Source organism: Ambystoma mexicanum, chromosome 1p (assembly GCF_040938575.1).
Source record: "Ambystoma mexicanum isolate Mex_15411 chromosome 1p, UKY_AmexF1_1, whole genome shotgun sequence".
In the NCBI taxonomy this organism is placed as follows: Eukaryota; Metazoa; Chordata; class Amphibia; order Caudata; family Ambystomatidae; genus Ambystoma; species Ambystoma mexicanum.
The window spans coordinates 1,147,002,791-1,148,156,223 of NC_090921.1; the positions used below are offsets into that span (position 1 = coordinate 1,147,002,791).

A 1,153,433-nucleotide genomic window follows, 5' to 3' on the forward strand; every position below is an offset into this window, starting at 1 on the left:
ATGGCACACAGCCCTTGTGGCATGGCCACAACACCCAAGCCACTACACACCGGTACCCCAGCCAACAGACACTGTGCACCACATGGCAGCACCACAATGATGCTCCCACACTGCATCCCACCCACATTCTTGTGTGCACCATGCCAGGCCCTCAGACACGTCCATGACAATGCACACGACTCTGAATGTACTAGCATCGATGTATTGTTTCGCGCCTTGAAACACTTGTGTATAGGCGCATTATAAATGCCATATCATATATGTCAGAGGGATGCACACCCATTACTAATTCTCTGCCTCACTGTCCCCCACAGGCACAGCAACTGACAGCGAGGGTGAACTTGCCACCACACCCCAGTCATTGGCTGCACGTTGATGCCGCTGCGAAGACCCCGCCTCTAGCCAGGAGCCATCCACCTCCAAGGCAAGACCTGAGCGTGCCACAGCAGCTACGGCACAGCCCCCCTGCCACCAGGAAACACAGGCTCCCCAGCAGCCTCAGCATCCACCACCAACTGCCAGCAAGGCCCCCGTGCCACCAGTACACCTGCCAGCAAGGCCCCCGTGCCACCAGTACACCTGCCTCAAGGTCCCCGTGCCACCAGTACACCTGCCAGCATGGACCCCCATGCCACCAGTACACCTGCCAGCAAGTCCCCCGTGCCACCAGTACACCTGCCAGCAAAGACCCCCGGCTGTCCACTAAACCTGCCAGTAAGGCCCCCAAGTACACTACAACATCTGCGGGCCAGCAGGCACATCAGCTGGAAGAACCAGAGTCGCCAGTGTGCAGACAGCAGGAGGAGGCCCATTCCCCGTTGCATATCCAGCAGGATGAGCCACAGTCACCAGTCTATAGCCATCAGGATGAGGGAGACTCCCCAGTCTACAGTCAGCACGAGGTGGCAGATTCCACGTCACCCAGGCTGGCAAGCATAAATGTAAGACAAACAGATGGAGGCCAGTGAGCCAGAGAGACATAGCGACGGTGGACTCGACAACCAAGCTGTGTTCACACCACCAGGCCCTCGGAGCCCACCTCCCTTGCAGGGTCGGACTGGGACAGGAAATAGGCCCGGTCACCCAATAAAAAGTGGCCCACCCCTCGCCTCAAAAAAGTGGCCCAGCCCTCGCCTCACGACCCTGGACCTCTGAGGACATCACCAGAAGTGATGTAATTTGACCCCACCCCAAAGTGACATCCCAGGAAGCGATGAAACACAAGCTTTCACCCCTTGACAAAACAGGAAGTGGCATCAAATAGCATTGTTCCTAACTACACTAAATTACTGTGAATCCAAGCAGACGCCCAAGGCCAAATGATAATATGTTATTGTATAGCACTTACGCTTAAGCTCTTTTTTATAGAACAAATATGCATACAATATCACCCAACCTGTGTTGGTACTCATTTATCGACCTAAGAAGGATGAAAGGCTTTTTGGAGAAAAAAAAGAAAAAGACAAAGTTGGGAAAAGAAAATATTTTTTTTTTCAATTTTATTTTTCATAATCGGCCCAGGCATGGCCAGAAACCGGCCCCCACTCCCCAGGGACGATTTCGGCCCGGCCACGGGCCGGAAGGCTGAGGGGCCAATCCGACCCTGCTCCCTTGCCACTACCAGGTCTGCGCCACATAAGAGACATCGAGGGGCGCCTCACTCGCATGGAAGGGCGGCAGCAGGCAATGCACGCCTTGGTGACCCAGTACATCACAGAGGCACAAGTCAGACAATGCAGGACTCGATGCGGAACAAGCGTAGAATGCTTTGTAGAGCCACAGAGAGCATCTACCACCTGGCTAGGCGCGTGCAAGTGGGTAACAGGGTCATGTCAAATATGGCAGAATCAATTTACAGGTTGTTGACTGCTATTGCTGCACAATGTACCATCACCACAACACATGGCCCATCCTCCAGTACAACACCCAGCAGCTCAATCCACAGTATCCCTGTGCATCGATCGCAGCGACTGAATCACCCACAAGAGCTTCAGCCATATCCCCCAAAAAGGGGGCGTAATAAGACAATGGACTAATTAATGTATGGAGGGAGTAGTTGGGAAGGGGTAATGTGGGTAGTGGGGGAGAGGGTGTTGGTGCATTGAGTGTGGGGGTAGTGGGGGAGGGGATGTTGGGGCATTGGGTGTGGGGCAGTGGGGGAGGGTGCGTTGAGGCATTGGGTGTGAGGGTAGTGGGGTAGGGGTTGTGGGGACAAGTCAAGGGGATAGTAGTGTTAGGTAAAGAATCCTAATCTGTACATAGTTTTTCCTTTGTAAATACACTTGGTGTAGCAAAAGGAAATGACTGGACATTGCTTCTTGAGGGTGTGTCCCTTTAATCATGCGCAGTGTCCAGTGGCCAATGCTGTGTATCTTACAATCCATCAAAAGTATTGGTCAATTAAATCATGCCGTGTTGCACGTCCATCATTGATATTGTGGCGCAGAAGAATTGCAGCATCTTCCTCATCCTCATCCTCAGGTGGCATCATGTCAGGGGGCAGGGGGACGTTGCGCCAGATGCACATGTTGTGCAGCATGGCACATACTAGCACAATTCTGCCCACCTTCTCAGGTCTGTAAATCAGGGCACCGCCCGACCTGCTGAGGCAGCGGAACTGGGCCTTCAACAGGCCGAATGTCTGTTTGATGGTGACACGAGTGCGTGTATGTGCACGGTTGTACGTCTCTTCGTGCCTGTTGTGTGGTTGTCTGATGGGGGTCATGAGCCAACCCATCAGGGGATACCCGGCATCACCTGCATGGGAGCAAGAGAAAGGGTACTTGTGAATTATTTGGTCATTCCATGTTGGCACTGGCTGTACATTGTACACATGGAAATGCAACTGAGCACAGGGATTCAAAACTATACATGACGTGTCATTCTGCATGGGCCCGCTAAGTGAATTTAGGGCTGATCAGTGGGTGTGGGGGAGGTGGGTGCAGTTGCTGTCACATGGCCTGTTGAATGTAGACCTGCACACCGACTAATCAAGTGCAACAGACCACAATGGTGTCAGATTTAATTGATGTGTTACCTATGCAAATGGACTGTGCATATACAGTGAAAACTCACTCATATGCCTAATTTGATTAATGTAATACAGTATGCATTCCACATATACAGGTCTCCATGTACACATCCATCGACACCTTCACCCATTGGACTAGGTCATATATCCATTGGTGGTGTGTTTCACGGGTGAAGGGTTGGTTACAGTAATACGGCTGGGTGGGTGTCAGCATGGTGAAGAGCTACATTGGATGAGTCCTGCACCTCTGATTCATATCTTGGTGGTAGTCAATCACGGTAGGTTTTTCAATGTTCATGCTTGACCCATTGTACTTGGAGGTGTCCCTTAAGGTGTCATGACAGGCATACTGATCTGCGGTGTACCTGTTTATTGAGTGCAGTGACTGATTTCGTCTGGGTTGCTGATGGTGTTCTCTCTGGCAGGGCCGCATGACTCGTGTATAGCTTTGCTGAGATCATGTATTTCATGCATTCATGCTACGGAGTGGTGCATTGTGGTACATGTGGTTCATGTTTTGTGATGTCCCTGATACATGTGCTGGTGTGTGCACTGTGTGTGTTGATAGCATATAGACACGGCTGTGAAGGCCTTACACATCTGCTTGCATCACTTGTGTTGCCCATTCTGTTTCATTTACAATGGTCACAGTTGAAGGCACCCAGTAAGCTGTGTATGGTGTAGTTCCATTGCATTTGTGTGGTTTCCTGTTGTGCTGTTTGTGAATGATGTGGTTGCTAGGTCGGATTTCTCATCTGACTTAGCCTTCTGTTGCCCTACTCAGTCTCTTCAATTCAGTGCATACCTTGTAATTTTTCCGGGTTATTCCAGGAGTTATGATGGATGTATGCATGCAGTGTGCACTTGTGCTCATCATTAATGCAATCCTATGCTATGTTCCAACAACCCACATGGCCTTGTGGTCAGACCCACCCAGCAGACAGGTTGCCTATGCTGTTAACAGCCGCCCCCAATTAACACCCCTCATGGCCCACCGAGCAGACAGGTTTCCTATGCTGTTAACAGCCCCCCCCCCGATCAACACCACTCATGCCTCATGCCCCTGTGGTTAGACTCACCCAAAAGCCAGGTACAAGGTCCAGCATGTTGTGTCATGTAGCGGGGCAATGTGGAGTTCTGCAGTACCATGGAGTCATGTGTGGAGCCAGGGAATCATGCACAGCAATGGGTGATTATTTTGCGTGTATTGCACACCATCTGTACATTCAGGGAATGGTACAGCTTCCTGTTACGGTACACTACCTCCACAGCATGCCGGAGAACCAACTCAAAATGTGTACTTTTGAGCGCACCAATGACGTTGGGCATGCCTGCAAGTGCATAGAATGCTACTTTGGTGGCATTCACCTCCTCTGCAGTCCGTGGCAGGCATATGTGGTCGCGTACATGGGACAGGAGTGCATCTAGCACCTGGGTGAGCACACGGGAGAAACAGGGTTGGGAAATTCTATGTAGTTGCCCCACTGTGTGCTGATAGGTGCCTGTGGCAAGGAAGTGTAGCACACACATTGCCTTCAGCAAGGGGGGGGGGGTGGCTGTCCGGATGTTGATTAGGCTCACCAGGCCATCATGTATGAGGTCCACTACTGTGGTGATGGTGGTCCTGTCCAGCCGGTACAGGGTGTGGGTCTGGGCAGGGGTTAGATTGAAAGGGCTGGCCCTTAGGCCAGGGATTGGTGGCTGCCTGCGGGGTACAACTGCCTGCACAATGGGTATCTGCTGGCCCATTCTCGCCCTCCTTCTCCTCCTGCGCCTCTGCTGCATACTCTGGCTCAGTGGCTCCTCAATGAGTAGCTGTGCAGGCATGTCCTCCAACTCCAGTACGGCTAGTGCTAATGGTAGCATTATGGATTTGGGAGGGGTGTGGTGTGTGGGAGTGCTCCTTTTTTGCTGTACCAGACTCCATTGCCTCCACCTGTGCTCATTGTGAGCACCTGTGGCAGGGTTCTACACACCAGATCTCTATTAACGGTTGCAACGCGATTCCAGTGTTTACAGCATCATTGTATCTATTATTACCAGAATGGCCATGCACCTCCTGATGTGGCCCTAATTGCGGCATGCCGGTGACACCGGCATCGCGGCTCGTGATACTCCGGTCTGCTAAACAATGCCGGTACGGTAATACCAGCATCGATTTTACTGCACTGGCAAACTTGTAATGAGGCCCATTGTAATCCAAAATACTGATCAATACCAGAAGATGGTCAAAGACCTTTTAGAAGATGGCAAAAACTACAAGAAACTAAGAAAGGAACCAACACCCAACATTGCCAGAGAAATTGAAGAAATCACTAACCATTGATGGATGATATGATATGATATGGCATTTATAACGCGCCTATACACAAGTGTTTCAAGGCGCGACGAGGCAAGGGAGGTGGAACAGGGGAGGACAGACAACGATCTTACTAGGCCCAGTGTCATTCAGATCGCGCAAGTGCATGGGAAGGGGGAAAGGGAAAAGTGCGAGGGGCAAGGGAAGAGGGAAAGTGCAGTACATGGGATAGTAGAATAAATAAGTTAGTAAACGGCCGAGGTGGCAAGTGCAAGGTAAGTGCATACATAGGTGCTGGTAGGGGGACTGTAGGGATACAGAAAACAGTCCCCAGGTGCAAGGGTTGCCGGGGAGGCTGTGCAGGTGTGCAACTGGCGGGGCCTGTTCCCGAGATCAGAAGGATGGCCAGGTAACCAGTGCAGTATCAGCCAGGAATTCAGCAGGGGAGGGGGGGAAAGAAAGCAGAAGCAAAGAGGAAGGTTTTGAGGTGCTTCTGGAACCGGAGATGGTTCTTCTCAAGTTTAAGGGAGGCAGGAAGGCTGTTCCAGAGGGAGGCCCTTGCCGAAGAGAGAGATCTACCAACAACTCGATGCTTGGAGAAGCGACTGACCCTGAGGGAGTTGGAGGCAGAAGTAGTAAAGCCTGATACCTTTCCTCATCAAACAAGCCTTGACAGCTTTCCACGCCCCTTTAGGGCGGGATATCCGGTCCCTATGACATCATATCCTAGGCGTGGCCCCCTGGGGCTTCCCCCGGAAGTTCTGCCTGGGCAAAATCCTGTCCCGGAAGTGATGTAGGTGTGTTTAACAGACCCTGGGTCCTTAGCGGGGGTGTCCCACCGGATGTGACATCATGGGGGCTATCGGGAAGGTCCCCCCAAGGGTTGGGGCCCCAAGGGGACTTCCTCCGGATGCCCCCCAAAGAACCGGAAGTGTGGAGCGGGGTTTTGAAGGGTGGGGCGTGGCGTGCAGGGTGTATATATACAGATACGTATTGGGGGATGTACAAGCCGTTCCTGAAGCCTTGGAAAAAAAAAACGAAAACTCAAAAGACCTCAATACCAGGAATTATGAAGCGCTACAGCTACTACTCTAAGGACAATACAGCTGCTGAGGATTTGAAAACCCTTCAAAAATACTACAGCCCTGAAAGTCCGCCGGCACCGTCGCTATCCGTCGATGGGGGTCCTGATGACGCAGCGGCTATGGGTACATTATGTGAGCATTTTGATATGTTGAATCTTGGGAGTGGGAAACAGCCGGGTGTCATCGACTCAGGTGTGGATGACGCCTACACCGATGCAGACTATGTGGATATGGATGAGGCTGTTAAGGCTCTGGAGGAGACCCCGTATGAAGATCTGAATGTTTTAGAGCAACTGTTTCCAGAGGCTGCAATAACATCGACGGTAGACACAGCATCTGATGAAGACAAGCTGTTTATGGACGTTACTAGCCCCTCTATGATGGAAGATGTTGGTTCTGAAACAGTGGCTATGGTAAGTAATGAAGTATGACGGTGTGGGTGTTTGTGTGTGTGTGAAAAAGAAAAAAAAAAAACCTGTGAAAACACATGCTCAAGAGCTAAACTTCTTTCTTTTTTTGAATTGCAGAAAACGCCAGATAACCATAACGGAACTGTGGGCCTGAACAACTCGTTTAACGCCGTCAATTATTATTGTGTGTGCTGTTCAAAAAGGATCGAAAGTTCAGCATTCCCAGTCGGTGATAAGTGTAAGAAATGCGATACTTTGAAACGTTTTGAAAGTTCTGATGAGGAAGAAGATGATAATATAACCCTTTTGGAGACTGTAACGGCTCAAGCGTTTGCTGCGGCTGTTGTGAAAACGTGTTTGAAGCGGGACTATTACCGATGGTGTGAAGGGCATAAATACGGATACCCGCAACAGGATGCTCATGATTGTTTACTCCCGAATTATCAATCTGTAGCAATACGGGCGATATGTCAGATGTTGAAGTCATATAACGTTTATCAGATGCTTAAAAGGGTTTATAAAACCATGGGTATGCGTGTACATGCGAGTGTGGGGGGCCTGCTAACAAAAACAATCTTGGAAATTCAAACGTGTCGCAAGCCTGAGAAAAAAATGAGATCTTTACGCCTGGCAGGCCCTGTGATTTTTAGAAACCATATAACCCGTTTAATGCAGAGAGACTTTTCTAACCTGTACAGGCTAAGGAGTAACCCGCAGAGGTGTCCGGTTCCGCAAAAGCTTGTTTTTTAAAAAGATGAAAACACAATAATACTGCTCCTTATATGTGTACCGTTGTTTCTAGGGTAACGTTTCTGGAGGAAAAACCGGACGTGTGTAGAGCTAGCTGATGCCGGTACAGCTGTGTGGGGAAAAACTTTTATACGCGATGCAGAAGGCGAGAATAGCGGTAAACACCCCACCCCGTCTGTGGCGTTTTGATGTACCGAGATTTCAAGATGCACGGATGTGTCAAAGTGTAATTTGTAGCACCATCAAGATGTCGGCGTGTGATGAATACGGTTCTGTATTCCGATACAACTGGGGGTCTTTATACATGGGCCCTAGAACGGTTTTGAGGCACCACGTGGCTGAAATGTATGCAAGATTCCTACGCCTTAAAGGTCTTGTTTTACAGGCCTCTGAACTATGTGAACTATTAAATGCTACAAGTGTCTGGTGTCTACAGAGTTACAGGCGGGGTAACCACGTTGATGTGTATAGCCTGTTATATGATGCGTACAATAAAATATCAGGGGTGGTAACTGTTCGACACCCCGTACATGTATACCAAACAATATAAAGAAAAATTAAATAAAACGCCATACACCAACCCTGCGTCTGCTTATTTTTTTGTAGTGCATCAATGGCTAACAACACACGTTCAAGATTGCATGAATGCTATTATGATAAATCTGGTGTTGGGAGTTATGGGGGTGTTGATGCGCTTTATCGAAAATTACAGCGTGATAAACACCCCATCACGCGTGGAGCTGTTAAGACATGGCTATCCGGCCAGGAGACGTATACCCTTCATAAAAATGCTAGAAAACGTTTTAAAAGAAGAATGACCATTGTCGCGTCGGCAGGTATGCAGTGGCAGGCAGACCTGGCGGATGTTTCTAACCTTGAAAAGCAGAACGATGGTGCACGGTACATTCTGACGGTGATAGATGTTTTATCAAAATATGCATTTGCAGAGGCCTTGCGGGATAAGACTGGTTCAAGAGTGGCGGCGGCCTTCAAACATATCTTCAGCAAGGGTCGCGTACCTGTAAAATTACAAACTGATGCCGGTAAGGAATTTCTGAATAGGCCCCTGCAAAACCTTCTAAAGCACCACGGCGTGCATCATTTTATAACCCACACGGAAGTTAAAGCGGCGATTGTTGAACGTTTTAATAGAACCCTAAAATCTAAACTATGGAGATATTTCACAGCCTATAATACACAACGCTATGTGGATATATTACAGCCTTTTATCGATGTGTATAATGACAGCTACCATCGGTCTATTAAAATGCCTCCCCGGGCTGTAACCTCTGAAAACTCATTAGCAGCGTGGCGAAACCTGTATGCTGGACGGCTATCGGAGAAGATCAAGAAAGCATCCTTTCGTGTAGGGGACCACGTACGAGTATCCAAGTTAAAAGGTGTCTTTACAAAAGGCTACCAACAGTCCTTTACTGACGAAATTTTCATAGTGGCAAAAGCATCTGTGAAAGAGGGGGTATACATATATCAGCTGAATGATTATGCTGGTGATGTTGTAAGCGGTAATTTCTACACAGAGGAGTTACAAAAGGTGATCGACGATCCCCAGCTTCTTTATAGGGTTGAGAAAATTATTCAGAGTAAAGGAAAGGGGTCTAAGAAACAGCACCTGGTAAAATGGCACGGATGGCCTGAGAAATTCAACAGTTGGGTCAACGCGGCCTCTCTAGAGGATCTAAAAAGCAGAGACGATCCCTGAGAAGAAGAAGATGGAAAACACCGGCTTTTATATCACCTTGCCCAGCAACGCCTCTTTAGATATATTCCCCAAAAACGAAATATCGGATTATTCTGTTAAACTGGCTAAACCCGTTAATTTACAAGGGCCGTGGGAAGCGGGGTTGATGGAAATTCAGTACCCCCATACCTGGGACACCCTGGACAAAAGAGATTCCTGGTATACCATCAGACGTGGAGAACCTGCTGAATTGATAAATGTGGGTTTTCCTCACGGCTTCTACCCCACAATACAGGCGCTGCTAGATACTATCAACAAATCAATCGCGAGTCTCGAGCGCTATACAGATATACACCTGTTTCTAAATAACTCACGCCGTAAAGTATTTGTAAGATCACCCGATCCTACCGTGGAGTTTATATGTAGCGGGAAACTCTCGATGGTGTTGGGGAACGTTCAGCATATAAAAAATAATACTAAAAATACGGACAAAACACGTGCAGATATTGATGGTGGATTTTACAGCCTCATGATCTACAGCGATATAGTAGAATACCAAAGGGTTGGTGACTCATACGCCCCCCTGATGCGGACCGCACAAGTCAAGGGCGAAAATAACGGCATTGTTAATATACAATACATGAAGCCTGATTATATTCCTGTTTCTAAGTGTCATTTTGATACTATCAACATCCAGATAAGGGACGATCAGGGAGATCTGGTCTCATTTAAATACGGGAAGGTCCTGGTGAAACTACACCTGCGCCCTAGACGCGAGAGAGACAATTAGAACATGGTAATCATGAAGAATTACGGGGAGCCGCACGCTTATAGGGATTATTACCGCAGACAGGCCGGTTATGGAAATCAGCCCTACTTCCAAGGTGCGCCTGTGATGTATGGTGAGGGGCTAGGAAGTATTTTTAGAAGTCTTTTTCGGAGAGCCATGCCCTTCCTGCGCAAAGGGTTTGAATTAGCCAAGCCGCATATGAAAACAGCTGCTACAAACATTGCTAAGGATGTGGTGTCTACTGCAACAACCTCCATCGCAAATCGTTTCAACCAACCAGCACAAGAGGGCTCTGGTCTGGTTTACGTTGGTAAAAGCCCTGCAAAAAGAAAAAGGCGAGCGTCGCGCCGTCGGGGGCCTCCGAAGCCGTATAAAAAACGAAGAACCACCACCAAAGCCGCTCAGAAGAGAAAGCGCACGTCAAAGAACAGACGGGTCAGGCGAAATAAAAACAGACCCGGCATCAATATTTTCTAAAAGAAGGCCTTTATCCACTGTGCCTCGGGGGAATGTGTGAAATCGGAACTAGATCTGTTTGTCGTGCCCCCGACACAGACAAGCATCGAAACAGTTTTTTCATGGAAGTTGCGCCCCTAGCGGCACTATCACCATTAGCCCCCATCGAGTTTTACATATCGGGCTCAACAGAGACGTACCTGGATTTGAATGACACCTTGCTCTACCTAACCTGCAGAATAACAAAAAAGGATGGGACGGCTATCGGTGCAGCGGCGAAGGTGGCCACGATTGCCTATCCGTTGGCCACCCTTTTCAACCAGGTGGACATCACTCTAGGTGATCGCATGATTACACAGAGCGACAATATGTATGCCTATAGAGCGTATATTGAAAGCATTCTGAACTACAGCAATGACACTTTGGACACCCAGCTGACTGCAGGGCTTTTTTATAAGGACACGGCGGGGCATATGGAGGATTATGCTCTAAATGGAAACAACAAGGGCTTTATAAAGAGATCAGCGTATGCGACAGGTAGCAGAAACTTTGATTTACTAGGGCGTCTACACTCAGATCTGTTTTTCCAGGAGAAGCTGATGGTGAATGGTGTTGATCTGAAAATTAAACTCTCGCGAAATAAAGATGCTTTTTGTTTGAACAGTGATGATGCCGAAGCCTACAAACTGGTAATAGTATCAGCGAGTTTATTCATTAAAAGGGTCAGCGTGTCACCGACGGTCAGACTCGCACATGCTGATGCTCTACAAGTATCTAACTTGAAATACCCTGTGGAGAGGACCTCCTTGAAAATCTTCAGTGTACCAGCGGGCAGCCGTGTCACCAGTCAAGATAACTTATTCTTGGGACAGCTACCTAAAATAATCGTTATTGGCTTTGTGGATAACACCGCTTTTTCAGGGGATTACGCAAGCAACCCTTTTAATTTTAAACATTACAACATTAACTACGCCGCCCTTTTTAAGGATGGGGTCGTCATCCCCGCCAAAGCCTACAGCCCTAGTTTTCAACAGAAAAATACAATTAGGGAGTATCTGGGACTAGTCTCCATCAGCGGCAAGCACATGCGCGATAAAGGATTTGTGATACCACGTGACGACTATGATGGTGGCTACACCTTGCTGGCTTTTGATTTGAGACCCGATAATGCATCATCAGGACATTATAATCTGATTAGGAATGGTAATTTACGACTTGAGGTCCGGTTTGCTGCAAATTTACCAAGTACTGTGAATCTCATTATTATGGCCCTATTTGACTCTGTCATAGAACTCAACAACCAGCGACAGGTGCTGTACGATATGTAATGGATACCTACCAGATCATGCGTTTCCTGCGAAAAGACAAACATGCTGAGAAAACATTTCGAGGCGTGTATTCGTGTGATAACATTCCACGGAGTATACCGGGGGAACTGCCCATCAGCTTTGTTGTGAACACCGACCCCCAGCATCAAGAAGGAACACACTGGATAGCTATGTTTATAGACACTGTTGCAATAACTGTTTTTGATAGTCTGGGGTGTTTCCCAAGCCACCCTATATATGACGGCGATCTACTGGACTATGTTAAACATATAGCACCCATAGTACATTATAATAGAGCACAGGTGCAGCATTCTGAAGCCGTGACATGTGGGCAGCATGCTTGCTACTTTGTATCTAAAATGTCTGAGAAACAGGCACTGCGGGCTGTTATGCAAACCTACTCTCTTGATCTCAGGCAGAATGATCGGATGGTGACGGCTTTTGTGAACAAACGTAAATATCGCCGGCCCCCTGTAAATGTATATAGTTTTTGCCAGAAATGTAAGTGTGTTAATAATCAGTAGATATGTGTACAGGACTAAATAAAAACATCTTGTACTTTTAAACAGCTGTCTCCTTCCTACGTGTGTCATGTTTAATATTTTTTTTTTTTTTAAACAAACAAAATGTTGTACTAGCCATGCTTGAAATAATTAGACGCAAAACGTATGGTTGGTATAAATAATAACGTTCTTTTATTACAAACAGAACCTTTGTTTATACAGGCTGTAGTGGGTATAGATATAAAGACATTTACATAAACACATATTTTATCACAAACAGCACATTTGTTTAATCAGCAGGTGTGCAGATACATAAACCATATACATATACATATGACAAAGGTTAAAAACTGTTCTTAAAATTAAGAGAAAACACAGTTACACACTAAACCAGGCCTCGCGTTTGGGTTTATTTTTCTTTCTTCTTCTCTTTACGGAAATATCTAGGGACTCAACATCCTCGGACGTGGTTTTAACACCATTGTCTTTCAATGTCTCAAGCAGCTCGCGATGCCCCATGTTTCCCACTAAAGTGGCCGGAATGTTTAAGTCCGCAGCAGATTGCATTAACAGATCCCAGCCTCTAGGCTTTTTGTGTCTTCCAAAGGCCTGTGGGTTGGTAATGCTGCGAACTAAATCATGGACATTTGAACCTTTGACAGGCGTACCTTTATATACAAACTCCCCCTTTGCGTTCCAGGGTACCAGCCCCTGCTCACCGGTCATCTTGTTCAACAATAATTCCGCATTCTTACGATAACGGGGGTTAATGGTATTCAGGATTTCAGAGACCAGGGGATCAGAAACGGGGTGTCCGGGATTTGTGTTGCCGAGACTCGTAGGCTCTTCAGGGGGCATGTACAATGTTAGTTTGTTCTTCTCATTGGCGGCTTGTCTAAAATGTGTTAAGTATTTCTGGAGAATCGCGGAATAGAGGGTAACCTTGTCGTAGTCTGATAAATCATGCCGACGTAGGATATCTTGCATTTCAGAATCGATCCGGAGGGTTGCTGATTTTCGAATATCAGGCTCTTCCCTGTTATGGGTGCTCAGACCATCCAGCTGACGCTTGTCAACCAGGTACATCTTCTGACTGTGCTCCATTAACCGCCCCCTAGAAGCCTGGTGATCAGAGGCAATGCAAGTCCTAGGAGCGCTCCTATGAAACCTCCAGATTGTTTTAAAAGCTTTCTTTTAACTTTTATGGAGGCCCGCTTGTTACCCAGCTTCTTGAGGATTAGCTTCTTCTTTTTTAAGACACCTAGTTGACGGCCGGATAGCGGTACGTTCCCCCTGACGGTATTGAAGGCAATCTCGGCTATAGCCGATACTAGATCATCAGAAGCCGAGCACAGAATGGCCCTGCGTTGCTGGGGCGGTGCCGTTACTAGCATTTTAAGGAGAGCGTAGTTCCGGCGTATACGTGCCGTCATGATGGTCGGTCGCTGGTACTAATGAGGTCTGTTTTGCACCTCACCGGGTTTTTCTAGTGGGCTTCTGTATGTAGACGACTGGTAAATCCGGATGGAAAATACCTGTGCGCAGTCGGTAGTCCTCTAAGGTGTTTGTCTTTAAATCCACCAATAAGTAGCCATAAGGTTTACGGGTAGCGTCTTCAAAGGCATCCATGAAAAATCGGCTGTTACCCGGATACATCTGGCGTGCTAGAACCGAGAGTTGTTGTTTATCTCTGGGGTTCTTAAACAGAATGATATAACTGGCGTTTAGAGTTATCGAGCGGTTGCCCTTGCCCTTGTAGAATAAATTCTGTACAATGTAGCAGATACTAAGACTCCTATGATGTGAGTATTGTGTAAAAGCCTTTTCCAATTCGGGGCTCTGACCGCCCTCCATCATGAGATCATCTACGATAATCATGTTAATAAGGTTTGGTGGTAGCAACCGGTCATCATTCAGAGTCTCTGGTAACCCCTCCACAAACTTCAAATGCGGTATTTTAGAGGCCAGTTCGTTATACAAGTTCTGCCAGCACGAATAAAACCATATGACATTATCAGGTGGGGCCGACATGGTGGTGCGGGCATTTTCTAGGAGCTGTTTGATAAAATAGCTTTTACCGCAGCTGGAAGGACCCGCTAGCACGCATGAAAAAGGGTGTTGAAGGCGCGTGTCCATCATACACGATGCTTCCTTTTCAGTAACCGTAGGGTAATGTTTTGTAGTTGTTTGTGAGCACCCTTTTATCAAACACCACCCTCAAAGTCTTCTGCAGTGTCTGGGTGCTGATCTCCCAGCGTTTTTTCTCCCGCACTATGGATGGCTGCTGCACCACAATAGATTTGATGGTGTTTTCTAAAGTGTACTCGCGCACCAGCTCTTTCAAACTGTCAAAATTGATCTTCAAGCTGTTGCTGACGTTCAAAGTGATGCCTTTTACTTTCATACAGACCGCCCCTGAGGATGTGCGATAGGAATATGTTTTGGGCCCTGCAGAAACAAATTCTATAATGTGCTCACCAGGAGATAATTCACTTGTTAGATTACCCAGATAATCACCCATTGGGGGGTTCACCTGGCCGGGGGCGCTAACAAAAATAACCGAATCGGTGTCGTGGTACAGACACCTCTCCTGGAGAGCATCCATGACTGTATAAAGTTCCAGACGGGCATGAGCGGTTGTGAAACAGGCGATGAATATGTTTATATTGTTGGAGCACGTAGGGTACTCCTCAGCGTATTTCCAACAGAGGCATGCTGTTTCCTCATCTATAAACTGCAGGCTTGAAATGTCATAACCTGCGTCAAAAAGATAGGCTGTCAACTTATCAGGGTCGGTTATAATAGATGTGTTTGGTAAATTTGTTCTCTGAGCAAATTTACCCCATAAGGAATTTAAGCACAGCTTGGCTAGCTGCCGTCTGGAAGGGTTATTCTCGATGAATTCTGGTCTTAAGCGGATACCCTGATGTGTGTAATAGTCCTCTATGTACTTCTGGCGGGCTGCGGGGTCATCGCAGCCCTCGGGGTATCCTGAAGCTTCTTGTTTGCTCCGCAGGAACATACGAATGTACTCGCAAAAGAGTTCTACCGTAATGTTCTCAAAGTGCCATATTTCATGAATCTTCCCCAGACGGTACCCTTTCTGCAAGGCTACTTCTAACTCGACGGTACACCAGGTACCTGTGATCGAACGCTCCTCATCGCTATGTGTGCATTTTTCAGTCTGTTTTGACTCTGCACAAGCCATGCACAATGGGAACATGAGTTTACCAGAAATCCTCTGAGGGAGGACCGGAAAATAAAGCTTCTTAGGGGGGTACACCTGGCATTTGATCAGTCCAAAATACTGCTTAATATCCCCAAAATTTTCATAGATGATCCGTGGGTGTCCTAAAGGATAGGGTTTTGAATGATTGATAAAGGGGTAGAGGCTGGTGAAGTCTAAGTAATGTATCTTCTCACCAGGGGCTGTTTCGTGGTAGAGCTTGATGGCATTAGTCCTACCTCCAAAAAGAGCGTCACGCGGTTCTAGGGGTTCTGGTAAATTCTTATGCTTGAGAAAAATCTTTAAATCAGAATCTTTTTTCAACATTTCGGTGCACTCATGCTCCCAAAGCGTAATAACGCGCAGACCCCAGGTCTCAAGAAAATTCTTTTTTAAAAGAGTTCTCCTGTAAAGATGATCATACGTACACGCCGTCAGGGTGTTATAGTCATCTTTCTTATAACATTGTGGACACCCGTGATAAAAACACCCATTAAACTCATAGGCCATCTGCACGCCGTTTAAAGACGCATAGCCGTCTAGAAAATAGGGTCCGATCTTTTTCTCTCCTCCGCGCAGGGCATGTTGTATAGGTGTCTTGATCTGTTCAGACATATACATTAGCCACTGGATGGAGGGTGTGGAAAATCGTTTCTGGCGTCCATGATACATGTCTGGGGGTATGAGGGCTATTGTTTCAGACTTTAGAAACAGTTGCTTGTATATATGCATACACATGCTAGCCAGGGTGATGAATGTAAAGGGATCTACATATGTAACAAAATGTATCTTCATCTCGGGGTTTTCAGGATCATCCATAGTGTGGACCTGTCGGGTCATGTCTATGATGCCGTCTCGAAAACTGTTGCAGGCTGTTCTCAAAATATTGACGTCTTCACGACAATAGGCTTTTAGTTCTCTCTTAAAATCAAAAACCTGTGTTCGGGCCTCCGTATACCATTTAAGAAACGCCTCCTTGTCATCAGGCATCATGTATTCTGACCCATAACACTCCATAGGGGGTATGGCTCCCACATCGCTCTGATTCTGTACTGTATTAAAGAAATGGGGGAAATACCCTTTGGACCCAGGGAAGCCAAAAGCCTTAGGCAGTTTTCTTAATTTCATGGGTAGAAAATTCAAACTGTCGATAAAGCGGATTTTAAGGTCTGGCACAGCGAGGAGTTTCAACTTTGCACCCTGAGTTATCAGCTTGACATCGACTCTCTCTTTAATCAGTTGTTGTATTATGAAGAAGCCATCGTAGCCCTGACTGTTGTGTGCCAAAAAGCTATACCCGTGGAATTTTTTTGTCAGAAATGTTTTAATGAAGCGGCTGACGCAGTCAATTCCAGCGAATGACCAGCGGTCGTCACGAGTCAGATGCCTGGCATAGATATAGTTGGGTATGTGTATGCCGGTCTCCTGCATGCACTCCATATCAAAGATTATGTAATTCTCGGTTTTGGCTATTTCTTTCGGGTGTGTCATATAACACTGGTGTTCATCCACAGAGACCACTTCTACATCACAGCGGGGACATATCCGACCCTTGCATTCATGATTGGCCTTTATAAAACGGCCACAGGAACTGCAGTCTGTTTTTAGATGACATACGACTGTACCTTGAGCCGCCTTTTCAACGTGTTGTTGAAGACAGTCTTTGGATCGGGCAAATGTTTTACACCGGGGACATTTAAAGCCTGATTCACTGGTCACCACGCAACCGTCTCTCTGACACATGTTACAGTGTAAGTGGCACCTGTGAGCGGTTTTATTGCTGTATATGTGACAACAATGCGGGCATAAATTGCGAGCCCCTAGGAAACTCTGAAGGTTTAAGATTCCATAATAGTGCTGCTCGTGGTGTAAAATATATATAGTGTTCTTATTCACATTGTCACCTGCCGGGAAGTATTTCCAAACCCTGTCCTCATTATACAGGATTTTGATAGGCACACCAAAGTGATCCTCAAATAAACGCAGATCATTAAAACCAACCATAACATCAGGTGGTATACCCAATACGCTGTGAACCTCCATAGCTCTTGCCTGAATGTATCCATCTGTAACGGTTCTAGGCTCTAGCAGGCCTATAATGCTTGCAGCCATACATATGTTCAGGTCCCCGTAATTAAAATCCAAGAGCCAGCGTTTCTTCTTGGAAACCACCATACTGTAAAGGGTTTTCTTCAGGGGTCTGTACACACCACCCTCTCTAGCCCTGACAACCACCGACACGAGTCTCAAGGGCTCGGTCACGACCAGTTCCGCCTTACTTTGTAGCAGTTTTCCAATGTTTTCTAGAAACTGCAAAACATCAAAGGTCTGCCGAAACGATCGCCTGGTGAAAAGAGGCCTGTTTAAAACAGTGCTGTCTAGGCGTATCTGGACAAAATCGTTAGGCCCAACCGTTTCAAGAATCTGAGAGATGAGCCTTTCAGTAGTTTCTGTGATCACTAAGAGTCCTTGCCCGGTTGATCTTAACCTATCCAGATTTATAAAGCGGAACACCTCATAGTGTTCAACGCTTCGAAACTTTGGTAGATCTCGCTGGTATGTGCCCATACTCTGCAAGAAAACCGCGTCAGTTTCACCCGGAGGGGGTGTGTTTTGGGGTTGAGCCTCTAAATCTTTAAGGGCTCGCTGCATGATGATCATTTTAGCTTTTCTCAGGCGTTTGAGAAACATTTTTCGTTGCCTGAGGGTTTGAAGCCATTTTAAACGGCGTGCCGGTAAATCTTTTAAAGAGATACCTCGTTTTTTAACAAGGTTTGAGGGGGTGTTTGTGTTTTCCAACACTGTCTGCAGTTTTTCGGGCGTAGCATTTAAGCAGGACTCGGATGTACCCATCCCAGGGTCCACCCCTGTGCTTAAAGGCTCTGGGGGTTCTGCAAAACCAGACCTGGTCGGTATATGCTTTTGTAACACCCATTTCTTTTCAAGTTTGTTTTTACGAGTTGGTGGTGTGTTCTTTTTCATCCTTTTTTTAGCTATGGTGTTCACCCTGTTTTTAGAATCCCTAGCGAAAAGGGCTTGTTTGGCCTTAGACACGCGCTTACGCATGTCTACTAGATGTTTTTTACCAAACAGATGTCTCAAGCACCAGGCCTGGCGTCATAATCTAGAGCTGTTATGCGGGCCTGATAAGTGTTTTTCCTTTCGCCGTTTTTTTAAACCGGGGGCCCGAAATAACTCTTTTACAACGTGTCCCTTTTTAGAAGCACGGATATTTACAAAACTGTTGGCTGTGTTGAGATTCACAGGCGCTGGGTTATTTAAGGGTTGTATATTCGAATCTGTACAATAAATGCTGGGTATGCGTCTTTGTTGGTTTATACCGTTGGGCCCCCTGTAGGACAGATCAAGGGGTTTCGGGGAATATCCTGTTTCACGGATGACAGATGCATATCCGCAGTTTTGAGACCCTATTTTTATGGGTGAATCTGAAATTATTATAATAGGTGTCGCCTCTAGGACGACCCTGGTGTTAGGTTGAACACCCACACCTTCTAGAGCTTCAGAAGTCCTAACAGATCTCCTGGTGTTAGGGACCGTAGGTGTGTATGCCTGGGGTGGTGTTATATCTCTACAGACCGGGGGCCACAAGAGCTGATGACCAGAGCCTATGCGGATGGGGATTGCTGGCGAGTACACAGGTGGCGGGGTGATCTCACCCCAAGCCGGAGACCCCTGTGGCAGACTATCAGAGACTATGCGGTTGGGGCTCGTTGGGGAGTACAAATGAGGGGGTGGGCTCTTACCGCAGCTGGGGGTCCACGGACGTGGGCTAACCGTCCCTCTGTCTAAAAGTTTTTCGGAGCCCACTACCGGGAGCCCCGGGCCCGGTATAAGCGCACCCCCTGTCTGTGTCTCCTGGGGAGATACAGCATTAACAGGTGCTACAGGTATGAGTGATTCAATAGGCAGTGGTATATGATTGTTGGGAACAATAATACGTTGGGGGTTAATGGGTACTACAACATTTGCAACCCCTTGAGACACCCGTCCCCTTTTAAGAGATAAGCCCCTCTTTTTATTTAAAATGAACTTGTTTGCAGACCCTTGAGACACCCGCCCCCTTTTAAGCGCTAAGCCCTGCTTTTCGTTTAAAAGGAGCTTTACTGCCCCATCTATACATGCTTTACAGGGTTCACCTATAATAATTATCTGCTACAAGAGCCGATGCCTCTCGCACACCTGCAGAAGCGGCGCCCGCATGGATCACCGCTAGAAAATAAGGAAACAACATATGTTATTGTAAATACCCATTATTAAATAACTATAATCATCTTATGCTCGTGCCATAAAAATACATTATGTATATTAATAACAGTTACTAATAACATCTGTATTAAAAGTACACACCGGCGGTATTGATACTAGGAATTCCGTATTCTGCCAAGAGGTCGATAAGTGCTTCGGAATTTATACATGCGTCTTCCAAGGAGGCATCCCATGCAGCATAGCCATCTGCTGGACGCAATAAATAAAATAAATAGATAAATAAATAAGCCTCGGGTCTCCCATACTGCAAATGCCCAATCCTTGGGGGTAACAGCCATCCACACGTACAAGAAGCACAACAACCCCTGCTTGGGGCCCTTATTAACTGTGGACCCTTGGGGATCAACTCGATGGGGACCTGGACAGGGAGGCTAATAGTTCTGCCCAGCCTTGATGCATAACATTCTTTAAAATGTACAATATACCACACATTTTATCCCAAAAAAAAAAAAAAAACCTTATCCCTAGTGTGCGGGTCAAACCGTGTCACAAAAGAAATGAATGGCCATTTTGCAAATGTGGAATACTTTTTTTTTCGTTGGTGCCTAAGACACTCTTATGGCCCAGGCATACCCCAGCCAACCAATGGTTCTGGGTTGGGGCTAGTCGCTTTGACCGGGGTTGTTGAATAAATATTATTTAAAAACCCAAAGTGCCCCATTGTGGTGTTTCCTTGTGCTAGCTTTATCAAACAATAACATCAAACATAGTGCAAATGCCTTGCAGAGTTATTTCAAAACAGCTTTCTGAAAGTTAATGGCTTAATTGGAGCAGTAGATATGCTCCTGTTGTAAAATAAAATGCCTAAACCAGGTGTGCCATCATCCCTTTGATTTATAAAGAACAGGGTGTATACTTCAATGAATGCCTGTAACCCGCGGGTCCTTTAAAGCTTCTGTAAACCTTTATTTATTTCTTTATTTATTTATTTTTTGTCTTGAAAGAACATGCATGTCTTTTAAAAATGAATGCGGAATTCCTCACGCGTGTTTTATAGATACTTTAAACCAGGGCTCAAGTCAGGGTAGATGAGAAACATTGACTGGCCACTTTGAATTTATGAGTTAAAGGCGTCCTCGTGTATCAAACATCAGACACATCACCAGTGCACTATAGAGCATGATGAGAAATAAACAACTAAAAGTTAAATGTCCCTTTTTGGTACTGCAATATCCAGGGAAAACATTTGTATTCGACCTTGGATTTTAAAGCATGCCCACTTTTTAACCTTTTCAGAAACACGATCAGAAGAAAATATCCTTGCTTGGTTTTGTGAGTGTGTTGATTTTATGGAAGGCAAATGCCATTCAGCCTGTGCAATTTGGGTGGTTATGCAACGCCAATTTAATAAAATGTGCATAATTCACATAAATTGCACAGGACAAATGGCCTTTTGTTTTTGAGCCCCCTCATGCCCCCACCCCCTACCCATGGATCAGGGAGGGGGCCCATTTTTAAATGAGTCCTGGAGGGGTGCACAGGAATGGCTAGGCCCTGTTCACCCCTCCAGGACGAGCACAGTGAACAGCCTCAGTGCCGCCTGATACCAGAGGCCCAGGCAAGCGTGTTTCAATAGATAAGGATTATCTTATCTAATGAAAAGCGCTTGCCTGGGCCTCTGGCCTGAGTGCGGTGTCTTTGTTCACCAGCCCCCAGCAGCACAACATCAGAGGCACAATGTACGCCTCTTGCAAAAGATGCACGTTTTTCTTTTTAAAAAGAAATACAGACTTGTATTTGCATTAAGATAACAGCTGTTTGCAGTTGTCATCTTAATGCGGATACAAGTCTGTATTTCTTTACAAAAGAAAGACGTGACGAGCACAGTGAACAGCCTCAGTGCCGCCTGATGCCATAGGCCCAGACAAGCCCGTTTCAATAGATAAGGATTATCTTATCTATTGAAAAGCGCTTGCCTGGGGCTCTGGCCTGAGTGCGGTGTCTTTGTTCACCAGCCCCCAGCAGCACAATATCAGAGGCACAATGTGCGCCTCTTGCAAAAGATACACGTTTTTCTTTTTAAAAAGAAATACAGACTTGTATTTGCATTAAGATAACAGCTGTTTGCAGTTGTCATCTTAATGCGGATACAAGTCTGTATTTCTTTACAAAAGAAAGACGTGTATCAGCATTGAGATGTTTGCGGTATGCAGAGGCCATCCACCCCATGTAGATGCTAATGCAGCTACAATGGACGGATGATGGCTGCAAACCGCAAACATCTTAATGTAAATAGCCTGCGATGGTGCGGGCTGCATTAGGGGCGCCTGGTCCATAGAGCTTTAGAGGAGCTGGGCCCCCAGGACCTCATAAGGAGGCCTGTCTCATGAAAGGGGGTTGTCTAAGCGCTACACACACCCACACACACAAGTAGCGTTTGGAGGAGACTGGGGGTTTAAATGTTACTGCTCAAAGAAGCACATATTATAATTCATTCATCACTGCCTAAAATGTGCTTAAATTGTAAAAAATAAAAAACATTTCAGATGTGCGCTATTGTGCATGCCTGGCAATGCCCCCCTACTACAACAACACGATAAAACAGGGAACACTACAGTTTCCAATGGGCACATAATCATGGCAAAGGGGAACCAGAGCCCCAAATACAGACAAAGACACTCGCAAAACCGGGACACCTCAGCACACCCCGCCACGGGGCCCATGGCTATGCATGCACAATACAGATGGCCACATTATTATTATCATTATTTTTTCAAAAGACAGGTCGGACTGGCAATTGTTTTTTAAAAAGCTAATATGGTGCAACTACACATATGTCTTTAAAGCACCACACGCTAACCAATGTTTTAAACATAGCGGCCCCCAGCATTTACCCCAGCGTCTAACAAACAAACATATTCTGTACCTATGTACATGTATATATTTTTAAACACAGTGGCATGCCAATAATTGAATATAAAAGATAGTACCTGGGGCAGGACTAAAATCTAGTACATCCCCTAGTGAAAGGTCTGGGAAGAGGTCCTGTAGATAAATTAGGAAAAGTTAGCATTTTACATAAAACTAATGGAGGCTGCCGCATGTCAGAGTTTATAGACCCCTTACCTGATCGTTTGTCTGATCCTGCTCCTGCATGGTAGCTGTAACGAGCACGCACACTGACTTCACACACACACACTGGGGCTGCAGTTGATTAATTCTTAACAGGCGTCACACAAGGGCTGACAACAGTTAAACCACCCCTCTTTATAATGGTATCTCAAAAGTGGCGGGCTTTGCAGATATCTGTGAAATTAACTCCAGATGGTCACCAGCTTCTGCCACTCAAGATAAGGCCCTAGGACTTTGAGCCCGGATCTAAGGGTGTTGGGGGAAGGGGAGGGCTGGGGGCTGCATGGTCAGCCCGATACCATCCTCCCGGAAATTTCAAGGGCTCCTCCACCGCCTGGGGCTGCAGGGGTGTGGCAACATCCCCCGGAAATTCAAAGTGATCCATCAGAGCTGCCCCTCGGGGCTCAGACCACAGCACTGCCACCCCACCCATCCTGCTGAGGGCTGCAAGAACAGACCATGCGGACACCGCGGCCATTTCCGGCCTCCCCTGGAATTTCAGAGATCAACAGCATATCCGCCGGGCCTGTTCCTGTTGAATTACAGCTGTAACACCACAGGGCTGGGCCCAACATCTTCTTTTGAGCTCTCTCTATATATATAGACGGCTGGCAGGGGTGAACATGGCTTGCGCAGACCCTTGTGCATGTCATTTTGCAGCCTGAGTGCCTTGAAAAGGACAGAGACCTCCACTGATGGCCCAGTATTCACAAATGGACCCTTGCAGAACCTTCGGGTCTTGCTTCACAAGCCTGTTGGACTCAGACCCATTACCCCAACATTTATTATGAATATTATTCATAAATTATTATAATTTTTTTTTTTTTTTAAATGTTTTCTCCCCAGCATAACCGGCCGGAAAATTATGAAAAATTAATTTTTCATAAGTATAAAAAAATTATTAATTTTTTTTTATGTTTATGAAAATTAATTTTTCATAATTTGCCATTTTTTATATATTTACAAATGTATTTTCGATTTTTTTATTTTTATTTTTATTTTTTATTTTTCTAATTCTTACCTGTCTTATTATAAGTGTAGACACCCTGCCACACTATACTCAAGACCCGCTTTAACACCGCCACCCCTAGTCACCGCGCCCCTAGCTTCAATCTTATGTTTACCTTACCGCACCTGCCCGGTCGCGCTGATGCTGCTAAATCCGAATTTCAACCCGTTCCTCAGGATTGGCTTGGACCTCCAGCCAAAACACTGCTATATATATATATATATACGCCCTACACGCCACGCCCCACCCTTCAAAACCCCGCTCCACACTTCCGGTTCTTTGGGGGGCATCCGGAGGAAGTCCCCTTGGGGCCCCAACCCTTGGGGGGACCTTCCCGATAGCCCCCATGATGTCACATCCGGTGGGACACCCCCGCTAAGGACCCAGGGTCTGTTAAACACACCTACATCACTTCCGGGACAGGATTTTGCCCAGGCAGAACTTCCGGGGGAAGCCCCAGGGGGCCACGCCTAGGATATGACGTCATAGGGACCGGATATCCCGCCCTAAAGGGGCGTGGAAAGCTGTCAAGGCTTGTTTGATGAGGAAAGGTATCAGGTTTTTTCTACTGGCAGATGAGGGAAGAGCTCGAGAAGGAAGATATTTAGGATGAGAGAGTTGAAGGTATTGCGGCCCCAGGCCCCAGACGGCCTTTTGGACAATGCAGAGGGTTTTGAACTTAATCCTCACAGCCACTGGGAGCCAGTGCAGAGATTTCAGTCCTGGAGAGATTTGATCCCGGGGCTTGAAGCCAAGGACAAGTCTCGCAGTCGTGTTCTGGATAAGTTGCAGCGGGCGGAGAGTAGAGGCAGGCAGTTTTAGGTAGAGGCTGTTACAGTAGTCCAGCCTGGAGAGAACCAGGGCTCTGGAGACAGTGAGCTTCTGGGGGAAGGAGAGGAAAGGAAGAATACCTCTGAGGAGGTGCAACTGGTAGTGTGACTTCTTAGAGACGTCAGAGATTTGAGGAGAGAAGGAGAGTGTGGAGTTGAAGGTGACCCCAAGGTTTTTAGCCTTGCAGGTGGGAGTGGGAAGAGGGCCAAGAGAGGCCGGCCAGAGAGCTGCAGGGAAGGAGGGAGTGGGTGTGCCGATGAGTAGAATCTCAGTCTTACTGGCATTAAGACAGAGATCATTGGCTGCACACCACTCCTGGATAGCAGACAGACAGTCAGAGATGAGAGAGGGAGAGGAGGAGGCCGAGGGTAGCCTGAAAATGAGTTGGGTATCATCCGCATAGCACTGAAAATTGTGACAGAGAGCGGCGATGCGGTGGGCAAGGAGTGCCAGGTATTGGTTGAACAGCCAGGGAGAGAGGTTAGATCCCTGGGGGATGCCACATGTAGAGAAAAAGATATCGGAGAGGAAGGACCCAAGTTGGACCTGGGAGGGTCGGTCGGAGAGGAAAGAAGTCAGCCACGCCAGAGCCTGACCGGTGATACCCAGGTTATCACGGAGACGGTTGAGCAGGATGGCATGGTTGACAGTGTCAAAGGCAAAAGAGAGATCAAGCAAGATGAAGACGCACAGGGTGTTAGAGTCAAGGTTGGAGAGCAGGTCTTCACAGATGTTCAGGAGAACAGTTTCCGTGCTTCTGGCCGCTCTGAAGCCAGACTGATGGTCATTAAGACAACCAACAGATTCGGTATGGAGATTAAGCTGGGAGATGGCCAGTTCCTCCAGGAGCTTGCCCAAGAAGGGAGTGATGGGGATTGGGCGATAGTTAACCGGGCATAGGGAGTCGGCAGATGGTTTCTTAAGAAGAGGGTGCACAAGAGAGTGCTTCAGGGGGATGGGAAGACTCCGGTGGCGAAGGAGTGATTGCAGAAATCTGCCAGGGAAGGAGCCAGAGAGTCATGTGGTCCTTGATAATTTTGGAAGAACAGGGGTGAACCTGTTTCAACAAGACTTTCATAGATCGGAACTTGTCTAGAAACCTTGTCTGCTGAGAACAGGGTAAAGGCAGAGAAGGAGGGAGGGGGGTGGCTGCAGAAGGGGCAGAGAAAGAGCAGGGAATATAGGAAGGGAGGCGATAGGGGGAGAGTGAGGACAGGATGTCCTGGGTTTTAGAAATGAAATGGGATGCCAGTGCCGTGCAGAGGGCCTGGGAAGGAACAGGAGAGGTAGAGACTGCGGCAGGATTGGCCAGTTCCTTGCAGATTTTAGACTTCAGCCGAGTTGTTAGATGCCGCAGAGATGCGGGCTTGAATATGTGCTCTCTTCTTGGTGAGGACGGAGAGCCGGTATTGCCTTTGTAGCAGGCGGCAGGCCAGTTTGTCAGAGGATGAACATGAAGCACGCCATTTATTCTCGGCCACCCTGCACTTGTGTTTCAGGGTGCCGGGGTCTGAGTCATACCAGGAGTTACACTTGGCTTTCTGCTTCAGGCGGATTCTCATGACAGGGGCAATGATATCAAGAGTATCAGATATAGAGAAGTGGAGCGTGGAGAGGGCTATGTCGGGGTGAGAGTCAGCCAAAGATGATGGAGGGGTTGAGAAGGTGGCGGTGAGAGTCTCAACTGACACGTGCTTCATGGGTCAGATGACCGAGAAGGTGGGTGGCAGTGGTGGAGGTGGCTTGGCCTGAGTGTTAGGCAGAAACCTGTGCAGTTCCCTTAGGGAACACTGCAAAAGATTTAAGACTACAGGTATAGCAGTAAACCCACTTGGTAGCAGTCCGCACCACCCAGATTTACCTGGTAGCTGTGGCTGAGCAGTCAGACTTCCCTCAAGAAGAGTTAGGCAGTATGCAAAGTATACACAATAGGTACTCAAACACAATAGTACAAGCAAACACTGACCAGAGCTTGGTTTCAAAAGTATATAGTTATTTATTTTAAGAACACATAAGTTGAAAACACTCTAGCAATATATAGTAAAACACTTCAAACACAGTTATATGGAAAGCAGTCCCAACCCTTATTCCTAACTAGAAAACTCTTGGTTAACACCACATAATTCAGAGGTGAGTGCTTAACGTTAGATGACACTCTAGTGGTTCAAAGAAGGGAGGGAAAAAGAGCAGAATTAGGATAAACACACCACTCTAAGGTCAAGAACACTTTCAGTAGGCTCAAAGAAGCACAAAGTCACAGGTGAGCAAAAGTCACTAGGCAGGGCCCACTCTTAGAGCAGACAGAGCGAAAACGTGCCCAAGATCACACAGTTATTAGGGATTCAGAGTCTTGCAAAAGAGTTCAGAAAGAGTTTAGAGAGGCTTAGAAAGTTTAGCCAGGGTGTCCCAGGCACTCCCAGGTTCGAAAGCCGGGGGCTAAAACTACCCCGTACAGTCGGTGGCAAGGGAAGCCAGGCGGAACACGGTACCTTAAACGGGAAGGATCCTCCAGCGGTGGCAGTTGTTCCAGGCAGTGGCAGCAAGGCTCGACGTCGGTCAGGGAAGAAGAAGTTCTCGCTGAAGAGCAGAAGAAGAAGGTCGTTGCACTGCCCGGGAAGAAACCAGTCGCGGAGTCCTCCGGTTAAAGGGTTGTACCGACTTTCGCGGTGGGGGTAAAAGTGTGGTATTCCGGTTGCTGGGGTGCTTGGCACAGGCAAGGCGGCCACGAGATACCTCGAAGAAGCGGAAAGAAGGTGAAAACTGGTTGTCCCCACCAGTCAAGGGAAGGAGCCACTCCGTTAAGAGTTCTCCTCGGTCGTTGGGAAAAGTGGTGAGACGGTTCAGCAGGGCTCCACCGGGTGGTGTCGTCGTAGCAGGTCGGCTCAGCTCTTCCCTCGTCGGATTCTTGGTCCTGTGGCGACTTCTGAAGTTCCAGTCCCCAAAGCCCTGCTTTTATGCAGCAAACCCCCATTCACCCCGCCTAGCTGTCACTCAAACATGCTAAGTGGTGAGCCGGCCGGCTCACCACTTGGGCCAATCAGGACGGAGTGCGACTTGAGTTACCAAGGTAACTCAGTCCAGGGTGCCTAAATCCCCCTCCACCCCTCCTAAGTACCCCAGACAGAGTGGCACCACTTTGGAGGGCTTCTGTGGAGAAGCCCGCCAAAAGTGGAACAAAGGGCTCCACTTTGGGTCAGAGTTACAGAGGCGAACGCCAACGCAATTTTAGAATCAAGTTTTGGCAAAAAATCCCAACCGGAGTTATAATAATAAATATATAAACCGGCGGTATGTTTGAGGCTACCGTAAATAAATAATTAAATGTGTTAGCCTAAAACAATGGGAAATCCCATAGGAAAATATTCGCGGTTGAATATAAAAAGTAGTTTCCACTGCCACCAGCCAAAACTCGATCAGGGGGGACGGAGACGTGCCCCTTCGACTAACAGACCCTGGGGCAATCGAATTGCCCCAGCCAGTACGTCCACAATATGATGGTTTGTACTGGTTCTGTTCAGGATTTAAGACTAGTAAAGTCTTTGGTGACTTTACATGCCCTGGGAGACAGTAGTCAGTCCCAGGGTATGGAGTCTATGTTGGGGAGTCCCTAGGACACCCCTGGGTTACTGCACAGAGGGTGCTGTGTAACCCACATCACAAAAATACATGAGGCCATATGGAGTAAAAGACCCCATAGCCCATTCAACACCAGGTTTAACCAAGAAAACACACTTCAAACATGCCCAAGAGTGAGGGTAAAAGAGTCTCACTCTTGGCAGGAGAAAAAAGAAACCCCAGAAATCCAGCAAAGCTGCTGGGGGACTCACTAGGTAGGGAAATTCAGCCTAAACAGAGAATTCTCCCTAACACTCGCCCCCCCCCAGACTAAGGGACAGGAGGATTTAATCCACTCCTGGATGAACCTCATACCTCTAGTCGATGATATACATCCTAGAGAGTCCATCAGCATTTTGATGGTGACACCCTGACCTGTGCTCAATGGTGAAATCAAACCCTTGCAGGCAGATTGACCATCTCAATAGTTTTGGATTTTCCCCTTTCATTTGCATTAGCCATCTCAAGGGTTGGTGGTCAGTCTGAATAACAAAAGTAGACCCATACAAGTATGGCCTAAACTTCTTCAGTGCCCACACAATACCAAAGAATTCTCTTTCGATTGTTGCCCACCTTGTCTCAGGATCCTTCAGTTTTCTACTGATGAAGCAAATGGGGTGCTCCCTACCCTTCTCATCCAGTTGGCTTAGAACTGCACCTATACCTACATTGGAAGCATCAGTTTGTACAATGAAAGTTTGGTGGTAGTCAGGAGCTCTTAATACTGGAGCTTGGCAAAGAGCTCTCTTCAGTTTTTCAAAGGCCTGATTGCACTCCTCATTCCATTTTACCTTTTTAGGGAATTTAGGAGAGGAGATTACATTCAGTGGAGAAGCTATGGTCCCATAGTTCTCAATGAAATTCCTGTAATACCCAGTGAGGCCTAGGAAGGCTCTCACTTGGGTTTGAGTAGTTGGTGTTGTCCAATTTTGCACAGCCTCAATCTTGCTGAGCAAGGGCCTTATTTCTCCACCTCCTACCTCATGTCCAAGGTAGACCACTTTACTTTGACCAATCTGGCACTTACTGGCTTTGATTGTCAAATGGGCCTGTTCAAGAGCCTGCAACACATGTCCTAGGTGGCTCACATGTTCCTCCCAGGAGTGGCTGAAAACTGCAATGTCATCCAAGTATGCCATGCAGAAATCTTCCATCCCAGCCAGAACCTGGTTCACCATCCTTTGGAATGTGGCAGGTGCATTTTTTAATCCAAAAGGCATGACCTTAAACTGGTAGAATCCAACTGGGGTTGAAAATGCAGTTTTCTCCTTGGCATGGTCTGTCAGGGCTATTTGCCAATAGCCTGACGTAAGGTCAAATGTGCTGAGGTACTTGGCTGCACCAAGTTTATCCACCAACTCATCTGTCCTGGGCAAAGGGTGGGCATCAGTCTTGGTGACTGCATTTAGAGCTCTATAGTCCACACAGAATCTCAAGTCTTTGGATCCTGCCTTTGGTACTAACACAACTGGGCTAGACCATGGACTAGTAGAGGGCTCTATTACCCCGAGATCAAGCATCTTCTTGACCTCTCCTTTGATGTGGGTTCTGATGTGTTCTGACATTCTGTACCCTCTGCTTTTGACTGGCAGACAGTCACCAGTGAGTATATCATGCTGGCCCCAAGGGGTCAAGCCTGGTGACAGTGAGAACAGGGAGGCAAACTGATTTAACATAGATTTGCACTCCTCCTGTTGCTCAGGTGTCAGGTCTGAAGAGAGATTGACTCCTTCAACTTTTTCGTCTAAAGGCACACCTCTGAGGAGATCAGGGAGAGATTCACTCTCTTCTTCCTCTGCAGCTGAAGCTAGAAGCAAGGCTCCTACGTCAGGTCTGGAGATGTATGCTTTTAGTCTGTTGGTGTGGAAGACTCTAGGAGCTTCCCTGGGTCTGCCCAGATCCACCAGATAGTTGACCTCTCCAAGTTTTCCCACAATCTTGAAGGGCCCCATCCATTTGTCTTGCAAGGCCCTCTGCCTTGTTGGCAGCATAACTAGAACTAGCTGGTCTTGAGTAAACTCAACCATGTTAGCCTTCTGGTCATGCCAATGTTTGACCAGAGCTTGACCAGCTTTCAAGTTGTCACTTGCTTCCGCCATCATGTGTGACATTCTCCTCCGGAGACCTATCACATAGTCAGTCACTCTGACTGGCTTGAGGGGAGGAGCACCTTCCAATCCCTCCTTAATCAGGGCCAATGGACCTCTGACCGGATGGCCATAGAGAAGCTCAAAGGGAGAATAACCTACTCCCTCCTGAGGGACTTCTCTATAAGCAAAGAGAAGGCATGGCAGTAGAAGGTCCCACTTCTTTTTAAGGGGTTCCTCTAAAGCACCTATCATGCTCTTCATGGTTCTGTTAAACCTTTCAACCAACCCGTTTGTTTGCGGGTGGTATGCTGTTGAGAACTTGTAAGTAGCTCCACAGGTTTTCCACATGGCTTTCATGTAGTGGGACATAAAGTTTGACCCCCTGTCAGAGATTACTTCCTTAGGAAACCCAACCCTGGTAAAAATACCAAGGAGGGCCTTAGCCACAGCCGGAGCCGTAACAGTCCTCATAGGAATTGCCTCAGGGTACCTAGTAGCATGGTCTACTACAACAAGTATAAACCTGTTGCCTGAGGAGGTTGGGGGATCAAGGGGACCAACAATGTCAATCCCTACCCTCTCAAATGGGACTCCCACAACTGGGAGAGGCACTAAAGGTGCCACATTTTTGGAACCAACCTTACCAGAAGTCTGGCAGGTATGGCAGCTCTTACAATATCTATCTACTTCAGCCCCCATTTTTGGCCAATAAAAGTAGAGAGAGAGCCTTTCCTTGGTCTTCTTGAAACTCAAGTGACCAGCCAAAGGTATCTCATGGGCTAGTTGTAAGAACTGTTGTCTGTTCTCTTGGGGGACTACAAGGCGCTTGTAGTCTCCAGGTTCAGACTCAGTTGGTTCACTGTAGAAGAGGCCATCTTCCCAGTGTAACCTATACTTCCCAGGCTCTTGCCCATCAGCCTGAGAAGCGGCCTGGTGGCGGAGACCTTCCAGAGTTGGACATTCTCTTTGCCCCTTACGAAAAGCTGCCCTGCTAGGTCCACCTTCTGCCAGTAAAGACTGCAGCTCAGGATGGTCCTCAGGGTCCAAATCTCCAATAAGGTTTGGGCCTCCTTCTAGCTCTTCTTCAGAGTCTAGCTCAACCACACAGGGTTGTACCTCCCTCTCAGCCTCAGCTGGAGGTGGAGTTACAGGTGTAACTTTGGACAACCTAGGGGAAGTCCTTGTTGGAAGCACTGGAGTGCTTGCTGCTGGCTTTTTCCTAGGAGTCTTGGGTTGCCCCTTTGCTCCTGATCGGGTTGTTACTGCAGTAAGTTGCTCCAGTGGGAGAGGAGTGATTTCTGTCATCATCTCCTGAGATAACCCTCTCAGGGTTTTCTCCCTTGCAGGTTTTGTGAGCTCCTGTAACCTTTTGCTAGGTGGTCTGGGGGTATGGGACACAACTCCAAGAGTTTTGAGGTCATTACCCAACAGAACCCTACCTGGCACTTCACATTGTACACTGACAGGTATTTTCATAGCCATATCATTACATTGGATGAGAACTGGTAACTGGGGACACATCTGCACAGGCCCACCAGCTAACTTGGTGAGGCATTTGGGTGCCTTAGCAACATCCTCTGCCTTGAAAAATGATTCATCCACCACAGTTATGCTGGCTCCAGTGTCCCTAATGGCAGGAGTCTCCTGACCATTCACCTGGACACTGTCCTTATAATACTCTTTAGTATTATCTGGGATAGAGTTATAGACATCTAGGTTCTGTTGTTCCCACAACCCCAGAGAGACTAAAGAAACACTAGCTGAGACTCCAGTGGGTTCATCAGCCAGCAATAGAAAGTTTCCACTTGCCATATGTACTTCCTCTTCTGGAGCGAAGGCTAAGGAGGCAAGCTGGACCCCTGAAGGTTTACCCTTACATCTGGGATCTCCTTTCACATGGTCAGTAGCCTTACAAACAAAGCATGAGCCAAAGGCTCGCTGGAATGGAGGCTTGTTCTGACCTCCTTCTGGTCTGGGACCAGGAGGTACACTAGCCTGATTTGGTTTCCCTTGTGGCTTACCCTTATAGTTTTGTTTGGGGCCCTCTTTGGAATTTGTAGTATTAGAATTCTCTTTGGAGTCCTTTTTAGGCTGTTTCTCCCCATCCTTTTTCTGAGTTACCCCAGAGTCCTTGTGAGTGGCCCGGTTGGCAACCCACAAGTCAGCAGCCTTAGCTAGTTTCCGGGAATCTAATTCCTTGGAATCAGCCAAGTGTTGTCTGAGCTCAGGAGAGCAGGCATCATAAATAGTCTCCAACATAAACAAATTCTTCATACCTTCATAAGTGTTCACCTTGTAACCCTTAATCCATCCCTCTAAGTTTTTCAACCCTTCACTCACCCAGGTAGCCCAAGGGGTACCATCATGCTTTTTGAGGCTCCTAAACCTCTTAAGATACTGGGAAGGGGTCTTCCCAAACCTAGCTATCAAAGCTAGTTTCACACATTCATAGTCCTTCTTATCCTCCTCCCCCATCTCCATTACCACATCAGTTGCAACAGGGGGAAGCCTAGAGAACAACCAGGTGAGTAAGTCATTTCCTGTGATGTTCTGGAGCCCATGATTATATTCAAACAGAGACAACCAATCCAACACATCCAACTTAGGCTCATACATACCAACCAATTCTTTAGGCATCCGGGGTCTTTTAGGACTGGAACTTCTAGAGGAGCCAGAGAGAGAAGCATTCTCAACAGACAATTTCTTCATTTCTAGCTCATGCTTGAGCTCCATTTCCCTTAGCCTTAGTTCTTTTTCAGTTTGAGCATTAAGTTTTTTATACTCCAATTCTAGTTTCATTTTCTCTAGTTCATAGTACTGAGGACTAAATGTGGGACCTGGTAAAGGCCCAGTAGGCACAGCAGGTAGAGCAGGCAGAGGCCTAGGGGGGACAGTCACAACAGCCTCACCCTCCTCTTCTGACTCTTCCTCAAAATCATCAACATTTTGTTCTATGTCAATTTCAATACTGTTATCTACATTTGCTGGGGTGGTAGGTTCCTCTGAACCATCACCCAGACTTTGGTTAGCTAACAATCTTTCAATCAGCTCCATTTTCTTGCCCTTAGTCATGAGATCCTTATGTTTACAGAACACTCTTAAACAATCAGCAGTTTTGGCTGCAAGGGACTCTTGACTATAGCTTTCTATAACTGACATGTTAGAGGATTACTTTTACAGTGCTAAGCTTTGTGGTTAGTTGCACTAAGGTATCTAAAGCACACCAAAATGTATACTCAATACAAATCCCACCGCTGTACACCAGTGTTAGGCAGAAACCTGTGCAGTTCCCTTAGGGAACACTGCAAAAGATTTAAGACTACAGGTATAGCAGTAAACCCACTTGGTAGCAGTCCGCACCACCCAGATTTACCTGGTAGCTGTGGCTGAGCAGTCAGACTTCCCTCAAGAAGAGTTAGGCAGTATGCAAAGTATACACAATAGGTACTCAAACACAATAGTACAAGCAAACACTGACCAGAGCTTGGTTTCAAAAGTATATAGTTATTTATTTTAAGAACACATAAGTTGAAAACACTCTAGCAATATATAGTAAAACACTTCAAACACAGTTATATGGAAAGCAGTCCCAACCCTTATTCCTAACTAGACAACTCTTGGTTAACACCACATAATTCAGAGGTGAGTGCTTAACGTTAGATGACACTCTAGTGGTTCAAAGAAGGGAGGGAAAAAGAGCAGAATTAGGATAAACACACCACTCTAAGGTCAAGAACACTTTCAGTAGGCTCAAAGAAGCACAAAGTCACAGGTGAGCAAAAGTCACTAGGCAGGGCCCACTCTTAGAGCAGACAGAGCGAAAACGTGCCCAAGATCACACAGTTATTAGGGATTCAGAGTCTTGCAAAAGAGTTCAGAAAGAGTTTAGAGAGGCTTAGAAAGTTTAGCCAGGGTGCCCCAGGCACTCCCAGGTTCGAAAGCCGGGGGCTAAAACTACCCCGTACAGTCGGTGGCAAGGGAAGCCAGGCGGAACACGGTACCTTAAACGGGAAGGATCCTCCAGCGGTGGCAGTTGTTCCAGGCAGTGGCAGCAAGGCTCGACGTCGGTCAGGGAAGAAGAAGTTCTCGCTGAAGAGCAGAAGAAGAAGGTCGTTGCACTGCCCGGGAAGAAACCAGTCGCGGAGTCCTCCGGTTAAAGGGTTGTACCGACTTTCGCGGTGGGGGTAAAAGTGTGGTATTCCGGTTGCCGGGGTGCTTGGCACAGGCAAGGCGGCCACGAGATACCTCGAAGAAGCGGAAAGAAGGTGAAAACTGGTTGTCCCCACCAGTCAAGGGAAGGAGCCACTCCGTTAAGAGTTCTCCTCGGTCGTTGGGAAAAGTGGTGAGACGGTTCAGCAGGGCTCCACCGGGTGGTGTCGTCGTAGCAGGTCGGCTCAGCTCTTCCCTCGTCGGATTCTTGGTCCTGTGGCGACTTCTGAAGTTCCAGTCCCCAAAGCCCTGCTTTTATGCAGCAAACCCCCATTCACCCCGCCTAGCTGTCACTCAAACTTGCTAAGTGGTGAGCCGGCCGGCTCACCACTTGGGCCAATCAGGACGGAGTGCGACTTGAGTTACCAAGGTAACTCAGTCCAGGGTGCCTAAATCCCCCTCCACCCCTCCTAAGTACCCCAGACAGAGTGGCACCACTTTGGAGGGCTTCTGTGGAGAAGCCCGCCAAAAGTGGAACAAAGGGCTCCACTTTGGGTCAGAGTTACAGAGGCGAACGCCAACGCCATTTTAGAATCAAGTTTTGGCAAAAAATCCCAACCGGAGTTATAATAATAAATATATAAACCGGCGGTATGTTTGAGGCTACCGTAAATAAATAATTAAATGTGTTAGCCTAAAACAATGGGAAATCCCATAGGAAAATATTCGCGGTTGAATATAAAAAGTAGTTTCCACTGCCACCAGCCAAAACTCGATCAGGGGGGACGGAGACGTGCCCCTTCGACTAACAGACCCTGGGGCAATCGAATTGCCCCAGCCAGTACGTCCACAATATGATGGTTTGTACTGGTTCTGTTCAGGATTTAAGACTAGTAAAGTCTTTGGTGACTTTACATGCCCTGGGAGACAGTAGTCAGTCCCAGGGTATGGAGTCTATGTTGGGGAGTCCCTAGGACACCCCAGGGTTACTGCACAGAGGGTGCTGTGTAACCCACATCACAAAAATACATGAGGCCCTATGGAGTAAAAGACCCCATAGCCCATTCAACACCAGGTTTAACCAAGAAAGCACACTTCAAACATGCCCAAGAGTGAGGGTAAAAGAGTCTCACTCTTGGCAGGAGAAAAAAGAAACCCCAGAAATCCAGCAAAGCTGCTGGGGGACTCACTAGGTAGGGAAATTCAGCCTAAACAGAGAATTCTCCCTAACACTGAGGAGTGGGGAGGGTGAGGTGGGAGGATAGGAGAAAGTGATCACTCCAGGAGAGAGAAGTGGAGAGAGGGACAGAGAGGGGAAGGTCTGAGGAGATAAGTACATTGAGAGTGTGCCGGGAGGATAGGAGAAAGTGATCACTCCAGGAGAGAGGAATGGAGAGAGGGACAGAGAGGGGAAGGTCTGAGGAGATAAGAACATTGAGAGTGTGCCCTGCAGAATGACTCGGGCCAGAGGGGAGAATGGTGAGTGAGAGTCGCATAGGTCGCGAAAGAGACCAGAGGGGGGACAGGAGGCATCCAGGTGGATGTTGAAGTCTCCCAGAAGGAGCAGTTGAGTGGTTGAGGCCAGGAGTGAAGAGGAGAGGTCCGCCCACTCAGAGAGGAAGGAAGAAATCTGACCAGGTGGTCGATAGATAGTAGTCACAGAAAGGGAATGGCCAGGGGAGAGAGAGAGCCTGCAGACAAGGCATTCAAAAGAGGAGTAGGTCTGCGTAGGAGTGACAGAGGCAGGAATCCACTCATGGAAGATAAGGGCTACACCCCCACCAGAGCGGTTGGGCCTGGGCGCAGAGAGGATCTTGTAGCCGTCAGGTAGTAGCGTGTCAAAGCTGGTGACAGAGCTGACCGTGAACCATGTCTCAGTGAGACCGAGGACATCGAGGTCAAGTTCTTCAAGGAGGCGGCAGATATCGGAGGAATGTTTGACAGCAGAGCGAGAGTTAAGAGTGGCAACGTGGAGAAGGTTGCCATCCTTGAAGGACCTCCGGGGAGGGGTACAGATCAGAGGTACACCATGCTGAGGTGTAGAAGGAGCCCGGGAGGGGGCAGAGAGAGAGGGCAAGGGAAAGGGGATGGGGGACAGCAGGAGAAGAAAGGAAGTTGATGAGGTGCAGGAAGCGTCTATCAAAGAGGTGCAGGTTGGCCTGTGGGCCTTGGACCAAGACGGTCCCATTAGAGTAAACATTAATGATGACCTTAGAGGAATGGAAGGAGGCCAGGCGTGCGTCCCAACGGGTGCCACCATTAATGGGAGAAGAGGAGAAAGGAGAGAGCACAGAGGCCATATGAAGGGTCCATAAGTCAGGTGAAGGCACGACAAAGAGGATGTCGGTGAGAGTTTCCTTGGAGGAGGCGCTGGTGTAGGTGTCAGCGATAGGGAGGCCTGGGTTGGAGACTAGGATGTCCTTTTCAAACCTGTTCCTACCAGATTTAGTGAGGAGAGCAGGATAGTCGATAGAGAAGCAGTTTGAGAAGATAGGAGAGACAGAGAGCACCATAGAGTAGGTGGAAGAGGAGGGGGTGGAAGGTGAGGGGGGGCACTTGCGAGAGTAGGCGGACAAGATAGCGAGATGTAATCAAGGTGTGCAATAGGACAGATTTTCAGGGTTACAAGCTCACAAATGCTCACTTTATCACATGAGGAGAAGCCACCTAAGAATGAGAATCCTGAAAGGGGAGAAAAGGCCTAGTTTTACTGATAAGTGCGTCATACAGCAGCACAGGGGACAGAACAACTGTGATAAGAGTCTGAAGAGGGGGGAGTGGGGAGACTAGCGGGACCAACCAGTAGAGATTAACTGGCAACTGGCGTCCCCTGCGGACACCTGCAGACACTTACAGGGATGTGTATACGAAAAGGGTGAGTCCCTATTTTTTTGTTAAGGGGGATTGAGCTAAAAACGGGACTGGATACTGAAAGAAAAAGTAACAGAAGCTCAATTACCCCTCTTTTAGTCCACCTTGCAAAGGGGTCAGGGAACAAGGGATTTTTTGATAGATATCTTTCTTATCTATCTAGGGGTCGCATAGAGACATATCATTGTCCAGAGAGCATTCAAAGTAAAAAACATAATATTTTAATAGATTGAATTACACACTTCTATAAATGGTCGGTGGTTTCCACAAGGCACCTCCAGACTTTACAAACAAATTAGAACACAGGAAATTAAAAAGTCCAGCACAAACACACACATATTCTATTCGTGGTGTCTAGGGTTAGTAAAGTGACAGTTTTTATGAAACACCTTTCCAAATCAATTGTTTAAGTTTCTGATTCTGTTTGGGGAGACCAAGGCATTAAATGCGCAGCATGAGAATTTTAACGCTGCAACAAAAGGCACATCTATTTTTGTGTCAGGATGTCTACATATGTTTCGGCAACAATTTGCATCAACACCATCCCTGGTGTTCTGCTGCTCTAGTTATGGCCCTCTTCAGGACAGAATGCTGTTTTTTAGGTTGATATAGATTCAGAAAAACCCGAGGTATTCACTTTGTTTTCCAATGCTGAAAAGAATGTAAATATGCAATTCGTATTAGTGCTTGGTCTGGAATACAGTATAAAAACTCTTCTGGTAAAAGTTCATGCGAGATGGATATTCTCATTCAATCTATTAAAATATTATGTTTTTTACTTTGAATGCTCTCTGGACAATGATATGTCTCTATGCGACCCCTAGATAGATAAGAAAGATATCTATAAAAGAATCCCTTGGTCCCTGACCCCTTTGCAAGGTGGACTAAAAGAGGGGTAATTGAGCTTCTGTTACTTTTTCTTTCAGACACTTACAGGGAGCCGCCAAGTGTGAGCCGCACTTTGCCTGGGGCCCTTAGCCGTAGGGCTGCCGGGCAGAGGCTGCCCAGGGAAGGTCAGAGATAAGGAAGGGGAGGCAAAACAGGTGGGGTGGGCGGCTTGGGAGGAGGGCGGGAAGGAGGGACTGATGAGGGAGGAGGGAGGCCAGGAGAGAGGAGACACGGGACGGCAACAGAAACAAACTTGGTACAGTATTCCCCCAAAAACAATTTCAAAGCACTAAGGCCCAGGAGGGCAGTAAATATCTTAAAAGCGACTAATTGCTGGAGTTGCACTCACCTCGCTCGTCTCGGATTGAAATGGCGAGCGTGGGTGAGCAGCGTTACACAAGCCCACAACACCGGGCTCAGTGAGCCAATCAGGGGGGTGGGCAGGTGGGGAGGAAGGCGGGAAGGAGGGACTGATGAGGGAGGAGGGAGGCCAGGAGAGAGGAGACACGGGACGGCAACAGAAACAAACAACTCGGTACATTATTCCCCCAAAAAACTATTTCCAAGCACTAAGGCTCAGGAGGGCAGTAAATATCTTAAACGCCACTAATTGCTGGCGCTGCACTCACCTCACTCGTCTCAAACTGAAGGAATAACAAGGAAAGAACAAGAATATCTAAACAACTCACAAGAAAGAGTCCTGGCTTTCTGCACTCTGCCAAAAATACATAAAGACTCTGTGAACCCGCCAGGAAGACCCATAATATCGGGCTGTGGCTCGATCCTAGAACCCATTTGCAAGGTCATCGACTACTTCTTAAAATCTTTGAGCCAAGAAACACCCATGTATCTCAAAGACACTACGACAAGGATACATTTCTTTGAAAACGCACCATGTGACTCTGCAACGCATCTCTTGGTTACAATGAATATCAAAGTTCTATACACAAGCATCCCAGAGGAAGCAGCGTTAGGGACCACCTTGTACAACATATGACACGGTTAACTTTATAGTAGGATTGCTGGCAGTAGCCTTATCCAAAAACTTTTTTTCTCTTCAAAGACACATACTACCTCCAAGTCTGTGGAACAGCTATGGGAGTTGCCTTTGCACCCAGCCTCACTGTGATATTCATGGATGAATGTGAGAAACTACACATTTTCAACAATACAAATCAATTTCTTCACAGGATAAGTGGAAATGATACATCAACGACATTGTCTTTATCTGGCATGGGGACCTCCAAACACCTATTGAGTTTCACATGTGCCTCAACAATCGTGCACCAGAAATTCAGTTCACGCTGTGTAGCAGTTCACAGTCAATAAACTTTCTGGACCTAACCATCATGAATAAAGAAGGAAGACTAGCATGTACCCTATACAGAATAAGTACAGATAGGAAATGCTCCTACACTACCAGAGCCACCACCCCAAAAACTTGAAAGATAATCTGCCTTACGGACAATATCTAAGGATGCGTAGAAACTGCACAGAGATATCACAATACAAACATCATGCCCAGGAACCTGAACATAAATTGAGAACCTGAGAATTCCCAAAGAAACTACTGAAGAATGCCCAAAAAAGAGCCACATGTACTCCCAGGGAAACTCTACTATCCCCTTATATGAGAAATACGGACGACGAAACACTCACCTGTGTAACAACCTTCGGCCCAGACACCGGACAAATCAGACAAATAATCAAAACATTCTGGTTACTTATCCAATTGAGCATACTAGGAGAACCTCTACCAAGGATGGTCCTTAAAAGATCCAAGAATTTGAAAGAATATCTCACCCATGCACGCTTAGGGAAAAAGTAAGCCAGAAACTCCCTGTGGAACCTGCCTGAAATTACAAGCAACGACCCATGTGGCACATGCTCAGTGTGTCATTTCAGCAAGAAGACATAGATGCTCAAAATAGCAGGCAAAGAATGGACCCTTAGACATTTCTCCAATTGCAAATCACACAAGGTGATCTATATGATCAAATGTAAGTGTGGGCTATGCTGTCAGGGGCAAACTCTACGACAGGACAACAAAAGAATTGGAGAACATAGATCCAGAATCGGATGCAGAAAACACACAGCACCTTTGGTAACACACTTCATGGAATTTTAACACAGCCCGACGATATCTTATGGTGGGTCGTGGACACAGTAAACAACAATACCAATGTAAGCAAAGCTCTGCTGTACAAGGACGCGTGGTGGGTGCACCGTCTTCAAACCATCAGTAATGGTCTGAACTAAGCCATACCAGCCCAGTTTGGAATGTAAATAAGGAAACACTCAACCCATCCCTGTAAAACACAGAGGATGCAAAGCACACCATAGGCTGTTTGACAATATGGCCTCACTAGATCATCTTTGGGTGTGACCATACCACTCTGAACATCTATACCATGGATACAAGAATTATGGCCATCATGGTTCCAGCAACTCCACACAAACCAGCGGGTTGGCCAAATATAGGAGCACATGCATGCCTAGATCACACCTCCCCAGCCGCACACAGCTACAAAGGCTAGCAGGAGACAGAACACCTAAAATATAACCCCCCACGCAAGCGCACAATTATTGTATCTGTCAGCCACCATGGCAACCGAATGGATGCCCAACACTCTGCCCTTTCCCCTGTGCAACAGATTGTAATTAACAGATCTTTCACAACAAGTGGGGCTACAAACAGCCACTTCTGTTTATGAAACACACCCACAAGAGTGCATTAGGTTTTGAGTTAAGAATGGGGACCGTGACTTTAGGCAGTATGTCTAAAGCACATGCACGCTAGTAAAGAATCACACTGCGATCATCGGAACAGGCCCGAAGCTAAGATATGAACTCAGTTGCCCCAGCAACCGCCGCACAACAGGAAACTCGCTGATCAGCTTCCCCCGTTCTTACTTAATTGCAATATCCATGGCACTCTGCCGTAGAACAGCCGATGATATCACGCTCAAACAATCTCTCCCACAGAATGACTTTGACCAGAAACAAATAGCAGGCAGCCCTCACACCCAAAAAAGTGCTGTACAAGACCATGTGCGACATACAAAAGTACTCTCATGGGACTCCACCTCATAGGTGTCTGTTCCACACCAGTACTACACCACAACAAACATTATTTAAATACTGACTGAGGTTGCCTTCCATCTCTTCCCCACCTTTCTTGTCTCCCCAGCCTCGTTCTCTACTGAATACTGCCCACCCTCAACACCATTTTATGGTGCCATAAAGCTGTCCCAGAACAGCGGTCCACGCCTTGATTTTGACCTGCTCCAAGCAAGGGAAGGTTGTAAAGGTCAGTGTGCAATAAGGGACAGTACAAGCCCTGATACTTTGTAACCTTCACCAGCCAGTTAGTCTGGTCTTTAGCTTTAAGTTTGTACACCCTTAATAGGATGAGCGCTAAGGCCGTACACCACAGTTACATACTCCCCATCCTTATCCCATAACAGGGACACCCAATCCATGTCCCAGATGAAGACAGCAGCACATTTTGCTTTGCCGAAACGTCACTGGACAATGACAAGCTACACCAGTTCTAGCTCCTAACAGCAACTGCAGCTAATCACTAGTGACGTTGACCCAGGATTGGTTATTTTGAACATTATAGCAAAATACAAAAAAGGAAATGCTAAATGATTGATTGGATATTATTTATGCAACAGGATACACAGGATGATATACATATATATAGACACTGCTACAATAAGTGAAAATAAGCCAGGTGCTTAGTTGTCAAAACAAAAGCAGCGCGGAATAAGCACTGTGAAATCGTTTGACCATTGTTCTACTTGATGTCTTTATTGTTGTTCTTGTTGTGAAAAGCCTAAACTTAGGAGGCCAAAACTTTAGCTCATAATCGAGGATGGGTTCATGCAATATTTGTCTTATGGATATGTCAATGTGCCATGAATGATATTAAGATATTATTCATAATAACCTTTCAAGTACTCCAAATTCACTTACACGTTGTTTTTCTTACCACGTTTATGTTGAAGTAATTGTTTTTTCGTCTAAACAGACTACACCTTGAGAAATGATCATGGTACTGTTCTAAAAATGTTATATCAGAAAGAAAACAGGGCAATTCTAAAACGCCCAACAATAGAAACGTATGAGGGTCTATAAACTGTCCTCACTAACCTGTACAACTACCAACTGTTAGAATAAGCCAACTAACTGGATGGCAGCTAATGGACTGTGCCTCAACGGGGACCAGCCCGAAATCCTCATTGTAGACTCCAAGGAAACACTCAATAAACTTGTCAAACGATAGAGCACCTTTGACATTGACAACACCCAAATCACTATTTCATCAGCAGTCAACTGTCTCATCAGCAGTCCTTTCCATGATGCACCAAGTTAGCGCCATTGCATCCTCGGCTACTTTTACAACAAAACTGATTAATGCAGTCAAACCCTACCTATCCACGCAAAACTTCCTTTCCATAGCCAGAGCCACCATTGGGGCAAACCTGGACTACTGTAACATCCTCTATGCTGTTACCTCGGCAAAAAACTCTCAACAGACTGCAGATCATTCAAAATAATGCTCTCAGGGCAGTGTTGAGCATTCCCAAAAGGGAGCACATCTCCCATCAAGGCGTGATGGACACTGGCTCCCGGGCAAAGAACGTATCCTGTTCAAGACCCTAGCCATAACCCATAAGTGCCTCTCACTCTCAGCCCCCTCATGTCTCTCTGAAAAGATAGTCTGAGCCACATCTTCCAGACCCAAAAGCTCTCACCACTCTAATCATCTTAGCATCCCTACCTTCAAAAGGGCCAAAGCCGGAGGTTCCAGTTTCCTATTCCTAGCTCTCAAACACTGGAATGCCCTCCCTACGACCATCAGGAATGAGAACTCTCACTTTTCTTTCCGTAAAGCACTCTAAACAAAGCTCTTCAATTAGCTCACCCTATCTCACAAGGCCCATGGAGACAGCGGCTCCAGGAATTGGAGGGATCACTGTGTACCTCCGTAACTACAGAACAGTGGAGACCATTGGGTTTCTATTTGCCTTGTAACCTCTACCACTATGTCAATGTCAATTACACCATCATCTGTCTCTTATCTGGTTCACTGTAACTGAGAACCACAGACAGGTGATACTGCTATTATCATGTAACTAAGTAAGCTTGCTGTAACAGCGCCACGATGCCCCCGGGCTGCTTTGTGTGCTTTATAAATGTAAAAAATAAAAGAAATTAAATAACTGTGCCCATACCACTGCAATGAATACAGCAACGGGCATCTAATTGCACCCATAATACTGCAATGTCATTTGGCAATAGTGGAAAACTTAAATCCGCCAACAGGAATGAAGGTGCTTCAAAACATACCCTGCAAAGCTGTGAAACGGTGACAAGTTAGAATACACCAACTGGTATCTAACTGCAACCATAATACTTCAATATTACTTTCCATTACTACAAAAGTTAAAATCCACCTACGGCCTCTGGCCATGCACCAAAGAGTCTAGGGGCTGGCCACAACCACCACAGCATAATATGGCCATGCACCCAAGAATCTAACCACAACCCACACACAATTAACCCTTACCTTCCCAATTTGAACACTATCTGCACATATTGAAGTAGCCCACCAACCCTATTTCCCCCAATGCCAATATCCCCATAGCATGCAGACTCCACTCCCCTACTGTAAGAATCCCTCATGCAGTCACCAAATAAGCCTGAACATGTTTCTGCAAATGGCCACCAAACACTAGCGACTGCAATAGTTGTGGGTAACGTCTTGGTTGCATGGCCGTATGATAGTGCAGTCATTCTGCCAGTGCCTAGATTTTTGGACGTATGGCCTATACTTAACCTATCCAAACATCCCCCTATCATCTACATTCCACTCCCCTAACCTAATGAAGCCTTCCTGCATTCACCACATAAGCTCTCTGCCCAAAGGCCTGCTTTATGCACTACTGTACACATATTATTTTAATGTTTTTTTCCAATAGCCAAATTCTTCTTCTGTACACATACTATTGCAGTACTTGCAGCCAGTGGCCAGACTCTTGGGTGCATCGCCATGCACCCAAGAGTGCAGGTGTTGGCCACAACCATCCCAGCATAATACAGCCATGCACCAATGAATCATGCCAGTGAACCCAACCCACACACATAAACCAGCCACCTGAGGCCCTGTCCACTTCTGTACACAAACTATGACAGTACTTCCAGCCAGTAGGCAGCCTCTTGGGTGCTCCGGCCATGCACCCAAGAGTCTAGGGGCAGGCCACAACAACCACAGCATAATACAACCATGCACCCAGGAATCTGTCCAGTGGCCACAACCCACACACATAAGTCAGCCGCTCAAGGCCCTGTCCACCTCTGTACACATACTATTACAGTACTTGCAGCCAGTAGGCAGACTCTTGGGTGCTCCGGTCATGCACCCAAGAGTCTAGGGGTTGGCCACAACCACCACAGCATAATACAGCCTATGCAAACATCCTCATATCATCTACATTTCACTCCCCTACCCTAATGAAGTCTGCCTGCATTCACCACATAAATTGCCCACCCAAGGGCCTGTCCGCAGACTACCGCGGTGTCCGCACGGTCTTCTTCCACCTAAACAAATACATCATATCAACCATCTTTCACTTCTTCCCCATCCTTCCCAGCCCCTCTTGCCAACACCAAATGCCGCAAAAAATTGTTTCCCAGACCTGTTCTCCACCACGCTATCCATGGATATCCGCGGATACAATATGGTGGGCGTTTCGGAAAAACATGACGCACATCACGCTTTCCTCCAGCCAATCAACGGGCATGTTGGGTATCCGCGGTCATCACACGGCCCTCTGGACCAATCAGAGTCGGTTCCATGTGTTAATATCCCCGCAAAAATATCGTGATACAAAAATATCGCCATATTGAGGCATGGACCCTGCGGGGGACACACCCGCAACCCCTGTTCCCACAAATTATCCCCCCCAAAAAATATTGCCTATGGCGTTTCCGACGACCATATATACGCCGATATTTTTGGTGGGGATAATATTACCTGATACCTCAGAGTCCTGTCCATGGGGCGGCCCCAGATATCACTGATTTTTTGGGACCTACATTTTGCCTGCTCTTAAAAAACGACTGGATGTATTTCTACCAAATTTACAAAAAAAAGCACAGTTGTTGGATCAAGCCCCCACTCCTGCCGCATAGTTGGTAAAAATCCGTCCATCGGTTTGGGCAGTAGGCGTGAGCAACATTTTTGTTCCATTGCATCTATGGAAAAAAGAAAATGCTGGCGCCCCCTTCTAACTTTGCCCCCCCTTGATGAAACTTCACCAAACTGACCAAAACAATTCAGAGTGGGCCATATACTTTTTTTGCAAAGTTTGGTGAGGATTCGTCCAGGGGGAGCAAAGCTATAAGTCGCCCAATAAGTGCTCTTCCTATGAGTTGAGTACCTTAACCATAACTACACGGCTGCTGCCGCAGGCCGTGTGTAATATTTGGAAATGTACTCCGAAACTCACACTGAAGTGACTCATATAACTATTTTCTTTTTCAACAATGTATCATGTGAAATGCGCCGAATAATGCACCATTTAGTCACATATTTACCAAGAAAAACCATTTCCTCTTTTGCTGTTCACAGCTTTCGCGGTACGGAAGGGGATTTTTTTTCCCCGTCAGTGCTTCATTCCACTTAAAGAAACGATGTTACTGATGCAGTGGATGTCTTTTGTGGGGAGCTATCCTGCCACTAGCCCAGCATGTATCGCCTGCTGTTTCTCCTTCCCCTTCTGCCAGGTAAGAGATCCCTTCTGCTTCCAGAGTGGTCGCCATGCCACCCACCGGTCGGCGCAATGGCTGCTGCGGCCTCGGAGGCTGCACACTTTTCAGTTGATTTACCATGGGACGTTGTGAATAGAGTGTCCTTCAGAAATGTGTTGGTTTTCAGAAATGTGTTGGTTTATTTATGGGGTTTTCTAAGACTATACATGCTAAGAGAGGAGGGATGGAGTACCCCTGAGTCACATTGCTAATGCTATTGTGATTAAATCTATGTTTCATTGGTCTTGGGCTTTCCCATTTAGAGCCATGCATAACTGAGGCTAACGTAGCTGGTATGTTGAGTATACTGATTGCATATTTACAGCCTTCTATGTGCACCCTGCCTGACTCGCTCTGATTAGTCTCCCTGGCCCGACCTATTTTGGTTGAACCTATTTTAGTACCTAGTATGTTTTCTGAGCAGGGGGCATGGTTTCATGCTCAACAAAACCTCAGAAACAAAAAAATTATATACAAAAAATAATCAGGCTATATCGTCGAACTGTATTCCTCGCGCCCCAAAATTGTTGGGTTTTCAGGATATCAAACATTAAAAGCCTTGATAAAAATATGCATACAATTATTCGAAATGCGTGCCCATCCATCTCATGACTATTAATGAGGGACATCCTGCGAAACTCATGAGGCCTGGAGCTGATGCCCCCTACCGGAGTAACTTTGTTGAAAATGTCGGGGAGGGTGGCGGGGAGGGGTGGTGGGGGGGTTGGTTAGGAGTGAAGTACGTGACATCTAAAGAAAAGTGGCCGCTGCCAAATGAGGGGGAAAAAATGGTGTGCCACGAAAGTTGAGGGTACAAACACCCTTGTCGCCCATATCCGCTACAATCAATAGTACTGCACTAGTGGCAACTAACACCTAATTTCCCCAATGTTGTTAAACAAGCGGGAACAAGGCTCTGCGACATTCCTCAGTTGTTAATTACGTAATAACTATTTTGGGTATTTCTAAATGTGTGCCAACCTTCATCACACCAAAATCAAAAAGCATTTATCAACACCACACCTACATCATTAAACATTTGACTGATAACAAATACTCAAATAACAGTGATATCACTATTCAAATACCAATCAGGGAATTTTAAGAAAAAAAAAACTACTACTTCAATCAGTATCCTGCTACTGAGTCAAAAAAGTTAAGAATGCAGGCGATCAATAGCCACTTACACAGTCACTTAGTGGTGACTATATAACTGAAGTAATCTGTCATCAGCCAATGTCATGGTTCCCAAGTTTGTATTCAATTATCATGTATGCATTCCTGGCTAACAAACAATCCGCTCCTGACCTAGAACTACAAAAGCCAGCTGTTCCTCAATCGTTGAATGCCGACGAGTCGTAGTAATTAGGATGGACAGTTGTGATTCTATTGACGGCACATGTAATGTCCTTATTTTTACTTTTCAAGTATTTTAGCAGTCATGCAAAAATGAAAAATGTTCAGCTCCCCTAAATCTCTTTTTTTAATGTTCCTCTTTGAATAATGTCCCCCCACGGGTGGTGCACCAATCTGTAGTATATATTTCATCTAGTGCAAATGATCCTTCTTCAGAAACAGAATCTTGTCTTTTTCATCAGGTCACGAAATCGGCGCCGGCCCGAGGCATGGGCAGTCTGTGTGGCTGACCAGGGCCCGTGGTCATAGTGGCCCCGCAGGCACAAGCCGCCTTCTTCCACCATTTAGGTGGAAGGATACCTCAGGCGCAACATGCTTGTATGGGAAGCAAGACAATGCACACAACACAGGTTCGAACCCCGATCCTGCGCTTAGAAACCACTCCTGATATTAAGTACGTTATAAATTAATAATTATAAAGGAATATTTTTTTCAAAAGAGACTGTGCTGCCTCAATGTATGAGGCTCGCTCTTTTTGTTTGTCTTAGTGAGGCAATGGCCCTCATTACGACCCTGCCGGTCCCGTAACAATGGTGCCGGTAGTTCTACCGGCACCGTTATTACCGGACCGGCAGAGTACAAGTCTGCGGGCCGGATGCCATCCCGCCCGGCAGGTCAGACCTGGCGGGCGGAAAGGCATCCGCTCGCAGACTTTGACGGTAGCACCGGCACCATTATGAGTGGTACCGGTGCTACCGTCTTCCCCATTCCAATTGAGTCCTATGGGACTCGAATGGGAATGGGGAGTGACTTTTTCTGGGGCCTGGCTTCCGGGACCGCTGGGGCTGTAATGCCCCGGTAATTCCCCAAAGCCAGGCGCTGGAAAAAAACACAACTCTGGGTCGTAATGAGGCCCAATGTCTCACCCCTCAACCTCCTGGTGTGACGCTCACAAGACAAATACCCCCCTCCCAGCTGCCCTCGAGACGCTGGGAGCCTCATAAGTAATGCTTACCAGTTTCTTTCGTCAGGCAAAGCATTTAAAGTGGGAGTGATTTACAAGCGATGGCTTGTTTAAGAGACCATTGTTTTGGACAAGACGTTCTTTTAAATCACACACAAAGCACCAACTAGCCCGCTTCTACAGCAATGGATAAAGGATATACAATGGTGGGGATTAGCTGAAGGGGAGATCTTAAGGAAAAACAGGAATCTGGAAGATGAGGAAGGGCGGCGATGAAATGGGGTCAACTACTAATTGAACTAACTGCACAGACCCCTGCTTTAGTAGATCCAATAACTGAAGTGCTTTTACATTGGCAGTAACAGAGCTTGGTCTCTTCCGTGACCTCTGCACCTTGCTCTCCCTCTCCATTCTACTCTCTGGTCCTACCCATTCAGCTGGACACACTCTCGATGCCTTTATCCACACTGATCTTTTGCTCTCCACCCCTTTTGCCACCGCGCTCTCCTGGTCAGACCACTCCCTCATCACCTCTCACCTAGGTCCTCTCGTTCCGCTGACTGCACCGCCCCCAGCCCTGGCAACCTTTTTCACGGACATTCGCCCGATGAAACGAGTGTCAATTGCTGTGAGAAACCTGAAGTTGTCCCACCCACTAGTTACAGCAGATCTCTCTCTCAGGTGGCCGGGGTACGGCCTTCACCAGTGCGGGACGATCACCTGGGCGAGGGGTCTTCAGGGAGTGGGACACCAGATGGCGAGACGCAGTATCCCTCTCTTCTCTGTAACACCTTTACCCCATCCTACCAGGTATGACATGTGGGAACCACCCCTTTCCCTTCTCCAACACTTTCACATGGACAGCCCGCCCTGGAAGAAAACATACTCGCACCCGAGCAGTGTATATGGCATGTCCTGCTGCTATGGTCAGACGAGGTCAGGCAATTATTGACAATCACTCACACCTGACCATTAAACTTTCCCACACAGATGAAAGGCGGAGCATGAGAGAACACTCTGAGGGATGCAAAGCACACAAAGGAACAGCAGTTTCAATTTGGCAGCTGAACAAGAGGAGAAAGACGGCAAACCAAGAAGTGTTCATAAGAAGGAAATTACCCATGACCTTTCCGGCAAGACGTTGTTACTTTCAAGAAACCTTCAAAGGCAGGAAACCAGATTGAACATTCCTGCATTGTGTGTCAGAGATACTGAAGGCCCTCCCGCCTAACTGACCATGGTGAGGAAGAGCTGCAGCCCCAGCAGCCGCTGTGGTATCGTTCTTGGCTCCAAGAACAAAGAAGCGCCAGAAAGATCAACACAGCCGGTGAGTTGGGGAGGCCAATTCAAGACTGGTCTGTGTTGAAGTCAAGGTTGCAAACTGCACCATTGCATAATGAGCGCTGGAACGAACATTGTTAAACACGTGTGATGAAAGATGTGAGTGAAGCTAAATTGCTGATGAATGTTTGAACTTGAGAAGGAAAGATACGATACCTTTGACAGAGTGGTCTGGCACCGTGTGTGTGCTCAATCAAAGGCCTCTGTAAGGTATCCCAACAAGAGAAACAAAAGTAGAAGATTGATGAGAATAATTGTGTGAAGTGAATCAGAGTGGTCCTGTGACGGTTTAAGCAAAACCAATTGCACATTTGAAAGTCTTCGATTTTGATATCAAGAGGATCTGAGCCTGAACGAGGGAGATCCATATCAAAATGATATGAGCCTAAAGGGGGAGATCCATATCAAGAGGATCTGAGTCTGAACGAGAGAGATGCATATCAAGAGGATCTGAGCCAGAATGAGGGAGATCCATGGTACGAGCTCGAACAATGGAGACCAAGTGTGAACAACGTGATAAAAAGTGGGTCTCAGCCTGAAGGAGGAAGACCCATGATAAATATTGAAAGTGAAAATCCTGATAGGAATGGAACTTTGAGATTTGTTTCTTACGATAGACCCTCTGCAGTAAGAGACTGTTATTGGAAAAGAGGCTGAAAACGTGGGGAAGGGAAGACAGGCATTCCACCAATCCATTTGAATTTCAATAAACACCCTTAAACTGTGACCACTTGTGTCTGTTTTCACTGTTTGATACCATGCCTTCCTTACACACTGCAGACTCTTCCTCTGACTCTGCTCTCAGCAACCTCCAGCTCACCATCACTAACACTCTTGACATTCTTGCCCCAGTCATGAGGATCCACCTGAAACATGCCTCCAAACATAACACTTGGTAAGACTCTGATCCAGCAGGCTTGAAACGGAAGTGCAGAGCTGCAGAACGGAAGTGGCAGACCTCAAGCTCATCTTCTGACATACTGGCTTGTCTCCTTCTTCAAAGACAATATTGTCTCTCCATTCGTTTCAAGAAGAGGTCCTACAATCAGGCTCTGGAGCATCCAACAACACAGCTGAACTCTTTAAAATCTGCAAAGAACTAGCCAATCCTTTTCCAGTCTCCACCTCACCTCTTCCCTCCCAGGCCCTCTGCTGCACTGGCCACCCACTTCACTGCAAACACTCAGGACAACCTGAGTACTAGTTCTTCCTTCTTTTCCCCCTCCCCTCCTCCCATCCCCCTGTCACCCCTGGCCTGTGATCCACCTCAGCAATCCTCTCATCGTTCTCTCCTATCACATCGGATGAGCTTACTCGGGTTTTCTGCTCTATGAAGGTCTCTTCCAAACAGGTCTCCCCTTGTTCTTCCAGAACTATTAAGGACAACATCGGTTCCCTTGCCCCTACTCTTGCTGATTTCTGCAATCACTCTCTTGCTGCCAGGTCCTTCCCCTCTTCACTCAAGCACTCCCTTGTGTGCCCCCTCCTGAAAAAGCCTTCCACCCACCCCTTGTGTCCAGCTAACTACCTCCCCATGGCTATCACTCCCTTCTTTGGGAAGCTTCTGTAGAAGTTGGTTTTCCCGAACTGACACAGCATTCTGAGCTTGTTGGATGCCTACATGACCATCAATCTGGATTCCGAGCATCCAGAGGCACGGAAACTGCTCTCCCGAACACCCATGAAGAACTGCTTGCATCTCTTGACTCTAACCCACCCGATCTACTCATTCTTCTTGATCTCTCCTCTGCATTTGAAACTGTCAACCACTCCATCCTCATAAAGCGGCTCCATGATACCCTTGGTATCTATGGCTGACCTCCTTCCTCACTGACTGTCCCTCTCAGGTTATCCTGGGCTCTTTCTCCTCTCCCACTTCTATCTCCACCTGTGGCGTTCCCCAGGACTCCAACCTTTCACCCTGGCACTTAAACGTCTATCTCGCTCAGCTTGCTCACCTCATTTCCACTTTCTTCCCTCACTTCCAGTGTTATGCAGACGACACCCAACTCTTCTTCAAACTTCACTCTGACCCTCTCGCTACTTCCTCTACCATTCCTGACTGCCTATGTGCTATCCAGTCTTGGTGTGCCTCTAATGATCTCTGCCTCAGTGCCAGCAAGACTGAGATCCTTCCTATTGGGACTCCTGGTCCTTTTTTCCTCCCTTCACTCTGGCCACCCTCTATGAGCTCTGCCCCTTCTCCTTCATTTGAAGCCAGAAACCATGGCATCATCTTTGACTCCTGTCTCTCTTTCCTCCTTCACATCCTGGACCTTGCCAAGAAGACCAATTTTCAACTCAACCTCCTCACAGGTATCCTTCCCTTCCTCACTTTTCCGCAGAAGCTCAATGTCTGTAGAGCTCTGGTACACTCTAGGCTTTATTATTGCAATAGCCTCTTTGTTAATCTACCCTCTTCCTTATCCAGAATAGGGCTGCGAGACGTATCCTTGGCCTCAAGCCCAGGGACCATATCTCTCCAGCCCTAAAATCTCTCCACTGGCTCCCGGTTGCTGCAATGATCAAATTCAAATCCTTCTGCATCATCCATAAAGCTGTCTGGGGCAGAGGACCATGCTATCTACAACTTGCTCTCACCAGATAGTCTTGCTCTCACCAGATAGTCTACCTCCAGATCTTTACGTTCCTCTGGCTCCAACTCTCTGCGTGTCAAGCGCTTCTCTAAGCAGCAAGCTGCTGGCCATTCTTTCCTCAGTGGCTCCCTCCTCCCCCTTCCTCTTCGTCTTGAGCCGTATCTCCTTAAATTCTGAAAGCTCCTCAAGATCTTCCTCTTCACCTCCTCCTTCCCCCTCTCCCTCCAATGCTAAACCCCACAGTCACTGAGAATGGTGGCCTGGACCTTTATGTGTCCTCCTGGGTCCTGGCATGCCATCCAATCACCCTCAGCCTCCATCCTACCCCAGCACTTACATTGGCACCCACTGGCATGTGCTGTCCCACAGGCTGCCACTTATTGTATTGGCAGGTGACCACTCTTCTCTTAGTGATCACTGCCTGGCACTAACCTGTTGCTTGCACCGGCTCTCTGGCAGTTCCACCTCTGTGGAAGCACTAGCACTTACCCCCTTCCCATGACCCTTCTCTATCTGCAATTGTACGCACCAAATGCTCACAAGGCCTAGTAGGACAGCATCTGTCTGTGTTCATCATTGTTATTTTATTCCCTTCTGTTTTCCCTGTTCCCTCCCCTTTGTCCTGTGGGTTCTTTGAAACACAATTTCTTGATGTATAAGCACCTTACAAATGCACAATAAATAAATAAAAGAACTATATATTTCATCATGTTTTAATCCCCAGTGAGTGTTTAAAAATGCCTCATTTTGTCCCTTTTTTGCAATCTACAATGAGCCGCCTGGGGGACACAACCTCCTCCCATTACAATTGTTTATCTGAAATGTGTTCTGTTCCCAAAAACATGTCAAGCAGTGCCTATTTTTTTCCAGCACATGCAAGTGATGATTTTAGTCCATTTCCCATGGTGTTCCATTTGAACCCAGAATAAGGAATGTAGATGCCCCCAATCCGTGAATCGTCCTGTGAAGATTACATCACTGCTAAAGGGATGGGTGGATCGAGGTTATTAATACTTTATTTATTTTAGAGTACTCCAACCGGTTTACAGTGGTTTTGGCACACTTTAGTATCCTTGTAGAGCTGTGCTTTGCTGTAGATGACACTCAGATATTGGAGGTGTGCGTATAAGGATTGCTGTTGTATTAGACGGAGGAGTTATTGGACCCCCCATGATGGTTGTACCTGCCGCTTCAGGTCTACTAACGGTAATGGGTCCCCATTGCACACTTTTGCTGAACAACCCTAAGCAGCTGACATTTTAAAATGACCTGACCCAGCCTGTCCTTTCACTATTTAGGGAGGAGTTCTCACAAGCCACGTCCAACAAGAGACAATTGGTGAAAGCCTTAGCTGCAAGAGAGGGATAGAGGACACTTCAAGAGCTCCCTGCTAGCTCATAACAATGTCTTCAACAGCCACGAAATCTGGTAATCAAAACTGGAATTGAAAAGCACTGCCTGATTGTGCAAGTGCAGGAGTAGAGCTGCCATCCTCTGCTTTGCCATAGTTCCTGATGGCCTTTCACTGTTTAGTGAGATTTACAACGTTTTATGTCTGCTATTTTTCATGGTGTTGCCACAGATCCGCAGCAGTCGGTTTAAGCATCTACAGAACAAGAGGGGTAGGTGGAGAGGATGATGGTATGGAGCGCTTGGCTCTCTCAACTCTGTGCTGATGCACTGGGATAAGGGTGCGCCTTCTGCAGGTAATGTCCATCTCCCTGCAGTGAAGCGAAGCACCCGGCCCTGTCAGGTGACTCAACAACTCACGAAAGCGACAGCCTTGGAGAACATATTTTCCTGCTTGAGCGTGGCTACTGAAACAGGCGCAGGGGCCACGGCTGGGTATCTATTTTCTCTGAAAGTATTCACATGCCAGAGCCAGAGGCCTGGAATAAGGTGCCGGCTGAATCACCAGCAACACGGAAGGGCAAAATGGACAGTCCACTGATACTGAGCTTGACAAATTGTTTAGCCTCTCAGCCACCAGGGATAAACCAGTGGATAAGCCTGGCATATGAATGAGATATGAAGATCTAAAGATGGTGACACTGGTTGGATGGAAAAAGAGAGGATATTGAGCGATTTCCTGTCACCTGTTACCTAGCTATCTTTCACTGACAAAGACTCTAACTGTCCTTAGGTGTGAGCGTCTCATCCTAGCCGACGGTGATGAGCCGCCTAGCTAGGTTTGGGATAGAGAGAAATCTTACCCTATCTGTCTACTTCGTCAATACCTTATGTGTATCTCAAAGTGTGACTTCACAGTACAAAATCTTAAACAGTAAATTATTGAAAACTGGTATAACTGGACTAGTATGTTTATACAGTTTTATTCGTTACTGTCCAGTCTACTTGTATACAAAACTCTCAATCAGCACCAAACATATACTGCTGTTTCAAGTTCAGGACTTCTTCCACTTCAATGCGGGGAGAATGTCATACTAGCACACAAACAGACTTGTGAAGAAGGATCTTCGCTTTCAATCAATGTGAGACTTCAGTTTCTGAGACGGAGTGCCATTCTCATTATGCACATCCCCATTTGTCAGTCGACCGGTTTCGGTAGCACTTATCTGATTTTGCAACCTTCTTCAGGAAGAATTGGTGCAGGGTTGCTTCCAAACCACCTTATTATACATTCTGTTGCCAGAAAAAACGTTCCACAGTTTGTTACTGCTTGCTGTGTTCTTCCTACAATCTGTAGGGACAGAAGAGAGACACATACGCTTGCTCTTGTTACAATTCTATTAATGAAGTGATTTAGGATCTAGAGATATCTTACAAGTGTAAAGTGTTGTAATATTGTGTAAACAGGACATTGCCATCTTATAACTCACTGGTTCAGAAAGCTCCCTCCCGTACTTATATTTCAATCAATGTGAGACTTCAGTTTCAGAGAGGGAGTTTATTCTGGTTTCATAATGCTGTGTCCCTTAGGTTGTATGTGCAATTCTTCCATCCAAATCCAGTGTTCAAATCTAGTAAATGAACAGAAAGGACACTCAATAAAGTTCTGACTGTCCTCCTGTTCAAAAACTGGGTTGTATATCAATTTCCTCGCCTAGTGGGAGGCGACCCCATATCTCTCAGGCATGTCTGTCAGTCCACTAAAATGTCAGAGACCCTTTGAATCTTCCGACTACAATAGACTATGGGGGCTGATGCCTCTTCTATCCTGTATTATTCATCTACCATAAATCACTATCAGTATGGCCGCAGTTTGCTATATATCTATCCCTCAATGTAACTGCAGCCTGCACTCGCTATTATACAAAAGATAACTGTCACACAATGGAGGTCTTATCCACATGTTCATTGTCCTGTTATTTACTGGTTCAGTGAAGGCTAGTGACTTTTTTCCTAATCTTTCGGATTACTTTGTTTTTAATGTAGTGGCTGGGTATCCATGTTGCTTTTGACTGAATGGGAATTTAAAAAGCAAAATGGATACTGGCGGGGCCCCTAAAAGGAGGGGGGCCTATATGCCAGTGCCTACTTTGCCTATTTGGTCATCTGGGATTGTCGGGATGCTGTTAAAGGCTTTTGGGTTAAGATTGTTGGATTCAACTGTGCCTCTCCTCTCACTACTAAAAATATGGACTTCTCTGCAGGGACATAATTTCAGTAGCAGCTCATGTTTTGTCTACTAGCAGTTTTGACACACTTACACCAGTCTCAGTGGACATCTCTCATTTCCCTCTGCCGACACAAAGCATTTATCACTAGCTCCTTTAGCAAATCGTTCTGCATCTCTTCAAGGATGTGCTACAAGATGCGTACATTTAGACTTTCAGCCCCTGAAGGCGGCATTAACCTGCAGCTCAAGAATATACTTTTTTCGAATGCATAAGGTCAGTATTCAAGTCTTCATATTAGTCAGATTAGTTGCACTCATTAGTTAATCAGATTACTATAGAAACTCAAACACTCTTGCTTTCTGGCCATGGCCATTTGAAATTCAGGATAAAATGGATAATGCTCTCCATAATCCTAGGCAATTAATTGAGTTTTGACTGGAAACTGTTCGATCAGCTTGAATTCTGCAAATATATTTCAAAGGAACTGCATATTGTTCGCTATAAATACAGATTCTGATAGGGAGGTGTTGCCTTGTAGATAACCCCCACAAACCGTAGTCACCACCTAAAGTAGAAAAGTGTATTCCGTCTGAGTTTTAGGACCAGTCCTCTCTTTTAACCTGACGGTGGATCGACCAGCTGTGATCAGCTCACTGATTAATTCTAAACTGGAAAATGATAACGCCTGGCTAATGGGGATATGTGATATACAACTCCTACGACTGCAAAAACTGCAGAATTCTACAGTGAGACTAATATATCAACTTCCACAATCTGCATCTAGTTCACAGTATCGCAGGACTCTTCACTGGCTGACAATGAGGAAGATAATCATTTTTAAGGTTTTAAGGTTCTCTGCCTTGTGTTGAAATGTCTTAATTGACTCGCTCCTGCCTACCTAACTAAAAAAATGTATTCCCATCTCCTGGCTTGACCCCTTTGATCTTTAAATCACTGCTTGTTATTGTTACCTGCATACCAATTTGTTCACAGAGTGGTTAGATTTTTTTTTGACCAGGGGTGTTGCTAGGTCTGGAAAAGATCAGGGGCTAAGCCAATGTCGGAACTGGCGGGATTCGGGGCTAGCTATATCCTTTTGGTTGTAGCCTCTGAGCTTCTATCCAGGGGGTTCAACCAAAAGACCCGGGGCCATAGCGCTCTTAGCCCCCCCTCCCTAGCAACGCCTCTGTTTTTGACTTTGGGCCCCCGTCTCTGGAATTCACTTCCCGCTGACCTAGATTGATCAACTCCTATCTCTTATTGTGGAAAGACCTCAAAACCTACCTTTTACAATTATTGGTTTCTGTCTGTCTTCTTCTATTAAGAATTTTACATATGATTAACATCTGCACACAGATGCAGTTTATTCTGTCCAGTTATTCGCCCTGCCAGTGCATCTATGCTTGATAAATAAACTCAAACCTGCCCAACAAGATTTGAGAAATATGCCAGAGTGAGAGCGTGGTGCGAAAGGTGGGGGATGGGCGATGGTTCCTCTGACTGCTAAAGAGACCCTCTTCTAATCCCCAAAGCCGGAAAGAAAAAAAGAGGCACAGGATTAGAAGAGAGCCAAGGGATTCCCCACAGTACCTCAATTGCATTCATACAAGGGTGCGTGTAATGGGACCAACTCCTGTTTGTAGAAGGTTCCAGATGAACAGGGTCCAAAAGTCCAGATTGTCCAAGACTGCCGGCATTAGGATGCACCTAATGGTGCAAGGACAGTTACTCCAAGGTAGAATTCACTCCACACAAGGCCTCAGGTCAAAATCCCGTTTGGTCGAAAAGCAAGGGCGAAGCAGCAGCTGAATTAGAATGCTGTAAGAACCCGTTCTTCAAATTAGTGTTTAGCTATTTGCAGAGTTATTTTTCTCCCGCTTCTGTGAGAGCGTACATACACCTGCACAGTGTCTTTGCTCCATCAACCAAATCTATGGGGCAGTTGTATTGCCGTTGTAGTCATGCAATCTGTAGGAGGATGCTGGCTGGTCTCTTCATTTGTTTTTGTGTATTTTCACCATCGGGCTTTGCTCAGCTGGACACATCATATGTAAAGGTGTCTCAGGGTTTGGGCAAGTAGATAGTGGGAAGTCATTAAAGCTTTAATCTTTTTGACAAGTCAATTATCAGTGGAAAGAGGACTGATGTGCCATCTTCTAAGGATTGTAACACATCCTTGCGGGAAAGCCTGCTGAAGTATATTAGCAAGTGCTGTTGTGTCGAGTGGTCTCTTAACGCAATTATGCAACAAGTAGGCAGAGGTTGAGTGGCCGGTAATTTGTTTTTGTGTATTTAACCATCTTTGCCCAAACACTATGTTTAAAGATGTCTTGTGATGTTGGCAGGCAGATTGTATAATGTCTCTGAAGCCAGTATAACTTTGGTAATAATTTTCGGTCTGTATGCAGCAAACTTCCTTTATCACGGACTACTTTCACTCCAGCTCTCCTCCCCGAGATCTTCTTGCTATCACTGAAACCTGGATTTCTCCATCTGACACTTCCACTCTGGCAGCCCTACCTGATTCCAAACTATCCTTCGTTCACTCTCCTCGACTGACTGGTAGAGGTGGCGGCGTCAGGAACCTACTCTCTTCCCCCTTCAATGCCTTACTAATCTCCAATGCCACATCCTCTCCTATCTCTTTTGAATTCACTATCTCAACTCTTGCTCTGTCTCACTTGGTTCACATCATTTCCATCTATCGCCCTCTTGGTACCACTGGACCTTTCTTTGATGGCCTTGGGCAACTCCTTGATTCTCTTTCCACTAAACATCACCTAATTGTCTTAGGCGACTTTAACTTTCCCTCTCCAACCATTTTCAGAAATTCAGTCTTTTCTTAGTGACCATGCTCTCCACTCTATCCATAACCTACCTACCAACATGAGGGGTAAGTCTTTGAATCGCTTATTCATTGTCACCTCTCTCTCAGCCACTAATACTACTGTCACACCATATCTGATTACTCAATTGTTTCCACCACCATCTCCTTACCACCGCCTGACCTTTCCTCATCACATGCTTCACCTATTACTAAAAGGAAATGTAAACCTTCTGCCATTCCTCCCTTTCTCTCCAACTTACAGGTCTCACTCTCCTCCTTTACACCCGATACCTCTTCCACCAACACTGCCTTCTCCAGCTTCCAATCCCTACTAAATAACTCATTCTCCTCTCACTTTTCACTGCTTACTTTCACCCCTAGGTTTCAGCATCCTCAACCATGTGTCACCCCATTCATATGCTCTCTTTGCACAGACATGCATCGGCTGCTGCGCAAATGGAGGCGTACCCACTCACATGAGGACTTGCAACTCTACCTATCTGCCTTGAACTCTCTCAAGTCCACTCTTGATAGAGCTAAAAGGGAATTCTACCTAACCCTCATTGACTCTCACTCAAACCATCCTCGCCGGCCACAGGGCAGCCTAAACTCACTCCTCACTCCCCCTAAATCTATGACTTTCAACTCCATTCTCACAGCTAATGACCTAGCTAAATACGTTGCTGAAAAAATTACCAAAATTAGAGACTTTCCTCACACTCCCTCCTCCTGCATTTTACACTGCGCCTACTCCTCATCCTCTGCCTTCGTCACACTAATACTGACAAAGTGCTATCTCTATTGATGAAGGCTAACCCCTCTTGTGCCCCAATCAGACCATTTTGGTACTCAGCTAGTCAAGCCTATTGCCGCTATAGTGGCTTCTCACGTCTCTGACCTCTTCAACCGATCCTTCGACTCTGCTTGCTTTCCCTCTATTTTCAAAACAGCCACAGTCATCCCTCTCCTAAAAAAGCAAGGGGCTGACCTGAACCTACCGGCTAACTTTCGCCCTGTGTCTCTCCTTTTGCACTACTCTAAAGTGCTTGAAAGGGTTGTTTGTGTTCAACTGTTTTACCAATTTCTTTACAATCTTCAAGACCCCTTATAAGCAGGTTTCTGCTCCTGGTACTCCATGGAAACTGCTCTCATGAATGTGTCCAACTTAATAGCCTCTAAGATTTACTTATGGGGCCGAAGTTAGAGGCTAAAATAGATTGAGTAAAGGCGTTCCTTTGGAAACACATGTTGAGGCTCCCAGGTGGTACACCGTTTTCTGCAGTAAGTCATTTTTAGGGCATCTCTTCTCTAAGTTTGAAGATGGAATGGAAAGTGATTCTGCTCCTGCGCTGTGCATTGTTTCCTCCTTTATCTACTCTCTTTAAGGCTCTTAATCACTTGCTTATGCAGGGGAAATGCGTTGTTTTTGACCAGTGGGTGAACTCTTGTTTTCCTGCTTCTGGTTAGCAAACCGACTGAAGAGCTGGAGTTGAACCCAAATCAGGTAAAGAAGGTGCATTTGAGACAGATCGGACCACAAACAGGACAAAGCTGGTTGGATATAAGATATTTGAGCATTTTATAACTGATGTTAAACCGTATAATGTGCTACAGCGATGTTTGATTAGATATCCCTCACCTTCTATTAGACAACTTTGGTTACGAATTAAACTGAACCTCTGTGTAAGCAATGATGTGATAGGGAGTCGTTCTCAGTTGCCCCAAGCTGACCGTATATGCCGGTGTTGCAGGTTGGGAGTTGAAACTATGAAAAATCTATTTGTGGACTGTCAAACTCTATCGGAGCTTCGTGAGGAGAGATTTAAAGGATATTTTAGAACTTGCACGTTTTTTATCCTGGTATTGTCTGTGGTCTAATGTGCTGAATGACCCTAATGGCAGATTGTTAATTAATGTTTTGTATTGCTTCAAGCTGCTTTTAACTTTGTATGATGTTCACTTGATTTAGCTGTTTGTTACTAGGTGATGAATTTCGTAAATGTGTGTAAAGTTTGACTCTAGCTAAATCACACAATAAATAAATAATAGCCTCTGCTAAGCACTCAAATACATCATGTATTCTAATTCTCTTTGACCTGTCTGATGCCTTTGACACCATTGATCACTCTGATCTCTTCAATGCTCTTGCTTCTTGGGATTCACGATCAAGTCCTTGCCTGGATTGCACCCTACATTGCACCTCGCACAATTCTCTGTCTCCTGGAGCAACAACACCGTTCAACTCACTCCTCTAACTGTTGGTTGGGTCCACTCCTCTTTACACTCTATACTTCGGCTCTTGGGGCACTAATATCCTTCTTTGGGTTCTCGTACCAACACTTCGCGGACGACACCCACATCTTCTGTTTTCCTGAACTCTCCTCTGATCTCTCTATCAAAATTACCTATTGTCTCTCTGCCAATATATATTGGATGGCTTAGCACTCTCTGATGTTAAACTCTACCAAAACAGAGGTGCTCTTCTTCCCCATTAATAGCTCTCTCTTATTTCATCCTCTGCATTTCCAGTTCCCACCTGACACTCTGCCCTACTCTTCTTCAGCTAGAAACCTCAGTGTCATCTTTTTTTTAAATGTATTTTTAAATATTTGCTTATTGGCATTTAAGTTGACAGAGATACAGTCAGGTGTTATTTTAAGCATCTGAATCTTGCACTAATCCATTTACAGTTCCAACCTTCCGCCAATATATTAACACATAACACATCAGATTTTAACAGCAAAAAAAACTTGGTCTCCTTACATGCAGGTGAAGTCATATCCAAAACATTGGTGTTGCCAGTATATGGGTAATTGGACCGCCAAGGGATCACGTACTGTGTCCGGACCCATATTCATATTTTTCAAGGGGAACATTGGGACACCAGGGCCAGAAGGGAGAGGCTAGTCTACGAGAGTGTGTAACCCAACAGACAATAGAGGGGTCTGCATGGGGGCTTATCGTCCGAGGGGTGAAACATGTCCCAGATTAAAGTTTTCCAGGATTCGAATCTTCCCCCTGGCATTGCACCCAGACTCTGCATAGACCTAAGCCACACCCTGGTCTCCAGCTCAGCCCAGGTCTCAAAGACTTTGTACCATCGGGAGTACTGCGCCCCCCCCCCAACTAATTTCCAAGACACTGCAACACATTGTTTTGCAAGGATGCATGCCATGTCTATGAACTTGACAATGTGTTTGTGCTTCCTATTTCTCGGATACGCTCCCAGCAAACACACCCCAGGGCTCCAATCATATCTCGTGACCCCAGCCCTTCTAAATGAGTGTTCAATGTAAGCCCAGAAGCCCTGTGTTTTTGTACAGCCCCAGAACATATGGATCAAATCTGCACCCTCTCCACCACACCAAGGATATTTCGATTGTTTGCTGCTATTAAACGTAGCCACTCTGTTGGGTGTCATATAGGTGCAGTACAATGCATTCATTTGAATCAGTTTGAAGCAAGGGTTCCTGGATACTTCTTTGGGATAATTGAGTACATGTTCCCAGTCCCGCTCCCGTATACCTTCTCCAATGTCAGATTCCCAGTGTGATTTTAACCTGGAGCTCTACGATTGAGGTCCTTGTTCAGATTGCCATACAATCTGGATACCGGGTGCTAGCCATCCCCCAAAGAATACAATAAAGCCAACAGTGGGGTCACCTCTGGTTCTGCGGACCACCTAGGCCATTTACGTTTGGCCATCCCTGTTACTCGCAAGTACTGCAAACCCAGTGTGGTCCAATATGGCGTCCAGCTCTTTGTTTCTACCGTTCTCAAACATGTCACCCTTGTGGAGACACCCCAGCCCTCCCATCTAAGTGCCACTGCTAGTTTGTCCCTGTTCCTACATGCATCCGCCACTATCGGAAGACTAGGCGAGTAGGGGGAGTCAATCTTCAGCACTTTCAATTTGCGTCGCCACACCATCCAGCCCAGGTTGACCAGCAAGGGTGAGGAGTCCAGACAGCCCTATGGTAGCCATATCAGCTCCCTAAGGTGGGCTGGGGCCACCAGCTGCTGCAGCAGCGGAAACCCAGATGTAACCTCATCCGATAGCCACTTTACAGCTAAACTAAGCTGCACCGCCAAGTAGTATCATTCTAAGTCTGGAACCTGCATGCCCGATTCCTTATAAGGTAGGTACAATGTCATGAGGGCAATCCTGTGGCATGCTGCACCCCACAAGACTCCCCTATTCAGTGATTCAAGCGACCTAAAGAAGGAGACAGGTATATAGTTATGTATGTTGGTGAAGAAGTATAAAAGTGAGACAGGACGATCATTTTCATGATTGCCACCCTGCCCATCAGTGACAGTGTGAGTTTGGACCAGAACGCCATCGTCTTCTTCAGACCCTTCACCATCCCAACTGTGTTCCTAGTATGCATGTCCACCGGCTTATACATGATGTGTACCCCCAAGTATTTAAAGGAGCCCAGGTTCAGCGAGAGTCCCGGTTCCGGCAGTGCACCACTTTCAACCCCTCTGAGCCCAGCCAGCGGAAATACACAGGACGTCTCCATGCTAAAGGCGATCCCTGAAAATTTAGCAAAGTTATCTAGTACCTCCATGATTAATGGTAGATTAGTCTCTGGTTCCCCGACATACAGGAGAACGTCATCTGCATATAGTGATACCAGATGCACGACACCCCCAACCTGGATGCCCGCTTCCAGGAATTCTTGTCGCAGATAAACAGCTACGGGCTCCAGTGCCAATACATACAGCGTGGGTGAAAGTGGACACCCCTGTCGCGTCCCTCTTTGTATATCTCAGCTTGCAGACACCAGTCTCCCAGGCTTGACTCTTGCAGTCAGGGATGCATAAAGAATCCTCACCCATCATTGGAATCGTTCACCAAACCCAAATTCCTACAGCACAGCAAGCAGCCATTCCCAGCACAGCGAATCAAACACTTTAATCGCATCTAGAGACACCACTGCGCATTGCTCTTGGGACTTGTTGGTCTGCGCTATAATATTGTCTCAGGTTTAGTGATGTGCTTTGCCCTGGGATAAAGCCAGTTTGGTCGCCATGTATCAGTCCTGCAATCACCCTGCATAGCTGTCCTGCCAGTATCGTGGTTAAGATTTTCATGTCGTAGTTGAGCATGGCTAAGGGCCGATACGAGTCACACTTCTCAGTGGGCTTTTCCAGCTTGGGTATTGGGACCACTAGGGTTTCCCGCGTACTTACCGACAGCACACCTTTGGTGTACGCTTCCTCGAATACTTTAAGCAGCACCGGGGCTACTGTCGCATTGTATGTTTTATAAAATTCGGGGGGAATTCCAACGCTGCCTGGCGTTTTACTAGTAGCAAGCAAGACAATTGCTGCACTCACTTCCTCCAATGTTATTGGCAAATCTAATGCAGCCTGCTGCATTGCCCCAAGTTTGGGAAGCCCAATACAAGATAAGGCCTCCATGACATCTTCCAGAGGGACCTGTCCTTCATGACCATATAGTTTGGAATAGTATTCAGCAAAGATGTGTAAGAGGATTCAATTCAACACTACAGCTAAGTCAACGCCTAGTCTATAATACTGAATGAAAACCCTTATTGATATATCTTTAGGTCCAGTTCATGCGTTCTGGATGACTACCCCTATATAACACCCCTCTCTTGGAATCCCCCTGACCCCACTGAGCCAAGAAGTAGTTCTGTTTTGCAAGTTTAAAAGGTTTATTTGATAATTTACAATATATATTATATCACGCTTTATAATAAATTAATAATTGAATAGCACACTTAATCTGATATGATAAAGATTGACAACAGAGAATCTGGCACTAGCACACTTCTTTATAATTACTAAGGAGTTGAGATGAAATGGATAAGGTAGCACACTGGTAAATAGGTACAGAAGTATAATGTGGTAGAAAATGCTTTATAGAGTTCAAATGGATGTAATGTTGAATGAAAATGCAATACAGAAAATACTCAATATGATTTCAACAAACAAGGTAATCACTTTTCTCTGGCAATCCCCTCCCCCCCTTGATGCAATGCAAGGAAATGGAAGGAAGCACACAGTTCTCAGAAATGCAATCAATGTAATCAGTTTAAATCCCCCCCAAGCTTAGACAACAGAAGTTTAAAACACAGATAGGAGTTTTGAAAACACGGGCCCAAATGCTTTGATATGTGCTAGCAATGGATGAGAAATATGCTGGAAATGCTTTTTAATTCCCTTTCAGAGCTTCAGGGTAAGTGGTATCTAGTTAATATTAGTCCAGGCTCACACTAGCAATGATGCAGGGATAGTTAGCAGGTTAAACGAATTTCTGGCAAATGGAAGGCAAGCAGCAGCAGTTTTTACATGTGAAGAAATTTGCAAATCGCGGTAAAATTCGCGAATGCGTGTTCCGCGATTGCGGTAAAACTATAAGGGGTAGGAATGCGGTTCTTGGTGCGATTCAAAGCTACAATTCTAAGCTATCAGAGGAAAGTTACTGCAAGTCTCTAGCCCAAACGGTCGCGGAGATATGAGCGATTTAATAAAGGTCGTTTTTGGGTTTGCAAATTTCAAAAGCTCAAAATGACAAGTGCAGCTTGCAACTAGCAAATCACAGGTGACAGCTTTACAAGTGACAGGTGACAGTTAGGAGACAGTTCTACTTAGATTAAAATAGGATTGAATTATATTATTTTAACTAAGAGATTGGTTCTGCACAGTTTTCTAGGTACTCACACTATATTCTTGAGTGAAATGGGCCTCGCCACGGATCTGGTCAGGGTTTTAGACTGGACTCTGGTCTGGTCTGGTCTGGCCTCTGCACTTCACAGTGATCTGGGTCAGCTCTCTCTGCTGGTCTGGGTCTCTCTGGGTACAGCACTGCTTTCTCTCTGGTCTGGTCTCTTAGTACAGCACTGCTTTCTCTCTGGCCTGGTCTCTTAGTACAGCACTGCTTTCTCTCTGGCCTGGTCTCTTAGTTCTGGATAGATTGATGAATTTGAAGTCTGGATCTCTGGATGTTGTATGGAGGTAAGTATGGATTTTTCCGGCAGAGCGTCCCGCTGCAGATGGATTTGGAAGGTCCCTATCTGTCCTGTCTGTCTGCTTTTATGTGTTTAGAATGTGGGTGTGTTCTAGCATCACTGACCCTACCTCTCTCTCAGCTTCTAATTGGTCAAACTTCCATTTCTTATTTGATTGGGGAATGAACTGTGAGTCAGAGTGATGTCATTTTACAGCCTGCAGAAAGTCCACTCCTCCTGTCAACTTACACACAAATCTAGATTTGAAACAAATACATATTTGCAGAGGTACATATTGTTTTAAAATCATATGCACCCATCATGCATTACAGGAGGTATCCCCTGTTCAAACTCTGCTCTTCCTGGGAGCTTGCATTCAGAAATGGCACATATTTCACTTTTTAACTGATTTTTCAATTTCTGACATGGACCCAACTTTACATACATGTGTGCAGGGAGTAGGGACATTAACTGATGAAGTTTCAGATTTTTAACATGCATACATTTAGAGTAATATCAATTTTTCCGCTAAAACCCCCCTGAACATGCCACCGGGTCGAAAAACCTCTTAAAATGTGGGCAGAAAAATCACAAGAATTATGGTATCATTTATAAAATTTTCACATGTCCGCTCTATGAGTTATTCATCTTTTTAAAGTTATGTTCTGGCTCCAAAGGGGTGTGGTTTCCCAGGTCACATGGTATAGAAACCAGTCTTTCCAGTTTCTGCCAAGCCAGCTTGCTCTCACAGGCAGTGCTCCTCCCAGCTCCTGCCAAGAGGAAGCTACAATTTACGACTGCGGTAATAAAAACCTTTGCCTGAGTGAAGAGGGCTTTGTTCACTCTCTTGCAGAGCACAGATAATTCAATTATCAGATAGATGGCATATCCTTAGTGTGGGCAGCAAAAGGAAGGTTGGCCTGGGAACACAGTGGTGACTCAAGTTTCACTGCTGATGGGGGTAGTTGCCAGGCAGAATCAAGTTCCTTAAGCCAGACTTTCAGCTACTGTCATGTTATTTGTTGCTTGTTAAATTAACTTGCAATTTTACACATGCAGCTAGAATGCTGATTCTAAGTGCAAAACTATGACATTTAAACAATTGCAACCTATGTGACACTCAAAAGTAGGTCACTCAGTCAATTTAAACATTTAGATTTTTTTTTTTAGTGTCTTTCAATCCAGTGCAACTTAAACTGCTGACTCCATAGCAGTTTTGTTATAAGCATTGTTTTGGGCTCTTCATTTCCCAGATTTTGTAGGCACACAACACTCCATTCTACCAAATGTCTGCTGGTGTCCAGTGAGTTTTTAGATGTGTTGCAATGTTTAAAATAGACAGTTTGAGCCTGCCTTCAGAGAAACACAGGGTGGTTTTAAACTGCCGGCTTTTGGATAGTGGTGAGTACTGGTACTGCACCCATTTTTGGGATTTAAGAAAATGAATTCCCAACAGTTATGGGTTTGCTTTTGGCAATCAGCATTGCCACTCCCAATGGTTTCAGACTACTGTGCGGGTAGTCCAATGGTGGTTTTAAAGCGCCTTGAAGCTAACCGGCGCTACTGTTTTTCCTTTGGCAACCCATTTCCCTCATGGCAACCCAGCCTTTCATTCTCGCACTGGTGGGTGGCAAGTGAGGCAACCATTTTAGTGTGCGCACAAACTGCGCAGCTTTCCTGGATTTCAGCGCACATGTGGGTTTTCCGCCATCTTGAATTTTCTAAGCCCACAGCACCAAATGTTGCAGCATGATAGCTTAAACGTGGGTCAGGACACCCAACAAGCCCCCCCACGCGACTGCACTTTGAATTTGAGTCGATGGGGAGTCGCGTGCCCATGGGTTTTGACCCACGCACCGGTCTGTCCGCATAATCTTCTTCCTCTTCTGTAGATGGCACAGTTCAGCATCTTCTTCTCCATCCGGTACTGATCGATCGGTTCTCCTCGCCAGTCCTGATGGGAGTATTGGGCGGTCCACTGGGCCCATTGGATCTTCGTTCCCGGTCTCCGGATCATCCTCCTTGGCCAGTCTCAAGGTCTTCTTTCTCCTAGGACGACAAAGGAAGAGCGGCAATACCTACTCATAGACGTTTTTCCACCACTGTTGAGATGGTGGAACAGCATATGCATTTCATCATGACGAAACATTACATTCTTACTTTGATAAAAAAAAACAGTATAACTAAGAGACAGTTTCATGCAAATCACAATATTTTAGAGACTAGATGTGGTATGTTTTATGATTGGAACTGAATTAGTCTGAGACAGTACCCGCTAGGATTCCAGAGGATTCCTCCAGTTGTTGCAGAGTGTGCCTGGGATGGCAACATTTCAACTGGTTTATGTGGACCCACTTGTCTTCCCCCTCTGCCGAACCGCCTTTGGGGATGCGGATCTTGTAGGCCACAGGGGAGATCTTATCGACGATCTCAAAGGGTCCCTTCCATGTAGGCAAAAATTTGCGCTGCTTGGCCTGGTTCCTTTGGAAGTTGTATAGATAGACCCGGTCTCCCACCTGATATTCCTTCCTGGAAGTTTTCAGGTCATAATGGGTCTTCATGCTATCAGCCGATCTTTCTAGATTCCGCTGAGCGTAAGCAAAAGCATGTTGGAGGTGTTTCCTTAAATTCTCTACATACTCATGAGTAGTGGAGGCATTTATCAGTGTCTGCTCTTGGGTCCTATAGAGCAAATGCTGAGGAAGCACCATCTTGCGCCCAGTCATCAACTCAAATGGTGACATTTTGGTTGCAGATGAAGGGGTAGATCTGATAGCCATTAGGACCAGAGGTAATCGGATATCCCAACTTGGCCCAGAATCTGCCACAAACTTCTTTAATATGCTCACAATTGTCCGGTTATATCTCTCTACTGCCCCAGAAGAAGCTGGTCTATAAGCAATATGCAGCTTTCTCTTGACCCCCAGTATCTCCCACATCTTTGTCATTACTTCACTGGTGAAGTGGCTACCTCTGTCTGACTCAATCCTTTGAGGTAGACCAAAACGGGAAAAGATGTGGTTAATCATCAAGGCAGCTGCAGTTTCTGCCTTGCAATTTGGGGCTGGGAGACATTCCACCCACTTGGTAAACAAGCATGTCACAGTCAACATGTACTTATTCCCCCTAGCCGGGCGAATCACAGGGCCTACAAAGTCGATTTGTAAATCTGACCATGGCAGTGTCATTCCCCTCTTTTGTAAAGGCGCCCGGTGTGTGAGGGATGTCGGCTGAAATTGTGCACACACAAGACACCCCTTCAAGTATTGGTCGAGGTCCTGCCCCATGTGTGGCCAGTATGCAACCTCTCTTAAGATTTCCAATGTTGTGTGAAACCCCCTATGACCGGCGGTGGCCGCATCATGGGTGTGACTTAACATCAGGCTTCGGAATGAGGTAGGAACCACCCACTGATCGTGGCCAGCTTTGGATTTCCTTACCAACAAACCGTCTTGGATCCGGAACATTTTTGGACATTTCATCAACACTCTTAGGTCCTCTTTCCCAATGTAATCGGTATCCGTCAGGGGAAAGTTCTCAGGGTCCTCAAGGTGCTGGTAAAATTTACCAATTATTGGATCCCCCTTCTGAGCTGTAATCAAATCAGCATCAGGGGTCTCCTTACTCCATTGTGCAATTGAAAGGTCGTTGTGAGCATTTGTCTGGGACCTAGTGATGGCAGTGACCTGGATTTCCCCCAACAGGGACTCAATCTCAATTAGATCCCCTTGGATGGCCCCGGTTTTGGCCAGCTGATCAGCTAAGTCATTTCCAGTTTTGTCTGGTCCCTCTACTTTGGAATGACCCTTGATCTTTTTCCAATAGATGGTCATCCCATTCGAGGTGACCAGATCATCAATGTTTTGGATCAACTTCCCATGTTTCAAGGGTTTGTTGTTAGCACATAACATGCCTCTGGTTTTCCAATTAACCAGGTGCTCCACGAACCCGTTCCGTACATAATCCGAATCTGTGATTATGACCAGTTCGTGGAGTTGATGTTGGACAGCAGTGAGGATGGCCTGATGCACAGCCATCAATTCTGCCACCTGACTACTTCGGGGACCAATTTTGTATCCAGCGGAGGGTTCTGGGGACTCATTCACCCATGCATTCCCTACGCCGGCCACCAGTTCTTTCTCCCCGTCGTTGTCAACATGGTAAGAGCATCCATCCACATAGACAGTGGGCATTCTCTCACACTTGTCCTCTTCAAAGACTTTGTGTGGGGAATTAAGGTATGCCTCCATGTTGTCCTTGATTTTTAGACTTTCGTCCTCGAGACAGTTTTCTCTGGCACAATCATGCAAGTCAGCCAGACCTTGCGCGAGGGGACTCTTCTTGTTTTGGCCATATCTGACCTCCACAGGAAAGCCTTGCATTGACAGAATCCAGGAAGTAATTCGGGAATTACTCACATTTCCGGCCCGGATTCTGTCACTTTGGAGATATTGCAGAGGCTGGTGTGGAGTCTCCACTATGATGTGTTCCCCCTGGATAAACGGGCAGTAATTCTTCAATGCCCACACCGTTGCCAGGAGTGCCTTCTCACAATCGTTGAATCTTTCCTCAACAGAGGATAAAGTTTTGCTCGCATAGGAGATTACTTTATTGACCTTGTCATGCTTTTGGTATAATACTGCCGTCAAGCACGTATTAGAGAACCCTGTCTCCAGGAAGAACTCCTTGTTTCTGACAGGGTAAGCTAGGCAAGGCGCTTGTGAGAGGCTTCTCTTGAGTTGTTTTACTGCCTCGGCTTGTTCTGGACCCCATTCCCACTTGACCCCCCCCTTCAGGAGATGAATCAGGGGTCTGGTGATCTCTGCGTAGCCCTCAATGAACTTTCTGCTGTAATTAGTCAGTCCAAGGAGGCTCCTTAGTTCCCGCAGGGTTGTGGGGTCTTTCAGTTTCTGAAGTGCTTCCACTTTCTTTTCCTGGGGACAAAGACCCTGAGGAGTAATCTCATGCCCCAAGAAATTAACACGGGTTCTACACCACTGTGCTTTCTGAAAGGAAAGTTTTGCTCCGGCGGCCCTCAACTGTGTCAGAACATAACGGATCTCCGCTATATGTTCCTCCACAGATGAACTTTTGATGAGGACATCATCTACATAAGCCAGGTTACCCCTTGCACCCAGGTCGGGCATGGCCTTATGTAGGAAAATATTGAACTCATTACCGGAGTTAAGGTATCCGAAGGGAGTCCGGGTCCATGTGTACTGCTGGCCCCCAAAGGTAAAAGCCAGTTTGTATTGGTCCTCCCTACTGACAGGCACGGTCCAGTACCCATTGGTCAGGTCTATTGCAGTGAATACCTGTGACCCCTGGATCTGGGCCAGCCCTTGGTCAATGTAGGGCAGAGGCCATCGGGAAGTATGGACCCGTTTGTTGAGCTCCCTGAGGTCGGCGCAGAGTCTCCACTGGCCGTTTGGCTTCAATATTCCCAGCACCGGATTATTGAAGGTGCTGTGGACTGGACGGATTATTCCCCGGGACTCAAGGTTCTTAATTATTTCAGTAAGGGACTCCATTGATGCGAGAGGCAAGCGATATTGCTTCACAAACACAGGAGTCATGCCAGGGTCCGTGGGGATTGTGGTTGTGTGGATGTCAGTGCGACCACAGTCATATGAGTCTACCGCAAAGAGATCTTGGAAATCCAAGAAAACTTGTTTCAACTTTTGCTTTTGTTCCAGAGTCACACAGGCATCAGCTAGGTTGACTCTCTCTTCCACCATCTGCCTGAAGCCTGGAAAGACTTCTGGTTTGGCTATCTCCGCGGCCTCCTCCAGCTGGGTGGAGAAGTCCCTGGTCAGAGTGCTGATTTGGACTGGAGGCTTCAGGTGGGCAAGGCTGCCTTCATGAACCTGGAAAATCACCTCCTCCCTCCTGAAGTCACAAGTCACATCTTCCTTACCATAGGGGCAGGAAGTGTACACCAGGAAGTTCCCCCCATGCCGGGTAAAAATCCTGTCTGGTGTTGTATTGTCATCACTGTCACTGTCAAAACAGTCCTTGGGGATTGGTCCTAACAGTTCATTTACTAAGTCGATGGAAAAATGTCGGTCATCAACCGCCATTCCAATAATGGTGCCTGCGGCTAGAGTAATACTCTTTAAGTCGCTGTTATCCACCTCTATTGGAATGGTGTCATGTTCTATGTTGACTAATGGTGTTGGGTTTACCCCCAACCCTTGCTGTTGGAGAGAAGCATTTAGATGTATGTAAGCATCAGGGTTTTGCAAATATTGTCCTCTTTTAACTTTCACTTCCAGGGAGAATTGTCGGGTCCTTTCTGGGATGGTGACTTCCTCTTTAACCTGAATTTCAACTGCATAAGGTAGCAATTGAGCTGACCTAAATGCTTTTTCTGGATCATCAAAGCCCATGGGATTATCCGCTAATCGGGACCAAGCTTTGAAGTTTATGAGGTCCAAACTAATGGCAAAGCGATTGAGAATGTCACTGCCTAAGTAAAAGGCGGCAGGGACGTCTCGCACGACCCAACAATTATGGACTATGCTCTTGTTGCCAATGGAGATTTTGAGCATGCACCTGCTTGGCAGGAGATGTTTTGAATTAGGTGCTTCCAGGTCCATTTCCCATTTGTCTATCAGTTTGAAGGGGGGAATGGCTGGATCTTTTGGGAGTTGGCGAAACATGGCTTCGCTGATGAAGCTCTTACCGTTGTTCACACACACTCGAGCGAGAACAGAGTCCTTCCCATCATTTAACTGAACAGGGATGAACAACTGCTCTCCAATTTGCTGAATATCAGCCAGGCTCTGAGCTGATTTCACATCTTTCTGGACTATAGGAGTGGGAGTTTCAGATTGTGGATTGGTATAGAATTTCAAAGTGTTTCCTTCCAGCGTGGAATACCACTTTAGACTGGAAGGAAGGTTGATTTTCAGAAATAGAGAGGACCCCCCATCACCAGTCTGTTGTCCTACTGCTATTACTGTCACGTCTGGAATCTGGTTGTTCTGGAAGTGAAATTCTACTTGGTCAGATTTTTGTTCAACCATGTGGCAGGTGCCGTTTAAACTAACATGGTTGACACTCTGTTTTAATTTTATTGGTCGGCTAGTCTGGGTCCAGAGGACCTTGTTTACGCAATCTATTAGGGGTGACAACCTTCTCAGGAGGTCATTCCCTAGTAAACAAGGGGTGCCCTCTGGGGTCACAACTATGACCGGGTGTTTCAGCTTGTGTCGCCCAATTTTAATGTCCAAGTCTGCCGTCCCCTCAACGGGAATTTCCTTCCCGTCAAAGTTCTGTAGTTGTCCAGGAAGAGAGGTGAGAGGAATTTGGTAATCCTCTCCCCTTCCTGCATTCAGTTCATCAAAGGCCCTTCTGGACAGAAGGGTAGCTTGAGATCCTGTGTCCACCAGTGCCGAGATTGTACCCTGCCCCTGTACTTGTACCGGGGCATAATATCTTCCCTCCTTCTCCTCAAGGGGGCACAGATAATGTACATTTTTGGACAACTGGTGGGCTAATTTTCTGGTTTTGGACATCGCGAGAGAAGAATTTTGGGCAGAATTCTGTGGAGAGCCTTGGGAATCTGAAAGAAAAAGTTGGCAACTGGAGATCAGAGCCATTGTGGGTTCCCCTGGTTCCGGTTCTGGGCCGCCCCCCCCTTTTTGGAGGCAGTCCCCAGTATGGGTTTGAACCCGGGGATTTTCTTGCTGTTGGTTCTGGGATGAGATGGTGGGCGGCGGTAGCTCAGTCTCCACATCTCCCCAGTCTGGATTTGCATTCCTAGGGACCCATTTTTCTTTGGGAGGAGTTCCCCCCTCTCTGAAGGAGAAGATCCTTTTCTCAGGATCCTCTGAGGATCCCTCTCCCTCAAATCGGAAGATCTGTACCTCCTCCTCAAACTGAGTCTGTTTGGGTCTTTTGTTTCTCCTACCCCCCCTCTGCTCCTTAGGAGGCAGACTTTCAGGGGCAAGAGATTTTGTTTCCGGTTCCTGGGTTTCCAGGGGCTGTTTACAAGTGAGGAAGGAAGCTTCCTCCAAGGCTTTACACCCCCCTTCCCCTTGTGCCTCCTCCCTGGGAACCGGTGCGTTATCGGGGTGCTGCCCCCGTCATTGTTCTGGAGCACCAGGTCCAGAGTTGGGTGCGTTCTGCGCCGGCACGCCCATCTGAGGGTTCTGCTGAGCCCTCAGTATGTGACCCAGATCCCGCGCCATGTTTTGAACCTGGCGCTCTAACTGGGAAACCCGCTCAGGCTGATACGGGGCCCTGTTTTCTCCCCTGGGCTGATCCCGGGAAGGGTAGCTGTCCCTCCTCTGGTAATACCCCGCGTTGGGAAGATTTGGGTACCCCTCCACCCTTGGCCTCCCCTCTCCCGGATTCAGTGGTCTGGGCTCAGGGAATTGGGGAAAGAAGGATGGATGGTTTTGGGGCTGAAAGTCGGGAGGATATCTGGGGAAAAAGTTCTGCCCAGGGTTTGGTAAATTTCTGCCCTCCTGTGGGAAGTTTGGAGGGAAGTTCCCTGGGTTAGGTGCTTGGCTGGATCCCCCCCCTTGGGCTGGAGGAGTCCACACATAACCCAGGATGGGTCTGTTTCCCTTGTAACGGGGACTTACATAATCAGGAGAGCGAGGGACCCCATTTGTGGGGCTGCCTCCCTGGCTCCCTGTCTGTGACTGGCCCGAGGACCTTCTGGGCCTAGCATTATTAGGTGCAGGTAGGTTTTTAGGCCCCCCCATCTCCAAATCTAAAACGGGGGTGACCTTTACCTCTGCCACCTTGGCAGCAGCAGGGGTGGTGTTGGCTTTGGGGTTTTTCTGGGCATTACTTTTGCTATCTACCGGTTTCTGCACCTCATAGATCCGGGTAGCCTGTTCAATGACCCAGTCTAAAGATCTTTTCTCGTGAAAATCCCTCACGAGCTGGGTCATGATATATTTGGGCAAGGCATGAAAAAATGTATTCACGAATTCTCGACTGTCTGTGCGCACCCTTCTGGTGGTCTGCGCAAAAGCACGCTTTAACTCCTGCACAAATTCTTGTGGGGCCTGATCCTCCCCACATTGCAAATTGTAGGCTGCCTTGCGAGCCTCTTGAGGATTTCTGTGAACAGAAAAATGTTTCAGGATGGCCGCCTTATAGGTGGACCATCTTAAATGATTTTGGTCCTCCAGCCCCGCAAAGAAACTGGAGTATTCCGGGGAGAAGGTCCACTTTACATATTGAATACAGCTTTGGCTGTCCTTCAAATGGAAAGTCTCCATCATTTGTTCAAACAACTCTAAGTGCAAAACTATGACATTTAAACAATTGCAACCTATGTGACACTCAAAAGTAGGTCACTCAGTCAATTTAAACATTTAGATTTTTTTTTTTAGTGTCTTTCAATCCAGTGCAACTTAAACTGCTGACTCCATAGCAGTTTTGTTATAAGCATTGTTTTGGGCTCTTCATTTCCCAGATTTTGTAGGCACACAACACTCCATTCTACCAAATGTCTGCTGGTGTCCAGTGAGTTTTTAGATGTGTTGCAATGTTTAAAATAGACAGTTTGAGCCTGCCTTCAGAGAAACACAGGGTGGTTTTAAACTGCCGGCTTTTGGATAGTGGTGAGTACTGGTACTGCACCCATTTTTGGGATTTAAGAAAATGAATTCCCAACAGTTATGGGTTTGCTTTTGGCAATCAGCATTGCCACTCCCAATGGTTTCAGACTACTGTGCGGGTAGTCCAATGGTGGTTTTAAAGCGCCTTGAAGCTAACCGGCGCTACTGTTTTTCCTTTGGCAACCCATTTCCCTCATGGCAACCCAGCCTTTCATTCTCGCACTGGTGGGTGGCAAGTGAGGCAACCATTTTAGTGTGCGCACAAACTGCGCAGCTTTCCTGGATTTCAGCGCACATGTGGGTTTTCCGCCATCTTGAATTTTCTAAGCCCACAGCACCAAATGTTGCAGCATGATAGCTTAAACGTGGGTCAGGACACCCAACAGATGTTATTAATCCCAAGCTGTGTTCTGCATGCCTTCTCATCACCCCCCCTAAGTTCCGTGGTCAAATGCCTAGGGTGCTCCCTCTTTCATAGCCACAACAGAAGTCTACCTGGTTTATCCCCCTCAGCGTGCGCCCTAGCAGTTCTAGCCATGTAATCAAATTTAGATAGTCTTTCCCACGCTTCAAGGCAATGATACCCAATTTCGGCCAACACCGCTTCGTTTGGGTGCTATCCTGGATTCAGGGCCTCTCTATCTCGGATTTCGTCCTCTAGCTTTTCCAACTCGGCCCTGAATGTTTTGTGGATACCTTCCGCCTTGGCTATAACATTGCCCCTCACCACCACCTTCAGGGTTTCCCACACCGTACTCCACTCCTTAACGCTGCTCGCATTTCTCTCTAGGAAGTCTACCAGTGTCTACCGCGACTCGTCCCTAAAAATCTGGTCCAACAACACATCTGTCAGCATACGCCTCATTGGAATGGGGGTCTGGGGCTTCTTAAATTTCATGTAATCATAAGTGGGGAGTGATCTGATATTGTTGTGCCCAGGGACCTCGCATCACCTTTGTCGGCCATCTGACTCCGCCCCCCAAATACATAGTCAATTCTGGTGAACAGAGCGTGGGGCGAAGAGTAAAAAGAGTAGCCCCTCTTGCCATTGTGCAATTCCCTCCAGGGATCATCTAAGTCTAAATTTGCCAGCGTCCCCTCAAGGGCTGCAGAGACTGGGGATGGGCTCCCCAATGGGGGAGAGGATCTATTCAGTAGTGGGTCCTTAGTGCAATTAAAGTCACCCCGACAAGAAAAATCACCCACGTTGTTGTGTAATGCATGACCAGAGTGTGAGAAGGGATGCCATGGTTTGGAAAAATAAGAATTACCTATGCACACCTCAATATGGTCTATGCAACCCTGCAGGACAAGGTACCTCCCATTCACATCCGCCTCCACCTCCAGTGGCTGGAATGGCGCAGGGTTGCTATCCAAGTGAGAACCCCTCTAACGTACCTCGAGTAGGTGGCTCCATATACCCCCCCAGACCCCAGCGCTCACAAACCCCAACCAGGTCCTCAGCCATCAGGTGGGTCACCTGCAACAGGGCGATAGCTATCTTCTTGCGTTTTAAGAAGGATTTGACCCTGTTCCTTCGTAGATACGTTCCTAGTCCCCACACATTCCAAGTTAGGACTCTAACTGACTCCATGTTCCAGCCAACTGTAGCCCAGCCAGTGCCCCAAGGCCACCCCCCATCTGTGCCCCATTTCAAGCTCCGAAACCCTTGATACCACGGCCCCCTGACCAGAAAAACCATGCACTCATTCTCTGTGACAAAATGTGTGGAGAACATAAAACTGTTAACCAAACAAACCAAACAATGAACATTCATCCAGCGTCTGCACAGTATGCGCAGTGCTCAGGCATACTCATACTGCTAAGGCCTGTCATGACCATTGTGTAACGAGTAGCGGGTGCCAGCAACGGGTCAACACCAACCGGTTTGTAGGCCAACCTCATGCCCAGCAGTGGGAGCCTAAACATAGTTCCCATCGATTGCAAGCAAACAATCATGTTCTGCTGGAGTTGTATTCTGCAACTTCCGTCCAGGGGCACCTGGTCAGGCACCACAAGTGCTCCACTCCATCACTGAGGTCACCCCCAGTCAGTAATGGTGCTCCTTGTGTCAGGTGTTGAGGTCCTCTACATCAGCCAAATTATTATGCTCCAGCCTCATGTTGGCTGCAGCAGGGGTCTCCAGTGAGTGCGACTTTGCCTTGTGAAAGATAACCCTTTAAGTGCCATGGGTTTTTCCCCCCAGTGCCAAGGCCTTTTTGGGTGATTTCGGTATGTTGCGATTCAATGCCTTGGAACTTTATTGTTACATGAGATATCTGGCCACTTTTTTTCCCACATGTAGGCGGTCATAATGCCACCCAGGAATCCAAGGTTGCTATAGGGGGGGTGAGAGACAACAACCAAAAAGGGGGAAAATGTGTTTTTTTGCTTCAAAAAATGCCAATAAAATGATGTACAAAGAAGCGTTTGGTTTTTTCCTTGTAAGAGTTAGGAACAAATGGTTTGCTGTGCTGAATTCCCCAATTTCCTGGCTTTCAAGAACAGGTTGAGTGGAAATGAAAAAACATTATTTTGCTGTGGTTATCAACCGTTTTGTGAGAGGTAGGCGATTTTGGCAATTTTTGCCTTTTGGACATGCATGGACGGAATGGAAGAAAGGGGTAGGAAAGCCGAAGTGGAGGATTGAAAAGCATACATTTCTGAAAAGTAGACAAAATTCCAAATTTAGGAAGGGGTGATTTGCGCAGGTCAGGTGTGATGCTGGAAATGCATCGGAGCGACAGGGCCTTCGAATCCCTGTCCTTTACTTCTTTTTATCGTGTGTTCTGTCGTGTTTTCTGCGCAGGAGTTCATTTGGGACTCCTGGCGGTGCAGCTCTCACTTTTGGTTTGGTGTACAGACCCATGGGATACCCTTATGTTTCCCATGGGTGGGGGTACAACCCTTTGCCCCTAGTGTATGTTTTTGGGCACCTGTGGGTGGCCCACAGAGCAGGGTACAGGCTGGTGGCAGCTCTGTGCTGAATTGACTGGTGCCCTGAGCGTCCTCCATTTTGGGATACCCAGGCCCTTTCATTGGAATCGGTAGATTCCTGATGGAGACAAGATGGCCCCCGTGGCCTCTTGCCTTCCATCGCCTGTAACCTTGATCTTCCCGAAGTCCCGTGAAGCCCTGACTCTGTCCCTTCCCTCTGACTGGCTGTTGGGTGGAAGTTCCATATATGGTAATGTGGGGAAGTGCCGACCAGACTGGCTGGAGCCTTCCCAGCTACCGTATGTTGTGGGTACACCTGTGGGTGGGAGCTGGGTGAATGGAGTTTGTGACGAATCTACACTTCTTGTTGTGGATGTCTGGTATCTAGTGTTTGACACAATGACTGAGACAGCCCTGCCCGAAACTGGTATGAATGCAGTGTGTAGTGTTGAATGGCATGGTACTTGTCCGAATCCACATTCTGTGTTGTGAGTGTCTGGATGGAGAAGAATGGCCTGAATGCACCGTGTGCCTGATTGGCTGACTAACTGCTGAATGGCCTTCGCAGTGATTGGATGCCTGAGTGTGACCCAGCGGAATGAATGGGAGATAAACAGTATATCTGGGGACCTCTCACTGCTAGGAATCGTGTTCAGAAGCGGAAGTCCAAACTACGAAGAGTAACTGGAGTGAAACTGAAGCTTGACCTTGAAGCCCTGCTGGAAGAGAAGAATTGCTGTTGCTCTTTTTCATCAATCTGAAAGCTGCTTTGTCTCCAAGGATTGACCCAGAGAGGACCTGGTAAGGATCCCTCTTCCCGAGCTACGAGAGCCATCGTGCACCAGCTGATCTTTGCCAAAGCTCCCTGGCAGACAGATCTACGAAAGGCTGCCGACCGGAGACAGGGACCGCCGCGGAATCCCAAAGAGAAGCGCCCGGACTGTTGCCCGCCACAGTCGACGACCGCCGTCGCTGAAGTGTGCTTTACTGTTGTGTAGCACTTTCAGCTTCGCTGGGTAGAGCAGCATGTATTTGTAGCCAGCTTCGCGTAGCCTCCTCTTGATAGACACATAGTTCAAATGCTGTTGTTGCACCAAGAAGGAATGGTCCAGTTATGCTGTGACGAAAAAGAATACATTGATATATAGTGTGGGGTGGATGTGATTATGATTGGTTGAATTAAACACATGTCAAAGGGAAAAACTCCCTGTTTTCCTTGCTGGCTTCGACACCCTATGCCCAAATCTGTAGGTTGCCCACATGAACAAAATGTGCTGTGCCGAAAGGCTTGGGGTTACCAGTGGGTTACCCTTTTCCTTTTGCGCCCCGGTAGGTGCACCCACACATGTGAGGTACCGTTTTCATCGGGACACATGTGGGGACGTGGGAAGGTAGGCCATGTGTTGTTGTCGGTGTGTTTCGGTGAGTGGCCAGAGCGAAATGTCTGAGAATTGTCTTTATTTCCAGCCAATTTCAGAGACATTTCCCTCTGTCCACTCACTGAAACACGTCGCCAACAACAGATGTCATACCTTCCCACAGGTTCCCACAGGTGTCCCGACGAAAATGGTACTTCACATGTGTGGGTGCACCTACCAGGACGCAAAAGGAAACGGGTAACCCTCTGGTAACCACAAGCCTTTCAGCACAGCACATTTTGTTCATGTGGGCAACCTAAAGATTTGTGCCTAGGGTGTCGAAGCCAGCAAGGAAAACGGGGAACCCCATGCATTTCCCAAAAGAGGACACCCGTGGGATTACACAGAGGTCTGACTTGCGTGAAGCGGCCCAGAATGTATTACCCAGAACCCCAGACAAAGTGAAAATTGTGTGTTTTCTCACCAAATATCACATATATAGACGGGCACCATCCCATACAGGTCAAGACAATCAATGTTTCCTGTATGATGCAAAACTTGTCTCCAATCTGAACATAATAAATTACTATGGTCAGATTGGAGACAAGTTTTGCATTTTTTTGGTATACACTGATGCAATTCTGTATGTCTTTGTATAATACAATTGATTTGTTGTTTGGGGACAACCTATTTATCATACAGGAAACATTGATTGACTTGACCTGTATGGGATGGTGCCCGTCATATATATATATATATATATATATATGATTTTTTTGTTTATTTACCTTTACATATTGTCCTTCTTTATATTTTTATTTACTTCTCTCTTATTTCCCTTACTCTGGTTATGTAATTTTGGAATTGTAATTTTGACTTTGAATATAGATTGGGCATTAATTAGAGAATCAAACTGTCCTCTGATGCAATATGTTTTTGAATCATCTTATGCACAGTGTGTCCATTTTACACTTTAGGACGTCTACTAAACCTATATGCACTTTAATTGGATATGCGTAATATTGATTGTGTGTTTTTATGCTGCTTTTATCGTGATTTTTGTACTATGTGTAATAGAATTAAATATGTGTTTATTAAAGATTAATTGGCAAATAATTTTATTCGTCTTGACCTGGTCTATCTACCCATCCAGCTCCTACTCAATGAGCATTTCATTCGGTTGATTGATTCAATGGTTTGATTCACGTGAACCTCCCTCCCTTTCTTGTGTTTAATGATACCAAGGAAGAACATATCTTCCAGGGTGCCCAAAAGGGAGACCTGGTATGATAAAGATTATAGGATTTGAAAAACGAAATTATTAAATCTTCTAAAGTAACCATGGGGACATTATAATTCACAAAACTGCAGAAACCTGTATTGAATATAAAAATGTAATCAACTACAAGAAAAGATTAAATGCAAAAAAAATGGGAGGCTCTTGGAGAGGCATCGAAATATAATAATTCGGGTATGTTTTGATAAAGTCGTTTAGTTGAGAAGCGATGATGGAACAACTCCCTTCCAGGCCTGTGTCCCATCTTCAGAAAATGGTCCATTTTCAACACTTTTATAGTGATAATGAGGGTGAGGTGTGTGTGGAGAGCATTGCTAATGCAGTACCGGAGTGCACCGAAAATGACACTGTACTTGGCTTTTTATGGAGGTCATAGCCTCTGCTGTGGTAAAACCAAGTCAGATATAGTGGGGCAATTAGAAGATTCATAAGAAACCATGGTAATCATTCAGTTGATCCAGTTTTAAAGATTTATAAAATACATGTGCAGCAAGCTTCGCTTTATGGAGCCGAAACTCTAAGCTAAACAGACGTTTAAATCAGCGTTTAGGTCTCCAGCATTCTGCAGCAACCAGTATATTGTGAGTTGGTCTGACATAAAGGGGCCCAGAAAGTCAAGAGTTGTTTACCTTGTTTTTTTCATTTAAAATCTACCCTAGAGAAGATTGGCTTTTAAGAAGTATTGAGAAATCCAATTTCCATTAATAGTGATGCTTGTGTGCAGGTTAAAACTGGATATTAGAGCAGGTTGCTGGAGTGCAAAATAGCCCATGTTTCGGAGAGTGTAGTGATGAGCATTGGCTTGAGGGTGAAGTCTGATATTGTGTAGGAGATTTATCTTGATGACATAGCATACCCGCTTGTGTTATCATTATTGATAATGTTTCGCTTGGGTATTTTTCCAGTAGCTACTTTTGTGAAAGGCTGGAATCATGTTGTCTCTGATCTATGCTTTGTGTGTTATCAAGTCAGGGAGACGATACCACATTTTTATTACAATGATGTACACGTTCAGAACCTGAGAATATGTCTGAAAAATTATAGAATCTGGAATCTTGCAACAGCAGAAGACGATCAGCATACTAGTTAATGTTCTTCCATTCTAAATTATCTCAAAATTGCAATGCTTTGCAGACTTGCCTTAAAGAAATTAAAACATGGAAAAACAGTTATGAGGGCGGGTCATCATTGTATGAATGAGTGTAGTCCGACCTTTTATACATTAAGGCTATGATATGCTGCCTTCAGCAAATGTGCTTTATGGATTTACTTGATATGTGTATTGATCCGTTTTATCGACCGATGAATTTTCTAGGCAACATTAGAGATTATGGACTGGTTTGTGCGGCATGGCTACCTCCAAACTCGGGTCCGGGTCCCACAAAAGGGGACTTACTGGGCCATTCTGACCTTGGAGGGCCCGGTAATTCCCTTTCAGGGAACCCAGACCCTGTACATCCCCATTCCCATTTGAGCCCCCATAGGGCCCAATGGGAATGGGGAGGATGCTAACAACGGGCCCATTAATGACGGGCCCGTTATTAGCATCCTGGACTGCTAGCGGGTCCCGCTCTGCACATCTGGTCTGGTCAGGCATCCAGAGCGGGACCCGCTGCAGACCTCGTAATGTGGCGGCCCGGAATGAACGATACCGGTCCCTTACCGGCACCGTTCATTCCGCGGCCGCCACACTCCTAATGAGGCCCATTGTGTTTTAAATGATCTATGTATTTATTATTTGTTCAATGAGTTTAAGTTATGAATTGTTAGAAATAAATAGACATTGTCACATGGCACACATGACACATTGACATGTAAAAGTCAGCTATATTTATATTACAAGTGAGGATGGATGGATGGATGGCGTCACGGATGGCTTCAAGAACACACCAACTCCCAGATGAGGTTGAACGTTTTTTATTTTCATTTTAGCAACTGGCCTAGTGGCCGTCCCCCTGTCTTTAACCTAGGGATGGGCAGTCCTACCGTAACTCTGGCTTCTCGTGATTCCAGACTGGTACTACTGATCAGTAACCGCTACCATTGAAATCTATCTGTCTATAGGTGATGGCCTAAAGGAAAAAACCATCTCTACCTAAACTTCCTCTGGGAACAATCTAGGTGACGCCTATTAGCAACACCGGTTGGATAGTGCCTTCTACTCACTCTGGGCACGCGCCTGGACTTCGATGCCCTACTACTCCTTTCCCTGGATTTTACTGTTGCTCTCCATTTCTCCTTATACACTCCCCTCCTGCCCTTCTACTCCCCCCTTCTCTCTCCCTACCTATTTCTCCCCTTCACTCCAGTGGTCTTCCACCTACTACTCCCCTCCACACTTCGATCTTACTCCCAACTACTCTCTCCCTTCTCTATACTACCTATTCTCCCTACACCCTGTTACTACTCTCCTGACTTCTCTCAGCTACTACTCTCACTTCTACACTCTCACTCTTCCCACTTCCACTCCACTACTGCTTCACCTCCACACCCCCATTTCTCCCTCCTTCTCTCTGCAAGTCCTCACACCTTCACACTGCTACTACTCCATTCCACCTTCTCCTCATCAACCTCCTTTAATTCCCCCAGTCACAGTTCCCTTACTTCCTGCTCTTCTACTAGCACTTTCACCCTCACACCTTACATGCACAATTACAACCCAGTGCCACTTTCTTTCTTTGTAAAGCCAATTCCTCACCTTCTCTATAATCTGCCTCCACACTCCTTTCCACCATCCATCCTCCTTCTGGTCTCTTGGTCTGTTTCCTCTTGCTCCTCTGACTTCACCTGAATAACCCACACCTTCCTGTTATCCCTTATGTCCTCACCCTCCTGCCTCCATTGGTTTTCCCATTCTGGTTCCCCGGGCCAATCTTTCGCTGCCTTCCCCAACCAGGAGGTGTTACAGACACCAAAACACATATGAGGGGGTCTAAGTCCCCCCACACCTTTTCTTGTGCAATACAGCTGTGGCACATCAATGGCGGGCCGCTATGAGCAAAGTTCTAGGTCATGTGAGTGTCCGGGCCCTCGGAATGGCAGTCTTTGTCAAAAAGCTGTTGCAGTTGCTCTGTCTCGAGCTTCAAACAGTCTGTCTCGAAATGCCAATATGCATCTATCATGCAGATAAACGTGGTAGTTGTGTGGAGTAGATGGAAGTACTCTGCACAATCGCTGACTCTTGTATTGGTTGGTTCTTCCGTGTCATGCAGTGGTCCAATGGTGTTTTGCTGCCGGTTAGGGTGCGCTGATGTTTGGTATGCATCGGGAGGCTCTTGTGAGCTGTTTTCTCTTTGGTCCACTGCTGCGGCTAGTGGTAGCTGTAGTTTCCTGGAACAGATATACAGAAACTGGACAACATTTGGAGGCATGCGATGATTAAGAGTGGTACCATTTTCAATCACAAAGGGAAGGGACAGGGATTGTGGTCACCCCAACTGCCATCTCACCCATCGAGGATAGGGCTGGCACTGGCTTCCACCCTGGTAGGCCTCCCACTCCAGGCTGTGAGAGGTCCCCGTCCCTTCTTGACAGAGTTAGGCTACTGGCCCTGTTACAATCGATAGATGTTAAATGCAACACATGTACAAAGACATTGGTTATTAATATAAAACATAGTCCCAACCCATGGAATAAATTCGGTCAAGCTGGTGAAAATACAGTAATATTTGTAAAATACCTTTAATAATGTATTGCTATGCTAACTCATTAGTGGGGGCCAGAGGGTAAAAAGTGCCCCGATGTCCATGCATCAATGCCATTAGCATATGAAGAACTGAACAGGTAAGACATTCTGTCCGAAATACACTTTACAAAGTAATGCATGGTTGTGGGGGATCTTATGTCGATAGGTAGGCCCTACAAGTGCAATTCTGCTGACAACAGGTGTTTTTCTGGTAATGTGGCCATCGGTTCAAAACTCTGGCATTTGCACCAAGTGGCTGCATTGTCCAGTGATACAGGGTGAATAAATTAATCTTTAGTGTCACAGCCTTGCTTCTGCAGTTCTTGACTTTTTTTTGTTTCCATTTCTTTATTTGTGTATATTGATTCAAACATAAATGAATGCAAACCACCCATTATACATTTGAAATAGGCTAGATAGATAAAACATTTAATATTTGTGACGACAGACAGACCTGTGCCACAGATGACTGAAGAATCTCTCCCAATCTCGGAGGAGGTTCAAGGGTTTTTATTGAAGATTTTGTGGGACCTATGTTCGTCCCTCCCTCTTCTAATGTGGAACCTTCACCATAACCCAGTTGTCCCTGATCCCCAGGTTAGTAGATTCCTACTTTCTAGTTCTGTTAGTGATGAGATCCTAAAGTCTGAACACCTTATCTCTCTAGATTAACTCAGGGACTTCCTAACTTTCCCTACACTACCTAGTGAGTAGTGTTATAATGGGAGTTATGCTAGTTGCCTTACAAATAAACTGGTTGATTCAGACTCCCATCCAACATACTCACTCTTACCTCACCCTTTTTTCCTCTTAATGTCTCTCCACTCCAACTCACTTCTCCCAGCAATCGTCTGTCCCATCAACATTGTCACACCACCTAGGTCTTGCCTCCACCCTTTGATGATAATTCTCTTTCTTCTACGACCACTACTACCTCCTCCACACTTCTACTCCCTCCTCAGCACTACTCCTCCTTCTGTTCTTACTACTCCCTCCTCCCACTATGACACCTCTCTAATCCACTCCTCCCCACCCTTTATTACTTCCTTCTCTTACTACTATTCCCTACTTCACTCCACTATTCCCTTCTCCCACTATCATTTCTCCCTCCTCTACTCCACTACTACTTCCTCCTCCCTGTACTACTCCTCCCCCTTACACTGATTTGAATACACACTCACCACATAAACATGCACACTCACACTGCAACACCACTTTTACTCTCTAGCCAACACCTCACCTGCACCACAATTCCCCTTCACAGTCAGCTATGCCCTCCTCCCGCCTGCTGGTCCCTTGGCCATCGTCCACCTCAACAAATAACCCACACTTCCTGCTTACTGTTCCTGGTTTATATTCCCCTCTCTTTGCAAGGATTGGATCTCTTTCCCTGTCCAATATGGCCTATGTTACCCACCCGAGGCATGGGTGTAATGTGGAAAGCCAAATCTAAGAACCGCTTACCTTTTCCACATGGGCCTGCCCCTCATTGGAGAAGTTGGCATGGGAAGTTCAGTGTTCATGTTCTGGGACCCTGCTCTGTGGGATTTCCTGGTAAGTCTATTAGGGGCGGGCTGGTCATACTCCCCTCTCGGTCCTTGGTGTTCTAGGCAGGCACTGGGCGGTTGTGCAGGCTTGCCAGCTTTGTTCAGCAACTCTGAGGTACTTGGTGCTGTCACATATAGAAGCAGATTCTCTCTCTCTTCTCCACAAACGACCATTGGCAACAGCTTAAGTTTGCATAGGTGTCTGTTTCCCTTCCTGTCAACCTCTCTCTCTCTCTCTCTCTCTTTCTCTCTCTCTCTCTTTCTCTATCACTCTCTTTGTATGTTGCCGAACACTGGTGCGGTCAGGTAATTAAATGTAGTTGTAAAGCGCAGTCTATGTCCCAAGGGCATCTAGGCGCTAAGGAGAAACACTGGTGTAGTCAACAGTGTAAGGAAGGCATGGTTTCAACAGTAAGACAGACACAAGTGACCACAGTTCAAGGGTGATTATTGAACTTTCACAAGGGTGTGATAAACGCCTATCTAATCCTAAATGTACAGATGGGAGCAAGCTACGACAATCAAATAATAATAATGCAGTCCTAGTGGAGTCTTGTCAAAATAAAAGGGCCTATTCTAAAAAAAAGCTATTGCCAATCCTTTCCGCTAATTTACAAATAGTGTAGGATAATGTTCATGAAAAAGAAGGCAGTGTTCACAAAATGGTAGGTCAGGATGTTCTGTTGACCTCCCTTTCCCAAGTTTTCAGCACAGGGCAAGGCGGTTCACATGAGCATAGCACATACTCTGGCTTCTTCGACACGAGGATACAGTTCAATTTCCAGCAACAGTGCCTTCTGTGCCCAAGTCTTTTTTCTCATTACTATACAATGTTTCCGCTTGCAACCTTGGTTCAAACACAAGCTGGTTTGGTATGAGTCTCTCCAACACACTAGCTGTGCTGTCTTTACTGGCACTGCTTTGTTGTAGGAGCCAAGGACAGTAACACAGCGGCAATCGCTCCTTGCTGCCTTGGTTACTGCCGCAGGAGAGCCCCGGATACCTTCGGTGCACAGTGTAGGTTTGTTCAATTTTGGTTCCTGGTCTTCTTACTGTTCAAGGCTCATGAACATAACGGTTTTTAAAGGTCAAGGGTACTTCCTTCCTTGCAACACTCTCTGTTCTCTCCATCTTTCTCCTTGTATTAAACTGCCATCTTGGAACTGCAGTTTCCTCGTGTCCTTTTCCACGCTCAGAGTGTGCTCCACCTTTTATCCGTGTGGGGAAGTGTGATGGAAGTCAGGTGTGTGTAATGATCAGTAATTTCCTGACCATGGTATTGGGATATGTCAGGTATACGGCTCTGGTGTTAGTCCGTTGTCGCTCACAGTGAACTGTTGGTGCGAAAATGTTTGTGTTGGGAATGGGGGTTGAGCTCCTAGGTATCCTACCTTGTAGAATGGGGAAAATGTGTTACATGGAAGGTGATACTGCGTCTCACCGTCTGGTGCCCCACTTCCACTCCCCGAAGACCCTTCATCCAAGTGATCCTCTCGCACTGGTCCACCCTCAGGAACTGGATCCAAAAGCGACGACCGTGTCCTGGCCACCTGGGTGACAGATCCCCAGGGACTATCAGGTAAGACACATTCAGGTTTCTCAAAACAGCCATGGGAACTACTTAAAAAAGGTGTGTTAGCGCTTTTTGAAACTGCAGGTACTCTGCAGTCCCCCGCAGAGAGAAAGGCAAGGCATTCCAGAGAGTGGGGCGAGAACCGATAAAGACTGTCCCACAATCAGAACTCTCTGAAAGCGTGTGATCTTCAACAGAATTTGGCACTCTGAAAGCAGACACTGAATCAGCTCATAGCACTCTAATTTGGCTCAGAGGTAGGCTTCAACCGTATTATGAATAGCTCGATGGGTATAACATAAAATCTTAAACTCAATTCGAGCTTTAACGGAATGTGATGCCTCTGATTTCTTTTGCGTTTGATGGTTGTTCCGAACTTGATGTTAGAGCTCTGAAATCAATAGGACACTGACAAGTGTCTGACATTGCTGGCATGACTTGGCATAACAATGATCTGCACATGTTAGAAAGGGGTACAAGAATTAGGGCCCTCTCAATTGGCACCGTCCACCTCAGGGGTAAGACTGGCTCTGGCTTTCTCCTGATATGCACCCACCCCAGGCTTCAAGGGGTTCCCATCCCCTGCAGACTGATGACTTTGACACAACTGTTGGAAAAGGTATTGATAACACATTACCTAAAAAGTATATATAAAATATGTATTAGCAAAAGTTGCTGTAATGATGAAACAATGGTAATCAAAACTTAACAAGTCGAGAGGGATGTGCAGAGAAAATATAACACAATCAGTTCACGCAACACAAGTAAATAAACATCTGTCAGTTTCCTATGTAAAAAAACAGATCAACAGGGAACGTTGACTGGAATGCTGACTCAAATGTGGGGCATACTTTCATTGTTTGATACCATTAAAAAAAATGCAATGATGCATACATTTATTTCTATGAAAAATACATGGCGCAGGAGTAAGATATATAACGTTATACAGTTAACCTGACAGATGTAGAGGGCGTTGAGTATGTTGTACTTTCACTAAGATGTAGAACACGTTTTTTATAAAGCCAACATTTAGTTTCAAACACTAAAACAATGAGACACACACGTGGATAATAAAGTGAACATGGAGAAAGGCTGTGTTGCTATGTATTGCAGACGAAAGCTCCTTCAATATTTCCACGTGATTGCATGAAAGCACTGAAATTACTTTTTGCTCTGACCACCGACAGGCCTGACCAGGAGGGGTGCATGGTACATTTTGTGCCCTCAGAGCATTCATGACACCACCAAATACTCGTAGCGAACACGGGTGAACAAGGGTGAGTCAACATCTAAGTGATTCTCTGTAGAAAACACACTTATAATACATCTGTATGATGTGTGGAACGGGTGTAATTATGGTTCATGAAGAAAAAGTGTGGGGGTGACCATTCCTTTAAAATGCAACATAAAACTATGGCCATGGTGCCCAAAGGTATCCTAGTGGTGTTTCCACGGACGACGGCAGGGGCCGATGGCCATGGCCAAAGTGGGCCCGATTAGGAAACCTATTGGAGCAATATGTAGAGTGGCTACGGCTGAAGGCTGTGGGCACTGTCCATGGCAAAAGGCATTGGCTAGTGGCACTTAAACAAAGCTATTGGGTCAACATGGAAAGGGGCCACGGCTGAAGGCCAGGGCCAATGGTCATGGGTGAAGGCAACGGCTAATGAGCAGGAAAGAAAGGTAGTGTTTTAAAAGATACAGTGGTCACAGTGAAGGCCATGCTCACTGGCCACTGCCAGACGCTTAACTTGGCACATTCCCGTTGCAAAGCCAATGAGCACATACATATTATAAAAGAAGGGATTCACAATGACATACAAAATGGCATTATGGGGGACATAGCATTATGGGGGACAACAATGGTAGTGTGGCGAGTTAAGCTGGTCATGACTTCACACATTGGATGAATTTCAAGGGTTTTGTTGTGTAAAATCTGTGCAATTCAACTGTACCTATATTAAGGTTTTTTCAGCAAATATATTACATGGACTGCGGTAGCGGCCATGTAGTTATGGTTAAGTTGCTAAACTCATAGGAAGAGCACTTTTTGGGCGGCTTATAACTTCGCTCCCCCTGGACGAATACTCACCAACCTTTGCAAGAAATGTATATGGCCCACACTGAATTTTTTTGCAAAGTTTGATGAGGTTTCGTCCAGGGTGGGCAAAGTTATACGGGGGTCCCAAAATGTCTTTTTTTCCCATAGACTGAATGGAGAAAAAGCTTTGCTCACTTCTACAGCCCAAACCACTGGACGGATTTCTACCAAATTTGCGGCAGGCGTGGCGGCTTGGTCCTGAAAGCGTGCTTTTGTAAATTTGGTGGAAATCCGTCCAGTAGTTTTTTTAAAACAACTAAAAAGTAGGTCCAAAAAAATGTGTGATATCTCGGTCCGCTCCGCTAACACACTTCCCTGTTCGGATGTGCCCACTGATTGGATGGTGAAAAGCGTGAAGTGCGTCAGATTTTTGGAAACGACCGCCATCTTGGATTCGCGGACAGCGGCCGGTGTACGAGGACATCGCAGTAAAAACATATTAAAAAACAAAACATTGCACTTGTCAAGCTTATCAAACAATCTCTGGGGAGGTAAGGGGTGATGGGATGGGATATGGGAGCAAGAAGCAAAAAAACAGGTGTTTCTTGCCGCGAAAGTCAGCGAACAGACCGGATGTTCGCGAACAGTCCTGAGGAGTTTGCGGACACTTCAGATGTTTGGGGGCAGTTTTTGGATGGCACCAATCAATGAAACTGCATGAAATTTAGCAATTGCATTCCTGACCTGATTCCGTATGAGTTTGCAAAGATTCTATAAAGAGGGGGCAAGATTAGAGGGGGGGTTGCAAAATAATGTGAAGGCTTATAAATGAGGTGCCATTTGGCAAATCTACACTTAATTTGGCAAACTGATAATAGATCTAGATATAAATGTTTTTGCGAGGTTTGGTGGGATTCTGTCAAGAGGGGGCAAAATTAGAGGAGGGTCCCAAAATACTGTAAAGGCTAATAAATGTGGTGCCATTTGACAAATCTACACAAAGGTTTGCAAAAAGATTATAGATCTAGATATAAATGTTTTCGTAAAGTCTGAATGGATTTTGTCAAGTGGGGGCTAGGTTATATGACGATTGTATGTGCATACATTTGACACTTTTGAAAAAATAAAACATGGGTGGATTTCCAGCAAACTTGTGTAAGGAGCATTGGCAAGGACCTGAAAGCATGGTTTTGCAAATGTTCCCGTGTTTTATTTTTTGACAAGTGTCATAATGTAGGTACAAAAAATAGTGATATATCTTTGGTGACTGAGGTGTAGCCTGTGGTTATGGGCAGTGGCCAGATTGTCCGGGTCATGGAATAAGGTCAAGATCCGGACAATCTGGCTACTGGCCATGACCACAAGGGACAACACATGGGGTTTAAGTGGCCATGTCCACCTGGCACTGTCTTTGTGGAAAAGTTATTCAAAATTGGGATAGATATGAAAGGGAAGAAAAATGTGCTTGTGGTAATAAGGTCATAGGGTTCTCTTTTCGCCTTCTACAGGCTTCTATGGAAAGCAAAGAGGGCCCCTCCTGTATGGAACCCCACCTTCCCTTTCCATGGTGGCTATCTTGGAAAAGGATTTTCCTTCCTACACCGGGACGGCATATGAAGAAACATCCTTTTTTTTAGCACCCCGGGTTCCCGCTTGGGAACATAGGGTGCTAATGGCCTTCATCCCCCATTACAAGGGCTGGAATGGGGGGATAATGGTCCTGAGACCTCGTTATCCACCCTCGCTTCGCTTGGGCTGATAAGTTGGGCTGCTGGGCCGGTATCCACCGTTCCAGTCCCTGGAACGGAAGATGAACGCCACAATATTCCCATTAGCATAACAGAAAATGCTAATGGAAATGTTGGAAAATCTTGTTGAGTCTATGTACTTTACTGATAAATATAAAGTAGATGGAGTCTATACATTTTTTTTTTTAGTTCTATTTTTTAACTGTGAAAGGTGGCTCCAAAAGGAACATTTCTTTTGTTGTTTTTGGATGTATTATTTTTTTGTTTTTTGGCAGGAGAGCTAAGAACAAAAGGTGGGGAGGAAATGAGGGAAGAGGCACCAAACACTAATATGCAGGGGTAGGAGGACAGGGGAAAATGTTGCGCGTGTGTTTTTTCTAAGGTATGGGGCAGTGTTTCTCATGGTCTTTGATTACAGCAGTGGTGGTGGTTCTTGGGGAGGAGGGATGGCATTAGCTGATGCAATTTTAAGATAAATAGCAGTTTTGCTAAAGGTATGTACTGTGTACTAGATTGTATTTTTTTTTTTAACAATTTTTATTGGTTTCCAAACAAACAATACAAACCAAACATGCAGTGCATTTATCAACAATCAATTGTACATTACATAATTCCGCACACTGCTCCCCCTATCCCACCCCCTATTCCGAGCCTATTACTGTCCACATTCCATTCCTGCATCTCGTGGTAGGGTCTCCCCTTCCATGCGTTCTGTCGGGTCTTGTATCGACCCAAACATCTCCGCTATTAATAATTTCCAAGCCATCAGGGATTCTGTCTCCTCCTCCCCCTGCGCTGTTAGCTTCCTGCCACACCATGGTTTCTGCCTCCACGCATTTCTGCAAAATCTTTCCACCACACCTCAACCCTTGGTTTGTGGCATGTCTTCCACCCCATAGCTATTCTCCTCTTTGCAAGCACGTATGCTAGGTCTTTCAGTTTACTCACATGCTTGAGTTTCTGCGATCTAGGGAACTCCCCCAACAAACAGGCCCATACTGTATCCACCACGATCTTAACCCCCTTCTCTGCTAGTTTTTGTGCCACTTCGCTCCAGAAGCGCTCAATAACCGGGCATGCCCAAAACATGTGCACCATACCCGCATTCTCCTCATCACATTTAGGGCATGCCTGCCCTCCTGTATTTGCAAACCTAGATATCCTCTGGGGCGTCATATACGCCCCATGTGTAATATATAGTTGTATCTGCTTTAATCTCGCATTCCTCGCCACCTTCTTATGGTACCCCTGAACTCGTTCCCACATCCCATCTTCCATTGGGCATCCTACGTCCGCTTCCCAGTCTTGCCTCACTTGTGTTGCCTCCTTCCCAACCTTAGACATCATCATCTCATAAATCCTGGATATTTCATGTCCACCCTCTGTTATATCATATATTGTATCTATAGTGGCATCTGGTTCTTCGTCCAATACAGTTTCAGGCCATGTTCTCTTAATTCTCTGTACCATTCTATGATACATGATATACTGGCCTGTATGTAATCCAGTTTCCTCCCCCAGCACCTCAAAATCTATGATGGAGCCCTCTCGCCATATATCACCCATCATTGCCAGCCCAACCGGTTCCCAGTGATTTCTAATGATCATCCTTAGCTGCTTATCTCCCCCGGTTAAAGCAGCCAATGGTATCTGCAGGGAACATGGGGATGGGCTCTCCATCATCCGGCATGCCCTACGCAACATCTTCCATCCGAGTACCATCATTTTAGGGCGCCCTTCCATTTCTGTCTTGGGCAGCCACACCATTTCTTTCAGGTAAAAAGGGCACATTCATGTCCAAACAACCTGGACTCGGAGGTCACTTCATCCGAAAGCCACTTAGCAACATATTGCAGTTGGCTGGCTACATAGTAAACCTCATTATTAGGCAGTTTTATCCCGCCATTCTCGTAAAAATTTTGTAACTTCCATAATGCCATTCTGTTTCGCATGCCATGCCACAGGAAATCCCTACACATACTGTTCAGTTTGATAAAAAAACTTCTTGGATATCAAGTGTGGAATATTCCCAAAAAAGTGCAGAAGCCTAGGTAGGACCACCATCTTTAGCATTGCCCCCGTCCCATCATTGCCAAGGGCAACTTCTTCCAGAATCTCATTCATTGTTAAAAAATTTTAACGGCTACCTCCGTGTTGTGCTTATGCTCCTCTTCCGCAGTGTGATATACATCTATTCGTAAGTAACGAAATGTGCTAATCGCCCATGGTACCTGTAGCACCGGTAACTGTTCCTGTGAGATCCCTTTATATCTTCCCAGTGGAAACATGCTGGATTTCTGGGGGTTCACTGCTATACCAGACATCCCCGCATATCTTTCCATTACTTCCAAAATATACTGGAGATTTTCTTCTGGGTTCCGCAAGTCCAGCAGCATATCATCAGCATACAAGGAGATCAGATGCCGTTCCCTTCTCACCTCGATGTCTATGATGTCATATTGTTGTCTCAGGTATATTGCTAGGGGTTCAAGGGCCAATATGTAGAGCATTGGGGATCACGGACATCCTTGCCTGGTACCTCTCTGAAGCTGCCATCTTTCCGATATCACTGCTCCAGTTTTAACTCTGGCCAGCGGTTCACTGTATAGCATTTTCGCCCACCGTATATATCCAGGTCCTATCCCATAGCCCCCAAGGACGCGAACAGCCATGGCCATCAAACCGAATCGAAGGCTTTAATCGCGTCCAACGATACAATTGCCATTTCACTCTCGTCCTCCCCCCCAAACTCAATGACCCGTCGAAGTCTCCTGTGATTATGGGAAGTGTTCCTATCCGGGACATAACCAGTCTGATAAGGGTGTGTCAATTTAACAATAACCTGTTTCAGTCTGTTTACCAAAACAGCCATCAGTATCTTACTATCTTGGTTCAACATTGACAAGGGTCTGTAGGAACCGCAGCTATGCCCTGGCTTGTTAGGATTGGGAAGCGGTATTATAATCGCCTCTCTGAGTGAGTCTGGCAATCTTCCCATCTTGAATGTTTCGTTCAGCATTTCTATCAATGGGGGGAGCCCCTCTTCTTTATAAACTTTATACAATTCACTTGGGAGTCCATCAGCTCCAGGAGTCTTACTAGTGGGCAGCTGTCTCACCACCTCTTCCAGCTCCTCCCTTTCCTCCGCGCTTATCTTTGGCAATCCTATATACTCTAGTGTTTCCAATATCGTCTCGCGACTGCTCTCCCCATCATCTCCATATAGTTGCTTGTAATAGTCTGCAAACTCCTGATTCGCGCCCTCTTGAGTATCAGCTACGCTACCATCTTGCCTTGTTATTGTTCTAATCGTGGGTCCAGGGGTTTCGCTCTTATATAATCACGCCAAGAGTCTTCCTGGTTTATCGCCTCCCGTGTGCTGTCTCTCTATATATTTCTTATAGTTTAGGTTACACAGTCTTTCCCAATGTACCGCGCATTTCTGCTGCAGCCCAAGTATCTGCTCCATTTCTTCCTCAGTGGTATTTCCTTCTCTCAATGCTTTTTCCAGTTCCCTTTCCGTCTCCTGTAGGTCAGCCAGGATCCCCCTTTGCAGACCCTTAGATTTTGCTATGGCCACCCCCTGCATGACAACCTTGAAAAGCTTCCCACAGAGTGCCCGCCGAGTCCACACTGCCGGTGTTCGTCTCAAAATAGGCTATAATCTCATCCCTCATATCCTCCCTGAAAAAAAGGTCTCTCAATGTTTCCGCTCGGAGGCGCCACGTCGGAATCCTTGCTCTCGGTGGGCAGTGTTGCCATCCGAGGATCAAGGGCGAGTGGTCTGACAGGACTCTGGCTTTATATTCTACTTGTGTGATTTCTGTTATTGCCTCTGGTGTGGCAAAAACATAGTCCAGCCTCGTATGTAACTGCTGTGGGGCGGAATAATGCGAGTACTGCCTTTCCTGAGGGTGTCTCATCCTCCACACATCTCCCAAACCAAAGTCATCTAGCAATGGCTGCAGCGCTTTAGCAGCTGGGGCGGATCTATCCATTTTCCCGTCTAATCTATCTAACCTAGGGTTTAACACACAGTTAAAGTCCCCCCCCCAGATTACCGCACTCCCCATGCACCTGCTAAGATCAGTACATAACGTTCTAAAATACGCCGCAGTATTTCGGTTCAGGGCGTATGTATTTTCTGATGCTTATCTCCTTATTTCCCACTAATCCCTTCAGTATGAAAATCCTCCCATCCTTCCCAACTATCTCCTGCGTCCTTTGAAAAGGGACATGCGGCGCCACCCATATAAGCACTCCCCTGGAGTAAGGCGGAGTAAGACGCACCCACCATCACCCCTTTCCATTTCTTAGCAATCGTCTCCATCTTATCCCGTGTTAAGTGGGTCTCCTGTAGCAGAGCAATGTCTATCTTTTGCCTACGCAAGTACAACATGACCTTGTTCCTCTTTAGAAAGCTATTAAGACCCCTAACGTTCCAGGTGAGTACCTTAAGGTCCCCCATGGCTTGTCAGAGTTCCCCTCCGCCCCCTATCAGTGCAGACCAGCTCCAAGTTCCTCCCCAGGCTATGTAGGCTCGTTTCCCGGTTTAAACTCCCCTTAACTAAAAACACATCAAACTCCCCAACCTTCCTCCCACCCACCTCCCTACCCATCCCCAACATCACCCCCCCAACTGTTGCCCAGCTCCATCCCTGGATCTCAGGCACCCCCGCATCTAGCTCTTTCTGGCACTAGCCTATACTCGCAGCTCAGCAGGGTGAGGTCGCTCTAGTGGCTCTCCTACTACTAATACTGCTACTCGGGGGGCAGGGTGTCTTCGTCCTGCTGCTCCAATCCACCTCAATTCAGCCACGCATTGCTATTCAGTTTACTTATGTGGTCGGCATTCAATATTCCAGTCCATCAAGATCGACAAACCCAAGGATATCTCAACTCAACATCAGCATTGTCCGTCCACACCCCACCATCATTATCTTTATCTTAGTCTTTACCGGGGCGCCCCGCTCTGTATCACTTCAATATACATAACACCCCCATCACTTATCGTGCTCCTCTTGGGCCTGGTCCGCATCTCGTTCCGGGCAGCCCTGCTGATCCAGCCATGTCGCTGCTTCCTCCGGGGTGTCAAAGAAGAACATTCTGCTTTTATGCAACACTTTCAGTTTCGCAGGGTACAGAAGCATGTATTTGATTCCTGCTGTGCGTAGCCTCCTCTTGACAGCCACGTAGCTATACCACTGCCTCTGGAACAACATTGTTTAATCCGAATACGCTGTGATGGTGGATGAAGCTCTTTCAATTGTTCCGCCTTTGCGGAAGTACTCCAAGATCTTCTCGCAATCTTTATAGTTCAATATCTTTGCAATTATCACGATGGGAGGGGCCCCAGGCCTTGGCTTCCTCATGAGGGCTCTCTGTGCTCTCTCCACTGTAAACCCCTGCGAGAGTTTGTCAGCCCCAATTTCTTGTAGGATCATGTTCTCCACATAATCCGAAGGTTCCTGGCCTTCTTCTCCCTCCGGCAGGCCGACCACACGGATGTTGTTCCTTCTCGCCCTCCCTTCAGCTTCCTCCGCATGGTTCTCCAGGTTTGCGACCTGTTGCTTTAATATGTGGACCTCCTTTGCATTAGTGGTGCTAGTGTCTGTGTTAGTTTTCACTGCACTCTCCAGGCTACTTGTTCTATCCACCAACGCCCTGACAACTTGTCGCAACAGGGTGACGTCTATGCCCACAGCATCTATTTTAGCCTCCAAGGAGGTTTGCAGGTCCGCCATTGCTATTCCCCAAGAGTCCCGCAACTCCGTTATGGCTGTTAATATATGGTGGTTTTCAGTCGTCGATGTGCTTTCCATGGGTGCGGTTGCTCCCTTCTGCGTGGACGTCGCCGGAGAATGCTGCAACCTGGCAAACACCTCCATCGTGGGTTGTTTGCTTTTGCTTTTGACTCCTCTCCCCATCATCCCACGATTTTGGTTAACTGCCTAAGGTCCTTTGGTCCCTGGCGTGGCAATTCTGCTTAGTTGACCTGCTGTGCCACGCCCAGCCAGGCAGCGCTGTGAGTGAAGTTATATCTCAAATGGGTTGCGTCCTCTCACGTATTTGGTATCCTCTGTGCTATGGCACGCCTTACTCCTATTAGTTTCACCACAGTGGCAACCAGCGGCTTAAGCTTCCATCCGCTGGGTCATAGAGTTCACCATCCCCCACGGCGTGGGTTTATCAGCGGTGTCCGTGTTCCACCCAACAGGCACCCCTATTCAATATGTTCCACTGTCCTTCTGTTGTTCAATGCGCTGTCCCACATGCGCAGTGCAGCCCAGTGGTCCCACGTGACCCCCTTTAGTATATGCTCCTCACTATGCCTCAGTTCAGCTCCTCCACCTGTGCCTCCGTGCCCAGGGGAGACACCAGGGTGCTCCTTCACTATTAGTTAAACACTCGGGGCAGTGATCCCCTCTGTTATGCCGTCAGAAGCTCAGGGCTCACACTGTGTCTGGCCTTTCCTATTATTAACATGCAGCATATGTGTGCTGCGCACCTCGATCCACTGCTTTTATTGCCCTTTGTTCATGAGGGCTGTGGTGTCTTTTCCCTGAGCCGGCAGCAGTGTGGGTTTCGTTCCTCCCAGCTCGCCAGGTTCAGGAGCACAACAATTCTGGGTCCGTGCTGGATCCTCTGCTGCATTGCAACAATGTAACTTTTCCCCCAGCTCCCACTCGTCAGCTGTGCGCGTCCCAGCTGAGGCGCTTCGCTCAGACCTCACCGGGTCCACCAGCCCCCTGCAAGGCATCAGTCAGCTCGGACACCGCCTCACCGTCACAGCCCGGATCGCTTCGGTCCCTCAGCTGCCGGTCACTGGCACCCCTACCTCACATCTAGACAGGATTATGAATGTTAGCACGCACCACACCTAGATGGAATTCTTAACCTTAGCCTGCGTCACATCTAGACAGAAATATGAATGTTAGAACACTTAAATGAAACTGTGAATGATGAAAAGTGCAACACTAGAATGGAATCGCGATCACTAGCCTGCTTCACACCTAGACAGAATATTGAAAATTAACAAGCACAACACTCCGATTGAATAGTAAATGACAGCAGGCATCACACCTAGACATAATTGCAAGGACAGCAATGCCAACTAAACAATCCACTAACCAGCTCATTCCCACTAACTCACCCCCCCCTCCCACTTTCAGAGCCGCCAGAGCGCCAGGGGACTACTCTGGTAGTGATAGTGCGCGGTACAAATATCCTTTAACATTAACATTAATATGAATAAAAACCTATGAAATTCAATGAAAAACTTTGTTAAGGGGGCGTTATGGTTAAGTTGCACTAATAAAAACCTATGAAATTCAATGAAAAAACTTTGTTAAAGGGTCGTTATGGTTACAAGTAAAACCGAAAACCCCCTGAAATTCACCAGTTATGGTAAGCTAAGCAACCATAACTCGTGCCACCACCGTGCACCCAGGACATCAAAGATGACATCACAAATGTCATTGATGACATCACTTATGACATCACATATCTGGGCCACTTGTTTTTGTTCACTGACATATATAGACCATGTGGTTTTGTTCACTGACAGTCAGAATATTAAAATTGAAAAAGGTGCTATATATCTAGACGTTATATCTGCTTTTTGCTCACTGTACCTTTCACAGATGGGAAATATCCATTTGTATATCAGTCTTTGTCCCGCCCACACGGGCAGTCCAGCAACGAAATGTTATGGCAATTCCCTTCTGAACAAGAGTACCAACAGCAACCCCATACACGTGTTTCAGCCTTGTTGGGCCTCATGTTAATGTTAATGTTAAAGGATATTTGTACCAAGCACTATTACTACCGGAGTGGTCCCCTGGCGCACTGGCGGCTCTGAAAGAGGGAGGGGGGGGGGGGGTTGGGTTAGTGGGAATAGGCTGGAAAAGTGCAAGAGTGATATGCTGTTGGCAGCCTCAACCCGGTGGGTCCGTTGTCTGGGCTTGGGGTGTTTTACGATCGGTAGTCATCGTGTGCTGTTGTGCAAGTCTATGTGCGGTTTGTTTTGTTGTTGCAGTGTAGTGAAGTTTGTGCGGATTGCTGCGTTTTAGGCTTGTGGTTGTGTTTGGTTAAAGTTTGAGCTGTGTATGCAGAGGGGTGAAATTATTAGTGGATTAGTTAGTTGGCCTTTCTGTCCTTGCAATTATGTCTAGGTGTGATGCTTGCTATCATTCACTATTCTATCTGAGTGTGTGGTGCTTGCTCATTTCAAAATTCTGTCTATATGTGAGGAAGGCTAGTGATCATAATTCCATCCGGGTGTTGCCATTGTCATCATTATGGTTTCATTTAAGTGTGGCGTGTGCTAACATTCATAATCCTGTCTAGATGTGACACAAGCTAAAATTGAGAATTCAATCAAGTGTGGTACAAGCTAACTCTCACACCCCTATCCAGATGCGGCGCAAGCAAAAATGCGAATTCAATCTAAGTGTGGTACATGCTAACATTCACAATCCTGTGTAGATGTGACGCAAACCAGAATAGAGAATTCAATCTAAGTGTGGTACATGCTAACATTCATAATCCTGTCTAGATGAGATGACAGCTAAAATTGAGAAATCCAGCTAGGTGTGGTACATGCTAACATTCATAATCCTGTGTAGATGTGACGCAAGCCAAAATTGAGAATTCAATCTAAGTGTGGTACATGCTAACATTCTCATTTCTATCTAGATGCGGCGCAGGCTAAAATTGAAAAATCCAGCTAAGTGTGGTACCTGCTAACAATCATATTTCTATCTAGATGCGGTGCAGGCTAGAATTGAGAAATCCAGCTAAGTGTGGTACATGCTAACATTCATAATCCTGTCTAGATGTGACACAAGCTAAGATTGAGAATTCAATCCAACACTCACACCCCTATCCAGATGCGGCACAAGCAAAATTGCGAATTCAATCTAAGTGTGGTACATGCTAACATTCATAATCCTGTGTAGATGTGACGGAAGCCAGAATAGAGAATTCAATCTAAGCGTGGTACATGCTAACATTCACATTTCTATCTAGATGAGGCGCAGGCTAAAATTGAGAAATCCAGCTAAGTGTGGTACATGCTAACATTCATAATCCTGTCTAGATGTGACACCAGCTACAATTGAGAAATCCAGCTAGGTGTGTTACATGCTAACATGCTAACATCATTGATGTGGAGCTGTGCCTCTCTGAGCACAGTGAGCAGGGAGTCCACGTCTGGTTGCCCCTAGGTAACTTAGGGCGACGAACCCCAAGTTCCTTCCTAAATTACCAAAAAAAGGTAGCAGGTGCCCCTCACTAGAAAGAACACGGCAAGATAACCTGTTCAGTGGTTTTTAACCACTTTGAGAGTTTGCAGGCATCTGCTTTTTGCTCACTGTACCTTTCACAGATGGGAGATATCCATTTGCATATCAGTCTTTGTGAATGGCAAAGCCACTGGAAGTGACAGCATTCCGATTGAGGTATACAAAACATTTTGGAAGATCCAGGAAGTTAAAGAACCAGGACTCAGCAAGCTGTGCTACATATCGCCCAGTTACATTGGTTAATGTGGATAGAGTAGATCTGCTCTAATCTTTTGGCAAACTAGTTTCAAGTGTTATTTGTGGTCTGGTTCACCCTATTCAACATGGGTGTATCCTTCGTGCTTGACTTTCACTGTGACGGAAAAGGCCCATCTTACCAAGCCTCAGATGGCCCTATTTTTCTTGGATGTTAAGAAAACCTTTGATAGGGTCAACTGGACCTCCTCTGAGCTACACTTCAGGCTATGGCTGCCCATAGGTCTTTCATTCAAATTAGCCAAGTTATTATATATGCTGCTGATCGGTGCTAATCAGGGCGCTGTCCAGGCCTATTATGTTCCAATGGAACACTAGGCAACTAGCACTAGGCAAACCTCTGAGAATGCCTCTTTCCATTACAGAAACCAGTTATTATATCTGTTTGCTTACAAAATAATGTTATATTCTCGCAAATTAAGCCATGTTTACCGCACACCCGCAGACTGCATACCCCGGGATTGCCAGATTAGCTGATACCCTCTGCATGGCTTTTCGTTTACATGATTCCAAAATTCAAACTATGATCTGGAAAATTGAAGGCTGAAGTGGTCATTTTGTTAACGCAGTTAAACATGTGGGTGTTGACCTGTATCATGAAGTAGATCAGACATGGCGAGCATTTTCAAAGCTAAGCCAACTGCTGAGCTAAGTTTTTCTTGTCTGTTCTGGGAAGAACTGACAATTTAAATGTGTATATACCTTTTAGGGTCGCATTATACCTATCTAGCAAAATAATGCTGAAATTGGTCCCTGCCTATGTGAAAGGGGGTCTTGCATACCACAGTTTTCAATATTGGAATGGGATGCATTGGGCAATAGTTAGTTACTCAGTTTGTTTTTACACCCCCGAATCACTCCTAGATCCTAACACCGCAATGGAGACACGCTTTTCAACCACATTTTCTTCAAAGAGTATAATAATAATATTAAATAATATTGTGTTCTTGCCTGGAGCTTCATGTCAGATTGCCCAAGCTTATAAGCACTGCAACAACAAATGTTAATTATTACCCCATGCAATGTAATTGGAACTTGCGAAGTACAGGCTTGCCCCCCATTACAAATATATGGAAGAAACTGATAGAGATTGAAATCCAGACTCAATACCAAATGTACATTGTTGAGGATCCATACGATAGCGCAACGAGGCCAGATTTGGTATAGCCAACGTCTAACTACAGGTTGGCCAGCTCTATTGGGGCAAGACTTTTCCCTCATTTGATTACCTGCAGGCACAGTCTAATTTCGCCAGGAATTTATATTTCAATGTGTAGAAATACCATTTCCTCAAAACTTGCCCATTGTTACAAGGCCTTAGTTTTGCCTCGGTTAGATCTTCCGTACACCAACGTTATTTTGAGCCTGGGGACCATCACACAATGCTGTCAGAGGTTTCTGCTTAATTCTAGTAAGGCCATGTTTTGAAGAAGTGGGCAGCTGAGTTCCCAAAAAAGGACTAGATTGAGGAAGTGATAGTTCACAGCCTCTGAAAAAGTACAGTTTCTCATTGGGCTGCAAAATAGATCTTACATCAGTCCTTTTCCATTACTCAATCACACCTGCCAAAATGTACATGCAGGCGGCTGGTTAATGACTCAGCTTAATACCTATGCTCCAAGGTTGGGATCTTACTGGCCTGGCATTGCGTCTGGAATCAGTGACCTGCAAAATAAGACATTTCATTGGCTTAGGAGAGGAGCATTATTATCTTCGGTGGAACAATCAACAAACAACGGAAATATGCAGATGTGTCACTGAACCCCAGGAGTTTAGTACGGGCTCTGGTCCATCCTTTATAGAAACATTCAGGGCTGTAAGTGACTGAATGATTTATATACTCAATATTTGATTAAAAAAGGTGATACTTCTATATGGTGGTCCCCATCGGAGGCTATACTAAGGGGTCCTCTGCATTTCATTCGCCTAGAGAATAATTAGGATTTAGTTTTACATATGTAAGCAAAAATTGGCGTTTATCCTGGAAAATCTTCCCATATTCGGGATAGATTCTTACAAGTTATCAGTAATTTCTGTTTTACTCTGGCTTTGTCTAGAAAGCTGCTGTTCCGTTATGAAATTAAGGATTTTTAAAGTGCAATGTTCGCTGGGTGCTGACATTGTTGACTCCCTATGCAAATTCAGCGACACAAGTCAGGCTTTCAGAGAAACGTAGCTTAGTTTGCTTTAGTATACAGGTAGGGTTTTAGCTACTTTCGAAAAGAGTAATTAGAAGAATGGTTCTGAATGTAAAGGCACAGAGTTCCATTCCACACTGAACAAATAGGAAAAAGATTGATCTCCTGTGCGGAAGAGTCTGAAGGAATCTGGGGATCTTTAAGAGAAAGGCACCTGAAGAATGAGCACATGATGGGAACCTTGCCGAAATGAAGGAGGGAGTCAAGCTCAATAGTGATTTATGGATTCACACCCAGGGAAGGGTGCTCAGCCAATCAGGTGGCTGGAACAGCGGACGAGCCAGTGGTGCCAGCCACCCGAGTCACTTCCCAGCGAGGCACTTTTTTTTTTCCTTTTTACATTGCGGAGAGGCAACAGGGAACTGCTACCTGTTGGCTCCCCACCCCCTTCACGTATCTGCGGGACCGGAGGATTGTGCTCCAGTCCTGGCGCTCCTCCCGTCTGGCCACCGCCATAGACATGGCAAAGAGACTTAGTCCTGTTTCCAGATGGTGGACACCTTTTCTTGTTTTCATTTTTCATCAGGAGATCGGCTGCGCTAGCAGCGCAGATCTCCCGATGAACAATTGTGCAATCTATCTGCACACCGGACAAACCCAGGGGTGCAAATGACTTTCATGCCCTGCCAGGAGGGCAGATATGGCTTTTAAAGGCCCACAGCCCGAGCTGAGGCTCTTGCTTCACTCTGGCCTGCATTTGCTCGGGCTGGCCGGCTGTTAAAGGCCATGTCCGCCCTCCTGACAGGGCATGAAAGCCATATTGTTCACAAGGTTTTAAAGAAGATCAATTTCCTTACAGGCAGCCCATGTAATTGTAGAGGGCTGGTTCAGAGACCAATTACTAAGGAGCCTTAGGATGTTTCTTGTAGGTGGCTTTATTTGAGTTCATGTAGCAGGTTACAAGTTCTAGATATTTCATTGAAGGGACTGCAGGGGAGACAATATCCCATTCAGCTCAGTACCACCAACTAACACTTGGGGATCCTTTACTCAGGCATTCACCTGGGCAACTACTCAACAATCCCCCATACCCATTCCTATCAGATTGCCTGTGTCACAAATTTACTATTCCAGGTTCGCTTCTTGCTAGAAGGCACTGGGGCGCCAATAAAGAGCAAAGTAAGAGTATTTGCGCGGGAACTGGCTAAACACTTGCGACTGGACCCAAAAGTACCTCCGTTGGGCTCAGTTCGTGCTCTACAGCATTTGCGTGGGCTTCTTATCAGAACTGTGCACTTGCCAGTGTGCCCTGATGGTCCTCCTATGGCCCTCTATGCTCTGTTCACATCATGCGCCAGTGGACTTTTTGCCTAACAGTGACTTTCCTGGAAATTCTCTAGTGCCAATTTGCAGCCACATGTTGACGACAAGTGATGTACCCATCAATCTTCCTGGGAACACAAAAGATGCCATTTGAAAGATGCAGGTGGATGGGGCTGACAGTGAGCGCATCATTTGGAAGGCACGCAGCTTTCTATACCCTCCCTGGCTTAGTACCCAAACCTGGTAGACTCCAGGTGTGCACTTCACAGTGCAGGAGAAGCAAGAAAACTGGGGCAACACAGGGTCACCCATCACCCGCTCTTTCATTCTGCTGCTCCTTTCCTTTAGAGTCCATTGTAATATGATCAAAGTGGAACTGTCAGTGGAACTATGTCAAAAGTAAGTAAATAAGTCCTTCCTACCTACAATATTATCTGGTGTTTCAATGCGGCTATGGCAATATTACATTCTAGTAGATATTTAACTTAACAGAACAACAAGCTTGAATGCTCCATAACCAGAGTGAGCTCGCTTATCACATCAGAAAAATCCATAAAAACCCACCAACAATGAATGGGCCTTCTGGACTAGGCCTCTCCCACAGGAGCTCAGTTTCAGGATAAATACTTGAAAACACAGTTATTACAATTCCTTCAAGGTGAAAGTTGTGGTGTGCTCACTGATAACTATCAGGGCAGCCCCATGACAATCCACTCTGTTTTCTTTGTGCTGCGCTTAAAACAGATTTTACTGCACTTAATATGGCAGCTGTGAACTGCTGCTCAGTTAAAACATGGCCAGATGGTTAGCCTAATGTATGGTCAAACAATGGATGCTCTTTGTCGGGCATTCCTGGCTAATTATTAGCAGAGGGCAGGCCTGGACATGTTAGCATTTCATTAAATTTAAAGTACATAATATTTTGCAGTTTGATATGTTCAAAAACAGCACATGATTATGCTTACAAAACTGCAACCGTACCAGTTACAAAGGTGCATTTTAAAGCTGAGAATGTCTTCATTTTGTAATAATTCTAAAACTGATTAATATTGATAATTGTATGAACTTCAGAAATGTATGACACCTAAGCAGACATGCCCGTGGAGGGGGGGATTACAGAAATCCATGTTTGATACAGCATATTATTACTAAAAATATAAAACAATAACTCATTTATAATTCAATATTACTCTGAGCAAATCGACCTGTACCTTTTCAATATTCAGATATATTAACATCCAATGAGGATTGGGAGTGTGAAGTTGGTGGGAGTGTTTGAAAAATGAGTAAGCTAGTGGAAAGCTTTGATCAATCAAACGTTGAGACATGATCATGACAAAGTGTGGGAACATGAATTATTTTAAAAAGCGGGGGCACACAGGGAATAGGATTCTGAGATGACTCTGGAATCAAATTCTGCACAGAAGGGATAGCACCTGTTCAAAATAGATGAGTGCTGAACTTGGACATGAAATTGAGAACTGGGTCTAATCCATGAAGAGAATATTACCTGTAGCAGACTTGCTTTCCAAGAGTGAGAAGATCCCAACCGGAGTTCCTCTGAAAACTCAAGAGCCTCCGTTTTGGATCAGCGCCTTAAAATAAATATTGAAAGTGGGCAAAGAAATCCCTCAAATGTAATAAGATAAACCCCCTAGAATCATAGCTCTAAGTCCCGGGGGTGTGAGGGAATTGTGGAGGTCATTCCACATTAATAATCTTGATATTTGTTGTGAAATGCAACAGTGTTTTCCATTGTAGTTAAAAACGAGTGAGGTTTGACTGCATGTATAAAGCACAGCATGTTCTGCAAACAGAGTGCTTTGGCTGATACATTATTATTCACAGAAAGGGAATAGGATATTGTAGTTTCCTAGTGTGAGTCCTATCCTGCTTTCATTGTATTTGTGTTAAAGCTAGGGAGATTTCATTTAAACAAATACAAAAATGCATTCCAAGTTTATGCATGGATTATTTCCCAGTGCTGACAGTGCAGCATCTGGTAAATGATAGCTAAACTCAATCAAAAGAATGTGTGTGATTTTCCCAGATATGGGCAACACTGGTCTGTGGTTTGCGGGCAGCCTACACTATAATCTAATTAAGAATTGCGTAATAATGTGTGATCTGTGAAAGCTATAGATACTTTTAAAAGAATTTGTGAAGTGAAACAGCGTTTAGCCATCTTTATTCTATTCCCCTGGATAAATATTCCCAATGTAAAAGCACACTCCCCTCACTCTTGACTTTGCACAGTGGGACCCGATTTTTGCAGAGTCGAAGGGGCACTCATCCTTGTATTAGACAATCATGAAACCATTTTTCTATTTTGTGTGGGAGGAATGACACGCTGTACATTCTACATTCGCGGCACTGCTTTTCTCCCAAACCTGCATGAACCGATTACATTTATTATGGTCTATGTGCTGGATGCTAGAAATCTATAATCCCACATTCTCGCGGGGGGATGGGTGGAATTAAGGCATCGTTTTATATGGAACTTTTCTCTGTTATCAATACTTGTTTTTGATAGGAGCTTGTAAGTGCTGCCAGGAAGGTGGCTCCTAAGTGCAGAGAGTTGGGGGACTGTAGTAGGGTTGCAGATACAGTCCCTAAGTGGTTGGGAGGCCTGGAGGAAGTGCAAGGGCAACTGGTCCTGCAGGAGCCTGGTCCCTGTAAATTCAGTGGGTGGCCAGGTAACCAGTATGCGCAGTAGACAGGGCCTTCAGCAAGGGAGAGGGACAGAGAAAGCAGAAGTGAAAAGGAAGGTCTTGAGTTGCTTCCAGAACCCTAGGTGGTCCTGCTCAAGTTCGAGACAGGCATAGAGGCTGTTCCTTAGGGAGGCCCCAGCCGAGGAGAGAGTTCTACCCCCCACTCTCTGCCTGGAGAAGCATCTGACCCTCAGAGTTGGAGGTGGATGGGTGGAGGGTTCGAGAAAGAAGATGCGTAGGAAGAGAAGGTTGGGTGTAGTGTGGTCCCTGGCCCAGAAAGCCTTGTGTACGATACAGAGGGTCTTGAACTTGATCCTTGCAGCCACAGAGAGCCATTGGAGAGATTTCAGTGCTGATGAAATATGATCCCTGGGCTTGAGGCTAAGGACAAGTCTCGCAGTCCTGTTCTGGATTAGTTGTAAAGGGCGCAGAGTAGAGGCAGGCAGATTTAGAAAGAGGCTGTTGCAGTAGTCCATTCTAGAGAGGACATGGGCTCTGGAGACAGTGAGCTTCTGGGGTAAAGTGAGAAAAGGAAGAATACCTCTGAGAAGGTGCAGCTGATAGTGTGACTTCTTAGAGACCTCAGAGATGTGAGACAGAAGGAGAGGGTGGAGTCTTAGAGGACAGCAAGTTTCTTAGCCGCACATGAAGGTGCAGGTAGATGCCCAGGGTGTGTAGCCAGAGAGAGAGAGGGAAGGCGGAAGCAGGTGTCCCAATGAGGAGGATCTCCGTCTTACTGGCATTAAGGCAGAGATTGTTGGAGGCACACCATTCCTGAATTATGGACAGACAGTCAGGTATGAGAGAAGGAGCAGAAGAGGCTGAGGGGAGCCTGAAAGTTAGAACAGTAGGTAGAGATGCGGTGGGGCAGAGGTGCCAGGTAGTGGCCCGGGAGAGAGGTTAGCTCCCTAGGAGAACACCACATATAGAAAGAGTGATCGAAGAGAGGAAAGATCCAAATTCGACCTGGGAGGGTTGATCTGAGAGAAAGGAGGTCAACCAGGCTAGGGCCTGACCAGAGATACCCAGGTTGTTACGGAGACGATTGAGCAGGATGGCATGGTTGAGCATGTCAAAAGCAGAGGATAGATCAAGGAGAAGGAGGACAGAGGGAAGGTTTGAGTCTAGATTAGAGAGCAAGTCTTCACAGGTGTTCATGAGAGCAGTTTCCATGCTTCTGGCTGCTCTGAAGCGAGATTGGTGGTCATGGAGACAGCCAACAGATTCAGTATGTAGATCAAGCTGGGAGATGGGCAGATTTTCCAGGAGCTTGCCCAGGAAAGGAGTGATAGAGATCGGGCAATAGTTTGCCGGAGAGGAAGAATCAGCAGTGGGCATTTTAAGGAGTGGGTGCACAAGGGAGTGCTTAAGGGGGAGGGGAAGGTTCCAGTGGCAAAAGAGTGATTGCAGAAATTGGCCAAAGGCTGAAGCAAGGGTGTCAATGTGGTCCTTAATGGTTCTGGAGGAGCAGAGCAGCACCTCCTTTGACAAGACTTCCATAGATCGGACTTGTCTAGAAACATCGTCGGGAGTGAACTGGGAGAAGGAGGAAAAAGGAAGAAGAGATACAGCTGGAGAGGGCCCTGGAATGGTAGAGGGAGAGGAATATGAGGGTATCCATAGCAGGATTGTCACAGGCAGGCCTACTCTAAGCGTGGATATATTTTCTAATATTAATATATTTGATTGTGATGACTTCCCCAGCGTAAAGTATGGGAACACCTTTGTTTCATTTAAATAAATAAGAAAACCATAAAGCATAGACTTTTTCTTGTCTCAATACCTCAGGCTGGGAACCTAAATCGGAGAGTGTTAAATTGGTAATGCCCACTAAGTGAAATGACCAATATATTAACAAATATCTTCGACAGCAGCATGAACTGTAGCGGCCACACAAATACCTTGAATGATCCTTTGATCAAGAGCTGCTTGGGGAGCTGTAGGGTGTTAATGGATGGATTGCGATGATGTGTCTCACTGGCTGCCCCCTCAAACAGCACAATGGTTTTCATGGTTGGGCCCTTTGTAAAACCATCTTCAAATGTAGAGGGACAAATGACTGAGGAGCGTCAGGGTTCTTCTTGGTTGCTTTATTCCAGTTCATGCCACATGTCCAGGTTACAAGTTCAAGAGAATTCATGTAAGGACAGAATGGGTAAGGACTGGAGGGAGAGACACACTCGGCACACCATCTCATTCAGCTCCCATGCACCAACTCACTCTCAGAGACATTCACTCAAACAAATAAAAAAATCAAGAATATCGCTATCTCTTTTTTGTGTATTTGACATTTATTTTGCACATTAATGTTAGATTTATGTATTGAATTCCAGAGTTTATTCTTGACTCGGGAGGATAGCTTAGGGGCAACGTGCTCTCATTGGAAGCAAGAAAACACGGAGCAACACAGGTTCGATCACCGGGGCCGTGCTTAGAAACTTCTGGGTATTAAGCACGTTATAAATAACCTATCATATCATTATCATATCATTTGTTGACTAGCTCTTATTTACCTGTAAAACAAAATGGCTGTTTAAATAAACTACATTTTTGCTTGGTATATATTTTAATTCACTAGCATCTTTAAAAATCAGTTAGCACCGGGACAGGGAAGCCAACCAATCAAGTTGCTTGGAGTGCGGGTTGAAACTGCTAATCTCAGCCCGTGTTCCGAGCAGCCTGCTGACTGCTTACCCTGCCATGCCATCTTTCTCCCTTTCCTTATGTTTTTTCACCCCCCACTTACCAGTTGTTTCAGCGGTGGCAGTGCGCCGCCGCCTCTGCTGCTGCCACTGTGCTCCCTCCAGGCTGCAACAGAAATGGAAAAGGGTCTTCAGAAGGAGCCATTCCTTCCATCTCTGTGGTGGCTATCTGGCGGTGTCTCGTTCATTCAAACAAAATACACCGCTCTCAGCACCCCGGGTTACCAAATTGGCAAACCGGGGTGCTAATACCGTTAACTCACTCTCCGGCATGCTGGAACAGGTTTTATCGGCCCGGGGACCCGGGGCCTCTTTAACTCGGGCCCTGGGCTGATAACACCAGATCCGGCCGACCGGATCGGGTGTTAACGCTGAAATATAGAATTTAAATGGTGGGCTGGGGGAGCTGCACAATGTGCACTCTCTGAAGGATGTTATTTAAAGTCATTCGCCCATGCTCCCCGCCATCACTCTCCCAGACATTCATTCAATCACAATCAACTCAATCACTCAACCCACACTCACACATTCATACTGACTCAACTCACACACTCCATTTACTACAGCTTCGCACTCACTCTATTCATTCACTTACTAACTCTCATAAACCAACACAGCTGCTGAAAAAAATACATTTTGAAAAGGAACCTGTCTTTAATCATTTAAAATCTGTTACAAATAATCAGGTATACAAAAGACACATGGTTGAATTAGTCTCACGTTTACAAGTAACACATTGATATTGGCAGGTGTGCTCATCCTGGGTACATGGTTACACCAATGCAAGGTATTGTCTTAAGCTTTAGGTGGCCTGGAACAGCCCCTGCAGGGCTTAAAGATTATACTTGCACTGGGGCTCCCAAACCATTTCTACCATGTTTCATTCTGTGTCCTCCTTTGCATAGATCTCAACCATTTGTGTTGCAAAGGCGGGTGAAATCACCCGATTTTGTTTTTGGCGGGTGAGTCGCCCATTGGAATGAATGGGCGTGCAGGAGGCTTGGCGGGTGAGTCAGCCCTTTACAAGGCGGGTGACACCCGCCAAAAGCGTGTGAGTTGAGAGCTATGCCTTTGCGTAGGTTACTATTTGTCTAACTTTCTGTGCATGTCTCTCACATTGTGTCTTAATCTATATTTGTGTCACTTGCAATTTGTCTCTCTTCCCACCCACCCACATCTCCACTCCAGTTATGCACTCACTCTCTTTTTAACTATGTTTAAGTCCATCTTTTTTCCTGAGCATGCACCCATGGTGCATGGTGCACTGAAACATCTCCGTCAGTGATTCCAGCCAATATCTCCTTATAATGGTTTACTCTTATTTTGTCACTCTAATATCAATCTCTCAAAGACGTCTATCACAGAATGATTTTGCCCCATTTTGGCAGCAGGCTTTTGAAGTACAAAAAGGTGGGAGGCTTTGCGAACCCCCACTTAGTTCAGACAAGCCACAGACAAATATGCAAATTTGACTTAATCAGTGAAAATGGGAGTTTAGCCCTATGTGCAATTTAGGCACTTGAACCCATACATACTGCCCTCCAGTTGGGACACATTTAGATTTTGGCTTTCAAGGACACAATCTTATAGCATTTACCACCAAAGTACACAAATCACATAATAATGCAAACTGCCAATGTACACGTTCATAACATTGCAGCACTTTTTTTTACACACCCTAAATTGCCAACTATAAGTCCCACAATTGTAATTGGTTATTTGTACCACGCTTCTACACAAGTGAAGTGCTTCAAAGCGCTTCAAAATGGGAATGGAGCAAGGGAATACCATAGTCATTTTTAGGCCTTGTAGTTTCCGAATGATCTAACATAAAAGTAACTTGCGTCCTAGGCCTGACGGCATTTCTCCTAGTGCAAGTGCATGAAGTGTATCAGACGCAACCAGATTAGGGAGGGGAGACAAAGGGGGGACAAGACAGAACTTACTATGCCTAGTAAATTCAGGTCATGCAAGTGTACAGACAATGCAACGTTATTACCATCATCCATATTCAAAATCTCTTCTATGTTACACCACTTTACTTTCAACACTTAAAGACATACAATTAAAGACATGTTTTGATGATGTCACCTGCCTTAAGTATTTGTTTAACACAAACATCCAGCTTCTTGCTATGCATGTTCTTAACAATATTTGAATAGCCACATAAAAGCAAATCCTTTCTTTTTTAAATGTCAAACGAGCAAAAATTCTAAGTATAAACTAAGCTTTAAAGGGGCATTTTTGTATTTTTGCTCACTTTCATAGTCTAGTAAGAAGGCCCATATTTTATAGGTAACTGTAGCAATGTGTGCGCTTTCGGTCTGAAATGTCCCATCGCAGTGCCAATAGTGTAAACATCATTTACAACTCATCAAAGGACCTGCTAATTACACATACACATGTTAGAACATGAATTGCTAGACCCTTCTAAAGGTTCTGCCTGCGCCGGGATGTCCCAGACATTGCCCTCATCAATCTGTCCTCTGCATGAATGCTCTGGAGGGCCTCTTGAGTGACAGGTTAAGCCCATTTAGCATGGTGGAAAGCACACTAGCGACACGAGCTGTAGGTTGGGCTTTCCTTTTGTTCTGCAGGGTGGCCCTGAAGGAGACATGATGGACACTATAGGTGGGAAGGCAAGAGCAGGGAGTGGGCAGTTCTTTACACAGCCAAAGCTAAAGGAGGTTCTTTTTTCATCACAATACAGTTAAATGAATTGCTTTATTTTTCACCTTGCCATGTTATTGAGTATCATTACTCTCCGTTAGTTTAGAGGAGACCAGGTAAAAAAAGAGAAGTGCAAGTACTGAGTGCTGGTTGGCGCCTGCCTATTTACAATAGTAGTCTTTGTGCCTATTAACGTACAACCATGTCAGTGACCAAAGTCGTGCCCCCAACCTCCTTTTCAATGGAATGTCACCTATCATAACTGGGAGAATTTTGCACCCTCTTCACAGATATGGGCATGCAGTAGTACATGTATAGCACAGCTATGTCTCAGTAACTGCAATCATATATTCTGTCTGAGGGATCAGGCACACGCTCTTACTGATATGAGTGTACAGCACAGCTCGTATAAGCACTACTTTGTCAACCATTACTTTTCATGAAATAAGAAACAATAACAGGTGCATAGCATTTTTGACTATATAGTCAGGTCTGGCAGAATGTCCTGCATATGATGGTAAAGGGGCATCCAGCAGCCATGAGCTCCCTTAATCCACTCCATTCCCGTCTGCCCCTTTTTGTCTGCTGAGCCTGCCAACAAGGAGTGCCAAATAAGTTCCAGATGTGTTTCTGGAAAGAAGGGGACCCACCTAGATGCCCCCTCTCGTGTCCCCAACATTACTAATGTTTCAGAGCTCCCAGGTAGCCTCTTGAGAAAGGATGGACAGGGATAGAGGTAGGCACTTTGTGATAACCTACACATAGCATAGTAAAGTTACTAGGATTGTGAGTCGGAGGCGACCTTGTTCAGTTGGTTCAGTTGCGAGAGAGGTGAGGCTTGACCCTTGCATCCTGCATTGCGTCCTGCGTTCTGCGTCCCGAGGTCCTTTCTTCGAATCCCTCAGGGAGAGATTCAACGGGCGTAGCTGGTTACATTGTGACGCCAAAATGCTGAGCCCCGGAGACGCGACATTGCTTGACTGGAGATAAAGGTCCAGCGAACCCTGGCCCGGGGGGTAAGGGGCGAAAAATTATTCTTTTGTATTATTTTGTGCGGGCTGTGCCATTTTAACACTACTCCTGCGCTGCCCCTGAGCATTGCTCCTGCCCATGCGCCCCTGTGCTTTTGATGCCCGGAGCTATTGAGTTATTGAGCAATAGCACTACAATAGTACTACAAAAGTTAAAGTAAAAAGTACTGCTCTGCCCTGTAACTGCTCCTCCATGTTTCGGGGTGGAGACGGCAGTGGCAGATTTAAGGCACAGGGCCCCGTGGGTAAAAATTACAGAGGGCCCCCAGGTGGGCGGGTCCTGGAGGCGGGGCCCCAAAGTGGGCGGATTTGCGCAAAGATGACCTATAGGGACACATGATTCATTTTATTTAAGTTGTGATTTTTAAGGCCCGAGTGCAGACATCCAGCCAAGCCCTGAACTAATATTACAACATGCAGAATTCAGGTCTGCTTAAATCTGCATTATTTCTTAACTATAATACATGAAACACTTGCTAGAGCACAGGAGCGTGCGTTTCTGGAGAAGGGATATGGCGAGAAGTAAACTGCCCAGTCAGAGCACCCTGGACGGAGCTGCAGCCAACAACTGGGAAGTGATTAACACAGAGTAATAGTGGGCATTGTGCACCGCACAGCAGGCGTTTAAAGCCCATTAATAGATTAATTGCCTCCATTACAGTGCGCTGTGACCATCTGCTGAATTTCGGGTCGGACTGCAACGTGTGTCTCAGAGAGAGACTGGGAAGGGAAATGGTGGGGCAGGGCACAGGGGCCCGCTCGCCATTTGTCTGTCTGCCGACCGTTAAGAACGCCACTGGGAGACTGTACGCTACGGTTCGGTGGTGGTACAGGGCATAGCCTATCCACGCATTCCTAGTGAGCTGTGTGTTATTGTGTGGCCACTGTGCCCGCGGCGCCATTGGAATTCCAGAGCTTAGCATTTTACTATGTTACCATCATAACCTTCATAACAAACTGTACTAAAGGTACTTTTTTTTTTAAAGAACTTTCTCTTAGCAATTTACTTTTGTCTTGACTAATTTACCTGCGAAGCCAGTTACACTTAGTACGTTTGTTAAGCTGTTACACTGGGGCTGCATTCACAGCCTCTCAGCCTCTGGTATTCTAATTTAGAGGGTAAGGAGAAAGATCTGCACCTCTTCACTTCTTGTGCATCACTTGCTAAACGACTCAGAGACTGCGGGATAGTCCCTAGGGGGGGCGAACCCTATGATCGGAGTGCTGCCACTGGGCTTCTGGGCAAAATATTCAGAGGCTGTGGGGGGCGGCATACTGCTGCAACCTTTGATCTGGGAAATATAATCACTTTGTAGCAAATCTCCTGCTTAAAAGCCCTAACAAGCACTAAGACGCAAGGTAAGGCAGCTATGCGATCTGGTCTACGAACCCAAGTGGCTATGAATGTACAGTCTGAGAATATGACTGCTATCCCTATCCCAGACGAGGAGTTGCTGAATTCTGACGAAAGGGGGACTGTAAATGCTCTAAAAAACAGCATGTTCAACCGGCGGTATCAACCTCCCTGTGCAGACTTTCCCCTATAAGCAACATTGCTGAAAAGCATCTGGGTTGTGACCAAGGGGTTTTAGCCGAGCATATTCAACAAGTCCCCCAATTAACCCTTAAACTGGATGCCTAATTCAATCCGGTACCAATCCGGAAAGTTACAGTACATGCTGCCCAGGAAGCGATACCAATTAATGATACTCAGATCCTTCCCCCTAACCTTCTACCCATTACCTCTAGAGGCTCAAAGATATTGAGACCTCTATCGGGGCAGAGATTTATGGATCATTATAATCGTATCACGGCTTAATAGACGTAAATATTAGCCCGCTTAGTATTTTACATTGTAATTGTGTGGAGTTGTTGCTGTGTATTGTATGCATCCTTAGAACTGTTTAATTCTGTTTTAATCTGCTTTTACCTGTGATATTTCGTAACAAACTGCTCCTAAATTTGCTCGTGTGACAGCTCTCGTGTTGTTTGGAGTACATTATTATTTTGTAACTGTAACCACTGCGATTTGAAGTAGCGACCTTGTCGCCACATGCACATGGTTTTTTCTTAAAGACACTACAACTCCCTGAGTTTGTGGTTCTTGGTGCCCATTTCCCTACTAACCCTGTGCGAACGCGCAGGTGCGGACGGGCAGTCTGTGGCAGTCCGTGGGCAGACTGGACGGACAGGCGTGCTGTAAGTAAGCTCCTGCAATTTTGTGCGTTCCTGTTTCTATTTATTCGCTGCATGAGCATTATTAAGGCACTTCATTCATCACTAATCCCAGTGAACAACCTTGTCTCGCTGTCTGGAGGCTGAAAGAACCCTGTGTCCATAAATACACGGCCAACTTATCAACTGACCTAGACTCTTAACCTAGAAATGATCCCAGGTGGCTGTTCACCCACCATGTATCACACTACACAGGGACTTCCCAAACACTTATTGACTAAAAAGAAACTGACGCTAGTTTTGTCAAATACCAGATCCCTGGTGAAACACATGGTTGATATCCACGTTTTTGTCCTTGAACACAATGTGATATCATGTGCATTACTGAGACTTTGCTCAGTGATGCACACGGTCCCCCTATTGATCAGGTGAAACCCCCCGGCTATGCTTTTTTTGGTAAGCACCGAGGGGTGGGCACCGGAGGTGGCGTGGCAATTATATGCACAAAGGAATTAGGTATTTATCAAAGTAAAATGTAATGTGTAGGTTGCGATCTCCTACACATTAAACTACTTGCTGACTTCAATCACAGCATCAACTTAATCCTAATCTATCGCCCCCCCCAGGCGAATCCCCCAACTTCAATGATGACATTGTAGACACTATCACATGCTAAAGACAGTAAAGCCATTGATCTTGAAAAGTCTTTAAATAACCACCATATAACTATTCACAATAATGAACCTACGCATATAAAAGGCCATATTCTGGACTCGGTGGGAAGTGGAAATATTTTAATTGACAATGTAACTACCACACCATGCGCCTGGTTGGATCAATTCTCCATCCGCTTCCAACTGACCCTTCCAACCACTCACCCTAGGAAACACAAACCTATGCATAAAGTGCTCGGTAGGAACATGAAGGCTGTTACTCCTCCTATCCTCTCAGCATGCTTAGAGACTATAATGAATAGTACTAAGAACTCTGATAGCCTGGAAGTACTTATTAGTACTTATAATGATGATATTTTAAGAACATTAGATCAGGTTGCCCCTAGGAAAGTTAGAAAGGTTAGAGACACCCCAAACCATCACAGATGGTTTACCCCAGCACTGGCAGAACTGAAAACAACTAAAAGACAGGCAGAACATACCTGGCAAAAAGACAATACTCTAGAAAACTTAGAAATCTGGAAAACCAAGGCTAAGGAATATAAGACGAAAATTGTACAAACCAAGCATAACTTCTACAATAATCAAATCACTAACGCTGGGAACCAAACTAAAGAGCTTTTTGGTCTCTTGAGGTCTTGGGGGGAAAAGCCTGCTAGCATAAATTTGGTCATTAAACCCACAAGTGACGACTGTAAAAAGGTGCAAAAGGCTTGCCGATAAACTAAAAACAGCCTAAAAGAAAATCCTCCAAGTATTAGCCAAAATAACCACTACTGCTACTCATAGAGAACCCAATCATGACAGTACTGAGGAGGCACCATTTAATTCTAAAACTACCTCTAAATCCTCAGCCGAAGGAGAACAATCTCCTCAACAATCCCAAGCCAAGTTCAGTTTTAGAGAACATACTACGACAGATATATATAATATCATGGGGGCCATGCACCCTACAAGTTGCCCAGGTGAACTTTTACAGTCAAAAATCATGCTAGAACACAAAGGGCCTCATTACGAGTATGGAGGCAGCCATGCCCTTAGTAAGGGCATGGCTGCCTCCATACCGGGTCCCAGTACCAGGTTCCTTCAATGAGGAATAACCGGGTCATTCCGACTTTGGAGGACCCAGTAATTCCTCCTTGAAGGAACCCATCCCCATTCCCATTTGAGCCCCCATAGAGCTCAATGGGAATGGGGAGGAAGCTAATAACGGGCCCGTTATTAACGGGCCCTTTATTAGCTCCCTGGTCCCCTCGCGGGACCCTCAAAGGACGTCTGGTCTGACCAGGCGTCCTTACCGGGTCCCGCAAGGGGACCTTGTAATAGGGCATCCCGTAATGAAGGGTGCCGGTCCCGTACCGGCACCCTTCAATGCGGGAGCGCCTATGTTGTAATGAGGCCCAAAGACTTGTTTGCGCCTTTTCTCTGTCGTTTTGTAAATTCTTCCTTCTGTACTAGCCATATCCCCCCTTCTATAAAACATGTAGTAGTCACTCCACTGTTAAAAAAGGCTGGCCTAGACCCTAACGATGCCACCAATCTTAGGCCAATCACTAACACAATTTTATGTCTAAAGCTTGTGGATAAAGTAGCTACGTTACAATTGCAGGCAGATGTGTCAGAAAGAGGCATCTTTCACAAAAAACAATCATCAGGGTTTCGCAGCTTCCATGCCACTGAGAGTGCTTTGTTGGACTTGCAGACGCATATGCTATCCGGGTTGGAATCCGGCAAGTCAGGGTTGCTGATGTTGCTCGACTTATCAGCAGCCTTTGATATGCTTGATCATGGGATTCTGCTGGATCGGATGTCCACTGTAGGAGGTCTCTCAGAGGAGGCAATAACCTGGCTCAAATCATTTCTTATGGGGCGTAGCTCCCGGGTACATTGGGGTGAGAGTGCCTCTGATGCCGAGATTACCATCTGTGGAGTCCCTCAGGGGGCTTGTCTCTCCCCCCTGCTTTTTTAACATTTACATTATCCCACTATGTGGGGATTCTGATAATTCAGACCTTTTTTTTCTGCAATTATGCAGATGATTTTCAGTTGGCACTGGAGGTTGGTGGAGACCACAGTAAAGACCAACAAACATTAGACCGGGTCTATCAAATGGTGAAAAGCTGAATGACAACTAATTGGCTCTGCCTTAACGCCAAAAAGACGGAACTAATGTTATATGGCCCCAAACAAGCTAGAGAGAAGCTGGGTCCCCAGTATAACAGCTTCCTGGTTGACGGATGTCAGATACCAGTGGTACTCAATGTTAAGACTCTGGGCACCTATTTGGAGCCCAATGTAGACAACACGGCCCATGTTGACGCAATCGTAAAAAGCACTAATTATCATCTTAAATTGCTTCGTCAAGTGGCCCCGCTGGTTTCAGAGGAAAACCGTGAAAAATTAGTTTGGGCCGTAATATTACTCCGTGGGGATTACTGCAATGTCCTCTTGGGAGGAGCAAAGAAGGCAGACCTTCAAAGACTCCAAGATTCAAAACGCTGCGGTGCGCATCGTCTTTCAGATGAAGCGCCTAGAGTCCACATCTGCAGCCAGGAGGAGTCTCCACTGGCTGCCAGTCTCAGCTAGAATACAGTTTAAGCTTCTGACAACTTGTCACAAATGTGTCTATGGTGACGCACCTATATATCTAAAGAACAGACTGAAACTATACACGCCTAGTAGATCTCTTCAGTCAGCTAAGACCTGCTCCCTACAAGTAGACCGAGTTAAAAGAGCTTGTGGAAATGGCCGCACTTTTCATGTGCAGGCCGCACAGGCCTGGACTGCCCTACCGGCTCAACTACTTAATACAGCCAATCTCCTGATCTTCCGGAAACAGTTGAAGACCTTTCTATTCTCATAATGTTCTGATCCAGCTACATGGTTGTATTAGATAGGGCTCTATCCTCCTTCTTCATGGTGCCTGGATGCCCTCGGGCTTTGGCGCCTCATAAACAAAATGACATAACCTAACATAGTAAAATCCTGAACAACTAGCACTGAACTCAAACTTTGCAAGTTTTTAAAGGGAAAGCAATGTAGATCATTCTGCCATGACCAATCAAGATTGTTTTGGGGGACTGAATGATATTATGGGCATCAGTATCATAGAATGTGCAGATAAAGCGCTGGACAATGATAAAACTGATGGGAATACTAAATGTGAAACGCAGCAGACATGCGTTGCATACGCCCTCTGCTCTTACTAATATTTTGGAAGAAATGGAAATGGACAAGGAAAAGAACTTGGAAGATGAGGGGGAAGTCCGTAATGACATTTTGGATGACTCAAGGATAAACTGTGAGCCTTTGAAACTACATCACACGCTACAAGAAGTTGATGAGAGGATATGACTTTCTCACCCTACCATGTCTGCACTAAATGCAGTGGTGAGCTCATTTGTAGAACTATATGATGATATTTGGGCTGAATTAAAATCTACACAGGTAGCGATGATGCAGATTAATACTAAAGTTGATAGTATTGGTTCAGTGCTATTGGCTGAGGTTAACAGAAAATTGGACTATAATAGCTCCGAACTGAGATCTTGGCCATTAAATATAGCCCCGATAACGACTAGGGAGGAGGTGGGAGGCCAAGAAATAAAACCCCATAATGGTTGGGAGCTTTTCAGAGATAATTGAGATCTCCGATGTGGCAGATCCTGAAAATATAACTGTGGATAATAATATCTCTGTGGCTCTTAATTTAGAGGTTGCAAATTTGAGGCCCCCTCTCCTGATGGGACCAGCAACAAATGATAAAGTTGTGATGCATTAGCATGTAATAATGTTGCTAACCCAGTATGTGTTGTGAGATCTAGGGTGGATGATGATGTTGATGACGCGCCTCAGCGCGATAATCGCATCATCAGAAAATGGGAGACAAACTAGGCAGAAGCTAATGATAAAAAGACAGCGTACTGTAGCAGCCAAAATGCCCATACCATGCTCGCTAGAACTAAACAGACACCAAATGGTGTAATTCCGACTAGGCGGGGGACTGCAACTATGAAACCACTGTCTGTGGACATGACTGTACAAACAGATATGATCAGTAGGGTTCACTATGTTGATAATAACAGTCTTGGGGTGAGTGGGAGAGGATCACAGTTAATAATCCCAGGTCGCTCCTTCAAGGGTACACAACCCAATCTACAAAATGAAGAGAATGATGGTAACCTGCAAATAAGATTGGTATCGGGTTGTGGCTTGGGAAAATGTAAGAATCTTGCATTGTCGGATAGCAAGCGGGTAATTACATCAAACCTATGTACTAACTTCGGGAGGGAGGTAATAAGGCCGGTGGGAAAATGTGGTCTAGGTAAAACTGCTACCCCTGTGAGTAATTGGGACACAGGTAGATCCCCTCCCACATCATTTAATTGGAGCCCGGGGAACATAGCTACTCCCGTGTCCATCTGGGGACCTGTGAAGGGGGCTTCTATGTCAGTGACTACACCACTCTATTCAGAGGTGGTGGAAGAATTGACTGAAAGGGGTCAGGGTAAGGGTAAACTCTGGGTGTATGACATGCCCCTCAGCGACTGCTTACCCTGAATTGCTTCAGGCATAAAAGACCTGTTAAAAAGGCTACAAAGACCGCCAAATCAGATTGGGGGAGGTGGTATAAGTATTGGCCAACAGGGTAAGGTAGGCCTGCTGGGGGGAAACAAATTGAAAGAAACAAACCCCCCCTAAGATGACAAAACAAGCGGCAACGACCCTGCACATTTGATAAGAATAAGAAGTCTACTGGGCCCTGATGAAATGATCTGTCTAAATAGGGCTAATATTCTGACAATATTCACTGAAATTCCAGCTTTGGCGTTACTGGGCTCCAGAGACATCTCTAGAGTGGCCTTCCCGGATAGAAATCGCTTTGGCATTAGTTATGTAGAATCTCCCTTGGTTAAAGAACTCATTCTGACACAAAAAGAGGTACTGTGGAATATGGTTTTTGAAATTGAATTAAGGACATCAATGGAGGGGGACTCCGCTCACCTTCAAAGAGAGCAGACTGATGTGGAGGTATTGTTAGGTAACTTGAAGGATAAGGGGAGGAGTGAGCACAGTACTAAACAGGGGAAGGGCTCGGACAAAGATATCGACTGGGCCGCTATAAACTCTACCATGTGGCAGAAATTGGTCCCATTAAGAAAAGGTACCCCTCTATGGTGGCAACAAAGACATTAAACTATCCTTGAAGTCTTGGAATACCAAAGGATACCAGAGGCCATCAGCATTTACTTAGTAACCCTAGCCGCCTCACCAATTTAAGAGAGGCCAGTATTATTTGTTTATAGGAGACGTGGCTAACTTCGTCTCCACTCCTAGATGGATATAGGATATATGATCAATATGCTAAAACTAGATCTGGGGGGAGACCTCCTGAGGGCCTTTTGATTGCAATCTAAAAAAGGGTTGGGCCTGGGCAGAGGAACCCTAGATCGCCTTCCTTTTCGGGGCCTTGGGGCTAGATCTTTGCTCAAGGGACGGATCCACCTGGCTCCTGGTAGTCAAAATATATTGGCATACTGGCATTTTACGACTGAGGCTTTTGTAGCAAAGGTGTGTAGTGCGATAAATGCTTGGATGCTGAATCGTGACAAGTGGGGGATTATCGTTGCTGGCGATCTAAATGAAGAATCGGATTTTGGGAATCCCCCATGGGAAACCTGTGATGTGGATATGAGCCAAAGGGGAATATCAGCAAAAAGAAAGATTGGTAAAATCTGGTATGTGGGACTGGGTAATATAGGGCTTTTGCCCCGGCTGGGGTCTGGCCTACCTGGCACTGAGGAAAGAGTTCATCTATGCTGGATCATATTTTCCTTGATAACTATCTAAGGAATAAATGTACTTACTTTATGGTTACACCAAATGATTGGAGCGATCACTCAATACTGAGTGCGCCCTTTGACTTTGTGGTAACTATTAGAGAATTTAGAGTTCAAACTGAGCTGGTCCCAACAATGCTGTGTAACGCTACTCCGTGTATTTTTATGTGACCATCTGAATAGATGGTCACCTAAAAATACTGAAGTATTAAACCACAATTTATGGGGTTCTTTAAACACTACTTCGATGGATTGGAAGTTGAATAATTCTAATGTATATGAAATCCAGAAATTGTATGGGTCTGCGATCCGTGATACTAGTCTGGCTACAAAGAGAAGAGGCCTTAATATACGACCAATCCACTGCTGCAATCAAAACTACCATGAGGAGAGAGGTGCGTAACATTAGGAAATCCAAACTAGATGAGACTTCCCAAAAAACGAGTATCAGGGTAATTAAACAAAAATGTTGAAACTTCTGCAAAGCTATAAATAAGCTATACATAATCGGCTATTACAACATGATGCTGAAGCTATGCTGGAGATCCTAATTAAGGCTCAAGTTATCTCCTTTTGGTCCCTGGTAAATGGTCGGGACCCGAACTATGTGGTCTTGCAGTTGAATTCGATCTCGGAGAAGGATTGGTTGGTATTTTTTACAAATAGATTTGGACCTATAATAGGCATAGAAGCTGAGGGGGAGGATGTTCATTGGAAAAAAATTGTATTTGAGAGATTGCACCCCTCCTAGACATTAACCTTGTAGTGGACCTAATTAAAAAAAACGAAAAGATTGCGGCAGCAGGCCCTAACGGCCTCACAAATAACACCTTTAAATCAGACCCTTACCTTTGGGCAAATCTTCTATACTTTGAGTTTAGGGATATTCTTAAGACAGGAATTATCCCATTATCATGGAGCACTGCACATGTAGTCCCTATTTTTAAGTGCGGTAGCAGGTTGGACCCTAAAAACTACCGGCCTATTGCCCTGATAAATGCTGACTGTAAAATCTTTCGGCATTTCTATTAACGCATTGATTGTAATGGGAAAAACATCATCACCCGTTGAGTATTTTTCAGACTGAGTTCCGCAGGGGTCATTCAACTAATGTTAATGGGTTAGATCCTAAAATGTCTCCAGTAAGATGTATGGATTAACGAGAGGGGACAAACGTTCATGGCTTCAGTCGATCCCTCGGCCGCATTTGATTGCGTTAACCGCAATAAACTCTGGTGTAAATTGGCCGGTTGTGGCATGCCTTTAGGTCTCTTGAGACTTACTGAAGGGGTCTATAAGAATTGTGGAATCCAGGTGAGACTTAGTCAGCAGGGGGACATGTCGAATAGGGTGCAATGTCATTGAGGGGATAACCAGGGATGTGTCCTTGCGCCCTGGATTTTTAATCAATACTTGTCTGATGTGGCTGCATAACTGAGGAATGAAGGGCTATTAGCACCGAGAGTTGGCCAAAATAAAATCGTGTGGTTAGGGTATGCTATACGAGAGTGGGTCTGCAACAGCTTTTAGATACTTTCACCATATACGCTAAAGAAAATGCTCTAATTATTAACACAAACAAAACGAAAATTGTATCATTTTCTAAAGTGGCACTTAGAAGTCTCCACCCAACATGGCATATTGAAGGAGCTTCTGTGAGCATTTCCAACAGTGTCATGTACTTGGGCTTCTGTATTGTTTCACATATGGGTATAAAAACCCTTTTTACTAACCTTATACAAAAAGCAAAACTCCTGGAGTTCCAAATTCAAAAAATAGACCGAAAATTTGGTAGGTACTCACTCAAACCGGCATTGATGTTTTTTTAGGGTCAAATTGTACCTAAATTAACATATGGTTTAGAACTGTGCCCTAGTGGGATAAGAAATACGCTGATTAAGATAGAGGGTAGTATTTGGAGAAGGATCCTTGGTCTCCCTAAGGCTGTTCCAATAGCAGCCATTAGGTTTGAGCTGGGTTGTGTCTTGTTCTGGGCTTGTGTCCAATGGACGATGATAACCCCCCCATGCAAAAATGATGGCTCTTCTGAGTAACACCTTATATGAATTAATAGGTAATGATATAGAGTGTAGTACGTTTTTGCTCAAATTTAAAAACAATTGTGAACTCATCCTTCACAGTATCTATTCTAACTTGGAAACTTTAATTAACAACCCTATGTTAACTAAAAAGCGGCTGATCGAATATGTCTGGATTCGAACGACAGAACGATTCCATGCATGTAGCTCAATGAGCCATCTAACCCAGGAACATAAGATACGAGGACCCCCCTCTAAAATCCTACTCTTATTCCCAAGTCGGTATTACCGTTTGATTTTATTAAGGTTGAGATGGAATATATTGCTGACAAAGCATATATTAATTAGAAGGAAACATATACCATTGAATGAAAGTAACTGCAGGTTTTGTGAAGCAAAAGATGAAACTGCCAGACCTCTTATTATGGAATGTGTGGCTTTGGAAGATCTAAGGCAAGCTTTTCTGGGTTCTTTAAAAAATGACTTTGCTCACTCTTCTGTTGACTCAATATGGAGACGCTGCCTTAATGTACAAAATGCACGAGAAGGGTTGGCCCTTGCAGGCATTTTGAAGAGCATTGAGATAGGATAGGGTATGGTGCCAACTAGAGAATATATATTTGTCTCCTCTGGTTAACTCGCAAATGTGATTGTATCCCCTGACTGACTCTGTTATTTAAGATTTATAAAATGGTGGGGAACTATGTCCTTTTTAATTGCTATATTATTTTATTTTTGTATGTAAAGAATTGCTGAATATGGAATTTTCAAGTCTAGGATGGAATTTATTAATGTATTTTGATCTGTTGAATGGATTTAGATTAATTGATTTGTAGGAAGTCCTTTATTTTTCTCTGAATCCTCTATTATTCATTTTTTTAGAATGTACTAAGAATGTATTAAGAATGTATTCTTTTATATGCTATTTGGTTTGATGCAATTGATTTGGTATCTCTTTTTTTTATCTATTTTTCCTAAATTGTAAAGTGTTAGGCAGAATCACATGCAGTACCCATTGGGAACACTACACACAATTAAGACTACAAGTGTCAGTACAATTTCCCCTTTGGTACAAGCATGCACTACACAGTAATGTTGTACAAGTGGCTGAGCAGCCAGACTTAACTCAAGAGTAAACTGAGCAGTACAAGAGGTTACAAAAAGGGGCAGCAATCACTATGGTTCAAACAAACACTTACTCAAGGTTCTTCGTAAAAGAATATACATTTATTTACACAGTCAGTTGGAAAACATTCCACTAGTAAGGGCAGCTCAATATCACAATCTGATACATATTACAATATACAAACAATCAGTTTCTGAACAGGTTCAGCTCCCCTGAAGTGGGAGCAAAATGGCACTTCAGTTACTTTAAAAAGGGGTAAAAAGACAAGGTTCAAAGAATTAAAAGCACAAATACTTTCAGAGGTAGGGCAAATAGTTTCAGTTCAGTACAACCAGCAATTCAATTCAATAGGCCTGGCCCACAGTCAATGGTTCAGAGTCTTGAATAGGATAGCACAGTTCTGGTAGTAAACGGTTAAGTGTTTGCCACGATTTTTAGAAGTAGTTGGTCAGATGAAAAGTTAGATGTTGGTTTAGGGAAGGACAAGCCTTCAAAGTTGGGAAAGTTACACAAACTTTCACCGCGGCCGAACTGAGTTCTTGACCGCACTTGCACAGTACCTTTTAAATGAAGAAGAGCTGTAGCTGAGGCATTTGTTCCTGGCAGTTCCTGCAGATCTCGCTGTTCCTGAGCTTCAGTCGTGGGGACAAGAAGGAGGGCCTTGGGAGGTTCCTGAACTGCCCAGGGAAGAGGCCACAAGCTTGGCAAACATCGGTTTAAGGTGTGAGTGCCTTAAAGACCACAAACTGGTATTCTTCCCACTAGCTATCCGGTTTTCAACAGCACTCTGACGAAAATTCAACCAGTATAGGGACGGTCTCCAGGTGACTTACGAGTTGGTTGTTCCCACCAAACACAAGGGGAGAAGTTAACCTTGAAGGGCTTCTCTATTGATGGAGTTTCAGGCAATTCGAAGCTGCAGCAGGGCTTCACTAGTGGACCCGGAGTTGCAGCAGTCGTCTTCCTTCAGCTCGTCTTCGGTTCTTTCGTTCCAGTGGTCGACTCTGCTTTCCAAGTCCCAGAGGCTTGCAATTAAACAGTTTTCCCCCATTCATTCCAGCCTGGCTGTCACACAGCAAGTTGGCTCTCCTTGCCAATCATGCCAGAGTGCATTCAGGTCTCCTAGAAGACTAAACACAGGGAGTTTCGGGCACCTCCCTCACATCCTGTCCACCCCAGACACTCAGGCGCCAGAGGAGGGCTTCAGCACTGAAGCCCGCCACAGGCCAACCAACAAAGGGACCAAACCTGGTTTGGTGCACAGAGTTGAACACGAGAAGGACCTTTTCTAAAAGAAACTGCTAAAAAAGTCGACCGGAGTCCGTTTTTACAGCTAGATCTTGGCCGCCATATTGAAAAACTTGGTTGACCCGATTTTTAGCTACCGGTGTTCGCGGTCAGGAAAAATCATGGTAGTTTGTTAAAATCCACTGCCACCAGCCATTTCAAGTAGAAAAGTGTAACATTTGACTGTTACATGAGTGTTTAGACTCAGGGGATGCTAGGCAACCCCTCCAACACTATATAGGAAGATAGTGTGTGCTGGGTCTGTAAAGTTAAAAAGACTATAGTAGAGTCAGTTTAACTTCACATGCTCTGGGAGACAGAAATCAGTCCCAGAGAAGGTATTTAAACCTTGGGGAGTCTGAAAGACACCCCTGTGCCACTACACTGAAGGTGCTGTGTGACACACAAGAAAAAGATGATGCCTATGGAGTTGTTTGGTGTTGTTTTAAAACTCCATATCCAAAGAACACAAAATTAAAACACACATCAAAATACATGAAAGAGTGGGAAAAAAGGCTCACACTATTTCCAGGTAAAATTTAAATTCCCAAAAATCCAGCAAAGTTGCTGGGGGTCTCAAAAGGTAAGGGAAATTAGCACATTCTTGAGAATTCTCCCTAACACTCACCCCCTCCACACCCCCCAGACTAAGGGACAGGAGGATTTAATCCACTCCTTGGTGAATCTCCTTACTCCAGTCGGTCAAACATCCTGGAGAGACCATCAGCATTTTGGTGGTGACACCCAGACCTGTGTTCAATGATAAAATCAAACCATTGCAGGCTGATTGACCATCTCAATACTTTAGGTTTTTCCCCTTTCATTTGCATCAACCATCTCAAGGGTTGGTGGTCAGTCTGAATCACAAAAGTAGATCCATACAAGTATGGTCTAAACTTCTTCAGTGACCACACAATAGCAAAACATTCTCTTTCAGTGGTTGCCCACCTTCAGGTTCCTTCAGCTTCCTGCTGATGAAGCAAATGGGGTGCTCCCTACCTTTCTCCTCCAGCTGACTCAGAACTGCACCTATACCTGTATCTGAGTCATCTCTTTGCACAATGAAGGTTTGGTTATAGTCAGGAGCTCTTAGGCCTGGAGCTTGACAAAGGGCTTTCTTTAGGCCTTCAAATGCTTGAGTGCACTCCTCATTCCACCTCACCTTTTTAGGAAATTTGGGTGAGGAGACAACATTCAAGGGAGAAGCTATGGTCCCATAGTTTTCTATGAAGTTCCTATAGTAACCAGTGAGGTCTAGGAAGGGTCTCACCTGGTTTTGAGTAGTAGGGGTGGCCCAGTTTTGTACAGCTTGTACTTTACTATTGTCGTGATCTCTATGGCAAGGAGGGTGAGCCAGCTCAAGACCACTAAATCCGTAGACCGAAGACAAATAAACCTTTCTCCCAAGAGCGTGGCCTGCAGAGTAGAAATAATACCTGCCAGAGAAAAGTCAGGAGCAGCAACAGAGCTAGAGGGAAGAAACAATACCACAATGTAAACAACAAACCTCCGGTCACGTAACTCAGCAACACCCCCCTTTCTGCAACCCCACTCTTACCTGCTATGAAAAGTGATAAAGTGAAAAGTGCAAAGAGACCAAATAACCTAACCTGAACAACAAGAGGGCACGTTTAAGTAAGTTACAACAATCCCAATAGAAACAGCAAAGCATCCCAGATGAACTGCAGGTAAGTGACCAGGAAGAAGTGCAGAAGAGCGTCCAGAGGTCACTGGAACCGATGCCAAAGGAAGGATGATGCACAGAAGGTGATTAACCAGCAAAGCATTCAAATACGAGGTAAGTTATATGTTGTTGCACCCAAAGAAAAAACAGTAGTCCATCCACATGTGATTTCTGGTGCAGAGAAGAAATCGAGATATCTGTTGCAATAATCTGTCTTCCACGTGGGTGGGGTTAAGGTAGAAGTCTGTGTAAGTGCGCAGAGCTTGACAATTATCAGAAAGAAACCTAGCTCAGGGGCTTAAAGACTAGCGGTGCCGGGGAGAATTCCAAATGTTCGGTAACCAGGTACAGGAGGTGGACAGCAGAGGAAGGGACCAGGCGTCAAGGAGCAGACAAGGGACGGGCAAAAGCAGTCCTTTAAACAATCCGGAAATCAGGATACCAGGAATACACAAAATATATGTGCGACTTAACTTGAGAACACAACATAGTTAAGGACCATCGGAGGAGTGTTTCCTAACGGTACTAATAGTTTTGCCGTAAGTATGTCGGGAGGCACGTTGTGTACGCATCACGTGACCACCTCTAGTCAGGGGATGTTGGGAAATGTAGTTTCCCTGACGTTTGCCCTCAAAAATATGCCAAGGCAATCCCCAGGTATTCTTGGTCAGAGCGGTGGCTAAGGCGGCCATGCAGAGGGACGTGCTCCGGAGGAGCTCCTGTGATCCTTTGTCGATCCTTTAGAAAAAGAGTGTGTGCGGATCCCTGCCGGCGTGGAAAAACAACATCCTTACCTGTGATAGCAGAGAGCACACTCGCTGAAAATCTGGGACATGTGCGTTGCACACCTACGAGACGCAAAATGGCGGCGCGAACAAAGGAAGCTTCGGGACATCTGTAGATGTCACAGCAATAACGGAGCGTGAGCCCCGCTGAACGACACAGCACCCGAGGACGTGTGCACCCCGAGCGGGCGCACACACAGCTGGAGGCTGACAAGATCTGTGGATCGAAAGCGAATTGGCGGTGGGCGCCGACCCGCGGTGAAGCCGCTGGTGGAAGCCGCTTGAGACACATTGTATCAATATCCCCGAAAAGACGAGCAAACGAGCGCTGTGCCTGGAGAATGGTGCCGGCAAGCAGGCTGGCTACAAAGTTGCAGTTGCCCATGGGATTGGAGAAAAGGAGAGTGTAACAGTGGCAGCACACAGGGACACTGGAGACCCGATCTGAACACTAAAGTGGCTACCTACAGCTCAACACAGAAGCCCCACATGACCCATGATGCAGTAAGCTGTGCTGCCCGTGGGAAGTGTGGTGGCCAGTGCTGTGAAGATTGCCAGTACACTGGAAACCAGGCACACCCCGGAGGGCCATCTCCTGGAAGTATAGGTGGCATTGCACTTAGAAGCTAGACAATAGAAGAGACCAATCTGGGGCAATTGCTGGCCCCCGGACACAACATAAGGCTGACTCCCCAGCTTAGGACTGTGAGGCCAACATTTTTGGGCTGGACTGCGGACTGGACGGCCCCGGGGCCGACGGAGTGTCGAAAGGGGAGTGTGCTGGGCCACTGGGTGCACATGACCACTGGCCACAGAAGGATTACAGAAGAGACACATAGTGCTGCACGGCGGGTGCGCAGATACGTGGGAGGACACAGCCCATTCTGGAAGGGGGGCAAGCAAAAGGCCACACCGGAATACAGCTGTAACGGCCCCAGCAACGCCAACAGTGGCCCGACGCCATGCAGACTTTTTGCACGAAGGGTGGCACTGCTGGATTACGCTCGCACAATATAGCATGGCGTCTTCTAAAGTTGTCAGAGCCAGGAACAAACAACCCACGCTGGAGGCCTGTGCTAAATCGCCCCCCGGTGATGAGGGGAGCAAAAGCAAGGATACCACCACGGCAGCAGCGAAGACACCGGCACGATTCAGGAAGTCCTGGCGCCTATAGCGGATCTGAAAATTGCCTGGGAAACCAAACTGGGCCTGGCAATGACCGAACTGAAAGAGGGCCTGGACCTAAAGATTGGAGCAGTCCAGGAGGAAGTTAATTTGCTGAGACAGGACATGCGGACGCTTGCAGAGCGCACTGGAAACCTGGAAAAAGAAGTGGCCCCAAACACAGCGGCATGTGCGACCCACGGGTCGGAACTCCATGCCCTTGTGCAGAGGGTAGGCAACTTGGAAAGCAGGGTGGAGGAGCCAGAAGGGCGCGCTAGGCGCAATAACATTCGTATTGTTGGCCTGCCGGAAGGAATAGGGGATCCTAATCCGACAGAATATGTGGAAACCATGCTCCTGCAGGAGATAACTGGCGGAGCATTGACCCAGGGGTTTGCAGTTGAGAGGGCTCATAGGGCCCTGATGAGGAGACCGCCCCCAGGAACTCCCCTGCGGCCGCTGATCGCTAAGATTCTGAATTACCGAGACCGGGAGAAGATACTTGAATTTTTCCGGAGGGGAGGATTGATTGAAAGGGGGTCAGCGACGATCACAGCGTACCCGGATTATACTTTGCATGTGCTGCGCAGCAGGATGAACTACGGGGCGGTGAAAAGGAGGTTGAAAGAGGCAGGCCACCGTTATATGTTGCTCTACCCAGCCAAATTGAAAGTGTTCCACAAGAACAAAACCCTGTTTTTTGAGACGCCAATAGATGCAATGGACTGGCTGGACATGCAGGGTCGCCCCCAAGAACTGGATGTCCAGACAGGAATTGCAGGAGATAAGTAGTATGCGGATGGGCCATCTCTAGTGACATGGCTCAGACATTGGGACTTGAATATAGCGTTTTTAAATAAAGCTTGTGGGAATGTGTTGTAACAAATTTGGGCCGACGGGACCCGTGAAACGCAATAATCCTAGTCAGGTGAGCGGGAGCTCCTGGAGGGCAATCCTTATACCCCTTAGTAGTATATTTAGTTAGGTCACTAGTAGAACAGTGACGCCCCGTGGGATCCTAGTCCTCATTTACGAGATAGGAACAGACGCGGGTGGGCCTGAGATCCAGGGATGGAGCTGGGCATTTGTTGGGGCCGGGTAGGGTGGGGGGAGGTGAAGGGTTGTGTACAGTGGGGCGGAGTTGGGGAAAGGGGAGGGGGAGAGTTGTTGAGGTTGGGAGGGAAACAAGTCGGACAACGGCCATTGGGGAAGATATTGGAGGGAGAGGTGGGGGGGGAGCACATCGAGTAAATGGCATCGGGTAATCTCAGAGTGGTGACCTGGAATGTGCGGGGCCCCAATAGTTACTTAAAACGTAACAAAGTGATGATGTATCTAAGAAAATTCGTATTGACATAGCCTTGCTACAGGAGAGCCACCTCACCAGGGAGAGGTTGGAGGTAGTCAGGAGAAAATGGAAGGGTAACGTCATAGGTGCCACATACTCGGCATATGCAAGAGGGGCGATCACTTGGGTGGCACCGCACGTGCCATTCCAGCTGCTTAGCTCGACAATAGATTCAGAGGGCAGAATGGTGGCAGTGGCGGGTCTCCTGGAGAATAGGGAGGTGAACATTATAAATTTGTATGCCCCTAATTTTGATACGGCTGCATATTTTAGGTCTCTGTATAGTAAAATTGGCCTCCTGGTGGGTGGCGCGATGGTGTGGGGAGGGGACTTCAATTGTACCCTGAATCCGGGTTAGACAGGTCGGATGACAAATCAGTAAAGCCGGCACCAGCAGCTAAAGCGCTGAGGGCATTGTTGACGGACCTCGGTCTGGTGGACGTGTGGAGACGGCTGCACCCAAGGGATAGGCAATACTCGCACTATGCAGCACCACATGACCTGCACACGAGGCTGGACTATGTGTTCGCCACTGCCGAGATAGTCGGAGAATTGGTGGACGCGGAATATAAAGCCCGGGTATTATCCGACCATTCGCCTTTGCTAGTGGAGTGGCTACCCCAATCCCCCAGAGCACGAATCCCGACATGGAGGCTCAGAACTGAGGCGTTACGGGATGCCGGATTCCGAGAGGATCTGAGGGAGGCCATTGAAGAATACTTTGAAATTAATATGGGGAGTGTACGCTCTGTGGGAATGGTATGGGAGGCATTTAAGGTGGTGGTACGTGGGGTAGCTATATCCAAATCCAAGGGGCTCCAGAGGGGTATTGAATGGGAACTACAAGAAACAGAAATAGAGCTAGAGCTGATACAAAGTGAGGGGACCATCCGAGAGAATAACGTTAAGATAAGGGATTTACAGATGACTTGTAGTGAACTCTGGGACAGACTATGTAAACTAAATTATAAGAAATATACAGAGAGGCTACATGCAGGTGGCGATAAGCCGGGTAGACTACTGGCCTGGTTATATAAAAATGAGACCCCCGCTCGGTGATCAGAGAGGTTAGGAACACAGAAGGTCAAATCTGTAATACCCAGAAAGGGATAAATGAGGAGTTTCTCAAGTATTACAGACGATTATATGAGGACACAGGAGAGGATATGAGTCACGAAATACTGGAAACAATGGAGGATATAGGGCTTCCCACCTTAGATGACCTAGAACGCGCAGATCTTGACGCCCCCATTACCTCAGATGAACTGGAGGAGGTGATCCAACACCTGCCCACATGTAAAGCGCCGGGTCAGATGGGCTACCCAGTGAGTTTTATAAAACGTAGAAGAGGGAGCTTCTCCAGTCGCTATTGGCCATGTTGAATGAAGCTTATGAGCCGGGGGGGCTGCCCTCCGTGAGGCAGTGATCATCCCGCTCCTGAAACCAAGCAAGCAGGATGTGGAATGTGGGTCCTAGAGGCCCTTGTCCATGCTCAACCAAGATAGCAAAATACTCACAGCAGTACTGGCCGACAGGCTAAAGAGGGTAATTGGCAAGTTGATACACCCAGACCAAACAGGCTATGTCCCCAGTAGAAATATCACCGACAATCACAGGAGGCTGCACCATATCATTGACCAAACCGAGGGAGACTCGGGCGAGTTGGCAATCGTGTCACTGGACGCGGTTAAAGCCTTTGATTCAGTGCGGTGTCCATGGTTGAAAGCGACCCTGAAAGGATATGGAATGGGACCAGGATATATCAGATGGGTCCAGTTGTTAAATAGCTCCCCGATTGCGAGAGTGAAAACAGGAACCATAATTTCAGACAAATGGCAGCTCAGTAGGGGGACCAGACAGGGATGCCCCTGGTCACCCATGTTATATATCCTGGCATTAGAGCCGCTGGCAATATGCCCGCGGCAACAATACGGGGAGGTGGGGATCCGTACGATAGGGGGCACACACCTGATATCATTGTATGCAGATGATATGCTCCTTTACTTGCGCTACCCGGAGGAGAACCTGCAATATGTGCTGGAGGTGATGGATCGTTATGCCACCCTCTCTGGGATATCGGTGAACCCGGGAAGTCTAGCTTGTTCCCCTTGGGAAGGTATAAGAGCACCCCGTTGGAGAGGCTACCCATCCTGCAGATACCCTGGCAGACTCTGACGTTCAGGAATCTGGGCGTAAACATTTAGCATAGGATAGCGACAGAGCACAAACATAACACAGAGAAAGCAATTGAGGGAATTAAGAATAGCATGGTGTTCTGGTCTAGATTGCCCCTAGCCATGATGGGGAGAGCAGCTCTGCTCAAAATGGTGGTCTTGCCCAGGCTCTTGCATTTTTTTGTGAATGTCCCGTACTAAATCCCCAGACGATTTTTTGTGAAACTTCATGGCATGTGCAGGGGCTTCATATGGGGCAACTCCAGGAATAGGGTGGCCCTGTGGAACCTGCAGAACACATGTGATAAGGGGGACTCTTATAACTGATATGTACGGAACCACCTTGTTTGATACGAAGATCGAATTGTACAAGTTTGTACGCAAGCTCAAAGTCTTCTTGGAGGAACTGGAAACACAAGATAGTCCAACCAAGATTCCAGATTATCAGGAATTCAGAGTCAAAAGTGGATTTGTTCCCCCAATTACAGTACCATCCATAGAAAGCTTTCAGAAATTGGTAACTCGTGACCTGGAACGCATCAGTTATAAGAGTCCTCCACACAGGAACCTAAAACCACACGAGATGAGATTAATCAGGGACCTGTTCAGTGACAAGAGTATCACCATCCGTCCAGCAGACAAGGGGGGAGCCTTGGTCATCCAGAATCCAACTGACTATGATGCTGAGTGTAACAGACAACTTCAAGATTACACCACATATGCCACTTTGGATCATGACCCAACTCTCTCGATTAAACAGAACTGGGAGAGCCTTTTGGCTAAAGCACTCGAACTGGAATGGATCAATGGACATACACAAAGATTTCTTTCCAAAAGTCACCCGAGAATACCAAACTTTTATACGTTGCCAAAGATTCATAAAGATGGTACTAAACCACCAGGCAGACCAATTGTTGCAGGAATAGAAAGTATTAATCAACCTCTGGGTATTTATATTGACTTCTTCTTGCAGCCTCTAGTTCAGAATACTTGTACCTACACTCGGGATACCACCCATTTCCTTCAAAAGCTCAACTCCTTGACACCTTTACAAGAAGATCTAATGTTCACAATTGACGTGAAGAGCTTATACACCTCGATACCTCATGACTTAGGAATAGAAGCTGTGGAGTGGCTGTTACTTGAAGCACCTGAAATACGTGCCCAGAAGGAGTTCATATTGGTTCTTTTACAATTAATTGCAGAAAACTCTTATTTTCAGTATGGCAATCAGTTTTATCTACAAACTGCAGGGACGTCAATGGGGGCCACCATGGCACCCTCATACGCCAACAGTTTCATGCACAAATTTGAGACTGATTATGTATTGAACAGATAGGAATGGAACAAGGACATCCGGATATGGACAAAATATATAGATGATATCTTTGGAGTCTGGAAGGGGACCAAAGAATCTTTTGAGACATTTTTTGAATATTTAAACAGCATTGACCAGAGGATACAATTCACTAAAGAAATTTCATATGACACCATAACGTTCCTAGACGTCCAAGTCAGAAAGCAGGCAACCAGCTACAGTACTACACTGTTCCGGAAAACGACAGATCGCAATAATCTCCTGCATCGCCTCAGTTTCCACCAGCCGAGTCTACTTAAGAACTTGCCATACAGTCAGTTACTACGGGTCAAAAAGATAGTGAGTGATCCTGAAGACTGTAGAATACAACAGATGGAGATGAAAGAAAAATTTCTGACCCGTGGATACAAGCAAAATGAACTTGATTTAGCATCAGACAAAGTCAATGCCCTGTCACGAGAGACTCTATTAGCAGTGCAGAACCCCAAGAACAAGAGAGAATTGAAATCACCGGTATATGTGTCCAAGTTTTCCATTCAAAGTAATAAAATCAAGAGAACCATCATGAAACACTGGGAGATCTTTAAGAATGATATTCGAGTACAAATATTGTTCAGCGAAAAACCAGTCTTTGCCTATCAACGCAGTAGGAACCTAAGAGACGAATTGGTGCAAACTAAACCTATAGCGAAGGGACCCATAACTCAACATTAATCAAATTATATGAACCACTTGCCAGAACACTAGCACCTAGCAACAACAGATCCCAAATCTCACTTGCCACCAATACTAGCAAAGCCAAAGGCAACCAACTACAAACCACACAGACGATAACACCAGCCAGCCCACCTTGCCATGTGCTTAAAGGAGCTTTAATAAATGCTAGATCCCTGATAGCACACGCCATTGAGATATCGGAGATCATACAGCTAGAACAATTAGCAGTAACTGAATCTTGGTTGCACGCCGCCGCAGGCCCTGCACTATCCCTAGCGATCCCTAAAGGTTACACCATCCTCAGATCAGATAGAACTGAGGCACGAGGTGGTGGAATTTCACTCATTGTAAAAGACAATTTACCAATCAGACTTATACCACACTTGGATACCAACTCGTGCAAGAATTTATCAGCCAAATTTCATCTAAATTGCACCCAAACTCTTACAATCCACCTTATATATAGACCACCTAATTCCATAGGGACTTTCGAAGATGACCTATCCAATATCATAGCAAATAACTTAAAAAACTCCTCCCAAGTTATTCTTATAATTTAGGATATAATGACCCTAAAGACGTACATGCATCTTCTGTGGCAAATATCCTCAGAGAACAAGGTCTCACCCAAAAAGTAGTGGACCCTACACAATCAAAAGGAAGAACTCTGGATTGGATAGGGGAACATAACTGTAATGCGACCATCTCTTCCAATTCACCTGTGTTATGGTCAGACCACCATCTCATAACTTTCACCCTTAACATTGAGAAAACTATTGCCCCGCCCGCTCCACTAGCTCCCCCAGTCCCTACACTCAACAAAAAAAGCATCACTTGTGATAAACTACTCCCCCTCATCTTACCTACCCTCAATGCCCTCCCAGAAAATCTGGGACCAGATGCCTTGATCAAAGCATTCAACAATACTATGACCACTTCCTTGGATACTATTGCGCCATTTAAACTTAGGAAAAGCAAACCGAAGGCGCACCTCAACTCTTGGTACACACCCCATCTAAAAACATTACGTACCAAAAAAAGATCATGCAAACTACGATGGACAACTCACCCCTCTGAAGAAAATAAAACAAATCTGCGCGTTATCTCTGCCCTCTACAAAAAAGAAATACTCCTTGCCAAACGCGAATCCTACAATTCAAGAATAGCCCAAGCTAATTCTAGTACTAAGGAACTCTTTGCTATCCTCAAAGAACTTGAAGCACCCCTCCCTGTACCTGACAACTGCATTAAGGACAAAATTTGGTGTGTAAACATTCAACAAGCATTGACAGGTAAAGTTGCTACCCTTCAAACAAAAATTAAGAATAAAAAAGCCTCACTATCAACCAACTTGCCTAACAATACTATTATATCCCCCCCACCACTTCTGACACACTAACACGATTCAAATTTTCAAAAGTCACCATCCTCGAAACAGAAAAGACAATACTCTCACTCAAACCGTCTAACTGCCACGGTGATCAGTGCCCGGCCCAACTTATAAAGGACGCAGCCAGAGAGCTATCACCTTTCATTACCAAATTAATCAACGCTTCATTTAGGACCAACTGCATCCCTACTAACCTCAAGGAATCTTGGGTGCTCCCCTTACTAAAGGAACAAACCTTAGACCCTCTAATTCCTACGAACTACCGTCCCATTACTACGGTACCGTTCCTCCTGAAAATCTTAGACAAAATAGCCTATCTACAAATTCAGAAATACTTGGAATCCAATCATCTGCTGGGATCTAGACAATCAGGCTTCCGGCCCCAACACGGGACTGAAACTGCGCTAATTGATTTGAAGGCCCAAATTGACGACCTCAGGGACAGGGGCAACCTAGCTCTCCTCTTGCTCCTGGACTTAACAGCCGCATTCGACCTGGTCGATCACCAGGTCTTGTGCAGCCACCTGGATTCGGCAGCACACTTCACCCCTGAAGCTATTGCTTGGATACAATCCTTCCTTAGTGATCGTACCATGAGAGTATTCTCTCCTATTGCTTCAGCTGACCCTATCCCTATCATGTGTGGTGTCCCCCAGGGTTCTTGTGTCTCACCTACCTTATATAACATTTTCACTAAGCCCCTTTTCGATGATCTGGATCATCTAGGTATCACCTACACTAACTATGCAGATGATACACAGATCCTCCTACCAATTACCGGTGATTATGAAAAGGATTTGGCCTTGGTAAATAAGGTTTACCTCATCATCCAGGCATGGATGGCCTCCCATGGACTATGTCTGAATGATGACAAGACAGAGATCATCATCCTGGGTACACAACTATCACTAAAGAAACTAAGCCCTAATTATTCTGCCTTTAGCGTCGATAACAACATTATTACAACTGCCAAGGATGTAAAAACACTAGGATTTTACCTGGATTCTGCCTTATCGTTTAACAAACAGGTAAACACACTGTCCTCGGCCACAGCCTATACCTGTAAATTAATCAGAGCTGGTAGAACCTTCCTTTCCAATGCCAGCTGCATCACCCTTGCTAGAGCTCTTATATTATCAAGACTCGACTACTGTAATGCCATGTACATTGGGGCGAGTAAACAAACCACTAAGAAAATCCAACTCCTGCAAAACAACGCCCTTAGAGCTGCGCTGGGAATTGCGAGGAGAGACTATATCTCGGACACTAGAAGAGCTCACAACTGGCTCTCTACGATTGACAAAATAAAACTTAAAGTTGCCTCCCTGACTCATAAATGTGTAAACAAAGCAGCCACTCGCTATATTATGGACAGAATCATCACTAAACCTAAGACAAGACTAACTAGACATTCAAATACTAACTGTCTCCTGACCCCCAGATTCAAACTAGCCAGAGTGGGAGGCAACAGTTTCCAGGTCAAGGCCACCCAATTATGGAACTCACTCCCCACCTCACTCAGACTAGAACCTCCTACATAAAATTTCGCCACACCCTTATAAAAATGCTCAAAGTCTCTGATGACTAAGTGGTCCTTGGCGTTTACCCTTGTCACCTATATCCTATCCTCTTTTACTTCAGACTCCAACTGGTATGCCGTCTATAAAGACTGGGCATAATCTTTTCTTATACATATTGTATATATATTCTCTGCGCTATTTTTATGTAAAATGTAAATAATTGTAAAAATATTATCCTTACTATGTTTGTTGACTATACTGTAATTTCTATCTATGTACAACTAAGCTGTGAGTAATCTTATGCGATGCACCCGACTACCTGTGGGTTTGGTGCGCAATACAAGTAATAAACTAAACTAAACTAAACATACTGGAACATTCCCTTGCCTCCACTGTGTCAACTGTAACTTTGTTATTAAAGGTAACACCATTAATCATCCAAGAACAGGGCGCAAGATTGTACTCAAGACTTTTGGTACTTGCGACAGCAGCAACATCATTTATGGCATCAAATGGCCTTGTGGTAAATTCTATGTCGGACAGTCGACAAGAACAGCTAAACTGAGGTGGGGTGAACATCGGTCCTGTATCCGTAATGCGAACACCAATTCAGCTGTGGCACGTCATTGGTTAGCTAATGGGCATAATGTGACACAGATTAGATTTGTAATTCTGGAGGTTCTTACTAAAAATAGTCCCCATGAAGACTTATGTCAACGCCCGAATCGCAGAGAGACTTATTGGATAGACAAACTAGGCAGTTTGGTACCTAATGGACTAAATGAGGAGATTAATTTTCACTGTTTTCTCTAATTGTATGTTTTCTCTTATTGTATGTTACTTTTTCTGTTTGAATGAACCTGTTTGGATTCACATTTAGGTGTAAGTGGCACCATGACTTACATGATACTGTTGATGTTAACTTGTAACTGTTTTAGTATTCTAAAGTTTCACGTACATATGAGATTTTGCAGTAATTTCTATGTGTTTGGCTTGCATGCTGCATATCCTAGATCTCCATCCAGGACCCAAGGTGCCGTCTGGCATGACGACACCACTGGCAGCACCAATATATACAGGTTTTGGACATACAATGTTAGATATTGTCTAGAGTATTAACAATACATCCACTCTTTCTTTTTTAGAACCCTGCTCTGCCCACTAAATCACTTACCATTTCACAGAACACTGGATTTTCATTTCCAGTATTTCTTCACTTTTCATGATTTTCTGATTTTTCAAATTTTCAATTTTTATTGGATTAATATTCTAAATTAGAGCCCAGGATAACCCCAAAATAATTTTGTCGACCTGATTCGAGCCTAGTGGCTTGATTGCGGCCTCAACACGTAACTCGCGCCCTCTGGAGAGGAGCCGCGATCACGTGACGTATAAGTGAGGGTTGCCCGGCAACGCTCCGATGCGGCGAGGACAGTCTGCTTGAGGCAGACAAAGAGAGAACAGCTCTGTTCCGTGCATTACAACGGTAAGCGCGAATTTAACGCTCTACCATACACGATGCTTTAAACAACGCTCACGTAGATTTCTAAATGACATGCTTCCACGTTTACAGATACTGCTCACAGATCACGGGGTAGCGGGTCGATTTTGATGCTTTCAGCGCTAAGTTGGTGTGACTGCAATACATTTGCCTAATTCAGGTAACTTTCCACTCTCCCTACTTATGGCCATTATGAACCAGCACTCAACTGTCTTACTGATTGGTTTTCTTTCATTTCTTTTATTTATTATTTTTTCCCCAGCCTGCCTCCTGCTACTACATACATGACTACTCGGTATGTGTTCCATTTTCATACGTTAACTCACATGACACCCTTTGTTATGTTTCTACATACATTTCTTGCATTGATGTGTTTGATGGTATATGGATATTACTCATGACATTATTTACATTATTTATTTCAATCATTTGAATGTACATGTTGTGTCCACATTGTATAGACTTGCCCTGATGAAGGAATTTCCATTCCAAAATGCATTGGCATAACCAAAGTCTGTTGATGAAGTGATTTGTGGCAAACTCTTCCTCACTTAATATTACTAGTGTCTACTCTTTATTATTTTTTCAAAAATTAACTTTGATTTGACGGATAAAATCATTGTTGGAAAAACAACTGGATTTCTTTGAATTTTTTTGAAATTTTTTTGAGTGTTGTTACTTAATAATCTTCAAGGTTCTTATTGAAGGTTCATAAAATCTGCACTTAATTTAAATCCAGATTGGGACTCCAGAGAGCAGCTGTATGACTGGGTATCTTACATAGTCTCTTGCCTCCACTGTTATTTTTTGGTTTGGGTGTCTCCTAACCTTTTACAGCCGGCTCCTGTACACTGAATTACATTTCTAAGGATAATTGTCTATCAGAGACTTTGCATATTAACATTAAGACTGTTAAGAAGATTAATGTTCCAGTGGTGCCCACTCATTTTTTGCTTCCTGCTTTTTTCTTTTCCCCTCCATTTTGGTGAGACACACAGCAGTGGTGGCACACAATTTTGAGAAGAATTTTTCAACATACTGAAGAATATGTCATTTGAGGACATCAAAGGTTTATCAAACAAATGTGCTTAAACCTTAGGTTTCTCATCTGAGGAGGCATCTGCCATTCTTGAACTCATCAGCGAAACATTTATTGGTGCCCATGGTACCACACCAAAGGATCCAGCCAAACGGATCAAACAATTAGAGTACCTCATACGTAAGGAGATTAATAGAAAATTACATGCAATCACCCTCGGACGATACTTCAAGAATCAACAAATTCCAAGAGTTCTTCGTACACAGCTCCGTCCAACCCTGTGCAAGGAGAGTAAAGAATTTGTTCCAAGGTGGGAGGCTATTCTGAACAAGTGTTCATTGGACCTCATCCTACTAACCATCCAAGAATTTTCAAAGAATTTGATTACCCTTAGTACAGAAATTAAGGAGATAGAAAAGGAGCTGGTCAATACACTTGGAAGGGAAGAATACGATTCTAAACTATTAGAAATTAACACAAACCTGGAGGATTACAAGTCTGAACTTGAACAAAAGAAGGTTAAAAAATTGAAACGTGACACTTATGACTATATAAATGATGAAGTATACACCTGGATGGACAGATACGGTCCAGTATCACCCAAGAAACTTTTCAAATACGCATCGGACAATACTTCCAGCTCCGACTCAGAGGCCCAGAGGGAGTCTGAGACTTCAGCCGAACCAACTACAGACAACCCAGTACAGACTACAAGCCCCTTAGCACACGCACCGTCGGCTTCATCTTTTTTAGGCGCCCGCCAAAAAGAACCCACAGGGGGAGGAGGAAACATAAAAAACAAACCTCAGACCAGATTGCAGCAAAAGAAAATCTAGTTATAAACATATCTGAGAGGAGATTGAACAAGTCTGAAGAAGAGCGCCTCCAGAAGGGTCTTAGTTTTGTACCTACGTACTGAACCACCTTGTTTGATACGAAGATCGAATTGTACAAGTTTGTACGCAAGCTCAAGCTCAAAGTCTCCTTCGAGGAATTGGAAACACAAGATAGTCCAACCAAGATTCCAGATTATCAGGAATTCAGAGTCAAAAGTGGATTTGTTCCACCAATTACAGTACCATCCATAGAAAGCTTTCAGAAATTGGTAACTCGTGACCTGGAACGCATCAGTTATAAGAGTCCTCCACACAGGAACCTAAAACCACACAAGACGAGATTAATCAGGGACCTGTTCAGTGACAAGAGTATCACCATCCGTCCAGCAGACATGGGGGGAGCCTTGGTCATCCAGAATACAACTGACTATGATGCTGAGTGTAACAGACAACTTCAAGATTATACCACATATGCCACTTTGGATCATGACCCAACTCTCTCGATTAAACAGAACTTGGAGAGCCTTTTGGCTAAAGCACTCGAACTGGAATGGATCAATGAACATACACAAAGATTTCTTTCCAAAAGTCACCTGAGAATACCAAACTTTTATACGTTGTCAAAGATTCATAAAGATGGTACTAAACCACCAGGCAGACCAATTGTTGCAGGAATAGAAAGTATTAATCAACCTCTAGGTATTTATATTGACTTCTTCTTGCAGCCTCTAATTCAGAAAACTTGTACCTACACTCGGGATGCCACCCATTTCCTTCAAAAGCTCAACTCCTTGACACCTTTACAAGAAGATCTAATGTTCACAATTGACGTGAAGAGTTTATGCACCTCGATACCTCATGACTTAGGAATGGAAGCTGTGGAGTGGCTGTTACTTGAAGCACCTGAAATACGTGCCCAGAAAGAGTTCATATTGGTTCTTTTACAATTCATTGCAGATAACTCTTATTTTCAGTATGGCAATCAGTTTTATCTACAAACTGCAGGGACGTCAATGGGGGCCACCATTGCACCCTCATACGCCAACAGTTTCATGCACAAATTTGAGACTGATTATGTATTGAAGAGACAGGAATGGAACAAGGACATCCGGATATGGACAAGATATATAGATGATATCTTTGGAGTCTGGAAGGGGACCAAAGAATCTTTTGAGACATTTTTTGAATATTTAAACAGCATTGACGAAAGGATACAATTCACTAAAGAAATTTCATATGACACCATAACGTTCCTAGACATCCAAGTCAGAAAGCAGGCAACCATCTACAGTACTACACTGTTCCGGAAAACGACAGATCGCAATAATCTCCTGCATCCCCTCAGCTTCCACCAGCCGAGTCTACTTAAGAACTTGCCATACAGTCAGTTACTACGGGTCAAAAAGATAGTGAGTGATCCTGAAGACTGTAGAATACAACAGATGGAGATCAAAGAAACATTTCTGGCCCGTGGATACAAGCAAAATGAACTTGATTTAGCATCAGACAAAGTCAATGCCCTGTCACAAGAGACTCTATCAGCAGTACAGACCCCCAAGAACAAGAGAGAATTGAAATCACCGGTATATGTGTATCAAAACTGGCAATATTGGCTACGGGTTTAGCTAGGTGATCAGCTATATCTTCGTCTTCACTCGATTTGTAACCCTCCCCTGTCTCTTCCTCCTCACCTGAATAGTCCAGTTTCTTCCGGCGGGTAAGTCCTGTGTACGGCTTCTTCTTTTTTAGAAGATATGGTCTACCTCGGAAAGAAGCCACCGTGACTCTCAGACAAAGAAACCCCACGGTGACTCCCCTCCGCGACAGCCAGAGGGGAAAAAGCCACTGGAACGGCAAAAAACCCCTGGATCCAATATAGACGTGAAGATTGTGGGCGCAGTCAGCACAGTCGTATGTTGAATGATCCTTTGCCGAAGACCCAGATGATAGGTAAGGTTGGCGATACCGCTGATCGAGGGAATAGGAGATGGTAGATTTCAGGTAGGCACCCCTCAGGGTGGAGGACAAGAGTGAATGGAGAATCCGAGGGCAGTGTCTCTAGAGCGAAGAAATACTCAGCAGAGATTCAACACGAGAACAGAAACAACAGGAGAAGGCAAACAGGATACAGAGGAAGGGGGGACCCGTAAGGAACGGGAGGTGGAGAAAACAACAGGAAAAATAGCAAGTAGACTATCCGAAGGGAAAACTAGCGCAAGCAACAGGGCGATGAGATAAACACAGTTGCAACGCGCCGAACCGCCGGCAGCCGAGTGGTATATATACAAACGGCGGCGGCCATCTTGAAAACAACTAGACCGCGTCTGATAGACGAGGAGGAACGTAATGGAACATTTTAATGGCGTCCTCGCGTCCACCTTCGCCACAAACGCCAGTCGCTGGCGGCTGTGACAGTATGCCCCCTCCGAAGGCATCTCCCACCCGGCCTTTCTGGATGTAGTCGGTGGAACTTGTGTAACAGTTGAGGAGAGTGAATATGGAACTGTGGTTCCCAGGTGTCTTCTGAGGAGGGATATCCTTTCCAATGAACGAGATACTCAAGACGTCCCCGATGATAACGGGAGTCCCGTATCCGAGAAACTTCATATTCCTCGGAAGCTGGAACCGGCAAAGTACCCAGTTTGGGGGATGCTTGTTTCCGGGTATCTGGCACAAAGGGGCGTAAGAGTGATGAGTGAAACACGGGATGAATCCGCCTGAGTACCTTTGGCAATTTGAGGCGGAAGGCCACCGGATTAACCTTTGAAGTTATCTCAAAGGGTCCGATGTAGCGGGGTGACAGCTTAGAAGGCCGAACCCATCGAGGAAGGAACTTGGTGGACAGCATGACCTTGGACCCTCTGTCCCAGGCAGGAACTTGACTTCGGTGTTTGTCCGTTTGCTCTTTGTAATGACTGCTAGCCTTAGAGAGGCTCTGACTGGCTGTGTTATGGGCCTCCTTGATCTGCGCAAGGGTATTCTCCAAAGTAGGAATGTTAGTTTCCTTCCAGAAACACGGAACTATGGACTGCGGGTTGTATCCGTAGGTACAAAAGAATGGGCTAGTACCTGTAGCCGTGTGGATAGCGTTATTGTATGCAAACTCTGCTGTGGGAAGCAGGTCCACCCAGTTGTCTTGCTGTTTATTAATGAAACACCTTAAGTATTGCTCTAAGGTACCGTTTAACCTCTCGGTTTGTCCATTTGTCTGGGGATGAAACCCCGACGAAAGAGCTCTCTCCACGCCCAATGAGTTGCACAATGCTGCCCAGAATCTGGAGGTATACTGGCTGCCCCTGTCTGATATTATCTTTTGAGGAAGCCCATGTAACCTAAAAATGTCCTTTAGGAATACGTCAGCCATGACCGAGGCGGATGGGATCTTTGTCAATGGAGAAAAATGTGCAAGTTTCGAGAAAGCGTCTACTGTTACCATAATGCAGGTACAGCCTCGGGATACCGGCAACTCCACAATAAAATCCGTAGAAATGCATTTCCAGGGGCCAAGTGGAACCGGCTCCTGTTGTAACAGCCCCATAGGTTTCGAGGTGGAATATTTGCTTTGTAAGCATACCATACAGGATTTAACATAGACTTGCGTGTCAGCCTTCATGTTCGGCCAGATGAACGCCCTTTGGAGAAGTTCCAGAGTACCTCGTACTCCTCGGTGACCAGCGGTCTTGGAATCGTGGCACCACTGAGTAACTCGTCTTCTAAGATTACTGGAAGGAATAAACAGTCTTCCGTGGATAAAGTGCAACCCGTCCTTAGTGGTGACCGGTTGATTTCCCATAGTGAGAGCAGGTTCTTGGAGGCAGGCTCCTCGTACTTCATCCAAGAAGTTAGACACTGTAGATATGATCCGGGTACGAGGAAACATAAACTCCTTTCTGTAAGGGACGATAACATCGTCTCTGCGGGAGAGAGCATCAGCAACTAGGTTTTGAGAGCCAGGGATGAATGTGATGACAAAATCAAACTGGGCGAAAAAATGAGCCCATCTGGCCTGGCGGGTGTTGTAACACTCTTGCTGCTTGAGTATTTGCAGATTTTTATGGTCTGTTCGTATCTGGAACGGGTGTAGGCTTCCTTGGAGCAAATGCCTCCATTCCACACAAGCCAATTTCATAGCAAGTAATTCCTTCTCTATGACTGAGTAGTTTCGTTGGCTAGGATTTAGAGTTTTTTGAGAAATACGCCACCGGATGCTCTAGGTCCTCGACTCTCTGAAGAAGAACCGCTCCTACGGCTGCTGCAGAAGCGTCAGTTTCCAGGATAAAGGGTAGTAGCTGATCTGGTTGTTTCAAGATAGGAGCTGCACAGAACTTGTGCTTTAAGCCGAGGAAGCTTTCTTCAGCCTCACTAGACCAGATGAAAGGGCCTGTGGATTTCTTGAGAAGGGATGTAATAGGTAGAGTGAGTAAGGAAAAACTTGGAATGAACTTCCTATAGAAATTTGCCAGCCCTAGGAAACGTTGAATGTCCTTCACCGAAGAAGGCGATGGCCATGACAAGATGGCATCCACCTTCCTGGGGTCCATAGTAATCCCCTTGTCGGATAGAATAAATCCCAAGTAAGACAATGAGGATTGAGCAAATGCACATTTCTCAGGTTTTACCAGAAGACTGTGACGTTGTAGTCTGCGCAAAACTTCCTTGACATGTCGGGTATGTTCCTCCTGGCTCCGTGAGAAGACCAAAATGTCATCCAGGTAAACCACTGTGTTAAGGTTAAGAAGGTCGGAAAACAATCGGTCCATGAATCTCTGGAAAATAGATGGTGCATTGACTAGGCCAAACGGCATGACTTGGTACTCAAACAACCCATAGGGGGTGCGAAACGCCGTCTTCCACTCATCTCCTGTTCTTATGCGGAGTAGATGATACGCATTCCGTAGATCAAGTTTAGTAAACACCACAGAGCCTTGGACTGCCTCTAGGATCTCTGATATAATGGGCATAGGGTATCAGTCTTTTATGGTCACTCTGTTTAACCCCCGATAGTCGATACAGGGCCGCAGCTCCTTGGTGTCCCGTTTGGGTATGAAAAACAGAGAGGCCCCAGCGGGGGATTTGGAAGGTCTTATGAGTCCGTTAGCTAAATTATCATCAAGGTAGCATCGGAGTACAGCCTTCTCCGATACTGAGAGGGAGTACATCTTTCCAAAGGGGACCAATGCTTGTGGCACTAGGTCGATACCACAATCCTCTGGGCGATGTGGAGGGAGTCTAATGGGGGTCTGCTCCTGAAAGACTTCGTTGTATTCTGAAAGACATTTTGGGATGCAATGGATTGTACTGCCTTCAACAGCAGACATGGTCTTTACAGTGGTGAATGTTGGTTCTGGAAGGCATTCTCTTAGGCAAAAGGCGGAATGGAAACTTAGTAGGTTCTTAGACCAATCCACCGTTGGGTTGTGTTTCCTGAGCCAGCCTATTCCTAAGATGACAGGGAAATGGGCCACCCGTATAATATCAAACTTGATGATTTCAGAATGCTGGTGTATGGATACCTGTATCTCCTCAGTGGTGTGGGTAATGAGTCCAGAACATAAGGGTGTACCATCCACTCCTTCAACCTTTTGGTCCTCCTTTTTCTCAAGTCTTAGCAGACCCATCTTGTCAGCCCAATAAGTGTCAAGGAAGTTTCCAGCCGCACCACAATCCAGTAGGGCCTGCGTCTCTACCTCTCTATTCCGGAAGCGGAGTTTGATGGCTATCACCATGAGACGCACATCTTCGCTCATCTGAGAAGAGGCCACAGAAAGTGTAGTGTAGGAACAAGGCGTAGCCCCTCGATAGTCCGTTCCACGGACTATCGAGGGCGGTCGTTTCCCGATCTCCTTGGGGGCACATCGGGACAGTCTCTCAGCAAATGGTTGGCTCCTCCACAATATAAACAAAGGTTCCCTTCACGTCTCCTCTTCTTTTCTTTGGCAGTCAACAGAGATATGGTGCTTCCGATCTGCATGGGTTCCTCTCTGGCGTGGCGCGATACAGGCGAGGAGGAGGCGGGGGGTATATCCAAGAAAGATTGTGGACCTCGGACCTTCTTCCTTTCGTTTCTTCGTTCCAACAGGCGGAAATCGATTCTTAGAACTGCAGTTTGAAGATCCAGAAAGTTGTCTGGGCGCGGGATCCGGGCAAGCTCATCCTTGAGCTCTTCTCGCAAGCCCTGGCGGAATATGGTATACTGGGCCTGCTCTTGCCAACCTGCCTCTGCAGCAAGTTTCTTGAACGTGGAGATATAGGATAGTAAGTCGGTACTCCCTTGACGTAAATCCAGCAGGTCTTCGCTAGCCACGTGTGAGCATTCGGTTCGCAAAAAGGTGTGTCGCAGCAGTTCCTTAAAGGCCGCGTAGTCCTGCAACACTGGGTCTGATAGGGATACCAATGGAGTAGCCCATGCCAAGGCGTTTCCCGTCATGTGTGTGATCATGAAACCCACCTTGGAATGATCTGTGGAAAAGGCATTACTGCGGAAGGTGAAGTGAATATTACAGGCCTCCAGGAATTCCTTAACCTTTCTTTCCGAGCCGTCGAATTTACCTGACACCAGGGGTAGTGGGGGTAAATTGGTTGTCTGTTGTTCTCTTGCAGCTACTCTTTGTTGGAGCGCCACGTTGTCAGCCTTTAGTGTTTGGACTTCTACGTTGAGGGTTTGGACAGCTGTCACCAGCTCTTGCAGTTGTTGTGGCGTAGCCATGTTTTCTGTTGGGCGTTGCAAACTATCAAAACTGGCAATCTTGGCTACGGGTTTAGCTAGGTGATCAGCTATATCTTCGTCTTCACTCGATTTGTAACCCTCCCCTGTCTCTTCCTCCTCACCTGAATAGTCCAGTTTCTTCCAGCGGGTAAGTCCTGTGTACGGCTTCTTCTTTTTTAGAAGATATGGTCTACCTCGGAAAGAAGCCACCGTGACTCTCAGACAAAGAAACCCCACGGTGACTCCCCTCCGCGACAGCCAGAGGGGAAAAAGCCACTGGAACGGCAAAAAACCCCTGGATCCAATATAGACGTGAAGATTGTGGGCGCAGTCAGCACAGTCGTATGTTGAATGATCCTTTGCCGAAGACCCAGATGATAGGTAAGGTTGGCGATACCGCTGATCGAGGGAATAGGAGATGGTAGATTTCAGGTAGGCAACCTTCATGGTGGAGGACAAGAGTGATTGGAGAATCCGAGGGCAGTGTCTCTAGAGCGAAGAAATACTCAGCAGAGATTCAACACGAGAACAGAAACAACAGGAGAAGGCAAACAGGATACAGAGGAAGGGGGGACCCATAAGGAACGGGAGGTGGAGAAAACAACAGGAAAAATAGCAAGTAGACTATCCGAAGGGAAAACTAGCGCAAGCAACAGGGCGATGAGATAAACACAGTTGCAACGCGCCGAACCGCCGGCAGCCGAGTGGTATATATACAAACGGCGGCGGCCATCTTGAAAACAACTAGACCGCGTCTGATAGACGAGGAGGAACGTAATGGAACATTTTAATGGCGTCCTCGCGTCCACCTTCGCCACAAACGCCAGTCGCTGGCGGCTGTGACAATGTGTCCAAGTTTTCCATTCAAAGTAATAAAATCAAGAGAACCATCATGAAACACTGGGAGATCTTTAAGAATGACATTCGAGTACAGAATTTGTTCAGCGAAAAACCAGTCTTTGCCTATCAACGCAGTAGGAACCTAAGAGACGAATTGGTGCAAACTAAACCTATAGCGAAGGGACCCATAACTCAACATACTCGAACATTCCCTTGCCTCCACTGTGTCAACTGTAACTTTGTTATCAAAGGTAACACCATTAATCATCCAAGAACAGGCTGCAAAATTGTACTCAAGACTTTTGGTACTTGCGACAGCAGCAACATCATTTATGGCATCAAATGCCCTTGTGGTAAATTCTATGTCGGACAGTCGACAAGAACAGCTAAACTGAGGTGGGGTGAACATCGGTCCTGTATCCGTAATGCGAACACCAATTCAGCTGTGGCACGGCATTGGTTAGCTAATGGACATAATGTGACACAGATTAGATTTGTAATTCTGGAGGTTCTTACTAAAAATAGTCCCCATGAAGATTTATGTCAACGCCTGAATCGCAGAGAGACTTATTGGATAGACAAACTAGGCAGTTTGGTACCTAATGGACTAAATGACGAGATTAATTTTCACTGTTTTCTCTAATTGTATGATTTCTCTTATTGTTTGTTACTTTTTCTGTTTGAATGAACCTGTTTGGATTCACATTTAGGTTTAAGTAGCACCATGACTTACATGATACTGTTGATGTTAACTTGTAACTGTTTTAGTATTCTAAAGTTTCACATACATATGAGATTTTGCAGTAATTTCTATGTGTTTGGCTTGCATGCTGCATATCCTGGATCTCCATCCAGGACCCAAGGTGCCGTCTGGCATGACGACACTACTGGCAGCACCAATATATACAGGTTTTGAACATATAATGTTAGATATTGTCTAGAGTATTAACAATACATCCACTCTTTCTTTTTTAGAACCCTGCACTGCCCCCTAAATCACTTACCATTTCACAGAACACTGGATTTTCATTTCCAGTATTTCTTCACTTTTCATGATTTTCTGATTTTTCAAATTTTCAATTTTTATTGGATTAATATTCTAAATTAGAGCCCAGGATAACCCCAAAATAATTTTTTCGACCTGATTCGAGCCTAGTGGCCTGATTGCGGCCTTGACACGTAACTCGCGCCCTCTGGAGAGGAGCCACGATCACGTGTCGTATAAGTGGGGGTTGCCCGGCAACGCTCCGATGCGGCGAGGACAGTCTGCTTGAGGCAGACAAAGAGATAACAGCTCTGTTCCGTGCATTACAACGGTAAGCACGAATATAACGCTCTACCATACACGATGCGTTCAACAACGCTCGCGTAGATTTCTAAATGACATGCTTCCATGTTTACAGATACTGCTCACAGATCACGGTGCAGCGGGTCGATTTTGACGCTTTCAGCGCTAAGTTGGTTTGACTGCAATACATTTGCCTAATTCAGGTAACTTTCCACTCTCCTTACTTATGGCCATTATGAACCAGCACTCAACTGTCTTACTGATTGATTTTCTTTAATTTCTTTTATTTATTATTTTTTCCCTGGCCTGCCTCTTGCTTCTACATACATGACTACTGGGTATGTGTTCCATTTTCATACGTTTACTCACATGACGTCCTTTGTTATGTTTCTACATACATTTCTTGCATTGATGTGTTTGATTGTTTGATGGTATATGGATATTACTCATGACATTATTTACATTATTTATTTCAATCGTTTGAATGTACATTTTGTGTCCACATTGTATAGACTTGCCCTGATGAAGGAATTTCCATTCAGAAATGCATTGGCATAACCAAAGTCTGTTGATGAAGTGATTTGTGGCAAACTCTTCCTCACTTAATATTACTAGTATCTACTCTTTATTATTTTTTCAAAAATGAACTTTGAATTGACGGATAAAATCATCGTTGGAAAAACAACAGGATTTCTTTGAATTTTTTTGACATTTTTTTGAGTGTTGTTACTTAATAATCTTCAAGGTTCTTATTGAAGGTTCATAAAATTTGCACTTAATTTAAACCCAGATTGGGACTCCAGAGAGTGGCTGTATGACTGGGTATCTTACCTAGTCTCTTGCCTCCACTGTAATTTTTTGGTTTGGGTGTCTCCTAACCTTTTACAGCCGGCTCCTGTACACTGAATTACATTTCTAAGGATAGTTGTCTATCAGAGACTTTGCATATTAACATTAAGACTGTTAAGAAGCTTAATGTTCCAGTGGTTCCCACTCATTTGTTTGCTTCCTGCCTCCTTAGGATTGCCTAAGTCCACAAGATAGTTGACCTCTCCAAGTTTGCCCACAACCTGAATGGTCCTATCCATTTGTCATGTAAGGCCCTCCTCCTTGTAGGTACCATAACTTGAACTTGCTGGTCTTGAGTAAACTCAACCATGTTAGCCTTCTGGTCATGCCAATGCTTTACCAGAGCCTGACCTGCTTTCATGTTATCTGCTGCTTCTGCCATCACATGTGATATTCTCCTCCGGAGACCTATCACATAGTCAGTGACTCTCACTGGCTTGGGGAAGGAGCATTCCCCAACCCCTCCTTAATCAGGGCCAAAGGGCCTCTAACTGGATGGCCATAGAGAAGCTCAAAGGGACTAAATCCAACTCCTTCCTGAGGGACTTCTCTATAAGCAAATAGAAGGCATGGCAGTAGAAGGTCCCACTTTCTTCTAAGGGGTTCCTCTAAAGCACCTATCATGCTCTTCATTGTACAGTTAAACCTCTCCGCCAATCCATTTGTCTGTGGATGGTAGGCAGTTGAGAACTTGTAAGTTACTCCACAGTTTTTCCACATGGCCTGCATGTAGTGGGACATAAAATTGGATCCTCTGTCAGACATAACCTCCTTAGGAAAACCTACCTTGGTAAAAATACCAAGTAGGGCCTTAGCAACAACCTGAGCTGTAACAGTCCTCATAGGTATTGCTTCAGGATACCTAGTAGCATGGTCTACTACAACCAGGATACACCTGTTTCCTGAAGAGGTTGGAAGGTCTAAGGGACCAACAATGTCGATTCCTGCCCTCTCAAAGGGGACTCCCACCACTGGGAGAGGCAACATAGGTGCCACATTCTTGGCTCCACCCTTGGCAGAGGTTTGCCAAGTGTGACAGCTCCTACAGAACTTATCTACTTCAGAGCCCAATTTAGACCAGTAAAAATATAAAGAGAGCCTTTCCTTGGTCTTCTTGAAACTCAAGTGACCAGCCAAAGGTATCTCATGGGCCAACTGTAGGAACTGGAGTCTGCTTTCTAGAGGCACTACAAGTATTCTGTAGTCCCCTGGGATAGACTCAGTCAGTTCACAGTAGAAGAGGCCATCTTCCCAGTACAACCTATGCTTCCCTGGCTCCTGCCCATCCAGCTGGGAAGCTGCCTTTTGGCGAAGACCTTCAAGAGTAGGACACTCTCTTTGAACTCTGCTGAAGTCTGCCCCACAGGGTCCACCTTCTGCCAGTAAATACTGTAGCTCAGGATGGTCTGCAGGATCCATATCTCAAACAGGAGCAACGTCCTCTTCCAGCTCTGATTCCTCAGAAGCTGATTCAACCACACTAGGTTGTTCCACACTCTCAGCCTCAGGTGGTGGAGGAGTCACACGTGTGACTTTGGACAGTCCTCTCGGGGATGTCCTGGTTGGTAGAACAGGAGTGCTGGCTGTTGTCTTCCTGGAGGTTTTAGTCTTCCCCTTTTCCTCCTTTCTCTTAGAGATTGCAGTCAGTAAGTCCTGGGGACTGGGGGTTATAGTTTCCTCTATAATCTCCCCTTGAGAGTCCCTTAAGGTATTCTCTCTGTCCTTCCTAGTCTGCTCCGGTTTCCTTTTGCTGGGAGGCCTGGGGGTGCTTGGTACAACTCCAAGAGTTTTTAAGTTATTCCCCAACAGGACTCTACCAGGTACTTCACTCTGCACACATACAGGTATCTTGACAGTCATCTCATTGCACTGGATGAGAGCTGGTAACTATGGAAGCATTGGACAGGGCGTCCAGCAAGCATATTGAGGTATTTGGGTGCCTTAGCAACATCCTCTACCTTGAAAAAAGATTCATCAACTGCAGTAATGCTGGCCCCAGTGTATCTGAGGGCAGGGGTCTCCTGACCATTCACAAGAACACTGTCTTTGTAATACTCTTTAGTATTGTCTGGAATGGAATTGTAGACATCTAGGTTCTGCTGTTTCCACAGACCCAGGGAAACTAAAGAAACACTGGCTGAGACTTTCATGGGTTCCTCAGCCAGTAAGTGAAAGTTTCCACTTGCCATTGGTACTTCATCCTCTGGGGAGAAAGCTAAGGAGACAATGTGGATCCCTGAAGGTTTACCCTTACATGTGGGATCCCCTTTCACATGGTCAGTTGACCCACAAGAATAACATTTTCCAAATGTCTTTATGAATGCGGATTTGTTCTGACCTCCTTCTGGTTTAGCACCCGGAGGTACACTAGCCTGATTCGGTTTCCCTTGTGGCTTACCCTTGTTATGTTTGGGTCCCTCTTTTGGAGTGGAGGTATTAGAAATCTCTTTGTTATCTTTCTTGTGCTGCTTTCCCTCATCCTTCTTCTGAGTTGTCCCAGAATCCTTGTGAGTAGCCCTGTTGGCAGCCCACAAGTCAGCATCCCTTGCCAACTTCTTGGGATCAATTTCCTTAGAGTCAGACAAGTGCTGTCTCAGCTCAGGAGAACAGGCATCCTAAATAAACTCCAACATAAACAGATTTCTCATACCTTCATAAGTGTTAACCTTGTAACCCTTAACCCACCCATCTAAGTTTTTCAATGAGTCACACACCCAGGTAGCCCAAGGGGTACCATCATGCTTTTTGAGGAGGGTTCTAAACCTTTTAAGATACTGGAAAGGGGTCTTCACAAACCTAGCTATTAGAGCTAGTTTCACACTTTCATACTCCATTCTATCAACTTCTCCCATCTCCATTACAACATCAGATGCAACAGGGGGTAGCCTAGAAAAGAGCCAAGGAATCAACTGATTCCTTGTAATGTTCTGAATCCCATGGTTATATTCAAAAGTTGCCAGCCAATCCAAAATAACAATCTTAACCTCATACATACTTACATCCTTGGGCATGCGAGCCCTCTTAGGACTCGAAGACCTTGAAGTCTCTGGGAGAGAACCATTATCAAGAGACAACTTTTTCATTTCAGTGCATGATTCAACTCCATTTCTCTGAGTTTAAGTTCTTGATGCTTACTTTCAGTTTGGGCTTGGATTCTTTTAAATTCCAACTCAAGTCTCATTCTTTCAAGAGAGACAAATTCAGGACTTAGTGTTGGACCTGACGGGGTCCCTGTGGTCAAAGGTTGAAGCCTATGAGCAGGTAGAGGTAAAACAGGGCCTACATTTTGAGACTCTTCTGCCTCATCTAACTCATCCATAACATTTGAGTTAGACTCTGAAACATTATCATCCTCATAATCATTTTCCACATTTGCTGCAGGGGTAGGTGTTTCAGACCCACTCCTCAGACATTGGTATTCCAACAACTTTTCTATCAATTCAACCTTTTTGCCTTTTACAGTGATGTTCCTAGCTTTACAAATTTCTCTCAATTGATCAACTGTTAAAGTGACTTGGGTATCCTGTCTGTAGCTATCCATATCAGGCATGATAAAACAATTGCTTCTCTAGTGGTGTTAGTCTTGTGAGGGTTATTTGAACAAAGGTAAAAGCAGCACGCTCAATGTAACAACTGTACTTTATCCTCACCACTGTACACCAGTGTTAGGCAGAATCAAATGCAGTACCCTTTGGGAACACTACACACAATTAGGACTACAAGTGTCAGTACAAATTTACCTTTGGTACAAGCCTGTACTACACAGTAATGTGGTAGCAGTGGCTGAGCAGCCAGACTTATCTCAAGAGTAAAGTGAGCAGTACACAATATTACACAAAGGGACAGCAAACACAGTGGTTCCAACAAACACTTACTCAAGGTTTCTTGGTAAAAGAATATACATTTATTTACACAGTCAGTTGGAAAACATTCCACTAGTAAGAGCAGCTCAATATCCCAATCTAATATGCTACAATACACAACCAATCAGTTTCTGAACAAGTTCAGCTCCCCTGAAGTGGGAGCAAAATGGCATTTCATTTACTTTAAAAAGGGGTAAAAAGAATCAAAAGCACAAATACTTTCAGAGGTAGAGCAAATATTTTCAGTTCACTACAACCAGCAATTCAATTCAATAGGCCTGGGCCAAAGTCAATGGCTCAGAGTCTTGGATAGGATAGCACAGTTCTGGTAGTAAACGGTTAAGTGTTTGCCACGATTTTTAGAAGTAGTTGGTCTGACGAAAAATTAGATGTTGGTTTAGGGAAGGACAAGCCTTCAAAGTTGGGAAAGTTTCACAACCTTTCACCGCGGCCGAACAGAGTTCTTGACAGCACTTGCACAGTACCTTGTAAATGAAGAAGAGCTGTTGCTGAGGCAGTTGTTCCTGGCAGTTCGTGCAGATCTAGATGTTCCTGAGCTTCATTCGTGGGGAGGACGTCGGGAGGTTCCTGCACTGCCCAGGGAAGAGGCCACAAGCTTGGCAACATGTCAGTTTAAGGTGTGAGTGCCTTAAAGACCACAAACTGGTATCCTTCCCACTGGCTATCAGGTTTTCAACAGAACTCTGAAGAAAATTCGACCAGTATAGGAACGGTGTCCAGGTGACTTGCGTGTTGGTTGTTCCCACCAAACTCAAGGGGAGAAGTTAACCTTGAAGGGCTTCTCTGTCGATGGAGTTTCAGGCAATTCGGAACTGCAGCAGGTCTTCACCGGTGGACCAGGAGTTGCAGCAGTCGTCTTCCTTCAGCTCGTCTTTGGTTCTTTCGTATCAGTGGTCGACTATGCTTTCCAAGTCCCAGCGGCCTGCTTTTAAACAGTTTTTCCCCATTCATTCCAGCCTGGCTGTCACTCACACAGCAGGGTGGCTGTCCTTGCCAGACAGCCAGCCGGCCAATCATGCTGAAGTGCATTCAGGTCTCCTAGGAGACAAAGCACAGGGAGTTTTGGGCACCTCCCTCACATCCTGTCCACCCAAGGGGCCACACAGGCACCAGAGGATGGCTTCAGCACTGAAACCTGCCAAAGGCCAACGAACAAACGGACCAAACCTGGTTTGGCATGCAGAAGTAAACACAAGAAGAATCTTTTCTCAAAGAAACAGCGAAAAAAGTCGACTGGAGTCTGTTTTTACAGATAGGTCTTGGGCGCTATATTGGAAAACATGGCTGACCCGATTTTTAACTACCGGTGTTCGCCGTCGCAAAAAATCATGGTAGTTTGTTAAGAACCACTGCCACCAGCCATTTCAAGTAGAAAACAGTAACATTTGACTGTTACATGAGTGTTTAGACTGAGGGGATGCTCGGTCTGTAAATTTAAAGATACTAGTGAAGTCAATTTAACTTTACATGCTCTTTGAGACAGTAGTCAGCCCCAGAGAATGTATTGAAACCTTGGGGAGTCTGAAAGACACCCCTGTGTCACTGCACTGAAGGTGCTGTGTGACACACAAGTAAAAGATGATGCCTATGGAGTTGTTTTAAAACTCAATATCCAAAGAACTGAAAAGTAAAACACACATCAAAATACATGAAAGAGTGGGAAAAAAGGCTCACACTCTTTCCAGGTAAAATTAAAAATCCCAGAAATCCAGCAAAGTTGCTGGGGGTCTCAAAAGGTAAGGGAAATTAGCCCATTCTTGAGAATTCTCCCTGACATAAAGGTTTGATTAAACCAATTGCAATAAAAAAAAAAGCTGCAATGCTCAGTTGTTGCACACGTGCTTCAGGGTGCTGGCCTGAACCTGGATGTCACAGCTTCTCATCCAGTCAGGGTCAATTGCGTTTCTTTTGCTTCTAAAACGTTGAGTAGCAGCGTCACTAAGTGCAAAGTGGAAAATCAGGTTGTAGTGTACGCTATAGAAATGGCATCATTAATTCGCACACAGCAAAGCAATTCCCTTTATATCGGCTGCCTCGTTTCCCTGATCTGCCAAAACCGATGGACTCAGACACAGGTTGAAGGAAAACTGACTAGGATGTGGGACAACTGAATATTTACATTTGCATCTTAACCCCTTAAATGCTGAGCTCTACGCAAGGCTATGCAAATAGGACGAGAATGCTCGTCCTAAGCACTTAACAATCCTTAAACTCACGAGGGATGAGTTGAAAAGCAACCCTTTAAAAGTGTCATCGTGAGATGAAAAGGTCTAAATACGGGATTTCTCACTTTTCTTGCATTGTTTATGCTGGTAAGATAGTTCAGTGCTGACAGAGGTATGTGTGTGACCAGTACGTTACTGAGCAAAATCGCAATACTAAAAATGCAGCCTTCCATTCATTTGATATCGATCAAAGGAGTACTATGAAGTTGTAATACTTATAAAACCTGATTTTGTCACCCAACTCAATGATGATGCACCTTTGATAAATAGAAATAGCACGAAAAGTAGAGAATTTGCAATTCGTATTGATAAACATTCAAAGCTGTAAAACATCAGAAATAAATGCCATTGTACTTGGCTTAACCACAACTGGAAATTAAACCAAATATGTGCCATTTGTTGCTGCCCATTTCCCGATGTAAAACTATGTAATGACATTTTCCACCACCCATCAATAGATTAAAATTACTCCTGCTCCTCATGCTGAGCAACGTGTGATCTCCGGCAACCCACTTGATTTTCCTTGCCCTCTATCAATTGTCAATTGCACAGCTCTTGAGGAGCACTGAAAAGCATAACGATCTTGTATAATGCTAAAACCTACTCTGCAAATTATTAATGAAACTAAACACAATGAAATAATCTTAAAGGACCTTCAGGAGCAGGGCTTAATTAGTGCCAGTGTTTGCTGGGACACTCTTTTTAGGCACCAGCACTTCTCAGCTGAGCAGCCCATCTGTCGCCAGCAGCAGCAAGGCCGAGGCCTTGGCATGGCCTCGTTCGCATTTTTATTTTATTTTTATTTGTTTAAATCAAGTCGGACCTGACCCCCTCACTGCATCCGTGTGACTCACTCTCCTGAGATCCTCCCTCCTCCGTGCAGGGTCTAGGACCATTCAAAGCGTGCAGGGCACAGGCCAGGCAGCAATGAAAAATGCTCAACCTTGCTGCCCTGGCTGTTTCTGCAATTAAATGGCAGCAGGAGCCCAAGACTGGAGTCGAACAGCAAGGGTTATCCCGACCGTGCCTATGGCGCTGCACGTCTCTTTGGCATTGTCTGCTTATTTTGTGGGTTTTTTCTTGCAGTGTGCGTGCATGCTCCAGGCAGCAACTGCCAGCCTGACCTGGGTCACGGTGCCTGCTCCCCTGCAGACGTGCATTTCAGTTTTGCTTGTCAATGCAGGCCAGCCAGGGCCCAATTAGGCGCAGCCTCTGTGATTCTAAAACAGAGCCTGGCTGGTGCGCACGGGCAGGCAGTACAGGTACAGGAGTAGTCAGCAGTAGAGGCCCCGCACCAGTGGCATCAAAGGGAACCTGTTTTTCGGTACTCTCATCCTCTCTGTGTTGGAGGAGTCACTCCAGAGTCCTGACCTGAGGTTAAGGTAACAGTCACTCAGTCACTCGGCTGGCTTAATGGGAGAGCAGTGAAGTGAGTGATGACCCAGTAGTTGCACAGAAATGTAAAACTGAAAGGACCTTTACACAAGGTGCCACGACTCTCGTAATTTTACTTTTGGGCTTCTGTCAGGTCGTCTCCTGCAAGGGCTTGCAGCCCGCCCACATCGTTGTGTGGGCAGACCACAGTTGCGGTCTTATCTTCCCCTGGAAGGGAAGTGACGTTGGGATAGGGTGGGGGCGAGGGGAAGTTCGGCAGTCACTGCCTGTATTAATAAAGAGAAGGTTAACTGTAGCCCGGCTCCTGCATGACCCGTTATTTACTCGGTTCAGGGGCCCGAGCAAAACCCTACAACTGGCGACGAAGGGGTACATGGTACCCGCCCGTGCCGACAGGAGGCCCGCAGTCAAGCGGTGTCAGCGCGTCGGCGCACCTCCGCTCCTGCAGCCCGGGGAATATGCAGAGGACCGCGGTCGAGCAAGGCAGGCGCGTCGGCGCTCCTCTCTACCGGCGACTACCCTGCAGGAACACGCGCACCCGAGGAGGCCGCCTACACACGGGCGCACCCGCGAACGGTGTCGAAGGCCCGAGGTGAGTGCAGGCTGCGCGCGGGCACGCAATCAGCCTGTGCAGAGGGCCCAGCTGGCCCACACGGGTCACCGGCAGCGACCCTGCCTTCTCTTTCTCCTCCATCCACCCTGCAGGCCCAAGGGGGCCACGCAATACAGGAGGATCGTACGGGGGAGACCCAGGAGGCGCGTGTCACAGCGCATTAACCCCCAAGGCCACCAGGCAGCCCGCGCCACACATCAAGAGGGCATGTGCGGAGTGATCCACCACGCAGCAACAACACGAGGCTTCACAAAGGCACATTAGGTCACAACCAGAGTGCACCTGTCACTCTGGACATGTCGGCCCCAACAAGCCCAGCAGCGTCCTCGTCCAGCGGATCAGGAGCTGCAGCAGTTGACCAGCAACAAGCACAAGGCTCAGGTACCGCTTCTCAAAACCTGCCCATACCCGGCCCTTTCGATGTCAGGGACACCTCCAATCTGGGACCCAGATGGGACATAGCAGGTGAAATGATGAACGTAGACACCGTCACATAGGGAGAACTTCATGGAAAGCTCTCGGAATAATTCACACCTCACACAAACATTGACTACGAGCGCCATGTATTCCATACCACGAGGCAGGAAAAAAGGGAGTCACTAGACAACTTCGTTATGCGCCTACGCATCAAGCTGAAATAATGTGAATTCCACAAATACTCCAACGAGGAAGCACTACGATCCCAGGTCATAGCAGGCTGCATATCTCAACAGTTCAGAAAACAACTCCTCCAAAAACAAAGGTCCCTCGAGGAAATCCTCACTCTGGCCAGGATGGAAGCGGCAGTTGAGTCGCAGCTGGACAGCCTCGGCAAGGTCACTATCCAACATCAGACGCCCGGCGCGGAAACAATCAACAAACTATATGCCGCCCCCTCACAAGGCGGGAAATACTCGGACGCCACATGATACCGATGTGGGTACGAATATCTACACGTAGGCGAGGGTCCAGCACTGGGACAAAAGTGTGCCGCATGCGGCGGAATGGACCACTATAGAGCGGTGTGCAAGAATGCACCCAGCCCAGAGCCCAGTAGAGCGAGGCAACATGAGAGAAGAAGGAGCTCGCGGCACAGCCCGCCCGCAGGGAGAGGAGAGGACGGCGGAACAGACACACGGAGACAAGACAGGACCATGAAGAGTTCATACGCAAGGGATGACCGGAAAACTTCGGACGGTTCGAGACGATCCCAAAGGAGGAGATTCGTCCGCTACATCGAGATGCGCTCCCCATCAGGCAGCGAATCCCAGTCATCAGAGGATGACCAACGTAAAAAGGGGTACGTGTGGGCACTCAACAACGCCACAGTCACCCAACACAGTCCAATGCTCACGCTACAAGTAAACAACACGCCCTTAGCATTTCTTATTGATACGGGGGCGCCAGTCAACATAATTAGTGAACAAGCGTATGATACACTCATCAACCCACCAAAGACCCGGAAGGCAACAGTGGACATTTATCCATACAGAGCCACGACCCCACTACCCTGCAAAGGAACCATCTCGGCGTGGTGCGTACATAAATCACACGCGGCAAAAATTCCCGTACAAATCCTGAAGACAGAAGCTAACAGCGGATGCATCCTCAGCTTTAAGACCGCTGTCGAGATGGGCCTGGTGCACATCCTGTACCAACTGATGGCCCACAAATATTTCGCCAGACCGGACGCCATAGAACAATCCTTCCCAAACTTGTTCAAGGGTCTTGGAAAACTGAAACACAGAAAGGTACAGCTGAATATAAACACGGACATACCACCCGTCACCCAACACTATCGCGGGATACCTGTGAACATACAGCGCCAAAGTCGAGGAAGAACTAGACAAACTTATCAAACTCAATGTCATCGAGCCAGTCTCAGGACCCACTCCATGGGTATCCCCCATCGTCCCCGTCCCCAAAAAGTCACCCGGCAGATCAATACGCCTGTGCGTAGACATGAGGAGAGCCAACGCAGCAATAGAAGGGGGGAGGCATCAGGCGCCCAGGATCACTGACATGATCCACCTTCTACATGGGGCGCAGATGTTCTCCAAACTGGACCTCACAAAAGGATATCATCAGATTGAGATCGCCCCCGAGTCCAGGTACATCACGACTTTCGTCACGCACCTGGGTTTGTTTCAATATAAGAGACTCAGTTTCGGGATATCCTCGGCTGCTGAGATTTTCCAGGAGGAAATACACTGCGTAATCAGTGTAATCAATCAACTACTCAGATGATGTCCTGATATTCGGCAAGACTAAGGAGGAGCATGACACAGCTCTTCACAGGGTGTGCGAAGCGCTACAAACAGCTGGACTAACTCTGAACAAGTCTAAATGTGAATTCGGAAAAGGCTCACTACGATTTTTCGGCCACATCTTCTCCAGCAAAGGAATGCACCCGGACCCAGAGAAGGTAGCAGCGCTCAACTCAGCCACACCCCCTACAAACACGACGGAGCTCCGGTCTTTCCTGGGTCTGGCCAGCTACTGTTCCAGATATCTAAAAGACTACGCGACGATCAGCAACCCACTGCGCCTATTAACGCAAAAAGATCAACCCTACACGTGGTCCATGGACTGCCAGAGAGCATTTGAAGCAATTCGAGACGCCATTACAAACGCAGAGGATATGGCCTACTTCGACGCCAAGAGACACACCAAAGTAATCGTGGATGCCAGCCCTGTTGGCTTGGGCGCCATACTGACGCAAGTGGATCCGCAAGAACCCACGAACATATACGTCGTGGCATATGCCAGTAGGAGCCTGACCCCCACAGAACAAGCCTATTCCCAGGCTGAAAAGGAAAGCTTGGCGGTGGTGTGGGCTTGCGAATACTTTCATTTGTTCCTGTATGGCAAGGAGTTCACCATTATTACGGATCACCAGGCTTTACTCACAATTTATGGGGACCCCAAATCAAGAATGCCACCGAGAATAGCCGGCTGGGGTTTACGTCTGCAAGATTACAAGTTTGTCATCAAGCACCTCCCCGGAAAGGAAGACAACCCAACTGACTATCTGTCGCGCCACCCGACCGGCCCGGCCAACCCACAACCATCCATCGCCGACGAATACCTCAACTACGTTGTTCATCACTTGCAGCGTTGCCCGTGGGTTGGCCGGACATGATCACCCATTCGGAGCAGGACCCTGCACTGCGAATCGTACCTCACTGCATACAGGAAGACAGAAGAGCGCACATGCGTCAACAAGCAAGACAGGAACCGGAAGAGATCCAAGAGGACATCAAACACATAGATCAGTCCGAGATGAACTCTCCATAGTCGATGATTATGTCATACTAAAGGGATGCAAGGTCCTCCTCCTCAAATCGCTACGCACAAGAACGATTCAAGTAGCGCATGAAAGCCACCGAGGAGTGGTCACCACCAAGCGATTACTAAGGGAGAAGGTTTGGTTCCCCAGGCTGGACACAATGGTTGAAGAAATGGTAGGCCAATGCGCGACGTGCGCACAAGTAGCACCTCCCCCACACCCAAACCCTCTCCACATGTCACCGTTACCAGGACACGTGTGGGAGGACCTGGCAGTGGACTTCTTTGGACCCCTGAGAGATGGCACGTATGTGCTAGTGCTAATAGATGAACGCTCTAGATTTCCAGAGGCACAAATCGTCGACAGCACAGCAGCCTCCAGCGTCATCCCAGCACTGGACCGCCTGCTGTCCACCTACGGAATACCCAAGGTCATCAAGTCTGATAACGGAGCGCCATTCATGAGTAAGGACTTCGAGAACTTTTCAAGATACATGGGGTTCCAAAAGAGGGTGCTAGAAAGCCGACCAAGATGGCGGCTTCCTAGAGAGCTGTGTGTGGCTCCCTATAAATCCTGTCAAAATCCCTTGCTGTGACACCGTTCTCGCCTGCTGTGTGCTGCCCAGAACGTGTGGGAAACTCGTCTCGGCATAGAAGATCCCAAAACGCAGCCCCAGATCCACTGCGACCCAGCCGATGGTGGCCTGAGCGGTCGTGGCTCGTGGAGACGGCCGCCTGCACGGGCCGAGCAGCGAGCGCGTATTACGCGCCTCCCAGAGGAGACGGCTGGTGGCGATAGCAGAATGCAGCAGTGATCGCGGAAAGAGACCTGACATTACCCTGGGGACGCGGGCGGGCAGTCCGGACGCCTGGCGGTTGCGACCAACCTGGATGCCGGTGGAGGTGCCTACCCAGTGGCTCCTGATAAAGTTAAGGTAGGAGCGCCCCGAGTCCGCCACAGCCCCACAACACGAACGCACCCCAGGCGCCGGTGGCCATCTGGAGCCCCAACCGGCCCCTCCTCCCTTGGACAAGTGATCGCGGGCCTTCGGTCGGGGCCTGCAGCCGCCGTGTGAGTACCGCGACGGCAAAATAAGGCGCCCCCATCCGCTGAGGCCCAGTCCTACGAAGCGCCCCAGACCAGTGTGGCGGTGACCCCAGCAGCCCACCCTGCTGCAGCCAACCCCCGGGGCATAACGATCTACATCTCAAGTCACCATCTGCCATACTATTGCCTATTGTCTCCGTAGATCACACTCTGATGGATTCACGCCGTGCGGCAGGAGTGGCAGAACGCTGCTCCACTGTTTCAGCAGCAGCACGATGTCTGCCCCACCACCCACCCAGCTGGCCTCGCCGCCAACAGTAAAGGGGTCAATACAAACAAACACGACTGAAAAGAGTACTGGTCCGCAAAGCTATTAACCTCAATACATCCGCAAGAGTCAGCTCCAGCCCCAGACTGACGGGCACAAGTCCACCTGCGTTCCTAGTTTAATCTACAAAGGCTCAAATCACCCACCAGTGTAAGTGCAGTGCCTGGAACTCTGAGGCCCGTGAACGACTGCAAGCACACGCCGCACTGCAACACCCAAGCGCCAATAGCATACCAGGAAGATCCATAAACCACCAGCAGTGAGAGGCCCACATAATCTACAATCACATTGGAGGTGCCCAATCCAATTCGCGCAATGGGCACACAACGCCGACACAAGTCACGGAACACCGGTGATCACGCACAAGCACTCTTGCAACACAGCCGGCAACCCTCTGCCATACCAGCCATGGGGAAAACAGATAGGTCCCAAAGAAAACTGAACTTTGAGGCTGGCTTCTCAGCAAAAACTCCCAACCCAAACAGCAGACCACCATCTCCCGCACAAGAGGCCCCCCAAGTTGATGAAGAGTCGCTGAATTTTGATATCAGGGGGATTGTACTGGAGCTAAAAGCGGGAATCGGAGGGTTGGGTTGCAAACTGGACACGCTGTACTGAAAGGTCGATCAGCTCCAACATCGGCTAGACAAACATGAGGACAGGCTAGACGCAGCTGAACAACGTATATCAGACCTCGACAACGGGCCAGCCTCCCTAACCTCCCGGGTATCTACAATGGAATCCCAGATGAAAGCAGTGTGTGCCAGAAATGAAGATTTGGAGGGTGGCTCACAAGGAAATAACATCAGACTGGTAGGGATCAGAGAATAGCAGCTTCAGGGCAAAATGGAAGATCACGTGGAAAAGATTTGCAAACATCTATTTGGCGACGGGTTCCTATCCCAACTGTTTGTCGTCGAAAGAGCACACAGAGTACCCAATGCCAGACCAGTTCCAGGCACAAATCCTCACCCGATCATAGCAAAATTCCTAAATTATAAGGACCCTGATGCAATCCTCAGAGCGGCGAGAGAAAAAGGCAACCTCCAATATGATGGAGATCAGATCCAATTTTTCCCTGACTTCTCCCAAGCAGTTCAGGCGCAAAGAAGAACATTCACAGCCGTCAAACGCCGTTTACAGGACAACCAAATTCAATATTCCATGCTCTTCCCCGCCAAACTCCGCATCCAACACGAAGGGAGGTCTCAGTTCTTCAACACACCAGAAGAAGCCAGTGATTACCTTGACCGGGCCGGGTGCGGACCCGGACCCAACAACGCTAGACCACAACGAAGAGACCGACTGAGAAGGGACCCACCATAAAAATTACGATACCTAACGCAACAATAAGTGCGACCACCCAATTGCTGCAGTCACTAGTAAACCAATGACACAGCGTCATTTTCCTGTAACTCTGGGAGCCCACATCCCTCTTGGAAGGCTACTAGCACCCCAAGCGCAGCCACGTTGATTCAGTTGTTTATTAGGGGAGGGTCACCGCGGGCCAGTTTGGGGTTGCCCACGCAAGGGAGGGAAAGTAGTAATAGGGAACCGCCATCATCTGCTCAATCAAGAACCACCACAACCTCATACCTCACCCCAAGATCACAAATCCTTGCTGAGACAATGGACAAACTCGATCTCCAGACGAATTCCACTGAACACGTCCGGCACAGCACCCTCTACCCACCTGTCACCTAGTGCCGCCGCTTAAAGTTGCCACATGGAACATCCGAGGTGGCAATCAACCAACAAAAACCAGGAAAATCCTCCAATACCTCAGAAGACACAAAGTCAGCATAGCCATGCTATAAGAGACCCCCTTCTTCCTTCCGCGGAGCCACAACGGGCCCGGTCATGGGGATGCCATAGGTATTTCTCATCATACTCATCCTACGCCAGGGGGGTGGCCATCTTAATAGACAAGAGAGCCAATTTCAGTCTGATTGAATCCAAGAAAGACACGGAGGGGAGAGCAGTGTTGGTAAAGGGCCTTCTAGATGGGAAAGAAATCGTTCTTGTAAACTCATATGCTCCTAATACCGACGGACCAAACAATTTTGATTGGATCATGACATAACTCGGGAAAGAGGACACTGCAATGATCATCTGGGGAGCTGACCTCAATACACCACTAGACCCCAGAATAGATAAGTCCCATAACACGACAAGCAGACCGTCCAAAGCGAGTCTCCAAGTCAAAGAAATATGCCACACTTTCGACCTGATAGACACGTGGAGACACTCCAACCAAGACGCCAGAGAATATACATTCCACTCAGCGGTTCATAACACCAGCTCCCGCATCGACTATATTCTGACATCAGCCTTCAGCTCATTCGACTGGGGACCCGGGCAGATCCATCCACGCTCCTTCTCAGACCACTCGATGGTAACACTAGAACTCACGTCATCAAATACATCACCATCTAGGCACAACTGGAGGTTCAAGCCAGGCTCACTAGCAGATTCAGTGTTCGCAACTGAACTGCAGCAAGAAATTGCATCCTTCCTGGAGACTAACCAGTTCTCAGTCAGCTCAGCCGGCACCTTGTGGGAGACATTAAAGTGCTTTGTCCGTGGAGTATGTATGGCAAAGGAAAATGGAATCCTGAAATTGATTCGCCGAGAGCTGGCAGAGAGCGAAATACGTCTAAAGGAACTCGAAATCAAAAACAACGCCTCAAGTGAACCACCGACCCAAGCAGACTTGAAAGGAGAACTAATAAGATTCAAAGAGAAAGTGGAACGGGAACGGAAATTCCTCGGGCACAGGCACCAGATCCGGCAATATGGTGAGGGCCAGAAGCCAGGAGCGCTGCTGGCCCGGCTGCTGACAATCAACAAAAAACCCACTCGGGTGGAATACATCCGTGACGCCAATGGCAACCGAGTCTACACGGAAGGAGGCATTGTCGAGGTGTTTCGTAACTTTTATCAGGACCTATACAGCTCCAAAGGCAGCACCGACTCCGAGTTGCTCCAAGACTTTCTAAACGACACCGAACTGTACTGGGTGGCCGAGGAGCTACGTGAACCCCTGAACGCTCCAATAACATTGGAAGAAATCCATGAGGCAATCAAACAGCTCCCGAACACCAAGGCGCCCGGCCCAGACGGGCTCTCCGGAGACTTTTATAAAGCACACGCGACTATCATAGCTCCTATACTACTTCAGGTCTACGAGGAAGCCACAGAGCGGGGAATTCTACCACCTACACTTCGAGAGGCCACTGTGATACTACTACACAAAGAGGGAAAACCCCCTGAAGAATGTGCATCCTATAGACCGATCTCCCTGATTAACCTGGACAACAAGATTCTGGCCAAAATCCTAGCAACTTGATTACTTCCTATAATGCCAGCACTTGTGCTGGGTGATCAAGCTGGGTTCATCCCGGGACGCAACACGACATATGGCATCAGGAGGCTTTTCGGCGTCATTGAGGCACTGGATCCGACACAGCAGGCAATAGCTGTGCTTCTGGACGCCGAGAAGGCCTTCGACTCTGTCGAGTGGCCCTTCTTTTTTGCAACGCTTAAACAAATGGGGCTAGGGAATTTCTTCCTTAAGTTGGTCTCACTGCTCTATAACAACCCGGCATCCTATATCAGTCTTGGCAATACTAGATCCCCCAGCATCAGACTAGAACGTGGTACGAGACAGGGATGTCCCCTCTCAGCCCTTATCTTTGCCCTGGTGATGGAGCCCCTGGCTTCCAGAGAGAATACCAAATACACCGAGGCCTTACACTAGGTCCCCACAAACTAGTGGTTTCCCTATATGCTGATGATGTCATGTTGTTTGTCAGCGACCCCCAAAACAACCTTAACCCGATAATGCGCGAAGTGATCAGATTTAGCCAAGTCTCTGGCCTCAAAACTAACCATTCAAAATCAGTGGTGTTCCCACTAACTCCGAATACCATTGAATTCACAGATGATCATGGCTTCAAGTGGGAGAGCTCAAGGGTCCATTATCTAGGCATTTATATGTCCCTTAGTCATAACGATATATTCAAGGACAACTATGTGGCAAACCCTTAACTCCTTACAAGAACGGGTCCAAAGGTGGAGGTCTCGCCCGTTGACGCTCTGGGGTAGGGCCTCACTCATCAAAATGGTTGTACTTCCCAAACTCCTTTATCTATTCACGAACATTCCGATACTTCTCCCAAGTGCATTTTTCCAAAAACTCAAAAGCCTCGTATTGTCACTTCTATGGGCAGGGAAACCAGCACGAGTAGCCCACAAAACATTAAACTTACCCACATCAAGTGGCGGCCTCGCACTTCCAAATATGGAGAAATATTACTGGGCATAAGCACAATTTCTAAGTCATTGGTACACTATACACTTCATACGTCCGCATGTCCAGGTGGAACGTGCCCGCACATCCCCTAACTTGCTGCGAGCCGTCATTAACAGCCAGATCCCAGTACTACATAACATACTGAACACGGTATTATCCACCTATGCAATCTGGAAAAAGATTGCGCAGAAGGATGATGTGAACATAAGGTTCTCCCCCCTGCTACCAGCCAAATTTATCCCGGGGATCCCCCTAACAGTGGAGAAAGTATTTCTCAATTGGCTCGTCAAACTAAACATCCAATCTCTCGGCGACCTCTTCCCCGAGGGTATGTTCCTGACTCTGCAAATGGCCAAAGAAAGGGGAGGTACCACTTCATTAGACACGTTTCTATACTTTAGACTACGATACACATTGCAAGGTATGTTCCCATCATTCCCTAAACAACCTGCAACGTGGGACCTAGTCCATAACGTAATTCAGGCGAAAGGTGAAGCGAGGTTAGTGTCATTATTATACAAAACTCTACTAACGGACACAGCCATCGCTGACCCCCGAACAAAGGCAAGGTGGGAAACCGCTATTCAGGCAACAATTCCCGAGGCGGATTGGACATACATTCTCCGTCAGACCCAGAAGGTCGCATTAAATACACGCTATAAACAAATTCACTTCAATTTCTTACAGCAGACCTAACACACTCCAGCAAAAAGCCATAGACACCACCCAGAACTGTCACCACAATGCTCGAGGTGCGGCGCCGCTGTCGCAGATTTCATGCATTTAGCGTGTGATTGCCCCGGGGTACATCGCTTCTGGGCTTCTGTTCTACAGCAGAGGTGGTGGGTGAGGAGTTACCCCCTGGCCCACTAGTGGCACTTCTTGGTTTGACCAAAAACCTACAACCTGCAGTGAGGAAACTAGCAGCCCTTCTATTGGTACTGGCACGCAGGAGGGTCGCAATGGCATGGGACCGTTGCCCTGCCCCCGCTGTTTCAGAATGGAAAAAAGACATCCTATATTGTCAGGACATGGACACCGAATTCATACGGACATTACCTCTACATGCGCGTCCCCCTGACATTTGGGGCCCCTACACATCATACTTGTTAAACACCGTCGTGTCATCAGACCCCCAAACTCAAGCTCCATGTTCAGTAGTGGAAGGTGAAACCCAACCAAGGAGGTTGCAAATAACTGACCAAGATAAGGGGAACCAGCAACGAACTAAGAACCGATTCGATGTGTGGTGGGGGGGAGGTATTACGAGCAAAACAGATGGCACGTTGTACTTGTTATGATTGCACCCGGTTGGTGCAAATGTATGTGTTCGAATTTGTAAAACCCAAAAATAAAGTTAAAAAAAAAAAAAAAAGATACATGGGGTTCCAGCACAGGAGAATAACACCAAGATGGCTACAGGCCAACGGCTTGGTCGAGAGATTCATGGCCAACATCAAAAGGACACTACAAATAGCGGCCATACTCAACAAACCTTTCGAGCAAGCACTCTATCAGTTCCTCAAGGACTATCGCCATACGCCCGCAGTACAACGGGCATATGCCCTGCTGACCTAATGTTCCGCAGACCGATCCAGACAGGACTGCCGGAAGACACGCACTCGGCAGAAGCAACGCCACTCGAACAGGAGGCCAGAGATAAGGGCGAGGCTGCGAAAGCCAAAATGAAAGAGACAGCGGACCACAAGAGGAAAGCGCAGGAATCACACATTGAACCCGGAGACCAAGTTGGTTGCGGCAACCCAAACAGAGAAAAGGGGATGCCACGTTTGCACAAGACCCGCTGACTGTCACGCAAAGGAAAGGAACAATGATCACGGCACAGAGGACTGACCAATCCTCAGTCACACGTAATGTGTCGCACTTCAAGCCCTGGAAGAACCACACAGACAAGGGCCAGTCAGATTGGGTTACAGTGATAAGGACCTCAGCCAAGACGCCCCCTGCCTGGGAGAGTGGGAGGCATCGGAAAGTGACGACAATCAGGAGTCATAAGGACAGACAGAGAGAACACAGCGCAATCGCGGTCGACCGTAGAGAAGTCGCATAAAACCCCACAGACTCGTAGAAGAGATGGAGTGAGAGGCGGCGAGTATGTTACTTGTTAAAAAGGAGGGAGATGTCAGGTCGTCTCCTGCAAGGGCTTGCAGCCCGCCCACATCGTTGTGTGGGCAGACCGCAGTTGCGGTCTTCTCTTCCCCTGGAAGGGAAGTGACGTTGGGATAGGGTGGGGGCGAGGGGAAGTTCGGCAGTCACTGCCTGTATTAATAAAGAGAAGGTTAACTGTAGCCTGGCTCCTGCGTGACCCGTTATTTACTCGGTTCAGGGGCCTGAGCAAAACCCTACAGCTTCAATGAAATCCCCCTTATTTTGACTGACGATATGAAAGAGACATTCAGCCATCACTAGCATACCACTTCCAGTTTTGATACACACATTTTTGTCACCCTCCCCTCCTGAACATTCCAAGTTGTGGTGAGCGGCACGTGCCCTTGAGCGTTGCATGAGGCAAACAGTTGTAGCCAGCGCTGCTGTGGGGGCACCCCGCAGCTCGCAAGCGCGGGCAAGTAACCTGGGGGGCAAGAGGGCATAAGGGGAGGGGAAGAGTACATGCTGCATATGGCCTGCGCCTCCCCTCTCCCTTCAGCTACAAAGTGACAGAGGACAGGATGGGGCCCCAGCAAGGTGCAAAAGCACATTAACATGTGCAGCACCAACAAAGAAAGATCCAAGGGTCAGGAAGCAACAGCTAGTGACCTGCGGGGATCACCAGGAGGTGCGAACTGCTGTCGACCCAGCCAGCCAGGGGTGGGGGAAAAGTGCCCCCACACACAAGCAGTGCCTAGGGGCATTCCTGACAGGATATAAGGGGCGGCCTAGGCAGCAACCAGCACAAAACCTGGGGGCTCTGTACGGAGCACCACAACTGATATGCTTACACAGATAACTTCTCTTTTCCCAAGAACCCACCCACCCAAGAAAAGAAGAAATGGGGAAGAAAAAAGAAATACAGGGCCATGAACGGGACCCTGGGTCAAAGGGCCACGAACGGGGCCCATAGCGTTCTGGGAAGAGGAAGGCGGCACGGGCAAGTGGGCACACCCCTGGGCCTCGTGCCCAAAAGTGTACATTATGTATGATATGGTTATTATTATTATGACTATTTATTTTGTGTAATATTACGTAATGTACAATAAAAACCCACAACCTTTTTTATTGCCAACACTTACACAATGCATCAGTAATCATTGGGGAAACATAATATGGGTAACTGTCACAAGCATCTTGGCTCCACTGCTTACTGCCATGTGGCATTCCTGAACTAGGAGCCTAGGCGTGCTGCAAAGAGCTACCCCTTGTCACTTTGGGAGGGAATGCCGACACCTGTCGTGAGATAGACTTTAAGAGATGCATTCAACATGTAACAATCCTGTTCAAATACTTGCAGAGAAGAAATATTGGCATTACGTCAGTTACCAATGGCATTTCTACGCTGTAATGTGAGAATCCCACTTCTTGCTTTACAAAAGGGGTGCGCATTGGAATTCACAGCCTTTTTTGCAAGGCAGCAGATTGCGTGCTGATATCGAAAACGTAATTTCGTGCCTTTGACACTTTTCTTCACTTAAAGGGTACTTCACTTAAAGGGATCTTCAGAATCTGCCTTGAGCCTGTCCTGATCTGATCAAGAACTGATATTTCTGCCTCCCAGGGCACTACCAACCCCTAACTAGCATCCTGTATGGCCTTTAAACTTTAAGTGCCAGCTCCTGCTGGTCAAATTTAGCAGATAATAATTATTATTTTTTTAATTTGAATTTATTGAAGTTTTCGTAAACATGAAAAGGGCATTACAAAACAATAATCGAAACACATATTTGGCGAATCATATACATGTTAAGCAATTTCCCAGCCTAATACCAAAACATGAACTGTAGTCAAAAATAATTTTACTCCCTCCCACCCCACTCCTCCCCGGAACACATTCCCCCCTTCATTCTTTATATATTCACATACATAATCGATTTATAGAGAATAGAGACTTGTTTGGAGCACATTATAACATATCCACTAAATGCACTGGTACAGGTTGTTTGGGCATGAGGTCCTCTGGGTCATTATGTATGTCTTTTCCAGCAATACAGATTGGAGTGTTCTCCTCAGGGGGGAGGGTATGACATTTTACGGCAAAAATTACTGATTAGTTCCCAGCATGTATTTACAAACAAAATCTCCCCATAACATGTCACATTGAGTCGGTTTTCCATGCATGCTCGCAGTGATTTTCTCCATGACACATATGTTCGATGCTATATTCACCCTCTCAGCCCTGCTTGGGGTTTGTTCGGACTTCCATTTCATAACTAAATTGGCACGGGCCGCTAGCAAAAGGTGGGCTGCTAGACCCTTGATCCTCTTCCTTTCATCTTCACATTATTCGAATCCAAAGAGGACTAGCAAGGGATCTGCAGCCCACAGGATTCCATCTAGTTCTTTGATCCACCCAGGACTTCATTCCAGTACTCCTTGATTCTAGGACCACATGTGCCAATAGTCAGCTATTCCACCACACTTACGCCAACAACGTGGGTTTTGTGATTGAAACATTTTAGAGAGTCTGAGAGGGTCATATTGCCATCTGCGTAATATTTTGATCCCGTGGAGTTTTTATTGACTAGCTATAGAGACTCGGGGTGCAGCTCTACACATCCCTCCCCACATAATTGGATCAATCTCCTCCCCAAGATCCCTCTCCTACGTTTACTTCAAGTGCAATGGGGACCCCCTCCCTGCTTCAACCAGTTCTCTGTACATGGCTGATATCAAACCTTTCATTTCTGTTCTAGAGTTCAGCAACTGCTCAAATAGGGTAAATTCTCTATCCACCTTATCTCTCCATTCGGCCCTTTACAGGGCTCCCTTAATCTGCAGGAAGTGGAAAACAGGGAGAGAGCCGAGCCCGAGGTTCTCACCCAGTTCTACTATCGATATAAATATCCCGTTCTTCCAAAGCTGCCCCACCCTCTCCAGGCCCGCCTCAAACCAGGATTGAAATTTGTCTAAGTTAGGAATATTTTCTCGAATACCAGGGGCCCATAAATGACTCAAGGGGGATGGCCATGAAGTTATTCCCTGCATGTCCTTCCTCTTTCTCTATCTCCCAAATGGTTCCCAATATTGGGAGATCTCTTAGCTTCCTTACCAGTTTGTTCCTCAGGACCCATAACCATTCAGAGAACATTGCCGGGGCTAAGTAGTGATTGTCCATCATGACCCATTGAGGATCTTTGCAATTTCGTAGGTGAGGGATCAAAATTCGGAGCTGGGTCGCTTCATAATATTTCCTCAGGTCTGGTAGCCCCATTCCTCCCTTATCCTTGGGCAAAGTTAAAGTGTCATAGGCTACTCTCGCTTTCTTACCCTCCCAGAGGAACTTATAAACGGCTTTTTTGGCCTCATCAAAGAAGGTATTCGGCATCCGTATGAGGAACATCTGAAAGGGTTAAAGGAAGCGAGGGAAGCACACCATTTTGATCGCATTAAGTCTCCCCATCCACGATATCGTGAGTTTCTTCCATTTGGATAGGTCCGCGTAAGACCTTCGGAGGAGGGGTGGATAATTAGCCTCATAGAGTTTGGCGATGTCCCTTGTGATCTGTATACCAAGGTATTTAAACTTGTCCTCTTCCAGGATAAGGCCCAGAGAGGAGAGTTTATCTACTTCTGCTTGCGTGAGCTCATATAAGGGAAATAAAATTGATTTGGCCTCATTGATTTTAAATCCTGAGAGCCTCCCTTACTCTTTAATCAGCTGGATTGCTCTGGGGATGGAGAGAATCGGATATGAAATGTGCAAGAGTAGGTCGTCTGCATACAAGGCTACTTCGTATTCTGTGGCTCCCAGACTGAGTCCCCCAACCTGGGGGTCGTCTCTCAGTTTCTGGGCTAGGGGTTCTACCAAGAGTGCAAAGAGGATTGCGGAAAGAGGGCATCCCTGTCTCGTTCCTCTCCCTAGCTTGAACCATCGGGAGTAGTCGCTGTTGACAAAAACTGGGGCAGTGGGAGATGTGTACACCGCCTGGATCCCTCCCCTGAATCTCGGGCCTATTCCCACTTTGCGGAGGACTGCCTGCAGGAAGACCCATTCCACCCTGTCAAAGGCCTTTTCGGCGTTGACCTAGAGGAGATCCGGTTCATTCCTCGTGGTCCGAGATGCATTAATCAAGTGCAGGGTCTTCCTTATGGTGTCCGCCCCTTGTCTGCCCAATATAAAGCCGACCTGGTCAGTGTGTATTAGGCGCGGCATATACATCTCGAGTTGGGCTGCCAGGATTCTGGTGTAAATTTTCGCAGTCAACGTTTAATAGGGATATGGGGCGGTATGATCCACATTGCTTAGGGTTTCCGCCCTCCATGGGGATCGCTGAAACAATGTCCCACACAAAGGAGTCTGGAGCCCTTCCTGTGTCCAATATTTCGTTAAAGACTTCCACCATGAGGGGGAGGAGGGAAGAGAGAAAGGATTTATAGAATCCGGCAGTGTAGCCATCTTCCCCGCGGGATTTACCTAAGGACAGTCTCTTAACCGCGTTCTTAATCTCATCCTCCATTATCGGACATTCTAACGCACGGCTTTCATCATATGTTATCTGTAGAATATCTACAGAGGACAGGTATTGATCAGTATCAGACTCTCCAGGTTGGGCCTTTGATCTATAAAGGGTCTCATAATACTTCCCAAAGGCTTTGGGGATGCCTGCATTAGTGGCAGTGTGGGAGGTATCATGCTTTTCTATTTCCAATACTCTTCGCTCCACTCTTTGGGAGCATAGCCTGGCAGCCAACAGGGAGTCAGCCTTGTCTCCTTTCTCGTAAAACTTCTGTTTTAGAATTTGTAATTTACGGGTTATCAGTCTGTGTTCAAGAAGGCCTCCCTCTTTTTCTTTGCCTCGAAGATCTTTTCTGCCCTTCCATTTTCGTCCCTCCTTGCTTCCTCGTCTAGGCGACATATCTCATTTCTGAGTTTGTTTTCGATAAAGTTTCTGTCTCTTTTCTTGCTCGCTCCCTCTCTCATCAGAACCCCTCACTAGGTTGCTTGCCCTGCTTCCCACACTATTAGTTTGGAAACCTCCCCAGTGTTGTTGCTCTTAATATATTCAGTGATCTCAGTTTCCATCTCTGCTTTGAAGACTGGGTCCTTCCAGTGTGTTTCATTACACCGCCAACGGCCTCCTTTCCTGGGCAAAGTGTCCCAGTCAATGTCGGCCGTGACCATGTCAGGATCAGACCAGCTGGCGGGGACAATATCTGACCTTATTGTTGCATTGTGCATTTCCTCCATCAAGTATATGTAATCGATCCTGGTAAAGGTGTTATGTGGAGCGGAGTAGAAGGTGTACCCCAGATATCCTGGGTGGAGATGCCGCCATATATCTCTAAGTCTGTACATATCGAGCATATTTCCAACCTCTTTGCGCCCCCCTTCAGTGGGATGCCTTGCTTCAGTTTTTCCCGCTTTCCTATCCAGGTTGGGGTCTGCCCACAGATTGAAGTCTCCCCCCAAGTATGAGGTGTCCAGCGGCTTCTAGTAAAATTTTGGGAACCGTTTTTGCTAGGAATTTGGCTTGTCCCGTGTTGGGGGCATATATGGTTGCAAGTGTGAGGTTCACCTTTGCTACAGTGCCTGCGACAAGTAGGGCTTGCGCTTCCACATCCCCCCATGTCTTGAAGATCATGAATCCCAGCCCTTCTCTAATGAGTATCCCGACTCCACCCCTTCTCAATGGGCCGGATCCCCCGAATTCTATCCCTGTTCGCGTTCCCAGGAGTTTCCGTTCCTCTCTCTTAGCATACTTCTTTTCTTGAAGAAAGAGGATATCTAGTTTTCCCCTATGAAATTCCCAATGTACTAAGGATCTCTTTGTCGGGGAGTTAAGGCCTTTGACCTTCAGTGTTCCCACCCTGAGGAGATCTCCTACCCGTTGGTCTGTATCACACGCCATTCGTGATTATGTGTTTTAGAAGACCCTTCTGCCCTAAATGACACCATCTTGGAATATCGGTTGACCATACATGCATCCCTACAAGTCTCAGTGAGGATTCTGTTCCAGACCCACCCCCCTCAACCCCTGCCCTCCCCCCCTCTGCGTCCCTCAACCCTGGCTGATGGCGTCCAGTCGAGATCAACGAGAAAGATTGTCCCGAGGTCGGACCACTGATGGGGGCCGTTACCTGACAGCCCATTTTCAAAAAACATTCTCAATAACGTTTGAGCCCCCTTCTCCCGCCCTCCCCTACCCTCCCCTGCCCCCCAAATAAAAGTCTTTGGAAGGATACATGGCATCTCGTGCTACATTGCCGCCTGTTGTCAGTACATCTCTTGGTCTCCTCTTAGGGAGAAGCATTCAGAGAAGCGTCAGTTTCCCCATATCCAAGCCCGATGAGGGTTTAGACCGCTCATGGCTCCTCACGCCGTCCGGTCTTTTGATTTTATTAGTCAGTATGCTGAGTTCCATTTATCCAATTGCCTTCTTCATTTATCTCCTTCGGGTGTGACATTGTCTCGTCTGTATTTCCTCGATCCCTTAACTCGCTTCCTTCGTGGGCCCTGGAGTTCCCAATGTCTCCCATTTTGTCCTGTTTCCTCTTGGTCTCCATCTTCTGTGTGTTTTCTCCAAAAGGTCTGCAATACATTCGCGGATCTCCCTTTCGGATTTCAATCTTATCTTCCTACCTTCGTATTCGAAAGAGAGAAGGGATAGCCCCACCTATATCGAGTCCCTCGTTCCTTGAGCCAATTTGTAAGGGGGCCGCACATTCGCCTTAGGGCCAAGGTCAGTGATGACAGGTCCTGGAAGATAGTGATTTACGCTCCGCCTGGGGTAAGTGAGCCGCCGGTCCTGGCATTCTCCAGAATCCTGGCTTTATCTTGGTATCTGTGGAACCTGGCAAGGACGGATCTTGGACTGCCTGCAGGTCCTCCAGCTCTATGTATCAGTTCTGTTTTGTGCTCATCAATCTCTTCGTCCCCTACCAGTATTTTGATGATATCGTGGATTGTTTTCCTCCCTTTCACCTTCCTGCTCAGTGTTGCCAAAAAAGCGTAGGTTATTTCACCCCTCGATTTTCCAAATCGTCCATCTTTAATCGAAATTCCTCCTCCCTTTGCTCTATCTCCCTTATTCGCAGGTCCATCTGGGTTTCAAGGGTGTCTATGATAGAGGCCTGATTGTATTCAACATTATCAAGTCTCTCCTCCATCTTGTACATTCGCTGTGTTATCTTGTCTGTTTTGCCGCCAATGTTGGCTCCCATGGTCTTTATCTCATTTAAGAGAGCAGCAATATCAACTTTTGTCGCCACAGCTTCTGTCCCGGAGGTATCCATGATCACTGTATTTGTGTCTTCAGGGCCGGGTGATGGTGATGCGTAGGCGTATTTGGCTAATTTCGATTTAGCGTCCATATAATGTTTGTTGTACCGGAGGAGGCACACGCCCCCTTACCGGGGGCCCTGGCCTCCGTGTCAGTGATTGATCCCGATGGTCCCAGAGGGCTTTCAGGAGTAGTTAGGTGGTTTGAGTGTTTATGTGGACTTAAGGCCGATTAAAACTTTATCGGCCTCTTTGTTTTACTCTGAGAAGCCTCCAGGTCACAGGTAGTGTGGTGCCACAGTCGTGGTCTCCTCTACCGTAGTCTCTCTTCTCCTGTTCTTCTTCTGCTGAGGAGTGACAGAGATCCTCTTCAGCACAGGAGAGGGGTCTCGCAGCCCCCCAATGTTTAAGAGTCTTCGGGTCAGATCTTTTATTTCGTACTTTCCCACTGGGTGTGGCTGGTTGGCCGCAGGAAGTCGTGGGGACGTGACTTTTGACGTGGGGGGCAGGCTTCAATCCAGTGCACTGGTTGGTGTCTGTGTGTTGGACCAAATTGGAGGCTTTCCCTTCTGCCTTTTGTGTAAGGGCAATCCTGTTACGGATCCCTTAGTTGGTTCCAGAGAGGCACATGTAAGGATGGGTCAATCGCGGGAGGTATGTGTACTGCCTCCGGGTGCTCCTTTGATGTCGCTAGATGACACTATGAAGAATGCGAGGAATCCGAGGTGTCTCTGAGTCACCAAATGGGCTGCCTGATTTTCGTAGTTTTTTTCGAATTCAGTGAGGATCTCTGTGCTGCACATCATGTGGCACTATCATTCCGAAGTATCTTGGCCCGGGGTGAGTAATTTGAGGTGTCTCCAGATTGATTTCAGGATTACCAGGCGTCGGAAATGTGCGCCCCCCCAACTCGTTGGATGAACTCGGGTGGCAAGAAGCTGTAGTGCCTCAATCAGGTTGCTCTCTTATGAGAGCCCAGCTGGGGAGGTAGGGGGCCCCTTATAGCACTGAGGGAGGCTCTTCTCTCCCCACCCTTACGGTGTCTCAGGGCGAGATCTGTGATTCTTTCCAGGTGTTTTATTGAGAGTTATTTCATCTCATCTGTAAGGATGGAGCGGCCCCAACTTCCTGGCATGTGCTTCTGTAGCAGCGTTATTTCATGGGGGGTGAAGTTGCTCGCTCCCAAACGCTCATTGTCACTCCTTTGACGCTGGGGAGCGGACGTATGTGTGTGCACCAAGGAGCCGGGGTGAGTGAGGTTTCAGTTGTATAGTCCCCTCTCTGGTATATTTGGCGTACCCGTTAGGGTGATAGTCTTGCATTTTGCTGCCTCACACATGCATCTGGTGCACAATTCCCAGTGTCATGGTTAGAGGGCTCCGTGAGCAGGACTAAAGGTGCACTCTTGTTACAGAGTAGGGCGGTGCAGTTTTTTCTGTTGGCTAGGTGTGCGCGGGTAAACTCTTCAAGTTTATCAAACTGATGAGGGCAAATAGCGGGGACTCACTGTGTCCTTTCTTCAATTATATCAGGCCAACAGTGAGGAGGATGTGGCTGACTCTTTCTGACGGGGTCCTTCTGTAGCAGTCTCCTGATGCGCCGCACCAGAATCTTTGGGGGGTGCCAAATACGGGCCCGGCAGGGCTGTAGAGGCGGCCGGGGGTCGGCCGAGCGCACTGTATGCCTGTAAGCTCCGTGAAGCAGTTGAGCTGGTAGCAGGTGTCTGCCGGTTCGCAGAGGCACAGTGGTCACATGCGACCCATGTCGGGGGATTTTCCAGTCAAGCCGTTCATTCGTGGGGGTGCAGGGCTGGCCTAAGGGCCACAACGGGATTTGGTATATTAACTCCTCGCCACCATCCTTACTTCCCTGTGTAGCTTGGATCACCCCCTGGCATTGCTGAGCAGGTCGTGGGGCTGGGTCTCAGTTTGTGTTGCAGAGACTCCAAAACAAGATTCCAGGGCTGAGGGGTGCTTCTTCAGAGTCGAACTTGTATCAGCAGTGGTTTCACTTTCGCCCAGCCGCAGCTCCGGGTGCTGATATGGTCACACAACGATTTCTCCTGGATCACAGCACCATTTATCTTTGGGTTTTTCCCGACGTGTAGAGGGCACCTTCCGACGTCACTGGATAATTTTTCAACTGTGGGGGCGTCCAGAAGTGGGGGCTCAAAAGCACTTTGTGGACCTCAGAGTCAGAACTCACACAAGAGACGAGCTCATCCTTGCACCCCCTGGTGGCTGGTCCCTAGCAGGTCATTTTTAATCGGCATAATGCTCAGTTCACATCTCTGTCTTGCCACCCCTTGTTTGCTTCCTTAGCAGTTTTTATGCTGGCTTCTAATACTGTGCCAGTTGACCGGTCAGTGGGGTGATGACTCTGCAATACCTCAATCCTTTGACCCCTTTCCCTTCAGGGACAATTGAAGTGCATGGCACTGAGCCCACCCCACCCAGACCACTATGTCCCATTAATTCAGCTGCACGGGCAGGGCAGGCTCAGTTGAAGGTGATGCTTTTGAATGATACCTTAGTTTAGTATCAGTCTTCCAAATAGGCATTATTGAGGCAAATCGCCTAGCACTGAGGTGCGGAATGCCAACCTGTAGCACTGCTGGCTGTCCCACTGACTGGGAAACAGTGGGCTTGTGTTCTGGTCAGTTCACGTCTTTATGGCACCAACCACTGCTCCCAGAACACTGATGCATATTCTGGTGATCCAGCGCCATAATTGAATGGGGCAGACGAGTTTCAGAAGTTCAGTAGAAGCTAAGCTTAGGTTCAGAAGATGCTGGTGGGCACTGCTAGTAGAAGTCACCCACTTGTTCTGCTCAGTGGTAAACTGTGGCTCTGGGGACTTTGATCTTTGCTGTTGGGTGTGGGTGTTCCTCTGTCCCACATGCAACCTAAGAATTCTGTTCATAAGGAGCACCTGCTGCACTTTAAGTGCATTGGAGGAATGGGGTATTCTACATTTTGGTAGGACAGTGAGAGATACGGGTGTGCTCCAGTCAAAACATAATTAGTGTCATGGCTAGGATATTTTGCCTGGTTGGTGTACATTGTTTTGTGCAGAACCCTTTTATGTCACTTTGCCAGAGACTTTTGCCTTGCGATTACATGTGCCTTGCAGGTTATGCACTGTACTTCATGCATGCAATCATCTAATAATTAAGCAGTATCTGCTAAATGCATCGGAATATGCTCATTTTGTGTACAGTGTGGTTGGGCAGAGTGGAGGGCAGTGTTAATTTGTGGGGGTGTTTGCCAGGGCTCAGCCCTAGCACTTATTTCTGAGCCCCGGCACTTATCATCTCAGACACAGTTTGATTATGATGTGATGTTTTGCAAACATTATTATTTTAACTGTCAGTCACGATGGTCAGTCATAATGTAGAAAGCAATAATGTAGAAAGTCAAAATGTCGAAATTTTTTTTTAGAAAACAATAATGTTGAAAAACTACATTTTTTCGAATTTTTTTTAAAAAAAAATAAATATATATATAATTTAAATGTGTTGAGTATGAGGGGTGAGAGGGTGGTGGAGGGGTGGGGGGAGTGGCCGGGGGGTGTTGGGTGAGGGGTTTGGGGGGCCCCCCCTAGTAAATGATACTCTTATTGTTTATTTATTCATTGATAGTGCTAATTGACATTTTTATTCGACATTTTTTTTTCTAAAAATTGACTCTTTTCATTAAATGTATAGGTTTTCGACATTATTGTTTTCTAAATTTGTTTTTCGACATTTTTGTAAGTCGACATTTTTTTTCTACATTATGACTATAAACCGTCAGTCACATAATAATAACAACAATTATGATGTAATGTTTGAAATGAAAACATTGATTGATTGTGGCACAGACAGCACAATAGAAACCAAGAGGAACTCCAATACACTGGGAACTCAATGGAGCGCACTAACCTATAACAAAAGGAAGTTCCCGCTAAAGCTTAAGTTTTAATATGGTTTGAGAAGCTACCAGTGCATATTCAACTAATAGCAAGAGCAGAACAAATCATTCAGTTACACTTATGTGTTTTTATCTCACCAAACAGATAAACCTCAATAACCGTTCAAAAAGTATGTAACAAAATATAAAGATTTTTATTATTTCAAGTGAAACAACAGATATAGCCACTTGCTGGCTATGTACATGAAAAATATTTACACAAATAAGTGAACAAATATGGACCAATCCGCTAAGAAAACAAAGTACTTTCAATTATGTAAGAAAAAGGGACAAAATAAAAAAGAGGGAAGGAGGAAGAGAAAAAGGAGAAAGCAACAAAAAATGGTGCAACAAATATAATAGGTTAAACAAAAGGCATTTGCTCTATTCAAGGTTTTTATCCATCCAAAAATTTCACAGAGGACAGTATGATTAGTCACCAACAATTGTTTACATGAAGTCAAAGAAGAAAAAAGGTAAGCTATGACTAACTGGCCCTTACTAACTTGAAGGACACTTAATTATGACCAATCAACACATCAAGAATAGTCTTTTTGTTGGCAAAAATAAGAGGTGCCGTATTTAGGCAGAGAAACAACTAGATTTAGGCAACAGAACACAGATCAATTTGTGCAGCTGACTGAAAATAATGTACACACTTGCTTTTAATATGACAAGAACCACATGGGTTATGTCACAGGGTGAAATAAGGTACTACGCCTTCCGCTAGTGAGCATGGGGCGCCGCGTCTACTGGTCAAAGGTACATGCGTACCTAAGCCAGGGCATGGCAAAAATGGCGTTTCGGTGGTATGAAGACAGATGAAAACCACCTTCCTCAGGTAATTTTTGATGTTAATGTTCAGCCCCTATAAAAGCAATCAAACGAAATTACATCATGTGCGGTAGTCTCAAGATGAGTTTGAGATGCACTTGAGGTTTTGGCATGCATGGTGGATTAGAAGTACCAACAAATGTTTATAAACATCAGGCAACCACCCTTTTGGGCCGGCACACCAGGGACCCCCTCCCTTCACCTCATACGCTCATACCCATAGTCCATAGGTTTATATGGAAAATAGAAGCCACCGTGAATGAGTGGTACTAAATACCCACCGACAAGGATTGAGATGAGGATAGCCAAATATGGAAAGTAATGGATATAACTGCCATCCCCTTTGTGCAAAAAAGTGAGCCCAGTGAGCCTACACAAGTGAAGTAGATTCATACCTAGGAGAATGATAGGAAAGCCTCCTAGACAGGTCTGTGGCAGTCAAAGTCCTGTGACTGGATGACCACAAGTAATGAATGTCGCCGCCTCCAAGGTGTATGGGCGCATCTGAAATAAAGCACAGATATGCAAGGTTCACAAAAACACATGCTCACCAGTAGTTATAAGGACATGGAGCTTGTAATAAATAAATATGAACAGACCTCAGATCGGCAGTATAATCGAATATGGTACATCGCAGTGAAACTCCGGCACGGATTGAGGGGGAGAGCAAGCTGTTTCCAACGAGTGACAGGCCATCCATAAGCACGAAGAGTGCAGTAGCTGTGGACAAGATAAGGGACCTGTGAAGCCGGTACACGGCAACAGGGGCTGTAACAAAATGATCAAATGGACATTGCTTACCTACACAGTGCCTCCAAATGAAGAGAGCCGAGTATGCTGGATGCTCGTCTCCGCTCCAGCCGCCGAGGCAAGGACGGCGTTTACTCTTCCGGGAGCGTGGCTTAAATTTAAAGGACATAGAAAGAGGACTATGATAGTTACTCTTTCACGTATTGAATGGAACTACTGAGTCCAATGAGACATCCAAAAAGCTGAGAAAAATACCTAGGTCAAGATCGACCAGGGTGAACAAAAAGGGGGCAGTGGAAAATGAAAAACTAATCACCAGGGACATAAACATATATATATATATATATATATATATATATATATATAAATTCAGTGAAAAAAACGTTGTTAAAGGGACGTTATGGTTAAGTTGCGCTACTAAAAACCTTTGAAATTCAGTGAAAAAACTTTGTTAAAGGGACGTTATGGTTCCAAGTAAAACCGAAAAACCCTTGAAATTCGCCAGTTATGGTAAGCTAAGCAACCATAACTCGTGCCACCACCGTGCACTGCTAAGACTAACACCCAGGACATCAAAGATGACATCACAAATGTCATTGATGACATCACTGATGACATCACATGTCTGGCTCACTATTTTTTCTTTTGCTGACATATCTAGGCCACATGGTTTTCTTCAGTAACAGTCAGAAACTAAGAATTTTATTTTATTTGTAGACATATCCTTCTAGTAGGTTCTTACAGTAATTCCCTTAGAGTACAGTCACATCATATGAAACATATACATATGGGAAAACACAAGCTTGAAAGACAGCAATTCTTTTTGTGCATAAAGATAATCACTAGACTTATGAGCACTTTCTGATAGTTCTGTTGTTTTTTTTATGGCTGTACTTTCCCTGTATATGGTCATATTTGTATACATTGTACTCACACTACTTTCCTTAGGGTCCAATCACATCAAGTGATACATATACATAAGGTAAATAGCAGCTTTGAAACAGAGCAATCATTTATTTGCATGAAACTAATCCGTTAAGTTATGAATTGTTTCTGCTACTACTTGTGCTTTTTTGCTAACTTCACTTTCCCTGTATATACCCAAATTGTTATGTGTTCTTGTGTCTTTGTGTTTTGTCTATAGTAATGCAATTATGTAATACATGGGCTTTATTAGCTACTTATTACATATTTCACAGTACACAAAAATCTATTAAGAAAACAATTATCATTTCATTATTCAACATATTAACATTACGAATATCATACCTTCATTGTGTACGCTGCACACAATGTTATGTTTCTGTATGAGTAGCTTAGTATACTAGATAGAACCCCATAATAGGATGCTATTTATATCAATGCATCGTTCAATGCACTTATTAGGGTATATTTCTTGCAATGATTCTTGACACTTTTTTCGCAACATAATAAGAATCCCTTCTACACATATTTCATGAGAAGAACATACACATGTGATGTCATCAGTGATGTCATCAATGACATTTGTGATGTCATCTTTGATGTCCTGGGTGTTAGTCTTAGCAGTGCACGGTGGTGGCGCGAGTTATGGTTGCTTAGCTTACCATAACTGGCGAATTTCACGTCCCTTTAACAAAGTTTTTTCACTGAATTTCATAGGTTTTTAGTAGCGCAACTTAACCATAACGTCCCTTTAACAAAGTTTTTTTCACTGAATTTCATAGGTTTTTAGTAGCGCAACTTAACCATAACGTCCCTTTAACAAAGTTTTTTCACTGAATTTCATAGTTTTTTAGTAGCACAACTTAACAATAATGACTTTGACTTTATATACATGTCATATGGAACTGACTAGATCTCTTCTTATGAACTTGATGTCCGTGAACTTATTTAATGTTCGCGGACATGTTCGGAGAACAGTACCACTACCTAAAAACTGTGGGGGGGGGGTGGTGGGGTATGTTTGATTGTTATATCATAATATAGGAACATTTAACAAATTCAAAAAGCAGCACACAAACACATTATATATAGTAATACATAAGAAATGTAACCCATATATGTAACACACTAACCATTCATTTAAATACAATATGTTCTGAAATGGAATATACCACAAGAAGATAAATTGGCTTCCAACATAATTACCTCACAGACACAACAGAACTGAGAACAAGACCAGACCCACTGAATACATAGGACTTATTTTACCAGAAATAGTAAGTGTACTTCATTTTACTCATATATTTATAAACTTTCTGTATTAGATTAAAAAATATATTATCTTTTTTTTTTCTCACAGAAATGTCTAGTACTCTGGAATGGCTAGAGGACAATTTCCCACATGAAGAAATGTCACAAGATAGTGAAACTAATGGTAAACACTTTATAATATAAACCATTTTTTTTATACACATTTAACATATAGATTATTTTTTTGTACAGAGCATACCAAAATAGAAAAAACTTCAGAAAACCCTGTTATGGATAACAGTCTTCACAATATAGAAGAAAAAATGGATGTATTGTTGGCTAATTTTAATAATTTAAAAACTTTTGTAGAAAATCATTTCAAACCAAAAACCTCGTACCATTGCCCCACATGTACTTGTCCCTCCTCACCATATCCCAGTCAATTATCCCCAAACCCTCCCCATAATCCAAAACGTTTTGATGAGACTTCCATCCCTTCTTCACCTAATACCAATCATGTTGAAACCCCAAATTCTCCTGTTTTTGTTTCTGTTTCTGCCTCACCTTCTCTGTCATAAATTATTAATATATGTTAAATAAAGTTTAATTTTTATATTGTATTGTGAATAGTTTCCGTTTTTCTTTTTTAAAAACAATAAAAGTGTCCGCGGACAGTGCAAGTTTCTGAAATGTTCGTACATAAACGAAAATGGAGGTGTCCTAAAGAACACCACACCTGTTCGTACTGTTCGCTAGCAAATTGAAACTATTCTAAGAACACACGTGGTGTCCTGAAATGTTCATAAAGAAACAAAAATTAAAGTGTTCTAAAGAACACTATATCTGTCCGTAATGTTCGCTATCAACTTAAAACTGTCCTAAGAACACAATTGGTGTCCTGAAATGTTCGTAAATAAACGAAAATGATGTGTCCTGAACAACAGTACAACTGTTCGTAGTGTTCGCTAGCAACATGAAACTGTACTAAGAACACACGCGGTGTCCTGAATTGTTCGTAAACAAACAAAAATTAAAGTGTCCTAAAGAACAATATACCTGTCCGGTACTGTTCGCTAGCAAGTTCAAACTGTTCTAAGCACGCTATTGGTCTCCTGAAATGTTCGTACGTAAACGAAAATGGAGGTGTCCTGAAGAACACTATACCTGTTTGTAGTGTTCGCTACCCAATTGAAACTGTTCTAAGAACACAATTGGTGTCCTGAAATGTTCGTACATAAACGAAATTACACGTGTCCTGAAGAACACTATATCTGTCCTTACTGTTCGCTACCAAGTTTAAACTGTTCTAAGAACACACGCAGTGTCCTGAAATGTTCGTTTCACGTGTGACGCACTTTTAATTACTTCAGAACCCGAACAGTGTCCGTAGGACATCAATGCGTATGCGCTAACCAATCTCCGTGCACTTGGTGTCCTGCGGACAGGCGCTTCCTTCGCGGACTAGTTCGCGAACGGATCATATGACCGCGCCCGCGCTCATTCTGTGTCCTGAAATGCGGACACTGTTCGTGTCCCTGAACAATTTAAAAGTACATTTTCAGTTAATCCATAATATTTTTCAATAAAATCTCACCATGGCACAAGTCCCACATAGCAATCTTGAGTTTCTATATACCTTTTGAAACTTTGCGATCCTTTTTTTGTGTTCGATCTGTCCGCGGACAGTGCGCATGTCCGTGAACCGCGCACAGGCACCCCTAAAAAAGACCACGCCCAAGAGCTTATTCCCATTGTGTTTCTGGCTATTCTTCAGAACACAGTGATTTTTGCTGCCACCTGCAGACTACACCATCATCGAGATGGCATCCTTGGCTGCTGAACTGCCACTTGGTGCTGCACCTGCTTCAGCACCACCCCCACCCCCTCCACCACCACCACCTCCCCAAGGGCCTGAAGAGGGGAACAGGAGTGAGGATGCGGAGGAGGAAGAAGAGGATGATGAGAATGAGGTAGAGGAAAACCCTACTACCCGCACTAGGCGTGAGTCTTGGGTGTGGCAGTTATTTACCATTCATGGTAATGTTCCTAAGGCTCGTGCGAACCGTGTTACCTGCAATGAGTGCAAAATGATACTCAGTCGCGGGAAGCACGGTAAGTACAGCTTTGGGACCACTACTATGAAGCGACATCTGAGGTCATTTCACTCTGGGGCTATTTGCAGGGTTGTACCTTGCGAAGAACGTAGCAGGTTGATTTCCTCTACTTCATCCTCTGTTTCTGATCCTGTCACCACAAGGACCACCTCTGTTGGACAGCGTCTTCCTCAAGCTGCCTCACAAGCCATACAGAATGCTGATGACCCTTACCTTTCGAGGGTCACAGTTGTATGTATGTACTGTGACACAGTACTCTGCAGGGGGGAGCGACTTCGGAGTGCTTTTGAGACTATCGTCTCAGAGCACGAGAAGACCTGCTCACTACCCAAATAAAACCCACTCTACATCTTCCTCTCTCAGCTCGCCCTTTCTTATCCCTGTGGTTGGTGTCCCCCCTTTACCCTCCTTTACCCTCCTCTCCTAGTGTGTCGTGTCTGAAAAACCAAAAAAAATACAAAATTACAAAAATCAAAAAAAAATAAGGCTCTTTTCAGAGCCGCCTTTCCCAGTTAAAAAATAGAAGTGAAAATAAATGAAGCAGGGCTCTTTGTATTTTTTAGAAGTCCGCGGACAGTTCGCGAACATTAAAAAAAGTGGGTTGCTACTCCATCACAAACATTGTAATTTTCTCTGGAAAGAAGTGGTGGCTCTGAAAAGAGCCTTTGGGTGGTGTTTGTAAGTCAAAAATTGTAAATGCTTAACATCTACTTCAAAATCGTTGTTGTAATTCCAAAAAAGGTCGCAATGCATTTTGTACATTTCTCAGAAAAATCTGATTGCCAGCATAAGTAAGATGGACTCCATCTATGCGAAAAATGTGTGTACTACAAAACATAATATTTTCATTGTGAAAAGAAGACATGCCAAAATCTCTTAGAAAGGCACAAACAGTCTTATTAACAATGCGCCTTGCTTTTTCCATTTGTGGACCAAATGAAGAAGAACAAAGCCACATTTGTCTCTGCGCAATCTGTGAAAATATCACTTGAGAATTAGGAAACATGTCCATAACCTTCCTAAGTCCTTCTTTCATAGCAAATTGCAAATCATTTCCAGTCACATGTCCTAAACTGTTCCCTCCACAATGAATTACAATTATGTCTGGATGTTGCTCTGTCTCCAAAGTAGCACAGAGAGGTAGCAAGTCCAACCACTTCATTCCACGTACTCATGCCAGTGTACTTCCACATGTGGGAATCCAAGATCTACAGCTACTCCACAGCTTTCTGCATGCACCTTCAATCAATGTATCCACGAATCTCCTAAAATCCAAACAATCTGTTTTCTGAAACACACAGCCATAGCTATCTTTTGTTCTCTCAGCAAAAAGAGTATCTGAGAAAATCTCTCCTGGCACAACACACCCACCAAACTTTCCTGACCAATCCCTTTCAGTGTTTATTCTCATTTGCATGACTTCTGAACCCAAAAATCCCCGGATGTAACTCCCGATGTCCGCGAACTACCGCCATGTCCGCGGACATACCGTAACATGAACAGCCCTTCTACCATTTCCACTACACTCTCTCTGCCATTCCCTCATTGGATGTACCTCAAAAATCACATGACCATGCACCAATCACATTCAAGACCTCTACATCTATCTGCATCATCATAGATCAGCACTGCAAATGTACTCTGAATCTCTCTGAGTACAAGTGTCATATCATTGGCAAGCAGCATCTACCAGAAATACTGTACAAGTCTTCAAGATTTCTACTTGCAGCTCCATGCATATCCATATGCATGAATACAAACTTCAGGTATGCATATTTTCTGTATAGTAGATGAACACATTTTCAAACAGATTTTTACCTTGTAAAATCTGTAAAATGAATTTACTGTACTTTTTTCAATTTCCTAAAATCAACTATCACTTATAAACCTTTATACTATTTACTTTCTTTATACACACACACTCAAATCATGTTAAACTAACATTTTTTAAATGAAATATATAGACTACATATATTCAAACGAAATTGCATGCAAACACAATCTATGTTTAAACCTTTATAAAAATACTTATACAATTTCATATTTTTTGTTTTTATTTATTTATTTACTTAATTACTTTAAATTAGACATGACATTCAGGCACTATTACCTAGAACAGTTTACTTACAGAAATAGTGGTATTCACTAATATATTATAAATTTCACAAGACATAGTAAAGATATTTTTTTTTTGCTACAGTTAGTCATTCAATACAATTTGTTCAGTAAGAACATATCATATGTACTGAACCGATGCAATGTATCTTATGTAAATAAATTAGTTAAATGGTTTTAAAGAAGGCACTGAGGTTTTCAATTAAAAAAATCAATATCTAAATTAAAAACATTGCTATATACAAACAAAGTTACTAATTTGAAGCTTTTACAATTGCAGTGAAGACCAGTTTCCTGAAAAGAAGCAGCCGAATTCGAAGAAGAAAGAAAAACTAAGAAGTTACCTGTTAATTTAAAAAAAAGTAAGTAAAATATCACCATAATATTTGTATTATTAATCAAATATACTATAACGTTAATACGAGCTATTTCGGTTTCTAAAAATAGAGATTTTGTACCATTTTGTCCAAAACTTTCCATGTCTTAAACAGCGATTTACAGCCAGAATGGCCCACAAATTTCTATTTTTGGACACACAAATTACCCAACTGAACCACTACAATTTTCATATTATAGAACAAACAACTGTTCTAATTGTATACATTAGATTTACTATTTGTACTTTTCCACACCACTAGCTTACTTTTTTTTGTCATCTGAACCCCAGTTTAGTAACACATAAATTCAAGAATACCTATCCCTACTAGTTTTAGTTCCCAATGCACAATCACACACCATTACATACATCTTTATCATCTTACTCAAACACTCATGCACACAGCACACATACATTCCAGAACACCCCAACCCATATCTTCTTTATTTTTTTCAACAGACCCTAAAGAATGCCTACCAAAAGTCAAGTCCGTAGAAAGCAACACAAAAGTAGAGCAAATGAAAATAAAGGTGTCCAACATAAGCATCCATCTCTAGCAGAATTTGTAAAAAAAGTTGAAACAAAACAGCTAATACAATCATTTAGTGAAACACAAGAAGTTTCAAGTACAACAACTTCGCTTCCTCTATCAAAATGTAAAACAAACCAAAAAACAATTAACAGAAAATCAGCTATCAGTACAGATAGAACTACTTCTTCAAATTTTAATATAGTGCAAAGTAAGCATACCAGGAAAAGTATTTTAGCCAAAATATACCATCACAAAGTCCTTCAAAATCTTATAAAAACAGGAGAGAAATCAGGTTCAAAGCTTAAAACCTATCGTAGGAAATTAATCTTAGAAGCATTGATGGACAGTGCAATTCTTCTCAAAAGAAATGTATTTATTTTACTGTTAAATAAAATGAAACCACTAACAAAACTAATAACTAAATTACAAAAAAGACTTCTCAATAAGCAAAATATCAACAGAAAGAACTTCTTAAGTATCAGCGGAGGTGAATGGAATCACACTACAAGCACAGAACCATATTTTAATGAAGAAGCGTATAAACAAAAGCAAACAAATACAATTGCCATACATAGCAGTGGTCGAGGTTATGAAAAAGTTAATAATACCATAATGGAACACGAAGTACTTCTTACAAAAATATGCCCTGAAAACTTAGAATTACCCCTCCATTCAACTGAATCAGAACGTCTAGTGTACAAATGGCCATGCACGTCAATGTGTAACATTCCCAAACAATGTTTCAAATCTTTACGCCAATTCCTCAATAAATATGTAAAAAGCAAAGACAAAATCAAAATTAAATTACTGCAAAATATAGGTACCTGTCCAGTGCGCAAGTACACAGGACTACAAGGACATTCATTGGCCTGCATTACAGGACCTACTTGTAAAACCACTTTCCATGATATCAAAAGGATATCAACACATCATTAAACTATAAGAAATCTAGTCTATAAAATGTACTATGCTAAAAGTCCTGCTTTAGCACTAGCAAAGTTAAATAACATCCTTCTAGATGGTACAGCAAAAGACCTAATTGAAGAAATTCACTATATCCAGAAAAAATATTTTGGAAGTGAAAGCCATTTACAGAATGAAATAGCTTTAAACCAATTAAGCAACAATTCTACACATGGCAACCTTTTGCTAAACACATACAAAAAAGAAATACTAAAATTAAAAGTACATCAGCTGAAGTACCAAACCATGTATGTGTATGTTGCCGTAGATTTTTTTATAAAAGTAACACAAAAACTGTGGACCTATCATACAAAACAGAAGACAATGAAGATTCTAAATGGTTTGAATTAGCTCTCTACCTTGTAGCAGAAAACAAATATGAAATAACTGAGCCCTTAATACTTTGCAGTTATTGCACTACAAAACTTGACAACAACCAAACTCCTTCACGTTCTATCACAAATAATTTGGAATTATACCCAGTACCAATACCTCTACAACAACTTAATTTATATGAGAGCATCATAATTCAAACAGTACACCCATTTCAAGCAATAATACGCCTTCAACCAAAAACAGCAAAATTACCTCCCTCTGAATTGGTAAAAGGCATTTGTGGAAAAGTAGTTTATTTACCATTAAATCTAAAAGAAAATGTGCATACTCTAGGAGTGCAACGTCCAATGCAGCAATCTTTAATTATATTAGTAAATGGAGTACCTACAAAAGACAAAAAAATATGGCAACAGCTGGTAGATTTATATAAAGTTAGACAAGCCTTCCAATATCTTAAAGAGAATAATGAATATTACAAAGAAATTAATATTGAAGATAACTTGAAAGATACAACTGAAATAATTCAAGAAACACAAGAAGCTGGTCAATTTGAGCTACTAGATCCTGCTACAATATCAAATACTTTAGACCATTATACAATTCATCCTTTGCACTGTAATGACACCGTACAAGATGTACTGGAAACTTACAAATGCGTCAAACAAAAGGATCGCCAATCAGTATATGGGAAAAAAGTATAGAAGCACATGCTTTTCCTCTACTCTTTCCTACTGGCAAAGGAGGAAGGTATGATGATAGACCTATTCAAATATCAGCTTCAGAATACCGCTCATTACGGATGTATTCTGAAGATACCAGATTTAGACAAAATGTGGAATACATATTCCACCTACTCTTTGAAAGTGAACTAGCAACTTTATGTTACGGAGTTGCACACATATTAAAATCAGGATCAAACTTTCAAAATATGACAGCTATGCAATTATGAGAGAAAGTGCAACAAAAGGATGAGGTTTTACAATCAAATATTACAAATCTATTAGCAAATATGCGTGGTACTAAAGAGTACTGGTTTCAACATCATGTATGATCAGAAACCTTGGCCCACCAACTTGGTTTGTTACATTAAGTTGTGCAGAATATGCATGGGAAGATATACATATAGAAGCAATAACCAAACATGATCCCAACAGCCAAGACATTTTAGAAAACAATTTATTGGACACATACTACCCAAACAGAAGTAATACTTTGGAAAACATGTGTCTATACCAAATAGCCCAAAACTACACATACAAAAATAATATGAAACCTGATGAAAAAAAGGTAAATATAGAGTGACAGACTGTGAAGGCAGCTTAGTTAAACTCACTAAACCAAATTTAATTAATCATATCAAATTGTCATTGAAGACTCCTCAGCATAAAGAAGTATATTACATGTCCCTGCTACAACTCTTCAAACCATGGAGAAAAGAAGAACAATTACTAGATAACTATGACTCATATGAGGATGCTTTCAAAGCAAATGAAAGCACTATAACTGATGTAAACTTTACACAGTACAAAACAATGTTGCACAATGAACAGCAGCATGAAGAAGAACTCCAAGCCCAACTAGATAAGGATACTCCTGACAGTAGTCAACCTTCTGTAACAGGAAGCCAATAACCACTGGGAGAACCACTAATAACAAATGAGGCAGAATTAGCTATGATAGAAGTAGAAAACACCATGTGTCAGTATGAAGATAAGGAAGACTTAACTATACTACAATCAAAACTAAACAATGAGCAAAGTAGCATTTTTCAAGAAGTAACAAAACAAATTGCACATGGTGTAAAACATGAAAATAAAGAATGTTTCTGCCATAATTATAAACCTATACTACTGTAGGTCAGTGGTGAAGCTGGTTCTGGCAAAACATTCCTAATCAAAATCATTAGTAAGTTCCTTCAACAATTGACAAACAACAAACTGTCATCTGTTGTCACTGCCCCCACAGGTTTAGCTGCCTACAACATAGGTGGCGTTACATTACACCGATTACTACTATTACCAGTAGAACACCAGAACAAATTAGACTATCACAAACTTTCTGCAGAAGCTGCAATGGAATTACGCAGAGTATTCAAACAAATGAAAATGCTACTAATAGATGAAGTGAGCATGGTCTCCAACCTGATGTTAGCTTTGATTCACCTCAGATTACAAGAAGTACTCAAAACAGACTATGAAGAGCTCTTTGCAGGAAAACACATTATTGTTTTTGGAGATCTGCTTCAATTAACACCAGTAAAAGGTGAACCTATTTTTAAAACATTAGGGCACAAACTCTGCCGTAAAACTGTTGGCATCATTGGAAATGTCAACCTTTGGCAACATTTCCAATACAGAGAATTAACAGAAAACATGTGCCAATCTGCAGATCTAACTTATGCCAACATTTTAAAAAGTTTGAGAGTTGGTATACTTTCTAAAGAAGCAGAAGCAACATTGAAAACCCGGCACATTAATGCACTTTATGGCGATAATGCATGTGCTACAGATGTTATGGAACAATTAGCCCACAAAAATGTCAATTGTATGGCCTTAATGCCAACTCTTGCAAGCTGTCTCAAATTCAATGAAATAATGTTAAGTAAAGAAATGCAACCAATAATGGAAATTAGCGCCACAGACAAACTAGATGTACATGGTATGACAATACCCATGTGTGACCAAGCCACAACAAGACTAAATAATTTAGAAAAATCAATCTCAAACACAGCAGGCTTAGAAAAGATGTTAAAATTATCCTTAAATTGCAGAGTAATGCTTAAACGTAACCTTGACGTGGACCAAGGACTAGTTAATGGAGCACTGGGTACAGTTGTTGGCTTTCAAACATACCCACGTGACAACAAAATTCAGTTTGTCAATATACTCTTTGACAAACTTTCAGAAGTAAAACGGATAGGACGCTCAACAGCTAGATTCCTTCTCTTCAAAGATATGTATGTACGCAGAGAACAATTTTCTCTGACTCTTGCATACGCAGTCACGATTCATAAATCACAAGGTCTTACCCTAGACAAAGCAATGATAGATATTGGTAACACAGTCTTTAAAGAAGGCATGAGCTACGTAGCACTATCACGCTTACATACACTTGACGGTCTATTTCTAATCAACTTTGATGCAAGTAAAGTAAACGCTGATATGCCTTGCATTTTAGAATATAATAGACTTCGCTCACTATACACTCCCCATCTAAACACATATTCTGTTCCAAAAAAACTAAAACTAAATCAAACAGAAATGCAAGAGGACAACACTGCAAATCCTCCAAAGAGAGTAAAAGAAACTAATACTTCATCAAGTACCACAAACAAAAAAGAATCAATTAGAGAAAGTGAAACAGGTACTTCTTTAAAGAAGGAGGACAAACTCCAAAAAAAGCAGTTAGATACAGAATTACCTGGACCATTTAAATTCTCAAATATAGTTGGTGTAAGTTGCTATGCAAATGTAGCAATTAATATTCTATTTCAATTACCACCAATTGTTGACAACATTTACTTAGACTTTAGAGACCCATTGTGTATGCAAATGTTAGTACTTCATAGAAACGCAAAAAACAATCCTGACAACACATATAGTGTTCATGGAATAAGACAAGAATTGGACTACTGTGCTGGAATGGTGAAATTCACTATAAACTCACAGGAAAATCCACAAGAATGTTTAATGTACTTACTACAAATACTGGAAAACAAAAACATACCTATAAAGGAAATCTTCCAGATTTCATACATGTGGAAACATACATGCACTCTGTGCAACAATGTGACACAAGAAGAAATTCCCAATGAACGCTTCATATATATATCAATACCAAATTGTGAATCCATTCCATTTCAGCAACTTGTACAAAATGCAAACCATGGTAAATTATGCTCTACCTGCAATTCAGATAATCGCTCCACGTTAGTAATACAAACACATAGTAAATACGTAATACTAATGCTTCTACGTTACAATGCAGATGGTACCAAAAACAACTGCAAGCTGACTGGATTTACACATAGTCAAATATCACTTGGTAAGAAAACCTTCACAACAATAGGTATAATCTACCACGCAGGAGCCACAACCAATTCAGGGCACTACACGGCATATATAAAAAAGAAATGTGGATGGTTTGAATGTAATGATAGTACCATTACTCTAAAGCAGAGATTACCAGCAAATCTTACAAACGCTTATTTGATGTTCTTAAAACCAAAATTTGATAAATAAACTGTATTTAAACTTTTAAGTAAATTTGTGTTAAAAAAATATAAACTGTTAGAATACTCCAAAAGCTATCTAACTGCTCAAAGATTCTACAACAACTAATCAGATAAAAGAATACCACTAAATTAGACCAAAAAATACACAGTTAGAATACGCCAATTGGTATCTAACTGTCCCAAAATTATAAATTTGTGTTAAAATAATATAAACTGTTAGAATACTCCAAAAGCTATATAACAGCTCAAAGATTCTACAACAACTAATCAGATAAATGAATACCACTAAATTAGGCCAAAAAATACACAGTTAGAATACGCCAATTGGTATCTAACTGTCCCAAAATTTAACAATATCCAAATAGTAAATCAAAACCACTAAAATATATTAAAAAAAATAGACAGTTAGAATACGCCAATTGGTATCTAACTGCTCCAAAATTTTCTAATATCAAAACAAATGAAGAATCTGTTACTGCACCAAAAAAATACAACAAAGCAAAGTATAAAGCATTAGCCAGAACCAACAAGTGAACACTGAAAACAAACAAACAAATAAACAGTAGCATAACAGAAAAAAGTTTTTTTTTAATCCAACATGGATTTTTTTTCTCCCACAGACCCAATGATTTTAGCAACAAATACAGAAACTGAGCAAATTGCACAGTACTCTGATTTGTACTCTACTAAATATGAGGTTCGAAAAAAAATAAAAGTATATTGCTTATACAATGTAATAAGTCATTACAAAATTCTAATACTAACATGCTATTTTCTTTTATCACAGAAATGAAGAAGAAAAACATGGACTCCCATTACTAGACCAAACAGTAAGTATACAATAATAAGGACAACCATAGCAGCATATCACATCCATAGTATCTAATACCTTTGTTCCTTATACATTTGTTTTTCACCCAAAGTTATAAGCAAATATGAATGTGATATGCTGCGGTGGTTGTTGCCAGGGCATAGAGTCTTGGGTGCATGGCCAAATGGCCATGCACCCAAGACTCTATGCCCTGGCAACAACCACCGCAGCATATCACATCCATAGAGTCAAACATTTCAACTATGATCTATGAGAAACTTTTAATGTCCGCGAACAATGTGAGTGTTCTTAGAACACTTTGAACTTGCCAGCGAACAATACGGACACCGTTTTCAGGACACCCCCTACGAACATTTCAGAACAACGCAATAGTTCTTAGAACACTTTCAACTTAACAACGAACAATATGGACAGCGTCCTAAGGACACCCCCTACGAACATTCCAGGACACCGGGAGTATTCTCAAAAACATCTTCAGAACACCCCCATTTTGTTTATTTGCGAACATTTCAGGACACCGCGGGTGTTCTTAGAACACATTCAACTTGACAGAGAACAATACGGACAGCGTCCTCAGGACACCCCCTACGAACACTCCCCGGACACTGCGAGTGTTCTTAGAAGCGTCTTCAGAACACCACCATCTTGTTTATTTGCAAACATTTCAGGACACCGCGAGTGTTCTTAGGACACATTCAACTTGACAGAGAACAATACGGACAGCGTCCTCAGGACACCCCCTACGAACATTCCAGGACACCGGGAGTGTTCTTAGAAGCTTCTTCAGAACACCACCATCTTGTTTATTTGCGAACATTTCAGGACACCGCAAGTGTTCTTAGAACACATTCAACTTGACAGAGAACAATACGGACACCGTCCTCAGGACACCCCCTACGAACACTCCCCGGACACTGCGAGTGTTCTTAGAAGCGTCTTCAGAACACCACCATCTTGTTTATTTGCGAACATTTCAGGACACCGCGAGTGTTCTTAGGACACATTCAACTTGACAGAGAACCATACATTTGTTTTTCACCCAAAGTTATAAGCAAATATGGATGTGATATGCTGCGGTGGTTGTTTCCAGGGCATAGAGTCTTGGGAGTATGGCCAAATGGCCATGCACCCAAGACTCTATGCCCTGGAAACAACCACCGCAGCATATCACATCCATAGAGTCAAACATTTCAACTATGATCTATGGGAAACTTTTAATGTCCGCGAACAATGTGAGTGTTCTTAGAACACTTTGAACTTGCCAGCGAACAATACGGACACCGTTTTCAGGACACCCCCTACGAACATTTCAGAACAACGCGATAGTTCTTAGAACACTTTCAACTTAACAACGAACAATACGGACAGCGTCCTAAGGACACCCCCTACGAACATTCCAGGACACCGGGAGTGTTCTCAAAAACGTCTTCAGAACACTCCCATTTTGTTTATTTGTGAACATTTCAGGACACCGCGGGTGTTCTTAGAACACATTCAACTTGACAGAGAACAATACGGACAGCGTCCTCAGGACACCCCCTACGAATACTCCCCGGACACCGCAAGTGTTCTTAGAAGCTTCTTGAGAACACCACCATCTTGTTTATTTGCGAACATTTCAGGACAAAGCGAGTGTTCTTAGGACACATTCAACTTCACAGAGAACAATACGGACAGCGTCCTCAGGACACCCCCTACGAACACTCCCCGGACACCGCGAGTGTTCTTAGAAGCGTCTTCAGAACACCACTATCTTGTTTATTTGCGAACATTTCAGGACACCGCGAGTGTTCTTAGGACACATTCAACTTGACAGAGAACAATACGGACAGCGTCCTCAGGACACCCCCTACGAACACTCCCCGGACACCGCGAGTGTTCTTAGAAGCGTCTTCAGAACACCCCCATTTTGTTTATTTGCAAACATTTCAGGACACCGCGGGTGTTCTTAGAACACATTCAACTTGACAGAGAACAATACGGACAGCGTCCTCAGGACACCCCCTACGAACATTCTAGGATACCGGGAGTGTTCTTAGAAGCGTCTTCAGAACACCACCATTTTGTTTATTTGCGAACATTTCAGGACACCGCGAGTGTTCTTAGGACACATTCAACTTGACAGAGAACAATACGGACAGCGTCCTCAGGACACCCCCTACGAACACTCCCCGGACACCGCAAGTGTTCTTAGAAGCGTCTTCAGAACACCCCGATTTTGTTTATATGTGAACATTTCAGGACACCGCGGGTGTTCTTAGAACACATTCAACTTGACAGAGAACAATACGGACAGCGTCCTCAGGACACCCCCTACGAACACTCCCCGGACACCGCAAGTGTTCTTAGAAGCGTCTTCAGAACACCCCCATTTTGTTTATTTGCGAACATTTCAGGACACCGCGAGTGTTCTTAGGACACATTCAACTTGACAGAGAACAATACGGACAGCGTCCTCAGGACACCCCCTACGAACACTCCCCGGACACCGCGAGTGTTCTTAGAAGCGTCTTCAGAACACCTCCATTTTGTTTATTTGCGAACATTTCAGGACACCGCGGGTGTTCTTAGAACACATTCAACTTGACAGAGAACAATACGGACAGCGTCCTCAGGACACCCCCTACGAAAATTTCAGGACACCGGGAGTGTTCTCAAAAACGTCTTCAGAACACCCCCATTTTGTTTATTTGCGAACATTTCAGGACACCGCGGGTGTTCTTATAACACATTCAACTTGACAGAGAACAATACGGACAGCGTCCTCAGGACACCCCCTACGAACACTCCCCGGACACCGCGAGTGTTCTTAGAACAGTTTCGCTTTGCTTGCGAACAAAACGGACACATATTGAGTCCTTAGAACACCCCCAGTCAGTTTATTTAGAACATTTCAGAACACCCGTGATGTCCGCAAACAAATCGAACACAAAAAGAAGGTCTAACACATAAAAAACACAACTTTCATCCTATCTCATACACTCCCACCCTCCCCAAACACTCCTACAAACCAACACACTCTACTAAATACACATTTTGAACAAAGTTTCACCGCGCTGTCCGCGGACGTCCGCGAATCCAAGATGGCGGGCGCTACCGAAAAATCTGACGCGCTTCACGCTCCACGCCGTCCAATCAGTGAACACGTTGCATGTACGCGAACATCACGCAAGGTGATTGGCCAATCAGGACACTGTCCGCGGAGCGAACAGGGAAGTGTGTCCGCGAACCGAACACAGATATCACTAATTTTTTTTTACCTACTTTTTGGTCATTTAAAAAAAAAATACTGGACGGATTTTCACCAAATTTGCAAAACCACGCTTTCGGGACCAAGCCGCTGCTCCTGGTCCAAATTTGGTGGAAATCCATCCAGCGGTTTGGGCTGTAGGCGCGAGCAAAATTTGTTTCCCATTCAGTCTATGGGAAAAAAAAGAAGTTTTGGGACCCCCCCTATACCTTTGCCCCCCCTGGACAAATCCTCACCAAACTTTGCAAATAAATTCAGAGTGGCCCAAATACTTTTTTGCAAAGTTTGGTGAGGATCCGTCCAGGGAGAGCGAAGTTATAAGCCACCCAAAAAGTGCTCTTCCTATGGAAACAGCAACTTAGCCATAACTACATGGCCACTATATATATATATATGTATATATATATATATGTATATACATGGACCCGCATATATTTAATAATGAGTGTGTAAAAAAGAAAAAAACCCTGATAACATGGGATTTGACAACCTGAAAATGGAGCAATGCTTCATAGAGCATATGGCCAAGGGTTGCTAGTGGAAAACATGTTAAACTTCACTGTATGGAAAAAAGGGCCCCAGAAGAAAGATACAGAGTGAGGGGCCATGAAGTTATTCAGGACAAGGAATATCCAGGCCCTGAATTTACCACCAAGTTGAGGATGCCTCATTGAGGCCATTTTCAATTGTGTCCAGCTCAAAGATCCAGCATGCCTCCTTATCGGCCAGTACCTGGAGTGGGTTGGAGGCGTTCTTAACAACATCGATGACCCACCAACGTAGGTCTTCAGTCGTATGGCCATATTCCATATAGTGGCTCACTAGGGGTGAGTTAATGGCTTTGCACCGGATCCGGGAACGATGTTCCGTAATTCGAGTGTGAACCAGCCTTGTGGTTTTGCCTATTTATTTCAACCCACAAGGGCACTCAATGCAGTAAATCACCCATGGTGTTTTACAATTTGAGTGATGGCGTATTTCCCAGATTTTGCCATGTAGAGGAAAAGATTTAATTTTTACCGCAAATTTGCAAATTGAGCAGGTACCACAGGGAAAATGTCCCGTCAATGATCGGAGATCCCAGCTTGATGTAGTGGATCTGGAGGATTTGTGCTGAGAAGGTGCATGGTCCAATTGGTTCTTTAAGTTTTTCTGTCTTTTCATTGCAAAAATTGGCAGTGGTTCTGCCGGTAGGGAGAGCTGTGCCACAGACCAATATTTTTTAATGGATTTTTTAATCAAAAAGGTGTGTGGACTATAAGTAAGAGCACACACTAGTTTGTCATGTGGTACCACGTCCTTCAGCAGTAACAAGGTATCACGGGGAGTGAATCTTGCCCGTTTGTAGGAATTTGTAATCAACTTTTTCGGATACCCACGTTGTTGGAATTTAGTGGACAAGATCCGTGCATGGTGGTCATAGTCCACTATGGATGTACAATTTCTCCTCAGTCTCAGAAATTGAGAGTAAGGCAGATTTTCTTTTTGTGTTCGTGGGTGGTAGCTGTCAAAGTGCAATAGGGTATCGCGATCTGTAGGTTTGGTGAAAAGTGAGCAGACCAAATGGTTTGAATGATGCTGGATTAGTAGGTCAAGAAAATGAATTTGCATGTTACTCTTAGCAAGTGTGAATTTGGGGATGCTTGTGGTCTCGGGCAGAAGGGATGTAACCTAGCGGTTCGGGCTGGACTGCCCCTTTTGGGGTGGGGCCAAGCCTGATTTGCATATGGTCTTTTCCCTTCTGTAATGGCTTGGCAGGCGAAAAACGGTGGTCTGGAGGGTTGCCCAGAGCAATGCCAGTGGTTAAGATTCATTCTAAACCTTCCAGCCATCACCTGTTTGTTTTTGCTTTGTCACCCCGAGTGGGACGGGTATGCCCAGACGTGGGTCCCGTGCCTGCTGGGCCTAGAGACCCAAGCTACTCCTCACTGATGAGCCCTAACAAGGGTGAAACATGTTTGGGGATGCTTGTGGTCTCGGGCAGAAGGGATGTAACCTAGCGGTTCGGGCTGGACTGCCCCTTTTGGGGTGGGGCCAAGCCTGATTTGCATATGGGTTTTTCCCTTCTGTAAAGGCTTGGCAGGCGAAGAACGGTGGTCTGGAGGGTTGCCCAGAGCAATGCCAGTGGTTAAGATTCATTCTAAACCTTCGAGCCATCACCTCTTTGTTTTTGCTTTGTCACCGCGAGTGGGACGGGTATGCCCAGACGTGGGTCCCGTGCCTGCTGGGCCTAGAGACCCAAGCTACTCCCCACTGATGAGCCCTAACAAGGGTGAAACATGTTTGGGGATGCTTGTGGTCTCGGGCAGAAGGGATGTAACCTAGCGGTTCGGGCTGGACTGCCCCTTTTGGGGTGTGGCCAAGCCTGATTTGCATATGGTCTTTTCCCTTCTGTAATGGCTTGGCAGGCGAAGAACGGTGGTCTGGAGGGTTGCCCAGAGCAATGCCAGTGGTTAAGATTCATTCTAAACCTTCCAGCCATCACCTCTTTGTTTTTGCTTTGTCACCCCGAGTGGGACGGGTATGCCCAGACGTGGGTCCCGTGCCTGCTGGGCCTAGAGACCCAAGCTACTCCTCACTGATGAGCCCTAACAAGGGCGAAACATGTTTGGGGATGCTTGTGGTCTCGGGCAGAAGGGATGTAACCTAGCGGTTCGGGCTGGACTGCCCCTTTTGGGGTGGGGCCAAGCGTGATTTGCACATGGTCTTTTCCCTTCTGTAATGGCTTGGCAGGCGAAGAACGGTGGTCTGGAGGGTTGCCCAGAGCAATGCCAGTGGTTAAGATTCATTCTAAACCTTCCAGACATCACCTCTTCGTTTTTGCTTTGTCACCCCGAGTGGGACGGGTATGCCCAGACGTGGGTCCCGTGACTGCTGGGCCTAGAGACTCAAGCTATTCCTCACTGATGAGCCCTAACAAGGGCGAAACATGTTTGGGGATGCTTGTGGTCTTGGGCAGAAGGGATGTAACCTAGCGGTTCGGGCTGGACTGCCCCTTTTGGGGTGGGGCCAAGCCTGATTTGCATATGGTCTTTTCCCTTCTGTAATGGCTTGGCAGGCGAAGAACGGTGGTCTGGAGGGTTGCCCAGAGCAATGCCAGTGGTTAAGATTCATTCTAAACCTTCCAGCCATCACCTCTTTGTTTTTGCTTGGTGAAAAGTGAGCAGACCAAATGGTTTGAATGATGCTGGATTAGTAGGTCAAGAAAAGGAATTTGCATGTTACTCTTAGCAAGTGTGAATTTGATAGTCTGGTGGCAACCATTCAACCATAACAAGAAGGCATTAAGTTCATCGGTAGTGCTGTGCCAGATGAACATGATATCATCTATATAACGCCTCCAGTTCTCAATGTGTTGGCGAAAGGGGTTGAGGTCTGAGAAGATGAATTTGGTTTCAAAGTCGGCCATGAAAATGATGGCCAGGCTCGGAGCAAAGGCTGCCCCCATAGCCCTTCCTTGGGTTTGCACATAGAACTGGTCCTGGTATTTAAAGTAATTCTTGGTGAGTGCCAAAGAGTCCAGTTCCATGATGAATTCAATTGGAGCTTTATTGTACCGTGAAGACAGAGGAAGGTTGGCTCGCAAGGATTCCATGGCCTCATCATTCGGAATATTAGTGTAAAGTGATATGATGTCAAGCGTAACCAGAAGGCTGGTAGAGGGATCAAAGAACTTACCTTCGAACAATGAAATAACCGAAGTGGTGTCCCTAAGATATGATGCCGTTTGTTGACTAATAGGCTGGAGGTATTTGTCAATAAATTGGCAAATTGGCTCAGGGAAAGTTCCGCATCCTGCTAGTATGGGTCTGCCTGGTGGCTTAACCGCATTCTTATGGATTTTAGGGATTGCGTAGAATTTAGGGATAGAGCAGTCTGGTTTGTTGAGAAATTGTGCTTCTTTGGGGGTGATCCAGGTGCGCTGAAGGGCTTACTCCGTGACCTCCAGAATGGACTTCTGGATGTCCTTAGTGGGATCTTGGGTAGGGGGCGGTAACTGCCTGGCACATTAAGAAGATCTAGGACCATAGTGTGGTATTGTTCCTGATTCATTACTACAATGCCCCGCCCTTGTCTGCAGGCTTAATAACAATATGAGGATTGTAAGAGATATTTTAAAGCCTTTCTTTCAGATTGTGTCAGATTGTAACATATGGACCTATGTTGTTTTTGTAATTTTTTAAGGTCTCTTAAAACGCATTTCTCAAATGTGAGAAGTTCATTTGGCATGGTATTATCTTCCGGTGTAAATTTGGAAGGAGGATGTAGGCCTGTTTCGCTATCATCTGGTAAATTTTCTTTGTCCGAAAAGAAGATCTTGAGCCTCACTGACCTAAAAAATCTTCTGATCTCAGTCTGAACACTGAACCAGTCCGTGGGGTGTGTCAGGATAAATGTCAGCCCTTTGGCCAGGACTTGCATTTCAATCTCAGAGAATGGAATTTTGGATAAGTTAAATATAGGCATGTTTACTGACTCTGTGTTGGTCTGGTGTTCCTCCTGCGATATTGTGGTTGCCTCTGGATTCAGCCCCATGGTTGGAATTGGGGAGGGAACCATCCTGGGCCAGGGCCTCGGGATGATCCTCCGCCTAAAAAAGGCTGTGGGGGGCCTCGGAAATGGTTGTAGAAAGGGGGGGTAGTAGAAATCACCGTCTGATCCTGATGAGTTACTGCTGATGCCTGAGAATTTCACTTGGCGTTGTTGTTGTGCGGTGCCTGTTTGGCTCCTTTGGCTTGCAGTATTAGCCGAGAAATTTGTGTCGAGATAAGGATAAATGACCTCGACTGTGAAGTCTAAAACGTCCTTGTCCAATTTCTTTGTTTTTTTGGCTAGAGTCGTGTCTTTAAATTCCTGAAAGGGTTTATTAATTTCAACAAGTTTGTCTTTAGCGTTGGCAATGGAGGTGTTGTTGGCAAACGCTTGTTCTGCTGTGTCTCATTCCTGTTGTACGATATCACCTAGCCTTTGGGCTGTAGAGATAGTAAGCACCATTAAATCGCGGCTACACTTTGTCGCAATATAGCTTAAGTTGTTCTTGTATTCCTGGTCGTCTAGGAATACACATGGCTCATTCCGAACAATTATTCCAGATGGGATAATGTTCTTTTTCAAACATTCCTTAAGAAAATGTCCATGAAGTGTAGTGCGAAAATTCTTCTTTTTAAGTTTAAGTAGATCGGTGACAGTATTAGAGTAAGCAGCCGTCTGGCCTAAACCGGTTGGATCAAAGAGTGATGGACAGACAGCACAATACCTGAGATTATTGATGCCAGCTACAAACAGCAGCTTCTGAGATTTCATTGTGCAAAGAGTATATTCTCAGAGCAGCACGCTGCCCTGCAGTCCTGTAAAAGGTGGCAAAATCCTCTTGTCTTTACAAGCATCCAAATAGCGTGCTATTAAAGCACGAGGCAGGTTTCACCTTAAATGGTCCAAGTTGTGGGGAGTGCCAGAGCTTCAACAAGTACAGCACATTGGAGTGCATTAGAAAAAGCATCAGAAAACAAGAATGCATTCTGGGAGACACTGTTTCACTTTGTACGTAGACCCTTATTATATCCGGACAGCCTGATTCATGGAATTATTGTGTGTGTGTGACTGGAAATATTCTGTTCTACTGACAATTTATTCATGAACAGAGTTGCTTGGCTCGCCATCATTTAAGAGTGATTTCCATTGTCGTTTTTGTTTGTTCTGACTAGCTTCCACTTGTACAGCATAAACGGCAAGGTAAGTCTGTCCCACAAGCCAGCCCGGCCACCTGCAACAATGTTGCACATCATCTGCCTCCAGCCTGCTCAGCCTGCGCCCCTGTTCAGGAAGTGAACTCTGTCGCATATACAAGCCAAGCCAAGCTGGGAACGATTATTTTCTCGTACTTGTCAGATTTGGCAGGTGCGGCTGGCCCATGGGGCGGGTGGGGCGGTGCCCCACCAACAATGACATTCCCCCACCATGTCCACGAGTAACAGCAAAATCCTGTTACTCATAGTCTTGGTGGGGATCTGCTGAATGTGCAGCGGGGAGCGCACCAATGAGCCATCCCAGCTGCACATGCTCAGTGTAAGCAGCCCCGGACAGGCAGTAAAAGCTGAAACATCCCAGCTGAAAAGGATGCCTGGAGGCTTTAAGAAAGAAACACCCCCAAGGCCTCCTATTCTTCACCCAGCCCCCTGTCCTGTCTCTCAAACAGACTACGGTGGGGTCAGAATTTGCAGTGTGTGCAAGAAATACTCTGATGGGCCCCACCCACGTGCAGTAACCTCAGGAAAAACGAAACCAAACCCTCTGTTTGGTTTAGTTTCTCAATGAAACAAAGTCAAACAGAGGTTTGGTTTTGTTTCCCTAGCCCACTTCTTCCTGTATGGGGATGGGGCTGAGGCAGTGGGCCTCATTACGACCCTGGCGCTAATGGTTTAACGGCGCCGTAAAGAGCGTTGGCGCCGTTAAACCATTAGCGCCTTATTACAAGGTCCCTTAGCGGGTTGGAGGCTTTAACGCCTGCTTTTTGCAGGTGTTAAAATCCAACCCGCTAAGGGACCTTGGAGCTAATTACGGCAACCGTAATTTACGGTGCCGTAATTAGCGCCTTCCCCATCCCCATTATGCCCTATGGGGCAAAATGGGAATGGGGAAGGGCAAATGGTGAATGCGGAATTACCGCCCCCGCCAACCTTGTGATGGGGGCGGTAATTCCGCCATCCACCATTCCGGAGACCGGCATGGACCATGGTGCTAATAGCACCATGGTCCAGCGCCAGGGTCGTAATGAGGCCCAGTATGTTGAACACGCATGACCTGGAGGACGAGTCGAGAGAGAGGAAAGAGAAGCTGCCTGCCCCGCTGCACCAGCGGAAGGAGTCTGGAGCAGCAGCCCTGAAGATAAGGTAACTTTATTATTTTGACTTTCTTTTAACAATGACCATTGTTAATATGAGCCATCATGGTGACTAATGCCGGGTCCTGAGCTTTGCATTGCAGACTCTGCACTGCAGAACTCGGGACCCAACGTTGGCCACCCCCAGAGGCCCAGACTGCTTCTTCAGGATTGCAAAAAAAGTCCCGCTTTTGCTCCGGGCTGTGTGAATGGGGGTCTCTCACTCAGCTCGGACCAAAATCAGGACTTTTGCGATTCCGGAGAGCAGGGCAAGCTGTACCGCATCCTGCAGAGTAGAGTGTTCTGTGCATGATGTGATGTGGGATGGCTCAACGCTCACACATTCGTGTGAAGTTTAAACACTGGCCTGAACTTAAAGGCACACTGCACATTTAAGTGCAGTGGACTGCATGGTCACAGTGATGAGTTGCTTGCAGGTAGCCGGCCCTACCAGTGCAGGCTGATCTGCACAGACACGGGACAAGGTAATCCTTTGTCCCGTGTCTGTGCAGAGTAGCATCGTGCGCTGGTAGGGCTGCTGGGCTGCCTGTGTTGGTGGTTGACCACCTGCCTGCAACAGAAACAGGATGGACCTGTTGCAGGAAGTCGGTCAACGACCAACACAGGCAGCCCAGTACACAGAGACCAGGTGCTCTATGGAGATTTTGTGCTCCATAATTAGTAACTGTGCCACTTCAATGTTGCTTTTCAAATTTGTTTATGAAAAGCAATTGAGAAGTGGCACAATTACTAATTATGAAGCACATATGATGCCAAAATAAATGTATCAATTTTTAATGCGGAAATGATGGACAACAATGTGAGGGCTTGTGCTACTTACTTAAACAGTATTAATTAGGGAAAGCCCTGTGGCAGAAGGGCTGTGCGAATCTGTTTAGCTGTTTGGCGGCTTTGGCGTGCGTGCCAGAACTTACATCATGAAAGGAAAGCTCGAGTGTGAGAAGGGCAAGTGATTTTTTTTTTTTTTTTCTTTTTATTTTCTTTTCACTGTTTGGCGGTTTGCTGCTTTGTTGCCTGGCTGTCTGGCCGGATTGCTTCCCCTGGGCAACTTGTGGCTATCCGAGAATAACATAAAGCACAAGAAAGTACTGTTTGCTGGGACTGAATGCTCCTGCATTAAGGATTGTGTTTTGAACTCTGCCGCCTTTGTAGAACAGCTGAGTCCTCGCCGAGCGGACGTTTTTTCCTGCGGCACGGGAATCTGCCTGACTTCAACCTGTGAAACTATCTATTGATTGGGTCGTGGCTCTTGCCTTTTTTTATTTATTAATTTATTAGTTAAAGTTGTCTTTATTTTTTTAAGTGGTTTTTGTGTATCAATCTTATTTAAGTGTTTTGGGATTCTTGTGGCAAACTACGAAAAGAGAAAGTTAAAATCCTTTTGCGAATTGCACAAGTGAATTGCTAAGTGCTTTCCTGTCTCGCTGTGTCTCGTCGGGTTGCCAGAGGATTCTTGTCGGGCAAACACATTGCTGGACACGCTTTCCTGCTTTTGAAGGACTGATCCTATTGGGTTTTACTTTATAATATACCTGTGTTCTTATTTGAAGAATTATACAATCTTTCTTTATGTAACGTCAAATCAACTCGCTAAAAGCGGGAATGCCTGAGTCTGTAGCTAATACGTATAACCTAGTGCCACCTTTACCTAAAAAGACCTTGATCACTAAAAGAATTAAAGAAAATAAAGAGAGGAAACGAGCAACTTCTCTTAATGTGGATATTCGTTCCTATTGCATCACAGATGTTGTAGGATCAGAAAAAACTTCAGCAATGCCCTTACAAATGGAAAAACCTCTGTCGTCAATAACTGTTTCCTCTGTGCCAGAGCAAGCTATGGCCAATCAGGTGATTTGCCCTAATGTGTTTGAGACGGCCATTATTCAGCACTTGGTCTGTCCTAACACTACAGTTCTGTGCGGAGTCTCGCCACCCATAATTCCTGTCTCTGAAGAGTCTGTAATAAATTCAGTTCCCTTAAGTACTAACTTAGAGATGGATGTGATTGCCTCAAATACATGTATTACTAGTGTTCAACTTCAACAAGCAAGAACAGAAGTAGCGGATGCCTCAATTGCATTAGCCTATACATCAGGTGAAATATGCACATCACAAGCAGTTACTACTGTAGTGGCTAAACCGTATGCACTCCCCCCCCCCCTGTACCTTTATGCTCTGTTGAAGCTCAGCAGTTACTACGAACTGAATATGCTAAATTGACAGCGGTTGGTGAATTTGGAGATGATACATTAGCATCTATCTTAGCATCCAGTCCTCATGAATCTGCAACACCTGACATAATGTATATTTGCTCAAACACGGGTGATCTGATTCAATTGGCTGATCACTCACACATCCATACAAGCGAGTGTATAGATCATGCTCAAAAGCTAAATACCACCCCACCAGTTAAGACTGAGAATCCTGATTTATACAAATCTCCGGTCTTATTCGACAAATCTCCATCATCAATCTCAAATACATCTTTTGTGGCCCCAACACCTAGACGTACCAGGTTCATAGAACCTGATACTAGTCATCCTTATTTTATTCGTGATAGTCAGATGCCATTTAAAGAAAATAGGTTCTCTTTTCCTGAAGCACCAGCTTTAAACAACACGTTGAGTGCCATGAATACCGCCCTATTGTCATTGGCTAAGCTTTACGAATCATTAGATGAAAAGATGCGTTGCCAGAATAGCGAACTACATGTGTTACACATGCTTCTTAAAAAAGAACAGAAGGCACGCGTTCTGACATCTCGCCCTACTATACTCAAGATGACAAATCAATCTATGCAAACAAATACAAGTGATGCACTAGATGTGATGGTAGGCTTGCCGTCAAATTCAGTACCAAAAATAAAGTCAGTCTCAAGTATCACCCTTGATGCTGGAGCTCATTTAGTGCCCATCAATCCTTCTGAGGTAATGACAAAAGAACAGAGTATTTTGCCTCCAATTCCACAAGTTTCTATCCAGTCAGCACCTCTTATGCCGATTGGGATAATCCCAAAAGTACAAGGTGTATCATTTGCTCCAATATTCAGTACCTTGAAAGCTCTTCCTGTGTCCATCTTAGGTCAAACTCTACTTGAACCGGAACCAAAAAAGCGTCTACCATTTGTCAATACAAGTTCTAAGTTAAAAGTAAAGAAAGCTGTTAGACTTGTGACATCAGTCAGGAAAAAACGACAATTGAGCATAGACATTGAAAAACAGACTACACAAGATGCTTTAGAATATCAACCACTTGATGATTTGCTTGATAGTGTAACAACATTATCTCTAAATCCATTAGATCAGAGTATTCAGACTCAAAATGGGGCAACTATATCCCAGTCTGCAATTTCAGGGGGTCCACAACCACCATCCGTTGAAGAAAGGACATTGGCTAAGAGCTTATGTGCTGATCGAGTTCAATCCTCTGCTGTTTTTGAAAATGCTTCAAGTACTACTGATGACATCTTACACGATTTACGAGCTGAACTACGAGCCTCTTTTGACAAACAGATTAAAGTCAATGAAGCTCTTGTACAGTGTTACATTGGGCCAACTAATGAGAATAAGATTAAACAAACAAATATTACCTGCCTGCAAGATGATAAAATGCAAGCGCTTCATGCTGATGGGATCCTACAAGATTTGCGTGAGGAGATACGAGCTTCTTTCGCAAGATACACTAGAGAAAATGAAGCATTTACACAAACTGTTAGGTCAGTTAACCAGGGCCCACTGGGTAAAATTGATTTAACTGCCCAGGATTATCAAAGGGCTATACCCAGTACTGAACCCTTGTTAGTTGGACCTCCAAAACTTCAAAAAATAACAGCACAGGACACTGTGGATGTGGGAATTAGGGGTTCATCATCTTCTATCATGCTACCTATGAGCAAACAGAGTGAGCATATCCCAGGGTCATCTAGACTTGTCGGTAAATCGCAATTTAAAAATCACCATCGCCTTCTTATAAAATGTCGTGGTCACCCATTCCCCACATATGACCTTAATCGAGCCAGCTTTTTGAATATCTGTGCTGATATCGCTGCTCTTGAATATTTAACATCAGCTGATATTAGCTTGGTTGAATTTACTAGTGACCAAGATCTAACAGAAGCACGTTTATATGTACAATCAAGAGTGGTTTTAAACACGCTCTGGCTGGCTCGGACTGCCTTTTATAATTTGGGCTTTCTACTATCACAAGATGTGCTCCATAATGATCTGAAACAATCCAATAATCAACATCCGAAAAGTCGAATGTATGGTGACAACATAGCCTCCAAGAGATCGGGGGCAGGAGCTGCACATAATGTATGGACCCGTGATAGTGACAATTTGAGATCGTAACCATCCCAGAAGATGGAATCTGTTAGTCTACTCTCTTGGAACACTAGAGGTCATAGACATTTTATTAATAATGGAAACAACAACCTCTTCCAGTTTGATATACTAGTGTTTCAGGAGACATGGCTTCGCGATACACCAACATGGGATCAATATAATATCTTTGTGGTACCAGCCATAGAGCCGGTGAAGGGACGACCTATGGTCGGGCTCCTCATGGCCTTCCGAAAGAATAAGAACATTGAAATTATTTGGCACAGATCACCGTCACCCTGCTTTCAGTATGTAAAGCTTCATGTTGGAGAAAGCTTTTATGCCATGATAAACATCTATTGGGGGAAAAACATATCCTCCAAGGTTTTCTTTGAAACTTTGATCATGATCCTTGATCAATTATTATTAGATGTTACCATTACCAACACGTTTATAATGGGGGATCTGAATCTTCACCTCTTAGCTCCTAATCTCTCGAGTCCCATGTCTGATGAACGTCGCTGGTTAACTCTAATGGCTGATCGCAATTTTGTAATGGTTAATGGATCTATACCTGGGGATGTCCCTCCTAAACCTACATAGCACAATGTTAATAACATGTAACGTTGGATTACACCTTTGTTAATACTCTTTTTTTGAACAATATAACTATGTTCTCCATTAAACCAACTATTCTGAGTGATCATAGTTTACTACATCTAAAATATGATTGGGCTGAAACAAAGAAACTCCCTCAGAATATGAATGTGACTAATCTATACATTAATAATGCTGGTAATCGATTAAAATGGACTCACAGAAAATTATGTCAGCTCAGAGATACCTTGTGGGAACAGTATACTGGTAATAATGAATGTCTTAGTGGTTGTTATGTACATGCCATACAGCACTTTTCAATACAGAGGGCGTGTCCTAAAGGCTCCACCCAGGTTCATCGTCATGCCTTCGATTTAGAAGTAAAATATAGAAAGAGTGAATTTAGAAAGTTTGTTAGGAGGCTATCAAATGGGTACACTCTTGTTCCGGGCTCTAAACAAGATCAGACCAAACGATTACAAAAGGAGTATAAAAATTGGCTTAGACATCGCCGTGCCTCCCAATACCAACTTGATGGGGAGGCGATGTTGAAACAAATCATCCCCAAATCATCGGCAGGAATATGGGCTCTGTTAAATAACACCGCGGTTAAAAACCAACATTCATTACAGGCGAATTCCATCCCCCAAGAATCTTGGAATGATTTTTATGGCAATATATACACCTCGCCTTTCCTAGATCTTGATATAACCTGGGATAACATTACAGCTAATAATACTGTTAATTTTGGCCGCGAGGATATAATGTTTTTTATATCTAAATTGAGTGCATCCAGAGCTGCCGGACCAGATGGGCTACATAATGCCATGATAAAGCAAAATAAACATTTGTGGTCTGACATTCTATTTCATATGTTTCAACACATTATGTTAACAGGTTTAGTGCCCGCGAATTGGAAAACATCAATTATTCTCCCCATATTCAAGAAATGAGACAGGACAAATCCAGCATCATACAGACCCATTGCTTTGCTTGACTGTCCGGGAACATTTTTTGCCAGTTTGATCCTAGGTGAGTTTAACCATTGGTTAAATCAACTCAATTACAGAGACCCTTTTCAAACTGGGTTTGTTCCAGGGTTAGGCACTGCCATCAATTTGATCACTTTAAAGGCTATTATTCACCTGAACAACCAACGCAACCAGCCAATTTATATGGCTTTTGTTGATTTTAGGGCAGCTTTTGATTTGGTCCCAAGGGAATTGTTATTTAAAAAATTGATGGATTTACAGTGCCCCTGGCATATCCTAAAATAGATAATTCAATTACATTCAAACGCCTCAATTTCTATTTGCCTGAACAACGAGGGCCTCTTGTCCGAACCCATACAGACCACTCGGGGTCTGAAACAAGGATGCCTATTAGCGTCCGCCTTGTTTAATTACTTTCTTTTGGATTTTGGCACTAGTATTGAGGGGCTGATTGTTGATTCTCCGAAATTACAAGGTGTAGCAATTAAGTGGCTCTTGTACGCCGATGACATGGTGTTACTGTCCAAAACGCCCATTGGCCTATGTAATCTGCTAAATGCATTAGATATATATGCTAAACGTAATTGTATTAGCATTAATACTAAAAAAACTCAAGTAATGCAATTTGGAGTTAATAGAGGTCAGAAAACATGTTGTTGGCAACTTCAAGGCACTGATTTGCTGCTTGTAAGATCATACATCTATTTGGGGGTCTGTGTGGCTAGCAAATTGTCCGATAAAATGTAGGAACATCGTCTGCAACTAAAACATTCGAGTGCATTATCTCAACTACGTATAATCCAGGCAAAATATTGCAAATTTTCTATTGGCCCTATGGTTATATTTTACAAGCAAAAATATGTGCCTACCATTTTGTATGGTTCTGAAGCCGAGATATGCCAAACATACATATATTGGGTTAAATATGAAAGCAAGTTTTGGAAAAGATCGCTCATGCTTCCAAATTCTGAATCTATTTCTATCATTAGATACGAACTGGGGCTTATATCCCTTTACGCTGTGTATAAATGGAAGGTTTGTTTATTATATCGAAAATGTATCATGAAAGATAGCACTAATGGGCTACTTGACATCATAGCTAGCTACTTATTGTTATCAGATGAAATCTTTCCAATGAAATGGCGTACTTCTGCTAGAAAATTCTTGAAAGGAGATGATGTCTCTGAAATCTTGCTTATCGAAAATCCCAATAAAGCCAAAACTAAGTTGTGGGAATCCGACTGGATCAAAACCCGTGATGCATGCATGAAAATAATTAAATTTGGGTTGAATCCTTTTGCCTTAAAAGCACAAGGCCATATAGAAACTTATTTAAGACAATCTCCAAATCCGAGACATCGTGCAGATTTCATGCGCTTTAGATTGAACATTTGGCCTACAAGAGAGATCCTGTTTAGATGGAAGAAGACATCTGCTCAAACTTGTCGATTCTGTCATAAACAGATAGAAACGATGAAACACTTAGTGGTAGAATGTGTTAGTCTTTTATCATCAAGAATAAATTATTTTAAGCACTTGATCAACAAGACGGTGGTTATGCATGATGAATTATGGTTAATATTATTTAGAGGACACTCAAAACAATTAAGGTATGCGCTTGTGAATTATCTAAATTCATTGAAAATTAGGTTACCAGAGATTAATGCTGTTCAAGAAGAAGAGATGTAACAACTATATGTATCTCATGTTATTTAACTCTGAGAGTGAATCAGGTCCAAATCATGTGCAAAATCTGAAGGTGAATTATTTAAAAATTAGTGAAATTTAAGTTATCAGAGATTAACGATGTTAAAGAAAGAGCGATGTGATAAATCTTTTAATTTTATGTTATAATTTCGAAAAGTGATGTATGTAATAACTGCATAAAGATTCGATGGTTGTTTATTATGAAATATTGTAAAATTGAATGTAATATATATTTATCTTTATATATTTTTCTTTTTTCTTTTTTAAAATTTGTAATGATATGTTGAAAGGTCAGGTTTAAATGATGAAAACAACAATAAAAAAATAAAAAAAAAAATAAACAGTATTAACCTACAGGTGGGGTGTTTTTGGGTAATAAATCTGCCTTCACAGCCAATGCAGTGCAAAGAATGTTGAGTCCATCAAGAGGCTTAAAAGAAAGGCATTTTTGTGTTGGTTGTTGACATTCTCCCCAACTCTGTGCATCAGAAACAGTATGGATGGAGTGAAGTTATCCTACAAGACAATGGCGTCCTGAATGGGGCCACTGGCCTTATATATCTTGCCTGATCGAGTGATGACCATGTTGTCAGTGGCTTTTCGGCTTAGTATTAATATCAGCATTTGTAGAGTCTGAGACCACACCGTACTGAATGTGCCCAATCTTGTCTGATCTTAAAGCTAAGCAGTGTATGGCCGGATTATTACCTGGGTGGGAGAATGCACTGAAACACCAGGTGCTGTCAGGGACGTCATTTGGTTGTCGCCAGGGGTCAAAACTGTGAACTCCAAGGTCACCCTTGCTACCCCTGTGGTCTCCCCTGCTGCCCCTAAATCTAAAAAAAGTATTTTTTTTCTTTTTTCATTTTAAATTGAAGCTCCTGGGCTGACTGTGGCCAGTGCCATGTGGCTCTTCGTTTTTGGCGTGGCTGGCTTTCTTGTTCAGGCCTCTTAAAGAAAGAAAGATAAGAGAACAGGGGGTGGCATCTAATGTAACACTTTGAGCAGTGACCCTAAATAAGAAAGAATTGAAATAACAAATAATTTGTCTTTCTGGAATTATATACAATAATTGCTAGACTCAGTAATGGTTTATCTCAGTCTGTTCTTAAACACCTCAACTCAGCCTTTCATCCTTCTGAGCTCGATAAATGAGTACCAACACAGGTTGGGTGATATTGTATGTATATATGTTCTATATAAAGCGCTTAATTGTAAGTGCTTTATAATAGCACATCATTATCATTTGGCCTTGGATGTCTGCTTGCATTCACAGTAACTTGGTAATATGGCCTATACACGCTGTTCTTAATGATACATATGGTGATCCATTCTTGTATGAAATGTATATCACATTATGGTGATTTTTCAACTATATCTTTCGTTGTGTACTTAGGAACAATGCTATGTGATGCCCCTTACTGTCAAGGGGTGAAAGGTCGTGTTCTTTCGCTTCCTGTGATGTCACTTTCGGGCTGGGTCAAATGACATCACTACCTGTGATGTCATCAGAGGTCAAGGCTAGTGTAATGTCACTTTCGCTACCCATGGCATTTTGGTGAAATGGCGTCCCTGAGTGCTGTAGGCATTTTTGTGCTCCATGATTACTAATTGTGCCACTTATCAATTGCTTTTCAAATTTGCTTATGATTCATAAGCAGATATGATTCATAAATCTTCCGTCACATCATTTAAGGCAGGTGTAATTCCTGCAGGAAAATTATATAAGTAGGAAAATGTTTAAGAGATGGCAGCGGTACACTTTACCCAGTACTTAATGATGGAAGCATATTTGTGACCTAGTAGTAGATGGGCACATAGATGATTTACTGTTGCAAAATGGCCCTGTCTAGTGTCGGCAACCTGGCATCTCTGGTAGTATAACATTGTGTAGGTTCTCCTCTGAGAATTGCTTGTATCTTAGGTCTTTTTCTACAACCTTTATTGAAAATGCACCATTCCCACTCAAACATGTTTTGCTGGGGGGAGAACCTTCCCAGTCCCTCCGCTCCCTTGCTTGAAAATACATTTACACTCCACCACTTAAACAGTTCACCAGCCGCCACTGAATTTGCCTGTGCTGTAACTACGGCAGCCAAGCCAAATCCAAAGATGGCAGCCTGGGGGGAAATTGCCCCTCTGCCCACAGGCCCAGTCCGCCCCTGGATGCAGGATGTAAATGTTAAAGAATAGGAGGGTCAAGGCAGAACCCTGTGGGACTGCACAGGGGAGCTACAATGAGGCAGAAGAATACAACGGGACACTCACTGACTCTGTCCTCACAGGAAAAAGCCTCGTCTGAAGCTTTGACTTAAAGTAGATAGTAAGGGTTACTGATATTTAATTTTGATATTTGCCATGGTTGTTAGGTCAGCCTAGGTTAGGATCGGGGAGCCCATGAGAGGTCGAGGTACAAGGCAGGGAAAGCCAGAAGATTAGCCAACCTGCATTCTGATAAAATCATCATAAACTCTTTTCACTATCTGCCAATAAAAACCCTTAAAGCATCCTTTGGATTCTGGAGTTTGCCACAGTCTGTGACACTGGACAAAATAACATAACGAGTGATGGTGTCAAACGTGGTGACAATTTTATGTGGATCAAAGCCTCTGTGCAGCTCCATCCTGACCCTGTGGTGAAAGTGTGGGGGGATCCTAAAATCTGGTTGTCTTCAACACATACATGCAGCTAGATAAAGATGCCTTCGGCTTAATTTTGCCATGAAAGTTGACAACTGCCTTCAGCATACCCAGAACTGCGCTAGAAAGTAATGTTCCGGGGGATTGGGTCCTCCGTATTCCATATCTATGACAGTAATCACCAAAGCTGTGCTGCTTCGGAAAATCTTTCGGCATCTGTGTCCTGCATCGATGACGTCGATACGCTGTCCTCGAGGGCCTCCGTCGAGCCGACATCACCGGATGTTATAAGTTGGACGCACAACGCTCGTAGCCTCAGTTCTGTTTTTTCCGCGAACGTATTCGCTTCGGAGATCTTGGCGTGCCTCGATTCTACTGAATCCTGTTCTTTCGGTTCTTCGAACCTGTTCCCTCATTGCTATCTGTATGACGTCTTCGGCTTCTTCCACCCTGCGGTCCGGGTTTAAGAAGTGTCGGGTGTGCGGGTCCAAGATGTCGCTGACGGATACGCACAACGCTTGCCTCTGGTGCCTCGGGGAGGACCACGATACGGACAACTGTGTCGACTGCCAATCGCTCACATCGAAGGCCTTGCGGGAGCGTAAGAAGAAGCTGCCAGTTGGTAAGGTGGCCAAGCCCCGGAAGTTGTGTTCCACTGGTCTTTCGACGGACGATTCGAGGGGCCACTCTCCGCATTGTTGTCGGGAGTCCAGGGGTTCTCGTCTGGGAGTCAGTCCCGCCATTCCTCTGCCTCTTCGAGGCACTCCAGAAAGCGCTGTCACCGGTCGCCTTTCCCGTCCTCTTCTGAGGGCTCTGCCCGTCGACGGGTTGCTTGTCCCAACAAGCATTCCACTCCTGAGGAATGGGATTCCTTCCGAAAGGAGATGTTGGTGATTTTTCAATCGCAGGGCTTCGGTCCGTGCATGCCGTCTGAGGACGCCGGTCGTGGCCGTACTAGAGACACCGCTCGTCCGCCTTCAGGCTCGAGCAGTCATCGTGACCACCGGGCGCCTTCGAGGTCCCGGTCAGACAAGGATGGTCGCTCTAGACATGCCCGTTCCAGGTCCCGGTCCTCAATGCCATCGAGACCGCATGAACCTGTGAAGTCTTCGAGGAAGACATCGACGCCGTCGGCGCCAAGGTCATCAACGGACTCTCGAGGCCCCACCTCCGAGGAAGTCGTTGATGCCATCGGCACCCAGGCTGTCGAGAGACATGCTCGGGGCTCCACCCTCGAGGCCTGTGTCGACACTGTTGAAGCTGTCGGCGCTGCGCTCGACGTCGACGCCGATTCCATCGACGCCCTCGAAAGTCTTTCGAGGCGGCTTTGTCGGGGATGCCTCGTGGTACGGGGGGACCCCCTCGAAAGGGTCTGGCTAAGGCAAAACATGTCTGTGTTTCTTTTTTGGTTCCCTCTTTCCAGCCTCTGGATTATATTTCTGAGGTGGATGAGGGGTCTGAGGAAGGTGTGGTTCCTGCAGAGGTCCCTGATGACATTGTTTCTGGTCATAGACAGCTTGAGGACCTGCGCCAGTCATTGCATGACGCCAGTGAGCTCGACACCTCTCCGGAGGTGGAATTTGGTAGGCCTGAGCCTGGCACGCATGCCGACTCCTCTTATCAGCGCCTGATGTCGAGGGTCACGAATTACCTCGGGTGGTCTGTCCCCCCTGGGGATTTTCAGCAGGATGACCTGACTGATATCCTGGACCATGGTCCACCAACTGACCCGGTGCTGCCATTCCATATGGCCTTGCAGCGAAGGGTGGCTGCGGCTTGGACTTCTCCGGAGAGTCTCCCGGCAGTGAGCAAGTCCTTGCCGAAAAAATATCGCCCAGCCAGTGGCGACCCCTGCTACTTGACCATGCACTCCACTCCGGAAAGTTTGGTGGTGCAGGCGGCTACGGCCTCCGCAAAGCACGCGTTGTACCATACCAACCCTCATGAAAGGGACGATAAACGTTTTGACGACTAGGCGAAGAAGGCATTTTCTTCTGGGGGTATGGCGCTTCAGGCTGCCAACTCCGTTTGTGCCTTGTCTCGTTTCACGCACACTCTGTGGAACTGTATTTCCCTGTCATGTCTCCCAGTCCACGCATTGTTAAACAATCCACAATTACACAGATCAGCCCGTACCTACCTGGCATGACAGTCGCCTCTCATCATGGCGCCAAGAAACGGCATTTCGCTCGACAACGGAGAGCGCTGACTGGCACTCCGGGAGTTTTTCGACCCTCAGTGCTGTGGCAACTTCCATGGAAACTTCTGCATTGCCGCCGAGGAACACCGAGATTCAAGCGTCACGTGAGGTGAATGATTACCAATCACATTCATCATCTGTTAGCATGTGAATTTTCCTCACGCTTCTGTGATGTTGTTAGCAGTTAAAAGCATCGAAGTCAGTGCTTCTCAGCTGCCTCTTAAGGACTGTTTGGCGTTTTGAATATCATTGGATACTTAGGCTCTACGACTACGGACTGCTTCACGGATTTGTCTTTGTCTTTCTCCTTGCATCTGTTACCATTGTCCTGGATCTGTTTCTACTGGTATTACCTGGAACTTTTTGCCCTTGTAACCATTGGTTTTTGATCTTGTTTTTGGATTCTGGACTCTTGTGCAAATTCATCTTGACCCAGGTGTTGAACTGTCATCCAAGCCTCACTGGATACCGACCCATTCACTCTGCTGTTGATCCCCTCATACGTCTCATAATTTGCGGCCTTGTTTACGTCACACTTAGGTAAGCCCTATTACAACTTGTTTTCATATGACATTATCATCATTGCACCTTGTTTGATAACCATTTATTGCATTACAGCGCTCAGGGGGTCCTTCCGGCGTTCCTGGTTCCAGATTGACGGCTCACTTCACCTGTGGCCTCAAAGATTGCACAGGCAGTGATTGGCCATTCTGCCTGTGTGGTACTTGGGGACGGAGGTATTCATTAATCTGCACAACCATCAAGATCAGAACAGCTGATCATATTTCCGAAGGGGAGGAACGGGATGGTTTCCTTGCTATAGTGCAGGATGGCAAGGATGCCATGTGTGAATCCGTTCAGTCGGTCTGGACATGGTTGATTGCGTCAGCCGGTCCATGGCGGCGAGCACCGTAATACGCAGGTTTGCGTGGTTGGGGAAGTCAGGTTTTGCTCCTGATGTGCAGGCCGCCTCCTCAACATGACCTTTGATAGTGAACATCTTTTTGGCAGCAAGGCTGACGAGAGTCTTGAGCGGTTGCAGACCTCCAAAGCTGCAGTGAAGTCATTGGGCGCTGCAGTCCGCCAACCGCCGCCTTTTCGTCCTAGGGGACAACAATGGAGGGGAGGTTCCTTTCGATATTACTTGTCCTTTAGTAAATTGAGAGGAGCTGCTAGTCAAAGGGGCAACCATAGGAGTGCCAGAGGTGGAAAACAAGGTACTCGAGGTGCCAAGGCTGCGCAAACAGTTGCCTCTTTGCCCTCAGGCACTGCCGCAGCCGCTTCAGCTCAGTCATGAGGCCATGCTTCTCCGGTTGGGGGAAGGCTGGCGCAGCATCTTGTAGAATGGTGTGCCATTACTTCAGATGTGTGGGTTCTGGAGATCATAGCCCACGGCTACTGTCTTCGTTTCCAGCAGAGGCCTCACTACAATCCACCAGGGAACCTCTCTTTGAAGAGTCCGGATCCGCTCCTTGCGCAGGAAATTCAATCCCTGCTGGAGAAAGGCTCTATAGAACTGGTGCCTGTAGCGGAGAGGAACAAGGGATGGTATTCCCCTTATTTTTTGATTTCGAAGAAAGACGGAGGATTGAGACCCATCATGGACTTGCACGGTTTGAACAAGCTCCTCAGGAAGGACAGGTTCAAGATGGTTACTCTTTCTCAAGTCCTCCAGACCCTTCAACTTCAGGACTGGTTGGTGTCTCTCGACCTCAAGGACGCTTATTTTCATGTGCCGATCCATCCCAAGCACAAGAAGTACCTGAGGTTCGCGGCTGGCAACTTGCACTTTCAGTTTCGGGTCTTGCTGTTCGATTGACCTCCGCCCTGAGGGTTTTCACCAAGCTCATGGTGGTGGTGGTGGCAGCGTATTTTAGGAAAAGGGGGATTCACGTCTACCCCTATCTGGACGATTGGTTGATCAGAGCGCGCTCTCCCGAGCAAGTCCTGGATCATCTGTCAGTCACCTGCCACTCCTTTCGCAAGCTGGGCTTCTCCCTCAACTTAAAGAAGTCTCACTTGACGCCAACTCAGTAGCTCCAGTACATAGGAGCAGTGCTCGACACATCCCTGGGGCAGTGTTTTCCTCCCCAGGTGAGGGCTAACGACATTCAGCAGATGGTGCACAAGTTTCAACATGCCCAGAGTCATGCCGGAGGTGACGATCGTGACGGACCAGTCCCTCACGGGATGGGGAGCTCATGCCAACGAGCTGACAGTCAGCGGTCGTTGGTCTCCGTCGGAGTCCAGACTCCATATCAATCTGTTGGAGCTGAGGGCCGTCAGGCTTGCCCTGAAGCCTTTTCTGCCGAGTGTGCGAGGAAAGAATGTCCTGATTCTGACGTACAACACAGTGGCCATGCACTACCTCAACAAAAAGGGTGGGGCAGGGTCACTTCCTCTCTGCAGGGAGGCGATGCAGCTCTGGTTCTGGGCCATCCAGCAGGGAATTTTGATCTCGGCAGTTCATCTGGCCGGAGACGAAAACGAGACGGCGGATGCTCTGAGCAGGCAGAGCGCGATCTCTCACAAGTGGGAGTTGGCTCAGGAGATTCTCCTGGAGATCTTCGCCCTTTGGGGGACCCCTCAGGTGGATCTCTTCGCCTCCAGTATCAACCGGAAGTGTGAAAGGTTCTGCTCGCGGGAATTTCCTCCAAGAGGAGCCTTAGGAGACGCGTTTGTGGTGGAGTGGTCATTCCCACTGCTGTACGCATTTCCTCCAGTCCCCGTCATCCCGCAAGTGCTGCGGGGGTTACGAGGGTTCGGTCCCCGGATGATCCTCATAGCTCAGGCATGGGCCAGGAGGATGTGTTACCCGGACCTTCTCGACTTGTCCATCTGCCCTCCACATCGTCTTCCCTACCGAGACGATCTGCTCTCACGGGAGGGGGGTCAGGTTCTCCATCCAGAGGTCAGATCCCTCAACCTTCACGCTTGGCTTCTGAAAGGTTGAGGTAAGGATTGGGACCGCCCTGAAGACGTGATGGAGGTGTTGCTTTCGGCCAGACGGCCGGTAACTAAGTCCCTGTACCGTTGCCGTTGGAGAAAGTTCTGCGACTGGTGCAGGGTTCAGAAGGTGGATCCTTTTTCATGTGACATTCCTATAGTTCTGTCTTTTTTGCTTTCCTTAGCCCAGGAAGGTTATCTGGCGGCGCTGTCCATATTTAAGCGCTCGTCTGAGGAGTGTTCTTATTTTAAAATTCCTTTAATTTCTCAGTTTCTGAAAGGGCTCACTAATGTGTTCCCTCTGTCACCTTTCTAGGTGCCCGGTTGGGATTTGAACCTTGTTCTCAAGTTTCTAATGGGTGTTCCATTTGAGCCTTTACATTCTTGTCCTTTGAGACTGTGAACCCTTAAAACTGTATTTTTAGTTGCGGTCACTTCCGCTCGCAGAGTGAGTGAGTTACAGGCACTTTCAGTTAAGCCACCTTTCACTGTGTTTCATAAGGACAGGGTTGTCCTTCGAGTTCGTCCTTCCTTCCTTCCGAAGGTGGTGTCGGAATTTCATTTAAGCCAGAAGGTTGTTCTTCCGGCATTTTATCCTCCTCCGCATCCTGGTAAGGATGAGGAGAGGCTCCATAGGTTAGATCCTAGGAGAGCTTTAGGTTTCTACATTTCACGCATGTCCCGGGTCAGAGTGGACGATCAGCTCTTTATTGGTTATGCTGGAAGGCGTTTGGAACAAGCTGTGACTAAGCAGACTTTGTCTAGATGGATTATCTTGGCAATTTCTGAATGTTACCGCCTGGCGGGTAAGGACCCTCCTGTAGGCTTACGGGCCCATTCGACTAGGGGTATGGCTGCCTATACATCCCTGCAAAGGTGGGTTCGTATTTGTAACATCTGCGATGCAGCCATTTGGGCTTCGGTCCATACTTTTGTATGTTGCTACTCCCTAGATTCTATCCATGGGCAGGATCTGGCCTTTGGCAAGGCGGTCCTTTACTCTGCAATTTGATTGGGCATTCTAAATTTGTATATTCTAAATTCTTTTCCCACCTCCTTACGTTGGTACTGCTTTGGGAGTCTGTCATAGATATGGAATATGTCGGAGGACCCAATCCCCTCGAAGAACAAGTTACTCTCTTACCTGGTAACGTTCTTTCGATGGGATGGTCCGACGACGTATTCCATATCGCTCCCTCCCTTCCTTCCCCGCTACAGAATTTTTTATGCGATTGCAGCTTGTGTTTCCGCAAGGCTTTCTGTGGTCCTACTGGCAGAAGATTGGTGCCACACATTCTGGGGAAAAAACTACAACTGAGGCTACGGGCGTCATGCATTCTACTTATAACATCCAGTGACGTCGGCTCGACGGAGGCCCTCGAGGACAGCGTATCGACATCATTTACACAGGACGCAGACGCCGAAAGATTTTCCGAAGCAGCACAGCTGTGGTGATTACTCTCATAGATATGGAATACGTCGTCGGACCATCCCATCGAAAGAACATTACCAGGTAAGAGAGTAACTTGTTCATTCATAGCCTGTCGGAACCATACTTCAATGTCAGGAGCTAACACCAGTGATTTTGAACATTTTTTGGGAGGGCATGGGTTGAGTAGGGAGTGTACTAACATGCACAATTACTAAATGTTTTGTTGAATGCTAACCAAAAGCTACTTACTCCTTATCGAGTTGTCAGAGGTAAGAATGGATTATCAGAACATATTTTACTGGAGGTGTACATTTGGTAGTTGTTCTGGTACCAGTTATTGCTAATTCTTCAATATTTGTTATGAAAATACAGAGAGACTTGGCTAAATATGGTTGATATAGGGCTTATACCTATTATTGATTGTTTTTGAGGAGTGTATTCTGTTGACTAGGTGCTCAAATAATTGTGTAGCCTAAATATCCTTTTTTATTTGTTTCAAAGCTTTTTTGTAATTTCTCATGCCAAATATAAGGGCCACTAGGATTCTACAGAATAAAACTATCGCCAGATCCGTTCCAGTGAACTATCTTTCATCAATCTTCAGCTACTAAGTTTTTTTTTTTCTGGAAAGGGACATGTTTCAGTAAAATGGTGTACAACTATGAGTTCAGCAAGACGAGCCGATTAAACTCTGAAAACAGAGGAGTATTATTTAAGCATTAACCATCGAGGTGTGGGTCATTACCGTTAGATAATGGCACAGGATCCATGTTTCAGGCCTGAGCAAAGAGATGAGGGCCCTTTAATGAGGCCCTGGTAACATTATCTGATAGTAATACCCCCCACCGAGGGTGTTATTAGCACTGCAACATGAGTTGCAGCGTGCTACTATCGTTTTTTGAAGTTGAGAAATGGTTTGGTGGCCTTTCTCAAGTAAAAAATAACTACCCAAGAATATACCTGCCATGGAAATCAGAGATGGGAATTTCTCATAGTCCCTCCTAATTTCCATGGTAGCCATTGGAGGAGTTACAGAGGAGAGAGACGTGATAAAGAGTGGCGTTGGAGCAACCGGACAGGCAGGTGATGCTGGGGGGAGCATGGAGGATGTGGGGGCAAGGAAGGAGTCCGGGTTTTTTGTGCCAGTGGGATTTTTTGTGCCAGTGCCAAGGGACAAAGATGGTAGCCTCTAAGGAGAGCTCAGACTTTAGGCAATTCTGGGCCTCATTCCAGGTCTGGTGGTCCGGAAACAACATGGCGGTAATTCCAGTTACCAGTACACATTCCTGATCGTGCACTATGAGAGGCAACCACGAAAACAACGTCGCCGGCCACTGTGTGAACTGTGACACTGTCGACGGTAGTGCAGGCAACGTAAACTGTGGAACACACGGAAGACACATCCAGAAACACCAGTACCACGGAAAAAAGGTGCCATTCCGACAATGTAACAGCTGGTGAGACCGGCACAGAAATGCCGTTCGCACCGGCAAAACCGTTCCAGTAATACCGACACCACCGTCCAGGCGTGTAATCAAGCCTTGGTGTTCAGGCCACAGGTGCACCCAATCCACCCAGCTGCACACAAAGAGCACAGGGACTGCAGAAAAGGACCACACTCACACCAAACACACACACACACACACAGCAACACAACCATGCTGCAACTTGTAGCAGCAGCCGTGGACATGGAGGTGCTTCATGATGGAGTGCTTCTCTATGCACAAGAGGTTAAAGACTGGCAACAGGCAGACAGGCAGTGGAGGATGAGGAGGCGAATGATGATGGCAAGGAACAATGTGCAGCAAGCCACACAAGGGCCACACCCTGGACCCTGACAGACAGCCAAATTCACACACACTACCTGCTGAACAGGGAGACCATCCTCTCAATAGTCAACCTCATCCAGGACGACATCCATAGCGTCATTGGGATCTGCACTGCCATACCCTCTCCCTCGTTGAAGGTGGTGTCTGTGCTGCATTTCCTTGCCACAGGCACATTTTGGGACACAGTTGGTGAGTTGCATGGAATCGCACAGCCTGTCTTTTTAAAAGTGCTGGAGCAGGTCCTGCATGCCCTCCTCCACCATGTGTCCCAGCACATTGCCCTGCCAACGACGCAAGCAGAGGTGAATGCCAACAAGATATTGTTTCATGCCCTTGCTGGCAGGCCCAATGTGCTTTGGCCACTTGACTGTAAACACATTGAGCTAATGGCAGTGCATGCCAGTGAGGAGGTGTACCATAACAGGAAGATGTACCACTCCCTAAATTTGCAGGTTAGACGCTGATTTGACCATCACACATTAGCTGCACACGATTCCCAGGATAGACACATGACTCAATGGTCCTGCGCAACAGCACTTTGCCCAGCTATATGTTGCGTTGCGTTGGACAGCAGACCCAGCTATTGGGTGAGTAAAATGATCAACAGAAACCCCCTTGCATATGAAGTGAATGGGGGGATGTACACTGGCAGTAGTGCATGCCTAACAGGCACCATGCAAAAGCAGTGACACAACCGCAGACAGGAGTGGCTGGCCATGACTGGTACGTACCACATGGCTATGTGGAGTGACACACCAGCACTAACTCGCCATAGGTGGACAGGTACATTTAATGCACTATAGGTACCACAATACATCACTCCCATGGCACAAAGCAATGCAGGACCGCACCATGCCCCACCCTGGTGTACCCATCCCACATATGTCATGACCAGCAGAACCTTTCCCCCGGGACATGCAAGGTGTCACACAGCCAGCAAGTGCACAGACTCAGATGCATGTGTCCCATATCCTCATCCACCATGAGCATAGAGCACAGTCACCTCACTGATGTGTCCCTCATTGTTTCCCTTTCCATGCACGTGACTTCTGATACTCATTACTGCCATGGCTGATGATCCCAGTCAGGCATCCACAGGACCACCATGACACAGCCTACAATCGTGCACACATCCGTACAAGGACAAAAATTGAGCAGACCTGCGGCCTCTTGAAGGTACGATTCTGTTGCCTGCACCGCTCAGGAGGGGCATTGATGTACAGGCCTGTGAAAGTAGGCAAGATAGTCCTTGCATGTGCCATGTTGCACAACATGTGCAGCAGGGGGAACATTCCCCTGTCCCTGAACAAGGACATGCAGATGATGGAGATGTCAATGAAGAGGGAGCAGCAGCACACATGCAACAACATTGTCACAGGGATAACAGGACAGGCATGCAGCCCACCAGGAACTGATAAGAAGTTACTTCTGAGCACACAGCACCTGTACATGCACAAGAGCACACACTGTCTGTGAACCTGCACACTAATAAAAGCACTTGAGCACAAACTGAATGTCCAGACGTGATTTCAAATGTATTAAATGAGAAATCAAACATCAAATGTTTGGCCCTCCACCCCCTACCGACCCCACCCCACAATCCCCAATTCACAACTACCACCCCCCTTTGAACCCCCAACTACCCATATCAATTCCCCCCTCAGTAACCACCTCCCCACACCAGACACTCCCTGGTTAAATTGTGAAGGGACACCATCATCATAACACCCCGTAATCAACAGTGTCATATTTCCGGTCACAAACCTGCTCTCTTCTGTGGCTTCTTCATGCCTGGCTTGCCCTTCTGAGGAGAACCCGACGAGTGCAGGGATCTTCGCCTTGGGCTGCTTTGCTGCGAGCTTGCGGGCGTGGTGGTGGTAGAGGGTGTCTGTGTTCCAGTGCCACCTGCAGGGAAAGGGTGAGTGACTCTGCCATGGCCAAACTTGCCTCATTCCTTTCACATCCCCTCTTTGCTAGCAGCACTGTCGCACAAGTTTCTCATCCCAGGGCATGTGCACAGCACCACACAGTGGCCTGCACGCATTCCCTGACTAATTGTGCCTCCCCACGCATCATACTTGCCCCCTCCCACATCAAACAGGACTCCTCTATGTGCTGTTGAATGAGTCCCGCTATGTTTTCATGGCATTCCTCCCTGCACTGTAGGCACGTGTCCATGTCCCTGATGCTGGAGGAGGGCGAGCATGGCGGGTTTTGCAAGTTGAGCAGGCTGAAGGAGGGACGTTGGTAGAGCATATGTTTCCGGCATCCTGTCCAGCATCCTTGTCAGTTGACACGGCCATGTACAATGGAGGCCGTGAGTACGGGCAATGGCTGTGCCATTGGTGCTTCCAGAGTGGCTGCAGTATCCTTGGCTGGGGCTGCAGGCTGTGGCACTGTAGAGGCTGCAGCAGTGGTGGCTGTTTGAGGTATACAAAACATTTTGGAAGATCCAGGAAGTTAAAGAACCAGGACTCAGCAAGCTGCGCTACATATCGCCCAGTTACATTGGTTAATGTGGATAGTAAGATCTGCTCTAATCTTTTGGCAAACTAGTTTCAAGTGTTATTTGTGTTCTGGTTCACCCTATTCAACATGGGTGTATCCTTCGTGCTTGACTTTCACTGTGACAGAAAAGGCCCATCTTACCCAGCCTCAGATGGCCCTATTTTTCTTGTATGTTAAGAAAACCTTTGATAGGGTCAGCTGGACCTCCTCTGAGCTACACTTCAGGCTATGGCTGCCCATAGATCTTTCATTCAAATTAGCCAACTTATTACATATGCTGCTGATCGGTGCTAATCAGGGCGCTGTCCAGGCCTTTTATGTTCCAATGGAACACTAGGCAACTAGCACTAGGCAAACCTCTGAGAATGCCTCTTTCCATTACAGAAACCAGTTATTCTATCTGTTTGCTTACAAAATAATGTTATATTCTCGCAATTAAGCCATGTTTACAGCACACCCGCAGACTGCATACCCCGGGATTGCCAGATTAGCTGATACCCTCTGCAAGGCTTTTCGTTTACATGACACCAAAATTCAAACTATGATCTGGAAAATTGAAGGCTGAAGTGGTCATTTTGTTAACGCAGTTAAACATGTGGGTGTTGACCTGTATCATGAAGTAGATCAGACATGGCGAGCATTTTCAAAGCTAAGCCAACTGCTGAGCTAAGTTTTTCTTGTCTGTTCTGGGAAGAACTGACAATTTAAATGTGTATATACCTTTTAGGGTCGCATTATACCTATCTAGCAAAATAATGCTGAAATTGGTCCCTGCCTATGTGAAAGGGGGTCTTGCATACCACAGTTTTCAATATTGGAATGGGATGCATTGGGCAATAGTTAGTTACTCAGTTTGTTTTTACACCCCCGAATCACTCCTAGATCCTAACACCGCAATGGAGACACGCTTTTCAACCACATTTTCTTCAAAGAGTATAATAATAATATTAAATAATGTTGTGTTCTTGCCTGGAGCTTCATGTCAGATTGCCCAAGCTTATAAGCACTGCAACAACAAATGTTAATTATTACCCCATGCAATGTAATTGGAACTTGCGAAGTACAGGCTTGCCCCCCATTACAAATATATGGAAGAAACTGATAGAGATTGAAATCCAGACTCAATACCAAATGTACATTGTTGAGGATCCATACGATAGCGCAACGAGGCCAGATTTGGTATAGCCAACGTCTAACTACAGGTTGGCCAGCTCTATTGGGGCAAGACTTTTCCCTCATTTGATTACCTGCAGGCACAGTCTAATTTCGCCAGGAATTTATATTTCAATGTGTAGAAATACCATTTCCTCAAAACTTGCCCATTGTTACAAGGCCTTAGTTTTGCCTCGGTTAGATCTTCCGTACACCAACGTTATTTTGAGCCTGGGGACCATCACACAATGCTGTCAGAGGTTTCTGCTTAATTCTAGTAAGGCCATGTTTTGAAGAAGTGGGCAGCTGAGTTCCCAAAAAAGGACTAGATTGAGGAAGTGATAGTTCACAGCCTCTGAAAAAGTACAGTTTCTCATTGGGCTGCAAAATAGATCTTACATCAGTCCTTTTCCATTACTCAATCACACCTGCCAAAATGTACATGCAGGTGGTTGGTTAATGACTCAGCTTAATACCTATGCTCCAAGGTTGGGATCTTACTGGCCTGGCATTGCGTCTGGAATCAGTGACCTGCAAAATAAGACATTTCATTGGCTTAGGAGAGGAGCATTATTATCTTCGGTGGAACAATCAACAAACAACGGAAATATGCAGATGTGTCACTGAACCCCAGGAGTTTAGTACGGGCTCTGGTCCATCCTTTATAGAAACATTCAGGGCTGTAAGTGACTGAATGATTTATATACTCAATATTTGATTAAAAAAGGTGATACTTCTATATGGTGGTCCCCATCGGAGGCTATACTAAGGGGTCCTCTGCATTTCATTCGCCTAGAGAATAATTAGGATTTAGTTTTACATATGTAAGCAAAAATTGGCGTTTATCCTGGAAAATCTTCCCATATTCGGGATAGATTCTTACAAGTTATCAGTAATTTCTGTTTTACTCTGGCTTTGTCTAGAAAGCTGCTGTTCCGTTATGAAATTAAGGATTTTTAAAGTGCAATGTTCGCTGGGTGCTGACATTGTTGACTCCCTATGCAAATTCAGCGACACAAGTCAGGCTTTCAGAGAAACATAGCTTAGTTTGCTTTAATATACAGGCAGGGTTTTAGCTACTTTGAAAAGAGTAATTAGAAGAATGGTTCTGAATGTAAAGGCACAGAGTTCCATTCCACACTGAACAAATAGGAAAAAGATTGATCTCCTGTGCGGAAGAGTCTGAAGGAATCTGGGGATCTTTAAGAGAAAGGCACCTGAAGAATGAGCACATGATGGGAACCTTGCCGAAATGAAGGAGGGAGTCAAGCTCAATAGTGATTTATGGATTCACACCCAGGGAAGGGTGCTCAGCCAATCAGGTGGCTGGAACAGCGGGCGAGCCAGTGGGTCAGCCACCCGAGTCCCTTCCCAGCGAGGCACTTTTTGTTTTCCTTTTTACATTGCGGAGAGTCAACAGGGAACTGCTACCTGTTGCCTCCCCACCCCCTTCACGTTTCTGCGGGACAGGAGGATTGTGCTCTAGTCCTGGCGCTCCTCCCGTCTGGCCACCGCCATAGACATGGCAAAGGGACTTAGTCCTGTTTCCAGATGGTGGCCATCTTTTCTTGTTTTCATTTTTCATCAGGAGATAGGCTGCGCTAGCAGCGCAGATCTCCCGATGAACAATTTGTGCAATCTATCTGCACCAAGGACAACCCCAGGGGTGCAAATGACTTTCATGCCCTGCCAGGAGGGCAGATATGGCTTTTAAAGGCCCACAGCCCGAGCTGAGGCTCTCGCTTCACTCTGGCCTGCATTTGCTCGGGCTGGCAGGCTGTTAAAGGCCATGTCCGCCCTCCTGACAGGGCAGGAAAGCCATATTGTTCACAAGGTTTTAAAGAAGATCAATTCCTTACAGGCAGCCCATGAAATTGTAGAGGGCTGGTTCAGAGACCAATTACTAAGGAGCCTCAGGATGTTTCTTGTAGGTGGCTTTATTTGAGTTCATGTCACAGGTTACAAGTTCTGGACAGTTCATTGAAGGGCAGAATAGCTAGGGACTGCAGGGGGAGACAATATCTAATTCAGCTCACTACCACCAACTAACACTTGGGGATCCTTTACTCAGGCATTCACCTGGGCAACTACTCAACAGTCCCCCATACCCATTCCTATCAGATTGCCCATGTCACAAATTTACTATTCCAGGTTCGCTTCTTGCTAGAAGGCACTGGGGCGCTAATAAAGAGCAAAGTAAGGGTATTTGCGCGGGAACTGGCTAAACACTTGCGACTGGACCCAAAAGTACCTCCGTTGGGCTCAGTTCTTGCTCTACAGCATTTGAGTGGGCTTCTTATCAGAACTGTGCACTTGCCAGTGTGCCCTGATGGTCCTCCTATGGCCCTCTATGCTCTGTTCACATCATGCGCCAGTGGACTTTTTGCCTAACAGTGACTTTCCTGGAAATTCTCCACCACTTATTTTGCGTCTGGAGACACTGTCGGAATGTCAACTGTGCACTATTCTAGTGCCAATTTGCAGCCACATGTTGACGACAGGTGATGTACCCATCAATCTTCCTGGGAACACAAAAGATGCCATTTGAAAGATGCAGGTGGGTGGGGCTGACAGTGAGCGCATCATTTGGCAGGCACGCAGCTTTCTAGACCCTCCCTGGCTTAGTGCCCAAACCTGGTAGACTCCAGGTGTGCACTTCACAGTGCAGGAGAAGCAAGAAAACTGGGGCAACACAGGGTCTCCCATCACCCGCTCTTTCATTCTGCTGCTCCTTTCCTTTAGAGTGCATTGTAATATGATCAAAGTGGAACTGTCAGTGGAACTATGTCAAAAGTAAGTAAATAAGTCCTTCCTACCTACAATATTATCTGGTGTTTCAATGTGGCTATGGCAATATTACATTCTAGTAGATATTTAACTTAACAGAACAACAAGCTTGAATGCTCCATAACCAGGGTGAGCTCGCTTATCACATTAGAAAAATCTATAAAAACCCACCAACAATGAATGGGCCTTCTGGACTAGGCCTCTCCCACAGGAGCTTAGTTTCAGGATAAATACTTGAAAGCACAGTTATTACAATTCCTTCAAGGTGAAAGTTGTGGTGTGCTCACTGATAACTATCAGGGCAGCCCCATGACAATCCACTCTGTTTTCTTTGTGCTGCGCTTAAAACAGATTTTACTGCACTTAAAGGATAGTTCCGGGACTTTTTTTTTATTGTCCCTACGGTTCGGCCATGTGTTTTTAAGCATAACTCGGTAGATCGTAGAAAACTTTCCTATGGACCTTACCTGACTTTTCGTCCATTATCGCACTCGAAATCAGCCGCCATTTTCTGATAATCCTATCATTTCCCCCCATCGACCTGGCTCACCTGCTTTTGCGGCACTAAATCAAATCCCCCGCCCCTGAAACAGACTTTATCAAAACATTCATATTCCCCGCCTCTATCCGTGACGTGACTGTGTTGCGTAGGCAAACGCGCCCAAGCGTCTTCTACGCGACTCCACACAGAACCCGGAAATCAACACAGATTAGCTCACAACACAGCGTGCCACAATTCGGAATATGAAACTGTACTTTTAAATCAAATCGCAAGATTGTAAATTTGGTAAAGTACATTTATGTGACATCAAATGTTTTGAGAATATTCAGCGATTTTCATTTTTATTTGCTCACGTTCCAAAAAGTTTGTTTTGAGGCACGCGATGTTCCTTTGCTGTACACAGGGTCTTAGATCATCTCACAATACAGCGCCACAATTCGGAATATGAAACTGTGGTTTAAAAGCAAACGGCAAGATTGTACATTTGGCAAAGTACATTTATTGGACATCAAATGTTTAGAAAATATTCAGCGATTTGCATTTTTCTTTGCTCTCGATCCAAAATAGTTCGTCTTGAGGCAAGCGATGTTCGTGTGCAGTACACAGGGTGTTGGTTTACGATAAAATAAGCTCTTCGGTCGCACTGATAATCGCATGGCTGTTCCGACAACGAGGCACTAGGCCACTACAACGGTCTGTATGTTGCATCTAGCCGTTAGTACCGCATAAGGGCATACTTGTACTTGGCGATCGTCCCATAAAATGGTCAGGGTGGTAACGTTGTTCACGCGGAGAAGCAACTGGCGGTTAAAAAAGCCATCCGCCGGTGTCTGGTACTCGTGACACATACAATAATGAATGATGTACCTGTTTGAAAAACATAAAAAATGAAATTAGTCTCACCATCAGAATTATTCATTTTATATATTAGGTCGGGAAATTATTTCATAGCTAGGACAGTGCAACTGGGTATTATACGTCAAGGGGGGGCTGTAGGATACTGAGACAGTCCCCCAGTGCAGGGGTTGACAGGGAGGCAGTGCAGGTGGAGAGTGGAAGGGCCCAGGACCGAGGTCACAGACAGTGGACCAGTTGTAGCAGGGGAGAGGGAGAGAGAAAGCAGAAGCGAAGAGGAAGGTTTTGAGGTGCTTCCGTAAAAGGAGATGGTTCTCCTCAAGATACTGCGCGGTACAAAACAATATGCCACATAGAACGAACAAGTACAACTTAACCCGTCTTTAAAGCTACTGTATAGTAATTAAATTGCGGTATCAACTCATCTAAAGAGTTACTTACATTATATTTGCATTTTCCATTGTGTCTGTGCGTAGGGCAGCCCCGAAATACCACTCCTTCTATGCCGACGTTATTTCTTCTAATGAGCGAACATTAAATGGCTATCGTTTCTGAAATTTTATTCATTATCGTTTCTTACCTTATTGCACCACACCCCCAAAAAGAAGTCTTTCGGGATGGTCCCGGCCTGTCAAGGTCAAATAACAATAGAACCTTATACTGAGTCGTGGGCCATTCCGGCACCCGAGCAAAAAATAAAAGCAGCTGACCTTCACTTTGAACGAGCACACATTCCTAGTTAGCTACATTCAGTGTAAGGCCATCTCACAGGACTTGAAATTTCCGCTCCATCTATGCATTTTGTCTGCGTGCTTTGCAGCCCCAGAGAACCATAAATACGGAGACATTCTATATTTTTTGAAAAATGATTTATATTACTGTTTGGTTTAATTTAATGCGCAAATGAACAAGGTTGGATAGACACATTGCATGTACACTGAGCAATCACTTTTATTTACACAATACATAGCTACACATATTCAATGGGCCTGCGACATGAGGAGACTCGAGAGCAAAGTCACAGGTGACACCCGGGTGGTTCGCACTACTGCACGGTGAAGGGAGGGGCAAGGGTGGAGAGACACATTGCATGTAAACTGAGCAATCACTTTTATTTACACATTACATAGATACACATATTCAATGGGCCTGCGACATGAGGAGACTCGAGAGAACAGACAATCAAATGACAATCATTTAAACCGTGATGTGTATTTCTCAATGAGCTCTGCTTTAGGTGGACATGGAACAGAGGCAATGTTGGGTGGCAATGCAGTTGTCCCCTGCACAGGTTCGTTCACAACTCCATGTATGTGCCTATCTAGGACATCAACAATAAGTCTCTCAATAAACTCATATTGCATATCCTCAAACACTGGTTTGATCACCCATTGTTTACTTCTTTTAGTGAAGGCCTTATTGTAGCGAAGCGTCCCTAAAGTTCCGGTCGTCCTACTTTGTTGACGGCCAACATTATGGTTATGTGCCAAGACCGCTAGAAGAGTCCGATTTATCATGCCCTCCATGCCAAAATGCAATCGTTTTGGCCTGTACTTTAGGCACATATTGTGGAACACCTCCAAATCTCCTGTGTGGCAGAATTCCGTGAGTCCCCTCAAATCTCTTTTTATAGTTTTATCAAATACAATCTTTTCAATGGCTTTGTGAGTGGGTGATGAAGGAATCAACCACTTCTTCTTCCGTGCCTCCTCTGTGGACAAATGGCCATGTTCACAATTGTGGAAATGTTGGTTTGTGGTCCAGTGGTGAACATTGATACAGTGTAGCATTACTGACCGCCATTTTTCCAGTAGAATTTCCAACGACCCTCCACATGTTTTTGAGCTCCACCAAAGATGGTTGCTGATTGACTTGGACCACTGTGAAATACCTTGCATATCTTTTTTTTTACCTGTAGCCGACATTTTTTTATTGATTGTTTTTGCAAGATGCCAAACGTCAAATTGGTGATTTATATTTTTGTACTCTTCTCTCATTGTCTTGGCAATTGAAACGTGTCTGTCCGTGGCTATCAGGTCGATCACCATTCCCTGCGATTGTAGTTCTTGCAATGATGCTACAAAGCCAACTTTCTCCATGGCCACTGAGGATGTACTTTGTGACACCTGCACGACCACCGAACTCACAATTTTCTTACTTTCCATGTCCTGAAAGTGGTAGGTGCAGTACTTGGCTGAAAATCCTGGGCTGTCGCACTGTCCATCACCGGCTAGCCTGAACCGATTGCCCGCGAATGTACTATCAATAGACATTTTTTCCATTCTCCAAGCTTCGCTAATGGCTGGGAATAGATAATCGGTTTGGTATTTGTAGAACTGAGTTTTCGCAATGAAATGGATTCCCACAAACTGAAAGAAAGACTCTAACTTTTTAAAACTTGAACCACTAAAAAGTGCAGCCGCTGCACAAAGTAGATTGCCTGCTGGCAGTTGCCCCAGCATGGGTTGTGCAGACCATGAGAAAGGATGATATTTTGTACAGGTGGCATGTATTTTAAGGTTAGTGCCTCGAATTGCACGAGTCACATTAATCAATGGCTCCCCACATACTTCCCCACCAACCGAATGCCCACATTTCATCCGAATAATAATATCAAACAACTATCAAATACAATGAATTTGGCCTCTTTCCTTATACTGTCACTCTGCATCCCAGCTGGTTCGGCCTGTAACGTTGAGGACATGTCACTCACATGAAAGGTAGAATCTCTGATATCGTCTTCCGCTATGTTCAGTGATATTGCTGGTGTTTCATTGTCGTCCACTTCATTCTCTTCCATTGCAACATCTGTTCCTTCTCCGGCGATGGGTGAATAAAACAATTTCTTCAACTTTCTCGCGGTCTTAGTTTTTGCGGGTGTGGATTCTGTGAATTGATCTCCGACTGCACCCGAACTACCAGGAGGACATTCACTATCAATGGCTGGATGTGGTATAGCTCCGTTGTCAATCACTTCATATTCTTCCCATTGGCACGATGCATCTCCAGTCTCAAGTCCCTGCCAAAAGGTTTGACAAGCAACATCTCTCGTTCGCTTCACTGTCTGTGTAGATCTAGTTTGTACACCCACTCGCAACTAGAGGACAGATTGGAAAAGGGATGTTCAGTTTAAACACAATTTACAGTATTGAACTATTAACAGTGAAAAACAACATAATATAGTGACCAGGACACTAACCTTTTTTTGCTTTCTTTTCTTTGAAACTTTCTTGCCTCGAACTTCAACATCAGGACGCTGTTGCTCCGACTCGTGTGTGCATGTCTCCACTTCCTCTTGCGCTGCAACGACTATATTTTCATGATAAGCACATCCATCACGCACTGACGCTCCATCGACTCCCTGAAACATAGAACTTTCATTAGTATGTATAATAATATCGAAAACACAAAATGTACTTGGGGACCAATACCCACGTACATCTCAATAGCAAAACACGAATGAACGCTTTGTGTAGAACATTCAAACGACAATTATTCACGCATTGTTGATCTAGTTAGATGGAACTGTCAAGATCCATACCTCGGGCTCCTCATAGACTTCCATTGATGGTATTATTGAAGATGATGCTTCAGTAACTCCCTGAAACACAGTAATTGTATTAGTATGGTTTTCTATTTTGTTAAAAAGAACATAAACTTTGTGCTGGCGTCAACGGCTCATCTAAATATACCTGAACAAATGATCAGTTGTCTAAAATAAATAATGGATATGTAAATATGATTCGATTTGCTCGATCGTTGGAAGTGTCACCACCCAGAGATCTGCATCAACTACTAGGGGTGATGTTCTTGTAGAAGAAGCTCCGTCATCTCCCTGAAACATAGTACTTGCGTTAATAATGAAGGAAGTATAGCGGATGTAATCACGTCATATGATCTCGCTTGATCGAACTGTCAGTATCCATACCTCGAAATGCATAAGAACATCAAGGGACGATGTAACTGCGGTGCACACTTCTGCAAGCTGTTGCGCCGACCCGTAACTGCATGCTCCCCCTTCTTCTTGGACTAATGCTCCATCGACTCCCTGAAACATAGGACTTTCATTAGTAATGAACACAATATTGAAAAAAGAAGACACATAGGAGGGCGACGACAGAAGGACATATCAATGGCTAAAAACGAAAGAAACATTGTGTGTAACAATCACGCTACAAGAATGCAAGATCTGATGATCTCCATCGATGGAACTGTCCGGAAACGTACCTCGAGCATCTGAGTGACATCAACGGTTGTCGTCAATACGTTGGACTCCTCAGCATCTCCCTGAAAGACAGTACTTGCATTATTTTGGATAACAATAATTATAACTGAAAACAAAGACTAGAGGACGAGTACAAGGGTGTACCATTAGGTAAAATAATTACACGATCAATTAAAACTATTGATTTACATGCCTAAAAGAAGTCAGTGGCAGAATAGCCAAGTAAGATTACCCGATAGGCGCTTGAAGGGGCTGATGACTGCAATAACGACACGGATGGAGAATCTTCCGCCTTCATATTGAGTGGATACATAAATGGGGAAATTATTGTTAGCTAATGCTACACACTACCGCAAGGCCGAGAGATAAATACGTAAACTTGACTCACCAGTGGAGGGATGTGGTCGAATAGAGTGGGAATAGTGGTTGAGAGCAATTTTCGCCTCGCTCGCGGTGTGTTCTTCTTTATTAGCATTGATGTGGAGTACATGTTTGAGCTAAAGTGCCTGCTGCAGATGCGGTATCGATCACCCCTCTTGTCCGCAAAGACTTCTAGGACTCTACTTTCAAGCTCAGACGGTGGATATCCGCAATATCGGACCCATTCTCTTATCTGATCTATTGTCTTAGGGAAAACATGCATTATAGTATCTTCAGATTTATTATGGGTCTTCGAAGGGCAACCGCCAATGGAACAGGCAGGCATTGTGGAAAGTTCTGAAAAGTAAAGATCAACAATTCTCTATGAATACCAATGTGTTAAAAAATTAAATGACACATAAAAGGTTCAATGCAAGGTTCGTTTTGGTTCTTGGAACTATACACGTTATTCACATGCGGATAAGTATAAAATAGAAAGATAATTTGACTAGACTCAGAACATGTGACTAGTTCCTTGCATGTACTGTCTTGAACGAAAAGAAATTGGACGCAAAATGATTATGGTACATGGCCTTACCTTGACGAACAAACAGTTAGATTCCGGGATCAGAGTAGTTTCTTGTCGTAGAACAGGGAGCAGTTCACAGGTTGCAAACTGACGAGTTTCCTCGAAGTGGTCACGGAAGTTCACAGAGACGAAGAGCAGATAACCAGCACCTTCACGGGTTGACTAGCAAAGCGCAAAGAAGTTCTCATTAGAAATATGAAGTGGGTTATAAAGAATTCGAAACAGGGGTGTGTTTGTGAATGAATGACGTGTATATGTCGTGGCATTATGCGGTTTGCAGGGGGCCGTCCAGCGTGAGGGGGGATGCTTGGCAGGAGACACGGGGTCTGGAGGTAGACATGGGAACAACAACCCATGCTCCATAGACCACTTTGAAGTGTACATGGTCTTTGGCACTTCTTGGCCTTTATCGCTCCCTGACAGCTCCACTTGCCAGCACAAGTACCCCGGTGCGAACTGCCTTTGATAGGGCGGGGGGTGGATTGGGGCGGTGGTCGTGCAGACAAGACACAGGAAGACTCGTGAATGGAGACACACTTATGTGGATTGCAGGGGGCCGTCCAGCGTTAGGGGGATGCTTGGCAGGAGACACGGGGTCTGGAGGTAGACATGGGAACAACAACCCATGCTCCATAGACCACTTTGAAGTGTACATGGTCTTTGGCACCTCTTGGCCTTTATCGCTCCCTGACAGCTCCACTTGCCAGCACAAGTACCCCGGTGCGAACTGCCTTTGATAGGGCGGGGGTGGATTGGGGCGGTGGTCGTGCAGACAAGACACAGGAAGACTCGTGAATGGAGACACACTTATGTGGATTGCAGGGGGCCGTCCAGCGTGAGGGGGATGCTTGGCAGGAGACACGGGGTCTGGAGGTAGACATGGGAACAACAACCCATGCTCCATAGACCACTTTGAAGTGTACATGGTCTTTGGCACCTCTTGGCCTTTATCGCTCCCTGACAGCTCCACTTGCCAGCACAAGTACCCCGGTGCGAACTGCCTTTGATAGGGCGGGGGGTGTATTGGGGCGGTGGTCGTGCAGACAAGACTCGTTTGCCGCAGGGCTTCACCAAGGAGAGGCCATCTAACTGCATGTAAGAGGCAGGCTGCAGGATCTAGTACATGGAAGGCAGGGGGGTGAGTTTATAAATACCTCACCGTCCCAGGAGAATATATGGGTGCAGTTCACCCTGGAGACCCTGGATGCCTAGGCTTGATGCCAACCCGCAAAATAACATATGTATGTCTGCTGCATATGGGTTCAACGGTTATGTGGATTGAAGGTGGGCGGCCAGCGTGAGGGAGGATGCTGGCCGGAGACATGTGGTGTGACAAGGCACAGGAAGACTATTCAATGGAGACACACTAGATTCATTTAAAAAATCAAAACAACCATTGTTAAAATATATGTTGGGTTTTATTTTAGATCTTAATTTCAATTGAACATAAATAATAAACATTACACATTGTAAAGTTCCGGTTGCAGCACATCCAGGGAAAATCCGCGGTATTGTCCACTGTCGCTGGGGAAATGTTGTCTATGGCAAGTACCGCACAGGCAGGTATTACTCTCCGAACGCGGTGTCCGAGCCTCCCGTGAAGCCACCAAGTGAAGCAACGATAGGCCACCAGCCTGTACCACCTGTGAAAAAGAAAGATGCGAACTGTATTAAAATGACAAAACTTTCTTATCATTGTCGATTCAGGTAAAAAATGTCATTCTGCTTTGAAAAAAATTCTATCTAGAAAATGCACAATATGGAACCAATTTACATGCATTCGAATGATATGTAGATGTAATTTTATATGTGGGAGACGACCATGAAATAGTAGTGGCATCACTGACATCACAACCAGAGTATACTTACTCGTTACTCGGATTACGCGGACGAACAGTGCCGCGAAGTTCGTGCATAAGCACCATCATCATCCTCAACATGGTCCGTGAGAGGCAGGCTTCCCTGAACTCTGGCAGCTCGGTGATGCATTGCGGACTTGGCTCGCCTTCCGAAATGTAGGCCAAGCACCCGGAATTTTCACGGCAGCAGCAGTTCTCCTCCTCAGTTGGCATTAGCTCGCACCGATTGCACGTGCACCAGGTGGAGACGCCGTCCATGCGACATGGTCCAGGCTCTTCATCCGTTGACTGGTCCTCCCAACTGCCGTCCGAATCCCCATCGTTTTCGCGTGCTTGCCTTTCCAGTAGTTCTTCCTCGGTGTACTCGGGCTCGTACATATACGGCATTATTGTAGCCATTGTGTGGTAAAGAAAGTAAAATAATTTACAGAGATGGTACAGGTGTTCACAAGGCCTTGAAGCGGCGAAGGTAGCTGACCAGAGCACAGAAACGAGTCACAGAATACTCAAAGTAACACAGAGAGAGTAATGGAATCGAAAATCTGCTGCTGTGTGTTGTGAAACGGTGTGTTTATACTTATTGAGGAAAGAGGCGTCCTGCCATTTCCATGGCGACACTTCATTAGCTGAAGCACAGCGATTGTTGACACGAAACGTGCTTTGGCGTTGGGAAATGGGCGGTACGCGTCTGCTGATGTCAGGCTCAGGGGCGGGGGATTTGATTTAGTGCCGCAAAAGCAGGTGAGCCAGGTCGATGGGGGGAAATGATAGGATTATCAGAAAATGGCAGCTGATTTCGAGTGCGATAATGGACGAAAAGTCGAGTAAGGTCCATAGGAAAGTTTTCTACGATCTACCGAGTTATGCTTAAAAACACATGGCCGAACCGTAGGGACAATAAAAAAAAAGTCCCGGAACTATCCTTTAATATGGCAGCTGTGAACTGCTGCTCAGTTAAAACATGGCCAGATGGTTAGCCTAATGTATGGTCAAACAATGGATGCTCTTTGTCGGGCATTCCTGGCTAATTATTAGCGGAGGGCAGGCCTGGACATGTTAGCATTTCATTAAATTTAAAGTACATAATATTTTGCAGTTTGATATGTTCAAAAACAGCACATGATTATGCTTACAAAACTACAACTGTACCAGTTACAAAAGTGCATTTTAAAGCTGAGAATGTCTTCATTTTGTAATAATTCTAAAACTGATTAATATTGATAATTGTATGAACTTCAGAAATGTATGACACCTAAGCAGACATGCCCGTGGAGGGGGGGATTACAGAAATCCATGTTTGATACATCTGGTAAATGATAGCTAAACTCAATCAAAAGAATGTGTGTGATTTTCCCAGATATGGGCAACACTGGTCTGTGGTTTGTGGGCAGCCTACACTGTAATCTAATTAAGAATTGCGTAATAGTGTGTGATCTGTGAAAGCTATAGATACTTTTAAAAGAATTTGTGAAGTGAAACAGAGTTTAGCCATCTTTATTCTATTCCCCTGGATAAATATTCCCAATGTAAAAGCACACTCTCCTCACTCTTGACTTTGCACAGTGGGACCCGATTTTTGCAGAGTGGAAGGGGCACTCATCCTTGTATTAGACAATCATGAAACCATTTTTCTATTTTGTGTGGGAGGACTGACACCCTGTACATTCTACATTCGCGGCACTGCTTTTCTCCCAAACATGCATGAACCGATTACATTTATTATGGTCTATGTGCTGGATGCTAGAAATCTATAATCCCACATTCTCGCGGGGGGATGGATGGAATTAAGGTGTCGTTTTATATGGAACTTTTCTCTGTTACCAATTCTTGTTTTTGATAGGAGCTCGTAAGTGCTGCCAGGAAAGTGGCTCATAAGTGCAGAGAGTTGGGGGACTATAGTAGGGTTGCAGATACAGTCCCTAAGTGGTTGGGAGGCCTGGAGGAAGTGCAAGGGCAACTGGTCCTGCAGGAGCCTGGTCCCTGTAAATTCAGTGGGTGGAGAGGTAACCAGTATGCGCAGCAGACAGGGTCATCAGCAAGGGATAGGGACAGAGAAAGCAGAAGTGAAAAGGAAGGTCTTGAGTTGCTTCCAGAACCCTAGGTGGTCCTGCTCAAGTTCGAGACAGGCATAGAGGCTGTTCCTTAGGGAGGCCCTAGCCGGGGAGAGAGTTCTACCCCCCACTCTCTGCCTGGAGAAGCATCTGACCCTCAGAGTTGGAGGTGGATGGGTGGAGGGTTCGAGAAAGAAGATGCGTAGGAAGAGAAGGTTGGGTGTAGTGTGGTCCCTGGCCCAGAAAGCCTTGTGTACAATACAGTGGGTCTTGAACTTGATCCTTGCAGCCACAGAGAGCCATTGTAGAGATTTCAGTGCTGATGAAATATGATCCCTGGGCTTAAGGCTAAGGACAAGTCTTGCAGTCCTGTTCTGGATTAGTTGTAAAGGGCGCAGAGTAGAGGCAGGCAGATTTAGAAAGAGGCTGTTGCAGTAGTCCATTCTAGAGAGGACATGGGCTCTGGAGACAGTGAGCTTCTGGGGTAAAGTGAGAAAAGGAAGAATACCTCTGAGAAGGTGCAGCTGATAGTGTGACTTCTTAGAGACCTCAGAGATGTGAGACAGAAGGAGAGGGTGGAGTCTTAGAGGACAGCAAGTTTCTTAGCCTCACATGAAGGTGCAGGTAGATGGCCCAGGGTGTGTAGCCAGAGAGAGAGAGGGAAGGCGGGAGCAGGTGTCCCAATGAGGAGGATCTCTGTCTTACTGGCATTAAGGCAGAGATCGTTGGAGGCACACCATTCCTGAATTATGGACAGACAGTCAGGTATGTGAGAAGGAGCAGAAGAGGCTGAGGGGAGCCTGAAAGTTAGAACAGTAGGTAGCTATGCGGTGGGGCAGAGGTGCCAGGTAGTTGCCCGGGAGAGAGGTTAGCTCCCTGGGAGAACACCACATATAGAAAGAGCGATCAAAGAGAGGAAAGATCCAAGTTCGACCTGGGAGGGTTGAACTGAGAGAAAGGAGGTCAACCAGGCTAGGGCCTGACCAGAGATACCCAGGTTGTTATGCAGACGATTGAGCAGGATGGCGTGGTTGAGCATGTCAAAAGCCGAGGATAGATCAAGGAGAAGGAGGACAGAGGGAAGGTTTGAGTCTAGATTAGAGAGCAAGTCTTCACGGGTGTTCATGAGAACAGTTTCCATGCTCTGGCTGCTCTGAAGCGAGATTGGTGGTCATGGAGACAGCCAACAGATTCAGTATGTAGATCAAGCTGGGAGATGCCCAGCTTTTCCAGGCGTTTGCCCAGGAAAGGAGTGATAGAGATTGGGCAATAGTTTGCCAGAGAGGAAGAATCAGCAGTGGGCTTTTTAAGGAGTGGGTGCACAAGGGAGTGCTTAAGGGGGTCGGGAAGGTTCCAGTGGCAAAAGAGTGATTGCAGAAATTGGCCAAAGGCTGAAGCAAGGGTGTCGATGTGGTCCTTAATGGTTCTGGAGGAGCAGAGGAGCACCTCCTTTGACAAGACTTTCATAGATCGGACTTGTCTAGAAACATCGTCGGGAGTGAACTGGGAGAAGGAGGAAAAAGGAAGAAGAGATACAGCTGAGAGGGCCCTGGAATGGTAGAGGGAGAGGAATATGAGGGTATCCATAGCAGGATTGTCACAGGCAGGCCTACTCTAAGCGTGTATATATTTTCTAATATTAATATATTTGATTGTGATGACTTCCCCAGCGTAAAGTATGGGAACACCTTTGTTTCATTTAAATAAATAAGAAAACCATAAAGCATAGACTTTTTCTTGTCCCAACACCTCAGGCTGGGAACCTAAATCGGAGAGTGTTAAATTGGTAATACCCACTAAGTGAAATGACCAATATATTAACAAATATCTTCGACAGCAGCATGAACTGTAGCGGCCACACAAATACCTTGAATGATCCTTTGATCAAGAGCTGCTTGGGGAGCTGTAGGGTGTTAATGGATGGATTGCGATGATGTGTCTCACTGGCTGCCCCCTCAAACAGCACAATGGTTTTCATGGTTGGGCCCTTTGTAAAACCATCTTCAAATGTAGAGGGACAAATGACTGAGGAGCGTCAGGGTTCTTCTTGGTTGCTTTATTCCAGTTCATGCCACATGTCCAGGTTACAAGTTCAAGAGAATTCATGTAAGGACAGAATGGGTAAGGACTGGAGGGAGAGACACACTCGGCACACCATCTCATTCAGCTCCCATGCACCAACTCACTCTCAGAGACATTCACTCAAACAAATAAAAAAAATCAAGAATATCGCTATCTCTTTTTTGTGTATTTGACATTTATTTTGCACATTAATGTTAGTTTTATGTATTGAATTCCAGAGTTTTTTCTTGACTCGGGAGGTTAGCTTAGAAGCAACGTGCTCTCATTGGAAGCAAGAAGACACAGAGCAACACAGGTTCGATCACCGGGGCCGTGCTTAGAAACTTCTGGGTATTAACCACGTTATAAATAACCTATCATATCATTATCATATCATTTGTTGACTAGCTCTTATTTACCTGTAAAACAAAATGGCTGTTTAAATAAACTACATTTTTGCTTGGTATATATTTAAATTCACTAGCATTTTTAAAAATCAGTTAGCACCAGGACAGGGAAGCCAACCAATCAGGTTGCTTGGAGTGCGGGTTGAAACTGCTAATCTCAGCCCGTGTTCCGAGCAGCCTGCTGACTGCTTACCCTGCCATGCCATCTTTCTCCCTTTCCTTATGTTTTTTCACCCCCCACTTACCAGTTGTTTCAGCGGTGGCAGTGCGCTGCCGCCTCTGCTGCTGCCACTGTGCTCCCTCCAGGCTGCAACAGAAATGGAAGAGGGTCTTCAGAAGGAGCCATGCCTTCCATCTCTGTGGTGGCTATCTGGTGGTGTCCCGTTCATTCAAACAAAATACACCGCTCTCAGCACCCCGGGTTACCAAATTGGCAAACCGGGGTGCTAATACCGTTAACTCCCTCTCTGGCATGCTGGATCAGGTTTTATCGGCCCGGGGACCCGGGGCCTCTTTAACTCGGGCCCCGGGCTGATAACACCAGATCCGGCCGATCGGATCGGGTGTTAACGCTGAAATATAGAATTTATATGGTGGGCTGGGGGAGCTGCACAATGTGCACTCTCTGAAGGATGTTATTTAAAGTCATTCGCCCATGCTCCCCGCCATCACTCTCTCAGACATTCATTCAATCACAATCAACTCAATCACTCAACCCACACTCACACATTCATACTGACTCAACTCACACACTCCATTTACTACAGCTTCGCAAACTCTCATTCAATTACTCCTTAACTCAGTCACTCACTCATTCATTCACTTACTAACTCTCATAAACCAACACAGCTGCTGAAAAAATACATTTTGAAAGGGAACCTGTCTTTAATCATTTAAAATCTGTTACAAATGATCAGTTATACAAAAGACACATGGTTGAATTAGTCTCACGTTTACAAGTAACACATTGATATTGGCAGGTTTGCTCATCCTGGGTACATGGTTACACCAATGCAAGGTATTGTCTTAAGCTTTAGTGGGCCTGGCACAGCCCCTGCAGGGTTTAAAGATTATACTTGCACTGGGGCTCCCAAACCATTTCTACCAATTTCATTCTGTGTCCTCCTTTGCGTAGGTTACTATTTGTCTAACTTTCTGTGCATGTCTCTCACATTGTGTCTTAATCTATATTTGTGTCACTTGCAATGTGTCTCTCTTCCCACCCACCCACATCTCCACTCCAGTTATGCACTCACTCTCTTTTTAACTATGTTTAAGTCCATCTTTTTTCCTAAGCATGCACCCATGGTGCATGGTGCACTGAAACATCCCAGTCAGTGATTCCAGCCAATATCTCCTTATAATGGTTTACTCTTATTTTGTCACTCTAATATCAATCTCTCAAAGACGTCTATCACAGAATGATTTTCCCCATTTTGGCAGCAAGATTTTGAAGTACAAAAAGGTGGGAGGCTTTGCGAACTCCCACTTAGTTCAGACAAGCCACAGACAAATATGCAAATCTGACTTAATCATTGAAAATGGGAGTTTAGCACAATGTACAATTTAGGCACTTGAACCAATATATACTGCCCTCCAGTTGGGACACATTTAGATTTTGGCTTTCAAGGACACAATCTTATAGCATTTACCACCAAAGTACACAAATCACATAATAATGCAAGCTGACAATGTACACGTTCATAACATTACAGCACTTTTTTTTACACACCCTAAATTTCCAACTACAAGTCCCACAATTGTAATTGGTTATTTGTACCGTGCTTCTACACAAGTGAAATGCTTCAAAGAGCTTCAAGATGGGAATGGAGCAAGGGAATACAGTAGTCATTTTTAGGCCCTATGGTTTCCGAATGATCTAACATAAAAGTAACTTGCATCCTAGGCCTGACGGCATTTCTCCTAGTGCAAGTGCATGAAGTGTATCAGACGCAACCAGATTAGGGAGGGGAGACAAAGGGGGGACAAGACAGAACTTACTATGCCTAGTAAATTCAGGTCATGCAAGTGTACAGACAATGCAACGTTATTACCATCATCCATATTCAAAATCTCTTCTATGTTACACCACTTTACTTTCAACACTTAAAGACATACAATAAAAGACATGTTTTGATGATGTCACCTGCCTTAAGTATTTGTTTAACACAAACATCCAGCTTCTTGCTATGCATGTTCTTAACAATATTTGAATAGCCACATAAAAGCAAATCCTTTCTTTTTTAAATGTCAAACGAGCAAAAATTCTAAGTATAAACTAAGCTTTAAAGGGGCATTTTTGTATTTTTGCTCACTTTCATAGTCTAGTAAGAAGGGCCATATTTTATAGGTAACTGTAGTAATGTGTGCGCTTTCGGTCTGAAATGTCCCATCGCAGTGCCAATAGTGTAAACATCATTTACAACTCATCAAAGGACCTGCTAATTACACATGCACATGTTAGAACATGAATTGCTAGACCCTTCTAAAGGTTCTGCCTGCGCCGGGATGTCCCAGACATTGTCCTCATCAATCTGTCCTCTGCATGAATGCTCTGGAGGGCCTCTTGAGTGACAGGTTAAGCCCATTTAGCATGGTGGAAAGCACACTAGCGACACTGGAGCTGTAGGTTGGGCTTTCCTTTTGTTCTGCAGGGTGGGCCCTGAAGGAGACATGATGGACACTATAGGTGGGAAGGCAAGAGCAGGGAGTGGGCAGTTCTTTACACAGCCAAAGCTAAAGGAGGTTCTTTTTTCATCACAGTACAGTTAAATGAATTGCTTTATTTTTCACCTTGCCATGTTATTGAGTATCATTACTCTCCGTTAGTTTAGAGGAGACCGGGTAAAAAAGAGAAGTGCAAGTACTGAGTGCTGGTTAGCACCTGCCTATTTACAATAGTAGTCTTTATGCCTATTAACGTACAACCATGTCAGTGACCAAAGTCGTGCACACAACCTCCTTTTCAATGGAATGTCACCTATCAAAGCTGGGAGAATTGTGCACTCTTTTCACAGATATGGGCATGCAGTAGTACATGTATAGCACAGCTATGTCTCAGTAACTGCAATCATATATTCTGTCTGAGGGATCAGGCACACGCTCTTACTGATATGAGTTTACAGCACAGCTCGTATAAGCACTACTTTGTCAACCATTACTTTTCATGAAATAAGAAACAATAACAGGTGCATAGCATTTTTGACTATATAGTCAGGTCTGGCAGAATGTCCTGCATATGATGGTAAAGGGTCATCCAGCAGCCATGAGCTCCCTTAATCCACACCATTCCCGTCTGCCTCTTTTTTTCTGCTGAGCCTGCCAACAAGGAGTGCCAAATAAGTTCCGGGTGTGTTTTCGGAAAGAAGGGGTCCACCTAGATGCCCCCTCTCGTGTTCCCAAAATTACTGATGTTTCAGAGCTCCCAGGTAGCCTCTTGAGAAAGGATGGACAGGGATAGAGGTAGGAACTTTGTGATAACCTATACGTAGCATAGTAAAGTTACTTGGGATTGTGAGTCGGAGGCGACCTTGTTCAGTTGATTCAGTAGCGAGAGAGGCGAGGCTTGACTCTTGCATCCTGCATTGCGTCCTGCGTTCTGCATCCCGAGGTCCTTTCTTCGAATCCCTCAGGGAGAGATTCAACGGGCGTAGCTGGTGACGTTGTGAAGCCAAAACGCTGAGCCCCGAAGTCGCAACATTGCTTGACTGGAGAAGAAGGCCCGACGAAGGACCGGCAAACCGTGGCCCGGGGGTGTAATGGGGGAAAAATTCTTCTTTTGTGTTATTTTGTGCGGCCTGTGCCATTTTAGCACTACTCCTGCGCTGCCCCTGAGCACTGCTCCTGCCCATGAGCCCCTGTGCTTTTGAAGCCCGGAGCCGGAGCTATTGAGTCATTGAGCAATAGCACTACAAAAGTTAAAGTAAAAAGTACTTCTCCTCCATGTTTCTGGGTGTAGACGGTATGCTACGGTTCGGTGGTGGTACAGTACAAAGCCTAGCCACGCATTCCTAGTGAGCTGTGTGTGCTGTGTGTTATTGTGTGGCCACTGTGCCCGCAGCGCTATTGAAATTCCAGAGCTTATAATTTTTCCATTTTACCATCATAACCTTCATAACAAACTGTATTAAAGGTACTTTTTTTTAAAGAACTTTCTCTTAGCAATTTACTTTTGTCTTGACTAATTTACCTGCAAAGCCAGCTACACTTAGTACGTTTGTTAAGCTGTTAAACTGGGGCTGCATTCACAGCCTCTCAGCCTCTGGTATTCTAATTTAGAGGGTAAGGAGAAAGATATACACCTCTTCACTTCTTGCGCCTTACTTGCTAAACGACTCAGAGACTGCGGGATAGTCCCTAAGGGGGGCGAACACTTTGATCAGAGTCCTGCTACTGGGCTTCTGGGCAAAATATTCAGAGACTGTGGGGGGCGCCATACTGCCACAACCTTTGATCTGAGAAATATAATCACTTTGTAGCAAATCTCCTGCTTAAAAGCCCTAACAAGCACTAAGACGCAAGGTAAGGCAGCTATGTGATCTGGTCTACGAAGCCAAGTGGCTATAAATGTACAGTCTGAGAATATGACTGTTATCCCTATCCCAGACGAGGAGTTGCTGAATTCTGACGAAAGGGGGGCTGTAAATGCTCTAAAAAACAACATGTTCAACCAGCGGTATCAACCTCCCTGTGCAGACTTTCTCCTATAAGCAACATTGCTGAAAAGCATCTGGGTTGTGACCAAGGGGTTTTAGCCGAGCATATTCAACAAGTCCCCCAATTAACCCTTAAACTGGATGACCAATTCAATCCGCTACCAATCCGGAAAGTTACAGTACATGCTGCTCAGGAACCGATACCAATTAATGATACTCAGATCCTTCCCCCTAACCTTCTACCCATTACCTCTCGAGGCTCAAAGATATTGAGACCTATATCGGGGCAGAGATTTAAGGATCATTATAATCGTATCACGGCTTAATAGAGGTAAATATTAGCCCGCTTAGTATTTTCCATTGTAATTGTGTGGAGTTGTTGCTGGGTATTGTATGCATCCTTAGAACTGGTTAATACTGTTTTAATCTGCTTTTACCTGCAATATTTTGTAACAAACTGCTCCTAAATTTGCTTTTGTGACAGCTCTCGTGTTGTTTGGAGCACATTATTATTTTGTAACTGTAACCACTGCGATTTGAAGTAGCAACCTTGTCGCCGCATGCACATGTTTTTTTCTTAAAGAAACTACAACTCCCTGAGTTTGTGGTTCTTGGTGCCCATTTCCCTACTAACCCTGTGCGAACGCGCAGGTGCGGACGGGCAGTCTGTGGCAGTCCGTGGGCAGACTGGGCGGACAGGCGTGCTGTAAGTAAGCTCCTGCAATTTTGTACGTTCCTGTTTCTATTTATTCGCTGCATGAGCATTATTAAGGCACTTCATTCATAACTAAGGCCAGTGAACAACCTTGTCTCGCTGTCTGGAGGCTGAAAGAACCCTGTGTCCATAAATACACGGCCAACTTATCAACTTACCTAGACTCTTAACCTAGAAATGATCCCAGGTGGCTGTTCACCCACCATGTATCACACTAAAAAGGGACTTCCCAAACACTTATTGACTAAAAAGAAACTGACGCTAGTTTTGTTAAATACCAGATCCCTGGTGAAACACATGGTTGATATCCATGATTTTGTCCTTGAACACAATGTGGATATCATGTGCATTACTGAGACTTTGCTCAGTGATGCACATGGTTCCACTATTGAACAGGTGAAACCCCCCGGCTATGCTTTTTTTGGTAAGCACCGAGGGGTGGGCACCGGAGGTGGCGTGGCAATTATATGCAAAAAGGAATTAGGTATTTATAAAAGTAAAATGTAACATGTAGGTTGTGATCTCCTACACATTAAACTACTTGCTGACTTCAATCACAGCATCAACTTAATCCTAATCTATCGTCCCTGAGGCAAATCCCCCAACTTCAATGATGACATTGTAGACACTATCACACCATTGTTGACTACTAACTCTGCTGTGGTGATTTTCGGCGATTTTAACTTATGGAAGGGACATGCTAAAGACAGTAAAGCCATTGATCTTGAGAAGTCTTTAAATAACCACCAAATAACTGTTCACAATAATGAACCTACGCATATAAAAGGCCATATTCTGGACTGGGTGGGAAGTGGAAATATTTTAATTGACAATGTAACTACCACACCATGCGCCTGGTTGGATCAATTCTCCATCCGCTTCCAACTGACCCTTCCAACCACTCACCCTAGGAAACACAAACCTATGCATAAAGTGCTCGGTAGGAACATGAAGGCTGTTACTCCTCCTATCCTCTCAGCATGCTTAGAGACTATAATGGATACTACTAACAGATAGCCCAGAAGTACTTATTTAAGCAATATGACCCGAGCGGCGGGGGCATTACCGACTCAGGTAATGCCCCGGGCTCATAGGTATAGGCCCCGAGCGAAGCTGCTGCGTTTCGGGGAAAAAAAAAGACGTCAAAGAAAATGGCCACCATGGAAAGGGAAAACGGAGTCCGTTTTCCCTTTCCATGGCGGCCATCGGGAGCAGGAGCGGACGCCCTGGAAACAGAAGCGTTTCCAGCGCCTCCGCTTCCAGAAAAAAAAGAAGTTAAGTAGGGTTGGGAGGGCAGAAGGGAGGGGAAAGGAAAAAAAAAGGAGGAAAAAAAAAACGTACCTGGGTCCCCCCAGCGGGGGACGATGGAAGTCTCCAGCTGTGTGGAGGCTCATAGCGGGGATGGCCCCGCTCCGAGTCTTCACACGGCTGGAGTCTGCCTTGGTCCCCTGCTGGGGACCAAGGCATAGAAGGTAAGTGGGGTGGGGTGGGGTGGGGAGGGGAGGGCAGGGAGGTGGGAGGTAAGGGAAATAAAAAAAAAATAAAAAAACGTACCAGGGTCCCCGGCAGGGGACGATGGAAGTCTCAGAGTCTTCACATGGCTGGAGGCTTTCATCATCCCCCGCTGGGGAACAAGGCATAGAAGGTAAGTGGGGTGGTGGAGGGCAGGGAGGTGGGAGGAGGGAGAGAAGGAAAAATAAAAAAACTTACCTCTGTCCCTGGTGGGGGGCGAAGGTAGCCTCTCAGCCTTGGGGAGGCTCGGAGCATGGATGGCCCAGCTTAGAGCCTCTGCATTGGCTGAGGGGCTACCACGCCCCCCACCGGGGACAAAGGCCGTGGAATCCCGACGGAAGGATTCCAGGCCTGGTAACGACTCGGCGAGGGCCACTCAGAATGGCTCTTTAATACTGATTGCGCCCTTGCCGGGTACTAATAGTACTTATATTGATGAAATTTTAAGAACGTTAGATCAGGTTGCCCCTCTAAAAGATAGACAGGTTAGAGACACCCCAAACCATCACAGATGGTTTACCTCATCACTGGCAGAACTGAAAACAGATAAAAGACAGGCAGAACATACCTGGCAAAAAGACAATAATCCAGAAAATTTAGAAATCTGGAAAACCAAGGCTAAGGAATATAAGATGAAAATTGTAGAAACCAAGCATAACTTCTACAATAATCAAATCACTAACGCTGGGAACCAAACTAAAGAGCTTTTTGGTCTCTTGAAGTCTTGGGGGGAAAAGCCTGCTAGCATAAGTCTGGTCATTAAACCCACAAGAGACGACTGTAAAAAGGTGCAAAAAGCCTTTGCCGGTAAACTAAAAACGGCCCAAAAGAAAATCCTCCAAGAATTAGCCAAAATAACCCCTACTGCTACTCATAGAGAACCCAATCATGACAGTACCGAGGAGGCACAGTTTAATTCTAAAACTACCTCTAAATCCTCAGCCGAAGGAGAACAATCTCCTCAACAATCTCAAGCCAAGTTCAGTTTTAAAGAACATGCTACGACAGATATCTGTAATATTATGCGTGCCATGCACCCTACAAGTTGCCCAGGTGAACTTTTATAGTCAAAAATCATGCTAGAACACAAAGGGCCTCCATACCGGGTCCCAGTACCAGGTTCCTTCAATGAGGAATAACCGGGTCATTCCGACTTTGGAGAACCCGGTAATTCCTCCTTGAAGGAACCCATCCCCATTCCCATTTGAGCCCCAAAGGGCTCAATGGGAATGGGGAGGGAGCTAATAACGGGCCAGTTCATAACGGGCCCGTTATTAGCTCCCTGGTCCCCTCGCGGGATCCGCAAAGGACTTCTGGTCTGACCAGGCGTCCTTACTGGGTCCCGCAGGGGGACCTTGTAATAGGGCATCCCGTAATGAAGGGTGCCGGTCCCGTACCGTCACCCTTCATTACGGGAGTGCCTATGTTGTAATGAGGCCCAAAGACTTGTTTGCGCCTTTTCTCTGTAGTTTTGTAACTTCTTCCTTCTGTACTAGCCATTTCCCCCTTCTATAAAACATGTAGTAGTCACTCCACTGTTAAAAAAGGCTGGCCTAGACCCTAACGATGCCACCAATCTTAGGCCAATCACTAACACCATTTGTTTTCTAAAGCTTGTGGATAAAGTAGCTACGTTACAATTGCAGGCACATGTGTCAGAAAGAGACATCTTTCACAAAAAACAATCAGGGTTTTGCAGCATCCATGCCACTGAGAGTGCTTTGTTGGACTTGCAGACGCATATGCTATCTGGGTTGGAATCCGGCAAGTCAGGGCTGCTGATGTTGCTCGATTTATCAGCAGCCTTTGATATGCTTGATCATGGGATTCTGCTGGATCGGATGTCCACTGTAGGAGGTCTCTCAGAGGAGGCAATAAACTGGCTCAAATCATTTCTTGAGGGGCGTAGCTCCAGAGTACATTGGGGTGAGAATGCCTCTGATGCCGAGATTACCATCTGTGGGGCTTGTCTCTCCCCCTGCTTTTTAACATTTACATTATCCCACTATGCAGGGATCTTGATAATTCAGACCTTTTTTTCTGCAATTATGCAGATGATTTTCAGTTGGCACTGGAAGTTGGTGAAGACCACCGTAAAGACCAACAAACATTAGACCGGGTCTATCAAATGGTGAAAAGCTGGATGACAACTAATTGGCTCTGCTTTAACGCCACAAAGACGGAACTAATTTTATATGGCCCTAAACAAGCTAGATCGAAGCTGGGTCCCCAGTATAACAGCTTTCTGGTTGACGGATGTCAGATACCAGTGGTACTCAAGGTTAAGACCCTGGGCACCTATTTGGAGGCCAATGTAGACAACAAGGGCCATGTTGACGCAAACGTAAAAAGCACTAATTATCATCTGAAAGTGCTTCGTCAAATGGCCCCGCTGGTTTCAGAAGAAAACCGTAAGAAATTAGTTTGGGCCGTAATATTACCCAGAGTGGATTACTGCAACACCCTCTTGGGAGGAGCGAAGAAGGCAGACCTTCAAAGACTCCAAAAGATTCAAAACGCTGCGGTGAGCATCGTCTTTCAGATGAAGTGCCTAGAGCCCACATCTGCAGCCAGGAGGAGTCTCCACTGGCTGCCAGTCTCAGCTAGAATACAGTTTAAGCTTCTGAAAACTTGTCACAAATGTGTCTATGGTGACGCACCTATATATTTTAAGAACAGGCTGAAACTATACACGCCTAGTAAATCTCTTCGCTCAGCTAAGACCTGCTCCCTACAAGTAGACCGAGTTAAAAGAGCTTGTGGAAATGGCCGCACTTTTCATGTGCAGGCCGCACGGGCCTGGAATGCCCTATCGGCTCTTCTACGTAATACAGCCAATCTCCTGATCTTCCTGAAACAGTTGAAGACCTTTCTATTCTCATAATGTTCTGATCCAGCTACCTGGTTGTATTAGATAGGGTTCTATCCTCCTTCTTCATGGCGCCTGGATGCACTCGGGCTTTGGCGCCTTATAAACAGAATGACATAACATAACAGTAAAATCCGGAACAACTAGCACTGAACTCAAACTTTGCAAGTTATTAAAGGGAAAGCAATGTAGATCATTCTGCCATGACCAATCAAGATTTTTCTGGGGGACTGGATGATATTATGGACATCAGTATCATAGAATGTGCAGATAAAGCGCTGGACAATGATAAAACTGATGGGAATACTGAATGTGTAATGCAGCAGACGGGCGTTGCATCAACACATGATATGCCAACTGCTTTTATGAATATTTTGGAAGAAATGGAAATGGACAAGGAAAAGAACTTGGAGGATGAGGGGGAAGTCCGTAATGACATTTTGGATGACTCAAGGATAAACTGTGAGCCTTTGAAACTACATCACACGCTACAAGAAGTTGATGAGAGGACACAACTTTCTCACCCTACCATGTCTGCACTAATTGCAGTGCTGAGCTCATTTGTAGAACTCTATGATGATATTTGGGCTGAATTAAAATCTACACAGGTAGCGATGATGGAGATTAATACTAAAGTTGATAGTATTGGTTCAGTGCTATTGGCTGAGGTTAACATAAAATTGGACTATAGTAGCTCCGAACTGAGATCTTGGCCATTAAATAGAGCCCCAATCACGACTAGGGAGGAGGTGGGAGGCCAAGAAATAAAACCCCATAATGGTTGGGAGCTGCTCAGAGATAATTGAGATCTCCGATGTGGCAGATCCTGAAAATATAACTGTTGATAATAATATCCCTTTGGCTCATAATTTAGAGGTTGCCAATGTGAGGCCCCCTCTCCTGGGGAGACCAGCAACAAATGACAAAGTTGTGATGCATTAGCATGTAATAATGTTGCTAACCCAGTATGTGTTGTGAGATCTAGGGTGGATGATGATGATGATACGCGCCTCAGCGCGCTAATCCCATCCCTCACAAAAAGGGAGACAAACTAGGCAGAAGCTAATGATAAAAAGACAGCGTACTGTAGCAGCCAAAATGCCCATACCATGCTCTCTAGAACTAAACAGACACCAAATGGTGTAATTCCGACTGGATAGGGGACTGTAACTATGAAACCACTGTCTTTGGAGATGACTGTGCAAACACATATGGGGGATTACTATGTGGATAATAACACTCTCGGGGTGGGTGGGAGAGGATCACAGTTAATAACCTCAGGTCGCTCCTTCAAGGGTAACAACCCAATCTACAAAACGAAGAGAATGATGGTAACCTGCAAATAAGATTGGGATCGGGTTGTGGTTTAGGAAAATGTAAGAATCTTGCATTGTCGGATAGAAAGGGGGTAATTACATCAAACCTATGTACTAACATCGGAAGGGTAATAATGCTGGTGGGACAATGTGGTCTAGGTAAAAGTGCTACCCCTGTGAGTAATTGGAACACAGGTAGAGCCCCTCGCACGTCATTTAACTGGAGCCCGGGGAACATAGCTACTCCCGTGTCCATATGGGGACCTGTGAAAGGGGCTTCTATGTCAGTGGCTACACCACTCTTTTCAGAGGTGGTGAAAGAATTGACTAAAAAGGGTCATGGTTAGGGTAAACTCCGTGTGTATGACATGCCCCTCAGCGACTGCCTACCCTGGAATTGCTTCAGGCATAAAAGACCTGTTAAACAGGTTACAGAGGCCGCCAAATCAGATTGGGGGAGGTGGTACAAGTATTGGCCAACAGGGTAAGGTAGGCCTGCTGGGGGGAAACAAATTGAAAGAAACAAACCCCACCTAGGATGACAAAAAAGCGGCAAGGGACCCTGCAAGTTTGATAAGAATAAGAAGTCTACTGGACCCTGATGAAATGATCTGTCTAAATAGGGCTAATATTCTGACAATATTCGCTGAAATTCCAGCTTTGGCGTTACTGGGCTCCAGAGAGATATCTAGAGTGGCCTTCCCGGATAGAAGTCGCTTTGGCATTAGTTATATATCTCCCTTGGTTAAAGAACGCATTCTGACACAAAAAGAGATACTGTGGAATATGGGTTTTGAAATTGAATTAAGGACATCAATGGAGGGGGACTCCCCTCACCTACAAAGAGAGCAGACTGATGTGGAAGTATTGTTAGGTAACTTGAAGGATAAGGGGAGGAGTGAAGACAGTACTCGGACAAAGATATCGACTGGGCCGCTATAATCTCTACCATGTGGCAGAAATTGGTCCCATAAAGGAAAGGTACCCCTCTATGGTGGCAATAAAGACATTAAACTATCTTTGAAGTCTTGGAATAGCAGAGGCCATCAGCATTTGCTTAGTAACCCTAGCTCCGCACCACTTTAAGATAGGCCAGTATTATTTGTTTACAGGAGACGTGGCTAACTTCTCCTCCACTCCTAGATGGATATAGGATACGTGATCAATATGCTAATACTAGAACTGGGGGGAGACCTTGTGGGGGCCTTTTGATTGCAATTGCAAATAAGTTGGGCCTGGGCAGAGGAAGCCTAGATGGCCTTCCTTTTTGGGGCCTAGGGGCTAGATCTTTGCTCAAGGGACAGATCCACCTGGCTCCTGGTAGTGAACATATATTGGCATACTGGCATATTTCCGACTGAGGCTTTTGTAGCAAAGGTGTGTAGTGCAAAAAAAGCTTGGATGCTGAATCGTGACAAGTGGGGGATTATCGTTGCTGGAGATCTAAATGCAGAATGTGATTTTGGGAATCCCCCATGGGAAACCTGTGATGTGGATATGAGCCAAAGGGGAATATCAGCAAAAAGAAATATTGGTAAAATCTGACATGTGGGACTGGGTAATATTGGGCTTTTGCCCAGGGTGGGGTCTGGCCTACCTGGCACTGAGGAAAGAGTTCATCTATGCTGGATCATATTTTCCTTGATAACTATCTCAGGAATAAATGTACTTCCTTTATGGTTACACCAAATGATTGCAGCGATCACTCAATACTGACTGCGTCCTTTGACTTTGTGGTAACTATTAGAGAATTTAGAGTTCAAACTAAGCTGGTCTTAACAATGCTGGGTAACTCCACTATGTGTATTTGTAGTTGACCTTCTCACTAGATGGTCACCTAAAATACTGAAGTATTAAACCACAATTTATGGGTTTCTTTAAACACTACTTCGATGGATTGGAAGTTGAATAATTCTAATGTATATGAAATCCAGAAATTGTATGGGTCTGCGATCCGTGATACTAGTCTTGGTTACAAAGAGAAGAGGCCTTAATATACGACCAATCCACTGCTACAATCAAAACTACCATGAGGAGAGAGGTGCGTAACATTAGGAAATCCAAACTGTATGAGACTTCCCAAAAAACGAGTATCAGGGTAATTAAATAAAAATGTTGAAACTTCTGCAAAGCTATAAATAATCGGCTATTACAACATGATGCTGAAGCTATGCTGGAGATCATAATTAAGGCTCAAGTTATCTCCTTTTGGTCCCTGGTAAATGGTCAGGACCCCAACTATGTGGTCTTGCAGCTGAATTCGATCTCGAAGAAGGATTGGTTGGTATTTTTTACAAATAGATTTGGACCTATAATAGGCATAGAAGCTGAGGGGGAGGATGTTCATTGGAAAAAACTAGTATTTGAGAGATTGCACCCCCTTAGACATTAACCTTGCAGTGGACCTAATTAAAAAAATGAAAAGATTGTGACAGCAGGCCCTAATGGCCTCATAAATAACACCTTTAAGTCAGACCCTTACCTTTGGGCAAATCTTCTATACTTTGAGTTTAGGGATATTCTTAAGGCAGGATTTATCCCATTATCATGGAGCACCGCACATGTAGTCCCTATTTTTAAGTGCGGGAGCAGGTCGGACCCTGAAAACTACCGGCCTATTGCCCTGATAAATGCTGACTGTAAAATCTTTTGGCATTTCTATTAACGCATTTATTGGAATGGGAAAAACAACATCACCCGTTGAGTATTTTTCAGACTGAGTTTCGCAGGGGTCATTCAACTAATGTTAATGGGTTGATCCTAAAATGTCTCCAGGAAGATGCATGGATTAACTAGAGGGGACAAACATTCATGGCTTCAGTCCATCTCTCGGCCGCATTTGATTGCGTTAACCACAATAAACTCTGGTGTAAATTGGCCGGTTGTGGCATGCCTTTAGGTCTCTTGAGACTTATTGAAGGGGTCTATAAGAATTGTGGAATCCAGGTGAGACTTAGGGCCTCATTACGAGTTTGGAGGTAGCCATGGTGCTATTAGCGCCATGGATGCCTCCAAACCCGTGCCTGGGTCTGTGTAGTCGGAATGGGGACTTACCGGGTCATTCCGACCTTGGAGGACCCGGTAAGTCCCCATTCTGAAAACCATTTCCCATTCCCATTGAGCCCCTATAGGGCTCAATGGGAATGGGGAAGGAGCTAATAACGGGCCAGCAAATAGCAGGCCCGTTATTAGCTTCCTGGTTCCTTAGCAGCTCCCGCTATGGGCGGCTGGTAAAACCAGCTGGCCTTAGTGGGACCTGCTTAGGGACCTCGGAATGCGGCAGTAGGGGGTCAACGGCACCGGCATCCTTACCGGTGCCATTAACCCCTTACCGCCGCACTCGTAATGAGTCCCTTAGTCAGCAGGGGGACATGTCGGATAGGGTGCAATGTCATCGAGGGGTTAGCCAGGGATGTGGCCTTGCGCCCTGAATTTTTAATCAATACTGATGTGGCTGCATACCTGAGGAATGAAGGGCTATTAGCACCGAGAGTTGGCCAAAATAAAATCGTGTGGCTAGCGTATGCAGACGATTTCCTACTATTTGATTGTACAAGAAGAGTGGGTCTGCAACAGCTTTTAGATAGTTTCATCATATACGCTAAAGAAAATGCTCTAATTATTAACACGAACAAAACAAAAATGGTATCATTTTCTAAGGTGGCACTTAGAAGTCTCCACCCAACATGGCATGTTGAAGGAGCTTTTGTGAGCATTTCCAACAGTCTCATGTACTTGGGCTTCTTTATTGTTTCACATATGGGTATAAAAACTATTTTTACTAACCTTATACAAAAAGCAGAACTCCTGGAGTTCCAAATTCAAAAAATAGACCGAAAATTCAGTAGGTACTCACTGAAACCGGCACTGATGTTTTTTTAGGGTAAAATTGTACCTAAATGAACACATGGTTTAGAACTGTGCCCTAGTGGGATAATAAATAGCTGATTAAAATAGAGGGTAGTATTTGGAGGAGGATCCTTGGTCTCCCTAAGGCTGTTCCAATAGCAGCCATTAGGCTTGAGCTGGGTTATGTCTCGCTCTGGGCTTGTATATACAACAAAAGGGGTACTGGTAACGCAGGGGACGGCCCCTAAAACCTCATAGGGAGTTAAGTCCTGTATGGGTCCTATTCCCGAAATAACCTCATTGGTTATGTAGAACACTACACCCATTTGTATATTTCAAAGTCATAACCTCACATAACAATTGAGTTTTGTGTAAGATAAAAAACATATTTAATACAAGATATTTATACATACAATTAAGTCAAACATGTAATACACATACATAACAATAGGTGAAATCATTGAAATCATATATTAACTGGTTGAAGCCATATACTACACATGTATATAACAATAGGTGAAATCATTGAAGCCCTGTATTAACTGTCAAATCAACACTTTTAACCAAACAAGGCCAAAGGGCAAAATACAGGAGAAAAAAAGAAAGAAAGAAGAAAAGGGAAGATGCCGGACCAAAGCCGGACATAAGTAGGAGTTCTTAAATTGTTTTCAAGCTTACACTATTACTCAACAACAATAAGAGTTCCTAGAATACATATTCCTTTGAAAATGAAATCCCAGGTTGAAAATATTAGGAAGCTGGGATTGGGTCTGCCAACGCACCAAAGGGGAGTTTTCAGAACCCAAAGTAATAAATGCCACTGCTGTGTGTCCTAAGCAAATAAAGCACAAGGGGCAGGGTTCGGGACCCAAAATGGGTGAGGCGTGTTAGTTAAGAGCCTCCAATGTCCTCTGATCAAGAAAGTGTGTTTCGGCGGTGGTAACAGTGCGGAGAAAGTGGAATCTTCACAGTTGAGAGACTGTTCCACCTTCGTCAGGGCAATAAGTAGCAAGACCCTGTTCTAGTGAGATGAAGGAAAAAAATAGAAAACAAGTGCATAAGGGTATAGAAGAAAAAAGAAAACGAATTGCTGTCAATAGAAATACAATCTAAAGAGGTTATGAGACAAACATATACAAACTTGAGGGAAAATACACAAATGTTTGTGTGCAAGTATAAAACCATGGTCCTGTATGCACTGAACTATTAAGGGCCATGTAAGGTTGAGCCTCTAATCCAGGGAGTACTCTGACAAATTGCAGATGAATCCCTGTCTGGTAAAATATGAATAATGGCTCTTGGTCCCTCCCAGGGGGTCCTAAACCACCCAGGGCCCCGGCCCACCACATGCATCCCCGGGTAGTCCCCATGGTCTGAGGGCACGGAGGGAGGCGGGAGAGGGGGAATATCCAATCATGCGGGATTCAAAATAAAAGGGGGGTGTAGCTTACCTAGAGTGGTACCAGGAGAACTCGCTGTAGATAAATCGGTTCTCATGTGCTCAAACGAGAAGATGGGATGTGAGTCGAAACCAGCTGATGAGCTAAAGGTAGCCGTTTGGGAAGAGCGCAAACCCTAATTGTGGGAAAACAGGAGAAGCTGGACCTAAAGGAACCGACAAAAAATGTTTGTTATTTCATCATGAATGGTAAGCATTCATGTGCCCGAGGGGCAGGAAATACATAAGAGGTACTCCGATGCGCTGAAAGTGGAAGTTACCTTGAAATGGATCCTCTGCAGAAAGTGTTAGTGCGGGAGCTTGCTCCGCGCAAAGGGAGCGTCCGTGTCTTTCATAACATGGAGGCTGCATCTTAAATCATGTAAGGGCACGTTCAGATGTGCTTTCTCTGAAGTGTGGAGAAAGAAAAAGAGAGAGTCTATGAGGCAGTGAAAAGAACCGCATCTGCTGTGAGATAAGTGCATCGCCGTCAGGGCCCGTAGAGGTGTGAGAGAGAGTGAAATACCTGGGAGCGGGTTAGGAAGTAGCTCCGAGTCGTCTCGAGGGAACTGGAGCGACTGTGAATGCCGTTGTGTCCCGTGCGCTGCGTTCGTGGAAATGCAGCTACAGACTGCACTGAAAAAATGCGAGCTGACGGCGTCCGTTGCTATGGCAACGACGTCACGTTCGGGAGGGCTCGCAAGACAGGGCCCGTATTGGTTGGTTGGAAAGGTATCCAATCCAAGGGCCCTATGGGGTTGGCAGGTCCGGGGGTGTGTTGTGGATAGCCAATCAAAGTGCGGCGCGTCCACATGTCGGAAGTTAGGCTTCAGAGGTGCCCTAAAGAAGAGGAACACGGGAAGACATGAAGCCGGGATGAACCAGAAAACAAACGGCTTGGTTCTTCGTGAGTACCACATCGCAAAATCTAGAGGGGAAGTGTGTATATTTATGAGCACTAAACTATATACACATGAAAGTGCCTGTGGGAAATACAGTCGCCCTCTACATCAGACGGTGTTTCTATATTCGTCCGTCTGGGGCGCGTCCCACACATGATGACAGTGTTGGAACGGGTACCCCTAATTGGATGTAAAAAATGACTGACATCGCGGGAGGGGAGTGTGGACCGCGTGTGTGAAAGACGGACATCGCCCCCATCCACTATCGAAGTAGAGAAACCCCCGGGGGTGTCTCAAACGAAAAAATGGAGGGAAGGAGCCGAGACCACTAGTGTGTAGTTACGGATAAGTCAAAAGGCCCACAATCCCTGGTTAAAATGGAGATTGCTCGTTGAGACCATTATCCAACTAATCCAATCTGTAGATCCATTGCTTTTCTAGTTCCAAAAGTCTGTTGTGAATATTGGGACCTGTTTGTATCCTGTCCAGAACCCACCAAAGGATGTCATCAGGGGAATGTTGATGGGAAAGATAGTGTGTGACCAGGGGGGAAGTGATGTTCTTGCATCGGATTCTAGAACGATGTTCTGATATGCGGGTGCCACCATTCCGCATGGTTTGGCCGACATAGCGCAGACCACATGGGCATTCAATGCAATATACCGCTTAGCTGCTTTTGCAATTGGATTGATTGTTCAGCACCCATTGTCTATCACCAATCCTAAACGTTTGTATTTTTCTTGGTAAACTTGCATACCGAGCAGGCCCCGCAGGGGTAGTGGCCAGTAACTTTACGCAGGTTCCAAAGACCTGTGCGTGGTGGTATTAGTGTAAATGAAGAGTGAACAAGGTGTTCCTTAATATTCCTCGTTCTTTTGAAGGCGAACCGAGGAATGGGTTCGTCCACGAGCTGTAGTTTTACAATGGGCCAATATTTTCGAATCACCTTTTTCAAATCAAAAGTGTTGGGGCCATGTGAAATCACACATGTAAGTCTTTCCCCCATTGGGTTCATTAGTATCGGTTCTGGGTGTTAAAAGGAGATCTCGATTGGTAAAACGAGCCCTTTTGGTAGCATTATTCACCAATTTTTCGCTCTGGGCTTGTGTCCAATGGAGGATGCAAAAATGATGGCTCCTCTGAGTAACACTGTATATGAATTGATATGTAATAATATAGAGCGTAGTACCTTTTTGCTCAAATTTAAAAACAATTGTGAACTCACCCTTCACAGTATCTATTCTAACTTGGAAACTTTGATTAACAACCCTAAATTAACTAAAAAGCGGCTGATTGAATATGACTGGATTCGAACAACAGAACAATTCCATGCATATAGCTCAATGAGCCATCTAGCGCACAAACATAAGATACAAGGACCCCCCTCTAAAATTCTACTCTTATTCCCAAGTAGGTATTACAGTGGGATTTTATTAAGGTTGAGATGGAATATATTGCGGACAAAGCAGATATTAATTAGAAGGAAACATATACCATTGAATGAAAGTAACTGCAGGTTTTGTGATGCAAAAGATGAAACTGCCAGACATCTTATTTGGAATGTGTGGCTTTGGAAGATCTAAGGCAAGCTTTTCTGGGTTCTTTAAAAAACGACTTTGCTCACTCTTGTGTTGACTCAATATGGAGACGCTGCCTTAATGTACAAAATGCACGTGAAGGGTTGGCACTTGCAGGCATTTTGAAGAGCACTGAGGATAGGGTAGGGTGCCAACTAGAGAATATATGTTTGTCTCCTCTGGTTAACTCGCAAATGTGATTGTATCCCCTGACTCTGTTATTTAAGATTTATACAATGGTGGGGAAATATGTCCCTTTTAATTGCTATTTTATTTTATTTGTTTATGTAAAGAATTGCTGAATATGGAATTTTCAAGTCTAGGATGAAATTTAATAATCTGTTCAATGGATTTAGATTAATTGATTTGTAGGAAGTCTGTTATTTTTCTCTGAATCCTCTATTATTAATTTTATTTAGAATGTACTAAGAATGTATTAAGAATGTATTCTCTTTACTGCTATTTGGTTTGATATAATTGATTTGGTATCTCTTTTTTATCTATTTTTCCTAAATTGTAAAGTGTTAGGCAGAATCACATGCAGTACCCTTTGGGAACACTACACACAATTAAGACTACAAGTGTCAGTACAATTTCACCTTTGGTACAAGCCTGTACTACACAGTACTGTGGTACAAGTGGCTGAGCAGCCAGACTTATCTCAAGAGTAAAGTAAGCAGTACAAGAGGTTACACAAAGGGCAAGCAATCACTGTGGTTCAAACAAACACTTACTCAAGGTTCTTGGTAAAAGAATAGACATTTATTTACACAGTCAGTTGGAAAACATTCCACTAGTAAGAGCAGCTCAATATCAAAATCTAATATATTACACTATACAACCAATCAGTTTCTGAACAAGTTCAGCTCCCCTGAAGTGGGAACAAAATGGCACTTCAGTTACTTTAAAAAGGGGTAAAAAGACAAGGTTCAAAGAATCAAAATCACAAATACTTTCAGAGGTAGGGCAACTAGTTTCAGTTCAGTACAACCAGCAATTCAATTCAATAGGCGTGGGCCAAAGTCAATGGTTCAGAGTCTTGGATAGGATAGCACAGTTCTGTTAGTAAACGGTTAAGTCTTTGCCACAATTTTTAGAAGTAGTTGGTCAGATGAAAAGTTAGATGTTGGTTTAGGGAAGGACAAGCCTTCAAAGTTGGGAAAGTTTAACAAACTTTCACCGCGGCCGAACTGAGTTCTTGACCGCACTTGCACAGTACCTTTTAAACGAAGAAGAGCTGTAGCTCAGGCCCTTGTTCCTGGCAGTTCCTGCAGATCTCGCTGTTCCTGAGCTTCAGTTGTGGGGACAAGAAGGAGGGCGTTTAGAGGTTCCTGCACTGTCCAGGGAAGAGGCCACAAGCTTGGCAAACATCGGTTTAAGGTGTGAGTGCTTTAAAGACCACAAACTGGTATCCTTCCCACTGGCTATCTGGTTTTCAACAGCACTCTGAAGAAAATTCGACCAGTATAGGGACGGTGTCTAGGTCACTTTCGAGTTGGTTGTTCCCACCAAACTCAAGAGGAGAAGTTAACCTTGAAGGGCTTTTCTGTCGATGGAGTTTCAGGCAATTCGAACCTTCAGCAGGGCTTCACTGGTGGACCAGGAGTTGCAGCAGTCGTCTTCCTTCAGCTCGTCTTCGGTTCTTTCGTTCCAGTGGTCGACTCTGCTTTCCAAGTCCCCCAGGCTTGCTTTTAAACAGTTTTCCCCCATTCATTCCAGTCTGGCTGTCACTCACACAGCAGGTTGGCTGTCCTTGCCGGACAGCCAGCCGGCCAATCACGCCAGAGTGCATTCAGGTCTCCTAGAAGACTAAGCACAGGGAGTTTTGGGCACCTCCCTCACATCCACCCCAGACATTCAGGCACTAGAGGTGGGCTTCAGCACTGAAGCCCGCCAAAGGCCAATGAACAAAGGGACGAAACCTGGTTTGGTGCGCAGAGTTAAACACAAGAAGGTCCTTTTCTAAAAGAAACGGCGAAAAAAGTCAACGGGAGTCTGTTTTTACAGATAGATCTTGGCCACCATATTAAAACATGGCTTTCCTGATTTTTAGCTACCGGTGTTCGCGGTCGGGAAAAATCATGGTAGTTTGTTAAAAACCACCTTCCATCAGCCATTTCAAGTGGAAAAGGGTATCATTTGACTGTTACATGAGTGTTTAGACTCGGGATGCTACCAACCCCTCCAACACTATATAGGAAGATAGTGTGTGTTGGGTCTGTACATTTAAAAAGACTATAGTAAAGTCAGTTTAACTTTACATGCTGTGGGAGACAGTAGTCACTCCCAGAGAAGGTATTTAAACCTTGGGGAGTCTGAAAGGCACCCCTGTGCACTGCACTGAAGGTGCTGTGTGACACACAAGAAAAAGATGATGCCTATGGAGTTGTTTGTTGTTGTTTTAAAACTCCATATCCAAAGAACACAAAATTAAAACACACATCAAAAAACATGAAAGAGTGGGAAAAAAGGCTCACACTCTTTCCAGGTAAAAATTAAAATCCCAAGAATCCAGCAAAGTTGCTGGGGGTCTCAAAAGGTAAGGGAAATTAGCACATTCTTGAGAATTCTCCCTAACACTCGCCCCAGAATAAGGGACATGAGGATTTAATCCACTCCTTGATGAATCTCCTTACTCCAGTCGGTCAAACATCCTGGAGAGACCATCAGCATTTTGGTGGTGACACCCAGACCTGTGTTCAATGGTAAAATCAACCCCTTGCAGGCTGATTGACCATCTTTAGGGTTTTCCCCTTTCATTTGCATCAACCATCTCAACGGTTGGTGGTCAGTCTGAATCACAAAAGTAGATCCATACAAGTATGGTCTAAACTTCTTCAGCGACCACACAATAGCAAAACATTCTCTTTCAATGGTTGCCCACCTTCAGGTTCCTTCAGCTTCCTTCTGCTGATGAAGCAAATGGGGTGCTACCTACCTTTCTCATCCTGCTGACTCAGAACTGCTCCTACACCTGTGTTTGAGGCATCTGTTTGCACAAAGAAGGTTTGGTTATAGGCAGGAGCTCTTAGGACTGGAGCTTGACAAAGGGCTTTCTTTCGGCTTTCAAATGCTTGAGTGCACTCCTCATTCCGCCTCACCTTTTTAGAAAATTTGGGTGAGGGGACCACATTCAAGGGAGAAGCTATGGTCCCTTAGTTCTCTATGAAGTTCCTATAGTAACCATTGAGGCCTAGGAAGGCTCTCAACTGGGTTTGAGTAGTAGGGGTGGCCCAGTTTTGTACAGCTTGTACTTTGCTATTGTCGTGATCTCTATGGCAAGGAGGGTGAGCCAGCTCAAGACTGCCAAAACCGTACACCGAAGACAAATAAACCTTTCTCCCAAGAGCGTAGCCTGCAGAGTAGAAATAATACCTGCCAGGCCAGGGGCTTGAGCGAAAAGTCAGGAGCAGCAACAGAGCTAGAGGGAAGAAACAATACCACAATGTAAACAACAAACCTCCGGTCACATAACTCAGCAACACCTCCCCTTCAGCAACTCCCCTCTTACCTGCTGTGAAAAGTGATAAAGTGAAGAACCTATGTATCCATTGAAAGGTGCTGAGGAATGAAGAACAAGGTCCCAAAAAAAATGTCCTGATCCAAGTGCAAAGAGTCCAAATAACCTAACCAGAATGGCACTAGGGCACGTCTAAGTAAGTTCCAACAATCCCAATAGAAACAGCAAAGAGTCCCAGATGAACTGCAGGTAAGTGACCAGGAAGAAGTGCAGAAGAGCATCCAGAGGTCACTGGAATGGATGCCAAAGGAAGGATGATGCACAGAAGGTGATTAACTAGCAAAGCGTTCAAATACCAGGTAAGTTATATGTTGTTGCACCCAAAGAAAAACAGTAGTCCATCCACATGTGATTTCTGGTGCAGAGAACAAATGGAGATATCTGGTGCAGAGAACAAATGGAGCGGTGAAGATCCTTGCAATAATCTGTCTTCCACGTGGGTGGCGTTAAGATAGAAGTCTGTGTAAGTGCGCAGAGCTTGACAATTATCAGAAAGAAACCAAGCGTCTCTCAAGTTCAGGGGCTTAAAGACTAGCGGCGCCGGGGAGAATTCCAAATGTTTGGTAACCAGGTAGACAGCAGAGGAAGGGACCAGGCGTCAAGAAGCAGACAATGGATGGGCAAAAGCAGTCCTTTAAACAATCCGGAAGTCAGGATACCAGGAATACACAAAATATACGTGCGACTTAACTCGAGAACACAACGTAGTTAATGAGCATCGGAGGAGTGTTTCCTATCAGTACTAATAGTTTTACCGTAAGGATGTCGGGAGGCACGTCACGCATGCATCACGTGATTGCCTCTAGTCAGGGGATGTTAGGAAATGTAGTTTCCCTGACATTTGCGCTGAAAAATATGCCAAGACAATCCCCAGGTTTTCTTGGTCAGATGTCTGTACAGAAGGATCGGAGGCCGGGTCATGACAGTACCCCTCCACAAAAGAACACCACCCCGGGCACAATGAAAACGCTCCAGAACAAATCCAATAGACGGGGTGTGTGTATGTTTGAGGCAGGTTCCCAGGTCTTTTCCTCTGGGCCATAGCCCTTCCAGTCCACCAAGTATTGCCTAATTCCAGAACAAAGCCAGGTATCTAAGATAGCATGGACTTCCTATTCTTCTTCGTCCTGTACCATTACAGGAGCAGGGGATGTATAAAACAGAGTGCCAGGCACACAGGGAGGGAGCAGGGAGACATGGAACACTGGGTGTACTCGCCAACGCACCGCAATGTCCAAGTGGACAGCAACCAGATTCAGGCATTGCAACACTTTATACGGACCCACATAACATGGGAGCAGTTTGCGTTTTCCGTGGATAGATAAATGCCTCGTTGACAGCCACCCAAGATCACCAGGGTGGTAAACGGGGGCTGGAGAACGCCGTTTATCTGCCTGTATCTTCACTCGGGTTTGGGCAGTGCGTAAATGGGTAGCAACCGTCGATCGGACAGTCACCAGAGAGTCCCATATGGTTTTGGCTGCTGGAACATGCTCCAATGATGGCAGGGTGAGAGGGAGGACGCTGGGATTGTGTCCGTACAAGGCACAGAAAGGAGAACAACCCACCGATGAGTGTTTTGAGTTGTTATTTGCGAATTCCGCGGCTCCCAAAACCGACAACCATTCAGACTGATGTTGCAGACACAGACACCGAAGGAATTGTTCCTTAGTGGCATTGGTGCATTCTGTTTGTCCATCAATCTGTCGATGGTATGCTGATGAGAGGCGTACGTCTGTACCTGTGGAACTAGTCAGGGCACGCCAACAACGGGACATGAATTGAGAACCCCGGTCTGATATCATTACCGTAGGGAGCCAAAAATACCGGACTACATGGTCAAAAAATAAACCGCTACCTGAGTGGCCATAGGTGTACCATGACAGGGTATGACACATGCCATTTTGGTAAACACGTCCACCACCACAAGAATGGTTGACATTTTCTTTCCTACTGGTAGCTCAATCACAAAATCAAGGGCCACAGTGTGCCAGGGACGAGGTGGTAAAGGCATCTTCATCAACAGCCCCACCGGTTTTCTTGTTTGTCGCTTACATTGTATGCAGATAGCACATCGAGAGACGTATTTATTTACATCTTCTTTAATTCTTGCCCAACAGCACCAACGTCGCAAAAGATCATAAGTCTTTGCTTGACCTGGGTGTGCAGCCAAACGAATCATGAGACCATTCCAGTGCAAGTGTCCTGGAACCAGTACCGGGAAGATACAACAATCCCCTAATGTAGGGGAGACCTGCCACCAGTTTAATGCCTAAGCCGCCAAGAAGAGAGGGGTGGTCCACAGCCCATTGTTTTAATCGACCCAAAAGAGAAGAAGAAACCGAGCAGACACAAACCACTGACCCCGTTGGCAATATAGTAGGCTGTGGTTTGGGAGTGTCTATGTCAATGCCGATGTGAGACAAGGCATCAGCCTTGCCATGCAATGGGCCAGGTCGATAAGTGACTGTAAAGTCAAACAATGTAAAGAACAAATGCCATCGTATTTGACATGCGTTAGTACACTTAGCTTGGGATAGAGCCTGGAGATTACGATGGTCAGTATACACAACAACCGGATGGCGAGCACCCAAAAGATGATGGGCCTCATTCCGAGTATGGCGCTAAGGGATAGCGGCCACCGGTAACGAGACCGGTGGCGGTAATCCCTTACCGCCATACTCCGAGTTCCCTCTGCGCCCTCGCCCTTAACGCCTGCTTTGAGCAGGTGTTAAAGTCGAGGGCGCAAAGGGGCCTCCAAGCCAATAACGGTGACCGTAATGAACGGTCACCGTTATTTCCATCTTCCCCATTCCCATTGAGCCCTATGGGGGCTCATTTGGGAATGGGGAAGAGCCTTGGTGAATGAGGAATTACCGCCCCGCCAAACTTGGAATGGGGCGGTGATTCCGCCATCCATCAAGGCGCTGCCGTTCCGGGTACGGCGTCAACCAAGGCGTTAATAGCGCCATTGGTTAGCGCCGTACTCGGAATGAGGCCCGATGTCTCCATTCTTTGAACGCGGCTCTTGTGGCAAGCAGTTCCCTTTCCATAATCGTGTAATTGCGTTTAGCAGGAGACAGAGTCGTGGAATAGTATGCCACAGGATATAGGCCTCGTGTGGTGGGACAGACCTGTGAGACGATAGCCCCAACCACAATGGCATAGGCGTCGGCTTGCACAATAAAAGGAAGATACGGATTAGGGTGTTGTAGGACAGAGGCAGAGGTGAAAGACTCCTTCAACGTTTGAAAAGCTGACTGTGTCTGTTGATCCCAACAGAATGGGACTGAAGGACTCGTAAGGCGTGTAAGGGGAGATGCTATTTCAGAAAATGAAGCAATGAACCATCTGTAAAAGTTGGAGAAGCCTAAAATGACGGAAGGGCTTTCACCGTAGTCGGGACAGGCCAATCCAGCACTGCTTGTACTTTGGAAGAGCACATGCGCACCCCTTTTTCAGATATACGAAACCCTAAGAATTGAACCGAAGAGGCTTGGAAAACACATTTCTCCAATTTGGCAAACAAGGAATGTTCCCGAAGACGCTGCAAGACAGAACTGACATGTTGCACATGGTGTTGTAATGTGTCAGAAAAGATTAAGATGTCATCTAGGTATATCACCACGTAATAGTCCAACATGTCACGGAATATGTCATTGACAAAATGCTGGAATGTAGCAGGGGCACTGCACAGTCCGAAGGGCATGACAAGATATTCGAAAAGACCAAACTTGGTTTTGAAAGCGGTTTTCCACTCATCGCCCCGTCGTACACGTAAAGATTGTACGCACTCCTCAAATCAAGCTTGGTGAATACTGTAGAAGAAGACAGCTTATCCAATAACTCCGATATAAGTGGTAATGGGTACTGGTTCTTGATAGTAATTTTGTTGAGGGCACGGTAGTCCACACAGGGACGAAGGTCTCCTTCTTTCTTTGGTACAAAAAATATCGGGGAGGCCGCAGGAGACTGGGAATGTCTGATATGACCCAACCTCACAGATTTATCTATGTATTCCCGTAGATGATCTTCCTCTTTTGAGTTAGGGTATGTATGCGGCCATGTGGGACTACTGCCCCAGGCACCAGGTCAATAGGGCAGTCATAACTTCGGTCTGCGGACAATTTCCTTCTCACTGTTCCTCTGTCCCACTGTGCCATCTCCCGCTTCAGCTCTTTCCAACTCCTAGCCCCCCTGCACTGGAACTCCCTTCCTCTTGCAACCCGCTCTACCACCACCCTTTTCCTCATTCTACACCTCCCCTAAATCTCTCCTTATCCACTCTCCTCCTTGAAACCCCTTCCCTTTCCTGCCTCCCCTCCCTCCTTTACCTTCCCCCTTGACCATCTCCCTGCCCTCCCTTACCTCCCCACTCTTACCATCCCCTTCCCTCCTCCTACTCCCCTTCACCCCTCCCCTCCACCAAGCCCTATTCCACTATTCTCCCTATTCCCTTCAGTTAATTGCTCTTCTTGCTGTTTTGTTGATTGTTTCATATTGTTATTTGCTTCTACCGTTATACTGTTTATGTTTATGTATTAAGTTGTTCAATTGTACAGCGCTTTGGTGTAAAGCGCTTTATAAATCAATAAATAGAAATACAAATACATTAAAAGGTGCTGAGGAATGAAGAACAAGGTCCCAAAAGAAATGTCTTGATCCAAGTGCAAAGAGTCCAAATAACCTAAACTGAACATCACAAGGGCGCGTCTAATTAAGTTCCAACAATCCCAATAGAAACAGCAAAGCGTCCCAGATGAACTGCAGGTAAGTGACCAGGAAGAAGTGCAGCAGAGCATCCAGAGGTCACTGGAAAAGATGCCAAAGGAAGGATGATGCACAGAAGGTGATTAACCAGCAAAGCGTTCAAATACGAGGTAAGTTATATGTTGTTGCACCCAAAGAAAAACAGTAGTCCATCCACATGTGATTTCTGGTGCAGAGAAGAAATGGAGATATCTGGTGCAGAGAAGAAATGGAGAGGTGAAAACAAAGTAACTTGCGATCCTTGCAATAATCTGTCTTCCACGTGGGTGGTGTTAAGGTAGAAGTCTTTGTAAGTGCGCAGAGCTTGACAATTATGAGAAAGAAACCAAGTGTCTCTCAAGTTCAGGGGCTTAAAGACTAGCGGCACTGGGGAGAATTCCAAATGTTCAGTAACCAGGTAGACAGCAGAGGAAGGGACCAGGTGTCAAGAAGCAGACAAGGGACAGGCAAAAGCAGTCCTTTAAGGAATACACAAAATATATGTGTGACTTAACTTGAGAACACAACATAGTTAAGGAGCATCGGAGGACTGTTTCCTAATGGTACTCATAGTTTTGCCGTAAGGATGTCGGGAGGCACGTGGCGTATGCATCACGTGACCACCTTTAGTCAGAAGATGTTGGGAAATGTAGTTTCCCTGACGTTTGCGCTGAAAAATATGCCAAGGCAATCCCCAGGCATTCTTGGTCAGACGTCTGTACAGCGGGATCGGATGTCGGGTCATGACAGCTATGTAATGGCCTGATTTCACCTGCTCCTACCTCATGTCCAAGGTGGACCAGTTTACCCTGACCAATTTGACATTTACTCACCTTTATGGTCAGATGGGCCTGCTCGAGAGCCTGCAAAACATATCCTAAGTGTTCAACATGTTCTTTCCAAGTAGGGCTGGACACTGCAATGTCATCCAAGTATGCCATGCAGAAGTCCTCCATCCCGTCATTCAGAACCTGGTTAACCATCCTTTAGAATGTTTCAGGGGCATTCTTTAGTCCAAAAGTAATTACCTTAAACTGTTAGAAGCCTGCTGGGGTTGAGAATGCAGTTTTCTCCTTGGCATGATCTCTCAGTGCTATTTGCTAATAGCCTGAAGTGAGATCAAATGTACTGAGGTACTTGGCTGAACCAAGTTTGTCCACAAGTTCATCTGTCCTGGGTAAAGGGTGGGCATCAGTCTTTGTGAAAGCATTATGAGCTCTATAGTCCACACAGAATCTCAACTCCTTGGATCCTTCCTTTGGTACTAGAACAACTGGACTAGACCATGGACTGGTGGAGGGCTCTATTACCCCGAGATCAAGCATCTTGTTGACCTCCTCCTTTATGCGGATTCTTACATGATCTGACATCTTTTAACCTCTGCTTTTAACAGGTAAACAGTCACCAGTGAGAATATCATGCTGGCCCCAAGGGGTCAAGCCTAGTGATCGTGAAAACATGGAGGAAAACTGATTTAACAGAAACTTGCACTCCTCCTGTTGTTCAGGTGTCAAATTAGAAGAGTGATTGACTCCTATCTTCCCATGTAAAGGCTATCCTTGGAGAAGGTCAGGTAGTGGTTCACTCTTCTCCTCCTCTTGAGCTGAAGCTAGAAGCAAAGCTCCTACTTCTGGTCTTGCGACATAAGCTTTTAGACGGTTGGTGTGAAAGACTCTGGGAGCCTCCTTAGGATTGCCTAAGTCCACAAGATAGTTGACCTCTCCAAGTTTGCCCACAACCTTGAAGGGTCCTATCCATTTGTCCTGTAAGGCCCTCTGCCTTGTAGGTACCATAACTTCAACTTGTGGTCTTGAGTAAACTCAACCATGTTGGCCTTCTGGTCATGCCAATGCTTCACCAGAGCCTGACCTGCTTTCAAGTTATCTGATGCTTCTGCCATCACATGTGACATTCTCCTCCGGAGACCTGTCACATAGTCAGTGACTCTCAATGGCTTGGGGGATGGAGCATTCTCCAACCCCTCCTTAATCAGGGTCAAAGGGCCTCTGACTGGATGGCTGTAGAGAAGCTCAAAGGGACTAAATCGAACTCCCTCCTGAGGGATTTCTCTATAAGCAAATAGAAGGCATGGCAGTAGAAGGTCCCACTTTCTTCTAAGGGGTTCCTCTAAAGCACCTATCATACTCTTCATTGTACAGTTAAACCTCTCCACCAATCCATTTGTCTGTGGATGGTAGGCAGTTGAGAACTTGTAAGTTACTCCACAGTTTTTCCACATGGCCTGCATGTAGTGGGACATATAATTGGAACCCCTGTCAGAGATAACTTCCTTAGGAGAACCTACCATGGTAAAAATACCTAGTAGGGCCTTAGCAACAGCCTGAACTGTAACAGTTCTCGTAGGTATTGCTTCAGGATACCTAGTAGCATGGTCTACTACAACCAGGATAAACATGTTTCCTGAAGAGGATGGAGGGTCTAAGGGACCAACAATGTCGATTCCTGCCCTCTCAAGAGGGACTCCCACCACTGGGAGAGGCACCAAAGGTGCCACATTCTTGGCTCCACTCTTGGCAGAGGTTTGGCAAGTGTGACAGCTCCTACAGAACGTATCTACCTCAGACCCCAATTTAGGCCAGTAGAAATGTAAAGAGAGTCTTTCCTTGGTCTTCTTGAAACTCAAGCGACCAGCCAAAGGTATCTCATGGCCTAACTGTAGGAACTGGAGTCTGCTTTCTAGAGGCACTAAAAGTCTTCTGTAGTCCCCTGGGATAGACTCAGTCGGTTCACTGTAGAAGAGGCCATCTTCCCAGTACAATCTATGCTTCCTTGGCTACTGCCCATCCAGATGGGAAGCTGCCTGTTGGCAAAGACCTTCAAGAGTAGGGCACTCTCTCAGGATTGCGTGATGAACAAACCAATAACAAATCCTCTGACCCAGCCTCCACTTCCTCCTCACCTGTTAACGCTTCATCGGATGATTCTTCAGAGGATATCTCCCTTCTGGCTCTCCAAGCGTGATCCGGCTTTTTTGGGTGAGTTTTAGGATGAGCCCCGCCGGAGGCCACCTTGCCTACTAGCAGCCTGCTCGGCAGTGGAACCTCCAGGGGGCCCGCCCCACAACCAGGGAAAAGCAAGGCTGAAAAACCCAGGGATGTTATACGGCTGCTGATCTTGAATGCAGGTAACTTCGTAGGGCAATAAGGAAGGATCCACCACTCCCAGACGGCACTGATGACAATTCTTCTTGGAAGTAACACTGCCATTGAATGGTAGGGACTACAATTCCCAGAAGGCACAGGAGTAAAGGTACGGGTAAGCCAGACAGGCGAGGAAGACTCAGCTGAGGGCAATAGACCCAGGGTAGGAGCACAGAGCAAGCGGGAAGGCTAAAGACTCCAAGTGGACACAGAGCGCAAGAAAGCTCAGAGAGAACGCGGAGCGGAGGCGCAAAAGAATGGAAGCTGACAAAAGCAGAATGAGCCGCCATAAAGGAAGGTGGGTGAAACGGAGGAAGCAAAAAGAGGAAAGCAGGTAAGCAACAGGAAAACAAGGGCTAGCAGAGCCACTAGAAACTTGGATGGAGAACACAGCGTGTAAACCCGAGGAAGGAGGGTTGCAACGCATCGTTGCTTCTGTGTGATGCGTATATGTATGTGACGCAACATGCGCGACTAGAACACTGCATTCGGTTCCACTCAGTTAGCCCTTCTTCCATTTCCACCATAGTTTCCAGGGTCTGTGGATCATGACACACTCTCTTTGACCTCTGCTGAAGTCTGCCCCACAGGGCCTAACTTCTGCCAGTAAATACTGTAGCTCAGGATGGTCTGTAGGATCCATATCTCCAACAGGAGCAAGGTTCTCTTCCAGCTCTGATTCCTCATCAGCTGATTCAACCACACTAGGTTGTTCCACACTCTCAGCCTCAGCTGGTGGAGGAGTCACAGGTGTGACTTTGGACAGTCCTCTCGGGGATGTCCTGGTTGGTAGCACAGGAGTGCTGGCTGTTATCTTCCTGGAGGTTTTAGACTACCCCTTTTCCTCCTTTCTCTTAGAGATTGCAGTCAGTATGTCCTGGGGATTGGGGGTTATAGTTTCCTCTATAATCTCCCCTTGAGAGCCCTTTAAGGTATTCTCTCTGGCCTTCCTAGCCTGCTCCCGTTTCCTTTTGCTGGGAGGCCTGGGGGTGCTTGGTACAACTCCAAGAGTTTTTAAGTCATTCCCCAACAGGACTCTCCCAGGTACTTCACTCTGCACACTTACAGGTATCTTGACAGTCATCTCATTGCACTGGATGAGAGATGGTAACAGTGGACGCATTAGACAGGGCGTCCAGCAAGCTTAGTGAGGTATTTGGGTGCCTTAGCAACATCCTCTACCTTGAAAAAAGATTCATCAACTACAGTAATGCTGGCCCCAATGTCTCTGAAGGCAGGGTCTCCTGACCATTCACAGAACACTGTCTTTGTAATACTCTTTAGTATTGTCTGGAATGGAATTGTAGACATCTAGGTTCTGCTGGTCTCACAGACCCAGGGACACTAAAGAAACACTGGCTGTGACTTTCATGGGTTCCTCAGCCAGTAAGTGAAAGTTTCCACTTGCCATTGGTACTTCATCCTCTGGGGAGAAGGCTAAGGAGACAATGTGGTTCGCTGAAGGTTTAACCTTATATCTGGGATCCCCTTTCACATGGTCAGTTGACCCACAAGCATAACATTTTCCAAATGTCTTTATGAATGCGGAATTGTTCTGACCTCCTTCTGGTTTAGCACCAGGAGGTACACTAGCCTGATTCGGTTTCCCTTGTGGCTTACCCTTGTTATGTTTGGGGCCCTCTTTTGGAGTGGAGGTATTAGAATTTTCTTTGTTATCTTTCGTGTGCTTCTTTCACTCATCCTTCTTCTGAGTTGCCCCAGAATCCCTGTGAGTAGCCCTGTTGGCAGCCCACAAGTCAGCAGCCCTTGCCAACTTCTTGGGATCAATTTCCTTAGAGCCAGACAAGTGCTGTCTCAGCTCAGGAGAGCAGGCATCAGAAATAGACTCAAACATAACCAGATTTCTCATACCTTCATAAGTGTTAACTTTGTAACCCTTAACCCACCATCTAAGTTTTTCAATGAGTCACACACCCAGGTAGCCCAAGGGGTACCATCATGCTTTTTGAGGAGGGTTCTAAACCTCTTAAGATACTTCCCAAACCTAGCTATTAGAGCTAGTTTCACACTTTCATACTCCATTCTATCAACTTCTCCCATCTCCATTACAACATCAGATGCAACAGAGGGTAGCCTAGAAGAGAACCAGAGAACCAAGGAATCAACTGATTTCCTGTAATGTTCTGAATCCCATGGTTATATTCAAAAGTTGCCAGCCAATCCAAAATATCAAGCTTAACCTCATACATACTTACTGCATCTTTGGGCATGCAAGCCCTCTTAGGACTCGAAGACCTAGAAGACTCTGGGAGAGAATCATTATCAAGAGACAACTTTTTCATTTCAAGTGCATGATTCAACTCCATTTCTCTGAGTTTAAGTTCTTGATGCTTACTTTCAGTTTGGGCTTGGATTCTTTTAAATTCCAACTCAAGTCTCATTCTTTCAAGAGAGACACATTCGGGACTTAGTGTTGGACCTGACGGGGTCCCTGTGGTCAAAGGTTGAGGCCTATGAGCAGGTAGAGGTAAAACAGGACCTACATTTTGAGACTCTTCTGCCTCATCTAACTCATCCATAACATTTGAGTTAGTCTCTGACACATTATCATCCTCATCATCATTTTCCACATTTGCTGCAGGGGTAGGTGTTTCAGACCCACTCCTCAGATTTTGGTATTCCAACAACTTTTCTATCAATTCAACCTTTTTGCTTTTTACAGTGAGGTTCCTAGCTTTACACATTTCTCTCAATTGATCAACTGTTAAAGTGACTAGGGTATCTTGTCTGTAGCTATCCATATCAGGCATGATAAAACAATTGCTTCTCTAGTGGTGCTAAGCCTTGTGAGGGTTATTTGAACAAAGGTAAAAGCAGCACGCTCAATGTAACAACTATACTTTATCCTCACCACTGTACACCAGTGTTAGGCAGAATCACATGCAGTACCGTTTGGGAACACTACACACAATTAAGACTACGAGTGCCAGTACAATTTCACCTTTAGTACAAGCCTGTACTACACAGTAATGTGGTAGCAGTGGCTGAGCAGCCATACTTATTTCAAGAGTAAAGTGAGCAGTACACGAGGTTACACAAAGGGGCAGCAATCACAGTGGCTCCAACAAACACTTACTCAAGGTTTCTTGGTAAAAGAATATACATTTATTTACACAATCAGTTGGAAAACATTCCACTAGTAAGAGCAGCTCAATATCACAATCTAATATACTACAATACACAACCAATCAGTTTCTGAACATGTTCAGCTCCCCTGAAGTGGGAGCAAAATGTCACTTCATTTACTTTAAAAGGGGGTAAAAGGAATCAAAAGCACACATACTTTCAGAGCTAAAGCAAATATTTTCACTTCACTACAACCAGCAATTCAATTCAATAGGCCTGGGCCAAAGTCAATGGTTCAGAGTCTTGGATAGGATAGCAAAGTTCTGGTAGTAAACAGTTATGTTTTTGCCACGATTTTTAGAAGTAGTTGGTCTGACGAAAAATTAGATCTTGGTTTAGGGAAGGACAAGCCTTCAAAGTTGGGAAAGTTTCACAAACTTTCACAGCGGCCGAACAGAGTTCTTGACCGCACTTGCACAGTAACTTTTAAATGAAGAAGAGCTGTAGCTGAGCCAGTTGTTCCTAGCAGTTCCTGCAGATCTTGATGTTCCTGAGCTTCAGTCGTGGGGACAAAAAGGAGGACATCAGGAGGTTCCTGCACTGCCCAGGGAAGAGGCCACAAGCTTGGCAAAACGTTGGTTTAAGGTGTGAGTGCCTTAAAGACCACAAACTGGTATCCTTCCCACTGGCTATCCGGTTTTCAGCAGCACTCTGAAGAAAATTCGACCACTATAGGAACGGTGTCCAGGTGACTTGCGAGTTGGTTGGTCCCACCAAATTCAAGGGGAGAAGTTAACCTTGAAGGGCTTCTCTGTCGATGGAGTTTCAGGCAATTCAGACCTGCAGCAGGGCTTCACAGGTGGACCAGGAGTTGCAGCAGTCGTCTTCCTTCAGCTCGTCTTCGGTTCTTACTTTTCAGTGGTCAACTATGCTTTCCAAGTCCCAGAGGCCTGCTTTTAAACAGTTTTTCCCCATTCATTCCAGCCTGGCTGTCACTCACACAGCAAGGCGGCTGTCCTTGCCGGACAGCCAGCCGGTCAATCATGCCAGAGTGCATTCAAGTCTGCTAGGAGACTAAGCACAGGGAGTTTCGGGCACCTCCCTCACATCCTGTCCACCCCAGACACTCAGGTGCCAGAGGAGGGCTTCAGCACTGAAGCCCGCCAAAGGCCAATGAACAAAGGGACCAAACCTGCTTTGGCGTGCAGAGTTAAACACAAGAAGAACCTTTTCTCAAAGAAACAGCGAAAAAAGTCGACTGGAGTCTGTTTTTACAGTTAGGTCTTGGGCGACATATTGAAAAACATGGCTGACCCGATTTTTAGCTGTCGGTGTTCGCGGTTGGGAAAAATCATGGTAGTTTGTTAAGAACCACTGCCACCAGCCACTTCAAGTAGAAAACTGTAACATTTGACTGTTACATGAGTGTTTAGACTGAGGGGATGCTAGGCAACCCCTCCAACACTCTATAGGAAGATATGTCTGCTGGGTCAGTAAATTTAAAGAGACTAGCAAAGTCAATTTAACTTTACATACTCTGGGAGACAGTAGTCAGTCCCAGAGAAGGTATTTAAACCTTGGGGAGTCTGAAAGATACCCCTGTGTCACTGCACTGAAGGTGCTGTGTGACACACATGTAAAGGATGATGCCTATGGAGTTGTTTTAAAACTCCTTATCCAAAGAACACAAAAGTAAAACACACATCAAAATACTTGAAAGAGTGGGAAAAAAGGCTCTCACTCTTTCCAGGTAAAATTACAAATCCCAGAAATCCAGCAAAGTTGCTCGGGGTCTCAAAAGGTAAGGGAAATTAGCCCATTCTTGAGAATTCTCCCTGAGATAAAGGTTTGATTAAACCAATTGCAATAAAAAAATGTAATAAAAAAAAAAGTTGCAATTCTCAGTTGGTTGCACACGTGGTTCAGGGTGCTGGCCTGAACGTGGATGCCACAGCTTCTCATCCAATCAGGGTCAATTGCGTTTCTTTTGCTTCTAAAAAGTTGAGTAGCATCGTCACTAAGTGCAAAGTGAAACATCAGGTTGTAGTGTACACTATAGAAATGGCATCATTAATACGCACACAGCAAAGCAATTCCCTTTATATAGGCTGCCTCGTTTCCCTGATCTGCCAAAATCGATGGACTCAGACGCAGGTTGAAGGAAAACTGACTAGGATGTGGGACAACTGAATATTTACATTTGCATCTTAACCCCTTAAATGCTGAGCTCTATGCAAGGCTATGCAAATAGGACGAACATGCTCGTCCTAAGCACTTAACAATCCTTAAACTCACGAGGGATGAGTTGAAAAGCGACCCTTTAAAAGTGTCATCGTGAGATGAAAAGGCCTAAATACGGGATTTCTCACTTTTCTTGCATTGTTTATGCTGGTAAGATAGTTCAGTGCTGCCAGAGGAATGTGTGTGACCAGCACGTTACTGAGCAAAATCGCAATACTAAAAACTCAGCCTTCCATTCATGTGAGATCGATCAAAGGAGTACTATGAAGTTGTGATACTTCTAAAACCTGATTTTGTCACCCAACTCAATGATGATGCATCGTTGATGAATAGAAATAGCACGAAAAGTAGAGAATTTGCAATTAGTATTGATAAACATTCAAAGCTGTAAAACATCAGAAATAAATGACATTATACTTGGCTTAACCACAACTGGAAATAAAACCAAATATGTGCCATTTGTTGCTGCCCTTTTCCCAATGTAAAACTATGTAATGACATTTTCCACCCCCATCAGTAGATTAAAAGTAGTCCTGCTCCTCATGCTGAGCAACGTGTGATCTCCAGCAACCCACTTGATTTTCCTTGCCCTCTATCAATTGTCAATTGCATAGCTCTTGAGGAGCACTGAAAAGCATAACGATCTTGTATAATGCTAAAACTTACTCTGCAAATTATTAATGAAACGAAACACAATGAAATAATCTTAAAGGACCTTCAGGAGCAGGGTTTAATTAGTGCCAGTGTTTGCCGGGACACTCTTTTTAGGCACCAGCACTTCTCAGCTGAGCAGCCCATCTGTCGCCAGCAGCAGCAAGGCTGAGGCCTTGGCATGCCCTCTTTCGCATTTTTATTTTTAATTTTTTTAAAAAAATCAAGCCGGAGCCGACCCCAACACTACATCCGTGTGACTCACCCTCCTGAGATCCTCCTTCCTCCGTGCAGGATCTAGGACCATTCAAAGCGTGCAGGGCACAGGCCAGGCAGCAATGAAAAGTGCTCAATCTTGCTGCCCTGGGCCCATGCTGTTTCTGCAATTAAATGACAGCAAGGGTTATCCTGACCGTGCCTATGGCGCTGCACGTTTCTTTGGTATTGTATGCTTATTTTGTGGGTTTTTTCTTGCAGTGTGCGTGCATGCCCCGGGCAGCCACTGCCAGCCTGACCTGGGTCACGGTGCCTGCTCCCCTGCAGACGTGCATTTCAGTTTTGCTTGTCAATGCCGGCCAGCCAGGGCCCAATTAGGCGCAGCCTCTGTGATTCTAAAACAAAGAACATGCTGCAGGACACATGGCCTTTGCCTCCTCTCCCCTCTCCCTTCAGCTACAAAGAAACAGAGGACAGGATGGGGCCCCAGCAAGGTGCAAAACCACATTAACATGTGCAGCACCAACAAAGAAAGATCCAAGGGGCAGGAAGCCCCAGCTAGTGACCTGCATGGGTCACCAAGAGGTGCGAACTGCTGTCAACACCAACCAGCCAGGGGCGGGAAAAGTGCCCCCACACACAAGCAGTACCCAGGGGCATTCCTGACAGGATATAAAGGGCGGCCTCGGCAGCAACCAGCACAAAACCTGGGTGCTCTGTACGGAGCACCACAAGTGATATGCTTACGCAGATAACTTCTCTTTTCCCAAGAACCCACCCACCCAGGAAAAGAAGAAAAGGGGAAGAAAAAAGAAATACAGGGCCATGAACGGGGCCCCGCATCAAAGGGCCATGAACGGGGCCCACAGCGTTGTGGGACGAGGAAGGCGGCACGGGCGAGGGGGCACAACCCTGGACCTCGTGCCCAAAAGTGTACATTATGTATGATATGGTTATTATTATTATGACTATTTATTTTGTGTAATATTACGTAATGTACAATAAAAACCCACAGCCTTTTTATTGCCAACACTTACACAGTACGTCAGTAAACATTGGGGAAACATAATATGGGTAACTGTCACCAGCATCTTGGCTCCACTGCTTACTGCCATGTGGCATTCCTGAACTAGGAGCCTAGGCGTGCTGCAAAGCGCTACCCCTTGTCACTTTGGGAGGGAATGCCGACACCTGTCGTGAGATAGACTTTAAGAGATGCATTCAACATGTAACAATCCTGTTCAAATACTTGCAGAGAAGAAATATTGCCATTACGTCAGTTACCATTGGCATTGCTACACTGTAATGTGAGAATCTCACTTCTTGCTTTGCAAAAGGGGTGCCCATTGGAATTCACACCCTTTTTTGCAAGGCAGCAGATTGCGTGCTGATATCGAAAATGTAATTTCGTGCCTTTGACACTTTTCTTCACTTAAAGGGTACTTCACGTAAAGGGAACTTCAGAATCTGCCTTGAGCCTGTACTGATCTGATCAAGAACTGATATTTCTGCCTCCCAGGGCACTAGCAACCCCTAACCAGCATCCTGTATGGCCTTTAAACTTTAAGTGGCAGCTCCAGCTGCTCAAATTTAGCAGATAATTATTATTTTTTTTTAATTTGAATTTATTGAAGTTTTTGTAAACATGAAAAGGGCATTACAAAACAATAATCTAAAAACATATTTGGCGAATCATATACAATTTCCCGCCCTAATACCAAAACATGAACTGTATTCAAAAATAATATTCCTCCCTCCCACCCCCCTCCTCCCCGGAACACATTCCTCCCTTCATTCTTTATATATTCACATACATAATCGATTTGTAGAGAATAGAGACTTGTTTGGAGCACATTATAACATATCCACTAAATGCACTGGTACAGTTTATTTGGGCATGAGGTCCTCTGGGTCATTATGTATGTCTTTTCCAGCAATACAGATTGGAGTATTCTCCTCAGGGGGGAGTGTAGACTTTTTATGGCACAATTTACTGATTAGTTCCCGGCATGTATTTACAAACAAAAGCTTCCCATAACATGTCACAGTGAGTTGGTTTTCCATGCAGGGTCGTAGTGATTTTCTCCATGACACATATTTTCGATGCTATATTCACCCACTCAGCCCTGCTTGGGGTTTGTTCGGACTTCCATTTGATAACTAAAGCGTCACGGGCCGCAAGCAAAAGGTGGGCTGCTAGACCCTGGATCCTCTTCCTTTCATCCTCGCATTATTCGAATCCAAAGATGACTAGCAAGGGATCTGCAGCCCACAGGATTCCATCTAGTTCTTTGATCCACCCCAAGACTTCATTCCAGTACACCTTGATTCTAGGACCACATGTGCCAATAGGCAGCTATTCCACCACACTTACGTCGACACCGTGGGCTTTGTGATTGAAACATTTTAGAGAGTCTGAGAGGGTCATATTGCCATCTGCGTAATAGTTTGATACAGTGGAGTTTGTATTGACTAGCTATAGAGACTCGGGGTGCAGCTCTACACATCCTTCCCCACATAATTGGATCAATCTCCTCCCCAAGATCCCTCTCCCACCTTTCCTTCAAGTTCAACGTGGACCCCCTCCCTGCTTCAACCAGCTCTCTGTATATGGCTGTTAGCAAACCTTTCATTTCTGTTCTAGAGTTCAGCAGCTGCTCATAGGGGGTAAGTTCTCTATCCACCTTATCTCTCCATTCGGCCCTTGCAAGGCTCCCTTAATCTGCAGGAAGTGGAAAACAGGGAGGGAGCCGAGCCCGATGTTCTCCCCCAGTTCTACTATCGATATAAATAGCCCTTTCTTCGAAAGCTGCCCCGCCCTCTCCAGGCCCGCCTCAAACCAGGATTGAAATCTGTCTAAGTTAGGAATATTTTCTCGAATACCAGGGGCCCGTGACTCAAGGGGGATGGCCATGAAGTTATTCCCTGCATGTCCTTCCTCTTTCTCCATATCTACCAAATGGTTCCCAATATTGGGTGATCTCTTAGCTTCCTTACCAGTTTGTTCCTCAGGACCCATAACCATTCAGAGACCATTGCCGGGGCCAGGTAGTGATTGTCCATCACGACCCATTGAGGATCTTTGCAATTTCGTAGGTGAGGGATCAAAATTCGCAGCTGGGCCGCTTCATAATATTTCCTCAGGTCTGGTAGCCCCATTGCTCCCTTATCCTTGGGCAAAGTCATAGGCTACTCTCGCTTTCTTACCCTCCCAGAGGAAATTCAAACCACCTTTTTTGGCCTCATCAAAGAAGGTATTCAGCATCCGTATGGGGAGCATCTGAAAGGGATAAAGGAAGCGAGGGAAGCACACCATTTTGATCCCATTAAGTCTCTCCATCCACGATATTGTGAGTTTCTTCCATTTGGCTAGGTCTGTGTAAAACCTTCGGAGGAGGGCTGGGTAATTAGCCTTGTAGAGTTTGGCGATGTCCCTTGGGATCTTTATAGCAAGATATTTAAACTTGTCCTCTTCCGAGATAAGGCCCAGAGAGGAGAGTTTATCTACTTCTACTTGCGTGAGCTCGTATAAGGGAAATAAAATTGATTTGGCCTCATTGATTTTAAATCCCGAGAGGGTCCCTTACTCTTTAATCAGCTGGATTGCTCTGGGGATGGAGAGAATTGGATTCGAAATGTGCAAGAGTAGGTCGTCTGCACACAAGGCTACTTTGTATTCTGTGGCTCCAAGACTGAGTCCCTCAAATTGGGGGTCGTCTATCAGTTTCTGGGATAGGGGTTCTACCGAGAGTATGAAGAGGATTGCGGAGAGAGGGCATCCCTGTCGCGTTCCTCTCCCTAGCTTGAACCATCGGGAGTAGTCGCCATTGACAAAAACTGGGGCCGTGGTAGATGTGTACTCTGCCAGGATCCCTCCCCTGAATCTCGGGCCTATTCCCACTTTGCGGAGGACTGCCTGCAGGAAGACCCTTTCCACCCTGTCAAAGGCTTTTTCGGCATCGACCGAGAAGAGAGCTGGTTCATTCCTCATGGCCCGAGATGCATTAATAAAGTGCAGGGTCTTCCTCATGGTGTCTGCCCCTTGTCTGCCCAATATAAAGCCGACCTGTTCAGTGTGTATTAGGCGCGGCATATACATCTCGAGTTGGGCTGCCAAGATTCTGGTGTAAATTTTCACATCAACGTTTAATAGGGATATGGGGCGGTATGATCCACATTGCTTAGGGTTTCCGCCCTCTTTGGGGATCACTGAAACAATGGCCCACACAAACGAGTCTGGAGCCCTTCCTGTGTCCAAGATTTTGTTAAAGACTTCCAACACGAGAGGGAGGAGTGAAGAGAGAAAGGATTTATAGAATCCGGCAGTGGATTTGCCTAAGGACAGTCTCTTAACCGCGTTCTTAATCTCATCCTCCGTTATCGGACATTCTAGCACACGGCTTTCATCATATGTTATCTGTGGAATATCTACAGAGGACAGGTATTGATCAGTATCTCCAGGTTGGGCCTCTGATCTGTAAAGGGTCTGGCAAAGGCCTCAGGGATGCCTGCATTAGTGGCAGTGTGGGAGGTATCTTGGTTTTCTATTTCCAATACTCTTCGCGCCACTCTTTGGGAGCGGGGCCTGGCAGCCAACAGGAAGTCAGCCTTGTCTCCTTTCTCATAAAACTTCTGTTTTAGAAGTTGTAATTTACGGGTTATCAGTCCGTGTTCAAGAAGGCCTCCCTCTTTTTCTTTGCCTCTAAGATCTTTTCTGCCCTTCCATTTACATCCCTCCTCGCTTCCTCGTCTAGGCGACATATCTCATTTCTGAGTTTGTTTTCGATTAAGTTTCTTTCTCTTTTCTTGCTCGCCCCTCTCTCATCCGAACCCCTTGCCAGGTCGCTTGGCCTGCTTCCCACACTAATAGTTTGGCAACCTCCCCAGTGTTGTTGCTCTTAATATATTCAGTGATCTCAGTTTCCATCTCCGCTTTGAAGACTGGGTCCTTCCAGTGTGTTTCATTACACCGCCAACGGCCTCCTTTCCTGGGCAAAGTGTCCCAGTCAATGACGGCCGTGACTATGTCATGATCGGACCAGGTGATGCGCACAATATCCAACCTTATTGTTGCATTGTCCATTTCCTCCATCAAGTATATGTAATTGATCCTGGTAAAGGTGTTATGTGGAGCGGAGTAGAAGGTGTACCCCAGATCTCCTGGGTGGAGATGCCGCTATATATCTCTAAGCCTGTACATATTGAGCATATTTCCAACCGCTTTGCGCCCCCCGTCAGTGGGATCCCTCGCTTCAGTTTTTCCCGCTTTCCTATCCAGGTTGGGGTTCACCCACAGATTGAAGTCTCCCGCAAGTATGGGGTGTCCAGTGGCTTCTAGTACAATTTTGGGAACCGTTTTTGCTAGGAATTTGATTTATCCCGTGTTGGGAGCATATATGCTTGCAAGTGTGAGGTTCACCTTTCCTACAATGCCTGCGACAAGTAGGGCTCGCCCTTCCACATCCCCCCATGTCTTGGAGATCATGAATCCCAGCCCTTTTCCAATGAGTATCCCGACTCCACCCCTTCTCAATGGGCCGGATCCCCAGAATTCTATCCCTGTTCGCGTTCCCAGGAGTTTCTGTCCCTCTCCCTTAGCATACTTCGTTTCTTGAAGAAAGAGGATATCTAGTTTTCCACTGTGAAATTCCCAATGTACTAAGGATCTCTTATTCAGGGAGTTAAGGCCTTTGACGTTCAGTGTTCCCACCCTGAGGAGATCTCCTACCCGTTGGTCTGTATCACCCGCCATTCGTGATTATGTATTTTAGAAGACCCTTCTGCCCCAAATGACACCATCTTGGAATATCGGTTGGCCATGCATGCATCCCTACAAGTCTCAGTGAGGATTCTGTTCCAGACCCACCCCTCTTCACCCGTCCCCTCCCCCCTCCCTCTGCGTTCCTCAACCCTGGCTGATGGCGTCCAGTCGGGATCAACAGGAAAGATTGTCCCGAGGTCGGACCACCGGTGGGAGCCGTTCCCTGACGGCCCACTTTCGAAAAACATTCTCAATAACGTTTGAGCCCCCTTCTGCCCCCCCTTCCCTGCCCCCAAATAAAACTCTTTGGAAGGATACATGGCGTCTCGTGCAACATAGCCGCCTGTTGTCAGTACGTCTCTCGGTCTCCTCTTAGGACGAAGCATTCAGAGACACAGCAGTTTCCCCATATCCAAGCCCGATGAGGGTTTAGACCACTCATGGCTCATCACGCCATCCGGTCTTTTATTTTATTAGTCAGTATGCTGAGGTGCATTTATCCGATTGCCTTCTTCATTTATCTCCTTCGGGTGTGACATTGTCTCATCTATATTTCCTCGATCCCTTAACTCTCTTCCTTTGTGGACCCTGGAGTTCCCAATGTCTTCCATTTTGTTCTGTTTCCTCTTGTTCTCCATCTGCTGGGTGCTTTTCCAAAAGGTCTGCAATACATTCCCGGATCTCCCTTTTGGATTTCAATCTTATCTTCCTACCCTCATATTCGAAAGAGAGAAGGGATAGCCCCACCTATATCGAGTCCCTCGTTCCTCGAGCCAATTTGTAAGGGGGCCGCATATTCGCCTTAGGGCCGAGGTCAGTGATGACAGGTTCTGGAAGATAGTGATTTGCGCTCCGCCTAGGGTAAGTGAGCCGCTGGTCCTGGCATTCTCCAGAATCCTGGCTTTATCCTGTTATCTGTGGAACCTGGCAAGGGCGGATCTAGGACCGCCCGCAGGTCCTCCAGCTCTATGTTTCCGTTCTGTTTTGGGCTCATCAATCTCTTCGTCCCCTACCAGTATTTTGATGATATCGTGGATTGTTTTCATAAGGTCCCCCTCCATTTCACCTTCCTGCCTCTCTCGATTTTCCAAATAGTCCATCTTTAATAGAAATTCCTCCTCCCTTTGCTCTATCTCCCTTATTCGCAGGTCCATCTGGGTTTCAAGGGTGTCTATGGCTGTCTGATTGTTTTAAACACCATCAAGTCTCTCCTCCATCTTGTCCATTCGCTGTGTTATCTTGTCTATTTTGCCGCCAATGTTGGATTCCATGGTCTTTATCTCATTTAAGAGAGCAGCAATGTCTCCTATTGTCGCCACAGCTTCTGTCCCGGAGGTATCCATGATCATTGTATTTGTGTCATCAGGGCCAGGTGATGGTGATGCGTAGGCATATTTGGCTAATTTCGATTTAGCACCCATATAATGTTAGTTGTACCGGAGGAGGCACACACCCTGTTACCGGGGGCCCTGGCCTTCGTGTCAGTGATTGATCCCGATGGTCCCAGAGGGCTTTCAGGAGTAGTTAGGTGGATTGAGTGTTTATGTGGACTTAAGGCCGATTGAAACTGTATGGGCCTCTTTGTTTTACTCTGAGAAGCCTCCAGGTCACAGGTAGTGTAATGCCACGGTTGTGGTCTCCTCTACCATAGTCTACCCTCCCCTGTTCTTCTTCTGCTGAGGAGTGACGGAGATCCTCTTCAGCACACGAGAGGGGGTGTCGCAGCCCCCCAATGTGTAAGTCTTTGAGTCAAATCTTTTATTTCGTACTTTCCCACTGGGTGTGGCTGGTTGGCCGCGGGAAGTCGTGGGGACGTGACAAGAAGCCGGGGTGGGTGAGGTTTCAGTTGTATAGTCCCCTCTCTGGTATATTTGGCATACCCGTTAGGGTGATAGTCTTGCGTGCATCTGGTGCACAATTCCCAGTGTCATGGTTAGAGGACTCCGTGAGCAGGAGCAGGACTAAAGGCACGCTCTTGTTACAGAGTAGGGCGGTGCAGTTTTGTCTGTTGGCTAGGTGTGCGCGTGTGAACTCTGCAAGTTTATCAAACTGATGAGGGCAAGTAGCGGGAACTCACTGTGTCCTTTCTTCAATTATATCAGGCCAACAGTGAGGAGGATGTGGCTGACTCTTTCCGACGGGGTCCTTCTGTAGTCGTCTCCTGTTGTGCTGCACCAGAATATTCGGGTGGGTGCGCTATACGGGCCCGGCAGGGCTGTAGAGGCGGCCGGGGGTCGGCCGAGCACACTGTATGCCTACTTAGTGCCACTAAGCTCTGTGGAGCAGTCGAGCCGGTGGAAGGCATCTGCCGGTCGCTGAGGCACAGTGGTCACATGCGACCCATGTCAGGGGATTTTCCAGGCAAGCCGTTCATTCGTGGGGGTGCAGGGATGGGCTAAGGGCCACCGCGGGATTTGGTAAATTAACTCCTCCCCACGATCCTTTCTTCCCTGTGTAGCTGGGATCACCCCCTGTCACTGATGAGCGGGTCTTGGGGCTGGGTCTCCATTTGTGTTGCAGAGAGACTCCAGAACAAGACTCCAGGGCCAAGGGGTGCTTCTTCGGAGTCAAACTTGTATCAGCAGTGGTTTCACTTTTGCCCAGCCACAGCTCCTGGTGCTGATATAGTCACACAACGATTTCTCCAGGTTCACAGCACCGTTTTTCTTTGGGTTTATCCCGATGTGTAGAGGGCAACTTCTGACGTCACTGGATCATTTTTCAGCTGTGGGGGGCGTCCAGAAGTGGGGGCTCAAAAGCACTTCGTGGACCTCAGGGTCAGAGCTCACACGAGCAGATCATTTTTAATCGGCATAATGCTCACTTGACATCTCCGTCTTGCCACCCCTTCTTTGCTTTTCTTTTCTTTTCAGTTTTTATGCTGGCTTCTAATACTGTGCCATACTGTGCCAGTAGACCGGTCAGTGGGGTGATGACTCTGCAATACCTCAATCCTTTGATCCCTTTCCCTTCAGGGACAATTGAAGTGCATGGCACTGAGCCCACCCCACCCAAACCACTAAGTCCCATTAATTCAGCTACACGGGCAGGCTCAGTTGAAGGTAATGCTTTGGAATGATACCTTAGTTTAGTATCAGTCTTCCAAATAGGCATTATTGAGGCAAATCGCCTAGCACTGAGGTGTGCAATGCCAAGCTGTAGCATTGCTGGCTGTCCCACTGACTGGGAAACAGTGGGCTTGTGTTCCGGTCAGTTCACCGCTCTATGGCACCCACCACTGCTCCCAGAACACTGATGCATATTCTGATGGTCCAGTGCCTTAATTGAATGGGGCAGACTAGTTTCAGAAGTTCAGTAGAAGCTAAGCTTAGGTTCAGAAGATGCTGGTGGGCACTGCTAGTAGACGTCACCCACTTGTTCTGCTCAGTGGTAAACTGTGGCTCTGGGGACTTTGATCTTTGGTGTTGGGTGTGGGTGTTCCTCTGTCCCACACGCAACCTAAGAATTCTGTGCATAGGGAGCACCTGCTGCACTTTTAGTGCATTGGAGGAATGGCGTATTCTACATTTTGGTAGGACAGTGAGAGATGAGGGTGTGCTCCAGTCAAAACATAATTAGTGTCATGGCTAGGATATTTTGCCTGGTTGGTGTACATTGTTTTGTGCAGCACCCTTTTATGTCACTTTGCCAGGGACTTTTGCCTTGCGATTGGATGTGCCTTGCAGGTTATGCACTGTACTTCATGCATGCAATCATCTAAATATTGTGCAGTATCTGCTAAATGCATCGGAATATGCTCATTTTGTGGACAGTGTGGTTGGGCAGAGTGGAGGGCAGAGTTTATTTGTGGGGGTGTTTGACAGGGCTCAGCCCTGGCACTTATTTCTGACCCCCGGCACTTATCATCTCAGACAGAGTTTGATTATGATGTGATGTTTTGGCAACATTATTATTTTAAATGTCAGTTACATAATAACAATAACAATTATGATGTAATGTTTGAAATGAATACATTGATTGACTGAGCTTATTGATGCCGGCTACAAACAGCAGCTTCTGAGATTTCATTGTGCAAAGAGTATATTCTCAGAGCAGCACGCTGCACTGCAGTCCTGTAAAAGGTGGCAAAATCCTCTTGTCTTTACAAGCATCCAAATAGCGTGCTATTAAAGCACGAGGCAGGTTTCGCCTTAAATGGTCCAAGTTGTGGGGAGTGCCAGAGCTTCAACAACTACAGCACATTGGAGTGCATTAGAAAAAGCATCAGAAAACAAGAATGCATTCTGGGAGACACTGTTTCACTTTCTACGTAGTCCTTTATTATATCCGGACAGCCTGATTCATGGAATTATTGTGTGTGTGTAACTGGAAATATTCTGTTCTACTGACAATTTATTCATGAACAGAGTTGCTTGGCTCGCCATCATTATTTAAGAGTGATTTCCATTGTCGTTTTTGTTTGTTCTGACTAGCTTCCACTTGTACAGCATAAACGGCAAGGTAAGTCTGTCCCACAAGCCAGCCCGGCCACCTGCAACAATGTTGCACATCATCTGCCTCCAGCCTGCTCAGCCTACGCCCCTGTTCAGGAAGTGAACTCTGTCGCATATACAAGCCAAGCCAAGCTGGGAACGATTATTTTCTCGTACTTGTTAGATTTGGGAGGTGCGGCTGGCCCATGGGGCTGGTGGGGAGGTGCCCCACCAACAAGGACATTCCCCCACCATGTCAACGAGTAACAGCAAAATCCTTTTACTCATGGACTTGGTGGGGCTGCGCTGAATGTGCAGAGGGGAGCGCACCAATGAGCCATCCCAGCTGCACATGCTCAGTGTAAGCAGCCCCGGACAGGCAGTAAAAGCTGAAACATCCCAGCTGAAAAGGATGCCTGGAGGCTTTAAGAAAGAAACACCCCCAAGGTCTCCTTTTCTTCACCCAGCCCCCTGTCCTGTCTGTCAAACAGACTACGGTGGGGTCAGAATGGCTAATCCCCCACACTAACGTGAGATGGGGGTTTAGATTCTATTAAGGACAAGGAGGCGATTATTATGCATTTCAATCTTTACTCTGAAACCACAGCAGCAAAGAAAAAAACATTTACAAACAAAAAAGTTGTAAAGAACAGAACTAAATAGAGTTCAATGTCAATGTAAGGGAGCTTCCCAATCCATCATGGAGGACAGGTCATGCCCTGCAGGAGACCAATGAGCAGGGACCCTTCCTTATATAAGTCCATTACTCTAAACCCAATTCCTCTTTCTGTAGCTGTCTTGAGCCAGGCGTCCAGTGCACAGATCAGATGATAAACGATGAAGGCAAATCCAGCGAAGCTCTCGCACCACGCACTCCATAACTTGTAACTGCGAGCCACACTCCTGATCAGAATCTCAACTCGTAGCTGTAAGAACAACAAGGAAGAAGGGTGGGTGGATGGGAAGAACAACAAACCAAAGAATGTTCTCTCCTGAAACACCTGTGTACATGCATGTCATAACTGTCATATATCATATCAGGGAGGGAGGGTGGGATTATAATCGCCTCCTTGTCTTTAATAGAATCTAAACCCCCATCTCACGTTAGTGTGGGGGATCAGCCATTCTATGACAAGGCAGGAGACTCATATAATGCAAGTTCAAAGCCCTTGCATCCCATTAGTACAACATGATCAATACAACAGAGAAAATATGATAAAATAATAGGAGAAGAAAATGTTTAAAATGCTTACATTTGATCAATCAGCTGACCGCAAGAGTATTGCCCAAAGCTAGGCTGGCCGAATAACTGTCTTATAAGGTATAGCCAAATACACTGCAAGAAAAACAATTGGAAAATGTGCCAATTCCAGCGTTCCTTACAGGCCACCAAAACCAACTGGTTAAAAAGAGGGGTGGGGGAACACTGAACAAAGCTTTCCTATACTAATAGGTTAGGAAAAAACCCATCGGAGTAATAGAATCCTCTGTTGTCCAATCAAACATTTAAAACACTTAAATTCATACCATCTTTGGGAACCTAGATAGCAAACAAAAGAAGATAAACACTTAGCTCTCCTGGAGATAAAGAAAAATACCCCTTAGGGGGTGAAAGCTTTGTAGGTTCCATCCCATGCGTTAAAGGAAGATATCGTATTAGAAACAGGACATGTCACATAACTACACTGGGGAACCAAGTGGGAGAGACAAATCTTCATAAAACGTAAAATGGGAGGAAAAGGTAATTTTATTAATCTGTAATATGACGACCTATCCTGAGCGGAGCTGAAGCAATAGACTTAACACACAATTGTCTTCAGACATATGTGTATACTAAGAAAGGTATGTCTTCTGGAGGCAGAAGCAGAATGGAAGAGAGGGACTCCACCTGAAAAGTTAACCCTGCCAAACCGCCAACACAGAGACCTTCACACCTCCCGAGCTCTTGAAGAAGGACTCTGCTACCATGACAAAAGGCAGATATTTACAAAACCCTGACCCTTAAGAGACCGTACTTGGTAAGGAGAAAACATGTATCTTACATCCAATCGCTACCATTATAGTGATATCTGAACTCCCTGATAGATTTGCCCGGTGCTTGAACCTTGTTCCCTCCTCCATGGTTGATAAATCCCCTAGAGGATCATAAACTATCCGAAGGAGGACCCCTAAATTCCATAGTCTTAGCAAATACTCTAAACTGCAAAGAACTGATCACTAAACAGTTAAAATGAAGTTGCTCACCAGAAGAAGACTAGCCTCTACCTTAGCCAATCTGAAGAACTTTGAAGCCCCCAGCACCCTGTGCTGGCACCTTATTGCAAAACAATCTCCTGTGAAAACCCAAAAGGTCTACCTGCCATGCAGGTCACTAGGACAAACAAGTCAATAACTAAATATATATCCCAGCCATCTGGAGATGGCACTGACAGACACCTTCTGAGATAGATAAAGTAGAGACATTGGAACGCCTTGTGATAGAGGGCCGTAATAACTTGGATGGAAGATGAGTAGCACTCCCAGACCCCTCTATCCCACCAAGGGATAATGTGCCTTCCCAAAGGAGGAGAAAACCTCCCCCACTTATCTAAGGAAAAACCTTGCAACCCAGAAGAAGGCTACCCTGAGGATCACACTAAAGCCCTGCTTTACACCCTTAAAATAAATACACTCTTACACTTCTAACCAACCCCCTGACAGTGGAAGGGGGCTTCGCTTAACTTAGTGAAATACCAGGAAGTAGCACAAAGGAAAGTAAACTGACGGGAGGGAAATGCTCAGTGCGAGTCTGCACTGGTCATGAGCCAGAACTCCTGTAAAAGGAAAAACGGAAACCATCAGGTGTTACTCCAAGAGGTGTAATATTATGATGCCATCTCCCTCAAGGAACGCGGGAAGGGGAATGAGGGGGAAAAGGACTTTGGGATAATTATCATGCCCCGTAAATGAAAGATTGTGAAAGAATACTGAAACCACTGTCCCTTCAAACACTGAGGTCTGAGTCTCTGTATGCATGTGAGGCTGACTGGCCACTATGGGGATTAAGGAAGGAAAACATTAAGCACATTGCCCATAGCAAAATAGCACTTATATAGTGCTACGAACCCTCAGGTATACTAGTGTTGCTCATCACTACTACCAACGGTGTGTGATGTGAGGTGTTCACTTATCGATGTCAGCAGGATGAAAGACTGATTTAGACCCTCCCAAATTAGGAACCTGCATCAGTAGGCTCAGCACAGATCTGAAAGCCAGCACTCTATTCGCTGCACTGTAGAGAAAAAAATATATATATAAAGAAAGAGGCTAAACAACTCTCTTGAAGGTACAGACGCCTGCTTGTACTCCTCGAGCAGAGGAGAAATTGTAACATACTGCTAGACGGACAGCTGAAAACAGGCCAAGCCTTGCGAGGAAAACCATGGGGCAGGCGCCAGAAAGTTATTATTTGGCAACTCGTCCCTCTGATACCAACAAGTGTTTCCAAACACTCCATCCAATTAGAACATGGTTGTCCAACTTGCCTTGCAACAAAACTGAACAGATACCCCCGAGCTGACCTTTTCTCCACCAATAGTCCAAATAGTATAATGAATGTCATAATGGGACACATAGTAAGGGAAACACGCCACCCACTAAAGAAAGCATCAAGCCCTGCAGACCTCAATAGGGGCATAACACCTCATTTTTTCTTCCTCATGTCGAGAGAAAATTCTGCAGCTTAATCAGCACGGGTATTGGGTGGAGCAATTGTTATTGGGGAAAGCAAAACCTAAGGAAAGGACAGAGTTGTCATGAAAGTAACTAAGGTAAAATGCGACAGAATTTTTAACTAAAAGACGAAGGTTAACACCAGATTGATGGCTAGAGAGGAAGGTACAACCCCCCACATGGGTCTGTTTACAACCACCTCCACACACTCTTTTCTTTAAAGTACTTAATAAATAAATAAAATAATATAAAATAATATAAAATATAAAATATCCAAGGAAGAGGGGTTACGCCCTCACAGGGGTCCAAACCCCGGCCCTTATAGAAGCTGATACCTACTGAGCTATCCGGGCTACTGACAATTCTGAAAACGCAAATGTGTTACAGGCATCACTTAAACATTTGTTTAGCAAAAGAGTACACTGAGCAAGTGCACCTCAACCGCTCACCCTAGCAGGGTGTGGAACCAGCAGTATACTAGGGGTTCACCTCGCAGAAGAACACAGACAAAGCCTGCCACCGAGCAGATGACAGCACACCTACAGGGAAGATAATGACAACTGCCACATGCAGCACCTAAACAAAACAAAGCTGCCGACTTTAAGGGAGGAAAACACTGAGCAAGTGTACCTCCAACTGCTCACCCGAGCAGGGCGTGACAACCAGCAGTACACGAGGGGTAACCTCGCATTAGAACTCAGGCAGAACCTGAAACCGAGCAGGTTATGGCACACAAACAGTTAAGGTAATCACCAATGCCATATGCAGCACACAAACAAAGTTGCCGACTTTAAGCGAGGAATACACTGAGCAAGTGTACCTCAAACTGCTCACCCTAGCAGGGTGTGGAACCAGCAGTATACGAGGGGTCACCTTGCAGAAGAACACCGGCAAAGCCTGCCACCGAACAGGTGACGGCACCCTTACAGGGAAGATAATGACATCTGCCACAAGCAGCACCTAAACAAAACTGCCAAGTTTAAGGGAGGAATACACTGAGCAAGTGTACCTCAAACTGCTCACCCCAGCAGGGTGTGGTAACCAGCAGTACACGAGGGGTTAACCTCGCATTAGAACTCAGGCAGAACCGGAAACCGAACAGGTTATGGCACCTACAGTGAAGGCAAATCACTGATGCCCTGTCCAGCGCTTAAATAAATGAATAAATAAATAAATAAAACAGCAGATTGGCAGCGTATGAGGCTCTTCAGTAGGCGAACTAGTGTCAATATAGCTGAAAATATCAATTTAAAAACAAAATAAAAAGTCAAGTTTTTAAATATATATTACACAACCACGCTAGTGGCTGTGTAATTGTGGTTAAATTGCTGTTTCCATAGGAAGAGCACTTTTTGGACGGCTTATAACTTCGCTCCCCCTGGACGAATACACACCAAACTTTGCAAAAAATGTATATGGCCCACTCTGAATTTTTTTGCAAAGTTTGGGGAGGACTCGTCCAGGGGGGGCAAAGTTATAGGGGGGTCCCAAAACTTTTTTTTCCCATAGACTGAATGGGGAAAAAACTTTGCTCGCGCCTACAGCCCAAACCGCTGGACGGATTCTCACCAAATTTGGACCAGGAGTAGCGGCTTGATCCCGAAAGCGTGCTTTTGCAGATTTGACCAAAAAGTAGGTCATAAAAAATTAGTGATATCTGTGTTTGGTCCACAGACAGACTTCCCTGTTCACTCCGCGGACAGTATCCTGATTGGCCAATCGGCTTGCGTGATGTCGGCGGACATGCAAAGTGTTCGATGATTGGATGGCGCAGAGCGTGGAGCGCATCAGATTTTCAGTAGCACCCGCCATCTTGGATTCACGGACGTCCGCGGACAGCTCGGTGAAACTTGGTTTAAAATTTGTATTTAGTAGAGTGTGTTGGTGTGTAAGAGTGTTTGGGGAGGGTGGGAGAGTATGAGATAGGTTAAATATTGTGTTCTTTTATGTGGTAGACGCTCTTGTTGTTTTCGATTTGTCCGCGGACAAAACGGCTGTTCTGAAATGTTCTAAATAAACTAAATGGGGGAGTGTTCTGAGGACGCAATATGTTTCCGTTTTGTTCGCAAGCAAGCTGAAACTGTTTTAAGAACACTCGCGGTGTCCTGAAATGTTCGTAGGGGGTGTCCTGAAGACGCTGTCGTATTGGTCTCTGGAAAGTTGAATGTGTTCTAAGAACACTTGTGGTGTTCTGAAATGTTCGTAAATAAACAAAAGCGGGTGTCCTGAGGAGGTTGTCCGTATTGTTTGATGGGAAGTTGAATGTGTTCTAAGAACACTCATGGTTTTCTGACATGTTCGTAAATAAACAAAATGGGGGTGTCCTGAGGACGCTGTCTGTATTGTTCGATGGGAAGTTGAATGTGTTCTAAGAACACTTGCGGTGTCCTGAAATGTTTGTAAATAAACAAAATGGGGATGTCATGAGGACGCTGTCCGTATTGTTCGTTGTCAAGTTTAAAGTGTTCTAAGAACACTCGCAGTGTCCTGAAATGTTCGTTGGGGGTGTCCTGAAGACGCTGTTCGTATTGTTCTATGGCAAGTTGAATGTGCTCTAAGAACACTCGCTGTGTCCTGAAATGTTCGTAAATAAACAAAATGGGGTAGTCCTGAGGACGCTGTCCGTATTGTTCTCTGGCAAGTTGAATGTGTTCTAAGAACACTCGTGGTGTTCTGAAATGTTCGTAGGGGGTGTCCTGAAGACGCTGTCCGTATTGTTCTCTGGCAAGTTAAATGTGTTCTAAGAACACTGGTGGTGTTCTGAAATGTTCGTAAATAAACAAAATGGGGGTGTCCTGAGGACGCTGTCCGTATTGTTCGCTGGCAAGTTGAATGTGTTCTAAGAACACTGGTGGTGTTCTGAAATGTTCGTAAATAAACAAAATGGGGGTGTCCTGAGAACGCTGTCCGTATTGTTTGATGGGAAGTTGAATGTTTTCTGAGAACACTCGTGGTGTCCTGAAATGTTCGTAAATAAACAAAATGGGGGTGTCCTGAGGACGTTGTCCGTATTGTTCGCTGGGAAGTTGAATGTGTTCTAAGAACACTCGCGGTGTCCTGAAATGTTTGTAAATAAACAAAATGGGAGTGTCCTGAGGACACTGTCCGTATTGTTCGTTGTCAAGTTTAGAGTGTTCTAGGAACACTCGCGATGTCCTGAAATGTTCGTAGGGGGTGTCCTGAAGACGCTGTCCGTATTGTTCTCAGGCAAGTTGAATGTGTTCTAAGAACACTCGCGGTGTCCTGAAATGTTCGTAAATAAACAAAATGGGGGTGTCCTGAGGACGCTGTCCGTATTGTTCTCAGGCAAGTTGAATGTGTTCTAAGAACACTCTCGATGTCCTGAAACGTTCGAAAAAATAAACAAAATGGGGGTGTCCTGAGGACGCTGTCCGTATTGTTCATAGTCAAGTTTAAAGTGTTCTAAGAACACTCGCAGTGTCCTGAAATATTCGTAGGGGGTGTCCTGAAGACGCTGTCCGTATTGTTCTCTGGCAAGTTGAATGTGTTCTACGAACACTTGTGGTGTCCTGAAATGCTCGTAAATATACAAAATGGGGGTGTCCTGAGGACGCTGTCCGTATTGTTCTCTGGCAAGTTGAATGTATTCTAAGAACACTGGTGGTGTTCTGAAATGTTCGTAAATAAACAAAATGGGGGTGTCCTGAGGACGCTGTCCGTATTGTTCGATGGGAAGTTGAATGTGCTCTAAAAAGACTTGTGGTGTCCTGAAATGTTCGTAAATAAACAAAATGGGGGTGTCCTGAGGACGTTGTCCGTATTGTTCGATGGGAAGTTGAATGTGTTCTAAGAACATTCGTGGTGTTCTGAAATGTTTGTAGGGGGTGTCCTGAAGACACGGTCCGTATTGTTCTCTGGCAAGTTAAATGTGTTCTAAGAACACTGGTGGTGTTCTGAAATGTTCGTAAATAAACAAAATGGGGGTGTCCTGTGGACGTTGTCCGCATTGTTTGATGGGAAGTTGAATGTGTTCTAAGAACACTCGTGGTGTCCTGAAATGTTCGTAAATAAACAAAATGGGGGTGTCCTGAGGACGTTGTCCGTATTGTTCGATGGGAAGTTGAATGTGTTCTAAGAACACTCGCGGTGTTCTGAAATGTTCGTAAATAAACAAAATGGGGGTGTCCTGAGGACCCTGTCCGTATTGTTCGCTGGCAAGTTGAATGTGTTCTAAGAACACTGGTGGTGTTCTGAAATGTTCGTAAATAAACAAAATGGGGGTATCCTGTGGACGTTGTCTGCATTGTTTGATGGGAAGTTGAATTTGTTCTAAGAACACTCGCGGTGTCCTGAAATGTTCGTAAATAAACAAAATGGGGGTGTCCTGAGGACGCTGTCCGTATTGTTCGTTGTCAAGTTTAGAGTGTTCTAGGAACACTCGCGATGTCCTGAAATGTTCGTAGGGGGTGTCCTGAAGACGCTGTCTGTATTGTTCTCAGGCAAGTTGAATGTGTTCTAAGAACACTCGCGGTGTCCTGAAATGTTCGTAAATAAACAAAATGGGGGTGTCCTGAGGACGCTGTCCGTATTGTTCGTTGTCAAGTTTAGAGTGTTCTAGGAACACTCGCGATGTCCTGAAATGTTCGTAGGGGGTGTCCTGAAGACGCTGTCTGTATTGTTCTCAGGCAAGTTGAATGTGTTCTAAGAACACTCGCGGTATCCTGAAATGTTTGTAAATAAACAAAATGGGGGTGTCCTGAGGACGCTGTCCGTATTGTTCTCTGGCAAGTTGAATGTATTCTAAGAACACTGGTGGTGTTCTGAAATGTTCGTAAATAAACAAAATGGGGGTGTCCTGAGGACGCTGTCCATATTGTTCTCAGGCAAGTTGAATGTGTTCTAAGAACACTCGCGGTGTCCTGAAATGTTCGAAAATAAACAAAATGGGGGTGTCCTGAGGACGCTGTCCGTATTGTTCGTAGTCAAGTTTAAAGTGTTCTAAGAACACTCGCAGTGTCCTGAAATGTTCGTAGGGGGTGTCCTGAAGATGCTGTCTGTATTGTTCTCTGGCAAGTTGAATGTGTTCTAAGAACACTCGTGGTGTCCTGAAATGCTCGTAAATAAACAAAATGGGGGTGTCCTGAGGACGCTGTCTGTATTGTTCTCTGGCAAGTTGAATGCATTCTAAGAACACTAGTGGTGTTCTGAAATGTTCGTAAATAAACAAAATGGGGGTGTCCTGAGGACGCTGTCCCTATTGTTCGATGGGAAGTTGAATGTGCTCTAAAAAGACTCGTGGTGTCCTGAAATGTTCGTAAATAAACAAAATGGGGGTGTCCTGAGGACCCTGTCCGTATTGTTCGCTGGCAAGTTGAATGTGTTCTAAGAACACTGGTGGTGTTCTGAAATGTTCGTAAATAAACAAAATGGGGGTGTCCTGTGGACGTTCTCTGCATTGTTTGATGGGAAGTTGAATGTGTTCTAAGAACACTCGTGGTGTCCTGAAATGTTCGTAAATAAACAAAATGGGGGTGTCCTGAGGACGTTGTCCGTATTGTTCGATGGGAAGTTGAATGTGTTCTAAGAATACTCGCGGTGTCCTGAAATGTTCGTAAATAAACAAAATGGGGGTGTCCTGAGGACGCTGTCCGTATTGTTCGTTGTCAAGTTTAGAGTGTTCTAGGAACACTCGCGATGTCCTGAAATGTTCGTAGGGGGTGTCCTGAAGACGCTGTCTGTATTGTTCTCAGGCAAGTTGAATGTGTTCTAAGAACACTCGCGGTGTCCTGAAATGTTCGTAAATAAACAAAATGGGGGTGTCCTGAGGACGCTGTCCGTATTGTTCGTTGTCAAGTTTAGAGTGTTCTAGGAACACTCGCGATGTCCTGAAATGTTCGTAGGGGGTGTCCTGAAGACGCTGTCTGTATTGTTCTCAGGCAAGTTGAATGTGTTCTAAGAACACTCGCGGTGTCCTGAAATGTTCGTAAATAAACAAAATGGGGGTGTCCTGAGGACGCTGTCCGTATTGTTCTCTGGCAAGTTGAATGTATTCTAAGAACACTGGTGGTGTTCTGAAATGTTCGTAAATAAACAGAATGGGGGTGTCCTGAGGACGCTGTCCGTATTGTTCTCAGGCAAGTTGAATGTGTTCTAAGAACACTCGCGGTGTCCTGAAATGTTCGAAAATTAACAAAATGGGGGTGTCCTGAGGACGCTGTCCGTATTGTTCATAGTCAAGTTTAAAGTGTTCTAAGAACACTCGCAGTGTCCTGAAATGTTCGTAGGGGGTGTCCTGAAGATGCTGTCCGTATTGTTCTCTGGCAAGTTGAATGTGTTCTAAGAACACTCGTGGTGTCCTGAAATGCTCGTAAATAAACAAAATGGGGGTGTCCTGATGACGCTGTCTGTATTGTTCTCTGGCAAGTTGAATGCATTCTAAGAACACTAGTGGTGTTCTGAAATGTTCGTAAATAAACAAAATGGGGGTGTCCTGAGGACGCTGTCCGTATTGTTCGATGGGAAGTTGAATGTGCTCTAAAAAGACTCGTGGTGTCCTGAAATGTTCGTAAATAAACAAAATGGGGGTGTCCTGAGGACGTTGTCCGTATTGTTCGATGGGAAGTTGAATGTGTTCTAAGAACACTCGTGGTGTTCTGAAATGTTTGTAGGGGGTGTTCTGAAGACACGGTCCGTATTGTTCTCTGGCAAGTTAAATGTGTTCTAAGAACACTGGTGGTGTTCTGAAATGTTCGTAAATAAACAAAATGGGGGTGTCCTGTGGACGTTGTCCGCATTGTTTGATGGGAAGTTGAATGTGTTCTAAGAACACTCGTGGTGTCCTGAAATGTTCGTAAATAAACAAAATGGGAGTGTCCTGAGGACGTTGTCCGTATTGTTCGATGGGAATTTGAATGTGTTCTAAGAACACTTGCGGTGTTCTGAAATGTTCGTAAATAAACAAAATGGGGGTGTCCTGAGGACCCTGTCCGTATTGTTCGCTGGCAAGTTGAATGTGTTCTAAGAACACTGGTGGTGTTCTGAAATGTTCGTAAATAAACAAAATGGGGGTGTCCTGTGGACGTTGTCTGCATTGTTTGATGGGAAGTTGAATGTGTTCTAAGAACACTCGTGGTGTCCTGAAATGTTCGTAAATAAACAAAATGGGGGTTTCCTGAGGACGTTGTCCGTATTGTTCGATGGGAAGTTGAATGTGTTCTAAGAACACTCGCGGTGTCCTGAAATGTTCGTAAATAAACAAAATGGGGGTGTCGTGAGGACGCTGTCAGTATTGTTCGTTGTCAAGTTTAGAGTGTTCTAGGAACACTCGCGATGTCCTGAAATGTTCGTAGGGGGTGTCCTGAAGACGCTGTCTGTATTGTTCTCAGGCAAGTTGAATGTGTTCTAAGAACACTCGCGGTGTCCTGAAATGTTCGTAAATAAACAAAATGGGGGTGTCCTGAGGACGCTGTCCGTATTGTTCGTTGTCAAGTTTAGAGTGTTCTAGGAACACTCGCGATGTCCTGAAATGTTCGTAGGGGGTGTCCTGAAGACGCTGTCTGTATTGTTCTCAGGCAAGTTTAATGTGTTCTAAGAACACTCGCGGTGTCCTGAAATGTTCGTAAATAAACAAAATGGGGGTGTCCTGAGGACGCTGTCCGTATTGTTCTCTGGCAAGTTGAAAGTATTCTAAGAACACTGGTGGTGTTCTGAAATATTCGCAAATAAACAAAATGGGGGTGTCCTGAGGACGCTGTCCGTATTGCTCTCAGGCAAGTTGAATGTGTTCTAAGAACACTCGCGGTGTCCTGAAATGTTCGAAAATAAACAAAATGGGGGTGTCCTGAGAACGCTGTCCGTATTGTTCGTAGTCAACTTTAAAGTGTTCTAAGAAAACACTCGCAGTGTCCTGAAATGTTCGTAGGGGGTGTCCTGAAGATGCTGTCCGTATTGTTCTCTGGCAAGTTGAATGTGTTCTAAGAACACTCGTGGTGTCCTGAAATGTTCATAAATAAACAAAATGGGGGTGTCCTGAGGACGCTGTCCGTATTGTTCGATGGGAAGTTGAATGTGCTCTAAGAAGACTCGTGGTGTCCTGAAATGTTCGCAAATAAACAAAATGGGGGTGTCCTGAGGATGTTGTCCGTATTGTTCGATGGGAAGTTGAATGTGTTCTAAGAACACTCGCGGTGTCGTGAAATGTTCGTAAATAAACAAAATGGGGGTGTCCTGAGGACGCTGTCCGTATTGTTCGTTGTCAAGTTTAGAGTGTTCTAGGAACACTCGTGATGTCCTGAAATGTTCGTAGGGGGTGTCCTGAAGACGCTGTCCGTATTGTTCTCGGGCAAGTTGAATGTGTTCTAAGAACACTCGCGGTGTCCTGAAATGTTCGTAAATAAACAAAATGGGGGTGTCCTGAGGACGCTGTCCGTATTGTTCTCTGGCAAGTTGAATGTGTTTTAAGAACACTCGCGGTGTCCTGAAATGTTTGAAAATAAACAAAATGGGGGTTTCCTGAGGACGCTGTCCGTATTGTTCGTGGTCAAGTTTAAAGTGTTCTAAGAACACTCGCGGTGTCCTGAAACGTTTGTAGGGGGTGTCCTGAAGACGCTGTCCGTATTGTTCTCTTGCAAGTTGAATGTGTTCTAAGAACACTCGTGGTGTCCTGAAATGCTCATAAATAAACAAAATGGGGGTGTCCTGAGGACGCTGTCCATATTGTTCATTGTCAAGGTTAGAGTGTTCTAGGAACACTCGCGATGTCCTGAAATGTTCGTAGGGGGTGTCTTGAAGACGCTGTCCGTATTGTTCTCTGGCAAGTTGAATGTATTCTAAGAACACTGGTGGTGTTCTGAAATGTTCGTAAATAAACAAAATGGGGGTGTCCTGAGGACGCTGTCCGTATTGTTCGATGGGAAGTTGAATGTGCTCTAAGAAGACTCGTGGTGTCCTGAAATGTTCGTAAATAAACAAAATGGGGGTGTCCTGTGGACGTTGTCCGCATTGTTCGATGGGAAGTTGAATGTGTTGTAAGAACACTTGCGGTGTCCTGAAATGTTAGTAAATAAACAAAATGGGGGTGTCCTGAGGACGCTGTCCGTATTGTTCATTGTCAAGTTTAGAGTGTTCTAGGAACACTCGCGATGTCCTGAAATGTTCGTAGGGGGTGTCTTGAAGACGCTGTCCGTATTGTTCTCTGGCAAGTTGAATGTGTTCTAAGAACACTTGCTGCATCCTGAAATGTTCGTAAATAAACAAAATGGGGGTGTCCTGAGGACGCTGTCCGTATTGTTCATAGTCAAGTTTAAAGTGTTCTAAGAACACTCGCGGTGTCCTGAAATGTTCGTAGGGGGTGTCCTGAAGACGCTGTCCGAATTGTTCTCGGGCAAGTTGAATGTGTTCTAAGACACTTGCGGTGTCCTGAAATGTTCATAAATAAACAAAATGGGGGTGTCCTAAGGACGCTGTCGGTATTGTTCTCTAGCAAGTTGAATGTGTTCTAAAATCACTGGGGGTGTCCTGAAATGTTCGAAAATAAACAAAATGGGGGTGTCCTGAGGACACTGTCCGTATTGTTCTCTAGCAAGTTGAATGTATTCTAAGAACACTCGTGGTGTCCTGAAATGTTCGAAAATAAACAAAATGGGGGTGTCCTGAGGACGCTGTCCGTATTGTTCGTAGTCAAGTTTAAAGTGTTCTAAGAACACTCGCGGTGTCCTGAAATGTTCGTAGGGGGTGTCCTGAAGACGCTGTCCGTATTGTTCTCTGGCAAGTTGAATGTGTTCTAAGAACACTCGTGGTGTCCTGAAATGCTCGTAAATAAACAAAATGGGGGTGTCCTGAGGACGCTGTCCGTATTGTTCTCTGGCAAGTTGAATGTATTCTAAGAACACTGATGGTGTTCTGAAATGTTCGTAAATAAACAAAATGGGGGTGCCCTGAGGACGCTGTCCGTATTGTTCGATGGGAAGTTGAATGTGCTCTAAGAAGACTCGTGGTGTCCTGAAATGTTCGTAAATAAACAAAATGGGGGTGTCCTGAGGACGTTGTCAGTATTGTTCGATGGGAAGTTGAATGTGTTCTAAGAACACTCGCGGTGTCGTGAAATGTTCGTAAATAAACAAAATGGGGGTGTCCTGAGGACGCTGTCCGTATTGTTCGTTGTCAAGTTTAGAGTGTTCTAGGAACACTCGCGATGTCCTGAAATGTTCGTAGGGGGTGTCCTGAAGACGCTGTCCGTATTGTTCTCGGGCAAGTTGAATGTGTTCTAAGAACACTCGTGGTGTCCTGAAATTTTCGTAAATAAACAAAATGGGGGTGTCCTGAGGACGCTGTCCGTATTGTTCTCTGGCAAGTTGAATGTGTTCTAAGAACACTCGCGGTGTCCTGAAATGTTCGAAAATAAACAAAATGGGGTGTCCCGAGGACGCTGTCCGTATTGTTCGTAGTCAAGTTTAAAGTGTTCTAAGAACACTCGCGGTGTCCTGAAATGTTCGTAGGGGGTGTCCTGAAGACGCTGTCCGTATTGTTCTCTTGCAAGTTGAATATGTTCTAAGAACACTCGTGGTGTCCTGAAATGCTCGTAAATAAACAAAATGGGGGTGTCCTGAGGACGCTGTCCGTATTGTTAATTGTCAAGTTTAGAGTGTTCTAGGAACACTCGCGATGTCCTGAAATGTTCGTAGCGGGTGTCTTGAAGACGCTGTCCGTATTGTTCTCTGGCAAGTTGAATGTATTCTAAGAACACTGGTGGTGTTCGGAAATGTTCGTAAATAAACAAAATGGGGGTGTCCTGAGGACGCTGTCCGTATTGTTCGATGGGAAGTTGAATGTGCTCTAAGAAGACTCGTGGTGTCTTGAAATGTTCGTAAATAAACAAAATGGGGGTGTCCTGTGGACGTTGTCCGCATTGTTCGATGGGAAGTTGAATGTGTTGTAAGAACACTTGCGGTGTCCTGAAATGTTAGTAAATAAACAAAATGGGGGTGTCCTGAGGACGCTGTCCGTATTGTTCATTGTCAAGTTTAGAGTGTTCTAGGAACACTCGCGATGTCCTGAAATGTTCGTAGGAGGTGTCTTGAAGACGCTGTCCGTATTGTTCTCTGGCAAGTTGAATGTGTTCTAAGAACACTCGCGGCGTCCTGAAATGTTCGTAAATAAACAGAATGGGGGTGTCCTAAGGACGCTGTCGGTATTGTTCGTTGTCAAGTTTAGAGTATTCTAGGAACGCTCGCAATGTCCTGAAATGTGCATAGGGGGTGTCCTGAAAATGCTGTATGTATTGTTCTCTGGCAAGTTGAATGCGTTCTAAGAACACTCGCGGTGTCCTGAAATGTTCGTAAATAAACAAAATGGGGGTGTCCTGAGGACACTGTCCGTATTGTTCTCTAGCAAGTTGAATGTGTTCTAAAATCACTGGGGGTGTCCTGAAATGTTCGAAAATAAACAAAATGGGGGTGTCCTGAGGACGCTGTCCGTATTGTTCGTTGTCAAGTTTAAAGTGTTCTAAAAACACTTGCGGTGTCCTGAAATGTTTGTAGGGGGTGTCCTGAAGACGCTGTCCGTATTGTTCTCTGGCAAGTTGAATGTTGAATGTTTTCTAAGAACACTCGTGGTGTTCTGAAATGTTCGTAAGTAAACAAAATGGGGGTGTCCTGAGGACGCTGTCCTTATTGTTTGATGGGAAGTTGAATGTGTTCTAAGAACACTTGTGGTGTCCTGAAATTTTCGTAAATAAACAAAATGGGGGTGTCCTGAGGACGTTGTCCGTATTGTTCGATGGGAAGTTGAATGTGTTCTAAGAACACTTGCGGTGTCCTGAAATGTTCGTAAATAAACAAAATGGGGGTGTCCTGAGGACGCTGTCTGTATTGTTCATAGTCAAGTTTAAAGTGTTCTAAGAACAATTGCGGTGTCCTGAAATGTTCGTAGGGGGTGTCCTGAAGACGCTGTCCGTATTGTTCTCTGGCAAGTTGAATGTTTTCTAAGAAATCTCGTGGTGTCCTGAAATGCTCGTAAATAAACAAAATGGGGGTGTCCTGAGGACGCTGTCCGTATTGTTCGATGCAAGTTGAATGTGTTCTAAGAAAACTTGTGGTGTGCTGAAATGTTCGTAAATCAACAAAATGGTGGTGTCCTGAGGACGTTGTCCGTATTGTTCAATGGGAAGTTGAATGTGTTCTAAGAAAACTTGCCGTGTTCTGAAAATGTTCGTAAATAAACAAAATGGGGGTGTCCTGAGGACGCTGTCCGTATTGTTCGTTGTCAAGTTTAGAGTGTTCTGGGAACACTTGCGGTGTCCTGAAATGTTTGTAAATAAACAAAATGGGGGTGTCCTGAGGACGCTGTCCGTATTGTTCTCTGGCATGTTGCATGTGTTCTAAGAACACTCGCGGTGTCCTGAAATGTTCAAAAATAAACAAAATGGGGTTGTCCTGAGGACGCTGTCTGTATTGTTCATTGTCAAGTTTAAAGTGTTCTAAGAACACTCGCGGTGTCCTGAAATGTTCGTAGGGGGTGTCCTGAGAATGCTGTCATTGTTCTCTGGCAAGTTGAAAGTGTTCCAAGAACACTTGCGGTGTACTGAAATGTTAAAAAATAAACAAAATGGGGGTGTCCTGAGGACGCTGTCCGTATTGTTCGTTGTCGAGTTTAAAGTGTTCTAAGGACACTTGCGGTGTCCTGAAATGTTCGTAGAGGGTGTCCTGAGGACGCTGTCCGTATTGTTCGATGGCAAGTTGAATATGTTCTAAGGACACTCATAATGTCCGCAGACATTAAAAGTTTCCATACACCATAGTTGAAATGTTTCACTCTATGAGGGTGATATGCTGCTGTGGTTGTGGCCAGGGCATATCACACTTATAGTTGCTCATAACTTTAAGTCAAAAAGAAATTTATAAGGAACAAAATTATAAGCCATTATGGATTTGATATGCTGCGATGGTTGTAATTATTATAATATACTTACTGTTTGGTTTAGTAACTGGAGTACATGCATTTCTTGTTCATTTCTGTGATAAAAGAAAATAGCATGTTAGTATTAGTATTTTGTAATTACTTATTACATTGTATAATCAACATTTTCTTTTTTATGAACCCTCATATTTAGTAGATTACAAACCAGAGTACTGTGCAATTTGCTCAGTTTCTGTGTTTGTTGATAAAATCATTGGGTCTGTGGGAGAAAAAAAATCCATGTTGGATTAAAAAAACCTTTTTCTGTTATGCTACAGTTTATTTGTTTGTTTGTTTTCAGTGTTCACTTGTTTCTGGCTAATGATTTATACATTGGCTTGTTGCAGTTTTTTGGAGCAGTAACATTATTTATTTGTTTGGATATTGTAAAATTTTGGAGCAGTTAGATACCAGTAGGCGTATTCTAACTGTTTATTTTTTTATATATTTTAGTGGTATTGATTTATATGTTTGGATATTGTTAAATTTTGGGACAGTTAGATACCAATTGGCGTATTCTAACTGTCTATTTTTTGCTCTAATTTAGTGGTATTCATTTATTTGATTAGTTGTTGTAGAATCTTTGGACAGTTAGATAGCTTTTGGAATATTTTAACAGTTTATATTTTTTTACTACAAGTTTACTTAAGGTTTAAGTACAGTTTAGTTATCAAATTTTGGTTTTAAGAACATTAAATAAGCGTTTGTAAGATTTGCTGGTAATCTCTTCTTTAGAGTAATGGTACTATCATTACATTCAAACCATCCACATTTCTTATTTATATATGCAGTGTAGTGCCCTGAATTGGTTGTGGCTCCTGCGTGGTAGATTATACCTATTGTTGTGAAGGTTTTCTTACCAAGTGATATTTGACCATGTTTGAATCCAGTCAGCTTGCAGTTGTTTTTGGTACCATCTGCATTGTAACGTAGAAGCATTAGTATTACGTATTTACTATGTGTTTGTATTACTAACGTGGAGCGATTATCCGAATTGCAGGTAGTACATAATCTACCATGGTTTGCATTTTGTACAAGTTTCTGAAATGGAATGGATTCACAATTAGGTATTGATATATATATGAAGTGTTCATTGGGGATTTCTTCTTGTGTCACATTGTTGCAGAGAGTGCATGTATGTTTCCACATGTATGAAATCTGGAAGATTTCATTTATAGGTATGTTTTTATTTTCCAGTACTTGTAGTAAGTACATTAGAAATTCTTGTGGATCTTCCTGTGAGTTTATAGTGAATTTAACCATTCCAGCAGAGTAGTCCAATTGTTGTCTTATTCCATAAACACTATACGTGTTATCAGGATTGTTTGTTGCATTTCTGTGAAGTACTAACATTTGCAAATACAATTGGTCTGTACTGTGTAAGTAAATGTTGTCAACAATTGGTGGCAATTGAAATAGAATATTCATTGCTAAGTTTGTGTAGCAACTTACTCCAACTATATTTGAGAGTTTAAATGGACCATGTAGTTCTGTATCTGATTGATTTTTTTTTAGTTTGTCTTCCTTCTTTGATTAAGTACCTGGTTTACTTTCCCTAATGGGTTATTTTATGTTTGTGGTACTTGATGACGTTTTAGTTTCTTTTACTTTCTTTGGAGGATCTGCAGTGACATCCTGTTGCATTTCTGTTTGATTTAGTTTCCTTTTAGAATGTTTTACTTTTTGTGGTACAGAATATGTGTTTAGATGGGGGGTGCATAGTGAGCGAAGTCTATTGTATTCTAAAATGCAAGGAATATCAGCATTTACTCTACTTGTATCAAAGTTGATTAGAAATAGACCATCAAGTGTACGTAAGCGTGATAATGCTACGTAGCTCATGCCTTCTTTAAAGACTGTGTTACACATGTCTATCATTGCTTTGTCTAGGGTAAGACCTTGTGATTTATGAATGGTGACTGCATATGCAAGAGTTAGAGAAAATTGTTCTCTGCGTACATACATGTCTTTGAAGAGAAGGAATCGAGCTGTTGAGCATCCTATCCTTTTTACTTCTGAAAGTTTGTCAAAGAGAATATTGACAAACTGAATTTTGTTGTCACGTGGGTATGTTTGAAAGCCAACAACTGTACCATGTGCTCCATTAACTAGTCCTTGGTCCACATCAAGGTTACGTTTAAGCATTACTCTGCAATTTTAGGATAATTTTAATATCTTTTCCAAGCCTGCTGTGTTTGAGATTGATTTTTCTAAACTATTTAGTCTTGTTGTGGCTTGGTCACATATGGGTAGTGTCATACCATGTACATCTAGTTTGTCTGTGGCGCTAATTTCCATTATTGGTTGCATTTCTTTACTTAACATTATTTCATTGAATTTTAAACAGCTTGTAAGAGTTAGCATTAAGGCCATACAATTGACATTTTTGTGGGCTAATTGTTCCATAACATCTGTAGCGCATGCATTATCACCATAAAGTGCATGAATGTGTCGGGTTTTCAATATTGCTTCTGCTTCTTTAGAAAGTATACCAACTCTGATACTTTTTAAGATGTTGGCATAAGTGAGATCTGCAGATTGCTGCATTTTTTCTGTTAATTCTCTGTATTGGAAATGTTGCCAAAGGTTGACATTTCCAATGCTGCCAACAGTTTTACGGCAGAGTTTGTGTCCTAATGTTTTAAAAATAGGCTCACCTTTTACTGGTGTCAATTGAAGAAGACCTCCGAAAACAATAATGTGTTTTCCTGCAAAGAGCTCTTCATAGTTTGTTTTGAGTACTTCTTGTAATCTGAGATGAATCAAAGCCAACATTAGGTTGGACACCATGCTCACTTCATCTATTAGTAGCAATTTTATTTGTTTCAATACTCTGCGTAGTTCCATTGCAGCTTCTGTAGAAAGTTTGTAATAGTCTAATTTGTTTTGGTGTTCTACTGGCAGGAGTAATAATCCGTGTAAAGTGACACCACCTATGTTGTAGGCAGTTGCCTGTGGGGGCATTGACAACAGCTGACAGTTTGTTGTTTGTCAGTTGTTGAAGGAACTTACTGATGATTTTGATTAGGAATGTTTTGCCAGAACCAGCTTCACCACTGATGTACAATAGTATAGGTTTGTAATTTTGGCAGGTGCATTCTTTGTTTTCATGTTGTACACCATGTGCAATTTCTTTTGTTACTTCTTGAAAAATGCTACGTTGCTCATTGTTTAGTTCTGATTGTAGTATAGTTAAGTCTTCTTTATCTTCATACTGACACATGGTGTTTTCTACTTCAATCATAGCTAATTCTGCCTCATTTGTTATTAGTGGCTCTCCCAGTGGTTCTTGGCTTCCTGTTACACTGGGAAGATCTTAAATGATTTCCTACGCATATCAAACAAAAACAAAACAAACATAGATATACTAACCTGGAGAACTTTGTTCTCTGGATCCTGTTAATGTTTGAAGATATTTTCACCATTGCTTCTGTTACGCTCACCTGGCTCCCACAGGGGCGTCGATCCGAACTGGACAGCTGCAGTCTCCACCAATGTGACGTGTAGTGCCGAGATGACAGACTGGACTGGCCAACCCAGCTGGGTTTGCTTGGCCCGTAGGAATATTCTTCTGTAAATGGAGAAAGGGAATTAACCACCTGTGGAGTTGAGAGTTAACTGCCACCTCCGCTGGCAGTTCTCCACACTGATCGCCTCTAATGTCTCTTCTTAAAGTCTTACCTGATGGTTTGGAAGGATGAGCTCTCCATCTTGCATCGAGCGCAGGGGCGCGTAGATAACCAGTTGCTTCACTGAAGGAATTGGTGAGTTTCAGAACATTGTAGTTCGTAAGAGTTCAAATGTCTGACTTTCACTCTTGTCCGATTCCTTGCAGTTTGCAGCTTGACCCCAGTGAAGAGTTCCTCGTGGTAGCTGACGAAGTTCAGGTAAGGATTTGTCTTATCCAACACAGTTCAATAAAATAAGGCCAGAATGTAACCTGCTGCTTTCTCCCTTATTCAGGTGCAGAGAGAAAATATGAAGTTCGGGGAATAATGCCTCTGGCGGTAAAATTAGGTAAGTCTATTGTGGTGAGAAGGATTCCCCTTGTTTGTCCCTTTGTCTCACCTTGTTGTCCTTTTGTTCCCCTTAGGGGCTGGGGTATGGCGAGGATGCTATGAAGACTGCGCCGACCCGTGAAGAGGAATAGTACCCCCGGCGGTAAATCAGGTAAGTCTATGGGGATAGTTACTATTGCCTCTGTTTATTCCCTTGGCTCACCTTTGCTGTTCTTGTGTTCCCCTTAGGTGCCGGAGTGCGGCGGGAACGTGCAGAAGGATGCGGTGGTTCGTGAGAATGCTGCGAAGTCTGCTGAGTTCAGCGCGGCACTGCAGCAGGCGAGGCGGCGCACTTGAAATACTTCTTTCTTCCAGCTCGAAGGCGCGGTGGATCTGGAATTCAGGTAAGGATCGAAGGTATTGCTCTTGTTCTAACCTTTTCTCCTTCTGTTTTCCCCCTTTTTCTAGGAGCTGGAGACTAGAGGCGGGCGTGGCAGAAGACTGGATGCAGGCTGGCAGACACGGTGAGCGTTACGCTGCTGGATGCAGAATAACGCAAAGCATGTGCTGCTCTTCGGGCGTGGTTTAAATAGCCTCCAAAGTAGTCCCAGGTAAGTATTCCTCCCCAGCCCCACCCGAGTAAAAAATAGTCCCAAGGTAAAATAGTCCCTTCCAAGCCTCATTTGGCTTGGAGCTCTTGCAACATGGTCGGCATTAAGTAAGTTCTACTCTATGAGCCTGGCGCCTATGGCGCCAGGACTGACTCTCCATATGAGCCTGGCGCCATGGGCACCAAGACCGCACCCAAACAGCCCCTATCAGGGGTTTTTGGGCTTGCTCAAAATAACTTGATGCCTGCTTCCGGGGTTGCTGGACCTGGTCTGGGTCCCCGGGGGTTGGCATCATGACAGCTTCATTGCTATGCTACATTTTATTTGTAATAAAACTGTTCCTCCCCTTGGAGAAGTGCAACACTTCTTTTGGAGAAAAGAATACCACCACATATCACATGATTTTATGGATTAAAGATGCTCCTAAATTTGGTCAAGACAGTGATACCACTGTTTTAGAGTTTATTGAAAAATATGTCACTTGTGAAATTCCATCGGAATCCAAAAATAGTGATCTTCATGCACAAATTTTACAATTTCAAAGACACAAATGTGGCAAATATTGTCGTCGCAAATACAAAAACAAAGGGAAATACTACACCAAATGCTGATTTGGTTTCCCTAGACCAGTTACAAATACAGGTCAAGTGAACAACCTCATGTCTACAGTTAGACATAGTGTTAAAGGTAAGTCACCTAAAAATACATATTACATAAAAAGAAAATAAGAAGAAAAATATATCAATGATTACAATGCAATCATTGCCCACTTATGGAATGCAAACATAGATGTGCAGTACATTGCAGACAATTCTACTGCAGTTGCACGATATGTCACAGCATACTTAACCAAAGCAGAAAAGACAGAGCTTCAAGACCTCTGGAATGATCTGTCATCAGATAAAACAGTATCTCAAAAATTATACAGATTTGGCATAAAAATGCTGTACCATAGAGAATGTGGATCCTCTGAAGCTGCTGATCGTTTAATGGGTACTGCACTGCATGGTAAATCTGAAAATATAGTATGGCTAAGTCTTGGTCCAGCTAAATCTAGAAAAAGAGTTCTAAAATCATACGAAGAAATAGAAACAATAGCCAAACATGATCCCAACAGCCAAGACATTTTAAAAAAACAATTTATTGGACACATACTACCCAAACAGGAGTACCACTTTGGAAATCATGTGTCTATACCACATTGCCCAAAACTACACATACAAAAATAATATAAAAACTGATGAAAAAAACGGTAAATACAGAGTGACAAACTGTGAAGGCAGCTTAGTAAAACTCACCAAACCAAATTTAATTAATCATATCAAATTGTCATTAAAGACTCCTCAACATAAAGAAGTATATGACATGTCCCTGCTACAACTCTTTAAACCATGGAGAAAAGAAGAAGAAATACTAGATAACTATGACTCATATGAAGACGCTTTTAAAGCAAATTAAAGCACTATAACTGATGTAAACTTTACACAGTACAAAACAATTGTGCACAATGAACAGCAACACGAAGAAGAACTCCAGGCCCAACTAGTTAAGGACACTCCTGACAGTAGTCAACCTTCTGTAACAAACCAAGTGGGTGGGCTAAGGTTTCTGATCATACAACGTACATCTCCATGACGTCAAAACCAGTACTCTTTAGTACCACGCATATTTGCTAATAGATTTGTAATATTTGATTGTAAAACCTCATCTTTTTGTTACACATTTTGTAATAATTGTGTAGCTGTCATATTTTGAAAGTGTGATCCTGATTTTAATATGTGTGCAACTCGGTAACATAAAGTTGCTAGTTCACTTTCAAAGAGTAGGTGGAATATGTATTCCACATTTTGTCTAAATCTGGGATCTTCAGAATACATCCGTAATGAGCGGTATTCTGATGCTGATATTTGAATAGGTCTATCATCGTACCTTCCTCCTTTACCAGTAGGAAAGAGTCGAGGAAAAGCACTTGCGTCTATACTTTTTTCCCATATGCTGATTGGTGATCCTTTTGTTTGACACATTTGGTATGTTTCCAGTGCATCTTCTATGGTGTCATTAGAGTGCAATGGATGAATTGTAGAATGGTCCAAAATGTTTGATATTGTAGCAGGATCTAGTAGCTCAAATTGACCAGCTTCATGTGTCTCTTGAATTATTTCAGTTGTATTCTTCAAGTTTTCTTCAATATTAATTTCTTTGTAATATTCATTATTCTCTTTAAGATATTGCAAGGCTTCTCTAACTTTATGTAAATCTACCAGCTGTTTCCACATTTTTTTGTCTTTTGTAGGTACTCCATTTACCAAGATAATTAAAGACTGTTTCATTGGACGTTGCACTCCTAGAGTGTGCACATTTTCTTTTAGATCTAATGGTAAATACACTACTTTTCCATGAATACCTTTCACTAATTCAGAGGGAGGTAATTTTGCAGTTTTTGCTTGAAGGCGTATTATTGCTTGAAATGGGTGCACTGTTTGAATTATGATGCTCTCATATAAATTAAGTTGTTGAAGGGGTTTTGGTAGTTGGTATAATTCCAAATTATTTGTTATAGCACGTGAAGGAGTTTGGTTGTTGTCAAGTTTTGTAGTGCAGTAACTACAAAGTATTACGGGGTCGGTTATTTCGTGTTTGTTTTCTGCTATAAGGTAGAGAGCTAATTCAAACCATTTAGAATCTTCATTGTCTTCTATTTTGTATGATAGGTCTACAGTTTTTGTGTTACTTTTATAAAAAGTTCTGCGGTAACATACACACACATGGTTTGGTACTTCAGCTGATGTACTTTTAAATTTTAGTATTTCTTTTTTTTATGTGTGTAGTAAAAGGTTGCCATGTGTAGAATTGTTACTAATTTGGTTTACAGCTATTTCATTCTCTAGGTGGGTTTCACTTCCAAAATATTTTTTCTGAATATAGTCGATTTCTTCTAATAGGTCTTTTGCTGTGCCATGTAGAAGAATGTTATTTAAATTGGCTAGTGCTAAAGCAGGACTTTTAGCACAGTACAGTTTATAAACTAGATTTCTTATAGTTGAATGATGTGTTGATATCCTTTTGATATCATGGAAGGTGGTTTTGCAAGTAGGTCCTGTAATGCAGGCCAATGAATGTCCTTGTAGTCCTGTGTACTTGCGTACTGGGCAGGTATCCATATTTTGCAGTAGTTTAATTTTGATTTTGTCTTTGCTTTTCACATATTGATTAAGGAATTGGCGTAAAGACTTGAAAAATTGTTTGGGAATGTTACACATTGACGTGCATGGCCATTTGTACACAAGACGTTCTGATACAGTTGAATGGAGGGGTAATTCTAAGTTTTCAGGGCATATTTTTGTAAGGAGTACTTCTTGTTCCATTATGGTATTATTAACTTTTTCATAACCTTGACCACTGCTATGTATGTCAATTGTATTTGTTTGCTTCTGTTTGTACGCTTCTTCATTAAAGTATGGTTCTGTGCTCGTAGTGTGACTCCATTCACCTCCGCAGATACTTAAGAAGTTCTTTCTGTTGACATTTTGTTTATTGAGAAGTTTTTTTTGTAATTTAGTTATTAGTTTTGTTAGTGGTTCCATTTTGTTTAACACTAAAATAAATAACTTTCTTTTGAGAAGAATTGCACTGTCTATCAACGCTTCTAAGATTAATTTCCTATGATAGGTTTTAAGCGTTGAACCTGGTTTCTCTCCTGTTTTTATAAGATTTTGAAGGACTTTGTGATGGAACATTTTGGCTAAAATACTTTTCTTGGTATGCTTACTTTGAACTATATCAATATTTAAAGAAGCAGTTTTATCTGTAGTGATAGCTGATTTTCTGTTAATTGTTTTTTGGTTCAGTTTACATTTTGATACAGGAGGCAAAGTTTTTGTACTTGAAAGTTCTTTTGTTTCACTAAATGACTGTATTAGCTGTTTTGTTTCAACTTTTTTAAAAAATTGTGCTAGAGATGGATGCTTATGTTGGACACTTTTATTTTCATTTGCTCTACTTCTGTGTTGCTTTCTACGGACTTGATTTTTGGTAGGCATTCTTTAGGGTCTGTTGAAAAAAATAAAGAAGGTATGGGTTGGGGTGTTCTGCAATGTATGTGTGCTGTGTGCATGAGTGTTTGAGTAAGATGATAAAGATGTATGTAATGGTGTGTGATTGTACATTGGGAACTACAACTAGTAGGGATGGATATTATTAAATTAATGTGTTACTAAACTGGGGTTCAGAGGACAGAAAAAGGTAAGCTAGTGGTGTGGAGAAGTATAAATACTATATCTAATGCTATACAATTAAAACAGTTGTTTGTTCTATAACATCTAAATTCTAGCGGTTGAGTTGGGTAATTTGTGTGTCGAAAAATAGAAATTTGTGGGCCATTCTGACTGTCAATCGCTGTTTAAGACATGGGGATTTGTGGACAGAATGGTGCAGAATCTCTATTTTTAGGCACAGAAATAGCATGAATGAACCTTACACTGTGTTTGAGTAATAATACAAATATTATGGTGATATTCTACTTATTTTTTTTCTAAAATGAGCAGGTTACTTCTTAGTTCTTATTTGTACTTCAAATTCGGCTGCTTCTTTTCGGGAGAATGGTCTTCACTGCAATTGTAAAAGAAACAAATTAGTAATTTTGTTTGTATATAGCACTGTTTTTAATTTTTAAATGGCATCCTCAGCGCCTTTCTCAAAACCATTAAAACTATCTTATTTACATAAGATACGTCACACCAGTTGAATACATATGATATGTTCTTAATGAACAAATTGTATTGCAATTACTAACTGTAGCAAACAAAATATCTTTACTATGTCTTGTGAAATTTATAATGTAGCACTGAATACCATTATTCCTGTAACTAAGCTCTTCCAAGTAATAGTGCCTCAATGTCATGGGCTGCTTGTCCTATATAAATGTAAGTAATTGAATAAATAAAGAAATAAAAAAATATGTAATTGTACAAGTATTATTATTTGAGATTTGAATATAGAGTGTGCATGCAATTTTGTTTCACTATATGTAGTCTATATATTTAATTTCAAAAATGTTAGTTTAACATGATTTGAGTGTGTGTGTGTATAAAGAAATTAAATAGTATAAAGGTTTGTAAGTGACAGTTGATTGTAGGAGATTGAAAAAAGACAGTATATTCATTTTACAGATTATGCAAGCTAAAAGTCGGTTAGAAAATGTGTTCATGTACTGTACAGAAAATATGCATACCTGTAGTTTGTGTTCATGTATATGGATATGCATGGAGCTGCAAGTAGAAATCTTGGAGACTTGTACAGTATTTCTTGTAGTTGGTGCTTGCCAATTACATGACACTTGTACTCAGAGAGATTCACAGTACATTTGCAGTGCTGATCTATGATGATGCAGTTAGATGTAGAGGTTTTGAATGTAATTGGTGGATGGTCATGTGACTTCTTAGCTACATCCAATAAGGGAATGGCACAGAGAGTGAAGTGGAAATGGTAGAAGGGCTGTTCATGTTACGATATGTCCGCGAACATGGTGGTAGTTCGTGGACATCGGGTGTTACATCCGGGGATTTTTGGGTTCAGAAGTCATGCAAATGAGAATGAGCACTGAAAGGGATTGGTCAGGAAAGTTTAGTGGGTGTGTTGTGCCAGGAGAGAGTTTCGCAGATACTCTTTTTGCTGAGAGAAGAACAGATAGCTATGGCTGTGTGTTTCAGAAAACAGATTGTTTGGATTTTGGGAGACTCGTGGATACATTGGTTGAAGGTGCATGCAGAAACCTGCGGAGTAGCTGTAGATCTTGGATTCCCACATGTGGAAGTACACTGGCATGGAGTACGTGGAATGAAGTGGTTGGACTTGTTACCTCTCTGTGCTACTTTGGAGACAGAGCAACATCCAGATATGTTTATAATTCATTGTGGAGGGAACAGTTTAGGACATGTGTCTGGAATTTCTTTGCAATTTGCAATGAAAGAAGGACTTGGGAAGGTCATGGACATGTTTCCAAATTCTCAAGTCATTTTTTCATGGATTGCACAGAGACAAATGTGGCTTTGTTCTTCTTCATTTGGTCCACAAATGGAGAAAGCAAGGCGCAATGTCAATAAGGCTGTTTGTGCCTTTCTAAGAGATTTTGGCATGTGCTCTTTTCAAAATGAAAATATTATGTTTCGTAGTACATACATTTTTCGCAGAGATGGAGTACATCTAACTTATGCTGGCAATCAGATTTTTCTAAGAAACATACAAAATGCATTGCGACCTTTTTTAGAATTACAGCATCCATTTTGAAGTAGGTGTTGAGTATTTATAATTTTTGAAACACAAACACCTCCCAAAGGCTCTTTTCAGAGCCACCACTTCCTCCCAGAGAAAATTGCAATGCTTATGATAGGGTAGCACAGCAAAATTTTAGATGTCCGCGGACTGTCCGCGGACTTCTAAAAAATACAAAGGGCCCTGCTTCATTTATTTTCACTTTTATTTTTTAACTGTGGAAGGCGAAAAGAAAAGAGCCTTATTTTTATTTTATTTTTGTTATTTTATATTTTTTTTGGTTTTTTATACACAACACACTAGGAGAGGAGGGGAAAGGAGGGTAAAGGGGGGGACACCAACCACGGGGATAAGAAAGGGAGAGCTGAGAGAGGAAGATGTAGAGTGGGTTTTATTTGGGTAGTGAGCAGGTCTTCTCGTGCTCTGAGACGATAGTCTCAAAAGCACTACGAAGTTGCTCCCCCCTGCAGAGTACTTTGTCGCAGTACATACACACAACTGTGATCCTCAAAAGGTAAGGGTCATCAGCATTATGTATGGCCTGTGAGGCAGCTTGAGCAAGACGCTATCCCACACACTTTTCTTTCCTGTGTGCACTTTAGGGAGACGGGTCTGCACAGCTGTCAGAAAACTAGCAGGATGGCAGCAACAGAAGGAAAACCTACCACAAGGTGTTCCTTGTGGTGACAGGATCGGAAACGGAGGATGAAGTAGAGGAAATCAACCTACTACGCTCCTCGCAAGGTACAACCTTGCGAATGGCCCCAGAGTGAAATGACCTGAGGTGTCGCTTCATGGTTGTGATCCCAAAGCTGTACGAACCATGCCTCCTGCGACTGAGTACCATTTTGCACTCATTGCAGGTGACTCGGTTCGCACGAGCCTTAGGACCATTCCCATGAATGGTAAATAACCGCCACACCCAAGACTCACCCTAGTGCGGGTAGTAGGGATTTCCACTAACTCATTCTCGTCATCCTCTTCTTCCTCCTCTGCATCCTCACTCCTGTTCAACTCTTCAGGTCCTTGGGGTGGTGGTGGTGGTGGAGGGGGTGGGGGTGGTGCTGAAGCAGGTGCAGCACCAGGTGGCAGTAGTTCAGCCATGGATGACATCTCGATGATGGTGTAATCTGCAGGTGGCAGCAAAAATCGCTGTGTTCTGAAGAATAGCCAGAAACACAATGAGAATAAGCTCTAGGGCGTGGTCTTTTATAGGGGTGCTTGTATGCAGTTCGCGGACATGCGCACTGTCCGCGGACAGATCGAACACAAAAAAAGGTTCAAAAGGTTTCAAAAAGTATGTAGAAACTCAGGATTAGTATGTGGGACTTGTGTTATGGTGAGTTGTTATTGAGAAATATTGTGGATTACTTGAAAATGTACTTTTAAATTGTTTGGGGACACAAACAGTGTCCGCATTCAGAACACACGATTAGCGTGGGCGCGGCCACATGATCGCTTCGCGAACATGTTCGCGAAGGAAGCGGCTGTCCGCAGGACAACAAATGCACGGACATTGGTTTGCGCATGCGTGTTGATGTTCTACGGACACTGTTTGGGTCCTGAAGTAATTAAAAGTGCGTCACACGTCAAAAGAACAGTTACGGACAACCGTTTGTTCTTAGAACAGTTTAACTTCCTTGCGAACAATACGGACAGACAAAGCATCCTCAGGACACCTCCATTTTTGTTTATTTACGAACATTTCAGGACACCGCTTGTGTCTTAGAACACTTTCAACTTGGGAGCGAACACTACGGACAGGTATAATGTTCTTCATTTTCGTTTATTTACGAACATTTCAGGACACCACATGTGTTCTTAGAACAGTTTCAACTTGCTAGCGAACAATACGGACAGGTATAGTGTTCTTCAGGACACCCCCATTTTGTTTATTTATGAACATTTCAGGACATCGCGTGTGTTCTTAGAACAGTTTCAACTTGCTAGCGAACATTACGAACAGCTATAGTATTCTTCAGGACAACTCCATTTTTGTTTATTTACGAACATTTCAGGACACCACTTGTGTTCTTAGAACAGTTTTAACTTGCTAGTGATCAATACGGACAGGTATAGTGTTCTTCAGGACACCTCCATTTTCATTTATTCACAAACATTTCAGAACACCGTGTGTGTTCTTAGAACAGTTTCAACTTGCTAGTGAACACTACGGACAGGTATAGTGTTCTTTAGGACACTTCCATTTTCGTTTCTTGAAGAACATTTTAGGAGTACCGTGTGTGTTCTAGAACAGTTTCAACTTGCTAGCGATCATTACGAACAGGTATAGTATTCTTCAGGTCACCACCATTTTTGTTTATTTACGAACATTTCAGGACACCACTTGTGTTCTTAGAACAGTTTTAACTTGCTAGCGAACACTACGGACAGGTATAGTGTTCTTCAGGACACCTCCATTTTCGTTTATTTACGAATATTTCAGGACACCGCGTGTGTTCTAGAACAGTTTCAACTTGTTAGCGAACAGTACGGACAGGTATAGTGTTCTTCAGGATACCTCCATTTTCATTTATTTATGAACATTTCAGAACAACAATTGTTTTTTTTTTTAAAAACTGAAACTCATTACAAACAATATAAAAAAGTAACTTTATTTAACATATATTAACAATTTATGACAGAGAAGGTGAGGCAGAAACAGAAACAAAAACAGGAGAATTAGGGGGTTCAACATGATTGGTATCAGGTGAAGAAGGGATGAAGTCTCATCAAAACGTTTTGGGTTATGGAGAGGGTTTGGGGATAATTGACTGGGATATGGTGAGGGGGGACAAGTACATGTGGGACAATGGTATGAGGTTTTTGTTTTAAAATGATCCTCAACAAAAGTTTTCAAATTATTAAAATTGGTCAACAATAAATCCATTTTTTCTTTTATGCTTTAAAGAGTGTTATCCGTAACAGTTTCTTCAGAGGTATTTTCTATTTTGGTATGCTCTGTACAAAAAAAAAGTATACATGTTAAATATATATAATAATAATAATTAAATGGTTTATATTGTAAAGTGTGTACCACTAGCTTCACTATCTTCTGACATTTCGTCATGTGGGAAGTGCTCCTCTAGCCATTCCAGAGCACTAGACATTTCTGTGAGAAAAAAAAAGATAATATATTTTTTTTGTTATCTAATACAGAAAGTTTATAAATATATGAATAAAATGAAGTACACTTACTATTTCAAGTAATATATGTTCTGAGTACTCTGTAGGTCTGGTCTTGCTCTTAGTTGTGGAGTGTCTGTGAGGTAATAATGTTGGAAGCCAATTTATCTTCATTTGGTATATTCCATTTTAGAACATATTGTATTTAAATGAATGGTTAGTGTGTTACATATATGGGTTACATTTCTTATGTATTACTACATATAAACATATATGTGCTACTTTGTGAATTGTTTAAATGTTACTATGTTATAATATAACAATTAAACATACCCCCCCAGACTTTTTAGGTAGTGGTACTGTTGTCCGAACATGTCCGCGGACATCAAAAAAGTTTGCGGACATCAAATTCAGCAGAAGGGGTTCAGTATGTTCCATATTCATGTACATAAAGTCAAAGTTATTATTGTTAAGCTTTGCTACTAAAAACCTATGAAATTCAGTGAAAAAACGTTGTTAAAGGGACGTTATGGTTAAGTTGCGCTACTAAAAACCTATGAAATTCAGTGAAAAAACTTTGTTAAAGGGACGTTATGGTTCCAAGTAAAACCGAAAAACCCCTGAAATTCACCAGTTATGGTAAGCTAAGCAACCATAACTCGCGCCACCACCGTGCACTGCTAAGACTAACACCCATGACATCAAAGATGACATCACTGATGACATCACATGTGTATTTACTTTTCATGAAATATGTGTACAAGGGATTCTTATTATAATGTTCAGAAAAAAGTGTCAAGGATCATTGCAATAAATATCATAACCTAATTAGTGCATTGAACGATGTATTGATATAAATAGCATTCTATTATGGGGTTCTATCTAGTATACTAAGTTACTCATGCAGACACGTAGCATTGTGTGCAGCATACATAATGAAGGTATAATATTCATAATGTTGATATGTTGAATATTGAAATGATAATTGTTTTCTTAATAGAATTTTGTGTACTGTGAAATATGTAATAAGTAGCTAATAAAACCCATGTATTACATAATTGCATTACTACAGACAAAACACAAAGAGACAAGAATACATACAAATATGGGTATATACAGGGAAAGGGAAGTTAGCAAAAAAGCAGAAGTAGTAGCAGAAACAATTCATAACCTAACTGATTATTTTCATGCAAATAAATGATTGCTCTGTTTTAAAGCTGCTATTTACCCTATGTATATGTATCACATGATGTGATTGGACCCTAAGGAAAGTAGTGTGAGTACAATGTACACAAATATGAGCATATACAGGGAACGTACAGCCATAAAAAAACAACAGAACTATCAGAAAGCGCTGATAACTCTATTGATTATCTTTATGCACAGAAAGGATTGCTGTCTTTCAAGCTTGTGTCTTCCCCTATGTATATGTTTCATTTCATATGATGTGACTTGACTCTAAGGGAATTACTGTAAGAACCTACTTGAAGGATAGGTCTATAAATAAAATAAAATGTTTAGTTCCTGACTGTTACTGAAGAAAACCATGTGGCCTAGATATGTCTGTAAAGGAAAAAAGAGTGAGCCAGACATGTGATGTCATCAATGACATTTGTGATGTCATGGGTGTTAGTCTTAGCAGTGAACGGTGGTGGCGCAAGTTATGGTTGCTTAGCTTACCATAACTGGCGAATTTCAGGGGTTTTTCGGTTTTACTTGGAACCATAACGTCGCTTTAACAAAGTTTTTTTCACTGAATATATATATATATATATGTAAATACATATACACATCCATATGTGTACACCGCCAATGGCGGAAGCAAACCCAGGTCCTTCTGCATGGTAAACCTGCGGCCTCCTTATGGAGCCATCTCGCTTATGTGCAGAAACAGAAGCCTATGTGCAGAATGTGCAGAAGCCTATGTGCAGAAACAGAAGCCTATATATAGAGGCTTTTCAGCCTAAAAAGAGGTTACAGCTGCATGCTGTAGATATGCTCACTGAAAGAGCATTACCAACAAAAAGAGGCCTGTGCGCCTCTTTTAAAATTATGATTTTATTACATAACACTTTCAGAATGTTGATGTAGGAGGACTGGCTCGAACCCCTAACCTTTCAGGTACAAGTCATCAAGCTTACTGGCTGTGCCACAGACACAATATGCTCCAAGAAATGAAAACGAATGAAATGAAATGGGGCCACGCACTGGGACTGAAGCATAAGCTTCTCATGGACCAGAACTAGTATTCCCTAGTGTCTCCTAACACAAGGATGAAAGGATGAAACAACAACAAAGGCCTGTGAGCACCGTGTCTAAAGCAGTAGCTTCCTATGAGACCAGTGGGCCCCGCAGCACCTGGAATTCCCAGGACAGTAATTAATCAAAGAGGCCTGCAGGTGCCTGGAGAGAAGCAGAAGCTTCCGTTAGCTCAGCATGTGCGAGCTAAATAAACAAACAAAAGGAAACATTATCAAACAGGCTTAAAAGCCAGAGGCATACCAGCGCTAGCGCTACATTGTGAAAAGAAAACACATTAGCAAAAGTAACGTCCGCACACGGCCTTTCCAGATACAATGACAAAACCATAAATATTCCTCACATGATAGAGGAACCCAATACAATTAAGAAATACATTATATTTACACATTTTTAAGGCCTAATGTATTAACAAGTCCCACATCTGACAAACATGCAAGACACAACTGAAAGGGGTGACTTAGCTGTGGTGTCAGCAGCAAAGAAAGAGGAATTGGGTTTAGAGTAATGGACTTATATAAGGAAGGGTCCCTGCTCATTGGTCTCCTGCAGGGCATGACCTGTCCTCCATGATGGATTGGAAAGCTCCCTTACATTGACATTGAACTCTATTTAGTTCTGTTCTTTACAACTTTTTTGTTTGTAAAAGTGTTTTTCTTTACTGCTGTGGTTTCAGAGTAAAGATTGAAATGCATAATGTGAGCCTCCTGTCTTGTCATAGAATTTTCAGACCCCACCCCAGTGTGTGCAAGAAATAGCACAGGGGGAGGGGAGATCCTTGGAGGAGGGTCAATGCTCAGAGGCTGTGGACTCTTTCGGGCCCCACCAACGTGCAGTAACCTGAGGAAAAACGAAACCAATCCCTCTGTTTGGTTTAGTTTCTAAATGAAACAAAGCCAAACAGAGGCTTGGTTTTGTTTCCCTAGCCCACTTCCCGTGTGTGCATGGGGCTGAGGCAGTATGTTGAACACGCATGACCTGGAGGACGAGTCTAGAGAGAGGACAGAGAAGCTGCCTACCCCGCTGCACCTTTTGCAATTCCGGAGAGCAGGGCAAGCTGTACCGCATCCTGCAGAGTAGAGTGTTCTGTGCATGATGTGGATGTGGGACGGGCCAGTGTTCACACATTTGTGTGAAGTTTAAACACTGGCCTGGGCAGTGCACTGAACGTAAACGCACACTGCACATTTAATTGCAGTAGACTGCATGGCCATAGTGAGGAGCTGCTACAGGTAACCGCCCCTACCAGTGAAGGCTGATCTGCACAGACACGGGACAAGGTAGTCCTTTGTCCCGTGTCGGTGCAGAGTAGCATCGTGCGCTGGTAGGGCTGCTGGGCAGCCTGTGTTGGTGGTTGACCACCTGCCTGCAACAGAAACAGGATGGATCTGTTGCAGGGAGTCGGTCAACGACCAACACAGGCAGCCCAGTACACAGAGACCAGGTGCTCTAGGAGATTTTGTGCTCCATAATTAATAACTGAACTGTGCCACTTCTCTATTGCTTTTCAAATTTGTTTATGAAAAGCAATTGAGAAGTGGCACAATTACTAATTATGAAGCACTTATGATGCCAAAATAAATGTATCAATTTTTAATGCGGAAATGATGGACAACAATATGAGGGCTTGTGCTACTTACTTAAAAAGTATTAACCTACAGGTGGGGTGTTTTTGGGTAATAAATCTGCCTTAACAGCCAATGCAGTGCAAAGAATGTTGAGTCCATCAAGAGGCTTAAAAGAAAGGCATGTCTGTGTTGGTTGTTGACATTCTCCCCAGCTCTGTGCATCAGAAACAGGATGGATGGAGGGAAGTAATCCTACAAGACAAAGGTGTCCTGAATGGGGCCACTGGCCTTATATATCTTGCCTGATCGAGTGATGAGCATGTTGTCAGTGGCTTTTTGGCTTAGTATTAATATTAGCACTTCTAGAGTCTATGACCACACTGCACTGAATGTGCCCAATCTTGTCTGATCTTAAAGCTAAGCAGTGTAGGGACTGATTATTACTTGGGTGGGAGACTGCCCTGAAATACCAGGTGCTGTCAGGGATGTCATTTGGGGTTCGCCAGGGGTCACAACTGCGAACCCCGTGGTCTCCCTTGCTACCCCTGTGGTCTCCCCTGCTATCCCTAAATTAAAAAAAAATATTATTTTCTTTTTTCTTTTTAAATCTAAGCTGCTGGGCTGGTTGTGGCCAGTGCCATGTGGCTCTTTGTTTTTGGAGTAGCTGGCTTTCTTGTTCAGGCCTTTAAAGAAAAAAAGAGAAGAGAACAGGGGGTGGCATCTAGTGTAACACTTTGAGCAGTGACCCCAACTAAGAAAGAATTGAAATAACAAATAATTTGTCTTTCTGGAATTCTATACAATAATTGCTAGACTCAATAATGGTTTATTTCAGGCACACTTCAGTGGGTGGGCCCCTGATTTAGTCTGTTCTTAAACACTTCAACTCAGCCTTTCATCCTTCTGAGGTCGATAAATGAGTACCAACTAAGGTTGGGTGATATTGTATGTATATATGTTCTATATAAAGTGCTTAATTGTAAGTACTTTATAATAGCACATCATTATCATTAGGTATTGGATTTCTGCTTGCATTCACAGTAACTTGGTAATATGGGCCTATACACACTGATATTAACGATACATATGGTGATCCATTCTTATATGAAATGTATATCACATTATGGTGATTTTGTACCTATATCTTTCGTTGTGTACTTAGGAACAATGCTATGTGATGCCAAGTCCTGTTTTGTCAAGGGTCGAAAGGTTGTGTTCCTTCGCTTCCCGTGATGTCGCTTTCGGGCTGGGTCACATGACATCACTACCTGTGATGTCATCAGAGGTCAAGGGTAGTGTGATGTCACTTTCGCTACCCCTGGCATTTTGGTGAAATGGCGTCCCTGGGTGCTGTAGGCATTTTTGTGCTCCATGATTACTAATTGTGCCACTTCTCAATTGCTTTTCAAATTTGCTTATGATTCATATGCAGATGTGATTCATAAATCTTCTGTCCCATCATTTAAGGCAGGTGTAATTCCTGCAGGAAAATTATATGAGTAGGAAAATGTTTAAGGGATGGCAGTGGTACACTTTACCCAGTACTTAATGATGGACGCATGTTTGTGACCTAGTAGTAGATGGGCACATACATGATTTACTGTTGCAAAATGGCCCTGTGTAGTGTCGGCAACCTGGCATCTCTGGTAATAGAATATTGTGTGGGTTCTCCTCTGAGAACTGCTTGTATCTTAGGTCTTTTTCTACAACCTTTATTGAAAATTCACCATTCCCACTCAAACATGTTTTGTTGGGGGGAGAACCTTCCCAGTCCCCCCATTTCTGAGTTTTGCTCGCTCGCTCTGCTCCCTCGCTGGAAAATACATTTACACTCCACCACTTAAACAGTTCACCAGCCGCCACTGAATTTGCCTGTGCTGTAACTACGGCAGCTTAGCCAAATCCAAAGATGGCAGCCTGGGGGGAAATTGCCCCTCTGCCCCCAGGCCCAGTCCGCCCCTGGATGCAGGATGTAAATGTTAAAGAATAGGCGGATCAAAGCAGAACCCTGTGGGACTCCACGGGTGAGCTGCAATGAGGCAGAAGAATACAACGGGACACTCACTGACTCTGTCCTCACAGGAAAGAGCCTCGCCTGAAGCTTAGGCTTAAAGTAGATAGCAGGGGTTACTGATATTTACTTTTGATATTTGCCATAGTTGTTAGGTCAGCCTAGGTTAGGATCGGGGAGCCCATGAGAGGTCAAGGGACAAGGCAGGGAAAGCCGGTAGATTGGCCAACCTGCATTCTGATAAGATCATCGTAAACTCTTTTTCACTATCTGCCAATAAAAACCCTTGACGAGTGATGGTATCAAACGTGGTGACAATTTAATGAGGATCAAAGCCTCTGTGCAGCTCCATCCTGACCCTGTGGTGAAAGTCTGGGGGGATCCTAAGATCTGGTTGTCTTCTACACATACATGCAGCTAGATAAAGATGCCTTCAGTGTAATTTTGCCATGAAAAGTTGACAACTGCCTTCAGCATACCCAGAACTGCGCTAGTAAGTAATGATTCATAACCTGTCTGAACCATACTTCAATGTCAGGAGATAACACCAGCGATTTTGTACATTTTGGGAGGGCATGGGTTGAGTAGGGAGTGTACTAATATACACAATTACTAAATGTTTTGTTGAATGCTAACCAAAAGCTACTTACTCCTTATCGAGTTATCAGAGGTAAGAATGGATTATCAGAACATATTTTACTGGAGGTGTACATTTGGTAGTTGTTCTGCTACCAATTCTATGTCAAGACGGAGGCGAGCATTAAGCTTCATCTTCTTTATTTTCCACTCTCCAGCAATTTCAATAAATATAAACTTTGTAAAACTTTCATTTAAAATTTACATTTTTTTAATTTGTTTTAAGAAAAACTTCAAGTCCCATCATTCCTGTAGTTCCATAGTCTCTGGCCATGTGACCTAGTCCTTCCTGTTCCTCTGTCCTTTCTCTTCTTTTCCTGCTCTCCAGAGATAAGTAACCATTTTTATGTGCTCTGTGATACGTGCTACTAGTTTAGTGTTTTGGTGTAGTGATTTATGACTATACAAGTCTATTACATCCCAGGAGTGCGCACGGCACAGCGTTACACTTTTTATGCGAAAAATCGGATTGTTTAATCGGGAGGACTCTGCAGCCCTGTGCCGCACTACCTGCACCACAGGGGCCTGCAGATTCCCCTCATGAAACTCGTCGGGCCCACAGCGCGCGTTCCGCGCTGGGTGCAAGTAAGCCCCTACCCTTGGGGAGGCGGGGCTCAGCGCGAGCGGGGAAACCCTGGGTTTCCCACCCGCTCGCGCGTCATCTGCAGCGCGAGCGGGATCTCTGGCGCGAGCAGTATAATTTCTATGAGCTCCAGTCCCCACCCTTGTGGGGGCGGAGACTAAGAGCGAGCGTGGCTTGCAGGCGGAGGAGATTCCTCCAAGAGTATTTAGAGCGCAAAGCTCATGAGAGGAGCCCCCACCCTTGGGTGGGCGGAGTTTTGACACGGAAAGCTCTGTGTGGGGAAAGTTTCAAAGCAGAAAGTTCGATCGCTTCGCTACGGAGCAGGAATAAGCTCCAGTTTGATCATAATCCTCAGTTGTAAACCATACTAAGTGTAAAATCTACACGAGGGACAGTGTGAGAGTCCCAGGAAACTGCTGCCCAGCTCCTATTGGGTGCTGATAAGGTGCAGCCTCATAGAGTGGATCAGTGGACGTGCCACTCACCTTTCTAAGGTATTTAAGGCACCTGACAGCACTACAATGTCTTATTTCGAATGGAGTGAGGAGGAACAGGAGGCAGTATACCATGAGAACCTGACCTATAGCTTTAAGGAAGTGCTGGGGGATTCACTGACAGAGGCAGTGGCTCAGGGAGTTAGACCCCTCAAGGAGAGACTCCAAACCATCGAGCAATTTTTGAGCCAGAAACAAAGCACCGAAGGAAGCACGTCCACTAGGGACTCAGCAAAAGGCCCAAAGGGGTGTAACAAGGCCCGGAAGAGCGAAGACTCTTCTGACCCCCCGGGCCAAATTGAAGGGGTGGGATCAAAGGCCCCTGAGGCGCATGACGCTTTCAGCAAACTAAGAGAAGCGTTCATGAAGAAATCACAGGTGCCGAGCCTCGAGACCCCCTACCCAGGGGATGACAATATGGGCAACATAGAGGAAAGTTTCCCCGAAGAGGAAACACAAGAATCCCCAAACTCCTCGCAGGAGGAAGTAGATAATGAAGAGGATGAGGAATGCCAACCTCCTCCGCAGAAAAGGCTCAGAAAGCTAAACAATCTAGAAGAGGATGAAACCTCTGAAATGTTCCAGCCTGAGGAGATAAGAAATCCCAGATCATCGGAATGGGTACCCTCTCCAAGGGTAATGAAATACATGACACAAAGACTGCGAAAAGCTTTAGAGAAGGAAGTAAGACAGAGGATGAGAGCAGAGTGTCCAAGACCGGACTTGCCGGGCAAGGTGGCGGAAGCCCCGGAACTCGACCCGAAAATGCTCTCCTTCGTGGCTAAGTCAAACAGAGACCCCAGGAAAGGGATAGACCGTTCCTGGAAGAGCTGCCAGGAAAAGATCCTGGACATAGCTGGTCCGCTAGCTAAAATTATGGATCTAGCGGAACGAGCTAAGGACACTGGTGAGGAAGTGGACCCAGGAGTACTAGCAAACTGGGCGCAGATGGCCGCATGCCTATTAGGCAACGCGAATTGCGCAATTTCATCGGAGCGCAGAAGAGGTCTCCTGCTTAAAATCGACAAGAAACTAGGATATCTCTTGTCCTATGAAGCAGGCGAGGCAGCGCAAAGACTCTTATTCAGCGACACATTTGGCAAGGAAATGGGGAGGTTCGTGGGAACATATGCCTCCCTAGAATAGGCGCAAGCGTCTATGAAGAAGATCTTTCCAGAGAGAGTTTTTGGTGGGACCGGTCGGTTCAGAGGCAGAGCGACCGGTTGCTCTCAGGCATTCAGAAGGCCTCAGGGAAATCGAAACAACTACTGGGAGACCAGACAACCGGACTCATTCTTCCCACCAAGAGGTCGCTTCCCGAGAGGGAGGAGAGGCAGAGGACAGGGAAGAGGACACAACTTCAGAGGTGAGAGTTTGCGTATACCCACCAGTTGGGGGGAGAACCGAGAGGTTTTGGGAAAACTGGCGATCCCTTTCCAACGATGCCTGGGCCCTTCAGACAGTGAAAGGCATGCACATAGAATTCATAGGGACCCCTACTGAAAGCCAAACACCCCGTCCTCTAAACGCGACACAGACAGAGAAGAAGCTATTATACGCAGAACTGCCAAAGCTAGGAGAGAAGCGAGCGATAGAGCGATGCGAAACATTCCCGAAATTTGTGAGCAACATGTTCTTGGTCCATCGAAAGGACAATGTAAGACCTGTAATAAATCTAAAGAACATGAACAGATGGGTAGTCTACAACCACTTCAAGATGGAAAGGACCCATCAGCTCAGGGATACACTCAGGCAAGACGACTGGCTAGTGAGGATAGATTTGAAAGATGCATACCTGACGATACCAGTACACAAAGAGTTTCGCCCCTTCCTGGCATTCGAATGGGACGGGCACTTATTGCAATTTGCCACAACGCCTTTTGGGCTGGCATCAGCGCCGGGGGCTTTCACGAAGATCATGAAGCCAGTAGCAGCAGTGATCAGGGATAAGGGGATTTGTATGATTATATATCTGGACGATATCCTACTGATGGCCAGCTGCAAAGAAACGTTCCGCTATCAAACCAACTGGGTGGTGAAGCTCCCGACATCTCTGGGATTCCTAGTGAACCAAGAGAAATCGGAGATGAAACCAGCCAGGAGATTAGAATTCCTAGGGTTCATCTTAGATAACAGGACAGCAACTTTAGAGCTTCCAAGCAGGAAGATCAGAGACATAAAAAGAGAATTGAGAACATGCCTCAGCAAGACAGTTATATCCCTACGCACCATAGCACGAGTAGTAGGCTTATTGGCAGCCTCGATACAAGCAATCTTTCCAGGCCCGCTCCATTATCGAGCGCTGCAAAGGCTAAAAATAAGACACTTGCAACAGGGCCTGCATTACCACCACTTAGTTCACATCGATCAGGAGTCCAGGATGGAGCTACAGTGGTGGTTGGCAAACATGGAAGCATGGAACGGGAGAGCCATCTTCGGCGACCGTCCAGACTTGATAATAGAGTCAGATGCCAGCCGAGCAGGCTGGGGAGCCCGATGCGGAGATCTCCAGACAGGAGGGAGGTGGAGCGCAGAAGAACTCCAGCTACACATCAACTGTCTGGAACTGTTAGCCGGATCTTTTGCGATCAAGGCTTTTACCAAAGGGAAAGTGAATTCATGTATTCTGCTGAAAACGGACAACATTTCAGCAGTCAAGTACATAAATCATTTAGGAGGGACAAGATCCAAATTGCTGGCAGAGATAGCCAAAGACTTCTGGCACACCTGTCTGGAATCGGGGATTTCAGTGATAGCTGAGTACCTTCCAGGGTTGTTGAATGTAATAGCGGACTGGAACTCCAGATACCTCTCGGACTCCAGCGATTGGATGCTAGAGCGGGGCATATTCCGACAGCTGGAAGAACTGTGGGGACCGATTTACATAGATCTGTTTGCGTCCAGACTGAAAGCACAGAAAGAGAGGTTTTTCAGCTGGAGATTAGATCCAGCAGCAGGGGCAGGTGCTTTCCTGCAGGATTGGAGAGATCAGGTACTCTACGCTTTCCCGCCATTTATAATGGTGAGCAGGGTACTAGCGAAGGTGCGCAGGGAGGCGGCGAGCCTCATAGTAGTGGCTCCGATCTGGAAATCGCAAGTATGGTTTCCGATGCTCATGGAGCTGTTGATAGACTACCGGAGATTATTACCTGAATGCAGGAGACGCTGGAACCTCCAGGGAATTTCGGCACAGGCTGCAAGCCTCATCGCAGTCTTGGGCACCCTCGACAAGAAGGAGCTACGACACAGCTTGGAATAGGTGGTCGACATGGTGCAGAAGGAGAAATATTCATCCCGTTTCTGCCCCTCTAGTCGAAATAATACATTTTTTAGCGGAACTGCTACAAGACGGCAAAGCTTACAGGACTATAGGAGTATATAGGTCCGCAATCTTGGCAGGACATCTGCCGATAGAAGGGTTTCCAGTAGGAGAGAACACAGCGGTAATAAGACTATTGAAAGGGATAAGATTTAGGAAACCGCCTCAATCTAGATACGACACTCTGTGGGACGTATCAGTAGTGCTGAAGTTTCTGGCAGATTGGCCCAACAACAGGTATTTGTCCCTGGGACAGTTGTCCGGAAAGCTGGCTATGCTCCTGTGCATGTTATCATGCAGGAGAGTAGCAGACGTGAAAGCATTGGAAATAAATCGAAAGACTTATGGACCAGAGGGAGTGACATTCAATTTAGCCAGATTCTTCTACAATCACTTACCCATATATGACAAGTCACCCTAAATGGTGCGTAGCGACATGTATTAAAGAATACGAGAACAGAACAGCAGAAGTGAGGCCGGCAGGAATGACCCAACTACTAATAGCGCGCAGGAAACTGCATAGAGGAGTAGCAACAGCCACCATAGCGAGATGGGTCAGAGACATAATGAACCAGGCAGGCACTGACATGTCCAAGTTCGGGGCGCATTCAGTCAGAGGAGCGATGGCCTCGAAAGCGCTAGAGCATGGCGCAGCATTGCAAGACATTATGAAAGTGGCAGATTGGGCTAGCGATGCAACGTTCAGGACGTTCTATTTTAGACCAATAAATTCAATAGCAGAGACGGTGGTACGAAGCTTTGAACAAGCTAAATGCTCGCCTCCGTCTTGACATAGAATGAAGATTCCCCCTGCTAATAGTGCAGGGAGATCTTGATTCTATTAAAGACAAGGAGGCAAGCATTAAATTCCCGTTCCGAATGCACAAGTTGATGCAATGTGGAAGTAAACGAGGTGTTGCATCGTTGATAAATAACATGACTATTCCTTCCAGAATAGGGTGTGTATTCCCCACCCTAACATATTCGTTTTGTTTCTTCCTGGAATTAGGGGATGAGCAAAAGAACAGCTGAAAGCCTTATGCAGATCAGGTTGTCTGGAGCAAACTCGCAAGTTCGAATGTGAGAGATCGACCCAGCACAAAGCAGGACGTTCAGCGCAAGTTGACCAGTTTGTTATGCAGTTAAAAAAGGATGGCAGTTCGAGCAGTCAAAGAAGAGGAAGGACAGAGGAACAAGAAGTACTAGGTCACATGGCCAGAGAATATGGAACTACAGGAATGATGGGACTTGAAGTTTTTCTTAAAAAAAAATAAAAAAAAGTTAAATTTTAAATGAAAGTTTTACCAAGTTTATATTTGTTGAAATTGCTGGAGAGTGGGAAATAAAGAAGATGAAGCTTAATGCTCGCCTCCTTGTCTTTAATAGAATCAAGAGATCCCTGCGCTATTAGCACGGGGAATCTTCATTATTGCTAATTCTTCAATATTTGTTATGAAAATACAGAGAGACTTGGCTAAATATGGTTGATATAGGCCTTATACTTATTATTGATTGATTTTAAGGAGTGTGTTCTGTTGACTAGGAGCTCAAATAATTGTGTAGCCTAAATATCCTTTTTTATTTTTTTCAAAGCTTTTTTGTAATTTCTCACGCCAAATTTAAGTGCCACTAGGATTCTGCAGAATAAAACTATCGCCAGATTTGTTCCAGTGAACTATCTTTCATTAATCTTCATCTACTAGGTGTTTGTTGTTTTCTGGAAAGGGACATGTTTCAGTAAAATGGTGTACAACTAAGAGTTCAGCAAGGCGAGCCGATTAAGCTCTGAAAACAGAGGAGTATTATTTAAGCATTGACCATCGAGGTGTGGGGCATTACCGTTAGATAATGGCACAGGATCCATGTTACAGGCCCAAGCAAAGAGATGAGGGCCCTTTAATGAGGCACTGTTAACATTATCTGCCAGTAATACCCGCCACCTGGGGTGTTATTAGCACTGCAACATGAGTTACAGCGTGCTACTATCTTTTTTTGAAGTTGAGAAATGGTGTGGTGGCCTTTCTCAAGTAAAAAATAACTACCAATAAAATGGCTGCCATGGAAATCAGAGATGGGAATTTCTCATAGTCCCTCCTAATTTCCATGGCAGCCATTGGAGTAGTTACAGAGGAGAGAGACGTGATAAAGAATGACGTTGGAGCAACCGGACAGGCAGGTGATGCTGGGGGGAGCATGGAGCATTTATATAGCGCCTTATGTACCATTGGTATGTTCTGAAGGCGCTGGTAGGTTGAACGCCCTTGGGAACCGAAGTTCAAGTCAGTAGAGAGAGTAGAGAGAGTCAAAGGTGCGTGTGAGCACCGGATACGTGTGCAGCTGGTGCGGTAATCGTGTAATCGCTGCTTCTTAGAGGTAGGTGTGGTGGTTGAGTGGTTGAGAGTGGTTGGTGGTTGAGAGTGGTTGGTGGTTGAGAGATCAAGAGTATGTGTTAGTTCTGGCAGAATTTATCCAGACCGATTGTGGCTGCGTTAGGCCTGAGGAGAACGCCTGGCTGGGGGGGTGTGTAACCAGCAGTGTTTAGTTAGAGTGACGGGGAGTAGCGGCAGATGTTGGTATGAGGACAGCTATACCGAATGGTGTCATAGTATCTCTGTGCTCTAGTTGAATGGTGGTGTAAAGAAGAGAGTGAGCGTGGTGATGTGATATAATGGGTTACATGCTCTTTCAAACGTTCTATGCACTCGAAACCATTCCATGTAAATCGCGCGATTCTATGTGCTCCTATCTGTTCTATGCCCGCTGGTCCGCTCCACGCACTCCACTCTGCTCCACGCACTCCACTCCGCTCCGCGCACTCCATTCCACACAACGCACTTCAGTCCGCTCCACACACTCCAGTCCGCTCCATGCACTCCAATCTGTTCCACGCACTTGAATCCGTTCCATGCATTCAAATCTGTTCCATGTACTCGGATCTGTTTCGTGTATTTCTAAGTTGTTTTATGCACTCCATCCGTGTATTTCACCCGTACCATCCACTTCCCATACCTTTCACATATTACCCCAGTTCATTCCACATATGTCACCTGTTCCATCCACATACGTCACCCGTTCCATCCACCGATGTCACCCGTTCATCCACCTACGTCACCCATTCCATCCACCTATGTCACCCGTTTAATTCACATACATCACTCGTTCTACCACATACGTCACCCATTCCATCCACATACTTCACCCGTTCCATCCGCTCTACGCACTCATCCGCTCTACGCACTCATCCGCTCTACACACTCATCCGCTCTACGCACTCATTCGCTCTAGGCACTCATCCTCTCTATGCATTCATCCACTCCAGGCACTCATCCGCTCTATAGGCTCTATGCACTCATCTGCTCTAGGCATTCATCCGCTCTAGGCACTCATCCGCTCTACATGCTCTACGCACTCATACGCTCTAGGCACTCATCCGCTCTACGTGGTCTACGCACTCATCCGCTCTACATGTTCTACGCGCTCATCCGCTCTAGGCACTCATCCACTCTATGCACTCATCCGCTCTAGGTACTCATCCGATCTAGGCACTCATCCGGTGTACATGCTCTACGCACACATCCGCTCTAGGCACTCATTCGCTCTACATGCTCTACGCACTCATCCGCTCTATATGTTCTTTGCACTCATCTGTTCTACGCGCTCACCCGCTCTATGCGCTCATCCATTCTACGCACTCATCCGTTCTAAGCACTCATCCGCGCTACGCGCTCATCCACTCTACGCACTCATCCGTTCTAAGCACTCATCCGCTCTACGCACTCATCCTCTCTACGCACTCATCTGCTCTATGCACTCATCTGCTCTACGCACTCATCTGCTCTATACACTCATCTGCTCTACGCACTCATCCCCTCTACACACTCGTCCGCTCTACACGCTCATCCACCATAGAAAGGAAGGAGTCTGGGTTTGAGTGAATGGGTTAGGCAAAGGGCCGTTTTTTGTGCCAGTGCAAAGGGACAAAGATAGTAGCCTCTAAGGAGAGATCAGACTTTAGGCAATTCTGGGCCTCATTCCAAGTCTGGTGGCCCGGAAACAACATGGCGGTAACTCCAGTACCAGTACACATTCCTGACCGTGCACTATGAGAGGCAACCACGAAAACAACGTTGCCGGCCACTGCGTGAACTGTGACACTGTCGACGGTAGTGCAGGCAACGTAAACTGGGGAACACATGGAAGACACATCCAGAAACACCAGTACCATGGGAAAAAGGCGCTATTCCGACAATGTAACAGCTGGTGAGACCGGCACAGAAATGCACTGGCAAAACCGTTCCAGTAACACCGACACCACGGACCAGGCGTGTAATCAAGCCTTGGTGTGCAGGCCACAGGTGCACCCAATCCACCCAGCTGCACACAAAGAGCACAAGGACTGCAGAAAAGGACCACACCCACACCACACACACACACAGCAACACAACCATGCTGCCACTTGTAGCAGCAGCCGTGGACATGGAGGTGCTTCCTGCAGGAGTGCTTCTCTATGCACAGGAGGTTAAAGACTGGCAACAGGCAGACAGGCAGTGGAGGATGAGGAGGTGAATGATGATGACAAGGAACAATGTGCATCAAGCCACACAAGGGCCAAACCCTGGATCTAGACAGACGGCTAAATTCACACACACTACCTGCTGAACAGGGAGACCATCCTCTCAATAGTCTACCTCATCCAGGACGACATCCATAGCGTCATTGGAATCCGCACTGCCATACCTCCTCACCCCCCTGTCGAAGGTGGTGTCTGTGCTGCATTTCCTTGCCACAGGCACATTTGGGACACAGTTGGTGAGTTGCATGGAATCGCACAGCCTGTCTTTTTGAAAGTGCTGGAGCAGGTCCTGCATGCCCTCCTCCACCATGTGCCCCAGCACATTGCCCTGTCAATGACGCAAGCACAGGTGAATGCCAACAAGATATAATAGTAATAATAATAATAAAGATTACTGGATATAGGTATAGCAAAAGTTTTGTATAACATTTCATACAACACAGTTTAAAATGCATTCAATATATAAGCTAAACAAGTTCAAATATATGAATGTAGTGCAGCTAAGAATATTTATCACATTTAACACAAGCGCTATTATACGAAACATTTAAAAATCTCTACGAGATGCATATCAAATCTAACAATGAAGTATATTAAATTGATATCGCCCTTTAAGAATTTGAACCATAGTCGAGCAATATCTAGCACCTTTACAGTATTATTGTGTGACTTGAAATATTTCATGCGAAGACAATTGAGACTTTCACATTCAATGATTAGGTGGAACAATGTTTCTTCAATCAGATTCCCACATAGTCTACAATTTTTGTGATTGAATACGATATTGTTCATCAAACTTTTTGGCGAGAGTGCAACTGATACATTAAATTTAAGGAGAAGGTAAACCCGAAATATGTTTAGGCTCGGATATGCCAGTATGTATTTCGGAGTGGATATACAAGACCATCTATACTGGCAATATTCAGCGGCAGATGTCAGGGTTTCAAGATGGAGCATATTTTGAAGAAACGCAGACTCAATTAATTTTCTCTTGAGCCAATATTTAATGTCACCTGAGACATATGGATTGCTTACTTCATATAGCCACTGACTATGAATAAACTTCAAAATACCAATTGAAACCAGTGTTGTAATAGCATCCAAACTTAAGAAGGCCTGTATGTATGGGACAATAATCGTATCAGTTGACACAGTAATCAAATGTTGGTAGAACATTACGCATTGAGATAAATGTACATTCGAAATGCCCTTTAAATTAAACTCAAGATACAGATTTTCTATACTTTTGCATTTGGGAAGTCGAAATAGTCACCTCAGTAGTTTGGCTTCAAATCTAATGAGAGCTTTTTTTAATTTGTAGCCCCAAATGGCTATTGCGCAAGACAACATTGCTATTATCTTTGAGTTGTATATAGATAATACAGCCAATGCACTGTATCCATTATTACAACCAATGAATGCACTTAATGCATTGACCGAGGTCTCACATTTCAATTTTTATTCTGCCCAATGGTGGTCCCATTTAAGCTTGTCATCAATCATTGCATCTAAGTATTTGTAAAATGGGACTTGCTCCAGTGGGGCGTCCAATAAGGACCAATGTAAACGCTTTAGCCTCAACTTCTGTGTGAAGACCATGATTTTACTTTTAGAGTTGTTAATCGTAAGGCCGCTATTGGATGCATAGATGGCTAATGCATTCAGCATGAGTTGCAATCCAGCTGGAGTAGAGTCAAGAAGTAAAAGGTCGTCAGCATATGCAGGACACCCCAAAGCCACATTCTTAATTTCAATAGGATTGGCAGCATAGATGTTAAAGGAAGCAATCATATTGGCCATATATAGGTTAAAGAGTGTTGCGGCTATCATGCATCCCTGTTTTATGCCGCATTTAGTGGGCATAGATTTAGATAATCTACCCAATGCATTAAGACGGACACTACCTGATGTGTCAGCGTGAAGAAGCATAAGCATACGAAGCAGACCACTTGGAATCTCCCAATCCACCAGTTTGCGCCATAGTTGGTTCCTACATACGGTATCAAACGCGGCGGAAAAATCTATGAAAGCACAGTAGACATCCATGTTCCGTCGCACCCAAGAATGTTCAATCGCTGAGCTAAGGATGAGAAGATTATGTAGGGTGCTAGATTTGGATCTAAAACCAATCTGATTGGGTGGAAGGATCTTCTGTGTGTCGATCCAAGCATTCAGTTCATGAAGTAAGACTTTAGTGAAGACTTTAGATGAAGAGCCTAACATAGCCAACATTCTGAAATTAGATGGAACATCCCAAGCTCCCTTTTTATGGACGGTCAAGATGTTACTCGCTTTCCAGGAAGGTGGTAAAGTTCCATGTATGCCAATATGACAAAATAGTATATACAAGGCAGCACCCCATAGTGGTGGATCACTTTTTATAACCAGATTGGATATACCATTAGGGCCAGCAGCGCGAGATGATTATAAGTTTTCGATGATGCCTATGATGTCTAGGATTGAGGCTTTACATTCTCATTGTGAATCAGGGATCGGTGAAGCCATTACAACAGTTTCTTCACTGCCTAGGGTCGAAGCTATGTGATATGCCCATGCCTCTTCATTGATGCAATTTATGGTCAAGTCACTTTTTTTGTTTTTAGCTATCAAAAGCCATATGGCGTTGCCATCACCCAGTAGAGATAGTCTGGCTATCTTTTGCCAACGTTTAAGCTGAAGATCTTTTTTATGAGATTTTAGCCATCATTTATGGCTCATTTTTAAGTCACAAATTTGTTCTGTAATCGATAGCAACAAAGTCACCCCTTTTTTGGAGTGGACTAACTTTTTAATATTTTGACGTAGCTTCCTTTTTTTAAATTGAATAGCTTTATCATTATCTTTACGTGCTGGTCGCAAAATATTGACTCTCTCCAATACAGATTTGTATGATTGTTGCTCTATGGTGGAACATTGAATGTTGGTCATAATAGATGAAAAGTGGTCAATTAATTGAGCACCTGAATTTGGCCTAGAGGAATACAATTGAATGAAGCCAGGTAACAATTCCCGGGCCATTTTATTTGATTGTTCAATGTTATGACGTCTCTTTAGGATACAATTCTGTCCTTCATTCAACAGTATCTGACCATTTTTTATCATGATTTAGCAGCATTTGATTTTTATGCATTGCATCAAAGAGAAGACATAAGGGCAGATGATCGCTCTCCTCACGACACACAACTCCCATATCCCTAATAAATTGCATGCCAAGATTATTCAAAAAGATGTAGTCAATAGTGGCAGCAGATGCGCCTTCTATACACGTAGGAGCCATATGGTGGTCACTCATAGTAGTACCATTCAAACGTATCATATTATGGGATTATAAAAGTCTGTGCCTCTTTTTACCTTTGTTGTTAGAAACTTGGTTAATAGAATTAGATTTCTGGAGACCATCAGCTATTTGCTGAACTGGGGCGATCTCTCCTATTTTGGCATTAAAGTCGCCAAGGAGCCAAATAGGGAAGTTGTGGGAGTGCAGCATCAATCCCTTTGATGTTTTTGGAAATTAGTGACATTTTGGGCGGATCATAAATATTAATTATAATAATGCTGATATCTGCATTCATGATTTTAGCAATTAAAATATTCAAAGACGTTTGTGAGAGTTCTGCTGTGGTCCACGGATTCAGTACTGATATGAGTAACCCATCCTTCGGACGACCCATCTGACCTTTAGTTGCCACTTCATGTACTGTGAATCGGTTGTCTATTTGGATCTCAGCTGTTATCCAGGTTTCTTGGAGAGCGACTATTTGAAACATGTCGATATTGCTTAAAAGTCCATCAACATCGAACATGTGTGAATGTCCCCGGGTATTCCAGGAGTAAAGGAATTGGGGGGATATTGGTCATTGTCGTGTCCCAGAGAAATGATCCTTAAAGGATAGAAGCAACCATTGCCAATATCCTTCAGGAATAGCCTCAGCGGACAAAGCATCTTTGGCAGATGGATGTGCAGGTACAAGCTTGTTGGTCAAGCTTGCGCATCTATGTTTTGGGTCAATTGTTGCAATAACAGGAACAGACCCATATTTTTTGGCTGTTTGAGATGCATTACTATGCGGTGCATCGGTAGGTCGTTTGGTTATCGGAATCTTCGACAGATTGAATGATGTATCCGAGTTTAAGCAGATTCTCTTCAAAGCCGAGGACATAAGTAAGGGTGGCATCATTTCTGAAACACACATTCGATCTAAAGGGGTTATTATAGTGGATGTTGTTAGATGTTATTAAGCTTAGTGTGACTAACTCATGAAATAGCTTCAAAATTGCTGCTCTATTTAGAGGAGCACGCTATTGAACAGTAGCTATTTGGGTTAGTTGAAGAGCAGGCATATGAGGATGGTGTGTGGCATTATCTGGACCTGAGTTGGAAATAGTACAAGAGATGTCTTTCTTTTCAGTAGGGTATTTAAGCCATTCTTTCGGTAATGTCTTTTGTCGTTCGTCAGAATGGACGACAGCTAAAGGCAGAGCCAATTTTTTGGGACGTGTTTTCGTGACTTTCAAATTTTTTTTAGGGACAGCAGTGAGACCCTTACTAGATTTAGATGGTAATGTCTTAAGCAGAGATGGATTGGCTATGGTAACAATAGGGTAGGCATGAGTAGACGTACTGGAAGTGTTTGGTAAGGGGGGTTTAAAAAGAGGACACCCACGAATGGCATTTGTTTTACGCACTCTATTTGTGGTTTTATTCTGGTACATGAATGCCTGGAAAATACGGTTGGTTTTCCTTTTATTGCCCTGTGACAAAGATTCACGTGGTTAGATGCCCTTGCTGACAGGCCCAATGTGCTTGGGCACTTGACTGTACACACATTGAGCTAATGACAGTGCATGCCAGTGAGGAGGTGTACCATAACAGGAAGATGTACCACTCCCTAAATGTGCAGGTTAGAAGCTGATTTGACCATCACACATTAGCTGCACACGATTCCCAGGATCGACACATGACTCAATGGTCCCGCGCAACAGCACGTTGCCCAGCTACATGTTGCATTGCGTTGGACAGCGGACCCGGGTATTGGGTGAGTAAAATGATCAACAGAAACCCCATTGCATATGAAGTGAATGGGGGGATGTACACTGTCAGAAGAGCTTTCCTAACAGGCACCATACAAAAGCAGTGACACAACCGCAGACAGGTGTGGCTGGCCATGACTGGCACGTACCACATGGTTGTGTTGAGTGACACACCAGCACTAACTGGGCACAGGTGGACAGGCACATATAATGCACTATAGGTACCACTATGCATCACTCCCATGGCACAAAGCAATTCATGACCGCACCATGCCCCACCAACACCACCCTGGTGTACCCATCCCACACATGTCATGACCAGCAGAACCTTTCCCCCGGGACATGCAAGGTGTCACATGGCCAGCAAGTGCACAGACCCAGATGCATGTGTCACATATCCACATCCACCATGAGCACAGAGCACAGTCACCTCACTGATGTGTCCCTCATTGTTTCCCTTTCCATGCAGGTGACTCCTGATACTCATTACTGCCATGGCTGATGATCCCAGTCAGGCATCCACCGGACCACCATGATACAGCCTACAATCGTGCACACATCTGTACAAGGACAACAATTGAGCAGACCTGCGGCCTTTTGAAGGCACGATTCTGTTACCTGCACCGCTCAGGAGGGGCATTGATGTACATGCCTGTGAAAGTAGGCAAGATAGTCCTTGCCTGTGCCATGTTGCACAACATGTGCAGCAGGGGCAACATTCCTCTGCCCCTGAACAAAGACATGCAGATGACGGAGATGTCAACGAAGAGGGAGCAGCTGCACACATGCAACAACACTGTCACTGGGATAACAGGACAGGCATGCAGCCCACCAGGAACTGATAAGAAGTTACTTCTGAGCATACAGCACCTGTACATGCACAAGAGCACACACTGTCTGTGAAACTGCACACTAATACAAGCACTTGAGCACAAACTGAATGTCCAGATGTGATTTCAAATGTATTAAATGAGAAATCAAACATCAAAAGTTTGGCCCTCCACCCCCTACCGACCCCACCCAATCCCCCACAATCCCCCAATTCACAACTACCACCCCCCTTTGAACCCCCAACTACCCATATCAATTCCCCCCTCAGTAACCACCTTCCCACACCAGACACTCCCTGGTTAAACTGTGAAGGGACACCATCATCATAACACCCCATAATCAACAGTGTCATATTTCCGGTCACAATCCTGCTCACTTCCTTGGCTTCTTCATGCCTGGCTTGCCCTTCTGAGGAGAACCCGACGGGTGCAGGGATCTTCGCCTTGGGCTGCTTTGCTGCGAGCTTGCGGGCGTGGTGGTGGTAGAGGGTTTCTGTGTTCCAGTGCCACCTGCAGGGAAAGAGGGAGTGACTCTGCCATTACCAAACTTGCCTCATTCCTTTCACGTCCCCTCTTTGCTAGCAGCACTGTCGCACAGGTTGCTCGTCCCAGGGCATGTGCACAGCACCACTCAGTCGCCTGCACGCTTTCCCTGATTAATTGTGCCTCCCCACGCATCATACTTGCCCCCTCCCACATCAAACAGGACTCCTCTAGGTGCTGTTGAAAGATGTCCCGCTATGTTTTCATGGCATTCCTCCCTGCACTGTAGGCACGTGTCCATGCCCCTGATGCTGGAGAAGGGCGAGCATGGCGGGTTTTGCAAGTTGAGCAGGCTGAAGGAGGGACGTTGGTAGAGTATATGTTCAGACGTGCCCTCCGTCGAGTCTCCGGCATCCTGTCCAGCATCCTTGTCAGTTGACACGGCCATGTACAATGGAGGCTGTGAGTACGGGGCAATGGCTGTGCCATTGGTGCTTCCATAGTGGCTGCAGTATCCTTGGCTCGGGATGCAGGCTGTGGCACTGTAGAGGCTGCAGCAGTGGCGGCTGTTGCTGCAGGCTCTTGCTCTGAAGAGGCTGCAGCAGCGATGGCTGGGGCTGCAGGCTGTGGCTCTGTAGAGGCTGCAGCAGCATAGATAAATACAAAGATGTAGTCATAGATGGTGAAGCCAAGGGATTTGACAGGCGTGGTGAGCAATGTATGTGAGTTGTCTGTGGCAAGTTCTTCGATCCTGGGTCTGAGTTTGGGTTTGTGTCTGGGGGGACAGATGAGGACGTATTCTGTTTTGGAAGGGTTGACCTTGAGATAATGGCTTGCCCTCCAGGGGGTGATGTATAGAGGCAGCTTTTGAGGATGTGAAGTTTCAGGGGGATGAGATTTAGAATCATATTTGTGTACCATCTGTGTATTGGTTGAAATGGATGCGGTGCTTCCTAAGGGATTCAACATATATAAATATATTAATGAGGAGTTGAGACAGGGAGGAGTCTTGTGGCATCCCGTACTTGTCGGCATGGGGAGAAAGTGTGTCCTGTGAGAAAGGAAGGAGGTGAGCTAGACGAGGATGGTGCCTGAGAGTTTCATCCTGTTGGATAGGATTTTGACTAGAATTGTATGGTTGATGATGTCAAAGGCTGCTGAGAGGTCACAGACTATGAATAGTGCTGTGTGTCCTTTGTCAGCAATGTTTTGGAGGTCAAAAAGGGTGCAAAGTGTAATAGTTTCAGTGCTGTATCCAGATCGAAATCCAGATTGGAAAGGGTTCAGTAGGTTGTTTTAAATGATGTGTTGTTGCAGTTTGGGGGTGACAAAGTATTCCATGATTATGGCAGGATAGTGATGAGGTGGTCATTTTCGGGGAGTATGGGGTTCAGGGATGTTTTTTTGAGGTGAGGGGATACTTGGCCACTTTGAGAGCAGAGGTGATAGTACTGTGTAAGAGACGGGAGCTGATGATGTTGACTGTAAACACATTCCTGACGTGTAGCCTATAAATGGGGCTGCCACTCAGTCCACCCTATGTCCGGAGGATTTAAGACAAAATAAAGTGAGGGAGGACTGCTGTTATTCAATAGTTGCCGTAATCATGGTTCAGGCTCTACACTTTCTCAATAGGACACATAGGGGTGGAGGAGCCACACAACACATCACCCTACTAATTAACGTGAAATTAAACACATTGTATTACATCATTACAAAACATCAAGATCTCAATTCACATACCTATAAAAAAAAACTAAAACATCACATTTCTAAAATATGTGTACACTAAAACAGAATTAAAATGCTTACTTGACACAAAAAATTCCCTAACCCAGACCACTCTTCTAGCTTAAATAGCTCAGGGTAATGTGTAGGGTCCAGACTATAACTGAACCATCAGTCCCGTCTTGTACTCAACATGTTTCTGTTCCAACAACCTCCAAGCGGAGAACATTCTTTCAGAGCTTCCAGGGCACAGAGGATGGGAACTACCTGGGTTGAAGTTGCCCAGTTAGATATTGGTTTAGGGGAGCTGTGGTTGTTAATTATGAAGTCAGTCCAGTCGGTGTGGAAGTTGGGATTGTGTGGGGGCATTAAATGCGGTGGAGAAAGATGGAATGTGAGCGTGATAGAGGCGAGCAAGTATGAGGGAGCATTTCAAACGATGTGCATGGGGGTGGGGTTGCTAGGTGTGTCTCTTTATGTATGATGGCAATGACACCACCTTGTTTGTGTGGGGGCCTGTGGTGGATGAAATAGTTTGGGGAAGTATGTCAGGGATAATAGATGTTTGGTGGGGTTTGAACATGGTTTCTGTAAGGAAGAGTACATCTAGTGATTGTGGGCTAATGAGTTATTTGATTTCATGTGTGTGAGCAGGTGCAGATTGACAGTTGAGAAGAATGCAGGTGTATGCAATTAGTTCTGTCCGGCGAAATTTGTGCATGGAGCGTTCACTCACATTACAGCTCCATGTACTGTAGCTAGTGGTTGCTTAAATATACTATCAACATAGTATATACTACTAATATGCTATCAATATATTGTCGATCCATGCTTCGTTTGACAATATATTTAAGCAAACCGAAATATCCTAGCACGAGGTTCCCTGCGCCCTGCTTGCTGCGGCTGGTCGCTGACTCGTGCATGAAAGCTTTTAACCATGTGGCTACTTGAGTGAAAAATGTGCCTTCTGCGTGTTGGCTCTTTACTAAGATTCAGGAGGAAGGCTCCTGTTTCTGTTTAAAGAGTCATCACACAGCTGGCATTCCAGGTAGTGGAGTAATGCATGGTTTAAGGGCTGACTGCGGGTGTCAGCACTTCGGATGCCTTTTCCTTTTTCTATCCTGAAGAGCTGACACCCGCAGCGCTGGTCCTCTTAAAGCCCTGGCAGGACAAACAGCATCTGAGGTTGCTATATCTCTCTAGGTCTGACTCATACACTTCAAATATCTCCTCCGAGTGTAGTACTCAAGTGTAATACTCAAGGGACAAGTTATATAAAAATGGGTGGAAGGATGGGAAACCTATGTATTCAATGCAAATTTTGTACGGGGCATGTTTACCAAATAGTCTGAGTGTGTCACAATACAGTGTTATTGGCAGCAAATTAGTGGGGAAACCTTGAGGGAAGTTTGGGTTGTCACTGGAGCCAGTCCTCAAAACAGCTCCACTAGGTGCCTGATCAGATTTGGAAATCATGATGCACACCAACGTTCTCGTCAGTATAGGGTAAATAGTGGTGAAGAGGGAACTTTCAGTTCAATGGGGAAGCTGAACAATCTCAAAATTATCTGTCTAGAAGGAAGTCATGTATAGGATAAGAAGCTGGTGCTGTTTGTATGAATAGAAGATGCTGACAGAAATTTGACAACATTTTGCGGTGCCTGTATTGGAGTCAGTATTAGCATCATTAGCATCTTTGAGGGGTACCTGGGGAACATGGAGACATGGAGGGGGAGGAAGGGTGACCTTTCCAGGCAGAAAGTTCCAAAAGACCGAGACATTGTCCAGAACCTTGGCAAATAAACAGTGGGAGGCGAGGAACCATACGTGACTTATATAAAGGATAGTGCTGTGGGCTGGCGGGGAGAGACTGGAAAGTGGAAGCTCACTGATATGTTTGTGAATATTTTTACCACACCAAGGAATATGTGAATGTTGATGCATTGCATTTAGTGAATGTTTGCATCTGGAATGTATGACTTAGCTTCATGGAACAGAGTGTTGCCTGGGTGAGTGCTGGCGGAATGTTCTGGACGAGTTAGTTGGTTTTTGGGAGCTGAATGCCATGCTGTATCCTGTGGGTGTTCTATTCTATGTTTCCTGAAACTAACCTGCAGAATGAGAAGAAGAATCATCATCCTGAAACTGCACCCGAGGCTCCTGTGTCATCCTTGCTCAGGTTTCTACATAATATAAATGAAATGCCAATAGAAACCTACGCATGTTAGTGTTGCTCTGCCTTCCTGCATTGAAGCCAATGTTGTCATTGTTCCAAAAAAGAGGAGCACTGAACAGAACTGTTTTTCTAAAGAACAATTTCACTCTTAAATACAGGCAGTAAGATAGTCTCATCAATACTCCCCAAAAGATAAAATAAGTGCTCACCCACGTGGTCTCACAGCATCAAGATGGCTTTATTCCAAGCTGCAGCACAGCCCATCACGTCAACCGTCTTGTAGCCTTTCTAGAAATGTGTGAAGTGGATAGTTAAGAGCTTGCTATAATTTATTTGGATAGTGAAAACCCATTTGACTCTGTGATAGGGTTTACTGTTGCTACTAAACAAAGTTGTCTTTTTAGAGTAATTATATATCTTGGATTAAAATTCCCTAATCCAATTTCATTGTCAGTTTGTGTGAAAAGATTACTGTGTCGTCCCTTCAAGATCTAAAGAGAAACAGAAATGTGTGTCCTCTATCTGTGTTACTATGCCCACCATATTTGAACATTTGCGATATAAAATATTGGCTTTCCCATACACCATCCCCAAATGCTACTCTAACGTTCAAAGATATGAAGGCATTTCTTTATGCAGATGAGGCATCAATGCAGACTACCCGTGCCTGCTTTTTGGTGTTTACAATAGTGACTATTGCAGGGGAATGTGGAAGCCACTCCTGTTATAGGTCATACGAAGGTATAACCATAATCTGAACCATAATCTCAATGACCAAAACCTCTGAAAAATGTATCTTTTATTAGACAAAGTATTCATGTGTTCTACTACCAAAAGCCAGAAGAAAATTTTTCACATTTTAAATATTAACTCCTTTTGACCAGCGAAACAAAAACTCTACAAAAAAATAGCACAACCTTCCACTCTGAGTCAATGGCAGGCAGATGCAAAGCAGCGGTAATGATGGTCTTCCCTGTTACTCATATCTCTTTAATCTTCTCCCCATTTCTATTTCAAAATCCTATTTTTGCTGATTAGACTATTTGATTTCTAGTTTCACCTGCATCTGTTATAAGATAAGGACGGCAAATAAATGTATGCAGGGTCCATGGTGAAACAGGGCATGGTGCTTCCCAATTCTCAATGGTACAATTTTGGCGCCATTTGGAGTATGCTCCTAAAATGAAGCACCAAAACTGGAGGCACCTCACAAATGATTATGATTCTCCTCGAAGAGAAAGACAGACAAGGATATTATTTGCAACATTGGGTACCTGGGCTGCTACAGAAAATATGACTTTGGATAACTTAATCTCGGTAGAGTTGGTTCTTTACAAATGTATTGCTATACCCAGCTCATCTAAATTTACCACACTATGGTGTAATAAGCATTGGCATTCGCTCTATTAAGACTCTTTTTCTTAAGACTGGGGATTCTTGGGTAACGAGGATCTTGAAAATCGGAATAAAGTACCTAGCAGGCTGACTTCTGACCAATAAAGGGATTGGTTTGGTGCCCCTTATAGTCCTTTTTTGAACTACCTTTAGAGTCATGATTTCTCTGAATGGAAATACTGTACCATAGTAATGAGAAAACACCCCCTGTTCTCAACAAATTATGGCGACAGCAAGCATACGACTATCCAAATTGTATAAATTGCTGTCTATGGAAAAGAAAAAAGATTTGCTAAGAAAGTGCATAAATGGTTCAAAATGCTGGGCTTAATGGTGGACTTTGCTACTTTGTTTTAAAACATTCAGTGCATTATATGACGGAGTCCCATTGAAGAGGCTAAGTAGTGAGGTGAGAGTGACCCTGGAGCTGTAAAGGGCCACCTGCAACATTATATCAACCACAGAGAAAGTACATTGGGTATCTCCTAGTACATCCTGCCCATTCACAACCTCAGAGGAAAAACTCAACTCCCCTTAAATGGTAAGATCGACTGGGTGAGAATAGATGAGCTTGGGGGCTGGTGTCACACCAACAGAGATTGCGATCTTGGCACCCAACTTGAGGGGAGAGAAAGGACAGAGTGTGTGTTGCATTCCGCACCACAGCCAAAAGTTCAACTTGCCTTCACAGGAAAGGAAATTGTGAATGAATGCTAAGAGTAATCCAAGGGAGTTAAATAGTATAAATACAAATACTGTGGAGCCATGACAGAATCAGGCAGTGTCATGACAGGGCTGCCTGATTCTATTATAGCAGACTCCACCTTTTAGAATCTCGTCCTTCAGAGCCATGGACCGACAATAGGAAACACAACCATTCATGGCCACACCTACAGAGGGAGAAAGATATGTGTCCCTCTCTTAATCCTCCTGCAGGAATCATAATCCTAGGAGGTCTCAAATATGATCCTTAGAGTTCACATACCTTGAGGGATATAAGTATATAAGGTGGAAGGAACTACACTAGAGTGTGGAGTGTGGGAGTGTGTAGGTGAGGAGACTGGGTGGAGGCATGCAGAAAGAACGAGGAGGCGAGTGGAGGAAGGAAAAGAGAATTGAAAGGAAGATGCTGGAGGAGAAAAAGATACAGAGAGTGGAGAAAGAAGTAGAGTGAATGGAAATAAGGCATTGGAGGAGGGAAATACCAATGAGGAGAAGGGAGGAGGGTAGAAGAGAACAAGAGATGGTAGAAGTCATTGGAGAAGGGTTGAGGATGGAAGGGAGTAGTGGAGGAGGCTAGAAAGGTCCAGAAAAGTTGCCACAATTGGCCAAGCCTCAAGGGCCAACTACAAGCATGGTTCCTGAGATGTATAAGGCTAGACCAGTGGAGCCAGGTTGGGGTGCAGGTAGGGTGTCAGGGCTGAAAGAGTTGAGAGTCTTGTTGGCTTTGGTCCGAAGACTGGTAGGGGCCAAGGCTGATAGGCAAAGAAATACTATGTAGCAGAATGGTTAGAAGTCAAATAATGGCTTCCTGGCTGATCAACAAATTCTTCAAAGAAATTAAACAGAGTGTGATTGAAAAGTCCCTGAATGAAAGTGAGCCCAGAGCAAATCAGACACAAGACCAATGCTGTTAGACTCACAGGAAGCCATAATCCTGCTGCTGGTTGGCCAACATTCACCAAGGACACCAAAGAGGGATCACCAGTTACCTCAGGTTTCGGTGTGCGTTACAAATAAATGAACTAAACTTAACCTAGTTATGAGCTAGGAAAGGAATTAAGCAGAGTGTTATTTGAAATGGCTCATAGACCAGACCCCTAGCAATACCTGAGAAGGCTTTTGGAGCAACCGAGCTGAGGGACATAGATTGTCCCTTTATTGGAACTAGCTGTGCCACAATAATATACGTCATCATGAAAGAGTAACTACAATTTTACGAGGTCCCAAAAACATGCACAGGTTGTGAGATGTTGCACCTCAAGCTGAAATTGATGCAATAAATAGCATTAATATTATTTTTACTTTATCGACAACCCAAGGATATGCCAGATTTCAGTGATGAACTAATACATATCCTGCACCCTTTAAATAAGCCTGGAAGTGCAACCTGCTACTGGGAGATTTTAATCAATGGCATCAGGATAAAGCCGATCAGGATGCAATTTTGCTAGAACGTAACCTTAGAAACATAGAATCTACTATTATTAACACTAAGCCCATGCATTCCAAAGGCGAGGTCTTGGATTGGGTTGCATGTAGAAACCTCCAAGTAGAAATCATTGAGACTATTCATTGCATTTGGTCAGTCATTGCACTATTTCATTCTAAGTTTTTCAGAAAAAAGAACTGGTAAAAATACGAGCCCTGTTAAGAAACTCCAAGCTCGAAAACTTCAAGAAAATTACTTCATCAGACCTGACGTTAGTAACGGAAAACACCTCAGATGGAAATAATCCTGAAACCTTAGTTAAAGCCTACAAATCTTCTATGATTCAAATGCTTGATCAGGTGGCTCCTCTTAGAACCATTGTTGTTAGAGGAAAGACCCAACACAATGATTGGTTCACTACAGAACTAAAGCAGTTAAACGACAAGCTGAACGCCCCTGCAAAAAACAAATAATGATGAACATCAATTAGCTTCGAAAGAACATAAGAAAATCTATAAATGTGCAATATTGGAAACAAAGAAAAAGTTCCTTGAGCAGCAAATAGCACATGCAAAAAATGGAACTAAGCAATTATTTACTATTTTGACTTACTGCACAAAAACCCAGACTCGTTTAGAGTGGAAAAGGTTGCTGTAATGTGACAGTTCAAAGCTTACAAATAACCGCTTACCTGGCTCACTGGCCTTACAAACTAACAAACTGTTTTAAACAAACCAATTAATAATTAACACTTTCCTTTCCCCATCAATTAAATAATTAAATAAATAAATAAATCCACTTCCTCCTTAACCATCCCTTGGTCCCTACCATCTCCTTACCACTTCTCAAGATGTCCCGTTTTCTCCCCGGGGCCATGCCCCTTCAGGTTCAATACCTGTTCCTCCGGGGTAGTCCATTTGTGCAAACAGCACCACCCCAATCCTTTCCCGTGCCATTCCCCCATTGTGCTTCCCTCCCCCCACATCTAAAGGGGCCATGCCCACGGCAACAGAAAAACCCTCCCCCGAGGTGTTTTTTCTGCCCCACCCCCGCCATTCCTTCCTAATCCCAACTCTTTAACATATCTCTCACCAACCAGATCAATTCCGACAAATAATAAGTATTTCCAATCGCTGACAAATGGACACCATCCTCTCTAAATATCATGAATCCTTCATAAACTATGTCTTTCTGGTCCAAAACCTGTACCGCCGCCGAGACACAAAATTTTACCATCTCTCTGTTTATTTCCTTCCTTGCCCGCTCTATCGCTCCCTCACTTCTCGCCCCCCTCCAAACTCTCTGCGCCAACAACTTAGTCCAAACTACAGATGCTTGAGGCCACATTTCTTGGACCCATAAAAAATCCCTTTTCTTTTTTCTAAGAAGAGCCACACCAGTATCTCTTACCAGGTCATTTTCCCCAGCATGAATAATCATCCCCTCTGGAGACCCATAGCGTTCCCTCAACCCAGCCAACATAGGGAGTAACTGATCACAGTGAAGCCCCCCTAAACCTGACCATCTTACCAAAACTTCTTTATAGCTCCAACCCAATTGCCTGCCAAAAACCCTTTTCTCAGCTTCTTTCCCCACTCACTTTACAATAGAATGTCCCACAATCCAGATTTGTGATATCTGCCCCGGCCTCCGAGCAGCATCTGAAAAATAAATTACAAAATCACTTACAAATCAACAACATCCTACTAAATGCAACACTCCTGCTGACTTCTGAAAAGTTCTTTCAAACATCCCGTTTGCCCAAGTCCCTGACATACCCTTTGTATCTCCCTGACTTCCAGCGCCCCAAACCTCTCACCTTCTCCTCTGAATAGCCCAGCCTGCTACCTTCAGTTGCTGCACCCATCCTAAATGAATGAGTTCCAAACTCCTAACCTTTCCCACCACTAGTAACACCTTCCTCAGGCACCTATCCTTCCTGACCATCTCCTTGTCCCTCTACGGAAACTCCCCTGGTCCTCTCCTACCTGTCCCCCTATATTTCACCCCTTTCACACCTATCCTTTAAACAATACACCTAATCCCACATAGACCCCCTTTCTCCTCTATCATATTACCCTACTGCTCACCCTTGCCCCCCACCTTCACTCACCTTCCTACTATGGCCCTGTGTTGCGCACCCTGCACCGGGGGCCCATGTGCACCCCCGTCCATGCAGGCCCTTTTCTTTATTACTCCTCTACACCACTGCACCAGGGGCCAAACCTGCGCCCCCGTCCATGCAGTCCATTCCATATAACTTAATCTTCCAGCTCCTTGCGTCCATTACCCCATGTTTCCCACCTGCACCAGGGGCCCTAGTGCATCCCCGTCCATGCATGCCCCTTTTCTTCCTTACTCCTCTCCACCGCTGCACCAGGGGCCAAACCTGCGCCCCCGTCCATGCAGTCCAATCCATATAACTTACTCTTCCAGCACCTTGCTTCGTTACTCCATTTTTTCCCCCAGCTGCACCAGGGGCCCTAGTGCACCCCTGTCCATGCAGTCCCATCTCATCACTTCCCCCTGCTGCACCAGAGGCGCTCCCGCACCCCCGTCCATGCAGACCCTTCTCTTCATTCCCCCCAGCTGCACCAAAGCTCCAATGAGCCAAGTTCCTCCCGTGCTGTGCATACTCAATTCCCGCCCTATCCTGTGCCCTGTCTCCTGCGAACCAGTGTTACTACCGCACGCTCGAAGTTGCGATATCCTCTTAACCTCTGTCAGTCTCTCCGTATTTACTCTGTGTCGCCGTCCCCCTAAAGCTTACTCACCTTGTCGTGCGGCAAGCGTGAGGGCTTCGCCACCATCGTCCATGCCCTCCAAATGATGGCCACCACCCCTTAACATTTTCCCAGTTACCTCCCCCCTGCGGCCCTCGCCCGCCCTACCTAAGCGTCTTCCTCCTCACCCCTCTCCTACCTCCTTGGAATTGCCCCAAAACCTCTCATCAAACTTTGTGCCCCCCTCCTTTTTGAAAAATTGAGCCTGACCTACAAGAACACCCCATTTTAACTGGCATGCGGTCCTTTCCCCCACCTCCTTGCCCCGTTCCTCACCCTATCCCACTGTCCCCTGCCTGAAAACAATATGTAACCGGATGCCGACCCGCACACCTGTTGCACTCGTGTTTAAATTTGCACATCAACCTCGTGCAGCCTTCTTTATTGAAAGCCCAACATGCTGCTGAGGGCTGACCCCTGCCTCCTACTCCCGCCCCTTCTGGGGCCAGGCGACAAGAAAGGGCACGGGTAAACCGCTTGCCGTGTGTACCGTTGGAGCCGGCATCGTCGGTGCCATCCATTGCAACCAGAGATCCATATCTATCTCCCCCCAACGCACCCACACAAAACCCCCGAAACTTGTAAACGCCTTCCTGATCACATCCATATATTTTAGCAGAGCCACACACCGCTCCGGAAATTTCTCACAATAGGCAATGGCGTAAATAATAAATGCTGAGGTCCAGTTTTCAATTGTCACTGGTACTCTCGGGCGCGAGGCCAACTCTCTCTCCTCTTCCTTAGAACCCTCCTTTGCTCTCACTTCCCTATGAAGCAGTTTAAACGCATCCACAAATTCCCCTGCCTAAATCTTATCCTTCCTCGCTGCCATCAAGTGCCCCCAAAGGTTTCGTGATTCCCATGTAAGGTAGCTTTTTCTCCTTGCCCTTCACTTCAGCTTCTTTTTATTTTGAAACCTGTACCTCGAGCGTCAATGGCTCAACCACCTTGTCCGTTTGTACCTCCACTGAGCAATTTCCCTTTTCACCCACCAAGGCTCCAATAGCCTGTACAACGATTTCTCTCCTTACCCCATGCAGACCAGAGCCTTCATTTCTTGCCCCCGTTCTCCGTATCCCCCCTCTGCCATGCAGTTGACCAATACCTTTCCCGCTCACCTCTTTCCGACTGGTCATCGCCTGTGTGTGGTCTGGCCTCCACTCCGATGCTCCTCATCTCTTTTCTTACTGGACTCCTACTGCGGGGACAAAACATGTCAGCAGTCTCACCCAGCCAAATGTTCCCCGACCTCTTGCCCCCCGAACCTCCTGCTCCTGTCTTTCACAATCCCACCTCAAACCCCTTCCCTCATTCCCCCTCCTCCTTACTGCCCTATAACCTTCATCCTCCCACTGCCCCACATATTCCTCCGTCCCAACTTCATCATCCCTGAAATACCATTGCTGATGCAAGCCCATGCTCAGTTGCATAGATCCTCCTCTTGTGAGCCCGAGGTGTCCGCCCCACCACTACTGTCTCGTCTTCTCGGCGGGGCCGCAGACACCCCTTCCTGGTCCTCTTCTCTCGGGCGAGGTGTGCTCTCCTCCACCCTGTGATCCTCATTGCTAGGGGCCGTGCTGCACCCTCTAGACTGTCCTTGCGCCGACTGAGGAGGGGCCGTTCTTAAACCCTCTACATATTCTTCCTCTGGGACAGCGTGGGCTGCGCAGCACCCTCCGCCTGAAATCCTCTTAGCCGGGGGGCCGTTCCGCACCCCTCCCTAACCTCACTAATTGATGGGGACCTCTCTCTCCTTCTCCCACCTGCACTCTTCCGCAGGTATTTAACCCCTTTTCCCCTCTGTCCTGCTCCCACACTCTGCGCCCCAACACCCCCACCGACGTGGCTCTCTCTACTTGTGCCTTTTTGGACACTCCTAACATCCCCCCCCCGGTCATTAAGAATCACCTCCAAATCTAACTCCCCACCCAAATGCATTTCCCCCCTGGAAGCTCTCCTATCAATCTCCCTCCTCATCTTCCTGCCCCTGGATGTCCCAAACCTGCCCTCTACCAGCCGCAGGGGTGCAAGCCACCACTGCTGCTAGAGCCCCATCTGCCGCACTGCTCTACGCTGCGGCCTACCCCCACCTACCTCCCCTTCTTCTGTAACCTCCACCACCGCCCCTTACAGCTGGGCCTTAGATGGCCTGCTAATAATCTGCAGGGCCTCCCTAAGCACCCTGGCATCCACTAAACCCTTCTTACTGGCACCCTGGCCCACCATAGTGCACTAAAATCTGTCAGTGCACAAAATATGCCCCTTTACCTTTACTAGCTACACTAAGCCCCCGAGCCAGCACCTACCCGTGGACACCTGCCCCCTGAAGTGGAAAGCTTAGAAAAGAAAACTGGGCTAAAACGAAAGATCCTCCAGAAAACATACGCCTCTGAATTACCCAGCAATTCTTATATTTATTTATTTTTATTTTATTACCCCCCAAAACAAATGCCCTTGCCCTGGAAAAACCCCTATCCAGGATCCTAAACTGACCCCGGAACTAGAAAAACGAAAACAGAAGCCCAAGATAAAATTTTTGCTAAGAAAACGGCAGAAACACACTGCCCCCTAACGAGTGGATCGAACCGCACTGAATGGCTCAGATGAATGTAGCGGTCCCTTTAATAAATTAACACTGCTTCTTGAACCTTCCCTGACCCTTAATAGCCCCGGGAGTGGCGCTCTACGCGCAGGCCACCTCGCTGGCCTGTGCATCGTCAAGAAAACCCCAGGGGCCCTCTTTTAAAGAAAATTGAAAAACCATGTCAACAACTATGCTCTTTCACTCCTTCTGCGGAAGATTGTATTACAGTTCAAAAGGCGTTTGCTGACACTCTCAAATTTTAGTGATAAGATTAGAGTCTCATCCTCTGACGATTCTTTAAATGCTGTAATACACAAACAACCAAAACATAAATCTGACGGAATTGATGGAGTCAATGAGTTGCATTCATCCGACCTCCTGCATTGGACACAGTGGTAAACTCATTCACATTCATTAGAATATTTTTGGTTTTCTCGTCCGATTTCTCAATGCTTCTTTTCCACACAATAAGGATCCTAAAAGTATTAATAAAGTAACTGTGACCCATCTTATCAAAAAAATAGATACAAGTCCAGAAGATAGTGCCAATTTACATCCACAAACCAACAAACCATTTTTACAAGAAATATTGGACAAAATGGCTACTAAACAATTGCAGAATTTCTTGGAAAAAAATAAAATCTCCCACCCAAAACAATCTGGCTTTAGGACACAACACAACATGGAAAGTACATTACTAGATCTGCAATCAAACATGCTAGATTTGATAGACTCTAGCAGGTGTGGCATGCTGGTCTTAATAGACCTATCAATGGCCCTTGATTTACTAGAGCATGATATCCTATTGGCTGTGTTGGAGAAAGTGGGAAATTGCTCATTTAGAGCAATATAATTGATTCACTCTTTCTTGATGGATAGAGTATCCACCATTCATTGGGGAGACATGCTGTTAGATTATGTGCCTATCACATGTGGAGTTGCACAGGGAGCTTGCTTATTGCCAGCTTTGTTCAACCTTCATTTGGCAGCACTGTGCGAGTTGCCGGAGGATACAAATGTCACCTTTCCGAATTATGCTGATAATACTATGTATTTGAGAGCAAACAAATACATCATCAAGAAAATACAAATACTACAAAATATCACATTAATTAAGAGCAGCACACGGCATACCAAAGCGTGAACACATTTCACATTATAGAAGGCAAATCAAATGACTCTCTACCAAAAACAAAATCATGCTATAAACCCTAGCCATTACGCACAAATGCCTCAACCTCTCAGCACCCGTCTACCTAACTGAGAGAATCACCAGACAAGGCTCTACACGCCGTACTAGATCCATCAACTCTGCACGTCTAATCGTGCCCAGATTCAAATAAAAAAGGGCAGGTGGAATAAGTGTCCCTGTTAAGGCAGCCCAAGCATGCAACGCATTACCTCCTGCATTGAGAGTCGAGCAACCATTTTAAATGTTTAGACGTAACAAAATTAAAATGGCTTGTGAATAATGCCACCAAGGATCAGACCTAGTTCCTAACTATCTAGACCCAGGCTACTTCCATTGCCTCTAACTAGCCCCAGACTGACCATTAGTAATCTGCACCTCTGGTACACATGTAAATATCCTCATGTATTTGTATCTGTATACTGAATTTTTTCCAATGTATTATATTCCTATTGTTTTTCATTGCAACTAAGCCCTAAGTATTCCTGAAACCTGTACACATGTCTATATACTCCGATACTAGCAGACAGAACCTTTACCACTTTACCTCCTCAATTTCATTTCTACTTTCTGTAAACTATTGTATCCAAGCCTCATGTTTTCTTGTAAGTAATCATGTTCTATAATTCATCTCTGTCAACCTCTGTAACTATGCTTAAAGTTTTCTTGTAACCTTTGATATGCAAGGCGCCCAGTTACTCCCGGGTCGCGTGTGCCATACAAATAAAATAAACAACCAAACAAACTCAGCCTTTGTTAGAATGGGAGACTATGAGCAGGATAACTCCAAGCTAAATGCTATTTTTAAAGCAATGGATGATGAAGCACTGGATGTGTCTTAATGATGCAAAAACTGAGCCGTTGATTTTTGGCTGTAATCATCTGCAAGCTCAATTAGACCGAAGGTGCAATAACTTCCAGCTAGATGGAAGTATCATAAAATCACAATCAAAAGTAAAAACACTTGGTACCTACCTGGATTGCTCCATCAGCTCGGAGGCTCGAGTAAATGGAGTAGTACATAACACTCATTATTATTTAAAACTTCTAAGGAAAATCAGACCCTCTATATCTGACAAAAACTGAGAAAAACCTGGCTAGAGCTACCACCCTATTTAGAATAGACCATTGTAATTCTCTGCTAGGGGGCGCTCCAAAAAAACACCTGCATGCTCTCAAATAATACAAAAAGATGCAGTCCGCATTATAAAGCAAGTGCCATGAGGAGAACATATTCCTGAACATCGAAAATCTCTGCTAATCCGAGTTAGAATACTTTTTAAGCTACTAGTCTTTGTGCACAAAGCAATTTATGGTGCTGCTCCAGATTATCTCAATGAGAGAATCACCCTCTATCAGCAAAACAAAAAGTTGTGATCCAATAATACAATGCTACTAGCACGCCCTCTCCCCAAGAAAATGAAAGGAAATGGCACATCCTTCTCCCACATAGCCTTTTTGGTATGGAACACTCTTCCACCAGATTAGCATCTTGAAATAAATCTATTATCCTTTCGAAAAGGTTTGAAAACTTACTTATTCAAATAAATTAAATATGAGAACACTACTTTGCCTGTGACCTCTCTACTGTCCCGTGTTGTATGTTTATGTCTTGAGTGTTTATGTGAACCAGACACTGATGCTTGTAGAGTTACTGGCGTGTAATAATATAAAAGAAAAATAGAGTGAGAGAGAGATAAATGGAGAGAGAGACATTTCAGTGATCCGCTTCTGCAATTTACAAAGAACCTGTGCTGGGCTCACCAGACACCCAAATCAGACTCTGACTCTCAAAGCACTTTAGTCAGTGGCGGGTGTTCAGTCTCACTGAAATAAACTTGGCAGGGCTGGAATGACAATGACCTGAAAATCAAGCCATGACAGATGGTGAAGAAATAGACTGTATCAGATTAATGAAGTGGAGGCTCAACATACACTACCAGCAGCGAGGAGACCCACACCTTGAAAACTGTGAGGAACTTCGGTACCTACAAGAGTTCTGCTGACACCCAACTGTCAGTTAACATGGCTTTGGGACTTAAGACAATAGTACTGCCAGAAGCCTAGGGTTTGGTTTTCCTTGAACCCCTAAGCTTTATTTGGGATGGAAATGAGCCTTTCGAATGGATTGTGTCCTCCCACGTATTCCTCATCTCTGATATTCGTATCTCGCCAGCTTTGCTGCTTCAGAAAATATTTTCTCTGCAGAGGGCACTGTGCACAATGTCATGACGTCGATGTCCCTCGAGGGCCACCATGGCGTTTCGACATCACCAGTAGTACAAATAGCTTGTGCCGCGGCCGTTGGCTTCAGTTCCGTTTTTCCAATAGCTTTGCTTCGAATAATAACGGTGCACTTCGTTTTTTATTCAGAAAAAAAAGTCTTCTTCTTCGACCCCTTCTACTCCTAAATCGGGCTTTAAGAAATGTCATGACTGTGGGGCAAAATGCTGATAACAGATCCTCGCCATGTCTGCCTTTGGTGTTTGGGTTCCGGCCACCGGAATGGTGACTGCGGCTCCTGTCAGTCTATGACTGAAAAAGCTCTTCGGGAACACAAAGGTAAATTGGCGGTGGGGAGGGAAGCTTCAAAGGCATATACTCGAAGAAACATAAAAAGTCCGGTGAGTTTAAGGACTCCACTCAGCCTAAGCACTCAAAGAGGTCTTGATCGAGGAGTCGATCGAGACAATCTTCATCTTCTTCGAAGAAGAGACACCATAGGTCTCCCTCTCGTCATCGGATACCTCCACAGAGGTTATACGATGCCTGACTAGGTCGGATTCCCCCAGTAAGTGGAATGCTTTCAGGGTAGAGATGATACAAATTTTTGACAATGTGGCTCGACCCCATCAAAGGAGCCTTGCAAGTGCCAGACCCTGGTCGCTCCTTTGGACGACACAAGAAGGTCAAAAACTACTTTGGCTAAGTCAAGTTGTAAATCGGAGACTCAACATACTCGACCCAACACTGAGCCAGTCTCTGATACCGGTGAAAAAGCATAAAATGTCGAAGCATTAGCCGATTTCATCAACGTTGGAATCAAAGGAAATATTTTCGCCTTTATCAAAGACGTTGTCGACGCCGTTGACGGTAGCTTCGATTCCAAATTCCAGTTCAGGAGAAAATATTCAAACCTGTATCGAAGAAAGACTTTTTTGAGTCAATGTCCTCGATTTATGAAGAGGAAAGTGGTTCAGATGGGGATATTTCTCCGTTGGGAAACAGATTTGACACCAGAGAAGTGACTGAAGAATTAATTGACCCTGTGTCAAGAATGAAAGATCTGTGACTCCCTCCACTCTGCCAGTGGTCTTGATACATCACCAGAGCTGGAGTTTGCTAAACTTGACCCTTCAGACCATGCAGACTCAGGGTACAGGAATCTTATGAACAGGGTCCCGAATACATAGGTTGGAGTAGGGCCTCACCAACCTTCGAACAGGATGACATGACAGCCATCCTGGACCAGGGTCCCCAAAAAGACCCAATTCTACTTTATCTTAGGGCCCTTCAGAGGAAGGTGGTAGCTAACTGGGAAACTCCTAAATCTGGTACAGCTGTCAATAGGAGCTTTTCCAGGAATTATAGACCCTCAAGCAGTGACCCTGATTATCTCAGCAAACACCCTACGCCTGAGAGTTTCGTGGTCCAGGCTGCGACTTCCACCAGGCAGTCAGCCTATCCCTTTATTCCCCCAGTTAGAGATGATAAAAAAGTGGAGGCATGGGCTTGCAAGATATTTACCTCGGGAAGTATGGCCCTAAAGTCCACTAATGTCACCTGTACCCTGGCCAGGATCACCCATACCATGTGGGACTGTGTAAGTATGGCAGCTGAACATATTCCAGAAGGCGAAGAAAGGGACGGCTTTCTGAATATAGTTAAGGATGGCAAGGAGGGGATCCGGAGAGTGTCTCCAATCAGGACTGGATACTGCTGACAGTATTAGCAGATCCATGGCTGCAAGCACAGTATTGCGCAGATTTGCATGGTTGAGAAAGTCGGGGTTTGCACCAGACGTGCAGGCCAGGCTACTCAACATGCCTTTCAATGGCTTCTAGGTTGTTCTGCAGCAAGGTGGATGAAAGCCTAGAGAAGCTGCAGACCTCCAAGCTTAGCGCCTCCATTTGGCAACCTCAACAAACTTATCCAGGCTCATCCTGCTGGAGAGGTCGTTCTTTTCGTTTCTATTCCTCAGTTGGTAGAGGAAGAGGACAGGCGGTACAGAAAGGGCAAAGAAAATTCCCTCGCGGTGGATGAGGAAGGGGTGCTAAATCAGCCCAACAACGGCAGCTTTACCCTCAGCCGGTGCTGCAGCCGCCTCTAAGCCACTCTGAGGCCTTGACACACAGGACCCCAGTGGGAGGCAGAATCTCTCAGCATCTGAACAAATGGTGGGGCATTACTTCAGATGCTTGGGCACTGGAAACAGTAGCTCAAGGTTACTGCCTTCCTTTTCTAAAAAGGCCTCAGGATCATCCAACGGGAACCAACTCTGTCAAAATTCCAGATCCGCTCCTTGTGTAGGAAATCGTAACCCTGTTAGAAAAAGGTGCGATAGAACATGTACCTGTAGCGGAGAGGAACAAGGGGTGGTATTCCCCCTACTTTCTCATTCCCAAGAAGGACAGAGGATTGAGACCCATCTTGGACTTAAGGAACTTGAACAAGTTCCTCCGGAAGGACAAGTTCAAGTTGGCTACCCTTTCTCAGATCCTTCAGGCTCTCAAGCTCCATGATTGGTTGTATCATTGGACCTTCAGGATGCTTACTTTCATGTGCCAATCCATCACAAGCACAGAAATTACCTCAGGTTCGCGGTTGGCAGTTCTCATTATCAGTTTCGAGTTCTGCCATTCGGGCTGACCTCTGCCCCGAGGGTTTTCACCAAATTGATGGCGGTAGTGCCAGAAAATCTCAGAAGGGGGGATTCACATCTACCCCTACCTGGACGATTGGTTCATGGCTCGTTCATCCGAACAAGCTCAGGAACATCTCAGTATCACCTGCCACTCCCTCCACAGACTGGGCTTCTCTTTCAATTTCAAGAAGTCCCATATGATACCATTCCAGAGACTCCCGTTCATCGGAGCAGTCTTGGATACTTTCTCAGGGAAAGCCTCGCCTCCCGAGGTGAGAGCTCAGCAGATGGTACAAAATATTTCCAAATGCCCAACATCTTCCCGCCTTCATTTATTTGAGGTTTCCCAGTCTCATGGCGTCTTGCATTTTCCTGGTGCCGGAGGCCCGATTGAGAATGAGATTCCTTCAATTGGCTCTCAGAACTCAGTTGTCTCAATTTTCAGGGAACATGTCGGATCTTCTGCAAGTTCTGAGCAGAGCTGCTCAGGATCTAATTTAGTGGACTTGCAATCAGCGGTCGTTGGTCTCCATCGGAGTCCAAACTACACATCAACCTTTTGGAGCTGAGGGCAATCAAACTAGCACTGAACACCGTTTTGATAATGACGGACAACACAGTGGCCATGTACTACCTCAACAAGAGAGGAGGCGTAGGGTCACTACCACTGTGCAGAGACGCAATGCAGCTCTGGTTCTGGGCAATATAAGAAGGAATCTCTATATCAGCAGTTCACCTAGCCGGAGAGCAGAACACAGCGGCAGACGCTCTGAGCAGGCAGAGTAGTCTCCCACAAGTGGGAACTAGCTCAGGAAGTCCTTCAAGAGATCTTCACCCTCTGGGGAACCCCTCAAGTGGATCTGTTCGTGACCAGTGTCAACAGGAAGTGCGAGCGGCGCTGCTCAAGGGAATTTTCCCCAAGAGGAGCTCTAGGGGACGCGTGCATGGTGGACTGGGAATTTCCACTTCTGTACCTGTTTCCTCCAGTCCCCGTGATTCATCAGGAGGTTGAGAAAGTTCAGGAAAACCATGATCCTAATTTTTCCGGATTGGGCCAGGAGGATGTGGTACCCAGACCTTCTGGACATGTCCATCTGCCCTCCAATACGTCTTCCACAAAGAGAGGATCTTCTCTCTCATGGGGAAGGTCAGGTTCTCTATCCAGAGGTTAAGTCACTCAGTCTTCACGGTTTCTGAGAGGCTATAATAAAAGGATTGGGTCCTCCCGGAGACGTAATGGAGATCTTGCTTTTGGCCAGAAGGCCAGCAACCAAATCTTTGTACCGGTGTCGTTGGAATAGGTTCAGTAACTGGTGCAAAGACAAGAATGTGGACCCTTTTCAATGTGGCACTCTTATGGTGCTTTCTTTCCTTTTGCATCTGGCCAATCTGAGGCTCCAGATTGGAACAATAAAAGGATACCTAGCAACGCTTTCCATCTTTAAGCGCTCCTCTAAAGAGGTTTCCTATTTCAAGATACCAATAATTGTCCAATTTCTGAAGGGACTCACTAACGTGTACCCTCCAGTACCATTTCACGTCCCTGTTGGGATCTGAATCCTGTGTTAAAGTTTCTAACATCTATACCCTTTGAGCCTTTACATTCCTGCCCATTAAGATACTTAACACTGAAAATTGCCCTTCTTGTGGCACTAACATCAGGCCACAGGGTAAGTGAGTTGCAGGCTCGTTCATGCAAACCTCCTTATACTACCTTTCATAATAGTGAAACCATCTTTCTTGCTGAAAGTAGTTCCTGACTTTCACTTGTCGCAAAAAATAACACTCCCAACTTTCTACCCTCCTCCTCATTTGGGCAAAGAGGAAGAGAGTTTGCATAGACTAGACCCAAAAAGGGCTCTGAGTTTTTATATAGCGAGAATGGCAACATTTCACCATGATGACCAACTTTTTGTGGGTATAACGGTCCTAAATTGGTACTAGCAGTGACAAAACAGACTATATCACGCTGGATTACTCTGGCTATTGGAGAATGTTACAGGCTAGCTGGAAAGGAATCGCCGGAAGGGCTTCAAGCTCATTCCACGAGGTGCATGGCAACTTCCGCGGCTCTTCAGAGGGGAGTCCCCGTAATTGACATCTGCTCAGCTGCAACTTGGGCATGAATTCATACTTTCGTTAAGCATTACTGCATAGACTCTTCTTCTTCCCAAGAAAGGCCTTTTTGCAAAGGCAGTGCTTCATTCCATTCATGATAAGATTAAATAGTACTCCCACCTCCAAAATTATCACTGCTTTGGGAGTCTATCAAACATGAGAAATACGTGGGAGGAAGAATCCATTCGAAGAACAAGTTACTAACCAACTGGTAACGTTCTTTCAACTGGATGTTCCTCCCACGTATTCCTCATCGCCCCTCCCAGCCTAGCCCGCTGTACAATTTACGTGATTTACACTCTGCGTTTCTGAAGAGCTTACAGTCTGAGGCACACCTGGATAGTTTCTCGAGTTATAGAATGAAAAAACATAACTGAAGCCAACGTGCACGGCACAAACTATTTGTACTACTGGTGACGTCGACATGCCATGACAGCCCTGGAGGCACATCGACGCCATGACATTGTGCACAGCGCATTCTGCCGAGAAAACCTTTTCTGAAGCAGCGAAGCTGGCGAGATACGAATATCAAAGATGAGGAATATGTGGTAGGAACATCCAGTCGAAAGAACCTTACCAGTTGGTAAGTAACTTGTTCTTCCCACCACCCTAGGCGCTTCCAAGTTAGGCGAACTCCATACAATGCGATATAACCTACAAGGGGGGAGTTGCCCCACCGTAAGGGTGCATACAAATGTCCTGTAGCACATAGAAATAGGTGAGTAGCACCAGCCTATCCCTGCCCCGCGACTCCATTTTGTATCAGGCCCAGAAGAGACAGGCTCAGGGCCTGCAATGCTTGCGTGCCAAGTTCACCCAGAGGTGCCAAGCCACCGACACACCAGGCCTGCTCCGCACGAGCCCTTTTCCCACGGAAGTCAATTTCCCTTCAGTTTTGCGAACATCTAGTCTCGCTTCTAGGAATGTGCCCTGAGAAGAATGTGAGACAGTACCAGGCTCTGACCTGCGTCCATCCATCTTCACTAAACTGCCAGTTAGACTCCTGACCACCACCTAGCCAGGCCGGAGCCGGCCACACTTCACTGACCCAACCCCCAAACTCTGACCTCCCCAATGTACCCACCACAGATCTAAAGCCTGCATGACTGTAAATCTCTCCAATAGCAATACGTGTCTCTTGTAACACGAGGTACCAGGAAGGGTAAATCATAGATCAAACCCCAAGGGTGAAGCCTTGGGTGCGTGAACTGAAGTATTATCGAACCCCTGAATGTAGGGGTCAGCATACTGTATTCTATCCTCCTCTCTCTAAGTACCCCTTTCCTGTGACACCCAGGTGCCTGCCATAATGGATGAATAACCGGTTTCTGTTGTTTAGCTTAGATTAGATATGTTACATTTAACGTTCGCCCTGACCTTCACTGCAAGGATGAGCCCACCTAACCCACATGTGACAAGATCGAAGGAGAATAACCAGCCAATTAGCGCCTGGCATCCCCTATGGAGCAGGTCCATGGGTAGGTACCTTCAATCGGGAGGCCCAGAATGTTCAACTAATATGTGACGTTTTATGGACTAATAAGTATATGTGTAACAATGTGATATAAGAACCCTCTCAAGTAGCAGATAACCTTGTTATCCTTGCAAAGCTATCTCTTGGCCTTATTCCCTAGCGGGCTGTATTTACTCTGGAGTGTGCGCAAGTGGTATATGCCTTGACTTAAAAAAATAATTATTCACACTTTATTGTCCTTACTCCAACCCTCCCAGTGTTTGGATATGATATAATTCTGAATTACACGATCTCGGGTAATTTGTTGAGCCCTTGGTGTGCGCTACAACAAAGTAAATGTAAACGGCAGCATTTTAAAAGCACATTGAAACTCTATTACTCACCTGCTAATTGATATATTTGGGGTAACGTCAGTGACAAGTTCTGTGCAAGATACAAGGCTGTGATTGCAAATACTGCACATTGTGTTGGCCAGAGGCTGCAATACTTGCGATTTCTCGGTTCATGCGTTTGTGGTCACCCATCATATTAATCGAGCAGACACCAAACCACCTCTGCCAATCTTTATCCAAAACCGGTGATCAAGTGAACATGCAGATTGCTGACAGCCTTGTTTTTATTCTGCTTATGTTTGCCAGACTTCAAATTAATAGAAGTGAATTGAAACTACTGTGTTAAATGTCAAACTGTGTCAAATGCCATATTGGGGCCTTGGATGGTTAGGGGTTCTAACAAAGATTTGGACTAGATATGGACAACCCCCAAACCCCTCAAAAAATGTGCAACCATTTTTGTAGTTGTATACATCAGCTCTTCATTATCGCATTATATTTTTTCATCCTTCGTTTGAAGTAGATTTCCCCTGACTTTTTTGTGTGGTGCTCATACCAACAAGCTTAATCCACATCAGGTATGAAGTCCAGGGAATCAACTTTGCCCATCCCCCCTTAAGCATCTCCAAGAGATTTAGTGGTTCTGTGTGTTGCATCAAATGTTAAAGTGAACGCCATACTGAAAAGTAATAGGTAGCACTTTTGCAGTGAGGTGTGAAAAACTGTTCAGTGTTTTAAGTATACACTTAGGTGTGGCAGTACATTGAATTGATATTGCAGAGACCGGTTTGCTGATCAGAGCACATTATTCTATACATTTTAGACTTTAGATACGTCTTTGTGCTGAGGGCCAACATGACTGTCGCATAATTATTATGTTTGCATGTTTCCCTTGCTGACACATGTATGTCTGTTGTGTTTCTTTCTAGTGTTCCTATGCCAGACATGGTCATCAACTTTGCCCACTTCCATCCAAGCACTGAAGGGTTCGTGTGTGGTGATCCCGTGTACTTTCACGTATCCGGGTCCTAGGAGGCCCTCTGGGAACTTCCATCTTGTCTGGTACTACTGGGCCAAATCATCCTACCCGCAGATGTACAACGGAAGAGGAAGTGGATCAGTGCAAAATAATTTCAAGCAGCGCACAGTGTTTGTCGGAAATCTGGGACAAGGAAACTGCTCACTGCAGATAAATAACGTGATGGACACAGATGCAATGCATGTTTACCCATGGATAGACCCTGACACAAACTCACATAGGTTTTACGACAAGACCACGAAAATAATACCTACAGGTAAAGTTACAATTCAAAGTGACTATACAAATGGGATCTAGTGCGTCTTCTGCTAAGATGCTTCTGACATAATTGACCATCAGTACACAGGTTTTCAGAATTATTGTTGTGTAACAGATGAAATGGTGACAAAACGGAGGAAAAATGTCTTGGAGCGGGTATGTCAGACAATTATTAGTATTTCTAAGCGAAGACAATACACTTGCTTAAATATAAATATTATTGATGTTCCTAAAGTGTTTAAAATGCCTTATAGGTCACCCGTTCAGAACACTGGAGCTCGGGGTCCGTTTTTTATTTTGAATATTAGGAGGTGCTAAAGGGTTACCTTTAAGCCGAAACTATTGCATTGGGGTACTGCTAGTGGGCAACTGGGTTGTGACTGTTGACATACATCCTGTGGGCGTTGTTTTTTTATGTACTCACCCACTGAGAGCCTTAGCCATGCTAATCACTATGGCTGTACCCAACCATTACCTACACTCACCTATCTGAAACGCTTCTCCCTGAGCAGTGCCAGCCTTGAGGGCGGCAACGGCCGAGGCAGTTTAAGAAAAATGTGGCGCCCCCCTTCCCGCCAGCCCATGGTCAATGTGGGTCAATTATTTTTTTAACTCCCTGCTCCGTCTCCTGAGCAGGGAGTTAATCTCTGAAATAGGGCACTCATGCTAATGCATGAGCACCCTATTCTAATGAAAACCACCTCAATCCCGCGTCGGAGCGGTGAGGTAATCATCTCAATAGGGTGCTGATGATTTAGCATCAGCACCCTATTGTTATTAAATGTGACCCGCCACTGCAAGTGCATTTAATAACAATAGGGTGCCTGCCGCGCCTTCTCCTACAACACCAGCTTGGGGGAGCCATTGGAAGACTCCCCCAAGCTGGCGTGGCAGGGGGCTAATGGCGCCATGGCCAGTCGCCCGGCCTGCCCTGCCTTAAGGCCAGCCCTGTCCCTGAGATTTCTTTCGGCCAGCTCTATCAAGCAGTGATTTCAAACCTTTTTCTGTAAAAGCCCTGCCATTGGCATTTCCAAGCAGTTTGAGGGTTAATGGCTTAATGCTGGCTGTAAATTAGCTGCTGGGGGAATACACATATCTTAACCACGTCTGCCTTCAGCCACGTGTTTTACAGCAAAACATATGCTCCTTAGTTCTGTTAACATCTAGAACATACTGAGAGTACCTGGGCATATAAAGTTAGTGCCTGGCAAATGCCTATGTAAAACCAATACATTAGCCAAAACTGTAGCTTTGCCAGTGGTTGTTCCTTAGCCCAATATATTGCCAAGCTACAATCCAAGGCAGTTCCGCCTCCTACCAATGGTGACGTTTTCCTCCCCAGGATATAGAGCCAAGGCAGCTACAAAAGCAACTTGTGTGGGTTCTCTGGACAGTAACAAGGTGGGGAGGAGTAGCCTTAATACTAATTAATTTCAGCACTCCAGTGGAGCACATCTTAATCCCAGCTCAAATATGAATATTTTGCTTCAGCGCAAGCTTTATAGGCCCATAGGAAGTGGCACCCATGTCATCACCTTTGATTACCCACCTGCTGCATGCTTTTGTGAAAGTTGATGTTCTGTTTTAATGTACTTGAGATCCTCGTGTTTCTCTGCTTTCCTGTGCATACGATGGAGATAGGTAGGGGTTGCCAGCCAATCATACCTGGAACATCCAGAGAGCGTAGTGGCTTGATGTGAGTGCCCCAAGTTGTTCTTAGATCATACTGAGTCTTCATCCTCTCTGCAGATCATTCTAGATTCCGCAGAGATTCCGTAAAAAATTATGTTGAAGGTGTTTTCTTAGGTTCTCAACATACTCATGAGTTGTGGAGGCGTTAATCAGTGTCTGCTGCTGTGTTCTATAGAGCAGATGCTGAGGTAGCACCATCCTTTGTCCAGTCATCAGCTCAAATGGAGACATCTTAGTTGCAGAAGAAGGTGTAGATCTGATGGCCATCAGGACAAGCGGTATCGGATGTCCCAATTTGGCCCAGAATCTGCCACAAACTCTTTTAGAATGCTCACAATGGTTTTACTGTACTTCTCAACTCTACCATTAGAGGACAGCGCTATGCAATGTGAAGTTTCCTTTTTACCCCAAGTATCTCCCACATCTTTGTCATCACTTCGCTGGTGAAGTGACTACCTCGGTCTGACTCAGTCCTTTGGGGTAGACCAAAATGCGAGAAGATGTGATTGATCATCAGGGCAGCTGCTATTTCTGCCTTGCAATTTGGGGCCGAGAGACATTCCACTCATTTGGTAAACAAGCATGTTACGTTTAACATGTACTTGTTCCCCCTAGAGGAGCGAATCACGGGCCCGATGAAATATACTTGTAAATCTGACAAAGGTAGTGTCATCCCCCTCTTCTGTAGGGGAGCTCGGTGTGTGAGTGAAGTTGGCTGAAATTGTGCACACACAAGACAACTCTTCAAATCGTGGTTGAGGTCCTGCCCCATGTGTGGCCAGTATCTAACCTCTCGTAATATTTCTAAAGTAGTGTGAAACCCCCGATGACCGTCTGTGGCCGCATCATGGTCGTGACTTAGCATCATGCTTCGGAATGAGGGAGGGACCACCCACTGGTCACAGCCAGATATGGATCTCCTTACCAACAAACCGTCTTGGATTCGGAACATTTTTGGACATTTCATAAACACCCTGAGGTCCTCTTTCCCAATATAATAGGTATCCGTCAGGGGAAAGTTCTCTGGGTCTTCAATGTGTTGATAAAACTTACCAGTAATCGGATCCCCTTTTTGTGCCGTGATTAAATCAATATCTGAGGTCTCCTTACTCCATTGGGCAGTTGAGAGTTCATTGTGAGCATTTGTCTGGAACCTAGTGATAGCAGTGACCTGGATTTCCCCCAACAGGGACTCGACCTCGAGGAGCTCCCCCTGGATGGCTCTGGTTTTGGCCAGCTGATCAGCTAGGTCATTTCCAGTTTTGTCTGGCCCCTCTATTCTGGAATGACCCTTGATCTTCTTCCAATAGATGGTCATCCCACTAGAGGTGACCAGATCATCAATATTTTGGATGAGTTTGCCATGTTTAAGTGGTTTATTATTCGCACATAGAATGCTTCTGGTTTTCCAATCAAACAGGTGCTCCACGAACCCGTTCCGGACATAATCGGAATCAGTGATTAGGAACAGTTCGTGGAGTTGGTGTTGGACTGCAGTGAGGATGGCCTGATGAACTGCCATCAAATCCGCCACCTGACTACTACGGGGACTGATTTTGTACCCAGCGGAGGGTTCCGCAGCATCATTCACCCAGCCATTCCAAACGCCGGCCACCAGTTCCTTTTCCACGTTGTTGTCAACATGGTAGGAGTACCCGTCCACATAAACTGTGGGCATTCCCTCGCACTTGTCTTTTTCATAGACTTTGTGCAGGGAATTCAGGTACGCCTTCATGTTGTCCTGGATTTTAAGACTTTTGACCTCGAGACAGTTTTCTCTGGCACAATCATGCAAGTCAGCCAGATCTTGCGCGAGGGGACTCTTCTTGTTTTGCCCATATCTGACCTCCACAGGAAAGTCTTGCACTGACAGAATCCAGGAAGTAATTCTGGAATTACTTACATTTCCGGCGCGGATTCTGTCACATTGGAGATATTGCAAAGGCTGGTGGGGAGTCTACACTTTGATGTGTTCCCCCTGTATGAACGGGTGGTAATTTTTCAATGCCCACACCGTTGCCAGGAGTGCCTTCTCACAATCGTTGAATTTTTCTTCCACAGAGGATAAAGTCTTGCTCGCATAGGAATTGACTTTATTGACCTTTTCATGCTTTTGATATAATACTGCTATGAAGCATGTATTCGAGAACCCTGTCTTCAAGAAGAACTGTTTTTGACAGTGTAAGCTAGACAAGGCGCTTGTGAGAGGCTTCTTTTGAGTTGCTTTACTGCCTCAGATTGTTCTGGACTCCACTCCCACTTGACCCCCCCTTCAACAGATGGATCAGGGGTCTTGTGATCTCTGCGTAATCCTCAATGAACTTCCTACTGTAATTCGTCAGTCCAAGGAGGCTTCTTAGCTCATGCAGAGTTGTGGGGTCTTTAAGTTTTAGGAGTGCTTCCACTTTCTTCTCCTGGGGACAGAGACCATCAGGAGTTATCCCATGCCCCAAGAAGTTGACACGGTCCTGCACCACTGTGCCTTTTGGAAGCAGAGTTTTGCTCCGGCAACCCTCAACTGTGTCAGAACATAACGGTTTTTCCGCTATTTGTTCCTTCAGAGTTGAGTTTTTTATCAAGACATCATCCACATAGGCCAGGTTATCCCTTTCATCCAAGTTGGGCATGGCCTTATGTAGGAAGATGTTGAATTTGTTGCCAGAGTTTATGTATCCGAAGGGAATCCGGGTCAAGGTGTATTGCTGCCCCCCCCAAAGGTAATGGCAAGCTTGTATTGGTCCTCCCTACTGACAGGCATGGTCCAGTATCCATTAGTCAGGTCAATGGCTGTGTATACCTTTGACCCCTAGATCAGGCCAGCCCCTGGTCAATGTAGGGGAGAGGCCATCAGGACATGTGGACCCATTTATTCAGCTCCCTTAGGTCTCCACTGGCTGTTCGGTTTTAAGGTCCCCAGCACCGGATTATTAAAGGTGCTGTGGACTGTACGAATTATCTCACGGGACTCAAGGTTTTTGATTATTTCCGTCAGGAACTCCATGGATGCAAGAGGCAAGCAGTATTGCTTCACAAACACTGGAGTCATTCCAGGGTCTGTGGGAATTGTTGTTGTATGGATTTCGGTGCGACCACAGTCATACAAGTCCACCGCAAAGAGATCTTGAAAATCTAAGAAAATCTGTTTCAACTTTTGCTTTTGCTCCGGAGTTTCACAGGCATCAGCTAGGTTGACTCGCTCTTCAACCATTTGCCTGAAGCCTGGAAAGACTTCCGGTTTTGCTATCTCAGCGGCCTCCTCCAGCTGGCTGGAGAGCTCCTGGTTAGAGTGTTGACCTGGACAGAGGGTTTCAGGTAGGCGAGGCTGTCATTGGGGACCTGGAAGATCACTTCAATCTGCCTAATGTCACAAGTCACGTCTTTCTCCCCATAAGGGCAGGAAGAGTACACCAGGAAATTCCCGCTTGCCGGGTGAAGATCCTGTCTGGTGGTACGTCATGGTCGTTATCACTGTCAAAACAGTCATTGGGGATTGGTCCTATCAGTTCATTACCTCGATCAATGGAAAAATGTCTGTCATCAACCACCATTCCAATAATGGTGCCTGCGTCCAGAGTGATACTCCTAAGGTCGCTGTTATCCATCAATACTGGAATGCTGTTGTGGTCTACATTGACCAATGGTGTAGGGTTTAGCCCCAACCCTTGCTGTTTGAGATGGGCATTGAGGTGTTCATATGCGTCCGGATTTTGCAGTTTCTGTCCTCTTTTAGTTTTTAATTAGAGTGGCAATAGTCGTGTCCGTCCTGGGATGGTGACCTCCTCTCCAATTTGAACTTCAACTGCATACGGCAGCAGTTGGGCTGACCGAAATGCTTTTTCTAGTCAGCCCAGGCTTTGGCTTTTTCTAGTCGAGACCAGGCTTTGTAATTTATCAGGTCCAAGTTAATGGCAAAACGACTGAGAATGTCACTGCCTAAATAGCATGCAGCAGGGACATCTCGCACGACCCAACAATTATGTACTATGCTTTTGTTTCCGATAGAGATTTTGAGCATACATCTGCTAGGCAGGAGATGTTTGGAATTGGGAGTTTCCAGGCCCATTTCCCACTTATCGATCAATTTAAATGTGTGAATGGCTGGATCTTTTGGGAGCTTTCGGAACATGGCTTCGCTAATGAAGCTCTTACCATTGTTCACGCACACTCAGGCGAGAAAAGATTCCTTTCCCTCATTTAACTGAATAGGGATGAATAGCAGTTCTCTAATTTTCTGAATGTCAGCTAAACTTTGAGCTGGTTTCTCATCCCTTTTGACTATGGAATTGGGATTTTCAGATTGTGAATTGGTATAGAATTTCAAAGTATGTCCTTCCAGTGTGGAATGCCACTTGAAACAGTAAGGAAGGTTGATTTTCAGGAATGGAGAGGGGTTCCCATCACCAGTTTGTTGTCCTGTAGCAATTACTGTCACGTCCGGTATTAGATTGTTCTGAAAATGGAACTCAATATGATCAGGTTTTTGTTCAACAATGTGGCATGTGCCATTTAAATTGACAAGGTTCCCACTCTGTTTCAATTTTATTGGCCTGTTAGTCTGAGTACAGAGGACCTTGTTCACACAGTCTATTAAGGGGGACAACCTCTGCAGGATGTCATTCCCTAGTAGACAGGGTGTGACCTCTGGAGTCACGACGATGACAGGGTGTTTCACCTTATGTCGCCCAATTTTTATTTCCAAATCCTTAGTCCCCTCGACAGGAATTTAATTCCCATCGAAGTTCTGGAGTTGTCCAGGAAGAGGGGTGAGAGGGATCTGGTATCTCTCCCCCTTCCTGAATTTAGCTGATCAAAGGCCCTTTTTGACAGAAGAGTGGCTTGGGATCCAGTGTCCACCAGTGCTGAAAATGTACATTGCCCCTGCACTTGGACCCGGGCATAAAATCCACCCTCCTTCTCCTTAAGGGGGAAAAGATAATGGGGGTCATTCCGAGGTTGGAGGTAACCATGGAGTAAATTACTCCATGGTTGCCTCCAATACCGCTCCGACTCCTCCATGGTGAATGGAGTAATTTCCGGTCCATTCCAGGGTTGGAGGGACCGGTAATTCCCCATTCACCTTTTGCCCTTCCCCATTCCCATTTCAGCCCATAGGGCTCAATGGGAATGGGGAAGGAGTAAATTACGGCACCGTAATTTACTCCAAGGTCACTTTGCGGGTCCCGTAATTTACTCCTGCTAAAAGCAGGAGGTAAAGTGGGACCCGCAAAGGGAACTCGGAATACGGAGGTGAGGGATTACCGCCATCGGTGCCCTTACAGGCGCCGGTAATCCCTTACCTCCAACCTCGGAATGACCCCCAATGTGCATTTTGGGCGAGCTGGGTTGTCAATTTCCTTATTTTGGACTCCGTCACAGGGGTAGTTTGGGCATAATTCTGTGCAGGAGTTTGGGAATCTGAAAGAAAAATTTTGCTTTCGCAGATTCGAGGAGATTCTTGCTCCTCCTTTTCTGATTCTGGGCTGCCTCCCCCTTTTTGGAGACAGTCACCAGAATTGCTTTGGGAGGTTTGGGAATCCACTTTTAATATTATGACTTCTTGATGCTCATTCTGGGTTCTAGGATAGGCGATTCAGAATCAGTCCCCACCCCCACCCAGTCTTCATCTAGATCTCTTGGGACCCATTTTTCTTTGGGAGGAGTCCCCCCTTCCCTGAATGAGAAGATCTTTTTCCCAGAATCCTCTGAGGATTCATCCCCTTCAAATTGGAGGACGCTAACTTCCTCCACAAACTGGGTCTTTTTGAGTTCTTTATTTCTCCTACCCACTCTCTGTTCCTTGGGTTGCAGATTTTCGGGGGCAGGAGATTTTTGTTCCGGTTCCTGTGTGTCCAGGGGCTTTTCAGTAAGGAAGGAAGCTTCCTCTAGGGCTTTATATCTCCTACCCCCATGCCTCCTCCTCTGGAACCGGTGAGTTGTCAGGGTTCTCGCCCCATCATTGTTCTGGGGTACCAGACCCCTGGTTTGTGGGGTACTGAGCCGGCATGTTTGTCTGAGGGTTCAACATGCGAACCAGATCCTGGGTTAGGTTCTGGACGTGGCACTCCAGTTGGGACACCCGTTCCGGCAGGTACGGGGGTCTCTGGTCAACCCTAGGTGGATCACGAGAAGGGTAACTATCCCTTCTCCCGTAGTACCCTGGATATGGTAAATTTCGGTAACCCTCCATTCTTGGCCTCCCATCTCCCAGATTGGGTTGTCTGGGTTCCTGAAAGTGTGGAATGAAAGGAGAGTTGTCCTGCAGGTTGGGGTTTTGCTGACTTTGTGCAGGTGTATTTTTAGGCTCCCCATCTCTAGGTCTAAAATGGGGGCAACCTTCACCTTTGCCACCTTAGCAGCAGCAGGGGTGTTGGCTGGTTTAGGGTTTTTGTTCCGATTTTTATTTTCTGCAGGTTTTTGGACCTCATAAATGCAGGTTGCCTGCTCCATGACCCAGTCCAGATTTCTTTTCTTGTGGAAGTCCCTCACCAGCTGGGTCATAATATACTTGGGGAGTGCATGAAAGAAGGTGGTTACAAACGCCCTACTATCTGTGCGCACCCTCCTAGTGGTTTGGGCATAGGCGCGTTAGAGCTCCAGCAGATTGTAGGCCGCTTTGCAAGCCTCCTGGGGGTTTCTTTGGGGGAAAAGTGTTTCAAGATGTCAGCCCTGTAGGTGGACCATCTTGAATGGTTCCGGTCATCCAGTCCAGCAAAGAAACTGGAGTACTCAGGGGAGAAGGTCCATTTTACGTACTCTATGCAGTTTTGGTTGTCTTTCTTATCATATGAAAAGTGTCCATCATCTGCTCATAGAGCTCCAGGTGTTCCCAAACAGAATATTTTGCATTTTTATGGTAGGGGGTTATGACACGCCTTAATCTGCCTAATGGAGTCTTTGGTCATACCTCACTTGAGTGTGTTTGCCCTCTTTGGCTTAGTCACCTGGGTGCACTCATCCTCAGACTCCAAGGCTCTACTAGTTGAGGTCCCCTCATGATCATCTAGGCTCTCCCGGATTCTGTGAGCTTTTGAGGGGCTTGCAGAATGGTGGGGCCTAGTTTCTCCACTCCTGTGGGGCACAGGAGAGTAGTCTTCTGACTCCTCCCTACTCCCACGGTTGGCAGAGTATTCCCCCCACTGACCTAATTGCAAAGAGGTCTTCAGGATACTCTTTTTGGGCCTCATTTCATTGGGGTGTTCATTAAATTGGACCAACTGGTCCCTTGGAAAGTAATATTTCTGTGGATCTAATTCCCTGCTCCTCCCCTCATAGGAGACTTCCTTGTCAGAGACATCAGCCTTAATGTTTGGGGATCTATATATGGACGCCCGTCCATCAATTTCTGGGGGGCGCTGATCTGTTATTTCCACCATGCCTGGTCTATTGAATTCTGCCGGTCTCATGGTTTCCGGCTCCTGTGAACCGGTAGACATGAAGCTGGCAGTGTTCACAGTATTCAATGGGTTGGAGTCCCATAGCATAGAGTTCCTTCTACTATGATCAGGAGGTACCCCTGTCCCTCTCTACCTGTTTGGGGTCCCTCCAGTTAAGATTAAATCTAGCACCCTCTTTCTCCAACCTTGCTAGTTTCTCCTTTTCAGCCCCTGCTTCCAGATAAGAAACAAAGATCTGAGCTTTTTGTTCATCTATGAAGGCTTTACTGGCCTCTATGACCCACTCTTGCACTGCCACTTGTTTGTTGAGCCCATCATTCTTTTCACAGAGAGTCTTATTGTCTCTCTGCGCTTCCTGTATGGTCTGGGAATAATGAGACAATTTCTGCTGCAGGAGACTCACCTCCTGAGTTTTGGCATCTTTGGTGTGGGTGTTCTCTTCCAGAGCACCTTCTACTCGTCTGGCGTGCTCCAGTAGATTCCCCAACTCTGTTTTTAGTTCATTGAGTTTCTGGAGAGCTATCTCACTCCCCTGTAACTCTATTTTTAATTTGCTCATTTCCTGGCATAGGGCATCTTTCTCCTGATTTAGGGTGCCTCTCTGTTCAGCCAGGTCATCCCTTTGTTGCCTGATGATATTGAATTTCTGCCGCTCTTCATCAAATTCTGTTTGAGAGTGGAGGTCGCTCAAGATTAACTTATTATTTTCCTCTTTCAATTCATCTATCTGATTTTGTAGAGTAACTATCTGCTCAGCGCAGGCCCTGTTAAAGGTTGACTGTTGAGTCAGCTTCCGAGTCAACCTTTTCCTGACACTCTATTTTTGCTGCTTCTAGTTGGGCCTCTTGATCTGCATTTTTTTGCTGTTGGCGAGCCAAATCCTCTTTCAATTTTATGATGTAGTTTGCAGATTCTACCTCCAACTTTTGTAATGTTTGTTCTGCTAAACTTAAATCAATCTGGATTTTATTTAATAGTTCAGATTGATTCTGCGCTAGAGTTTCATTTTCCTCCTACTTTTCCCGCATCACTTTCGTGTGGAGATACAGGTAGGCCGTGATTCTGGCAATTTTGATTTGCTCCTCTTTAATTTTTGGGGTCATATATAGCTCGCTCAGATCTTGGTGTAATAGGCCACCGTCCTGCCATGTATCCAGGTTCATGGCGGTGACTTGTGTTATTTATTGTAGCCAGACTTTTTCATCCTGCTCCGGCCACTCACCTCTGACAAATAACTTGTGCAGAAGGTGCTCCCTTGCCATTTTAATTTCTACCATGGTCATTTTTGACATGTTATTTCTTTATTAATTTATTTATTTATGTACGGGTAACCTGTATTCTATTGCTTTTTCTGACTATTTTGGGGTTGACTTACCTTGAATTTTATACAAAGGCCTGGTACTTAGAGTATTTGCTTTGGGAGACATTTGTACAGTGTAACCCAGTATTCCAACCCCACAAAGTATTACTACCTTGCAGGTTAGTCTGCTGAGTTAGACTGTCACGGGTGGCAACCAAAACACAAATCCCGGCTTACGAGCCCCCAGGTTTGTTAAGGATTTCAATCAGGCGACACGCACACCTTGGTCTCGGCCTAGTATGTAGTGCCTAACTGAGGTGCTTTTCTCCTTATTTATGTGGATTCCATTTTGGCATGATACACCACTCATATCACACCCCCTTTTCAAAGACCCCGGGTCACAATGGACCATGAACCAGGCTGGTTAGTCAAATGCAATATTTATTTATTTCTTTAAAATTAAAAAGAAATCACACACTTTTTGATATGGGGTAGCAATCACCAATGGGGTGATGGTTACTATGAGAATGTGAGCAATGCACTGGGTTTCACTTTTTAGTGGAGCATAGACACAGCACAGCAGAATAGGAGCACTTTTTGATTTAGGACAGATAGCACCCAAGTTAGAATTTCCCCTGCAATGTTCCCTCAACCCACCAATAATCGATTCTGAGAGGATACAAAGAAGCAGCAGGTACTCAGGAATAAGAAACTGAAAACAGAATCTAAATCGGACCTTCCCTTCCCAAATCAGAGATAAAACAGATTTTAAACCCCTTGCAACGTGGTGAAATGACACTCGGAAATGGATAAATCAATAATGAACAGTTTTACTTTAAAATAGATTTAAGGACTAAGAAAAGAGGAACGCCACCCGTGAATTCTCTAAGTTACGCTGCAGATGTAACCCTTCACGCAGTGTACCCCTTTTCTTTAAGGAAAATTACTTTATTTAATCAAAATATCGCTAATGACAGATGATCTATGCAAAATAGAAATGAAGAGAAAAGTAGTGCTGATGCTTGGAGATTAACGACAAAATGCACAGAGAATTCTGACAGTTGGACAAGTTATCAGGATAAGGATAGGATGACTTATAGAGTGGGATAAGGGCAATGCAAGACAAGGGATAGTAGGTATTTCTATGGGGTGATGAAATACTCACAATCCACTTTTTAGTTTTGGGCTTTTTGGACGGTCAGTCGGGTCTGGTCACTGCACGGCAGGGCATCTGGCAAACAGCTGTGCAGTTATGGTCACTGGCTGGCAGAGACTGGACGGGCAATCCTGGTCACGGGATACTAAAGGTCAGTAGGGTAGCAGGATTGCAGCAATATGCAGTGAGTTGCAGCAATCCAGCCTGGATCAGGATGCCAAGGGTACCATAGCTTTCCCCTTGTTAATGGGAAATTTAGTGGGTTTTTAGATTTGAGGCCTTGCTGGGAATGGGATCAGCACTTCTTGGGTTTTGCAGTGGGCCCTGGAGTAGGATCAGCAATGCTTGGCCTTGTAGTTGGAGTCTGGATCTGGAAGATGACAGGAACACAGCACAGGAAATCAGAAAGGGTGTCTGTCTAGAGTCTTGTCAGGTACCCTTATTCATAGTGCCCAATGACATCATCAAAGTGTAGGCTAGGCCGGGTTAACTAAGCACGTCCCTAACCTACTTGGATTGGGGAGGGATTCTAGTTTGCGCCTTGCTCGCAACTGGTTGGATTTCCAAGGGAATGATGTCAGAATGAGGTGAGTTTTACAATGTCCAAAATCTCCCACAATTACTTAACTTAAAATCAGATTTGGCCAAAAACATACATTTATACCATTGCAATCTCTTAGCAAATTATATACACAGGTTACATATTTTGTGCAGCTCATATCAGTCCAATCCTCCAGTCTGTGGGACCTTGTTTCGTCCTTCTGATACATTTTGGTAATTTTGAGCATGAAAGTTTCGGCCTAAAATTCCATAACTTTATACCAGATGTGAATTATCCCAAGGGATGTATGTACAAAAATGTATGTTTGAAACATTGATACTTTTCGATTTATCCTCAATACTTTGCCCTTTCTGTCTGCAAGGTGTCATTGAGTACTACCATTTCTCCAAAGAAAGCACAAAAAATAACTTTTAAACTGCAATATTTTTACAATTTTTCAAAGTCTTGCTGCAGAGATAGAAGACTTTAAAGTTTATTCCTGAAATAGTCTTTCAGAAAATAAATCGCAGTCCCTTTGTTCCTGGGTCAATTTATTTTCTTTCCTTCAACTGCTGCCAATTGTAAGTTCCTTCAGAGCATGGTGGGGGTTTCTCCCTTGATTGAAGTTATATTGCCCCTTCACACTTCAGACTTCCTTCCATGGGAGCTTCACTATCAGGGTCCCAGCAGAGACGAAAGTCTGTTCAACCGTGTAATTATCAGGTGGTTGTCAGTATCTGCTGAGAGAGAGTCCTCCTTATGGTGCCACCCCTCCAAGCAGAAAACCTGTTTTTCAACTTGCAACTCCAGCCACCATAGTTTTAACCTCCTTTCCTGTTGCTCTCTGGCCGGCCTCTCTTGGTCCTCTTCCCGTTCCCACCTGCAAAGCCAAAAACCTCGGGTCATCTTCGACTCCACACTCTCCTTCTCTCCTCACATCTCTGACGTCTCCAAGAAGTCACACTACCAGCTGGACCTCCTCAGAGGTATTCTTCCTTTCCTCTCCTTCCCCCAGAAGCTCACTGTCTCCAGAGCTCTGGTTCTCTCTAGGCTGGACTATTGCAACAGCCTCTTTCTAAATCTGCCTGCTTCTACTCTCCGCCCTCTGTAACTCATCCAGAACAGGACTGCAAGACTTGTCCTTGTCCTCAAGCCCAGGGATCGTATCTCTCAAGGACTCAAATCTCTGCATTGGCTCCCAGTGGATGTGAGGATTAAGTTTAAAACCCTCTGCCTCATCCACAAGGCCTTCTGGGACCTCAATACCTCCAACTCGCTCTTCCTAAATATCTTCTTTCTCAAGCTCTTCGCTCATCTGCCTCCAACTCCCTCAGGGTCAGTCGCTTCTCCAAGCAACAACTTGGTGGTAGCTCTCTCTCCTCGGCTGGTACCTCCCTCTGGAACAGCCTCCCTGCCTCCCTTAAACTTGAGGAGAACCATCTCTGGTTCCGGAAGCACCTCAAAACCTTTCTCTTTGCTCCTGCATTCTCTCCTCCTCTCCTCTGCTGACCTCCTGGCTGACACCTGTACTGCACTGGCTACCTGGACACCTTTCTGATCCCGGGCCGAGGTCCCTCTCCCACCAGCGTCACACACCTGCACTGCCCACCTGGCAACCCCTGCACTCAGGGACTGTTCTGTATCCCTACAGTCCCCCCACCAGACCTCGATAGCTAATGCCCGCACTTACCCTTGCACTTGCCACATGCTGGCAGCTATTTATTTATTGTTTTGATCTAACCCCATGTACTGCACTTTCCCTTCCTCCCTTCCCACGCACTCGCGCGATCTGAATGACACCTGGCCTAGTAGGATCGTTGTATGTTCCCTTGTTCCCCTCCCTTGCCTCGTTGTGCCTTGAAACGCTTGTGTATAGGCGCATTACAAATGCCATATCATATCATATCATAACCTTTAATTTCTGATCTTAGATTCAGAATTAAAGCAAGCCGGTTGCGTAAAATAACCCATGTTATATAGTCTCACCAGCAACAAACCCCTTCAGATTGCTAAAGACTGCTAGGCTTTCATTTACCAATGTACTGTTCCAACACACAGGCATTTGTTTTTCTTTAATTTGCAAAGGCCCATTTTTGTACACGTGGTGCATCTGACCTTCCTTCTTAAATTCAACTTTCCATCTCCCACAGATTCACATATTGCCTTGCAGCTATAATTATTCTCTTGAATGCTGGAGTTGGTCTGCAGCACAGATACATTGAAGCAGACATGGCTCTGCTAGTTAGAGTCTCTCTCTGAACAGCTGAGTTTTGGATACATTTGCAAAGAAAATTACTGTGTTTCCTGTGTAAGTCAAAGTAAAGTTCCTGGTTATTTTTTTTTTTTAGAGTTGGTTTGACAGGGCTTGTTAATTCAGAATCTTGCCTGGTTTTCCTGAGGCACAGTGAGACACACAGGGCTTGGTAGGGCTTATTAATCACAGTGGCTTTAAGGAACAGAGGGAATTAGCGTCAAAGCCGCATTTTTTAAAGGTGAAAAGGGGTTTCTTTTCAATCGGGGTTTTGGCTTTTGCAGAAAAGCAACGCTGCTTTTTCCACTTTCTTCCTTTTGTTTATGTCGGAAAACACTGGCAATCTCCTTCAATGTGCCCCCTTTGTTCCATCCTGCCTGATGTGTGCTTGGCAGGATGGTGCAGCCATTTCTGTTGTTGTTGCAAAACGCAGTTTTGAACCATGGCGCTCACAGGAGCCAGCGCAACCATTTTGTGGTTTCTGCGCAACTGCAGCTTGGTGATGTGAGGAAATGCTGTTGAGTGGGTCAATACATCCCACAAGGAGGAGATTACATTTGGTGGATGTAGGGGAATGTGCTGTACTAATTTCAGAGAAAAGTCTTACATTTCATGGTAAGAATAAGGGAATTGCATATAGGGGCTTTAAATGAGTACTGTGTGTTTTATTTTCCATGCCCAATTTTAGTTGAAGAGAAAACGTCTTATATTTCTTTGTCGGCAGGAGCGGAGTATATTCAGTGGCTGAAAATCTGTGTGCTACCATTCAGTGGCCAGACCAAATGGTAGTTATGGAGAGGCAGAGAAAAAGTCTTATATTTTTTGTCAGGCAGGAGATTATGTTCAGTCACTATAACAGAGCATGTTGCCATACCAAATGCTAGTTGCAGAGACATATTTAAATTTCTTGGAAGGCAGGAGGACATTATATTCAGTGGCTATAACTGAATCTTCAGTGTACCATCTTCTTGTGGAACATTGTGCATGCTAGCTTGGAAGGAGCAACTTTAACATTTCTGGAGGGAGAGGAAGCATGCAAAGTAGGTTCAGCCCACTGTCTCTGGGTCAGGAGGGGAAGTAGAGTTACAGATTTAATCTACTAATGAGCAAGGTGGAAGGAGCACAGGTGCAGGTTGTGGAATGTTCCTAGTCTCCTCCGCCTCCATGCACTGATGCTGAGTCTCTTGATAACAGTGGTGACTAAGGTTGGGCGAAATTGATGAAATTTGCAGCATGGAGTAAAAGGTCACTTCTATGCAAAATCCACCCACATAGTCCATTTTGCCAGTGGAGGAAAATTTGACATTTCAGTCATTTTGCAACCTGAAATGGAGTATTTTGGGTTTCAAAACATTTGCCCAATTAAGAGGCCATGAAACATTCTGGCCCAGTAATTGACCAAGAATTTCAGGAGACAAAATCAAAACTTACCCAAAAATTCAATGTACCCAAAATCAAGGAAAAATCTCTGCTCTTCTGTTGAAGCGACAACGGAGGTGAATTCTGCCCACATTTTATTTCCAGCTATAATTTCACCACCCTTACCACCAATATATCTGATTTAAGTCCCCTAAAGCACGTGATCATTTAAACCAGTGGTACAGAGGAGGAGGATGGCACAGTTACAAAGATAGGCAAGAGGGACACAGCTAATCTTCCATGTTTGTACTTGGTCTTTTCAAGACACCGTGTCAGATTTCAGGGCATAACATCAGTGTGGCACAGTCACAGCACCAACTCTGCCACCTCCAGCTGCACCTTCACTTCCACAAGCGATTAAGAAGGCATGTCTTCCACAAGAAAGTCCAAAGTGTGGAAGTACTGCATACTACTGAACAAAGAATGACAACTTTGAGTGGATTGTGTCCTCCAACGTATTCCTCATCTTAGATGTATTCCATCCAGCCTTGCTGCTCTTCGGAAATTTTTTCGGCAGAGGGCACCGTGCGTCGATGTCGTCGAATCGATGGTCCCTCGAAGGCCTCCGTCGAGAGTGACGTCATCGGGTGTATAAGTAGCACGCGCGGCACCCGTTGGCCTCAGTTCCGTTTTTCCGCAGTATACGTTGCTTCGGACATTCGGCCCGCCTCGAATTATGTGAAGAAATATAATATACAAAGAAGAAATATATCCTCGTCATCGACGCCGACCGCGACCCCGAGATCGGGATTCAAAAAGTGCAAGTCATGCGGCTCAAAAGTGTCGATCACGGACCCACACCGTGAGTGTTCGTGGTGCCTCGGAGAAGGCCACGACATGGAGGCCTGTTCGAAGTGTCAGGCGATGATGGGGAAGGCTTTGCGAGAAAGGAGAGGAAAGCTACAGGTAGGTCTGTAGGAAAAGCCTCTAGTGTCGAGTCGAGACCCCATGAGGAGAAATCCCCTCGACGCGAAAGGCATCGCTCTAGATCCCGAAGCGATTCTCATCGCTCGTCGTCTTCATCAAAAAAATCCAAGAAACGCTGCCACAGGTCTCCCTCCACCTCGTCGTCAGACGAGTCTCCAAAAAGGATGAAATGCCCCACGAAACATTTGTCTTCTGAAGAGTGGGAAGCATTCAGGGTCAAAATGATGGAGGTGTTTGAGAAGGCGAAGCCTCGGTCCGCGCCTTCTTTGGAAGCCGGCCGGGAGCGTCATCGCTCCGACACTCGCGCGCCCTCGAGCCCGGGTGATCGAAAAATGAAGGATAGGGAAACTTCCAGGACGCTGAGCGAAAAATGCTTGAGTCGAGTCGACCGCTCGAGGTCACCGACGCCGTCCGAGACCTATCACACCTCGAAGGGAAAATCGTCAAAGACCGCCTCGACGCCCTCGAAGCAGACCCTGTCGACGACCACTATGTCGCTGACACCGTCGACGCCTTTATCGACGTTGACGCCGAAACCCTCGGCGCCAAAGGCTCCAGCCAAGCCAGGGAAGCCAGAAAAAGAGAAGGAGAAGGTTACAAAACATGTAATTTCCTCAGAGCCTGGTACTACACCTCTTCCTCCTCCTCTCCCAGAGAAGGTTTTCAAGCCTCTCCCTAGGAAGGAGTTTTTCAAAGCCCTGACCTCAATTTTTGAGGAACAGGGGAGATCTGATGAGGAAAATGTACCATTTGGATTGGAATATGGCACCCCAAATGTCCCAGAATGCTTGATCTCAGAGGAAAGCAGAATGAGGGATTTGGTGGAGTCTTTACACAATGCAAGTGGCATTGACACTTCTCCTGAGAATGACTTTGGTAGACCAGATCCAGGAGAGCATGCCAGTCCATCTTACCGTCAGTTAATGACAAGGTGGTAGATTACTTGGGATGGGCTAAACCACCAGCCCAATTTGTCCAAGATGATTTAACAGATATATTGGACCATGGTCCCACTGAAGACCCAGTACTACCTTTTCATGTAGCCTTGCAAAACAGGGTGGCCAAGAATTGGGAAACTCCGGATTCTATACCTGCGGTAAATAAGTCCCTCGCATCAAAATACCGGCCAGCCAGTAGCGACCCCGGCTATCTGTCAAAACATCCAACTCCCGAGAGTCTGGTCATACAGGCAGCCACAGTTTCCAACAAACTTGCGTACCCGTCTATCCCTCCAGACAGGGACGATAAGCGTGTGGATGGTTGGGCACAGAAGGTATTTTTAGCCGGGACCATGGCATTAAAATCTGCCAACTCCACATGTGCCATGGCAAACTTTTCGTACACTCTGTGGGAGTGCATCGCAATGACGGCGTAGCACATACTAGAAGGGGAAGAAAGGGAAGGGTTCCTAGCCATCGTTAGAGATGGAAAGGAAGCCATGCAGGAATCCCTTCAATCTGGATTGGACACTGCGGATAGTGTAAGCAGGTACAGGGGCACTAGTAGGCTAATGCGCAGATTTACGTGGTTACGGAAGTCGGGTTTTGCACCGACATACAAAACCTCCTTCTGAACATACCTTTTGATGAGTCTCACCTTTTTGGCAACAAGGCTGACGAGAGCCTTGAGAGGTTACAGACCTCAAAATCAGCTGCCAAATCTTTAGGAGCTGCTATTAGGCAATCTCAGCCTTTTCGTGCACAAGGGCAGACATGGAGGGGACGAGCCTATCGTTATTACACCTCATATGGAAAGGCGAGAGGAATGGCCAGTCAAAGGGGCCAGAAAAAGGCCACTTGCGGTGGACGAGGAAAACATGCTAAGCCAGCTCCAGCTGCAGCCTCTCTGCCATCAGCGGCTGCAACATCCGCCACAAAACCACTTTGAGGACTTGCATCACAAAACACCTGTAGGAGGCAGGCTGTCACAGCAGCTGCAAGAATGGCGAGCCATTACTTTAGATGTTTGGGCTCTAGAAATAATAGCCCAAGGCTACTGCCTTCCCTTTCTAAAGCAACATCAAAGCAATCCACCAGGGAGACACCCGTTGAAGTCTTCAAACCCACTCCTACAGCAGGAAGTTTTAACCCTGCTGGAGAAAGGTGCTATAGAACCTGTAACTGCAGCGGAGAGGAACAAGGGATGGTACTCCCCATATTTTTTAATCCCCAAAAAGGACAGAGGACTGAGACCCATCTTGGACTTAAGAAACTTGAACAAGTTCCTCAGGAAGAACAAGTTCAAGATGGTCACCCTCTCTCAGATCCTTCAGGCCCTTCAACTTCAGGACTGGTTGGTGTCATTGGACCTCCAGGATGCTTATTTTCATGTGCCGATTCATCTCAAACACAGAAAATGCCTGAGGTTCGTAGTTGGCGACTCACACTATCAGTTTCGAGTCCTGCCATTCGGGTTGACCTCCGCCCCGAGGGTCTTCACCAAGTTAATGGTAGTGATGGCAGCGCACCTCAGGAGAGGGGGGATTCATGTCTACCCCTACCTGGACGCTTGGCTGATCAGAGCGCGTTCTGCCGAGCAAGCACTGGATCATCTGAAAGTCATCTGCCACTTCCTCCACATACTGGGCTTCTCCCTCAATTTCAAGAAGTCACAGATGACACCTTCCCAACAGCTTCAGTATATAGGAGCTGTACTAGACACATTCTTGGGAAAGAGCTTGCCTCCCAAGGCGAGGGCTCAAGACATTCTTCAGATGGTTTCCAAATTCCAAAATGCCCAAAATCTCCAGGCTTACGACTTTTTAAGGTTGCTCGGCCTCATGGCATCCTGCATCTTCCTGGTGCCAGAGGCACGCTTGAGGATGAGATCCCTTCAATGGGCTCTAAAGACTCAGTGGTCCCAGTTCTCGGGTCAAATGACAGATCTTATTCAGATTCCGAACAAGGTCAGACAAGACCTTCTATGGTGGACCTGTACAGAGAACATCCGAAAAGGAGAACCTTTTTGGCAACCATGGCCGGAGATCACAGTAGTGACGGACGCCTCACTCCTGGGATGGGGAGCTCATCCCAACGATTTGACAATCAACGGTCGTTGGTCTCCATTGGAGTCCAAACTGCTCATCAACCTTTTAGATCTGAGGGCAATCAGACTAGCGCTGAAGGCCTTCCTGCCATCTGTCAGGGGAAAGAATGTCCTGATAATGACGGACAACACAGTGGTCATGCACTACCTAAACAAAAGAGGAGGTGTGGGGTCACTACCTCTGTGCAGAGAGGCAATGCAGCTCTGTTATTGGGTGATTCAGGAGGCAATTCATCTAGCCGGGGAAGAGAATATGACGGCAGATGCTCTGAGCAGGCAGAGCACGGTGTCCCACGAATGGGAACTGGCTCAGGAAGTCATTCAAGAGATCTTCGCCCTTTGGGGAACCCCTCAGGTAGGCCTATTCGCAACCAGTACCAACCGAAAATGCAAAAGGTATTGCTCAAGGGAATTTCCCCCGAGAGGAGCCCTGGGGGATGCATTTGTAGTGGAGTGGAATTTCCCACTATTGTACGCGTTCCCTCCGATTCCCGTCATTCCTCAGGTCATCAGGAGGCTGAGATGCTTCGGGAACCGCATGATCCTAATTGCCCCGGATTGGGCCAGGAGAACATGGTACCCGGACCTTCTAGATATGTCCATCTGTCCTCCAGTATGTCTTCCTTAGAGAGAGAACCTTCTCCCTCAAATGGAAGGTCAGGTTCTCCATCCAGAGGTCAAAACACTCAACCCTCATGCTTGGTATCTGAAAGGCTGAGATACAGGGATTGGAACCTTCCAGATAATGTTATGGAGGTGTTGCTTTCAGCAAGAAGGCCAGCAACAAAGTCTCTATACCATTGCCGTTGGAAAAAGTTTTGCAACTGGTGCAGGGAAAAGAATGACGATCCTTTTCTATGTTCTATTCCGGAAGTACTATCTTTCCTTCTGACCCTAGCACATAGAGGTCTAAATATCGGAACAATAAAAGGTTACCTTGCGGCGCTTTCCATTTTCAAGCGCTCATCGGAAGAATGATCCTACTTCAAAATTCCTTTGATAACACAATTCTTAAAAGGTCTCCCTAATGTGTTTCCTCCTCACCCATTTCAAGTACCGATGTGGGATCTCAATTTAGTCCTAAAATTCTAAATGTGTGCTCCTTTTGAGCCTATGCACACGTGTCCATTAAGAAAACTAACGTGGAAAACGGCCTTTTTAGTTGCTCTAACATCAGCAAGAAGAGTGAGCGAATTGCAGGCACTATCTTCTGGGCCACCCTATAATGTGTTCCATAAGGACAGAGTTGTATTGAGGGTTAAACCATAATTTTTACCAAAAGTAATATCTGATTTTTATTTAAGTCAGATAATTGTTTTACCCACATTCTATCCTCCACCTCATCCTTCTAAGGAGGAGGAAAGATTGCACAGACTGGATCCAAAAAAGAGCTTTAAGCTTTTACATCTCTAGACTTTCTAGACTTAGAGTGGACAACCAGTTGTTTATAGGCTACACAGGAAGGAAACTGGGTCAATCGGTAACAAAACAGACAATTTCATGCTGGATCATACTTTGCATTTCAGAATGCTACAGACTAGCACAAAAATACCCACCAGAAGGGTTTAGGGGCTCATTCCACCAGAGGCATCGCCTCTTCCACGGCCCTTCAAAGAGGTGTTCCAATAAGGTCCATTTGCGAAGCAGCAACTTGGTCTTCACTAGACACCTTCTCAAAATTCTATAACCTGGATGCTTCCCAGTCTAGGGAGCTGACTTTTGGAAAAGCAGTGCTTTATTCTGCCATCTACAGGCATTGGGGGGAATAAATCTGACCCCTCCTCAACAGAAAGTTTGCAAAATACTGCTTTGGGAGTCTATCTAAGATGAGGAATACGTTGGAGGACACAATCCACTCGAAGAACAAGTTACTTACCAACTGGTAACGTTCTTTCGATTGGATGTTCCTCCAACGTATTCCTCATCGCCCTCCCAACCTACCCCACTGTAGACTTTTCCGGTTTATTGCCATCTCAAATCTCGCAAGGCTGATACTTGTCTACCGGCACAATCTACACAATACAAGATCACAGGCAAAAAAAGGGGGAAAAACAGAACTGAGGCCAACGGGCACCACACGTGCTCCTTATACACCCTATGATGTCACCCTCGACGGAGGCCTTCGAGGGACCATCGACTCGACGACATCGACGCACGGCGCCCTCTGCCGAACAAAATTTCCGAAGAGCAGCAAAGCTGGATGGAATACATCTAAGATGAGGAATTCATTGGAGGAACATCCAATCGAAAGAATGTTACCAGTTGGTAAGTAACTTGTTCATCTCACCATCTGAACTATGTGCAATAAAATTGTGTCAGGGAAAGATTGAGACCAAATTGGGTACTGCATCTTTGCAGTGCCATATAATGCAACGCCATGCAATGGGCAAAGCAGAACACAGCAAACCTACCACAGATGTTAGTTCAGCCTACAGCATCTCTCTCTTCATTAGTAGCTATGCAACATGCCACCCCAAGTCTGTAAGGACTCTCCACCCAGAAGATGTGACTGGTGTTGAGCAATAGAATTAGTGAATGTAAAGTTATAGGTACCCTTAGTGCTTTTGCTAGTACTATTATGCTCTTGAATCCTGCTGCCCCTATTGTATAACTGCTGTAATGTACAGAGAGCCACCTTCTAACAGAACACATAGTAGTACACCTGGAAATTGTTTTCCGTTCTACTTGTGAAACGAGAGCTACACAAATTAGCATGTTTGTCCTATTCTATTTGCTGCTAGTAATGAGAGCACAGAGAACAGGTGCAATATGATTCATTGAATTTCTGTCATCTGAAGAATTGATAGCAGTGTTCCAGCAACTTAAGCTTGCAGATCCCAACTATGTCGTCCAATATGTGGACCATTCATATCATTCTGGTTTTGCCACTCCCCTCTTTAAATTTGCATGAAGTGGTGCCGCTAACCCCTTCAGACACCTGGAGAGCCACTCCCACAATATCTGGGGACCATCTTTGACTAGCGCGTAATAACAAAGAGTGGGGGCTGACTGCACTTAACAAATGTATTATCAGAGATTTTTAACCCCCAAACGGAAACTGATTAACACAGAAATTATGCTTTGGCTCACACACAAATAGGAAGGTTTTTTATGTTTCACAAACAAGAGAATACGAGAACCGTTTTTGTTATTTTGTGGATTTTAAAGGTAAGATACGTGAAACAGATGGAACAGTTCACACATTGTCTACTAGGAAAAAAATACATGGGATTATGAATACAAAAAGGAAACGGGTTTTCTTTTAAAAACATTTTAAAGTGGCATAAAGGGAACAAACATGGAACATATTTTGGTGTGAGAGAAACCTAGGGTAAAAAAGAATGACAACACATGGGGCTGTTATGTCCTTTCTTTCTTTCTTTCTCCTATTTATGGTCCCCTATTTTTAAACATTCTAATGGTTTATAAGGTCATCCCTACCACGACATACAACACAGTAAATAGGGTGATTTCAGACAATATTACAATTTTAAAAAGACAGCCTTCAGGCAGAGTCTTTGTTGCCACTGCAGGTGTACCAATTCTTGGATGGAAACATCAGGCAGATTTTAAAATGATTACTAAAATCGGGACAGGAAGAAAATGTTCTTTCAATAAATAATGACAATATCGAAGAAATGAAGGAAGAAATAATATAACATTTCCATTTGTATTTGAGAAACAGAAGAATTGTCAGGTTACAAACACATAATAATATTGAAACCGAATGCAGACCACGTGAAACATAGTTAGGAAAGTTCCTTTAAGATTTCAGCCTAAACTCAAAACACATCTGAAACAACAATGAGATGCACGCATAATAGAGCTGATTGACTAATTTTAGCAGCTAGTTCCAGTAGTACAAGCAGCCAAATCAGATTCAAATAATTTATGGTTGTGTGTCAAGCTTAAAGCATTAACCAAAAATATATTGGTAGATTCCTATCCCATACCAAACATTAATGAAATGGTAAAAAAGGCAAAAGGAGCTAAGATATTGTCGACACTGGATTTAAGGTTAGCATATGATCAGACAGAATTAACACCAGACTTGAGTAGTAAAACAGCATTTGTAACTCCTTTCTGAACCTTCCAGGTCTTAAGGATGCCGCTTGGATTAGCTAGTGTGGCAGCAGTTTTTCCAAAATGAATGAACAAGATAATAACAAAAATGGAAAATATTTCATGCTATCTGGACGATGTATTGATTTATTTGAATAATATAGAAGATCATAAGATCTTGATGCAAATTTTTAAGACATTTCAAGAAAGAGGACTAAATTTTAAAAAAAGTCAGTTGTTTTGTGACCAAGTTGACTATCTAGGTCACTCTTTAACCCCTTTAGGAATAAAAACAAAGATGAATCTAGTACAAGCAGTGAAAGAAATATCAACATTTTTGGAATTATGTGAATTTGATTCCAACTTTGTACAGGATTTTGCATCAGAAGCCCAGCCACTGAGACCAATTCTTGAGAAAGAGAACAAGTTTGAATAGGGGCCAGCACAACAATGGGTCTTTGAAAGACTAAAAGAAGCTATACCAAAAGTACCCATTCTCGAAGAGTTTAACACCAAACTGCCTAGTCGGATCAAAGTTGATGCCAGCAACAAAGGGCTGGAAGCTGTGCTTTCACAAACAAAAAATGGACGAGCATTGCCAATTGGCCTTTGCATCTCGTGCTCACAAAGGGAAAGCGAATGCCGTTACTCAACGATTGAAACAGAAGCATTGACATGTCTTTTGGCCATACAACACTTCAATCAGTTTCAATGTGGAGCACTGTTTTCCAGTAGGATCACAGACCTCTGCTGAGAGTACTCTTGACTGATAAGGTGAGGGTAAAATTCCAGCAAGGTTAGCAAGAATAGTGGCCGGCCTACAAGAATATGCATATGATATATACTACCAACCGGGCAAGAAAAATGTAATAACAGACTGCATATCCCGGCTTCCACAAAAGGGTGAGGGCGCTACACTAACGGAATTACAAGAGTTGGTAGCAAGTGTGGAAGACATTGGTGAAAGCATGTTCACTGAAACAGACCGAAAGGAAGCAGAGCTAAAGGACTGGAAGTAAAAGAACATATACAGAATGGATGGAAAGATACAAAACAAGTGAACTAAGAACTAACAGGAAACCTTAAGTTAGAGAAATAATAAGTGTTGTAAACAACTCAATATTCAGAGGGGCAAAAATAATTCCTCCAATGGAACTATGGAAAAAAATAATTCTGGGGCACACAAAGGACATTCAGGCATGACATTAGCTTGGTGAAAGAAGAGTGTTGCTGACCAATAATGGACAATCAGATTTAAAAGTATGTGAAATCATGTCTGGAGTGTGTGAACAATGACAAAAAGTGCACAACAGATGTAGTGTCTTAAAACCCATGACAATTCCAGAAGGATCATGGCAGAAGATAGCATTGGACTTAATAAGACCACTAAACAAACACCAGAAACTTTACTAACAGACAATGGATTGCACTTAGTCTCTAGGCAAATTAATTAATTTTTGGGAAAAAGTTAGTGAAAAATATAACGTAGCCCTATACAATCCTCAAGCTAATGCAGCTGTAGAAAGATTCAATAGAGTAGCACTCTTGAATGGTATCCTCTAGAACAATGAATGCAAGTTAGTTTGGAAATTCCACTATTTGAATTAAGGAAGGGGCGAAAAGCAGCCAACCAAATTAAACATGGTGGCTGATAAGAACTGATAAGAGTGGCTGATAAGAGCTGTAGGAATAGAACAGGTCCATTATGAAGTACAACATATCAATAAGAGGCTAGCACAAAAACAAGGAGATATTTTGATGATAGAAACAACGTGAAGACACCTGAATTGAATGTAGGACAATGGATTAGGCAAGGCAACACAGGGAAGGGCACGTTAAGGTTTGCGAGACCCATCAAAATAACTGAAATGTTAGCCAATGCTTTTAGAATATCAGATAACAGATTGTGGAATGTGGACCGCATAGCTAAGTGTGACATCAGCAGGTCTTTTGGTAAGGATCCTGAAAGGAAAGAATTTGATGGAATAAGTTGGGAACCCATAGATATGGGAACTGAAACATGTTCTGAACTAATTGAACAACCAAAGAACAGCCAACCTGAGCAAAACCAGTTTGACAAGGTATTACAAGACCACAGCATAGCAAGGACTGAATGCAACCTGGCAGAAGAAAGTAGAGCAAGGGTAGACAAATTAGAAGATTGCCACCCACACACTGAAACTGAATACACAAAAGAAATGGTAGGAGGAGAAGGTAGTAGCCCAGTAGCGAATAGGATAAGGGAGCATAAACTATAGTATAGGATTCCGATAACATATAAATAGGAATGTAAAAAAAGGGAAGGGGATGTAATGAGTGACATAGTGACGGTAGTTGCATAATAGGTGAATTGGTATGAAGTTACATACCAGGTAAATAGCATTGGTGATGTGAGTAATGTTGAGATAAAGTTGTAATAGTTTTATCATGCCATTTATAAGTAAAAGAGTGATGATTAAAGGGGTAAGATGTATGTTCTTTCTTTCTCCTATTTTTCTTTCCCTATTCTTAAACCTTCTATTGGGTTATAAAGTTCTATTCTTACCTGAGGGTTCTCTATAAAGACAGTTGGTGAGGAAACGGAACAGCTAGAGGTTTGAGCTGTCCTGAAATGAGAAGTTCCTTAAAATGACGATGTTCTTCAAAGTATCCTTTATCTAACAAACTAATAAAAGGGCAGATGTATGCTTGTCCTGTATGTTTGTCCGATGCAGTATTAGCTTCGCCTGTTGTATTTATTTATTTATGCATTTGTAGCAGCGCACCAAACCCTAAGGAATAAAGAAGTTCCTTGAAATTATAATGTTCTTCAAAGTATCCTTATCCAACAATATTATAAAAGGGCATATGTATGCTTGTCCTGTATGTTTGTTTATTTATGCATTCATAGCAGCGCACCAAAATCTCAGGCATCAGGGTGCTAGTTACAGTAAGTGCAAAGTGAATTTGTGAAAAGTGCATGATCACATATACAGGTTTGAAAAAGTGGTTCTTATTAGCATAGTCTGCAATAGAGACGCCTCATGATACGGCAGACTACATCAGGTATACCGAGACATGAGAGACAAGATATGGGAAAAAGCACATCTGATAAAAGCCACACCTCATGGTGCGGGGGATACATCAGTTAACAGATAATGAGAGACAAAATGGAGGTAAATGCACAAACTGGTAAAGCCACGGCTCATGGTGCGGTGGAGCTACATCAAGTATACAGATAATGAAATGCAAAATTAGGGTAAATGCACAAACTAGCAAAGGCATGCCTCCTGGTGCGGAGGGCTACATCAGGTATACAAATACACGAGGCACAAAATTAAGGTATATGCACTAACTGGCAAAGCCATGCCTCATGGTGCGTTGGGCTATATCAGTTATACAAATAAACGAGACACAAAATTAACGTAAATGCACAAACTGGCAAAGCCACGCCTCATGGTGCTGTGGGCTACATCAGGTACACAGATATCTGAGAGACAAAATAAAGGTAAATGCAAAGCTACACCTCCTATGGGGGCTACCTCAGATGTACAGGTAAGCATAAAAGACAATATTGGTGTGTGCACAATCTAGCAGAACCACACCTCATGGTACGAGGGGCTACTGCAGGAGCACAGATACACATAAAAAACAAAAATTAGAGTGGTTACAAAGTCGGGCAGAGCCTCCGCTCATCCTAATATATAAGTAAATGAAAAAAAGCACAAGGCTGCAAGTCACATCCAGCTAGTTACAGACGTAAGCGAATTGTAACAGCATGGGGCTGCAAGTCAAATCAAGAAATTCACAGAAAAATAGATTGAATTATAATAGATCGGGGCTGCAAGTCAAATATAGCAAGCTGCAGACCTACTAAGTTACATTATAAAATCGGGGACTGTGAGTCAAAGGCATGATGGGCGTGTTACATTACATTGCATTAGGATACAAGATAGGAGCAGGCGAGGCTGCAATGCCATATAAAGTAGGATCCATAGCATTAGAGGAGGCTTTCAAGGTTGCAGTTTTGTATCAGGTAGGGAGCATTACGTAGCGTGATTCGAGCACAGAACTGCAAGTGGTAGATGGGTGGGTTACAGATAAACGAGAGGGCTGATAGTAAGAGCAATGCTTCTCCAAGAAATGCTCCTGGTCTAGACCAGATTACCCAGGATGCATTTAAGAAAAATATTTCGATTTGGGTGCATGTTTTTACTGAACTCTTTAATGTTCTAGTGGACAATGGCCCAATCCCATAGAGCTGGAAAGAATTGATGATAATACCCTTCTTCAAAAAAGGAAATCGACTAGATCCAAGTTGCCATCACCCAATATCATTTATCACTCCTACTGCGAAATGGCTAGGCAGGGTAGTTTATAATGGTATAATTGATTGGGCAGAGGCCAAAAACATCTTATCAGAAGAGCAATATGGGTTTGTCAGGTATATTTGTCAGAATGACTTCACAGTGCTGCTGCTTCTACTTCAACAACTTCACAACTTCACTTCACTTTTACTCCAGTTTACCATGAGAACAGTCTCCTTTACCTAATAGTACTCCACTTCATTTAGGCTACTGAAATGTTGCATCTACCGGCAACCAGATATACCACCACAGCTTCAGTCATTTGTGATGCAAGACAAGTTTTGACAAGATTCACTTTAAAGTACTTCAACACCTTCACCGTTGTCACCGTTAGAGGGAGCTGTTGCTTTAGACTAAATAGAGACCATGGTAATTTGCATAGCTTTGCCTGTTGTCACAGCTAGAGGATGCTGTTGCCTTAGGATATATAGTGCTCCTACTGTGTTAATGGAAACAAACCTGCACTTTGGCCCTTGTGCACTTTCTTCTACACTGGTGTGTATTTATATATATATATATACATATATATATATGTATGCATATAAGGCCTGCGGTAGCAGCCCTGTAGTTATGGTTAATTTGCTAAACCCATAGGAAGAGCACTCTTTCCTTACCAAACTTTGTAAAAAAAATATATGGCCTGCTCTGAATTTCTTTGATAAGTTTGGTGATGTTTTGTGAAGGGGGGGGCAAAGTTATAGTGGTGGGCCGAAACCTTTTTTTTCTCCATAGACTGAATGGAAAAAATCTGCACATTCCTTTAGCCCAAAATGCTGGATGGATTTTCATCAAATTTGCCGCAGGAGCGATGCCTTGGTCCCGAAAGCGTGCTTTTGTAAATTTGGTGAAAATCCGTCCAGTAGTTTTTTTTAAAACAGGCAAAATGTAGGTGCCAAAAAATGTGTGATATCTGCCTCTGCTCCCCGGACCCATTTCCCTGTTTGCCCCATGAACAGGACTCTGATTGGCCCGTAGGGTCACGTGATGTCCGCGGATGTGCGACATACTCACTGATTGGTTGGAGGAAAGCATGATGTGCGTCACATTTTCCCGAAACGCTGCCATGTTGTATTCACGGATATCCGCGGATAGCGCAGTGGGGGACAGGGCTGGGAAACATGTTTTGGGGCATTTGGTGCTTGGAAGCTGGGCTGGTAAGGGTGGGGGAGTGAAATATGGTTGATATGATGTATTTATTTAGGTGGAAGAAGACTGTGTGGGGCGCAGCAGTCCAAACGCACAGCAGTAGTCCACAGACAGGAGTGCTGGGCGGCTTGTCTGGTGAATGTAGGGAGGCTTCATTAGGGTAGGTGACTGGAATGTAGGTGATATGAGGATGTTTGCATAGGTAACAGATAGGCTATGCACACAAGAATCTAGGCACTTGCACAACTACTGTAGTGTCATATGGCAGTACGAGCAGTAATTTATCCAGGCGCCTGGCTTATGTGTGTGGGTTGTGGTCACTCATTAGATTGTTGGGTGCATGGCTGTATTATGCTGTGGTGGTTGTGGCCAGACCCCGGACTCTTGGGTGCATGGCCCCAGGCTATGCACCCAAGAGTCCAGGGACTGACCACCACAGCATAATACGGCCATGCACACAAGTATGTGGACTCTGGCTGTATGCATTGCACTAATATGTCTACAGAAATTGAATTTGGCTATTGGAAAGAAGTATTGTAAAAAATATGTGTATAGTGATTATACATACTGTATAGGCAGTGTTCACTTTTTGGAATACATTGAGACAATACATTGAAGTGGAAATGGTACTTTTTATTGATGTGACATTGTGGGCACAGATTGAGTTTGTTGAACATTGTAATGCAGGAGAAATCTTTGTTTCTTTCTGTGTTTGGTGGGGAGTGGATTGAATATGTTAGGGGTTATTTGTTGGGTTAAGACGGATTTTTAGAGTTGGAAGTGGAATTTAGATGATATGGTGATCTTGTGCTAATGTAAACAGTTGATGTGTCACCCTAAATTCAAATTCCCTTTCGGTAATAATACAGATGGGCCACTCCTGAAGCTGATACAAGGCCTGATTAATGGAACATTTTCCTACGGGATTGCGCTATTATAAAACATTTCCATGAATCAGGCCCATAATTTGTCCAAAGGATCTGCTGCACCTGTTGTGTTCGTGGGCATCATACCCAAACATGCTTCGTTGTCATTTACGCCAAAACATTACTTAACCGAGAACCAGGAAGATAAACACAGATATCGGTATACAGAGTGTACGTTCTCTTTCCTGTCAAAAATGTTGTTGATACAAAGAATTTTTTGAGGAAACAGTAATAGTTTGCAATGTACAAAGTGCTTTTATTAACAAAGCATGTGTGCAAGACATTATTAAGTCCACGAAATCAACAATACTTTTTTCCCATGGAAGTTAAAGCTCTGGAATATCGCATGACTCGATTGTGGTTTCCGAATTCTGCATGATGTGCTGGTTAAGAAGAATGATAAGTCTTGTGTGTGTTCATGTTGTAGCAGTGAAGTATTGGAGAGACGCACATGGTAGTTGTTGTGGGAGAAGATGTACACTTTTTGCATTTTGAAGCAGAACGTTGTCCCTTATGCATGTTGCTACATTGGGAAGGCTGATAGGTTGCTTCTTGTTACTGGTACAATGAAAGGGCGGATTGGTCCATGTCAATCGTCCCATATGACGGTAATGGAAACCATTCTGTGGATGTTTTTCCAGGTTGAAAAATCCATCAGATAGAAGTTGGAAACCGTGGCACGTACAGTACGGCAGAATGTATCTGTCAAGAGAAGACAATAATAATACATTTTAGTCGCTGTTTTGTACTTGAACATGCCAATTGATATTGACATTTTATTTGTATCGCGCTCGTACAGAAGTGTTTCATAGTGGAACGAGGGAAGGGAGGGGAATAGGGGAGAACAAAACAATGATCTTACTAGGCCCAGTGATACTAAGAATGTGCAAGTGCATGGGAGAGTGATAAGCTGAAAGTGCATGGGCGTGGGGAGGAGTGGAAAGTGCTAGGCAAAAGAATACAGATAAATAATAAATAAAATACGTAATAAAAGCAGAAAAGGGTAGTGGAGCCAGGAAGTTACTGTATCACTGATAATTGCATGAAATGTAATTATGAACACCAGGGGTGTTGCTAGGTCTGGAAAAGATCTGGGGCTACGCTAATGTCGGGACTGTTGCTAGCTAGCCTTTTGGTTGTAGCCCCTGAGCTTCTATCCGGGGCTACAACTTAAAGACCCGGGGTTATAGCCCCCTTAGCCACCACCTAGCAACGCCACTGATGAACAGAAACCACAGACATTGAACACACTCATGACAACATGGGGGAGTATTTCAGAGAAGGAGTTGCGTAAAAGGTGAGCGGTGTGAAGTAGGTATAGCAAGTGGTGGAAATGTGGAGAGGGATTCCACAAGGGCTGTTGCAGGAGCGGAGTTTGGCAGAGGGCGGTGGCATTCTGACAAGGCAGAGTTTAGAAGCGGCAGAGGTGCCAGTTGAACTCCAATGAAAGAAAATGTTAAAAATACTATTTTGAAAATGGCGTATTTTGTTTAATTGTTTGAAAAGTACACAACTCATAATAAGCTTACCTTGCTAAAATTGGTGTACTGATCAAGCGAGTACCGTCTGTGTCAAAATGTATTTAGACGTCCAAAAATAGAAACACTACAATTCATTGGAGAAACTCAGGTTTTAGCGAGTATGGAAACGTGGGGACTCAGTGATAATTGTGTTTTCGAAATGTTTTCAACTTTTTGGCCAATCACAGGGTCTTCAACTCTCGGTGAACCTGGGTGCTCGTCTCAGTGATGTAATGTGGTCTGTGTGAGTAGGCTGTGTACAGTGCGGTAGTAGATGGCCGGTGTAGCAAACGGGTTATTAAGGAAAGTAGCTACTGGCTGTCCTAAAAGTATGTAGAAGTAGCTAAATTACATCTTTGCCTAATTTGCAAATTTGGCCATGTGCATAATGGGTGATTGCCGAGAGGCCAGTGCCCATATCACTGTAGCATTACAAAAATGTGATCTATTCATGGAATTTACCAAACGCATCGTTTGCTTGCCCGTGTACAATATGCAATATGCAAATATGGGCAGCATAATGAATGGAAGTATAATTACCACTATAGACCAACTGTGGTGAAATTAACTTACTGTGCTAAAGTCTCAGAAGCTCCAAGAGCGACACCGCAATGCCATGAAACATGCTAACATTGCTGGAAAGAACGGACGGCTAAACTCCATGTGGCTAGATGTACACCCATTCACCCTGCTTCCCATGCCTTTTTAAGCCTGCTACCGTTGGCTTGCTTGTCACTCAATTTCCAGATTTACATCGTGCACACTCTACAGTCACTGTAAATCCTCCTAACAACTTTTCTAGGAGCCTTTACCAATTAGCAAAAGAGGCGCATAGCAGTGCGGGTGAACGTTATATTAATTGTATTGTTTTTGAGAGTTACACTTTCTTCTATTGGCTTGGAAAGTTGTGTAAATGACGCAAGTTTCCTAACCAATCAAAAGAAGCACAAGTCTTCAAACCAAAAGGAAAAAATAGGTAGATTTATTGGTAGCTGCTTTTTTTTAGCATCACATGTCTGGCTCTCTCTTTTTTTCTTCACTGACATATCTAGACCAATTGCTTTTCTTCACTGACAGTCAGGAACACAAAATTGAAAAGGTACTATATGTGTACACCTTACCCTTCTCATATGTTTTGACAGTACTTTTCTTAGGGTTCACTCACATTATATGATATATATACATAGGGGAAGAAGCAGGCATGAACCAAAGCAATCATTTCTGTGCATGAAGATGATCATTAGGTTATGCACACTTTCTGCTATTACTGCTGCTTTGTTGCTTACTTTACTCTCCCTGTATATGCTCATATGTGTATGCATTGTGGTCTCTTTATGTTTTGTGTGCAGTAGTACATTTATGTAGTAAGTGAGGCATTATTAGGTACATATTACATGTTTCACAGTACGCAGAACTCTGATACGAAAGCATTCATCATTTTACCCTTCAACATGGCAAGATTATGAATATTGCACCTCTATGGTGCATGCTGCAGACAATGCCTATGTTTCTACATGAGTAGGTTCTTATACTGGAAAGAATTCTGTGTTACAATGATGTTTATAGCAATGCATTGCTTAATGAACTATGTATCTCATATTTCTCCCAATGACCTCTGATAGTTTTCTGCCAACATTATAATGACAATCCCTTGTAGAGGCTTTTAATGAAAAGTAAATGCACATGTGATGTCATTAGTGATATCATCAATGACATTTGTGAGGTCATCTTTGATGTCATGAGTGTTAGTTTTAGCAGTGCACAGAGGTGACTAAAGTTATGGTTGTTTAGCTTACCATAACTGGTGATTATTTATATATCTGTCCGCTGATGGATTGGTGATGGAAAAAGTCTAGAAAACATATTTTGGATCATTTGGTTTTGTAAAGAGGAGCTGGGATGGGTGGAAGAGTGGAAAACATTATATGGGTGTCGTATAAGTGGCAAAAGAGCATACAGGTGGCACAGCAGTCCGCAGACACCGCTGTAGTCCGCAGACAGTGTCTTGGGCAGACAGCTTGAGAGACACATTTGCGGTTCTTTGGTAACTGAAAGAGGGTTGGTCAGGGTAGGGGAGTGGAATATTGATGATATGGGGATGTTTTCATAGATGGAAAATAGAGTTGGCGGTCCATTTCGATGTCTGCAGACATCATTTGAATTGGGAGGTTCAGGGCGAGTTGTGGTGTGGTTGTGGCCAGATTCTTGGGTGCATGGCCGTATTATGCTGTCGTGGTTGTGACCAGTGCACCCAAGAATATGGCTACTGGCCACAACCATTATAATAATATGTGCATAGAAATTGAATCTGGATACAACCATTTATAATATGTGTATAGCAATAGATAGTGTAGGGGCACTATACAATATTTGTTACATGGTGACATAATACAATTGAAGTTCAAATAGTACTTATGATTGCTGTACCATTGGACAGGTTGAGTTGGTTGTACATAGTAATGATGGAGAAATCTTTGCTTCTTTCTCTGTCAAAAAAATCATAGTATAATATGTTAGGCAGGATAGTTTACAATGTTTCATTGCATACAATCGCACATTTTCATGTACTTTTTAGACCCTCATAATCAGTACAATTTAAGTACTATGTTTGAAACAACATTACTTTGTGTTCTGTACAGTTGCTGCTTCTGTTTTCATAATCTTTGGGTCATTGGGAAAATAAATCCATACAGGATTTCTTTTAAACGTACTATATTTATGTGAGTTTAAGTTGCACAGTATGTTTGTTTGAAGTGTGCAGTACTTAAGGAAATGTTTAAAGTGCACAAATAAGTGTATATGTTGTTTCAAGCAGTGAAAGATGTATTTGCAATGAAGTGTAATGGAGGGTATTTCTGAAGTACTTAGATACCTGTTGGTGTATTGAAACTGTTTTGCATTTCAAAAGCAGCATTGCAGTACTACAGATGTAGTTAGATACCAGTTGGCTTATTCTAACTGTTGATAGTTTTATAGTTTGAAGGGTATTTTTTGAAGCAGTAAGATACCTGTTGGCGTATTCTAGCTATTCTAGCGATTTTGCTATTCAAAAGTAGCATTGCAGTATTATGGATGCAGTTAGATACCAGTTGGCGAATTGATAGTTTTACAGGTCAGTGACTAAATTTAGGTTTAAGGAATATCAAGTAGACATTTGTTTGTTTGTTTGTTTTTATTATTTGTATAGCGCTCCAAACCCGGAGGTAGAAGGGCGCTTAAAGGAGACGGTTACATATTATGGTATATACAGTTTCAATGTACAGCAATTTACAGAGTATACAATCATAGTTAAGCAGTAGAGGGGTGTACGCCCATATCTCGGGGTACTACAATTACAGATACAGCAACTGTTAGCAGAGTTCACAGACATATCTAAGCAGAAGGAGATGAACCACAAGTCTATGGGGCTACTCTTTGTTCAGGAGCCAGCCGATAACATGTTTCCTGAAGATCTGAAAGGATTCAGTGGTTCCAATGTTGAGTGGAAGTGTGTTCCATTGTAGAGAGGTAAGTACTGTGAAGCTGGCCCCTCCAGCTCTTTTTAAGGAGAATCTAGGCACTGTCAAGCATAAGGTGTTAGAGGATCTAGTGGTTTTAATGGCGGGTTTCATGGTAAATTTATTGGTGAAATATGGTGGGGCTAGGTGGTTCAAAGCCTTGTATGTGAGGCAGATGGTTTTCAGATCAATTTTTGTCGTATGGAGAGCCATTTGCATGATTTCCTAGCTGTGGAGATGTGCTCTCGCCTGGGGATGTTAAGTGCTGCATGTAGAGCGTTGTTTTGAAGTACCTGTAGTTTTTTAATTATAGATTGGTTAGCACCTAGGTACAGGCTATTGCTATAGTCCAGCTTGGACTGTATGAGGGCTCTAGCAAGAGTGAGGCAGCTGTTGGGTTATAGGAAGGGTCTACTGGCCCTAATAAGATTGCCGGTGTAGGCGGATCCTGAGGCGATCATGTTGGTTTGTTTGGAGAGGTTAGAGTTGGCATCAAGGTAAAAGCCAAGAGTTTTCACGCTTTTGGCAATAGGGATGGTGTGACCATCGATAATGATGTTGTTGTAATTAGGATTAAGTTTAGACAAGTTACTAGGAGAGCCGACAAGGAGGAGCTCCGTCTTCTCATCATTCAGGCAGAGGCCATGAGAGGCCATCCATGCCTGAATGATGGAGAATATTTTGTTAATCCGGGTGACGTCTTCATGGTAGTTGCCAGTGATGGTGAGGAGTATCTGGGTGTCATATGTGTCATTTGTGTAGGTGACACCCAGACGGTCCAGTTGGTCAAATAGTGGCTTTGTAAATATGTTATACAAAGTGGGGGAGACACGGGAGCCTTGTGGGACCCCGCAAGAGATGGGGATGGGCTCAGCTGCAGCTGTTGTGGAGAAGACCCGCATGGTTCTGTTTGCCAGAAAGGATTGTATCCAGGTGACGGCAGAGGAGGACAAGTGAGCTGCGGACGCTAGATGGCTACAGAGGATTTTGTGGTCAACCAGGTCGAAGGCCGCTGAGAGGTCTAAGAGGAGTAGGATTGCAGCATTGCCTTTGTCTTTGATTTCATCAATCTGACTTTTGAGATCAACAAGGGCAGTTTCTGTTCCATGTTGAGGTCTAAAGCCAGATTGACGTATTCCTAGCAGTTGGTTAGATTACAGATAATCCTGAATTTGGATGTAGGCGACTCTGTCCAGGATTTTTAATAGGAAAGGGACTGTGGTGATGAGTCTATAGTTGGTGGGTATGGCTGGGTGTAGAGATTGTTTTTTCAAGAGTGGGAGAACCCCTGATTGTTTTAGGTTGCTGGGGACTGAGTTATTGATGAATGATAGGTTAATAAGTTTAGTGATGAAGGGAGATAGATCTCTAGCTGCGTCTTTTATGATCTGGGCGGGACAGCTGTCCCCTTTGCAGTTCGAGGGTTTTAAGGAGGTGATGATTTTTTGAACTTCTACCGTAGTTACTTTCTTGAAAGTGAAGCCCAATTTGGTGTGGATGGGCGTTGGTGTGTCAGGGTTGGGAAACTTGCTGTTGGAAAGTTGTTGGCGTTTGTCCTCTATTTTAGTTTGGAGTCTTGTGATTTTGTTGTTAAGGGCGTTTTGGATGCTGGTGCACCAAGGTTTGTCTTTCAAGCAGGGGTCTGAAGGTGGATTGGGATTTTCTAGTTCTTTTAGAATTTTAAATAATTCCTTAGTGGAGGATCCTGCCTGATCAATCCTGATATTGTATGCCTCTTCTTGGTGCGAATTATGTCACTCTTATATAAAGAAGATACATACGTAAGCTTTGATTTATTTTCTGCAGAGGGATTCGTTTTCCATGTGAGTTTTGCCTTAGCTTTCTTTTTTCTGAGTAACTTGAGTTCGGGGGTGTACCATGAATTCAGATGAGCTCTTGGTTTATCTTTGCATAGTTTCAGTGGGGCAATAGTATCCATCGCCTTGGCCATGGAGTCATTGAAGGTGTCAATCAATAGGTTTAAATCAGCATTGTCTGGGAGTGCATTAAGGGTGGGTAGGACCAGAGGTAGTAGGGCCTCAGCAGTGATGTTGCGTTTGTTTCTAGTAGGACAGGCTGGTGCCATGGGGCATTTTTTGGGTATCATATGATTAGTGTTGACCTCAAGAAGGATGAGGTGGTGATCCGTCCATGCTAGAGGTTGGGGGTCCTTACAGATTGTGTTGCAGTTGGAGGTCGCTATCCAATCGATGATTCTGCCCTTCTGGTGGGTGGGGAGGACATTGAGTTGTGCAAAGCCATGTTCTGTTGCGTCAAGTGCGTCATTAGGGTCGCAGTAACCAAGGTTGAGATCTCTGAGGATAATAATTTGTGCTGATGGCTTGGAGTTTCCAGCAATGAGGGATGTGATGTCTTCTTCGAAGACCCAGAGAGGCCTGGGGGTCTGTATATGAGGTGAAAGGTGATTGTGCTTGTGGGGGAGGTTTGCAGCTTGGCTGTGAATAGCTCACAGGATGTGAGTGACACTGAGGAGACTGATCTGAGGTCTAAGGAGGATTTGGAGATGATTGCTATGCCTCCTCCCCTAGCGTTGGGCCTATCAACTCTGAGGATAGAGTAGTTGTCAGGGATGGCTAGCGATAAGTGTTGGCCGGACGCTTCATGAAGCCAGGTTTCTGTTAATGCTAGGAAATCAAGATCATTGGTTAGAATGATGTCGCCGATTTCAGTAGGGTGGGCAGCAAGGGATCTGACATTCAGTAAAGCTCCTTTTAGAGGGAGTAGTATTGGCTTATTAGGTGCCTTGTGCTTCTTGTTGGTTTTGGAATTGGATTTGGCAGTGGGCCTGCTAATTGTAATGGGGAGCCTAGTGCCTAGTCTATTGTTGCGGGCCGTGAGGTTGGGGGTGAAGGAGGAGGTCGGTCCAGGAGGCTTGGGTGTGGCCGGAGACTTAGTATTCAGTTTGGTGTGGTTGGGCTTAGTAATGGGTGTGGCGCTGCCTTGAGAGCTGGGTCTAAAGAGGCTGTGGGTGGTGTTAGTGTTGGCTGGGATGCCCATGTTTATGGGGGATGTAGAAGGCAAGTGGTGAATGGGTAGGAAGGAAGGCAGAGATGGTAGGAAGGGCATGGGGCACAGGATGGGGTGGTGTCTTGGACAACCAAGTTTGGCTAGGCCGTCCTTGTAGGCTATGTAACTATAACCGCTGCAAGGTACGTTGTCCAGCGTGACGCAGAAGGGGAACATGATAATAGCGAGCCAGCTGATCATGGTCTGGCTGCGAGGATAGACTGTGCTGGTGGTCTAAGATGTGGAGCTAGTTGGGAGAGCAGCTGGTGGCCTAAGATGTGGAGCTAGTTGGGAGAGCAGCAGCACAGGCTGTGGCTTGCAGATAGTTGGTTTGAACTGGGTGGGTGGATAGGGCAGGCCTGTAAGGCGGCACCTGGGTTCAAGATAAAGCACTCAGGCTAAAGTGCAGTAAGGCAACTTCTAGAGTCAAGGTTAGACAATTAAGCTGGGGCTGCTCCTAAAATCAGGGTGGAGTATTTAAGCTAAGAAGCAGTAGAGCAGCACCTAGATTCAAAGGAGTATCTTTGGCTAACGATGTAATGGGGCAACACCTAGATTTAGAATAATACATTTGGCTAAAAATGCAGTGGGGCAACACCTAGATTCAAAATAGTACAATTGGCTAAAATGCAGTGGGGCAGCACCTAGATTCAAAGTAGTACAATTGGCTAAAATGCAGTCGGGCAGCACCTAGATTCAAAATAGTGCAATTGGCTAAAAATGCAGTGGGGCAACACCTAGATTCAAAATAGTACAATTGGCTAAAATGCAGTGGGGCAGCACCTAGATTCAAAGTAGTACAATTGGCTAAAATGCAGTCGGGCAGCACCTAGATTCAAAATAGTGCAATTGGCTAAAATGCAGTGGGGCAGCACCTAGATTCAAAGTAGTACAATTGGCTAAAATGCAGTGGGGCAGCACCTAGATTCAAAGTAGTACAATTGGCTGAAATGCAGTGGGGCAGCACCTAGATTCAAAGTAGTACAATTGGCTAAAATGCAGTGGGGCAGCACCTAGATTCAAAGTAGTACAATTGGCTGAAATGCAGTGGGGCAGCACCTAGATTCAAAATAGTACAATTGGCTAAAATGCAGTGGGGCAGCACCTAGATTCAAAGTAGTACAATTGGCTAAAATGCAGTCGGGCAGCACCTAGATTCAAAATAGTGCAATTGGCTAAAATGCAGTGGGGCAGCACCTAGATTCAAAGTAGTACAATTGGCTAAAATGCAGTGGGGCAGCACCTAGATTCAAAGTAGTACAATTGGCTGAAATGCAGTGGGGCAGCACCTAGATTCAAAATAGTGCAATTGGCTAAAATGCAGTGGGGCAGCACCTAGATTCAAAGTAGTACAATTGGCTAAAATGCAGTGGGGCAGCACCTAGATTCAAAGTAGTACAATTGGCTGAAATGCAGTGGGGCAGCAACTAGATTCAAAATAGTACAATTGGCTAAAAATGCAGTGGGGCAGCACCTAGATTCAAAGTAGTGCAATTGGCTAAAAATGCAGTGGGGCAACACCTAGATTCAAAATAGTACAATTGAATGTAGTGGGGCAGCATCAGGCAAAGGCACTAACGTTTCTAGTATTAGCGTACAATGATGCAGAGGGGACAGGGTGAGCGAGATTATAAATTAGCAATGTTAGTAGGGCCGGCTACCTGGTGAGTTATGGAGGATTAACCGGCAGGGTGTTTAGGCAGGGCATGTGCAGTGGAGGTTAATGAGATGTAGGTGGAAGTGCACATTCAAATCACAGATTGCACATGGTATAGGTGTTGTTAGCAAAGTCTCAAGGTTCCCAGGCTAATCAAGGAGGAGGTGGTCACAAGACCATAGGCTAGGCATGGATTAGCAATACAGGAAATAGAGGCACAATAAAACACTATCGCTAGAGACGAGGAGACAATGACTGGCATAGAGCCAACCTTGCTGACCCCATGCGCAATGGGGTAGCAGGTTAGGACTGATATGGACAAGCTGGTAGTGTAGTCACATAGTAGAGTAATTGCAGAGCTATAGGCTAGGCATAGATAGATAGTATAGGTACAGTGATTACACAGTCGCTGGCGACACAGGCTAGCGGAGCGGACAAACTGCCCAAGTGAGCGCGGTGCAACAAGCTAGGCAAGGTTGGCAGTAAGATTGCCATGTTCCATAATTTAGGAGCTATCCGCACAGTGGCCACAGAGATCTGCTAGGCTAAGAGTGAGTATGGTAGTTGCAGTGTATACATGGGTGACAGGGATTAGTGCATGCGCAAGAAGCTGGGTTCACTGGCAATGTTCGCGTGACTCAAAAACATGATAGGGGGTGTCGGCAGGCCATGGATCCATGGGCAGGTATAAATTAAGCAATAGCGTATGGGGTGTGTGGTATTTAACAAATGCAGACCCTATGTTAAGAAATAGGCGCTAATAGTCTCGGTCGTGCCACGTAGTTGAGCACAGAAGGTTCAGCAGTACAGTAAAGTAGTGAAAGTGCAGGTATGGAGCGGGCCTTCCGGTGTGCTCACAAGTGCAGCGGCTGCAGCGGTAGAGCCGCAATAGCATGTGGCGACTGCGATGGGGTAATAAAAGTTACCTTGGTGATCGAGCAGGGCATGAGGACCAGGGGGTCTGGCAGACGGCAGATATGGCAAGAACAGGCAGAGAACAGGTGATGGCCTTATTGCTGTGGGCCTTGCTGGAGGTGGAAATGGGCCAGGCGGCCAATCGGCAGCACGCAATAGCTGTTGGGGGCCTGGTTAGGCTCTGGAGGTGGGCAGAGGTGAGCGGTCGGCCATCTTGGAGTGTATTAGGTGCCTTGTGTACCTAATGGCGACTATGGTGCATCAGCAGCACGAATAGCTGTGTTAGGACATCGGCTGGTGTGTTCTTCCTCAAGCAGTAGCGATTTCCTATATGGAGGCTGCAGGGTTCTTCTAGGCGATTTTAGGGCTAGCGCTACGGTCACAGCGCTTATAGATCAGCTGGGCTTCATCCATGGTGCCCTCTACTCCTGCAGGGGTGGATCTTGTTAGATTTGCTGGTAATCTCTGTTTTAGACAAACGGAAGTGTCATTGCATTCAAACCAACCACTTCTTTTTTTAATGTATGCAGTAAAGTGACCTGCAATGGTTGTGGCCCCATTGTGGTAGATTATGCATATGGTTGTAAAGATTTTCTTGCCAAAAGATACTTGTCTGTGTGTGAAGCTAGTAAGCTTGCAGTTGTTTTTTGTACCATCTTCATTGTACCATAAAAGCATTAGTATCAGATATTGGCTATGTGAATTTATGCGCATGGTGGAACGATTGTCTGAAATGCAAAAAGTGCATAGTATGCCATTATTTGCATTTTGCGACATGTGATGGAATGGATTCACAATTTGGTATAAATACATATAAAAATACTTCTTTAAGGATGTGCTCTTGTGAAACATGGTTGCAGAGAGTGCATGTATGCTTCCACATGTACCAAATCTGGGTTATTTCATTTATAGGGATATTTCTGCTTTCCAGTACTTGAAGTACATTAGGAATTCTTGTGGATCTTCCTGTGTGTTTCTGGTGAATTTTACCATTCCTGCACAGTAATACAATGTGTGTTTCTGGTGAATTTTACCATTCCTGCACAGTAGTACAACTCTTGCCTTATTCCTGAGACACTGTGTGTTTTCAGGATTATTTGTGGCATTTCTATGAAGGACGAGCATTCACAAACACAACTGGTCTGAGCCATTCAAGTAAATGTTTTGAACAATTGGTGGCAATTGAAAGAGAAGATTGATTGCTACATTTGCGTAGCCATTCACACCGGTTGTGTTGGAAAATTTAAATGGACCAGAGTTCTGTCTCTGTGTCATTTGCTGGACCTTCACTTGTTTTTAGAAGAAATATTTCTCTTAATATCTGCTGATAGATGTGCAGTTGTGTTTTCACTAGATAGTTTTGTGGTTGTACTGCTTGATGGAGTAGCAGTTTTTTGTTTCTTTGGTGGTATTGTTGGGAGTTCTCTTATGAGTTCTGTTTGCATTCATTTTCTTTTTAAAACTTGACCTTTTTGAGGTACAGGGTACATATCTAGAGGGGATGTGTAGAGTGCACATAGCCTGTTGTACTCTAGGATGCAAGACATATCATCCTTGACTTTGTTTGCATCACAATTGACTAGGAATAGTCCTTTGAGTGTACGTAGATGTGAAAGTGCTACATAACTCATACCTTCTTTAAAGACTGTGCTGTCAATGTCAATCGATGCACTGATCTAGGATTAGCCCTTGCGATTTGCGAATAGTGACTGCATATGTAAGAGACAGAGAGAATTGTTCTCTGTGTACATGCATGTCTTTTAAAAGACGGAATCCTGCTGTTGCACGTCTTATCCTTTTAACTTCTGAATGTTTTTCAAAGTGGATGTTGACAAACTGAATGTTTGGAAGTCAACAACTGTACCAATTGCTGCATTGACTAAACCTTGTTCTACGTCAAGGTTAAGTTTAAGAATTACTCTTCAGTTTAGACACAGCATTAACATTTTCTCCAGCTGTGTTGGAGATAGATTTTTCCAAGCTATGTAGTAGTGCTGTTGCTTATTGAAGCATAGGGAGTGTCATAAGGTGCACTTCCAATTTGCCTTTGGAGCTTATATGCAATATTGGTTGCATTTCTTTTTTTAACATTGTATCGTTCAATTGACTACAGCTTGCTAGGGTTGGCATTAAGGACAAGCATTTAAAAAAAATGTTGTGCTAATTGTTCTATAACATCAGGAGTAGATGTGTTACACCCATATAACTCATGAATGAGTCTACTTTTTAAGATGGATTGTGCATCTTTAGAAAGAAGAACAGTTCTAATGCTTTTTAAAATGTTAGCATAGGTGAGGTCAGCAGACTGACGCATGTCTTGAGTTAGTACTCTGTATTGGAAATGTTGCCAGAGATTTACATTTCCTCTGCTGCCAAGTGTTTTACAACACTGTTTGTGTCCTAATGTTTTAAAAATAGATTCACCTTTCACTGGTGTTAACTGTAGGAGATCTCCAAAAACAATAATGTGTTTTCTACCAAAGAGTTCTTCATAGTACGTTTTTAGGACTTCTTGCAATCTGCGGTGAATTAAAGCCAACATAAGGTTGGAAAACATGCTTACCTCATCTATTAGGAGCATTTCCATTTGTTTCAGAATTCGGTGTACTTCAGTAGCGTCTTCTGCTGATTGTAGTATTCTAATTTGTTTGGGTTTTCTACTGGAAGGAGCAGTAGTTTGTGTAAAATAATACCTCCTATGTTGTAGGCAACTAAACCTGTGGGGCTGTTGCAACAGCTGAAAGGTTGCTGTTTGTTCAGTTTTGTAGGAATTTGCTGATTTTAATTAAGAATGTTTTTCCAGAACCAGCTTCACTACTTACATAGAGGAGCAGAAGTTTATACATTTGACAGCTACAGTTTTACTTTCATGCTTCAAACCATGTTCATTTTCTTCAGACACTAGCTAAATACTAAGTTGCTCCTCATTTAGTTGTGATTTCAGCACTGACAATTCTTCTTCTGATTGTTTACATTGCATGGTATTTTCTACTTCAGTCATGGCTATTTCTGCTTCATGTATTTAGAATGAGTGGTTCTCCAAGTGGTTCTTGGCTTCCTGTAAGAGAAGGTTCACTGCCCTCTGGAATGTCTTCATCTAGTTGTGCTTGAACTTCTTACTCTTGTTGATGTTCATAGTCCAAATTTTTTTTACATTGCTTGAAATTGACATTTATTATTATTTTCTATGTTGAGGAGTTTTAAATGATAATGTTATATGATTAATTAGGCTGGGTTTGCTAAGTTTGACGAGGCTTCCTTCACAAGCTGAGACAACCTATTTTCCATTTTTTTCATCTGGTTTGACAATTGTAGGAGTACTTTTGGGCTCTGTGGTATAGGCACATGTTTTCCAAAGCAATACTTCTGTTTGGGTAGTATGTGCCTAATACTTTGTTTTTTAAAATGTCCTGGCTCTTGCGATAATTTATGGTTATTGTTTCTGTGTCTTGGTAGGATTTCAGCACTCTTTTTCTGGATGCAGCTGGACCAAGGTTTAGCCAGACTATGTGTTCAGATTTACCATATAAAGCTGTGCCTGTTAAACGGTCTGTAGCTTCGCAGCATCCACCGTTTCTATGGGAGAACAGTTTTATGCCAAGGGTGTACAATTTTTGTGACAGTGTTTTGTCAGATAATACATCATCCCAGAGGTCTTTTAGCTCTGTTTTCTCAGCTTTGGTGAGATATGCTGCAACATATATTGCAACAGCAGTGGAATTCTCTGCAATATATTGTATATCTATGTTTGCATTCCACAAGAGGGCAATGATTGCATTGTAATAAATGATGTACTTTGAAACTTCGTTTCTTTAAATGTTGTATGTGTTTTTAGGCAATTTACCTTTCACATGGTGTCTAACAGAAGACATCAAGCTGGTTACTTGTCCTTTTGCTGAAACTGTTCTAGGGAAACCAAAGCAGCATTTGGTGTAGTATTTACCTTTGTTTTATATCTATGTTGGAGTATTTGCCACACTTATGTTTTTGGAAATGTAAAATTTGTGTACGTAGGTCAGTATGTGTGGTTTCTGAAAGGATGTTGCAGGCTATGTTTTTGGGAATAAACTGCAAAAGAGTGGTATCACTGTCATGATCAACTTTAGGAGCATCTTTTATCCACAAAAGCACTTCTCCGAGGTAAGGGGTACTTTTATTGCAGATGAAGTGCAGCATAGCAATAAAGCGATGGTGAAATTATCTTGATACATTTACAGGGTCAAGAGAACAGAGTTCTCCTCGTGTTTTTATGTCTATTCCTTCTTTATTTTGGTTTGATATGTGTAATAAGTTGTGCAAGTCATCCCATGCATATTCTGCACAACTTAAAGTAATAAACCATGCAGGTGGGCCGAGGTTCCTTAGCATACAACGTACATCAGCGTGATGTCAGGACCAGTATTCTTTTGTACCACGCATGTTTGCCAAGAGATTTGGGATACTTGACTGCAAAAGTTCATCTTTGTCTTTTATCTTTTGAAGCAGTTGGGTAGCAGACATGTTTAAAAAATTACAGCCTGTTTTTAATGTGTGTGCAACTCCGTAACATAGAGTTGCTAGTTCACTTTTTAACAGGGGGTGGAATATGTATTCTACATTTTGTCTGAATCTGGGGTCTTCAGAATACATTCGTAAAAAGCGATATTCTGATGGTGTTATTTGTGTGGATCTTTGATCATTTCTTCCTCCTTTTCCTGTAGGAAAGAGTAGAGGCAAGGAACGTGCTTCTACACTTTTCTTCCATATGCTGATTTGAGATCCTTTGGCTTGACGCATTTTGATATGTTTCTAATGCATTGTCTTTGGAGTGCAGTGGGTGAATTGTATACTGGTCTAAAATATTGGCTACGGTAATAGGATCTACACGTTCAAATTGGCCAGTTGGTGATGAATCCAGAACTATTTGGGTGGTTTCTCTTAAGTTCTCTTCTATGTTTATCTTTGTAGTTTTCATTGTTATCTTTTAGATATTGTAGGGCTTTTCTAACTGTGTTTAAGTTTACTAGTTGTTGCCACATTTTTTTTGTCTTTTGTTGGTACACCATTAACTAGGATAATCAAAGATTGATCTATTGGCCGTTCACTCCTAGAGTTTCTGCATTTCTGTTAAGATCTAATGGCAAATATACTACCACAAATGCCTTTTTATAATTCAGAAGGAGGCAATGGGTGCATTGTTTGGATTATAATGCTCTCATACAAATGAAGTTGTTGGAGAGCTTTTGGAAGTGGACATATTTCAAGTTATTAGTGACAGCACGTGATGGGATCTGGTCATTGTCAAGCTTTGTATTGCAGTATGTGCAAAGTAATGAGGGGTCACTTATTTTGTTTTTATTTTCTGTTACAAGATATAAAGCTAATTGGAACCATTGGGATTCCTCATTGTCCTCTATTTTGTAAGTCATATCTACAATTTCTGTGCTCTTTTCATAAAAAGTTCTGCAACAACAGACACATACTTGGTTTGGTATTTCAGCAGATGCGCTTTTAAACTTTGTAATTTCTTTTTTGTATGTGTTTGGTAGAAGATTGGTGTTTGCAAGGTTTTTGCTAATGTTTTGTAAAGTTACTGAATTTTATAAGTCATCTTCACTTCCAAATTATTTACTTTGCAGGTGTTCTATTTGTTGAAGGAGTTATTTGGCTGTTCCATGTAGGACAATGTTATTAAAATGTTGCAGTTGTAAAGCAGGACTTTTTGCATAATACAGTCTCTGCAGAAGATTCTGTATAGTGGAATGGTGTGTTCCTAACATTTTGATGTGGTAAAAGGTGCTTTCACAATCAGTTCCTGAAATGCAGGCTAATGAATGTCCTTGCAGCCCACTGTAGTTGCGCACTGGACAGGAGTCCATGGTTTGTAAAGTTTTTATTCTAATTTTGTCTTTTATTTTCACATAGTGTTGGAGGAATTCTCATAAAGATTTGAAGGATTGTTGGCATACGTTTTTACACATTGAGCTGCATGGCCATTTGTAGACTGGATGGATTGGTTGGGTAAAAGGAACAGTTGATTGAAAGTTTGTTGGGGATGTTTTTTCAATAAGGGCATCTTGTGCCATAATGGTGTTTTCTATCATTTCATATCCTCAACCATTACTATGTATGGCAATTGGGGTTTTTCTGTTTTGTTTATAAGCCTCTTCATTGAAATATGGTTCTGTGCTGCTTATGTGAATCCATTCACCTTCACAGTAGTTTGAAAAGGTATCTATGTTGACATTGTGCATGTTTAGAAGTATTTTTCTGTAATTTACTGATTCATTTTGTTAGTGGTTTCATTCTGTTTAAAATTAATATAAACAATTTCTTTTCAGCAGAATTGCGCTGTCAATTAGAGCTTCCAGGATTGGTCTTCTGCAGTAATTTCTAAGGGTAGAGCGTGACTTTTCCAGCTGTTTTCATAAGATTGTGAAGTACTCTACGGTGGAACATGTTTTGTTAAATTCATTTTTTGGAATGTTTTACTGTGGCTATATTAACATTGTTAGATATAATGGTAGGGTTATTAGCAGTTTTCTTCTTCTTTATAATTTTTTTTATTTTTATTTTTTGGAACCGGGCAATCCAGGGCCTAGGAGCGGAGTTTCTTCAAACCAAATTTGTCCGATATATCCCGGAACGCAATCTTCGCTCCTCGACCACCAACCTTTTGGTGGTTCCTAGGTACAACCGGGAAAGACTCGGTGGCAGAGCTTTTTCCATCGCTGCGGCCAGGTTGTGGAACACCCTCCCACTGCCACTCAAGTCTACCTCTAACCACCTGGCTTTCAGGAAAGCCCTGAAAACAACTCTTTTTTAGCTCCCTGCCTACTATTGTTCTTCCTGCTCGGTAGCTTCCTCATCAGCGCCATGATGCCTTCGGGCGACCGTGCGCTTTATAAGTGAAGGTAACATAACATAACATAACAATACATCGTGACCAAGCAATGTTATTTCACTTGACTTTTTATACATGGATAGCCTGTCCTGATGAAAACCTTTCCTCACGCAGGAGAGATGTTGAAACTAGGCGGAAGGGGAAATGAACTGTACCGTTCAGAAGAGCTCCATAAGAATCCTGAAGGTAGTTGCCTGAAAACTGTCTCGCCTAGTAGACTGTTGTTTTTTATGACTATTTGTTGCACTTATGTATAGGTGTTTGATTTTATTTTTTTACCTGGAAACAGTGTGAGCCTTTTTTCCTACTCTTTCATGTATTTTGATATGTGTTTTACTTTTGTGATCTTTGGTTATGGTTTTTTAAACAAACTCCATGGCATCATCTTTTTCTGTGTGTCACACAGCACCTTCAGTGCAGTGGCACAGGGGTGTCTTTCAGACTCCCCAAGGTTTAAATACCTTCTCTGGGACTGACTACTGTCTCCCAGAGTATGTAAAGTTAAATTGACTTTGCTAGTCTCTTTAAATTTACTGACCCAGCACACACTATCTTCCTATAGATTGCTGGAGGGGTTGCTTAGCTTCCCCTGAGTCAAAACACTCATGTAACAGTAGAATGTTACCTTTTCCTACTTTAAATGGCTGGTGGCAGTGGTTTAGATCAACTGCCGTGACTTTTCCCAACCGCTAACAACGGTAGCTAAAAATCAAGAGTAGCCATGTTTTTCAATATGGCACCCAAGATCTATCTGTGTTTTTTCACCGTTTCTTTTAGGAAAAGTCCTTCTTGTGTTTGTCTCTGTGTGCCAAACCAGGTTTGGTCCCTTTGTTCGTGCCCTTTGGCGGGCTTTTGTACTGAAGCCCTCCTCTGGTGCCAGAGTGTCTGGGGTGAACAGGATGTGAGGGAGGTGCCTGAAACTCCCTGTGCTTAGTCTCCTAGGAGACCTGAATGCACTCTGGCATGATCGGCCGGCTGGCTGTCCTGCAAGGGCAGCCACCCTGCTGGGTGAGTGACAGCCAGGCTGAATAAATGGGGGGAAAACTGTTTAAAAGCAGGTCTCTGGGACTTGCAAAGCAGAGTCGACCACTGGAATGAAAGAACCGAAGAGGAGAGGAAGGAAGAGGACTGCTGCAACTCCTGGGTGAGCGGTGAAGCCCTGCTGCAGGTCCGAATTGCCTGAAACTCCGACGACAGAGAAGCCCTTCAAGGTTAAATTCTTCCCTTGAGTTTGTTGGGAACAACCAACTCACAAGCCACCTGGACACCCTCCTATTCTGGTCGAATTTTCATCAGAGTGCTGTTGAAAACTGGATAGCCAGAAGGAAGGAAACCAGGGGGACTTTAAGGCACTCACACCTTAAACTGACGTCTTGCTACAGATTCTGGCCTCTTTCTTGGGCAGTGCAGGAACCTCCCAACTACCTCCTTCTTGTCCCCATGACTGAAGCTCAGGAACAGCGAGATCTGCTCGAACTGCCAGGAACAACTGCCTAAGCTACAGCTTTCTTTATTGACAAGGTACTGTGCAAACGCGGTCCGGAAATCTTTTCGGCCATCGAGAAAGTGCATGAAACTTTCCTCAACTACGAAGGCTTGTCCTGTCCTAAACATTTGTCAAACTTTTCACCTAGCCAAATCCTTAAAAAATCTGTGGCAAAGACTTAACTGTTGCATACCAGAACTGTGCTATCCTATACACAAGACCCTGAACCATCGACTTTGGCCCAGGCCTATTGAGAAGAATTTCTGATTGTATGTACCTGAAACCCTTTGCCCTGCCTATGAATGTATTTGGGCGGCCTATTCTTATAACCTTGTCTTTTCCCTCCCTTTCAAAATATCTAAAGTGCCATTTTGCTCACACATTATTGAGCTAAACTTGTTTAGTTACTTACAGGTTGTATTTTTGTGCTGTATTAGTGTGTAATATTGAGCTGCTTGTGCTAGTGTAATGTTTTATAAATGATCGAGTAAATAAATGTATATTCTTTTACTGAGAAACCTTGAGTAAGTGTTTACTTGAAACACTGTATTGGTTGGTCCTTTGTGTAACTTGTTCTACTGCTCACTCAACTCTTGAGATAAGTCTGGCTGCTCAGCCACTGCTACGACATAACTGTGTAGTACAGGCTTGTACCAAAGGTGACATTGTACTGACACTTGTAGTCTTAATTGCCTGTAGTGTTCCCCAAGGGTACTGCAGGTGATTCTGCCTAACAACAATCTCCTGGAGCAGCCTGGGGAGGAGGGGGGCGAGAGAGAGAGACCCCACCCTAACATCACTTATCAACTTACACTACACACACAAAGGCCCACCACAAGCCTAGCCTTGTACACATCAACATCAACTTTAATCGAGCCATGACTACGCAGTCCTCTTTACTATAATCATACTTTCCTACACCAGCAGCTAACCAGACCTAAGTGTTCATACTCCCAAGTACCAAGTCCTTCGGCCAAACCCATACCACACAGCAACCTGGTACTTCCAACTTGCACCTGCCGCGGGAGGATAGCTCAGTGGCAACATGCTCGCCTTGGAAGCAAAATGACATGGAGCCACTCAGGTTCGATCCCCGGGTCAGTGCTTAGAAACCTCTGGGTATTAAGCGGGTTATAACTAACCAATCATATTACCCATCAACACCACAGGTTTTGTATCTGCCTCTCCTACTGTCACACCAATGTCACCCCCTCGCTGTTTGTTACAGAGCCATGTGCAGCGAAGCCACCAAGTGGCGAAGTGTGCTATACAAGACTTACTTTAATTCCATAATCTTTTTAATTGGTGTCTTATTTAAGAGCTGCCATGTCGGCACCAAAGTCATCTGGTCGCAGCCAGGATGTAAAAGCATATACAGACCATAGTCCTTTAATTAAGGGTTGTAAGTAAATACTTACAAGGCACAAGAGATTGCATTCCAGAAATGCTAAGGAGACATAGAGTGGGGAGCAGAGAGTGGGTGGGCAGTGAGAGGAGCGATGAAAGGAGGGTAGGGTTGGAATGAAAGTAAGTGCATTTTACTGAAGAGGTAAAAGTGCTATGGGGTCTAAAAGTGCATATTTGGTCATTGCTATTGTGGCAAAAGGGATATGCAATGAGGGAGAGAAGAGGTGGTGGGGAAAATGTTAACCAAGGTGAAAGAGGGGAAATAGGGAAGGGGGATGCTTATTTCATTGAAACGGGGGGAGTCCGGATGTAGGAGGGAGTGGGATGATGCAGGTGAAGTGTTAGGTCTATGCATCTTGAAACAGGTGGTGTTAGGTTTGTGATTGAAAGTTGGCCGTGTACCATTCTCTGAATAGTTTTTTGAAGGTGTTGAATTTGGATTGTTGTGAGTTGTAGACTGGTAGTTTTTTTCCACAGGGTGGGCGCTATGAGTGAAAATCATTTGCCACTGTGGTTTTGCGCCAAAATTCGAGAGTTTCAGTTTAGTCTTATTTAATGACCGTAGGTGTCTGCGTGAGATTGCAAGCTTAAGGAATGATTGGAGGGGCTAGAAGAGTGGATGGTATTGTGGGTAATGTTTAGGATTTTCAATTCTATTTCAGTTTTGATTGGTAACCAGTTGAGTGTTACAAAGGATGATTTTAGATAGAATGAATAGGAATACAATAGAGCTGAACATTTCTTCCTTGCCTTTGCAGGTTCCCCAAAAGAGCTGTTGCTGAGTAACGTTGGAGCCATGACTGAAGGAACTGCCGCCAACGTCAGCTGCTCTGCTGAACATACCTGCCCCTCTCAGCCACCCATTCTCACCTGGAGTGTTTCTGGAAGCAAAGCCACTGCCACTCACGAAAACCTTGGAGAAGGCAAATGGAAAACCACATCAGTGCTGCAGTTTCTGCCTTCCTACAAGTACAATGGAGAATCTCTGTCATGCATGGTGGCATACCCCAATCAGCAACAGGGTCAGAAAAGCACCATAATCTATGTCAAATGTGAGTAATTCAAGCAGTGATTCCATTCTATGACACGTGCCCCATGAAGCACACAGACATGACCTCAGATGTTGCGATGTGAAAGAATGTAGGTAACTATGAGAGCTCAGTGCTGTAAAGGGCAAATCTAATCTTTCCTAATTGAAAAATGTGCCTTTTAATGAGCCATCTGTGGAAAATATATGTCAGATGTTTCCTTCAGGTGCACAATGTTATAATATGATTTTATGCAGAGAAATGTTCCTGTGTACTGTACCATGCGTGGCATCTGAAGTATTCGAATAATCTCATCAGTAAAATGCACCATTTCAACATATTTTTTTTTTAAAACAAGAAGGGCTCAGTCTTTCCCGTTCTCAACACGTATTCGTTTTTATTGTAGCTGGACATTCACGCCCCCACTCCCACCATCGAATATTAAAGTTCACGTGTCGCCACATGTTATGCCCCATTCCAAAGAAGGCAAAAGGAGACCGGATACATTTGTGTACCTCTTTACCCAAAACTGTGTTAGAATACTTTATATGAGCACATGATTATAGCCTGTGTACAATGGACATTTTGTATGCTATAGATGAAAAATTGAAGAGGGCACTAGCATCTGCCCCCTAAGTATGACACACGTCCTATATTACAACATTTTCCCAGGGGAGATATGATCGAATGTACATATTATACACATATTTTGAAAAGCATTTGTTGAGATGGGAGACAAACATTTTCATCAGGGTTGCTTAGGCCCTAAGAGGGCAGACACCACTATGGGAGAGATGATCCCTTTCAGTCGAGCATAACCTCGACACTTGTACATGATGCAGTTGCCTGTGCGACAGGTGTTCCCTCTACTCTAGCACAGATTTCCCCAGCCCTGAGCAGAAATGGGTTCTCTCGAGGAGCGGTTTGGCAATATACATTTGTTCATTTGGGACATAAACATCTTGAGGGGTTCCCTTTTTTTCTACTCTGGAAGCGGAAGACTCCATCACCACACATTCCCCAGAGTATATTTAGTGTGTCAATATGGACATTTTTAGGGTGTAAGAGTGTGTCACTGTGGACATCCTTAGGGTGCAATACCTAGTTTCAGGATTCTATAACCACGCTGCAGGGAACACCAGGTAAATTAACAGACTTTATTTACTTAACAGCTTCAGGGGCTGCAGTCTTCCCCTTCACATGGCCAGCCACTAACTGACTCAACCTCAGAACATAACATTCGAGTGGATTGTGTCCTCCAACGTATTCCTCATCTTAGATGTACATGCTTTGGAAAAAAAATTTCGGCAGAGGGCGCCGTGCGTCGATGTCGTTGAGTTGATGGTCCCTCGAAGGCCTGCGTCGAGGGTGATGTCATCGTGTATACAAGTAGCACACGCGGCATCTGTTGGCCTCAGTTCCATTTTTCCGCGGTACATGTTGCTTCGGAGATTCGGCGTGCCTCGAGTTCTGTGACGCAGTGAATATTGCTAGAGAATATCGATATGTCCTCGTCATCAACACCGACTACGAACCCGTGAACGGGTTTCAAAAAATTTAAATCTTGCGGTTCGAAAATGACTGTCACTGACCCGCATCGGGAATGTCTGTGGTGTCTCAGGGAAGGCCATGACATGGAGGCCTGTACGAAGTGTCAGGCGATGACGGGGAAGGCCTTGCGAGAGAGGAAGGGAAAACTACAAGTAGGTCGTAAATCCGACCGAAAAGCCTCTAGCGTCGAGTCGAGGTCCCGTGAGGAGAAATCTCCTCGACGCGAAAGGCATAGGTCCAGGTCCCGAAGCGATTCCCATCGCTCGTCGTCTTCGACAAAGAAATCGAAGAAAAGACGCCACAGGTCCCCCCCCACCTCGTCCTCGGACGAATCCCTGAAAAGTATGAAATGCCCCACAAAACATTCTTCCTCCGAAGTGTGGGAAGCATTCAGAATTAAAATGATGGAGGTGTTCGAAACGAGCCCGGCTGATCGAAGAAGGAAGGATCGAGAACCTTCCAGGACGCAGAGTGAAAAAGACTGCTCGAGTCGAGTTGACCGCTCAAGGTCACCGATGCCGTCCAAAACCCAACACACCTCGAAGGGCAAATCTTCGAAGAGCGCCTCGATGCCATGGAAGCCGACGCCGTCGACGACCACTATTCCGTCGACGCCATCGACGCCTTTGTCGATGTCGACCCCGAAGCCCTCAGTGCCAAAGGTTCCAAAGGCTCCAGTTCAGCCAAATCGACCAGAAGAGAAGGCTGCAAAGCCTGTAAGGCCATCAGGGTCCACTAACACACCTCCTCTGCCTCTCCCATAAAAGGTTTTTAAACCTCTTCCTAGGAAGGAATTTTTTCAAGTCCTTGACCTCAATTTTTGAGGAACAGGAGAGATCTGATGAGGAGAATGTGCCTTTTGGACTGGAATATGGTACACCAAATGTCCCAGAATGCCTGATTCCTGAAGAAAGCAGGATGAGGGACCTGGTGGAGTCCTTACATAATGCAAGTGGCATTGATACATCTCCTGAAACAGATTTTGGCATGCCAGAACCAGGAGAGCATGCCAGTCCCTCATACCGTCAACTAATGAAAAAAGTGATCAATTATTTAGGATGGGCTAGACCACCAACCCAATTCATCCAGGATGATTTTACTGATATATTGGATCATGGTCCCACAGAAGACCCAGTCCTACCCTACCATGTAGCCTTGCAAAATAGGGTGGCCAAAAATTGGGAGACTCCAGATTCTATTCCTCCAGTGAACAAATCCCTTACTTCAAAATACCGCCCTGCCAGAAGCGAACCCGGCTATCTGTCTACACAAACCCACTCCCGAAAGTCTGGTGGTCCAGGCAGCCACAGCTTCAAATAAAATGGCATACCCTTCTATCCCTCTGGACAGGGATGATAAGTGTGTGGATGGCTGGGCACGTAAGGTATTTTCAGCTGGGAGTATAGCGTTAAAATCTCTCCACATTTGCCTGGGCAAAGTTTTCGTACACTCTGTGGGAGTGCATTGCAATGGTGGTGGAGCACATACCAGAACGGGGATGAAAGGGAATGATTCCTAGCCATCATTAGAGATGGAAAGGAGGCCATGCAGGAATCCCTTGAATCTGGATTGGACACTGTAAATAGTGTGATCAGGTCCATGGGTACTAGCACGGTAATACGCAGGTTTGCGTGGTTACGGAAGTCGGGTTTCGCACCAGACGTACCGCCTTCTGAACATGCCCTTTGGACTAATCTCACCTTTTTGGCAGCAAGGCTGATGAGAGGCTTGAGAGGTTGCAGACCTCAAAAGCAGCTGCCAAATCTTTAGGAGCTGCTATTAGGCAACCTCAGCCTTTTCGTGCGCCAGGACAATCTTGGAGGGGACGATCCTATCGTTACTACTCCTCATATGGATAGGCGAGAGGAATGTCCAGTCAAAGGGGCCAGAAAAAGGCCACTAGCGGTGGACGGGGAAAACGTGCAAAGCCAGCTCAAACTGCAGCCTCTTTGCCATCAGCGGCCGCAGCAACCACCACAAAACCACTTTGAGGATTTGCATCACAAGACACCTGTGGGAGGCAGGCTGTCACAGCATCTGCAAGAATGGCGAGCCATTACTTCAGATGTGTGGGCTCTAGAAATAATAGCCCAAGGTTACTGCCTTCCTTTTCTAACCCAACCTCAAAACAATCCAACACGGAGACACCCTTTGAAGTTTTCAGACCCGCTCCTACAGCAAGAAGTTCTAACCCTGCTGGAGAAAGGTGCTATAGAGCCATTACCTGTAGCGGAGAGGAACAAGGGATGGTACTCCCCGTATTTTTGATTCCCAAAAAGGACGGAAGACTGAGACCCATCTTGGACTTAAAAAACTTGAACAAGTTCCTCAGGAAGGACAAGTTCAAGATGGTCACTCTTTCTCAGATCCTTCAGGCCCTCCAACTTCAAGATTGGTTAGGGTCATTGGACCTCCAGGATGCTTATTTTCATGTGCCAATTCATCTCAAGCACAGAAAATACCTGAGGTTCGTAGTTGGCGACTCACACTATCAGTTTCGAGTCCTGCCATTCCGATTGACCTACGCCCTGAGGGTCTTCACCAAGTTGATGGTGGTGGTGGCAGTGTACCTCAGGAGAGGGAGGATTCACGATTACCCCTACCTGGACGATTCGTTGATCAGGGCACGTTCTGCTGAACAAGCACTAGATCATCTGAAAGCCACCTGTAACTTCCTCCACAGACTGGGCTTCTCCCTCAATTTCAAGAGGTCACAAATGACACCTTCCCAACAGCTCCAGTACATAGGGGCTGTATTAGACACATCCTTGGGAAAGAGTTCGCCTCCCAAGTGAAGGGCTCAAGACATTCTTCAGACGGTTTCCAACTTCCAAAATGCCCAAAATCTCCAGGCCTACGACTTCTTAAGGTTGCTCGGCCTCATGGCATCCTGCATCTTCCTAGTGCCATAAACACGCCTGAGGATGAGATCCCTTCAATGGGCTCTAAAGACTCAATGGTCCCAGTTCTCAGGTCAAATGATGGATTTTCTTCAGATTCGGAACAAGGTTCGACAGGATCTTCTGTGGTGGAATTGCACAGAGCGCCTCACTCATGGGGTGGGGAGCTCATGCCAACGATCTGACAATCAATGGTTGCTGGTCTCCATCGGAGTCCAAACTACACATTAACCTTTTAGAGCTGAGAGCAATCAGACTAGCGCTGAAGACTTTTCTGCCATCTGTCAGTTGAAAAAATGTCCTAATAATGACGGACAACACAGTGGCCATGCACTATCTAAACAAAAGAGGAGGTGTAGGGTCACTACCTCTGTGCAGAGAGGCAATGCAGCTCTGGTATTGGGCAATTCAAGAAGGAATCTCCTTAACGGCAGTCCATCTAGCCAGGGAGGAGAATATGACGGCAGACGCTCTAAGCAGGCAGAGCACGGTGTCCCACGAGTGGGAACTGGCTCAGGAAGTCATTCAAGAGATCTTCACCCTTTGGGGAACCCCTCAAGTAGACCTATTTGTGACCGGAATCAACCGGAAGTGCAAACGGTATTGCTCAAGGGAATTTCCCCCGAGAGGAGCCATAGGGGACGCGTTTGTGGTGGAATGGAACTTCCCACTATTATACGCGTTCCCTCCGACTCCCGTCATTCCTCAGGTCATCAGGAGACTGAGACGATTCGGAAACCCCATGATCCTAATTGCCCCGGATTGGGCCAGGAGAACGTGGTATCCAGACCTTGTAGACATGTCCATCTGTCCCCGGTACGTCTTCCTCAGAGAGAGGACCTTCTCTCACAAATGGAGAGTCAGGTTCTCCGTCCGGAGGTCAAGATTCTCAACCTTCACGCTTGGTATCTGAAAGGCTGAGATACAAGGATTGGGATCTTCCAGATGACGTCATTGAGGTGTTGCTTTCGGCAAGAAGACCAGCAACAAAATCTCTACCGTTGCCGTTGGAAAAAGTTTTACAACTGGTGCAGAGAAAAAAATGTTGATCCTTTTCTATGTTCTATTCCGGAAGTACTGTCCTTCATCTTGTCCCTAGCACATAGAGGTCTAAATGTTGGTACCATAAAAGGTTATCTCGCAGCGCTTTCCATCTTCAAGTGCTCGTCAGAAGAATGCACCTATTTCAAAATTCCTTTAGTAGTACAATTCTTAAACTGACTCACCAATATGTTTCCTCCTCATCCTTTCCAAGTACCAATTTGGGATCTTAATCTGGTTCTAAAATTCTTAATGTGTGCCCCTTTTGAACCCTTCCCCACTTGTCCATTAAGATTACTGACATGGAAAACTGCTTTCCTAGTTGCTTTAACATCTGCAAGAAGAGTGAGTGAATTGCAGGCACTGTCTTCTGGGCCACCCTATACCGTGTTCCACAGGGACAGAGTGGTATTGAGGATTAAACTCTCATTTTTCCCTAATGTTGTGTCCGATTTTCATTTAAATCCAAACATTGTTCTACCTACATTCTACCCTCCACCAAATCCTAGTAAGGAGGAGGAAAGATTGCCCAGGTTGGACCCGAAAAGAGCTATAAGCTTTTACATTTCTAGGCTCTCCAAACTTGGAGTGGATAATCAACTTTTCATCGGCTACACTGGAAGGAAATTGGGTCAATCGGTGTCAAAGCAAACCATATCACGCTGGATTGTGCTTTGCATTTCAGAATGCTAAAGATAAGCAGGTAAAGACCCACCTTAAGGGCCCATTCCACCCGGGGCATCGTCTCTTCGACAGCCCTTCAAAGAGGTGTTCCCATAAGATCCATTTGTGAAGCAGCAACTTGGTCTTCGCTGCATACTTTTTCAAAATTCTATAATCTGGATGCTCCCCAGTCTAAGGAGCTGAATCTTGGTAAAGCAGTACTATATTTAGCCATTTGAGGATATCAAAAAATCTACTCCCCCCTTCAGAGAATTGTCCATACTGCTTTGGGAGTCTATCTAAGATGAGGAATATGTTGGAGGACACAATCCACTCGAAGAACAAGTTACCTACCAACTGGTAATGTTCTTTCGATTGGATGTTCCTCCAACATATTCCTCATCGCCCTCCTAGCCTACCCCTCTATAGATTTTTACGGGTTATTGCCACTTCAACTCTTGCAAGGCTGATACCTGATTACCGGCACAAACTACACAGTAGAACAAGAGTGAGGTGGAAAAAAAGAACTGAGGCTGACGTGTGCCGCGCGTGCTACTTGTATACCCGATGACGGAGGCCTTCGAGGGACCATCCACTCAATGACATTGACGCACAGCGCCCTCTGCAGAACATCTTTTTCCGAAGCAGATAAAGCTGGATGGAATACATCTAAGATGAGGAATACGTTGGAGGAACATCCAATCGAAAGAAGGTTACCAGTTGGTAAGTAACTTGTTCTTCTGTGCTGCAGCATCATAATGTTCTCTCATGTCACAGCCTACGTTGTGAAGGTTCTTAATATGTTTCCAAGCAGAAGTATTTAAATTGTATAGCAGACCTCCTTCCCTTTAAACAGATGGGAAACTATTTACACTGTATAACACACATCCTTTCCTTTGAACCAACCAGCATTGGAGGGTGGAGAAGGCTAGGGTGATAAAATGCAACAGCAGAAAAACAATGAACAAGAACACCATGATGAATGGGAGGGAGGTTGGGTTAGGCAGTTAACCTGTTTTGACAACACGCCCCTTATTACACAGCTACCCTCTCTCCAGACGCACAGCATTCCTATAATCCGACCACACAGTCTTTAATCCAAAAAATGGGGAATCAACATTCCTGCTCCATCTGGGAAGCTTGATCTTAACACCATCACCTCTCTTAAAATCTTGGAGCTTGCATCCATGCTCATCATCATACCACCTCTCGGACACTTCTTTACTAACCCTCATCCTGTCATGAATCAATTTGACATCAACCTCAACCAACTTGGAGTTGTTGGCTCCATCGAACCTGGAGCCAACAACGTGTTGGGTTTGCATCCTCTTATTAATTCAAATGGTGTAACTCCACTAAGCTGGGTGGGGTGTACTCCTGTATTAAAACACTCACCAGAGCAACTCCCTCTGCCTTCAATACCTTGTCACTAGTCTTACACTCTTCACACTCATTGACCAGTGCTTCAATAAACACATCCATCCGCGGCCACCAGAAGTTCATCCTAATAAGTGATTTGGTCCTGCATATGTCCATATGTGCCTTATGTCCCTATTCAGCCACTGCCTCTTGCATACCTATTGAAACCAATAGCCCCTGACACCTGCACACAAGACCATCCACCACACTAATTTCCTGTTTGATCTTCCTGAACTCTTTAAGACGTTCCTGATTGTTATTTCCACTCCATCTCCCTTATAACAGCCTTTTTACCTGTTGATATTCATCATCAGCCTGACAAACCAGCAACCACTCACTCTCCTGGAGACACTACTTATCCACAAAGATGTCCCTTACTCCATCATCTACCAATGTGTCGGTTTCCTCATCCTCCACAAGCGGAAGCCTAATAAGTGCATCAGCTATGACATTATCCCTACCTTGCACATATTCCACTACAAATTCCACACCCTGTAGTCTGCTAATCCACTTAGAAAATCTTCTCTTCACTCCATCCAACTCTTTTTTGTTACAAATTGCTACTAATGGTTTGTAGTCGGTCCGAACCACAAACGCCCTACCATACAAATACACCTTGAATTTGGTTATGGCCCACAACACCGCCAAAGCTTCTTGCTCAATGACTGAATAATGGCTCTCCACATCATTGAGTGCCCTGGAGACATACGCTATCATATGTAACCCTGTGCCATCTTCTTGCATCAGCAGCGCCCACAGGCCATGTTCTGATGCATCAGTGTACACAATTGTGCAAGCTCCTTCTCTGAACCCTTGCAATACCGGTGACTGCATGATGTACTTTTTCACATTAACAAACTCCTCTTCACACATCTCATTCCAGTCAAACTTCACTACTTTCCCGTTGAGCTTTCTCATTTTCCCAGTTTTACTGGCTAACCCTTTGACATATTTGGCATAATACTCTATCATATACAAAAATGAGGAAACCTCTACCTTGTTCTCAGGTGATGACATGTCAACAATGGCCTTAACGGTACTCAATTAGGGACGCACCCCTTCTTCAGACAACCTATAGCCCAACTAGTCTACTTGTGCCCTAGCAAATTTACACTTCTCCAAGGTCAATGTCAAACCTGCATCTTATAATTGTGTTAAAACCTCTTTCAGCCTTGCATCATGTTATTCTGTATCTCTGCCCAACACTAGTATGTCATCCTGTTAGAATTTCACACCACTTACACCACCTAATATTCTATGCATCACTCTTTGAAACACACTTGCAGCTGATATAAGCCCAACGGTCATCCTAACACACTTGAAAGACGCACATGAGTAATGAATGTGAGTATATCATGGGGCAAAAGGTGCATGTGGATCTGTTGATACTTAAGATCCAACAATGAATGAACCTTTGAATCACTCAACTCCGCAATCATTACGTCAATCTTGGATAAAGACAATCCTTCAGTGACGTGTTTTTGTTGACGTCTCTGAGATCTATGCATAATTTGATTGATCAATTGTTTTGTTTTTTTACACCCACGATTAGACTCAACGATTCTGATGGCTTAGATCGCTCAATGATTCCTTCCACCAACATCCTATCCAGTTCCACCTCACCTTCCTGCATGCTAAAGGAACTGGTCCGAGTTTGGCAACATATGGCAGAAATGCCTTCTTTAGTTTAATTTTGTGTATGAAACAATTGAGGCACCCATCTTCATTCCTGAAGACCTTTGACGTCCACTTAGTCACTTCACATGCTTCCAAATCTTTAGTCTTTTTCACAACCAGATAACAACCATTGTGTACTTGCTCTTTGCCGCTGGGATCCAATTCATCCCAAGGGCAGCTTGACAAGTCCAAGACAGTAAATTGCCCCCAACATTCATAACATATATTTTACGCAGCGTACTCTTACCTTACCCTTTAATGATAATTTGACCTTTAGTTCACCTATTATTGTTATAGTGTTGTCTCCATATGTATTTGCCTTTACATTCACCTGCCTCAGTACACACACCAAGTTATCTTTCCCATGACGTCTTGCTGATTAACAAATAGTTTTCCCCACTGTCAACTAGCATCTCAATCACCTCTTCATTAACCTCTATCATGCTCCTGGCCATTTTAATTTTTACTTCACATGTGGCATCCACAACTTGCACTACGTCCAACCACTCATATACCTCCTCAAATCATACACATCCTCCGCTACAGCTCCTACATTGACACCTCAGAAGCAACACCTGGGCTGTCCCTTTCTACCACTGCATCTGCATTCCACAAACATAGCCATGCACTCTGTCCTTTGCAAAATGTTCAGTGCTACCACATCTGTTACAACATTTGACTGGATGAGTGCCACCACAAAAGCCAGTCTGTTCTCTACTATTGTTTGGAATTCCTCTGCCTCTTCCTCTACTCCTCCAGTCTACATCTTTATCTCTTCCTTTACTCCTCCTGTTGCCATCTCTGTTAGTGGCACTTTATCCTTTAAACAAGAGTCTTTTAGTTGGCCTGTCCTTGCAAATTTGAATGGTTTCCGTCTGTTCCATGACTTTCTTTGAGTTATCCACAATGATCCTATTCTTGTTGGTCAACTCCCTTATACAAAATGGTGTATGTTCCACCTGTTTAGCTATCTCCACCGATCTGCCCAGATTTGGATCCCTCTCTCTCTCTCCAAAGTTCTTCACAAACCTTATCCTCAGCACACTTTATCATCAACTGGTCTCACAAATGTTCCTCTTGACAGCACTGCTTAAATTGGCATTTGACGGCCAATCCTCTCAAAGCCGTGAGAAATTCCTCAATGCTCTCACTTTTTCTCTGCTCCCTGGTGGAAAAGCGGTATCCGGCAAGAATCTTGTTTTCTTTGACATCATAATGTCTATCACGTTTCAATAGGCTGATCTCAAACGTGCTCAAAATCAGACCATCCTCCACTGTAGGTTCAGGTAGTCTCTTCACGATTTCTTGTCCTCCATGGCCCACACAGTGTAAAAGAAATACATACTTTCATTCCATGGAGTAATTTGGCCCATATAGAGGCAGGACAAACTTTAGAAAGTCCTCCTTCCAGTCTTTCCAACAAACAATATGCTCACCTCCACCTTGGGGTAGAAACGGTGCAGGGCCTGTAATGTTGGCTATGCCTGCTTAATGAACCAAATCTACTTGATAAGTGTTGAACACTTTTCACTTGCCCTTCTTCCTTTGTCGCCACTTAGTGCAGACCTGTAATGTCCATGAAAACAAAAAATAAAATAAAATAAGTCTTTCAATTTTGTGCGCACAGCCTGGCAGGATCAAGAAACCAACACCAGCACAAAACAATAATGCCTTTGAATTCTCGCTTGAATCAGCTCCCTCTGGGATGAGGGCGAGGTAAACGGAACAATGCCACTAACAACAATGCCCGGTAGCTATGGATACCGGCAGACACAGAAATGGCTCCATGCACAATGATGTGCTGAGGTCCTTTCCTCAACGGTCGCAGTTTCAATCTTGTTCACATTGCTCCTGCATGCCCTCGCCTCCACTGCAAAAACCAGTGCTGCATGGATCCTCGTGCCTGCCCTCGCACCAGCCACTCAACGACCTTTGGGGTGGTTGTCGAATCCGCACCAGCCTCGCGCCAGCCTCCCAAATCCACTTGGGCAGCCTTCTGGCACATACGTGGGCTCTTGCGGACCTGCTAGTCACACAGCTGTATGGGGATGAAACCACAGGGAATCGCTCACCGGGTGACAGGTCACTGAAGTGCCACCTCTATTCTGTCTATCGGTATCTGCTCTGGACAAGGTGAACGCCTATGGAGACCAGCCGCTACACAGCAAGCACTGGTTCTCGTTTGCTTAAAAAATATGCTCCAAATGCACTCCAGAGGGTCCATACTGCTGTCCTATCCACTGCAGCACCAGGCAGCAGGTTGTGCCAGTATAATGAAGCTGCAGGGAACACCAGGTAAATGAACAGACTTTATTTACTTTACAGCTTCAGGGGCTGCAGTAGTTCCCCTCACATGGCCAGCCACCAACTGACTCAACTTGAGAACATAACATTCTGTGCTGGAGCAACATAAGGTTCTCATGTCATAGCCCACACTGTGACGGTTCTAAATATGTTGCCAAGCAGCCAAGCAGAAATATTAACATTGTTTAACAGCTTGCTCTTCTCAAATCAATGTGCTGGACTTGGAAGGTGTCTTTCCTCCCACATTTCAGGAATAATGTATAATGTAACCCTACTTTTCACAGACACCAATTCAATGTTTCACATCGTTAAGCAGCGGGGTACCAGGGCTCTTGTTGCTATATGTCCTTACCTTGAAATTGTGAGAGCAGTTTATCAACAATGTATTACCTTGGAAGCCATGCATATTGCTGCCACCCAGAACATGGGCAGTGAGTTATCTCACCCACACACCCACAAGTGGGAAATAGATGAGTATGTTTCTCATGAGATTTATTCCACCACTGGGCCTTCCTTCATATCAAACTGTTTGAGACAGTGTCCAAACATAAATTTCCCCTGAAAACATTCTGAATGAGGGGCTGGGCTCATTTTTGCAGGTCGGGGCACTTCTCCTCCCATGGAGCGGCCTATCTGATAATCTTTCCTGGTCTCCCTCTGCTCCTCTGAGAAATCTCTGAATGGAGCTGCAACTGCCTCTGGTTCTGATAGTTCTTTATTGGCCCAATTGGTTCTGGATCTCAGGCCTACTTCATCTGTAAGAGTCTCCTCCTGCATTGCTTCTCCTCAGGGTTGACCTCTTGGAAATACAGTGGTCTATTGCTCAGATCAGTCATCCTGGGAATCCGATGTTTAATCGACTGGTCCTCTAACAGGATGATGGAAATGATCATAGTGGCAAGTAAGGATTCTACATATCAATAGTGCAAGAGTGAATAGACCACATATTGCACTGGCCTCTGGAAAGGTGGACATGCCATTGGAATCACCCTGCTTCATGATGTGTCTTTTATCTTCAGTCTTGCCAGATGTGTCATACAAACTGAATGCAGCCATTCCTAGCTGTTGACTATAGTGGAACATTGTTATCATGATTATTTTATCGATCAAGGGACGTGTTGTTAATCTTTTTCATCATATCAAACATTCGTAACCAATGTGGGATTTGAATGTCATTTTGGAAGTCTTTGCTTACAAGCCTTCTCAACCAACAGACCACAAGCCATTTCAACCAATAGCTTTTTTGACCACTGTTGGGTGTCGTTCAAAACAGGCTTTTTTTATAGCAGTTACCTCGGCCAGGCCAGCTAGCAAGCAGCAGGCACTCTCCTGAGAGGAGTCATTTACAAGATTCCAAAAAGTCTAGATGGTCCTTAGGTCTAATCTTTCTTTCCTGCCAAATATTACATCTGAGTTCCACATAAATAAGGATGTTTACCAACTTGTTGTCTTCCCCAATCCTTCCTTAGGAGGGAGAACATCTTACCCATAACTTGAGATGTGAAGGACCCTCAAATTAAATCAGATTGAACTTTAGAGTTGTGGTCTATTTGGAAAATTGCATTACTCTGAAGGTTAGGTAAACACCTTTCTGGAGCATAGGTATATTATCTCGCCTTCAGAGATATTTGCCTTTCTAATGCATTTGCAAAGTGTCCTTGTGTGCCTCTGAAAATGCCTTCATCTGGCATGCCTCCTAGGATGTCAGTTGCAGAGATGATTAAACTGAAGCAAATTCTGTCCTGGGCACCACTTGCTCTAACAATATTACTAGTGATTTCAATTCATGACATTCAGAATATTGTAGTCGAATCACTTCAGAATCCTTCTGTTGCACCAAAAGGAATAAACTAAATGATGAACCTATCAAAGGCACTGCCTGTGAACCTGAATGAATCCTAGTGATAGCAGTAACTGCACTTTTTTTTAACAATAATGTATTAAGGCCCCATTGCTTTTAGTGTGTTATAAGAGAAAGTAGTTGGTAGTATATGGAGTTCTTCTTTTTGTTACTAATGTGGTATGGAATATGATGCAAAACACATTGACAATCATATATGACAGGCTGTCCTGTTGGAAATTATACTTATTTTAAAAAACATATTTTTACCATAGGGAATGTTTTCAAATACTTTGAGGCTTAATCCTGCAGTGATTTTACTTTCACTGTGGAATGGGTCCACTCTATGAACATTCTGAAGTCATCCCCAGCTTTGTTTAGGACAGAGTTCTCTACCATAAATCATTGTTTTATTTTAAATGTTAATATGGAAAAATATTGCATGGTGGGGCCGTTGTATGTTTGTATGTAGCCTTCTTTGACCTAGAGAAAGCTTTCGACTCAATAGACAGTTATGCTGTGGTGGAAACTGGCTGCACTGAAGGTCCCCCCATGGATTTTGCATTCTGTTCAATTGTGTTGGGCAGACACAGGTGCAAAAGTGCAGTGCTCAAGAGTTGGAAGCTTTCTAGGAGACTTTGCTACAAAGGTCCTGCAAGGCTGCTCTTTACCTGCTTTGATGTTTATTTTATTTCTTTTGAATTTTGAAACCTTTATCTTCCTGCATCAAGGGTATTCCCCAGTGCTGTAAACAACTTCATATGCCACACTTTTATACATAGATCACACAGCCCTATTAGAGTTAATGGCGGGGGTCAGTAATTAATTAATTTTGAGCCTATAGTTTAAGAATCAAATGTATCAAATAAAGGTATGGCGTTTGGAAAAGGTTCTCAATATAGAAACAAAGGTAAGACTGAAACATTCACATTTGCGCTGCTCAGAAGATCCTAATATTTAGAAGGCATTGGGAGAAATAGCGACTCCTTTAGTGTAATGGCGGGTGGAAATTATTAGTAAACTAGGGTTTTCAGAATTTGGGTGCATTTCAATTTATTTTGTATAATCATATTAAAATTGCCACTAATCAAAGAGCACTATTGAGCGATAGGGATGCGCATATGAAAATGTAGGTGGTGATGGTGCAAGGCAGGGTAGTGTGGGAAATAAAATCCACAGAGTGCCAGCAATTGATATTTAAGACCCACCTTAATATGCTGCCATTAAATGAATGAAGGAAATTGGATTGGGTGTGCAAGGCTAAAAGGTGCTTTTGCAAAATAGCAGTTCCTGAAGATTTGGGGCATTTTATATTGATTCACAAATGTTCTATTGATTTGTGTAAGCAGTGGTTAAAACCCTATTTTATTATAATCTGAGGATTCACTTGCATGAGATGTTCCTTTTACTGAATTGTAGCTATCTGTTTTGCTTATAGTCTGTATGAATGTGTTAAACATGCACTTTTACCACAATTTAGATTCGTCTGAATTTTTTTATATTATTACATTTAGAAATTTCCAGATTTTTAACTCTGCTGTAATTATATTATTGATAATACTTTAACCAATATTGTATTTAGACTTTCCTGGATTTTTAACATCTTTCAATTTATATTATTGTGTATTGATTATCTGCTGTTAAAGGAGAAATACGATTTAAAAAAAGGATTGTTGTATTTAAACACAATTTGAAGGGTACAATGAATACACTACAAAGTATCCTAATCTAAATAGGACTGACAGTTCTGGTTCCAGGTTTTCCTAATTGAATAGTTTACAAGTGGGGCTGCTTCCCCATGAAATCATTCAAATAGGCACTTAAAGTAACAGGGATGTTTTAAGTGTCGCCAGAATACTTCCTGGGTATGGGCTATGGCACCAACATACCATGTACAGGGTGTTAGTTCGCTGGACTCAGGACTGTTACCTTATTCAGTCTATGCTTAGTTTATATGTGAGTTTGTAGCTGTGCTATGGCTCCCTCCAGAACCTGAACATGTTTCTTCCATTGTAAGATACACCACAGAACATTCTCCTTCACCACTTATTTCTCTTCTGTTTTCTGTTAATCCTTTCACATTTATTTACCTTTTCTTGGCCGTTCGATTTCCTTCTGAGCCGTCTACCCCCTTTCTGGGTTATCTTCCTTCTTTGCAAACATTTTCCCTGTTCTTTCCTCGTCCTCTGACACACTAACTCTCCAAATTCTCTGATGTATCTCACCGTCTTCTGTCCTTCCTTTTCCTAACACCCCTTCTACTTCTCCCATTCCCTACTTTTCTTCTCCTTCTTGTTGCCTCCTACTTCTTTTCCTTCACCGCCAACATTTCATTTGCTCGTCAGTCTCCTCATCGCACTCTATGGGCCTCATTACAACCCAGGCGTTAAGGGGTTAACGGCTCCGTAAAAGGTGTTGGCGCCGTTAAACCCTTAACGCCTGATTACGAGGTCCCTTTGTGGGTTGCACTTTAACGCCTGCTTTTAGCAGGCGTTACAAAACCAACCCGCAAAGGAACCTAGGAGCTAATTACGGCACCGTAATTTACGGTGCCGTAATTAGCGCCTTCCCCATTCCCATTGAGCCCTATGGGCCAAAAATGGGAATGGGGAAGGGCCCATGGTGAATGGGGAAATACCGCCCCGCCAACCTTGGAATGGGGCGGTAATTCAGTTGGAAAAATACCGGCGTCAACCATGGCGCTAATAGCGCCATGGTTAACGCCAGGGTCGTAATGAGGCCCTATCTCTCTTGCACTCTCTTTCTTGTTCTCTCCCTCACCAACATCCCCTCGATGTAACGTTCCTTATCTTCCACAACCTTCTTCTGACCACCATCTATATTTCTCTGTATGCTTCCTCTGTACTTACTCACTCGCTGACTTCTTTGCGCTGGCGCACTTTACTCAGTGCCATAGCCTTTATTGGCTCTCTACGTATGGGCTGGTTCTTTGTCTTTGTACAAAAGAAATCTTACAGAATCACTGTGAGAAAAAAGTGTTGCAATCGTGCAGAAAAACATCCCAAAGCAATTCCTTAAATGGCTTCAAAAGAAACATTCTAAAACATCTTTGGCTTGCTTTCGGTATGCACTCTGTCCTTTGCAAAATGTTCAGTGCTACCACATCTGTTACAACATTTGACTGGATGAGTGCCACCACAAAAGCCAGTCTGTTCTCTACTATTGTTTGGAATTCCTCTGCCTCTTCCTCTACTCCTCCAGTCTACATCTTTATCTCTTCCTTTACTCCTCCTGTTGCCATCTCTGTTAGTGGCACTTTATCCTTTAAACAAGAGTCTTTTAGTTGGCCTGTCCTTGCAAATTTGAATGGTTTCCGTCTGTTCCATGACTTTCTTTGAGTTATCCACAATGATCCTATTCTTGTTGGTCAACTCCCTTATACAAAATGGTGTATGTTCCACCTGTTTAGCTATCTCCACCGATCTGCCCAGATTTGGATCCCTCTCTCTCTCTCCAAAGTTCTTCACAAACCTTATCCTCAGCACACTTTATCATCAACTGGTCTCACAAATGTTCCTCTTGACAGCACTGCTTAAATTGGCATTTGACGGCCAATCCTCTCAAAGCCGTGAGAAATTCCTCAATGCTCTCACTTTTTCTCTGCTCCCTGGTGGAAAAGCGGTATCCGGCAAGAATCTTGTTTTCTTTGACATCATAATGTCTATCACGTTTCAATAGGCTGATCTCAAACGTGCTCAAAATCAGACCATCCTCCACTGTAGGTTCAGGTAGTCTCTTCACGATTTCTTGTCCTCCATGGCCTACACAGTGTAAAAGAAATACATACTTTCATTCCATGGAGTAATTTGGCCCATATAGAGGCAGGACAAACTTTAGAAAGTCCTCCTTCCAGTCTTTCCAACAAACAATATGCTCACCTCCACCTTGGGGTAGAAACGGTGCAGGGCCTGTAATGTTGGCTATGCCTGCTTAATGAACCAAATCTACTTGATAAGTGTTGAACACTTTTCACTTGCCCTTCTTCCTTTGTCGCCACTTAGTGCAGACCTGTAATGTCCATGAAAACAAAAAATAAAATAAAATAAGTCTTTCAATTTTGTGCGCACAGCCTGGCAGGATCAAGAAACCAACACCAGCACAAAACAATAATGCCTTTGAATTCTCGCTTGAATCAGCTCCCTCTGGGATGAGGGCGAGGTAAACGGAACAATGCCACTAACAACAATGCCCGGTAGCTATGGATACCGGCAGACACAGAAATGGCTCCATGCACAATGATGTGCTGAGGTCCTTTCCTCAACGGTCGCAGTTTCAATCTTGTTCACATTGCTCCTGCATGCCCTCGCCTCCACTGCAAAAACCAGTGCTGCATGGATCCTCGTGCCTGCCCTCGCACCAGCCACTCAACGACCTTTGGGGTGGTCGTCGAATCCGCACCAGCCTCGCGCCAGCCTCCCAAATCCACTTGGGCAGCCTTCTGGCACATACGTGGGCTCTTGCGGACCTGCTAGTCACACAGCTGTATGGGGATGAAACCACAGGGAATCGCCCACCGGGTGACAGGTCACTGAAGTGCCACCTCTATTCTGTCTATCGGTATCTGCTCTGGACAAGGTGAACGCCTATGGAGACCAGCCGCTACACAGCAAGCACTGGTTCTCGTTTGCTTAAAAAATATGCTCCAAATGCACTCCAGAGGGTCCATACTGCTGTCCTATCCACTGCAGCACCAGGCAGCAGGTTGTGCCAGTATAATGAAGCTGCAGGGAACACCAGGTAAATGAACAGACTTTATTTACTTTACAGCTTCAGGGGCTGCAGTAGTTCCCCTCACATGGCCAGCCACCAACTGACTCAACTTGAGAACATAACATTCTGTGCTGGAGCAACATAAGGTTCTCATGTCATAGCCCACACTGTGACGGTTCTAAATATGTTGCCAAGCAGCCAAGCAGAAATATTAACATTGTTTAACAGCTTGCTCTTCTCAAATCAATGTGCTGGACTTGGAAGGTGTCTTTCCTCCCACCTTTCAGGAATAATGTATAATGTAACCCTACTTTTCACAGACACCAATTCAATGTTTCACATCGTTAAGCAGCGGGGTACCAGGGCTCTTGTTGCTATATGTCCTTACCTTGAAATTGTGAGAGCAGTTTATCAACAATGTATTACCTTGGAAGCCATGCATATTGCTGCCACCCAGAACATGGGCAGTGAGTTATCTCACCCACACACCCACAAGTGGGAAATAGATGAGTATGTTTCTCATGAGATTTATTCCACCACTGGGCCTTCCTTCATATCAAACTGTTTGAGACAGTGTCCAAACATAAATTTCCCCTGAAAACATTCTGAATGAGGGGCTGGGCTCATTTTTGCAGGTCGGGGCACTTCTCCTCCCATGGAGCGGCCTATCTGATAATCTTTCCTGGTCTCCCTCTGCTCCTCTGAGAAATCTCTGAATGGAGCTGCAACTGCCTCTGGTTCTGATAGTTCTTTATTGGCCCAATTGGTTCTGGATCTCAGGCCTACTTCATCTGTAAGAGTCTCCTCCTGCATTGCTTCTCCTCAGGGTTGACCTCTTGGAAATACAGTGGTCTATTGCTCAGATCAGTCATCCTGGGAATCCGATGTTTAATCGACTGGTCCTCTAACAGGATGATGGAAATGATCATAGTGGCAAGTAAGGATTCTACATATCAATAGTGCAAGAGTGAATAGACCACATATTGCACTGGCCTCTGGAAAGGTGGACATGCCATTGGAATCACCCTGCTTCATGATGTGTCTTTTATCTTCAGTCTTGCCAGATGTGTCATACAAACTGAATGCAGCCATTCCTAGCTGTTGACTATAGTGGAACATAGTGGAACATAGAACCTGAACATGTTTCTTCCATTGTAAGATACACCACAGAACATTCTCCTTCACCACTTATTTCTCTTCTGTTTTCTGTTAATCCTTTCACATTTATTTACCTTTTCTTGGCCGTTCGATTTCCTTCTGAGCCGTCTACCCCCTTTCTGGGTTATCTTCCTTCTTTGCAAACATTTTCCCTGTTCTTTCCTCGTCCTCTGACACACTAACTCTCCAAATTCTCTGATGTATCTCACCGTCTTCTGTCCTTCCTTTTCCTAACACCCCTTCTACTTCTCCCATTCCCTACTTTTCTTCTCCTTCTTGTTGCCTCCTACTTCTTTTCCTTCACCGCCAACATTTCATTTGCTCGTCAGTCTCCTCATCGCACTCTATGGGCCTCATTACAACCCAGGCGTTAAGGGGTTAACGGCTCCGTAAAAGGTGTTGGCGCCGTTAAACCCTTAACGCCTGATTACGAGGTCCCTTTGTGGGTTGCACTTTAACGCCTGCTTTTAGCAGGCGTTACAAAACCAACCCGCAAAGGAACCTAGGAGCTAATTACGGCACCGTAATTTACGGTGCCGTAATTAGCGCCTTCCCCATTCCCATTGAGCCCTATGGGCCAAAAATGGGAATGGGGAAGGGCCCATGGTGAATGGGGAAATACCGCCCCGCCAACCTTGGAATGGGGCGGTAATTCAGTTGGAAAAATACCGGCGTCAACCATGGCGCTAATAGCGCCATGGTTAACGCCAGGGTCGTAATGAGGCCCTATCTCTCTTGCACTCTCTTTCTTGTTCTCTCCCTCACCAACATCCCCTCGATGTAACGTTCCTTCTCTTCCACCACCTTCTTCTGACCACCATCTATATTTCTCTGTATGCTTCCTCTGTACTTACTCACTCGCTGACTTCTTTGCGCTGGCGCACTTTACTCAGTGCCATAGCCTTTATTGGCTCTCTACGTATGGGCTGGTTCTTTGTCTTTGTACAAAAGAAATCTTACAGAATCACTGTGAGAAAAAAGTGTTGCAATCGTGCAGAAAAACATCCCAAAGCAATTCCTTAAATGGCTTCAAAAGAAACATTCTAAAACATCTTTGGCTTGCTTTCGATATGCTAGATGTCAAACAAATTACATCATTATTAAATAAACATCAGTGTTTAAATCACAGAAGTATTTTGCTGATTTAATATAAATCCCCACATTCTTTCACGAAATTACAGAAAGGATAAAACGAATCCTACAGATATGGAGTGTCAAACACAACAATAGGATAACAGAAACCTTTTGAAAAGCTATAATCTATTTCCAAAAAGACAACAAACTTTATACATTTTGATAATATTTCAACAACTAATCAATATCCTATATTAATGTGATGTTTTCTCATTACAAAGAACAGATCGGTGTCTTGTGATCATTCTACGAGTTTCAGGTGAGCTCTTCTTCAGGAATTGGGACAAAATGGACAAAATAATTGTGTGACTTAACACATAAATGTGTATTTAAAAATTATAGAATTTGTTTGACACCTATCAGACTGGTAGTAATCCAAGATGTTTTAAATCTGTTTTTTAAAGTGATTTAAGATTTAAGTAATTGCATTGGGATGTTTTCTCGCAAGTGTGCAACACTTTTCTCAAAGTGATTCTGTGAGATGTCTTTTGTACTTACATACTTAATAAGGGGATAGTGAGGCTATTATTCCCACTAGTGTGGGAACAATACCGAAAGATACCATGTTTACCTCTTAGTAATAAGTGCATTTTCAGATTGAGTGCGATCTTGTGTCTTTTTCTTCTTCTTGTCTTATAGCACCTCAGGGTTTCCTATGATTGGCTGATTGGGGCTATCCAAGCCTCCTTCCCAGGTGTCCTGCCTAATGTTTTGATAAGCCACAGGTGTGTCTTGTACATCACCTCCCCCGGGTAAATGCCTCCATGGGTCGAGAGCTTAAGATGGGCCTTTGACATTTTAGTTTCAAGAAGTCAGTTGCATGACCCATTAATAGCTTCCTTCTGGCTCCTCTCCTGTCTACCGTCTCACTCCCAATGCACATTCTGCAGCTCAGGACAACGTGTACACCGAATCTCCTTCTGGCCGTACCATTTAGGGAAATATGCAAGCAGATCTGCAAATTCCCTCGTGTCTGTGAGTTCTGACGATCGTCACTGACAGTAATTCCTTGACAGTCTACATTTCCTTTGTGTAGACCATTCCGGCGATACTTCATTTAATCTTTGTGATTCTTCCTATGGAGCTGTTTGCGAAACCCTGCTGAGTTGGCTAGGGAGAAGACAAAGGCTATTTGGAATTTCCTGCATTGCTTGGTCCCCAGAGTCTCTGAAACTCTTCCCTAGCCTAAGACACAGATAATTGTCACGCACAACAGAACAATACTTTACAAATAACACTAGGGAAATCCTCCTGGAAACATTAAGGTTTTTAGAGGTGAAATCATATGAGTCTAATCAAAACCCTCAGAAAGGCTGCTGAAGTAACCAGAATAGTACTTAGAAACAGTTCAAGCATTTGCAGCAAATACATACATTATTTCTTTGCTATTAGGTCAGATACACACGATTGCAGTGTTTACAGATGACCAACGTCATATGAATTAGGTATGTTAAAAGAACTGAGTTATCCCCTTGTAGCAATAATTCAAGACGAAGGGCGGTAACCCTTATCATCACGACTTTGGCGGTAACCCTTAAGTGCGGCGGTCGTGCTATTATCGCCGGATTTAAGGGTCTGCCAAATCAGGACTTCGGCGGATTTCGCCCCAGCTCTTAGCTGGGGGGAAATCCGCCGAAAATTCGCTCTATTACCGCCGGCGGGAAATCCGCCGGCGGTAATAGCGTGAATTTTCCCCATTGAGCCCAATGGGGATTGAGGCATTCCCAAATGGGCTCAATGGGGAATTACATTACCGCCGAACTTGTGATCCGGTGCTATTAGCACCGGGGAGTTCGGTGGTAGGGCTAATACTGTTGGCGGTAATACCGCCGGCGTTACTGCCAAAGTCGTGATCAGGCCCAAAGTCTGCCACATGATTAACAATCTAAATACTCGATTCGCTTTTAGCAGTAAACCCATCTTAGTGACTTATTTCAGAACAGAGTTCACAAACGCGTTTGCCTCTGTGGCGAAGTCCCCTGTCTGTTTATTGGGGTAGTTAGTTGGGTGGCCAATGAGGGGAGTATACCACCCCGAATTCAGGATGATGTCCCCAGATATGGTATGAGAAAAATTCCCTGGTCACACAGCACCGCCTTTTTTATAAGCAAGACAATGGACTTTCGCAAGAGCATTACAACGTCACTGACCGTCTGCAAAACATTAGAGTGACAACCTGGCTGACAAACGACAAGCAGCCCATTCATTATCCGTAGCCCTGGAACCTTGGTTCTAAGAGAGTCCTTATTTTCATGAAATGGTATCCAGTTATATAATCGCTGGAAGTAACATCCAGGGCGAGTTGATATTTTTTTAAGGGACTATCCAACACTTTCCCCAAATATTCTAAAACTGGAGCTTGTTTATATAACCTAAAATATGGTAGGGAGGGTGTTTAGTGCCTTAAAAACACAGTAGTGAACACTGTCTCTTTCAGAGATGAGAATGCTGGGAGGGCATAGAACAACAGAGTTCACTGTGTGAGAAATCACTATCCCACACCACAGCCTGACATCAGCGACCCGTCATAAATTTGCAAGCTTGCTTCCATGATCACCTGAGTTTGCAGAAGTCTCAAGCACACTGATTAAATAGGTTTGTGTAACTGCAGAGGTGTCTTACAATGGCAGCAGTGCTCGCTCTGCGAGCAGAGTAAATATAGTTTAGTCTTGTGAAATATTGCTTCTGTTCCTCCTCTCATTTGATCTCACATCCTTGCTTCATCAAACTCAAGTGTTCAACGTCTCACTAGCACATCCTCGGTCAGTCTAGTGTTGTGTAGTATCCCTTCTATTCCTTCTTTCGGCAGTGCCTCATGGGCCCTGTCACTTTCTAATTCCAATTCCTTATTGTTTTTTACTTTCTTTTGAAAGTCAAAGACTGCTTTGCATTGCCATTATCTTTTCTTAGTGCCAACAAAGCATGACTGCAATTCCAATACCTACATTATATGGCAAGTAACCTGCATTTTCTGCTTCCACATTATTCCACAGTTGTGTGCTTTTACATGAGGATCCATCAAAATACATGTTATTTTTAATGTTTTAAACAGCTCCTCTCTATATGAATCGCAGCAGACAGGCCTTTATTTTACTGGCCATGGCTATGCGTAGGTTGCTAATAAACGTCAGACAACTTTGATGTACATAGCGCGATTGATCTCATCTTCAATGCTAGGATATATTGCTCTGCACCCATACACCCCATGTAATTCAAACCTGTGTGGTTGGGTACGGACTTGCACTGAATTGTGCTTATGGCAGTGTTTATGACAAAAACGATATTAAGCAAATATTAAATATCTGTATTAATTTACAGTATTATCCACAGGGAGTGTGGAGGCTGACTTACTGCTTTTGCTGCAGAGCATATAATATCACTCAGAGTGCAAAGAGTGAAATGTTTCATATGCTACCTGGCAGGCACATGTCTCAGTGCTATATCTTATTTGGAATTCCTCTGTGGTAAGAGCTCAAGACCATTTTTGAAGGCCTAAATTACTATAGTGGAACAGTTAAATGGGACAACATGATTTATGCTTACCTGCCTTAGCCTATCTGCTGGCCAATCACCAATGTACACTTTGGACTAGTTTCTATTTTAAAATGATTGTCAAGTGTAACAGTTGCTTTTACTTCTATGAACTATTTTTTGCACCCAATAATTTCTTTCATTTAGGGAAAAAGTTACTTTCTCCATTGCCATAAACTTTATTACTTACTGTCACTATTTGACATGGACTGAGTTTACTCTTGCTTTGCAGTGGGGTGGTTTCATTGCCCAGAATCCCCCTAATTTCTAAATTTAGAGCTCTCACGCAGACATCAGGATTTACCCAGGGGGTACTTAAGACAAAACAGATTGGTCCTTCAGGAATACTTCTCTTCCACATGTCATCATGAATGACTCAATAACATAGGACATCCTCCCCAGGGTCCTCACAGGTGGGGGTTCACATTGCTTGAACTTTCCCATACGCTTGGAAAAAGAATAGCGAGCATGTGCAGTGCCATGCACAGCATCCCCAGAGAAAAGGCTATGACTGCAGATCAGGTAGTAACCGAGTTTGTCATGGGATGCTTTGGCCAGGCTTGGCCCACAATGTGATCACCTACTGTCCATAAGTGGCCATTCATGGACTTCTGCATCCCAGCTATATCTCATTCAATCTGTTCACCCGTAGGTAACATATTTAGAATCATGTTTACTAGCAGGTTTTTTGCCATCATATTCAGGTCGGAGCTAATGTGCAATTCACTAAAACTTGCTTCGACATTAGTCACTGAGCCATTTGTCTTTTCTAGTTTGCCTAATTTCTAACCCTGTACTTGTACTTTGTAGACATTCCACACTTCAACAAGAGAATTAACACAATCCCATGCATGTTCTTCTAAATCCCTTCTTCTCAAAACGATCAAGGCTCTATCATGGTCTAGATGAATAGAAGCACCTTTTAACCAATTGGTGAAACGGGAGGCATTCAATAGGGTCCATCAATGTCCTGTGATATATTTCAATGTGAACATCTCTGTGACATTCATTCTCAAATACATTTTTTAAATGGGGCACTATCTATCGTGACTACTTGGGATAGGAAGCTTACTAAATCAAGCAGTTAAAATGGCCATATTTTCAGACATACTCCAATAACAGATACTCCATAATTCAGAGAACAAAGAAGATTTATTAAGCACCTAAACAGCTGGGAGATACAGTTCCGGGAACAGCCCTGCTCTTGGGCTGACTGAAAAAATTCTCAACTCCACTTTCAATTAAGCAAGCTTTATGGATCAAACCAGGAAATCTATATAGAATACATTAATAACATTTTAGACACGTCAAGGCCACTGATTGGTCAGGTCCTTGTAGATAAAATACATTGCCCTCCTCTGATTGGGCAAACACACCTCCTCTAATGAGCGCCCACACTGCCTATCTGTAATATCACTGTATGCTGATCAGCAGAATAAGATTGGCTGGAAAAATACTGGTTTCAACCAGGCCTTGTTTGCTTGAAAATGAAAACGAGATAGCATAACTGCTCAAGGTCAGCTTACACTAAACCATTATCTCACTGCATTCTGATTGGTTCTCCTGTTCTTCCTATCTCTTTGGTGCTTGATGCTTAGTTTAGTTTATAAAACACATTTGTAAGACGCTGCTAACATCTGGTTTTCCTGCTATTTATTTCAATTTTATATTATATATTCACTGCCAGCCTTCACCTGCTGTGTCCTAGGCCAACCCCCCTCTCATGGGAACATTCTTCTCTCATATTTCATCCTTGGCTTAGGCTCTGAGCTACCGCCTGAGCTCTGCACAGATTTATTATTTAATTTATTCAACATGTGCTCTCTTAAAGTCTTTAAGGATTTTTTGTATTAAAGAGGTTGACTGCTGCTTCCATTTCTGACAAAATTATGCCCATTACTCTTACATTTTGATGGTTGGGAGCTGTACTGGCGTATAGTTTCGTGTGCGTTCAGCTTATACATTGCCTATGTTGTGTTCTTCACGTATGAATGGTCTGTAAATAGAATATTCTTCATGTGTATACTTCTAGTATCTGGGTTTCTTCATGGTGAGTGCATATTGATATTTTTGTCATCTGTCTAGTCATTACTTGCCATCTTTAACTTACATCATATGTATCATTTGCTGCACCTGTTTAGCATATGGGTGATATGGCTGCATCAGTGAATAATGTTCCTCACCTTTACAATATTGGACCGGCACAGGGGCAAGTGCTATAGGTGATATGCTCATCTGTCCATCAACAGGGGAATGGGCAATACATATGTTCCTCAACAAACCCATACAAACTCTGAATCTCTCAATGTGCTTCATTGTTTGAAGGTGGTAGATTCAAGCAAAACTGCTTGCTATCCTAGAGATCATTGCCCCCCAAAAATATTTACAATCTTTGCCCTTAATGCCATCTACGCAAAACCTATGTTGAAGTTACTAAATCGGTCTCTCTCTCTGTGCTAAACTGATTTAAGATGGCAGAATACACCCCTTCTGGAAAAGTAGAATTTGAACCCTTCTGACTTTCTGAACCTACAACACATTTCTAATCTTCTTTACATGGCTTAACTTCTGGAAAAAGAAGTTACTCACCAGCTGCAGAACTACGGTGAGACCTTTAATATCCTGGACCCCACTCAGGCGTGGTTCATATCTCTGCATGGTGCAGAGGTAGTTATAACATCCATTCTGGATGATCTAAGAGGATGACACATTGGTGCTGGCACCACCTTTCGACACTGTTTCACAAATTGCTGCTTGCCAGAATAGCTGATAATAATTGTGAAGGCACTGTCCTGAAATGTTTCTTACTTTCTGACTGAACGTCAACTGATGGTGATGCTCTTGCCCTTTTTTTAAATAGCACGGGACTTATAGTGGGTTTCTCAAGAACTCGGCCCTCTGACCCTTTACTTAGTATTTATGTTCAGCCGTTAGTGGAATTATTTAGATATTTCAGTATCTTGTCATACATCTACGTGGATAACATGCAGCTGATCGTTCACTTTGGAAAATATTAACTCCCCACCTCTTTCCCTTTTAGAGACTGTCTTCTAGAATGTCATGAATGGATCCAAACCAATAGCTGCAAAAATGACCCATCAAATGTCTACCTTTTGGTAATATGCAACCATTCTGGTGTCTGGTCTTGCTTCTCTTGGCTGCCAGAACTACATCTGCCCTAAACCACTTCAAAGGTTTGGAACTTAAATGTTCCCAGTGACTCAAAGTTCTCTATGGAACCCCAGGTGATTACTGTGTATCTTTAGTCTGCATGTTTTGAAGAAAATAAATGTCCCTTCTAGTCCCTTTCCAATCATATTCAGGTGACTGTTGCTCTGGATTTATTCCTGCTAACAAAGCCTATGTGAGTCTTCCTTTGTTCTTGACCAAGAGTCTTAAGTTCAAGCCTGGCTCCAGCAGGGGGACCAGGCCCCCCCAAGGGCACTCCCTGCCCCCCCCTAGAAAGGAGGCCTTGAACGTGGGACCAAGGGAGTGGGGGATTTGGAGTGGGGGGCGAGGTCATTTCACTCTAAACGCGCTGCAGGAACCTCTGAGAGATTAGCATTCTGAGAGGCTGAACTGCAGGAAGGCCGGCCAGGATTTGTTTGCTTGCCCTGGACAATGATCTATGCCTCACAGGCATGAAGCACAAACGACCAGGGATATGAAGGGCCATTCACACCTCTAAGTGAGGTAGCAGATTTACTCAAGCATACTCAAGCACACTTACTTAAACAGGCCTACAACTATTTTCTCAAACCTAAAATCACAAAGTTGGTTTCTGTAATTTAAAGTATGTTTATTTTTTTGTCGGAATATAGCGGTTTTTCACATCATGCTTAATTAAATGTTTAACTATATCAGACAATAAATGACACATGATGTTGTTTTCACTCATAAGTCTGCATCAATCGACTGGGGTCCCTTTTAAATTACATTGAAAATGTATATTCTGCCGCAATAACAACTTAACTATAAGTGAACAAATAAGGTTGGTAGTAACAAAAATGTAATTGTGGAGTGGGGGTGAGTACAATCAAAAAGTCATATACACAAGGATTTCAATTAAACATTATCACTATCATTGCTCTGCACAGCATTTCCTTCCATATTTCTTTAGTATGCCTGTGCCATTACAGAGGGGGACAAGCCATTAGAAAATGCCTCTAGGCTCTAGGTTCTGCGACCAAAAGGTGCAGTACAGTCTTAATTGCTGGGCCATGTACCCTGTGCACCGGAATACATGCAACCACAGGCAGTTTTAGGCCTTGTGGTCTAGCAGTCTAACAGTTTGGTGAGGGCTGCCCACATTAGTGGCAGAGCCAAGGCTGATTTGCAGACAATGTTTTGGAAAGCTGACCAGAGCAATGCCGGTGGTTATGATTGATTCTGAGATTTACATCCATCCTTTTTTAGTTTTGCCTACTAAGGGTAAGCCAGAACTCTTTCAGTGGTACACAGACAGGATGGAGACAGGATGTGATGAGAAACACACATTTTATGGGCGTGTTTGGTCATTTACCCACCCAATGACTAGCATTGGCTATGTAAATACCTATGGTATTACTACCAACTACCTGCCCCTCACCGTCAAAACGTACCCTTTGGGAACTCTTTGTGCAAGCTCTGTCACAAAGTTACACCAATCTTTGTCTTGTATAGGACTTGCCAATTTTATGTCTAAGCATTCTCTTGAGTGTTTATTTACTTTAATGCCTCTGTAAATGGGCTCCTGGTGTGATCAAAAAGAGTTGATTTTATAAGCAATATATGTGTCAAGGCCTCTGTTCCTTGTACTGAAGCCCTGTCTAAAATAAGCAATCATAAAGCCAGCATTGTTGGCTTGTTTATGGGTATTAAACAGATATTTGCAAGGCACTGACATCATATTCCCAGGTGCTCAGACACTTCCCCAGCTGTTATTATGGCAAGGTGATACCTTGTTAGCAGTGCCTGGCAAATACCTATACATGCCTGATCGAAAGCCGAAGCTGTTGGCTTTGCCAATGCGTGCTGATTTCAATTTGTCTGCCTAAGTGAACATGTACATGCCCAGATGTGGGTGCCTTGTGTGCAGTGCCTAGGAAATACAGCTGCACGTCACCGGCCTCCTCCAGTAAGGCCCTACATGAAAATGACAAGGCTATGATGGCAAGTGTGGAACAGTTTCAAATCTTCTCATGCATACTTGCCAGTGGGGTTTTGACCTAAAGAAAATGTATCTTTGTCTGTGTGAAATCCTAGTCTACTCTGCCAGAACCTTTCATGATTCAAACTGGTAAGTACTGACTTCATAACCTCATACTTTTTGAATAACATAACAGAGTGTGTATGCAAACAGAATTCATCATGTGTTTAGTGGGCCTTGTTTGTAAAGTATGATGTAAATCCTGGGTTCTGGATGTTTAGACAGTGCCTGAAATTTAAATTATTTGCTGTGGGACCCAAACAGTGATGGGGAGGGCAGTGGGTTGGGAGGATTGTTACCACCACCCCAATAAACATTTGCCTCTCAGAAGATTAATCATGAACCCCTGGAAAATAATACAAGATAAGAGCATTTTCTTTAATGTTTTGGGCAAAGTATAAAAGGTGTACATCTTTTAAAACTAAAAAAAAACAGTATTTAAAGATGTCCTAAAGAGTGCAATCAGAGGTGGATTTTACATTTCGACAAGCGACACATGCCCCTTGCCCCTGCTCTGTCTCTCTCCCCTCAAGCACAAACAGCCAGGGATACACAGAGGTCTTATCTTTTTAATGTGTCTCAGAGGCAGATTATGTACAACAGGAAGTGATTAGAGATGCAAAACTGTAACTGGCAGTGACCATTGCTGTGGCACTTTTTTCTTAAAATGTTATAATATGTGACTGTTGGGTGATTAGAAATTAAGGAGATGCAGAACACATTTGTGAAGCAACAATCCTCTCATGCATTTCATTTCACTTAGTATCTTATCAGATTTCTTTTAAATTCTCATTAATGTCTATGCTAGAGTTTGTAGGCAATCATTCAGGATGGGGAATATAAAGCTACAATCATAGTGGATCATTGTCCAAGTCAAGCAAAGTGGAAAAAGGCGTGCTAAAAGCATTTTATTACCACTTTTTATGCACTGCAGGAATTTGGATGATGTGGCAGGCGAAGTTGGAGAGCACATCAGACTTAACAAGTTTGCCTGCTCTTATAGGTTCCCCTGCCGAATCCAATTGGTTTTCCACCAGCATGTATTTTTATGTGTGTGCAAAACCAGTGGATTCCTACGGAATCCGCTTGACTTTAACACACTGGTAAAAGCAGGCAGATTACAAAAGAAACCATTGTGGTGGGCTCCCACAATCGTTAATTGTGAGAGGGATATACATTTTTCCAGACACATAGATATTTACCAGTGTTTTATTCTTTACTTTACCAGTACCTGGTGGAAACAATTACAAATGCATGGAGGGGGGCCTTTTGCAAAAAACTGCCAACAGGAGTGGTGCAATTTAGGATTGAAAACAAAATGACTCCTTTACTCTTTTTCATCAACACTTTTCTACAATGATGACCTTGACAGGTTGGTTTATCGTGTGACTTTTTAAAGTAATTCTATAAAATTGAGTATTATTTTAGGTATTCAAAACCAAACATATTTGTACCAACTTGCGCTTGGATGATGCATGGTCAAATATCTAAGTTTCAAGCGAATCTCAAATTCTGGCTTTACCGCTTAACCAAAGTTTGTGATCCTGGGCAAATAATTTAATCACACTGTCCCTTACCTGCCAAAATTAGGTGCCCCGAGAAGTGATGCAGTTCATAGTATACCCTATTACAAAAAAGCCTCACACAGAGTTTAATAGATGTGCAGCGCATGTGTCAGGACCTGCCAAGAATACACACCCACCATTCTTTGAAAAGATGAGGCCACATGTATTGAACAAAATTGTGAAATTGAATAGCACATCAGAGTAAACACATCAAACAAAAAGCCATCATTGACAATTGCATATTTTCTAACGTGCATGTAAACAGTATGTACCAGACAATGAAGTACAGGGGCATGGCAGGGGAGGAAGGGCCTCTCCTCCCTGCCAAGCCCCACCGGGAGTGATACCAGGAAGCTGGAAACCCCTCAACCTGCACTGTCTGCCTACTAATCCCACTCACCCAACCCTAGCTCTCTCTCCTGCATGCTAACACTCCCTCGTGCACTCATCTCAATTAAAGTGTTCTACAAAATTGCAACAAAAAATAAAATGTTTTGCTTTGAAATGTCATTTTGTAAGAAACAAGATGTCCTATTCATTGCTTCAGTATTCTGTAGAGGAGGTGCTGTCTTTTACAACTATATGGCTGGACAAAAAGCACCTCCTTTGGGACAAAAAGCACCTCCTTCGATGCCTTCTGGGAGTAGCCACAGTGTTTAGGATGGCATTGTTGAGCGCACACCGTCTGAGATGGAACAAAGACTGGGGGCCTTGCTGCTCAGTCCTCGCAGAGGAGGCAAAAGTATCACCCTTGTTTCTCCCTAGCCAGGCCAAGAAAGACATGGTGTGGGTTTTTGGGGTAGATGGGATTGGAGGTAAATGGGAATGGTGGCCAGGGGGGGGGCTGACCTGGTGAAGGAGAAGTGGATATAATAGAAACGGGAGGAGCAGATGGCAAGGCAAGATAGGTAGAATGAGGTTGCAACACTATTTTCCTAGTTTCTCTTTTGCTCTGTGCTGTTTTTATACACCGGTGCAAATGTATTTTTGTCCCGATCTGGGAATACATTTTCTTCTAGATCACTGATCTGGGAAATCTGGATTAATGCCAGCACTTTGTTTAGGGTATTCATATGCCCACACACAATAGAAATTGGGCCCTCTTGATCACAAACCTGGCCCACCCAGATGAAAATTCCTGGAGACGGGCCTGCTTCAGCTACTGCCGAATGTTGTTATTCCTTTTAATTAGACTTTGGAAATGTAATTATGCTAGTCTGGCCCTCCACGCTCTACACTAGCAGCCAGCCCTGAGTATGGTATGGCACTGCTCCTGTCTCTTTGCAGCCTAACTTTAAAAAATGCATACCACACAGATATCTGAGATCCACCGCCATGTTTCTTCTTGTTGTGCTGAAAACTAGGAAGAAATGTTACACAAATAAAAACCCATTTCTTTTAACACCTTGCTTCCTAATTACTGTTACTTGCAGTCTATTTGCTGTGAAGTGGCTTTTTTCTCGGTGCCAGGGAGCCATCTGAATGGTGTTAGTGTACTTTCCACATCCATCAACATTAGTTAACATAGTGTCATCTTTGATCAGTTTTAAGACAACATTACATTTTTGGCAATTCTGTAGGAGTTTTGCAGGGTCCCCCTAATTTGTGATTTTTGTGTTTTTATTGTGGGATCATTGATCTATTTATGATGTTCAGATAGACTTCTACTAAAGTTCCCCAGTCATTGCAACCCTTCTTCACTTCTAAAGAGTATTTGGTTTTGGGTCACCCATATGCTTCTTTGTTCCCTAATGTTGATATATTATCCTACGTGTGTTTTAGGGGGTAGGCTAGTGGCAGCTATTATTTAGTTTTGGCCTCACCAAAGGGTGCAAGGCAATTTACTACATCTTTTGGTAGCCATTGAGTTACCAATGTAATTTCTTAAGTCCTACTTTAGGCCATGTTGTTTTAGGGGCTTCCTTTGTTCAGGGGGTCCAGCTAGTAGGATTAAAATAGCCACTCTGCCCATACAAACTCTTTGTAGGCACAGTGAGACAACCACCATATTGGGTTTTACTGATTTAAACCAGTCCCTGGCCCTGGCCGGGCAATAATCACACCCTGTGTGAGTGGTCTAGGTTGTGTGGCATATTTATGGGTCAACAAGATGGTCTGATCTAACCCTTTCTCCCTAAATCTCTATTGTGATTTGAGGGCTGGCTTTGGCCAGCCCCTGTGAGTAGAGGTATTTAAGGGGAAACCTATAACGAAGCACACAATTCTAGTGGAATTTTTGGAAGAGCATGTTTACTTAACTGCTGCATGATTTCCCAACATTTTCCCCACATTTAGGCATTTTAACAACCAGATTTGGCCATACTAGCTAAATGCTCTGCTCTGTGCTTATTTCTGGTTGGGGCTTCCGGCTTCTAATCATCCTTGGTGGGCCTGCACTGTCCTACTAATGGCTCCTCTTGTGTGCAAGGCCAGGCCCTCCATGGTGGGCCACCTCCAAGTCACTTTACCACCACTTCCCACTATTTACAGCAGGAGGTGTCCACCTTGGTGCTGGTCAATGCCATAGCCTGGAAGGGTGGGAGTGTATTCTGCTAGTGGGCACCCTCCCCTTTTCCTTTGAGCCACTTTAACCTTCTTTGCCAGGGTCCCTACCCATCCTGGAGACTTCCTCGCCACTGCTTTTGTATGGCTTCCAGGGCTTATTTCTAGGAATTTCATTTGTCTTTCTTTTTAGTGCTTGGGCTCTACGTTGGCCTGGGGTTCAAATCTCTGGGAAGTAGCATCCTCTAAATCACGGCACAGCAAGAAAGGCAGACTTACTGGGTTGTTTAGCCTTCCATGAACCTACCATAAATGCTGAGGTCTGGGTTTGAGACTTTTCACAGGTGGGTCTTAATTGCATTTTCCCATTGGTTTCCATTGTGACTTTGGGCCTCATTACACGGTAGGCGGAGAACCATGGCGCTATTAGCGCCATGGTTCATGCCGGTGAAATACCGACACCGCCTTGGTGGAAAGGGGAATTATCGCCCCATTCCAAGGTTGGCGGGGCGGTAATTCCCCCTTCCACCATTGCCCTTCCCCATTCCCATTTTTGCCCCATAGGGCATAATGGGAATGGGGAAGGTGCTAATTACAGCACCGCAAATTGCGGTACTGTAATTAGCTCCCTGGTCCCTTGGCAGGTTGGTTTTTAACGCCTGCAAAAAGCAGGCATTAAATTCTCCAACCCGCAAAGGGACCTCGTAAGGATCCTTACCGCCTACCATGTAATGAGGCCCTTTATTTTCTGTGCTGCATCGTTCTCCTCACATGAAACTCTTCTGCAGTGACTTCTGGGATATTTGCCTGCCCTGGATGCGTTCCCTGCATCCGTTTGGGTCCAGGTAGTTTTAGGATAAGACTGTTATTGTATCTTTTACCTGTGATTTTAAATGCATTTTCAAAGTTTTCTTCAACTTCAGTAAATGTTAATAATAATTTATACTGTACTTATTTTGGTGACTTAGTAACTTTTTTCTCAGATGAGTGATGACTTGGTATGGCGACCTAAAAAGTATAGGGCCTCATTACACGTTGTCCGGTAAGGGAATACCGTTACCGTTAAAGAATTACTGGTACCGGTAATTTCCCAAGCCAATCACGACCCTGACCCACCGCTATTAGCGGACCCGGTAAGTACGGTGCCACTAATAGCGGCAAGGCCGTGGGCGCGCGACCCCCATACCGGAAATAGCGCCATAGCACTAATATCACGCCATCACAAGCCATGCGGACATGGCATTAGCGGCATGGAAAAGACCCCAAACTCCCTTACCGGTATGGCGCAAAAAACGGCATCTAAAAGCACCCGTTAAGAGACCTGAGCAGTGTTCCCATCTGTCACAGATGGACACAATCAGCACAGTTGGAGGCAATGGAGACACGCAGCACAAAAGAGCACACCACACCCCTTCCCACACCAAGATGGTCCCAAAACCACCAACATGACATGGGCTTCAGTACATGATTGCAGTGCAGCACCAACAACAACAGGCCGCACCAGAGGTGACCTGTAACAGGTACCCATTCCTCACACCATACAGGCGATGCCAGCTATCCACTGAAGAGGTTGCTCTGAACCCATGTACGGAACCCACAGAACCAGCAGGAAGAGGACTTCAATATTGCACATACCCGTACCCGCGTTGTGAAAGAGCCGTCATTCGTCCTTCCAATGACATTGCGCTGGTGCCTAAGCGGCCTGGGTGAGGCTCTCCTGTACGGCCGTGACAAAGTGGCAAAGACAACCATGGCATGTGTAGAGCATCACAAAATGTGCATCTGATGGAATGTGCCTATGCACTTGACATTGACATGCAACCACCAGATGAGGATGATGTTGAGTATGGGTGAAATGCTCCGGCAGGACATGCAAGAGACGATGTCAAGGAGGCACACGATGTGCGTCAGCATCTGAATCAGGAATTCCATTAGGTACAAAGGTGAAATTACATGGATGGCGATGGGTATTGTTGCCCTGGTGCATGTTATGAGGCCCACAAAGGACACTATCCACAATAAATGACACATACACAATGATGGAGACGACGCCTGGTTTTTAACCTCAGAACAGTGTATTGTGAACATAATGTGATAAAAATTTGCATGACCCCAACTTTCCAAATGCCCCTTCCACCCTCCCCCCACAACACCCCCAAGAACAACCTCTCTCCCCTCCCACCACAACACCCGCAAGAACACCCTCTCCCCCCTCCCCCCACAACACCCCCAAGAACACCCTCTCCCCCTCCCCCCACAACACCCCCATGTGAGCCTTATAGTGTCTATGTGTGTTGCTCAACATGTGCCACCTAGTCCTTGCTGGACCTAAGCCACAGGGCCTCCTCCACCATTGGGTGGTTGTGACGTGGGGCGCCTCAGGTTGCGCAGAGAGCGGCACAGGAGGCTTGTCTGCAGGGAACCCGAGGAGGAGGAGGTGCTCGGTTGATCCCGTGTTGTTGGTTGGTATTGCCGCTCCATGATGTCCCCAATACGGTTAATGGCCTGGAGGAGTTGGCCCATTTCCTGGCAGATCCTGTCAGTGCAGGCCTCAATGGCCTCCCTTGTTTGGCCTGCATATTTGCTGAGGTCATCCCTCAGACGGCCTGTCTCGGCCACATGCTGGGCGACCATCGCAGTAATGTCTGCCTGCCTCCGGCTGATAGTTGCAAGGTCCGGTTGGGGGCATGTGATGTTGGTCTGGCTGCTGCGTCCTGGTCCGTTCCCCCGGCGTCAGGTGAGGACACCTCAGGGCTCCATGACCCTTCAACGGTGTGGGTGTCATGTTCTCCATGGCTACCTGATCTGGACGTTGCCCTTGGGCTTTCTGCAATGGAATGTGTCGGGCTGGGGGAATGGCATTGTTCTAGAATGTCAATTGGTCCTCCTCGTCAGTGAGCAGTGCGGTGGCTGATGCCTCGCCAGTAGAACTGGTGGCAGCGGAGTGCGTGCCCTCTGTGCTCATTCCACCTATGATGGGGCACACTGGCGTGGGTTCAGCAATAACAGCAGCTGTGCCCTCAGGCTGTGTGCAACTGGTGCTCCTGCTACCTTTGGGCCTCTGCTGATGGAGACTCCTCCCAGTTCCCCTAGAGCTGGTGGCGGTGTCACCTTTCTCACTCATCCTGGCCTTTATGGCTGCTGGGTTGGTATGTGTGGCAGTACATGTGCCTTCAGTGTCTGACAGTGATCCTGTTGAGGACAAAAATAGGGTATATCAAGGTTAATGGTTCTAGGTGCCTTATGCAGAATGTTCACGTCATGCTGCTCTATGCATTGGGGCCTCCTTATCATTGTTTCTAGTAATGGGGATGTCGGGTTGGTCATGCATGGATGGGTCTCTGTTGCACGTGCACATGGTGATGCATGCATGTATGTGTGTGGCTGGATCAATGGCCTGGTCATAGACACATATTTGGGGGACCCCTCACCCTTCACTTGAAATTGTTTGATGTATACACTCACCTCCATCGGATGAAATGGCCACACCATGCTCCATATCTCCGACTCCCTCTATGGATTTGAGTTCAATTGTGGAGGCACATTTCTCCTCCCAATCCTTCAGCTTCAACGGGGAATCTGCGCCACCTCCTGTGGCCATTGCCAGGTTACGGTTGGCCGTTAGTGTATTCCGCACACGGACCCGGAGGTCGTCCCACCTCTTGCGGCAGTCCTTGATACTGCGGGTGGTAGTGCCCACCGCACTGACTTTGCAGGCAACTTCGGCCCAGATGGCCTTTTTCTTGTTGATGGGCTCCCGCCGCATATCATTGGCGAAAACAACTTCAGCATTAGCTGCAAGTGTCCCGGTCAACATGATCAGCTCCTCATTTGAACATTTTTCTTTGCGCTGCCGATCTGAAGATTTTATTAGCGCCTTGGGCAACTTCAGGCTTTCCTGGATGATTTCTTGTCGGAGTTCTCCGGAACGAGGTCCTGGATGCAGAGGATGGCAATGGATTGTGTTTTTAAAGATGGCCGCCGTGCTCTTTCCCGTTCCTGTGCGATGACGCTATTTCCGGTTCCGCTTTTTTTGCATGTAGTGTGGGGGCGGAGGTGCTATCAGCACTTTGGTCGAAGCCGGTAAGGGGCATTTTGGGGACTTTTGCGGCATGGGGTTACAGACTTTTACGGCATGGCGCTATGCTTCTGTCCGCGAACTCGTAATGGGATGCTTTTAGCGGCCTCTTGCGAGGGCAGTTACGCTAATAGCGCCATGCCGTAAAATTCCGATTTTTACCGGACAACGTGTAATGAGGCCCATAGTGTCTTATGGGGGCCTCTGGCTGTTGTTTCCAGCTCGCCAGAACCATTATTGACTGTGATATTTGTAATTGTATTTTCTTAAATACTGTGTGCTTCAGGGCTAGACTGTCTGTGATTTTGTCCGTGTTGGCATTGGGATCCTGTGTCACTGTTTTCACTGGGATTTAATGCCTGGTTCTCTTCCCATCACGTGTCTATAGGTGTAATGTGCCTAACACCAGCAAGTGGGCCCATAAAATAATACAATGGTGTGCTGTGTTTTTAAGAGTTTTACTTTTTCTATAATACACCCAATATTTACATTTTGTGTGTTTTATTTCATGTTTAAAATAATACTTATATATTATATATATATTTTCAGTGAAAAAAACTTTGTTAAAGGGACGTTATGGTAAAGTTGCTCTACTAAAAACCTATGAAATTCAGTGAAAAAACTTTGTTAAAGGGACGTTATGGTTAAGTTGCGCTACTAAAAATCTATGAAAATCAATAAAAAAAAATGTGTTCAAGGACGTTATGGTTCCAAGTAAAACCGAAAAACCCCAGAAATTCGCCAGTTATGGTAAACTAAGCAACCATAACTCGCGCCAACACCGTGCACTGCTAAGACTAACACCCAGGACATCAAAGATGACATTGCAAATGTCATTGATGACATCGCTGATGACATCACAGTTCTGGTTTCCTCTTTTTGTGTGCACTGACATATGTAGGGCAGGTGGTTTTCTTCACTAACAGCCAGCAACTAAACATGGAAAAGGACTATGTTTGTAGATCTTACCTTTCTCATATGTTGTTACACTGCTTTCCTTAGGTTGTAGGCACATCATATGATATATACATACAAAGGAGAAGAATGAAGCCTGAAACACAGCAATAATTTTAGTGCATGAAGTTAATTAGTGAGGTTATGAACACTGTCTGGTAATAGTGCTGTTTTTTTGCTTAATTTACTTTTTACTTAGTAGCGCAACTTAACCATAACGTCCCTTTAACAATGTTTTTTTCACTGAATTTCATAGGTTTTTAATAGCTCAACTTATCCATAATGTCCCTTTAACAACGTTTTTTTCACTGAATATAAATATAGATAATGTAAATGTGAAAAATGTTTACTAAGACTCCCTTACCTTACATTCATATAACATAGAAATACTAAACCCCCGCCCCACTAGCATGTCCGCAGGCGCAAGCGGTCACCATCAGCACTATCCAAAAACTTAGAGGGTATCTTCCATTATTGTACCATACAATAAAAACACACACATATATTCAAAGAGCACCACATAAATACATTACATTTAATAATAAATAAAAAGTGGAAACTTTATATGTAACACACCAACCATCCTCTGAAGTCGCATTTCCAATATAATGGAATATACCAAAACAAAATAAATATGCCTCCAACTGAATTACCTCACAGAAACTGCACAGCAAGATGCAAGAGCATACTCACACACCAGTAACAGCAAATGTTTGTGAAAAAAGTAGTAAGTACACTACATTTATTTCATAAACTTATACATTTTCTGTATTATGTACACAAAAACTAATATTTATTTCTTTTAATACAGAAATGTCTAGTACTTTGGAATGGCTGGAAGAGAATTTCCCATGAGATAAGATGAGTGAAGAGAGTGATAATAATAGTAGACACAACATTTCTCTATATAATCCAATTAATAACTATTACTTTATATGTACTTAACACATTTTTTTAACAGAACAGACAACCAATAAAACTAATATACCAAAAGAGATAATAGAAGATCCTCTCAAACAAATGGAACTGAAAATGGATTTATTACTACAACATTTCAACCAACTAAAAGAGTGTATTGTAGACCACATTAAAGAAAGCATTAAATACCACTGTCCCACATGTACCTGTTCCCCCTCTCCATGTCACAGCCAACTATCCCCAAACCCTCCCCACTAAGAAAAACGGTACAATGAAACTTCCATCCCTTGCTCCCCTCCCATACATCATGTCCAAACCCCTAGTTCCCCTATATTTTTTTCAGTTTCTGCTTCCCCCTCTCTTTTCTAATTTTTCTATGTTAAACAATAATAACATTTTAAATGTGTTTTTAGTATATACCTGTGTCTTTTTTTTTTTTTTTTAAAGGCAGTCAGGGTGTCTGCGGACAGCGCGGCTGTCCGGGATGTCCCCACATACCCAAAATAAGGGTGTCCTAAGGACACTGTACCTGTGCCTACTGTCCATAATTAAAATGGAGGTGTCCTTAGAACACACAAGATGTCCGCCTGTCCATATGTAAACAAAATGGGGGTCGTAAGGACAATATACCTGTTCGCACTGTTCGTAATTGAAATGTCTATGCCCTCAGAACACACAAGATGTCCGCCTGTCAGCAAAGTTTTGACACACATTTATTTTATTCAGGGAGTTCAACATTGTTCGTAGAACACCCGCACACATGCGCATCACACACTTGAGTCCTACGAACATCACGCCTCTCCGCAACTGTCTGCTGCACGTGTGTCGCACTTTGAATTAGTTCGGAGACCCGAACACTGTCCGCAGAAAAAACCCGTGCACATGCGCACAACCGGCACTACGCGTTTGGTGTCCTGCGGACAGCCGTCCCATTTGCGAACGCGTCCGCCACGTCATCATGTGACCGCACCCACGCTGAGCTTCTGTCCTTATTTCTGGACACTGTCCAGGTCCCCGAACATTTAAAAAAGTGCTTTTTTTTTCAATATAACATTTTATTTGCATTTTAACATTACAACGGTACATCAGACATTTCAGAAGATTTTGCTACATTTTCTCGCAAGCTGAGTTCACGGTTTAGCTAATTGTTCATCTGTGTGGGCGAGCTTTGGGAGTTGGATTCTACTTCCGTTCGGTCCCTAATGTTGTAGGGTGGGGAAGGGAGTTCTGTTGTTGTGACGCTTCTGAGATCTTATTTAACCCAACCAGCGGGTGAGAGGGGGTCTGCGGGATAGAGTTGCAAATTGTTCCGCGAAGTCCATGAATGGGGCCCATGTGTTCTGGAAGTTGCTCGGGTTTCCTGCTCGTAGGGCGGTGATCTTTTCTACGACTGCTGTGTCCCAGCATTTTGCCCACCACAGCGGGATTGATGGGCCTGTTGGGTTCTTCCAAAGGTGGGCAAGAGTGATTTTTGATGCTGTTAGCAGGTGTGTACATATGCGAGCCAGGTGTCCAGTGAAAGGGCTTTTTAAGCAATCCAAGGTATTTTACAGTAAATGTTCACCATTGTACATGTCCCAGACAATGTCCCTACCGATCTACATACTTAATGGAACTTTTTGAGCCCGTTCTTGATGTTCGAAGTGTTCGCGGACAGCACGGGGGTCGGCGAAACGCGCCCCAGCACCCCTATAAAAGACAAAACCACAGAGCTGATCCTCATTCTGCTTTTGGATTTCCAAGATTTACAACAGGACAATTGTGCAAGTTGCTGTTCTTGGTTCCTGATTCCCAGGTCCTGGTTATTAACCTTCCAGATGGCATTCCAAATTGCTTCTGCTGCTACTGCCTCTGCATCAGCACCCCCACCCCCTCCACCACCACCACATCCCCAAGGGCCTGCAGAGGGGAACAGGCGTGAGGATGCAGAAGAGATGGATGAAGAGGATGAGTTAGTGGAAGTCCCTACTACTAGCACTCATCGTGAGTCTTGGGTGTGGCGGTTATTTACCACCATTGATGGAAAGTGAAAAGCTCATGCGAACAAGGTGATCTGCACTCAGTGCTGCATGGTGCGGAGTCGTGGCAGGCCTGGTTCGTATAGCTATGGTACAACATCAATGAAGCGACACCTAAAGTCATTCCACAATGTGTCTAGTCGTAAGTTTGTACCTTGCGATAAACGTAGTAGGTTGACTTCCTCTACAGCATCCTCCGTTTACGCTCCTGCCAGCACAAGAGACACTCCTGTGGGATAGCGCATCCCTCCAGCTGCCTCACAGGCCATTCATGATGCTGTTGACCCTTACCGTTCGAGGGTCACAATATTGTGCATGTACTGCAACACAGTATTCTGCAGGGGGGAGAAACTTCAGAGTGCTTTCGAGACTGCGATCAAGGAGCACCAGAAGAACTGCTACCTACCTAAGTAAGGCCTACCCTATATCTTCCTCTCCCCACCTGCCCTTTCTTATCCCCGTGGTTGGTGTCCCTTCCTTACCTCCTTTCTCCTCCTTTCCTTCTGTTTCGTGTTTAAAAAACCCCAAAAAATATAAAACAAAAACAAAACAAAAACAAAGGCTCTTTTCAGAGCCGCCTTTCACAGTTAAAAAATAGCAGTGACAAATAAATAGTGCAGGGCTCTCTGTATTTTTTAGATGTCCGCAGACGGTCCGCGGACATGTATTTTTTGGGAGTACTGCCCTATCAGAACCATTGCACTTTTCTCTGGGAGGAAGTGTTGACTCTGAAAAGAGCCTTTTTGTGGTGTTTTTTGTGTTTAGAAAACTTCAAATGGTCAACACCTACTGCAAAATGGATTGCTCTCATTCCAAAAAAGGTCGCAATGCATTTTGTATATTTTGCATAAAAATCTTATTGCCAGCATAAGTAAGATGTACTCCATCTCTGCGAAAAATGTGTGTGCTACAAAACATACAGGGTAATTCATGGAATAAATGTGCGCCGAAAAGGGGAGCGCAAGCGTGAAAATCACAGCGCTCGCGTGCTAAAGCCACGCACGCATGCAGGCGTTAATTGATTCATGGAATGTGCTGTGTGTGTAAAACCTGGGATGTGCGCCAAATCCATGGGAGGCGCACGCGGGCGCACACGTCACTAAATGGCGTGTGCGACGCACACAGGGAAAGCACACATCGTGTAGCGCACACAAGAAAAGCGGGCAGAACACGGGGCGTAACACGCGGAATGGTTGAACAATGCGTGAAAATGTGGGCGTTACGGGGAAGTAAGGGAGGTAAATTCTCGCAACGCCCACACGTGCGCTAACAACACGTATTCATGGAATCGAACAGAGGAAACCCGTGCGCCAAAAAAGACGCGCTAATCCAGAAACACGTACACCAGCAGGAAGCATGCGTAAGCGGCCCCACGCAGCATAAAAGTGCGCGCAAACAACAAACAAGCTCATACGCTATGATGAATATACCGTTCCTCACAGCAATGGTCGTGGGACATCGCAGGAGGAGGAGGATAGCCAGGCCCCACATTTTCTTACCCAGGACCAGCCTTTTCGGGATGCCTGATGAGCAGGTGTATGGGAGGTAAAAGTTTCCACCACTAATAATCCTAGAACTGGTCAGGGAGTGGGAGGATGACCTCACATCACCCACCCTGTGCTCCCAAGCACTGAGCCCCTTGGAAAAGGTGCTCAATGTACTGCACTGCTTGGCTACTGGGTCATTTCAGGGGACAAGTGCCATAGTTGGGGGTGTCTCACAGGCCACGCAGTCACCCTGCCTACACCAGGTGTTGGCCATCATGACTGCATGCCCCTCAGTCCGCAGGCACATATACATGCTCAGAACACCTGCAGAAAGGCAGGCTGTCGTCCAGGACTTTTGCAGGGTGGCAAAGTTCCCCAAAGTGCTAGGTGCCATTGATTGCACCCATGTGGCTCTATGTCCTCCGAGGGCCACTGAGCACATCTATCGAAACCGCAAGCACTGGCATTCCATCAACGTGCAGGTTGCATGTGATGCCAAAGGGATCATCACCTCAGTATATGCCAACTATCCGGGGACCAGCCATGATAGTTTCATATTCAGAATGTCACCCCTAAACCAGGACCTGGAAGCTGGGTGGCATGGCGACACATGGCTAATTGGTGAGTATAAATGCCTCTGCACATTCATGCTTGTCAGACACAGAGAAATGTGAAAACCCCACTAATGACAACCATTATCACCTCCCAAGGGAACAGTGCCTACCCTCTGAGCACCTACATGATGATGCCAATACGGAACCCCACCACATCACCCGAGATAAGATATAACACAGCCCATATTGCAACCCGGGGCATAGTGGAGCGCACATTCGGAGTGCTGAAGTCACGCTTTCGCTCCCTTTACCGCTCTGGTGGGCAGCTGCTATATGCGCCCCCAGCAGTGTGCAGGATCATAGTGGCAGCATGTGTCCTGTACAACATTGCAACCCGGCGGGGCGTGCCGGTGGACATGGTGGTGCCCCCACATCCCCAACCACATGCACAGCCGCTGCGCATGGGAGGTGGAAGGGCACGTGGTGAGGCAGCCCGTACCCAGCTTGTGGCAAATTACTTCACCTAAAATCCTACCCCTGCGGAGTGCACGCAGGCCTGGCACATATCAGCTGGCAATTTATGATGATGACAAAAGGGACAGTCAACTGTCACAACCATACCACCCTGAGATTTACCTGGAAGTGCTACATTGTGTGCATCCCTAGCTAATTAAACACACCCAATGATGTGTCAGTAAAAGGCACACATTCATGCAGCATGAAGGACTACCCCCTTGCAAAACACTACAAACAAATAGTGCATGTCACCCACCCCCTCCCTAACCCCATCGCAGCTACCCAACACACCATGGCATGGCATGCGATGTGAAAGCAACCATATGAATGCACATCACATGACACAAGTGTCACAAAGTGCACCGTCCCAAATGGAAACAGGCCACAGACAATTGCCTCTCACCAATGAAAAAAAAAAACAGCACACATTATCAAATACATACCAGCAAGACAAAACATCAGTACAGGATCCAACAGTGGCAACATATGACAGTAAAAAATTAAAGTAGTGCAAGTGTCAAAACCTGACTAAGGCAGCAGATCGACCTCTTCCAACTGCAGAGTATTGCTGGTAGACATATGTGGCAGTGTACTGCATACAACATGAACTGCATCTGCAAAGGAGACAGGCTCGTTAAGACATGAAGAAGCTACATGTTTATAAGCAAAAAGTCCTCTATGTAAAACCATATAGAAATGCACCATGCAATGGAGAAATGAACAACAATCCCCACTAGGGATGTATACACATTTTGGACTACAGACTGCCCACACAATTTATGGGAGCCCAATGCCTCTGTGTAAGTTACTGTCACTTGATCACACCCTTTGCAAGCCCATGGAAAGGGGAAGCAGGAGGGGTGTGTGTGTCAGGAACCCAAGTTTCTAACCCAAAGACAGGACAAGCCTGCATGTGCCCAGCTGGAATACACAGTGGATACCTACGGGAGCCACACAAAGCAACACACTGTAACATTAATTCACAATCTGAAAGAAAATGTTTATGAACAAAAATGTAAATGAAATATAGAAAAAGCAAAAGCAAATGTAAAGTAAAAGAAACAAATTAAATAATAAAGTAAAAAATCAGAAGCATAACCAAATAAAAATAAATGAAAATATGAAAATCAAAGTACAAATCAAGATCTAAAATTAAAAGAAAATAATAAACAGAAAAAGAAGAAGAACTAAAGATAACAAATGGATTAAATACTATTTTCATTTAGCAACTCGGAATGAAATGTGAAAAAAACCAAAACAAATGGCCATGTGTGGACCAGGGGGGGAAGCCACCCAGGAGGGACAAGGTACAGGGTGCACCCCAACACCCACATGCGTGAATGTTGAGAAAAAAAACCTCCATGGGCTCATGGCCTTCACGGCTACACTACAGTGGGAGAACTGCCGTCACTGTCATCACCCTCTGGTGGTACATCAGAAGGTGGGCGTGATATGGGAGGCAGACCACGCAAAGCCCTAGCATGCCCCTCCATGGCAGCAAGCATGCAGGTCCGAAAGGTTTGGTTCTGCAGGATGATGGTATGGAGATCCCCATGCAGCACCTCAAGGGTAGCATGCATTTCTGCCTGCAAGGCCTCCTGTGATGCCGGGATCTCCTCACGGGTTGCCTGGAGCTCAGCTGAGAATGTGTGTCAGCTGCTCCAGCTGCTGTTCTGACCTTGTACTCCGGGACACCGCAAGTTCACCCAGAGTATCTCTGAGGGACCTGTGTTCTAACCTCAGGGCATCCCTGTGGGCCTGTGACTCTGCAGATATGGCTGTGCGCAGAGTCTCCAGTCCAGCCCGTCTGTCCCTGTTGGACGCCAACATGTCCTCCCTGTGTGAGTGGCAAATGGCCTCTGTTGCCTGCTGCTGAAGCTCCACCTGCCTTTCGGGGGGGAGAATGGAAGTGGCCACCCTATCCACGGCCAGAGCCATCATCTCAGATGATGCCCCCTGTTGAGCTGCTATAGTGTACATGGAGTTCTCCCACACAGTATTGCCTGGTGGCGCACGGCCACCGCGTTGGTGGGCACCACACCTGTTTGTGGCAAGGTGATGTGCACCTTGCTGTGCTGGCACTGCCTGTGGCAGCAGGACTGCATTCCTCCTTTGATCTGCTCTCCCAGGAACAGGAGCAAATATTGTGGAGTGTGACCCTGCATCCGTAACCGCCACAGGCAGACTTTCCAACACTGAATGCCCCATAGAGGGGTCTACCCCCAGTGCAGGTGGGTTGGACAGAACAGCATCCCTGCCAGAAACACTCACCAGCGACGGGACATATGTCTCAATGTCCGATTCAGCACCTAATTCATAGAGGTCTCCAGAGGTGTATTCAGAGACACCCGTGGACAGTATGGTCTGTAGGAGTAATGGGTTTTCACCCACCACCACCCCACGTCCTCCACTGGTGCCTGGTTGTGGCTCTGAGTACTCCTGCCTATGTGCCATCTCCTCCTCCTCAACAGCATCTAGTGCCTCATCACCTGCAAAAACATAAAAGAAAAGTAATGAACACAGGCATGAGCACCATAGCCGACACACATAGGCATGACGAGGAAGACATCCAGTAGATAAATGACACATGTCACACATGACAATTACTCTGGCATGCATACACTGGCAACGAGTTGGAAGGTGAGGCAAAAAGCAGACATTGAGGACTCCCAAGATGGAAAAGCAACACATGTGCTGCATGCTGGATAGCACTGGCATCACACATTAGCCTGTGAATGGCATGGACAATCCACATACATGACACATGCCAGCACACAGATGGCACGGAGCATAGCCATGGCAGATTTGACAACGACACCCAGATGGTAGCAAATCAGTACTGTCACCCATCCATGTGAAATGGACATCATGAAATAGAACATGAAAAATAGTGTGACAAAACACGCATGTGCCACACGCTGCAACAAAGCCAGTGATCACTAATGCAGTGATGGCAGGCACATGGATACATCAATGGTTGGTCACTTCGACATGACAGAAGACAATTATCATGTTCAACATTCAAACAGGGCCCCGAAGTGATTGTGTGCAGGCCATGTGTATGTGCACATTACTCAGTCAGCCTGATTGATGAAATCATTGCCATAATAAGGAAACATAAGTGGGCCATTGTGGGGTGTAACTTATGTCTGAAGTATGTTACATTTGGGGCAGAAGGGCACAAAAATGTGTGATAAACATGCAAATGATTTCATCAATCAGGCAGAATGAACAGGAAAACAGTATGAACAATGTTGTGGCAAGATGGCCGTTGAAGGGCAAATGCAGTAATCAGGTGCAAATTGTCAACTGCGGTCAGAAGGGACACTTGAAAACCCAAACCCAAGGCCGGGCTATGGTTTGGAGGCACCACATGGCTGACCCATAGCAGTCATAACTACACAGCCTCACCTGGCACTCAATCAGAACACATCACCCAAGCAACATACACATGGTTTGCACACACATGCATGGCCACTCACTGGACATTGCCTCAAGATCTGGTAGGTCTCCCACGCCTTGGATCTGATCCTCTGTGATGAAGGCTCCAGCAATAGACTCATGTTCTGTGAGTACTTCTTCCTCTGGTGGAGACCCACTGCCAGTCACCAGAGTAGAGGCATAATTGGAAGCCAACTTGTTCTTTGCTCTGCGTTTCAGGTCATTCCACCGCTTAGAGCAATCATCAGCTGTGCGCCTGACAAATCCAAGGGCACTTATCTGGTCCGCGATGCACTGCCAGTGGGCCCTACATTGAGCAGTCGTTGTCTTGTACCCTGCAGTCACCAGCATTTCGCGGCCATTGGCCGACACGAAGCCCACAAGTGCGTCTAGTTCCACATCATTGAAACAATGCTTCCTTGACGTGCCGGAGGGGGGAGCTGTGTCTGGGGTCCCAGCCTGTACCGCAAGAGCACCCTTCTTCCTCTTGGGAGGTGGTGCGGACCCTGAGTGGCTTACACTGCTCTGGTTGGTAGGGCCTGAAGCGCAGGTGGACTGGGCACTGGAAGTAGCCAAAGGCACGATGACCAAAGGTCTCACTGCAGTCATTGGCTGCTGGGGGATGTTGGCAGGACCAACCTCGGTGTGATGGACTTGGACCAACACTGTCCCGGCTGTGAGACTCAGAGCTGGGGTGGATTGAACTGCAGCTGCCCCTGCAGCCTCCTCACCCTGCCTACTTGGGGCAGCAGATGACATTGCTTCCACAGTTCGACGGGGCCTAGTGACAGCAACTTTCGTCGCCACACGTGGCTTTGACTTGGTGACACGGAAGTCAGCCTGGGAGTCATCCTGTGCCGGTTTGGTTGGCAATATGGGCCAGGTTAACAAGGCCTGAGCTGGGATGGTGTCAGCTGCATCTCCCTGGCCCATTGGGGGGGGGGCATAGGTGTCCCTGATTGGTCCTCCACACATTGGCCTCTTGGGCCACCCTGCACATCCTGGCCACGTCCCCTACCGCACCCACCTCTTGGAGGTTGGCCACCTTTTCCTTCCTTACCGCTTGGTCGCCTCCCAACCATGGCACTGATGTTCTTGTGCAAATCGGAGGTGCAGTAAACAATTGTCCTGGGCAATTGGGGTGAAAGGGGCAGGGTACTAGATGGAATACGTACCCTCGTGCTCTAGCAAGGCTGTCTGTGACCCCTGGGGGAAGATGACGGGTCACACAATGCTCAGGCACCCCAAAAACAAAATTTAACGTGCACGCGACCCCTGGTAGCCCACGTGCGTGGAATAAAGAACCTGCACTACACTGTGGCAACCAGAAACACAAAAAGAAGCGTACGCGTGGTACACGCAGGCTACAATGACCTCTGAATGGGTACGCGACACACGGGGCTACAGTTGAAAAATACGTGCGTGACTCACCGTTTGCCTGGAAAAAAACGTGAAAAAGACGTGTATGTTCGCTTTGGCAACACCCCCACCAAAAGAAGAATTGAACGCTGTCTGAGTATACAAGGAGTACGAACTGGAACCGTTGTGAAGTAATCGCGCGTGAACCGACAAGAAGTACAATAATCACCCGCTCGCTGTCCACAAAAAGCACGTACAAGAAAATGGCATCTTAAGCGTACCTTTTAACCCAGCCCACACGTGCGACGTCACTTATGCGCGTACGCGCTAAGGGCCTTTCCTTCAATTACATGCAGTGACACCCGGCCTTGCAGTTTTTGCACGTGTACAATCAACATGCACCTGTGTGGAGGGAAACGCCTGCGCGTGTTATGTCACAGACCCGCTAAGGGCCTTTCCTCAAATTACACGCTGACGTGCACTTTTTTCATGTGCCAAATCACTCCATATCAAGCTGGCCACACAACAACACATGGAAGACCACGCTCCTGCCCAGAAAGCCATTTTCCAGCCTCCCAGAGCCCCGAGCACGCTCCCACCTGCCATCTGCTGCTGCCTGCCTGCTGGCCACGTGCCCTGCTGTTTGGTGCCTGCACGTCAGCCATGTGCAGGGGTCCAGTTGCTGTGACCTACCCTGCTGTAACAGAAGACTCTTGACTGGCATTCCATCGCTCCACAGCCCAGCTCCAGGACCCAGTTGCACACCCACACCTGCCTCGGAGGTTGCCATGTCCGACACAACCGCATCTGGCACCAGTGGCAACCCCCCAGCAGAGAGGCAGAGGGTTGCCAGCTTCAGTGCGAATGAAGTTGGCATCCTGGTGGAGCAAGTCCTGGGACATTATGATGCCCTCTTTGGAAGTTCATGCACCGACAATGAAGGACAGAAGAGGATCTGGAAGGACATCATGGCTGCCATCAACGTGGAGGAGGTGGCAGCGCGCGACATGCAACACGTCCGGAAGCGCTGGGAGGACTTCAGGTCCAGGACCCTCAGCAAGGCCCTGCACCTCTTGAAGGCAAAGCATGCAGAGGGGTGCCGGGTCCGCCTTACCAACATCCAGATGAGGGTCCTGGAACGCATAGACCCAGCGCTCCACCTCCAGATCCTTCAGAGGCAGACCAGTCCAGAGTCGAGCGGTAAGTGTACATGTGTACTGATTGGACGCTGTTCATGTTGAGGTGTGACAGGAGTGTGCAGGTTGGATATATGTCTTGGTAGGCCCATGTATGGATGTGTATGCCGCATGTGAGTGTGGTCATGTGTGAGGAACATCAGTGGTGTATGTGTTCAAATGCACGGTGGCCAAATGCATGTGTAGGTGCACACATGTTTAAATTTCTGTGTATGTACTGTGACATGGTTGTGGTGTGACACATGGATGCTGGGTCCACCTTCATGTATGTGAACAATGTACATGTGCATGTGTGTGTATTTGACATGTGTGCCACTGTGATACACCATGGATGCATGTGACACTGACATGTAGGAGGCTGATTGAAAGATGTGACATGGATGGCGATGATATCACTGCGACAGGTGGTGGAGATGCATGTATGTCTGGTGGCGTGTGTGCATGTGTTCTGCACTCCCTGTGTTGCATGTGATTCAGGCTAACCTTCGGATGCTCATGCTGTTGTATGTGTATGGATGGTGCTGCCTGCTGCAACATTCCTGCTAATTTGCGCCTGTGTGTGGGTTGAAATGGTATGTGTGTTGGGGAGTGTGATGCCATGTGTGAAGTTTGACACTGCCACTCATGTGCAACTGTCATGTGTGTATCAGACCATTGTACAGTGCCCTGATGCCTTTGTTCTGTCTCTCACTGTCTGCAGCGTCAACTGATGAAGAGGGCGGAGATGGTGCTGTGCAGCACAGCGGCAGGGACTGCACCGTCAGCCGGAGACGCAAGGCCCAGCTCCCCTCCCAGGTTGTCATCTCGTCGGGGAGTGAGAAGTCTGGTGCCACGTCTGTGTCTGCAGCTGCCAAGGGTAGGTCCAAGAGGCGGAGGTTGGCGGTGGACTCCTCGGCAGCAGAAGGGGCAACTGAGACCCCACAGGGACCTATGGAGGAAGATGGCACGGAGTCTTCCAGGTTGGTGGGGGGGTTTGGTTGAGGAGGAGGCCGTGGAAGGGCCATGCACAGTGTCTGGAGGGGGGATTCCACTGGTGCTAGTGGTGCAGTCCAGGGGCAGGGACAGGAGGCAGCACAGGTGGCAGTGGAGGTGCCTGTGTGTAATCCTGTCCCCGATCCTGTGACTGCATCATCCCGCACCAGCAGGAAAGCCTTCGTCCAGACCCGTTCTCAGGGAGGGGATGCTCGAACAACTACTGGCCTTCCTCTCCCTGCGGATGTGGCAATCCGGGACCATGTTGAGCCTGTCCTGGCTGGGGTGGCGTTGCGTCAACTTGGCATCCGGGATGACGTGCAGGGTTTTCGTGAGGATTCTGCACGTTATTTGGGAAGCCTCATTGACCGTGTCGACCTACTAGGACGGGTCACCAGTGCTGGGTTCCTCCGTCTGCTGGACCTTGTACCGACCCCCTCCTCAGCTGAACCCCCTATGTGCCAGTCGTCCTCTGTGCCATCTTCCGGCCCAAGTATCACCTGGGCACCCTGTGGAGCTACCTCTGAGCCAGCGGCCAGGCTGGTGGAGGACACATCCCTGCCACAGTCGGGAGTCGGAGGTCCAGCAGCGGTGGCCACCCCAACAACTGGACCACAGCAGGAGGAGGACATGCAGGCATCCACAGGCAGGGCACATGCACGGCAGCAGCAGCCTCAAGGTGGGGGCTCGGGGCCATCAACATCAGAGGCGCAGGCATCGGCCGGAGGGCAGGAGGACCCTGGATTGGGAGTGTCTTCCTTGTGGCAGCGGTTGGGCCAGCAAATAGATGCAAAGCAGCTGCGGGTGGAAGAGGCGCGGCTCACTATGATCAGGGCAGAGAACTCCATGCGCAGGGCGCTGAGGCGGGCTGAGTGCCTCGAGGAAATTCGCAGGGAGTTGGAGGTGGACATGGCGTTATCCCTGCGAGACCTCAGGGCCAGGGAACGGGCCCGCCTCCAGGACGTTGAACAGGAGTTCGATGATGCCCTGGCCCGGGAAATCAACAAGTGAGCCGTAGGACTTGCCCACCGCCATTGTATATAGTTCATTAGTGTTAGGTTTCCTTTCCATTTTTCTTTCATTTGGGGCACATGGACTATGCCCCACCTTTTTGTATATAGTTATTTGTTAGGTAGGGTATTTTGTAGGTTTCCTTTGGATTGTTGGGCTCATGGACCCTGGATTTTTACATTGTATATATTTCTGGACTGGATTTGACTTCATTGATTTTTTTTTTACCCATGGAGCAATGGTTTTCTTTTTTGTTTAACTTTGGATTTGGTTTGATGGACGAACGCTTTGGAGCCTTTTTCATTTGGATTTATTTTGAATCAGCATTCATATTTTTTCATTCATTTTGGACATGCAGCCTTTTGTTTATTATTTCTTGTATTGTGTGATTTTCTTTCATTCCCTTGCTTATGTATTTAATACATTTTGGTTTCATACTTCATTTGTGTGGTATTCTCTCATTGCTTTCATGCATGTCACGATGTGGGTTTTCTCATTCACTTGCACCCAGTGTGTGTGTGTGACGGACATGTATTGATTTGCATACTTGTCATTTGGGATCTATCATGACATGGGGATTTCAATGTGGCGTGGATGGAAAACTAGTGTGGGTGTTTGGACTGGGGTGGCGTGGGGTCGGATTTGGGTGGCCATAAGTGCCATGAGTGTGGATCGTGATGACATGTTGGGGGGGACATGAGTCGGGGCCTGCTGGCAGTTGCCTGTCACTGCTGGGTGGGTGGGGGTGGAGGGGGACATGAGTCGGGGCCTGCTGGCAGGTGCCGTCACTGCTGGGTGGGTGGGGGTGCAGGAGGACATGAGTCAGGGCCTGCTGGCAGGTGGCCGTCACTGATGGGTGGGTGGGGGTGCAGGGGGACATGAGTCGGGGCCTGCTGGCAGGTGGCTGTCACTGCTGGGTTGGTGGGGGTGCAGGGGGACATGAGTCGGGGCCTGCTGGCATGTGCCCGTAACTGCTGTGTGGGTGGGGGTGCAGGGGGACATGAGTCGGGCCTGCTGGCAGGTACCGGTCAATGGTGGGCTGGTGAGTGGGTGGGGGGACATGAGTCTGGGCCTGCTGGCAGGTGCCCGTCAATGGTGGGTGGGTGAGTCGGTGGGGGGACATGAGTCTGGGCCTGCTGGCAGGTGCCCGTCAATGGTGGGTGGGTGAGTGGGTGGGGGGACATGAGTCGAGGCCTGCTGGCAGGTGCCTGTCACTGGGGGTGGGTGGATGGGTGGGGGACATGAGTCAGGGCTCACAAGTGTGCTCACAAGTGCATGTTGGCATGTCGGCTGCCTGCAGGGCATGGGGAGGGTTGTAGGGTAGTCCCCTGTGGTCTGGGCTGCCTGCAGGGCATGGGGAGGGGGGAAACCGCACACCCGGGAGGTCCCAGGATGCCAAAACGCGTGTGAAACTCCCCGTGCACCCCCCAAATACACGTACCCCTCTCTGCATGAAGTATTGCATGTGAAACATCCCACGCACCCCCGAAATACATATACCCGCTTGCACAGGGCCTATCGGGTGTGAAACACCCCGCGTACCCCACAAATACATGTACCCCGCTCGCACAGGGACTATCGCATTGAAACTCCCTGCGCACCCCCGAAATACACATACCACGCTCGCCCAAGGCCTATCGCGTGTGAAACTCCCCGCGTACCCCCCAAATACACATACCCCACTCTCGCCTGGAGTATCGCGTGTGAAACTTCCCACGCGTCCTCAAAATACACGTACCTCAGACGCACAAGGCCTATCACGTGTGAAACTCCCTGCGTACCCCCCAAATACACGTACCCCGCTCTCGCCTGGACTATCGCGTGTGAAACTTCCCATGCACCCCCAAAATACACGTACCCCGCTCGCACAAGGCCTATTGCGTGTGAAACTCCCTGCATACCCCCCAAATACACGTACCCCGCTCTCGCATGGAGTATCGCATGTGAAATTTCCTGTGCACCCCAAAATACACGTACCCCGCTCTCGCCTGGAGTATCGCGTTTGAAACTTCCCGTGCACCCCCAAAATACACGTACCCCGCTCGCACAAGGCCTATCCCGTGTGATACTCCCCGCGCACACCCGAAATACACGTAGCCCGCTCTTGCCCAAGGCCTATCGCATGTGAAACACCCTGCGTACCCCCGAAATACACGCAGGCACCCCATTCACCCTGGCCATGCCCCACAGGCAGCCCATCCACCCTGGGCATGCCCCACAGGCAGCCCACGCCACAGGGGGGTGCTTTTTCTACACAATTTACCTGGCGCGAGCAGGGTACGCGTATTCCGAGGGGTACACCAATAGATTTTCACGCTTTTGGGTGCCGTGAGCGGGTTGCGCATAGTATTTTCACGCGATTACAGTGAACCGACCCTGTAAGCTGGTCGAGGGTTAGCGTGGCCCTTTCCGCTGCATTGGGGATTTGAATGCCTTTTCCTTGCGCAAGGGGCGTTCTTGTGGGCGTAACTGGTGCTGCGGTATGTTCTCTGCGCCAGCGCTCAAAATGGCTTGGGAATTCCATGAATATGCGGTGCGCCAGAATGCTGTTTAGCGCACACAGCTGGCGCACGCTCCCTCTCTGCGCTGCTCGCGTGCGCTGCCTCTGCGCTGAAATCATGCATTACCCCCATAATGAATGTTTTCATTCTGAAAAGAGGACATACCAACATCTCTCAAAAAGGCACAAACAGCCTAGTTAACATTTCACCTTGCTTTCTCCATTTGTGGACCAAATGAAAAAGAATGCAGCCACATTTCACTTTGCGCAATACAGCAAAAAATTACTCTGGAGTTTGGATACATGTCCATGACTTTCCCAAGTCCTTCTTTCATTGCAAATTGCAAAGAGATTCCAGACACATGTCCTAAACTGTTCCCGCCACAATGAATAATAATAATGTCTGGATGACGCTGTATCACCAAAGAAGCACAGAGAGGTACCAAATCCACCCACTCCATTCCACGCACTCCATGCCAGTGCACTTCCACATGAGAGAATCCAAGATGTGCAGCCACTCCACAGCGACCTGCATGCACCTCCAACCAATTTATCCACGAATCTCCCAAAATCCAAACAATCTGCTTTCTGAAACACACAGCATCTGCTCTTCTATCAGGAAAAAGACCTACTGACAAACTCTCTCCTTATACAAGACATCCAGTAAACCTTATTGACCAATCTCTTGCTCTGCTCAGTTTCATTTGCATGCCACTCAACCCCAAAATCCTTGTGTGTAATACACGCTGTCCTCGAACATCCGGGCTGTCCGCTGACAAATTCAAAAATCTGAGCGTAGGGGATGAAAAATGAATTAGTGTGCCCCATTTCCCCTTTGAGGTTGGCTCTGAAAAGAGCCTTTATTTTTTATTTTTTTTTGCAGATGCTTCAGAAACACCTTTTATTTTTTATTGTTTTTTTGTGCTTATTTTCCTCCAAAAATCTTCACATTAGCTTCTCCAAAGCAACCCTTACGTTCCAAAACAGCATGGCATTCCCCATAATAGATAAAGAAATGCCATCTTCCTTAAAGTAATCGACATTACCAGAGTCAATGTTGTCATTGTCGCAAATCAACATGCCAGATCTAGTCATAAAACCAAACATGCCTTGGTTGACTAAGCACCTAGCAACATTTTACAGAGGACAAAAAACAGAACTATTGTCCCATATTGCCCTAGGTGTCAACCCAGAAAAAATAACCTTGGCACCACAGTGTAGGACAACTAAATGTGCACTATGAAACCTAGCCACATCCTGACAAACTACTAGAATTGCCTGCAAATTCAAATCAGGCACAGTGCTCCACACCACATCCACTCCTTTTCTGTCAAAATGGTTAGCCACATTTCTAGATTTTGCATACTGCTCCAACCCATACACAAACATATCTCCAACCACAAACATCCTGACTTTCTGCACCTCCACCATCTTCACTACACACAGCCTCTCTCAATATGAAGCAGAACCTCAACATCTGATTGACTAATCCTCAAAATACACACCCACTCCATGCTCGGAAACCCCAGATGTAGCATGTCCTGTCTCCGAACAGCCGCGCTGTCCGCGGAGCACGCAAGTAACACTGAGGGCAGCCCTTCTACCCTTTCTACTGCACTCTCTGCACCATTTCCTCATTGGCTACTGTTAAGCAGTCACACAATCATCCACCAATCACATCCAAGAACTCTACATCTAACTCTGTCATCACAGATCAGCACTTTCGATGTACTATTGATCACTCTCAGAACAATTTGGCTGTCACTGCAAAGAACCTACAGCAACAACTACTATAAAACTTCCCAACATTTCCACTTACAGATTGATGCATATCCACATGCATGAACACAGACTACAGGTATGAATATTTTCTACACAGTAAATGTACATCTCTTCTTGAAATACAATACGTCCCGGGAGCATAGCTCAGCGGCAACGTGTGTGCCTTGAAAGCAAGATGACACGAAGCAACACAGATTCGATCCCCGGGTCCGCGCTTAGAAACCTCTGGGTGTTTAAGCGCGTTATAAATACGCAACTAAGAAAAAATTATTACGCAACTAAAAAGCAAACCATTCCTGTATCAGCGCCTCACCGCCTGCGGGCTGTATAAGGGCTTTTAAAATGTAAAACAAAATAAATAAAAATATGAACAGAGTAAATGCCACTGACCCTGTATAAACTGTAAAATGAAGTTACTGTCATTTCTCCCATCTGCTATGATGAAGAGTCACTTGCAAAGCTTTCAGCTCTCCACAGTTTTGTTTACACACACACAACTATCAAAAACAATATTGTTTCGTATTATAAGCTGTGAAAAATAACAGTATAATAATGAAAAAGACTGTCCACTGTGTTGTAAAATTACACACAGCCAGGGTGAATACTAACATCTTCATTCAAGCACACACACAGACAATATCATTAGAAATGCTCCCAGATCAAACAACACCACTGCCTCTATATCAAATCCTTCTGCTTTATTACCCACACCTTCACAAAGGCATACATTGGGCCTCATTACGACTCTGGCGGAAGACCATGGTGCTATTAGCACCATGGTCCATGCCGGTAAGTTACCGACTCCGTCATGGAGAAAGGGGGAATTACCACCCCATTCCAAGGTTGGCGGGGCGGTAATTCCCCCTTCCTCCATGGCCCTTCCCCATTCCCATTTTCGCCCCTTAGGGCTCAATGGGAATGGGGAAGGCGCTAAGTACGGTGCCGCAATTTGCGGCACCGTAATTAGCACCAAGGGTGCTACCATGGGTCTCTGCCACATACAAAACCTTACATACAAAAATAAAGTTAAACCAGATGAAAAGAAAGGTAGATACAGAGTGGTAAATTGTGAAGGCAGATTAGTGAAACTTACCAAACGTAGCTTAATTAATCATATCAAATTGTCATTAAAAACTCCTCAACATAAAGAACTGTATTAAATGTCCCTGCTACAACTTTTAAAACATGGAGAAAAGAAGAAGAGTTACTGGATACATTTGACTCCTATGAAGATGCTTTCAAAGCAAATTAAAGCACTATAACAGACGTAAACTTTACACAGTACCAAACAATGTTGCACAAAGAACAGCAACACAAAGAATAACTCCAGGCCCAACTACAAGTGACACTCTCGACAGTAGTCAACCTTCTGTAACAGGAAGCCAAGAACCTCTTGGACAGCCACTAATAGCAAATGAGGCAGAATTAGCCATGACAGAAGTAGAAAACACCACGTGTCAGTATGAACAAGCTACAGAAGACTTTGCTGTACTGAAATCACAACTGAACAATGAACAGCATAGCATTTTCCAAGAAATAACAAACCAAATTGAACATGGTGTGGAACATGAAATAAAAACTGTACCTGCCAAGACTAAAACCTATACTGCTATACGTGGGTGGTGTAGCTGGTTCAGACAAAAAAATCTGAATCAAAATCATCAGCAAGTTCCTTCAACAATTGACAAACAACAAACTGTCAGATGTTCTAACTGCCCCCACAGGTTTAGCTGCCTACAACATAGGCGGTGTCACTTTACACCGATTACTACTCCTTCCAGTAGAACACCAAAACAAATTATACTATTACAAACTTTCCACAGAAGCTGCAATGGAACTACGCAGAGTTTTCAAACAAATGAAAATGCTGCTAATAGATGAGGTGAGCATGATCTCCGACCTAATGTTGCCGTAAAACTCTTGGCAGCATAGGAAATGTAAACCTTTGGCAACATTTCCAATACAGAGAATTAACTGAAGACATGCGCCAATCTGCAGACCTCACATACGCCAACATTTTAAAAAGTATTAGAGTTGATGTACTATCTCATGAAGCACAATCAATATTAAAAACCAGGCACATCCATACACTCTATGGCCATAACTCATGTGCTACTGATGTCATGCAACAATTAGCACACAAAAATGTCAATTGTATGTCCTTGATACCAACTCTTGCAAGCTATTCCAAATTCAATGAAACAATGTTGAAAAAAGAAATGCAACCAATAATTGAAATGTGCTCCACAGATAAACTGCACATACGTGGTATGTCACTACCCATGTGTCAACAAGCCACAACAAAACTAAATACCCTAGAAAACTCTATCTCCAACACAGATGGTTTGGAGAAAATATTAAAATTATCTTTAAACTGTAGAGTAATGCTTAAACGTAACCTTGACGTGGAGCAAGGACTATTTAATGGAGCACTTGGTACAGTTGTTGGCTTTCAACCATACCCACGTGACAACAACATTCAATTTGTCAGTATTCTCTTTGACAAACTATCAGAAGTTAAAAGGACAGGACGCTCAACAGCCCACTTCCTTCTTTTCAAAGACATGTATGTAGGCAGAGAAAAATGTTCTCTAACTCTAGCATACGCAGTGACAATTCACAAATCACAAGGTCTTACCCTAGATAAAGCATTAATAGATATTGGTAGCACAGTCTTTAAAGAAGGCATGAGCTACGTAGCACTATCACGCTTACGTACACTTGACAGGCTATTTCTAATCAACTTTGATGCAAGTAAAGTAAATGTTGATATTCCTTGCATTCTAGAATACAATAGGCTGCGTTCACTCCACATCCCCATCTGAAAACCTATCCTGTTCCACAAAAAGCAAAAAGTTGTCAAATAAAACTACTTCATAAAACTACTTCATACTGAAATGATACAGGATATCACTACAATTCCTCCAAAGGAAAAAAAAAGAAACTAATACTTCTTCAAGTACCACAATCAAACACAAATCTAGTGGTCAAAGTAACTCAACTACTTCTTCAAAGATGCAACACAAACTCCAAACACATGACTTCTACACAGAACTATCAGGTCCATTCAAATTTTCAAATGTAACTGCTGTAAATTGCTACGCAAATGTAGCAATAAATATTCTATTCCAATTGCCACCAATTATTGAGAACATTTACTTACACAGCACAGACCAATTGTGTTTGCAAATGTTAGTCCTTCATAGAAATGCAACCACCAATCCTGACAACACTAACAGTGTTCATGGAATAAGATAAGAATTGGACTGCTGTACTGGAATTGTCAAATTCACTATAAAGAAAAGAAATCCACAAGAATTTCTAATGTACTTACTACAAGTACTGGAAAACAAAAACATACCTATAAATGAAATCTTTCAGATTTCATACATGTGGAAACACACATGCACTCTATGCAACCATGTGGCACAGGAACAAGTCCCTAAAGAACGCGTTGTGTATGTATCCACACCTAACTGTGAATCCATTCCATTTCGGCAACTTGTACAAAATGCAAACCATGGCAGATTATGTACTATCTGCAATTCAGATAATCGCTCCACCTTACAAATACAGACACATAGTAAATACGTAATAGGAATGCTTTTATGTTACAATTCAGATGGTACCTAAAACAACTGTAAGCTGACTGGATTCACACATGGTCAAGTATCACTTGGTAAGAAAACCTTCCCAACAATAGGTATAATCTACCACGCAGGAGCCACAACCAATGCAGGTCACTACACTGGTTATATAAAAAAGAATTGTGGATGGTTCGAATGTAATGATAGCACCATTATCTAAAGCAGAGATTGCCAGTAGATCTTGCAAACGCTTACTTAATATTCTTAAAACCATAATTTAATACGTAATCGGTGATTGAACATAAGCAAAACTTCAACTTCAAAACTGTGCATAGAGTACACCAACATGTATCTAACTGCCCCAAGATTCTGCAACAAGCAAACAGATAAATAAATACCACTAAAATCAAACAAGGAATATACAGTTAGAATACGCCAACAAGTATCTAACTGCCCCAAAAATCTGCAACAACCCAACAGATAAATAAATACCACAAAAATCAAACAAGGAATATACAGTTAGAATACACCAACAAGTATCTAACTGCCCCAAAAATCTGCAACAACCCAACAGATAGATGAATAGCATAAAAGTAAAAATAAACAATTAGAATATGCCAACAGGTATCTAATTGCCCCACAAATGTACAACAAACCAAAGATAGAAGATTAGCAAGAAACAAGAAATAAACAGTAAAATAATGAAAGAAATGTATTATACCACACCATAGAAGGTTTTTTATTTAATCCAGCATGGATTTTTTTTTCCCACAGACACAATAATTTAAAAAACAAACACAGAAACTGAGACAATTGCACAGTACACTGGTTTGAACTATAGTACTTGTAAAGTACTAAATATGAGCGTCAAAAAATACAGAAATGTATATTATGCAATGCAATAACTCATTGGGGCCGATTCATGGAACAAACGTGCGCCGAAAATCTAGGCGCAAGCATGCGCAAGCATGCGCAAGCGGAAAAAAACAGGCGCACACGCACGCGTGCGATTCATGGAAGTCCCTGCGCGTGTTCACCGCGGGATGTGCGCCAAACCCGTGCATGGCGCACAAGTCACTGCAACATCGCGAAAGGCGTGCGCGACGGTGCGCGACGCGCACAGTGAAAGCGCACAACCTCAGCGCACACACCAGAAAGTGGGCGGGACATGGGGCGTAACGCGCGGAATGGGGAACAACACGTGAAAATAAGGGCGTAACTGGGGATGTACTGCACGGAAGCAGAGGGAACGCCCACACGCACTCGAACCATACGTATTCATGGAATGGAATAGGGCAAATCCACGCACAGTCAAAGCCACGCACAAGCTGAAACACGGCCGCCACAAGAAAGCAGGCGGTAGAGTCCCAGCGCATCAAAAAAGTTGCGCCGCGGGAAGTAAAATACGCGATTGAGCGGGGTACGTGTATTCCAGGGGTGCGCGGGAAGTTCCACACGCGATTCGGCCGGGTACGTGGATTTCAGGGGTGCGCGGGAAGTTCCACACGCGATTTGGCCGGGTACGTGGATTTCAGGGGTGCGCGGGAAGTTCCACACGCGATTGAGCGAGGTACGTGTATTCCGGGGGTGCGCGGGAAGTTACACACGGGATTGAGCGGGGTACGTATATTTCGGGGGTGCGCGGGAAGTCAAATATGCGATTGAGCGAGGTACGTGTATTCCGGGGGTGCGCGGGAAGTTACACACGCGATTCGGCCGGGTACGTGGATTTCAGGGGTGCGCGGGAAGTTCCACACGCGATTTGGCCGGGTACGTGGATTTCAGGGGTGCGCGGGAAGTTCCACACGCGATTGAGCGAGGTACGTGTATTCCGGGGGTGCGCGGGAAGTTACACACGGGATTGAGCGGGGTACGTATATTTCAGGGGTGCGCGGGAAGTCAAATATGCGATTGAGCGAGGTACGTGTATTCCGGGGGTGCGCGGGAAGTTACACACGCGATTCGGCCGGGTACGTGGATTTCAGGGGTGCGCGGGAAGTTCCACACGCGATTTGGCCGGGTACGTGGATTTCAGGGGTGCGCGGGAAGTTCCACACGCGATTGAGCGAGGTACGTGTATTCCGGGGGTGCGCGGGAAGTTACACACGGGATTGAGCGGGGTACGTGTATTTCGGGGGTGCGCGGGAAGTCAAATATGCGATTGAGCGAGGTACGTGTATTCCGGGGGTGCGCGGGAAGTTACACACGCGATTCGGCCGGGTACGTGGATTTCAGGGGTGCGCGGGAAGTTCCACACGCGATTTGGCCGGGTACGTGGATTTCAGGGGTGCGCGGGAAGTTCCACACGCGATTGAGCGAGGTACGTGTATTCTGGGGGTGCGCGGGAAGTTACACATGGGATTGAGCGGGGTACGTGTATTTCGGGGGTGCGCGGGAAGTCAAATATGCGATTGAGCGAGGTACGTGTATTCCGGGGGTGCGCGGGAAGTTACACACGCGATTCGGCCGTGTACGTGGATTTCAGGGGTGCGCGGGAAGTTCCACACGCGATTTGGCCGGGTACGTGGATTTCAGGGGTGCGCGGGAAGTTCCACACGCGATTGAGCGAGGTACGTGTATTCCAGGGGTGCGCGGGAAGTTACACACGGGATTGAGCGGGGTACGTGTATTTCGGGGGTGCGCGGGAAGTCAAATATGCGATTGAGCGAGGTACGTGTATTCCGGGGGTGCACGGGAAGTTACACACGCGAATGAGCGGGTACGTGTATTACGGGGGTGCGCGGGAATTTCCACACGCGATTCGGCCGGGTACGTGGATTTCAGGGGTGCGCGGGAAGTTCCACACGCGATTTGGCCGGGTACGTGGATTTCAGGGGTGCGCGGGAAGTTCCACACGCGATTGAGTGGGGTACGTGTATTCCGGGGGTGCGCGGGAAGTTCCACACGCGATTGAGCGGGGTATGTGTATTACAGGGGTGCGCGGGGAGCAGCACACGTGAATTGCACGTGTGGGTCCTCCCAGGTGTACCCTCTACACCCTCCACGGCCCCTGCAGGTGGCTCACACCACAGGGGCCTACCCAGCACATGTCCTGCAGGCACCCCATCCACCATGCCCATGCCCACCAGCCAACCCACATATCAACTAGCACTACTGCCCACCAACCCATGTCCCCCTGCACCCCCAGCCACCAGGGGCACCCTCCACCAGGCCCCCACCCATGTCTCCCACCACCCCCAGCCACCAGGGGCAGCCTCCACCAGGCCCCCACCCATGTCTCCCAGCACCCCCACCCCCCAGCCACCAGGGGCAGCCTCCACCAGGCCCCCACCCATGTCTCCCACCACCCCCACCCCCCAGGGGCACCCTCCAGCAGGCCCCCACCCATGTCTCCCAGCACCCCCACCCCCGAGCCACCAGGGGCAGCCTCCAGCAGGCCCCCACCCATGTCTCCCAGCACCCCCACCCCCCAGCCACCAAGGGCAGCCCCCAGCAGGCCCCCACCCATGTCTCCCAGCACCCCCACCCCCCAGCCACCAGGGGCAGCCTCCAGCAGGCCCCCACCCATGTCCGACTCATGTCTCCCAGCACCCCCACCCCCCAGCCACCAGGGGCAGCCTCCACCAGGCCCCCACCCATGTCTCCCACCACCCCCACCCCCCAGCCACCAGGGGCAGCCTCCAGCAGGCCCCCACCCATGTCTCCCAGCACCCCCACCCCCCAGCCACCAGGGGCACCCTCCACCAGGCCCCCACCCATGTCTCCCACCACCCCCACCCCCCAGCAGTGCAGGGGCAGCCTCCACCAGGCCCCCACCCATGTCTCCCACCACCCCCACCCCCCAGCCACCAGGGGCAGCCTCCACCAGGCCCCCACCCATGTCTCCCACCACCCCCACCCACCAGCCACCAGGGGCACCCTCCACCAGGCCCCCACCCATGTCTCCCAGCACACCCACCCCCCAGCCACCAGGGGCACCCTCCACCAGGCCCCCACCCATGTCTCCCACCACCCCCACCCACCAGCCACCAGGGGCACCCTCCAGCAGGCCCCCACCCATGTCTCCCAGCACCCCCACCCCCCAGCCACCAGGGGCACCCTCCACCAGGCCCCCACCCATGTCCAACTCATGTTCCCCACCACCCCCACCCCCCAGCACTGTGGGGCACCTGCCAGCAGGCCCCCACCCATGTCCAACTCATGTCTCCCACCCCCCAGCACTGTGGGGCACCTGCCAGCAGGCCCCCACCCATGTCCAACTCATGTCTCCCACCACCCCCACCCCCCAGCACTGTGGGGCACCTGCCAGCAGGCCCCCACCCATGTCCAACTCATGTCTCCCACCCCCCAGCACTGTGGGGCACCTGCCAGCAGGCCCCCACCCATGTCCAACTCATGTCTCCCACCCCCCAGCACTGTGGGGCACCTGCCAGCAGGCCCCCACCCATGTCCAACTCATTTTCCCCACCCAACATGTCATCACAGTCCAGATCCCTGGTCTCTATGGTCAGCCCCCAAATGCAAAACACCCACCCGAGTTTTGCATCCACCCACTCATATTTTGCAATTACATCACAGAACACCAATTGCAAGTTCCAAAACAAACACATGTCCCTCACATACAACCAATGGGTGTCAGTGATTCTCAAAACACATAACATGAAATGCATGAAAACAATGAGATACCACACATTGAAGTTCAACAAAAAAATAATGTATTAAAGGAAAGATGAATAGAAACAAAAATGAAGAAACAGAAATGTGAATGGAAAAAAATGAAAAGAAGCATGTCCGTTCAAAACTTAAAAAAATAAAGAATATAGAAATCCAAAGTAATGTAGTATAAAGTCAATGTCCACCAAACAAAATCCAATGTGAAATAAAAATAATAAGCCATTGATCCATGGAGAATGTTAAAAAAGAAAGTATGTACAAGTCCACAACTATGTACAATGCAAGAAGCCAGGGTCCATTATCCCAACAAAATAAAGGAAACCTAACTAACTACACTAACTAAAAAAAAAAACTATATACAAAAATGTGGCCAATGTCCAAAAGGTCCAAATGAAATAAAAACAAAAATGAAACTTAACACTATCTACATAACTATGTACAAGGGCAGCGGGCTAGTTCCACGGCTCACTTCTGGATGTGCCGGGCCAGGGCATCATCGAACTCCTCCTCAATGTCCCGGAGGCGGTCCTCCTCCATGGCCCCGAGGGTCCGCAGGGCCGTCGACGTGTCCACCTCCAAAGCCCTGCGGATTGCCTCGAGGCACTCGACCCGCCTCAGGGCCCTCTGCATGGTGTTCTCCGCCCTGACCATAGAGAGCCGTGCCTCTTCCGCCCGCTGCCGCTCCGCATCTATGGCGTGGCCCAACCGCTGCCACACGGAAGACACTTTTAGTCCTGGGTCCTCCTGCCCTCCGGCCGATGCCTGCCCCTCCGATGTCGAAGGCCCCGAGCCTTCATGGCTCCCACCATGGTGCTGCTGCTGCTGTGCCTCTGCCCCTGCACTGCCTCCTGCTGCCTGCATATCCTCCGCCGGCTGGGGTGCAGTCGTTGACGTGGCCACCCCTGCTGGACGTCCGACTCCCGACTGTGGCAGGGATGCCTCCTCCACCAGCCTGGCCGCACCGTCAGAGGCAGCTCCACAGGGCACCCAGGTGACTGATGGGTGGGAAGATGGCACAGAGTACGAATGGCGCGTAGGGGGTCCAGCTGAGGAGGGGGTCGTGGCAAGCCCCATCAGACGGAGGAATCCGGCCTGGGTGACCTGTCCCAGCAGGCTGACGTGGTCAACGAGCCATTCGAGATGACGTGCAGTCTCTTCATGAAAAGACTGCAGGTCACCTCGCATGGCCCGTTGACGCAACGCCACACCAGCCAGGACAGGCTCAACCCGGGCCTGGATAGCCACGTCCGCAGGCAGAGGAAGGCCAGTTGACGTCAGCTCATCCCCTGCCTGAAAACTGGTCTGGACATAGGCATCCCTGCTGGTGCAAGATGATGCAGGGACAGGATCAGGGACAGGATTGCACACAGGCACCTCCGCGACGGCCTGTGCTGCCTCCTGTCCCTGGTCCTGCACTGCACCACTAGCACCAGTGGGATCCCCACCCCCAGACCCCGTCTCCGGTGCTTGCACGGCCTCCTCCTCCACCAAACCCCCCACCAACCTGGATGACTCTGTGCCATCTTCCCCCGTTGGGCCCTGTGGGGTCCCAGCTGCCCCTTCTGCTGCCGAGGAGTCCAACTGCAACCTCCGCCTCTTGGACCTCCCCCCGGCAGCTGCGGCCTGGGACGCGGCACCGGACTCCTCACTCCCCGACGAGATGACAACATGGGAGGGGAGCCGGGCCTTGCGTCTCCGGCTGGCGGTGGGATCCCCGCCGCTGTGCTCCACAGCACCTTCTCCGCCCTCTTCATCAGTTGACGCTGCAGACAGGGAGAAACAAAACACACGCATCAGGGCACTGTACAATGGACACATACACACATGACAGTTGCACATGAGTGGCATTGGCAAACCTCAGACATGTCATCACGATCACCAACACACATGTCATTACAACTCGCACACACGAGCCATACCACAGCCATTTCGCAACTGCCAACACCATCCATACACATACAACAGCATGAGCAGACAAAGGTGAGCCAGACATCACATGCAACACATGAAGTGCACCACACATGTACACACACCACCACACTTGCATGCATGTGTACACATCTGCCAAGTGTCGCAGTGTTCAGACGGGCATCCATGTCACATCTGCCCATCAGGCTTCCACTTAAAGCTGTCACATGCATCCATGTTGCATCACTGTTGCACCCTTGTCAAATACACACACATGCACATGTACCCAGCGCTGATACATGCAGCTGAAAACAACATACATGCGTGACATCACGGACATGTCTACTCACATACACATTCATACAAACTTGTGTGCCCACACAACTGCATATGGCATGCAAGCCCACACACACAGGCACCATCCATGTCTCACAGATTACAGCCCTCGCATGTGTCAGCCCCACGGCCCTGTACACCTGCACCCATACTCGACCCCATACAAACAGATGTGCAACCTGCACACTACTGAACAATCACCACACGCACTGCTCACAATCAGGATGCATGTACACTCACCGCTCGACTCCAGACGGGTCTGCCTCTCAAGGACCTGGACGTGGAGCGCTGGGGATATGCGTTCCAGGACCCTCATCTGTTCTTCCGACAAGTGGCCCCGGCGCCCCTTGGCATCCGCTGCCTTCAAGAGGCGCTGGGCCTTGTTCAGGGTCCTGGACCTGAAGTCCTCCCAGCGCTTCTTGACATGTTGGAAGTCGCGGACTGCTACCCCCTCCGCGTTGATGGCAGTCACGATGTCAGTCCAGATCCGAGTCCGTCCTTCCTTGTCGGCGCGGGAACTTCCGAAGAGGGCATCATACTGCCCCAGGACTTGCTCCACCAGGACACCAACTTCGGTGGCACTGAAGCTGGTGCCCCTCTGCCTCTCTGGCCGGGGGTTGTCAGTGGTCACAGATGGAGTTTGCCCCGACATGACAACCCCAGAGGCAGGAGTGGGTGGGCAACTGGGTCCTGGGGCTGGGCTGTGGAGCGATGGAATCCCAGTCGGGAGTCTTTGGTTCCAGCATGGGTGGTCACACCAACAGCACCCCTGGCTGATGTGCAGGCAGCAAATGGCAGGGCACGTGGGCAGCAGGCAGTCAGGCAGCAGCAGATGGCAGGTGGGAGCGTGCTCGGGGCTCTGGGGGGCAGTAGTTCGGCCTTCTGGGCAGGAGCGTGGTCTTCCGTGTGCTTACGCGTGGCCAGCTTGATACGGAGTGATTTGGCACGTGAAAATTCTGCACGTCAGCGTGTAATTCGAGGAAAGGCCCTTAGCGCGTAAGCGCGTCTGCACGCATACGCATTTTCATTGGACCAAAGGCCCTCAGCGCGTGAGCGTGTCTGTGACGTGACGTGCGAGGGAGTATCCCTCATTGCACGTGATGACAGTACACACGTGGATTCCAACCAATCGCGTGTGAAAGTTCACGGGACCCCGGAACACACGTACCCAGGCCAATGGCGTGTGGAAGTACCCACGCACCCCGAAACACACGTACCCAGGCCAATGGCGTGTGGAACTACCCGCGCACCCCGAAACACACGTACCCAGGCCAATGGCGTGTGGAAGTACCCGCGCACCCCGAAACACACGTACCCAGGCCAATGGCGTGTGGAACTACCCGCGCACCCCGAAACACACGTACCCAGGCCAATGGCGTGTGGAACTACCCGCGCACCCCGAAACACACGTACCCAGGCCAATCGCGTGTGGAACTACCCGCGCACCCCGAAACACACGTACCCAGGCCAATGGCGTGTGGAACTACCCACGCACCCCGAAACACACGTACCCAGGCCAATCGCGTGTGGAACTACCCGCGCACCCCGAAACACACGTACCCAGGCCAATGGCGTGTGGAACTACCCGCGCACCCCGAAACACACGTACCCAGGCCAGGCCCCTCCGATCACACGCGATGACACCCGAATACGGGAAACCAACGAGTCCGCCCACGGAGGCGTCCCGCGCCCGCGCACAGCATAAAAGTGCGCGCAAACAACAAACGCGTATATACAGCGACGATGAATGCCCCATTTGTTGCTGCACTGATTGTGGGACACCGCAGGAGGAGGAGAATAGCCAGGGCACGCATTTTTGCACCACGGACAAGCCTTTTTGGGATGCCTGACGACCAGGTCTACGGCAGGTATAGGTTTCCACCCCATATCATCCTAGACCTGGTCAGGGAGTGGGAAGATGACCTCACATCCCCCACCCTTTGCTCCCAAGCATTGAGCCCCTTGGAGAAGCTGCTCAATGTCTTGCATTTTTTGGCCACTGGGTCGTTTCAGCGGACCACTGCCATAGTGGGGGGGGTCTCACAGGCCACGCAGTCACGCTGCCTACACCAGGTACTGGCAATCATGACAGCGCGCCCCTCAGTCCGCAGGCACATATACATGCCCAGAACACCCGCAGAAAGGCAGGCCGTTGTCCTGGATTTTTTCAGGGTGGCACACTTCCCCAAAGTGCTCGGTGCCATAGATTGCACCCATGTGGCCCTACGTCCACCTAGGGCCACTGAGCACATCTACCGAAACCGCAAGCACTGGCATTCCATCAATGTACAGGTGGTATGCGATGCAAAGGGAATCATCACCTCTGTCTATGCAAACTACCCTGGCTCCACCCATGACAGTTTCATATACAGAATGTCCGCCCTGAGCCGGGCCCTGGAAGCTGGGCAGCATGGCGACACATGGCTCCTAGGTGAGTACAAATGCCCTTGCACATGCATGCAAGTCACACACAGACAAATATACCAACCCTAATAATCTCAACAATTATCACCTCCCCAGGGGACAGTGCCTACCCTCTGAGCAACCACATGATGACGCCAATCCGGAACCCCACCACACCACCCCAGGTAAGATACAACGCTGCCCATATTGCAACCAGGGCCATAGTGGAGCGCACATTCGGAGTGCTCAAGTCACGTTTCCGCTCCCTTGACCGCTCTGGTGGGCAACTACTCTATGCACGACCAGTTGTGTGCAGGATTATTGTGGCAGCATGTGTCCTGCACAATGTTGCAACACGGCAGGGTGTCCCGGTGGACATGGTGGTGCCCCCACATCCCCAACCACAGGCATAGGCGCTGCCCATGGGAGGGGACAGGGCACGTGGCGAGGTAGCCCGGACCCAGCTTGTGGCCACATTTTTCACCTAAACTCCCACCCCTGCGGAGTGCACACAGGCCTGGCACATACCAGGTGACAATCGATGATGACAAAGTGACAGTCAACTGTCACAACCCTACCACCCTGAGATAGTTGCCATGGAAGTGCCACATCGTCTGCATCCCTAGCTACTTAAACACAAGCTATCCTGTGCAACCAAAATGCACACATATGACATGTGACATGACATGAGCCATACACAAGTATTCAAAGGCACAATGAGGCAGTGGGGGGGGAACAAGGGAACACAGAGAAAGGTACTACTAGGCCAGGTGTCATTGAGATTGTGCAAGTGCAGGGGTAGGGGGAAGGGAAAAGTGCAAGGGGAAGGGTGGGGGGGAGTCCAGTACAGGGGAAGTAGGCCAAAAAAATAATACATAGGTCGCCTGGTGGCAACTGCAAAGGTAAGTGCAGACAAGTGCTGTGAAGGGAGGGCTGTAGGGATAGAGAGACAGTCCCGCAGTGCAGGGGTTGCCAGGGTGGCAGTGCAAGTGGACAGTGGCTGGCCCAGGGACCGAGGTTGGTGAGAGTGTCCCAGTTGCAGCTCCTGTGCAGTTCCAGTGAAGAATTCTGCAAGGGAGAGGCAAAGAGTAAGCAGAAGCAAAGAGGAAGGTCTTGAGGTGCTTCCAGAACTGGAGATGGTTCCCCTCAAGTTCAAGTCAGGCAGGAAGTCTGTTCGAGGGGGAGGGCCCTGCTGCGGAGAGAAACCTACCCCCAGCTAGTTGCTCTGAGAAGCGGATGACCTGGACATGCAAGGTGTGCATCACACACACCTGCAAAACAGGCCAGGGCCATCACTGTCATGTCAGTCAAACCCTCCCAAACATCAACATGACATGGCAAGCAATACCCATACACCGACCCAGGAACGATAAGGTACACATTGCCATGTCCTAAATGTACAGTGGCATCGGACAATGATGCCTGACCCGGAATCAGATGAAATGACAGACCAACAAAAAGTCCCACCCAAAATACGTCGATTCCAAATGCATTACAACAGTCGTAGACGTAACATCACAATGAATGCCTGTCAATATGCACATTATGCATTGCAAAATCAACACTGCAGCTCATGTGTGCAGTGTCCTACTCCTGCATCACACTGCTCAGCGCACAGCACAGTGAACAGCCATTGCGTGTGATGCACACCCTGAGCATCACATCTAAGTGACAGACTACATCAAACATCAAATTAGGCATGTACTGGAACCATAACCGGTCACAGAACATGTGCTGCCGGGACACAGTGGGCACCAGAAGGCAAACAGTGTACACGTGGATATGCAAGGGGGGGGAGTACATGGAGTGCATCCGAGTGCAAGTGTGTGGTTCTGCAAGGACATGCACTCCACATATGCATGTGCACTCAAGTAACCATCAGTGTTCCCTACACATCACATGTGAACATCCACCATGTGCACACCCCAGCATGTCAAACCACTACTATCCCCTCGCACCTGAAAGGAAAACACAACACATGAACAGGCATTGATCAGCAGAACACAACATGTACATAGGACAACAACATTACAATGTCAGAGTTCCCATCACACTGCAGGGCAACGCAACTATCAACAACAACCCCCCCCCTCGCAAATGACCATGCCCACTGAACAACTGCACCTGGGTCATGGAGCCTCCAACCCTCATTCCCACCTGGCCACAGGATCACCTTTACCCTTCGTGTCCATCTCCCACCATGTGTGTAAAGAGATGCCTGAACCCTCAGAATCCACACTCATTTCCTAAATCACATAATCCAAGGCATGAAAAGGAACCCAAACACCCTCCAGTAGATGACTTGACGTAGCAGTACGTCTCAAAGGCCAAGTACTACCACAATGATGCAACAACCAAGGTAGCACAGCAAAAAAATGTCACGACAGGATGTGAGACATGTGTGGTACATGACATAGGATGATGCCCCATGAATGGATGTGTACTGTCACGGGTCCCCTGTACAGGCGCCGGAGTCTCATGAAACAACCACCCACACCATGTCCCGGGGGCCTGCAAGGTCAAACTCACACAGGCCCCTGAGATCCTGGTGGGGAATGAGGTTCAGGGATATGCAGTCGGGACAGGTGTAGACACACTGGATGACTGGAATGCGTGGCAGGTGAGGGGAGTAGGAATGAAACATGAAACCAGGGAATGCACGAAAATGTACAACCTGCATGAACACATGCACAATCCAAACAAACTTGGACATCATTGTCATGGCCTTCTGAAGTCCAGGCTCAGGAGTGGTACGAACCAACCACCCCCTCTAGGGTTTTGGCGCCTGCAAGTTCGGGGCTTACACAGGCATCCGCAACCCCAGTGGGGAAAGAGGGTCAGGGAACATTGCTTGGATAGGCATGGGAAGCAGGAACACCGGGTAGAGGGTACAGGTTTCAAAATTGCATAGGATCACGGGTGATTAGGGTAAAAAACATACCAAATAGTACCACACATACATCCATGCATCAGTACACTCCCCAGCAAGCCTATGCAGGGCAGTTTGTAAGAAAATACAACAAGACACTTAGCTCTGGTTTTGAGTGCTGGCCTCCTGCCTGCACACTCTCAGGTCCGGTTACAGGAGCACTGCAATGCTGCAAAGAGAGACACAGTCAGCAACCTGTACGTGCCAATTACACAAAAACACAACACAAAACATGCCCCATAACAACATACAACTCTACAAACAGACAATCTGTGCTCCATGCTTCGTACCCATATATAACATCACTCCTGTGACGGGTCATTCACAGTCAATGCAGTAAGTCAGCCGCTGGTGGGTGCGTGGCAAATGGAACACCAATGTGTCACAATTCACACAACATGCAATGTTCCCTGGGTAAGCAGACAGACCCATATGGCAAGCCATGACTACAGAGCAAGTTGCGCACCACCATGACCAAAACAAAGTTGCCAGTGCATTTATCATGAAGTACGTGGAATAGACATGCACTGCACCCGAGTATGTCCCTTGCTGTATGTCCCTGTGAGCTGCCCCTTTCCATGTCTTGGAAGGCTACATGGTTGATACAAGTGCCTCAATGAACCTTGGTGTACCGCAGGGTATGTGCCACTGCCCCCGCATGTGTCCCAGACAACCCTACTATCAACAGCCATCAGTCCACAAACACATCTGAGCTGCATTGTGTGCTTCAACACCAATATTTGTCTAAGCTCACCCTCAGTGCTGTGACTAAGCCTGCAGGTGCAACTCGCCTGGTGCAAGCTTTGCTGTCTCGTGGCCCCCCTGCGATGCTCACCTTGCCTGGAGTTCCTTGGAACATGTCAGCAGTTCTAGGATGTGGGTCTGCAATCACTGTGGCTCTGCTTGTGCACACATGTGCATGTGGGCACCAACAAACGGGTCAGGAATTACGTCGTCCAATGGGCCATGTCTGCTGGCAAAGGTGCTCTGGTGCCTCATCCCCCTGCAGAAAGTGCATGAAACACATGATTAATGCATCAAAGTGATCTGTGTGTGTCTCATCAGGCATCTCATTACTTGACCATGTCAGAGAGTCACATCACAAATCACACCATCAGTCCGTCTTTCACCTCCAAAGTGTGGAACACTATCTACAGCATGATTTGCAACAAGCACGTGTACAGGAAAGATATGAAACATAATACACAATGCATAGCAATCAATGTCCACATTAATCATGACACGCCCCATCTAGCAAAAGCTGAACAGTGGACAATTACACCTAAATCATCCCCACTAGGGGTGTCAACACAAGTCAAAAAGCACCAGACATGCCACAGATATGACAGTCCAAAGCCCTTGTGTAAAATTCTGTTACACCGAACCATCCTTGCGAGCCCATGGATAAGGGAGGCAGGAGTGGCATATGTGAGTCAAGGAACCCAAGCAGCAAACACATACACAAGACAACCATGAAGGGCCCAGCTGGAACAGACAGTGGATGCCTTCAAAAACCACAAGGCACCGCACTGTCACATGTAAGCACAATAGACTACAAATTTTAAACTAACTCAACTATTAACTAATTACACTAACTATGGAAAACCTACATTACCTATTTAAACTAACTATCAAACAGAAACTTAACTAACTAAACTAAAAGAAAAATCAAAAATGGCCACATACGACCCGGGGGGGAGGGGAGGCACCCAGGAGGGGGGAGGTACAGGGTGCTGCTCAACATCCACATGCGATGATGCTGAGCCAAAAAAAAATACCTCCATGGGCTCAACGCCTTCACAGCACGACCTATGTGGGAGATAGATGGTCGTCCGAGTCTGGCTCATCCTGGTAAGGAGGACGTGGCACAGTAGCCTGGCCACGCCTAGCCGCAGCTTGCCCCTCGTCGGCAGCAAGTCTGCCGGACAGGTGAGCCTGGTTCTGTGTGGCGATGTTACATAGGTCTGCATGCAGGACCTCACGTGATACACGTGCTTCCTCTTGCAAGGTAGCACGTGTAACACGGAGTTCCTCCTGCAAGGCCTGGCTGGACAACCGCTGCACCTCCCGGCAAGCCTGTAGCTCAGCCGAGATGGTGCGCTCAAGCTGTGCAAACCTCTCCTCTGCCCGCTGCCTCTGGGACATCATAAGGACACCCAGAGTGGATCTGAGGGAGGCATACTCCTCCCTCAGGGCATCCATGTGCGCCTCTGCATGAGCAGCAATTGCTTGATGCAGAGACGACATTTCAGCCTGGCGTGCCCTGTCTGAGGCCGCCATGCCCAGCCTGAGTGAGCGGGCCGTGGACCGTGCCACCTGCTGCTGGAGAAGCACCTGCCTAGCAGGGGGGAGCACAGATCGGGCCACACGCTCCATGCTGTCAGCGATGTTCTCCATTGCTGCCCCCTGCCGTTCTGAATTGGCAGTCATGTCTTGCTCCCACTCAGTATACAGCGGTTGCGCGCGGCGACCGCGTTGCCGGGCTTGACCCCTGCGGGACCCAAGGACCGGGGGTCCTCGCTGTGTTGGCACCGCCTGCGGCTGCACGACTACATGCCCCCGTCGACGTGATGTCCCAGGCACATCAGTGACTGGTGTGGAGGGTGACCCTGCGTCCCGATCCACCACGGGCGGAGGAACCAAGACTGTCTGATCCCTCAGTGCAGGGGTCGCAGACAGAGGAGTGTCCACATCAGAATCACTCACCCCTGACACATGGACTTGATGCTCATCCAACTCAACATGGACGTCAGAGTCGTCATCAAGGCTGGACTCATAGGCAGCCAGAGACAGGATGGACTGCAGCACTTGGGGGTTTTCGTGGCCTACCACCCCACGACCCCCACTAGTGCCGGGTTGATGTGGTCTTACCAACCCTGTGTCTGGCATGACAACACCATCCTCTGCATCCATTGCGTCATCACCTGAAAAATAGAGAGGAAAAGGTCAGTACACATGTCAGAAGCACACAACACACACACACACACACACCGACAGCAAAGGCATCCGGCAGACATGTGACACACAACATATGACCTTGCATGCATGCTGGGTCTACTTAGAATAGCTTCTGTGATCAGACCTGTCGAAAGGTGGCAGTTTGCATGGAAGTGGGTCTATGCAGTGCAGAAAATGTGTACGCCACTCACTACCTACATGTACAAGCACTCCATGGTGTGTGCCAGGAAATGTGAAGGCAGTGCAATGTCAAAATCAGACATCACGTGCATTGTGTATTCAATGTGTACCATGTCTAGAAGGCAAGCACCCCTCCACCCCAGTACCAAAGCAGGGATGCCTAGCATGGTATCAAAAGGCTGACCATACACCTGTGTATTGACAAGCAGTGTTGACTGGCATCAACAGCTTAATGTGATTGAAATTACAACACTGCAAATGATGCTGGGACAGTGGGCAGGACACATGATGGAAGATCCAGAGGCCGGCCACGTGTGAAGAAGACACAACAAGAGTTGGACAGAGTCATTGGCCATTGAACAGGCTGAGGCCTGTGAGCCACACAGATTGTCAGAGCCTAAACATGTGTGCAACGCAGGGCTGAGCCACAGTTGACATGGGGAGGCCGATAATATGGCAGGCAATGTATGTAACCAAGGACTCATATTACAGTGATCATCCAGTCAAGGACACATAGGGGCATGCGTGCAATGCACATGGAGCATGAATGGGCACTCATGTCCCTGCGGGACATCTGACCCATGCACAGTACAAGTGGGATGCCCTGCATCGAGTACTAAGGCTGTACCACACGGCATATGTCTGGCACTTTCTAAGCTGGAAGTTAGCATCTACACAGGACACATGAACATGAAACTACACATTGGCAAGAATGTAGCAGACCAGTGCAAAGGTGGAACTGGGGTGCAGAGTGGCGGAGGAGGGGCAAGGGAGCATGGCCACATGGAGTCCCGCATGCAGGCAGATGAGACATGCATGACGGTGGGATTGCATTACTTACACATCAGAACCATGTACACGTCACATGTAGCAGCAATCATGCACAACACATCCCACAAGTGAAACACACACGTCCTCAACAACTACGCATCAACACTCACTGGACTGGGCATCAAAGTCCAGCATCTCTCCCACACCTTCGACCAATTCTGGTGGTATGAACTCCGCAACGAGAGCCTCATGCGGAGTGAGTTCTTCCTCCTCTGGTGCAGGCCCACCGCCAGTCACCAGAGTCAAGTTGTAATTTGAGGCACGCTTGGCCTTAGTGCTGCGCTTGATGTCATTCCAGCGCTTTTTGCACTCCTGCGCCGTGCGCACCTCATGGCCGAATGAACTGACATGTTCCGCCACATGCTTCCAGTGGGTGTCACGTTGGGCAGCCGTAGTCTGACTATTGGCACCCACTAGCATGTCACGGCTGTGTCCCCGCACGTAGTCCACGAGGAAGTCCAGTTCCTGCTTACAGAAAGGCTTCTTCCTCGACGTGCAGGAGGTCGTGGCTGTGTGTGGGGTCCCAGCCTGTGCTGCAGATGCAACCTTCCTCCTCTTGGACTGTGGCGCAGACCCTGGCTGGCTAATGCCGCCCTGACCAGTATGGCCAGTTGGTTGGGTGGATTGAGCCGAGGGAGTGGCAGGTGGAGGGATGACCAAAGGCCTGACTTGTGTCAGTGGCAGCTGGGTGCCCACTAATGGACCCTGCGCAGCAACATCAGCTGTGGCAGGGTCATTGACCGCAACGGTCCTGGTTGGCAGACTCACAACCGGGGTGCTGTTGGGTGCATCTGCCCCTGCACTTGCCAACACCCGGCTTTTCGGGGCAGCAGATGACATGACTGCCCCAGGGACACATGTCTTGGTCTGAGCAGCCCGGCCTGCCCCAATGGTTTCCCCCCTGGCCTGTTGGAGATCTACCAAGGGCTCTTCAAGTGCCAACGCAGCCTGCGCTGGCAGACCCTGAGCCTGGGTGGCGGTGTCCACAGCTGCACCTGCAGCTACCGCTACCCTTGGGCCCGTGGCAGTCGATGAAACGGACTGCCGGGTCATACGGGTGCCAGTGCCAGATGCAGGAGCTGCATCCTCCTGAACCACAGGGGGTGGTGGCATGGCTGCACCAACACATGGCACAACATTGTGCTCAAGTGGCGCACCCCTGCCTCTTCCCCCTCTGTGGCTGCCCTGGACACCCTGGAGTCCCCCTACTCCCTGGTCACCACGGCCACGTCCCCGACCACGCCCGCCACGAGGAGGACGCCCAGCTGAGGCGCCCCTCACCTTTGGTAGCCTCCCTACCATGGCACAGATGTAATAGTGCTGGCACAGATGGAGTGGTGCCAATGGGAGGTGTACAGCACAATTGACCTGGGCAATTGGGGTGAAGGGGGTGGGAAGCAAGATGTTAACAGCCCCCCTGCACCTGCAAGGCTGTATGTGACCCCGGTGATGTGTTGACGGGTCACGCAACGCTCAGGCATCCCAAAACTGCAGTAAAACCGTGCACGCAACCCTGCAGCCTACGTGCGTGGATTAAACCTCCCGCAGTACGCGGTGGCACCCAGTAACACGTATAACGCGTACGCGTGGGACACGCAGGCTACGATGACATCGAAAATGGGTGCGATACACAGGGGCACCCGCAGTGGGAAAAGGAGCGTTTGCGACTCACCGTCTGACTAGCGCGATGCAGAAAAACACGCGTAGCCAATACCCCCGCCAAAAGAAGAGATACGTCCTTGAGAGCTGTGAAGTAGATGGCACGCGAAACAACTGGAAGCAGCAACACACGTCGGTCTCCACGAAAGGCACATACAGCGAACTGCTGGGCCCGCTCACCTTTAACCCGTGCTGAGGGAAACGCACGCGCGCGTCACGTCACATGCGGACGTGCACTTTTTCACGTTTGATTACGCGCATTACACGCGGACGTGCAGTTTTTCACGCGCGCACGCTTATGCATGGGCCCTTTCCTCCTATTACACGCGGACGTGCAGTTTTTCACGCGCGCTTACGCGCATTACACGCAGCGTGCAGATTTTTCACGTGCCTAATCACTCCGTATGAAGCTGGCCACGCGAAAACACACGGAAGACCACGCTCCTGCCCAGAAGGCCAATTCACTGGCCCCCAGTGCCCCAAGCAGCCTCCCACATGCCATCTGCTGCTGCCTGCCTGCCTGCCTGCTGCCACCATGCCCTGCCATTTGGTGCCTGCACATCAGCCATCTGCAGGGGTCCACCCCTGCTGGTACAGAAGAGTCCCGACTCAAATGACATCGCTCCACAGCCCAGCCCCAGGACCCAGTTGGTCACCCACTCCTGCCCCTGGGGTTGCCATGTCGAGCACATCCACATCTGACACCAGTGGCAACCCCCGGCCAGAGGGGCAGAGGGGCACCAGCTTCACTGCCACCGAAGTTGGTGTCCTGGTGGAGCATGTCCTGGGGCAGTATGATGCCCTCTTCGGATCGTCCCGCGCCAACAGGGAAGGACGGGAGAGGACGCGGAGGGGGTGGCAACCCGCACCATCCAGAAGGTCAAGAAGCGCTGGGAGGACTTGAGGTCCAGGACCCTCATGAAGGCCCGGCGCCTTGTGGAGGGGGGCCGGGGCCGCATGAGTTCCATCCAGTTGAGGGTCCTGGAACGCGCACACCCAGCGCTCCACAGCCAGGTCCTTGAGAGGGAGACCCGTCTGGAGTTGAGCGATAAGTGGCCAAGCATTGCTGTGTGAGACAGGGCATGTTGCAGTGTGCTGGTTGTCTGATACTTGCCTGCATGTGTGACATAGGCCATGTACGCATGTATGTGTGCAGGGACATCATGGTAATGCATGTGCGACCTGTAATGTGTGAACCACATGGTTGTTGCATGTGTTTGAATGTGACATGGGGAGCCCTGTGCAGATTGCACACATGACAGCATGGAAGTCTCTGTTCCTGGACATGGGTGGGGGCCTGGTGGAGGGTGCCCCTGGTGGCTGGGGGGTGGGGGTGCTGGGAGACATGGGTGGGGGCCTGGTGGAGGGTGCCCCTGGTGGCTGGGGGGTGGGGGTGGTGGGAGACATGGGTGGGGGCCTGGTGGAGGGTGCCCCTGGTGGCTGGGGGGTGGGGGTGGTGGGAGACATGGGTGGGGGCCTGGTGGAGGGTGCCCCTGGTGGCTGGGGGGTGGGGGTGGTGGGAGACATGGGTGGGGGCCTGGTGGAGGGTGCCCCTGGTGGCTGGGGGGTGGGGGTGCTGGGAGACATGAGTCGGACATGGGTGGGGGCCTGGTGGAGGCTGCCCCTGGTGGCTGGGGGGTGGGGGTGCTGGGAGACATGGGTGGGGGCCTGGTGGAGGGTGCCCCTGGTGGCTGGGGGTGTGGGGGTGCTGGGAGACATGAGTCGGACATGGGTGGGGGCCTGGTGGAGGCTGCCCCTGGTGGCTGGGGGGTGGGGGTGCTGGGAGACATGGGTGGGGGCCTGGTGGAGGGTGCCCCTGGTGGCTGGTGGGTGGGGGTGCTGGGAGACATGGGTGGGGGCCTGGTGGAGGGTGCCCCTGGTGGCTGGGGGGTGGGGGTGCTGGGAGACATGGGTGGGGGCCTGCTGGCAGGTGCCCCACAGTGCTGGGGGGTGGGGGTGCAAGGGGACATGTGGCTTGGCTGGGGGGCATGGCCATGGTGGATGGGCTGCCTGTGGGACATGACATGGGGTGCAGGGTAGTCCCCTGTGGTGTGGGATGCCTGCAGAGGTCGTGGAGGGGGTAGAGGGGAGACCTGGGAGGACCCACACTGCCAATTCACGTCTTGAACTTCCCGCACACCCACCACCCGCGCACCCCTGAAATCCACGTACCCAGGCCAATCGCGTGTAGACTTTCTCACGCACCCCTGAAATCCACGTACCCAGGCCAATCGCGTGTAGTCTTTCTCGCGCACCCCTGAAATCCACGTACCCAGGCCAATCGTGTGTAGACTTTCTCGCGCACCCCTGAAATCCACGTACCCAGGCCAATCGCGTGTAGTCTTTCTCGCGCACCCCTGAAATCCACGTACCCAGGCCAATCGTGTGTAGACTTTCTCGCGCACCCCTGAAATCCACGTACCCAGGCCAATCGCGTGTAGTTTTTCTCGCGCACCCCTGAAATCCACGTACCCAGGCCAATCGCGTGTAGTCTTTCTCGCGCACCCCTGAAATCCACGTACCCAGGCCAATCGTGTGTAGACTTTCTCGCGCACCCCTGAAATCCACGTACCCAGGCCAATCGCGTGTAGTCTTTCTCGCGCACCCCTGAAATCCACGTACCCAGGCCAATCGTGTGTAGACTTTCTCGCGCGCCCCTGAAATCCACGTACCCAGGCCAATCGCGTGTAGACTTTCTCGCGCACCCCTGAAATCCACGTACCCAGGCCAATCGCGTGTAGACTTTCTCGCGCACCCCTGAAATCCACGTACCCAGGCCAATCGCGTGTAGTCTTTCTCGCGCACCCCTGAAATCCACGTACCCAGGCCAATCGTGTGTAGACTTTCTCACGCACCCCTGAAATCCACGTACCCAGGCCAATCGCATGTAGTCTTTCTCGCGCACCCCTGAAATCCACGTACCCAGGCCAATCGCGTGTAGACTTTCTCGCGCACCCCTGAAATACACGTTCCCAGTCCAGCCGCGTATGGAAACACCCGCACACCCCTGGAATACACGCTCCCAGCTCTGCGTTTGCTGCTGCCCTTTGCGCTGGGTTGGGGATTTTGATGGCTTTTCCCTGCGCGAGAGGCGTTCTTGGAGGCGTAACTGGCGCTGCTGCAGGGTCGCTGCGCAACTGTGCGCCACGGCTGGTTTTGGTGGCTGGAATCCATGAATACGCTGTGCGCGGAAATGGATTTTAGCGCACGCGGCTGGCGCAGGGATTCGCACGCGCACACTGTGCGCCAGCCGCGTGCGCCACTTGTGCGCTGAATTCTATGAATCGGCCCCATTATGAACTACCTGCTCTAACATATGATCTTTTCTTTTATCACAGAGATCGAAAAAGTATGTCTGGTCCAGTTACCCATGTCATGAAAAAACGGCATACAACCACAAAAAACTCAACCAGTAAGTATCCCATAAATCAACTCAGAAACACTGCACTCCTTGTTACAAACTGTACAATCTTAACTGCATAACCTAGCCAGAACTTCACATACAAACTCTACAAATGAAACAGTACACAAACTTTTGGGTTGTGGATATTTGATGGGTGTTTGATTCTATGGGTGTGTTATGCTGCGGTGGTTGTGGCCAGGGCCTAGAGTCTTGGGTGCATGGCTGAATGCCTGCGGCCATGCACCCAAGACTCTAGGCCCTGGCCACAACCACCGCAGCATAACACACCTATAATATCAAACATTTTGACTGTGGTATGTGGGCTGCTTATAGATGATATTAATCATAATCAATGATGTACTAACAACCCAAAACCAACATCATAGAAAAATAAAATAACTAGCAGTGCAGTCATTATGTTACGGACATTATGTTATGGACATCTGCTACGACCGTGGGCATGGCAAACACATCAAGGGCACCTGCAACCTAAACAAATACAAATACTTGACCCATCTCTTACTCCTCAACCCTCCCCAAGCACTCTTGCACACCAACACACTCCCCAAAATTACAATTTCCCTCAGTTCGCCACCGCGCAGTCGGCAGATCCAAGATGGCGGCTGCATCAAAACAATGTACCCCGCTCTCGCCTGGAGTATCGCGTTTGAAACTTCCCGTGCACCCCCAAAATACACGTACCCCGCTCGCACAAGGCCTATCCCGTGTGATACTCCCCGCGCACACCCAAAATACACATAGCCCGCTCTCGCCCAAGGCCTATCGCATGTGAAACACCCTGCGCACCTCCGAAATACACGCAGGCACCCTATTCACCCTGGCCATGCCCCACAGGCAGCCCATCCACCCTGGGCATGCCCCACAGGCAGCCCATGCCACAGGGGGGTGCTTTTTCTACACAATTTACCTGGCGCGAGCAGGGTACGCGTATTCCGAGGGGTACACCAGTAGATTCTCACGCTTTTGGGTGCCGTGAGCGGGTTGCGCATAGTATTTTCACGCGATTACAGTGAACCGACCCTGTAAGCTGGTCGAGGGTTAGCGTGGCCCTTTCCGCTGCATTGGGGATTTGAATGCCTTTTCCTTGCGCAAGGGGCGTTCTTGTGGGCGTAACTGGTGCTGCGGTATGTTCTCTGCGCCAGTGCTCAAAATGGCTTGGGAATTCCATGAATACGCGGTGCGCCAGAATGCTGTTTAGCGCACACAGCTGGCGCACGCTCCATCTCTGCGCTGCTCGCGTGCGCTGCCTCTGCGCTGAAATCATGCATTACCCCCATAATGAATGTTTTCATTCTGAAAAGAGGACATACCAACATCTCTCAAAAAGGCACAAACAGCCTAGTTAACATTTCACCTTGCTTTCTCCATTTGTGGACCAAATGAAAAAAAATGCAGCCACATTTCACTTTGCGCAATACAGGAAAAAATTACTCTGGAGTTTGGATACATGTCCATGACTTTCCCAAGTCCTTCTTTCATTGCAAATTGCAAAGAGATTCCAGACACATGTCCTAAACTGTTCCCGCCACAATGAATAATAATAATGTCTGGATGACGCTGTATCACCAAAGAAGCACAGAGAGGTACCAAATCCATCCACTTCATTCCACGCACTCCATTCCAGTGCACTTCCACATGAGAGAATCCAAGATGTGCAGCCACTCCACAGCGACCTGCATGCTCCTCCAACCAATTTATCCACGAATCTCCAAAAATCCAAACAATCTGCTTTCTGAAACAAACAGCATCTGCTCTTCTATCAGGAAAAAGACCTACTGACAAACTCTCTCCTTATACAAGACATCCAGTAAACCTTATTGACCAATCGCTTGCTCTGCTCAGTTTCATTTGCATGCCACTCAACCCCAAAATGCTTGTGTGTAATACGCGCTGTCCTCGAACATCCGGGCTGTCCGCTGACAAATTGAAAAATCTGAGCGTAGGGGATGAAAAATGAATTAGTGTGCCCCATTTCCCCTTTGAGGTTGGCTCTGAAAAGAGCCTTTATTTTTTATTTTTTTTTTGCAGATGCTTCAGAAACACCTTTTATTTTTTATTGTTTTTTTGTGCTCATTTTCCTCCAAAAATCTTCACATTAGCTTCTCCAAAGCAACCCTTACGTTCCAAAACTGCATGGCATTTCCCATAATAGATAAAGAAATGCCATCTTCCTTAAAGTAATCGACATTACCAGAGTCAATGTTGTCATTGTCGCAAAACAACATGCCAGATCTAGTCATAAAACCAAACATGCCTTGGTTGACTAAGCACCTAGCAACATTTTGCTGAGGACAAAAAACAGAACTATTGTCCCATATTGCCCTAGGTGTCAACCCAGAAAAAATAACCTTGGCACCACAGTGTAGGACAACTAAATGTGCACTATGAAACCTAGCCACATCCTGACAAACTACTAGAATTGCCTGCAAATTCAAATCAGGCACAGTGCTGCACACCACATCCACTCCTTTTCTGTCAAAATGGTTAGCCACATTTCTAGATTTTGCATACTGCTCCAACCCATACACAAACATATCTCCAACCACAAACATCCTGACTTTCTGCACCTCCACCATCTTCACTACACACAGCCTCTCTCAATATGAAGCAGAACCTCAACATCTGATTGACTAATCCTCAAAATACACACCCACTCCATGCTCGGAAACCCCAGATGTAGCATGTCCTGTCTCCGAACAGCCGCGCTGTCCGCGGAGCACGTAAGTAACACTGAGGGCAGCCCTTCTACCCTTTCTACTGCACTCTCTGCACCATTTCCTCATTGGCTACTGTTAAGCAGTCACACAAACATCCACCAATCACATCCAAGAACTCTACATCTAACTCTGTCATCACAGATCAGCACTTTAGATGTACTATTGATCACTCTCAGAACAATTTGGCTGTCACTGCAAAGAACCTACAGCAACAACTACTATAAAACTTCCCAACATTTCCACTTACAGATTGATGCATATCCACATGCATGAACACAGACTCCAGGTATGAATATTTTCTACACAGTACATGTACATCTCTTCTTGAAATACAATACGTCCCGGGAGCATAGCTCAGCGGCAACGTGTGTGCCTTGAAAGCAAGATGACACGAAGCAACACAGATTCGATCCCCGGGTCCGCGCTTAGAAACCTCTGGGTGTTTAAGCGCGTTATAAATACGCAACTAAGAAAAAATAATTACGCAACTAAAAAGCAAACCATTCCTGTATCAGTGCCTCACCGCCTGCGGGCTGTATAAGGGCTTTAAAAATGTAAAACAAAATAAATAAAAATATGAACAGAGTAAATGCCACTGACCCTGTATAAACTGTAAAATGAAGTTACTGTCATTTCTCCCATCTGCTATGATGAAGAGTCACTTGCAAAGCTTTCAGCTCTCCACAGTTTTGTTTACACACACACAACTATCAAAAACAATATTGTTTCGTATTATAAGCTGTGAAAAATAAAAGTATAATAATGAAAAAGACTGTCCACTGTGTTGTAAAATTACACACAGCCAGGGTGAATACTAACATCTTCATTCAAGCACACACACAGACAATATCATTAGAAATGCTCCCAGATCAAACAACACCACTGCCTCTATATCAAATCCTTCTGCTTTATTACCCACACCTTCACAAAGGCATACATTGGGCCTCATTACGACTCTGGCGGAAGACCATGGTGCTATCAGCACCATGGTCCATGCCGGTAAGTTACCGACTCCGTCATGGAGAAGGGGGGAATTACCACCCCATTCCAAGGTTGGCGGGGCGGTAATTCCCCCTTCCTCCATGGCCCTTCCCCATTCCCATTTTTGCCCCATAGGGCTCAATGGGAATGGGGAAGGCGCTAAGTACGGTGCCGCAAATTGCGGCACCGTAATTAGCACCAAGGGTGCTACCATGGGTCTCTGCCACATACAAAACCTTACATACAAAAATAAAGTTAAACCAGATGAAAAGAAAGGTAGATACAGAGTGGTAAATTGTGAAGGCAGCTTAGTGAAACTTACCAAACGTAGCTTAATTAATCATATCAAATTGTCATTAAAAACTCCTCAACATAAAGAACTGTATTAAATGTCCCTGCTACAACTTTTTAAACCATGGAGAAAAGAAGAAGAGTTACTGGATACATTTGACTCCTATGAAGATGCTTTCAAAGCAAATTAAAGCACTATAACAGACGTAAACTTTACACAGTACCAAACAATGTTGCACAAAGAACAGCAACACAAAGAATAACTCCAGGCCCAACTACAAGTGACACTCTCGACAGTAGTCAACCTTCTGTAACAGGAAGCCAAGAACCTCTTGGACAGCCACTAATAGCAAATGAGGCAGAATTAGCCATGACAGAAGTAGAAAACACCACGTGTCAGTATGAACAAGCTACAGAAGACTTTGCTCTACTGAAATCACAACTGAACAATGAACAGCATAGCATTTTCCAAGAAATAACAAACCAAATTGAACATGGTGTGGAACATGAAATAAAAACTGTACCTGCCAAGACTAAAACCTATACTGCTATACATGCGTGGTGTAGCTGGTTCAGACAAAAAAATCTGAATCAAAATCATCAGCAAGTTCCTTCAACAATTGACAAACAACAAACTGTCAGATGTTCTAACTGCCCCCACAGGTTTAGCTGGCTACAACATAGGCGGTGTCACTTTACACCGATTACTACTCCTTCCAGTAGAACACCAAAACAAATTATACTATTACAAACTTTCCACAGAAGCTGCAATGGAACTACGCAGAGTTTTCAAACAAATGAAAATGCTGCTAATAGATGAGGTGAGCATGATCTCCGACCTAATGTTGCCGTAAAACTCTTGGCAGCATAGGAAATGTAAACCTTTGGCAACATTTCCAATACAGAGAATTAACTGAAGACATGCGCCAATCTGCAGACCTCACATACGCCAACATTTTAAAAAGTATTAGAGTTGATGTACTATCTCATGAAGCACAATCAATATTAAAAACCAGGCACATCCATACACTATATGGCCATAACTCATGTGCTACTGATGTCATGCAACAATTAGCACACAAAAATGTCAATTGTATGTCCTTGATACCAACTCTTGCAAGCTATTCCAAATTCAATGAAACAATGTTGAAAAAAGAAATGCAACCAATAATTGAAATGTGCTCGACAGATAAACTGCACATACGTGGTATGTCACTACCCATGTGTCAACAAGCCACAACAAAACTAAATACCTTAGAAAACTCTATCTCCAACACAGCTGGTTTGGAGAAAATATTAAAATTATCTTTAAACTGTAGAGTAATGCTTAAACGTAACCTTGACGTGGAGCAAGGACTATTTAATGGAGCACTTGGTACAGTTGTTGGCTTTCAACCATACCCACGTGACAACAACATTCAATTTGTCAGTATTCTCTTTGACAAACTATCAGAAGTTAAAAGGACAGGACGCTCAACAGCCCACTTCCTTCTTTTCAAAGACATGTATGTAGGCAGAGAAAAATGTTCTCTAACTCTAGCATACGCAGTGACCATTCACAAATCACAAGGTCTTACCCTAGATAAAGCATTAATAGATATTGGTAGCACAGTCTTTAAAGAAGGCATGAGCTACGTAGCACTATCACGCTTACGTACACTTGACAGGCTATTTCTAATCAACTTTGATGCAAGTAAAGTAAATGTTGATATTCCTTGCATTCTAGAATACAATAGGCTGCGTTCACTCCACATCCCCATCTGAAAACCTATCCTGTTCCACAAAAAGCAAAAAGTTGTCAAATAAAACTACTTCATACTGAAATGATACAGGATATCACTACAATTCCTCCAAAGGAAAAAAAAGAAACTAATACTTCTTCAAGTACCACAATCAAACACGAATCTAGTGGTCAAAGTAACTCAACTACTTCTTCAACGAAGCAACACAAACTCCAAACACATGACTTCTACACAGAACTATCAGGTCCATTCAAATTTTCAAATGTAACTGCTGTAAATTGCTACGCAAATGTAGCAATAAATATTCTATTCCAATTGCCACCAATTATTGAGAACATTTACTTACACAGCACAGACCAATTGTGTTTGCAAATGTTAGTCCTTCATAGAAATGCAACCACCAATCTTGACAACACTAACAGTGTTCATGGAATAAGATAAGAATTGGACTGCTGTACTGGAATTGTCAAATTCACTATAAACTCACAAGAAAATCCACAAGAATTTCTAATGTACTTACTACAAGTACTGGAAAACAAAAACATACCTATAAATGAAATCTTTCAGATTTCATACATGTGGAAACACACATGCACTCTATGCAACCATGTGGCACAGGAACAAGTCCCTAAAGAACGCGTTGTGTATGTATCCACACCTAACTGTGAATCCATTCCATTTCGGCAACTTGTACAAAATGCAAACCATGGCAGATTATGTACTATCTGCAATTCAGATAATCGCTCCACCTTACAAATACAGACACATTGTAAATACGTAATAGTAATGCTTTTATGTTACAATTCAGATGGTACCTAAAACAACTGTAAGCTGACTGGATTCACACATGGTCAAGTATCACTTGGTAAGAAAACCTTCCCAACAATAGGTATAATCTACCACGCAGGAGCCACAACCAATGCAGGTCACTACACTGGTTATATAAAAAAGAATTGTGGATGGTTCGAATGTAATGATAGCACCATTATCTAAAGCAGAGATTGCCAGCAGATCTTGCAAACGCGTACTTAATATTCTTAAAACCATAATTTAATACGTAATCGGTGATTGAACATAAGCAAAACTTCAACTTCAAAACTGTGCATAGAGTACACCAACATGTATCTAACTGCCCCAAGATTCTGCAACAAGCAAACAGATAAATAAATACCACTAAAATCAAATAAGGAATATAAAGTTAGAATACGCCAACAAGTATCTAACTGCCCCAAAAATCTGCAACAACCCAACAGATAAATAAATACCACTAAAATCAAACAAGGAATATACAGTTAGAATACGCCAACAAGTATCTAACTGCCCCATAAATCTGCAACAACCCAACAGATAGATGAATAGCATAAAAGTAAAAATAAACAATTAGAATACGCCAACAGGTATCTAATTGCCCCACAAATGTACAACAAACCAAAGATAGAAGATTAGCAAGAAACAAGAAATAAACAGTAAAATAATGAAAGAAATGTATTATACCACACCATAGAAGGTTTTTTATTTAATCCAGCATGGATTTTTTTTTCCCACAGACACAATGATTTAAAAAACAAACACAGAAACTGAGACAATTGCACAGTACACTGGTTTGAACTATAGTACTTGTAAAGTACTAAATATGAGCGTCAAAAAATACAGAAATGTATATTATGCAATGCAATAACTCATTATGAACTACCTGCTCTAACATATGATCTTTTCTTTTATCACAGAGATCGAAAAAGTATGTCTGGTCCAGTTACCCATGTCATGAAAAAACGGCATACAACCACAAAAAACTCAACCAGTAAGTATCCCATAAATCAACTCAGAAACACTGCACTCCTTGTTACAAACTGTACAATCTAAACTGCATAACCTAGCCAGAACTTAATATACAAACTCTACAAATGAAACAGTACACAAACTTTTGGGTTGTGGATATTTGATGGGTGTTTGATTCTATGGGTGTGTTATGCTGCGGTGGTTGTGGCCAGGGCCTAGAGTCTTGGGTGCATGGCTGAATGCCTGCGGCCATGCACCCAAGACTCTAGGCCCTGGCCACAACCACCGCAGCATAACACACCTATAATATCAAACATTTTGACTGTGGTATGTGGGCTGCTTGTAGATGACATTAATTATAATCAATGATGTACTAACAACCCAAAACCAACATCATATAAAAATAAAATAACTAGCAGTGCAGTCATTATGTTACGGACATTATGTTATGGACATCTGCTACGACCGCGGGCATGGCAAACACATAAAGGGCACCTGCAACCTAAACAAATACAAATACTTGACCCATCTCTTACTCCTCAACCCTCCCCAAGCACTCTTGCACACCAACACACTCCCCAAAATTACAATTTCCCTCAGTTCGCCACCGCGCAGTCGGCAGATCCAAGATGGCGGCTGCATCAAAACAATGTACCCCGCTCTCGCCTGGAGTATCGCGTTTGAAACTTCCCGTGCACCCCCAAAATACACGTACCCCGCTCGCACAAGGCCTATCCCGTGTGATACTCCCCGCGCACACCCAAAATACACATAGCCCGCTCTCGCCCAAGGCCTATCGCATGTGAAACACCCTGCGCACCCCCGAAATACACGCAGGCACCCCATTCACCCTCGCCATGCCCCACAGGCAGCCCATCCACCCTGGGCATGCCCCACAGGCAGCTCACGCCACAGGGGTTGCTTTTTCTACACAATTTACCTGGCGCGAGCAGGGTACGCGTATTCCGAGGGGTACACCAGTAGATTTTCACGCTTTTGGGTGCCGTGAGCGGGTTGCGCATAGTATTTTCACGCGATTACAGTGAACCGACCCTGTAAAATGGTCAAGGGTTAGCGTGGCCCTTTCCGCTGCATTGGGGATTTGAATGCCTTTTCCTTGCGCAAGGGGCGTTCTTGTGGGCGTAACTGGTGCTGCGGTATATTCTCTGTGCCAGCGCTCAAAATGGCTTGGGAATTCCATGAATACGCGGTGCGCCAGAATGCTGTTTAGCGCACACAGCTGGCGCACGCTCCCTCTCTGCGCTGCTCGCGTGCGCTGCCTCTGCGCTGAAATCATGCATTACCCCCGTAATGAATGTTTTCATTCTGAAAAGAGGACATACCAACATCTCTCAAAAAGGCACAAACAGCCTAGTTAACATTTCACGTTGCTTTCTCCATTTGTGGACCAAATGAAAAAGAATGCAGCCACATTTCACTTTGCGCAATACAGGAAAAAATTACTCTGGAGTTTGGATACATGTCCATGACTTTCCCAAGTCCTTCTTTCATTGCAAATTGCAAAGAGATTCCAGACACATGTCCTAAACTGTTCCCGCCACAATGAATAATAATAATGTCTGGATGACGCTGTATCACCAAAGAAGCACAGAGAGGTACCAAATCCATCCACTTCATTCCACGCACTCCATTCCAGTGCACTTCCACATGAGAGAATCCAAGATGTGCAGCCACTCCACAGCGACCTGCATGCACCTCCAACCAATTTATCCACGAATCTCCCAAAATCCAAACAATCTGCTTTCTGAAACACACAGCATCTGCTCTTCTATCAGGAAAAAGACCTACTGACAAACTCTCTCCTTATACAAGACATCCAGTAAACCTTATTGACCAATCGCTTGCTCTGCTCAGTTTCATTTGCATGCCACTCAACCCCAAAATCCTTGTGTGTAATACGCGCTGTCCTCGAACATCCGGGCTGTCCGCTGACAAATTGAAAAATCTGAGCGTAGGGGATGAAAAATGAATTAGTGTGCCCCATTTCCCCTTTGAGGTTGGCTCTGAAAAGAGCCTTTATTTTTTATTTTTTTTTGCAGATGCTTCAGAAACACCTTTTATTTTTTATTGTTTTTTTGTGCTTATTTTCCTCCAAAAATCTTCACATTAGCTTCTCCAAAGCAACCCTTACGTCCCAAAACAGCATGGCATTTCCCATAATAGATAAAGAAATGCCATCTTCCTTAAAGTAATCGACATTACCAGAGTCAATGTTGTCATTGTCGCAAAACAACATGCCAGATCTAGTCATAAAACCAAACATGCCTTGGTTGACTAAGCACCTAGCAACATTTTGCTGAGGACAAAAAACAGAACTATTGTCCCATATTGCCCTAGGTGTCAACCCAGAAAAAATAACCTTGGCACCACAGTGTAGGACAACTAAATGTGCACTATGAAACCTAGCCACATCCTGACAAACTACTAGAATTGCCTGCAAATTCAAATCAGGCACAGTGCTGCACACCACATCCACTCCTCTTCTGTCAAAATGGTTAGCCACATTTGTAGATTTTGCATACTGCTCCAGCCCATACACAAACATATCTCCAACCAAAAACATCCTGACTTTCTGCACCTCCACCATCTTCACTACGCACAGCCTCTCTCAATATGAAGCAGAACCTCAACATCTGATTGACTAATCCTCAAAATACACACCCACTCCATGCTCGGAAACCCCAGATGTAGCATGTCCTGTCTCCGAACAGCCGCGCTGTCCGCGGAGCACGTAAGTAACACTGAGGGCAGCCCTTCTACCCTTTCTACTGCACTCTCTGCACCATTTCCTCATTGGCTACTGTTAAGCAGTCACACAATCATCCACCAATCACATCCAAGAACTCTACATCTAACTCTGTCATCACAGATCAGCACTTTAGATGTACTATTGATCACTCTCAGAACAATTTGGCTGTCACTGCAAAGAACCTACAGCAACAACTACTATAAAACTTCCCAACATTTCCACTTACAGATTGATGCATATCCACATGCATGAACACAGACTACAGGTATGAATATTTTCTACACAGTACATGTACATCTCTTCTTGAAATACAATACGTCCCGGGAGCATAGCTCAGCGGCAACGTGTGTGCCTTGAAATCAAGATGACACGAAGCAACATAGATTCGATCCCCGGGTCCGCGCTTAGAAACCTCTGGGTGTTTAAGCGCGTTATAAATACGCAACTAAGAAAAAATAATTACGCAACTAAAAAGCAAACCATTCCTGTATCAGCGCCTCACCGCCTGCGGGCTGTATAAGGGCTTTAAAAATGTAAAACAAAATAAATAAAAATATGAACAGAGTAAATGCCACTGACCCTGTATAAACTGTAAAATGAAGTTACTGTCATTTCTCCCATCTGCTATGATGAAGAGTCACTTGCAAAGCTTTCAGCTCTCCACAGTTTTGTTTACACACATACAACTATCAAAAACAATATTGTTTCGTATTATAAGCTGTGAAAAATAACAGTATAATAATGAAAAAGACTGTCCACTGTGTTGTAAAATTACACACAGCCAGGGTGAATACTAACATCTTCATTCAAGCACACACACAGACAATATCATTAGAAATGCTCCCAGATCAAACAACACCACTGCCTCTATATCAAATCCTTCTGCTTTATTACCCACACCTTCACAAAGGCATACATTGGGCCTCATTACGACTCTGGCGGAAGACCATGGTGCTATCAGCACCATGGTCCATGCCGGTAAGTTACCGACTCCGTCATGGAGAAAGGGGGAATTACCACCCCATTCCAAGGTTGGCGGGGCGGTAATTCCCCCTTCCTCCATGGTCCTTCCCCATTCCCATTTTTGCCCCATAGGGCTCAATGGGAATGGGGAAGGCGCTAAGTACGGTGCCGCAAATTGCGGCACCGTAATTAGCACCAAGGGTGCTACCATGGGTCTCTGCCACATACAAAACCTTACATACAAAAATAAAGTTAAACCAGATGAAAAGAAAGGTAGATACAGAGTGGTAAATTGTGAAGGCAGCTTAGTGAAACATACCAAACGTAGCTTAATTAATCATATCAAATTGTCATTAAAAACTCCTCAACATAAAGAACTGTATTAAATGTCCCTGCTACAACTTTTTAAACCATGGAGAAAAGAAGAAGAGTTACTGGATACATTTGACTCCTATGAAGATGCTTTCAAAGCAAATTAAAGCACTATAACAGACGTAAACTTTACACAGTACCAAACAATGTTGCACAAAGAACAGCAACACAAAGAATAACTCCAGGCCCAACTACAAGTGACACTCTCGACAGTAGTCAACCTTCTGTAACAGGAAGCCAAGAACCTCTTGGACAGCCACTAATAGCAAATGAGGCAGAATTAGCCATGACAGAAGTAGAAAACCCCACGTGTCAGTATGAACAAGCTACAGAAGACTTTGCTCTACTGAAATCACAACTGAACAATGAACAGCATAGCATTTTCCAAGAAATAACAAACCAAATTGAACATGGTGTGGAACATGAAATAAAAACTGTACCTGCCAAGACTAAAACCTATACTGCTATACATGCGTGGTGTAGCTGGTTCAGACAAAAAAATCTGAATCAAAATCATCAGCAAGTTCCTTCAACAATTGACAAACAACAAACTGTCAGATGTTCTAACTGCCCCCACAGGTTTAGCTGCCTACAACATAGGCGGTGTCACTTTACACCGATTACTACTCCTTCCAGTAGAACACCAAAACAAATTATACTATTACAAACTTTCCACAGAAGCTGCAATGGAACTACGCAGAGTTTTCAAACAAATGAAAATGCTGCTAATAGATGAGGTGAGCATGATCTCCGACCTAATGTTGCCGTAAAACTCTTGGCAGCATAGGAAATGTAAACCTTTGGCAACATTTCCAATACAGAGAATTAACTGAAGACATGCGCCAATCTGCAGACCTCACATACGCCAACATTTTAAAAAGTATTAGAGTTGATGTACTATCTCATGAAGCACAATCAATATTAAAAACCAGGCACATCTATACACTATATGGCCATAACTCATGTGCTACTGATGTCATGCAACAATTAGCACACAAAAATGTCAATTGTATGTCCTTGATACCAACTCTTGCAATCTATTCCAAATTCAATGAAACAATGTTGAAAAAAGAAATGCAACCAATAATTGAAATGTGCTCCACAGATAAACTGCACATACGTGGTATGTCACTACCCATGTGTCAACAAGCCACAACAAAACTAAATACCTTAGAAAACTCTATCTCCAACACAGCTGGTTTGGAGAAAATATTAAAATTATCTTTAAACTGTAGAGTAATGCTTAAACGTAACCTTGACGTGCAGCAAGGACTATTTAATGGAGCACTTGGTACAGTTGTTGGCTTTCAACCATACCCACGTGACAACAACATTCAATTTGTCAGTATTCTCTTTGACAAACTATCAGAAGTTAAAAGGACAGGATGCTCAACAGCCCACTTCCTTCTTTTCAAAGACATGTATGTAGGCAGAGAAAAATTTTCTCTAACTCTAGCATACGCAGTGACCATTCACAAATCACAAGGTCTTACCCTAGATAAAGCATTAATAGATATTGGTAGCACAGTCTTTAAAGAAGGCATGAGCCATGTAGCACTATCACGCTTACGTACACTTGACAGGCTATTTCTAATCAACTTTGATGCAAGTAAAGTAAATGTTGATATTCCTTGCATTCTAGAATACAATAGGCTGCGTTCACTCCACATCCCCATCTGAAAACCTATCCTGTTCCACAAAAAGCAAAAAGTTGTCAAATAAAACTACTTCATACTGAAATGATACAGGATATCACTACAATTCCTCCAAAGGAAAAAAAATAAACTAATACTTCTTCAAGTACCACAATCAAACACGAATCTAGTGGTCAAAGTAACTCAACTACTTCTTCAAAGAAGCAACACAAACTCCAAACACATGACTTCTACACAGAACTATCAGGTCCATTCAAATTTTTAAATGTAACTGCTGTAAATTGCTACGCAAATGTAGCAATAAATATTCTATTCCAATTGCCACCAATTATTGAGAACATTTACTTACACAGCACAGACCAATTGTGTTTGCAAATGTTAGTCCTTCATAGAAATGCAACCACCAATCTTGACAACACTAACAGTGTTCATGGAATAAGATAAGAATTGGACTGCTGTACTGGAATTGTCAAATTCACTATAAACTCACAAGAAAATCCACAAGAATTTCTAATGTACTTACTACAAGTACTGGAAAACAAAAACATACCTATAAATGAAATCTTTCAGATTTCATACATGTGGAAACACACATGCACTCTATGCAACCATGTGGCACAGGAACAAGTCCCTAAAGAACGCGTTGTGTATGTATCCACACCTAACTGTGAATCCATTCCATTTCGGCAACTTGTACAAAATGCAAACCATGGCAGATTATGTACTATCTGCAATTCAGATAATCGCTCCACCTTACAAATACAGACACATTGTAAATATGTAATAGTAATGCTTTTATGTTACAATTCAGATGGTACCTAAAACAACTTTAAGCTGACTGGATTCACACATGGTCAAGTATCACTTGGTAAGAAAACCTTCCCAACAATAGGTATAATCTACCACGCAGGAGCCACAACCAATGCAGGTCACTACACTGGTTATATAAAAAAGAATTGTGGATGGTTCGAATGTAATGATAGCACCATTATCTAAAGCAGAGATTGCCAGCAGATCTTGCAAACGCGTACTTAATATTCTTAAAACCATAATTTAACACGTAATTGGTGATTGAACATAAGCAAAACTTCAACTTCAAAACTGTGCATAGAGTACACCAACATGTATCTAACTGCCCCAAGATTCTGCAACAAGCAAACAGATAAATAAATACCACTAAAATCAAACAAGGAATATAAAGTTAGAATACGCCAGCAAGTATCTAACTGCCCCAAAAATCTGCAACAACCCAACAGATAAATAAATACCACTAAAATCAAACAAGGAATATACAGTTAGAATACGCCAACAAGTATCTAACTGCCCCAAAAATCTCCAACAACCCAACAGATAGATGAATAGCATAAAAGTAAAAATAAACAATTAGAATACGCCAACAGGTATCTAATTGCCCCACAAATGTACAACAAACCAAAGATAGAAGATTAGCAAGAAACAAGAAATAAACAGTAAAATAATGAAAGAAATGTATTATACCACACCATAGAAGGTTTTTTATTTAATCCAGCATGGATTTTTTTTTCCCACAGACACAATGATTTAAAAAACAAACACAGAAACTGAGACAATTGCACAGTACACTGGTTTGAACTATAGTACTTGTAAAGTACTAAATATGAGCGTCAAAAAATAGAGAAATGTATATTATGCAATGCAATAACTCATTATGAACTACCTGCTCTAACATATGATCTTTTCTTTTATCACAGAGATCGAAAAAGTATGTCTGGTCCAGTTACCCATGTCATTAAAAAACGGCATACAACCACAAAAAACTCAACCAGTAAGTATCCCATAAATCAACTCAGAAACACTGCACTCCTTGTTACAAACTGTACAATCTTAACTGCATAACCTAGCCAGAACTTCATATACAAACTCTACAAATGAAACAGTACACAAACTTTTGGGTTGTGGATATTTGATGGGTGTTTGATTCTATGGGTGTGTTATGCTGCGGTGTTGTGGCCAGGGCCTAGAGTCTTGGGTGCATGGCTGAATGCCTGCGGCCATGCACCCAAGACTCTAGGCCCTGGCCACAACCACCGCAGCATAACACACCTATAATATCAAACATTTTGACTGTGGTATGTGGGCTGCTTATAGATGATATTAATTATAATCAATGATGTACTAACAACCCAAAACCAACATCATAGAAAAATAAAATAACTAGCAGTGCAGTCATTATGTTACGGACATTATGTTATGGACATCTGCTACGACCGCGGGCATGGCAAACACATCAAGGGCACCTGCAACCTAAACAAATACAAATACTTGACCCATCTCTTACTCCTCAACCCTCCCCAAGCACTCTTGCACACCAACACACTCCCCAAAATTACAATTTCCCTCAGTTCGCCACCGCGCAGTCGGCAGATCCAAGATGGCGGCTGCATCAAAACAATGTGCCGCGCCTCACGTCTCACTCCAGCCAATCGGCGAAAACGTGCGTGTCCACGGACATGACGCAACCTGATCAACCAATTTGTGTCCTGTCCGCGGTGCGAACAGGGAAGTGTGTCCGCGGAGCAGACATAGATATTACACATTTTTTTGCCTTACGTTTGGCCATTTAAAAAAAAACTACTGGTTGGATTTACACCAAATTAACAAAAGCACGCTTTCGGGACTAAGCCGCCGCTCCTGCTGCAAATTTGGTGGAAATCCGTCCAGCGGTTTGAACTCTAGCCGCGCGCAAATTTTTCCCCAATGTGTCTATGGGAAAAAAAGATATGTTATATTCAGAGTATGGGAAAGGAAGTATTGAAACAGTGTGAAAGTCATGTTAGGAACTGGGAATATTTCAACATGATAGTCTGAGATAAATAGAACATACCCTTTCAGTAGACGTGCCATTGTATATTAGATATGTTGCCAGAAAACAGTAAGGTCAATAAGTACTATCAGACTACCATGTCTACTCTTTGAGAGAGGGGAATGGAAATTGAATTTGCCTAGGGTGTGTTGGGTTATGTCAAGACCTTTTGTTAATATGTTGCCATCTACATACCACTTGATCTCTCGCTGATATCTTTTACCTCTGTCTGTAAAATATAAAGCTTTAGCACAATATCACAATTATTAAGTACTGTAGGAGGGCCAGGGCCATCTGATCACATTTGTATTAATGGAAATAGGAAAGGGGTAGCATTAGTAATAGTGGAGATGTATCTGTAGAATTTATATAGGCAGGGCACAGGTCATTGCAGACCTTATATTGTTAATTGAAAACCCAATTGAGAAGAGCATAACATTCTGAGGGAACATGACCAGCAGTAGATTCAGCTCCACCATGGAGAAATTCTCAAAAAAAATGTATTCCACAAAACCAAAAAGCACTCCCACAGGTCCCTCTTTCCACACAACTTTCCTCCTTTACCAAAAGATATACACAGTTTGGCATTGTCTCTTAAGGAGGTACTCTGCGCTTTGTACTATTGTCTTAAAACAATAACCTGTATCATATTCACCAATATCTCCTCATCTAATAATGACCATTAACGCAAATTGAACACTAGAAGTTGCAACATCTTCAGAGGTTTGCACTCTCGTGCAGTGGCAGGCATGTATACAAGCGTGTAGTCCTTGACAGATAATGGCAGTACCAATGATTAGGATAATCTGATAAGGACATCTCCCACATAGCCCCTGGCAGTCTACCACTGATTTACTTTGATGTGTATCACGTCCCCCAGCTCTAGGAATTGACATGCATGCTCCTGTTAATGTGGCAGCTCTTCCTTGATCTGTGAGTAACTAGACCTGACACATTGCATTCATGACTTGCAATAGTCTAATATTAAACCATCAGCTAAATGGATATTCATTTGTGCCAGAGCTAGCGGTGATGATGCAGTAAGACACATTGAATGTCTGATGAGTATTTCATGTTGGCTTTTATCAGCTTTTCTCTTTATTGTACTGCTTATGAGGGCTGGTGGGATTGCATCTGGTCATCTGAGATTAATTTCAGAACACATCTTTGCTAACTTGTTTTAAAGAACTTAGTTCTGATGTTCTATTGCTCCTCCTCATTGTGGATGATAGGGGCAGTGTAGCTATTGCTGCAGGTTCAGCACTCCACTAAGTTCCTTCACATCTTATCTAGTAAAGTGCATTCCTCTACTACTGTTTATGCTCAAAGGTACCCCTAATCTTGTAACATAAACCTCAATCAAACTTTTACCACTGCTTTTGTATCAGCCTTTTTTACGGGTATGAGCTTCCAGCCTTCCTGAATAAATGTTCACTGGAGATAAAATATACACAACACTGCATCATTACAAAATCAAGCAGGACATTTACAAAGGGTAATGTAGGGGATGCATGGTGTCATAAGTATGACACTGACACAAAAGGTACAATTTGAAAAACCTGTATTAAAGTTTGTGGAGTTTGGACAAATTCCTATTCTGCCCTATAACTAGGATTTGAGTAGTATTGACCATCAAATAATAAATAAAACAGTCCTAGTGAAGTCTGTCAAATCAAAATGGCCTATGCTAACAAAACCTAATGCCTGCCCTATCTCTTGTAAAAAAAAGTATATTAACGAAATATGTATGATAAGGAAAATCAGTGTTGAAATATAAAGAATAAATGTGGCTGAATCAACTCTCCTCCCCACGTTGGACAACACAGAGTAAGGCGGTCCCTGTAGGCAGGATGATGCACTCTGGCTCGGATTTTCAACACAAAACATTTCCAAAAACATGGACCAAGGCCCGCCTCTCCTTTCACCTAAAAGTCTCTCTTCCCAGACTTCCAAATAACGTTTCAACAAAAAGTTCATGTAGGTCTCCCCTCTGTCGGGCTCAGACCTTTCACAATCAAGTTCATATGGGTCTCCCTTTGCCAGGCTTAGACCTTTCACAACGAAGTTCAACAATACTTGCAAGGGGGTGCCCTTCACCAAGCTTATTACACTTCGAGTCTTTCTCAGTCGGGCTCAGACCATTTTCGGATATCAAAGACATTCATATGTGTGTGCTTTCTTTATAGACCTCTGCAGGACCACTTTGAGTCAAAGTTAAATTGTCAGTTTTTACCCTCCCCTTCGCTCTGGGTTAACTTTGCTCACTTTTTTTACAGTTCATTCGCATTATCTTTACAAACACTGTTCCTTTCACAGAGACTTTCGAGTGGGATACTTCCTTTCGCCGGACCACTCTGTTACTCAGTATCACTGATTTCACAGCTGTCTTTACTTCAAAGTTCATTCACAGGTCTGCCTTTCTTTGCGTCTCATCAACAAGCGTGCAGCCTTCACTTGCGATATAATGTTGCTGCTTCAAACTTTCTTCAACACACATCGGTCTCTCAGGTCGCTTGCCAACTCACCGTCTGCATGCATTTCTTTCTTGGTTTTACGATTTCCAAATCACGAGTCAAGGTTAGTACCACAGGCTTGGCCTCACCTCCCCAACTCTCCCATTCACCCTGGAGGGTTGCTGGCTTCCCTGAAACACAATGAAGCCTTCTGATTTGGGATCTGGCCTTCTCCACATGCCTTTCGCTGCCTGTTGGAGGCAACACACTCCTATAGGCAACTCCTGGGATTTCCGACCCACTGCTTTCGTCCCTTGGTCCGTCGTTCTGGTCCAGTAGGTTTGCCTTCATCCCAGAAGTTTTGCTCATACTTGTTTTCCACCTTGCTCAGAGGTCTCTCTATGTTCTGCCTTTTATTTGTTTGAGGAGAGCTGATTGGTATCAGGTGTATGCACTTAGAGTCGAGTGCCTGACGTTGCCTGACACAGTTAGCAGGACATGTCGAGTACGATGTATAAGAGTTAGTCTTGTTACTCTGTTACACTCTTCCTCGTCCAAGTGTTTGTATAAAAAGGGGGGAGGGGTTGGGACCTCAGAGAACCCTAAAAAATAGGATGGTTTAGGTGAACAAAAAAGGGGGAATATTGCGTCTCACCATCGGCTGCCTCACCCCCACTCCCCGAAGACCCCTCACTCAGGTGATCTTCCCGCACTGGTCCACCCCCAGGAACTTGATCCAAAAGTGATGGTATGCCCTGGCCATCTGGATGACAAGTCACAGAGGTCTAGTGGGTGATACACCCTTTGGTTTCTCACATACCCTTCCCCTAAGCTTTCTATCTCATTTTTATGTAAGGAATGGAAATGTTACACTGCGTCTGAATGATTTTGGGCAGTCTCAATAGCCATGCTAAGGGTGGGCTGATTTCATTGCAATATGGCTTTCTGTAGGAAAGGAGGTAATGAGTTGGTTAAATGATCATTTCTACTAACACCTCCAGAGTTGTATTGCCGACCCAAAGGGAGACTGTATTTTTAATTAGTTCCCCTACTTCCCGGGCGGTCTCACCGGGTTTAATCTGATGGACCTTCATTTTTGTCGATAAAAATTACTGGTCTAGCATACTCTTTTAACAAGTTCTTCTTTAATGGATATGAAGGTAGCTCCCAAGGCTAGATTAAGAAACTGATAGGTGGTTTGTAGCTCGCCTTTTAATAGAGGTCCCAAGTAGAATTTCTTTACGTTTTCTCCCCATCCAAGCGGTCCAGCTAATCGCTCGAAATTCAAAACAAATTCCCTAGGTCTTCTCCTTCCTGGTAGGGTTATAATATCCCTTGAGGTTATAAGTCTTGCTTGTAATTCAACCAACTTCATCACATTTTCTTGAAGGTGAGCCTCGGCCTGAACCTGATGAGTGGTCAGTTGAGCTACGACTGCTTCAATATCGGCCACATTTTCAGGAGGGATAAGGGTTCCCTATGTTGGGTATTCTGACTCTGAGAAGAAAATGGTCTCAACCGCTTCAGGGATGGTTTCAAAGTCGTTTAACCCTTCCGAGCTTGATTTTTATCAAGGGGGTTTGGAACTGAAAAAGGAAAGGTTCTGGAAAAGATGGGTTTAAGGTGCTAGGTCTAATGAATATATGGGAGGGTCTTATTTTCAAGAATATTCGGTCCCAGTGTTATATTTGATAATGGGCTGTTGGTAGGGTGTCTAATAGCACCTGGTTTTTAAAAACCAAATCCTGTTGGCTAACTCGGATTTGAAGTTGGGAGAAAAAGGTCTCCTTAAAGCTGGATATCAATCAGAATCAAGGACTTCAATAATCCTATTCTGCCCTTCTGGTGGGATGACAAATTACTAGCATGGGTTCTCAACTTTTATTAATTGAGTCAGATCCCACTCCTCTGACACCATGGCCCTCATTACGACCCCGGTGGTAAGCGAAAAACGATGCCGGTAAATGATTACCGGCATCGTTTACCGCTAGGTCCGATCATGACCCGTGAAAGTGCTATTAGCGGCATCGTAGTTAACGGTGCCGCTAACAGCACCAAGTTCGCGCGCACGCGACCTTCCACGCCGTAAGTACCGGCATCGCGCAAAGGTAGGCAAATCACAAACCAAGCAGACATGCTCTTAACGCCATCGCAAAGGCCGTTAAGTACCTTACTGCCATGGTGCTAATTCCGCCATCGCGAACCAACCGTGAATGGCCATGTGCAGTGTTCCCAGCTGCCACAGGTGCACAGAATCAGCACAGGTGGAGGCAATACAGACTCACCAAGTACAAAAAGAGCACACCCCACCCCTTCCCACACCCAGTCACACTCCACAATGATTCCAATACGACTAGCAATGTTGGGGCTGGAGGACCTGATTGCAATGCAAGTGCTACAACTACAACAACAACAGGCAGCACAGAGGAGACGCAGGAGGAGAAGGAGGGCAAGGCAGGGCCAGCAAGCCCCACCAGCACAGCCAGTGCCACCACGCAGACAGCCCCCAATCCCACGCATCCGAGCCAGTCCATTCAACCTCACCGCTGAGCAGATCCATACCTTGTACCGTTTGGACCGGGACACCATCACCACCATCGTTGACATGATACACAACAACATCGTCAGCATGATAGAAACACCCACCGCCACCCCCCCTACTGAAGGTAGTGTCCATGCTCCACTTCCTGGCCACAGGCACCTACCAGCACACAGTGGGGCACTTGCATGGCATTTCACAACCATTATTCTCACGTACACTGATCCAAGTACTCGATGCCCTCCTCAAGCACACAGACGACCACATTTCCTTACCACGGTCTGCCCAGGAGATTGCAAACACCAAAGTGGGTTTCCATGCAATAGCCGGCATACCTTGTTGCATTGGTGCCATCGACTGCACCCATGTGGAATTGGTGGTCCCACATGCCATGGAGGTAGCGTACCGCAACCGTAAACTATTTCACTCAATCAACGTGCAAATGGTCTCTGACTCCAACAGGATCATCACACATTGTTGTGCCCGATTCCCCGGATCAACCCATGATTCAATGGTCCTGCGGAACTCCACAATACCACGCTACATGGAGCGACATGCAGGGCCAAGATCCTGGCTACTCTGTGAGTCTCATGTCATGGCCATGCAAATGTGAAGTGGGTAGGTGATTGACGTACCAATGCATACTTTACCTGGCTGAAAGGGGTGTGGGGAATGATGCATACTTTACCTGGCTGAAAGGGGTGGGGGATGATGCACACTTTACCTGGCTGCGAGTAGCAGAGGCAATGGAGCCAGCTCATACCCTAAAGCAGCACAAACGTCAACTGACACATGTACACATAATGCCCGATGTAAGCAGCCCTACCATGTGAATGAAGGTGTGTCCCAACCATGACACAACCATCTGCAAGTGCATTGTACCGATTCGGACCACATTGTCTTCAACGAAATGCACCTACATGCAATGACTTTAGCCAATACACGGCACTAAAAACCATCAACTGAAAGGCCAGTCCCCCATAACTGCGCACAAAGGAGGCACATGACGAACAAAAACATCAATACACCACTACACAGACACCGAGGCCCCAAAAAATTCCCTATCAACATTAGTAGTGCTCAGTGGGGTCATCATGAGGCTGACAGCAATGTTGCCATGATGAGAGCGTTGATATCACAGGACACCTGCCAGGTCACCAAAATAAACGCCATGAACGAACACAGTGGATGGGCACTCACAATGCACTTGACCCCCCTGCATACATTGGTTGATGGCATGCAAAACAGTCCATGAGAGGAATACACAAATACTGGTCACATAGTGTGAATCCATTTGTGCATGTAAAAGTGGTACAAAGTATAACAGTTGAATGCATGCCATGGTGGCACGTCATGTTTGGAATTTGATGTCATGACTGACACATACATTGTTGCCCACATACAGGTGATGCAGGCTATCCCCTGAAGAGGTGGCTCCTTATACCAGTCCGGAATCCACAGAACCAGCACGAGGAGGACTTCAACCGTGCACATACACGTACCCGTGTGGTGATTGAGCAGGCATTCGGCCTACTGAAGGCATGGTTTCGCTGCCTCAGCAGGTCTGGTGGGGCACTCCTGTACCGCCATGAGAAGGTGGCAAAGATCGTCATGGCATGTTTCATGCTACACAATATCTGCATCAGACGAAATGTGCCCCTGCCCCCTGACGCAGAACTGCAACCACCTGACGATGAGGATGAGGAGGGTGGGGATGGGGAAGCACCTCAGGGAGGCAGCGATGCACAGGAGGGGCATGAAATGCATCAGACTCTGATCAACCAATGTTTCTAGTACACACGGATGGGGGGTGTCACATGGAGATGGCACTTGGGGCACTATGTGTGTCTGGGATATGGACACTGTGGACTGTTCACCAATAAATCACACATACGCAATGAGCAATGTCCACACATGTGATTTGTGATCAAGAAAAAATTGTATTGTAAATGTGAATTCAATTAACACACCCACTCCCCCCTCCCCCCTCAACTCCCCATCACACCCACTCCCCCCCTCAACTCCCCAACACACCCACTCCCCCCTCCCCCCTGAACTCCCCAACACACCCACTCCCCCTCCCCCCTCAACTCCCCGCAAAAGTGCGTGGATCCCTGTGTCGAAGTGCCTAATGTGGAATTGATCCACTGGGTGGCCTCTACTGGCAGCCCCCTCTGCCGGCCCCTGGGGCACCCCTGCCTGTACTCCGCAGGTTCCTGGCCGACCTGCGGACGGGTCTGCTTGGGGCAGACCTGGCAGCGGAGGAGGTACGCGGCTGCTCGCTAGGACGCATGTCCCTCATTGTCTGTACAAGCTCAGAGAGCACGTGCCGCACCGCGGCAAGTTCGGCACAGATGTCCTTGCTGGAGAATTGGATGGCTGCCTTCACAGTCTCGGCACATCTTTGCATTTCAGCACTGGCACCTCCACAATCGGCCACATGCTGCGTGAGGAGTGAGGACAGTTGGTGTTGCCTTGTCAATATTTGGTCCAGCGACTGTTGGTATTTTGGGGCATTGAATGATGCAATTGGCGGGGTCATTGGGCTACTCCCCTCCTCCACACCTCCCACTGGGCATGGAGTGGCTGGCCAGGAGTTATCAGGGGATAGCCCCTGTATGTTATCAGCGTGCAGGCTACATGGGGACAGGTGGGGGGAATGAGGGTGGGCAGTGGGGGGACATTCTATGTCATCCTCATCATTCCCCACATCACTATCAGAGCAAGCTGCAATGGCAGCAGTCTCCCCAATTGTACTGCTTCCTGCAGACACATTCCCTTCAGTGTCCACCAGTTGTTGCATGTCTGTTGCTGGTGGTACCATGCTGCTTGCCTTGGGGATCATCGCTGCCCTGGGCTGTGTTGTGGCAGTCAATTTTGGCTGCTATGGGTTTTTTTTTGGGGTCCAGCAGAGGTGGAGGGTTGGTGTGGTGTTGCCTCTGGCCTGGCCTTCTTGGCAGGTGTGGTGCCAGTCTCGTCCTCGCCGGGGTCCGAATGGGAGCCTGTGGCGGAGCAAAGGAGGGAAAGTGTTATTGATGGGTCTGCGGACATTGAGCAGGCATTGTGATGACTGCCATGAATTTGATGAATAGATGGTGCACTTTGGAGGCAGTGACATACAGGTTGTCTCCCTTTTGGGTGGGTTAAGCATGCAGGAATCTGGGTGCCTACAGTGGAGTGTGCATACTGCATGTGTACAGGGTGTAGGTCAATGATGCCTGTTGGCAGTCTTCTGCTGATGTGTTGCGTTAACCCTATTGGGCAACATTGTGATTCCCATGTAAGTGGACTTCAGGGAGTTTAGCATGGCTTAATTTGAGGGACCTACCTGTGTCACCTGATGTCGGGGCTCCTCTCTCCTTTCCACCGACCCCCTCGATGCTCTCGATGCCAATTGTTGTGGCACATATCTCCTCCCACGGCTCCATTTTAATTGGTGAGTGTGCTCCTCCGCCAGTCGCCATGCACATGTTTCGGTTGGCCGACAGTATGCTCCTTACACGGAGCCGGAGGTCGTGCCACCTTTTACGGCACTGTTTGGTGGTGCGGGGTGTTGTTCCTACTGCACTGACCCGTTGTGCGACTAGTTCCCATATGGCCTTTTTCCGTCCTATTGCCGGTCTGGTCATTTCAGTGGAGAATACGATGTCCGCGTTTTCCTGGAGCGTTTCCGCCAACATTGTAAACTCTTCCCTACTGAAGCGCTCCTGCCGCTGCCGATCGCAAGATTTTTTTACAACTTTCGGCATTGTGGGGATGCGTGGATGTGGGTGAAGTTTTGTGCCAGGTCTAGGGGTCAGATGTGCACTGGTTGTGAAGGATTACAATGGATTGTGTTTTTAAAGATGGCCGCTGTGCTCTTTCCCGTTACGGTGCGATGGCGTAAGTTCCGGATCTGCTTCTTTACAGTCACCGCTAATAGCGGCCACCGCTATTTGCAGTGCTCACTAATATCGGTGGGTAGGGTGGCGGTGGTGCAGCTTGCACGGCATACGATGCCGGTAGCTGATGTTTTTGGAATGTTACCGGAATGGCGCAGATTACATTACCGGTATGGCGCAATGCTCGTGCCCGAGAGGTCGTAATTTACTGCTTTTAACGGTTCCAGACCAGCACGAACAAATTAGTTGCGCCATGCCGGTAATGTCCATTACTTACCGCCGGGGTCGTAATGAGGGCCCATTTGTAGGGGAGGCATGGTATCACAAGTATGACACTGACACAAAAGGTACAATTTGTAAAACCTTTATCAAAGATTAGGGGTTTGGAAAAACTCCTTTTCTGCCCTATAACTAGGATGGGAGGAGTCTCGAAAATCAAATAATAAATAAAACAGTCCTAGTGAAGTCTGTAAAATCAAAATGGCCTATGCTAACAAAACCTAAGGCCTGCCCTATCTCTTGTACAAAAAGTGTATTAAGGAAATATGTATGTAAAGGAAAATTAGTGTTAAAATGTAAAGAATAAATTTTTTTTTTTTTTTTTTTTTTTTTTATTTGATTTAGTTGTTATTGCAACTTTACAAATTTTCATTTTTTTTTTTTATAAATAGGCAGATAAAATCAACATTTAGTTATAACATATAAGAAGGAAACAACATAAACTTTAAAATTACAGATAGATATTTTTCTCTCTTTTTCTCTTTTCTTTTCAGGTATTAAAAGATACAGCTTTTTAGGAATTTCTTTTTGCATAAGGAAATGCTATGTCAAGTAATTGTATAGCAGCAATAATGATCGATATTTTTCTTGCACTGAAAATTTCATACCATATTTCATCATAGGATCGACTAAGATGTTCTCGTGTCAATTCTTTCATTAATTTAAATCGATATGAAACAAAGGCATTACATTGGACAATGATGTGAGCAAGCGTTTCTGTTTGAGATTTGTCATTACAAAACCGACAATGGCTCTGCTTCTCTGTGATCACACCACGTCTTACCAAAATTTCGTGGACTGGCCATAAGTTAAATCGCAGGCGCAAGATTTTTGTTCTTAAATTTACAGATGGGCATTTAGTAAGATATTGAGCCATACTACCAAATTCTTTGTGACCAAAGAGAGATCTATTAAAGTCTTTCAATCTTAGACATTTTTCTTGAGTGATTATCCAATCGGTCTGATACATTTTAGTCTTTGCTCGATTTGGATTTGTAATCAATAGATCAATTGATATATGAGCTTCAACAAGGGCATTCACGACATGTGTTCTCCATTTTTGTGGGAATAAATGAGTGGAGAATAAAAGGTAATTTGCTAAGATGGCAAGACTATTTCTCTTGTTTATCCCCATAAGACATTTTCTTAGAAGAATGCACATTTTCCATGTGACTTGAGCATGTATAGACAGCAGACCAAGTTCAAACCTCAGTAACATGTTCGGTGTGGACTTGGGGAGACCAAATACACGTTTCCAAAATTTTGCTTCTATACTATTCCAGAATTTGAGAGTTCGTGGGAGTATAGATTCCATACCATATATGAGAACAGGTATTACCTTTTGCTGGTAAAATTTCATAATCGGGATGCAAGTGAACTTACCAAATCTTGCATGAATTATTCTAGCCTGTGAAATTAAACCTGTTAGTTTGGTTTGGATTATTGTCTCCAGTGCGTTATCTGAGGCAAAGTTGTTGAAATATATTCCTAGATATTTATATTCATTCACGATCTGTAATTTTTTATTGCATATCGTCCATGTATATTTAGTCCGTGGAGAGAACTTTGGTTTCCCAAGGATAATGATTTGTGTTTTATGTTCGTTCACTGTGAGGTTATTTTTCGTCACATAAAGGTCGAGGGCATTTAATAAGTGTTGAAGCCCACTGGGAGTTTGGGAGATGAGGACTAGATCGTCAGCATACAGAAGCCAAGCAACAGCTTGATTTCCCAACTTTGGGGGATCAGATTGTACCGCCGCGAGATCATCTGCCAAATCAAGCAAAAATAGATTGAAGAGAGTAGAGGCTAGTATGCATCCTTGCTTAAGCCCTCTCTCAGTTGGAATAGATTTAGACAACAGGCCCTCTATATTAAGTTTCACCTGGACAGAAGTGTTAGAATGTAGCAAACTCACAATTTTTAACAATCTCCCTGGGCAACCGTAATGCGCCAATTTCCTCATAAGACGTACTCGGTCAACGGAATCAAACGCCATGCGGAAGTCCACAAATGCAACATATAAGGGTTGCTTTCGCATGGCGTAGGATTGTTTAATTGCATTAAGAATGGTTAAATTAATAGCTGTTCCGAGACCTGCTACAAAACCTGATTGAAACGGGTCTCTACGCTTATACTGGAGAGACCAGTTGTTCAGATCACGCAATATTAACCTACAAAAAATTTTTCCCGGTACATCTAATAGCTCAAGGGATTTTGCCTGTCTCCTTTTTTATAAATAGGGACAATGATGGATTGTGTCCAGGAGCTTGGAATTTTTTGAAGGTATATGATTAGTTGAAAAAGTGAATGCAGAATTGGTGCCCACATATCGATATGTTTCTTTAGGACTGCATTCGAGAGTCCGTCAGGCCCAGGAGCCCGTGACATGCTTGATTTGTTAATATAATAAAAAAATGTCATCTTGGTCAAATTTTAAAGTAAAAGGTGACATTATTATATCCGAGGGCTCGCTTACGGTTGGAGCAAGATATATGGATGAGAAATGATTGCACCACTCATTTTCCGACACTCCATTTATATGAGATGATACTTGCGATGCATTAGTTACTGAGTTTAGGAATTGCCAAATTTGTGCTGTATTTTTGTTCTTAATCTGATCTAACATCGCTTCTCCTTCTTTTTGTTGCTTTGTTATTTTGTATTCTTTCATCCAGTTTCTATATGCAGTTTTGATAGCTCTTAATGTCTGGGTCTTTAAAGATGGGGCTAGTTTGAGAGCTTGTCGCTTTTGTGCTCTGAATAAAGCTTTCCTAGTTCGAATGGCATTGTCATAAGTTCGAGCAGATTTTTGTTTAATGTTTTGTTTTGTGGCATATAATTGCATAAGATCAAAAGGGACCAATCTATATGGTTCTACTGACATTTGAGAAATTTCTACATAAGATCTTATATGGTCACGATAGCATGTTAAGGATTCGTAAGACCATTTTAATCGATTTAGAGAGTTATTAGTTTCGTATTTGCCCATCAATGATTGAGTTTCTACGATCGGTGCTGGGGTCAGCCTGATCTTGAATGTTAATGGACAGTGGTCACTGTGTTGTGATGACTTGATAGCAAAATCAGTAATATGTGCGAATAGGTTTCTGGAAACAAAGATAAAATCAATAGTTGCTGACTGTTTTTGGCTATGCCATGTCGGTAATGGAGGTGAATCTGCTGCACTTGTGCCATTCAGCATAATTAAATTCCATGTCTTCATGAATTTGTTCCATAATCTTATGCGCTCAAGATCTTTTATAGTTTCTTTGTTAAGCAGATGCAAATTCAAGTCACCTGCGATAACACAGTATACAATTTCTCGCACAAGTATAACATTTTCTAGGACATCTGTTATATCTTTCAAAAACTTGTCAGTTGTAATGCCCATTGGATTCCAATAAACATTAATACAAGCAATTTTAAAAGAACTAATCGAAATATAGGAGCATTGGATGAACGGATTGCTAGGTGGCAATGGAGAAAGATGGATATTTGCTAGCGCGTTCGATGCAGTAAGCAGACCTGACATGGGTCTGCCTCTCTGAGCGCGCAATGCTGGCTCAAGTAGTATATCATAATTGTTCCAAGTTGGTGCAGTGGACAGCCAAGTCTCTTGTAAAAAAACCAGATCATAATCACTCAGTATGCTCTCAGGGTTGTTAATAAGATGAGAGAAACCTCGAGTGTTCCAACTTAGCACCGACAAATCACTCTGCTCCCTATTTCGATCTAGTTATACTCTAGTAATGACATTTGAGTTCTTGTACATAGGTGTATCGGTTTCATTTCTATATTTAGAGATGTATGGTTGAAATCTATGGGTGGGCTTCAAGCAAGATTTGATAGGTTCTTCATCTTTGTTATTGCGTGAGAGTGTAAATCCTAAATCAAATAATTCGTTCCGGGCAGCCCAAATGATGTTATGAATGATTAGAGACCGACACCATATAAGGACTGTTGTTAGATCCTCACTGCGGGGGAATTCTATCTGATCAATATCATTAGAGTTGATCTCTCGCAAGGCTTTCACATCCGAGAAAAGTCTGAGAATGCTTTGTCGATTCATGTTATATGATGTAGTTAGATCTTCACGTGCCATTAAAAGCAAGGAGTGTCTGTTTTCTACTTTTGTTTGCTGGTTTCTGCCAAACTGAGTTAGTTTACCAGAAGTGAGCTTTGGGTCTTGGTTAGCGAAATGATGTAAATTTGATTGTTTTTTAGATTTATCATCTTTTGAGTTGTTTGGTATTTGAGTTTTGGAATTTAACATCCATAGGCGAGCAATGGACTCTTTAATTTCATTTAGATCTGAGTGTGTTATGTTATTATTAATAGACTCCTCTCGTGTTATTTTCTCATCGTCATAAGGCACTGAGTCAGCAAACGTTACTCGTTTTACTGATGGTTTAATTAATTCACTAGGCATCGCATGGGGTGTAAGATCCGGAGAATTGAGAGTCGAAAACTTTGCTGGACCATTAGTTATGATTGGAAAGACTGGGGGCTCAAATTTGCGTGTCTCCAGATATAAATCAATTTCTTCCCTTAGTGCTTTTCTTGAAGATGCAACTACATCTATCACTTTTGTATCTGGTACACTCACTGCATTTGTTTTTTCAACAGTGGTCCTTGAAGGTACACATGCGGGTTTATTTTGAGTTCTAGGAGATAGGCTTTCAGACTCTGCTAATGAGATCAGATCGTTCAATGGGGGGTGATCCATGATCATTCCCACTGACTGGGTGCTGACGATGTTTTTTGGCTTCTTAGATTTTGCTAGAGCAACATATTTCTTGGTTATGAGGTTCGCTGCTGTTGTTGATCTAGAATTCGCCCTTGTGATATTGTTGACAAATTGTTTAATAGATGGGGTGGCTGTTGCTTTTGCAGTTTTCATATTTTTTGTTTTTTTTGCAGCCATTTGGTTAGAGCTCTTCTTTTTTGAGAGATTCTCATTCACTTCATTGATAGTTTTTTTGTCAAAGACAGAGTAGATCATTTTATGTGTATGAGAGCCTTCTAACTCTTTATTCTTATCTTTTTGTGCTGAGGAACATTCAATGGAGGGTAATATGACAGGTTCTTGAGGTGCCATTTTTTCTACTATAATACCTGGTACGAAGGGAACCGCTGTCTTGGAAGAGTATGGAACACTAGATTTGTGTGGTTCAAGACAAATTTGAGAATCCATAATAATTTCTACGATTTGGCAATCTAGATCTTCTATAGTTTGAGTGCTTATACAGGTCCCAACCGCACTTTCTTTTACTGTACAACTCGGCTTCTGGGCCAGAAACTCGGCTATTTTTTGTTGTGATTGAGTGACATTATTTATTTTTACATTAATGTCATCATGTAAAGAGGACACCTTTGATAATAGTTTGGTTTGATTATTTTCAAGAGTTTTAACATTAGCAGTGAGGCACTTTAAGGTGCTATCCACTGATTCAAAGAGCTTCGCAAGAGCCATTAATGCTATATTCATGACTTCCAAAGTCAGATTTTCTGATTTGTGATTAGTGACAGATCTTTCAAGACTCGTAAAATTATTATTCGATCTTCGTGGAGTTGGTGGTATGAATGAAACCTCCAGAGTCGATAGGTCGCAATCAGGCCGATTGAATATATCTGGAGATTGCGATAATTTAGAGCCTTCTGCTCTAGCCGAGCAGACCGAGTTGTTATTCTCTAGAGCATTTGTTAATTCACTTGATTTTCTAAGTGTAGCAGCAGCTCCAGGTTGTACGTCACCAGATAAGGCGTTTTTTAACAGTATACTGTCTGACATAGAGACAGGCATTTTAGAGGTTTCTAATGTCTCTTTTAAATTTATGTTGTCATCTGATATATGCACTCTCTCGCTCCCACTACCTATTTCAGAGTTAGTTGGTACCAAATCGATAATATCGTTAGCATGAACAACAGTTACCATCTGATTAGTGAGGGGTACTGGGGTGGTCGTTCCACACTGCGCCCCAAAGCCATATTTCCGAATGTCAGCATTATCCATCGGTGCTTTTTTCATTTTTTCCTTGGTTTTGGATTTGATTTGAGCAAAATTTTGGACAGGCGTGGAACAGGTATTTGTTGCAGGATTTGGTGGAAGTCTTTCAACCGCCGACGCAACCAGCAAGGGCAAAGGCTGTGTTTCTGACATTATTCGAAGCCGTGTGTTCGTAGGCATGTCGGTTGTAAGTCGATAAATTTCGTTTCTTTTAGTGGTCATACTTTAAGTATAACGACACAAATTTTATGTCCAGGATAGATTATGTGCTAGAACACTCTCCCGTTTAAGAATAAGAATGAGAGAGAAGAGGAGAAACAAAAGGAAAGCAAGAGCCCCGTGGACTCCCGGACGCCGCGGCGAAGCGGCAAAGCGGGGACTCCACGGGGACTCGCTCGGGTGCGCGCGCGCGGTGCGCGCGGATCTGGGCTTATATAGGCCCGCCTCCACCAGGTAACCAGCACAAAGCCTAGGTAAATATAAATAGGCTGTGATTAATATAGTCCGCCTTGTATAAGAAATAAAAGGATGAAAAGTTTTCTTGGAGGCTGATATCACCTGCTGGGCGTTGTAGTCCGGTGAAGTAAAAGTCAATGTCCAGAGCAGAGCAGACTGCAGCAGCGTGAAGCGGCAAAGCGGGGACTCCACGGGGACTCGCTCGGGTGCGCGCGCGCGGTGCGCGCGGATCTGGGCTTATATAGGCCCGCCTCCACCAGGTAACCAGCACAAAGCCTAGGTAAATATAAATAGGCTGTGATTAATATAGTCCGCCTTGTATAAGAAATAAAAGGATGAAAAGTTTTCTTGGAGGCTGATATCACCTGCTGGGCGTTGTAGTCCGGTGAAGTAAAAGTCAATGTCCAGAGCAGAGCAGACTGCAGCAGCGTGAAGCGGCAAAGCGGGGACTCCACGGGGACTCGCTCGGGTGCGCGCGCGCGGTGCGCGCGGATCTGGGCTTATATAGGCCCGCCTCCACCAGGTAACCAGCACAAAGCCTGCTGGGCGTTGTAGTCCGGTGAAGTAAAAGTCAATGTCCAGAGCAGAGCAGACTGCAGCAGCGTGAAGCGGCAAAGCGGGGACTCCACGGGGACTCGCTCGGGTGTAAAGAATAAATGTGGCTGAATCAGCTCTCCTCCGCAAGTTAGACAACCCAGAGTAAGGCGGTCCCTGTAGGCAGGATGACACACTCTGGTTCAGGTGTTCAACACAAAACAGTTTAAAAAATGTGGATCGAGGCATTCCTGGCCTTCCACGTAAAAGTCTCTCTTTCCATACTTCCAAATAACATTTCACCAAAAAGTTAATGTAGGTCCCCCTCTGTCGGGTTCAGACCTTTCACAACAAAGTTCAGTGATACTTGCAAGGAGGCTCCCTTCCCCAAGCTTATTACACTTTGGGTCTCCCTTAGTTGGGTTCAGACCATTTTTGAATGTCAAAGACTTTCAAATGTGCGTGGCTTTCTTTATAGACCTCTGCAGGACCACTTCAACTCAAAGGACAATGCTCAGCTTTTAACCCTCCCCTTCTGTTGGGGTTAATTTCGCTCACTTCTTTTTACAGTTCATTCCTTTATCGTTGCAAACAATGTCTCTTTCACAGACATTTTCGAGTGGGCTACTCCGGCCGGACCACTCCGTTAGTCAGTACCACTGATTTCACAGCTGTCCTTACTTCAAAGTTCATTCACAGGTGTGCCTTTCTTTGCTTCTCATCCACACACGTGCAGCCTTCACTTGTGATATAATGTTGCCACTTCAAACTTTCATTAACACACACCGGTCTCTCAGGTTTGCCAACTCACTGGCTGTGTGCGTTTCCTTCTTGGTTTTACGATTTCCAATTCACGAGTTAAGGTTAATACTACAGGCTTGGCCTCGCCTCCCCAACTCTGCTGTTCACCCGGGAGGGTCGCTGGTGTCCTTGAAACACAATGCAGCCTTCTGATTTGGGATCTGGCCTTATCCACGTGTCTTTTGCAGCCTGTGGGAGGCAACTACCTCCCGTAGGGAACTGCTGGGGTTTTCGACCCACTGCTCTTGTCCCTTGGTCAGTTGCTCTTCTCCAGTAGATTTGCCTTTGCATCAGAAGTTCTGCTCGTACTTGTGTTCCACCCTGCTCAGTGTGTGTCTCTATGTCCCATTATCCATGTCAGGAGAGCTAATTGGTATCAGGTGTATGCACTTAGAGTCGAATGCCTGACTGTGCCTTACCCAATTAGCGGACATGCCCAGTACGATGTATAAGAGTTAGTCTTGTTACTCTCGGTCACCATCTTCTTTGGCCCAGTGTTTATGTAAAAAGCAGAGGGTTGGGACCTCAGAGAATCCTAAAAAATAGGATGGGTTTGGTGAACAAAAAAGGGGGGAATACTGCCTCCTACCATCGGCTGCCTCACCCCCACTCCTTGAAGACCCCTCACCCAGGTGATCCTCCCACACTGGTCCACCCCCAGGAACTGGATCCAAAAGCGATGGCTATGTCCTGGCCACTTGGATGACAAGTCCCCGAGGACTAGCGGGTGAGACATCCTTTGGTTTCTCACAGTACCCATAAGAGGGAATGCGCCCCCAAGCCTGTTTTCACAGCTTTTTCCATTTTATGTTGTTGACAAACAATACACTTTTCACAATATTGTTAAGCTATTGTATGAAAAAATTAGACATTCTGTCTTGACATGTGTGCTGCTCCATGCTGCACATGGATACAATGAGGTAATAGTACCTTTGACACAACCAAGTGGTCATCAGGGAAATCCCAGAGATAATTGGGGTGTTAGAGGCACCCTGCAATATTCCATAATCATTGCTCAATTTATGGTGCATCATTCTGTATTCTAGGATGGAAATCTAGGGAAGCAAATGGGGATTGCTTCATATGTTCAGTTTGTAAAAACATGTGTTCAGCCTGGGAGCAGGAACAAGTTGCTTCATTAGTTGCTGTGTCAGCCAAAGCATTTCCTTTAGTAACATCATCATGAAGAGGTTGGCATGCTGACCATTTGACAATAACAATTTCTTTAGATGACATAAGAGCATCTAGATGAGCAGAGATATTAAGAAAGTGTTTATGGGTGATCCTACCAAAGTTAAGAATCCCGTTTGTTTCCCTAAATGCCCATAATCAAGTACAACTCCAAAAGTACAGCAAGAGCCAGTGTATATAGTTACAGTTTTACTTTCTGCAAATGTACATTATCTTGTTAAGACAAGTTAAGCTGCCAGGACAGAGAATATATCTTTTCTTTTAGCTTCACAAAAACATGAGCCACCTACAAAACCAATGAGGTCTGGGTTTTATAGATGTACCTTGTGAAAGTCCTTTTCTGGTTGTGTGAGGTTGACAGTGACAAAGAGACAGACATGTGGTTCACTGTCAGCTTGACCTGGCAGTAAAGAAGCAGGATTAAGAACAGGACTAGTCAGTGTGATGCGAGAATTAGTCAACAAAATAATTTCATGTTGGAGAATCAGGAAATCGACTTGTGGTCTTTTTTTGTTTTATGTGGCCCTGCAATAGTTAAAGGAGAGTTTGGAACTAAGGGTTCTGATAATTGTACCACTGGAAAAGCAGCCACTGCAGACATGAGACAGGGAGCACATACAGTGGAAACTGGGTCTAATGCAGTGCTATAAATGGTAATAGCTGATCTCTGTCCCTGCATTAGAAATGCTAAAGCAATCCTCTACTGATAGTGAAAAAGGATTGCTAAAGCCAGACAATCCTAATGCTGCTGCACTCAGGAGAGCCTGTTTAATGAGATGTGAATGTCTGCTCTTCCTTGGAGGACCATGATAAGTATTTTAATTTCTTTTCATTTGTTGCATTGCCAACTTTCCATTGCTGGCAATGTCCACCCATTCCTAAAAGAGATTGTAACAAAGACAGCTAATAAATGGCCCTATTGTACACATCTTCCAGTACCTACATGCTGAACCCACTACAAATGTATATCAAAGTGAAAAGAAAACAGCTGAAACTATTTCCTTCAAAGAGTGACACCACAGCCATCTATTACAAAAAGCACACCACCTTTCAAGAAGTGACAGAAATATGTTTCTGACTAATGTGTGTAGGCCAGGATGAAAGAGAATAAATTATAGGCAAAAATACTGAAAGGGATATGTGTTTATCTGGAAGCACCATTCTCTCCTCTTTTAACTATCAATTCTATACCATTTGTTTTGTTTCACACAGTGTAATACGGAAACCTCAGCAATAGACTGGTGTCCGGAATGTTATGAGAATGTGTTAATTCATTTATTTTTAAAAGGATCAGAGATAGAGAGGGCTTTCAATTAAAGGCATTGACATTTTAATTGCATGCAGGAGAATGTTGAAATTAGTAAAATAATGCAAGAAGGTCTAAAGCAGTGATACAGTTTAAAGGGAAAGCAATCTTTATCTCTAGTATAGCTTATTATAAGACATAGCAACAGTTAATTGGCTAATGCAACTGTTACAGGTCGGCATAGCATTGGGGGTTTTTATTGGTTGACATCTTACGGACCAACTTTGAACACTTGGCAGGTCATCAGCACATGAGCAAAAATCGTGGTAGGGGGAGCGACATCAAGGAACTACGTCTTCCAAGCGAATAGCAAACCATCCCTGATTCCCAAGGCCACACGCTAGAGTATCTAGCCATGAATGTGGTCTTAATTTGCCTCTCGATACCCTCTCCTTGTAATATACGGTATTCTCTACCCTCTTTCTGACATTCCTCAGACACTTTTTTTTCTTTTCCTGCCTCTCTGCAGTAGTTTACGATTGCTAATTCTCTTGGTCCCTTCTACAGATCCTCCTAAGAAAACAACTGTATCTATTGTTGGAGCATCAAGATTTAAGGAAGGAGATACGATCACTCTGAAGTGCACTTGTGAGAGTAACCCACCAGCGAATATCTACAGGTGGTACCACAGCACTAACAGGAAGGCCTTGCCAGACAACACTCAGACCATCACTCTGGCAGACATCAAGGTTGGCAGTGGACCATACTATTGCTCTGCACAAAATGCTGTCGGGATAGGAGAATCTCCTCCATTGTCAATGCTTGTGGAGTGTAAGTGATGCATTTATTACTTTTTCTATGAAATCCTCAAGCCTTACCTAAAACAGTATTCAAGGTATGTCTGCAGGTTATCTGACATTGCTGTTAAAGTTAGATTTCCAAGCACTTTTTTACAATACTGTACACCATGAATGTATTAAACACAGGATCAGTGTCATTCTTTCACTCATTTCTTCTCATACACTGTGCACAGCCATTATGCCCAACATTGGATCTTGCTTGCTCTGCTCTACAGAGTTAGCATATACTCTCACTATGATTTACATTGTTCCAGAATGAAAGTGTTAAACACAGACGTCCTTAGCCTCAAACCCAGCATACAGCCAGTATTCCTAACAACAATGTATTATATGGAAAACACCCACAATTACTTACAGAGTCTCAGCAGCAGTATATTTAATCTAAAACTAGATCAACAAAATGTTATGCAGTCAGTATGAGTTGAGGCTTTTGCTGCCACCTTCTCGCCCCCTCTTCCCCCCTCGGCTGTCTCCCATCCTGACACAGCCCTCTCCTCTCTCCACTCTGCTATATCTGATACTCTTGATATCCTTGCCCCTGTCATGAGAATCCACCTGAAGCCCAAAGCCAAATGCAACTCCTGGTATGACTCGGATCTCGTCACCCTTAAACGCAAGTGCAGGGTGGCAGAGAGGAAATGGCGTGCTTCATGTTCATCCTCTGACAAACTGGCCTGTCGCCTACTCCAAAGGCAATACCGGCTCTCCGTTCTCACCAAGAAGAGAGCCCTTATCCAAGCCCGCATCACTGCGCATCTAACAATTCGGCCAAACTCTTTGAAATCTGCAAGGAGCTAGCCAACCCTGCTGCAGTTTCTACCTCTCCTGTTCCCTCCCAGGCCCTCTGTACGGCACTTGTCTCCCAATTCATTTCAGAAACTAAGGACATCCTGTCCTAACTCTCCTCCTATCAACTCCCCCCCTCTATTCCCTGCCCATTCTCTGGCCCTTCTGCAGCCAACCCTCCTCTCCCCTTCTCTGCCTTTCCCCTTTTTTCTGCTGACGAGGTTTCGAGACAAGTCCGATCTATGAAAGTCTCGTCAAAACAGGTCCACACCTGTTCCTCCAAAACTATCAAGGACCACATTGACTCCTTGGCTCCTGCCCTTGCTGACTTCTGCAACCACTCCTTTGCCTCTGGAGTCTTCCCATCCCCTCTCAAGCTCTCCCGTGTGCACCCCCTTGTAAAGAAACCCTCTTCCGACCCTTCCTGCCCACTAACTATCGCCCAATCTCTATCACTCCCTTCCTGGCAAGGTCCTGGAGAAACTGCCCATCTCCCAGCTTAATCTCCATGCTGAATCTGTTGGTAGCCTTCATGACCATCAGTCTGGCTTCAGAGCCGCCAGAAGCACGGAAACTGCTCTCCTGAACATCTGTGAGGATCTACTCTCGAACCTTGACTCTACCATTCCATGTGTTCACATTTTGCTCGATCTCTCTTCTGCCTTTGACACTGTCAACCATACCATCCTGCTCAACCGTCTCCGTGATAACCTGGGTATCACTGGTCAGGCTCTGGCTTGGCTGACCTCTTTCCTCTCAAATTGACCCTCCCAGGTACAACTGGGGTCTTTCCTCTCTGACATCTTTTTCTCTACCTGTGGTGTCCCCCAGGGTTCTAACCTCTCTCCCTGGCTGTTCAACCAGTATCTGGCACTTCTTGCAATCCGCATCTCTGCTCTCTGCCCCAACTTTCAGTGCTATGCGGATGATACCCAGCTCATTTCCAGGCTACCCTCGGCCTCCTCTTCTCCTTCCCTCATCTCTGACTGTCTTTCTGCTATCCAGGAATGGTGTGCCGCCAGCGACCTCATCTTCGACTCCGCACTCTCCTTCTCTCCTCACATTTCTGACGTTTCTAAGAAGTCACACTACCAGCTGCACCTCCTCAGAGGTATCCTTCCTTTCCTCTCCTTCCCCCAGAAGCTCACTGTCTCCAGAGCCCTGGTTCTCTCGAAGCTGGACTACTGTAACAGCCTCTATCTAAATCTGCCTGCCTCTGCTCTCCGCCCGCTGCAAATCATCCAGAACAGGACTGCGAGACTTGTCCTTGGCCTCAAGCCCAGGGACCATATCTCTCCAGGACTGAAATGGCTACACTGGCTCCCTGTGGCTGCGAGGATAAAGTTCAAAACCCTCTGCATTGTCCACAAGGTCTTCTGGGGCCTTGTGCCAAAATACCTGCAACTCTCTCTTCCTAAATATCTTCCTTCTCGAGCTCTTCGCTCATCCACCTCCAACTCCCTCAGGGTCAGCCGCTTCTCCAAGCAACGAGTTGGGGGGAGATCTCTCTCCGCAGCAGGGGCCTCCCTCTGGAACAGCCTTCCTGCCTCCCTGAAACTTGAGGAGAACCATCTCCGGTTCCGGAAGCACCTCAAAACCATCCTCTTTGCTTCTGCTTTCTCTCCCCCTCTCACCTGCTAAATCACTGAAACTGTACTGAATCAGCAACTGGGCCACTCACCAATCTCGGTCCACTGAAAAGAAAAGAGACATCTTGGGCAGCACTTGGGATAACAGGCATGGGGTGATGCAAACTGGGACTGGACATATATAAATTGGCACGGGGCAGGGACAGGAGATGGGACTCTCCTAAATGCCACTGTCCCCTTCTGGGGTAGGCCTGGCTGTGATCTCTTCTTGGTAGGTCTCCCACCCCAGGCTGAGCGGGGTTGCAATCCATTCTAGCCAAGGTCAGGGTACTGATCTTGTCACAAAAAACCTCCACTCTTTACTTTAAGTCCCCCCCTCTCCCTGAGCACTAATTGCTTTATCTCCCCAACCATATGGAGGATCTTGTGACCTTTTTTTTAACCCCTGGGGACATAGGGCAAATAATGGGATATCTATATAGAGTAGAAACTCCTCTGCAGCTCTAGCATTACAATCATCTGCTTTGTGATTTCCCTTTATGTTGGCTTGAGGTTATAAATCCAAGTCCCCATAAACACATACAATCTCAGTCAAGCTACCCATCTGTAATTCATTGAGAGCTACCATCTCTGCTCAACTGCGATTTTCTCACTCCCTGAGTGTATGGGCCTTAGCAGGAAGACCTTCAACCACCATGGGGAGATGAAATCTGTGGTCTGTCTCCACCATGTTGCACACTGTTCATGCCCCTGGCCCTTCCTTGTCCTTATGGGACAGATTTGCGAGGCATTCTGGCTCAACTGCTTCCTCTGCCGATTCTGTTTCACCTTCTGTTTCCAAAAGAGGGCCGTGTCGTTATGGAGAAGTCCAATTTCCAATGGCGCCTCCTCAGACTTCTACGGGAGAATCGGGCCAAATGTCCAGGCTTCCCCCATGCATAACACCTGATCACCTTAGGGCTAGGTGAAGGTCCAGGTTTATTTCAGTCCATTGGAGTAGAGGTCCTTGACTTACTATCGACATTGGTGGAGAGAATAGGGTTGGATTTCCCTATGGTTGGACTCTAGACTCCCCCTTGTACCACCGTTCTCATACCACTTGATTTCTTGGGCCCCCCACTTGCTTCCCAGACACGCATGGCCTTTTGGATAACATTAGCTGTTTGTATGGCCTCTTCCAAAGTGGGTCCATGTAGCTGCCATTTAGCTTTCTGTGGATAAGCTGATGGGGCATGTATGAATTGTTTGAGAACCAGCATGTCTTTTACTTCTTCATAGTTTTTATCGACCAGCAGTTTGAATAGGTCCCTTACTCAATAAGACAGTTGCTTGGGGGGGTGGGGGGGGTTCACATTGACTGAGCCATAGGTGACAAATCGAAAGTGGTAATTTACTCTGTCTTGTTCTAATCTATCTAGGATGACCCTGTTCAGGTCTGGATAGGGAGTTTTCCCATCAGGAAAGAGGGCTTAAAAGGCTTGTTTGGCTTGCCCCGTTGATAAGGGGGTGATGTATTGTAGAGAAACCCCTGAACACTCACACCAGAAGAAAAAAAACACTAGGGAAAAAAGCCCAGCACACCTCTTGCAAGGAGAACAAGGTTTATTTCCATTAAAGGTCAAAGACACGCCAGCAAAGAACTCTGCTGCTACAGAGCGCTCTGACAAAATCAACATGGGCAATAGTTTATAAAGGTAAAATGTGTCACAACTGACGTACATCACATAGGTTACAGATCCAAATAGCTGGTTGGTGCGACCCTATACATGGGCGGCCTGCTCTATATGGGGAGTTCTTCCTTGCACGTCATCAGGCATGAAATCCGTGATTGCCAATTAAACGCACAAATCATAACATTCCCTTTGATATGATATGGCATTTACAGCGCGCCTATACACAAGTGTTTCAAAGCCTAATGTCCACCTGGTACTGCAGACAAGGGCGCAGAGTATACTCTCAAGGTCACCATAACTTACAAACCCAGCTCGATCTCAGGTGCGTCAGTGCCATTCCAGTTCTTCCCACCCAAGGCATACATTTTTTACCTTCCCACCCTGGCATTTCACAGCACAAATCACAGGGGTGCAGGACAAGTCTGCTGTGATCTTCAATATGGATTGGCGATCTAACAGTTTTATGATCTGTGATCTGGGGCTGGCTGGTGTTCTTGAATGCTAGGGGTCCTGGGGAAGGAGCATTTGCATGCTATAACTTAGGGTCTGGCCTGATGGAGTTTGGAGGTTCATGCCCTCCTTGTGGGATAGCTTTTCACGGGGCGCTCTCAGCACCCCATGGCCTTGCAGGGCGCATTCCTTCTAAATTATGAATTGTAATGATATGAAACAATGGAAGGTTTATGACTCTTCGTGCGTTTGGTCTTTCTCGCCAATGCTGCAACTCGACCCTGCTTGCATACCTCTATCGCTTTGGTCTGAACCCGGGCCTAATACCCTGGCTCCAGCGTGGTACTAGGCCTCAATTTCGAGACCAAACTATGGCGAAGCACATGATAACCTAACCATAACACAGCTTCTATCACCACCCCCTCACCCTACCGCCTCCTCAAACATCTACAAAACACTCCTAGGCCTCTGCACATTCAGAAACCTCTTGAGGGCCTGGGATGCTCACCCCCGCTTCCCAACAGTATCTAGCCAACGATCATGGTGACGCCCTCTGTTTTGGGTACACTCTCGAAATATATAAAAAAGGCTGCAGGTGCATCACCAGTGCCGAGTTTATGTTGGATCGCTGAGGCTACTGTAGGTTGCTCTCATCTTTCAGTTACCGTTCCCTGTAATACTGTTAATGCGTCTTGATGTTGTCCGTGAATGACTAGTTAGGCATCCACCAGGGCTCTCAACAGGTCCCCCATAGGGGTGTTACTTGGTTATTGTTGAATAGCGGTATCCTCAAGACTTAAATACTTCTACTTCTTCTTCCTCATCTGAGCTGACAGGGCTCCTCCACTGCTGAAACCCAGGGCTGGCGGAGAGGTCTTGTAGCCCATTTTCACTATCGTGGGTCCTTCTCGTATGGCTGGTTCTTTCTCTGGCCTGCCATATGTGATCCAACAAGCTTCTACTGGTGCTGTCTGCCACAAGGGTGGATTCGTCCTGTCTTCTGGCATAAGTGTTCAGGTTCTGATCCTGCAGATTCCCAGGAATACGGCACCCCAGATCCAGTGTTAGGAATTCTAGCTGTATTCCTGATTCCCAAATCTTTCGAAGTAAGAACTTAGTACTAGCTTCCTGCAGCAATATTTTCCCTTCTTAATGTAGTGCTTGGATGCTGATGCTTAAACTTTAGTTTAATTTTTTCCAGCAACTGGCTGTTCTCTGAAACAGGTCAGGACTTTAAATAGAAAAAATACTTATTATTTTATTCAGTTAACCAGGTATCAGCAGCAGACATAATAAATGGAAAACACACATAGCAACATAATTAAATTCACTTGCCAAACTAACTTGTATGGTTCTTTTCCCAGTTGGCAGGTGAATCTACTCAAATGTAAAGATGCGTCTCCCGGCTATTTCCACACTAAAATAAATGCCTTACCTTATGTAGTGGGGCCATGGGTTATCACTGGTGGACTTGCATCAGATCTTTGGAACATCTTGCATGTCAATGATTCAGGGACGTAATTTCACCAAAATGCCAGGGGTAGTGGAAGTGACACAACATTACCCTTGACCTCTGATGACATCACAGGAAGTGGTGTCATTTGACCCCACCCCCAAGTGACATCACAGAAAGTGATGGCGCACCTGTTGCCAAAACAGGAAGTGGCATCACATAGCATTGTTCCACAGTACACTAAGAAAAATATGGTTATGATATCATTAATATGATATGCATTTCACACAAAAATGGATCATCATATGTAGCATTAATATCAGTGTGTATAGGGCCATACTACCAAATTACTGTGAATGTAAGCAGACATCCGCAACAACAACTCTGGACTATTGTACAATACTTGGGTTAAACTGAAAACAGACAGAGCATCTCAAAGAGGCCTAAACCCCAAAGCGCAGACATCCAGTGCCGGCCAAGTGTCTGGCCACAGACTGGAAACAGCAACTGACCAACACAAGTCCAACCAGAAGACAGTCGGAGGCTGTAGCACTTCATGCTTTTAAACTTGGACAATACGCGCTGGGATTTTCTTGTCAATAGTGCACTTTGGACCATTGCACAGCAACTCACTCCAGCCAGTCGCCCTAGCTCCCATGTGCAGCTGTCAAAAAGAGAAGTGGTGCAAACGGCGTTTAAGAAAATATAAAAAAGGGAACAGTGTGATGTTTGGCTTCAAATGTTTGTGAACAAACCGACACGGAGAGCATGCTGAAATTGTACAGTGGAAGACAATACAATCACAACACTCTATAAACAAAGGTAATCCTATTTAGTATTAAGTGAACATTTGTGACAGACCTGACCAACAGGTAGACTAGAGTTGTCAGGGGGTACACAAAAAGCATTGAAGTTTGAACATGTTGGTCTGTTTTCCTGCTCCATTCTGGAACTTTGAACATGCAATCAAACGTGTAGTTGTCCCTGCCCGATTTCGAACTGTTGCTATCTTTGCCTATATAATACACCACTCACTGAGTCGCAATGCCCACGACAATGTAATCTCTATTTAAATTCAATTGAGGGTTAAATAGTGGTCATAAATTAAAAAGACGAAAAGAAAACCGGCCGTATTTTCAATTATGTATTATTACCCGTGCTCTATGCATCGCATAGCAGTGTCATTAAAGGTGCGCTTCTACAGCCTCCTCAATTAAAGCTCAGCTGTCTTCAGTGATGGCGCACATATTGTTGTTTAAAGTATGCCAGAGTTTCTTTGTACAATCTACCACCCGTGTTCAGGTTCGCCCCTCCCATTTGATGAACTAAGTTTATTCTCCCGCTCCTAAAATTATTTCCCCTTTCAAACTGGAAAGCTCAAACTTCAGGTCAGTCTGAACAGCAGTGGCCATTAAGCCCGGATGCGTGCCTTGGCTCCCTGCACTAGCAGCGTGTTTTCTAATCATATATGTTTCCATTTACTTTGTGAAATGCCTCCCATTTGCCCAGAAACCTATCCTGTCAAACGTTTATAGAGTTGGGGACGTGAAAGGGTGACAATCTGTAAGGCAAATGTTAATAACCACAATAAGGCAGTGACTGAATTCAATAAATCAATTAGTCGCTGTTGAGAGTCAGCCTGCAGATGTGGTGCTGTGTTTGGCACATACTGACCCAGTTGCTGATTCTTGTTACCTCCCCCGGAGAAGCTGTCCCTTTCTCAAGCTTCAGCCAGTGTCCTGGGGCTCATTGCTTGCAGTGCCTACGTGTCAGGATGGCCGGCTCCAATGTGGTCTTTTCTCGCTGCCTCGATAGCAGATGCTGGTTGGTTTTGTCCCGAGGAGCTGAAAGACACGGCCAGTTCCCGGGGCCGAGATGACACACAGCATTTGGAAACTGCATGTCTCCCTCTTTCGAGTCTTAACTCTGAAGACAATCACTTATGGTGCCCTCGCCCCTTCCACCCCGATTGCATGATGGAAGTGGACATTCCACATGCAGTCTCTCGCTAGTGTCAGAAACTGCCTGTGAGGACTTCCCAGATAACACTGGTCCCATGGTGTGTGGAGCCTCTGGTTCCCTGCGGTGTCACCTCACACATGCCTTGTTTATTTGGCCACCTCTTCAGTGGCTTACGTTCAGACGGCATCCGTGGGCATATTTATTTCTGCTCAGAGCATGGCAAGGTTACTCCAAATCACCAACCCCCTTTTCACTCTCCCAGCCCCAGAGGACCCACCCTATCATTAACTTCTATCTCTCTCGCCCCTACCACCATCAGGCACCACCTTACTACAGGAGGTGCCACAACACATGCCGCACACACATAGCTCAGTCTCTTGTGGGCACCCTTCCATGAAGTATCATGCTTTCTGTGTGCCTTCGTGCCTTTTGTGTGTTTTTGTGGTTATATAACTTCTCACAGTTCTGAATTCTATACTCGTGCCTGTTACTCTGGGCTGCCCACATGCACATCACGACTACCACTGGATAAGGGGAAAAGAGCCCTCAGTTTGGCTTGGCTGGTGATGGATTTTTGCTCCCAAAGAGTCGTTTGCAAGTACTACTTTGTAAAAATGAACACATTGATTTCTTGGTTCTGAGGCCACGTCATGATCCACACAACATACCCAAAAGCATGTAAATAGCCAAGTGCCCGTGGTTACAGAAGTATGTCCAGGAGGTCTTTTCTTGATGGCGGTGGAGTTCGATGCCTGTGCTATTATCCGTTTTTGTTTCAAGTCCCCCTCAACTCACCTATGCATTGTCCAGCTACCCGCTCCCCTCCTTTTAAAGTGCATTTGGAGGTCGGCCTTCGTCGTACCAAGGAACAGAACCTCAGGCTCTATTAGCAGGGTGGATGGGCGTCAGAGTTCTCTGCTCTTCAGAAATGCCGAGCAGTTTCACCGGCCATGCTACTTCTGTTTGCGCTCCCTTACCACCAACGTCTCACATGGCCTAACACAAATTCTTGTTCATTGTCCAGCTTTTACACAAGGGGCGTGGCCGACCATCTTCCTGGCTGTGGGCTGGGTGCTACATGGCAATGGAGAGCTTGGTGAGTTGTGCGTATGTGCAAAGCACGTTTCATGAGGTTTTCACACGGGGAGATGTGTGTCAGAATGCATTGTATCTCTGCGTGCATTTTTTTCACGTAGAGCACACTGCAGTGAATTATTCCACCCATGCACACCAGTGAGACAGTACAGAGAACAGAGACACACGGGGTAACCACTGCATTTGTCCATTTGTCTTTTTTGCCAATTATTCCCTTGCGCATGCACCCCGCTGTGCTTTGCTACTTTCCACCATCAATCAATTGGCATGACACAGTATTTCAAATGGCAAACTTGGCCGCAGTTTTATTTCCATGACAACAGAATTATTGTACACATTTGTGAACTTCAGTCTGCAAGTGTGGCGCTTGCTTCGTGCCGGAATTCAGTTGCTTCCCCCTATACTTTTGTATAGTAGGCCCCCAACTCCCCCGACCCTTTGTACCTGACCCTACCCTGCCCGTGCATGTGTCCGTGGGTGGGGAGAGCGCCGTTTGTTTTGGGGGAAGCTGAGCCTTATTCGTTACCACCAGACGCCCCCGCCGTTTAGGCCCCCAAGAGGCGCTGGTCCGGAAGAGTGAAGACCCATTCCGGTTTCCTTCTGGCTCGTCCGGTGTCTATCATTTGTGCTTGGTTGCCCAAACACCGCCAACACTGTCCCATATAGTCCTGACCGTCCTGCGACAGCGACGTCCAGGTGTCACCCTCCTTCCCTGCCCTTTTGTGGGTGGGTGGGTGGGTGTAAAACGAAATTCTTCTGACACGGCGAGTTGGCAGGGTCCCACTGCAGGAGCAAGATGTCTCTGCAGACCGGCCCTGCTGCTTATAAGGCGCTCTCCCCGCCCACTTCCTTTGTTAGCCCTTCGCGGGCTTTCGGGTTGTTTTGGTGCCATTGGTGCCGTTCCGCCCCCTGCCCTCGCTTTCCCAGGGGGAGGGTCACAGGTTGTAGGCGATGACCCCGCAGCGGTTACCATGCTGCCTCCTCCATTTTGCTTTTGGGTCTTTTCGTCGTCAGCGACATAACCACTGCATTTGTCCATTTGCCTTTTTTGCCAATTATTCCCTTGCGCATGCACCCCACTACGCTTTGCTACTTTTCACCATCAATCAATTGGCATGACACAGTATTTCAAATGGCAAACTTGGCCGCAGTTTTATTTCCATGACAACAGAATTATTGTTCACCATTTGTGATCTTCAGTCTGCAAGTGTGGCGCTTGCTCCGTGCCGGATTTCCCTTGCTTCCCCCTATACTTTTGTATAGTAGGTCCCCAACTCCCCCGACCCTTTGTACCTGAGCCTACCCTGCCCGTGCAGGTGTCCGTGGGTGGGGAGAGCGCCGTTTGTTTTGGGGGAAGCTGAGCCTTATTCGTTACCACCAGATGCCCCCACCGTTTAGGCCCCCAAGAGGCGCTGGTCCGGAAGAGCGAAGACCCATTTCGGTTTCCTTCTGGCTCGTCCGGAGTCTATCATTTGTGCTTGGTTGCCCAAACACTGCCACGCCACTAAGTGGGTTCTCGCCCACTGTGGCTCCCGTCCTTCCTGTCTCCTTCTCATAACTTCAGTAGTTTGGTGCAAATGTTCCAGAAAAAGAGCTCCATTCCTTTTGTGGACAGGTGCACCCCATCTTTTAGGAAGTACTCGGGCGTCTTCCCGTCGATCAAGCCATGCCTGATTTGATGGAAACCTCTGCCCCTGCAGAATTTTGCAATGGCCCCATTCAGCTCCCTCCTTGATTTCTCTACTGCTGAATGGTTCTCGGCCCCCCTCCCTTGTGCCCTGGGAATAACCTCCGGCCGTGCCTGATTTGATGGAAGCCTCTGGCCCTGCAAAATTTTGCCATTGCCCCATTTAGCTTTCTTCTGGACCTCTACACAGCTGCGTGATTATCGGGGCCCCTCCATTCTGACCTTGGGATTATCTCTGACCAAATGATTTCTGTTTCCCTAGTTGGCCTGCCAATTCCTGTAGAGAGCCCATCATTTCCCACCTCAGAGCCCCCCTTCCCAGGTTTGTCAGGTCGGTACCACCCAAGTGTATGACCCCTACCTCCGGCTTTTGCTGTTTTCCCTGGCAATCTGCGCACCTCCCCTGCATCTGTGCCTATTTCATCCCCGGCACCCCGCCCAGACCGATCTCTTTTTCCTCTGGGTTGCTGCTGGTGAGGAGAAAAAGGGTGGCATATCACTTTTACATTCTTTCCGGCCTCCTATACCTCTTAAAACCCCCAGACCTCCTTTCCCATTGCCAACTGATGAACCCATCTTTTAGAGAGTGTTCAGTGGAATTTAAGATGCTAAGGCCATGTCTGATGTACTTCCGCCCCTGCCACCCTTCCCTTTTGCTCCGCCTTACCAGGGCGTGCCTGTTCAGGGACACTTTTTCATCTATCCCCTTTCCCTCCTGTTCCTTAACCTGGGCGGGCCTGCTCCGGGACACTTCTGCCACCTTTCCATCTTGCTCCACCTTAACCAGGGCGTGCCTGCACTGGGACACTTCTGCCCCTGCCACCTTACCAACTTGTCCCTCATACCACACCCGCCATAGACTCCTTAACATTTTTATTCGGCAACCGCTCCCCAACCTACTCCTCTTTGCTCTGCCTGACCTTGCAGGAGTTACTATGCTGGGAGGGCGCCGTTCCTGCCGGGTGAGGTTGAGCAGTATTCGTTTTACTAGATTCTCCAAACCACCTTTGCCATCATTGCTCATTCTCTCACTCCCATCCCTTTCTTTCCTTTAAAGGAAGGCTCCCTTTTTACAAACTCCTTGTAATGTGGGCCTAGTTCCCCTGACCCCTACTCCTTATTGGATTGCTTGCCCTTGCAGGAATTCTGGGCTGGGGAAGTGCGGCCACTGACCTGGAAGGCTCGGCCCTTCCCTCTTCCTGTTCCTTTAGCAGGATGAACGGCAGCGTTGGGCTTGCCGACCTGATAAACCACATTCCAACCCCGGCAACCTACCGTGCCAACACTGCCCCCTCCTGCCTTGCTTACCACCTTACGCCATAGCTTGTTACTTTCCCAATGCACCCTGCTTACATCACCTTGTTGCTTGGGATGCCTGCCACATTTCCCCCAGACCTATCTCCAGACACCCCACTACCAGAGCTTGTCCTGATATGTTACCACCACTGTGTCCCGCGCCACTCTGTTTTTCCATGCCTGAATATTTAGCCACCTTGGCAGAATTTACTAGCCGTATGCAACTCGTCCCTGGCTGGACAGGCCGCAATTAAAGGCTCGATTCCCCCCCTCCTCCAAATAATTGAAACGCCTTGACTATCTTCTTTGAATTCATGCATTTTAAGCTGACCTAGTGTCTCGAGCCGTAGTTGTTAGGTTTGTCGGTCAGACACTTCACCACCGCACTATGGAACATGATAAAATTACATTTAAGCGAAGGTGAAAGTCCCTTTTTGATACTGCGAGATTCGGGGAAAACATTTGTATTGGTTCTTGGAGGTTAAAATGCACACCTTTAACTGTCGCTCAGACAGGTGCCCAGCCTGGCTTGTTGGGCAATGCCCCTCCCACTGCAAACCGCTACTGTGGAGAAAAAGGGGGGGTAAGGATTTTTTTAAAAAAAATATTTTATTGGACTAGTTTTGTTTAACACATATTCTTTACCTTGCACCCTTTGCATGATGTTTCATCTTACCCACCCCGTTGGATATTCTTTATACAATGTCCCAAAAAGAAATGATTGTCATCTGCAATGATGGGTCACCTTACCCTTTGGTGCCCGACATAATGGTGCCACGATAATTGTATGTCCCTGACCGACCCCGCAAACCTACAGGGGCTAGTGTTGCCTATGGGCAGGAGACAGATTCCGTAGGTCCTAATTGCGGGTGCAGTACCTGAACCTGCGTTGTCTGTGCCGACTCTCCAACAACGCAGGCGCATTGACCCTGAGCCATCCTACCCAGGCCCGCCTTATGCTATCCTTGCCTTGCAATGGGGATGCGCCCTCCTATCCGCAACTTGTCTTAAGCAACGCCTGCTTGTATGAGCCCACCAATGTCAAGTTACCTATTGCTTTGCCTAAGCCAGTCACCCCCATGCCTTTGAGGCAAGCTATGGACCTTCCCTACTTAGCGAGTGCCTCTCCACCTGCACCCGCCTGTAAATGCATTGTAGCTGCCCCGTACAGCCCACCTTGCGGTGCCATCAAGTATTTGCTGTGGCTATCCCAGTAATAGGCCTGCATTAACGGGATGCAAAGTGCCGAGACACCCATAATCCTACTCAATCATGTTCCCATAGTACCTTACCCGCACGACATGGCCATAAATGCTCTTAACCAGCGATCCACGCCTTTGCGGTGAAAATAAGGCCGAATGCACTGATACATGGCAGGCCCTACCTACCAAAACCCCTTCTGTTTGTGGGCCAGAGGTGCGCCTAGCCCCCCGCTTTTCCTGTTCCTCATAACTTAATAAGGCGAGCATATCGCGGGGCCCCTGTACCCATCCTAATTCGAGCCAATCCTGACCCATTCACTACAATATATGCCTACAAACCTGTTTAGTCCACCCCCATAAACTGCATATGACCATACCGCCAAAAGCGCACTTTATGGGGAACGCATTTAATACTCACCCCGTATCTGATAAACCTATTCGCACTACCACCATGACCCCTAGCTCTCAACTCTGCTTTGAAAGCAGTTGGACCACCCGCCAATTCCCTCATACGCCCCTTCATCTCTAGAGGCCTCTCACCAGCCAAAAAGAACATCGGGTGTTTCCACCCGTCTTGCTGCCAACAAAGGTTGAGAGCTATGCTGACCCCTCGATTGTCCGGCGCCTCCAGCTCCCTCACATGCTGGCCATCCCACAAGTGCAACCCGCGTTCAAATAGTGGTAATACATTGCGGTAATAACTGGCCATACTTCCCCGACCTCAGATACTACCACCACGTCCTAACCCCGCACATATTCCCATATGGTGCTTAACCCGTGACCCTGCAGCTCGCCACCATATTGTCGAATAACCCCAAGCAACCCCTTCCCTCAACAACGTAGGAATAATTTGGGATGCCAGCCATTCCCTCCTTGAACAGAACTACATGCCCCAGGATGAAGCCGCGATTGGTTTATTCAAGAGCGGTCAGGCCGTAAACTCATTCATGCATCTGATCTATATCATGTAAAAAGCTGAAAATGGACACTGGAAACGAAATGTTCTAATACTTTTGGCAGAAGCAAGATAAAAACGGCCTCCTTTTTATTCTTTTGTATTCCCACGCACCCTAAATGTAGAGAACCCAGAGGGAAGTAAGCAGGAAATCAGGGCCCACGGAGGATTTATAAGCTTCTAAAACAGATCCTTTTTCTATGTAAGAAGGATTGTGGCCACAGCATCACTGGGAGTTTGACTGCACGTTATCCACGGCCATAGATCTGGCTCCAGCACAAGGGGACAGTTGCGGAAATGCCGCAGAGGGAGCTTAAACACAGCAAAAGGGGTTCTCCCTACTCTTAAAATCCCTTCAACGCACAGTGCGGCACACGCACAAATGTGGAAATTGAAACTACCGGTCCCACAATTCACTGCCCTGTCTGAGTCAACACCAGGTGCACGTCCCATGTGGAATTCAACATATATGTGTTTGCACTGGGTCCGCTAGGTAGGTTGGGAATATAAACATAATGGTCACCAGGGAATGCTGGTCAATCAACCTCTATTATCCAAGAACGCACATGCTTTACACATTTACTTTTCCTGAGTTAGCACTATTGCGTATGTGTTTTCCTAGACTTGTCTAATCTGCCTGCTTTACCACACATATTTAGTGGTCGGCTGTTCCTGGGCCGCATCCAACCATAGTAAACAAAACACATCCAGCTCGCCCTTTACATTACTCAGCCTTCCCGCCGCTTCCGAGTGGCCCAAATCGAGCTAATCCGAGCTAATCCCCAACATTCAAAACAGGCGGCATTATGAGAAGCACGAAATTGACCCTTCCCGCACTGCCGTTCCCAACATTTAAAAGCAAACACCCGATGCACAATTCCACTCCTGAAACATGATCCCCACACCGCGGCTTTGGTCCCTCTAAGGTCACAAACACGGTGCCTGTGAACTGCCTGTCAATTGCGACATTCCGAAGCCCTGCCCCCGCACCGTGGAACCACCCGATGCCCAAATTACCCTCCTGGAACCACCTCACTGCGCCATTCAATCGTTATCCAATCCCCCTTCATTCTTTGGCCCCTCTGCTGGCCCGCCCCGAGCCCTCCCCTCAGACGGCGAAGGTACCCTGACCAAACATTGCTTTTCTACCGCATCCCGAGACGGATAAAGCATACTCACAACTAACCCCTCCTCACTACTGTGCAATCCTGCCTATCACAATGTACATCGCACTGAACCCGTCTTTCTGCTGCTTATAAGGCGCTCGCCCCACCCACTTCCTTTGTTAGCCCTTCGCAGGCTTTCGGGTTGTTTTGGTGCCCTTGGCGCCGTTCCGCCCCCTGCCCTCCCTTTCCCAGCGGGAGGGTCACAGGTTGTAGGCGGTGACCCTGCAGCAGTTACCATGCTGCCTCCTCCATTTTGCTTTTGGGTCTTTTCGTCGTCAGTGACATAACAAATGCTTCCCTTTCCGTCTCATTACAATTCAAAGCAAAGAAGGAGCAGAGAGACACGAAATGGCACATAGTAAAGAGGGGCATAGGTAGCACTGACAAAGGGCATGAATAGACAAGAGGAATGGCCAATCAGCGGCACAACGAGAAAGATAGGTCTAGCGAGAGACTGGACTGGAAAGTGAGGAGCACGGAATAGGGAAAACAACTGTCTTATTGGGCCTACAAGTACTCAATTCATAGTGCTGTTTGAGTTAAGTAAGAGAACCTACCTTGAAGCTGGAAGGTAACAGCCACGTGGGTGACACGGCTACTGCTTGGCTCGGCTCCTTCCTGCCTGGTGAGTAGTGTCCCGCCCACGCCCAAAATATACCAAATTTCATTGTCTGTTCTACAGCCAATCAAATTTAACAAGGACACTGAAGTCTGTGACTGACAGTCAGTAGCAAAACAAACTGCATTATTTACACAGGAAATTATACCGGCAGCCATACCTTTGGCGCCCCGTCAGGGCCGCCAGCTGTCTAATCTTCACAATTAAGTTATCTGAGCAGGGGATGTGCTCTGCGGCTCCTCTGTCCCATTCCCGCCAATCCCACATGTCACTCAGCAACATGCACTTCCCTGCAGCAGTGAAGCTCTACATACTTCCTCAGGAGGTGCAGATCACAATCCAATGGAGTGTCCTTTTAAAAAAAATTAGAAATTAAATAAAATAGTTATTTCAAATACAGGGGCCGCAAGCGAGATCACAGGGCTTGCGTCTGTGGCCGCAGGAGTCATGGCTGCGACCCATGGCGACCCCCAAATGATGTCCCTGCAATGATTCAACATCCAACTGCAGCCTTCCTGTAACAGAAAAATCCAGACACAAGATCCAAACGACGAATACATTTGGGTTGGCAAATATTTTAATAGCAACAAAGCAGAGCACAGTAAAATGTCCATTGACAAAATCCAACACATCGTACAGCTGCTCTTAAACACCTTTGAATACCTTGAAACCTATGAAAGGGGCAGGGACTTACATGTTCATAGTCATTTCTAAGGAGTACCCTTTTGGTTTCCAGCTTATCACAAAAACTTCAACTTAGTACTATCACTCTTTTACTACCCCTGGCCCTGTGTGGAGCAGCCCACATGCCACAGCCCACATGCCAGCTTTCATCTGTGAGCTCGTCATAGAGCATTTATTATTGCTCATCTAGTTTTGACTACAAAGCAGTGTCAGCCAGTTTATAGCAGTGCAATTAAAGGTGGACATGGTTTAACAAAACAACCTCACAGTGCAGTAGCTCAGTAATGAAAAACTAATATTCACGCTTATGAGTATGCAGCGGAAATACATCTTGTGTGCAAGCAATCACAGTTTCAAGATGGAGTCCAATATCTAACCAGACCAGTTGTTCAGAGTTAGATTGCTCTGACCTAAACTAATATAGCATTAGTAACATTGGTTGGATTCTTAAGACTTCAGCACATCTCTTCATGACAGATCCAAGGTCATCATTTTATAAGATACCTTTTTCTTTCCACCATATACACTGTATAAGTGAACAAGTAATGAAAATAAATGCCCATTGGGGCCATCTTGGATCTGGAGGTTGTCTGGGATAGGTGCAAAGCCCTGGTATGGGCAAAGTGGCTATTGGGCATGTCAACAGGCCTTGACCAGTGGGCTCATGAAGTGGCTTGTGAGTTCCCAGTGCCGGTCTGGTGGCCCATCCCTAGTAAGGTGGTCAGCAGGGATGGCTGCATGCCACTCCCAATGGGCACATCAGCTAATTTACTGTTGTCTGGGAAGTCCAAAGGTCCTGAGTGGCCACTGGGTTTGGCGTAGCTTCTGTAGATTACACACCACCCAAGTAGAACATGTTGAATGAAATCTTCCTCTGTCTGTGCCTTCAACATAATCACTGCAGTGGGTCATACAGTGAATTTTGTGATGTCAATAGGCTCCTTGCTAATCACATTCCCATGTTTAACTCCACCAGTATCACATAAGCCAGCTTTAAAATGCCCACAAATGCCCCACAACAAAGGAGAAAAAGGGCATCTGAATGAGCGCCTCTAATAAGAGCCCATTCCGATGCCCTTTGTGAATTGGGCTTCTACTATTTTGCTGAAAGTTGGGAGATGTTTTGAGAATTTGGTCGGTAGGGTTAATTATAGTGTTACACTAGGCACTATACATTACCTGTATGGCAGCCCTTGCCAGAGCAGAATCAAATGAATGATTCATTTATTGACAAGGTATTTAGGAAATTTAACGTCCTGAAGGGTCCTTTTTCCCTATTGTGATGTACACAATACACATGTCCTAATTCCCACGTGAAATTGTTAAAGTACCAGCCGTTAAATTAATATTTTTTGTGTTAACCACCTCATGGCACAGAAGAAGGTTTATTGGCTCAGCCCACCTGAGTCTCTTAGGGTAAATCTTATCAAGACCAAGTTACCATCCTAGTGCGGAAAGTGGTATTAATGCGGTCTATGCTTGCACATGTCCATTTGATCAAACAAGAACCCCTAAAGAATTCCAGACCATCCGAACAGAGCCTCTCCACTAGGTGCATAAATACCTATCTCGAGGACAGACTAATTGCGGTCTCCTGTGGGTATGTAAGGGGAATGATGTCCTCAAACCGCTTTTAGGGCCTCATTACAACCCTGGCATTGGACCATGGTGCTATAAGCACCATGGTCCATGCAGGATTCCGCCATGGTGGATGGCGGATTTACCGCCCCATTCCAAGGTTGGCGGGGCGGTAAATCCCCATTCACCATGGCCCCTTCCCCATTTTTGGCCCATAGGGCTCAATGGGAATGGGGAAGACGCTAATTACGGCACCGTAAATTACAGTGCCGTAATTAGCACCAAGGTCCCTTAGCGGGTTGGACTTTAACGCCTGCAAAAAGCAGGCGTTAAAGTGTGAATCGGGCGTTAAGGGTTTAACGGCGCTGCAGCCTTTTACGGCGCCGTTAACCCCTTAACGTCAGGGTTGTAATGAGGCCCTTAGTCTCTGAGCTAAGAGAACAACCTTACATTCCTTGAGCTGAAAATCAGAGCCAACCATCATACTGATAAAGTAGTTTCTTTAGACAGATTGGCCCGATAGACATGAAGCCACAGGAAATAGCGACCTAGGTGATGCGACGAAATGAACTCAGTTGCTGAATGCCCAGGAGGGCCCTCCGTGCCATCCGCACAGCTGCAGGAGCAGCTCCACGCACCCCAGCTGTGGAAACAGCCTGGAGGTAAGATCCCCCATGCCTGCTGGTTACTGAGATGCCCAGCGCACGATCCAGCTTCCGCATGCGCTAAGTTTATTAATATTCTCTACTCGGCGGAATCGTGATCTTGGAGAAGCAACCTTATTCCACGCATTTAATATCCACATAACGTGTGCTTCGTTTACCCTGCTCCAAAATGGCAGCCACTTAAGGCCTGGGGCTGCTTTCTGCATCACCCCTGACAACGTGATCCTCATTGCTATTGGCTGCAGCAGTCCGCCTTATAGCCAATGGAGAGCACCAACAGGCGCAAGTAGACACCAGCAAAGGCATCAGATAAGGCTCCTGTCCTGAGCCAGTGCCTCAACTCTGTCGCTGAATGCCCAGGAGGGCTCTGCGTGCCACCCGCACAGCTGCAGGAGAAGCTCCACACACCCCAGCTGTGGAAATAGCCTGGCGGTAAGATCCCCCATGTCTGCCGGTTACTGAGATGCACAGCGCACGATCCAGCTTCCGCATGCGCTAAGTTCATTAATATTCTCTGCTCGGAGGAATCGTGATCTTCGAGAAGCAACCTCATTCCACGCATTTAATATCCACATAGCGTGTGCCCCGTTTACCTCGCTCCAAAATGGCTGCCACTTAAGGCCTGGGCCTGCTTTTTGCATCACCCCTGACAACGTGATCCTCATCCCTATTGGCTGCAGCAGTCCGCCTTATAGCCAATAGAGAGCACCGACAGGCGCAAGCCGACACCAGCAAAGGCACTAGATAAGGCTCCTGTCCTGAGCCTGTGCCTCCACTCCATCCCTGAATGCCCAGGAGGGCTCTCCGTGCCACCCTCAAAGCTGCAGGAGCAGCTCCACACACCGCAGCTGTGGAAACAGCCTGGCGGTAAAATCCCCCAGGTCTGCCGGTTACTGAGATGCACAGCGCACGATCCAGCTTCCGCATGCGCTAAGTTCATTAATATTCTCTGCTCGGCGGAATCGTGATCTTCAAGAAGCAACCTCATTCCAAGCATTTAATATCCACATAGCGTGTGCTCCATTTACCCCGCTCCAAAATGGCTGCCACTTAGGGCCTGGGCCTGCTTTCTGCACCACCACTGACAACGTGATCCTCATCCCTATTGGCTGCAGCAGTCCGCCTTATAGCCAATAGAGAGCAACGACAGGCGCAAGCTGACACCAGCAAAGGCATCAGATAAGGCTCCTGTCCTGAGGTCCTGAGCCTGTACAGAACTGCCAGACGCCGTCGCCAGAAATCGCTGTCCAAAAACCTAACACGACTCTTCCCTGCAGATCTTACACACCAGAGGATCAGCTGGCTGCAATCCGAAGCCCTCTCAAGATACCAACTCAACCCACGGAACTATGAGCCTTCGTTCCTCCTTCCCCACAAGCCAGCCGCTCCCACACGGACATAACATTAAAGTCTCCTAGCACCCGGCTGCCTACACACTCACCTGACCGGAACCCGAAGGCGCATGCCCTAAGCACTGACCACCGGTCGCCTACCTCCCTAATCATTAATAACACTGCGAGCCCCGTATAAACTGTCTGCTTATGCCGCGCTCACTCCAATTTCTGTCGTTATTGCAAACACGCCCATCTGAATCTCTGCCTAATGCTGCCTCTCTGTGTACCCATTTGTCTTTGGATTTATGCAGCCTCTGCGCTTCCATTTGATTTTGGCCTAACGCTGCCTCTCTGTGTACCCATTTGTCTTTGGATTTATGCAGCCTCTGCGCACCCATTTCTTTTTTTTGGTCTAATGCTGTTTCTGTGTACCTACTTGTTTTTACTTATGCAGCCTCTGCACACCCATTAGATCTTGGTCTAATGCTGCTTCTGTGTGCCCACTTGTTTTTGGATTCATGCAGCCTCTCTGCACCCATTTGATTTTGGTCTAAGGCTGCTTCTGTGTACCCATTTGCCTTTGGATTTATGCAGTTTTTGCGCACCCACTTGTATTTTGGTCTAATGTAATCACTGTGTGCTCATCCGTTCTTAGCCTAAGGCAGCCTCTGTGCACCCACTTGTCTTTAGACTAATGCAGACACTGTGTACTCATATCGATCTTAGCCTAATGCAACTACTGCATACTTACTTGACTTTTGCCCACTACATTCTCTGTATGCTCTCTCTGACCCCAGCCTATGCAGTCCAGTGTGCCCATTACAGCTGCCCTTAACTGCAATATTATCTGCAAAGACCCTCTACCTCTAGTATGGACTGATCACCATCTCCTCTCGCTAGAGCTTAATATCAACAACATAGAGCCCAAAGAATCCTCTAATGCTCCAGCATGTCCCACCAGGAATAAGCGGAACATTACTGCTGAGGCCTTAATACACCTGGTAGTACCCATACTTGATGCACTACCTGCCACAGCTGACCTTAACCTACTGGTCATTACCTATAACGAGGCCATGTCAAAAGCTATAGACACCATTGCCCCACTGAAAATATGTAAGGGGAAACCCAGAGCACACCTGAATTCCTGGTACACCCCTGAACTCAAACTACTTAGAACAAATAAAAGAAAACTTGAGACGCTGTGGAAAATGGCACCTTCCACAGAAAATAGAACTAATCTCACCAATATCACAGCCCTATACAAAAATGAGATAATTTGGACCAAAAAAGAATCATTCAACGCCAGGATAAGCCAGGCAGGATCCAGTTCTAAAGAACTATTTAACATTCTAAAGGAACTAGAAAATCTGAGTCCTCCTGCAGATACCTGTACGAAGGACAAACCCTGGTGCACCAGCATCCAGAACGCCCTCGGCAACAAAATTACAGGGCTCCAAACCAAAATAGAGAACAAACATCAACAACTTACTGGCAGCAAGTCCACCAGCCCTATCACACAACCTACCATTGACCTTAACTCAGGCTTCATACCTGAAGGACAGAAAATTATAGCCTCTCTGAAACCTTCCAATTGCAAAAGGGACTGTCGCCCCGCTCAAATTAAAAAAGACGCAGCCAGAGACCTCTCCCCCTTCATTACTAAACTAATAAACTCATCATTTGCCAGTAATTCAGTCCCAAGCAACAATCTTGGGTTCTCCCACTTCTAAAAAAACAAACATTACACCCGTCCATACCCACTAATTATAGACCAATCACCACTGTCCCATTCCTTCTTAAAATTCCAGATAGAGTTGCCTACCTGCAAATTCAAGACAATCTAGCGACAAACCAATTACTAGGAATCCGTCAATCTGGCTTTAGACCTCAACATGGAACCGACACGGCCCTCGTTGACCTCAAAAGTCAGATTGATGAACTCAAAGATAAAGGCAGTGCCGCCATCCTACTTCTCTTGGACCTCTCAGCAGCCTTCGATTTGGTTGACCATAAAATCCTTTGCAACCACCTGTCGTCGGCCACACACATTTCCTTCTCTGCCGTCACGTGGATTCAATCCTTCCTCTCAAATAGAACCATGCAGGTTTTCTGACCCTCAGCGGCAGCCGACCCGATCCCCATCACATGTGGTGTCCCACAAGGTTCATGTGTTTCACCAACTTTGTACAACATTTTTACAAAGCCTCTATTTGCCAAACTGGACCATCTGGGTGTCACCTACACCAACTACGCAGATGACAGCCAGATACATCTAACTATATCAGGTAGCTACAACTCTGACGCCAACCGGATCAACTAAGTCTTCACTATTATTCAGGCTTGGATGGCCACACATGGCCTCTGCCTGAATGATGATAAGACTGAACTGCTCTGCGTCGGCTCTCCCATCAACCTATTGAAACTTACCACTAATTACAACAGCATCATCATTTTTTGGAAATATCATACCTGTTGCAAAAAGTGTAAAAACCCTCAGTTTCTACCTTGATGCCAACACCAACCTTTCCAAACAAACCAACATGACTGCCTCAGCCACTGCCTACACAGGTAAGCTGATCAGGGCCTGCAGACCTTTTCTGTCCTCTAACCGTTGCCTCATATTGGCTAGGGCTCTTATACAGTCCAAATTGGATTACTGTAAAAAGGCTATACTTAGGGGCTATAAATCCATAATTAACAAACTGCAAGTCCTCCAAAATAACACATTACCAGTGGCTCTAAACATTCCCAGGCGAGAGCACATCTCTACTATTAGAAAATCGTGCAAATGGCTCTCCATTCAAGAAAAAATAGACCTCAAAACTATCTGCCTTACCTACAAAGCTCTGAACCACCATCCCCTCAATACCTCGCCAACAAATTCACTCTGAAATCTTCCGCCAGAACGACTAGATCCTCCAACTCACTAAGCTTGGTAGTGCCCAGATTCTCCTTAAAAAGAGCTGGCGGAAACAGCTTCCCGGTTCTAGCCTCCCAACTCTGGAATACTTTACCACTGGATATCAAATCCATCTCTACCTTTCAATCATTCAGAAACCATGTCATCTCCTGGATACTGAACACAACTAGCTCCACATTGTCCCATCTATGACATCACATACGCATACCCCAGTACTCTCTCGCTCTCACCTCCATGCCTTGATTGTATTGTCATGTAACATAAATGTGTATATACTTTCTAAATTGTATAAATTGTATAAATTGTAAAATATATCCAAATGCATATACTGTATCCTGTAACCATTTACCCTTTTACCCCAGGGTCTGGAGCGTTATATAAATAAATAAACAAACAAACAAACTTGGAATATAGAGGCTTTCTTTTAGGGATTTTGTAAAAAAACATTTTTTACAATTAAATAAAAAAATACAAAAAAAAACTAGTTTCAAATGACTGGGGAGTGATGAGGACTCATTGAAACAAGTCTAGACAAATAGTGATCCCCCAGAGGGTGGATACCCTTGTGGTTGACCCCCATCTCCCAACCTTACCCCGCGATCACCAGACACTCCAAGGCAATTCTTTCTTTGCTCGAGTGGTAGGGTTAGTATAGTACACATATAGAGAATGATATTAGTGGACAAGGTGTAGTCAGGTGGTATATCTGGGTTGTCCCTACAATTAGATACATAAGAATTGTTACATGAAGACTCCTGAGGATTGGCTAGTATTACTGACGTCTGAGATAAGAGCCCCATGTTCTGATTGGTGCATCCGTGAGCTTCCCAGCCTGGGACCACCGTTGTTCCCAGCTCTCGGTGTACCTGTGTTTGCAACAATGTTTCAATATGGGTACGTGCAGACAATATGAGGATTTATTCATAGGTGGAAGGCTGACCGCTCCCACTGTAGCAGATGTCCATTGAGCCTTTCAAGTGTATCGGCCTGTGTCTCGTAGTGAGGGACCCAGACGCCTTTTCTCTCCTGGGTTTTGGCATCTCGTCAGGTTCGGCTTGGTCACGTGGGGAGGGACCGTGAAAGAGGCAGAATTCTGCACAATTAATATTGTTTTTTCTACTGCGCGTCTGGTTTAATTTGTCGGCGTGCCTTTATCGTTGAGGCGCGGAGTGCGAGGTTGCAACATCGTGCCTTTGATGATTTGTTCTTGGATGTGGGTTTGCAACATTGCGACCTTGGCTGGTTGCTCCACCGGGTTCTTTCTGCAAGATCAGCAACCTGACTCTTGCTTTGTTAATGTCCACGGGAGCTCTTGTTTGAGGCCTACTCGGGCCTGGTGCTTAAGTAGTCTGTTTGGTGCATAGGTGCTTTTGGGTTATAATGGCATATATTTCCATGACCAGTATCGTGTTTCCATTATACCTCTCATGGTGGTAACGGGTTTCAAGAGAAGCGTGAGCAAGCGTTATAGATGAGTTCATGATGCGTCTTGCGTTTCTGCGTTCTGAAAGCCTATGTAAAAATAATAAAGATGCACGTCCGTGAATATGCCTGTCGCCTACGTCAGAGCACTGAGTATGTTCTTCGTGTAGATTGGTGTGGAAATGTTAAGTGTGTATATTTGTACAGATGTGCTTCCCGTTGTCTAGGTCGTCATGGCATCTCTAACGACGTGTGGTTTTTAGTCTAGCTGATCCGAGCCGCAGGTGTCGGCATGGCCAGTGCGGGCTGCTGGGCAGGCAGGTGGACACATCCGTATGTTCCTGTACCAGGGTACCTGGTCGTCTGGTAAATGGACAAACTCTTCTCGCGGCGGGTGTCTGGGCCGTGACCCTCTAGGCCAAGCGCGAGAGGTGAAGGACGGGAGCCTGGTCTTCCATTCTCCCACTTCAGTCCCCCCTCTGGTCGACTTGTCGACCACAAACATATCCTTCTCGTTATCTCCTCTTACCCTCCATATCTTAGTTATCCCTCCGAGATGTCCATAATGGTTTACATGATCTTCAAATGACCAATACATATATTCACATGTTCCTCCAGGAGTACAGTATACCCATCTTCCTATGTAGCTCCTGGGGTTCCTTGGGTTCTCGATCTTCACTGATGGTGGGTCTAGATGATTGGTGATGATTTGGGTGCGCAACTTCTCCCTTTCTTGTATTATCACACCTGTATGCTGGCCGTCATCTGCTGGCATTAAGGGGTGCATTCCCACCATTTCCAGCAACTCGTCAGTCGTGCGTGCCTTCCGGGCCTTCCAAAATCTAATTATGATCAGAGTAGCTCCAGCCAAAATAGTACACCCCACTATTATTTTCAGTCCATCTGACAGCCAAGATGGCATCCATGACCATAATAGTGAAAACCAGCTCTTATCCTTGTCTACACCGTTACTTTCATCCATCATTTTGGAGTGCATCTGGGCCAATTGTGAAACTGCTTCTGTCAGTGTACCATTGTCAGCATCGTTGGCAGGTATGAACGTGCAGCAAGATTGTCCTATCTTTGCACAAACTCCTCCTTCCATTGCTGTGAGAAGGTCCAATACATATCTGTTCTGGAGTGCTACCATCCTTACCGCTCGCAGTTCCTCTTTAATTGCGTTGAACCCATTTACTGTTGAATTGATGGTCATCATTAGTTCCCATCTGGTTATTTGGAGCCATTTTGCGTTTGCGTATGCCTGCAGTCCCGGATGTATTATTGAGGAGAAGAACATTGCTGCTCTGCTGAATAGTCTGTGTTCTGGCGGTATTGATGTTAGTTCCGTTTCCGACCTTCCCCACAGGTAATTTCCTGTCAGTGGCTCTCCTTGTCTTTTTCTCCTATTTAGGACAGTATCATTACTGTTGGTCCTGTTCTCTTGCTCCTTCTGAAGTGGTGCAGATCTCTTTCTTCTCCTATCCCCTTCATCCATTTTAGGAAATTTCGCCACATCGACATTCTTCTTAGGTACCACTAGTGATGGTACATTGACGTGTACCATTGTGCACACACCATTCCACAGGGGAGGCAGTGTATGATATGCCTTTTCTCCGCAGGCCCAATAATGGTCCATTATTACTGCTGTTCCCGCTCCCCCCTCAGGTAACTCCATCACGCTTGCACAATTGGTGTTATATCCTACGTCCACCTCTCCTTTATGCTGGTAGCATACTTTGGGCGCAGTCAATGGTAGTATAGTTATTGGGTCTTCATCTTCTTCTACCCACGTGAGCATTGGTACATACTTGATCCACGTCGTCCAACATCGATGATTGTGTGTCTCGATAGTTGAGATAGTTTCTTTTGTTACCATGTTGCTGCCAATCACTCCTATCTCCCAGCTGTTGCCCAGATACACCTTTCCTGTTATCGTCAGTAGTGGCCTCTCCCAGCATCCTTGTTTACCCGGAACTTCAGTGGCGTACCAATCACATGGTAGATACTGCAGTGTTACCTTCTTTGTTTCTCCTTTTGCAGGGCCACTTGTTATGTACCTGAATGCTTCAGCATGTAAACTGGTCTTGTGATAACTCAGATAGGTCTTGAGGAAGTTGTTTTCATATGGGTATGAGTCTCGTGTTTTCCATGTCATGTGCACTACTGTTCCTTGAAATCTTCCTTTCGTTTGGAACAGGGCCAAATATATTATGCACTGTGCTGTTTTTTCATCTATTTCTGTGGCAACAAATGTTCGTGAAGCGCTCATGGCGTATGGTATTAATGAGCAAACGTAACAGCTATCCTCGGTTGTCTGCTTACCAATACGGGTCATGTGCTGGTACCATATGTTGTTTGCGACGTGTGCTGAATCTTGTACATAATTATCAATACCTTTATTGTCTGAGTATGTGCTGCGTTTAACTCTATTTTGCTTGGGTGCAAAATTACTATTACCACCTGACGTAACACCTGTTGCAGCAGGGAACGGGGGTATATTAGGTTTGGGTGCAGCAATAAAATCGATAGCATAGCTGTACTGCCAGACAGAGGCAGCCAAGAACCCGGTGATCATAAAAATCCCTATTATTTTTATTACATATGCTAATCTCACCGGCATTTTGCTCTTACCTTGCTGCAGTCCTGGCAGCGTATTCTTGCGACGTTAAAGTTGCCCGCCTAAAAATTCTCAAAAGTGCTCGTTATTAAATGTTAGTTTTGTTTCCTTTAAGCTCTCCCTATCAAGTAGTCATTCAGTGCCCAGGCGAAGAGCTGCTCCCACGCTACTCTAAGTGATCGGTCTCTTAGGACCGGCAAGTATGGGCGGAGGTGGGGCATGTAATATTCTATGGCCAGGAGGAAGGCTGTGTAGTAGACACGTACCCTTCTTCTTTTTAGGTATGTTGGCCTTTTTATTTCGTATACAAATTGGTGTGACAATTCTTCTGGGTAGTTATCGTCTGGCAGCACCATCTACGCCTGTACACTGAACTTGTTAATTAGCTTTTTCTTAACAATACAATATTACGCAGTTCCTGTATGTGCGAGAGAAAAAAGGAGAACATTCACGTGTTTACATGTGTATTGGTGCAAGCAATGTCCTTCAGTTTTAGTTACAACTGTACTTAGCAGTCAATGGGGGGGGGTTTGCGCTCAGATGGCGGAAGTATTTTTACTCTTTGAGCGTGTGACCATGGGGTGGGCAGTATGGGGATCACCCCCTTCTTCGTCAGTTATCGTCTCCGAGGGAACAATTGGGTCGTTGTCTGTGGTGGAACTTTCTTCCGCTGTCGGGGATGTTGTTGCTGTTCTTCCAATGGACCTGTCGTTGGCGCTGGGGCGGGTCTGCAGTTTGTAGATCTTTACGTCATGTAGGTGGTTCCAGGCACGCTTATCCTTTAGTTTTACTGCTCTTGTTGATACGTCCTCTATCAGATGGGGGCCAGTGAACCTCTTCTCGTTCCACTTTCTATTGAAATTGCGAAGTAGCACGTGGTCACCTTTGGCAAGTTTGCACAAGTTCTCCTTTCCCAATTCTGTACTTGCGCCTTTTTCTTGATTGCTGGTAGACCCGCCCCGTGTGCGCTCGAGCTGTTGAGACACAAACACGACACTAGTAATCAAAGAAGACACATATTGATACATTTCATCACCTAACACACTCGCTGAACTTTCGTGGTCGGTGAATGCCCTTGACGTTGGGGTTAGGGGAAGGCGCATTTGACGTCCAGTAACCACTTCGTGAGGGGTGAGGTGGTGGTCGGACCCTGGCCTATTTCTAAGTTCAAATAAAGCTAACGGAAGGCAATACAACCAACTTTTCTTTGTTGTTTGTTGTATTTTTGCAATTGCCTCCTTCAATAAGCCATTCAGGCGTTCACATACGCCATTAGCCTGTGGGTGGTATGCACATGCAAATTTGTGTTTAATGTTCAGCAGGGATGTGATATGTTGGAACATTTCGTTTGCGAAATGTGGGCCGTTGTCTGATCTTAACACCTCGCACACTCCCCACCTGGGGAAGACCTCCCTTACTATGAATTTGGCTGCTCTAAACGCATCAGGGTGTGAACAGGGCCCTGCTTCAATCCACCTAGAAAATGGGCATACTACTACAATCATATACCTATTACCTTGACATATGTTGATCATATCAACATAGTCAATGTGAAGGTGCCGAAAAGGTCCTTCTGGCCGGGGTATGGTACCTCTTATCACTTTTAGAGTATGACCGGCCGTAAACTGTTGACATGTGAGGCAATTGCTGATAAAATTTGACACATGAGAGTTTAACTCAGGACAAAACCAATCTTCTCTAATTCGTGCTGCGATTATTTCCTTGCCTGTATGGGCAGGGTGATGTAATTGGCTCAGGGCGGTATTTAACAGTGCCAACGGTATTACAACTTTCCCCGTGCCACCCTGGCGCCATAGTGCGTCGGTTGGGGACATTGTACATCCTCTTTTTACCCAAACTTCTTTTTCGGCCATTGGTGCAGCCGCTTGTAGTTCCATAATCTGTGTGGCTGGGAGATGGGTGTACCCTTCTTTTATTAACATCTCCCTAGCTATTCCCCTCCCTCTCCCTCTCTGTGAGTCTGTGGGGTTCCATATCTCACCAAAGTATGCAGCATATTTCGCATGTGCGTCTGCTGCTGCATTCCCTTTTGATACGTAGTCTTCTCCATTGGTGTGTGCGGTGCACTTGACTAGGGCTAGTTCTTGGGGGTCGTGTATTACTTCAATTAGTTCAGCCAACAATAGGGCATGTTGTACTGGAGTGCCATCAGCTCTCCTAAACCCTCTTCTTCTCCATTTTGATAACCCTGAGTGGACAGTGGATGTAACATATGCACTGTCGGAATATATGGTTACTCTTTTATTAAAACTTTCCTTTAATGCCAATATTAGTGCAACCAGTTCCGCGGCTTGAGCAGAGTAGTGCTGTGGTAATTGTACACACTTCATAGCCACACACACCGGCGCCTCCATCATTTTTACTACTGCTGCCCCAGTCCTTCGTATCCCATCTCCTTGATCAATAGTTGATGACCCATCAATAAACAAAAGCTCACCTCCCTCTAGTGCGTTTTCTTCAACTTTTCTAGTACATGAGTACATTTTAGTTATTTGGGTGCAGTCGTGGGCGTAATCTCCCTCTTCAATTACTTCTGCTAGGAACCTTGCAGGGTTAACCGTGCTACATCTAACAATTGCTAGTTCAGCCTTAGACAAAATAATCTCATAACCTGATGCCCTCTGTGTCGTTAGTGTGGACTTAGGTTTGTTCAATATCGCAAAAAGTGCATGTTCCACAAACAGTGTAGTTGGGCACCCCATAGTTATTGCTGATGCTTTTTCTACTGCAAAGGCAGCTGCAGCGAGACCTTGTTCACAAGGGAAGTGGCCTAACATCACAGGGTCTAAGTGTCCGCTGTAAAATGCTACTGGTTTATATCCCATGCTCGTTTTTTGTGCCAATACTGCCTTCATCACTGCTGAGTCGCAATGTGAAAATATAAAAAAGCGTCGCTCATAGTCTGGGGATGCCAGTACTGGAGCAGTTGATATCGCGTCTTTCAATTCGTCAAATGCCTCCCTCATTTCCATAGTCCATCCCAACTTTTTCTCCCCTTTATTTGCTTCCTTCAAACCCTCAAGCAGGGGTCCTATGTATGAGCTGTAATCAAATACCCATGCTCTACAGTAGTTGCACAGCCCCAGAAATTGCTGCAGTTCTCTCACAGTCTGTGGCACGGGAGTGCTTGAGATGGCCTGTGCTCTTTGTGGTGCAATCCTTCTTCCATGTTGGGATATCAGTTGGCCAATGTAAAGTACCTGTTCCTGACAGTATTGTATCTTTTCCATGTCTACCTTGTACCCCTTTTCAGCCAATATTGTCAACATCTTTAAGGAGTCCTCTCTACATTTACTTTCGTTTGTACTGCAAATTATTATGTCATCCACATACTGTAACACTGTGCTTTCCACCTCAACGTTACCCAAATCCATCTGTATTACTCTATTGAAAATTGAGGGTGATTCACAATACCCCTGTGGTAATCTGGTATGTTTCCACTTTGTATTTCGGTAAGTGAAGCTTGTCAGATCTTGTGAGTCTGGGTGTAATGGTATTGAGAAAAAAGCATTTTTAAGGTCAATCACTGTAAATCGTGATGCTTCTGCTGGAATGCCACACAATATTGTGGCCGGGTTTGCTGTTACTGGATACTCTGCTTCTACTATGTTGTTTAAGGGTCTGAGGTCCTGTATGAAGCGCCAAGACCCCCCTTTAGCCTTGCGCACCGGGTACACAGCTGTGTTACATGGTGATTCTGAGGGGACCAATATGCCATTGTTTATAAGGGCCGTTATGGTTTCATATATGCCTTCATCTGCCTCTTTTGACAATGGGTACTGTTTCACTCTTGGTAGTATGGCACCTTTTTTCAATTTTATCCTTACACCCCCTATGCTTTTTATGCATCCCACGTCATAAGGGCTAATAGTCCATAATGATTTGGGCACCTTTGACATATCCTCCTTAAAAAATGGGACTGGGGTGCCTGCGGGTGCCTCAAGTGCCATTGCAATTTTCTGTGCTACTTGTTTGTGAGCCACTCTTAGCCATGTTTCTACACTCATCATGAACACCATTTCATCTTCTTCCTTTTCTTCTGAGAACAGCTCTTCATCTGACACCTGGGTCAGCCTACATCCTTCTGCTAGTGCTATCACCGCCCTCCATGCTCTCCCTTCTTTATCTTGGGCGTGCACAGCAACATAATCAGCTGTTGCAATAATGCTCTCAATGTCCATTACAAACACCTTCCCTTCCAGTTCATTAACTGGTGTTTCTGGTCGGAACAGATAGGCTGCTGGCCTCCTCCATATTTTCCCTTCTATCCCTGGCATCCATGCAAATGCCATGTCTGTGCCATACTGGAATAGCTCGCCATCTACTGGCTCCGCCCTAATCGCTGTCTGTCCACAGTATGCTTGCAAAATCTGTCGTGCTGCGAGCATGTTAATCCCTGGAGTAGAGCAAATTATGCCATCCTCTGTAAAGGAGATCGTCATATTCAACCTGTTCATTATGTCTCTCCCCAGTATATTTACTGGTGAGGCACTATAATACAAAAGTGGGACTGACAGATCATAATCTCCAATAGATAATGGAACGTTATCAGTAAATGGAACCAACCCCTTAGCCCCAGAAAATCCTTGGGTGTTCATGGCTTCGCCTGACATTTTAAATTTACCTTCCCTTATGCAAGACCGGGTTGCCCCGGTGTCAACAAGAAATGATAATTTTTTGTCACCTATCGTTACCTCTATGCGTGGTTCCTCCGCACTATTAGGTGTTACTGACAGGATGGGACACACCAAGGCCGTCTGTGGGCTGGCCTATTGGGGGTACAATGATTGGCCATTCCCTGTGTAAGGGTTGTGTCCCAACACCGTCACCCTACCCAATTGCGTTTGTTGAGTTTGGGGTGGTGGTTGTATTAACGCTACTTGTTGTTGTGGCGGTGGCAGTTGCTGTGTTATTTGTTGTTGTGGCAGTGAATAGGTTTGTGGCTGTTGTGTTGTTTGTTGTTGTGGGTCACTCCCTTTTTGTGACATCTGCTGTTGTTGTATGCCCTGCTGTTCTTGTGAGGTCCTAGGTTGTGCTTGTTCATTCCATGCTGGTGTTCCTGGCCTGACCCTACATGTACGTGACATGTGTCCTAATAGTCCGCAGCTCCAACACACGGGTGGTTCCCTGCTTTGCCATGGGAAGCTCCCTGTGTTGTCCTGGTATACGGGTTGCCCTGTGGGGTAGTAATTTCTAAGTCCCCCAGCCTGTTGTTGGGTATTATATCCGTATCCTCTCCCCCTCATAAACCCTCCTCTCCCTCTGTTATAACTATAATACCCAGTTCCTTGCATGGGGTACCCTCCTCCCATGTTTGGTGCGTGTAATTGCAGAGGCGGCACTTGCTGTATTACACCTTGTGGAGGCGCTATTTGGGCGGGATCTTGTGCAGCCACTACTTGCGTTGGGCTTTGGGCCATTGGTGTGGGCGTAGTTATTAGTGCCCCTTCCATTGTGTATTTAGTAAGTTTTTTCTGTACTAGTTTGGCCTCTTCTGTTTTCCTATCCTCTTCCTTTTGTTTCATTTTTCCTTGCCATGTCCTGCAGTGATGTACTATAGTCAGTTGTATTTCTGGCCATGGTTTTGCTTCCATCCCCACTACTTTCTTTAGTTGTTTCTGAACCCCTTCTGGGAGCCCTTGTACTAGTATATGATAAAATATGGCTGGTGTTTTGTCCCATTGTTCTCTAGTTTCCATGCGCCACTTCTCTTGAATATCCTGGATATAATCAACAGGGTCCTCATTTTCACCCATCTTACGGGAAGTAATGGCTCCTATGTCTGATGTGTCTGGGTACTGCACTCTCAGTGCCTGCCATAGCGCATGTCTACAGTTTGCAAATGGTGCCCCATCATGCGATGTGTTCGTTATTGTTACCCCATGGAATCACGCTCTTTTCCAAATGTCATCCGCTCTATCCCCTAATATTGATATTAACAGGCCCTTCACATCTCCTACTGCTAGTTTCTGTCCTGCGGTGTGTTTTTCCATTTCATATATCCACTTACCCGCACCTCCACTTAGTGATGGGAGCCTACATTTTATATTTTCTTTATCCGTATGTTTCCAAGGTACATACTGTGGTCTAACCCCTCCTCTCTCCAACAGTGGCATTAAATTCTGTCTTGTGTCACCCTTTACGCTCCATAATATTGAGTCTTCACACCCCTCCTCTTCCCCCGTTTCCTTTACTACTTCAAATTCTTCCTTACTACCTCTGCTCCTACCTCCCTCTTCTTCCTTTCCCCTTTTTTCGTCATTTCCTGTGTTCAATATGGGTATGTCTATTTGTCTGTCTTGCCTGCGACTAGGGAGGTCCCTAAGCCGACATGCATAAGGTGTAAGTTCGTTCATGAAGGGCGCGAGCTTTATTCTGTGCAGAGAGCGTGCGGTGGTTGAACATGTATGATGTGATGTGGGAGGGCGTGATGGAGATGTTGGTGGCGTGGTTTCATGGGTTTGTGTTTCCCCTATTCTTTTCACTCCCTCCTTACTTCTCTCCAGCTCCTCCCATCTTCTACTCATCCAGGGCGAATCTATGTTTGTTCTAGTGAGGTATAGCTTATCTAAGCTTTCCCTTTCACTCTTTCTTCCATCCTTCTCCACTCCTTCTTCCTCCTCACTGCAAAAGTCATTCATAAATGGCACCCCCCACTCTGCCTTTTTTCCTTTTATTGTTACTGTTTTTAAGTCTATTAAGTCTCTTTCTCCCCTTTCGTTGTTACCAACTGTTCCCCCTAGTACTGATGTTGTTGCTACCTCTCTACTTTTATATACATCTCCCCATCTTTCACTCTCCCTACTCCTCCCTTCTCTTCCCCCTTCACTTCTCTCCTCCATTTCCCTACTATTTTCCTCCCTTTTTCTTTTCAATTCCTCCATTACTTCGTTGCTCATCTGTTCCAATATTCTTTCATCCTCTTTCTTCCTTTCCCATTTCACCCTTTCTCTTTCTACTATACTCTCTATTACCTTCCCCTCTTCATATTTCTTAGCTGTCTCTGATAGTACCCTCCTCCTCCATATTTCCATTTCCTTTTCCTTTTCTTCTTCTTCCTTCTTCTTCTCCCTCAGCACTACTCTTGATACCCTATCTGCTGCTGCTTTTACCCTTTCAGCTTCTCTCTTTTGCTCCTCATTTCGTTCCCTTAATTTTTCCAATTCGTTCTTACCTTCTTTCCTTTTCCTCACTCTCTCTCTTTCCTCCCTCTCAAGTTGTTTGATCAATTCATTCTGCTCATCCCTTAGTTTTGCTAATTTTTCCTCCAAAATCTCTTCCTTCTGCCATAGTAGCTCCTCTCCCCTCATTTCACTCTCTCTGGCACTATCCTCGTCTGTTCTCCTTACCACCTCCCTTTCTTCTCCAGTTAGTGAGCCTCGTAATTTCAATAATATCTGTGCAGCTACCCACTCATCGTTTCCTATCTCTACAGTCTGCTCTTCTCCAATCCTTTCTTCCCCCATTGGTATCTTCCTATGAGCCACATATGGTGGAGGGCTGTATGCCGGGTTCGAGTATCCTTCAGCCGCCCTGAACTGTCCTTCTATTTCTCCTAATTCTCTTAAAGGGTACAACCCTCCTCCCTCTGTTTTCACTCCCGGTGTTATGGGTGTCTCATTGTTCCGTTCCTTTTTTATGTCGTTTGATTTATCAATCTTTTCTCCTCCCTGTCCTCCGTTCCCCGTATTCTTTGTGCTTTCGCACCCCTTTTCCCCATCCGTTCCTTCTTTCTTAATCTCCTTTTCTTCCGGTGTTTCCCCCATAGTGAACATTCCATTTGGTCCTGGTCGGGACCCCTGGAACATCCTCCATAAGTTAAACACCTCCACATGGTTTGCCAACTTCTTCCCCTTGTATGTATTGTGCAGATGGTTTAGTAGTGAATGTTGGGCATATGGATCGAAACTACCATTAGGCGGCCATGGTGTTAACATTTTGTTGTCCGTCCCCTGGGTCCACTCTATGCTGTACTTAATTAATTTCTCCCTATGTGGTGGCAGTGTGGTGCATATGTGTTGTAATGGGGTAGTGAGGGTGTTCCCCCACCCTCCCGACCCTCTCCCGTATGACATAGTGGCCCTCCCCTTGTTACCCTTCTCTTTACCAGCAGTTTACAATATACAACCTCGTATTGCTTACCTTGCCCCGCAAGTGTGGGGACTTACGACAATCCCTTGACAGATTATGCAATAATAATAAATATGATGTTATATTATATTCCTTCCCCTACGGCCCCCTGCGGCCGAAGCGCACGCAGCCCCCTGCGGCTGCGTACCCCTTACGACGATCTTATACAGTCGTCCTGTTTCTCCGTTCTCCTCCCCCTTTTACACTTGCCGTGGCCGGCGTTCTCTGTGCGCAGCCACGCCCCTTTCCCCTTCTCCTCTTTCAATCCACTCGTTTATCGTTTATCTCCGTATCCGCTCCTTTATCATTTTTCTCTTCCCCACCACTCTCAACCCAAAGTTTCTTGTGCTTGCGATATCTTATTAAATCCCTACTGGTGACGTCACCGATTTCTTCGAGCTACTGGTATATTCTTGTTATGTTCTTTAAGTTCAAAATACACTTGCAATCTACCCCGCTAACCCTACAGCTGTCTTCCTGTCTCTCCTGGAACAAGGTAATCTCATCAATAATATAACCGGACTGCGCACGCTGCGTCGCCTCGCGTGTGATACGCCCCTCAACAGGAGGGCTTAACCAGCCAATTATCTTCCGTTTTGGGCAACTATGTAACTAGCTACCGCCCACAGGGAAACGTCATCTACCTATCGAGTTTCTTGCTCGAACAATAGGAAACCTCATCTACTCATTGATCAATAAATGTCAAGTCGTAGGAAACCACACACACCCACCCTCACACGTAGTCGCAATTTAGGCCATCAGTGTCTTACGAGCGGCTGCACGTGATGTTTTCGTGCCCCGCCCCCCTCTTTCGCGTAACGTTAGCCGACTGTTCTCGCACTCGTTTCGCTACCATTCATTCCATTGGCAACACTCAGTTAAACCTTCGCCGCACATCTGTACAATACCTCCCTCCTCCCTTATTTACTTCCTCCCCCTCCCTCACAATTTCGCATTGCTTGTTGTGCGTGTCATGCTCACCAAGTTCTCTCGATGCAGGGCCGCTCGACTGCGTGCACCCCTCCAAGCGGCTCGCCACCTCCCCTCGTCTGGACCACGTCTGGACACTCGCCGACCGCGGGCGGGATACTTCTCAACCGGCTCCCGAGGGCCAATATCCGGATTGCGCTGTCCGGTCTTCTCGCAGCTCCGCGATGGTCCTGTAGTCCTCAGAAGGGGGCAACGGCAGAGGGGGCCGCGCCGCCGGGCCTCCTCGCAACGGGAGTGCCTGGAAAAACTAAAAATAAAAGTTGATCTTAAACAGATCTCAGAAGTGCCTCCAACTTGTCGGGGGGAAATTCTGCCGGGGTCGGCCGGGCCATCCGCAGACCTCCGGGCAGGGAGGCCCCAACTCCTCCCGTATATCCCAGACGAGATAGAGTATGAGACACACACAAGGAGCAAGGTGACTCTGCTGTTTATTTAGACAAAACGGCAGGGATGGGTCAAGGAGCGTACGCGTTCGTCCTGACACACACACAATCGTGGGGCTCGCAGGCCCTTTTTACTGCATTATGACGCGCTACTTGCGTCACTTCAGAAAGTTAACAAAAAACCTATCGCCACTCTTAATTGGTTGCTCGAGTGGTAGGGTTAGTATAGTACACATATAGAGAATGATATTAGTGGACAAGGTGTAGTCAGGTGGTATATCTGGGTTGTCCCTACAATTAGATACATAAGAATTGTTACATGAAGACTCCTGAGGATTGGCTAGTATTACTGACGTCTGAGATAAGAGCCCCATGTTCTGATTGGTGCATCCGTGAGCTTCCCAGCCTGGGACCACCGTTGTTCCCAGCTCTCGGTGTACCTGTGTTTGCAACAATGTTTCAATATGGGTACGTGCAGACAATATGAGGATTTATTCATAGGTGGAAGGCTGACCGCTCCCACTGTAGCAGATGTCCATTGAGCCTTTCAAGTGTATCGGCCTGTGTCTCGTAGTGAGGGACCCAGACGCCTTTTCTCTCCTGGGTTTTGGCATCTCGTCAGGTTCGGCTTGGTCACGTGGGGAGGGACCGTGAAAGAGGAAGAATTCTGCACAATTAATATTGTTTTTTCTACTGCGCGTCTGGTTTAATTTGTCGGCGTGCCTTTATCGTTGAGGCGCGGAGTGCGAGGTTGCAACATCGTGCCTTTGATGATTTGTTCTTGGATGTGGGTTTGCAACATTGCGACCTTGGCTGGTTGCTCCACCGGGTTCTTTCTGCAGGATCAGCAACCTGACTCTTGCTTTGTTAATGTCCACGGGAGCTCTTGTTTGAGGCCTACTCGGGCCTGGTGCTTAAGTAGTCTGTTTGGTGCATAGGTGCTTTTGGGTTATAATGGCATATATTTCCATGACCAGTATCGTGTTTCCATTATACCTCTCATGGTGGTAACGGGTTTCAAGAGAAGCGTGAGCAAGCGTTATAGATGAGTTCATGATGCGTCTTGCGTTTCTGCGTTCTGAAAGCCTATGTAAAAATAATAAAGATGCACGTCCGTGAATATGCCTGTCGCCTACGTCAGAGCACTGAGTATGTTCTTCGTGTAGATTGGTGTGGAAATGTTAAGTGTGTATATTTGTACAGATGTGCTTCCCGTTGTCTAGGTCGTCATGGCATCTCTAACGACGTGTGGTTTTTAGTCTAGCTGATCCGAGCCGCAGGTGTCGGCATGGCCAGTGCGGGCTGCTGGGCAGGCAGGTGGACACATCCGTATGTTCCTGTACCAGGGTACCTGGTCGTCTGGTAAATGGACAAACTCTTCTCGCGGCGGGTGTCTGGGCCGTGACCCTCTAGGCCAAGCGCGAGAGGTGAAGGACGGGAGCCTGGTCTTCCATTCTCCCACTTCACTGATAAAGTAGTTTCTTTAGACAGATTGGCCCGATAGACATGAAGCCACAGGAAATAGCGACCTAGGTGATGCGACGAAATGAACTCAGTTGCTGAATGCCCAGGAGGGCCCTCCGTGCCATCCGCACAGCTGCAGGAGCAGCTCCACGCACCCCAGCTGTGGAAACAGCCTGGAGGTAAGATCCCCCATGCCTGCTGGTTACTGAGATGCCCAGCGCACGATCCAGCTTCCGCATGCGCTAAGTTTATTAATATTCTCTACTCGGCGGAATCGTGATCTTGGAGAAGCAACCTTATTCCACGCATTTAATATCCACATAACGTGTGCTTCGTTTACCCTGCTCCAAAATGGCAGCCACTTAAGGCCTGGGGCTGCTTTCTGCATCACCCCTGACAACGTGATCCTCATTGCTATTGGCTGCAGCAGTCCGCCTTATAGCCAATAGAGAGCACCAACAGGCGCAAGCAGACACCAGCAAAGGCATCAGATAAGGCTCCTGTCCTGAGCCAGTGCCTCAACTCCGTCGCTGAATGCCCAGGAGGGCTCTGCGTGCCACCCGCACAGCTGCAGGAGCAGCTCCACACACCCCAGCTGTGGAAATAGCCTGGCGGTAAGATCCCCCATGTCTGCCGGTTACTGAGATGCACAGCGCACGATCCAGCTTCCGCATGCGCTAAGTTCATTAATATTCTCTGCTCGGAGGAATCGTGATCTTCGAGAAGCAACCTCATTCCACGCATTTAATATCCACATAGCGTGTGCCCCGTTTACCTCGCTCCAAAATGGCTGCTACTTAAGGCCTGGGCCTGCTTTTTGCATCACCCCTGACAACGTGATCCTCATCCCTATTGGCTGCAGCAGTCCGCCTTATAGCCAATAGAGAGCACCGACAGGCGCAAGCCGACACCAGCAAAGGCACTAGATAAGGCTCCTGTCCTGAGCCTGTGCCTCCACTCCATCCCTGAATGCCCAGGAGGGCTCTCCGTGCCACCCTCAAAGCTACAGGAGCAGCTCCACACACCGCAGCTGTGGAAACAGCCTGGTGGTAAAATCCCCCAGGTCTGCCGGTTACTGAGATGCACAGCGCACGATCCAGCTTCCGCATGCGCTAAGTTCATTAATATTCTCTGCTCGGCGGAATCGTGATCTTCAAGAAGCAACCTCATTCCAAGCATTTAATATCCACATAGCGTGTGCTCCATTTACCCCGCTCCAAAATGGCTGCCACTTAGGGCCTGGGCCTGCTTTCTGCACCACCACTGACAACGTGATCCTCATCCCTATTGGCTGCAGCAGTCCGCCTTATAGCCAATAGAGAGCAACGACAGGCGCAAGCTGACACCAGCAAAGGCACCAGATAAGGCTCCTGTCCTGAGGTCCTGAGCCTGTACAGAACTGCCAGACGCCGTCGCCAGAAATCGCTGTCCAAAAACCTAACACGACTCTTCCCTGCAGATCTTACACACCAGAGGATCAGCTGGCTGCAATCCGAAGCCCTCTCAAGATACCAACTCAACCCACGGAACTATGAGCCTTCGTTCCTCCTTCCCCACAAGCCAGCCGCTCCCACACGGACATAACATTAAAGTCTCCTAGCACCCGGCTGCCTACACACTCACCTGACCGGAACCCGAAGGCGCATGCCCTAAGCACTGACCACCGGTCGCCTACCTCCCTAATCATTAATAACACTGCGAGCCCCGTATGAACTGTCTGCTTATGCCGCGCTCACTCCAATTTCTGTCGTTATTGCAAACACGCCCATCTGAATCTCTGCCTAATGCTGCCTCTCTGTGTACCCATTTGTCTTTGGATTTATGCAGCCTCTGCGCTTCCATTTGATTTTGGCCTAATGCTGCCTCTCTGTGTACCCATTTGTCTTTGGATTTATGCAGCCTCTGCGCACCCATTTCTTTTTTTTGGTCTAATGCTGTTTCTGTGTACCTACTTGTTTTTACTTATGCAGCCTCTGCACACCCATTAGATCTTGGTCTAATGCTGCTTCTGTGTGCCCACTTGTTTTTGGATTCATGCAGCCTCTCTGCACCCATTTGATTTTGGTCTAAGGCTGCTTCTGTGTACCCATTTGCCTTTGGATTTATGCAGTTTTTGCGCACCCACTTGTATTTTGGTCTAATGTAATCACTGTGTGCTCATCCGTTCTTAGCCTAAGGCAGCCTCTGTGCACCCACTTGTCTTTAGACTAATGCAGTCACTGTGTACTCATATCGATCTTAGCCTAATGCAACTACTGCATACTTACTTGACTTTTGCCCACTACATTCTCTGTATGCTCTCTCTGACCCCAGCCTATGCAGTCCAGTGTGCCCATTACAGCTGCCCTTAACTGCAATATTATCTGCAAAGACCCTCTACCTCTAGTATGGACTGATCACCATCTCCTCTCGCTAGAGCTTAATATCAACAACATAGAGCCCAAAGAATCCTCTAATGCTCCAGCATGTCCCACCAGGAATAAGCGGAACATTACTGCTGAGGCCTTAATACACCTGGTAGTACCCATACTTGATGCACTACCTGCCACAGCTGACCTTAACCTACTGGTCATTACCTATAACGAGGCCATGTCAAAAGCTATAGACACCATTGCCCCACTGAAAATATGTAAGGGGAAACCCAGAGCACACCTGAATTCCTGGTACACCCCTGAACTCAAACTACTTAGAACAAATAAAAGAAAACTTGAGACGCTGTGGAAAATGGCACCTTCCACAGAAAATAGAACTAATCTCACCAATATCACAGCCCTATACAAAAATGAGATAATTTGGACCAAAAAAGAATCATTCAACGCCAGGATAAGCCAGGCAGGATCCAGTTCTAAAGAACTATTTAACATTCTAAAGGAACTAGAAAATCTGAGTCCTCCTGCAGATACCTGTACGAAGGACAAACCCTGGTGCACCAGCATCCAGAACGCCCTCGGCAACAAAATTACAGGGCTCCAAACCAAAATAGAGAACAAACATCAACAACTTACTGGCAGCAAGTCCACCAGCCCTATCACACAACCTACCATTGACCTTAACTCAGGCTTCATACCTGAAGGACAGAAAATTATAGCCTCTCTGAAACCTTCCAATTGCAAAGGGGACTGTCGCCCCGCTCAAATTAAAAAAGACGCAGCCAGAGACCTCTCCCCCTTCATTACTAAACTAATAAACTCATCATTTGCCAGTAATTCAGTCCCAAGCAACAATCTTGGGTTCTCCCACTTCTAAAAAAACAAACATTACACCCGTCCATACCCACTAATTATAGACCAATCACCACTGTCCCATTCCTTCTTAAAATTCCAGATAGAGTTGCCTACCTGCAAATTCAAGACAATCTAGCGACAAACCAATTACTAGGAATCCGTCAATCTGGCTTTAGACCTCAACATGGAACCGACACGGCCCTCGTTGACCTCAAAAGTCAGATTGATGAACTCAAAGATAAAGGCAGTGCCGCCATCCTACTTCTCTTGGACCTCTCAGCAGCCTTCGATTTGGTTGACCATAAAATCCTTTGCAACCACCTGTCGTCGGCCACACACATTTCCTTCTCTGCCGTCACGTGGATTCAATCCTTCCTCTCAAATAGAACCATGCAGGTTTTCTGACCCTCAGCGGCAGCCGACCCGATCCCCATCACATGTGGTGTCCCACAAGGTTCATGTGTTTCACCAACTTTGTACAACATTTTTACAAAGCCTCTATTTGCCAAACTGGACCATCTGGGTGTCACCTACACCAACTACGCAGATGACAGCCAGATACATCTAACTATATCAGGTAGCTACAACTCTGACGCCAACCGGATCAACTAAGTCTTCACTATTATTCAGGCTTGGATGGCCACACATGGCCTCTGCCTGAATGATGATAAGACTGAACTGCTCTGCGTCGGCTCTCCCATCAACCTATTGAAACTTACCACTAATTACAACAGCATCATCATTTTTTGGAAATATCATACCTGTTGCAAAAAGTGTAAAAACCCTCAGTTTCTACCTTGATGCCAACACCAACCTTTCCAAACAAACCAACATGACTGCCTCAGCCACTGCCTACACAGGTAAGCTGATCAGGGCCTGCAGACCTTTTCTGTCCTCTAACCGTTGCCTCATATTGGCTAGGGCTCTTATACAGTCCAAATTGGATTACTGTAAAAAGGCTATACTTAGGGGCTATAAATCCATAATTAACAAACTGCAAGTCCTCCAAAATAACACATTACCAGTGGCTCTAAACATTCCCAGGCGAGAGCACATCTCTACTATTAGAAAATCGTGCAAATGGCTCTCCATTCAAGAAAAAATAGACCTCAAAACTATCTGCCTTACATACAAAGCTCTGAACCACCATCCCCTCAATACCTCGCCAACAAATTCACTCTGAAATCTTCCGCCAGAACGACTAGATCCTCCAACTCACTAAGCTTGGTAGTGCCCAGATTCTCCTTAAAAAGAGCTGGCGGAAACAGCTTCCCGGTTCTAGCCTCCCAACTCTGGAATACTTTACCACTGGATATCAAATCCATCTCTACCTTTCAATCATTCAGAAACCATGTCATCTCCTGGATACTGAACACAACTAGCTCCACATTGTCCCATCTATGACATCACATACGCATACCCCAGTACTCTCTCGCTCTCACCTCCATGCCTTGATTGTATTGTCATGTAACATAAATGTGTATATACTTTCTAAATTGTATAAATTGTATAAATTGTAAAATATATCCAAATGCATATACTGTATCCTGTAACCATTTACCCTTTTACCCCTGGGTCTGGAGCGTTATATAAATAAATAAACAAACAAACAAACTTGGAATATAGAGGCTTTCTTTTAGGGATTTTGTAAAAAAACATTTTTTACAATTAAATAAAAAAATACAAAAAAACCTAGTTTCAAATGACTGGGGAGTGATGAGGACTCATTGAAACAAGTCTAGACAAATAGTGATCCCCCAGAGGGTGGATACCCTTGTGGTTGACCCCCATCTCCCAACCTTACCCCGCGATCACCAGACACTCCAAGGCAATTCTTTCGTTCTTGCAGACTTTATTTTATTTACTTTAATTTTGACAAAATATTATGCCCTCTATTTTTACCCTCGTAATTTTCTACTCAATAATTTGTCCTGCCACCTTTGCTCTTCATGCATGTGCAGAGTGCTCATGCATCAAATTGTACCTCTCAAGGGTTCCTTTTTAATCTCCTCCTGAATAGATCACTGTTTAGCCAGTGAGTACATATTTGGAACTATTTGAATATTTTAACTTTCCATTTTTTTGTATGTTATTTACATACTGAGGTTTCTGCTTGTTAATGGTGTGGCCCTTTATCACGTGTTCCCTGATAATGTTCTTTTTTAACATTTCATTTCCCTTTTTATCTTTTTTGGAAAAGCCATTGCATCTATATCTAAAGATTAATGGGGGAAGCGGAAGAAAATAAGGAGGAGAGGAGAACACAAGAGGGGAGACTACAGGGGAGAAAAGGGGAGTCTATAAAGGAAGAGAAAGGAGGGTACAGGATGGAAAAGGATCGGAGAGGGTAGAAGGCAAGGAAAGGGTAACGAAATCGCGTTTCTACAATCCATGTTTACCCACATCTCAGCACGACGGGAAACATGTTATTGAAAAAAATGTATTAAGCCATAGGTAACTCCCAGTTTCTGTGTTCTTCTCTAGAAGTTGTGGTGAAGAGTCAGATCCAGGAATGCTTAACAGATGTTCTCCCCTGAATGTTCTCCTGTGCCCTAAAGTGTCACTTATGCAGAGGATAAGAACATATAAGGCCAGTACAGATTTGATACGCCTAGCCTGCCTGATCATGAACCTGACGCATTTCTTAACTCAGAGGTTTTTCTACCATGAGGATTGGAATAATATCATGGACAGGCCTGGGATTTCTTTGGCAGGTGGAACTTGGGTTTTATAGTATACTGTGAAAATAAATGCCTTGCTTACTCTGCTGGAGAAAAGGGAGTGGGACATGGAAGCTTGCAGGTCCATTAGTGGCAGAATGAGGCACTGAAACAGCCATGCATGCACACGTGTTCATGTGGTAAAGTAACTCATGTTTTATTGTTAAACATCGCAGTAATAATTAGCAATACTTTGTTAAATGGCAATTAACTGTAAATAATTATGTAAATTATTCTCCAAATGACCACTCAAATTGACTCCTTTGGACAGCCATTTTAGAATTAATCTCTGTCAAAATACATTCTCTCTGAAAGTAAACAAAGGGCAACTTTTTTTGCTAACTGGTAGATAATAGAACTGAAAATGAAGTTTCTGTTTTGGACTCTCTCGTTCACCTTTTTTGTCGATGTGTCTGCGCGTACACATGAGTGAGAGCACACGCAGAGAACTGTTCATTCATACTGAGTTTGAGTTGTGTACATGTGGAGGTATATGTGAGTGTCTGCACACAGGGTTATGACTCCATGTTTAGTTGTCTAAGTACATGCAAGAGTGTTAGTTTCTTCATGTGAAGGGTGTGCGTGCATGCATTTATGTGAGCACTGCTGAATGCATGTTAGCACAGCACAGGTGTGTGTTGTTACACACACAGTTGTGTGATCGTGAGCATTCACAGAGGTGCAAATGAGTTAATAAGAGTATAAGAGTGCTTGTGTAATTGTGTGAGCACATGGCATGTATGTGAGCACCTGTCAGGCTCACCATCAAGCTTTCAGGTTTGCTAGATTGATTGCAGGAGGATTTGTGTGTGTGTGTGTGTGTGTGTGTGTGTGTGTGTGTGTGTGCCCGTGTACTTGGGCTGGTTTGGGAGCATACAGACACACATCTGTACATGCACACACCAGTTTCTCATGCACACACAAAAACACACATGCAAACACTCACATTTGCACCAGTGCGTAATTCACACACCTGCACACTCTCACGGACTCGACAGGTGTGCACACACAATCCTGTATGCATGAACACTTCTGCAGTTGAACATATATCCATGCACAAATGCACATAGATGCATGCATGCGCGCACACACACCTGCATTAAAAAACATCTCTGCATGCATAAACATCCATGAGAACAAACACACTTACGTAAATGCACATACCTTGTATGCACAAACACACACACACACACACATGCACACTGAATGTAGACACAATCACAAAGCTTGCACACATCTTCCATGCATCTGCACACACGTGTGTGTATGCACACTAAGACCTCTATGCATGTAGAAATGCCTCTATGTATTGTGATGAATCCTGTGGAGTCATCACTAAACCCCAGCCAGAGATCTCCTCCTATGTAGCCAGAGAACAGCAGTCGCGACTTGATCTGGGGGGAGATAGCTCGGGGAGATGTGGTGACTCCATTGGGAGAAATGTGATATTCTTCCTTTTTGAATGTGGAGGAACCTATAATTCCTAAATTTCTGATGGCATGATGCCGCTATCAAATCCCTTCAGTTATAAAACTCAAGCCTTTCTTAATAACCATTCTAGACTGAATGCCATGTATGCCTCACATGTACATAACACACAAAACACATCTCCTATCTCTGATGATGTTGTATTAGGTAAATATCCCCAACAAAATCTCATTGAAAGTCATATTAATCCAATGCACTCCAACTCCCATAGTGCCTCAGGTACTGAGACAAGGAAGTGAGAAAAGGAGTTAATATGGATTGAAAGAAACCCTAAGCAAAACGTACAGACTAGTTGTTGCTAGGTGAAGCAGCTGCACAGACCATTTAAATATGTTTTTTTTACCATAAATCAGAAGTTGGAGAGAGAAGACGCAGCTTGGGCGAAGCAAATGGCAGAAACACTGGTGAAGGCAGACGCTCGGGAGCAGACCGGCTGAAGCATGCAGGTGCTCCCAAGCTGCCGCTCAGCAATCTGCACTGGAGTGGTGGCGAGAGACCCAGAGGAGCATGGCAGGTTCCAAAAGGAAGCCGCGAGAGGAACGGCAGGGGCGGAGAGGGTGCACAGGATGCGGTCGAACAGAAAAGCAGCCACTTTTCCAGCAAGTGGAAATGAGACCGAGGGAAGAGCTGAAAGTGGGTCTGTCATGTGCGGGACGTCATTCCCACATTGTGACTTCACCGCGGCAGTGTGCAGGAGGTCGGGAACACCATGAGACACCAGTGGGCTGGTCCAGAGAGAGTGGGAACCATGGGGCATACTGACAGATACATGGACAATTGAAAGAGTATTTTGAATACTCACAAAGTAAATTAAAAATACTACATTTGCACAATTCCCCATGCCTGAAATGTCAATATGGGGAAAACTGGAGCAGATGTGATTATAAACAGATGAATATTTGTGAAGAAGCTGAAAGACAAGATTTGCGCAAGTCTCCATACATGAGCAGTTCATATGGAGAAAGTTGGAGCAAGTATTGCCATAAGCAAATAAGTACTGGTGAAGAAGTACAGAAACAGAACTTGAACAAATATTGATATGCGGGAGGTCCATATGGGGATGCTTGGGACAAGTTAAATAGTAGTGTTGAAGAAGTAAAGAAACAGAACTTGAACAGATCTTCATATGCAAGAATATGGGGAAGCTTGTGATAAGTTACAACAATGAATCCACGAAGTATATACAGTACTGGAGTACAACTGTGCTATACTAGAAAATAAAGAGAACATTGAAAGAAGACCTGATAAATGTGATTTATAGAACCTCGAGGGAGATACCTGGGAGGAGAGTATACCATGAAGTTCATTCAAAGTGTATGAAAGAAAGAGACATTGTACAAAGATATCAGGCATGAGAGTACACTGGGGGATCTACGTAAACTATTGAAGAATTCCTTGTAAGGGAATATGCTGGGAAATCACCTATGAAGCATTTGAGTAATCCTCAAAGCAGTTGTGTAAAAGAGACACCTTGTCATCTGTGAAGCAGTTGTAAAAAATAAACACTTTACCTAGCTTTGAGAAACTGTTATTTGAAAGAGACATTCTTGACCTCCTTAAAGAAACATTATTTGGGAAAATACATTTTTGCCATCCTACCTGAAATAATCCAGGCGAAGGGAACTACCCTCTGGATCCAAGGGCTTCTCTTTTGGAGAAACCATTTTTGTTGGATTTATTTATTTGTTTCACCTTTAAACATTTTTGTAAAACATAAGTTGGAGACACTTCATGGTTGTTCATTTTTAGTGTGAGGGTCAGAATTGTATTGTACAAAAGGACCGTTTATATAATGTTGACAAGAAGACACAGGTTTCAGATAAGGTGCGTACTAGGCCTTTTTACGCACAAAAATCTTGTAAATATGATAGCTTTATTATTTTCCTGTGTACGTTTACACAGAAGTTTAGAGCAGAGGGCAGTGCAAAGGTCAGGTAACTTGACAGAATCCAGAAGGCTTCTTTTGATTTTTATCTACATGGATGTAATTGTAACCCATGGATAAAAGCCTCTGAAACAGAATGCATTTCTCTGAAGCCTTTCACAAAAAGAAACTGCACACTGTGATAAAAGGAATGGTATATTTCCATTCAGCTTCTGCTGTGTTGCTGCTCATGGAGCAAACAGAAGCACTGTGCACATTTATTTTCCTATCGTTTTAGGATGCTAAAAGTAATAAGATGGAAAACTAAGTTGCAATTGAGAATTAATATTAATATTTTGTAACAAATTATGCTTTTTTCCAGTGAAAGCAAACCAGTATTGCACAATTGTATTTTTCAGAGTTCCTGTGCTGTGTGCATAATCATGTGGAGGCAGATCATTTTTACATGTATAATTTAATTTGCACTCTAATTATATAAACAGTGTGTAAAATGATGACTGTGCATGGTCTAGTTTACATCCATTCAACCTTGCAGTCAATGAGGTACATTACTATAAATGGCCAGTGCCAGAAGAGTCTTTGATCAAGGGTGACTGATGTCGTTACACCAGTCACAGGTGTTATAGCCTCTCAAATCTTCAAGACTACAGTTAAAACATCCCAAACCTGACTGCAGGAAGTGCAAGCAATGTTCAAAAACAAATGAATGAAAGTTACAATTGTAATTGAAATAGAAACTCAGCAAACCTTTCCCTGTGATAATCCAGATTGGTATTTAACTTTATGTAGCACTTCATAAATGTTTTGTCCAACATCTAGGCACTGATTATTATACCTCAGTCGATATTCAGTTAACCGACCTATGAAGGATGTTAGCCAATAAAATAGCTCAGCCGGTTGAGCACTTATTGCTGCGATCTGTGCGTGATCTGTAGGTTGCCGGTCCGAATCCCGGCAAGGCCAACGCAGCCTTTCATCCTTTCGAGGTCGATAAAGGAGTACCGACTTTGGTTTGGTGGTAATTGTGATAAATATGTTCTATGTACAGCGCTTTGCCAAAAGAGCTATGTAAATAACCATTTGACCACTAGATTAGATATAGAATTTAGCATGGAGTCCTTGCCTCTCTGCACTGTTGTATCATAACATTGGCATACCATTAGGTAGTAATAGCTTGCGGAAATTAGGACTTTCATTAAGCATCAAAAGACCATTCTACTATCGAATCTCAAAACCCACAATACAAATTCATGTATGCTTTACTATATAATTGGCTAGGTTTTTGTGTTTTCAACATTTAAATATATACAGGAGAGATAGAATGGCCAGACCTTTATAGAAATAATGAAAGGTGTCTCCTATCCCAATGCAGAAAGCTTCCGCATAGTAATGATTGCCATGCAGTTTTTTCATACGTCAGCTGTATGTCACATACATTTTACTCTCTTGCAAATGAGAAAAGTCACATTTACTCTCAAAGTTTAAAAATAGGGAGTAAAATACTGTCACCAATGGGCCACATTAAGTTAAGCCAACAGGGACTATCAAATGATGAAGCACACGGGTAGGGTCACCATTAACACGCCTCTGCATGGCATTCCAAAGTATGTGAGAAGGTGGGCATCATCGTTTCACACTTTTACACCATTTGGAGGGACCCCATGCAGGCATGTTTCTCCTGCAGTAAAGGGAAGCCCTTGTGCTGCCTTATTATATGGAAAGAGAACTTATTAGAATGTTCACTTGCACCTACAGGATGATGTAGAAATCTATGGTTTTTCCAGTATTATTTCACCCTGTAATTAAGTGGTTTTTAACTCCTTCGGTATTCCCACCAAATCCCACTGGCAGTAAATATCCTCAAACCTGTAATGTGACAGGTGGTCAAACAGGCAGCATTTGCAAATTCCAGCTGTTTTTACTGTTTCCGGCTCAGCTGCAATGAAGCCCTTTGTGCGCTGTTTACACTTGCATCTGTAGCTTCCCTTGCCTTTAACTGTAAGCAGCATGCCCTCTGATATCTGCAATGAACATCATGGAAAGCAATTACTGGCTTAAGGAAAATGTGATGCATTTTGCTTGAATGTAAACGTGCACAGCATCAAAGGAGTTTAGGGGGTGTGTACAATGCACAAGGGTTCTCGATGCGTGCATTCAAAATGTGCACATTCAAATATCCTTCTCCCCACTTTGGATGCCGTAGCAAGTGGTGTTTCTGCACATTGCAAACCACATCACAAACGCAGAAACAGGACGCTATTTGCAATACACAGAAAACCAACAGATTCCTCTGCACCTGTTCGTAACAGACACGCAAACAGTGCATGAGAGAATCATGCATGACCCTTTCATTTAATTGGAGCAGCAGTGGGATACATCAATGCTATCCTGTATGATTTACTATTTCTCAGACAAGGTTAAACATGTTTTCTTTTTCCTTTTTAGACATTTCAAAATGACTTGCTCTTTAAGGAGCCAGTCATACACTAATGTATGGAAGAGGGCTGGCCAGTGCGTCATTTGTCCTGTTGCACACCCTGACTGGAAACGCACAGTTCACCTTTGAGAATAAGGTTACCGGTGCATTTGTGAAGCCCATTCTCTGCAATATTTTTAGATGCCTCATTTTCTGGGAATCAAGCTCCCAATGTCTCACTCTATAACAATGCCTTTTGGGTCCTTTTAAGCCCCCGCCCTTATATAATAAAACATCTACCACAGTGCCCTCTCTCAACATGGGTGTTGCTAGGACTGGAAAGGCCCTACACTCCTCTTGGCAGTCTATGCCAGAGGTCTTACTAATGAAACAGGAAATAGGGCAAAAAGAAGACACAAATAACGCCATGGACAAGAATCAACACACGCCAGCCTAGCGCTGGTTCAAAGAGAAAAACATAATGTCAGGGTGTTGGAATCGGATACTGACCAGAACATGTAAAAGAGGAAGAAACAGGCTCCTATGCTCTGTTCCTAAACCAGTTCCACAACTTGGATCACGGCTGTTTCTGTCAAAAGGGTTGAAGGCGTTGAGATTACATAGTATACCTACAATGCCTCTATGACGGCAGCACAGTCTAAAGGTAGGCTATATTCCTCAGAGATGTGGATCCACAGTGGATGCTACCAAACACCAAAAGTGTGTAAAATGCCAAAATAAAAGGAATTTCCAAACGAGACCCTGTAGGAAATTACAATATTTGCTAAATGCACAGATTCACAAACTACACTCATTTCTAACGCCTGCAATGGAAATGCACACAGTAGTACAGGCTTATAAAGAACACTGGTCAAGCAAGTCTTCTTGGCAATTCTCTTTGCAGCCCAAATGAAAGGTTCAGGCCAAACCTCTTAACATAACATAACATAAAAACATAACGGGTGTATTTGTAATGTTCATGTTCACCCCCAAAAGGGCATCCTGGCCTATTGACAGATAACAGATATGTATTGTTACCCAATTCATTGGTACTCCTTGGGTATCGACCTCGGAAGGCTGGAGGGCTGAGTGGACCTGCCAGGATTCAAACCTGTGACCATGAGGCCAACACATGCCCCTTTAGTAGATGTATTAGTCCAGTTAGCCACAGACCCGGGTAAAAGACTTCTTGATGTAGCGAGCAACTCATAAAATCTCAGTTGGCACACTTTACCTGTAGTCAGGAAGTCTTGCCTGATTTTTCCAGTCGGCTTTCTAAGTATTGCCTGAATTGGGGTACAGAAGGCAATCAGGCGAAGCATCGTGGGCTTCAATCTGTGGACTGCATGTGGCTTGCTGTCACAAAATTCTCCAGAATTCAGGAAATGAATTGCTGAGCACCAGCAATACCAGCAGAAATGCTCTTGAATTAAAAGGTCGCTAGGCACCCAGCACCGGAGCACTGCCACGCCGGAGCTCTCTTCTGTGCTTCCCATTCCAGGAAGGCATGCATAATCACCTACATTAGCACAGTACCATTGGATAGCGTGGTCAAAGAGTTCTCAAGGGAGGCAATCTTCTCTGTCCCCCAGAGAGCATTGAGGAGAAGGTTTCGCCCCTTCCTCCGATCAATGGCTTCACTCCTATGAAAGGGGACTTTAAACTGCCCACATCTTCAACAGAAATAAAGAGGCATAGTGGGCTGCCAGGCCAGTTTTAGCAAATGTCTACAAGTTATCTGCTAGGATCCTATAGGGTAAGACTTCTTAAGGAAGTGTCCACACTCTTGTACTGTAGAAACCAGACATCTCGGTCCCCTAAACATCATTTTAAAGTAGAGCAAGGTAGGCTGGGCAATAGAAAGGGTTCCTCCTTTGTCATAGCGGCATGGCTGTCTTAGCTCTGCTAAAGTTCTCTCTCTACTAGAGAACAAAGTCCCTGTCACTATGTACCTTGCCTTGCCATGTTAACACCTAGCAGAGGAGATACCATGCTAGCCAGCATAATTGAAATGGTTATGGCTGAGCTCTGCCGCTGCCCCTGTACATAAGGTGTTGGGTTCACTTGAAGCTAGGCAAAGAGTTATCTGGGTTAAACTCAGTCAGAGATATCAGCCTGGGAAGAGTGGAGTGGAATGCATTCAAAAATATGTCATTAAGAACTGGCCAGCCAATGAAGGACGACACCTGCTGGTATCTAAAATTAGCAAAATCGGAAATGTTCATTTCTCTGCACACACTATTTTCCTTGGACAGAATAGTCCATTATCTTGATTTCAGTTCAGCCTAGACTTTGAAGGATGCTAGGTCTCTACTGCCAGGTGTCAGAGGGCATTGCGAAAGCCAATGTAAACTAACATAGGCTAAAGTTAAGATTGTACCATGGGGCTTCACAAAAAAAAACATTGCAGCTAACCAGATTTAAGCCTTGCCCGTTTCTATTTATTTATATATGTATATATTTGCTCACCCTCTTGCATTTTAGTAGGGAGAGCATTGGGAATGCATACAGACTTCTGTATACTATGAAGTTCAATGGCTTTTAAAGTGATTTCACATGGATTAAAGCTTTGTAGGTTTCCTTCTTGACTGCAAAAGAAAAAAGTGTCTGGCATGTGCCTAGCATCAACACTTGAAGCCGCGAGTACACTGCTACCAGAAATGACTGAGAAGTGTATCTTTAGAGCGCGACAGCACATTTCAAATAATGACCAATTCTGCCAAGTATGGGGTTGGTTTTGGCAGTCCTTTAAATTAATATCATTAGCTATTTTCTCATATGTAGGTGGCCATTTAGAATGGCACAATATTCATTTGCGTGCCTGTGGCCAATAAGCATTTTCAAATGATAGCATAAAGATGCTGCTTTCATCATGTCAGGTGCAATTTCTCTCTGTGTTAACTTTCCTGTATGTTCGTCATGATGCCTAACAGTTGTCATATCAAATAAATAATGACTAGCAGAAGTATATGTACATGTTTAGATATGGATGTCCATCAATAAGAGGTGGGCCTACCTGGAAAGAACCCTCGCCACCTAAGGCACATTTTAGGAAAGCGGGGCTTATTAGCGGCCCTGGCTTTCATGCACAATCCATTAACTTGAGCTCCTGACAGTTTGTAAAAATAATTGGAGATTTTTCCCTGTCGGATGGAAAACGATCACTTTCAGCTTCTAGAGCCTTCCTTTTGTGGTCCTTTCTAAGCCTCCAGCCCAGTTTCCTGCAGCTCACACAAATTTAGCAGCATCCACACCTTGTTAAGCCACCCTACATGATAAAAAAAACATGCAGCACAAGTCCATCAGAGCCTCAAGATCATTACAAGCACAAAATGCAAACAACTGCGATCTTGTCTTGGAAGAATCACTTCTAGGCACAATTCGCAAAATCTGTGCCAGCATAATCACCGATCACAAGTGAAGGGCATGCAGTGGCACTGTCCATCATAAAGCACACTGCAATTATTTACAATCACTCACCTGCTATAGCCCTGGTTGATTTGGCCCAAATTAAGTTGGAATTCGTAGGGATTGACAAGTGCTCAATGACACGAATTGAAGGGCAGTTAAGAGCCATGAAAGGAAGTGCAATATTGATGCCGATATCTGGACGTATTAAGCAATGTTGAGGGACGCAGCATAGGCAGAATCTTCCCATGGGGAGAATTTGTCTGTGAAAGTTGATATTTTGGTGTCCCGCATGTAGATATTCTGGATTCCCTTTCCTCTGTTATTTTAACATGTGGAATTCAGATTTGTATAGCAACTTTTCTTCAAAGCCCTCTAGCTGAACACCTTTGTGGGACTGAAGTCCAACGTATGGGAGATTCGTCAGAGGAGTTTAGCATGCGTGTGTGCAGTTTATCCAATACGAAGTTAGGTAGGAGTGGACAAGTCCCTACTAGCGACCCTTGTCATGCTGGATTGTGGATGGGTGCGGTCAGGTTGTCTGGCGAGTATGCGAGTGCAGGAAACTGATTGTGTCCAGCTGGGCCAAATTTTTGTTGGAGGACATAGCTGCAAATGGCAAATGTACGAAGTGTCTTCAAAAAGTGTATGATAGCAAATGTGTGCGGGTGGGTGGTCGTGCCTGCGGCTATCTTCCGTCGATATGGAGTGCGATACGTACCTGTGTGTCCTGGCTGGTTTCTTGGTTTTGTAGGCGTGGCGTCTATTCTATCCTGTTGTCTGCTGGAGTTTATTCCCTCTGTTGTTCAGTACGTTCTATGAGGGGTTCAATTGCTGGCTCGGCCTGTCTGACAGGGGTTTGAATGACCTGAGGTGTGGAATCGGTTTGTTGTCAGGATGAGGGCGGTTAGGGGAGGAAAAGCCCAGTCCTGAGGGCCTTCCAGAAGGAAAAGTGATCCTCTAATCAGTGGATGTTAAGGGGAATAGGGTTCCAGATTGTGGGAGCAGGGACAGAGAAGGAGGATCCCCCTATTCTTGTCGATTGTATCTTGTAGATGGTGATTACCACAGAAGTCAATATACATCAAGTGCATTTAGTCTATACCCCACTTTGCATGCCCAAATGAGCCTGATTGGTAAAAAAGAGCAAATCACACAGTGCAAGTCTCTGGAAGAAACGTTTGCTAAAGGGAAGGTTAAACATGAATATAAAATATTTTACAAGCTGAAAATCCGACTTTGCCAGAGTGGAAAATAGGCGAATCTCTACAGCAGCAAGTGACTTACTTTTTTGGAGAATGAAGGCCCTCCATCTGTTTGTGAACCAGGCCCAATTTGCCCAGTCGTGATTTGCCCGTGCATATCCTCCTGCACACAAAAAGATTTTGCCAGTTGGTCCCTTTGTGTGTAACTGCATGTTCAAAATCCCACTTATATCTGGAGTGTTAGCATTGTATGTACCGCCTGGCCTGCGCGCCACATATAAAGGATGTTACGTTAGCCTTCTTAACACTATCCTTGTGTAATAAATCGCCTGTGCAGCAGCTCGCGCACATAATTGGCAATTTAATCCCATGTGTATCTTCTTCCTGCATTGCAGATGCAACGAAGATCTCCCCAGAATCGAACTGTACAATTGTTGCCTCCGGTTTCACATGCCACTGCCTTGCAGAGGGACACCCTTCACCCAAAATAAGTTGGCGCATACCTCCGAGCTTTCAGATAAAGAGCACAAATCGCAACTTCACAATTTCGACTGTTTCGGATGAAAACCACCCCATGGTTCTGAGCATTCTCAAGGGGCAGAAAGAATCTGTGCAAAATGTCTCCTGCTCGGCAGCCAACAGGCATGGCTCTTCCTCCCTCTGGCTCCCCATCAATATTCAATGTAAGTTCTTGCACCATAGTGGGTTCAACACCGTTCCTTGATGGAGCAATAGTTAACAGTTTAGACACTTCTTCTGGCGGATGCATTGAGGCGAAAAAATGAATCAGTTGAATATTTATAAAGAGGAGTAAATACAAGTTGTAAATGATTAATGTCCCTTGTGTGGAATGTGTTACCTGCTGTTTTGCTACTTTCTGTAAGATGCTGTCACAATCTCCACTGGATGTCCTCGAACAGGAATCGAGCAGGGTCACCGTTCGCCTGAGGTTGCTATATATAGTTAATGGCTTCCTATGAGGGGTGAGGTTTGCCCAGCTGGTTATGGCCGTTAGCCAGAGGGGATAGGGCTGAATGAAGCAAGGGCATCCACAATTAGCATTTGGTCATTACAGGCTGCGCAAACGAGCCTGTCCATGGCAGCCATTAATGCTATTAGCCCCTCCCCCCCGACATCAAGGTTGGGGTGTAATTTGTGTTTTTAAGAAGAAATAAAAAGGGTGCCCTTGATGAAAGGGAAGTGCAACCCAGCAGAGGATGGTCACCATGCAAATGTGAGAAGGGCACTTGAGAAGAAGACTTTTCTCACTTCCAATGATAGGACCAGCAAAGAAAGATGTGGATTGGAAGAGTGGGGGCATGAGGTGGTCAGAGTTAAATGCAGGAAAACCAAATAGGTGATGGCTGAAACGTTTTGAATTAATCTTAACTTCTGGCATTGTTCTGGGCAACCCTCCAGACCATGCCTGCCAAGCCATTACAAAATGGGAAAGACCATATGCAAATCAGTCTTGGTCCCACCCCAAAAGGGGAAGGCAATGTTGGGGTTGAGAGGCAGCCAAGGAGGGACAGGTTTGTGATGCACGGCACATGTGGAAGAAGCATTTTTGTTTTATTGTTTTGGTTTATCATGAAGATTTGCTTTATCAGAAGCATTTAGATCTCTAGTATAGTGGACCTTTATCTCCGGAATCAGCCTGTGCTGATTGGCTGCCTCCCTGCCACTGAGTGGAAACTAAAAGTACACTCATGATGACTAACTCAGTGTTTGCTTCATGAGCAAATTTAGGTGGGGTTCTCAAGCGGAAATTACAGCAACCAAGATGATCCAGGCAGCAGGAGGTGGGGCTCAAAGATATAGAAGTACATTTGGCCCCTGAAGTCTAGCAGATCAAAGTGGTTCAGAGGATATGTACAGCGCGGGCATTTGGGGGTATGCTCGAGGCCAAGACTTATTGGTAGTAGAACATATTTTTTTTAAGTTGCTCTTCAGACCGAGTACCCCAAAAGTACCCTTGTATTTTGACGTTGAAATTAATCTTTTACCCATTAAAATAGCTGACGCCCCTGGTGTGAAGTAGTGCTGATTATGACTAAACCTAAAGGATGGTGTTTTAGAAAAATGAATAAAAGAGATATCCTGTCTGCTGATGTCCATATGAAGTTCCCTGGTTAGCCAGAGCTAAACGAAACCACAATCTAACCAGTCAACTAAATCTGTGGGAGAAGCGGGATCTATGTACTAGGGAGGAAGCAAAAGAGTTCAAAGACGGGTTTTATGCTGCCAAGAGACACCCCTTGTTCTAGCAGGCAGTTAGATTTGCTCTCAATGTATTTGGAAAAATAAAGGCAGCTGGGGCAATGAGAGCCGGCTGGGGCAATGAGAGTCGGCTGGGGCAATGAGAGACAGATGGGACAATGAGAGACGGCTGGGGCAATGAGAGACGGCTGGGGCAATGAGAGACGGCTGGAGCAATGAGAGACGGCTGGGGCAATGAGAGACGGCTGGGGCAATGAGAGACGGTTGGAGCAATGAAAGACGGCTGGGGCAATGAGAGATGGCTGGGGCAATGCGAGACAGCTGGGGCAATGAGAGATGGCTGGCTGCTGGTGTTGTGAGGAATGATTTGAAACGTCCGAAGTGGGAGTGTCTTGGACTAATCTATTTTGCACAAAACGAGAGGAATGGTTATTCAGGCCTGTGTGGGCACAGCACAGTCATGCATTTCCTCACATTTCATAAATGGTATGCCTATTTGAGACGCATGTATCTGCTCCCATTGTTGACGCCCAGCAAGGTATGCACCTGTAGAGATGCTAAACAAATATGACTTTCAACCAGTGTGGAGGATGTCGAGAGTTTTCCTGTTTCTTTCGGCAGCCTGGCGTGAGAGAAGTTGGCTTCAAAGATTGATTATGCTCAAGGGACCACATTTCTTTTAAGGAAATAAGGTCTACCATGTCTGTGGTCTTTCATATAGGATATTGCAGTCTTGGAGCCTATTCTTGTGGTCCCTTGTCTCTCAGAAACCGCCATAATTGGGTTGCTTGTGTGAAGAAAGCAACGTCTGTGGTACTTATTTTAAGTGGAGTTGTATGATTGTTGTACAGTTTGTTTATTTTTATTTTGTATTGCCTGTTTTTCAGAGCAATATTCATATTTTTCGTTAAGTTTTTAGCATAACAATAAGGATTGATTGTTAGTAACCAATTTGGAAGTAACCAATTTCAAGCCGAGTTAAGATTCACAAATTGGGAAAGAGGCACTCACACTCAAAAACCAATTACTTTATCACTCACACGTCCTCCTATTCTGTCTGCAATCCTTATTGGGAACCTTTTAGGAGTTGCACTGCAAAACGTGATCTCTGAGTCGCTTTGTCCCCTAGCCCTGTCCACTCTTCTTCCACATAAGCAAGCTCCGGTATAGGAAGTAAGCAACCAATGAGGAGTGGTAGATGTGCGTGCCATTGTTGTTACACACATTCTTAAAATGTCTGAATGTATGTTATGCCATTGAAATGCATACCTTGCCCCACTGCCATTTACATGGCCTGCAGGCCTTCTGTCTGATCTGAAAAAGAGGGGAGTGGGTGAGGTTAGAGGGAGAAAGGAGACAAGTCAAGATAGCTTTGCTGTGGTGTTGATGTGTTTAGACTCTGATCACAATGCATTAGGAGTCATAGGAACTCATTGAAAAGGTCTTACAACCTAACGTCCTCACTATGCTCCTAACACTAGCCCATTTCACTTTCACACATTACCACTGTCAGTCACTCGCTCTTTCTCCCCCACGCCCCCTCTCTCTTTTCCTCTCAAATAGATACAGTATACCTATGTGTCACAAGGATCAGAGATGTGGCAGTTGGGAGACTCCACTCATTACCAGAAGCTAGCTTCTAAGGGTTATGGGAATTTAGTAACTTTATAGTTTATAGAAGTAGAGTGGATTTCATAAGCACTGGCAGCACCACCCCCTAACACAGTATGACAACATACTACAACATGACATCGTTAAAAATAGAAAAGGTTTGGCGAGTTTGCCTGTAAACAGCTTGAAGACCGTATAGAATAGTATAGCAGGGTGCCTGCCTTGCCAGTCAAGTAAAATGGCTGCGTCCTGAGGATACCCTCCCTCCACTTCATTTGGTACCATCAAAACAGTAATCAGCTTGTTAACAAATAGGCATTAGCCAGGCCTGTAGTATGCTGGTGTGAACACACCAAGGGTCTTCTCATAAGGGAACCAGATTTGGTGGGAATTCCTTTGGCACTTGAAAATAATCTGGTTTAGGAAATGTCTCTTGTGCTGGATTTGTAGCCTGCCAGTAGATCACTGATGCTGGAGGGATTGCACGCCTGGACTGCATCTCTAAGGCAGAATGAATGTGAAGGCTATCATGCAGGCGAGTGGCTATATATAGGCTGGCCACCCAAGGCAGTATGCTTCTAATGTCAAAATGGCTAATCTGTACATCTACTGCAAGCCCCTGTGTTTTTGTTTTTTTTAAATCTTTCCTGGCTTGTTTACCAACTTTTTCCCTAAGGCTTCCTCATTTAAGGCATTATAAGGGAGGAAAGTGTACCCCTGTTTGGATCCAAACCTCTCAGAGCTAGGATGCATGAAATGTTCCCCGCGTGTGTGCATTGGCACTGCTCACTTTTGGTTTCGACAGCTCCTGGGAATTATAGTTTAATAAAGGCTGCTGTCTGCTGAGATTAAAATCCAGTACTGTGTCCAGAAGCCTAATGATGTTTCCAAAGACAGACTGAATGGGATGCAGATGTTGACATGTATCTATTTATAGACACTGCCTTCCTTAGAAAGCAAAGGTTACAGTTGCTAAAGCCATACAAGACCTATTTTTTTTAATGGGATTTGGACTGTACAACTAGAGAAAAAGCCCGGGAAGATGTCAGCTAAAGTAGAATTTGGCAGCCTATCACCTGATTTGATGGCCAATGGTATGAATGGATGCCCAATATTGGGTGCTGGGTTTTCACTCATTCCCCAGGAGCCCTACGTAATCGAAGGGTTTGCATTCATTACCTGGGAATGGGTGCCAAAGCACAGAACAAGAAGACATCCTCACGAAGAATAGTGTGGAAGTTCTGCCAGACTTTGATTCCTTCCAAGACCATGTTCTATGAAAACGCTTTGTCAGAATCTGAAGTGAGCCAGGAGTTATACATTTCCCCACCACGCATCCAGATTCAGCGCTGGGCGCAGATTACTTCTTCCCTCCCTTGCCCGTCAGTTCCTGCGGATCCGGTCGGTCATACCTTTCCCTACCTGGATCTTCCCTCTCTACCCATGGCCATTTTCTTCTTTTAATTCAGATTGTCTTTCTTTTTCTTTCCCATTTTGTTTTTCCCTTCTTTCCATCCATTGCTCCCCAACTCTTGATTTGCAAATTATCATCTAAGTTCCCCTGGTTGACGTTCCAGTTGTACCCTTTGAACCAGAGAACTTCCAGCCCTTTAAGACAAGGTAGCAATACTCTGAGATGAATGGGGATGCAGAGATTACTCAAAACATCAATAATCAAAACGACTCAGAAAGTAGGTAAAAAGATAACTGTTTTATTGTCAATTATCTAAAACAGGGAGTACAACAAACGTCATCGGACGTATCATAGCAAGATCACAGCGAACTTCACAAAAAAAGCACTCTTATACTAAAATCTTGTCATAGGTGACGTACGATTAACGTATTACTAGCGTCATCCTACGTGGCAACCTACAAAACCTACTAACTGTGATTGTGTCTAAGGGAATATCTTTGTATATGTTCCATACTAGTCTAATGGGCGTGAAAGAGGTGATAGGTTTCTTAACATCAAGTGGGGCAGCTAAAACCTTCCCTCAAAACAGGTCACTACGAACGTCACTAAATACACAACATCCCATTGGTTACTTAACTATAGGGCTCTTAATCATGCGGCCCTCTATAATTGGCTGATTTCTAACCTCTGTCAGCCCTCCTCCACCCACGCTAGCAGCACGCAGGCCAGACTGCTATGTGCTTGGCGAGCTGGTCAAGACCATAGCTTCTCACCAATTAGAACATCATCCATCATCACCTCAGTGGTCTGCTGTCAATTAGGCCTTTTGAACTTGTCCTTGAAAATGTTCTATGTTCCTGCAGAATACAGGGGAGTAGAGATAAAGTAATTTCTCGTGCGTAGGTATGACCATCCTGCTCGTCCAACTTCCTCCCTCATGTGACTGAAGACCCCAAAATCTAGCTAATGCGTATTAAGAAGAGTATTTTCCAATAAGCCTCTGACGTCTTCTTTGTTCTTATTCACTCCTTCAGAACCGGTGGTTCATTCCTTCACATATTGCAACTAATTCCTGTTCTTTCCAGCCGAAACGACCTTGGCTTCTTGGCTCATTCAACCTCGCCTTTCTGAAATTCAACTGTAATTCATTTGTTTTCTAACTGTGACACATTTGGAAAATAACTTTTTTCCATCTTTTGGTCCAGCTCTGCTATAACACGTGGTTGAAGACTCCATTCCTTACTCATACTTTATAGACATATATATATATATATATATTGGCGCTTGCCACAAACTATTTTACTATAAAGCTAGTCTCATGAAAACTTTGTCTGCGTGCGTTACTTTGCATCTTTACACATGCAAATTGACTTTAATAATGTCATCGTTTCTTCAGCATAAGCCTGTTCATCTTGAGCCCAAGATGTTGCTTATCTTTGATACTTTCTTGATGCCTTATAGAATATCCGCATTCTCTTGTCTCTGCAGCTCTCCTATGTATGTCAGCTCGTCTCTCGCATGACGTCACCAATCTGCTCTCTTATGCATTTGTCCTTTTACTTCTGGGTTTTCATTCAAATAGTTATCATACCGTCTTGGATGCAGGTATGGTTTTCTCAATGGGAACCTTGTCTCCAGGATTCTCTTGGGTACGGGCACTTCCCCTGGTATTGCTCAAGTTTCACACTCTGGTACCCAACATATTAGCAATATGGGTGAGGTGGTTGAGGTGGGGGTACTTAGCTTCTTCTCTACACTCCCCCCTCTGGGTGATTCATCGACTGCTCTTCCCTCATCCTTTACATCCAGGCATCCTTGTTTGAAGACATGCTTTGTTGGGACCCATATTTTATGACCCCCCCTAAGGCATCCAGCTGTCGTCACATGCTCATCCTTATTCCAGGTCATAAGCACACACTATCCATTTGGACTGCAGTAGATCCATCTTCCCACATACTTCCTATGGTCCTTTGGATACAGGAATTTCGTTCCCTCGGGCGCCTAGATACTGGCCTTTACAAAGTCTCTGATTTCCTCATCAGTCAAGTCTTTGAATTTCCATCCTTATTCAACGTCAATCACAATCTTCATCCCTATGGCTTTCTTTGCTGTCTTCCTGCATTGAGAAATTATTATCTTGATTGCACAGAATCCTATCAACACTAACAAGATTAGTGCTCCAAGGAATTTGAATATATCTGCCATCCATTGCTGAATACAAGAGAAGAGCGATCCAAACCAACTGTCATCAGCAATGTCTTTTACTTCTTCTATCATCTGGCCGTCCAGTTTTGTCAGCATTCCTATGGCCTCTGTCAAGGTGTCATTCTCATCATCATGAGAAGCTATGAATGTGCATCATGATTCTCCAATTTTTGCGCAAACACCTCCATCCATAGCCGTAATCATATCCAGGCCATATCTGTTCTGAAGAGTCAATAGTCTTAAGCTCTCAATTCCTCCTTGATAGCATTGAATCATTTTATGGTCATGTTGATCTTCTGCAGCAATTCCCATCTGGTAATTGGCAGCCATTTGTTATTTGCTCCAACATGGATTCTCTGCATAAAGATCATCATAAATATTGACGAAGTCAGGCTGAATAGTCTGTGCTCATAAGGAATAGAGTCAAAGGCTTCTGTTGACTTGGCTGAGAATTAGTTCTCTCTCTTTATTCGATTTATCAGCTCCACAGATCTCTTCTTCCTCAAGTGAGCGTCTGCTTTTGGAAAACTGTCAAAGTTCAAATCACTTTTCAGAATCACTAATGCTGGAACATGAACATTCACCAAGGTGCATACGCCTCTTCAGTCTTCGGGTAGCTTTGGCTATGGACGCCCAATAGTGATCCAAGATCACTGTTGTCCCGATGTTCAATCCTGTTGCTTCAAAGATTTGTCCGCATTTCTGATTCTCTCCAATCATTCTGGTGCCATTATTTCTGAAACACAGCTCGGCACTCTTGAAGGGCACTATCTGCAAAGGACCTCCTCTGTCTTTGACCCAGGTCAGTAGTTTAGCAAGTTTCCGCCACACTGACATGCATGCCAATTGTGCATTCCACACAGTCGATTCAGGGTGATTAGCTATCATCCAGGCTCTGCAGATAACTACTCCTTTTTCCCATCCATCCAGTGATAACACTGATCCCCAGACCTGCATTTGGCCTTTGTTTTTCCATATCAGAATGTCTTTGGCAGTCTTTCCTGAACTCTCAAGTCTTCGGTTTACCTCCCATCTGACCCCTGCTCCTTTCACTCCAGGCTCTTGATACCTGATTACATTATTCTTGGTATGTGCCCTATTTCTTGTCTTCATATCCTGGACATAATCATCTTCATCTGGATCTGTCAGTTGCCCATTTGAGATAGGCATCTCGACCCATGAACTGGCCTCTTGTACGACAGAACGCAAGATGTGATAGACAATGTGCAGTCAGAACGTCTACCATCTATGTCTATAAAGATTTTAGATATTCCCATACTATAAGGCAGGAGTGCACATACAAAGCATTCCTTCTTCAAGGTTCTCCTTCCCACTTCCTTCATACTCTGATAGCATATGTTATTCCCCAAATGTGCTGTACTGTCTAGGTAATCATTTAACTCATCATCATCCCCCCTAATACTTGTTTTAGGTCTAATTTTTCTCTCATGAGCCTTGGTGATCAAATCATGAAGGAACTCAGTGTATGTCCTTCTTACTGGACCAAATCTTATATCATTTGTCAGTAAGCTATGTTCTATCTGTGTAGGAGAGAGTCCTAGAAGCTGTGTTTACTTTGATGCCATTTCCTAGCAGCAGCAATTGAAGGCCATAGAGATTCTACTAAAGCCTCTGTACGCAACCTTTCCTCAAAAGAAAGCCCTGTCTTTCTAATCCCAGGCTTAACTACCTGCAAATGTTCCTTTACAGTAGGGATAATCACATAAGGTCTCGGTTGTCTAGTAGTTGCCACACTTGTACCTTCCTTGGGCACAAGATGAAGAGAACCTTTTGCTTTATTGAGATCAAAATAATATGCAGTGTGTACTGTAAGCGAAAGAAGCACCACTACAAACAAAATGCATGAATAAATCAAATACAAGTAGGTCCACTTCTTGCAGCAATGGCCTCTTGCCCATCGTGGTCGTCTCTCGATGTCAGTCACTAGGTTGGTACTACTGCTGCCGCCCATTCTTACTCTTTTCATGGGAGGAAAAAATTACATTTATTAGGGTAACATCATAAAGTACTCGGGAAGCTCTTCGATCTTTTCTACAAGCTCCTTGATCAGCTGGCTAATTACTGGACGATTCACTGGATTTCTGATATACACAAAAGCATCATCTTTTCTACATATACGTAATGTGGATATTTCTCCAGCAGGTAGGTAGTAGAAGACAAAAGAAAGTATGTGCTCTGTGTCCACACTCAGAAGCTTCATTCGGGTCTGGGTGTCCTCTCAGAATAACGATTCACCTGTACAACAATGTCTCTTGGAAATTGATTCAGCGATGCATTATTGTTTGGGTCTCTCAAAAAGGTCCGGACATCAGTCGATCGTCCATCGAGATGTGGGCATTCCTCTATAAGATAATAGAAGACCATACCAACCAGTCTCTGCACATTGTCTTCAGGTAGGGGCATCTGAACAGTTTTTCTAACGATACTCAGGAAGCTGGAGCACTTGCTCTATAATATCCACAGCAAAAACAAAGAGGTGATGTCTGGAAGGTTTAGAATGAATCTTAACCACTGGCAATGCTCTGGACAACCCTCCAGACCACCGTTCTTCACCTGCCAAGCCATTACAGAAGGGGAAAGACCATATGCAAATCAGGCTTGGCCCCACCCCAAAAGGGGCAGTCCAGCCCAAACTGCTACACCACATCCCTTCTGCACGAGACCACAAGCATCCCCAAACATGTTTCACCCTTGTTGGGGCTCATCAGTGATGAGTAGCTTGGGTCGCTAGGCCCAGCAGGCACGGGACCCACGTCTGGGCATACCCGCCCCACTCGGGGTGACAAAGCAAAAACAAAGAGGTGATGGCTGGAAGGTTTAGAATGAATCTTAAAAAATCTGAAAAGGGCAGGAAAACTCTAGCCTCTGGACCAGAGTATTATAATTGCATAGAACAACAGAAAAAGATTGTCCAGAGAAACAAATCAATTTGAAAAAATGTGTATTAAAATGTATCAAAAGTGATACCAACAATTTACACAATAGTGAGTCAATCACAGATAATTAAACACTGATTACTTAAATACAGCAAAACAGCAGCAACCATATTCTTAAAACCGGCTAAAACATTGTCACACATACTTGCCATTCATACTGCACTCATTCAAACCCAACTCAACATACCGTGACATACATCCAAAAGCTTAAAAGACAAAGGAATCATGCTAAAAACCTGTGGGGAGAAGGAATTCATGACTAGTCCCCATCAAACAGACATCATTTTTATATTCATAATCAATAGAATTAATTAATAAATAATCTATTGTCAGGGTGGATCGGAAGGAAAAGTGCAAAAGATCACATCCCTGTAGGGTTTATCTCTCGACCGGTTTCGGCGTGTAGTGGAACTAAACACAACATCTTCCTCAGGAGGTGGATGTTACCATTCTGTAAAACACAAAAACATGGCTATAGACTACTGCATAGAACATATGAGTCATAGCTGACTGTCTGCAGAATACAATTCAAAAGAAGGGGCAACTACTATAGAGCAGCCCAATTTTCTTTGTGAAACAACTAAGGGATCATGCCGTATAACAATTAAGCAAAATAGGAATCCCAATCTAACAGCTATATATGACAGAGAGAAAGGGTTAGTGACTCCCAAAAGAAGACCATGCAGAATGGTGGGGAACCTTCAGGACCATGGTTAATCTGTGACCAGTATGTAAGCGTACAACGCAGGTTATATATGAACATATGATTGTTAGTCAGGACCGGGATTTTTTTCTAGGCAATAATAGTAGTATTTACCAATTCTACAAGGTTTTATTTACTTTGTGACACTACTATTCCCAGCATCTAATTGGCACTTAGTTGGCATCTTTGTAATTTAAAGTTCGAATTGTCAGTTTATTTCATTTTTTTATTTCTTTATAACTCACTCAGCTGCACTACCACTCCCTGAATCCCTCTGGGCTTCAACCGGCAGCTTTCAATTTTCTTAGGTGGCCTTCAGGCATCGGCATTTAATTCTAGGCAACATTCTCTTTCCAGCTGAGGAAGTAATCACTGCTTGAGTTAATTACATTTTGGGCGGCAGTATATGAGCAAGGATAAGCCCCTGGGTTCTGGATTCTTGATTCTTATCAACACAGTAATGCGTAGTTAGCTTAAATAGAGCCCGCCTTGCAGTTACTAAAAATTCAGCAGCACAGGTGGCATCTTGGTGAGTACACGGTCCAGCTTCGATCTACCTCGAAAAGGGACAAACTACTACAATCATGTATCTGTATCCATTACAGACTTGCAGCATGTCCACATAGTTGATATGTAAATGCTGAAAGGGGCCATTAGGCCTTGGAATAACTTCTCTAACTGTGCGCAGTGTGCCCAGCGGTAAACCTTTGACATACGATGCAGTTTACTATATACAATGTACCAAATTTGGAACAAACTATTCCTCCGCAATAGTTGTGGCGAGGCTCTCTCTAATGATGTGCACAGCGTAGCGCAGCTGTTCCAACACTACCCTTAGTAATGCTCAGGCATCACCGGTTTACCTGTGCTGTTCTGTCACCATAGTTCTTCGGAAGGGGATAAGGAACACCCCCTCCGCGTCCACAGGTCTTTCTCATCCTGTGGCACTTCCCCTTGGACCTCCATGAGCTGAGTTTTTGACAAATTACTATAACACTCAGACACACCACCATTTTTACATTCACATCAGATTTTTCAAAAGTTATTACATCATCTGTGCATGCAATACGTTTAGCTTCCTCATCTGCTTTTTGATTTCCACGTGAAATAAAATCAGCTCCCTTAGTGTGCGCGGCACATTTGACCACAGCGATAGCCACTGGGAGTTGCATCGTTTTAATGGGTCTATCCAATAAAGCTGTGGGTTGCACCGGAGTGCTGTCCGCTTGGAGGTAGCCCCTCCTTTTCCAACGTGCTAGCCCTGCATGCACTGTCGACGTCACATAGCGGAGTCACTGTACACCGTTACTTTTTGGTCGGCATGTTTCTCGAGCGCGACAATCAGCACCACTAATTCTGCAGCATGTGCCGAAAAGTGAGACGGCAGTCGTACACTTACTAATACTTCAAATTCTCCATTGGACGTGTGCCTTACCACAGAAGCACCTGTATATCTTTGCCCATCATTCTGGTCGATTCATGAAGAACCGTCAATAAAGAGAATCACCCCAGTAGCCAATGCATTCTCTTTTATCCTCGGAAGCTCATCATAGAATTCTTCATAATTTGTGCAGTCATGGGCATGTTCACCTTCTGCCATTGGTTCTGCTACAAACATGGCAGGATTCACGATCTTACATCTAACTACTTTAATCGCTGGATTCGATAGGACCACCTTGTAGGCTGAAGCCCTTTGAGATGTCAATGTACCTTTAGGTTTCTCCAAAATAGCAAACAATGCATTCTCAACAAATAACATCAAAGACATCCCATTACCATGCTGGCAGCTTTTTCAATGGCAAAAGCAGCGGCTGCCAAAGATTGTCCACACAGAAAATGACCACTCATTACTGGATGTAGAATTCCACTGTAATAAGCCAGGGGCTTGTACTCCAATGTGGTCCTCTGACTAAGCACAGCTGTCATCACTGTACCATTTGTATGCAAGAATAAAAATAATTCCTTCACATAGTTGGGGGTCTCTAAAACTGGGGCTTAGCAGATTGCCTTTTTCAACTCATCAAACCCTTCTTCCATTTCCTCAGTCCAGATAATTCTGTCCCCATTCACTTGTGCTTTCTTTAAAGCTTGCAACAAGGGCCTTATGCATGTACTGTAATTAAAGACCCAAGCTCTGACATAATTACACAATCCCAAAAACATCTGCATGTGCTTTATCTTGTGTGGCTTTGCTGTTTTCGAAATAGCCTTAGCCCTTTCTGGAGTAATCTTCTTTCCGTCATGTGAGATTAACTGCCCTATATACAGCCCTTCTTCCTGACAGTACTGTCATTTCTCCTTGTCTACTTTATATCCTTTTTCTGCAAGGATAATCATTAGTTGAATTAAATCATGTCTGCACCCTTCCTCTGTGTGGCTACAAACCAATATGTCATCTATGTACTGAAATACAACACTTTCTATGTCAATATTGCTCAAGTCCATCTGCAAGACTGTATTGAAAATTGATGGAGACTTGCAGTACCCCTGAGGCAAGTGAGTACTTTTCAGTTTAGACTGTCTAAACATAAATGACATTAAATTCTGTGACTCTTTATGTAGGGGGATTGAGAAAAACACATTTTTCAAGTCAATCAGTGAAATACCATGCCTCAGTAGGGATATTACATAAAATCGTCACAGGATTAGGAACTAGAGGGTACTCAGCCTCTACAATCTGGTTAATCGGTCTTAAATCTTGAATTAGTTGCCATGACTCTCCTTTTGATTTCTTAATCGGATAAACTACGGTATTACACAGTGACTCTGATGTTACTAAGATACCTTGTTCCATCATGGCTGATATTGGGGGTCATACAAAGTAGGAGATAGCCATGTCGCTATTAGTGGCATGGCTACCCCCTTACCGGGTACCGAGTACCGGGTCCGGGTTCCTTGAATGAGGAATTACCAGGCCATTCCGACCTTGGAGGGCACGGTAATTCCTCATTCAAGGAACCCATCACCATTCCCATTCGAGCCCCCATTGGGCTCAATGGGAATGGGGAGGGTGCTAACAACGGGCCCATTAAATACGTGCCCGTTGGTAGCACCCTGGTCTGCTCACGGGACCCGCTAAGGGCGCATGGTAAAACCAGGCATCCTTAGCGGGTCCCGCGAGCAGACTGGTAATGGGGCGATAAGGGGTTGACGGCTCTGACACCTTTACCGGCGCATTAACCCCTTACAGCCTAACTCGTAATGATCCCCATTGTCTTAAAATACCTTTGTCTGCCTCTTGTGCTCCAGGTAAAATTGCTCCTGGTTTCAATTTAATCTTTACTTCTCCAACCCCCTTCAGTAGGCCCACGTCATACGGCCTGTGGTCCATAATTAACTTGGCACTTTTGCCATGTCTTCATCAAAATACTTGCGACGTTTCCGTAGTACGATAATTTTCTGAGGGACCTTTCATATAATGGCTTTTACCCAATAAGTAATATCCAGTTCTAGCTCAAATAATACTTTGTCATTGGGCGGGTGATCAGAAAACATATCCTCATCAGTGACATCAGTTAATCTATAACCTCTCCTATGGCAATTACTGCGCACCATTGTCTGCCGTCATAATCAACTCCATCGAGCAGAGCTAGTTCTCCCCATACCATAGCCACTTCAATATCTAAAGGAAAGACTTGTCCTTCCTCTTTATCCATAGGTATCTTTGGCCTGAATAAAATTTCATCAGGAAGTCTCACAGTTTTCCCCACTAATCCTGACAACCAAGTTAACAAAATGCGCACTCCATAGAGAAAAACCTCAGGTTCTCGTGTTATGGCTCGCATGGCCATTCGTCCTGTAAATGCCTTAATAATTTCACATACCTTTAAATAATGCATTCCTGGTGTCGAACATATTAGGCTCTCATCATTGAATGAAATTGTCTTATTCAACGTAGTCATTAAATCTCTACCTAACACATTTACAGGTGTCTGCTTTGAATATATAATGGTGCAGACATGTCACACTCTCCTATAGAGATCGGCAAGTTTTCAGTAAATGGAACTCTACTTATAGCTCCTGTGAAACCTTGAGTATTCATGGCATTTCCAGACATAGAAAATGTCCCCTCTCGTATACTCAAGCGTGTTGCCCCCATGTCTACCAAAAACGAAAAACATGTGCCCCCTATATTGACGTCAACCCTGGGTTTCTCTTGAAGATTAGGCGTCAATGATAGTACTGAACACATGAAGTCTCCCAGTGAGCTGTCCTATTGTGGATATACCCTCATCCCTGTACCTGTGAAGGGGATCCCTTCATTGACAGTGACACCCCTATCCTAGTAGTCATTAACTGTCTTGTATATGTGCTATGCTATATCTGCATGGGTGACTGCTATGACTGCGCTTGTGGTGGATTTACTGCTGTCTGCTGTGTTTGAAAGCCTTGTTGCGCTCTTGGCACTTGTGGTTGCTGCGCTGTCTGATCCTGAACAAACCCATCTCCATTCTGCTGTGAATATGCAGGCGGGTTTGAAGTCCCCCCTCTTGAGAACAGCCCATTTGGCACGTATCCCTGACTTGTACACATGAGAGCAAGGTGCCCTGACATACCACACATCTAACATATAGGAGGAAGTCTTCTAACTTGTCCCTTCTGCATGTTTTGATCATTATTCTGCAAATTTTGAAACCCACCTTGAATATTCTGGAAGTTTCCTTGATTATTCAGGAAGCCTCTGCCTCGAAAGCTTCCCCTTCCTCTTGGAGTAAATCTATTATTTCCTTGGTCGAACTGCCTTTGGTTAGTCATTTGTGGTATGTTTGCTATTTGTTGTGAACTTGGTTCATCCCCACTAGTCAACATTACCCCTTCAATGGCATACTTAGATAACCTTTTCTGTACTCATTTTGCTTCTTCACCCTTTCTAGCATCATACTTCATTTGCTTTTTCTGTTGCAGAAGCCTACAATAACGCGCAATGGTCAGCTGTATTTGCGACCATGGTTTTGCCTCCATGCCCACTAGCTTCTTGAGCTGTTTCTGTACTGCTTCTGGCAGCCTGTGGCATAATATATGATAAAACACAGCAATAGATTTCCCCAAGCTTCTTGTGTCTCCAAGGCCCATGCCTCTTGGAAATTCTGAATGTAAACAAGAGGATCATCCCCTTGATGTATCTTTTTTGTCATTATAGCTCCCATATCTGACGTGTCTGAATATACTACTCTAAGCGCTTTTGAGACTGCCGCCCTACAGTTATTGAACGGAGCTCCATCATGAGCAGTGTTAACTGTAGTAACACCAGAATATCCTACTCTCAACCAAACATCATCAGCTCTTTCTCCAAGAATGGCAATCAGAAGACCCTTAATGTCACCTATAGCTAACGTGTTTTCTCCAGTCATTTTCTCTAACTCAATATCCACTTTCCAGCACCAGAGGTTAAACTTGGGAGTTTGCACCTCAAATTATCCTTGTCCATTTGTGGCCATGGTATATACTGCGGCCTGAGACTGGGTTTTGGCTTTTTGAAACTGGTCTAGTTGGTGACACCTTTCAAGTTGTTATTATGCTATGGATGGATCCGTTATTTGAAGAGTGATTGCAAATTCTCTTAAAACTCTTGCGTCTTGGGTGAGTGAGGTGGTAAACCATCAACCACCATATCTAAATAGCAAAACCAAATAAGCACTCATATAGATCTGCGCCAGTTGAGTTATAGATCAAAAACGATTTACTGTGAAAATGATGCCAGTGTGCCCTTAGTGAAAACACGTGGTTACATTGGGGTCACATGCCATGTGGCTTACTTCATATAAGTACAATTCCCTAGGTAATAAAATGTTGTTTTCAAATATTTACTGTATCTTAGTCTCTGATAATTCCTTACCATTGTTGTCGTTTTATAGGTTCATTCTTGTCATTTTCAAGGGTTAGATCCGTGTAGAAAAGGAATATATTGTCAGGCCTGTGTATTTCACTCATAAGTGAAAAAAGGCAAGATTGTGCCACGCTGTCATGAGCAAGAGTAAAAGGCGCATGTTGGCCTTTGAAAAACTTCATAAGCGATACCTTTGGTAGTTAGCTCTCTATTCATAAACAGGACTGAGAAGCGACTGTCTAACTTTATAACACTTAATTTGCAAAATCATCAGTACTTAGCTCTATACTTATAATGGTTACAGTGTATGCAAAAGATCCATTCATCTATGCAGGATGCGTGTATAGTCGCCTCGCAAACAAACATATCATGCTGAAAATAGCTGCGGTCATCTCTTCAATTGATAATTTGTAGGTTAGGTTAAAGGATCTTGAGGCATGCTACTCATAACATGTGTGCTTGCTATTGCATTAGTTTCGATAACTCGTCACTCTATGCCTCATAGTGGAATGAGCTTTTGATCGTCTAAAGCTTACAAATGTAGACAGTCTCTTACCTCTGCTCAGTGTTACTATTCCCCGCGTTGGCTTGTAAGTAGGGTGTGGGTTCCCATGCCTACACGTATATGTTGTGATTCGTTGCCCCGATAACAGGTGGGCAGGTGTCCCTTTTCCGTTTTCACACTCATGTTTCTCCCCCATGTTTAGGTAAAGGGATAGTGTGAAATATGTGAGCCATCTTAAAAATGTTTTCATGTTATAATTAAAACTGGGTTAAAATGCGATTGGCGCAGTCTCGTTTTGCTTATGTAGCACACACTATATTCCTTTGTGTAGGTGATGTCCTACTCTGCAAATCTTTTAATTTGAATTGGGAATTTCTCCTAGTACACCATAAATTATGCTTTATTTACGTGTAGGTATGTAATATTAAATGATGGTGTCAAAAGTGGAAATATCTTATTGGAAACAATACTGGCTTGTGTGTACCATGATTAGTTCATACTATCCATAATCACAGTTAGTTTAAGTCTTTGACACATCAAACATTACTATTATTGAATTGGCAGTACTAACATATTACGAGCAGCTTCTACTTGGATTCACAATTTATGAGATAGTACATATTTGCAAACATATATTGTCTCCAATAGTTTCACATGTAACAATTAGAATCTATACAGAGTTTCTTATTCATTTTGAGAGTCCTGCTTCTTTTTCTCATACTGGATCAACACGTTAGGTCTGATAGCAGTATTAAGTGTATTGGTCATTGTCTCCTCAGCTATTTTCTCCTCTTGTTCTTGTGGTATGTTTGCAAAAGTCAAAATCATAAGAAGGCTATCATTTCACTGTCCATATTGAGACCTGTGACAGTTGTGTTTAGTTCACATATGAGTGTTGCCTCTGTTTGTCTGAGTGCTTTCTCTTTATCACACCTCTTCTCCCTAGAACAATTTTTTTAAGACCAATGAATCTAATTTCAGATTTGTTGTCAGTTTGGTGCGCTGATTGCCAGTGTTGGGCAATTGGAAACTTAGGATCTTGGCTCCCAATTTTAGCTAGATGTTCTCTTATGCGTATCCTAAGTTCACATATGGTGCTTCTAATATACAGTTGTTGGCACTTTCATATGATATCATAGATGACATATATGCTACTATAGTTGATTCCTTGCTTAATTGTTACTTCTTTACTATTCATATCACAAAATATGTTAGTTTTCTCATGAGCCAAAGTAATTTACAAAGACGAAGAATACAGTAACAAGATGATACTCGATGATGTCCTTTTGGTTTGGAATGGAACAGCCAACCAATTTAAATAATTTACAAACAGAATCAACCAAAATAACTATGGCATACCATTTACAGGCACATATGACAACAACACAAACCATTTCCTGGATCTGACAAGACATGTGGATAAAGACAAACTTGAAACATGGACCTTTAGAAAGGAAACTGAAGTGAACTCAACATTTCATGCAAGCCGGTGCTACCACAAACCGACTATACTCAATATTCCAATAGGTGAGTATATCAGAGCCAGACGGAATTGTCAGACACAAGAAAAATTTGAAAAGCAATGTACAATACTACGATCCAGATTTAACCAAAGGGGATACACAAATGACTGTTAGACGGGCTTACAAGAGAGCCAGTAAGCTCACACAAGAACAAACATTGGAAGAAGGCAACAAGAAAAAGACCACAGACAACCATGCAAACAAAATAGGTTTCATAACCAAATATACTAGTAACCATCATATTATCTCCAAGGCTCTAAGAAAACATTGGTATTTACTCAAATTGGATGAGCATATTAGGGATTATGTGGATGACAAACAAAACATTCTATTCAGAAGAGCAGAGACTCTCAGGAATAAACTAAGTCCATCATTATTACCCAACATTCCAAACCCAATAGACAGCACATGGCTACAATCTAAATACAATGGATTTAGGAAATGGGGCACATGCACTCATGAGAAAACCAACAAATTCTGTGATATGAATGGTAAAGAAGTAACAATTAAGCAAGGAATCAACTGTAGAAGCAAATATGTGTTCTATGGTATCATATGTGAGTGCCAACGACTGTATATTGGTAGCACCATACGTGAACTTAAGATATGCATCAAAGAACATCTAGGCAAAATTGGGAGCCAAGCAGAGGCAAAACTCATATGTGAACTAAACACAACTGTCACAGATCTAATTTCGGACAGTGAAATGATAGCCTTCTTATGATTTTAACTTTTGTAAACATAGCACAAAGCACCACGAAGCACCAGCAAAGCACTGTTTGCTGTCTCCTGTCTCCGCGCTGCAGCTTCGATTTGCTCGGAAAGCCCTGCAGTTCATCTGCTCCTTGTGTCTAAGGAGGACGTCTTTAGCTGGGACACTGCTCTGCCTGACTTTGCAGAGGCGTTCCTTGATTGTGAAGCCCCTCCCCCTTCACAGAGTCCCGCCCGCTACTTTTCCTTAAGTAGCTTCTCCCAGGCGAACCCGCGCCGCGCACCGCGAAGCACCAGCAAAGCACTGTTTGCTGTCTCCGCGCTGCAGCTTCGATTTGCTCGGAAAGCCCTGCAGTTCATCTGCTCCTCGTGTCTAAGGAGGACGTCTTTAGCTGGGACACCACTCTGCCTGACTTTGCAGAGGTGATTGAACTTCTTGTGTGTTACTTGTGTTACTTACACTATAGCCCATTGTGGTTGTGCATCTGTGGTTGTGCATTGTATGGTTGGCCTAAACTATTCTGCAACGCTTTCTGTTTAACCCTCCCTTTTCTATTCTTATTTTTTTTTTAAAGGTGTTCCTTGATTGTGAAGCCTCGCCCCCCTTCACAGAGTCCTGCCCGCTACTTTTCCTTAAGTAGTTTCTCCCAGGTGCACCCGCGCCGCGCACCGCGAAGCACCAGCAAAGCACTGTTTGCTGTTCGCTGCTTCGGTGTTTCCGGTGTTTAGTCATTCTTTTGACTCCTACTTTTTGTTTATAATTATTTATTTATTTTTCTTTATTGTATCTGCCTGAATAGTCAACTCGGCTTGAACCGACTTTAGATTGGTGAGTTTTGTATGAACTTTTCTCACCCTGTTTAGTTCTATTTTGTATTTACGCTGATTTTATTAATTTTCATTGAAATTAAGATTCTTGAGTTTATCCCGTTTGTACACCCCTGTATACTTCTTTAAACTATTGCCGCACGCGTAACAATGGCAGGCGGCTTGCGGAGCAAAACCAATTAACTTGGTACTCTCTCAATCACATCTTTGAGTATTGATTCGCAGGTTTGCCAGGGCTGCACCTCCTACATTGAACCTTATACCCCAGAAATAAAGACTCCAAGTACTCTGGGGGAGCAGTCGGTTGTGCCCAGACTTCCACCGCGTGTGGTCATGGTACATGCCACCGAAAACTCTCCTTTGGTATTCTCTCCTACCCATGAGAATTTGTATAATTCTGTAGGTCAAACCCAGGAGGAAGATTACAGAAGTGGGTCTGAATCCCCTACACCCAACTTATCTCTGAATGATCAACATGAGTCTACCATAAAAAGTTTGGCTGCCCTTGATGCCCACGTGTCCTCTGCAATCGGTATGTTAACTCCCCTTGTTTATGGACCCCTAAAAAAGAGTCAACGAGCAAATCAACATACAATGGGTGATCAAAGTTTTGAAAAGGACCCTAATAAGGACAGCCCTCATGAATCCAACCATGATTTACAGCCACCTCGTCTATCTTATTCACTAGACCCGATAAATGGGTTCATTAAGCCAACTCAAAATGAATTGGCAGATGGTTTTATTGATTCAACGGAGAGGGCTTCGCGATCTCCATGTACCTTCCCTGTTATGATAAAAATACTTGACTTACTGGACGAGGGTCATGATTTGACCCATTTGGAATTGAAGGATGTTAAAAAAAACTTTGCATCACTTATGTTCCCAAATGGACAAGATTGAAGGGTTTATCATTGCCACTGATACCCTAAGAACGGTTAATAAGCAGTGTATGGACACTAAACCATCCCAAAGTGAGAAAGGTACTCAATATTGTAATGAAGCCCTGCTCTCTTCTCCTCAGCCAAATGCTCCTGCCATCCTTGCACAGTGCAATTGTACTAATGAAATCAAAGATCTTAAATTATCTATTGAAGGTATGAATTTGATAATATCTACTCATTTTGCTAAATTGGACATACCTACTGATTCACCGAATAATCCTTCGCCCCTGGTGAAAGCTTTTAATGAGCAACAGCAGAAAGATAATGATTGTTTGACTAGCTATGAGAATTTTTCCTTCTTGTCTCACCATGCAAAAAAACTCATTTAAGAGCAGTGAAGCGATATGCTAAGAGGAGAAAAGAAGCAATCGCTAAAGAAACCCTGAACAATATGCCTAATACCTCCATATCACAACTCTCTGACGGTTCTCAGTCTGCCCATCAAGATCCTGTGATATTAATTTCCGATGAGGAAAGTATTGACCTAGGTCAACTATCCAAAGAAAGTCAAGAAGCTCTCATTCCAACCCCAAGTATGAATTCAAAAGTAATATCTCGACTTAAGAAAGGCGAACATATGTCAAAAAAATTAGTGGATTCTTTGAAATCACCTAACGTCAAATCTCCTAAAGTTAATACTCCTCTTAAAGCCTCTCACCTTAATAATGAAACAGGTGAAAGTGCTAAAAATAGTTACTTACCGATTTCAGGAAGATTCTGTACATCCAGGAAGGATCCTTTAAACATACAGCTTATTGACACTAATAATAGTGAAGTTAACAATGAGTCCATTATGTCCAAAAGAAAATCATATAGTGCTGTATGCATTGAGTCATCAGGCCCACAAAGGGTTGACTTGCAACAGAACACTACGAATCATTTGTATCCTTTGAATATGGTAAATGGTAAAGGAAAGGCCTTTCAACTCGACATTACTCCAAGACAATCTAAGACTCCTTCTCCAACATTGTCAACTGACAAAGGTATGGTCACTTCTGCGGCTATTGAGTGGAGCATTGGACCTTCTATCGCTCCGAAAATAAATCACCTCATACAAAATGAGCCCATAAAAACAACATATGCCCCCAATCGAATTTCCATACATGGCCCTGGACTTAGCAGGGTTATTGTAGAAAATTCCAAGGCGAACCTTGTGAAGCTCCCTCTGGAGTTACATGAAACTTCAAGGAAAACTTTCGCTGATGGCTCTGTAAATGCTGAAATTACATCGAAACCACTTACTTCGCTCCCATTGGAGCCCACCACGGTGGAAATGACCCTTCCCCCTCCAATAGAGCAGAAAACTCTCGAGACCTCTCACTACGACATTCTTGAAATACTTAGGAAGGCGTTATATGAGGACTTTCTGAAGAAAATACCACCAATGAATGAGCATCTTGCACCTTCTCCACAGATGAGTAGGGCAGAAAACCCTCCTCCTACACGAACAGAAGACACAACTTCTCAAAATACATCTGAATCAGATAAAAAACTCTTTCTATTGGCCTTGAAGGGGATATGATCTCCACTGTTGGGAAGCGAATAAATCGTTCTTTCATTTTAGATTTATTCTCTCGAATTCCGCAATTGAGAATGGTAAAAACAGAAGATATTCTGACAGTTTAAGCTCTGAGTCCTTTGGTTCAATCGAGAGGAGTTAAAAAATCAAGGTTTTAGTTTATCAACTTTTGAATTGGAAACAACTGCAAATGATTTCTTGGCATACATTAACCCTTCTATTGCTGAGACACTGACGACAAACTCCCTTCCAAAAAATTCTAACATTAACGCCGATATGGATCTACAGGAGTTAATGACCGATGTAGCAATAGCAAAAGGCATTCCGTGGCTTGCACCTATGCTTACTGCTATTCTGGGGTCTACAAATCTGTCTTCTACTTCATAGCACCCTGAAAACACTTTATTAAAGGTTCTATCATGGAATACGTGTGGTTTTGCTAATTTTACTGGCTGGTTCTCATCACTCCTATCTGAGAATCAGCCAGCTATATTATTATTACAAGAAAAAATGAAAACGTGTTCCTTTTCATTTCCGGGGTTCACCACTTACTGTATGCTCGCAAAAAGAGCCCTTCAAGGGTGGCCAAGTGGAGGCCTCTCAATTTCAATAAATGATTCTGTTAACATTCAATCAAAATGGATCTGGGAAACGGCAAGCTTGCTTGGTGTATTGTTGGAGACCAAGTTGCTTAAATGCTCTGTAATCCTAATATTATCCCTTTATTGGAACCCCGCTGACATTTCAATTGACGCAATGTTAGATGAACTAGATGATTGCTTATAGATTATATCCAACCAATATCAATCTTTAGAAATCATCATTGGCGGTGATTTCAATTGTGAGATACAAGCGTGACGGGGTTATGTAAAACATCTAATTTATCAATTTGCAGAGGTGCTAAATTTCGAGAATTATTAAATGATTGGGATATGGACATGGTTGTGAGTAAAGACTCTGAAGCGCATTGTTCTTGGTCCCGGGTTACTAAATCATCAATGATCAATTTTATATTTGTTACCCGTACTCTTGCTATTCTTGCATCACCCCTTCATATTAGTAATATTTCATCTAGTGATCATGCACGTATCTCATGTACCTTGAAATTAGAGTGCAAATTGCTGGCTGTGGAGCCAGCGCTAGCTCTGGTAGAGATGGATCATCCTCATCTCTCTATTAGATGGAGTCATTGCTTATGTCAGCAATTTGTTAGTCATGTCTCTCTTAAAATACGATCACTTGATTACTTAAATATGAAAATGGATACGCAATTTATTAATCATCTTTCTGAACTGATTAATGATACACTGATACTTTTCATTAAGAGGTATATTAAGAAAAACCATCCCTTTGACTTCAACTGTAAGTGTCTAAAAAGGGAAAAAAATAAGGCACTCAGACAACTCAAGTCAATGCGGCTGGATGTTATTTCATGTAGGAGTAAGCGCTTCCTTATTCTCAAGGCATACAAATCCAATATTAGGCACTTTTGCATTCTGAAATATAACAGTGACAACTGCGCTCTCATACGATCTGTTTCATCTCATGATACCCGATCAATCTGGCGCACAATTAAAAGTGTTGATAAAAAAGTTGTGTTGGATACGTCTAACTGTATATCAGATCAAATGTGGCAAGACTACATAACAGCCAAATTTCAGATTCCAACTAAATTTGAGTCCACTCCATGTATAACCTGTGTTATAGCAAGATTACCCGTCTAGAATGGTCACTTGAAGACCTTAAATGGGCAATCTCAAGACTATCCTACTCGAAAGCAGCCGGTCCAGATGGCCTGCCACCATGCCTCTACAAAACTAATCCTGAATTTTGGGCTGCAATCCTGAAAATTAAATTCGATTCTATTATCAATCTAGGTTTGATCCCTCTTTCTTGGGTATCAGCAAATATTGTGCCAATATTTAAAAAGGGCGATCCGACTCTGCTTAACAATTATCGGCCAATTTGCTTAATTGACACAGATGGAAACTGTTCGCAATTCTTCTTTTGTATGACCTTGAACATTTTATAGCCAAGAATAATCTCTGCTCTAAATATCAAATAGGTTTCAGGAAAGGCATGAGTACTACCCTAAATGCCACTATCATGGCTCATATGATAGTGGGTACTAGAGGAAAGAACTCTTATCCCATCTATTTAGCCATGATAGATATGTCAGCGGCATTTGACAACGTAGTTAGAAACCTTTTATGGACGAAAATGATGAACATGGGGATTCCCATGGTAATGATCTATTGGTTTATTAAACTGCATACAAACACTTTGTATAAAATAAAAATTGCAGATGATGGAAGAACTACTCAGCCAATTCCTACATTTCTCGGTCTGAAACAAGGATGTAACCTTGCAGCAACATTCTTTAATTTATATCTTTCTGACCTTGATTCAGTATGGAAACTGAAGAACTTGTTCTCTGTTAAAATCAGGGCTTTTCGCCTACAATGGGTTGCTTTTGCTGATGATATTATTATCTCTGACCCCACTCCGGCTGGATTACAAACAAAGCTACTCCTTTTTGAGGAGTTTGCAATGCCGCATAATCTGACACCTAATCCAGCAAAAACGGCTATCATGACTTTTGGCGACACAACTAACACCAAACATTGCAAATGGTACATTATGAAGACTCAATTACCTCACATCATTAGTGCAACCTATCTAGGATACAAGTTGTCGTCTCAAAACTCGATCAAGGCATGGGTAGAGATTATTAGAAATAAGATCAGACCCCTCATATCACAACTGAAGATGTGAAGATTATATATGCTAAATATAGCAAATTCTCTTTAACACCTCTGATTGACTTCCTGACCTTGAAAATCAAAAGTGTCATCTTGTATTCCCTGGATATGTGTCTGTGTGACCTGAGTGCATTCTTAGATTCCACACAGGGATCCATTATTAAGACTGTAATGCGCCTACCCATGTCTGTACCAAATGCTATAGTGGCATTATCTGGACGTTGGAAATGGCGTCAATTATCCAACTATGTAAAAATGAATTATCCGCCAAAGAATTCATTATATGAAGATCTCAAGGATATGTTGGATTCATCCTCCTCGGCCTCCTTTTTGCAATACCATTGCAAAATGAAGCAATTATTGAATTTATTACGCGTTTCTATTGAAGATGTACACCAGCGTCCAGGTTATGCAAAAAAGAGGCTCTTTGAATATGATTGGAGGATGACTATAGAAAATATTTCTTGACTTACAAATTGTACAAGGAATATGGTAATTATGTCAAGCTACATACTCCAAGATATGATCATGTTGGTTTTTTTCCCCTGCAATCATATTAGGAATACTTATATACGTTATAGGATGAACTTATTCCATACCAGGGAAAGAATTGGAAATTGGAAACAGGAAGAGGAGAGCAAATTAACTCAATGTCGCTTTCCATCATGTAATGAGCCGATGGAAACTATGAAGCATTTGATTCTTGAATGCCCTCATTTTAAACTAATCAGAACGAATCGTTTGATGAAATTTGTGAATATTGAATTTGAGGAGTGCTTGGAGTTTCTTTGGGCTCGCATGATGCAGGGTATTCATAAACCTCTCATTTTTGAGTTGGTTAGCTTCTGCAGGTATATAGAAAACAAACTGCTTAATTTTAATCAGTTTCTAGTTCCTACTTGAATAGGATTTCTTTTCTATTTTGTTTTTGATGTGTAAATAGATGAAAAGCGATTTTATTTCTCAACTAAAAGGAAAATACAAAATATGTAAAATGTGAATTTAACTTGTAAAAAATGTTATGTTTTTAAATTTCTTTATTTTTTTGTAAAGGTTCTACTTCTTTGTAATTGAACCAAAAACAAATAAAACAAAAAAAAAACATACCACAAGAACAAGAGGAGAAAATAGTTGAGGAAACAATGACCAAGAAACGTAATACTGCTATCAGACCTAATGTGTCGATCCAGTATTACAAATAGAAGCAGGACTCTCAAAATGAATAAGAAACTGTGTATAGATTATAATTGTTACATCTGAAACTATTGGAGACAATATATGTTTGTAAATATGTACTGCTATCAGACATAACGTGTTGATCCAGTATGAGAAAAAGAAGCAGGACTCTCAAAATAAATAAGAAACTGTGTTTAGATTGTAATTGTTACATGTGAAACTATTGGAGACAATATATGTTTGCAAATTTGTACTATCTCATAAGTTGTGAATCCAAGTAGAAGTATGCTTGTAATATGTTAGTACTGCCAATTCAATAATAGCAAAGTTTGATATGTAAGCGACTTAAAATAACTGTGATAACGCATAGTATGAACTAATCATTGTACGCACAAGCCAGTATTGTTTCAAATAAGATATTCATGCTTTTGACACCATCATTTAATATTACGTACTTACACAAAAATAAAGCGTAATTTATGGTGTACTAGGAGAAATTCCCAATTCAAATTGAAAAGATTTACAGAGTAGGACATAACCTACACAAAGGAATAAAGTACATGCTACATAAGCAAAGAGAGACTGGGCCAATCGCATTTTAACCCAGGTTTAATTATGTCATGAAAACATTTCTAAGATGGGGCCCATATTTTACACTATCCCTTTCCCTAAACATGTGAGAGAAACGCGAGCGTGGAAACGGAAAAGGGACACCTGCCCACCTGTTACCGGGATAACGAATCGCAACATATACATGAAGGCACGCAACCCGCACCCTACTTACAAGCCAACGCGGGGAACAGTAACACTGAGGAGAGGTAAGAAACTGTCTACATTTGTAAGCTTGAGAAGATCAAAAGCTCATTCCATTATGAGGCATAGAGTGACGAGATATTAATACTAATGTGATAGTAAGCGCACGCGTTACGAGATGCGCGCCTCGAGATCCTTTAATCTAACCTACAAATTATCAATTGGCGAGATGACTGTGGCTATTTTCAGCATGATACATGTGTGTGAGGTGACTATACGCGCATCCTTCATAGGTGCATGGATCTTTTGCATTCATTGTAACCATTATAAGTATAGAGCTTAGTACGGATGATTTCGCACATCAAGTGTTATAAAGTGAGACAATCGCTCTCACTCCTGTTCATGAATAGAAAGCTGACTACTGAAGGTATCGTTTATGAAGTTTTTCACCGGCCAACACACGGTTTTTAGTCTTGCTCATGACAGCGCAGCACAATCTTGCCTTTTTTCGCTTATAAGTGAAATACACACGCCTGATAATATATTCATTTTCTACAGGGATCTAACCCTTGAAAATGACACAAGAATTAACCTATATGACGACAACAATGGTAAGGAATTATCAGAGACTAAGGCACACTAAATATTTGAAAACAACATTTTATTACCCAGGGAATTGTACTTATTTGAAGTAAGCCACATGGCATGTGACCGCAATGTAACCATTTTACTCAGTAACATAGAAGCGTGAAGGAATTTTGGAAGCATTACACTATTAAAGGAGAGTTCCGGGACTTTTTTTTTATTGTCCCTACGGTTCGGCCATGTGTTTTTAAGCATAACTCGGTAGATCGTGGAAAACTTTCCTATGGACCTTACCCGACTTTTCGTCCATTAACGCACTCGAAATCAGCCGCCATTTTCTGATAATCCTATCACTTGCTGCATCGCCCTGGCTCACCTGCTTTTGCGGCACTAAATCAAATCCCCCGCCCCTGAAACAGACTTGATCAAAACATTCATATTCCCCGCCTCTATCCGTGACGTGACTGAGCTGCGTAGGCAAACGCGCCCAGGCGTCTTCTACGCGACTCCACACAGAACCAGGAAATCAACACAGATGAGCTCAAACAACACAGCGCGCCACAATTGGGAATATGAAACTGTACTTTTAAATTAAACCGCAAGATTGTAAATTTGGTAAAGTAAATTTATTTGACATCAAATGTTTTGAGAATATTCAGCGATTAGCATTTTTATTTGCACATGTTCCAAAAAGTTCCGTTTCGAGGCACACGATGTTCCTTTGCTGTACACAGGGTCTTAGATCATCTCACAATACAGCGCCACAATTCGGAATATGAAACAGTGGTTTAAAAGCAAACGGCAAGATTGTACATTTGGCAAAGTACATTTATTTGACATCAAATGTTTTGAGAATATTCAGCGATTTGCATTTTTATTTGTTCACGTTCCGAAAAGTTCGTTTCGAGGCACACGATGTTCCTTTGCTGTACACAGGGTCTTAGATAAATGAATTTTTATTTGCTCTCGATCCAAAATATTTCGTCTTGAGGCAAGCGATGTTCGTGTGCAGTAGACATGGTGTTTGTTTACGATAAAATAAGCTCTTCGGTCGCACTGATAATCGCATGGCTGTTCCAACAACGAGGCACTAGGGCACCACAACGGTCTGTATGTTGCATCTAGCCGTTAGTACCGCGTAAGGGCATACTTGTACTTGGCGATCGTCCCATAAAATGGTCAGGGTGGTAACGTTGTTCACGCGGAGAAGCAACTGGCGGTTAAAGAAGCCGTCCGCCGGTGTCTGGTACTCGTGACACATGCAGTAATGCATGATGTACCTGTTTGAAAAACATAAACAATGAAATTAGTCTCACCATCAGATCTTTATTAAAATTATTCATTTTATATATTCGGTCGGTAAATTATTTCATAGCTAGGACAGTGCAACTGGGTTTTAAACGTCAAGGGGGGGCTGTAGGATACTGAGACAGTCCCTCAGTGCAGGGGTTGACAGGGAGTGCAGGTGGAGAGTGGAAGGGCCCAGGACCGAGATCGCAGACAGTGGACCAGTTGTTGCAGGGGAGAGGGAGAGAGAAAGCAGAAGCAAAGGTTTTGAGGTGCTTCCGTAAAAGTAGACGGTTCTCCCCAAGATAGTGTGCGGTACAAAACAACATGCCACATAGAACGAACAAGTACAACTTAACCCGTCTTTAAAGCAACTGTATAGTAATTAAATTGCGGTATAAACTCATCTAAAGAGTTACTTACATTATATTTGCATTTTCCATTGCGTCTGTGCGTAGGGCAGCCCCGAAATACCACTCCTTCTATGCCGACGTTATTTCTTCTAATGAACGAACATGAAATGGCTTTCGTTTCTGAAATTATATTCATTATCGTTTCTTACGTGGTCCAGGCCTGTCAAGGTCAAAATACAATAGAACCTTATTCTGAGTCGTGGGCCATTCTGGCACCCGAGAAAAAATCAAAGCAGCTGACCTTCACTTCGAACGAGCACACATTCCAAGTTAGCTACATTCAGTGTAAGGCATTCTCACAGGACTTGAAATTTACACTCCATCTTTGCATTTTGTCTGCGTGCTTTGCAGCCACACAGAACCATAAATACGGAGAGATTCTATATTTATTGAAAAATGATTTATATTACTGTTTGGTTTAATTTAATGCGCAAATGAACAAGGGTGGAGAGACACATTGCATGTACACTGAGCAATCACTTTTATTTACACAATACATAGATACACATATTCAATGGGCCTGCGACATGAGGAGACTTGAGAGAACAGACAATCAAATTACAATCATTTAAACCGTGATGTGTATTTCTCAATGAGTTCTTCTTTAGGTGGACATGGAACAGATGCAATGTTGGGTGGCAATGCAGTTGTCCCCTGCACAGGTTCGTTCACAACTCCATTTATGTGCCTATCTAGGACGTCAACAATAAGTTTCTCAATAAACTCATATTGCATATCCTCAAACACTGGTTTGATCACCCATTGTTTACTTCTTTTAGTGAAGGCCTTATTGTAGCGAAGCGTCCCTAAAGTTCCGGTCGTCCTACTTTGTTGACGGCCAACATTATGGTTATGTGCCAAGACCGCTAAAAGAGTCCGATTTATCATGCCCTCCATGCCAAAATGCAATCGTTTTGGCCTGTACTTTAGGCACATATTGTGGAACACCTCCAAATCTCCTGTGTGGCAGAATTCCGTGAGTCCCCTCAAAGCTTTTGTTATAGTTTTATCAAATACAATCTTTTCAATGGCTTTGTGAGTGGGTGATGAAGGAATCAACCACTTCTTCTTCCGTGCCTCCTCTGTGGACAAATGGCCATGTTCACAATTGTGGAAATGTTGGTTCGTGTTCCATCGGTGAACATTTGTACAGTGTGGCATTACTGACCGCCATTTTTCCAGTAGAATTTCCAACGACCCTCCACATGTTTTTGAGCTCCACCAAAGATGGTTGCTGATTGACTTGGACCACTGTGAAATACCTTGCAATTCTTTTTTTTTACCTGCAGCCGACAATTTTTTATTGATTGATTTTGCAAGATGCCAAACGTCAAATTGGTGATTTATATTTTTGTACTGTTCTCTCATTGTCTTGGCAATTGAAACGTGTCTGTCCGTGGCTATCAGGTCGATCACCATTCCCCGCGATTGTAGTTCTTGCAATGATGCTACAAAGCCAACTTTCTCCATGGCCACTGAGGATGTACTTTGTGACACCTGCACGACCACCGAACTCACAATTTTCTTACTTTCCATGTCCTGAAAGTGGTAGGTGCAGTACTTGGCTGAAAATCCTGGGCTGTCGCACTGTCCATCACCGGCTAGCCTGAACCGTTTGCCCGCGAATGTACTATCAATAGACATTTTTTCCATTCTCCAAGCTTCGCTAATGGCTGGAAATAGATAATCGGTTTGGTATTTGTAGAACTGAGTTTTCGCAATGAAATGGATTCCCACAAACTGAAAGAAAGACTCTAATTGTTTAAAACTTGAACCACTAAAAAGTGCAGCCGCTGCACAAAGTAGATTGCCTGCTGGCAGTTGTCCCAGCATAGGTTGTGCAGACCATGTGAAAGGATGATATTTTGTACAGGTGGCATGTATTTTAAGGTTAGTGCCTCGAATTGCACGAGTCACATTAATCAATGGCTCCCCACATACTTCCCCACCTACCAAATGCCCACATTTAATCCGAATAATAATATCAATCAAACAACTATCGAATACAATGAATTTGGCCTCTTTCCTTATACTGTCACTCTGCATCCCAGCTGGTTCGGCCTGTAACGTTGAGGACATGTCACTCACATGAAAGGTAGAATCTCTGATATCGTCTTCCGCTATGTTCAGTGATATTGATGGTGTTTCATTGTCGTCTACTTCATTCTCTTCCATTGCAACATCTGTTCCTTCTCCGGCGATGGGTGAATAAAACAATTTCTTCAACTTTCTCGCCGTCTTAGTTTTTGCGGGTGTGGATTCTGTGAATTGATCTCCGACTGCATCCGAACTACCAGGAGGACATTCACTATCAATGGCTGGTGGTGGTATAGCTCCGTTGTCAATCACTTCATATTCTTCCCATTGGCACGATGCTTCTCCAGTCTCAAGTCCCTGCCAAAAGGTTTGACAAGCAACATCTCTCGTTCGCTTCACTGTCTGTGTAGATCTAGTTCGTACACCCACTCGCAACTAGAGGACAGATTGGAAAAGGGGTGTTCAGTTTAAACACAACTTACAGTATTGAACTATTAACAGTGAAAAACAACATAATATAGTGACCAGGACACTAACCTTCTTTTGCTTTCTTTTCTTTGAAACTTTCTTGCCTCGAACTTCAACATCAGGACGCTGTTGCTCCGACTCGTGTGTGCATGTCGCCACTTCCTCTTGCGCTGCAACGACTATGTTTTCCTGATAAGCACATCCATCACGCACTGACGCTCCATGGACTCCCTGAAACATAGAACTTTCATTAGTATGTATAATAATATCGAAAACACAAAATGTACTTGGGGACCAATACCCACGTACATCTCAATAGCAAAACACGAATGAACGCTTTGTGTAGAACATTCAAACGACAATTATTCACGCATTGTTGATCTAGTTAGATGGAACTGTCAAGATCCATACCTCGGGCTCCTCATAGACTTCCATTGATGATATTATTGAAGATGATGCTTCAGTAACTCCCTGAAACACAGTAATTGCATTAGTATGGTTTTCTATTTTGTTAAAAAGAACATACACTTTGTGCAGGCGTCAACGGCTCATCTAAATAGACCTGCACAAATGATCAGTTGTCTAAAATAAATAATGGATATCTAAATATGATTCGATTTGCTCGATCGTTGGAAGTGTCACCACCCAGAGATCTGCATCAACTACTAGGGGTGATGTTCTTGTAGAAGAAGCTCCGTCATCTCCCTGAAACATAGTACTTGCGTTAATAAAGAAGGAAGTATAGCGGATGTAATCACGTCATATGATCTCGCTTGATCGAGCTGTCAGTATCCATACCTCGAAATGCATAAGAACATCAAGGGACGATGTAACTGCGGTGCACACTTCTGCAAGCTGTTGCGCCGACCCGTAACTGCACGCTCCCCCTTCTTCTTGGACTAATGCTCCATCGACTCCCTGAAACATAGGACTTTCATTAGTAATGAACATAATATTGAAAAAAGAAGACACATAGGAGGGCGACGACAGAAGGACATATCAATGGCTAAAAACGAAAGAAACATTGTGTGTAACAATCACGCTACAAGAATGCAAGATCTGATGATCTCCATCGATGGAACTGTCCTGAAACGTACCTCGAGCATCTGAGTGACATCAACGGTAGTCGTCAATACGTTGGACTCCTCAGCATCTCCCTGAAAGACAGTACTTGAATTATTTTGGATAACAATAATTATAACTGAAAACAAAGACTAGAGGACGAGTACAAGGGTGTACCATTAGGTAAAATAATTACACAATAAATTAAAACTATTGATTTACATGCCTAAAACAAGTCAGTGGCAGAATAGCCTAGTAATATTACCCGATAGGCGCTTGAAGTGGCTGATGACTGCAATAACGACACGGATGGAGAATCTTCCGCCTTCATATTGAGTGGATACATAAATGGGGAAATTATTGTTAGCTAATGCTACACACTACCGCAAGGCCGAGAGATAAATACGTAAACTTGACTCACCAGTGGAGGGATGTGGACGAATAGAGTGGGAATAGCGGTTGAGAGCAATTTTCGCCTCGCTCGCGGTGTGTTCTTCTTTATTAGCAATGATGTGGAGTACATGTCAGAGGTAAAGTGCCTGCTGCAGATGCGGTATCGATCACCCCTCTTGTCCGCAAAGACTTCTAGGACTCTACTTTCAAGCTCAGAGGGTGGATATCTGCAATATCGGACCCATTCTCTTATCTGATCTATTGTCTTAGGGAAAACATGCATTATAGTACCTTCAGATTTATTATGGGTCTTCGAAGGACAACCGCCAATGGAACAGGCAGGCATTGTGGAAAGTTCTGAAAAGTAAAGATCAACAATTCTCTATGAATACCAATGTGTTAAAAAATTAAATACATAAAAGGTTCAATGCAAGGTATGTTTTGGTTTTTGGAACTATACACGGTATTCACATGCGGATAAGTATTTGAATAACTTTAAAAAAATACAACAATAATTTGACTAAACTCAGAACATGTGACTAGTTCCTTGCATGTACTGTCTTGAACGAAAAGAAATTGGACGCAAAATGAGTATGGTACATGGCCTTACCTTGACGAGCAAACAGTTAGATGCAGGGATCAGAGTAGTTTCTTGTCGTAGAACAGGGAGCAGTTCACAGGTTGCAAACTGATGAGTTTGCTCAAAGTGGTCACGGAAGTTCACAGAGACGAAGAGCAGACAACCAGCACCTTCACGGGTTGACTAGCAAAGCGCAAAGAAGTTCTCATTAGAAATATGAAGTGGGTTATAAAGAATTCGAAACAGGGGTGTGTTTGTGAATGAATGACGTGTGGGGAGATGCTTGGCAGGAGACACGGGGTCTGGCGGTAGACATGGGAACAACAACCCATGCTCTATAGACCACTTTGAAGTGTACATGGTCTTTGGCACCTCTTGGCCTTTATCGCTCCCTGACAGCTCCACTTGCCAGCGCAAGTACCCCGGTGCGAACTGCCTTTGATATGGCGGGGGGTGGATTGGGGCGGTGGTCGTGCAGACAAGACACAGGAAGACTCGTGAATGGAGACACACTTATGTGGATTGCAGGGGGCCGTCCAGCGTGAGGGGAGATGCTTGGCAGGAGACACGGGGTCTGGCGGTAGACATGGGAACAACAACCCATGCTCTATAGACCACTTTGAAGTGTACATGGTCTTTGGCACCTCTTGGCCTTTATCGCTCCCTGACAGCTCCACTTGCCAGCGCAAGTACCCCGGTGCGAACTGCCTTTGATATGGCGGGGGGTGGATTGGGGCGGTGGTCGTGCAGACAAGACACAGGAAGACTCGTGAATGGAGACACACTTATGTGGATTGCAGGGGGCCGTCCAGCGTGAGGGGAGATGCTTGGCAGGAGACACGGGGTCTGGCGGTAGACATGGGAACAACAACCCATGCTCTATAGACCACTTTGAAGTGTACATGGTCTTTGGCACCTCTTGGCCTTTATCGCTCCCTGACAGCTCCACTTGCCAGCGCAAGTACCCCGGTGCGAACTGCCTTTGATAGGGCGGGGGGTGGATTGGGGCGGTGGTCGTGCAGACAAGACACAGGAAGACTCGTGAATGGAGACACACTTATGTGGATTGCAGGGGGCCGTCCAGCGTGAGGGGAGATGCTTGGCAGGAGACACGGGGTCTGGCGGTAGACATGGGAACAACAACCCATGCTCTATAGACCACTTTGAAGTGTACATGGTCTTTGGCACCTCTTGGCCTTTATCGCTCCCTGACAGCTCCACTTGCCAGCGCAAGTACCCCGGTGCGGGCGGTGGTCGTGCAGACAAGACTCGTTTGCCATAGGGCCTCACCAAGGAGAGGCCATCTAACTGCATGTAAGAGGCAGGCTGCAGGATCTAGTACATGGAAGGCAGGGGGGTGAGTTTATAAATACCTCAGCCTCCCAGGAGAATATATGGGTGCAGTTCACCCTGGAGACCCTGAACAAAGTGGTGTGGTAAGTATTTTTGGGGGAGGAGGCAAGGCCGGGAGGCTTGATGCCAACCCGCAAAATAACATATGTATGTCTGCTGCATATGGGTTCAACGGTTATGTGGATTGAAGGTGGGCGGCCAGCGTGAGGGAGGATGCTGGCCGGAGACATGTGGTGTGACAAGACAAGGCACAGGAAGACTATTCAATGGAGACACACTAGATTCATTTAAAAAATCAAAACAACCATTGTTAAAATATATGTTGGGTTTTATTTTAGATCTTAATTTCAATTGAACATAAATAATAAACATTACACATTGTAAAGTTGCGGTTGCAGCACATCCCGGGAAAAGCCGCGGTATTGTCCACTGTCGCTGGGGAAATGTTGTCTAATGGCAAGTACCGCACAGGCAGGTATTACTCTCCGAACGCGGTGTCCGAGCCTCCCGTGAAGCCACCAAGTGAAGCAACGATAGGCCACCAGCCTGTACCACCTGTGAAAATGAAAGATGCAAACTGTATTAAAATGACAACTTTCTTATCACTGTCGATTCAGGTACAAAAATGTCATTCTGCTTTGAAAAAAATTCTATCTAGAAAATGCACAACATGGAACCAATTTACATGCATTCGAATGATATGTAGATGTAGTTTTATATGTGGGAGACGACCATGAAATAGTAGTGGCATCACTGACATCACAACCAGAGTATACTTACTCGTTACTCGGATTACGCGGACGAACAGTGCCGCAAAGTTCGTGCATAAGCACCATCATCATCCTCAACACTGTCCGTGAGAGGCAGGCTTCCCTGAACTCTGGCAGCTCGGTGATGCATTGCGGACTTGGCTCGCCTTCCGAAATGTAGGCCAAGCACCCGGAATTTTCACGGCAGCAGCAGTTCTCCTCCTCAGTTGGCATTAGCTCGCAACGATTGCACGTGCACCAGGTGGAGACGCCGTCCATGCGACATGGTCCAGGCTCTTCATCCGTTGACTGGTCCTCCCAACTGCCGTCCGAATCCCCATCGTTTTCGCGTGCTTGCCTTTCCAGTAGTTCTTCCTCGGTGTACTCGGGCTCGTACATATACGGCATTATTGTAGCCATTGTGTGGTAAAGAAAGTAAAATAATTTATAGCGGTGGTACTGGTATCTGTTCACACGGGCTACAATCAACGAAGGTAGCTGACCAGAGCACAGAAACGAGTCACAGAATACTCAAAGTAACACAGCGAGAGTAATGGAATCGAAAATCTGCTGCTGTGTGTTGTGAAACGGTGTGTTTATACTTATTGAGGAAAGAGGCGTCCTGCCGTTTCCATGGCGACACTTCATTAGCTGAGGCGCAGCGATTGTTGACACGAAACGTGCTTTGGCGTTGGGAAATGGGCGGTACGCGTCTGCTGATGTCAGCCTCGGGGGCGGGGGATTTGATTTAGTGCCGCAAAAGCAGGTGAGCCAGGGCGATGCGGCAAGTGATAGGATTATCAGAAAATGGCGGCTGATTTCGAGTGCGTTAATGGACGAAAAGTCGGGTAAGGTCCATAGGAAAGTTTTCCACGATCTACCTAGTTATGCTTAAAAACACATGGCCGAACCGTAGGGACAATAAAAAAAAAGTCCCGGAACTCTCCTTTAAGCATGATCAGAATCTTCACTGCTTTAAGATACATATCACTAATATCAATTATTGTTAAGTATACATTATCCTGATCATAATTTTGACCTTTCTCCTCTTTTTGCCAATATGTGTTCTCCTGCTCTTTTTCTCTCCTACCTCCTAACAATCCTCCCCTATACCCACCCTAAATTATATGAACTGTGTTTGATTCACCACTGTGGAATTCATGTGCATGAAATTAATTTAATGTTATACATGACTAGACAGGATACATGCCCTGATTTGATAAAAGTGTAAGCCGAAACACGTGTCATCACTAAGGGCACACTGGAATAATTTTAACATTAGCCTTTTTTGATCTATAAATCAACTGGTGCAGATCTATATGAGTGCTTATCTTGTTCTGCTATACTGCAGCCTTGCCCCACCCTTTTCTAGTAAAGGAAACTGAGAAATCCCCAACTCGCATTTGTCCCCTTCAGTTAATCTTTCCCAACCAGGGACAATGGTTTCGCATTCCCTTCTACCTGGCAACGATCGTAATATGCTCACATATGGTGGCGAATCCCCCCTCTCACGATGGGAATGGCCTCTAGGTCGACCCAGCCGCGGCAAGGACCTTGACGCCCGAAAGATAGGGAGGCCTGGATCTGACCATCTAACTTCCTTATCCATCAAAAAAAATCCTTCAGACCTACCTGCGTTACCTTCCTTTCCCCCACGGATGACTTCTGCATCTTCATCTGACATCTCCTTTCCCCAACTCGTGTAACATCTTTCCTCTTCGTCTCTATCCAGAGTCAGTCTGTCTAAAGACAGCTCTTTAGGCTCAAAACTACATGAGCCTCCCTCTTTATCGTAAGGCTGCGCACTCTCAAGTCGGTCGTTCCTGCCCTTCCCTTTTAAATCTTTCTTCGCCTTCATCTCATGATAGACTTTATCCATTGCTTCCCCAAGACTCATAGAGTCAAACTTGTCCTCCAGATTTACTCCAGACGGACCTGGTAGTGGCTCTTGTGTGGGGAAGAACTCTTCTAAATCTTCCCACGGTACAACGGGATCAGGATCCATTACTTCCTTTTCTAAGAGATCAATGTTGTGTGCTCGCTGCCTTCTCTATTGTTCTATGTCATCATCAGTTTCTCTACGCTTTCTTGCTTCATCTCTTGCTTTTGCCTCCTCTTTTCTTTTCAGTTGTGTTAGTTAATTCGCCCTTTGTATCTCCACATCTCTTCACCTTTGTATCCGTTTCTCCATTAATCTTTGTTCCTCTTGTTCTTCTGTTTTTCTTTCTATCTTTTCTCATTCCGTAAGGGCCCTCTGTCTGTTGTCATGTTTCCTCTGTTCTTCCGCCTTTTCCCTTTTCTCGCTGTTGCTCATCTTGGTACAGTTGTTGCCGTCTCTGTCTATCCTTTCTTTTTACCCTTTCCTTTATCAGCTGGTCTTCTCTTTCTCTATTTCTTTTATCTTGCTCATCACAATCTTCTCTTTGCCTTACATCATCGATACTCTTACCATCCAGTTTGAGCTAAAGCTGACCTCCCATTCATTAATTCTGTAAAAGCAGTACCTCATCAGCCTTATCCTTTTCCCCTTTCCATATTTTTATCTCTCATTTGGTCGATCACTTCTCTCCTTATCGCGTCTCTCCTTGTCCCTCGGGACTTTAGAGATGACATCTCTCTGAGTATTTTTCTCCGGGCCCTCGTTGCTGCCTTGCGCAGGCAACTCATATGCTGGGTTACTAAACCCTGTTGCTGCCTTGAGCTCCCTTAGTGGGTACAGTCCTTCATCTTTCTTACTATTACCATCTTCTTTGGGCATGGTGGGTGGAGCAGAAGGCTCGTGACCCCCTCTGTGCAAATATTAAGTATCCAATCTATAGGAGGCAGCTCTTCTCTCTCCTCCTGGTATGTTTTCCAGAGCTCTAAGCTCGCTAGTCGTTTCTTTCCTGTATACGCAGCATGCAAATATATCGGCATATGCTGAAAAAACGCTTTCTATAATGATCCCCCTTGTGGCCATGGCATAAAAATTTTATCTGCTGTGCCATTACCCCATTTTGCATTATACTGTCTAAGCTTGGTTGCGTACTTCGGAAGCTGTTTACACAAATACGTAAGTGGAGTAATATCCTCCATTGCTGACTCGTCAGACTTGATGGTTAATACTCACCCGTTACTCTTTGCAATTTTATTCAAACAGATACTTTTTCAGAAAAATAATACAATATGAGCTTGCACCAATCTTCGCAGGCTCAACACCCTTTATATCACGTTCATCTTATTTTTAATCCGTTTTCACTAAACACGATAAATTAAATTCAAATAAATGAATAATCCATTTTTTTAACTCTCGTCTTTCCTTTCCACATTTACCAATTCCTCTATATTTTCATCACCATTACACAATCACATAAAACAAACAGACAAACAGACATACTCGACCCATCACATATATCAGTCTATATTTCAAGACTCAACATCTTTACCCCTAAAAAATACTATGGTTGAGTGTGATCTTCCCTCTTTAAACTGTTCTTTAAAACAAGTTTGTCTCCTACGTCACCCGTAATAGGGCTCGCGAGAATAGATCCTGCTGACGTTCTTTAAAACTCAGGAAACTCGGCGTCACCGACTGTGACGCTCCTCGTCTCACAGGGTTCGTTGCTTGGCGCTTGTCGTCTCAAGTCAACCTTCTTAAATTACTCGACGCTGTTATCTCCTTGAGTCACTTATCCCCATTAAACTCAACGTTTATCTCCTCGAGTTGACCAGCCCTTCCAACCCATTGTTACTCATTTGTCTCTACCCTTACTGTCTTCCCTTACTGACCATTCACACTTTGTGCCAACTACCTCAGTTTGTACTCACCATTTGTGTTATTTCTTTTTCAGCTCTCGACCCTCGGGATTGTCTGTCTCTTTTATTTGCCTCTTCAACCTTTCGTCCGATCAGCTTCCTATAGATGCCGGGAGGGGTTTCTGACAGAAAACGGGGGACCTGTCTGCCCTAGCTTGCAACCATTTGCATTTATTCTACTAGCTTAATGGCCGTGAAAGAGGGCATAGGTTTAGGTGGGGCAGCTAAGCCGTTCCCTCAAAGCAGGTCACCACGAACATCACTAAATACACAACGTCCCATTGGTCAGTTAACTATAGGGCTCTTAATCATGCAGCTCTCTATCATTGGCTGATTTCTAACCTCTGTCAGGTGCTTGGCGAGCTGGTCATGACCATAGCTTCTCACCAATTAGAACATCATCCATTATAACCTCAGTGGTCTGCTGTCAATTAGGCCTTTTGAACTTGTCCTTGAAAATGTTCTCTGTTCCTGCAGAATACAGTGGAGTAGAGATACACTCATTTCTCATGCGTAGTTGTGACCATCATGCTCGTCCAACTTCCTCCCTCCAGGTGACTGAAGACCACAAAATCGAGCTAAGGCGCATTAAAAAGACTATTTTCCAATGAGCCTCTGACGTCTTCTTTGTTCTTATTCACACCTTCAGAACAGGTGGTTCATTCCTTCACAGATTGCAACTAATTCCTCTTCCCTCCAGCCGAAATGACCTTGGCTTTTTGGCTCATTCAACCTCACCTTTCTGAACTTTGTGTTTAATTCATCTGTTTTCTAACTGCGACACATTTGGAAAAGAACGTTTTCCTTCTTTTGGTCTGGCTCTGCTATAACCTGTGGTGGAAGACTCCATTCCTTACACTCATACTTATATATATTACACAGCCACGGTAGTGGCTGTGTAGTTATGGTTAAGTTGCTAATCCCATAGGAAGAGCACTTTTTGGGCGGCTTATAACTTCGCTCCCCCTGGACGTATCCTCACCTAACTTTTCAAAAAACGTATATGGCCCACTCTGAATTTTATTTCCAAAGTTTAGTGAGGTTTGGTCCAGGGGGGGCAAAGTTATAGTGGGTGTCCCAAAACTTCTTTTTTCCCATAGACTGAATGGGGAAAAAACTTTGCTCACGCCTACAGCCCAAACTGATGGACGGATTTTCACCAAATTTGCAGCAGGAGCAGTGTCTTGGTCCCGAAAGAGTGCTTTTGTAAATTTGGTGAAAATCCGTTCAGCATTTTTTTTTAAAATGACCAAAAAGTAGGTCACAAAAAATGTGTGATATCTATGTCTGCTCCGCGGACACATTTCCCTGTTTGCTCCGCGGACAGGACACCGATTGGCTAATCGGCTCGTGTCATGTCCACGGACATGTGACTTGTTCACTGATTGGCTGGAATGAAGCGTGAGGTGCGTCGTATTGTTTCGATGTGCCCGCCATCTTGGATCCATGGACATCGCGGTGGCAAACGGGGGAGAAAAACATCTTTGGCAAGTGTGTTGGTGTGTAAGAGTGTGTGGGGAGGGTGGGGTAGTAAGATATGGGTCAAACGCTGTATTTATTTAGGTGGCAGGCACCCCCGATGTGTTCGTCATGCCCACGGACATAAAACAAAATGAATGCGGTAGCCCATATAGCCAGTTAAAATGTTTGATTCTATGGGTGTGAGATGCTGCGGTGGTTGTGGCCAGGGCTTAGAGTTTTGGGTGCATGGCTGTTTGATTCTATGTGTATGATCTATGGGTGTGATATGCTGCGGTGGTGGTGGCCAGGGCTAGAGTCTTGGGTGCATGTCTGTTTGATTCTATGTGTATGATCTATGGTTGTGATATGCTGCAGTGGTTGTGGCCTGGGCCTAGAGTCTTGGGTGCATGGCTGAAGGCCAATGGCTGTAGGCCATGCACCCAAGACTCTAGGCCCTGGCCACAACCACCGCAGCATATCACACCCATAGATCACATCCATAGAATTGAATATCTATAAACTATTTGCAAATCTACAGTTTATGTACTTTTTGATTAGGTCATGTCATTAAGATTGTAGAGTTTGGTAACAAGCACTGCAGTATAACATATCCATGGAAGTAAACATTTTGTATTGTGGTGTACGGTTACATGTCTGTTTCAATGGTTGTGTTATGGAGCAGTATTTATGAGTTGTATTTAATATAATATACTTACTGTTTGGTTTGGTAACTGGAGCAGATATATTCTTTGTCAATTTCTGTGATAAAAGAAAAGATCATGTTAGTTTAGGTACTTTATAAAGACTTATAACATTGAATAATAGACATTTCTGATTCATTTCGACCCTCATATTTAGTAGTTTACAAACCAGTGTACTGTGCAATCTGCTCAGTTTCTGTGTTTGTTGTTTAAATCATTGGGTCTGTGGGAAAAAAATCCATGTTGGATTAAAAAAAAACTTTTTTTGTTTTGGTACAGTACCTTTATTTCTGCGTTTTCAGTGTTTACTTGTTGTTTCTGGCTAATTTTCTGTTGGCTTGTTGCAGATTGTTAAATACTCAAATTGCTAATCTATCTGTTGGGGGGCAATAAACACTTGTGAGCAGCCGAAAGGCAATTCAACACAGAATGGCATGGGATCTATCCCTATGATTCAGGCCACATAATATCATTCATACCAGCAATGGTCATCAATCCACCATTTCACATTAAGGTATAGTAATAACCTTTCGCTCTGGAAGCACATATGATGTCAAAGTGAGCCTATGGGAAATCCAAAATCACTAATCGCTATTGTTAAAGGATTAAACCTCTGGCCTTGAAAACGACCGGGGGTCGAAACACATGTCGGCTGTTGCTCCTTTTGGACAATAAAACAACCTTATATTCCATATGGTTTTGGACGATTGAAACGTCATATTGAAACTTTATTGAATTGGAACGATTGACCTTGAGCCCAAGCCACTCCCCCGAAGCCAAATCCTAAACTATCTGTTGGGTTGTTGCAGATTTTTGGGGCAGTTAGATATATGTTGATGTATTCTAGCTGTTTATTTCTTGTTATTTTTCAGTGGTATTGATTTATCTGTTTGGTTGTTGCAGATTCTTGGGGCAGTTAGTAACTGTTGGCGTATTCTGTTTATAGTTTTCTAATTGAAGTTTTATTAATGGTTATGCACAAATTAGTTATTAAATATTGGTTTTAAGAATATTAAATAAGCCTTTATAAGATTTGCTGGTAATCTTTGCTTTAAGGTAATGGTACTATCATTACATACAAACCATCCACAATTCTTTTTTATATATGCAGTGTAGTGACCTGCATTGGTTGTGGTTCTTGCATGGTAGATTATACCTATGGTTGTGAAGGTTTTCTTACCAAGTGGTACTTGACCATGTGTGAATCCAGACAGCTTGCAGTTGTTTTTGGTACCATTTGCATTGTAACATAGAAGCATTAGTATTATGTATTTACTATGTGTTTGTATTTGTAAGGTGGAGCGATTATCTGAATTGCAGGTAGTACATAATCTGCCATGGCTTGCATTTTGTACAAGTTGCTGAAATGGAACGGATTCACTGGTATGGATACATACACAAAACGTTCATTAGGGATTTGTTCGTGTTGCATATTGTTGCACAGAGTGCATGTATGTTTCCACATGTATGAAATCTGGAAGATTTCATTTATAGGTATGTTTTTGTTTTCCAGTACTTGTAGTAAGTACATTAGAAATATTTGTGGATATACTTGTGAGTTTATAGTGAATTTCTCCACTCCAGCACAGTAGTCCAATTCTTGTCTTATTCCATGAACACTATATGTGTTTTCAGGATTGTTGCTTGCATTTCTATGAAGGTCTAACATTTGCAAACATAATTGGTCTGTACTGTGTAAGTAAATGTTGTCAACAATTGGTGGCAATTGAAGTAGAATATTTATTGCTACATTTGCGTAGCAATTTACACCAGTAATATTTGAACATTTGAATGGACCAGATAGTTTTGTGTCCAAGTCATTTCTTCGGAGTGTGTGTTGCTTCTTTGAAGAAGTACCTGAGTTACTTTGAGTAATAGATTCTTCTTGGTAATAGTAATTGATGAAGTATTAGCTTCTTTTACTCTCTTTGGAGGATTTGCAGTGAGATTCTGTTGCATTTCTGTTTGAAGTAGTTTTCTTTTACAACGTTTTGCTTTTTGTGGAACAGGATAGGTGTTTAGATGGGGATGTATAGCGAACGTATTCTATTGTATTCTAAAATGCAAGGAATATTAGCGTTTACTTTACTTGCATCAAAGTTGATTGGAAATAGGCCGTCAAGTGTACGTAAGCGTGATAGTGCTACGTAGCTCATGCCTTCTTTAAATACTGTGTTGCCTATATCTATCAATGCTTTATCTAGTGTAAGACCTTGTGATTTGTGAATTGTGACTGCGTATACTAGAGTTAGAGAAAATTGTTCTCTGTGTACATACATGTCTTTGAAAAGAAGGAATCGAGCTGTTGAGCACCCTATCCTTTTTACTTCTGAAAGTTTGTCAAAGAGAATATTGACAAACTGAATGTTGTTGTCACGTGGGTATGTTTGAAAGCCAACAACTGTACCAAGTGCCCATTAACTAGTCCTTGCTCCACGTCAAGGCTACGTTTAAGCATTACTCTACTGTTTAAAGATAATTTTTATATTTTCTCCAAACCAGCTCTGTATTTCTAAGGTATTTAGTCTTGTTGTGGCTTGTTGACACATGGGTAGTGCAATACCATGTACGACCAGTTTGTCTGTGGAGCAAATTTCAATTATTGGTTGCATTTCTTTTTTCAACATTATTCCATTGAGTTTGAAACAGCTTGCAAGAGTTGGCATCAAGGACATACAATGGACATTTTTGTGTGCTAATTGTTCCATGACATCAGTAGCACATGAGTTACGGCCATAAAGTGCATGGATGTGCTGGGTATTTAATATTGCTTGTGCTTCTTGAGATAGTACACCAACTCTAATACTTTTTAAAATGTTGGTTTTAGCTGAGGTCTGCAGACTGGCGCATGTTTTCTGTTCATTCTCTGTATTGGAAATGTTGCCAAAGGTTGACATTTCCTATGCTGCCAACAGTTTGTGTCCTAAGGTTTTAAAAATGGGTTACCTTTCACTGGTGTCAATTGAAGAAGATCTCTGAAAACAATAATGTGTTTTCCTCCAAAGAGCTCTTTGTAATTTGTTTTAAGTACTTCTTGTAATCTGAGGTGAATCAAAGCCAACATTAGGTTGGAGAGTATGCTCACTTCATCTATTAGTAGCATTTTCATTTGTTTCAACACTCTGCGTAGTTCCATTGCAGCTTCTGTAGAAAGTTTGTAATATTCTAATTTGTTTTGGTGTTCTACTGGAAGGAGTAGTAATCGGTGTAAAGTGACACCGCCTATGTTGCAGGCAGCTAAACCTGTGGGGGCAGTTACAACAGCTGACAGTTTGTTTTTTGCCAATTGTTGAAGGAACTTGCTGATGATTTTTATTAAGAATGTTTTTCCTGAACCAGCTTCACCACTGACGTATAGTAGTATAGGTTTGTAATTTTGGCAGGTACATTCTTTATTTTCATGTGCAATTTCTTTTGTTACTTCTTGAAAAATGGTACGCTGCTCTTTGTTCAGTTCTGATTGTAGTACAGTTAAGTCTTCTGCATCTTCTTCATAGTGACATATGGTGTTTTCCACTTCTGTCATAGCTAATTCTACCTCATTTGCTATTAGTGGCTATCCCAGTGGTTCTTGGCTTCCTGTTACACAAGGTTGACTACTGTCGGGAGTGTCCTTATCTAGTTGGGCCTGGAATTCTTCTTCGTGTTGCTGCTCATTGTGTAACATTGTTTCGTACTGTGTAAAGTTTACATCGGTTATAGTGCTTTCATTTGCTTTGAAAGCATCTTCATAAGAGTCATAGGTATCTAGTATCTCTTCTTTTCTCCATGCTTTAAAAAGTTTTAGCAGGGACATGTAATATAGTTATTTATGTTGAGGAGTTTTTAATGACAATTTGATATGATTAATTAAGCATGGTTTGGTAAGCTTCACTAAGCTGCCTTCACAATTTGTCACTCTGTATCTACCTTTTTTTCATCAGGTTTTATATTATTTTTGTATGTGAAGTTTTGGGCTATGTGGTATAGACATATGGTTTCCAAAGTGGTACTCCTGTTTGGGTAGTATGTGTCTAGTAAAATGTTTTTCAAAATGTCTTGGCTATTCGGATCATTGTTGGCTATTGTTTCTATGTCGTCGTATGATTTGAGAACTCTTTTTCTAGATTTTGCAGGACCAAGACTTAGCCATACTATGTTTTCAGAGTTTCCATACAAAGCAGTACCGGTTAAACGATCTGCAGCTTCATAGCAGCCACATTCTCTATGAGAGAACATTTTTATGCCTAAGGTGTACAATTTCTGAGACAGTATTTTGTAAGATAATAGGTAATTCCAGAGGTCTTGAAGCTCTGTTTTTTCTGCTTTGGTTAAGTAGGCTGTAACATATCGTGCAACTGCAGTGGAATTGTCTGCAATGTACTGCACATCTATGTTTGCATTCCATAATAGGGCAATTATTGCAATGTAATCATTGATATATTTTGCTTCATCTGTTCTTTTTATGTAATATGTGTTCTTAGGTGATTTACCTTTAACACTATGTCTAACTGAAGACATGAAGTTGTTCACTTCATCTGTTTCTGTAACTGGTCTAGGGAAACCAAAGCTGCATTTGGTGTGGTATTTCCTTTTGTTTTTGTATTTGCGACGACAATATTTCCAACATTGGTTTCTTTGAAATTGTACAATTTGTGCATGAAGATCACTATTTGTTGCTTCTGATGGAATTTCACAAGTGACATATTTTTTGATAAACTTTAAAACAGTGTCATCACTGTCTTGACCAAATTTAGCTGCATCTTTAATCCATTAAAGCATGTGGATATGTGGTGCTCCTCTGGCTTGGTATTCTTTTCTCCAAAAGAAGTGTTGCACTTCTCCAAGGGTAGTAACAGTTTTATTACAAATAAAGTAGCATAGCAATGAAGCGATGATGGAAATATCTTGAAACATTAACAGGATCTGGAGAGCAAAGTGCTCCAGTATATCTATGTTTGTTTTGTTTTTGTTTGATATGCATAGAAAATCATGTAAATCTTCCCATGCATATTCTACACAACTTAATGTAACAAACCAAGAGGGTGGGCCAAGGTTTCTTATCATACATAGTATATCTCCGTGACATCGGAACCAGTACTCTTTAGTACCACGCATGTTTGCTAACAGATTTGTAATGCTTGATTGTAAAACCTAATCTTTTTCTTGCACTTTTTGTAGTAGCTGACATATTTTGAAAGTGGGTTCCTGATTTCAATGTGTGTGCAACTCCGTAACATAGAGTTGCTAGTTCACTTTCAAAGAGTAGGTGGAATATGCATTCCACATTTTGTCTAAATCTGGGATCTTCAGAATACATTCGTAATGAGCAGTATTCTGATACTGTTATCTGAATGGGTCTATTATTGTACCTTCCTCCTTTCCCAGTAGGAGAGAGTTGAGGAAAAGCATGTGCTTCTGTACTTTTTTCCCATATGCTGATTGGTGATCCTTTGGTTTGTCGCATTTGGTACATTTCTAGTGCATCATCTATGGTATCACTAGAGTGTAATGGATGAATCGTATAATGGTCTTAAATATTGGATACTGTAGCAGGATCTAGAAGTTCAAATTGACCAGTTTCTGGTGACTCTTGAATTATTTCAGTTGTTTCCCTCAGGTTTTCTTCAATATTAATTTCTTTGTAGTATTCATTATTGTCTTTTAGATATTGTAAGGCTTGTCTAACTTTATGTAAGTCTACGAGTTGTTGCCAATTTTTTTTGTCTTTTTTAGGTACACCATTTACTAAGACAATTAAAGATTGCTCTATTGGACGCTGCATTCCCAGAGTGTGCACATTTTCTTTTAGATCTAATGGTAAATAAACTACTTTGCCACAAATGCCTTTCACTAATTCAGAGGGAGGCAATTTTGCTGTGTTTGGTTGAAGGCGTATTATTTCTTGAAATGGATGCACTGTTTGAATTATGATGCTCTCATATAAATTGAGTTGTTGCAGGGGTTTTGGTAGTGGGAATAATTCCAAGTTATTTGTGATAGCACTTGAAGGAGTTTGGTTGTTGTCAAGTTGTGTAGTGCGGTAACTGCAAAGTATTAAGGGGCCAGTTATTTCGTATTTGTTTTCTGCTATAATATAGAGAGCTAATTCAAACCATTTGGAATCTTCATTGTCTTTTATTTTCTATGTTACGTCTATAGTTTTTGTTTTACTTTTATATAAAGCTCTGCAGCAACACACACACACATGGTTTGGTACTTCAGAGGATGTACTTTTAAATTTTAGTATTTCTTTTTTGTATGTGTGTAGTAGAAGGTTGCCATCTGTACAATTGTTGCTAGTCTGTTATAAAGCTATTGCATTTTGTAGTGGCTTTCACTTCCAAAATATTTTCTCTGGATATACTCTATTTCTTTGTGTAGGTCTTTGGCATGTAGAAGATTGTTATTTAAATGGGCTAATGCTAAAGCAGGACCTTTAGCATAGTACAGTTTATAGACTATATTTTGTATAGTTGAATGATGTGTTGATATCATTTTGATATGATGGAAGGTGCTTTTTCAAATAGGTCCTGAAATGCAGGCTAATGAATGTCCTTGTAGTCCTGTGTATTTGCGCACTGGACAGGTATCCATATTTTGTAGCAGTTTCATTTTTATTTTGTCTTTGCCTTTCACATACTGATTGAGGAACTGGCGTAAAGATTTGAAATATTTTTTGGCAATGTTACACATTGACGTGCATGGCCCTTTGTATACTGGATGTTCTGGTTCAGTCGAATGAAGAGGTGATACTGAGTTTTCTGGGGATATTTTTGTAAGCAGTATTTCTTGTTGCATTGTGGTATTAAGTTTTTCATAACCTCGTCCACTGCTATGTATGGCAATTGTGTTTGTTTGCTTTTGTTTGTATGCTTCTTCATTGAAATATGGTTCTGTGCTTGTGGTGTGACTCCATTAACCTCCACAGATATTTAAAAAGTTATTTTTGTTTGCATTCCGTTTATTGAGAAGTCTTTTTTGTAGTTTAGTAGATAGTTTTGTTAGTGGTTTCATTCTGTTTAACACTAAAATAAATAACTTCCTTTTGAGAAGGATTGCACTGTCTATCAAAGATTCTAAGATAAATTTTCTACGGTAGGTTTTAAGGGTTGTGCATGATTTGTCTCCTGTTTTTATAAGATTCTGAAGGACTCTGTGGCGGAACGTTTTTGCTAAAATACTTTTTTTTGTATGGTTACCTGCACTACATCAAGATTTATAGGAGCAGTGTTATCAGTAGTGGTAGCTGAATTCTTGTTAATCACTTTCTGTTTCGTTTTACATTTTGATAGAGGAGGCAAAGTTTCTGTACTGGAAGCTTGTTTTGTTTCACTTAATGACTGTATTAGCTGTTTTGTTTGAACTTTTTGTACAAATTCTGCCAGAGATGGATGCTTATTTTGGACACTTTTATTGTCATTTGCTCTATTTCTGCGTTCTTTCTACAGACTTGCTTTTTGGTAGGCATTCTTTGGGGTCTGTTGGGAAAAAAAGAAGGTATGGGTTGGGCTGTTCTGCAATGTATGTGTGCTGTGTGCATGAGTGTCTGAGTATGATGGTAAGGATTATGTGGTGGTGTGATTGTGCATTGGGCAGCTACAATTAGTTGGGAAGGCTATTCTTCTATTTGTGTGTTACTATACTGTGGTTCAGATGACAGTAGAAAGTGAGCTAGCGGTGAGGAGAAGCACTAATAGTAAATCTAGTGGTATAAAATTAAAACAGTTCTTTGTTTTGTAATACCAACAATCTAGGGGCTGAGTTATGTTATTTGTGTTCCGAAAAACGGGGATTTGTGTGCCATTCTGCCTGCTAATCCCTGTTTAATAAATGGGGATTTGTGGGCAGAATGATGCACAAATCTCTGTTTTTTTGGTGCACAAATTACATGAATCAACCGCACAGTATGTTTGAGTAACAGTAACAATATTATCTTAGTATTGTACTTGCTCTTTTTTTGTGGATTGAGCAGGTTTTTTCTGAGTTGTTGTTTGTAGTTCGGATGCTGCTGCTTTTCAGGAGAGTGGTCTTCACTGCAATTGTAAACGAAAGAAGTTAGTAATTTTGTATTTTTATTGCACTGATGTTAATTTAGACATTGATTTTTATGTTTTTGTAGTAGTATTCTTGTTTGATATCTGAACATAGTGTATGCATACAGTTTCATTTGACAATATGCAGCCTTTATATTTTATTTACAATATATTAGTTCAACATGCTTTGCAAATGAGTAGAAGAATACTAAGTGTATAAAACTCACTTGGTCTTTTAAAGCTGTGTTATAGAATGTTAGGAGAAAGAAGAAATAATGATATATTTATTTTGCAATTTTTATAAGGTAAATGGCAGAAACTGTATAGAAAAGCATGGAATATATGAATTTGTGAAGGTGTGGGTAATAAAGCAGAAGGATGTGATTTACAGGGAGTGGTGTTATTGCAGCTGGGAGCTTTTCAATGATAGTGTTTTTCTGTGTGTGTGTCTGAAGATGCATGACCTTTTCCTGGCTGTGTGTAATTTTATAATACACTACTAAGTGTTTTTCCACAATTATACTGTTATTTCTCCCATCTTCTAATATTATAATTTTTTTAGGTGTGTGTGTAAAAATAAAATTAGATGGCAGACAGTTTTGGAAGTGACAGTTGATTATAGCAGATGGGAAAACTTACAGTAAGTTCATTTTATAGGTTATACAGGTTAAGTGGCATTACTCTGTTTATATGCATTCTTAAGAGTTGTACATGTACCGTTAATAAAATATGCATACCTGTAGTTTGTATTCAAGCATGTGGATATGCATGCAGCTGTAAGTAGAAATATTGGAGACTTGTACAGTAATTTTTGTAGTAGGTGCTTTCCAATGATATGAGACTTGTACTCAGAGTGATGAACAGTACATTTGAAGTGCTGAACTCTGATGGTGTAGTTAGATGTAGAGGTCTTAGATGTGATTGGTGGATGGTTCTGTGTCTGCTTAGCTGTATCCAATGAGGGAATGGCAGAGAGAGTGAAGTGGAAAGGGTAGAAGGGCTGTCCAAGAGTTACGCAGTCCGCGGACACCGCGGCTGTCCACGGACAGGACGTGCCACATCCAGGGTTTTCCAGCAATGGCAATGGGACTGTAAGGATCAGCCAATCAGATGTTGAGGTTGTAGATTTGTGTTGAAAGAGACTGAGTGTAGTGAAGATGGCAGAGCTGGAGAAAGTCAGGGTGTTGGTGCTTGGAGATATGTTTGTGCATGGTTTACAGCAGTATGCTCAATGCAGGCATGTGGCAAACAATTTTGATGTTAAAGGAGTGGAGGTGGTGTGGAGCACTGTGCCTGATTGCAATGTACAGGGAATTGTACAACTTTGTGAAGATATGGACAGGATGAACAGTCCCCATGTGGTAGTTTTGCATTATGGTGCTTTCCATTTGGGCTATGTTACTGACCCTACTTTGTTGGCAGATTTGGAACACTGGTTCAAGCAGTAATGAACATACTTCCGAATGCCAAAGTATTTTTTTCTGGATTAGTACCTAGGGCACTATGGGACAATAATTCTGTTTTTTCTCCTCAGCAAAACATTGCTAGGTGTGCAATCAACCGAGGCATGTGTGCTTTCATGCTTAGGGCTGGTATGTTCTTCTGTAATAATGAGATTAGTGATTCCAGTAATGCAGTTTATTTTAAAGAAGATGATATTTCCTTATCTTTTATGGGAAATGCCATGCTGTTTTGGAATGTAAGGGTTGCTTTGGAGAAGGTTATGTGAAGATTTTAGGAGTAAAGTAAGAAAGTAAAATATGTCTGCGGACATGGCGGTAGTCCGCAGACACCGCTTATTACATACAGGGATTTTTGGGTGGAGAGGCATGCAAATGAGAATGAGCAAAGCAAGGGATTGGTCGGTAAAGTTTACTGGGTGTATTGTGTAAGAAGAGAGTTTGTCAGAAAGTCTTTTTCCTGAGAGAACAACAGATACCTATGGCTGTGTGTTTCAGAAAACAGATTATCTGGATTTTGGGAGAATCATGGATACATTGGTTGGAGGTGCATGCAGAACGCTGTGGAGTAGATGCAGATCTTGGATTCCCTCATGTGGAAGTGTACTGGCATGGAGTGCGTGGAATGAAGGGGCTGTACTTGGTATCTCTCTGTGCTAGAATGGAGACAGAGCATCATCCAGACATAAATATAATTAATTGTGAAGGGAACAGTTTAGTACATGTGTCTGGAATTTCATTGCAATTTGCATTGAAAAAAGGACTTGGGAGGTCATGGACATATTTCCAAATTCCCAAGTAATTTTTTCTCGTATTGCGCAGAGACAAATGTGGCTGCGTTCTTCTTCATTTGGTGCACAAATGGAGAAAGCAAGGCGCAATGTCAATTAGGCTGTTTTTGCCTTTCTAAGAGATGTTGGCATGTCCTCTTTTCACAATGAAAATATTATGTTTCGTAGCACATACATTTTTCGCAGAGATGGAGTCCATCTTACTTATGCTGGCAATCAGATTTTTCTGAGAAATGTACAAAATGCATTGCGACCTTTTTTGGAATTACAGCCATCCATTTTGCAGTAGGTGTTGAACATTTCAAGTTTTTCAAACACAAAAAACACCACCAAAAGCCTCTTTTGAGAGCCACCACTTCCTCCCAGAGAAAAGTGCAATGGTTTTGCTAGGGCAGCACCCCAAAATTTTAGATGTCCGCAAACTGTCCGTGGACTTTTAAAAAATGCACAAGAAATGTGAAAGGCAGCTCTGAAAAGAGCCTTTTTTTGGGGTGGTTTTGTTGTTTTATATTTCTTTTGGTTTTTTACACACGACACACTAGGAGAGGAGGGGAAAGGAAGGTAAGGAAGGGACACCAACCACGGGCATAAGAAAGGGCAGCTGGAGAGAGGAAGATGTAGGGTGGGCCTTACTTAGATAGGTAGCAGGTCTTCTGGTGCTCTGTGACCGCAGTCTCGAAAGCACTTCGAAGACTCTCCCCCCTGCAGAGTACTGCATTGCAGTACATACACAATATTGTGACCCTCGAAAGTTAAGGGTCAACAGCATCGTGAATGGCCTCTGAGGCAGCTGGAGGGATGCGTTCTCCCACAGTAGTGTCTCTTGTGGTGAGAGGAACGGAAACAGAGGATGTGGTAGAGGAACTCAACCTACTACATTGTTGTACAACCTTGCGAATGGCCCCACCGTCGAACGACCTTAGGTGTCGCTTCATAGATGTCATACCAAAGCTGTACAAACCAGGCCTCCCACGACTCAGCACCATTTTGCACTGGTTGCAGGTTATCTTGTTTGCACGTGCTTTTGGTACATCACCATGAATGGTAAATAACCGCCACACCCAAGACTCACACCGAGTGCTGGTAGTAGGGACTTCCACTACCTCATTCTCTTCATCCTCCTCTACATCCTCACGCCTGTTCCCCTCTTCAGGCCCTTGGGGAGGTGGTAGTGGTGGAGGGGGTGTGGGTGGTGCTGAGGCAGATGTAGCACCAGGTGGACGAACAGCAGCCATGGATGCCATCAGGTTTCAGCAAAGGCAGCTCAGCAAAAGAAGGTTAACTTCAATAGTAGGAAGACACAATAAAGATTAGCTCTGGGGTGTGGCCTTTTATAGGGGTGCTGGTGCACACTTCGTGGACACCCGCGCTGCCCGCGGACAGATCGAACACCCCAAAAAGGCTCAAAAAGTTCCAAAAAGTATGCAGAAAGTCAGGGTCATTGTCTGGGACATGTGCAGTGGTGAAATTTTATTGTAAAATACTTTGGATTGTCTGAAAAAGTACTTTTAAAATGTTCGGGGACCCGGACAGTGTCCGCAATTCAGGACACACGCTCAGCGTGGGTGCGGTCACATGATGACTTTACGAACACGTCTGTGAAGGGAAAGGGTGTCCGCAGGACACCAAAGGCACAGGAATGGTTGTGCGCGTGCGCGCAGGTTTTCTACAGACAGTGTTCGGGTCCTGAAACTAATTAAATGTGCGACACAAGTGAGATGGACATTTACAGACAGGCGCGATGTTCGTAGGACTTATGGGTGTGGTGCGCATGTACGTAGATGTTCTACAGACAGCACGGACAGGTATAGTGTACTTAGGACAACTCCATTTTGTTTAATTTCGGACATCCCGGACACCGAGTGTGTTCTAAGAACAGTTCCATTTTGCTTGCGTACAGTACGGACAGGCAGAGAGTCCTCAGGACACCCCCATTTTGGTTAATTACAGACATCCCGGACACTGTGGGTGTTCTAAGAAGAGTTTAATCTTGCCTGCAGACAATACGGACAGTACGGACAGGTATAGTGTCCGTAGGACTCCCCATTTTTGGATAATTACTGACATCACGGACACCGCGCGTGTTATAAGAACAGTTCAATTTTGCTTGCGTGCAGTACGGACAGGCATAATGTCCTTAGGACACCCCCATTTTGGTTAATTACAGACATCCGGACACCGCGCGTGTTCTAAGAACAGTTTCATCTTGCCTGCGGTGTAAACAAAAGAGGAACTCCAACACTTCGGGAACTCAATGGAGCACAAAACTAACCTTTAACAAGAGGGTGTTCCTGAAGGGATTTTGTCCCCCTCTATTGTATAATTGAAAGAATTTCCTTTCTATTTGTAGATTGGTCCATATTTGTTTACTTATTTGTTTAAATACAGTTGATGTCTGTAGCCAACAAGTGGCTACATTTGTTGTCTCATTTCAAATAATACATATTCTCATATTTTTGTACATATCTTCTCAATGGTTTTTGAGGTTTATCTGATTGTGCCTGTGTGGTTGTAGGTAACCAATCACCAAACAGCTTACACTGGATGAAGAATCCTGGTGGAACTGGACGATGAGCAGAGACAACACTTGTGTATAGGCACATTACAAATGCCATATCATATCATAACACATCTCTAAACATTGGTACAGCAAAATTCTTACAGAGCCTGGCACTTGAAGAAAAAGTCCAAACTGATTTCACATGGAGAAAAACACTAAAAAGACTGACCGGAAAAGCACAAGATTGACTAACATCATTGCCTAATTTGTACAAATTGTCAAAGTCACAATTAAACACAAATAAACAAAAAAAAAAGAATGATGATGTTTGGTTGAAATATTCGTTATCCTTTTCTGTTCTTTATTTGGATAGCACTATTTTAACTTGGCGAACCGTTTTTTATATTAATTATGACTGTTTTAAATCCTGGATACCTGGCGTTTGAATAATAATGCATTTTACAGATATGATCATGTTGATGTAATGAATTTGCAATTTTGTGTTTTGTGTTTTCATATTGTATTGAAGTTGACTTTTTAAATTTTATTGTAAAGGTTGGATGTACAAATGTAACTATACAAATTAACAAGGGGGTCCTGGGAGTCCCTCTGCCAGACATTAGTCCTGGTTACAAGAGACTCATCCAGAGTCCTTAGCTCACTATCTTTCACAGAGAAGAAATATCCCAAACATATCAGTCTTTGTCCTGCCCTGGGGCAGTCCTTCACCGAAATGCTAGGCAATTCTCCTCTGAACAAGAGTACCAACAGAAACCCCAGACACGTGTTTTTCGGTCTGGTTGGACCTCATCAGTAGGGTGGATCTGTGCCTCTCTAAGAATAGTGAGCAAGGGGTCCAAGTCTGGATTCCCCTAATAACTTAGGGTGAGACCCAAAGTTACTTAAATATGCACATTAACAAGGGGGGTCCTGGGAGTCCCTCTGCCAGACATTAGTCCTGGTTACGAGAGACTCATACAGAGTCTTTAGCTCACTATCTTTCACAGAGAAGAAATATCCCAAACATATCAGTCTTTGTCCTGCCCTGGGGCAGTCCAGCACCAGACACGTGTTTCGGTCTGGTTGGACCTCATCAGTAGGGTGGATCTGTTCCTCTCTAAGAATAGTGAGGAAGGGGTCCACGTCTGGATTCCCCTAGTAACTTAGGGTGAGACCCAAAGTTACTTAAATATGCAAATTAACAAGGGGGATCCTGGGAGTCCCTCTGCCAGACATTAGTCCTGGTTCCAAGAGACTCATCCAGAGTCTTTAGCTCACTATCTTTCACAGAGAAGAAATATCCCAAACATATCAGTCTTTGTCCTGCCCTGGGGCAGTCCAGCACCAAAATGCTAGGCAATTCTCCTCTGAACAAGAGTACCAACAGCAACCCCGGACGTGTTTCGGTCTGGTTGGACCTCATCAGTAGGGTGGATCTGTGCCTTTCTAGGAATAGTGAGCAAGGGGTCCACGCCTGGATTCCCCTAGTAACTTAGGGTGAGATCCAAAGTTACTTAAATATGCAAATTAACAAGGGGGGTCCTGGGAGTCCTCTGCCAGACATTAGTCCTGGTTATGAGACACATCCGGAGTCTTTAGCTCACTATCTTTCACAGAGAAGAAATATCCCAAACATATCAGTCTTTGTCCTGCCCTGGGGCAGTCCAGCACCGAAATGCTAGGCAATTCTCCTCTGAACAAGAGTACCAACAGAAACCACAGACACTTGTTTTGGTCTGGTTGGACCTTATCAGCAGGGTGGATCTGTGCCTCTGTAAGAATAGTGACCAAGGGGTCCACGTCTGGATTCCCCTAGTAATTTAGGGTGATACCCAAAGTTACTTAAATATGCAAATTAACAAGGGGGTTCCTGGGAGTCCCTCTGCCAGACATTCGTTTCTGTGAAAGATAGTGAGCTAAAGACTCTGGGCAAGTCTCTTGTAACCAGGACTAATGTCTGGCAGAGGGACTCCCAGGACCCCCATTGGTAATTTGCAAATATAACTATATACAATTAAATAATAAATCATTAAATACATAAATTATCCTTCTTTTATACCACAATGATCACTTACTAGGTATAAGGATGCATTCTTTCGTAGCCATATCTGTGTACTTCATCTAGTGTGAACATTCACATACAGAAATGTGGTGACCGCTATTTAAAACACAGCAACATCAAGTTATTTTGATACTAGATTGCTTGTAATAGGTGCTACAAGTTTGAGGGTTAGATTCCTTTTAATTTATTTCAGACAATTGCTCTTATTGCTGAGACCAGTGTCGGTTGTTGTGACCCCCCTATGTGTAAAATATATAAGAGCAAAAAGTTAGTGACCTGGAGCCTGAGTGAAAGATCTCATTTACTGAGGATAGCAGGGACATTTAGCAAGTTTATCGGAAGTAGGTCGGGAGGTAGGAATGCAGCACCAAATGCATCATCCATTATTTTGATCAGCTGGAAGTTGCATAGGTGCCTGTGTTTCTAGTTGTAGACACTAAAAAAAGACTTCTTGTGCATGGGAATGATAGATGTGGAAGGCTGGCTGACCGGCCAGACTTCTCTGGGTGCACTATTTTTGGAATTACACTACCAGTTGAAAAATGATGTCTTAAATATTTGTACTTGCTATATACCACATTCCTAAAACAAAATATGCATATATATGATAGCTCGTTATTTTTGTTCTGCTACCATGTGAAACAGTCCAATGTCATAACTCTGCGGTTGACAATAAGAAAGGATCACTTGCTACTCCACTACTTTGATTAGTCATTTGTAATTTGTAATTGGTGATTTATAACCCAAATCCACAATAGGATTTGAACATGTGTGGGAGTTGGAATATCACTGTGCCAGCCTGGCAACCACAAGAAGTTCCGGAGGAGAATATTAGTTGTGCATTTTGTGGAAGTAAATGCAGAAAAGGCATATGCAGCCATTAAATTGTATAACTGTACAGCTCCCAGCCCATGGCAATCACCTCCCCAAACACTGTGTGATGTGCTGATCGTCAGTTGATATTTATCCGTTCAACCAAAGAGTCTCGCGAAATGTAGGGACAGTCCATCCCTAGACACCCATGCTCTTGGTTCTGACTTGTGGCTCTCTTCTAAAATGGTTGTGTCTCTCCGGTTGTCATTTCACAGGCCCCAGTCTTTTCTGGGGTCTCCAACAGTTCTAGACTCATCCATTACTTATTAGTTGTAAATACTTTGGCCTCTACTCTAGCGCAGGCTTGGCCTTCTCTGCGATTTGGGGCTCCATTTGCAGAATATCTGGCCTTCTTTGATCAGACCTGCTTCATCAGCTCTCTTTTGTGGAGTTTGCAGCTTGAGGCCCTCTTTCACTATAAATAGCATTTGGGGTCTTTTTTACTGTACCTTCAATTCACGAGAAAGTTGTCTGACCTCTCATAGTATCTGAATTAGATAGAATGCTAACCCCTTGTGCCATGTGCTGCTAGATGTGGAATTGTTCCATATCTGTGGAATAGACAGAAACCTAAACCCCTTTGTTTTGTGTACCCAGATGTGTAATTACGCAGTCAGTGAATTAGACAGGATTCTATATGACTATACCATGTGTCATGTGTACCTCATAGTGAAATTGCTAAGAGTCCTTGAATTCAACTGAATTCTAAACCCCATGTCATGTGCAGCAAGATGTGGAATTGCTCATAGTACGTGTCAGACTTTACCAGCCACCTTCAGATACTGGGGCACAACCAGAGAGCCGGTTAAGCAGTATTCCTGCTCTGCTGGATTGATACGTGTGTTAACAGTTGTCAAAGGAGCATGACTGTTGGCTCTAAGATGACGAAAACTTCCATCAACCTTACCAGTGTCTGCCCTTATCAGCAGATTCCCGAACCGAACACCCTGGCAGGATTCAATAAATGTACAGGTTTCCAATTCTAGGTCCACTAGAGCAGGGCTTTTCAAAGGGTTGGTCGAAATCAGTGACAAAATGGTCGTTAGGGAAATATTATACCACAATAGTCGAGCGTCTCCTAAAGGGCAGCACAGCCGAGAAAGAGAAGGCGATACAGTGGACTGGCCCACCGCTGCATGCTGCTGTAGCCTAGGCCTTCATTTACTCGACCAAGGAGCTTTATGCACTTGTGATCCCAATGTGTAGTGACTGAATATGCTTCCACATAGAGAAAATAACAAGAATTGTATGTTTGTCTATTTTAGATGTTCCTGTTATTTTAAAAGGTGGACAATGTACCTTTTCTGATGGAAAGACCCGGTGTTCTTGCACTGCCAAGGGCAATCCCCTCCCGTCCATCAAGTGGAAATTTGCAGACAGCGCCCTGGTCAGTGATGGTGACCTGAACAAAACATCTTCCACCAATGGCGAGAACATCATCAGCATCCTAGAAGGAGGACCAACTGTGAAATTCATGAATGTCTCCTGCTCTGCATCAAATCTGCATGGTTCTGTAGAAGAATATTTGCAACTCCCCATTGAAGGTTAGTATTCCTGAGTTTAAGCGGGGCATGAAGCACACGCCTGCATCAGAATATGAAAGTTCTTAGCAACTTTCAGAAACACAAGACAAGTGACAACCTGGATGTCCGTCACCTACTTTCTTTTGTCCATAGAAAGTTATTTTTCTCTTAGACCCAGGCGTGAAGAAGGCAGGGGTGGACTGGGAACCAAAAGAAGCCCTGGAAATTATTCTCAGAATTCCTCTGAGAAAATTTGGAAATACCACACAAAAGAGGCCCGGGGTGAAGAGGCCTAACGGGAAATTTCCAGAGTTCGCTATAGGCCAGTCCACCCCTGCAAGAAGGCACAGAACTATCCCATGTAAGTAGAACACAAGACCCATTTTGGGCCTTTAATAAATTCATACTTTATTGTGAGCACTATTTTTCAGAGTTTTGCACTGGAAAAGTCAAGGTGCTTGTCTGAAAAACATACACATTCAAAAAAGAAATGTAGAAGAAAAGTGGTCAGTAAAAGATGATGGAATCTCCCATGAACTAATTATTCCAGTGAATGATAATATTACCAATATTATTAGCATTGTTATTGTCAATATCAATACAAATAATGCAAAAAATATTGATTATTAACAATATTATTATTGATCGGTTCATGTTTTCTGAAGTGTTGCACACTGGCTAAAGAGTCCACTTTGAAAAGCTTTTAATATTAACAATATTGTTATTATTCTTCAGCATGGGGTCTGGCATGGATTCACATGCTCATGAATATTCCCTGAGAGGCTGGGAAACCTTAAAATAAAAGACAATTTTACTTTCACTTACAAACTGTATTTCTCCTTTAAACCAATCACTGTCCTCTGGGTCATACTGCCCCATCCAATGACAGTCCTCACCCTAGGCCACTCCTCTGGCAGCCATCTTCAGATTTTTACTGAACGCTTCAGTGTTGGGAGTCCTCGAGTTTGAGCTTTGAGCTACTTTTAATATTTTCATGTTTTTTGACAGAAAAAGGTTCTATTTTTGTTCCAAAGGAACCTGTGTGCTCTTTTCTCCATCTGCCGACAGCAGGGATCCGTTGTCAGTGAATTTCAGCGCCCCTCAAGGGCAAAGATCGTCGAAGATTATAGAAGGCGATCAGGGCTACTTCGCGTCCTCAGACCATGAAGTATGAGAAGGAGGGAAGGTCCCTCTCCGAGCCCTGCACCAAATGCGGTCTACAGAATCTGTTTATAGAAGACAAGCACCTGCAATGCCTCTACTGCCTGCATCGAGACCACAAGCAGGTGGAGTGTGAGATACGCCTCTGGTTCTCTAGGAAGACAATGAGGGACAGGCACAGTATACTGACAGTATGGCTTAATGCAAAGGCCTCTGGCCCGTGCTCCAAGCAGGGTAATGCCTCACCTAGGACTGGCCAGTCTGAGGAGCGGTCTTCTAAATCCTTTGAGGGCGCCTCATCCGTGGGGGCCCAAACCAAGGTCAAGAACTGCAAGTCTGGGTTTGCTGCGGAAGTGGGCCTCAAGGTGGATAGGCCACAATTGACTTCACCCTCGGCCTCCATTGCCGGCCGGCAATCAAGCTCCTCCTCGAAAAGGAAATCATATACCCCAGCTAAATTGCGTGAGAAATCAGAGAAGCTGCGGACAGAGAAGAAAAAGGCAAACAGTCTACGCAGGCCTAATCGGCACAGGCTAAGACTTCGTCAGCGACAGAGTTGGCAACTGCTACTACCATGACGGCTAAGGGCATTGACCCTGCGAAGGTAGACCCTGCAGCGCAAAAAGTATCCCTGCCCCAAGGTGCAACACCACAGCAGTGACTTTGGCAAAGTCAGCTGGCACGCCAGAAGGGAGGAAACTGGTTCAGGCCCCAGTTCAAGACCCTCAGTGGGGGAAAAGTGTGGGGCGACAAGGCCCTGAAACAGCCCTTTCAGACCGTGGCCCAAGCCACAGAGGTCTCGTCCACAGACAACGAAGACCAGGAGTCCTTACACACGGTCCACAACAACGTTGAAGAGGATGACGGCGCACAGCCTAGTTTATCGGTCCTACCATCTCAGCTGAGGGACATTTTCTTGAACATTCTGTCGACCCTGGACACCAAAGGAGGATGCCCCCGAACCTCCAACACCACATCGGGTCCCTTCTCCCCCAGCAGATCCGGACACGGGGACGGATGTGGCCATGACGACGAGGATATCACTGCAGCAGATGGCGAGTCTCCTCTTTTGGATGCTCCGCAAAGAGTGTCCCCACCAGATGAGGTGGGATTGTTCCACTTCATGACCCCTAGAGCCTCCGAGCTATTCCAGCTTGTGCCTGAGGAAACCAAGAAGGAGGGTTTCTTGTACCAGAGGCGCAAGGCCAAGAAGAAGATGGGCATGGTGGGTTCCCTTCTGGACAACGTTTGGGAAGCGGGCCTGGCCCTCATGAAGAACCCATAAACAGCTCCAGCCAAACAGGACAGGCTGGAGAAGAAGTATCAGGAGCCGGAGTCCGCACCCAGGTGCCTGATGTTGCAGCCATCGCCGGATTCGCTCGGAATTGCGCTCCTGTCACAAGTGGGAACTTCGGCAGGACCAGGTGGACCGCATCTTTGCCAAGTGGGGCAGGCCCCAGATTGATCGGTTTGTGACGGCGACAAACTCCAAATGCAAGATGTATGCATTTCCTCCATTTCCTTTCCTGCTACAAGTCATCAACGCACTCAGATCGTGCCAATGCAGGATGATACTCATCGCCCCAGCGTGACCGAGGCAGATTTGGTAACCGGACCTTCTCAGCCTGTCAGCGTCGCCTTCGGTTAAGTTGCCAGTGGTTCTGGATCTTCTCACCAGAGAAGGAGGCGCAATCCTACATCACGACTCAGGTTCGCTGAACCTGAGGGCTTGGCTTCTGCAGCCCTAGAGTTTGGAGGATATGAGTTGCCAGCGGACTGCAGGCAGGTCCTTGCCAAAGCCAGGGCGTCGTTAATCTTGAACTGCTACGGTCATAAGTGGAAGCGTTTTGCTACGTAGTGCTGGTCACAGATGATTAACCTCTTGAGGGTCACAGCCCCACAGATCTTATAGTACTTGCTATCCTTTGCCAAAGCCGGACTGGCGCACACCTCCATCAAGGTACATCTTGCGACTATCTACCGCTAGACCAGGTCACCAGGAAGATCTTTGCTTTGGTCCCATCAACTCGTCAAGAAGTTTCTCAAAGGACTTGTCAGATCTTTTCCACCGGTGAAGGCTCCTGCCCCGGCGTGGGAACTCAACGTAGTTCTGATGAGGCTCATGGGGGCCCCTTTCGTGCCTCTGCATCAGGCCTGCTCAAGTTCCTCTCATGGAAAATGGCTTTTCTGGTGACCATCACCTCTGCCAGAAGGGTAGGTGAGATCCAGGCCCTATCCTGCACCCCTCCTTCATGCCGTAGGTTCTGTCAGAGTTTGTCACCGGCAGAAAGGGCCTTGCCTTCACTGGATGTTGCTCGTGCCCTGAAGTTTTACGTCACACGCACAAAGAGCTTTCGAAAGACTTCACAGCTGTTGGTAAACTTTGATCATGTGAACCATGGGAAGGCCTTGTCGAAGGTTTCCATTTCAAGATAGCTCTCCAGCTGCATCACGTACTGTCATCGGTTGGCTAACTGACTGCTGCCCGGCCGTCCGAGAGCCCACTCCACCAGCTGCAATGATATCTTTTCTTTCTGGTGTGCCCCAGCTCGATATCTGCAGGGCTGCTACGTGGAGGGCCACTCACACCTTCATGAAATTCTACTGCATCGACAGGGATTCCAGGGAGGAGTCCAGAATCGGCCAAGCAGTGCTATGCAACCTGTTTGCTTGAGGTGAGTCTGTTCTAGGGGTAAGTGAATTTGCTTCTGTTGAGTCTTGCCACCTCCCATGGTTGTGTAATGTTGTACTGCAGTGTATTCGTTATTCCTGAGCATGTGAATCCATGCCAGACCCCATTTTGGAGAAGGTATATGTTGCTTACCTGTAATTATTGTTCTACAGCGTGGGTTTGGTATGGGTTCACATGCCAACCCTCCCTCCGACCCCTCTGCGGCTCTTCTTGATCATACTGACACTTTACGTGCTTATCATATCTGAAGATGGCTACCAGAGGAGGGGCTTAGTGAGAGGACTGTCATTGGATAGGGACAGTATGACCCAGAGGACAGTGATTGGTTTAAAGGAGAAATACAGTTTGTAAATGAAAGTGAACGTTTTTACTTTTACTGAGGATTCCCAGCCTGACGATGGGGAATATTCATGAGCATGTGAATCCATGTCAGACCCATGGAGAACATTAGTTACAGGTAAGTAACTTAAAACTTATTATTACTCAGTTAATGTTTTCTGTAGTGTTGCACACTGGCTAAAGAGTCCACCTTTAAATGTTCCCAAAAGTAAATGCAATCCAAGGTTTGATTGGAGAATGGGGCTCATAGGAGAACAGGCCAATAAAGAAATTACAACTTTTCCCAAAATGCTGGAACTTCTGAAAAGCTGGAATGTATTTGTAAGGCTGCAGAACAATATAATATAGCGTAACGCTTAGTTACTTCTGTACATGTTTAGTTTACATTTCTGGAATTTCACAGTCTCAAGCAATTTTCAAATTATGAAGAACTATTTTACAGACGGTAACCCTCACTTCCTGTGATGTCACTTCCAGTGATGCCATAAAATGAAAATTAAGGGCCCTGGACTTAATTTGCAGCACGTGGCCCAACAATTCCTAGTGCCAGCGCTGTACCGCTGAAAGTACAGAGTATTTGCTCGTCCTGGTTTGGAAACTACAGAAGCATTTCAACTCTATTTCAAAAAAGGTAGCAGGCGCTCCTCTCCAGAAAGAACATTGCATGATAACCTGTTCTGAGATGAGAGTTTGCAGCACACGCTTTTTGCTCACTGTACCTTTCACAGATGGGAAATACCCATTTGCAAATCAGTCTTTGTCCCGCCCACATGGGCAGTCCAGCACCGAAATGCTATGGAAATTCCTCTCTGAACAAGAGTACCAACAGCAACCCCATACACGTGTTTCAGCCTTGTTGGGCCTCATCAGTGAGGTGAAGCTGAGCCTCTCTGAGCACAGTGAGCAGGGAGTCCACGTCTGGTTGCCCCCAGGTAACTTAGGGTGACCAACTCCAAGTTCCTTGTAAATATTTCAAAAAAGGTAGCATTTCAACTCTAGCCTGACTGGAATTAGGGAGTGAGAGAAAGCAGAACTAATCTAGAATGGTAAGAAAGAACCATTTTGGGAATGCAAACAGACAGATTTCTAGGTGGGTCTGCCGGCATTGAAATGTGAGTCATAAAAACGCAGGACCCAGAACAATGCTGGGGAAGGAGGTGGGGAAGGCAGGTGTTATCGAGATAGCGGGGGCTGTCCACCCTGTAAAACAAAATGCAGGAATGTTGCGATCAGCATTTTCTGCCTGCACTCTGCATGTGTCGTTTTTCACACACAACCACGAGATCTATAGGGAGAGGACTGGGCTACCCTAGGAAGCAAGCAGGAAAACAGAGAGTAAAAGACTTATGGGGGAGAACCAGACTGGAAATAATTTGAGACGGGAGACTGGGGCATAGGCAGATAAATTGGGTAAGGTTAGAGAGGGGATTGCAAGTTTGGAGTTAATTGTTTGGAACCACCACATGGGTAGTAAAGCCATTATAATAGACTGAAATAGACAGTGACCAGGAAGAAGTTTCCGGAACAAGTGAAAAGGCAAAAGATGAACAACCAACGAAACTGTCTTTTTTAGAACAAATAAAAAGACACAAGAAAGGAAATCGCAACAAACCACTAGCAAAGAAAACAGTACGATTCGCTGTACCACTAACAGATACAAAAACCCAGCAAGGTCTTCCCCCTCTCTCAAAAGAGAGAGAGGCGGAAGACCTGGCATAAAATGCAAGAGAACTAGAGGAAGAAATTGAACAAAAACAAACAAGATCACAGTCCCAGAAGATTGCGGGACAGGGGAACAACAAAATCTAGTCATGAATTTATCCGATAAAGAACTAACCACAATAGAGACCGGAGTACTCAACAAAGGATTGTCCTTTACACCAGCAAGCATCAACAACTACGTCGATATTCAAATTGACTTGTTTAAATTTACTTGACAGCTCAAGTTGACCACATTTTTTGCCACTAAACCCAAAATATTTAAACCACAAGAGGAAACACTAGAACCCAGTCTAGTCACAATTGATGACCTAGAAGACATCCATCTACTAACCACTCTAAAGGAAGACACCCTAAGCAAAAAAGACTGCATGAGGGAACTCGGAATCACCAATGTGGCCATGAATATCCCGGATCTCAAAAACAAATCCAGATTTACTCCACAACGTTTTGCTGAGAACTATATTGATACGTTCCAACAGGCAGACACCAACGATCTACACAGACTGGAAGACCAATGACAACACAAGTAAGAGAACAAATGGAACCTTACCAGGGCTGAACTCAGCACCCTGAAACAACTACAAAAGGAGGAAGGCATTGTAATAAAGGAGGCAGACAAAGGAGGGAGCATTGTCATTATGAATAAAATGGACTACATTGCCATGGCGCAGAACCACCTAGAGACACCAGGCAGCTATGAGAAACTAAACGGTAACCCACAACAATCCTAACAGAACACCAGGATCTCCTAAAAAACTACCAGACCAAGGGACTCATCACAGATGAAGAACATGACTTCCTCAGAACAGACTTCCCAATCATGCCCACCCTTTATTTCTTGCCTAAAATACACAAAGATTGTGTAACAATCCCCGAAGGACGACCCATCATGAGTGGAATAGGAGGCCAAACAGAAACTCTGGCTAGATACATCAACAACGTCATACAGCCATTAGTCACCAGGATACCGAAATATCTAAGAGACTCAATGCACACCTTGGCAATTCTCTCAAAAATAGAATGGAAGCCAAACTTTTTGCTAGCAACTCTAGATGCAAAGGCTCTCTATACATCGATTGACCACAAACTAGCTATCACCAGCCTGGGATGCCTACTAACCAACGAATCAGTATCACATTAGGAACAAGCTGAAATGACGAAAGACTTCCTGAAATCGCAATGGAGGCAAGCTATGTCCCAGCATTGGCCAACTGCTCCATGCACGCATATGAACAACAACATGCCATGAAAGAAAACAGATTAACAAACCTAATTATCCAATGGTCACGCTATATAGATGATGTTATACTCATCTGGAAAGGAACAACGGAAGAACTAAATCAATATGTAGATTACCTCAACACGAACAGCTTTGGAATAGAACTAACCAGCCACATCAGCACTGAACAAATTGATTTTTTGGACTTAAGAATCATAATCAAAGAAAACAAAATAGTAAAAAGGACCTTTCGCAAACCAACAGAGGTCAACTCAGTACTACATGCGAAGAGCTGTCACAGGAAGAGTGTAATACGGAACATACCACGGCTGACCACATGGGACATCAAGATCCCCACCCTCACACTGTCTGGGTGAATTTCAAGTGAATAAACAGGCCTGCCTCCAAGCAGCGCTATACAACAAAAACACAAACCTGTGTGGAAAATACACACTTTTTTCATCAATTAATTAAGGCAAGGTATCCAGGTTATTCTCAAATCTCTACCAAACAAAAGAGGTGTGGGCTACACCTCAACCACAACCTGTGACCGTGCTGCAACAAGATAAACCAAGGAATCTCATTTCAGAGCTCAGCAAGGTTTGTTCCAATCTAGAGCCCAAACCCCCCCATTATAATTTGCACCATATTTGTGAATTACAATGCGTGAAGATGCTCTTTCAACACATTGTGAGAAACCTAAAGGTGTCTCACCCGCTAATTTCAGGGGGTCTGTCATCCAGGTGGCCAGGACAGGGCCATGGCCTTTGGATCCAGTTCCTGCATGTGGACTAGTGCGGCAGGATCACCTGGATGAGGGGTCCACAGGGAATGAAAGAGGGACACCGCAGGGTGAGACGCAGTATCCCTTTCCCAATAACACCTTTTCCCCATCCTACAGGTAGGATACCTAGGAATTCAGTCCCCCGCCCCCTTTCCCGAGACAAACACTTTCTTACAGACAGGTCACTGTGAGTGACAACGGACTAACACTAGAGCCGTAGATCTGGCATGTCCCAACACAAGGGTCAGGCAAAGTCAGGCAATTGTTGATTATTACACACGCACATCTATCACACTTCCACATGGATAAAAGGCGGGGCCCAAAAGCACACTCTGAGAAAGGCAAAACAAATGAGGAAACAGCAGTTCCAGGATGGCAGTTTAATGCAAGGTGAAAGACGGTGAGACCAGTGAGGGTTGCAAGGAAGGGTTTGCGGTTGGCTTTTTCAGAGGAAAGAAACCGCTATGAACTTATAGTTCTTTAGTAACATGCATACAATGGATGGGGTTCACAGAATAACTGATTCCAAATAATCAAACCAACTCACGAAGATCGCAAAGGTTTCTGTTTTATTAACAATTATCTGAAACAGGGAGGTTACAACGAACATCAGCGGACGTTCGCTCAGCTCTCGACAAATTTCTCATAAAAACATCCCTATGTGCAAAAAATATGTCATACTACTTGGAAAATAAGAAAAACCTACAAACGATTATAATTGGTTCAAGGGGAACATCTAAGTGTACTTTCTATAAGGACTGGGATTGATATTGGCTGTCTACTGTCAGGTGGACAACTTATGCTTACCTCTAAAACATGTCACCTTCAACACAGTTAAGTACACAGTTTATCATTAGCTCTCAAGCTATAAGGCCCTTCATTATACGGCCCTCTACAATTGGTTGGCATGCTTGTGCCATGTCTGGAACATTCGGTTCACTAAGCAGCAAGTAAGCTCATACCCAGGTGCCAGAAGGTGGACTTGACCTCTCCACCCAATTAGCCCAACATCTCTCATCACTCATGCCTACTTCCATGAAGATTGCGTTTGAACTTGGCCTTGCAAAGTATCCTTGTCTGTGGAATTTATGGGAAGTACAGGCTCTCACTATCGTTGTTCTAGGACTCCAAGCTCAAGTCTATTTCTATCCTCAGCTCACGTGACAGGAGACCAAGATTTTGTATATTCGGCAGCATTAAACGAATAAAAATTGGGCCTCCTGGTGTTCCTTCTTTGCCTTTTAATAAGGGGTGATTCATCCTTCACACATTCAGTGCTTTCAAGAATAGATACCTGACCTTGGCTACTCCTGTTTTGATGCCAGGCCAGACAGCCTTGCCACGCATTTCTAGGATGTCATCTTATTGTTGCTGTGACACAATTCTCAGACTTTGCTCTCCATGGGTCTGGGCATACTAAAATTCATGACACTGATGTCCAGCTCCTATACAATGGCGACTTCGCCTGCAATCTATTCACTACGTATGGCCAGCTCCTATGATCACTTAGTCTACTTGTGTTTCTGCTTCTGTACAATTGTTGAATGGTTGTATTTCTGTAGCACTTTGCATGTGTGCAATCTTCTTTTCTGAATATGAAAGTTTACTTGATTCTTAACTTCATCATCAGTTTCTGTAAGATCCATGCATTCTCTTCAGCCAGCATTCTCAGTGCGTCATGCTCGTCTCTTGTGATGTCACTAGCTTCTCTCTTCTGCTCCTTTCATATCCCTTCAGGGAGTTCCTCCCTCAGATAGTCGTCTCTTCGGGGATACATTTGATAGGGTTTTCTCAGTGGATACATTTTCTCAAATACTCGCTGCACAATTGGCACAACTGCTGGTGTTAAACATGGCACTGTCTCCAACTTCCAACATATAGGAGGCAGGGGGGCAGGATTTCCTGTAGAGGCACGCAGCTACTCCTGTATATTCCCCCCTCTGGTTGAGTCCTCGACCGACTCTCCAATAGTCTCCACATCTTGGTATTTAGAAGTACTTCTTCAGAGTCCAAATCTTCATCACCCCCTGCAGGATGGCGGCTGATTTAACATGTTCGTCTACACTCCAGGTCATGTAGTTGCACTGTCCATTTGGATTCCAATAGATCCATCGTTCCATGTGCTTCTTGTGATTCTTGGGATACGGGAACTTTGTTCCCTCAGGTGCAACAATGCTGGCCTCTGTGTATTTTCTGACATGCTTATCCATGAATTCCTTGGGTCCAAACTTTGGATATGTTTGCCAACCACTGCGGAATCATTGAGAATATGGAGGCAAACCAACTGTTATCTATAATGACCTCTGTCTCATCTTCCATCTTGTTATGCTGGTTTGTTAATAACGTTATGGCCTCTGTCCGGCTCCCATTCTCGTCATTATGAGAAGGCATAAATGTGCAACATGAAGGCTCAATTTTGGCACAAACTCCTCCTTCCATCGCTGTAATCATGTCAAGTACATATCTGTTTTGCAGGGTCATTAGTCGTATGGCCCTCACCACTTCCTTAATATCATTGAATCTCTTTATGGTGGTATTGATCGTCTGCAGGAGCTCCCATCTTGTGATCTGCAACCACTTGGCATTGGCCATCGTTTGGATCACAGGCATGAAGATAATCGTAAAGATTGAAGCAGTCTTGCTGAACAGCCTGTGTACATAAGGAATGGCATCATATGCTTCTATCAAGTTGGTTGAGAAATAGTTCTCTCTTCTGTTCCGATTGAGAAACTCAAGCAATCCTCTTTTTATCAAATGGGCATCTGCTTTTGGAAATTCCCCAATGTTCAAGTCACTCTGAGGAATCACTAATGCTGCAACATGAATGAGCACCAAGGAGCATACTCCACCTCAATCCATGGGCAGCTTCATGTAGGCCATAGACCCAGAAGGCCACTATCGATCCATCAGGACGGCTGTCCCTGCTCCCATTCTGAAAACGTCAAATGTATTCTACAGTCCTTGTTGTCTCCCATATGATTCTTTCCATATCTTCGGAAGCACAATGTCGCATTAGCCAAAGGGATTACAGCCATGGGGCCTAATTCATCTTCTACCCATGTCAGCAGTTTGGCATGCATTGTATTGTATTGTACTGTATTTATTTATATAGTGCGTCATGCCCTGTGGAATCTGGGCACATTTCTAATTTACAAGTAGTGCAATTTACAGTTGAACAACAAATATATTTACAGTTGCATCATTAGTTACATTAGGAATAATCAGGAATATTTTACAAAGTATAGAAAGACTAATCAGAGAAGATACAGGAAAATATACTGTTGCATTTGGATTGTTAAAGACATTACATATCTGTACATAGTTGGTGATTAGTTGTTAACATTCATTCTGAATGAGCCAGGTTTTTACTTTGTTTTTGAATTTGTGTAAGGATTACTCTGCTCTAATGATAGCAGGTAATGAATTCCGAACCGGAAAGCTGTTACCTCCTGCACTTTGGAGTTTAAACTTAGGGAGAGTAAGGCAATTAGCTTGGGTGGTTCAGGTTGGTCGATCCGAGGAGTTACGTTTGAATTTGTGACAGAGGTATTTAGGTGTTGTGTTGTTTATACATTTGAAAGTGAGTGATAGTGTTTTGAGTCTAATTCTTTGATTGATAGAGACCCAGTGTACACTGTGTTTCACTTCTGAGATGTGCAGTGCTCTGGGGAAGTTGGTTGCTGACCTAAGCGCGTTATTCTGGAAGGTCTGTAGCTTTTTAAAATTGTGTTGATTGGTACTTAGCATGCTTGGCATGCTTAGCCGATGACTTCCAACACCCATCATTTACTCTCTGTACCTCTTGTACATATTCTGTCTTCAGTAGATGAGTAACACAGGACATCAGCCCTTCTTCCCATCCCTTCTTGGATTTCACTCATCCATAGACTAAGACTTGGGTTCGCTCCCAACATCCAGGCAATCCAGCTATTTCGGTCACATCAGGACAGTTCATTTTCTTCATCCCTTCAATGACCACCTCATCCTGTCCTGTTGCAGGATACACAAGCATCGTGTTCTCCCATCTAGGTTCCTTTTCCATCTGTGTAGTCTTGATGTATTCATCCTGGTATGGAAATGACCATTTCGATCTCCATCGCAAAGTGGCCCAACTTCCTTGAAATTGTCCTCTGGTCATGCATGCTGCAAAATAGCTGAGGCACCTAGCATCGTGTTCTGGAGCGTCTCTGGGAATGAAAGGTTGCACTGTATTCATGGCATAGGGTATGAGAGAGCAGACATAGCAACTCTCCTTAGATGTTCTTTCTCCACCTTTCACATGTGCTGGTACCACATGTCATTCCCCAAATGTGCTGCATTATCTAGATAAGAATTTATCCCCTCACTATCTTCCTCTGCATTTCTCATTTGTCTCCCAAAGGTTGTGTAATACTCATGAAGCAAATCAAAGGTAGTTCTCACGGTATGAGAACCATAGGGACCTCTCCTTCAGCAGAAGTACTAACATGATATAGAGTTTGAAAGATGAGGACGGGAAAGACAAAGAGAACAATCATACAAGCATATGTTGTGCACAAGAACATAGGCATCAATTTCTCGAGCCATCCTACTACTCGTTGCATTTGTTCTTACCCTTGAACCGTGCCACTTTCCTCTTTAATCCTTTTTAATACAATCATCAAATTCTTTATACTTGTAACTGTAAAATCTGCTCGATGATGATAATAAGGAGCCTCCTTATCACTGGGCCATTTTTTTGGATCCTGTCAGAAAGTGCGAACATCAACGTTTCTTATCACAAGAGATTGGTATGCTTGAAGTATAAACACACAGACAGCAAGCAAAAGTCGATGAACGACACTGTCAGTAAACACCATATGATTAACTGCTTAGAACAGGTATTCTCAACAAAATGAATCTGGATACTGATCTTGTTTCCAATTTCTAATCACGAACTGAAGTTTAGACATAACTCTAATGCTTCAATATGTATTTCTAAAGTTAATTTTCAAACCAGTAAAATTCTCTGCTAGTCTTTTCACTCACTGCTAAAGTATCTATAACTAACAACTACAAAAGGAGGAAGGCATTGTAATAAAGGAGGCAGACAAAGGAGGGAGCATTGTCATTATGAATAAAATGGACTACATTGCCATGGCGCAGAACCACCTAGAGACACCAGGCAGCTATGAGAAACTAAACGGTAACCCACAACAATCCTAACAGAACACCAGGATCTCCTAAAAAACTACCAGACCAAGGGACTCATCACAGATGAAGAACATGACTTCCTCAGAACAGACTTCCCAATCATGCCCACCCTTTATTTCTTGCCTAAAATACACAAAGATTGTGTAACAATCCCCGAAGGACGACCCATCATGAGTGGAATAGGAGGCCAAACAGAAACTCTGGCTAGATACATCAACAACGTCATACAGCCATTAGTCACCAGGATACCGAAATATCTAAGAGACTCAATGCACACCTTGGCAATTCTCTCAAAAATAGAATGGAAGCCAAACTTTTTGCTAGCAACTCTAGATGCAAAGGCTCTCTATACATCGATTGACCACAAACTAGCTATCACCAGCCTGGGATGCCTACTAACCAACGAATCAGTATCACATTAGGAACAAGCTGAAATGACGAAAGACTTCCTGAAATCGCAATGGAGGCAAGCTATGTCCCAGCATTGGCCAACTGCTCCATGCACGCATATGAACAACAACATGCCATGAAAGAAAACAGATTAACAAACCTAATTATCCAATGGTCACGCTATATAGATGATGTTATACTCATCTGGAAAGGAACAACGGAAGAACTAAATCAATATGTAGATTACCTCAACACGAACAGCTTTGGAATAGAACTAACCAGCCACATCAGCACTGAACAAATTGATTTTTTGGACTTAAGAATCATAATCAAAGAAAACAAAATAGTAAAAAGGACCTTTCGCAAACCAACAGAGGTCAACTCAGTACTACATGCGAAGAGCTGTCACAGGAAGAGTGTAATACGGAACATACCACGGCTGACCACATGGGACATCAAGATCCCCACCCTCACACTGTCTGGGTGAATTTCAAGTGAATAAACAGGCCTGCCTCCAAGCAGCGCTATACAACAAAAACACAAACCTGTGTGGAAAATACACACTTTTTTCATCAATTAATTAAGGCAAGGTATCCAGGTTATCCTCAAATCTCTACCAAACAAAAGAGGTGTGGGCTACACCTCAACCACAACCTGTGACCGTGCTGCAACAAGATAAACCAAGGAATCTCATTTCAGAGCTCAGCAAGGTTTGTTCCAATCTAGAGCCCAAACCCCCCATTATAATTTGCACCATATTTGTGAATTACAATGCGTGAAGATGCTCTTTCAACACATTGTGAGAAACCTAAAGGTGTCTCACCCGCTAATTTCAGGGGGTCTGTCATCCAGGTGGCCAGGACAGGGCCATGGCCTTTGGATCCAGTTCCTGCATGTGGACTAGTGCGGCAGGATCACCTGGATGAGGGGTCCACAGGGAATGAAAGAGGGACACCGCAGGGTGAGACGCAGTATCCCTTTCCCAATAACACCTTTTCCCCATCCTACAGGTAGGATACCTAGGAATTCAGTCCCCCGCCCCCTTTCCCGAGATAAACACTTTCTTACAGACAGGTCACTGTGAGTGACAACGGACTAACACCAGAGCCGTAGATCTGGCATGTCCCAACACAAGGGTCAGGCAAAGTCAGGCAATTGTTGATTATTACACACGCCTGACATCTATCACACTTCCACATGGATAAAAGGCGGGGCCCAAAAGCACACTCTGAGAAAGGCAAAACAAATGAGGAAACAGCAGTTCCAGGATGGCAGTTTAATGCAAGGTGAAAGACGGTGAGACCAGTGAGGGTTGCAAGGAAGGGTTTGCGGTTGGCTTTTTCAGAGGAAAGAAACCGCTATGAACTTATAGTTCTTTAGTAACATGCATACAATGGATGGGGTTCACAGAATAACTGATTCCAAATAATCAAACCAACTCACGAAGATCGCAAAGGTTTCTGTTTTATTAACAATTATCTGAAACAGGGAGGTTACAACGAACATCAGCGGACGTTCGCTCAGCTCTCGACAAATTTCTCATAAAAACATCCCTATGTGCAAAAAATATGTCATACTACTTGGAAAATAAGAAAAACCTACAAACGATTATAATTGGTTCAAGGGGAACATCTAAGTGTACTTTCTATAAGGACTGGGATTGATATTGGCTGTCTACTGTCAGGTGGACAACTTATGCTTACCTCTAAAACATGTCACCTTCAACACAGTTAAGTACACAGTTTATCATTAGCTCTCAAGCTATAAGGCCCTTCATTATACGGCCCTCTACAATTGGTTGGCATGCTTGTGCCATGTCTGGAACATTCGGTTCACTAAGCAGCAAGTAAGCTCATACCCAGGTGCCAGAAGGTGGACTTGACCTCTCCACCCAATTAGCCCAACATCTCTCATCACTCATGCCTACTTCCATGAAGATTGCGTTTGAACTTGGCCTTGCAAAGTATCCTTGTCTGTGGAATATATGGGAAGTACAGGCTCTCACTATCGTTGTTCTAGGACTCCAAGCTCAAGTCTATTTCTATCCTCAGCTCACGTGACAGGAGACCAAGATTTTGTATATTCGGCAGCATTAAACGAATAAAAATTGGGCCTCCTGGTGTTCCTTCTTTGCCTTTTAATAAGGGGTGATTCATCCTTCACACATTCAGTGCTTCCAAGAATAGATACCTGACCTTGGCTACTCCTGTTTTGATGCCAGGCCAGACAGCCTTGCCACGCATTTCTAGGATGTTATCTTATTGTTGCTGTGACACAATTCTCAGACTTTGCTCTCCATGGGTCTGGGCATACTAAAATTCATGACACTGATGTCCAGCTCCTATACAATGGCGACTTCGCCTGCAATCTATTCACTACGTATGGCCAGCTCCTATGATCACTTAGTCTACTTGTGTTTCTGCTTCTGTACAATTGTTGAATGGTTGTATTTCTGTAGCACTTTGCATGTGTGCAATCTTCTTTTCTGAATATGAAAGTTTACTTGATTCTTAACTTCATCATCAGTTTCTGTAAGATCCATGCATTCTCTTCAGCCAGCATTCTCAGTGCGTCATGCTCGTCTCTTGTGATGTCACTAGCTTCTCTCTTCTGCTCCTTTCATATCCCTTCAGGAAGTTCCTCCCTCAGATAGTCGTCTCTTCGGGGATACATTTGATAGGGTTTTCTCAGTGGATACATTTTCTCAAATACTCGCTGCACAATTGGCACAACTGCTGGTGTTAAACATGGCACTGTCTCCAACTTCCAACATATAGGAGGCAGGGGGGCAGGATTTCCTGTAGAGGCACGCAGCTACTCCTGTATATTCCCCCCTATGGTTGAGTCCTCGACCGACTCTCCAATAGTCTCCACATCTTGGTATTTAGAAGTACTTCTTCAGAGTCCAAATCTTCATCAACCCCTGCAGGATGGCGGCTGATTTAACATGTTCGTCTACACTCCAGGTCATGTAGTTGCACTGTCCATTTGGATTCCAATAGATCCATCGTTCCATGTGCTTCTTGTGATTCTTGGGATACGGGAACTTTGTTCCCTCAGGTGCAACAATGCTGGCCTCTGTGTATTTTCTGACATGCTTATCCATGAATTCCTTGGGTCCAAACCTTGGATATGTTTGCCAACCACTGCGGAATCATTGAGAATATGGAGGCAAACCAACTGTTATCTATAATGACCTCTGTCTCATCTTCCATCTTGTTATGCTGGTTTGTTAATAACGTTATGGCCTCTGTCCGGCTCCCATTCTCGTCATTATGAGAAGGCATAAATGTGCAACATGAAGGCTCAATTTTGGCACAAACTCCTCCTTCCATCGCTGTAATCATGTCAAGTACATATCTGTTTTGCAGGGTCATTAGTCGTATGGCCCTCACCACTTCCTTAATAGCATTGAATCTCTTTATGGTGGTATTGATCGTCTGCAGGAGCTCCCATCTTGTGATCTGCAACCACTTGGCATTGGCCATCGTTTGGATCACAGGCATGAAGATAATCGTAAAGATTGAAGCAGTCTTGCTGAACAGCCTGTGTACATAAGGAATGGCATCATATGCTTCTATTAAGTTGGTTGAGAAATAGTTCTCTCTTCTGTTCCGATTGAGAAACTCAAGCAATCCTCTTTTTATCAAATGGGCATCTGCTTTTGGAAATTCCCCAATGTTCAAGTCACTCTGAGGAATCACTAATGCTGCAACATGAATGAGCACCAAGGAGCATACTCCACCTCAATCCATGGGCAGCTTCATGTAGGCCATAGACCCAGAAGGCCACTATCGATCCATCAGGACGGCTGTCCCTGCTCCCATTCTGAAAACGTCAAATGTATTCTACAGTCCTTGTTGTCTCCCATATGATTCTTTCCATATCTTCGGAAGCACAATGTCGCATTAGCCAAAGGGATTACAGCCATGGGGCCTAATTCATCTTCTACCCATGTCAGCAGTTTGGCATGCATTGTATTGTATTGTACTGTATTTATTTATATAGTGCGTCATGCCCTGTGGAATCTGGGCACATTTCTAATTTACAAGTAGTGCAATTTACAGTTGAACAACAAATATATTTACAGTTGCATCATTAGTTACATTAGGAATAATCAGGAATATTTTACAAAGTATAGAAAGACTAATCAGAGAAGATACAGGAAAATATACTGTTGCATTTGGATTGTTAAAGACATTACATATCTGTACATAGTTGGTGATTAGTTGTTAACATTCATTCTGAATGAGCCAGGTTTTTACTTTGTTTTTGAATTTGTGGAAGGATTACTCTGCTCTAATGATAGCAGGTAATGAATTCCGAACCGGAAAGCTGTTACCTCCTGCACTTTGGAGTTTAAACTTAGGGAGAGTAAGGCAATTAGCTTGGGTGGTTCAGGTTGGTCGATCCGAGGAGTTACGTTTGAATTTGTGACAGAGTCATTTAGGTGTTGTGTTGTTTATACATTTGAAAGTGAGTGATAGTGTTTTGAGTCTAATTCTTTGATTGATAGAGACCCAGTGTACACTGTGTTTCACTTCTGAGATGTGCAGTGCTCTGGGGAAGTTGGTTGCTGACCTAAGCGCGTTATTCTGGAAGGTCTGTAGCTTTTTAAAATTGTGTTGATTGGTACTTAGCATGCTTGGCATGCTTAGCCGATGACTTCCAACACCCATCATTTACTCTCTGTACCTCTTGTACATATTCTGTCTTCAGTAGATGAGTAACACAGGACATCAGCCCTTCTTCCCATCCCTTCTTGGATTTCACTCATCCATAGACTAAGACTTGGGTTCGCTCCCAACATCCAGGCAATCCAGCTATTTCGGTCACATCAGGACAGTTCATTTTCTTCATCCCTTCAATGACCACCTCATCCTGTCCTGTTGCAGGATACACAAGCATCGTGTTCTTCCATCTAGGTTCCTTTTCCATCTGTGTAGTCTTGATGTATTCATCCTGGTATGGAAATGACCATTTCGATCTCCATCGCAAAGTGGCCCAACTTCCTTGAAATTGTCCTCTGGTCATGCATGCTGCAAAATAGCTGAGGCACCTAGCATCGTGTTCTGGAGCGTCTCTGGGAATGAAAGGTTGCACTGTATTCATGGCATAGGGTATGAGAGAGCAGACATAGCAACTCTCCTTAGATGTTCTTTCTCCACCTTTCACATGTGCTGGTACCACATGTCATTCCCCAAATGTGCTGCATTATCTAGATAAGAATTTATCCCCTCACTATCTTCCTCTGCATTTCTCATTTGTCTCCCAAAGGTTGTGTAATACTCATGAAGCAAATCAAAGGTAGTTCTCACGGTATGAGAACCATAGGGACCTCTCCTTCAGCAGAAGTACTAACATGATATAGAGTTTGAAAGATGAGGACGGGAAAGACAAAGAGAACAATCATACAAGCATATGTTGTGCACAAGAACATAGGCATCAATTTCTCGAGCCATCCTACTACTCGTTGCATTTGTTCTTACCCTTGAACCGTGCCACTTTCCTCTTTAATCCTTTTTAATACAATCATCAAATTCTTTATACTTGTAACTGTAAAATCTGCTCGATGATGATAATAAGGAGCCTCCTTATCACTGGGCCATTTTTTTGGATCCTGTCAGAAAGTGCGAACATCAACGTTTCTTATCACAAGAGATTGGTATGCTTGAAGTATAAACACACAGACAGCAAGCAAAAGTCGATGAACGACACTGTCAGTAAACACCATATGATTAACTGCTTAGAACAGGTATTCTCAACAAAATGAATCTGGATACTGATCTTGTTTCCAATTTCTAATCACGAACTGAAGTTTAGACATAACTCTAATGCTTCAATATGTATTTCTAAAGTTAATTTTCAAACCAGTAAAATTCTCTGCTAGTCTTTTCACTCACTGCTAAAGTATCTATAACTAGTGTCCACTTGAATTTCAGTCCAAGATTCATTTGTATTAACCGCTTGTTGCTTTATCATCCTTCTTCGTCATCGATCGAGTCTGCACACGCTGAATTTCTTCTTCTTGTCTTGCTTCTGGATTGGCAACGGTGGGGGTGGTCTCACATTATAGGTCTTTGCATCACCTAGGTGAAGCCAAGCTCATCTCCCTTGGACTTTCACAGCTGAAGAATTTATATTCTCAATGCAAAAGGGACCATTGAGTAAAGTTCTTGATTAAGACTAAGGGCCTCATTACGACTTTGGAGGCAGCCATGCCCTTAATAGGGCATGGCTGCCTCCAAAACCGTGTCCAGGTTCCCTGAATGGGGAATTACCGGGCCATTCCGAGTTTGGAGGGCCCCGGTAATTCCTCCCTCAGGGAACCCGGGCCCGGACCTTCCCCATTCCCATTTGAGCCCCATAGGGCTCAATGGGAATGGGCGCGGGAGTTAACAACGGGCCGATTACGACCGGCCCGTTGTTAGCCCCCTGGTCCCCGCGTGGGACCCGGTAAGGACGTCTGGTAAAACCAGATGTCCACATTGGGTCCCGCGGGGGAACCTCGTAATATTGTGGAATGGGTTTAACGGGTCCACCACCATTAGCGGCACCCGTTAACCCATTCCGCAATTGTTATAATGAGGCCCTAGGTCTCCAACATATAACTTAGGTGGCGGTAGAAATTTAATTGGATTGGTTGTTAAATTGTCTTCTTCTGTGTTCTGAGACCAACCCCCCTTGTGCTTGACTTGATCTGAAATGAGATAGATGGTAGATGTCATACATGTCAAATAGTCGTGCATTTCATCACCTAAGGTTTTAGCTACACTCTGGACCTCAATTTTACTCCTATATAGAAGTGTAAGGGGTGTTCTCATATGCCGCCCTGTCACTAGTTCATGAAGGGTGAGGTGGTGGACTGACCCAAAGGGTATGCAAAGCTAGGGGAAAGCAATATAACCATCCCTTCTTCAAAGTCATTTTAATCTTGGCAATCCTTTCTTTAAGGAGACTGTCGAGTCTCTCACATATCCTGTTCGCTTGAGGGTGACCAGCAGAAGAAAGGGTATGTTAAATGTTCAATAGAAGCCCTATCTGTTCAAATAGCTCATTAACAAAATGTGGCCCATTGTCGGATCCCAGCACTTAACACACACCTGATCTTGGGAAGACTTTGCACACTAAACGTCACTGCGCGAATGACATCGGGGTGTGTACACGGACCTGCCTCGATCCACCTAGAAAAGGGACACACCACCACAGATACCTATATCCATTACACACCTGCAGCATATCGACATAGTCGATATGTAAATGCTGAAATGGACCATTCGGTCGAGGGAGCACCCCTCTAATTGTTATCAGTGTATGCCCAGCAGTAAACGTTTGACACACGATGCAGTTTACCATAAATAGTGCAACATGTTCAAACAAATTCAGAATTAATCAGTCTTCCGCAATTGTAGCAGCAAGACTCTCCCTAGTTACATGCGCAGGGTAATGCAGCTGTTCAAGCGCAACCTTCGATAACGCTACTGGCATCATCAGGTTCACAGTGCTATCTTGTCGCCATAATGCTTCTGTGGGGGATAAAGAAAACCCCTTCATTTCCATAATTCCTGCTCTTCCTGCAGTGCACTCCCTTGAATCTCTATTAGTTGGGTTATCAATAATTTATTAAACCCTTCTTGCACTAATATAGTTGTGACTACGTTTTCTTTAACATTCTCAGTATCAAAACTCAAAATGTCTGGGGAATATGCAACACTTTTGGCTTCTTCATCTGCAGCTTCGTTCCCGCAAGAGATAAAATCTGTTCACTTGTGTGTACTGCGCATTTAATGACCGATATGGCTACTAAGAGTTGTAGTGCCTTAATAAGCCTATCCAATAAGGATGCATGTATCACTGTAGTGCCGTCCGCACGGAGGTAGTCCCTCCTCTTCCAACGTGCTAACCCTGCAGTTGACCTCACATAGGCGGAGTCACTGTACATTGTTACTTCCTGTCCTTCATGTTTCTTGAACGCGACAATGAGTGCTACTAATTCTGCCGCTTGCGCTGTAAAGTGTGACAGTAGCCTTGCACTTGCTACAACTTCAAATTCTCCATTTAATCTATGTCTCACTACTGCAATGCCTGAATGCCTTTCCACACTAGTCTGATCAATTTTCGAAGAACCATCAATAAAGAGAATTTCCCTTCTGCTAAAGCATTCTACTTCACGCGTGGTATATCATCATAAAATTTAACATAATTAGCACAATCATGCACACGATCGCCTTCTATTGGCTCAGCTATAAACGTGTCAGGATTCACTATTTTACATCTTACAATTTTAATCGTTGGGTTCGGAATAATTACCTTATATGCTGAAGCTCTTTGAGATGTCAATGTGCCTTTGGGTTTCTCTAAAATGGCACAGAGCATGCTCCACGAATGAGGGTCATAGAGCAGCCCATGACAATACTTGTAGATTTCTCAATCGCAAACGCGGCAGCAGCCAATGACTGTTCGCAAAAGTGTCCTCTCAAAACTGGGTCTAAAATCCCACTGTAATATGCTAAAGGTTTGTACCCCAATGTAGTTCTCTGCGTAAGTACTGCTGTCATGACTGCCCCATGTGTGTGTGAAAACAGATAGAATTCCTCAGCATTATTGGGAATTCGCAAAACGGGCTGTACACATTTGTTTTTCATCAGTTCTTCAAACCCTTTCTTCATTTCTTCAGTCCATTCTATTTTTACATTTTCCACCTGTGCTTTCTTAAAAGCTTGCAGAAGTGGTCTTATGTCCGTACTGTAATTAAACATCCAAAGCTCTGACATAGTTGCCTAATCCTAAGAAGTTTTGCATCTGTTTAACTGTATTTGGTTTTGATGTTTTCATAATCGCCTCAGCTCTTTCAGGCGTCACTTTCTTTCCTTCATGTGAAATCAATTGACCTATGTATAACACCTCTTCTTGAAAATATTGCCACTTCTCCTTGTCTACCTTATATCCATTGTCTGCTAGAATAGTCATCAACTGAACAGAATCTTGTCTACACTCATCTTCTGCGGTGCTATAAATTAAAATGTCATCTACGCACTGTATCACTGCATTCTTAAGATCAATATTCCCTAAATCCATCTGTAGGACTCTATTAAAAATCGATGAGGACTCACAGTTCCCTTGGGGCAAACGAGTATGTTTCATTCAGGTTTGGCAGAACGTAAATGGTGTCAAGTCTTGTGAGTCCTTGTGCAATGGGCTCGAGGGAAAAAAGCATTTTTCAAATTGATCACCTTAAAATATCGAGCTTCCACCTGGATACTATATAGTATTGTCATCGGATTAGGAGCCAAAGGAAACTCTGCATCTTCAATCTGGTTAATCGGTCTCATATCTTGTATAAATCTCCACTTCCCTCCTTTAGATTTCTTAATCGGATACACCGCAGTATTACACAATGATTCCAATGGCACCAGAATTCCTTGTTTCATCAGTGCTGAAGTAGTCTGAAATCTACCCTCATTAGCTTCTGGAGACATGGGGTACTGCTTTGCTCGAGGTAAAATCGTTCCTGGCTTTAGCTTTATTTTAACCTCCCCTATTCCCTTTAATAAACCTGCATCATGAGGGCCTGTGGTCCAAAGGACGCTTGGCACCTTTTAAATATGCTGGGCCTTGTATGTAATACTCATGAAGAACACTACTTCATGGTCTGTTTGGCCTGAACATGTCGTCATCAGTGATGTAAGTCAATCTGTACCCTTCCTCGAGAGCTATTACTGTTCCCCATGGTCTACCCTCATCATCTACTCCTTCAAGCATTGACATTTCTTTTTGTATGATGGCTGCTTCCAATTCTGTAGGGATAGTCTGTCCCCCTTCTTTGTCCATAGGTATTCGTGGTCTGAACATAAATTCGTCAGGTATCCTCACAATTTTTCCCACTAAGCTAGGTAGCCACATCAGTAGAATGCTCACTCCATACTGAAAATCTCGATCCACTGGAATGCCTCGCAATGCCACTTGCCCTGTAAACGCTGGTATACATTCTCCCACATTGAAATAGTGTATTCCTGGATTGGAACACACTATTCCTTGATCAGTGAATGAAATCGTCATGTTAAGTTTTGTCATTAAATCTCTTCCCAAAATGTTAATCAGTGTCTGTCTTTAATATAACAAAGGAACAGACATGTCACACTCTCCTATAGAGACTTGTCATTAAATCTCTTCCCAAAATGTTAATCAGTGTCTGTCTTGAATATAACAAAGGAACAGACATGTCACACTCTCCTGTAGAGACTGGTAATTCATTAGTAAAAGGAACTCGACTCGTAGCTCCAGAGAACCCTTGAGCATTCATATCAGTTCCCGGCCTTGGATATTTTCCCTCTTGTATACATGAGCGAGTATCTCCATTGTCTACTAGATAAGAAGAAAATGTGCCTCCTATCGTCACATCGACCCTTGGTTCCTCTTGGAGGTCTGGTGTCACAGATAGTACTGAACACCTCAAGTCACCCTGTGAGCTTTCCTATTGTGGGTACAGGCTCATCCCTGACCCTGTGAAAGGATTCCCTCCTAACACAGTGACACCTCCTATACTATGTCTGCATGGGGGCTTTTTGCAACTGTCCTTGCGGTGGATACATTTGTACTCATTCTTGCTGTTGCACCTGCTGCACTCGTGGCGCTTGTGTCTGATACAATGTAGGATCTTGGGTTAACCCTTCTCTAGTCTGTGTGCTATTTTGTGGAGGATAAGATGTCCCCCCTCTTGAAAATGTGCCATTATGTACATTTCCTTGTCTCCCACATATGCACGCAATGTGCCCTGTCATCCCACAAGTCCAACATACTGGAGGTGCCCGTCTGACAAGCCCTCCTTGAGTATTCTGGTTCTGTGTACCTTGAAGCCCATCTTGATTATTTTGAAATCTTCCTCTATAGCTCATACCTATGCCTCATGGCACGAACCCATATCCACCATGATCCATCAGGCGCAGATTACTCGCCTGCGATGTATGCACTGCTTCCTGCATTCCGAATCCATCTCCGCTTGTCAATACCACCCCTTCAATGGCAAATTTTGAAAACATGTCTGAACTAGCTTGGCTTCCTCTATTTTCCTATTCTCCTCTTCTTATTTTTCTCTTGTAATACATGACAATGGTGTACTATTGTCAACTGTATCTAAGCCCAAGGCTTCGCTTCCCTCCCCTCTTGTTTCTTCATCTGACTCTGCACTGGCTCAGGCAACCCCTGACATATAATGTGGTAAAATAATGCCACTGTCTTTTCCCACAGCTTGCGAGTTTCAAGCTGTCATTACTGCTGAATATCCTGAATGTAAGCAATAGGGTCTTACTCTTCCTTCATCTTACATGTCATAATTGCACCCATATTTGATATGTCATGATACTGTACCCTGAGTGCTCTCCAAACATCTGCTCTACAATTATTAAACAGCGCTCCATCATCTACTGTATTCTGTGCTGTCACACTTGAATACCCCGCTCTTCTCCATATTTCGTTAGCTCTCCCCAAGAATAGCTGCCAGGAGACATTTTATGTCTCTTATAGCCAATGTGTTTCCTCCTAATTTGTATATCCATTTCCCAGTGCCCGAAGTCAACCTCTGGAGCTTACACCTTAAATTATCCTTGTCCTTCTGGTGCCATGGAATATACTGTGGTCTTTCTCCCCCTTTTTCCAATAAGGGAAACTGCGTAAACCCTACCCCACAGTCGGATCCTACTATTAGTCTATCCCTGGCAGGGCGATCGTCCCTGTCTGCCTCCTTGGGGGTAACAACCTTAACCTGCTCACATATGGTGGCGACTCTCCCTTCCCACTGTACGATAGTCCTCGAGGATGCTCAGTGTATGCTATGGGATCTGGCGTCCTAATCCTTAGTTTGTTGCATATCAGACCATCTCACTTCTTTATCCATCTGCAGGCTTCCTTCTGGGACACACGCGCTCCCTACTCCTACCTCGAGGGTAGACTCTCTTTCCTCGTCTGACATGTCTTGTCCCTAACTAGTGTGACTATCATCCCCTTCATCCTTATCCAGATTCAGAGGCCGATTCATGGAATTAATGTGCGCTGAAAATTCCTGCGCAAGCGTGCGGAAACGTGCGAATCGCAGCGCAAGTGCAAAAATCGCAGCGAAACACACGCACAGCGATTCATGGAAGTCCGTGCGTGTGTAAATCCATGGATGTGTGCTAAAATCCTGCGTGGCGCACGCTGGCGCACACGTCTTCAAACAGCGTGCGCTACGCACACAGCGAAAGCGCACATAGCAAAGCCCACACAACAAAAGTAGGCGTAACACACGGAATGGGGAACAACACGTGAAAATGTGGATGTCACAGGGGAAGTACAGGAGACAAATGCGCGGAACGCCCACACGCGCGCCTACAACACGTATTCATGGAATCGAACGGGGCTAACGTGTGCGCCAAAAAAGACGCGCTAATCCGGAAACACGTACGCCAGCAGGAAGCAGGCGTACGTAGACCTGCGCAGCATAAAAGTGCACGCAAACAACAAACAAGCTCAGACGCCAAGATGAATATACCGTTCCTCGCAGCAGTGGCCGTGGGATACCGCAGGAGGAGGAGGAGGATCGTCAGGGCCAGAATTTTTACACCCAGAACCAGCCTTTTTGGGATGCCTGATGACCAGGTGTATGGGAGGTACAGGTTTCCACCTCACATAATACTCGACCTGGTGAGTGAGTGGGAGGATGACCTTACATCACCCACCCTGTGCTCCCAAGCACTGAGCCCCTTGGTAAAGGTGCTTAATGTACTGCACTTCTTGGCCACTGGTTCATTTCAGTGGACAAGTGCCAGAGTGGGGGGGGGGGTCTCACAGGCCACGAAGTCACGCTGCCTGCACCAGGTGTTGGCCATCATGACTGCACGCCCATCAGTCCGCAGGCACATATACCTGCCCCGAACACCTGCAGAAAGGCAGGCTGTCGTCCAGGATTTTTACAGGGTGGCACACTTCCCCAAAGTGCTAGGTGCCATTGACTGCACCCATGTGGCTCTACGTCCTCCCAGGGCAACTGAGCACATCTACAGAAACCGCAAGCACTGGCATTCCATCAACGTGCAGGTAGTATGTGATGCCAAGGGACTCATCACCTCAGTATATGCCAACTATCCAGGGTCCACCGATGACAGTTTCATTTACAGAATGTCAGTCCTAAACCGGGACCGAAAAGCTGGGCAGCCTGGCAATACATGGCTGCTTGGTGAGTATAAATGCCCCTGCACATGCATGCATGTCAGATACTGAGTAATATCACAACCCCACTAATGATACCCATCATCACCTCCCCAGGGGACAGTGCCTATCCAATGAGCACCCACATGATGACGCCAATTCGGAACCCCACCACACCACCCGAGGTAAGATACAACACAGCCCATATTGCAACCCGGGGCATAGTGGAGTGCACATTCGGAGTGCTCAAGTCCAGCTTTCGCTCCCTTGACCGCTCTGGTGGGCAGCTGGTATACGCGCCCCCAGTAGTGTGCAGGATCATAGTGGCAGCATGTGTCCTGCACAACGTTGCAACACGCCGGGGCCTGCCGGTGGACATGATGGCGCCCCCACATCCCCAACCACAGGCACGGCCGCTGCGCATGGGAGGGGAAAGGGCACGTGGTGAGGCAGCCCGTACGCAGCTGGTGGCCAATTACTTCACCTAAAATCACACCCCTGTGGAGTGCACACAGCCTTGGCACATACCAGCTGACAATCAATGATGATGACATAAGGGACATTCAACTGTCACAACCATACCAGCCTGAGATTGGTCAGCTGGAATTGTTACATTGTGTGCATCCCTACCTGCCGAAAGACAACCAATGCTGTGTAACAAAAAACACACATTTATGCTGCATGAATGACTACCCCGTTGCAAAATACAACATGAAAATAGCGCCATGTCACCCAACCCCTCCCCAGATCCACCACCCAACACACCATGGTATGTCATGCAATGTGAAAGCAAACAAAGCAATGCACAAGACCTGACACAAGTGTCACAAAGTGCACTGTCCCAAATGGAAACTGCCCACAGACAATATGCTCCCAGTAATCAATAACAAACAGCACACATGAACAAATACTTATCACCAACACAATACAGCAACACACCATGAAACATTGCAAAAACATGACAGTACTAAGTCAAAGTAGTGGTAGTCTTACAACCTGAATAAGCCAGCATATCGACCCCTTCCAACTGTAGAGTGTTGCTGCCACGCAAATGTGTCAGTGTACTACATGCAACATGAACTCCATCTGCAAAGGAGACGGCCTTGTGAAGACATGAGGAAGGAACCTGCAAATTAGGAGGAAGACATTGATGCACAAGCACATATCAATACACCATGCAGTGTACAATACAACAACAATACCCACTAGGGATGTACACACAGTATTGACTACAGACTGCTCACACAGCTCATGGGAGCCCTATGTCACTGTGTAAGTCACTGTCACTTGGTCGCACCCTTTGCAAGCCCATGGAAACGGGAAGCAGAGGGGTGTGTGTGTCACGAACCCAAGCATCCAACCCAAACTCAGGACAAGCCTGCATGTGCAAGCCTGCATGTGCCCAGCCGGAATACAGTGGATGCCCACGGAAGCCACAAAAGGCAACACACTGTAAAAAAAATATAAAAATGGCCATGTGGTGGCCAGGGGGGGAGGCCACCCAGGAGGTTCGAGGACAGGGTGCACACCAACACCCACTTGCGTGGATGTTGCAGAAAAAAAATACCTCCATGGGCTCATGGCCTGCACGGCTATGCCATTGTGGGAGAACTGCTGTCGCTCTCTTCACCCTCTGCTGCTGCATCAGGAGGTGGTGGCACTATGGGAGGCAGCCCACCCAAAGCCTTGGTATGGTCCTCCATGGCAGCAAGCATGCGGGTCTGGAAGGTCTGATTCTGGAGGATTAAAGTGCAGAGATCCCCATGCAGCACGTCACGGGTTGCCTGCACTTCTGCACGCATGGCCTAGCGGGATGCCGGATCTCCTCATGTGTTGCCTGCAGCTTAGAGCGAACGTGTGAGCTGCTCCAGCTGCTCTTCTGCCCTAACATTTAGGGAAGCCTCAAGTTCAAGCAGACTCTGCCTGAGGTTATGGAGTTCCAACCTCAGAGCTTCCCTGTGGCCCTGTGACTCTATTGATATGTGTTCGCGCAGAGTCTCCAGTGCCGCCCATCGGTCCCTGTTGGACGCCAACATGTCTGCCCTGTGTGATTGGCAAATGGAGTCTGTTGCCTGCTGTTGTTGCTCCATCTGCCTTTCAGGGGGGATAATGGAAGTGGCCACCCTCTCCATTACCTGAGCCATCATTTCTACTGATGCTGCCTGTTGGGTTGCCATACCGTACTTGGAGTTTTCCCATACGGTATTGCCTGGTGGTGCACGGCCACCGCACGGCCACCGCGTCGGCGGGCACCACACCTGTTCGGGGCAAGGCGATCTGCACCTAGCTGTGCTGGCACTGCCTGAGGCTGCAGGACTGCATTCCCCCTCTGATCTGCTTGCCCAGGAACAGGATCAGATGCTGTGGAGTGTCACCCTGCATCCGTAATCGCCAAAGGCGGACCTACCAACACTGACAACCCCATAGAGGGTTCTACCCCTGGTGCAGGTGGGTTGGACAGAACAGAATCCCTGCCAGAAGCACTGACCTGCGACAGCACATAAGTCTCATCATCCGACTCAGCACCTGAATAGAGGTCTGGGAAGCTGCACCCAGAGACACCCCTCGACAGTATGGTCTGCAGTACCAAAGTGTTTTCACCCACCACCACACGACGTCCCCCACTGGTGCCTGGTCGTGGCTGAGAATCCTCCTGGGTCTGCGCCATCTCCTGAACCTCACCAGCATCAAGTGCGTCGTCACCTGCAAAAACATGAAATACAAGAAATGGAAACAGGCATGAGCACCATAGCATACACATAGGCCTGACAAGACAGAGATCCTGTACATGGTTTACACATGTCCCACATGACTATAACCCTGGCATGCATGCACTGTCAATGAGTTTGAAGGGGAGTCAAAAAGGCAGACAATGAGGACACCAAGATGGAAAAGCAACACATTTGCAGCATGTCGTGTAGCACTGGCATCATACATCAGCCTGTGAGTGGCATGTCCAATACACATACATGACACATGCCAGCACACAGGTGTCATGTAGCATAGCCATGGTAAATTAGACAACTACAGCGATATGTCAGTGAATGAGTACTGGTATCCACAATATTGGAACCTAGTTGGGGGATCTGAAACTCAAATCTTCCCTATCATCATATCACAATTTGATTTGAGTCAAGTCTAATCAGGTATTGCTTTTTCTTATGGGGGTTTTACTCCACACTGTTGGATTCCTGTTTTTGCTTTATCCTTCAAGGTTTTGCACATAATATGTTATTTCCCAAATAGAACTTTACAATTTTATTTTGTTTCTTTGGAATGCAACCTTTATTAAAAGATTAGAGGTGTTGATCTAATATCTCTCGGCTGCAGAGGAGATTATATAAGTCGAGAGATAAACTTCATGAAACTGTTTCATAAGTCATATTTGTTAAAAAAATCATTCGGAGTGTATGGACCAGGAATAGTCAAAGACGACTCCTATTCCTTTTGATTCGGAGATGTATTTCTTGATGTGGACTCCGAACCAAAACGTTTTTATAAAATTTACAAAATTTACACAATCCCTTTTCGTGTTGGGATCAGAAGTGTGGCTTGATTTGGGGATATCTCGGATCCGTCATTATTCCAATCGGGTCACATGGAAGCTTCCATGTGACCCGATTGGAATAGTGACGGATACACTCCAAATGATGTTTTTATATTAGATCAACACCTCTAATCTTTTAATAAAGGTTGCATTCCAAAGAAACGAAATAAAATTGTAAAGTTTTATTTGGAAAACCCCCATAAGAAAAAGCAATACCTGAATAGAATTGACTCAAATCAAATTGTGATATGAGTGAATGAGTACTGTCACACATCCATGTCACATGGACATGATGAGAAGATTAAGGCAGAATAGTGTTGCAAAATATGCATGTGCCACACACTGCAACACATCCAGTGTACAATAAGATAGTGATTGTAGGCAGATGTACACATCAATGGTTGGTCACTTCAACATGACAGGAAACAACTATCATGTTCCACATGCAAACAGGCCCTAAAAATAAATTTCAGCAGGCCAATACTCCCTCGCCCTGAATGGTTTAAACATTCACATAACCATGTAACTAAAGTGGCACAATGTGGGGTGTAAATAATGACAGAAGCATGTCACATATGTGGAATTAGGGATGAAAAAAGCATATGAAAAATGGGATAATCTAAACAATCAGCCTGAATGAACACAGAAAAAATCAGAACAATGTTGTTGCAAGATGATAGTTCAAGTGCAACAGCAGTAATGTGGGGCTAATTGGCTACTGTGGGCAGAAGGGATACTGTCATACCCAAATCAAAGGCACATGAATGGATTGGAGGAAGCACATGGGTGACCCATAACACTCAGGAGTACACACCCTCACCTGGCACTCAATCAGAACTCATCACCCAAACAACATACACATGGATTACACACACATGCATGGGAACTCACCGGACAATGCGTCGTAATCAGGTAGCTCTCCCACGCCTTGGATCTGTTCCTCTGTGACGAAAGTCCCAGCAACAGACTCATGTTCAGTGAGTTCGTTGTCCTCTGGTGGAGACCCACCGCCAGTCACCAGAGTAGCGGCATGATTTGAGGCCAGCTTGTTCTTTGCTCTGCGTTTCAGGTCATTCCACCGCTTGTAGCAATCATCAGCTGTGCGCCTCACAAATCCAAGGGCACTTATGCGATCCGCGATGGTCTGCCAGTGTGTCCTACGTTGACCAGGTGTGGACTTGCACCCTGCAGTCACCACCATTTCACGGCTATGTGCCGACACATAGGTCACAAGTGCATCAAGTTCGGCGTCATTAAAGCTAGGCTTCCTTGACGTGCCGGACTGTGTAGCCATGTCTGGGGTCTCAGCCTGTAGTGCCAGAGCACCCTTCTTCCTCTTTTTCAAAGGTGGAGCGGAGCCTGAGTGGCTTGCGCCGCTCTGGTCAGTAGGAGCAGAAGCGCAGGTGGACTGGGTACTGCGAAGGCACAATGACCATAGGTCCTGGTGCAGGCATTGGCTGAAGTGTGATGTTGGCAGGGGCATTGTCAGTTTGATGGACCAGGACCGACACTGTCCGGGCTGGGAGACTCAGAGCTGGGTTGGATAGAGCTGCAGCTGCCCCTGCAGCCTCCCAACCCTGCCTACTTGGGGCAGCAGAGGACATCGCTGCCCCAAATCCACGTGGCCTGGTGACACCAACTTACACCGGCACACGTGGCTTAGACCTGCTGACCTGGAAGCCAGCCTGGGAGTCATCCTGTGCCAGGTCAGGTGCCACAATGGGCTGGTCCAACAAGGGCTGAGCTGGGATGGTGTCAGCCACGTTTCCCTCAACCATGGGGGGGGAGCATGGGTGTCCCTGATTGGTCCTCCACACATCGGAGTCTAGGGGCACCCTGCAAATCCTGGCCACGTCCCCTACCACGCCCACCATGCCCACCTTTTGGAATTCGGCCACATTTGCCTCCCTTACCGCTTGGTCGCCTCCCAACCATGGCACTGATGTTGTTGTGCGTATGGGAGTTGCAGTAAACAATTGTCCTGGGCAATTGGGGGTGAAAGGGGTAGGTGTCATGACCACCGGGTTTCCCCTCTCAAGACCTACTAAAATGTCTTGGCGAACTGCATATAGATCTTGGGCTCTGGGAAGGTAGAACCTGGGCTATGTAGTTTTTACACTTCCTTATCCTGCAAACATGGCCCCCGGTGAAATTCCTGGTATTGGGGGCTGCGCAGTCTAGTTGTTGTCATGCCTTCAGTATTTAAGCCCCTCCCCCTTAGCGTTCCGCGCTTCGCGTCTGTTTTGTTTACAGAGGACGCTTACCGCGGATTCCTGTCAAGACTCTCCTCAGAACCCCGTTCTTTCATTGTTCCTGTTCCCTGCTTCTGAGATTCCTAGTGTTCCTCCCTGGCCCCTTTACGCTCCCTGGCTTCGGTGTTCGTTACACATTTTGAGAGGGGCTAATCTTTCTAATTGAAGTAAGTTAGCGGCTATTTTCAGCTGTTCCCGCTCCTTTCCGCCAGTATCTTTTCTAGTATATTTTGTGTGGTGGATTGTGCGCATTGCCTCGAACAGTTTCAGTCAGGTGTCGAGTGTCGGGGCTCCGGCACTCGAAAAGCGTGTTGGGAGTCTGACACTGGTAACGCGCTAACGCTTGCCTCAGGTTTTCTTTGGGCCATGTTTTCTCTGTGAAGTACATTTACTTGTGCCTCGTCATTGAACTCATTAGTGAAGAAAATATTCTCTTCGTTTAATCATCGTTTATGTTTGGACAACGTCACTAGAATATTCTGTGGTATTCCATTTGAAAAAACCCTGTCACAGTGTTCCTCAGGTTTTTTGTCATTAGCGCTCATTACCTCAGGGTTCTGTCTCTATCCAGTCCAAGGGTTTGGGTTGTCACTCCAGGGTGATAGGTGGTACAGTGGCCTTTTAGTTCCTTTCCGTGCCCATTTGCCCTCCCTCCAATCACCCTTCCACAGCGCCATCCTAATAGCCACCCCTTCCATCTTCAGGACAAGCGCCCCTGCGCTGAAGCAGGATGGATAGCCCACAACATACTAATCAAAGGTAAGAGTAGAGAGAGAGTTTTAAAAGGAAGATAGATTGGGAGATTAGTTAGTGCAAGTTATTTTGGGAAGGTTACATTTTATTTATGTTCTTGTGTTTCCTCATAGATTTCTAGTCAATTGGAGCTTAATGTTTGAGGAATAAGGCTAAGGGTTAGAACAACGCACTCAGAGAAGAAAGTTACAGTCTAAGAGTGGTGTCCCCGCAGAGTCAGGTAAGCGTTACAGAACGCGAAGCCCTAATACTGAAAAGTACTCTGCCTGGACATCATGGGATCTTCTGAGATAGATCAGCTCACTCAATTATTGGGTGAATTAAGAACTGAAGTCCTTGCAGCCAGGTCAGAAACTAGTGCTCTTAGAAGAGAACTAGGAATTAATAGAGAAAGAACTGAAGAGCTGGCTCGTCAACTGCTGCAGAAGCAAGCAGGACAGGTGCCTTTACCCCATGGAAGTGGTCAGGCTTCTTCCCCTGTGTCGCCCTCAGTTCCTGTTCAAGTGGTCATTCCAGGGAATATACCTTTGGCTCCTCCGGAGCGTTTTACAGGGGACCCAAAAAGGTTCGCAGTGTTCCTAAATCAGTGCAGGTTACACTTTCTATGACGACCAAACTAGACAACCACTACCACAGGGCCACCCGCTGCCCAACCCAGCCTTCCCCCCACCATCTTTTTATCCTTTTTTAGGGGGTGGTGGTTTTGGCAACCCCCAGTGGGGTTTTCAACAATGGGGTTTCCCACCACGAGGGGGAGGAAGAAACCAACGTCCACGACGCCGACGACCGAGATACTAAACTCCAATACCGATTCTGAAACAATCCCTATATTCAACCTAGCCGATATACCACTCTCAACGGCAGAAACATCTGTTCTTAACAAGGGTCTATCATTCGTACCGACGGGTCCTACAGATTGGTACGACTCCGAAATGGAGATTCGAACCTTCTTACGCAAAGTAAGGCTACGAACTTTCTTTCATGAACATAACTTAGGCACGGAGGAAGACAAGCAAGACTCTGGGCTACATAACCCCTCTTCCTTTACGCCTTCAGATAGCCAAATACCTACTGAAACCCTTACTTTTGAAAGATGTATCCTGAATGACTTCGCTAAATTACAAACCAAAACAACTAAGACCAAACACAACTTAAGTTTACCGGAAAAACAAGCTTTGATGTCACTACAGAAAAATAAAAACGTTATCATTAAGCCTTCAGATAAAGGTGGCGGCGTGGTCATTATGACCACTGACCAATACAAAGATATGGTATTGGCACTACTTAATGACACAGATAGTTACACTATCCTTCGCAAAGACCCAACACAAGAAATCTGTCAAGAGATCCTAGAAACCGTAAATTTCGCTTTACAACGCGAATGGATCACCAAAAAAGAATCTGAATTTCTAATTAAATCAAGAGGAAGAACTCCTTGTTTTTATGCACTTCCAAAAATTCATAAGGATCCCACTAATCCACCAGGCCGCCCGATAGTCTCTGGCTGTGGCTCCATTCTTGAACCACTCTGTAAATTCATTGACTTCTTCCTACAACCTATTAGTATAAATACATCTACCTATCTTAGGGACACTACACATACTATTACCATATTTGAGGGCATAGATTTTGACCCCACCAAACAACTTTTGGTAACTATGGACATCAAGTCCCTGTATACAAGTATACCACAGGAGGAAGCGATCGAATGTATACGGATATGGCTCACTGCCGAGCTCCCAACTGACTGAACTCCCACTAACTTTATCCTTGAACTTATGTCAATAGCACTACGGAAAAACTTTTTTAGCTTTGACAATTTACTGTACCTACAGACAAAAGGTACTGCCATGGGCGCAGCTTTTGCTCCCAGCCTAGCAATCCTATTCATGGCCAAATTCGAACAAGACTTTGTACTTTCCAACGTTAACACATGGCAGCCCCAAATTAGCCATTGGTACCGATACATAGATGACGTGATTTTCATATGGACCGGCACCACCCTCCAACTGATGTCCTTCTGGGCCTGGCTCAACACATGTAATATTGACATTCAATTCACCATCGAGCATAGTGCTTCTGAGATCAAGTTCCTGGATCTGTCGATTCAACAAAAAAATGGCAAACTCACATGTAATTTGTATCGCAAACCTACATCCAGGAACACCTTATTGCACTACTCTAGCAACCACCCTACTCATGTCAAGGACAACCTCCCATACGGACAGTATCTGCGAATACGCAGAAACTGCACAACACCTGAAGACTTTAACTACAATGCAGACAATCTGACCACCCGCCTAAAAGCACGAGGTTATCCTAAAAAACAGCTTGAGCAAGCCAGGAAAAGGGCACGAAACAGGAATAGAGAAACCCTTCTCGAATTACAACGTGATACCCAAGACACCAAGGAAGATCGCCTTACGTGCGTTGTCACCTTTGGAACCCACACATCACAAATAAAGAAGATCATCAGTAAACACTGGCACATAGCACGCCTTAACCTTCCGGAAGAACCAATTCCCCGATTTGCGTATAAAAGAGCAAAAAATATTAAGGAACATTTAGTACATTCCCAATTTCAGCCAATTAAGAATTCCACACGAACATTAAGACCACTGCAGGGCCATCACCCATGTGGCAACTGCGTGGCCTGCCAATTCACGAAGAAAATGAGTAGTTTCCAAATTGGACAACGCAAATGGCTTCTGAGGGACCTCACAAACTGCAAAAGCCAGAATGTGATTTACTGTATCGAATGCCCTTGTGGACTACGATACATAGGTCAAACAACAAGAGCAGTTAACATCCGGATCTCGGAACACAGATCTAGAATAAGGTGTAAGAATCTCACATCACCTCTAGTTACACACTACATGGAGGCTAACCACACACCAAACAATCTTTTTTGGTGGGTACTCGAGAAAATCAAGGGGAGCCCCGACATTCAACACAGCCTTCTTAGGAAGGAGTCCAGGTGGATACACCGACTAAATACTTACCACCATGGGCTCAATGAAATTTTTCAGCCAGTAATATGACCATTGTGACATATGTCTGCTTCCACGTCCCTGCCCACCACTAATTAGCCTCTCCCCACGCGCATTAGCTCTCATTGACAAGCTGCGACAAACAAAGCTTCTGTTGCTCCTTGTTTTTGCTATATATTAAACATACGCACGGAGTTATGCATTCCTCCCTTTACCTCCTGGCCCAGTGCATGACTTTACATGAGGCTAACAGCCAAATTTTCCTCACACCGAGGCACACTGTAAATTGATACTCTCTCCCAGCATGCTCGAGTGACTCTTTCTCTAGTCACCATGACAGCGATTGACTACGCGGCCTTTGCGCATGCGTGATTATCCCGGCCCCGGCTTCCCCGAGCAGGCAGCCACAGTCTACACACACCCTCGAATCAGACGAGACGGTCGAGACAAGCCTCCAGCCTCTCCCCTTCCCAGCGGATGCCTGCTAACTCGTACAGCAGCTGAAAAAAGCATTGCAGCAGGTAAGCGTGAAAAGGGTTTTTCTCCCTTTCTCTCCCTCTTTTTGACCTTTTCAACAGGCACGTCTTTCCCTCGCATGCAGCCCTTAACCCTTCTTGCCACCGGCTCGTTCTTTACTCAATACTCCTTTCGAAGCCCATGCATCTGGCACCTCGACTCATGTAATTGAGTTCAAAACACTCAGACCGGCCGTCGCACTGTGTGTGTTTTTTGTAAATTTCGCGTGCACTTGGCATTATTAATACACTTTCGCCTCCGAACACACAGCGCGTATCTTTGGAGTACTCATGTCACTATCCTGGTCCTGGACATAAGCACCATCAGTCACCACGTCAAGTCACATATATTTTTGTGCACAGGATTTAAACCACTATCCCAATATCCTAAGAACAAACGAGTCCTGGTGCTTAGTTGTGTTTTTCTCACACAGGCAACAGCCACCAGCCTAAAGTGAACAACCACGTTCCACAATAACGGTGACAGAGGAGAAAATTTATCCAAACGGTGCAATCTCTCTACTATCCGGTAAATTAATCTAGGTAGAGCATTTTTCCTCACCTTTGCCATATATAGCTATTTAGCAATTACGTATTAGCACCACACAACCTGGGCGCTAGACCCCTGATTTATAGTTTTTGTTCCTCTCTTTTCCATCATCTTTATACCTTATGCAGGACATTACCAAGACGAGATTGTGACTTTACCTGAGAGTTCTCACTATTCACATAGACGCATGGTCTTGTCGCCTGATTTCCCTCCCCGTGTGGCCCACACCCGAACCTCTGGGATCTCAAACACCGGCAGGTAAGCCGGCCACCGGTGCCGAGAGTTTTTAAATATTTTCATTTGTACAGCGCCCTAAGTACTAGGGGCCACCACCTCTCTATATCCACCCTTCTGACTCGATATCCATATACTTTCCACAGGGTCCCCAACTAGGAGCCCTGATGAAGGCGGACCTATCGTAATAGAATAACCGCCGAAACGTGACGAAGACAGGGATTCAAACCATACACACATATCCCTGATCGTTTGGAGCTTGCATTCCGGTTCCAACCATCAAATTTCACGTTGGCAAGGATAAAAAAGATATCTTGTACCAAAGACCCTGCAGCATTAATTGCTTGAAACTAACAATTGCAAAAAGGGACTATCATTGAACAATACCTAAAAATTGGGCCATGATACTTGTTTATCTATTGAACCGGTATCACACATATGTCCTATTTGCACTCTTCTTTATGATTTAATCATTATAATGTAAAGAAATGAATATAAATCCAATGTTCTTTGTGTTTTTTTGTTTTTTGTATATAATTGTGTCAAAACACTCATGCACATTGTAATCTCTTTCTACAAAAAAACGTTGCTTCCTAAATGTATTATGTGGATGTATTTGTATTTTGTTTTATTTTTGGTTGAGATTATAATTTTGTTGACTTCCGATTATGTGTTCTGGTTTTCTTTAAATATATGTTTTTGATGTCCTCGGAGGTAGAAAGTGACTGTCTTGCACTTTTCCTTAATTATATTAGTTACCTCTTACTTCATTTCTCAAACACTGGAAGCACCACCGTAATGTTTGTCCTTTGAAACACATAGCTACTTTATTATTTGGGTGGTTATATAAGAACAGCGGCAGATCATACTTTAGGATTTCCACAATTTGGAAACCTCTCAGAGATATTAATTTATTATTTGAAACAAAGAAAAAAAGAAATAATATGAAAATAATTATTAGCAAGGGTACATTCTTCTGTTTAGATGTTCTATTTTTGGCCTAGTACCCTTTCTAACAAGGCCTCCCCCTACTATTTGTTTATCATTTAAAGGCAACCGTGTTGCTTAGGGTTTTTCCCTGATAGGACTTCAGTTAACCACTTTAACTTGAATTTGTCCATCTCTCCTTCTAATCTCTATACTCTCTCCCAGAGTTAACCATATTTCTGGTGTTGGTCCACACGGGACTACTGGACGACAGACCATACATTCCATGCTCTCAAAAATAACCTGTGAGATATCCCCCTGCAAGGTATGGCTGAAAATGCTACATTAAGCTTTACTGACCAACAGATCCAGGACACCATAAGTGGTCCCTCATTTTTTGACCCTACAGGTGACAATCCCCCTTTAGGTGCCACAAATACAGGAGACAACATTCTACGTCTTAAAAAGAAGTGTTTCCGTACCGAACTTCACGCACACTTCTTAAGGGAATATTTAAGGAATAGCATTATCCCTAGTGGACTAATAGTGAGAAACACTCCGTGCCTCTTCTTAGATGACAAAGAATACGTAACAAACTTCAGTTATGTGGCAACTAAATGTAGCCGAGATCTAATGGTACTAACCATTACTACGGCCCAAAGCATTGCTACTCAAATTCAAAAAGATTTAGATCTAGAGGAAACAACCTTCACAACTAACACAGCCATTACTAATGCCAAGAACCAGTTAACTGACCTTAACAAGCAATTTTCGGATTTTAAAACTGCTACTCTCACCAGAAAAACTAAGAAACTTCAGAAAGACATTAAGGAATTTCAACTTGAAATTGTTTACCCGTACATTTCGGATAATTACATCAACAATTTAAACACAGGTTTGGCCCAAGGCACAGGCTCATGGTCACAGAAAGGTCGCCGGAATAGAGCAACCTTCTCCGGTTCCAGCAGTGGCTCATCCTCTGACGACCAAACTAGACAACCACTACCACAGGGCCACCCGCTGCCCAACCCAGCCTTCCCCCCACCATCTTTTTATCCTTTTTTAGGGGGTGGTGGTTTTGGCAACCCCCAGTGGGGTTTTCAACAATGGGGTTTCCCACCACGAGGGGGAGGAAGAAACCAACGTCCACGACGCCGACGACCGAGATACTAAACTCCAATACCGATTCTGAAACAATCCCTATATTCAACCTAGCCGATATACCACTCTCAACGGCAGAAACATCTGTTCTTAACAAGGGTCTATCATTCGTACCGACGGGTCCTACAGATTGGTACGACTCCGAAATGGAGATTCGAACCTTCTTACGCAAAGTAAGGCTACGAACTTTCTTTCATGAACATAACTTAGGCACGGAGGAAGACGAGCAAGACTCTGGGCTACATAACCCCTCTTCCTTTACGCCTTCAGATAGCCAAATACCTACTGAAACCCTTACTTTTGAAAGATGCATCCTGAATGACTTCGCTAAATTACAAACCAAAACAACTAAGACCAAACACAACTTAAGTTTACCGGAAAAACAAGCTTTGATGTCACTACAGAAAAATAAAAACATTATCATTAAGCCTTCAGATAAAGGTGGCGGCGTGGTCATTATGACCACTGACCAATACAAAGATATGGTATTGGCACTACTTAATGACACAGATAGTTACACTATCCTTCGCAAAGACCCAACACAAGAAATCTGTCAAGAGATCCTAGAAACCGTAAATTTCGCTTTACAATGCGAATGGATCACCAAAAAAGAATCTGAATTTCTAATTAAATCACGAGGAAGAACTCCTTGTTTTTATGCACTTCCAAAAATTCATAAGGATCCCACTAATCCACCAGGCCGCCCGATAGTCTCTGGCTGTGGCTCCATTCTTGAACCACTCTGTAAATTCATTGACTTCTTCCTACAACCTATTAGTATAAATACATCTACCTATCTTAGGGACACTACACATACTATTACCATATTTGAGGGCATAGATTTTGACCCCACCAAACAACTTTTGGTAACTATGGACATCAAGTCCCTGTATACAAGTATACCACAGGAGGAAGCGATCGAATGTATACGGATATGGCTCACTGCCGAGCTCCCAACTGACCGAACTCCCACTAACTTTATCCTTGAACTTATGTCAATAGCACTACGGAAAAACTTTTTTAGCTTTGACAATTTACTGTACCTACAGACAAAAGGTACTGCCATGGGCGCAGCTTTTGCTCCCAGCCTAGCAATCCTATTCATGGCCAAATTCGAACAAGACTTTGTACTTTCCAACGTTAACACATGGCAGCCCCAAATTAGCCATTGGTACCGATACATAGATGACGTGATTTTCATATGGACCGGCACCACCCTCCAACTGATGTCCTTCTGGGCCTGGCTCAACACATGTAATATTGACATTCAATTCACCATCGAGCATAGTGCTTCTGAGATCAAGTTCCTGGATCTGTCGATTCAACAAAAAAATGGCAAACTCACATGTAATTTGTATCGCAAACCTACATCCAGGAACACCTTATTGCACTACTCTAGCAACCACCCTACTCATGTCAAGGACAACCTCCCATACGGACAGTATCTGCGAATACGCAGAAACTGCACAACACCTGAAGACTTTAACTACCATGCAGACAATCTGACCACCCGCCTAAAAGCACGAGGTTATCCTAAAAAACAGCTTGAGCAAGCCAGGAAAAGGGCACGAAACAGGAATAGAGAAACCCTTCTCGAATTACAACGTGATACCCAAGACACCAAGGAAGATTGCCTTACGTGCGTTGTCACCTTTGGAACCCACACATCACAAATAAAGAAGATCATCAGTAAACACTGGCACATAGCACGCCTTAACCTTCCGGAAGAACCAATTCCCCGATTTGCGTATAAAAGAGCAAAAAATATTAAGGAACATTTAGTACATTCCCAATTTCAGCCAATTAAGAATTCCACACGAACATTAAGACCACTGCAGGGCCATCACCCATGTGGCAACTGCGTGGCCTGCCAATTCACGAAGAAAATGAGTAGTTTCCAAATTGGACAACGCAAATGGCTTCTGAGGGACCTCACAAACTGCAAAAGCCAGAATGTGATTTACTGTATCGAATGCCCTTGTGGACTACGATACATAGGTCAAACAACAAGAGCAGTTAACATCCGGATCTCGGAACATAGATCTAGAATAAGGTGTAAGAATCTCACATCACCTCTAGTTACACACTACATGGAGGCTAACCACACACCAAACAATCTTTTTTGGTGGGTACTCGAGAAAATCAAGGGGAGCTCCGACATTCAACACAGCCTTCTTAGGAAGGAGTCCAGGTGGATACACCGACTAAATACTTACCACCATGGGCTCAATGAAATTTTTCAGCCAGTAATATGACCATTGTGACATATGTCTGCTTCCACGTCCCTGCCCACCACTAATTAGCCTCTCCCCACGCGCATTAGCTCTCATTGACAAGCTGCGACAAACAAAGCTTCTGTTGCTCCTTGTTTTTGCTATATATTAAACATACGCACGGAGTTATGCATTCCTCCCTTTACCTCCTGGCCCAGTGCATGACTTTACATGAGGCTAACAGCCAAATTTTCCTCACACCGAAGGAACACTGTAAATTGATACTCTCACCCAGCATGCTCGAGTGACTCTTTCGCTAGTCACCATGACAGCGATTGACTACGCGGCCTTTGCGCATGCGTGATTATCCCGGCCCCGGCTTCCCCGAGCAGGCAGCCACAGTCTACACACACCCTCGAATCAGACGAGATGGTCGAGACAAGCCTCCAGCCTCTCCCCTTCCCAGCGGATGCCTGCTAACTCGTACAGCAGCTGAAAAAAGCATTGCAGCAGGTAAGCGTGAAAAGGGTTTTTCTCCCTTTCTCTCCCTCTTTTTGACCTTTTCAACAGGCACGTCTTTTCCTCGCATGCAGCCCTTAACCCTTCTTGCCACCGGCTCGTTCATTACTCAATACTCCTTTCGAAGCCCATGCATCTGGCACCTCGACTCATGTAATTGAGTTCAAAACACTCAGACCGGCCGTCGCACTGTGTGTGTTTTTTGTAAATTTCGCGTGCACTTGGCATTATTAATACACTTTCGCCTCCGAACACACAGCGCGTATCTTTGGAGTACTCATGTCACTATCCTGGTCCTGGACATAAGCACCATCAGTCACCACGTCAAGTCACATATATTTTTGTGCACAGGATTTAAACCACTATCCCAATATCCTAAGAACAAACGAGTCCTGGTGCTTAGTTGTGTTTTTCTCACACAGGCAACAGCCACCAGCCTAAAGTGAACAACCACGTTCCACAATAACGGTGACAGAGGAGAAAATTTATCCAAACGGTGCAATCTCTCTACTATCCGGTAAATTAATCTAGGTAGAGCATTTTTCCTCACCTTTGCCATATATAGCTATTTAGCAATTACGTATTAGCACCACACATCCTGGGCGCTAGACCCCTGATTTATAGTTTTTGTTCCTCTCTTTTCCATCATCTTTATACCTTATGCAGGACATTACCAAGACGAGATTGTGACTTTACCTGAGAGTTCTCACTATTCACATAGACGCATGGTCTTGTCGCCTGATTTCCCTCCCCGTGTGGCCCACACCCGAACCTCTGGGATCTCAAACACCGGCAGGTAAGCCAGCCACCGGTGCCGAGAGTTTTTAAATATTTTCATTTGTACAGCGCCCTAAGTACTAGGGGCCACCACCTCTCTATATCCACCCTTCTGACTCGATATCCATATACTTTCCACAGGGTCCCCAACTAGGAGCCCTGATGAAGGCGGACCTATCTTAATAGAATAACCGCCGAAACGTGACGAAGACAGGGATTCAAACCATACACACATATCCCTGATCATTTGGAGCTTGCATTCCGGTTCCAACCATCAAATTTCACGTTGGCAAGGATAAAAAAGATATCTTGTACCAAAGACCCTGCAGCATTAATTGCTTGAAACTAACAATTGCAAAAAGGGACTATCATTGAACAATACCTAAAAATTGGGCCATGATACTTGTTTATCTATTGAACCGGTATCACACATATGTCCTATTTGCACTCTTCTTTATGATTTAATCATTATAATGTAAAGAAATGAATATAAATCCATGTTCTTTGTGTTTTTTTGTTTTTTGTATATAATTGTGTCAAAACACTCATGCACATTGTAATCTCTTTCTACAAAAAAACGTTGCTTCCTAAATGTATTATGTGGATGTATTTGTATTTTGTTTTATTTTTGGTTGAGATTATAATTTTGTTGACTTCCGATTATGTGTTCTGGTTTTCTTTAAATATATGTTTTTGATGTCCTCGGAGGTAGAAAGTGACTGTCTTGCACTTTTCCTTAATTATATTAGTTACCTCTTACTTCATTTCTCAAACACTGGAAGCACCACCGTAATGTTTGTCCTTTGAAACACATAACTACTTTATTATTTGGGTGGTTATATAAGAACAGCGGCAGATCATACTTTAGGATTTCCACAATTTGGAAACCTCTCAGAGATATTAATTTATTATTTGAAACAAAGAAAAAAAGAAATAATATGAAAATAATTATTAGCAAGGGTACATTCTTCTGTTTAGATACACTTTCTATGTAGACCGGGAGTTTTTCCAAATGACCAATCTAAGGTAGCCTTTGTGTTGTCCTATCTGGGAGGTGTTGCTGCAGATTGGTCCATTCCCTTGGTAAATAGAGATGATCCAGTATTACAAAACTTCACAGAATTTCAGCGAGAATTAGAGAAACTATTTGCTCGTCACACGCAGGGACAAGCCTTGGACAATGAGTTGCTGTCACTAAGGCAAGGTAACCAGGAGCTCCTTGCATATGTTGCTACTTTTAATAGACTAGTGGCAGAAACCAATTGGCCTGCAGAAAAGAGAACAACACTGTTTTATCGTGGTCTACGCAGTGAACTGAAAGATGTTTTGGCTCAAGTTGTAAACCCACCAGAAGGTATTACAGATTTCATAGATTTAACCATCCAATTGGATCATCGTCTTCAGGACAGGAGAACAGATCGTGCTCGTCAAGACAATCGGCCCCTTCTGATCCGTCCCAGAGAACCGGTGGTTAAGCCTGGAGTGGATGCTTATTCAGAACCAATGCAGTTGGGTGGAATCCGAGGCCCAATATCTCAAGCTGAGCGAGAAAAGAGACGACAATTGCAGTTGTGTCTTTATTGTGGCAAGGCTGGTCATTTTTTGAAAGAGTGCCCTGTGAAACCTGCTCGGAAACCCCTAGGAGGAGTTAATCAGGACAAAAAAGAACAGATGGCGGAAAACTCCAGTGCCCGACAAGTCTAGAGGTCCGCTTGTCGAGCATGAAAAAGGTTGCAGCGACCTCACACTTCGTGTTTCCTATAGTCCTTTTTAATCCTGAAACTCCCACCGAAAGACATGCTTTAATGGCATACATTGACTGTGGGGCAGTTGGCAATTATATGGATCAGCATCTGGCAAGCAAATTGGGATTCTCTTTGAGGAACAAGTTGGAAGCCGAGAATGTTTCCGGAGTCGATGGCACACCATTGGTGTCAGGACCTATTACACAGTACACCAACCCACTCACAATGCTGTGCCAGGAAGGACACAAGGAGAGGATCTCTTTTGACCTAATTCGAGCTCCACAATTCCGAATCCTCTTGGGAATACCCTGGCTGGAGAAGCATAACCTGATGATCGATTGGTGTGCCCGGACCCTGACCTTTCCCACCAAGTGTCTGAACGTGTGTTTCTCAACTGAAGGTTCCAAAATTACTGAGCAGCCTGATGCATCTACTCAATCCACCTTGGGTCTAATGGGTTCATTGCCAGGAGAATATCAAAGATTCCAGGAAATATTTCAAGAAGAAAAACAGGCTGAAGTATTACCTCCACATAGACCTTACGACTGCCATATTGACCTCATCCCAGGAGCCCAGCTTCCGTGCAGTAGAATTTATGCTCTCACAGAAAAGGAGAATGCGCACTTGAAGTCTTATTTGGACCAGTATTTAGCTAATGGTTTCATCAGGCCATCCAAGTCACCAGTGGCATCCCCTCTTTTTTTTGTGCCCAAGAAAGAAGGCGATTTAAGAACATGCATAGATTACAGAGCCCTAAACCAAATTACTGTGAAGAATCGATATCCTCTTCCCCTTATTTCAACTTTACTGGAACAGGTGAAACAGGCACGAGTATTCACCAAGCTTGATTTGAGAGGCGCCTATCATCTTATCCGTATCAAAGAGGGGGAGGAGTGGAAAACTGCCTTTCGAACGCGGTTTGGGCTCTTTGAATATCAGGTTATGCCTTTTGGGCTTTGTAATGCTCCAGCAGCCTTTCAGTCATTTATGAATGCTATCCTTAGAGAATATTTGGACATTTGTGTGGTGGTTTATGTGGATGACATTCTCATCTTCTCCGCAAACCATTCGGATCATGTGAAAGATGTAACAACAGTGCTGCAAATTCTGAAGGATAACTCTTTGTACGTAAAATTAGAGAAATGTCAATTCCATGTCCCAGAGGTGGAGTTTTTAGGTTTTATCCTGTCGGCACGAGGCATTCAGATGGATAACAGGAAGGTTGATGCCATTACGTCTTGGCCTGCCCCTACTTCAGTCAAAGGAATTCAGAGCTTTCTTGGATTTGCCAATTTTTATAGGCGTTTTGTTTCTGATTTTTCTCGCCTAGTTCACCCCATTACCTCGTTACTCAGGAAAAATAGAAAATTTGATTGGACTCAGGAAGCTGATGAAGCCTTTAAAAAATTGAAAGAGAGATTCACCACCGCACCTGTTCTCCAACATCCAAGACCTGACCTTCCATTTGTGGTTGAAACAGATGCCTCGAATGTTGCCATGGGAGCGGTTTTGTCTCAGCGTGATCCAAACACCCAAGAACTGCACCCAGTGGCCTTTTGGTCTAAGAAATTCTCTGCTGCTGAACTGAATTATACCATCACCGATAAAGAGCTTTTGGCTATAAAATGCGCACTCAAAGAATGGAGGCACCATCTGCTCGGAGCAAGACACACTGTGACCATTTTCACTGACCATCGCAACTTGCAATATTTGCGCTCTGCAAAGGCACAATCCTCGAGGCAGTTGCGATGGGCCCTCTTTTTTGCCGAATATGATTTCATCATTACCTTCAGACCCGGAGTGCGAAATGGTAAGGCGGATGCCTTATCCCGCATCGGAAAAGGCGATGGAGCTTATGTGCCGGTGGACCCAGTGGAAATCGTTTCAGGAGAGAAGGTACTTGGAGTAATGGACACTGCTGATTCGACCTTTGAAGAACTCCGAAATGAGATTAAAACCAGCATGACTAGAGATGAGTTGGCGAGATGGGAATCGAAGGGGGAATGTTTCACGATTTTGGATGACTTACCTTTCTATCAGGATCGTCTGTACTTACCCACACCAAAGCTGCAAGAACAAGTAATGGCTAATTATCATGGAGCCCTGTTGGAAGGTCATCCCGGAATCACGAAAACCTTGGAAAAAGTGAAGAGATCGTATTGGTGGCCAACTTGGAGAAAAGATGTCATTCAGTATTTGAGAACATGTGGAAACTGTGCTCAAAATAAGACTCAAAAAAGGAAACCTGCTGGTCTTCTCCAACCTCTGAGTGTTCCCCCCGTTCCCTGGCGCACAATTTCAATGGACTTCATCACAGATTTACCAAATTGTGGAGGTTGTGATACCATTTTAGTGGTAGTGGACTTATTCTCTAAAATGGCACATTTCATCGCATTGAAGGGTCTTCCCACAGCGGCTGTTCTGGCAAGAACCTTTCTGGAGAATATTGTGAAATTGCACGGTTTCCCCACAATAGTGGTTTCTGATCGGGGAAGTCAATTTGTTTCTAAATTTTGGAAAAAATGTTGTGAATTGGCAAAGATTGATGTACGTCTGTCCACGAGCCATCACCCCCAAACTGATGGCCAAACTGAGCGAACTAATCAAACCTTGGAACAGTATATCAGATGCATGCTACATCAACTCGAAGACACCTGGTTAAATGTTTTATGGGTTGCTGAATATGCATATAATAACTCAGTGCATTCCTCCACTGGATTGAGTCCTTTTTTTACCCTACATGGAAGGCATCCTCGTACATCAGCCTACGACCCACCAGAACCTTTGGAAATGCCAGCGGTAAAATGTCTGCATGAAAAAATCACAACATCCATTGCTCAAGCAAAGGAACACTTATCTTTGGCTAAAGAGTCCCAGAAGAAATTTGCAGACAGCAAAAGATGCGATGCTCCAGAGTATAAGGTGGGGGATTTGGTGTGGTTATCTACTCGGAATTTGGCTTTAAAAGGATCACGAAAATTCCTTCCGCGATTCCTGGGACCTTTCGCCATCGAGAAAATAATCAATCCTGTAGCCATGAAGCTCGTCCTTCCAAAAACCATGAAGATCCATTCAGTGTTTCACATTTCCCTTTTGAAACCAGTCTACCCAAACACCCGAATCCAAGAGGCGCCAGCTCCCGTGGAAGTGGAGAATGATCAGTTGGAGTATGAGGTCAAGGCCATCCTGGACTCTAAGATTGTGCGTAATAAACTGTACTACTTGGTGGATTGGAAAGGCTATGGTCCTCAGGACAGAACCTGGGAACCTGTTGAAAACCTTCACGCCCCTAGATTGCTAAAGGCCTTTCACATAAATAACCCGTGCAAACCTGGGAGGGGGAGTTCCACTCTTGGAGGGGCTTTGGGGGGGAGTACTGTCATGACCACCGGGTTTCCCCTCTCAAGACCTACTAAAATGTCTTGGCGAACTGCATATAGATCTTGGGCTCTGGGAAGGTAGAACCTGGGCTATGTAGTTTTTACACTTCCTTATCCTGCAAACATGGCCCCCGGTGAAATTCCTGGTATTGGGGGCTGCGCAGTCTAGTTGTTGTCATGCCTTCAGTATTTAAGCCCCTCCCCCTTAGCGTTCCGCGCTTCGCGTCTGTTTTGTTTACAGAGGACGCTTACCGCGGATTCCTGTCAAGACTCTCCTCAGAACCCCGTTCTTTCATTGTTCCTGTTCCCTGCTTCTGAGATTCCTAGTGTTCCTCCCTGGCCCCTTTACGCTCCCTGGCTTCGGTGTTCGTTACACATTTTGAGAGGGGCTAATCTTTCTAATTGAAGTAAGTTAGCGGCTATTTTCAGCTGTTCCCGCTCCTTTCGTCCAGTATCTTTTCTAGTATATTTTGTGTGGTGGATTGTGCGCATTGCCTCGAACAGTTTCAGTCAGGTGTCGAGTGTCGGGGCTCCGGCACTCGAAAAGCGTGTTGGGAGTCTGACACTGGTAACGCGCTAACGCTTGCCTCAGGTTTTCTTTGGGCCATGTTTTCTCTGTGAAGTACATTTACTTGTGCCTCGTCATTGAACTCATTAGTGAAGAAAATATTCTCTTCGTTTAATCATCGTTTATGTTTGGACAACGTCACTAGAATATTCTGTGGTATTCCATTTGAAAAAACCCTGTCACAGTGTTCCTCAGGTTTTTTGTCATTAGCGCTCATTACCTCAGGGTTCTGTCTCTATCCAGTCCAAGGGTTTGGGTTGTCACTCCAGGGTGATAGGTGGTACAGTGGCCTTTTAGTTCCTTTCCGTGCCCATTTGCCCTCCCTCCAATCACCCTTCCACAGCGCCATCCTAATAGCCACCCCTTCCATCTTCAGGACAAGCGCCCCTGCGCTGAAGCAGGATGGATAGCCCACAACATACTAATCAAAGGTAAGAGTAGAGAGAGAGTTTTAAAAGGAAGATAGATTGGGAGATTAGTTAGTGCAAGTTATTTTGGGAAGGTTACATTTTATTTATGTTCTTGTGTTTCCTCATAGATTTCTAGTCAATTGGAGCTTAATGTTTGAGGAATAAGGCTAAGGGTTAGAACAACGCACTCAGAGAAGAAAGTTACATTCTAAGAGTGGTGTCCCCGCAGAGTCAGGTAAGCGTTACAGTAGGGTACTAGATGGAATTCATTCCCTAGTGCTCTAGCAAGGCTGTCTGTGACCCCTGGGGGAAGATGACGGGTCACGCAATGCACAGGCACCCCGAAAACAAAAAGTAATGTGCACGCAACCCCTCGTAGACCACGTGCGTGGAAAAATGAACCTGCACTACACTGTGGCACCCAGAAACACAAAAATAAGCGTACGCGTGTTACACGCAGCCTGCAATGACCTCTGAAAGGGTACGTGACACACGGGGCAAGCAAAGTTGGTAAATGCGTGCGCGACTCACCGTCTGCCTGGAAAAAGAACGTGAAAAAAACACGCATGTGCGCATTGGCAACACCGCCGCCAAAATAAGAATTGTACGCTGTCGGAGGAGACAGGACAAAAGAAGAAGTGAACGCTGTTTGAGGAAACAGGCCCAACAAAAAAAATGAATGCTGTCAGAGGTAACAGGGAGTACGAACTTGAAACGCTGTGAAGTAATCTCGTGTGAACCGACAACAAGTACAGAATTCACCCACTCGCTCTCCACGAAAAGCACGTACAAGGAAATGGGGTCCTACACGTACCTTTTAAAGCGGCCCACGCGTACAGCATCACCTACGCGTGTACGCGCTAAGGCCCTTTCCTCCAATTACACGAGCTGACACTCGGACGTGCAGTTTTTGGACATGTACGATGAACATGCACCCGTGTTGATGGAAACGCCCGTGCGCGTCACGTCACAGATGCGTAGGCCCTTTCCTCGGATTACACGCATTCACACGTGGACGTGCAGTTTTTTCACGCGCCATGAGCCACTATGGCCACGTCACGAGGGAAACGCCTGTGCATGTCACGTCACAGACGCGCTTATGCGCTAAGGGCCTTTGGTCCAATGAAACCACGTACGTGTGCTGACACGCTTACACGCTAAGGGCCTTTCCTCGAATTACACGCAGACGTGCAAGATTTTCACGTGCCAAATCACTCTATATCAAGCTGGCCACGCAACAACACGGAAGACCACGCTCCTGCCCAGAAGGCTGAATTACTGCCCCCCAGAGCCCCGAGCACGCTCCCACCTGGCTGCTGCCTGCCTGCCTGCTGCCCACATGCCCTGCTATTTGCTGACTGCACATCATCCATCTGCAGGGGTGCAGTTGTTGTGACCACCCCTGCTGGAACTGAAGACTCCCGACTGGGATACCATCGCTCCACAGCCCAGCCCCAGGACCCATTTGCCCACCCACACCTGCCTCTGGGGTTGCCATGTCGGGCACACCACCATCTGGCACCACTGGCAACCCCCAGCCAGAGAGGCAGAGGGCCACCAGCTTCAGTGCCAGGGAAGTTGGTGTCCTGGTGGAGCAAGTCCCGGGGCAGTATGATGCCCTCTTTGGAAGTTCTTGCGCCGACTATGAAGGACGGACCAGGATCTGGATGGATATCGTGACTGCCATCTACGAGGAGGGGGTGGCAGTCCGCAACTTCAAACATGTCAAGAAGCGCTGGAAGGACTTCAGGTCCAGGACCCTCGACAAGGCCCGGCGCCTCTTGAAGGCAGCGGAAGCCAAGGGGTGCCAGGGCCACCTGTCCGACCACTAAATGAGGGTCCTGGAACGCATATGCCCAGCGCTCCACGTCCAGGTCCTTGAGAGGCAGACCCGTCTGGAGTCGAGCGGTAAGTTTACATGCATACTGATTGGACGCGGTGCGTGTCGTGGTGTGCCAGTAGTGTGCAGGTTGCACATGTGTTTTTGTAGGGCCATGTATGGATGTGTATGTACAGGGGCATGAGGCTGACACATGCGAGTCCTGTCATGTGTGAGACACATGGATGGTGTATGTGTGGGTAAGCATGCAGGCCAAATGCAGATGTGGGAGCACACATGTTTGAATTACTGTGTATGTAATCAAATCGCTACACTGGCTCCCTGTGGCTGCGAGGATTAAGTTCAAAACGCTCTGCATTGTCCACAAGGCCTTCTGGGGCCTGGGGCCAAAATACCTTCAACTCTCCCTTCCTAAATATCTTCCTTCTCGTGCACTTCGCTCATCCGCCTCCAACTCCCTCAGGGTCAGCCGCTTCTCTAAGCAACTAGTTGGTAGGAGATCTCTCTCTGCTGCAGGGGCCTGCCTCTGGAACAGCCTTCCTGCCTCCCTAAAACTTGAGGAGAACCATCTCCGGTTCCAGAAGTGCCTCAAAACCCTCCTCTTTGCTTCTGCTTTCTCTCCCTCTCTCCCCTGCTAAATCACTGAAATTGTACTAAATCAGCAACTGGGCCACTCACCAATCTCGGTCCTTGGCCCAGCCACTCTCCCCTGCACTGCCTTCCTGGCAACCCCTGCACTGCGAGACTGTCTCTGGATCTCTACAGCCCCTCTGCCCAGCACTTGTCTGCACTTATCTCGCACTTTCCACCAGCTGGGTCTTATTATTTATCTTGTTCGTTATTAACCGTGTACTGCACTTTCCCCCCTCCCTTTCCCCCTTGCACTTTTCCCGTCCCCTTAACCTTGCACTTGCGCGATCTGAATGACACCTGGCCTAGTAGGATCGTTGTCTGTCTCCCTTTGTCACCCCCCCTCCCTGCCTCGTCGCGCCATTGAAACACTTGTGTACAGGCGCGTTACAAATGCCATATCATATCATATCATACGTTGGCATGGTTGTGATGTCACACATGGATGTTTGTTCCAGCTGCATGTATCTGCACTGTGTACATGTGCATGTGTGTGTATTTGACAAGCGTGCAACTGTGTTGCAACATGGATGCATGTGGCACTGACATGTAGAAGGCTGAATGCCAGATGTGACATGGATGGCGATCTCATCACTCTGACAGTCGGTGGACATGCACACATGCATTTAAGTTTGTTGGTGTGTGTGCATGTGTTGTGTACTCCCCGTGTTTCATGTGACATCAGGCTCACCTTCGAATGCTGATGCTGTTGTATGTGTATGGATGGTGCTGCCTGGTGCAATATTGCTGTGGAATTTCTCATGTGTGTGAGTAGAAATGACAGGTGTGTCAGGGAGTGTGATGCCATGTCTGAATTTTGACACTGCCACTCATGTACAACTGTCATGTGTGTATCAGTCCATTGTACAGTGCCCTGATGCCTGTGTTCTATCTCTCCCTGTCTGCAGCGTAAACTGATGAAGAGGGCGGAGAGGGTGCTGTGGAGCAAAGCGGCAGGGATCGCACCATCAGCCGGAGACGCAAGGCCCGGCTCCCCTCCCAGATTGTCATCTCTTCGGGGAGTGAGGAGTCTGGGGCCGCGTCCCAGGCTGCAGCTGCCGAGGGTAGGTCCAAAAGGCGGAAGTTGGAGATGGACTCCTCGGCAGCAGAAGGGGCAGCTGAGACCCCACAGGGTCCGACGGAGGAAGATGGCATGGAGTCATCCAGGTTGGTGGGGGGTTTGGAGGAGGAGGAGGCCGTGGAAGGGACACACACGGGGTCTGGAGGTGGGGATTCCACTGGTGCCAGTGGTGCAGTGCAGGGCAGGGACAGGAGGCAGCACAGGCCGCCGCGGAGGTGCCTGTGTGTAATCCTGTCCCTGATCCTGTGACTGCATCATCCGGCATCAGCAGGGATGCCTACGTCCAGACCCGTTTTCAGGGAGGGGATGGGCGCACAACAACTGGCCTTCCTCTCCCTGCGGACGTGGCTATCTGGGACCGTGTTGAGCCTGTCCTGGCTGGGATAGTGTTGCGTCAACGGGGCATGCAAGTTGACCTGCAGTGTTTTCGTGAAGACACTGCACGTCATCTCGGATGCCACTTTGACCGCGTTGACCTACTGGGACGGGTCACCAGTGCTGGATTCCTCCGTGTGGTGGACCTTCTTGCGACCCCCTCCTCACCTGAACCCCATAAGCGAAAGTCATCCTCCATGCCATCTTCCCACCCATGTATCACCTGGGTACCCTGTGGAGCTGCCTCTGACCCAGCGGCCAGGCTGGTGGAGGACACATCCCTGCCAGAGTCGGGAGTCGGACATCCAGCAGAGGTGGCCACCACGACAACTGTACCCCAGCCGGAGGAGGATGTGCAGGCAGCAAGAGCCAGGGCGCAGGCACAGCAGCAGCAGCAACATGGTGGGAGCAATGATGGCTCGGGGCCTACAACATCGGAGGGGCAGGCATCGGCCAGAGGGCAGGAGGACCCAGGGTTGGAAGTGTCTTCCGTGTGGCAGCGGTTGGGCCACGCCATAGATGCGGAGCGGCAGCGGGCGGAAGAGGCACGGCTCACAATGGTAAGGGTGGAGAACAACATGCAGAGCGCACTGAAGCGGGCAGAGTGCCTCGAGGCAAATCGCAGGGAGTTGGTGGAGAACATGTCATCGTCCCTGCAAACCCTCGGGGCCATGGAAGAGGACCACCTCAAGGACATTGAGAGGGAGTTTGATTATGCCCTGGCCCGGGACATCCAAAAGTGAGCCGTCAGACTAGCCCGCTGCCATTGTAAATAGTTAGTTAGTTAGTGTTAGGTTTCATTTTAGTTTTCATTTTTTTTTGTTGGGGCGCTTGGACAATACCCCACATTTTTGTATATAGTTCTTCATTAGTTAGTGTATTTTTGTAGGTTTCATTTGGACAGTTGTGCTCATGGACCCAGGGTTTTATTCTTGTAAATAGTTGGAGTGTGGATTTGTCAGCATTTTCTTTTTTGATTTTTCCATGGAACAATGGATTTTACTTTTTCATTTCTGTTTGGATTTGCTTTGTTGGAAGGAGACTTTGGAGACATTTGTGATTTCATATATTTTGGATTATGATTTCCTTTTTTTATCATTATGTGACATTCTGCATTGTTTTCCTTATGTCCATTGTTTGGTATTTGATTTTCTTTCACCACATTTTTTGTTCAATACATTTGTTCCCGTACTTCAATGTGTGGTATTCTTTCATTGGTTTCATGCATGTCACAATGTGGGTTTTCACATTCACTGGCACCCATTGTGTGTGTGTGACAGACATGTGTTGATGTACATACATGCCATTTGGGTTGTGTCATGTAATGGGCATTTGAATGTGGGGTGTATGTTATGTTTGGTTGGTTATTTGGGCAGGGTGGCGTGCCGTGGGATTTTGGTGGCCATGAGGGCCATGATTGTGGGTCATGTTGACATGTTGGGGGGGGAAATGAGTGGGGGCCTGCTGGCAGGTGACCCTCACTGATGGGGGTGGGGGTGCTGGGGGACATGAGTGGGGGCCTGCTGGCAGGTGCCCCTCACTGATGGGGGTTTGGGGTGGTGGGGGACATGAGTGGGACATGAGTGGGGGCCTGCTGGCAGGTGCCCCTCACTGATGAGGGGTGGGGGTGCTGGGGGACATGAGTGGGGGCTTGCTGGCAGGTGCCCCTCACTGATGGGGGTTGGGGGTGCTGGCAGGTGCCCCTCACTGATGGGGGGGCGGGGGCTGCTGGGGGACATGAGTGGGGGCCTGCTGGCAGGTGCCCTTCACTGCTGGGGGGTGGGGGTGCTGGGGGACATGAGTGGGGGCCTGCTGGCAGGTGCCCCTCACTGATGGGGGTGACTGCCATCTACGAGGAGGGGTGGCAGTCCGCAACTTCAAACATGTCAAGAAGCGCTGGCAGGACTTCAGGTCCAGGACCCTCGACAAGGCCCGGCGCCTCTTGAAGGCAACGGAAGCCAAGGGGCGCCGGGGCCACCTGTCCGACCACTAAATGAGGGTCCTGGAACGCATATGCCCAGCGCTCCACGTCCAGGTCCTTGAGAGGCAGACCCGTCTGGAGTCGAGCGGTAAGTTTACATGCATACTGATTGGACGCTGTGCGTGTCGTGGTGTGCCAGTAGTGTGCAGGTTGCACATGTGTTTTTGTAGGGCCATGTATGGATGTGTATGTACAGGGGCATGAGGCTGACACATGCGAGTCCTGTCATGTGTGAGACACATGGATGGTGTATGTGTGGGTAAGCATGCGGGCCAAATGCAGATGTGGGAGCACACATGTTTGAATTACTGTGTATGTAATCAAATCGCTACACTGGCTCCCTGTGGCTGCAAGGATTAAGTTCAAAACCCTCTGCATTGTCCACAAGGCCTTCTGGGGCCTGGGGCCAAAATACCTTCAACTCTCCCTTCCTAAATATCTTCCTTCTCGTGCACTTCGCTCATCCGCCTCCAACTCCCTCAGGGTCAGCCGCTTCTCTAAGCAACGAGTTGGTGGGAGATCTCTCTCTGCTGCAGGGGCCTCCCTCTGGAACAGCCTTCCTGCCTCCCTAAAACTTGAGGAGAACCATCTCCGGTTCCAGAAGTGCCTCAAAACCCTCCTCTTTGCTTCTGCTTTCTCTCCCTCTCTCCCCTGCGAAATCACTGAAATTGTACTAAATCAGCAACTGGGCCACTCACCAATCCCGGTCCTTGGCCCAGCCACTCTCCCCTGCACTGACTTCCCGGCAACCCCTGCACTGCGGGACTGTCTCTGGATCGCTACAGCCCCTCTGCCCAGCACTTGTCTGCACTTATCTTGCACTTGCCACCAGCTGGCCCTTATTATTTATCTTGTTCGTTACTAACCGTGTACTGCACTTTCCCCCCTCCCTTTGTCCCTTGCACTTTTCCCGTCCCCTTAACCTTGCACTTGCGCGATCTGAATGACACCTGGCCTAGTAGGATCGTTGTCTGTCTCCCTTTGTCCCCCCCTCCCTGCCTCGTCGCGCCTTGAAACACTTGTGTACAGGCGCGTTACATATGCCATATCATATCATATCATACGTTGGCATGGTTGTGGTGTCACACATGGATGTTTGTTCTAGCTGCATGTATCTGCACTGTGTACATGTGCATGTGTGTGTATTTGACAAGTGTGCAACTGTGTTGCAACATGGATGCATGTGGCACTGACATGTAGAAGGCTGAATGCCAGATGTGACATGGATGGCGATCTCATCACTCTGACAGTTGGTGGACATGCACACATGCATTTAAGTTTGTTGGTGTGTGTGCATGTGTTGTGTACTCCCCGTGTTTCATGTGACATCAGGCTCACCTTCGAATGCTGATGCTGTTGTATGTGTATGGATGGTGCTGCCTGGTGCAATATTGCTGTGGAATTTCTCATGTGTGTGAGTAGAAATGACAGGTGTGTCAGGGAGTGTGATGCCATGTCTGAAGTTTGACACTGCCACTCATGTACAACTGTCATGTGTGTATCAGTCCATTGTACAGTGCCCTGATGCCTGTGTTCTATCTCTCCCTGTCTGCAGCGTCAACTGATGAAGAGGGCGGAGAGGGTGCTGTGGAGCAAAGCGGCAGGGATCGCACCACCAGCCGGAGACACAAGGCCCGGCTCCCCTCCCTGATTGTCATCTCTTCGGGGAGTGAGGAGTCTGGGGCCGCGTGCCAGGCTGCAGCTGCTGAGGGTAGGTCCAAAAGGCGGAGGTTGGAGAGGGACTCCTCGGCAGCAGAAGGGGCAGCTGAGACCCCACAGGGTCCGACGGAGGAAGATGGCATGGAGTCATCCAGGTTGGTGGGGGGTTTGGAGGAGGAGGAGGCCGTGGAAGGGACACACACGGGGTCTGGAGGTGGGGATTCCACTGGTGCCAGTGGTGCAGTGCAGGGCAGGGACAGGAGGCAGCACAGGCTGCCGTGGAGGTGCCTGTGTGTAATCCTGTCCCTGATCCTGTGACTGCATCATCCGGCACCAGCAGGGATGCCTACGTCCAGACACGTTTTCAGGGAGGGGATGGGCGCACAACAACTGGCCTTCCTCTCCCTGCGGACGTGGCTATCTGGGACCGTGTTGAGCCTGTCCTGGCTGGGATAGTGTTGCATCAACGGGGCATGCAAGTTGACCTGCAGTGTTTTCGTGAAGACACTGCACGTCATCTCGGATGCCACTTTGACCGCGTTGACCTACTGGGACGGGTCACCAGTGCTGGATTGCTCCGTGTGGTGGACCTTCTTGCGACCCCCTCCTCACCTGAACCCCCTTTGCACCAGTCGTCCTCCATGCCATCTTCCCACCCATGTATCACCTGGGTACCCTGTGGAGCTGCCTCTGACCCAGCGGCCAGGCTGGTGGAGGACACATCCCTGCCACAGTCGGGAGTCGGACATCCAGCAGAGGTGGCCACCACGACAACTGCACCCCAGCCGGAGGAGGATGTGCAGGCAGCAAGAGCCAGGGCGCAGGCACAGCAGCAGCAGCAACATGGTGGGAGCAATGATGGCTCGGGGCCTACAACATCGAAGGGGCAGGCATCGGCCAGAGGGCAGGAGGACCCAGGATTGGAAGTGTCTTCTGTGTGGCAGCGGTTGGGCCACGCCATAGATGCGGAGCGGCAGCGGGCGGAAGAGGCACGGCTCACAATGGTAAGGGTGGAGAACTCCATGCATAGGGCACTGAAGCGGGCAGAGTGCCTCGGGGCAAATCGCAGGGAGTTGGTGGAGAACATGTTGTCGTCCCTGTGAACCCTCGGGGCCATGGAAGAGGACCACCTCAAGGACATTGAGAGGGAGTTCGATTATGCCCTGGCCCAGGACATCCAAAAGTGAGCCGTCGGACTAGCCCGCTGCCATTGTAAATAGTTAGTTAGTTAGTGTTAGGTTTCATTTTGGTTTTCATTTTTTTTTGGGGTGCTTGGACAATACCCCACATTTTTGTACATAGTTCTTCATTAGTTAGTGTATTTTTGTAGGTTTCATTTGGACAGTTGTGCTCATGGACCCGGGATTTCATCCTTGTAAATAGTTGAAGTGTGGATTTGTCAGCATTTTCTTTTTTGATTTTTCCATGGAACAATGGATTTTACTTTTTCATTTCTGTTTGGATTTGCTTTGTTGGAAGGAGACTTTGGAGACATTTGTGATTTCATATATTTTGGATTATGATTTCCTTTTTTATCATTATGTGACATTCTGCATTGTTTTCCTTATACCATTGTTTGGTATTTGATTTTCTTTCACCACATTTTTTGTTCAATACATTTGTTCCCATACTTCAATGTGTGGTATTCTCTCATTGGCTTCATGCATGTCACAATGTGGGTTTTCACATTCACTGGCACCCATTGTGTGTGTGTGACGGACAGGTGTTGATGTACATACATGCCATTTGGGTTGTGTCATGTAATGGGCATTTGAATGTGGGGTGTATGTTATGTTTGGTTGGTTATTTGGGCAGGGGTGGTGTGCCGTGGGATTTTGGTGGCCATGAGGGCCATGATTGTGGGTCATGTTGACATGTTGGGGGGGGGGGAATGAGTGGGGGCCTGCTGGCAGGTGCCCCTCACTGATGGGGGGTGGGGGTGCTGGGGGACATGAGTGGGACATGAGTGGGGGCCTGCTGGCAGGTGCCCCTCACTGATGGGGGTTTGGGGTGCTGGGGGACATGAGTGGGACATGAGTGGGGGCCTGCTGGCAGGTGTCCCTCACTGATGGGGGTGGGGGTGCTGGGGGACATGAGTGGGGGCTTGCTGGCAGGTGCCCCTCACTGATGGGGGGTGGGGGTGCTGGGGGACATGAGTGGAACATGAGTGGGGGCCTGCTGGCAGGTGCCCCTCACTGATGGGGGGTGGGGGGTGCTGGGGGACATGAGTGGGGGCCTGCTGGCAGGTGCCCCTCACTGATGGGGGTGGGGGTGCTGGGGGACATGAGTGGGGGCCTGCTGGCAGGTGCCCCTCACTGATGGGGGGTGGGGGTGCTGGGGGACATGAGTGGGACATGAGTGGGGGCCTGGTGGCAGGTGCCCCTCACTGATGGGGGTAAGGGTGCTCAGGGACATGAGTGGGACATGAGTGGGGGCCTGCTGGCAGGTGCCCCTCACTGATGGGGTGTGGGGGTGCTGGGGGACATGAGTGGGACATGAGTGGGGGCCTGCTGGCAGGTGCCCCTCACTGATGGGGGGGTCGGGGTGCTGGGGGACATGAGTGGGGGCCTGCTGGCAGGTGCCCCTCACTGATGGGGGGGGTGCTGCGGGACATGAGTGGGACATGAGTGGGGGCCTGCTGGCAGGTGCCCCTCACTTCTGGGTGGTGGGGGTGCTGGGGGACATGAGTGGGAGCCTGCTGGCAGGTGCCCCTCACTTATGGGGGGTGGGGGTGCTGGGGGACATGAGTGGGACATGAGTGGGACATGAGTGGGGGCCTGCTGGCAGGTGCCCCTCACTGATGGGGGTGGGGGTGCTGGGGGACATGAGTGGGACATGAGTGGGGGCCTGCTGGCAGGTGCCCCTCACTGATGGGGGTGGGGGTGCTGGGGGATATGAATGGGGGCCTGCTGGCAGGTGCCCCTCACTGATGGGGGTGGGGGTGCAGGGGGAAATGAGTTGGTGATCACTAGTGCAACGTGACACGTGGCCTGGCTGGGGGGCATGGCCATGGTGGACGGGCTGCCTGTGGGACATGTCCAGGGGTGCAGGGTAGTCCCCTGTGGTGTGGGCTGCCTGCAGGGGCTGTGGAGGGGGTAGAGGGGACACCTGGGAGGACCCACACTGCCAATTCACGTGTAGGACACCCCGCGCACCGCACTGTATACACGTAAACCGCTCTGACAGCAAAATTGAGTGTGAAACCTCCCGCGAACCCCAGTAATACACGTACCCCGCTCGCACAGAGCCAATCGCGTGTGAAACCTCCCACATACCCCAGTAATACACACACCCCGTTCGCACAGGGCCAATCACGTGTGAAACCTCCCACGCACCCCAGTAATACACGTATCACGCTCGCACAGGGCCAATCGCATGTGAAACCTCCCGTGCACTCCAGTAATACACGTACCCCGCTCGCACAGGGCTAATCTTGTGTGAAACCTCCCGCGCACCCCAGTAATACACGTACCCCGCTCGCACAGGGCCAATCGCGTGTGAAACCTCCCGCGCACCCCAGTAATACACGTACCCCGCTCGCACAGGGCCAATCGCGTGTGATAGTTCCCGCGCACTCCAGTAACACACGTACCCCGCTCGCACAGGGCCAATCGCGTGTGAAACCTCCCGCGCACCCCAGTAATACACGTACCCCGCTCGCACAGGGCCAATCGCGTGTGAAACCTCCCGCACACCCCAGTAATACACGTACCCCGCTCGTACAGGGCCAATCGCGTGTGAAACCTCCTGCGAAACCCTAGTAATACACGTACCCTGCTCGCACAGGGCCAATCGCGTGTGAATCCTCCGGCGCACCCCAGTAATACACGTATCCCGCTCGCACAGGGCCAACCGCGTGTGAAACCTCCTGCACACCCCAGTAATACACGTACCCCGCTCGCACAGGGCCAATCGCATGTGAAACCTCCCGCGCACCCCAGTAATACACGTACCCCACTCGCACAGGGCCAATCGCATGTGAAACCTCCCGCGCACCCCAGTAATACACGTACCCCGCTCGCACAGGGCCAATCGCGTGTGAAACCTCCTGCGCACCCCAGTAATACACGTACCCCGCTCGCACAGGGCCAATCGCGTGTGATAGTTCCTGCGCACCCCAGTAATACACGTACCCCGCTCGCACAGGGCCAATCACGTGTGAAACCTCCTGCGCACACCAGTAATACACGTACCCCGCTTGCACAGGGCCAATCGCGTGTGAAACCTCCCGCGTACCTCAGTAATAAACGCACCCCGCTCGCACAGGGCAATCGCGTGTGATAGTTCCCGCGCACCCCAGTAACACACGTACCCCGCTCGCACAGGGCCAATCGCGTGTGAAACCTCCTGCGCACCCCAGTAATACACGTACCCCGCTCACACAGGGCCAATCACGTGTGAAACCTCCCGCGCACCCCAGTAATACACGTACCCCGCTCGCACAGGGCCAATCGCGTGTGAAACCTCCCGCGCACCCCAGTAATACACGTACCCCGCTCGCACAGGGCCAATCGCGTGTGAAACCTCCCGCACACCCCGGTAATACACGTACCCCGCTCGCACAGGGCCAATCGCGTGTGAAACCTCCCGCACACCCCGGTAATACACGTACCCCGCTCGCACAGGGCCAATCGCGTGTGAAAGTTCCCGCGCACATCAGTAATACACGTACCCGCTTGCACAGGGCCAATCGTGTGTGAAAGTTCCCGCGCACCCAGTAACACACGTACCCCGCTCGCACAGGGCCAATCGCGTGGGAAACTCCCCGCGCCGGGGTGTACATCTATTCGGAGGGGTGCGCGGGGAGTTTTACTGGCTTCTTGGTGGTTCGGTGCCTGTGCGTCATGTATGAGATTTGTGCGGTGTGCATGGCGCACGGGGAGGGGTTGGGGGCGTAACTGGCGCTGCTGCAGGGTCGGTGCGCCACGGCTGGTTTTGGATGCTAAAATCCATGAATATGCTGTGTCTGGAAATGGATTTTAGCGCACGCGGCTGGCGCAGAAAGTCACACGCGCACACTGTGCACCAGCCGCGTGCGCCACTTGTGTGCTGAATTCTATGAATTACCCTGTCAATCTACTTAAAGACAATGCTCGATGTTCATCACTGAACAGGATTCCCTCCTCTCATCATGATTGAGGCATTGGGGATCGATCATCATTCCCTCAAGTTTCATATTCGCTATTTTGCCTCCACTGTTGATAAACCTTATTGATCCTTTCTCAAATGCTTTCCGCATCAAATCTTTCTTCGTCTAATGCAACTCTCGATGCCCCTGGCATTGCTTCCTCTATAGGAGGAACTCTTCTATTCTATCCCATCGTATTTCTGGGCTTGGCCCTACTGATTCCTTACGAGTGATAATAGTACCAAGACCTTGCTGCCGGCTTTTTCGCTCCATTTCTTTGTCTATCTCTCTTCGCTTTCTCAAATCCCTTCTAATTCTTTCTTCCTCTTGCCTTCGTTCTTCCCTGTGTACGCACAGTGCAAGTATATGGTCATGTGTTGCAATACCGCTTTTGACAATGCTCCCGCTTGTGGACATCGCATGAACAGTTTATTTGCTGTGCGTTTCAACCATTGTGCACTATACTGTTTGAGCTTGGGCATATGCTTTGGTAATGTTTTACATAAGTGCATCAGAGGAGTATCTCCCATAATGACAAGTTTCAATTGACTATCAATACTTACCAGACTTATGAAATAACCTTTATACTTCTGCTTAAATCACCACTTTTCAACGTCTTTAAAACACCAAATATTAGCATGGACCATCAATCTCAGTTCAAGCCTCTAATTTCTTGATTAGCTATCTCTAACTGTTGATTGGCTATCTGTTCTCTTGATTGCCTGTCTGTTCTCTTGATTGGCACCATTCACTTTGCTATGCTCAATCACTGTTGCTCCTCAACTTCTACAATTTCTTGACAACTTCTATCGCTCTTCGATATTTTTACTCAACAAAAACACAATCTAGTCGACATTACACATTAATAAACACTGTGATCACCTTTTTCTCTCTCCCCTTTACTTTAAAACCTTTACAGGGTTTGAGATGTCACCTTACGTTATTCTAATTACGCGTTTTATGTTTCTGCTCTACCCCCATTGGGATTTGAAACGTCTATCTCTGAAACTCCATTTAGTCAGGACTCCTAGGCGCTACATTTTCTTCACACAATATTTCCTGTTACTTAAAAATGATCACAATCCCATTCCCTTCATTTGCCATTCCCCTTAGTCTACGCACCATTCGTTCATTAATGGACTCGAGACCTTTGGTATTGACTCCTCCTTCAATCCGACCACTTTGCCTTCCGTCTGCAGAGCACCTGTGGAAACTGGACAGGGATTTCATCAACGGGGGACCTGCCCACGGTCTCGGTTCTTCTTGCAAGTTCATTTCTATCGGCCGCTCTCTACAGGAAACCCTGTGATCTTCCAGCTAATGGTGGAGGATACTCGATCGTCCGAAACACTGGAGGCATACTGTTTAGGATCTTTTCCAACCATCCGTACAGCTACCACGTGAACTTATAGCTCTTTAGTAACATGCATACAATGGGTGGAGTCCAAATAATCCAACCAACTCAGGAAGATGGCAAAGGTTGCTGTTTTCTTAACAATGATCTCAAACAGGGAGCTTACAATGAACATCAGCGGACGTTCCCTCAGCTCTCAACAAATTTCTCAGAAAAATACATCATACTACGTGGAAAATAAGAAAAACCTACATGCGATTATAATTGGTTCAAGGGGAACATCTAAGTATACTTTCTATAAGGACTGGGATTGTGATTGGCCATCTACTGTCAGGAGGACAACTTATGCCTACCTCTAAAACATGTAATCTTCAACACTGTTGGGTACATGCTTTATCATTGGCTCTTAAGGTATAAGGCCCTTCTTTATACAGCCCTCTACAATTGGTTGGCACGCTCCTGCCATGTCTGCAACATTTGGTTCACTTAGCAGCATGTAAGCTCATATACAGGTGCCAGGCGGTGGACTTGACTTAACCTCCCCACCCAATTAGCCCAACATCTCATCACCCATGCCTTCTACCAGGAAGATTGTCTTAGAACTTGGCCTTGCAAAGTATCCTTGTCTGTTGGAATATATGGAAGTACAGGCACACACTATCGTTGTTCTAGGAACAGTGGTGTCGCTAGGGGGAGCTCTGGGGGGGCCAGTGCCCCCCCTCTGAAGTCCTGTGCCCCCCACTTGTGCCCCCCCTACCGAAGGCGCGCAGTGACCATGTTCTCTGTTCGTGGTTTTGTGACATTCACTGAGGCAAATGTCTGCATATCACACAGCAATACTCCTTTTGTCTCAAAGCGAGTAGTGCTCGAGCAGCTTGCAGCCCCAACCATCAGAATGTAACCATGAAACTGCTAATGATGGGCCATTAGTCACTGAATTATTTTGTGCCTGCATTTTGATGGGAGGGAGGGGAGCTGCGTGGGGTGTGGGTAGTTGGTGTGCACAAAAGCCTCTCTGCAGGAGTGCTTGTGACGCCACCACTGGCATGTCGAGGGCCCCCGCAGCCCCCACGTTTCAGGGGCCCCTGGATGGGGGTCCCATTTTGAGAAAAAAAATGAAACACCCCCCCACCCCCCCAAAAAAAAACTTTTGTTTCTTTTTGAAATCACTCTGCATTCATAAAGAAATGATTTCTTTAACAAAACTAATTTCTTTATTAAGGCAGAGTGACTACAAAAAGAAACGTTCTTTTTGAAGTCTGCCCTCCCCAACCTCCCCCACCCCATGACATGGTAGACCCTAGGCTCGAGGCTTCCATGTCATGGGGTTGGGGGGATCCCTGTGACTTAAAAAAGAAATAGGGACTCATTACAGCTATGCCGGTCTGGAAACAACGGTGCTGGTAAGCTTACCGGCACTGTTGTTTCCGGACCAGCATATTACAGGTCTGCCTGCCATAGCCACCATGCCGGCAGGTCTGACCCTGCCCAGCACAGCGCCCATGGTAGGCAGACCGCCATGCAAGCACCAGCACCATTAACAATTAACAGAGTCCTATGGGAATAGGGAGAAACATTTTACCGGCGCCTGACTTTCTGGGCTGCCGGGGTTGTAATCTCCCGGTGGCACTGGGAAGTCAGGCGCTGTAAATCATTCCGAGTCTGGCGGCAATCCTCCCGTGGCAACAGCACGGTTATCACCGTACTCAGAATGAGGCCCATAGTTTATTTTTGAAGTCACTCTGCCTTCATAAAGAAATAATTTCCCTTATGGTTCGGTCCTTACCGGAAATCATTTCTTAATGAAGTCAGAGTGACTTAAAAAAAAACATTTCTTTTTGAAGTAATAGGGCTCCCCTCAACCCCATGACGTGTGCGTGTGAGAGTGTATGTTGAAAGGGTGCACACTTAAATGTATAGGTGGCTGCCTCTGTGAGTGTATGCTGAAAGGGTGCACACAAATGTATGGGTGGCTGGCTGCGCGTGTGTTCTTGTATAGTGAAAGGGCGCACACTTAAATGTATAGGTGGCAGCCTGTGTGAGTGTATGGTGAAAGGGTGCACACTTAAATGTATGGGTGGCTGCCTGAGTGTGCCTGTATGGTGAAAGGGTGCACAATTAAATGTATGGATGGCTGGGTGTGCGTGTGTGTATATGGTGAATGGTGAGTGTGCTTATGTTCAGGGGTGCAACAAAACCTACATTTCGGGTGGGGTATTCCTTCAAATGTTGGTAGAGGCGCTAACTTCATGAGCGGTGGGGAGGGGAAAACATATTTGTGTGGGGACATCTAACTTCTTTACGCATTTTAATGAGACTATTCTAGTGCAGTTTCAATGTTACAAGCAGTTAACTCTCTCCTTTAAGTCTAAAAGCACCCAGCTATGGACTACTGTGAGAATGAGCGGTCTCCTGTTCCCTCTCCACCCTACCAATCACTCCCCTGGCATGCAAGTACTAATCCCACATCACAATTTCAATTGCCTAAAAAATGTGGTTTTGAATGCAGGTACTAACAGTGAAATGCTTTACATTGGTAATTTCTGGGCCCTTGTTATCAGTGAAACCCAGGTGCCGTTTAACATCTGAGTCCTATTCTGTCCAGCAGCTGCTCTAAAGGTCAGCCAGGTCGAGTCAACATAGCACAAAATTTCAGGGGGGGGGTGCGGAAGCACAGTCAACTCAATGGTGTTGCACTACTACTTGTGTTTAATGCATCGATTACTTATTGGTAATCTTCATTACTCCTAGCCCTTTTCTTCCTCGTCCCAGTACTTATGCATGAGGCAGTACTTGTGTTTGAGGCACTCTGCCTCATACACAAATACTGGGGTGAGGAAGAGGTACATGGCGGTAATGTCTGACTTAGCTACCTGTAATCTTCATTACTCCTAGTCCCACACTTCCTCACCCCAGTACTTACCTATGAGGCAAAGAGCCTCATACGTAAGCTCTTGGACAAGAACGAGGGACGTGGAGGTATTTCTGGGCCAAGGAGCTGATTTTGGAGGTTGGGGTAGGGGGTGGGAGAGGGGAGGTGTGGAGGGGCGGGATTGTGTGATAAATCATAATGGTTGTCCATGTCCAGGCTAAGCAGGCATGATATGTGGCATTAGTGGCTAGAGAGGCATTTTGGTGCAGCCAGTCTAGTCATTCCTCAGTTTGGTATGACTTTCTTTTAACTGGGCATTTCTGATAAAGCAGTCCTGCTAAGTGTAATTACCGGGATAGATTGGCATTTCAGTGCTGCCAGTCGTGACAAGACAAGGGAGGGAAGATAGACGGAGGACAAGACAAATAATCTTACTAGGCCATGTGTCATTCAGAAGGTGCAAGTGCGAGAACGAGAACTGCAAGGGGAAAGGGAGGAGGGGAGGGAAAAACAGGGCAGCAATGCTCTGAGTAGGTGCAGCCAGGGCAGCACGGCTCTGGGTAGTGCAAGGAGAACAAGGGATTTCAGGGTTACAGTTACAGCCCCTAAGTGCATGGTAGGCCCGGAGGCAGTGAAAGGGTAACCGATCAAGAAAGTGCCTGGACTCAGAGAGACTCTGTGTGTAGCCAAGCAACCAGTCGGTACAGCAGACAGGTAGGTCAGCAGGGGAGGGAGAGAGAGAAAGCAGAGGAGAAGAGGAACGTTTTGAGCTGCTTCCGAAACATCAGGTGGTCTGCCTCAAGTTTGAGAGGAGCAGGGAGGCCATTTCAGAGGGAGGCACCTGCAGAGGTGAGAGATATACCCCCCACTATCTGCCTGGAGAAGGGTCTAACCCTTAGAGAGTTGGAGGTAGCTGAGCGAAGGGCTCGAGAAGGAAGGGATTTTGGAAGAGAGCGTTGGATATAGTGCGGGCCATGGCCCCAGAAATCCTTGCAAAGGGACTTGAACTTGATCCTTGCCGCCACTGCGAGCCAGTGGAGAGATTTCACGCTGAAGAGATATGATCCCTGGGCTTGAGGCCAAGGATAAGACTTGCAGTCTTGTTCTGGATTAGTTGCAGATGACGGAGAGTAGAGGCAGGCAGATTGAGAAAGAGGCTGTTCATTAGTCCAGCCTAGAGAGAGCCAGTGCTCTGGATACAGTGAGCCTCTGGTGGAAAGTAAGAAAGGGAAGAGCCCCTTTGAGGAGGAGCAGCTGCTAGCGGACATCTTGGCGACATCGGAGATGTGAGGAGAGAAAGAGAGAGTGGAGTCCAAGATAACACCAAGGTTTTTTGCCTCTCAGGAAGGCGAAGGAAGGGGGCCCAAGGTGGGAGGCCAGAGTGAGAGAGGGAAAGCAGGGGCAGGGGTCCCAATGAGATGGATCTCATGGCATTAAGGTAGAGATCGTTGGAGGTGCACCAACCTTGAATCGTAGATAGACATTCAGGAATGAGCGAGAGAGGAGAGGAGGCTGAGGGGAGCCTCAAGGAAAGCTGAGTCATCCGCATAACACTGAAAGTTAGAGGAGAAGGCAGAGATTAGGTGAGACAAAGTGTCCAGTAGAGGTTGAAAAACCAGGGTGAGAGGATAGACCCATGGGGAATGCCACAGGTGGGGAGAGGTGGCAGAGAGAAAGGAACCAAGTTGGACCTGAGAGGGGAGGGGTGGTCCAATAGGAAGGCGATCAGTCACTACAGGGCCTGATCCGTGATGCCCAGGTTCTCACGGAGTCGATTGATCAGGATGGCGTGATTGACCATGTCGAAAGCTGAGGAAAGAAGGAGGATGAGGATGAGGACAGAAGGAATGCTTGAATCACGGTTAGTGAGCAGATCTTCACAGGTTTTCAGGAGAGCATTTTCCGTGCCTCTGGCAGCTCTGAAGCCAGACTGATGGTCATGGCGACAACCAACAGATTCAGTGTGGAGAGTAAGCTGGGAGATGGCAAGCTTTTCCAAGAATTTGCCCAGGAAAGAGGTAATGGAGAATGGCCGATAGTTTGCCGGGCAGTTAGGATCGGCAGACGGCTTCTTGAGGTGTGGGTGCACAAGGGAGTGCTTAAGAGGAGAGGGGAATGTTCCAGTGGCAAAAGAGTGATTACAGAAATCGCCCAAGGCTGGAAAGAGGGTGTCAATATGGTCCTTGATGGTTCTGGAGGAGCAGGGGAGCACCTGTTTGGATGACATTTTCATAGATCGGACTTGTCTAGAAACCTTTTCAGGTGTTGTCAGAGAGAAAGAGGAAAAAGTAGGATAAGAGGTAGAGTTGGCCAAAGGAGGCCGAGAGAGGAAGAGGGAGAGGAACAGGAGATAGCGGACAGGATGTCCTGAGATTTAGTGTGAGGCCAGAGATGTACAGAGGGCCTGGGAGGGAACAGGAGAGGTAGAGACCGCAACAGTATTGACCATTTCCTTCCAGATTGTAAAGAGTTTGGCCGTGTTGTTAGAGGCCGTGGAGACGCAGGCTTTAATGTGTGCTCTCTTCTTGATGAGTGTTCTTGCTTCGACTGGCATTTTGGTGCAACCAGTCGAGGTATGTCTAAATGTGGCCTGGAATGCTTTAGTGTAATGTTATTACGTGTCTACACTGGTCTACATTGTGCAGTCAGTTGGACGTGTTTTGATTGTCGCATGGCATTTTTAATAGCAAAGCATTAATATTCCTGTGCACTGCTGGTGACTTGCACGTATTGGATTGGTGTTACGCTACAAAACAATTGCAAACACTATGGCTTCATAGCCAAATGTTTTCATAAAATCGTGTTGTATAATGCATTAAAAACACATTTATATCTTTCTCTTAGTGCACTGTGCGGCATACCCCTTCAGCAGCAAGCTTGTGCGTATTGTGCAAGCGTGATAATCTAGGCTGGCCTAGAGTGTGGTGCGAGCCGTGATTTGTTGCCGAGTAGGGGGGGGCCCTCATCATGGCTCGCAGGAGGGCCCCCACATTTTGTGTTACACCACTGCATCACTCATTACCTTTCATAGGCTCCCCCCTACTTTTGTCTGTGCCCCCGCTACTTTCGTCTTTGGCCCACTCTGTGCCCCTCCTAAATTTGATTCCTGGTGACGCCACTGTCTAGGAATAAAACTTGGTGTTCTTTCTTTGCCTCTTAATAAGGGGTGATTCATCCTTTGCACATTCACTGCTTTCAAGAATAGATAACCAACCTTGGCTGCCTCGCCAAGCATTTCCACGATTTCAGCTTATTTTTGCTGTCATACAATTGTCGGCCTTTCCTCTCCATGGGCCCGGGCTTACTAAAATTCATGACACAGATGTCCAGCTACTATACAATTGTGGCTTCGACTGCAATCTATTCACTACATACAGCCAGCTTCTATGATCACTTAGTCTACTTGCGTTTCTGCGTCTGTACAATTATTGAACGGTTGCATTTCTTTATCACTTTACATGTGTGCAATCTTCTTTTCTGCATATGAAAGTTTACTCGATTCTTAACTTCATCATCAGTTTCTGTAAGATCCATGCATTCTCTTGAGCCAGTATTCTCAGTGTGTCAGGCTCGTCTCTTGTGACGTCACTAGCTTCTCCCTTTTGCTCCTTCTCACATCCCTTCAGGGACCTCCTCCCTCAGATTGTCGTCTCTTCGGGGATACATTCGATACGGTTTTCTTAGTGGATACCTTTTCTCAAATACTCGCTGTGGTATTGGCACAACTGCTGGTGTCAAACATGGCAAAGTCTCTGAATTCCAACATATAGGAGGCAGCGGGGCGGGATTTCCTGCAGAGGCATGCAGCTGCTCCTCTACATCTCCTTTCATGAACCCTTGAGGATAAGAAACATAAGACCCAGAGATAAAGCAGAAGAAAGGTACATTGTGTGTCAAAGGTACCCAGGGCTTTTCCCGCATCGACAGCCAAGGTGTTGAGGAGCGATTGCTCTTGTGGTACTGTCCTTGTCTCTGACAAGAAAGCCATTCCAATAAAGTCAGCACAGCCGGTCAGTTTGGGAGACTGATAGCAGACCAGTTTGGGTTAGAACAAAGGTTGCAAGCAGCAACATTGTATGAAGAAATTGGAAAAGAACAAACTGCGAGGCGTGCATGGTGAGCGACGCGAATGTAATTGAGTATCCAAGGAATACCTGAACTTTTGTAAACCAAGGCAGATACCATATGCAGAGTGGTCCGGTGCCACGTGGGTGCCCATTTCAAAGCCTCTTCACGGTATCCAACAAAGAGTGTAAACATTGTGAACTTGGAAATCAAAATGATCCTGCAACAGGTCAAGCCAAACCCTTTGCACATTCGAAAGTCTTGAATAGCTAAAAAAAAACTGTGATTGGTTCGAGCCCGGCTGAGGGAAACTAATTGTGAGAAGGGGATCTGAGCCCAGCTGAGGGAGATCCTGGGTGAACCGTGAGTCACCAACCTAGGTGAATATTTTCAAAAGGAACGTTTTGTTTGTTTGACACTTCAGGCCCTCTGAATCAAGAGCCTTTGTTTACATAGGAGACTTGGGCATAGATGTTTCTGATTCTTGTAACAGAACTGTGTTCTCGTGCCGAAGAAGCCCAAGAGTGTGCTATGGCAGAGTGAACCGCCTTGTCGCGTGCTGAAAACGTGGGGAAGGGAGGCCAACGGCCTGAACCTCCTGACTTATCATTTTGTGAACACTTCTTTGTTTTTTATGAACATTTCCCCCACACTATTTGTAAATTAGTGATAAGGATTGGCAATAGTTTTTTTTTTCAGTATAGGACCTTTTTTTCTTTTTTACAAGACTCCACTAGGACTGCATTATTATTATTTGATATTCGCAGCTTGCTCCTTAAGGCTTAGATAGGCATTTATCACACCCTTGATATGGTTCAATAAACACAATTGAACCTGTGGTCACTTGTGTCTGTCTTAATTTGATACCATGACTTCCTTGAACCATGAATTTGAATGATTGTACACACAGCTGGGACAAGCGTCTCAGAATGCATGCAAAAATGTTTTAGTATGCAACCATTTTTAGTTCTGTCTAGCAGTGGTCTTCAAACTGTGGGGAAGGCCCTCTCAGTGGGTCCGAAATTATGCTCGCGGTGGGGGAACGAGGCTCTTTAAAAAGAGATTAGAGTGACTGCTTTTATTAAAAAATGTAAGCAACAATTTTTCTTAAGGGGGAGGGGGAGCTCAGTATAGAGAGAGAGTGGTTTGAGTGTTTCCATTGTTTCACAGAGAGGTTTCAAGTATGTTGTCCCTTTCTACTACCAAGCCGGTAGTTGCATTAACAAAATTCCCTCTCCCAACGCAAAGCGTTGCAGAGAGTGTGGAGTGTTTCCAGTGTTTCACAGAGAGGTTTCCAGTTTTTTGTCCTTCTCTACTACCAAGCTAGTTGCATTGGCAAAATGCCCTCTCCCGACCCGGAGGGGGCATTGCAGAGAATGTGTTGAGTGTTTCCAGTGTTTCACTGAAAGGTTTCCAGTCTGTTGTCCCTCTCTACTACCAAGCTGGTAGTTGCATTGACAAAATCCCCTCTCCCAACGTGGAGCGTCACGAGAGTGTGTTGCGTGTTTCCAGTGTTTCACTGAGAGGTTTCCAGTCTGTTGTCCCTCCCTACTACCAAGCCGGTAGTTGTATTGACAAAATCCCCTCTCCAGGCGTGGAGCGTCGCAGAGAGTGCGTTGCATGTTTCCAGTGTTCCCGGTGCGTCCTCTGAGCCCTGAAATATACTCTGCCTGAAATGATTGCCCAAAATTGCAACTCGACTCCAGATTTCCAAAATCAGGAGATTCAGGTGGGAGTACTGCTGTGCTGTGACGGTGTGAGCCCCAGTGGGGACCTGACATCAGCAGAACAAGAACGCGAGGAACAAATCTACTAAATGGTGAGCAAACAGTGTGCTAATAGTAATCATGGGCTGCTTAGCATTGCTTAACACTGTTCATTGGGCAAAGTGGCTGATTTTAAAAAGAGAAACAACTCAGAGAATTAAAACGGAATTGAAACAGATCCATAGCCATCACTACTACAATTAAATCTATTCATACCCCAAATAATTTCATCTAGAACCTGCACCCAGAAATTGATTCATACATCAAACCAGGAAAAGAAACGTGGAATTAATAGCTTTGTTCTCAATGAAAAGTGAATAAATAATACATTGACAAATGCTTACACAAGGCATTTAAAAAAAAAATATATAGCTGAGCTATATACTCAAACAAAACTAGTTGTTAAGGACAACCACAATGGCACACCTATACAATTTAAGAAGTGGACCGATAAGGGATGACTTAAAAGCCCCTGAAATAGTAGAAACAAGACAGGTTGAACTCTGATAAGTGAATGAATCAAGAAGCATATTTAAATCCGTGGTGCAAGAGCATATACAAGAAACTTTAAACAATTGACATCTCATTAGAGATAATCAGCTTCCTTCCAGTTCAGAGCATAACATATGGGGAAAATTACAGCAACAATCGACACCCAACCAATTAAGCTCCAAAAATGAGCTAGGAACGAGTAAGTAATATACTCTGACGGCTACCACGATGAAAAAAAAAACATTGGAATTCTTTTCAGAACGGAAATGTCGTAGTCTAGGAGATGCTGAAGAGCTGGATGTAGATGAAGACCAGCAATTGAGTACATTATTGCAAATGAAAATCAACCCCCCACCAGCTCAAAAAAGTAATCGTATTGGAAGATGATGATTCAAATAATCCACAGCAATCCCCAGATTCACAAGAGAAACAACATAGCATTCATGGAAAACAAGAGATATTAAATTAATTAACAACAAAGTCTCTAGGAAACAAAATAAACCCGAAGGAAGGACATGCCTCAACCCTCTTGGCACTGAACTATGTACTAAATTCTTCATAAATGTATTCAAGATGCTAAAGGGAGAAGTTCATACACAAACAGGCATACTAATGGAACTCGCCAAAGAAGTGGATGAGTAGCAATGTCCTCTGGTTGGGCTAACAAAAGCCATAAATTCATAAGTAAACAACAAATTAAAAACAACAAAAACAGAAATCAGTCAACAATCAACCGTAATGAGGGTATTGCAAGCAAAATGGAAATAAACTAATACACAAATGGAATTGATAAATGGAAATACGACAGCTGTAAACAATGACGTACAACAACAACAAAAAAAAGATTATGGTAGCTCTGAGACATGCCAAGGATAATGAAGAACAAGAATGGAACGACACACCACTATCTGAGTCCATGATGGATTAATTCATACGTCTAGCACAAATTTCAGAGGAGGTATACTTACAGAATGAAAAGTCGGTATGTCTCATGGATGACTTGCACCAAACATGCTGTGAGATAATAGAATCCAGAAAGAAACAGCAAGGAAAAACAAGGAAAAGGAAAAAAACTAAACAGACAAGAGCATGTAATAGTGGAATCAGAGAAGACCTCACAAGAATTGAAGACAGAAAATTGTAAAAGGCAAAAAATAAGAAAAGCAAACATAACTGAATTTATCAAAGCTCTAACTTTACCCCCAGTTAAGAATACTGTGAAGTCAACAAAGATGAAAGTGAAAACGGCTAAAAAAGAAATTATTGGAGCTTTGGAAGGAAAAACAAAAAAGATGACAATACAGAAAATAAAGAGAATACCTCTCAAAAACTAGCAGCAGAGGCCACCACGATAGGAATGCCAACAGATGTGGTGCAAGCACCACTGAAATTAGCACCCGTTTACTCAAGAGGAAACAACAAATCACATACAATGGAAGATCAAAATAAAGAGGACAACAGCACACAAACAATAACTGAAAATCTAGAAACTTAGCCTACCAAAATAACAGCAGAAAAAATTTGAGATGAATCCTGTAACACACATTTACCAAGGGGGAGTGTCAAGCGAGATGCATATGCAATGGCACAACAGGTCAAGAGAATGTGGAGGGAGAAGAGCCAGAAGCTAAACCATCCACCATTGCACATTTTGCAATTCCTAAGATCTGGATGAAAAGATTAGATAGAAGGGGGACAGGATCTAAACCCTTGAATCGAAGTATTATTCTATCAATCTTCAACAAAAATCACAGATCTCTACCTCCTGTCGACCTCTTATATACAATATATTACATTCCCCCATGTTAAATGGATGGATATTGTGGAAATTGGTCTTAAATCTCAATTGGGCGTGAGTGCAGTTCTAGCAGCCAATAAAGAACTAGTAAAACAAGGCTATATTGCCTGTACCGAACTACCCAACAAAATGGAGAAAATGGGTGAAGACCAATCATATCGAAAGGGCATTCAATGCAGGAAACAGAGACAATCAGTGCTAAAGTCAAGCAGGAAGAAGTAAATGAGATCAAAAGCCCACAAATCAATGATAAGACTAAGGCACTGGCACTACTGCCAGAAATAATCACTCAAATCTTCAAGAAACTAGGCATTCCCAGTGATTCACTTTAGTAGAACAGGAGTTGAAACTGTGTAGCTGGAACACAAGAGGTTCCAGTTAATTCAAAAACAAAGTAAACAGAGAGGATATTTTTAACAACAATGACATCATTGGATTTCAAGAAACATGGCTCAGATCCAGCTTCAAAGTGGATGGGTTTTCAATAATTGATCAATTTGCAACATATTGAGGGAAAGGACGTCCCTCTGGAGGCCTGCTAATCGCCTGTCGAAACACGAAAATTAAAAACATTTCACTCTTCGATAGTAAAACACAAGGCATTTTGGCAGTACAAATTGAAACAAGAAACAAAGATGCAACTAAAATGATAATATTATCCAATATATATAGGTATCCAGCAAATTCAGATCTAGAACAGTTCCTACAAGCAGTGACAGATCTACTACTAAGCACAGGAGCACAGCATGGTATATCAAACATCATAATAATGGGAGATATAAATTCGCAATGTCTGGAAACAAAAAATCAAATAGGAGGTCAACACAGAAAACCAATGAAAAATGGCAGACGAAAGCATGACTCCCTTACACAGTGGAATTTAACCATGGCAAATGGAAACATAAAGGGAGATATCCCTGCAAAAGCCACTTGGAAGAAAGTAGGTCTGAGTACAACAATAGATTACCTATTTTTGTCCAAGGAATTTTTTGAAAGATGTCAAAGTTTTACGATCAAAGAAAATTATAGCAGTGATCATAACTTGCTGATTGGAACAGTGTTAGATAACAATGAAAATGACAAATGCAGAATGTCAAGAGACATAGAAATAAACAATGGAAAAAACATAGTTGTTACTTTTTGTAGAGGAGGAACCAAAACTAAACAAACAGCTGCAAAATTGTATTGATTCACTCTGAGGATGAAATAAGAACAGCATACAATCCATCAAATTCTGTCGATTTCTTATGGAACTTAAACACACCTCAGAATGGGAATGGAAAAAATCGGATTGTGCACACACTCAGTTTTGATGATGCCACTTGGGCAAAAAAACAAGAATTTAGAAAAGCGGAACGAGTGCACAAGAGAAGACATTGAACCGAGGAACAATATAGGTATTCAGTTAAACAACTTAGAAATGAATATAAGAACTTGTCGAAAGCAAACAAGCAAGTATGCCACCAAAAAGATGGATAACTTTTACTAAGGGCGATGAAACAAACAAAATCCAGACATGTTTGGTCTCTCATCAATTCGATATCGAATTCACAGAGTGTTGCTCGGAGTAATGTCACAATAGTAGATATATGGCAGAAACATCTTAGTTCTCAGTACAAAATAAAATAAGAAGCCTAGAAGAACATCATAGTGGAGGTTCCTGAGAACTAAATCTCACCGTAGAACTAGTAGAGGAAGCAATTAAGACAGCCTCATCTTCACAAGCAGCTGGGTCAAATGGAATAAGAAATCAAATTCTAAAATCAGATATTAAGACATGGTCAAAAGAATTAACAACATTATTTAAAGAAGCCATAAGGTCTAAACATGTTCCAGTATTGTGGAAGAAATCAATAATAATACCCACCTACAAGAAGGGAGATCGGGAAAGCCCAAAACTATCGCCTAATCTCTCTTCTAGATGCAGACAGTAAGATCTTTGCAGGTATAGTATTAAATGAACTAGAAATATGGGCAGAAAACAAAGGAATCAAGCCAAAGCAACAAATTGGTTTCCAAAAAGGACTATCAACATCACTCAATGGCCTGGTAATTAATGAAATCTGTAGCAAATCTTTCCAAAGAGGTGGACTGATACTGTATGGAGCATGGATTAATCTTTCACAGGCCTTCTATACTGTTAACAGAAGCCTGCTGTGGAGTAAATTCCAAAAATGGGGAACGCCATAACTATTATTAGCAATTTTTATAGAATTCCACAAAAATACAACACTGCAGGTTAGATTGGACAGGACTGGGAACCTAAGCAACCCGATAACAAACAAGGATGTAGATTGGCCATGTGCCTGTTCAATCTTCATCTCTCTGACTTATCCAAATGTATGGACAATGTCGGGGTGGCAAGTCCCAAAGTTGGTATGCTGAAACTTAGGTGGATTACCTACGCAGATGATATAGTTCTTTTAGACTATACACCCATAGGACTACAACGTCTACTAAACGCTCTGGGGACTATTCAGAATCGAACGACTTGCAGATCAATCCGAGTAAGTCATAAATTGGAACGTTCAAAAAATCAAAGAACCATGTACACACAAGAATTAGAGTGCAAAATACTACAGTTGGGAGCACAAATGAAGAAATCTTAAACACCTACTGTATGTTTTTTACTCACGCTGCTAGAATTCTATAGAGGAAAAGCAATTCCTTCACTTATTTATGGTCTGGATATTAATTCTGTGATAAAAGGAGGAATCAATTGTGACAAAAGTGAGGACAAACTGTGGAAATATGTGTTGAATCTACCTCAGTCCTTGCCGATAACATCATTAAGATATGAGCTTGGATTAGAATCCTTAAAATCACAGATTGAATGGAGAGTGCTCTGCCTATATCGAAGATTTTAAATCCTCGCAAGAACTCACTATACAAGAACATAAGACATGTTGGGACAAGTAAACAATCGTTATTTGAAAGATCACAAATTACATGCATCTGAAATGTTGCTAAAGTTTGTGAAAGAAGAAGCAATTCTTTTGTAGAATCCAAAGAAAGTGAAAGAATCTGCTAAAAGGACAGCATGGATTAACACATTCTCTGAGATGCGTGGCTCACGAGTATTTCAATCATTGTCATTACAAGATAAGCCCAGGGGCTGGTGTCCCAGATATCTGAGATGCTTCACGAATTGATACTGTAGAACGGAATTCTTGCTGTTTCGCCTCTTATCAAATAGAGAAATATTGCACATAAGATACAAGAGGAACCCATCTAGATATTAAATGTGACTTATGCCTTGGAAAATATACTCAATCATTAAAACATCTAATGACTGACTGTGCAGGAACTGAAAAACTTAGACTAAAGAAACTCACAAGATTTGTAGATCTAAATTGGTGGATATTTACAACATTGTTTTGGGAAAGATTAGCATCGGGCAATGAATCAGGATTGACAATTGCAAAGTTGAATATCCTTAAAAACTCAATGTAATTTAACAAAAGAAGCAAATATGGTGAATTGGACACACAAACTATTGTGATTACAATATTTTAATAATCAGATGGAAAATTGATTATTTTGCATGAATGTAACTACTGTGATTTGCTGTATTTTTGAAAAATGATTTTTTTTAAATTGAAAGAAAATGTGTGAAAAGCCATTTCATGCTATAACACAATAAAAAAATAAAAAAAAGAGAGAGAGTGCGTTGGGTCACTGTTTGAGCTCAAGAAGATCTATATTAAAAAGCGCCACCCAGCTGCTCCATGCTGTAGAAAGAGTGCATCCTGGAGAAAGCTCTGTTAAAGTAGAAGCCATTCTGTAGGAGCGAGTGTAACAGTGGAAAGAGATTTTTTTTTTGTGATGATTTTAAGGGCCGAGCTTTGTTGAGAAAGGTTAAGGACATGTTTTGTTTCTCTGCTGCTTGTACACTGCTGTTCTATTTCACTTTTCTGAAGTATTATAATGTGGTTTTAAAGTGAAACAGTGAGACTCTCAATTCATAACATTCAGTTAAAGCAGTATTTTTCATGGACACCATGTTTGAATGGTAGAACACTTCTCACAGCCGTTTTCTCTGGTGGCTGACATGTGCAGAGCAGGTGAAACCCACTCACGAGGATGAAATGGATATTGAAGGCTGCTTTTTATCAAACCACCAACATATGTTCCATTTGAAAATCCCATACCACTTCATAAATGCTTAAAAATTCCACTGCTTTCAACTCTGTATCAAGGAAAATACATACTCTGAACCAATCGATACAATCATAAATACATGATAGTAACTGTGTGCTTCCCATTTTACAGAGTAATTCATGGAATTAATGTGCTGCCCCAGGAACAGCGGCGCAAGCGTGAAAATCGCACCGCAAGCATGCGAAAGCCACGCACGCAGCCGCTTGTCGATTCATGGAAGGCGCTATGCGTGGCTTACCTGAGATCTGCACTGAATCCGCGTGTGGCGCACACGTCATTGCGACATCCCGAAGGCTGTGCGCGAGATGGCCAGTGAAGGCGCACACAGGGCAGCGCACATACCTAAAAAGGGGGCAGAACACGCAGAATGGGGAACACGTGAAAATGTGGACGTTATGGGGGAAGTATCGCTGCTAAATCCTTGCAACGCCCATACGCGCACTAACAACACGTATTCATGGAATCGAACAGGGAAAACCCGCACGCCACAAAAGACGCACTGGAAACACTGGAAACACGTACGCCAGGCAGAAGCAGACGTAAGCGGCCCGCACAGCATAAAAGTGCGCGCAAACAACAAACAAGCTCATATGCTACGATGAATATTCCGTTCCTCGCAGCAGTGGTCGTGGGACACCGGAGGAGGAGGGGGATTGCCAGGCCCTGCATTTCTTTACCCAGGACCAGCCTTTTTGGGATGCCTGATGACCAGGTCTATGGCAGGTACAGGTTTCCACCCCATATCATCCTAGACCTGGTTACTGAGTGGGAGGATGACCTCACATCACCCACCCTGGGCTCCCAAGCACTGAGCACCTTAGAAAAGGTGCTCAATGTACTGCATTTCTAGGCCACTGGGTCATTTCAGCAGACAAGTACCATAGTTGGGGGCATCTCACAGGCCACGCAGTCACGCAGCCTACACCAGGTGTTGGCAATCATGACTGTACGACCCTCAGTCCGCAGGCACATATACATGCCCAGAACACCCGCAGAAAGGCAGGCTGTGGTCCAGGACTTTTACGGGGTGGCACACTTCCCCAAAGTGCTAGATGCCATTGATTGCACCCATGTGGCTCTACGTCCTCCTAGGGCCACTGAGCACATATATTGCAACCGCAACACTGGCATTCCATCAACGTGCAGGTTGTATGTGATGCCAAGGGAATCATCATCTCTGTATATGCCAACTATCCGGGGTCCAGCCATGATAGTTTCATATTCAGAATGTCACCCCTAAACTGGGACCTGGAAGCTGGGAGGCATGGTGACACATGGCTCATTGGTCAGTACAAATGCCTCTGCACATGCATGCATGTCACACACAGAGAAATGGCAAAACCCAACTAATGATGACCATTATCACCTCCCCAGGGGACAGTGCCAACCCTCTGAGCACCTACAGGATGACGCCAATACGGAACCCCACCACACCACCCGAGGTAAGATACAACGCAGCCCATATTGCAACCCGGGGCATAGTGGAGCGCACATTCGGAGTGCTGAAGTCACGTTTCCACTCCCCTGACCGCTCTGGCGGCCAGCTCCTATATGCGCCCCCAGTAGCCTGCAGGACTATAGTGGCAGCATGTGTCCTGCACAACGTTACAACCTGGCGGGGTGTTCCGGTGGTCATGGTGGTGCCCCCACATCCCCAACCACATGCATGGCGCTGCGCATGGGAGGGGAAGGGCACGTGGCGAGGCAGCCCGTACCTAGCTTGTGGCAACATTCTAAAATTCCACCCCTGCGGAGTACACACAGGCCTGGCACATACCAGCTGACAATTGATGATGACAAATGGACAGTCAACTGTCACAACCATACCACCCTCAGATTGTTTCCCTGGAAGTGCTACCATAGCTACTTAAAAAGACCCAATGCTGTGTCAGTAAAAGGCACACATGTATGCTGCATAAAGGACTACCCCCTTGCAAAACAGCACACCCAATTACTGGTATGTCACCCAACCCTCCCAAACCCCATCTCACCCACCCAAGACACCATGGCATGGCATGTAATGTGAAAGCAACCAAATGAATGCATAACACATGACACAACTGTCACAAAGTGCACCATCACAAATGGAAACAGGCCACAGAAAAATTCCCTCTCACCTAGGAAAAAGAAACAGAAAACATGAACATATACTTACCAGCATGACAAAACATGAATACAGGACCCAACAGTGGCAACGTCTGACAGTAACCAATCACAATAGTGCAAGTGTCACAACCTGACAAAGGCAGCACATCGACCCCTTCCATCTCCAGTGTGTTGCTGGTAGGTAAATGTGCCAGGGTACTGCATACAACATGAACTGCATCTGCAATGGAGACAGGCAAGGTAAGACATGAAGAAGCTACATGCAAATATGCATAATGAGCAATATGGAATACAATATACAAATCAACCATGCAGTGGAGTAATCATCAGTAATCCCCACTAGGGGTGTATACACAGTTTGGTCTACAGACTGGCCACACAAATAATGGAACCCCAATGCCTCTGTGTAAGTTACTGTCTCACAGTGCCACCCTTGCAAGCCCATGGAAAGGGGAAGCAGGAGTGGCATATGTGTCTGGACCCCAAGCTTCAAACACAAACACAAGACAAGCATGCATGGGCCCAGCTGGAACACACAGTGGATGCCGACGGGTGCCACACAAAGCAACACACTGTAACATGAATGCACAATAGACATAAAATAATTTAAAAAAAAATAATATAATAAAAAATAAAAAATGGCCATGGGTCGACCGGGGCGGAGGGACTACCCAGGAGGGAGGAGGTGCAGGGTGCACCACAACACACACACCCCTCCATGAGCTCATGGCCTGCATGGCTACCCGATAGCGGGAGAACTGCTGTCGCTGTCATCACCCTCTGGTGCTACATTAGAAGGTGTGCGTGGTATGAGAGGCAGACCATGCAAAGCCCTGGCATGCTCCTCAATGGCAGCAAGCATGCAGGTTTGAAAGGTTTGGTTCTGCAGGATGATGGTCTGGAGCTCCCCATGCAGCACCTCACTGGTAGCACGGACTTCTGCCTGCAAGGCCTCAAGTGATGCCCGGATCTCCTCACGGGTTGCCTGGAGCATAGGTGAGATTGTGCGTGTTAGCTGCTCCAGCTGCTGTTCTGACCTTGTACTCTGGGACACCTCAAGTGCACCCAGTGTAGCTCTGGGGGAGCTGTTTTCTTCCCTCAGGGCATCCATGTGGGACCATGCCTCTGCAGATATGGCTGTGCGCAGAGCCTCCAGTTCAGCCCGTCGGTCCCTGTTGGCGGCCAACATGTCCTCCCTGTGTGAGCGGCACATGGACTCCGTTGCCTGCTCCTGGAGCGCCACCTGCCTTTCGGGGGGGAGAATGGAAGTGGCCACCCTATCCATGGCCTGAGCCATCATCTCACATGATGCCCCCTGTTGTGCTGTTGCCGAACACGACACCTGTTTGCAAAGGTGATGTGCACCTTGCTGACCTGGCAGTGCCTGAGGCTGCAGGACTGCATTCCTCCTTTGATCTGCTGCCCCAGGAACAGGAGCAAATATTGGGGGGTGTGACCCTGCATCCGTAATCACCACAGGTGGACATTCCAACACTGAATGGGCCATTGAGAGGTCTACCCCCAGTTTAGGTGTGTTGGACAGAACAGCATCCCTGCCAGAAACACTCACCTGCGACGGGACATTTGTCTCAATGTCTGATTCAGCACCTGAGCCATAGAGATCATCGGAAGTGTATCCGATGGGGTACAGGATAGTCTGTAGGACCAATGGATTTTCGTGCACCACCACCCCACGTCCTCCAGTGGTGCTTGGTTGGGGTTCTGGGTACTCCTGCCCCTGTGCCATCTCCTCCTCCTCCACAGCATCTAGTGCCTCATCAACTGCACAAAATGAAAAGAAAAGTAATGAAGACACGCATGAACAGTATAGCTGACACACATAGGCATCACAATGTACACATCCAATACATTAATCAGGCATGTCACACATGACACAAACTCAGCCATGCATGCAGTGGCAATGAAGTGGAAGGGGAAGGGGAAGTGGAAGGGGACCCTGAAAGCAGACACTGATGACTCCAAAATGGAAAAACAACATGTGCTGCATGTGCATAGCACCTGCATCACACATTAGCCTGTGAGTGGCATGGACCATTCATAAACATGATACATGCCAGCACACAGATGGCACATAGCATAGCCATGCCAGAACTGACAAGGACACCCAGATGGGAGTTAATCACTACTGTCCCCCATCCATGTCAAACGCATATCATCAAACAGAACATGCAAAAGAGTGGGACAAAACACACGTGTGTCACATGCTGCAACAACGCCAGTGTGTTCAAATACAGCGATGGGAGGCACATGAATACATCTATGGTATTGTCATGTTGAACATTCAAACAGAGCTCAGAAGTGATCGGTTGCAGTGCATGTGTAGGTGCACAGCAGTCAATCAGCCTGATTGATGAAATCATTTGCGTAAAAAGTGAACATATGTGGGGCTTTGTGGGGGAAAATCTCTGTCTGAAGTATGGTGACTTTGGGGCAGAACGGCACACAAATCTGTGTTTATCATGCAAATGACCCCATCAATCAAGCAGAACAAAGAGAAAAACTGTTTTAACAATGTTGTGGCATGACGGCAGTTTAAGGGCAAGTACAGTCATCATGTGCAAATTGTTTGCAGCGGTCAGCAGGGATACAGTGAATCCCAAACCCAAGGGCGGGGGATGGGTTGGAGGCACTACATGGGTCACATATAGCAGTTATGACTACACAGCCTGACCTGTCACTCAATCAGAACACATCACCCAAGCAACATACACATAGTCTGGACACACACGCATGGGCACTCACTGGACATTGTCTCAAGATCTGGTAGGTCTCCCACGCCTTGGCTCTGATCCTCTGCGATGAACCCTCCAGCGATTGCCTCATGTTCTGTGAGTTCATCCTCCTCTTGTGGTGACCCACTTCCAGTCACCAGAGTGGAGGCGTAATTGGAAGCCAGCTTGTTTTTTGCTTGGCGTTTGAGGTCATTCCAACGCTTTGAGCAATCATCAGCTGTGCGCTTCACAAATCCAAGGGAACTAATCTGGTCCGCGATGCACTGCTAGTGGGCCCTACGCTGAGCAGTCCTAGTCTTGCACCCTGCCGTCACGAGCATGTCGCTGCCATGTGCCGACACATAGCCCACAAGTGCGTCTAGTTCCACATCATTGAAACTCTGCTTCAGTGACGTGCCGGAGGGGCGAGCCATGTCTGGGGTCCCAGCCTATTCCGCAAGAGTAGGCTTCTTCCTCCTGAGAGGTGGTGCAGACCCTGAGTGGCTTATGCCGCTCTGGTCTGTAGGGGCTGAAGTGCAGTTGGACTGGCCACTGCAAGCAGGCAATTTCACGATGACCAAAGGTCTCACTGCAGGCATTGGCTGCTGGGTGCTGTTGCCAGGACCAAGCGGCACAGCTGCCTTGGTGTGAGGGTCCAGGACCAACACTGTCCCAGCTGGGTGACTCAGAGCCGGGGTGGAGTGAGCTGCAGCTGCCCCTGCAGCCTCCTCACCCTGGCTACTTGCGGCAGCAGATGACATTGCTGCCACAGATCCACGTGGCCTAGTGACAGCAACTTTCACTGCCACATGTGGCTTGGACTTCGCGACACGTAAGTCGGCCTGTGAATCATCCCGTGCCAGTTCGGTGACCAATCCGGGCCTTGTTAGCAGGGCCTGAGCTGGGATGGTGTCAGCTGCATCTCTCTGACCCACTGGGGGGGCATAGGTGTCCCTGAATGGTCCTGGACACACTGCCCTCTTGGGCCACCCTGCCCACGTTGGCCACCACTGCCACCTTGGCCACCCTGCTCATCCTGGCCATGTCCCCTACCGCGGCCACCTCTAGGAGGTCAGCCACCTTTGCCTCCCTTACTACTTGGTCACCTCCCAACCATGGCACTGATGTTCTTGTGCAAATGGGAGTTGCAGAAAACAATTGCCCTGGGCAATTGGGTGAAGGGGGCAGGGTACTAGATGGAATACCTGCCCCTGTGCTCTTGCAAGGCTGTCTGTGACCCCAGGGGAAAATGACAGGTCATACAACGCTCAGGCACCCCAAAAACAAACGTGCACGCGACCCCTCGGTAGCCCACGTGCGTGGAATGAAGGACCCGCAGTACGCTGTGGCACCCAGAAACACATCAAATGCCTACGTCTGGTACACGCAAGCTACAATGACCTCTGAATGGGTACGCAACACACAGGGGCAACCACAGTGGAAAAATCTGTGCACGACTCACCATCTGCCTGGAAAATGAATGTAAAAAAGAAGCGCTGGCAACACCTCCGCCAAAAGAAGAATTGAGCTCTGCCTCAGTAAACAAGGAGTATGCACTGCAACCGTTGTGAAGTAATCACGTGTGAACCGACAAGAAGTACAAGAATCACCTGCTTGCTCTCCACAAAAAGCACATACAAGAAAATGGCATCCTACGTGGACCTTTAACCCTTGCGCACAGCAATGCCTACGCGTGCCACGTCACTTACGCGCTTACACACTAAGGGCCTTTCACTGAATTACACGCATTCACACGCGGACGTGCTGTTTTTGCATGTGCGGATTCATTATGCACCCGTGCCGAGAGAAACGCCTGCGCACGTCACGTCACTTAAGTGTTTACGCGCTAAGGCCCTTTCCTCGAATTACATGCTGATGTGCTGTTTTTTCACGTGCAGATTCACTCTGCATCAAGCTCTCCACGCGACAACATACGGAAGACCACACTCTGCTTTTCCTGCCCCCCCAGAGCCCCGAGCTGCCTCACACGAGCCATCTGCTGCTGCCTGCCTGCTGGCCAAATGCCCTGCTATTTGGTGCCTGCACATCAGCCATCTGCAGGGGTCCAGTTGCTGCGACCACCCCTGCTAGAACAGAAGACTCCCGACTGCTGTTCCATCGCTCCACAGCCCAGCACCAGGACCCAGTTGCCCACCCACACCTGCCTTGGGGGTTGCCATGCCGGGCCAAACTCCATCTGGGACCCGTGGCAACCCCCCGGCAGAGAGGCAGCGGGCTGCCAGCTTCACTTCAGGAGAAGTTGGCATCCTGGTGGAGCAAGTCCTGGTGCATTATGATGCCCTCTTCGGACGACCACGCACCGACAAGGATGGACGGGACAGTATCTGGTTGTACATCATGGGTGCCATCAATGCGGAGGGGGTGGCAACCTGCGACCCGAAACACGTCCATAAGCGGTGGGATGACTTCAGGTCCAGGACCCTCAGGAAGGCCCGCCACCTCTTGGATGCAACGGATGCAGTGGGGTGCTGGGTCCACCTTCCCACCGACCAGATGAGGGTCCTGGAACGCATTCGGCCAGTGCTTCACCTCCAGGTCCTCGAAAGGCAGACCCGTCTGGAGTCGAGCAGTAAGTGTCCAGGCGTACTCATTGGACGCAGTGCATGTTGAGGTGTGTCATGAGTGTGCAGCTTGGACATATGTTGGGCATGGTCAGGGCTGTAGGGTGGTCCCCTGTGGTGTGGGGTGCCTGCGGGGCATGGCCAGGGTAGATGGGGTGCCTGCGGGGCATGATCAGGGGTGTAGGGTGGTCCCCTGTGGTGTGGGATGCCTGCGGGGCATGCCCAGGGGTATAGGGTGGTCTCCTGTGGTGTGGGCTGCCTGTGGGGCATGGGGATGGGGGAGGGCACACCCGGGAGGGGCTGCACTGCCAATTTGTGTGTAAAGCTCACTCGCGTACCCCAGAATACACATACCCTGCTCGTGTCAGTGAAATCGTGTGGACAGCTCACTCGCATACCCCGAAATACACGTACCCGGCTCCGGCCAGCTAAATCGTGTGGATAGCGCCCTCGCGTACCACGGAATACACGTACCCCGCTCCCGCCAATGAAATCGCGTGTAAAGCTCACTCACGTAGCCCGCAATCCACGTACCACAAACCCACCAGCGAAATAGCGTGGACAGCTCACTCGCGTACCCCGCTCCCATCAGCGAATTTGCGTGTAAAGCTCACTCGCGTACCCGGAAATACACATACCCCACTCACGCCAGCGAAATCGCATGAACAGCTCACTTGTGTACCCCGCAATACATATACCCCCCTTCTCCCGCCAGCGAAATCGCGTGGAAAGCTCAGTCGCGTACACCGGAATACACGTACCCCGCTCCTGCCAGTGAAATCATGTGTAAAGCTCACTCACGTACCCCGGAATACACGTACCCTGCTCCCGCCAGCAAAATCGCGTGTAAAGCTCAGTCGCATATCCTGAAATACACGTACCCCGCTCCCACCAGTGAAATCGCGTGGACAGCTCACTTGCATACCCCGGAATACACGTACCCCACTCTCGCCAGCGAAATCGTGTGTAAAGCTCACTCGCGTAGCCCGAAATAGACGTACCCCACTCCCGCCAGCGAAATCGCGTGGACAGCTCACTTTTGTTCCCCGAATACACGTACCCCAACACCGCCAGCGAAATCGCATGTAAAGCTCACTTGAATACCCCAGAATACATGTACCCCGCTTCCGGCAGTGAAATCGGCTGTAAAGCTCACTCGCGTACCCTGAAATACACATACCCCACTCCCGCCAGTGAAATCGCGTGGACAGCTCACTCGCGTACCCCGGAATACATGTTCCCCACTCCCACCAGTGAAATCGCGTGTAAAGCTCACTTGCATACCCCCAAATACACGTACCCTGCTCCCGCCAGCGGAATTGTGTGTAAAGCTCACTCACGTGCCCCGGAAAACACGTACCTCGCTCTTGCCAATGAAATCACATGCAAAGCTCACTCGCGTACCCCGAAATACACGTACCCTGCTCCCGCCAGCGGAATCGCCTGGACAACTCACTCGCATACCCCGGAATACACGTACCCCGCTCCCGCCAATGAAATCGCATGTAAAGCTCACTTGCGTAGCCCGAAATACACGTACCCCGCTCCCGCCAGTGAAATCGCGTAGACAGCTCACATACCCCGCTACCGCTAGCGAAATTGCATGTAAAGCTCCTTCCCGTACCCAGCAATACATGTACCCCACTCACGCCAGCGATATCATGTGAACAGCTCACTCGCGTACCCCGGAATACATGCCCCCCTTCTCCCGCCAGCAAAATTGCGTGTAAAGCTCACTCGCGTAGCCCGAAATACACGTACCCCGCTCCCGCAGCAAAATCTTGTGGACAGTTCACTCGCGTACCCCAGAATACACGTACCCCGCTCCTGCCAGCAAAATCGCATGTAAAGCTCACTCGCGTACCCCAGACTACATGTACCCCGCTCGTGCCAGCGAAATCGCGTTTAGAGCTCACTCGTGTACCCCGGAATACACGTACCCTGCTCCCGCCAGCAAAATCACGTGTAAAGCTCACTCACGTACCCCAGAATACACATACCCCGCTCCCTCCAGCAAAATCACGTGTAAAGCTGACTCGCGTACCCCGAAATACATGTACCCCACTCCCACCAGGGAAATTGCGTAGACAGCTCACTTGCGTACCCCGGAAAACACGTACCCCACTACCGCCAGCGAAATCGTATGTAAAGCTCACTTGCGTACCCCGGAATACACGTACCCCACTCCTGCCAGCGAAATCGCGTGTAAAGCTCACTCGCGTAGCCCGAAATACACGTACCCCGCTCCCACCAGCAAAATTGCGTGGACAGCTCACTCTCGTACCCCAGAATACACGTACCCCGCTCCCGCCAGCAAAATCACATGTAAAGCTCACTTGCGCACCCCCAAATACACGTACCCCGCTCCTGCCGGCGAATTTGCATGTAAAGCTCACTCGCTTACCCCGGAATACATGTACTCCGCTCGTGCCAGCAAAATCACGTGGAGAGCTCACTCGTGTACCCCCAGATTCGCGCACCAGTGTGGTGTGGAGCCACATTCACTCCCTGCAGGAAGCCCACACCGCAGGCCTCCCACTACACCCCTGACCATGACCCGCAGGCAGCCCATCCACCCTGACCATGCCCTGCAGGCAGTCCACACCACAGGGACCACCATACACCCCTGGGCATGCCCCGCAGGCAGCACATCCACCCTGACCATGACCTGCAGGCAGCCAATCACCCTTGACCATGCCCTGCAGGCAACCCACACCACGGGGCACCACCATACACCCCTGGGTCTGCCCTGCAGGCAGCCCATCCACCCTGACCATGACCCGCAGGCAGCCCATCACCCCTCACCTTGCCCTGCAGGCAGCCCACACCACGGGGGACCACCATACACCCCTGACCATGCCCTGCAGGCAGCCCATCCACCCTGACCATGACCCGCAGGCAGCCCATCACCCCTGACCATGCCCTGCAGGCAGCCCACACCACAGGGACCCCCATACACCCCTGGGCATGCCCCGCAGGCAGCACATCCACCCTGACCATGACCTGCAGGCAGCCAATCACCCTTGACAATGCCCTGCAGGCAGCCCATCACCCCTGACCATGCCCTGCAGGCAGCCCACACCACGGGGGCCCACCTTACACCCCTGGGCATGCCCCACAGGCAGTTCATCCACCTTGACCATGACCCACAGGCAGCCCATCACCCCTGACCATGCCCTGCAGGCAGCACACACCACGGGGGACCACCATACACCCATGCGCATGCCCCGCAGGCAGCCCGTCCACCCTGACCATGACCCGCAGGCAGCCCATCACCCCTGACTATGCCCTGCAGGCAGCCCTCACAATGGGGGACCACCATACACCCCTGGGCATGCCCCGCAGGCAGCCCATCCACCCTGACCATGACCCGCAAACAGCCCATCACCCCTGACCATGACCCGCAGGCAGCCTACACCACAGGGGGGACTTTTTCCACGCAATTTGCCTGGCGCTGGTGGATTACACGTATTAAAGGGAGTGTGGAAGTTGATTTTCACGCATTTTGGCTGCCGCAAGCTGGGTATGCGTATTGAAGGGGGTGTGTGCAGAGATTTTGATGCCTTTTGGTTGCTGCGAGCAGGGTACGTGTATTCAAGGGGGTGTGCGGGGAGATTTTAATGCCTTTTGGTTGCCGCGAGCGGGGTGCGCATATTCAAGGGGGTGTGCGAGTACATTTTCATGTGTTTTGTCTGCCGCGAGTGGGATACGTGTAGTTTTTCACACGATTACAGTGTAGGGGGCGCTGTAAGCTGGTCCAGGGTTAGCGCGGCCCTTTGCACCGTATTGGGGATTTCTTTGGCTTTTCCATGCACAAGGGGCGTTCTTGGAGGCGTAACTGGTGCTGCGGGATGTTCGCTGCGCCACGGCTGCAAATGGCTTGGGAAATCCATGAATATGCTGTTTAGCGCACACGACTGGCGCACGCTGGCACACGCTCTCTCCCTGCTCTGCCCGTGTGCGCTACTTCTACGCTGAATTCTATGAATTACACCCTTAGTCAATGCATCGTACACCATCATTTTTACACCCACAGTACTCCAAATCTCAAATCATAAAATTGTCCTCCGAAGTTGCTCTAAACATGCCTGCATGATAACAATTCTCTTCCAAAATGTAGCTAAATGCAAAATACAAGCCTCATGATTGCCATCCATGAAGATATTCCAGAGTGCACAGATGGCATGTCAGCCTCCATACCAGCAGATTTTAGTTGAGTCATAAAATCAATATTGAGCGACAAGCAGTCAATAGATGTTGAACAGACTCTACCCGGTAATCCCCACACAAGCGACAAAGTCTGCATTCTCTCAGGATGTTGCTCCAGCGTCAGTAATTTCTTGCGGCTTCACACAATTCTTTTTAAGTTTCAAGTACTCCCAAATTAATGTGTTGCCCAACAAATTACTAATATAACTTTGGCTGCCCTCTCATTCACTTATATATTCATATAACCTGGCAGCATTAGATTTAGAAGCTAAATTTACTAGCGCTTGCTCCTTACTCTGCAAATAAAAGTTCATATTCATAACTGACTTATAAGAAGGAAGTGGCAAAAGGAGTGTATTCCTTAGAACTAGGGCTGTACCGAATAACAGATTTAGTATTCGGCCGAATACTGAATAGTTTGTCAACTATGCGGCCGAAGCCGAATATGAAGCCGAATAGTTGCTTTATTTAATAAATCATGTTCCAAACTTCAAAAAACATACTTATTAGAAAAACAAAGTACCATTTTAAATGCATTCTATACTTTTGATTTCTCTTCTTTGGAATTAATGTAGCATCTTTATTTAAAGTATAAAATCCAGAAATAAAGCAGATTTAACCAAAATGAATGGACCAAATATACAGAAGATTGTTGCATATTCAGTGCAAGTTAAAGTAGGAGGCTTCACAAATGCAAAAGGGCTGCCTTTGTGAATCGGATGCAGTGCATTCTCTATCCAGTTGCAAAGTCGATGCGGTTGAGTTTCAAAACTTCTTTGCAGCTCACATAGAAATGTATAAAAAGGTTCATGTCGGCTCATGGAGGACACAAGTTAAGAGGAAACCAAACCCAAAAAAATGCTGCTCACTTTTCACTTATCCTAGCCACTCCTTCTTGCCAATACACAAACATATGCAACTTATCATTCCTGATAAAATATCAGATAATGTTAAACTCAGGACTCAAGTCCTTAAAAAAAGAAAAGGGGGTATTATGACGTACACAGTGGGGCGTGACATGACAGGAACTGAAAGTATCTATGCACATTTCTTTCAGTTTGCCTTTTCCAACTGAAAAAAGTGCACATTGCATATAAACATTTGCCAAAAGAAAAGATGTTCCTGTATTGTTGCAGGCTAAGTATAAAAGATGAGCACCTTTTATGTCTAAGAATCTGTAACAAAACATGCCCTAAAGAGCAGGTTACAATATAAGATATTTTTCAGCTGAGTGATAGCAATTTGTCTGGTCTAATTCTATTCAGTTTTGCAAACTGAAGTCTATATTTGCCTTTCTGAGTTCATGTTGCATTGTATTCAAATGAGAATGTCAAAGTATTCGGCAAGAGCCAAATAGCAAGAAACTATTCGGCCGGAGCCGAATAGCTTTTTTTCAGCCGGAATTTGGACGAATACTTACTCGAAGCCGAAGTTCGGTACACCCCTACTTGGAACCATATTAAGCCATCTATTGGCCATGAGTTTAATCTGCACAAGGGAGCTGCCAGACATGAATCTCTGCCTAGTACATAAAGCATCATCCATAAACCGGCCCAGTGAATTGGCTGGAGTGTTAACCAACTTCCAATATGTGATCAAACAGCTCATAGCCAATTTCACCAGAATCGTCTGAATGAGTTCTAGATAGAGTAAATTCAGTTAAAATGTGATGTAGACTAAAGTTCACCTCCCAGCCAAGAGCTGTCCTTACAATGGATTTCACTGAGCCCCAGAAAATGTAGTGAGTGGGGGTGGGGTTGATGGGTGTAGAGAAAGAGTGGGGGCTGGGTTTAGGTTAGAGAGAGAGTGTGAGGTTGGGTGGGGGGTAGAGAGAGTGGTAGTGGGGTGGGTGGGGTGCAGTGGATGCGTGTATAGAGAGTGAGGGTAGGATGGGTGTGTGTGGTGTGGTTTGGGTGGTTGGGGGTACAGAAAGTGGGGGTTTGGTGGGTGGGGGTTAGAGGATGGGGTGGATGTAGAGAGAATGGGAGTGGATTGGGTGGGGGTAGAGAGACGGTGGGTGTGGGGTGGGTGGGGTTATAGAGAGTGGGGGTGGGGTTGGTGGCAGTAGAGAGGGTGGGGGTGGGGGAGTAGAAAGAATGGGGTGGGTGGGGAATAGGGTGTAGGTGTGGAGGTAGAGAGAGTGGGGGTGGGTTGGAAGTTTGGGGGTAGAGAGAGTGGGGGTGGGGTGGGCAGGTGTAGAGAGAGTGGTGGTGCAGTGGGTAGGGTAGTGAGATAGTGCGGGAAGGGATGGGTGGGTGCAGAGAGGTAATGGGGGTAGGGTGGGTGGTTGGGGTATAGACAGTGGGGCAGGTGGTTGGGGGTAGAGAGAGTGGGGGCACTTTGGTGGTAGAGAGAGAGTTGCAGGGTATAGAGAGTTGGGGCAGGCTGGGTGGGTGCAGTTAGAGAGAGATTGATGGTAGGGTGGGTGGAGGTAGAGAGAGTGACAGTGGGGTTAGTGGGGTAGAGAGAATGGGGATTGTGTGGGTGTGGTAGGGAGGGTAGGTTGAGAGGGCAGTGATCGGGTGGGTATAGAGAGGGTAGGAGCGAGTGGGGGCAGGTGAGTGGGGGTAGAAACTGGTGGCGGGTGGGTGCAGAGAGTGGGGTGGGATTGGTGGATGGGGTAGAGTGTGAGGGTTAGGCGGGTGGATGTAGAAATATTGGGGGTGGGGTGGGTGTTTGTAGAGAGAATGGTGGTGTGGTGGGTAAAGAGACGGTGGGGTGGGTGTTTGATAGCATTGGGTTAGAGAGGGTGGAGGTAGAGAGGGTGGGTGGTTGGAGGTAGACAGAGTGGGTCTGGGTGCATGGTGGAAGAGAGAGTGGGGGCATTGTGAATGGATGGGGTTTGAAATAGTATAGGGTGGGTGGTGGGGCAAGGTAGGTAGGGGTAAAGAGTCAGGCTGGGTGGGTGGGGGTAGAGAGCATGGGGGCTGGGTGGGTGTATGTGTGTGTGGGTTGGGTAGAGAAAGGTAGGGTGGGTCAGGGTAGATCTAGTGGTGATGGGGTGGGTGGGTTAGAGAGAGTCAGAGTGAGGGCGGTGGCAGTAGAGAGTGCGGGGATGGGGTGGGTGGTGGTAGAGAGGTTAAGTTGGATGGGGATTTGGTGTGTGGGGGTAAAGATGGTAGGGTGAGATGGATGAGATTGGATGGGTGTAGAGAGAGTGGGATGGGTAGAGCATATAGAGAGGAGGTTGGGGTCGGGTAGTGTAGAGGGAGAGTGGGATTGGTGGGTGGGGTAGAGAGAGTGGGGATGGGGTGGGTGGAGGGGTGTAGAGACTAGGGTGAGGGTGGGTGGGTGTGGTTAGAGTGGGTGGGGCTAGGGTGGCTGGGTGTCATGATGCCTACCTCCAAGGAGCCAGGTCCGACCCAGCAACCCCAGAGGCAGGCATCATTCCCCCCAGGGAAGTTCCAGCGGGCCCAAGCTGGGGCCCTTTGGACGCAGTCCTGGCACCTTAGGCGCCAGGCTCATGTTGGACCCCAGTCCTGGCGCCTTAGGCGCCAGGCTCATAAAGCTGGACATGTGTTCAAGTGTTTTTATGTGCACTTACCTGATGCAGACCATGCTGCTACATCCAGGACCTCTTGATGCCTGAATGGGACTACTTTACCTGTGGGACTACTTTCCACCTGGGTGTGGTCGGGGAAGGATACATACCTGATCGGTGGAAGGATACATACCTGGAATTTCATCCAAAGCTATTTAAACCCCACCCGAACAGCCACACGTGCTTCGCGTTGTTCTGCACCTAGCAGCTGGACGCTCACCGTGTCTGCTCCTGCTTCTGGACTTCAGCCACGCCTGTCAGCATCCTGGGACACCTGCAAAGGGTGATAAGAAGAGAATTCGAGAGGAAGAAGGCCTTACCTGCTAAATCCCGCATCACAGAGACATTTCACCGACGATCCTGAAAAGGAAGACATCATTTTTAAAAGCATTTCGCTCTGATCGCTGTAGCGCTGCATTTCACTCACCTTTCTTGGGCGCCTCCATCTTCAGCAGCGATCAACCAGATCCGCAGCCACTTCCCAGAGCCTAGAGAGAAAAAGACAAGAACACAAGGTGAGAGAAGGAAGGGAATAGGAAAAGCTCAGTTTCCTTCTAAGACTTACCTGTTGGGTCATTCCCATTTCATTTCGGGTCTTGCTGCTTCCAGGCATTTTCCGGACCCCGGCCCCTATGGGGAAAAAAGACAAAGACATTAGATGAGCGAATGCAAAAACATTACCTGAGCGCTCATCTAGGACTTACCTGATCTTTACTGGAACTGCACTTTTCACTTCGGGTCGGCGCCATATCTCCGGCATTCCGAACCCCGGCCCCTATGGGGAAAAGACATCAACATTAGCGCTTTGTTGCAAGAAGTCTCCAAAGGAATCTTCATTCATCACCTGAAAAAGACAATGAACATTATTATTTAAAGCTTGAACTTTTGAACTTGCAACAGAACTTTTACAGCGCCTTACCAGTATAATCAAGTTTACCTGAACTCCCATCCAACCTCAATCCAGTGAAGTAACTGGGTTCAACGCGCCCCTGCGTCAGAAGCAGGATGGAGAGCTCGTCCTTTCAGACCCTAAGGTGAGACTTCACGGGGGATCGTGGAAGGGTATCGAGGAGGGTTGGAAGGAAGTGGGAGGCTCGAGCATTATTCCGCCAGATTGTAATACTCCCTTTTCACGTACAGGAGGATATTCCTGCGAGCCAGTTTAGCCAGAGTAGAGGGGCCCGTCCTATCCATCTTCAGAGCCCTGCACTTCACCATTGAAGAGGCATCAGCACTCGAAACCAGGCCAGCGCCCCCGTGGGAATCAGGTGAGCGTGACACTGGGGTAAAGAGGGTGGGTGGGGGTACTGAGCTTCAGGGTAGGGTGGACGGGGTAGAGAGTTTGTGAGTAGGGTGAGGGTACAGAGGTTGGAGTGAGGGTTGGTGCAGTGGTAGAGAGGGTAGGGTGCATGGTTAGGGGTAGAGAGGGAGGCTTGTTGAGGGTGGGGGTAGAGTGGGTGGGGGTAGAGTGGGTAGGGGCAAATAGGGTGGTAGTAGGCTGAGGGAGTAGGGTAGAGAGTGTGGGGGTAAGCAGTGTGGGGGTAGGTTGGGTGGATGGGGTGTAGAGTGTGGGTGGGTTGTGGGGGTAGAGAGGGTGGGGGTATGGTGTGGGGGTGAGTTGTAGAGAGGGATAGAGTAGGGAGGGTGGGGGTTGTGAGGGTATGGTCGGTGGAGATAGAGAATGTTGGGTTAGACAGGTTGGGGGTAGGGTGTGGGAGGGGCAGAGAGGGCAGGGTACTGGGTAGAGAGGGTGGGGGTAGGGTGAGTGGGTGACGGTAGAGATAATGGGGGTGGGGTGGTTAGATGGTGGCAGTTGGTTAGGGGCAAAAACATGAAGCACAAAGCAGCCTTGGGAGTACTGGTCAAAGGTAGCCCAAAATAGCCCACACAAAATCCAACCAGCACATAATGAAGTGGGATGGGGTAGAGAGAGTGGGAGTTGGTTGGGGATTTAGAGAGGGGATGGGATTATAGAGAGTGGGAGTGGGTGGGTGGATGGGGCTAAAACAGCAGCCCCAGGAGGACAGAAACAAATCTGCTGTCAAACTGAACCCAAAAATAGTCAAATTGTCTGTGAATAGCCCAAAAAGGCCCTATATGAAATCATTGCACATCTGAGCAATGGGAAGCCTGACTCCTGACTACCTTCTTACAAAGCTACAGATTCAAACACAACCGTCACACTACATGTCTTCCTGCCGGGGCCGTTGCGACCAGCAGGTCTGACCATGCCGGGTGCAAGGCCCCGGTAGGCAGAGTTGTTATGGAAGCACTTGCACATTTAGCAATGGTGCTGTTGCTTCTGAGTCCCCTTTCCCGTGGAGTCCTATGGGACTTCACAGGAATGGGGACTTATTGGATCGCCGTCCGGTTGCATGGGAAGTCAGACGGCAGATTCAGTGTTTACAGGTCTGCGGCAACCCGCCGGTAGCACCGGCGGGTTGCCACCAACCTTGTAATGAGGCATATGTCAGGGAACTTATCATTAGATAGTAGAGTGGAGGTGTTTGGAAAAAGAGATTTTAGTGATTTGGACAGTTTCATTCTGTGGCATTACGGGTTGCTATGCCAACCAGATATTCTCAGTTTACAATCGCCATTCTTTCTCTCTTTTTTAACATTGGTTTCAGCAAAGTTTGTGAAAACCAAAAATGTATATTAATCGTTCGTTTTACTTTGGCATTGGTGTGAAATAAAAAGCAGACAGGTTGTGATATTCAATTGATAGTTGGATTTTGGAAAACAAACTTAATTCTATATTTCTTACACACAGACTATGATTTAACTGTGTGTGTAAATGAGCACTGTAAGAGCCTGGACCATGTGTTCAATGCATGATGCATTCATTAATTGCAGATTTATTTTGCCACTATGCATGTGTTTTCATTCACTGTGCAACTTCAGAATCAAGGCTGCTTAAAACATGATCGCTCTCTGATCATTATAGCGGGCAGGAATCGTGTTTTTTATTTATTTAAGGAAGGCAGCATATGGTACTGCTTGTTTGCCAGTTTCAAAAACTGTGAAAGTATGGTGTCCTAGGCATAGGGGCATGGCTAGCCAGCCGTGTGAGAAGCTGGGATTCACTGCAGCTCCTGCAGATTCCAAAGAATCTTGGACCGTGCTTACACAATACGCACTTATATAACACCAAAATGGACATACTGCCGTAGGAAGATGCATGGCGCATCCTGACCGACAAGGAACTGAAACCGTGTGAAGGAATGGCAGCTGCGTGATAAAATTTGGATGCGGACGCTCGCGGATGTTGGGAGAAAATGGCCGCCGGAGTAGAACAAAGGAAACAAGACCAGCGCAGCAGAACCTGCTAAGGGCTGGGAAGAATGCCCCCTTGGAGACCGGAGTAACAGAGGAGCCGGGCCGCGCATAAAGGACCTGGCGGCGAGCGGGGAGCACCTCTATGCGGTAGGTGCCCAGCCCCTGACGTGAAGCCGCTGCATGCAGGCTGGAGGTGTGACCGGGAGCGGGCGAGTCTGCGGTTTCGGTCGGCTTGGCGTGGGGCCGATCGGAACCAGCAGAAGCGGAGGACTAGCCCATGCGGGGCGCAAACACACCCCGCAGTGCGTGAGAAGTGACTCGCGAGGATGGGGAGCGGAACACAAATGCTAGCCCCAAAAGACGTGAGGAACAGCACAAAGCCGTGGGCCTGCAGGAGATGCGGAGCGTATGAAACGGGCAGCTGTAGCCCAGAAATGATTAGGAGACTATGACCCTCCCATGCAGAGACAGAGTCAGGCCAGGTGAGCCCTGAGAAACGGCAACCCATAAGGGCAACAGTAGCACAGAACACGCACACCCCTCAAGCTGGCTGGCATGATATAGGTTGAATAATGAAGCGCACACAATCCGAACTGGAGCGGGATAGAGCTGTGTAACTTCACACAGGCTCAAGGGGCGTATATCAAGGAGCAGGCCAGCCTATTGATGGTGGGATGGGGCAACCGCGGCAGGAAGGGACATAGGTACTGGCCCATAAGGATTGCTCAAGGCCAACCGAATAGTTGGAAAAAGGGGAAACAAACGCAGTGGAGGGAGGAAAAAGAGAAAGCTGCCAGGCAAACTGGAAGACAGAAGGTAAAGTGCTGAATCACAATTGCCACCCACGCCTGTGCCCCACATTTTCAGGGGACTCACCGGGCCACGCAGTAAACACGTAGAGGATAAGAACCTGACAAGAATTGATCTGAAGAGATCCCTGTCGTCACACAAGATCCGGCACAACATTTTAAGCCAACCCCTGGTTGTGGTCTGAGACATTAAAGGGTGCTGAGATGGCCTCTAAACTGCCAAAATCAAAGGGAAAACAAGCAACGATGGAGGACTTCGCCAAGACACCCCAGGCAATGGAAGGGGCCAGGAAGAAAGACAGGATTACAAATCCGGACACTGCGCTAGAGAGAAGCGATCATCAGGTCCTAGATGCAATTGCAGACCTGAAGGCGGCCTGGGAAACTAAGCTTGAGGCAGCCATGGCAGACCTTAATACAACACTAGACCTCAAAATAGGAGCTGTGCAAGAGGATGTGAACATCCTGACACAGGATGTTAAGAAAGTGGCTGAGCGCACCGGCGATCTGGAAAAAGCGGTAAGCTCCAACACAGTGGCCTGCAAATCGCAAGCCTCGGAGATCCACATACTGAGGCAGCAAGTGTGCAACCTGGAAAGCAGAGCTGAGGAAGCCGAAGGGTGGGCCCGTAGGAATAATATACGTATTGTCATGCTTCCGGAAGACAAGGAAGGACCAAACCCCGCGTAATATATAGAGACAATGCTGCTGCAGGAGATACAGGGAGGAGCACTCACCCAAGGGCTTGCGGTGGAGAGAGCGCACAGGGCTCTCACCAGAAGACCACCACCAGGAGCCCCACCGAGACCGATAATTGCCAAGATTCTGAATTATCGAGATGGGGAGAAGATCCTTGAATACTTCTGCAAAGGAGGCACGATATGCAGGGCAATGGCACTGATCACAGCATACCCAGACTATACGCTCCAGGTACAAAGGAAACGACTGAACTTTGGGAATGTGAAGAGGAGGCTGCGAGATGTGGGCTACAGGTACATGTTGATATACCCAGCAAGGTTGAAGGTGCTCCACAAGAATAGGGCCCTTTTCTTCGCAACACCAGAGGAGGCGACAGAGTGGCTGGATGGACAGAGCTGTCCGGATGAGACAGACCAGCAGAAGGCGGATGGACTAGAGGAGTGAAGCAGCGGCTCCGGGAACCGAGGTGCTGTATGACCCGAGACAATGGGACTAGATTATAAGATAGTGCATACACAGACGTAAGAGAGCTTTCTAGGCCCAACATACAGAGATTAGTATGCTCAACACACTGAGCACAATGCGGGAACAAAGTGATCCCACTTTCACACCCCAAATGTTTAGATTAAATAGGCTACCGATAGAGAGGTAACCGCCCTGCTGAGTTCCTAGTACCGGCGTGCCGAGAAAGGACTAAATGCGGGATTGCCTGAGATCCAGGGATGGAGCTGGGCAACAGTTGGGGACGGGTAGCAGGGGTGAGGGGGGGAGTTGAGGGAAAGGTTGGGGGAGTTAAAATGTTATATGTTGGGAATAGAAGCTAGGTCATAGGAGAGAGACAGTTTGAAGTTGGGGTATGAGCCTACAAACGCGAACACTAGCCTCTAGATGCGATCTGGGGACTTGCAAGAGGGGGAGCGGAATATGATTGGATCATGGAGGACCTTAAAGTAGTCACCTGGAATGTTAGAGGGCTCAACAGTTATCTAAAAAGGAATAAGGTTATGATGTATCTGCGTAGAAAGAAAATAGACATAGCCCTAATACAAGAGACACACCTCACAAAAGAAAGACTAGAGGTGATCCGGAAGAAGTGGAAGGGGACGGTGGTCGGGGCAACATATTCAACCTATGCCAGAGGGGTGATCACCTGGGTAGCACTGCATGTCCCATTCCAGTTATTACAGCCCACGGAGGAAGCAGATGGGAGGATGGTCGCAATAAGGGGGTTGGTGGAAAATAAAGGAATATGCATTATAAATACATATGCCCCAAACCAGGACACAGTGGCATATTTCAAGACCATTTATAACAAAATGAGCATATCTGGGGGGCGGTGATCTGGGGAGGTGACTTTAACTGTACACCAAACCCGAAAGTAGATAGATCAGATAACAAAATAGACAGACCCACCCCGTCGGCCAGGGCGTTGCAGTCATTGCTGATGGACCTTAGGTTCGAGGACGCATGGAGGGTGCGCCACCCGCAGGATAGACAGTATTCACATTACTCCGCCCCACAAAACTTGCACACTAGGTTAGAGTATATATCCGCCACACAGGAATTAATGGCAGAAATAGTACAGACAGAATACAAAGCGAGGGTCCTATCAGACCACTCGCCATTGATCTTAATATGGCAATACCGACCCCCAAGAGCAAGGATACCAACATGGCGCCTCAGAGCTGAGGCATTAAAAGATGCAGTGTTCAGGGAGGACCTGAGAGAGGAAATAACAAGCTATTTTGAGACCAATCCTGGTAGCGTAGAGTAGCGGGCACGCTCTGGGAAGCCTTTAAAGTGGTAGTGAGGGTGATAGCCATAGCCAAGTCCAAGGGACTACACGTAGGGATATTGAGAGAAGTACAAGAAGCGGAAAAAGAGCTAGAAACGGCGCTAAGCAGAGTAGGTAACACCAAAACATAGAAACTATACATAGAAACCATACAAAGGCTGCAACTGAAATGTGCAGGACACTGGGAGAGACTGTGCAATCTAAACTATAAAAAGTATGTAGAAAGACAACATGCGGGAGGAGACAAACCAGGAAGGGTGTTGGCATGGTTATATAAAAGCGAGACCCCTAGACCTATAATTAGAGCAGTAACGAGGGAGGACGGGCGTATAGTGGACACCCTAGAGAGCGTGAATTGAGAATTTCTAGAGTACTATCACCAACTGTATGAAGATGTAGGGGGAAGCAATTGCGTAGACATAAGGGAAACACTGGAGGGTATAGGCATGCCACGAATTAGTGCGGAGCAGCGAGAGGACTTAGTTGCCCCGATCACCTTAGAGGAACTACAAGAGGTGGTAGTTCAACTACCTACCAGCAAGACTCTGGGGGCCGATGGGCTCGCGAGTGAATTTTATAAAATGTATAAAAACGAGGTGCTCCCCACCGCTATAAGCAATGCTAAATGAAGGATAAGAAACAGGAAGGTTGCCAGAATCCCTGAGAGAGGCGATTATCATACCGCTTCCTAAACCCAATAAGCCTGGCAAGGACTGCGGATCGTTCAGACCCCTGTCAATGCTTAAACAGGACAGCAAAATACTCACGGCGGTTCTGGGAAACAGAATGAGACGGATTGTTAATAAACAAATACAACCCGACCAGACAGGATATGTGCCAGCCAGGCACATATCCAATAACCTTAGACGACTTCACCGGGTTATAGAACATACAATAGGTGATGCGGGCGAAATTGCAGTTATATCGTTGGATGCAATAAAAGCCTTTGATTCAGTCAAATGGCCTTGGCTAATTGCACTCCTGTCCTCTTATGGGATAGGGCCTGGGTATCTTAAATGGGTCAAGCTGCTATATAGCGCACCACTGGCTAGGGTTAAAATGGGGGCAATAATATCGGAGAGGTGGCAACTCAGTAGAGGTACTAGACAGGAATGTCCGTGGTCCCCTATGCTGTATATCTTAGCACTTGAGCCCCTTGTGATATATGTAAGGCAACAGTATGACATAATAGACATTAACATAAAAGGGGAGCCGCATCTAGTCTCCTTGTATGCTGACGATATGCTGCTGTATTTACGATACCCTGAAGAAAATCTCCAATACGTTCTGGAAGTGTTGGAGCGATTTGCGTCGCTATCCGACATAGCAGTGAACCCCACAAAATCCTGTATATTCCGGCTGGGCAGGTACGTAGGGATCCCACGAGATCAATTACCAGTCCTACAAATACTGTGGGAGGTGAACACGTTCAGATATCTTGGGATAGATATTTATCACACATTGGAGGCGGAGCACCAACAGAATAATGAAAGAGCGGTCAAGAGCATTGAAAATAGTATGAAGTTCTGGGCAAAGCTCCCCCTGGCGACGATGGGAAGGGGGGCAATGCTGAAAATGGCAGTTCTGCCAAGGTTACTGCATTATTTCAGGATCATACCATATCTGATACCAAGGCGATTTTTCGCTAGGATACATAGCATATGCAGGGAATTCCTCTGGCATGGGACGAGGAACAGAATTGCCCTTTGGAAGTTACAAAATTTGTATGACAAAGGAGGTATAAAACTGCCAAACTACGAGATCTACTATTTAGCGAGCCAGCTGCACTATGTGGCAAAATGGCTATCTGAAGATCCAACCCCTGAGTCTAGGTTGTTTAGACTGGAATGCGCTCCATACTTTCTAAAAGAAATGATATGGTTGCCTGAATCAGATATGAAAGGACGCCCAGAGATGATGAAACTGGGACGGAAATTATGTCATAGGGCCTCCCAAGTAATGGGGACCCCGTCCCCGTGTTCCTCTCAAGTGCCACTTGTCGCATGGACGGGAAATGAAGGCCAGTTAAAGAAGACGATTAGGAAGCACTGGGAACCGGTGGGGATAGCAACAGTGGGAGACATATGGCAAGTAGGGAGGATTAAAGAATTTGGGATGGTGGTGGAAGAAACGGGGTTGCATGCAGGACAATATATTACATATCATGGTGCGGCAAATCAAAGAGACATGGTCTGAAATAGTACTAGAAGAGCAGCCAGACACTGCCATAGAAATGATGTACGATATAGCAGAGGGATGGCACAAGATATCCGGGATATATGAGCTGGTGATGTCCAAAGTTGGAAAAGAAGTGGTACAACTGAGACAGGACTGGGAGGAAGAAGTGGGTGCCCCAATGAGTGATGGGATGTGGGAGTGGGCTCAAGGGTACCATAAGAAAGTATCAAGGAATGCGAGACTACAGCAGATACAACTGTATGTAACCCATAGGGCTTACATGACACCTCAGAGGATAGCTACATTTAAAAACGCAGAACGACAAACATGCCCCAAATGTGGCGAAGAAAACGCCAGGATGACGCATATGTTCTGGGCGTGCCCAGAAATTGGGAAATTTTGGGGGGAAATATCCCACAGGTTAAAAGAAAAAGGGATTGAGATAATTGATGAGACAGCACGGGCATGTCTAGTGGGAGGGTTCCCCAGACCACGTAAGCTTAAGCATGTAAGTAAACTAAAGGATCTAGCATATATACTTGCGAAGCGTAGAATTGCCATGGGATGGAAGGCATGCCATAGACACAGGATAGGAATATGGTGGGAAGACTTTCAGAAATGGGCAGAAGCCGAGACTGCAGTATGGCAGGAAGCTAGTAATACTGGGGGGGAGGAAGAAGCAGATGCACTGTGGGCCTGGAAACATTTAATAGCTACACTGTTTGGGCCCACACAGAACTGGTCGAGCGACCAGGACCCAGCAGAAAATACAGTAGATCAAATCCCCTCGCAAGGAGACACAGCAGACCGAGACGCGGATTAGGCTCGAAAGGGGGGGAGGGATTGGGAGACGCAGTAGACACTGTTTGAATTGTATACATTTTGAACACTGTAAGATGTACTGCAAATTTGGTTGTGTGTTGTTTGTTTGCAATAAAATCAATAAAACAATTTTAAAAAACTATGGTGTCCTAATTAGGAAACCTGCGTCCCCTGCACACTTTCAAGATGGCCTAAGCCTAAATTCATATTTATAGGAAACTGTTTAGTCTCTACCTCCCATACGGGAAAAGAGAAGACTGAATAGGCTTTCCTAGTACTATTTTAAAATTGGTATAGGAACTTAATTCACATAGCTCGAAACACGTGTCAAGCTGACCTACAATCAATTAAATACATGCAACTTACGCATGGACCTTTGTGATTGTTGCGCAGTGTGAATGCAACCTTTGCTTTATAACTTACAAATTGTGACAAGCTTGGCAGGCGACCCACACCTTGCATTTACCCGCAGCCGAATTCACTTGTAACATAACAGTACAAGCGCTCAGGTTTTCAAATTTCTCTTTCTGCCAAACTATCTCAGTCCCCTGAAAAATAAACACCCGTCCAATTAAAAAAGTCAACAGCCGCCATTGCTGCTGACTGACGACCCCTTTCGCTATAAACATCAGACACCAAATGTTTGCAAAGATTGGAATGAAATCAGTGTTTTCCAAATAAAGGGATGACATGAGGTACAATGATGATGTGCGCATTCAACAACTAGAAGAATACAAGTGGGTTTGCATAAAGAGCCATGTATTGCATGTTAAGTGCCATCAGAGCAGATAGACCCCAGAACTCACCTTGAATGTCTCCAACAAGCATATATACCAGCTGTTGAATAACACAACTGAATTTGAGCAGAATGATTGACTCTTGATGTCCAGTTTCTCCACTAGACTTGACGCAAACTTGTACATAAGTAAGAGTAAGGCATTTGAAGGTGTGGCTTGATGAGGCCACGTATCTCAGATTTGAGAAACAGTCCAACTGCCCCTTCTACTGTCTGTCCCCTATTTTAAGAACGTTACATTGGTAAATCTTTCTAACCTCTTTTTTAGCAGATTTCGGTGAAATATCTTGTGTGCCAGAGGAGTTGTTTAATAAAATATATCCATTTTTATGTAGCGATTCCTTTACTTTCTAAGTGCTGCAATAATTGGTGTTATTATTTCCAAATTTAAAAGTACTTGGTGTGAAAATACCTGTGTTTTCGAAGCCCACTCTCCCATCGCCTCCAGTGATTTCTTTGGGTTGCATTATTTGTCCCGCCATTCAGTGTAGGGCTCTCAAAGTCAAGACTAGCCTCTCTGTTTCCTGCTGTTTCCAAAACTCAAAGGAATATGGTGCTAAGAAAACATATGTTTATAAAATTAGGATGTGCTAAAGAGAAATCCTGGTTTGCAAACCGTATGACAGTGTGTTTCAGAGGAATTGCACTGATTCTTTACCGCTTGGTTGGACTTGCTCTTTTATCTCTTGCAGATATGCACTACTCCCTCCAGTCAGATGAGCTCTCTAACACTCTTAGTTCTCGGAAGGCACAATGATGCAATATATTTCCACAATTCACACCAAACTATTAAAGAAAGCCCTCCTTAGACGCCTGAATGTCTGAGGGGGACAGGATGTGAGGGAGGGGTTTGAGACTCCCTGCACAGGGTCTCCTAGGAGACCCATGTCGCACTCTGTATGATTGGCTGTGGTGACTGTCCCGCCAGGACAGCCACCCTGCTGTGTGATTGACAGCCAGGCTGTGTGAATGGGGTAAAACTGCATAAAAAGCAGGTCTCTGGGACCGGGAAGGAAGAGTCGCCACTGATTCGAGCGAACAATAGAGAAACTGAAAGAAGACGACCACTACCACGACTGAACCTCCCGGTGAAGCCCTGCTGCTGGTCCGAATCTCCAAACTTCGATGACAGAGAAGATCTGCAAGGAATCTTCTTCCTTTGAGCTGATGGGACCAACAAGTTCGCCAAACACCAAGCTAGGCCTCCCTCCCCTGGTCAAATTTGCTGTGCACAGCTGCAGTGAATCGGATAGCCAGGAGGACCGGACCCTGTTTCGGTTTTAAGGAGCGCACCTTTTATTCGTTGCTTTGCTCTGTTTTCTTCCCTGGGCAGTGCAGGACCCTCCAGTCTTCCTACTTCGTGTCAGTCCGACAGTCGCTACAGGAACTGTGAGCCTGCAGGATCTGCCAGGAACTTCTGCCTCAGCTACAGCCTTCTTCTTCATTTATGGTAATGTTCTAACCCAGTTGTTCGTTCCGTCCGACCGCGGTGAAAGTGTTTGAGATCTTTCGCCAATCTGAGGGCTTGTCCTTCTCTACTCTTTTAAATAACTTTTTCTTTGACCAACTTCGTTTCGAACTCTTGGCAAAGACTTAACCGCAAACTACTCTGAACTGTGTGATCCTCTGCAAAGACTCTGAACCATTAACATTGGCCCAGGACTATTGATTTGAATACTCATTGTAGCAAGCCTTTTCTAGATTTCCCTTCTTGCTTACTTATTGGTGTTGCTTGATTTTGTTTAACCTTGTCTTTCCCTCCCTTTTAAATTGCTGGAGTGCCATTTTGCTCAAAATTCATTTTGAGCTTCACTTGTCCAGAATTCATAGGGTGTTGTGTAGTGTATTAAGATTGTGATTTTCTGCTGATTTATTTAGTGAACTGTTTTACAAATGAATTTGTAAATAAATGTATATTCTTTTACTCAGAAACCTTGAGTCAGTGTTTGTTTGAACCATAGTACTGGCTTTCCTTTGTGTGACTATTGATGCTGCTCACGTTACTCTTGAGATAAGTCTGGCTGCTCAGCCATCGTTACCACTTTACTGTGTAGTGCAGGGTTGTACCAAAGGTGAATTTGCACTGTCATTTGTAGTCTTAATTGTGTGTGGTGTTCCCAAAGGGTACTGCATATGATTCTGCCTAACAGTGGAAGAAGGTTTTAACATTTCCATCAATTTCTATTTTTATAGGTTTGGATATAAAGAGCTTCTGCTCTATGACAGAACCTTTAAACATATATATTAGAATTAAACTTATGTCAATTTAATGCTCTGTAATTCAGAAAGAGTGAGTCATGGTGACAGCTTTTTAGTAGTGACAGCCATTGTGTAGGAGGAAGTGCATCTGTTTACTTTGGGGAGTGCTTTGTTGAACTTTTTTATCTACTTGTTTTGCTTACATGATGCTTGTTGTTTTGATATGTTTTCCACTTTTGTTCTGAATTACATTTTTGTTACTCCTATTATTGTGTGTATGGATGCCATTGGTTAAATGATATACAAAGCATCACAAGCCAATGCCTGCCAGGAGCTGAAGCCATTTTGCGTAGGCAGCCTTTGCTATTTATATATATATACATATATATATATATTTACATGGCCTGCGGTAGCGGCCATGTAGTTATGGTTAAGTTGCTAAACCCATAGGAAGAGCACTTTTTGGCCGGCTTATAACTTTGCTCCCCCTGGACGAATCCTCACCAAACTTTGCAAGTATATGGCCCACTCTGAATTTTTTTGCAAAGTTTGGTGAGGTTTGGTCAAGGGGGGGCAAAGTTATAGGGGGGTCTCAAAAACGTAATGGGAAAAAACGTTGCTCACGCCTACAGCCCGAACCGATGGATTTTTACCAAATTTGCGGCAGGAGCGGCGGCTTAGTCCCGAAAGCGTGTGTTTGTTAATTTGGTGTAAATCCGTCCAGTAGTCTTTTTTTAAATGACCAAAACGTAAGGCAAAAAAATTAGTGATGTATATGTCTGGTCCGCGGACTCACTTCCCTGTTCGGTCGCCAGACTGGCCTCTGATTGGTTATACTGTCCGCGGACTGGTCTCTAATTGGCCAGAAAAATTCATGGACTTTAGCTTGGATCCCGCGGACATCGGGACGCGCCATTGATTGGATGGTGAGAAAACCTGGAATGCGTCGGATTCCCTGAAATGCCTGCTCCCTCCAGCAAAATCACATGTAAAGCTGACTCGCGTACCCCAAAATACATGTGCCCCACTCCGCCCAGCGAAATTGCATGGACAGCTCACTGGTGTACCCCGGAAAACACGTACCCCACTCTCGCCAGCGAAATCGCGTGGACAGCTCACTTTTGTTCCCCGGAATACACGTACCCCACTACCGCCAGCGAAATCGCATGTAAAGCTCACTTGCGTACCCCGGAATACACGTACCCCACTCCTGCCAGCGAAATCGCGTGTAAAGCTCACTCGCTTAGCCCGAAATACAAGTACCCCGTTCCCGCCAGCGAAATCGCGTGGACAGCTCACTCTCGTACCCCGGAATACACGTACCCCGCTCCCGCCAGCAAAATCGCATGTAAAGCTCACTTGCGTACCCCCAAATACACGTACCCCGCTCCTGCCAGCGAATTTGCATGTAAAGCTCACTCGCGTACCCCGGAATACATGTGATCCGCTTGTGCCAGCAAAATCACGTGGACAGCTCACTCGCGTACCCCCAGATTCGCGCACCAGTGTGGTGTGGAGCTGCATTCACTCCCTGCAGGAAGCCCACACCACAGGCCTCCCACTACACCCCTGACCATGACCCGCAGGCAGCCCATCCACCCTGACCATGACCTGCAGTTAGCCCATCACCCCTGACCATGCCCTGCAGACAGCCCACACCACGGGGGCCCACCATACACCCCTGGGCATGCCCCACAGGCAGCCCATCGACCCTGACCATGACCCACAGGCAGCCCATCACCCCTGACCATGCCCTGCAGGCAGCCCACACCACGGGGGACCACCATACACCCCTGGGCATGCCCCGCAGGCAGCCCATCCACCCTGACCATGACCCGCAGGCAGCCCATCACCCCTGACCATGCCCTGCAGGCAGCCCACACCACGGGGGACCACCATACACCCCTGGGCATGCCCCGCAGGCAGCCCATCTACCCTGACCATGACCCGCAGGCAGCCCATCACCCCTAACCATGCCCCGCAGGCAGCCCACACCACGGGGTCCACCATACACCCCTGAGCATGCCCCACAGGCAGCCCATCCACCCCTGACCATGACCCGCAGGCAGCCTACACCACAGGGGGGACTTTTTCCACGCAATTTGCCTGGCGCTGGCGGATTACGCGTATTAAAGGGAGTGTGGAAGTTGATTTTCACGCATTTTGGCTGCCGCGAGCTGGGTATGCGTATTGAAGGGGGGGTGTTGGGAGATTTTGATGCCTTTTGGTTGCTGCGAGCAGGGTACGCGTATTCAAGGGGGTGTGCGAGTACATTTTCATGTGTTCTGGCTGCCGCGAGCGGGGTACGCGTAGTTTTTCACGCGATTACAGTGTAGGGGGCCTGTAAACTGGTCCAGGGTTAGCGCGGCCCTTTGCACCGTATTGGGGATTTCTTTGGCTTTTCTATGCACAAGGGGCGTTCTTGGGGGCGTAACTGGTGCTGCGGGATGTTCGCTGCGCCACGGCTGCAAATGGCTTGGGAAATCCATGAATATGCTGTTTAGCGCACACGACTGGCGCACGCTGGCACACACTCCCTCTCTGCTCTGCCCGTGTGCGCTACTTCTACGCTGAATTCTATGAATTACACCCTTAGTCATTGCATCGTACACCATCATTGTTACACCCACAGTACTCCAAATCTAAAATCATAAAAATGTCCTCCGAAGTTGCTCTAAACATGCCTGCATGATAACAATTCTCTTCCAAAATGTAGTTAAATGCAAAATACAAGCCTCATGATTGCCATCCATAAAGATATTCCAGAGTGCACAGATGGCATGTCAGCCTCCATACCAGCAGATTTTAGTTGAGTCATAAATTCAATATTGAGCGACAAGCAGTCAATAGATGTTGAACAGACTCTACCCGGTAATCCCCACACAAGCGACAAAGTCTGCATTCTCTCAGGATGCTGCCCCAGGTGCCAGTAAAGCCGAATATGAAGCCGAATAGTTGCTTTATTTAATAAATCATGTTCCAAACTTCAAAAAACATACTTATTAGAAAAACAAAGTACCATTTTAAATGCATTCTATACTTTTGATTTCTCTTCTTTGGAATTAATGTAGCATCTTTATTTAAAGTATAAAATCCAGAAATAAAGCAGATTTAACCAAAATGAATGGACCAAATATACAGAAGATTGTTGCATATTCAGTGCAAGTTAAAGTAGGAGGCTTCACAAATGCAAAAGGACTGGCTTTGTGAATCGGATGCAGTGCATTCTCTATCCAGTTGCAAAGTCGATGCGGTCGAGTTTCAAAACTTCTTTGCAGCTCACATAGAAATGTATAAAAAGGTTCATGTCGGCTCATGGAGGACACAAGTTAAGAGGAAACCAAACCCAAAAAAATGCTGCTCACTTTTCACTTATCCTAGCCACTCCTTCTTGCCAATACACAAACATATGCAACTTATCATTCCTGATAAAATATCAGATAATGTTAAACTCAGGACTCAAGTCCTTAAAAAAAGAAAAGGGGGTATTATGACGTACACAGTGGGGGCGTGACATGACAGGAACTGAAAGTATCTATGCACATTTCTTTCAGTTTGCCTTTTCCAATTGAAAAAAGTGCACATTGCATATAAACATTTGCCAAAAGAAAAGATGTTCCTGTATTATTGCAGGCTAAGTATAAAAGATGAGCACCTTTTATGTCTAAGAATCTGTAACAAAACATGCCCTAAAGAGCAGATTACAATATGAGATATTTTTCAGCTGAGTGATAGCAATTTGTCTGGTCTAATTCTATTCAGTTTTGCAAACTGAAGTCTATATTTGCCTTTCTGAGTTCATGTTGCATTGTATTCAAATGAGAATGTCAAAGTATTCGGCAAGAGCCAAATAGCAAGAAACTATTCGGCCAAGCCGAATAGCTTTTTTTCAGCCGGAATTCGGCTGAATACTTACTCGAAGCCGAAGTTTGGTACACCCCTACTTGGAACCATAGTAAGCCAACTATTCGCCATGAGTTTAATCTGCACAAGGGAGCTGCCAGACATGAATCTCTGCCTAGTACATAAAGCATCATCCATCAACCGGCTCAGTGAGTTGGCTGGAGTGTTAACCAACTTCCAATATGTGATCAAACAGCTCATAGCCAATTTCACCAGAATCGACTGAACGAGTTCTAGATAGAGTAAATTCAGTTAAAATGTGATGTAGACTAAAGTTCACCTCCCAGCTAAGATGTGTCCTTACAACCGTACAATGGATTTCACTGAGCCCCAGAAATCGTAGTGAGTGGGGGTAGGGTTGATGGGAGTAGAGAAAGAGTGGGGGCTGGGTTTAGGTTAGAGAGAGAGTGTGAGGTTGGGTGGGGGATAGAGAGAGTGGGAGTGCGGTGGGTGGGGTGCAGTGGATGCATGTATAGAGAGTGAGGGTAGGATGGGTGGGTGGGGATTGAGAAAGTGGCTGTGGTGTGGTTTGGGTGGTTAGGGTACAGAAACTGGCTGTTTGGTGGGTGGGGATTAGAGGATGGGGTGGATGTAGAGAGAATGGGAGTGGATTGGGTGGGGGTAGAGAGACGGTGGGGGTGGGGTGGGTGGGGTTACAGAGAGTGGGAGTGGGGTTGGTGGCAGTAGAGAGGGTGTGGTGGGGGAGTAGAAAGAATGGGGTGGGTGGGGAATAGGGTGTAGGGGTGGAGGTAGAGAGAGTGGGGGTGGGTTGGATGTTTGGGGGTAGAGAGAGTGGGGTGGGGAGGTGTAGAGAGAGTGGTGGTGCAGTGGGTAGGGTAGTGAGATAGTGGGGGAAGGGATGGGTGGGTGTAGAGAGGTAATGGGGGTAGGGTGGGTGGTTGGGGTATAGACAGTGGGGCAGGTGGTTGGGGGTAGAGAGAGTGTGGGCACTTTGGTGGTAGAGAGAGAGTGAGAGGGGTATAGAGAGTTGGGGCAGGCTGGGTGGGTGCAGTTAGAGAGAGATTGATGGTAGGGTGGGTGGGGGTAGAGAGAGTGACAGTGGGGTTAGTGGGGTAGAGAGAATGGGGATTGTGTGGGTGTGGTAGGGAGGGTAGGTTGAGAGGGCAGTGATCGGGTGGGTATAGAGAGGGTAGGAGTGGATGGGGTAGAGCGAGTGGGGGCAGGTGGGTGGGGGTAGAAACTGGTTGTGGGTGGGGGCAGAGAGTGGGGTGGGATTGGTGGGTGGGGTAGAGAGTGTGAGGGTTAGGCGGGTGGATGTAGAAATATTGGGGGTGGGGTGGGTGTTTGTAGAGAGAATGGTGGTGGGGGTAAAGAGAGTGTGTGCAGGGTGGGTGAAAACATTGGGTTAGAGAGGGTGCAGGTAGAGAGGGTGGGTGGTTGGGGGTAGACACAGTGGGGCTGGGTGGGTGGTGGAAGAGAGAGTGGGGGCATTGTGAGTGGTTGGGGTTAGAAATAGTATAGGGTGGGTGGTGGGGCAAGGTAGGTAGGGGTAAAGAGTCAGGCTGGGTGGGTGGGGGTAGAGAGCATGGGGGCTGGGTGGGTGTATGTGTCGGTTGGGTAGAGAGAGGTAGGGTGGGTCAGGGTGGATCTAGTGGTGATTGGGTGGGTTAGAGAGAGTCGGAGTGAGGGCAGTGGCAGTAGAGAGTGTGAGGGTGGGGTGGGTGGTGGTAGAGAGGTTAAGTTGGATGGGGATTTGGTGTGTGGGGGTAGAGATGGTAGGGTGAGATGGATGAGACTGGATGGGTGTAGAGAGAGTGGGTATGGGTAGAGCATATAGAGAGGAGGTTGGGGTTGGGTAGTGTAGAGGGAGAGTGGGATTGGTGGGTGGGGTAGAGAGAGTGGGGATGGGGTGGGTGGAGGTAAAGAGGGTGGGGATGGGGTGGGTAGGTGTAGAGAGACTTTAGAGAGACTGGTGGTGGGGTGGGTAGAGCGAGTGGGGGTTGGTGGGGACAGAGAGGGACAGGGTGTGGTTGGTGGTGGTAGAGTGGGTGGTGGTAGATAGTGGGGGGTTTGGTAAAGTGGCCGGGTGGAGATAGAGAGGGTGTGGATAGGGTCAGGTAGAGGGGGTGGGGTAGGGTCGGTTGGTATAGGTAGAGTGGGTGGGTTGTCAGACGGTGAGTGGTGGTAGTGGGTAGGTGGTGGTATAAGAGAGGTTGGAATATGGTGACTGGGCAGGGCGATAGATGGCGGGGTATGTGGCTGTGGGTGCAGAGGGTGAGGATTGAGTGGGTGGGGTAGGGTGGCTGGGGTTATAAGGGGTGCAGGTAGGGTGGGTGGCTTTTGGTAGAGAGGGTAGGCATATGGTGGGTGGGTGAGGGTAGAGTGTGAGGGTAGGGTGGCAGGCTGGGGGGTTGAGGAAGTTAGATTGGTGGGTGGGTGGGATAGTGAGTGGGTTGATTGGGGATGTCCCATGGGTGGGAGCAGGGTGGGTGGGTAGGGGGGTGTAGAGACTAGGGTGAGGGTGGGTGGGTGTGGTTAGAGTGGGTGGGGCTAGGGTGGCTAGGGTAAAGAGGGTGGGTGGGGGTACAGAGGTTGGAGTTAGGGTTGGTGCAGTGGTAGAGAGGGTAGGGTGCATGGTTAGGGATAGAGAGGGAGGCTTGTTGAGGGTGTGGGTAGAGAGGGTGGTGGTAGGGCGAGTGGGTGGGGGTAGAGTGGGTAGGGGCAAATAGGGTGGTAGTAGGCTGAGGGAGTAGGGTAGAGATTGTGGGGGTAGGCAGTGTGGGGGTAGGTTGGGTGGATGGGGTGTAGAGTGTGGGTGGGTTGTGGGGGTAGAGAGGGTGGGGGTATGGTGTGTGGGTGAGTTGTAGAGAGGGTTAGGGTAGGGAGGGTGGTGGTTGTGAGGGTATGGTCGGTGGAGATAGAGAATGTTGGGTTAGAGAGGTTGGGGGTAGGGTGGGGGAGGGGCAGAGAGGGCAGGGTACTGGGTAGAGAGGGTAGGGGTAGGGTGAGTGGGTGACGGTAGAGATAATGGGGGTGGGGTGGTTCGATGGTGGCAGTTGGTTAGGGGCAAAAACATGAAGCACAAAGCAGCCTTGGGAGTACTAGTCAAAAGTAGCCCAAAATAGCCCAAACAAAATCCAACCAGCACATAATGAAGTGGGATGGGGTAGAGAGAGTGGGAGTTGATTGGGGATTTAGAGAGGGGATGGGATTATAGAGAGTGGGAGTGGGTGGGTGGATGGGGCTAAAACAGCAGCCCCAGGAGAACAGAAACAAATCTGCTGTCAAACTGAACCCAAAAATAGTCAAATTGTCTGTGAATAGCCCAAAAAGGCCCTATGTGAAATCACTGCACATCTGAGTAATGGGAAGCCTGACTCCTGACTACCTTCTTACAAAGCTACAGATTCAAACACAACCGGCACACTACATGTCTTCCTGCCGGGGCCGTTGCGACCAGCAGGTCTGACCATGCCAAGGCCCCGGTAGGCAGAGTTGTTATGGAAGCACTTGCACCTTTAGCAATGGTGCTGTTGCTTCTGAGTCCCCTTTCCCGTGGAGTCCTATGGGACTTCACAGGAATGGGGACTTATTGGATCGCCGCCTGACTTCCCGCTCTACCGGGACTTGTAATGTCCCGGTTGCATGGGAAGTCAGACGGCAGATTCAGTGTTTACAGGTCTGCGGCAACCCGCCGGTAGCACCGGCAGGTTGCCACCAACCTTGTAATGAGGCATATGTTAGGGAACTTATCTTTGGAAAAAGAGATTGTAGTGATTCGGGCAGTTTCATGCTGTGGCATTACGGGTTGCTATGCCAACCAGATATTCTCAGTTTACAATCCCCATTCTTTCTCTCTTATTTAACATTGGTTTCAGCAAATTTTGTCAAAATCAAAATTGTATATTAATCATTCGTTTTATTTTGGCATTGGTGTGAAATATAAAGCAGACAGGTTGTGATATTCAGATTGATTGTTGGATTTTGGAAAACAAACTTAATTCTCTATTTCTTACACACAGACTATTATTTAACTGTGTGTGTAAATGAACACTGTAAGAGCCTGGACCAAGTGTTCAATGCATGATGCATTCATTAATTGCAGATTTATTTTGCCACTATGCATGTGTTTTCATTCACTGTGCAACTTCAGAATCAAGGCTGCTTAATACATGATCACTTTCTGATCATTATAGCGGGCAGGAATCGTGTTTTTTATTTATTTAAGTGTTAGGGAGAATTCTCTGTTTAGGCTGAATTTCCTAACCTAGTGAGTCCCCCAGCAGCTTTGCTGGATTTCTGGAGTTTGTTTTTTTCCATCCTGCCAAGAGTGAGACTCTTTTCTCCCACTCTTGGACATGAATGTGTGTAATTCCTTTGAATGTCAATGTGTTCAATGGGATATGGGGTCTTTTACTCCATAGGGTCTCATATGTTTTGCTATGTGTGTTACACTGCACCTTCCGTGCCGTAGCACTGGGGCATCCTAGCGGACCTCCATCATAGACTCCATACCCGGGGACTGACTACTGTCTCCCCGGGCATGTAAAGTCACCATTGGCTTTACTAGACCTAAATTTACTAACAGAACTAGTACACACCATCCTATTGTGGACGTACTAGTAGGGGTAATTCGATTAATCCTAGGTCTGTTATTCGAGGGGGCACTGTCCCGTCCCCCCTCGTCGAGTTTTGGCTGGTGGCAGTGGAAACTACTTGTTATATTCGACCCCGAATATAACTCTATGGGATTCTTCCCATTGTTGGAGGTTAATACTTTTCCTCTTTAATCTCTAACATACCACCGGTTTATTTATCTTAAATAAATCTATCGGTTGGTATTTTCTGCCAGAACTCGGTTTTTAAAAATGGCGTCTGTGTTCGTCTCTGTGACTCCTAAACCAAAGGTTGAGCCCTTTGTTCCACTTTTGGCGGGCCTCTACGCAGAGGCCCTCCAAAGTGGTGCCATTCTGTCTGGGTACCACAGGGTGTGTGGGAGGGGGTTTAGGCACCCTGGACCGAGTTGCCTTGCCAACTCTGGTCGCACTCTGGTGTGATTGGCCCAAGTGGTGAGCCACCCCGCTCACCACTTAGCGTGTTCTGATTGACAGCTAGGCTGAATGAATGGGGGTTTTCTGCATAAAAGCAGGGCTTTTGGGACTGGATATTCAGAAGTCGCCACAGGACCTAAGAATCCGACGAGGGTAAAGCTGAGCCGACCTGCAACGACGACACCTCCGGTGGAGCCCTGCTGAACCGACTCACCACTTCCCGACGACAGAGGAGATCTCCCGGCCGGAGAGTCTCTTCCCCTGACTGGTGGGAACAACCAGTCCCCTTTGCTTTTTCTTCGCTCCAGGACGCAGTGGTCGAATTGCCCGTGCAGAGCACCTCGGCAACCGGATAGCCACTACCCCTGTTCTGCGACCAAAAGGTGGTGCCTTGTGACGGAGCACTCCGTGGCTGGTCTCTTCCCTGGTGGTGCACCGGACTTCACTTTTCTTCGACGACGAGATCATCTCTACTCTTGGCAAAGACCCGACGTGCATCCACCACCAGGAACAACTGCCCCTCCCGGAGCTGTCTCTCCACAAACAAGGTACCGTGTCCGCCTGGCTTCCCTTTCTGCCGGATAGAGTGAGGTGTCTTAATCCTCGCCTTTCCATTGGGTCGCCTCCAAGCTTTCTTAACTTTCTGTTCTGAACTGGTCCAATTTTTCCATAACAATTTGCGATTAAGACTCGAAGCGCATTTCCACTGAGACACTTTTTGGGACACATCTCCTTGCCTCTCTCCGAGTGGGCCTGGCCTCTGAACTTTGTGATCTGCAGTAGACCCTGCCTTACTTGCCTTGCATTTGTTCGTAAAAGTATTGGTACCAAGTTGATTTCATAACCTGCCTTATTTTTCTCTACCGTCCTAACGAATACTAGAGTGCCATCTAGGTTAAAGCACACACCTCTGTCTGCAAATAAGTGATGCCGTTGAACCTAGACTTGTCGAACTGTTGTTAGGGGGATTGATCTTTTTCTTCTAGTAATTGTGATTGAAGTGTTTACCGTTTTAGTGCCAGAGTGTTTTTCATAGATGTGTTTTTATAAATAAATAACTATATATCTTTACACCAAAGCCTTGTTCCGTGTTTGCTTATTCTACTGTGTAAATTGCCCTATTTTGTATACTCCACATACTGCTTAACTCTTCTTGAGGGAAGTCTGACTGCTCAGCCACAGCTACCAAGTGAATCTGTGTGGTACAGACTGCTACCAAGTGGGTTTACTGCCAAACACCTGTAGTCCTAAATCTTTTGCAGTGGTCCCAGAGGGAACTCCACAGGTTTCCGCCTAACACTGGTGGCAGCGGTGGGATTTGTATCGAGTATACAGTTTAGAGTGCTTTTCGACACTTTAGGATAACTAACCACAAGGCATAGCACTAAAAAAAAAGCAACTTTCAAAAACATGTCTACTATGGAAGCTTACAGTCAAGAATCCTTGTCAGGTGAAAATACTGAGAGTTTACGAGCTCTCTGTAGGCAAGAGAATCTTTCCGTAAGAGGCAAGAAGTTAGAACTGATAGCGAGATTGCTGGAAAAACAAAGTCTGGGTACTGGTTCAGAGGAACCAACTTCTCCAGCGAATGTAGAAAACAGTGATGGTATTGATCTGAATCAAAGTGTTGATAATGAGTCAGAAGAGGAAAGTGAACCTAATGAAGTTAGCCATTCTGAGCCTCTGTCTGCCTTACCTACTGTACCTACGGGCCCATACCAGGTCCCACATGTAACCCTGCTTATTTTGAACTTGAAAAAATGAAGCTCGAATTAGAATACAAACGGTTCTTGGCTCAATCTGAAAGAAACCAAGAGCTCGAGTTCAGACGGATGAATGCCCAGGCTGAGCAGAAGCAAGCTGAGTTAAGACTCAGAGAAATAGAACTTAATCACGAGTTAGAGATGAAAAAGTTGTGTGTGGAAAATGCTTCTCTCTCCTCTGGTTCCTCTAGAAGCTTCAGTCCCAAAAGACCCCGGATGCCGAAGGAATTAGTGGGTATGTATGAACCGAGATTGGATGTTTTGGATTGGTTAAAACTGTTTGAGTACAATCATGGGCTCCAGGACATCTCCGGGAATGATTTACTTCCCTGGTTGTTCTCTAGGCTACCCCCTGTTGCGACTGATGTGGTAATGGAGTTGGGGGAGGCGGATAAGAAGGATTACAAAAGTGTGAAACTAGCTTTGATAGCTAGATTCGGGAAGACCCCTTCCCAGTATCTTAAGAGGTTTAGGACCCTCAAAAAGCATGATGGTACCCCTTGGGCTACCTGGGTCAGTGAAGGGATGAAAAACTTAGAGGGATGGATTAAGGGTTACAAAGTGAACACTTATGAGGGTATGAAGAATCTTTTTATGTTGGAGTCTATTTATGATGCCTGTTCTCCTGAGCTCAGACAGCACTTGGCTGATTCGAAGGAATTGGATTCCCGGAAACTGGCTAAGGCTGCTGACTTATGGGTTGCCAACAGGGCTACTCATAAGGATTTTGGGGCAACTCAGAAAAAGGATGAGGGAAAACAGCCTAAAAAAGACTCAAAAGAGAATTCGAATAACTCAAATTCCAAAGAGGGCCCCAAACAAAATAACCAGGGTAAGCCCCAGGGTACAACACAGCAGACTAGTGTCCCTTCTGGCCACAAACCAGAAGGAGGTCAGAACAAGCCACCATTCCAGAGAGCATTTGGAACATGCTATCTCTGTGGGGCAACTGACCATATCAAAGGAGATCCAAAATGTAAGGGTAAACCTACTGGGATCAGCACAGTCTCCTTAGCCTTCACTCCTGAGGAGGAAGTCCAAATGACTAGTGCTCACTTTGAAGTCTTTGCTGAAGAACCTTGGGTTCTTCAAGCAAGTGTATCAGTAGAGTCAGGGGATCTGGTTAGTAATCAGAATAGGAGTGTGTATGACTCTATACCAGAAAACTCTAAATGTTATTATGTGGACAGTGTTCTTGTCAATGGCCAGGATACTCCTGCCAGGCGAGACTCTGGGGCCAGCCGAACAGTAGTGGACGAAAGCTTTTTCAGGCCTGAGATGTTGCTAAGGCACCCAAAGGTCCCACTAAGATGTCTGGAGGCCCTGTCCAAATGGTTCCAATTCTACCAGCCCTCATTCAGTGTAATGACATGACAGTGTTGATTCCTGTCAGTGTTCAGACTGAGGTGCCTGGGAGAGTCCTGTTGGGGAATGATCTAAAAACTCTAGGAGTAGTATCCAGTACCCCCAGGCCTCCCAGTATGGAGAAACAGAACCAAACCAAATTGGCTAGAGAGGCGACTTTAAGGGACCACTCTATGCCTGTGGGAACCCCTATTGAAACCCCCACTACAAGGCCTGGTGTTGGTAAATTGACCTCTGACCCAGGCAAATTTCAGGTAAAAATGTTAGGGAAATGGGAGCCCCAACCAAGCTCCATCATTGTCCCCCCAGTGATAGAGTCTGTGACTCCCCCTGCTTCTGAGGAAGAGGTGGATAGACCTACTGGAACCCTAACTACGCCTAAGAGAACTGGTAATTCTCAGTGCTGGTGGAAAGCCAGAAAAGAAAAGTCTAAGGCAAAAAACCTTCAGACTGTTGGACCTTCCACAGAAGACTCCAACCCAATTCCTAGACTTAAGGGGGAAACTCCTGAAATAGGTAACGGTAGATCTAAGAGGGAGGAGAAGCATGTATCTTGCTTATCTCCATCCCCTCCAATCAAGAGGCCTAAAACCCAACCTTCTCCCAACCGAGAGGTGGTGAGGACCTCTGGAGGCCCCTCTAGATCTAAGGGAATCCTTTATAAGGCCCCCTTGAAAAAGCCTAACACAGGTTCAGAAGTTGTAACAACTTCTGATGGACTGGTCAACCAGATCCCCCGTAACTTTAAAAAGACTGATGTTTCTCAAAGGGTTTGTAGGTCATATAGCTTACGAAGGAAAACCTTTGATTTGACCATAGAACATAGGTCAGGGTGTCACCACCAAAATGCTGATGGTCTCTCTAGGATGTATGTCATCGACTAGAGGTATGAGATTCATCCAGGAGTGGATTAAATCCTCCTGTCCCTTAGTCTGGGGGTGGGGGGGGAGTGTTAGGGAGAATTCTCTGATTAGGCTGAATTTCCTAACCTAGTGAGTCCCCCAGCAGCTTTGCTGGATTTCTGGAGTTTGTTTTTTTCCATCCTGCCAAGAGTGAGACTCTTTTCTCCCACTCTTGGACATGAATGTGTGTAATTCCTTTGAATGTCAATGTGTTCTATGGGCTATGGGGTCTTTTACTCCATAGGGTCTCATATGTTTTGCTATGTGTGTTAAACTGCACCCTCCGTGCCGTAGCACTGGGGCGTCCTAGCGGACCTCCATCATAGACTCCATCCCCGGGGACTGACTACTGTCTCCCCGGGCATGTAAAGTCACCATTGGCTTTACTAGACCTAAATTTACTAACAGAACTATTACACACCATCCTATTGTGGACGTACTAGTAGGGGTAATTCGATTAATCCTAGGTCTGTTATTCGAGGGGGCACTGTCCCGTCCCCCCTCGTCGAGTTTTGGCTGGTGGCAGTGGAAACTACTTGTTATTTTCGACCCCGAATAAAACTCTATTGGATTCTTCCCATTGTTGGAGGTTAATACTTTTCCCCGTTAATCTCTAACATACCACCGGTTTATTTATCTTAAATAAATCTATCGGTTGGTATTTTCTGCCAGAACTCGGTTTTTAAAAATGGCATCTGTGTTCGTCTTTGTGACTCCTAAACCAAAGGTTGAGCCCTTTGTTCCACTTTTGGCGGGCCTCTACGCAGAGGACCTCCAAAGTGGTGCCATTCTGTCTGGGTACCACAGGGGGTGTGGGAGGGGGTTTAGGCACCCTGGACCGAGTTGCCTTGCCAACTCCGGTCGCACTCTGGTGTGATTGGCCCAAGTGATGAGCCACCCCGCTTACCACTTAGCGTGTTCTGATTGACAGCTAGGCTGAATGAATGGGGGTTTTCTGCATAAAAGCAGGGCTTTTGGGACTGGATCTTCAGAAGTCGCCACAGGACCTAAGAATCCGACGAGGGTAAAGCTGAGCCGACCTGCAACGGCGGCACCTCTGGTGGAGCCCTGCTGAACCGACTCACCACTTCCCGACGACAGAGGAGATCTCCCGGACAGAGAGCCTCTTCTCCTGACTGGTGGGAACAACCAGTCCCCTTTGTTTTTCTTCGCTCCAGGACGGAGTGGTCGAATTGCCCGTGCAGAGCACCTCGGCAACCGGATAGCCACTACCCCTGTACCACGACCAAAAGGTGGTGCCTTGTGACGGAGCACTCCGTGGCTGGTCTCTTCCCTGGTGGTGCACCGGACTTCACTTTTCTTCGACAACGAGATCATCTCTACTCTTGGCAAAGACCCGACGTGCATCCACCACCAGGAACAACTGCCCCCGCCGGAGCTGTCTCTCCACAAACAAGGTACCGTGTCCGCCTGGCTTCCCTTTCTGCCAGATAGAGTGAGGTGTCTTAATCCTCGCCTTTCCATTGGGTCGCCTCCAAGCTTTCTTAACTTTCTGTTCTTAACTGGTCCAATCTTTCCATAACAATTTGCGATAAAGACTCGAAGTGCATTTCCACTGAGACACTTTTTGGGACACATCGCCTTGCCTCTCTCCGAGTGGGCCTGGCCTCTGAACTTTGTGATCTGCAGTAGACCCTGCCTTACTTGCCTTGCATTTGTTCGTAAAAGTATTGGTACCGAGTTGATTTCATAACCTGCCTTATTTTTCTCTCCTGTCCTAACGAATACTAGAGTGCCATCTAGGTTAAAGCATACACCTCTATCTGCAAATAAGTGATGCCCTTGAACCTAGACTTGTCGAACTATTGTTTTTCATAGATGTGTTTTTATAAATAAATAACTATATATCTTTACACCAAAGCCTTGTTCCATGTTTGCTTGTTCTACTGTGTAAATTGCCCTATATTGTATACTCCACATACTGCTTAACTCTTCTTGAGGGAAGTCTGACTGCTCAGCCACAGCTACCAAGTGAATCTGTGTGGTACAGACTGCTACCAAGTGGGTTTACTGCCAAACACCTGTAGTCCTAAATCTTTTGCAGTGGTCCCAGAGGGAACTGCACAGGTTTCCGCCTAACATTAAGGAGGGCAGCATATGGTACTGCTTGTTTGCCAGTTTCGAAAACTGTCAAACTATGGTGTCCTAGGCATAGGGGCGTGGCTAGCCAGCCATGTGAGAAGCTGGGATTCACCGCAGCTCCTGCAGATTCCAAAGAATCCTGGACCGTGCTTACACAATACGCACTTATATAGCACCAAAATGGACGTACTGCCGTAGGAAGATGCATGGCGCATCCTGACCGACAAGGAACTGAAACTGTGTGAAGGAACGGCAGCTACGTGCTAAAATTTGGATGCGGACGCTCGCGGATGTTGGGAGAAAATGGGCGCCAGAATAGAACAAAGGAAACAAGACCAGCAACGCAGAACCTGCTAAGGGCTGGGAAGAATGCCCCCTTGGAGACCGGAGTAACAGAGGAGTCGCGCCGCGCATAAAAGACCTAGCGGCGGGCGGGGAGCACCTCCATGCGGTAGGTGCCCAGCCCCTGATGTGAAGCCGCTGCATGCAGGCTGGAGGTGTGACCAGGAGTGGGCGAGTCTGCGGTTTCGGTCGGCTTGGCGTGGGGCCGATTGGAACTAGCAGAAGCAGAGAACTAGCCCCTGCAGGGCGCGAACACACCCCGCAGTGCATGGGAAGTGACTCCCGATGATGGGGAGCGGAACACAAATGCTAGCCCCAAAAAGACGTGAGGAACAGCACAAAGCCGTGGGCCCGCAGGAGATGCGGAGCGTATGAAACGGGCAGGTGTAGCCCAGAAATAATTAGGAGACTATGACCCTCCCATACAGAGACAGAGTCAGGGCAGGTGAGCCCTGAGAAACGGCAACCCATCAGGGTAACAGTAGCACAGAACACGCACACCCCTCAAGCTGGCTGGCATGAAATAGGTCGAATGATGAAGCGCATACAATCCGAACTGGAGCGGGATAGAGCTGTGTAACTTCACACAGGCTCAAGGGGCGTATATCAAGGAGCAGCCCAGCCTATTGATGGTGGGATGGGGCAACCGCGGCTGGAATGGACATAGGTACTGGCCCATAAGGATTGCTCAAGGCCAACCGAATAGTTGGAAAAAGGGGAAAACAAACGCAGTGGGGGAGAAAAAAGAGAAAGCTGCCAGGCAAACTGGAAGACAGAAGGTAAAGTGCTGAATCACAATTGCCACCCACACCTGTGCCCCACATTTTCAGGGGACTCACCGGGCCACGCAGTAAACACGTAGAGGATAAGAACCTGACAAGAATTGATCTGAAGAGATCCCTGTCGTCACACAAGATCCGGCACAAAATTATAAGCCAACCCCTGGTGGTGTTCTGAGGCATTAAAGGGTGCTGAGATGGCCTCTAAACTGCCAAAATCAAAGGGAAAACAAGCAACGATGGAGGACTTTGCCAAGACACCCCAGGCAATGGAAGGGGCCAGGAAGAAAGACAGGAATACACATCCGGACACTGCGCTAGAGAGAAGCGATCAGCAAGTCCTAGATGCAATTGCAGACCTGAAGGCGGCTTGGGAAACTAAGCTTGAGGCAGCCATGGCAGACCTTAATACAACACTAGACCTCAAAATAGGAGCTGTGCAAGAGGATGTGAACATCCTGACACAGGATGTTAAGAAAGTGGCTGAGCACACCGGCGATCTGGAAAAAGCGGTAAGCTCCAACACAGTGGCCTGCAAATCGCACGCCTCGGAGATCCACATACTGAGGCAGCAAGTGTGCAATCTGGAAAGCAGAGCTGAGGAAGCCGAAGGGCGGGCCCGTAGGAATAATATACGTATTGTCATGCTTCCGGAAGACGCGGAAGGACCAAACCCCACGGAATATATAGAGACAATGCTGCTGCAGGAGATACAGGGAGGAGCACTCACCCAAGGGCTTGAGGTGGAGAGAGCGCACAGGGCTCTCACCAGAAGACCACCACCAGGAGCCCCACCGAGACTGATAATTGCCAAGATTCTGAATTATCGAGATAGGAAGAAGATCCTTGAATACTTCCGCAAAGGAGGCACGATACGCAGGGCAATGGCACTGATCACAGCATACCCAGACTATACGCTCCAGGTACAAAGGAAACAACTGAACTTTGGGAATGTGAAGAGGAGGCTGCGAGATGCGGGCTACAGGTACATGTTGATATACCCAGCAAGGTTGAAGGTGCTCCACAAGAATAGGGCCCTTTTCTTCGCAACACCAGAGGAGGCGACAGAGTGGCTGGATGGACAGAGCTGTCTGGATGAGACAGACCAGCAGAAGGTGGATGGACTAGAGGAGTGAAGCAGTGGCTTCGGGAACCGAGGTGCTGTATGACCCAAGACAATGGGACTAGATTATAAGATAGTGCATACACAGACGTAACAGAGCTTTCTAGGCCCAACATACAGAGATTAGTTCGCTCAATACACTGAGCACAATGTGGGAACAAAGTGAACCCACTTTCACACCCCAATAGTTTAGATTAGATAGGCTACCGATAGAGAGGTAACCGCTCTGCTGAGTTCCTAGTACCGGCGTGCCGAGAAAGGACTAAATGCGGGATCGCCTGAGATCCAGGGATGGAGCTGGACAACAGTTGGGGACAGGTAGCAAGGGTCAGGGGGTGAGTTGAGGGAAAGGTTGGGGGAGTTGAAATGTTATATGTTGGGAATAGAAGCTAGGTCACAGGGGAGGGACAGTTTGAAGTTGGGGTATGAGCCTACAAACGCAAACACTAGCCTCTAGATGCGATCTGGGGACTTGCAAGAGGAGGAGTGGAAATGTTAGAGGGCTCAACAGTTATCTAAAAAGGAATAAGGTTATGATGTATCTGCGTAGAAAGAAAATAGACATAGCCCTAATTCAAGAGACACACCTCACAAAAGAAAGACTAGAGGTGATCCGGAAGAAGTGGAAGGGGACGGTGGTCGGGGCAACATATTCAACCTATGCCAGAGGGGTGATCACCTGGGTAGCACTGCATGTCCCATTCCAGTTATTACAGTCCACGGAGGAAGCAGATGGGAGGATGGTCGCAATAAGGGGGTTGGTGGAAAATAAAGAAATATGCATTATAAATACATATGCCCCAAACCAGGACACAGTGGCATATTTCAAGACCATTTATAACAAAATGAGCATATCTGGGGGGGGCGGTGATCTGGGAGGTGACTTTAACTTTATTTATTTATTTTTATTTATTTATATAGCGCTAAAAGCCCGCAGGCATCAGAGCGCTTACAAAGAGACAGGACAACAGAAAATAAGGACGGGACAAGACGTGTGGTGGCCAGTGTTAATCATAGTCGTTTAGATATACTTCCGGGATTCATTTGAAAAGTAATGTTTTCGATTTTTCTCTGAATAGGAGGTTATTGGGTTCGAGCTTCAATGAGGTGGGAAGTTCATTCCATTTTTCGATACTTAAGGTCGGGAAGGCCTTGCCAAGGCCGTGCTGCTTTTTCGTTTTGGTGGTTTGCAGTTTACCTGTGTTGGAGGATCTAAGGCGCCTGGGTGGCTCGTACCACTTGAATTGTTTCTTGAGGTAAACCGGGGCTTTGCCATATAAACAGCGATGAACCATGGTGAGAGACTTGAAGGAGATTCTCTCTTTCATAGCCAACCAATGGAGAGCCTTCCTTTCTCCGGTGATATGTTCTCTCCAAGTTCTTCCTGTGATCTTTCTGATGGCATTGTTTTGGATTGTTTGGCATCTTTTCAAACATTTACTGTTGGCTCCTAAGTGTAGGGAGTTACCATAGTCCAATCTAGACAATATAGTGGCTCTAGCGATGATCGTGCTATTTTTTGATCTAACAATGGTCTGATTTTTTTTAGCAGAATTTAGTGGTACTGACAGTTTTTCTTTAGATAGGCTGTGTGTGCTTCAGCACCTAGTGAGGATTGGAGATACACTCCTAGGGTCCTCACTTTTTCTGATGTTAGAATCTTGGTGTTTTTAATAAAGAATGAAGAGTACGATGGGCTCAATTTCTTTCTGGCCTTTGTGGAGCCGAATATCATAAGCTCGGTAACTGTACACCAAACCCAAAAGTAGATAGATCAGATAACAAAATAGACGGACCCACTCCATCGGCCAGGGTGTTGCAGTCATTGCTGATGGACCTTAGGTTCGAGGACGCATGGAGGGTGCGCCACCCGCAGGATAGACAGTATTCACATTACTCCGCCCCACAAAACCTGCACAATAGGTTAGACTATATATTCGGCACACAGGAATTAATGGCAGAAATAGTACAGACAGAATACAAAGCGAGGGTCCTATCAGACCACTCGCCATTGATCTTAATATGGCAATACCGACCCCCAAGAGCAAGGATACCAACATGGCGCCTCAGAGCTGAGGCATTAAAAGATGCAGTGTTCAGGGAGGACCTGAGAGAGGAAATATCAAGCTATTTTGAGACCAATACTGGTACCGTAGAGTAGCGGGCACTCCTGGGAAGCCTTTAAAGTGGTAGTGAGGGGGATAGCCATAGCCAAGTCCAAGGGACTACAAGTAGGGATATTGAGAGAACTACAAGAAGCGGAAAAAGAGCTAGAAACGGCGCTAAGCAGAGTAGGTAACACCAAAACATAGAAACCATACATAGAAACCATACAAAGGCTGCAACTGCAATGTGCGGGACACTGGGAGAGACTGTGCAATCTAAACTATAAAAAGTATGTAGAAAGACAACATGCGTGAGGAGACAAACCAGGAAGGGTGTTGGCATGGTTATATAAAAGCGAGACCCCTAGACCTATAATTAGAGCAGTAACGAGGGAGGACGGGTGTATAGTGGACACCCAAGAGGGCGTGAATTGAGAATTTCTAGAGTACTATCACCAACTGTATTAAGATGTAGGGGGAAGCAATTGCGTAGACATAAGGGAAACACTGGAGGGTATAGGCATGCCACGAATTAGTGCGGAGCAGCGAGAGGACTTAGAAGCCCCGATCACCTTAGAGGAACTACAAGAGGTGGTAGTTCAACTACCTACCAGCAAGACTCCAGGGGCCGATGGGCTCCCGAGTTAATTTTATAAAATGTATAAAAACGAGGTGCTCCCCCCCGCTCTTAGCAATGCTAGATGAAGGATAAGAAGCAGGAAGGTTGCCAGAATCCCTGAGAGAGGCGATTATCATACCGCTCCCTAAACCCAATAAGCCTGGCAAGGACTGCGGATCGTTCAGACCCCTGTCAATGCTTAACCAGGACAGCAAAATACTCACAGCGGTTCTGGGAAACAGAATGAGACGGATTATTAATAAACGACGCGACCAGACAGGATATGTGCCAGCCAGGAACATATCCAATAACCTTAGACGACTTCACCGGGTTATAGAACATACAAAAGGTGATGCAGGCGAAATTGCAGTTATATCGTTGGATGCAATAAAAGACTTCGATTCAGTCAAATGGCCTTGGCTAATTGCAGCCCTGTCCTCTTATGGGATAGGGCCTGGGTATCTTAAATGGGTCAAGCTGCTATATAGCACACCACTGGCCAGGGTTAAAATGGGGGCAATAATATCGGAGAGGTGGCAACTCAGTAGAGGTACTAGACAGGGATGTCCGTGGTCCCCTATGATGTATATCTTAGCACTTGAGCCCCTTGCGATATATGTAAGGCAACAGTATGACATAATAGTCATTAACATAAAAGGGGAGCCGCATCTAGTCTCCTTGTATGCTGACGATATGCTGCTGTATTTACGATACCCTGAAGAAAATCTCCAATACGTTCTGGAAGTGTTGGAGCGATTTGCGTCGCTATCCGACATAACAGTGAACCCCACAAAATCCTGTATATTCCTGCTGGGTAGGTACGTAGAGATCCCACGAGATCAATTACCAGTCCTACAAATACTGTGGGAGGTGAACACGTTCAGATATCTTGGGATAGATATTTATCACACAGTGGAGGCGGAGCACTAACAGAATAATGAAAAAGCGGTCAAGAGCATTGAAAATAGTATGAAGTTCTGGGCAAAGCTCCCCCTGGCGATGATGAGAAGGCGGGCAATGCTGAAAATGGCAGTTCTGCCGAGGTTACTGCATTATTTCGGGATCATACCATATCTGATACCAAGGTGATTTTTCGCTAGGATACATAGCATATGCAGGGAATTCCTCTGGCATGGGACGAGGAACAGAATTGCCCTTTGGAAGTTACAAAATTTGTATGACAAAGGGGGTGTAAAACTGCCAAACTACGAGATCTACTATTTAGCGAGCCAGCTGCACTATGTGGCAAAATGGCTATCTGAAGATCCAACACCTGAGTCTAGGTTGTTTAGACTGGAATGCGCTCCATACTTTCTAAAAGAAATGATATGGTTGCCTGAATCAGATATGAAAGGATGCCCAGAGATGATGAAACTGGGACGGAAATTATGGCATAGGGCCTGCCAAGTAATGGGGACCCCGTCCCCGTGTTCCTCTCAAGTGCCATTTGTCGCATGGATGGGAAATGAAGGCCAATTAAAGAACACGATTAGGAAGCACTGGGAACCGGTAGGGATAGCAACAGTGGGAGACATATGGCAAGTAGGGAGGATTAAGAATTTGGGATGGTGGTGGAAGAAACGGGGTTGCATGCGGAACAATATATTACATATCATGGTGCGGCAAATGAAAGAGACATGGTCTGAAATAGTACTAGAAGAGCAGCCAGACACTGCCATAGAAATGATGTACGATATAGCCGTGGGAGGGCACAAGATATCCAGGATATATGAGCTGGTGATGTCCAAAGTTGGGAAAGAAGTGGTACAACTGAGACAGGACTGGGAGGAAGAAGTGGGTGCCCCAATGAGTGATGGGATGTGGGAGTGGGCTCAAGGGTACCATAAGAAAGTATCAAGGAATGCGAGACTACATCAGATACAACTTTATGTAACCCATAGGGCTTACATGACACCTCAGAGGATAGCTACATTTAAAAACGCAGAACGACAAACATGCCCCAAATGTGGCGAAGAAAACGCCAGGATGACGCATATGTTCTGGGCGTGCCCAGAAATTGGGAAATTTTGGGGGGAAATATCCCACAGGTTAAAAGAAAAAGGGATTGAGATAATTGATGAGACAGCACGGGCATGTCTAGTGGGAGGGTTCCCCAGACCACGTAATCTTAAGCATGTAAGTAAACTAAAGGATCTAGCATATATACTTGTGAAGCGTAGAATTGCCATGGGATGGAAGGCATGCCATAGACAAAGGATAGGAATATGGTGGGAAGACCTTCAGAAATGGGCAGAAGCCGAGACTGCAGTATGGCAGGAAGCTAGTGATGCTGGGGGGGAGGAAGAAGCAGATGCACTGGGGGCCTGGAAACATTTAATAGCTACACTGTTTGGGCCCACACAGAACTGGTCAAGCGACCAGGACCCAGCAGAAAATACAGTAGATCAAATCCACTCGCAAGGAGACACAACAGACCGAGACGCGGAGTAGGCTCGAAAGGGGTGGAGGGATTGGGAGACGCAGTAGACACTGTTTGAATTGTATACATTTGGAGCACTGTAAATGTACTGCAAGTTTGGTTGTGTGTTGTTTGTTTGCAATAAAATCAATAAAACAATTTTAAAAAACTCTCTTGGCCTGGGAAGGAAGAGTCGCCACTGATTCGAGCGAATCGTAGAGAAACTGAAAGAAGACGACCACTACCACGACTGAACCTCCCGGTGAAGCCCTGCTGCGGGTCCGAATCTCCAAACTTCGATGACAGAGAAGATCTGAAAGGAATCTTCTTCCTTTGAGCTGATGGGACCAACAAGTTCGCCAAACACCAAGCTAGGCCTCCCTCCCCTGGTCAAATTTGCTGTGCACAGCTGCAGTGAACCGGATAGCTAGGAGGACTGGACCATGTTTCAGTTTTAAGGAACGCACCTTTTATTTGTTGCTTTGCTCTGGTTTCTTCCCTGGGCAGTGCAGGACCCTACAGTCTTCCTACTTCGTGTCAGTCCGACAGTCGCTTCAGGAACCGTGAGCCTGCAGGATCTGCCAGGAACTTCTGCCTCAGCTACAGCCTTCTTCTTCATTTATGGTAATGTTCTAACCCAGTTGTTTGTTCCGTCCGACCGCGGTGAAAGTGTTTGAGATCTTTCGCCAATCTGAGGGCTTGTCCTTCTCTACCCTTTTAAATAACTTTTCCTTTGACCAACTTCATTTCGAACTCTTGGCAAAGACTTAACCGCAAACTACTCTGAACTGTGTGATCCTCTGCAAAGACTCTGAACCATTAACATTGGCCCAGGACTATTGATTTGAATCCTCATTGTAACAAGCCTTTTCTAGATTGCCCTGCTTGCTTAGTTATTGGTGTTGCTTGATTTTGTTTAACCTTGTCTTTCCCTCCCTTTTAAATTGCTGGAGTGCCATTTTGCTCACACTTCATTTTGAGCTTAACTTGTCCAGAATTCATAGGGTGTTGTGTAGTGTATTAAGATTGTGATTTTCTGCTGATTTATTTAGTGAACTGTTTTACAAATGAATTTGTAAATAAATGTATATTCTTTTACTCAGAAACCTTGAGTCAGTGTTTGTTTGAACCATAGTACTGGCTTTCCTTTTTGTAACTATTGATGCTGCTCACTTTACTCTTGAGATAAGTCTGGCTACTCAGCCATCGTTACCACTTTACTGTGTAGTACAGGGTTGTACCAAAGGTGAATTTGCACAGTCACTTGTAGTCTTAATTGTGTGTGGTGTTCCCAAAGGGTACTGCATATGATTCTGCCTAACAGTGGAAGAAGGTTTTAACATCTCCATCAATTTCTATTTTTATAGGTTTGGTTATAAAGAGCTTCTGCTCTATGACAGAACCTTTAAACATATACATTAGAATTAAACTTATGTCAACTTATGTGTGTATGTATATATATATAAATAATTAAATGGCCTGCGGTAGCGGCCATGTAGTTATGGTTAAGTTGCTAAACCCATAGGAAGAGCACTTTTTGGCCGGCTTATAACTTTGCTCCCCCTGGACGAATCCTCACCAAACTTTGCAAGTATATGGCCCACTCTGAATTTTTTTGCAAAGTTTGGTGAGGTTTGGTCAAGGGGGGCAAAGTTATAGGGGGGGTCCCAAAAACGTAATGGGAAGAAACATTGCTCACGCCTACAGCCCGAACCGCTGGATGGATTTTTACCAAATTTGCAGCAGGAGCGGCGGCTTCTTCCCGAAAGCGTGTGTTTGTTAATTTGGTGTAAATCCGTCCAGTAGTCTTTTTTTAAATGACCAAAACGTAAGGCAAAAGAATTAGTGATGTATATGTCTGGTCCGCGGACTCACTTCCCTGTTCGGTCGGCGGACTGCCCTCTGATTGCTATACTGTCCACGGACTGGCCTCTAACTAGCCAGAAAAATTAATGGACTTTTGCGTGGACCCCGCGAACATCGGGACGCGGCCGTTGATTGGATGGTGAGAAAACATGGAATGCGTCGGATTCCCTGAAATGCCCGCCATCTTGGATTCGCTGACTTTTTGGGCGTCCGTGAACAGCACAGTGAAAACATTTTTAAAAAGCAGCATTTCACTTGTCAAACTCAACAAACAATCTCTGGGGATGTGGGGGGGGTGAGGATTGGATTGGATATGGCCATAAAAGCCAAAAAATGGGTTGTTTCACCCCCGAAAGTCTGCGAACACTCCAGGTGTCCAGGTGCAGTCATGTGGTGTTCGCGGGCACTTCAGATGTCCTAGGACATCTGTTCTAACATCTGTACCTATTTCTGTATTACAGGGTTGGGGAAAAGCAGTTTTTGGATGGCTTATAACTTTTGCGCCACTCAATGAAACTGCATGTAATTTTACAATTTTATTCTAGAATTAATCCTGAATGTTTTGAAGTTTTGTGGGATTCTGTCAAGAGGGGGCACAATTAGAGGGAGGGTTCAAAAATATTGTAAAGGCATATAAATGTGGTGTCATTTGACGAATCTGCACAACATTTCGCAAAACGATTTTGGATCTAGATATAAATGGTTTTCTAAAGTTTGGTGGAAGTTTCTCAAGAGGGGGCGTAATTAGAGGGTGGGGTCTCAACATTTTTGGATGGCTTATAACTTTGTTGCTATTTGACAAATGTGGACAAAAGTTTTGAGAAAGATTATAGACCCAACCTTCAATGTTTGTGTAAAGACGGAATGGATTTTGTCAAGTGGGGGCTAAGTTATATGACTATTGTATGTAGATACATTTTGACACTTTTTAAAAAATAAAACACGGGCGGATTTCGAGCAAACTCGTGAGGAGCATTGGCAAGGACAATAAAGCATGGTTTTGCAAATGTGCACGTGTTTTATTTTTTGACATAAAGGATAATCTTTCCTTCTTACAGCGGGACACCGCAGGCGTCCCGCTATAGGAAGAAAAATCTATGTTTTAGCACCCTGGGTTCCCTAATGGCCTTTATCCCCCTTTCAGGGGCTGCAATGGACGTTAATGGTCTGTAGCCCTCCTTATTTATTTATTTATGATGCACCAATGCCCGCAAACATCAGGCTGTGTGGTTACAGTATTTGTTGACGAAGATGAGGTGGAAAAAGACAGCTTACTACTTGCTGAGAAAGGAATAACCTTTTTGAGAGCATTGCGGTCATTGGGTTTGGTGTGGCGGCGCATGGAGGTGGTCCCGTGGGAGTACTGTCCAGGTAGTCTACGACGAAGTACTCAGTGCATTTCACTTTGGTAGTTTTAGCCTTTGGTACACTCCCAACAGTAGCAAAGAACTGGCACACCCATGATTCGATCTTGGTTCTAGAAGTAGGCACTTCCTCTACCTCATCTTCTTGGTCCTCTTCATTTTCTTTGAAAGTACTGCGCTTTTTTTGTTGTGAAGGTCCTCCAGCTGGTGGTGGCTCTTGGGGAGGAGGGATGGCAATTACTAATGGCATTTTTAAGATAAATTGCAGTTTTGATAAAATTCTTCCAAGTATGTGCTGTGTACTAGATTGGTAATGGATAATGAGTACGAAAAGGTGTAGGAGGTGTGCAAGGGAAATTTTGAAGTTGAAAGTTCCTAGATCAGTAGAAAATACAGTTCCGAACTGTCCGCAAAGGACGGATCTCATTGTGAAGTGCGGACCGGTTCTCGGACACATCATCATGCCACGGGCTAGCATATGGTCATGCGGCACTGTCCAGAAGGTCTGCAATGAAGTCAACTAGTTGAAATAATTGCAAAAAGTGTATAGATGTGTTAAAAGTGATTCTAGAAGGTGGGACATGGCAGAGTTTTTAGGTGACACTTTGTAAATTGAACACAAATATTTTTATATTTGATAAGTATGATATTAGTAAGTTGTAGGAAAATAGCATGCACTGGTAAAAACCCATAAAATTCACTGACAAAAACGTTGTTAAAAGAATGTTATCATTAAGTTGTGTAAAAACGTTGTTAAAGGGATGTTATGGTTAAGTTGAACTAATAAAAACCTATGAAATTCAATGAAAAAACTTTGTTAAAGGGATGTTATGGTTAAGTTGCACTAATAAAAACCTATGAAATTCAATGAAAAAATGTTGTTAAAGGGACCTTATGGTTAAGTTGCACTAATAAAAACCTATGAAATTCAGTAAAAAAACGTTGTTAAAAGGACGTTACGGTTACAAGTAAAATCGCCAGATATGGTAAGATAAGCATCCATAACTCACGCCACCACCATGCACTGCTAAGACTAATATCCAAGACATCAAAGATGACATCACAAATATCATTGATGACATCACTGATGACATCACATGTGCATTTACTTTTCATACAAGGGGTTGTGAATGTAATGTTGGCAAAAAAGTATCAGGGATTATCAGGAAATGTGTAATAAACTACATACTTCATCACACAATGTAGTTTTCTAAAGAACATTCCATTGCAGTGTTATTTCTAGTACAGGAACCTACTCATACAGAAATGTAGGTATTGGCTGAAGCATACACCACAGAGGTGCTATATTTGTAATTTTCCAAAGTTCTATAATAATACAGTGAATGCTTCTGTATCAGACTTTTCTGGTCTGTGAAACATGTACTAAGTAGCTAATAATGCATCACTTACTACATATTTCTACTAATAATCCGTGGGCCTGGTGCGCTATATAAATAAATAAAATACAAATGCAAATACACACAAAACATAAATAGACTACAATGCATACAAATATGGGGCTTATATATGGAGAGTAAAGTAAGCAAACAAGAGGCAGTATCATTATCAACTGTGTATAATCTACATGATTGTATTCACGCACAAAAATGATTGCTGTGTTTCAGGCCTGCTTCTTCCCCTATATATGTACATCATAAGATGTGATTACATTCTAACGAAAGTACTGTAAGAACATGTGAGAATAGCAATATCTATAAATGTAATACCTTTTGAAAGTTAAGTTTCTGACTGTCAGTAAATAAACTACCTGGCCTAGATATGGCAGTGAACAAAACAGAAGGGGCTAGACATGCGATGTCATCAGTGATGTCCTGGGTGTTAGTCTTAGCAGTGCACGGTGGTGGCGCGAGTTATGGTTGCTTAGCTTACCATAACTGGCGAATTTCAGGGGTTTTTCGATTTTACTTGTAACCATAACGTCCTTTTAACAATGTTTTTTTACTGAATTACATAGGTTTTTATTAGTGCAACCTAACCATAACGTCCCTTTAACAAAGTTTTTTCATTGAATTTCATAGGTTTTTATTAGTCCAACTTAACCATAACGTCCCTTAACAATTTTTTTTTAGTGAATTTCATAGGTTTTTATTAGTGCAACTCAACCATAACGTCCCCTTAACAAAGTTTTTTCATTGTATTACATGGCCACGGTAGGGGCCATGTAGTTATGGTTAAGTTGGTGTTTCCATAAGAAGAGCACTTTTTGGGCGGCTTATAACTTCGCTCCCCCTGGACGAATCCACACCAAACCTTGCAAAAAAAGTATATGGCCCACTCTGAATTGTTTTGCAAAGTTTGGTGAGGTTTGGTCCAGGGGGGGGCAAAGTTATAGGGGGGGTCCCAAAACTTTTTTTTTCCCATAGACATAATGGGAAAAAAATTCTCACGCCTACAGCCTAAACCTGGGCATATATATGGAGAGTAAAGTAAGCAAACAAGATGCAGTATCATTAGCAACTGTGTATGATCTACATGATTGTAATCACGCACAAAAATTATTGCTGTGTTTCAGGCCCGCTTTTTCCCCTATATATGTACATAATAAGATGCGATTAAATTCTAAGGAAAGTAGTGTAAGAACATGTGAGAATAGCAATATCTATAAATGTAATATCTTTTGAAAATTCATTTTCTGATGCTCAGTAAATAAACCCACCTGGCCTAGATATGGCAGTGAAAAAAAAAGAAGGGGCTAAACATGTGATGTCATCAGTGATGTCATCAATGATATTTGTAATACCATCCTTGATTGTCCTCGGTGTTAGTCTTAGCAGTGCACAATGGCGGCGCAAGTTATGGTTGCTTAGCTTACCATAGCTGGGGAATTTCAGGGTTTTTTCGATTTTACTTGTAACCATAATGTCCTTTTAACAATGTTTTTTTATTGAATTACATAGGTTTTTATTAGTGCAACTTAACCATAATATCCCTTTAACAAAGTTTTTTCATTGAAAATACTATATATATATATATATTTCGAAGGGATTGTGTCCGCCGACATATTCCTTATCTTGATAGATCATCTCCAGCTTGCTGGCCTCAGAATTTTTTTTTCAGTAGCGGGTGCTGCGCGTCGATGTCCCTCGAGTCGATGTCCCTCGACAGCCTCCGTATCGGCGCCGACGTCATCATGCGTATAAATAGACTTGCGCAGCGTCCGTTGCTCAGTTGCGTTTTTCCGCGCTTCGTGGGCCTCGGAATAGTGTTGCTCAGTTTGTTAGTCAGAGAATATATTCTTCATTATTCCTCGAGAATACCAACTCTTACTCGATGGCTTCCTCATCCGAGACGGCTCAATGGTCCGGCTTCAAAACATTTCCAGACTGTGGAAAGAAAATGTCGTTGACAGATCCTCACAGGATCTGTTTGTGGTGCCTGGGATCGGAGCACAAATTTTCGGAGTGTGAGGACTGCATGTCCATGACGGCGAAAGCCTTGAAGGAGCGTAAGGGGAAGCTTGAGAGAGGTAAGACAGTTAAAACTCCTTCGAAGGTTTCCTCGGCAGAGTCGAGACATTCGTCTCCTCGCCGACACAGGAAACATTCTCGTTCTAGGTCTCGAAGCAGTTCCCACCACTCTTCGAGATCCCGCTGCCGTTGGAAAAAATTTTGCAGCTGGTGTAGAGAAAAGAATATCGACCCCTTTTCATGTGGTACACCAATGGTGTTATCTTTTCTACTCTATTTGGCAAATTCGGGCCTTCAGGTTGGCACTATCAAGGCTATCTCGCAGTGCTATCGATCTTCAAGCGCACTGCAGAGGAACCATCGTATTTCAAGTTACCCTTAGTAATACAATTTCTGAAGGGATTAACCAATGTCTATCCTCCAAGACCATTCCAAGTTCCCTTATGGGACTTAAATTTAGTCTTAAATTTCCTGATGGGTACTCCTTTTGAACAACTCCACTCTTGTTCACTACGGTTTCTCACTCTTAAAACTGTCTTATTAGTGGCATTGACATCTGCTAGGAGGGTGAGCGAATTACAAGCTCTATCTTGTAAACCCCCTCATATAATTTTTCATAAAGACAAAGTTGTCCTACAAGTGAAGACTAATTTTCTCCCAAAGGTGATTTCTGAATTCCACATCACTCAGAAGATTACCTTACCTTCATTTTATCCCCCTCTCCATCCGGGGAAAGAGGAAGAAAGCCTGCATAGGCTGGACCCAAGGCGAGCTTTGAGTTTTTACATCAGCAGACTTGCTAGGATTAGGCAAGCAGACCAACTGTTCGTAGGTTACTCAGTGCACAAATTCGGATTACCGATAACAAAACAGACCATTTCCAGATAAATTATTTTAGCCATTCTGGAATGTTACAAACTGGCAGGGAAAGAGCCTCCTCAAAATCTTAGGGCTCATTCAACCAGGGGTATCGCAGCCTCTTCGGCCCTCCAAAGGGGGTACCGATTCGAGACATATGTGCGGCTGCCACATGGTCGTCCGCACATACCTTCACAAGATTTTACAACCTGGATTCCTCCTATAGCCAAGAGACTAGATTTGGCAAAGCTGTGTTGCACCCTGTGCACTCTTGAAGGGAAACATGGCAATTTTACTCCCACCTCCAGTTACACACCACTGCTATGGGAGTCTATGAAGATAAGGAATACGTCGGAGGACACAATCCCTTCAAAGAACAAGTTACTTCTTACCTGGTAACGTTCTTTCGATGGGATGTTCCTCCGACGAAGATAACTGAAGATGCCGGTGCTGCCATTGCTAGAAGCACCTTCCACACCTATGGAGGCCTTGGCCTGCATTAGCGTGGTGGGCCCAGCACTTGGTTTTGCAGTCCTTTAAGGTTTTGGACTTAAAAAGCTTGCAAGCTTTACAGTGGCTCTTGTTGTGATCCCTCAGAAGACAGAGGTTGCACACCCAGTGCGAGTCCTTCCAGGGACATTTTTTATTACAAGTTGGGCAAAATTTAAAAGGTGTACTTTCCATTTTGAATTGGAAGGGCAGCTTGGCGAAAATAAAGAGGGAATGGGGGAAATATGCATTCTGTTAGTTAGCTAAAATGTGTACCACCCCCCCCCCCCCACTCTCTCTACTGTGTGGGCTGAGGCCGGGAGCGTCCTTCAGAGGCCGTGTGGAGGTTCGTCAAAGCAAGTTCTGCAGCCAATGAGTTTGCTATAAAGGACAGAAAGAGTAACTAACTCTCATTCTTCGATAATAAATGGTGTTAGTCAGAAAGGAACTCCACTTTTAGCCTCCAGCAATGATGGCTGAAAAAAACAATCTGAGCGACCTCAAGGAGTGAAGAACCATGGGTACAATGGATGTCACACTAGGCATAGTATTACTGGCACGCCCTGTCTACGTCCCTTTTTGAGTTTCGAAAACAACAACTGTAATACTCTGCGGCTTCCACTAGATGTCAGCCTATGCATAGCATATGAATCTAAGTAGCTACAAGCATCAGAAAAACGTTTACGGTTAGTAATGTATCCCTTATGATTGTAGTACAATTGAGGATGGTTCTTATGGAATCTGTAGTTCTCCAGCATGGGGTCTGGAATGGACTCACATGCTCATGAATATTCCCCGTCGTCAGGCTGGGAATCCTCGGTAAAGAAAAAATCAGTATCAGTTTCGTTTCTGATCTGTCTTTCTTAGTAGTAACCAATCACTGATCTCTGGGTCATACTGCCCCCAGCCAATGACTGCCCTCTACCTAAGCCCCTCCCCTGGCAGCCATCCTCAGATTTTTACGGCACGTTCAAGTGTTGGGAGTCCTTGTGTTTTAGCTCTGAAGCTTTTACTGCGTTTTCACGCTTTTTCTGGAGATTTTTCTCATTTTTTCGGTTAATCGAGCCTCAAGCTCCACCGTTTCTACTTCCGATAACGGGGACCCGTTTCGGAATTCTTCTACGCCCCTCAAGAGTGAAGTTTTCGTCGAGTTACGCTTCTTGGAGGATTCCAAAAGATCTGTAGCCTACCTCAATGGACATGGCCCAGGACAAGGGAAGCTCGACGCCCGAATACAAGCTGTTTAGGAGCTGCCCAGGATGCGGATTGCAAAATGTTTTCAAGGAGGACGAGCATTCGAGATGTCTCTACTGCCTTCATGAGGACAAGACGCACGTGGAGAAGGACTGTGCGTTCTGCAAGAACCTGTCGGAACGGACCAAGCAAGATCGTCGTTCCCGCCTCGCCGCCTGGCTGGAGAAGGGCACAGCAGGTGAGAAGGCGAACAAAAAGTCTGAGCGGTCTTCTAAGTCATGTGAGGGCGCCCCGGCGACGGCGGCCCAACAGAAGGCCAAGCACTGCGAGTCCACGGGCACCGGGAGCGCCGAAAGGTCGGGCTCCTCGGCTGCCAGGCAGGGCGCGACATCCCCAGCACGATCAACCACGAGCCAACGCTCTGGTTCGGGGAAGAGGAAGTCCGAGAACCTGGGTAAGCTTCTGGAGAGGGCCCGGTCGAACTCGAAGGGAGCCGAGGGGGAGTGAGGCAATGAGCCTCCCCCCAAAGCGAAGGCCCAGGACACACCTAAGTTGGTGAGGGCCTTGATCCACCCGGCAAAGGCCTCTATCGAGGTTGTCGCAGCGGCCCTGGCGAAGCCTGCAGAGGCTACGCCAGTGGAGGCGGCCTCAGGGCCCAAAGTTTCCCTGCTGCCGCGGAGGGAATCCTCTTTCCAGACCATCGTTAAGACCCCTGTGAAGACCCCGGTGGAAAAAGAGGGGGGGGGGGCGGTGGCCATTACAGACTCGGATTTGGCCTCCAAGGAGGATTCGGTGGAAACCATGAAAGGCCTCAACGAGAGGTTCATAGGCCTCAACGAGAGGTTTGAGAAGGTTCAATCCCAGGGGAAGTTTTCCTGCTGATGTGATCGAAGATAGCGACGATGGCGACGACGAGGGCCCAGTGGAGCAGCCATCCCGTCCGTTGCAGCCATTACCCGAGCCCCAGGATAGTTCAGCGGCCATTTTGTTGGCGATCCAATCCTTATGTACTGAGATAAGGACGAGGTTACCACGAACAAGCGGAGGAGAGTCCACCCCACTCTGCCCTTCGTGCCCACGAGGCCTGTGGACCCCTCATCCCCCTCGCCGGACCCTCGGGAGGATACGGCGACGGATACAGCGACGGGGACAGACGACGACGGCGGCGATGACACAATGGACATCCCGTCATCACCCCCCCCGGGCCTCTATGCCCGACGAAATTGGCTCTTTTCACGCCATGATAGCTAGGGCATCCGAGCTCTTCCAGCTCTGCACTGAGGAACAGAAAAAGGAAGGTTTTCTTTACCAATGACGAGAGGCCAAGAGAAAGACGGTCCTTGCGGTGCCGTTGCTCGACGACATCTGGGACGAGGGGCTGGCTATCCTCAAGAACCCTTCCATGACACCTGCCAAGAGGGACAGGTACGAGAAGAAGTACCGGCTCCCCGATGCCGCCCCCTTGTGCCTCAGGGCCCAGCCCACGCCGGACTCTGTCGTCTCGGCAACGGCCAAGAAGAAAGCAGCGGGTGCGGCGGCTTCAACTTCCACTTCCCCACCGGACAGCGAGGGCAAGAAGTTGGACTCCATGGGACGATGAGTCATCTCGTCGGCGGCGACGACGATTAAGGCGGCCAATGCCTTAGCGATTGTGGCCCGTTACGACAGGGAGCTTTGGTTCAAGATAGCTCCTCTGCTAGACTTCCTACCGGACGACAAGAGGGCGGAGGCCCTACAGATTCTGCAGGAAGGTGAGGTGGCATCGGATCATGCCATAACGGTGGCAACGGACATTGCTGATACCGGATTTCCCCAACTGGGCAACGGGGTTTGCCGCGACGGACTTTCGCCAGGACGTCCACACCAGAGTGTTGGACATGCCGTTCGACGGCAACAACCTGTTTGGAAAGATGGTGGATGAGTCCCTCCAGGCCATCAAGACAGACACGGAAACAGCCCGAGCCCTAGGAGTCCTTCAGCAACGGCGGCCCTTTCGGAGCTCTGGAGGCAGACAGGGAGCCTCCAAGGGATCCAGCAGCGGCTCTTCTACTTACCGCCAGGCGGCCCGCTGCTCGTCCCAGGAGGCCTACAGAAGCCGCTGCAAGCAAGGAGGGTCTTGCCGCCGTCGGCAAGGAGGCCAAGGCGGCAAGACCTCTTCCAAGCAGGACTGAACCGGCCGTAGCGTCGGGCCCCCACCGAAGCACCCCGGTGGGAGGCCAGCTGACGAAGTTCGTCAGCGTGTGGGAGTCCATCTCCACCGACCTTTGGGTACTGGACACCCTGGCCCACGGACACTCGCTGGAATTTCAAAAGAAGTGTCCTCGCATTCCTCCCGTGGCCATGAAGGAGAATCACGTCCCTCAACTGCTGTTGGAGGTAAGGGCGATGCTCAAGAAGGGTGCCATCGAGCTCATCCCCAGGAGGCTCCGGGGCTCCGCAGTATACTCAAGATCCTTCCTCGTCAGAAAGAAGACAGGCGGTTGGCGCCCCATCCTGGACCTGCATCGGTTGAACAGGTACATCAAGGCACAGAAATTCAGGATGGTCACCCTCCAGCACGTGCTGGGACAGCTGGAGGAGGGCGACTTCCTATCGTCACTGGACCTGGAGGATGCTTACTTCCACATCCCCATTCTAAAAGGACACAGAAAGTTCCTCAGATTCGTAGTCCAGGGGCGTCACTACCAATTCAGAGCACTGCCGTTCGGATTAAAGTCGGCACCCAGGGTGTTCACCAAGTGCCTCGCACCTGTGGCGGCGCGGTTGCGCCTGCAAGGGATCCACGTCTACTGGCTAATCCGTGATAGGTCAAGAGAACTCGCTGTCGAACACACAGCGAGGACCGTCCGCCTGCTCACGGAGCTGGGATTCACCATCAACTACCACAAATCCCCTCTGGTCCCGTCGCAGGTGGCACTGTTTCTGGGAGCGAAGCTCGATACAGTGAAGCGACTGGCATCTCCGTCGGAAGGACGAAGGCCATTTTGGGCAAGGTGCAGCGCCTTTTAGCCACGGATGTGGCCAGAGTGAGGTCCATCAAGTCCCTCCTCGGGATGATGTCCTCATGCATCTACCTTGTGCCCCTTTGCAGACTTCGGATGCGTCCGCTACAAGAGTTCCTCGACACCCGCTGGATTCAAGCGGCAGGCAGCTTCGAAGACAGGATCCCGCTCGACGAGGAGTTCCGTCGGGCAATTCTATGGTGGGGTGCCTGTGCGCACCTCGCGGCGGGCATGGACTTTCAGGCCCCGGCGTATCAGGAGACGGTAACGACAGACGCCTCCCTGGAGGGATGGGGGGCCCACACCGGAGATCTCCACGCAAGAGGCCTCTGGCTCCCGGAGGAGAGGTCTCTTCACATCAACATCCTGGAGCTACGAGTCGTGTTCTGGGCGCTCAAATTGTTCCTTCCGTCCCTCAAGTACAAAGTGGTGAGGATCTTCACCGACAACACCACCACAATGTTCTACATCCGGAAGCAGGGAGGCACCAGATCCTCAGCCCTATCCAAGGAGTACCAGGATCTGTGGCACTGGGCCGTCGCCCAGGGGATGTTTCTGGTTCCCTTCCACCCGGCAGGAATAAAAAACACCATCGCCGACTCACTCAGCAGGGAGCTGCGCTCGTGCCACGAGTGGGAACTACGCCAGGACCAGGTGGACCGCTCTTTCAACGGTGAGGCAAACCCCAGATCGACCTGTTTGCGACTGCGACGAACTCCAAGTGCCAGAGGTTCGCGAGCAGGTTCGCACAACCGAGGAGCATGGGCGATGCTTTCTCGTTCCCTTGGGATGGCCTGTTCCTGTACGCGTTCCCTCCGTTGCCATTGCTGCTCCGTCTCATCAACCAGCTCAAGAGGTCCAGGTGCAGGATGATCCTCGTCGCACCGGTGTGGCCGAGACAGAGCTGGTTCCCGGACCTTCTGGACTTGTCAGCGTCCCCACCTATCAAGCTGGCGACGGACGCGGATCTTCTCTCCAGAGAATGAGGCACCATTCTCCATCACGACCCGGAGTCACTGAACTTGCAGGTTTGGCTCCTGCAGCACTAGGGTTTGGAGGATACGATATCCCGGCTGACTGCAGAGAGGTTCTTGCAAAAGCCAGGGCGTCCTCAACTCTCAAATGCAATGGACATAAGTGGACATAAGTGGAAGAGGTTCTCTGTCTGGTGCCATGCACAGAAGATTAAGCCTCTGCGGATTACAGGCCCTCAAGTATTGCCGTACCTACTGTCGCTGGCCAAAGCTGGACTGGCTCACGCCTCCATCAAGATACATCTGGCTGCCATTTCCCGATACACCAGAACTACAGAACGGGTGTCCTTGTGGTCTCATCGCCTGGTGAAGAAATTTATGAAGGGACTATTCCGATCGTTCCTGCCGGTGAAGGCCCCCGCCCCGGCGTGGGAGCTCAACGTGGTGCTGACCAGGCTCATGGGGGCCCCATTCGAGCCTATGCATTCAGCGCCGTTGAAGTTCCTGTCGTGGAAGACAGCATTTCTTGTGGCCATCACCTACGCACGACGAGTGGGAGAGATCCAGGCCCTATCTTTCAAGCCTCCATACTTGACTTTTCACGACACAAGGGTGGTGCTGAGGACGCACCCCTCCTTTATGCCCAAGGTGCCGTCTGGCTTCCACCTCAACGAGCCCTTGGTGTTGCCAGTTTTCTTCCCGTCGCCTTCGTCTCCGGCCGAGAGGACTTTGCTGGATGTGGCTAGAGCGCTGAGGTTCTATGTGGACCGCACGAAGAATTTTCGTAAGACATCACAGCTGTTTGTGAACTTTGGACCTGTGAATCAAGGGAAGGCTCTCTCGAAGGCTTCCATTTCCAGATGGCTCTCCGGGTGCATTATGCACTGTCACCGGTTGGCAAACCAACCGCTGCCCGGCCGTCCGAGAGCCCATTCGACCAGAGAGATCGCTGCTACCACGGTGTTCCTGTCTGGTGTGCCCCTGCTGGACATCTGCAGGGCTGCTACGTGGAGGTCGACGCACACCTTCACAAGATTCTACTGCATCGATCGGGAGTCCAGGGTCAGCCAAGCAGTGCTGCGCAACCTGTTCGCTTAAGGTGAGCCTGTTGAGGAGGTAAGAGATGCTTAATGTTGAGTTGTTGTATTGCTTAATGTTGAGCCTGTTGCCACCTCCTGTGGTTGTGCATGTGTATACTGCTGTGTATTCTTATATTCATGAGCATGTGAAATACCGGCACCGCCTTGGAGGAAAGGAGAATTACCGCCCTATTCCAAGGTTGGTGGGGCGGTAATTCCCCCTTCCCCCATTGCCCTTCCCCATTCCCATTTTTGCCCCATAGGACATAATGGCAATGGGGAAGGTGCTAATTACGGTACCGCAAATTGCGGTACCGTAATAAGCACCCTGGTCCCTTTGCAGGTTGGTTTTTAACGCCTGCTAAAAAGCAGGCGTTAAAGTACCAACCCGCAAAGGAACCTCGTAGTTAGGCGGTAAGGGTTAACGGTCACCGGTACCATTACCGGTGGCCGTTAACCCTTACCGTCTTCCGTGTAATGAGGCCCTATACATGTTACAGAATACATGTGTATGGTAGTTTGGATATAGTATGTGAGCGTAAGTGTGATAGGACGTTTGTTTCAAATCTGTTGTAGTTAAGGGTATGTTTAAAGTAGTTAGATTCCCGCTAGCATATTCTAACTATTTGGGATTTTACAGTAACAACTGTGATGCATATTTGAAGTGTACTACAATGAAAGGTATTTTTAAAGTAGTTAGATATATGTTGGCATATTCTACCTGTCTTTGATTTTAAAATAACTATTGTAGTATTATGGATGTGGTTAGATACCTGTTTTCATTTTCTAACTTTGTATTGTGCTATACCTTAGTGAGTAAATTTGGGTTGAAGGAATATTAAGTAGGCATTTGCTAGATTTGCTGGTAACCTATGTTTTGGAGTAACGGGAGTGTTGTTACATTCAAACCAACCTCTCTCAAAGCCTCCCTCTGGAACAGCCTCCCTGCCTCTCTCAAACTGTAAGAGCCTCTTTCTAAATCTGCCTGCCTCTACTCTTCGCCCTCTACACCTTATCCAGAACAGGACTGTGAGACTTGTCCTTGGCCTCAAGCCCAGGAATCGTATCTCTCCAGCACAGAAATCTCTCAACTGGCTCCCTGTGGCTGTGAGGATCAAGTTCAAGACCCTCTGCATCGTCCACAAGGCTTTCTGGAGCCGGGGATCACACTATATCCAACTTTCTCTTCCTAAGCATCTTCCTTTTTGAGCCCTCCACTCATACACCTCCAACTCTCTGAGGGTCAGATGCTTCTCCAAGCAGTGAGTGGGGGTAGATCTCTGTTTTCGGCTGCTGCCTCCCTCTGGAACAGCCTCCCTGCCTCTCTCAAATTTGAGCAGGACCACCTAAGGTTCCAGAAGCAACTCGAGACAAACCTATTTGATTTTGCTTTCTCTCTCCCTCTCCCTTGTTGATGTCCCTGTATGCTGCGCATACTGGTTACCTGGTCACCCCCTCAACTTTCAGGACAGGGCTCCTGCACAACCTGTTACTCTTGTAGTGCCTCACTGCCTCCCATCCACTTAAAGGACAGTATCTGTAACCCTACAGTCCCCTGACTCTCTGCACTTACGAGCCACCTCGCGCCTGAATTTACTAGTTTCTTTGCACTCTCCCCTCTCTCCTACCCCCTTGGCACTCCCCCCCCTTCCTTCCCCGCACACTTGCGGGATCTTAATGACACAAGGCCTAGTACGATTGTTGTTTTGTCCTCCTTCTGTCCTCCCTTCCTTGTCTTGTCGTGCGTAGGAATACTTGAGTTCAGGCATTTTATAAATGACTTATCATATCATATCATAACCACTTCTTTTTTTGACATATGCAGTATAGTGGCCTGAAGTGGTTTTTGCACCAGTGTGATAGATTATGCCTACCTTTGTGAAGGTTTTCTTGCCAAGAGATACTTGGCTGTGTGTAAAGCTAGTAAGCTTAGTTATTTTTGGTACCATCTGCATTGTACCTTATAAGCATTAGTATGACATATTGGCCATGAGAGTTTATTTGTACGCTGAAATGATTGTCTGAATTGCAAAAAGGCATAATATGCCATGATTTGCATTCTGCAGAAGCTGGTAAAATGGAATGGATTCATAATTTGGTATGGATACATACACAAATTGTTCATTAGGGATGTGCTCCTGTGAAACATGGTTGCAGAGAGAACATGTATGTTTTCACATGCATGAAATCTGGAAGAGTTATTTTATAGGGATGTTTTTGGTTTCTAGTACTTGTAAGTGCATTGGGAATTTGTGTGGATCTGTCTGTGTGTTTATGGTGAATTTACCATTCCTGTACAGTAGTCCAATTCTTGCCTTATACCTGAGGCACTGTAAGTGCTGTCAGGATTATTTGTGGCATTTCTATGAAGGACACGCTTTTGCAAACACAACTGGTCTGAGCTGTTTAAGTAAATGTTTTGAACAATTGGTGGCAATTGAAAGAGAAGATTGATTGCTACATTTGCATAGCAATTTATTCCAGTTGTGGTGTTGAATTTTAATGGACCAGAGAGTTGTGCCTCTGTATCCTTTGTTGGACCTGCAGTTGTTTTCTGAGAAGAAACATTTGTCTCTTTGACTTCTTATGGACGTGCCGTTGCTTTGGACTAATGTTCTGTGGTTTAATTATTTGATCGAGCAGCAGTTGTGTTTTGTTTTTTTAGTGATATTTCAGGGAGATCTGCTATAAACTCTGTTTGTATTAGTTTTCTTTATAAAGGTTTTTTTTAGGTAGAGGGTAATATCTACATGGGGGTGTATAGTGCACGTAGCCTGTTGTATTCTAGAATGCAAGGAATGTCTGCATTGACGTTGTTTGCATCAAAGTTAACTAGGAATAGACCATTGAGTGTACAGAGACGTGAAAATGCTACGCAACTCATACCTTCTTTGAAGACTGCACCGCCAATCTCAATCAATGTGTAATCTAGAGTTAGACCTTGCAAACTGTGAATAGTGACAACATGTGTAAGAAATAGAAAGAGCTCTTCTCTGCATACGTACATGTCTTTGAAAAAAAGGAAACATGCTATTGTGTTGCTTATTTCTTTAACTTCTGCAAGTTTGTCAAAGTGGATGTTGACAAACTGAATATTGTTGTCATGTTTATATGTTTGGAAGCCAACAACTGTACCAATTGTACCAATTGCTCCACTGACTAAACCTTGTTCTACGTTAAGGTTACGTTTTAGAATTTTAGGCACATAGTTAATACCTTTTCTAATCCAGCTGTGTTGGAGATACATTTTTCTAAGCTATTTAGTCATGCTGTTGCTTGTTTGACACTTATGGAGTGTCATGCCGTGCACTTCTAGTTTGTCTGTGGAGCTGATATGCACAATGGGTTGCATTTCTTTTTCTACATTGTATCATTGAATTGACTACAGCTTGCAAAGGTTGGCATTAAGGACATGCATTTTATATTTTGTTGAGTTCATTATTCCATGACATCAGGGTTAGATGTGTTTTCCCCATTTAGCTCATGGATTAGTCTAGTTTTTAAGATGGATTTTGCATTTTTAGTAAGCCGAAATGTTCTAATGCTTTTAAAAATGTTAGCATAGGTGAGATCTGCAGACTGATGCATGTTTTGAGTTAGTTCTCTGTATCAAAAATGTTGCCAGAGATTTACATTTCCAATTCTGCCGTGTGTGTTACAGCATTGTTTGTGTCCTATTCTTTGGAAAATAAGTTGACCTTTTATTGGTGTAAACTGTATGCGGGCTCTGAAAACAATAACGTGTTTTCCTCCAAACTGTTTTTCATAGTCCGTTTTTAAGACTTCCTGCATTCTGAGATGAATTAAATCCAACATGAGATTGGAAACTATGCTTATTTCATCTATCAGGAGCACTTTCATTTGTTTCGGAATTCTTCGTACTTCAGTAGCAGCTTCTGCTAATAATTTGTAGTATTCTAATTTGTTTTGGTGTTCTACTGGGAGGAGCAGGAGTCGGTGTAATGTTACCTCTTCTTTTTTGTAGGCAACTAGTCTTGTCAGCCCTGTTACAACAGCCGAAACAAAAGGTGTTTCTTTGTTAAGTCTTGTAGAAATGTGCAGATTATTTTAATTACGGATGTTTTGCCAGACCAGCTTCACTGCTTACATACAGGAGCAGAGGTTTATAATTTGCATAGCTACACGTTTTAGTTTCATGTTTAAAACCATTTTCAATTTCTTCAATGAGTTTTAGATAAATGGTGAGTTGTTCATCATTTAGCTGTGATTTGAGCACTGACAAGTCTTCTTCAGATTGTTTAGATTGATACATGGTATTTTCTACCTCAGTTATTGCTATTTCTGCTTCATTTAGAATGAGTGGCTCTTAGCTTCCTGTAAGAGAAGGTTGACTGCCTTCAGGAGTGTCTTTATCTAATATAGCTTCAATGTCTTCCTCTTGTTGATGTTCATTGTCCAACATGTCTTTGTATTGTTTCAAATTTATATTTGTTATACTGCTTACATTTGCATTGAATGCAGCTTCAACTGAGTCATCGTCGCTATTCTTCTTCTTTTCTCCAAAGTTTGAAAAGTTGTAGTAGGGCCATGTAATAAAGTTCTCTATGTTGCAGAGATTTAAATAATAACGTTATATGATTAATTAGGCTGGGTTTGCTAAGTTTTTCTAGAGTTCCTTTAAAAGTTGAGACTGAGTATTTGCCAGTTGTCTCATCTGGTGTGACATTGTTTTTGTAGGAGTCATTTTGAGCTATGTTGTACAGGCATATGTTTTCCAAAGCAGTTCTTCTGTTTTGGTAGTATGTGTCGAATAAATTGTTTATGAAAATGTCCACGCTGTTGGGATAAATTGTGGTTATTGTTTTTATCTCTTGGTAGGATTTTAGCACCCTTTTTCGTGATGAAGCTGAACCAAGGTTTAGCCAGACAACGTTTTCAGATTGCCCATATAAGGGTGTACCTGTTAAATGGTCTGCAGCATCATACACCCACATTCTGTATGGGAGAGCATTTTTATATCAAAGCTGTAACATTTGTGTGACAGTGTTTTGGCAGATGATATGTCATCACAGGGGTCCTTTAGCTCAGTTTTCACAGCTTTGGTAAGATAGGCTCTGACATATCTTACAACTGCAATGGGATTGTCATCAATGTATTGTATGTCTATATGTGCATTCCAAAAGAGGTCAATGATTGCATTGTAATCATTGATATACTTGGATGCTTCGTCCCTTTTAATGTTGTATGTGTTATTAGCGGAGTTCCCTTTTACACTGTGCCTAACAGAAGACATCAAGCTGTTTACTTGTCCTTTCATGCAAACTGGTCTAGGGAAGCCAAAGCAACATTTGGCATAGTATTTACCTTTGCTTTTAGATCAACATTGGCAGTATTTGCCACACTTATGTTTTTGGAAGCACATAAGACTATGTGTGGTTTCTGAAGGGATGTCATGGGAAAATTAGGGAGCATCCTTTATCCACAAAAGCATGTGGATGTGTGGTGCTCCTCTGGATTGATGTTCTTTTCTCCAAAAGAAGTGTTTCACTTCTCCAAGTGGAGGGGCAGTTTTATTGCAAATGAAGTGCAGCATGGCAATGAAGCAATGGTGAAAGTACCTTGATACATTGACAGGGTTAAGAGAACAGAGTTCTCCTGGTGTTTTTATATCTATTCCCTCTTTATTTTGTTATGCAGTGCGTAAGAAGTCATGCAAGTCATCCCATGGGTATTCTGCATAACTTAAAATAACAAACCATGTGTATGGGCTTAGGTTCATTGCCACCTGAAGCACTCCCTTTTGCACCCTCTTCTTAAGAAACCCTCTGCCGACCCCTCCCACCCTTCTAGCTACTGCCCAATCTCCATCTCTCCTTTCCTGGGCAAACTCCTGGAAAATATGGCCATCTCCCAGCTTAATCTTCACACTGAATCTGTTGATTGTCTCATGACTGCCAGTTTGACTTCAGAGCTACCAGAATCACAGAAACTGCTCTCCTGAACATCTGTGAAGACCTGCTCTCAAACCTTGACTCCAATACCTCCTTTGTCCTCATATTACTTGATCTCTCTTCTGCCTTTGAGACGGTCAACCATGCCATCCTGCTATACCGTCTCCGTGATAACCTGGGGATCACTGATCAGGCCATGGCTTGGCTGACCTCTTTTCTCTCTGATCGACCCTGCCAGGTCCAACGTGGGTCCTTCTTCTCCTCTATCTCTTTCTCTACCTGTGGTGTTCCCCAGGGGTCTAACCTCTCTCCCTGGCTGTTCAACCAATACCTGGCACTTCTTGCCCACTGCATTGCTGCTCTCTGCCCAAACTTTCAGTGCTATACGGACGACACTCAACTCATTTTCAGGCTTTCTTCTGCCACCTCTTCTCCTTCTTTCATTTCTGATTGTCTGTCTGCTATCCAGGAGTGGTGTGCCACCAATGATCTCTGATTCTGCTCATTGGCACTCCTGCTCCCTCCTTTCCTATCACTCTCTGGCCGGCCTCTCTTGGCCCTCTCCCTTCTCCCACCTTTGAGGCTAAAAACCTCAGGGTCATCTTCGACTCCACACTCTCCTCTCCTCACATCTCTTATGTCGCTAAGAAGTCACACTAGCAGCTGCACCTCCTCAGAGGTATTCTTCCTTTTCTCTACTTCCCCCTGAAACTCACTGTCTCCCAAGCCCTGGTTCTCTCTAGGCTGGACTACTGCAACAGCCTCTTTCTAAATCTGCCTGCTTCTACTCGCTGCCCTCTGCAACTCAACCAGAACCAGCCTGCAAGACTTGTCCTTGGCCTCAAGCCCAGGGATCATATCTCTCCAGGCCTGAAATCTCTGCACTGGCTCTGTGGCTGCAAGGATACAGTTCAAAGCCCTCTGCATTGTCCACAAGGCCTTCTAGGGTCTGGCGCCTCAATACCTTCAACTCTCTCTTCCTAAATATCTTCCTTCTCAAGCTCTTCTCTCATCCGCCTCCAACTCCCTCAGGGTCAGTCGCTTCTCCAAGCAACGAGTTGGAGGTAGATCCTTTTCTTCGGCTGGGGCCTCCCTCTGGAACGGCCTCCCTGAAATTTCAGGAGAACCATCTCCAGTTCCGGAAGCATCTCAAGACTTTTCTTTTTGCTTCCGCTTTCTCTCCTCCTCTCCCCAGCTGAATTACTGACTGAAACTACATTGGTCACCGGGCTACCCTCTGATCTCAGGCCCAGGACCCCCCACCCCCGCCAGCTGCACACCTGCACTGCCTCCCAGGCAAACGCCGCACTTGGGGGCTGTTTCTGTATCCCTGCAGCCCCACCAGCTCCTGACACTTTATATCTGCACTCACCCCTGCACTTACCACAAGCTGGCCGCACTTTTACCTATTGTTTTTATTTATTCCATTTATTTTGTACTGTTGATCCTATGTACTGCACTGCCCCCACCCGTTGCTCCCAGCATTTTCCCTTTCCCCGTCCCCTGCACTTGCGTGATCTCAATGTCACCTGGCCTAGTAAGGCTGTTGTCTCTGTCTTCCCTCTGTTCCCCCTACCGTTGCCTCGTCGCGCCTTGAAACACTTGTGTATAGGCGGGATATAAATGCCATATCATATAATATCATATCATACAAAGTACATCAGCGTGACATTGGTACCAGTATTCTTTTATACCATGCAAGTTTCCCAAGAGATTTTTGATACTTGACTACAAAACGTCATCTTTGACTATTATTTTTTCAAGCAGTTGGAAAGCGGAGATATTTAAAAGAGTAGAGTCTGTTTTAATGTGTGTGCAACTCCATGATATAGAGTTGTTAGTTCTCTTTCAAAAAGAAGGTCAAAAATGTATTCTACATTTTGTCTGAATCTTGGGTCTTCAGAATACTTTTGTAAAGAACGATATTCTGATGCACTCACTTGTGTGTATCTTTCATCATATCGTCTTCCTTTTCCTGTAGGTAAGAGTAGAGGAAAAGAATGTGCTTCTACACTTTTCTCTCATATGCTCATTGGGGAGCCTTTGGCTTGATGCATTTGATGTGTTTCCAAGACATATTCTATGCTGTCTTTGCAATGTAGTGGGTGAATTGTATATTGGTCTAAAATGTTGGCTGCAGAAACAGGATCTACATGTTCAAATTGGCCAGTTTGTGATGAATTTTGAATTATTTGGTTGGTTTCTTTTATGTTTTCCTCTATGTTTATATCTGTGTAGTATTCATTGTTTTCTTTGAGATATTGTAGGGCTTGTCAACTTTGTTTAAGTTTACACGTTGTTGCCAAATTGTTTTTGTCTTTTGTTGGTGCACCATTAACTAGTACAATCAATGATTGATCTATTGGGCATTGTACTCCTAGAGTTTCTACATTTTCTTTAAGATCTAATGGCAAAGGTACTACTTAGCCACAAATGACTTTTAGTAACTCAGACGGTGGCAATTTGACTGTTTTCGGTTGAAAGTGTATTATAGCTTGAAATGGGTGTACTGTTTGGATTATAATGCTCTCATACAAGTTAAGTTGTTGGAGAGCTTTTGGAAGTGGGAAGATTTCTAAGTTATTAGTGATAGCACGTGATGGCATGTGTCTATTGTCAAGCTTTGTATTGGAGTATGTACAAACTATTGAGGGGTAAGTTATTTTGTATTTATTTTCTGCTGTTAGATATAAAGCTAATTTGAACCATTGTGATTCCTCATTGCCCTCATTTTCTGTAGGCCATATCTACTATTTTTGTGCTCTTTTTATGAAACTTTCTGTTACAACAGACATATACTTGGTCTGCTATTAAAGTAGATGTGTTTTTAAACTTAGCTTTTTCTTTTTTGTATGTGTTTGTAAGGTGGTTTGTGTTTGTGAGGTTTGCGCTAATATTTTCTAAAGTTACTGAATTTTCAAAGTCAACTTCAGTTCCAAAATATTTACTTTGGATGTGTTCTATTTCTTGAATTAGTTCTTTGGCTGTTACATGTAGGAGAATGTTATTTACATTTGCCAGTTCTGGAGCAGGACTTTTTGCATAGTACAGTCTGTGCACAAGCTTCCGTATAGCGGAATGGTGTGCTACTAACATTCTGATTTGGTGGAAGGTGCTTTTGCAAGCAATTCCTGCAATGCAGACTAATGAATGCCCTTGCAGTCTAGTTTGGATGCGTACTGGGCATGAGTCCATGGTTTGTAAAGTTTTTATTCTACTTTTGTCATTTAGTTTCACATAGTGATTGAAGAATTGCCCTAAGGATTTGAAGGATTGTTGGCGTACGCTGCATATTGAGCTGCACATCCATTTGCACACAGTTTGTTTGGGCAAAATTAATATTTGGTTGAAAGTTTGTTGCAGAAGTATTTTCTATAATGTTTTTTTTTGCCATAATGGTGTCTCTTACCATTTAATAGCCTCAGCCGTTATTGTCTACGGCAATAGGTTTTTTTGGATTTTGTATATATAAGCGTCTTCAAATATGGTTCTGTGCTGCCTGTGTGAATCCATTCATTTTCACAGAAATTTGAAAATGTATTTATATTGACATTGCGCATGTTTATAAGTATTATTTTTTATTGATTCATTTAGTATTTGGTTTTAGTCAGTTTAAAATGAACATAAACAACTTTTTCTTTAGTAGAAATGAGCTGTCAATTAGAGCTTCGAGGATTAGTTTTATGTGTTCATTTGTAAGGGTAGATTGTGACTTTTAAGTTGTCTTTATAAGATTGTTAAGAACTCTACCTTGGAATTTCTTTTTGTAAAATTGTAAAATTGATTTTTTGGAATGCTTTACTTTGGCTAAGTTAACATTGGTAAATATAGTTTTAGGTTCATTAGTAGGTCTACTTTTGTTTGTACATCTTTTTTACTTTTAGTTTTTGCAAGAGGGTCCTTACTTTTTTTAGTCGGGGCTGGTTTAGTTTTGTTGAGTGACGTTATTAGCTGTTCTGTTGTAATGTTTTCTATACATTGTTTTAGAGGTGGATGGTATATGGCTTGTTTTAGATCTGCTCTATTTTTTCTTTGTTTTCTATGGAGTTGTTTTTTACTAGGCTTTGTGTTCTGTCTCTTGGAAAAAAGAAATGTTAGTTTTGAAAGTTGTGGAATTTATATGCATGTATTATGCATGGGTGTATGGGTGTTATTGAGATAATATAATAGGTGTGCAATTGTGTAGTGGGATAATAGGTGTGGTTGGGAAGGTTGTAAGAGTAAGAGGCTGTATAGGTGTGATGGGCTTGGGTAAATATGAGATTGAAATTGGGTAGTGTTGTATAAAATAAGTTTATTTATGTAATGGGGAAAGTATAATACATTATTGATAGTAGAATGTGTTGAGAACTACTGGTGTTAGTGAGTAAGGGAGTGGTGGCGTGATTGAATAAGTGGGAACATTATGATGTTTTGAGGAAAATAGTGGTTGTTAAAATTGTATGATTTAGTGCATAGGTATGAGGGTTGTGTGTGTGTAATTGAAAAGGGGTGAGGAAGTATGTCTATGTGTGCTAGTGATTTGGAATGCATTGAGGTTGAAAGTTGTTGGGTTGGAATTAGAACCTCATGTGGGTAGAGGTATGGAAGCGTAAGGAGATTAAGTTGTGGTATAGTGGTTGATGAGAGATGGATATGTTGTTAGGCAGTAAGGAAGTGGTGGTGTATTAAGAACAATGTTTAGTTGGGAATATAAAGAGTGTGAGTGCTGCAATAAAATGAGTAAGAGGGAAATACATTGTTGAGTAGAAAACAATACTCTAGCTTAGTATGTGGGGAAAGTATATTGTTACAATTAGAGAGCTATACATGCTATATTAATGTACTTACTTTGTGGGATGTGAAGAGTGTTCTTTCTTTGCTAGCAGTCTTTGACAATTTTCTTTTTTCCTGTAATTGTAAAAGAAAGATAGCAGGTCTATGTAGTAATGGTGAAGTACCTTTAGTAAAATAGTTTAGCTAAGAGGAGTTGCTGGGAAAAGGAGTTAATAAAGTTGTGTTATGGATAGTGTAGTAAAGTATGTTAACTATGTTTTTACAAAAATTAGACTATGGCTAGTGCTGTGTGGAACATTATAAGGAACGGGGCAAACATTGGTGTGTAAAAAAGATGCATATCTAAGTTATTTTTGCAGCACAGTAACATTTCTTGAAGGGCTAATATGTAATGGTCTTAGTTGTGCAGCAAAGTTTGGCTTCATGTAAACATGATGAAAAATGTTTGTTTATGCAGTAGGGCAATTTCTGTGCTGGTGCTTTTAATAAGAGAAGTGCTGAGGTTTGTGGTGCACTGTATTTGTAACATGTTGCAATGTTTTTAAAGAATAGGGAAATTGTGGCCTAGTGGTAATGCAATGGCAGTTTGTAGTTGGATCAGTGTACATTGTCTTATAGTAGTGGTTTGAAAAGAACAGTACTTTATATGTAAGTGCTGTATATAGATACTTTGACAGTATACACATATGTGTGAGCAGGTGGAGAATCGTGGCACTATAAGGGATGTAATGAGAAAGGTTGGAAAGTATGACATTTATATGGAAGGAAAAATGCAAAATGCTGTGCGTTTAAAAATGTTTCTTTTTAGGAGCATTCTGTTGAAAGTAAAAAAAAATGCATATGTGCATTTACAGCAGCACTGTGTGTAACTTTTTTTATAAGTAAGGGAAATGCAGATGCACAAGATTTGTCGAACATTGTTAAGTAGCAGTTGGTGTGTGGAAATTTAACATGTTAGTAGTACATGTAAGTAACTGCCAGTTGATGTGACCAAATGCAGAATGCTGCAATATGTGGCATTTGATGGAGTGGTTAAAAAAGGGAATATGCTTATTGAGAAGAGTATTATAGGGTAAGTGGCAGTAACTTACCCTGTAAGTGGCAGTAACTTACTTATATAGAGGTGTTTTAAAATATTACTTGAAAAATGTATATGCATACCTGTACTTTGTTTTGTTAAATGTAGATATTGTTGAATCTGCAAATATAAATCTTGGAGAGTTTCACAGTAGTTTTTGATGCAGTGACTAACAGGAGGCATGTACTCTGAGAGTTCAAGAGTACATGTGAAGTGTTGAACTGAGATGACAGGGTTACATGTAGAGATTTTGGATGTGATTCGTGGATGGATGTGTGACTGTTTGAAAGCAGACAATGAGGGAGTGGTACAAACATAAAAGTAAAAAGGGAAGAAGGGCAGCCCTATGCTATGGCATCCGCAGACACTGGGGTAGACCGCAGACTCACACGTGCCATTCAGGTCTTTTAAGGATGCCCGGCATGGAACGAGGACTGCAAAGACTGCACAAAATCACAGAAATCTGAGGATGTCAGGATTAGCCAATCAGGTTTTGTGGTTGTTTGTGGTTGTGGTGTACAGGAAGACAGGGTAGAAAGTGTTTTCTTTTTTGTGTGCAGGGAAGATGTCTATGGCTATGCTATGAAGAAGCAGAGTGTGTGGATGATGGGCGATTCTTGAATCCATTCATTGAAGGTTTACACTGAATCTAGTGGCATCTCTGCTATTATTAGATTGGAAGAAGTGGAGGTTTTGTGGTATGCAGTTTGTGGGTTAAACTGGATGACCTTATTACCATTCTGTGACTCACTTTAAAAGTACAGTTATTATTATTGTGCATTGTGGAGGCAACAGTTTGGGCTATGTGATTGCAGTATCCTTGTAGTTTGCCATGAAGGATATGTTGAAAGGCCGAATGGAACTGTTTCCAGCTGCGAAGATTTATTATTCCAAAATGGATCAAAGGCAAATATGGAGATATCCAAAATAGTTTTGTCCGTAGCATGCCAATAAAGCTGTATGTGCTTTTTTAAAACAGTTTAGGAATGGCATCTTTTGACAATTAAAATATCAAGTTTGATGGCGTGAATATTTTTTTAAGAGATGGAGTGCATTTGACTAATGTTGCCAATCAGATTTTTCTTTTGAATGTTCAAAATGCATTGAAACAGTTTGTATTATATAATTAAAAGTGTAGATGTTGGGTGCATAATAACACATTTCTTAGTAGGTGTAGACCATAAAAAAGAAAAAAAACAAGAATTGAAGCAGTTGTAGAAGTTATAAAAAAAAACATCATGTGTTACTATAGTACTTAAAAGCAAAAAAGGGCCTTTTTAAAGAAAGACAAAAAACAAAAAAGGCCTTATTAAGAACCAACATTGTAGAATAAATGATTTAAATTTAGTTTAAACCTCCACACCCCCTTCAATTTGGCGATGCCATCTGTGGACAAGGCAGTAGTCTGGGGACCTGCACATGTCATCCAGTTCTTTTAAGGATGCCTGGCATGGAAAGGGGACTGCAGAGACCCTGGACACCGGGGGGATAGGCCAATCAAGTTTCATTGTGGTGTACAGGAAGATGGGGGAGCAAGAGTTTTCTTTGTGTGCAGTGAAGATGGCTATGGCTTTGAAGAATCAGAGTGTCTGGATGGTGGGAGATTCTTGGATCCGTTGGTTAAAGGTGTACTGTGAGCAGTGTGGATTATCTGTGAATCTTGGGATTTGAAGAATTTTATGTTTCCTGGTATGGAGTTCGAGGAATGAAGTTCGAGGAATGAAGTGGGTGGAATTGCTATTGTTTTGCGAAACTATGGTGACTTTGAACCTTGCGACTATCTGTGGACTAGCGAGTCGAAAATAGGCCTTTGGAAACTTTGGAAAGTTGCAAAAAGTTGACAGATCAACTAAGAATGGGTCTAGGAACTCTGTAAGGGTACACTTTCAACTTACAACATCCTAGATTGGCTAGAAATGCAGTTTCAAAATGTCCACACAGCACAGGCACCATTCGTGGACACGTCATTATGCTGCATGGGCGCATGAGCACTCATCAATTAGCAAACGTGTGAACAAAGAATGATCTGCCTTCAACTGCACTACAGTGTCTGATACCTTTGTCTTAACAACTTTTCAAGCAATTTTACACAGCTGAAGGTTTTCTTTTTTTCATTGGTGCCCACAGGCTACAACTGTCTGATTGAATCTGGTCTCCTTTAAAGCTGTTGTACATTTGGCTACCTTTTTCTGACATTCTTGTTGTGTCTTTCGGAATTTTATTATCAAAAACTGCCTTTGTCGAGATGTTGATGAGTTCACAGGATTAGTCAATGTCATGATCGAGTTGTAGATCTGTTGAACATCTTCCTTTTGGCAGGTTGCTTTGGATGCTGTTAGGGGGTGATGTTTTGACCATCCGCAATCTGGAATTCCTACAATTACTTTGCTTCTGTAGACAGCCCAGGAGAGGCTAAAAAGAATCGTACTAGAGCCTGTTTCTTTTGAGTAATAATAACTACACCACCAAGTACCCTCATTGTCCTGTTTTGATGTTCCAAATCTTCATCTGCAGCTAAAGCAGAAACGGGTACTTTTATCTTGCTTACTACCCAATTGCCTTTCTGAAACTCACTCCACAAGACCAGCAGTTTGCTTTCAAGTTGTTTCATTTCTGTTTAGTACCATACACCATACTTGCGTAGTTTATCAAATCAAGAGCAAAAAAGTACTTCACAAACTCTTCAAGTGAAGCAAGGCGTAAATCCCAGTTTGCAGTTTGGACAGATCGGATCAATACATGTATTGTGTCTACCTTATGAATGTACTGAAGAGCAACTCTGAGTGTTGGGTTTTCTTGAGATTCTTTAGCCTGGAATAATTCCATTTTGGCCATCACATTAAAAGTTGTCAGAACTGTCACAACATAATTATTGACTGATTTTGTTTCTTGGGGATCATCCACTTGTAAACCTTTAAGTAGCTTCTTTAGCCCAGGTTCCATCCTTTCCTTGATTTCAACATTCTCTTTGTAGAATTTGTCAATGATGCATTTTAAAAGTGGAATCTTGGTTCAACTGCTCTCCTTGGGCACTTCCATGATAGAATCTTCGACACAACATTTGCACCATAAAGTACAGTTAAGCTGTATCATCCAAAAAAGAATCAATAGCTGAAAGCATCGCCATTACTATATGTAGCTCACATGGTCTAAGCATCCAGTTCTTTGACAAGTATTTTTTAGCCAAAGCTATTTTTAAGACAGGCTTGTGAAGGCCAAGATCCAATGTTACAACTGTTTTTGATTCTGGGGTGACAACAGATGTTATTGTCTTCAACATCCTTATGAATGTGAGCTGTGTTTGTGTGCTTGTTAGGCTGGCATCTATGAAAGGGATAACACAGACTGTAGTTTCTTTTGTTGGGGGATCACTTATAATGTTTCTTTTTAGGAGCATTCTGCTGAAAGTAAAAAAAATGCATATGTGCATTTACAGCAGCACTGTGTGTAACTTTTTTTATAAGTAAGGGAAATGCAGATGCACAAGATTTGTCGAACATTGTTAAGTAGCAGTTGGTGTGTGGAAATTTAACATGTTAGTAGTACATGTAAGTAACTGCCAGTTGATGTGACCAAATGCAGAATGCTGCAATATGTGGCATTTGATGGAGTGGTTAAAAAAGGGAATATGCTTATTGAGAAGAGTATTATAGGGTAAGTGGCAGTAACTTACCCTGTAAGTGGCAGTAACTTACTTATATAGAGGTGTTTTAAAATATTACTTGAAAAATGTATATGCATACCTGTACTTTGTTTTGTTAAATGTAGATATTGTTGAATCTGCAAATATAAATCTTGGAGAGTTTCACAGTAGTTTTTGATGCAGTGACTAACAGGAGGCATGTACTCTGAGAGTTCAAGAGTACATGTGAAGTGTTGAACTGAGACGACAGGGTTACATGTAGAAATTTTGGATGTGATTCGTGGATGGATGTGTGACTGTTTGAAAGCAGACAATGAGGGAGTGCTACAAACATAAAAGTAAAAAGGGAAGAAGGGCAGCCCTATGCTATGGCATCCGCAGACACTGGGGTAGACCGCAGACTCACACGTGCCATCCAGGTCTTTTAAGGATGCCCGGCATGGAACGAGGACTGCAAAGACTGCACAAAATCACAGAAATCTGAGGATGTCAGGATTAGCCAATCAGATTTTGTGGTTGTTTGTGGTTGTGGTGTACAGGAAGACAGGGTAGAAAGTGTTTTCTTTTTTGTGTGCAGGGAAGATGTCTATGGCTATGCTATGAAGAAGCAGAGTGTGTGGATGATGGGCGATTCTTGAATCCATTCATTGAAGGTTTGCACTGAATCTAGTGGCATCTCTGCTATTATTAGATTGGAAGAAGTGGAGGTTTTGTGGTATGCAGTTTGTGGGTTAAACTGGATGACCTTATTACCATTCTGTGACTCACTTTAAAAGTACAGTTATTATTATTGTGCATTGTGGAGGCAACAGTTTGGGCTATGTGATTGCAGTATCCTTGTAGTTTGCCATGAAGGATATGTTGAAAGGCCGAATGGAACTGTTTCCAGCTGCGAAGATTTATTATTCCAAAATGGATCAAAGGCAAATATGGAGATATCCAAAATAGTTTTGTCCGCCGCATGCCAATAAAGCTGTATGTGCTTTTTTAAAACAGTTTAGGAATGGCATCTTTTGACAATTAAAATATCAAGTTTGATGGCGTGAATATTTTTTTAAGAGATGGAGTGCATTTGACTAATGTTGCTGATCAGATTTTTCTTTTGAATGTTCAAAATGCATTGAAACAGTTTGTATGATATAATTAAAAGTGTAGATGTTGGGTGCATAATAACACATTTCTTAGTAGGTGTAGACCATAAAAAAGAAAAAAACAAGAATTGAAGCAGTTGTAGAAGTTATAAAAAAACATCATGTGTTACTATAGTACTTAAAAGCAAAAAAAGGGCCTTTTTAAAGAAAGACAAAAAACAAAAAAGGCCTTATTAAGAACCAACATTGTAGAATAAATGATTTAAATTTAGTTTAAACCTCCACACCCCCTTCAATTGGCCATGCCATCTGTGGACAAGGCAGTAGTCTGGGGACCTGCACATGTCATCCAGTTCTTTTAAGGATGCCTGGCATGGAAAGGGGACTGCAGAGACCCTGGACACCGGGGGGATAGGCCAATCAAGTTTCATTGTGGTGTACAGGAAGATGGGGGAGCAAGAGTTTTCTTTGTGTGCAGTGAAGATGGCTATGGCTTTGAAGAATCAGAGTGTCTGGATGGTGGGAGATTCTTGGATCCGTTGGTTAAAGGTGTACTGTGAGCAGTGTGGATTATCTGTGAATCTTGGGATTTGAAGAATTTTATGTTTCCTGGTATGGAGTTCGAGGAATGAAGTTCGAGGAATGAAGTGGGTGGAATTGCTATTGTTTTGCGAAACTATGGTGACTTTGAACCTTGCGACTATCTGTGGACTAGCGAGTCGAAAATAGGCCTTTGGAAACTTTGGAAAGTTGCAAAAAGTTGACAGATCAACTAAGAATGGGTCTAGGAACTCTGTAAGGGTACACTTTCAACTTACAACATCCTAGATTGGCTAGAAATGCAGTTTCAAAATGTCCACACAGCACAGGCACCATTCGTGGACACGTCATTATGCTGCATGGGCGCATGAGCACTCATCAATTAGCAAACGTATGAACAAAGAATGATCTGCCTTCAACTGCACTACAGTGTCTGATACCTTTGTCTTAACAACTTTTCAAGCAATTTTACACAGCTGAAGGTTTTCTTTTTTTCATTGGTGCCCACAGGCTACAACTGTCTGATTGAATCTGGTCTCCTTTAAAGCTGTTGTACATTTGGCTACCTTTTTCTGACATTCTTGTTGTGTCTTTCGGAATTTTATTAATCAAAAACTGCCTTTGTCGAGATGTTGATGAGTTCACAGGATTAGTCAATGTCATGATCGAGTTGTAGATCTGTTGAACATCTTCCTTTTGGCAGGTTGCTTTGGATGCTGTTAGGGGGTGATGTTTTGACCATCCGCAATCTGGGATTCCTACAATTACTTTGCTTCTGTAGACAGCATTGACAGCCCAGGAGAGGCTAAAAAGAATCGTACTAGAGCCTGTTTCTTTTGAGTAATAATAACTACACCACCAAGTACCCTCATTGTCCTGTTTTGATGTTCCAAATCTTCATCTGCAGCTAAAGCAGAAACGGGTACTTTTATCTTGCTTACTACCCAATTGCCTTTCTGAAACTCACTCCACAAGACCAGCAGTTTGCTTTCAAGTTGTTTCATTTCTGTTTAGTACCATACACCATACTTGCGTAGTTTATCAAATCAAGAGCAAAAAAGTACTTCACAAACTCTTCAAGTGAAGCAAGGCGTAAATCCCAGTTTGCAGTTTGGACAGATCGGATCAATACATGTATTGTGTCTACCTTATGAATGTACTGAAGAGCAACTCTGAGTGTTGGGTTTTCTTGAGATTCTTTAGCCTGGAATAATTCCATTTTGGCCATCACATTAAAAGTTGTCAGAACTGTCACAACATAATTATTGACTGATTTTGTTTCTTGGGGATCATCCACTTGTAAACCTTTAAGTAGCTTCTTTAGCCCAGGTTCCATCCTTTCCTTGATTTCAACATTCTCTTTGTAGAATTTGTCAATGATGCATTTTAAAAGTGGAATCTTGGTTCAACTGCTCTCCTTGGGCACTTCCATGATAGAATCTTCGACACAACATTTGCACCATAAAGTACAGTTAAGCTGTATCATCCAAAAAAGAATCAATAGCTGAAAGCATCGCCATTATTATATGTAGCTCACCTGGTCTAAGCATCCAGTTCTTTGACAAGTATTTTTTAGCCAAAGCTATTTTTAAGACAGGCTTGTGAAGGCCAAGATCCAATGTTACAACTGTTTTTGATTCTGGGGTGACAACAGATGTTATTGTCTTCAACATCCTTATGAATGTGAGCTGTGTTTGTGTGCTTGTTAGGCTGGCATCTATGAAAGGGATAACACAGACTGTAGTTTCTTTTGTTGGGGATCACTAATAATGGAAGGACTTCGTCTTACATTCATCAGTGTCAGTTTCTTCAGTGATATTACAATATGTATACCGCAACTCTTCATCGAACCATTCTTGAAAATCACCCAACAGCAAGACTTCAGTCATCATCCAAAGTAGGTCCTCAAGCCTGTTGGAATTTAAAATAACCTTATTCCTCTCTGTGTAATCAGATCAGTGATTTTTCTGCGTACAGGATACTGTGGTCTACACCCTTTGGATATTTTGCAAGAAATGACCTCAGACAGGGACTGTGGAATCTTCTGCAGTGATACAGAGTATCCACAAGGAAGTCAATGGGCCTCATTCCGAGTTTGGAGGTAGCCATGGTGCTATTAGTGCCATGGCTGCCTCCAAACCCAGGTCCGTGTCCGGTCTGGTTGTATGGGGGTTTACCGGGACATTCCGACCTGTGCGGACCCGGTCAGTCCCCATTCAACCAAATTACAAAAAAAATGCCAATACATTCAAACTCTTCTTCTATGAAACATTTGATTTATTTTCTGTTTTCATCTGTCCTTCTTCTAAACCATTGTTAGCTGCAATTTTCCTGTAAATCTTTTCAATTTCCGCCATTGTTGTTACATTGGGCCTTATTACGAGGTTGGAGGTAAGGGGTTATTAGCGGGCCCATTATTAGCTCCATCCCCATTCCCATTGAGCCCTATAGGGGCTCGAATGAGAATGGGGAATGGTTCTCAGAATGGGGACTTACCGGGTCCTCCGACCCAGAATGGGGTAAGGGGGTAGCCATGGCGCTAATAGCGCCATGGCTACCTTGTAATGAGGCCCAATGATAAAAAAGCCCATTGTATGTGTCATTGCTTTAGATATAGCTAAGGGTTTCTTTTTTAAAAGTATATTTTGTAATTTTCCTTCATTTTTATTTTGTGTTGCAGGTTACTCGTGTGCATTTTCATAGGCTTTGGAAAGGGAACCATTCTTCTCTCCCGGGCTATGCGTTTAGAAGTCACTTGGAACCTAATTAATAGTTAATTTGTTAATTTCATGGGGAAAACGAGTACTGTCTAAGGCAATGTGCCTGAGTTTGCAAATGTAGAATACGCCTTTTTCGTCCTCTGGCGCCTTTACAAAAAATCATAGACTCTGCATTCGCAAAGCCAAAACAATTTGCTTTTCCATTGATTGTTTAAATGGTTTTTGAAGTTTCCTGTGTTAGAAGCAGGATTAGGGCATAGCAAATGGGAACCTCTGCCTCTTTCAATGTTCCCCTCACCAAGCCACCTGATTTAAATGTCACGAAAGTGCACAGTGCCTCCGCTTACTCCATGTTGGGCTGGCCAGGGCCGTCACGAGGAGGGTGCAGGGGGGGGAAACTGCCCCGGGCCTCACGCTTGCAGGGGGCCTAGTGGCCCCCTCTCCTAAGAAGAAGGCAGCACTGTCTCCCCTGTCCTTTATTCACACGGGGGACTGTGCTGTCTGCTCTCCGCCCCTGAAATGATTTTGCTGGTTGTTGCAAAGCTGTTTGGCTCCGCAACAAACAGCAAAATAATGGGAGGCAGCAGGGCTCAGAAGTGAGCTCTGCTGCCTCTCTTTATTCATCTGACAACATGCTTATGCTCCTCTCCTGTCAATCAGTGTGTTCACGTTGCTCAACGTGACCACGCTGACTGATGTGAGAGAGGAGTTCTCTCTTGTCAGGCAGCATGTCTATGTGTCGGCTGTGTGGATGCTTTTGAAGGGTGCATGGAGGTAAGTTAAGTGTTTTTTTATTTTAAATTAAATGTGTATATATGTGTATTTAAATTAAATTTGTATTTATATGTATATGTATGAATGCATGCGTGCATGTTGGTGTTTGTGGCAATGCGTGATGCCGTAGAAAAATCGGGGGATGGGAGGCACTACTGGATGTTACAGGTACGTATTCAATAGAAAGTAGTACTAGTATACAGGATGATAAACTGATATGTCTAGTTGAGTAGAGTAAACTTCAGGTGCAGCTGGGAAGATCTTGAGGCCACTCAGGATCCAGAATACAAAGGCACAGAACACACCCTGGACGTTGCCGACCAGGAACCCAATGCTGCACTCCTCACGGGATAATATCCCAGGTCAAATATCTCAACTGAAAAGGGGGGATCCGTTACTCCATTGACTCAGTCATCCCTAATAGTTGAGGCAGTAAAGTTGTAATTTTGTGGCAAGCACTATACACATGTGCTCATAAATTAATCATAATTTCATAGTCATTAAAGTGTAATCATCTTTCAATATTTCTTTCTGCCTGCTGGAGTAAATCAACCAAACTGACTCAAGACAGGTTAAACAGAGAACACAAGTGTTTATATATAAAAGTCTCTCTGTATTGCACTGTTAACTCTACAGTGCAGTGTATAGACAGTAAACATTGTCACAAGACAGTGATTCAAAAACAACAATGATACAATTTGAGCTGTAGAAATGCTCGGGTAAACCAAACCAGGTCAATCAAAAGAATGTATAAAGTTATATCACAATTACATCATTGGTATTAACTTTTTGGAGTTTTCAACATAAAAAAGCACTCCTAGGTGATGTTTGGTGCCAACGCGTTTGGGATTACATTAGTCCATCTTCAGGGCTGGATGTGCTCATATTTCATAATATATTCGTGATAAATTCTTTCGTTGGGTCCTAAGAATAATTAAAATAAACTAATCAATGAGTGTATTGCACAATATTTCAAAACAAGCGTTTAGCTAGCAAATGCACTAACCTAATTAGTCCAGAGGACAGGACTCATAAGTATTGTCAGGTCTGGAGTGAGTCTCCTAACAACCAGACCGCAGAGGAGTAGTGGCGGGATGCAAACAGGCATCAGCAAGAGAAGGAGGGAAAGCCCCAGTCAGAGCCGGTAGAGGAACCCGTTATGAACCAGTTTAACAACCTCAAAGTGTTCTACAAATGGACTATTATCAGAAATGAGGTAGTGAGACCAAAGCCCCTAAAGTCTAACGTTAAAATCTTAGTCGTACACATGTGACAACTATAACAGGTATAGGTAATGAAATATACTAGTGCTCGCGGCTGTTAAATGCGAGTCTGGGCACGATTTCCTGTCCGTATCTGAGGCCATAACAGGCTAAGAGGCCGATTCATGGAATAATTAGCGCGGCGCAAGTGGGCAAAAACGTGCGAATCGCAGTGGAATAGCGAAAATCGCAGTGAACGTGCGAAAATCGCACGAAAAGCAGCGCACGTCGATTCATGGAAGGCCGTGCGCGAGAAAACCAGCGGATGTGCGAAAAAAAAGTGCGCGGCGCACGTTGGCGCACAGGCCATCTAACAGTGTGCGCCAGGTCACAGCGAAAATCGCACAGGCCACAGCGAAATTCGCACATAGCGCGGCGCACGCAATAAAAGTAGGCGGAACACGGGCGTAACACTCGGAATGGGGAACAACTTGCCAAAACGTGGGCGTCACGGGGGAAGTACAGGGCACAAGTGCGCGGAACGCCCACACGCTCGCCTACAACACGTATTCATGGAATAGAATAGGGGAAAAAAGCGCACGCTCAAACCAGCGCACAGGCACAAACACGACCGCCACAAGAAAGGAGGCGGTAGCGTCTCTGCGGCTGTAAGAAATGTGCGCCAAAAGGTGCGCCAACAAATAGCACCTATATACTGCCATGATGAATGTCCCATACTGTGGCCCTCCAGGAAAAATGACGTGCAAAGGGGTACCCACAAACACGGACACCCGCAGACAAAAAATACGTGTGCATGTATACCGGGGTGCGCGGGAAGTGTCACACGCGATTTGCAGGGTACGTGCATCACGCGGGCTACGTGTATTACAGGGGTTCGCGTGAAGTTCCTCACGCGATCGGGCCTGGGGGAGCGGGCTACGTGTATTACAGGGGTTCGCGTGAAGTTCCTCACGCGATCGGGCCTGGGGGAGCGGGCTACGTGTATTACAGGGGTTCGCGTGAAGTTCCTCACGCGATCGGGCCTGGGGGAGCGGGCTACGTGTATTTCAGGGGTTCGCGTGAAGTTCCACACGCGATCGGGCCTGGGGGAGCGGGCTACGTGTATTACAGGGGTTCGCGTGAAGTTCCACACGCGATCGGGCCTGGGGGAGTGGGCTACGTGTATTACAGGGGTTCGCGTGAAGTTCCTCACGCGATCGGGCCTGGGGGAGCGTGCTACGTGTATTTCAGGGGTTCGCGTGAAGTTTCACACGCGAATAGCCTGGGCGCGTGAATTTGAGGGGTGCGCGGGAAGTTCCACACGAGATCGGGCCTGGGGGAGCGGGCTACGTGTATTTCAGGGGTTCGCGTGAAGTTCCACACGCGATCGGGCCTGGGGGAGCGGGCTACGTGTATTACAGGGGTTCGCGTGAAGTTCCACACGCGATCGGGCCTGGGGGAGTGGCCTACGTGTATTACAGGGGTTCGCGTGAAGTTCCTCACGCGATCGGGCCTGGGGGAGCGTGCTACGTGTATTTCAGGGGTTCGCGTGAAGTTTCACACGCGAATAGCCTGGGCGCGTGAATTTGAGGGGTGCGCGGGAAGTTCCACACGCGATCGGGCCTGGGGGAGCGGGCTACGTGTATTACAGGGGTTCGCGTGAAGTTCCTCACGCGAATAGCCTGGGCGCGTGAATTTGAGGGGTGCGCGGGAAGTTCCTCACGCGATCGGGCCTGGGGGAGCGGGCTACGTGTATTACAGGGGTTCGCGGGAAGTTCCACACGCGAATAGCCTGGGCGCGTGAATTTGAGGGGTGCGCGGGAAGTTCCACACGCGATCGGGCCTGGGGGAGCGGGCTACGTGTATTTCAGGGGTTCGCGTGAAGTTTCACACGCGAATAGCCTGGGCGCGTGAATTTGAGGGGTGCGCGGGAAGTTCCTCACGCGATCGGGCCTGGGGGAGCGGGCTACGTGTATTACAGGGGTTCGCGGGAAGTTCCACACGCGAATAGCCTGGGCGCGTGTATTACAGGGGTTCGCGGGAAGTTCCACACGCGAATAGCCTGGGCGCGTGTATTTCAGGGGTTCGCGGGAAGTTCCACACGCGAATAGCCTGGGCGCGTGTATTTCAGGGGTGCGCGGGAAGTTCCACACGCGAATAGGCTGGGCGCGTGTATTTCAGGGGTTCGCGGGAAGTTCCACACGCGAATAGCCTGGGCGCGTGTATTTCAGGGGTGCGCGGGAAGTTCCACACGCGAATAGGCTGGGCGCGTGTATTTCAGGGGTGCGCGGGAAGTTCCACACGCGAATAGGCTGGGCGCGTGTATTTCAGGGGTTCGCGGGAAGTTCCACACGCGAATAGCCTGGGCGCGTGAATTTGAGGGGTGCGCGGGAAGTTCCACACGCGAATAGCCTGGGCGCGTGTATTTCAGGGGTGCGCGGGAAGTTTTACACGCGAATAGCCTGGGCGCGTGTATTTCAGGGGTGCGCGGGAAGTTTTACACGCGAATAGCCTGGGCGCGTGTATTTCAGGGGTGCGCGGGAAGTTTTACACGCGAATAGCCTGGGCGCGTGTATTTCAGGGGTGCGCGGGAAGTTTTACACGCGAATAGCCTGGGCGCGTGTATTTCAGGGGTGCGCGGGAAGTTTTACACGCGAATAGCCTGGGCGCGTGTATTTCAGGGGTGCGCGGGAAGTTTTACACGCGAATAGCCTGGGCGCGTGTATTTCAGGGGTGCGCGGGAAGTTTTACACGCGATTTCTGCACGGTACGTGTATTTCAGGGGTGCCGGGGAGTCCCACATGTGATTTGACAGTGTGGGTCCTCCCAGGTGTACCCTGTACACCCTCCACGGCCCCTGCAGGCAGCCCACACCACAGGGGACTACCCTGCATCCCTGGTCATGTCCCGCAGGCAGCCCACCCAACATGGGCATGCCCCCCAGCAAAGGCACATGTCTCCTTGAACACCAACACATGTCCCCTTGCACCCCCACCCCCCAGCACTGTGGGGCACCTGCCAGTAGGCCCCCACCCATGTCCAACTCATGTCTCCCACCACCCCCACCCCCCAGCCACCAGGGTCACCCTCCACCAGGGCCCCACTCATGTCTCCCACCACCCCCACCCCGCAGCACTGTGGGGCACCTGCCAGCAGGCCCCCACCCATGTCCAACTCATGTCTCCCACCACCCCCACCCCCCAGCCACCAGGGTCACCCTCCACCAGGGCCCCACTCATGTCTCCCACCACCCCCACCCCCCAGCACTGTGGGGCACCTGCCAGCAGGCCCCCACCCATGTCCAACTCATGTCTCCCACCACCCCCACCCCCCAGCCACCAGGGTCACCCTCCACCAGGGCCCCACTCATGTCTCCCACCACCCCCACCCCGCAGCACTGTGGGGCACCTGCCAGCAGGCCCCCACCCATGTCCAACTCATGTCTCCCACCACCCCCACCCCCCAGCACTGTGGGGCACCTGCCAGCAGTCCCCCACCCATGTCCAACTCATGTCTCCCACCACCCCCACCCCCCAGCACTGTGGGGCACCTGCCAGCAGGCCCCCACCCATGTCCAACTCATGTCTCCCACCACCCCCACACCCCAGCAGTGCAGGGTCACCCTCCACCAGGCCCCCACTCATGTCTGTCACCACCCCCACCCCCCAGCCACCAGGGTCACCCTCCACCAGGCCCCCACTCATGTCCCCTATCACCCCCACCCCCCAGCCACCAGGGTCACCCTCCACCAGGCCCCCACTCATGTCTCCCATCACCCCCACACCCCAGCAGTGCAGGGTCACCCTCCACCAGGGCCCCACTCATGTCTCCCACCACCCCCACCCCGCAGCACTGTGGGGCACCTGCCAGCAGGCCCCCACCCATGTCCAACTCATGTCTCCCACCACCCCCACCCCCCAGCCACCAGGGTCACCCTCCACCAGGGCCCCACTCATGTCTCCCACCACCCCCACCCCCCAGCAGTGCAGGGTCACCCTCCACCAGGCCCCCACTCATGTCCCCCTGCACCCCCACCCCCCTGCCACCATGTGCAGCCCCCACCAGGTCCTCACAATCCCCAATCATGTGCGTAATGGTCATCCTCCACAGCCAAAAAGACCTACCAAGTAACCCATTCACCCACATGGAAATGGAAATCACATGTTACACCCCCAATGTACATGAAGCAAATGAACCCATGTCCGTCACACACATATTTTCAAATTGAATGGGAAAACACACAACATGACATGCATGAAACCAATGAGATGAAACCACACAGTGAACAATGGAAAAAAAAATGTATTGAAAAAAATACAAATGCCAAAGAAAGAAAACTAACTGCAATGTAAATGTGAAAAAATAAGCTGCATGTCCGCATAAAAACACAAAACTAGAAAATCAAATCCAAAAAATTATGTCCAAAGTGAAATGTAAAAACTCTCCATGCAACAAAGAACTATGTACAAAAATAACAAGGGTCCATCATCACAACTGAACTAAGGAAACCTCCTAAAAAACCTACCTAAATATCAACTATATACAAAAAGTGGAGCAGTGTCCGTCGACTCCAAATAATAATAAGAACGAAAGGAAACCTAAAACTAAAGAACTATATACAAAGGCGGCGGGCAAGTCCAGCGGCTCACTCTGTGGTGTTCCGGGCCAGGGCATCATCGAACTCCTGTTCGATGTCCCGGAGGCGGTCCAGTTCCATGGCCCCGAGGGTCCGCAGGGACGACGCCGTGTCCTCCTCCAACCCCCTGCGGATTGCCTCGAGGCACTCGGCCCGCCTCAGGGCCCTCCGCATGGAGTTCTCCGCCCTGACCATTGTGAGCCGCGCCTCTTCCGCCCGCCGCCGCTCCGCACCTATGGCGTGGCCCAACCGCTGCCACACGGAAGACACTCTCTGTCCTGGGTCCTCCTGCCCTCCGGCCGATGCCTGCCCCTCCGATGTCGAAGGCCCCGAGCCTTCATGGCTCCCACCATCTTGCTGCTGCTGCTGCTCTGCCTCTGCCCGTGCACTGCCTCCTGCTGCCTGCACATCCTCCGCCGGCTGGGGTGCACCTGTTGATGTGGCCACCCCTGCTGGACGTCCGACTCCCGACTGTGGCAGGGATGCCTCCTCCACCAGCCTGGCCGCACTGTCAGAGGCAGCTCCACAGGGCACCCAGGTGACTGATGGGTGGGAAGATGGCACAGAGGACGACTGGCGCGTAGGGGGTCCAGTTGAGGAGGGGGTCGGAGCAAGCCCCATCAGACAGCGGAATCCGGCCTGGGTGACCTGTCCCAGCAGGCTGACGTGGTCAACGAGCCATTCGAGATGACGTGCAGTCTCTCCATGAAAAGACTGCAGGTCACCTCGCATGGCCCGTTGACGCAACGCCACGCCAGCCAGGACAGGCTCAACCCGGTCCTGGATGGCCACGTCCGCAGGCAGAGGAAGGCCAGTTGACGTCAGCTCATCCCCTGCCTGAAAACGGGTCTGGACGTAGGCATCCCTGCTGGTGCAAGATGATGCAGGGACAGGATCGGGGACAGGATTGCACACAGGCACCTCCGCGGCCGCCTGTGCTGCCTCCTGTCCCTGGTCCTGCACTGCACCACTAGCACCAGTGGGATCCCCACCTCCAGACCCTGTCTCTGGTGCTTGCGGGGCCCCCTCCTCCACCAAACCCCCCACCAACCTGGATGACTCTGTGCCATCTTCCCCTGTTGGGCCCTGTGGGGTCCCAGCTGCCCCTTCTGCTGCCGAGGAGTCCAACTGCAACCTCCGCCTCTTGGACCTCCCCCCGGCAGCTGCGGCCTGGGACGCGGCACCGGACTCCTCACTCCCCGACGAGATGACAACACGGGAGGGGAGCCGGGCCTTGCGTCTCCGGCTGGCGGTCGGATCCCCGCCGCTGTGCTCCACAGCACCTTCTCCGCCCTCTTCATCAGTTGACGCTGCAGACAGGGAGAAACAAAACACAGGCATCAGGGCACTGTACAATGGACACATACACGCATGACAGTTGCACATGAGTGGCATTGGCAAACCTCAGACATGTCATCACAATCCCCAACACACATGTCATTGCAACTGGCACACATGAGCCACACCACAGCCATATCGCAACTGCCACCACCATCCCTACACATACAACAGCATCAGCAGCCAAAGGGGAGCCATACATCACATGCAACACAGGAAGTGCACCACACATGTACATACACCACCACACTTGCATGCATGTCTACACCTCTGCCAAGTGTCGCACTGTTCAGACGGGCATCCATGTCACATCTGCCAATCAGGCTTCCACATACCGCTGTCACATGCATCCATGTAGCATCACTGTTGCACCTTTGACAAATACACACACATGCACATGTACACAGTGCTCATACATGCAGCCGAAAACAACATACATGCCTGACATCACGGACATGTCTACTTACATACACATCCATCCAAACATGTGTGCACGCACAACTGCATTTGCCATGCAAGCCCACACACACAAGCACCATCCATGTCTCACACATTACAGCCCTCGCATGTGTCAGCCCCACGGCCCTGTACACCCCCACCCATACTCCACCCCATACAAACAGATGTGCAACCGGCACAATGGGGAATGATCACCACACGCCCTGCTCACAACCAGGATGCATGTACACTCACCGCTCGACTCCAGACGGCTCTGCTTCTCTAGGACCTGGACGTGGAGCGCTGGGGATATGCGTTCCAGGACCCCCATCTGTTCTTCCGACAAGTGGCCCCGGCGCCCCTTGGCATCCGCTGCCTTCAAGAGGCGCCGGGCCTTGTTCAGGGTCCTGGACCTGAAGTCCTCCCAGCGCTTCCTGACATGTTGTAAGTCCCGGACTGCCACCCCCTCCGCGTTGATGGCAGTCACGATGTCTGTCCAGATCCGAGTCCGTCCTTCCTTGTCGGCGCGGGAACTTCCAAAGAGGGCATCATACTGCCCCAGGACTTGCTCCACCAGGACACCAACTTCGGTGGCACTGAAGCTGGTGCCCCTCTGCCTCTCTGGCCGGGGGTTGTCAGTGGTCACAGATGGTGTTAGCCCCGACATGACAACCCCAGAGGCAGGAGTGGGTGGGCAACTGGGTCCTGGGGCTGGGCTGTGGAGCGATGGAATTCCAGTCGGGAGTCTTCTGTTCCAGCAGGGGTGGTCACAGCAACAGCACCCCTGGCTGATGTGCAGGCAGCAAATGGCAGTGCACGTGGGCAGCAGGCAGTCAGGCAGCAGCAGATAGCAGGTGGGAGCGTGCTCGGGGCTCTGGGGGGCAGTAATTCGGCCTTCTGGGCAGGAGCGTGGTCTCCCGTGTGCTCACGCGTGGCCAGCTTGGTACGGAGTGAATTGGCACGTGAAAATCCTGCACGTCAGCGTGAAAACCGAGGAAAGGCCCTTAGCGCGTAAGCGCGTCAGCACGCATACGCGATTCCATTGGACCAAAGGCCCTCAGCGCGTAAGCGCGTCTGTGACGTGACCCGCACGGGTGTTTCCCACACAGCACGTGATGACAGAGCACACGTGGAAAGACTGCACGTCAGAGTCTCATCGCGTGTAATTGGACAAAAGTGCGTGTACACGCGATTGGCCTATGTACGTGTATATGAGGTGTGCGCGGACACTTACACACGCAAGTACGTCAGCGCACCTGTATCCCGGTGTACGGCCATTTCCACCAATCACACGCAATGAGACTCTGACGTGCAGTCTTTCCACGTGTGCTCTGTCATCACGTGCTGTGTGGGAAACACCCGTGCGGGTCACGTCACAGACGCGCTTACGCGCTGAGGGCCTTTGGTCCAATGGAATCGCGTATGCGTGCTGACGCGCTTACGCGCTAAGGGCCTTTCCTCGGTTTTCACGCTGACGTGCAGGATTTTCACGTGCCAATTCACTCCGTACCAAGCTGGCCACGCGTGAGCACACGGGAGACCACGCTCCTGCCCAGAAGGCCGAATTACTGCCCCCCAGAGCCCCGAGCACGCTCCCACCTGCTATCTGCTGCTGCCTGACTGCCTGCTGCCCACGTGCACTGCCATTTGCTGCCTGCACATCAGCCAGGGGTGCTGTTGCTGTGACCACCCCTGCTGGAACAGAAGACTCCCGACTGGAATTCCATCGCTCCACAGCCCAGCCCCAGGACCCAGTTGCCCACCCACTCCTGCCTCTGGGGTTGTCATGTCGGGGCTAACACCATCTGTGACCACTGACAACCCCCGGCCAGAGAGGCAGAGGGGCACCAGCTTCAGTGCCACCGAAGTTGGTGTCCTGGTGGAGCAAGTCCTGGGGCAGTATGATGCCCTCTTTGGAAGTTCCCGCGCCGACAAGGAAGGACGGACTCGGATCTGGACAGACATCGTGACTGCCATCAACGCGGAGGGGGTGGCAGTCCGGGACTTACAACATGTCAGGAAGCGCTGGGAGGACTTCAGGTCCAGGACCCTGAACAAGGCCCGGCGCCTCTTGAAGGCAGCGGATGCCAAGGGGCGCCGGGGCCACTTGTCGGAAGAACAGATGGGGGTCCTGGAACGCATATCCCCAGCGCTCCACGTCCAGGTCCTAGAGAAGCAGAGCCGTCTGGAGTCGAGCGGTGAGTGTACATGCATCCTGGTTGTGAGCAGGGCGTGTGGTGATCATTCCCCATTGTGCCGGTTGCACATCTGTTTGTATGGGGTGGAGTATGGGTGGGGGTGTACAGGGCCGTGGGGCTGACACATGCGAGGGCTGTAATGTGTGAGACATGGATGGTGCTTGTGTGTGTGGGCTTGCATGGCAAATGCAGTTGTGCGTGCACACATGTTTGGATGAATGTGTATGTAAGTAGACATGTCCGTGATGTCAGGCATGTATGTTGTTTTCGGCTGCATGTATGAGCACTGTGTACATGTGCATGTGTGTGTATTTGTCAAAGGTGCAACAGTGATGCTACATGGATGCATGTGACAGCGGTATGTGGAAGCCTGATTGGCAGATGTGACATGGATGCCCGTCTGAACAGTGCGACACTTGGCAGAGGTGTAGACATGCATGCAAGTGTGGTGGTGTGTGTACATGTGTGGTGCACTTCCTGTGTTGCATGTGATGTATGGCTCCCCTTTGGCTGCTGATGCTGTTGTATGTGTAGGGATGGTGGTGGCAGTTGCGATATGGCTGTGGTGTGGCTCATGTGTGCCAGTTGCAATGACATGTGTGTTGGGGATTGTGATGACATGTCTGAGGTTTGCCAATGCCACTCATGTGCAACTGTCATGCGTGTATGTGTCCATTGTACAGTGCCCTGATGCCTGTGTTTTGTTTCTCCCTGTCTGCAGCGTCAACTGATGAAGAGGGCGGAGAAGGTGCTGTGGAGCACAGCGGCGGGGATCCGACCGCCAGCCGGAGACGCAAGGCCCGGCTCCCCTCCCGTGTTGTCATCTCGTCGGGGAGTGAGGAGTCCGGTGCCGCGTCCCAGGCCGCAGCTGCCGGGGGGAGGTCCAAGAGGCGGAGGTTGCAGTTGGACTCCTCGGCAGCAGAAGGGGCAGCTGGGACCCCACAGGGCCCAACAGGGGAAGATGGCACAGAGTCATCCAGGTTGGTGGGGGGTTTGGTGGAGGAGGGGGCCGCGCAAGCACCAGAGACGGGGTCTGGAGGTGGGGATCCCACTGGTGCTAGTGGTGCAGTCCAGGACCAGGGACAGGAGGCAGCACAGGCGGCCGCGGAGGTGCCTGTGTGCAATCCTGTCCCCGATCCTGTCCCTGCATCATCTTGCACCAGCAGGGATGCCTACGTCCAGACCCGTTTTCAGGCAGGGGATGAGCTGACGTCAACTGGCCTTCCTCTGCCTGCGGACGTGGCCATCCAGGTCCGGGTTGAGCCTGTCCTGGCTGGTGTGGCGTTGCGTCAACGGGCCATGCGAGGTGACCTGCAGTCTTTTCATGGAGAGACTGCACGTCATCTCGAATGGCTCGTTGACCACGTCAGCCTGCTGGGACAGGTCACCCAGGCCGGATTCCTCCGTCTGATGGGGCTTGTTCCGACCCCCTCCTCAACTGGACCCCCTACGCGCCAGTCGTCCTCTGTGCCATCTTCCCACCCATCAGTCACCTGGGTGCCCTGTGGAGCTGCCTCTGACAGTGCGGCCAGGCTGGTGGAGGAGGCATCCCTGCCACAGTCGGGAGTCGGACGTCCAGCAGGGGTGGCCACATCAACAGGTGCACCCCAGCCGGCGGAGGATGTGCAGGCAGCAGGAGGCAGTGCACGGGCAGAGGCAGAGCAGCAGCAGCAGCAAGATGGTGGGAGCCATGAAGGCTCGGGGCCTTCGACATCGGCGGGGCAGGCATCGGCCGGAGGGCAGGAGGACCCAGGACAGAGAGTGTCTTCCGTGTGGCAGCGGTTGGGCCACGCCATAGGTGCGGAGCGGCGGCGGGCGGAAGAGGCGCGGCTCACAATGGTCAGGGCGGAGAACTCCATGCGGAGGGCCCTGAGGCGGGCCGAGTGCCTCGAGGCAATCCGCAGGGGGTTGGAGGAGGACACGGCGTCGTCCCTGCGGACCCTCGGGGCCATGGAACTGGACCGCCTCCGGGACATCGAACAGGAGTTCGATGATGCCCTGGCCCGGAACACCACAGAGTGAGCCGCTGGACTTGCCCGCCGCCTTTGTATATAGTTCTTTAGTTTTAGGTTTCCTTTCGTTCTTATTATTATTTGGAGTCGACGGACACTGCTCCACTTTTTGTATATAGTTGATATTTAGGTAGGTTTTTTAGGAGGTTTCCTTAGTTCAGTTGTGATGATGGACCCTTGTTATTTTTGTACATAGTTCTTTGTTGCATGGAGAGTTTTTACATTTCACTTTGGACATAATTTTTTGGATTTGATTTTCTAGTTTTGTGTTTTTATGCGGACATGCAGCTTATTTTTTCACATTTACATTGCAGTTAGTTTTCTTTCTTTGGCATTTGTATTTTTTTCAATACATTTTTTTTTCCATTGTTCACTGTGTGGTTTCATCTCATTGGTTTCATGCATGTCATGTTGTGTGTTTTCCCATTCAATTTGAAAATATGTGTGTGACGGACATGGGTTCATTTGCTTCATGTACATTGGGGGTGTAACATGTGATTTCCATTTCCATGTGGGTGAATGGGTTACTTGGTAGGTCTTTTTGGCTGTGGAGGATGACCATTACGCACATGATTGGGGATTGTGAGGACCTGGTGGGGGCTGCACATGGTGGCAGGGGGGTGGGGGTGCAGGGGGACATGAGTGGGGGCCTGGTGGAGGGTGACCCTGCACTGCTGGGGGGTGGGGGTGGTGAGAGACATGAGTTGGACATGGGTGGGGGACTGCTGGCAGGTGCCCCACAGTGCTGGGGGGTGGGGGTGGTGGGAGACATGAGTTGGACATGGGTGGGGGCCTGCTGGCAGGTGCCCCACAGTGCTGCGGGGTGGGGGTGGTGGGAGACATGAGTGGGGCCCTGGTGGAGGGTGACCCTGCACTGCTGGGGGGTGGGGGTGGTGGGAGACATGAGTGGGGCCCTGGTGGAGGGTGACCCTGGTGGCTGGGGGGTGGGGGTGGTGGGAGACATGAGTTGGACATGGGTGGGGGCCTGCTGGCAGGTGCCCCACAGTGCTGCGGGGTGGGGGTGGTGGGAGACATGAGTGGGGCCCTGGTGGAGGGTGACCCTGCACTGCTGGGGGGTGGGGGTGGTGGGAGACATGAGTGGGGCCCTGGTGGAGGGTGACCCTGGTGGCTGGGGGGTGGGGGTGGTGGGAGACATGAGTGGGGGCCTGGTGGAGGCTGCCCCTGCACTGCTGGGGGGTGGGGGTGGTGGGAGACATGAGTGGGGGCCTGGTGGAGGCTGCCCCTGCACTGCTGGGGGGTGGGGGTGGTGGGAGACATGAGTGGGGGCCTGGTGGAGGGTGCCCCTGCACTGCTGGGGGGTGGGGGTGGTGGGAGACATGAGTGGGGGCCTGGTGGAGGGTGCCCCTGGTGGCGGGGGGTGGGGGTGATAGGGGACATGAGTGGGGGCCTGGTGGAGGGTGCCCCTGCACTGCTGGGGGGTGGGGGTGGTGGGAGACATGAGTGGGGGCCTGGTGGAGGCTGCCCCTGCACTGCTGGGGGGTGGGGGTGGTGGGAGACATGAGTGGGGGCCTGGTGGAGGCTGCCCCTGCACTGCTGGGGGGTGGGGGTGGTGGGAGACATGAGTGGGGGCCTGGTGGAGGGTGACCCTGGTGGCTGGGGGGTGGGGGTGGTGGGAGACATGAGTGGGGGCCTGGTGGAGGGTGCCCCTGCACTGCTGGGGGGTGGGGGTGCAGGGGGACATGAGCAGGTGTGCAGGGTAGTCCCCTGTTTTGTGGGCTGCCTGCAGGGGCTGTGGAGGGTGTACAGGGAACACCTGTGAGGAACCACCCAGCCTAATTGCGTGTGATAATTCCCGCACACCCCTGTAATACACGTACCAAGCCAAATCGCGTGTGATAATTCCCACGCACCCCTGTAATACACGTACCTGGCCAAATCGCATGTGAAACTTCCCGCGTACCCCTGTAATACACGTACCCTGGCCAATCGCGTGTTGAACTTCCCGCGTACCCCTGTAATACACGTACCCTGGCCAATCGCGTGTTAAACTTCCCGCGTACCCCTGTAATACACGTACCCTGGCTAATCGCGTGTATAACTTCCCGCGTACCCCTGTAATACACGTACCCTGGCCAATCGCGTGTTTAACTTCCCGCGTACCCCTGTAATACATGTACCCTGGCCAATCGCGTGTTATACTTCCCGCGTACCCCTGTAATACACGTACCCTGGCCAATCGCGTGTATAACTTCCCGCGTACCCCTGTAATACACGTACCCTGGCCAATCGCGTGTTAAACTTCCCGCGTACCCCTGTAATACATGTACCCTGGCCAATCGCGTGTTATACTTCCCGCGTACCCCTGTAATACACGTACCCTGGCTAATCGCGTGTTAAACTTCCCGCGTACCCCTGTAATACACTTACCCTGGCTAATCGCGTGTTAAACTTCCCGCGTACCCCTGTAATACACTTACCCTGGCTAATCGCGTGTTAAACTTCCCGCGTACCCCTGTAATACACGTACCCATGCCAATCGCGTGTTAAACTTCCCGCGTACCCCTGTAATACACGTACCCTGGCTAATCGCGTGTATGACTTCACGTGTACCCCTGTAATACACTTACCCTGGCTAATCGCGTGTTAAACTTCCCGCGTACCCCTGTGATACACGTACCCTGGCCAATCGCGTGTTAAACTTCCCGCGTACCCCTGTAATACACGTACCCTGGCCAATCGCGTGTTAAACTTCCCGCGTACCCCTGTAATACACGTACCCTGGCTAATCGCGTGTATGACTTCACGTGTACCCCTGTAATACACTTACCCTGGCTAATCGCGTGTTAAACTTCCCGCGTACCCCTGTAATACACGTACCCTGGCCAATCGCGTGTTAAACTTCCCGCGTACCCCTGTAATACACATACCCTGGCCAATCGCGTGTTAAACTTCCCGCGTACCCCTGTAATACACGTACCCTGGCTAATCGCGTGTATGACTTCACGTGTACCCCTGTAATACACTTACCCTGGCTAATCGCGTGTATGACTTCACGTGTACCCCTGATATGCACGTTACCCGCTTTGCGTTCCTTGTTTGGCTGCCCTGTAAACTGGTCCAGGGTTAGCGCAGCCCTTTGCGATGATTTAGCGATTTTGCTGGCTTTTCCTTGCGCGAGGGCGTTCTTGGGGGCGTTACTGGCGCTGCTGCAGGGTCGCTGCGATACTCTGCGCCACGGCTGGTTTGGGAGCATGAAATCCATGAATACGCTGTGCGCGGAAATCGGTTTTAGCGCACGTGCCTGGCGCAGTCAATCGCACGCGGACACTCTGCGCCAGCCGCTTGCGACACTTTTCTGCGAAATTCTATGAATTACCCTGTAAGTGTCAGTGAAACTTACTTGATATCCGCGAGGAGAATGTATCCACAAACGGCCCGTCACCAAGATGGGTCGCTCACAAATGATCGCTAATATGGTGGTCGTTAAGGACGCCACGCATGCGCGTTGGCGCCGCGGGCACCATGTTGGTGTGGGCATACAGCCGTTCAATGAGTGGTGTTGCGAAGGAAGCCACAGCAGCGCGGATCCTAATGTAATTAAGCAATGTTCTCATTCCAGTGTAAATATGCCTGTCACGAGGTGACCAGGAGAATTATGAGACTACAAAGGACAAATAAGTAGGACAAATTAAAACAAAATGTCATTGTGAAAATTGGTGTTAAGGGGTAGAAGGGGGGGCATCACAGTTCAAAATAGACTGTGGGGTGCCCCCCCCTCCTGCAAAGTAACTGGGACCCAGAGTGAGGAGCTAGAAACAAGACCAGCTCCCTTCACTAAATGGGTTAATAAAATAAGATGAAGTACGGGGTGTGTGAATGAGTAATTAAGGACAAATTAACATGAGTCAGGGGCACTACATTATATCGCTGCATAGAACATATCTAGATGTAGACAATTGCCTTACTGTCGGTCCCTAAGCCGTTCACATTCTAAAAGAGCATGCATATGCAACTTATATGCATATTCAAACTTATTTGGATGCATATTACATATTTACATCAGCATTCCATATTGTAAATAATCGGCCTTTTTGATCAAGTCCAACATAGTTGTATGGACTGTACAATTTAACAAATGTTTGCCAAATTCTGATTCCACATATACAACATCATAAAAAGCACATAAGATCGAATTCACAATTCATACCACGAGGAGTAAGACAGTCTAACAGATCAATCCATATCATTTCTCTCTGAAGCAGTTTCTTATGGATATCACCCCCTCTGGGGCCAACCTTCACTTGTTCTAAGATTAAGCATTTAAGTTGAGCAATCGAGTGCCTGAATTCCATAAAATGAACCGATATAGGTGATTTGAGGCTCTTTGTCCTTATATTGGACTTATGCTCGGTCCATCTCAGTTTGGCCTTTCTCATTGTAATGCCTACATAGTAGAACCCACAAGGGCATTTTAGGGCATACAGCACATTTGTGGAATCACAAGTACAAGAGTGTTTTAGTGAAATTGGCTTTCCGGTATGCGGGTGAGAGATGGTGTTGCCAGGTAAGATGTTACTACAGTGCTGGCAATTAAAACAAGGTTGTGTCCCCTTTAATGTCTTAGGCATAGTTTGATCTTTAAAGGTTTCAGCTCTGATGAGGCTGCTTCTCAGGGCCTTACTGTTTCTGTAGGCGAAGGTTGGAAGTTGTTGAAAGAGTGGTTGAGTTTGAGGATCCATCCACCTAGGCTACAATGTCGGAGGGTGGTGGGCGGGGGGACTAACACTTCACATTTTGGGAGAGGTGTTAACATCATAGGCTGTGAGGGAGGGCCAAACGTGTGTGGGGGCATCTAACATCTTTTCACATTGGAATGAGACTATTCTGGTGAAGCTTTAGTGTTACAAGCAGCTACCTCTTGCCTTCATCTCTGAAACGTCACACTTTCACTCCCCTAGCATGCAAGTGCTAACCCCACATCACGATTTCAATTACCTAAAAATGTATACATATGAACGCAGGTGCTAACAGTAAAATGTTTTATGTTAGTAATTTCAGGGCCTTTGTTAACAGCGAAGCCAAGGTACCATTTGACGTTTGTGTCCTGTTCGGTCTGACCACGGCTCTGTCGGTCAACCCGGCAGGGGCTGGATGACAGTTTTGAAAGCGGATAGTGAGTGGGGCCAATAAACCCATTGCACTTTCGGTCTCCCGCTGAGGGATGGCATCTGGGCCTTTCACCTTTTACAGTTGAAATAGGTCCCCAAGTAGCTGCCCTGATGTTAGCAGTCATATGACACAGAAACCTACTGATAATCTGCAGCTTTGAACCTCCTTGCTGCATTATTTTGACTTCATTATTGATTTAAACACTCCACAGGTGCCTTGGACCATTTTTATAATCAGTAAGGGGTGCCCCAAACATCAAAAAGAAATGAGACCCCACCAGCCCGACACATCTTTAGCCAGCCCTGCTCCCATTTCACTCTGAATTCCCTAAACCCAGCTGGGAAGCTGAAAAGCTATTTCACCTTCCCTTTGTCCACTAGTTGTACCTTTCACCCCAATTCAGGGGCTGTTTACTTTCATAGTGCTGTGCTAATCTCTGGAGAGGTGGGCCATCTAAAAGCTGAGACCAGAAGTTAAGACTTTGGGCCTCATCACGAGTTTGGTGGTAACCCTTAAATCCGGCGGTAGCGCTGTTACCGCTGGATTTAAGGGTCTGCCAAATCAGGGCTTCGGCGGATTTCTCCCGAGCTCTGAGCTCGAGTGAAATCTGCCGAAAATTTGCGCTCATACCGCCGGCGGGAAATCCGCCGGCGGTATGAGTGCGAAATTTCCCCATTGAGCCCAATAGGGAATGGGGCATTCCCGAATGGTCTCAATGGGGAATGGGGATTTCCAAATCCGCCAAACCCGTGATCCGGCGCTAATAGCGCCGGTGGGTTTGGCGGTAGGGCAGATAGCGCCAGCGCTATTAGCACCGGCGTTACCGCCCAACTCGTGATGAAGCCCCTTTGGCTTTATCAAAGTGAGTCTGTTGATATTGCATGGATAGGTTTTTATGCTCTGCGTGTTTGATGTTGATGCCGCTCCTTAACGAGTGCTACGGGCTGGCGACACATCGAAAGAGGCCTTCTGCCTCAAAGTGGCCAGGGGCTGGCGCCGCCCATGGAGCCAGGTCGAGTCAACAAAGCCCAACATTTCAGGAAGGGGCTAGAGCCCGATCTGCTCAATGGTGTGCCACTGCATGCCATTCTTTTTGGTTGGGTTATTAGGTGTGCCACCAATAAGCCAAAAATATTGCTTTCGCGAACAGTGGTGGAAATAGACTTTTTTTCTGGGGCATCCCTCCTACAGCATTGAAAGAGGCCAGGCCCAGCAACGGGAGGATTAGGAGGGTGTAGGGCAGGTATTTTAGTCACCCAATGAACATTTGCCTCTTCCACTCAGAGGATTTATCGTCAGCAAAGTTCAAAATGTACACCCCTTTTAAACCTAAAAAATGCACATCAATATTTCCAGTACAGTGCAACATTGACAAGGGATTTCGCAGGGCCCGTGCTCAGACCCTCAAGTGATCTCACTTTGGAATCTAGTGACTACGGTTCAAATCCCTGCCCAACATTGTTTAAAGCACAAGCACAAACACACCAGAGCATTATAAAATAAACACATAGTGCACAGATTTCCCAGATTGTGGAGCTGTATTTCCAATCTGGGGAGTAATTATTTGCCGGTTCCTGGGTCTGGGAAGATCCTTCCCAATGATAACATTGAGTACAGATAGAAAGAAATGCAATATGAGGAGGGGCTTGTAGATGTTGTTTAGTTATTTGCCCACCCATTGACTTCTCATGGACATTCTAATCCCAATGGCAATTCTCACCCAGTTCCTGCCCTCACCACCCAAAACACCTCCTCATTGGAACTCTTTGAGCTAGCTTTAAACACGCCTTGCCATCAAACTTTGCCCTCAATGGGCCTCATTACGACCCAGGCGGTAAGTTACCGCCTGGGCCGTGACTTTACCACCATGGCGTAAACTACGTTTTCGCCATGTTGGTTGGCGGACTTACCGCCCCATTCCGAGGTTGGCGGGGCGGTAAGTCCCCAATCCCCATTTACCCTTCCCCATTCCCATTTTTGCCCCATAGGGCATAATGGGAGTGGGGAAGGCGTTAATTACGCCACCGTAAATTACGGTGGCGTAATTAACACCAAGGTCCCTTAGCGCCATGGATTTTAACACCTGCTAAAAGCAGGTGTTAAAACCTCCATGGCGCTAAGGGACCTCGTAATCAGGTGGTAAGGGTCGGCGCTGTTTACGCTGCCGTAAACCCCTTACCGCCTGGGTCGTAATGAGGCCCAATGTGCCTGCAAGTGTTTTCTCAAAGGAGTCTTTTGAGAGTTCATGACTTCATTGGAGTTGTGAAAAGAAGAGCATTAATAGGCGCACTACCTTGTGTTTTTTATGAACATCCCCTTTCTAAATTCTATCTGATAATTTAGTATTATTTTCAGGTGCGGGGGAGGAAACGTGACCCTGGTACAGGATGACCATAACATGTATGTAGGAAATGAAAAGAGGATCCAAAGGTCGGAGCCCTCCCGTCCCCTGCACCCTATTATAAATCCATCATCAGATGGTTCATCAAGTAACCAAGTTGTCAAGGATATTTAAGTTTTATGAACAACAAAGATGATCCTTCATTTAGTAAAAACCAAAAATGTTTTAATTGAGGTCACAATTAATTCACCATTTAGACAAAAAAATGCAGAAACCAAATTAACTGTCAACAGAATATGTTGAGAAGCAATGATAGTCCATGTATACAGTTCAGAAAATGGCTGACGCGTTTTGGGATAACAATCCCTTCTTCTTGAGCCGAATGGTTTGAACTGGGTTTCTCTGTTCCTGGGACCAGAGGCGTTGAGTTCTTTAAATCTTCGCAAACTTGCAGTTGAATTCTCCTAATTATCTTTAAATTGGTAGAAGAAGCCACCGCACACCAGTGCTCGCCAGAATCCACTTCTGAGAGATCTCCAACACTGACAGAAATCATGTGTCTTTCTTTGTCATCCTGGATCGTGGTCCTCCCAGAGGAAGCTCTGTCTAGTGCTGTGACTATGGGGTAACACCTGTCTCCTCTCTCTCTGCACCAGGTTTTTTTGTAATCTGTATAGTTGCCCGAGTACTCTCACTGCTCCGCCAGACTCTCTCCTGGGCCACGTGATATCGTTTGTAAGTACAGACCTCTGGACACCTGCAGCTCTGGGGTCTTCAGTTGATAAATTGTGTCCTTATCAGGGAAATGGACCCTGCACCAGTAGCGCCCCGAGTCCTCCTCTCTCAGTTGGAGTTGTAAACACGGAACTGGTGTAATAAAAATGTCTTAATCAGGTCTGCCTTTGGCCACTCGATTTAAAAACACCTTGCATGTCTTTCGCTGAAGTCCTGTTAAGAACCAGCATTGGCAAAGCCAACAGTTTTGGCTTGTGTATAAGTATTAAGCATTTGCCAGGCACTGCTATTAGCTGCTCAGGTACTCGAACCACTTTGTACTGGCACTATCAATGGTCAGCTAATACCAATACAGAATTTCCTTTCCCATGCCTACACGAATGCCCAAACTGTTAGCATTGCCAATGCTATTTTTTCTTTACCCTTGATGCACAGGACTATGCAACATGGTTAAAGCAAACATACTACTTGGCTAAATTGGCCCACATTGAATGTAGGTCAATCTAGCCAGTAATAACATGTATGGTACACAGTTAGCGTGGATATACTTTCTGTGGCATGGCATTTTTACTGGCTATGATATGATATGGCATTTATAACGCGCCTATACACAAGTGTTTCAAGGCGCGACGAGGCAAGGGGGGGACAGAGGGAAGACAGACAACGATCTTACTAGGCCAGGTTGTCAGTCTAGAAAAATTGATACCTCTCATGATTGTCGGCAAACGTATTTTGATGGGCGAAGGCCAACCGTCTCATGTACGAAACAATAGAAATACAGGTTTCCGATTTTACCAATGAACGGCCATTTTGATGTAACAAGGATCGCCATTTTGTTTTCTTTCAATTGCTCATTGCTTTCTGTTCACATTGCTTGACAGCACATTTTCTGCTTACACTGCTCGAGTGTTAACATTGTTGTCTGAACATGAAAGGACAAGGCCGCAGGGCTGCGAGGCTAATAAGAAACACAACGTAGGCAGCTCTGGGGAGGAATGCCCGGCACCCTCCCGAATGTAGCCTTGAAGCAGAGCCGCAGGGCATTTAATCCTTTCACAGCTGCCAGCCAGTCTCGTTATATGGTAGAATATGTTAGACTAAAGCAGCTAAAGGCTTGAATTATGCTCTTCTTACGGCCCCCCTTTTCCGAGCCCTGTAGAGCATGTCGGCTCCCAGGACACGAATAGCACCGCATAGATAGCAAGGTCTGGAATGTGACTCTTCCCCCGTATGTAGCTTGCTTCCAAGAACCGAAGCACTGTGTTCTGTTCAACAAAGAAAAGATGTCTCCGCACTTGCAAAGTTGCATATTGTTACTAGAATAGACATTTGAAGGAGTCATATTCGTCGAAAGTGTCCATCATCAAACCGAGTTAAAAGAAACCCAATGAAGGGGAGTGTTAAACATGTCACAGCTGATAGTATGATATTCATTTTGTATATATGTAACTGATGTACGTAATTCGCTCTCTTGCGTCCCTCGAGGTCTAGATATACACCTTGCGGGGCGTGAGACCGAGTTGGCCAACTGAGACTATTTGCTTTGCAATAAACCCTAGCTTTGGAAATACAACCTTGTGTCTGGCGTATCTATTGTGTGTGGTGACCTGCCTTGTTCCCATAGACGTGAGGGACCCCTAGGGGCCCCTTTCAAGGTGTCATTCAGATCGCGCAAGTGCAGGGGAATGGGGTAAAGGAAAGTGCGGGGGTTGAGGGGGTGGAGTGCAGTACATGGGATAATAAATAGCAAGATATATAAAAGAACGGCAGCTGGTGGCAAGTGCAGGGTGAGTGCAGACATTAGTGCAGGAGGGGTGCGTACATGGTAACAATGGCTTATATTGATGCAGCCTGCATGGACATACATGAGAACAACTAGCATGAATATATTTTTATGCTAGCATATCTTGCGCGGAAAGGCGGCATGAAATGTATTGAATAATGTTCCTGTGCACGGTTTGTGATTTGTAACTATTGGGATTTTCCATGGGTTTCCGTACAAAACCAATTGCAAACTGTATGGATTTCTACCCAATTTTGCAGAGAAAGTGCTGTAAGATGCATAATTTTAACCCAATGTTTCAAACATTTTCTTGGGAGTGAGAACCCCCCCCCCCAAGGAACCCTTGTTTGGTTTGGGGTCCCTCACTGTGCTCTGTTGATCCTGCCTAATTGGCACAAACCTTTGAGCCTCTTAAGTTCAGAAATGTACCAGCCTCCACTGTACATCATTTGTCACTGTGTATGATGTGTGTTTTAATGCGCACACAGGGGCAGTGTGCTCCTTAATGATATGATATGGCATTTATAATGTGCCTGTACACAAGTGTTTCTAGGCGTGACAAGGCAAGGAGGGGGAAACAAAAGAGTAGGACAAAACACAGATCTTACTAGGCCTTGTGTCATTCAGATCACGCAAGAGTAGGGAAGTGGGGAGGGCAGAAGTGCCAAGGGTGGGTTAGGATGCAGAAGTGCAGGAACAAAGGAGAAACAAGAGTGCAGCCAACGGGTACTCATTGTTACTCATAAGTACAACCAACGGGTGGGGACTAAGTCAAGAGAGGGACTGTAGGTTTACAGATACAGACCACAAGTGCAGGGGAGCCAAGAGGCAGTGAAGGATTGCAACAGGACAGGCAAGGACCTGGGCCCGAATTCAGAGCTTGACCAGGTGACCAGTGCATGGATCAGGCAGGTGATCATCAAGGGAGAGGAAGAGAGAAGGCAGAAGCAAGGAGACAGGTCTTGAGTTGCTTCCAGAACCGGAGATGGTTATGCTCAAGTTTCAGAGAGGCAGGCGGGCTGTTTTCAGAGTGAGGCCCCAGTCAAAGAAAGAGATCTGCCCTCAACTCTTTTCTTGGAACAGTGACTGACCCTCAGAGAGTTGGAGGTGGCGGAGTGGAGAGCTCATGCCATCCTATATATATTTATGCATATGATACAAAAGTTAGTCCAGAATAAACCTTTCTTCAGTAGAGAAATCTAACTTTGCTGTAGTTGATTTGGAGTTGTATTAATAAACCATATTTGGGATCCTGCACACAAACTCAAAGGGAGATTTCTGGAGTCTCCTGTTTGCGGAAATGCCGCCGCTGGCTGAGTGCAAACATTTGTAAGGGGCCTTCACCAAATGTTTTGCCCCGGGTCTCACCACATCTTCTGACAGCCCTGGGGCTGGCGCAAGACACTCAGTGAAATATGTTTTGCAATAAGTACCGCATGTAGAGAATAAAGTATACACCAAATGCTACACAGAATGCAGGGATTGTGTGCTAGTGTCTGTTTTATTTGTCTAGTTTTCTTATTGGTTGTTTTTACCATCCTTATTACCTTCATTCAAGGCTACATTTCGTATTCAAACACCCATCCATTCAGATCAACATGTTTGCATTATGTTAATAGCTGGGCAGCTTACATTTACCCTCAATTTTACACGAGCTGCGATAGTGTTTTTTAGGGATGTTGATTTATTAGGGAAATCAGAAGACTCAGTAACGCCCATATTTACAGTAAATGGATGCTGCGTACCTTCCCAATACATATGAAGATCAGGAATAATGGACATGTAATGGAATAGCTCTGAACTGACTTTGGGAGGGTTTGATGCTAACAACATCAAGTAGGCTTCTCTGACTCTCTGTTGAGAGAGTCTGCTCATTTCATGGTAAACAAAGCACTTGACTGATCCTCGTCTGGATTCATGTCAGCAGCGCCGGGGTCATTGGTACCAGTGAGGTGTTAAGAATAGATTGTTATAGGGTTTTTGGGCACTGCATTGGTTTCTTCACTTATGAAAACGCAAGGAAGCCATTCTGTCATCGCATCTTCTGTCTTTCTCCAGACCGCTGCGTTACGGGGGAAGGGTTCTACTTGTACCTGGAGAGAGATATAGGTGGGATTAAGTATTAAGAAGTCAGAAAAGTGTTTTAGTGTGTCCGCCTACACGTGTTACTTGCTTCTGGCGTCCTCCACTTCTCAGTGTCCTGGAGTACATACACTTGGTGTGCCGCACTGGGATAAGGACTGGGTCAGGAAAGGCAACAGGTGTAGGAATACCCCAGAGTCCTATACAGAAACACTTGGCTAGGTTAAATACATCACACAAGGAAAGGTAGACCAAGGCATGCTGGTGTATGGTCTTTCAGTGATCAGATGTTATATATGTCTTGAATCAGTCCCAGTACACCAGCAGGTTTATATTTTATTTAAAAAAAGGGTTAAACAACATATAATACACACTATAAACAGTTCATATGCCTGAGCAACAGCATCTAAAGAGTTTTAAAAAGTGTCCTTTAAAATATATGTAGTCGTTATAAAGAGCACTTTATAATTAAACGATATTTACAAGTAGTCCTTATTTGAAGGGCAGTACCTGGCTAGGACTGCCTTAAGCTCCACTTTGCCTCCGGTGACATTATAGTACTCCTGTCTTGAAAGATGAGTTTTCTGATGGCAGCAGCAGCATGGAGGTGCCACCAAAGTTGTTCCTGGCCGGGTCGCATAGTCCAACGGTAGCTAGGCATGTTCAACAGTGTGTGAGGGCCCCCCGACGGGAGACTTTGCTGAGCTGTGTCTGCCAGCACTTGCCCAGCACTAATAGCAGCAACAGGGTCTCCAGAAAAGTTTAATATTCCGAGCCATGTATGCCTGAAAAGGCCTGGTGATTGAGTTATAGGGACACCTGTTATGCAGCGCTCCCCTCTCCACTGGGGAGTGCTGCATGTTGCTTTAGGTGGCCAGGGAGAGGGCAGTGAGCAGGAGGCACTCCTCTTCCTCACTGGAAGCGCTGATCAATGCAGCCTGGGTCACGGTGGTGAGTAGAAGTGCAGCACCCCTTCTGGCAATGGGGTGCCTAGTTAATGGAGAACCTTGGACCCAGCGGTGAGAAGGAGATTGCAGAGCCCCTCCTGGGCACGGGACACAATGCAGCCGGATGAACCTCGTATTTTTGGTGGCACTTGAGCAGGGCACCAGCTTAGCCCTCCCAAGTGATGGTTGGACTGACTGAAAACTGGAATGACTGTGCTCCACCCCCTTTGAACTATCCTCGACCCTGAAGATAGCTTTAACTTGATCTATGCATCAATCCAACAATGATTTTGATTTACATGCCACCCATTACCTTGAATGTCAGGCACCTCCCACAGTAACCTATGAACTCTTAGGAACCTTCACTAATGAATAACAAACAACATAATGTGAGGAACAAGCAATGGGAACCTCACAGTAAACCCCTGGTGAATCATATGTTAGTTTCATAACAGGTCTGCTCTCCTTTGTGGAACCACAGATAGCAGCTGGGGTCTCATGTAAGGTTTCCCCCTGACCCAGCGGTGCACTCTGTACCGAGTTGGGGCCCCTATCAACCAGCAGCACCAAGGGTTTCTCTGACACATCCAGGGCAGCAGGGAAGAAGGGAGCAGGCCCAGGATACATTTCAGTAGGAACGCTTTCAGGTTGGGGATCAAGTTCCCTAGGAGTTGGGTCTGGACCAGTGGGTGGAGCAATACACTGAAATTGTCAATGCAGACACCACGTTGATAGCTCTCAGTGTTGGTGCCTTCACTGATTTTCAGTTGGTCTTCGAATGGACTTGCTGTCTCTGTAGTTTGAGGAGCTTCCAGGGATTGATCCAATGAATGGTCTTCCTTTTCTGGCCTTTCAGCATGGAGTCCCTGCTGTTGGGTCATCAGCCCCTTGAGCGATGCCCCTTATGCAGGGGTGCATAACTGCTTTTCCCCGAGGGCCAAATGTACTTTTGAAGCCGTGCACAGTGGGCTGGACTACTAATATGTGGCACGGAGCGGGGGAAGGGTATTACGGGGAAAAGCAAGGAAAATGAAACAGAAATAGAAAAAGCATCCTGTTCATGAATATGGGGGCTTCAGTGAGTAAGAACTGTGACAAGAAAAAACAGTACTCCCCGTCTCTCTCCATGTGTCTCTCTGTCAGAAAACGCTTCAGGTCTTGTGATACCCCTTCGGTTCTCTTGTCTTCTCGCAGCCAGAAGCGCCTGTCGCGTTCGAATATCAGACAGGAGGCGGGCTTGAATTATCCACGCGCTACTCGCGGTGGACGTTTTCGTCGGGAATGTAGTTCCCGACGCCTCACGTGGAAGTTACCATGGAGGTTACGACAGTGGGCGCGGCGTCTTTCACGTGATAGAAAACGTACTGGGTCACATGACCATCTTGTTGCCGGTAGTTCAGGTACTTAAAGATCCGGCGCCCACTTCTCGCTGCTTCTGATCCCATATTGACAGTGGCTCTTCTCGCTTGGAAATTTTTTGGTGTTTTTTGATCTCGGATTACGTCTATTGGATACGCTCACGGATTGTCCTTACTTGCTCTAGAAATTTGATCTCGGATTGTTTTTTGGTTATTCTTGCCTAGTGATTTGGTTGAGTTGAATTCGGACCTAGAAGGTTGGGAGACCTCTTACCTTCTTTCTTTCCTTCCTTCCTCTCCCCCTCCATTTCTTTCCCTGTCCTTTCCTCCAGGGTGCTGTAGGCGTCCTCGTGCCGGCGGGAATAGGCTAGGTGCTGGACTAGAGACTTCCTGAGCACCTTTTAGGCGTCCTCGTGCCGGCGGGAATAGGTGGTTGCTGGACTAGAGACTTCCTTTGCACCATTGGATTATTTGGTTCGTCGGACAGGTGGCGGTTAGCCATCACACCGTTCGTACAGAAAAGGAGAAGGAGATTTGCCAGAGACGACCACTTCCAGGGAAACCAGGGTAAGAAACTTAACTTTCCTTACCATTCTCTGCATCTCACTATCTGGTACTGATTGTATTTCTCTTCTTATGGTCTCCAGATCCCCAGTCTTGAGGACATTCTTGCATGAAACACTTCTGGTTAAAACCCGTTTTCTGCAGGTTAGTCTGTTGATTATTGTTAAACGTTTATCAAGAGAGGGTGTATTTGATTGTTAATCAGTGTAATATTCTGCAGTCGTTGAAAGGAACCTGGATTCTCCATCTATCGTGAAGTTTGCGGTCCGCTCAACTCTACCGATCCCAACGACTCTACACCATCTTCCGATCAATTAGGTTCTCAGTCTGTCCTTTCGTACTCCTGAGAATCACATTGGTAGGAAGAAATACATTCTTCACGACGGGTCAACACGGAACCGTGCTTCAGGAAACCTGACAGAATCAGAAGCCTTTATCATGGATGCCGTGAATGACCCGTTGGCCGTTATGGTACAGTTAGTGGCCGACCTACGTGCCGATATGACGGCAGCCCAGGCTGACACCCACCGGCGCATTGACGAAATGCAGACTGGTATCAGGGAAGTGGTTACAGGATCACCATCTTCAGGACAGGCAGGGCCTTCGGCCAGATCTGATTCTGCGCATGTGTATATGGCCGCTCAGTTCCCGCTTGCTCCCCCAGAAAGGTTTACTGGGGATCCTAAATCCTTTCGGACTTTCATTAACCAATGTAGGTTACATTTCTTGTGTCGGCCCACCTCGTTTCCTGATGCGACTACAAAAGCTGCCTTTGTCTTATCAAACCTCGGAGGTATGGCCGCTGTTTGGGCAAATCCTTTGTTGGAACAAGGCAGTCCGCTATTGTTCGACTGCGATGCATTGATCAGTGCTATGACGAGGGTATTTGATACTCGCTACAAGACTCAAGCCACGGATCTGGAATTGTTAAATCTCCGTCAGGGGGATACTCCTTTGTTGTCATATTTGGCTAAGTTTAATCAGTTGGTTGCTGAGACTAGTTGGCCGGAAGATAAAAAGGCAGCCCTATTCTATAAAGGATTGTCGGACTCATTGAAAGATACTATAGCCACGGTTCCGGTGGTTCCTACGTCCTTTCCCGATTTCTTGGACCTAGTACTCCAGATTGATGCCCGACGCGCCGAAAGAAAAGGGGAGAAGAGAGCAATCCCGGTCAATCCTACCGTTTCCCCAGTTCCTGTTTCTGGCCGTGACGAACCTATGCAAATCGGGGCAGTTAGGGGCCCGCTAACAACGGAAGAAAGAGAACATCGCAGACGGAACAATTTGTGCTTTTATTGCGGTTCCGCTAATCATCTACTCAGTGCGTGCCCAAAGAGACCCCGCAAGTCGGGAAACGCCAAGGCCCGGCCGTAGAAGGAACCCCTACGCCGAGCTCTTCCATGCAGGGTTCCTTGTTGTCTACACCCTTCTATATTGACGTTATGCTGAGTTATGACCAGGTCACGCCTTGGAGTTCTGCAGCTGTCCTTGACTCAGGGGCAACTGGTAACTACATTGATGCCCAATATGTTCGGAAATGGGGTATTCCCTTATTGTCAAAGAGTGTTCCGGAGGTGGTGAATGCAGTTGACGGATCAACCCTTCTTTCTGGGCTTGTTACTGAACATACCATTCCGTTACTGTTAACCATTGGTGTTGAGCATTCGGAAACCATCACATTCGACGTCATTATGGCACCTCAATATAAACTAATCCTGGGTTTACCGTGGCTCAAGCTTCATAATCCGGTCGTTAACTGGGAGACCGGGGCTATCGCTTTTAGTTCTCAGCAATGTCTTCGATCATGCAATCCAGTAGAGTCTATGTATGAAGCTCCTAGTCGGGCTTTGCTTAACTCTGTGGTTACCATTGGAGCAGTTGTTAACACCGTATTGCCAGTCGAATACACTAGTTATAAGGATGTCTTTGACAAAGGGAAAGCGGAGATTCTGCCGCCTCATCGGCCCTACGATTGCCCGATTGTTCTCAAACCAAATGCTAAGACACCATCGGGACGTATTTATTCCCTTACCCAAAAGGAAGAAGTCGTCCTTAAGGAATATTTGGATAAAGCCCTTGAGCTAGGTTTTATTCGGCCTTCTCACTCTCCATTTGCTTCGCCGCTGTTCTTTGTACCCAAGAAGGAGGGTGACTTAAGACCTTGTATTGATTATCGGGAGCTCAATGCAGGTACTATCCGAAATCAGTACCCGATTCCACTGATTTCTGTCTTACTGGATCAGTTAGGGTCTTCAGAATTCTTCACCAAATTGGATCTAAGGGGTGCTTACAACTTGGTCCGGATTCGTCGAGGGGATGAATGGAAAACCGCCTTCAAGACCAGATATGGCCTATTCGAGTATTTGGTGATGCCATTCGGGCTGTGCAATGCCCCGGCCACATTCCAGAATTTCATCAACGATGTTCTGCGTGACATGATCGACAGGTTCGTTATCGTCTATCTAGATGATATACTCATCTATTCTCCATCTATGGAAGACCATGTACGTCATGTTTCAGAAGTCTTACAACGCTTGCGGGAGCATCACCTTTTTGTCAAGTTAGAAAAATGTGTATTCCATGCAAATCAGGTCGAGTTCCTTGGATATGACATCACCAGCAAAGGAGTGCAGATGAGTAGTAATAAGGTAAAAGCGGTCTTAAACTGGCCTGTACCAACTTCAAGGAAAGAGTTGCAATCGTTTCTGGGGTTTTCTAACTTTTACAGGCGGTTCATTAGACAGTTCTCTTCTATTTCTGCACCTCTCACCGAATTGACCAGTAACAAGAAACCTTATTTATGGAACGATAACGCCCAAATTGCGTTTGAGTCTTTAAAGGCCGCGTTCACTACTGCTCCTGTTTTGCTGCATCCTAATGTCAAACGTCCTTTCGTCGTCGAAGCTGATGCTTCGGATGTTGCGGTAGGAGCTATCCTGTCCCAGACATGCGCTGATACCGGGGAATTACATCCAGTCGCCTATCATTCACGCAAGTTAACGCCCTATGAGCGCAATTATACCGTAACCGAACGGGAATTGTTGGCTGTTAGGGACGCATTTATGGTCTGGCGACATCATCTTCTTGGTACGGAAGTACCGGTCCAGGTCTTTACTGACCACAGAAACCTGTTGGCCTTGCAGTCCTTGACGTGCACCACTGCGAGACATGCCCGCTGGCATGAATTCTTTTCTATGTACAACTTTACGTTGACATACCGTCCAGGTGTTCTAAATTCCAAGGCTGACGCTCTATCCAGAAGCTTGGGGAATGATGTTTCACGTCCACAGGATGGGTCATTGTTATTACCAACACAAGTGGTTTGTAGTTGTGTTCTACAACCCACTTTGAAGTCAACGCTCCAGACCTGGGTCGATAAAGAGCCCGCAGAATTGGCAGAATATAACATGGATATTTTGCATGGTCTTCCTTATGTCCAGGGCCGTGTCTTTATGCCTAATCAGGATACCCGGTGTGCAGCTATTGCCTTATGTCATGACGCTGCTATCGCAGCGCATCCTGGTTCACAGAAAACTCTCGAACTCCTCAAACGCTGGTGTTGGTGGCCTTCCATGCGAAGAGACGTCTCGCAATATATCTCGACCTGTGCCATTTGTGCCCAATGTAAATCCCATTCGGCGAAACCTATGGGGTTACTACAGCCATTACCAGTGCCGGCCAGACCATGGGCAATGATTACCATGGATTTCGTGGTGGAGCTGCCTTTGATCGATGGTTTTGATACCATATGGGTGGTGGTAGACAGCTTTTCTAAAATGTCTCTATTTGTTCCTTGCCAAGGTTTGCCATCAGCTGCTAAGCTGGCGGAGCTGTTCTTGCGACATGTCTTCAGGTTTTTTGGGTTACCTGAGATTGTGGTCTCTGACAGAGGGTCCCAGTTCACGTCACGTTTCTGGAGGCATCTTATGTTCTCACTAGGGGTGGATGAACGATGTTCCACAGCGTTCCATCCCCAGACGGATGGTCAAACAGAGCGGGTGAACGCTACTATGGAGCAGTATCTCAGGTGTCTCATCCTTCAACATCAAGAATCTTGGTTAGCCGTTCTTCCATTAGCGGAATTCGCTTATAATAATTCCAGCCATTCATCTACGGGTACGTCACCATTTTATGCCTTATATGGGCAACACCCACGCACCCTACCTCTTGATTGGAAACTACCTGCGGATTGCCCGGCAGTTCAATCTTGTATCAAGGATCTGTCTCTGGTCCGTGATAGGGTTCTGGAACACCTGAAACAAGCTCAAGAGCAGGCAAAGAAGTACGCTGATCGGAATCGCCGTCCTTCACCCGATTACGTTCCGGGTTCGCGGGTATGGCTGGCCACAAAGAATTTACGCATTCCAGGACGACGATGCTTGTTGCCACGTTTTGTCGGTCCTTATGTTGTAAAGGATGTCTTGAGTCCATTGGTTGTCAAGTTAGATTTGCCGTGCTCTTGGAAGATACATCCGTTCTTTCATGTGTCCATGGTTAAACCTTGTGTGGACAGTACCAGGGTAGTGGCTTCTCCGTCCCCGATATTGGTTCAAGGGGTAGAGGAGTATGAAGTCAATTCTATTCTTGATTCTAAGGTTTCTCGTGGTACCAGGTATTTCTTAGTGGACTGGAAAGGTTACGGTCCGGAAGATCGGACATGGGAACCAGAGCAAAATGTGCATGCCCCGTTGTTGGTGTCCCGGTTTCTGGCCTCTCGGGGGCATGGGGGTCCTTTGGGGGAGGATACTGTCAGAAAACGCTTCAGGTCTTGTGATACCCCTTCGGTTCTCTTGTCTTCTCGCAGCCAGAAGCGCCTGTCGTGTTCGAATATCAGACAGGAGGCGGGCTTGAATTATCCACGCGCTACTCGCGGTGGACGTTTTCGTCGGGAATGTAGTTCCCGACGCCTCACGTGGAAGTTACCATGGAGGTTACGACAGTGGGCGCGGCGTCTTTCACGTGATAGAAAACGTACTGGGTCACATGACCATCTTGTTGCCGGTAGTTCAGGTACTTAAAGATCCGGCGCCCACTTCTCGCTGCTTCTGATCCCATATTGACAGTGGCTCTTCTCGCTTGGAAATTTTTTGGTGTTTTTTGATCTCGGATTACGTCTATTGGATACGCTCACGGATTGTCCTTACTTGCTCTAGAAATTTGATCTCGGATTGTTTTTTGGTTATTCTTGCCTAGTGATTTGGTTGAGTTGAATTCGGACCTAGAAGGTTGGGAGACCTCTTACCTTCTTTCTTTCCTTCCTTCCTCTCCCCCTCCATTTCTTTCCCTGTCCTTTCCTCCAGGGTGCTGTAGGCGTCCTCGTGCCGGCGGGAATAGGCTAGGTGCTGGACTAGAGACTTCCTGAGCACCTTTTAGGCGTCCTCGTGCCGGCGGGAATAGGTGGTTGCTGGACTAGAGACTTCCTTTGCACCATTGGATTATTTGGTTCGTCGGACAGGTGGCGGTTAGCCATCACACCGTTCGTACAGAAAAGGAGAAGGAGATTTGCCAGAGACGACCACTTCCAGGGAAACCAGGGTAAGAAACTTAACTTTCCTTACCATTCTCTGCATCTCACTATCTGGTACTGATTGTATTTCTCTTCTTATGGTCTCCAGATTCCCCAGTCTTGAGGACATTCTTGCATGAAACACTTCTGGTTAAAACCCGTTTTCTGCAGGTTAGTCTGTTGATTATTGTTAAACGTTTATCAAGAGAGGGTGTATTTGATTGTTAATCAGTGTAATATTCTGCAGTCGTTGAAAGGAACCTGGATTCTCCATCTATCGTGAAGTTTGCGGTCCGCTCAACTCTACCGATCCCAACGACTCTACACCATCTTCCGATCAATTAGGTTCTCAGTCTGTCCTTTCGTACTCCTGAGAATCACATTGGTAGGAAGAAATACATTCTTCACGACGGGTCAACACGGAACCGTGCTTCAGGAAACCTGACACTCTCTCACTTTCTTTCTTGCCCCTCTTTCTCTCTTTTTCTCTCTCCATGTTACTATTTCTGTCTCTCTTTTTCTGTCTTTGTATATCTTTGCTTCTTCCTCTGTCTCTCTCCCCCCCTCGGTTACTATTTCTGTTGATCTCTTTCTCTCCCATATTCCTCAGTCTCTCCCTCATCACTATTTCTCTCTTTCTGTCTTTCTCTCTCCCATATTTTACTTTTTCTGTATTTCTATATCTTCCCTTCTTCCTCTCTCTATCTCTCTCCTTGTTACTATTTCTGTCACACTCTCTTTTTGTCTTTCTCTCTCTTCCCTCTTCCTCTCTACCAATGTTACTATTTCTGACACTCTTTCTTTCTCTCCCCTTTTCTCTTCCTATGTTACTAGTTCTCTCTCTTTTTGAATTTCTTTTCCTCCACTCCTCCTCTCTGCCTTTCTTTCTCTCTTCCCATGTTACTATCACTGTCTCATTCTATATGTCCTTTCTCTTCTCTCTACCTTTCACTCACTCTCTTATGTCCGTCTTTCTTCATCTCTAGCTTCCCTCTCTGTTACCTCCCCTTAAGTCTCCCTTTCGAATGGATTGTGTCCTCCCACGTATTCCTCATCTTACGATATTCGTATCCTGCCAGCTTTGCTGCTTCAGAAAATATGTTCTCGCCAGAGAGCGCTGTGCACGAGGTCGTGGCGTTGATTTCCCTCGACGGGCTCCGTACCGTGTCCAGGTCACCATCAGTATGAGTAGCTTGTGCCGCGCCCGTTGGCTTCAGTTACGTTTTTCCAATTGCTTCGATATCGAGAACGGTGCGCTTCGGAAATTTCTTCAGAAAATGTCGTCTTCTTCCATCCCTTATACTCCCAAGACGGGGTTCAAAAAATGTATCGACTTCGGATCGAAGATGTCGATTACAGATCCTCACTGCATTTGTCTTAAGTGCCTAGGTTCAGACCTTCGAACCGGCGACTGTGGCTCCTGTCAGTCGATGAAGGAGAAGGCCCTTCGTGAGAGGAATGGTAAACTGGCGGTGGGGCTGGAAGCTTCCAAGGCCTCTTTGAAGGCCTCGTCAAAAAAACATAAGAAATGAAGCGTTTTGAAAGAATTGGTTCGCTGTAAACATTCCAAGAGGTTTCGATCACGCAGTAGATTGAGACGCTCTCCATCTTCCTCTTCAAAGAAGGTTAAGAGGAGACATAGATCTCCCTCCTCTTCCTCTGATACGTCTACCGAATTGGTACGATGCCCGACTAAGTCGGATTCCCTAAGAAAATGGGATGAATTTAGAAGGAAGATGATGAAGGTCTTTGAGAATGCGGCCTCAACCCCCTCAAAGAAGCCTCAAAAGAGCCAGACCCCGGTCACTCCATTGCAAGACACAGGAGAGTCAGGAACTACTGTGGAAAAATCCAGCAGTAAAGGCGAACCTCAAAAGTCTCGAGTCGACGTCAAATTGTCAAAGATTCATCAAGAATCGAGTGTTTCCCCGACACTGACTAAAAAACATAAGTCGTTGAAGCCCTCAACGACTTTGTCGATGCCATCAGTGCCGACGGCTTCGACATCGAAGCCAAAGGCGTTTTTAACACCTTTGTCGAAGACGTCATCAGTGTCTTCGAAGACTCCTTCAATACCATCGAAGATTCCTTCGATTCATTCGACCCAAACTCAAGTACAGGAAAGGAGATTTACTCCTTTACCTAAGTCAGACTTCTTTAAGTCTTTGGGGGTCATTACGAGATTTGCTGTAATGGAAAAACGATGCCGGTAAGGGAATATTGGCACCGCATACTTCTCCGGCCTATTACGAGTCAACAACCCGGTATCAGCGCCACCGCTGAAACCGTGCACCCCCGTCCCGGCAGGCTCGCGGGCACGCGGCCCTTCGGGCCGGAAATACCAGGATGATGCTAACAGGAGGAATCACAAGTCATGCGGACATGCAAATACCGGCATCATGAAGGCGGTAATAAGGGATACCGGGATGCCGGCATCACCGACATCGCAAATCACCTGTAAACAGCAATGTGCAGTGTTCCCAACTGCCACAGGTGCACACAATCAGCACAGGTGGAGGCAATGGAGTCTGGCCCAGCACAAAAGGAGCACACCCACACACCACACCCCTTTCCACAACAAAATGATTCCACTTGCAGTTGCAATATTGGGGCTGGAGGACATGCTTGCATTGTTACACCAGCAACAACAACAACAGACACCACAACAACATAAGGAGGAGAAGAAGGGTGAGACAGGCCCAGCAAGCCCCACCAGTGCAGCCACTGGTGCCACTGGCAGGCAGCCCCCAATCCCTCGCATCAGAGCCAGTCCATTCAACCTAACCCCAGAGCAGATCCACACCCTGTACCGTCTGGACCAGGACACCATCACTACCATTGTGGACATGATGCACAACGACATTGTCAGCCTGATTGAAATACGCACCGCCATCACCTCTCTATTGAACGTCGTGTCTGTGCTCCACTTCCTGGCCACGGGCACCTGCCAGCACACAGTGGGGCACATGCATGTCATATCACAACCCTTATGTTCCTGCATGCTGAACCAAGTGTTGGATGCCCTCCTGAAGCACTCAAGCAACTACATATCCCTACCACAGACTTCCCAGGAGATCTTTGACACAAAAGTTGACTTCCATGCACTGGCAGGCATGCCAAATTGTATTGATGCACTTGACTGCACCCAAGTTGAATTGGTGGTCCCGCATGCCAGGGAGGTGGTGTACCACAATCGTAAGCTATATCACTCTATCAATGTACAGATGGTATGTGACTCCAGCAAGAACATCACACATTGTTGTGCCCGATTTCCCGGATCAACTCATGACTCAATGGTCCTGCGGAACTCCACGCTACTATGCTACATGGAGCGACATGCAGGACGACGTGCCTGGCCGCTTGGTAAGTTGCATGACAGGCACATGGCAGTGTAATCGGGGAGAGATGCACACCACCCTGGAGTCATTGTTGTGGTGACTGCACAATGTCCACATTGCAAAACACTGTGCCCCAAAGCATCCCAAACTGAACACGACAACCAAACCCCATAGTAATGACGGAAGCTGCACACCAATTAGAACATGCCTGACTTTCAACCAGCCCGCATCCCACAACACATTCACCGCACATAATCAGACCTCACCTGCCGTAACAAAATCCAGCAACATGCTGTGAGTATGCACAATGTAAATGTCCGCAGCAAAACACAACACAGGACAAGCATCCATGAGTGTGCACAAATCAATCCCACAAGGGAATACACTGCTTGACACTGGGCCACCACCACAGTAGCGTTGCATGTCACCATGGGAATAATAAGCGCTGAATGATAAATCATGCTGAGACTTGTGCCAACGCTGCTAGTAATAAAATCATACTAATCACTACACATCACATTATGATACCAAACACAGCGGTAGGCATCCACAGTGCATGAACACCAGCAAGGGAGTGGACACCCTGTATCATCTGGATGACGCAACCCACACCATTAGACCATGGGACAGCACACATTGTGGCAAGGTAACGTGTGCATACATCCAGGGACATGTGCATGTGAACAACAAATATCTGCAGGCATGTGTGATAAGTACAGGTCTCTATCAGGAATTGACTTACACATACCTTATTTTGCACCCATGCAGGTGATAGTGGCTATCCCTTGAAGACGTTGCTCCTCACCCCTGTCCGGAATCCACAGAACAGGCACAAAGAGGACTACAATCGTGCCCATACCCATACCCATTTGGTGATCGAGAAGACCTTTGGCCTGTTGAATACACGTTTTCGCTGTCTAAGCCGGTCGGGTGGGGCACTCCTGTACAGGCATGAGAAGGTGATCATCATGGCTTGTGTCATGCTGCACAACATGTGCATCCGACGGAACGTGCCTCTGCCCCCTGACATTGAACAGCACCACCAGGTGAGGATGAAGAAGATGGGGTTGCACATCATCCCGGTGGCGATGCACATGAGGGACGTGCTGAGCGCCAGTCTGTGATAGGCCAATATTTCTAAGACACATGGATGCAGAGGGTGCCATGAATGTGGGACTTAGGGAACTGGGTGTGGGGGTACGTGGACACTATGCACTGTAAACCAATAAATCACAAATACACAATAAGGAATGTCCAGTCAAGTGATTTTTTGGTACACAACGGGTGTATTAAAGAGGAAAAAGTAAAAAGTGCTCAGACCCTCCACCTCAAACACACCCCCTCCCCCTGCCCCTCCTCCCACAACTCCCCCACATACCTCCTACCCTCTCCCCCTCCCCCACAACTCCCCCACACACCCCCTCCCCCTCCTCCCACAACTCCCCCACACATGGCATGCAGTGTTATGCCACTCGAGTCTGCATAGGTCTGCACATGCAGGCTGACCCTGCTACTAATGTCCTGTGTCTGACTCCGGGGGTGGCATGTTGGGGCGCCACATGGTGCGCTCAGACCTGCGGAGGGGGCTCATCTGTGTGGAGCTTGACGATGACCCCGTGGGCGCATGCTCTACTGTCGGGGCAGGACGCAGAGCCTCCATGCAATCCTGGAAAGGACCTGCCTCACTACCGACAGCTCCTCACAGATCTTTAAGGTGCTCAACTCTATGGCCTCTTTCATGGCCAGATTGTTCTCTCGGGCTTCCCTCCTCATCACATCACCATCAGAGACATATTGTTTCACTAGGCTGGTCAGCTCCTGCTGGCGCTCCTCCATTTGTGACATCCTGAACTCCCCGCCCCGGACTCCTGTTGATGTGGATGGCATGTGTGGAAAGGGGCCCAATTCAGGTGGGTCCTGTGTTGGGCTCCAGGCCTCTGCTTCTGCCTCTCTTCCAGACTGGACATGCCATCGGGTGAGCTAATGGGTGTGTATTGGTGTGTTTGGGTGGGGCTGGGTGTGCCACCAAGTTCCATGGAGCGGTTGTCCTCCACAGGGACACATACCTCGCCTTGGGAAAGTACCTAATCGCCACTCTGTAGCACAGTGGCAGCTGCCTCCCCTACCGAGCTGGTAGCTGCAGACAGGGTCCCATCTGCCACCGGCTCAACAGCAGCGGATTCCACAGGTGTTGGAACTGTTGGTGTAGTGGCTGACCTATGACGCCCCTGTTCCCTGCCATCCTGTGGTGCCTTTGTCCTCGGTTGCTGATGTGCCTTGCCAGCGCCCTTGGACGTCGAAGGCCTGTTAGTGTCTTCCCTGGAACTTGCCCTCTTCATAGGAGTGATGGCCTGTGCTGCAGAGTCCTCTGCATCGCTGTCGGTATCACGGCCTGTGGGGGACGGAAAGAGGGACAGCATCAGCGATGGTTGTACATGCATCATGCATACAATGGTATTAGTGCAGTTGTACACATTTGATGACTTGGTGGCCTACTGTTGTGGCATACAGGTTTCCTGCCATATGGTGGGGTTGCTCAGGCATACGTCAGGTTCACACATGTGTGAGGTGGTGTATGCTGTGTGACATGCCTTTGTGTTGTGGACTGCGTGCAGTGTGACACATGCCATTTCCCTGTTTGTGGTGTGTGTCTCAGGTATGGCATTGGTATGCTGCATGCATGTGGATGTGACAGTGCTGGGGACAGCATCTAGGCAGGGATGTGTCCATGTGTGTGTAATGGCCCATACATTGCCTCATGGCACGGTCACATTGTTGGACTATCATCATACTTTGCATTACAGTGTTTTCTTTGGACACTCACCTCTATCTGTCGATGACGATGCTCTACGTTCCATTTCTCCCACTCCTTCTATGAACTCCATTCCGATGGTGCTGGTGCAGGTTTCTTCCCAGCGGCTGAGTTTGATGGGTGAGTTTGAGCCACCACCAGTAGCCAGGCCCTGGCTCCGGTTGACTGACAAGATATTGCGCACTTGAAGGCGCAGGTCGTCCCAGCGTTTTTTGACGTCCTTTACAGTGCGGGGGGTGGTGCCAACCGCACTGACTTTCTGGACCACTAGCTCCCAAATCTCTTTATTTTTGAGCTGTGCAACTCTCTTCAGGTCTGAGGCAAAGACCACCTCTGCATTCACTGCCAGAGTGTCAGCCAGCATGTTAAGTTCATCGTCGGAGAACCGCTCCTTCCGCTGCCGGGATGCCCCTTTCTTTATGGCCTTTGGCATAGATGCTGACCTGAGTGTTGGTTTGAGGCTCCAGGTCCTCTATCTCAAGGATGGCAATGGATTGTGTTTTTCAAGATGGCTGCCGTGCCATTTACCATTCCGGCACGATGACGTTACTTCTGGTTCCGGTATTAGCCGGCCCGCTATTACTGGGCCCGCTAATGCCGACCCTGGTGTTTAGGGGTGGACGGAGGCGGAAGAGGTGTCAGCGCTTTCCATGATGCCACTAAGGGATGTTTTTTGGTCTTTTGCAGCAAACCGGTACTGTCGGTTTTAGCGGCGTCAGTGCTACCCGGACCCAGTATTGCCTCCATGCTGGTAAAAACTGATTTTTACCGCGATTCTCATAATGACCCCCTATGTCTTATATATTTGAAGAAAGTGTCTCTGAAGAAGAAGACATTTCTCCTTTTGGAGTACAATATGGTACCAGAGAGGTCCCAGAAGAATTAATCGATCCAGAATCGAAAATGAGAGACCTGTGTGACACCCTTTACTTTGCTAGTGGCATTGATACGTCACCTGAGATAGAGTTTACAAAACCTGACCCTACAGAACATGCATATTCAGGCTACAGGAGTCTAATGAAAAAGGTTGTAGTCGAATACATGGGGTGGGGTAGAGCCTCACCAACATTTGATCAGGATGATATGACTGATATACCTGACCAGGGCCCCCAGAAGGACCCAGTTCTCCCCTTCCATAGGTTACTTCAGAGAACGGTAGAAAAAAACAGGGAAGTTCCTGATACAATTGTTGCAGTCAACAGTAATTTTCCAAAGAAGTATAGAACTTCTAGTTCTGACCCTGATTATTTAAGTAGACATCCCACTCCAGAAAGTCTGGTTATTCAGGCTTCAACTTCATCAAGACAAATAGCCAATCCATCTATCCCCCCGGATAGAGAGGATAAGAAGGTGGATGTTTGGGCCCGTAAGGTCTTTACCTAGGGTAGCATGGCTCTCAAGTCAACTAATGCCACCTGTACACTGGCCAGGTTCACCCATACCCTGTGGGACTGCATTTTGGCAGTGGCTGAACATATTCTGGAAGGTGAGGAAAGGGAAGGCTTCCTGAAAATTGTCAAAGACGGAAAGGAGGCAATGGGGGAATGTCTCCAGTCTGGACTGGATACTGCTGATAGTATCAGCAGATCCATGGCTGCAAGCACAGTGTTACGCAGATTTGCGTGGTTGAGGAAGTCGGGGTTTGCACCAGACGTGCAGGCCAGGCTACTCGACATGCCTTTTGATGGCTGGAGGCTGTTTGGTAGTAAAGCTGATGAAAGCTTAGAAAAACGACAGACCTCAAAAGCGGGGGCTAAATCTCTTAGTGCCTCCATGCGACAGCCTCAGAAACCTTATTCAGGCTCATCTTCCTGGAGAGATCATTCTTTTCGGTGCTACTCCTCTTTTGGTAGAGGAAGGGGACAGGCAATTCAAAGAAACAAGAGAAATGCCGCTCGTGGTGGACGAGGAAAAAGTGCAAAACCAGCCTCAGGAACGGCATCTTTGCCCTCAGGCGCTCCTGCAGCCGCCTCCAAATCACTCTCGGGTCTTATCACACAAAACGCCAGTAGTAGGCAGAATCTCTCAACATCTGAAAGAATGGCGGGACATTACTTCAGATGCTTGAGCACTCGAGGCAGTAGCTCACGGTTACTGCCTTCCCTTCCTAAAAAGGCCTGAGGACCATCCACCGGGAACCAACTCTGTCAAAATTCCAGATCCGCTCCTGTTGCAGGAAATTTTAATCCTGCTAGAGAAATGTGCGATAGAACATGTACCTGTAGCGGAGAGGAACAAGGGTTGGTACTCCCCTTACTTTCTCATTCCGAAGAAGGACGGAGGATTGAGACCCATCTTGGATTTAAGAAACTTGAACAAGTTCCTCAGGAAGTACAAGTTCAAGATGGTAACCCTTACTCAGATCCTTCAGGTTCTTCATCTCCAAGACTGGTTGGTATCATTGGACCTTCAGGATGCTTACTTTCATGTGCTAATCCATCCCAAGCACAGAAAGTACCGGAGGTTCGCGGTTGGCGGTTCTCACTATCAGTTTCAAGTTCTGCCATTCGGGCTAACCTCCGCCCTGAGGGCTTTCACCAAACTGACGGCGGGTGTGGCAGCAAGTCTCAGGAGAGGGGGGATTCACGTCTACCCCTACCTGGACGATTGGTTGATCAGAGCACATTCTCCCGAACAAGCTCTGGAACATCTGTCGATCAGCTGTCACTTCCTTCACAAACTAGGCTTCTCCCTCAATTTCAAGAAGTCTCACATGATACCATCCCAAGAGCTCCAGTTTATCAGAGCAGTCTTGGATACTTCCTCGAGCAAAGCCTCGCCTCCCGAGGTGAGAGCTCTCCACATACTGCAGATGGTAACAAAGTTCCAGAATGCCCAACATCTACCGGCCTTCGATTTTCTGAAGTTGCTCGGCCTCATGGCATCCTGCATTTTTCTGGTGCCACAGGCTTGACTGAGGATGAGGACTCTTCAATGGGCCCTCGAACTCACTGTTCCCAGTTCTCGGGGAGTATGTTGGATCTTCTGCAAGTCCCGAGCGCAGTTGCTCAGGATCTACTATGGTGGGCTTGTAATGACAATATCCTCAAGGGAGAATCTTTTTGGCAACCATGGCCAGAGATAACAGTAGTGACGGATGCCTCACTCACGGGGTGGAGAGCCCACACCAACGATCTAACAATCAGCAGTCGTTGGTCTCCATCGGAGTCCAAACTACACGTCAACCTGTTGGAGCTGAGGGCAATCAGACTAGTGCTGAAGGCATTCCTGCCCTCTGTACAGAGAAAGAATGTCTTGATAATGACAGACAACACGGTGGCCATGTACTACCTCAACAAGAGAGGAGGCGTACGATCGCTACCACTGTACAGAAAGGCAATACAAGAGCGAATCTCTCTATCGGCAGTTCACCTAGCCGGAGAGCAGAACATGGCGGCAGACGCTCTGAGCAGGCAGAACACAGTCTACCACGAGTGGGAGTTAGCTCAAGAAGTCTTTCTGGAGATCTTCGCCCTTTGGGGAACCCGTCAAGTGGATCTGTTCACAGCCGCAGTCAACCAGAAGTGTTAACAGTTCTGTGCAAGGGATTTTCCCCAAGAGGAGCTCTAGGAGATGTGTTTGTGGTGGACTGGAAGTTCCCACTTCTGTATGCGTTTCCTCCAGTCCCCGTGATTCCTCAAGTAATCAGGAGGTTGAGAAAGTTCAGGAAAACCATGATCCTAATTGCCCCTGATTGGGTCTTTCCGCAAAGAGAGGATCTTCTCTCGCAAGAGGTTGAGTGTTTTGACCTCCATCCAGAAGTCAAAACACTCAACCTTCACGCATGGTTTCTGAATAGTTGAGATACAAGGATTGGGATATTCCGGATGACGTAATGGAGATTTTGCTTCCGGCCAGAAGGCCAGCAACAACATTTTTGTACCGGTGTCGTTGGAACATTTCAATGTGACACCCCAATGGTGCTATCTTTCCTATTGCATCTAGCCAATCTGGGGCTCCAGATTGGGACAATTAAAGGATATCTAAATACCTTTTGAGCCTCTGCACTCCTGTCCCTTGAGGCTTCTAACATTAAAAACTGTCTTTCTTGTGGCCTTGACATCAGCCCGCAGGGTTAGTGAACTACAGGCTCTCTCGTGTAAACCTCCATATACTACTTTTTACAAGGACAAAGTGGTTCTTAAGGTTAAACCCTCTTTCTTACCAAAAGTAGTTTCTGGCTTCCACTTGTCACAAAATATTACCAATATTCTATCTTCCTCCTTATTTGGGCAAAGAAGAGGAGAGACTGCATAGACTGGATCCAAAAAGGGCTCTCAGTTTTTACATTTCAAGAATGTCAAAATTGTGTCAAGGTGACCAACTTTTTGTAGGTTATACAGGCCATAAATTGGGATTAGCGGTGACAAAACAGACTATATCCCGCTGGATCATTCAGGCTATAATTGAGTGCTACAGATTGGCGGGAAAGGACCCACCGGATGGGCTTTGAGCCCATTCCACTAGGGGGATGGCTACTGCTGCGGCTCTGAATAGGGGAGACCCTGCAGCAGATATTTGTTCAGCTGCAACATGGGCATCAATCAATATCTTCATCAAGCATTATTGCTTAGATGCCTCTTCTTTCAATGAAGGTTTATTTGCCAAGGTACATTCTGTCCGTGGGAAAAATAATTAGTACTCCCACCTCCAAAATTGCCACTGCCATGGGAGTCTATCATAAGATGAGGAATACGTAGGAGGCTACAATCCATTCGAAGAACAAGTTACTTACCAACTGTAACGTTCTTTCAACTGGATGTTCCTCCCACGTATTCCTCATCGCCCCTCCCATCCTACCCCACAGTACAGTTTACGTAAATTACACTCTCCTCTCAAGAAGGGTCTATCAGTCATGGGGCACGCCTGGGTATATCTGTGAATGGTACCGCTAACAATAATGGCGTAGCATAAAGTGTTTGTACTGCATGTGAGGATAACTCAAATTAAAGGAAAAGGAGCAGTGGGCAGGCCACCGCCTTTCAGAGAATGGCGTTGGGTACTTTCATGTACAGCATTTGCCACATCTGCTGCAGGCAACAAGAAGGGCACTCCTGTAGGACAGGGGAGCTGTAAAACAACCTTTCCAAAGCATATGCTGCGCTACAGACCCTTAGCCGCCAAATGGCATTGTATTGTCAATGCAGTGCAATGTGCTACTGTACACAGGGAAGTTACTTGGAAGTGCATTGCAATGGTCGTTACAGGTGCATTGCAATGACTGTCGCCTATGTAGGTGAGGGCCACCCAATAATTCCGTCTCCCAGCACGTCCCCTATAGTATATAGGCAGGTGCTTCCCCTTCTGTACAGGACCTATCCGGCCTTTCCTTCTGTGGCGTGTGTGAGAACACGATGAGAAATAAAAATGCACTGGTGAATGAAAAAAGGTAAAAAAAGAAAGGATCTTTTGCAAATAAACAACGGAATTGGGAATGGACTCATGCAGGGCGGGAGGCGTGGCATTGTGGAAAACACTGTAGTTAAGTCGGTTAGAAAGGAGTGCGCTGTACAAAGAGATGTCTTTATGTGCTGCAAAGCGTTTGCAAGACAGTCACAGCGCAACACATGATAGAAGAAAATGTCACTACTTGCATGAAAGGCACGAAGGCAATGTAGATGGGGTGTGCAGAAGTCGAGATAGCTGGCACAGGAAGATGAACGTTGTACTTATTGAAATGTATTTGTGCTGTGAAACGTCATAATGCCTTGGGCGAAGAATCCCGTTGGCATGACAAAGAAAAGCACAAATACACTTCTTTGCTATGTACCGCGCTGTCTTCATTGACGGAACAAATAGGAAATGACGCTGCCACATTGGTAGCTGCATACTGCAATGGAAAGTTATGCAAGGGATTGAATAGAAACGCATGACCTGGGCAAGTGCCCCCTTCATCGCAAATGGTACTGAAACTCGAGGAACATGCTGTGCAATGCTCCCTGCAGAATGAACAACAATAATATTGTCTTGATTGCGTATCACACACACAAACCAAAATCGGGCACTTCATTGTACCTAGTCCATAGCACTACACATGCACATCATAGATTAGTAAATGAGTAGCGAGTGCACAGTGTTTTCCATTCACTGTCATTGAATGTATGTCGACATACCCTTAAATCCGCAAGCTGCGCCTCGTAAAGCACACAGCCATAACGGCACCCTCTGAATGAAAACTGAGCAAGATGGCACTTCACAAGTTAAAACAGTAGTAAGGAAGAGGGATCTAGAAGATTTAGGTGCATCAACACATTTCTCATTGAAAACCAATCTAGTTAGAGCAGATCTAACAAATCAGCCAGAGTCAATAGGCCTGAACCAGAGTCAGTGGTACAGGACCAATGGCTTAGGAGCAAAAATGTTCTTGTAGCTACAGTCAAGTCTTTAGTAGAAAAATATTGAAGAGGTAGATGCGAGGCGAAAGACAATGTTAAGAGAGAGGGCGGCCGACCCCAAAAGTAGTCAAAGGATTTAAAACACCTTTAGGGCTACTACGGAGAAAGGGCGGCCTGGTGGAACAATGTACCTTAAACGTGTAGAAGTGGCTCCTGTGGTGGCGGTTGTTCCTGGTAGTTCCTGCAGGTCGAGGGGTCCAACAGAGGAAGAGAGGCTCTCATCGTGGAGGAAGGTTCGGGTCGCTGCACTACCCAGGGATGAAACCAGCCACGTTGCTGCCAAACGAAGTTTAAAAGGTATGCTCCTTTTAATCGCGGTCCGGGTCGATAGCTGCCTGGCTATCCGGTCTCCAAGTACTGGGCACTGTCGATTTAACCAAGGCAGGTCCGAAGAATCGATACGTGAACTGGTTGACCCCACCAGCTCAAGGAAAGGAGGCTCCTTTACTGAAGATCTCCTCTCGTCGTATGGAAGAAAAGTGGTGAGACGATCCGGCAGGGCTTCACCGGTGGTGTAGATGCTGAAGATGTCTGTGGCTTCTTTCCCCTTCGGATCCGTAGTTCCAGTGGCAACGTCTTGCTCTTCCAGTCCTCAGGACCCTGTTTTTATGCAGAAAGAGACCCATTCATACAGCCTAGCTGTCACTCGCACAGTGGAGTGGTCTTCTTGGCGGGAGACCCTCCAGCCTATCAGGTTAGAGTGCGACCTGAGTTGCTGTGGCAACTTTGTCCAGGGGTTCTACTCCCCCTCCCAAACAACAGACCCACCCCAGACTCAGAGCCGCACAAAAGGAGGGCTTCTTGGCAGAAGCCCGCCAAAAGAGCGAACAAAGGATCCCCGACCTGGGTTAGGAGTTTAGAGTAAGACACGAAAAATAAATGATATCAAAGTTCTGGCAAATAAAACCTACTGGAGTAAAGTTAATAATAAAATAAACCAGCGGTATGTTAGAGGCTGTCAGTAAAAGTGTTAGCCTCGAACAATGGGAAAATCCCATAGGGAAATATTTGCGGTCGAATATAAAAGGTAGTAACCACTGCCACCAGCCAGAAACTTTGCAGAGGGGGACTTTAAGGTACCCTCTTGAAAATGATCATGGGGGAAAAACTATTAACCCCTTCCAGTACTTCCATTTTAAGATGGGTTGTACTGGTTTAGTTCATAGAGATTGACTAGTAAAGTCAATGGGGACTTTACATGCCCTGGGAGACAGTAGTCCGTCCCAGGGTATGGAGTCTATGTTTGGGGGTCGCTATGACACCCCTGTGTCACTGCGCGGAGGGTGCTGTGTAACACATGTGCATAAAGATGGTTCCTATGGGTGAGAGAAAAGATCCCATAGGCATTAAACACAAAAATAGCCTAGAACACACATAGCAAAGATGCCTAAGAGTGGGAAAAAGAGTCTCACTCTTAGCAGGTAAAAAGAAATAAACCCTTTAAATCCAGCAAAGCTGCTGGGGGACTCTACAGGTAAGGGAAATTAGCCATGAAATGAGAATTCTCCCTAACAACGTGCCTTTCCCCAATCACCGTAAGGGAGGTGCCCCAGTGAAGCAGGACGACTCCTTCTCCCTATTGGTGCTTTTTTCTGTAACGTACACCCTGAGCACCTGATTGGACAAAGGGCATTGTCCCATGTCTATTGGCCAGCATGATCACAAACGCAAAATGTTGCACGTGCCTTTCTGCAAGTACCGCCAGAGCCGTGCCCCAGTCAAGCCGGAGAAGTCCTTCTTCACTTCCTCTTATGCACACCCTGAGCAGCACATGATAGGACAATAGCTATAGTGCCATTTCAATAGGCCAGGTGAGGAGCATTTAATGTCGCACGTGCCGGTCCACAAGTACGTCGAGGGCTGGTCCCCAGAGCAGCAGAAGTTCCTCTTCCTATTGCCGCCATCCGAAGCAACTCATTGGACAATTCTCACATTTCCATTTTAGTGGCCGCCATCCGCAGAATCCCTGCATGTGACTTGCGTGTTGCGTGCGGGTGAGGGGGAATAACATGCAACCCCGGCACGGGGAATTCGTATTAAGGGGCTACTCTTAAAAGAGTTTGTTTTTTAATTTTTGGTGTAGACCCTGCTACAAAAACACCTTTTTTGTCTGGTTTTAATATGTCTTTCATGCCCATTATTTGGGTAATGTCGTCACCGCATCCTGTAGACGTGGAACCAAAAGTGCTTTGCCAATGGATGACAACGAAATGCCATTCCACGAGCAGACAATAAAGTGTACATGCATCTCTTGATGAACACCTTCCTTCCTGTAGCTCGCAAAAACATCAATGACCAGTTGGCCATACTCTCTGCAGTATTAAACATGAGAAAACCACCTTGGCAGTGGGAAAAAGCATACTCACGACAACCAGCAACCTCCTGAGTCTACGAAACAAATGTAAGCAAGGCAGGTAACACATATGCATGCCACCGTAATGATTAACGCTAACATGTTCTACTGGAAACGTGGGAAGGTTGTTCCAAAGGTCATGTATATGGAAGAAATGGCACTCATGCACAGCATTGCACAATGCGTTCACTCCTTCCAAACCAAAATTGCTGCCAAAGTGTATTCTGCAGATTTATTACAAAGGGATCACCTACCAGCAAACCAATATATTTTGCCATGTCATCCACCCCCAGTATGCAGAGTATAATGTGCAGCCGTTTCACTTCCCCTTTCTCTTAACAACACCCACACTACCTGATTGGCTAATTCCCACACTGCGAATTCCCACACTGCCATGGCAATTTGGGCAATGTGTTGTGTAGTGCAGATTTTGCGCACGTGCGCTTCCCAAAGTAGTGCGTGGGCCGCACCCTTGTAAAACTGTAACAGTCCTTCTTCCCTTTGCACTTTGTTTCCTGCAGCTCTACTTCATTAGGTTACTGATGCATAGACACACACGCATCCACCAACCGCATTAAAGCTGCCATCATCGATCGAACACTGTCACTGCTGTACAACACTTGAAATGTACCGTTACACATTTACAGTACAAATGTCGTGCCACTCCAAAGCACGTCCACTACAAAGGTCAATGAAAGTATGCATGATTTCTACAGCCGCATGCATCCACACAGCCACCCAGGATGTGGCACGTGCCATCCTGAAAGTACTGCGTAATCCACTACCTTTTTGTTACAGTGAAAATTGGGGGGGAGGGTGGGACAGGTGGTAAGCAATATGAAACAGGGCAGGGGATTCAGACTTCCAGTATGTATGTAGAACAGATTTCTTTTGGTTTTATTTTTGTTCACTTGTGTGCAAGGATTTGTTTTGTTCATTTTCTCTTTATATGTGCTTCTATTTATCTGTCTTCACATTTTTACAACAGTCTGGTCAATGCTTCTTGCAGAGTGTGAAAGAAAACGGCATTGCCAATGGTGCTCAAATAAATGCTATTTCGAAGGGATTGTGTCCTCTGACGTATTCCTTATCTTTGATGATGTTATCCATTCCAGCTTGCTGGCCTCAGAACATTTCTTCAGTAGAGGGCACTGCGCCTCGACGTCCTTCGAGTCGGTGTCCCTCGCCAGCCTCTGTTTCAGCGCTGACGTCATCATGAGTATAAATAGACTTGCGCAGCGTCCGTTGCTCAGTTCCGTTTTTCTGCGTTTCATGGGCATTGGAAACGTAACACTCGGTTCTTTTCTTCAGAAAAACCTTCTTATTCTTGGAAGATTATTACCATTATACAATGGCTTCTTCATCCGAACCATCGACTCGACGGTCCGGTTTCAAAAAATGTCGTGACTGTGGGAAGAAAATGTCGTTAACAGATCCTCACAGGATCTGTTTGTAGTGCCTGGGATCGGGGCATCACTGTTCGGAATGCAAGGACTGTATGTCCATGACGGCGAAAGCCCTGAAGGAGTGTAAGGGGACGTTAGAAAGATGTAAGGACTTTAAAACTTCTACTCCCTCAAAAGTTTCTTCGGCTGAGTCGAGACGTTCATCCACTCGTCGACAAAAGAAACATTCTCGTTCAAGATCTCGAAGCGGTTTTAACCAGTCTTCGAGATCAAAACTCTAAGAAGAGGCGTCGTAGATCTCCCTCTTCTGCTTCCTCTACTTCCCCAGAAAGAGTCACCTGTCCCACGAAACACAGCTCTCCGGCTAAGTGGGAGGAATTCCGTTAAAAAATGCTTAGCGTCTTCGAGAAAGCGGCCTCGACCCCCTAGGAGACGTCTAAAGGTGATACCCTGGGTGAAAGACCCGAAAAATCAAAACGCCGCGAGTCGTTGAACCCCGCGAGGGAAAGTACTCAAGAGTGTCATGAACCCTCGAGTGAAAACAATAAGACCACATCATCGACGCTGTTGTCGAAGGTTCCTTCAGCTCACAAATCTGCATCATCGACGCCTTTGATGAAGGTCCCTTCGACGCATAAATCGGTTTCATCGACGCCGTCTTCGACGCCACTGTCGACCCCGATAAAGGACAAACCTACAACTGTCACTACGTCACAGGCAGTAGAGGTGTCGTAGGCTCCGACCATGATGTCAAGGATGCCACTGACAATCTCAACGACGCCGAGTAGGATTCCAATCCTCTCGAGTGCATCAAGGTCTTTTCAAACTTTTTCGAGACCTTTTTCAGGATTGTCGAAGCCTGCGACATCCACGCCGACAACCTCAACGCTTTCTCAGGCAGTGACAACAAATTTAGCTAATCCTGCGCTAGAAATGGGTTTTAAACCATATCCTATGTCTGGCTACTTTAGAGCCTTGTCCTCTATATATGAGGAAGGGGAGGATTCCGACAACGAGAGACCCTTTGGTTTGCAAAGGACTACAATACCCATGCCAGAGGAATTAATCTCTGAGGACAACCGGTTAAAAGACCGTCAAGAGTCTCTACATGAGGCAAGTGGTTTAGATACTTCTCCAGAAGTAGAGTTTGCTAAACCAGACCCTGGAGAGCATGCTGAGACTCCTTATAGGATTCTGATGGCCAGAATAATCGAATTCATGGGGTGGACTACACCTACACCTTCTTTTCAGCAGGATGACCTTACTGATATTTTAGATAAAGGTCCACAGGAGGATCCTGTTGTTCCTTTTCATACTGCTCTGCAAAGAAAAATATCTGCAAATTGGGAAACTCCTGAAGTTATCCCTGCAGTAAATAAAAAACTTTCTTCTAAATACAGAGTATCAGGTTCAGATCAGCAGAAGTTCCTCTTCCTATTGCCGCCATCCGAAGCAACTCATTGGACAATTCCCACATTTCCATTTTAGTGGCCGCCATCCGCAAAATCCCTGCATGTGACTTGCTTGCTGCGTGCGGGTGAGGGGGAATAACATGCAACCCCGGCTCGGGGAATTCGTATTAAGGGGCTACTCTTAAAAGAGTTTGTTTTTTAATTTTTGGTGTAGACCCTGCTTCAAAAACACCTTTTTTGTCTGGTTTTAATATGTCTTCTATGCACATTATTTGGGTAATGTCATCACCGCATCCTGTAGACGTGGAACCAAAAGTGCTTTGCCAATGGATGACAACGAAATGCCATTTTCTTGGAAACACTCTGCCTTTCCACAAGTAATAAGGTCATCGGTGCAGAAGAACATTCCACGAGCAGACAATAAAGTGTACATGCTTCTCTTGATGAACACCTTCCTTCCTGCAGCTCGCAAAAACATCAATGAGCAGTTGGCCATACTCTCTGCAGTATTAAACATGAGAAAACCACCTTGGTGGTGGGAAAAAGCATACTCACGACAACCAGCAACCTCATGAGTCTACAAAACAAATGTAAGCAAGGCAGGTGACCCATATGCATGCCACCGTAATGATTAACGCTAACATGTTCTACTGGAAACGTGGGAAGGTTGTTCCAAAGGTCATGTATATGGAAGAAATGGCACTCATGCACAGCATTGCACAATGCGTTCACTCCTTCCAAACCAAAATTGTTGCCAAAGTGTATTTGCAGAGCAAAGTTCTGCATATGTATTACAAAGGGATCACCTACCAGCAAAACAATACGCTTTGCCAAACTAATACGTTTTGCCATGTCAGCCACCCCCAGTACGCAGAGTATAATGTGCAGCCGTTTCACCTCCCCTTTCTCTTAACAACACCCACACTACCTGATTGGCTAATTCCCACACTGCCATGGCAATTGGGCAATGTGGTGTGTAGTGCAGATTTTGCGCACGTGCGCTTCCCAAAGTAGTGCGTGGGCCGCAGCCTTGTAAAACTGTAACAGTCCTTCTTCCCTTTGCACTATGTTCCCTGCAGCTCTACTTCATTAGGTTACTGGTGCATAGACACACATGCTTCCAACAACCGCATTAAAGCTGCCATCATCGATCGAACACTGTCACTGCTGTACAACACTTGAAATGTACCGTTACACATTTACAGTACAAATGTCGTGCCACTCCAAAGCACGTCCACTACAAAGGTCAATGAAAGTATGCATGATTTCTCCAGGCGCATACATCCACACAGCCACCCAGGATGTTGCACGTGCCATCCTGAAAGTACCGCGTAATCCACTACCTTTTTGTTACAGTGAAGGTGGGGGAGGAGGGTGGGACAGGTGGTAAGCAGTATGAAACAGCGCCGGGGATTCAGTCTTCCAGTATGTATGTAGAACAGATTTTTTCTGTTTTTATTTTTGTTCACGTGTGTGCAAGGAAATTTTTTGTTCATTTTCTCTTTATATGCGCTTCTATTTATCTATCTTCACATTTTTACAACAGTCTGGCCAATGCTTCTTGCAGAGTGTGAAAGAAAACGGCATTGCCAATGGTGCTCAAATAAATGCTATTTCGAAGGGATTGTGTCCTCTGACGTATTCCTTATCTTTGATGATGTTATCCATTCCAGCTTGCTGGCCTCAGAACATTTTTTCAGTAGAGGGCACTGCGCCTCGACGTCCTTCGAGTCGGTGTCCCTCGCCAGCCTCCGTTTCAGCGCTGACGTCATCATGAGTATAAATAGACTCGCGCAGCGTCCGTTGCTCAGTTCCGTTTTTCTGCGCTTCATGGGCCTTGGAAGCGTAACGCTCGGTTCCTTTCTTCAGAAAAACCTTCTTATACTTCGAAGATTATGACCATTATACAATGGCTTCTTCATCCGAACCATCGACTCCACGGTCCGGTTTCAAAAAATGTTGTGACTGTGGGAAGAAAATGTCATTAACAGATCCTCACAGGATCTGTTTGTGGTGCCTGGGATCGGGGCATCACTGTTCGGAATGCGAGGACTGTATGTCCATGATGGCGAAAGCCCTGAAGGAGCGTAAGGGGAAGTTAGAAAGATGTAAGGACTTTAAAACTTCTACTCCCTCAAAAGTTTCTTCGGCTGAGTCGAGACATTCGTCCCCTCGTCGACAAAAGAAACATTCTCGTTCAATATCTCGGAGCGGTTCTCACCAGTCTTCGAGATCAAAACTCTAAGAAGAGGCGTCGTAGATCTCCCTCTACTTCCCCAGAAAGGGTCACCTGTCGCACAAAACACAGCTCTCCGGCTAAGTGGGAGGAATTCCGTAAAAAAATGCTTAGCGTCTTCGAGAAAGCAGCCTCGACCCCCTTGGAGACGTCTAAAGGTGATACCCTGGGTGAAAAACCCAAAAAATCAAAACGCTGCGAGTCGTTGAACCCCGCGAGGGAAAGTACTCAAGAGTGTCATGAACCCTCGAGTAAAAGCAATAAGACCACGTCATCGACGCTGTCGTCAAAGGTTCCTTCGACTCACAAATCTGCATCATCCACACCTTTGTCGAAGGGCCCTTCGACGCATAAATCGGTTTCATCGACGCCGTCTTCGACGCCACTGTCGACCCCGATAAAGGACAAACCTACAACTGTCACTACGTCACAGGCAGTAGAGGTGTCGTAGGCTCTGACCATGATGTTGAGGATGCCACCGACAATCTCAATGACGCCGAGTAGGATTCCGATCCTCTCGAGTGCATCAAGGTCTTTTCAAACTTTTTTGACACCTTTTTCAGGATTGTCGAAGCCTACGACGTCCACACCGACAACCTCAACGCTTTCTCAGGCAGTGACAACAAATTTAGCTCCTCCTGCCCTAGAAATGTGTTTTAAATCATATTCTAGGTCTGACTACTTTAGAGCCTTGCCCTCTATTTATGAGTAAGGGGAGGATTCCGACAACGAGAGACCCTTTGGTTTGCAAAGGACTACAATACCCATGCCAGAGGAATTAATCTCTGAGGACAACAGGTTAAAAGACCTCCAAGAGTCTCTACATGAGGCAAGTGGTTTAGATACTTCTCCAGAAGTAGAGTTCGCTAAACCAGACCCTGGAGAGCATGCTGAGACTCCTTATTGGATTCTGATGGCCAGAATAATCGAATTCATGGGGTGGACTACACCTGCACCTTCTTTTCAGCAGGATGACCTTACTGATATTTTAGATAAAGGTCCACAGGAGGATCCTGTTGTTCCTTTCATACTGCTCTGCAAAGAAAAATATCTGCAAATTGGGAAACTCCTGAAGTTATCCCTGCAGTAAATGAAAAACTTTCTGCTAAATACAGAGTATCAGCTTCAGATCCTGAATATCTGAGCAAGCATCCACCTCCAGAGAGTTTAGTTGTACAAGCAGCAACTTCATCTAACAGTAAGTCGGCATACCCTACTATTCCACAGGACAGGGATGATAAAAGATTTGATGCCATGTCAAACAAAAGTATTTTCGGCATTTATCACGGCGCTTAAGTCGATTAACACCACTTGCATGCTAACAAGATTCAGCCACACACTTTGGGAGTGTGCTTCATCTGCAGCTGACTGTCTCCCAGAAGGAGAAGAAAGGGATGCATTCTTAAACATCATCAAGGATGGAAAGGATGCAATGTGCGAGTCCCTCCAAACAGGCATTGATTCTGCTGACAGCATCAGCAGGGCCATGGCGGCAAGTACCACAATCCGCAGATTTGCGTGGTTGTGGAAGTCTGGTTTTGCTCCAGATGTACAAGCCAGACTTCTGAACATGACGGCACTTCTTCATTTGGAAAGAAGGCTGTTGACAGCCTGGAGAGATTACAAACATCCAAGGCAGCAGCAAAATCCCTTGGGGCTGCAATCTGGCAGACTCCTAATCGCCCCTCAGGAGCCTCCTGGAGGGGTAGGTCCTTTCGCTTTTACTCCGCATTTGGAAGAGGCAGAGGACAACCTGCTCAAAGGGGCCAGAAACGATTCGGGTCAATGGTACAAAAGCCGCAGCAGCAGGTGCCACTTTACCCTCTGCATCTGCATCAGCCGCTTCTAAACCCCTCTGAGGTCTCCCCTCACAAGACACCAGTAGGGGGCAGGTTAACTCAACATCTGGCAGAATGGCAGGCTATTACGTCAGATGCTTGGGTATTGGAGACAGTTGCCCAAGGTTACTGGCTGCCCTTCCTACACACTTCTCAGAGTCATCCAATGGGGAACAACACTTTGAAGCTTCCAAACCCGCTCCTTATGCAGGAGATTTTAGACCTGCTAGAGAAGGGTGCCATAGAACCGGTACCCGTAGCGGAGAGGAACAAGGGTTGGTATTCCCCCTACTTCCTAGTACCAGCTTCAGGACTGGTTGGTATCTCTAGACCTTCAGGATGCTTATTTCCATGTGCCAATCCATCTCAAACACAGGAAATAACTGAGGTTCGCAATTGGCAACTCTCACTATCAATTTCAAGTTCTGCCATTTGGGCTGACCTCCGCCCGAGGGTCTTTACCTAGCTAATGTCGGTAGTGGCTGCAAGTCTAAGGAGGGAAGGGATCCACGTCTACCCTACCTGGACGATTGGTTGATCAGAGCGGTATCTCCGGAACAAGCTCAGATCCAGCTAGATTATGTCTGCCACTTCCTTCACAAGCTGGACTTCTCCCTCAACTTAAAGAATTCACAGATGATACCATCACAGAGACTCCAGTTCATTGGAGCAGTCCTGGACACTTCCCTGGGAAAAGCCTCACCACCAGAGGTGAGGGCTCAAGATATTCTACAGATGGTCACCAAGTTTCAAAATACCCAACGTCTACCAGCCTTCGACTTTTTGAGGTTGCTAGGCCTCATGGCAACCTGCATCTTCCTTGTGCCAGAGGCTCACCTGAGAATGATATCCCTCCAATGGGCACTAAGAACCCAATGGTCGCAATTCTCAGGAAGAATGTAAGATCTCCTACAAGTCCCGGACAGAGTAGCTCGAGACCTTCAGTGGTGGGCCTGTCGAGAGAACATCTTGAAAGGAGAACAGTTTTGGCAACCATGGCCAGAGATTACAGTAGTCACAGTTGCCTCACTCACGCGGTGGGGAGCCCATGCCAACGACTTCACCATCAGCGGTCGTTGGTCTCCATCAGAGTCCAGACTACACATCAACCTGTTGGAGCTGAGAGCAATCAGACTAGCCCTGAAAGTTTTTCTGCCATCAGTACAGGGAAAGAATGTCCTGATAATGATGGACAACACAGTGGTCATGCACTACCTCAAAAAAGAGGAGGCGTAGGGTCACTGCCAATGTGCAGAGAGGCAATGCAGCTCTGGTTTTGGGCAATTCAAGAAGGAATCTCTCTATCAGCAGTTCACCTAGCCGGAGAGAAAAACTTGACGGCGGGCGCTCTGAGCAGGCAGAGCATAGTCTCCCACGAGTGGGAGCTAGCTCAGGAAGTCCTTCAAGAGATCTTCACCCTTTGGGTAACCCCACAAGTGGATCTGTTCGCCACCAGCATCAACAGGAAGTGCGATCAGTTTTGTTGAAGGGAATTTCCCCCGAGAGGAGCTCTAGGGGATGCGTTCGTAGTGGACTGGGAGTTTCCACTTCTGTACGCATTTCCTCCAGTCCTTGCCATTCCTCAAATGATCAGAAGGTTGAGAAGATTCCGGAAAGCCATGATCCTAATTGCCCCAGATTGGGCCAGGAGAACGTGGTACCTGGACCTTCTAGACATGTCCATCTGTCCTCCGATTCATCTTCCGCAATGATAGGATCTTCTCTCGCAGAAGGGAGGTCAGGTTCTCCATCCAGACATCAGAACCCTCAACCTTCACACTTGGTTTCTGAAAGGTTGAGATTCAAGGATTGGGATCTCCCGGATGACGACATGGAGGTGTTGCTTTCAGCTAAAAGGCCAACAATAAAGACTGCCGTTGGAACACATTTTGCAGCTGGTGTAGAGAAAATATTATTAAACCCTTTTCATGCAATGCAGCAATGGTGTTATCTTTCTTGCTTTACTTAGCAAATTCATGTTTTCAAATTGGTACTATCAAGGGCTACCTCGCAGCGCTGTCAATCTTTAAGCGTACTGCTGAGGAGCCTTCATATTTCAAAATACCCCTGGTAATTCAATTTCCAAAAGGATTAACTAATGATTATCCCCCAAAGCCTTTTCAAATCCCATTGTGGGACCTAAATGTAGTCTTAAAATTTCTGATGGGTACTCCTTTTGAACCACTTCATTGCTGTTCATTAAGATTTCTCTCTCTTAAAACAGTTTTTCTAGTGGCTCTAACTTCCGCCAGAAGAGTGAGCGAATTACAAGCTCTATCTTGCAAACCTCCTCATACAATCTTTCATAAAGACAAGGTTGTTTTACAAGTGAAGGCTCATTTTCTCCCAAAGGTGGTCTCTGAATTCCACATTGCTCAGAAAATAACCTTACCTTCGTTCTATCCTCCTCCCCATCCAGGGAAAGAGGAAGAGAGATTACACTGGCTGGATCCAAGGCGTGCCTTGAGTTTTTATATTAGCAGACTTGCTAAAATAAGGCAAGCAGACCAATTGTTTGTAGGATACGCAGGACACAAATTAGGATTGCCAATCACAATACAGACCATTTCAAGATGGATCATTTTAACCATTCTAGAATGCTACAAATTGGCAGAAAAATAACCCCCTGAACATCTTAGGGCTCATTCAACCAGGGGTATCGCAGCCTCTTCGGCCCTCCAAAGAGGGGTCCCAATTAAAGATATATGTGCGGCTGCCACATGGTTGTCCGCACATACTTTTACCAAATTTTACAGCCTGGATTCCTCCTCTAGCCAGGAGACAAGATTTGGGAAAGCTGTGTTGCATTTTGTACATCTTTAAAGGGAAAAATGTCATCTTTACTCCCACCTCCTCTTTACACTACTGCTATGGGAGTCTATCAAAGATAAGGAATACGTCGGACGACACAGTCCCTTCGAAGAACAAGTTACTTACCAAACTGGTAACGTCCTTTCAATGGGATGTTCCTCCGATGCATTCCTTATCGCCCCTCCCATGCATCCCCGCAGTAAAACTTCCCTTGTGGTTGCAGTTTACGCTCCTTCAAGGTTACTAACCAATTAATGCAAAGCAAATCTGAACTTCAAAATGGCACTGAGCAACGGACGCTGCGCAAGTCTATTTATACTCATGATGATGTTGGTGCCGATACGGAGGCTGTCGAGGGACACGGACTCGAAGGACGTCGACGCGCAGCGCCCTCTACTGAAAAGAATTTCCGAGGCTAGCAAGCTGGAATGGATAACATCATCAAAGATAAGAAATACGTCGGAGGAACATCCCATCGAAAGAACGTTACCAGTTTGGTAAGTAACTTGTTCTTCTACTGAACCACTGCATATTTTGTGATCTCATGATCTCAAAGCGGGTGTAGAACATGCCACTAGTCCGCATAATTCTGTTGATAGCACACCTTCCAACCGCTGGCTTGGGACAAATTACACCGTCACGGACCCACACTGCTCCTGGAGTCATGCATGAGAAAACCACCTTAGCAGTAGGAAAAATATGCATCACTGCTGTCAGCATCCTCATCAGTAGACAGATTAGTCATCCACACAAAATGTAACCCAAATGTGCACTTCCATCGTGCACCATGACACAGTCCACATTCGTGAGGGACGCCACATACCTGAAAATGCGACCCATACCGCTAAAAGTGCAGTCACGCTGAGAGACACAGAATGCGTCCACTCCTTCCAAACCGAAATCAACAGCAACGCCTCTTTGCATGCAACACCAGTGCAAATGGCACACAAACCTATCACCGACGATAAGCACTGTGCGTCTTTCCATCTCGATGACCCTCACGACACAGCAGTGTGACAAAATGGTACCACCCCTTCCTATAAACCAGGCCCTAAACTCCTAGTTCCCTATTTCCCACAATTCCATTTCCATGTCCACCCTGCTCATGATAGGAGCCTGTGCATGTGCGCTTTCCCATCTACAGTGAGGGCCACGGGCCAGTGAAGCTCTGACAAAACTTCTTCTCTTTGTACGGTCACTTTTTACATCACTCCCGAAATTGGGTCCTGTCACATTTCAAAACACGCATGCACCAATCACATACAAAATCTCTGCATTGCATTGCACATTGCACACTGTCATTTCTGTACTCTATTGCAGCATCCACACACCTCCTGACATGCCCCCAGCACACCTTTAGTTATGCACACAACATTGCAACCCTTTCCACACACACAGCAACACTCACATCCAAGCAAGCGACCATGTGGGCACCAAACATTATTCAGAAATGTTACATACGTACCGGCAGTTCCAGCCATCTCCCCCAAACCGTAAAACACCCATTCTCCAAAACATGTCACACTTAGCAGAAGCCACAAACATAGCGTAACTTCAGCACTCCTACGCACTACCATTCACACGCTATTGTGTCACTGGCAACCTATGCACACCACCTTTACAACATTGGGCCTACTTCAATACATCTGCACACAGCAGAGTGACGAACCACATACATGCTGCCCTTCAACCATGCACACTTCCATACTCACATTATGTACGCACTGCACCCTCTGGCCACATTACCCAACTTCTCACTGTACCATCTGCTGCCGCACACCAAATACTGTAGCATGTTCCAACTATCACCACAACCATAGAATGCACAATACACGCTTTTCAACTTACTTGTGCTGCTGTATCACATCGACAATGTGCTCCACACGCATTCTTCAAAGGTCACAACATGTGCATCATACACTGGCAAACCTGCATTGCTCCTGTGGGTCTGCTCCTTGCACACATTGCCCCCATTGTAATTCAAGAATACATGTCACCATATCGCCACCTACCTCTATGCACATATGCACCACTGGCACCAGCACTCGTAATCAACCTCAACACTGCAATGGACATACACATCATTATATACAACTGTTCCCATAATGTATCAAAATAACACTGTCTCCGGCACCCCTACTCCCTTTCATTCACATACTATTATTATCTTACCCACTTCCACTTACAGGATTGTTCCACTGACAACATAAACACAAAATGTCTACAACATTGCCCATACTGCAAGCAATGTGCACACAGCCCACTAACCAAGCACATATAAGCTGCCCTTTAACCATACCCTGTAGCATACTGAGACTGTACAAGCATTGCACCCAGTGCCCATACAGCATGAGTTTTCAGTGCAGCATCTCCAACCACAGGGCACCGGCAGGGAGGCATGCATTAACCAATTGCAACACTTAACACAATGTACAAACAAGACACTCTCTTCTGCATCCCTGTGCACTTTCAATCACATACTATGGGAGTCCCCCAGGCTCTTGAATGCATGGCCTACAGCCTTAGGCCATGCATCCAATAGTCTAGGCCTTGACCACACTCACGGCAATGTAATGCCACCATGCATGTCTCCATATCAGCAACTGCAACAATCCACATACACACCGCTGCCACCAACACTGTAACCTAACATGTACGCCACCATGGCGCTACACAGCAACAAATGGCAACAGTTGACATAATGGACATGTGGGCAGCTACCATTTTGAACAAACGTCCCACACGTAGGTAGCAGTACTTCACCCCAACTCCCGTACACCATAAAACCCCCAACCACGAACACAGGTCGCACTTACCAGAATGCGCAAGCATACCACATCCTCCACCACCTCTACCCACAGCCATTCTCAGAGTACTGTGTCAGTAACGGCAACATTTTCACAACATTCATCCTACTTCAACAATTCTGCAGACAGCATAGGCCTTGAACACACCTACAGCAGCTCAACATGTTTACAACATTGCCCATACTGCAAGCATCGTGCACACAGCACACTATCCAAGCACACTATAAGCTGCCCTTCAACCATACCCTGTAGCATACTAACACTATACATGGATTGCATCCAGTGCCTATACAGCAAGACTTTTCAGTGCAGCATCTCCAAACGTAGGACAGCACCATGAAGGAATGCAGTAACAAATTGCAACACTTACCACAATGTACAAACAAGACACTCTCTCCTGCATCCCTGTGCACTTTCAATCACATACTATGGGCATACCCAGTACCATTCACAAAGTATTGTGCCACTGCCAACCTACCCACAAGCTGTTTCTAACAGTGTCCTACAATGGCTTCAATGTGCTCCACACCCATTCCTTACATGTCACCACCCTCTAACTCATGCACATTGAAAAATGCATTACTGCTGTGAGTGTGGTCAATGCCTAGGCTCTTGAACGCATGGCGTACGGCCTACAGCCTTAGGCCATGCATCCAATAGTCTAGGCATTGACCACACTCACATCAAACGTAATGCCGCCATGCATGTCTCCATATCAGAAACTGCAACAATCCACATACACACCACTGCCACCAACACTGTAACCCAACATGTACGCCGCCATGGCGCTACACAGTAACAAATGGCAACAGTTGACATAATGGACATGTGGGCAGCTACCATTTTGCACAAACGTCCCACACGTAGGTAGCAGCACTTCACCCCAACTCCCTTACACCATAAAACACCCAATGACAAACACAGGTCGCACTTAACAGAATGCACAAGCATACCACATCATTCCACCACCTCTACCCACAGCCATTCTCAGAGTATTGTGTTAGTAATGGCAACATGTTCACAACATCAGACAGCATAGGTCTTGAACACACCTACAGCAACTCAACATGTTTACAACATTGCCCATACTGCAAGCATTGTGCACACAACACACTATCCAAGCACATATAAACTGCCCTTCAACCATACCCTGTAGCATACTAAAACTATACACGGATTGCACACAGTGCCCAAACAGCAAGACTTTTCAGTGCAGCATCTCCAACCACAGGACAGCGCCATGGAGGTATGCAGTAACAAATTGCAACATTTACCAAAACGTACAAACAAGACTCTCTCTCCTGCATTCCTGTGCACTTTCAATCACTTACAATGGCCGTATCCACTACCATTCACAAAGTATTGTGCAACTGCCAACCTACCCACAAGCTGTTTGCAACAGTAGCCTATAACGGCTTCAATGCGCTCCACACCCATTTCTTACATGTCACATCCCTCTAACTCATGCACATTGAAAAATGCATTACTGCCATCCAATGACACTTCTGTCCGCGGCGCAAACGGGGAAATGGGTCAGCAGAGCAGACCCAGATATCACACATTTTTTGGGACGTACATTTCAGTGTTTCCCAAAAATTACCACTCTGATTTCCACCAAACACACAAAAACACGCTTTCTGGCCCAAGCCCCTGAACTGGTGCACATTTGGTGAAAATCCATCCAGCCGTTGGACCAGCAGCCGTGCGCAAAGTTTTTCCCCATTCAGTCTATGGGAATAACAACATTTTTGGAGCACCCACTATAACTCCCCCTTACCCCCGCACGAAACATCGCCCAGCTTGGCGGAAAAATTCAGAGCCGCCCATATACTATTTCTACAAAGTTTGGTGAAGATTTGCCCAGGGGGAGCGAAGTTACAAGCTGCCGAAAAAGTGCTCTTCCTATGAGTTTATCAACTTAACCATAACTAGACGGCCACTACCGCAGGTCATGTAATATATATATATAATATCCACTCCAAGAAACGGGGGCCACAAACAACATGGCTGAACTTTTCAAAATCTGCAACGAACGCCAGTCCTGCTGGAGTCTCTGCTTTTTTTCTTCCTTCCAAGGCCCTCTGCATGGCTTTGGCCTCCCATTTCACAACCAAAACTCAAGATATACAGTTCTCTCACTGCTCTCCCCCCTCCCTCCACTGCCTGCACACATGCCTCCCTTGCGCCTCCTCTCTCCCTCCCCCCTACCTTCCTCCTTCTCACCCATAGTGCTGGATGAGGTCACCAAGACAGTTTGCTCTATGAAAGTCTCTTCCAAACAGGTGGTTCCTTGCTCCTGTAAAACTATCAAGGACAATATTGCCTCCCTCGCTCCCTCCATGGGTGAGTTCAGTAACCACTCTTTTGCCACTGGCTCCTTCCCAACACCCTCAAGCACTCCCTTGTGCATCCCCACCTTAAAAAGTCATCTGCAGACCCTTCCTGTCTGGCTAATTACTGCCCTATCTCCACTACCCCCTTCTTGGGCAAATTCCTGGAGAAGTTGGTCATCTCCCAACTAATCAATCACACTGAATCTGTTGGCTGTCTTCATGACCACCATTTTGGCTTCAGAGCAGGCAGAGGCACGGAAACCGCTCTCCTGAACACTTGCTCTCATCCTCAACTCTCCTTCTATTCGGTTCCTCCTTTTATATGTCCTCTGCTTTTGAAATGGTCAATTATTCCACCCTATTAAATCGTCCCTGTGACACCCTTAGCATCACGGACTAGGCACTCTATTGGTTGGCCTCTTTCCTTTTGAATTGGCCCTCCAAGTGCAATTGGGCCCTTTTCTCTCCTCTACCTCACTTTCTATTTGTGGTGTCTCCAGGGTCCATCCTCTCACTGTGGCTCTTCAACGTTTACATTGCCCCTCTTGCCCACCTGATTTCCACCTTCTCTCCTCATTTCCATTGTTATGCGGATGACACACAGCTCTCTTTTAAGCTCCTCTCCTCTTCCTCTCCTCCTTCCTCTCTCATTCCCTACTGTGTGACCTCTATTCAGTCATGGTGTGCTCCTAACGACCTCTACCTTAATGCCAGTAAGACTGAGATCCTTCTCATTGGGACTCCTGCCCCCTCCTTCCCTCCTACACTCTAGCCACCCTCCCTAGGCCCCCTAACCCTTGTTTGAGGCAGAAAACCTCACCTTCCCCCGGACACTCAATGTCTCCAGTGCTCTGGTTATCTCCGGGCTGGATTACTGCAACATCCCCTTCCTTAATCTGCCTTTTTCCTCCCTCCGACCTCTTCAACTAATCCAGAATAGGACTGCAAGACCAAGGACCGTGTCTCTCAGCCCTAAAATCTCTCCATTGGCTACTGGTTTTTGCAAAGATAAAGTTCAAGATCCTCTGCATCATCCACAAGACTTTCTGGGGTCTGGGACCTCGCTACATCCAGCTATCTCTGTAAATACCTCCCTGCTATATTCCTTTGGTCCTCTAGCTCCAAATCTGCAGATCAGATGTTTCTGTAAGCAGTGAGTGGGGAGTAGATCTCTTTATTCTGCTGGAGCCTCCCTCTGGAATGGCCTCCCTTCCCCTCTCCAACTTGTCCTGGATCTCCTTAAATTCCGGAAGATTCTCAATACCTTCCTATTCTCCTCCTCCTTCCTTCTGCCCCTCCCTTGATAGACTCCACCTGCCACAGCGACTGGTCGCCTGTGTCCCTTATGAGCCCTACTAGGACCAGGCCCACCTTTGACCAGTCATCCCCCAACCCTTTGTCAGCACTTGCCCTCTGGCACCCTTTCCTGACTAGCCTATTCAGTCTGGTCCACTCTTCTCCCTGCACCAGTTGACCCGTGCACTTCCACAGGCACTTGCCCTCCTCGGCCCCCCTTAGTGCTTGCCCAGCCCCTTCAGCCCCCTTGTACCTGCACATCTATCTCTCCCTTTCCCATCCCTTTACCCTGATTCCCCCCGCACTTCTGTTACTGCACTTGCACGATACGAATGTCACATGGTCTAGTAGGATCGGTATTGTTAATCTCTGTCCTGTCCCATCTCCCCCCTCTTTTGTCTTGTGGTGCCTGGTAACACTTTTTGCTGTATAGGCACCATGCAAATGTTCAATAAATAAATAACATATTGCTGCAATGATTTGTGTGATTGATAGTGTCAAAACATTTTGTTATTTTGAAGTGTTATTGGAGCCTTAAGTGGCTGTTGCACAATTAGTGTGCAGCGTGATCAAAGTAGCATGGACGAATGAGTGATTACAACCTGCTGGTCATAATGGTATGTCACTTTAAGTTTTAAAGTTTTGACAGATAGCAAATTGATGAGTATCTGTCAGGGGGTAAGGCAACATGCAGCAGTGTCATTGGGGCAATATTATTGTTGCAGCTGCTTGCAACGCATATCAGCATTTTTCTTAATGTTGAAAATTGTATTCATGTCTGTCTGTTGTGTGGATGTGTTTGTTGTTTGGCACGGTAGGTACACCTCTTTTACCATTAGTGAATAAATAGTAGTTTGTGGGTTTTGAGGGGCCTGGTAGTGACTGGGCTCAGTGAGAATGTGGTATGGCACAGATTTCTGGGGCCAGAGAGACATTGGGCCTCATTACGACCCAGGCGGTAAGTTACCGCCTGGGCCGTGACTTTACCACCATGGCGTAAACTACGTTTACGCCATGGTGGTTGGCGGACTTACCGCCCCATTCCGAGGTCGGCGGGGCGGTAAGTCCCCAATCCCCATTTACCCTTCCCCATTCCCATTTTTGCCCCATAGGGCATAATGGGAGTGGGGAAGGCGTTAATTACGCCACCGTAAATTACGGTGGCGTAATTAACTCCATGGTCCCTTAGCGCCATGGATTTTAACACCTGCTAAAAGCAGGTGTTAAAAGCGCCATGGCGCTAAGGGACCTCGTAATTGGCGGTAAGGGGTCGGCGCAGCTAACGCTGGCGTTAACCCCTTACCGCCAGGGTCGTAATGAGGCCCATTATGTCCAAGAATAGAAAATGGCCTTCCATATAGGTTTGTGAGAGCTTAATGAAGCCCCTGTCTAGAAGAACATTTCATTTTTTTAATGCTATTAAATGTTGGCTCCACTCAGCCAAATGGCGGTGTAAGCTAAACCCAATTCTGCGGCAACTTGTTGGTGGTAGGAAGGTATTCCCGTTCTGATGGTTATGGTCATTAAAGGTGTTTTCCAATTTGGGAAGAAGTAGGATATAGTAAGTACCTACTGCAATGACTTCCATTGATGTAAGTTGGTTTGACCAACCTTTCCATACAGTGATTCCATGTAATGATTACTTGAATGTCTGTTTTTATTCGCCTTCTTCTAATTAGGTGGACTATTGGTGAATCCTACCTGACTGACCAGCTGTGTTCTGTTTGAATTACTCTGACTGGAGTTGTTGGTGGTGATCCTCATGTGGCACGCCCTATCTTTCCTGTATATATTTTTTTGGAGTGATTCTGCTCCCAAAATATTGGGGGAAAAAAGGGGAGGTGTGTAGTGTGTGGTGATGTGACTGATATCTTGCTTGAGGTGGCAATGTCCTATCTGTTCTGTTTGGAGATCCTATGCCTCACAAATATGGCAGGAGTTCAGGTAATAGTTTGTCTAGTTTGCAAGATTGTGATATTGCTCAGGTGTGGCAGACTTGTGATTGAGTTTTCACAGGCCTTGATGGGAAGTGTGCAAGCTATGTGGGTTGCGAGTGTTGTGTTGGTTGCTCTACGGGAAAGAACTTGACAGTGCTGGGATGTGGCAGATCTGTGATTCAGGTGTGGCAAGCCGAATACAAGGAGTTAAGTCTTATCTTGCTTTTTGAGGATGTTAGTTAATAGGATAGTGCAGTTTAAGACGTTGGTTGGTGGCAATGGTAGCAATCCATGAAGATGAATTTAAAATGTAATTGAAGTGTTTTTAATCCTGTATTGGTTTGAGTGACTACCTGTTATTAAAGGAAGTGAGATGTGTTATATAGTGATCTCCTAGATGTGTGCAGTGCATGATGTCATGGTGAGAATTATGTATGAGTGAGCGGAATGTTTGCTTTTGAAGAGGGTTCCAGCCCAGGGAGTTACAGAGATTTGAACCTTTGTGGTGGGAGCCAGTGGGTTAACCATCCTAGCGACTCATTCTAACCTCAAAAAACTAAGCCAGGACTACACCTCATTTGAGATTGATGGTAATATCATCAAGGTGTCTAAAGAGGTGAAGACACTTGGCTTCTATCTGGATGCCAACCTCTCTTTCGACAAACAAGTGAAGTCTCTGGCATTGGCCACCACTTACACATGTAAGATCATTAGAGCAGGCAAACACTTTCTCTCTGACAACAACTGCCTTATTTTAGCGAGAGCATTAATCCTCTCTAGGCTAGACTATTGTAATGCCCTCTACTTTGGAGCCAATAAATCCATCACCCATCGAATTCACATTTTACAAAATAACACCCTGCGAGCTGCCCTTGGTGTGCTCAAAAGATCGCATATTTCAAATATCAGGCGCCAAAACAACTGACTGTCCACCCAAAATAAAATCCATTTAAAAGTGGCATCCCTTGTCCACAAAGCCCTGAACAATGCTGCACCAAGCTAACTCACAAACAAATACACAAAAAGAAACCATACTCGCCCAGCAAGAACCTCAAATGCCAATAGCGTAATCATACCAAGATTTAGGCTAACAAAGGCAGGGGGAGGTAGCTTCCAGGTTCGAGCGGCCCAATTATGGAATTCACTGCCTCACCCTTTACGTGAAGAGCAGCCCTTTCCAAAATTTAGATCCAACTATATTAATCTGCCGAGGTCTGCCAATGATTAGCCCACTAGCGCCTACTTATCCTCACGAGACCCCCAGTATGGACACGTTACTGTCCTGCCTACCTTTGCTCTTGTGGACTTTTTCACTCTGCCCATCTGGCCGATGAGCAAATGTCCATTTAGTGCCTGTACATATATTGTCCTCATTGTACTCTGTACTCACTATGCCTGTATGTAAACTGCAATTGCTATTCTACCTGTAATATAATGTATTTTGTATGTAACCCATGACCCTACCCTGTAAATTAAGCCTCGCATTTTCTCTACTGCTGCGCCCGGCTAACCTTGGGTTTGGTGCCGATTATAAGTGAATAAAACAAACAAGCAAACCGCATGTCTCCATGATGCCTCGTCTTGTTCCTCAACTGATCCTCATGTGACTTAATAAAAGGAACTTCAATACTACTTCCCTGATGGTCCAAGGATCTTCGTTTATAACAGGAAGTTATCCACATATTTTGTGTTTCTGTGCTACTACTTTACCAACTTTCTGTAATTTACCGCTTGGAAAAATGCAATGTTTTGATTAAAGTTGTGCATGTATACATTTAGTAGACCATAATTGAAAAAGGCATTTATAAAGAGTGATAGTAGCAAGTAGGTTATGTTGTCACACTTTGCTTATAAATCTGAATGATTAAGTATCCAGATGTCCACTGAAGCTTTTCTTCTGGTTACACAGGAATGCATTACTCCATGAATATGATCTACCTGGTGGCAGGAGCGGCAGCTGCCATTATAGCATGTTTCATAATTGGGAGCGTCATCCTCAACAAGAGAGCCAAGAAAAGGTGAGTTTGCATAAATATTGATTGTGCTATGCTAAATAGTGGTATTTACAGTGAAGAGCCATTGAGTTTGCAGAGAACACACATGCACATAGAATATCCTACAACAGGGCTAAGGACCGGTGGGAGCCAATTGGAAAAAGCTTGGGGAAAATCAAATACCCATAAAGATAAACTTGCTCAGTGAGTTAAAACTTTGCTGCTGAGAACTAAGCATAACATGCAGGAGGTCACAGCATGTATGAATCCTGGTAGAGCCTTATTATCCATAATCCTCTGGTGTCAATGAATGGAGTGCCATTGAGTTGACTCATAGTAATCCATTTAATTTATAGCACTAAGAAGCGACACAAATTGTGGTAGCAAGCACTATGTAACAGATACAGTATATATTATTATAACCTATCTTAACTACCGCAACACCGCTTCTTGCTGCAATGCTATGCAAATATCCTTTGCACAAAGACAATCTTCACAGCGTTCAAGTCCCTCAAAACAAATGATTCATGTTTCTTAAGGATCTCCCCAGCCCTCGTTTTAATAGTAGCCCCATCTAACCCTCACGCTTTGGTTTGTGGCATATTACAAATCATAAGTCAAGCCTTACTGTTCATCCGTCTGTGAGTGCACTCTGACATCTGCAGCATGTACTTTACATAATACCTCTAAGATTAGCCACTGAAAAAACTCCTTCTGACCTCTCAATCTATCGCCCAGACACGCGTACAACATCTCTCTACTGGATTCATGCCCAAATAGTCATATTAAAGGCCTTTTCCACCCCATTGATTGTTAATCTGTAAGTCTCATCAGATTCTCTCCACTCACCTCTTAGACATACCATCATCTCGCCTCTTCCTAATTATCCCTTTCTCAAGCCTTCTAACCCAGGCAGTCTGCATCATCTTCTTAGCTATGCTTAAAATGTCCTGTAGTTGTTTTGACCTGAAGGGTATCATCGAGCATGTGTCACTGAAGAAATCCTCAGAGACAATCAGTGTTTGCACGTGATGGTGTGTGGGTTCACCGACATAGTACATTTCAAGAATCTTGCAGTACCTGACACTTTAGCTTGCTGTGTTAAATTGTAGTGGGTCAGGCCCCAACTCCTCTTCCTATCTTCATCTTGGACCGATTTTAATAAGTGTGTTTCTTCTTCCTTTCACTTCTAAAACAAGACCCTTGAATTGTGCAGTGCCCCACAACTCTTCACTCTCTCCTCTGCTCTTTCCATAGGTACCTTGTGTACATGTATGCACGCAACGCAAAACACTTGATCTCATTAAACAAGCTAAAGGCCCATTTTTTCCCCTCTCTGCCCAAACGTACTTTGAGTTATTATTGCCAGCCGTTGGCCCCTGCATAAACAGCAACTGCACTGGTAATTTGTAGGAACCAGCTTCATCTGCAAATAATCTTTACCACAATACCGAGGGCCTGTTGGACTTGTTCAGTCGCCCTGGCTTCTTAGTTATCTGGTGTATGACACGGACCTCTATAGTTCAACTTAAAAGTAAAGATGTGCTGTGGCAGATCAGAAAAAGGACAGAGACACTCTGAGGACATTTTGACTATAGGTGTATTAATGAAAAAGAAGGCCTGTCTTTCCCTATCACTCTGGGGTGTTCACTACCTAGATTACTAACTAAAGTGCTCATCAGTCGTGAATCAATGTCCAAAAGAATCAGTCCGCTGTCCAAAACTAACCTAAGTGACTCTACCACTATTATAATCAACTAAGGTTAGGGGAAGGACTCATTTCTCCAGGTGACTGTGCTCCTTCCCGGTGGTTCTCGTATGTTAAAGTTCTGGTCAATATACAATCCGTAAATAGTTTCTTGTTATCCTCTGTACTAACTTGTGGAACTACTTTACAGGTTTGATAATCTTGCCCTCCTCTTTTAAAAGGTTTTTTCTTGCTCGTTTAGGTCTCTGTCTCTCTTTCTTAGAAGGCTCTAAATGTTCTTGTATAAGATTTATCTTAGTGCCCCTCTGGGCTTTACTACATATGTATCTCTCTCTGTTATGTTTCACTCTTTGTTCCTTGGCTGTTATGTGATTTTCCACTTTTCCCACAGTAGTAATACTCCAATTCTACTGCTTTCACTGTCTGTGATTTCTGCACTTCTTTTGATCACATTAACAAAGTTTGAAATGATTAGCTTGCTTTCCACTCTTTCCACATGGATTCTGGGACGAATTTCTCTGAGGCTATAATGATTCCCTTTTGACTGCCCAGCATTAGCATTCTCCCTATTACCTTCTGTGTTGTAGGGGTACATGTTTGGTGCGTGCAGTTACTGGGAATCTGCTTCTTCCTTTCATTTGCTTCTAGGAATTGCTTTGCGCAACGTTCGCGTTTCTGACTTCTTCTCGGTACTGCTACGGGTAATCGATTCAGGAGTTGCTTCCTCCCTCTGGTGGTGTCAGCGTCATTGAGAGAGCAGCCTGCCCACCACGATTCCTTTGTGGTCCTGCCACCACCAAGCTCTCCGTGCTAGCCTTCCTAGCATTTTGCTCCTCATACCCGCTGGGCTTCCAGCGTTTCCTGCTCCAGCTTGGAGCCATCCTGAACTTCACAGGCTCTGCGGTCTCGTCGTCTCTGGCTCCTTTGGGTATTCTACAGACAGGGGGCTTCCCCTGTCTGTCTCTGTTTTGGCTCTCTCGCACCTTCTCTCTGGCATGTCATCCCTTTTAAACAAACTCGGCATAGTCCATTGGAGGCTTTGATTTAAATGGACAGTGACAATTTCTCGTTGGTAACAGTATATGTTCACGTTATCTTCATTGCAGTTGTGCAACTTATACCGATTTGGTAAGCTTTCTCAGTGTTGCAGAGGTGTGGTTGTATATTCGGGCTGTGGCGTGCTGCCTTGAGCGGGGATCAGGTATGCGGCTGGAATCCCAGTAAGAAGGGCATTTCCTCTGTCGATGTATGAGATCACGAGGGCTAGGACCACCGTACTGATGCCATGTGGGAGGATGAAGTGTTTGATTTTGCAGAGGGTGCAGAACTGTAGCCACATGGATTGCACATTTTTGGCTATGTGCTTTTTGAAGGAAATACTACTGTCAACAATTAAGGCCAGGGATTTATCTGAGTTTGGTAGCTAAGGGGGATTCCTTTCATGCATGCATCATCCAGTCATTGTTCCATGAGTTGCAGTTGGTGGGGAAACTGATGAGGATGAATTCGATTTTGGTGGGGTTCAGTTTGAGATAGGTATTTGGCTACCGTGTTTGGATGGTAACCAGTCATTTGTGTAGGTGAGCAATGTTCTGCTGATTGGTGACCTTAAGGTACAGATGAGTGCCATCAGCGTACTGATGGATGGCTATGTTGAGATCATTTAGAAGAGTTCCTAACGGGTTCATGTACAGATGAAAGACGATTGGGTAGAGGATTGAACCTTGGGGATCCCACACTTGACTGACTCGGTTGCATCTGAATGAGCCTATCTGTACGGCCTGGGCTTTACTGGATAGGTAGAACGCAAAACATTTTAGGACCATTCCAGATTAGCCCATCCTGTCAGCGAAGAGGGAGAGGTGTGTTAATTGGCCAACTGTGTTGAAGGCACCCGAGAGGTCGAAGAGGGTGAGGTGGCATGAGTTCCCTGTATCTGTGATTCACACTGCATCATCTGCCACTTGGATTGCTGCAGTCTCATTGCTGCATTTTGGGCAGAAGCTGGACTGGTAATCACAGAGGACGTCAATACGTTCGATTTTAGCAAGTAGTTGGGTTGCAACAAAATTCTCGATAATCTTTCCGATAAACGGGGCTCATGATGGGTCTGTAGTTTGCTAGGTTCTCTGGGTCAAGCACATTTATTTTAGTAGGGGGTCATATGAGGCCTGTGTTCATTGTGTCTGGGAATGCACCTTCCCTAAGGGAGGAGTTCACAAGATAGAGAAGTGATTTTAGAAATGGGCCAGTGAGTTGTTTAAAGAGGGAGGCTGGGAGGAAGTTATCCATGTATGTGTTAGGCTTGAGGGAAGCAAGTGTTACTATTATCATTATTATTATTTATTATTATTAGGGTATTTATTGACCTAGCTTTGGGGAGTAATGGAGCACTGAGGGAAGCAGAGATACAAGGGGCTGAGGAACTAGCAATGGGGGAGAAGGCAGTCAAGAGATTTGGCACCAAGGTATCTACAAGCAACCAGGGGAGGAATCAGCAGGCAGCAGATTAGATGGGGAGTGCAGGGTATGTTGACCTAAGTGTTAGAAAGGAGCCATTCCTTGAAGCAGAGGGTCTTGCTCCTTCCAGAAATGTCGAAGTGGAGGGGTGAGTGTCGTGTTGACGGGGAGGAGGTTCCAGAATCTGCAGGTGTAGACAGAGAAGGCCTGTCATCTTGTTCTTTTCTTCCTGCACCGGTGGAGTTCAAGTCTGAACATGTCCTTACTCTCGGTGGAAGGTAGTCCTCCAGAGATGCTAAGTTACTTAACGAAGTAGCTTGGGGACTTGAAGGTAACAGCCTTGTAGATGGTGCAGCAAGATTTGAAACTAATACATGCTTGCAGCAGGAGCCAGTTCAGTTTGATGAAGGCTGTGATGAAATGGTCGAATTTGTGGAGTCCTTTGATGGGTTTCGCTACAGTATGTAGGGCACATTTCAATAATGTCTTTCTCTGAGATGTTAACATCCCTGAGTCTCACACCATCATCCACACTCAAAGCACACTTTTTATCACTCTGACCAGATCCATGTAGCTTAATCAAATTGTGCTCATCCCCATGAACAACAGAGACAACAACCGAAGCTTAGTCTTTACGTCACCCCCTTTCATCACTTGTATAGACACTATCCCACTGTCGATCACCTACTCGACCACAGCCCACATATATCAGGCTAAACACCACTACACTATGCACTGTTAATTAAAAACCTTTCTGGTCAATGACATAGAAGCAAACTTTCCAAACTTCCCCACCACAGGACATGCCACTGTCGTCCAAGAATGTTTTTATTTTGTATTATTGTGTTCTTGGTTAAATTATAAACCTTAGACACATCAGATGAAACAAAGAAGTAACGCTGTTTATTACAACTGGGCAAACACAAATCAAACAGCGCAGTGGAACAGAACTGGTTGATGAGAGCTGACAAACTGGCTCACAGATAGACACATGTTAGTTAAACATGATTCGAGCACAAGAGATCTGCCTGCTCCCGGGATTTACCCCCCCTCATGTGGTGCCAAATTGCCTCTAGCTGCACCCCGCAAACTTTTTGCTATTAGTATTAACATGACTGTTGTGACCTCGGATCTTTATCCATCTGCCATTTTCCAGCACCAAAAAAGGAAGTAACACAAGACACCTCAATCTAGTGTGAAGGTGAACATTCACATGGCACCTGCTCAATGAGAACCCTTGCAAACATCGTTGTGGACATACTTGTCTATTTGTTGCTTTTCAGGGACACCAAAATGCAGAGTCTGATTGGCTCTTCTCAGAGCGCCCCTTCATTCTGCATCCCTGTTCCCATCTCTACCAACCAAAGTGTGGTTTGGTACCGCTGTTGGTGTTATGCAAGTGCCTCCCCGGATAAGGTCAATTTCCCCAGCTGCCACGAGTTACTGTGGGACTGCTCGCCAACCTTGATTGTATCGTCGGGTGCTGTTCCCAGCAATGGCTGTCTACTGGAGACAAGCTACCAGAGTTCATTTTCCCCAACTCCTCAGCCACAGTGTGTTCAATCTAGCTTGCTGTGAAAGGGCTCTCTGTGGTATTCCTCTGGGGTGTGCTTACCTATGCTTTGGCCTTCCTTGCACATATGGCTCAGGATTCAGTGCATTCAAATTATGGTGTATACAAAGTGTCCCCCCTTGTTTCCCTCCAGCCTTGGCCCCTGAGGCTGGGTACAGCCTGTGTTGATCATGTGTCCCTCCCTTGGTGGTGTCTCCGCCCACCCCCATTATCCCAGCAGTCGGAAGGTGCGCCCTTCTGCCTGGTGCTGAATCAGCACCGTCATGGAATTCTCCCCTCCAATTCATCTTTCGATCGAGAGCTTTTTTTTCCTATCATCTCTTTCTTCTTGCTCTTGGGTATACATGGCTGTGTTACCCTGTCCATGTCCATGTCCCCTCCCTCATCCTCATATCCATCTAATGTGGACCCCAGTACTAGGCAATCCTGTCCATCTAAGGAATATGCTACCCAAAAAGCATGATAGTCCTCTGCATTTGGTGGTGGCATGACAAGGACCACATGCACTTTATCCTCACCATCATTCACCCAAGCTTAATTAGCAGTCATTATATACCATACTTTACCTTTGCTGCAATTAAACCTCTAAATTATCCGCTGTCTGACACAGAAGGCAACGAGCATCACGACAAGCACAGGCACAGTTATTTTGCACATGGCCACTAGCCACTCGGGTACACAGGCAAATAGTGAGTCCAGCCAATTGTTGGAGGTGGAATCATGCATCTCTATTACCATTTTTTCATGAAATGTACAAATCTCTTCAACGGATTCCATGAGTGTCCCATTGGCAGCATTGATGGCGGGTATCGCTGCACAGCAGCTGCTCCCACTTTTATGGCAAACTTTGCCTTGCATTGCAGTCATTAGATCGAGAACTAACCTATTTTGGAGGCCACTGGAAGGAAGGCACAAAGCTCCTCTAACAATGCATGCAGTGCTTTTTCAGTTGTATTCACCAACTGTAGCACCTCATAATGGGTAATCTGCAACCCCTTGACATTTGCAGTTGCTTGTACCCTGGGGTAAGGATGTAAAGAAGACAGATGCTTTGTTAAAGAGTCCTAAGTGCTGTGGGATTGCATCCAAACTCTGTGATGATTCCACTGAGGTGTAGTTGCTGCTTCTTTTCCTTCTTACCACTTACCTCCATCGCCTTTCGCATCTTTCGATTCTCTTTCCCTTTTCTTTTGCTGCAGTGTTGGGAGATCATTGAAAGGTAGTAAGTCTGCCTGGGGTACGACCAATGCAGGGCTGTGAAGGGTCACAAGCGCGCACACCCCTCCCTAATCTGGAGGCAGCTTGAGCGTAGGCTCTAGATCCACAGGCCCATCAATAATCCATCACTGCCGCCGTCCCTTTCTGCAATGCCAGGATGCTCATTGTCTTCCCACAGCCAGTGTTCATCCACATTACGATCGCCCCTGTTGCTCTGAAACATAAGGAAAGCTGGGTAAGTGGCTTTGTGTACACTGGCCGATGTCGCTCATCTATCCATGTCAAGGCATGTATATTAGCATTCCATATTGTCCTGTAGTCATTATTTACCTTTTTCACCACCACTTCTTCATATCCCACTAGTCCCTCTGCACGACACTGCACCATCCCCATTCCAATTTTCCATTGTGAAACACTTAACCCCCAGTCCACATCAGGGGTCTGGTGTGCCACAACAGTGTATCCTGTCCTTTCGAGTTCTTTCAATATATCATCCTTTGGGTGCTGACCACCTGTTCCCCCCTTCGTACCCCTTCTATAATGTATTCTAATATGACCTGCTTTGTTGCTTCTTCCCTGGTCATGCTTTCAAGCTGTATATAATTGTCTGGATGTACCTCCTCCCCTTCGTCTGTCCATTCTACCTCTACTGCATGCCCTTGAAACAAGCCCTGAGCCCTACATAATGACAGATGCATTAGATATCCTCCCGTCTCTGCTGATATTTCTTGTGGCAAGATTTGTTTTGGTGTCTCCGTAACGGGTGGGATTAGCAAGCACACATAACAGCCATTTGTGCTCTCTCACCTGACCCACTTCATCTCATTATACCAGACATTTCCAGATGCCGTGTCTCCCCCTCTCCCCAATAGAGTTATAGAACTTCTCAGCATTAAATATACTCCTTTTAGTGTGCGTCTCTTTTCCATTGTCGGTAGACATGCCCTGACTTTCTTTATGCAATAAAAACCAGAGAAATAGAGAATGCAAAAAAATAAGAAACAAAACACTCCTATCCATATAATTTTCATGCCATTTATATATTTCCCCCTATACCCTCCATTTCTTACATTCCCCTCTTCTTCATTACTTTTGGCTTTCTGTAAAGTCTTATTGCTGAACAAAATGCTAATGACAATTGGGTAATACTTCCCATCGAGTTGGGTCCCTCCCCTCTCTGTCCAAGAGGGTGCTGCTGTTGTATTTTCGGATGTCGGAAACATGGATCCATGCCCTCCTTTCCTTCATCTTTACTGCTGTGGGTGTCGTTTAAACCACTTCGTAAGGGCCGGTGAATTTTGGTTTCCGCCACTTCTGAATGAAATTACAGATGAGTACTCTGTCACCAGGGTAGAAGAGCTGTGCTTGTAGGACTTCACTTTTGTCATGTGCACTTGTTTGTTCTTTGGCGCTGGTCTGCCCACTTGTTGAACCTGCCGGGAGACGTATTTGAGGGCATTTTGTCATTTCAGTTAAATATTTTTTCCTTTCTTAAAAAAAAAAATCTGTGCTGTAGTGTTAGTGTCTGAAATTGAACGTGCAGGAGGAACAGGTGCATGCATCCTCCTGCCAGTTACAATTTTGTGCACTGTCAAATGATATCCATTCCGGTTGAATTGCAAAGAGGAAAAAGCACTAATGGGAGGCAATACAGCCAGTTTTTTAACAATGACCTGGTTAGCTTTGCTAAGCGTTCTTTCGGCAAGCCGTTTAGCCTTTCAACAACCTGTGCACTTGCAGCTGGTACACTGTGCATAACTTATGTTTTATTCCCAGGAGGTGCATTATCTCTTGAAAAAGTTAATTGGCGAAATGTTGGCCATTGTCAGTCCTTCTCTCGTCACACCCCCATCTTGAAAACACCTCCCACACCATGAACTTTGCGGCCAACTTTGCGTCATTTTTAGCACAGGGCCTGGCCTCAACCCAATGTGAAAAAGGACAGACAACGACAAGCATGTACCTATAAGAGGTGCATTTCTCTTGCATATCAACATAGTCAATATGCAAGTCCCGGAAGGGCTCTTCCAGCCGCTGTAACGTCCCTTGCACAGTTTTCAATGTGTGACCAGACAAAAACTGTTGACACACCACACAGTTACCCGTAAACTCTGCCACTTGTTCGTGTAACTTCTGTACATACCACTCTTCTCTTATTTCTGCCGCAATGTGTACTTTGGGACATATGGACGGGAAAGTGCAGCTGCTCTAGCGCTATGCTCAACAATTTCTTTGGCATCACTGGTTTCCTTGTCCTATTTTGTCTCCATATCAAATCTGTAGATGAGAGACAACAACCTCTTTGGATCCACAAATACTTTCCCTACTCCTTGCAGCTCTATTATTTGTACAATGGGTATTGCGTTAAAACATTCCCCTCTCTCTTGCTCTTGACCCTTTCTCATCCCTGCCGTCATCATTTGTCTTCTTTCCTTTGCATCTGGATATAACCTGGTTGTCCCTTCAGGAAAGTAGGCCACTTCCTTGGCTGCTCTGTTGGCCCTTTCATTGCCTAAGTCCTGTTCACCTATGTGGGTGGCACATTTTATTATAGTCATCTCTACTGGTAGTTTCAATGCTTCTATCAGCTGCCCGAGCAACTCGCCATACTGTACTGGGGCCCATCATTTCTCCCGAACCCCCTCCTTTCCCATGTGCTAATCCTGAGTGTATTGTGGACATGACGTAAATAGAGTCTGAATATTTTAGCTGCATTCCCTTCCGTCAAGTTTAATGCACTGATCATGGCCACTAGCTTTGCTGCTGTGCTAAATAATTTGATGGTAACCTCTGCTGTGATGCAACTATGTACTCCCTCTTCTTGTAGCACACTAACGCAGCTTCAGTATGTCTGTTTCTTTTAATGGCATCGATACTTGAGGACCAGTCAATAAAGATCATGTATGCTCCCTCTATTTCTTCTTTTACCTGTATGTTCTCTTCCATTCTGTCCATATGCGCTGCACAGTCATGCAAGTAATCCCCTTCCTCTGCAAGTTCTGCTATGAATGTCGCTGGGTTGACCACACAACACCTCATTACCTCGATGGATGGGTTGTCAGTATTATTTCATACCCTGAAGCCCTTTGTGTCGTCAGTGTGCACTTTCATTTTTCTAAAATGGCAAATAGTGAATGCACCACGTACAGTACTAATGGAAAACCCATAGAAGTTGTTCCTGCCTTCTCTATTGCAAACGCTGCAGCCACACACACTTTTTTGCAGGGGAAGTGCCCCGGCATCACTGGCTCTAGAACGCTGCTATAGTAAGCCAATGGCTTGAGTCCCTGTGGATTCTTTTGTGTGAGGACCGCTGTTATCACTGAGCCACCTGATAGAATTTTTCTTAGTAATTAGGGGTGGCCAACATCGACGCATAGGCCAATACTTCTTTTAGTTCAGCGATATTCTCATTCTTTTCTGATGTGCAGTTTATTTCCTTTTGTCCTTTTGGGCTTCTTTAAGGGCCTGCAGTGGAGCCTTTGTAAATGTAGAGTAGTCGAATAACTATGCTTTGCAATAATTGCACAACACTAGGAATTTCTGCATCTCCTTCACTGTGCATGGACATGCAGTCATGTGTATAGCTTCTACCCTCTCTTGTGTTATCCTACGTCCTTCTATTGATATTATTTGCCCCAGGTATACAACTTCCTCTCCTCCTGGCAGTATTGCAGTTTCTCTTTGTCTACCTTATACCCCTTGTCGGCAAGTAGCATCAAGAGATTTACCAAGTCCCTCCTTCCCCTGTCCTCAGTCTAGTTGCACACCAATAAATTATCAACGTATTGTATAACCATGCTTGACACTTGTATGTTACTGGGATCCATCTGTATCACCCTATTGAAAATACTCCGTGATTTGCAATACCCGTGGAGCAGCATAGTGTGTTCAAATCAGGTCCCCCGAAATGTAAATGCTGTCAAATATCTAGAATTGGGGTGTAGCGGGATGGAAAAGAGAGCATTCTTCAGTTCGATGACCGTGAAGTTTTTTGCCTTCGTCGGAATATTGCATAGTATTGTGATGGGGTCCGGTACCAAGGGAAATTCTGCTTCAACCGCATCATTAAGAGGGCGTAAATCTTGTATAAATCTCCATGAGCCACCTTTTGATATCTTTCTCGAGTACATTGCTGTGTTGCATGGTGATCGAGATGTCTGGATCATGCCCTGCTGCCACAACACATGTAGCGTTGAGTATATCCCCTCATCTGCTTCTCGGCACACTAGGTATTGTTTTGATTGGGGCAGCGGCGCCCCTTCCTTCAGCTTTATTTTTACTGCTCCACTCCTTTTAACACTCCTACATCATGGGGCCCTTTTGTCCATAGTCTTTCTGTAACTTTTTTCATATCTGTGTCTGTGTGCCTGCTTACCACAGAAGCTCACTGTCTCTAGAGCTCTGGTTCTCACTAGGCTGGACTACTGCAACAACCTCTCTCTAAATCGGCCTGCTTCTACTCTCTGCCCTCTGCAACTCATCCAGAACAGGACTGCAAGACTTGTCCTTGGCCTCAAGTCCTGTGATTGTGTCTCTCCAGCCCTGAAATCTCTTCTTTGGCTCCCAGTGGCTGCAAGGATTAAATTCAAGACCCTTTGCATTGTCCACAAGGCTATCGGGGGCCTGGGTCCACAATACCTTTAACTATCCCTCCTTAAATCCCTTCCTACTTGAGCTCTTCGCACGTCCACCTCCAACTCCCTCAGGGTCAGTCACTTCTCCAAGCAATGATTTGGGGGTAGATCACCTCCCTTGGCCGGGGCTTTCCTCTGGAACAGCCTCCTTAACTCTCTGAAACTTGAGTAGAACAATCTTCGGTTCTGGAAGCACCTCAAGACCTTCCTCGTTGCTTCTGCCTCCTCTCTTCATCTCCCCTGCTGATCAGTCTGCTTCGGCACCGGGCACCTGATTACCCTATGAATTTTGGGCCCAGGTCCTGGCCCTCCCAGCTACAAACCCGCACTGCCTTCTTGCAACCCTTTCACTTGGGTCTGTATCTGCAACCCTACAGCCCCCTCACCTGCACTTATTAGAAACCCCTTGTCTGCGCTTTGACCTTGCACTTGCCACCTTCTGGCTGCACTATGAGTGGGTGTTTGTTATCCCATGTTCAGGACTTTCTACTCCTTCCCTCCCCCTTGCACTTTCCCCCGTCCCTCTCCCCTGCACTTGCGCGTTCTCAACGTCACTGGGCCTAGTAAGATCTCTGTTTTGTCCTCCCTTGTTCCCCCCCGTAGCCTCGTCGCGCTCTGAAACACTTGTTTATGAGCATGATACAAATAAAATATCATATCATATCATAACCTCTTTATCAACTGTGTGAGTATTGGCACCAGTTTTTCTACTACTCTTACTGGGTAAGGTATGTGTAGCTGGAATACCATCTCCCCCTCTAACTCCCCATTGCAAAACAATTTGTCACCCATTACTCCTGTGCCTGTCAGTGTTAGGTCAATGCATAAATACTGTATGCCATTCCATGTTGTCATTCTCCGTTCCACATAGGATCACCATGTCTTTGTGGATCACTACCTCTTCAAGCTGTAGCACTATTGTGGTACCTTTTGTATCCTCCCTTTGGCACTGCGTTCGGAATAGAAACTCTGACGCCAACCGATACACCTTCCCTTGTATCCCTGGGACATATCCTAGCAATATCTCCACTCCATACAGAAACATGCTAGGGTACAAGGGTTGGCCTCGTATCGTGCTTTGGGCATGTACTGCTAAGAGGAGCGTGGCCGATCGTGTGTAATAGACGCCGGGCATCAAGCACACTATCCCTTTTTCAGTGAATGATATTGTGGTGTTTAGTCCTTTCCTAGGATGTTGATGGGCGTGTCTTTGGAATACAATAGGAGTGCTATAATGTGCTGGGTCTCAAGGGTTAGTGCTAAATCTTTTGCTACTGGAACCATAACTACTGCCCCAGAGAAGCCCTGTGTGCCCATTACATTGTGTGATAGCGGAAATCCCCCATCCTTTATGCAAGATTTGGTGGCTCCAGATCTATGAGAAATGAGAACTCTCTAGGTCCCATTTTCAATGCTACCTCAGGTTCCTCTTTGGGGCCGGCCATCAGTTACTGCTAGGACTGGACACACTCAAACCCTCTGCAAGCTCCCCTATTGTTCAGTGTTATTCTGCGGGAACGGGAAACTAATTACTCCGACCATGCTGACCCCAGTGTAATGAGGTTACCACATTCTGCCTTAACACTACTGCACTTCCCACAGCTGGTGCTTGGACCTGTTATACTCGTAGGTGCCATTCCGCCATCCATTTTGCCCCCTTGGGCCTGTTGCAGACCCTGGGACAGGAGAGGGTGCCCTGGCTGCAATGGGGTGCCTGGCTGCAATTGTGCTGGGTGTGACTGCACCTGCTGTGACTGCAGCTGCGCTGTGACAAGCCCTTGCTTTTGTGCCATTTTTATTGCCTGTGACCAATCTTGTTGTCCAAACGGGCAAGTGCGTGAAAAATGCCCCATATTCCCAAACATAAAGCATGGCCCAATCAGCCTGTAACCATGTCCACTATATCCCCCTCCTCTTGCTCGCTGTGGGTAGCCTCTCCCCATTGGAAAGAACCATCTTGGTATGTAATTTCCATGCAGTGGAGTTCGCCATTGTTCCTTATACAGTGGGCATACATTTCCCCTTGGTGGGAGCATGTTCCCCATGGGAAACCCTCCCTGTTGGATGACCGTGGTGGCAGCAGCGTCTGGTATGAGCACTGCCCCTTCCATTGTGTATTATGCCAATTTCGTTTGCACCAGTGTATTTTCCGCCTTTGTAGCATTGTCTGCTGCCTGCCTCTCTCTCTCTCTTGCTTCCTTTTACAATAATGCGCTATCGTGGCCTATAATTCACGGCCATCCCTTCGCTTCTATTCTTACAATCTTATCTAAAGACGTCTGGACATCCGTTGGCAATCCCTTCACTAATATGCAATAGAACAGAGGAATGCATTCATCCCAGGACTTTCGCTTCTCCAACATCCAAAGGTCCTGGGCCTGTTTTATATATTCTGCTGGGTCCTCATCAGGCTTCATCTTGTGGGTCATGACTGCCCCTAAATCTGAACTAACTGGGTACATGCTTCTGAGGACCCTCCACACGTGTGCTCGGTAATTGCTGAACGGAGCCCCATCTAATGCGAGGGTACTCAATTTCACCCCCTTGTTCCCCGTCCTGCTCCCATATTTTATCTCCTTGCTCTCCTATTATGGCCATGAATACGCTTTTCATGTCCCCTATCTCCAAGGTTACTCTTTCTCGAGTGCATATATCCACTTGCTAGCCCCGGCCAAAAGGGAGGGCAGGCTGCATATTAGGTTGTCCAGGTCCATTGTCTGCCATGGTATGAACTGCGCGTCCCCTCTCCCCTTCTGTAATAATGGCATCTGCATCACCCAGGGTCCTGTCTCCCCTCCCCTCTTTGTCGACTGTGTATTCTACCTTCGCCTTCTTGCTACAAAGGGAGGTCGACCAGTCCCTCCTGTAATCCTCACAATCACACCTTCCACCACCTGTCTCCTCTGCTTTCCTACCCTCCGTCTCTCCCTGTCGGGGATCCACTGTTCATCCTCTCCATTGTTTAAATCTTCTCCTACTTCTTCCTCAGACCCTATACTATCCTCTTGCTCTCTTCCTGTCTCCTCCTCCTCCCTCTTCTTCTTCCCAATCATCCAGTCTGAATTGTATTCTTCTCAACAACCATTCCTTTCCATCCCCCTTGTCCACTCTCTTCTTATCCTTCCTCCGTACCTCCTGTTCGATCACCCTCTCTGCCTCATTAAATAATGCGTCCACCTGCTCTTGTCTTCTCTTCTCAACGTCTGCTTATCCTGTTGGGTGCTGTCATGGTGCATGCCCTCAGACATCAGAAGCAGACCAGCCAACCCCAGTTACTGGCACCCATGGGGACCTTTAAGGCCCCAAAAGGTTGCCTCAAGACTTCCTGGAGTAGGTCCTGGCACTGTTGGTGCCAAGCTCATATTGTTCCATCATGTAAGGCAGGTTACAGGGAGCATGGAGACACATTTAGTCCAGCCAGAAGGAACTGAGCCATACAGTCTAACCTTGGGTGTGGCTGAAGGGACTACTTTACCTGGGACTACTTGTGCAGGGTGTGGCTGGAGGAACTACTTAGCCTGGGACTACTTGTGCAAGGCTATATAAACCACACCCTAAGGACAGAACACGCTTCGCGTTATTCTGCACTCCTGCAAAGTAACGCTCACCGTGTCTTCTAGCTCCAGTTTACCCGGCCTTCAGCCACGCCTGCCTTGGGATCCACAAACCATCAGCACCTGTGGGGAAAGGAAAGAAAGAGAGAACGAGAACAAGAATAGCGGTTGAGTCCTTACCTGAGAAGTGTTCCATCCGAAAGGCTTCCTCTTCAGTCGCTCACAGAATCGTCACATCTGCAGAAAGGAAACACAAGCAAGAGAGCCAATACTCACCCGGAGGCTGCACCCATCCAGCAATCCATTGAAGCGGTTCACGCGATCGCCGCTCTGGAGTCACATCGCACCTGCAGAACAGAAAAGAAACATCAGGTTAGTCGCGCAAGGGAAAAGAACCATTCTAAAAAAACATTTTGACGCCGCGCTTTTGTGCTAATACTCACCTGCAGGAATTCTGCTCAGCATCGCGGAGAGGAGTCACTCATTCACCTGGCACACCTAAAACCGCACCTGCAAAGAAACAAGCACAGTAGTGAGAACACTGGCAACAAAGAACTTTTAAGCAAAACTATACCAAGAATGTATTGGCATAGAGACTTACCTACAGAGTCACAATTGTTCAGGACTCTGCTACAGCCCTAGGATCAGTGACGCAACTAGATCCGGAAGAGAGGCTTATGAACATCAACGCGCCCCTGCATTCAGTCACAGGATGGAGAGCCTGCCATTAAAAAACATAAGGTGAGGCAGAAGTGAAGGGGAGCACAAGGAGGTCACGGGACGTGGGAGTCTAGCCCGTGCCTCATAGCTGGTTAACATCTCGTTTCAACATTCTAGGCAAAAGCCCCCTCGTGAAAGAAGTAGTGAAATCAGAGAAGACACGTGCAGCCATTCACCGCTCAGCTTTGTGCGATGCATGTGTAGACGTCCATCGCCCAGCTTCGTGCAACGCCCCCGTGGAGACCAGGTGAGCGTACCAGGTATCTCTATTCTTCTTTTACTCTGACATCCCTCCTGCCCCCTCTGGACATTCCCACTGCGGTTTGGTGTACTCCACCTCAGTCGTAACACTGGATAGGTGCCATAAGGCAGGGGCCCTTTCGCCTTCTTTTTCATTGGCTCCCCCTTCTTCTCCTCATACCGTCTCCAGGCCCTCAATATATTTTGCCTGCTCTTCAGCTTGGAACATGTATATCTCGTTAATAGATACAAAAACATGTTTTCTATTGTTTTACTATGGAATGTTCCCACCCTGGGCCATGCATGGAAAAACTGACCTGCAGTCTACTGGACCCACTCGAAGTTATACTTCAATATTTGATCGTGATATTGAGGCCATTTTGAACTGTCTTGATAAGCCATTGTCTCCCTCTTTTTTAGCTGTCCCTTCCCTATACCCTAGCTACCCCAGGCCCCTAATTCCACCTCTCTTCTTTCCCCCTTCCCTCTTATACCTTCTTTCCACAAATACTCACACTCACTCTCTCTAAGCCGTCTCCACTTAACTCTCTCTTCCACTCTGGCTTTCTCCACAGGACCACCCATGCACTCTTAGCAGACACACTGGCCTTCTCCATAAGCCCATTCACTCATTCTGGGTTAGTAATGTAACGGCCCTCTCCACTGGCTCACCTCTTCCTTATGTTAGTGCAGGTGGGTGCCAAGCCACCTCTACTCCTCTTGCCCACGCCCACCTCTAGAATGCCATGGGTGCTATTATACACCAGGTACCTGTTGGCACTGACCCTTCCACCTTGGTCCATACCACAAAAACAATACAAACAGCCCTTATTACCATGCAAGAGTCTCACTCCTCTCCTTCAAAGAACTGCTTCAACTACTGAACAATAAAGTAACACCCTTCTCCCCCAAATGATGCAACTATACAATTGCTGGTACTACATGCAACAACCGTCTAATGGTGTTCACCTCTCACCTATGGGTTGCCATGCACTAAAATCTACCACTACTACAGCCAATTGTCCTCCCACCTTGAGCATGCATCCTAAACACCATAAAATACCATCCCTCCCTCTACCGTGGGTATCGAACCACAATACAACACGTTCTTGCTTGGTTTGACTCACAAGTCCTAGAGATCCTCTAGTCCTCCCAGCGCCAAGCCTGCCTAGCGGGGTCACTCCTCCACTGAGCGCGGGCGGTGCTTGGGACCAGGCAGACCTTTGTGAACACAGCGTCTGCAGCACCTCTTCTGTGTTGTGCGTGGAACTGGTATGTGGTTGCTGGACCTGCACCCCTACGGAAGGTGACCGGAATGCCCTCAGGATCTCACTGTGGCGTCCAAAAATATATTAGGGATCCTCTAACAGCATGTAATCAATGAGCTGCCAGTAGTAGTCCAAGAGGGAGTGTACACCAGGCAAGAGGTAATGCTGTTTATTACAGCTGGGTAAGCACAAATCAAACAGCACAGTGGAACAGAACTGGTTGATTAGAGCTGACAAACTAGTTCACAGCGAACAATGCTTTCATACTGCTAATACAATGTGTGTACAGTTAGAACCCATTGCATTTCAAACTCCAAGTCATTGCCGCTCTCACAAAGCCTGACTGGTTAGAATGCGTCATGCTCTCATGAAGCTGACTGGTTAGAATACATCATGCCCCTATAGCTAGACATATGTTAGTTGGACATGATTGGAGCAATGGAGACGTGTCTGTTCCCTGGCTGTCCTCCCTGCCCCATCATGTGGCACCATATTGACGCCTGCTGCACCACGCAAACTGTTTGCAATAAGTATTAATATGAGTGTGCTGATCTCTGGATCTTTATTCATCTGCCATTGGTCAGTACCAAAAAAGGAAGAAACACAAGACACCTCAATCTAGTGGCATGGGGAACATTCACTCGGCACTTGCTCGATGAGAACCCTCGATAACATAGTTGTGGACATATTTATTGCTTTTTAGGGACCCCAAAACTTACCGTCTGATTGGCTCTTCTCGGAGGGCCCTTCATTCAGCATCCTTGTTCCCATCCCTAGCAACCAAAGGGCGGTATGAAACTGCCTTTGATGTTATGCAAGTGCCCGCCCGGATAAACTCCATTTTCCACAGCTGCCACGAGTCACTGTGGGAATGGCTTGCCAACCTTGATTGTATAATCTGGTGCTGTTCCCAGCGACGACGGTCTGCTGGAGACGAGCTACAGGAGTTCAGCATCCCCCACCCCTCTGCAGCGGCATGTTCGCTGTGTGTTCAATCTGGATTTCTGTAAACGGTCTATTTATAGTAGCACTCTTGGGTGCACGTACCTGTGCTTTGGCCTAACTTGCGCTTGTGCCTCAGGGTTCAGTGCATTCATATTGTAGCACATACAAAGTGTCCCCCCTTGTTTCCATCCAGCCTTGGTCCCTGAGGCTGGGTACAGCCTGCGGGGATCCAGTGTCCCTCCCTTGGGGGTGTCCCCGGCCACCCCCATAATTCCTTCAGTCACTAGGTGCGGCCTTCTCCCTGGTGCTGTATCAGCACCTTCATTGCAAATACAACATCAGCGCTAAAATCCTCCAATCACTAAAATGATTACATAATACTGTCATCACCCAAAAATAGATTCCAAGCCCCAACAACAGAAATGTAAATTGTTTTTAAAAACTCAAGCCAAATATAAAATGAAGCAGCAGTAATAACCAAAGACTTGCCAGAAAGAAATCAAACTCCAAAAATGGTCTGAAGCAGCCTCTTCAAATCTAAACACAAATTGATTACAACCCTTTACATAATTATCTACTACAAAACGTTTGATTCACAAATGTGAACAATTTGCTGAACTTAATACGTTAAAAATCAACCCCAGTAAAACCTGTATCTTGGTATTCTCAAAGGGAAAAAAGTTGAAACGGCTGGACTGGAATATAAGAAGCCAACCTATTGTAAGAGCTAAAAAAAATGTGTATTTGGGCTTCCCGATTTTGGCGCAACCATCACTATCTGAACTCTGACTGTTCCTTAAAAAAAGGCTATTCCATTAACAACTCAAACCATTACGCTGGACCAAAGATTTGCAAGATTTTCCTTAAAACCAGCAGTTGATTTCTATGAAGGGAAAGTTGTGCCAAAGTTGATATATGGTATGGAGCTACATTTTTTTGGATCTCCAGATTTTTTGGGATACTATAGAAGGAATAATCTGGAGGAAAATTCTGAAGCTCCCCAACAATATCCCAGTTGCGGCAATCAGATTCCAATTGGGTCTTGTCTCTCTGATAGCTCGATCTTTGTTGGCGGATGACGGCCCTATTCCGCTCTCTTCTCTGTCCTAAAGGGGAAACTCTGTATGTGGACCTGGGGAAAATAGAAAATACTTTTTTGCCAGGGTCTCTCAGTTGGGAATGGTTATCTTCATAAATTCAGAGACCTCTGTGATAAGACACTAAACGATTTGTCCACCAATAGAGAAACACTTATGACTAATCCAGACAAAGTAAAAAAACTTCTATGTATATGATTGGAACAATGCAACTGAAAGATGACATTCCTATCCTTCTCTCAGAGACCTAAAATATGAACATAGCAAAAGAGGGACACTCTCATTTATTATGACACAGTTTCCAAACCACTATTATCATTCCCTTCTTCTAAGACTTAGGTGGAATATTCTACCAACCAAAGAGGTCCTGAAGAGAAGGAATCCTGCTGAAGACTCTTATTATGCAGATTCTGTCACAAGCTGGGGGTTCTGGAAACTTCTCGCCATTTACTTCTGGACTTTGTTGAGTTGAAAGGAAGTAGATCCCTATAATTGGAAAAACTTGTCAGTTTGGCCCATTTGGGGTAAGATAACTACATTTGGTCAAGATGTTTATCAATCTGCAATACAGTGGAAGGATTGGCAGTAGCAGGTTTTATCAAATCCTTAGATCTTTTTGCGGCCTCTGTGTGACCGATGGGCCTTTCTTATGCCAAGTGGCTGTGTTCTCTATGACTTCCTCTTTATTTGGAGATTCTATGTGCATATGTTAAGGTTTTAATTGGTATTTAAGTTTTATGCAATGGATATGAATTCTGATATATATGGAATATATGTTATGACCTATTTGTAATATGTGATAATGAATTAATTCTGCTACACACTGTTATGATATGGCTGTTAAATGTAATATGTTTTGTGATTATGAGTATTGAAGATGTTATTAAATGTAAAGGTTTCATATGTAAACCATATACAATAAAAAAAAGAAATATCTACTAGCATATGAAAATTAGTTAAAACATGGCATATCATTTCAATCTTCATACTACAAAGTCTACACAATCCTAACTCATGTGGTATGCCTTGCTATGCACCAATGATCTCACATGTCTGAAATTGGTTAATTCTCATTCGCAATATAAACTGCCTGATTCATGGAATTATTAGTGTCGAAATCGCAGATTTGCGCACCTTTCTGCCCGAAAATCCCCATACTTTAAAAAGGGATTTTCGGGCAGAAAGGCGCGCAAATCTGCGATTTCGGCGCTAATAATTCCAGGAATCAGTCCTAAAATCTTTGAACCAGTTTCATAAGTAATTGACATCTGTCCCAAAGGTCTGCCTTATTCTTCATAGACTTTATTGCCACTGTAAGAATGAACAGGTCTTCAAAAATCAAAATGAATTTGCCTAAAAAAAAGAAAGAATCTAATTTCCCCACCTACTAAAAGCTTTATTCTTCTCTCTCCTACCCTTTACCCTGTCCAAAAAGCAACGCAAAACAGAGCTAGCTTCCTGATCCACGTTGAATCATTTTAAATAATAAACACCCTCTTAATCAGCCAGGATGTTTGCAATGACATCAATCCAACCTCAAAACAGATCATTTCAACTGGGAAACAATTAGACAGTCCCAGAAAATATCTCCAGATCTTCCCTTCAAAGCGATGCAGCCATTGAACTTGTGCATTTGTGAAGGATTCCAGCCCATACAAGATGCCCGGAACTATGCAGCTCTTACACGTTATATAAGACCCAATATGGAATAACCTGCTCTATAGGTATTAAAGGATTTAATCATTTGGATTTTTTTTAAAAAGATTTTCACCATAATAAAATCCGCAACATGTTTTGTGCCTCCGAATTGGCCAACATGTTTAATTTCCAATTTCAGAATTCACAAAACAGGGTGAACTTTTTACACTACCAAGAGAGCCACACAGTTCAAATCTGGCATTTTCAATGCTGCCAGAATAGGCGGTAGGTCCCATTTTTCCCCGAATCTGACCTTCTGTTTGCAGTCACAAAATCTACAATTTCGCCCATCCCTACTCAGAAGCATAGCCGTGAGTTGAATGGGCTTTTTAATGCCCTGATGTCAGAAGTAAAGCATTGCCTTGCAGGCACTGAAACGAAGAGATGGTAATCAGGAGCTGAAATCCGACCTTGGGCGCAGGATATAAACTAGTGAGCAGAATCTCCATGTTGGTGAAAGGAGTTAGCAGAATACGTAGTGCGCCCCAAATCAAACTTGAACATGAGAATCAAGCAATATCACTTTTTCCATTAAGTGTGATAAAAAAGTGAACAACACATCATGTTTTGTGAATTACAGAAGACTGCAAATATAGTTGTAAACAAATAAAGAGAATAATTGCTAATACAGTTCTTCAAAAAATGCAGATGGTAAGCAAAGTGAATGAATGGATCTCTGATCTCTATCATGTTTACGATCAAGTAGATCGCATTGTGTGCGAAGTGCACATGAAATTGATACCTTTTACACAGCGAATGCATCAGTCATAAGCTCAAAGGAGAGGACTGCGACGCTTAAATGCTGTTGGATCTCCCAGATACATGTTTTCACCATTTTCGAGAAATGGAGTGCAAAGCAACAAAGTGTATACACAGACAAAATCACCTTTACACCTTGTTCTTGCATTCTGTTTTTGCAAAAAGTGTAAATACTGCCTGGCGTTTACACATGGCAGGAAGCATTTGCAATGTATTTCTGTAGAATCTGCCTGCTCTTAGCAGGTGCAAAAGACAGGCATAATCCATTGGAGTCCATTGGCTTTACGACAGTATGGTATAAAGCCATGAGGGATTTGAAGGTAAAGGAGGAATACATAGTGGACACGTTTTTGTTTGTTCCGGCGCCCTACTCTGTCTCCAAATGGCTTTAAAATCAGAATACACCTTGGTTTTATGCTTTTCTTTTACACTCTGGGAGTTATAAAATAGCCACAAAAACCTCCAAATACTGGGCAAACGGAACCGATGCTTACCTCAAAAATGTCATGCTTTATGTAATTGAAGGCCCGTGGCTGGACAATAGTCGTGCAGGTCTTTCATATAGTCTATTTTCTTGCTGGAGCAGAGCTAGCTCATTGGGGAACAGTCACTGATTACATATCTGTGTGTACAGGAAAGATCATCGCCGACAGCAGGCAACAGAAATGCGGCAAGCTAGCAAGGCGGAAACAGAGGCCGACCGGAAGAGGAACCAGAAACACAGGAGGTCTTTAAGGCTCCTCCAGAGCCAAACTACGAGTTATGTCATGGACCGTGAGCTTCCAACATTACATCACAACAGAAAGGTGAGGACACGAGTGATGGAATTATTTACTGTTAGATGTGTCTTATTGCAAAGGTATTGACTAATAATATGGGCGGGTGCAACAGCCCAGAGTGGTAACTTGAACTGCAGTTTGGGTGTCTGGAAGACACCATGATTTAAAGGAGCAGGGCAATGGTCACTCTATGGTAGAATGTGTTTAACCCCTTAACTGCTGAGCTTTAATCAAGTCTACGCAAAAAGGACCAGCATACTCACCCTTAGCACGTAAGCAGACATTTGAGCTCTGCATGAAAGAAAGATTGCAGCTACATGTTACATATCTTCCCATCATGCTTCTAGAGTGTGTATATTAATGTATTGAAAAAATAGTCATAGGCAGTCCCCTGCAAGAATGAAAATGGCTAAATGACCTGTTCTTTTTTGAGGTACCCACTCGCGAGTCTGCAGCCACACATTTGTTCATTGTATCTGTCACAGAAGAGAACTAACCATTTGCATATCAGTCTTTGTCCCGCCCACATGGGCAGTCCAGCACCAAAATGCTATTGCAATCCTCCAGCACTGAAAGGCTATGGCAATTCTCCTCTGAGCAAGAGACCACCGCAACCCCAGACACGTGTATTCATTTATTGAGAATTCATTTCCTCTAATCCAGTGCTCCACACCTCTGGTGTTCTTGAGAGGGACACGTGTACATATCTATCTTACTTAACTGCCAAAACAGCCAACCTGCCCACACATCTTGCCACTATTTTAGTCCCGATTCATCTCTGCTAGACAGCTGGTACAGTCTCGCGAGACGTTGCCTATCACTGTCATTAGTCGTCTCCATGTCATTTGCGAGGGGTTGAAGAGCCTGGACTGGCCACACCACACACAAGCACATGCACCCGATGGACACAACACCCCTGGGTGCACTGTTCTCAGGCACACAGGGGCTTTAGTAGCTCAAACTTCCTATTGCGTTGTTGATTTTGTGGATAAGACCTTTGTTGTAATGTATGTTTGGCTTGCTGGTGATGTCACTGACTCTCTGGAACGTTGTGATGTCAGTGTGGAGTGCGTGCGGTGGTGTGATCTGAACCAGGGTTCCAAGAGCTACTGTTGAACAGTGTAAGCTGGCGCTAAGGGACGTGCCAGTGTTTTTGCTGACTATCGTATTGAATAAACCTACAGTAAACTTACCTGTTGGCTCAGGTTGGTCTGTGAACGGTACCACGCTATTTCAACCTTTTCTTGGGAAACCCTCTATTAGCTGTGGTTAGGTGATGTCCTTTTGATCCCCACAGTCAGCACTGGCACAACTATTAGGTTTTATGTTCCAGTCCCGCATAATGCCAAGGCACACAGTGTTTCTTTTCACACCACTTTTTTATGGTGCACTCGCCTATTGAGGCTTAACAGGATACAAATACAGGGCTTCTTTCCAAAAAGGTGTTCAATTCACTGAACCCTTGAATCACCTGAACCGCAAAAGCCTGAATAAAGGCAGCGTTTCCCCATGACATACATGTTTTTCTCCACCCAGATTAGTTTCATGGTGCACTCACTCCTTGCCGAAAGGGAACTGCCTACTGCCTTAGTTAGAGCCTTTTTATGGAGTGTGCTCTGAGATACTACTGTGCAGCAACAACCATATCAGTTCTCCAGGGCCAGGGAACATCATACATCCTCTCCGTACAATCCCAGTGTATTATTTATTTTGGCGACTAACTGGATATAATAGTCCAACTCTGACCGTCATTCAGCATACAGCGCATTACCATATAGTGCAGTATATTCTGTGGTCCAGAGTCAGGCTCACTGCAAAACTACATTTTGAGAACTGCTAACAAGGCTCAAAGACAAGAGGTAACATTAGCCCTATGAGTCTGTGTTACGTAAATGACAAGTTATGTTATGTATTTCACAACAGTAAGTATGCTATCAGGCAGTGGCTTCTGTCTCTTTGGAATGTGCCAGCATCTGTGTGTTCTTGGATAAGCATATGAGGTAGGCCCATTCCAGAATGTAGAACGCCCTGTGTTGTTGTTTCTCAAGTGTTGGCAGTTTAGCCTTGCCTGTTTCACAAGTAGGGCGTCTGTGTCTGATGTCTTCAAGCAAGTCAATAATACACATGGTAAACGTACCTGGTGTGATCTTTCCTCATTACAGTCTGCCCTTCTCAGTGACCGCTATACTACTGGGCAGGAGACAGCAGCAGCTTCTGATCACCTTAATCTCCTCTCAGCCACTCACTCACAACAGACTGACCACAGAGAGTTACAATATTTGGCCTATTCATCGAGAGCACTTTTTACAGTGTTGTGTGACCCACTCCCGCAGCATGGTGGCATTTCAAACACAAAGAGTAAGGAATTTACATGATAGAAGCTTTGATGAGGTCTAAACACAATGCTTGTTTGCCAGGACACATCTATTAACAACAATAATCTCTTAATGTAGACCGAACAATAAGAATAAGAACAACATCATCCCAACTGCAGAGGGCAAGAGGAAAAATAGTGGCTTCGTCATTGCAGAGGGAAGTTACTGTGATGTGCGCTGTTAGGCAGAAACCTGTGCAGTTCCCTCTGGGACCACTGCAAAAGATTTAAGACTACAGGTGTTTGGCAGTAAACCCACTTGGTAGCAGTCTGTACCACACAGATTCACTTGGTGGCTGTGGCTGAGCAGTCAGACTTCCCTCAAGAAGAGTTAGACAGTATACAGAGTATTCACAATAGGTCAGAAGAACACAGTAGAACAAGTAAACACTGACCAGAGCTTGGTGTAAAAGAGATATAATTATTTATTTAAAACCACATCTAGTAAAACACACAGGCACTAAGGTTAAAGCAGTTAAGAAACATGGTCACTAAAAGATATACACTTCCTTAAAAGAATATTAGACAAGTCTTAAGTAAAGCCCCACTTATTTTCAGACAGCGGTGAGCACTTAACGGAGATGGCACTCTAATAATTCGTTTTAAAAAGGGAGAGAAGAGCAGAGTATAATTTGAAACAGATCCCAACACTTTCACAAGAACACAACAAGAGAGGAAGGCAAAGTAAAACCGTGAAGTTAGCGTTCAGAAGGCCGGATCCACTTTAAGAGGATCAGAACGAAATGTGTCCAAGGTCACACGGTTGCAGTGCACAAAAGTCTTGAAAAGGTTCAAAAAGAGTTTGACCAAAGAAAGGGACCAGTTAGATGGTCAAGGCGGCCAGCCCAGTCCAGAAGGTTAAGAGATTATTATTACCTTGTAGCAATCTTTAGAAAGGGAGGCCTGGCGGACACGGTACCTTAAAGTGGTGAGGATAATCCAGCGGGGGCAGTTGTTCCTGGCAGCGGATGCAAGTCAGTGTTTCGTCCGGGGAAGAGAGGATCTCGTCGGGGAGGAAGACAGGAGTCCGTTGCACTGCCAGGGAAGAAACCAGCCGCAGAGTTCTCAGGTAAAAGGAGCGGTCCTTGTATTCGCGGTCCAGTGGTAAGTGGCTATCTGGTTGCCGGGGTGCTTGGCACGGGCAATTCGACCACAAGACGTCCTGGGATGCGAGGAAAAGAAGGTAAACTGGTTGTGCCCACCAGTCAGGGGAAGAAGCCTCTCCAGCCGGGAGATCTTCCCTGTCGTCGGGAAGTGGTGAGTCGGTTCCTCAGGGCTCCACCGGTGGTGTCATCGTGGTAGGTCGGCTCAGCTTCTCCCTCGTCAGATTCTCAGGTCCTGTGGCGACTTCTGAAATTCCAGTCCCCAAAGCCCTGCTTTTATGCAGCACACCCCCATTCACTGAGCCTAGCTGTCAATCAAACATGCTAAGTGGTGAGCCGGCCGGCTCACCACTTGGGTCAATCACACAAGAGTGCGACTTGAGTTACCAAGGTAACTCAGTCCAGGGTGCCTAAACCCCCTCCCACACCCCCTGTGGTACCCAGACAGAGTGGCACCACTTTTGGAGGCTTCTGTGGAGAAGCCCGCCAAAAAGTGGAACAAAGGGCTCAACTTGGGTTGGAGTCACAGAAGAGAACACAAACGTCATTTTAGAATTGAGTCCTGGCAAAAAAATACCAACTGGCGAATTAATATTAATTAAATAAACCGGCAGAATGTTCGAGGCTATGAGAATTAAATAATTAAAGTTGGCAGCCTCGAACAATGGGAAAATCCCATAGGGATATATTCGCGGTCGAATATAAAAAGTAGTATCCACTGCCACCAGCCAAAACTCGATCAGGGGGGACAGAGATGTGCCCCCTCGACTAACAGACCCCGGGGCAATCGAATTGCCCCGTCCAGTACGTCCACAATATGATGGTTTGTACCGGTTTCTGTTAATAATTTGGAACTAGTAAAGCCAATGGTGACTTTACATGTCCTGGGAGACAGTAGTCAGTCCCAGGGTATGGAGTCTATGGTGGGGTGTCACTATGACACCCCTGTGTCACTGCACTGAGGGTGCTGTGTAACACACATAGTAAAAACACATGAGACCCTATGGAGTAAAGGACTCTATAGCCCATAAAACACATTAACAGTCAAAGGAACACCATCAATTATGTCCAAGAGTGAGAGAAAAAGAGTCTCACTCTTGGCAGGAGAAAAAACCAAACTCCAGAAATCCAGCAAAGCTGCTGGGGGACTCACTAGGTTAGGAAATTCAGCCTAAAGAGAGAATTCTCCCTAACATGCACGATGGACACATGTGTCGACAATTGGCTCTTCTGCTCATCTTTTATTAACTGGACAGTGGAAGGACGCCTCCTCCCTAATTATAATATCTGAGTTTAGATTCTGGAACATTCCTAGGTGATTTCACATAGGTCATAATAGCTGGTTCTATACAATGGGAAGCCTGGTAGGAGGGTCAGGTTGTTGTAGGTTTCTTCTGGTGTAGTGCGCACACTGTTCTTTTGACTGTCTTGCAAGACAATCTAAATTTGATACTAATCGAAAAGAATTTGTGAGCCTGGTTTCTTCAACAATTTTGCCTCTATGACTCAAATTTGCCACACACTCAGGAGACACCACTGACTTGTGGTTGGACTGCTTTCTCCAGAATCCCTCTGGCCCCAACTCCGAAGTCAGCAGTCCTGTTTAAAACTCCAGTGGGAAGATAGGGGCGGGGGAGGGGCTGTTGCAAAGTGACTTCCCAGGACACATCATTTTAAGTTACATAAAAAGTCCAAGTATTTTACAGGACAAAGACCCACTGGTGCCCACCACGACTACATATTCAACTGACACTGGTGGAACACCTAGCATACCATACCAGCAATGATAATCACACATACTCATTCTACAATGACATCACTCACTTTGACCTCACACATAACAAGCATTCATTCACCACACAATGTATTTCTTTATTGTGCATTCGTTAGGCGCTTATTTAGTAAGTCAATTCTGTTTCAAAGCGGCCACAGGGTAGCAGGGTGGGAACATGGGATTGAAAAACAACGAAAACAGTGGAGGATAAAGACGAGCCAAATATGCCTTGTGAGTATTCACAACATGCAAGTGCAGCGAGAAGAGGGGAAGTTGGGGCTGTTGGTAAGTTTGGAATGTCAGTGCTCATGGGTGAGCAGCAGATGAAATGCATAGGAAGCTAAGTGCTATGCAGCCTGGGGCCGCATTGGGTAGAAAGTGCAAGCCTACTGGATTGAGGCCGGTGGGTAGTGGGGCAAGTGCTGAGAGGTAGGCAGAGGCTGGGGCGATTGGGTATGGGAGGCCAGGTCCCCGAGGGATAAAAAAGGGCCCTGGCCACCATTCACAGCGACTTTGAGATTAGCAGAGGAGGGCCAAGGGAAGGAAGAGTTGAAGAGCAAAGTCTTGAGGAGCTTCCGGAATTTGAGGAAGTCCTGCTCAAGACTGAGAGGGAGTGGGAGGTTGTTCCATAAGAGGGAGCCAACTAGAGAAAGTGATAGGCCTCCAGTGATTGGTGCAAGAGGACCGCAGAAGTCTCGAGGGAGAGTATTTAGTAAGAGAAAGTTGCTGTTGTGTGGTCCCAGGCCCCAGACAGCCTTGTGAATCATGCAGAGGGATTTGAATTGAATCTGTGCCACAACCGGGAGCCTGGGAAGATGACTCAAAGGTTTCTGGCTTCCAAAGAAGGAGCAGGGGAGAGCCCATAGAGGATGGACAGAGTGAGGGGAAAAAAGAGGGAGCGGGGCTCCCAATGGGAATTATCTAATTCTTGTTGGCATTGAGGCAGAGATTGTTGGAAGTACACCAGGACGGGATGGCAGATAGGCATCCTGGGATGATGGAAGATGCAAGAGGGTCAGCAGGGAGTTTGCAAAAGTTGTGTGTCATCTGCGTCGCACTGGACGTTGTCAGAGAAGATGGAAATGAGGAGTGCTAGCTGAACAAGGAACGTGTTGAAGAGCCAGGAGGAAAGGTTTCAGCCCTGGGGGACACCACAGGTGGAGAAGGAAGTAGGTGAGGAGAAGGTGCCTAAAATGACTTGAGACGAGCGGTCAGTTAGGAAGGAGGTAAACCAGTCCAGTGCCCGCTCTGAGATACTAAGGTTATCATGGAGCCATTTTATGAGGATGGAATGGTTAACCGTATCAAAGGCAGAGGGAACATTGAGTAGGATGAGGACAGATGGAGAGTTAGAGTCCAGAGATGCAGGCAGTTCTTCACGGGTGTTCAGAAGAGCAGTTTCCATGCCTCTGGATGCTCAGCATCCAGATTGATGGTTGTGGAGACCACCAACAAGTTCAGTGTGTGAGGTAAATTGTGGAAAGGCCAGCTTCTCCTGCAATTTCCCAAGGAATAGGGTGATAGAAATAGGGCGGTAGTTGGCTTGACGGGTAGGGTCTGCTGAAGGTTTTTTCAGGAGGGGGCGCACAAGAGTGCTTATGGAAGGATGGGAACGAACCACTGGCAAAATAGTGGTTGCAGAGATCAGCGGGTGCAGGGGCAAGAGAGCCAATGTTGTCCTTCATTGTTTCTTGAGGAGCAAGGGGAAACCTGTTTGGAAGAGACCTTCATGGAGCAGACAACTCTGGTGACCTCTTCAGGTGTGACAGGGGAGAAGAAGGAAGAAGGAGTGCGAGAAGCTGTAGGAGGCAAGGGAGTGAGGGAGGGGTCGGGCGGGAAAGTAGCAAGGATGCTCAGGATGTCCAGAGTTTTAGTGGTAAAGTGTGTGGCCAGTGCGTTAGAGAGGGCCTGAGATGGAAGAGGGGAGGAGAAGACTGTTGAAGAGTTGTCTAGTTCCCTGCAGATTTTAAAGAGTTGAGCCATGTTGTTGGTTGGACCCAATACCTGTGCCTGGATGTGGGCCCTTTTCTTGGCACGGATGGAGAGTCTGTATTGCTTTTGGAACAGGCAGCAAGCCAGTTTGGCAGAGGGTGATCCTGAGGTTTGCCACTTCTGTTCCACAGCTCTGCACTTATGTTTTAGGGCTGCAAGTTCAGAGTCATACCAGGTGTTATGTTTGGAGTCAGGTTTCAGGCGGTTCCTCATGACTGGGGCAGGAATGTCAAGGGTGTTGGTAATGGCCAAATGGAGGTTGCTGAGAGCAGAGTCATGGTAGAGTCTAGGGGTGGGGGGGGTGAAGGTTGATGCGAAGGCAGCAGCTGACACTCGTTTCATGAGACGGATGTTCGTGAACAAGGTTGGTAGGGATTTTGGAGGGGCGGTCAAAGGGCCGAGGGAACCCAGGTGCGAGGAGAGGAGAGAATGGTCTGACCAAGAGGGGGGAGTGGCCCTGGTGGGGGGAGAGAGAGGATATAATGGATGAGGGCATCCAGATTGCATCCAGCCGAGTGGGCCGGCCCAGAAGGGAGAATGGAAAGGGATAGTGATGTGCAGAGGTCAAGGAAGAGAGGGGATTCTGTGACAGAGGGGTCCAATTGGATGCTGAGATCGGCCATGCGGAGGAGATTAGAGGTGCTTGAGAGCATGGAGGAATAGAAATCAGCCCATTCAGAGAGAAACAGGTTGGTGGTGCCAGGAGGCCTGTAGATGGTAGCAATGGTCAGAGACGAGAAGGGAGAGACAGCCAGCTTGCAGACCAGGCTCTCAAAGGAATTGTAGAGCTGGGTGGGTATGACAGAAGAATGAACCCACTCAGCGAAGATTAAGGCAACCCCACCGCCAGCACAGTGAGGTCGTGGCTTGGAGATGATCTTGAAGCCATCAAGGAGAAGGAGTCAAAAGCAGTGACTGAGCTGGCATTGAACCAAGTCTCGGTAAGAGCGAGAATGTCGAGGACAGAGTCTTCAAGAAGGAGGCAGATGTTGGCGGAGTGTTTGTTGCTGAGCGGGCGTTAAAAGTAGCCAGGTGAAGGAGGTCTCTGCCTTTGAAGGTTTTCTGATGTGGAGTACAAGGACATGGTACACCAGTCAGAGGGGGAGGGACATAGAGAGGGGGAGAAGCAGTTGAAGGTAGGATGTTAATGAGGGACGGCAGGCACCGGTCAAAGAGGAGGAGGTTGGGTTGAGGACCCTGAACCAAGATAGTCCCTGTGTGGTAGACATTAATGATGCAGCGCGATGATGGGAAGCCGTCCAAGAGGACTTCCCACTGGATGCCACCATTAATGGGAGAGGATGTGAAACGCTATGAGATGAGGAGTCCATAGATCTGGAGAAGGGACAGAGAAGAGGATATCAGTAAAGACCTGTCTGGAAGTTGCACTGACATAAGTGTCTGCAATGGATAGGCCAGGATTTGAGGGCAGGATGTCTTTTTTGTGCTTTTTCCTTCCAGTCTTCATGAGAGAGGGAGGTGGTGAGAGAGGGAGAAAAGGTGATAGTGTAGCAGTTAAAGAAGATGGGTGAGAGGCATAGCAGAGGCAGAAGTTAGTTGAGGAATGAAAGAAAGAGTGGCTGCACAGCACACTTCTAGCTAAACTCACTAGGTGGCCGAGTAGTCACAAAAGGCACAAATGGGATCCAAAAAGGAAATGAAATTCAAATTTTAACAAGGTGGTACCAGGGTCCGAGGTGTTGTGGAAAGTCCCTATGTTGTAATGGCTATTGCTCCTTCTCGTGTCTCTGAGGATTCTCGGCTCATGGTAGTTTCTCTTCAATTGGCCTGGAGGAACAAGACAGCTGACACTCTTGCTCTTATTGACTGTGGAGCAGGGGATAATTTCATTGATACGTTCTCGGCTGCTGAGATTGGGATTCTTCACATGCCCAATGAAGAGGATCAGAAGGTGGAGGGGGTAGACGGCACCCCTCTCAGTTCAGGACCCAGCAACATACGGAAGACATGACATTCGATATGATCAGAGCTGCCCATTTTCCAGTTATACAAGGAATCGCTTGGTTGAGAAAGCACAACCCTACTATTGACTGGGCCCTGAACATCTTAAGCTGCCATTCCTCTTACCGCAAGTGGCAGTGTCTGCATTCCCTGCATTATGAATCAGCCATGCTTTCAACTACAGATTCCAACATACGCACAGTTCATTGTATTCCGGCGGTGATCCAAAAGTTTGACATCATTTTCGTGGACAAGGTGATTCAATATCTACCCCCTCACCGTCCCGAAGATTGCGCCATTGACCTCATGCCAGATACCCTAGTGCTGTTTGGCCACATGTTCTCGCTATCTCTTCGGGAGAAGGAGGTGTTACGCAAGTATCTCGACGCCAATCTCAAGAATGGGCTCATCCAACCTTCCAAATCTCCTGCAGGTGCTTCTCTGTTTTGAATTGCCAAATGTGATTCCACCAAACTTAGGCCCTGTATTGATTGCAGGGGTCTCAATCAGGTAACCATCAGAGACAGATACCCCATGCCCCTTATCTGTGACATCATAGAGGCAGTGCAGAGGGCTACTGTTTTTTCAAAACTGGATCTCAGGAATGCATACCATCTGCTCCGCATCCGAAGGGGAGATGAATTGAAAACCGACTTTAGGACACCCTATGGGCATCATGAATACAGGGTCATGCCCTTCGGCTTGGTTAATGCTCTGGCGATTTTATAACGGTTCATGGACCGCACATTCTCTGACCTTCTATTTCATTCTGTGATAATATATCTGGACGATATCTTGGTATTTTGATCTTCCATCCAAGAACACACTAAACACCTCTGTGTGGTTCTCTAAAGGCTGCAAAGAAACCATCTTTTGGTCAAACCCGGAAAGTGGCAGTTTCAAGTTTCATCTGTTCCTTACCTAGGATTCATCCTGTCCAAAGAAGGTATCATGATGGACCAAAGAAAGGTATCTGCTATTCTCAGCTGGCCATCCCTTCCATCAAGAATGTGCAGAGATTCTTGGGCCTATCTAACTTCTACTGCAAGTTCATCTCAAATTTCTCTCACACAGTTCTTCCCATTACAAGTCTGCTTAAGAAAAACAACAAACCTTTTCGGTGGACAGAAGAGGCTGAATCAGCCCTGCAACTCCTCAAAGAGAGGTTCAGTTCATCCCCAATCCTTCGCCAACCGGATCAGACCCAAGGCTTCATAGTGGAGGCTGACGCCTCAGCCAATGCGATTGGTGCTGTGCAACTACAGAACCATGGAGGAAATGAACATCCAGTGGCTTATTTGTCTAAAACCCTCAAAGCTAGCCAGAGCAATTATTCCGTAATTGAGTGTGAATTGCTGGCCATGAAGATAGCCTGCGAGGAGTTGAGCCATCTCCTTCAAGGTGGTGCCCAGCCCTTTGTCATCCGAACGGACCATAAAAACCTCAAGGCCATACAGAATATGGAATGTGCTACTGCACAGCAATCCCGATGGGTGCATTTTTTTGCACAATGTGATTTCGAACTTATCTATATTCCCTGGAAGCCAGAATATAAACGCTGATGCCCTTTCCCGTAGATGTTCCTCCGAACATCCTGCGGCGGGCCTCGCAGAAAGATTGTTTCAGGGAAAGAAAATTGCCTCTACTGTCTCCTCTTTTCTTCAGCAAGTCAGGGCTGCCACTAACCAATAACTTGTCTCTTGGCCGTCCAAATCTCAAGTGGTATGAATGGATGGTCTCTTGTTTGTCAACAATAAGCTGTTTATCCCTCATGAGGAGCTCCGCAATCGAGTATTGAGTTGGTGCCATGATCATCTCACCGCTGGTCACAGCGGAAGAAAAGGGACTGAAGACGTTCATTCTTTTGGCCGGGCATGAAGACCAACATAGCAGAATATGTCAAGGCTTGCACCAAATGCGCCAGAAGTAAACATCACACACAGAAGCCCATCTGTGTGTTCGAACAGATTCCTATTCCTGACACTCCGTGGAGTCTAATATCCACAGATTTCATTGTGGATCTCCCCCATTCTGAAGAATGCACATGTATTATGGTGACGATTGATACCTTCACCGAACTTGCCCCTTTCTCTCTATTACAAGGTACCCCTTCTGCTTCTGACATGGTAGAGGTGTTTCTTCAGGACATTTTTCGTCTACACGGGTTACCCGATAAGATCATTTCTGATCATGGTTATCAATACACGTCCAAGTTTTGGACTGCCTTATGTAACAAACTTGGAGTGTAAAGGGCACTCTCGTCAGGATTCCACGCACAGACAAATGGCCAAACTGAACGGCTCACTGGCACTTTAGAGCAGTACCTGAGATGTTACGTTAACAATCTTCAAGACAATTGGATATCACTGCTGCCTACCGCAGAATTTGTGTATAAAAATACTGTACACTCTGCATTGGGACTAAGCCCGTTTTACTGTACCTGTGGATTGCACCCCAGAGGCATCTTGCCTGTGGTATCATCTGTATACAATATTCCTTCCATCAAAGGTAAACTTTGAGAGATCTCTGAGGCACACAAGATCGCCAAGACTGCTCTCACTGAAGCTCAGAGAACTTACAAGGAACAAGCCGATCGTAAACGCACCATTGATACCTCCTTGGTGGTCGGTTCCAAGGTATGGCTACCAACTAAATATCTGCCAAATTGAGTGCGCCCATCCAAACTGTCTCCACGTTTTTTGGGACCCTATGAAATCCTGTCGCAGATTAATCCAGCCCAGCTGCTTTCTGTTTGAAACTACCCGAGAGCCTCGGAAGGGTTCACCCGTCTTTCATACGTCTCTCTTGCGACCTACGGATGCTCATGCCACCACCACACCCATAATAGGACGAAGCCTCCAATGTCTGCCAGTCAGGAAGAATATGAGGTGTTATACATCAGAGACTCTTGATTTAGAAGAGGTCGCCTGGAATATTTAGTCTCATGGAAGGGGTATCCTTCGTTGGAAGACTCTTGGGAAACCAGCTTTTTTGTTCGAGCTCCAGTTCTGGTAGGCAGATTCCATAGAGCCCATCCAGGCAATCCGGGCCTCCCTCAGAATTGGAGGGGGCATACCTTCATGCGCCCACATTCCTGGTACATTTGAGATCAATGGAGACAAATCCGCCATTGAATGTTCCATCACATTCTGATCCACTTTTCAGCTGCGGTCTAGTTGTTTTCTGTCATGGCCACCGCCGGGAGAATTTAGCCTTCCTACTCCCGGCAGCTGCTGTGTTGCAACTGCCTGGATTTCTCCTGTATTGCCATATGCTAGTTTTGCTCTTGGCTTAGGTAAGCCTGCTTTACTTTTTTCTCTTGTCCCCTTGGCATCAGCCTTCCTGCTCTTGGTTTTCGCTTTCTGCTTCTTGGCGGCTCTCTCAAGTGCTTCTCATCGGGCCCTCTCTCCTTTCTATTCATGGCTTCGTGTTTTCTCCCATCCTGTGGGTTCCCCGTCATTCTTATTTCCTCTTTTCGCTCTGCTCTCTCTTCATTCTGCATCCTCTACTTACCGCCTCCTGGATTTCGCCCGTTCATTGCTTCAATCTACTCCCTGTGGATTTATCTCTTTACTGCCAGCTCTCGCTGATCACACATACAAATCGCTTCAGCTCTGCTGGGATTGAACTCCAGTCTTCAAGTGGACACCCAGTGGATTTCCTTCTGGCACATCATCTTTCATTTGCTCAATCAAGGAGCGTATTACTCCTTAACCAACAAAGAACACTCGTAGGGATTTTTTGCCGGTCCAAGGCTTTTTCCCCTATTTGGCTATTGCGGGACCGGGGCCACTGGTCTTCTGGTTCTCTTCCAGAACACGGTGGTGTCGTCCCGCGGTAGACCATACCTACACAAAAAGAAACAAGGTTTGAAACTCAAGGGAAGAAAGAAGCCGGTAGTAGAGGCGTCCAGAAGCTCAGGTGAGGATCAATTTTCGAGCTCAGAGACCGACAGTGAAATTGACCCCATGTCAGACTTAACAAAAAAACACAAGGACTGAACTATGGAACATGAGGGAAATCAGAGGTCACTACCCCTGTGGAACCTGTACCGCATACAGACTGATGAAAAAAAATGACATCATTCATGGTGGAAGATAAGGAGTAGCAACTTAAGCAATTCTCCAACTGCAAAACATCCAATGTAGTCTATGTGATAGAATGCCCATGGGGACTACGCTACGTAGGACAAACCAGGAGGCAAATAAACAAGAGAATTGGGGAGCACAAATCCCACATTCGTTGCAAAACACACACCGCACCATTAGTCTCACAATAGATGGAGTACCATCATGGGCCTGACGACATGTTGTGGTGGGTAATTGATAAAGTTCTCAACACCGCCAATGCGACAAGTGCAATCAATCACAAAGAAGCATGGTGGATCTTCAGACTCAAATCCATAACCGGGGGTCTGAATGAAGCACAACCCGTGCTACTAGATCCACTCCTCTCCTTTCTCTTTTCCTCCCTTTTCCCCTTCCTCCCCCCACACCCCGGTCAACACCATGTGCCCCCACAACTACCCAGGGGTCTAGCAGCCAGGAGGACAGTCTCTAGCATCCTTGTATGCTTTTACTGTCATATAGATCACGCCAACACATGCATATGATACTGCATGTGCACGACACCCTGCGTGTTGCCCACACGCAAGCAACTTGTCACATACAGTGGTCTCCCTGAGTTCTCCCCATAAATGTATTTGGCAGCAACACGTGCACCCTTGCCAGCTCCGTCCAGAGCCTCCTTTGCCCTTTCTTTCCTTTTTGTATCTCTAGCATCATGAAAGCTGGCTCATTACAATATGGACATGCGCCACCATTCAGATTTTTATACATTTTCATACATTTCTGATATTGGTAGCCCGAGGCACATGCCTGATGAGTATTTCATCCCGCGCCATTAGCCGCCGCTAGTTACCAACGTCTGGCCCCATATTCTCCAACCTTGCCTCCAGTCTCTCCCAAACCACTAGCTAGCGCCTGGGTTGCCCACGGCAACAGGACGCACAAGCAGGACGCACACGCAACACCAACTGACACTTTTTCCTTGTGCATGCGCACGAGTCATTGCATACAGCTCTAGCAAACTCCATTACCCGGAGCGCCTATATACTAGAGAGACACAGCCTCATGGTGTGAGTGAACGCCGCGCAGATGCCAAGGCACAACCCGCGAAGCAGACCTGTGCATTAATCTCCTCCTAGGAATCACTAGGTACGTGGAGCTTTACACGCACGCATTGATCTGAGCTGCTAACATGAAGGGCTGAGGGCAGCTCTTCCACCATACAGCTGTAAGCCTTATTAGACACTGCAGCTATCAATCTTACATGGCTGCTTTACATCCACAGGATACCTCAGAGCCAGATGTCCCATGGGGAACAGACACTAGCACCCCTGATTGCCATCTAATTGAACTCAAGTGCCACACAAGCAACTAACAGGTATTTCTTCGCTTTTTACCGTACATCAGAATCAACAACAGGCCTCCATTTTGGACCTGAGAATGAGGAGAGCATCAAACAAAACAAAACAAGCTACAAACGCTGCTTTTCTGTCTTTGTTTTCTTCCCATTCAGAGTACCACGGGCGTACTCCTTTACAGAGGCTTCACTGGATCTACGCAAGATACACTATGAGCCATTAGCTACCCTTACCCCAGGGAGCCCCTTAGAGAAATACAGATAAAGTCAGTGAATTACTGGTGTGCCCCTATGAGAGTCATCCTCTCATTATACAGATTTTAACTTTGGTTTGTTCTTCTTGGTTTGTTCTTCTTTATAAACACACTATGGGCCTCATTACGAGGCTTGCGCTCCCGTAATGAAGGGTGCCGGTAAGGGACTGGCACCGTTCATTACGGGGTGCGCAATTACGAGGTTCCCTTTGTGGGTCCCACAAGGGTCCAGGGAGCTAATAACGGGCCCGTTATTAATGGCCCTGTTATTAGCTCCCTCCCCATTCCCATTGAGCCCTGTGGGGGCTCAAATGGGAATTGAAATGGGTTTTTCCAATGAGGACTTACTGGGCCCTGCATGGCTGGAATAGCCCGGTAAGTCCTCATTGGAGGAACCCGGTATTGGAGCCTGGTATGGAGGCAGCCATGCCCTTACTAAGGACATGGCTGCCTCCATACTCGTAATGAAGCCCTATGTGTACATATGTAGTTAAGATTAGTCCTTCACTAATTTTGTTTACTTATATGTTCCTCCTATAGGGAGACCTTTTCTACTGCCCATAAGAAGGCTATTCCACTCCACAGCTGAAACATCACTGGACGCAGCACCCTGTGTGTCCAGCAGTCCCTACCAACATCTCTTTTTAATTCAACCCCTGACGTAGACCTATGGTTAGGTCACCCTTCTGTCCGGCATCTCCAAACTCTGAGAGGTTTAGAGATGGGAGTCTGCCATTGAGCACTCTCCCAATAAGCAAAGTTACGACTAGGCTTTTTGTGTGTGATGATGTATGTTGCACTACAATGGTACCCAGATATGTGAAATTTGAACATGTATGGTAACCCCTTTTTGTATATAACTTATTTGTTTTATGACAAATGAATAAAGACAAAAGAAAAATGTAAAACGGAAAAATGTTAAACACAAAAATGACAAAAAACTGTTGAAAAAAGAAAAAAGAAATTCACAAGCTAAATAATAAATGCTTTGTGAACTTGATCTAGTACAGTGTTACTCTATCTACATGATGTTTATAGTAGACATACAGATATCCTTGTCAAGACCGATGTGAAAATCAAAATATTTGATTGAATGAATGTTAATACACAAATTTTATGCGGCAGGATGTCCCCCTTGTTTAAAAATTGACTGACTAAGCCCTTTGTCCTCCCACAAATAGGGCTGTCCCTCTAGTTACCCCCCCATGATAAAGCAGGCATGATATGTGATATTCGTGTCTAGACTGGCATTTTGGTGCAGCCAGTCTATTAATTTCTTACTGCGGCATGACATTTTTTTGTTGGGCTTCTATAATAAAGTAAGTATGATAAGTGTTATTAACTGGCTACACTATCATTTGGGTGCAGCCAGTCTAGCAATTTCTTGCTCTGACATGTGTGAGAAACCTGAGGGTTTCTTCACATGTATTCCCCGGGGATCCTTATTCCGGGTGGCCTGGGAAGGGTCATTGCTCTTGGATCCCAACTGAAGGGGCGGACAAGCGAGGTAGGATCACCTGGATAAAGGATCCTTGGGCACTGCGTATGGGGAACCCTCTGGAGAGACAAAGGGCCTCATTACGAGTACGGAGGTAGCAGCATGGCTACCTCCATACCGGGTTACGGGTCCCGCGAAAGGGGACTTACCGGGCCATTCCGACCTTGGAGGGCCCGGTAAATCCCTTTCACGGGACCCAGACCCGGCATATCCCCATTCCCATTGAACCCCCATAGGGTTCAATGGGAATGGGGAGGATGCTAACAACGGGCTTGTTAATGACGGGCCCGTTGTTAGCATCCTCGTCTGCTAGCGGGTCCCACTAAGGACGCCTGGTCTGACCAGGCGTTCCTTAGGGGGTCCCGCTGCAGACCTCGTAATAGCGCGGCCCGGAATGAACGAGGCCGGTCCCTTACCGACCCGTTCATTCCATGGCCGCCTGGGTCGTAATGAGGCCCACAGTATTATGGAGTCTCAGGAAAAGGGAAGAAGGCTCACTTAGAAGCTATTATTGGATACTCGCACAGTTGTCCTCTAGAACACAGCCCACAATCTAAACCCTTTCCTGGCAGAGTCAGGAAACCAGTTTCCCTATGTGCCAATTTGACCCTGTCCTCCCCTCTTAGCTATTCCAAGCGGCTATAAAGACTGATTATATTCTCATATAAAGTTTCCATTCGAGTTAAAAAGGGTAAGACAGAAGTTCCACTCTCACATCATTATACCTCTCACCATCATTATGAACAGGCGATAAGAAAGGGGAGATATGGTAGAAGATCTGAACATATCCGACACCCTGGCCCTCCCCCCTTTAGAAATTACCCCATACCAGACATTCACTCAGCCTACTGTCAGCCAGACCCCTGCTTACACCAGAACTAGCAATGCTTCGCCCGCCATAATGTCATCCCGACAAAACAACTACATTTAAAAGAACTTTACTCTTTTTATGAATGTCCCATCAATGAGGTCAGGCAAAGTCAGCCACTAAATGGATATAACCACCTGCAACCTGTTCAGGCTGTTCAGGTGTATAAAAAGAGCAGCCACATGAGAGTCAGAGAGCGAGGTAGAACCAAAGAAGGCATCCCAATTGGAGACCGAGCTGAGAGGTTGCAGAGGCGGCGTGAGCACCCCGGGAGAGGCCAGCAGAGGACAGAGCACCGAAGCGCTGAGAGGCCATGGATCAAAAGGGGCCAAGAGAGTGTGGCGAGGGAGCATTGTCTCAAAGGACCCAGAAGGGAAAGGTGTGGAAAGCTGCTCTCGGAAAACCAGACCCTTAATGGTTTTTGCTTCCCTGGGCAAGATTGTCAGAGCATTGGAGCGGCGAGCAAGGAGTCCCTGACCTCGGCACAGAAGGCTACGCGAATCACAACTGGTGAGTTAAAAGCAAAAGGGGACCCGGTTGATGGGAGATGCGAACCGAGAATGATACAAAGTAAAAATTGAAGGACATGCGAAGGAGTGAAAGCCGCATGAGAAGGAAACTTCATTTAACTATTGTAACTGGAGGCGATATGATGAATGGCTAAACGTATACATATACACGTCCACACAAGTTGAAAGAGAGTGAACTGTTATGCAACTCTGCGAGAGAGCACAGGGGAGCTGTGTGAAGCCCGAAGTGGAGCTAAAAGCAAGACAAGAGTGAAAGACTTCCTGGGGCACCTTAGAAAGGAAATTAAGGTATTGTAGTGGTCACGTACGAGACACAGTGATATGATATATGATATGATATGGCATTTATAACGCGCCTCTACACAAGTGTTTCAAGGCGCGACGAGGCAAGGGAGGGGGAACAGAGGGAGGACAGAAAACCATCCTACTAGTTCAGGTGTCATTCAGATTGCGCAAGTGCATGGGCAGGGGATGGAGGAGAAGTGTGCGGGGGAGGGGGAGAGGACAGTGCAGTACATGGGATAAGACAATAAAACAATAAGTAAAAGTACGGCCAGCAGGTGGCAGGTGGAATGGTGAGTGCAGACATCCGGTGTCAAGTGCTAGAAGTGGGACCATAGGGATACAGAAAACAGTCACCAAGTGCGGGGGTTGCCAAGAAGGCGGTACAGGAGAGCGACAGGCGGGGGAGTGGACCTGGGCCCGAGATCAGAGGGAGGCCAGGTAACCAGTGCAGTTTGAGTGTCAGCAAGGAAATTAGCAAGGGAGAGGAGGAGAAAAAGCAGACGCAAAGAGAAAGGTTTTGAGGTGCTTCCGGAAATTAAGATGATTCTCCTCAAGTTTCAGGGAGGCCGGGAAGCTGTTTCAGAGGGAGGCCCCAGCCGAAGAAAGAGATCTACCACCAATTCGATGCTTGGAGAAGCGACTGACCCTGAGGGAGTTGGCGGCAGAGGAGCGAAGAGCTCGAAAAGGAAGGTATTTAGGGAGAGAGAGTTGAAGGTATTGAGGCCCCAGGCCCCAGAAGGCCTTGTGGACAATGCAGAGAGTTTTGAACTTAATCCTCGCAGCCACTAGGAGCCAGTGCAGAGATTTCAGTCCTGGAGAGATACGATCCCTGGGCTTGAGGCCAAGGACAAGTCTCGCAGTCCTTTTCTGGATAAGTTGCAGAGGGCGGACAGTAGAAGCAGGCAGATTTAGAAAGAGGCTGTTGCAATAGTCTAGCCTGGAGAGAACCAGAGCTCTGGAGACAGTGAGCTTCTGGGGGAAGGAGAAGAAAGGAAGAATACCTCTGAGGAGGTGCAGCTGGTAGTGTTACTTCTTAGAGACGTCAGAGATATGAGGAGAGAAGGAGAGTGTGGAGTCGAAGATGACCCCCAGGTTTTTCGCCTTGCAGGTTGGAGCAGGAAAAGGGCCAAGAGCGGCCGGCCACAGGGTGACATGAAAGGAGGGAGTGGTTGTGCAGATGAGGAGCATCTCAGTCTTACTGACATTAAGGCAGAGATCATTGGCGGGACACCACTCCTGGGTAGCAGAGAGACATTCATAGATAAGAGACAGAGAAGAGGTGGCCGAAGGTAGCCTGAAAATGAGCTGAGTCTCATCCGCATAGCACTGAAAGATGGGGCAGAGAGCGTCAATGCAGTTTGCAAGAAGTGGCAGGTATTGGTTGAACAGACAGGGAGAGATGTTAGACCCATGGGAGACACCACAGGTAGCAATAGAGATAGAGGAGAGGAAGGACCCAAGTTGGACCCCTGAGGGTCGATCAGAGAGGAAAGAAGTCAGCATTGGCAGGGCCAGACCGGTGATACCCAGATTATCACGGAGACGGTTGAGAAGGATGGCATGGTTGACTGTGTCAAAGGCAGAAGAGATATCAAGTAAGATGAGGACACAGGGGGTGTTGGAGTCAAGGTTTGAGAGCAGGTCTTCACGGATGTTCAGGAGAGCAGTTTCCATGCTTCTGGCAGCTCTGAAGCCAGACTGATGGTCATGAAGACAACCGACAGATTTGTGAAGATTAAGCTGGAAAATGGCTAACTTTTCCAGGAGTTTGCCCAGGAAGGGAGTGATGGAGATTGGGCGATACTTAGCTGGTCAGGACGGGTCGGCAGAGGATTTCTTAAGAAGGGGGTGTACAAGGGAGTGCTTCAGGCGGGATGGGAAGACTCCAGTGGCGAAGGAGTGGTTGCAGAAGTCGGCAAGAGCCGGAGCCAGGGAGTCAATGTGGTCCTTGATGGTTTTGGAGGAACAGGGATGAACCTGTTTTGATGAGACTTTCATAGATCTGACTTGTCTATCGTCTGGGTAGAACAGGGGAAAGGCAGAGAAGGAGGGAGGAGAGGTGGCCAGTGAAGTGCCAGAGGAAGAGCAGGGAGTAGAGGGGGGAGTTGGAGGGGGACAGCAAGAGAGAGAGGACAGGATATCCTGAGTTTTAGAGATGAAGTGAGAAGCCAGAGCTGTGCAGAGGGCCTGGGAATGGACAGGAGAGGTAGAGACTGCAACAGGATTGAACAGTTCCTTGCAGATTTTAAAGAGTTCGGCCATGTTGTTAGATGCCGCAGAGAGGCAGGCTTGGATGTGAGCTCTCACATAGCAGTGTGTTGCAAGGGCCTATGGTGTAAGAATGTGAGGTGTAAGAGCATGTGTTAAAAGTGTGTGTGTCTTAAGTGTCAGTGGTGTAAGTGTGTACTTTGTAAGAGTGTGTGGTGTAAGAGCGTGTGTCATAAGTGTGAGGGTCTTAAGTGTCAGTGTCTTCAATGTGTGTGTCGTAAGTGTATGTGTGTTGTAAGAGAATGTGTGATATGAGAGTGTGTCATAAGTGTGAGTGTTGAAAGTGTGAATATTCTAAGTGTGTGTGCCATAAGTGTGTATGTCATAAGAGCATGTGCTGTAAGAGCTGGTGGTATAAGTGTGTGTTTCATAAGAGAGTGAATCATAAGAGCATGTGTGGTAAGAGCATGTGTCATAAGTGTGTGTTGTAAAAAAGTGTGTTGTAGGAGAATGTGGTGTAAGAGTGTGTGTCATTAGTGTGGTGTAAGAGCGTGTGTCATTCGTGTGGTGTAGGAGTATGTGGCATATGTGTGTCTGTCGTAAGTGTGTTTGTTCTAAAACATATGAGTGTTTGGTGTTTAAGATGTATGATGAGCAAATTATTTTTTTTGTATAAAGTATTGCATTGTATTGTATTGTATTCATCATTTATATAGCACCCTTTGCCCTTTTGTATGGCCTCAATGTGCTTTGTGGTTGAAACGCCCTCGGGGACCGCAGTCCATGTGTGGGAGATTCTAAGAGTTAATTAAAAGATTAATTTGTGCATTTTGCCAGGTTAGGACTTTAGTGGGATGGCAAGCTCCAGTAAGAAGCCCTGTCGTCGGGCACGTTGTCGGGTGCTGTGGTGGTTTAGGATAGAGTGCTAGTGCCAGAGATTTGATGTGTGCCCAGCAAGACCGAATGTTTCATAGGTTGTTGCTGTATACTAATGGCAGAGGTGTTGAAGTACGTCAGGTGTTTCAGTGTGGACGGCTATACAAGCTGCTAGACCGGAATTGCATTGCCATAGCTGCATTCTAGAGGGAATGGACGGCGGCCTCTGTCCACAGATGAGGTGCAGGGTATAGATACCTTTAACTCAATCCAAGGGCAGCTCAACAAGTGCCCTCCAAAAGGCAGTGATCGCATGCCACGAGGATCTAGTCTGTGTGAAGAGGCTCATTCATGAGAGGGTCGAGTGTGCATTAGCCATCTGCCATAGATTTGTCCACACAATGTTTGGCCCATCCTAGGAAGCTTCTCTTTGATCCACCTGAGGTGGGTCCACACCCTCCTGCAGGGAATAAGAATATGTGCTTCTAAGACAGTTATTTCATGACAGTGTGATGCAAGGTGGTCCACCTGTCTTACAGAACGTCAAGACCATAAGGTAAGTTCATAGATAAGTAAGTGTATTCTCCAGTAGTAGTATAGTAGAGAATAGTACCGGGACCTCCACACTCATCAAGAACAATACCCAACTGTCATTCTCAGAATCCTGGAAACCAGACCCCGCCAACCTTCCACTAAGCTAGAAGGTTCCACATGACCTCACAGCCCAGGTAAACAGTTAAGATCAACCCAAACTCCACTCAGATGACACAACCCACTCAGTACACTAAATAGCACTGAAACACATAATCAAGCTGCCAAAAGAAATGAGACGGAGTATGGGACCAAGGGGTGATGAAATAGGTTAATAGATGCATAGTGCCAATCGAAGCATGAGAACGATGGGAAGAAGAGAGAGGGTCACAAAAGCCCTGCATCGAGCTGCAAGGGATACCAAGAATACAGACATGGGCTGATGAGCATGAAGCAGAAGATATGGGGAAAAGGATTGGGGATTTATATAGGTATATACTGGCTAAATATGGTTATAAGACCAAAGGGAGCATCGTAGAATCTACACCGAAGGGAACAGGAGGTGAAATGGATGATGAAATAACAGACGAACATAGAAAGTTGTCCTTAAGTAGACTAGATCTTGATGACTAGGAAAGGGACAACAGTCATACAAGCTGGAGTATAATGATGTCAGACAAAGAAAGGGAGAAAAACAAAAGCGCGCAAAGAGAAGGCACATGTGGTTTTACGATAGACCCAAGTATAGAAAGAGGGGTAAAGTGGTCAGATTTAGAAGACCCAAAAGAAAAAACACCAGCACCAACACCATATACTGAATGACCACCAGCACAGTTGCGCAGTGCAGGGGATATATCCCCACTGTATGTAAGCAGATTAAGGTTGTTACCAAGACGAAGACGAACGGGCAAAACTAGTCCCACCTGAAGAAACAGAGGGTAGGTGGGTACGATTGTGGACCAGGATTTACACAATTCCCATTATTAGAGAAAGGGGGAGGACGACCACAATATATGCCGTGTCCGCAAATGGATAAAGAAAATGTGAAATGTCAACAGTACACGTAGGATTGTCATGCTGGAAAGGAGGGGCTTCCTCCATGCATGCAGCACACCAGTGCAACATGCGTCTCTATTAGGTAAAATCATTAAGGCACTAAAACTAATAATTGCCTAACGCCTTGGTGAAGTGCACAGCCCACACTAAGAAAGCAGATATGATTTCTTGCGGAAACAAATCCGCAGAAGTTGAAGCCAAAAGGACAGCATATTTTCCAAAAATTTGTGATTATGAAGTAGAAAGTGTTAAGCAAATGTCAGGACGATGTATGATGGTGCAGTAAGATTTTAATATTATCCATTGTACTGTTAATTGAGTTACAAGGCCGAGCACCACAAAAGGTGCAGGACTTATGGAAAAGATGGGAGTGTTCTTTATCCCCTACTGAGGCTTTATGGAGACAGGACAGCACTGCAAAGCCAGATACGCCCCTAGCATTATTTAAGGTGGCGCTGGAGCAGCCCCACTTCTCCGCCCACACAACTAGAGAGAATCTTTCTGCCACAATTGCACAACATTGGTTCTCGCCAAATTTATTAGAATACGTGGCAGAGTTTATTGTGAACTGCATTGTGTGCCAGCAGTTCACAGCAGGGCAGACTTTGAGAACAGTCAGAGGAGCAATCCCCAGACCTAATGGTCCCTTTCAGCATCTACGTATAGATTATGTGGATATGTTATAAACATGCAGCGGATATAGGTATATGTTAATGGTAGTATGTCAGTTTTCTAGATGGATTGAGACAGGTCCATGTACGCACCCCGACGTCACATGTGCGGCCAGGTTTCTCGTACGTGAGGTGTTTCCTAGATGGGGTTTGTGCAAAGTACTGCGATCTGATAATGGCCCCCATTTTGTAAATTAGCTATTTGAATAGTTCACTCTTTTATTAGGGATAAGGCATATGTTTTCATCTGCCTATCCCCCACAGGCAAATGGTAGATGCAAGAGATTAAATTAGCTTTTTAAAGAAAGGATAGCCAAAATCAAGATCACTTTAAAAAAGGGATGGCTTCATTGCCTACCCCTTGCTTTATTTGCACTCAGAAATCCATCGGGCTCAGATCACCACATGACTCCTCATGAGTTGGTGACTGGACGCTGCATGAGAGTACCTCTTGCACCTCCCACTTGATTAGAAACTGTTGCCCACAGTGTAGCAAAAAAAATAGGTAATGAGATGCACGATTATTAACAAATCTGACCGTAGAGTTTCTTTTATTTCTTAACAGATCAAAAATCAGAGGGAAGAATTGAAGAAGATTGATGAAGACAGCCAAACTGTTGATTTTAGTGACTTACTGAAACAGCCTAGCTTGTATCCAGGGGACCAGGTTCTCGCAGAGGCGTTGCTAGGGGGGGCGCTCAGGGGGCTATAGCCCCTTCGTCATTTGGTTATAGCCCCCGGATAGAAGCTAAGGGGTTACAACCAAAAAGGCTAGCTATCCCCCAGTCCCATAATTAGCTTAGCTGTGGATTTTTTCCAGACCTAGAAACACCCCTGGGTTCTTGTAAGAAGCTTTGTGCGCATTTGGAACAAGCCTCGCTTTGAAGGATCGTACCTAGTGGAGGGTGTCACTCCCACTGCAGTAAAAATTGTAGGAAGAAGAGCCTGGCTGCATCGGCCAGAGAGCTACAGGAAAGGAGGGAGCTGGTGTGCCAATGAGAATCTCAGTATTACTGGCATTAAGGCAGAGGTCATTGGCGGCACACCGCTCCTGGATAGCAGACAGACAGTCAGAGATAAGGGAAGTATAGGAAGAGGCCGAGGGTAGCCTGAAGATGAGCTGAGTGTCATCCGCGTAGCACTGAAAGTTGGGGCAGAGAGCAGCTATGCGGTGGGCCAGGAGTGCCAGGTATTGGTTGAATAGTTGAACAGTGGAAGTGCGCATTCCAAAGACTTCTGATGTGAAGAATTGAAAGAATGAGAAATCAAGTGATAAGGGCACGATTAGATTGAAGACAAAGGTGTTGGAGTGGTCATGCATAGAAGAAGGTGGTTCATGCACATTCAAAATTCTCTGGCACAGAGTGATGAAGATTACAAATGGTGAACTCTTTGGGTAAGAAATCCCATGTTTAAGAAATGTAACTCTGATGCTCAGCAAAAGTCTAGGACGACACTAGAAAGCATTGTGAAAGCCAGAGAGAAAAGTACAGAGGGCTGCTGAGCCTGGGGAAAAGGAAAACCCTGGAGAAGCCTGAAAGGAATTTGTATGAACTGCTTAGATTTATGAAACAGTATCTGTCTAGAAGTGAGGTTAAGACACAGACACCTTTTTGATTTTGATGGACAGACAGAGACTTATATTTCTTTTGGTTTTATGGTTGAGATTACCCCAATATAGTTTAGGCCAAGATAGGAACTATCCCAACCCCATTTTCCCTTGGTATAGACTAAATGAAGGTTTTTAACTGTTATCCTTGTGACTGTGTCTAACTCTGAGCACCATGCCTCTCTCAAACACGGTATACTTTTCTGCGCACCTATAATAGATTAAGCATCGTAAGTGTTATTACCTGGCTTGGATTGCATTTTGGTGCAGCCAGTCCAGCCTTTTCTTAATTAATCTTTTATAACGCACTTAATACCACAGACCAGTCTCTAAGTGAAGGATCAGGATTCAAATATGTGTTGCCTTGAGTCCAAGACAAACGTGTTGCCACTGAGCGATCGTCCTGACCCTTACTGTGGCATTGAATATTTTTCTGGGCATCTATCAAAAAGTAAGTCAGTCTAAGTATGTCTTAACGTGCAATGACAGGTTTTAATGGACATCATCAAGACTAAAGCAAACATAAGCATTAAAAAAATGTCTGGACAGGTCCACATTGGCTTTTTTTCCAATTTTTCACAGAAAGTGTGTTGTATAATAGACCATTTTAACCCACTATTCAAACATTTATCTTGGGGTGGAAACCTCCCTGAACCCCCTTAGGATGGTTTGGGCTCCCACGCTATGCTCTGTCCCTCTGGCATATTTGTTGGAAATCTTAATACCCCTTCAATTAAAAAAATCAGCAGACACCATTGGGTGAGTGACTGGTGGGTGAATGGGTATGAATGTGTGCGTGCAAGTTGGGCCCTGGCAATAGGCATATGAGCATGGACATGTTCTAGCATGTTTTACTGCCATTTCTGGGCAAAGTCCACTTGATGAAACTTAATAGATGGCAGGGTTTTTGGGGTGGGGGATTTACAGGGCAGGGGGGGCAGACAGACTGGATCTTTGCTATGGCATGGAATTTGTTACTCGCATAAGGGGCAAGACCACCTTGATGTGTTCTTACGTTGTGGGTGGAGGCATTTGTGAAGCCAAAAGAGGAAATGTTTCCTTACTGTAGCATTGCATATTTTATTGGGGTTGAGGGCAAAGTCAACTTGAAGAGAATTCTTACATGGTGGTGCTGGATTTGGGAAAGCATTTGGGAAGCCAGCAATACCCTGTTACCTGCCTGTCACAGAATATTTTTACTGGCATTAAAGACAAAGCCACAAAAAGAATGTTGGTACATAGGGATACTGGCATATACTGCTAGAGCCCGTATGAACATGTTTTCTTATGGTATCATTACTGTTTGTACAAATACTGGCCACACAAGGGTGGGCTGGTACTTTTGGGTACCCGAAGCCAGGCACACCCCCCTTGTTTCTGTGCTAGGTGAAAGATTTAAGGTTTGATTATAATACATATTTATATCTTTCACCTAGTGCAGTGCACAGCGTGCCCCTGCAGCAGCATGATTAGCATGCATATCCCGCATGCATGGTAGTCCAGACCGGCTCGAAGTGTGGTGTGGCATGTGGTTTGTTGGCAAACTTGTAGGGGGCTCCTCAGCTTGACTCACAAGGGGCCCCACACATTCTGTACTGCACCATTGGATTGGGATAGGTTGTAGGGAGTGTGGGTAGCAAAGTTGAGAACTTTGCTTAGAGGGTGCAAGCATGCAGAAATAAGGCTCAGACACAATTGTGGCATATTTCTGGGTATAGACTTTTATTAATTAAGAAAGGGTTGAGAAAAAAATGCCGCTCTATCCCCAAAGCTAAGAGGGGTTTCCCTCCCTCAAAGAAAACTGGTGAAATTGTCAGAATGCCCAAAACTAAAAAGTCTGTCACTGTCTTGTCCAAAAGTCTACTTATGTTCTTAACACTATTAATTTAAAACCAAATTGTGCAAGGATGATCTCTTCACAAAATAAAATGTTCTTTGTAGTTCAAATGAACAGAAAAGTTCTCAGTCTCTTGGATAAACAAAGATGATGAAATAAACAATGTTCATAAATGTAAGACTTCAAAGCTAGGGTTGGCTTCCTTTCCCCTAGATTTTTCCTTAGCTTACTTTCCCTCCTTTTGGGCTTCTGAGCCCCTTTATCCTCTTAGGCAAATGTCACAGGACAATTCACAGGAATATGTTTCTTGGATTCACAGTTCTTTATCCTACCAACTTGATACAGTTTGCTATCAAGTGTAGGATTCCTTTTATCAGTTACGGGGTCCTTGATCCTCTCAACATCTCACATATGTGCGGGTCCCACCTCGCAATATTGCTTGCTTCAATATTGCTGGTATTGCCAGGCTAATGTCCGCTCATGGACTGTCTCTTTCCCAGACCCTTTTATTCCTACTTATATTGGGTGCTGGTCCCTAACTCGCAGTTCATTATCATATCCGTTTGGTTCACTCTCATAGAGTAAACAGATAAACTGTGGAAATAAAAACAAAAAAAAAATGAACATGAAATAGAGTGTTCATGGAATGTTAACAAACATGTGGGCTAAAAGGTTTAGTTTCAGTTGATGTGGTAAACCACCAAACATCTGGGAATAAATAGACAATACAATGTACTATCAAACAAATGTCTGGCCACCGAACACCCAGTTGGACAGAGTTGACAGCTGCACCAGTGGTTTCCAGGTTGTAGATTGATGAGCTGTGAAACAGGGCAGGAGAAACTATATCATGAGATGAACAGAGACCGGAGGTAGTGTCAGTCTCAAGCACCTCTTTATGATGGGAAGGAGAGTCCTTGGGAGCCAGGGATGTAATTTGCCAACGCTGAAGGGAATGGCCCGCCAATTGGATATAACCACACGGCAGAGCAGTTCCACAAAGGCAGGAGTGCTACTTAACACATGCCCTTCCTGAGACGGAGAGCACCGGGACACAGGAGCTGCAGGAAGGGAGACAAGATCAAGTATAAGAAAAGTGAACACACACAGGGTGGATCAACAGCATTGAGGGCTTTCCTGGTTGCTCAGAGTGTCCAATCTTGTTTCTGGGGTCTGGTGAAGGCAGGTTACTAGCTGACAATCACACGTAACACCAGAGTTGTCATTAAACAAAGAAAACTATCCTGGAACAAAATATGGCGAAGTACCTAAGGAGTGACCAACAGATTTTAATAATAGCATATGAGGAGCATGCTCCTTACATGTACAGGTTCATATAGCAAAGGGAATGAAATCCAGCTCATAATGACTATATCAACAAAGTATTGGTTTAGCCACTGCGCATAAACCATCAACCCGTCCTTATTTTATTTTCTTCACATTCAGTTTTAATCTCAGTTGGTGATTAATATGCGCTTGCCGACACGTGTTTCGACCCAACAGAACCAGGTCTTCTTCAGGGCCAATATATCACCTTTCTTCTGTTTTATTGTTCTAACTATATAAAAGATTGGTGCCCAACAGTTCGCAAACAGTTTTCTTGCTGGTTGCACTAAAGGAGCTAGTCTCAATGGCTTTTATAAATGTATTTTTTGCCTCTCTTTTTTCTTTTTTCTTTTTCCTTTTTCACCTCCTTAGATGGACTGGCGCTTCTTAACCTTTCCAATGCTTCCAATAGCGTGTGTGCTCTGCCTGCAGTGGTCTGCTCCGAAACGTGTTGGCAAGAGCATATTAATCACCAACTGAGATTAAAACTAAACGTGAAGAATTCATTAAAAAAAACGTTCATTTGTGAAGATTTGAAAATAAGGATGGATTGATGGTCTATGCGCAGTGGCTGAACCAATACTTTGTTGATATACCCCTTGTTAAGCTCATAAGGGACTCTGGGTCTAGATTGGCAAACCCTGCAGCAATGACATTCTTAGGTTAAACACGAGAGCAATAATATTTTTTTGTGGTTGCACAACAGAGTAACAGACCCCGGTGGGGTCCCTGAGGGGGAAGTTATTTTCTTTTGTAGGTCATAATGATCATTGTAAGAACAGAACACCTCTGCCGGGCTACTCCTTTTAAGCAGGGAATCCGTTCATTCTCCTTCCCATCTCTGTTGCGGCGCACATCATCGTGGATTAGAGAAAAGGATATATCCGTGTTGAGACGCACCATGCCAGTCCCGGAAGCTCAGCCGCCTCGGATCTCAGAATCTCGAGGTTTCAAGAGGGGTGATTGCCTCACTGTGACCCCAGTCTCCAGGGCAACAGGTAAGTCACCCTGGAGTGGGATGATTTCCCTGCTCACTGCGACAGACCGGGGCTATGGTTCCAAACAGCATATCCCCTCCACACCCCTACACTGGGGGAGCGACGTCAACAACTGGGCTTGGTTTCATATGGTACTTTGCATGAAACTGATTCACTAGACTAAAAGCAGTGACATTCTTAACCAGGACCCAAATTCTTTCCTCCACACCATATCTGGGAACATCAGTACCATTGGGAATCGATGATACACTGAACCTCATATTCATTCTGGGGTTCTACTGTGGAAGACCGTGTGAAACAGATCTTAGGTAAATAGCAGACTTTTAAAAAGGTTTCAACAAGGAAACATGAAAAAACATGTATATTTTATAGTGAGCGGGCAGTTTCAATTGCCTAGTCATGGAATTGATTATACAAGAGATCTTAAAAGGGCCTATATATATGGGGTTTGACCTTGTTGCTACAGGCCGGTAGCTTCATATGGTAAGTAGCTAATCAGGCCGAATCATTGCTCTTATAGACTGTGGCTGGTCTTCTCCTGTTATCAGCTTGTAGCCGGGCTTGTTCTTGCGCAAATTGGAGATGAGTCTTTGCTATTTTAAAGCCTTGTTGTAGTTGTTCCAGAAAAACAGTGGCTGCTCGGACTGGGTCTGGACAGGGATTTTTCACACTGATGGAAGTAGGATGTAGACCCTGTGAGAGATGGAATGGGGTATCTTGGATAGAAGAATGAAAATAGCTGTTATATGCAAATTCAGCTAAAGGGAGTAAACTCATCCATCCTTGATCTGATTCCGTAATATAGCATCTCAGATTTTGTCAAATGATTTCATTGGCTTTTTCACTCTGGCCACCTTTGTGGGTGATAAACTGTGGAGAAATTTGGTACGACCTCCCAATCCTTTACTGACAGCTTTCTAAATAGTGGATATGAATTGGGTAGTATTATCAGTGATTAGTGCAGTGATTGTCCATGGAGACAAAACATTTTCTGAATAAAGTACCTGGCTAAAAGAGTGGCAGAAGGTACTTCTTTTAGGTCTGTAAAATGATCCATCTTGGTGAATGAGCCAATGACTGTTAGTATGACGGTATATCCGTTGTCTTCAGTTATGTTTGGGATAAAATCCATGCAAAAGATTTGCCACAGTTCATTGGGAATGGGGAGGGGATGTAATAGTCCCATGGGGTGTTGTTTAAGTGTCTCTGGCGCACTCCTCATCCCATAACATTGCCTCTGGTTTCATTCTTCATATTGTCCCACAAAGCATATCTTCAGATCTTTTCCAACGTTTTTTGTACTCCTAAATGCCTGGCTCGTGGAATATCATGTTATCAATTTAGCAAGGTGTATTGGCTAGCACGTGTGGTTAACCACAGTCTTTGGTCGTAAAACAGCAATCCTTGTTCATCTGTATGAGTCGGTGATTGTTGGAGGAAGTTCTCCTTAAGGGTTGGGAGTGTAAGCATTATGTAAGGCCTCCTCATAAGTAAATAACGTGGGAGCAGTAGCAGAAATGATTCTTTCTGGAGGAACAAAAAGTATGCCCTCTTCTTTTTTGGTAGCTTCTTAACAAACTCTGTATAGGGCATCTGCTTTGTTATTTTGGTTGCCTGGCTTGAAGTGACTATAACATCGAATCTAGAGACGATTTATCGATTTCGCTGTCTTTAAGAAACCTGGGTTGATATGGTATGTGAATACCATCATCATCATCACCATCAAAGGACTTTATTTGGCCTTGGCCCATCAGAGTACATCCTAACAAAGACGGTTCTAACATACCATTACATTATCACAAGTGAAAACAAAAATACAAGAACAGGAGACACAGGAGGGGTTGAAATATTCAAGACTGTGAGAATTAAAGAATACAAAAGGACTCTTATTCGGTGACATGAAGCAATTCTCTGTACACGGTTCCACAACCCGGTGCCACTTCAGATCCCAGGACGCCAAGTGCCCGGGGGTGAGATTTGCACCAGATAAGACTCTGTTCATAAAGGTATAATCGAGGGGGTGAACTGTTCGAGGGTCAGGGAACGGGCTGATTGCAATCCTTCTTCTGGATGACCACTCATATCTGTCAAAACTCATCAAAACATCCCTGGCCATTTGTTTGCTCCTGAAGACCAATTTAACAGAGCCTACTGGTTTATCTCTAGTCAGTCTATGGCATCCCATCATGGCATCCCCAGTCACAAAGGCACAGTCCACAGAAGAGTGAAACCAGTGAAGGCATTTATTCAAGAGGGCATCCCTCGGCTCTTGCTTATCTACAGCCTATTTAGGTACCCCATGAAGAAAGACATACTTGGCCCCCCGTAAGCGAGACTCTTAGCCAAGCATGCCCCATGTGATGATTATGAGCACTAGTTGTCCTTTTACTTGGGCACTTAGTACTCGAGAAGTTAAGAGCATGGGCCACCGAGGGAGGGGGCTTTGACCCTGCGAGGGGGCCCTAAGGGGCTCTCGAGGTGCATTATATATTGGTGGCTGGACAGTCTGGAGCTGCTTCATCAGAGTTGGAATATTGAAAACACTGGGAGAAATAGTCGGCCGAGGACACAAAAGATGGGGCCCTACAACAGTGAGAACAATGCCCAAGGGATCCCCTGATGGACCCTCTCCCTCTGTACCACCCCCTCCCCTGAGCCTCAATTAAGTCTAATACAAGTTTTTTTATGGCTCTCAATTCAGCGAGCACTTGTTCACAGGAACAACCACTGGCAGTATGGGCCTCCAGGTGTAAAGATTCCGAATGGGGTGGATTCCCCTGGATGGGAGGCTTGGATGCCAGAGGGGGGTTAGATGAAGGAAAGAACTGGCACTCGGCGCATTTGACATGGTCTTGCTCCATGTGCTGCAGGTGGAGCTGGGAGATGGCTTTTCCTCAGTGGGTCCTTCAATGTCCATATCCATAAAATTGAAGGCAGGAGATGTGAAAGTGGAGAGAAGGTGAGTTACAGTGGGGCTCAGAGCCAATCGTGGGTCAGGGGCCATTGGTCCAATAGAGAAACCTTGGTGGCATGTCAATGAAGGCAGCTGGAACCAACAGGGGGAGTAGTGGATCGCAAACCCATGAGGATTTGGCTATGCCTGGGGGTATTTTCCCCATTCCGTTGCCCAGTATTTCAAAATTGGAAACCATGTCTGTGCAAGCTGGATTCCCTGCAGAGGTGGACAGACTTCTGTTGGACATAGATTCCTCTTGATACATACCTTGAGAATTATCCCCAGAACTTGTGTTGATGGTGTTAGCCCTAATGTTAGTAGATCCCTCCCCATTGGAGACAGGTGAAGAGAACAAGGAAATTGGTCCTACACCGAAGCTATGAGCTTGGGGTCCGAACAATGGGTAGCCACATTTAGTCAGGGGTAAGCCTCCTCTGTGGGGTTAGGTGGACTCCTGGGATTCGCTAAAGTTGTCTCCCTGGTTACTCCCCCCGAAACAAGGACATTATACACAGCAGCAACTGGAGCGGAGGCCCTGCCAGAGTCAATGCCAATTGCACCGCCTCCACCAAAACCCTTGGATACTTGACAACCCCCCCCTTTTCTTCGCACCCTCTTTATCTTGCGTATTGCTTTAGGTTCTGGGTTGGTTGGCAAGTTGGAAAGGAGAGCAGACTTGCAGAGAAAGAGGGGAGGAAAGGGGAAGGCTGCTAGGAGCTCTGCCGCCTCCTCCATTTTGCATCCTCCAACAGTTCCAACAGTTTTTCCAACAGTTTTTTTGCAGGGGCCGGTTCAGAACTTCAAGATAGCAGGCCCCCCCACCCCTCTGGCAATGCCCAGTCTCTGCACGGTCACACCTCTGTTTCAGAAAACAGCCCTACTTTCCTTGTTGGCCACTGACACCCTGGCAGGCGCAAACAACCACGACCTTGCTTCCCCTGGGCTTTCACCCTTGTGGGCAGGATCCAATAATAATATCCAGGAGGGGGCATGGCTTCAGTAGTATGCAGGACGGAAAGACTTGGCGGCATCCTGGCAGGAGCAAACACCCACGACCTTGCCTCCCGCGGGCTTTCACCTTCGTGGGCAGGTTCCGACGAGAATATCCAGGAGGGGGCGTGGCTTCAGTATTATGCAAGAAGGAAAGACTTGGAGGCACCCTGGCAGGTGCAAACACCCACAACCTTGCCTTCTGCGGGATTTCACCCTTGCGGGCAAGTTCTGACAAGATAATCCAGGAGAGGGTTTGGCTTCAGTAGTAGGCAGGAAGGAAATACTTGTAGGCACCCTGGCAGGCGCAAACACCCACGAACTTGCCTCCTGTTGGTGTTTGCACCTACAAGGGTATGTTTGGCTCCTTCCAACACATTTCTCCAGTTGCGAAAGGCTTCCTTTACGATGAGAAGTTCTTTTTTAAATATACTGTAGTTCTTCTCAGCAGGGTTAAGGGGGGTTAAAGGTACAAAAATAGTAAGCCAGAATATGGGATTCTTTGAATGAATTATCCTTTTGCATTAAGAGGGCACCAAGAGCATAGTTGGAGGCATTGGTTTCTATGATATAACGAAGGTTGGAATCATGGGTGCAGAAGTAAACAGCCCTTTGAGGGTCAAAAAGGCCTTTTCTCTTTCTTGATTCGATGCATAGGGAATGTCTTTTTTAAGTAAGGGCAATAGTATCCGGGAGTAGTTTGGGATAAATCTCCTGTAAAAATTGGTGATTTCAAAAAATCGTTGTAGTTCCTTAGCAGAGCCTGGACATGGCCAATACACCACTACCGAAATTTTACGAGGATCCATTTCTACGACTTCTGGGGTTATTATGTACCCTAAATAGGCAATGCGTCATTTATGAAATTTGCATTTCAAGGGATTTACATACAAGCTTTCTAGGACCTCTTTGACATGCCATATGTGCTCTTGGTAGGGGTTGGAAAAAACAATATGTCATCCAAGTATTTTGCTATGAATACCTAAAGAACATTCAGAAAGATGTTGCTCAGGAAGTATTGGAAAATAGCAGGGGAATTACATAAGCCAAAAGGTATTACTAGGTATTCATAGTGGCCATATCAGGTTCTGAAAGCTGTTTTCGATTCCTCTGCTTTGACCATTTGGACTAAATTGTATACCTTTTTTTAGATCTAGCTTAGTATATATGAAGTTTTTACTGGCTTGGTCCAGAAGAACTTGGATTAGGGGCAGTGTATAGCGATTCTTCATTGTGATTGAATTCAATTGGTGGTAGTCCACATAGGGGCGGAGTTCCGTTTCTTCCTTCTTAGGTAAAAGGAGGTCATAGCCGCTACCGGGGAAGGGGAATGCTGAATGAATTACTTTTTTAGATTGTGGACCTAGATTTGGTGTGAAGAGAAATAAGGCCTGAAATGAGACCCGGCCCATCTATTGAGAGAATGGGCACAGATTTGGTTTTTGGTCTCATGGATGTGAGGAATTCGACCATCAGCACAGTGGGTATGCGCTTCCCTGGGCTTTTTTGAAATTTTAAATCAAATTGAATAATGGTAGATCAACCTCTGGAAAATGTGTGGGTCTAATCCACACACATTTTCCTATGCTCACAGCATGACATACACATAGATCTGTGTACTCTGGGTGGACAAAGCCTAAAGGCGCAGTCCCCCCTGTCATATTTAGTTGGGCTATATCAGTAGAAGTACACAATGCATCTCCAGAAGTGGGTGGAACACACCTTCCCCCTGCCATGGCCAGCCTGATTAACTAACAAAGGCTCCATGGATCCGCCCCTAGTCCTGGGTCCTGCAACTGGTGGCAGCAATTAACGTAATTAACATGCAAATGGAATGTACTTCAAACAGGTCCATATGGGGCCTGGAAGCAGAAGCTAACAAAGGAGACAAGAAATCCAAACAACCTTTCCTATGCAACTGTGTTAACCTGAAGCCAGCTCCTCCCCTCAGTAACAGATTGTAATTGTAATTGGTTATTTATAATTTGCTTAATACACACAGGTTTCTAAGCGACAACCTGGGGACCCTGGGATTGAACCTGTGTTGCTCTGCGTCGTCTTGCTTCCAAGACAAGTGCATTTCAGTTGAAAATGAGCTGCCATGTCTAGGACTGCATGTTTACAGTAGTTCACCCTGCAGCGGGACCCCATTCATAAGGTACGAGGATGTGGTTTGCAGGAACCAGAGACTCTGGTCTCGCACACAGCTTCAAGGGAGACCTGCCGGTTTAAGCGGGAACCACAGAGTGCTCCATTAACCAGAGAGATCCTTTGATCCACAACAGACAGGAAGACGGGTGGGACTTAGTCACATGTTTTCCCCCTTTACCTTCCTGTTGTAAAGCACTCTGGTTATGACCTCATGCATACAGCAGATTGTTGGTAGGGACTCCAGCATTGGTTCATTAAGCTAGGCTTATCCTACACCAATCACTGTGGTCCATTTGGCTTTAAAAGAGGGTTGAGCCCCTCTTTTGGAAGATCACCTGAAGACTTTGTAAGGAGTAGCAAGAAGAACTCATCATTGGACCCTGGCTGAAGGTACAGTCTGCCGTACATCTTCCTCCAGTGATGGAAGGCCAGGACCTCCAAGAGGGAATCAAGATCCCTTCCCTAAACCCAGGGGAAGGAGATACCGAATCCAGAGGACCATCCAGCAGCTACAGAACCAGTACCCAGCCATCACACAGCAGGCCCTGCTAGGCTCTGTAGCAAGCTTCCTATTTGGGAAGTGCCAGATAGTCTCTGAACCCGAAACCAAGGATAAGGCAGCTGCCTGCAACACAATCCCCAGCTTTGGGCCATCCTCCTTAAAGGACGACATGAGCCCAGTGAATAAGCTAGGAGAAGTGCATCGACGAGCCTCTACTGACGTCCGCCTAAAGGACATTTTTAAGCCAGTTGAGTTCCTTGTGCTGAAGCTAAGAAACCTTAAACTGTTGTGGTTGTTAACCATACCCACTACCCTCCTGTCAGTATCAAGAGTGCATCCATTTTCCTTCTTTGAAACAGTTCTCTGCATTCCTTTCCAGGGTGGGTTGTATTACGTAGTGCTGCTAGAACTTTCTGTTGTGATAAAAGTCAAATAGATATTTTTGATATAACCTTGACTGGATAGTCCCTTTTTTCGTTGGGTAATAATTGTCGCAACTAACCATCGATCCACAACCTTTCGGAGATGAACCAGCCATTCCCTCCACGTTACCAAAATTGGACAAGGAGGTTTATAATTTGCTTGTGTTTTCAATCAGTTTGGATCCCTTCTGGTGTACTAGAGGTGTGGGGCTGATTGGTGGTTTAGAAATCGATGATTATCCCTGGACCAATGGTGCCCCGGAAATGAATTTGTCATATTGGTGGCAGGATTGGGGATCTAGTTGGAGCCATGCACACAGCGATAAAAGTACTGTTGCAGGCAACATTTTGAACACGGCTAGGTATTTGTACTAATAATGGATATGCCATAGAGACTGTGAAAGGCCTGACCAAGGATGTCCTGCGCGTCCCATGTCAAGAGAGGGGACTTCCCCACAGCACCAAGGTTATTAAACCTGAGCTGCTGACCAGGCTCGAAGCTTGGGTAGAAGCGAGGGTGGCTGGGTAGAAGATCCCAGGGGACGGGCTGGGGTGAGGAAGACAGCATGAGCAGTGTTTCTCGTTAACCATCCCTCTGGGTGGAAGGCATGGTTTCTCAACACTCTAGTATGCCCGTCTGGTATGGGGCTAGTGCAGCATTTCCTCAGGTCCTAGGCCTCGGGACAGTCTCCACATGGCCCACCAAATGTTCTGGCTGTTAACGTGGTAGTGGCTAGATAGCACCTACTGAGGAACAGAAACCGCTGGCGCTCGAAGAGAAGAAGCAGGCCAACAGATTCACCTCTAGCTAAAGCAGCGGTAATGGCTGAAGCCAGGGTGCCTGGGATAAGCCCCGGCGGCACATCCCCAAAGACTTAGTACAGACTTACGAAGTGGGGAAGGATATTTTTGACTGGTTTGAACACTCAAGCCTGCTTTTCAGCTACAGGAGGTGGATGAGGTACCGTGGAGTGCAGACCTGATGAGTTGCTTACCGACACCAGGGACTGGTGCAATTCTTCAGTTAACTCCTGAGGAAAGGCCCGTTTATGAGAACATGAAAGCGGCCCTCCTAAATTCTGTAAATCCCTAGAACAGTGTCTCAAGAGCTTCAGAGAGCTCAGAAAGAAAGGTGGGCAGACATTTGAAGCGTTAGCACACATGTCGTTGAAATATCGGAGTGGGTGGGTGCCTGATAACAAAGTTGACACATTTAAAGGGATATACAGTTTGATTGCGTGTGAGCATGTATCGAAGAATTGTGAGGTTGACCTACACCAGCATCTTCTGTACAGCACTATTACAGATCCTAGGGAGCTTGCAAAGGCTGCTGACAGGTTTGTAGGTACTCAAGTCCAGAAAAAGTCTCAGGCGAGCACACCTAATTCAGAAGAGAAATCTTGGGACAAAAAAGTTAACAAGGATGGGAAGGATAAAGGTCTGACCCACTCGTCTGAGAAGTCAGGTCCTCAACAGACTGAAGGGAAATCCCCAAACTTTAGTTCAGCCGCACACACCAAAAAGAAGAGTGCTGGCACCCCTAACACTGGGACACCTCGTTCTCACCACCCACAGGTTGTTTTGTGTTTAAGGAGCGGGCCATAGGAAAGGGGATCCTGCTCGCAAGGGCTTACCCAAGAAAGCCATAGTGAATGTTGGACTTGTGGAAAAGGCCATCATCATTGTGGGTCTCTGAGAGGAGGACTTCCCACTAGGCCAAGGACCGGCTGAATATGGATTGGTTAGACTAAGTGGGAACGGTACCAGGTCTTCAGAAGAGATCCCAGTTCCCAATAATACTCAACTCTATCTAGAACATGTGTATATCACAAAACTCCTGTAGTCTGAGAAACTGCAGCTAGCCTCACTGCTGTCAGCCGGCAGTCGGTACAGCCAGGCCAGTATATTGATGGGCCTGATTGTAGAGTTCAGCTGGCAAGGTGAAACGACCCAGCACTGTCTAGCAGTGAAAGACTTCATCCCTGTCCCATGTCTGTTGGGTAATGATCTTCCTGACCCCGAGATAGTCGCGGTGGCTACACGATGGAGGGCCAGAGAGGTCACTAGATTGAGCACTCTCAGAGTCTAAGAGCCTGGCATGCTTCCGCAGGGCTTGTTGGAGGGACTGGTGTGACCGGTAGACGTTGGTCCAAATCCACAGACTGCCGAGATGCCTACCCCTGCGGGAGAGGAGCCAGTAGCCACTAAGGACCCTACTTTGGTAGCAGGGGACTCAGTGACTTCAAGGTTGTCTGGCTTAGTGCAGGAACATGGGGTTCAGGACCAGGTAGGAGCAAATCTTAAGGGTCTGTCCAAGCTGAATGAGTTTGCTTCAGCTGGGGACCCAGATCAGACTGACTTCTTAAAACCCAGAAAGAGTGTCCCAGTCTGGCAGGCCTGGGAAGCAGGCGGAGGAGGAGGCTAAGGGCGAGGCCTCTGGACTGTTCACATTGTACTGGGAGGATGGACTCCTGTACAGTGAGCTTTAGCGGTTCACTTGGGAGTGACTAAGACATCGGACCGGTTGTCTGCGCATTTTTGCTGCCTGTATTTCGGTGCAAACATTAAGGAATTTCTCTGGTATTGCCAAAATTATCAAGCTTCTGCAAATCAGGTGGTGCGACAAAGGCCCCCTTAATTCCACTACCCATGGTAGGGTGGCCTTTCGAGAGAATACGCATGGATATTGGGGCTCCTTAGGCTGTCCCTCTGAGGACCATCAAAGCCCCTGTAGTTGCGAAGGCTCGGATTGGGATATTATCACATGTTGGATTTTCCAAGGAAGTAGTTTCTGACGGGGGATCAAACTTCATATCAGTGAATATGAAGGCTATGTGGGAAGAGTGTGGAGTCACCTACTGGTTCTCTACCTCCTTCCACCCAAAAACAAATGGGCTTGTTGAGTAGTTCAAGAAGACTCTGAAAGGCATGATAGGTGGCTTTGAAGAAAATGGGATATTCTTCCGTTATGCCTTGTGTTTGCCTAAAGAGGGGAGGTGCCAGAGAATGGAGTATGGTCTAGCCCCTTTGAGTTTCTGTTTGGACACCCGATACAAGGTCCCCTCTATCCAGTGAAAGAGGGATGGGAGCAGTCGATGAAAAACCTAAAGGCCATTCAGGAGCTGATGAAGCACTGGCATGACCAGAAAGCCACAGTGACAATCTGTTCTCCAGGTGAGTGAGTGTGGATTCTGGAGCTTGTTAAACCCAGTTCCCTTCAGGACAAGTGGACTGGGCCTTACTCTGTTCTGGATAAAGTCAGTGAGGTAAATTATCTCATTGATGTGAAAGGACCTAAATAGACTTTGAGGGTCTTTTACATCAACCAGCTAAAACCCTGTTACAGCCAGGATGACTTGGTCATGGCATTAGTGACAGATGAAAATACAGAGGAGGAGACCGATCCCCTGCCAGACCTCATGCACACTGATGCGACAGATGGGTCAGTTGAAGGTGTCAACTTTGCAACAGACCTGTCAGCACAGCAACTGACAGACTGTCGCTGTTTACTGGGACACTTTGTTGGTCTGTTTGTGCACCCATGATGTGGACACTGAGACAGTAAGCCGGTGAAGAGCAGGATTTACTGGAAAGTAAATATATGTTAGATTTCCAGTTGCTCTGCTGTAAATTAGAGCTGGATGGCTTCCAACCTCTAGTGTTTCAAAGACAGGTCTACTAGGATTAAGAAGTGAGTGAATTGGTTAGGCATGATAAGACACACATTTTTAAAGGAACCATGAATATGTTCACTCACCACCTGATTCCTTAGTTAGGGTAAGCTCTTTCAATCCCTCATTGAAGATGGTTAATTGAGCATCATTGGGCCAATTGAGTTACCAATCCCCTAAAATGTGTGATTGAGTAAGGAAGTCCCTAATACCTTGGTGTATTTCTAGCAATTCCTAGGTATAAATTGACCAGCATATAGCCAGTCAAACATAGTTTAAAAGGCTTCTAAGAAGCCAGCATAATCTTGCAGTGGTGGCTATTGCTGTCTACATATGGAGTGGCCCAAGAAAAGGCGGTCTTTTCCAGAATTAATAGGATAAAAGACACCTTGGCTTGGTCTGCAGCATAGATTTGCAGACAGTTCAGAAAATGGATGCTGAATTTGGTCATGAAGTACTTAAAGTCTATAGGATCGCCCCTGTATTTGAGGAGCAGAGGAGTGGATGGGACACCCTGGATGGGGTTAGGTGGAGGTAACATGGCAGGGGTCAGAAGGGGACAAGAATCAGACCATGATGTGGCACCTGTAGCATGACCAGTATTCCCTAAATCCCAAGGACTGCTTAGTGAGGGTTTTGCCTTTGCTATTTGATCTACTGTCCCTTGTAAGGCAGACATAGATTGGAAGAGTATAGCATTTTCTTGCCGAGATGTGGCTACGTCTACTTGAAGTTTTTGTACTACTGCATCCAGGTCTTTAGGTAATGCTTCCATGGTTCATTCATCGCCTGATTTTTTTTCACTGAGTTTTTTTACTGAATATTTGTTGCTGAAAAAATCTCATTAAAAAATGTGGGGAGTGGTTAAGGGCATATAAGGGGCAGGGGGTGGAAGGTGAGGGAATAAATAAAAGCAGAGGGGGGTTTGGGAGAAACCCCCCAAATAAAAAAAGAAATACATTTGATGAGTTTTTTTCATCAAAATATTGGCAAAAAAATAAATTGAGATGAACGAACATAGCACCTCGTGCCTTGAAACACTTGTGTATAGGCACATTATAAATTCCAAATCATATCATATCATACCCTCAGGAGGTATAAGGTTCTCGCAATCTGTCAGTCTCAAGGACCTCTTAACATCAGGAAGGAGATTCTTCAAGAGGCACATATGAAATTTGCCCTCCAACCTTGAAGGAAATGGCCAGCCCGTTGGATATAACCATGCAGTGGAGAAGTTCTCTAAAGTTAGGAGTGCTACTTGGCACATAGCCTTCCTGAGATGTAGAGCACAGAGACACAGGAGCTGCAGGAAGGGAGACAAGATCAAGTATAAGAAAAGTGAAGACACAAAGGGCGGATCAGCAGCACTGTGGTAAGGTCTTCCTGGCCCAGCCTTGAACCTTGAGTCTGGTGAAGGCAGGTTGTCTGTTCACAATCACAGGTAACGTCAGAGTTGTCATTAAACAAATAATACAATCCTGGAACACAATATGGCTAAGTACCTAAGGAGTCTGTATAACTTAAATAACAACATATGAGGGGTGCATGGTCCTTGCATGTAAGGGTTTGTATAGCAAAGGGAAAGAAATCCAGGTCATAATGAGCAGCATCTGCCTTCCGATGTCTGGCGTGCTGCACATCATCACAGATTAGAGAAAAGGACCTATCTGCATCGATACGCACCATGCTAGAACTGGAAGCTTGGCTGCATCAGATCTCAGCATCTCGAGGTTCCAAGAGGGATGATTGGCTCACCATGACTCAGTCTCCAGGGCAACCGGTAAGTCACCCTGGAGTGGGATGGTTTCCGTGCCTGTTGTGGTGGGCTGGGGCTCCTAACAGTTTGGGATGAAAGCAAAGACCAGCAGAGCAGCACATAAACTGGGAGGGGAGAAAGGCCCAAATATCTGGGAGTATGACAGGGTTAGGGGACAGGAAGTGAAGAAGTGCAGATAGAAGGGATGCCCAGGTGGCAAGTTGAACAAGTAGATCATGACATGTCAGAGTATAAATAAACCAGGATCAGCGGTGAGAAGAGACGGGTCAACTGGAAACAGAAAGGGCATGGTCAGTGACGAGTGATGTGCCAAAGACAAGGGACATGAAGACTGAATGCAAGTCGAGTGAAGAAGGAATGGTGGTCATCATTTCTATATAAACAACAACAGATAGTAAGAAATAGTAATATGTCTGAATCCTTATCTGTTTTAATTGTACATTGAAGGGGGCTGATATTAGTGGGACAGTCTTGAAAAACTGAAGAATAAATGGCCTGAGTATATTTAGAGAGTCGAGAAAGCACTTGCACTTTAATAAGACATGGTTTTATGGTCAGATAATGTTGTTTCATAGGTCAGAGTTTAGGCATATGTTGCTGTCACTTAAGAGAACAAAGCCACCTTTTTGAGTCTTTGGTCCAAAGTTGGAATTATACGTGACATTTTATGAATCCTTTTATTGGCTTTGTATTATGTGGTGAATCAGCAGGAGTCAGATGACTGAATGACATGGTCAAAATTGGTTGGTCAAAATTGGTTTTATTAAAATAAAAGGAAAACTCCTGCTTCCCCTATTTCTATGAGAGAAGTTCCATACCTATCGAAACTAAAATCAAATGCACATTAAATTCCAAAAGCAAAAGTTCTCAATCTGACTCGTAACCAACTAACTGGCCCTACCACTAACAGAAAAAAGGAGGCCAGAGCAATAGCCTCTGTGGCTTTTGCCGGGCCCAACACTTAGAAAAACAATTTTTCAATGTCTTAGAACAGTCCACGTCTTCTTGGTAGATGTCGATGTTAAAAGCAAAAGATTTTTCGTATGTTTCCTCTGGTTACCAAGCCTGTTGCTCTTGGACTCCCTGAAGTCCTTTGGCTGTCTGGCAGACTAGTTTGCTCTCAGTTCATGTACTTTACATAGGGCACTTGCCCACATGGATTGTGATGTAAAAGTGTAAATTCTTTCTTCTTTTTTATTTTTATTTAAAAAGATTCATTTTAAACTTTTCATTTATAACAATCAACTCATTATCATACATTAAGAATTCAGTTAGCTTATTGTGACATATTAGGACACAGTTATAACAGAGGGCTTGTGAAACAAAAATGAGAAGAAAACCAATTGTTACATATATGCTTATAATCCCTTGATGTTCATTAAAAACTGAATGATGCTATAGATCAGTTTTTTGTCCTTTTCCACAAGAATGTGTGCCCATCTTAGTTCCGAATCCATTTGTTCTCCTGTGATCTGAAAAAGGCGTCTGTAAAAGTTTCTTTTTTCTGTTCAGGCTGGGCAGATCATTATAATATGGTGCAGTGTCTCTTGCACAGATTTATTGAGACAAAATCCACAGTGTTGGTCTGAAATAGGGATTTGTTTCATTTTCACAAGTCTGCGTGTTGTTGGAATAATATTTAGACGCAATTTCAGGAATGTGTCACGAATAAGCTTATCCGGAAAAAGATTTAAATAAGTGGGCAATTCATTTATATCAAGTTCCCAATGTAGGTTTGTTTGATAACTTGATTTTAGTTCATTGGTATCGGCCCAATCATTACGCTGTAGCGTGATTTTGGCATGCTGTGGACGAAGTAACAGCATTTCCACCGAGAATTCTTCAATTGACAAAAGTCTTTCCATATCTTTCTTCCATACATTCAAAATGGTGTTATTCATACTTTTTGGTTTAGTTTCGAAGATCTGGAATGGCGAAGTTTTGCAACTGGTTAATATTTTACGGAACAGATCGAATTGTTTCCAGCAGGCAATAGATGTGAGGGATTGTGTGGCTATTTCAAATCTAATTCTGGCCAGAGGATACGTTCGAGGCAGGGCTAAAATCGCCTGCCAAAACACAGCTTCATACTTTTGCCACATTGCCTGTGGAAATTTAATAAAGGTGTTGCTCCCATGGGAGTGGATAGTGACGACTTATTGCCTATAAAAGGCAATGATGGGTTTCAGGGAAAATGTTCCCTATTTAATGTGAAGACATCGAACTTGTCTAGCTAATGATAGGGTTTTTTCTTTCAGGTGATTTACCCAATCTTGTTCCGTTTTGGATTGATTTGTCAATATTCCTAGATATTTGTAAAAAGACACGACACCTAGATCTTGATCGTCTAGAATCATCATCAAGGGTCTTTTCTTTTAACTGTCAGATTGGTTAGCTTCATGATTTTTGTTTTCTTTGTATTAAAGTGTAATTTGTTGGCTTTCATGTAAGGTCATGGTTAGGCTAGTTTGTAGGCCGTTAGGTGTTTTGTCCATCAAGACAATATCGTCTGCATACATCATTGTCGGCAGAAATATTGAGTTGATCTTTTGCGGATTTAACAATGTCACTTGCATGTGTTCTTCTACGTCGGCCGTGAATAAAGTGAAAAGTGTTGCAGCCAAGGGGCATCCCTGCTTCAGACCATTAGATGTCTTTATAGATGTTGATACAATCCCTTCTTGTGATAACCTGACTGTAATGGAGGTGTTCGAGTATAGCAGATTTATAGGCTCAATCTCTGCTGGGCACTTCCAAGCGGTTCATTTATTCCATAGCCTCTGTCTGTTGATGGCATCCAATGCCATATGAAGATCAACGAAGGCAACATATACTTGGGTTTTGTTTAGGAATGCTTCATGCTTGATAAGATTTATTAGCATTAGATTAACATTAGTGCCCACATTAGCGGTGAAGCCAGTTTGTCTTACTGCAAATCTATTTTCTGTTTTTGCACAATCAGTCAGTTTTTTCAACAGAAAGGTCGCAAATACTTTGCCCAAGAGAGAGATCTAATAGGGCAATGGGTCGGTAGTTAGCCGGGTGCCATGGTCATGAAGTCAGGGGCACAGGCATGCAGGGTCACATGCACAGGAGACCTGGGTGGACACTGTCCTGGTGCCTTTGGAGCCAGGCTCATGAACAAAAGTAAACAAGAACATCCATTTAACACCAAAAAACATTTATTATGGACATAGCACTTCAGATGCATTAACCTTGAACATTCTATCCATTAAACAGGATGCATTAACCTTGAACATTACATCCATTAAGCAGCCCCAAGTGCATTTTTGGGTGTGGCTGCTAATGGATTGCCTTCGGACGTGCTCACTCTCTAGAAGTGGCAGGGTGTGCCCACGATCTCAGCTGTATAAACTGCTCCGGTCCTCAAGATGGATGCTTTGCGTTATTCTGGACTTGCAAGCAACGTAACGCTCACCGTCTCCTGAGGTCAGACTTACCTTTGAAGATCCTGCTCCCTGCACATCCTGCTTCCTGCCAGCATACTCACCAACTGGGGGAAGCTGTTCTTACCTGTACATCTCTTCGGCGGACCAAGTATTTATCTTTACACTTTCCGGAACGCCGAAATCTTCATCTTGGCACCGCAGCACGACACGCTCCATTGTCAACAGCAGCTCCTGCAAGGAAAAACAGAAGACAGGGTTAGACATCGGAAAAACAGTCAGTTTAAGGTTGCGCTTCACCATACTTCACGCTTTTCCTTAAACTATCACTTACCTGCTGTCGAACATTGCGGTAGCATCCATCTTCCATCCGGCTGCGTCTCGCGTCTCACAGCTGCATTGAGGCCGCGTTTCCATCTAAGGGAAGAAAACAGAAGAGAGGGCATAAATAGGAGCAACATATAAAGACATTAAACAGAATGAACAGCATCACAAGAGCTCAAGAAAGGCTTACCAATCATAAGGAGAAGCATAGTCGCAGCTAGACTGGACTAATCCTTATCAGGGATCAGTGAAGGAACTAGATCCCATTTGACGCGCCCCTGCCAGAAGTAGCAGGACAGAGAGTTTATCTTCCATAATTCAGAGGTGAGCTTTATGGGCTGGCGTATGCTCACAGAAACCATACTTTGGGGTGAAGGGTTCGAGAGGTACAACAATCACAGATTGGCGCACTCACACACTGTTATCTCCACGCAGGAGCAGTATCACCACGTACCACCACTCACAGCTTTTCTACTGAGGGAGAGGCCCAAAGGGGGTGATTCAAGTTCAGGGAGGGCTGCAACCGTGCCCCAACATCTCCGCAAAGACCAGGTGAGCGTAACATCGGGTCATCTCTATCTCCCTGCTTAAATATGGGATTAGTGTTACCATTTTCCAAGTTTGAGGAATCTGATTAAGTTTATTGATTAGGGAAAACAGATGGTCAATGATGTCGATCCATGCTTCTAGAGCTTGTTTGATGGTAGCATTCGTCAGGCCATCTGGACCAGGAGCTCGGGAAGAGTTTAGTTTCTTAATCATGGTCAGAATGGCATCTTTAGACCATGTGAAATTCCATTTCTTTACTTCTCGAGTTGCCGATGATATGGAGTCATAGGATCGAGGTTGGTAAAGAGTGGAGAAGTGCTGAATCCATTTGCGTTCTGACACATACAATATCAATCAATTCTGATTTGCGCATTATTGTTAAGAAGATTCCACAGCTCTCTTAGATTTTTATTTTTGAGCGTTGTGAGGATTGCCTCAGCGTCGAATTGTAGTAATAAAATTTTTTGTGAGTTTTTTGGCTATTTTGATCTTTTTTTTAATGTTTATCTCTTGTTCTCTGTAAGAGAGTAAGGTTTTTCCGTAATTACTTCTTTTTGTCGACAATTTCGTTCTTGTAGTGATGTTTGTGGTTCTTTTTGGTAGTTCCTTTCTGGAGCGCAAGGTGTTGGAACGGCATTAGTAACCACTCATAGTTGAGCTTGTTCTTGTCATCCATTGTCACATCTTTAAAGCGATTTGCTAAAGTGTCCATCTGGTTTTGGGATATTCGTAATCTTGTAGTTGGACCATTAATTTCCAATGGGTGGACTTGGTATTTCTTTCTCATCTGCTGGGATCCTGAGCATGAGATGGTGAGTTTGTGATGGTCGTTATTAAGCGTCGGAATATTTTCCGTATTCACTATCAAGTCTGTTATACCAATGAGTCAAATTTCTCATTGAGATTTTTGTTGTCCATCTATGAGCACGAGCGGAGAGTTAGAGCGTGCCCTTTTCCATCAAACAGATGAATATTTAGGTCACCACATAAGATTAATTCAACATTACAATGTTTGGCACTAGTTTAATCAATGCATGTGAAGACACTGGGCCTCATTATAATGTTGGCAGTACAGTGTGGACGGTGCCGGTAAGACGCCGGCCCTGTTCACACCGTACCGCCGAATTACGAGTTCTGACCTGACGGGCTATGCGGCACCCGCAAGCATAACTCGTAATTGCACCGACACCGTTATCAACGGTGCCGGTGCATCCATGCTCCCCACCCCAATAGGGCAGAATGGGAATGGGAGCCAGGCAATACCGCCACCCATGAAAGGGGAATTACCGGCCCATTCAACTTGTAATGGGCCGGTAATTGCCCATTTGCGGGTGTTGGTGCCGGTAGCGAGTTTGGCGGTAGCCGTACCTGGAAAACAGGCACGGATATCGCCAAGCTCGTAATGAGGCCCACTGTCTATAAAAATGTCATCATTGATGGCTGATGGGTTCCAATAAAGATTTAGAGTCATCAGGAATTTGGAATGGTCGGCACTCGGATGTTGGTGTTCAAGGAGTGCATCTTCTTCTGGGATTTGGATAATGGAACATTGAACCCATGAGTTCAGATTGATCGTGCTTATTATTGTCCATTTTATATCAATTTTAATCATAGTTAGCATGCCAGAAGAAGGTTTCCCTTGTACATAATTCTTTTTCACCAGCCATTCTGTGAACATACACCATTTCACATGGAACATTGCCCTTAGTGACAATAAGAATGTAGTGGCTTGAGAATGTTATGGTAAGAACTGAGGCAGTTGAAGGACTGGCCAGTGGAGAGAGCTGCAGCCATACATTAGCTCTTGAATAAAGCTTCATTGAATAACCTGATCATGTGGATCATTCGTGGATATAATAGATTTCTCATGTTCCCGTAAACTCACTGGTTCTCCCAACCCCGATGCAAGGTCTTCGTATCGATATCAACCAGTTTCACATAGGTCGCTTGCCCTTTTGGATTTCTCAGGGCCCGTAACCCTGTCGCTTTCTCAACCTACATTAAAAGTGTTTTTATCTTCTTAGTTCTGATTCACAAGGGCGCTTGCCTATTCAGGTTTTTCAGGCTCCCATAACCTGGTAGGCTCTCCCAGCATTGGTTCAAAGTATTCGTATCTCTTTCAATCAGATCCACAGAAGCGCCTACCCAGTCAGGTTTCTCAGGCTCCTGTAACCCCCTAGGCTCCCCCAGCCTTGGTACAAAACGTTTGCACTTCTCTAGCTCAGATTCACACAGACCGCTTACCCTCTCAGGTTTCTCAGGTTCCCGCAACTTCATAGGCATTCCCAGCCTTACTTCATAGTATCTGTACCTCTCAGTGGCAGTTTCTCCATGGGAGCGTTCCCTGCCCTGGTGCTGCATCTCTCGGCAGCTAACATAATTAAGGCATGGAGCTCGGGATTTGTGCTCTGCCCGCGATCTAGTCTCTGCATTGGTTCCTAGGCCCCCGGCCTACCATAGCTTTCTCGTGGTCATGTCACTAGAGGAAACCGGTGGTTCCCCATCTATGCCTCTCCCTCAGATCTGGGCTTTGTGTCCGGATGGGACACCAGCATTCCAGCATTCGTCTAGCATTGGGCTAACTCTCAGAGCCACCACCAGCTTTGCGGTCTAGTGTGGCTCCACCTCTCAAGGACGTCTTCTCCACAGAGGTTCACCTGTGCGTAGGATTCAATCTTCTCACTGTGTAGGAGATTCCCCAATCTTCAGAGCTCTTCCTGGGTTTATATATGTCATCATGATCAAAGAGGGTGAGTCTTTCTTTCTTGACTGTGGCGCTCAAGCGAGATCCAGCATTACCTCAAGCCAAAGAGTTTTAAGAAACCTCACTTTTTGGTAAATCCAAAGTGAGATCACAAAAAAGAGAGTTTTGTTGATGCTCTTTGACTGTGGCGTTCAGGTGAGATCAAGCATTAATTGAAATCAAAGAGATAGAGGAACTGTCGCTGTTTGGTGGTTTCAAAACAGAAGTAACAACAGTCTTTCAATTCCCATGTAGGCAGATAATGTTCTCTGGACCAGGAGTTCCTTATCAGAACCAGAGTCCTTGTCCCCATGAGGGGAGTCACTCCCAGAGAGGTCCCACTTGCCCAAAAGCCTATGGAGGGTCTTACTTAGCGAGCTCACCTCCCTAACCTCAAATGGTGTGGCTTCCCTCTAGCAAGAAGGGACGAATAGTCCAGATTCATCACAATATATATGAATCTGTGTTCATGTATATTATGTGTTTGTACGGTTGACTTTTTAAGGCTGAACCGAACCAAAGTATTTTATTGATTGATTGTCAAAGGAATTCAGAGCAGGGGTCTTTGGATATGCGACAACTAAATAAAACTGGTTAGACTGAGCAGAGAATTTATGGAACAATGGGGTGGAAGGAATGTACATTTAATTTCCTGCCCCTACTCTGCCTTTGAAAACCTTGAAAATCCGCTGGAGTCCTAAATCCAGTCTATACCTATGCATGTAACTGTTGCGCATGATTTGTGTGCCTGATGTAGCTCTCAGAGGTCTTCATGCCGGAAGAAAGGTTCTCTGATGGGTTGTCATGGGACCATTTGTTGTATGTAGTTCTAGTGCGTGACTCTTTCTTTTTCATTAATTCGCTCATCGGCAGAAGCAATTGTAGGACGCAGCATGAATAGGGAAAGGCACTGCTTGCGGTTTACTGAGGAATGTACATGCATATGAATGCTAACTCTTGCTGTTTTCCTTCCAGGTTTGTCCGGATAATGATTATGATTATGAAGATGACTATGAGAACATGGGAGCCCATCAGGTGGTGGACCCTGACCAGATCTATGGCAACATGTAATACAAGAATTGTAAAGATGGCTCCCCAGGACCAGACATTTTCCAGCAGCGCTTCGCTTTGAGACTAATGACTTGACCAAATGATGTTGCCCTAAGAATACTGGTCACTACGAAGGGCTATGTGGACATTGTATGTTTCTGCAGCTAAAGTCTACGTCCTTAAATCATGATGAGTAACAGGAAATGCATCTTCATACCGGAAACCGCAACTATACAGCCAACCAAAGGACTGATTTCAGACGAACGACCATGGCAGATAACACCAACCCATGTCTGCAAACGCTCAACACTTTGCACGGTCCTGCAGGGATTTAAGCCCACAAAATGTGTGCTTGCCAATCACTGATACCAGAACATGCAAGGCTAATATCATCGTCCTTATAAAAACTTTTTTTGTAAATTAAAAATATTTCCATAAAAATATGTCTCAATTTGGTCCTCCCGGGTTACAGAATAGCCAGTGAGAAAATGAGGCTTACAAGTTTAATGCCCATATAAAAATGGCAATGCCCAGACATGACAAGTTAGAGGTGTCCTTTATTGGGTGTTAAAACAGGAGTAATTGTCTGAATAAAGAAAATTTGTATTATTCAATTAAAATGACTGCTCACCTAGATCACTAGCTATCCCACTCAGTGGTTATTGTACAAATGTCCCTGTTCTCTTTTAAGGGACAGCCATTTTACCGCTAACGTATATCAAGGGCCCTTGATAAAGAGTGCAAGGTTCATGGGACAGCCCTATCAGGAACAGACATGAGATATAGGCATGCACAGCTCCTTCATGTGTAACTTTGAATTTTTATTCACAGTGTTAATGTTCTTCTTCTTGGTATGCATAAGATGGGCAGACCAGCAGAAAATGGATTCTGCCGGGCATCAAAAGGGAAAATAATCTGACAAATTCAGCCCTGCTCTGATTCCTTTTATGATTCTGAGAAGCATGTGGTGACAGAAAAGTAGAGAGCAGAATTATTTGGAGAAAGGATCTGATCCGCAATAAATAGCCATCCAGACACACTTGATTGCACAAAATTGCATGTGAGTGATTGGCTGGTTTTAATGAATGGAGATGATCCCTTTCTTAGGAGATCACGAGGATGGATCTCCCAAGCACTTTTCTCTTATCAATTGTTTCCGGCTGTTTGAAATAGTTTGCTGCCAAGGTTCTGGTCAGTTCTTTTTTCACATTGACTAGCCATGGAATACGAAGCACATTATTGCCGATTGTACATTCTTTAGTTTTCATTGGGAAAGTGACGCTTGCTTATTGGTCCATATTGGGATCCAATTCATTATCGGCTCATCCTGAACTTGTCCTGAAGGTATTCTAGTCCTAGTTCATGATCCATCACAACTATACATGATGATTCTGGGAGACCCAACAGCCTTTGTGTGAAGCGGTTTCAGGTTCTCTGTAGTGAGGGTGAGTTGCAAAATCACAAATCCCAGCCCAAAATAAACTTAATAATAATAAAAAAAAAAAAAAAAACAAATCCCAGCCCAATGAAGGACAACTGGCTTTTATGAGTTTTGCAACAAGCCTTGTAGGCTTTCCTTTTTTGAGAAATGTATGATTATTCTTATTACAAACCTAGCGCAGGGGCATGGGAGCAAAGAACAACGAGTACTTAAACAAATAGCGCAATCCTCAGCCTCAAATAAACTATGACAAAAGATATAGAAAGACCAAAGGCAATCTAAACTAGTGAGGAAATTAAAATGTCTTGAGTTCCTTGTGGAAGCAAAGTAAGGAGGGGGCCAACCAAAGCCTATCAGGTTGGGAATTCTGAGAGTGGGAGATGGTGCCTGAGAAAGATTGATTCAAACTGCAAGATGTACACACTTTGGAATATTTAATTGCAGGAGGACTTTACTGCTGGTTGCTCTGGATCATCTGCAATCATCCTATTGCCAGAGCCATTATTGGTTCAAGATTGGACTACTGCAGCGTCCTTTTCACAGGCACCTCAAAAACAAACCTTGACAAACTACAAACCACAAACCATCCAAAATAATGCCCTCCGCGCCGCCATCGTTATCCCTAAAAGGGAACACATTTTCTCAGCCAGACGACAAGCCCACTGGTTGCTTGTCCACGAACACATCCTTTTCAAGACACTCACCCTTACCCACAAGCGCATTCACCACTTAGCCCCACCTTACCTCTCTCAGAGAGTTAACATACCCCCCTCCTCCAGACCTATCAGAACACCATACACCAATCTGCTTCCTGTACCTTTAGTCAAGCATGCTAGACGGGGTGGGGCTAGCTTCCCTTTCATTGCGGCCAGACAATGGAACGCCCTCCCGCTCACCCATAGAGCTGAACCTTCAGACCTTGCCTTCCGCAAAGCCATCAAAACATTTCCATTCCCATAAATCCTCTAACTAAGACCGCTAATCCCCATGATACCTCCTGGTTTACACTCATGTAATCTCAGCTATATGTAAAGTGCCATACTGTAATATGCTACACATAATGGGGGTTATTACGACCCTGGAGGTAGCCACGACGCTATTTGCGGCATTGCCAACCCCCATTCTGGGTACTGGGTACCTGGTCCGGGTTCCTGGAATGGGGAAATACTGGGCCATTCCGACCTTGGAGGGCCTGGTATTCCCTCATTCCAGGAACCTACCCCCATTCTCATTTGAGCCCCCATAGGGCTCAATGGGAATGGGGAGCATGCTAACAATGGGCCCGTTGTTAGCATGCTGGACAGGTCGCGGGACCCGCTAAGGACGTCTGGTAAAACCAGGCGTCCTTAGCGGGTCCCGCGAGCGGACCTCATAATGAGGCGGTAGGGGGTTAACGGGCCGAACCTCTACCAGCCCCGTTAACCCCCTACCGCCAGGGTCGTAATGACCCCCATTGTAACCCTTGTGTAACCATATTGCTACTCCTAAAACCTATCATGTATCCATGTATGCTTCTCTTCCTGTAACTAAGCAGACACCATGTAACAGCACAACGTAATATGCCATGCTGCTTTATGTTATATAATATGTAATCATGTGTAACCTTACTACCACTCATGTAACACATCATGTACATCATGTACACACCAAGTATGTTCGTCTACCTGCAACTAAGCAGATTCCATGTAACAGCGCCGCAATGCCTCCGGGCTGCCTGTGCACTTTCTAAATACAAATAAATACATTTCTCAGCCACATGTGGAGGATTATGCAAAACATTTGTCTTATGTATGATACAACCCATCTTAAAATGAATGTCGGCCAGGATTGGCATATGTCATGATATTTCTTTTTCTCTGGCACTAGCCTACTAGCTGCTTGGAGAGTGGATCTCAATGGACAAAGGGCCCAATTAGGCATGCCTGATTAGGAAGACATTCCAACTAGCAATAAGAGACAGCACATTTCCTGGGGTTGGTTGTTCTAGAATGGTGAGAGGGAACACATGGTTTGATTTTCCTTGGTAAAGACCACTGGAAATTGGCAGGCTGTGGGTTTTATGCAGTATGTTCTTTCATTGAAACTTGATATCCAAACAAAATGCAGGAGATTGTGTACTGAATCCAGGGTAGGAATAAAACCACCCATGGCATGCAAGGTAACCCAGGGATGAAGCAATTCGTCCTTCTGTAGGCAGCAGAGGTTGGATTTAATTGTTGAGCAATTGAATTTAAACTAGAAGGACCCATTAAATCTGTAATCGTAGTGAACCAGGAAACATGTTGCCTGATGTGTTAAGCTGATGATATGCAAAGATTAAGCTGCTATCGTCAGCAAATTATTGAATTGCAACTTTACATTTATTAAGCATGTTATGGATCTTTTAGGGGACCGTGGGTTCATTGTCTTTGTGTCGTTGTCCTCAGGTGATGATAAGACAGCCTACCTGTTATCAAGAAAATGAAGGGATGAAGCTACTGGACAAAGATGTTCAGGTGTAAAAGGACACTTGTGTCATACTGCAGCCATGAAGACTGAAGTAGCTGGAGACTCCATTAAACGTTTGATCACGTTCCGTTGCGAAATGCGAGTAGCGGTCTAGTGACCATCCAATATGGCCGCCGACTGCATATACCATCTGTTTACCAACCGGCCGGTGTGTTGCAACCCATGTGTCCTCATCGGGTCACACGCTCCGTAGTCCGCCAGCTTTCTTGTTCTGTGCATTCTACTGGCTCTTGCTTGCTTCCTCTCTCACACAGCGCTTCTCCCTCGGACGGCGCTGTTTTCCTTCCGCAGCTACAGGCTGCAGCCTTTCTGTGTTTTTCCCTTGCCGGCAGTGTTTTCCTTATCGCGCTGCCACTACCCTGTACTCGTACTGCAGAGACTCCAGTCATTCCATCTGTTCTCTCTGCTGGATTGGGTATTGCTCTTTCCATCCCTCTTTCTGTTCCTCTTACCTGCCCTTCTCCGTCTGTGTCATTCCTACAGTTCCTTTTGTCTCCTGACACTTCTGTTTTCCCTTGTGTTGGGCAGTCCTCATTGCAGGATCCTTATCCTTCTGTCTGATGGAGTCTCTGTACAAACCGGAGACCGCCTTATCATCTATCTCCATCATCCTCATCGGTCCATATCTAGGCATTGGAGCCATTCCAGACTACATTCACCATTTTAAAGGATCGACCAAGAATATCCCAGCAAAAGACAGACCTCCAGGTATTTTCAGCCATAAAGCTTTTCCCTTGGCTGTGGTTGGCTTTCCAGAGTTCCCCACTGCCTGGCAGATTGTGATTAAGGCAAGGTGGCCTCTGGAGGAGTTCGCCCTTATCTCTTCCAGAAGAAGGGAAAGAAAGACATTCCTAGGAGAACAAAGAAGGCTGCGTTACCTGATGCCTCTTCAGAAGATCCAGGTGAGGATTCTGAAAGGGAAGAACCCCTTGAATCCGAGGACCTGTCACCCGATATACACATATAAGAAGAGTGCACACTAAGAACATTTCTCTTTATACAGGAACCAAAGTGATGGAAGTTCTTCTCAGGTGGAGTAAAGAAATAAGTACACTTATAAATCAGGGGTCCACAACCTTTGGCTTTACATGTGTTTTGGAAGAGCCCGAGACAGCATAATCGATGGCGAGGGATCATGGGAGCCATAGTCCAAAATATCTGGAGAGACTCATGTTGCATTCTGCTGCCATAACCTATCATGCTGTCCCTTCACATATTACTTAGGGATCCTGTTATAAGTTGTAATAAGAGCTCACTGTGTCTGCTCATTACATTATTTCATTATGTCCCACCCAATTATGACTGCTTTTCTGGCCAGCGGTGTCCCTTGCTCACCGTTTCCACCTGTGAGAAACCAGAGGATGTCTCCCCAGCTAGTACCTGTGAATCTTTCTCTCAGGTGGCCGGGGCACGGCCATCGCATTTTGGATCCAAACCCTGGGGGTAGACCAGTGCAAGAGGATCACTTGGGTGAGAGGTCTTTGGAAAGTGGGGGTGGGGCATCCGATAGTGAGACGTGGTATTCCCCCCTTTATTGTTCATCTTCCCCTTCCTGTTTTGTAGGATATCCTGAGGTCCCAACTCCGCCCCCCCTTTTTACACAACCACTGGGCCCAGGAAGAGGGTGACTGAGAGTAACAAGACTAACTCTCGTACATCGTACTGGACATGTCCCGTTAATCGGGTAAGGCGAAGTCAGCCACTTGATTTCAAGTGCATACACCTGATACCAATTACCTCTCCTCACATGGATAAAAGGCAACACCTAAAGGCACACTCTGAGCCAGGCGGAACACGAGTATGAGCAGAACTTCCAGGGCAAAGGCAAACCTACTGCAGCAGAGCGACGGACCAAGGGGCGAGAGTAACGGGTAGGAAACCCCAAGAGTACCCTACTGGAGGTTGTTGCCTCCGACACGCCGCAAAAGACACGTGGAGGAGGCCAGATCCTGCAAGTGAAGACTGCATTGTATTATAAGGACGCCAGCCAGTGCTTTAAGTGGGGTAAGAAATTGAGGGGGGGCCCTCGTTGGGGGCGTGGCTTTCATTGTGGGCGTGGCCTAAAAGTGCACAAATCATAGTAAGGTGCGCAAACAAATATATAAATGTATGTGAGCATTTATATGTTTGTATGCGTACTACTATGGTGTGTGTACTTTTCAAGCCATATTTTATAAACATAGCAATGTTACATATTTCTATGTTTATAAAAGGTGGCTTGAAAAGTGCACAAACCATAGTAAGTTATGCACACTTGTGTGCGTACCTTACTATGGTTTGTGTACTTTTCAAGCCACCTTTTATAAACTTAGATATTTGTAACATGTTTCTATGTTTCTAAAAGATGGCTCTAGACGTAAACAATTGAAGGCATCTTTTATAAAGTGTTGATGACGGACAAAACAAACCGCAAGGTGGCTTTGTCCGTCGACAAAGCTTTATGAAAGATGCCTTGAATTGTGCACGTTTCAAGCCGTCTTTTATAAACATAGAAATATGTCTACCTTTATAAAAGATGGCTTGAAACGTACACAGTTCAAGGCATCTTTTATAAAGCTTTGCCGATGGAGAAAGACACCTCGGGCTCTGTGATCTATCTGCTCAGAGCACATAGATCACTGAGCCCGAGGCGTCTTTCACCCTCTGCGAACCCGCGGGCTCCGTGATTTAATCTGCATATTAGATCACGGAGCCCGCGGGGGTCATTGACCTCGGGAGGGAAAACAAAGGGACAGTAACTTCCTCTGATGACCCTGATGAGGGGTCATCAGAGGGAGTTACACTAGCTGACAGAAGTGCCGCCAGCCTCAGCGTCGCTGTGGCTGGCTGGCACTTCTGTTAGCTTGGCCGACATAATGACGGGCGCATCTCCCGTCGTGGCTGCGGCCGCGGCGGGATAATGCATCCCGCCAATGTTGTGTGGGACGGGGCCCCTGGCAGGCCCCGGCCCACTTAAAGCACTGACGCCAGCAATCCTCCCTGGTGAACGGCAAAGTTAGCAAGGTGAGGCCAAGCCTGTGGTACTAACCTTGACTTATGAATGGGAAATCGTAAATCCAAGAGAGAAACACACACAGCCGGTGAGTTGGCAAGCGACCTGAGAGACCGGTTCATGTTAAAGAAAGTTTGAAGTGGCAACATTGTATACAGCTGTGAAATTAGTGATACCGAGTAATGGAGTCCTCTGTGGAAAGGAAGTAGCCCATGCGAAAGTCTTTGCGAAAGCTACATTGTTTGTAGCGATAAAAGAGAATCAACTGCAAAAGCGAAATAAGGACAATTAACCCAGAGAGACGGAGAGAGTAAAAAGTCGAAAAGTGGACAGAATTACAGGAGAGGTTGAAAAAATACTGCCCGTGGAGCCAAATCAGTGACATTCAGCTATTATTTCTCTTATGCTGTTTTGCAATACAATTGTAGTGATGCTCACTAAAACTGCTGCAAGGATAAACAAAATATCTGCAGTAAAGAACGCAGTATTTTGACAAAACCCCCATAAATATTTCACAATTTCTCGTATTTTGCAAGGTTTTGGCCCTGGAATACTTTCACCCAACACTAAACAGCATGGATCTGTAAACATTGTAAGTGATGCCACCTATGTAGAACATATTTAAGGCTTTTGGTTCTGTTTAATTGTGCACTCTTTACATCAACCTGTGTGCAGCATTCCTGACAGGGGTCTTCAAATGCAATATGTGCTAATCACCAATATTCGCAACAGAACACTTGAGGAAAGAGAACCTCCCAATGTCTAAACCCAATGGAGCCGTATAAATCGCCAATAAATAAAGACAGGACAGCACTCCATCAACCACTCGCTCTTACACTTCAATGTTGAAATTCTACCTATTCTCTCTCACCTCTCCTCAATTGCTGAACAAAAGCTCAAACCTGATACCCTAGTCTCATACCTAGCTGGGGAATGTCCTCACTCCTGTCCCTCTGCCCACCAGAGTCCTCCTTTATTGAGCAAGACTTCACCAACTTCAACTCAGCCCTCTGCTCTCCTTTTGGAGAAAGTTGAACGCCATCACCCTGACCTTCATCCCTACCAGACCTCACCCCACACGTGGATCACCTCAGAGATGTGCTGTCTTCAAACCACATACATCTTCATAATAGACAGCGCACGGAAATGCTTGCTTGCACTTTTGCCCTCGTATAGGGTTGCTCACTCTACTCTTCACCAACCTCATCTCCTTGCTCTCTTCCTACCCATGCAACTTTGTTATTACCTCCAGCTCATGTGACCTAAACCTATCATCATTCTTCCTCTTCCTCTCTGTCACCCACTGAGTTTGCTCTCTGCTTCTCAACTAAGAGCTCCAAGATAGAAGGCTCGTCCTACACCCTAGTGCCCCCTTACACACCTACTCTCTCCCCTCTTGGATCCTTTTCCCTTCCCTAACATGTTGAGCTAGCACCTAATCAACTTACAGCCGACTGAAACTGTGCCACTGTTGATGATTCTGCTCCCCAAACAATCATGGCACTGGCCCCGATTACCTGCGCTTTTGTTCACCTTCCTCTTTAATCTTTCAGTCGCCACTGAAATCTTTCCTGCATGCTTCAAGATTGCCACGGTACAATCCACCGTATAGAAACCCTCAGCCAGCCCTGCCTACTCAGCCACCTTTCAACTCGTCTCCCTTCTTCATCACAACTTCAAAGTCCTTCAATGAGTGGTCTTTTACTGGACCATCGTCTACCACAAAATAATGATCTAAGCCCCCCTCTAAACTGGATTCTGCAGGTATACATCCAATGAAACTGCACTTAGCCATGTTTCTAACTCTCTCAGGTATTACCCATCACTCCAACCTCTCACCTAGCCTACTGGACGGTTACCAGTCATTTGGTCGAAAACCAAATGGTCGAATGACCATTTGATCGAAGTAAAATGGTCGGAAAAAAAAGGTCGAATTTTTTATTTTATTTTATTTTTTTATTTTATGGGGGGTTCCCCCCCAAGCCCCCTTTTTCCTTATAAAAAATATTTTTTAAGCAACCAAAACTTTAAAAAATATATATATAAATAAATAAATAAAAAAATTCGACCTTTTTTTTTCGACCATTTTGATTCGATCAAATGATCATTCAACCATTTATTTTCGACCATTTGACCGGACACCCGACTGGACCTCATACAAGCTCTTGCCAATGTTGACCACACCTCCATACTTCCTACCCACCCTATTACTCGCTGGCATCCAAGCCTTGGAACTTAACTGGGTCACTTCCTACCTTTCTGACCAATCATTGTCCACATGGAACATGAATACCTCTGATCCCTCATCTCCCAGCAGGTGTTCCCCCGAGGTCTGTCTTTGGCTCACTACTATTTACACACTACACCTCATCTCTGGGCAAACTCATCATCTCTTTTGGTTCCCATTACATCCTTTTATAAATAATACTAAGATCGTCCCACCTTTAGCCCTAATCTGTCTTCTCATACCACTGTCTTACCACTATCCACCACTTTGTGTCTTCTTGTAGCTTTCTCCTCATCCTTTACATGATCAAAGTCATCTACCTCACCGCTCATCATGCCCCAATCCTCCTTCCATCCCTCCTTCAATCCCCCACCCTCCATAGCCATGGGTTCCTCTTTGATAGGTATCTTAAATGTCAACAGTCCTTCACATTCACTGAGACTACTGCAGAGCTAAGCCTACTTAAAATCAGAAAAATCGGATCTTCCTCACTTACTATGCCACAAAAACTATGATCTTCTCCGTAGTGTTCAGTCAACACAACTTTGCCATCCGTCCTCCGTATATTATTCCCCACTCCTGCCCACAACCTCCATGCTGGCTGGCTATGCATGTATCACTATTCCCTTTTCAAGTTGCTCTTTTTCCGATTCAATCCAAGGCCAAGCCTTCTCCTGCATGGCTAACCCACTCTCCTAATACTCCCACCTAATACCCTATATGCCATGCTCTTCCTCGCTACTGAAGCTCCCTGTGCCCTGCCCCCATGTGTCGCCTATCGCTTACATTCTTTCTTTCTTCTTGCCCCTATCACCGGAACTTCTTATCACCAATAGCAAAAATATCACACTACCCATGCTTTGAAATCTGCTCTTAAACGTCATCTCATCTCCTATGGAGGGGATCCTGACTTACCACATCTCATTGGACTTCTCTCCAGATCACACCCTCTCTTCCACTGTACATACTGCCTGTCCTGCCATGAAAGTATCATCTGCACATATTTGTCATTGCTTTTGTTGTCTCTGCTAACCCCAGTATATCTTGTTATCTCCATAGGCCTCTGTAATGCATGCCTCATTAGGATTGATCGGTTTTAAAAACCAATAACATTCAATCCTCTCTCAAAAAACACTGATCTTTTATGTCACCGCCTAAACGAAGAATTGATCTGAACTTTGTGATTTCTTACTGAAATATTTTCTATGGTAGCGGGTCTCCAGGTGCAAGACAAATATTTGACATTTCACCAATTCATCGTTTTTCTAATGAATTCGTGCACAGCAGGAGTAAGCCGATTCAAGCCAAACAAATAATGCCACGGAATGAAAAAAGATGCAATTCTAATTGTCAATTTTCAAGTGCAGTGTTTAAAATACATTGGTACTATTACAACAGTCTATGGGCCCCATTCATGGAATTATTTGCGCGAAATATAGGAAACTTGCCCGCCAAACTGTGTGCATAACCCTGTTTGTCGATTCATAGAATCGAATGCGCGGGTTATTGCTTGGACTTGCATGGTTTTTGCAGTTGCCCGGCATGCCCCTGCGAGTGGCCGAGTGCCTTGCATGTGACACCACGCAGAGCATTTGCGTGGCTTATGCAGAGGGCAGAGAAGGGGAGGCGGAAGAAAGAAAATGGTGAAGAACATGCAACAAAAGAGGCCTTTATCAGGGACGGCCCGCATACAGTCCATCGCATGCCCACTATTGCGCGGAACAATACGTATTCAGGGATCTGACCGCGCAACCTCCCAGCAGGGAAATGGCCATTCAAAGCCTTCATATTATCCGCTACTAGAAGGCTGGCGTACAGACAGTTGGGCATAGGATTCACTGCGCAGAGGTAAGATAAGGTGTCTGATCTAGGGGTGCATGCATGCAGCTGGGGGTTCCGAACTAACTTAACAGTGCTTGGATGCAGTGTAGCGGGGTGCAGGAATAGTTTACGGGGGTTCACACACAGATTATCCCAGTTTTACCTGAGTTACGATAAATTGGAAGCATCTTGTTGGGGTGCCAATAACTGTTGTGGGGGACCCAATGCACTGTTTTGAGGGTGCATGTATTCACAGCTGAGGAGCATGCAAAGGTGGCTGTTTCTGGCTGCTATTCATTTGTGTGTTGGGGTGTCGGGGCGTTCCGGCCGCGACTTGCATATACGGTTACTTTGCGCAAACAATTCCATGAATATGTGGAGCGTGCAGAAGAACTTCTGCACGCAAACTCACAGCAGTGATGTTCAGGGCAGGCGGGCGTTGTGGGATTTCTGCACACTTTCCATGAATCGGGCCCTATGTAATTCGATTGTACTGGGTAGCATGAAAAAGTGCACCTATGCATCCCAGCAGTCCTTTCAAAAGCAGTGCTTGCTGTGGGGAAAGTGCACCAATGGATCCAAGCACCTGAGATGAAGTCCATATGACTGCTCATTGTAAAATGTGCTGTGCATTGCTGTGTTACAGGTCACAATGCAGCAGATCAACATGCATCAGGCCTAGTGGCCAAGCCTGTGTCTAGGTGTGGGCAAATCGGGCGGCAATCCGGGGCACAGTTAGAAGAATGGGCGCAGCAAAGCCAGCCTTAAATCTCCACCTGGTAAATTGGCTTCAGCTTTGCTTTTTCACATAAATAGCACTGTACAAGGTACTTTTCTATTTACTCTGGAGAGTGCTAGGGTTGCGTGCTAGCCCCTCTATTGTTTACACTTTATATAAATGCACTGTATGATGCTTTATTGAAAACAAATGCTGATTATGTTAAACTGGGGAATAGAGATGTGCCCCTTCCTGCATAAGCAGATAATACAGCGGTCCCTAGACAAGCCCTCTCTATGAAAGTCTGGTCCTCTGCTCCTCCAGAACTATCAAGGACAACATTGCCTCCCTTGCTCAAGTCTTGGCTGATTTCTGCAATCTTTCCTTTTGCCACTGGCTCCTTCCCTCCACTCCTCAAGCACTCCCTTGTGCACCCTCTCCTCAAAAAGCCTTCTGCCGACCCCACACGCCCAGCTAACTACTGCCCTATCTCCATTACCCCTTTCCTGGGCAAACTCTTGGAGAAGCTGGTGATCTCCCAGCAGATCCACCACACTGAATCTGTTGGTTGTCGCCATGACCACCAGTCTGGCTTCAGAGCAGCCAGAGGCATGGATATTGCACTCCTGAACACCTGTGAAGACTTTCTATTAAATCCAGATTCCAGCTCTCCCTCTGTTCTCATCCTTCTTGACCTTTCCTCTGCTTTTGATACGGTCAATCATGCCACCCTTATAAACCGGCTCCATGATATCCTTGGCATCACGGACTTGGCTCTGGACTGGTTGACCTCCTTCATCTCTGAGTGACATCCTAGGTTCTACTGGCCCCTTTTCTCTCCTACATCACACTCTCCACCTACAGCGTCCCTTAGGCCTCCATCCTCTTGCCGTGGCTCTTCAACATCTACCTTGCCCCTCTGGCCCATTTGATCTCTGCCTTCTCTCCTCACATCCAGTGCTATGTGGCTGACATGCAGCTCTCCTTCAAGCTACCCTCCACTGCCTCATCTTCTTCCTCTCTTATTCCTGACTGTCTGACTGGTATTCAGGCATGGGGTGCTGCCAACAATCTCTGCTTTAATGCCAGTAAGACTGAAATCCTTCTCTGGGTCCCCTACTCCCTCTTTCCTTCCTACCCTCTGGCCGCCCTCCATGGGACCCCCCCCTCTGAGGAGGAAAACCTTGGTGTCATCTTTGACTCCTCTCTCTCCTTCTCTCTTCACATCACTCACCTTGCCAAGAAAGCCCACTTCCATCTACACCTCTTTAGGGGCATTCTCCTTTTCCTCACCTTCCCCCAGAAACTCAATGTCTCCAGAGCTCTGGTCTTCTCTGGGCTGCAACAGCCTCTTTCTCAGTCTGCCTAAATCCTCCCTTCATCCCCTTCAACTAATCCAGAATAGGACTGCAAGACGTATCCTTGGCCTTGAGCCCAGGGACTGTGTTTCTCCAGCCCTACAATCTCTCCACTGGTTCCCGGTTGTTGTGAGGATCAAGTTCAAGATCCTCTGCATCATCCACAAGGCTACATCCAACGCTCTCTAGATAAATACCTCCCTGCTAGAACCCTTCTGTCGTCTAGCTCCAAATCTCTGCACATCAGATGCTTCTCCACGCAGAGATCTCTCTCTTCCTCAGGTGCCTTCCACTGGAATGGCCTCCCTGCCACTCTTAGACTTGAGCCGGATCTCCTTAAGTTCCAGAAGCTTCTTAAAACCCTCCTTTTCTCTTCCTCCTTCCCTCTCCCCTCCCCTGCTACTGGCTGCCTGGTTCCTTCTGGTGCCTTCTGATTCATATAGGGCAGAGAGGAATTGGCTTTCATTATTTAGGTATTATAGCCGTTGACTAGGCTAACTTTCTTTTTTTGTAAGATATTTTAACGCAATGGAATGAGTAACTCCATGTCATCTGAACACCATAGGAGTTGTTTTTGAGAATCATTGTTTTCTGTTATGTTTATCCAGTTGAAACAAAAAAAGACTGCACATCCCAGAATGCATTGCTCTGTGTCTTGAAAGCCCCGGACTGGAGAACCTATGTTCAGGTGACATGGAGTCACCTTGCGAAACTATGCAGTTTCTGAGAGCCAAAAATGCTTGAGAAAGTAGGGGGGAAGCAATATTTGTACACATTGGGCCTCATTCCGAGTTTGGAGGTAAGGTAAAAACGATGCCGATAAAGGATTACCGCATCGTCTACCGCTACGGGCTATTCTGACCAACCAGACCACTGTTAACGGCATCGTAAATTATGATGCCGTAAATAGCGGTCTGGCGCACGCACGCGAAACACCATGCCGGCATTAGCGGCATGCCGTAAACCGGAGAAGATCACAAGTGAGGCGGGCATGCAAATAACGGTCTCATGAAGGAGGAAAAAGTGCATATCGGCATGGTGTAAATACCGGCATCGCCGACCAGGCGTAAAGAACCCTGAGCAGTGTTTCCAAGTGCCACAGGTGCACACAATCAGCACAGGTGGAGACAATTGAGTCAGGGCTAGTACAAAAGGAGCACACCGCACACCACACCCGCTCCCACACCAAGATGATACCAATAGTAGTAGCATCACTGGAGCTGGAGGCCCTGCTTGCAATGCCTCAACATCAACAACAACAACAGCTGCCACCACAGAGGAGACGCAGGAGGAGAAGGAGGGTGAGACAGGCCCTGCATGCCCCACAAGTGCAGCCACCGTTAGCACCCCGGCAGCCCACAATCCCTCGCACCAGAGCCAGTCCATTCAATTTAAACCCTGAGCAGATCCACACCCTGTACCGGCTTGACAGGAACACCATCACTACCATAGTGGACCTGCTACACGACAACATAGTGAGCCTCATAGAAATACGCACCGCCATCCCCCCTCTACTGAAGGTAGTGACTGTGCTCCACTTCCTTGCCACAGGCACCTACCAGCACACAGTGGGGCACATGCATGGCATCTCACAACCCTTATTTTCCCGGATTCTGAACCAAGTGCTGGATGTCCTCCTCAAGCACACAAGGGACTACATATCCCTACCACAGACTCCCCAGGAGATATTCGATACAAAAGTTGCCTTCCATGCACTGGCAGGCATGCCATATTGTGTAGGTGCCCTCGACTGCACCCACGTGGAGTTGGTGCTCCCACATGCCATGGAGGTGGTGTATTGCAACCGCAAGCAATACCACTCCATCAATGTGCAGATGGTATGCAACGCCAGCAAGATCATCACACATTGCTGTGCCCGATATACCGGATCAACTCATGACTCTTTGGTCCTGCGGAACTCCACGTTACCATGCTTCATGGAACGACGTGCCTGGCTGCTTGGTGAGTTGCCTGACTGGGCCCTGGCAGTGCATCGGAGTTGTGAGGTGGGTGGATGCATACTCCACCTGGGTGGGAAGGGGGGGTGCATACTCCACCTGGGTCGGATGGGGGGGATGCATACTCCACCTGGGTGGGAATGTTGAAGTCAGTGCATGATGTGCACATCACCGAACACTGTGCCCCAAAGCATCAGAAACGGTACATGACACCCAAATCCTATAGTGATGAAGTAAGGCCGACACCTATCACTAAATGACTAACAGGTAACCAGCCCACATCCCACAACACATGCACCACTCATCAGCGGCCCTCACACACCGTAAGGCCATCCTGCACCATGCAGTGCATACGCACTATGTTGCTGTCTCCAGCATATCACCACACAGGACAATCATCCCTGGGAGTGCATTGAACTGAGCCAACCAGGGATTCCACAGTGTGTCACTGGTTCGGCACACCCATAGGAGTGCTGCATGTCACCATGGAAATGATCAGTGCAGAATACCCAGTATTATACATACTACAGCCAACACTCCCTACTACTAAATCTCACAGAACACAACACATCACTAATTTTACTCTATGAATATACGATGCCCGTGCAACAAGATGTCAGTGCACACCAGGAATCATCTTGAAGCTGCAACCCACACCATTAGTCCATTGCACAGGACACATAGCGGGACCTGAAATGGGGTCAATGCATCCAGGGACATGTGCATGTGGGCACAAATTACCTGCAGCCATGTGAGAGTAGTACAGTTGTCCAACATGAATGTGCGAACATTTACCTTCATTCCCCTCTCATGCAGGTGATGGTGGCTATCCCTTGAAGCCATGGCTCCTGGCCCCTGTCCGAGACCCACAGAACAGGCACGAGGAGGACTACAATCGTTCCCATACCTGTACACATGAGGTAATTGAGCAGACCATTGGCCTGTTGAAGGCACGATTTTGCTGCCTCAGCCGGTCGGGTGGGGCACTCCTCTACAGCCATGAGAAGGTGGCCAAGATCACCATGGCATGTGTAATGCTGCACAATATGTGCATCCGCCGGAAGGTGCCCCCGCCTCCTGAGATGGAACTGCTACCACCTGATGATGACGAAGGGGAGGAGGAAGATGTGGCAGGACATAATCACGGTGCCGACGCACAGGAGGGACGTGCTGTGCGGCAGTCAGTGATCACACAATATTTCTGACACACAAGTCAGCAGAGGGTGACATAATGTTAGGACATAGGGCACTGGGTGTGGGGATACATCTACACTATGCACTGTGCAAGATTAAATGACACATGAGCAATGATGAATGTCCACTCGGGTTCTTTTTTTGTAACACAACCGGTGTATTGAAAGTAATAATATTAACGTGAATAAGAAACCCTTCACCACCCTCACCCCCTCCCCCCACAACTCTGCAACACACCCTCACCCACCTCCCCCCACAACTGCCCAAAACACCCTCAAACCCCTACCTCTCCCCCCACAACTCCCCAACACACCCTCAACCCTCTCCCCTCCCCCACAACTCCCCAACACACCCTCACCCCCCTCCTCCTCCTCCAACAACTACCCCACACAAGTCCCATAGGGTCCACGGAGCCCACATGAGGCTGCCAGTACAGTCACTCAGTGCTCCCGGAGCCAGCGGGAGGCATGTCCACTCAGCGCAGCGCACAGAGCGAGCGGTGGAGCGGGCTGGTCTGTGTAGAGTTGCTTGTGGACGGTGTGTTCTCATGCAGAGGCTACTGGCTGGGAAGAGCTGCCTCCAAAGCATCGGCTATGCGGCCAAGCACCTCGCAGAGGCGGTTTGTGTTTTCAGTGATGGACTGGCCCAGTGCCCTCAAATCCGTGCACCACTCCTCCCTGGCCTGCCGATTGTCCTGCACAAATTCCGATATTAGGGCAGAGAGCTGGTCAGCCCGCTGTGCTCCTGCGGCTGCACCAGTGACCCTGCTGGGGATCTGGCTGGCATGCCCAGCCTGCTCATCCTCGTTGGGACTGTTTACGGGACTGAAATGTCCCTGGGTCTGTTCTTGCCCAGACTGCTCCGGTGTGTTGGTATCTACAGTATCACTAATGGATATCTGGGGGGATGCTAATTGTGCTGGGTGTGTACAACATCCACTGAGTCGTCCTCAATGGTGCCCCAGATGTCATCGGGGCTATCTTGAACTGCGAGGGGGGCCGTGGCTGCCACCTCCCCAGCCACACTGGACTCCTCCGACCGTGGCGTTGGACAGGTGTCTGCAGGCAGTGCAGTGAGGGGTGGGGGTGGTGTGCCCTCCACGGGCCTTGTTGTTGCTGGTGGCATGTGTCCCTGTGCTGGCTTCCTTGCTGTGACCCGGTGCCCCCTGGCTTGGCCCCTGGATGTGGAGCGATGGTTGCTGTCCTGTGCAGGGGTGGTGTCCTCCTCACTGTCATGCTCACTGCCTGGGGGGGTGAAAAAGAGGGACGGCATGAGTGATGTTTGGATAGGCATCATACATACATTGGTACGATTGCACATCCACACAATTGTGGGTAATAGGCATTTGGGTTGGAAACGGCACGTCATTCCATACATGGGTGGTAAATGCAGCCATATGTCTTTGTCACTCATGTTGGCCAGATACTGTGCTGTCTGACCTGCTTACAATTTAGGTCATGCACGGTGTGTGCCTCATGGGATTTCCTAGTTTGTGTGGTATGTGTCATGTGCGTTACGTCCTTGCATCGGCATGTGTCTCACTTGCTTCGTCATTCTTTACAGGGAGTGTGTGTGTGGCCGACCATGACGTCACTCTTAGGATAGACATTGGCATTGACTTTCATCACATTTGGCTTAGTAGTTTTTACTTTGGACACTCAACTCCATCATCAGAAGAAGTGGCGCCACACTCAATCTCTCCGACACATTCTATGGATTCTGGGCCTATCATGCTCGCACATGTTTCCTCCCACGGTGTGAGCTTAATTGGAGAACTTGGTCCTCCTCTGTTCTCCAAGGCCTGGGCACTGTTTGCCGAAGGAATGTTCTGCACCCTCAGCCGCACGTCATCCAACCTTTTGCAGCAATCCTTGACTGTGCGGGGGGTGTTGCCCACTGCACTGACCTTCTGCCCGACTAGTGCCCAAATTTCCTTTTTCTGCCACACTGCCTCCCTCCTCATGTTGCTATTGAACACTATCCCTGCATGCTCATGCAGGGTGTCTACAAGCATTTGTAGTTCATCTGGGCGAAAGCACTCCTTTTGGAGGCGGGCAGATCCCTTCTCGGGTGCTTTGGGCATTGTTGGAAGGTAAGATGTGCTTTTTGGAAGTTCACCAGAGTCCCAGGGGTCCTGTGTGGTGAGGATGTCAATGGATTGTGTTTTTAAAGATGGCCGCCGTGCTCCTTCCCGTTCCTCTGCGATGACGCTATTTCCGGTTCCGCTATTTAACGGTGACTCTAAATAGCGGTGACCACTAATTACGGTCACCGCTATTTACGGTCACCGCTAATGCCGCTTTGGACTATGGCGGTAGTGTTATCTACGGTGCGCTTCATGCCGGTATGGGCTTTTTGGGGCCCTTTTGCGCATGGCGCAAGGTACCTTACCGGCATGGTGCAAAGCTTGTGCCCGCGAAGTCTGAATAGTCCGCTATTAGCGGGCTGCTGCCAGCTCAGACACGCTATTTGCGCCATACCGGTAAGGGACGGTACTTACCTCCAAACTCGGAATGAGGGCCATTATGTTTGTTGCTGCCCTTTCAGTTTCCACAAAGGGCCAGGAGTTGTAAAAAATTAAGGTTTGAAGGCTGATGGGATTGTGTTTAAGGGAATTACTTCCTTTGTTTGCCCGTGTGTGTGTTATTGACTGTGTAATACATTGTATTTGCAAAGGTACAAAATAAAAATTAATAAAGCCAACAGTTTTGACGTGTGTAGTGAAAATGTTTTCCTTTTTGCTGCTATAGGTATTGAGATCACATGCTCATGTACCTTCATGATATGCCTAGTGTTACAATCACTTTTCAAAGTTCCAATCACTTGATAGTCTTTGCCAGGATATGTTAACATAAAACCTATCACTGGCTATGCCTTATCACACAACAAGGAACTCACATCGATTCCAGGTACTCAAACAAATTGCTAGCTTTTGCCATCAGACAACAGTAACTACTGCAATGCATATGCAATAAGTATGTCAATGTTTTGGCATTGTAGTTGCATCATATAATTATAATTTGATGATTTTTGTACATCTTCGTGAAGATGTTCCTAAGCTCGTGATTAATCAGTGTTCGTATTACTCACTGATAGTACTCGATCAGAATGATGAAGGGCCTATGTGGCGAAACCAGGGTTTTAAACCTGTCGCATGGAATTGTCCCATTCCCAAAAAAACATGTTACACATGAGCTATCCATCCGGCATGCAACTATTTGCCAGAAGTTAACATTGTATGCACAGTAACATGCACCATAGAGAGCTCTTGCCATCACATGCCTAAGTAATCATTCCATGTTCTAGATATTAACATTCTACAATGGAGGTACTCCCACCATAAACCAGTCTTTTCCATTAAATATTTGTGCAACTACACAATTTGGCAGTTATTGTGATATTTTGTCTAGGTACTGAGATCATATGGCAACATGACTGCTTCACCTCATAGCCTACCTTCTTCTCTGGTCTCCCGTATAGCGCTTTGAACTAGTTTCAAGGCACACTTTGTAATCTAACCTTACTTGATTTAGCTGGGAAGTGCCTCCTTGTTCACCACCGCCTATATCTTTCCATTTACTTCACACCCATCTCTTGCTACAGTTTCAGATTACTCAGCAGCAATAGACACTTTTGTGCCAGCAACATGTAGGAGAGTGCCCTTTAGACAATAAAAATAAACAAAGGATAATGACAAATTATTCCTATTTGTAATATTGTTGTATTCATGATCTGCTTATTAATTTTAAGTACAAGTCAATTAAAACATATTTAAATTGCACTGGCATAACATTTTTGGAGAAGGTGTGCAGTGCAGCGTAGCAGTACAGGTGCAATTGGAGAGGGCGGGCGTCTTTTGGTGTTTCGCCCTTGGTGCAAAATTGTGTAGAAACTGTCCTGTTGTGGCCCTTTATCAGGTTCTGATTCCTCTCTCGCGTATGGATGATTAATCTCACATCATACTCCAAGAACATGGGACTGTACACTGTGTCTGCCTCTCAAATAACCCTCTCTTCCTGACGGCCATTGGCACAGCCAGCAACCCTATGACAAAACGTCTCCAAATAAGTCTCTTCAAGATGGCCTCCATAAAATCAACCGACACGCCCCATCCCTGAACGATTCTCTGTATAACTAAATATTTCCCTCAAACCACTGCTTTCTGTGTCATGAGACTCACCACGTTCCTTTCTTTAAACTAATAACTAGCAGGTTGCTCTCTGTGTCCACAGTTGGTCCCATTGGAAAAATTCAGTTTGTGCATGGCACCTATTAGCTGGCAGTGACATGCAGCAACTATTCCGCATTTGATTGAAATCTCCTGTCAGGTTGCCCACATCGTTGTGTGGGCCGACCCCTGTTGGGTCCCACAGGACATGACGTCCCGGACGTGACATCAGGGGAAGGGGGAGGGACGAGGGCAGGTTCGGCAGTCACGCCGCTGTAATTAATAAAGCAAGTTGATTACAACTCCTGGCTCCCGCGCGTCATTCCGGCGAGAGCAGGATCCTCGGCCTGGGTCCGCTTCAGGGCGAAGCGGAGACCCAACACTGGCGACGAGCAGACGCGGACCCCGCAGGCACCGTGCCGAGGTCTGCAGCCAAGCAGTTCAGCGCGTCGGCGCACCTCGGGCACGGCTGCCGACTCCGCACGGCCCTGCCTCCCGCATGACAGAGGCCTGGTACTCGGCCTGCGGAAGCACATCTATCACGGGTGCGCCGTGTAAGCGCGACCCCGGCTCCCGTGTGACACAGCCCACAAGCCGGGTCACGGGCGCTCCAAAACCGCGGCGACACTCGCTGAGAGCGGCCCCGCCTCCCGATCACGGGTGCGCCGTGTGAGCGCGGCCCCGGCTCCCGTGTGACAGAGCCCACAAGCCGCGCAAAGGCGCCCACGGGACACGGGCGCGCCGGAGCCGCCGAGGCACTCGCCACGAGAGGGCCCGCCTCCCCACACGCGGGTGCGCACGACAAAGGCCATACACCACGGCCGCGCAGCCCGCGCCCGCCAAGCAACAAGGCCACACCAAGAGGAAACAAAATACGCCACAGAGCAGTAAAGCCGCTGTCCCAGCACAGCCCAGACGCTACAGCATATCGGCGCACGAACATATCACAGCTGTGCAGTCATGTCGGACACAGCGACCACCCCAGCGTCCTCCTCAGGAGGAGCAGGACAGGCATCTGGAAGCGCTGACCCAGCACAGGACAACAACCAGCATGCACACCAGGAAGGAGCAGCCCAAGTCTTGCACATGCCCAACCCATTTGAAATCAGAGACACCTCCAACCTGGGGCCCAGATGGAACATATGGTTACGAGACTTCAAGTTCTACACAGGGGCCATAGGATTGACGGACGACACAAGGCTGAAAAATACACTGTTCATGGCAGTGGGACCAGCGGTAAGAGACATTGCGGTGGAGTTGCTGAACGTCGACACCGTCACATATGGGGAGCTACATGCCAAGCTCTCCGAATACTTCGCTCCACATACAAACGTGGATTATGAGCGCCACATGTTCCACACAACGATACAGGATAAAGGGGAATCCATAGACAGTTTCGTGATGCGACTACGCATCAAACTGAAACATTGTGAATTCCACAAGTACTCCAATGAAGAGGCGCTCAGGTCACAAGTAATAGCTGGATGCCTCTCACAGCCTTTCCGAAAAACAACTTTTACAGAAACAACCGTCACTAGAAGAAATCCTGGCGCTGGCCCGCATGGAAGCAGCGGTGGACTCGCAACTGGACAGCCTCGGCAAAGTGTCCATACACCAACCCAGTGACAACGCTGAAACAATCAATAAGCTATATACCCACCCAAGTCAGACCAACAAACACCCCGATGCCACATGCTTCAAATGTGGCTATGAATATCCACACACTGGTACATGCCCGGCCATAGGACAAAAGTGTGCCGCGTGCGGGGGAATGGATCATTACAGGGCCATGTGTAAGAACGCCCCAATCCACTCGACGCCCAAACACCGCTACCAAGAAAGGCGCAGGCCCACACCACAGAGCCCGCCCAGGCCTGCAGCGGACAGCGAAAGGCGGCGTGCCAGGAAAGGAGCAGGAGACCGCAGAAATCGATACACACGCGAAGACAAACTGTCATCTGAGGACTCTAGAAGATCACACAGGCGGCGTTTCGTAAGGTACGTGGAGACCCGATCCCCCACCAGCACAGACACCCTCTCGTCAGAGGAGGACCAGAGAAGGAAAAGGTACGTGTGGGCCCTACAGGACAACACGGCGGCCACCCAACACAGCCCCATCCTGACACTCCAGGTAAATGACACACCACTGAAGTTTCTCGTGGACACCGGAGCGACGGTCAATATCATCAGCGAAAGTGCATATCAGTCCTTGACCACCCCGCCAAAGATCCGGAAAGCCACAGTTGACATATACCCCTATGGATCCAGGACACCCCTGCCATGCAAAGGCATGATCACTGCCAGATGCACACACAAAGGACACTCGGCGAAGATCCCACTGTACATCCTAGACACCGAAGCCAACAGCGGGTGCATACTGAGCTTCCGAACAGCAGTGGACATGGGACTGGTACACATATTATACCAGTTGATGGCCCACAAGTACTTCACCAAACCGGACTCAATTGAACAATCATTCCCGAGACTCTTCTCCGGCCTAGGCAAACTACGCAACCGGAAAGTGCACCTCCACATCAACCCTCAGGTCAAACCGGTGGCCTAACACTACCGAGACATCCCCTTCAATATCCAGAGACAAGTAGAAGAGGAGTTGGACAAGCTCATCAAAATGAACGTTATAGAACCCGTATCAGGCCCGACGCCATGGGTATCACCCATCGTCCCCGTTCCGAAGAAGTCACCAGAAGGATCCATACGGCTATGCGTCGACATGCGCAGAGCCAACACAGCCATCGAAAGGGAGCGACATCAAGCGCCCAGAATAACGGACATGATTCACCTCCTCCACGGAGCGAGGATCTTCTCCAAGTTAGACCTCACAAAAGGCTACCACCAGATTGAAATAGCACCGGAATCCCGTTACAGCACCACATTTGTCACTCATCTCGGCCTGTTTCAATACAAAAAGGCTTAGTTTTGGCATATCCTCGGCCGCCAAGATCTTTCAGGAGGAGATTCACAAAGTGATCAGGCACGTTCCCAACTGTCTAAATTATTCGGACGACGCCCTAGTATACGGCAAGTCACAGGAAGAACATGACCTAGCTCTGCACAGAGTATGTCAAGCGCTAGACGATGCAGGGCTCACCCTAAACAAGGCCAAGTGCGAATTCTCCAAAGGATCGCTGAGGTTCTTCGGGCACATCTTCTCAGATAAAGGCATGAGACCCGACCCGGAGAAAGTGGAAGCCCTCAACTCAGCCACGCCCCCCCATAAACAATACCGACCTCAGATCGTTTCTGGGACTGGCCAGCTACTGCTCCAAGTACCTAAAAGACTATGCCACAGTCAGCAATCCCCTACGACTACTCACCAGGAAGGACACGCCGTTCACGTGGTCGAAGGAGTGCCAAGCAGCGTTCGAAGCGATACGAAAGGCCATCACACAGGCAGAGGACATGGCATATTTTGATACCAGCCGTGACACCGAGCTGATAGTGGACGCCAGCCCGGTAGGACTAGGTGCCATATTGACACAAAAAGACCCCAAGGAGCCACGGACCACGCACGTGGTAGCATACGCCAGCAGGAGCCTGACAATCACAGAACAGGCATACTCGCAGGCGGAAAAGGAGAGCCTCGCGGTCGTCTGGGCTTGCGAATACTTTCATCTATTCCTTTTTGGCAAAGAGTTTACCATCATCACGGACTACCAGGCACTACTCACCATATACGGCAGCCCGAAGGCCAGGATGCCACCAAGAATTGCCAGATGGGGCCTCCGCCTACAGGACTACAGATTCACCATACAACACCGGCCAGGAAAGGAGGAAAACCCAGCGGACTATCTCTCCCGGCATCCCATGCCCATGACGGCGTCCCAACCGTCCATAGCGGACGCGTACATAAATTACATCATACACCACCTACAACCACTTCCGGTAGGGTGGCTGGAGCTGTCCATCCAATCAGAAGCAGACCGAGCGCTGCAAATTGCTCGCCACTGCCTACAGGTGGACAAGACGGCCCTCATGAAACAGCAGGCCAGGGGTGAATCGGATACCACGAAGGAAGACATCAAGTGGCTGGATCAAGTCCGCGACGAATTGACCGTGGTGGAGGATAACGTCATACTGAAAGGCTGCAAGGTCATCGTCCCGAGAACGCTCCGGGAGAGGATAATACACCTAGCCCATGAGGGACACAGGGGCGTAGTCGCCACAAAGCGCCTCCTTCGCCAGAAAGTCTGGTTCCCTCAACTTGATCGCCTGGTGGAAAATATAGTGGGCAACTGCCACGTCTGTGTGCAAGTGGCGCCCCCGCCACACCCGAACCCGTTACAATCCTCACCGCTACCAAACAAAGTGTGGGAAGAGCTGGCAATAGACCTATTCGGACCACTGAATAACGGGACACACGTGGTCGTACTCATGGACGAACATTCAAGATACCCGGACACCCAAATAGTAGAGAGCAGCGCCACAGCATGTGTCATTCCAGTTATCGACAGGATGCTCTCTGCCTATGGCATCCCCAAGATCATAAAGTCCGACAACGGTCCCACATTCATCAGTCAAGACTTTCAACAATTCGCAAAATACATGGGATTTCAACATCGACACATAACCCCCCGATGGCCACAGGCCAACGGCATGGTCGAGAGATTCATGGCCAACATAAAGAGGACCCTACAAATAGCCCACGTGCAAAACAAGCCATTCGAACAGGCCCTTAATCAACTTCTACGAGAATACAGGCACACCCCCCACAGCACGACCGGTGTATGCCCGGCAGACCTGATGTTCCGAAGACCGATCACCACGCGACTACCTGAGGACCCGAGACCGCAAGTTCCAACACCGCTGGAACAAGAAGCGCAAGCAAATGACACCGCGAGCAAAGCGAAAACAAAAGAGATCACCGACAGGAAAAGGAGGGCTCGGGAGAACCCAATGCAACCAGGAGACGAAGTATGGCTAAGACAACCCAAGAACAGGAAAGAGGAAGCCACCTTCGCACCCACACCGCTGGTCGTGACACAGAAGAAGGGTTCTATGGTCACTGCACGAAGAGATGACCACTCAACGATAACCAGGAACAGCTCGCAGTTCAAACGAGTCAGACTGGCTCCAGCAGGCCAATGGACCGGGGACAGAGACAGCGATGAGGACAGACCACGTGAAGAAGCATATCAGGGAAACGGAGAAGAGTCAGAAAGCGAAGCGCCCCGCTCCCCACCCGCCAGGGATGAGACGACCCCGAGCAAGGCAACACGACCGCAGAGGAGTCGTATGAAGCCGATGCGACTCATCGAGGAGATGGGGTAAGAAGGGAGCCCCTCAACTAACGTGTTAAAAAGGGGGGAGATGTCAGGTTGCCCACATCGTTGTGTGGGCGGACCCCTGTTGGGTCCCACAGGACATGACGTCCCGGACGTGACATCAGTGGAAGGGGGAGGGACGAGGGCAGGTTCGGCAGTCACGCCGCTGTAATTAATAAAGCCAGTTGATTACAACTCCTGGCTCCCGCGCGTCATTCAGGCGAGAGCAGGATCCTCGGCCTGGGTCCGCTTCAGGGCGAAGCGGAGACCCAACATCTCCCACTATCCAAGAGCTGGTTTCGATTATACTCTACACATCATCTTGGTGGCCCTCACACATGATACTGTTCTATTTTCTCTTTCCCTACCCCCTCTTTTTCTATAAATTGTGTTTCATGATATAGCAGTATGTATACAGCATTGTGTGCTGTGCTAAACTGTTCTCATTACCGAAGCTCTATGTGCAGATGTGCTAATTGAATACTGTTATAGTACATTAATGCCAATGACTTGACATCCTGCTAGGCCCACAGTTCATCATTACGGAAAGCACCATTTTTGTACAGCAAATATGTAGCACATTATGTAATCATTTTAAAACTTCAGTTGCTCTTGGTCTCAGACTGCAATCTTAGACATACATTTTTAGAATATGTGTTTTTTTTAGAAATTACAACTAAAACCAAGCATTGGCATAGCAAAATGGCTGGCTTGTCGGAGGTGTGTACGGTGTAGTATTTAGCCTGGTGTATTGGTGGAATGCGGACCAATAAATTGCTTGGTGTAGGTTTTCATTGTTTGAATACTTGATGTGTATATTCGTGGTTATATAGATGGATGTCTGACTTGCTGGAGTGATGTATAAAGGGAAGAGCCTTTCATTCATGCACTCACAAATATATGTCCCTTTTGCTCAATGCTATCCATTGCAAGAACATCTGTTGGTGGTTAGGTGAACTGCAACACCCAATCTCCATTGAATCTGTGTGTGTTCATGTTACTCTCTCTGCATTCATCAGCTACTGAAGATACAGTCCAGAGCAGTACAGCATGAGGGTTTCAAGGCTGTACCTCACATTGTAACTGCATCCCTTGGACACAATGTTATCCACTGCAAGGACATCTGTTGGTAGTTCAGTGAATTGCAACCCTCAATCTCCATTGAATCTTTGTGTGTTCATGTTACTCTCTCTGCATTCATCAGCTACTGAATATACAGTCCTGAGCAGTACAGCATGAGGGTTTCAAGGCTGTACCTCACAATGTAACTGCATCCCCTGGACCCAATGTTATCCATTTTGAGGATGCCTGTTGTCGGGTGAAGGCTTAGAAACTTAGATCTTGGGAGGAATCCCTCTGTTAAAACTACCTGTTTGGTATATAGATCCCTAGCAGGGAGTGAAACTCCTCTCTCATATACCAGTACTCACTGTCCTTGAAAGGAAGGCTCGGTTATGTGTAGCCACTGTAGATATGATAGCAAAGATTGCATCACAGTACAGTAACCCACCTCCTAGTCTACAACAAAATCATTGGCACTGTTCTCGCTTGAGGCCTTTCTCTGGTTAACAGCCCGTGCCAAACTGGGTAGGCAGACTCCAGAGAAAAAATGATATTAAACCATTCTTTGACTGGCGCATCGGCATACAATGGAGAACAAGAAGATGAATGAGTGCCCCTCAGGAAAGTTCTGTGAGGAGCATAGACTGCCTAGCTAATGGTGATCCATCTGAGATGGGAGCAATGACATCCAAATGCACCATTGTTGCAGGAACTGCTGTGGGGGTGACAGTAGTTGGGGTATTTCAGATGGAAGGCATCAAGCCCCCTCAACAGTAGTCCTGGGTGCGGGATCCCTGGCTCTTCTGCCTCCACACCGGTCTGCCAATCCTGCAAGGTGAACTCTGACCCCAGTTTAGTCAGAGAGGTCTCCTGTCCGACCCTTGCCTGTGGCTGTTTGCTGATCCATAGGGGTCCACAGCATAGTAATTCCCACGGGAAGCAGACTCTGAGTAGACACTCCCTCCCGCACTTGCTTGGACCTCTGGAGATCTCACCTACAGTCCGACGTCCGCGGAAGGAAAGCTGTTTGTGAGAGATGATGAATAGGAGGCAGCAGGAGACAAATACCCATTTTACCTTTGGTGCAATCAATAGAGAGCCCTGGCTATCAACTGCATCGGTGTAATTTTTGAACTGTTCATCTAATAATCACTGGCAATCCCAGTACAAACTATATAGGAGTAGTCTCTGAATTGCTCACATAATACATATTTTCTTTAATGAAGTTTGAACTGTTTCTATCCGTATATTCATGGGATAGCGCGTATACGTGGAACTGGTGTGTTATTACATATCTTACAGGCCTTTTGGTAAATGCTGTTGAATGCACTCCTACCAGCTGAGATGAAGTGTCCTATTGAACAGGGTGCAAATAGTGAGTCCCATTCCAGCACCCAAGGCTGAGAGACTCAGGGACATACCTATCAAATTGCACTGATACGCACTAAAAGAAACAATATTTTATTTTAATGTGACATTTTTATTGTTTTCATCCTAAAAACTTAACAGGAAAAAAGAACACAATGAACATAACCATCATTGCTTGACATAAATTGCTGGGCACTCCGCAGAATCCCGGAACAAACATTGCGCACACATTTTTCAGCTTGTAGGCTGCTGCGAAAACCACCAACTACTCACCACCACCACCCTCCTCCCATTTACCCAAAACCTTAATAAACTTTGCAGGGCTCCCCCTAGCATTGTAAACCCGTCTTTCCAGAGCTATACATATGTTCATTTAGACCTCCCAGTCAGCCATCTGAGGACTGTCCGGTGACTCCCACAACAAAGCAATAACTTTCTTTTGTTAGTCCCAGGGTGACTGCCAGGAATGTCTTGTCATGCTTAACCCCTCATAGCCCCATATTCCAAGTATTATACATTTTGGGTCCCTAGGGACCACCACATTCAGTGCATTTGACAACTTTCGTATGCATTTCCTGCACAACAGTTTTGCCTGTGGGCAATCCCACAGGGTATGATAAAATGTGCGTCCCGCACCTTAAATTGCAATCTTTATCAGTACCCCACCCCCCCACCCGCAGAGCTTGATGTGGGAATAGTAGACCCTATGCAAAATGTTATACTGTATAAGGCAGAGCCTGGCTGACAAACCAATCTCCCGAGGAAACATCAATGCTTTCACCCGTTCTTTGGACTCCATTGAGCCTACATCCCTCTCCCACCTAGCCTTGAGGCGGGACAGTTCCTGAGCCCTGTATGCAGATATTACTTGATAAAGTGTTGATGTGACCTCTGTCTCGATTCGCCCAGGGAGTATGTTTGCCTCCAGTGGGGGAACACTGTGGGCTCTCACTCAAGACCGGAAAGTGGGATCTCACACCATGCGATAACTGTATGTACCTAAAGCGTTCGCCACTGCCAAGGGAAATCCTCTACAGTAGTGCCTCAAAGGGAAAGCGACTATCCACCTGCACCACGCCCACCAGGCTCTGAATCCCTAAGTTCCCCCAACAACTAAAGTGACCCACCTTGAGAAGCTCCGGTAGATGCACTTTGTCCAACAGGGGTTGACTTAGATTCGGCCTCCCCCTCCATCTGATATGCGCATGTGCCTCCTCCCACACCTGCCGCACATGCTTAGACATAAATGGGAGCATCCCTCCTCTCCTCTCCTTACCATTTAACACCTGCACCAGAGTCCCCCCTGCCATCCATCCCCACTCAGACACAGTATGAGGCAACCGAGGGTCACAGTCGTTCGCAACTCCTAGCTGCGCCACCCAATAGTACTGCTGCAGACAGGCTAGGCCGACCCCCTCCTCCCAAACCAACCACTGGAGTGTTTTATGTGCAGTGTGAGCTTGTTTACCCCCCATAGAAGCTACATAAGCACCCCATCGATCCTGTTAAAGACCTTACTGGAAACCTGGAGTGGAGCATTCTGAGGCGCATACAGAAACTTGGGCAGGGCTATCATTTTGAAAAGGGCTGCCTTACCCAACAGGCCCATCAGAAGAGACTGCCAGTGCAGGTCATCCAACTTAAATTTATCAATGATCGGGTTCAGATTCAAATCGAGAAATTTCACAAGCTGGTCGCCCAGCTGAATCCTGAGGTACCAGAAGCCTGTCACAGGCACCTGCTACGGCAATCCTGCAGGAACGCTGCGTCCCCGCCATGTATGGGGAAGAGGACCGATTTCTACCAGTTGACCTTGAGGCCCATAGTATCCTAGTCACTACGGGAAAGGACCCAGATGGGTTGCCCATATATACCAATAGGTCATTTGTGTATAAAGATATTCTCTCCTCTCCTCCCTAGGGCCACTTGAAGCCCACACACTCCCTACTAGACCTGAGCTGCACTGCCAGCGGTTCCACTGCTAGGGTTAAGAGTAGGTGCGAGAGGGGGAAGCCCTGTCTCGTTCCCCGCCCCAGGGGAAATGTATTAGAACAAAACCTGTTGACCGCAACTTCCGCAACTGGCGATTTGTATAGTAAGTGCACCCAGCTCAGAAAATGTTCCCCAAAGTCCATATTCTCCATAGTTCCCCATAGCAACTCCCAAAGCACAGTATCAAACGCTTTTTCAAAATCTACTGACGGTAGAGTCAGGGGCCCAAGATTGTGGAAGCTTGACCTAGAGCCAATTGTACCCTGATCAGGTTCATGCGAGTAGACTTAGATGGCATAAACCTGCACTGATACGGATGGTCCAGGCAGCCAATAACCCTCAATAAGCGATTTGCCAAGCCCTATGCCAGGAGTTTCGTCTCCCCATTCATTAGCGATATTGGCCTGTAGGAGGCGCAAAGTTGCAGAGGATTGCCTGGCTTGAGAAGAACTCATCATCATCGATTAACTTTATTCGACCTTAGGCCATCAAAGTACACGTATATGTGAAGAAAAGTAAATACACAAATCATCATCAAATAATGGCAAGAACCGAGTGGGCCCTCACATCTCAAAGCAAACCTCAGGACAATACCCAGCCCTGGGCAAATCTGTCCACAACAACATGAACAAGTGGAACACACAGTTTATGGCTTTGGAGGGTGCTTCCGCATCCATTATGAGGACCCACCGGTTGTGTCCCCTGAGGGACTGTGTTGGCTGCTGAGAGCATCGAAAACTGGGGCCTAATACCCACTGGGGGCAAAACTCCTATAAGGGGATCAGTGTTGAGAAAGGGGGAAGCACTAATTGTGATCTGGCTGCTAGGCATTGGACGTCGTTGCAGGCCAATTCTTAATAAATCAGTAGTCATTCTGGGTTCCCTTAGTTCTAAACGGATGAGGTCATGAAGTCAAACCTCCCCTTATGATAGTCTTCTCAAGCTTTTAATGTCCTCCCTAATCAATAAGCAGCATTCGTATACTGACCTCAACCAATTCGTACATTTATTTGTTAGGGAATCTCTAGATTCGTCTTTGTCGCTAGAGCATTTGGGGACCCTATTCATAAACACCAATCCTGGGCTTGGGGTCGTCCTCTGAGAATTTAAAACACAGTGCGCTGACAGGTCAGGGGTTACTCTATGCACGCCTTCATTAGCCACCCCCTCAGCTTTTCACCCTGCAAACAAACCTGGACCCACCTCCCCATGCGATCCCCACCAGAGTGTTTTGTCAGTTTCTGCCTGGGCGAGGCTAGTTTTCAAGCTAGTACCAGAAGCAACTTGGCCCTGGGCCCCTTTGGGGGGACCACCTCAGTGGAGTGGGCATCACCTCAGTAGGCACCAGGGGAACTGTCTTGGTGAACTGGGTCGTACCCCAAGTGGGCGAATTAACGGGTTCCTTCACTGACATCACATGACCCCTATTATTTTTTTTTTATTTGTGTTTGATTCTATTACAAAATAACACAATCTTTACAAAATAGATGTGATAAATATTCTTTACAATATAATTCATGCAGAAATTTAAAATCATCTTTCCGTAAAACATAAAAAGTTTCATAATTAAAACATTGCCTATATAGTTAATTAAACCTGAGCATTGGCATATTTTACAGAATCTTGTTAAAGCATATATTAAGGGTTTATAAGTGCCCTGCATCATTCTGGCCCAAAGGAATACTAAACAATCAGTATAGTTAATATTTACAAACTCCATTAGTAAAACAGTTCTTTGATGTTTAAAATAGGGACAATGTAAAATCAGATGCTTTAAGGTTTCAATAGTTTCAGTGCACATGGGGAATCTACAGTTCTTTTTTCCAGCATGCATATTGTATCCTACCCAATTTGAAATTCTTTCTTTGGTATGCAGCAAATTGAATTTGAACTGTAAAAATATTTTGCGAGTATGGTTGCAAGGGAACAGCATAATATAGTCGTATCTAGGTATGCGTTTTTTTGTATATAGGTAGTATTGTTTGTAGAGTTTGTAAGATCCTATTTGGTCAATAGTCCTACACCAATCACATGCAAACAGCTTTTTTTTGGCGTAAGCAGGTTTGGTATGGACATCATCAACTGTGATGTCGACTTCATTTAAAATGTCGTGAATTCTTATCAGATATTGAGCCATTGCGGGCGTTGGGTTTGAGTCAATTGTTTGCTTTATTTCATCGTATAGGGAATTCACCTAAGGAATGATTATTTTTGCATAGTTTGTGAGCAGCCGCCATTTCCAGTGCGTAGATAGCGCTACTAAGCCTAGCTCGTGTCTTAGGACTGCGTTAGGTAGTGACATTGGGAGGGACATAGCACGTTCCAAAGATGTCCCCTGCAATTGATCCAAAATTACACCCATTTCGCCCAAACATATGTCAAGCGAGTAGAGAATGACAGTTTCAATTTTTAGCGTAAAGAACTCGATGAGAGGAGTTAGTGAGAACTTGCAATATTTGGCGTATATTATTCTTAAGTGCTATATGAGTGGCCTGATCTTGCTGTTTAGACGGTCAGTCCACATTTTGATGGAATTTTTTTCTGATAAGTAGTACCCTAACTAGATCGTTTCTACTATAGAGGGGATGGGGATTCACAGTATATGCCATTGAAACTTTCCAGTTCTCTTGTGGACGCCAAATTCCATTACTGCTGGGTTAGGCGTTAGGTTGTGTGCTGTTGCAAAGTCTTCAAATAATCGCAATTTGAGTTGGAGTCCTGCAGGCGTGGGATCAAATATTATAATGTCGTCCGCAAAGGCGAGCCACTTTAATTGAATAAGGCCAATTTTTACAGAGAACAAGTTTTTCGCATCCCAGCTTTTGTCAAGATCTGCGAGATACAGGTTGAAAAAAGTGGCGGCTAGGTTGCAACCTTGCTTTAGACCTATTTCAGTGCTAATAGGTTTGGTTGTACGACCTTCCGAGGTAAGTTTGATTTATAGGAGGTATTAGTATGGAGGGCGATAAACCAGTATATTAACACCGATGGAATTCCCATGTTAGTTAGTTTAGCCCATAGAAGGTTCCGTATCACTGTATCAAAAGCCGATGACATATCGATAAGGGCGATATTTACTGGGTTTGCCGATGTTTTTTTTGCTCCTGCGATAGCAAAAGCCATTATCATGGCATTGAGCGAGGTGCTCAATCCCTTCCGAAATCCCGTTTGAGATCATGAAGAAGAATTGCGAATAATTTTGCCACATTGTCAATTAAGGCGATGGGCCGGTAATTCTGTGGTAGGGTAGCATCCCCCTTTTTAAATATTGGTATGATGTTAGCCAAGAGCCAGGGTGCAGGGACGATCCCCGATTTGAGGATGGCTTGAAATTTGATGTTTATGATCGTCACCCATAAATCAGGGTCGGCTTTGTACAAGCAAGGAGGAAAGCCATCTGGGCCAGCTGATTTAGAATAAGTAAGTTTGGTTATAGCCCACTTGATGTCAGCAAAGGACCACTTTAATCGCGGGAGATCTTGATAAGGTAACATAGGTGTGCAGATATTCAGAAATTGATCTGGAATCTGAAATTTGTTTGTGATATAAGTATGCCAGGTAGATTCAGGTATTTCATTGGTCGACGCTTGAGCGTTGGTGTTGTTAATTGTTTGCCAGATAGTTCGTGTGTCATGGGCTGTTATAGCTCGAATAAGATTACAGTTAAGTTTGTTATGTCTTAATAGCCTTATGTGTTTTAAATTTTGTTTATATGCAGCCACAATACGGTTTCTCTGCATTTGTAACATTTCGCGGGATTATTTATTGTTTTTTTTCAAAGCTCGTAGGGCCCTATTTTTTTTCCTTTTTCTGTGTTTTGCACGAAGGATCAAATGGATGTCGATTTTTAATAGCAATACTTTTTTTTTTGCTAAAATGTGATAATGCAGCATAGATTATTTCCGCATAGAGTTGTTCCATAGCATCCATAGAGATTCCTTCAGTGATACGGCAGTTGTCAATGGCTGATGTTGCATATTGAGTAAATTGCTTGCATAGAGCTTGAGTCCATCTAAGAGAGACCAGTGGACGGTCTATTTCATACAACGTTGTCGAAGGGTCAACTACTGAGATAGAAAGCTTAAGGTTCAGAGTGCCTAATATTTGTGCATGGTCTCCATACGGCATCTGAGTAATTACTAACGGTAAAGATATTGAGAGTAAATTGTAGGTGACAAATATAAAGTCAATTGTTGAGGTTTTTACATCTCTTGACCATGTAGTCCAGTTGGATTCTTGGTCTGGTATAATAATATCTAAGTCCCTGTCCTTTAGGAAAGTCCTCCATGTTGCACCCCTACGTTTCGCATTGTTTGAGGAGCCTCTAAGCTCATTGTTAGTCCTACAATCACAGTTGAAATCTCCGCCTAATATTATTTCGATGTTTCCATATTCGTGAGTCACAAATTCTAAGCAGTTTTCAACGATGTGTGCATCGGATTCCAATAAATTGTGATAATAATTAGATGGGGATAACTGTGGATATTTGTCTCTACTAGTATCGCAAGCAAGTTGGTGGCCATCCAAACAATTTTTGAAGTGACCGTTAGAGCATTATCCACAGCTATCACGATACCTCCAGAGGGGCGACCAACAGAGGAACGTATAGCTGAAATACAGTACGTTGTATAATCAGGTAATGAGAAGGCAGTAGTTTTCATAGTTTCCTGAATCATTAAAATTGAAGGATGGTTGAGGCAATCAATCATTGAGTGCCATTTAATGAGGTTAGTATATCCACATGAGTTCCAGGATTGGAAAGTTAAGACAGTTTTTATAGGCAGCTATGATGTGGAGGGTAGATCTTTAGATTTAAGAAGAGAGTTAAGCATAGGAGCAAGCCACAGAAGGTCGTTGGAAATGCCCGCTCTGGTCAAAAATTAATTAATAGCTCCATTTTCATCCTCGTTCAGTTTGGATGGTGAAGTAGATTGTGATTCAAGATTAGGAGCCTGAGGGTATTTGTATTGAATGAATTTCATTGCATCTTGTTCATTTTCTATTGAGCTTAGAACAAGGCCTTCTTCTTTTATGCCTTCTCTATTAAACCATAAGTATTTTTTGACAGTTTCAGAGGATAAATAACACACAGTACGGAAGTTATTTTGTATAGATAAGGATACTCTCAGAATATCATCAGATTCAAACATCCATAGTTGAGGGATTCGGCTGAAAAGTGACAGAAGGAAAGCTTGATTAATGCGATTTGTCCCAAGTATGTCACATTTCCCTTCAAAGCCTATGGGATGATGTTTTTCCATTATGGTGTGTTCAGTTTTGACAGGAGAGTGATCAAACGATTTTATATGGGGGTCGGAAGTATTTTCTGAGGAAGGAGCATGGACAAGCAAACTAGTCGAGTTTGCTCTAAGTGGTTCACTCTCAAGATTGACTTTCAGAGATCGCTCATAAAGTTCCTTCCTCAGAATATCCAGAATGTCATGGTGGGTTAACATTGTGGAGGTTTGAGATTCAGAGATGGATCTGTGTAGTGGAGGACCATGCACAAGTGTGCAATTCCGTTTAAGAGAAGGCAAAACGGTGTGCATGTCCAATTTATTTGTGTGCAAAACAGATGGATCCATTGCAGGTGATGTTGTGAGCAAAGTTACTTTTCCTAGTCCATTGCCTATTATTTCGGGTCGCACTAGGGTAGATAAATCTATTTTGTCAGTTGTGATAGTAGAACCTTTGGGATCCATAGGAGTCTCAGGAGTAGTAGATGTTAGGACCCTGGTACTAATCGAATTTGAATGGCTCGAATGTAAAGATGGGATTTGAGCCATTAATAAATGTAATGGAGGTGGGACTTTTTGACATCCATTAACCGTGGCCATAGGGTTAATGGTATTGGAAGGGTTAGTAATTCCAGTAGTATTTGGAATGTTTATACAAGCTTCACTGTAAGTTTTAGTCATTACAGTGGTAGAGGAATCCAAAGGCAAAATCTCGTTGTGGCGAGTAGTGCGGATTCTGCCACATGTTGGGAAATAAGTAGATATTTTTGAGGTGTTTGTTACTTCATTAGTGGATTTGGCACTGGGTTTGTAGGTGAGATTAAGGCTTCCTGGCTCTCTTTGGAGAGTTGTTGAAGATCTATGTGGTCTTCATCAGTGGATATTTCAGTAGTGGTAAGTGGAGGTTGATTAAACGGAGCACATTTATGATTACAGATTTTGATTAAAGCATCGTTCCTTCTTTTGACGTGCCTTTTGACAGCCCTTTGGTGGAGTTTTTTGGCTCTCCGAGACATGAAGCCAGTAGTCCTCTCTGTTGGAGAATATTGTTGAGGATCAGGTTTCATTTGTTCTAATGCTTTGAGCAAAGGAGTTGGACTGTCAGGGCCGTCTTTTAACGGGATGGATATTGGGGTGTATAGTGCTATAATAGTATTAATTTTTTCTATGGCTATTGATATGTCACTAGAATTATTGTTACAGTTGGATGTGGCAGGATTTGTCAGTGCTTCCACTGGAATTGATATGGATGTGGGAGTTTGTACAAGACAGCACTGAGTGGTTTTATTTTTCTGAGGAGGCTTGGTCACAGGTGATTGATTTACGATGGGTTCATGTTTGATATTTTTTAGTGTTTCGGCTGCCATGATGAATCCTTCAATATGAGGACATAAGTAGGAGCATTGATTTAATCTCCTTCAATTCAAGATGGGTCAGGTCATGACCTTTATCGAGTAAGTCTAGGATCCGGATGATCACCGGAAAAGAACCAGGAGAGTGTTGGATTTGACTCTCTTCTGGAGGTGGTGATAGAGGAGGAGATTTATTGTAGGTTGGCACAGGTTCAGGAGAAAAGGTAATTTGGGGAGGAAATTGTTCGTTGTTTATGTCATCGGCAGGTTCGGTGCTCATGTCCATCAGGCTTTTGGAGTGGGTTGGGAGGTGCGAATGAAAAGACATGCGTTTTTTTATCGAGCTAAATACAATTGGAGTCAAGGTGCCAATGGAACGACAAACGGCCTTGTGTAATGCCTCCATTTTCTCCATTGTTAGGTCGAATTGCCTTTTATCAGTCTCATAGGCAAGTGGCGATTCGGAACAACTTTTAAAATCGTCAATGGCCTTACGTACCTCAGGGCTGATGGAGAGGTGAACGGGGGAGAGCACAAGGGGAACGTGAGACTGTGGAGGGATCGAAGTTGGGGAAGTTCCCTGTACGTGTATTTGGGCGATATGGGCAGTAGGACAGGGCATGGGCAGCTCTTCTTTATTGGGCGTAACAATATGAGCTTCCAGAGCAACTGGATCCATGTATGCAGTTTTCCCATGACATACAAGGGAATCTATGTTACTGGATAGGAGTGGATAAGGAGTGATTAATTTGCCTTTAACACTTCTTAGTCCACCGGCCATGTTTGCAAAAAGGAGTAGCTAGCAGTATTCAGTAACGTTTAAGTTAAAACTTATATACGCACTGATAGTGATATCCTACGGCAGTGGGTATATTAAGTAATATGGGAACTCATGATTAAATAACAAAGTCAGTAAACAGGTAGCTGAGTAGATATGTGAGCAGACAAGCAGTAAGGCACAATATAATTACTCCCTTTCTCAATTCATAAGTTCGAAGTAGTTGTCATTACCTCACTTATGCACCAATGCATTGCTCACCTGAAACGCTCTACTCACCAGGTGCAGCAACAAACAACAGCAGACAATCTTATTCGGCTTCTAAGAGTAAATCACCAGTAAGAACACCATTGGGTTGCTTGTGCACTAGTTGTATTGCTCGTCTGAAACGCTCTCCTCATCAGGTACAGCAGCAAACAACAGCGGACAGTATTATTCCTCGCCTGAAACTATATAACCAATATCAGCCTCAATAGCACGTTAGTGCCCTGGTTGCATTGCTCGCCTGAAACGCTCTCCTCATCAGGTGCAACAGCAGACAGCATCAAACAGTATTATTTCACTCCTAAAAGTCAATCACCAGTATAAATTTCATGAGGTCACTAGTTGCATTACTCGCCTAAAATACTCCCCTCATCAAGTACGGCAGCAAGGAGTAACAAATAGTATTATTTCTCTCTTTTAGTACCTCACTAGTAAAAGCATCATTAATTCATCAATGCACTGAGAGCATTGTTCAGTTAGAACGCTCTCCTCATCAAGTGCAACAGCAAGGAGTATTAATTCTTTTCTGAAAATATATCACAGTATAAGCATCATAATCACACTAATACATTGATGACATTTTCCGCCTAGAGCGCTCTCATCTTCAAATAACATAGCAAACAGCAGCAGGTACTGTTATTTACTCCTGAGAGTACGCCCAGTGGCCGGCTCTGAGTAAGAGTCAGAGCTGGCCGTCTTACCATGTGGTGAATACACAATCCCTCTAGCCAGTGTAGGAGAGCGGGCACAACCCGCAGTAAACCCGCTACCGCTCGGAAGATTACAGCGTAATCAGTAATAAGCTCTGTGCGAGGAACGTATCAATTCACTTTCATGGAATGAAGCGAGTGCTTCACACAGCGACGGCAGGTGCCGTTCGCGCAGTTCTGAGACAACTCAGTTATTGTGCAGATATTTGAAATACAAGCAGGTCTGACCAGCTGCTCGGCTGCGCTGCGAGCAGCGGACAGCAGACAGCCTCTTTCAGACCACTTCCATGCAGCGCGCTCTCGGGTGGATTTAAGGATTTTTTTCAGAAAGTGGGCGTGGCCTAAGAAAAATTAATATAAACATATAATTAGAGTCTATAATTATAGTAGAGACTCATAAATTATATTATATGTGGGTAGAGATGGTAGAAGTATCCCCATACTTAAAACAAAGTCAATGTAAAGTCCTTTGAAGTCCTTTGAAGTGGAAGTTTCCCCGGCAGCGTTTCACAGCAGTACCAGCAGACAGCCACTTTCAGACCACTTCCTTGGAGCGCGTGCGCAGGAGCGCGCGCTCGGGTGGTTTTAAGGATTTTTTTCAGAAAGTGGGCATGGCCTAAAAAAAAAATGATTATAAACATATAATTAGAGTCTATAATTATAGTAGAGACTCATAAATTATATTATATGTGGGTAGAGATGGTAGAAGTATCCCCGTACTTAAAACAAAGTCAATGTAAAGTCCTTTGAAGTCCTTTGAAGTGGAAGTTTCTCCGGCAGCGTTTCACAGCAGTACCAGCAGACAGCCACTTTCAGACCACTTCCTTGGAGTGCGCGCGCAGGAGCGCGCGCCTCAGGTGGTTTTAAGGATTTTTTTCAGAAAGTGGGCGTGGCCTAAAAAAAAGAAAAAAATGAATATAAACTTATAATTAGAGTCTATAATTATAGTAGAGACTCATAAATTATATTATATGTGGCTAGAGATGGTAGAAGTATCCCCGTACTTAAAACAAAGTCAATGTAAAGTCCTTTGAAGTCCTTTGAAGTGGAAGTTTCTCCGGCAGCGTTTCACAGCAGTACCAGCAGACAGCCACTTTCAGACCACTACCTTGGAGCAATGTCAGTACTTAGGTGTTGTCCCCTAGGGGACCTCTTCCTATTCCTCTGCCATTTTCTAGAATCAGTAGTAGCAGATTCTTTAGGGTCGCCAATACAGCTCTGGGTTGTTTCCTTAGGGATGGGAACCACAGCAGGAGCAAGAAATGTTTCCATTGGGAATAGGCAGGGCGAGTTGATCCACGTAGGTACACTTTCCCAATTATCAGTTTGCATGCATCAGATGTTTGGTAGGCCAAAACATCTGTGGTAATTGGGTGGCTGATCCTTGGTGAGAGAGGCCTTCTTTCTTGTAGATCTGTGCAAGGGGTGCTAGATGTTATATCGGAAGTAATGGGAGCAATTATTGGTTCTGGAGTGGTGGTTGCAAGAGTAGCAAAGGCAAGATAGTAGGGGTGCTTTTCCTGGAGAAGTTTCTCTGAGTTTCTGTGAGAGCTCAAGATGACACTTCTCGGGCCAGCGTTCGATGGTAGAGGAAGAAATAAAGGGGTCCACAGATGTGTTGGTAGATGACAATGCTGGTACTATTGTTGGATCACATGTCCCCGTTTGTACTTTATCGACTGCCATCCCCCCTCTAAGTCTGCTCATCGTTGGCAGATTCCTTCACTTCAACTTGCCAGTCGTGGTTTCCACCAGCAGTGTTGGTCTATGTTGAAATCATCAGTATTGGTGTTGATATTACCCCCAGAATGGTCAGGGCACTTCCAGGGAAACAGTTAATTTATTTTATCAGTTTGTATGCATAACCTATTATCATTACAGGGCTATGTCACCTGTGCTTGCCCCGCCTGGCTCGGTGACTATATTAGGCATGGACAGCAGCTTCCATTTCACTGCTAGAATTTCGGGCTTCCCAAGACTTGGTACAGATGAACTATGTAGGGGTGAGTGTAGGGGGACCATAACCTCCCTAGCAACTGCCCTCGTCTTCATATCGGTGTCAATACAAACGGGAAGGAGGAAGGGAATGTATTCAAGTCGGCGTGCGGTATACAGACGTAAAGGATCAGTTATAAACAATGAACCCCGCTTTCTCCTTCATGCTCCTCACCTTGTCCTCATTTTCCTTGCAGCATCAGTCTAAAGGGATTTTCCTTTGAAGTGGGCTGGGCAGTAGCAGTTTAGGACTGCCCCTGCAGTCAATGAACACCCTCTGCAGGAGCTAAACCGCCCCTTTTGTCCCTGTGAGCTTCCTTGAGAAGAAACTATTATGCGTACCTTCTGTATGCTGGCTCTCCTACACTGCAGAAATACCTGTGCAGTGGCCCAACCACCGCCTCCCCCAGTTTCTTCCATACTTCCACTGGGAAGCCATTAGGGCGTTACAGACTGCAAATGGGAGATAGCCGCTGCCACCTCCTCTTCCAAGATATGAGCTTCAAGCCCTTCCTGCTGCCGTGCTGTCAACTGTGGGAAAACCACTGAATTGGACCCTCTTGACTTCCTATTACCTGGTCGGCAGGACAGGGCGCTATACAGAAACTCGTAATACCCAGCAAACTCCTGCGCAATATCAGCATCTCTCGCAACCTCCTCCCCAGTATCCTTCTGCAGGGCTCTCACAAACCCACTTGCCCGTTCCCTACACTACACTACAACCAGGCAAGCATCTTTCATGCCTTGTCCCCGGCTTCATGAAGCTGGCTGTACTTGAGCCAGTGTGACTGTTTTGCGTTGTCTAATGCTACATTCCTAAGGGTTTCATGAACCGTCCTCAATTTAAGCTGTGCATCCGGAGACCCGGAGGCTACAGGGTCCACCTCTGCTCTTTCTGCAGCCACCTCTGCCCCCACTAATGAGATACCCTCCACCAAGAACCATTTTGTATCCCTCCCAAACTGTGAACAGGCTATCAATTGATACCTCATTCAACGAAGATTATTCCTGCGTGGTGTGCACTAGTACCTCAGTAAACTCAGGGAAGCCCAAATAATAAGAGTTCAGCCACCATGCGGGTGACTCATGGCCACGCTTAAGCGTGATGAGTAATGGAGAATGGTCCGAGATCCCCCTCACTAGAAATTGTGCCAATAGCAACCTATGACTGTTGCCCAGCGGGATGAACAGATAGTGCAACCTGGATAAGGAAGGGTGAGCCCCAGAGAAGAAAGAATACCCGCTTCCCCAGCATGCAGGCATCGCCAAGTGTCTAGCCAGCCATTGCCTTAACGAAGGAGCATAGTTTGATGGGTAGCTCTGTATTCCTACTGCCCACATGAGACCTATCAAGACATGTGTCTGTCACATCATTGAAATCCCCTCACAGGATCCATCTCTCCACCTCTCCTCATAAAAGAAACGATCTTGACTGTTATGAGCAAGTAGGGACTTCTTTATGAGCATCAGAATTCAGTGTTCCAGAACCTTCTCATGCAGATGTTTCAGAATCAGCGGGTCTTCAAGCTGATCACTAATAAGCTGAACCCGGAAACAATCTGCTATGAGTGGCTCTTCCCCTGTGGCTTTTCTTTTCAACACACCCAGGAAGACAAACACATCTCCACACCACCGGAAGGCTTCACAATGCTAGGCGTTTCTCCAACCAACAATGGGCGCCGGAAAAAGGAAGTGGCCCGACAAGTTCCTTAACGGGAATCCTTTCTCTGGGAATAATCAGGAGCCCAAAAGAGCAGGAAAAGTGGAAAAACTGTCAAACAGTTCCCGGTCCTCTTGCACAAGTGGCAAGCACTCTGCCTCCCACACTGGGCCGTGGGCATCCAACTGTTAGCACTCGAGAGGGAAAAAGCTTTGGGTACTTTTAACAGAGATTTTTTTAGATAGTATTCCTGTAAGAAGGTTTTAGTTGACAGTTGGATAAGGATTGTGAATTTACGGAGAGTTTGCTGAGTGACTTCTCAGCAACTCCTAGCACCATACACTTTGGATTTCCTTTTCCAAACACTGCAACGGATCATCCGGTGTTGAATAAACAAATCATATACAAAAGATATATTGCCCCTTAGCAGTTTCATGTGCGCAAAAACACGTTCTTACTTAGCCTCCCTGAACCTCTGTCTACATAACACCTGTTGCCTTCTCAGCTCCAAAATGGCTGGCTCTGCCAGCCCTTGATTCCGTACATGACGCCTCCACGTCCACCAGATAATTAATTCAAAACAGAAACACACACTGTGCTTTTGCTTTCCTTGAGTTAGGCCCTATTTAAAGTTCCTTCACAAAGATTGTGGGCTCTTATCTCTGCAAATTCCATAAGATCCTTGCATGTGTGCCAGCTACATGGTATCTCACATTATTGCTGGCAGTTTCTAGGTACGAACTGAAAGCCATGTCCGACCACCCCACCTTACAAACAATACTGATTATGCCCCTAGTGGTATTCCTAGCAATTGGGAGCTCAGTGCCACCAGTGGGCAAGGGCGGACTGGAAGTCCAGAAGCAGCCCGTTGTAAAAATGTGCATTTATACACACAAGAATGACGTTCTCTTCTCTTGCGACCTCTTTGCCTGTCCACTCATGCTTTATGTGCTGTGCCCTGTGACGCCCTGCACTGCGCCCCATGCCATGAGCAGTATGCCCTCACAGCACAGAACAGAGCAACGCAGCCCACACAGAGTGTGTCACTACATCCAGGGACGTCATTTCACCAAAATGCCAGGGGTAGCGGAAGTGACATCACCCGACCCTTGACCCCCTGATGACATCACAGGAAGTGACGTCATTAGACCCCGCCCCAAAGTGATATAGCGGGTAGCGATGGAACACGACATTTCACCCGTTGACAAAACAGGAAGTGGCATCACATAGCATTGTACACTATGAAAAATATAGTTACGATATCACTATATGATGTACATTCATACAAGAATGGATCGCCATATGTATCATTAAATTCAGTGTTTATTGGCCAGTATTACCAAATGACTGTGTATGCAAGCAGACGTCCATGACCAAATGATAAGCGTAAGTGCTATATAATAACACATTAAGCGCTTTATATAGAAAAAATATACACCCAATATCACCCCAACCTGTGTTGGTACTCATTTATCGACCTCAGAAGGATGAACGGCTTAGGCTTAGTGAGGCTTTTAAGAACAGACTAAATCAGTGACTCACCCCCTGAAGTGTGCCTGAAATAAACATTTAATGAGGCCAGCAATTACTGTATAGAATTCCAGAAAGACACATTATTTGGTATTCCTATTCTTTCTTATTTAGGGTCAGTGCTGAAAGTGTTAGAAGAAAAATAAGAACAGGAGTGCCTCAAGTCTTTTTTTTTAAGGGGCCTGAACAAGAAAGCCAGCCACCCCAGAAGTAAAGAGCCACAGCCCAGGAGCTTGCATAACTTTAAAAAAAAAAAAAAAAAAAAAAAAATTTTTTTTTTTTTAGTAGAGGTCGCAAAGGACACCACAGAGGTCGCAAGGGACACCACAGAGGTCGCAGTTGCGACCCCTGGCGACCCCCAAATGACGTCCCTGACTACATCATCCCCAATTGTTCTTATGAAAGTTCACAACTTGTAGAGATGAATAAAGCTCATACAGACTGAACCTCTCTGGAACTTGTATACTTCTGGCGTAGGTATCTTCCTTGTGTTGTTCCACGCCTTCTCCACATCTTCTATTTTCCTCCCCTCTGCTTGTCAAGGTCGTTACTTCATTGGTTGGTGTTGAAGTGTTTGTTGGTTCTGTAAGTTGAGAGTCTGCAAACTCCCAAGGCAGTGCTTCCTCTACTTGTCCAACATCCTCTCTTCCTCTGGTAGATTGCTACCCTGGCCATGTTCCACTTTTTTCCTCCTTTGACTGTTATGCTATCTTGATTTACTTCTGTGACAGTCAATGTTTGATTGTATTTGGAAGAAGTGTTCCTGACCTTCTGGGGCAAACATATTTTGATTATGTCTCCAACATGTAGCTCTCTGGCTAGCGCCGAGTTGCGCGTGTGGAAGGTTTCTCTCTGATGCTGTTGGTTGGTTGCCACTGTTCCCATGAACATAAGGATGGCTGTAGTTTGCTCTACGTTCCTCGGATGTGTCCATGCTGGATTCAGCTTGCTATTGCCCTTTCATCCTCTCATCAGCTGGATCTCTTTGGGCTGATAGATCGATTTTTTGAACTGCTTAGTGACAATTTGTCCTGCATGCTCTTATTGAATCGCTTTCTTGATCTACTTGCCCATTCGCTCTCATGTAGTAGAGGGCCACATGAATGTGCTTAAAGTCATTCCGGGCCAAGAAGTTTATTATTTTCACAGAAACAAATTTTACTCTGTTGTCCAAGCCAACTTCCTCAGGACGTCCTTCTCTCCTCAAGACTCTCATGAGAGCCCAAATGGTTGATACCGTGGTTGTCTCACCCATTAATTCTGCCTCCACCCACTTGGGGTTGTAATTCACCAGTACCAATGCGTACTTATGTTCCGTGGGGTTGTTATCCATGGAACCTATGAAGTCTATAGCCACTTTACTCCAGGGATGCCTATTTCATTCAACAGATGTCAGTCGTGGAGTTCAGTGGATGAGGCATTTATCACCTTCCATGCATGCTTCACAAGCAGTAATGCGCCTCTTCATGTTGCTGCCCATGCCCCGCCACCAGTAGTGCTCCCTCAGTCTCTGTTTTGACAGTGTTCAGCCTAACTGTCCTTTGTGAGCAAGCAACAGCAAGGTGGTCACAAGTTGACGCAGGCGGAATTAGATTGTCTGCCCTGCGAACAAGGTCACCATCCACCGTAAGTTTGCCTTCTGTCTTGCTATATGGGCTAAGTTGGAGCAGAATATTCTTTTCTTATAGCCATCTGAACTTCGTGAAATCAGATACCTGAAGGAGGGTATTGTCGGCCTTTGTATGTGGCAGCCATTGATCTGCTGATATGCTGTGGGAGGTGTGTTCTGTGTCTTATAGCGATGCCATAACACAGTCATCGGTATCCCATTGATCGGCCGGCTTGTGTGGCAACAGTCGCCTGGACGGGCAGATTTCTTGAGAATTCTGCTAGCCTGGGCGCATTCAATCTTGAATGTAAATGTGTGTAATTTGCCTGCGAGTCTAGCCAGCTTTGATGTGACTTTGCTACTCCCGCTGGGTGTCAGGATATGAATAAGGGGTTTGTGGTCCGTGTGGAGTGTGAATGTTCTTCTCAAAATATAGTTTCTGAAGAGCTCCATGGCCCCAGCGCACCCAAGCATCTCTTTCTCAATGGCTGAGTTATTGTCTCGGAGTCGGTGAGAGCACGGGAAACAAATGCCACAATGGAGTGGCCTTCTTTCTCCTTCGGCATCATGGTCGCCCCGAAACCATAGTCACTGGCATCGGTCGTGATGATCGTGTGCTTGTCGGGTACAATGGGACAAAGAGTAGGGGCACTCCGGATGCTGGATTTAAGGGTGTCAAATGCATTTTGACATGCGGTTGACCACTCATAAGGGGCTGTCTTCTTTAAGATGAGTCTGAGTGGTTGGTTTTCAACAAAAACTCTTCTACAATTTTAAATAGTACTTTGAAAGTCCCTTGCGGGATCAGAGTTGCTTTTTCATGGTTGGTCTGGGAGCCTTCATGATTGCTTCTACCAGTGACACTTTGGGACATATTCCTACGGCCGAAATGGTGTATCCTAGATATTCAACTTCTGATTTCTGGAGCATACATTTTTCTTTGCGTAATGTGAGTCCACTGTCCTCCAGCATGCCCACCACCTGTGGGAGAGAGTGGTTGTGCAATGCCTGATCCTTGCCTTGAACCAGGATGTCGTCCTGGAAAAATGGCACATACATGGGGAATGTCCCTGAGGAGGTTGGTAATGAGACATTGAAATACTGCCACCGCAGAGGAGAGACCAAATGGCATTCGAGTATTTCTGGAAGATGCCTCCCGGTGTCAGTCACAAATGCTGTGAGGTGTTTGGATTCTGGATGAATACGAAGCTTGTGGTATGCATTTTTCAAATCCAATTTTGTGAACATTCTTGTCGCTTGGACAAGTAATAGCAACTCGTTAATATTCGGGAACAGGTAGGTGTCTGCCACTATGTGCATGTTTGGCACTTGGAGCTTGGATAAAGGCACTATATAAATAAATAAATAAAAGTTTAGACCGTGAAGGTCCACACACATTTGTAGTTTTATGTTGCTTATTTGTGAATACAATTGGGGCCTTCAACGGTACAATGACGTCTTGGTCTAGAAGTTCACAAAGTAGGGACTTGAGTTCTTTTTATGCCATCAGAGGAACAGGTCTGAACTTGTGTTTTACAGGCATGGTGCCCTTGCACAGTATTATTCTGTGGACATACTGCTTGAGGTACCCAGTTCTTCTCGAAAGATATCTCTCTGCGAGTCAAGCAAGCTTGCTGCTGATTGTGGTGAACAACTAATAACTGTTCGGTTAAGCAAGGGTCCGTTTTGTATTTGTATTTTTATTAGGTTTATATAGCGCTTTAATCCAAAGCGCTTTACAATATAACAACAGGATACAAGAATAGTGAATGAAGCATAATAACAATCATGAAACAAACCAGAGAGACAAAATATAGAACAATTTACCTAGGTAGGGGAAGGTGAGGGAAGGGATAGGGGAAGGATGAGGAGGAAGGGACAAGGGAAAGGGAGGGAAGGATGCCTCTGGTCATCCCAAGACCTTTGGTCCTTTCTCTGACACATGCACCTGCGTAACTCCTGTGCACTCTTTGAAGAAGACTGTGCTTTTTCTGAACCTGATCAATGTTGTGGCATCTGCAAGCTCATAGGTTAATGTCTGGTGTGTGCAGGTAGCCTGCTAATTTGGGAAAGAGTTGGAAGTATTTATCTTTTGATAAATTGGTGTAGTTTGAAGCTGAATCCAGCAACACCTTTGTGCTGGTCATGTCTATCTTGATCATGCAATAAGGCTTCCTGCTCCCAGCCATTTTGCTTTCATTGCTGAGCACAATCTGTTCAACCTTCTTCGGTGCTTTAAGTGGGCCGGGGCTAGCCAGGGCTGAGACCCGGCAGTCTCCAGAAAAGGCTCCCGAGTTGGGGACCTGATGGGACCCACCCCCGACTAGCCCCAGCCATGCTGACAAATTATTGGCCCCATAATGCCGGGCGCGGCGCTGCCCACAGTGCGGGCGCGCGGCCCGGGCCAGTTCAGTGCTAGACCTAGATCGACCCACCACCAGCCCATCACACTACTGCTGCTCCATGTCACATGTTTGGCGCTGCAGCAACTGCTGACACAGGCTAGTAGTGGGATGGATGGGGAAGGGCACACATGGGTTGAGGAAGTGTAATGCTTTAAAGCTGGAAAACACTTGTTATGATAGGTGTAGTGGTTCCGGCATTCCGGTAACCCCAGAGGCAAAAGAGTGCATTTCAACACACGTCTAAGTTCTAGACCACACTTGTTAGATGTCTGGACCATACTTGCTGTCCTCGAAGCGATAATGCATTTGATAAAATCCAAATGAGCGTTTTCAAAGGCATTGTCAGTAAATACTGTGACACTCTGAACACTTTTTGGCTGTTGCTGGGCACGATCTGTCACTGACTACGTGACTTTTGTCTGGAGGGCGTCTCCTTTGGGGTTAATCATCTGATCTGCGTTCAGTAGTTATTTCCCGTTCTTCTCTTGTGGGTCACCTCCAGTGCTTAATTTGTAAAAAAAATAAGTGCCAGTGCCCAAAAATTATTGGCCCCATAATGCCGGGCGCGGCGCTGTCCGCAGTGCGGGCGCGCGGCCCGGGCGCGTTCAGTGCAGACCTAGATCGGCCCACCACCAGCCCATCACACTGCTGCTGCTCCATGTCACATGTTTGGCGCTGCAGCAACTGCTGACATAGGCTAATAGTGGGATGGATGGGGAAGGGCACACATGGGTTGAGGAAGTGTAATGCTTTAAAGCTGGAAAACACTTGTTATGGTAGGTGTAGTGGTTCCAGCATTCCGGAAACCCCAGAGGCAAAAGAGTGCATTTCAACACATGTCTAAGTTCTAGACCACACTTGTTAGACGTCTGGACCATACTTGCTGTCCTCGAAGTGATAATGCATTTGATCAAATCCAAATGAGAGTTTTCAAAGGCATTGTCATCAGCCCTTCACATGGTCATACAGTAAAGTGGCCGAGTCCTTCTTGTCCTTCTTGTCCTTTGTGCACTGGCGTGCTCCAGCTGGGCACTGGGGTAGGTGACGTTTTTCTGAAGCCTCGGCTGCATTGACCGGTCAAAACTTTTGTATCGGAGGCGGCCTCTGAGGGAAGTACGTTTGTCGGAGGTGCGGCTTGACACGGAGGTGCGGCTTGATGCGTAGGACGCGTAGGAGGGTCCTTTCCTCGAATTCAGCATCCCGTTTCGCTCGAGTGTGTGGGCAAGGCAGCGAGGACAACAACGCGGGGGGAAAGTGCCAGAGAAGGATAGGAAGAAGGAGAGGCCCTGATCGTAAGGAAAAGCACAGGCAAGGTTACAGGTGAGAGCCTAACCGCGCCGCTCCGTGTTCCGGGTCTGCTCCGGAATTGTGCTAAATACCGCACGACACAGCGTGGCGGCCCCCGAAGCTCCCAGTGGTGTTTGGTTCCCACGGCCCCACTGGTATTAACACAAAGCCAGGGGTGGCCCTGGGTGATTGGCCCCCTTACTAAAAGGAGCTTTCCTGAAAGAGGTGGTGCGGTGCCTCCAGCACCCCCCCAGAGTTTGAGGGGGGTAGACGTCGGTTCCTCTACCCTGACTGGCCTCTCCCCTTGATAGGAGGGGGGGCTGGGTTCAGAGGAGACGGTGAGGCACCTATAAGTGGTGCAGAGGAGTTGAGAATAAACATACCCTACCCAGAGTTGTACCTGGGAAGAAGGGGAACCTGCCATTATTACCCAGCGACTGAGGGCCCCCGCCCGAAAGACGGGTTTTATAGCCCCTTGGTTGATCGACAAGGGGGGCCCACAGGAAAAGGTGGGAAATCAATTTTGCCTCCCAGCGTGGAACGTGGGGAACCATCTCACCACGTAAATATCAGCCCTCTCTATCTCTAGTCTGGGAAGCGAAGTGAGCTATAACATAGACATGAAGCGGGGCAGAAGAACCCCCCACTCAATATACAATCTACGCAAAAATAAGTGCCCACCCATTAAGGAATCCAAAGAGTGCCCAAAGAAAGGGGGAAAATCTAAAAAGAACGCTAAAAATGCCCTACCGGTGGTGCAAGGGGCTATAACTGAGTTTTTCCCGGTGAATCCTCCCCCTGCCATCAACTCTACAGTAAACGAGGATATGACAGCACTGATACATAATGATGGCATCTCCTTAAACACCTCTAATTTTGATGATATAGATAACAACTCCCTTCTAGATCTATGTCTGACTATACAGAGAGGGATGCAGACACAAACTCCTATGAGGCCAAACAGTGGCATAACGCCTACTAAAGATAGTAGCATGAATAATGTCACAGGGGAAGACCACGCGCCGGAAAGGAGCGGACGATTGTCTGCATCTCCTAACTTAGTAATGACGTCGATGGAGGACGATCCAGACAACGTAACGGAAGATAATATCGACCTACACCCTAGCTCATCAAAGATAACTGAGCTCCAATCGTCAGTGGCGGCCCTGCAATTAGCCCTCAAGATACTTTTACAGATGTCGGGACGTATCCTCTCTAATACCAACTCTATTACTATGGCTTTAGGCTCCAAAGGGCTTCCTCAGGAAGAGGCCGAAATGAATCTGTCAGCTGCACTACTCACAGCAGATGTGATCAACGAGCAGGAAGTGGAGATGGAAGAGAACGAGTGGCCACATGCACCCAATAGCAACAGCATAATTGAGGTACCTCCTGAGGAGGTGGATGAACGGGAGCAGGAGCACAGTCCCCAGTCCCCCCTAACACGCAAACAGCGCAGATTGGCAAAAAAGGCACTGAAGAATAAGCCAGTGGCAACAGGTGCCCAATCTCCTATATTGGGACCTAAATTAGTACCAGACACACGGTCTAAAAAGGCCAGGAAAAGAATGGTGAGAGCAGCTCAACGGGCGGCTAGGGCAAAGGGCCCTCTGTTAGATTGGCTGATACATGAAGAGAAGGCAACTGAAGTGGACGATAATGAAGCATCTGTGCTGTGCGAAGAGCCTGATCAGGAAACCAGCATATATACACAGCCGGAGTATGTTCCCGAGACACAGGCATCAGGGGAACCTGGGGAGTCACCATCACTGGATCAGAAGAGAGCAGTGAATGATACAACTACTAATCGCACCTGCTTCATTAAGAACTTATACCCCAGCGGCAAAAATCCCTGGTTAGCACGCTCAGAGCTGCTCGCTAGACTATATCACATACCTCAATTGCGTGTTTTAAAATCTGAGGACTTTCTTTTCATTGAACCACTTGCCTGCCCTAATCCCAATGTCTCGGCCATACATTGTACCTTCCCGACTACGGCACATTTAATCAGGAATTACAAAGAGGATTTGATGGCAGTGGACATTGAGATTGATGTGGACCCTATGAAGAAGGGCCCCTTGCCTAAACCAGAAGATATTATGCCTTCAGTTCCGGTTGATACTGTACTTAAAGTGGAGGGGAGGGATAACCCTGCTCTGGCTGAAATACAGCAAGCCCTGAAATCACTGCTAGAATCCATCCCGCAAATGCTAAAGAACCACTGATGCTTATCACTACTCTCTTGGAACTGCAGAGGCTTTTCCCACCTTCTGAGATATGAGGGTTCTGCAGACCTACTGTCACAACACAGCTGTATCTGTCTCCAAGAAACATGGTCTCTAAACCCACTATTACTTGACGGCTTTGTTATACATCAAGCGGTGGCTAAACGTGGCAGTATGGGTCGTCCCTATGGGGGACTACTAACTGGGGTAATGAATTTGATTGCGTCTCGTAAGATACAGTGTAAAGCTGAGGAGCAGCTCCTGGCAGTAGAAGTCGAACTACACGATGAAAGAGGTCTGGGAAGGTATTTAGTAATCAATCTTTATAACCCCCTAGGAGAATTGATTCGTGATTTGTTACAGGAGGTGTTTCAGGACCTGTTGTCTTCCTGGTGGCTGAGAGATGGAAATGTGGCTGTGATGGTCATGGGCGATTTTAACTGCCATATGACAGATGAAATACTCATATCCTCTAATACTGACCTTAGCACTAGGTGTGTAATGACCCCCGGAAAGAGGGAAGCTGAAGGGTTAGGCTGGCTACAATTGTTTGGAGCTTGGGACATGGCTATGATTAACGGCCGTACCAGGGGAGATCGGCCGGGGAAACACACTTGGTCTAACGGCGCTTCCACTAGCACGTTAGACTATATATTTATGTGCCCTGAGCTGCAGACAAGAGTGACTGACATGGTCGTGAAGCACAACGAATGGAGCAACCATGCATCGCTACAGTGCACTCTATGCATCCCTATTCCTACATCTGTACCTCCTAATATAGGCAGTATCCAAACCAACTGTGCAGGATCCAGAATTGTATGGTCCGAGAGAAATATAAGCTCCGCCACGGAAGCACTTAAATCTACTGAATCCCTAGATTTCCTTGAGTTCGAACACATGTCGATAAATGAGATTGAGGATTGGATATCTAAATTCTCAGGCCAGCATGCTACGGCCAATAAGGGACATATGTTAAAGATAGGGGGGTGCATACCCCCGTTTAACAGGGAAATTAGGGATGCTAAGAGAGGACTAAGAGCGGCTATTCGAGGTCTGAAACTGATGAACTTACCTGGAGCCTTATACCGTGAGAAACTAAGGAAAATCAAAAATCGATACAGAGCAGACATCAAGAACATTAAGAGCACTGAAAAAAACGCCAGGTATCAGAAGCTAGTACAAACGATCTGCACTAGAAACTCTTGCGGCATTTGGTCTCTCCTTAATGAGAACAGAGAGAAGGCTAAAGGCCCCTTAGTTAACCCAATAAGTAAGGAGGCATGGGAAAAGTTCCTATCAGACCAGAACTCAGGAGGTATAGAAACCTTGATTAGCTTTCGGGTGAAGGCTCCTTCTCAGTTGCCTTTTGACATCTCAGCAGAGGCAATATTGAACAAAATAGTTGCCCTCAAGTCCTCCAGATCCCCTGGACCTAACGGGTTAGCCAATATAGTGATGAAGAGCCATCCTCTATTTTGGGCCGACTTGTTTTCCTTACTTTTCAATAAAATATTAGAGCAGGGGGTAATCCCCCACTCATGGCAAACTGCCATACTTATTCCTGTATTTAAAAAAAGTAGCCGTTTGGATCCTAATAATTACAGGCTTTTATCCATGTTAGATATCTCTGGTAAGTTATTTGCCTCACTGTTACTCAGTGAGCTGCAGAAATGGGTAGACAATTCCAAAATACTCAGCAGATTTCAATGCGGGTTAAGGCGGGATTTTTCCACCTCACATAACCTTTTGGTTATGGATATACTTCGTACACGGGCACTTAGCAAGGGGCAGCCCCCGTTGTACGCTTTATACATCGACTTTAAGGCTGCATTTGATTCCATCCCCCGAGGGAGACTATGGACCAAGCTAGAGAAATTGGGATGCCCGACAGGCTTGTTATATTATTTAAAACTACTCCATCACAATACTACGGCGTGCCTTAGATTAAATCAGGAAGGAAATTCAACTCGAAAGGTGACTCAAGACAGTGGGGTAAAGCAGGGATGCATCACAGCACCCCTTATTTACAACCTTTACGTGTACGACATCCCGGCAGCCCTGGCTGAGGTCGACAATTGCCCTCCTAAAGTTGGGGAAGTATCATGCACAGTATTGGCATATGCGGATGATTTGGTTGTCTTTGATAACACCATAGCTGGTTTAAGGCGTTCTGCTACTTCTCTCTGGGACTATGCCAGAATTAATGGCCTAACGATCAACCTGGACAAGACAAAAGTATTAAGATTCATGAGAAAAAGAACAACTCATGTGAATCTGATGGTGCATGGTAACTCCATACCCTACGCTCCATCCTACCGCTATTTAGGAGTTGACATTGAGCCCCTAGGCGATTATTCACTCTGTAGACAGGGGCGAATCACAAGAGCAATGCAAGTCACCTCACTTATCTCCTCATTTACAAATAAGCAGGGCGGTTTCACCTTGTGGGGAACGCGTCATCTTTATATTCAAGTGTTTGCACCCATGATTGTATATGGTCTCGAATCACTTCATACTATGGATCTAGGGTGGTTACAAGTGCTGGAGGGCAAGTTCTGGAGACGAATCTTGGGGTTATCCCCGGGGGCACTGATTAGATTAGAACTGGGCCTTCCCTCCTTTAAGGCTATGGTTCTGAGGAAAATAGCTGGCTTTCACCCTAAAATGATAAGTGACTCTATCAACCCCCTTCTATCCGTGATCCACCAGGAGGTGACTAAAAAATATTCTACCTCACCCCTCAATAAAGACATAGTTAAATTTTTCATTGACATTGGTTGGATACATAGAGGGACTATGGTCACAAAGGAAACCTTACATGCATTAGGTAAAAAAGTAGACAGATGGGATTGGCTAGAGAATTTCGCCCATATAAGTAATCTCGAGACATATCACTTTGTCAAATATCGTCTGTATAATTTCATGAAGCCTCAAGCATACTTATCTCTCTGCCCCTCCAGGAAACTTAGACGCTTCATCATCCTGTTTAGATTACAGCAATTACCTACCTTGTATAGTAGAGGGGCGTATATGTCGTCTCTGCAAATCCCCAGATTGTCTTTAAACAGCTAGACACCTTCTCACGGGATGGCAGACATTGAGAGACACAATTCTTCGCCATTTGGGTGACTTTGTACATGATTGTGCAACAATATGTGATATGTCTTTTTGGATTTATTGCACCAATACCAGCAACATGCACTTATTCATTGCACTCTATAACATCTGGCTACAAGTGGAATTTGGCCTAAAGGGTGGGGTGGAATCATCCCAAGACTGAGGAGCACATGAAAACACACAGAGTTCCTCAATGGAGAGGGAAATTAGCTATTCACGCAGTTGTTAGGACACCTACCTGTGCTGGGCGGCGGGGCCCTGGGGGGCGTACTGGTTCCTGGCGTTTGTACCCACGTCTTAGATTGTGGGGAAGACGCGTCGCTCCGGGCACAGTTTCCCGGCGGATTTGCTCTGTCCTGGCCCGTGTGGGGCACGGTTGTCGTTCGCGCATCGGTTCGAACGGGTTTGCGTTCCAAACCTCGTTCGCGCGGCGACGCCTACTCGCGCATGCGCATTGCCGCGCGATTCAAGCCTCGTTCTCACACAGGACCGCTATTTAAGCAATCCGAATTGGTATTCCCATCGCGTCTCAACGCGGTTGGTTCCCTTCCGCCACGCTCCCTGGTTCCGTGATCCGTTGGTCCTGATCCAGTGCCTGGGCCTTGTCCTTTCTTGCCCCAACTCCCCTCTCTGGCCTTTCCTTCCCCTTCCTGTCCTCTTGTGTACTCCTGTCTCCTTCCTGGGGGTCCTCCCTGCTTCCATCCTTGCCTGTATTGCCCGCCTCCTGCTGAGTCTCCTGTGGCCCTGGACTGCCTCTCCAGCTCCCCGTCTTGTTACCTTGGACCCCGGCTTACCTGCACCTGTATCTTAGACTCTTTGCTTACCGGCATTGATTCCTTGGACTCTCAGCTTGCCGGTATAAGCTACCTTATACCATCCTGGATAACTGCTTGGGATACTTTGCCGATACCTGCCAACAACATCTACGACCTTCCCAGTCAGTGCTTGCACTGTTCTGACGCCACGTTAATCTTGGGAAGCGTCATCCGTGGCGTCAGGAGCGGGCCCCAGTTCAATCCTGTATTACAGGACGGATCCGGGGTTGGTTCTTTACGTTACTACTCTTCAGTTGCGAAGACTTCATCAGCTACGAGTCTACCTCTACCACGACCTGGCTACCTCAGCACGCAAGACTTCTGGTGATACAGGTACGCCCCGTCCTCGGGATACGCAACTTAACAGATTGAGACGCCTTATCCCCAGTTCTGTGACGGAGATGGAGGAATCCCAGGTGATCCATGACGAAGTTAGAGCTTTAAGGGCAGAAATGGCGGTATTACGTCAGGAGAATCTCAATCTCCGCCAGATGGTTATGCAAGGAAACCCTGTGGAGACACCCATGGCTACCACCGCATCCATGAAGTTTGATGGTGATCCTAGGCGTGTGGCGGAATTCTGCAACCATTGCAGGATACATTTTCTGTTCCGGGCATCACATTTCACACAAGAAAAGGCTAAGATTGGCTACATATTGGGAAACCTAACTGGAAGTGCCTTGGCTTGGGCTTCTCCCTTGGTATCAGCTAACAGCCCCATTCTCAACGATTTCGTGGCATTTGAGAAAGCATTTTTGGAGGTATTCCAATCTCCCAATTTGGCAGTTACGGCACAGAATCAGTTGATGGATTTAAAACAAGGATCCAGTGATATCATCACATATATAAGTCGGTTTCGTCAATTGGCTACGGACTCTCAATGGCCCGAAGTAACGCAGAAGACCCTGTTCAGACGTGGCCTAAGAGAAGAATACAAAGACGAGCTACTTCACATACCCGAACCTGAGACTCTGCCGTTGCTCCAGGAACAGGTCCTGCGTATTGATCATCGCCTGGCCGAACGAAGAGGCGAAAGACGTCGGTTAGAGAGGTTCCTTCCCCGACCTCTTCCTCAGGCTGGAAGTGCACCCGTCAGTTCAGAGATGGGTCTAGAACCCATGCAGCTAGGAGCACTCAGAGGACCATTATCGGAGGCTGAGAAAAGACGTAGGAGAAGTCTCCGTCTTTGTTTGTATTGTGGTACAGCTGGACATTTTCTCAGCGCTTGTCCGTTGCGACCAAACAAGAAGGTGGGAAACTAGGAGGCCTGTCGCGACAGAGGAAGGCAGTGACAGGCCCTTCGATCTCTTCAGTCCTTCCCATTCCTGTGACGACCCATCCACCCATGACTCCGGTGGCTCTTATGGCTCTTCAGATCCGGGTTACCTGGCAGAGTAAATCAGTGATCGTAATGGGTCTTCTGGATTGTGGAGCCTCAGGTAATTATGTGGACTTTGAATTTTCCAAGAAGAACGGGATACCGCTGCTTGACAAGGATTGTGTTACCTTGGTGGAGGTAATTGATGGAACCCCGTTGGCCTCCGGTCCAGTTCGTCAACATACCGGAATTCTACAACTCCAGATAGCCGAACACCACGAACTGATTTCTCTTGACGTGATTAAATCACCCTCATACCCGATAATACTGGGGTTACCGTGGCTATTACATCATAATCCCATTATTGATTGGGTTTCCCGTACCCTGACCTTTGCTTCCAATCGATGTAGTCGGGAGTGTAACACCTTCGGACCTAGCACCGGATCTTCCACGATTGCTACTCAGACAGAAGGATCAGGACCACTTCAAGTATGTACCTTGTCTTCGGTACCTTCCGACTACAACGATTACCATGAGGTATTTTCTGAACCTGGTACCATACCTCTGCCACCACACAGAGACTTTGATTGTGCCATAGATCTACTACCCGATGCAGTAATTCCTCATGGCAAATTGTATTCTCTATCACCCCACGAGAGGGAGGTCCTGCAGGAATACTTGGATGACTGTCTTCGGAAAGGTTATATAACACCTTCTAAGTCACCTGCGGGATTCCCTTTGTTCTTTGTGAAAAAGAAGGAGGGCACTTTACGGCCTTGTGTGGACTATAGGCAATTAAATGACATCACACGAAAGGATCGATATCCATTGCCCCTGATACGCAACATTATGGAGTCTTTACGGGATGCCCGTATATTTTCTAAATTGGATCTCCGAGGGGCATACCATCTAGTACGTATCAAGCCGGGCGATGAGTGGAAAACGGCTTTCAAGACCACAGCAGGGCATTTCGAGTATCGTGTAATGCCGTTTGGTCTGTGCAACGCTCCAGCCGTTTTTCAACGGCTGATGGATGACATTTTCTCGGATTTGATTGGTGTGTCCGTATGGGTCTATCTCGATGATATCTTGATATTCTCCAAAGAGAAAGAGGAACATCTACGTCATGTGAAGGAGGTCCTTGGTCGGTTACATCACAATCATTTATACGCCAAAGCGGAGAAATGTCTCTTTCATCAGAGGACTATCGAATTTCTTGGATATGTTATTAGTGAATCCGGAATACACATGGATCCTGCCAAGGTAAGGGCGATTCAGGAATGGCGTCACCATCTTCTGGGAGGAAGATTCTCTGTGGAAGTACGTACTGATCACCGGAACCTACAGTATCTACGTTCCTTACAGTGTCGTACTTCTCGTTTGGCTCGTTGGGCCTTGTTCTTCTCCCAGTTTGATTTCACGATTTCCTACATCCCTCAGTCACGTAATTTGAAGGCTGACGCTCTCTCCCGCTCCTTGGAAAACAACGTTGAGCCAGATCATCGAACTCAACAATTACTTCCTTCCAAACACTTTTTGTTGGTCATAACTCAATGCTTGGATACCATTCTACGGGACACTCAAAAGGACCCCAAGTATTCCTTATTTCTTCAACACCCTTCTATTAGGGAGAACGGTGGTCTACTTTTCTTTCACACTCGGTTATACCTCCCCACTGAAGTACTTCGGACCGCCGTCCTGCAAGCATTACACGACTCTAAGATCGGGGGACATCGCGGCATTCGATCCACTCAGGAACTGGTTTCTCGTCAATTTTGGTGGCCAGGATGGGCCAGGCAGACAAGAGAATATGTGGAATGTTGCCCAGTGTGTGCCCAGGTCAAGATTCCACGAAAGAAACCCATAGGACTTCTCCAACCCACCGAGAGAGCACCTTATCCTTGGCATACTATTGCCACCGATTTCATCGTGGACCTCCCTCCCTCGGAAGAAAATACATGCATCATGGTAGTCATCGATAGTTTTTCTAAACTAGCCCATTTTATTCCATTCCGGAAGGTACCTTCAGCCGGTAGTATGGCTCAGGCCTTTTTACATTCTGTTTATCGCTTACATGGACTTCCTGAGAAGATTATTTCAGACCGTGGATCACAGTTCATTTCTGCCTTTTGGAAACAACTCTGCCGTCACTTGGGTGTCCAGCGTGCTCTCAGTTCCGGCTATCATCCACAAACCAATGGCCTGACCGAGCGGACAAATCAGACTTTGGAGCAATACTTACGCTGTTTTTCCAATGCTTCTCAATCCAACTGGGCAAAACATCTGGATCTAGCTGAGGTGGCTTATAACAATTCCAAACACTCGGCCACTGGAATGAGTCCTTTCTATTGTTCCTCAGGTCTACATCCCAAATTGATTCCGTTTCATCCTGTTCCTTCCAGTACGGTTCCCTCCGCTGATCAAATGGTTGCTGTCATCCAGAAGAATCAGACACAGGCCACAGGAGCTCTCGCCAAGGCGTGTGCGAGTATGAAGGCACAGGCTGATAGAGGTAGGAGTAGTGAACCAGCTTTTCTGGTTGGGGACATGGTATGGCTCTCTTCTAGAAACTTACCAGTACGCAATCTCCCAACTAAATTAGCACCCCGTTTTCTGGGACCTTTTCGGGTAGTTAGACGGATCTCTTCTGTAGCTTTCAAATTGGATTTGCCGCAGTCTTGGCGGATTCACCCCGTCTTCCATGTGTCTCTCCTCAAGCCGTTTCGGTCTGATCCGTACGGTCGTTCACATTCTCGGCCTGCGGCCATTGATGTGGGGGGCACTCCGGAATTCGAGGTACAAGAGATTTGTGACTCCCGTTTCTTCCGGGGTAGGCTTCAGTTCTTGGTGGACTGGAAGGGTTACCCTGCTTGTGATCGGACTTGGGAACCCTGTGTGAACATTCATGCCCCCCGTCTACTACGGGAATTTTTTCGTAGGAATCCTTGGAAGCCGGGTGCTCCGGGTCTTTCTGGTGGGGAGCATAGTGTTAGGACACCTACCTGTGCTGGGCGGCGGGGCCCTGGGGGGCGTACTGGTTCCTGGCGTTTGTACCCACGTCTTAGATTGTGGGGAAGACGCGTCGCTCCGGGCACAGTTTCCCGGCGGATTTGCTCTGTCCTGGCCCGTGTGGGGCACGGTTGTCGTTCGCGCATCGGTTCGAACGGGTTTGCGTTCCAAACCTCGTTCGCGCGGCGACGCCTACTCGCGCATGCGCATTGCCGCGCGATTCAAGCCTCGTTCTCACACAGGACCGCTATTTAAGCAATCCGAATTGGTATTCCCATCGCGTCTCAACGCGGTTGGTTCCCTTCCGCCACGCTCCCTGGTTCCGTGATCCGTTGGTCCTGATCCAGTGCCTGGGCCTTGTCCTTTCTTGCCCCAACTCCCCTATCTGGCCTTTCCTTCCCCTTCCTGTCCTCTTGTGTACTCCTGTCTCCTTCCTGGGGGTCCTCCCTGCTTCCATCCTTGCCTGTATTGCCCGCCTCCTGCTGAGTCTCCTGTGGCCCTGGACTGCCTCTCCAGCTCCCCGTCTTGTTACCTTGGACCCCGGCTTACCTGCACCTGTATCTTAGACTCTTTGCTTACCGGCATTGATTCCTTGGACTCTCAGCTTGCCGGTATAAGCTACCTTATACCATCCTGGATAACTGCTTGGGATACTTTGCCGATACCTGCCAACAACATCTACGACCTTCCCAGTCAGTGCTTGCACTGTTCTGACGCCACGTTAATCTTGGGAAGCGTCATCCGTGGCGTCAGGAGCGGGCCCCAGTTCAATCCTGTATTACAGGACGGATCCGGGGTTGGTTCTTTACATTACTACTCTTCAGTTGCGAAGACTTCATCAGCTACGAGTCTACCTCTACCACGACCTGGCTACCTCAGCACGCAAGACTTCTGGTGATACAGGTACGCCCCGTCCTCGGGATACGCAACTTAACAGCAGTCTATGTAATGGTTCTTTTTAGTTATAGTTTTTAATGTTGATATGCATATATGATTTTATTTGCAGGTTCATGTATATCCTTGTATTGAGTATAATGTTTTGTAATTTGAAATATGTAAAAATTGTATGTGTAAAGTTTGAATTTATTTTCATTCTGTATCACATTAAAGAATTTGATTTGTAAAGTGGCCCACCCCAGGTCCTAATAACATGGGTTTATATCTCGTCTTTGGCAGAATACACTAAAAACTGCTGGTGAAGTGTTCACTGGGAAAAGGGCCCCAGGGTCTATCCGGGGAGATCTTTATTGCGAGATCTGGCAAAATCCAGCCCAATTCCAGCACTTCATGTTAGGCAGAACCCACTCTAACATCTCTTATGCACATTTTCCGGGTTAGGTCTAGCTATGTTATGTTGCACATTGTCTAAGCCTCCTAGGCATGTTAACCTAACAACAGATGTTGGACCCTAGCAGCTGGGACTGGGATCTCCCACCCAAATGAAGAGGCAGCAGGAATATTAATAATAGAATACTCAACCAGTTGCCACACCCCCACCGCCTTCCAAAACAGAATAACCAATCAGACAATTGGGGTGGCTTGTTATGTATCCCAAATGTTTAACTAGACACAGTTCGCAAGCAGAGAGGAGCCTCAGAGTAGCCACAGGGAGACATGTAGCACTCCACAAAAACTCCAAATATATAAATAAGATCCTTTCCATAACACTCATTTTCATGATTGGCAAACATTGTGTTACTGCAGTGCCAGATGACGTTCTCAGAGTGGAGCACTTGTGAACACTTGTGTTTGAGCGTGATAGAAATAAAATATCAATCAAAAAAAAAAAAAAAACGTGTCTTGGGGTTGTTCCAATACCTTCTAAACAAGATCATGCCAGTGCTTTTGGCACTGCGCAGAGTCCCTTCGTGAGGCTCCAACCGCCTTGACTTTATCAATAATTTTGTCCCATGGGTACATTTCTCAATAGTAATGGACTATGATGTGGTTGTGCAAAAAAATAGTTGAGCCTCCAGTTAATCGCCTTATCCATGAGGACCTCCATGCCTTGTTCAGAAAACTGATGTCTGTGCTTCCAGAAGGCCATTTCATAAACCAACCAAGTGCTCTAAAGAAGTGATATTGAAAAAAAAGTGCAACAGCACGAGCGGGCCAGAAATTGCCCGTAAAAGAAGTCCTCCTAGAAAGGATTTATAAAATAAGTCGGAGGCCCAAACATGCATAGCTGTGGTGATCACCAAAGCACTCTGCGCTGTGTTTGAGCATGCAAGAGCATGCACGCGCAAATGCTACTGCTAAATAAAAAAGGATATACTAAAAGATGAGCACCTATTTGCATTGAACAAAAACACTTGTAGAGTCGCAGCACCCGTGTTGCACATGCATGGTATACACTCAGAAGTGAAAGCCGCACGCCGTGGCGTGCACACTCGCAGATACAGTGCACTCTCAATGCAACTACTCCTACATAGGCCATATTTCCATCAAGTGTCACGCAACCAGTAAAGGCTGTCACCCAAACAAATTTGCAAGTGCATGATTCCCAGGAGCAGCGCAGACCCACTCACCCCAAAGAAGAAGCCGGGAGTCTCCAGGAAAATAGACATGGTGTGCTCGCAGAGGGTCCAGGGCAGTGCAGGTGCCAGAGGCGCTGGCAAGGAGAGTTGGGTGAAAAGAAAACAGGGCAGCGCCTGGTGCACTGAGGGCAGAGGAAAGGGATAACTGATGAACCCATATGCATGCATCATTGTGGGCCGACCCCGACCCCCACCCGAAATAATTTGTCTCACAACATTTTGTCAAGTGTTGGCAATACAAGGCCGTAGGACTTTATTGTACAGATATGGTTATTCAGATAACAATAATCACATATCATAATATCCTACTTTTGGGCACCGGGTCCTGAGGTTACTCCCTCTGGCCCGTGCCGCCTTCTCATGTCCCACAACTTGTTGTGGACACCGTACAGTGCCCTGTACTTCTTTTCCTTTGTTCTTCTCCCTTATTTGTAGGGTGGGAGGGTTTTGTGGTAAAGAAGCAAAGTGTGGAAGACGCTGAGTGAACAGCTAACCTCCTTTTAGTTTGGATCCCCGTTCAGGGTCCACAAACAGATTGTGTTATCTTAGAGCATTCTGCTCTTATTTATAAGACCCAGGGAAGCCCTGGGTCTTTGATGTGTATAGTAGTGTGGGCTGTGCGCCAGCCCCCGGCCGGATAGCTGACATGTCTGACCCCCTGAGGAGGGGGCAGGTCTTTGAAACTGGGCCCTGCATGACTGTTGGTTTTCCTTAGATGCTTAGCACCTTGTTGTTTGGGGGAAGGGTGAGGCGCTTGTTCACACCTCACCCTTCCTCAGCTTTGTGTGACAGAGACTGCATGTCTGTGGCTTGTGGGGGAGAGGAGCAGGCATGGGGGCGGGAGCTGCCCCTCTCCTGGCCTGCTGAATGGTAACATCAGTTACCCTGCCTCACCTTGGGTGGCCCTGCGGCATTGCCCATAACTGATGAACCCATATGCATGCATCATTGTTGGCCGACCCCGACCCTCACCCGAAATAATTTGTCTCACAACATTTAGTCAAGTGCTGGCAATAAAAGGCAGTAGGATTTTATTGTACATATATGGTTATACAGATAGCAATAATCATATATCATAATAATATCATACTTTTGGGCACCGGGTCCTGAGGTTACCCCCTCTGGCCCGTGCCGCCACACACGGGCAGGTTATAGGCTGACCATGTTCCCTCAAAAGTATCTCATAATAGCAGCCCGTGGAGGCGAGAGTTGCCGAAATTTCCCGAAAGAAATGCTCCATGCCTTGGTTTGATAAGTGAGTGCCGTCTTTGTGAAAAAGATCCGGGTCACCCAGGGTAATAGCCGGGTGTTTTATGAAGCCCAGCTCTTTTGCTGTACAGAATTTCTCTAGTCCCCTGTTCAGTTTTCTTCTGGCAATGTCTACGGATTTGTAACAGTGGGCCCCCAGCCATTTCTTTCTGGGTAGGATGGCCGAGAAATATATTTCTGTTTCCCTCCAATTGTGGGAAATGCCCGCAAGGGAGGAGCAGATTTCCTCGAATAAATTTCTCCTTCCTGTGTTAACCAGATCATTGCCCCCTAGATGTATTATCAGAAATTCAGGCGGGTCTCTGTATGCGACCAAATCTGCTAATGTTTCGTGGATGTCGGCCTACCGAAGGCCCCTGTAACCCCACCATGAGGCGATGGTGTTTCTAAAAGGCGGACCTTTGGTTTCTTCCGCCCATCGGCCTGTCCTGAAGACGAATGAGTGGCCGACAATCCATGCTAATTTGAGTGAGGTCTTCCCTTCGCCTGTTGGTTCTGCAGAGGGTCTGGGGGGGAAGGAAGAAACAATGGGGATGGCTGTATTAGCTGTGGTCTGATGTATCTTTTGTAGCAATCTGACTTCCATCCCCCTATGTTTTTTAGCTGTAGTGGTGCCAGGCCTCCTTGCCATGCTGAGGTGGCGGCACCTATTCTAAAGGAGTGGGTGCCAAAACCCTTGGGGTCCCACCCTGCGTTGCCGATTACTTTCATCAGCACCCCTTTAAATTGGTAGCGGCTTAGTGCCGAGGCGTCCTCGTGGATTAAAAACCTCCCCCCTACCTTGGGCCTTTGTGCGTAATAAAGGTTGGTAATACATACTGGGCAGTTTGTTACCTCATCAATACAACAAATGTTAATGGTTCTTTTGGCCCCAGTTTTTGACTGTTGGATTTCTGTGTTGACGCTGTCTTGTCTGACCCTGACCTCCATAACGCCTAAACCGTTTGTTGCCTTGGTGCTGGAGGCGATGAGCTCTCCCACCTGGAAAGCCCCGAAGTAGGCCAGAACAAATGTTGTTTTGAATAATATGATCTCATATGGGTGCCAGCATATGGCTTCTAACTTGTCTGCTATTTTTACCAGTTTGCTGAAATCAAGGAGGCGGCGGGTGTCTACCTGTGGCTCTTCCACTCTGGCCCATCCTTTCATAGCGTAGGAAATGAGGGCGTTCTGAGTGGGATCTGAGTCACCCCGTATTTTTGAGAAATATGAGATTGCTACTAGGTGTCTTTTTGCCCAGTCTCTCTTAAAGCCCGGCTAATGCGCCCATTTTAAGAATGTTTCTATGACTTTAATCGTTATTAACTCGACATGGTTTAAACCTGTGGCTCTAAATACTGTTTGCAAGCACTTACCGTACTGAGCTGCTGTAGTGCTTGCCAGGGCTTTCTCTGACATCTCTATTAAAAACCCTGAGCCAGGGTTCGTATTTTCTATGGGCAGCGAGTTGTTGGCACCCGTTTTAAAGGTGCCTGTATCATGTTGGACATCCCGGCCTGGGCTCTCTGGCGCTGGTGTTGATGCCGTTATTTTGTTGGCACCCGTTTTTGAGGTGCCTGGTTCTTGTTGGGCAGCCCGGCCTGAGCTCTCTGGCGCTGGTGTTGATGCTGTTATTTTTGTATTCCCATTATTGCCCAGCATTCCGCTGGTATTGGCGTCATCTGTTCCTGGGCGTGCGGCGCTAGCTCCTGGAATCTTGGCCACTGAAAGCGAGATAAAGCATCTGCAATATTATTGTCTGCTCCAGCTATGTGCCTTGCTTTGACCACAATGTTTTCTTGTAGTGTGGCCGTTGTAATGGCTCGTAGGACTTTCACCACTAAAGGGCATTTAGTGGATCTTCTGTTTATGGAGCCTATTATGGCCATGTTGTCGCACCAGACCAAGAGTTCCGTGTTAGCTAGCTGCCTGCCCCAGATGTGTAAAGTAAGCCAGAAGGGAAATATTTCTAGGAGGGTGATATTTTTTGTCCACCCTGCAGATTGCCATGTTATGGGCCAATGTCCTGCCACCCATTCTGAGTCTAGTATGGCTCCAAACCCCCTGCTCCCGGCTGTATCGGTGGAAAGGACCCTTTTTGTCGATGTGTTCAATGGCGTACGCCAAAGTGATGTCCCGTTAAAATCTTTAAGGAAATTCCCCCAAATTTCCAGACCTTGTTTCACCTCTGCGCCTAGTCGGATGTGCAGGTGGGGTTTGGTGTAAGATTTGATTTTTAGTTCAAGACTTCCGGAGAATACCCTCCCCAGAGGGATAATTCTGGCTGCGAAGTTGAGACTTCCAGCTAATGACTGAATTTCTTTTACTGTGCCTTTGTCTTTTGTTGTCAGGCTTTGTATTTTGTCCGGGAGTTCTGCTATTTTTGTTTTCGGAATTTTGCATAGGCCCCTTGAGGAGTCTATTTCGATACCCAGACAAATTATGTTGGTGGCTGGTTTGGTCGTCTTCTCGGTTGCCAGGGGAATGCTCCAATGTGCGGCCATTTCTTCTAACGTCGCCAGGGCTCTGCTGCATTCTTCAGATTTTTCTGGCCCCATTACCATGAAATCATCAAGGTAGTGTAGTATCCTGGTCCCTGGTCTCTGTCTTTGGAAAGCCCATTAGAAAAAGGAGCTGAATTGCTCAAATAGGGTGCAAGATACTGCACATCCCATGGGAAGAGGCATCTGTCTACATAGAATTTGTTTTTAAAAGTAAAACCTAGCCATTGCTGGGAGTCTGGGTGCACTGGCAATAATCTGAAGGCGGATTCAAAGTCCAGTTTGGCCATCAGGGCGTTCGTACCACATTCTTGTATGAGTCTTACCGCCTCTTGAAAGTGTGTGTATGATACCGCAGATTCCGTGTGCGGAATGCCGTCGTTTAGCGATTGGCCTTTGGGATAGGATAGGTGATGAATTAGCCTCATTTTACCGGGTTCTTTTCAGGGGACCAGTCCTAGAGGCAATATTATGTACTCTTTGAGGGGCATGAGGTCCCAAGTTCCCGCAATCCTGCCTAGTAGTAATTCCTTCTTAATTTTGCTTTCCAACATTTGCGGGTTGTCCCTGGCTGACTTCAGGTTATTTGGAACATTCTGAGACCAGATGCCTTCGAACGGGATGACAAAACCCCTGGTTAAACCCTGCCGGATTGCTTCGCTGATTTCTCTGTCTGGGTAATTCACGAGAGCCTCTCTAAAATTATCTGGATTGATGGGGGTGCAGCCCGGTGCCAAACATAGGGTTGGTGGGGTGCATTTGACGCTATTATTTTGTATTTTTGGCTCGCAGTCTGGTGCAGTTGCTTGCTGCATGGTCACCATTGCCGTTTGTGCACGTGTGTTTGTACCAGCATCCTTTTCACCATGTGCACAGGTTTTTTCCAAAGTTCTTACATGGGATGTTGGTTTTTTGAGAATGGTTTTTGTTCTGCCTGTGGATATTAGACTTAGCCCCCCATGGCTGATTCTTCTGAAAGGGCTGCTACCCTTTTTTGTGGTTTTCATTGTCGGAGGATCTGTGGCCCTGTGAGTTTTTGCTATTTTTGGGGGTTGTCTGCGCGGTCTCTTCTTCTGAAGGAGGCTCTGCGTTTAACATGTATAAGTCGTTCTGGACCTCGTCCCATTCTATGGCTGGACTCTCTGACATGCTTCTTCTGAATCTAATATCATATGCTAGCCAGATCTTCCCTTTTTGAGCAATTTTTACTTCTCTGATTTTATCCACGTATGCCCATAATTTTCTGCCATCATTGGGGAATTTTTCTTCATAAATAGTTGCCAAGATGGCGAAAGCCTGTAGCCAGTTGTCCCAATTTTGTTCTACCTGGGCGTTTCTGGCTATGGCTTTCTCCTCTATCTTTTTTGGATCACTAAAAGCATCCTTCCCTTTGCGTTGGGCTTCTATAAGTGAAAAGATTTCGATGAACTCTTTCGCCCATATGGCTTCTTTGATTGTAATGTCAATGTTCCATGCTAAAGACCTTTTGTATCTGTTCAATATTTCTGTTTGAAAAGATTTAATTTTTAGGTCTAATTGGGTACTACTAATCATTACCGTGTCTGGTGGGTTGTTGTTGTTCGCTCCTGACTGTCCTGGGGTATTTGTATTGGGGACTGACCATGCTTTTAAAGCACCCGTTGTGTCAGGAGCTGCTGTTGTTGGCGTAGGTAAAACTGTGACGGCTGCTGTTGGTGTTATTGGCACCTGTATTATTGATGTTGCTGGGACTGGTGCTGCTGTAGTTGCTGGTGGAGGGGTGGTAACCGTGATGTCCGGTACTAGTGGTATGGTGGGGTTTGCATGCCTGGACTCGGCTGTGGGAAGTGCTTGTTTGCCTCTAATTTCTAGCAATAATTGCTGCATCTCACTCATGTTCTCGTATAATTTAGACAGTTTTTTGTTACCTTTTCCCATGGCTTCTGTAGACTTCGTTTTCTTTGATGGTGTTGTCTCGTCCTCTTGACTGGTTGGTATGGGGACCCCTTCTTTTGGCAAGCCGTACATATTTTCTCTGACCCAGACCCAGCCGTAGTGCTCTGCTGCCTCCATGGCTGCTAGCAAGTGGGGTGATTTCGATTTCTGGGAAGGTGCTGGAGGTTCCTGTGATTTTCGCTTGGGACCCATGATTTTTAGGTCTGTAAAGCTGAAAATGACATGGCCGCCTGCGTCTGGGCACTTTGTTTGTTTTTCCTCCACGCTCGCTCGTGCCGGCCTTGGATCTTGCTTCTACACGCGTAATCCCCGGGGTTTCTTCTGTTTCAGCAAGGTTTTTCGCCGCTCAACTGCAGTTAAAGTTTCTGAACAGTGCAATGTTCAAAGAGGGGAGAAAAGACGCTGCGTATGCAGTGAACTTTTAAAGACTGCTAAAGAAGCAAAGTGTGGAAGACGCTGAGTGAACAACGACCCTCCTGTTAGTTTGGGTCCCCGTTCAGGGTCCACAAACAGATTGTGTTTTCTTAGAGCATTTTCCTCTTATTTATAAGACCCAGGGAAGCCCTGGGTCTTTGATGTGTATATTAGTGGGGGCTGTGCGCCAGCCCCGGGCCGGATAGCCAACATGTCTGGCCCCCTGAGGAGGGGGCAGGTCTTTGAACCTGAGCCCTGCGTGCCTGTTGGTTTTCCTTAGGTGATCAGCACCTTATTGCTTGGAGGAAGGGTGAGACGCTTGTTCACACCTCACCCTTCCTCGGCTTTGTGAGACAGAGACTGCATGTCTCTGTGGCTTGTGGGGGAGAGGAGCAGGTGTGGGGGCGGGAGCTGCCCCTTTCCTGGCCTGCCAAATGGTAACATCAGTTACCCTGCCTCGCCTTGGGTGGCCCTGCAGCATTGCCCAGCACTAGCAGGGCGGGGGGCTGATTGCAAATTGCTCAAAGGCCTGAGTGGCCAATGAGAACATGTTCGCAACTACGGACAGTTTTAAAGCAGTTTAGCTTACATTATTATTGCAGCGGGCCACCGTGGATGTGTTATCCACGGCAGCCGCCGCAATAATAATGTATGCAAGGAATCAAGGATCATGATGCGAGTGACATTAGCATAGCCTCACGGCAGCAGGCACGCACCACTGTGACGGTGACCGCGGTCAAAGTCAGGGGGTTTTGGGGAGGCGGGGAGGAGCAAGACATGATCGTCCGTCCCCTTACCTTACATTATTATTGCGGCGGGCAGCCATATCCATGGCGGCCACCGCAATAATAATGTAGGCAAGCAAGGATCATGATGCGAGTTACACTCGCATTGCCTCGCGGCCACATCCTGGCCTGCGGCAGCCACGGGCACACGCCATGGCCCAGGACACGCTACAGTCATACTGTGGTCAAAGGGTGGAGGCTCTCTTACTTTTAAAGGACATCCATGGGTACATTACATTATTATTACGGCGCTGCCGCTGTTGTCACAACTCACATATTGGCTGCAATAATAATGTAACTTGTGCCGACATGCACATCAGAACGCGGTCCGGACAGAAGAAAGTTACACTGAAGACTAAGTTACTTACCGCGTTGTTACCTCAAGTGCTGCACTGAGCGAGCAGGGCCTGGCCAGGCCTGCTCCATAGGAAATTAAGCAATCAATTAGGCCACACATACTGGAACTTAAGCAGCTAGGCCACCAGTGCGCACAAGGGACCACACGTGCAGGGGAGGCTTTCTCATGAGTCAACTGCCAGCCACGCCTTAACAAGTGAAGTGAAGGTGGCGCTGCTGCCTCCACCCACCCCCAACCCCACGTCACCATGTCATTTCACTGGCTCATGAGAACAGCCAATGAAAACTTGTACATTCTGTGTTACTATACAGAATGTATCAAATACTGCATAGTAACAACAGAATGTTGGTTTTCATTGGCTGTTCGTTGTGCTGTACTCCCAGGCCCAGCCAGGCCCTGCAAGCAGAGCAGACTCTCTGTATGATTTATGATGCAAACTCAAAGTTCGAACAAACAAAGAAACAAAGCAATGACACGTGCGCCAGCGGCCCAATGAGTTCCGCTGCCCAAAAAAGAGTGCCGGTGTTGCCCACCGCCAAACACTGGCACAAATTAAGCACTCCTTCTCACTATGCACACCTCTTCTTTGACACTTGCTTTGCTAGCCTGATTTACTTCTCTTATGGAGCGCAATGATCGGTTGACTGTCTTGGCGATTGTGATCTCTTGCTCCAAGGTGGGATCGGGCTCATGAATAAGGCTTCTTGGGTCTTCGTGTCTGAATTATGCATGATAAGCTAGTCCCTGATGAGTTGGTCGGCCATGCTGCCAAGAGCACACATGCTCGCCTGCTCCTTTAGTGCAGTTAGGAAGTTGTTGGATGATTCTGATGTTGATTGCAAACTGGCGTAGAATTTTAAATGTTAGAGCACTAAGTTGTGAACTCTCCTAACACAGGGCTCCAATTTGGCCATTGCCTTTTCATACGCATCGTGGGTGGACCAATCGTGTTTCCTTGATACTAAGGCTAACGCAAAAAATCCTTGGCCTGCTGTGCCCAAAGCATTTCTTTGAAATGCGGAATTTACTTTCAGTTGTGGATTCTATCCTATCAACTGCTTCCAAATATGGTTGCAATTTAGATTTCCATTGGTTGCAAGGAACTGGAGGCTCACCGGGAGTTTGGAGAAATGTCAGCGGTGGTGTTACTCCTTGCATGTTGCCTTGTTACAGTGCTGTGTGGTTCCTTCAGGGGCTACAAAAATCACCTCAGCTGGGGGTCGAGATGGGGGCTCAGATCCCCTTTTTCGCCCGGAGGCCTGGAGCTGCAGAATCAGTCATACTGCATCCACACGCCCCCTGGTGGCTCCCAGAGTAAATATGTTTTCATATTTTTTTGAGAATGGTATAAGTGGTTTTACCAAAGAAAATGTTTAAGCTATGGTATAACAACACCCTTGGAATTCAGGGAAAAAACTTTTGTTGCAGGGACATTAAGTTAAAAACGTAATGCTACAAAACACCTGAAATTCAGTTAAAGCCACCTTAACTTTGAGGCCCCTGTTGCACAGCGTATGACCACAATGATAGCATTCCAGATAGCAGCCCTGATGACATCACTGATGGCATCACTGGTAACATCACTAATGACCTCATCTATGTGATGGCATCAGACATAACATCATTTATGACTTAGCTAATAAAAGCTTTAATTTTTTAAATAACAATTTAGGCCATGGCCTTGGTCGTGGACTTTGCCCATGATCAAGGCTGGGGCCACTGGTCATGGCCTAAGGCCATGGTTAGTGGCTGGTTAGTGTTGTACAATATACAGTGGGCACGGGCGAAACTCATCCCTTTACCCAAAATTATAGCTATATCTCCCATGAGGTTTTGCAGGAGAGGGACTTTTCAGAAATGAAATCAGTAATTTTGTTTTGTGTTGATGTGAGAGATAACTGCGGTTCTTATGAGAATAACCATGGCAAGCTGAAAACGAAAGTGGAAAAAATTCCATTCAGAGGCAGAAAAAGGATGAAATGGCATCAGGCTAGAGGTGGGGAGGGGGAAGAGGACACCATGTGAAATTCGGGAGTTGGGGGCAGTTGGGGACCAAATTCAGAGCTCGAATTCTTTTGCATAACCGCGGCTATTTGGTGGGAGAAAACATGATCGCGAATGAATGTGCGTCACACGAAATGACGAGTATTGGGACGAACAGGAGAGGGCTAGGGAGGAAAGAGGACCTGAGGGGAGTGGGGGAGCATGCCAAGACGAGGGGGCACTTAGTGACGGCACAGGAGGGCAGGGAAGAGTTTGGGATTTTGCACATTTTTTAAGGATAACCACAGTTACTTGTAGTACATTGCCACCATAACCGCGGTAATTGCAAACAAAAAATTCCAACAAGAGAGAGAGTTAAAAAAATTGAAATTTCACAACTACAGTGGGGGGGGCGGTATAGCTAGTTGCTAGGTCCAAAGGTCCTGGCTGGTGGGCTCGAAGTACATGGGTTGCACAATCTGTGTGTGATCTGGGGGTGCAGGTTGGAATCCTGGCAAGGTCAACTCAGCCTTTCATCCTTCCGAGGTTGATGAGTACCAACTCCGGTTGGGTGATATTGTATGTATATGTGTTCTATGAAAAATGCTTAAGTGTAAGCCCTATATAAATAACAAATCATAAGGTCCTAGGGATCATCAAGGGGGGGACGCTGAGTTAAGATGATCACCACATCCGCTGAATTTTAAGGTTTTTTTTTGCTTTAAATCTGATGACCTTAACTATCTCATAACTAAAGATTTTTCAGTTGATTTATATATATAATACTGAAATTAGACTGCTTAGAGAATTGGAGAAACAAAGGCGTTGTGAGATCAGCAAGTGGTGGGACGAACACTCCTTACAAAATTACATAGACGCTGGTCGTATTCCAAGAGGTCTGCATATACTTACCACACCCTCCTTTGAGGAACAAGATCCAGCTATGCTGCAGGAATGGGGTGAATCCAGCAATACTTGCTCAGTAACATTTCTCAATATCTTAATTAAATATGCTCGTATGGACCGCCATAAGATATTGGCTAAAATCCAAGATATTGAAGAGGAGCTGGAACAACTCGAACAGAGTGAAGAAGGAAAAAGTCTCCGTACCAGCATTGAGAATGGATATAAAGCATACGAGGAGGATATCAAATTACGCAAGCAAAGGAAATTCATCAGAGATAAACAGGACTACGAAGAGGGAAGAGTATTGACTTTTGCTAAATGTTTTGATAATTTACGAAAAAACCTTCCCCAACCTACACCAAGTACCACTGATGATATTCCTACTGATCCACCCTCCTCTGAAGTGGACACTACTGAAAGTGAGGGTGAGCAACAGCCCTCTAGAAAGCTTAATTTTTTAGAGGAGATGCGACTGTTGGGTATGGAGGGCAAGCGAAACAGCAGAAAGAAAGCCAGAGGCCGAGGAAGAGGAAAATCTTTGGGCCAAAGAGGCCAAAAAAAACAAGGAGAGGAAGGCGTAGCCTCCGCATCAAAAGTGGACAAGCCGGAGCGATTAACACGCTCTGGAGCCAAGAAATAACTCTTAAAGTAATGAACATATTGGATATGTGCATTATTAACCTATCCACTCATCCCCTCACCGCTGAAGAAACCAACGTACTACAAAAGGGTCTTAATTTCTGTCCCTCATCACGATACAACTATGCTGAAACCAGGATTGACTTTGATAAGTACATGCGCAAAGTCAGATTAAAAAAATGTTTTGACATGTACCCTCCAAAACCTAAATCTAAAACTAATCTCCAGGGGGGCACTGAAGTTTCTATTCAAGATACATTCGGTCTTAGAGATTTGGAACTTCTAGACTCTGAATGTGATTTGGACACTGACGTTTGGGACCAAGAATCTGTTTCTATCTATGTCGATACTGCTTGGCCTGGAAAGACTCTACTTAAAGCTAAGTCACGCTTCAATCCAGTATTTAATCCAGGAGGCCATGTTGAGGCCTTCCAGGATCTGGTAATCCACGATTTAAAGAAGATCAGGAAACAACGAGTGCCTTATAAATCGAATCTCACAGAATCACAACAAGGCACCATGGAGCGTTTGAGCATGATGACCGGCTACATTATTAAACCATCGGATAAAGGCATGAACATTGTCCTTATGAATCGTGAGGACTATATCAAAGAAGCACATAGACAATTGCTGAATAAGGACTGTTATGCTAAACTATCAGGTGATCCATCAGAAATCATGAGTGATAAATTAGGGCATCTTCTGCAGACTTGGATGGAGAAAGATTTATTGGATGAGGACATTTTCTCATATTCACATCCTAAGTTCCCTGTGACACCAACTATTTATTTTCTGCCAAAAATTCATAAGAGTCTCATTAGACCTCCTGGCAGACCAATTGTCACACTTTGCGGAGCCTTGTTAGAACATACTTCAAGGTTCATAGATGAAACTTTGGTGTCATTTGTTACCACTCTGCCTTCTTATTTAAGGGACACCAAAGACTTTCTAAGTCGCATTGATGGCATTCCATGGGAATCTACCTTCCTATTAACAACTCTTGATGTGGTTTCACTCTACACGTCCATTAGACACTGTGATGGCCTGAAAGCTTGTGAATACTTTTTGCACACACGTTCTTTGAATTATCTCCAACACTCTCAGATGATTCTTGAGGTGATTGTTCTTTGTCTAACTAACAATTGTTTCCTCTTTGATAAGCAGTTCTATATGCAGCTTCAGGGGACTGCTATGGGCTCCACTTTTTCTCCCCCCTATGCAAATTTGTTGATGGGGTGGTGGGAAAAATGTGTGGTCTGGCATCCCAGAAACAGTCACTAGACATCCAAAATTGCCCTTTGGCTGAGGTATATAGATGACTTGTTTATTATCTGGGAGGGCACAAGTACTGACTGGTTGGATTTTGTTAATATACTTAACATTAATGACTTGAATCTTCAGTTCACCGAGAGCCACAGCAAGACCACTATTACATATGTGGATATTCTTGTTACTGTGGCTCAGGGTGAATTGATCACCAGTCTATACAGAAATCCCACCAGTTTGAATATTCCATTACATGCCAAGAGTAACCACCCGACTGCTCTGAAATGGAGTATCCCCTATGGGCAGTTCATTCGCATACGTAGAAATTGTACAAAGATTGAAACCTTTGATTGCGAATGCGCCCTCATGGCCAATAGATTTAAACAACGGCGTTACCCCAAGAACATTTTGGAGAGAGCTTTTTTGATAGCGAGAAGTATGGACCGCTCCCAGCTATTGTTGCAGGACGATTCTGAACATATTACCACTAAGACTAATGAAACACGACTCATTTTAACATTTGGAGCTAAATCGCACAGCATTCGCCAAGTCATGTAGCGTCACTGGCATGTTCTCAAATCTGATGAACATCTGAATGATATTCTGGGTGACCGCATCAACATCACTTTTTGGCGGTCTACGTCATTTAAAGACAAATTAGTTCCCAGTTTTATGAGATCCATAGACAATGCAATGACTAATACTTGGTTTAACACCAAACCTTGCGGTTTTTATAAATGCTCCAAATGTAAAGCATGTATTCATGCTGTTAACAAAACTCATTATACCCATCCCATTTTGGGCAGTAACATCAAGATTGCTTCCAGAATCACCTGCGATACTGATCATGTGGTTTATGTTCTGAGTTGTCCTTGCAACATGTGGTATGTGGGCAGTACCAAAGGGAAATTGAAACTAAGAATACTTCAGCATATTCGAGGCATTAGAAATATAGATTCGAATTATCCGATGGCTTTACATTTTCAGTCTGAACATGACAGCAAATTGGAGGGTTTTTCCTTCTTTGGGATCTGCACAGTGCCCAAATCACCCAGAGGTGGCAATCGGGAGTTATTGCTGAGGCAACTGGAGACCAAATCTATACTGGACCTTGAGACTAAGAAACCTAGGGGTCATAATTTAGATGAAGAATTGTATATTTTCCTGGGGACTTAATAGTTTACACTGCATGTCATTTTTCATGTAGTGGTGTGTGATTTTTGCTACCTCGGATGTCTTGGATGACCCCTTAGATATTCTGATCTCGGTATCTTAGAGTCCTCTCTTGCCTCTAGCTATTAAGCATATCCCCCTTTGCCAGAACGTATCTTTTATGATGATTTTTTAATGATTTTTTATGGCTGTTACTTCATGAAATTTGCTGGCCTATTTTGCATTATCATTGGTTTTAACATGCACCGTAGTAGGAGCACATCTATATTTTTTAATATTGATTTTTAAGATGAACGTATTTTTTTACACAGTGTACATTGGATTCCTTTAACGTGTTTTACCCTGTTATGCATCTTGTTGCGCCTTCAAAAACCCAAAATATGTATGACTGGGGGTTGATATATTTATATTCATATTATTCTTTTTTTTATATGTGGATTTTTAATCAAACATTGCACGGGCCTATCAAGCATGCATGTACCATCTGGCTGCTCTCAAAGGTTTATGAGGAAGGATGTTTTGCTTCCAAAATTGGGGCATTTTAGGGAATGCACTATGCACTTTACTGTGGATCTATTTGTTTACGATTCTCCAGCTGTCCATGGTTGCACAGATTTTGTGCCATGCTCTTCTTTTTAAGAGAGCATGGTTGTTTTTAAATTTCTGAGATTGTATGAAAAGTGCACCCATGGACGTAGAGCACTGTGCACATTATTCTTGCTGTAGAGAATGTAACTGTGATCCCTTCTACTTCCCTTGCCTGTCTTTTCCCTTTTATCCCTTTACCCCTCCCTTCTTTCCTTACTATTGCTGCTATGCATTTTTTGCACTTTGTACAATGTTTATGCACTAAGCACTTTATTTGTCCTAATGCAGCTATTTTTGCTTGTATAGACCCGTCTCTTCCCCACTACATACATTATGCTTATGACATGTATTGGTATATGTGATTACTTATGATTAAGGTGTATGCATATGTAAAACTTAACCCATTGCGTGTTCAATATTCACATTGAGGTACCATACTGAGGAGATGGCAATATATCGGAAAGTGCGCTATATTTTTGGCATAGGTTACGTATATCTTTGTTTGGCTGGCGTTTGCAGACTGGGTTTTATTTACCTCTTTTTCACATACATATTACTGTTGATATATTTTTTAGAGGTATGGTCCAGTCTTCACCTCCCATTGTCTCTTGCATTAGCAGAGGGAATCTTGCATTACTTGTACATGGTTCCTTTTTGACAACGGTCATTACTTTGACTGGTTCTCCACATTAGATATTATTCTGCCTTCCTCGTGGTATATGCCATCCCCTTTTAGAGTTCCCTCCTCAATGTATATTGTGGCATCCGTGGCTATATATTTTGTATTTTAAGATGTGATTGCATGTTTATCTCACAACAAAATATATCAGACTTTACTGAGAACATGGGAATACGAAAATCCTGGCACACTACAATATGGCCGCCTGATTTACTACACTTGGAAATGACGTGCTGAATGGGACACTCTATGCATTGCAATCACAGAGTTTGAATCACGGTTTAAGGAGTCCTTTGTCTGTGTTTTCCCTACTATAGTGAACAAGCGGTCGGACGATCGCGAAACATGTCGGTTGTGCTTTTCAGGTTCCCCTTTCAAATGCACTTTTAATAAATCAAGAATATTTGGTGCTGCCTGATTTTGCCATCAAGCCCATTATATGCTGAAGATTGGATTGACTGGACTCAGCTGCTCTTGGGAGTGCAATCCGTTGGTTTTGCCCTGTATAGGGCTGAATTTTCGTTTTGAAAATATATATATATATATATACATAAAATAGGACGATGTAAGTCACCCAAAATGGAAGGTGAAACCGATCATCCACAGGGAATTCCAAAATTCGATGTCTAATAACAGATCAGCACAAACTTTCACAAATGATTCGTGCAATGGTTCAAAAGATATGAAGGTTAAAAAAAATGATGTTCTTTAAGCTTTTCCATTCATTTTCCAAAAGGGAAAATTTCCAATTTCTGTTCACGCACACAGCCCAAACTGCTAAACAGATTTGCTCCAAATAATAAACAAGTTGGGTACAAAGCACTGGAAGGAATTCCTTTGTTAGTTTGCCTTAAATTAGTCCAGTAATATTTTGTTAGTTATTTCCCTGATGATGCATTGCTGGTGTCAAGGCTTTTCGTTTCTGTAAATTCCTCATTACGTAATTCGAGATTTAAGATCTCAAATTGTTTTAGAAACTGCCCTAAAATGATATAAGGGGCAGGGCAGTTTGAGGCCAGGGAACATGTGGGCAAGGTAAGAAAAGATGATTTGTGCAGTTTTCAGGCTTGGGATTTTGTACCTTTGTTTTTTTTTTTTTTTCAAGGGTTTTGCTGAGATCTCGATTTGTGTGAAGTAGCAAAAAAAGGAGTAAACACTTCAAAGCTATAACATATTGATATGTAGCAATCAATGTGATTGCAAGCTTTAGGAAGAGCATAAAATGACCAGATTTCCAAAACCTAAAACCGGGACGACCAACAACATAAAGGAGGGATTACCCCATTCCAGACCCCCAATTACCGCCCCCCCCCACCAACCACCAAATCATATTGCCAGCTCTACTCCTTTTTATAAACTGTATGTGATCTCATTTGTGCAGTTTTGTCTGTGAATCTTCGCATGTTATTTCAAAACAAGCGTTTGCTCTAATTGATATTACATGGCTTGCTGTACAAGCATTTCCAAGCCAGTCTCTGTAGCACAGTCAGTAAGTGTTGTGACTTGTTCCTGAAACGTGGGGGGTTCGAGCCAATCCTCCCGCTCCAACATTCTGAACGTGTTGTGAAAAATAATTAAAATTTTAATTACCATAGCCCCCGGGGACGGGTTCCCGGGACTGAGGGTGATTTCCCCACACTGTACCTGGAAAACCGGGATGTCTGGTCACCCTAGAAGAGCAGTATTTTAAGCCAATTTAATATGAAAGTGCAGGGATTGCTTCCTAAATTAACTTAAAAGTGAGGTATTATGTGGCTTTTAGTGGTTGGGAGGTGTTACATTTATTTTAAAAGTGTTTAATTGGGTAATTACATTAAAAAACAGAGAAGCAAAAGACAGAAGGAAGCGAAGGCTTTCTTACTATATGCTTTGTTTTGATTGGTCAAGCTTTTCATGTGAATTAACAGTGAAGATCTTGATTTTCTCCTACCATCAGCAGTGAAGATCTCTATATACCTTCCTCTTCATCTTCATCGTCGCAGTACCTAATTAGTAACCCTACCTGAACTTCTACATCCCTCTTTCTCGTACCAGTACTGAATATTAATCTTACCTATACCCCCATATCCATCTTCTTCATCACACTACCTAATTAGTAAACTTACATACACCCCCATATTCCTCTTCCTCATCCCAGTACCCAGTAGTCATCCAACCATTGCGCCCACATCCCTCCTCCTCAGCCCAGTACCCAATGCTAATCTAACCTGTACCCCCACATCCCTCTTACTCATCACAGCCCCCCACTACCATGACTTCACTCTTACTCGTCACAGTTCCCAACTACCCCACCTCACTCTTCCTCATCACCATCCCCCGCTACACCACCTCACTCTTCCTTGTCATGGTGCCCCACTACACCCACCTTGCTCTTCCCCGTCACAGTCCCCCACTAACCCACTGCACCCTTCCTCGCCACAGTCCCCACTGTCTCCACCTCACTCTTCTTTGTCACAGCGCCCCACTAACCCATCTCACTTTTCCCTGTTGCAGACCTCACTACAACATCTCACTCTTCCTCATCATAGTGACCAACTACCCCACCTCACTCTTCCTTGCCACAGTCCCCTACTACCCTATCTTACATTTCCTAGTCGCAATCTCCTACTACCCCACATCACTCTTCCTCATCACAGTCCTCCACTACCCCACCTCACTCTTCTGCATCACAGTCCCCCACTACAACCATCTCAATCATTCTCATCGCAGTCCCCTACAACCCCTACCACCCTACTCGTCACAGTTCCCAGCTACTCCCACCACACTCTTTCTCATCAAAGTTCCCTACTATCCCGCCTCACTCATCCTCCCCACAGGCCCCCACCACCACATGCCACCCTTCCTCATCACAGTTTCCCACTACACACGCCTCACTCTTCCTCATCACAGTACCCCAATAGTCATCACTAGCATTACCCCCAAATCCCTCTTCCTCATCCCAGTACCTAATTATTAAACCTACCTTTACCATCATCTCCCTCTTCCTCATTTGTGTAACTAATAGAAATCCATGCAATTACCCCTAAATCACTCTTCCTTGTCCCAGTAACCAATGGTAAACTTACCTTTACCACCAAATCCCTCTTCCTCGTCCCAGTACCCAATGGTAATTGTACCTTTAACCCACATCCCTCTTACCTGTCTCAGTACTTAATAGTATTCTTATATTTTCCCCAACATCCCTCTTTCTCACCATAGTCCCCCGCTACCCCAATTTCACTCTTCCTCATCCCTAATTACCCCACTTCACTCTTCCTCATCACAGTCCCCCAAAACACCAGCTTATTATTCTTTGTCACAGTTCCCCATTACCCACACCTCACTCGTCCTGGTCAGAGTCCCCCACTACCCCCACCTCAACCTTGATTGCCACAGTCCCTCACTACCTCACCTAACTCTTCCTCATCATATTCACCCACTACACACCTCACTGTTTCTCATCACAGTACCCCAGTAGTAATCACTAACATTACCCCCACATCCCTCTTCCTAGTCCAGTACCTAATTATTAATCCTACCTTTACTGTCACCTCCCTTTTCCTTGTCCCAGAACCCAATATTAATCCACGTAATACCTCTACATCCCTCTTCTTCGTCCCATTACCCAATAGTATTCTTACTTTCTGTGGCAGGTGAGTGCGTGTGGCCTCTGAGGAGCCCCCCGGGCCCTTATTTCCTATATTTGCAGGGTAGCCTTTGCGCCTGCAGCGCCGTTGTTGTCCCCTTCCTTCCAGCCCCTCTCGTATCTATTTCCCTGATTCCTCCCGCCTCCCGACCCTCCCACCTCCTCTGATTGGCTGATCCCGCCGGTGCTTCCAGGCCTAGAGACCTGCTGCCCTCGCTGCATGCCTCTTGCCATCTGAGGCAGGTGAGTGTTTGTGGCCGCTGAGGAGCCCCCCGGGCCCTTATTTCCTATATTTGCAGGGTAGCCTTTGCGCCTGCAGCGCCGTTGTGTCCCCTTCCATCCAGCCCCTCCCATATCCATTTCCCTGATTCCTCCCGCCTCCCGACCCTCCCACCTCCCCTGATTGGCTGATCCCGCCGGTGCTTCCAGGCCTAGAGACCTGCTGCCCTCGCCGCACGCCTCTTACCATCTGAGGCAGGTGAGTACCTGTGGCCGCTCAAGAGCCCCCCGGGCCCTTATTTCCTATATTTGCAGGGTAGCCTTTGCGCCTGCAGTGCCGTTATTGTCCCCTTCCATCCAGCCCCTCTCGTATCCATTTCCCTGATTCCTCCCGCCTCCCGATCCTCCCACCTCCCCTGATTGGCTGATCCCGCCGGTGCTTCCAGGCCTAGAGACCTGCTGCCCTCGCCGCACGCCTCTTACCATCTGAGGCAGGTGAGTGCGTGTGGCCGCTGAGGAGCCCCCTGGGCCCTTATTTTCTATATTTGCTGACCACTACCCCTCTCCCCCACCCCCTGCTTCCTTCATTGGAAAGCCTTCTTCACTGGTCTTCAAGTGCAGCCCTCTGCCTGGTAGCCCCAAGGCCAAAGGCGGCCCCAACAGAGGCGACTCCAGGAAGTGCCGGTAGGAGTCCACAGGGGAAGCCAGGTGCCAACCGTCAACCACTGGGAATCCTTCTTCACTGGTCTTCAAGTGCAGCCCTCTGCCTGGTAGCCCCAAGGCCAAAGGCGGCCCCAACAGAGGCGACTCCAAGAGGTGCCGGTAGGAGTCCACAGGGGAAGCCAGGTGCCAGCCGTCAACCATCAACTACAAGGACCAGTAAGGTAGGAGTGGCCTGTGTTAGGAGTAGATCAACCACTCTACCCTATAATCCTAGCCACTTAACATACCGATATAAAACAGTTCCAAAATGTATCAGAGTTTCTGTTCCGAAATTGTATTGTAAGATATTCAGATTGCATTGATAGGCCTCTCTCCCACTATACAGGTCTCCCAAATTTAGGAGGGATTCCGTTCCGAAATCTAATTGTATGATACTCTGATTGTATTTATAGGCCTCTCTCCCAATATACAGGGCTCCCAAATCTATCAGAGGTCCCGTCCACATACTATATTGTGTGATATTCAGATTGCATTGATAGGCCTCTCTCCCAATACACAGGTCTCCCAAATTTAGCAGGGTCTCTGTTCCAAAATTGTATGGTATGATATTCAGATTGCATTGATAGGCCTCTCTCCCAGTATACAGGTCCCCCAAACTCATCAGGGGTTCTGTCCCCAAGTTGTATTGTATGATATTCTGATTGTTCTAATAGGCCTCTCTACAGGCCCCCAAATTGATCAGGGGTTCTGTCCCCAAACTGTATAGTGTGATGTTCTGTTTGCATTGATAGGCCTCTCTCCCACTATAAAGGTCTCCCAAACTCATCAAGGGCTCCATTCCCAAACTGTATTGTGTGACACTCAGATTGCATTGATAGGCCTCTCTCCCACTATACAGGTCTCCCAAACTCATCAGGGGTTCTGTCCCCAAGCTGCATTGTATGATGTTCTGATTGCATTGATAGGCCTCTCTCCCACTATACTAGTCTCCAAAATGTATCAGGGGTTCTACCCCAAATTGTACTGTACGATATTCAGATTGCATTGCTGGGCCTCCCACCCACTATACAGGCCTGCTCCCAAACTGAATTGTATCATATTCCGATTGCACTGATAGGCCTCTCTCCCACTAAACAGGTCTCCCAAAACTGGCTGGGGTTCTGTCCCCAAAATTGCATTGCATGATGTTCGGACTGCATTGATGGGCTTCTCTCCCACTGTATAGGTCTTCCGAATCCAACAGGGGTTCTGTCCCCAAAATTGCATTGTATGACATTCAGATTGCATAGTTAAAACTGTCTCCCAGTATACAGGTCCCCCAAATCCATCAGGGGTTCTGTCCCCCAAGTTGTATTACATGATGTTCGGATTGCAGTGAGAGACGTCACTCCCACTGTACAGATCCCCCAATACTATTAGGGGTTCTATTCCAAAATTGCATTGTATGACAGTCTGATCGCTTTGATAAGTTGTATTGTATGATATTCAGATTGCATTGATAGGCCTCTCTCCCACTATACAGGCCTCCCAAAACCATCAGGGGTTCTATTCCAAAATTGTATTGTATGACATTCGGATTGCATTGAGGGGCCTCTCTCCCACCGTGCAGGCCTCCCAATTTTGGCGGGGGCTCTGGTCCCATACCGCATTGTATGTTATTGAGTTTACATTGATAGGCCTCCCTCCCAATACACAGGTCTCCCAAATATAGCAGGGGTTCTATCGCCAAAATTGCATCTTGTGCCATTCAGATTACAGCGATAGGCCTCTCTCCCACTACACAGGTCTCCCAAATTTAGCAGGGACTCCGCCCCGAAATGTTTTGAATCATAAGAATTACAATACTCCTTAGGGTCCCTTCTACCATACGAGACTCTAGAACATAGTCAGAACTAGCCTCAAGCACAAACTTAGCTGAACCACCTTAGCATACTCCCAGAGAGGTCTAGACTGTGATAGAATAGTTCTATCCGCCCTTATCCTTTCAGAGAGACCTAGACAGACAGCACTGAACTTTGACCTACACCCCTGACAACAGTACGTCCAGCACCAAAACACCACCAGACAGCGCTCAGAGGGCACACAAACCGACCCACCGGAAGAACAGACGGCACAAAAGCTCCCAAGCCTACCAATACAAGAAGAAATACCAGCACTCCCATCACAAGACAGAGCAGCCAACCACTCAACCGGCACCTCCGCACTGAGCACCAAAATGCCCCGGACCACAAAGGGACGACGAGAAAGGGCACAAGACAAGGCTGCACTGGAAACAGGCACACAAATCCAACCTACCACCCAAGCAACAACCTCAAATAGTAGAAACACAACGCCAAAAACCAAAACGACCAGAACAAAACTCCAAAGGGAAAACTACCTATATCTCACACCATACCTCGCAGCAACCCCAGAACCAGGGTACCCCAACGACACAGAGACAGCAAAACAGACAAAGAAAATCCTGAGACAACCAGAAAAAAGACGGGAACACCCAAGAAGAAGGTGGCCAGAGTCCGACCCCAGCACAAATGTAGAAGCAACACCATTGAACAGCCAAGCTTTCAATCTAGCAGAAGAAGATGCAGCCTCCGCTGATCCTCATACACCCTCCTACAATGAAGATAAAACCTTTGCTGATCCTCATCCAACTCCAATCAACGCCAACAATGATGCACCGCAACCAAACAACCACAAACCAAAATAAGGTACAACCAACAAGCAAAACCACACCAATAAGATCCACTGCAACCTCATCAATGCAAGATCAATGTCGAAACATGCCACTGAGATATACGATCTGCTCTGCGACGGAGGGATCGACATCCTATTTTTAACAGAAACCTGGCTATATGACAATTACAAGATCACCCTCAACAACTGCTTACCTAAATACTTCAAATGCGTCCAATCAAACAGAAAAACCAAAAGAGGGGGAGGACTGGCAATCATTCACAAGGAGCACCTGGATATCAAACTGGAAGAGCCACTAATCATCGATAAATGTGAATCCCTAATCATACGTCTAGCAGTAACATCCAAAACAAACTTGAAATTTGTACTAATATATAGACCACCAACCTACGATGCAACCTTCGTAGATTCCTTCACAGAAGCAATTACCGTCCTAGCCATCAAACACAATCACCTGATAGTCCTAGGAGATTTCAACATCTGGTTGGAAGGAGAAAGCACAACCATACAAAAATCGCTAACCAGCCAACTAGCAACAATGAACCTACAACAACTAGTCAAACGAGCAGCCCACTCGGCAGGGCACACGCTTGACGCAATCTTCGCTAACAAACTACTCCTTACCACGGCACCCCCCATTCAAATACCCTGGAGCGACCACCTCATCATCCCCTTCGTAATCAAAATGACCAGGCTAACAAACAATCAACTGGACAAAACAACAAAAACCATGAGAAGAAATTGGAGAGCCATCAAAAACTCCAACCTGCATGAACTCCTGGAGCTAAACAAACCACACCCAACATTCATGGAAGAAGTTGACCTGGACAAAAAGGTTGCTCTGCTGCATTCCTGGATTATCACTACTATAGACAACATCGCCAAAGAAAAACCCTTCGCTTCCTCTAACAAACTTTCTAAGGCAAAATGGTTCACCCCACTACTTTGCACCATGAAAAGAAAAAAAACGAAGACTAGAACTTGATTGGAGAAAACAAAACGACGCGGCGAACAAACTGAAAATTCCTACAACACAACCGGGCTTACAAAAAGGAAATACAAAAAGCAAAGAGGAAACACTACGACAACTGATTTTTCAAAGCACCAAACACCCAAAAAGAGCTCTTCAAAATCATAAACGAAATCAAAAACCCTCCAGGATGTAACAACACACCAACCCCGTCCGCGAAACACTGCAACGACCTTGCGGACCACTTCAAAAATAAAATCACCAATATCCAACAAACCATTCAAAGCAGGCCATCTGATCTGACCACAACCCCAACTTACACCTGGGAGGAACACCCAAACCAACTACGAGAAATATCAGTGGAGACATTCGTCAAACTGGTGAATGAAAGCAACCACTCAGGGTCCCCCGAAAACCCATGCCCACCAGACATATACAAATCAATTCTTAAACAAGGAACGCCCATGGAATATCACAGGAACGTCCTCAACTATTCCATTGCAACTGGGAAAGTGCCACAAGCCTCCAAACTTCATACATCAGGCCACTACTCAAAGATACAGCGGGAGACGTAGAGGACCTCTCCAACTACAGACCTATCTCCAACATCCCGTATACAGCCAAGCTGCTCGAAACGTACATATACAAAACAACCCAAGAGTTTATAGAAGAGCACGGCCTAGTAGACCAGGCACAGGTTGGCTTCAGACCACTGAGAGGAACGGAATCAGCTCTACTCTCAATATGGGACGACCTAAAAATCAATGCAGACTTGGACAACAGCACTGCCTTGATACTCCTAGACCTATCGGCAGCATTTGACACAGTCAACCACGACACCCTCATAACGAGATTAGAAACACTTGGAATAACAGACACCGCTCTACTATGGATCAAATATTTCCTAACAAACAGAACGGAAACTGTATGGATGAAACCCTTCAAATCCAGCCTGAGAGAATCCACCTGTGGAGTACCACAAGGATCTTCCTTCTCCCCGCTACTATTCAACATCTACCTGTATCTACTTATCAGAATCATCAAAAGCCACGGCCTCACCTGCTACAACTACGCTGACGATACACAAATAATCTTCAAAATACAAGACAACCCGGAAAGAAACTCAACGCTAGAAAACTGCCTCCGCAATGTATTCTTCTGGATGAACTCCAACTCCCTCAAAATCAACCCAGGCAAAACTGAAATAATGATCGTCACAAAAAATGGAGGAGAAAACCAATTCATCCCTTGGCCAAGGGAACTCGGGACTACCCCATCACCCTCGGCGATTGTAAAAAACCTGGGGTTCTGATGGACAATAATCTCACGCTAGAGCCACAAGTAAATGCTCTCCTCAAGAAATGCTTCTTCCTCCTGCGAGCGGCAAAGAGAATCTTACCCTTCTTATCGTTTGCCAACAAAACGACCACCATCATCGCCCTCGTCATGTCCAAAGTAGACTATGCCAATAGCCTATACCTAGGCATGCCTGAACGACTCCTAAAAAAACTACAACGCATTCAAACGCAGCAGCCAGACTACTTCTGAAACTACCCCGAAGAGAACACACCGCACCAGCGCTGAAAACACTACATTGGCTACCAATAAAACAACGAATAAAATTCAAAACAATGTGCATTATGCACAGAGCAGTACACAACGAAGGCGCTGAGTTCCTAAGAGACAAACTGCGCCTACATCAACCAACAAGAACGCTCAGATCAAGCATGGACATCCGCCTGGAACCGAAGCCCTACAACAAAAGAAAACTTGGAGGATCCTCCTTCTCTCACCAAGCCCCGAAAACCTGGAACAACCTTCCAAAGTACATACGTAACACAAGAAACCACCTATTATTCAGGAAATTACTTCACGTCATAACTAGAAAGACTGGCCACAGGGGCACCGACATAACTAAAAACATCAATCAACGTAGAGCAACCGCGATATGCACTGATCAATCAGTGGGAAAATCTGAGGTAAATATCCCACGGCATACTAAAAGGACCAAACAGGAGACAGTCGCAATACGGCCAAAGACAGTAAACATTGCAAACTAAGACAGAAAGACTAGAACAAATCATCAAGTGGACCAGGACCTAACTATGACCTTCCCCAATAGCCCTTAGAACAAACAGAGAGGGAAAGGAAGCACTGCATCACGGGCCCAATGCAATGGGTGAGAAACAGAATGTTTCATCACTACACACGGTCCACCAAAACAAATCAGGAAGCACAATGCCCCACCACACAAAACTACAACTAAACAACAGTCCCAAGGATGTTCACCCCACGGAAATCAAAGAACCAGTCAGGAAAGAAGGATACGAACGTCTGAATACATACGCTCACCAAGACGGATCCACTAGGACAATACTTCAACACGACCCCAACCCTGAACCACTCAAAGCCTTACCCGACCAAGGTCACACTAGATCACCTGACAATAGCTATTACCCACCCAGTCCCACACCTGAAGATTAGGTTCAGACGCACCCACCAATCCAAACTATACTCAATAGGATACAGCTGGATCAGCGCAACACCACCTAATCGAGTCGGCACACGAGGAACCAGCGACATCCGAACCCACAGGTATACAACTCTAACGGAATCATAAGTACCTGAACCAGGATACAGACCCCACTAACCAATCAATCTTCTGCATACTTAAACCCACACAAACCACACAACCATTTCTCTCCCAGCAATCCACATGCACTTTACAACACTGCAGCAACAACACATAAACTTCACCCACAGCACTCGAGGCCTTCATCCGATCCGATACTAGCACAAAAGCCTAGCACTCAGTGTATACCGAGTTGAAGCTGCCAACAGCACACCACTTCTCCCACTCTCCTTCTCCCCTCCTCCCGACTAACCCTAACCCCACCCTTCTTGTTTACAGATCCGCCAGAGCGCCTGGGGACCAATTCCATTGGTGACGGTGCGCTATAAAAGTACTGCTAACATAACATAACATACCTCCCACATCCCTCTTCCTCATCAAGGTCCCACACCACCCCATATCACTCTTCCTCATCATTGTTTGCCACTACCCCACCTCACTCTTACTTGTCATAGTCCCCAACTACCGCATCACACTGTTCCTCATCACAGTCGACCACTATCCCCATCTAACTCTTCCTCATCACAGTCCCTTTCTAACCCATCCACATTCTTCCTCGTCACTGTGCCTCACTACCTCACCTCACTCTTCCTTGTCACAGTGTCCCGCTACTTCCACCTCCCTCTTCCCCATCACAGTCCCCCACTACCCCACCTCACTCTTCTTCATCACAGCCCCCACTACCCCACCTCACTCTTCCTTGTCACAATCCACCACTAACCCACCTAACTCTTCCTCATTGCAGTCCACCACTACCCCCACCTCCCTCTTCCTCCTCTGGGTTCATTATAAACCCCACATCACTGTTGCTCACCACAGTCCCCCAATAACCCACCTAACTCTTCCTCTTCACAGTCTCCCACTACACATACCACACTCTTCCTCATCAAAGTACCCCAATTGTAATGACTAACTTTAACCCCACATCCCTCCTCCTCATCCCAGTACCTAATTATTAATCCTACCTTTACCATGATCTCCCTCTTCCTTGTCCCAGTACCCAATATTAATTCATGTACTTACTCCTACATCCCTCTTCCTTGTCCCAGTATCCAATGGTAATCGTAACTTCATGTCCACATCCCTCTTCCTTGTCCCAGTACTCAATGGTTATTTTAACTTTACCCCCACATCCCTCTTGGCTGTGCCAGTACCCGACAGTATTCTTACCTTTACCCCACCTCCCTCATCCTCATCTCAGTCCCTCCCCACCACCCCACCTAACTCTTCCTCATCACAGTCTCCCACTACACATGTCACTGTTCCTCATCGCAGTACCCCAATAGTAATCACTACCATCCCTCAACATCCCTCTTCCCAGTCCACTACCTAATTATTAATCTTACCTTACTGTCACCTCTCTCTTCCCTTTCCCAGAACCCAATAGTAAATCATGTAACTACACTAACATCCCCCTTCCCCAATCCAGTTCCCAACAGTATTCTTACCTTTGCCCTCACATCACTCTTCCACATCACAGTCCCCCACTACACCCACATCACTCTTCCTCTTCATAGTCCCCATTACCTGCACTTCAGTCTTCCTCATCAGAGTACCCAACTGCCCCCACCTCACTCTTTCTTGTCACAGTACCCCAAAAATAATCACTACCATTACCCCTGATCCATCTTTCTAGTCCCATTTACTGTCACCTTCCTCTTCTTCGTCCCAATATCCAATGGTAATCTTACCTTTCACCCACATCCCTCTTCGCCATCCCAGTACCCAATAGTATTCTGACCTTTACCACAACATCCCTTTTCCTCATCACAGTACCCCACCACCATTGTCACTCTTCCTCGTTACTGTTTCCCACTCCCCCTACCAAACTCTTCCTTGTCACAGTACCCAACTACCCCACCTAACTACTCCTTGTCACAGTCCCTCACTAACCCCACCTCAATCTTCCTTGTCACCATCCCCTGCTACCCCAGCTCAATCTTCCTTGTCACAGCGCTTTGAGATCATACCATTGGTACATAAGGCACTATACAAATGCACAATAACTTAACATAACAGTGCCCCACTACTACCACCTCACTGTTCTGATTCATAGTCCCCCACCTCACTCTTCCTTGTCACAGTCCTCCACTTCCTCACCACATTCTTCATCACAGTTCACAACTACCCAACCTCACTCTTCTGAATCACAATCCCCCACTCCTCCACCTCAGTCTTCTGAAACACAGTCCCCCACTACCCCCACCTCCCACTTCCTCCTCCTCCTCACATTTCACTATTAACCCCACCTCACACTTCCTTGTCAAAGTCCCCCACTACCCCAACCTCCCTCTTCAACCTCAGTCTCCCAATGCTCCCACCTCACTATTCCATATCAATGTCCTGACCAAACCCACTCCATTCTTGCCTGTCATAGTCCTCATTGCTCCACCTCACTCTCATTCTTCCTCTTCACAGTCCCCTACCCCTCGCACCCCGCTCTTCCTCATCACAGTCCCCCACTACCCCACCTCACTCATCCTTGCCACAGTCCCTACAACCCCACCTCACTCTTCCTCATCACAGTACCCCAGTAGTAATCACTAGCATAACCGCCACATCCCTCTTCCTCGTACCAGTACATCATTATTCATCCTACCTTACCATCACCTCTAGCTTCCTCTCCCCAATACCCAATAGCAATCCATGTAATTACCTGTACATCCTTCTTTCTTGTCCCAGTACCCAATGGTAGTCTTACTTTTACCCCCATAGCCCTCTTCCTTGTCCCAGTACCCAATGGTCATTTTTCCTTTAACCCACATCCCTCTTACCCATCCCAATACCCAATAGTATTCTTACCTTTGCCCCCACATCTCACTTCCTCATCACAGTCCCCCACTACTCCATGTTACTCTTCCTCATCCCGAACTACCCCACTTCTGTTTCTTCCCACAGTCCCTCACAACCTCACATTATTCTTCTTTGTCACAGTCCCCCACTACCTGCACCTCACTCTTCCTCCTCAGAGTCCCGCACTACCCCACCTCACTCTTGCTCACTACAGTTACCCACTACACTACCTAACTCTTCCTCATCACAGTCTCCCACTACTCACTTCCTCATCAAAATGTCCCAATACTAATCCTTAGCACTATCTCCATTTCCCGCTTCTTCATCCAAGTACGTGATCATGAATTCTACTGTTACCGTCACCTCCCTCTTCCTCTTCCAAGTACCCAATATTAATCCATGTAATTACCCCTAGATTTCTCTTCCTCGTCGTCCCAGTAACCAAGTCTTGCCTTTTTGCCACATCCCTTTTCTCTGTCCCAGTGCCTAATAGTATTCTTATCTTTACCCCCACATCTCTCCTCCTCATTACAGTCTCCCCCTACCCTATGTCACTTTTTCTCATGGTTTGCTACTACCCCACCTCACTCTTCCTCATCTGAGGTCCTCTTCCTCATCACATTCCCCCACTATACTTACCTCCTTTTTCCTCATCAAAGTCCCACACTAACCACACATCACTCTTCCTCTTCGCAGTCCCTCACTACCCCAGCTCACACTTCCTCACCACTGTTCACCAGTACCCCACCTCACTCTTCCCCATTAAATTCCCGCACTATCCCCACCTCTCTCTTCCTCCTTAATGTTCCCTATTAACCCCGCATTAACCCACCTCACTCTTCCTCATCACAGTCTCCCCATTATCCTCACCTAACTCTTCTTCATCAAAGTCCTGCACTAACCCCACCGCATTCTTCCTCATCATAGTCCAGGATTGCCCACCTCACTCTTCCTCATCACAGTCACCCACAACCCCACTTCACTGTTCCTCATCACAGTCCTGCGCCAACCCCACCTCATTCCTCCTCATCATAGTTCCCCATTGCCTCGCCTCACTCTTCATTGTCACAGTCCCCCACAGCCGCACCTCACCTTTTCCATCACAGTCCCCCACAACCGGCACCTCACTGTTCCTCCTCACAGTCCCCCACGACCCCACCTTAGTCTTCCTCATCACAGTCCCTCATTGTCCCACCTCACTCTTAGCCATCATAGTCCCCCACGACCCCACCTCACACTTCATTGTCACAGTCTCCCACTACCCACCTCACTCTTCCTCATCCCTGTCCCCAATACCCAACCTCACTCTTCGTCATCAGTCTGGCTACACACATCTCACTCTCCTCATCTTAGTCCCCCAGTAACCCCAACTCATTTTTCCTCATGACAGTCCCCCATTGTCCGAAACTCTCCCTTCCTCATTACAGTCCCCCACACCCACATCTCACTCTTTCTAGTCACAGTCCCCCACTACCCATACCTCACCATTCCTCACCCCAGTCCCCCCTACCCCGCCTCACTCTTCCTCATCACAGCCTCCCACTACACACCTCACTCATTCTTGTCCCAGTACCTAATTATTAATTTTACCTTACCATCACCTCCATCTTCCTCGTCCCAGGACCCAATAGCAATCCATGTAATTACCCTTGCATCCCTCTTCCTACTCACAGTTCCATATTAGCCCCACCTCACTCATCCTCATCACAGTCCCCCACTGCCCTTACCTCCATCTTCTTCATCACAGCCCCCCACTGCCTGACCACACTCTTCCTTGTCTAATTCCCCCACTAACCCCACCTCATTCTTCCTCATCACAGTCCCCCGTTGCCCCGCCTCACTCTTCCTCACCACAGTCCCCTACAACCTCACCTCACTCTTTCCCCTCACAGTACCCCACTAAACACACCTCGTAACAGTACCCCATTTGTATCAATAGCTTTCCCCCAATCCCTCTTCCTCATCAAAGTCCACCATTGCCCCACCTTACTCTTCCTCATCACAGTCCCTCACAACCGTACCATACCCCAGTCCCCCACTGTGCCACATAATTCTTCCTAGCCACAGTCCCCCACTACCCCACCTCACTTTTCCTCGTCAGAGTCTCCACTACACACACCTCATTCTTTCTCATCACAGTACCCCAATTGTAATCACTAGCTTTACTTCCACATCCCTCTTCCTCATCCCAGTACCTAATTATTAATCATACCTTACCATCACCTCGATCTTCCTTGTCCTAGTACCCAATAACAATGCATGTAATTACCCCTACATCCCTCTTCCATGTCCCAGTACCCAATGGTTATCTTACCTTTTCCCCACATCCCTCTTCCTCATCATAGTCCCCACTATGCCCACATCACTCGTCCTCATCACAGTCCCCCACCACCCCACTCCCTCTTCTTCCTCACAGTTCCCAATTAAAACTACCTCACTCTTCCTCATCCCAGTTCCCCACTACCCCCATCTCATTCTTCCTCATTGCAGTCCCCCACTATCCCGACCTCCCTCTTATTTATTTATTTATTTACTTATCTGGGCATTTATATAAGCACACCCAGTCCTTGGGCATCTGGGTGCTGGTTACAGTCAAGCACTAGGATAAGAACATGGGGGGGGGGGGTGATAACAGAGGGTAAAGCGGAGTGTCAGTTAAAAAGGTGAGTTTTAAGCTTTTTCCTGAAAATGTTGTATGATGGTTCATCTCGCAGGTGAGTAGGGATCTCATTCCAGAGAGTGGAGGCGCGAACTGGGAAGCCAGACCCACCCGCTCTCTTTCAGTTGAACCTGACGGTAGTGAGACAATGTTTATAGGCCAATCTCAACCGCCTTTGTTGGGGAGTGTCTTTTGAGTTTATTTGGAAGATAATATGTAGCGTTATTAGAAAGACAGCGATGCCTGATGGAGAGAATCTTGAAATGTATACTGTCCTTTACCGGGAGCCAGTGGGCAGATTTTCTCACCTCCGTGATGTGGTCATGCTTCCCAATGTCAAGTGCCTCTCGCAAAGCATTGTTCTGTATTGTTTGAAGTTTGTTCAGTTCTTGGTGGAAGTGCCACTGAGCAACGAGTTGCAATAGTCACGTTTTTTCAACAAATAAGGGCGCAAGCAACTTCGAGCCGGTTTTTGCTGGACAGGAAAGTTCTGCTGGCGGTGATGAGTTTCGGGGCATATGCTGATGTGGAGGCAATATGATTGACCTCGTGGGTTATATTGAGCAAAGCGTCCAAGTAAACGCCATGGGTTTTTACAGCGGTGGCGACAGAGATATCATTGGTATCAATGGTGAATGCTTTGTACGCCTGGTGAAGCATGGCTAGGTGCCCTGGAGGGCCGATATGGAGGAGCTCTGTCTTTTCATCATTCAGGCAGATGCTCTGCGTGGTCATCCAAGACTGGATGGTTTCGCAGACCAAGTTAATCCTGAGCCTGTCCTGTGTGTAGTCACCTGAGAGAGGGACAAGGATCTGCGTGTCATCGGCATAGTTGGTGTATGATATGCATAACGGGTTGAGGGGTCAAAAAGTGGTTTAGTGTATATATTAAGTAGGGTAGGTAGCCTTGCGGTACTCCACAGGTATTGGGAGAGGGGTGCATGGAAGCTTCACCGGTAAAGACCTGAGAGTTCTGTAAGCTAGGAATGAAGCAATCCAGTTGGCTGCGTCGGTGGAGAAGTGGGCAGTGGATGTGAGGTGGCAGCAAAGTGTTTGATGGTCAACCAGGTCTAATGCTGCAGAGAGTTCTAGGAGCAGGAGAAGAGTGAGGTTGTCCTGGTGATTAATGGTGTCTAGCTGGTTCTTGAGATCCAGTAGGGCAGTCTCGATTCTGTGTTTTGGGGCAGAACCCAGAATGCTGATTACCCAAGATGAAATGGGATTCTAGGAATTCCAGGATTTGTAAGTAGGCAACTGTGTTGATGATTTTTAGGAGGAATTAGACGCAAGTGATGGCTTGGCAGTTGTTGGGTAGTTGATGGGAATGGACGGGTCGAGGGAAGGTTTTTTCAATAGCGACGAGATCCAGGATTCCGTGAGGACTGGGGGACAAAGCAGGAGGCAAAGGAGGAATTGATGATGGCCACGATGAGAAGTGGTTCGGTGCAGTCTTTTATGATAAGAGGCCAGGCAGGTGTCACCATTGAACAGGGGTGGTTTAAGCCCTTTGATTATGTTGCCAAGAGTGGGGATACTGGTGGGGTGAAACATGAAAGGAGGGATTGTTCTGAGTTCTTCCAGTTGTGGGGTAAGGGGTGTGACTGCCGAGATACTGGACTGTTTGGTTGCAATCTTCTCATGCAGAAGTGCAATTTTGTTGGGGAGGGTGTCTTGGACAGTTTCACAACAGGAGTTGTCTTTGAGTATGGTGACGGGGGTGGAAAGGGAAATTAGGGTGTCTCAAGCTCACGAAGGATGGCAGATAACTCACAGGTGCTGGAGGGTGTCTTTGAAATCCTGTTGTTGTAAGCAGCTGCTTAAGCAGCATGAATGGCCGGTCTGTAGTGGTAGGAGGCTTTAGTGAAGCACTCTTTATTCGTACTGGATGGGTCTTTGTGCCAGGCATCTTCAGCTGCTCTTTTTTTGCACAGGCGTCTCTGAGCTCTGGGGTGAACCAGGAGTTGAGTTGTTGGGGGTTTTAGGTTTTCGGGCTTTGAGAGGGGACAGGAGGTCAAGGGTGTTGCTACGCAGATTGTTGTAGTGATCTACCAGGGAGGCGGTGTCCTTGGAAGGTGTTAAAGGGTGCCTCAGGAGTCCGGTGATGCAGACACTGGTAAGGGTCTGGGTGTTACGTGCCATAGGGGTGGCAGGCGTGGAAATAGGTTGAGAGCATACTGGTCTGTGTGGGCTGGGGGATGGAATTGTGAATGTGATGGTGGTGTGGTCAGGCCATGGGCACTGGAGGTTGGATAGGTTGGCTGTGTTACTTTTGTGTGCCAATACCCAGTCTAGTGTGAGGCCATGGGCATAAGTGGGGTCGGTGACCCGTTGCATGAGGTCTAGGGATGCTATAGGTCTAGCCAGGGTGATGGCCTCTGTGTCCAAGGGGTCATAATATCCCAGGTTGAGGTTGCCTAGAATAAGGACTTGGGAGGTAGGCTTGAGGATGGTTGAAGCAGGTTGGAGGAGGTCATCTTCAAAGGTGGCAAGGGGGTCGGGAGGCCAGTAGATAGAGTGAAGAGTCAGGGAGTCAATAGGTGTGCATTTGATTTTGTCAGAAATTGATTCACAGTTGGGGAGTGGGGCGACGTTGAGGGAGTAAAGGGGGAGAGTGCCTTTGTAGATAAGGGCTACCCCACTCCCATTTTCAGGGTTCTGTCACCATGAAGAATGGAATATCCACTCAGTACATCTATGGAAAAGAGTGCAAGGATGTCTAAATTAATAGAGGTGATCAGGTTGAGGATGTCTTGTGCATGCGCCACCAAGGACCTGGAGTAGGGTGCAATGCAGTGAGGGTGCCTTGGGCTCGGGGGTGAGTGGCGCGAGTGGCACCTGGGGTCATTAGTCGGTATGGTAGTGAGAGGTAGAGCTGGCCCACAGGGAAACTGCTCTTGGTGGGTGGTGTGGTTCTTCAGGCAGGCACTGTGTCATGCTTTGGTGAGAGGGAACGAGTAGTCAGTGAGGGTGGTGGAACATTCAGCAAGGCAGGTGTTGCGTTCACTTAACGGGCACTGCATGGTTTTGGAAAGTCTGTGGTGTGCTGGGCTGGGGGTTGGTGAGCTGATTGTGGGCTAGTGTGATGAGAGATGATCCATGGCGAGGTGTGCTTAGGGTCATACCGGATGGGTAGCAATGTTCACCCTGTTGGCGTAGGGTAGATGGCCCATGATAGGATGCGGTCCCCTTGGTGGTCTGCTCATTGTGGTGTCCAGCGAATTAGTTTCATAGTTTGCCATATCGTAGTGCTTGATGGTGTCTGCTGTGTACGATGGGGCCTTTCAGGGTGGCAATAGGTGCAGGCAGGATCATGTACATAGGGGCACCTAGTTCCATACCAGTGTGGTGTGTAGAGTGTATTGGGGGAAGGAAGGGAGAAGATGGTGGGGTGTCATGGTGAGTAGCTAACTGGGGGTGCTCCAGTGTGATTGTGCAGCTATTAGGCTGGCAGCCAAGTGTGTTCTTCGTCACAGTTTCCCAGTAACCCCACCTCACTCTTTCTCATCACAATCCCCCACTTACCCTACCTCCAGCTTCCTCATCACAGTCCCCCTCTACACCCATCTCACCCTTTCTTGTCAAAGTCCCCCAATAACCACAACTCATTCTTCCTCATCACAGTCTCCCATTGCCTTGCCTCACTCTTTCTTGTCACAGTCCCACAGAACCCCACCTCACTCTTTCTCATTATAGTCCCCCACTACCTGCACCTCACTGTTCCTTGTCACAGTCCCCCGCTGTCACCCCTCACACTTCCTTGTCACACCCAGCCACTATCCCACCTCAGTCTTCCTCGTCACAGACTCCCACTAGAGTGACTAGACACACCTCACTCTTCCTTGCCTCAGTCCCCCACAAACCTCATTCTTCCTCTTCACAGTGCACCATTGCCCACTCCTCATGCTTCCGCATTACAATCCTCCACAACCCCACGTTACTCCCCGCGTTACTTTTCACTGCACCTCACTACTCACACCTCACAGTTCCACATCCCAGCCCCCACTACTCCACCTCACTCTTCCTCGCCACATTCCCCCACTACCCCACCTCACTCTTTTTTTGTCACAGTCTCCCACTAAACACACCTCGCTCTTCCTCATCACAGTACCCCGATTGTAATCACTAGCTTACTGCCTCATCCCTCTTCCCAGTACCTAATTGTAATCTTAGTGTTATCCCCACATCCCTCTTCCTTGTCCCACTACCCAATGGTTAGCTTAGCTTTACCTCCAAATCCCTCTTCTCCGTCCCAGTACCCAACAGTATTCTCTTAACTTTAGCCCCACATCCCTCTTCCTCATCACAGATCCCCACAGATCCCCACAACCCCACCTCAGTCTTCCTCATCACAGTCTCCCACTAAGCACACCTCACTCTTCTTCATTACAGTAGCCCAATAGTAATCACTAGCATCACCTCCACATCCCTCTTCCTCCTCGTCCCAGTACAACATTAATAATCCATTCTTATCTAATGGACGGAAGAAAAGATGAGGTACTTCATAAACTCGATGTTGCCTATCTGAAGAATAGACATTGATAACAAATGAGATTACACAATTGTTTATCAGAAAGAAATTGCAGAATATGAGGTTGCGTGAGGTATAGCATAACAAAACCCTTGTAATTCAGTGGAAAACAACTTTAGTTAAGGCACAGTAAAGGTGAATAAGTTCAGTGCAACAAAACCCTTTAAATTCCGTGAAATAAACTTTAGTTGAGGTGGCCTTACGGAGCCAGCATTCAAATTGACACTATCATATTGTTGTCAACTAAATAAATTGTGAGGTGAAGGCAATGGAGACCCTGGGAACCTAATAAACAGAAATGGTTTGGTCGTGAACTGTAAAGGTGTATTTGTTATGTAGTCCAGGTAGGCTATTTGTTCTGTTAAGAGAATCTGTGTTTACCTTCAATCCCCAACTGTCACCTTCTGGGTTGACCTGTACGCACGACATTGTGAGTTTTGGCCGCAGTCCCAATAAGCGTGGCTCCTAACAGTCGCACTGAAGCAGACAGTAGGGCGCCAGCACGCACATCTTGCCTCATACTTCTACAAGGCCAGTGACCTCAAACTCCGCTGACAGCCAAACACAGAGCGGGACAGAGAACCCGGGACAAGAGATGCAATGTCATGAGTGGGAGACCCCAATTCATCTACTGGTACCTTCTATGGGAGAGTCCAGGCATCCTTGCAATGTACGTTCAATTACATTGAGGAATGCAATAAGAATGATGTTGGATTTCCCCGTAATGGGACATGTCCAGAAAAGCCAGTACATCTGGAAGGGTATACAGGTTGGGGCAGAGTTAGTAAAAGATTAGGGTTGTAAGTGGTGACCCTGAAAAGACCAACCCAGACTCTGTGACAGTCATTCACCACTGTGATTGACTCTGCCAAAATATAAGGTTGACTACGTCAGATTGGTCACTTTGGTAGGTTTTGAGCCAGTCAACCCATTCATTTAAAGAGTAATACAGGTGGGACAAACCTATGGAGGATCAGCTGCAGAATGTGCAGAGGGAAACGTACTGACAGCCTTTTTGAGTGAGTTGAAAGACAGATCAGCATCAAAGGTTGCCTGCAGATTTACGGACTGCACCCTTTGAGGAGCCGGGCAATGCCCATTTAAAGAGGAAGGGGGAGTATTCCACAGAGGCGAGTAGCAGAACATTGGCCTTTGACCCATTGAGACAAAAGCAACGCGTGTTCATCTCTCGATGTGGACAAAAAAAGGCTACAAGCTCTTTTGGTCCTAGATCAAGAGCATAGAGATTATAGCCGCCAACTTGACAACGTTCCTGTCTTGGGCCATTAGAAAAGATACAAATGAAGTGGATGAGTCAACTCCTTTGGCACTAAACACAAAATATTCTCGATTATGGGCTGAAGGTCTGAGCATGTCGCCCGGTGGCTACTGATAGAAAAGAAGGTCGCAAAGCATCTTAGCACTGTTGCCTATACCAACAGGGATGCTCTGAGATGGCTCAGAAGGAAGCTTAGGTCCTTAGTATTCAATTCATCTGGCATGTGCAACCGGATGTAAAAAGCGGCCTGACCCTGATAAATGTCAGCAAGCAGTTCAGTGCCCTGTCGACGTTCATTAATCCTGATGTGACTGGAGTGCTGGGAAGTGATTTCGATGACAAGTGCATAGGCTATGTTGGTCTAGAGACTGCTTAGGTGCAGAGTGCAAAGCAAGTGCATCAATCAATCAATTCGTGAGTCCAGATATGGGTTTCTCCAAAGCAACAAAAACAAGGTATGGCCAGTGCAACAAGATTAACAGAGGCCACACGTGGAGCCGCAGATAAAACAGATGAAGTGGTTAAGAATTTCCAATACATACGCATCGCCTTCCAGGGGTCCGCAATCGTTGGATCTCCAGATGTTTTGGATTACAACTCCCATCAGCTCTAGCCAGCATGGTCAATAATGAGGGATTATAGAAGTCATAATTACAAACCGCAGGAGATCTGCACTTTGCAGAACCCAGATCATCCCTTGAAGGGGTAAAAAGTAAACATTCTGTAACCATTTGGTGACTTAATAAGGTTATACATTTTCTTTGGTGGTGGTTTTGGCCCACCTTGTTACATTATACCACGGCAACGTGGATCCAACTAAATATCCACCTTCTGGTGCTAGAATGGCAATGCCTTATCAAGAATACAGCATCCGCATTTGCCTGCGCTTCCCCTATAGGACCCTTCCCCCCTTCCCCAGCACTTGTTCTGCACTTACCTTGCACTTGCCACTAGCTGGCCCTTTTTTATTTATTACTTACGCCACTTACCTTTACTGCACTTCCCCCCCCCCTTCCCCTTGCACTTTTCCCCCCTCCCCCACCCCTGCACTTGCGCGATCTGAATGACACCTGGCCTAGTAGGATCGTTTGTTTTGTCTCCCCTTGTTCCTCCCCTCCCTGCCTCGTCGCGCCTTGAAACACCTGTGTATAGGCGCGTTACAAATACCATATCATATCATATCATATCATATCATAACCAAACAGTGGAGGGCACAAAATGTTGCATCATGGATGCTAATGCTATTCCACCGGCCAGAGAACATTCACATCACCTCTTACCCCTTTCAAGACACTGAGCCTCATTACCAGTTCGGTGATGCAGTAAAACATCAGCAGTATTTCCGTTACTTTTTTATGGTGGTAACAAATGACCGCCAATTTTAGCACACCGCTGAATTCTGAGTGTGGAGGTAAAGTGGAGGAGTCAGCTCTAGCCAGAAGCTGGAGATAATCCTTCACTCTACCTCCAATAATTGGTGGATTTACTGCGTACAGTTACCGCTCACGGCAAATCTGCCCAAAATCCCCCTGGTAAAGGATCTAGGCAGTAAATTAGCAGATTTACAGCCGATTTACTGTCAAACTCATAATGAGGACCACTGCACTAAAAGACCATTCAACCTACATATTAACTTAAAGGAGCTTGGTCTGGGGGGCGCAGGGCAGACTCCTGGGTTCTTCATCTAACTGTTCTGCTTCTACCAGCCCTCCAGATGCCTTCCGTCACCTGCCACAGTCTCCCTGAAAACCATGGAAAGTGTATTCACTTTGGTGGGAGATCGCTACCCACGCATGGCTCTGGGGTGGGAAAGTAATGTCCACAACACTTAGGCATGGGAATACATTTCCTAAAATAACAGAAGGTCTGAAAACTGACTTGCTCCATGCCACAAATCCAGAGTTGCACCATTCTAGGCAACTGGATTTCTAAACTATTGCACTTTACTTTTCTTCGTAAACGGGCACCTTCGCACCCAACAGCACTGTAAGGCGGGATGTGTTATACAATGAACTCCATAAAATGTCCTAAATCCTACAACCCATAAAGTTAGGAGTGTTAACTACTGATTTCGTGTACCTGACTTCCGATCGGCACTAACACCCTCATTTTAAATAGGGCAGTGCGGTAAAGGAAGACGGGAATGCGAGGTGCCTCCATCTAAAATCCCTTGCATATCCACCAGCGATTGGACTCCACCACGCAGCGCAGGGACCACTGGGTGGTGGAGTCCAATCGCTGGTGGATATGCAAGGGATTTTGGATCGGGTACGGGCTAGGCAACAGCGTTTTCTGCGCGAGCAATTGGCCCGTAGGATGCCGTTGCCGGTTAAGATGGATATTGGCAATAGAAGCAGGGCAGGCCAAGGAACTGATGGTGCTGTTTCCCCCGTGCTCCTTCAGGCTCGCCGCACCTCGTTTGCGGCGGTGAAAAGAGGGCCCTGGGCGGCCAAGCGCCAACGTGGGTTGAAGGCTGGTTACCCTCGTCGCCAGTGTAATAAGGAGCCACACACTGCAGGTAAGTGAAGATCCTTTAATGGTAACCAGCCTGAGCCCAGCAGCGCTCAACCTACAGAAGACTTCTTCACTTGAAGTTCTCAACCGCCACACCTAGAATGTAGAAGCATGCATGAATGTAAACATGACATCAGAGCTAGAGTGGAATTCTACCAGGTAGAATTCCACTCAGGGGCAAGACAGCCATTACAACATGCTCCAGTTGGCTGAGCTCCTGGATGTCGCCAACTTTCCAACTGCTTTGGGTGCCATATAGCTTCTGTTGCAAAATATCAATGGTAAACTCTAAACACGTTATGACACATTTTACATCAGTGATGGGCCACTACAATGTATCAATAATGTACTTTAACAATAATCACCCTTTCAATGGCCTTCTTCGCGTGCACTGGTGCCCTTAACGGGCCTGTGAAATCCACCGAATGGGTGACTATTGCTATAGCACTGCAAGGCAAACCCGAGGGGTGCTATAGCCGTTAAAATATATGCGAAGAGGCGAGGCGATGTGCTCTCATGGAAATGGAAAGAGGGGCTCTGCTCGGAGCTCCTCTTCCAATTCCATAACTGCATGTGGTAGCTGGGACAGTGTGGCCTGGTGGCTGAGGGGAGTTCCTGAGTGTGAGGAATTTGGCCATCCGCACAGGGAGAGTGCACTCGCCTGGGCTTTTTGATTTTTGTTTATTTTAAAAGAATGAATGACGGCAGATCAACCTCCGGAAAATATGTGGGGCCATTCCCGAACCTATTTTCCACGCTCAGCGCACAGCAGAAAAATAGTCATGTACTCTGGAGGACACAGTTTACCATGGACACCTGACAGCTGTGGGTACATCAAAAGCCTCTGGCCCTGGTCAGCCTGACTAGCATTTCAAGGACCCAATAATTTGCATCTCCATTGTTACACATTGCTGGTGGCAGCCAATACTGAAGAATGTTAATTTGCAGGCCTGGGGGAAGGCCTGGGTGCAGGAAGTGACAATGGAGATCAGAGACCAACACCTCTTTGTAATGCAATGTGCCAACTTGGTACTAACACCTATCTCTTGTTTTGCTGTCTACATTTTTAGCATTACTAACATGTTGGGCTGCTTCACCCAATATTGGTGCACAAGAAGCAGCCAGAAGCCCCCCCAAAGAATCCCCTCGCCCAAAAAAGCGGGTTTGGTTCTTGTACACGGATACACTTGGCGGGCATATAGCTTCTCTTATGGAGCGATATAAACGTTTTTGTTTTGTTCTCCTACACAGCCACAGCCCAGCAAGAGGACTGGATGAGATTGTGACTAGCAACTAGGATGCTGCACTCCCACTTTTGGAGGCAGAACTCGTTTATCATAGAGTGTCTGTGGGCCGGCAATGGCACTGAGTGAGACAATTACACTGGCTATAACTAATACTCAAATGTACTATAGTTCTGGTGAAGCAGATAGTGGCTTCATTGGGCCATTTGAGGCAACAAGTCACCCACCACAGACAACCTCTGTTGGTATTGCCAATGCTTGCTTTAATAACTATGAATTGACATGCCAATGGCTGTCAGTACTTCTTCTTAGTGGCGCGCAGCCTCTCTTCTCTGCTAGTAGTGCGTGTATGAATGGTACCCCTCGCCAGACCGCCCGGATGCCTGCATCTCTTCATGCTCTCCTCCGTGTAGGACCTGACTGCCCTGTCTATTAATCCCTCCTCCCCCTTCCGTTGCCGGTGGTGCCACCCACCCCACCCCTGACCAGTATCTCTCTCCCAAGCCATCCAAAGCAAGGTCACCCTGTCCACCATAGACTCTACTGCTGGAGCCGTGGGCACAGGATCTCCATTTCCCGTCCCCTCCTCAGGGCATCATGTCACAGATGACAGGGCAGACTTGGTCCTCTTTTCATTTCAGTAGCCCATGGTTCGATATGGCCTCTATCAGACTGCTGTAATATATTGTAGGAAGGCGTAGTCCGTTCTTCATGTTGTTAGAACATTACTGTATGTCGCTCACGAGTTCCGTAACCCTACTGGGTAACAAAGGCCCATGGTCGCATTCCATTCCTAATCCATCTGGAATCCGCTCTGTGCAAATCAGACGGACATAGAGACAGCATGTGCCGTGTGGCCAACGCCTACAGCAAATTAATGTCAAAGCAGCGCACTAAACATACGCTCCGGAACACACAGGTGTTTCTCACTATTGGCAGTGAACTGCCAGAGAAAGGAATTTGAAAACACTCCCATGTTCAAATTATGTTTTAATGGCAGTTGGTTTGTGGTTAGGACCTGCTTTTTAGTTTGGGCTACTAGATGGTGCTAATGCGCCACCTGTAAACTGAAACGATTGCGTTATAGACCAGATAGTGAGAAATGACATATAAGGAGTTACACACAGCGTGTAGGTGTTGTTTGGTTATTTGCTCACCCACTGACTGCCTATGATGGGCAAGCTAGTCCCTATGGCCATTCCCACCCAGTTCCTGCCCCAAACACTACCTCGTGACAATTCTTTGAGCTCGCTTTTATCAAGCCTTAACATCAAACTCTGCACTTGAAGTGCTCGCCAGCGTTTTTTAGCAGCAGTATTCTGAGACTTAATGATTTTATCGAAGCTGCAAACATGGTACTAATGTAATAAACATGTTTTAGCCAGGTCTGCCTTCAGCCACTCGATTTACAAGCACTACGCATGTCTTTCACTAAAGTCATGTTATAAACAAGCACTGGAAAAAGCCAACAGTTTTGGCTTGTTATAAGTATTGGACATTTTCGAGGCACTGCTATTAGATACCAGGGGTTCACACCATTTTGCACCTGCTACCATCAATGCCCAGGTAAGGAGTGCCACACAACTTGTAGGTGTTGTTTGGTTATTTACCCACCCATTGACTGCCCATGGAAATGCTAATCCCTATGGCCATTCCCACCCACTTCCTGCCCCTCTCCACCCAAAACACCCCCTCTGGGAACTCTGTGTGCTCACTAGCAGTCAGTAAGATCACAGGCTAGCCCGCCAGAGTGATCTCTAAGCAGTCTGCTGAGATTAAATAGCTAATTACAGCAGAAAATGGCTAATGGTATAATAAACATGTCTTAACCAAGTATGCCTTCAGCCACTAGATTATCTGTTCCCTGCATCGAAGTCCTGCTAAAAACAACCAATGACAAAGCCAACAGTTGAGGCTTAGGTATAGATATTAAATAGAAATGTTCTAAGCACGGCTATTATATGTCCAGGTTGTCCCATAATATCAGGGCCTAGTAAATGCCTATCACATGCCTAAACAAAAGCCGAAACTGTTGGCATTGCCAGTGCTTGTTTTGCATTGCCCTAAGTGATAGTACTATGGACTGGTTCCCCTTTGCATCAGCACCATATAGGATTTCTGTTTCAGACACTGACATTATAATGCAATAAGTAAAACAAAGTTATCTTTATTGAGTGCAAAAGGTATTGATTGACAACTGAGCACAGTATTAACACCTCACTTCACTTTATTCCATGGTATTTATGTGACCGTATCACGCCCGGCCCCCATCAGATGAAGAAGTTTATGGGACATTGAAAACGAATGCAATTTATCATCTCAGCATTGTTCAATTAGTTCCATTAAAGATATCACAACTTTGCACAACTTAGATTGTGTGTGGTTTAAAAGCTAGAAGAACACGAACTCCAGCTGTCATAGCCCCCCTACCAGTTAGTGTCCAAAGATGGATTAGGGAGCTGGTTCTGCAAAGTAAAAGGTCTCATGACCAAAACAGTAATGCCCAGGTTGTTATCATAACATGTGGCCTAAACAAGCATTACCAAACAACTGTAGCTCTTAACAAATGCTGTCTGCAACAAATGCATTCTTGTGACTAAGCTAGAATCCACCCAAACGATGGCATTCAATATCGTCTGGATTTCTTAAAAAAAAAAACACCCATACTGAATTTCTTAACAACAATCAAACTGAATCCTAGAAGCAGTGACCTAACATGACATGAGCAGTTTGGTCGCAAGAAAAATGAATCTGCATCATTGGCACAGAACAGGTGCCCGACATTGGCAAAGTCGTGATCCACCAATAATCCATTCAATAAACATATATAGATCTATCTTTAGTGGATATCCCCAATTACATTTTTGTCAAATAAAATAAAGATAAGAACACATAAGCAGCACTAAGAGAACGTTGGCAGTGTTGGCTCATGAAGGGACGGGAACGGATGAGAAGAAGCCTTGGACCTTCCTTCATTAATGTTGTAGTGTCATTGTGTCATGTGCGGCAGCAATACCCGCAGCCTTTCTTTTGGCAGCACTTGCAGCAGTACATGCAGAGGGCCAGGGCGGAATCTCTCCTTGTTCGTAGAAAAGGCATCTACACATGGAAAGAAATAAGAGGTTGGCAAGGATATGATCTGATCTCTCACAGCATTGAGTAGGCATTGCCTGAAAACAGCACGGAACGTCGATGATACATGGTCATCCCCTAATCAGGAGACCGGACTTCCATCTAGATATTCAACTCGAAAGGGAGAGGATTGGCTGCTTTTCAGGGCAGCTTTACCTTTTGGCAATTCACATAGCGCATTTTGAATACTGAACCACAGGACACAAGGACAGTGTTTTTATCTCGTGATATAATTGAGGGGCAACGCTCGTTTTCTAGAATAAGGACAAATGACTTTAATTAAGCCCTACCTTCAGAGAGTGAATAGAAAGTCAAAATATGTGTTGGCTTAAGGGCATTTGCTGAAATACACATATAAAACCTTTTTTATTCACCACCAGTCTGCTCATACCATTGACTGACACACTACATTCATCTAGTAAATTTGACAATTCCCATGCCTCAAGAGGCTACTTACTAAGGAGAGGGCTGCTATCTCGCATTAGTATGTTGACTGTAAACTAAAGAGCTAGCATTATACGTTTTTGGGACATGCACATGATCTGAGGTGTAATCCTTTAGTCCCTACACACCCCCTGGCTTCGCATAAACAGATGATGCATGATCCACAGTGCACTGTAGGATATCATGTTATTGCCATCAATTGCTCTTGCCAGATTTCCTGCAGTGCTTCTCCAGAGGTGGCTATTAAATGGATTCCCAAAGAATTGATAGAATTGCCCTAGAGAGCATGCTTCTCATTAGGATTGCCCTAGAGAGCATGCTTCTCATTAGGATTGCCCTAGAGAGCATGCTTCTCATTAGGATTGCCCTAGAGAGCATGCTTCTCATTAGGATTGCCCTAGAGAGCATGCTTCTCATTAGGATTGCCCTAGAGAGCATGCTTCTCATTAGGATTGCCCTAGAGAGCAAGCTTATCATTAGGATTGCCCTAGCGAGCAAGCTTCTCATTAGGATTGCCCTAGAGAGCATGCTTCTCATTAGGATTGCCCTAGAGAGCATGCTTCTCATTAGGATTGCCCTAGAGAGCAAGCTTCTCATTAGGATTGCCCTAGAGAGCATGCTTCTCATTAGGATTGCCCTAGAGAGCATGCTTATCATTAGGATTGCCCTAGAGAGCATGCTTCTCATTAGGATTGCCCTAGAGAGCATGCTTCTCATTAGGATTGCCCTAGAGAGCATGCTTCTCATTAGGATTGCCCTAGAGAGCAAGCTTATCATTAGGATTGCCCTAGAGAGCATGCTTCTCATTAGGATTGCCCTAGAGAGCATGCTTCTCATTAGGATTGCCCTAGAGAGCAAGCTTCTCATTAGGATTACCCTAGAGAGCATGCTTCTCATTAGGATTGCCCTAGAGAGCAAGCTTCTCATTAGGATTGCCCTAGAGAGCATGCTTCTCATTAGGATTGCCCTAGAGAGCATGCTTCTCATTAGGATTGCCCTAGAGAGCAAGCTTCTCATTAGGATTGCCCTAGAGAGCATGCTTCTCATTAGGATTGCCCTAGAGAGCATGCTTCTCATTAGGATTGCCCTAGAGAGCATGCTTATCATTAGGATTGCCCTAGAGAGCATGCTTATCATTAGGATTGCCCTAGAGAGCATGCTTATCATTAGGATTGCCCTAGAGAGCATGCTTATCATTAGGATTGCCCTAGAGAGCATGCTTCTCATTAGGATTGCCCTAGAGAGCATGCTTCTCATTAGGATTGCCCTAGAGAGCATGCTTCTCATTAGGATTGCCCTAGAGAGCAAGCTTCTCATTAGGATTGCCCTAGAGAGCATGCTTCTCATTAGGATTGCCCTAGAGAGCATGCTTCTCATTAGGATTGCCCTAGAGAGCATGCTTATCATTAGGATTGCCCTAGAGAGCATGCTTCTCATTAGGATTGCCCTAGAGAGCATGCTTCTCATTAGGATTGCCCTAGAGAGCATGCTTCTCATTAGGATTGCCCTAGAGAGCATGCTTCTCATTAGGATTGCCCTAGAGAGCATGCTTCTCATTAGGATTGCCCTAGAGAGCATGCTTCTCATTAGGATTGCCCTAGAGAGCATGCTTCTCATTAGGATTGCCCTAGAGAGCAAGCTTCTCATTAGGATTGCCCTAGAGAGCATGCTTCTCATTAGGATTGCCCTAGAGAGCATGCTTCTCATTAGGATTGCCCTAGAGAGCAAGCTTATCATTAGGATTGCCCTAGAGAGCATGCTTATCAGAGAGCATGCTTCTCATTAGGATTGCCCTAGAGAGCAAGCTTATCATTAGGATTGCCCTAGAGAGCATGCTTCTCATTAGGATTGCCCTAGAGAGCATGCTTCTCATTAGGATTGCCCTAGAGAGCATGCTTCTCATTAGGATTGCCCTAGAGAGCAAGCTTATCATTAGGATTGCCCTAGAGAGCATGCTTCTCATTAGGATTGCCCTAGAGAGCAAGCTTATCATTAGGATTGCCCTAGAGAGCATGCTTCTCATTAGGATTGCCCTAGAGAGCATGCTTCTCATTAGGATTGCCCTAGAGAGCATGCTTCTCATTAGGATTGCCCTAGAGAGCAAGCTTATCATTAGGATTGCCCTAGAGAGCATGCTTCTCATTAGGATTGCCCTAGAGAGCATGCTTCTCATTAGGATTGCCCTAGAGAGCATGCTTCTCATTAGGATTGCCCTAGAGAGCATGCTTATCATTAGGATTGCCCTAGAGAGCATGCTTCTCATTAGGATTGCCCTAGAGAGCATGCTTATCATTAGGATTGCCCTAGAGAGCATGCTTATCATTTGTCCCATGCCTCTGTGTCATTCTTCATGAAGGCTCCTCGGCCTTAAATAAATCCTCTCTGAGATTATTTGTGAAGAATCGCTCTAGTCGTTGTGAAGAGTACCTACAAATATTTGGTGACACACTGTAAGTCCTCAGTAGAATTTCCAATGGCGTGTTGAGGATAAAGCTTCCCCAGCTATTGGTGGAAAAACTCTCAATGAAAGGGTGCTGGGACTCTGATAAAGGATATTCGGGAAGGCTTGTCAGAGTTGGCCAAAAAATGCTGCTGACTTCTCTTCCCAAAAATCTCAGTTGAGTTGCTCTAGATTTGCTTGTGATCATTCAAAAACATCCCTAGCAAGGGTCTGCAACCTTTTGCTCGCCATATATTTTAAACTAAAACTCACAAAAAAGCCCTAGCCAACATAGTAAATCGGGAGGGATTATAGACGTCATAGTCTAAAACATCTGGAGCGCCACAGGTTGCAGAACCCTGATCTAGAGAATGAATGTTAGGGTTGTTGTTTGATACACCTCTCCCACCAGCTGGCATGCAGTTGCTGCCACCACTCTTCTGAGACCTCTGCCACAGTTCATTGCGCTCAGTGACCACAATTCTTCCTGAACCCTCTAGTAGTGTGTTTTACATTTGCTGACTATAATTCTTCTTGAAACCTATACAAGTGTGACCTGCATTTGGTGACCACAATTCTTCCTAAATCCCTGAACACAATTCCTTCTTAAGCCTGTGCCGTGCGTTTGATAACCACAATTTCTTCTTAACCATCTACCATTGTGAACTGCATTTGCTGATGGCAGTTGTTCATTAACCCTCTAACAGAATGACCAATATTTGCTAACCAATATTCTCCTTTAACCCTCTACCCATGTAACCTGAATTTGCTCACCACTGTTGTCCTGTAACCCGCATTTGCTTATCACAATTCTTCCTAAACCCTCTACCAGTGTGATTTAAATATGCTGACTGTAGTTGTTTCTGAACCCTCTAACAGTGTGACCAGAATTTGCTAACCACAATCCTTCCTAAACCCTCTAATGGTGTGCCCTGCATTTGCTGATCATCCTTCTTTCTAAATAATCTGCCAATCTAAATTGGATTTGCTGACAATAATTCTTCCTTAACTCTATACCAGTGAGACATGGATTTGCTGATCACAATTCTTCCTGAATTCTCTGTCAGTTTGCCCGGAAACTGACGAGAAACATTTATTACTGAACACTGCCACATTTAGGTGGATGAATGACAAAGATTGTTAATGAACCCTTTGCTTTGACATTGAGAGCCGAAGTGGTTAGGTGGCTATTTTTCAAACCATGCATATCAGTGGCTTAGGTTCTTGCCATGGCGTTGCCAGCTCACCGTATTTAATAAAGATTCTGGGTAAATTGTCTACACCCAGTTTGCCACGGGTTCAGATCTGTCAAAATGGAGAGCAGTTAAAAATGCAATAAATGATGGTCTGAAGCTGTATACAAATAATTGTACCTTTCCATTGATGGTAAAGCCATAAACATCCATTATATCTTTTCTTTATGCGTCTGCTACCGGAAGTCCAACATTCAGAGAATTGACAGCTTTTAAAATACATTCTTAGGACAGTTTCACAATATTTCATATGTTGCTAAAAGTAAGACTACCAGCAACACATGAAACTAAGAAAACCAAAATAAGCCAGACCAGGTGCCAGATTATTTAACTTTTGCACTGGTGCTAGAAATTGAGCAAATGCACTTGGCACCAGTGTTTCTGCTTGTGCAAAACCGAAGCAAGGAAGCAGCTATTGGCCCAATCCATAATACATAACGTTGTGTGTACATTTCTTTGCAGATTTGAACATGGGTCTGCAGTCTGTCTGCTGACCTAATCAACAATATGTCCTAGTGGATTTCTGGACCACTTTTTAAGGTTTTTTTTAAAACGAAATCATGAATGTATTTTTAATAGGCTAAGTAGAGCTACCCAAATTGCCCAAGTACCAAATACTGGACCACATTTAGAATCAATCTATCCAGCGTTTTTCTCTTTAGGTTGACATTTTTTGGGAAGGTTTTATAATATGTGGCACCAAAATGATTATCATCTCAAAAGTGCTCTCCCTACAGGGAACCCACTTTAACCAAACATGTATGTTAGTTGTGTACATGCAAACAGAGAGATGTGGTCATAGTGGAGGCCAGGAAATCATGCCCGCCGTCACACTGGATGGGTAAATCATACTGTGGGGTGCAACATGGTATTCCCAATGCACTTGACCTGTCATACCTGATATGAAAATTATCCACTGGCTTGTAAACTAAAATCAGGTTGATGTATGCAGTAATTTCTCCTCCTGACTCATTGAGTGAGAGTGGCTTCCTCTGGCTGCCTGGTCCTAACTTCAACACCTATCACATCAACTACTGTACCGTCTTTATAAAGACTTTCTTCAGAGGTGACAGCTTACCAGTAAACTCGGTTCTTCCATCGCAGGGTCAGCAGGACTAGCCGGGGGCTCCACGCTGTCCACCTGCAGAGTGAAGGAACATGGACAGCTTAGCTGACTTCAAAGCAGGCACAGTTCAGATGAAAGCACTGAATTGCACAGTCTTGGACTACATGGACCTATTACATTTATGAATATAATTATTGGGTTTCTGGGTTGTGGTGAGTTGTTCACCCACAGCTCAAGGTTGTGGATTGATGCACTTGAGGCCAGCAGAATCGATGGGCTTTTAATGAAGCTGGTGGTGTTATAAGGACTGAGACTTGTGTGAAATGACTAAAGACAATTTTAGTAAGGATTGACTTCCAAATTGTTTTGTGATTGGCCAATGAGTGAACAGAAATAGACGAGGGACTAACCAAACTAAGTTGAGATTCCAATAATGTGTTAATGAGTGGCTATCAATTGCCCGATGACTTGTTTGAAAGTGAATGAAGACACGAATAAAAGAATGATTGAGGGGGAAATAGAAGTGTGGGAACACTGGTATTTCAGAATAGTGTGACTGTTGATGTTTGAAAGGCCAGTGGTGCAGGGATCAGTTAAACATGATCATGATGAGGTGAGAAAAGAGCCTACACAAATGTGTTTAAATCTTGAATTCTGCAGGGTCCTGCATCCTTTTGCTCTCCAGATGTTGTTTACTACAACTCCCACCAGCCCGAGCTAGCATTGTCAATGCTGAAGAGTCATAGGGGTTGTAGTCTAAAACATCAGGACTGCCGTAGGTTGCAGACCCCTGAAAGTGACATTGAAGGGGCGTCCAACTGAAGTAAAAGTGTCAATGCAGGAATGCATGAGTCTGCCCTGAAGCCAGGTAAGTTGCCTGAGAATATATGGCTCTTTAGGTGTGAACAAGGGCAGGACTGTGGACATTAGTGCATAAAAGGGAGTGAGTGAGTCCCCACTGAAGTGAGTGGACGACTGTGATATTAAAGGAAGTCCATAGGGGAATGCTATAGGCGAAACCAATGGCGTGCAATGAAGAGGTAATGGAAGGAATGAGCATGAGCGCCCACACTCTGCCATCCGCAGCTAAGGGAGTGACGCCCAGTCCATCTAAGGACAGAGAGAGTGGTGTGAGGGTCACATGCCCCTGAAGAAAGCAGAGCGATGGACGCATGTCAGGATCTTGGGAACATCAGGAGGTAGAAGAGATGTACCAACAAGACAAAGAGATAGTGGAACCAAGAGGCTAGGGATGGAAACCTGTAACAGGATATCAAGAGATGTCCTCGAAGATTGAGAGTAAGCAGTCAAAGGGGCCCAAGACTTGCAGTGAAAGGTTACCTGGCTGGTGGATGCGCTGTGCGTGCCAGGGGTGACATTGGAGACGACTGTGCAGATGAGGCAGGCGGCCAGCAGCTTCATTTTGCTTCCGACGTGCTCTTCTTTCCTTCTCCCTCTCTCTTTCTTTTCTCCTGTCGCTCTATCTTTGACTCTTGCTCCCAGCTGTCGCGGACTTTATTGATCTCTGGCCACTGGCGGCGTTTCTGGAATACTCACCTAAACCCCTCCATATTTACAGAGGGAGCTCGCGGGGGTCAGGCGGTGGCAGTCACCTTCCAGTAAACAGGGGCCGAAAAGTTCACCTCGCCTTTATCTCGATGTTTATGAAACATCCCGAAACCTGTCAGAACACGCTGCACCCACAGGGACCCATTTTGGGGAGATTCCTCCACTCATCTAACAAGAATGGGGCTGCCATTTTCACTCGATGAATCGATAAAGTAGCAACAACTATTAAAGAGGGACCTGGAAAATAAGCAATATAACGTGCAAAGGATTAGATTTGCCTCAACCCCAACACAAATAAAGTTTAATGACAAGTAAACTGATGTTTATTTTATCTGTCGCTCATTTTACACTGAGGCACTGGAGTGAGAACTTCATGCATTATTCAGTTATACTTGGTTCAGCTTTAGCCCAAAGACATTAACGCTTCTTCCCAGTGCTAGAAGTGTACCGTAGAAAAGTAGTGGAACTGTGGTCTCGGCAGGGGAGAGGATGGCCGGAAGCATAGTGCACCATGTGACAAGGTGATGCAGCCTGGGCATTCCAATAGTCTAAGTGACTAGCAACTAAGGCTCCTATTACAACTTTACCCTCGCACAGGCACCTGAATGGACTAATCCTCTGTATATTTTCGAAAAAAGATAAAAATATCAGTAGCGGAACACCGCTCCCGTCCGTTCCTGCTCACCTCGATCACTTCGAGTTCTTCCCCTTTTCAGAATTAGGAACAGGCCTTTCAGTTCACACGTTCACCAGCTTTGCTTTTTTAAAACTCTAACAATCCTTCTAGTTTGCAGCCCAGATTCGCCGAGCCCTCGAGGACAATTCTCTGCCGCAGCTATCATTTGCAGAGTTACGGTGCCATGAGTTATTCACACAGGGACAGTGCAAGGGCCGAGTCACTCACTGCAGTGGAACAATTGCAGCGCCGATGGACACATGCACTTCATTCAGCCACGCTCTCATTTTGTGATGCATTGGCAACATTTTCACCAGGTTAGGATCCATTGCGACTAAAACGATATTGTATTTGTATTAATTAGGTTTATATAGCGCTTTAGCCAAAGCGCTTTACAATACAACAAGAATACATAGTAAACAAGAAGCATAAAGTTACAAAGAGATGAAACAAACCATCAAAAACAGTATGTAGATTAATTGACCAGTTCTAAAGGAGGAATAGATAAGAGGAAGAAGAAAGGGAAGGTGAAAGGGAGGTCAGACGGGGTAAGAATACAGAGATAACAGGAGGAGGGAAGGAGGGATGAGAAAGAAAGGGAAGAAGAGGGGAAGTAGGAAGGAGGGTAGAGATAAAGGAGGGAGATAACAGGAGAAGGAGGGAAGTTAGGGAGGGGGTGAAGAAGGAAAGATTTCAAGGAGGCATGGAAAGAGGGGTAAGAGGAGATGGAACGGATAGAGAGAGGTAAAGAGTTCCAGTGATGGGGGGCTAGAAGCTGAAAGGAACGGAAACGAGAGGAAGCACAAGGGGAAGGAGGTACTGTGAGTGGGAAGAGATCAGCAGATCTGAGGGTGCGAGAAGGAGAGTAGAAAGAAAGGAGAGAGGAAAGGTAAGGGGGAGCTAGCCCATGAAGAGATTTAGAAACTAGGCAGAGGAAGTTAAATTTAAGTTGGGAGTGAAAGGGAAGCCATCCAAGAAAAGAAAAGGAGGAGGAAATGCAATGAAGAGGTGTAAGAAGAAAGACGGTACAGATGGCAGAGTGGTAAAGGGATTTGAGCGGAGCAAGGTGAGAGGCAGGGAGTCCAAAGAGGAGAGAAGAACAGTAGAAAAGTCGGGAGAAAATAAGGGAAGATATTAGGAGTTTAGTAGCATGGAAAGTGAGGGAGGAGCGGATTTTGCAAACATTGAATAGGTGAAAGCGGCAAGCGCGAGAGGTTAGAGAAATATGATGGGAAAGGGAGAGGATAGAGTCAAGATATTAGCTGTTAATATGTCACTCACACACATTATTTTCCATTAAGCTTCCTAAAAAATAGTCAGGCTGTTGATACAATGTGTGGTTATAAAGCCAAAGGGTTTGAATGACATGCAACCACATGTATGCCACATCTCCAAGTACTTAAACCATTTCCCATCTATTTCCCTCTTGTGGCCCGAAAGTACAATCAGTTGTCATGTATTGACATGAGGTGTTCTGGTACTCAGATCATATGCCAGGAAAATACACAATCTTCCAGGAAATCCCATGCAAATCCCTGGTGCTCACACGATTGCCATGTATTGCCATAAAAAGTTATTGGCAAAGCCCCTCCAGAGATTGATTCTGCGCCACACTCAGGAAATGATACTTAAGATAAGTGCTTGTTTAATAATCAAAAAACACAATCATAGAAATGAATCATGTTTTTGCCCATAGGTGACACGTGTTTCGGCAAATACATCATTGCCTTTTTCAAACCAGGGCTTACTCACATGTTATCAACAAACGTATACTGTTGTGCATGCATTTTGTGGTGGGATAACAAATTAAACAGTTCAATCATTGTCACATTTGTGCATGTGGAAATGTAGGACAGAGAGAAAGGGTGGGGAATGGGGGTGAATTCAACGGGGTAAAAAGACAAGAACAGAGAAAAAAAGAAGAAAATACAAAAACAATAATTTTGATTTATGTCTTAGTTAATGTGGAAAAAATAAGGATATAATGTGTGTATGTGTATTAAATACACTTAGCCAATAACGGTGAAGTTAGTGATAATGAGAACTGTATCAAATTATAGAAACGCTAGTCATTGTGCAATAGGTGATGTCAAGCGTACGAATAGCCGTCTTAGAAGTTTAATAATGTGTTACGAATTGTACTGCACTGAAAAGTGTTGTAAAAAGAATTATGGTGAGACACAGTAATAACACTATGATGAGGCAAATCTCAGAGTACATTCTATTTGAATTGAATTGTGTCAAAAACATTACCTGTATCGAGTAGACAGAAATATACTGGCATGATGAGGGTTGAACGTTATACCCAGCTCAATCCCGCTGTGAGAGAAATAATAATGCGAGACTTATTTCAATGTGAGATTCCCTTGAAAATGTTTGGAAACTATAAACCAATCGTGTGCGCAAGCATTGAGATTTCTCTCCATTATCCCAATGACTCAATGGGTTCGTTGCACTGTACAAATATGTGTACGTATGAATATGTAAGACACGCGTATGTACAAGCCGTTTGATTTTTCTTGATTGTCCCATTAGCTCATTATATTCATTGCACTGTCCAAATATGTATGCGTACAAATATGTAAGCACAGACGGCATAGGCATCATAAGAGGCGATCCCTACGTGCTGGCGAACAAAAGGATTGTAGTTGTTAAACTGGCGTGTTCCGCCTGAAAAAATAATGACTGTGCACGCGTTCTCGCCGCCGTATACCAAATGTGTGTGGAATTTAATTAGATTGCCATGCGGCTTGGTTGTGAAACATAATTGCGAAACATAGAGCAGAGGACACGTAAAGAACACGGTGTGCGCCACCACATACCTTTAGATACATGTCTGGACAGCTCGTCAGCTGCGGACCATCTCGGCGATGCACCAGCGTGTCTCTGCTCTACTATATTGTTGATCTCGGTTGCCATAAAAACCCCAAGTACTTGCAGTGTTGCCATCCAATGCACATGTTTACACACCATTTCCAAGGAAATGCACATCTAACATAGCAATGGCCACTTTGCACAGCAGTGGCAGAATTGGTTATCCAAGTTGGTAGAGCAGTGCCAGATTCCATTAATCCCCAAATCGCCAAAACGTGCCAGGATCCATAATGAACAGCTAGTCTGCTTGATGCTGGATATCAAGTTCCATTATGCCCACTTCCCATTGTTATGACAATATTACTGTGCCTATTTAGCACAACAGTATCAGTTTCCAATATGCACAATTACTACATTTTTTCGAAATGCAAATTGAATTCAGGGGGCCATCTACATTTGCACTTGTGTGCTGTTAGGTCCTCTGAATGCTAATCTATATATTCAAGAAGGAGGTGGAAAACTAAGGGCATGGTTCATGGAATTATGTGCGCAGTAAATAGGGGCATTGCATGTCAAACCATGTGCAAAACTCAATTTGTCGATTCGTGGAATGGTCTGCGTGGGATTTTTTGTGCTTCGCGTGGACTTCATGCAGGCTCGGCATGTCTCTGCGAGCGGGTGAGTGCCTTGTGCAACACTCCTCGTAGAGCATGGGTGTGGCCTAGGCATAGACCAGAGTAGGGGGGTGGAACACACAAAATGGGGAAGAACAAGAGAAAATGTGGGCGTTCTGAGTGTATTAATGGATCGGTCCACGAACCTTTTGTCAAGGAAATGGCCACATAACGCACTCGATCTATCTGCCCCCCGAAGGCAGACGTACAGACACTTGTGCATAGGAATCTTGGCGCAGAGGTAAGATCGGGCATCGGATTTAGGCATGTGCACACGCAGTCAGGGCTCAGATCGCACTTGGGGGTGCTCGTAAGCAGTGTAGAGGGGTGCAGGAATGGTTTACAGGGGTTTGCACGCATGTGTACCTGAAAATTATGATTTTTGTGATATGTGGTACGCATGTTGAAGGGGTGCTGGCGATAGTTACGGGGGACCCTACACACTCCCGCCGGGGTGCTGGCCTGGTTGAGGGCGGTTCGTAGCCAGATTTCCAGGGTTCATTGCTTCGAGTGGGAGGAGTGCACAAAGGTCTGTTCCCATGGCTGGAATGGCTCTGCATGTGGGCGTGTCTTGGGTGTTCTGGCTGCGACTTGTGCATAGGGTTACTTTGCGTGGACAATTCCATGAATACGTGTGGTGTGCAGATTTTATTATGCACGATGGGCAGCGCAAAGTCCTTCTCGGGGCGCAGGCTTTGTGGAATCTATTCGCCCATTTCCATGAATCGGGCCCTAAGAGTAGAACTGGGCATATTCCCATACACTCTTTGGTTTCCATCTCCTTCTTGTTAATCTAGCCACGGGGCAAATATTGGAGTTACCATGGGATGTTACCTAAGATTGCTGTCCTGCTGGAGGCAACTAGGAATTCCAAGCATTGACTGTAAAATCAGAACTGCAGGAGCCATTGGAACTGCTGGGAAAATGTAGGCAGGGAGCTAGTTGTGGATGGCTGGACTTCCATCTGATCCAAGGATAGTCACAAAGGAGTTTAAAGCCCTGAAGCAACAGGTGAGATTAGGGGCTTATTTGGAGGCTAGTGCCTAGCCAGGGATGTCACAAAAATAGAGCAGAACACTACTGAATGGCCACAAGATACCAACCGAGAGAGGAGGAGAAATACAAAAGTCTACAAAAAGGCCATGAAGGGGCAGCTGCCATCCAAAGTACTATTGAATGTAAGACGATGCAACCACAAACCAGGACACTATGTAAGGGGTGGAATGCCTACGAGAGCCAACAGTGCCAGATGGTCTGGTTGAGGGAGATGTTGATCTAGAGACAACTGGGAGGACTAATGAAACTGATGAGGCCTAATGGAACTCAGGGTCCTAATCATGTCAAGGGACCTGTCCGCACTACTGGGCCTCCACGAGCATTGGGGTCTTAGATGTGTCAGGGCCTTTGTGAGGTTAGAGGCCCTGGTCTGCTGTCGAGTAAACTGGGGTCCCTAAAGTGCAAAGTGTGCTGGGCAACACATCCCTGGAGCTGAAATAAGTGATCTGAGAACGATATGCCCTGTTGGATTACGAATGGTGATGATATCCTTGACACTTTGTTTTTGGGTCAAAAAGCAAGATAGATGCTACAGCTATGAGATTTTGCTTTATGCAAAGAAGCGAGCTGGGTGCCATATACCTGAGACTGTGTCAAGAAAGGTGCTGGGTGCTACAACCTGTGCCTGTGTTTAGAGTAGAGTTCCAGGAGAAGATCAGTATCGCTGTTAGACAGAGCACTCCACAGGCGCCATTTTCCAACCCAAACCTACACTTTTGCTAAGACAGTTCTAAGAAGGTAACACTGTTTATTTGTGGATGAACTTGTGATACACATAGCAAATGATCCCAATCCCCATCATGATGTTTAGTTTGTCCGAATCCCTTCTCTGGGCTTCTGACATCTTTGGATCAGGGAAGACAGGTAGGAAAGCACTCTGCAACTCAGTCTTATTTTCAAGGTCATCTTTATTCTTCTCAGCAAGATAGCAGACAGCAACATTCCACAGCATTCTAACCAGAGCTCTAAATTCTGCTCTATATATACGGTTTTCAGGGCTACTGTAATTTAATAAATAATAAAAACCCATTTCCATTGGACCTTGCAATTAAAGACAACCCCTTCTGTGCCTGTGATTTGCTAGCTTAACTGCCACTTAGAACAAGTCTGAACAGGTTCCACGTACCTTATTCTAAACCAGTGGACTCTTCATGAACTGCTATGAGAGATTTATTAAATTATTTCAACATGTGCACAATCCCACCAAAATGGCCGACCAAATTACAAAATGCCTGACCAAACTATTCTTGATCATAACTTGGTTCCTATTCAATTTCAAGTCTAGAATTTAGGTATCTATGATAAATGTATACTACCCATCAGGACCTCCGCTGTGCAAGGCATTTTGACCCCACAAAATAGATCGCCCTTCAAAGTGCTTTTCAGTCTGAAAGACACTACATTTCTGATTTTTCAGACACTAAAGCTGTCGATCAAGCTGACAAGCTTTCTGCGTTAAGTTTGTATTAGACCCTTATTTAATACATACCACTACACCCAATGTCCACCCTCCCTCATTTTCAGTGTACCTACACATTTTCATCACCTTCCTCTATGATGCGATTTCTTTTAATATGGGAGGCATCATAAAAATCATTTCTAAAGAGTCAGTACTACATTTTATATTCTCTTAGTCTAAGCATGTATGCGTCCCTAAAGAACACCTTTGTTTACCTTTATCTGAGTCTATCTCCATTATTCAGTTTAATTGTATACTTATTATACATTACGTCATTCACGGCCAGAATGAGAATCAAGAGAAGGTTCTAACCATCCCTTTTAACAAATTACTCGCGCGTGGCTTTTTTACTGCACACCTCTGTATCACTCCCACTCCCACCCCACAACAACATTTTATTTCCTTGCTTCTTCATGGTTTACCGCATGCACATTCTCAATGTTTTATTCTCTTTTCATTGGTGCATCTTCCATCGGCACATCTTCCACCCGATTCATATTGGTTTGATATCCATGGACCGTCTTTGTCCAGTTGATTTTGTCCTTTCTAGGGCTGCTTTGCAGCAAGTCTCCCAGGCCTTTTTGATGCCTAGGCCAAGAGCCCATCATCTTTTTTTGATGTCTCCTTTATCATAAAACATAAAGAAACATTTGAGCATGGGGGCACTCGGATTTGAACCGGGGACACAAGGATGAGGGAGTTCTGCTGGTAGTGTCTGTGATAGGGCATTTTGCTGGGTCCCTTAACCGTTCTCTTTGCTCATAGGGTCAAGTGTCGTCAATATCCTGATGTATTCACCTCCTCTCATGTCTGCCTGTAGTAAAAACTGAATGAGTTTCCTTTGAAAAATAAGTGTCTCTATCATCAATACTTTTCTTCTCAACCCAACCCTTAAAACCCCATTTGTGTATTTATTTTTCACATTCCTGCCTTCTGAACAATATCTCCATCATATTTTACTTTCAAACATCCCTGCCTTCTAAACAAACTACATCATATATTGTGGTTCTTAATATACAAAAGCTACTGATCCTCTCCTTTTTTGCGTGCATTTTTACTTTTTTCTTAATTCATGCTGTCTGATCCCGGGACCTGGCTTGTGATCTAGATTTTAGGCAATAACTACATTCGCCTGTCACATTTTCTCCTAAGGCCGACACTTTCAAACCGAGGAGACTGTTAAATGACTTCAATTCAGCAATCCCACTAAGTCAGTGCCTCGTCTTGGATGCACAAGGGAAGCCCTTATTTATATATTTTTATGACAAGTTATACTCTGGATGATAAACCCTTATATAACACCCCACTTTTTGAATCCCCCTGACCTCACTGAGCCAAGAAGTAGGTTTGTTTTGCAAATTAAAAAGGTTTATGTGAAAAATTAAACAATAGATATATATCACACTTTTATAATAAATTAATATTTGATATCACACTTAGACATATGAGAGTGATCAACACTGGATGAGGTTATACTAGCACACTGGTTTAATTACTTAGGAGTAGTATAGAGGATAAGGTAGCTGAGAATGCTTTATATGGTACAAGGAAATGCAAGGTGGACAAGAAGCAACACAGGAATAAACTTGATATGATTTCAGCAAAAGGTAATAGAATCACTTTTCCCGTTTTGGCAACTCGGCCTTCCCCCCTATGCAATAGAAGATGGAAGGGAGAGCATAAAGTTCTCAGGAATACAATCAAATGTACAATACAAATTCAGTTCCCCCCTAGCAAGCTTAGAGAAACAGGGATGATTTTAAACACAGGCAAAGTACTTTAAAAGTGGCATGCAAAGAAGGAAAAATATGCTAAAAATTATTTTAATTCCGTATAAGAGATTCAGGGTGGGTGATAGCTACTTTAAATTAGTTCAGGATCACTTTATCAATGCTCTATGAATGATTGTCAGGTTGCAAAGAATTTCAGCAAAGGAAAGCAAGAAGCTGCTATTTTGACACGTGAAGAAATTTGAGCCAAATTGCAAATCGCGGTACTTTCTCCGAGTGCGTCGAGCGCGATTACGGAAAATGTATAATGAATAGAAAGTTGTTGGAAAGCCCAGAATCTTAGCTTTACAATGGAAGTTAAATCTCGCTTCTAGCACAAACGGTTCAAGCGATACGGACGATTTCGTGAAGGTAGATTCTAAAAATAAAAGTAAAGCTCAGAATGACAGATGACAGTTTTGCAGCTTTGAATCAAGAGGAGGGACACGATTTCTATGAGGCAGTTCTCAATAGGTTAAAATAGTTTGAATTAGATTATTTTAAACTGAAAGATTGGTTTTGCACAGTTCTGGCTGAGTACTCACACTATATTTTGGACAGGAATGCGACTTCGTCACGGTTCGTGTCAGGATTGGCTGCGGTTCTCTCGCCACTGGGTACTGGTTCTGCGCACAGCGATCTGGGTCAGCTCTCAGCGATCTGGTCTGGGTCTGGTATCTCTGGATCTCTGGTCTCTCTGGATAGAGCACTGCTTCTGGGTCTGCCACCGGTTCTGGCAAAAGTTCTTGGCAAAGATTTCAAACAGCTCGCCCGGCTGTTGAATAGTTTGCAAATGATTTTGAGGCCTGCTGAGAATACTTTTGCTTGCAGTAGGCCTTCTTGGTTCAAAGTTCTGTAGTCTCTGGAGATTGATGGATTTGAAGTCTGGAGTCTCCGGGCAAAGCGTCCCGCAAGAAAGTGGAAAGTGACTCCCTGTCTGGCTTCCAGTAGCTCTTTTTATGTCTTTTGAAAATGAGTGTGGATGCTAACTTTCTTTGCCCAACCCACTAACGATTTGATAGGTCAAGGATTTCTCCTTGACCTGATTTGAGAAGGGATCAGTGAGTCAGAGTGAGTCCTCTTTATGGCATACAGAAAGAACACCCCCATTTGCTTTTACCTCAGAAAATCATGTTCATAACCAAACACATTTCCCAGATACACAAGTAGTTGACATTACATATACACATCATATATCACATAAGGTAGTTTCTGTTCCAACTCTGATGTTTCTAAGAGCTTGTATTAAGAAATGACAACATTTTGCGCTTTTTTGTTGGTTTAACAATATTGGACTTTTACCCAAATTTACACAGAGGTACCCTGTCTCGCTACACATATTCCAGTAAATTTCCATGTCTCTAGCTTAAACCCAGTGTCTGCAACATGAATAAATTGTTTGGTTCGGTCCCAGAACATCATACGGAATTGAGTTTAGACTCAAATTGTAGGTACATTTTCCATTTTAAAGATCTCCAAATTGTACATTCCTGTCATCTGATTACAATTAGTTATCAGTGTTTTTATAAAACATATATTTGCCTTCAATTCAATTCACAAAAATGTGTCTGAGTCTGCCCCCAGAAGCTTGGTGAGTCAGAGATCACATGTCTGGCTTCTCCCAGATCAGTGTGTTGACAGTAAACACCTAAAATCTGCATACCCTATTCAATGGAACAAGTCTATTATGTTGACTTAGGTCAGCAGACCAGGGGGCCACTCTGAATTTGGTTAGCATGACCATGTGATCTCCTGGGCTGTTGCTGGTAAGGGCTGGTGTGAATGCTTCCCATGGACAGAGGTCCTTTGAACTGTTTTAATTGAATCAGACTGCCTCCTGGGAACAAACCTTTGAAGTCACAGCTAGCTCAGGATGCTGTTTAGCTTCTGCAACACAGGTCCCTAGTCAGAGTTTAGACCACTAACGCAGGCTTGTGTCCAATGCCGGTACTGCACCTATTTTTGGGATCTGTCTTGAATTAATAAATTTCCAAAAGAAAGGATTTTACTTGATAGTATATGATCCTTGCTTGACATTGCATTGATGTGGATCTGTAGTAGAGTAAAGTAAAACACTCAACCATAGTTGGATTTTAGTTTGGTGGTTCCGGGCCCATGATCTTAGCAATTTTTGACATTAATAAAAACGGGTTTTGAACAGAACCATCTTTCTTTGCACTGGTGGGTGGCAGGTCAGGGGACCATTTTGCTGTGCGCAAAACTGCACGGTTCTCCAGGATTCTGGTGTAAATGTGGGCTTTTCCGCCCTCTTGGATTTCCTAATCCCACAGCACCAAATGTTGCAGCATAATAGTCCAAACGTGGGTCAGGACACCCAACAAGACAAAAATAACTAACAACAGACAAACAACATAAAATATGACAAAACTGGACGCCTTCGTCTCCTGTGTTATGGTGCATCCACAGCAAAAGAGGACCAAGCTGGTGCAGAATCTTTCTTTCTTCCAAACTCCAAAATAGAGGCAAAGGTCATTCAGGGATGTCAAGGGGGTCAGGTTTCTCCCTATCTTAGACCCTTTCTCCTTGCTGCAAACAAAAAGATGTCTACGAAGATCACTTATCTGGTATTTTCAGCCTACTAATGTATAGGCTAGCCTTTCTTAAAACGTTGGTGCACATAAAGAGAACTTTTTCCATTAAATTGTGCAACATTTAGGCCTATAGTCAGCTTTTTTCTGCTCAGCTGAAAGTTCTTCTTCGGCTTAGCGGAACGTTCTTCTACTGCTCAGTAGAATGTTCTTCTTTTGATCCTGTAGGACCGCAGTCATTTCCTTTCCTCGCTGTGTTTTTATCCTATTTTGAGACACAATAGACATTTCAATGCGTGTCACTTATCCCTTATCTCTCTACACTAATCTAGCCTATCTTGTTTTTCTAGAACCTAGCAGTGATTCTACTAAGTGCCTTCATATTTTGTCATAAAACTACATTGTTTGCCTATTCTAAACATTTCTTATACTTATTTGCCAAATTTACCTTTTACAGCATCTTGACAGTGTCAAAATTAAATTCACTCCACCTGTTATTTGATGTCTTCCATGTCCTGCGTTGTCAGAAGACACCATGCTTGTATCCATGTAATACTCTATGCTCACACCTGTTTGCACCTATCTTGGGAGAAAAGCTACATAATTGAAAACACTATATCCCTCACTCACTTTTATTTCTGTACTCACCTGGGTCCTCTCACTCCTAGTACTGATCAACAGTGTGTCCACACACTGTGGTGCGAACCAGTACTCAACTCTTTCTTCTCTCCCTATTCTCTAGTACTCACCTTTGTTGTGGTATAATGTCTCTTCCCCTATCCAGGCCATGCAGACATTCCTCCCGTGTTCAAAAAAGGTCAATGATCTTCATCAATAAGATATAAACCAGCACCATTATATATATTCGAATATGTTATTTTACTCACTGTCATATGTTCTTTGAATTGGCTCTGTACCAAATGTTCTTGTATCGTTAACTCAATGTTGGTCCTCCATACCCCTTTGGTCCTTTATTAATCCCATCATCTATTTTTTTTAAAATTGAAATACACATTTTTATAGTTACAGCCAGTAACCTTCAATGATGCTATTTATTTTTCCAAATATTTTTTAAAATTATTTATTTATTTTTCTTGCTGTTTTAATATCCAATCATTCATTCATCCAACCATTTCCTCATTCATTCATTCCATTTTTACGTATTTATTTATTTCTATTGGGCTCCCTAATTTTTTCATCAAACTTAATTTTCTGGGTTTCTTATTCGTGTGCTGTTTAAGGTCAATCATTCATTTTGTCTTTCCTTTTTCATTTTATTGGACCATGCTATGAGGGCCTACAGTCCACCAGACATCTGTCTCTCTCTCTAAGCCTTCCTGAATTATGCTGAGCACTGTTACATTATTGCCATATGCTGTAACATTTTTCTTTTTTTTCTTTTTCAGTGTGTGATGCTCACAAAGGAACACCACTTCATCCTTTGTTAAGCCTTATCTAGATACATCAAATTTCTACAGAAAAAACTGTTTTATAATAAAGTATCAGAAATGATTTTATTAAACTTGATATGTCATTTGTACAAATGAATTAATCATGATTTAACCATCACTTACATATTTTTGTTTGCATTGCAGGCATTAAGAACATTCCAATTATTATAACTGACAATGAATCATTCATTCATTCATCCACATTCAGCTCCATTCAAACAATAACTCACTTATAAAATTCTACCCAAATACATTAAATATGTGGTAGGACCTACTAATGGTCTCAACTAACAATCTCATTTCATAAAGTGCATTCAATGTACAGGATCACTAAAAATCTAACATATATGATCTACTTGTGGAGTGGATCAAATATGAATGTAGTCTGCGATCACATCCCCAAATTTTTGACTGGTTTCGACGTATAAAGATGACTTGGTGAAACGTCTTCATCAGGAAAAAACATGTACTATACACGAAAAGATGCACACAAATGTGTTAGTGCACTATCATATCCCAACAATCATTAAGCACCAAACAACTAGAAGAACCATTCTTCTTGTATGTGCCCCAGCAAAAAGACCAACTTAAGCACCAAAAAAGTGTTAAAAAACAATAAAGAGGTACTGCCAAATTCCCATTCAGGACGGTACTACTTATTTCCCAATGCGAAAAGGTAAGTGCCATCAGAAAACGGTGCCCTAGGGTAGAGTGATGGAAGCACCAATGGCATAAGAGATGCAGATATCTTAGGCTGATATAGGTCCCCGTGAAACCAGCTCGCCCAAAAGTATAGCAAAAAGAATGCATCAAATATATAAGAGTGACACTGGAAGTTGTCTACTATAACAAACTTTGCAACAATGAGCCAACTATTTAAGTGCAAGGTAACAGGGCGCCGCACTGGTAGAAACCATAGTACTTATGGCCAGGAAGGGCAAAGAATCATCAATGCCTAAAGCAAAACAGATGGATCATGAAATTATTCCTTAATCAGTAAGGATGCTGACATACAAATGGGCACCACTAGATGCAGACGACTTACCACATTAGAAAGTAACAGGGTTGCTGTGTTACAATTGAAGAGTTGACGCTAATCAACCTCCCAGATATTCTGCGAATGCGTGAAAGCCTTTAGTCCGCTTACTCATAGGTGTGCTGCCATCATCTGAATGGCAAAATTAAGACATTAAATATTTGAATATAAATCGATCCTCCGGAATGGAGTAAAATCCATTCTAAACGGACATGCATCAATTAACAAGGAAAAGCTTCAACAAGTCCATACATTTCCCATCAAAGACCCACACGGAAATCGGGATTTTGACCTGCAGCCCCTGATGTTGGATACACTAATGGCTGAACGCCTAGAGCGCTCCATTATTAATAGCGAGTTCTTGAAATATGGATAAAGCATTTTGGCAGCATGATCCAAACCCCACGTATTTAAACCAAAATGTGGAGAATATATGGGGCCTGACTACCCAATGTGTTACTACGGCAATCAAAGTGACGAGTTACTTACATACGTGGAAGCTTTCCTTCGTAAACACGGACCGTTAAACACCAGAGAGTGACTGCTATGTGCACCAGTGAAAAACGCGCATGTACAAGAAGCGAGAGATCGCTAAATCACGTGTCACAGAGCTGATAATAATAATAATAATAATAATAATAATAATAATAATAGTAATAATAATAATAATTTGGCATTTATATAGCGCTACGAACCCTTAGGTATCTGAGCGCAGTGTATTATTACCCACGGTGTGTGGTGCTGATCACGTAATATAAGGAATAACCTCCTGAGTGCATTTAAAGGGGCCAGTGATTTAACAAGAGCCGAGAGCTGACACATATTAATTAGCTAATGATTTAACAGGAGCTAGAAACTAATGCATATTAGGGAACATGGACCAAGGACCTGCTAGGGTCGCCCAATTTAAATGCAGCAACCAAATAAAAAAACTCGATGCAAAATACATGTTTAGGAATCGCAATTTCAATGCCTGCAGAGGCCTCCCAAACGGGCCAGAAGCGGAGAACCAATTTCCCTTCATTAGTTGGAATATACACGAAGCAGCCAAACTCATAGTAGGACTCCAAGATGTATAAAGTCACCCAAATGGCGAACAGCTGCATTCAAAGCACTGATAGCAGAAAGGAGGTGAGTTTGCACAACAGAATATACCATCTCCATGTGACCGCTGCATATTAACAGTGCAATATTTTACATATTGGAGTTCCAAGGTTCCAATGGGTTAAGGCCTTTCGTGAGTGTTTTAAGATTGAAAGTCCATAGTTGTTCCTTAAAGCTAGCTTATTTGTCATTTGCACAGTATTAACTGCACCAACTTTTTCTACACAAAACCATGGTAGTTGATCCGCACTGTCGCCCATCTCAACATAATGCAGCACCATTGGGGCACTCAAATTGCATGTTCTTATTTTTGAGCGGTGTTCATTGATGCGTACATTCATCTTTCTTGTAGTTTTCCCAATGTAAAACATTTTACATGGGCATTGGACTGTGTAAATCACATTTTTACTTTTACGTGTTGTAAAAGTATGCATATCCCAAGTTTTCTCTTCTGAAAAAAAGGAGGTCTTTTTTTGGAGGACTTGCAGGCCACACATGTAGTGCAGTGATAGTGACACAATACCGGACTAAAATTGATATCTTTAATTGTTGTTGGTTTAGAGGATATTCTATTGGCCCGAGTAATTTTCTGTTTTAGGTTTTTACTCTTTTTAAATGCGACCAAAGGTTTTTGCAATTTTGTCTCTGTCGAATTAAGGATCCTCAAGTTCTTAAGGATAATTGCTCTAATCGCATTGCTGTGTTGACAAAATGTAGACACACAGACCAATTGGTCCTGGCTAGTATGTCTGGCTTTTGGAAACGGTTGACATAACGCACCCTTTTCCTAGAGTGTTTAATCAGTTTTTTAGGGTAAGCTCGCTCAAGGAGCCTAGTTTCCATGATGTCTGAATGCTTGTTAAAATTCATGATATTAGTGCAGTTACGACGTAGTTGTAAAAACATACCATAGGGTAAATTGCGTAACAAACTTGTCGGATGTTGGCTGTCAAATTTTAACATAGTATTTCTTTCAGTCGGTTTCCTACACAGTTCAGTGTGTAGGAACCCTGATTCATTGAAAATTGATAAATCCAAAAAAGAAATTCTTGTGGTGGAATGGCCAAATGTAAAATGTATGTTTTGATCGGCCTGATTAAGCCACTCAACAAACAACATCAATGTCTCTACATTGCCCTCCCAAATTAACAGGATATCGTCAATGTACCCACGATATAATTTGATCTGCTCGACAAATGGATTGGTGTTACTCAGAACTTTGTTTTCTTCTAACAAGGCCATACAAATAATGGCCAAGTTAGGAGCAAAGGTACAGCCCATGGCAGTACCTTTCCTGTGTAAGAAGTATTCTTCCTTAAACTTGAAAAAGCTGTTTCAAGCACCAATTCAGCACATCTACTCAAAAAGTCTGTTGGGACATAAAGGTTGTCTATCCAACATAGTTCTTAAGCTATGAATAGCTTTGTTTTGAGGTATGTTAGTGTAGAGGGCTTCTATGTCAAATGTAACAAGAATTTGTTTGGTAGAATCAAACGCTAGTCCTTCTACTAAATGGATGACATCCGTGGAATCCAATAGAAAAGTAGGTGTGGCCAAGGGTAGAGGATTAATAAAGAAGTCGATATATTTAGACATTATTTCGAGTATCGTTCCAGAGCTGAATACAGTCGGTCATTCTAGTGGGTTACTGGTATCTTAATGCACCTTAGGGATGATATAAAATAGTGGGATATGATCTTCTGAGTAATTAATTAACTCGAATTCTTTGATAGTTAGAAATCCCTCCTGTGTTGCCTCTTTTGTTAGCTGAAGTATCTTTTTCTTAATCATGATAGATGATCATTGGCAATCTTGGTATAGTGGCCTGAAATGCCTAATAATCTTTGTACTTCTTGGTCGTAGGAATTCACGTCCCATCCCCCACCTTTATCGGCAGCTTTAATTACTATCAATGGATCTTGAGCCAAAGTTTCTATGGCACGAAATTCTGATAGTTTTAAATTTGGGTCGATTGGGTTTCTTGGATGTTGAAAAAGTTTATCTACCTCTTTGAGCATGTGTGGGGGAATATCCTGAGAGTTGGGAGTGAAGGATGATGGTCTAGACAAACCTGAAACATTAGACTCAGTGATATTAGATTGATCCATAAATTAGAACCTAAGTCTCAGTTTTCCCAGGAAGCTCTTAATTTCATTAGTAAGGAGCATGGTGATTGGCGTTTGTGTCGGGACGAAAGAAAGTCTCCGCTTTAGAATAGATATTTCAGATGGTGTCAGAACTCGAGAGGATAAATTAAAAATGGGCAAGACTTCGTCTACCAGCGGTATGCCCAATTGTGTGTCTGGAAGTCCCGGTGTGTTGCCCCCTGTGGGGGGACATTCTGCATTTTCATGTTGCGATTCTCCATCTCATAGCCCCTCATCTCAGGCAGGGTTCCCTTTGCATGGTTGCCAAGTGTTTAGATTGTCCCAATCCCTTCTCTGGGCTTCTGGCATCTTTGGATCAGGGAAGACAAGTAGGAAAGCACTCTGCAACTGAGTCTCATTTTCAAAGTCATCTTTATTCTTCTCAGCAAGACAGCAGACAGCATGACAGCAAAGCTCCACAGCATTCTAACCAAAGCTCTAAATTCAGCTATATATATATATGGTTTTCAGGGCTACTTTAATTTAATAAATAATAAAAACCCATTTCCATAGGACCTTGTAATTAAAGACAGCCACTTCTGTGCCTGTGATTTGCTAGCTTAACTGCCACTTAGAACAAGTCTGAATAGGTTTCACCTAGCTTACTCTAAACCAGTGGACTCTTCATGAACTGCTATGAGAGATTTATTAAATTATTTCAACATGACTTTGCAGAATCCCACCAAAATGGCCAGCCAAATTATAAAATGCCTGACCAAACTATTTTTGATCATAGCTTGGTTCCTATTCAATTTCAAGTCTAGAATTTTGATATCTTTAATAAATGTATAAAACCCATCAGGCCCTCTGCTGTGCAAGGCATTCTGACCTCACAAAATTGATTGCCCTTCAAAGTGCTTTTCAGTCTGAAAGGCACTACATTTCTGATTTTCTGACACTAAAGCTGTCGATCAACCTGACAAGCTTTCTGCGTTTAATTTAAGAGGGGATGGGAGTTTAGCAAATCTAGCCTCACCTTTACACTTAGAAGAACAAAAGTGTTGAAACAGCACTTCATTGTCACATGTTCCCTTGATGCACTGCACTCTCCCATTTACTCAGCCTGGACATAGAGCATTGATTCCCCACGTGTATCCACTGATGTGAAGGTTGTGGATGGGCTTAAAGCAGTTTCTCTCGCTCTTCAGTTGGGTATATTAATTTCTCTATTCTTGGTATCATGAAGAACTCAGAAGCTTTGTAAGATTTTGTTAGTGTAGTTACAGAGATTTAGAAGAAATCTTATGGGGTGAATTGAAAGATCTGCATTACCATTGGGGCCTTTCAGGTCAACCTTTTTGTGTGTCTCCTTAATCACCTGCACAGCTGTTTGATTGTTTGTTGTATCGGCAGCACTAAGCAAGTCTACAAAATCCAGTTTTGTCAGGAAAGCCCAGGTGAACATATTCAGGCTACCTCTGAATTTTCCAAAATGTCCACTGATTCAGACAAACTGAACTTTAATGAACATCCTTCGTAGTTGTTCTGGAGGGTTGCTTCGGGTCCGTTTTGTCTTTCAGGTAATAGAAGACATGCGCTGTTAGAGTTTGTGATTGGTCTTATAGGGAGAGCCAGAGAGTTGATAGACTAGTTGAGGGAAAAGTAGAACGATATAAGATAATTTAGTTGAGGGAGGGATAGAAACTAAGAAAGCATTGGTTAGTTAAGATTTTTCAACATCCCGAAGTTGCTTGATGGCAAGCAGAAGATTACTATTCCTTGGCATAAGAGTCTGAACTAATACAATCAGGTTATGTGCAAACGTTTATTTTGTAACATTTTCTTTTAGATAAAACAAACCTGGATCATTGAAGTATCTAGTAGTTTACTGTAATGCTTTAACTGCTCTGCGCACTTTAATTTTCGGTATGATTGTAAAATAAGTTAATTTCATGGATGGCGATTCCTTCTGGTTGTACTGTTTAGGCGGTTAGTCCACTTCAATATGTATTGCTGTAATTCTTTTTTTAAGAAGGCTGCATTTGCGTATATAACAAAAGATGAATTAATGCAATTCTACCTTTTAATATGATCATAAATTACATAGGTACTTTTATTTATACATAATAACTAATTTTAGGTTTTTTATGTTGAATTGTATTTTATTAATTATTGATGTTGTAACAATGTATTGATGAATTTAAAAAATGTGTTTGATGCTTTGTAAAAGTTCAGGTTTCTTTGAATATATTCAAATAAAACATTTTTTTAAAATATATAGCCAAATCTACCAACCAAGTATATTAGATGGTCAGCTCCTAGGGAACAAAAGGACCTCCCCCAACAAAGAATGTTTACAAAAGAAAGGTACATTGTCTAATAAAATGAAAGCATGCAGTTGCACCAAAAAAGTCACAATCATATATGCCAAACAGCAAAGAACACTGATCAATCCAGCCTCCTAGAGGTAAAAGAAAAAATAACCAGGCTGACAAAATTGTGTGTATATTAACCTACAGTACTCGCAAAACAACATTTGTCAACTCATAAAACAGCACTGGCACTTGATCAAAGAGAAGGAATCATTGAATAAAATACAATTTCTTGCATATAAATATGGGCAAAATATAGGTGAACAAATAGTCCTGACCTCGAAGTGGAAGATAAAATTATGATGGATTTGTGGACATCATCCTTGTGAAAGGTGTTTGGCGTGCACATTCACTGAAATGTTACAATACGACACACACACACACACACACACTGGAATTTCGAATTAGAAAAAGAAATTCCATTTGAAGCACAATACAAAATCTCTAACATATACATCCACATGTCGCTTTGGTCGTAATTATGTAGGTGTGACAAAATCACATAATCGAACTTTGTTCAAAGATCAGGTACAGCATTGATTAGAATGATACAACATTTCCAAATTCAGTCACATACAGATACCAGTTTCAAATGGATAGTAAACTAACAACGAGGGGTCTCTATAATAGAGGTAATTAATCAAGATGTTTGAAATTGATGGAAGAGTATTGGATTCACTTGATAGATTCATTTACAAACAGATGAACTGAAATGTAGGACCTAAATGGCTTTCAATCCTCATTCACCAACATAGTCTTCTCGCACACAGGTGTTGCCTGTTTTGCTTGATTCTTCTACCCTGCTCCCCTCAGCCTACTTCTGCAGGAGTCTGTCCTGAAACATTCTGGTTTCACCATCACCATCTTGTGGCCAATGCTGGATTTGACTTTTATGGACTTCATTGATTCACGGTGCATCACCCTTTCTCAACTCTCATGCTGGACTTCCTTTGCATCTTGTACTCATGGTGGCCCTGAATCATGCCGTCCCATCTTCATCTTGTATCCTGGCTTGCAACATTATGTGTTACTACTGACTTCTGCAATTGTCTTCGCTCCCCTTTCTTGCTTCTCCACTCTTTTTGACTGCTTACTCTCTGTTCTCTGCTCCTCTCCCTTTCTCCCTTTCTCCCTTTTCCTAACTCCTCCCCTCCTCACCTTACTTTCTTCTATACACTTACTCTATCAGAATTGTCCCTGGACCGAGTATGATAGCAACCTCATCTATCACCTCCCCCTCCCATTAATGCCCCACCCACTCCAGCACTATCTGAAATGTCATCAGGCCTAGTACGATTGTCATTTGTTTTGTTCCACCCCTCCCTTTCTGCACCCCTCTCCCTCCCCTTTTGTTTTTCTCCGGCTCTAGCAGAAATGTCATCAGGCCTAGTACAGTAGTCGCCTGTCTGTTTCCATTTCCTTCCCACTCTCCCCCTCCCTTCCTTATCTATGTCTTAGCTCATGCACTATCTGAAATGTCGTCAGGCTGAGTACGATAGTTAATTCACATTCTTACTGTTCGTGGCCTGTAAGAATGTAATTGTATTTTCCCTTGTTCCCTCCCTTGCCGTGAAGCGCTTTGAAACACATTGTGTATAGGCGCTATATAAATAAACTATCATATCATATCATATCATAGAAATGATTACTGTTGTAATGAAATCTTCACAGTGAAAAGTAGGAAATGTGCAACTGCACACCAAATATTTGGATCCCTTAAACAGCACTGTTGAACATTTTTACTGTGGGATCAAAGTAATAAGTAATTCTTTTTATTTTTAAACGAACATTAAAGTTATTATGTACTTAATATCCAATGAATGAGCTTCAACATGAATGAATGTGTCCATGGAAACAGAAATGTATTTTATTATGCTCTTGAATGATCAACTTTAGCATCAGCACAAGCACCATAAACACAGATTGACTGCACAAGCTTTTGCAAAAGGATTTCTTACCACAAAGCCTTAGTCTGGTAATTGTTACAAGAGTGGCAGGGATCAAAAATCACATAAAGGCTACATTTCTGAGAACTAAAAATGTTCTTAACAGATTCCTCACAAGAGGGCACAATAACCAAAACAAAAGATAGGTTGTGGATATGTGTGAGAAACCTGAGGGTATTCTCCCCAGCAGGCCTCGAGAATCCCTTATTCAGGTGGCCAGGGAAGGGCTGGCACTCTCAGATCCCAACCCTGGGGTTGGATGAGCGAGGGAGGATCACCCGGAGTTATGCTCAGGGGAATGCCCCAGGTGAGACACGGTTCTATACCAGAGAAAGAGACAAGGTCCTCGAGGCTTTTATGGGCTGTATCAACTCGACCTCCCTTCCACCCAATGAACCTCTTTTTCAAGAATACACCATCCCCTCCACATCTGGTGAATCCATTAGACACCTTGTTACACTTAGAAACCACATTCCCCAGAATCCCTGTTTCCCTGTTTCCTACCTGAATACTCCCAGTCATTCTTCTTCAAGTCCATTTCATTATTCTTTTTCAAACCCCCAGTATACTGCATAGACAACACACTACCATTCCACACAATCCCCCCTGTTCAGGTCACAATAAAAACTCTGCCCATTTTCGTTCATTCCACAACCCGTACCAATTTCACTCTTCCGAATTTACCCAACCCACTAGTACATGGACTATAATCCTGTATAACACCTTTTCTCCATCCTACCCCGTAGGATACTCAGGAACACTACCACCCTCCTTTTCCAACCTGAACACTTACTTACAATGTGACAGACAATGGACAAATGCTAAAACTGTTTACCTGGGGGCGCTGTTGCGCAACAACCAATATGGCAGTTCCTCGTTAGAGCTCCCCTATCCGAGGCCGATTCAGGCAAAACTAGCCTTCATTAGCTTCCTATTTTACTTCCCCAGAGCATAAGACAAGCCTCAGACAACCCCGGCAGCACATCGACCTTCCTTCGGTCGCAATTGGAGGCTGCAGTGCAGAGGACAGGAGATCTGTGCTTTCACGGCAGTGAGGGATGGCAAAAACACAGAAGCAGGTGCTGCCCACTACACTGCAGCGGGAGACGGCATCGATCTGTTGGGACCGAGGGGCTCTCTCCTGATCACTGGGGTGCAGCAGGTCCTTTCCTCCCTGCCCCCCCCCCAGGGCCACTGAACGCTGTGATCGCTCTCCACGGAAGCATGCAGCAACTGGCACAAACCCGCTGCGACAAGGATCCCTCTCCACTATGGCCGCATCCCGCCTGACACAAAATTAGAGGCCTCAATGGGCCGACCTTGTTTGCTGCATGCCAGAGGACCCGGGGGACTGTGCTTGAGGCCAGTGGAGCTTATTCACTGCGCTCTGTTTGATCGATGCACCTAACAGCCTATACTGTGTCCTTCACTATGCTCCGTTTGATTGGAACCCTTAGCGGCCCATACTGTGGCCTGTAAGTAATGCACCATTGCGCCTGGCGGCACAGGCAATGATCTGTACCTCCTGAGGCCATTTGGAGTCAACGGGGCACTTTCCAGATTGCTGGAAACCACTGAGGTAGGTGCACCCTGACACTAGGAGCATCACAACTCCCCCCAACTGAACATGGGCGAGGGTCGCAATTTCACTAGCTGTTTGACTGTCCCTCGCTGGCTGCGCAGCACCATCCTGCAACTCGAGTCCTGAGGCGCTCTCCCCAACCCCAACCATCAACCTAACTTTATTGCAAAGCTGTGAGAGCCGGGCTGGGGGTTTATCAAGTTGCTGTCCCGGGATCACGTACCATATATACCATTAACCCTGGTGCAGACTTGACAACGGCTCTGTTGTCCTGACCCCCTACGGAGAGACCATATGCCATATTGGTTAAGCCTACATTAACAGGCACAGACCAGTGCTGGAGCACAACCCAGCCTGAGGGAGATCCCACTTCTTTGGACCATTGGCTGTGGCACTGCATTGGCCCTCATTGACGGGGCTCAGGACGCTGTAGGAAGCCCACCTCCTTATAATACTGTGGTGCTGCATGTGCCTGCCCTCGTTATTGGACAGCCCAGAGATGCTACCAATCCACAATCGGTGTACTTGGGCTCACTGCAATATTTCTAAAGGGGGTGCCAAGAACCAACAATCTATGAACCAGTACGCCAAGTCTACTCCCAAGTCGTCGACTACCGGTGGAGCATCTCAACATATGGAAACAGCAGCACTACCAATGGAGCTTACAGAACCCCAACGCATGATGCCATGTATGCAGGAGGGATTTGCCAAGGTCCACAGCAAACTTGACGATATGACCAGTACCATAGGCTCCATAAAAACATGCATCGAAAAGACTGATCAACGGCTAATGGAGGCTGAGTCTAGAGTGAGCGCTGTGAAAGATGACAGGTCTGCTATGAGAAATGAACTCACTGTGCTATCTAGATGAGTTTTCCAAGTGGAGAGGAAGAACGACAATCTGGAATCACGCTCTCACCGCAACAATATACGCATTATAAGGGTCCCTGAGAGCAGCACCGAAACTTGTATGACTGATACAGATATCCCCCACTTCCATTGCTCTGTCTGTTTCATATTTCGATTTCACCACCTGGTACTGTAAGAAAACATGTACGGTTGTACCTCCTTCTGGCTAAACGCTGTGCCTTTTGCACTGGACAAGTGGCCATGCTCCCAACAGAGACCATTGGCTGAACGATATAACGTGGCCTAACGAAATGGAAGAGCACACATGCAGCCACCCGTGTCGCACCAAAGGGACATTTGGAACCCTCTCAGAATGTACCTCTCCAGTACTGCACCAAAAATAGATAGGCCCCTGAGTCTGCAACTGACTTGAACTGTCCCCCCTAGGCCGCACCTCTCAAAGAAGACTCATATTGAACCATCTCCCCTGTGTATGTTAATGTTCATCTTACTGAAATGAATAAAACGGGATGGGTGCCCATATGGACTGGTAGGAGATTGAGTAGAAGAAGTCTAAAAAACAGAGGGGACTCTAACCGTTGTTGGTACTAGTTTGGTTTCTGTTTTTAACCTATGTTATCACAAATTATTAATTACGTTTGTATTCATATCCACATCTTTCATTAAGAGTATTTAGCTCATTTTTCAGTTTTCGTTTCACCTCTCAACAATCTCTTGATCTGTCTATTCGGAATTTACACCGGGTCTTCTTTTCTTCTCCTAAATATCACTCTCTATTTTCCCACTTCAATTGTGTCCCCTACCTATGAGTAGGTTTTAAATACACCAAATTTGTTGTTGTTTCTCACTTAATTATAATTAAAAATTCTGAGTAAAAATTTAAATTTACTTTCTACTTGATATGTTTCCGTGGTCTGTGTGATAGTCTGTGGATATGAATACACATGCAATGAATAATTCGTGATAACATGTTGATACAACTAGGTTAAAATCAAGACGCAAACTAGTACCAACAATGGTAGTAGCCCCCTCTTTTTGTATTTTAGACATCTTACTGTACTGTGCACTGCTCGCTCCTGCTCTCCAATGCCTTCTCATCTGCACCGACTTTATATAGGGTATCATACTGTATTGTGTTGTGTAACGTCAAGTGATGTAATAAAGAATGTTTTTTTTTAAAAAAAACAGTTTACCTGACATGTCCAAACCCAAGGGTCAGGCAATTGACCAGAATCACACACACCTGACGGCCCTTTCCCTTCCCAACAGGGATAAAAGGTGGAGCATGAGAGCACCATGCGAGCAAGGTAGATCGCATGACAGATATCCAGGCATGGCAGTTCAAGAGGAGGAGAAAGATGGCGCGAACCGAGGGGCTGACAAGGAGAGAAGCGACCTTGCCCTTTATGACCAAGGCCTGTGAAACCTCAGTGGAACGAATTGTAAGGACGCGAACAATAGCCCCTGTGTGTTGCAGCAGATGTCAACGGTACATGGAGCATGCCTACGCTGATAAGCAGGACAGAGGGAGATGCCTGCTACCGTGGTACCGGCTTTGACTCCCGATACGTAGAACACCAAGTGGTTTATCACAGCCAGTGAGTCGAGGGGAAGACTGATAAAGAAACCAAACTGTGGTGAACAAAAGGAGCAAATGGCTGATTGCTGTGGGATATTCCGACCCACTCAGCTGTGCTATGTTACATCACTTTGCTGCATTGATGCAAGAAACAGCACAAAATGGCCGTGCTGACTCCTGTGCGCGCCAAAATCTTTAAACTGCGTTTTGTATTAACCAGAAAATGGCTGCACCGCCCTGCCAACACACATTTCAGGTGGGGTGGAACAGCGTACTCACTGCAGGAGTATGCCAGTGTGCTCTGCAACATTTTACATGAAGCAAAGTGAAACAGGCAGCATCATTGTGCTGAAAACCCAAAATGCCTCTTTAAAATGTAATCTTTTCAATCTTCAAAGTGCTGTTTGGTGCTAAATTCATCAATTCCTCCTGAACCATTATGATCAAAAAGGCCCTGCAATGCCCAGGATCAGTCTTGAGTCTCAGAGGAACTGGGCCTCATTTGAATGATAGCTCCTATCAAAAGTATCTTTAGAAAAGCAACTCAGGGACTGTGTTTTCATTTTACATGGGAAACACAGCTATTTCTTTGCAACAAGTATCAAGAATCAGCTGTCCAGAGAAAGATTCTAAACAGATGCATGATACATGTATCCATACTGCAAACAACTCCAGCACTCAAGGAAAGGATTAGAGCTGCCTTAAGTGTGTATTTGCTGCAGATGAAAACCGAATTTAAAGAAATAAGTTAAATGTGTTTTTTTCCTGAATGAAGAGCAAAATCGCCTATTTTTAAAATATATTGCTGTGTAAAGGCTTGATTATTTAAGAATTTAAAAGGATTTGCTACTGTTAAAAATCCACCTATAAACTGTTTTAATTCTATTGGTTTAAAGTCAAGATTTAAAAGGTGAAAATCAGAGTTAAAACCCCAGGCTGAGTTGGTAAACTATATTAAAACAAAACCTGTTCTGCAAGTTGCTAGCCCTGAGAAAGGGTGACACCTCAAACTGCTGGCACAGGAAAGGCTAATTGCTAGCTTAGAGGCTTTGAATACCCAGGACAATGGGACTTCACAGTAGTCATCAGACATTCATCTTTGCCCCAGTCTGAGACAATAGCAGGCTAAGACTCTCACCTTTCAAGTACGAGGGGCAGGAAACTTCAGTCAAGAGAGAGAGGCCCATCATCCTGCTTCAAAGGAATTGACATTTGCTTGCAGTTGAAAGAAAGGAAACAAAACTGCTTAAAGTGACAATGGTCTTCTTTTTTGTTTTAAAATGCCTATTTTTCAACTGAACTTTCAAGACATTTAACTTTGCAGCAGGAATGAAGAAAGATGTGAAAAGTGCATAATTCTAAATCTAATTTTATGCCATTCATTTGAAAACTTGGTAGAACTTAGTACTGCATAAGGAACAGAAGTTATAAAGAATTACCGATTGCGCGGAAAGTATTAATGTTGCAAACTTAACATTTTATACACATATGCTAGGGTTAAATTCACATCGATGTAAAAAAAATTGGGAAATTTTACGCCAAATCTTTCATGGTTAAAATTGCCAAAATATAGCAGAAAGGCAAAACTAGGTCCTACAGACTTGGGGTTTGGATTGAAATGTGACCCACAAAATATGTAACCTGTGCATCTCATTTTCTCAGAGGTTATAACTATATAAATATGTATTTGTGGGAAAATTAGATTTTGGTTCCAGGAGCCAGGGGAGGTTCTTAGACATTGTAAAAGTAACACCATAAACATGACATCCTTTTCTGTGATCCAATCAGTGAAAAGCAAGGCGGAGACTGTCCTCTTACCCAATCCTAGCTCATGAATGTGGACAGTAAGCCTGCCCCCTGCCATATACTTTAGTGATGTCATTTGGCATGATAAATAAGGGAACCTGACAACAAACAGCCACTGATTCCTGACTTCTTCCTGATTTTCTGCGTGGCTTCTTGTTCCTGATTTCTTCATCTTTGTTCCTGATTCCTGATTTCATTGCAAAGCCAAGGCCTATGCATTGCTGACTCCATTTTCAACTAGGCCTCAAACTTGAATTCTGAAGCAATCCCAAAAACCCAAGAGAAGCATTTTGATCCAGTCTGGCTTGCTACTACTAAATGCATGCCTGCTGCAAACTCGCCATCCCACTGATCTCCAGTCTCCAGTAAATCAGCAGTGCAGTCCAGTGCAGTCTGGTGACCAGAACCGCCCACCTGATCCTGTTACGCCCGAGTAGCCCATCTGTCCTTGGTTAGACATGACACGTGTGATGACCAGAACCCTTGACGTTCCAAAATCCTAAATTAAAGTGGACTGTAAGTATTAATAGGAAGCATAGAAACTCATAGCATACCTTGCCTTGCTTTGTTCCATCCCAATCTCTAAGTCATCCAATCCTTATCCTGATCACTGTAATATTGTTACAACCATTCTTGAAACCCTGCCTTTGATTCTTTGCGCAAGTGCTAATTCTTTTAATAATTTTGTCTTGTGAAATTCTAAACCCTTAATCCTCCTTCGGATAATTGGACTGGGTCCGCCAGGGCGGGCGCTGAAGTCCTGGGGTTGGTTCCACGGATCAACTCTAGAGCTCATTGTGTTTCAATCTGGTAAACTAGCCTGAATGCCCTAGTGTAGAGCATAAATATCCTTGTAAAAATTGATTACTGTTTTCTTTTTCGCACCTTTAATTTCCAAAAACGCCTCTCATTCAACATTGCATAACTCACTCAATTTAATAGCTGGAGACTTCTTTTCAACTCTGGATTATACCTAAGACCTATAGCTATATCCCAACCTAACCACACTCAAAATCAGTGTATTTCACCCATTTTTCTTAAAAACCGTTTGGTTAATTTTAGGCAGGAATCCGCATTCTGCAAAGTTTTACTTGTGTGATTTTATTCTAAATTATTTCCAACCTTCCATTTGGATTCAAAGTGTTTACTTTTGATCAAACTATAGCTCATGATTGTTAGCATCTTTTCAATGTTGCTCCCATAGAAATGTGTACTGATTTAAGGATTTTTTCACACCTTCATTGTTTTACACATCCAATTTTCGAATGTCATTTTAAAAGTGTAAGATTTCAAACCAATTTTTCTCTCTTGTTTGGGGAGGGAAGGTTATATCCAAATTATGTTGACTGTTCTTTATTTCCGATTACCTGCTGTTTCCTTATATCTAACTAGAATTGTCTATTTGGAGGTTGAGGAATATTGCAGGAGGAAATCCTAACTTAAGTGCTATCCTTCCAAATAAGCCAAAAGTGTTCTTTTCTCTGATGTTTTATATTGTGTGTTGCTAAAAGTGAATTTAACTGCCTTACATACCTTCTTATCTGTTATTGTCACCACATTGGTGATTGCTGCTCCCTATTAACAAGTATATGTTGATTTGGATTTTAAATAAATTAATAAATAAATATTACCTTTACCAACCAGCCTAATTCCTGGTCAATTGGGACCTGGGGTATTTTGAGAAGGGGTGTGATATGAGTGGTATATCACTCAGAATATTGAACCTATAGACATAATAAAATAAGCATTTCAGCTGTGCGCTGCAAACTAGGCTGAGACCAGGGTGTATCACCTGATTGAAATACTTAACAGATTAGGGGGCTAGTGCCGTGATTTTGAGTTCGAGTTACCAGAGCAGGGTAGTGACACCTTGCTTGTTTGGGGGTACTGTGCTACACTGTACAAGCGCCTCCCAAAACAAATACTCCAAAGACCAGGCCAGTCTGTAAAAGTAAAAGTAAATCAACCCTGAAATAATTAATAAAGAAATTGATAGTTCCAAAATGACTGTTCCTGTACAAATCAGTATAGCTAGGGAGCACGTCCTGCACAAGTTTTTTGTCAGGGGTGAGTGGCCAGAACAGAATCAACATGTCTGGCTGCAGGAAATCACAGAACAAGTCACTGCCATGAACCTGGATACATGGCAGGACAAGGGCCCATTACACCAAGCTCTTAGTGAATTGTACATGGCCCCAAAAGTTAAAGAGGAGCAGAGTAAATTGCCATAATTGCGGCCTACCTATACCTCCACATAGGAGTGATGCAGGAAAGCACGCTGAAAACATAGTTCTGGCAGAGAATCAAGTTGAATCACTAGAGAGAATCCAGAATGATCTAAACTCTGCAGAACAAAGGCTACTGAAGAGCCAAGAATTAGAGGCAGAATCTAGAGATTATGTCACAAAATTAAAAGATCTGGCTCTCCAAAAGAAAGAGAATGCAGAGCAAGACACCCAATTACAGGCACTGAAAGAGGAGTGTCAGGAAAGGGTTGACTCTCTGCAAAAGAGTCAACACAAGCTGGCGCAAGTACAGTTTAATAGAGCCTGTGCAGAGCAAGTGGTTACCCTACAAAACCAGATAGAAACCTTGGAAGAGGAAAATAATACATTAATTATGAGATACCAGAATATGATGAGGAGCGCCAGAAATCCAATGCATTCAAAAAACAAAGGGGCGACCTGGCTGAACAGAGAGGCACCCTAAATCAGGAGAGAGACGCCTTAGGCCAGGAAGTAAGCCAATTAAAAAATGAGTTAGAGGGAAGAAAACTGGCCCTCCAGGAGCTCAAGGAATTAAAGACAGAGTATGGGAAGCAACTAGAGCAGACCAGACGGGTAGAAGGTGCTCTGGAAGAGAACATCCAGACCAAAGAGGCTAAAACTCAGGAGGTGAGTCTCCTACAGCAGAAATTGGCCCAGTATTCCCAGACCATGCAGGAAGCGCAGAGAGACAATGAGGCTCTCTGTGAAAAGAATGATGGACTCCACCAACAAGTAGCAATGCAAGAGTGAATCATTGAGACCAGTAAAGCCTTGATAGAGGAAGAAAAGGCTCAGATATTTGCTTATCACCAGGGAATATGGTCTGAAAGAGAAAAGGTAGAGAGGGACAGAGCAACCCCTGATCATCACATAAGGACCCCTGTATTCAGGGATTCAAACCCCTTCAATACCATGAACTCTGCCAGCTTCATGTCCACTGGCTCATATGAACCAGGGGCCATGGGGATGGTAGAATGCAATAGAGTTGGTAAGATGGGACTAACAGATCAGCGTCCCCCAGAAATTCATGGACGGGCGACCCTGTACAGATCCCCAAATGTTAGGACTAATATCTCTGACCAGGAAGACTCCTATGAGGCGAGAGTCAGGGAATTGGATCCACAAAAATACCGCCTTCCAAAAGATCAGTTTGTGAAATTTGGTGGGGAACTCCAAGAAATAAAGCCCAAAAAGAGTATCTTGAAGACCTCTACCCATTAGGGCAGTGGGGGGGGGGGGTACTCCGCCAATCGTGGGAGCAGGGGAGAGTCAGAAGACTCTTCTGAGCACCACAGGAATAGGGAAACTAGGCCTCCACATTCTGCAAGGTCTTCCCAAGCTTGCAGAATCGGGGAGTGCCTAGAAGATCAAGAAGCCACCTCCAGTAGCAGTGCCTCTGAGTCTGAGGACAAGTGGACTCGGGTGACTAAAACCAAAAAGGCAAACAAAATTAAGAGAGCTATGCAAAAATATCCCCTTAAGCAGATCGAGGCCATTAGGAGTGTTATAACTCCCTATCATAAAAATGCAAAGTATTCGGTCTGGGAACAACTTGAATTATATGAACAGATGATGGACACTTTTCATCTGAAAGACAGCAAGAATTGCATCCAGTATGTGAAATGGACATTCTCTCCTGAATACTCCAGTTTCTTTGCGGGACTGGAGGATCAGAACCACTCAAGATGGTCCACCTACAGGGCGGCCATCTTAAAACATTTCTCAGCACATAGAAACCCCCAAGAGGCCCGCAAGGCGACCTACAATTTGCAGTGCGGGGAAGATCAGGCGCCACAAGAATTTGTGCAGGAGCTCAAACGTGCCTTTGCGCAGACCACCAGGAGGGTGTGCACAGATAGTCGGGAGTTCATCAACACCTTCTTCCATGAACTCCCCAAATATATCATGAACCAGCTGGTGAGGGACTTTCACGAGAAGAGATCACTGGACTGGGACATAGAACAGGCGACCCGTATTTATGAGGTACACAAACCTGTAGATAACAAGAACACAAATAAAAACCCCAAACCAGCCAACAGCCCTGCTGCTGCTAAGGTGGCAGAGGTGAAGGTTGCCCCCGTTCAAGATCTGGAGATGGGGGGCCTAAATATATACCTGTACAAAATCCATCCAGCCAAATAAACAGAAGGCCCTCGGGCCAATCCCAGACAGGTGGTAGTCAGGGAGGTAATCCCATAAATTGGACCTCTAACCCCGCTGATTACATTAGCCCCCGATACAAGGGTAACAAACCAATCCTGGAGTATGTGTGGACTCCCCCCCATTTGTGATCCAACCAGGTAGGTACCACCCCAGGAAGCTTCCCTCCTAACTTTCCCCAGGAGGGCAGTAATCCCCCAAATGCCTGGTTTAGTTTCTTTCCCCGGTACCCTCAAAACTGCAACCTACAGAACAACCCTCCTTTCTTTCCCCACTTTCCAGAGCCCAGACAGCCCAATCTGGGAGAAGGGAGGCCAAGGGTGGAGGGTTACTCCAATTTCTCAAACCCAGGGTACTATGGGAGAAGGGACAGTTACCCTTCCCATGGTTCACCTAGGATGGACCAGAGACCCCCGTACCAGCCGGAACGGGTGTCTCAGCTGGAGCGCCAGGTCCAGAACCTGTCCCAGGATCTGGGTCGCATGTTGAGGGCTCAGCAGAACCCTCAGATGAACATGGTGGCCCAGAACTCCACAAACCAAGGGTCTGGTACTCCAGAACAATGACAGGGAGAGAACTCTGACAACCCACTGGTTCCAGAGGAGGAGGCACGGGGGAGAGGAGGTGTCAATCCGTAGAGGAAGCTTCCTTCCCCACTCGTGAAAAGCCCCTGGAAACCCAGGAACCGGAACTAAAATCTCCTGCCCCCGAAAGTCTACAACCCAAGGAACAGAGGGCGGGTAGGAGAAATAAAGAACCCAAAAAGGCACATTTTGTGGGGGAGGTTAGTGTCCTCCAATTTGAAGGAGAGGGGTCCTCGGAGGATTCTGGAAAAAAGATCTTCTCCTTCAGGGACGGAGAACTCCTCCCAATGAAAAATGGGTCCCAAGAAAACTTAATGAAGACTTGGTGAATGTGGGGACTGAGTTAGAATCGCCCATCATTGAACCCCAGAATGATAATTTGGGATACCACACTGCCCAAACCTATTCTGGTGACTGCCTCCCAAAAGGGGGGTGGGAGGGCGTCCCAGAATCAGAACCTGGGGAGCCCAAACTCCCCAAATATCCAACTGCCACATTTTTCTTGCAGATCCTCAAGCTCCCACACAGAATCATGCCCAAACCACCCCTGTGTCAGAATCAAGAATTAAGAAAATGACCAACCAACTGTCCCAAAATGCACATTATCTCTGCCCCCTTGAGGAGAAGCAGGGAAGATTTTATGCCCCGGTCCAAATACAAGGGTGGTGTACATGTCGGCACTGGTGGACACTGGATCCCAAGCAACTCTTCTGTCAAAGAGGTCCTTTGATCATCTAATTTCAGGAAGGGGGGAGAGATACCAGATCCCTCTCACTCCTCTTCCTGGACAACTTCAAAACTTTCAATGGGAATGAAATTCCTGTCAAGGGGACTGCGGATCTGGAAATTAAAAATTGGGCGACACAAGGTGAAACACCCGGTCATAGTCATGACGCCAGAGGGCACACCCTGTCTTCTGGGGAATGACATCCTGCGAAGGTTGTCCCTCCTAATAGACTGCGTGAACAAGGTCCTCTGGACCCAGACTAACCGGCCAATAAAATTAAAACATAGTGTCAACCATGTTAGTTTAAATGGCACATGCCAATTGGTTGAACAAAAACAGGATCATATTGAGTTCCATTTTCAAAATCAACAAATCCCTGACGTGACAGTAATTTCTATAGGGCAACAAACTGGTGATGGGAATTCCTCTCTATTTCTGAAAATCAACCTTCCTTCCAGTTTCAAGTGGCATTCCACACTGGAAGGAAATACTCTGAAATTCTATACTAATTCACAATCAGAAAATCCCAACTCCATAGTCCATAGTGATGAGAAACCAGCTCAAAGTTTAGCTGACATTCAGAACATTAGAGAACAGTTATTCATCCCTATTCAGCTGAATGAGGGGAAGGAATCTGTTCTCGCCCGAGTGTGCGTGAACAACGGTAAGAGCTTCATCAGCAAAGCCATGTTCCGAAAACTCCCAAAAGATCCAGCTATTCCCACATTTAAATTGATTGATAAATGGGAAATGGACCTGGAAACTCCCAATTCCAAACATCTCCTGCCTAGCAAGTGTATGCTCAAAATTTCTATAGGCAACAAAATCATAGTACATAATTGTTGGGTTGTGCGAGATGTCCCTGCTGCATTCTATTTAGGCAGTGACATTCTCAATCACTTTGCCATTAATTTGGACCTGATAAACTACACAGCCTGGTCCCGATTAGGGAGTAATCCCATGGACTTTGATGATTCAGAAAAAGCATTTCGGTCAGCCCAATTGCTGCCGTATGCAGTTGAAGTTCAAATTGGAGAGGAAGTCACCATCCCAGGACGGACACGACTATTCCCACTTGAATTAAAAATTAAAGAGGACAGAAACTGCAAAACCCTGACGCATATGTTCACCTCATTGCCCATCTCCAACAGCAAGGGTTGGGGTTAAACCCAACACCATTAGTGAATATAGAACACAACACCATTCTAATATTGATGGATAACAGCGACCTTAGGAGAATAAACCGGGCGCAGGCACCATTATTGGAATAGCGGTTGATGACCAACATTTTTCCATAGATTCTGGTAATAAACTGATAGGACCAATCCCCAATGACTGTTTTGACAGTGATAGCGACAATGACATAACACCAGACAAGATCTTCACCCGGCATGGGGGGAATTTCCTGGTGTATTCTTCCTTCCCCTACGGTTAGGAAGAGGTGACCTGTGACATCAGGAGGGATGAGGTGGTCTTTCAGGTCCACAAGGACAGCCTTCCCTGCCTGGAACCCTCTGTCCAGGTCAACACTTTAACCAGGGACCTCTCCACCAAGCTGGAGGAGGCCGCTGAAATAGCCAAACCAGAAGTCTTTCCAGGCGTCAGGCAAATGGTTGAAGAGAGAGTCAACCTAGCTGATGCCTGTGAGACTCTGGAGCAAAAGCAAAAGTTGAAAAAAGTTTTCTTAGATTTTCAGGATCTCTTTGCGGTGGACTCATATGACTGTGGTCGCACCGAAATCCACACAACAACAATTCCCATGGACCCTGGTATGACTCCAGGGTTTGTGAAGCAATAGTGCTTGCCTCTCGCATCCATGGAGTCCCTCACAGAATTAATCAAAAACCTTGAGTCCCCTGGGATAATTCGTCCAGTCCACAGCGCCTTTAATAATCCGGTACTGAGGATTTTAAAATCCAACGGCCAGTGGAGACTCTGTGCTGACCTAAGGGAGCTAAACAAACGGGTCCACATGTCCCGATGGCCCCTCCCCTACATTGACCAGGGGCTGGCCCAGATTGAGGGGTCAAAGGTATACACTGCCATTGACCTGACCAATGGGTACTGGACCGTACCTGTCAGTAGGGAGGACCAAATCAAGCTGGCTGTTACCTTCGGGGGGCAGCAATACACTTGGACCCGGACTCCCTTCGGATACATCAACTCCAGCAATGAATTTAGCATATTCTTACACAAGGCCATGCCCGACTTGGGTGAAAGGGGTAACCTGGCCTATGTAGATGATGTTTTGATCAAAAGCTCAACTGTGGAGGAACAAAGAGCGGAAATCTGTTATGTTCTTACCCAGTTGAGGGCTGCAGGAGCAAAACTATCCTTCCAAATGTCACAGTAGTGCAGGACCTGTGTTAATTTCTTGGGGCATGAGATAACTCCTGAGGGTCTCTCTCCCCAGGAAAAGAAAGTGGAAGCACTCCTGAAACTAAAAGACCCCACAACTCTGCGTGAGTTTAGGAGCCTCCTTGGACTGACTAATTACAGTAGGAAGTTCATTGAGGATAACGCAGAGATCACAAGACCCCTGGTCCATCTGTTGAAGGGGGGTCAAGTGGGAGTAGGGTCCAGAGCAAGCCGAGGCAGTAATGCAACTCAAAAGAAGCCTCTCACCAGCGCCTTGTCTAGCTTACCCTGTCAAAAACAAGTTTTTCTTGGAGACAGGGTTCTCAAATACATGCTTGACCGCAGTATTATACCAAAAGCATGACAAGGTCAATAAAGTAATCTCCTATGCAAGCACGACTTTATCCTATGTGGAGGAAATATTCAACAATTGTGAGAAGGCACTCCTGGCAACGATGTGGGCATTGAAGAATTACCGCCCGTTCATCCAGGGGGAACACATCATAGTGGAGACTCTACACCAGCCTCTGCAATATCTCCAAAGTGACAGAATCTGGGCCGGAAATGTGAGTAATTCCAGAATTACTTTCTGGATACTGTCAATGCAAGGCTTTCCTGTGGAGGTCAGATATGGCCAAAACAACAAGAGTCCCCTCGCGCAAGGTCTGACTGACATCGATGATTGTGCCAGAGAAAACTGTCTCGAGGACGAAAGTCTTAAAACCCCAGACAACATGGAGGCGTACCTGAATTCCCTGCACAAAATCTATGAAGAAGACAAGTGCAAGGGAATGCCCACTGTTTATGTGGATGGGTGCTACTACCATGTTGACAACAACAGGGAAAAGGAACTGGTGGCCGGCGTGTGGAATGCCTGGGTGAATGATGCCCCAGAACCCTCTGCTGGGTACAAAATCGGTCCCCGTAGTAGTCGGGTGGCAGAGCTGATGGCAGTTCATCAAGCTATCCTCACTGCTGTCCAACACCAACTCCACGAACTGGTCATAATCACGGATTCAGATTATGTCCGGAACGGGTTCGTGGAGCACCTGGTTAATTGGAAAACCAGAGGTATGCTATGTGCTAACAACAAACCACTCAAACATGGCAAGCTAATACAAAATATTGATGATCTGGTCACCTCTGGTGGGATGACCATCTACTGGAAAAATATCAAGGGTCATTCCAGCCGATCAACTGGCCAAAACGAGAGCCGTCGAAGGGGATCTCCTTGAGATCGAGTCCCTGTTGGGGGAGATCCATGTCACTGCTATCACTAGGTCCCAGACAAATGCTCACAATGAATTTTCAACTGCCCAGTGGAGTAAGGAGACACCAGATGCTAATTTAATCACAGCACAAAAAGGGGATCCGATCATTGGTAAATTTAATCAACACATTGAGGACCCTGAGAACTTTCCCCTGATGGATGCCGATTACATTGGGAAAGATGACCTCAGAGTGTTGATGAAATGTCCAAAAATGTTCTGAATCCAAGACGGTTTGTTGGTACGGAGATCCATATCTGGCTGTGACCAGTGGGTGGTCCCTACCTCATTCCAAAGCCTGATGCTAAGTCACACCCATGATGCGGCCACAGCCGGTCATCGGGGGTTTCATACTACATTAGAAATCTTGCGAGAGGTTGCATACTGGTCACACATGGGGCAGGACCTCAACCAATACTTGAAGGGGTGTCTTGTGTGAGCACAATTTCAGCCAACATCACTCACACACCGAGCTCCCCTCCAAAAGAGGGGGCTGACACTGCCTTGGCCAGATTTATAAGTAGATTTCATCGTGCCCGTTAATCGCTACTCTAGGGGGAACAAGTACATGTTAACCGTAACATGCTTGTTTACAAAGTGGGTGGAATGTCTCCCGGCCCCAAATTGCAAGGCAGAAACAGCAGTTGCCCTGATGATCAATCACATCTTCTCACGTTTTGGACTACCTCGGTCTGACTCAATCCTTTGGGGTAGTGATGACAAAGATGTGGGAGATACTTGGGGTAAAAAGGAAACTACACATTGCATACCGCTGTCCTCTAGTGGTGGAGTTAAGAGGTACAATAAAAGCACTGTGACCATACTAAAAAAGTTTGTGGCAGATTCTGGGCCAAGTTGGGATATTCGAGTACCAGTTGTCCTGATGGCCATTAGATGTACCCCTTCTTATGCAACTAAAATGTCTCCATTTGAGCTGATGACTGGACGAAGGATGGTGCTACTCCAGCATCTGCTCTATAGAACCCAAGAGCAGACATTGATAAATGCCTCCACAACTCATGAATATGTTGAGAATCTGAGAAAACACCTTCAACATGCTTTTGCTTATGCTCAGTAGAATCTCGAGCATGTGCTTTGCTCCAGAGGCCCGCCTTGTTCTGTGCTCAAAACATGGGTAAGGGAGACCACGACTAACGCATCTTGACATATTATTTGTGAACACTTCTTTATTTCTTATGAGCCCTATCCTACGGTCGTTTGTATTTAGCGTAAGGATTAGCAATAGGTATTTCTTAGTATCTGCCTTTTTATTTGACAAGACGCCACTAGGACTGCCTTATTTTGATTTGATGGTCCTAGCTTGCTCCCATCTTAGATTTAGGCTTAGATTTGACATTTTTCCACCCTACCTATACAGTTTAATAAACACCCTTGAACTGTTATCACTTTTGTCAGTCTATTCTAGATACCATGCAATCCTTTCATATGTAACTTAAAAACCTTGGGTCCCAACACAGCCCAAAGTGCCTTTAACTTTGGGATGAACATCAAGGCTTGTCCTTTCTTAGTGTTCTTGTTATAAGACATTCTTGGTAAACCTAGGTCAGGTTTCAGGGATCCCACACCTTTCTTTGTTCTCCCTGTCTCTGACTTCCAAGTTCTAGCACCATTGCTGCTCTTCTTCTCAGACTCAGGCTTGAAAGCTACCTGTCTTTTCTCTCAATCTTTCTGACTTTTGAGGTGTTCCATACCCTATTTCCTTGCTCTTCAGTCTCTTGCGCTTAGATATTTCTGGACATCCTTTTACCTCTGTTCATCCCTCTGGCTTAAGCTCTGATTTCGATGGGAGACTTTAGTAGTTGGTGTGGTGTAGTCTGCAATTCTGTTGAATCATGGATAGCATTCACAGATGTGTTAAGGAGAGGCGAAGAGACTGGAGTATCTGAAGCTTTCTCAGAGACCGAAAGAAGGGTCTCTGATATCCAAGACCCTTACATAATCTCCCCTCCTAGAGGCATCTCTATGCTGGTCATTACCCTCATTAACACTGCAGGTGGGGAGCAGGTGCAAGTGGATCTAGGTCACCTGGCCTAAGCCCCACCCACCTGATGCTTTCCTGCTTGCAGCTCTTTTGGCCTTAGCCCCACCCAACTGGTGCCTTCCTGGTTGCTGCTCTTTTGGCCTAGGCCCCGCCCACCTGGCACCTTCCTGGTTGCCACTTTTTTTCCCTACTTAAGCTGCCCTCCAGCCTCTTTTCCTTTGCAGGTGGGGAGCAGGTGCAGGTGGATCTAGGTCACCTGGCCTAAGCCCCGTCCACCTGATACCTTCCTGATTGCTGCTCTTTTGGCCTTAGCCTTGCCCACCTGGTGCCTTCCTGGTTTCTGCTATTTTGGCCTTAGCTCCACCCTTATGGTGGCTTCCTGGTTGCCGCTCTTTTGGCCTAGGCCCCGCCCACCAGGCACCTTCCTGGTTGCTGCTCTTTTCCCCTACTTAAGCAGCCCTCCAGCCTCTTTTCCTTTGCAGGCGGGGAGCTTCTCTATGTCTCAGACCCCTGCCACCTCTGCTTGTTTAGGGACCTGTCCCTAGTCCATTCACAAACACTCACACACCTTCATGAAGCTCAGGAGGTTATGCAGTGCGCCGATAACAGGAAGCGTTCCCCGGCTCCTAGGTACGCTCCGGGAGACAAAGTGTGGTTGTCCACCAGACACCTTCATTTGCTTGGTTGTCATAAGTTGCTTCCCAGGTTTGTAGGGCCTTACAAGATAAACAGAGTTGTGAAAATGGTGGCTTTCCGTTTGTCCCTTCCCACTACTTGGCGCATCCACCCTGTCTTCCATTCATCCCTCCTCAAACCATGCCCCGCTCCCACCAGAGTGGTTCTGCCCCCTACTCCTATTGTACAGGGGGGATCCAGTGAATACGAGGTCAATGCCACCTTGGGGTCCGTATTTCCAAGGATCGGTTATATTACCTCATTGACTGGTTGGGTTACGGTCCCGAGGAATGGTCCTGGGAACCCTCTTCTGCAGTTCATTCCCCCCTTCTTGTTTTTAGGTTTCATTGGGACAATCCGTCATGCCCATGTGGTCGTGGGCCCTTGGGGGGGGTTCTGTCATGCATACAAGTACCCAGGCTCCCTCGGCCATACATACACAAGCTCACTCAGGTACTCTCACTAGATCACAGACACCATTCAAGTTTAAACATCCTGTTACTCAGCTGCAGCATCAGGGGTCTGTTCCACCGGCTTTCCGGCATAAAGGTACGTGAATGGCACGTTGGGCGGGACATCATCGCCTGTTTCATAGCTGCCAACTCCCATGGCGATTACACACATAATCGGCAAGAAAGCATTTTTCTATGGCAACCCCACGTGTGAGAAGGCAACACTTCCTGAATCCACGATCACGTGACACAGCGTCTCGAAATGCCTCACACCCATCAAACTGCTTTCCTGGCAATGAACTGTGGGCCCTGACACGTGATGCATGCCTCAGGCTCACGTGATCCGCTGCCCATAACACCGCCTTAAAACATCTGCGGTTCTCGTCGGACATTGCTTCTCAGCTGTTGTAATTCAGCGTTTGGCGTTTCGTGTTCTGGATCTTGTTTTACTGTTTTTTCGACATCGGATTACGTTTACATGGATTTTCCTTGCCTTGCCCTTACCTGCTACGTTGCCTCGTTACTAAGACTTCCTCTTCGGCTCGACTTCGGATTGAACTACGGACTGCCTTTGGATTCTCCTTTTGTACTTATTCAGCCTGGACATACCTTTGAATCCTATTCTCGGAACCAACAAACTCTGCTGAATTCTATCCTTCAGTCTTTGCCTCAGTAACCCTTCACAATCCTCAGGTGCTTCCAGTGAGCTAACAGAGTGTCTGTCCATACATCCAGGTACACTCCCTGCTTGAAGCTTTAGCCCACTGAGGGAACAGGTTCCTTACCTACACACCCGGTATCACCCCCCCATTTCCTCCTGGTAAGCGACCTGCAGCTCTTATTCTGGTAGGTGCCCTTCTTGTTTTTCTGTTATCAATACACTGCCTCTACTTTGTTCTATACCTAACCTGCCCTTCCTTTCAGCAGCCATTCAGAGGTCCTGGTGTTCCTGTTCCAGCCACCTGTGGCCCTAATCCTCAAACAGCGAGTTCTTGTATCTCGCTGTTAGTTGCTTAGGGAAAGATGTATACATACGTCATGCGATCCTCAAGTCTTGACAGCACCTCAAGACCTTCCTCTTTGCTTCTGCTTTCTCTCTTCCTCTCCCCTGCTGATTCCTGTCTGATTCTGCACTGGTCACCTGGCTACCCTCTGATTTCAGGCCCAGGTCACTGCACACCCAGTTGCACACCTGCACTGCCTCCTGGCTTGGGTCTGTATCTGTAACCCAACAGTGCCCCTACCTGCACTTTGGACACTTGCTGTCTGCACTTATCCTTGGACCTGCTACTTGCTGGCTGAACCTCTTTCTATCGTTTGATCCCATGTACAGCACTGTCCTCCTCCCCCTTTCCCCTGTCAATTTTCCCCTCCCCCTTCCCCTGCACTTACGCGATCTCAATGTTTAACTGGCCTAGCAAGATTGTTGTCTCTGTCCTCCCTCTGTTCCCCCCCTTGCCTCATTACACCTTGAAACACTTGTGTAAAGGCGCGTTATAAATGCCATATCATATCATGTCATATCATAAAGGTTCAGAGAGCAGGCAAAAAAGAACGCTCTTCAGTTCCTATCCTGCTCTCACAATGCAGACACTTGTTTGATACGATTGTGCCCCACTTATTAATTCTGTAGTGTACTGACAGCATACCCAATGTCAGTTTTGTATACAGGGAACGCAAGATTCTGGGCTTCATAGCATCCAGGTATGTTTCATAGCCCAAAGTAGACTTATTCCGGTAGGCTGAACTAGATGATCAGGCCCACCAACTCTCATTGGTATTTTGTGGTAAAGAATACACACGGTAGATTGAGGAGCTTCTTTATTGGCAACCAGCCTAGCCCAGCAATGCCGAGCCTACATTCAGCTCTTCAGGAACCACTCTAACCGTCCTTTACAGAACGTAGAACCAAAGCATAACAACATGACATCATAGCATGGTGGAATTCTACATAGGTAGAATTCCACCCAAGAGACATTATAACACTTCTCCCCCCTGTATTCAACAAGAGAACATCCATCCAAAATCCACACGCACACTTCCACACTATCTCACACCCGCCCTAGTAATCACACACATACACACACACGCACAAAAACAGACTGACATTCACTAAGTGTTAACCTCAACTATAACATGGGTTGCTGATAAGAGCAAAGAAGAAAAACCGAAACCAAGAGTGCTACTGAACAACAGCACCTAAAACAAACTCTTTGTACTTGGAGGGAACCTTCCTCTCCCTGCCAGACCGAGTATGTGTAGGAATAGAGTCAGCCGCCCCAGCAGCAGACACTTCACATTCATCCCCCGTAACATCCCTAACCTCAGAATCAGACACAGAAATGGGAAAGGAATGTTCTTCAATACCCTGGGGATCAAGAGCCGTTCCAGTGACCAAGGGCCGCAAGTTAATGGGCTGCAAGTTAACCAGTCCCTCATTCACCTCCCGCGGCCTTCGTTGTCCGCATCAGAGGTCCTCTCTCTCCTCTCCGGGGCACTCGCTGGAGCAGAGGGCCGCGCTCGACCCCGGCTGGGGAGCGTGGACTGGACGCTGCGACCTCCTTTGGCAGCGTCCGTTGGCCTCTTCTCCCTCACTCGTGCTGCACTCGATCCCGGCTGGGGAGCGGAGGCTGGGCACGCCGGCCTGTAATGTGGCGGAGGGACTGGCTTCCCTTGGCCTCGACAAGTCACTTGACGCGGACGGCGTCGGTTGTGAGCCCTTCCCTTGAAGAGCTGGGTACAGGCTTCCGAGGAAACGGCCCTTCAGGGAGACGGCGTAGGCACTGCTGGGCCGAAATAGGCTGCGTGGGTTGGGAGGCTGGTTGCCCTCGTCGCCAGTGTGGTAAAGAATACACACGGTAGATTGAGGAGCTTCTTTATTGGCAAACAGCCTAGCCCAGCAGTGCCGAGCCTACATTCAGCTCTTCAGGAACCACTCTAACCGTCCTTTACAGAACGTAGAACCAAAGCATAACAACATGACATCATAGCATGGTGGAATTCTACCTAGGTAGAATTCCACCCAAGAGACATTATAACATATTTGTTGAGCAAATCCCCCTTAACTGTCTCTTTTGCGCTACCAGCGATGTTCTCAGGGTGTATCCAAAGGTCTGGCACCATGGCAAAGATGGCAAAGATGTCCCACACAGCTGGCCAAAGATATCCGTGGCTACCTCTCTATGGTATCCAGTTATTATATTGAATAAAAAACAGAGAGTATTTAATAACGAAAACTTTTACAACAAAACAATACAGAATGTATTATAAATATATATATAGGGGTGGGGTAAGGGGTTAAAACAGGTGGGGAGGGGATTGTGGTGGGGTTACACACATAGGGAAACAAGGGGCTTGGGAAACAGGGGGCTTGGGGTTAAACATTTGAAAGAAATCGGTATTTTTTCATTGTAAAGGTTTTGTTATAAAATACCTCTCTGTTTTTTCATTCGTTATAATCACATAGAACCGTTTCAAATGGGGTACGCCCGTCTCGCCGTGCATCAATAGTGTAGACAAGTGAAATGCAAGCCCTGGATTTTTCTTAAGGAAACTGTTCTCAAAGATTGCAGAAGCTAATATGGGCTGATATTTCGGTGCCAGAAAGAGCCAACTGTTTTAGGGTGACCAGATTTTAGAAAAGAAAAACCCGGACGGGTCATTGAAATAGAAGTAGGACTAAAGTAATTGCACATATAACTTTAGTCCTACTTCTATGTCGCTGGCCTGTGGCGGGAGGCGGGGAGGGGGTGTGCTAACCTGCACACTCCTCTCATTGGAGGAGAGCGCTGAAGGGTAAGGGGGAGGAAATGGGGGTGTGAAAAGCATTTCACGTATTCGCGCAGGAAGAGGTGCGCTGGTAAATCGGGTCCCGGCAAAAAAGGCACCGTGACCAAATCCCCAGACGGGGTTTATATAATAAAAAATCTATCGGGACCCCGGGACGGAGGGTGATTTCCCCGGACTGTGCCGGGAAAACCCAGACGTCTGGTCACCCTAAACTGTCTGGCTTGAAGTTAGTAGGCCTGCATACTGGGACCTAGGGCTCCATCCCCACACTCATACGAAGACTGTATAATACCTGGAGAGAGAGACTCCTGCTCCAGCAAGTTGCTTATCCCATTTGCAAGAGCTAGCGAATCTGACGCCCAGATAGTCGTACCAGGGGTGGACTGGCCTATAGGGAACTCTGGAGATTTCCTGGTAGGCCTCTGAACCCTGGGCCTCTTTTGTGGGGTGATATGATAGGTTATTTATAACACTCTTAATACTCACAGGTTTCTAAGCATGGACCCAGGGATCGAACCTGTGGTGCTCTGTGTCGTCTTGCTTCCAAGGAGAGCACCATGCCCCTGAGCTATCCTCCTGAGCCAATATTATTTCCCCATTTTCTCATAGGAAAAGAGTTGGGCTTGGTTAAAATTTGTAATATGAGGCCACTTTGAAATTTATTTCCAGGGCCTCTTTTGGTTCCGAGTCCACCCCTGAGTCGTACCAGCAAACTTGCTCGATGACATCATTCTCCAGCATTAAGTTACAGGTTGTTTTATTCCTCTTTAAAGAGAAACCCACAGATTTAGTATTGCTGACATTAATTGCTAAACCCCTTTTAGTTCAGAGTTCTTGAAGGAGCTGGAGCTGTTTTTGTTGTAATCCAGAGGTGTTACAGAAATGAGGATTGCATCACCTGAGAACAGCACACTTGGGTGTCTTTCTCCAGCCAAGTATGGCGCATCAGTTGGAGTTGCAGGAATTCTCGTCAATTAGTCCATTACTGTAAAGCAAAACCAAAGTTGGGACCACCACACAGCCGAGCTGCACTCCTTTTTGCACTTTGATGCGTGCGGTCGTTTCACTTCCCAGGCCGCTCCTTAGCCGCTCCTTACCATGTTCTTGCGGGTTTCATGAGTAAGTCTTGAGCGTTGCCCGTGCTGCTTAAGGATAAGACAAGCAATACTAGTGGGCGGGTTTTGGTGTGCCTTTCCAGAAGGCACGCCGCTCCAAAGGGCAATTTCTTAGACTGTGTTTCTTAACCCTGAGCACTTTAGGTACTTCAGGAAGATGTTTGGTGATCTATTTATCTTCTGGGTGTATAGAATTGGATACTTCTGTGGTTTCTGCTGAAAGTGTGTGCAGCCCTGCTATCATCAAGTAGGGGCTGTTTTCCTAGAATCAGAGATGTTTTAGATCTGCCTACGGGAGTTGTGGTTATGCTCTCTTCCCATACTCATGGGATCTTTGTTTAATTTATTTCAGTGTAGAATGAGAATGGCTTCGCCCTCAGGTAAACCTCAATATTCTGGCATCTCTGGTGTTTCACTGTATTTTGGGATCTGTTAGGTCAGGCCGGTCACATTCATGATTGGTTATGTTGAAATGGGAGAGTGGTGAATCCAGGGAGCAGAGAGAGCTGGTGCAAAAACATCTTAGTGCCTGTGTGCATTTTGGGAGAGAATGATGTGATAGGCTATACATCTTACAGTAGCAATTATCAACAACCTCCTTAGAGGTTGGTGTTGTGGAGTTTATGAGGTATTCCATCGTGTGTCCTTTTGCAAACATGCATGTGCAGGACCCACAAGTGGTGGGTGTGTCTGAACTGAAGCTATGTAACCTATACACACCTTATATGTTCACGTACCTGCCGCAATGCAATAGATTTGTTCTTGAAGGAAGTATATGTCAATGTTTAGGGTGAATAACAGGGGCAGCTAATTTAAGCAGTGTATGTTATTCGGTACCTTTGCTGCATTAAAGTTATGCTACTGGATATTAAGATATAGGACTTGTGGTTAATGCCTTTAACCATTATAACACCTTGATGCATGTTCATGTGTTTCTTATTTACATGCATGATCTGTGGATGTCTTCTTTAGGCTAATGGCGATGAGAGATGATTGGGAAATAGCTGGAAACCCAATAACAAGAAATGGGTCTCTTGCTGTAGAGTTTTTTTTAAGGGCAGTACTGTGTGACTGTTTGCGCAAAGGGTCCGTGTTTACCTTCCCTCCCCACTCATAGTATGATCTGCCCTGCGCACACACAACAGTGTGAGTTTGGCAGAAGTCCAAATAAACATGGCTCCTGACAGATTCCTTCCGGCAGACACTGGGGCGCCAGCATGCACAGCGTACCTCATACAGCTTCAAGGGGGGCTAGTGACCTCAACCTTCCAACGCAGCCAAACACAGGGAGTAACAGAGAACTTTAGATAGAAACTTCAAAACAAGCTGATTGCATTGGTTGATATTACAGACACTGTGTAATGTTTTAAGTGCAATTTTGCATGGCACTAGCCCTAGGGCACAAATTGCACTAGTGCAAAAAATATATTCCTGTGATGCATCGCTCCACTAAGGCAATGCTTGCGCTTGTGCTAATACAGAACGGTATTATCTCTAGGGCAAGCATTGCCCTGCTGTAAACATACTTTGAGATAATTGGTTTTTGGAACCTGGATTGTTTTTTGCCCTAGTCCTAATACCAAGCAAAATTACAATTCCACTGGGATAAGGTTACGCTAATCTGGCCCCTTGATGGAAAACCCACATTTAACAATTGTTCCCTTGGATGCGAGAGTCCAAGAATCATCTCCCTTTACATTCAACTAAAGCACTGTGCGACTGACAGTCAAAACAACCACCCACTTTCTACTCACTATCAAGGGTGGATGGTACATGTCCCAACACTTGGTGCTTCTACACGGGCAGTAGGGCAAGCTCTGGCTTTTTTATTTGTATTAAATAATATAAATAATACAATGATGTGGGTGATTCCATTTCAGAAAAGGTGGTCTGCTAATGAGACCCCCGGCCCCCTTTCAGGAAGCTGCATACCACAAGCATAATGAGCACCTGTGCCGGGCTGCGTCAGTCTCCCCGATCTGCAGCACCTGATCTCCAATGGCAGAGAGCAGGCTCAGAGATGCTCCTTTTGACAGTTGCAGCTGAAAGCATAGTCATTGCAGACAGAGGTTGTATTAAAATGTTCACCTCTCACCCCAAACCACCATAAGTATGACAAAATACCACCCAGTGGCAGGCTAATCTTGAAATATAGGCCATACCTATGGTTTTGTGTGTTGACAGGTAGTTCACATAATTCTCAAATCCACATCTGATTTGTAGAATACCAGTGTTATTCCTTTGTGCTCAGACCAGCTATGAGAGGCTATGTTGATTGCTAGTAGCCTGTCTGCATTTCAGTGAATGAGACAAAAGGCAGGATGCTTGCCTCAGTTAACTATCTGGGTGAAAGAGTATCTCCTGCCTGCCAGCCCCGAGGCTGTCACCAGGCGATCTCCTGAGAGCCTTGCTTCAAAAGCGTCACTTCCATATCAAGGGCCTACATTACCCTACAGGGATGCACACCAGAGAGTCTTTGAAGCTACGAGCTTGAGTAGGGGTAGAGTTAGGGCGATCAGAAAACACAAGGGGACTTAAGGAAGGGTTCCTCCATCTTCCTTTTAGTGGGCTTCTCTTTCCTTCCTGACCCTCACCCCTCTTCCTGCAGAACAAGGCATCATGGGTATGACATCAGGAGTCAAAGGTCATTTGTCTCTGGACAGAAATTGAAACCCTTAAAACTTGCATGCTTTCATCCAATCCCCTGTTAGCTTTTACATTTAAATGAGGGGGTCTCCCACTCCTTCTTGGATTCACATTTGAACCTTCAAGGACATCAGGAAGAATTCATCTGGACACTATTAAGAAAACAGCCCTTATCAAAGTCGTCTGCCCGAGGTGAAGGAAAGTGTGCCAAGGCAAAGGAAAGCTCTGCTCCCTGCCAATCCCGAGGGCACATTGGGGGTGACTTTTTTGAGGACCGTGGCATACCACTCTGCTAGGCTGGGACAGCAGAGACTAAAAAGGACTCACCTAGTCCTGGATCCACCTGCCTTTGATATCACAGCACCCAAAGAAGCCAAAGCAGCGAGGTTTCCTGCTTATACTGCTCAAACCAACTCAAACTGAATCTGAACTTTGTTTGCCAGTTTTTCAAAAACCAGGCCTTGCAGTATTTAGCGAACTGTGCAATCAGGAAAAATGCAATATTACGGCTGTTACACCGAGCAAAGCAAAATACACCGACACAGGCTTATAAAGATTCCCAGAATCTTTATTACAAAACTGAACAGTATTCAACAAAGTACACAAATAGCTATTTGGCCGTCAATACATCACAGAAACCACCAGCAGGTCCAATATGAGCAGTGAGGGAATTTCCTAGCTGGACATCGGTGCTTTTATATAATTTGTAAAATGATGTCCAGCCCCCTTACGGGTTAACCATGCACTGGGCTAGGGTCGCGCCAGGTTCACTTTCCTAATTTACATATCTTGCGCATGCGGTTTACTTTTCAATACATTTACTAACACACTCCATTATTCTTCAATTTAACATTTACACTCTTTATATATTGCTCTAATACAGACCAAACAATGTTTCGCATGTTTATATTTGGATAGCATTACTGTTCTTGTATACTTGTAGTTTAATATTGGCATTTCAAGTAATCCCCTGCTCCGAGGTCAACGAAGGACAAGGTCTACATGACCCTAACATGTAGCCTGAAGGCAGGTTGGACATTAACTTCCCTACAGAGGTTGGAGAGGTTAAGGCAAGAACAAGGACACACGAGACGGCCATTTTAGATTACAGGGTGACTTTGTACAAAACCCAAAAATGGCGGTTTCTGACCTAAAATGGAGGCTTGATTCAAGATGGCGGCTTACATCAATTTCTAAGGTTAAGACCTTGCCGCAGAGAGTTATTCGCGTACAATTTTCAAGCAACTTGGCGTAGGCCAATATACATACAAATCATTTGTAATAAGGGGCATAATTTAATATCCGGATTGACAAACCCTCCTTTTGGCCTATGCCAAGTGCTAATACTATTTCTGATTTGATTGCAAGTAACTCCATGCGTCATCGTCCAGACACCCCGAATCATTGTCGGACATATCTATTGCCATTAGGTCTGATACCAGAGTTTCCTTCAACACATACTCTTTGGAGAGCTCCTTTGGGGCATATATTTTATTCCTCAATACACTTATTGCTTGCGCGCAACATCCCCCTAATACTGAGCATATACCAGGGAGACACTGTATACAACAACAAAGAAACAGAAAACTTCCCAAGATAATCAGTAGGGCCGAGAACAACTTCCATCCCCATGACCATAGGAGGTCCCAAAACCATGCACCAAGTTCCCAATTTCCCTCAGGAACATGTACTTCTGAACTAAGGACATGTAGATTTTGGATTGCCCTAAAGATCGTTGGAGAGGAGTCTGGATCGTAAACGCAGCAAGCGGACCCCACTAATTTACATACTCCTCCTCGCTCTGCCAGGATGACATCTAATGCCATCCGGTTCTGAAGAGCTACTAATCTTATCGCTCTCTGCTCTAGGGTCACATTATAGAGTATGTCAATGATCCGATTGATGGTTCTCCCCAATACTCTCGCTAGTCCCCTAATATCTTCTGAATTCGTAACTTGCCCAAAAAATGGTGCAAAAGATTGCATAATATCGCTTAAATTTTGCGCTGGAGTATCCCCCTTTACACCTCGTCGTGGACGAGTCTTTGAAATTTCTGCAGTACTGGCAATACATACCCCAGGTAACAGAATCCCTAAAAAACAGGTTCCTTGCCAATCCCTGGGCAACCACGGAAATGCCACATTACCGCAAACAAAATAGACAGGTTCACCTACGTACAGAGGTCTGTTGTCACTAGTCAAATTAGCAACGTTGGCGCACTTTCTAAAATTACCCATTGACCGTGTTCCATTCCTCTGTATGCAGAAGGATACTGAATCGGGGCTGTGATTCACATAATAAAATGGAGGCGTGGCATCCTTATTGCCTATAGGAGCCATTTTGAAAGAGATTAAAGACTGAAAAGGACGAGGCAATCTATCAGAGGGCCTAACAGAAGCAACGTTTGGCTTGCTTCTATTTGCAAAAAGCGAGCATCCCAGGGGCATCAAAACATTCTTTTCAAAACTATTAAACATTAAAGTTCCCTGAAATGCTATCATTCCATCGACCAAAAAATAGTGCTCTAAGGGAAGCGTAACAGGCAGTTGTCAGAGGCAGAAGGTAAATATACCAACCTAGCCCTTTATCCCCATGTTGTGGTAAATGTGTACCGATCCAGCAATTGGTCTTATTAAAGATCGCATGAGTGGCATTCATGATAAATAAAAGGGTATTATTCTGATAATTCCGTCTATGCAAAGAATCTCTAGGCGACAAAGTATGCAATTGCACAGAAGGAGTGGGAATCACAGATACATTCTCAATAGGTAAAAAGTCCTCTAATGGATATGCTTCTTCCAGATACCATAACCCAAACCCAAAAGTTATTACAAATCCAGTAATTAGTACGAGAAGGCAACAATACACTTTGGGGGTCCCCTTACATACTTGATCATTGTCTCTGCTAGTCATATTTTTACCTAAAAGTTCAGTACGAGTAGTAGCGGGTGCAGGCATTGTAGTCTTCAATCGAAAAACACCAATTGTTCGTTTGCTGGCGACTCCAGTCCTGCGTCCTCTTAATGTCTTTCCCACAACCCTTAGCCGACAGAATCTTTCCGTACAATCGGGCCAAAAAGACAAGCCCTCAAATGATTTTTTCCCAGTCGCACAGTCAGACCATGCTGTACATTTATTTCCTTGGGCGCAAATTATATTTTGCCATTTCTGGTGAGAACAAGGTGTTGTCACTTCCTCCTGGAAGTGGTGAACGAACGGAAATGGGATCAAGAAAGGATTGATCCGGAAGTTCCACTGTTGGGGAGTGCGGAGACAAGATGGCTGTTTTGTCCGGTCCTGCGGATTCTGAAGCGGTCTCCGATTCTCCCTTGTTGGTTGTTGCTGTTTCAGGCCCACGAGTTACAGCAGTGGGAAGAGATTCTGTGTCTTCTGTATCGTATGGCACGGGCTGTGGGATCCATTTGGTGTGCGTCGCATGGATCCAGTGTTTTCGACCCGGTACCCGCACGGCAGTCTAGGTGACTAGCAGGACTTGGTAGAGACCCCTCCACGAGGTGCAAGGCAAGATGCCCTCTCAAAAACCTTTGTGAGTATCCAGTCCCCTGGTCGTAGACTGTGACCAGGGCCCTCGTAGTGTACAGGTAATGCCTCTCGCATCTGGTGATAAATTGAAAACAGATTTTTAGTCAACTGGTTACAGTAGTCTGAAAGAAGCACATTCTCTATACCCCGTAGTGAGCGACTTTTTGGCATACCCCAAATATTAGCAGGTCTCCCAATTACCACCTCAAAGGGAGAGAGCCCAGTCTTAGTTTGAGGGGTCGTTCTCATCGATAGTAACACGATCGGTAAGGCGCCTGGCCATTTTAGCTTGGTGCCAGCACACGTCTTAGCGAGTTTGTTCTTTATAATGCCATTGTGCCTTTCCACTAATCCGGCACTCTGGGCATGTCTAGCTGAATGGAACCGTTTGTCAATCTGTAGTCCTTTGCAAATTTGCAGGACTACAGTGGCAATAAAGTATGGCCCATTATCAGACCAGATGACTCTCGGCAGCCCGAACCTAGGAAAAAACTCTTTCAACAGAGTTTTTGCCGTGGTTATGGCCATTGCATCTTTAACCGGGTAGGCTTCAACCCACTTACTAAATGCGCAAATAACAACCAATACATATTTAAGATTGTTACACCGTTCCATTTCAATAAACTCAAAGTGAATAACCTCAAACGGGACAGAAGGTGGAGCGAAACTTCCTCTAGGAGTCGAGGTACCTTTCCCTACATTGTGCTGCAAGCAAACCATGCAGTTCTGGACAAAACGCTCCGCAATTTTAAAAATCTTATCATTGGCCCATACACTGTGTAGCATTTTTGTTAGTTTCCTCGCACACACATGTGTCGGACCATGAGCCATAATAACCATCATTGTAATGTAGGCATCAGGAAGTAATCATTTCCCTTCAACATTGTCTACCCAACACCCATCATCATCCAATCTTCCTGCACCCTCGATCCATCTCTTAGTTTCCTCTATAGAAGCATCTGCTTGAATATCTTTTACAACATCGATACTTTCTCCCAAAGTGCAAACATTTACAACTTCTTTTACAGCGTACATTTCTGAACTGAAATCAGTGGCAGTCTGTTTAGCTATCTGATCGGCAAAGGCATTCCCTTTTCCTACATCATCTGTAACTTTTTGATGTGCTGAAGATTTTATGATAGCTAACTGAACAGGGAGTGCAAGTGCTGAAAGCAATCGCACTATTAAAGTGCCGTGCTGGATTTTCGTTCCGTGCGAGGTCAAGAAACCTCGTTCTTTCCAAAGTCTACCAAAATTGTGGGCCACCCCAAAGGCATACTGACTGTCAGTATATATATTCACTGTACGCCCTTCAGAAAGCTCACAAGCTCGAGTTAACGCTATAATTTCTGCGGCCTGCGCAGAGTTATGCATAATTCTTTTGGTTTCCACAACCGTGCTTAAATTAGTGACAGCATAAGCAGCCGTGGATGTACCGTCTGGAAGTTTAAAACAAGAGCCATCACAAAATAGCTCTCCTTGAGGGCTATTCAAACGCGTGTCCTTCAAATCGATTCTGCCTTTAGTCTCTTGTTCTGTCATATAAAGGCAATCGTGTGACGTATCGTCATCATCAACAATATTTTGTGAGACAGGTAAAAGTTCAGCCGGATTTAATATGCAACACCTCTTAATTTGAATGTGGGGAGCAAACAAGATCAGTTCATATCTTGTCAATCGTGCAGAAGTGAGTTGTTGCGTTTGAGTTCTGTTCAATGGAATATCTACAGAGTGAGGTACCATTAGGGATAATGCATGACCCCAGGTAATGATTCCCTCACTCTGTTTTACAGCAGCAGCAGCAACAGCGCGCAAACATTTTGGCAAAGCGCATGTTACAGGATCAAGGGCGGAGGAATAGTAGCCACATGGCCTATTTTTCCCTCCATGTTCCTGCGTTAACACAGCCAAAGCACATCCATCACGTTCATGCACAAACAATACAAAGGCCTTCTCATAATTCGGAGTTCCTAAAACCGGCGCCGAACACAGCGCGGATTTGAGCAAATCGAATGCTGTCTGGTGTTCCAAGGTCCATTGCAATGGCAAAGAAATGCCCTTCTTTGTCAAAGCCAACATTGGTTTAATCGTTAACGAAACATTCGGGATCCACAATCTACAATAAGAAGCCATACCTATCAAGGCTCTAACTTCCTTTTGCGTATTTGGGACAGACATACCAGAAATGGTCTTTATTCCTTCAGGTGTCAACCGTCTTCCCTCCTTTGACAGGAGATAGCCTAAATATGTGACCTCCTGGCAACAATATTGTAATTTTTTAAATGAAGCTTTGTGGCCATATTTTGCTAGATGACAAAGCAACAACACGGTGCCTTCTTTACAGGCACTCTCAGAATCAGCAGCCAAGAGGAGGTCATCTACATACTGTAGTAACGTGCAAGTAGTAGGCAACTCGAGGGTATCAAGCTGCTCTTTCAATGCCCTACTATAAATACTTGGACTCTCAGTGTACCCTTGTGGTGCACGAGTGACTGTAAACGAGCGTCCACCTAGGGTAAACGCAAACAAATACCTACTATCCTTGTGTATAGGAATACTGAAAAATGCGTTTTTAAGATCAACAATGCTAAAGTGAGTGGCAGAAGCCCTAATATCGTTGTAACATCAGGTACAATAGGAAATTGAGGAGCCACAATTTTGTTAATAGCGCGTAAATCAATTATAAAACAAAAGGGAATCGCATTATCACCTTTTTTGTATACTGGCAAAATGGGGCTGTTAAATATGCTACCCGTAATCTCCTCAATTACTCCACGATGTAGAAAATCAGAAACTATACATTTCAAAGCCTGTTCGCCTTCAACTGAGATCTTATATTGCGGGATGCGAGGCAATTTTACTCCATGCTTCAAAATAATTTTAACAGGTTCAATTTGGAGAATGCCCACATCATTATCATCGATTGCCCATAAGCATTCTGGAACATAACTAAATTCTGGCGGTAAAGGTCTAGTCAAAAACTGAGAGGCGAGTGATTGCTGGGGTGAAATTGTTAGCCGAATCCCCTCTGGAGAACAATGAATTACTGCGTGCAATGCTTTCAACAAATTTAGCCCCAGCAAGTTCTCCCAACAGTTTGTGGTAAGTAAAAATGGACACTGTTCCGTGAAGGGACCCAGTGTTATCGGTACCGGCAAAGAGACCGGACAAACTACAGGTGTGCCTGAAAACCCAATGGAAACGTTGGATTGCCCTGACAGGGGAATATTTGGAAATCGTGAATGGTCAATGGAACATTTCTGTGCTCCTGTATCTACTAAAAATAGATGCTTCCTATTTCCCACCGCCATCTCAACGTAGGGGTCTTTCTGATGAACGGGAATAGGTGTAGGTTCCAAATCCTGCTTCGGGCAATCCTAGCGGAACAAAATATTATCAAAAGGAAGTTCTTCAGAGAGGTACGTGGCAGAAGGGTGATCAAAAATGTTTCTATTATCCACATTTGAAACTTGCTTATCTTGTGACGGAGATTGCTGTGATTCTGGTTCAAACTGACCTCTGCCAGGGCCCCCTGCACCTGGGCGACCTCAGGATCATCTACCCATGTTCCCAAATGACCTTTGCTGTAAGGTCGGGGCATTGTGCGCGCCAGTGGCCTTCCTGTCGGCAGTAGGCACACTGGTTAATGGTTACCGGAGCCAAGGGCGCACTTCCCTGTGGAATGTACTGACCTCTAAATTGATCACCCCCTCTAGGGTTTCTAACGATCTGCTGCAATAAAACTTTAGTTTTCAAGTCACCCTTTTTTTTCTCAAGCTTCTCTTTTTCAGTGTTTACACGATTTTCATAATATTGAGCCATATGCAATACTTCTGATTGGGACTTCGCCTACCAAGCGCCTTCAGAGGACATAATCTGTAACTGGATGTCAGGCAGCAATCCACGTACAAATTTGTCGACAAACAACCTTTTCCCTGACTCTGTGCCCAAATCTTGTCCACTGAAATCAGAGAATACCTGCTCGAACAGATTGAAAAAATCGGTAGCACCCTCAGACTTTCCTTGGACACAGGCCGTAAGCTTGGCCCATATGATTCTTTTTTCTGGAACCATAGTTTTCAATTTTATAATAATTCTATCAGGCAAGGTTAATATCACTTGAGGTGGTCGTTCGCCAGCTGGTCTTTCTCTGTCTAGCCTAGTCATGTTATCCCATGTATCCCCCAACCCAGGTATGTCATCTATAGTCCTAATCTGTTTACACAAATCGACTGGAAGGAGTACGGGAAATAATAGGTCAATATCACTTAAAGTGAATAGCGACGATTGTAAGACCGACTCTATTTCTTTATAGAATCCGGTCAGATTTTTTCATATATCAGGGATAGATTACTTCCTGTCTTGAAAACGGGACGTGAATAAACTGTGAAACGTAATGTGCAGGAATTTCTCTGGCTAATATGCCTCGTGCAGCATCAGCCGCAATCTCAACTTTTGGGACAAATGTCAGAGGGACCTCTCTCATAGGCAACTGAGAAGCAGGCAGCTCCGAACGCTTACTAAGCAACAGAGCCAAGTCAAGCCCTAAGGCAGTCGAAGAAGTATCAATCGAAAAAGCTCTCTTATAAACACTGAACAATTCTGCGGGACAACAAATCTTTCTTCTTACACACCCATTCTGCAGGTGCTCTACCATCACCTGTATCACTTTCTTTTGCATTTCTAACGTATATTGACTGTATGTGTCATATACTTCTTCTGGAGTTATCAACATATCCGAAATCCATCTGATGGCATCCTTTGTGCAAATTCGTACTTCCTCACCTTTTAATTCTCGACGAAGAGAAAACCGTTTCTGTAAGTACGTAATACCTAAACTATCACCATCTACTTTCTCGTTCTGTAACTCTTCCAACTCCTTCCTATACTCAGAAATCCTCTCGACATGCTCATATACCTTCTCCGCAGTATCTCTGGACACTGCTAAGACGTTCAAATTCCGTAACCCTTGTGGGAAATCTACATCATCTAATCTATTCCACATTATACTTAAATGAGTCCCTAATCCTTCGATAAAAACATTTTTCTCAGGAATATCTTTTAAATTTTCGAGTGTGGAAAAAACATCAGCTTGTTCACCCTTCTCCATTAAATGTTTAGCCCAAGCAGTCAATTCATTCCTCTTGTCTGGCGACACAGTGTTATGAGTCACAACCCTGGGTCTTGCTCCCTGGTCTACTATAAGCGATGCAGTGGCACTTGGAAGAGGAAGAGTAGGCACATTCTGAATAGCAACAGGTGAAGGCAAGGGGGCAGGCAAAGAGGCGACGGCTGGAAGAACAACAGGAAGAACAACAGGGAGGACCGGAGGAACTATGGGAGGGGGAACTACAACAGGAAGGGGCAAAGCGCCAGGAGGAGGGACATATGGAGGTGGCGCGGAGACATCAGGCCTTCGTTCATGCAAAAGTTCATTAATCAATTAGTCTGACGTATGAAAATCTTTTGAAGGGTAGATTTTCTGAAAGCCTAATTGAAATGCCCTGTCCGTGTTCCTAACTGACTCCAATTGCTTATTTTGATCATATAACCGTGCCTTTTCGACACTCGTCATATGTCGATGCATATGTTTCTCTCTACTCTTTTGTTGCTGCAAAGCTTCTATTTTCCAACTATGCAACGCGTCAAATGCTGCAGGCCTAGCCTTCTTCTTTACTAATACAGACTCTAAATATTCTATACGAGGGATTTCAAAACTACCATTGGTCGGCCACCGAAGATTAGAATTATGTCTGGTTTGTCTGTGCCAAATGTCATTAAATGCTATACTACCTAAGCCTTTCTTACAGTACATAGTACATGCCGGCGACCCCTCCTATGGTGCGGGATGGCTATCTTCCAAAGATTGTCTGTCACTGCGGAAAAATGCCCTAAAGCAGGCAGACAATTTCCCAGGCATATCAAAGTTCTGGTGTTACCTGGTTAAATAATTGTGCTCGCGAGTACAATGCTCCAAATTCAAATTTGTCAGGGTTAAATTAAGAATCGGGACACGATTCACCTGACCAAAGGACTGGGAGGCCCGATCGGGTTACTAAGGACAATGCAAAGGACCCACGTGTCTGGTGATTTTTGGCAAATTTACCCACCTCAAATATATGGACCTTCGTCAAGACGTCATCTAGGGCTATAGCTCACCGTCCAGGGATCGGATCGTGCAGTTTCGTTGAGGAATTCACTTCTCGTTTTAGAGTGGCCGGTTCTGTTGAAACAGTCGGATCCCGGTCCGATAGCCGAGCCAACCTTCAACGAGAAGAAGTCAATCTTGAGGGTCCCTATTCGGGCGCCATCTATGGAATCAGGAAAAATACAATATTACGGCTGTTACACCGAGCAAAGGAAAATACACCGACACGGGCTTATAAAGATTCCCACAATCTTTATTACAAAACTGAACAGTATTCAACAAAGTACACAAATAGCTATTTGGCCGTCAATACATCACAGATACCACCACCAGGTCCAATATGAGCAGTGAGGGAATTTCCTAGCTGGACATCGGTGCTTTTATACAATTTGTAAAATGATGTCCAGCCCCCTTATGGGTTAATCATGCACTGGGCTAGGGTCGCGCCAGGTTCACTTTCCTCATTTACATATCTCGCGCATGCGGTATACTTTTCAATACATTTACTAACACACTCTATTATTCTTCAATTTAACATTTACACTATTTATATATTGCTTTAATACAGACCAATCAATGTTTCGCATGTTTATATTTGGATAGCATTACTGTTCTTGTATACTTATAGTTTAATATTGGCATTTCAAGTAATCCCCTGCTCCGAGGTCAACGAAGGACAAGGTCTACATGACCCTAACATGTAGCCTGAAGGCAGGTTGGACATTAACTTCCCTACAGAGGTTGGAGAGGTTAAGGCATGAAAAAGGACACACGAGACAGCCATTTTAGATTACAGGGTGAATTTGTACAAAACCCCAAAACGGCAGTTTGTGACCTAAAATGGAGGCTTGATTCAAGATGGCGGCATCAATTTCTAAGGTCAAGACCTTGCCGCAGAGAGTTATTTGCGTACAATTTTCAAGCAACTTGGTGTAGGCCAATATACATACAAATCGTTTGTAATAAGAGGCATAATTTAATATCCGGTTTGACAGAACCAGCACGAAGTTGCATTGCCCTGCAGAACTCCATTACCTGTTCAGCTCGATCACCAGTGCACAATGCAGACAATTTCGAACCAAACATTGAATCGTCAGGACATTGCATTGCAGCTCGACTTGAACCACTACAGCATCGATTCACTCTTAGACCTGAACCAGAGAAACTCTTCATTTTGAACCATGCTCGATCATCGAACTGCTCCTGGTGACTCATCAACAGGCATCGCTTGACACTGCATTCGAAGCGCAAGGATCATCACTCCAACCTGACTCAATGCTAAGTTGCTACCTGGTATCAATGTGACTCTCCAACTTTGAAACCCGGTTCGTTCCTCAAGCATTGCATTTCAAATCCTGCTTTGACCCAGTGGAAACACCTACGAGCTGGAATCGGGTACCATTGAGAGTCCATGTCCCCTTGGTCATTTTTGGTGACCTAGTGACTGGTTAAGGCACAAGTTGCATATTTATCCTAAAGAACATATCCATTGAGTGCATTATTGCAATTCTTGCCTTTTTCCTCTGTGCTAACTTATCCAGAGGGCTGATACAAGGGCTTATACATTTCTCTTCTGCATTTTTTACAGGGGTTGGCTTTTTATAATGTTTTTAATTGTTAGTTGCATGATTGATATATGTAATTAAAGTATATATATTTTCATAGAACTCTTTTATTTTGTAACTGTTGTACTTTGCTGTGTGGGTTGCTACTGTTTCACCTTCACACCCCTTCTATGAGTAAAGCATTATCCTAGCCCACAAAATGCAGAGGAGGTATAGCTCTTGGCTGTGCCTGTTTTACATTTATGATTGAGATCACTTTTCATTTGAAGAAGTGTGATGGCTGAGTAGGCGGTTTTTGCTACTACTACTCCTTGTATGTCTGTACAGCAGAAGTAATTTCGTCATAGACATGTGTCAAGCTCAGTAGAATCATAGATGAACAGATGGCTTGTCTAGCAATCTCCAGAAGCTGAAAGTGAAATAGGGCAGGAACAGATTCAGACACATGTCATATGTTCTTAGACTTGGCTGACTCTACCTCAGTCATACCAGATGTATTGATCACAGAGGCTGATCTACACAATATTGCTAGCATGGAAAGGCTTGAAAATACAGGCCAGACAGCCACCTGGCTGGTAAGAAAGCATTTGGAACCACTGGAAAAGGAAAAATGAAGAACTGTGTTCCACTCTCCACCTCTGTGCCTGAGAGAACGACCCTGTTCTTCTTGATCACTACAGACTCTAAGAGAATTGTAACAGTTGCACCTGGCATTACTTCCTGCGCCACATCAGGTCAAAATAAAATCTCTCGACAGGCCTGATTTCTGATCCCCGGGACCCAACTCAACAAAACCATCACCCCGTAGAGAAACAATGCTGCACACACGGGAGCCCCCCAATCGCATTGTCGCTACAATAGATCTGAAAACGCACTGCTCCCCTTTCCGGATACGATCCTGGGTCGAGCATGCAATACCTTCCTCCTTGCAGGCAGTTGACATCTGTATCTTTCTCAGGATGTCCCTTCCCAAAAGATTTGCTGGGTTATCCATACATTACAACAAAGGGGCTGATACATTATGATTATCCACCTTGACATGAAGATTTTCAGTATAAGGAACTGACATTACAGCCCCAGAAAATCCCTGTGTGTCCACGTTTTGCCTGACAAGGGGAACTCACCTTCCTTGTATTTTTATTTGTATTTTGTTTATTTATATAGCTCACCGGGCCCTCAGGCATCTGGGCACATAACATAGGAGGCAAAGTTACGATTACATACATAGAATAGCAGACTCTACCCGCTTACAATAAACATGCAGGTAGGACTCAGGTGAGACATCAATGTATGTAATATAACATGAACAGACACGAGATATGCAGACAATTCCTCTAACCAATGGAACATAGGTGTACAGGAAGTTCCAACAGGGAGTATACATAACAGTTAAATAAACAGCATACAAGAGATGGATGCAGAGGGAATCCACGCATTATATGTATACATCAAAGTTATGGGGGGTGTGACAGACTGGTGAAAGCCAGAGAGTGACATAAGAAGTGTCATATGTTTTGTGCGGATAGCCATCCTTTAGTTTTGTTCTTGAAGACTTGGAAGGAAGGCTCAGCTCTAATAGCATTAGGAAAGAAATTCCATAGCTTACAGGCAAGGACCATGAAGCTAGCGCCACCCGCTTTTTGAAGTTTAAACCTGGGGATGTGTAAACTGTGCACTTGGGTTGCTTTCATGGGCCGAGTGGACGTTTGTGGTTTAAGTTGGTTGGCTAAATAGGTTGGTGCCTGGTGGGAAAGGCACTTGTGAGTCAAGGCAAGTGATTTCAGGGAAATTCTATGCTTGACAGGGAGCCAATGTAGGTCGCACCTGTGGTTCGAGATATGGTGGTTTTATGGGTATGTTTAATGCTGCTCTAATGGCATTATTCTGGATAACTTGCAGTTTGTTGAGGTAAGATTGACTAGTCCCCAGGTAGAGGGCACTACAATAGTCAATCTTGGACATGACAAGTGTTCTCACCAAGGTAATGCAGTTTGGAGTACTCAGGAATGGTCTGCAGGCAGCGATAAGTTTGCATGTATATGCTGATGCTGAACTGACAGCATTGGTTTGTCTGCATACTTATAGTGTAGAATCTAAGTAGATTCCTAAGGTTTTGGTGTCCTTAGAGACCTTGATGACGTTGCCATCAATGATGAAAGACTTGAAGGACGGGTCACATTTATTGAGACGTTGGTGTGAGCCCAGAATAAGTAATTCCGCCTTGTCATAATTGAGGCAAAGCTCATGATGCGCCATCCAAGCTTGAATCACCTGGTAGACGTCATTCAGGGCTTTAGTGTCCACTGCATAATCACCTGTGATGGGTATGAGTATCTGGGTGTCATCAGCATAATTGGTGTACGAGACACCCAGATAGTCGAGAGCATCAAACAAAGGTTTGGTAAACACATTATATAGGGTTGGTGATAGACAGGACCTTTGAGGTAAACCGCAGTTAATGGGAGCAGGCTCAGCAGATACTGACAGAGAGAAGACCCGCATAGATCTGTTGCTTAAGAAGGATCTGATCCATGAGATGGCATTGTCTGAAAAATGATCGGCAGATGTAAGATGCTGACAGAGGATGTGGTGATTAACCAAATCAAATGCCGCTGAAAGATCAAGTAATAGTAGAAAGGCTATTTTCCGTTGTCTTTCAATACCTCAATCTGTGTTTTTAAATCGATAAGGGCGGTTTCCGTCCCATACCTGGGCCGGAAGCCCGATTGCCTTAAGCCAAGAAGATTGTTAGCTTCCAGGTAGTCCTGTATCTGGAGGTAGATTGCACAATCCAATATTTTGAGCATGAATGGGACAGTGGTAATAGGCCTGAAATTGGTAGGTAAGCTCGGATCAAGGGAAGGTTTTTTAAGCAAAGGGATGACCCAGGCAAGGTTGTCTGGTACTATACCTGTTTTGAAGGAAGAATGTATAAAGGCAGTAATGAAAGGGGCTAGCTCATGGGAAGCCTCCTTGTTAATAGGGGCTGGGCACGAGTCACCTTGGCAATTGGAAGGTTTGATTTTATTAATGATGCATTCAACTTCAGCGAGTGGAGAGAAGCTGAAAGTTTGATGTTAGGCATAGATTACAGACCTAAGAGTATTAAGTTGTTTGTCTGTTTGTAGGCAATTTTGCTTAGCTCTGATTTTAGTTTGGAGTTTAGCAATTTTGTCCAAAAGTGCTTTCTGTATGTTTGAGCACCAATTGCTGTCTTTAATGCAAGAATCAGGGGGGAGTAGCAGGCGATTCAAGTTCCTTCAGGATCTTAAATAATTCTTTGGTGTTAGATTCTGCTTGCATTATACGTTTTGTTAAAGATCTCATTTTTGGCCTGGAGGATAGCCTCTTTGTAATTAATAGAGGCTATAATGAGGCCGTCCTTATGGGCATCTGAGGGATGACTTTTCCAGCGGGCCTCAGCATTACGTTTTTCTTTTCGTAACACTCTCAGATGTGGTGTGAACCAAACGTTGAGGTGTGCACGAGGTTTAGATTTCCTAAGTTTGATTGCGGCGATTGAGTTCAATGCTGTGAGCATAACATGATTATACCTTTCTGCTAGCATTGAGGGATCAGAGCATGTAGCAGCCGCTTTGCTAAGGGAGGGAAGAATGAGTGGGAGAAGTTTGTCTCTTGTTATGTCCCTTTTATTTCTAGTAGGCATAGCCAGAGCTATAGATTGTTTGAGGCATTGCATAGCTTCAATGTTGAAGGTGACAATGTGATGGCCTGACCAAGCGCATGGTGCATTGGTCTGGAGGCTAGTGTTGCAATTGGAGTCTGCTAACCAGTCGAGTGTCCGCCCTTTAGTATGAGTAGGTTCAAAAATGTGGTGAGTGAACCCCAGGTCAGATAAGGTATTCTCAAGATCCACTGCAGTGGAGTCGTTCGGATCTTGGAAACCTAAATTGAAGTCACCCAATAGGAAGATTTTGGATTTAGTTTTTGAGTTCTCAGGTAATATGGATGTGATGTCTTCCCCAAAGGATGTAGCCAGGCCAGGCGGTCTGTAAATAAGATGTAAAGTGGCAGTTTGATTAGGAGAGATAGGAAGCTTGACTGAAAGTATCTCAGAAGAGGGATACTTCTGGTTAGATATCGCTCTAATCCCAAGTGAATTTGTATGTATGAAGGCCACTTTGCCCCCTCTAGATTGTGAGGTGTTACGGTCACATCTAGTGACAGAGTAGTCTGTTGGTATGGCGAGTGAGAGAAGTGGTCTGGAGGCTGCGTGGAGCCAGGTCTCTGTTATGGCGATAAAATGAAGATCTTGGGTCTTTATGAGATCTGCAATGTCCAATGCGTGAGCAGGGAGGGACCTAGCATTGATTAGCGCTCCTTTGATAGGCGTGACTTTAGGAATATGTGGTAGGATGTTAGGGATAGGTTTGGAATAACATGAAGTGGGCACAGAGTGACAGTGACTCAGGGTAGGTAATTTGATCAGGGTACAATGTTTCTGCGTGCGACTAGTGATACGGAGAGTTCTAGAACCCAGTCTATAGTTTCTTAGGTGAAAAGCGCAGGGTTGGTTAGGTAGAAGTTTCTTGGTGAAATGTTCAAGCCACAGGGCAGGTGAATTTAGATAGATGTGGGTGAGTCACTGAGTAATGATTCCCTTGCCTGAAACCATCCCACAGTGTTACTTGAGAAGGATATATCTGTGGTGGTGGCTGAAGCAGAGAGCGACTAACAATAGGATTGGTCATCCTGCCAATGGGAAATATGAGTGTAGTGGAGTTAGCAAGCTGTGAGTGGGCAGTATTTAGAGGAGCCCAGGCTAATATGGTGATGAGTGTGTATAACATGTGTGAAGGTAATGCTGGGTGGCACAGAAGCATATTAGGAGGTTGTGGACACAAAAGGAGAAGAAGTACTGTAGTATAAAGAGCTATACCCTAGCGTTCTGATTGCACTAAGAATTGGGAAATCTATTCGGTGCACGCTTATAGTAGTCTTGCATTATCATTAATACAAGACTTGGTAGCTCCTGTGTCAACCATGAATGAAAACGTTTGGGCACCTACCTGCACATTTATCCGCTGTTTCTCTTCCAGATCGGTGGTAATGGACAGGACTGGACACATCAGAGATCCCTGTGTGCTGTCCTACTCCTGGTACATATTAGCACCTGGGAGAGAAAAAGGCTTTCCTCCGAAAACCCTTGCTCCAGTGTAGTGCTCAACTATTCCTTGAGGTAAAGTATTCTTGTACCTATGTCTGCACTGATGCTTGTGCTGGCATGGTTGGTGGGATCCCAAAGGTCTGTGCAGCCCCAGTCACTGGGTTCTGTTCAAACCATGCCTGCTCCAATTGCCCAGAACCTGGGGCATATGGCAGGGTTGGGGTCTGCATCTGTTGAGCTACAATGTTAAAGTACAGCAGCCGTTCACAACAACCCTGTGACACATGTCCCAACCTTCCACATGACCAACACTGAATCCCATAAAATCCTCCATAAATATTTCCTGTTGGCCCATTAAACTGGGGAGTGTTAGGAAAGATTTCCCTTAGCTGCAATTTTCCCTCCATTTATGAACCCCCCCAAACTTTTTGCTTTTGTTTGGCTTACCTGATCTGACATTTTCCAGTGGAGCACAGCCTTCAGCTGCATGCCTCTGGGCTTTCGCTCATATGTTATGGAGAAACTGACACGTCCTTCAGGCTGTCAGTACTGGGAAACTATGTTTCCCTTAGTCTTTGACTATGTTGCCATTTCTTGGTAACTTTTTATCTATGTGCCAAGTACCTTACAGTACCACGCATAGGAGTGCTTTTGTTTTATGGCTCCAGCCGCCCTCTAAGGATTTTTGGTGTTTGTAAAAGTGTGCCTAGGATGAACTGGTGGCAGCATTTTACCTTAAAAGTATTTTTACTTTGTTTTTATGAACCACACCTCGTTTACTGCGTTTGGCCCAAGACTGTGGCCAGTGCTGAAAATAAAATGCCCGTGCCCCAAAGTCTTTTCTTCTGTGCTTTGTCCATTTTGTCCCTTTGCCTTCCCCCAGGTTGAGCGACCTGGGTATTCCTTATTTGGGAATGCAGCCTCCCACGAAAACTGCATCTTTTGCAGCCTCCTACATGTCAGGTGTGCTAGTGCCAAGGAAGAGGGTTAGTACTGCCTGGTCCTAATCCACATTACTGGTGGCAGTATGTCTGGTAGGCCTGAATGAATGGAACCACCTTGGGCCACGATTGGCCCACGCTGTCATGGCCACAGGCCCCAGAACGCAAAAACCACACCATCTAGTGATGGGGCAATGGGTCACTTGACTCACTTATGTCCCTTTGGGACCCATAAACACAGGGGCCCTGGCTGGACTCAGTCCTGGCACCTTTGGCACCAGGTGAAAAGAAAGAGGTATGGGGTGGGAGGCACTACTGAGAGTTCATGGGATCAGTGTAAATGTAAATGATGACTCCAACAGATTCAGAGTATTTAATTAATTGGGTTTCAGGTGCAGCAGGGCGGATCCCGAGGCCACTCGAGATCAGAGCACAGAAAGAGAGACATACATCGGGTGTTGCCAACCGATAGCCCCGTATTGCACTCTTAGTGGGATAGAATCCCCTGATGATTTGAATAGCAAATTGTGAGTCAGAATCTCCTAGAAAGTGGGAGACCCCCCCTCCATAGTATACAAAAAACTTCAGGAGCGAGATAGTTTAGTACTTGTATATGTTCATAACTAAAATAGGCTATGTATTTAAGTAAGCAAGATGTGCACCTGGTAAAGTCAGTTCAAGAACCACCGAGAACATTCAAACTACAGGCGCATAACCTATGGCACCAGGCTCATATAGAGATGTGAGCAGGAATACTTTATTTCAGTGCAGGAGTGCTTTGCCTTTATTTCAGTGCAGGAGTGCTTTTATTTTACAAGAACTTTCCAGGAGCTGAAAGCCTTTATTCCACAGAACATCCTCATGTGCTGACTCATCGGGTGGGGCTCCCTAGGCCTGGTCTTCATATGCTGACCCATCGGGTGTGGCAGGCAGGCTGAACCTGGTGGGCGTGGCTTCAGAAGCTCAGCTATATAAGCTGCTCCATCCTTAAGGCCAGTGCTTCGCGTTACTGTGCACTCGCGTGCAACGTGACGCTCACCTTTGCTTGGACCAGTCAACTTACCTTTGAAAGCAGGCATTCTCCTGCATACTCACCTCCAGTAAACTGGTGCTTCATCGCTTCATCTGCAGACTCATCTCCTGACATCCGGTGATCTTGATCCCGATGCCGCAGCACCGCACTCCACATCCACGAACTCGGACCCTGTGAAGAAGAAGAAAAACAAGGTTAGAACATCCGTCCTAGGGCCGCGCCACATTTGAACCCTGCGCGCCCCTTAGATAACCACTTACCAGCTACTGAACCGCTGCTGCTCCGTTCCTCATTCCCACCGGCTGCCGCCTCGATCACTGCAGCTTCTGCCGGGCCAGCAACATCACCTGCAAGGGAAGAAAGCAAAAGAGCAAACATCAAAAGTGGAACGGGCAGCAATACAAGACAACAAACTTTACAATACAACAAAAACAGACGAGGAAAGACAAAGGCAAACAGGAACACTTACCTGAAGTATAGTGGCTTATTCGCAGCAGGATTGGACTACCACGTGCAAGGGACCAGTGAAGGAACTCGGTCCAGATCATGCAAGCGCCCCTGCCAGAAGCAGCAGGATAGAATACTCGCCAAAACTAATCAACAGGAGCAGTCCCGAGCAGCATCACCTATTACCACCAGTCACCACAGCGCAAAGGGTGACGTCAGACCCTAGCGACCTCACCCCCGAGAGGGCTGCAACCATGGCCCAATGCCTCCACAGGGACCAGGTGAGCATAACAGAACGCAAAGCCTCTTTGAATCTCTGCCTGGGTGTTATGGAAACTTCTGAAATGGACCAGTTGGCCCAGTTATTGGTAGAATTAAGGGCTGAAGTTCATGCCTCAAGACAGGAAACCAATGCCCTAAGGAGGGATCTAATTGTGAACCGGGAGCGGACAGATGATTTAGCAAGGCAAATACTCCAGGCACAGGCAGGCCAGGTCCCACTGGCGGGGTATGCCCCTCCTGCCGCGCCTCCACAGCCCAGGCCAGTACAGGTGGTTCCCTTCGCCCCACCAGAACGTTTCACAGGTGATCCGAATAAGTACGCCATCTTTATGAATCAATGTCTCCTACATTTCTTGTGCAGACCTGGGACATTCCCCAAAGATCAAGCAAGAGTGGCATTTGTACTGTCATATTTGGGAGGTAGTGCAGTGGACTGGTCAATACCCTTGGTAAACCAGGATGATCCTTTGCTTCGAGACTTCAGAGGTTTCCAGCGTGAAATGGAGAAACTATTTGCACGGCATACTCAAGGGCGGGCTCTGGACAATGAACTGTTATCACTATGGCAGGGTAATCAAGACTTACTAACATATATCACTTCCTTCAATCGTCTGATAGCACAAACTAACTGGCCACAGGAGAAAAGAACTATGCTCTTTTACCAAGGCTTGCGAGGGGAAGTTAAGGATATATTAGCCCAAGTAGCAAATCCCCCGGAAAGATGTGCTGAATACATCGACCTGACAGTACAGCTCGATCCTAGATTGCAGGATCGGAAGATGGATCGGGCCAATGCCAAGGGGCGGTCGGTCTACGTGCAACCCTGTGAGAATCAAACCAAATCACACGATCAATCCAAGCCAATGCAAATCGGAGGCTTGCCAAGTCCACTCACCAAGGCAGAAAGGGAGAAAAGGACACAGCAGCAGCTTTGCTTGTACTGTAAGAATGCCCGGTGAAACCACCCAGGAATGCAGTTGGAGCAACTGACAAGGGTGAAGAAGAAGAACAGGACTCGGGGAAACTCCAACGCCCGGCAAGCGTAGGGGTCCACTTGTCGAGTGGTGAAAAGGAACCTATACAGACCTCACATCTAGTCATCCCTGTGCTCCTGGTAAACCACAAGCAACCATCAAAAATACATGCCTTGGCGGCATACATTGACAGTGGGGCTGTGGAAAATTACATGGACCAAGATCTGGCTACCCGGATAGGCCTTCCTCTCTGACAGAATCTGGTTTCGGAAAAACTCACAGCAGTTGATGGATCTCAGCTATCATCCGGCCCAGTGACGCATTACACCGAGAAGGTCACGCTGCTGTGTCAGGACGGTCACCAAGAGGACATCACCTTCGATCTCATCGGCGCTCCTCAGTTCCAGATGATATTGGGAATGCCCTGGCTGGAGACCCACAATCCCACAATTGACTGGTGTAAACGAGTTCTGACCTTTCCCCAAGACTGTGCCGACACCTGTTTTGGCAAGGGATTCCCATTAAAAGGTCTTACCAACCCAAGTTCGTCGAAGAATGAAACCATACTGGGCCTCACCAGTTCACTACCACCTGAATACCTGGATTACCAAGATGTCTTTGAAAAAGAGCAAGCAAACACCCTACCTCCGCACAGACCGTATGACTGCCAAATTGATCTGGTACCTGGTGCTCAAGTTCCTGTTACGCTCACCTGGCTCCCACAGGGGCGTCGACCGGACCCAGATAGCTGCGGTCTCCTCCAATGTGAAGCATAGTGCAGAGATGACAGACTGACTGGCCCACCTAATCTCGTCTGCTTGACCCGTAGAAGTGTTCTCCTGCAAGTGGAGAAAGGGATTTAGCCACCCATGGATTCTAGTAGTAATGGCACCCCACTGTTCTCCCCACTAATCACCTCCGATATTCCCTTTCAGTAATCTCACCTTATGTTTTTGAAGGATGAGCTCTCCCTCCTGCGTGGAATGCAGGGACGCGTAGATACCAGTTACTTCACTGGTTCAAAGGCGTTGGAAGAGTTCCGGATGAATATTGACTCCGAGGTTCCTGGCGAGAACCCGTAAGTATAAAGTCCAAAGAGTTCAATATGTCCGATGTTCACCCTTGTCCCATTCCCTTCTTGTGTTGCAGCCGGGTCCAAGAGAAGATTGTCTTGTGGCAGCTGATGGCATTCAGGTAAGAGTCTGTATTACCCAACACTGTCCGGTAAAAGATTCGTGTATTTAACTTGTTGTTTTCTCTCTCCTTACAGGTGCGGCGTAAGAAGTTGCGGGATGTTAAAGAATAACGCCTCCGGTTGTAAATCAGGTAAGTCTATGGTGGTAAAAAGATATTGTATTTGTTAGCTCTCTCGGCTCACCATCTATTTCTTTTGTCCCCTAGATGCTGGAGTTTGGCGAGGAAAATGATGGAGGCAGCACCGAAGCGAAAAATGCTGTGAGGACTGGTGAGTATGGCGCGGTGCTGCAGCTGGCGACGCGTGCAGAAATAATGTCCTTTCCAAGTTCGAAGACGTGATGGATCCGGAATCAGGTAAGGAATTAAAATAAAGTCTGTGTTCTATCCTTTCCTTCTTCTTTCCTCTTTTTCTAGGAGCTCTGGATTCAAGGCGGGCGTGGCAGAAGACTGGATGCTGACTGCAGGCACGGTGAGCGTTACGCTGCTGGATGCAGAATAACGCGAAGCATGTGCTGATGTTCGGGCGTGGTTTAAATAGCCTTCAAAGTAGTCCCAGGTAAGAAGTTCCCCCAGAACCACACCCGAGTAAAGAATAGTCCCTGAAGTAAAGTAGTCTCATTCAGGCCTCACGCTGGCTTGACTTCATTGCAGCATGGTCTGCATGAGGTAAGTAATGTACATGAGCCTGGCGCCTATGGCACCAGGACTGATTTCCTCTATGAGCCTGGTGCTAATGGCGCCAGGACTGTACCCAGACAGCCCCTGCCGGGGCTGCTGTTTTTTTTAGTAAGCGCCTGGATGCCTGCTCCCGGGGCTGATGGGCTTGGTCTGGATGCCCGGGGGTAGGCATCATGACAGTTCCCTGCAGCCGGATTTAAGCCCTAACAGAACAGGAAAACCAGCATCTAAAAACCTACCTGGATCAGTATCTGGCAAATGGCTTAATTCGTCCGTCCAAGTCCCCTGCATTCTTGCCCCTCTTTTTTGTGCCTAAAAAGGAGGGAGACCTGAGAACTTGCATTGACTACAGAGCACTTAACCAGATCACGGTAAAAAACTGGTACCCGTTACCGCTTATCCCTGAGCTCTTGGATCAAGTCAAAAACGCTCAGATATATACAAAACTAGACTTACGAGGGGCCCACCATCTAGTAAGAGTCAAAAAAGGAGACGAGTGGAAGACGGCCTTTTGCACAAAATATTGCCTTTATTTATTTATTTATTAAATTATAAAATTATATAGTTTAAACATAAACTTTTAATTTGGATTCATAAAAATATGCCTCGTAATCGACTAAACATTTCCATCTATTATTTTCTTATGCGAAGAGAGTGCATCAATATTATAAAGGAGAATTCTTCAAGTTGCAGAAAATGATGGGGAAGAGCAGTGGGGAGGAAAGCAAAAAAAAATAAAGGGACGGGGAAAAGGTTTTCCTCGGGTTATAGTCTATGACGTTAGTTCTTTTGAAGTAGCCAAATTATCTGTGAGGAATTGAACAACTGTATAGATCAATTTCTTGTCTTGTCCTCTTAGTATTTTTGTCCATCTGGAGTCTCCTTCTTCTTGTTGAGCAGATATCTTGAATAATTCTCCAAAGAGCGCTCTCTTAGCGGTGAGTGCGGGACATATCATGATTAGGTGTTTCAGCGTTTCCGGTGAGTCTTTGTCCAGGCAGAATAGGCAGAATTGGTCTGACTTTGCTATTTGTCTGATATTGGCAAGACTTTGTCTAGTCAGGAAAGTATTTAGATGAATTTTCATGAATGCGGTACGAATAATCGGGTCTGGAAAGAGTGGCAGGTATTGCGGGAGTTCATTGAGTGCTCGAATAACCTTTGGGCATTGCAAATTCATGCTGTATCTCACTTTTCCTTCTGATGTTTTTGACCAATCATTTTGCTGCATCTTAATCTTGGCACGTTGGGGGCGATTGATAAGCATTTCTATGGTAATGTCTTCAATCATCATTTTTTGGAATAGGGCTGCTTTCCACGCCTTTAACGAGCTGATGTTCATGGCATGTGGGGTCTCTTGCAAGATTTGTGTTTCCGGTGTTTTATCTTCATTTATCAACTTGCGCAATAGATCCATCTTCTTCCACAGTACAATTGAAGTGAGAGATTGCAAAGCCACTTGAAACTGTATTCTTGTCATGGGATAATTAATGGCCTTTATGAATATCAGGTTATGCCCTTTGGACTATGTAATGCCCCGGCGGCGTTCCAGTTTTTCATGAATGAGGTGCTCTGCGAACTGTTGGACGTCTGCGTTCTTGTCTATATTGATGACATTCTTATCTTTTCAACCACCAAGGAGGACCACATCGACCATGTCCTGGCAGTTTTGGAGAAACTGCGGCAACACCGGCTATATGCCAAATTGGAGAAATGCTTCTTTCATGGGACAGAGGTAGAATTCCTCAGCTTTATTCTCACACCACGGGACGTACGCATGGACACACGCAAGGTAGACGCTATCCTTAACTGGCCCTCACTGACATCCATAAAGGGAGTACAGAGTGTACTCGGGTTCGCCAACTTTTATCCCCGGTTCATTCCCAGGTTCTCCCAGATCACCTCTTTACTACGGAAAAATAAACAATTTAATTGGTCCGCAGAGGCAGAGAAAGCCTTCCAGGAGCTAAAACAAGCATTTACCACAGCACCAATTCTACGGCATCCTCGACCAGAACTACCATACATGGTCGAAACTGATGCTTCCAACATAGCAATGGGAGCAGACCTGTCACAACGAGACCCCGAAACAGGTCAGTTGCATCCCGTGGCATTCTGGTCTCACAAGTTTTCAGCCCCTGAATTGAATTATGCAATCACTGATAAAGAACTGCTAGCAAATAAGGCAGCGTTCAAAGCCTGGAGACATTATCTTCTTGGAGCTAGACATACAGTCACCGTCGTCACGGATCATCGCAATCTACAATATCCGAAGACTGCTAAAGCGCAATCATCACACCGACTCCGCTGGGCTCTCTTCTTTGCGGAATACGACTTCGTCATCACCTATAGACCCGGAGTACGCAATGGAAAAGCGGACGCCCTGTCTCGCATGAGTGAGGGAGAAGAGGCATTCACTACACCAGACTCCGTGACCATCATCCCTGAAGGACGAATCCAAGGCATGATTGCCGCAACCACCACTCTAGACAACTTAAAATCTGACCTGCAACACTTGATGGGTCCACCAGCGCAACAGGAATGGCTAGGGAAGGGAGACCGGTATACGATTGTGGATAACCTACCATACTACCAAGGATGATTGTACATCCCGGATAAGACATTACAGAAGCAAATCATCACACACTATCACGATTCATAAGTAGAAGTACATCCGGGAATAGCCAAAACCCAAGCTAAAATAAAGAAAAATTACTGGTGGCCAACTTGGCGAAAGGACATTGCCCAGTTCATCGCAACCTGTGGCACCTGTGCACAATACAAGTCCCAAAAACAAAATCCCACAGGTCTGCTCCGTCCTTTAGAAGTACCCCCAGCACCTTGGCATACGCTATCCCTCCTGTAATGGATACAATACCATCTTAGTCGTCATAGATCTGTTTTCCAAAATGGCCCACTTTATTCCCCTGAAAGGTCTCCCAACTGCTTCTACTCTGGCTACTGTGTTTTTGGAACAGGTCGTCTGGCTACACGGGCTCCCATCAATATTGATATCAGACCGAGGAACTCAGTTTGTCTCTACATTCTGGAAAAGGTGTTGTAAAATTACCAAAATCGACCGCTACAAAATCTACAGGCCATCACCCCCAAACCAACGGCCAGACCGGACTAACCAGACCCTCGAGCAATACATAAGGTGTATGCTGCAACAAACCGAGGATACCTGGAAGGACATACTTTGGTTAGCAGAATACGCATATAACAACTCCATTCCCACCAGTACGGGACAAAGCCCATTCTACATATGTACGGTCGAATCCACAGACATCTGTTTTTGACCCACACGAATCATTAGAAATGCCCGCTGTAACGACCTTATACAAAACCGTCACCAAGGTTTTTAAGGAAGCAGCAGAGCATCTTGCCAGAGCCAAAGAGGAACAGAAGCAGTTTGCGGATCGACACCGAAGGGAAACTCCAAACTACCAAGTCAGAGACAAGGTTTGGTTAGCATCCAAAAACATCCCCCTGAAAGACCAAGGGCGTTCCATCCCAGATATCTGGGACCCTACACTATCAAGGCTGTGATCAACCCTGTGGGCCATGAAATTAGAATTACAGGCCCACATGCGGATCCCCCCGGTGTTTCATGTCTCCCTCCTAAAACCATTGAGACCAGGTACGCAGATCGGTACTCCACCGCATCCCGAAATAGTTGAAGGAGAACCAGAATACGAAGTTAAAAGGATCCTAGACTCTAAGATGGTCCGGTCCAAGTTATACTACCTTATAGACTGGAAAGGTTATTAACCCCAAGATCGGACCTAGGAACCCAGTGAGCATGCCCATGCTCCACGATTAATCAGGCAGTTCCACCGCAATAACCTCACTAAACCAGGGCCAGGGGGAAATCACCTATGAGAGGGGCCTTGAGGGGGAGTGCTGTCATGGCCACAGGCCCCAGAACATACAAACCACACCATCTAGTGATGGGGGAATGGGTCACTTGACTCACTTATGTCCCTTTGGGACCCATAAACATAGGGGCCCTGGCTGGACTCAGTCCTGGCGCCTTTGGCCCCAGGCTCATATAGAGATGTGAGCAGGTACACTTTATTTCAGTGCAAGAGTGCTTTTACTTTATTTCAGTGCAGGAGTGTTTTTATTTTACAAGAACTTTCCAGGAGCTGAAAGCCTTTATTTCAGAGAACCTCCTCATGTGCTGACTCGTCAGGTGTGGCTCCTTAGTCCTTGTCTTCATGTGCTGACTCATTGGGTGTGGCAGGGTGTGGCAGGCAGGTTGAACCTGGTGGGCGTGGCTTCAGAAGCTCAGCTATATAAGCTGCTCCATCCTTAAGGCCGGTGCTTCGCGTTACTGTGCACTTGTGTGCAACGTGACACTCACCGCCGCTTGGACCACTTTACTTACCTTTGAAACCAGGCGTTCTCCTGCAAACTCACCTCCAGGAAACTGGTACTTCATCGCTTCATCTGCAGACTCATCTCCTGACATCCAGTTATCCTGATCCCGACGCCGCAGCACCGCACTACGCATCCACAAATTCGGACCCTGTGAAGAAGAAGAAGGACAAGGTTAGAACATCCGTACTAGGGCTGTGCCGCATTTGCACCCTGCGCGCCCCCAATTTACCAGCTACTGTACCACTGAAGCTTCATTCCTCATTCCCTTTGGTTGCCGCCTCGAGCACCACAGCTTCTGCCGGGCTGGCAACATCACCTGCAAGGGAAGAAAGCAAACGAGCAAACATCAAAAGTGAAACGGACAGCAACAAACTTTACAATACAACAAAAACAGATGAGGAAAGACAAAGGCAAACAGGAACACTTACCTGAAGTAAAGTGGCTTAGTCGCAGCAGGACTGGACTACCACGTGCAAGGGACCAGTGAAGGAACTCGGTCCAGATCATACAAGCGCCCCAGCCAGAAGCAGCAGGACAGAGTGCTCACCAAAACTAATCAACAGTAGCAATCCCGAGCAGCATCACCTATTACCACCAGTCACCGCATAGCATAAGCGCAAAGGGCGAAGTCGGACCCGAGCGACCTCAACCCTGGGAGGGTTGCAACCGTGCCCCAACGCCTACGCAGAGAGCAGGTGAGCGTAACACATGCCTGGCGTGCATGCAAGAGATCAGATCTTCCATTGTTTATCTAATATTTAAGCGCAAAACAAATCTTGGATAAGAGAAGGGGCTCTGCATCCATTCCAGGTCATTCAACTGAAGTTCACTCTGAACTACAGAAGGAGCCAAGTATCCTTAACGAAAGAGCAGACTTGAGGAACTGCCAGAGGCATGCTAGGGAGGTTTGGGACCCTGACCCTGCTATTGTCCCGTCGGACCCCTGCTTTTGCATCATACCAAGAAGGCCTGCAAGGGCGCTTAAACCCTTTGGAGTAGTGATAACAACTACTCTCAGCATCTGCTACTTACCCTCGCAAAGAGCTTCTTCAGAAGTGTTCCTTGGCTATCCAGTGAACTAACCAGCTCTAACCCGGGGTACCACACAGGAACGCCACCCGCCTGAGTGGAGACTCGAGACTTTGGGAATCACTTGTTAGTGGTCCTGGGCCCTCTCCCACCAAAACTCGTTGTCCTAGCTCCTCTGGGTCGCGAGAGTGTGCCATGCACAAGCATTTGTGGTTCCTGTTTCGCCTGCTGTGGCGACTGTCACTGTAAGTGCCTGCAGACCTGCCCCACCAAGTCCTGTGATGTGCTGCACCGGAACTATCCTTCTCCTTTCTTCGAGAGCTGAGAACAGGCTACTGTCCCCCCATGGACGATCATCCCGTCACACAGCCGCTGAGAGCCGGAGAGTACTGTAACTGCAGGGTGAAACCTACTAGCGAAGTGGACAAAACTGGCCAAGTTTGGTTCAGACTGTGTTGAGGGTGGGTGAGTACTTTCATCACTTACTGGTGGCCCTCTGGCGCATCCATCTGTTTTTACACACAAGAATCCCTTAAAAGATACTCACCTTGGCTGGGCTAGCCTGCATTCCCCAGCTATTCCTAAACTATGAAAGTCACTCTATCTGCAAGGGTAGACCCTCCTCAAGGATTAGGGCTTTATTCTTCATCACCTCAACCCCCTTCCTGAACAACTACATCACCCTGAATAGAACCCGCTTTTCGCTTTACTCGTGACCACACGTTGTTAATGCATTCCTTTACTTTGAGCATAAGGCTCCTCACAATTTAGGGCTGGACTGCATAAGCTAAGGATTGACTATGAAGAACTGCCTAATGTGATATCTGTGTTGAACTTACCCCTTTCTGTTGCAGGTTGTGGTTATTTTCTCCCCTTTCATCAGCATTAGGCTAAACACATGTTGTATATATGTTACATAGTGAATAAGCGTGTGTGGTAACTGTTTTCTTAATACTGTGGTTTAATCAGTTTTTTTATAAAGCCCTATAATAAATGTATTTTTGATATCATATACATCTATCTAAGAGTAATCTATGGAGTTTTACTGTGTGTGCTCATTGTGGGCTTCCGATCACTCTCACCCCTCCTGAGACTTTGAGTGACCGTCTCCCAAACTACTGTAGATTGGTCTGGCGTTTCAACCGAAGTCTTTATCAAGGCAGAGGTGAAGTGGCAGCAGGCTCGTGGTAGAGCTGGTGGCCGGTCGGCCCAGGTTGTGGTGCCAGGTGGAGGCTAATAGGCCTTGTCTGTGGCCTGGATCGGCGCTGCGTTCCGGATGAGATCAATCCGGAAATGAGTGCGACTGCCTGTTGGGGCCGGACACTTCCTGACTAGTTCATCAAGTCAGGAAGACTTCAGTTAAAACGCTTGTCGGCTTTTTGTTTCACCATTTTTTTGGCACCCAATACCAATTGGCTATCTTGTATTTAAACACCAATAAATCACCATGCTTATGATCCAATGACTGGACTATTACTAGACTGTCAAAATCAGCAAAAACTTGCAAAATCGGACTATCAAATCCAGCCAGCGCCCACATGTAACAAGGGTTTGTCACCCCACCAAACATAAAATCACCCGGGAACCCAGGAGTTGGTCCCCAGACAAGCCATGTTCCAGGCTGCAGGCAAAACGACAAACACCAACAGGAGGTGCGCAGGGGACCGGCTGTCCCAACACTAAAACTCCCCACCCCCTTGAAACTTTACTCTTGTGAATGCTTTCATTGTACTTGGGTTGATACGTATAAAACCTATCTTCCCTATAATCATTATCATCTCTAATAAACCTTTTTGATTTTCTTAAATTCACTTCATCCTGATGTTGTTTCAAAATTTTGGCTAATGGATTGACATTTTTATTTTTGGTTGCTTCCGGTGCATTCATCTCAGTAATTTCTTTTGTTAATTTTTCAATTTTATTCTCTGTTCTTTGGGGTTCTCTGTGTGCATCTTCTATAAGTAGTTCAATCATTTTCTTGCAGCTATTATTAAGATTTTCCTCGAATTGTTCTGCTAAATCTAGGTCTTCTGGGTTATTGAAATTAGGAAAAATTCAAATGCCCACACCTTGTGGATTGATTATGTTCTAGATAGTTGCACATTATAGCTCTTTTATAGTATTTGTTAATTTCTTTTATGGACATGTGTTCTAACCTATAAGCAAAAAGGCTGAGTATTTCCAGTACTGTATTTCTAGTTATAAAGACATTATTAGAACTGCTTTGTGGTGAAAAAGGTGATTTAACATCATCATCCCTGTTTAATTAATAATTTGTCGTAATGTTGTGCTTGAGGCTACACGGTTTTTGGTTTGAAAATTACTAATTCATGTTGATAAACCTCCCTGCATCTACTGTTGGATAAATTAAAGGAATAGTGGGCTCAGAAATATTATTGTACCGACCGTTCGGGCATGTGGTTTTAAGCATACGTTGATCGCTTGTAAAAACATTTCCTATGCCCCTTACTTTAGTTTTCCTCACTTTTACACATGCAAAATCAGGCAGCAGGGTGCGGCCATCTTGTGCTAATATTATCCGTTGCTGCATCGCCCTAAGGTGAACTGCCCTCGCGGCACTAAATCATATCCTCTGCCCCTGAAGCTCACATCACTAGACGCGTACGGCCCATTTCACAATGCGAATGCACGTCTCGTGTCAACATTCTCTGTGTGCCAGCTAATGACGTTTCTCCACGGAAATGGCAGGACGCCTCTTTCCTCAATAAGTATGAACAGACTGCTTCTCATCAGACAACATCAGAGTTGCCTTTTCAATCGTTTCACTTTCTTTTTTTGTGTATTCTGTGACTCTTTTCTGCTCTGTTCAGCTATCTTTGTTGCTTGTTGCCGTGCGAACAGATACTAGCACTAGCATTACTATCGATTTTAATTGTGTCGTATAATGACAACAATACAGCCCTACAAGTACGAGCCGGAGTATTCCGAGGCGGAATTAGTTGAAAGAGAAAGATGCGGAAATGATGGGGCATCGGACGACATTTGAGAGGACGAATCACCGAATCAAGAGCCTGAGCCTAGTCGCATGGAAGACGTTTCCACCTGGTGTACCTGCAATCTGTGCAAGGTCATGCCAACCGAGGAGGAGAACTGCTGCTGCAGAGAAAACTCTGGATGGTTGGCCTACATATTGGAAGACGAGGCATGGCCGCTATGCGTTACCGAGCTGCATGATTACAGGACAGCCTGCCTCACAAGGTCCGTGTTGCGGATTATGATGGTGCTTATGCACAAACTTTGCGCAACAGATCGCCCGCGCAATCCAAGTAACGAGTAAGTGTACTTTAGATGTGATGTCACTAATACCACTAAAATTTCATTTTTGTCTCCTATATTGTTGTAGCTTTGATCTATCACTGCCAAATGAATGTAGTCTTGCAATTCTATACATTACTCGCGATTTGGGGAAATCATAGAGGTCGTCTTATGTGCCTTTCTCGTACAACCAAGAAACAATATTTCTCTGTGCCCCAAACATTATGGAATGCATAGTTGTTCACTTTTGTAATGCGTCTACACTTTAAAGCCCAAGTTGATTGATCCATGAAGTAACATTTTTACTGGTAACTATGCCATAGGATGCAAGATTGCATTTTCAACTAAGGTTTGATACACTTATCATGTTCATTTAAATACAGCTTGTATGTTTCTTTTCCACAGGTAGTACAGGCTGGTGGCCTAACGTGCGTTTACATGGTGGCTTCATGGGAAGCTTCGATACCGCGTTCGGCGAGTAATACCTGCCTGTGTCGTTGGTGCCATTGGAGCCAAATTCCCCATTGACAGCCGTCAGTACAGGGGATTTTCCCACACTGTTCTGCAACCCGAAGTATACAATGTGTAGTACATTTGTGCCATCAACATCAGCAACAAAATAAAATACAAATTAACTTTTATGAATAGTTGTTTAAATTTTTCATTGAATCAAGGACACGCTGACTTGTCCTGGCAGGGCTAGCAGGGTGGAAATGGCCACGGTGCCAAACACCATGTACACTTCAAAGGTATCTTCCGCACAGCGGCCATTGTACACATGGCCACCCCAGACCCAGTGTCTCCAGGCATGCTCCCCTGAAGCAGACCGCGCCCCTGCAATCCACATAAGTGTGTCTCCATTCAGTAGTGTTCCTGGCCTTTTCTGCACGCCTCTTGCCCATCCATCCTCCCTCCGGTATCAATGGCAGTTCGCACCTGTGGCCCTGTCCTCCCAAGAGGGCTGGCATAGTGGGAAGGGCCAAGGTGCCAAACACTATGTACACTTCAAAGGCATTTTAGGCGCATGGGCCATTGTTCACATGGCCTAGCCAGACCCAGTGTATCCAGGCATGCTTCCCTGAAGCAGATCGCACCCCTGCAATCCACATAAGTGTGTCTCCATTCAGCAATGTTTTGCACGCCCTTTTCTGCATGCCTCATGCTCTTCCATCCCCCCCTCCAGTATCAATGGCAGTACAAACCTTTGGAAGTGCCCTCCCAAGGGTGCTGGCAGGATGGGAACGGCCAAGGTGCCAAACACCATGTACACTTCAAAGGCTTCTTACGCGCAGGGGCCATTGTTCACATGGCCTAGCTAGACCCAGTGAATCCAGGCATGCTCCCCTGAAGCAGACCGCGCCCCTGCAATCCACATAAGTGTGTCTCCATTCAGCAGTGTTCCTGGCCTTTTCTGCATGCCTCTTGCACATCCATCCCCCCTCCAGTATCAATGGCAGTTCACACCTGTGGCCGTGCTCTCCCAAGGAGGCTGGCAGGGTGGCAACTGTCAAAGTGCCAAACACCATGTACACTTCAAAGGCATGTTATGCGCAGCAGCCATTGTTCACATGGCCTAGCAATGGCCTAGGAGATGGGGGGGTTGGGGGTGTGTGTTGGATGTGTATGAATGTTTGTTTTTGAGTGTTTGTGTTGTGTATGTTGAGATGGGGGTGGGGGGCATGTCAGATGTGTATGAATGTTTGTTTTTGAGTGTTTGTTTTGTGTATGTTGAGATGGGGGAGCGTGTCGGATGTGTATGAATGTTTCTTTTTGAGTGTTTGTGTTGTGTATGTTGAGATGGGGGTTGGGGGGGCGTGTCGGATGTGTATGAATGTTTTTGAGTGTATGTTGAGATGGGGGGTGAGGGGGTGTCGGATGTGCATGAATGTTTGTTTTTGAATGTTCGTGTTGTGTATGTTGAGATGCATGTATGGGTGCATGCTTCAGAGTTTGTGTGCTGAGTTGAGGGGTTTGGGTCTGTATGGGTGCATGCTTGAGAGTGTGTGTGCTGAGTTGGGGGGTGGTGGGTTCGGGTCTGTATGGGTTAATGGTGTATGCTTGAGTGTGTGTGTGCTGAGTTGGGGGGGTGGGGGGTTCGGGTCTGTTTGGGTGCATGTTTGAGAGTGTGCTGAGTTGGGGGGTGGGGGGTTCAGGTCTGTATGGGTGCATGTTTGGGAGTGTGTGCTACGTTGGGGGGTAGGGGGTTCGGGTCTGTATGGGTGCATGTTTGAGAGTGTGCTGATTTGGGGGGTGGGGGGTTCGTGTCTGTGTGGGTGCATGTTTGAGAGTGTGTGTGCTGAGTTGGAGGGTGGGGAGTTCGGGTCTGTATGGGTGCATGTTTGAGAGTGTGCTGATTTGGGGGGTGGGGGGTTCGTGTCTGTATGGGTGCATGTTTGAGAGTGTGTGCTGAGTTGGGGGGTGGGGGGTTCGGGTGTGCATGAATGTTTGTTTTTGTATGTTTGTGTTGTGTATGTTGAGATGCATGTATGGGTGCATGCTTCAGAGTTTGTGTGCTGAGTGGGGGGGTTTGGGTCTGTATGTGTGCATGTTTGTGAGTGTGTGTGCTGAGTTGGGGGTGGGGGGTTCGGGTCTGTATGGGTGCATGTTTGAGAGTGTGCTGATATGGGGGTTCGGGTCTGTATGGATGCTTGCTTCAGTGTGTTTGGGGCATAGTGTTTGGTCGGGGTTGAGGGGTCCATGGGCCATAGTGTTTGGTTGGGGGTGAGGGACATGAGGCATAGTGTTTGCTTGGGGGGTGAGGGACAGGGGGCATAGTGTTTGGTTGTGGGTGGGAGCCATGGGGCATAGTGTTTGGTTGGGGGTCAGGGGGCATAGTGTTTGGTTGGGGGTCAGGGACAGGGGGCATAGTGTTTGCTTGGGGGGTGAGGGACAGGGGGCATAGTGTTTGGTTGGGGGTGGGAGCCATGGGGCATAGTGTTTGCTTGGGGGTAAGGGACAGGGGGCATAGTGTTTAGTTGGGGGTGGGAGCCATGGGGCATAGTGTTTGGTTGGGGGTGAGGGGGCCATGGGGCATAGTGTTTGGTTGGGGGTGGGAGCCATGGGGCATAGTGTTTGGTTGGGGGTGAGGGACAGGGGACATAATGTTTGCTTGAGGCGTGGGGGCCATGGGGCATAGTGTTTGGTTGGGGGTGAGGGGGCCATGGGGCATAGTGTTTGGTTGAAGGTGAGGGACAGGGAGCATAGTGTTTGGTTGGGGGTGGGAGCCATGGGGCATAGTGTTTGGTTGGGTGTGAGGGGGCCATGGGGCATAGTGTTTGGTTGGGGGTGGGAGCCATGGGGCATAGTGTTTGGTTGGGGGTGAGGGGGCCTTGGGCATAGTGTTTGGTTGGGGGTGAGGGGCAGGGGGCATAGTGTTTGCTTGGGGGTGAGGGACAGGGGGCATAGTGTTTGCTTGGGGGTGGGAGCCATGGGGCATAGTGTTTGGTTGGGGGTGAGGAGGCCATGGGGCATAGTGTTTGGTTGGGGGTGAGGGACAGGGGGCATAGTGTTTGGTTGGGGGTGAGAGGGCCATGGGACATAGTGTTTGGTTGGGGGTGAGGGGGCCATGGGGCATAGTGTTTGGTTGGGGGTGAGGGACAGGGGGCATAGTGTTTGGTTGGGGGTGAGGGACAGGGGGCATAGTGTTTGCTTGGGGGGTGAGGGACAGGGGCATAGTGTTTGGTTGGGGGTGGGAGCCATGGGGCATAGTGTTTGGTTGGGGGTGAGGGACAGGGAGCATACTGTTTGGTTGGGGGTGGGAGCCATGGGGCATAGTGTTTGGTTGGGGGTGAGGGGGCCATGGGGCATAGTGTTTGGTTGGGGGTGGGAGCGTGGGGCAGTGTTTGGTTGGGGGTGAGGGGGCCATAGGGCATAGTGTTTGGTTGGGGGTGAGGGACAGGGGGCATAGTGTTTGGTTGGGGGTAAGGGGGCCATGGGGCATAGTGTTTGGTTGGGGGTGGGAGCCGTGGGGCATAGTGTTTGGTTGGGGGTGAGGGGGCCATTGGACATAGTGTTTGGTTGGAGGTGAGGGGGCCATGGGGCATAGTGTTTGGTTGGGGGTGGGAGCCATGGGGCATAGTGTTTGGTTGGGGGTGAGGGGGCCATGGGGCATAGTGTTTGGTTGGGGGTGAGGGACAGGGGGCATAGTGTTTGGTTGGGGGTGAGGGACAGGGGGCATAGTGTTTGGTTGGGGGTGGAAGCCATGGGGCATAGTGTTTGGTTGGGGGTGAGGGGGGCATGGGGCATAGTGTTTGGTTGGGGGTGGGAGCCATGGGGCATAGTGTTTGGTTGGGGGTGAGGGCGCCATGGGACATAGTGTTTGGTTGGGGTGAGGGACAGGGGGCATAGTGCTTGGTTGGGGGTGAGGGACAGGGGGCATAGTGTTTGGTTGGGGGTGGGAGCCAGGGGGCATAGTGTTTGGTTGGGGGTGAGGGTGCCATGGGGCATAGTGTTTGGTTGGGGATGGGAGCCATGGGGCATAGTGTTTGGTTGGGGGTGAGTGGGCCATGGGACATAGTGTTTGGTTGGGGTGAGGGACAGGGGGCATAGTGTTTGGTTGGGGGTGAGGGACAGGGGGCATACTGTTTGGTTGGTTCTCTGTGTGCCAGCTAATGACGTTTCTCCACGGAAATGGCAGGACGCCTCTTTCCTCAATAAGTATGAACAGACTGCTTCTCATCAGACAACATCAGAGTTGCCTTTTCAATCGTTTCACTTTCTTTTTTTGTGTATTCTGTGACTCTTTTCTGCTCTGTTCAGCAATCTTTGTTGCTTGTTGCCGTGCGAACAGATACTAGTACTAGCATTACTATCGATTTTAATTGTGTCGTATAATGACAACAATACAGCCCTACAAGTACGAGCCGGAGTATTCCGAGGCGGAATTAGTTGAAAGAGAAAGATGCGGAAATGATGGGGCATCGGACGACATTTGAGAGGACGAATCACCGAATCAAGAGCCTGAGCCTAGTCGCATGGAAGACGTTTCCACCTGGTGTACCTGCAATCTGTGCAAGGTCATGCCAACCGAGGAGGAGAACTGCTGCTGCAGAGAAAACTCTGGATGGTTGGCCTACATATTGGAAGACGAGGCATGGCCGCTATGCGTTACCGAGCTGCATGATTACAGGACAGCCTGCCTCACAAGGTCCGTGTTGCGGATTATGATGGTGCTTATGCACAAACTTTGCGCAACAGATCGCCCGCGCAATCCAAGTAACGAGTAAGTGTACTTTAGATGTGATGTCACTAATACCACTAAAATTTCATTTTTGTCTCCTATATTGTTGTAGCTTTGATCTATCACTGCCAAATGAATGTAGTCTTGCAATTCTATACATTACTCGCGATTTGGGGAAATCATAGAGGTCGTCTTATGTGCCTTTCTCGTACAACCAAGAAACAATATTTCTCTGTGCCCCAAACATTATGGAATGCATAGTTGTTCACTTTTGTAATGCGTCTACACTTTAAAGCCCAAGTTGATTGATCCATGAAGTAACATTTTTACTGGTAACTATGCCATAGGATGCAAGATTGCATTTTCAACTAAGGTTTGATACACTTATCATGTTCATTTAAATACAGCTTGTATGTTTCTTTTCCACAGGTAGTACAGGCTGGTGGCCTAACGTGCGTTTACATGGTGGCTTCATGGGAAGCTTCGATACCGCGTTCGGCGAGTAATACCTGCCTGTGTCGTTGGTGCCATTGGAGCCAAATTCCCCATTGACAGCCGTCAGTACAGGGGATTTTCCCACACTGTTCTGCAACCCGAAGTATACAATGTGTAGTACATTTGTGCCATCAACATCAGCAACAAAATAAAATACAAATTAACTTTTATGAATAGTTGTTTAAATTTTTCATTGAATCAAGGACACGCTGACTTGTCCTGGCAGGGCTAGCAGGGTGGAAATGGCCACGGTGCCAAACACCATGTACACTTCAAAGGTATCTTCCGCACAGCGGCCATTGTACACATGGCCACCCCAGACCCAGTGTCTCCAGGCATGCTCCCCTGAAGCAGACCGCGCCCCTGCAATCCACATAAGTGTGTCTCCATTCAGTAGTGTTCCTGGCCTTTTCTGCACGCCTCTTGCCCATCCATCCTCCCTCCGGTATCAATGGCAGTTCGCACCTGTGGCCCTGTCCTCCCAAGAGGGCTGGCATAGTGGGAAGGGCCAAGGTGCCAAACACTATGTACACTTCAAAGGCATTTTAGGCGCATGGGCCATTGTTCACATGGCCTAGCCAGACCCAGTGTATCCAGGCATGCTTCCCTGAAGCAGATCGCACCCCTGCAATCCACATAAGTGTGTCTCCATTCAGCAATGTTTTGCACGCCCTTTTCTGCATGCCTCATGCTCTTCCATCCCCCCCTCCAGTATCAATGGCAGTACAAACCTTTGGAAGTGCCCTCCCAAGGGTGCTGGCAGGATGGGAACGGCCAAGGTGCCAAACACCATGTACACTTCAAAGGCTTCTTACGCGCAGGGGCCATTGTTCACATGGCCTAGCTAGACCCAGTGAATCCAGGCATGCTCCCCTGAAGCAGACCGCGCCCCTGCAATCCACATAAGTGTGTCTCCATTCAGCAGTGTTCCTGGCCTTTTCTGCATGCCTCTTGCACATCCATCCCCCCTCCAGTATCAATGGCAGTTCACACCTGTGGCCGTGCTCTCCCAAGGAGGCTGGCAGGGTGGCAACTGTCAAAGTGCCAAACACCATGTACACTTCAAAGGCATGTTATTCGCAGCAGCCATTGTTCACATGGCCTAGCAAGACCCAATGTCACCAGACAGGCTCCCCTGAAGCAGACCACGTCAGAAAAATGTCACCCATTCACATACACACCCACTTTTCTAACTCTTTATAAAGCCCTTGATATTTATCCTGAGAACATCTGTGAGCACTGCAAGCCAACTCGTGATCGTGCAACTTGTGGACATTTGTGAGCACTGGCACGCTACCTGTTCTCCTGATGCTAACTACCATGCTTGCTGAATCACATTGTTTGTTAGTCAAGCTAAGTGCAGGTCACCTAATCATCTCTTTCTGATCTCAAAATTGCGATCTATTTCGAACAAATGTACCCAGTAGTGTGATGTTCATTCATCTCATTGACTTTACCATTGTCTACTGTTTTAAAGTGTTCTGTTCTCGATATATAGCAAATTTCATCAATGTCAATTGTGATAGAATTGCATCCTTCTCGGACCATGTCTATAAGCATGTTTCCTTTTGATGCATGAAAGTACATTCAACGGACGTGTAACACGTTACGATTTCCGTTGCATCAATCAACTCTGTATGAAAGTTATCCCAGTGTATATTCGACTACGCTACACAGGTTTTGTTTCTGTGACCAAAACAAACATTGCATAGAAAACTTCGATATTATTCCATCTTTTTCATGCATTTATGTAAAATCATTTTGTAACTATATGTACTTTTTTTTTTTACAGATTTTTCAAGAATGCCTTCTTGTATGGTTTTCGGTTCCTGTTCTAAGAGCCATGACAAACCTTATGGCACAAAAATGCATACATTCCCGAAGAATATTGATTTAAAAGAGAGAATGGGTTTGATATTGTGGATTTCCAACGGGCAAGCTTAAAAGTAGATCCCAGATTGTCTTGGGAGACTTGAGGGCCAATCGATTCCGCTTCTGCAGCCTGCACTTTACCCCGGATATGTACGACCAATCTCAGTACACAAAAAAACATCTACTCAGAACATCTCATAAATTGCTTCCAAATGCAATTCCAACTCTATTGATGCACACGCTGCCTCAGGTGAGTCCAGGATGATGAATTAGCTGTAGGCGGTGGGGTACTGAACAGGCAACTACATGAACGGATTGGTGCTTTCGGTGTAAATGTTTCTTAGTAAAGTTTACATATTTACCAGATTGTATTACTTTTTAACTATACCACATTTTACTACACATATGACCCTGGTTTATGGAGCCTCATAGAAAGTAATTATGACCATAGAAAACAATGCCATAGTGCCCTTCAAAAGAAGCATATTCTTTTTGTGAAAGGTTGCTTGACATGTTCATTTTTTTAGGAGAGCATACTGACGGAAGCCCAGACCCTCGCTAGTGACAACACAGCCGACATGTCCAGTATACCAATGGTGAGCCCTACAGACTTGTATAAGTTCATATTATCGAGAGTTGGATCATCCCACATATCTAATGCAAATCTAATTTTCCCTTTTACCACTTTGTGACAATGCAATTAAAAAATGAAGGAGCAAGATTCTGCATCCATTTCTTTTCCCAAGTCAACAACAACTTTGAGCGCCTATCAGGTAAATTTATTTCACTTTTAATTATGAGAATGTATTATGCTTGGTATTTAAAAAAATATGAAATTGTTTATGTATCCTGTTGGTTGTTTACATTATGGGCCACATTACGAGAATCCCGCTAAAAACTGAGTCATTACCGGCATGGAGGTAATAGCGCATCTGTGCACCCTTGACGCCGCTAATAGCGTCTGATTACGAGTGCACGAGCACGCGCGAACCCCCATGCCGGTAATGGCTGCACCGCCATGCCGCTAAAGGCCCTCCTCGATAGCGCCATCACGGAACCGCCGATACCGCCTCCGTCATGGAGCAACCCCTTAATAACGACCCGGTAATAACATCAT

General features: G+C 45.7%; 2 protein-coding genes across 3 annotated transcripts; one reads left to right on the plus strand and one right to left on the minus strand.

Moving 5' to 3' along the window:
• Positions 1 to 46,070: 46,070 nt before the first annotated feature.
• Positions 46,071 to 958,338, plus strand: LOC138450152 (myelin-associated glycoprotein-like). Of its 2 annotated transcripts, XM_069604820.1 has the most exons (9): positions 46,071 to 46,186; positions 368,707 to 369,072; positions 420,430 to 420,723; positions 537,609 to 537,872; positions 592,784 to 593,071; positions 651,894 to 652,172; positions 882,682 to 882,790; positions 905,278 to 905,449; positions 955,066 to 958,338. In XM_069604820.1, the coding sequence occupies exons 1-9, from the start codon at positions 46,150 to 46,152 to the stop codon at positions 955,159 to 955,161; spliced, it is 1,905 nt and encodes a 634-aa protein (XP_069460921.1). In that variant the 5' UTR covers positions 46,071 to 46,149; the 3' UTR covers positions 955,162 to 958,338. The 2 variants fall into 2 exon arrangements, with proteins under 2 accessions (XP_069460921.1, XP_069460922.1); XM_069604821.1 differs by lacking the exon at positions 592,784 to 593,071.
• A 101,182-nt stretch (positions 958,339 to 1,059,520) lies between these two features.
• On the minus strand, positions 1,059,521 to 1,067,219 carry LOC138569878 (hepcidin-like). The gene is made up of 3 exons (XM_069648323.1): positions 1,067,046 to 1,067,219; positions 1,065,717 to 1,065,779; positions 1,059,521 to 1,060,468 (listed from the first exon to the last, which is right to left on the minus strand). The coding sequence occupies exons 1-3, from the start codon at positions 1,067,124 to 1,067,126 to the stop codon at positions 1,060,367 to 1,060,369; spliced, it is 246 nt and encodes an 81-aa protein (XP_069504424.1). The 5' UTR covers positions 1,067,127 to 1,067,219; the 3' UTR covers positions 1,059,521 to 1,060,366.
• Positions 1,067,220 to 1,153,433: the final 86,214 nt, after the last annotated feature.

What these genes read in the sequence shown, in the direction of transcription:
- LOC138569878 (XM_069648323.1), bottom strand. Translation starts at nt 1,067,126, where the DNA reads ATGAAGCTGCTGGCCGCCTGCCTCATCTGCACAGTCGTCTCCAATGTC. An exon ending in ACAGCGCATCCACCAGCCAG is followed by an intron (nt 1,065,780 to 1,067,045) that starts GTAACCTTTCAC and finishes TTCACTCTGCAG; the next exon opens with GTGGACAGCGTGGAGCCCCC. An exon ending in TGGAAGAACCGAGTTTACTG is followed by an intron (nt 1,060,469 to 1,065,716) that starts GTAAGCTGTCAC and finishes TTCCATGTGTAG; the next exon opens with ATGCCTTTTCTACGAACAAG.
- LOC138450152 (XM_069604820.1), top strand. Translation starts at nt 46,150, where the DNA reads ATGTATCGCCTGCTGTTTCTCCTTCCCCTTCTGCCAG. An exon ending in CACGAAAATAATACCTACAG is followed by an intron (nt 369,073 to 420,429) that starts GTAAAGTTACAA and finishes TTGCCTTTGCAG; the next exon opens with GTTCCCCAAAAGAGCTGTTG. An exon ending in TTTGCAACTCCCCATTGAAG is followed by an intron (nt 652,173 to 882,681) that starts GTTAGTATTCCT and finishes CTGGTTACACAG; the next exon opens with GAATGCATTACTCCATGAAT.